General features: G+C 40.5%; 4 protein-coding genes and 4 pseudogenes across 16 annotated transcripts; 6 read left to right on the top strand and 2 right to left on the bottom strand.

The window, feature by feature from the left end:
• Window positions 1–184623: 184623 nt before the first annotated feature.
• LACC1 (laccase domain containing 1) lies at window positions 184624–197092 on the bottom strand. Its single transcript, XM_007186814.2, has 7 exons — window positions 196956–197092; window positions 194812–195416; window positions 194021–194199; window positions 192728–192893; window positions 189712–189937; window positions 188440–188600; window positions 184624–187424 (listed from the first exon to the last, which is right to left on the bottom strand). Exons 2-6 carry the CDS (start codon window positions 195359–195361, stop codon window positions 188441–188443), a joined length of 1281 nt encoding a protein of 426 aa, XP_007186876.1. The 5' UTR covers window positions 195362–195416; window positions 196956–197092; the 3' UTR covers window positions 184624–187424; window position 188440.
• Window positions 197093–197320: 228 nt separating this feature from the next.
• CCDC122 (coiled-coil domain containing 122) lies at window positions 197321–231929 on the top strand. Of its 6 annotated transcripts, none has more exons than XM_057532898.1 (7): window positions 197321–197419; window positions 201066–201151; window positions 206592–206679; window positions 207195–207310; window positions 215873–216271; window positions 217029–217145; window positions 230987–231929. In XM_057532898.1, the coding sequence occupies exons 3-7, from the start codon at window positions 206634–206636 to the stop codon at window positions 231134–231136; spliced, it is 828 nt and encodes a 275-aa protein (XP_057388881.1). In that variant the 5' UTR covers window positions 197321–197419; window positions 201066–201151; window positions 206592–206633; the 3' UTR covers window positions 231137–231929. The 6 variants fall into 6 exon arrangements, with proteins under 6 accessions (XP_057388881.1, XP_057388882.1, XP_028023390.2 ...); XM_007186812.2 differs by lacking the exon at window positions 197321–197419 and adding an exon at window positions 197570–197706; XM_007186813.2 differs by lacking the exons at window positions 197321–197419; window positions 201066–201151 and adding an exon at window positions 197572–197706.
• A 36075-nt stretch (window positions 231930–268004) lies between these two features.
• Window positions 268005–882659, top strand: ENOX1 (ecto-NOX disulfide-thiol exchanger 1). Of its 8 annotated transcripts, XM_057532920.1 has the most exons (20): window positions 268007–268484; window positions 270369–270427; window positions 395973–396038; window positions 453376–453533; window positions 572586–572729; window positions 606398–606589; window positions 655997–656143; window positions 657004–657141; window positions 719152–719322; window positions 720520–720726; window positions 724394–724627; window positions 736647–736859; window positions 754479–754585; window positions 758504–758621; window positions 783646–783830; window positions 811638–811745; window positions 816345–816401; window positions 842009–842111; window positions 854168–854253; window positions 882076–882659. In XM_057532920.1, exons 6-20 carry the CDS (start codon window positions 606457–606459, stop codon window positions 882205–882207), a joined length of 2139 nt encoding a protein of 712 aa, XP_057388903.1. In that variant the 5' UTR covers window positions 268007–268484; window positions 270369–270427; window positions 395973–396038; window positions 453376–453533; window positions 572586–572729; window positions 606398–606456; the 3' UTR covers window positions 882208–882659. The 8 variants fall into 8 exon arrangements, with proteins under 8 accessions (XP_057388906.1, XP_057388904.1, XP_057388903.1 ...); XM_057532921.1 differs by lacking the exon at window positions 270369–270427 and having other exon boundaries at window positions 268006–268484; window positions 657007–657141; XM_057532922.1 differs by lacking the exon at window positions 270369–270427 and having other exon boundaries at window positions 606398–606544.
• A 35108-nt stretch (window positions 882660–917767) lies between these two features.
• LOC103007413 (dynein light chain 1, cytoplasmic-like) lies at window positions 917768–918036 on the top strand (annotated as a pseudogene).
• A 6154-nt stretch (window positions 918037–924190) lies between these two features.
• LOC114238461 (adenylyltransferase and sulfurtransferase MOCS3-like) lies at window positions 924191–924903 on the top strand (annotated as a pseudogene).
• An 11625-nt stretch (window positions 924904–936528) lies between these two features.
• On the top strand, window positions 936529–937857 carry LOC103007101 (spliceosome-associated protein CWC15 homolog; annotated as a pseudogene).
• Window positions 937858–1016722: 78865 nt separating this feature from the next.
• Window positions 1016723–1081272, bottom strand: DNAJC15 (DnaJ heat shock protein family (Hsp40) member C15). The gene is made up of 6 exons (XM_007187055.2): window positions 1081120–1081272; window positions 1054932–1054983; window positions 1052621–1052694; window positions 1043989–1044065; window positions 1037353–1037423; window positions 1016723–1016951 (listed from the first exon to the last, which is right to left on the bottom strand). Exons 1-6 carry the CDS (start codon window positions 1081222–1081224, stop codon window positions 1016881–1016883), a joined length of 450 nt encoding a protein of 149 aa, XP_007187117.2. The 5' UTR covers window positions 1081225–1081272; the 3' UTR covers window positions 1016723–1016880.
• A 2540-nt stretch (window positions 1081273–1083812) lies between these two features.
• LOC103002951 (dihydrofolate reductase-like) lies at window positions 1083813–1084385 on the top strand (annotated as a pseudogene).
• The last annotated feature ends 26931 nt before the right edge of the window (window positions 1084386–1111316 follow it).

Here is a 1111316-nt window from a genome sequence, read left to right as displayed (position 1 = left end):
CTAGGTCTGAAGTGGGTCTCTTGTAGACAGCATATGTATGGATCTTGTTTTTGTATCCATTCAGCCAGTCTATGTCTTTTGGTTGGAGCATTTAATCCATTTACATCTAAGGTAGTTATCGATATGTATGTTCCTATTACCATTTTCTTAATTGTTTTGGGTTTGTTTTTGTAGGTCTTTTCCTTCTCCTGTGTTTCCTGCCTAGAGAAGTTCCTGTAGCATTTGTTGTAGAGCTCATTTGGTGGTGCTGAATTCTCTTAGCTTTTGCTTGTCTGTAAAGTTTTTAATTTCTCTGTCAAATCTGAAAGAAATCCTTGCTGTGTAGAGTAATCTTGGTTGTAGGTTTTTCCCTTTCATCTCTTTAAATATGTCCTGCCACTTCCTTCTGGCTTGCAGAGTTTCTGCTGAAAGATCAGCTTTTAACCTTATGGGGATTCCCTTGTATGTTAATTGTTGCTTTTCCCTTGTTGCTTTTAATATTCTTTCTTTGTATTTAATTTTTGATAGTTTGATTAATATGTTTCTTGGCATGTTTCTCCTTGGATTTATCCTGTATGGGACTCTCTGCACTTCCTGGAATTTATTGACTATTTCCTTACCCATATTAGGGAAGTTTTCAACTGTAATCTCTTCGAATATTTTCTCAGTCCCTTTTTTTTCCCTCTTCCTCTGGGACAACTATAATTCGAATGTTGGTGCATTTTATTTTGTCCCAGAGGTCTCTGAGATTGTCCTTAATTCTTTTCTTTTCTTTTTTTTCTTCTGCTCTGCTGTAGTTATTTCCACTATTTTATCTTCCAGGTCACTTATCTGTGCTTCTGCCTCAGTTATTCTGCTATTGATTCCTTCTAGAGAATTTTAAATTTCATTTATTGTGTTGTTCATGGTTGTTTGTTTGCTCTTTAGCTCTTCTAGGTCCTTGTTTAATGTTTCTTGTATTTTCTCCATTCTATTTCCAAGATTTTAGATCAATTTTACTATCATTGCTCAGAATTCTTTTTCAGGTAGACTGCTTATTTCCTCTTCATTTGTTTGGTCTAGTGGGTTTTTACCTTACTCCTTCATCTGCTGTGTATTTCTCTGTCTTCTCATTTTGTTTAACTTACTGTGTTTGGGGTCTCCGTTTCGCAGGCTGCAGGTTCACAGTTCCCGTTGTTTTTGGTGTCTGTCCCCAGTGGGTAATGTTGGTTCAGTGGGTTGTGTAGGCTTCCTGGTGGAGGGGACTAATACAGGGGGCTGTATTCTAGTGGATGAGGCTGGATCTTGTCTTTCTGGTGGGCCACATCCATTGGTGTGTTTTGGGGTGTCTGTGAACTTATTATGATTTTAGGCAGCCTCTCTGCTAATGGGTGTGGTTGTGTTCCTGTCTTGCTAATTGTTTGGCATAGGGTGTCCAGCATTGTAGCTTGCTCGTCATTGACTGGAGCTGGGTCTTAGGGTTGAGATAGAGATCTCTGGGAGAGCTTTCGCCATTTGGTATTACATGGGGCTGGGAGTTCTCTGGTGGACCAATGTCCTGAACTCAGCTCTCCCACCTCAGAGGCTCAGGCCTGACACCCGGCCAGAGCACCAAGACCCTGTCAGCCACATGGCTCAGCAGAAAAGGGAGAAAAAGAAAGGAAGAAAAAATAAGCAAAATAAAGTTATTAAAATAGAAAAAATTATTTTAAAAAAAGGTAATTAGAAAAAGAGATAAAAAGAAAGAAGAGAGCAACCAAGCCAAGAAGCAAATTCTCCAATGGTAACAAGTGCTAAAAACTATACTGAAAAAAAAAAAAAAAAGGACAATCAGAACCCTAGGACAAATGGCAAAAGCAAAGCTATACATAGAAAATCACACAATATAGCATACACATACACACTCACAGAAAGAGAAAAAGGAAAAAATATATATATATATATAAATAAAAACGGAAGAGAGCAACTAAATCAATAAACAAAACTACCAATGATAATAAGCTCTAAATACTAAACTAAGATAAACATAAAACCAGAAACATATTATTTGCAGAAAGCAAACCCCAAGTCTACAGTTGTTCCCAAAATCCACCGCCTCAATTTTGGGATGATTCATTGTCTATTCAGGTATTCCACAGATACAGGGTGCTTCAAGTTGATTGTGGAGATTTAATCCGCTGCTTCTGAGGCTGCTGGGACAGATTTCCCTTTCTCTTTGTTCTCACAGCTCCTGGGGTTCAGCTTTGGATTTGGCCCCACCTCTGTGTGTAGGTCACCTGATGGCATCTGTTGCCCTTCCAGACAAGATGGGGTTAAAGGAGCAGCTGATTAGGGCGCTCTGGCTCACTCAGGCCAGGGAGAAGGAGGGGTACGGAATGTGAGGCGAGCCTACAGAGGCAGAGGCTGGCGTGATGTTGCAACAGCCTGAGGCACGCCGTGCGTTCTCTCGGGGAAGTTGTCCCTGGCTCACGGGACCCTGGCAGTGGCGGGCTGCACAGGCTCCTGGGAGGGGAGGTGTGGAGAGTGACCTGTGCTTGCATACAGGCTTCTTGGTGGCTGCTGCAGCAGCCTTAGTGTCTCATGCCTGTCTCTGGTGTCTGCGCTGATAGGCGTGGCTCATGCCCTTCTCTGGAGCTCGTTTAGGTGGTGTCCTGAATCCCTTCTCCTCGTGCACTCTGAAACAATGATCTGTTGCCTGTTAGGCAGTTCCAGAGTTTTTCCCGGACTCCCTCCCGGCTAGCTGTGGTGCACTAGCCCCCTTCCCGCTGTGTTCACGCAGTCAACACCAGTCCTCTCCCTGGGATCTGAACTCCGAAGCCTGAGCCTCAGCTCCCAGCCCCCACCCACTCTGGTGGGTGAGCAGACAAGCCTCTCGGGCTGGTGAGTGCTGGTTGGCACCAATCCTCCATGCGGGAACCTCTCCACTTTGCCCTCTGCACCCCTGTTGCTGCGCTATCCTCCATGGCTCCGAAGCTTCCCCCCTGCCCACCCCTCGCCCCGCCAGTGAAGGGGCTTCCTAGTGTGTGGAAACTTTTCCTCTTTCACAGCTCCCTCCCAGAGGTGCAGGTCCCGTCCTTATTCTTTTGTCTCTGCTTTTCCTTTTGCCCAACACAGGTACATGAGGAGTTTCTTGCCTTTTGGGAAGTCTGAGGTCTTCTGCCAGCATTCAGTAGGTGTTCTGTAGGAGTGGTTCCACATGCACATATAGTTTTGATGTATTTGGTGGGAGGAAGGTGACCTCTACCTCTTACTTCTCCACCATCTTGAAGGCGCCCCCCCTTGTAATTATTTTCAAATAAACCCAAGTAGTGCAAAAATACATTCTTATCACAAAAAGTCAAAAAAATACATAGAAAATTCTTTAATTTTTTATGTAAATATCTAAATATTTTTCTGTGCATTTACATTAAAAATGGGTCCTCAGAAAACATGTACATTTCTTATTATTTAAATAAAATGGAATTATATTATGCATACTGTTGAGCAGCTAGCTTTTTTCATTTCAAAGTGTTTGTTAGAGATATTTCTATGTCAGTATATGTGCATTTACCACATTAATTTTAATGGCTTCATGACATTTATAGTGTATATGTACCCCCAATTTTTTAGTGGTAGATATTCAGCTTATTTTAGAATTTTTCACCAATGTAAACAATTATTTTTATTTCTGTTTCTGGTAGTATGGCAGATAGATAACTTTGAATTGAAGCATCCAGAATGCTGGAGCAAACATAGAGTGTATCAACTGGTGCACAAAGAAAGAATCCTCAGAGGTCAAAAGCAAAGAGAATGCAGAGACCTGGTGGAACAAGAGACTGACAAAGTTGTCTTTCCTTTTGAGGTTTTCTATTGAACCCAGGAAAACTTGAGCTACTGCTTGGTGAGATGCAGGAGCCAGGAAGTAAAAAGTAACATCCATACAAGAAGCTGAAGCCAATAGAAAACACCCAGCATAAAGCTGGCATCCAAAGGACTATACCTTCAATGTAACAGTAAACAAGAAGCAAAACCACTATCCAGACAGGAAAATAAATAAATTTACTTGTCTCAGTCTGGGTGCTGGGTAGAGGATGATAGTAATCTCTCCTGAAAATTCAAAATAATAAGCCTGACTTCATGTGGGTTTGCAATCTAGCTCATGTGATGTCTTTGTGTTTCAGAAAACATCAAGTAAAGAATATAAAATGGACCCAAGTTAGTGGTGCCTTTAAGCATATTATGTAAGTAAAACAAATCTGATTCTTGTTAGAGGGATTTCAACTCAGTCCTCAAAGAATTCCCACTGATAATGTGATAAGGAAAATGACCAGCCTACAGCCAAAATTCACAAAACACATAAAGAACCAAGACATCATGAATGAAAACCATCAAAAATAATAAACAGGAGAATCGGACTTGCAAAGACTTCATATATTGAAATTATCAGACACTAAAGATAAACTATATTTAATGTTTTGAGACATAAAGGAAAAACTTGAGGATATAACTAAGAATAAGGAATTGAAAAAGTAGAACCAAATATATTTGCAAAAGAATCACTAGAGAATTTCTAGAATTCTAGAAGTAATAAATAGACAAACTCAAAGTACTATGACAATACAAACAACAGATAAGACAGACACAGCTAAGGAGAGAATTAGTCAATTGGAAGATATAGCTAAAGAAGTTATACAGAATACATTCCAGAGAGATCAAGAGATAGAAAATATGAAAGAGATGTTAAAGACATAGAGGATAAAGTAGGATTATCTTACACACATTAATTAAAGTTTTAGAGGACAATAATCATGATAATGGGAAAAAGGCAATATTTGAAGAGATGATGGTTGAGAATTTTCTCTAACTGTTGAAAGACTAATGCTGTTTTTCAAGAATGTCAATGAGTCCACAAGTATGATAAACAAGAGAAATTTATATCTAAACATATCACAGTGAAACAAAATACACACAAAAGAGATTTTAAAGAAACAGTCAGCAAGAAGACACTACAAACAAAAAGCAATTATCATTGTGGCTAACTTCTCAAAAACAACAATGGCATCAATTTCTTCATGCTGAGGGAATATAAATGTCAATTTAGAATCTGATACTAAGAAAACTTCTTTCAAGATTGAGGTGAAGTAAAGATATTTTCTATCCTTTTGCTTAGCCATCCTTACAATATGCTATTTGCCTTGTCACAGAATGGTTGCTTCACCTCTGAGGATTGCCTCTGCATTCTGGGTAGGAAAAAGGGAAACAGCAAGGGCAAAAAACCATGCCAGCTGAGTCTGTTCCTTTTCTCCTGGAAGTCCCATGTACACATCCACCTACATCTCATTGGCCAAAGCTCCATCACATAACCTCACGTATCTGCAAGGTAGCCTGAGACACCTCGCCTCCCCCAATAATATTTAGTTTCTGTATTCAAAAAGGAGGAGTAGGGTGGATATTAAAGAAGCCACTAATTAATGATTTCTATCACAATCAAGAATGAAACATGGGGGCTTCCCTGCTGGCGCAGTGGTTGAGAGTCTGCCTACCAATGTAGGGGACACGGGTTCGAGCCCTGGTCTGGGAAGATCCCATATGCCACGGAGCAACTAGGCCCGTGAGCCACGACTACTGAGCCTGCACGTCTGGAGCCTGTGCTCTGCAACAAGGAGAGGCCACAATAGTGAGAGGCCCGCTCACCGCGATGAAGAGTGGCCCCCGCTTGCCGCAGCTAGAGAAAGCCCTCGCACAGAAACGAAGACCCAACACAGCCAAAAAAATAAAATAAAATAAATAAATAAATAAATAAATAAAAGAATGAAACATGGTTTTTGTCCTCAAAAAATTCATTGTCTGGTGAGAAAGATGGACCTATAAAAAAGGTAAATGTGGAATTCCAGACACTGATTTCTATAGTTCTTTCTATAAATAAAAGGGAGAGGCTTTACTACTATCATTTCGGGCCTTTGCTTATTCATCATTCCATCAGCAAACCAACCAACTGACTTTAATAAGCATCCTCTTGTGCTAGGAGTTATACTAAGTCAAGGCTACAGAGAAATACCAAATGTGGTTCCCTCTATGTAAAGGATTATGAACTAATGGAAGATGTCGGGCAGAAAAAAAATACACTAGTGCAAGAAATTATTACAATATAAATAGGGGGAAAGGAATAAAAGAGGGCATTATAGGTTGAACTGTGTACACCAAACATGAATTTTGGTGAAGTCTTAACCCCAAGCACCTCAAAATGTGACCTGATTTGGAGATAGGGTCCTTACAGAGGTAATCAAGTTAAAGTGAGGTCATTAGGGCAGGCCCTAATCCAATATGACTGTTATCTTTCTGTGCAGAAGAAATTTGGACACAGACATGCATGGAGGGAGGCAGTGTGAAGAGAAGGGAAAAACATAACCATTTAGAGACCAAGGAGTGAGGTCTGGGGCAAATCCATTCTTTATAGCCCTCAGAGGGAACCAACACTGCCAACACCTTGATTTCAGACTTCTAGCCTCCAGAACTGTGAGACAATCAATTTATGTTGTTTAAACCACCCCATCTGTGGTACTTTGTCATGGCAGCCCTAACAAACTGATACAGAGGGAGTGGTAAATTCTCTTTGAGTTGTGGGAAGTAAAGGTATTTTACAAGAGCTTTCATGGATTATCTGAAGGTTGAGTTGTAGGCTGAGTAGGCATTCACCAGGCAGAGTTAGAGAAGGAAGAGCAATAGAAATTCCCACCCAAAAGGCTGTTATAAGTAGAGATTCAGAGGTGTGGTGAAGCATGGCATGACTGAGAAAGCATTACAGCAGGAACATAGGTTTTGAAGTAAAACACCATGAAGGAGAAGACTGGAGTAACAGGATGCTCAGATTAAGAAGACCTTTGATTTCACAAAAAAGCACATCTCTTTGAAAAATAAATATGAAGTAGAGAAATCTTTGTAGCTAGTTTTGTGTTGGATTGAGTCTGTTTCTGATTTCTTTGATGTCATTTAAATGAGCCTTCTTCATCAGATAAAACTGATGCTCAGATGAAATTGGTCCCTTCTAATCTCCAGTGCATTCTGTACAGTACCCAGTACACTTGCAGGCACATTGTGTTGAACAAATACTTACTGATGGAGATAGGGAGCTGTATACTCAGTGTGCAATGAAGCAATATGGCTTGACACATTTTCATGAAATCAAGATCTTAGTCCTTCTAATACAAATGTGATCTTTTGATTCCTTTGAGACTGTTTAAGAGCATTGGCTCAAAGATATGAATTCACTTAATGTAGAAGATTATACTGTCTGAGGATGTGTTGATATATAACTGCTACAATTATGTCTCTTCAATTAACTGTGATTTTCTTGTACCTTTCTAATTTGAAATTTCTGTTCTGGTTACATGTTTCATTACTCAATGTAATTAAGTCAAGTACATGCAGGAAATATTGGAGGAGCAGCAGATATAGCCGTTTAATGTTCAAAACCAGAGAATAGAAAACTCTAGTGTGTTTTAAAATAGATACTTTTTCGATTAAACCCACTCCCTCCCACCCAAGAAAATCCATCTGAATCAAATTTGATGACAGTACTTCCTGACTGTAATAAATCACTGTAAATAAGCAATCTAATTTTCAATGCTTGCAGCATGAAATATAATTAAACTAGCAAAACTTTCATGATAAAATTTGTCACATCTTGAATCAAGGTTATCAAAATGGCCATTATTTATTGGCCATTATTATTAGAGACAGCATTATTTATAGAGACAGCAGCCATTCATTTCTGACTTTGTTATTCCTGCATTCTAAACCAATAGTCCGTCTTCTATAGAGAAGTTAAATTTAAAAAGCAATTAAATAAAACAATATATTACAAATACTAGCTGCTAAAATACAGGAGGTGGAAGGTATTATACACGAGAGAAGCATAAATAGCATAGCAACCGGATTCCATTAGAGTAATCTGTTATCCATTCATTGTGAGGCTTGGATACATTCTTCAGTACCAGAGTACTTCTGTTTTTCCATCTATAAAATAAAGAGATGAGAAATAGATGTCCACTCATCCAAATGAAGCACATTGAATGAAAGAAATAATGTTCCAGGTGTCCTTGCTTAATTGCACACTAAAAATATCACAACAAAATGAGCATTTTTGCTTGAAAAGGCTGGAGCAATTTACAACCAGTGTTCAAAGATGATCCTCAGAACTTAACAGAAAGATAGAATTAACATCAGCTTTGTTTATGCAGAGATTTATTGTTTTTATTTAACGTATTTCTGGAAAAGGAGAGACGGCCAAGTAAATAAAAGTTCTTTAGAAGAATGCTGATGTTAGCTGGCTATGAAAATTGCTATCACTGAATCTGAGCACGGTTGCTGCTTTGGGACTGAGTTGAAAGAATTGTTGTTCATACTAATTCTCACATCAGGTTAGAATCGGTAACAGATTTGCAAATAGAAAGACAATGACAGCTACAGGTTTTTAAAATGCAAATATAAGGAGACATTTACAGATTTGATTTTTATTTATTAATTGAAGTTCTCTTTGGCATAAAATAATTGTAGGCCACCTTGCATTATACACACCTTCCTTATTATCTCATATTTAAGAAATGACCTGGACATTCTGGATGATCAGTAGGGAGGAGGGACAGTCTTAGGGCCCAAAGAGCAGAAATAATTCCCTGGGTTTCCAGAGTCCCTTATCAGCCTTACAGGGTGTTCCTCCAAATGTTTACATTGCCCTTCCCTGTTATCAATCCATTTTTCCCGTAACATGGAAGGTGCTGCACTTCTTACATTTTTAAAAAATGTGTTCAAAAATCCACCAACACTCTTGGTCTGAAAGATTTCTAACAAGTTAGAAAAATTGTCTCCAATTTTTAAAACAGTACAGATAGGTTTTTATTTATTTATGCTCTTCAGTTCACTAAATTCCACCTAAATCGCTGACTGTGAATCATATTTCACACTCACAGCTTACCCAACCTGATAATTTCAACAACTTTTACCAATAGAACATATGTGTATTTCACATTCCACCCATATAAATATAGGTGCAAATAAGACAAATCGCCTAAAAAAGCTGCTAGTAATACCCATTTAAGTAAGGGAATATGGAAAAATGATTGACAAGATGAATTCATATGAAGCAGTCTTTTCCTTATTGATTAAATAGGAGGGGTGTGCTTTCTGTGGCAAAACCCATAATTGTTTAAGAGAGATTAAATCAGTCACTCTAGGGAAGCAGAACTTCCGTTATCATGTATTGATTTTCTAGCCATAGAAATGGATGATGAATATTTGTTATCTAACTTAAGTCTGGACATGTTAGTAAATCCCTGACCCAAGGAAAACAAAGATTGCCCAACAGCAGGCTGAAATAAAGCCAGATCTATTCCTTAGTTCCAGTTCAGTGGGTCTCCTTGGATAAAAATGAAAATGGCTAGATCAGTGTTGTCTAATAGAAAAACAATGCAAGCCACATAGATAATGTTAAATTTCTAGTAGCTACATTAAAAAAGTGAAAATAAAACGAGTAAAATTAATGTTAGTAATATATTTTACTTAACTCAATATAGCTAAAATATCACTATTTCAATATGTAATCAATATTAAAATTATTAAAGAGATATTTTCCCCTTTTTTGGAACAGTCTTCAAATTCATCTGTGCATCTTATACTTAGAACCATCTCAGTTTGAACTAGCCCATTTCAAGTGCTCGAGAGTCATCTATGGCCAGTGGCCACCACATCAGACAGCACAGAGCTCTAGAACAAGCCAAATAAGAGAAAGACGAAGTTCAATTCTCTGGATGGCTCATGTACAATGTACATGGCAATGTACAATGGCAAATTGTAAATGCTTCTCTGGAATTAATTGTCTTCAGTTTTTAGACACCAAAGCTGGGAAGCCTGGATTCAAACTGTCTGAAATGGGTTGTCCAAGATGCCAGCCAGCCAAAGTCAATCAGTGGATGCACTTGGTTGAACACTGTTGAAACTTGGCAGGATTTCTTTTTGCCATGCAAACAAGTTTGCAATTTGCCACAGATGTGAACAGGATTTTTTTTGTATTGTTTCATCAGCCACATTAATCTTTAGTTAGGATGCCCATAGATAGAATTGATTATTCAAACAGGAATACTTTTTAAAAAAATTGTATTGAAATATAGTTGATTTACAATGTTGTGTTAATTTCTGCTGTACAGAAAAGTGACTCAGTTATACATACATATATTCTTTTTCATATTCTTTTCCATTATGGTTTATCATAGGATATTGAATGTAGTTCCCTGTGCTATACAGTAGGACCTTGCTGTTTATCCATCCTATATATAATAGTTTGCATCTACTAATTCCAAACTCCCAGGCCTTCCCTCCCCCACCCTTCCTCCCCCTTGGCAACCACAAGTCTGTTCTCTATGTCTGTGAGACTGTTTCTGACAAACAGGGAAACTTTTGAGAGAGAAAGGAGGTACTCCTAATAATTACCCTGGGACAACAGGCATAATATGAGACTGTCCCTGCTGGCATATCAGGGTACATGGTTACTCTACCTTTAGTCAGCGTTCCCAAAAGAACTTGGGTTACTGCCTGTAGGCACATGTTTCTCCATGATATATGTAACTCAATGAAGAGGAACCAGCTCCCACAGGAGCCCTGCACACAAAGCCCTAAACTCCTCCTATAGAATTTAGGTCTCATCCCAAAGCCAGCATCATAGAGGGTCTTTTACACCAATGTCTAATAACATTACTCTGATGCAATTTGCAAGCTTCCTGTTTTGCAATTTTCCACTCTGGGTCATGTTTAAATTGGGGGTTTAATGAGAAATGGCTGTTGTCAGCTAAATGGAGCTTCTTGTTGGCGAGGTCTCCCAAGAAAACTAGAGGACCAGTAAACAAAGCTGTGCATATAGGTGGCCAGGAGATGTCTTTTTTGGGGGGAGGGGGGAGGGTCCTTCTCTTTTAAAATTTCTTTTTCTCCTATATTAGAAGAGAAGTAGAACAATCAGCAGTGACAGCTGAGGGAAATGTTTCACAGGAAGTAACAGATGGCTCAAAGCCACCTTCATTTCTGAGTGAGAGGGAGAGTGCCTGTAGGCCTGGAAAATTGAAGACTTGGAAACTAATTTTGCTTGACTCGTTAATCCATTTCAAACATAGGCTCCAAAATGGAAGATTAAAGGATTTCACTTTTGCTGCTGAGGACATTCAGTTTAGAAAGGTGACAGATTCAGAAGCAGAATGACTTTAGGAGGAACAATAGGAGATTGAACAGGAGGAACTTACCTTTATTAGCCCCAGGGTAATTGAATAACATTCTCAAATTAGGATTTTGCCATTACTGTTTTTGTTGTTTATGTTAAGACTGGAGTGTTTTACCAAACTGTAAGACACTGGGTCACCACACAAGGTTATATTTTATATAGAAACTACAGGTCACATTATTCAGAGCAAAAAGTCATAAAGTAAGATTTGGAGGTTGGTTAATATGAACATTCCAGCAAAGGTAATGAAAAGCACAAAGGACTCAAGCCCATCCATTCATTCATCCAATATTTATTGAGCACCTACTATGTGGCAGGCAGTGTTCTGTTTCAGGTTCTGGGATCAGGTGTGAACAAGGTGTACAGTGTAACGTGCATTACAACGGCAAGAAGTTGACAACAAAGAAATAAACAAATAGTAAGATAATTTCAGAGAAATATGAGCACATGAAGAAATCTTAAAGGTGGAAGGACCAAGTAGGATGGAATGGGGGTACTTTGAATAATGTAGTCAGGGAAGACTTCTCTGAGGAGGTGGTATTTAACCTAAAACACTGAGTGGTAAGAAGGAGCCTTCAAGGTGGCAGGAAGTGTATGCAAAGGTAGCTTGGCCCCATTATGTGCCAGGCATTATTCCAGTAATACAGTGTGAGCAAATTAGGCAAAATTCTTGCCCTCATAGAGCTTATACTTTAGTGGGGGTGGGAAAATAAATATGAGCTAAATAGAAAAACTTAGCTGGGGGGTGCTAGGTAGAAAAATTAATCAGGGAAATCATGGCTCAGGGAAGGTTTCACTTGCCACCTTCTCAGGGAAGGTGATATTTGAACAAGGACCTATAGGATGCAAGGGAATGAGCCATGCAAATTTTTGGGAGAAGACAAGCTTTCTAGAAAGAGGGAACAGCCAGTGCAAAGGTCTCAGGCAGAACAAATGTGTAGCTTATTTGAGTAACAGCAAGGAGGCCAATGTGGCTACAGTTTACCCAGGAAAAGAACAAGAGTAATTTATACTTAGTATTAGAAGATGATGGGTGCCTGGCCAATACCATGAAGCTTCATGATTTCATCAATTATTAGTGTGTTGTTTAATCTTCAATTCTAGGGGAACTTCCAGATATCTTTCTGTTATTGATTTCTACTTTAATTCATTGTGGGCAGAGAACATACTTTGTATGACTTAAACTATTTTACAAATAATGAGATTTGTTTTATGGCACTCAGTGTGGTCTTAGTGATTGTCCTGTGTACACTTGAAAAGAATATGTTTTCCATTGTTGGGTGGAAGTTCTACGGATGTCAATTATGTCACTTGGATGATAGTGTTGTTCAATCTTGTATATTTTTAAAGATTTTCTATCTAGTTTTTTTTCTACCAGTTAGGGAGAGAAATGAGTCAAAATCTCCAACTCATATAATTGTGAGCATGTTTATTTCTCTTTTGACTTTTATCGGCTATTTCTTCTTCCTGAAAAATTCTTTTAAATATTTATTTATTTTTTTATTGGGGTATAGTTTTTTACAATGTTGTGTTAGTTTCTACTGTACTGCAAAGTAAAGCAGAGTTCCCTGTGCCATACAGCAGGTTCTCACTATTTATCTATTCTATACATATTAGTGTATATATGTTAGTCCCCATCTCCCAATTCATCACACCCGCCCTTTCCCCCCTTGGTGTCCATACATTTGTTCTCTACATCTGTGTCTCTATTTCTGCCTTGCAAACCGGTTCATCTGTACCATTTTTCTAGATTCCGCAAATATGCGTTAACATATGATATTTGTTTTTCTCTTTCTGACTTACTTCACTCTGTATGGCAGTCTCTAGGTCCATCCACGTCTCTACAAGTGACCCAATTTTGTTCCTTTTATGGCTGAGTAATATTCCACTGTATATATGTACCACATCTTCTTTATCCATTCATCTGTTGATGGACATTTAGCTTGCTTCCATGACCTGACTATTGTAAGTAGTGCTGCAATGAACTGGGCAGAGGACCTAAATAGACATTTCTCCAAAGAAGACTTACAGATGGCCAAGAAGCACATGAAAAGCTGCTCAACATCACTAATTATTAGAGAAATACATATCAAAACTGCATTTTGTGAGGGATGACCTCACACCAGTTAGAATGGCCATCATCAGAAAATCTACAAACAACAGATGCTGGAGAGGGTATGGAGAAAAGGGAACCCTCTTGCACTATTGGTGGGAATGTAAATTGATACAGCCACTATGGAGAACAGTATGGAGGTTCCTTAAAAAACTAAAAATAGAATTACCATATGACCCAGCAATCCCACTACTGGGCGTATACCCAGAGAAAACCATATTTTAAATATTTATTAGTAATTTTGCTGGTACTTAATGCTCTAAGACTTTGTTTGTATGAAAATATACAAGGAGAAATAGATTTCCCCTTCATTTTTGAAGAATATTTTCACTCAGTATAGAATTTAAGGTTGAGAGTTATTTTATTTTATTTCAGCTTTTTATAGATGTGACCCCATTGTCTTTTGACTTCTGTTATTTCTGTTGAGAAGCAATCAATTTGTAATTGTTACTTTGAAAGTGATGAGTCTTTTTCTCCAGCTACTTTTAAATTGCTTTTGTTTTTGTTTTTAGTTTTAGTTTACAGCAGTTTGACTACATTGTGTCTGGGGTTGGGTTTTGGGTTTTTTGTTGTTGCTGTTGTATTTAATCTTTTTGGGTTCTTAGACCTTCTTGAATATGGATTGATATGTTCCATCAGGTTTTGGAAATGATCAGTCATTATCTCTTCTAATATTGTTCCTGTCCTATTTCTTCTCTATTTCTGTAAATCCAATCACAAATATTAGGTCTTTTTTTTTTTTTTTTTTTTGTATTTCATATACATTACAGTCTTTCTGTATTTTTCATCCTCTTCTCTCTCTATGGTTCAATCTGAATTTTTATTCACTTACTCATCTTCTAGTTCAATATTTCTCTCTTCTGCTCTATCTAATTTTGTTAAACTCATTTATTGAGTTATTAATCTAAAATACTGTATTTTTCAATTCAAAAATTTCTATTTGATTCTTTATTTGAATGATACCAGTATCCTATTCTCCAGCTTGTCATCAGTTTTCTCAGAAATATTGACTATAGTTAATTTTAAGTTTTTTCTGATAACTCCAATAACTGGTTTGCCTTTGGAACTATTTCTATTATTTTCTGTCTATTTCTTGATTTTCAGTCATTTGGTCCTGTCTCCAGGCACACTAGTAATTTTCAATTGAATAATGGATATTACCTATGAAAACTTGTAGAGACTTTTGTGTTATTATCTATTTCCATAAAAGATTTATTTTTCTTTTGGCAGGCAGTTAGAGTAGGACCCTGTAACCTTGATTCAGTGGGGGACTGGGAGAAATCAGGTTGAATTTCCATTTTTGTGAGGGCTTTTCTATTTCCAGTTTGCCTTTAGTCTCAGCATGTAGTTAGTTATTCATGGGTCTCAACTCAAAGAATAGAATGTTGACCATTGCCTCTCATCCTTGGTTGGGATTTAAGCTCCAATTTGTGTCTTCCCAGTACCATGATATCAACAAAAGTTTGCTAGAGTTTTTAACTTCTTATGTGTGTCATTGTGTTTGTCACCTTATCTTTTCCCCTTGCACAGCTTATCAGTGGTAAAATGTCTCAAAGTGAAAAGCAACAAAGTGTCAGCTTGTCTCATTGTATTTTCTTTCTTTCCAGAATATTTGTCCCCTCACTCCTTTCCCCCTTGATTATTCTCTAATGCTTTCAAATTGCTACATTTCAGTATTTGTTCAGCTTTCATTGATGTTTTCAGAGAGGGAGTTGATTTGATATATAAGGTACCCTATGATTCTTTAAAATGTAGATGACTTGAACTTTTGAATTTCTTTTACTTCTAAATATCATGTTGATGAAAAAATATTTAAATATCAAAGAAGCATTATATTTCCTCTGCCAAATAAAATAACAACTTGAAGTTAGGAAACCGACTACTTGACAACCACATTTTTAATAGATGACTACACTGTAGTCATGCTGGAAACCAAGTGATAGGAGGAAAGGAATAAACCATGAGATCATATTACCAGCAAGATGTTAGTTGAAACCAAAGAGAAAGGTACTGGAAAACAAGTTCTGCAATGTCAGTGTGGGTGTGTGTAAGAGGAAGAGAACCATTAATAGCTCACTTATTTTTAGAAAATAAGTGGGCTATTATTTCATTCTAAAAATATGATCATTTATCTAGTAGCACTATGATCTTTCAGTGTAACTTGGTAAAAGGATATGTGACTGAGAGGCAGGTGATATTAATCATTTTCTGCTGAAATCTTGAAAATAAGGTGGCAGAATTGAGTAGCCCCTTTTCCTCAGCTATTGAAAATTCACCGGTGCATCAGTTACATGAGAGACAGCACAACATGATAGCATTGGTGGAAAAGTGCTATTCTGTGCATAATCTATAGCAAGTGGTTATGTGAAATGAGTGAATAATGAGCAACCACAACCACTAGACTTTTTACTTGGGTTATCGACCTACAGCAAAACACTAACCTGCCTTCCCACAACAAAGACACTGAACCACCGGAGAGTGATGTTGTAATTCACCAAGCAGATGATACCAGAGTGTATGGAAGAAACAAAGGAAGAGTGGAGGAGTGAGAAGGGGTCTTAGAGTCATCGTAACTAGGGTTCAGATTCCCAGGTTCTGTCACTTCTTAACCATGTGGTCTTAGTCATGTTGCCTGAGTCTCTGCTTCTTCATTTGTAAAAAGAGGATAATAATGCCTACCTTGCAATGCTGTTGCACAGGTTAGAAATTTCCTAGCAAAATGATAGACATAAATAGGGTCTCAATAAATAATCGGTATTCTTGTTATCGCTTTCTCAAACCTCCAGGATAATAATGTATATCGAGTTACTTATTGTCATGTAATCATTTACGTGGAAGACAATTTGCCTTAGAGATTCTTTCAGAATGAATTTTTAATTTTTATATTAGAAGAGTCATGTGAAATCAGCAGAGGGAGAAAATGTTTTCATTAAAAGAATTCATAATAATCGTCCCAAGAGCTATTAGTAATTTCTCATGGGGAAATGAAACTAACATTATAAGGTTGAGAAAAAAGGAAATCAAATGCAGTGTGTCCTTTGTAATTATGATTTGTATTCCATTTATCATTGGAATGCAATGAGACTTCAATGTAGGCTTAGTTCTTTGTCATCATGATTAGAAACACAAAATTAATTTGTGGCACAATGACCTGGACATGGATCAGCATGCTTTTTCTGGTATCACAACTTTAACGATTATTCATATACAAGAACCTCTGCCGTATTGACTTACAAGCGCTGTCCTCAACTTACCTCACTCTGTTTAGAATCCACAGCCCATAATTAGAATATCGCTGTCTCCCACTCGATGTTTTTGCCCCTTCCCTTTCATTTTGAAGGCCTGGCAAAACACCAACTTTCTCACCCTCACCCCACTTCTATTTATAGAAAAACTCTAGTTTTCTCTGCTGGTTCTCCCCACTCCCTCTCCACCCATTCTCTCTTAAACCCACACAGTCAGGCTACTATAGTCACCACTCCTCTTAAATTGTTTTTATCAAAGGCACCAAATCTAGTACATAGTCAATTCCACATTGTCATCTTACTCAGCAGCATTTAATACAAGTGATAATTTCCTAATTTTTGAAAAAAACCTTCTTTAATTGGCTACAAAGACACATAATTGTTTAGTTTGTCTCAGACTTCAGAAGCTGCTACTCTGCAGTCTCCTCTGATGGGTCCTTTCCTTTTTTTTTTTTTTTTTAAAACAACGTTATTGGAGTATAATTGCTTTACAAGAGTGTGTTAGTTTCTCCTTTATAACAAAGTGAATCAGCTATACATATACATATATCCCCATATCTCCTCCCCCTTGGGTCTCCCTCCCACCCTCCTTAACCCACCCCTGTAGGTGGTCACAAAGCGCTGAGCTGATCTCCATGTGCTATGCGGCTACTTCCCACTAGCTATCGATTTTACATTTGGTGGGTATAAGTCCATGCCACTCTCTCACTTTGTCCCAGCTTACCCTACCCCCTCCCCATGTCCTCAAGTCCAATCTCAACATCTGTGTTTTTATTCCTGTCCTGCCCCTAGGTTGGTCATAACCTTTTTTTTTAGATTCCATATATATGTGTTAGCATACGGTATTTGTTTTTCTCTTTCTGACTTACTTCACTCTGTATGACAGTCTCTAGGTCCACCCACCTCACTACAAATAATTCAATATCGTTTCTTCTTATGCCTGAGTAAATTTCCATTGTATATATGTGCCACATCTTTATCCTTTCATCTGTCGATGGACACTTAGGTTGCTTCGATGTCTTGGCTATTGTAAATAGAGCTGCAATGAACACTGTGGTACATGACTCTTTTTGAATTATGGTTTTCTCAGGGCATAGGCCTAGTAGTGGGATTGCTGGGTCGTATGGTAGTTCTATTTTTAGTGTTTTAACGAACCTCCATACTGTTCTCCATAGTGGCTGTATCAATTTACATTCCCACCAACAGTGCAAGAGGGTTCCCTTTTCTCCACACCCTCTCCAGCATTTATTGTTTGCAGATTTTTTGATGATGGTCATTCTGGCTGGTGTGAAGTGATACCTCATTGTAGTTTTGATTTGCATTTCTCTAATGATTAATGAAGTTGAGCATTCTTTCATGTATTTGTTGGCAATCTGTATACCTTCTTTGGAGAAATGTCTATATAGGTCTTCTGCCCACTTTTGGATTGGGTTGTTTCTTTTTTTGATACTGAGCTGCATGAGCTGCTTGTAAATTTTGGAGATTAAACTTTTGTCAGTTGCTTCATCTGCAAAGAGTTTGGAACACACTCAGGGAGGGTTGTCTTTTCGTCTTGTTTATGGTTTCCTTTGCTGTGCAAAAGATTTTAAGTTTCATTAGGTCCCATTTGTTTATTTTTGTTTTTATTTCCATTTCTCTAGGAGGTGGGTTAAAAAGGATCTTGCTGTATTTGTGTCATAGAGTGTTCTGCCTATGTTTTCCTCTAAGAGTTTGATAGTGTCTGGACTTACATTTAGGTCTTTAATCCATTTTGAGTTTATTTTTGTGTATGGTGTTAGGGAGTGTTCTAATTTCATTCTTTTACATGCAGCTGTCCAGTTTTCCCAGCACCACTTATTGAAGAGGCTGTCTTTTCTCCATTGTATATTCTTGCCTCCTTTATCAAAAATAAGTTGACCATATGTGCATGGGTTTATCTCTGGGCTTTCTATCCTGTTCCGTTGATCTATATTTCTGTTTTTGTGCCAGTACCATAGTGTCTTGATTACTGTAGCTTTGTAGTACAGTCTGAGGTCTGGGAGCCTGATTCCTCCAGCTCTGTTTTTCTTTCTCCAGATTGCTTTGGCTATTCAGGGTCTTTTGTGCTTCCATACAAATTGTGAATTTTTTTGCTCTAGTTCTGTGAAAAATGCCATTGGTAGTTTGATAGGGATTGCACTGAATCTATAGATTGCTTTGGGTAGTATAGTCATTTTCACAATGTTGATTCTTCCAATCCAAGAACATGCTATATCTCTCCATCTGTTGGTATCATCTTTAATTTCTTTCATGAGTGTCTTATAGTTTCTGCTTACAGGTGTTTTGTCTCCTTAGGTAGGTTTATTCCTTGGTAGTTTATTATTTTTGTTGCAGTGGTAAATGGGAGTGTTTCCTTAATTTCTCTTTCAGATTTTTCATCATCAGTGTATAGGAATGCAAGAGATTTCTGTGCATTAATTTCATATCTTTCTACTCTACCAAATTCATTGATTACTTCTAGTAGCTTTCTGGTAGCATCTTTAGAATTTTCTATGTATAGTATCATGTCATCTGCAAACAGTGACAGCTTTACTTCTTCTTTCCTGATTTGGATTCCTTTTATTTCTTTTTCTTCTCTGATTGCTGTGGCTAACACTTCCAAAACTATGTTGAATAATAGTGGTGAGGGTGGGCAACCTTGTCTTATTCCTGGTCTTAGTGGAAATAATTTCAGTTTTTCACAATTGAGAAGGATGTTGGCTGTGGGTTTGTCATATATGACCTTTACTATGTTGAGGTAAGTGCCCTCTATGCCTACTTTCTAGAGGGTTTTTATCATAAATGGGTGTCAAATTTTGTCAAAAGCTTTTTCTGCATCTATTGAGGTGATCATATGGTTTTTCTTCTTCAATTTGTTAATATGGTTTACCACATTGATTGATTTGTGTATATTGAAGAATCCTTGCATTCCTGGGATAAACCCCACTTGATCATGGTGTATGATCCTTCTAATGTGCTGTTGGATTCTGTTTGCTAGTATTTTGTTGAGGAATTTGCATCTATGTTCATCAGTGTCATTGGTCTGTAATTTTATTTCTTTGTGGCATCCTTGTGTGGTTTTGGTGTCAGGGTGATGGTGGTCTCTTAGAATGATTTTGAGTGTGTTCCTCCCTTTGCTATATTTTGGAAGAATTTGAGAAGGATAGGTGTTAGCTATTCTCTAAATGTTTGATAGAATTCCTCTGTGAAGCCATCTGGTCCTGGGCTTTTGTTTGTTGGAAGATTTTTCATCACAGGCTCAATTTCAGTGCTTGTGATTGGTCTGTTTCTATTTTCTATTTCTTCCTGGTTCAGTCATGGAGTGTTATGCTTTTCTAAGAATTTGTCCATTTCTTCCAGGTTGTCCATTTTATTGGCATATAGTTGCTTGTAATAATCTCTCATGATCCTTTGTATTTCTGCAGTGTCAGTTGTTACTTCTACTTTCTCATTTCTAATTCTATTGATTTGAGTCTTCTCCCTCTTTTTCTTGATGAGTAATGGTTTATCAATTTTGTTTATCTTCTCGAAGAACCAGCTTTTATTTTATTGATCTTTGCTAACGTTTCCTTCATTTCTTTTTCATTTATTTCTGGTCTGATCTTTATAATTTCTTTCCTTCTGCTAAATTTGGGGTTTTCTTGTTCTTCTTTTGCTATTTGCTTTAGGTGTGAGGTTAGGTTGTTTACTTGAGATGTTTCTTGTTTCTTGAGGTAAGATTGTATTGCTATACACTTCCCTCATAGAACTGATTTTGCTGCTTCCCGTAGGTTTTGGGTCATCGTGTTTTCATTGTCATTTGTTTCTAGGTGTTTTTTTATTTCCTGTTTGATTTCTTCAGTGATCTCTTGGTTATTTAGTAGTGTATTGTTTAGCTTCCATGTGTTTGTATTTTTTACAGATTTTTCTTGTAATTGATATCTAGTCTCATAGCGTTGTGGTGAGAAAAGATACTCGATACAACTTCAATTTTCTTAAATTTACCAAGGCTTGATTTGTGACCCAAGATATGATCTATCCTGGAGAATGTTCCATGAGCACTTGAGAAGAAAGTGTATTCTGTTGTTTTTAGATGGACTGTCCTATAAATATCAATTAAGTCCATCTTGTTTAATGTTTCATTTAAAGCTTGTATTTCCTTATCTATTTTCATCTTGGATGATCTGTCCATTGGTGAAAGTGGGGTGTTAAAGTCCCCTACTATGATTGTGTTACTGTCGATTTCCCCTTTCATGGCTGTTAGCATTTGCCTTATGTATTGAAGTGCTCCTATGTTGGGTGCATAAATATTTACAATTGTTATATCTTCTTCCTGGATTGATCCCTTGAACATTATGTAGTGTCCTTCTTTGTCCCTTGTAATAGTCTTTATTTTAAAGTCTATTTTATCTGATATGAGAATTGCAACTCTAGCTTTCTTTTGATTTCCATTTGCATGGAATATCTTTTTCCATCACCTCACTTTCAGTCTGTATGTGTCACCTGGTCTGAAGTGGGTCTCTTATAGACAGCATATATTCAGGTCTTGTTTTTGTATCCATTCAGACAGTCCATGTCTTTTGGTTGGAGCATTTAATCCATTTACATTTAAGGTAATTATCGATATGTATGTTCCTATTACCATTTTCTTAATTGTTTTGGGTTTGTTATTGTAGGTCTTTTCCTTCCCTTGTGTTTCCTGCCTAGAGAAGTTCCTTTAGCATTTGTTGTAGAGCTAGTTTGGTGGTGCTGAGTTCTCTTAGCTTTTGCTTGTCTGTAAAGGTTTTAATTTCTCTGTCAAATCTGAATGAGATCCTTGCTGGGTAGAGTAATCTTGGTTGTAGGTTTTTCCCTTTCATCACTTTACATATGTCCTGCCACTTCCTTCTGGCTTGCAGAGTTTCTGCTGAAAGATCAGCTGTTAACCTTATGGGGAGTCCCTTGTATATTATTCGTTGTTTTTCCCTTGCTGCTTGTAATATTCTTTCTTTTCTATTTAATTTTTGATAGTTTGATTAATATGTGTCTTGGCATGTTTCTCCTTGGATTTATCCTGTATGGGATTCTCTGTGCTTCCTGGACTTGATTGACTATTTCCTTTCCCATATTAGAGAATTTTTCAACTATAATCCATTCAAATATTTTCTCAGTCCCTTTCTTTTTCTCTTCTTCTTCTGGGACCCGTAAAATTCAAATGTTTGTGCGTTCAATGTTGTCCCAGAGCTCTCTGAGACTGTCCTCAATTCTTTTCATTCTTTTTTCTTTATTCTGCTCTGCGGTAGTTATTTCCACTATTTTATCTTCCAGGTCACTTATCCGTTCTTCTGCCTCAGTTATTCTGCTATAGATTCCTTCCAGAGAATTTTTAATATCATTTACTGTGTTGTTCATCATTGTTTGTTTGCTCTTAATTCTTCTAGGTCCTTGTTAAACGTTTCTTGTATTTTCTCCATTCTATTTCCAAGACTTTGGATCATCTTTACTATCATTACTCTGAATTCTTTTTCTGGTAGATTGCCTATTTCCTGTTCATTTGTTTGCTCTGGTGGGGTTTTACCTTGTTCCTTCATCTGCTGTGTGTTTCTCTGTCTTCTCACTTTGCTTAACTTACTGTGTTTGGGGTCTCCTTTACACAGGCTGCAGGTTCGTAGTTCCAGTTGTTTTTCGTGTCTGCCCCCAGTGGCTAAGGTTGGTTCAGTGTGTTATGTAGGCTTCCTGGTGGAGGGGACTAATACAGGGGGCTGTATTCTGGTGGATGAGGCTGGATCTTGTCTTTCTGGTGGACAGGTCCACACCCAGTGGTGTGTTTTGGAGTATCTGATATCTTATGATTTTAGGCAGCCTCTCTGGTAGTGGGTGGGGTTGTGTTCCTCTCTTGCTAATTGTTTGGCATAGAGTGTCCAGCACTGTAGTTTGCTGGTCATTGAGTCGAGCTGGGTCTTAGCGTTGACATCTAGATATCTGGGAGAGCTTTCGCTGTTTGATATTACGTGGAGCTGGGAGGTTTCTGGTGGACCAATGTCCTGAATTCAGCTCTCCCACCTCAGAGGCACAGGCCTGACACCCAGCCGGCGCACCAAGACCCTCTCAGCCACACAGCTCAGAAGAAATGGGAGAAAAAAGAAAAGAAACAAAGAAAGGAAGGAAGAAAGAAAAGAAAATATAAAAAGTTATTAAAATAAAAAATAACAAATAATTATTTAGAATGAAAAACTTAAAAAGTAATTTAGAAAAAGAAAGAAGAGAGTAATCAAACCAAAATCACATCCACCAATGATAACAAGCACTAAAAAGTATATTAAAAACAAAAACAAAAAACGGACAGACAGAACCCTAGGACAAATGGTAAAAGCAAAGCTATACAGACAAAATCACCCACAGAAGCATACACATACACACTCACAAAATGAGAAAAAGGAAAAATATATATATATATCGTTGCTCCCAAAGCCCACTGCCTCAATTTTGCAATGATTCGTTCTCTATTCAGGTATTCCCCAGATGCAGGGTACATCAAGTTGACTGTGGAGATTTAATCCACTGCTCCTGAGGCTGCTGGGAGAGATTTCCTTTTCTCTTCTTTGTTCTCACAGGTCCCAGGGTTCAGCTTTGGATTTGGACCCGCCTCTGCGTGTAGGTCGCCTGAGGGCATCTGTTCTTCATTCAGACAGGACGGGGTTAAAGGAGCAGCTGCTTCGGGGGCTCTGGCTCACTCAGGCGGAGGGAGGGAGGGGTACAGATGTGGGGCAAGCCTGCGGCGGCAGAGGCCGGTGTGACGTTGCAGCAGCCTGAGGCGCGCCGTGCGTTCTCCCAGGGAAGTTGTCCCTGGATCACGGGAGCCCGGCCGTGGCGAGCTGCACCGGCTCCTGGGAGGGGAGGTGTGGATAGTGACCTGTACTCGCACACAGGCTTCTTGGTGGCGGCAGCAGCAGCCTTAGCTTCTCATGCCCGTCTCTGGAGCTCGTTTAGGCGGTGCTCTGTATCCCCTCTCCTCGTACACCTGGAAACAATGGTCTCTTGCCTCTTCCACAGGTCCAGACATTTTCCCAGACTCCCTCCCGGCTAGCCGTGGTGCACTAGCCCCCTTCAGGCTGTGTTCACGCCGCCAACCCCAGTCCTCTCCCTGCGATCCGACCTCCGAAGCCCGAGCCTCAGGTCCCAGCCCCCACCCATCCCAGCGGGTGAGCAGACAAGCCTCTCGGGCTGGTGAGTGCTGCTCGGCACCGATCCTCTATGCAGGAATCTCTCTGCTTTGCCCTTCGCACCCCTGTTGCTGCTCTCTCCTCCGTGGCTCCGAAGCTTCCCCCCGCCACCCCCCGTCTCTGCTAGTGAAGGGTCTTCTGAGTGTGTGGAAACTTTTCCTCCTTCACAGCTCCCTCCCAGTGGGGCAGGTCCCGTCCCTATTCTTTTGTCTCTGTTTTTTCTTTTTGCTTTTGCCCTACTCAGGTACGTGGGGGAGTTTCTTGTCTTTTGGGAAGGCTGAGGTCTTCTGCCACCGTTCAGTAGGTGTTCTGTAGGAGTTGTTCCACATGTAGATGTATTTCTGATGTATTTGTGGGGAGGAAGGTGATCTCCGCATCTTACTCCTCTGCCATCTTGAAGGTCTCCCCTTTCCTTCTCTTGATTTATGAATGTTGGAATGCACAGGGGCAAGTCACCAGACTCCTCTTTGTCCATATTCACTCACTTATGATCTTATCCAGACTATGGTTTTAAGTGACCTCTACATATTTCATCAAGTCTAAGATTCTGTGATAGGCTGAATAATGGCCCCCAAAGATATCCATGTTCTAATCCTTGAAATCTGTAAATGTTACTTTATATGGCAAAAAGGATTTTGCAAATGTGGTTAAGTTTAGGATCTTCTTGTGGGAAGATTGCCCAGGGTATTCAGGTGGGCCCTAAATGTTATCACAAATGTCCCTATACGATGGAGGCAAGGGAGATTTGACTGTAGACACAGAAGGTAATGTGATACTGAAGCAACATATTATGTAACTGAAGATGGAGGAAGGGGCTTCAAGCCAAGTAATTTAAGGATCACAGCTCTAAGAACTGGAAAAGGCAAGGAAACGAGTTCTCCCCTAGAGCCTCTGAAGGAGTGTGGCTTTGATTTCAACCCCGTGAGACCATTTTGACTTCTGGCCTCCAGCGCTGTAAGAGTATAAATTTGTGATGTTTTAAGCCACCAAGTTTGTGGTAATTTATTACAGTAGCCATAGGAAACAGATACAGATAACACTTTTTTCTTTACATTTTAACATCTTTGAGATCGGATGCATCTAATAATCATGGCATCTTAGAATTGCTGTCAGCCACGTGGAAGTTGTGATCAAGTTGGAATAGCGCAGTAGTGTTAAGTACACTCACATTGTTATACAGCCAATCTCCAGAACCCTTCTCATCCGGCAAAACTGAAACTGTATACCTATTTAACCACCACTCCCATTGCCCCTTCCTCCCAGCCTTGGGCTACCACCCTTCTACTTCCTGTCTATGAATTTGACTACTCTGGGTACCTCAAATAAGTGGAATCACAGTTTTTATCTTTTTGTGGTTGGCTTATTTCACTTAGCCAATGACGATGATAATATCATCAAGGTTTATCCATGTTGTAGTATGTGCTAGAATTTCCTTCCTTCCTTTTTTTTTAATTAATTAATTTTTATTTATTTATTTATTTATTTATATTTTTGGCTGTGTTGGGTCTTCGTTTCTGTGCGAGGGCTTTCTCTAGTTGCGGCAAATGGGGGCCACTCTTCACCGCGGTGCGCGGGCCTCTCACTATCGTGGCCTCTCTTGTTGCGGAGCACAGGCTCCAGACACGCAGCCTCAGTAGTTGTGGCTCACGGGCCTAGTTGCTCCACAGCATGTGGGATCTTCCCAGACCAGGGCTCGAACCCGTGTCCCCTGTATTGGCAGACAGATTCTCAACCACTGCGCCACCAGGGAAGCCCAAGAATTTCCTTCCTTTTAAAAACTGAATAATGTTCCTTTGTATATAATGTATATACCACATTCTGTTTACCCATTCATCTGTCTGTGGACACTTGGGTTGCTTCTCCCATGGCTTTTTGTCATGCTTGGAATAAAATCTGGAGTCCTTATATGGCTCAAAAGGCCCTATATGATCTGACCCCTAGCCATCACTTTGGCCTTTTTGCCTATTAAGCTCCTCCTCACTACTCCCCAGCCACACAGGATTCCATCACAGCGGGCTGTCTCCTCTCTCTCCAGGGCTCCAGGACTCCTCTCTGAGTGGTCCGCATGGTCCCTCCCTCACTTCCTCTCTCAAGGCTTCCATCACATGTCCCTTCTGAGAGAGCACTTCCCTGACCACCACATCTAACACAGCACTGCTTCCACCTCCCCTGCCTGTGCATTATACTCATTCATTTTCCTCCATAGCATTTACTGCCTGACATTATTTGTGTTTTTATGAGTTTATTATCTGTCTCCCAACTAGAATAAAACTCCAAGAAGGCAGGGATATTGTCTCACTAAATGCTGAGTCCTGAGTGCCTAAAATAGGAAATAGCGTGTAGTAGAAATTCCATAAATGTCCTGGAATAGTCAATAAACTAAAAGAGATCAAATTCAGCAATTAACCTTTGGAGTATCTTACTATTTTTTTTAATTAAAAGACTATTTATTAAAGCAAGTTTAGGTTTACAGAAAAATTGCACAGAAAGTACAGAGTTCCCATATAGTCCCTTCCCCCTCTCCAGTTTCCCCTATTATTAACCCTTTGCATTGATGTGGTACATTTGTTACAATTGATGAACCAGTATTAACACATTATTATTAACTAAAGTCTGTACATTAGGGTTCAGTTTTTGTGTTGTACGTTTCTATGGATTTTGCAAATATGCAGTGTCATGTATCTACCATTAGAATATCATACCTAATAGTTTCACCAGCCTAAAAATTCCCTGTGCCCCACCTATTCATCCCTCTCCTTCTAAAAAAAACCCTGGCAATTGCTGGAGTGTTTTAATTTAATGTGACTAGGTGACTAGACTCTTCCTAGGACAGACATAAGAAAGCCCATGCTTTAGTTTTCCACTGTTCCTGACACATTGCCTTCATGTATAATGTTCTTGCTTTTCAAAGCTATTAAGGAACTGGAGCACATTTCTGAGTTAAAAAAAGAAAAAAAACCCCACATCACCTAATAATGTTCCATCTTGTACTCCTTTCAGAATGATTGCTTGGTTCCTAATTATCACCCAGCTGTGGTCTCCGAGGCTGCTGCCTGAAAGCTGTAATTAATATGGGGGCTCATTGGGAAATAGTTTCTCACATAGATTCATTTCCTCTTTCTAGGATTCTCCCTACTCCCACTTTTTTCCCTTTTCTTGTCTTCATTTTCTAACAGGTCTGAGTTACTGAAATTTCTAAATCTGTTTTTATGTAATGCCACTTTGATTAAGAAATGGCCACAAGCAAATAGATTTTTCCCATCAGTCACGGGGAAAAGCTGTGCTTGAAAGTTTCCAAATGGCAGATGCTCTAATATAGGGGGTGGGGTAGGGAATATAGAGTGCTACCAAAGGGCTGGGGGTCTTTCCGTGGGGATGGGGACAGAGCGACTGCTAGGCGAATGACTTCTTTCCTGGTAAGGAGAGGATCTATATCCCATACTCCCTGACTACCTGTGAAGTCAGCTGAAATGTGTCGAGGGGGAGTAAAGCTTTCTGGTCTCAGCTTGGCTGCTGGGGGATTCCTCCCTCTTTTACTCATATGACCACTGGAACTGGATCATTTATTTCCTTAGCCTTCAATTCTATCTCCTAGGAGAAACTCACCAGTTACAAAATCACAGCTATTGCTAAGTGCAAGAAGTCTTAGCACTAGGGAAGAAAATGTATTTGAGAGGAAATTATTTATGTTCATTGTGTAAATCAAGTTCATAAGAATGGTTTGTTTCACCAATTGCTTGTCATTTCCTAAGCACACAATTCTTTCCTTCACACATGTTTTCCATGTGCTCATCCCGATGTCAGTGTTACCTTTTCTTTCTCTCTCCCTCCTTTCCCTCTGTGATGTCTTCTCTGTGGCCTCCGGGGTGAGTCAGTCACTTCTTGTTCAATTTTCGCATTGTTCTTTATACGTAATTTTAATATAATACTTTTTACTCCTCTACTAAGTGACAAGTTCTTTCTTAAAGGCAAGAAGTTCATCTAGAGTACCATAATTCATGGTTAGGTGCTCAAGAAACTGTGGATTGAAAGCCTGGACTTAGATCTTTTAAACGCAGTGTAGCGGGAGTCCTGGCTGGAATGTGAACTGTTGACCCCGTGGTCAACATGTCTGGAGGACTGGTGGAGCCAGCCCACTACAAGCTGTTTTCGTGAAGACTGAGAATCTCTGGGGAAAGAATTAGTACTACAAGACTCGTTCCTGGAAAGACTAATCTCTCCTGCCTCCAGGCCTCTACACATGCTCTGCACATGTTTTGCCTGAAACTCTTTCTCCACCTATTTCATTTATATTTCAGAGCTGAGTCTAAATATCACTTCTCTAGGAAACCTTCGCTCGAGCCACCCAGATTGTCGTCTCCTCTTGTTCTTCCCTCCCTAAGCCCCCTGATTTCTACATCAATACCTACATCGTGTTAGTTACTTGTTCAATGTCTGCCCTACTTGCTTATAAATTTCATAAGGCTAAGACCACCTCTGTTTTGTTTATGGCTTTACCCCCAGAATCCAGCCCAGTTCCAGTGTACAGTTGAGATTCACAAATATTGTTAAATCAACAGATGAGTATATGCAAATGCCTCAGTGCCCCACTCCAGTAACTCATCAACCTGAATATGTTGTAAACTTTTGATTTCCCCTCAAAGTCTGTTTTTCATCTTTCTCATCTTAGTAAATGCATCAGCATCCATCCAAGTTTCAAGCCAGTATCTTGGTAGTTGATCTGGATTCTTCTCCTTACCATACCTCTATGTTGACTCTATCTACAAATTTTCCTGGTTCTAAAATACATCTTCCATTTACTTATAACCATCTCCAGTATCACTGTCCTTCAAGCCACCATCACCTCTTACACAGTTGGCTGCAACTTGCATCCTTACTACTCTCCTTACTAGCACCCTTATTCCCCTCTAGTTGCTAATTAGACTCTGACTGCTAATTCCCCACATAGAGTCAAGATGATCTTTGCAAAATGTAAAGAAAATTATTCCATTGCTCTGCTCTTTAATGGCTACCCCAGTACAACCCACAGACCCAAACATAGCTTGGCTTCTCCTTACTGCTCCAACCCCACCTCCTGCCACTCTGCCTCTCTGTCACTGACTGTCTCTTTTCTAGCCACACTCATTCCATATTTATCCTAGGTCTTCAAATATACCATGCTTCTTTATTCATTATGGACTTTGCTGGTCCCTTTGCCTGGAAAAATCTTCACTCAGATCCTGAATGGGTTGTTTTCTTCCCCTGCTTTGGCTCTCAATCTAAATGTCATTTCCTGAATGAGGCTACCTCCTGACAACTCCATTAACTCTCATTCCTTATCACAACACCTTGACTATTTCCTTCCCAGCACTTCATGTAGGTAATTGTCCATCTACTAACTTGTTTGCTTGTTGACTGTCAGTCTACACATGAGAATCTAAGCTCCATGATGCTTCTTTCCTACATAAGTGTACACCATAAGCCCACTTTATTGCCCTGTAAATAATAGATGTTCAATAAACATTTGTGGACTGAAAGAATACATATGACAGAACAAAGCTCAAGGACAATGGGGTGGAAGTGGAGTGGCAAGTTGGCTTTGATGACAGTACGGAGTCTGTCATGACTAAATGCAGTGGCCCGGATATTGGTTCACTTTACCTTGATCACCATCAGCCTCAGTGTGGACATTTGGAACAGTCGGCCTCTCTGGTGGGCATTGAAAGCCAGGCTCTCCTCTCAGGCACAGCAGACGCAGATGCAGCACCATGGAAGTTCAGACACACTGGGGTCCCGTGAGTGCCAAGAAGGTTAGTTGTTTGAACCCTTGGGAGGTGCCATATGGGAAGAATCTGGGCCTTACTAAGACCCTCATGGGAAGAATTGAGGGGGCTGAAGTTTCTACAGGTTGTGTGAGGGTAGAGCTAGAAAAAATGCCATTTTGTGAGAGTTGTGGGCAAGGACATGTGGGTTTGGATTGCCTAAGTCTTTCAAGCCTTGTCTCTCAATTGGTAACTTATGTGGGGTTTGATTTTTACCTTCAAGACATTTAGAGTAGGCAATATTAATAATCACTAAATATCAATAGTGTTGGAAGATGGACTCAGGGAGTTAAACAAAACCTCAGTCCCACTGGTAGTAGTGGTTACAGTTTTATGAAGTCACTTTGGAAGTACATTAAAAAGCAGACACAAAAGATCTTTGAGCTATGTTCCAGCTGTTGTAGAAACCCTTCAGGTATTTATGTCAGGGAGTACATTAACAGTCTTAATAGGTCACAGGTGCTGCCTTTTATTTTTTTAAAGCATCCTTACAAGGCGATCCAGTTTAAGTATACATTTGGGCCAAATTCTCATCCTTTATGGCTCCATGGGGACATGAATTCATTAGTGAAAAGGCGTAGAGTTCTTCAAAAGGAAGAATTGTCTACCCGTTAGTGAGTTGGCCTAAAATATTAGAAACTCCATATCCTCTTTCTACTCTGTTCACTCTCAAATTTTTTCCTTCAGTGGGGGCTCTGGTTTTCCTCAGGGCTGACTTTCTTCTTGTCACCTCCAACATGAGTTCTGGGCAAGGAAAATGAGGTCACAGGAAACCAACATGGATTAGTCTTGCCCAATATCCAGCCTCTTCAGGCTTCTTCTCCCTCCATAGCTGAGGCTACTTAAGCCCAGTTTCAGGCTCAACCTTCTGAGGCTTAAACAGCAGCAAGATGTTCCAGAACACACCCTGAGTCTCTGCACAAAGTCACGTGTGCCCCCAGTCCAGCTCTGCCCTTGTACACAGGCCCTTCTGTCTTAGCCCCAAGAGCTAGTCTCCACCTCAGGCGCCAGTTCTGAGAATCTGGCTTCTTCCTTGTCCCTAGTGTCTGAGTTCCTGCATTGGAAACCTGATGCTCTCTGTTATAAAAAGTTTTTTTCTTCTTTTAAAAAATTTTTATTATGGTAACATATACATAACACATAATCTACCATTTTAACCATTTTTAAATGCACAGTATTTTCACATTATACATTGTCATGCAACCATCACCACTATCTATCTCCAGAACTTTTTCATCATCCGCAACTGAAACTCTGTACCCATGAAACACTAACTCCCCATTCCCCTCCTCCCCATGGCCCCTGTATTCTACTTGCTGGCCATTGTCTCTTATACTGAGCCATGTCTTGCTCTTGCCTGCCCACCTCTTTGTTCCCAAGCCACAAGGACGAGTAAGGAACTAGAGTCTTGCATTTGAACTTCAGCATAAGAGGTGAAGCCCTGCTACTTGCTAACAAATTTTTTATATTTTCTGCCTGCCTGGACTTCTGAGTAACCCTTCATACCTCAGTCTTCACTGCCTTCCTCTGCCTGTCTCTCATAATTTCCCTGGTCTTTTGCTTTGACCTTCTTCACAGGTCAGTCTTCTTACTTCCAATGCCCTTCCCCCATACCTGTGGCTTATTTCCATACCCTCTGAGACAGCGTTCTCTCTGCTAGACTATACTTCTCAGCACCTGTAGCTGGACCCTTCTCCCTGCTCCCTTATTCTAAGTCTTTGTCCCTCCAAGGATGTTCTTCCCCAGCCTACCTGGCAGCCTCAGGGGGTAAGAGAACATTGCCATTCAGTGCCTGGTCACATGGAGACAAAGCCACTGGCTCTGCAACCTTTAGAAGTATAAGGCTCTCAATCTCCCTAGGAGCATGTAGACTCAAATTCAGAATTATGAGCCAAAAGCAATGAGAATTGATAAAGCACTGTGCAGGGAAAATATCACTCTGACAACACAAATGAGATGAGTTTTAATGGACTGGAGTGAACCAATATGAAATCTCATTTGATACATAGATTTAAAAGACTGACTTCAAAAGTCATCGATTCTGTTTCCCGAGGCCCTCCACACCATCATGTGATACGTGAATCTCTTCCACAATAACTTGTACAAGGATAGGAGCTAAATACATCTCATGGTGTCCTGTACCTGAACAGGTTAGATTGTTAAAACCCAAGGTCCCTTCCTAAAGAAAAGCTTGCTCTTCTAATGTGCAGTATTATTTTTCTCTTCTATTAAAGACTGATTCAGCTAAAGAATTAGTTTCTATATCATTTTAATAGTAAGTATTTTTAGAGGTCAGTGAAATATTACTGTGAAATTGAAGATAATGACCCAATTCCTCATCTTCTTCAATAGAAGTGACACATATTAAGACTTATCTCCCTGAGAAGAGAGATGAGGTAGAATTAGATATTCATAATAACTCTGTGAATTCTCAAGTACTTCATTTTTCAGTGAGCTTTTAAAAATAGTACAGAGAACCTATTTAAAATAGCATTTGGGTCGTCTCTAGCAGTCTGATGCTCTTTGTCATGTGTCACTCTTGGTCAGAACCAAGGAAATACAGGCATAGGGACCAAGTTCTCAGCATCAGGCAAGTGGGTGAGGAATTTAAAGCTGAATTTTCTACTGTAAGATGAATAAGGTCTGAGGATCTAATGTAAAAGATGGTGACTACAGTTGATAACACTATATTGTATAATTGACAGTTGCTAAAAGAGAATTTAAATGTTATCACACAAAAAAAAGAAAGAGAAATAAAAATTTAAAAAGAAAGCTGAATTATGGTGTGGAAGCAGGATCAAGTAAGATACAGAGTGACTGCTTACCAGCTGAGCAGGAATGAGAGACCTAAAGTTCTAATCAGACTCATACAAGAAGCAGAGACAGTGAAAGCATTTGGGGGACAGGTTGAAAGAAGAAATTAAATGACTGGAATTGAGACTTAGTGATGGGCAGAAGAATTTTTTTTTTAATTATTTATTTATTTATGGCTGTTTTGGGTCTTCGTTTCTGTGCGAGGGCTTTCTCCAGTTGCTGCAAGTGGGGGCCCCTCTTCATCGCAGTGCGTGGCCCTCTCATTATCGCAGCCTCTCTTGCCGCGGAGCACAAGCTCCAGACGCTCAGGCTCAGTAACTGTGGCTCACGGGCCCAGCTGCTCTGCAGCATGTGGGATCCTCCCAGACCAGGGCTCGAACCTGTGTCCCCTGCATTGGCAGGCAGATTCTCAACCACTGCGCCACCAGGGAAGCCCGGGCAGAAGAATTTTGAGGTTTGTTTGTACCCATGCCCACTTAGAAGGCCAAAGCCCACCTGTGGTGTTCTCACTCAACAGATGACACCTTGTTCAAGATGCCTGGTATTTTCTAACATGTGCCAAAGAACAGGACAAAGGCTTTTTCAAAACAAATTTAGTTGTAGAAAGGGTATTTGGTGTTAATTTGCAAGACCTGGGTTTAAGTTCCAACTCCACTACTTTTTAGATGTATATTTGGTGCAAATTACTTACCCTCCCTGAACCTGTTTCTTCCTCTAAGTAATAACAAAACCCACTTCACAAAGTCCTTTTAGGCATCAAGTGAGTTAAGGGGTCTTTGAGCATTGGACAGCATTCTACAGTTATTAAAGCAAGAGTTCTCTAAAAGAAATATCTTGCAGGCTCTACAAAGAAAAATCCAGCCATTTGTTCCGTAGGAGATGTCAGCTGCATACAGAAAACAAAGTTGAGAGAGTTTGTATTTCCCTGCTCAGTTCTGTTCAAGGGTCCCATGTCATGTTTTTTCAGCTGTCAATAATGGAAATTTCTGCCAAATATGTAATAATAATAATTCTAACTCTGAACTTCTTCTGGCTGCCACTTCAACACTAAGCCAGCACAGAGCCAAATGGAACACATTTTTCTGAACTTATCTGTGTGGTATCATTTTATCTCAGACTTTTTAAAATAGATCTTCCCCGATCTGTCTTGTAATATCACAGGAAACAGAATAATTTTCTTTTTTTGAAAATAAACTTTATTTTTTAGAACAATTTTAAATTTACCAAAAATTTGTGAAGATGGTTCAGAGAGTTCCCATATACCCCACACCTACTTTCCTCTGTTAGCCTCGTATATTAGCATGGTATATTTGCTGCAATTAATGAGCCAATGTTGAAACATTATTATTAAGTAAGGTCCATAATTTAATTAGTTTTCACCTAATTTCTTTTTTCTGTTACAGAATCTCATCTGGGACACCACATTACATTTAGTCGTCATGTCTCCTTAAGGTTCTTCTTAGCTGTGACAGTTTTTTAGACCTTCCTTGTTTTAGATGACTTGACAGTTTTGAGGAGTATTTGTCAGATATTTTGTAGAATGACCCTTAGTTGGAATTTATCTGATTTTCCTCTCATGGTTAAACTGGGATTGTGGGTTTTGGAGAGGAAGACCACAGAGTTAAAGTACCGTTTTTCATCACATTATATTAAGGGTGTATACTACCCACATGACATCACTGTTGCTGTTAATCGTGATCACCTGGCTAAGGTCGTGTTTATCAGGTTTCTGCACTGCAAAGTTATTTTTTTATTCCCTCTTTTCGTACTCTTCTAAAGGAAGGCATTGTGTGCTGGCTACACGGCCACACTTAAGGTGTGGGGATATGTGCCCCACTTCTTGAGGGTGGAGTATCTACATAAATTATTTGGAATTCTTCTGCATGGGAGATATTTACCTTCTACCCCATTTATTTATCTATTCAATTCTTTATATCAATATGTGCTCATGGACATTTATTTCATACTTTGAATTATAATCCAATATTACTTTATTTGATTTTTTTCCCGTACTGTTCCAGCTTTGGACTTTGGGAGCTCTTTCAGTTGACTCCTATATCCCTTGGGAATATCTCCCTTATTATGGGGTTTGTTTGTTTTGCTTTTGCTTTTGTTTTTTGGACACTTCCTTACTTTCTGGACTGTAAGATCTCGTCTATTTCCTGATCCAGCCTTAGAATCAGCCATTTCCCCAAGGAGTCTTAGCTCCTTTTATTGGGAATGGTATTAGAAACCAAGATCTGGATACAAGGTGTGTTTATTGCTACTGGGGTGTTGGTGCTTCTGAGTCCTCTCAGCTGACAGAGCAAAGAAATATATGTGTGTATACTAACCTATGTATTTACACATATCTAAAAATATTTTGTTTTCTAACCATCTATATCTATATTAAGCTAAACATGAGTTCATACTGATGTCTCCAAACCTAATCCGTTATCACATGGTTCATTGTGGCCTCCTCCCCTTGCTTATCTGTAAACATCCACTCTAACAGTGAGAAATCTGACTCTCATCATCTGCCATCCATTTACTTGATTGTTCACTTCCAATATACATGTATAGTAGTTTCAGAATCATTAACCCATATCCCTACTGCAAGCAACTTTACCAATCAGAGTACAGTGCTTATGTGCAAGTTCTTTTTCCTTTAATTCTTACAGACTCCATTCATTTCCTAAATCACTTAGATCAGCACCTTTTCTCCCTACCTGCCTTAGTGAGGTTGTTTCATACACTGTAATACCGTTAGAGTCTCTTGTCACAGCTTACACTCCTCCTTGGTATCCCCTGACACCTTAAATGATTTCTTAAAAGTTTACATAAACTGAGTTTCACTCTTTGTTCTTTAAAGTTCAGTGGGTTTGGACAAAATGCATAGTGCTGTGTATCCACACTTTCAGTATCATACAGAATAGTTTCAAAACTTTAAATAAAGTTCACATATTCAATACTGTATTCTACTTGCTGTGCTTCACATATTCAATACTCCCCCCCACCACACCCTTGAACCCTTGGCAACCACTGAGTATTTTACTGTCTTTATAACATTGACTCTTCCAGAATGTTATATACATAATTGGAATCATACAGTACATAGCTCTTTCAGACTGGCTCCTTTTACATAGCTGTATGCAGTTAAGACTCAGCCATGTCTTTTTGTATCTTGATAATACATTTCTTATTATGGCTGAATAATATTCCATCATATGACTGTATTGTAGTTCATTTATCCATTTTACCTCTTAAAGAATATCTTGGTTGCTTCCAGTTTTTAGTGATTATGAAAAAAAAGATGCTATAAACATTCAGAAACAATCCAGTTTTAGCACATTTCCATCAATGGAAAAATTCCCTTGAACTATTTTCATTTAATCCCTGCTCTCTCCCCAGCCCCAGGCAGTTTTGCCTTTTATAGAAATTATTTAAAATGTAATCATTGTAGTCTAATGCATTTGGCTTCTTTCACTTAGCATTACATTTATGAGGTTCATCTATGTTGTTGCATGTATCAGTAATCCATTCCTTTTAATTGCTGTATAATATTTCATTATAAGAATTTACTACATTTTGTTTATACATCCATCATTTGATGGACATTGCCATTTTTTGGCTATGACAAGTAATGCTACTATGACCATTCACATACAAGTTTTTGTACAGATATATGTTCTCATTTTTGGGGGGTAGATATCTAGGAGTGAACTTGCTGGTCTGTTTGATAAGTTTATATTTAACTTTAAAAAAACTATCAAAGTATTTCTCAAAGTGGTTGTATCATTTTACTCCTGGCAGCAGTGTATGAGGGTTCTACTTCCTCCGCATACTCACCAACACTTAGAATTTTCAGTCTTTTTTAATTAAGCTACTCTAGTGAGTGTGTAGTGGTTTCTTGTAGTTTTAATTTGCATTCCTTGATGACTAGTGGCACTCATTTGTATATCTTCTTTGGAGAAATGTCTATTCAAACCATTTCTTATTTTTAATTTGGTTGTTTGTCTTATTATTGAATTGTAAAAGTTATTTATTTATATAAAATTATTTTATCAGTTGTTTTGCAAATATTTTCTCCCAGCCTCTGTCTTGTCTTTTCATTTTCTTAGTAGTATCTTGTGAAGACCAAAAGTTGTGATTTTGATGAAGTCCAATTTATCACATTTTTAATAGATGTGCTTCTGATGTCATATCTAAGAAATATTTACTAACCTAAAATCACAAAAATTTTTCTCCTGTGTTCTCTTTGACATATCTTAGAGTTTCAGCTCTCACATTCAAGTCTGTGATCAATTTAAAGTTAATTTCTCAGCTCCATTTGTTGAAAAGACTGTTTTTCCCCATTGAATTACCCTGGCACATTTGTTGAAAATAAATTGACCATATACATGTGAGCTTATGTCTGGACTATTCTGCACCATTGATCTTTATGTCTACCATTATGCCAACATCACACTGTCCTGCCTACTATTATTTTGTGTTGAGCTTTGAAATCAGGTAGTGTAAGTCCTTCAACTTTGCACCTCTTTTTCAAAATTGTTTTGACTATTCTATGTCCTTTGCACTTACATATGCTTCCTAGGATCGACTAATTGAATCTAATAAAAAAGAACCAGCCAGAATTCTGTAGGGATCATTTTGAATCTGTAGATCAATTTGTGGAAAATTGACATCTTAATATCAAGTTTTATAATCCACAAACATGATATATTTCTCACTTATTTAGGTCTTCTTTCATTTCTTTCAGCAATGTATTATAATTTTCAACGGAGAGGTCTTATATTTTTAAAGAAATATAAATTATTCCTAAGTATTTTGTTCTTTTTGATATTACTGTGAATGGAATCTTTTATTAATTATATTTTTACATTGTTTTTTGCTAGTATATAGGAATACATTGCTGTCTGTATATTCATCTTCCTGTTACCTTGCTAAACTCTTATCATTAGTTCTAACCGTCTTTTTCTTAGATTCCTTAGGATTTTTTACACACAAGATCATTTCATCTGTGAATAAAACATTTTACACCTTCCTTTCTAATCTATATACCTTTAGGTTTTTTCCTTGCCTTGCTTCACTGGATAGAGTATCTAATATACAGTGAATTTCCCCAGTCTAAGGGAGAGAGAATTTAGTCTTTCACCACTAAGTATGATATCAACTATATGTTTTTTTCTTTAAGATTTTTTTTTGATGTGGAACATTTTTAAAGTGTTTATTGAATTTGTTACAATATTGCTTCTGTTTTATGTTTTGGTTTTTTGGCCCTGAGGTATGTGGGATCTTAGCTCCCTGACCAGGGATCAACCCTGCACCCCCTGCATTGGAAGGCAAAGTGTTAACCACTGGACTGCCAGGGAAGTCCCAACTGTAGGGTTGTTTTGTAGATGTTCCTTATTAAATTAAGGAAGTTCTCTTTTCCTGCTTGTTTCTTGGGAGTTTTTAACATAAATGGGTGTTGTGTTTTTTTCCAATTCTTTTCCTACATTTATTGAGATGTTTATATGGTTTTTGCCCTTTATCCTCTTAATATTGTACATTACATTGATTTTTGAACTTCAAACTACTCTTGCAAATCCCTGCTTTTCATCATTTATAAACCTTTTTTACATGGATGGATATGATCTGCTGATGTTTTGTTAATAATTGTTGTTATTATTCCATAGTTATTATTAGTGAATGAATGTTATTATTCCATCGTTTTATTTATTCACTTTTCTTATGATAACTGTCTTACTTTGACATCAAGGTAATACTGGCCTCATTAAATAAGTAGAAAAGTATTCCCTCCTCTATTTTCTGAGTGTGTGTAGAACTGGTGTTATTTCTTCCTTAAAAGAAATGACTTCATAGATTTTACCAGTAAAGTCATTTGGGCCTCAGCTTTTCTATGTGGAAAGAGTTTTAATTCTAATACAATTTCTTTACTTGATGTAGATCTATTCAGATTTATTATTTCTTTTATAGTCAGTTTTAGTAATTTGTGTCTTTCTAGGAATTTATCCATTTCATTTAAATTGTCTAATTTGTTAGAATAAAGTTATTCATAATATCCCCTTATAACTATTTTAATTTCTTCATGGTTTATGTTAATGTGTCTCTTTTGTTCCTGATTTTGGTAATTTATGTCTACTTCCATCTTTCCTTGATCAGACTAAGTACAGGTTTATCAATTTTGTTAATGTTTTCAAAGAACCAAAATTTAGTGTAATTGAAATTCTCTATTGTTTTTCTGCTTTCTAATTTACTGATTTCCATTCAGATATTTATTTCCTTCTACTCCCTTTGGGTTTGGTTTGCTCTTCTTTTCCTAGTTTCTTATGATGGAAACCTAGATTAGTGATTTTATCTCTTTCTTTCTTTTTAATACTATGTAAGTATTTATCATTATAATTTCCCTCTAAGCACTATTTTAGCTGTGTCTCATAAATTTTGATATGATATGTTCTCATTTTTAATTAGTTCACAATATTTTCTAATTGCTTTTGTGATTCCTTTTCTGACCCATGAGTTATTTAGAATTGTGCTCTTTAATTTCTAAATATTTGCGTTCCCAGATTTCTTTTTGTGATTGGTTTTTAATTTCGTTTCATTGTAATCAGAAAATTACTTTGTATAGTTTTAACCCTATTAAATTTATCACTATTTGTTTTATGGAATTGTCATAATATCTATACTCGGAAATTTTCCATATATACTTGAAAAGAATGTGCATTCTGCTGTTGGTGGTGGAGTGCATTATATATGTCAACTAGGCCAATTTGGTTCATGTTGTTCAAATCTTTCTTACTGATCTTTCTAGTTCTGTCAATTACTGAGGGAGGAGTATTTAAATCGCCAACTAAAATTGTTGACTTGTGTATTACTACTATCATTTTGTCAGTTTTTGCTCCATGAATTTTGGAGCAAGCTCTGTTGTGAGGAGCATATACATTTATAATTGTTATATCTTCCTGTTATATGTTTCTGCTTTCCTTTTATCATTACTAAATGCCCCTCTTTTTCCTAAGGATATCCTTTGTCTTAAAGTCTATTTTGTCTGATTTTAGTGCAGCCACTCCTGTTTTCTTTTGGTTACTCTTTACATAGTACCTCTCTCTAGAAGGTGTCCCTTGTAGGATAAACCTGCTATTATTCACTTTTTATTTTCTCCATTGTTAGATATTAGCATTAAGCCTTGTTGTATAGTTTCCTTCCAAACACTTAACTATTTCCTTAGAATAAGAAATTCATTTAGTTACCATTCCTCAAAAAAGAAATGTTTCAAGAATTTTTCCACAGTCATATGGACATTGTTTTTATGCTTGGGAAATTACAAATTAATGAAAATAACAATTATTTTTAATGGAATTGTACTATATGCTTCATACTTATGCTATATACTTATCTTTATACTTATAGTTTAACATAATTCTCAAAACAATCCAGTGGTGTATTCTTTTTACAGCTGAATAACCTAAGGATCATAGAGATTAAATAACTGGTTCAAGTATACAAAAAAGCATTAAATGAAGGATCTACAATTTGGATCCAGTCCTGTTAGACTCCATATGATACTGTAGAGTTTTCTTCAACCCCTTCTCTCTCTTTTCTTCCCTCCATGCTCTTCTCACTCACATAATTTTTCCTCCTAACATTCCCCATGCCCTTTTCAGATACTTAGTGGTACATAGCAAGTTATCTGTCTCTTTTGTCAGAACCCAGAGACTATGATAAACTCATTCACAGTTGTCAATAATTAATTGTGAGCTGCCTTATATAAAGGTATGGCCAAGAGAACTTTAATTTTATTGATAGATGATCCATAAGAGAAACACAGGTGAGGACTGAGGAGAGGAGAGTCATTTTTGTTATTGCTGTTAACCTTGTGTGTGTGTGTGTGTGTGTGTGTGTGTGTGTGTGTGTGTGTGTGTTGGCCTATGTATTCTCAACTAGGTCTTCTGAAAGTATCAAATCCTGTGTGTCTAGGCTGAGGAGCAATATCACTTTGGGATATAAAGTAACCTATCACTTCACAAAAGTTTCTAGGAGGATAATCAAAAATGATGGTGAAATTACAGAAAGAATTGGCAAATAGATTGATGATTGTAAAATCCTTGTGAGAGTAACTGTAGAATAATACAGGGAAGGCAAAGAGAAATTTAGTCTGAATGAGTATTATGATAAAGATATAGATATAGCATCTTATTCTATGCCAAAATAGCAATTACCTCTTCAGCATAAAATATATCACTCAGCAATGATCCACATCAATGAATCCAGACTATGGTATCACCAAAAAGTTCAAGAGATATTTACTCTTTTGTATTCTTTGCCAATAAAAAGAAACACAGGAAAAGATTGAACTTTAAATTTAGCAGATTAGAAGCTCCTGAGGAATTTTATAAATGTTATAAATAATTTTAGATGCATACAGTGTTATTCCCTCTTAATACGTTCCTAGAGCCACCATCTTTTTTTAATCCTTCAAAGTGATGTAACAATGATCTTTTAGAAATTTTCTTTTCTCCTGAAAAGAAGACAATCTGTCACGGAACAGCAGCAAATGTAAAAAGTGTGGGCAATTGCAATTGCCCACACTAGTTAGAATTCTCAAGTTCTGTCCTTATATATTTTCTTGGTGGGAGCACTAGGGCAGAGAGCAGGATGAAGGGAGTGTTCACACCAAGAAGAACATCTAGAAAGAGTTCTGCACATTTCAAATGTCTGTATTTCACTGGGTTTGTGCCTTATGGCAAAAGACAAATAGTAACATATAGAATCAGAGACAAGACCACTGGTGGGAAGATGAGAACTTTCCTGGGGTTTTTATGTAAGCTATAATATGTACCTGTATATATGTGTGCATATGTGTGTGTACACACCACATTGTTTCTGTTTTTGTTTTTTAACATCTTTATTGGAGTATAATTGCATTACAATGGTGTGTTAGTTTCTGCTTTATAAAAACGTGAATCAGTTATACATATACATATATCCTCATATCTCCTCCCTTTTGCGTCTCACTCCCACCCTCCCTATCCAACCCCTCTAGGTGGTCACAAAGCACCGAGCTGATCTCCCTGTGCTATGCGGCTGCTTCCCACTAGCTATCTACTTAACATTTGGTAGTGTATATATGTCCATGCCACTCTCTCACTTCATCCCAGCTTACCCTTCCCCCTTCCCGTGTCGTCAAGTCCATTTTCTACATCTGCGTCTTTATTCCTGTCCTATCCCTAGGTTCTTCAGAGCCTCTTTTTTTTTTTAGATTCCATATATATGTGTTAGCATACGGTATTTGTTTTTCTCTTTCTGACTTACTTCACTCTGTATGACAGACTCTAGGTCCACCAACCTCACTACAATAACTCAATTGTGTTTCTTTTTATGGCTGAGTAATATTCCATTGTATATATGTGCCACATCTTCTTTATCCATTCATCTGTGGATGGACACTTAGGTTGCTTCTATGTCCTGGCTATTGTAAATAGAGCTGCAATGAACATTGTGGTACATGACTCTTTTTGAATTATGGTTTTCTCAGGGTATATGCCCAGTAGTGGTATTGCTGGGTCGTAAGGTAGTTCATTTTTAGTTTTTAAGGAACCTCTGTACTGTTCTCCATAGTGGCTGTATCAATTAACATTTCCACCAACAGAGCAAGAGGGGTTCCCTTTTCTCCACACCCTCTTCAGGGTTTATTGTTTGTAGATATTTTGGTGATGGCCATTCTGACTGGTGTGAGGTGATACCTCATTGTAGTTTTGATTTGCATTACTCTAATGATTGTGATGTTGAGCATCCTTTCATGTGTTTGTTGGCAATCTGTATATCTTCTTTGGAGAAATGTTTATTTAGGTCTTCTGCCCATATTGGATTGGGTTGTTTGTTTTTTTTTTGATACTGAGCTGCATGAGCTGCTTGTAAGTTTTGGAGATTAATCGACTGTCAGTTGCTTCATTTGCAAATATTTTCTCCCATTCTGAGGGTTGTCTTTTTGTCTTGGTTATCATTTCCTTTTCTGTGCAGAGCTTTTAAGTTTCATTAGGTACCATTTGTTTATTTCCATTTCTCTAGGAGGTGGGTTAAAAAGGATCTTGTTGTGATTTATGTCATAGAGCGTTCTGCCTATGTTTTCCTCTAAGAGTTTGAGAGTGTCTGGACTTACATTTAGGTCTTTAATCCATTTTCAGTTTATTTTTGTGTATGGTGTTAGGGAGTGGTCTAATTTCATTCTTTTACATGCAGCTGTCCACTTTTCCCAGCACCACTTATTGAAGAGGCTGTCTTTTCTCCATTGTATATTCTTGCCTCCTTTATCAAAAATAAGTTGACCATATGTGCGTGGGTTTATCTCTGGGCTTTCTATCCTATTCCATTGATCTATATTTCTGTTTTTGTGCCAGTACCATACTGTCTTGATTACTGTAGCTTTGCAGTATAGTCTGAAGTCTGGGAGCCTCATTCCTTCAGATCTGTTTTCCTGTCTCAAGATTGTTTTGGCTATTCGGGGTATTTTGTGTTTCCATACAAATTGTGAAATTTTTGTTCTAGTTCTGTGAAAACTGCCATTGGTAGTTTGATAGGGATTGCATTGAATCTGTAGATTGCTTTGGGCAGTATAGTCATTTTCACAATGTTGATTCTTCCAATCCAAGAACATGGTATATCTCTCCATCTGTTTGTATCATCTTTAATTTCTTTCATCAGTGTCTTATATTTTTCTGCATACTGGTCTTTTGTCTCCTTGGGTAGTTTTATTCCTAGGTATATTACTTTTTAGTTGCAATGGTAAATGGGAGTGTTTCCTTAATTTCTCTTTCAGATTTTTCATCATTGGTGTATAGGAATGCAAGAGATTTCTGTGCATTAATTTTGTATCCTGCTACTTTTACCAAATTTGTTTAGCTCTAGTAGTTTTCTGGTAGCGTCTTTAGATTCTCTATGTATAGTATCATGTCATCTGCAAACAATGACAGTTTTACTTCTTTTCCAATTTGGATTCCTTTTATTTCTTTTTCTTCTCCAATTGCTGTGGCTAAAACTTCTAAAACTATGTTGAATAATAGTGGTGAGGGTTGGCAACCTTGTCTTTTTCCTAATCTTAGAGGAAATGGTTTCAGTTTTTACCATTGAGAACGATGTTGGCTGTGGGTTTGTCATACATGGCCTTTATTATGTTGAGGTAAGTTCCCTCTATTCCTACTTTCTGGAGGGTTTTTATCATAAATGGGTGTTGAATTTTGTCAAAAGCTTTTTCTGCATCTATTGAGATGATCATATGGATTTTCTCCTTCAATTTGTTAATATGGTATATCACATTGATTGATTTGCGTATTTTGAAGAATCCTTGCATTCCTGGAATAAACCCCACGTGATCATGGTGTATGATCCTTTTAATGTGCCGTTGGATTCTGTTTGCTAGTATTTTATTGAGGATTTTTGCATGTATGTTCATCAGTGATATTGGCCTGTAGTTTTCTTTCTTTGTGACATCTTTGTCTGGTTTTGGTATCAGGGTGATGGTGGCCTTGTAGAATGAGTTTGGGAGTGTTCCTCCCTCTGCCATATTTTGGAAGAGTTTGAGAAGGAGAGGTGTTAGCTCTTCTCTAAATGTTTGATAGAATTCCTCTGTGAAGCCATCTGGTCCTGGGCTTTTGTTTGTTGGAAGGTTTTTAATCACAGTTTCAATTTCAGTGCTTGTGATTGGTCTTTTTATATTTTCTACTTCTGCCTGGTTCAGTCTCGGAAGGTTGTGCTTTTCTAAGTATTTGTCCATTTCTTCCAGGTTGTCCATTTTATTGGCATAGAGTTGCTTCTAGTAATCTCTCATGATCCTTTGTATTTCGGCAATGTCAGTTGTTACTTCTCCTTTTTCAGTTCCAATTCTATTGATTTGAGTCTTCTCCCTTTTTTTCTTGATGAGTCTGGCTAATGGTTTATCAATTTTGTTTACCTTCTCAAAGAACCAGCTTTTAGTTTTATTGATCTTTGCTATTGTTTCCTTCATTTCTTTTTCATTTATTTCTGTTCTGATCTTTATGATTTCTTTCCTTCTGCTAACTTTGGGGGGGTTTTTTGTTCTTCTTTCTCTAATTGCTTTAGGTGTAAGATTAGGCTGTTTATTTGAGATGTTTCTTGTTTCTTGAGGTAGGATTTTATTGCTATAAACTTCCTTATTAGAACTGCTTTTGCTGCATCCCATAGGTTTTGGGTCATCGTGTTTTCATTGTCATTTGTTCCTAGGTATTCTTTGATTTCCTCTTTGGTTTCTTCAGTGTTCTCTTGGTTATTTAGTAGTGTATTGTTTAGCCTCCATGTGTTGTATTTTTTACAGATTTTTTCCAGTAATCGATATCTAGCCTCATAGCATTGTGGGCAGAAAAGTTACTTGATATGATTTCAATTTTCTTAAATTTACCAAGGCTTGATTTGTGACCCAAGATATGATCTATACTGGTGAATGTTCCATGAGCACTTGAGAAGAAAGTATTCTGTTGTTTTTGATGGAGTATCCTATAAATATCAATTAAGTCCATCTTGTTTAATGTATCATTTAAAGCTTGTGTTTCCTTATTTATTTTCATTTTGGATGATCTATCCATTGGTGAAAGTGGGGTGTTAAAGTCCCCTACTATGATTGTGTTACTGTCGATTTCCCCTTTCATGGCTGTTAGCATTTGCCTTATGTATTGAGGTGCTCCAATGTTGGGTGCATAAATATTTACAATTGTTATATCTTCTTCCTGGATTGATTCCTTGATCATTATGTGGTGTCCTTCTTTGTCCCTTGCAATAGTCTTTATTTTAAAGTCTATTTTATCTGATATCAGAATTGCTACTCCAGCTTTCTTTTGACCTCCATTTGCATGGAATATCTTTTTCCATCCCCTCACTTTCAGTCTGTATGTTTCCCTAGGTCTGAAGTGGGTCTCTTGTTGACAGCTTATATATGGGTATTGTTTTTGTATCCATTCAGCCAGTCTATGTCTTTTGGTTGGAACATTTGATCTGGTTACATTTAAGGTAGTTATTGATATGTGTGTTCCTACTACCATTTTCTTAATTGTTTTGGGTTTGTTATTGTAGGTCTTTTTCTTCTCTTGTGTTTCCTGCATAGAGAAGTTCCTCTAGCATTTGTTGTAAAGCTGGTTTGGTGGTGCTGAATTCTCTTAACTTTTGCTTATCTGTAAAGGTTTTAATTTGTCCGTCCAATCTGAATGAGATCCTTGCTGGGTAGAGTAGTCTTGGTTGTAGGTTTTTCCCTTTAATCATTTTAAATAGGTCCGGCCACTCCCTTCTGGCTTGCAGAATGTCTGCTGAACAATCAGCTGTTACCCTTATGGGGATTCCCTTGTATGTTACTTGTTTTTTTTCCCTTGCTGCTTGTAATATTCTTTTTTTGTATTTAATTTTTGATAGTTTGATTAATATTTGTCTTGGCATGTTTCTCTTTGGATATTCTGTATGGGACTCTCTGCACTTCCTCAATTTGATTAACTATTTCCTTTCCCATATTAGGGAAGTTTTCAACTATAGTTTCTTCAAATATTTTCTCGGTCCCTTTCTTTTTCCCTTCTTCTTCTGGGACCCCTATAATTCGAATGTTGGTGTGTTTAACATTGTCCCAGAGGTGTCTCAGATTGTCCTCAATTCTTTTCATTCTTTTTTCTTTATTCTGCTTTGTGGTAGTTATTTCCACTATTTTATCTTCCAGGTCACTTATCCGTTCTTGTGCCTCAGTTATTCTGCTGTTGATTCCTTCTAGAGAATTTTTAATTTCATTTATTGTGTTGTTCATCATTGTTTCTTTGCTCTTTAGTTCTTCTCGGTCCTTGTTAAACATTTCTTGTATTTTCTCCATTCTATTTCCAAGGTTTTTGAATCATCTTTACTATCATTACTCTGAATTCTTTTTCTGGTAGATTGCCTATTTCCTCTTCATTTGTTTGGTTTGGTGGGTTTCTACCTTGCTCCTTCATCTGCTGTGTTTTTCTCTGTCTTCTCATTGTGTTTAACTTACTGTTTTGGGGGTCTCCTTTTCACAGGCTGCATGTTCATAGTTCCCTTTTTTTGTGTCTGTCCTCAGTGGGTATGGTTGGTTCAGTGTGCTATGTAGGCTTCCTGGTGGAGGGGACTGGTGCCTGTGTTCTGGTGGATGAGTCTTGATCTTGTCTTTCTGGTGGGCAGGACTGCATCCAGTGGTGTGTTTTGGGGTGTCTGTGACCTTATTATGATTTTAGGCAGCCTCTCTTCTAATGTGTGGGGTTGTGTTCCTATCTTGCTAGTTGTTTGGCATAGGGTGTCCAGCACTGTAGCTTGCTGGTCGTTGAGTGGAGCTAGTTCTTAGCATTGACTTGGAGATCTCTGGGAGAGCTTTCGCTGTTTGATATTACATGGAGCTGGGAGGTCTGTGGTGGACCAATGTCCTGAACTCGGCTCTCCCACCTCAGAGATACAGGCCTGACACCTAGCCGGAGCACCAGGATCCTGTCAGCCACACGGCTCAGAAGAAAAGGGAGAAAAAAAGAAAGAAAGGAAGAAAAGAAAATAAAGTTATTAAAATAAAACATAAAAAACAATTATTAAAAATAAAAAAGTTAAAAAGAAATTAAAAAAAGAAAGAAAGAAGAGAGCAATCAAACCAAAAAATAGCAAGCGCTAAAAACCATACAAAAAACAAACAAAAAAAAAATGACAAACAGAACCCCAGGACAAATGGTAAAAGCAAAGCTATACAGACAAAATCACACAAAGAAGCATACACATACACACTCACAAAAAGAGAAAAAGGAAAAATACATATATATCGTTGCTCCCAAAGTCCACCGCCTCAATTTTGGGATGATTCATTGTCTATGCAGGTCTTCCATAGGTGCAGGGTACATCAGGTTGATTGTGGAGATTTAATCTGCTGCTCCTGAGGCTGCTGGGAGAGACTTCCCTTTCTCTTCTTTGTTTGCAGAGCTCCTGGGGTTCAGCTTTGGGTTTGGCCCCGCCTCTGCATGTAGGTCACCTGAGGGCGTCTGTTCTTCACTCACACAGGACGGGGTTAAAGGAGCAGCTGTTTCGGGGGCTCTGGCTCACTCAGGCGGGGGGGGAGGGGTACGATGTGGGGCGAGCCTGTGGTGGCAGAGGCCGGCATGACATTGCACCAGCCTGAGGCACGCCATGCGTTCTCCCAGGGAAGTTGTCCCTGGATTACGGGACCCTGACAGTGGTGGGCTGCACAGGCTCCCGGGAGAGGAGGTGTGGAGAGTGACCTGTGCTTGCACACAGGCTTCTTGGTGGCGGCAGCAGCAGCCTTAGCGTCTCATGCCCGTCTCTGGGGTCCGCGCTCATAACCACGGCTCACACCCGTCTCTGGAGCTTGTTTAGGCGGTGCTCTAGATCCCCTCTCCTCGCGCACCCTTTTGGGAAATCTGAGGTCTTCTGCCAGCATTCAGTAGGTGTTCTGTAGGAGTTGTTCCACATGCAGATGTATTTCTGATGTATTTGTAGGGAGGAAGGTGATCTCCACGTCTTACTCTGCCATCTTGAAGGTCTCCCCAACACAGTGTTTTTTAACTGAAAAAGTCTCAGAGTTGGAAAGTCTTGAAAGTTGGACTTAGGTAACCAATAGTAATGCCTATTCTTCTCCACTCAATACCAAAGAAATCCTATTTGCCTTTGGACCAGAAAAGTCTTTTTTCTCTTTCCCCTACCTGCCCCCATCCCCACACCCTTTATGCAGATGGCTGTTTGGTTGCCAGCAATCCCAATTGGTTTACCTAGACAAGGGTGTGGCCAGGGCAGGTCAGGGGCAGAGACAGGGCTGGTGTTGACTGTATAGCAGTTGCCTTTCTCTCTTTCCCACCCTAGGACCATGTTTCTAGCATGTAAGATATGTTGGCTTTTATTCTGATTTCCCAAACCCAACTGGAAAATTTGAATATAAATGTCTCTTCCCCTTTTCCAGGTGCCTAGAGGATTATCTGAGGGAGTCAGAAGTAAAATTGACCTTCCCAGGGACACTAGGCTCTCAATTCCTTACTTAATTTTCTCTAGAATAATAAAATATTTGATAGAAGATCTTCTAGACCAGCATCTTGTTTTTGCCAATGAGAAAACTGGACGCCAGACAGGCTGTGAGGTTTTGTCAGATCTCACAGCAGGTCGCCACCCATCTGGAACTTAAATTTGCTTCTCTGGCCTCTCAGGCCAGCATTCTGCCCACTCTGCTATACTACCTCCCCGATGGATGCTAGAGAAGGACATTCTGATGAAAAGGACCTTAAGTTTTTACAACAGCTGCTTAAATTTTTTTCTTTAGCATCACGCAGTATTATGAGTTAGATTTTGTACATAAATTTATTACTTATTATTAGTGGATTTGTATCTCATTTTAGACATAAGAAAACTGAGGAGCTGGGTCGCAGCAACTCCCATAGAGTCTGAAAAATACACCCAAGACGGTTCTTCATAGGGAAAGTGCTCAGTACAGGCTTCCAACAACGGAGGAGTGTGCCTCAAGCAAGAGGAATGGCTGCCCATTCATAACAAGCCCAAGGGCACGGCATCCCTTTGGCTGTCCAACTGCCCCAGATAACACAGGATCTGGATTGCCAAAGGCATCCATAGGTGATGGTACTAAGACTGCCTGATGCTAACACCACCCTTTGATCACTCAGTCATATCCAAAAGCATTTATTAAGCATCTGTGTGAGGCTCTCTGCAGGGGCTTCTGTTTGTGTCTCTGGTGTTCACACTTCCCTGCTTCTCTTCTGTGGCCCTTCACCCCTGCCCAAAAAACTCCCCAATGCACATGCATCTCACAGCTGGTGTTTCCCTTGTCACAGCGAGAGCAGGATCTCTTTTTGGTTCCTTCCAAGATGTTATTCAAAGTCCAGGGCAGAACTTTGGGCATGGATCTAGCCTTTATGCCACTGTAGAATCTATGCATTCCCCCTGCTTTCACAGGATTCTGTGTGAGAAGCAACCAAGCCAGTAGTTGGAGTTTATAGGGATAAAATTTTAGCATCTGTTTTCTTCTTTCAGAATGCAGAGTGAACATTTAGAAGGGTTTTTACGAAAGCAATTTACAGCCAGTAATTGGAAGTGCTGAAGAGTTTGTAAGACCAGTGTCTCAGATTACTGGTTTATGATTTGCCTAAAAATAAATCATTTATTTTAGGCTTAGACTTTAGAAAGAAGAAAAATAAAGTCTTAGAATGATTTTCTTCAAGTTTCCCATGATGTTCTTTACATCAGGAAGGGAGAAGGGAGAATGCAAGATGGAGTTTCTAGAGAGAAGGGGAATCCAACACTATTTTCCCTCAGATCATTTGTGAGATTACATTTTCCTAGTCATATACACTATTTCCATTTTACGACTCAGACAATTTACTATGTTTAAAGTTACATTAATTGCTTTTTGTAATGCTTAGGTCAAATATACATATTATGTGTATCAGTGGAAGTTCCACCTCACATATTCAGCTCTTAGTATGGATGTTGTATTTGTGTCCTCATTGCCATGGTGACTAGAAAAGGTTAAAGCCAAAGTCTCAAAAAACAAAGTGGCTGTGTAATAAAATATCATAAATATGTGTATGCTTCTTTTTTTTTTTTTTTTTTTTAAATTTTATAGCTACTTTATTTATTTATTTATTTATTTTTGGCTGTGTTGGGTCTTCGGTTCGTGCGAGGGCTTTCTCTGGTTACGGCAAGTGGGGGCCACTCTTCATCGCGGTGCGGGGACCGCTCTTCATCGCGGTGCGCGGGCCTTTCACTATCGCGGCCCCTCCCGTTGCGGGGCACAGGCTCCAGACGCGCAGGCTCAGTAGCTGTGGCTCACGGGCCCAGCTGCTCCATGGCATGTGGGATCTTCCCAGACCAGGGCTCGAACCCGTGTCCCCTGCATTAGCAGGCAGATTCTCAACCACTGCGCCACCAGGGAAGCCCTATGTGTATGCTTCTTAAAATATTCTTCTCAAATATGGATGAAAAAATCTTTGATCCACTGTCTTAAAATTAATTTTCCATTTCTAGCATGCAGGTTATTATCTGAAAAGACTATTCTCAAAACAATCTCTTACAATTCACCCCCTTTCTCTCACAACTGTAATCTAATGGCCTTTTATCTCAAAAGACAGACTATGTAAATCATGAAAAATGCTTTGGGTTTTTGGTATGGATGAGAAATGGCAATGAGAATGAAGGGGAATGGAGCTGTTTTCTGACTGAAACACACTGTCTTTTTCAAATCTCCCCCTTTAAATCTATTTATACAGGAATAATAAAATATTTTTCCCAGTTTATTTAAGAACTTGGTAAATAAACTTGGGCAACACTTGACAGTGCCAAGATGTTAAACATTTACCGGCTGTAAGAATGCAAACTCTCCTTTTTGTTGGCTGATGGCCCTTGGGTCCTTGACTGACCCTTTTTATTTCCTCATACATTTTAACTATCCAGTGGGATGGATTTTAAGGGTTTAGCCTCAAAAGTAACACTAAATAGGAGTAGAGGATATAATTCCTGAAAGGCCTGGATCCATTGCAGTACTGGATAAAAGAGCGTTTCTCATATCCACATGTCTTTCCTATTATATTTCCAAATGCAAAGAGACGATGGGTGAAAAACACCCTTTGAGTAATTTCCCCATCCCCATTGCCCATTTCATCAGGATACCAGAAAGAGGATTAATATATCCCTTGGTCTATAATCCCTGGCTTAATTTGTAATCTCCAACCTAAATTCTAAGATTCACCTAAGTTCTCCACAACCCTTTCTTTATTTCAAGATATTTCCATGTAGAACATATGATAAAAATCATAGCAATATATTTCATGGTTTATTTCCTATATTTGATACCATCTTATATTTAATATCTAAGAATCAAAATTATCTCAAGCTCAATAACCTGGCCCTTCTTCTGCCATCTGGTGGAGAAATAGGAAAGCAGTGAAATTAAGTGATGAATGGAGAGGTTCTTCACTGAATCCATAAAAGCATCAGTCAGCAAATGTTTATGGAGCTGTCATTATTATGCATTATTTTTATTCAAATAGTACTCATCGAGGGAGGTACTTGGTACCATTAAGCTCAATACACTTCAAATTAGCCAAACTCAGTCCTTGGCCCAGGAAGGGCTGTGAAATATTACACATTTAAAAGCTCCCCAACAGTGTAGTATTTTCCAGCAATCAATTCAACACATAGGACAAGGCAGAGACTCTTTAAGACACTGAGGTTACCACTTAGCTCATTTTAGTAGTAATTTACTTTGTAATGATATTCTGACCCTAAGATGCTCAGGCTTTTCTGAGCATTTTCTAAAGAGAGAAATAAAAAAAGAGGGGGAGAAAATGGGGATGGCAGGGATAGGTGGGGTGGAGAAACTCTTTTATGCCTTATGAAGCAAAAAATAAGGTTTGGCAACATTTTTCAGTAAGCCATTTAAGAGTGCCTGAAAGAGAAAAAGATGAGAAAAAATAACATCTCTGTGAACTGTCTGCATTTTTCTCCATTCCTAATTTGCTGGCTATGGAGAATAGAGATGTGATAGTAGAGATGTGATAGTAAGCATACTAACTGGCACAGATTGGAAGGAAGTGACAGCCTCCTCAAATAACTTGAACAAAATGATGCTACAAGCCTGTTGAACTGCCCCCACGTATAGTCAAATCTGAATTCCCTTCTTCCTACCAAAATCCACAGAGAAGAGGCAGCCATAGATCATGTAGGAGATACTGTGGTTGTTATTAAATGTCCTGTACGTTTCAAGGAAACGTGGCTCTTTATGCCATGGATTCTGGACGAAACCACTCAAGAGAGAAGGATCATGCCAATTTATGTTGAAAGGGGCTGTTGGCTTGGTCTGTTGCAATACGCTCTTTGGTTTTAAAGGACATTGAAATCTAAGGAAGGTCCTTCATAGTATTCCAAGTCGTTACTATAGCACTGAGGAAAAAATAGTGCTGATGTAACCAACGTAGTCAACTCAGATGGCCTTAGCACAGTAATCTCCAACTCCTGCTTCCTGCCTCCTCCACTCAGCATCCTATGGGACCAAACCTAGGATGAGCAGTCTGCCAGAAATTGTCCTCTTGCTTAAACAGGGGATAGAGACACCACCTTGAACGTCCCTAATTATAATCATCAGTGGATATATTTTGATTATATATGGGTATGTGATGCTTTTCTAAACAAAATGAGAATTTATCTAGTCCAAAAATATACCCTCTGGGGTTTTGGTAGCTGCTTCTCTCCTCTAACTTCTCCCCACACATCCTGATCTGCTGCAGCAACCTGAAAGGTCAACGTAGTTTTACAATGGACTCCTAGAAATTCTGTCTCCCACCAGAATGTCTACAGGCGGGCTCATGGAGCGTTCTGCCCACAAAGGGAGGCTCTGGAACCTGTAGAGGAGGAACTGGTAATTACTGGGAGCCAGTATATGTTCCTTAATATCAAGTTATGTCAATCTAAACTCATCTTTCATTGAAATTGTTTCTATAGTGTAAGTACATTGTATCTTGATAACAGCCAAATATCCCAAAACCTTCCTTATGACAGAGATGAAGGAGAAAAATGAGCTGAATCCAAACACATTTGGATTAATACACATTGAGAGATAGATACCAAAAGAAGGATGTTTCTGGAAGAAAGCTAAAATATTCTGTCCTTTTTTACATTTTAATCAAAACTTGAAAAATATAGAAGGTATGCCTTTCAAGTTTGTCCAATAAACATTTAACTAAGTATGCTCTAGACAGCAGGCCACATGCCAGGATTTGGGGAGATGGGTGATGCAGAAAGCCTGACCTCCAGAAGACTAGTCAGACCCATTGATTATGCTGTTGGTAGAAAGCTGGGAGAACTAAAGATTGGATGACATCATCACAAGCAAAAGCCATGCGACCTTCATTGGGCTAAATTTAGCAGGGGTGTATGTGAAATTCTGGACTAAGGATCAAAAAATATAATAACCTAGCAAGGCCGTTACAGAATGGGAAGACAAGGCTTAGTGACTGCTTCATGAAAAAGACTTAATGGTTTGAGGTGAGCGATATAGAGTGACAATGTGATGTAGCTCCCCCAAAAGCCAATGCAATGTTGGGGCGCATCATATAAAGATCCAGAAAAAATTGGCAACTACCCCCTTCTATTCTGCAATGGTTCTACTGATATCAGAGTATCCTGCACTGGATACCGCATATTAGTTGGCTATAGACAAACAAGAGATCCACTGAGATGGTGATGGACTAGAAACTAGAAGCTACTCACCAGCAAATGTTTATTGAGTGCCTACTTTGTTTCAGTCACTGATTCTGGCGCTGGGTACAAATGGTGGACGAAACACTCAAGGTGCCTGTTCGCACGGAGGTGACTGATTTAATAAGAACAGAAGATAAACAAATAGTTGAAAAGATAACCTTACATATTGGTAAGTACTACTTTAAAAACCATCCAAACCATGTCCTGTGAAGCACATTGGAAGGGAACTAGAGACACGATGTTTAGATTGGAAAGGGGAAGATGAAAGAGATATGCAAACGCTTTATTAAAATGTAGAAGGGATTTTCTGTAAAAGAAAGACTGAATATATTCTGTAGGAATCTGACGAATAGAATCAGGGCCAATGAGACATGAAGACAGAATCAACATAAAATTAAACTCCTATGAATCTGGTCACTCCAAAGGAGAGAGAGCCTCCATCAGAAGAAGAAATGCTCTTCACCAATCCACTTGCCAAAGCAGAAACTTCTCAACCCCTGCTTGTGCAGGAGTTGGAGGCTCATGGCTGGTGGGTCCAACCTCTGTGTTCCCCCAGTACTTTGTAGGTGTCTCTGTTAGCGCTTTTCACTCAGCCCATTTCTCTAAGCCCTGAGTAGCTTCATTAATGTCACTGAAACCATCATCTATAGCCTCAACTCAAGGACTCACCATTTTTACCTGGTATCTTATTCAGGAAACATTCAGTTGCAAGTGACAAAAAGCTAACTCAAGCTTGCTCAAGCAAAAAGGAATCTTTTGGTGTATGTAACTGGAAAGTCCACTGGTATACCAGTTTCAACACAGCTGGATCTAGGTCCTAGATTCTAGGGGGCTCAAACAATATCAATAAATCTCTGTTTCCCCATCTTTTAGTGTATTTTCCTCTGATTGGCTTAATGATCAAAGCACCCTCTCTATATCGCAAGAGAGGTGGTTTCTGGAAACAAAAGGCTGCATCCTTTCACCTGAAAGAAAAGAAAGGAAGGGAGGAAAGAGGAAGAAAGGGAGGGAGGGAGGAAGGAAAGAAAGAAAGAAGGAAGGAAGGAAGGAAGGAAGGAAGGAAGGAAGGAAGGGATAAAGAAAGAATCGTACATCCAGGAGTCCATATGTGACGTTTCATGAGAGAAGTCTGATTGGTGCTGCTTGGATTATGTGCCTACCCCTGGACCAGTCACAGTGAACCAGGGCTAGGGTACTGTAATGGGCTGGGTTTGGGTCTTATGTCCATTAGTGTGAGGGTGGGCCAGGGGTTGATAACAGGGCAATTCTCTTTCAAAAAGCAGATGTTAGACAGACAAAAACAAAACAAAACAAAACGAAACACGTTAAATGTCTTCTATAGTCACACTGTTTCAATAACTTCCTAATTGCCCCATGTTTTCTCCAGTTTATGCTTTTCTGTGCTAGAAGAATAGTCTTCCTAAATAGCAATTATAAATTCTCTGCCTTCCCTCCTTGAAACCTTAAGTAGCTCCTATTTGCCTGCAAAATAAAGCCAAAACTCATTACAGTCTGGACCTACCTACATCTGTCTTATTTCTCCCCCAGACTGATCTCAAGGCCATAGCTCTAGCCATTCTGAATTGCTTGCAATTCCCCAAACATTCAAGATCATTCCATGCCTTCAGTCTTTACTCACATTGTCCCCTCTATCACCCTCCCCTAATCCCACTAATTTCCTTTTGAGAGGTATCCCAAGTATCACTGCCTCTCCAAGCCTGTCCTGCTCTCCCTCAGGTAGAATTTATCCACGTGGGCCTTGTGCATGCCTCTGTCTCTTTAGCTTGCACATTTGCTTGCATGCCACATCCCACTTGATAACCTGTGGGCTCCTTAGAGCAAATGTATTGAGCTTTATTCATCCTCATGTCCTGGTAATTGCCTGGCAGATAATGGTACCTAATAAACACTTTTAAGACAGAACAAAAAGTGGTGGGTGGGGGAGGAAAAAAGAAATTAAAAAAAGAGAAGGAAAAGGACAGATACCTCAGGGCCTCTTTTTTCCTCCGAGATAATAAATAAATTTTGAAAATTGTACTCTGGGTTAAATGTCCTGACTTTTTTGTCTAAATTGAGTAAAGAGTCATAGTGAGAATTTCAGGCTCAGTCATGGCGGAAGGTAGATGCAAGGAACATGGGAAGAGGGGACAGAAGGTCTTCGTCGTGTCCTTTTTGGATGTGGACTGGGGTAGACCAGCCACTTATCCCACCCATGCAAAGGGTGAGCCCTGCACAGCTGTAGAAGCACCATTCTCAGTGATGCGCTTGGGCTGCCCCATTTCTGGCTCACTTCTGACTGGGCAGTCATGTGGAGAAATGGAAGTGAATGGAGAATTAAAAAGATGACCTAATTCTCTGCTGAAATCATTTCTAATCATAAGTCTTGAGTGTATTTTAATTATACGTGGACACAGAGGCCCTCATCCAGACCTAACTGAAGTCCCAAGCGGGCTGTCACTGTGGCTGTAAAGATTTTCTAAGCTTGTGGTTATCTCAAGGGCCTGACATCACACTGATGATTAAGCAACAGTGAGGAGGCGCAGCTGCACATTACCATGGCAACCTGCACTGGGCTCGCCTGCAGAGCTTGGTAACGAGCATTTTATTATGGGTCATTAAGGGCAAACAGCTTCATTTACATTATTTCCTGTAAAATCCTATTATTTCAGGTGTTATACTCCATCTTCATCTATGTGGCTCTTGTAGAAGAAATCGTAAATGTGGGTTACTAGGTAGAGGAACAATAACAAGCTTCAGGTAAACTGTAAACCACAGTGTTTTGTAGATGAGAAAAGCATTTTGCTGTAGGGATGTGCGGTAAAGAGGCATCCAGTGTTCTCTGAAGACAGAGAATTCTTATTCCGAAAAGAGAAAGGTTTTTTTTTTTATTGTCTGTTCCCTCTGGCCTGAGTCATGCTTTAGACTGTCACTGATACTGATTCTTGGGTCCTGTAATCTGCTAAACAAGTATTGACAAATCTGGCTCTGCTGGTCTTTTTTCTTTAAATTTTATTTTAATATGGTAAGAACACTTAATGGGAGATGTACCCTGTTAACAAATGTTTAAATGTACAATACAGCATGTTGACTACAGGTACAATGTTGGACAGATCTCTAGAACTTATTCCTCTCATTTAACTGAAACTTTAAGCCCGTTGATGAATAACTCCCCATTTCCTTCTGCCTCCACCCCTGGCAACCACCATTCATTCCTCTCTTTGATTCTATGAATTTGACTATTTTATAAGTAGAATCACGCAGTGTTTGTCTTTCTGTGATTTGGCCTTTCTTATCCTCATCAGCTGCTGAATTTCAGTATCTTATACCCCAGAGTAACCTTTCTTTCCCAGATGCACCAAATCCAGGAAACGGTAGCTTCTATCAGCACCTAAGAACTTAAAGCTCTAGAAAGCGATGAGCCCCTCTTTTGTGTATCTGTGTATGGGAGTAGGGAAATTAGTTGTTCTACCCTAGCCAGCGTCTTTCCGATAGCCCAGGCCCCTGGCCCCATCACAAGCTGACCTGGCGCTGATTGACAGTGATTGCCTCTGAGCTGTGACAGCACTAAGTCTACTTGGGGAACGGAGCTTAGAAGGTCATTCATTCATTCACAGCTCCATCTGCTGCCTATAATTAAGGATATCAATTCTACAAGGCAGAACCACAAATGCCACAGAATATGCTCTTACCTCCAAGTCCCTGTGACCTAACGAGAGTCCATTTAGGCTTTTCTGAATGCTCACAAGTCCTCTCATGATCAAGAAGACTCTGGGGTCTTGCAACCAAGGATGACAGCTGAGAACTAGAGATAAACAGCAAAGGGTCTAATCCTTACATTTTCCGAGTTAATTTAGTACAGCCAGGAACATGTAAATGCTTTGCTGTTCAGAAAACTGCTTTCTTAAATGAGTGGAACAATGGACATGTCATTGAATTAGTGCACGATTTCACTGGCATTTTCCACCATCCTCCAAGGACGGCAGTAATTGACTTCAGATGACCCAAGGCAGAGAAGGGGTCAGCAAGTGGGTGATTGTCAATGCTTTGCTTTGTAAAGAAGATGGTACAGAATTGCTGGCTCATATTAAAAACAAAAAATTAAAAAACTGTTCCTTAACTGTTCACCAGAACTCTTAGAGCTAGAAAAAGTAGATTTTTTTTGTGTGTGGCAAATTCCAATCTTTTAATTCTAGAATTAAAGTATCTCTATTATAAACAGTTCAAGTTCTTCCATTAGAGTTGAGTGACCCAAGGCAGGAGGCTGGTGAATTAAGACAATCTGGTGAATGTTCCAGGGTGTAGTTCTTGGTGTGATGGAGGGACCAGAGAGGCGAGTTGGGTGCAGACTTCCTCTTGAGGTGTGACCCAACACATAGAACCTCCATCATGCTTTCAAGCCCAGAAGATACTTCTTGAGGGTTAAGACAAAAAGATTATATTACAAGTTGCTTTTCTTGCCCCAGAAAATGGGATCAATCTAGATTAGATTTGGAAAATTAGGCTATACTACAGATATACAATATCAGGTATGTAAACACATTCTATATGTAGAACAGAGGTGAATATGAGTTTTAACTGGTATTTTTATACCAGCGGTTACTTAATTCTAAAAGGGTCACAGCTATTTGACACATCAAACACCCCTTTTAAAGCATTTCAATTCAGAAAATGCCCTATTTGAGGAGGTGAATTTTCCTGTTCCCTAAATCAATAAGCATGCAACTAATTAGAGTTAAAAGGGGGCAAATCTCTGAAGACAGGGGTTTCACGGGAAACTCCCAACAGCCGGATTAAAAGATTGGATTTAATCACAAATTATTGTCCCAAATCCCCTCCTTCAGCTCTGGTATATTTACAGTGAACTCTCCTAAAGGTTTTACAAATGAAGAACTGTTTCTCTTAGATAAAGATAACTGAATAAGAATGATGTTTAAACATAAAATTAATCCTTTGTAACCTACATTTTCAATGTCTTTGATCTAGAATACATGGGAAATTATTGTATAGACTACTAACATAAAATATGTATACTTAAATATTATAAACAGAACATATACAGATCAGATTTTAGGGATGCAAATATATTAGACAAATATTGACAAAGATAAAAGGAGAGCAAAAATTTTAAATAAAACTCAATTTCATAAATTGGAAAGGTTTTTAAAATTTAGTGGTGATGTTTACCTCTAAATGTCCTCTTCCATTATGTATTCCTGGCTTCTAAATAGTATTAGAATTATAGTGACATGCTTTACCAAAAATAACAGTGGATTAATATAATAGTTTGAGCAAAATCAACTAAATTAATTAACTTATCCATTACATCCTAAACTATTAAAAAGTAAAATAATCCTGCTCTGAATTAAAGGACTGAGCTGCCCGTGGACATTTCTCAAAGATTCCTAACTTTCACATTAGTTCCCGTATTACTTCTTAACATTTTTTTTTTTTTAATTTTATTTATTTATTTATTTATTTATTTATTTTTGGCTGTGCTGGGTCTTCGGTTCGTGCGAGGGCTTCCTCTAGTTGCGGCAAGTGGGGGCCACTCTTCATCGCGGTGCGGGGACCGCTCTTCATCGCGGTGCGCGGGCCTTTCACTATCGCGGCCCCTCCCGTTGCGGGGCACAGGCTCCAGACGCGCAGGCTCAGCAGCTGTGGCTCACGGGCCCAGCTGCTCCGTGGCATGTGGGATCTTCCCAGACCAGGGCTCGAACCCGTGTCTCCTGCATTAGCAGGCAGATTCTCAACCACTGCGCCACCAGGGAAGCCCCCGTATTACTTCTGAAGAAAATCATTATGACCCCTTTTTCAGGTCTGTCTCTCCTTAGTTCCTGAAGAAATAAGCAGGAAAAGCTGTCATACTTGTTGTTTGGCACTAGACCTACAGAAAAGCAAAAAATGCTATTGAAAATAAAAGGTTTAGTTATTTCAATCTTTTGACATAGACAAACAGTTTGAGTGATATTTTATTCTTTTGTTTTAAAGGCATATCCATTTATGAGTGTAAATTTAAACTAACACTTGAACCCTGTTTGACATTTCTTTTTGCACTGACTGCTTACTTCAAAACTCCTGATTCTATACCTCTTGCTAATATATGTGTCTAAATCATATGTGACCTTACTGTGAGACCTTGCATTCTTTGATTGGATGAAATGGTCACAAGTGTCCACTTATGAGACATCTTTATAGGCTAATTGGGAATCAGCAATAGTCAGGCTTAAAGAGACCATTTAAGTCATGGCTATCTCCAGTGTTGATTAAAAAGAGGTCTATAATTAGAATTTCGAGAGCTATCTTTTCAGAGTTAACATTTTGCATTGTTCATATAGAACCGAAGTCTCACGAGTTTTATGGACCTCACAGGCATCATCTAATGATTTTCTGCAGCATCTTGATAGCGTAATGGGAGGCTGACATCCTGGCTCTGGAGCACAGATGGCAATGCTAAGCCATTGTAGTAAGCGTTGTATTTATATTGTTAATGCATTAAGTCATATTCTTTTTTATTACAGTTTTAAGGACCTCAGGTGCATAAGACTGAGGTGATCATACTCATTAGTCCACATCCATCTGACAAAGGTCCTTGATTTGTTTCATTACTTTCCTCTTCATCTCCCATCTCCAATCCCATTCCCCTCCCTGCTCTACTGGAAAAGTATGTAAAAGTATGAGCTGTCCTTCCAGGTCCATCATATAGAAGCCCCTGCATTTATGAGCCAGCAATTTTGCCCCTGGAAATATACCCCAGAGAAAATCTTGTACCTTCACAAGGAACTATGCACCTGTCTGTTGATCACAGAGTTGTTCGGGAGAAGCAAAGAGATGCAAGCCACCTGTGTTCATCACTAAGTGAGCAGAAAAATGAAATATGCCTCATAGACATAGCAGGATATTATGTAACAGAACCAATGAAGTAGATTCTTATATAGTAACGTGAAAAAGGAATGACACGGAATGAGATTGGAGCATAATGTCATTTATGTAAAGTTTTAAAACCATACACATAAAATAACGCGAAGTGCGTTTCCCTGGTGGTGCAGTGGTTAAGAATCCGCCTGCTAGTGCAGGGGACGCAGGTTCGAGCCCTGGTCCAGGGAGACCCCACATGCTGTGGAGCAATTAAGCCCGTGCGCCTAGAGCCCACGAGCCACAACCACTGAGCTTGCGTGCCACAACTACTGAAGCCCGCGCGCCTAGACCCCATGCTCCACAACGAGAGAAGCCACCGCAATGAGAAGCCCACGCACCACAACAAAGAGTAGCCCCCGCTTGCTGCAACTAGAGAAAGCCCACGCGCAGCAACAAAGACCCAACATAGCCAAAAATAAATAGATAAAATAAATAAATTTATTTAAAATAATAATAATAACACGAAGTATTTCTTAGACAGATGTTTATCTCATTTTTTTAAGGGAAAAATTGATGTAGTTTTTTTTTTTTTTTTTTTATTGGCTGTGTTGGGTCTTCGTTTCTGTGTGAGGGCTTTCTCTAGTTGCGGCGAGCGGGGGCCACTCTTCATCGCGGTGCGCGGGCCTCTCACTGTCGTGGCCTCTCTTGTTGCGGAGCACAGGCTCCAGACGCGCAGGCTCAGTAGGTGTGGTGCACGGGCTTAGTTGCTCCGCAGCATGTGGGATCTTCCCAGACCAGGGCTCGAACCCGTGTCCCCTGCATTGGCAGGCAGATTCTCAACCACTGCGCCACCAGGGAAGCCCCTGATGTAGTTTTTTAAGAATGAGAGGAAGAAGAAAAAGGAAAACACACAAGGGTAAAAGTGAAAAAGAAATTCAACAGAGGGCCTATGGATCTAATTTATTAACTATGTGCCAACACAATGCTAAGCTCTTTACACAAATTATCTTAGTCAAAATTATAACAACCTTAAGAGGTAGATACTGTTATTTCTATGAGGCTCAGAAAAGCTAATTGTCTCAACCAATGGTTCATTGCAAGAAAGTGTCAGATTCAATTTACAAATGAAGGAAACCTGGCCCAAGAGTCGCCAGGCTGTTATAAAACCACTCATGTCTGAGAGCTGTGTTTTTAGTGAAGTCAAGATTGTTTATTAGGAATTTTCCCATAGTCAGTTTTCTCTGTTACAGTTCTACGCTCAGCTTTCAACTGTTAGCTGTTTTTGTTTCCCAGATTCCAAGAAGTGGATATTGAAAGTAAAAGAAACAATTATAATCAACATTGATAGATATACTCTGCTTCCCACAGATAAATACTCGTGCATCTGATTTATACTTTAGTGTTTCATTGATTTGGTTAGCATGGCTTGTTATGTAAGAAACTAATAAGCCTAGATGCACTGTTAAAATTTATTTTCTTTATGTGAAAAGGTAAGAAAGTGATTCCATAATGTGGTGACTCATCTGCTATCATCACTTTACCTGAAGACCTGACTTGACCTACATATTATTTCTCTTTTCCATAGGCTGTTCTCAGTAGATTATTAAGCTTTTGAGAGTATGTGTCCTGTTTCTTCATGATCGAAACTATTCTATAGTTGATCTTTAAAATATTAAATAAAAATGTTTCTTAACCAGAATAATCAATTAAATGTCCTTCCTGGAAGTTTTATGTGATGCTTCCAGGTTGCTAGAGATTAAATTTAACAATGATGAAATCTCTTAAAAAGTTTCGGAAATCCAGGCCACACACCTATCATTGAGTCGACCCTTTATTTTCTCTACAATTGCTTAGTGGAAAATGGCTTTTGAGAGCTCTAGCAGAGATGACACAAAAGCTGCTTCTGATCAATGAAAGAACAAGGGAAAAGATGAGCAGTGTTACACCACTGGCATCACTGAATAATATAATGCTTTAGATTTTCACTTTTTTTATTAAGTATGTTCAGTATACTATGCAGAGAAAGAAGTAGAAACTTCAACTCAACTTGGAAGCCACAGTGAAAAGTACTGTCTATTGATAATCTCATATGAACCCTCAAAAGCTAGAAAAAAAAGGAAATTTAGCGGATGGGATGGGAAGGGAAATGAAGTTTGTCTTAGATGAACTTTGAGATTCATGGCTCCAGAAATAGAAAAAGAATTGAATAGTAATGATAGAGGACATATTTAATACTTTCTATCTCTTGGAAATTTGCTAATACCCTTTGTAATAATCCTTATGTTTCTACTAGGAAGAATCTAATTAAAGAGTTCCACATGGACTTCATTTCTTTATGTAGAGCAATGATTCTTTATGTTTTGGGGGTTATGAACCTCTCTTTTCATCTAATTTGATGAAAGTTATGGACCATCTTTTTTTCAAAATGCACATAATGCACCATTTTCCATAAAATTCCAAGGGTTCATAAATCTAAAACCCAAGAACTTAGACTAGAAAGGTCAAATTGATAGGATATGTAGCAACTCAATCTAAATTTCCCCTATAATTCTCTTCATAAAGTTTTCTAAGAAACATCTGGACATTTACCACTTTTGCAGGTGTTCACATATTATATAGAATGAAAACAAATCATCCTACTTCAGGCCAAGTCCAATCTTGATGTAATTAGATTTTGTTTATTTTACTGGAGCTGCCATTGAATTCTACAAATTGCAGGCATCATAACGACACTTTCAGAAACTAGTACCAAAGGATGCAAAAAATATCTGGTTACCAAGGAGAAAGCTGGTGATGCCTTGTGCTTGTGGAAGGGAGGCGACATTAATCAGGGGCTATCTCAAACTAATAGATGAGAACTGAGAGTTCATCAAAGCTTATAGCTTTTTGAAAAATAAATGTAGAAGAGTGCACCAGTGATATAGTTAACACTCAATTAAAATATTCTTGTCTAACCCCCATGTCAGGTACATCATTAAGGTTTAATGCAATCATGTCTTGAGAGCAAATAGAAATGTTATTTCCCAGGTGCATTTAATCCAGTTGTGAAGATTTGTTAAGCAGTGAGATTAGTTTCTTGTGCCTTGGGTTGCTCTAGAGAGAAACATTTATCCACTAGGAAAATATTTAGACCCCAAAGCTGTACCTACTGTCCACCTGAATGCTCGTCTCTGTTCCATACCAAGGATGCGACGGTGACATTAGATTCTGCTCAGTTAGCTCAGACACGACTAATGAAGGATGTCATTTTGTATATTCAGACTTTTTTAGTTGCTACTGTGTGGGTGATATTATTTATAGCAATATGACAAATTTAAGGTAAAAGATAACGAGGGGCAGGAAGGTATTGTGAGGAAGCCTGAAATAGGAAATCAGAAAGACCGGGTTTGATCACTGGCTCTGCTACTTAGTAACTATGTCAACTTGTACAGTCTCTCTGGGCTTCAATTTCTTCCCATGTAAAGTGAACATATAATGCTTATCTGTTAGCGATTTTCTGGGTTTTCACGTCAGTCATCATAGTGAAGTATGTTTTTCTCTGCATTCTGAATACACTTTAAATATAATTTTTATAATCCTTAATTTATGTGTACAGTTTAAAAAGTCAAATATTACTGCAAGACTCAAAACAACAATAATGAAAAAAGCAGCAGTTTCTTTCCAGATTCCTGCCTCCCAGGGGCAACTGCCATTAACTCTTTTTAATTGTTTATGTCCATTTTTATAATATGTTTGTATCTATTTCTGGATGTTTTCTCACACTTAGATATTATATATTGAATTCTTAAATTGAAAGATTAGAATTTACTTCTCCTGTTCCACCCTCCAGACACACACTTTCCCCTCGTTCATCCTCCCAATGTAGTTTACCACAGTTTGTGATTACATAAGGATTCAGTGTTTATATTATTATGGCAATAAACGTCTCCAGAGCTGAGCCATGTAATTTACTATGATTGCATTCCTTTCTTAGGTAACTCCCCCATACCACCACTTGTTATTTTTATGTTTTGTATTTATTCTGTTTTCTATTTGCTTTTCATTAATTCCTTTGCCAAGTCTCCACCTGAGCTACAAAGAGTCTCTCAACATGATCAAATGTATCAGGTGATATCAGTTTCAATTTCTTCTTCCCACAACCTTCTCGAAGTCCCTTGCCTTCCTGTTCCAATCTTAACTGTTTCTAGGACTCTTAAGGATTTACCCTTAGCAGCAGACTGGGAATTCCCTTTGCTTCTCTCCTGTGTTTCCTGAGTCCCTCTTCCTTCCTTCTTTCTCCCCTTTCTTCTTCCCTTCCTTCCTTCCTTCCTTCCCACCTTCTTTCCTTCCTTCCTTCCTTCTTCTTAATTTACATAGAACACATTATTTTATTGCTTCCTAAGAAACTGTGTGTGGCAAGTCAATTTTTGAGACTGACTACATCTGAAAATACTTAATTGAGCATTTGGTTGGTATAGAAATCTAGGTCAGAAATTAGTTTCTTGGAGAACAGAAGGCATTGTTCTATTGTCTTCTAGCTTTCAGTGTTGTCCTTGAGAAGACTGATGCCACTCTAATTCCTAATCTATATTGTGTGACCTGTTTTTTCTTCTTGGAAACTTATAATATATGTTTCATTGTTCATGGATGTCATAAAATTTCAGGATTATCATGAGCTTTGTAGTATCTTTCATTTTGTTATGCTGCTGTACACTTGAAGGGCCCTTTTGTCTGAATTATTATGTCCTCCAGGGAAATTTTCTTGCATTATTTCTGTAATAATTCCTCCCTTCTGTTTTCCCTTCCCTTTTCTAGGAACATTTCAAACAGTCCTCCTATTTTTGTCTGATCCTGCACTTACCCCTTGGAGAAACTTGGTGTCTCCAAATCCTAATTCCTGGAAAGGAAATGTACAGCCATGCCAACTTCACAAGGTTTCCTCATACTGGGCAGTTGGCCACTGTCAGCCATAACCCTGAACTCTCAGCCAGCTTACAAGCATCCAGCTACTGCCCATCACTTACATAATCAAGCATAACAGGGTTTCCCAGTCAACACTCTCTTTCCTTCTTTCTTTCTACTCACCTTCCTCCTTCTCCCTCTCTTTTCTTCATTTGTCTTCCTCATCCCTTTCCTCTATGACCAGTTGATTCTCCTCTTCTTTCATCTTCTTCTCTTTTCCCCTTAAACTTCACCATCTATCTGTATTCTAACCCCACTGACCGCAGCCCCCATTCAGTTCTATGTTCTCTCACCAGTTCTCTCTATAGGCTCACTTGTCATATCAGGTATGGATACATACCGAGCATTTTGGAACTGGATGCGTTCCATTTGCAGATAGGAATCAGTCCCAGAGAGGCTGGGCTGATTTGTTAGTGGCAGCACTAGCACTCCAATCCAGATCTGCTAACTCTGGATTCATCATTCCTCCCACTACACAACAGTTAAGGAGACCTCAAGGCCAAGAACACAACCCCCTGGACATCATGCCTACAAAGTTTGAAGTGAAAATTCCCCTGAAAAGGTAGTAAAACATTGTGTTTAACAAAGTTATTAGAAAGTAGTCTCTGGACATTCCAAAGACAAAACAAAACCAATGAGAAAAGGGTTTCTAGTAATTGCCAACATTCACTGAACATTTATGTGTGATTCATTTTGCATGTGTTACCTTATTTAAGCCATATACTAACTTTATGTAATACATACTTTCACAAGCCTTGATTTTGATATGATGAAATGTATGGAAATTAATTTCTTTACTCATAGAGACAGGAGGAACTCCTTCACAAGTGTGACTGGTTTTCAAGTCCATGCTGTTAACTAATCACCTATGATGCTTCCTGACAAACATTAAGACATTAATGTAGCCTGCTAGATAAGCTCTGTAGTCCGAGAGCCTGTACACTTTTAAAACAGTCTTCAAGATGTTCATACTCTGCCTGTTTAGCAATACCTACCTCTCCCACCTCTTTGCAAATCTCTAGATTTAGAGAAGGATGGCATCTCTCCAGTCCTCTGCACATCCTTACCCTGAGCCCTCCCACCATCACAGGAAAACGTAAATATAGCAAAAGTAGGGTTTTCCAGATTGTTTCCAGTCTGGTTCACTTCTTTTCAGATAAACACACTTGGCGAAGTGATCTTTGAAAGGCCACTATAACAATATATCCAGCAAGGTTCTTCAGGTTTATTTAAATTGAGATGATTTCCATCAATCCAAGTTTCTGGTCTGTTCTCCAGGTTCTTGTGACTGCATATGTGAGCTGTAAATCTAGTTTGGCTAATGGAGGATAATAAGCAAAGTGTCCTTGCTTTATTCCCAATATAATTCACTTAGAGACCATAGTACAAAATCTTGATTCTGCCTGTGGACATGTGTGACCAGTTTGTCAGAATTTCGGTTGACATTGTATATGAAGGTGCGTGGAAGTTTAGATGTAACTGAATTTTTAAAAAATCTTTCTTTCAAGTGACTTCAAACCTCTGATTCATTTTCAAGCTCGAAAAAAATTACCAGGTACTTGGTTGTCTATGAGAGCTGTGTTTTGGCAAGCATGATTTAAAATTCATTAGCTTTTGTGTGTGAGTGTGTGTGTGTGTGTGTGTGTTCAGGAGTTTTTTAGAAAGCTATTTCTATCATCTGTTAAACTGATGTACTTCTTCTTTGACTGCCATAGAAGCTTTTTGCCTTATTTTCAATATCTTCGGGGCATTTTTCTATTGCTTTAAAGTATAATGAACCATATATCAGGTGGTAAAATATGTTCTTCACAGCTAGTTAAGTCTATTACCTGTTTCATAACAAGCATGGAGAACGAATGTTCTGCTGTAATCTCCACAGTAAAGAATAGAACTTCATATTCATATGGCTTCCAAGGTCTTTCTGAGACAGTTTGGAATCCAGGACGAAAGACAGTTTGTTGCTCTCAGCACTGTCACCACCAGGAGACCCCGTATGGTGGATCTGGGCAGAAAATGAGAGTCAGTAGGTCCCTGAGTATACTACGTTGAATAGTGTCTCCCTCCAAAAAAACTCATGTCAGCCTGGAACCTCAGAATGTGACCTTATTTGGAAACAGCATCTTTGCAGATATAATTAGTTAAGACCAAGTCATAGTGGATAAGAGTTGGCACTAAATCCAATGACTTTTGTCCTTATAATAGGAAGGACAGAGACACAGGGTAGATGCAGGGATTGGAGTGATGTATCTACAAGCCAAGGATTACCAGAAACTAGGAAGAGGCAAAGAAGACACTTCTCCAGCACCTTCAGAGGAAGCATGGCCCTGTTAATACCTTGATTTTGAACTTCTAGCCTGCAGAACTTTGAGATAATACATTTCTGTTATTTTAAGCCACTCAGGTGGGGGTCACTTGTTACAGCAGCCCTAGGAGTGAATACACCGAGGAACTGTGAATGACGTTACTGAAGAGGAGTGAACACGGTTAAGACTGTCCAATCGCTCAGGACTCCTCAGTGTAGGACCTTAAACAGCTATACTGTGGGCAAGTGGGTAAGAAGAATGACTAGGGAACTAGTGCACAGTGACCAGAGCTGGAATGATCTCATTTCAACCAAGAAGCAAATGCTAAGACAATGAGGAAAATCCAAGCTCCATGTGAGCCTTGGAATGCAGGGTTAGAGCTGCAAATTGAAGATTAGACTTCAGGAGAAAGCTGGGATGGCAGCCTCCACCCTGCTTTGGGAAGCACCATTTCACACTAGGAAGCACCTGGGCTTGGGCGTCAATGAGACACGTGTTCACATCCTGGTCCTGTGACCTTCTGGTTGCCGGGCTACAGTATTTTAACAAAATGCAATGAGCCAAAATGCAGTGTCCTCATTTAAAATGGGAAGAAAAAATACCTACTTTATATAGTGATTGTAAATATTAACTGAGATGCCATATGCAAAGCAGCTGGTATACAGAGGCGCTCATTAAAAATTAATTCGTTTGGTCCATTCCACTCCTGGCATCCAGGGACTTAAACAGTAATTGTTCCCTTCCTCTCCTTCTCACTTGTATCCCTAAGAAACCAGGCAGGATATGATTTCCAAAGAAATGAGGACGCTGTGTTTGGTCATTTATGTTTATACAATAGTGAAATTAATACACTATTTCCCTATTCGATGGTCAAGCATAATTTTTTTAAACCCACCACCTGTTTAATTAACACACCCATCACAGGACATATGTAACTTTTTAAAAAACAGATCTTTATTGGAGTATAATTGCTTCACAATACTGTGTTAGTTTCTGTTGTACACCAAAGTGAATCAGCCATATGCACACATATGTCCCCGTTCCCCTCCTTCTTGAGCCTCCCTCCCATCCTCCCTATCCCATCCCTCTATGTCATCGAGCACAGCACCGAGCTGATCTCCCTGTGCTATGCTGCTTCTTCCCACTAGCAAACTATTTTACATTTGGTAGTGTATATATGTCGACGCTACTCTCACTTCGCCCAGCTTCCCCCTCCTACCCCGTGTCCTCATGTCCATTCTCTATGTCTACATCTTTATTCCTGCCCTGCAACTAGGTTCATCAGTACCACTTTTTTTTTTAGATTCCATATATATGTGTTAGAATACGGTATTTGTTTTTCTGAGTTATTCACTCTGTAGGACAGACTTTAGGTCCATCCACCTCACTACAAATAACTCAATTTCGTTTCTTTTTATGGCTGAGCAATATTCCATTGTATATATGTACCACATCTTCTTTATCCATTCAGCTGTCTATGGACATTTAGGCTGGTTCCATGTCCCAGCTATTGTAAATAGTGCTGCAATGAACATTGTGGTACATGTCTCTTTTTGAATTATGGTTTTCTCAGGGTATATGCCCAGTAGTGGGATTGCTGGGTCATATGGTGTTCTACTTTTAGTTTTTTAAGCAACCTCCATACTGTTTTCCATAGTGGTTGGATCAATTTACACTCCCACCAACAGTGCAGGAGGGTTCCCTTTTCACCACACCGTTTCCAGCATTTACTGTTTCTAGATTTTTTGATAATAGCCATTCTGACTGGCATGAGGTGATACTTTATTGTAGTTTTGATTTGCATTTCTCTAATAATTAATTAGTGATGTTGAGCAGCCTTTCATATGCCTCTTGGCCATCTGTATGTCTTCCTTGATGAAATGTCTATTTAGGTCTTCTACCCATTTTTTAATTGGATTGTTTGGGGTTTTATTTGATATTGAGCTCCATGAGCTGTTTGTACATTTTGGAGATTAAGCCTTTGTCTGGTGTTTCATTTGCAAATATTTTCTCCCATTTTGAGGGTTGTCTTTTCATCTTTTTTGTGGTTTCCTTTGCTGTGCAAAAGCTTTTAAGTTTAATTAAGTCTCATTTGTTGATTTTTGTTTTTATTTCCATTACTCTAGAAGGTGGGTCAAAAAAGATCTTGCTGTGGTTTATGTCAAAGAGTGTTTTTCCTAATGTTTTCCTCTGAGAGCTTTATACTCTCTGGTCTTACATTTAGGTCTTTAATACACTGGGAGTTTATTTTTGTGTATGGTGTTGGGAGATGTTCTAATTTCTTTCTTTTACATGTAGCTGTCCAGTTTTCCCAGCACCACTTATTGAAGAGGATGTCCTTTCTCCATTGTATGTTCTTGCCTCCCTTTTTGTAAATTAGTCGAACATATGTGCGTGGGTTTATCTCTGAGCATTCTATCCTGTACCATTGAGCTATATTTCTGTTTTTGTGCCAGTACCATACTGTCTTGATTACTGTAGCTTTGTGGTATAGTTTGAAGTTGGGGAGCCTGATTCCTCCAACTCCATTTTTCTTTCTGAAGATTGCTTTGGCTATTTAGGATCTTTTATGTTTCCATACAAATTGTAAAATTTTTTGTTCTAATTCTGTGAAAAATGCCACTGGTATTTTGGTAGAGATTGGGCCCCATCCCTAGCGTTTCTGATGCAATAAGTCTGGGTTGGGACTCAAGGATTTGATTTCTAACAGGTTTCCAGGTAAAGCTGCTGGTCCAAGGACCCCACTTTGAGGATGCCAGTTGTAGTTAAAGGACCAAATACCTCTGTGGTGGGGCTAGAGTGACTAACTCATCCTGGTTTGCCTGGGACGTTCATTGTTTCTATACTAAAAGTCCCACATCCCAGGGACTCCTTCAGTTCAGAGCAGACTGGGCCAGTTGGTCACCCTAGGTGAGGCCAAAAATATTTCTAGTTTGAATTAAAATGTTGTAGTTCTTAATATTTCCAAAAAACATTTTCAAGAATGCTGAATTATGGCTTTGTATTTAGGAGATGAAAGAGATTTAAAAATCACTAGGTTTAAGATACTCCATCTATAGACTACTCACATTTCTAATGGGAGAGAGACCTTCAAGATGGTGGAGGAGTAAGACGTGGAGATCACCTTCCTCCCCACAAATACATCAGAAATACATCTACATGTGGAACAACTCCTACAGAACACCTACTGAACGCTGGCAGAAGACCTCAGGCTTCCCAAAAGGCAAGAAACTCACCCAGGTACCTGGGTAGGGCAAAAGGAAAAAGGAAAAACAGAGACAAAAGAATAGGGATGGAACCTGCACCTCTGGGAGGGAGCTGTGAAGAGGCAAAAGTTTCCAGACACTAGGAAACCCCTTCACTGGTGGAGATGGGGTGCAGAGGAGAGTGCACAGGGGTGAAGCTTTGTAGCCACGGAGGAGAGCGCAGCCACAGGGGTGCGGAGGGCAAAGCGGAGAAATTCCCGCACAGAGGAGCAGTGCTGACCAGCACTCACCAGCCCGAGAGGCTTCTCTGCTCACCTGCCAGGGCGGGTGGGGGCTGGGAGCTGAGGCTCGGGCTTCGGAGGTCGGATCCCAGGGAGAGGACTGGGGTTGGCGGCATGAACACAGCCTGAAGGGCTAGTGCGCCACAGCTAGCCGGGAGGGAATCCAGGAAAAAGTCTGGAACTGCCTAAGAGGCAAGAGACCATTGTTTCAGGGTGAGTGAGGAGAGGGGATTCAGAGCACCACCTAAACGAGCTCCAGAGATGGCTGCAAGCCACGGCTATCAGCACAGACACCAGAGACGGGCATAAAACGCTAAGGCTGCTGCCGCCGCCACCAAGAAGGCTGTGTGCAAGCACAGGTCACTCTCCACACCGCCCCTCCCAGGAGCCTGCACAGCCCGCGACTGCCAGGGTGCCGTGATCCAGGGACAACTTCCCCAGGAGAACACACGGCGCGCCTCAGGCTGGTGCAACGTCATGCTGGCCTCTGCCGCCGCAGGCTCGCCACGCACCTGTACCCCTCCCTCCCCCCGGCCTGAGTGAGCCAGAGCCACCCAAGCAGCTGGTCCTTTAACCCCGTCCTGTCTGGGTGGGGAACAGCTGCCCTCAGGCGACCTACACGCAGAGGCGGGACCAAGTCCAAAGCTGAACCGCAGGAGCTGTGAGAACAAAGAAGAGAAAGGGAAATTTCTCCCAGCAGCCTCAGGAGCAGCAGATTAAATCTCCACAGGCAACTTGAAGTATGCTGCATCTCTGGAATATCTGAATAGACAACAAATCATCCCAAACTTGAGGTGGTGGATTTTGTGTGACTTTGTCTGTATAGCTTTGCTTTTACCATTTGTCCTAGGGTTCTGCCTGTCCGTTTTTGGTTTTTTTTTTAGTATAGTTTTTAGCACTTGTTATCATTGGTGGATTTGATTTTTGGTTTGGTTGCTCTCTTCTTTCATTCTTTCTTTTTTTCTAATTACTTTTTAATTTTTTAATTTTTAATATATTTTTAAATTTTTTAATAACTTTTATATTTTCTTTTTTCTTTCTTTCTTTCTTTTTTTCTCACTTTTCTTCTGAGCCATGTGGTTGACAGGGTCTTGGTGCTCCAGCTGGGTGTCAGGCCTGTATCTCGGAGGTGGGAGAGCCGAGTTCAGGACATTGGTCCACCATAGACCTCCCAGCTCCATGTAATATCAAACAGCGAAAGCTCTCCCAGAGATCTCCAAGTCAATGCTAAGAACCAGCTCCACTCAACGACCAGCAAGCTACAGTGCTGGACACCCTGTGCCAAACATTTAGCAAGACAGGAACACAACCCCACGCATTAGCAGAGATGCTGCCTAAAATCATAATAAGGTCACAGACACCCCAAAACACACCACCAGACGTGGTCCTGCCCACCAGGAAGACAAGATCAAGACTCATCCACCAGAACACAGGCACCAGTCCCCTCCACCAGGAAGCCTACACAACCCACTGAACCAACCTTACCCACTGGGGGCAGACACATAAAACAACGGGAACTATGAACGTGCAGCCTGTGAAAAGGAGACCCCAAACACAGTAAGATAAGCAAAATGAGAAGACAGAGAAACACACAGCAGATGAAGGAGCAAGGTAAAAACCCACCAGAACAAACAAATGAAGAGGAAATAGGCAATCTACCAGAAAAAGAATTCAGAGTAATGATAGTAAAGATGATCCAAAATCTTGGAAATAGAGTGGAGAAAATACAAGAAATGTTTAACAAGGACCTAGAAGAACTAAAGAGCAAAGAAACAATGATGAACAACACAATAAATGAAATTAAAAATTCTCTAGAAGGAATCAACAGCAGAATAACTGAGGCACAAGAACGGATAAGTGACCTGGAAGATAAAATAGTGGAAATAACTACCGCAGAGCAGAATACAGAAAAAAGAACTAAAAGAATGTAGGACCGTCTCAGAGACATCTGGAACAACATTAAACACACCAACATTCGAATTATAGGTGTCCCAGAAGAAGAAGAGAAAAAGAAAGGGACTGAGAAAATATTTGGAAAGATTATAGTTGAAAACTTCCCTAACATGGGTAAGGAAATAATCAAGTCCAGGAAGTGCAGAGAGGATAAATCCAAGGTGAAACACACCGAGACACATATAAATCAAACTATCAAAAAATAAATACTTAGAAAAAATATTAAAAGCAACAAGGGAAAAACAAGAAAAAAAATACAAGGGAATCCCCATAAGGTTAACAGCTGATCTTTCAGCAGAAGCTCTGCAAGCCAGAAGGCAGTGGCAGGACATATTTAAAGTGATGAAAGGGAAGAACCTACAACCAAGATTACGCTACCCAGCAAGGATCTCATTCAGGTTCGACAAAGAAATTAAAACCTTTACAGACAAGCAAAAGCTAAGAGAATTTAGCACCACCAAACCAGCTTTACAACAAATGCTAGAAGAACTTCTCTAGGCAGGAAACACAGGAGAAGGAAAAGACCTACAATAGCAAAATCAAAAGAATTAAGAAAATGGTACTAGGAACATACACGTCGATAACTACTTTAAGTGTAAATGGATTAAATACTCCAACCAAAAGACACAGTCTGGCTGAATGGATACTAAAACAAGACACATATATAGGCTGTCTACAAGAGACCCACTTCAGACCTAGGGACACATACAGACTGAAAGTGAGGGGATGGAAAAAGATATTCCATGCAAATGGAAATCAAAAGAAAGCTGGAGTAGCAATTCTCATACCAGGAAAAATAGACTTTAAATTGAAGACTATTACAAGAGATGAGGAAGGACACTACATAATGATCAAGCAATCAATCCAAGAAAAAGATATAACAATAGTAAATATTTATGCACCCAACATAGGAGCACCTCAATACATAAGGCAAATGCTAACAGCCATAAAAGGGGAAATCGATAGTAACACAATCATAGTAGGGCACTATAACACCCCACTTTCACCAATGGACAGATAATCCAAAATGAAAATAAATAAGGAAACACAAGCTTTAAATGATACATTAAACAAATTGGACTTAACTGATATTTATAGAACATTCCATCCAAAAACAACAGAATACACCTTCTTCTCAAGTGCTCCTGGAACATTCTCCAGGATAGATCATATCTTGGGTCACAAATCAAGCCTTGGTAAAGTTAAGAAAATTGAAACCGTATCAAGTATCTTTCCTGACCACAACACTACGAGACTAGATATCAATTACAGGGAAAAATCTGTAAAAAATACAAACACATGGAAGCTAAACAATACACTACTAAATAACCAAGAGATCACTGAAGAAATCAAAGAGGAAATCAAAAAACACCTAGAAACAAATGACAATGAAAACACGATGACCCAAAACCTAAGGGATGAAGCAAAAGCAGTTCTAAGAGGGAAGTTTATAGCAATACAATCCTACCTCAAGAAACATCTCAAATAAACAACCTAACCTTACACCTAAAGCAATTAGAGAAAGAAGAACAAAAAAACTCCATAGTTAGCTGAAGGAAAGAAATCATAAAGATCAGAACAGAAATAAATGAAAAAGAAATGAAGGAAACAATAGCAAAGATCAATAAAACTAAAAGCTGGTTCTTTGAGAAGGTAAACAAAATTGATAAACCATTAGCCAGACTCATCAAGAAAAAAAGGGAGAAGACTCAAATCAATAGAATTAGAAATGAAAAAGGAGAAGTAACAACTGACATTGCAGAAATACAAAGGATCATGAGAGATTACTACAAGCAACTATATGCCAATAAAATGGACAACCTGGAAGAAATGGACAAATTTTTAGAAAAGCACAACATTCTGAGACTGAACCAGGAAGAAATAGAAAATACAAACAGACCAATCACAAGCACTGAAATTGAGACTGTGATTAAAAATCTTCCAACAAACAAAAGCCCAGGACCAGATGGCATCACAGGAGAATTCTATCAAACATTTAGAGAAAAACTAATACCTATCCTTCTCATATTCTTCCAAAATATAGCAGAGGGAGGAACACTCCCAAACACATTCTACGAAGCCACCATCACCCTGATACCAAAACCAGACAAAGATGTCACAATATCACTGATGAATATAGATGCAAAATATAGAATATGAATATAGATGCAAAAATCCTCAACAAAATACTAGCAAACAGAATTCAACAGCACATTAAAAGGATCATACACCATGATCACGTGGGGTTTATCCCAGGAATGCAAGGATTCTTCAATATAAGCAAATCAATCAATGTAATACACCATATTAACAAATTCAAGGAGAATAACAATATGATCATCTCAATAGATGCAGAAAAAGCTTTCGACAAAATTCAACACCCATTTATGATAAAAACCCGCCAGACAGTAGGCATAGAGGGAACTTACCTCAACATAATAAAGGCCATATATGACAAACCCACAGCCAACATCATTCTCAATGGTGAAGAAGAGAAACCATTTCCTCTAAGATCAGGAACAAGACAAGGTTTTCCACTCTCACCACTATTATTCAACATAGTTTTGGAAGTTTTAGTCACAGCAGTCAGAGATGAAAAAGAAATAAAAGGAATCCAAATTGGGAAAGAAGAAGTAAAGCTGTCACTGTTTGCAGATGACATGATACTATACATAGAAAATCCTAATGATGTTACCAGAAAACTACTAGAGCTCATCAATGAATTTGGTAAAGTAGCAGAATACAAAATTAATGAACAGAAAACTCTTGCATTCCTATACACTGATGATGAAAAATCTGAAAGAGAAATTAAAGAAACACTCCCATTTACCACTGCAACAAAAATAATAAACTACCAAGGAATAAACCTACCTAAGGAGACAAAACACCTGTAAGCAGAAACTATAAGACACTCATGAAAGAAATTAAAGATGATACCAACAGATGGAGAGATATAGCATGTTCTTGGATTGGAAGAATCAACATTGTGAAAATGACTATACTACCCAAAGCAATCTATAGATTCAGTGCAATCCCTATCAAACTACCAATGGCATTTTTCCAGAACTAGAACAAAAATTTCACAATTTGTATGGAAACACAAAAGACTGCAAAGAGCCAAAGCAATCTTGAGAAAGAAAAACGGAGCTGGAGGAATCAGGCTCCCAGACTTCAGACTATACTACAAATCTACAGTAATCAAGACAGTATGGTACTGACACAAAAACAGAAATATAGATCAATGGAACAGGAGAGAAAGCCCAGAGATAATCCCACACACATATGGTCATCTTATTTTTGATAAAGGAGGCAAGAATATACAATGGAGAAAAGACAGCCTCTTCAATAAGTGGTGTTGGGAAAACTGGAGAGCTGCATGTAAAAGAATGAACTTAGAACACCACCTAATACCATACACAAAAATAAACTCAAAATGGATTAAAGACCTAAATATAAGGCCAGACACTTTCAAATTCTTAGAGTAAAATATAGGCAGAACACTCTATGACATAAATCACAGCAAGATCCTTTTTGACCCACCTCCTAGAGAAATGGAAATAAAAACAAAAATGAACAAATGGGACCTAATGAAACTTCAAAGCTTTTACACAGCAAAGGAACCCATAAACAAGATGAAAAGACAACCCTCAGAATGGGAGAAAATATTTGCAAATGAAGCAACTGACAATCGATTAATCTCCAAAATTTATAAGCAGCTCATGTAGCTCAATATCAAAAAAAAAAACAACCCAATCTAAACATGGGCAGAAGACCTAAATAGACATTTCTCCAAAGAAGATATACAGATTGCCAACAAACACATGAAAGGATGCTCAACATCACTAATCATTAGAGAAATGCAAATCAAAGCTACAATGAGGTATCACCTCACACTAGTCAGAATGGCCATCATCAAAAAAATCTAGAAAAAATAAATGCTGGAGAGGGTGTGGAGAAAAGGAAACACTCTTCCACTGTTGGTGGGTATGTAAATTGATACAGCCGCTATGGAGAACAGTATGGAGGTTCCTTAAAAAACTAAAAGTAGAACTATCATACGACCCAGCAATCCCACTACTGGGCATATACCCTGAGAAAACCGTAATTCAAAAAGAGTCAAGTACCACAACGTTCATTGCAGCTTTATTTACAATAGCCAGATCATGGAAGCAACCTAAGTGTCCATCAACAGATGAATGGATAAAGAAGATGTGGCACATATATACAATGGAATATTACTCAGCCGTAAAAAAAAACGAAACTGAGTTATTTATAGTGAGGTGGATGGACCTAGAGTCTGTCATACAGAGTGAAGTAAGTCAGAAAGAGAAAAACAAATACCATATGCTAACACATATATATGGAATCTAAAAAAATAAATGGTTCTGAAGAAACTAGGGGCAGGACAGGAATAAAGATGCAGACGTAGAGAATAGACTTGAGGACACAGGGAGGGGGAAGGGTAAGCTGGGAAGAAGTGAGGGAGTGGCATGGACATATATACACTACCAAATGTAAAATAGATAGCTAGTGGGAAGCAGCCGCATAGCACAGGGAGATCAGCTCAGTGCTTTGTGACCATCTAGAGGGGTGGGATAGGGAGGGTGGGAGGGAGACACAAGAGGGAGGAGATATGGGGATATATGTATACATATTCACTTTGTTATACAGCAGAAACTAACACAACATTGTAAAGCAATTATACTCCAATGAAGTTATCAAAAAAAATAAAAATAAAAAATAAAAATATGGATGGTCTCACAGTCTTGTAATAACCGTAATGAGCTCTTGCTGAGGCCCTAAAGCTCTGGGGGCACTGTGTTAGCCCTTGGCATATATTATAGCTAATTCCTACAACAGTACAGCTTATTAGAAATTATAGCTGATACAGATGAGAAACTGAGATCTCAGAGGTTACAGATGACACAGCTGGTTACAATGCAGCTAGGGTTTGAATCCATATCTCTCTGGCTCCAAAGCTTGCATTTTTTTCCCATATGATGATCTAAGTGAGCATTTGTTGTTCCTAGGGTTTAACATTTGCCATCACTTAATAAGTATAGATGCTCAAGGCCAGTCGTATGGGGCCTGATTATTTGTGCACTAAATCTGAAATTATTTTGCATCATGTAAACACTGGTGTCTCCTACGGGGGCAGAAGGTCTGTAGACAGCTTTCCTTAATTAGAAAAAAACTGGCAGACACAGGAAAACAGCTAATTAGGATTTTTTTAATTAAAGAAAATTATCAAAAGCAATTTCATTTTCAGATTAAGCTATTTTATATACATATGGCACAATATATTACAGAATAAAACTTGAAGGAATACACTTAAATATGTGATCTCTTTACCAATCTGTTTGTCACATTTCAATGATTGACAGCCACTGCAAAAAGACCAAGTCTTTCTTTTCCCCTCCCAGGGTACTTTTGATTCATCACACGTACCCACAGGTCATACTCAGGTCCCAGATCTTTATCCTGTCTGTGGGACCTACAGTAGCTGGGGATGAAATTCCCTCTGCTCTTTCTCTTCCTGCCCCTCCTCCTAGATACCTACAGAGGTTTCATTTTTTCACCTGTTGAGGCTCAGGAATAACATCTCCTTTTCTGAAAAAGAGCTATTGATATTTACCCACCTCTTGGGAAGCTTCAAAAAAAAATTTTTTTTTTCACATTCTGTGATCTGTCTTTTCATGGCCAGACCATGGGGGCAAAAAAAAGAAACCTGGTCAAAATATGTCTCTTTTCTCCTGGGCTTCTCACCCTTGATAGCTTCCTTCCAATCAGGAAAAAGTCCTCTTTGACTCGCTAAACTCATTTGATGAACTGTCTCAGCGGTCCCTCTTTAACAACGTCGTACAGTAAGCATAGAACCAGTTCTTTACATAACCTGTCAAATTTGTGACTGAAAAAGGGCACTCTTCATATCTCTGTTACTTTAAATATATTTGGGTTCATCAGAATGTTTTGGAGGTCTTGCTTCTATTATTCCCTTACACAGAGTGTTCTCAGTTCCTAACATCCTCTCTGGTTTATAAGAATGTTATGGTCCATGCACGGTATGAAACACTTCCTAGTTACCTTCTTTTTTCTTTCCTGATTTCCATTAAACAGAATTACTTACATTGTTTAGTTTTGTTTCTAACCATGAGAAAATAAAAGTTATGAAGGAAAAAACTCACCAGGATTCCTAGAAATTGCACCTAGTACCTCCAATCAGTGGCAGAGAACACCTCTGGTCTCCCACTCCCAGGAGGTTTTCTCACCTGAGATGGACCCAAAGACACCTGTTCACAGTGGAAAATCTAGAAGAGGATGAAGGAACAGCTCTGACTCCAGAGCAGAGTCTGTGGGGTATTGGTGATCCTTCATGTCACCACCTCAAGCCCGTGGCCTCTCGGCTCTGAGCCTGGTTCTTCACCTACCTTGCCTCTGTGTCTTGGTCTTAAATATGATCTGTGTCTCTAGGCCTGGCCTGGTCAATCTTTGCTGATAGCTCAAGATGTGAACTGGTTACCACATAACTTTTATTTTACCCCAAATGTTGGATAAAAGAGGAAGATGAAACTGTGCATGCAGTCATGCCCAAACATGAGGTACATATTGGTGAAACATTTAAAGAATGACAAAGTGGCTGGGGAGGAAACTGGGTAGCAGGTAAGCAGTAGTACCAATGAGTTCAACTAACACATAGCAAATTCCTTGATCCAGGCTCAGCAAATAGCAACCACATTCTCCTTCCTCGGGCCAACATTTAAAAGTCAAATATCTTGAACCAGACACCAAGAAAAGAGACAACATTTGTTTCATTTTTTTCATAATCAAATGAGAAGGATTATTAACAGAAAACAGATTAAGCATAAAAGCCCAACATCATGAGAGATTTTACTTAACATGTATCAGGAACAAAGTAAAAATGTCCTAACAACATCTAACATTTCAAATTAAGATAATTGTGGAAACTGTAAGAAACTAACAACAAACAGGTTTTTTATGCTTTTTTCTTTTTATGCATGCCTTTTGCTGTTTGCTCATAAGATCAGATTGCCCCTTTTGGGCAACGACAGGGGAAGATATTTTAAACTCTGATCTGAACCAGATAAAAGTTGCTGGTGGTTTCTTCCTCTTCAGGGAGTAGACCAGCAGAGTCCCTGCCAGGCCTTGGCCTTCCCTGGATCATTTCCTGACCACAGAGCAAGCCCCGTGGAGGGAGGGACCCAGGGCTACTTTGGCATCTTTGTTTCAGAGCATCCAGGGTGCAGTCTTCCATTCGAGTTTCTGGCTGCCAAGTTCCAAGGAATCTGATCTTTTAGCCAATAATCCATTTCAATATTGTCCCAAAGAGTTGTAATAATAGACACAAGTCAGTCAATCAATTTTGCACCAAGTACAACTTCTCCCCCAGCTCTCCTTTCTGAACCAGAGCTCTTTCCAGGAAGCAAGCAATTGCTACTGAGAAATTGTTCACTCCTAACCTGTGAGCAGCATGCAGAAGAAGGATTTCAATTAAGATGCCAGTCTGGTGGTGTTGGTTCAATCATTAACATATTACATTTTCCGGATTGAATAGCTGAAGGTTACCCAGAAAGATAGGAGAGTTGGAACCAGAAACACAGATTAGAGAATTACATTAATTGATCATTTCATTTTCCAAACTACATTCAGAAAGTTTAGAATTATTTAATCTGGCCTGTGTTAAAGTTTCTATTTCACTCTCTGGGAAGAAATGCTTTGCTAAGCAAATTAACAGTGTAATAAAATTATCTAGTGGATTTTAACCTACCAAAAAGAATAGGGTATAACTATTTTCTTTTTTGTGCTTTATTTCTATAAAATTTGAATGAGTGAAGGAAAAGATAATATTTTGTTCAATAGTGAAGGGTTATTTATTTATTTACTTATTTTCTTGAATAGTGATTCATGTAACTTTCTTACATGACAACAAGAGGATGAAACAGTGTTTAGAAAGACAAACAGTACATTTAGGAAGACTCGAAAGACTGCCAGAAACTTTTGTTTCAACCTTTCACTTCTTAGTCTAGCTTTTTTATTCCTATATTTGAAAATTAATTTTTATTATATTTAATCAGTATCAATAGAATTATATTATGATTGTAGGTAATTTGATGGGAAAAAAATCACATCTAATACGACTAGGAATGACTTTATTGAGTCATACTGTGTCCTTGAATCAGCAGTGCTATATCAAACTACTTTTTCTCTGTATTAAAGACTTTCTTCTTTTTACAGTCCTTCGGATACAATTTTCTTTTAGGGAATCAAAAACCAAAACAGAATTTTTTCCCAGGTTAAGCATCATGGCATCTGGTATAGAGACCCAAGATGTGAGGCAAGAGCCAGTTTGGGTAGACCAGGAACCTGGTAACAGGTAAGAGCCAAGTAGCTCAATGACCTGACACCAGGAACCCACTGTATCTGGAAGAAGTAATCCAGCTGGTCTCCATTCCTAAGACAGGGTAAGGGCTTTCTTGTATCTGAGCTAGCCAAGAAAATACATGCAACAAATATCGGTTGAGAACAGGACAATCTTATAACTTATTGTCCAAAGTGACACAGTTTTGAGAGTAAAAGATGCTATTAATAACTATGCCAAGACAAAAGGTGTAAACTAAGTCTCTTCCAGGCAAAATAGGACCTACAGACAGCCAGTTAGAAACCACGTAGACCTATACAGTTTTCAGAGCCTAAAAACTTAGAGCAGAGGGAATCAGCCACCAATACTTTCATTTTACAGGTGGAGCAGCAAAGGTGTAGAGCTGTGAAGATGACTTTCTCAAAGCCTGACAGCAGTTACTGGCAGAATTAGGACTAGAATAGAACTTCCTGCTCCCAGCTCAGTTTTCCTAATGAATCACTTATTTTTATAGTGTTTTATTCTCTTCAAAGCATGGTCACAACCTCGTGTAGACCCAAGTCTCCCCAGGCCATCCCATTCCGGAATATAAACTAAGGTCATAGCAAAAAACAACAAACAGTATTTTCCTGGTTATTTCTCTACCTGTGATTTTAGAAATTCCAGTTCTACTTGAAATTCCCATCAAATAATTTTGAGGAGTTTCCTCAGGCAAACTTATGTTTGTTCACGAATAAAATCCTCCCTACATTTTGGAGAATCCACCGCTTCTCTGCATCCACCTTCACCCCAGGGTAGCACCAACATCACAAGCTGGAGATCCAGAGACAGAACTGGGTTCCACTTCCTTGCCAGTATTATAGCTTTGAAAACAATATTTAACCTCTCTAGGCCTAAAATTCATCTAGGCCTAAATTTTTGTAAAGTGTGACCTTTGTAGAATTACTTTCTGGAACTATGACTATTAAGTGAAATAACGTACAGTCAAGTCTCATTATTCATGACAATTAGAGTCTATAGAGTCACCACAAACACTGAATTAGCAAATACTGAACTGTCGTTAGGAGAAGAAATACAGAGTTAGGTTCCTGAGAGCCTCTAGTCACATTTTTGTCAAGTAATCAATACATAATCTTGCCTTATATGTGTTTCTGTTTAAAGATAACTTGTTTAATATACAGTGTTGATTCATTAATGTTAAACTCATGGCCAATAGCGTTATAACTCGTGCTGAAACAAAGCTTATCTAATGTATACTTTTTTTCCTCTTAAACATATCACAGCCTTCTTGTGCTTAGCAATACAAGAAGGTACTTTAGCATTACACTTGGGGGCCATTTCAAACAGTGAAATCACCAAGAAAAAGCACAAAAATGCAAAAACATGGTACTACATAGACTACAAAAAGGACACTTGTTTACAGTATGAAAGTTGAAACAAGAAGAGAATGTCACCCTGTTTGACCTCAGCTGGGAACACACATGTCAGGGGACTCAAATTTTTCTCTGTTCTGCCCTTGTCCCTGAATGACCGCAAAAGCTCTGTGAGTATTGATTTTGGAGTCACAAATACTCTAGCAAGTAGGCAAATATGGAATTCCACAAAAAGCTTAGCACAGCACATGACATGGACCCCCCCAATAAATGTTAACCATTGTTGTTCTGGTGTGATTGTGGTTAAGACAAGCCCCTGCCCCTGCCAAGGCCTAAGGCACAGGGAGGCCACCACCCAACAATTGCTGGAGACCCCAGTGCTGCCTACTGCTGATGTCAACCAAAGGAAGTATTTTCTAGCTCACTGATCAAGCCTTATATCCCAGATAGAAAGTGTTGTGAATTTTTCCCAAGTGGCTCCAATGTCCCCCAGATAATGGACCCCTAGTGAGCCCACCTTCCAGGTTCTCTAGGATCAAACACTACTGAAAACTACGTGAATATCATGTGGCTCTGGCTCAGACACCCTCTCCCACTCCTGGGCCCCACTTCTCTGCATTGCATTTGTCCCTCACAAGGTGCTGATGTGTTATGTATGCAAACACATGGCACAGCGGAATGAATTAATGACCCAACATCAGACAAATTCTACACACACTTGAACGCTTCCCAGTTTCTCGTACAAAAGGTACCCTCAGATTTTCCATTCCCCTCTTCCGTTTACTTTTTATTTTGTTTCTCAAGTTCCTCCTTCAGCTCTCTCTGTGGCTTTGCCTATTCTCCTATTCCTGGAGCCTGTTCTTGAAATGGATTTAACTCCTCCTTTGGCTGCCCTCAGGGTTTTCTCTTTCCCTCTCCTCTTTGACTCCTTGATTCCTGGCTATTCACTGTCTCAAATTCCAATTACTCCCTCCTCCAGCAGATCCTCTTCCTGCGGATCTTTCTACAATTGAGCTTGTTGTTCTCCTCTGGCTGTCTTCCCTTCCGAAGACAGTCTCTTCCCTGCGCCCTTTCCTCCCCTGTGGCCCTTGGACACAGTTGTTTTCTCTGGGGCAGGCCCAGACTGTCGCCTTTCCTCAGTAGGGGGTGTCTTCTCCCCGCTGTCTCTTCCTGTGCTTTTTGTGGAGCCCTAGCTGCATTCTCAGTTTCTCACTTCCCCTTTCTCTCTTATCTCCATCTGAAATCCGTCACCCTTGACTCATACGATCTGTAGGTTTGGATTTTGCAGAAAATTGGATTGTCTTAAAATAGGTGGTACTTGAACAGGCTGTGTACCTCCTTTGTATAACAGCTCAATGTCACATGGATTTGGAGACACTGCGGGTCACATCCCGCCCTCTAAATTGCAACTCCACACAGCCCAGCCTATTGTGATTGCCAACCCAGTGTGTGCCTTTGATTTGTCTTCCAAAACCAGCATCAAGAAGATCTGATCTAGTTGTTTACAGTTCTGGAGTTTTAAATATTATACCCAAACGTTAATTTGCTCTACAAGTTAGCTCTCTGATCTTGCTGCTTCCACTTCCTCTACCCTGCCCCCAACCACTTACCCACTCCCCAATTACTGTCCCCTAACAACTCTCACTAGATTGCCAAGGACTTCCCAAACATCAACCTGATGACCTTGCCCATTCTCCTGTGCCTGCCTCCTTGTCTTCTCAGCTCTGTCCAACACTGTTCATTCTTTCCTTCAACAAATAGTCTTCCGGTATTTCTCCATACCAAGCGCTGTTGTAGGTACTCAGGAAAGGTGCCCTCATGAAGTTTATATTTGATTAGGGGGTAGAGATCGAACAACATAAATAACCAATTATTATTACGTACGCAAATGAGCAAGTAAATTATCTAGTATATTAAATGGTCGTAGGGAAAACAGAAAAGGGAGAGCAGGTAGACATCACTGAGAAGGTAACAATCAAGCAGAGACTTGAAGGAGGTGAGAGGCAGCCATGTAGACAGCTGAGGAAGGGTACTCCAGGCAGAGAGGGCGGGCAGTGCTAACACCCTAAGGTGGGACCTGTCTGCACGTTTAAGGAATAGCAAGGAAGTCAGTGCAGAGGAAAGGAGGAAGTTACGGGGAGGGTCATAGAAGACAAGTCAAAGAGCTGTTAGACCTCAGGCCATCTTGGACATTGTGAGCCCTGCTGTTCACATTGCCCCTTGGCCTCCATAAATGCTTTGTGCTGGTTCTCTCTTTAGTTCCTTCCTTTGCTTCCTCCCCCAGGAACCTTATCCTCAGCTGATCCCCTTGCAGTCGGGTTCTCCGCATGCTCTTTGATCTTCCTCCTCTGCCTCCTCACCATCCCTCCCTTTTCAATCGCATCTACTTCCTTGGCTTCTGCGATATGACTAATTACCAAAACTTTCTCCAAGTTTATACCCAGTTCCAAGGTGCTGTTTTTAACTTGGTGTCTTATCCACATCTCACACTTCATGTGAAATACATCAGCTTTCTCTCACGCCAGTCATTTCTGGGGACTTCCCTATTTCCATTAGTGAAAATTCTACTTCCTTGGCCATTTGTGTATTAAAATTTCATAATTACCATCATCCTCCTTATCTAATCAGTGTCAAAGGGCTGTTAAATCAATCTCCAAGAAAGAAAACCTCACATGAGGATCACACTTTTTTCTAAGAGAGACATAATTTTTACTAGAGTTTGCCAAGACACTTTTAGACCTTTATAATATTATTGTATGTGTCTTCTAGAACTCTGAATACCATCAGTATTTTTGTAATGAGTCTAACAAATCAGGAATTGATTTCATTTTATACTAGAATTATTCAAAAGTTTATAAGAAAGTGCAATTCCAAGGTGTCAACTAGACAAGGTAGCCGTGGTTTTGTAAAAACTGGCAGAATAATAGCATCTAGGTTGCAGGCTCTTCTTTTGGTGCCAGAACACTCAGACCCTTTCCTGGGTCTTCCCTCACATTCGTTTATCATCTTTGGCTGCTTTGCAGCTCCTGCCTGGCGCTGTAATTCAGTTGTTTATCACAGATCGACTCAGAAAAGAATTCAAGGAATGAGGGAAATTCCTGAAAGTAACCTGTCCACCCTCCAACCTGTTGAAAGATTGCACAGCTTACAAGCCTGCATAACTCAGCACTAGTTTCCACTGGCACTATTCAGATTTTACAAGAGAGTCCCATCGTTCACCGCAAGGCTGTCTTGAGTTATAGGGTCCAGGCTGCCTTATTTACTTTTCCTCAGGCATTGCTATTTTCCGTGGCACTTCTTCTGAAATAACAAGATGAGGGGTTACCCCCTGCGGTGCCTATCTCTCCCTCTCTCTCCCTCCCCTTCCCTCCCATCTCTCTCCTGAGAAGCCATTACCCAGCCTGCCTTTAGACAGATGAAAAAGAGCCAGTAGAAGCACAGCTGATCTCTCTTGACCAGTGAGTGTCACTTCTCCCTCTTAGGGGACAGACCTTCCTGGAGCACGTTAACACGTTCTCCATTCCTGTTTGTACAACTGCCCACTCTTCTTCCTTTGGCGAGCAAGAGGCATCTCCAGGGAGGAGCTATGCTCCCTGCATGCGGCACAAGCTCTGGCTCTCTGGGCAAGGATCCAAAACCATCATTGGAACAAGATGGTATCAGCGGTGGGGTCTTCACGTGGATGCTCGTAAGGAAAGACAGGGTAGAGTGGCCTCAGTCCCATCAGACCAGCCGAAGTGTCCACCTGCAGAGACTGGCCACTCAGCAGACACACCTGAGGGGTTTCTATGGGTCTTAACATTGGGATTTAGGAACCTGATGACAGTTCTGAGACCTGATGGAGAAAGGAAAGGGGTGAGGGTGAGAGAAGAGAAGAGATCAGGGTTTGGGCAGAAGTAAGGTTGGAGGGGTTTTCCCACTCCTCCCCGGGCCACTGGGGCCACTGTTGGGGCCCCGGGCTACCAAAGACGGGCTTTCACAGCTCACAGGCCTGTCTAGCCTCAGTCTCACAGTGAGACCATGAACCGACGGTGTTATTGACGTTTCTAGTACATTCTTAAAACACTTAGGCCCACGGTACTCTTTGCACGCCTGTGTGAAGAGTCCAGTGTATTTGGACTGGGGTCTATAGGTTGGAAACTCTTAGTGAGATTTTGTTAGGGGCTCAGAATTCGAAGTCTAGCGCCTCCCACTGGCTACGTCTGCCACGCAGCCACTCTCTAAGTGCTCCTCCCGCACCTGTGCCTGAGGACTAAGAAGCTGCTGTACAGCTGCTGTGAATTCCTGGCTCGGGGAATTCTCTTGAAGCCTCGTGGTCTAAACTCTGACGTCATCACATGTGGGTTCCTCTCATCTTCTGCTCTAGTTTCTACCACAGTGTGAAAGCCCCTTCCTGTGCTGTCCCATTTGAAACTGATAATTGGGTTCTGAACATGTACTACTGGTCTGCAATCCCTGTAGAAAACTGACTCACATAATTTTCTCCAGGCTCCATTCTCTGTTCTCATGAGTAGGAGGTGCCCAAGACACCAATAACCAGGCAGGGAGTGTAGACACATTGTATGTCACTAAATATAATGGGATCTGGTAATTGGCTGTGTGGTGGGAAAATGTCCAAGGGGAGGAGAACTTGTACACAAAACAGAAATTCATCTACATTCGAGGGGCATGCATTTCATAGTGGCCAAAACCTTGAGAATGCACAGCTTAGACATCCTTCATTGGCCTGACGTATAGCGGTACTGACTGAAATTCAGAAGAGCACACTGACCAATCCGATTAGCCAATATGAACAAATTTGATGAAAAAAATCATATCCTATGAACAACAAATGTATGTTTTATTGTAGACTTTATTTTAAAATTATCTATCTGGTCAATTTGGTCAACATACTTAAAGTCATTATGTGTATGGGCATATTCTGGAAAGATAAATTTGGTTCTTCAGTTTAGCACCTCTGCCAAAGAGTATCCTGGGTTGTTTAGCTTGTGTCATTCATCATTGACTAGTTAGCTTTTTAATTGTTCTCATCTTACGAAGAAGGAGAATGATGGGAAGAGTACAATGGGAGGAGTTTCTGGAAATGGTGGAAAACTTTGACATAACTTCCTGAACCATCCTCTTGCTCTTGGTGACCTGGTCTGGAGAGTCAAGTGCACACATGTGCTCAGGAGGCCAGCAGTGCCAAGTGCCCTCAGCCTTGGAGGTGGACGTGTGGCTGCATCCAACTCCCACAGAGCTGAGTCTGAGCTCACTGCCCAGATGGTTGCAATAAAACCTTCCTTTCACATAAAAGAGAAACATTTGAAAACAGCCCTCCTATGTACAGTACTATCCCAGGCAAAGGAAGGAAATCAAGTCTGAATCACCCATTTAAATCCAAAGTACTATTTTTAATTGATAGTGTCAGTTGTTATTTGACACTCTGTCCTGAAGTCTGGGCCTCTTGGCCAGAGTTCCAGGCATTTGCTGAGCATTAATGGAGTGGGTGAGACATGACTTATTAACGAGTTTCAGTTTGAGTCTGTGAGTTGGAGGCATAATGGTCTTGCCCCTTCTCTGCCAAATGATCAAAGTTCAGCATCTTAAGCTGTGACCAAGCACGGCTCCCACCCACATCTTTCTCATCTCCACCCTTCCCAAAATAGGCAGGGTTTTATCAAAGAGCTTTCTTGTTTGATGCCACTATATGATTATAATCTGGAGAAGGTAGCATTTTGAAATCCAAGATTTTTTAAAAAGGGCTTTTGTTAAAAAATATAAAGCTGGATTTCCCCTAGTGATGTGTTTATATTCACGGATCACCCAGGCTTTCGTGGCCCAAACTTCTTATGTATTCCCAGAAATTTGGCAAAATCTTCTGAGAGGAAGCCTCTGAAAAGCTCTCCTTCTGTTTTTAGCATCTCAATTATCCTCAGGCTATTCAGCAAGATCCTAGAACCTGGGGACCAAGGAAGGGGCCAGAAAGGTGGCAAGCATCCTCAGTTCTCACAGCAGGGGTCAGGATTCAGGACCCCCTGGGGTGCAAGGCAGGAGGTGGGTCTTTCAGCCTCTCTCCCTAAGGTGAATTTACTGTCCTGGGCTGGCTGCCCTTTATGAGTCCACCATGCCTGTTTGTTTATTTGGTGGATTAGCTTTCCTCTCCTTGGTTCTCATGTTTCTATATCCCAGAATAGAGCCTGCTGACTGCCAGGAAGTGTTTTTCACCCCAGCCTGACCAGTCAGGGCAGTAACCACAGTCTAAGAACCAGGAAAATCCAACTGCAAGTCTGAAGCACTTTATCTTAATAAATTTTGACAATAAGTAGAAAATGTGGAGGCCAGTTCTCCTTTACTTAGTCAATTCAAAATATGGACAAAAACAATCAAATCCAGATTTTACCCAAATGTGTCCGATGATTACTTCAGATTTTCCATTTTATCATGTTATTCAAATGTGTTTCACCAAATGAAAATGCCTATGATCGCTCAGTGCTTCATTATCATCAAACATTTGAGAGACCAGGAAAGCAATTTGGTGATATATGTCAAAAACCATATAAATATGCATACCTTTGTGTAAGTGATTCCATTTCTTGAAATTTTTTTTTGAAATTGATCCTCAGGGAATAAGCAACTACTATACATAAAAATTTAGATAACTGAACAATCATCTTGAAACAGACCAAATGTCCAACAAGAGATTTAGGCTAAGTAATGGCTAATCCATGTTACAGAATATTATGCAGCCATTTAAGAGTTATATCTCTAAGAATAGTAATGGCATGAAAAATATTCCATATCAGAAAAGGAAAAGAAAGGGGGTGGAGAGAGATACAGGACAGGGGCAGAGGGTTGGGAGAAAGGGTGAGATGAGAAGATGAGAAACTGGAGGAGAACCGAATGTGAACTCAGTACTTTCAATATGTGGGATGAGAGGGCAGGGCTGAGCTGCGGCCACCATCTGGGATGTTGGGATGAGCACATAGAGACTGTTCTGAGGACCTGCACACTTGCTCAGCTCGTTGGTGTTAGTAAGCCATCCTAGAGAACTTTCAAGTCGTGAGAAGCAGGTGGGCAACATTACGAGCAGATGGGGCCCACATGCCCTCTGCTCAGACCAGGGCGACTTCTCTGTCTTTACCAACTGCCCTTACGGGGCATCCTTAACATGCTTGGTCATGCTCCTCTTTAATAAAAAAACAGTACTAATGAGTCCCTCATCCCGATGCTTTCTTAAAGGTACAGCACTCTGCCTCTTCTTCCTTTCCCAGGCACACTTCTCTTTCCAGGAAGAGAATCAAAATGTCAGCTTCCTTGTGGTCCATTCCCTCCTCGGCCCGTGGAAGTCAGCCTTGACGCCCACTACAGCACTGAGATGGGGGTGGCGAAGGTCACCACGTGGCTTCCTAGCTGCCGAATCAAATAGGCCCCTTTAGGTTCTCACTGCTTGGACTTGGCACCGCACTTAACCATCCCTTATTGAAATTTGCTCTAAAACTCTCCAAAGGCACTGTTCTCATCTGATTCTCCTTCTTTCACTCTTACCATTCCTTCTTTGTCTCTTTGACTGGCACCTCCCACGAGGCCTGGCCATTCCCACTGACCTGCTGAAAAACGTCTCCTTATCTTTCAAGACTTGGCTCCAAGTTCGATACCACTGTGACGTCTTTGTTCACTCACTCAGGTCACCTACCTGCCTCCCCACAGGTGGATTTACATGGAGGTTAATAAAACTCAAGCATCAGGGCACTTCATTCGCAAAGGCCCTGGGCCTCATGCGTTCATGAGGTCATAGATCTTTGTAAAATTTGCAGATATAATCTATTTTAACTGTAATGAGTTAAGTCCACTGTCTCTTTCCCACTCTGACTGCCCCACCCCAATTTACATATGTCTCCTCATGTTGGGTAGCTTGGAAAGGCTGAGGACATTTGGGAGATCCAGTCTGGAGAGAGTTGAGCTAGAGAGACATTTATTTGGATTTAATCAGGTGTATTTATGTGGTTCATAAACACTTCCATGCATAGTTAAGTGACACTAGCTGTGACAGTGTAGGAATGGCTTCCAGGAATACTCCTTCTCACAGGGCTGACTCACCCTGTTACTCACCCTGTAACATGACACTCAGGAGCGAGGCCAGAGGCTGCACCATAACAAGAGCAGCCTGCCATGCTGGGCACAGACCATGAGGGCAGTTAAGTGAAACGAGATGTACCAAACTGTCTTCCAGTCTTTCGATATATAAAATTGTTAAGTGAGTGATTCAGCCTTTAATCACACCTAGCCAAAAAGATCAATAATAAAAAATAAATTTCACTGGACTGAGTTACAGGAAAGACTGAATTACATTTCTGTCTTTCTATGCAAAATAATTGTAAAAAATCACTGTCATATGAAGAGGAGATCAAAGAGTATACGGTCAAAAAATACAGGGAAAAAAGTAATAGAAGTTTGCTATGGAGTTAGTTAATAAAAATACTATGTCTTTTTTCCCACTTGGATTTTATGATATTTGTGTTATTTGTCTGATTTTTAAAATTTAAATTTGCTGGACTTTTTTCTCACTCTAAATAAATAAAATTTCTCTTTTATACTTCAATTTATATTTGTAAGTTGGTATTTTTTTTTTTCTTAGAGAGAGCCCTGCAAATCACATAAACTTTAGGCTTTATAAGCCTGGCTGCCCCCGGCCTCCCCTGCAGACCTAGGTAGCAGCCCCAGGTCTTCATCTGGTAGCTCCATTGTTTACACCAGATACAAATACTTAGTGCAGGCTTAATAAATGTTTGTTGAAAAACATATCATCTAAAAACCTTAGGATGCTACACTCTGAGGGTGAGAACTAAGGGTGTCAGAGCATCCTAGAAAACCAACCCCGGGGCTTCCCTGGTGGCGCAGTGGTTGAGAATCTGCCTGCCAATGCAGGGGACACGGGTTCGAGCCCTGGTCTGGGAAGATCCCACATGCCACGGAGCAAGTGGGCCCGTGAGCCACAATTACTGAGCCTGCGTGTCTGGAGCCTGTGCTCCGCAATAAGAGAGGCCGCGATAGTGAGAGGCCCGCGCACCTCAATGAAGAGTGGCCCCCGCTTGCCGCAACTAGAGAAAGCCCTTGCACAGAAATGAAGACCCAACACAGCCATAAATAAATAAATATATTTTTTAAAAAACTGGTCAAACATTGTACAGAATGGATTAGTGTAAACAGTAATAGCACCTGGTCTAACCAAGGTGGTTAGGCCCCATGCATAATCATTAAAAAAAAGAGAAAACCAACCCCAATTTAGGTGGGCCACTGCCAACCCTTATGCTCCTCTGCTCATATAGTGCTTCTAAATACCGCGTCTCATTTCATCTTTACAATGTCCCCATTCCTGACGAGTGGGAGACAGAATAAAGGAGAAAGATTCAGGAATTCCTCTAATTACTCTAGGTGACTCAGATTATAGATGCAGCAAAATGAAGAAGAAATTAAAGAAGAATAATGAAAAGTATCTGCCTAGGACCCTTTGAAACACTGAGCTCCCAAATTCTCTTTTCCGCAGAGACCACCCAGGTGTTAAGAACATATAGTCAGGGCTCAAAACTCATCTTCAAACATCAATCCCTGTACTTTATTACTCTACTCTGTCTTGGAGGCCTTGCTATTTCAGGTGATGAACTCTACCCAAGGCCTAAATCGTAGGTATTCAGCCAGTTGCTAAGTCTGCAGGACACACACCCAAGTTTGGCTTTTTCCATTTTCAAACTGCTTCTTGCCCCTGTTCTGGAGATACTCCCCTGTTCCGGAGTATATCTGTGGGACATCAGATACACTCTCCTTAGTTTGAGTCTAATGTTAATCCCTTTCTGTATCATTGATACCAATTTGCTCCATCTTCTGGGTTTTACGATTGGAACCCTGTGACCTAAACTCACCCCTGCCCTCCACCCCAGTTCAAGTTCCTTCTTTCTTTGATGACTAGTCTTTTCCCCTCTAGATTTTCATAACCATAGAGATGCAGTCCTTTTCTTTCAGCCTTTGTAGGTGTTCATCTGGCATCTTCATCATTGGGCCCTTAACCTCAGCATCCCCTCTCTCTACAGACATTACAAGCAAATTTCCTGGAAATAATTCACATTTGTCTGATAAATAGCTCCTGTGGTTTAACTCAGTTTATCCCACATCTTCTAATCCTGTCAGTACACTTTTTTTTTTTTAATTTTATTTATTTATTTATTTATTTATGGCTGTGTTGGGTCTTCGTTTCTGTGCAAGGGCTTTCTCCATTTGCGGCAAGCGGGGGCCACTCTTCATCGCGGTGCGCGGGCCTCTCATTATCGCGGCCTCTCTTGTTGCGGAGCACAGGCTCCAGACGCGCAGGCTCAGTAGTTGTGGCTCACGGGCCCAGTTGCTCTGCGGCATGTGGGATCCTCCCAGACCAGGGCTCGAACCCGTGTCCCCTGCATTGGCAGGCAGATTCTCAACCACTGCGCCACCAGAGAAGCCCCACTTTTTAATATATGTATAGAACTGCATTCCAGTTCCATGTCTACAAGTCACTCATCCACTCTACAGCTCCCCACTGATAGAGGGCAAGAGAACACTACCTCAGGATTCATAAATAAAGGGGATAGCCTGGATAATCCAGTTTAGGAAGTCAGTAAAAGTAAACACAAGACAATCAGGAAAAAGAAAAGAAAGAGAAGGACATGGAGAGACTAGCCATGAAGAAGATGGTACTCTCATTCCATGTTATAGATAAAATATAAAAGAAGATTTGGAAAACAAAATTGTGAGTGTCTTCTAGAGAAAATTGAAAAATAAGTCTAAAACTTGGAAGCATAGGACAGATATTTGAAACAAGAAACAAGATAAATAAAATGTAGAATTTTATGTCCCAGTGGCAGAGAAACGGCCTTCTCTGCCCAACTGAACTGAAGATGCAACTCCTGCACCTTACGGGTCCACACTGAACACAGAGAAAAAGAAAACCCAGTCACCAAGACAGCAGGTATTGTAGGCAGATTACATTCTTAGCTTGTAAAAATAATAATAATAATAATGAACTGCGTAGCTCTTCTTTATAGGCTGCATTTTGAAATCTGACATTTAAAAGATTAACAGCAGATTAAAATAGGACTGCATTAGCACAAGAAATGTGTAAGGTTAAAAAGAAACACAATAAATTTATTTATGTGAGAATTCTTTGGAGGTAGCTTCAAAGCATATTCAAGTTTGAAGATACAGGAACAATATATTTCAAAGGTAATAAGAATATTTGCTTCTTGTTTTTGAATAAACTTGGTATGACTCCAAGAACCAGTTGTTCATAAATATAGGTTTTTCAGAATTATTAATTAAAAGCCAATTAACAATCATCTCAACCTGGATTTCTTGCCAGTTCCCTTGACAAATTCACTGTGGGTCTTTCTTGAAAGGGAAATATAACCAAGTCGTGTTCTGCCTGACGTTCTTCCACCATCACACAAGGAAGCAAACAGGTTTTTTTCTGCTAATGTTGGCATAAATTTGTGCTCAAAGAATAGAACATCCCAGGGGAGTGTCAAACCATGAGAAAAGGGTAGGTAGGAGATAAAAATCTGCATTACCTGATCTTGGCCAAATCTGGGGGAATGGCATTTTGCAAATACTGAGAGTGCCACCCTGCGCTTACACATTAAAAAACTTCCTACGCAATGTCCAGAATACTATGTTACATCTTTGACAAATGAAGGTTCCCTTTAGGAAAAGGAGAGTCTCCAGGGTTTTACGCCTCCCAAGTCATGTAAGTCTTGGAGTAGACGAAGGCCAGTGACAATATCCACTGTTCTTCATCCCCCTTTCTGCCTCCCTCTAGGACCCCAAGTACTTCAAGGGACTGGACGCCATGTACTAAACAAACACATTGACTAGCACTGCTTTCTGTCATTTCATGAGGAAGCCTTCAGCAGTCATCTTAGCAGCAGAGAAACAGCAAGAAGAGTAAAATTAAAAGGTACATTTCTTTCTGTTATATCCTAGATCATGCTGGGTCCCCAGAGAGGATTTCCCAAATCCATTGTACAGCCTTGTGTTGTAGATGAATATGCACATACCAGGGAGACATGTTAAACTTTTCTGGTTATTACAGAGAAATCCACCCCATTCTCTCCCACCCCCATGTCCACACTCCCCATGTCCACACACACCCCACCCCCATGTACTCCCTACTTGGCATAATTCCCTGGCAGGGGAACATAGATTGTGTGATCTCTGATTGTGTCTTTTCTCAGGAGGAGATCCAACCATTCAAAAAGAGTTGTGTTTCCTGGGGATGCACTGAATAGCATCTCTGTTTTCTCAGGAAGCTGTTTTATGTGTTCACTTTGTGTTTAAGCCACACCTCCAACTAACTCAAGCAAAGAGGTACTGTAAAGAGTTCACATTTGAATTGTTTTGGACAATTTTCTGGCAAGAATTGAAGTGTTCCAAGCTAGGGGCCACTTTTCACACAAGAAGAATAGGCATCACTTGGCTGACAGGTCTTTCAGCAAGCTCACCTCTCACTTCTCTAGCTGCAGGGAAGGATACCATAGCTAGGAGCTAAAGTCCATCTGAGTGCAGTGACCAGGGCCACCTTGACCTACGAGAGTTAGTTAACACAGGTTCCAAGGGGAATCTGTGCATCTTAGGAAATGTGTCATCAAAGAATTGGAGCCAGATTTCTGGAATCAAAGTGAGATGTCTAATATTCTAAGAAGTTGAAGTAGTTCTGATAGTCTTAAAAAATTGATGTTATAACAATTCAATATTTCAGTGGAACTTCATTTATATGGGCAAGAGCTGAGACTGAGGTCACTGTGACATTTATAAGCATTGCCATAAGTGTGTCCTTTCCATAAATCTGGGCTTTATGACTGCTTGACTAATAGAATTCAGAGGTAAAGACACTATTCTAGTTTTCATACACTGGTCTTAAAGACACTGGGTTTTCATTTCCTCTCTCTTTGGATTCTCACATTTGAGAACCAACCACCGTGCTATCAAGAAGTCCAAGCAGCACATGAACCTGGTCAAGCTACCCCAACTGACCCCCAACTGAGCAAACGAGTTGTCCCTGCTGAGCCCTGACAGATTGCAGATTCATGATCAAAATAAATTATTGCTGTTTTAAGCGAGTGAATTTTAGAGTGGATTATTAAGCAGCAGTATATAACTGATACCATCAAATGGCCACAGGCTATAGGTGGCAATCTGAGGGTTAAAAGTAATTTCTCCCTAATTCAATATCAATTTCAAAATCTAAGAAAGCAGATTTAGTTTAAGAGATGGGGTATTTTGCAGCAAACATAAATTTGATGTTGGTGTTTTGCAACAAGCTGTGTTAAATCAGTATTCTGCATGTTTAAAATTGAAAACAGTAACATTAATAACAAAAGCATAGCACTAATGGCCAATTCAAATGATAATATTATTCTTAATGTGGGAGTCTTATCATTGTTACCTTTGACATTTTTGCCTTCAATTTTGTGTCGCTCTGTGATGGACTATTTTAATGTTTTGATTTTTCTAGAACATTAGACTACATGGAGAGGATTGTGATTATATAACCATAAAGATGTTCAGCATGGGACAGAATACATCAACACAAAACCTTATGGAATTTAAAGTAAATGAAACACTAGAGGACCAGATGAATTTACTACAACACATCTCAAGTACTTACAATAAAGATATATTCACTTATTTATCCATTCACTCGACAAACACATAATGAGATTTAACCATGTAGCAAATATCTGCTAGTGGTTAGACATAAAGATGAATGAGAAGGCATAGTGAATAACAATGAACACCAATGATTCTCTTCTGAAAACCTTGCTCCTTTTTCAACTCCTTTGGCTTCAAACACCTCCCACTCTTGTCTGCAAAACTGGGGCTTATGGATCACAAAACTAAATTAAAGTCTGTCAGTTTGGTTAAAGATGTTAAGCTCTTTGCTCTGACTCATGCAGACAATCAATAGCATGGGGGGCTGTATTCCACATATCACCCTGGCCAGTGGATTAATTTGGGGGTTAGCATTGCCAACCAGAGCAGAACTAATGATGTGGGTTTTCTGGTGAAGCAAAGGAAGCCCTTTCTTGAACCCAGACATGAATGGGAAAACATATATTACAGTTTGCTGGGGTATTAATCACAACGTTGGGGGAACAAGCCAAAGAAATCTGCATTTTTGACAAGCTCCCCCAGAAAGTTTACAAATCACAATACCAGACAGAGAGCAAGAACCTATACTCATATCAGACACAGTCCAGATTCTGGAGAAAACACCGGTGTTTTAGTCAAGAATCATGATCATTTTCAGTGAAGAAAGAAGATGGCAACAGAAAGTGCATGGCTTGAAGCCAGTGAGGAAGAACCTGGGGCTCACAGAGGAAAAATACTTCTCTCTTCCAGGCACTGAGTTTCAGGGGGAACCTCAGGAGCGCAGGGAGGGGCTGCAGAGTCAAATGGAGCCCACCCCGGGTGCAGCAGGACCCATCCAACGTGGGCTTGTGAAACACTAATTGGAAAAGAAGGAAAGAAGGGTGGGTAAGACATGGTCCCTGACCTCCAGAGTCGACCAACTTCTAACCCCGTGACCACAGTCCAGTGGGGACACCAGGAAGACACTGCCTGCCCTGCTGAGGGGGATCAGGAAGGGCTCTGAGAACACAGCCTTGGAACCCAATTCTAAAGAACCGGTAGACTTTTGTTCTTGGGTTGTTTGTGCTGTTTGTTTTATTTTGTTTTCATATTTTACCACGTGCCAAAAAGGATTTAAAGCAATTTTGAACTGGGATGTTCCCAGCTGAGAAGTGCTTTGAGGGCAGAGAAAACAGCAGGAAGTAAAGGCACAGAATAATGATAAATGAACACAGCCAGAGCAGGGAGGAGAAAGGAGTGGAGTTGGGTGATCAGACCGACCGGTTGCAATGGTGCCAACAGAAGGTGACTCGTGCAGGTGAACCGTGATGAGGACCTGGACCAAGGCAGGACCAGTGGACGTGGAAAAAGGGGACCTATGTGGAGATATAAGCAAAATCTGCAATACTGGCCACAAACGGAATGTAGTGGGTTAAAGAGAAAGGGAGTAGTTGGGAATAACGCTGAAGTTTCTAGTTTGACTCAGGCTGAGACATACGGGATAAGTGTCAGGCAAAGAGACACCTGTGCAGGGGTGAAACAGTCAGTTCAAACCCACTCTGTTTTGGAATTTTTAAAATACAGATTATGGGCAAAATAGGTGAAAGGGATCAAATGTACAAACTTCCAGTTACAAAATAAGTAAGTCATGGGAATGCAATGTACAGCATGGTGACCGTAGTTAATAATATTGCATTGCATATCTGAAAGTTACTGAGAGAGTAGGTCTTAAAAGTTTTCATCACAAGAAAAAAATTTATAACTATGTACAGTGATGGATATTAACTAGACTTATTGTGCAATGTATACAAATATTGAATCAAATATGTTGTACACCTGAAACTAATATAAAGTTATATGTCAATTATATTCAGGGAACCTTTAATTCAGGAAAAAATTCCAGAAAAGAAGTGTTTTAAATATATTAGGATAGGTCAAATTATTAAATAAAGTGTTTTGATATCAAAAGATCAAGAACAAAATTGCTTCAAAGAAACAGCAACAACAAATAGGTGATCTACAAAAATCCACCATGATTACCTCACTCAAGGAGAGTAGTTTTGACCAAATGATGTGAAAGCAAGCTATTCTGCTAGAGCTATTTAATATATTGGGTGCTACTTTTAGCTTTAATTGCAAATAAAGGGGAAGAGATGATCCTACTATCATAAAAATGTTGGTGATTTATTTGTAATAAACACCAGTTATGCCGAAGTAAAGTAAGGCATAGTGCTAAGAGATCTATGAGAGAATTCTGAAGATAAGCAAAGGATAAAAATAGATAGAGAAGATCAATGATAGATAGAAAGATAGATGATAAATAGATAGATAGATGATAGATGATAGATTATGTAAGAGAAACATCTCTGGGAGAGCTACCTGTCAGAACTGGGAGCTTAAGCTCCAATCTCAAGGAGGGGGCAGAACAAGAAGAATACAGATTGGAGCACGAGGGCTTCAAAAATAAGATGAAAATAGGATAGGAGCTCAATTTGCAACACCCTTAAGAGCTAGGTATTGATTACACAACAGATACGTCATTTTATCCTATGCTTCCTTGAGTTTTGATGCTGCAATTGTTTTGTTGTGTTTGTTGTTGCCTATCAGAAAATGTTCTGGAAAAGGACAGGGTACCAATAGGCTAGAGGACAGTGGTACCAGCCCTGCATTCTCATTCCAGAATTAGGCAGGGGAAGGGGAGAAGCCAGTGGGAAATAATGACCAGCGGAGCTGTTACTAGAGGCCACAAGTCAGCCGAGGGGCCAGGAACTGGTCCAACCTGCAAGACACCTAGAGCTTTACCCAGTGAAAGGACTATTAATCCAGGCCTCTGCAGGTTAAGCCCTGGTCCCAAAATAAGGCACGAACAAACTGTGAGCACACCTTAGCTTTACCACTGAGCACATAAACTGCTTCAGAGAAAACAGCAGCATTTTATACAAGAAACCTGGCAAGCCCCTAGCATTGACAATGTGCTGAGAGTCAGTTGATGTTTGACCTCCCTGAGACTCAGCCTCTTTGAGTTTCCAGCCCCTCTGAACCTTGATCATGAGCACATCTCACTAAGGCCTCTGATAATGGAAACCTTTTCTCTGCTATGTTCCCCAGCTGTCACTTGAACTTACTGGTAAAATTTCGGCGGACAATAGTGAGACTGTCAAGTCAAACAGTAACTCTTTTAGTGATTCCAGCGAGGTCTCTTGATTTACTTGGATGTGAAGAGTCCAGCGTTGGCAGAGAGGACACAGAGGAGGAAGGGCAATAATTGGGGCAAGACATGTCATCAGAGAGAGATTCTCCTTTCTAGAAGGAAAGGGGCATCTGTGGGTGAGTGCCTTCCTGCTAAAGACATAATTAAGTCACAGGTGAAATCTGTAAGATTCAAATACTTCGCTGCGTTTGTCGATCATACATCCAAAAATGTGAAGCCTAGAGCAGGGTCCTGAATGCATAAGAAAGAAGAAGAAATGCAGAAATGTTGAAAATAGCAGAATAATGGGAAATTATGAAGATGAGAAACATCCTAAGGGAAAAAGACACAAGATGGGTTTTCTGTGATCTCAGAGCTCTGACTCCAGATGACAGTGGCAACCCTGGAAGAGTAACCAAGTTGGGAAGAGTTGGGTGATGCCCTGGCCAAGTGGGTTTGATTCTTTCCCTCACCATCTCTGTCAATCCCAAGCTTTCACCTGTAGTTAGTGAGACAGGCCATGGAGATACTTAAAATATTTAATAAATAAGACGTCAAGGTCTGACAAACCGGAACAGATGTGGGCCAGAGCTTTGGCGCAGATACTGGAGACTTTCTGCCTGGCTGGATCCTGGGGCGATACCAGAACTGGGCCCAGGCAGCCGGGGCATCAGAGCAGCTACTTAACAACCAAGACAAAACTACTTCAGTAGTTCACAAACCGGTACACACGCACCGTATGAACCAGTTGAATATCTGCCCGTTTTGGAGCCCTGATCTTGTTTCCATCCAAATCAAGTACCCTAATTTCATATAGCCCCAGATTTGGTTGGCTGTTTACTTATCTACCTCCTCGCTCTTGTAAAACCTTGAAAAGGGGGTCTTTTTTTCTCTGTGTTTTTGGTACACAGTACTTTACCTCTATTTCAGGTGGGAGTGCTGGAATCCTGGAAGAAGTAGAATCTGAGAGGGGCTTGTGTGGGATAAAATTCAGGCATGCAGAGAGGGGAGAACTGGTTTTGCAAGCTGTGGAAATGCGATAAAAGAAATGTCATAACTTGACCTTGGCAAGGTAATGACAGTGGGAATGGAGAGGACAGTTTCGATGTGAAAGACATTTATGGAGTATACTTAACAGCCCTTGCTAAATGATTGGAAGCACAGATAATGGGGGATCGGGATGAAAGATGATGGCAAAGCTTGATTCCAGGGAGAATGGTGTTGCCCTTAACAGCATGAGTAACTCAGAGAAGCCCCAGGTTGAGATCGGATTGGGAGGGGGAAAGAAGGGCCACAATAAGGACATTTGAATCTGATGGACTAGACAGAAAACCAAGGGGAGGGTTGTAAAAAACTGTCATAAACATGGAATTAGAGCTTAGGAGAGACCTCAGGGATGGAGTTAGGGAATTAGCTCAGGCAGACTTAACTTTTACTGAACATAAAAAGACAAAGCTTAGTAGCTGCTCCTGATGCTTCCAGAGATGGGCTGGCATCCTGGCTGTGGCGCTCGCTTCCTCTTTTCCCGAGGCTCATTGGTCCTCCATGTCTCTCAGAGGAAGGCGAAGGATGAGCGTGGCTCCTGAGTCATCTAGCTGAGCTGTCATCATGCAAAGCTGATGTCCAAGAGCCCAGGCAAGAGAGGAGGCAGCCTTGACCAGAGCTTTTCTCAACCGCCAAAGAATTATATTTATAACAGCTTTTGAATGGTGTATTTATAAATCGGTGGAAGTGGAGAGAATATTTTATGGAACATAAATTTATTCATGAGTAAAATATATTAGCCAGGCTAGGAAATGCTAGATTGTTCAGAGACATTTTAGTCTGGCCCAAGAAACCCAATATCTCTAAGAAATTGGTTTTTTTCTCTAAGTACACAAGACAATACGTATTGATCCCAAACTGACATTGTCATTGTTATTGATAATAATAGCACAGATCTCAGCTCATCAGCTAGCATGTTCTGTGTTCTGCTCTTATTGGGTTTACTTGTTAGTGAGTTTGTTTATCTTTGCTGAGTGTTAATGTACTATTTTCTCTTTCTGAAAGGATTTTTAATTTTTTAATCTTTTAAAACTAAATTATTGTACCACTTCTGGACCAAATATTTTGAAAAACTTAGAGTTCCAACAGCCCCATGCCCACAGAACAATGATTTTGATGTCTTAGCTTGTGTAAGAGCACTCCCACAAGTTAACCATTTCATTTCGCCGAAACAATCACACCACATTCAGTTGATGATATCCTTCTCTCCCAAATTTACTTGTACTTCAAATAAAACAGTAAATGAAAAGAAAACAGCCAAGTGTTTACGTTCTGGAGTCAGACTCCCTCTCTTTGAATCCTGGGGCCTTATAGTGGTTTCCTACAGCTGCTGTAACATATTACCACAAACTGGGTGGCTTAAGATGACAGAAATGTACTTTCTCACAGTTCTCAACACTTCAAGTCCCTAAATCAAGCTGTCCGCGGGGCCATACTCCCTCTAAAGGCTTTAGGGAAGAATCTTTCCTTGTCTCTTCCTAGTTTCTGGTGGCCCCAGACATCTCCAGGCCTGTGGCAGCATTTCTCCAATCCATGCCTCCATCTTCACATGGTTGTTTTCCCTCTGAGTCTGTGTGTCCATCTGTCTCTTATAAGGACACTCACATTACATGCAGGGCCCATCCTAATCCAGGATTACCTCATCTCAAGATCGTCCATTTGATTACATATAGGAAGACTCTTTTTCAAATAACGTCACTTGCGCAAGTACCAAGGGATAGGACTTGGACATATCTTTTTGAGGGACAAAATTCAACCTACTACAGATCCCCATTACCAGCTGTGTGTCCTTGGGCAACTTGCTTTTCCTCTCTGTGCCTTCGTTTCCTCGTATGTAAAGTGGAGATGGTAATAGTACCCAATAATTATGTAAACAAATAATATATGCAAACCACTTAGCACAGTGCTTGAAACATAAATATTGGCTATTATTATTTGCTTGGCATAATGCAAGAAACAAATAAAAAAACAAACAAGGAACAAAAGACAAGATCAAGTTATGACACTGCTCTTTACCATACACTAGACTTTATATTTCTGTAGTATGTATTTTACATTTTAAGTTTTATGCAATATCTATCTCACTTCAGCCTCACCCAGTCTTTGTGAAATAGAAAGAGATTTAAAGTATCATATTATACTACTTTACAGCACGGTGTGGTTATTTGCAGTAGTTAATAGCATCCCTGTAACTTGAACACTTGAAGATGGAATCCAGCACTCTTTCTATCTTAGCAATGTAGACAGGCAAGTTATTTCATATTTTTATGACAAATCATCCTTCCACATCCAACATTTTATCTAGGTATAAAAGAGGGATTGTGATAGAGATCTTGATTTGAAATATACCTATGATAATTAATATGGGAGAGAAACAAAAAAGATGAATTAGAAAAGAAGAAGAAAATATATTGATGAAGTGATGAAAAGGTGGTCTTTATTTAGAATGTCCTTTTCTTTCAAGTTTCATGTTTAATACTTTGGTATGTCTGGTCTGAAACAGGTTACCAAGAGGCAACCTCTTCAGGCAAATCACATCAAATCTGCTGCTCTAGCTCCCTGGGATCACAGTAAGTTGGAATCACTAGCAGATGTCCTTGGGGCACCTGTTCCTTACTCCACCCTCCTTTTAATCTTTCTCAGTGGCAGTTAACAGAGGTTCTAGCCCAACTTCTAACACTTCAGGGAACACAGGGGCAGAAACAGGCAATAAAAGAGCAGCAGGAAGAAACCACGTATTTAATCCTTTGCCAACAGTGGCAAGGACAAACCCACTTTATTTTGTTCAAAAGGTATTCCTTGATGGGGAAAAAATTAGATATATTGAAAGGAAAGCACATGAAGGAGGGATTCTGGTATTTTCATCTAGATCACTCAGCCTTTTGTTCTTAGATCTCCCTGTGAGCTCTTGCTAGAAGCCAGAAAGTTGCTTCATAGAATAAAAAGAACAGAAATAAAAGAGTAAAGAGGGGGGTGGGATAATTAGATGAGGACACATTCTTATAAATTTTATTCTCGAAATATGGAGTGAGAATAATTATATAAGGAGACGAAATATGAGTAAATATGAGTATTATAACCTCCTTTGGAAAATGGACTCATACTGTTTAAAGTCATTTTAATAATCTTGTGGTTTGTTCTATAATGTATTTTCCAAATTGCTCTAGAAAGCCTCAAGGCACATGTACAATGAGATCATTCAGCAAAGCTCTTTAAACAATTGATAATAGTAATAAAATGGAAACTGCCTGCATCTAATCCTAACCCGCATTAAGATAATTTTTTTGTGCTTTTATGGCATTTGCCTTGAGGTGACTGACCTCTGGGTAATGATTAATTAAATCCCACAACTGGAATGAGGGGCAAAATTCCGACAAGTACAATTAAATTCTGTTATAAAGCACTTTTTTAATTCACAGATTGGGTTACACCTGGGTCAGATTATGCCCTTACAGATTATGCCTTTCCATGAGAGTGTAAAACGCATCTTTCACTCTATAACCTGAACGCTTATAACACAAGGTTATCTTTTGTCCGGGGGACGATTAAATGACTGACTCAAAAATATTTTGCTTTTGTTTTCTTCATTTATCTTATGGTGCCTCTCAGCTCCTGGTCCCCATATGATGTCCATCTAATTCTACATTTAAAGCATTACCACATTTGACACAAAGATACAATAATTAATTTCCCAAACTCAACTGCTTCTCATTTTTCCAATCTGTCTTCAATGAAGGAACTGAACAAAATGTGTCCCATGTGCTGGAGGAAAAGCTATTCCAGCTAAGCATTAGGAGACGGGTGTTTCTTCCTGCCTTCAGTACTAGATTTTATTTAGTTATGTTATATTTCTGGAAACTGTATTTTTTAAAGATGTAATTCCCCGCTAATTGGAACTTGCAGTCTGCAGGGCATATGTCTTCCAGGAGCTGGACTGAGAGACCCAAGCAGGAAACAACCAAATATCCATCAGATGGTGAATGCCGGTGCATTGAATTCCTGCTGTTCTCTATTATATTTCAACAGGAACCTTTCAATGGAACATTGTCCATTGGGATAACTCTGCCTTTTCTTCAGCCACCCTCAGGGCTTCATGTCTCATTTCCTCTCTGCCAGGTTCAACCTGCCCCCCCATTTCGTTGATCAGTTAGACCCCATTAACATCATCTGCGATGTGCAGAACATGCGTCTCAAGATCATGGCAAAATCAAAGACCTTCCTTGCCCACCTGGGACAGACACAAAGTCTAACTTAAATGCAAAGACATGACAGTGTGCAAATAATAAACAGAAATCACAGATACAGCTTATTAGGGCTTCAAACCAGTGCTGGCTGAGCCAACCAAAGTGAAGAGTTTAGAGAGGGGTTTTCTGAAAAGTCTACCAGGAGGCCGAAAGCTTGAGGACATGATTTAAATGTTAACATTTAAAGGCATGAAGAGAGTGGCTCAGTGAGAAGAGGATATGCTAGGAGCAGGGAAGAATCTACAGAATGACTCGAGCCCAAAGAGGTGAGCTATTGTGGGCATACAAAACTTTGCTTGTCTGGAAAAGGGAATAATCCAAAACAGATAGCCTTTCCCACAGCCTCTCTGGAGAGTTGATAAGCAGATATCTCCTTGAAAGACTAACTGCTCTTGTGTTACATTTAGTGTAGCGTATTATAGATTCTCAGATGCCTCTTAGGACTCAAATGATAAAAACGATAGATAATATTTCCACATTGCTGATCTCTAAAGAACCATGAGTTGCTAATCGTCATATGGCTTATCTATTTTTTACAAGAATCACAGAAGCAAGTTGGTGTCCATGGAAGTTTGTAAGTAAGCAAGGAGGTACTACGGAGATGATCCCTGAAGGTCGCTACCATCAGCAAGAACATAGCAGGTCAGGAAAGAGCCACATTACAGCATCCAAAGGTTAGACATTAGAAGAAACCTGCGTGCTATTACAAAACTTGAATTCGTGTTTCTGGGCATGAAACCTCCCTTCAGCCCTGGCGCTGCTCGCTCCAGAGTCAGAGCACGAATCCACTTCTTAGATTGAGCCCACAGAGTTTTCCTGTACATGCAGAGTGACAACCCTTCTTTATCGTTTGCTGTTTAAAGTTGTCTCTTCCATAAACCACGCTGCCAAATCCTGAGTGGAACTGAGAATTTCTTCTCCTAATGTTCCGTTAAGGATGTCCCGGCTAGTGGAGCAGAGAGCCCAGGATCCCAAGGCCTTTGGGATCCTTTCTCAGGGTTCTGGTCCACTGACCTTACCTCGAAACCACAACGTTATCAGCAGCCCTAGGAGGTCAGGGCTCTGCACGAGGGCTTTGCCTCAGAGCTCCTTGCTTGTTCTCTAGGGCATAAAACAGATGCCTGCTGGCTTTCATCTGTGTCAGAGAAAGTTCTCTTGACTCATCTTCACTCAGACTAAAAGCAGGAGAGCAGAGGCGCCACAAACAAGTGAATCTGCTTTTTCATCCACTTTCTCACTGACCCAACAAACAGTTCAGTCCTTACTCTGCACAGGACAGGATGCTAGGTTTTACTGGGAGTGGGGAGTAAAGGTGGCGGTCTCCAGGAGAACTGGGAGGCTGGTCACGTGCATGGAGACCACGCAACTCCTCTGCTGCCTGCCCTGGTCTGGGAGTTCTTTGGTTCAAGCATGTGTAGGAAACCAGAGGGCTCAGTGTCCTCAGGGGCCAAAACCAAAGGACTGAGTGGGAGGGGAGTTTAAAGAAGTCAGTTATAAGCCACTTAATATATCACATTCCAAACAGGCACCCTCCTCTCCTGACTTCAGACATAGCTTACTCATGATGGCGGTCTCTGAGCAGACCTCCGTAAGCCGGGTCCTCCCTGGGCAGGTCCACTGCCCCCAGCCACACCTGTGCAGATACATTTCCTACCCAGACATTAGCGGAAACTGCTGAGTCAATGGATAAATGTTAAATAATGGATAAGTAAATAAATACTAAATAAATGTATAAAATATTCCCATTGGCCCTTTGTTAGAGAGTGTGAAATAAGCAAAAAGGAGAAATCAGAAAGTAGAAAAGCAGAGATGATTGTGTTCGTTCTTGCTCTTTTCTTCTTTTTTCCAAAAAGAGGTAGGATGCACCGCTCTATCTTCTTAGAAAAGTCAAAACTGAGTGGATAAGTGATGCGCCTTCTAAGGATGGTGCCCATTCAGGTGAGAACTCACACCGCCTCTGAGGCACTGATTTGTGAGAATTCCTCATCACCACCTTGAGAAAAGTTCTCTTTCCTTCTAAGCCCCCAGAGTAAAATAAGTTTTAGTTCTGGTTTCTGCAGAGCATCTGGTCTTAAGTATGAATGGAGTTTGGAGACCAGAAAGCAAGAGAAATTTTAAGGGTTCCCTTAAGGGACACAAAACTTACCTGTGTGCAAAATAAAACCACCAAATATCCCCCCACACACACACATGCACACACACATCCTCACACACCCACATACCCCCACACACACAGATGCTCAGTATTGGCAATGTTAGTACCTTTTCTGAGGAGACAGAAATGGCTGAATCTAATAGAATTCATCTTTAGGGGGAAGTTACAGAATATGCTTTGTGCATCAGAAGAGTTCCTAGAAAGAAAAGATAATAATCAATTGACAGTGCAAATTAACTGTTGCCACTTACTGCCTTTTTTCCCCTTTGCACAGAAGGTAATTAAGATGACACCAGGACAAACTGCCTTGATTGTCAAAATAAGTCAGACCTAACAAGTCATCAGTTTCTTCCCACGTAAACCAGCACTCTTGCCCCCCCTTCCATCTTCCTTCACTTCCTCCAGCTGCCTTTCCTGCTGGGTGATGCTGAGCTATTAGTTGAGCCAGCCTGGTGTGTCTTCCATTTGAAGGCGAGGTGGCAGGGTTGATGGACTTTTGAGATTCACTCCCATCCATCAGCCTGACAAGCTTCACTGGCTACACTTCGGTACCTGTAGCAGCACTTTCCCAGGGCCTCGGCACACCAGCCAGGCTACTATCACAGAAAAGAATAGACAGCGATCTGTTAGCCATTGCCCTGCATCCTTCCACACTCATTTGCCAGAGTCCATAGGGAATGCTCCAGGCCTCCCATTGTAATCTGGAGGGTGCTAACCTCAGCTTGGTTCATGTCTGTGATTGTACATGCATGCACATGAAGGCACACACATGCACAAGTGTGCTCACAAGGTAGGCTTAGAAAAAAATCCATTTTACCTATCTCTCTTGCTTTTTTATTTCTTCAGCAGAAATAAGAGATGATTAGTCTCCTTAGTTGAAGTTCCTATGGCACTCAGCACACCTTTTCTCTTTCAATCAATAGCACAGAAATGAAGTCTGTTCTTTGGGCTCAGACTTTCTGCACAAGATGAAAAGGTGCCAATCACATAAAAGTGATCAGGAGAAATGTTTGGAGAAAAAATACTTTTTTTCTAGTTTAACCTCAGTGAATAGGAAGAAACACTACAAATGTGGGTTGGCATGACAACTCTTATCTGCCAGACCCTGCAAAATTGCCTCCCCACCCCAGCCCCTACCCCTGGGTTTCAGATTTGCATTCCCACAAAAATTTTCCAGCCCAACTGTTTGGAAGATGGAAGAATACTATTAAGGTGCCATTTAAATCTCAATGGTTTTCTGAAAGGATTGATGTTTGCTAAACTTGTTTTTGTAGAGGAGGACTTCAAACTTATTTTAACCCCAGATCCATGCAAGCTAGAAAGCAGACTACTCTCCAGTGTTGATTGCCAGGAGGAAAACATTTGCTGTTTATTAAAGAGAACACTGCAAGAAAATGCCATTTGCATGACCCAGATGTTAATCAATGGAATCAAAGTCCACCCCTTGACCTCCTAAGTGCCTGGTTATTTTAACTGCAATGATTCCTGGTGCTTTTCTTTAGGAAGGTAAACACATCCACTACAGAATGTAATTACTGAATTCAGTGGTCCCTTGATGATAGCAATCACCAGGTGTTTGTTCTATGTACAATGCTCCTCAATGCCATTTCTGATTCTGAAAGTGTGCCTGGAGCCCCAGGCACTTACATTTTTACTAAGCTTATATTTTCAGAAGTATGTTCAGCTACTATGAATAAAGCTGCTGTAAAGAACATTATTGTACAATCTTTTGGTGGACAAACTTTTTTATGTCTCAGGTATTGCATAGGAATAGAGTTACTTTGTCATGGATAGGTATACATAACACTACAGGAAACTGCCAATGAGTGCTCCAAAGTAATTACACTCCCACCAGCGGTGTGTAAGAGTTCCCATGGTTTCACCTCCTTGACAACATTTGATGTCATACTTTTAATTTTAGTCATTCTAGTGGGTCTGAAATTGCATCTCATTGTGGTTTTAATTTGCATTTCTGATGAAAATTGATGTTGAGCACAACCCAGCCTTCCTTGCCACTGCCTTTTTGATTTTGTCAGTATGTGAGCTACAAGAAAGTTTGCAGGTAATTTTGGCTCACCTTTAGATTCAACTCAGTCAGGGTCCTGGAATTCAGTTACCATAGGAACATAAGTTTTCTGTTATTTCCTCTCTACTTACCATCTTTCTTCTTTACTGTTGCCTTCTCAGCAAAATTTGGTTTGGAGGGAAAATTACTGAGCCAGTTCTGTTCATCAAGGGCTTCCTTGTGTCCACTGCTCTTTGCTTGCCCCATGGAAAAGTATGATTTAAATTTTGTATGGATTTTTCTTTTTGTTACCATGGAAGCAAAGGGCTTTCATATGCCTCTAGATCCTAGCTGGAAGCAAAAGTCTTTTCCTTTCACCTTTTTCTAGTTTTTTAATTAATTGACAACAATTAAAAATTAGGAAAACCCAAGGACATATGCAGCTTCTACTGAAAGTAGGTTCTCTTGAACTCACTAGACCTGTAGTCCTAGATGCAGTGATTAGTCACAACCAAACAGAGGTTTCTTCTTTACTCAAGGTGGGAACCCCCAACTTCCACCCAGTTCTCTCCACTCCCATCATCCAGCCAAAGTCACGTGACCTGTGATTCCTGATCTTTTTATTTTTTTTTAATTTATTTATTTGTTTATTTTTGGCTGTGTTGGGTCTTCGTTCTGTGCGAGGGCTTTCTCCAGCTGTGGCAAGCGGGGGCCACTCTTCATCACGGTGCTTGGGCCTCTCACTGTCGCGGCCTCTCCCGTTGCGGAGCACAGGCTCCAGATGCGCAGGCTCAGTAGTTGTGGCTCACGGGCCCAGTTGCTCCACGGCATGTGGGATCTTCCCAGACCAGGGCTCGAACCCGTGTCCCCTGCATTGGCAGGCAGATTCTTAACCACTGCACCACCAGGGAAGCCCCGATGATCTTTTTGATATTCATCACCAGATCTTTCCATCAGGATTGAAGGAGAGTCCTGCAGCAGGGTTTTTAACCAAATTCGGATTCATTTGAACCCAAGGGCAATAAATATTAGATAAAAAAATCTCGAGTGACTGATAATCTTTTCTGATTTAAGTCTCTGATCAAATTTGGCATATAATTTATCTCCCAGACTAAAAAATCAGGAATAATTCCAAGTAGGTATCTCTTGATTTGGGATAGAATGTCTCTGCTCTGGAAAGATATAGAACCTCAGAGACTAGAGACACTACCTTAATTTCCATACTCCAAGCTGTTATCCCTGAAGTATTGTCTGATGATGGACAGGTGACAATTAAACATACTGGACAGTATCTTTGACCTTTCTTTCAATACAACATCTGTGTCTTTCAGAATCTTCTCAATCTTAGTTTACAAGTCAGCATTATAGGAGCTTCCTGCCATAAAATTCCCTACTCCTAGGACTTTTAATTTAATTTCAAGCAAGAAGTCCCAGCCCAATTCTTATATGTATATTCTTTTCATCTTCTGAACTTGGGATGCTCCCAGACTATGCCCAGGTTTAGTACATTTAAATGAAGTCAAGCAGGATGAATTCTCCAAAAAGTCCTTTTATCCAAAATAGAGGTTAGCCTTATATTGGAAGGTCACCAGCAAAGAGCTATCAGGAAAACAGATTTTAAAAGTCATCGTTAGGACTTATATGATATGCTTTAGCCAGCATCAAAATTCATTCCTATAACTAAACTATTATTTTACATGACTGTTCTGCAACCAATCAAGAGCTTCTTGGGGACAGAGACGATATCTTATTCATCATATGACTTCAGCACCAAGCGCACTGCCAGGCATATAGTGGAAGTTGAATAAATAGATGGTAAGGAGTAGTCTAGTAGTCTTTTCTGAATTATGCTGGATGCAAGTTCAGAAAAAGCCAAGGAGCTCAAAAGCTCACACTATTGCTGATTTCTGAAAGTCATGGGTTAAAAGATTTCAAAACTATATGTATGTTGTAATGAACCTAGAATGTCCTAGAATATATTAAGATTTCGATCCTACAAGGGTTGGCAGTGGTGGGGGGAGTTGGCGAGAGAGAACTCTGCAAAAAGAACCTTCTTATCTTTTGTTATCTATGAATCCACAGCTCTCCAAGAACTAGCCCTCCTTTAGTAAAACTCAGGATCCATTCAGTGGGCATTCATGGGTCAACCCATACTCTCTGGACAAGAAAAGCAGGGAAGGTAACATTCAGGTGTTGGGTCCATTAGGCCTTAGGAATCCCACACACTGAGAGTTGACTATCTAGGCAGCTCACTGGTAGCAGAAGCTGTGGGAAATGAATAAATGGACAAAATTAGTGTGGGTTTTCAAGCAGTATCCAATTTACCTTTCTTGGTGACATTTTACAATGTGTGTTTTTTGCTTGATTTAGAGCCACATCCAATTCACAATAGGCCACTGTTGAAGCAGTGTCTCTGCTTCCTATTCCTAAATTTTAAATACCTTGGCAAGGTCTGCACATTCTCTACCCATGTCACCCATAGACCTTTTCACCGGAGACCCTGATATTTCTTAAGTAGTGCCTGAGATGACAAATTAGCTCAAATTGATTCCTCTTACCTATTTTTATGTAATGTTGATTTCATTTTAACCATAAATTTTTTTTAATGGGAAAAAGATAATCTGATTGTTAAAATTCTCACGTTACATCAGATTATAAGTAGGTAGAAGACTGGACTTGAAGGCAGACCTTGGGCAAGTAAGTTACTGGGTCTCTTGCTGCCTCAGTTGTAGCAACTGTCAAAGAGTAAGATTGAACTTAACGATAACATTGTCATTTTAGGATTGACACTAAAAAATGTGATTTCCTACCAGCCTTAAATTTTTAAAATAAATATCTTATTAAAGTTGAACATCTCTAAAGAAAAGTCATAAATTATAGTTCTCTTGCTTGAAAGAATTATCACAAAAAGAACTCAACCATCTAAGAACAACCTTGATGAAGAAATCAAACGTTACCAGTATCCAAAGCCCTCCTCATGGCTCACCCAATCATGACCCTCTTGGGCTTCCCCAAACATAACTTCTGTCCTTACTTCTAACACCACAAATTATTGGGTTGGCCAAAAAGTTCGTTTTTCGTAAGATCTCATGGAAAAACCCGAAAGAACTTTTTGGCCAACCCAACACTTTGCTTTTGAACATTATAAAAATGAAATTATACCGTATGTGTTTTTTTATGTTTGTAAGCCATATATTGGTCTATAATTTGGTGATAATCAAAATTCAGGTTTATTAATATCGATGACCAAAGTATTGGGCCTTTGTTTCTGTACCTTTGTGTCATTCAGGATTATGCAGGGAGGGAAAAAAATGACTATGCATTTTGAGTGGAGAGATATTTAACATAGAAAATTAGAAAGAATTGGAAGAGTTGAGGGAGCAAAGGTTAAGAGTCCACTCTAGAAGAGCTGGAGATGCAGTGATGGCTGGGAATCCACTGCCGATGACTTCAACTGCCTGTTTAAAGGGAAGTCCCCCCCACCCTCCTCCCATAGCCTAGGGAAGCCATTAGCAATGATCTTAGCTCCCTACCCATGTCTGTCGCAAGAGAAAAACACCTTCTCCTCTTCTCCTACCTAATCTCACCTAAGTTCCTATCATTGGCAGATTTAACCCAAATTCTACTGGAAAGAAATTCAGAAAAATGACATTCTAGATTTCCCTCCTGTGACGCAGGAGAGAATACAGAAAGGGGCAATGATGATGCTGAGCTAAAAGCATCATTTGGCAGAAGCTTAGCTCTAAATTAGCTGCTGGAAGAGGATCAGCCTGTCTACATCTCTCACCTACTAATCTCTCCGTCTTTAGAACCATTTCTAACACAAATCCTATAGTGACCTCCGTAGGGATACTTGAAAGCCTGCTTCTATTTTACTTTTATCAAGACCAGTGAATTAGAAGGCCCTCTTCTCTTTTTTCTTTCTTTTTTTTTTTTTTTGTGATGTTTACTTTTTTTTAAAACATCTTTATTGGAGTATAATTGCTTTACAATGGTGTGTTAGTTTCTGCTTTATAACAAAGTGAATCAGCTATACATAAACATATATCCCCATATCTTCTCCCTCTTGTGTCTCCCTCCCACCCTCCCTATCCCACCCGTCTAGGTGGTCACAAAACACTGAGCTGATCGCCCTGTGCTATGCGGCTGCTTCCCACTAGCTTTCTATTTTACATGTGGTAGTATATATAAGTCCATGAACTCTCTCACTTCGTCCCAGCTTACCTTTCCCCCTCCTCGTGCCCTCAAGTCCATTCTCTACCTCTGCGTCTTTATTCTTGTCCTGCCCCTAGGTTCTTCATAACCATTTTTTTTTAGATTCCATATATATGTGTTAGCATACGGTATTTATTTTTCGCTTTCTGACTTATTTCAATCTCTATGACAGACTCTAGCTCCATACACCTCACTACAAATAACTCAGTTTCATTTCTTTTTATGGCCGAGTAATATTCCATTGCATATATGTGCCACATCTTCTTTATCCATTCATCTGTCGATGGACACATAGGTTGCTTCCATGTCCTGGCTATTGTAAATAGAGCTGCAATGAACACTGTGGTACATGACTCTTTTTGAATTACGGTTTTCTCAGGGTATATGCCCAGTAGTGGGATTGCTGGGTTGCATGGTAGTTCTGTTTTTAGTTTTTTAAGGAAGCTCCATACTGTTCTCCATAGGGGTTGTATCAATTTACATTCCCACTAACAGTGCAAGAGGGTTCCCTATTCTCTACACCCTCTCCAGCATTTATTGTTTGTAGATTTTATGATGATGGCCATTCTGACTGGTGTGAGGTGATACCTCATTGTAGTTTTGATTGGCAATTCTCTAATGATTACTGATGCTGAGCATCCTTTCATGTGTTTGTTGGCAATCCGTATATCTTCTTTGGAGAAATGTCTATTTAGGTCTTCTGCCCATTTTTGGATTGGGTTGTTTGTTTTTTTGATATTGAGCTGCATGAGCTGCTTGTAAATTTTGGAGATTAATCCTTTGCCAGTTGCTTCATTTGCAAATAGTTTCTCCCATTCTGAGGGTTGTCTTTTCGTCTTGTTTGTGGTTTCCTTTGCTGTGTAAAAGCTTTTAGGTTTCATTAGGTCCCATTTCTTTATTTTTGTTTTTATTTCCATTTCTCTAGGAGGTGGGTCAAAAAGGATCTTGCTGTGATTTATGTCATAGAGAGTTCTGCCTATGTTTTCCTCTAAGAGTTTTACACTGTCTGGCCTTATATTTAGGTCTTTAATCCATTTCGAGTTTATTTTTGTGTATGGTGATAGGGAGTGTTCTAAATTCATTCTTTTACATGTAGCTGTCCAGTTTTCCCAGAACCACTTATTGCAGAGGCTGTCTTTTCTCCATTGTATGTTCTTGCCTCCTTTATCAAAAAAAGGATGACCATATGTGCGTGGGTTTATCTCTGGGTTTTCTGTCCTATTCCATTGATATATATTTCTGTTTTTTGTGCCAGTACCATACTTTCTTGATTACTGTAGCTTTGTAGTATAGTCTGAAGTCAGGGAGCCAAATTCCTCCAGCTCCGTTTTTCTTTCTCAAGATTGCTTTGGCTATTTGGGGTCTTTTGTGTTTCCACACAAATTGTGAAATTTTTTGTTGTAGTTCTGTGAAAAATGCCATTGGTAATTTGATAGGGATTGCATTGAATCTGTAGATTGCTTTGGGTAGTAGAGTCATTTTCACAATGTTGATTCTTCCAGTCCAAGAACATGCTATAAATCTCTATCTGTTTGTATCATCTTTAATTTCTTTCATCAGTATCTTATAGTTTTATGCTTACAGGTCTTTTGTCTCCTTAGGTAGGTTTATTCCTAGGTATTTTATTCTTTTTGTTGCAATGTTAAATGGGAGTGTTTCCTTAATTTCACTGTCAGATTTTTCATCATTAGTGTATAGGAATGCAAGAGATTTCTGTGCATTAATTTTGTATCCTGCTACTCTACCAAATTCATTGATTAGCTCTAGTAGTTTTCAGGTAGCATCTTTAAGATTTTGTATGCATAGTATCATGTCATCTGCAAACACTGAGAACTTTACTTCTTCTTTTCCGATTTGGGTTCATTTTATTTCTTTTTCTTCCTGATTGCTGTGGTTAAAAGTTCCAAAACTATGTTGAATAGGATTGGTGAGAGTGGGCAAACTTGTCTTCTTCCTGATCTTAGTGGAAATGGTATCAGTTTTGCACCATTGAGAAGGATGTTGGCTGTGGGTTTGTCATATACGGCCTTTATTATGTTGAGGTAAGTTCCCTCTATGCCTACTTTCTGCAGGGCTTTTATCATAAATGGGTGTTGAATTTTGTCAAAAGCTTTTTCTGCATCTATTGAGTTGATCATATGGTTTTTATCCTTCAGTTTGTTAATATGGTGTATCACATAGATTGATTTGAGTATATTGAAGAATCCTTGCATTCCTGGGATAAACCCCACTTGATCATGGTGTATGATCCTTTTCCTGTGCTATTGGATTCTGTTTGCTAGTATTTTGTTGAGGATTTTCACATGTATGTCATCAGTGATATTGGCCTGTAGTTTTCTTTCTTTGTGACATCTTTGCCTGTTTTGGAATCAGGGTGATGGTTGCCTTGTAGAATGAGTTTGGGAGTGTTCCTCCCTCTGCTATGTTTTGGAAGAGTTTGAGAAGGATAGGTATTAGCTCTTCTCTAAATGTTTGATAGAATTCGCCTGTGAAACCATCTGGTCCTGGGCGTTTGTTGGTTGGAAGATTTTTAATCACATTCTCAACTTCAGTACTTGTGATTGGTCTTTATATTTTCTATTTCTTCTTGGTTCAGTCTTGGAAGGTTGTGCTTTTCTAAAAATTTGTCCATTTCTTCCAGGTTGTCCATTTTATTGGCATAGAGTTGCTTGTAGTAATCTCTCATGATCCTTTGTATCTTTGCAGTGTTGGATGTTACTTCTCCTTTTTCATTTCTAATTCTATTGATTTGAGTCTTCTCCCTTTTTTCTTGATGAGTCTCACGAATAGTTTCTTAATTTTGTTTATCTTCTCAAAGAACCAGCTTTTAGTTTTATTGATCTTTGCTATTGTCTCCTTCATTTCTTTTTCATTTATTTCTGTTCTGATCTTCATGATTTCTTTCCTTCTGCTAACATTGGGTTTTTTTGTTCTTCTTTCTCTAATTGCTTTAGGTGTAAGGTTAGGCTGTTTATTTGAGATGTTTCTTGTTTCTTGAGGTAGAATTGTATTGCTATAAACTTCCCTCTTAAAACTGTTTTTGCTGCATCCCAAAAGTTTTGGGTCATTGTGTTTTCATTGTCATTTGTTTCTAGGTATTTTTTGATTTCCTCTTTGATTTCTTCAGTGATCTCTTGGTTATTAAGTAGTGTATTGTTTAGCCTCCATGTGTTTGTATTTTTTACAGATTTTTTCCTGTAATTGATAGATATCTAGTCTCATAGCATTGTGGTCAGAAAAGTTACCTGATACAATTTCAATTTTCTTAAATTTACCAAGGCTTAATCTGTGACCCAAGATATGATCTATCCTGGAGAATGTTCCATGAGCACTTGAGAAGAAAGTGTATTCTGTTGGTTTTGGATGGAATGTCCTATAAGTATCAATTAAGTCCATCTTGTTTAATGTATCATTTAAAGCTTGTGTTTCCTTATTTCTTTTCATTTTGGATGATCTGTCCATTGGTGAAAGTGGGGTGTTAAAGTCCCCTACTATGATTGTGTTACTGTCAATTTCCCCTTTCATGGCTGTTAGCATTTGCCTTATGTACTAAGGTGCTCCTATGTTGGGTTCATAAATATTTAGAATTGTTATATCTTCTTCTTGGATTGATCCCTTGATCATTATGTAGTGTCCTTCTTTGTCTCTTTTAATAGTCTTTATTTTAAACTCTATTTGGTCTGATATGAGAATTTCTACTCCAGCTTTCTTTGATTTCCATTTTCATGGAATATCTTTTTCCATCCCCTCACTTTCAGTCTGTATGTGTCCCTTCATATGAAGTGGGTCTCTTGTAGACAGCCTATATACGTGTCTTGTTTTAGTATCCATTCAGCCAGGCTATGTCTTTTGGTTGGAGCATTTAATCCATTTACCTTTAAGGTAATTATTGATATGTATGTTCCTATTATCATTTCCTTAATTGTTTTGGGTTTTTATTGTAGGTCTTTTCCTTCTCTTGTGTTTCCTGCCTAGAGAAGTTCCTTTAGCATTTGTCGTAAAGCTGGTTTGGTGGTGCTGAATTCTCTTAGCCTTTGCTTGCCTGTAAAGGTTTTAATTTCTCCGTTGACTCTGAATGAGATCCTTGCTGGGTAATCTTGGTTGTAGGTTTTTCCCCTTTGTCACTTTAAATATGTCCTGCCACTCCCTTTTGGCTTGCAGACTTTCTGCTGAAAGATCAGCTGTTAACCTTATGGGGCTTCCCTTGTATGTTATTTGTTGCCTTTCCCTTGATCCTTTTAATATTTTTTCTTTGTATTTAATTTTAAATAGTTGGATTAATATGTGTCTTGGCACTTTTCTCCTTGGATTTATCCTGTATGGGACTCTCTACACTTCCTGGACTTGATTGACTCTCTCCTTTCCCATATTAGGGAATTTTTCAACTATAATCCATTCAAATATTTTCTCAGTCCCTTTCTTTTTCTCTTCTTCTTCTGGGACCCCTATAATTCAATGTAAGTGTGTTTAATGTTGTCCCAGAGCTCTCTGAGACTGTCCTCAATTCTTTTCATTCTTTTTTCTTTATTCTGCTCTTTGTTAATTATTTCCACTATTTTATCTTCCAGGTCACTTATCCGTTTTTGTGCCTCAGTTATTCTGCTGTTGATTCCTTCTGGAGAATTTTTAATTCAATTTATTGTTTTGTTCATCATTGTTTGTTTGCTCTTTAGTTCTTCTAGGTCCTTGTTAAACTTTTCTTGTATATTCTCCATTCTATTTCCAAGATTTTTGATCATCTTTACTACCATTACTCTGAATTCTTTTTCAGGTAGACTGCCTACTTCCTGTTCATTTGTTTGCTCTGGTGGGTTTTTACCTTGTTCCTTCATCTGCTGTGTGCTTCTCTGTCTTCTCATTTTCCTTAACTTACTGTGTTTGGGGTCTCCTTTTCACAGGTTGCAGGTTCGTAGTTCCCATTGTTTTTGGTGTCTGCCCCCAGTGGCTAAGGTTGGTTCAGTGGGTTGTGTAGGCTTCCTGGTGGAGGGGACTGGTGCCTGTGTTCTGGTGGATGAGGCTGGATCTTGTCTTTCTGGTGGGCAGGTCCACGTCTGGTGGTGTGTTTTGGGGTGTCTGTGATCTTAATATGATTTTAGGCAGCCTCTGTGCTAATGGGTGGGGTTGTTTTCCTGTCTTGCTAATTGTTTGGCATAGGGTATCCAGCACTTTAGCTTGCTGGTCATTGAGTGGAGCTGGGTCTTACTGTAGAGATGGAGATCTGTGGGAGAGCTTTCGCAGTTTGATATTACGTGGAACCGTGAGGTCTCTGGTGGACCAATGTCCTTAACTCAGCTCTCCCACCTCAGAGGCACAGGCCTGACACCTGGCTGGAGCACCAAGACCCTGTCAGCCACATGGCTCAGAAGAAAAGAGAGAAAAAATAAATAAATAAATAAAATAAAATAAAGTTATTAAATTAAAAAATAATTATTAAAAATAAAAAAATTAAAAATAATAAAAAAGGAAAAATAATAAGAAAAAAGGAAAGAAGAGAACCAAACCAAAAAACATATCCACCAATGATGACAAGCACTAAAAACTATAATAAATAAATAAATAAAGGGCTTCCCTGGTGGCGCAGTGGTTGAGAATCTGCTTGCCAATGCAGGGGACACGGGTTCGAGCCCTGGTCTGGGAAGATCACACATGCCGTGGAGCGACTAGGCCCATGAGCCACAATTGCTGAGCCTGCGCATCTGGAGCCTGTGCTACGCAACAAGAGTGGCCGCAATAGTGAGAGGCCCGCACACCGTGATGAAGAGTGGCCCCCACTTGCCGCAACTAGAGAAAGCCCTTGCACAGAAACGAAGACCCAACACAGCCATAAATAAATAAATAAATAAATAAATAAAAATAAAAGAAAAAATAAAAAGCAACAACAACAGCAACAAAAAACCATGGACAGGCAGAACCCTAGGACAAATGGTAAAAGCAAAGCTATACAGACAAAATCACACAAAGAAGTGCGCACATACACACTCACAAAAAGAGAAAAAGGAAAAATATATATATATCGTTGCTCCCAAAGTCCACCGCTTCAATTTTGGGATGATTCATTGTCTATTCAGATATTCCACAGATGCAGGTACATCAGGTTGATTGTGGAGATTTAATCCGCTTCCCCTGAGGCTGCTGGGAGAGATTTCCCTTTCTCTTCTTTGTTCGCACAGCTCCCGGGGTTCAACTTTGGATTTGGACCCGCCTCTGCGTGTAGGTTGCCTGAGGGCATCTGTTCTTCACTCAGACAGTATGGGGTTAAAGGAGCAGCTGATTCGGGGGCTGTGGGTCACTCAGGCCGGGGGGAGGGAGGGGTACGGATGCGGGGCGAGCCTGCGGCGTCAGAGGCCAGCGTGATGTTGCAACAGCCTGAGGTGCGCCGTGTGTTCTCCCAGGGAAGTTGTCCCTGGATCACGGGACCCTGGCAGTGGCGGGCTGCACAGGCTCCCGGGAGGGGCGGTGTGGAGAGTGACCTATGCTCGCACACAGGCTTCTTGGTGGCAGCAGCAGCAGCCTTAGCGTCTCATGCCCGTCTCTGGGGTCCGCGCTGATCACCGCGGCTCGCGCCCATCTCTGGAGCTCATTTAGGCGGTGCTCTGCATCCCATCTCCTCACGTACCCTGAAACAATCGTCTCTTGCCTCTTAGGCAAGTCCAGACATTTTCCCGGACCCTCTCCCAGCAAGCTGTGGCGCACTAGCCCCCTGCAGGCTGTGTTCACGCCGCCAACCCCAGTCCTCTCCCTGAGATCCGACCTCCGAAGCCCGAGCCTCAGCTCCCAGCCCCGCCCGCCCCGGCGGGTGAGCAGACAAGCCTCTCGGGCTGGTGAGTGCTGCTCGGCACTGATCCTCTGTGCGGGAATCTCTCCGTTTTGCCCTCCACACCCCTGTGGCTGCGCTCTCCTCCGTGGCTCTGAAGCTTCCCCCTTTGGCCACCCACAGTCTCTGCCCGCGAAGGGGCTTCCTAGTATGTGGAAACCTTTCCTCCTTCACAGCTCCCTCCCAGAGATGCAGGTCCCATCCCTATTCTTTTGTCTCTGTTTTCCCTTTTTTCTTTTGCCCTACCCAGGTACGTGGGGAGTTTTTTGTCTTTTGGGAAGGCTGAGGTCTTCTGCCAGCGTTCAGTAGGTGTTCTGTAGGAGTTGTTCCACATGTAGATGTATTTCTGATGTATTTGTTGGGAGGAAGGTGATCTCCACGTCTTACTCCTCCTCCATCTTGAAGGTCTCCTGGCCCTCTTCTCTTAACTTGCAGATTGCATGGGCAACTTTTGAAGATAAGCAGGCCAGTGTGTACTTATCTGAGGGTCCCCAGAATTAAAGCAGAATGCAATTCATCATACTGAATGAGACCACTTCCCATTGACCATGTCTCTGGGATGGTGAGACTATCTCTTAGGGGCAGACATAGTTGAAAATAATTACTATTTATTATCCTCTGCTAAGAGAAATGATTTTCTCGCCTCACCTAGGTTTCCAACCTTACAGGTTGTCCTGTCCTCACAGAGGAATTACCAGCGAGGTAGGAGGGTTTTTTTTGCTTTTCTGTGCTTTTAAGTATCCTGAAAAATCTAATCTCCTGAAGGTCCCTGTAACTAGAAACATAAGACATGCTCCAATTACAAGGTCTTCAATCCATTTTTTCTGTGCTATTCTAGTTCAAAATAAAGATACCAAAGGCAGAACTGCAGAAACTAGATTTGAATCTTTATTACTACAAGCAGACAACTGCACTGCAAACCACCCCTCCCACTGCCACTTCTTATTGCTACTCAGAAATTCTGAGATAAGTGCTTTTAAATAGAACAACAAATCTCACCTAAGAATAAAATCAGATCTAGTTCCTTGTTTTTCCTACAGAAAAAAGAACATGGAAGCAGATAGCTTTTGTCTGGTGACTGTTTATTTTAACCCAGACGCTTTCTCCATTTGTAATTTAGTCTCACTTGTGTTTTCAGAAGTATTGCCAATTCGGATGGGTTTCTTGGGCAAGGACTAACAGACAAGGTTAAACACAGCTGCTCTGGTGACTGGAATCCTTAAGAGTCAGGCAAGATCTGAGCTGGTAAAATAAACTCAGAGAGGGCTGTCTGGACCCACTTTTCTAGAGACAAAATGAATATAAATAAGCATAGAATCAATATAGGCCAAGGTCAGAGGCAACCTGGGGACACAAATTGACAGAGAAAGATACTGTCTATAGTATATTTGCTATAAGACAGCACAGCATTGGACGTTCTGGCTTTGAATCATCAGGATATCACACGGAAACATGGTCCAGATTGGCAATGACCCTGTCAGCACTTTTTTGTAATATCAAATGCTTCTTTTACTGGGAATTTGTATATCAGGTTGCAGAAGATAAAAATGACACTGAGATGCAAGGTCAAACCACACTGCTTATGATTTTTCAATTAGCTAAACACACACAGTCCTAACTGTACAGACGAAGGGGGCAATTGTTTTCCCAAGTGGTACCTCAATGTCTAGTGATGTACAAAGTACTTTTATACACATCATCTCATCACCATGGTGTGCACCCCGGTTACACAGATGAGTTGAACTGAAAATAGTTTCATTCGCCACTTTTCACTATCTTTCTTTACCTTCTGGGTGGCATTAGTCTCCGTGTGGCCTAACAGACGTCATTGTCATTTGGCTTTTCCAGGCACAAGACACCTATAGAGAGGTCACCAGACTAGAACTACTCAGTTCTAACATCTTAGATGAGGGTCCCTCAGTCTTCCTGTGTTTCAGCTTCTTAAGATGTATGCTCTAGATATATTGTCCAAATTGTGTAATCCTCTCCAAAAAAATAAGATGATAAGAATGAATCTGGGTGGCTATGGGACTTTTATACTCGGTGAGGGTATAGGTTAGTGTGACTTTTTGTTGGCATTATGTAATAAAATTTAAAGTGTAAAATGTTATATCTAATAAATAGTCTATTCCAATGAGATAGTCACATAAACATGTAAAGATGCACAAAGATGTTCATCACCATTAGAAACAACCTAAACATCCACCAACATGGGCCCGTTTATAAAGATATGGTGTATTCCCACCAGAGAATCCACTAAAGAGAATCATGGAAATTTATATTTGTTGACTTGAGAAGAAGCGCCATGACGTATTTTTGAGAGAAAAGGAATTACAAGGCAGCATAGTTGATAAAATCCCCTTTGTATATAAATCAAATAAATCCCATATCCCTCTGAGATCCAGTCTCAGCACCATGACCTTCACAGAAACAGCCCAGCTAACAAAAGACTTTACCAAGCAATTTCAGTCTTTGCTCTCAACTTTCAGAAAACATTAAAGGACATACAGCTGCTAACTCATAGTACCATATCTTAAAATATCTTTTGCAACCCACCTTTTTCATCCTGTTCTCTTTCACGCTGTAATATTATAGCTCCTTCCTGAAGCCTCTCTCTCCCCAACAGCTTTTCCAGTCTCATCCACAAACTTTGCTCCCAAATTGATCGTCTCCTTCTCTTCCAGTCCCTCTTCCCTCTTCCTTTGGTAGTAATTACCATAATCTGAATAATAAGGTAGGGAGAGAAGAAAATACTAAGTGAACAAAATTTCCTTCCCAGGGAGTAGGAAGAAAATATTTATTGACTGTGTATATACTACAAAGTATCAACCTGGTAGCAAATGCAAAATTATTACACGGGTATCTACTGTATATATACATAGAAGCGTCTAAAAGGATGTTGATAAAATTCTTAACAATAGTGATCTCAGTTGGGATTTCCTGTGAATTTTGCTTTTAACTTTATATCACTTCTTCTATCTCTTTGAATTATTCATGAAAAACCTGTTTTGTTTATAATCAGAAATGAGAAATAAACTCATATCAGCATGTAAAAAAGGGATTGTAATAATGCTCACAGGGAATAATGGATGTGAAAAAATAAATACACTGTTTAAGTACAAAATATATGTACTTTAAATGAACTGTTTCTCCCTGTTTTAAACATTAATGAGCTTTATTGTTTTGGAATTATTTTAATTACTGCTACATGTTAGCGTTGGTCAGTTTCTTAACAGTTGAACATTTCCATATATTGCTTAATTTTTTATTTTACTACCAATCAATCCTGCTTAATTTGTGAGTCCACTGCATTGTGACTTGTACAGCATCTAATGACTTAAACACTTCAAACTAACTGTGATCATTTTCGTCCAGATGATGCCCTGGAAGCCATCATCTTTCAGGATCTCATTGAGGAAGAGGAAGTTAGTATATGTATGTCTGTATCCATTTCAATCTCCCCCATACTTAGACAGCCTTGTGTCTCTTTCAAAATATATAGCATCTATTTATTTTTATGATTTGTAAGCCAGACAAATTTCCCCGAAATTTCAAGATGGCTACCTGTGCAGTTCCCAAAATTCTGATTCATGAGTCTTCTTTTAGATGGGGGAATTCTGAAGAGAGGTCTGTAACACATCACCCGTGGGGCCCGGTTTTACAACTGCTAATAACCAGGCGACTGGCACTCCTGTTTCCTGGGAAAGGAGCTCATTAGTCAGACTCTCCAACCAGAAATGCTAACTAGCACCCTTGCTTATGGCTGGAAATTCCATCCTGTGATTCCAGAAAGCAGAATGTGTTGCTGACACCTATATTTACCTCTCAAAGTTTCTTCAGCATGATAGTTAAATAACTCAATCTGTTCTAGTCATAGACAACTTAAAGCAGGTCTCTTTGTGAGGAGAAGAGAAATAACTGCTCATCAAAATCCTGAAGGACCTTGAAAAATTGAAAACATGATTGGAAATGGGCTTTAATAGGCTGGTCACAGAACAGAACATTCAGAGGGAAAAAGTGTCCAAAGTAAGTGGAAAATGGTTGTCTTTTTAACTCCACAGATTCAGGTGTCAGGAATGGACTATATCCTTCAGCGTTATTATATCAATATTAAGCAACATTTTAAAAAATAGAGCAGGGTACCTGTTTGCTTTCTTTAGTTTTGTTTTGTTCTTGTTTTTTTGTGTGTCCTTCAGAGTCAATTGAATGGCCCTTAGTTCTGTGAATATGGCCAAGTAAGTGCCATTGACCTTTATTTCTCATTCTTTTAGAGTGACTTTGGAAATGTTGCTTCACCTTCTGGTACGAAGTTGATCAACTTGGCCAAAAGCCAGGCTTTTCTGAAAAAAGAGCTCAGCAGAGTCACCTCCCCAGCAAAGTATTCTCTGAATTTCCTCACCAGATGATTCTCCTTTTATGTAATCTCACCTTGTACCACTCCATCATTGCCTTCTCACAGTCGTGGCTTTGTGTTTTACTGTTATTCTTTGTTTCATACTTCAGTCCTGCTCTAGGCTTTAAGCAACATGAGGGTAAGGACTGAGACTCTCTTTGTTCATCATTATATTCCTAATGCCTCACACAGTCTGACCCACACAAGCACTCAACAAACACAGTACTTGTCAAAAAAATAAATGAATGAAGATATGAATGAATGAATGAGTTGGAAAGATCTATTTACGGTGTTACCAATCAAGGTAAGTGGCAAAGAGGATAACAAAATCCAAAATAAACTTACCACAAAGGTAGAAAGAAATGGGGCCAGTAGACTCGATTTGAGTTAGAAACAGAAAAGGGGATAGTTGTTTAATTTCTGTGATGTGACAGACACTAGACATGGTCTTGATCCATCCTTCCTCGGAAGGCCTGTCTTAGGATCTGGCTAGGCATATAATGAAAGAAACATTCTCTATAAATGGTATCAACATGGGCCTCAGGCTTGTTATAGACTAAAGCTATCTCATCTGAGCAAGGGACAGGAAGTGACCTTCCCCCAAGAGCTTTTTTGGGTTAGGATAGGGCTCTGCCAAAGCAGAGGACTTCACCCAGCCTCACAGCCATGCTCCTGGACAGCATGCAGTATTTGCCAACAAGAGTAGACAACATTCTGGAGTCAAATCAATACTCAGATGATGCATAACCTCCCTTCCTGCCTCTTCTTCTGCTGGAGGGTTTCTGGGCCACCTCAACCAACATGAAGTATTTCAAATCCAATGACTGGTACCCCATTGAACTCTCATTCACCTAACATTCACACAGGGATTTTCATTTGAACCTGCCCTAGAGGAGATTAGCACCCTATGAAAGTCACCAGGGGAAGGAACTGAAATCACTATAACTCAAAGAGCCCTGGGCCATTAGCTGGGAGTCAGTGCCACTGAGTACAACCCAGGTCACCCTCAAATGACAACTTTCAAGCTGCACCCTGACACCCTTGACCACTCTAGGAACAGGGATTGTCCATCTCTGCATTTCCAGCAAGGCTGACCTTTATTGGGAGCTTTCTTCCCTGCATCACTGTTGGTCCACTCATATGACTCAGAAGGAGCCTGAATTTCCCTCTTGCCAAGACACCTATAAACACTTAATGGATGCCAGGACACAAGATGAGGATGAAAGTAGAGATGAAAGAATTGGGGACTGAATGTCTGACCATCTGTCTCTCTTATAGCCACATAGGGACTTAAATACTGTACCCTAGGAACTTCCAGTGCAAAACTAGGTAGAGGAATATCTTCATTATTTAGATAAAAACCAAAAGATAACTAATTCATAAACTCAGTCTACCTCTCACCAGTGCCACCTATAATTTTCAATCCTATACGTTATCTTCAAAAAATATCAATTGGAATATCACCACCCTTCGAGGTTAAAAATCTCCATGTGATTCTCATTATCTACAGAATCAAATTCAATCTCCCAACACACCTTTGTCTCATACCCTCCACACTTCCTTAAATTTGTTAGCCGTATCAATTTTTAAAATTTCTTTTTAGTATAAAATGCTAAGTATAAAATATATATTTTAGCATGTATAAAATAATACACGCTCAAACAATATAAAAGGCACAAAGAAAAAATATTTTCTCTTTTTCTATCTCCACCTCTTTCTCAGAAGTAAACTGTTATGCTTTGCCGTGTAGCCCTTCAGATATTTTACTCTATATAAACCTTTATGTATTGGAGTTGCATTATAACCTACCAAACCAACTAATGCACATATAATAAAAATATATAGAAAGAGAGAAAATTGCAAAGAGAAAGCAGCATAAATAGAAGTTCAGGCTACTTATTCTACTCCGTGGAGCACAGAGCCTTGAGAGAGCCTGGGACTCCGCTGACCCTCGGGAGAGCTGCTTCCAGGCCTGTGGAGGGTGAACGTCTCACAGCTGAGTGTGGTCCTAGTGCTTGTAGATGCAGGTTTGATTGTAGTTGATTCTCAGCTGATGAATTTGCTTGAAGACCGAATCCCCTCATTGGATGTGACTCTATTATCTATATGAATATAATATTTTCACTATAATAATGAGGGTGTAATACACTGCTTTGCAACCAGGAGCATTTTTTTCAAGACTTTATTTATCTATTTTAACCACTGCCTGATATGCTATTGCTTAGATGCACTGTAATAATTCATTCAACCTGTCTCTTTTTCATGGGCATTTCACTCCTGATTTTCACCAATTTAGGTGATGGGCCAAACATCCTTGTACATCTACCTTTGTGCTCTTGTTTGGTAGGATACATACCTGGCAGTAAAAACACTGGAATGAAAGGTAGGCACGTCTAAATTTTTGATAAGTATTACCAAATGGTTATATAACATTTAAACATACTAATGGCGTCCCTCACATTTTCTAAAGAACATTTAGAGTTATTTATTATATAAAAGTATGAAGAAGAAAACTAAACGGTATCATAGTCTCCACTGAAATTTATAATAGAGAATTGAAATATGTAAATACTAAAACTAAAAAGTAAAAAAAATCTACCTCTCTACAATCTCTTCTAAAGATAACCACCTTGTATTTCCTTTAAAAATTTTGTGTATGCATAGAATAGCATTCTTACATGCAAATATATTTATGTATATATCCTTTTAGTAAAAAAAGGATTATTATATACATGCAACTTTTCAATGTGCTGTTCTTTCCTTTGAAAAATACATCTTTGAGATTCTTTCCATATCGGCATCCATAACTGTACCTGATTCTAGTGGCTGCATACCATTCCATTTTATTGGCAGTTCATAATTTAATTAACCAGTCCCTTACTGATTGATACTTATAATGTTTCAAGTTTCATGTTATTACAAGTGATGCTTAACACACTTCTTATAAAAACACACTCATACTCTAACACACTCATTCTTAAAATTGAACATGACTGTTCATATTTTATTATCAATACATAGATGTAAGTGTAGTGTGGTTATTTATATATGTCTTCCTCAAAAAAACTGTGAGCTTCTTGAAGAAACATGTTTTACTCTGCGGTAAATCCTCAGGACCTGGTACATTGTTACATGATAGGAGCTCACTAAATGTTACATATATGAAAAAAGGAATGAAAAAAATGCTGCTAGCAAAGATCTTTTCTTAGTTTTAATGTGAGTCTGAAAATATGCATTTCATGGGTCCATTGATAGAAGAGACATTTGTTAAGCATCTATTATGTGCTAGACATTATGGCCTATATGGCCAGGAATTGAAGCAGGTGCGTAAATAACGGTGATAAATGGAGATAAGGGTCTCAGAATTCCACAAAGGAAGAGCCACAGGCAATCAGAGGGAGCCAGAGAACACTTCTAGAAAATAGTATACGCTTAAAATCAGACACTGCAGTATTGGTAAACCAAATCTTGGGCCAGTGAATGGTTGGACTTTGATTTATAGTATATACCAATTCCCGTGGCCATTTTCAAGCTACCAGAATATTTAACGGTCAATTCTCTTAAGCCAGTACAACCTTCTCCAGCGTAACAATGAATCGGGGCATCCCAGCCAAGCTTCTGGGAACTCCCGTTCTCGTCCTGTCACCACGACCTCCCAATACCACATTATTTCAGTTATTGCCACCCCTCCCACACACTAGACAGGTAAAACAAAGTATTCTTTGGAGGTCAGAGCAAGAGAAGTCAGGGGCCATTAGAGAATGACTTCTGACTGCCCTGTCCAGTTGTCCACGCTTCATGTCCGGTCTTGCTGGCCCTCCAAGTGTCGCTTCCTGTAATAGGGGCGGGGCGGGTGCACGGTTGTCAGCGGGAGACCTGGAGCGAAGCCATTCTCGCGAGACCATTAGGACGAGACCCTGAGCGCAGTGATTAGAACTTCTGCTCCGCCAACAGTCAGCTCCCAGTGGTCCCTGCGGCAGAGGGTGTGGTGAGAGGTCGATCGTGGCCTTCTCCCCGGGGCCCTCCAGGCCCTCTGGCCTCGGGTGAGCTAGGGAGCCCCGGGGAAGACTGAGCGCTATGTCCCGCAGAGCTCCAGAGCCCTCGCCACAGCCGCCCACTGGCCGGGCCCAGGCCTTGAAGCAGCAGCGAACCTCTCCCCCATCCCCACCTCCGCGACCTAATGGCGGGGTCTGTCTCCGAGGGTCGTGGTCCGTGGAGGCCTCAGCAGCCGGAGTATATGGACACTGCCATTAAGGTAACAGCTTCAACAAGCTTCAGTCTTTCTGCTCAAGTTTCAAACATTGGTCCAGCTTAAATCAATTGTCTACCCCTCGGAGGTGGCCAGAGGTCAGGGTTAAGTTGCGGGGACATTGCACGTCATTACTTCAGGTCCACCTCTATGGTTGGGGCTATTGTCAAAGAAGGGCACTAGTCGCGAGCTGGGAATTAACCTGATTGATATTTGCTACAAAGTGTATTCCTATTGATCCTATACAAATGGTTCTCTCCAGTTTAAATGAAAAGCCTGAGGGCCGGCTGGGTCCTGGGTGCCTGGCTCCCTTAGTGACGTCGGCTGGGCAGGGCCTGGGGGCCTGGCCCTGAGGGTGCCGCCAGCTGATATCTGGGCCTGGACACGGGCGGGAGGACCCAGACTGGGTGCTGGACGAGTGCTCTTGGGCAGGGTTACCAGCCCGCGAAGGGACCCCATCCTCTTGGCCAGGTCCTGGACCTTGGAGGGCTAAAATTGAGCCTTGGGACCTTGCCCTTTCTTGTCAGAACAGAGAATAACATCTGTTTTGGTGGAGGTTGACAGGAACATCATGACCTGACCATGACCTGACCTCAAGAACAAAGGATCTAATACCAAGAAGTGTGCAACAACTAACCACGCCCCTCCCTCACCTTTCCAATAAAAGGGCTTTGCTTGAAAGCTTTTGGGAAGTTCAGGGTTTTTAAGGCATGAGCCACCCATCTCCTGAAATGACCCTGCAATAAACCTTTCTCTGCTCCAAACTTTGTTATTGTTTGGCCTCACTTTGTGTGGGGCGCACGGACTTGCATTCTATAACCTTCCCTCCTTGAAGGCCTCTTTTCCTCATTACATTGCCTAAGCTGCTGAGTTCTTTACTAAAGCTTCCAACTCCGCTTTGTTGACTGAGCCAGAAATCTCTTAGAAAGATAAGAAAAACAAATGGACTTTGCAGATTATAAATAGGGCTCCCCGCTAACCAAGCTCACATCCCCTGAGGCTTCAATGTGTATTTAAATATCAAATTTACAGCAGGAATATAGGGCCTGGAGTTTGAGAGATGAGTCAGAGTGTATTTTAAGAGGTATTGGATACATGTTAAGATTATACTTTTCTTTGGAGCCAGGAAACAAAGAGTGTCAGCTGTGCCATGAGAAGTTATAATTTCAAGATCTTGTCTTGGTTGCCCATGTGAGAATCTCATACAAGTTTCTAGAAGAGGGGCTTTACAGGCGTTAGTCAATCTTAACCCAAAGTATTTTTAGTATGAGTATTTGGCTCTGGGCTTCACTCTTTATCAGAAGTCTTGAAGAAAAAATAAAAACAACCAACAAAAAATCATATCTACCTCTTTGGGAGTTTGAAATGTATTTTTCCAAGTAGAGCTTCGATTTACAATATTCTCATTCATCAGATCCAGATTTGCAAACCAGTGTGATATTCTAATTTTCCACTTAAACCATGAAAACTAGTATGTTAGAAGAGGTCCCTTGGAGAATTAAATAGTGCCTTTGATGATCAAAATAAAGAAGAATGGGGAATCACAGAGACAAAATTTAACCCAACCCAGTTAAAATCAATTAAGATGTATTTTTTAATTTAAATTAAGAATATTGACACACTATCCCTGAAAATTAGCAGCACATTCATTCAACTTTTTCTATGGAAGATTTCAGACATGGGGAACTGGTAAAACTAATTACTAGCAAGAAAAAGAATGATGTGTTTTAAAACAAAGCACAAAACATCGAAAACCAAAGGCTGAAGCAGGAAAGAAGTTAGCACAGGAAGAGGACTCAAGTAACATGATGACCAGGCCTCATAACCTTGGAGACAACACTTCCAACCAAGGCCTGCTTCCCAAGGATGCCACCAATGCAGTCACAGAGCCCCATGTTCACAAGGGTCTTGGGCTTGGGGTTAATGGTGTTGTCTTGAAATACTTAATTTTATCTTTGACTTATGTTTTTAAAATAAGTGAGCCAGGGCTTCCCTGGTGGCGCAGTGGTTGAGAATCTGCCTGCCAATGCAGGGGACACGGGTTCGAGCCCTGGTCTGGGAAGATCCCACATGCCACGGAGCAACTGGGCCCGTGAGCCACAGCTACTGAGCCTGCGCGTCTGGTGCCTGTGCTCCGCAACAAGAGAGGCCGCGATAGTGAGAGGCCCGCGCACCGCGATGAAGAGTGGCCCCCGCTTGCCACAACTGGAGAAAGCCCTCGCACAGAAACGAAGACCCAACACAGACATAAATAAAATAAATAAATAAAATTTAAAAAAAAAAATAAGTGAGCCAGTGGAGCATGTACTAATGGCTTGGAGGCTTGGCCCACAGGAGGGCCCATCTCAACTGCCCTCCCTCAGACAGGCTCTCAACCACCCACCCTCTCATTCCCTGGTGCCTCAGGACATGCCCAGCCTCCCCTTCCTGCCCCTTCCCACCAGAAGAAGTAAAGTAGAACTGATGTGCTCCACACCATCTTGGGACAGGATGTGCACTCCAGGGTGGCGTCCTGGGCTGGCTGTACCACAGTGCATTAGGCAGGTGACTCTAGGGGGGGTGAGCCTCTCACCCACCCCTGATCCAGGTACTGTATGTACATTGGGGTGCAAAGGTCACAGTCCCTTGGGGGTCACTTGTGGGAAGGGGAGATTGATTTCCCTGCCCCCTAGTTGGGCATACATGTTGATCCAGTGGCTGGACATTGATATATAATTATATTATATAATTATATCATAATTATATATAATTATGACTTCTATATGCCTCTGTTTTACTTTTTCTTCACTTAATTATCTCTTTATAAGAGTTAATGTTTTTAGCTGGTTAATCATCTGCCTTGTAGCAGTTCTCTGCCCAGAGTCTCACGTCTTGCTCTAGATCGAGAATCAGAAAATGCCCAAGGAGAAAAGCTGACACTGAAGTCAGTTCACCTCTCTGCTGTTCCTTTTTCTTAGGTCCTTAGGTCCTGACTGCTTTGGCAGGGCTGCAACAAGACTTTTTTTTTTAATGGCTCTTTGTTTTCCAACAGGAACACAGGTATTCCATCATAGCTGGAAATTGATGACATAGTTTGGTGTCATAAACTGGATAGCTGTTCCAGAACAGCTTTCTATAACCAGAAAGAACAAATGAACATCGACCATTCCAGAATCCTATCATTCTGAGCTCAGAGATCCTAAATTTTAATTAGTTTGTATTAAATAGTATTTTACATTAGTTCTTTAAATTAAACTATGTCTTTGAGGTGTTTTTTTTTTTAATGGACACTTTAGGTGATGCATGTCACTTAATGGCAACATTTTCCAGTGAAAATTTTGTGAACATGTATTAACCCATAATGCTTCTAGGCCTGAGTTGTCTGTGTGTTCAAGTTAAACAATTAACTACTTTCTGGGGAAGATCTTGGCCCTGCCTAAGGGTACATCCTCTACCCAACCCCTGTGTGAAGCTGGGGCTGGCCCTGGGGCAGTCACATGCCCTGGTTAGACCCCGTATTATTCATAAAATGTCATAAGGAGATGTCAAACCTGCCTTTCTCTCAGTTTATTCTTAAAATATATGTAGGGCACTTTCCTTTGTCAGTAACCTGGAGGTTAGGTAAATAGACAATATACTGTGAAGTTCTTTGTGGAACTTTTTTTTTAATAAAAAGCTTAGTTTTAAGAATTGTCATGGAAGATTACCATAAGGCTATAGGAATCCACTCCTTCCTCTTGAATCTAAAAGAGCTAAGGAAGAAAAATATTGCTTTTGATTTCATCGCTTTGGTCCCTTGTACACTAGCTATGCTTTGGCATTGGGCCTCTTTGACCTGCATCCAGGGAGGTAAGAAGAGGAAGTCATTCTACACTTGCCATTTTATTTATCACAGAAATTATTGTTGAGGATGTCGTTCTCCTTGGGAAATCACAAGAGATGTTTCTCTCAGTTCTCAATATCAGGAAGAGCTGTGCATCTCTGGAAAAAAGGGATTTTTCATTTTTAGACACTCTAAACATTGTAATCAATCATGTTTCATTTTGTTTGGCAGCTAGGAAGCTCAGAACCAAATCTGGAACCTCTTCAGGCAATGTATTGCAAGGATTTTGTGTGTTAATTTTGTCTCTGGTTTTATTTTAGTTTCCTTCAGTTATCCTGTAGCATTGTATATACGTTTTCAGGTAGAATCTTAAATAATTTTTGGAATGAAACAAAGGATAAAAAACATGAATAAATGACCTTAAGAATGGGGATGGACTGTCCTTGTGTCTCCAGTGTTTTTATCTTTTGGATCTACCCTTCCCTTCAGGCCCGGCCAAAGGAGGCAGGTGCATCTCTGTACCCTCCCAGTCTCTAAAGCAGCGGTTCACTGGGAACTTCCCCACTGGCAGTGCCAGGAAAAAGAGGTGAGAGGAACATTGAAGAAGCCCATCAACAAGGTCAGTCAGTAATTCATAACAATTGATGGGCTAGAGATCTGTTTTAAATGTTTATGACAGTCCCTTCCAGCTCTAAAATTTTATTTTATTCTATAATTCTATGAGCAGCAGTTAAACTTACAGGTTAATTCTAGTTTTGTGAGTTTTTGACACTCTTGTGACCATTCTCTGTGTTTCTTGAAGCCCTTATCTTGAGTTCCTGCTGCTCAGATTCTTCCAGAAGGTCTGTCCAACATTAAAATCTAAATGAAGGGGCTTCCCTGGTGGCGCAGTGGTTGAGAATCTGCCTGCCAATGCAAGGAACACGGGTTCGAGCCCTGGTCTGGGAAGATCCCACATGCCGCGGAGCAACTGGGCCTGTGAGCCACAATTACTGAGCCTGCGCGTCTGGAGCCTGTGCTCCGCAACAAGAGAGGCCGCGATAGTGAGAGGCCTGTGCACCGCGATGAAGAGTGGCCCCCGCTTGCCACAGCTGGAGAAAGCCCTTGCACAGAAACGAAGACCCAACACAGCCATAAATAAATAAAAATTAAAAAAAAAAAAAACAACAAAATCTAAATGAAGAGTCCTTGTCCCTCTTCCCATGCCTCCACAGCACAACAAAAATGAGGTTAGCAGCACACTTTCATCAGCCATCCCGGCCTCTATAGAAGTGATTCTTAAAATGGGTGGGAGGGTGATCAAGGTTTACATCACCATGATGCGATGGGTCAACATCATATTTTCTCCTGTGTGGTACCCTGAGAAGAGCATAGATAGCATCATTTCTGGGGGTTTTGCTGTCAAGAATGCATGGGCATTCTTGTTTGAGCCTGAGGAATCATTGCACGGACCCAGGTTGAAGGACATTATACAGAATGAATATAGAATTAAATACAGATACAGAATTTAAAATGTCAAGGCCACGGAAGACAGGGGAAGAATGAGGAACTACTCCAAATAAAAGAAATTAAAGAGATATGACAACTAAATGCAACTCATGATTCTGGATTGGGTCCTGAATGAGAAAGGGAAAGAGATATTTTGGGGACCATTGAGGAGATGTGAAAGGCGTCTGTGGATTGTGCTTTGGAGAGTAGTGTCATCAGTTGTATCAGTGCTAATTTCCTGATTGGAAAATCTGTATGGTGAAAGGTAGGAAAGTGTCCTTGTTTGGGGACATGATGTGGAAAAATATACACTGAAGGATCTAAATATGACAGAGCATCATATTTGCAACTTTCCCTCATATGATTCAGAAAAAACTAATGATGATGGGTATATTTATCTCTATATCTATATAAAGACAGAAAATTAAGGAGTAAATGTGGTAAAACGCTAATAAAGGGGAATCTGGATGGGGTGATATGGTATTCTTTAAGTTTGAAATTATTTCAAGGTAAATTACTTTTTAAAAATGTAGGATTTATGTTTATTGAAATGTAAAAATGTCCATGATTTATTTATGTAGATTATCCATATATTTATATGTTAACGGAGGTAAATGTCTTCACCCATCAGATTGGGAAGATCGGGGAGAGGTTAAGAGGGACTTTGCCCTCTTATAAACTTTATAAGTACTTTGTAAACAAGTATTTACCTCATTGTAGGAAAATCCAGCTCGTGGAGATTAAGATACCATTTAATTATAGAAGGCAAAGAGGTCAATCCTTCTCTGAAATGGCTTACCCAGATGACAGTTAACAGAAAAATACAATGCCAACCTTTATTTGTTATTCATTCTATTTTCTTGATGTTTAGATATCTCTTTGGATTGAGTGTTCTCCTGCTTTTTGATAGTTTAGGTCGGTCATTAATTTAATTAAGAGAACTAGTTCCATCAACATTCACATACACAAAATTTCTTGTGCAGTGGATACGTATGGGGCTTTTTACCTAGTACCTTTCTATCTATCATTGGAGACTTCTGAAGAAAATGTGTTTCTTCAACTCTCCTCGAAGAGCTGCTCCTGTCCACCTCCATGGATGCTGTAGAGTCCACTCTGTTAGCCCAGTGTTACCCTCCTCTGACACTTACTCACAGGGGTAAGACCCTAACTCAAGCAGAGCCAACAAGCTCTTTTTTCAGGAGTTTTAGACTTGGGACTGAGAGCATCACATTCTCTCTCTCTAAGTGGCTAAAGTTCTGAGGGCTTTCAGCAGCTATCTTTCTGTCAGGTAGATAAAACTGTTAAAAAAAAAAAAAGAATGTGAGGAGTCAGGGTTTTCAAGAGCCTAATCCAGTTGTTCCGGAAGCCCAGCCATCTTTCTGACCTTGGTTTCCAGGAGACATGTTTCTATGCGTACAATAAATACCCTTTTTCATTAAGGTAACTCAAGCTGGGTTTCTATAGCTTGCTGTCAAAGGAGTTCTATGTAGTATGTGTGGAAAAAGCACAGCATCTGTGAAACCACCACTCTGTTCTGGTCTCATGGCAGTCTGAGTCATGTTTCTTGGGCAAGGAGATACTTGTCTTGTGACACCGAGTGTGCCACCTTCAAGCTACTGCAGAGTCATTTGTGTGATGGAAATGACTCCAGAGCTGGGTTCTTAGCCACCATCAAGAAACATATTTTTCTTCAATTCTCCAAGGAAAGAATATTTACATATGTAATTTCCTACAGAGAGTATCATCACCTTAGACACCTGCCTGACACGTAGGCTGTCAGAGTCAACACTGCTAAAGTTGAGGAGAAAAATATTTGGGGGTCGGGGGTGGATTTTAGAAGGATAAAAAGGAACAAAAAATGAAATCTGAAATGTTCAAGTTCTGATTCTCTCTCCCTCTTCTTACCTTCTCTCCAAAATTACTTTGGGGAGGAGGTGGGGGAGCCTCTAAAAATTTCTTTCTGAGTTCTTCTCTGCTCCTGCTGCATTAAGCCTAGAACTATCAGTTTTCTTTCTTTGTTGGCTTTTCCTTCATGAGGAACTTTTCCACACTTAAAATAGTCAGCGGGTGAGCTTCCCTGGTGGTGCAGTGGTTAAGAATCCGCCTGCCAATGCAGGGGACATGGGTTCAAGCCCTGGTCCGGGAAGATCTCACATGCCTCAGAGCAACTAAGCCCGTGAGCCACAACTGCTGAGCCTGCGCTCTAGAGCCACAACTACTGAAGCCCGTGTGCCTAGAGCCTGCACACAGCAACTAGAGAAAGCCTCCGCACAGCAACGAAGACCCAACACAGCCAAAAATAAATACATTAAATAAATAAATTTTTTTTAAAAAGGTAAAACAACCTCCTTACCCATCTTCCCACTTCAACTCTCGTTCCCTCTTATCCATTCTCTGCATAGCAACCAAAAGGCTATTTTTTAAGACATAAAATCAGAGAACTAAATCCCCTGTGTGAAACACTCCATGTGTTTCTCACCATACTTAGACTGAAAACCAAATTTGTGACCATGACCTCCAAACTCTGTCTGATCTGTGCCCTGTATACCTTCTTAGCCCCAAACCCCATCACCCTTTCCCTCACTCACTGTCCTGTAGCCACCCTAGTTCCTCTCAGCCTCTTGAAAGTGGTCCAAAAAGTGCTCTTCTAAACCAGACAACCTGTGCTTACAGGGAAGCAACCTACAAAATTCAAGTCTTCCAGAAGCTCACGAAAGGGCTGATGTGCCAGTCAATGAGGAAGGTTCGACGCTGGGAGACAGAGACCCTTAGGACACCAAACCAACATCTATTATTCTACTGTCAGTATATGAGAAAACTAAGCAGGCAACTGCCTAATGTTCGCCCTGCTCAGAGTGCCATGGGACACCTCCCACCATCATCACTCAGGTGAGACTGCAGAGCTAGACCCGGGCTCCTGACAGTAAATAGAGTGTTACGGTTTATAACACAAGTTTGATTTAGACAAAATTAGGTTTGAAACCTGGCTTTACCACTTAGTGGTTGCGTGAGTTAGGCAAGTCACTTAATCCTACGAGCTGCAATTTTCTACACTGTAATGTGATAATTATTTGACTCTGTGAAAATTAAATTAGAAAAAGCATATAGAGCCCTTTCTCACAGTAAGCACTCAAGCACTGCTAACTCCTGAACAGTAATTAAACAGAACCATAGTCCTGGCTTTTATTTTATTTTTGCTTTTACAAACTTAATAGGTGCAGAAGTTAAAAGTTGATTAAGCAGAGAAAGAGCCGGCAAAGCAGTCAGCTTCTTATTGATTTTGATCATGCTAAACTTTGCCTGAAGCCTCTGCAATACCTGGTGCAGTCCTGGGTACACCATGGGGCAGTGCTTCTCAAGTGAGGCCTGTAAACCCCTGTATCAGCAACACTTGTCGTGAGGCTCATTCCTGAGATCCACGCAAAACCTCTCATCCAGAATCCCTGGGGTTGAGAGCAGAAACAGACATTTTAAGCAAGTTTTCTAGATAGTTATTACTGTACATATAGATTGACAGCATGGAACTGGTGCTCAAACCAAAACAGACTGATTTATTGAACAACAGAATCTACGACTGATCTCAGATGCAAACAATCCCATTCAGCTTTGCATCTTTCAAAAAATCTTTCTCCAAACATAAGCAATATATTAGATTTTTTTTTTTAAAAAAAGAAATGCAATGAACAAAAGGTCAAGAGTTCCTGGGATATTTATTTCAAAGCCCTAGAGACCTCCTCTTTGACATTCCAAAGGCCCTCGATAGGCCTGTAAATTGAAAGTCATATAACCACATGCGCATGGAAATCCATTCTTCCAGAGACCTGCCCTCCCACAGTGCAGGTTCTATCAGGTGGAGACTTAGAGCTCATGTGTAATACTGACAGAGCACCCTCATTTGACACTCTATCACTCTTTCCGCCCTATATGTGCGTTATAAAGAATCGGACTCCATTTTTGATGTCTGCTGACAACTTTCCAGCCACATCGTTCCTCTTCTCCTGCTGCCCCACAGCCAGATGATAAGAGGCCTGGGTGCTCCCTCCTTTGGTACCAGCAGGAAATTCAGGTCACGCAAGCCTCAGCACATGTGAGGGGACACTCACTCCATCCCTACACTCTAACCACCGTAAAAAGCCAACCCAGTCGTCCCTTCCGGATCTCCCAAGCCTTTGGACCTGCTTGGGAGTTTGTCCTGCTCTCCTTTAAAAGTCTCATTATGTGAGTAATAACGCTTCTCAGGCTCTCATAGTGTGTGTGTGGCATCATCAGTCTAGACCCCTGAACTAAACTTGGGGTGATGGCAAGTCCATCCCATTTCCACGGAGGGACCTAAACAACCTGGGAAATGGCAGTTTCTTCCTTCCTTCCTTCCTTTCTTCCTTCCTTCCTCCCTTCCTACCCCCCTCCCTCCCTTCCTTCCTTCCTTCTGCAAAGGGTCTTAGTTGCGACACACGGGATCTTCATTGCCGCGTGCAGGATCTTTTAGTTGAAGCATGTGGGCTCTTAGTTGCGGCATGGAGGATCTAGTTCCCCGACCAGAGATTGGACCCGGGCCCCCTGCATTGGGAGTGCAGAGTCTTAACGACTGGACCACAAGGGAAGTCCCAATGGCAGTACCTTCTAAGCCATCTCAGTGTCTGAAGTTTCTCTGTCCCATCTGCACACAACTGAAAGAGTCACCGCTCCAACGTGCTGCTCTGATTTTGTCACTTCTCCATTTAAGTTTAGAATTAAAATCTTTCAGTGGTTTCCCTACAAAATCAAGTTCTAAAATCTTAGCGTGGCATCTAAGACCCATAATTTTAACACAGTTTTACTTTCTGGGCCTGTCTCCTCTACCATTTTAGAAACTCTATTCTTTAGCCAAAGAGCTGAACTACTGATTCCCAAAGGAATTTTAACATCTGACTTGTATTCACAATTAACCTTGTATGTGCTTTTCCATTGTTGTCTTAAAGTATTACTTATATATTATGATGTTATTTAAACTTTCAGTTTTTTTTTTGTAAATTTATTTATTTATTTATTTATTTTTGGCTGTGTTGGGTCTTCGTTTCTGTGCGAGGGCTTTCTCTAGTTGCGGCGAGCGGGGGCCACTCTTCATCGCGGTGCGTGGGCCTCTCACTATCGTGGCCTCTCTTGTTGCGGAGCACAGGCTCCAGACGCGCAGGCTCAGTAGTTGTGGCTCACGGGCCTAGTTGCTCCGCGGCATGTGGGATCTTCCCAGACCAGGGCTCGAACCCGTGCCCCCTGCATTAGCAGGCAGATTCTCAACCACTGTGCCACCAGGGAAGCCCCGAACTTTCAGTTCTTAACGATATTCTTCTACCAGATTTTAAGAAGACAGGAACTTTCTTTGTTTCTCCCATAGGATTTAAGGCAAAGCCTGACCCATCATATGTGCTTACTGAATATTTATTCTTCTGATTTGATTTTATAAAGAGTTATAAATCTACTCTAGGATTTCTCAAGGGTGAAAAATTAAAACAAAGGATAATTTTTGTTGTAGACTTTTCAACCATATTTTATGTTTTAATTATACATGACTTTATGGCCTGGGTTTGGGAAAATATTCTTTAATATAAAAATGAAATGGGGCTTCCCTGGTGGCGCAGAGGTTGGGAATCTGCCTGCTAATGCAGGGGACACGGGTTCGAGCCCTGGTCTGGGAAGATCCCACATGCCACGGAGCAGCTGGGCCCGTGAGCCACAACTACTGAGCCTGCGTGTCTGGAGCCTGTGCCCCGCAACGGGAGGGGCCGCGATAGTGAAAGGCCCACGCACCGCGATGAAGAGTGGCCCCCACTTGCCGCAACTAGAGAAAGCCCTCGCACGAACCGAAGACCCAACACAGCCAAAAAAATAAATAAATAAATAAATAAAAGTAGCTGTAATGTTAAAAAAAAATTAAAAAAAAATGAAATGGATCTGCCTTTTAGTCTGCTGTGATAAACAAATTTGAACTTTTCTCACAATTGTAACTTATCAAGATAAAATTTCCTTAGGCTGAATTACTAAATCAATTGGTTTATTTCAGATGTACTGATTTTTAGAGGAATTTTTCTAATCATACACTTTTAGTACAGATTTTAATCATTCAATTAACACTTTACAAAAGCCCTTATTGCTAAAAAGGGCAACATGGTAAATTTTTTCCATTGGATTGGTGTTCACATGGGCATACACAATAGGGATTTGTGGATCCTTCAAAAAAGCATTTTTTTTTCTTTAAATGCTCCACTCAGCATCCTTCCTGGGCAGATAATAACTCAAGGAGAAGGACTTGGAGCGTCATGGTTCTCTCAGTAACAACGGTTATCACTCCAGTAAAGCTTCTATCACAAAGACACAGGCTATGCTGTGGCAGCCAATGGAATTCGGACTATTTGTGGGAAGGTCAAGAAACATAGGTGGCTCATTTTCCCCTTAAACTTGGTTAGATGCAAAGAAAAGGATAGCCAGCAGAAAGCCTTCTGTAATCCAGAAGCTATTTGAACAATATTTATACCAATGCCTTTCTCAAAAACCTGCTAATAATATTGGAAACCAGATTCTATTCTCATTTATTAGGCAATTTGCTCAATAAAGACAGATGAGTCAATAGCCCTGCACACATAACCGTCTGGGAATTGGAGACTGCAGGTTAGAAAAGACTTTAGTAAAATATGTTCTGGGTCACATACTTGCGCTTCCTCAAATATTTTTGAGAACTATATTAAAGCTTGGATTGCCTGTTTCTACTGCACTTTTGTAAAGTGACACGGCTTAGGGATTGGATCACATGCGTCACAGCTTTCTAAGTATTACATCAGCTCCAGACTCTAAATTCTACAGCACTTCGTCAGTTTTTCTGCTATAGCATCAGCTGCCATTCACTAAAAAGCTCACAGTTCATACATAACGCACGAGACACTCTCGGTGTCTAGGCTCTTCCCCACCCAACTCAGCACACTTTATGTGTCTCCTTCCTCTACTTAATCTTCGCTCCCTTCATTCTTTTCTCTCACTCCCAACTCCTGCATACAGCCTCACATGTCTGAAATAATAATTTCCATTCAGCTTCTCTCCACATTCCTCACCTTTAAATGCTCCATGTAATTGGATAGTCTGAAAAACTCAAAATTTCTGAAGTCTCTTTAGAGGAGTTTTCTATCTACCCTATTACTTTGCTAGGCTCAAACATACTTTCCCATATTTTCTTCCTATCTCGTACTTTTCTTGGCCATGTAATATTATAGCAGCATCTAAATCTGGCAGTGGCAAACTATCAACTATTGATGCTAAATAAATCTTCGTTCATAGTGTTGGAGGCTAATAAAGTAGTTATCCAAGATCAGGCTCTGGAATGATGGTATGTGAGGAACATGTCAGTAAACTCCCTCAATTGCTGGGGTTTATTTCATTCTTTAAAAAAAAAAAAAAAAAAAAAAAAAGTAGCCTAATTTTCCAGCTGCACAAAGCAAAATGGAAGAAAGAAACCACTATCACAAATTGGTGTCAGGTTTCTTAACAGATGTGTATTTTTTTGAATAACCAGAATCATCACCTATGACTGGTTGTAACACAAGGGACATTTATCTGTAAAATATAGAAATAATTCCATGAAGACTAAAAAGCATAAGTAGAATGTATTTAAAATATGCTCACATACTTGGAGGATTTCTGGTAAATAAAATCTGAACGTTCCATTGGAATCTTAAATTAGGTTTCTAGTCTTTGCATCAAATGAGTAAAATAATCATTCCTAAAAATATACCACGTTTGATAATTATTATATTCTGTTATTTCTTTTGTTCTTTTCCTGTAATAGTCAAGCCAACAGATCCAGAACAGCAGTTTTATATTATAATGTTGCCACCTTTTTGTGGGGATTTGATCCTAAATATGACCAGAAAAGTCAGTCCCAAAATGTCTCCTTGGCAACGATCCATTTCTTGGTTCCCATTTCATTCTATAACATTCCCCTAGGGACATACCGAGTATGGGCACTTTTATTTATCAGTCTGCTGTTAGAACAATGGTGAAAAAGTAGCAATACTTACTTATGTTTCAGAAACATCCAGAACTGACTTTAAATTCTTACATATTGACTAACCAGCTTTCAGTTAAAATGTAGATTGAGCACAAATGTTTACTCTTTTCCCTCCAGAAACCTCACTAAGGAGGCAGTAAAGGCAATAAAACATATAAATCCACAAGTATAAAGAGAACAGGAAAAGAAATGACAATAAAAGTTTGAAAGCTGAAAGTCTTATGGATGAGTAGTTACTAACTTAGGAAACTAGAGAAAGCCTGGAAGTGGTTTGAGCTGGAGAAGCCTCAAGGTAACTCCAGAAATAAGCAGGTGCATGTGACAAAAACCACCGAAAGCCTCAGTAGTTGGGGTATCAATTACCTCTGAAGGTGGGGTGTTCAGGTGAGGCTGAAAACCAGAAGCTTAGTTGAAAATCTGTATAAGAAAAAATTAACCTCATAGATCTCCCTCGTCAGCCTCCTCAGACCACCTCTTCCCCCACCGTAAAAGGAAACAAAAGGTTTGCTCACTGGTGAGCTATAGCCTCTCCTCGCTAGAGAGCTCTACTAAATACAGGGAAAACAGGCCAAATGTGAAATTTCTGAAAGGTGAACCCTCCTCACCTCTATCGCAGCACTTTCTCCCACTCAGTCCCAGAATGCTGCAAGGACTCATAACCCTCAGGCGTGAAATTGGAAGATTCATATCTAGGGAAACTGACTCAGCAAAAAGATCTGCAGATCTTGACAGTTGGGGTTCCTCTAAGAAAACACTCTGCCAGATTATCTTAGAGTGAAGCCCACTACTCAGCAAGGCCCCCTACTCATTCAGAACTTAGAAGCAACCTTTTTCATTAATAATAATAATGAACACACAGCCAATAATAACAGTAAATCTGAGAAAGACCTACAATATGAAAGACGCAGACCAAAACAAAACAGAGAAAAGAGAGGCATTGAATGAAACAGAAGAAAACTTTAAAAAAAAAACTGTAACTAATCCTCATAAAAATAAAATAGATAAGAGGAGTCTGTAAAAAAGCATCATTTATTGAACAAAAACAAATTCTTGGGAATTAGGAAAAAAAGAGCAAAAATGAACATTTTAATAGAAGGGATCAAAGATAAAGTTTAGTAAATCAAGTACAAAGTATGACATATCTGTTCATGTGATAGAAAATAGGAAGGATGACAAGAAAATTAGAGAATCAACCTGGAGGTCCATCATCCTTTTAATGGAATATTCAGAAAGAGAGGAAAAAAATAAAACAGGGAGAAATTATTAAACAAATAACTTGAAAATGTGTCAGAACTAAAAACAAAAGAAAAAAGCTTCCAAATGGAAAGACCCACAGAATGCCCAGCACAATACTTGAGCAAAGATCCACATCAATTCCTATAGTCAGGAAATTTCAGGAGCCGAAGGACAAATAGGAAATCCTAAAACCTTCCAGGGAGTGAAAAATATACAAAGATCAGGAAGCAAACTAACACTGATTACATCATGTTGTTACAACTACTGCAAAATAACATAAAGTGAAATATCAGAATCTAGAAGATGCTGGAGCAATGCTTTCAAAATCCTGAGGGAAATGCTTTTCATTGTAACAAGATACCAAATGATTGATTAATTAGAAAACTGGAATAAAGATTACAAGTTCTCAAAAAATGTATCTCCTATGAACTCTTTCCTAGGAAGCTACAAGGTGTGCTCCATCAAAACAATGAGGAAAGCAAGAAAGCAGAAGACACAGGATGTAGGAAACAATGGATCCAACATAGGAGAGAGGCAAAGGGAGTCCCAAAGATGGTAATGACCAAAGATTCCTTGGCAACATTGGTGTGGCAGGCCTAGAGATCAGCCAGTCCAGACTAGAAGGGGAATAGAGAGATGTCTTTAAAAAAAAAAAAAAAATGATGTGATAGTTACCTGTTGTAACTGAATATATTTAAAGAGATTTGTATTTCTGGCACAGTCCAAGAATGAATCAATGATATAAACAGTATATAGAACTAAACAAATGAAGAAGAGGAGCTCATACAACTCAATATCAGAAAAACAAACAACCCACTCAAAAAATGGGCACAAGATCTAAACATTTCTCCAAAGAAGACACACAGATGGGCAACACAAAAAGATGCTCAACATTGCTAATTATTAGAGAAATGCAAATCAAAACTACAATGAGGTATCAACTCACACCAGTCAGAATGGCTATCGTCAAAAAGTCTACAAATAGTAAATGCTGGAGAGGATGTGGAGAAAAAGGAACCCTCCCACACTGTTGGTGGGAATGTAAATTCGTGCAGCCACTATGGAGAACAATATGAGGGTTCCTTAAAAAACTAAAAATAGAGTTACCATATGATCCAGCAATTCCACTCCTGGGCATATATCCAGAAAAGACAAAAATTCTAATTTGAAAAGATACATGTACCCCAATGTTCATAGTAGCACTATTTTTAATAATAAAAATCAGAGTGATTACCTCTGAGGACAGAGGTATTGACTGGAAAGGAGCACAAAGAAGCTCTTTGAAATACTGGAAATATTCTGTATCTTGATATGGTTTGTGGATCATGAGTATGTTCACAGATAAAAATTCAACCAACTATATGCCTAAGATTCATGCACTTTAATATATGTATAATACCTATTATATATATATATATATATATATATATATATATATATATATATATATATATATATATATATATATGCCATTGTAGCAATATTATTCCTCAACAGAAAAAGAAAGGTTGTTTGGAAGAGAACCTCTCCAATCCTCTAAGCTCCTTCTTCTCACTCACTCTGAGCCTCCATATCACCTCTACCGCTGATTTCCAGCACCCTGCACCCCTCCCCCCCCCCCCCCATCTGCCCTATTTACGCTTGGAGTCCAAGCTGAAAACTGTCCCAACTGTTCAGCCCCATGATTCTTCCACTGGCAGCACGTTATACATTCTCTTCCCCCAACCACCCAGAAGTTAGAGTTTAACCATCTCAAGTTTAATCATCTCATAAATATAGACTGTTCCAGATATCCTAGGCTTCCATCAGCCCTAAGTAAAATGCCTGCCTGGGGGAATGTGCATAGACTATTTTTACGAGTCTATGCTGTCATCGTATTCCACATTCTAAGCTTGCTGAAGTCTTTCTATCCAGCCCATACCCCAGAAAAGAACAAAGGAAGAAAAGAAGAAAAAAGATTACAAAGAGAAGGCTCTGTCAATTTCTAATCTCGTTTTTTCCCCCCTGCTGGCACAAATTTCTTTTTAGCTTATTATAATTCTCATATTTTTTCTGCCTCTTCCTTTCCTTTACACTATTCTTATTCCTTCTTTTCTCTCTACCTATATCTGCTATATTTTAATAAGACATTTGAAGAATGGAATAGTTCTGGAATTTTTTTTTTTAATTTTTTACTTTCTATTTTTTTTTAAATTTGTTGAACACTAGCATTTATTGAGCGCTGGAAACCAAGCTAAACATTTTCAGTAGAGATCACAAAGTGGTGGTCCATAGACTGTATCCACCTGAAGTTTTGTTTTTAAATATTTGAATTTTTTAAAAAAATTTTTGGTCATGCCACACAGTATGCGGGATCTTAGTTCCCCAACAACTTCCCCTGCAGTGGAAGCACAGAGTCTTAACCACTGGACCACCAGGGAAGTCCTGGAATGATTTTTTTTTTTTTTTTTTTTTTTTTTTTTACTATTTTTTTTAACATCTTTATAGCTACTTTATTTATTTATTTATTTATTTTTGGCTGTGTTGGGTCTTCGGTTCGTGCGAGGGCTTTCTCCAGTTGCGGCAAGTGGGGGCCACTCTTCATCGCGGTGCGGGGACCGCTCTTCATCGCGGTGCGCGGGCCTTTCACTATCGCGGCCCCTCCCGCTGCGGGGCACAGGCTCCAGACGCGCAGGCTCAGTAGTTGTGGCTCACGGGCCCAGCCGCTCCTCCCAGACCAGGGCTCGAACCCGTGTCCCCTGCATTAGCAGGCAGATTCTCAACCACTGCGCCACCAGGGAAGCCCTGGAATGATTTTTTTAATTGAATATATTTGGCACATAACACTGTATAAACTTAAGATGTACAACATGTTCTTTTTTTTTTTTTCCACACACACACACTGTATTTTATTTTTACAAGAGATAAATAGACTGACACCAAGCATTGTACATGGATGACCACAACAAAAGCAACAATGATTGCAATTACCAAACATGAAACACACTCATACTATGTCATAATATTGACATTCAGTCCAGTAATCCTCCACTGTAACAGCTCCTTTACTTTGCAGTGAAAATTGATTTGTATATTCTTTGCCTCTGAGTCCTTGTGGGATTTTTTTTTTTTAATTCAGACAGAAAGTCACAAAAATTATACTCATCCTCATCAGTTCACTCAGTCCCATGTAATTAATTTTTTTTTCATCTTGATCTTTTGTTAGCACTTTTATGAGTTCATCAGTTTTTCATTAGAGTTCTGAAAATGCTTATTCATTCAGTTCAGCAGTACAGTCAGTTACCAGAAACCTGTACTTGTCAGAGTCTTTTCCATGAATTTCTTGAAGATGAAACCCTTTTATAGGAACATATTTGCAAAATCATCAGAGTATACCCAGAACTGTCTGTAAATGACAAAAGACTTAAAAATGACCATGGTTAAAGATTTGATGAAAGTTCATAATAATGCAGTTGACAAGAAAATTAGTTATTTCTGAGATATACATTTTAAAGTAATAACTAGGATTATTACTTATAACATTATACCAGAACATATAAGATTTTTAGAAGTTTCCTGTAATGTCTGAAACATTTATATTAACATATTTCCATACAAATACAAATATAAGATTTTTAGAAATTTCATGTAATGTCTGAAACATTTATATTAACATATTTCCATACATATTTCCATACAAATACAAGATTTTTAGAAATTTCATGTAATGTCTGAAACATTTATATTAACATATTTCCATACAAATAACCCAATGAAAGTTTAGTATTAGTTGTTTTGTTTGTTTTTTTATACTGCAGGTTCTTATTAGGCATCAGTTTTATACACATCAGTGTATACATGTCAATCCCAATCGCCCAATTCAGCACACCACCATCCCCACCTCACCGCAGTTTTCCCCCCTTGGTGTCCATATGTCCATTCTCTACATCTGTGTCTCAACTTCTGCCCTGCAAACTGGCTCATCTGTACCATTTTTCTAGTACAACATGTTCTTTGATACACTTTTGTATTGTAATATGATTGCCATTGTAGCACTATTTATCACATCACATAATTATAGTACAATATTATTGTCTAGACCTAGAATGATTTTTTTTAATTAATGTACTTTTTAGAGCAGTTTTAGGTTTATAGAAAATGGAACAGAAAGTACAGAGAGTTCCCATATACTCTCTTTCCAAGACACCCCACCTTTTGCCCTCAGTTTCCCTATTACTAGCATCTTACATTGGTGTGTACAATCGATGGACCAATACTTACACATTATTATTAACTAAAGTCCATAGCTTACATCAGGGTTCATTCTTCGTGTTGTACAGTTCTGTGGTTTTGACAAATGCATAGTCATGTATCCACCATTATACTATTATACAGAATAGTTCCCTGCCCCAAAAATGCTTTGTGTGCCAATTGTTCAGCTCCCTCCACAACCCCACCAACCCCACTGAACCCCTGGCAACCTCTGATATTTCTACTCTGTTTAAAGTTGGTTTCCAGAATGTCATATAGTGAGAATCATATAGTATGTAGCCTTTCAGACTGGCTTCTTTCATTTGCCATATGCACTAAGTTTCCTCCATGTCTTTTTCACTAGCTCATTTCTTTTTATCACTAAATAATTTTCCATTGTCTGAATGTACCACAATTTGTTTATCCATTCACCTATTGAATTACATCTTGGTTGCTTCCAATTTTGGCAGTTTTGAACAAAGCAGCTGTAAAAATGTGTGCACAATGTTTTATGTGGACCTAAGTTTTGGCTCATTTAGGAGCACGATCGCTGGATCATATGGTAAGATTATGTTTAGCTTTGTCACAGAATAATTTTCTAAACATTCTAAAAATAAAGAAATGAGGCATTTCTTCAAAATAGGACATGGGAAATAGCCTTCCTTCCATTGCTACTCCAGTCCTGCTCAATAATAAGTCTCATAATACTTAACATGTTAACCTTTTATCCTCTACGTTCCTTCTCTTGAAGAGCCTCTGTACAAGTCAGAATTATATGGACCTGGGTGGTGAGGGAGAGAACCAAAATGCCTTAGACCAAATTTCCTAGGTAAGATCTCTTTTCCTGGGTTAATGAGCTTTGAAAGGAGATAGGGCAACCTTGACTCCAAGATCAGCTCCTCATGGCAGCTACTTAACCTCCCATAGCCTCAGTTTCCCATCCATAAAACAATGATTGATAGAAATAAAAGCATAATGAGCCAGGACATGGAAGCAACCTAAGTGTCCATCATCGGATGAATGGATAAAGAAGATGTGGCACATATATACAATGGAATATTACTCAGCCAGAAAAAGAAACGAAATGGAGTTATTTGTAGTGAGGTGGATGGACCTAGAGTCTGTCATACAGAGTGAAGTAAGTCAGAAAGAGAAAAACAAATACAGTATGCTAACACATATATATATGGAATCTAAGAAAAAAAAAAAGGTCATGAAGAACCTAGGGGTAAGACGGGAATAAAGACACAGACCTACTAGAGAATGGACTTGAGGATATGGGGAGGGGGAAGGGTAAGCTGTGACAAAGTGAGAGAGTGGCATGGACATATATACACTACCAAATGTAAAATAGATAGCTAGTGGGAAGCAGCCGCATAGCACAGGGAGATCAGCTTGGTGGTTTGTGACCACCTAGAGGGTGGGATAGGGAGGGTGGGAGGGAGGGAGATGCAAGAGTGAAGAGATATGGGAACATATGTATATGTATAACTGATTCACTTTGTTATAAAGCAGAAACCAACACACCATTGAAAAGCAATTATACTCCAATAAAGATGTTAAAAAAAAAAAAAGAGCATAATGACACTGGAGAAAGGATTTGATGAGATGCCATATGCAAAGCTCATAGGACAGAGCCCGGGAAATGGGAGACACTCACGAGAGTTTACTTCCCCCCTTTGATTAAGACTGCTTGTATGCCATACTACATTTTTTCCTCCCATTTCACTGGGGCAATACAAATGGTTAGCCTATCTCCACTCAGGAGACCAGGAACTCTCTGATAAGACTTTCAAGTGAATTCTTGAAAAAGTCTTGCACAGCCTTCTAAGAATGAGTGACATTCTGTGGAAGTTATTAGGATGGAAATTGACCTTGGCAGCTCTCTTGATAGTGTTACTCCTTAATGCTCTTTAATGTATTACCCTCCCTAGAGCATCTGCATTTTAAGTGAGGATTCCAGAAGATAATACAAGGAATTAGTGTCCAATTGAATTTTAATCAATCCTGTGGTTCACTCCCTTTAACCTGACCTAGGAAATACCAGTCTTTCTGCAACACAGACCAACACGTCCACAGAATTCAACTCAAGACTCTTCAAACAACCATGGAATGTGGGATCATCCATCCTACAAGGATTACAAGGTTCAAATGAAAGGAACACCATGGTGTTGAGACTGATCGGAGCCTTGTGAAAGTGAGACTGCTGGTTTTTCTTTTTTATGGATGTGAGTATAAAAATTATTTTTTTGTGGAAATATATCTATCTTTAGGCGTGTTTTAGCCCTAGCTACCACAGAGAGTATCCAGTCAAAGTTAAGTGACTTGAGAGAAAGCAAAAGTGTTGAGATTTGCTGATCACTTCTAGGATGTGTCAGATTTCTTAGAGCTAGCTCAGTGCTTTAGTATCATAATAAATTATATCTCCCTTTTGTCTCTTTGATTACCAGGGGATTAACAGCTGTTTTAAATGCACCTATATTATGAGCATCTGCCAGTCATAGATCCCAATATTCTTTCCCCAGGACAATTTACCCTCCTAATTTTCAGGTTATATTTGCATCATGGAGCCAGTGTTTTCCCTTCCTCAAAAGAGGGCAGTATCCATGTCTTGTTTGCCCCTGTACTTTGTGTACATGGTGCTGAATATCTATTGACAAACACCATGGTCTTATTGTAAATCAAGAAATTAAAGATGCCAATTCTCTCTTTACAATGTGATTACCAATCCGATGGTTAACAATTTCCACTTTACAATTTACAAATTCCCCAAATCACAGATACCATTGTAGCATAGAATTTTTTCCGTAAAGTTCAGTCAAGCATCATTAAAAACTTTTAATTGACCCCTTAAGACCTTCATAATTCTATAAATAGAGGAGTAGACTCATTTATAAAGCAAATAGTATGAATTCTGTCTGGAAAATTTATTGAAATAGTTTGTGAATTAACTTTTCCTTATTTCCTTATGGGGCACATGGTAAAAGCATTCATATTGTGAATCCAAACCACCGCCAATGTGGCATTCCCACTCCATAATTTATCCCAAACTCCTATTTTGCTGTATAAGCATCATCTATTTCCTAGATTTCTTACCTTTCTCCTCACTTTCATGCCAACACTCTTCACTGGTTGGTTTGAATTGTTTGTTTTTTTCTGTTTGTGCCTTTGTTTAGCAGGGGCATTTTCCATGAAATACAGAGATTTTCTTGCTTCACAAAAGGTGCATGGATGGGACGATGAGCTAAGAACCATAAAGTTGGTCTGAGATGAGGATGCTTGACCTTGGATAGGTTTCAAACCAGGAAAGTGACTCACTACTGCCAATGACCGTCACCTCAGTGTATAGGACTTAAATATGTAGTTCAGCAAAATTCAAAAGACTACATTCTGTGGACCACTGGAGTTACTTAGCTGTAGTCAAAACCACACATCTTAATTCTCTGAATGCCAATGGCCTTATAATGATTTTTTTTTAATTCTAATATAATTTGTGAATAGACACCCTTTTTGAGATGGAGTGGGAGGGAGACTAAATTAGTGAACCCTGTTGTGAGTCAGGAGCTGGGTTGCTTGCTTTATGCTCTACAGACATGACATCATTTAATTCTCTCAGTAACATTATGAAGTAGGTATATTGTTCCTATTGAAAGAAATGAAAGTTCTGAGAAGATTTAAACTTCCCCAATAGTATACAACTAATAATTGACTGGGAAATAATTCAAAACTGGGTCTGTCTGACTGGAACCTTGATGCTCAAAATGTCCTCTGACCACAGCATCAGTGTCACTTGGGAGGTGGCTGAAAATGCAAAATCTCTGAGAAACTTAAACCAGTTTATAGACAATTATAGACTGAGGCCTGCAAAATCTCATAACTGCCTAGGAAAGACTGGAAAACTAAGAAACTGAAGCACAGAAGGATGGAAAAGATTGACAAAGTTGAATTCACTACTTAATTAGGTAATATAAACTTTGAATCTGTTCTTTTCTCTGGGAACTTTGTACCCCATCCTCAGGTTGCTTTAGATTTCTCCTTTCAAACATTCCCCTCTGCTAGTCTTTCAGATCCCAATTAGTGGCGTGGCCCAAGTTGCTCAGGCCTATCCTAGGGGTCATCTTTAATTATTCTTTTTTCATTGTCCCGCGCGTAACCCGTCACAACTTCTTTTAGATTCACCTCCAAAATAAATAGCAAAAATCAATCACACTCCACCATCACCACCCTCGTCCAAAATGCCCCATTTCTTTCCTGGGTGACCTTATAACTCACCATTCGTCCCGACTCTCCTTTCAACATCTGCAAGTCATTCACTACACAGAAGTCAAAGTAATATTTTAAATTATTGTTAATAATTCCTTATTGTATTTAGAATAAAGTTCAAACTCCATGATCCAGCAGCTTTTTCTACCGGCCTGTTTTTCATTTATCACACTTAACACTAGCCTTCCTTTTTTTCTGGAACATGTCCAACTCATTCTCCCCTCAGGGTCTTCATACTTTCCTCTGTCTGGGAGGCTACTCCCCCCAGATCTTTCTGTGCCCCTTCTCATCATTCACACATCAGCTCAAATGTTAACTTCTTGGAGGAGTCCTGCCTAACCATCTTAACTAGAGCAGCCCCTCCTGATATCTGATATTTATTCCATTTCCCTGTTTCATTTTTTTCTTAACACTGCTGCAAGTTAGGTTCCCCAGGAACCAGAGACTGAGGAGTGGTTTGCATGTAGGAAGTTTATTAGAGGTTCTCTTGATCAACACCCGAGGAAAGAAGGAAAATAAGAGGAGTGGATGAAGGGAGATGTTGAGCTACAACTGCAGTCTTAACAAAAACCTCAGCAGACCGCACAGTTGAGTTCTGAAGCTGCAAGATATAGAGATATACCATTTTAGCAAGAGGCAACGAGTTTGACATCCCCAGGTCAACCAGTTCCTGGATGCCAGTGGCTCTCTTCAGTTGAGACAATTCCCAAAGTAAGCTGACAGCAAAAGGTATCTGTCTGCAGCACTCCCAGCAGCTTGGGGAGCAGGTATTTTTGGTACTGAATGAGGGTCTAGGTAGCACTTCATGGAGTTCACGAGTCCACCCTTTGAATCCACTGCTCTGTATACATTCTGGAGGCAGCTTTGTTAAGACGGTGGTGTATTCTTCCTCAGGTAAATTTACTGAGGCTTAGTGGCAAGAAACACAGCCCCAGCTGAGCAGCCAGTCTTGGGACCACAAGTGAAACTCATTGTCTCCTCCTCCACCTCCATTCTATATTCTCCTCAACCTCACCTAGCACCTCCACAGGTCTGGGTATCGTACCTGGTGGCATGAACCTGACCAGAGGGGTCTGAGCTCCCAGTCACCACGTCCTTCTCTGACTAAGGTTTCTGAACTGGCCTATTACTGTCAACATTGGGCAAAGTAGTACCAAGAGGCACCTAAAAAAATCACTTGGGTGCCAAATATATTCTTCCCTGCTTCCGCTGTATGACAGACAGTCTCCCAATCTCCTCCTGATGCCATGAGTCACCCCCTTCTTGCCTGTTGGTCCCTTGACACAAGGAACCCAAAGTGCTGAGCTGTTGATTATAGTTTAATAGGTCTCTGTGTTCTCTGGTGGAAGGACCAGAGGGAACCAGGACAAGAAACCAGGACAGAACCCAGAGAAACAAGGAGAGGAAGAGAAATTCTCCAAGCAGGTAACGGAGTGATGGTAAGCAGGGCCATTGCTGCCCCGACCCCTAACTCCTGGAAGTATGTATTCTACCTACTGAGGATGTCACACCATATAATATTCGTTGATATCAAGTACACAGTGCACCCTAGATGATGACCCCCACCTCCTTACCCTAATCTCAAAGCTGCTGCCTCAGCTATGCCTTGAATGTACCACTCCAGTGCTCTGCTGAGCCAGAGTCTCTGATGGTGCAGTACGTGATAGGACCAGTGCCTCTCACAGTCACGTACCCACTCCTGCGTTTTGGTGTGTCTATGTGGCATCCACCTGGGGAAGCTAGTTGCTCCCAGCATCCCTGCAGTGAAGCCTAAGAGCACATCCCCTGTATTTGCAGCCATGATAGTTTTAACACCAAGAAGACTCACCTTTGTGACGATGTCATTGTCAGAACACATTTTGGAGTCAGTTCTTTCCTCAGCCTGGGGCAAAGTTGTAAGAGTGAACTGGCAACACTTTTAGGGCTACCACAAGCTTCAGAATATGATGAAAAAGCAAAAAAAAAAAAAAAAAAAGTCAGGTTTTGATGACTGGAATTTCTGGATCAGTGTAGACCTCAAGGGCTATGGTTCCAGCTACCACAGGCTTATCCTATTAAAGTTTTTGTAAGGTTTTGGGCCTCCATTGATATTTATTCTGTTTTACTCCAATCTCAAATTGCATTTTAAAGAAAACAAAAGGAAAAATTGTATCCTTTAAACTCATTTATTAATTATGTGCATTTGCCAATTGGATGAAAAACTAGGTGCCAACTTCTTGCCAAAAGCCAAGTGGAACTGAGGTTAAGTTTTGTATTTACTTACCTAAAGAAAACCGCATGTAAATATAGTTAATATTTTATGTGTAGAACTATCTATCTGTATATCTGTGTACATTTATATGTATTGACATATAAGGATATAGCAGATGTCAGCTGATTTCCAGATCGTGAGCCTTGCAATATTCCATTACAAATATACTTTTCAAAAGCAGAATTTTTTACTCAATGGCTAGGACCAGTCTATCCAAAATACACTTTTAATAATGATATGAGATATGTGGAAAATATGAGGGAGAAAAATCTATGAAAACCACTAATGCCAAAACCAAACTGAAGATGCAAGGCAGGCCGAGGTCGTGCAGAGGGCGCGCTATGTGTACACGAGCAGCTGCGGTGGTCAGCCAGGCTCCACGAAGCAGCGCTCAGCTCGGTTGCCAGGGCCAGTGTAGGACTGCATCATCCACCCTGTTCTTTCCTCTTTGGTTTCTGCATGAACCTAAATAAGTCCATTCTGTATCTGGAGGGGTGTGTCCACCTTCTGGTGTGGGTCTGGTTATTGGCTTCAGAGAGGCACCGGAGTATTGAAATTGGCCCTGGAAATCGTGGTTTACAAAGCCTTTGAGCCACAGTCTTATTTGCACAGGGATAGGAGCTAGCAACAGGGAGGAGGCAGCTTCTGCTGCTGCTGCTGCTGCTGAATTTCAATAAGCAGAAATCAGTCAACAAAGTCAGGACATGGGAGTCCTGACATGGGAGCCCTGACAGGCTCCGGCCTCCTCTGAGATGAGGCCAGTCTGGGGACTTCAGCCTGACACAGAACTTCTTACATCTAATATTAAGACACACGAGCAACGGCACGTCCCCAGGAGGCTCCTTCTCTGAAGAGTGAAAGTCATGGCTGTGTGGCCTTCTCTTTCCTGCTCTGTTGTCTGAGGCTACCCAGAAATAAAAGGCATCTTCTTTTGAAGAGAGTTATGGAAAGAATGCATAATAGTTGCTGCTTAAACATCTTACCAAGATAATTAGCAAACAAATGCCACAGATTATATAAATTGAGTGAGTGAATTTAGAATTTCATTTTGTCCTTAGATTTCCCTTCCTTAAACCTTGAGAGCTGGAAAAAATCCACTCCACATTTTGGAGGCTAGACAGGGGAGTCTTGAGTACAGTCACCGGGCGAGCAGGATTCAAGGGTGCCGGGCAGACCCCAGTGCGTTTCTGGTTTTATCCAGTTGTGCTTTGGTGGAAAACATTTAATAGCAGTAACTCCTCCAGTTATTATTCCTCGTAGGGTGTCTCTGATACCTCTCGACTTACTTCACTGACAAAAAGCATGCTTTTAATCTGCTTTGCATCACTGAGCCAACTGAGAAAAGGGGGAACACAAAACGGGTCCTGTTCCTTGTGAATTATTGAAGCACATTGTCAGCAACTATAAACCCTGGAGATGGATGACAGCCTCAGAAGCAGACAGAAGACAGCCCAATCTGTGGAGCCCAGTGGAAAAAAAGAAAGAAAGAAAATCACTCTTGACTGAAAAACTGAAGATACTCCTATTTAGATTTAGAATATGGATTTGAGGGAGCGCTTCACAACCACCCCAAAGCAAAATTAACCAACAAGTCTTCTTGGATAAAGTTTTATACTATTTCTCTTGTACTTCTTCTTCCCTTAACATCTTACTTGGTTGAGATCAGAGTCAACTAAAGTGATTTAAATGATAAGTTTCAGAGGAAAAGCTTGTGGGCACTTAATATAGATATCGCTTGAAAAAATTTAGTATATAAAATAAACCAAGCCTGTTAACCACCAGATGGAACTAAAATGAAGAATACTGAATATTTTCATGGGGTTCATGTGAGTCCTATTCTCCCTGTTGTCAGTTCTAATTCATTATCTATTCATTCAGCAAACATTTGCTGGGGTCTCTCAGTAACTTTCTTTGTTCTTTCTGAAGCAAATACTCTTGGGAAAGTATTTAGAACTTCCTGGCCAGCCAATGGATAACAGAAAATGTCTTTACCATGGTGTTAACCAACATTTTTCTGTTACATTGATTTAGGAGTTTATTTTCATCCATCCTACATTATTAAATGCCAGGGAGAAGCTAAATATTAATCATATATTTTGTTTCAAGAAACACCATGGGGTCCCCAGACTCTGATTCAGAATGGACTCCTGGACCAATGTCAAAGGGAAACAGAGGCCATCGGGTGTCAAGGCCAGTGCTGGCCAGCCTTGGGTAGGGAAGCATCGTTCCCCTCTCTGAGGCTCAGCGACCTGCATTTGTCTGACACTACGAGTGAATGCCTCCTTAAGGCTGGCACCCTAGGCACCTCACTCGCCCACCCTAGTCCAAGCCCTGCCCCTATGATACCACTTCGGTGAACTTTATGACTCCAGAGACATCTTGGGCATAAAGATCTTGTCTCTGTCTCCTCATAGTGGAAGGCTAGTAAAAATTGAAACAGCTCCCCCTGACTCCAAGGTTAATCACTCCTCAAACCCAGCTATAGGGGCTGCTTTCCGGAGGGGCTGCCCACACTGGGGATAAGGAAGCGCTACTGCACCAAGGGAGGTCACGAGGGCACTTTCTGAATGCTGACACTGGACATTCTTGCTCAGCGTTGATTGCTTCTTTGGTTCCTGTCTTGTGCTTTGGCTCCGAGCTTTGCTAACTGTGACTTTTGGCTCTGGTTCCTTTTGGGCTTCTGCCCCTTGGCCTCCACGTTGTCTCAGTGGCAGACCTTCCAGCTCTGATCATCAGCTGCGTCCTTGATCTGGCTTGTTGCATTCATTCTCTTTAGGTCTCCTGCTCTCTTTTCTCCACAGTCCTGGGCTGAGGTCCTAAGGCCATTTCAAAATCCCAGGTCTGGTCATTGACAGCGTGTCCTGGAAAGGCGAGTGGAGACCAGAAACATTTGTCTTCTATTATTCTTTCCCTTCATGAAAAACAGACTAAAACAATATATTCTGCCTTTCTGGACTGCATAGGTGTGTTGTAAAGATTAACGTCCGTGAAGCCTGTGTGGATTAATGTAAAAAGCAGCCATGTAGAAGATTGCCAAGGTATTGCCTTGGCAACATTTCTACTTTAGGAAGAAATCTATAACACAAGCTGTCATTATAAAGTAAGGAGGCTGTTTTACTTTTACCAAATGCACCTAACTCTGTACTTCTAGGTACCTTTTGTCCCCTTCAAATTAGCCACTGTGGGAAACTGTCAACTTATTTCACTTATTTCAGCAGTTAATGCCCATTCAAAAAATTGTTAGGAATGAACTTTCGCTATTTCCTTTAGGGACAGAGACATATTTTTCTCAAATCTCCTTAGTGGTAAAAAGTGTTTATTCTATCAGGGTTGTCCTGAATTTAAAACCACCAAATCTGGAGGGAAAGTCCCCCACAAGTCTGGGAAATATTGAAGAAAGAGAGAAAGAGACAGAGACACACAGAGAAATTGATTGACTGATTGATTCCACCTGAAACTATGAAAGAAAAAAAAGAGCTTACTCTAAAGTAGCAACTGGATGTGTGTGTCTCATGCATGTGTGTGGGGCGGTGTAGTGATTGTATGTAGGAAAGTCAGGGAGAGAGAATATCCTCGGTGTTTCAATTTGTTGGTAAAGTAGTGACTTCATGTCCCACTGAACAAAGAATGAAAATCTAATGGGCCATGCATGCTACAACTTCCACCCCTGTCAGGAAAATTTCTCAGCTTCAGTCTTAATTAGAAGCATAATTTTTTTTTTTTTTTGGAACAGATGATGCTGTCAGCGGGAAGGCAGTAGGTCCCACAGGACACATCACGGGAACGTCTCTCCACACAGGATTCACATAGCTCTGGCATCATATCTGAACTCTGCTGCCGCAGATGACCAGCCAACAAGGCTGGATGTGCAGACTTGGGAATGCTTTCAATTGAATTTTTGAGGAAAAGTTTACTTTGCAAACTGGTCAGCTCCCTTTTCCCCAATGCCACTAGTCTCTATGTCCAGTATTCCTTCCCTCAGGCCTCTCTCTGCCTTTATAAAGATCAGCAATTATTTTCAGCTTCAAGCAGGATGCTGTCCCACAGGGGCCCTCCAGAGGCAATAAGTCTGGGAAAAGGTGGATGATTTACATATCAACAGCTACCTGGCAGATACTGTGGGATACTTTGCTGTCAACACCAAAGGATTGACGAGCATAGTTTTGCCAGCCATAGAAAAATCTGTAAGAAAAAAAAAGAGGAATTAAAACCTCTCCTCCTCCTCTTGAAAAATCTAGTTGTTTCTTTCTTTCTCTTTGGTAGCTAATTCCATTTTTAGATGCGTATGAAAAAGACAGAAACATTCTTGCTTTGTGAATTCTGGTATTTCCTAACTCATACTGTCTGTGATCTGGCCAACGTTAACAATGGACTGAATTCCCTGTGTTTGCAGTATTTCCTGGATCCCCAGGGGGGTCCACCTGTTAGATTCTACTGAGGACCACTTGGGGCTAAGTCAGGACATAGGTGCTCAGTCCGTGTCACTCCTCTTGACTCTCAGCTGTACTGTTCACCTCCTCACCCTGTAATTGGCATACCTCTCTTCCCAACTTGCCAGTACTACCAAATTGCCACATTTCAGAAACTGAAATGCCAGAGTATCCTGAGGTCCCATGTTCATGGTTTGTTTCCCCCCCCCCTATTTTTATCCCTCTGGTAGATTACTACAATGTTTTAGAATGGATTAGCTGAATCTGTTTCATCCTGTAGCCTAAATTCAATTCAGCTTAACAATCATTTGTGGAATTCTCGCTAAGGACAGATATAAAAGCTACAGAGGGTACATAAAAAGTTAAGACATCGTTCACAATCTAATTGGGTAGATATTCAAGCACAAAAAGGAATGTAACACAAGATAGAGTAAGATAGGTATCTTAGGATGCATAAAACATTGTTCCTTGATCATTGTACTGTTAGATGTTGGCCATCAGGAATGGGATACTGATGAGGAAAAGGGTGAACGACAGAAATCAGGAAGCCACACTATCAAACACCTTTGCAATAAATAAGTTCAAACCTGAATTCTGAGAGGGGCCTGTGCTCCTTTGGCTTCACTGAAACCTTCTAAGTAGTACCATGTAGGTCAATCTGTTTTCAAGGTTTAAGTGTGAAGAAGCTGTTATTTAGTTTTTTGGTTTTTTTTTAAATAAATTTATTTATTTATTTATTTATTTATTTATGGCTGTGTTGGGTCTTCGTTTCTGTGCGAGGGCCTTCTCTAGTTGCGGCGAGCGGGGCCACTCTTCATCGCGGTGCACAGGCCTCTCACTGTCGCGGCCTCTCTTGTTGTGGAGCACAGGCTCCAGACGCGCAGGCTCAGTAATTGTGGCTCACGGTCCCAGTTGCTCGTGGCATGTGGGATCTTCCCAGACCAGGACTCGAACCCGTGTCCCCTGCATTGGCAGGCGGATTGTCAACCACTGCACCACCAGGGAAGCCCTATTTAGTTTTTTAAAGACTTTATCTTTTAGAGCAGCTTTAGGCATACAACAGAATTGAAAGGAAGGTACAGAGATTTCCCCTATGTTCCCTGCCCCAACACATGCACAGCCTCCCTCAATATCAACATCACTCACCAGAATGGTACTTTTTTTTTTACCAAGGATGAACCTACATTGACACATCATAATCACCCACAGTCCATAGTTTACCTTAGGTTTCACTCTTGGTGTTATACCTTCTATGGATTTGGACAAATGTATAAGGACATATATCCATCACTATAATATTACACAGAGTACTTTCACTACCTTAAAAACAAACAAACTATGCTCTGCCTATTCATTCCTCCCAACCACTTTTCATTTTATGGTCTACATAGTTTTACCTTTTCCAGAATGTCATTAGGTTAGAATCATACAGTATGTCACCTTTTCATATTGGCTTCTTTCACTTAGTAATATGCATTTAAGCTTCCTCTGTATCTTTCATGGCTTAATAGCTCATTTCTTTGTAGAACTGAATAATATGCAATTGGGTGTACCGCAATTTATTTATCCATTCACCTACTAAAGGAAATCTTGGTTGCTTCCAAGTTTGGGAAATTATAAATAAAACTACTATAGACATCTGGGTGGAGGTTTTTTATATGGACCTATGTTTTCAAATCATTTGGGTAAATACCAAGGAACACAATTGCTGGATTATATGTTTACTGGAGATGTATGTTTATTTTTGTAAGAAACCACTAAACTGTCTTCCAAAGTGGTTGTACCATTTTGTATTCCCACCAGCAATGTATAAGAATTCCTGTTGCTTCAAATCCTTGTCAGCATTTGGTATTGTCAGTGTTCCAGATTTTGGCCATTCTATTGGCTATATAGTGGTATCTCGTTGTTCTTTTAAAAGAAGCTGTAATTTTTATTTATTTATTTATTTTTAGAAAATAATGGTGGAATGTAAAAGTTGGAAGAGATGTCATAGGCCATCTGATCAAACCCTCCAGAAGAGGCTGAATTCCTTCCTCAACAGAAACATTACTCAATCAGGAGAAACAGTCCAGCATTTCTCTAAACAGACCCAGAAGTGATTTATTCACTTCCTCCTGACCCAGTAGCCTATTCTTTCTTCAGAAAACTCTGTTCATTTTTCTTACATCAAGAGAAAATCTGCTCCCCTGCAATCTCCCCAAGATGGACATATAAACCCTTCATTATGAAAGACTTCAGATGTGGAAACAGGTATCATGATCCACCACCCCTCTCTTGCCCACCTCACCCTTCCACACCATTCTCTTCTGCAGCTCAACATCACCAATTCCCTCAATAGATATCCCCTCAATTCTTTTATTTTGTTAGAATGTAAAAATAATCAATGACTATACTAGAAAATATATTAAAGCATAAAGTAACAACTCTAGAAGCATGTGATCTAGTTAAAAAGACGAATGTATGATATGCACACTATAAGAGCACAAAAGAAGGACATTGAATGAAGTTGGGTGGCAATGACACTGAGCTGACTGATGATGAATGAGTAGAAGGATAAGAGGCAGATTCAGAGAAGATATTCTAGAAAAGATCTTATGATGTTCAGAGCTTGCACCACAGCCCAGAAGTAGGAAAGTGCACAATATTTAGATGATGATAGGAGTTCTTTTTGGTAAATGGTTTGTATGAAGGACTGGTAAAAGATGAAACTAGAGAGGTGTGTGGAAATCAGATTGTGAAGGGCCTTACATGCTAAGCTAAAAAACAAAATGTTATTTTTGTCCCAAAAGTTATAGGAATACATGCCATTAATGTGTTTAAGAAAGGGAGCATTTTTGTTGCTGAAAGTTCACTCCACTGGCAGGTGGAAAAAGAATTGAAAGGAGCAACCTAGGATCAAGAAGAGATCAGTTAGGCTATTGCAGAGAGAGAAGTGACAAAAACCAGAGTGGCAGCAGTGATGGAATGAAAGAGAGAAAAGGAAAATATATTTCAGAGATTGAATCACTGTGACTTGTAATTGATTGAAATTTAGCAGTGAACTTCTATTCAACATAGTACTGAAGGTCTTAGAGCAATTAGGCAACAAAAAAAAGGCATCCATATCAGAAAGGGAAAAGTAAAATGATCTCTGTTTACAGATAACATGTTCCTATACTCAGCAAATCTTAAAGATTTCACCAAAAACAATCTTAGAACTAATAATGAATTCAGTAAAGTTGCAGGATAGAAAAACATACAAAAACCAGTTGCGTTTCTATATACTAACAGTGAACCATGCAAAAAGGAAGGTAAGAAAACAATCCCATTTGCAGTAGCATCAAAAAGCATAACATACTTAAAATAAACTTAACCAGGTAGTTGGAAAAACTTGTACACCGAAAACTGTAATACACTGAAGAAAGAAATTAAAGAAGAAATTAAAAACGCAAGTAAATGGAAAACATCCCATGTTCATGGATTGGAAGACTTAATATTGTTAAGATGCCCATACTACCCAAAGCAATCTACAGGGCTCAATACTATTCCCATCAAAATCTCAATGGCATTTTTTATAGAAAAATAATTCTAAAATTCATATGAAATCACAAAAGACTTTGAATAGCCAAAAGCTACTTTGATCTTGAGATCTTGAGAAAGAAGAATAAAGCTGGAGGCATCCTAATTTCAAAATATATTACAGAGAGGACCTTCAAGATGGCAGAGGAGTAAGACGTGGAGATCACCTTAATCCCCATAAATACATCAAAAATAAATCTACATGTGGAACAACTCCTACTGAACACTAGCAGAAGACCTCAGGCTTCCCAAAAGACAAGAAAATCCCCACATACCTGGGTAGGGCAAAAGAAAAAGGAAAAAACCAGAGACAAAAGAACAGGGACAGGACCTGCACCTCTGGGAAGGAGTTGTGAAGGAGGAAAAGTTTCCACACACTAGGAAGACCCTTCATGGACAGAGATGGGGGTTGGGCGGGAGGGACGGTTCGGAGCCACGGAGGAGAGCGCAGCAATAGGGGTGCAGCGGGCAAAGCGGAGAGATTCCTGCACAGAGGATCAGTGCCAGCCAGCACCCACCAGCCTTTGAAGCTTGTCTGCTCACCCGCCAGGGCAGGTGGGGGCTCGGAGCTGAGGCTTGGGCTTCAGAGGTCAGATCCCAGGGAGAGGACTGGGGTTGGCTGTGTGAACACAGCCTGAAGGGGGCTAGTGCACGATAGCTAGCTGGGAGGGAGTCCGGGAAAAATTCTGGACCTGCAGAAGAGGCAACAGACCATTGTTTAGGGGTGTGTGAGGAGAGGGGATTCCTTCCCTGTCTGCCCAGAAGAGGCAGAGCACCACCTAAATGAGCTCCAGAGAAGGGCGCAAGCCATGGCTATCAGCTCGGACACCAGAGATGGGCATGAAATGCTAATGCTGCTGCTGCTGCCACCAAGAATCCTGTGTGCAAGCATGAGTCACTATCCACAGTCCCCACCCTGGGGAGCCTGTGCAACCTGCCACTGCCAGGGTCCCGTGATCCAGGGACAACTTCCCCGGAAGAACACACAGTGCATCTCAGGCTGTTGCAATATCATGCCGGCCTCTGCCGCTGCAGGCTCACCCTGCATTCCAGTTATAACTACCGTACCCCTCCCTCCCCCCAGCATGGGTGAGCCAGAGCCCCCTAATAAGCCACTGCTTTAACCCCATCCTGTCTGGGTGGGAACAGATGCCTGAGGGCAACCTACATGCAGAGGTGGGGCCAAAACCAAAGCTGAGCCCCAGGAGCTGTGCGAACAAAGAAGAAAAAGGGCAATCTCTCCCAGCAGCCTCAGGAGCGGCGGATTAAATCCCCACAATCAACTTGATGTACCCTGCATCTGTGGAATATCAGAATAGACAACGAGTCATCCCAAAATTGAGGTGGTGGACTTTGGGAGCAACTGTAGACTTGGGGTCAGCTGTCAATGACTGATTTGTGTCTGATTTTTATATTTATCTTAGTATACTTTTAGCGCCTATTATCATTGGTGGATGTGTTTATTGGTTTGTTTGTTCTCTTTTTTTTTCTTTTTATTTTAATAAATTTTTTCTTTCTGTTTTCTCCCTTTCCTTCTGAGCTGTGTGGCTGACAGGGTCTTGGTGCTCTGGCCTGGTGTCAGGCCTGAGCCTCTAAGGTGGGAGAGCCAAGATCAGGACATTGGACCACCAGAGACATCCCGGCCCCTAGTAATATCAATCGATGCAAGCTCTCCCAGAGATCTCCATCTCAACACTAAGACACAGATCCACCCAACGGCCACCAAGCTCCAGTGCTGGATGCCCCATGCCAGTCAACTAGCAAGACAGGAACGAATCCCACCCATTAGCAGAGAGGCTGCCTAAAATCATACTAAGTTCACAGACACCCCAAAACACACCACCGGACGTGGCCCTACCAGAAAGACAAGATCCCGCCTCATCCACCAGAACACAGGCACCAGTCCCCTCTACCAGGAAGCCTACACAACCCACTGAACCAACCTTAGCCACTGGGGACAGACACCAAAAACAACGGGAACTACAAACGTGCAGCCTGTGAAAAGGAGACCCCAAACACAGTAATTTAAGCAAAATGAGAAGACAGAGAAACACACAGCAGATGAAGGAGCAAGGTAAAAACCCACCAACCAAATAAATGAACAGGATATAGGCAGTCTAACTGAAAAAGAATTCAGGGTAATGATAGTTAGGGTGATCCAAAATCTTGGAAATAAAGTGTAGAAAATACAAGAAATGTGTAACAAGGACCTAGAAGAACTAAAGAGCAAACAAACAATGATGAACAACAAAATAAATGAAATTAAAAATTCTCTGGAAGGAATCAATAGCAGAATAACTGAGGCACAAGAACGGATAAGTGACCCAGAAGATAAAATAGTGGAAATATCTACTGCAGAGCAGAATAAAGAAAAAAGAATGAAAAGAATTAAAGACAGTCTCTGAGACCTCTAGAACAACATTAAATGCACCAACATTCGAATTATAGGGGTCCCAGAAGAAGAGGAGAAAAAGAAAGGGACTGAGAAAATATTTGAGGAGATTATATTTGAAAACTTCCCAAACATGGGAAAGGAAATAGCCAATCAAGTTCAAGAAGTGCAGAGAGTCCCATACAGGATAAATCCAAGGAGAAACACACCAAGACACATATTAGTCAAACTATCAAAAATTAAATACAAAGAAAAAATATTAAAAGCAGCAAGGGAAAAGAGATGAATAACATACAAGGGAATCCCCATAAGGTTAACAGCCGATCTTTCGGCAGAAACTGCAAGCCAGAAGGGAGTGGCAGGACATATTTAAAGTGATGAAAGGGAAAAAACTAGAACCAAGATTACTCTACCCAGGAAGGATCTCATTCAGATTTGACAGAGAAATTAACACCTTTACAGACAAGCAAAAGTTAAGAGAATTCAGAACCACCAAAGCAGCTATACAACAAATACTAAAGGAACTTCTCTAGGCAGGAAACACAAGCGAAGGAAAAGACCTACAAAAACAAACCCAAAACAATTAAGAAAATGATAATAGAACATACATATTGATAATTACCTTAAGTGTAAATGGATTAAATGATCCAACCAAAAGACATAGACTGGCTGAATGGATACAAAAACAAGACCTGTATATATGCTGTCTACAAGAGACCGATTCAGACCTAGGGATACATACAGACTGAAGGTGAAAGGATGGAAAAAGATATTCCATGCAAATGGAAATCAAAAGAAAGCTGGAGTAGCAATTCTCATATCAGACAAAATAGACTTTAAAATAAAGGCTATTAAAAGAGACAAAGAAGGACACTACCTAATGATAAAGGGATCAATCCAAGATGAAGATGTAACAATTGTAAATATTTATGCACCCAACATAGGAGCACTTCAATACATAAGGCAAATGCTAACAGCCATAAAAGGGGAAATCGACAGTAACATAACAATAGTAGGGGACTTTAACACCCCACTTTCACCAATGGACAGATCATCCAAAATGAAAATAAATAAGGAAACACAAGCTTTAAATGACACATTAAACAAGATGGACTTAATTGATACTTATAGGACATTCTATCCAAAAACAACAGAATGATATTTCTTCTCAAGTGCTCATGGAACATTCTCCAGGATAGATCATATCTTGGGCCACAAATCAAGCCGTGGTATATTTAAGAAAATTGAAATCGTATCAAGTATATTTTCCGACCACAACGCTATGAGATTAGATATCAATTACAGGAAAAATACGGTAAAAAATACAAACACATGGAGTCTAAACAACACACTACTAAATAACCAAGAGGTCACTGAAGAAATGAAAGAGGGAATCAAAAAATACCTAGAAATAAATAACAATGAAAACACAACGACCCAAAACCTACGGGACGCAGCAAAAGCAGTTCTAAGAGGCAAGTTTATAGCAATACAAATCCTACCTCAAAAAACAAGAAACATCTCAAATCAAGAGCCTAACCAAAAGCAATTAGAGAAAGAAAAACAAAAAAACCCCAAAGTTAGCAGAAGGAAAGAAATCATAAAGATCAGATCAGATATAAAAGAAAAAGAAATGAAGGAAACAATAGCAAAGATCAGTAAAACTAAAAGCTGGTTCTTTGAGAAGATAAACAAAATTGATAAACCACTAGCCCACTCATCAAGAAAAAAAGGGAGAAGACTCAAATCAACAGAATTAGAAATGAAAAAGGAGGAATAACATCTGACACTGCAGAAATACAAAGGATTATGAGAGATTATTACAAGCAACTGTATGCCAATAAAATGGACAACCTGGAAGAAATGGGCAAATTCTTAGAAAAGCGCAACTTCTGAGACTGAACCAGGAAGAAATAGAAAATATAAACAGACCAATCACAAGTAATGAAATTGAAACTGTGATTAAAAATCTTCCAACAAAGAAAAGCCCAGGACTAGATGGCTTCACAGGTGAATTCTATCAAACATTTAGAGAAGAGCTAACACCTATCGTTCTCAAACTCTTTCAAAATATAGCAGAGGGAGGAACACTCCCAAACTCATTCTGGGAGGCCACCATCACCCTGATACCAAAACCAGACAATGATGTCACAAAAAAAGAACACTCGAGGCCAATATCACTGATGAACATCGATGCAAAAATCCTCAACAAAATACTAGCAAACAGAATCCAACAGTACATTAAAAGGATCATACACCATGATCACGTGGGGTTTATCCAAGGAATGCAAGGATTCTTCAGTATATGAAGATCAATCAATGTGATACACCACAAATTGATGGATAACAAATTGATGGATAAAAACCATACAATCATCTCACTAGATGCAGAAAAAGCTTCCGACAAAGTTCAACACCTATTTATGATAAAAACTCTCCAGAAAGTGGGCATAGAGGGAACCTACCTCAACATAATAAAGGCCATATATGACAAACCTACAGCCAACATCATTCTCAATGGTGAAAAACTGAAACCATTTCCTCTAAGATCAGGAACAAGACAAGGTTGCCCACTCTCACCACTATTATTCAACAGAGTTTTGGAAGTTTTAGCCATAGCAATCAGAGAAGAAAAAGAATTAAAAGGAATCTAAATTGGAAAAGAAGAAGTAAAACTGTCACTGTTTGCAGATCACATGATACTATACATAGAGAATCCTAAAGATATTACCAGAAAACTACTAGAGCTAAGCAATGAATCTGGTAAAGCAGGATACAAAATTAATACACAGAAATCTCTTGCATTCCTATACACTAATGATGAATAATCTGAAAGAGAAATTAAGGAAACACTCCCATTTACCATTGCAACAAAAAGAATAAAATACCTAGAAATAAACCTACCAAGGAGACAAAAGACCTGTATGCAGAAAACGATAAGACACTGGTGAAAGAAATTAAAGATAATACAAACAGATGGAGAGATATACCCTGTTCTTGGATTGGAAGAATTAATATTGTGAAAATGACTATACTACCCAAAGCATTCTACAGATTCAATACAATCCCTATCAAACTACCAATGGCATTTTTCACAGAACTAGAACAAAAAATTTCACAATTTGTATGGAAACACAAAAGACCCCGAATAGCCAAAGCAATCTTGAGAAAGAAAAACGGAGCTGGAGGAATCAGGCTCCCTGACTTCAGACTATACTACAAAGCTACAGTAATCAAGACAATATCATACTGGCACAAAAACAGAAATATAGATCAATGGAACAGGATAGAAAGCCCAGGGAGAAACCCACGCACATATGGTCACCTTATTTTTGATAAAGGAGGCAAGAATATACAATGGAGAAAAGACAGCCTCTTCAGTAAGTGGTGCTGGGAAAACTGGACAGCTACATGTAAAAGAATGAAATTAGACCACTCCCTAACACCATACACAAAAATAAACTCAAAATGGATTAAAGACCTAAATCTAAGGCCAGACACTATAAATCTCTTAGAGGAAAACATAGAACACTCTATGACATAAATCACAGCAAGATCCTTTTTGACCCACCTCCTGGAGAAATGGAAATAAAAACAAAAATAAACAAATGGGACCTAATGAAACTTAAAAGCTTTTGCACAGCAAGGAAACCATAAACAAGACAAAAAGACAACCCTCAGAATGGGAGAAAATATTCGTCAACAAAGCAACTGACAAAGAATTAATCTCCAAAATCTAGAAGCAGCTCATGCAGCTCAATATCAAAAAAACAAACAACCCAATCCAAAAATGGGCAGAAGACTTAAATAGACATTTCTCCAAAGATATACAGATTGCCAACAAACACATGAAAGGATGCTCAACATCAGTAATCATTAGAGAAATGCAAATCAAAACTACAATGAGGTATCACCTCACACTGGTCAGAATGGCCATCATCAAAAAATCTACAATCAATGCTGGAGAGGGTGTGGAGAAAAGGGAACTGTTGGTGGGAACGTAAATTGATACAGCCACTACAGAGAACAGTATGGAGGTTCCTTAAAAAACTAAAAATAGAACTACCATATGACCCAGCAATCCCACTACTGGGCATATACCCTGAGAAAACCATAATTCAAAAAGAGACATGTACCACAGTGTTCATTGCAGCACTATTTACAATAGCCAGGACATGGAAGCAACCTAAGTGTCCATCGACAGATGAATGGATAAAGAAGATGTGGCACATGTAGACAATGGATTATTACTCAGCCATAAAAAGAAATGAAACTGAACTATTTGTAGTGAGGTGGATGGACTTAGAGTCTGTCATACAGAGTGAAGTAAGTCAGAAAGGGAAAAACAAATACCATATGCTAACACATATATATGGAATCTGAAAAAAAAGATTCTGATGAACCTAGCGGTAGGAGAGGACTAAAGATGCAGATGTAGAGAATGGACTTGAGGACACAGAGAGGGGGAAGGGTAAGCTGGGATGAAGTGTGAGAGTAGCATTGACATATATACACTACCAAATGTAAAGTAGATAGCTAGTGGGAAGCAGCTGCATAGCACAGGGAGATCAACTCAGTGCTTTGTGACCACCTAGAGAGGTGGAATAGGGAGGTTTGGAGGGAAGCACAAGAGGGAGGGGATATGGGGATATATGTGTACATGCAGCTGATTCACTTTGTTATACAGCAGAAACTAACACAACATTGTAAAGCAATTATACTCCAATAAAGATGTTTAAAAATATATATTACAAAGCTACAATCATTAAAATAATATGATACTAGAAGAGAAAGACCATCTGAATAATGAGTAGAAAAAAGTACAAAAAGGGAAAGGTACAGAATAGGTGTTGGTCCAAAGGAAAGAAAAGTCCAACCACTATAAAAGAATCAAATTATGTCCTAAGATGTCCAAGTAAATTAGAAGCCTTCACCACAAGAACAATAAGGCTCCTTCACGGGAAAGAAAAGCACTAGCACACCAACTCAGTTCCCCAAAATAAAGGGAAGAAAGATATTTTTAAAAAACAGGTCACAATAATGTTCAGCTGAGTCATACTTATAATAAAGGATGTAATAATTGAGAGAAATCGAATAGTCTGCCTTTAAACAAAAAGGGTAAACAAGTAATTCAATCTCTATGGAAGAGAAAATGGCAGAATTTTTAAAGAAAAAAGGATCTCATTTCCAAAAGATGTTAGTACAAGTTACGTAAGTTTTCTGTAGGACTTAATGTTTTTACAACCATAATCCTGCAAGCCATGGGAATAATTAAGAATTTAATCATTTAACTAGGCAATTGACTGTTGAAGCAGTTTGGTTTTACCAAAAGAAAGAAAAAAATAGACATTATCTTGGAAACTTTTGCCATTTCAACGTTTTTTATAATGAGCCAAACAAATTACCTTCTAGCTAGAAGAAAACTGTGTGAAATTCAGATGGAGAAAAATAAAGTTGGTGTCATGGAAATGCTTGAATTGATCAATTCCAGCCCTTACAAGCAGGCTGAGGAAAATTTCAAACATAGTCATGAGGTAATGTCCATTATTGGCAGAGAAATAGGCTGGGTGTTCCCATCTCAAATTGTTCTAACTCTTCAATTTACCCTTTTCCAAATAATTTATTCCATAACGAGAGAATGTTTACCTTCTGATCCAAGGGAAGAGGGCCAATACATTTTTCCATCCACTTCTCTTTTTAAAAATAAGACAAAAAAGAAAAATAATAAAAAGAAAATGTATCAATTCCTAATAGACCCTAATAGCTAGATAGTAATAATGGATAGATCCTAATACACCTAATTCCTTATACTAGGGGCCTGCTCACATAGGTTCATAGACAAAACATTCTAAAACCTCACCCTTCTGTTGTGTAAACAAATATCCCCTCCAGAGATAGAAATAACTGAGATCCTGTTTCTATATCAAACACACATGTGGGAACAGCTCCTAAAACTCTCTTAAGGATATTTGCCCACTGTAAATAAAACATTCTCTGAGTATCTAGACCTGCAGTTGAGTGACTTTTTTTTCTTGTCATTATTTTCCAGATTCCACCAGAGGTCTATTGAAAGTGTTTTCTAGCAGATTCAGCAGTGAAGGCTACCTGAAGAATAGGCCCAACTCAGCTCCAATGCTCCACCGCCAAGGTGGGAAAGCAACATCTGCAGCTTTGCTGCAGGGTCTCTGTTGGTGTAAGAAACTCTCAATACTGAGACAGACTTTCAACACTGAGCTTCCATGGAAGGTCTTCCTCTAGTGCTGACAAGCTTGGGAATCGGGAAAGGAGGGAAAACTGAAGTAACGAAACATTGGCGTTCAGTATTATGCTAACTGGAACTGAAGTAAACCAAACACCAGACCTCAAGTAGCCAATATGAAACTCACTATAAGAAATGAACAAAATGCAAACATCCTCCAGTGTAAAGTGATGGCACAGAAACATTGTTCTGATTCACCAAGCTTTCTAATCCTTTCTAGTTTTCATAATTATCCCAGTTCTTGCCTGAGCATTAAATGTGCTCATTAAATTTCTCTCTGATAGGCTACAGAAAATTAAGCCTTAGTGGGTGGGTTTGTTTTTGTGCCCTTAACATTCCCCAAAAGTTTTGTTTCAAAATCTAAAACTCTATTAATCCACACTAGTAGCCACTAGAATCCTGTCCTATCTTGGACTCTTCGAATGACTTATTACTGTACCCAAGTGAAGCGCATATTTTTTATTTCCTGCTCTAGTTTACTTTCTCTTTCTTAACATGGGAACAATAGTAGGGTACCTATAATTTGTCTTAACAGAGTTATGGTAAATGTTCTGCAAAAATTAGCTCACAGATATTTTTTCTGAACAAATATGAAGAGCCATTTCATATTGGAACTGTTATGACACACTTAATAAATACTGATATAGAAGATTATAGTAATAGCTTCATAGTGGCTAACAGAGCTGAAAGTTGTAATTATACATACACTCCAGCCCTCGGGATACCATATTACTGTCCACAATCCTTTTAACTTCTCAGGAATGGATGACCTAATGATCCATTCGGTTTTGCCTTTATCATCAAAATAGTTTATATTAACAAAAATTCAATCCACTAAAAGGCTATGGCCTGTGACTCAGATATTTTAAAAACTGACCAAAGTATCCTCCAGTGGACATCTCAGATTTCTACTAGCCCAGGATAGGTATGCAAATCTAACTCACGATTTAATATTATAAATGTTATTTTGATGGGCAATCTAAGTCAATGGGTAAAAAGGGTAGAATTATAAAGCAGGACAAAGCATATGTAATCCATTTTACATCCATTATCGTGGGGCCCAATTCACTAAGATGTTGGCTTTTTGCTACTTAAGGTTACAAGGATTCCAGCCTCCAGTGAGGTATTGGACTGGATCACCTCTGCATTCACTTTCTGAGAAAGGTTGTATAGAATGACAGGAAGGGTTTAGGTTTTAACTCCCTATCCCCATGCTGGATTTCAGTTTTGTCTGTGGTATAATACAGAACAAATCATTTCATCCTGAGTCTTGGTTTCTAATGTATGAAGTGGGAACAATAAAGCAAGCTTGGAGAGTTGTAAATGCTTTTGTTGCATTCGTTCCATGACATTTTGATTTGTTCATAGTTCTGTCCTGGAGCTTCTTGAGGGCAGGGACTGTGTCGTATCCACCTCTAAATCTTAAATGCCCAACAAGTACCCAGCAAATGAAAGACACTCAATAAATGAACTATGACCTCTCAGAAACATTTGTCACAATAATAATGACTTCCCGTTCAGCAGCAATGCCTCTTTTTTTTTTATTTTTAATTTTTTGAGAAACCTCCACACTGTTTTACATAGTGCCTGCACCAATTTACAATCTCACCAACAATACACAGGGGTTCCCTTTTTTCCACATCCTCACCAACACCTGTTATTTCTTGTCTTTTTGATAATAGCCATTTTGACAGTGTGAGGTGATAGCTCATTGAGGTTTTGATTTGTATGTCCCTGATGATTAGTGATGTTGATTAGTGATGTCATTTCCTATTCCCTTTCCCTGCTTCTTGTTTTTTCACAGCACTTACTCTTTAGCAGTGACTTTATATTATATATCTATTAATTTATTTGTTTATTATATCCCTCTTGACTAGAATGCCCTTCATGAGGGCAGAAATTTGATCTTGTTACCTGCTGCATCTCCAGCACCCAGGAAAAAGTCTGGTATGGTATATGTTAGGTACTCAATAAATATTTGTTGAGTGAATAATTAATGTCCAAATTCACTCTTTTGAATTATTCAATATCCATTTATTTTATGTAACAGTGCCAGGCAAGCAACAGCTTTAGATCTCAGGGTGGGATTACACATGCTGCCTGCATTACTTACCACCCAGCATGCCTAGATGGAGGAGGTTGAGCTGAGGGGCACCGCAAAAGGGGGGCTGGGGAGTGGTGGCAATTCTAAATTGCATCCAAACCAGAGAATGGCAAACCCAGTGCAGCCCACTGCAGTTGTTGGTATTAGAGTAGGGAAACAACGGGATGGGAGAGCCTTAGCATAAGGGCACAGCTTCCTCCTATCAGGAGAGGAGTAGAGACCACAGGACTCCAAATAGCAAACAAGGTTATCTGGGGAAACTGTCAGATGTACTGGAGCAGAAGAAAATTTGGAAAGCTCACAAGAGATCTATCACCTTAATGGTTGTTTCCTTGATTTCAGTGCAGGATCATGGCTGCCTACTGATTTGATTGATGCTCAATCCAGTATCAGACATGGGGATGGGCTGGGACAGGTATTGTGGGGATTGTGCAAAGACAAATAAAATCTCTATCTTCAAAGTGGCTGGAGACTTATGGGAGATGATAAGACACAGCTAATAGAAGTAAGAGCGTTACATAATATGTGTGTGCTCAGTGGAGCCGTGGAGTCATAGCAAGATACGTCTGTAAAGGAGGCTATTTCTGGATTGTGTTTAAATATAGAACTAGTCTCTTGGGTAAAAGAAGAACAATTTACCAGTTGCAAATCTCTTCATCTGCAAAAATATAGGCTTTAAATAGAATTCATTTCTCTGTGTCCCTCTAGTTCTAGATTGCTATCATTCTTAATTCACATACATGTAACCCTGTATACATACACATATATACGTAGATAATAAAACCTCATTAATTGGACTTCGCTAATTTGGGATTTATAATCAACCATCAGAGTGAGGCTAGTTTAATTTTAATTTTGCTCTATCAGTAATATTAGTAGCTTGTCCAACAAACAGTGTAAACAAATTATAAAAGGAATGTTCACCAACTTTAAAGAGCAAACTGTTTGCAAATACAAAATTTCAAACACAAATAGCTGAAGTGGAGTCAGACACTTGGACTAATGTTTTGATACACTTCTTACAGATCCCTGAGCTAGGGCCCCCTGGAGAGAAGGGGGTTGACACACAAGGTCCCTGACCCTCACCTCACCTCACAGCATCAGGAGTCAGAGCTTGACTTGACTTAAAGGAGAAGCCAAAGGAATTATCTCAAAAGAAACGTGACCTCGCCACTTATCCCTGGAGCCTCTACTGTATTTCTTGCTCTGGCGGTAAAAAGTCCTTCTGAAAAATGTGTAATAGAAAAGATGTATTCTTTTTTTAATAGGTTATTACCTAAAATTCATTCATTTATAAAGATTTATCAGATGGCTACGATGCAGGAGGCATGATTATATATCCACCTTACGTTATGGATTTTTCAGTACCATGTGTTTATCTATCCACAGTTCTTGAAAATATACTAGAAGAATAGCTCACTATTGTACAGTTACCTCTAATGGGAATTCCAATAACATTGTCTCAAAAGACTGCATGTATACCTCACAGGAAAATGGGAATCTTACCCAAAATAGAAAGTAAGGTGACTAGTGAATACTAAAACTTAGCAAAAGCTTTTAGGACTAAGGTCAGAAAAGCTGGGACGAAGTGAGACAGCGGCATGGACATATATACACTACCAAATGTAAAATAGCTAGTGGGAAGCAGCCGCATAGCACAGGGAGATCAGCTCCGTGCTTTGTGACCACCTAGAGGGGTGGGATAGGGAGGGTGGGAGGGAGGGAGATGCAAGAGGGAGGAGATATGGGGATATATGTATATGTATAGCTGATCCACTTTGTTATGAAGCAGAAACTAACACACCATTGTGGAGCAATTATACTCCAATAAAGAGGTTAAAAAATAAAAATAAAAATAAAAAAATCTTAAAAAAGAAAAGCTAAAATTCAGAATGAGATGGAAATGGGAACAAGTCAGGAAGGGAATGAAAAAAAAAAACCTTGGAAACCACACAACTAGAAATTTTCATTATACCTTAGAAAAATGATTACAAACTGAAGAGGAGCTGGATATAGGAAGGCAGAAACAGGAGTCACACCACCTAGCAGCCTCTCTCTGTGGCTCAGTCAAAAGACTAATCAAGATAGGCCATGGTCCTCCATCTCCCTTGGACACGTTGAGGTTATTTCCAATTTGATTCCTTTCCTAAGGCTGCTCTCCTCACTCAATGTCTCACTTTCAGATACTGTTCATTCTTCAGAGCTTTGCTGCAGTTCCAGCCTCTTCTCAGCACAGCCCTCTCTGTCCAAAATGACAGCCACTTTCTGGATGCACCACGAACCCTTACACCAACAGTTTACCACTAAGCGGTTCTTCACTGGCTGTTGAGTTCTTCGTCTGGATTAGTCTGCAGATTCCTAACTAGCAGGACTCATACCTTAAACCTTTTAATAATTTATGAACTTACTTATGAGAAAAGTCTTACAAGAGATAAAAAATGAAATCATCTTAAATTTATATATTTAATGACTTGTGTTTATTAAAAAGAATAATACTGTAGGAAGTGAAACTGTCTTGGAAATTTTGGAATATGTGTTCCACAAGACCCATTCACTTAACTACTAAAATTTCTTTTTTTTTTTTTAAAGACTACTGATTGCTCTGACATAAGTAGCTTGGCCCCAATACCCTTGTATTCTCAGACAGGAAACCTTTGCATTTCCCTGTTCTCATGCCTTTCAGAGTAGCCTTCCTTCACACCTTCATCCACCCAAAGCTTAGCCACTTTTAAGATCACATTCAAACCATCTCCCCTGTAAAATGTCCATTTGATCATCTCTGCTTGAATAGTTGCTTTCTTTTTTTTTTAATTAATTAATTAATTAATTAATTATGGCTGTGTTGGGTCTTCGTTTCTGTGCGAGGGCTTTCTCTAGTTGTGGCAAGCGGGGGCCACTCTTCATCGCCGTGCACAGGCCTCTCACTATCGCGGCCTCTCGTTGCAGAGCACAGGCTCCAGACACGCCAGCTCAGTAATTGTGGCTCACGGGCCCAGCTGCTCCACAGCATGTGGGATCTTCCCAGACCAGGGCTCGAACCCGTGTCCCCTGCATTGGCAGGCAGATCAACCACTGCGCCACTAGGGAAGCCCTCCTAAAATATTTTTGACTGCATATTGATTAGATTGATAAGTGGTAGTAGGAGATTTTTCTTTACAGAGACTTTTTGTTCTAACCTGTGTGTTAATAATGTATGAAGTTGATTAGTGCAAATAATCAGATAATATGTCCCAAAGTAGACTCAAGACATTCATTACCACCACCACCTAAAAACTGCTCAGCCTCCTGTATCCTCTATCCTGCTTAATGACATCACCACTCACCCAGTGACCTAAATCAGGATACCGGTGGTTACCCAGCACTCTTCTTACTCTCATATTTGATTCCTCATCACATTCTGTTGAATCCCTCAGATTCATCCCTGCGTCTCCTTCAGACAGCTTCTTCCTTGGTTCAGGCCTTAGTTTCTCCACCCAGGCTCTATGGTCATTTCCTAACTGGTTACCTTATATCTGGTCTCACCTCTCTGCAATCCATGCCACATACAGCTGCAGATGATCTTTCTAAAATGCAAATGTTTGTGTCATCCTCCTTTCTAAATATTATGACTCTTAATGTCTAAAGCATAAAGTCCTAACTTTTTGGGGTGTCATTCAAAGTGCCTCATAATCTGTTCCCTGCCTTTCTTTTTCATACCAACTTTGAGCATTTGCCTATATACATTGTACCCTCTACCTATGCTAAAATTGTCAGACTTTGAAATACCATGACATTTCATCTCACTATGTAAAGCCATCTTTAACTCTGTATCCATTTACACTGTTTGAGTTAACTTCAGTCCTAACCCAGGGGCCAATTTCTTTCTTGACCATCTCTACAAGGCTGATACTTTTGTCACCACTGTGCCTGGTAAATGCTTTCAATATATTTGTTCATACACCCATTTTACCAACTAGATATCCTCTACCCTCAGAAGGGTAGGGAGGAACACAGCAGTATGTGGAGAGAGTATGTAGTTTGGGACTTCATATATTACCAATCACCATAATGACTACTCAAATGTTTGCTGAACATGGGTGAGTCAGTGATGAAAGAGTTTAAAGGAGGAATTTCAGGGAAAGAGAACATCAGGAGCAAAGGCTCAGAAGCAGCAGTGAAATTGCAGGAGGCTGAGATCAGACCAGGGTGTTTTTACCCTGACACTTCTAAATTGGAGATTTCTATGAAGGGGCTATAGGTAAGGGAAGAAGCCAGTTTGAACAAGCAGTGACTCAGTAAGTAAAACATGAAATGAAACAAAAATAACTCAAAGATTTCTGCCTGGGAGGCTGGAAGATTGGCTGCACCTTCGCAGAACATGATAAACCTGGATTACACATTCAGACCAGTTCTCACCATCTGAATTTGAAAAAATGTCTAAGAGGAAAAACTGAATGGTTACCTACAAATTACTTACAAATATCCTTGCCAGTCTGAGGGTTTACGCCACCTGGTGGCAGTTTACCCAATTTTAGATTCTATTTAAAGTGGTATAAACTCTCCAAATTTGTAGGTACCTGCAAATCCTAGCACAGTGTCAGGTATGAAGCAGTTACTCAGGCATTTTTTGTTGAACAAATGAATGAGCTAAATGTATAAATCAATTATTAAATGAGGCAAAGCTCTGTGGTGAAAAGAGCTCTGATCTGAAGGTCGAAGGTCAAGTGAGTAGGCATCCAGTTCCATACTATTAACTGCGGGGTGACCTAAGAAAGTCACCAGATCTCTGGGTCTCAGTGTTGGTGTATGTAGAATCTCTAAGTAGGGCCAGAAGAGAAGCTACATATCAGTCCTAAAAGTACAGAAAGATTCATTGGGGATGACTGAATTTTGTTTTGTTTTGTTTTTAATTGAAATATTTAGTTGATTTACAATATTTTAGTTTCAAGTGTACAACATAGTGACTCAAAATTTTTATAGACTATACTCCATTTAAAGTTATTATAAAATATTGACTATATTCCGTGTTGTTCAATATATCCTGTAGCTTATTTATCTTATACATAGTAGTTTATACCTCTTAATCCCCTACCCCTATCTTGCCCCTCCCCCCTTCCCTCTCCCCACCAGTAACCACTAGTTTGTTCTCTTTATCTGTGAGTCTGTCCCGTTTGTTATATTCATTCGTTCACTTTATTTTTTAGATTCCACATATGAATGATATCATATGATATTTGTCTTTGTCTTCATTTAGTATGATAATCTCTAAATCCACCTATATTGCTGCTAATGACATTATTTCATTCTTTTTTATGGCTGAGTAGTATTCCATTGTATATATGTACCACATCTCTATCCATTCATGGATGGACACTTAGGTTGCTTCCATATCTTGGCTATTGTGAATAGCGCTGCTATGGACATTGGGGTGCATGAATGTTTTCAAATTAGTGTTTTTGTTTCCTTTGGATATAAATAAATTATTGAATAAATAATAAAGGGAGGAGAGTAGATAAATCTGTGCAGAAATTTTTCAAATTATTCATGTAGATACTCTCCCTTCACAGAGGTGGAACATAATTCCCTACTAAGTGTAGCTGCGTACACACCAACAAAGAGTAAGGCATGGAAAGGAGGAATGAGTGACTTTATCATGGAGAAACCTGACAAACACTACCTCAGCAAGGTGATCAATGGTGCTAAGTCATGCTGATAGTACTTACCCTTGATATGACTTCACCTCTGCGGTCTTCTTCCCCAATATCCATAATCCAAGTCTATTCAATAGAAACACATCAGAGAAATCCCAGTTGAGGGGCATTCTACAAAATACCTAACCAGTATTCCTCAAAGCTGCTGAGGTTATGAAAAAATAAGGAAATCTTGAGAAACTGTCACACCCAAGAGGAGCCTAAGGAGATATGATGACTAAATGTAATGTGGTGTCCTGGATAGGATCCTGGAACAGAAAAAAGGACATGAAAACAAAGGAAATCTGAATAAGGTATGAACTTTAGTTAACAATATTGTATCAATATTGGTTCATTAATTGCAACAAATGTACCAAACTAATGTAAGATGTTAGTAATAGGGAAAAGTGGATGTGGGGTACAGGGGGGTTTTACAATTCTCTGTAAGTCTAAAAACTATGCTAAAATAAAGATTGTTTTTTAAAAAAAAGAAAGTATGAGCCAAACCTCCCATCACACTCAGCACCATGTGGAGATTCAAGGAAATGTCAAAATATTATTAAGTACCTTTTGGAAAATTAGACAGCCAAGGATATGTGAAAGAAAAAGGAGGTTTTCAATCCAGGAAAGAGAAAGATAAAATATGGTTTAGGCACAGTTAGATATAATTTTTTCTTTTGAAAAAAGTATAGTTCATTAAAATATATAGAAAAAATAGAAAATATAGAAAAATACAGAAGAGCAGAAAGGGGAAACAAAAGTTTTCATAATCTCACCATCTAATGCAACTACTATTACTACTATTTTATTTTCAATTTTAAAAAAATATATAAAGTTTTGTGGGTTTTCTCATGTTGTAATCACACTTGATATACAATTTAATTTCTTGGAAGTTTTTCCCTCTCTTAACTTGAAGATAAATCTTACATAGAGCTAGTTAATTAGTATTACTCTGCATTTTGGACAATTAAATAAAGTGAAAGGGAACTACAGGACTTCCCAAGAATAAATGCATCTCCTGAATCTGCTCTCCTTATCTAGGATGTAGTACAGAACCAGAGAGCATGTATACTATGTTATATAGGAGCTTAATGATGTGTCTCTTGATTTCACTGTGAAGGAGATGTGGTATTTAAGAAACAAAATGGAAAAGGGGAAAATTCATTGTCAGGCAAGAGCCACAGAAATGAGAGGTGGGGAACTAAGAGTGTTGGGGTCAGAATATAGTTTAGGGGAACATAGAAGGGGCATGTGTGTACTTAAGGAGTGAGGTATGAATAATTATAAAATGGCGTGGATTGAGAAGAGCATGAGGGATCATCTATTTTGCAAATGTGTGGCCTGTGAACGTATTGGGAGAAGAATGTGGTTGAGAGTAAATGGTAGGAAGTATTAACATTATTAAAATCTCTGTAGGTAGAAGCTTGAATTCAGGCAATATTGTTTCTTAAGATTTGATACAATGACAATTTTCCAAATAAAAGTTTGATGCCTTAATTTCAGTTAGACTGAGGGAACTAGAAACAGTAAACATTCTTGAGTACACATTGCCACCCAGTGGATGAATGTGCATGATGCACAAATCATATGCAAAGGAAAAGACAAAGGAAGACTGTGAGAGGTTATCACCATGATGCTAGTGTTAAAACTTTATGTTCAGTGATATCATATGTGATCCAAACCTGAATCACACCACTCATTCAGAAAGCCAGACTAGATTTTAATACACATTTTTCAAAGTATTCTGGTAAATATTATGAAAGGCTTTCAGCAATGAAAGAAAAATATTGAGTGTGCTTACCACCACATTTGATACTAAAGTTTCATTAATGCTAATAAAACTTATGTTCATGAATTTCCAATAAGACAAGTCAGAGATACTTAACTTGTCATAGGGCAGAAAGAGGGCTGTCAAGGCAGAGATTCGAGATTCCAGTCTTGACTCCCCAGGGTGCTAAAAGCTCTGACGTGAAATCAGAGATGCATTACATCTTTGGCATAATAATTTTGAGTCTCCCTTCATTTGAAGGCAAATAAAGAATATGAGATTAGGGATACATAGAGACAATGGGTGAAGTTGGGTCATTTAAATATGTATTGAGGCCATGTTTATATAGGGATTTCCTAGTGGTTCAACTTGGAGGGGCATAGCAACATTCTCTTGGAGTAACTCAATAAGAATCTTCTGGTATTCTACAGACAAGTCTAAACTTATATACTGTCTTTCCTAAAAAGAAAAATAAAATTTATGCAATTGGCATGACATTGAATGTCTAAGGAAAACTAGTCTGGGGCTTTGGTTTTTGCTGTGTTTATGCAGTATCCTAAATAGAGGTTTATCCATTCACTTGAACATCTCTCAATAGGGAACCCACGAACTAATGTGCTTCTTCTTTGTTGGATCTGGGATTTATCGATCTAATCCTACCTATGAGCTAATAAATTAATCTATAACTGTTTCACCAGGGTTGGCAGAAGATGTGAGATGACTGAGTTAGAGACAAAAGATTTCATTATTCGTAGTTAACAAGTAGGATAAACATCATATCTGAGTTAGTTCCCTTCCCTCCAAGTCCCATGGGGGCACCAAAGAGGGGCTCAGGTGTATTCTATGCACACGGTAGGTTTTTATCCTAGGTTAAGAACACTGAGCTTGGGGAATTCACTTTTATAATAAGTGGTAAGCAAGTCTGCCTTTTCTCCAAAATGGTATCTTAACCTATCCCTCAAGATTGCTTGCTGCAAACACAACCCTGATAAATGTCCTGGAAAAAAAAAGAGCAAACAGGGCCTTGCTGGAGTACTTAAGGCCCATGGCAGATAGCCTTTCTCAACATTCATACTAATCCCAAATCAGTCTTCCTATAATTTCCACTAATTTGTTCTATTTTTTTCTATTCCGTCAGCATTCTGTACTTCAAATATCTATGGTGTGTTGTTTAAATTCCACTGAGACTTCTTTTCTCCAAGCTAATCATTTCTAGTCCCTTTGACCATCCCTCCCATAGTCTGGCTTTGGGCCCCCTCACCATTAGTATTGCTTTTCTCTGACCTTGTTTAAGGGGTACTTCCCAAAATGTACTACAATACCCCAAGTATGGTCTAATCAATTTAGAACAGAATAGAAACATTGCTTTGCTCATTCTAGAAGTATACTTCTATATGGCAACCTGGGATCCCATGAGATTTTTTGGCAGTCCCATTAATTCTCATTGAAAAACACTAACTTTTACCATAAACTGCTATTAAGCCATACATTTTTATTCTATTCTAGACTATTCTTATGCCAGAGGATGGAAGTCCCATGTAGTTTTTCATTAAAGGAATCATCATACCAACCAGATTCCACTTAATATAATAGAAAATGTAAAAGTAAGCTTATTATTTTAGGATAGTTATTTAGCAGAAAAGTATGGCTCCTTATTGTTTCCTATTTTGTGAATTGTAGACCTCCTGTGTTAATATAAATGGCATATAATTCTCATATTCTTCATTTAAACAAGAATCCAACAGTCAGATATGTTTGCTTTCTCCTCTCCACTCCTCACACCATGCATATAAAAGAATGAGTTGACAATGTTCATCTTCTGCTTTAATAAAGAAAACTGAAATGTGTACATACATTTTCTAAACAAAAATGTTACTTTAAATATTACTAGCAGTGCAAGAAGTTTAAATTTTTAAAAATTATGGCTAAATTTCAAACATTCACGAAAGTAGAGAAAACAGTACAATGAACCCCCAGATAACCATCGCTCGGGTTTAACAATGCAAGATTTTGCCATTTTGCATCATATCCTTATTATTACTATCATTATTATTATTATTGAAACATTTGGTAGCAACTGGCATGTAACACATCAGTTTACTCCTACATAGTTCAATACAGATCAACATAGATATTTTTTACAGAACTTCAATATCATTAACCTCTAGAAAAACTAATGATAATTCCTGGCATCATTTAATACCTAGATCATATTCAAATTTTTCCCAATTGTCTCAAAAATACATTCTATAGTTTATTTCTTCTCATTGGAATCAAACTAGGCCCACTCATTTCATGGGACTGTTAGGTCTAATAAATCTATTTTAATCCAGAATAGTCCCCTCCTATCTTTTCTTTGGTAAAAATGATATAGTCACTTAATTTTTTTATTTAAAAAAATTTTATTGAAGTATAGTTGACATATTGGTTTCAGCTGTATCCCCCATCCTTTTTAAAATTCTTGACCAGTTTCAAAAAGTGGATTACTTTTTTACTGCCCCAAATTTGTGGTATCCTTTAACTTAATCCTCCCTCCCCCATATTTCTTATACATTGATAATTAGCTCTAGAGTTTGATTAGATTCAGACTAAAACAAGTACTTAAGGAAAGTGAAATAATAGGGAAGCACTGGTAAGATGTAAACTGTAGCAATGTGTGATGCAAAAATAAATAAGAAGAAAATAAAGGATAATAAAAATTCAAAACTCAATTGCCACCATGATCCGGTCTATTTTCTACAGATGTTTCTCATGGAATGAGAGTACCCTTTTTGTTGTTGTTAGAAAGGAATGTGGTATTTTGAGCTATTGAATCTGCTAGAAATTTTAATTGTTTAATAAGATACAGTAACTGGACACCCCAGCCTTTTGAGAACTACATAAAACAAAAAGCCTGCTCCAGATACAGAAAGGACATAGCTCACCTCAGGCAATTGGCACAGACACAGGGAGCGTGATGTAAGCATTTCTTTCTCCACAAAGAAAATGCGTCTACGGAGAGTATGAGAAGTTTGTCTCCACACAACTGACATGTGATCACTGTGAGTCCAAACCAAATGCATTAATCCGGAAAAAGCAGTACTGGCAGATTTCTTTTTCCTTCATTAAGCAATGACCTCGCACAGAACAATGCATTACTTACAGCAGCTGCCTCATCTTTGAAATCACAAGTCAAGTTTGAAAACACTGCCTACAATGGAAATGGACGTGCTCTAGACCAGAGTTCCCATAAACACATACAGTGAGCATAAGGACCACGCTTCCATTCTTTACTGCCCGATTTACAAAATCTTTATAGAGGGAAATCTATGATTCCACTGCATCCAATGTATTTTGTGTGACTTTACGTTAGCTGGGGCAAAGGGGCTATGTACCATACATGGCATATATTTCTTGTTTACCATTTAGCACACACACACAGATCCATGTCTAAGATTGGTGGCACTCTCTAAGAGTTCACATAAAAAGACGGATACATCGGAAGTACAACTTTAGGACAACTGAGTGAAAACAAGTATCAAATCCCACTTTGAGATATAAAATGAGTTCATATGTCACTGTCCTCTTATTTCCAGCTTCTGAATCCATGGGTATCATTTATGTTTTTGTCATGTGACACAGAATAAGCTTCTTTGAATCCCCCCCCCCACCCCCCAATCTACTTACAGAAAAGCAGTTACTGGAGATTCTGTAGAAGTGAGACCCAGGTAGGTGAGGATTCCTAAATGTTTTTACCTACTTGAACTATAATAAGTTGCATCTAAAGTAAGAGCCATATATGTGTTTTGTACAAATAAATACAGAGATTAAGATTGGTTCAGCTTTATACCAAGAAACAGAGCAGAGCTACTTGTAGAAATACTACCTCCTAGTGGAAAGATCATTTTTTCCTTTGCTTTATAAAGCAATGGAGTATAGCATATTTAATCACTATGCTACTCTTCAGAATTTAAAATTACAATTAGATAAATTTTAGTTTGCTAATTAGTACCTCTAAAAAATCATGTCATGCACCCTGATTTACAAACTTAATTTATCGTCTTACTAAAACGACAACTTATATTTTCTATGTGCAGTTAGTAGTAGTGCTTAGATTGAAAACAGAACAAAACTTATTAAAAGTCATCATTGTAGTTACACCCTGAAAGTCCCAGAAACCTATATACAAATGCTTAAAAGTGAGAGAGATCTTGTAGAGGCAATAAGATACGACTATTTAACAACAAACATTCTGTTTTTGAGTTACTGAATCAATACTTTTCACTCAGTAAAACAGCAAGGAGACAACTTTTCATTCTATGCTTTGACACAGATAATACAAAATCATAGATAATCAAACATAATTTTTATTTGGTTTTGGAGTATTTTGGTACATAAAGTAAAACATGGCTGCCTAATACTCTGCATTCAACAAAATAATATACAGTGAAGAACTGGAAAATTATCCATCTTTCTCAATGGAATTATTCCTTAATCTTATTGTTATCATGAAACAAGAGTATTTTACATGAGTTTGATTGCATGAGTTTGTCCCATGATTTGTATTTAATGCCTTCCCTAAATTGGAAGAAATGAGGTATTTTATATAAATTTCACACTGAGCTATGAGTTACATAAAAGAATTAAACAACCTTACAACACATCACAGTATTAAAATTGTTGCTTTATTGAATGTTACCTTTCACTGGATATTAAATATCTTGAGGGCCATAACTATAATTTTTAACCTACCCTAGCATCTCAACAAAATTTTGACTGAGTGGATGGATACGTGATATTAACAAAAAGTTGTAAAAATTTAGTTTAGATAGCTCTGATTAACTGTAAAATCTGAAATGATATTTGGAGTCACAAGATGTGGGTTCAAATCTTACTTTATCACAAATTATGTGATTTTAGCCTCTACCTCAACGAGGCTCAGTTTTCTCATCTGAATAAAAGGAATAGCATCTGACATGTACTTCAGAGTACCTGTAAAGGTAAAATGAGGTAATGGACTTGAAAGTCCTTCATAAGTACCAAACAAATGTAATTTTCTGCATATTCAGGTAAGAAATATCTGTATGAAATAAGAAATCTTTTTAAGGTATAATGTGACAGTTCACATTAAAAATATGTACCATACATACCATTTTTCCCAAGTGAAAACAGCCTAACTCCTTTCTTCAGCCTACAAATACACTTAAGACTACTCATCCCCCCTCCCAAATATATATATACACACATACACACACACACACACACACACACACACACACACACACACCCCACGCTTCAAAATACAGCCCTCGGTGCTTTATTTTCTCCAATAAATACTAGCGAAGGGTTGACACTGGTGCATCCTCTTCCTCAAAGAACTGAAATCTGACTCCACCACCATGACCTATAGAACAGCTCAACATGGTTAATCCACTGGTTTCTTCTCATTTTATTTTCTCTCTGAAGATTTCTTTTTTTTTTTTTTTTTTTTACTTACTTACTTACTTATTTTTGTATTTTGGCCATGCTGCACGGCAAGCAGGATGCTGACCAGGGATCAAACCCGGGCCTCCATAGTGAAAGCGCCAAATCCTAACCACTAGGCCACCAGGGAACTCCCTGAAGATTTCTTTTTGAGTACCTCTCATATCTATGCTGGCTTCTTTCTCCAAAATGACTATACATTTTTTTTCTTCCAGGATTAATCTTTTTGACTGGTTCAGCTTCTGGCTCTCCAAATGCAAGTGTTGCATGAGGTTTCATCCTTGGACCTCCTTTTTTCTCACTCTATGTTTCTACGGAGATGATACAGCCTATTCCAGCAGACTCGGGCATTGCCTCTGCATAGCCAACTCCCAAATTGCTGTCTTTTTTGCGACTCCCTCCCAGGTTCCTGGTCTCTATTTCTAATTGTTGACCACATATTTCCATCTGGATGTACTTCAGTCTGTGTGTCAATCTCATCATCCCTCCCCCTTGCCCCAAACCTCCTCCCCATCTTTGCTGCCACTCTAAGTCGTCAGCCAAGCAGAGATTGTGGAGGCATCAGGGACTTCTCCACTCTTCCTCACCTCTTACCTCCATGATCTAGGAACAGGATCTGCAGATTCCATCTCTGAAATGTCTCGCTAATTCATCTACTCTTGCCTCTGTTTTAATTTCCACTGCATTCAGGTTTCATTATTTCTTTTTAAAAGTATCGTAACTGCCTCTTAACTAATCTCTCTGCTTTAGTCTCTCACAAGTTAAATCCATCCTGTTAAATATAATGCCAAGGACATAAAAACACTCTCCTGCTTTCTATGCCTACTCTTTGCCTGGAAAATAAACTCCAAACTCTCTGACATGGCATTCGAGACCCAAACTAATCTGTTTCTAACCTGTTTTTCCAGTAACTCCTGCCCACACCCTTCTCTTTCCAGAACATATTATACATGTACAGTTTCATGCCCTATTTTACGGTATTCCCTCTACCTGTTATGGTTGTTCTTTATTTGTCAAAAGCCTATACATCTTTCGGGCGCATGTGGTAAGTCATTTTCTCTGTAATACCTTCTCTATTCTGCCTTCCACATAGAATTAATCCTCCCTTCTCCTGTACTCTTCGGCTATTAAAATTAAAGTGTTAGAAGTATTTATCTCTTCCACTGCATTAGACTCAAAGGGAAAAAGTATTACTCATCTTGATTTCACCTATGATTCAAACAATACTTGACAAATAGAGGCTACCCAATAAATACTAAACTGAATAGACCTATTCCTGATTTACGCAACAAATACAGAGTACAAACTTTAAGAATAATCCTTATCTGTGTAACATATAAACAATTGGGTTGGCCAAAAAGTTCATTTGGGTTTAAGTAAAAATAAAGGACGCATTTTTCATTTTCACCAAGAACATTATTGAACAACGTATTCATTAACTGAGCAAACCTTTTGGCCAACCCAATACATCATCTTGATTTTGTGTCAGTTATTGTTAGAATCAATGAAATCATTTGGCATTGGATAATAATGAAAATATATCTGAAAGATGAATTATTCATTATAATCCTTTTTGTTTTAAGTATATCAAACAGCTAAATTTCTCTCTTACAGTTGGTTTGGAAGGAAGCAGGAAATAGTTATGCAAAAATCCAGTCAAGTATCTGTAAAAATACACAGAAATCAAATATGAGGAGGCCATTAGTAGTGCTATTAAAATATCAATGTAAGAATCATTAAATCTATCAAAGCCTTTTGTATATTAAAGAGTTAAAGACATTGTAAAGCCTAAAAACAATATTAATTCAATTAAAAGTAACCTTAAAGAAAATCAGGTATATGCTAAAGGGTCAGTGCCAAATCACTGTCACAAAATATTTTTTGTATAACTAAAAAAAAAAAATCCATCTCTAAGAAATACTAATTTAATGAAATTACGTTCAATCTTGCTCTATGATTGTAGCTCAAGTGTCAGCAAACTATACCCTGTGGACCAAATCTTTATTTTGTAAATAAAGTTTTACTGAAGCAAAGACATACTCATTCATTTCTGCTCCTGTCTGCTTTTGCTCTACAAAAGCAGAGTTGAATAGCTGAGCAGAGACTACATGTTGCACAAAGCCTAAAATATGTACTATCTAGCCCTTTAAAGAAAACTGACCAACTCCTACTATAGATAATCAGCTGGAAATTTGGTTGTAAAACCAGTCTGGTCTGTGTATGTATTATTATTATAGAATTTAGAACTTTTATGTAAAGATTTCTTCTCAAAAATCAAAAGAATTTAAAAAAGAAAGATATAAAGATGTTATGATAGAAAATATACGGATGTCAAAAAAAAAAGAAAATATACAGATGTCAAGTACATAGGAGAGTTAAATGGCATACATACATGATTTTTTAATGAAAAAATTATTTTATTTTTATACTTTTATATATACTTATTAATATATTCTTCATTAACTAGGAAAAGAAGTAGCTGCTCTTTATATTAGAGTACGTCACAGAAAATTAACTGTTCTACTACTATTGCTTCACTAAAAAGTAGAGAATTAGTTCTTCCTATAGGAATAAAGGAGTAAAGTTAAATATAATTAATTATTTTCTAAAATGCGGGGCGGGAAAGGTGGAACGAGGGAGGAGAAGGGAGGGGGAGCAGGGAGAGAGAAGCTACTATACCTCATTCTCTAATTGATATGAAGCCAATCTGTGTACCAAAGTTAAGGCCATCTCGGACATGGGAGAAAAACTTGTCAGGATGACAGGAGGTACAGAGGCTGAGATCTTGGTTCTGGTCCTGAATATTCTGTGGTAGAATTCCTCCCTGTTCTAGAAGAATCCTTAGGATAAAGATTTTTCAAAAGACAGAAGGTTTATTTTACCAACAGCCAAAGCAATATGGAAAACGTATGGATACTGGTGTAAAAGAATTCTGGGAAAGATCTGCTTGGAACAATGCAAATTGTTATTCAGTTACAGAACAGGGACAAGTCAGGAAATGGTAGATTTCACCACCATTAATCACCTAAGTTCATATGTGAACTGTATAACCTCCATATTGTCCTGCAGACATGATCTGGGTACAGGATTCTATAAGCAAAATCAAGTACTTATTCAAGAAGAATCTTGAAGACAAGATTCAATTGATTCAGACAGAGCGTGCTTTGTAGTCATCTGACTCTCCCGCCTCCTTTCCTTCTATTAACCAGATTTTTCACAGAAAAGTTGCTTCTCCTCAAACACTTTATGGTATGAAATATGACTATAAATTAGTGACACTTATTTCACAGGTCACATTTAAGAATCAATTTCAATCCTTTCTACTTATGTACTAAATGAGGCAGAATCTGGGTAAGGTTTTGCTGACTGGAAAAGAAACACAATTCAAATCAGACATCAATTTTCCTTTGTAGAAATGACAAATAATTTTTATTATCTATTAATAGCAAAATTTCGTAAATTCAAAAATGCAAGGGACCATAAAAAACTTGGAAGTATCTACGTATTTATATTATCTAGTATTTTTGCTGAAAAATATATTCCTCCAGTTAGAGAATAGGAATCATTTAAAAATATCAGTTTCCTGATAGTTTATTACATTTAGGAGAATTTAGCTGAGGAATGTCTGTGAAGTGCCATTCTTTTCTATAAAAAGTGCCAACTTCTCTATATGAAGTTTAAGTAGGTCTCTTAAAACTAAATGCCAACTGCTTCTTCCTTCACTTTTAAATCAATAAGAGATGCCAGATCAGAAGACTGCTGTTATTCAAACTTAAATGAGAAAAGATTTCATATTTAAAATTAGTTTTTGTGTAAGTGTATATGTCAGCTACTTAAATACCTGCCACCTGAATTTTTCTTGGCGTTACTAATTGTTTTCTAAAATTATCTTCATTTTAGAAGCAATAAGCAATAATCAAACTTGCAGTTCTGGACTGAAATCAAACATACCTCGTGGCTTTACGGATGTCAACATAGGGATTTGGTGAGCCAAAGAGCCGTACACATCTGGGATCAAGATTATGAAATGCCTTTGCTGATTCCCTTGGAAGAGTAAAACAGCAAGGTCCTACTGAAGGCCCCAGTACAACAATAATGTCTTCCAAACTACAGCCGTATTCTGCTATCATAGCATTCACTGTAGCCATAGCAACACCTAGCAAAGTACCTCTCCAACCTGGTAAATAAGAAGAAAAAGAGATAAGCAAAGTTAAAACATAAGAAAATTTCATCATAATTTATATCTAAGTTAAAAATGAGCAGTCAGTTTATGTATTTTTCAAAGTCCAGAAATAGTAAATGAATCACAAAATTAATTAATTAAGCCAAATAATCAGCTAACTAATTAAAATACTGGTTTTTAAATGAGGTATATTATACAAAGCACCTGACACAGAAGAGACATTTAATGGGACGTCCCTTCCACTTCCTTTTTAAAATGTTCTGTACTTTCAGTTTCCACTGGAATTATATCTTCTTAGTCTTCTCTCTCTCCTTCATTTTTTATGCACACTTTTAAAAATCATGGGAAAAAACACATAACATAATATTTACCATTTTAACTGTTTACAAGCGTACTCTTCAGTAACGTTAAGTCTATTCACATTGTTGGGCAACCAATCTCCAGAACTTTTTCATTTTGCAAACTAAAACTCTATGCCCATTAAACAAGAACTTGGCCTTTCCACCTTCCCCAGTCTCTGGCAACCACCCGTCTTCTTTCTGTTCGTATGAATTTGACTACACTAGGTACCTCCTATAAGTGGAATCATATAGTATTTGTCTTTTTGTGACTGGCTTATTTCACTTAGCATAATATCCTCAAGATTCATTCAGTGTTGTAGCATGGGTCAGGATTTCCTTCCTTTTTAAGGCTGAATAATATTCCAGTGTATGAATTTTGCTTGTCCATTCAATCGTGGATGGACACTTGGGTTACTTTCACCTCTTAGCTATTGTGAATAATTCTGCTATGAGCATGGGTGTGCAAATATCCTGTCAACATCCTGCTTTCAATTCTTTTGGATATATATTCAGAAATGGAATTGCTGGGTAATATGATAATTCTATTTTTAAAATTTTGAGGAACCAACATACTGTTTTCCATAGGAGCTGCACCAGTTTATACTGCCACCAACAGCGCACTATGGTTTCCATTTCTCTTCACCAACACTTTTTTTTATAATATTAGCCATCCTAATGGGTGTGAGGTGATATCCTGTGGTTTTGATTTGCTTTTCCCAAATTATTAGCGATGTTGGGCATCTTTTCACATGCTTGTTGGACATTTGCATATCATCTTTGGAGAATGTTCTATTGAAGTCCTTTACCCATTTTTCAATCAAGTTGGTTTTTGTTGTTGTTGTTGAACTGTAGGTGTTCTTTATATATTCTGAATATTAACTCCTTAGTAGATATATGAATTGCAAATATTTACTCTCAATCTGTTGGATTGACTTTTCACTTTGTTTACTGTGTCCTTTTATACACAGAAGTTTTTACTTTTGACAAAATCCATTTATCTATTTTTACTTCTGTTGCTTGTGCTTTGGCATCATATCTAGGAAACCATTGCTTAATCCAAGATCACAAGGATTTACGATTACACTTTCTTCTATGAGTTTTAGAGTTTTAGCTCTTACATGTAGATCTTTGATCCATTTTGAGTTAATTTTTATATATGACATAAGATAAGGGTCTAACATTATTTTTTTGCATATGACTATCCAGTTTTCCCAGTACCATTTGTTAAAGAAACTGTCCTTTCCCCATTGTACAGTCTAGGTATCTTGTGAAAAATCATTTGACCATATATGCAAGGGTTTATTTCTGGGATGTCTATTCTATTCCATTGCTCTATACATCTGTCTTTATACCAGCACCATACATACTGTTTTGATTACTGTAGCCTTATAACAAGTTTTGAAATCGAGACGTGTGAGACATCTAACTTTGTTCCTTTTCAAGACTGTTTCTTTTATCTTTGATATTTTTGAATTTAATGTTTCAAAACCCAGGAAGTAGCAAATAATATTCCCGTTTTATATCTAGGAACTAAGACTCAAATTTTAAGTAACTTTTGACAATGTTACTGATGTCTAGTCATTCATTACTTTAGCTAGATCAAAAGAAAAATTCACCACTTTCTTATTTATCTATAGTCTAAAACGCAAAGTAGTCACTGATTTACAGGCAGAAGAAAATCTAAAAGATCATTCTTCATTTTACATAGACTCATAACCACTGGATAGTCTAAACAGTATTTTTTTTTAAATCACCAGAAAACAAAATTCCATAACCTTAACACAACACAGCACCTAAAAATTCTTTGTTCTTCTCTTTAGAGAATAGTTAAAGCCACTAGACTACAGCATATTAAACTAAATGCGGTTTTCCAAACATATCTTGCTTTTTCTTACCTCCACACCTTTACACATGCTTCTGCATTTTCATAAACACCTTCTGCGACCCGACATGTCTCAACTTCCTATTCCCTATTACCTGGACTTCAAGGGTTCTCAACTACAGTACAACTCCCTGGGAGTGTTTTGAAAAGCATGGAGGCTTTTTTTTTTTTTTTTTTTTTTGGTTATTACAACTCCGAGTGCTACTGTCATGAAGAATTTCAAAAGCCAAGTAAACTTGGTCTGCAGTGTAAGACTATCTTGCCCCAAATGTTAATAGCACCCCTGCTGAGAAACACTGGCACCTAGCCAAATCCTACAAATCCCCCCAAGAATCAGCCTAAGTACTGCTTTCTTTGGGAATTATACTCTGATTCATATAATTTGACTTAGGGACTCCTTTTATCTACTCCTGTCCTAAGAGTCTGCTAGCTCTCCCCTGTCTTTACACTTACCACCATGGGTAGTAATTAACTATTTGTAATGTCCATCAGAAAGAAATTATAACTTTTCCTGTACCGAAAAAATGGTAAAATCCTAGATGCTTAATTAAGTACACTTACCAGAGTGAGCAACCCCACATGCTTTTTTGACAGGATCGGCAAAAACTATCGGTATACAGTCAGCACCAAGAGCCGCTATTGTGACTCCTCTTTGATTTGTGGTGATTCCGTCGTAAGATTCAGGCTCCTTGCTTCCCATAATCCAGACATCATTGGCATGATCAGTCTAAAACCAAAGATGTGAGAAAAAAATGTTCTGAAGAGTTTCTCATACCATAAGCTTTTCTGAAACTACGCATCTTGTACAAAATTATATAACCAGTTTAAGGTTACAAGCATTCATTAAATATATCAGGTCCATATATGATAAAATAACAAATTTACTTATTTAACTTTATGATGTGATAATCTCTGTATATTTTCCTCAAAGGAAAGCAGACTTTTACATTTAACAAACATTTTAAAAAATTCAAAATAGTCCATCCATCATGAATACCTCCCAGTAGAGATGGGTAAATCTCTAATCGCAGTACTTTCCACAAAGTACTAATTTACTGAAAGAAATTAAATTTCCAAATCAATGATATTTTTACTTTTCCTGGGGTCAAGTAATGCTAGAATTCTGTAAGAAACAATTATCTCATCAGTTGTACCCTAGTTCCTCCTAGTGTTGATTAATAATGGCTTTTCTCTCCCACCATGCAGGAATCTTCCTTCTAAATCAAAAAAGGCAGTGGTACTATACTCTGAGAATTCACTGTACTTTTAGACATGAGGAGCTCCAGGTGAAATATATATATATATATCTACATAGAACTGATCTTTAGGTTATGGTATACAGCTCTAAGAAAAATAATCACAAACATTATACTAAATTTTAGATAAAACACTAGATGCAAAAGTTAAATAACATATTTAAAGTCCATGTAGTCATTAGCAGAGTCAAGAATATACTTTAGGGACTTCCCCGGTGGCACAGTTGTTAGGAATCCACCTGCCAATGCAGGAGACACGGGTTCGATCCCTGGTCCGGGAAGATCCCACATGCCACGGAGCAACTAAACCCATGCACCACAACTACTAAGCCTGCGTTCTAGAGCCTGCAAGCCACAACTACTGAGCCTGCGCACCACAACTACAGAAGCCTGCATGCCTACGGCCTGTGCTCCACAACAAGAGAAGCCACCACAATGAGAAGCCGGCGCACCGCAAGGAAGAGTAGCCCCTGCTCATCGCAACTACAGAAAGCCAGCGTGCAGCAACGAAGACCCAACACAGCAATCAATCAATCAATCAATCAATCAATAAATAGAATATACTTTACATCTTCCAAAATAAGAAACAAAATTGTACCTTTACTCGGTAAAATTTCTTCACATTAAATCCTGCTGCATTCCCCAGCCTACGCAGATTTTCTTGAACAACAGCCTTGGGATCTCTCCGTTTGGAACTACTGAAGAGATTGAATGAGCTAAGAGTTGGTATGTAAGATATCCCACCTGTTCTTGTAGTAAAGCCATGTATGAAAATATCTGTTGAAGATAAACAATGAAGATTAAAAACATGACATACAAAAGACCATAAGCATTACAAACCCAGTCTCTCATTAAGACTTTCCCTAATCACCTCATCCTGCGTTAGTTTATCTGCCTTCTAATTTCTACAGCTCTTTATACCTCCATCTATTCTTACGACATAATGCTTTGAGTTTGTTTTACCTTCTCTGTGGGATTATTGCTCTTCAAAGGGTATCTTTTGTTCCATTTGTCTTTGCTATCCCAATAGCATATAGCTCACATAGCTCACGGTAAATTTCATTCTTCTGTGAAAGCACCAATGAGTTAAGGTTTCAGAATTTCTAAGCAGGAAATGCTTACGGTCATAAATCTCATTTAAAAGGAAGGCTGGGGGATTTGTCTTAAAGCTGAATTTGCATAAAGAGAATTTATTTATTTAGGGTGGCTATCCCTTGACACCCCTGACACTACAAGGCCATGAATGACACTCCCATGTTGTAACTGATGCTAATGAACACATAAATTCACAACAGTCTACAAAAGAAAGAAGCAAAAAGAGGTGAACAACCTGTAAAGAAAGAATGGTTTTTCACATCCAGTAAAAACAACAGATAGTGTTTAACGTACCTGGGATCAAAGGAGATGTGATAATGGTTAATTCTCCTTTCAGGGCTGGCAAACTTCTCAAATATGTTTCTATTTCATTCTGGATTGCTTCTAGTTCTTGAGCTGTGATTATGTTTATTTCAGTAGGCTGTTTCAAAAGACCTCCCTTCAAAGTCATCTGTAAATCTTCAAACTCAAAACTGTAAACATCAGTGAAGAGTTGACCAATAAAAGCCTTCATTAATGTCTTCCGGTGCACAGGCACAATTACCTTAATGCTGCTCAAATTTTTTTCATCAATTTTTTGTTTAATGGTATACAATGAGGCAGCCATGCTGGGATTGCTAACAGTCTCAAATTCTCTCAGGAAAGCAGATAATCCATTGCTTGTTTCTAATTCACAATTATCACGGTCACAGCTGATGTTACTGCAACACATTATGCAAAGGAACTTGGCCTTGGCACCATGGTGGTATCGGACAGCATTCAATGTCTTTAATAATGTCTGATGACAGTTTTTCTGAGAGTTTAATTTCAAACCAAAGAGATCTATCAACACTGCTTCTGCCATCCTTCAACACTGTACAAAGTTCTTCAAAGAAGGTTTCTGTGCCCCCCAAAGTCACCTGTAACGAAAAATTAGCATAAGTAAGAATACAAAGTTGTATCAATCTCCTTAGAGTTACAAACTTGTGGATGGGTAAAAAGAATTGCATTGACTTAAAAATGTAACCAAAATAGTGAATCTAGACTCCTTCCAGAAAAGCTAGTCCACTATTTGTCAGAACCAGGACAATGAAAAGCAAAGCCATCTCTTAATTCATTTTGTGAAAGTACTTTACATCTTTCCAGCAGAACAAGTTTTTGTTTTGTTTTGTTTTCAGGTAGCAAATTTTTTTTTTTTTTTTTTTTTTTTTTTTTTTTTTTTAATGAGGATCTTGAATCAGATGCGTATGTTTTGATTGATTGATTGATTGATTGATTTTGGCTGTGTTGGGTCTTCGTTTCTGTGCGAGGGCTTTCTCCAGTTGTGGCAAGCGGGGGCCACTCTTCATCGCGATGCGCGGGCCTCTCACCGTCGCGGCCTCTCTCGTTGCGGAGCACAGGCTCCAGACGCGCAGGCTCAGCAGTTGTGGCTCACGGGCCCAGCCGCTCCGCGGCATGTGGGATCTTCCCAGGCCAGGGCTCGAACCCGTGTCCCCTGCATTAGCAGGCAGATTCTCAACCACTGCGCCACCAGGGAAGCCCTCAGGTAGCAAATTTTTATTTTTTAATATCTTTATTGGAGTATAATTGCTTTACAATGGTGCAGGTAGCAAATTTTAAGCAGGGAATTACTTGTTCACTTAGACAAAGTCCCATTTTTTAATTACAGGGTGTCCACTTATTGATATATCATTAATCCGGATATGACTGGTTTGCTAATTTACATCCCTTCATATGAAAACCTGGGTCTCGAGTTCAATAGGTTAAATGGAGCTGCACCTAAAAATTAAAAATCTTTTAATTCTTAATTGCTTTTTTTTTCCTTCAGAAAAATTGCATTTCGTTATTGCTGTTTTTCAGAAGCAGACTCACAGAGGACAAACTAGTGGTTACCAGCGGGGAGAGGGAAGGAGGGAGGGGCAAGATAGGGGTCGGGGATTAAGAGGTACAAACTACTGTGTATAAAAGAAATAAGCTACAAGGATATATTGTACGGCACAGAGAATATAGCCAATATTTGATAATAACTTTAAACGGCATATAATCTATAAAAATATTGACTCACTATGTTGTACACCTGAAACTAATATTGTAAATCAACTATACTTCAATTTTTTTTTAATGCGTTTTTAAGGAGATAAAAGCAGGGATGACTCCAGGATTCACGCAGGACTCAGGTATGGCAATTATCTCATAAACAACGGCAATTTGGATCAGGTGTGCGTCCCACCTGCCCTCCTCTTCACTCCCCGCGCACAGATCTTCTCACCCCAGCCCCTGCCCTCCCCCACCCCAGGCTGCCGGTCTCTCTTCGGTGACCCCTTCGGTGACCCCCTTTGCCCCGGATGGTTTTCTCCTGCCGCCCCTCCTAACCCCCTCCCTCTGGGCCGTGAAAAGCCCCACGACGCCTCTGCCACCCGCCCGGTCCGCGCTCGGCCCCGTGGGGCGCCGATCCTCACCTGCCGGACTCCTCCCGCCCCTTCGAGATTTTCCGACGGCCGGACGCACACCCGAGGCCGTTCTCCGTCCTCGCCCGTCGCGCGTCGCCTTCGGCGGCACACGGTGGGCGGCGAGCTCTGAGGCGTCTGCCGCCCCCAGTCCTCAGCCTGAACGAGACCGGGAGGCCGCGAGCCTGTGCCCGGGCGCTGGGCGGGCGGCGCCCGTCCCGCCTCACCCGCCTGACCGCGGACAGACGGAGCCCACGCCCGGCAGCCCCGCGACAGCCGCGGAGGCCGGGCCGGGGGGCTGGGTGCGGGGAGGCGGGAGCGATCCGGGGAGCGACCCTCGGGTCGGACGCGCTCGACCGCGGGGAACCGTCAGCAGTTCCGGGTCAGGAGGGCGCCAGCCCACACCCGCCGCCCGGCGCCAGGAGGAGGAACGGGAAGCGGAGCGGCGGACCGACCGAGTGACCGGAGCCAGGCGGGTCCGCGGGCCGGTGGCTGGGCGGGGGTGGGCGGGGCGCGAGGGAGCGGGGCGGACCTCCCGAAGGGGCGCGCGGCCGAGCGGCCTCGGGTCGTAGACCGCCTCGCCCTGCCCGGGGGCGATGAAGCCCTTTCCCGGCGTCCGCGCTCCCAGCCGGGCCGCAACGAGTCGCCTGCCCGGCAGCGCGGGGGACCCTCGGTTTCCTCCCCAGAGCCCAGGCCTGAGAACCTCACTGCGTTAGCACTTGGCACTCTGTCCCATCCAAGTTCAAGTAACGTGCCTCCTGAGGTAGACTTTTTTTTTTTTAACGGTTTTGCTTTGTTTCCAGAAACGAGTTGGCTGAACCCCTCCTTTGCCTTTTTGCTGATCCTGCCTAACTTGCTGACTAAACTTTACAGCTCCTGCACGTGTGTGGATAAACGGAGGTCCTAGGTGCCCTTTGAAAAATACGCGCCAGGAGTAGAAAATTAGAAGGCCCTGACCCTTAGAGTTGTGATAAAGATGTAAATTAGCATCCTTTCTCTGCCCTGAAAGAGCATAACGTTCATTTATTTAAAAATATTGAACAGCTCCTACGTATATGGAAGGCAGACGCTCTGGCCAAGGGGAAATATCTCCATCCTTCAGAGAGTAGGAGAAAGGATGCTTCCTGTGGAACTGGTTATGGCGGAAGGAGGGGGTCCCTTTCTTCTGACGGTCGCTCCGACGATAAGTGCTGAAGAACCTGTCCCCGAGAGGAAGAACCTCAGCCATCTGGGAGTTTAGAGGAGCACCTGAAGTGGGCAGGTGCTGCTATTCTATGGCGTCACCAACCCAGAGTAGGAACCCACTGTTCAGTTATCTGGCAGAGGTTTCTGTCAAAAATTGTACTTTCATCATTTTTGCTGGGCATTTATGAAGAGCACTGAGTGCTATGTGGTGCACCTGACCCCCTCTGCCCTGAGCTTGCTTTATGTGAAATATTACTGTGAGCAAAATAGAGGTCTTTAGTTACAAAGCTGGGTGAAAACATTTCTCTCTGTTTTTATAGACAACGGGGGGAATTCATTTTCTGTCATGCAGCGGTAACAGTAAAAAAAAGTTAAAAAAGAAATATTTCAGAATAGGCAAGCTGTCAGGGAAGAGAAAGTTCGCTGTTATATCGTATTTATATGCCATTTCCTTTCACCGTCTGGTACTGGGCTGTGACCTCATCTCCTAGCACTCTCTTACGGCACCCCCATTCCCCCCACTCCAGTGGCTCTCAATCCTGGCTACACCTCAGAACTACACGCAGAACTTTAAAAAATATACATCCAGGGAGCTCCCCCCTCCACCACCTCCAGATATACATATGAATCAGAAACTCTGGGGAGTCAAGTCTCGGCCTGTTTTGCTTTGCTTTTTGTTTCGTTTTAATCTCTACAGGTGATTCAGATGCATAATTAGATTTGAAAAAACAACTTCCCTATTCCCAAGCCACTCAAACTAAAGGCTGTTCCTTGGAACACCTTATGATTTCATCCTTTGCATAAGCTATCCCTTCTGCTTAGAGCACTCTTCTTTTTATATGCTTTTTTTTTAGCTGTTACTTGTTCAAGACCCTTCAAGCTCAAACATCACCTTGAATCCCCATCCCCTCGCTAAGCAGAATTAACTGTTTCTTTTAGCTTTTTGTTTGTATAGGAGAAGCTCTCATAGATGCAATCCGTATCCGTAACCAAGCAGTACATTGAAAAAGTCAATTAAACATTAAATTGTGTACCTCATAAAGATGAACATGGTAGTATATAAATTATATCTAAATAAAACTGTTTCAAAGGAAAGTCAGTTAAACCAGAGAGTTATGAAAAAGTATACCACAATACCTTAAACATTTTTTAACCTAAAACAACTATATGCTTGTTTGCCAATCTGTTGAGAAAGTCCAAGGCCTTTTCTTTGCACTTGGCCTCCTGATTAGAGTTCTGCATCATATCTCTTCCATAAACTACACTTCTCAACCATCAGCTAAGCTTTCCCAAGATTCGGTTCCTTTAAGAGGAAAATAACCTAGAGGCACTTGTGAAACTGAGTGCAGATTTCTTCTTTATAATCAGTTATAGTTATCTCACACATGCAAACAACTCACCTTAATTGGGTCTTTCCAAAATATTAAACATAGCTTTTAAAGAAACAACAAACTTTATTTCCACACTATTTCATTGGTTTACATAATATTTAATTAAATTATGAAAGCACAGTGACAAGTACAACTGGCATAAACAGGTTCAGGAACAAACACAAGTGACATTGTCAGATGTACACTTCCACTGGTAGGAGCGGAAGTGGGCAGACTCACTGGAGAGTAGCTTTCTAACCCTTTAGCATTCAGCATGCGCATTCAGCGTGATGTGGGAATTATCAAGGTGTGTCAGGACCGTGCTCCCTTCAAAGCTTTCCTTGCCTCTTCCAGCTTCTGTTGGCTCCAGGTGTTCCTTGCTTTGGGGTGCATGACTTGGGGCTCTATGCCTCTATCCTCACATGGTCTACTTTTCTGTGTGTCTTGAGTCTCAAATCTCCCTGTACCTTTCTCACATAAAGACACCTGACTGGAAATAAAGAAAAGGCCAATCATAGAGTAAGCAAAGGCTATTTATTCAGAGCTTGCTAGAACAAGGGAGTCAGCCACATTACTTGTGTTTTGGCAGAGACTCAAAGGCAGGCAGAGGGGTGGGAAAGCTTATAGTGGAAAAAAGGGAAATCTTCAGGTATGCCCCGATTGCAGGCTGTTGGCCTGGGGAAGCTGTAGGTGGGCTCACTAGAAGTTGCGCATCCTATGTGATTGGTTAGGGGTGCATATTTGGCTTTCTCTGGTTGGTCCTAAGTTGGAAGTAGGGACAAAAACTAGGGAAGCTGTTCTTTATTAATCAAGCACTGGCCATTTGGGGGCCATTTGTTACAGGGGTTAATGTTTGGCTCCTGAATTGTTATTAGAGATAGTGGTCTGACTTCCTACGAGTCTGACTTACAGATGGCAGGCTAGCTGGTTACTGTAGATGACGGATGGTTTCCTGGGTTGGTTGCTGCAGGTTGTGGGTCAGAGTCCTGTTTTTATATATGGCCTAGTCACTGTTTGTTTGCATGCTCAGCCTCTCACCTGTCACTGAATTTAGGGCCCACCCTAAATCCAGGATGATGTCGTCTCGAGGTCTTTAACTTAATTACACCTGCAAACATCCTTTTTCCAAATAAGCTCATATTCACAGTTTCTGGGGGTGAGGACACAGACATCTGTCTGGGGGACCACAATTCAACCTGCTACGAGCTCCTTTTAGTTTAGAAATCATGTTTACTTGTTTACAGAGTAAAAATAAAAGACTTTTCCCCTTGCTGTCCTGAATGAGACAAGCAGGGAGGTTATGACTGGATTTCATCAAAGACCTATAATTTCTTTTTCAAACAGTTGCCTGGGCATCCCTTAAAACTTAGATTTCAGCTGCAGACCAATCCTTGTATGTCTACACCCCAAAACGAGATGTTTTTGTAGTCCAGTACTATCTGTACATTCAGAGAAATCCCACCTTTGGCTTAAAGCTATCAATGAGTAATATCTGAATGTTCTCTAAATTGTCTTTGAAAGAAAGTTAAGGAACAGTTCCAATCCTCTGGTTTCTTTCTGTTTTCAGCATCCTGAAACTTGAATCTCATTACCTAGCCAAGGAAGAGAGAAGTCCCTAGTTTCAGCAGATTCTAAGACTCTGGTATATAATAGGTATGCAATACATTTTTTTTTTTTAATTTATTTTTGGCTGCATTGGGTCTTTGTTTCTGCGCGAGAGCTTTCTCTAGTTGCGGTGAGCGGGGGCTACTCTTCGTTGCGGTGCCCAGGCTTCTCATTGTGGTGACTTCTCTTGTTGCGGAGCACGGGCTCTAGGCACACGGGCTTCAGTAGTTGTGGCTCGCGGGCTCTAGAGTGCAGGCTCGGTAGTAGTGGCGCACGGGCTTAGTTGCTCCGCGGCATGTGGGATCTTCCCAGACCAGGGCTCGAACCCGTGTCCCCTGCATTGGCAGGCAGATTCTCAACCACTGCGCCACCAGGAAAGCCCTGCAATACACTTTTAATGATTCAATTAATTTATTCTTTTTGGATGACTCTGATGATATAACTTCTCTTGGAAACATGTGGTTGAAAAGACTTGTCATCTTTTTTACCTGAAGTATGTATTATTGATTCTTACTCATTTGTGCAGTTTTTTACATTTCCCCCATGATTCCTCTTTAATTTATTGTTGGAATTGAACCATCCAGAACTGATTCCATCATGCTCATGACAAATATAGACATAACTTTAAACTCTCAATTCCAGGAAAACTTTTCTCTCTTCCCCAGGTCAGTTTTTTTTAGCTTCCCCAGTTAAACATCAGCTTCAGATATTAAACTCCCCCTCCCACTTGGAAAACAAAAACCAAAGCAATTTCACACGTATGTGAAAATTAACTAAGTAATTTTTCTTTCCTTGTTTTCTAATAAAATGTATGTTCTAAAGGGGGTAGGAGGTAATTATCAGCTTAACTACTTAAACTGCCTGGCAGGTCCACATAGGAGCTTTTTCCGTTCAGGATGAAAAATGGTGCTTATGTGACATGGGCACACATGGACAGTTGCCTCGTCTTGATTCTTTTAAGCCAGAAGCTCTCAAAGCCCTAGGGGAGTTTGACAGCCTTGCTTTATTTTGCTCATTAACTTGAAGGGAGGTACCAGACGATGAGTTTCCAAAGACTCAAACCATGGCCTTTTAAAAATCTCCTCCCAAAGGCCAATTACAGGCACTCGCCTCTTAAATTCAGATGAGATGGTGCACAAAAATCATGCTCATCACAATGCTTTAGTACATACTAAATACCTAATAAATGTTAATTTGCATCCTAATTGCTTCAAATTTCATCCTTCCTGCTTGGATGTATGACCTTTGGCGAATTTCCTTATTTCTCCAAGTCTTAGTTTACTCATTTACAAAATACAGGTAAAAATCATGTCTAGCTTATAGGATTGCTCTGAAGGATAAAACAGATAATCTATGTGAAAGTACTTATGGTAATTAGTAAATGTTGGCTATAGTTAATATAGAACATGGTGGTTTATAGTATTTCCATTGCATTGTTTTCTGTAAAGCTACTGTTTTAGTTGAGAGTGTTTTGCCTAAATGATTTTTTATAAGTAATATTTGGATATTTACTATCAAATACTATAGGTATTATAAGGTGTTTTTTTTTAAATCAGTCACTTAATTCATATTTATATTTCCCACAATGCTTTGTATATAATATGTACCGACATACGTGGCTTGAATGAAAGAATAATTAATACTGTCTAGTCTCTAAACTCTTGTTTTTATTGATTTATGCAATTGTAATGAATTATCAGTAGATGACAGTAGTTTGTTTTCATTTTTATTTTTTGTCCATTCTACAGTAGAGATCCAGAAAAAATGAAAACTTTCTCAATTTTAAACCAGATATCCTTTCATGAATAGCTGGTTTAAATAAATATCACCCAAGAGTTCTTCAATTTATGCTGCTTCAGAAATAGATATCAAGAAGTACCAGTTACTTTATTTTTTATTGTATAAATCTAATTTTCTTAATTTTTTTTTTTTGGTTTCTTCATCAAATACTTTAAAGAATACAAAAATGAGTAAGACTTCCTGGAGCTTATAGTCTAATAGGGAAATATAGTATAAAATAATGTAAACAGTAGGAATAGAAATTGTTGAGTGGCAGGAATTTGCTAAATGCTTTATATTCATTATTTCACTTCATCCTCATAAAAATCTAATGAGGAAGGTACTATTATTGACAAGGAATCTGAGGCTCAGGTTGGAAAGAATTTACCTAATAAACTAGTAAGTGGCACAACCTAGATTCAAGATTAGCCCTATCTTACCCTGAGACCTAGACTGTTATCTATCTTGGTATAATAGAGATATAGAAACAATTGTACTAAAAAGAGAGAGCGAGAGATCATATCTACCCAGAAAGATCAAGAAAAACTTCTTAAAGAAGATGCATCTAAGGTGGAGTTGAAAGATTGGTTGCTATTTGATGTGATCAGAACAGTGTTTCAGAAGCATTATTCTGTCAGTAGAACAGGGTCAATTGAAGTAGAGATAGACTATAGTTAGACACCTGTTATGTTCCAGGCACTGTTCTAGTTCTCTTCCCTCATGGAGCTTACATTAGTAAAAGGAAATAAAAAAGAAAAGTGATAAAAGTGATAAATGCTGTTAAGAAAAATGAGGCAGGGTAAGGAAATGGGGGATGAAGGTCATGTTTTAAAGGGATTATCAGGGAAGGCTTCTTAACTACGATAGTATTTGGAAGAGGTAAGGAAGGAGTGGTTGGATTCCAATATAATTTAAAGGTGGAACCAGTGAGTTTTGCCAAAAGAATTGCATGCAGCATGTAAGGGAAAGAAAAGAGTCAAGATTCTGATTTGTCTATTAGGTAAAACAATTGGGGCAGCAGTCTTGGGCCACATACTTGGGGAATATCTCAAATGATTTCCCAAAGGGTCTATGAAACATCAACAATGAGCTCTCATTTATGATTATCTTGGGCAAGGCTGATTAAATTGCCTTGGGCTCTATACCCTTCTAGATACCTCCCTGCTAATGTTCTAGAGTTTTGAGTGTGAATAAGAAAAATGAACTTATAGTTTACTGGCATGGAGAAGACCATGAAGGAGCAGGTTTAGGGGTAGTGATGGAGTGGACAGAGACATAAAGAGTTCGGTTTGGAACATAGTAAGTTGAAATGCCTATAAGAAATTCAAGTGGAAATATCAGGTAGGAAATTGTGTATGAGTCTGGAGCACAAGAGGGATGTCAGGTTAGGGATGTGAATTTGGGAGTTGTGAGCCTATAAGGGGAGTTTAAAGCTATAGAACTGGATGGCATTACCTGCAGAGTAAGTTTAGAGAAAAGAAGAGGCCTGAGGACTGAGTGCTAGGGCACTCTAATGTAAATGAGAAAGGTGAGGAGGAGCCAGCAAAGGAAACCAAGAAGTATGTTGTTTCAAAGAGGAGGGCATGATCAAATGTGTCAAATGACATGGATACGTTAAGGAAGATGAGGACCAAACTTGCCATTGAAGTGGCAATGTGGATGTCATAGATACCTTGATAAGAACTTCAGAGTTGTAAACGATTAATTCTGGTGAGTTCAAGAAGAATAGGTGGAGAGGAAGTAGACAGCAAGGATCTTGGCTATAAAAGAGAGCAAAGAAAGGGGTCAATAGCTGAAAGAGATTAAAGTGTCAAGCAAAAGTGGTTATTGTTGTTGATGATTATACGATAGGCTGTCCAGGATAATATGTTTGACCAAATAAAGGAGGAAATTCTATTGATGGGACGTTTGAAGGAACAATGTCCTTGAGTAGGAGAGGGAGGGGTACAGAAGTAGAGGATTGGCCCTAGGTCAGAGCAAGTACACTTTATTCACTGCGAGAAAAGAATAGACTAGTATATAGGTATAAGTCCAGGAAGACTGGTAGATGGGGTGATTTACCACCCTCTCTGATATTTTCCTACTATCTCAGTTAAATAGGAAGATGGGTTATCAACTGAAAGAGGAGGGGGAAAGAGATGTGGGAGGTTTGAAGACAGAGAAGAAGGAGTGAAATAATCATCCATGAAACTTGATGAATCCTAGGGGCCTAGCATCAAGGGCCCACTTGACATAAAGTGTCTTGAATTTAAAGTGAGACCACAGCACAGGTGTGTGCTTTTCTTGAGGTGTATTCAGCTACTAGTATGTAAGCAAAGCAACTGGTTGGAAGTTTTCCAGGGAAGTAGGACAGGGAGAGAGCAGTACAAGAAAAGGGAGGTTGAATGCAAAGGAATCTAAGGTGGGTAAGTGACGTGAGTACATGAAAGGCTAAGGGACCATGAAAAGGTAGAAGAGTCAATGTGGTTGAACAGCTCTTACAGTCAAAATACTAGGAGGGATGAGCTGAAAAATAAGTGTTTGAATCTGAGATTATGGATGAGGTGTAGTGATACTCTGTGGGTGGCTGGGGAGGATGGATAAGGAAAAACATCAAAGAACTGAGAAGTCAGGGTATTACAAGTACCACTTGTGTGGATGTTGAAATTCCAAAGAAATATTTTAAAAAGTAGTAATAGCGACACAGTAAGTCATATACTATAATCTAGGAGTGAATGGTAGAGATTTAGAAGTCAACTGATAATAATAAGGAAGAGTAAAGCTTACTTTACTTTTTACTTTTTCTTACTTTACTCATCTGAAGCTCATGATGGCATGAACTTCAGAGAAACGAGGTGGTTTTAGGGAGAAGATGTTTTTAAAAGGATGTCATCTAAAAAGAAAAAGGCATATGTTCAAATGTTAAGCAGGAATGCTACATTCCTTTTATTAATCATACAAAATTGTATGATTCCTTTTGTATAGGAATGGACAGGCAAAATCAGATACTCTTTTTCCAAAGACTGGTAATGCCTTAACTCTGCCAACTCAGCATTCATTTGTTGTGCTGGTACAGGAAAGAACTCTTTCTCTCCATCTTTCAGGGGAGAAAAAAATCTACCCCTTCATCTCATCAGTTTCTCCTACGTATAGAAGAGATTGAATGGTGATTTTAAACTTGCGTAAGGCCTACCGTGGCCTTACACAGGAGTGCCATATTCCCTGCATCCTATACCCAAGACAGAAGTTGCTAATTCATCTTGGCACTGTTTTTCACAGATTCTGGTTATAGTTTTAGAATCCATTTCATAATAGTTCTAGAGGTACTAGCTACTAATCCAGAATAATTAGTTACTCACTCTATGTCAGTTACTGTGCTAAGCATGTTACATACATTAATTATTACAACAGCCCTATGAGGTTTTACAGATGAGGACACTGATGAGCAAAGAAATTAAGAAACTTCTCAGGGTCATAAGAGCTGAAAAGCAGGACAACCATTGTTGTTGTATTTTAATACAACACTCAGTCACTGTATTTTAATTCTTGGAACTGATGACGAATGTCATCACTCACTCACTCAATCATTGTATTTTAATTCTTGGAACTGATGACGAATGTCATTGTCATCCTTGTGAGATATGTGACAATTAATTTACTTTCAGGATCACTAATACATGACGGAAAAAAAAAGAAAAGTGAAAGATTATCTACACTGATTATTTTGTAGGAGTAAAGAAGGTGAACTAAAAAGGGGAAAAGAGACACAAGAATGTCAGGCAACAAAGAAAGGAAGAGTCAAGGAGCTCCTGAAGAAGGTAATGAAGCTATCTTCAGAAATATGTAACTAAAAGATGAGCGGTAACAAAAAAGTAGTATGATAGGATAATTGTGTTAAAATTAGTAGCAAATTAGAATAGAGGGAAGCTGTTAAAGTTTACCAGGAGGAAACTTATAGAATGTTTAGAGAAAGTATAACAACCTGAAAATGCAGGCCTATCATGAAAATTCATCAACTGCAATTGAGAAGTGGTTATGGTACCACTATAATTGTAGTATATGTGCAAATGGTCTAGATAAAAATTTTTAGGACAATCAAAATATTTATACTGTTCCATAAAGTAACAGGTATAATATTGCAGTAGGTGACTTTGAATTGTCTGTTTTTATGGCCTTTGATTTTGGTTCTGTTTATAGTCAAAAAGGAAGAGTACCAACCCTAAATTTAGTTTATTTTTGAGAAAACATAACCATTTTCATGACTTTGAGTGAAGAAACATGTTTCTTAGAATGTTTGCATTTTGATTTTTATTATGTACTTTATTTTGTCTAGCTCTGGCTAAACAAGACACATCTTCATTAACTGATGCTGTCGAGCAAGTTGCACAGCAACAACAATCACAAACATCAGAAATAGAAAAAAACAAAAAAGTTCTGTTCCATTTGCAGGTAACCTATTTCACACAGTCTTTTAAATGAGTCTTTATGTTCTCCAAAGCTATATTAAATTTGTAACAGGGAAGTTATTAAGCATAACTTAATAACTCTGAGGAGGCAACTTAAAATGTCTGTTTTTCATATTTACACCTTCTAAATTATTCTGGTATCCCTAAGTAAAGTCTACATGAGTATTCCAGTTTCATGGACCATTTTACACATCCAGTGTGCAAACATTCAACAATGTCACTGTGACTATAAATAAGCATAAAAAATATGTCACATAGAATTATTTTAAATTCACTCTATTTGATAGTTTTTCCTAAAATTCTGAATTGAAGGAAGATTAAGTTTTTAAGCCTGTGTTCTTAAAGCTATGTCTCATGAATTACTAGTTGCCAGTGAACATTTCAGGTAGATAAGGAACATTTCTGTGTTCCTTAAATTTCAAAATATGTTCATAATTCCACCACAGGCATCTGGAAGCCATACTTGTTTTTGTATTCAGCATAATTAGACATAACTGTTCTCTGTTAATATAGCTAAAGGAGCAAAAATAAAAACAGTGTATTTAATTTTTAAAGGTTTTTTTTATTAAATGTAACATAGAAATGAAAAGAATATGCTCTAGAGCAGGGGTCCCCAGCCCCCGGGCCACGGACAGGTACCGATCTGTGGCCTGTTAGGAACCGGGCCACACAGCAGGAAGTGAGCAGCAGATGAATGAGCGAAGCTTCATCTGTATTTACAGCCGCTCCCCATCCCTCACATTACCGCTCTGCCTCCTGTCAGCTCAGTGGTGGCATTAGATTCCCATAGGAGCACGAACCCTACTGTGAACTGCGCATGCGAGGGATCTAGGTTGTGCACTCCTTATGAGAATCTAATGCCTGATGATCTGAGGTGGAGCTGAGACAGTGATGCTAGCACTGGGGAGTGGCTGCAAGTACCGATTATCATTAGCAGAGAGGTTTGACTGCACAGAGACCATAATAAATCAGTTGCTTGCAGACTCATATCAAAACCCTATCAGTGAGTGGCAAGTGAAAACAAGCTCAGGGCTCCCACTGATTCTGCATTATGGTGAGTTGTATAATTATTTCATTATATATTACAATGTAATGATAATAGAAATGAAGTGCACAATAAATGTAATGTGCTTGAATCATCCCGAAACCATCTCACCCCAGTCCCCCACCCTAGGCCAAGGAAAAACTGTCTTCCATGAAACCTGTCCCTGGTACCAAAAAGGTTGGGGACTGCTGCTCTAGAGCTGAACTGCCTAGTTTGAAAGAAGAGATTTGCTACTTCCGGTTCCATGGTTTAATCTCTCCATGCTTCTGTTTTCTCATTTGTAAAATGGAGATAATAATAAGACCTGCCTGTAAGGTTTTCATGACAATTAAATGAAATAATACTTGTAAACATTATGTAAGATATCCTTACTGGGGCCCTGGTAGGCAGTATGGGACCAGATTTTGATAATGGCTTTAGGTATTAATGCATCAACAGAGATATGATGATAATAATTATACCTTTGTGGTAATATAGATTTCTTATAAGTATTTGCATTGCATTAGTCACTTTCAGAAAAGGATACATGTTGACAATAGGATATAATACAAAGATAATAATGTCTTAGATTTCTATAAAGAAATTTTCTATAAAAATTGTCAATCTTCAAAGAGTTTTACAGATATTATTTCACTTATATTGAGGGCCTAATTTCTATTAAGCATTTTGCTGAATATTGTCCTCACTCTTACACTACTCACCATCTATTAAAGAGGGAGACAAATAAGTAAACAAATAATTACATGCAGGGAAGTGGTGTCAACAGTAGAAGCGTAAGCACAGATTTAACACTGAAAGAGGAGTGATCGGTTGAGTTTTTAAAAATATCTGGAGTTCACTTGAATGATTAGGTGTCTGGGATAGGTTTGAGGGTTAGGGGGTGAGGAGGATGATATTCCAGACAAAAAGAACCTGAAAAAATTCAGAGTCCTGAAATAAAATTGGTACATTCATAGAACTATAAGTAGTTTGGTAGTGGAATAACATAGAATGTATTTTGAGAAACAACAAGAGGTGTATAGCATGGTAAAAAACTTGAACTTTATTCTAGAGGTGATGGGAGGGTTTTGATGGACTTCAAGCAAAAGAGTGAATGATTAAATTTATGTTTTAGAAAGAGAATTCTAGATGCATGAAAGATACTTGTTATAATCCAACATCAATTTGAGATAAAAACTTCCAGCAAATTAGGAATAGAAGAGAACTCCAGCCAACTAAAAAAGGGCATCGACATAAATCCTACAGCCAACAGCATACCTAATAGGGAGAGACTGAATATTTCTCTCCTAAGATCAGGGATAAGGCAAGCATGTGTCTTCTCATCACTTCTATTCATTCTATAGTACTGATAATTCAAGCCACTCCTTGCAAGAAAAAGCAATAAAAGGCATCCAGATTGGAAAGGAGGGAGTAAAACTGTTTTTATTCACAGATAGCATGATTATTTTTAGAAAATCCTAAGTAATCTATTATTTTTAAAAGCTATTAGGACTAATAAGGGAGTTTAGAAAGGTTGCAAGAAAAGATTAATTATAAAAATCAGTTGTATTTATATATATTGAAAGAAACTATCAGAAATTAAAAATTTTAAAGCATTATCATTTACAGTAACATCAAAACTATGAAATACTTAGGGGTAAATTTGACGAAAGTTTTGTGTTATAGACTGAATGTTTGTATCTCCTCAAAATTCATATGTTGAAGCCTTAATCACCAATGTGATTGTATTTGGAGATGAGGTCTTTGGGAGGTAATTAGGCTTAGATGAGGTCAAGAGAATGGGGTCCTGGTGGTAGGATTAGTGCCCTTATAAAAAGAGATGCCAGAGAGCTTGCTTTCTGCCATGTGAGGACACAGTGAGAAGGTGGCCCTCTGCAAGCCAGGAAGAGTTCTCACCAGAACCTGACTATGCTGACACCCTTTCCAGCCTACAGAACTGTGAGAAATAAATTTCTGTTGTTTTAGCCACTAAGTCTATAGTATTTTGTTATGGGAGCGCCAGCAGACTAAGACAGTATGTAAGACCTGTATACTGAAAACTGTGAAACACTGCTGAGAGAAATTAAGGACCAAAATAGAGAGATATACCATTTTCATGAATCATAAGATTCAGTATTGTTAACATGTGAGTTCTTTCTCTTTTATCTATTGTTTAAAAGCAGCTCCAATCAAAATCCCAGCAGGCATTTTTTAGAGAAATTGACAGGCTGATTCTAAAAGTCCTATGGAAATGCAAAGAACCTATAGTAGCCAAAACAACTGTGAAGAACAATGTTGGAAGTTCTACTATTACTTTGTTTTTTTTTCTTTTTGGCCGCGCCACACAGCTTGCAGGATCTCAGTTCCCCGACCAGGGATTGAACCCGGGCCCTCGGCAGTGAGAGCCCAGAATCCCAACCACTAGGCCACCAGGGAACTCCCATAATATTACCTGACTTTGAGATTTATTATAGAGTACAGTAATCAGGACAGTGTAACATGGCGTAGAGATAGACATATAGATCCATGGAACAGAACAGAGTAGTATCCAGCAATAGCCCCACACATAACAATTGATTTCAGAGGTGCTCTCATAGACAGAATGTTTGTGTTCCTTCCAATGTGATGATATTTGGAGGTGAGGCTTTTAGGAGGTAAATAGGTTTAGATGAGGTTGTGAGGGTGGGGGCCCTATGATGGGATTATAGGAAGAGAAAGAGAACCCAGAGCTTTTTTCTCCCTCTCTCTCTCTCTCTCCCCCTCTCCCTCCCTCTCTCTCTGCCATATGAGGACACAGCAAAAAGGCATTTGTCTGCAAGCCAGGAATAGCCCTCTCACCAGTAACCAAATCTGCTGCACCTCGATCTTGGACTTCCTAGCCTCCAGAGTTGTTAGAAATCAAGTCTGTTGTTTATGCCACCCAGTCTATGGTGTTTTTCCATTTTTTTTGTTTGTTTTTTTTTAATAGAAGCCCGAGCTCATTAAGACGGGTGCCAAGGCACTTCATTAGAGAAAGGATAATCTTTCAACAAGTGGTGGAGGACAGCTACATGCAAAAAAAGTGAACTTCAATTTTCACCTCATACTGTATATGAAAATTAACTCAAAATGGATCATAGGCCTAAATACAAGAATTGAAACTACAAAGTATCTAGAAGAAAATATAGGAGAAAAACTTAGTGATTCTGGGTTTGGCAAAGGTTTCTTAAATAGTACACAAAAATTTTAAAAATTGGACTTCATTAAAACATGTTTTTAGGGGCTTCCCTGGTGGTGCAGTGGTTAAGAATCTGCCTGCCAGTGCAGGGGACACGGGTTCGAGCCCTGGTCTGGGAAGATCCCACATGCCGCGGAGCAACTGGGCCCGTGAGCCACAACTACTGAGCCTGCGCTTATGGAGCCTGTGCTCCGCAACAAGAGAGGCCGCAACAGTGAGAGGCCCGCGCACCACGATGAAGAGTGGCCCCCGCTCACCGCAACTAGAGAAAGTCCTCGCACAGAAACGAAGACCCAACACAGTCAAAAATAAATAAATAAATAAATAAATAAGTAACTAGTATCACAAGCTTTAAAAAAACAAAAAAAACCTTTTTATTTCTGTTCAAAAGGCACTGTTATGAAAATGAATGTGAGGTATACCTGCTGGGGCCCTATGGGCATTTGGGTTGTCATAGACTGGGAGAAAATACTTGAAAACATACCTTACAATGTACTTGAATTTATTTATACTATATAAAGAACTCTTACAATTCAAGAAGGCAAACAACCCAGTTTAAAAATGGGCAAAAGATTTCAATGGTCATTTCATGCAAAAAGATATTGCAAAAGACAAGCACATGAAAAGATACTCAGTATCATCAATTATTAAGGAAATGCAAATTGAAATCATAATGAGATCTCATTCTATACCCACTAGAATGGGTAAATTTAAAAAGACTGACCATACCAAGTGCTGGTGCAGATATGGAAGAACTGGAATTCTCAGACCCAATTATTTTGGAATGTAAGTGATGTACCATTTGAGAAAATAGTTTACAGTTTCTTAAAAGTTTAAAATATATCTACTATATAACCCATACGTTCAATTTCTAGCTATTCATTTACCCAAGAGAATATAAAAGTGTATGCCCACTGGAAAACCAGGAACAACACAAATGTCTACCAGATGAATGAGTAAACAAAGTGTGGTATATTCATACAAGAAATATTGCTCAGCAATAAAAAGAAAGAGCTACTGATATATCTAACAACATGGATGAGTCTCTAATTAGGCTGAGTGAAAGGAGTGAGACTAAAATTGTATATATTGTATGATTCTTTTCATATAAAATTCTTGAAAATGCAAACTAATTTTTGGTGACAGAGCAGATGAATGTTTGCCTGGAAACAGAGAGCTGAGGAGGGAAGGAGAGATCACAAGGGATCAGGAGGAAACTTTTTGGGACATGTCTGATTTTTGGACATGTGGGTAATGGATAGGTTCACTGTCTTAATTGTGACAGTCTCATGATCATAAAAGTAAGTCAAAACTTGTCAAATTGTAAAGTTTAAATATGTGCAGTTTATTTATATCAATTATATTTCAATAAATCCATTAACAAAGAAAGGAAAGAGAAGAGGGGGAGGGAGATGAGAAAGAGGAAGAAAAGAAGGAAGAAGGAAGGAGAGGGAGGAGGAGGAAGAGGAGGAGAAGCAGGAGGAGGGGGAGACAGCAACAACAAGAAGACATATAATTCTAGTGGAAGGGTAGAAATGGATTGGAGGAGGAATTGAATAAAGCCAGGGAGAAAAGTCAACAGTCTATTAGTTATGTCAGTCCAAGAAAGAGAAGAGATGATGACCAAATTAGTGTGAATGTCATCTCCCCATATTGATCAATAGGGTCAACAGCCTGATCTAGTGGACAGGTCATGTGTCCCTTTCCTGACCATTCCATGTACATCACTCATTCACTCATTTATTAAGTATTTATAGAGCACCAACTTTGTGCCAGGTACTATTTTAACTACAGGGAAGATGGTGGTAAAGAAGTTAGACAAGTTTACTGCACCCATGGAGTTTACTTTCCAGTTAAGGCAGGCAAGCAATAAAGATATAAAGTAATTCCATTGATTGAGGTGTTACAAAGGGAATACGATAGGATTATGTGTAGAGAATAACGGGGAGGAAGGTGGGTAGTTAATTTATATTTTGATTCAGGGAAGACTGTTCTGAGGAGTAATAATAAAGCTGAACTGTGAAAGACAAAGACCCCAGCAGGTAATAGCTAGGGATAGAGAATTCTAAGATGCAGGGAACAATTACAAATGCCCTTAGGAGAGAAGGAACTAGGCGTATTTCATAAACAAAAGGAAGCTGGAAGTGGGGAGAGTAGTACACGAGAGGGATGGCAAAGTGGATAGGGATTAGAGCATGTATGGCCTTAAAAGCCATATTACAGAATTTGAATTTTATTATTAGTGCAATGGCAAACCGCTGGAGGATCTTGAGCAGGGAAGTAGCATGATATGATTTATGTTTTTAAAGGATTCTTCTGCCTGAGAAATGGAGTCTAGTTGGGGGAGAGGAGGAAGCATGGAAACAGGGAGACCAGTTGGAAGCTGGACTATGCTACAAAGACTGGTCAGAAGTGAGCTGGGATTTTATATATTTTGGAGGCCCAACCATCAAGATTTGTTGGTAAATAGGTTGTGGGGGTTAAGGTAAAGGGAAGAATCAAAAACGACTACTAGGTTTTTAAGTGTCCAGGTAGAAAGTGGTACAGTTTATGGAAATCAGGAAAGCTGGAAGAGGAGCATGTTGGGTGTGCAAATTAAAAGTTGTTTCCTGAACCTGTGTAGTTGAGACATCTAGTAGATATCCAAATAGAACTGTCGAGTGGGCATTTTAAATATTAGAGCTGGAGATAAAGATTGAAGTTCATCAGCACGATGTATTTTTCAGTGTACTTCCCTCTCTTGTCTCTGCCAAGAAAAGGATAGGCTGGGTCTGCCTTTTTAGTGAAGTGCTTCCCTCCCCAAATTATAGATTCATTTAAAGAGGACGACCATACTGGATAGAAGAAAAAGGATAAAGGCCTACAGTTGTATTGGTGGGAGGATCTACAGAATTTGATGAATAGTTAAATATAAAGAGAAGGGAGGAATTAAATATGACTCCCAAAGGAATACCATTAACTAAGTTTGGGAACATAGGGGTGTGGTAATTTGTATTTTTAGTCCCAAATCTTCATGTATATCCACACCCTTTGCCATTTATCATTATAATGCCCTCCCATAATGGGTGGACATACTTTCTACCCCTCCACTGAGATTTGATCATGTGACCAGCTGGGATGTTATTCAAACAGAGGTTTGAAAAAGTTGTTCCATAATTGGGCTTCCATTCTTCTGCATCTGCTATCATCATGAGAAGGACATGCCTGGCCTGGCCCACTAGAGGATAAGATACATGTGAAGCAAAGCCAAGACACCCTGGTTGGCCCAGTTGAAGCCAACCTAAATCATCTTACAGCCAGCCAACCTCCAGACGTTTGAGGAAATCCAACCAAAGTCAACAGAACCACCTAGCCAAGCCCAGTTGCTTCTCGTCACATGAGCAATAAACACTAGTTATATGTCACCGAGGTTTTGTGGTTCTGACACTAAGTGACTGATACAAGGGAGAGCAAGATGGGATCGGGGAGGGGAGGATTAGTCTGATTTTTGGACACGATGAATTTGAGATGGCCAGTGGCAGCTGGGTATAGGACTTAACAGCCACTTATATTCTGTGAATCATTAGCATATATGTAGCTCAAGATCTAAGTATGGATAAGATTACCCAAGGAGTACATACAGAATGAGAGGAGGAAATTATGATGACTGCACCCTGAGGAAAACCTGTATTTGAAGGAACCATCGAGATTGAAAAGCAATGCTCAGAGATATCTGAGGAGAAGCAGAGAAGAGTGCTGGTAGGTTTTAAAAAGGAGGTGCTGGTTAGAAATGCCAAATGCCTCAGAGAGGCAAAGCTAAATATACCTTTAAACTCATCTTACAAATGAAGACAGTGACGTTTGAATAGGGTAATTAAGTTTGCTATGTATGATCACCCCAACTAGTAAATAGTAGTAAGGAAACTAGAACCTAGATCTTTTGTGTTTTCAAGTCAGGGTTTTATCATTTTTATCACATAGTTTTTCTTTAGTTTGTACTTCTGATTGCCCACAAATATATTATTAAAATGATTGTAAAGTATCTTTTACATATAAAATGTTAAGACAAAGGATAAAATTTTAATATTTAGAATTAGATGAACATTAAAAAATAAGAAATATATAACCCTGGGCTCCCTCTGATTATAAAATAATTTTGTTACTTAATTACATGTCTCCTGTTATGCATCAATTTTTCTATATCTGATAAATATATATTTTTTATGTTAAGTGATTTTTCTACACACACTATGGATCAAAACAATGACCTTTCTTTCATGTTGAATATCATGAACTAATAATAATAATGTTGAAATATCTTACAGAATGAACTTCATGAGCTTAAAACACAAATAGCATCTGTCTCTGAAGAAACTAAAGAAACAGAAAGGCAAATTTATCAGCAAGATGCTGCCATACAGAATACCAGACTTCAGTGTGGAAACCTGGAAAATCAAATCAAATCCTTACATACAGAAAATGTGAAGCTTAAATTTGACATAGAGGCAGCACAAGAAGATTTTGAGGAACAAATGATAAGATATAATGAATACTATGCAAAAATAAAAGCACATAAAGATAGTTTGAGAGAGGTAGAGAGCAAATGGTCATTCATGACTGAACTCGATGAGAAACGAGACCTTGTTAAAAAACTAAAGACAATGAAAGAGGAACTTATGCAGGATCTCCAAAATCCAGAAGGAAACCTGATGAAACAAGTACAGGTTTGAAATATCACTTATTAAAATGTTTTCTATTACTCCTTTTATTGCAAGTACACTTACTAAGTGATAAACTTATCATTAACTTAATAAAATACCCATGGGTGCTCTAACTCGATTCAGAAATTTGAAAACTTGTGTAAGTGCATGAGTTATGTAACAACTATGCCATATGTGCAAATCCATAAAGGAAACATCCCCAAATCCCTTGTGGATTAATAAAAATATATAGTCAAACAAAATCACAGTAAACAATGAATCCATTTGTTACAGAAGGTGTGACTCACAAAGATGTTGAAACTCTAGCTTCCAGGCTAATGGATCCAGACCAATTAAAATCAATTTAGTGTGCTTAATGCTGTTACACAAACAATATGAATTAATAATTATACCCTAAGCATCTTTTTCTTAATATTCTTTGAAGACGTTGGGAGATAAAAACTTAAAATATCTATTATTTCTTGCTAAAGAATTAAAAAATATCCTTCATATTGTAGCTGGGCAATTGCCCCTGTGACTACCACTTTCCTTTATGTCTTATTTTCATTTGGTTTTTACTTCTATATTTTCAAATCTAAGGTTTGCTTGTTTGAATAACCATTCTTTGTTCCTCGTACCTATAGAAGTAATATTCTAATCCTATTTATCAAAATTAAATGTGATGGCTAGTTTTCTTAAATTACAGAAACAGTGAAAATCTTGGATTTATATTGACCATTCATTGTTTGATGTGTATATTTTAAATTCTATAAACATACAGGAAGACATTACAAACCTAAAGGACAAAATTATAACTGTAAAAGAATCCATCATTGAAAAAACTTGTTTTCTTGAGGAAGAAAAAAAGACACATGAAAAATTAAGAAAAGAAATAGAGGTAAGTCTTAATTATCTGGATTTCAATGTTTTATGGGATCATTTTTTAAACTTTTACTATAGTCATAATTTCCATAGTTTACTCTCAATTCCCAAAACAGCTAGAGAACAAAAAAGAACTACAAAAAGCAGTTGATAAGTCTAAACCATTAATAGATAAGTATAGAGACTCCCTCATTCAAAAATACTCAGATATATTAATACATTCAAAGAAAGCAAGTACTCACTCTTATTTAAATCTGGCCTAGAATTCTTCCAGGTCGCATTCCACCAATTTTGTACCCAATTAATGGCTAGAAATCAGAGGCTAATACTGTATGTGGCCTTTTCAGATTGGCTTCTTTCACCTAGCAACATGCATTTAAAATCCTTCCATGTGTTTTCATGTCTTGATAGTGAGCTGAGTGATAATTCCATTCTCTAGATGTACCACTGTTTATCTATTCACCTGCTAGAGGACATCTTTCTTGCTTCCAGGTTTAGGCCATTATGAATAAAGTGGCTATAAACATAAAAAAAAAAAAGGAAGCAGAAGCTACCCAGTCAAAAATATGACCACTCCTAGACAGAAATTAAAGACTCTTCAAAGTAGAGTAAAGACAATGGAAGTATTGGTATTCTAAACCCCTCTGACTTCCTATTTGTAATTTTCAACTGTCCAATTAAAAACAACAAACTGATATGTAAAATTAAAAGTGAGACTAAATTTGAGGTGCCACTGGCAGACCTCTATAGTCATTATTGTTTAGATGAGGGCAGAACAAAAATGGAAAAGTGTACGTTGTTAAGGGCAAAAAAATAATTTTCACCCTTAAAAATTACTTTGGAAAATAAAAAGATGTATATTTTCAACTTGTTTGTGACTAATTGACACAATAAAAAAAACCTGAGGAATTTGAAGACAAAAACCCTCACCTTTACAAAACATTCTCTTCAAGAAACACCATGATTTTATCTTATATTTTACTGGCAATCTAAATAAATGGGTATTTTTTTACCCTTCTAGATATCAAGATTATTATAAAACTATAATAGTAAGACAGTATATAAGTGGCATAGAAATAGAAAAAATGATGAATGAAACAGAAAAAAAGAATCCAGAAATAATCCATCATGAATGGTACAAACAAGTTAGCCATATGAAAAAATAAAGACAATTTTGAAATAAAATTAGATTCCTACCTCTTAACACATACATGCACATGCTTCCACAAGGACTGAAGACAATATAGGAGACAAACTTAACCATTTGTGTTACAGAAGTATTTATTTTAAAAGATACACAGACATATATGCAAACTGCATGATTAAATGTTACTTTTGACTATATCATAAATTTCTAGATTATTGAGATGCAGCATAACAAAGAAGACAAGACTCATTTTGAGAGAGGGTATTTGTAACATACATAAGTGACTAAGAGGTAAGAAAATTTCAAACAAGCCATAGAACATTGGTAAAATGGTATGAAAAGTCTTACCTTTCAAAACATGAATATCAAAAAAAAAACCCCAATGGAAATGATGAACAACCTCGCTAACCATAAGGGGTTAATAATTAAAGCCACAGTAAGGCCCCAAATTTAGCCTGTCAATTATCAGTATTACAATTTGTAAGATGTGGACCACCTGAATTCTAAAATACTATTGGTATGAGTATAAATTGGTAAAAGCATTTTGGAGAGAAATTTGAGATTCTTAGTAATTTTTATTAAGGTATAATTGTCATAAGAGTAGGTACACTATTTATAAGGGTTTAGCTTGATTAATTTTGACAATTTATACATACACCTGGGTTACCATGACCTAGATCAAGATATAAAACTTTTGCATCATGCCCAGAAAGTTCTCTTGTCCCTTTTCCTCAGGCTACCACTATGCTGATTTTGAAAACAGCTTTATTGAGATATAATTCACATACCATACAATTCACCCATTTAAACTGCATAATTCAATGGGTTTTAGTATGAATACAGATAATTTGTAACCATTACCATAGTCAATTTTAGAAATTTTCATCACCTCAAAAGAAACCCCATACCCTTTAGCTATGCACTCTCCATTTGTCTATTGTATTTACCCATATTTTTACTCCACCATATTCTTTCTTCCTTCCTGATGTCCTAAGATTTCCTCTTTTATCATTTCCTTTCTCTTTAGAAAATTTCTAAATTCATTCTTTTAGGAGAAGTCGGCTGGTGGCAGTCTCTGGGTTTTTTCTTTTTTTTCATCTGAGAATGTCTTCATTTCCCTTTCATCTCTGAAAGATATTTTGGTGGATATAGAATTCTGGGTTGACAGTTCTTTTCAGTTGAAAAATGCTGTGCCACTTCTTTCTGGTCTCTGTGATTTCTAACAGATAATCCACTGTCATTTGAATTGTTTTTCTCTCTGCAGATACGGTATTTGTTTCTTGCTGCTTTCAAGCCTTCCTGTCTTTAGTTTTCAGAAGTTTTACTGTTATATGTTTTGGAACTAATTTCTTTGGATTTATACTATCTGGAAAATTCTCAGCTTCTTGATTCTGTAGGCTTATGTCTTTTGCCAAATTTGAGAAATTTTCAGCTCTGATTTATTTGAATACTTTTGCAGTTCTGCCCTCTTTTCTCCTATCCTTCCAGGACTCTGATGACACAAATCATAGGTCTTTTTTTGATATAGCCCTACAGGTCCCTGAGGCCCTCTTCGTTTCTTTTTTTTCAGTCTTTTGTCTCTCAGTTTTTCAGATTGAGTAATCCTTTGAGTTCTATCTTCCATTCACTGATTCTTTCCTTTATCCCCTCCATTCTGCTATTGAACCATCCCATGAAACTTTTTATTTCAGTTACTGTGTTTTTTCCATTTGGTTCTTTGTATCCTTTATTCCTTTGCTGAGACTTTTTATATTTTCATTTGTTTCAGGAAATTCATAATTACTCATTGAAGCATTTTTATGATGATCGGCTTTAAAATGCTTGTCAGATAATGCTAACTTCTGCATTTTCTTGGTGTTGGCCCATGTTGATTGTTATTTCTTACTCAGTTTGAGGTCTTCCTGGTTCTTGCTTTGATTAGGGATTTTCTATTAAGATCTGGACATGTTGGGTATTATGTTTTAAGACTCTGGGTCATTGTTGCTTCCAGGTAGTACTGGAAGTTCAGAGTCTCCATGGACACTCATGGAGGGAAGAAGGGCTTCTCGTTACTGCTAGTCAAAAGTGGGAGTTCTGGCTGCCCACTAGGCTTCTGTTGATAAGCCCGTGGCTGGGAAGGGCAGGAGCACCTCTTTACTGCTCCCGTGTAGATGTGGCCTCGCTACTACTGAGCGGTGGTAAAAGCCCTGACTCTCCACTAGGCCTCCTCTGACATTCTCCCAGTGAGGAGGGGGAAGAATGCCTTGTTACCACTAGATGGGAGTAGAAGTCCAGCCTCCCCAGATGGGCTCCACTCACACCAGAGGATGTGGTTTGTTACTTTCCAGAGGGAATGAAAAGTCCTGGCTCCCCAGTCAGCCTTCTCTGATACCGCCCCAGCAGGAGGACCGGGGCACCTTGTAATAGCCCAGCAATGGTGAAAGTGTAGGCTTTGCTAGTGTGGGTTGTCGGGGGGGCCATAGTTTTCTCTGTGGTGTTTGACTTTAGTAGTTACTACCTAAAAGTGTTCAGTCTTGCAGAGTCTGCCTTTTTCCTGGTCCTTTGGCTAGATAGCAGGCTTTTCTTGGAGTTTTTTTGTTTTGTTTTGTTTTGTTTTGTTTTTGTCTGCACCTATTGGCATTTCCAGCTTGCTGTCTTCCCCATATCCAGTCTGGGATATATGAGGCAAAATGAAAACCCAGGGAACTCATTACCAAGTCGTTCCTAGGGTCCTAAGGTCTCCAGCCAGTCTGCCTTCTTCTCTCCACCTTTCAGAAGCTTCTTATGCTAATATTATATACAGTGTCCAGGGATTTTAGTTGTACTTAGCATGAGGAATAGGTATATGAAATGCATCTACTTTATTTTGACAGAAGCAGAAGTGTACATAGGTATTTTTAGTGGTAAAGGGTGATGTAAATGTCTACTAATGATAGATTTAGATGGAATGTCATTGAGCTTGAGACTTCAGTTTTTAATGCTTTCATCATTGTATTTCTTATTGTGAAATTTAATAAGCTCTTTTTTAAGCTTTCATAATAGGGTTACTAAAGATCCTTTTAGGCTTTTTAATTTTAGTTTTATTAACTCTAATGCATTAAAAAGTAGTTCTCAATTCTATCACAATGTTATGGTTGAAAAAATGAAAATCTAAGAAATTAGAGATTATCTGTAATAAACTATAAAACTGAAGGACAAATACCACAGCCACAGCATTGTCTTGAGAACACTGCATTTTTTTCCCAACAATTTCATTTATTGCTTGATGAGAATTTATCATTGACACAAGTAACTTCTTTCTCAAAACAACTAGTTTTTTAAGAGTATAAATTCAAATACCAGAAGATTTTTATTACTTATTTCTTTTTTGAGTCTTTTTTTTTTTTTTTCTATTCCTTCTGGATGTTTTTAGCCATGGCCTTGGTACAGTTCATGGTCATCTTTTGCCTGGATTATAGTATTCTTTTGTTCTAATGTTTAATTCTTTCAATATTTTGTGCTTTGCATGTTTAATCTTGATATTAATATTGCTTTTTACATTTTTTGGTTAAGAAAAACAAAATGGTTTTTGAATTTTACATGTTTTTTTTTTTTAGTCAAATGAATGTTTTTGGTAATTTTAGGCCATGTCTGAATGAAAGAAGTATTTCAAAATAATTACCCCAAAATGCCTTTTTTCCCTGTCTCTTGTCTGTCTTTATATATATTTTAGAAGAAAGGAACTATAGAGAGGAAAATAAAGATAAGTTATGAGTCACTGACGAAAAAAAGTGGGGAAGCAAAATACAAAGCATACAAGCACAAAGCTTCAAATACAAAACATTAAGCAACAGTCATTTTTAAAACCATGTTATTTGCCAAATCCAAGAGTTTTCAGGGAAGGGAAACTAGAGCAGTTAAGAAGTTTTTAGCAAATGATGAGTGCTGCAAGTAACATTTTGTGATAACAGGTATTGTGTAAAGCATTTTAAGATTTATTAACGGTTACTCTTGCCTAAATTTTGTTCAATTTGAGCTCCAAATTTAAAGGACAGGGAAAAATTTAGAGTGCTTTCGGAGCTACTAGGGATCAGGAACAAAATATGTTTCATTTGTTACAATGCAACATGCAGGTTACACAATTAACTAATCCATTCATTTACTGAGGTCAGCCACAGAAATGATTACACAACTAGAAAGCCGGTCCTACATGAAAAACCCAAAGAAGCAAAGGTAAAAAGGTAAACTAAAAGCAGGGTAAGAATGATTCAGATAGCTAGATAACATGGTAACAAATTATTCTATCTTACAAAAGGTACAAGAAGAAATGTTCAGTATTATTAAATCTATTGTTGTTTATTGAGTGCCTGGTATTTTTCAAGCACTTTGTGTAGGCTATCCCATTTAAATTCTCACAGTAACATATTTTATAGAATTTCAGAAAATTTAAATAACTTGTACAAGTTTATATAGCTAGTGATAAGGGACAGAATAGAATATGAGTCCATGTCTTTTGGACTCTACTCCCAATCTTTTTAAAAAATGGTTTTCACTTCTGTGGAAATATATTCTCTGTGGAAAAGATTAAAATTTTAGAGGGAAGGCTGAAGTTCCTTTGACCACTGCCTCCCATTACACTGCTCTCTTATCACACTCACCTCTTCCTAATGGCAACAGCTGTTTGGTGTGTGCACTTGGTTAAGCATGAGTATGTATGTATATATGTATATATATACATGTGCATGTACACACACACATGAACACACATCTATGCATAGGGGAAGATTACATAAAGTACCATACATATAATTTTGCAACTACTTTACTTACTCAATAACCTATATCACAGTTTTTTTTCATATTAGTACCTATGGGCCTACATTATTCTTTTTAACTGCTGCAAAATATCTCACAGTATGACTATACCTTAATTTATATAAACATGCCACAACTGATAGACATTATTTCCAGCGTTTCACTATTAAAAGTAATGTTGTAGTGAACATAGTACACACACCCTTTATATCAAGAAGTAGAATTACTGGGTTGTAAGAGAAGTTCCATGATCTTACTAATATTTAATATGTTCTCTTAATAATTATCACCACAAATAATAATAATAACTTATGTTTGAAATCATTTTATACTGTTTTAGGTATTCCTACCCCTCATCATGAGGTTGATTGAGTAAATATTAAATTTGGCCTTATTTGGAGCCCCAAACTTCTGTATTATCTCCCTTCAAATCCTTGGCTTTAACTTGAACTGCAGTTGCATTGGGGGCGGGGGTAAAATTTCAAGGATCACAGTGGGGAAAAACAGCTACAATGCTGAAGAACTGACCTGAGATTTTAGCATCTGCCCACTGCTACTACTGCCACACTTTAGGAGTAAAGACCATACTCAGAACTAAGAACTAACGCAAAACTAGACTAAAGACAAGGCCTAGATCTAAGAACAAAACTGAAATGGACACTCTCTAGCAAAAGTATAAAATAAGGTCTCACAAGTTCAAGATGATCCACCAGTAACTTAACTGACTGTTCGAACAAAATTCAAAACTTTTCAGAAGAAAGTAACATAATCCAGAGTTTATAATATATGTACACTGTTCAGTTAATAAAAAGCATTCTTACACATGTAAACAAATAGAGAAGTATTACCAATAATTAAGAGGATAATTAATCAAGAAAAACAGTCACAGTTGACTCAGCAGTTGTTCGGCAAGGACGGAAAATTATGATTAAATATGTTAAATATTCTACAGCAGCGGTCCCCAACCTTTTTGGCACCAGGGACCAGTTTCGTGGCAGACTATTTTTCCACTGACAGGGATGGGGGGAGTATATGGTCCAGGCGGTAACGCGAGCGATGGGGAGCGATGGGGAGCGGCAGATGAAGCTTTGCTCACTTGCCTACCACTCACCTCCTGCTGTGCGGCCTGGTTCCTAACAGGCCTCAGACCAGTACTGGTCCACGGCCCCGGGGTTGGGGACCCCTGCTCTACATGAAAGATGGATACACAGTAATGGGTAAAGAGAAAGAATATTAATCATATAAAAGAACCAAATGGAAATCTTAGAACTGAAGAAAAAGTTGAAAAAATTTATTGGGTGTAATTAATAGCAGGTTAGACACAACAGAAGCAAGATCTTTCTTAAACTTGAAGACAGATCAGTAGAAGTCATCAAAGCAAGCATACAGAGAAAAAGAAAAAAAATTGAAGAAAATGCATAGAGCCTCAGTGACTTGTGAGACCATGTTAAACAATGTGACATATGGGTAATTAGAGTTCCAGGAGATGAGGAGAGAGAGAGAAAAAGGAACAGAAATATTAAGAAATACTGGCCAACAATTTTCCAAACTTGACTAAAAAAATAACTCATAGATTCAAGAAATTTATCAAACCCAAAGCAGGATAAATACAAAGAAAACTGTATCTAAGGAAATTATAGTCAAGCTACTGAAAACCAAGTACAAAGAAAAAAAATCTTAAAAGCAGCCAGAAAAAAAGTCACATTAAATATACAAGAACAGTGATGGTTATTGATTTTTTTAATAGACTTTATTTTTTCAGAGCAGTTTTAGGTTCACAGCAAAATTGAGCAGAAGGTACAGTGTTCCCTCATACTCTCTGCCCCCTGGCAGCCTCCCAAGCTATCAACAACTCCCACCAGGGTGGTACATTTGTTACAACTGATAAACCTATGTTGACACATCATTATCACCCAGAGTTCATAGTTTACATTAGGGTTTACTCTTGGTTTTGTACCTTCTATGAATTTTGACAGATGTATAATGACATGTATCCACCATTATAATATCATACGGAAGAGTTTCAGGGGGGTGGTGGTGGTGGGATGAATTGGGAGATTGGGATTGACATATATACACTAATATGTATAAAATAGATAACTAATTAAAAAAAAAAAAAGAGTATCACTGTCCTAAAAATCCTCTGTGCTCTATGTATTCATCCCTCCCTCCCCCAACCTCTGTCAGCCACAGATCTTTTTACTGTCTCCATGGTTTTACCTTTTCCAGAATATTGTATAGTTAGAATCATACAGTTTGTGGCCTTTTCAGATTGGCTTCTTCCACTTAGTAATATGCATTTAAGGTTCCTTGTGACATTTCATGGCTTGATAGCTCATTTTTTGTTTTATTTATTTATCTTTTTAGTGCTAAATAATATTCTGTTGTCTGGATGTACAACAGTTTATTCTTTCACCTACTGAGGGACATCTTGATTGCTTCCAAGTTTTGGCAATTATGAATAAAGCTGTTATAAAAACATCTGTATTTTTGTGTGGTATCAGTTTTCAACTCCTTTGGGTAAATGCCAAAGGGTGTGATTGCTGGATCATGTGGTAGAGTATGTTTAGTTTTGTAAGAAACCACCAAACTGTCTTCCAAAGTGGCTGTACCATTTTGCATTCCCACCAGCAATGAATGAGAGAGTTCCTCTTGCTCCACATCCTCACCAGCATTTGGTGCTGTCAGTGTTGCAGATTTTGGTCATTCTAATAGGTGTGTAGTGGTATCTTGTTGTTTTAATTCTCATTTCCCTGATGACATTTCATGTGGGACATGTTTTCATGTGCTTATTTGCCATTTGTATATCTTCTTTGGTGTGGTGTCTGTTCAGGTTTCTGACCTACTTTTTAATCTGGTTATTTGTTTTCTTATTGTTGCATTTTAAGAGTTTGTTGTATATTTTGAATAACAGTTCTTTATCAGATGTGTCTTTTGCAAATATTTTCTCCCAGTCTCTGGCTTGTCTTATTTTCTTGACAGTGTCTTTTACAGAGCAGAAGGTTTAATTTTTTTGAGGTCCAGTTTATCAATTATTTCTTTCATGGATTGTGCCTTTAGTGTTGTATGTAAAAAGACGTCACCAAACCCAAGGTCATCTAGGCTTTCTCCCGTGTTATCTTCTAGGAGTTCTATAGTTTTGCATTCTATATTTAGGTCTGTGATCCACTCTGAGTGTAGACAGAAAAGAAATAAATAAAAAAGGCAAAGGAGACTAATAGAACAAAAATACTGAAATGGTAGACTTAAACCCAAACATATCAGTGGTTACATCAAATGTAAATGGACTAAACACTCCAATTAAAAGGTAAAAATGATCAGATTGGATTGAGAAAACAATTTGTGAACATAACTTTTTCACAAGAGATGCACTTTGAATATAAAGACACAGACAGTTTGAAAGATAGAAAAAGATAAACTATGAAGACATCAATCTTTAGAAAGCTGGTCGTGGCTGTATTAATGTCAAGTAGATTTTAAGATATGGACTACCATCAAAGTTGAAGAGGGCCAGTCAATTCACCAGAAACAAATAATAATACTAAATGTGTATTTACCTAATCATAAAGCTTCAAAATACATAAGCAAAAACTGACAAAATTATAAAGAAAAAGACACAAATCTACAATCATATTGGAGAGCTTAACAACTTTTTTGAATAATTGATAGAACAATATGCAAAATCAGTAAGCAAGCATATAGAACATTTGAACAACTTATCTACCAACTAAACCTAATTACCATATATAAAATACTCCACCTAATAACTGTTGATTATACTTTATTTTCAAATGCACATGGAACAATCACCAAGATAGACAATACACTGGATGATAAATTTCAAAGAATTTGGTATTCTTTGATAACAGCAGAATTTAATTAGAAATCAGTAACAATAAGAAAGCTAGAAAATACATAAACATTTTGAAATTGAGCATCACAATTATAAATAATCCATGAGTCAAAGAAGAAATCACAAAAAAAGAAGAAATCATGAGAATTATTAGAAAATATTTGAAATTGAATGATAATGAAAACACAGCATATAAAAAACCATAGGGTATAGTTAGAGCAGTATTTAGAGGAAAATTTACAGCTTTAAATGTGCATATTAGAAGAGAAAAAAGGTTTAAAAGCAATTATCTAAGCTTCCATCTTAAGAGACTAGAAAAATAAGAATAAATTCAGCCAATAGCAAATAGGAAGAAATGATATAATAAATAGTAGAAATCAGTGAAATAGAAAATGGAAAATCAGAGAAAATCAACAAAGCCAAAAGTTGAAAAGACTAATAAAAATTGATAAACCATAACAATACTGATCAAAATCATGAGGATCGTGGGGATAGTACCTTAGGTCCTATAGACTTAAAAGGATGATAAAGGCCTATTATAAACAACAATAAATTTAACAACTTAGATGAAATGGACAAATTCCTTGAAAAGCGCACATACCATCAGTAACACAGGAAGAAATTACCTCTATGTTTAGACCTATGGTCCATTTAAAATTAGGCTATATAAATGGTGTGAAGTAGGAATCAATGAAATTGAACTCATAATTAAAACCCTCCCCACAAGGAAAGCTTCGGACTGACATGGCTTCACTGGTAAATTCTATCACACATTTAAGGAAGAAATAATACCCAGCCTATACAAATTTTTTCAGAAAATGGAGGGTGGAACCCTTCCCAGCTTATTTTAGCAGGCCAGCATAACCCTGACACAAAGAATGAACAGGAACATTACCAGAAAAGTAATTACAGACCAATGTTCCTCATGAACGTAGATGCAAAATATTTTCAAATTGACATTCGCTAGTATGTATAAAAAGGTTAGTAACTCATGACCAAGCAAAGTTTATCTCAGGAATGCAGAGTTGGTTTCACTTTCAAAACACAAACAATGTAAAGAAGTGAAGGAGCTAGTCATGTAGATCTGAGGAATAGCTTTCCAGGCAAAGGAAAAAATAAGTGCAAAAGTCTTAAGATGAGAACGTACTTGGACTCAGATTCTAGAAGTGAAGTGTGTCTAGAGTGAAGGGAATGAAGAGGCCACTCTTTTTGCCACTGTGTTTTATGAGCACCACCCCTGCTTCATTATTATTCTTATTTCTGCCTTGAGTGTAACAATAACTAAATAAGAATAGTAACCCCTCCATTTCTCAGAGGCAAAAAAAGCTGTATTCTCTCCAGAACCACTACATCCTTAGCTGTGTAATGGTATTCAAGTTTGAATATTGACACATACCAAAGGCAGAATTATACCAATAGAGGCTGAACAATTGGCTGGCCTTCAAGAAGGCTCACAATGTGACCTTCACCTTTACGAAGTCACTTCTTGGCCAAAACCTCCTTTTAGCCTTGTGGGCTTAGAAAATTAACATTTTAAGTATCCCAGAGTTGGGTAGACATGGAGAAGTGCTAGTAGAGTTCACAAGAACCTGATGTATAAAACTCAAATGCCAGTTTATTAATTTACAATAATAAACAAAACTCTCAAGGAAATCAGAAAACGTATCAGTCATCAGTGCTTCTTCTCCCTGTAAGGAAACTACACTGGAAGGCAAATTATCATAAAGCTGGTTACTGAGCATGGAAATCAAGTCAGTCATTTGAGTTGGAGTGTTCTTGACCTCTGGCTCTGGACACTCAAGGAGCCAATCTCCGTAACAGCGTTATTCTTATCAGGTAGTCACTGGATGGGAACTACCAACACATGCCTCCTTCACTTGCCTATTTTTGTGCTACGTTCTTCACATAATCCCTTCTGATGATATAGTCTTTCTGTTTATATTAATACCTCCTGTGATATCTAGCTGAGGCTGGTGATCTAGAGTCCCACTGAGGGGACTTTGCATGTCTCTACTCTGATCCATGGTGTATTAGTTTCACAGCTTCACGGCTGAAGAATAATTTTAGAAGCAGGCTAATAAGATTTATGGAGTAACCAAAATTTTGTTCTAGTTATTTGATTTCTATTAGTATATTCTATGAACATGTATATAAGCATATTCAGTGACTATATTCTCCCTATAAATGTATGCTATTGGATATATCAATGGATATATTTATTACATATTAATAAATATTATATGCAGTGATATGTATTACATATATACATATAAGTTGATATATATCCCTTTGAATATACTTGATATATTAAAAATATTCTTTTGAATATAGTTTCATTATCTAATATGATGTTTCTGTTCACTAATTTATTTATAATTCTTTTAAAGTCACTTTCTGTTTTGCCAATATATCAGGAGGCCTAGTTCACCAATTTGAATGAACTATCTGACTTTGCAGAATTAACAAAACTGAAAACTTAAAGGGATGTTTAAAGTTTATAGCAATTTATGTGAAGTGTTAGTTGACAAGTTTTCACTTTGTTTTTATACCAGTATTTTGGAATGCTTACAGTGTTTCTGTCCTAGTTCCCCTGATGCTCTGCAGAACTGTGTTTCCATATAATTGGTTTCTTTTGTAATCCTGTATGTTTTATTTTATGCATTTAAAAACACTCTAAGAAGAAGTCCATAGTCCTCATATACTATCAAATGAGCCATGGCATAATAAAGGTGAAGAAGCTCCAAGTTAAGGGAGGAGCTGGAAAAGAGAGAGGGGAAACTGTACTGAGGGTCCCAGTAAAAAGGGTCTCAGTTAAAAGGAAAGCTGAGTTACAGACAGAAGGGGAGACAGGTTGGGGACAGAGTCTTAAGGCCCCAGAAACCCAGAGTCTTGTCTCCCTACAGCCATCTTAAGCTATAAACTTACTTTGGCAAATTGGTTATTTTGACAAATTTGGTGAATTGGTGTTTTGACAAATTGATTCTTCTTTGTATTGACCTAGAATCACCTTCCTAACTGACTAGAGCTCTCTCTTAAATAGACATGAGAATGAAGAAGTAACTTTCCCAGCCTCACTATTCTATTATTCAATCAGTTCATTTTAAAGTGGGTGTTTTACTACAATACCACTGTCACACTCACTGGAAGTACTACTTCACACCCACTAAGATGGCTATGATTACGATCAAAAAGACAGGTAATATCAAATACTTTCAGTGTGTGAAGAACTGGAACCATCCCACATGCTGGTGAGAATGTAAACTCGTGCAGCCAGAGTAGAAAACGGCATGGCAGTTCAGCGAAAAATTAAAAATAGAATTACTGTATGATCCAGCAATTCTGCTTCTGGATATATACCTAAAAGAAGTGAAAGCAGAGTCTCAAAGATATATTTATATCCATATTCATAGCAGTGTTAGTCACAATAGCTAAAAATAGGAACAACCCAGGTGTCCATCAATGGATGAATGGATAAACAAACTGTGGTGTATACACACAATGAAATATTATTCAGCCTTAACCCATGCACTTTCCACTGTGCCTCACTGCCTTCTGCTGTAGCCTTGTCTGTCTCAGCATAAATACTGATCTACTTAATGGCAGGGAAATGGCCTACATGAGCTCCTGGATCTTTTAGATCAATGGGTCTATGTTTCATTGAACCACTAGATACAGGAAATGAAACCATTTCTCTTAACCAGAACCTGCTTTGATAAGTAGAAGGCCCTCCATCACAGATGCTTCCCTTGTGTTCAAATCCCAAACACCATCACTTGCTAGCTGTGAAACCTTGAGTGCATTACTTAAACTCTTTGATCTTCAGTTCATACAAAAGTGGGGATAATAATATTTACATCATAAGGTGTTATGAGAATTTAATTATATGTAAAAAGCTCTCATCACAGTATCTAGCATGTAATGTGTTGAATACTTATAATTACTGTTTATTTTTATTATCATTATTATTTACAGTAAGTAATTTTTAATCAAGTGCTTTACTCTTTAGAGTAGTCAAAATATCCTTTATGGCTGTTTACTATTTTTCCTTCTCAAGGCCCATTGACATGTGCTCTTCTTTTAATAGGTACAGCATAAGAGATACGGTGCAATTCTTAAGCGTTTGCACTGTCAGGTGAACAAGCTTCAGTCAAAGAGAAGACAATGGCAATGGAACATTCAACAGCTGGAAAAAACTGCAGCTGAACTGAGAAAATGCATTGGAACGAAAGATTAACATGGCCATATGGTAATGTAGTATAGGGTAATGCTGAGCACAGACTATGCCACAAAAATTACGGGATAGAAAGGTGAGAAAATCCTTTGGGTCTTAACAACCGACATCCACTATCAGAGGGCTCTCTTAATGACAGATATGTTTTCTTTTCTTTGAATCAGTCATCTGTTTGCTGAAATGCCTTCCAACCCGATAATTGATAGCAATAGAGAGACAATAGGAAGGCTCACAGAAGAATAGTGAAAGACTCTGTATGAATATTTTGAGTGTATAAGATATATTGTACTCATGAATGCCTGTTTATAAACATGTTGCCTTCACTAGCACATGAAGCAAAAATTTAGAAGAAAAGAAGCATTTGAATTTACAATGATTTAAATTGTTAAGATATTTTAAATGGTTGTCTGTTTCAAACTACCTGCTTTTTTACCCCTGGCTTCAAAGCAGTCCATAAATGTTGACATTTATAATAAGGTTGTTATGTGTTCAAGGCTTCAGATATTTACTTAGTTTTTCTCTTTTATCCAGAAGGTAACAGTCATTTTTCTTTGCTGTTGGATAACATATTTTTAGAGTGTTGCAATGTATACAATTTTTTGTTCACTTTTCTGTCTGTATGTTCTTTCTTACTATTCTATAGCTAAATTGAATTTATAACATCATGTAAGGCAAACATACCAGCTCTTAATGTTAACCAATGTAGACTAACATATATTCTTTCTCATTGAAAGTCATATACTATGTCCACAGCAACAAACTTGTGCCTTTTAGAATAAACGCACTCCTTCTTGTGGCTCCATTGCGTCAAATTTTTAGCAGCAGAAACAAAACATTAATTATTGAAGATACGGTTTTTAAATATTCAGTTTTAGGATTTAATGAGTTCAAAGCAATAACATCAAAAAGGTATCTTAGGTCCATTTTCTCCTCACCTTTCTATGTGCATAAGATTCGGTAAGAGTATAGCTGACAGAGCCTCAACCACCAGAGGGCAGACAGCAGAGGCAAGAAAAACTACAATCCTGCAGCCTGTGGAACAAAAACCACATTCACAGAAAGACAGACAAGATGAAAAGGCAGAGGGCTATATACCAGATGAAGGAACAAGATAAAACCCCAGAAAAACAACTAAATGAAGTGGAGATAGGCAACCTTCCAGAAAAAGAATATAGCTGACATAAAACCTGATAATCTTGTTTGCCTAATATTAGTAGTCCTATTAGGAATTTGCATGGCTTTTTATGGCTAACACTTCAAGTGGCTTATGCTGTAACACAATCAGCATTGGTCCATGACTCAGAACTAGGTTATTTTCTTTCTTTCTGCTTTTTTTTTAGGATTAGGGTTAGGGTTAGAGTTAGTAGATCACAGACATAAATGTAAAATGCAAAATTATAAAACTGCTAGAAGATAACATAGGAGAAAGCCTAGCTAACCATCAGTATGGTGATGTCTTTTTTAGATACAACACCGAAGGCACAACCCATGAAAGAAATAATTGATAAGCTGGACTTCATTAAAATTAAAAATGTCTGCTCTGTAATAGACACTGTCAAGAGAATGATAAGACAAGCTATAGACTGAAAGAAAATATTTGCAAAAGGCAAACCTGATAAAGAACTGTTATTCAAAATATAAAATAAACTCTTAAAACTCAACAATAAGAAAACAAATAACCAGATTAAAAAATGGGCCAAAGACCTAACAGATACCTCACCAAAGAAGATACACAGATGGCAAATAAGCATATGAAAATATGCTCCACATGATATGTCATCAGGGAAATGAGAATTAAAACAATGAGATACCACTACACACCTATTAGAATGGCCAGAATCTGTAACACTGACAACACCAAATGCTGATGAGAATGTGGAGCAACAGAAACCCTCCCATTCATTGCTGCTGGGAATGCAAAATGGTACAACCATTTTAGAAGATAGTTTGGTAGTTTCTTACAAAACTAAACGTACACTTAACATATGGTCCTGCAGTCACACTCCTTGGTATTTATCCAAAGGAGTAGAAAACTGATGTCCACACAAAAACACAGATGATTATAGCAGCTTTTTTCATAATTGTCAAAACTTGGAAGCAACCAAGATGACCTTTGGTAGGTAAATGGATAAATAAACTGTGGTATATCCAGACAATGGAATATTATTTAGTGCTAAAAAAGAAATGTTATCAAGCCATGAAAAGATATGAGGAAACTTCAATGTATATTACTAAGTGAGAGAAGCCAATCTGAAAAAGTTACATAAGTCCAACTATATGACATTCTGGAAAAAGAAAAACTATGGAGGCAGTAAAAATATCAGTGGTTGCCAGGGTTGCTGAGGGTGGGGGGTTGGAGGAGAGATGAATAGGTGGCGCACAGGGGATTTTTTTAGGGCAGTGAAAATATTTTGTATGATGCTGTAATGATGGATATATGTCATTATACATTTGTCCAAATGCATAGAATGTACAATACCAAGGGTGAATCCTAAGGTAAACTGTGGACTTTGGGTGATTATGATGTGTCAGTGTAGGTTCATCCTTGGTTTAAAAAGATGTACCATTCTGGTGAGTAACGTTAATAAATGGGAAGGCTGTACATGTGTGGGACCAGGGAGTATATGGGAAACCTCTGTGACTTTCTCTCAATTTTGTTATAAACCTACAACTGCTTTAAAAATTTGTTATTTTTTTAACATCTTTATTGGAGTATAATTGCTTTACAACGTCATGTTAGTTTCTGCTGCATAACAAAGTGAACCAGCTATACGTATACGTATATCCCCATATCCCCCCCCTCTTGCGTTTCCCTCCCACCCTCCCTATCCCACCCCTCTACGTGGTCACAAAGCACCTGATCTCCCTGTGCTATGCGGCTGCTTCCCACTAGCTATCTGTTTTACATTTGGTAGTGTATATATGTCAATGCTACTCTCTCACTTCGTCCCAGCTTACCCTTCCCCCTCCCTGTGTCCTCAAGTCCATTCTCTACAACTGCGTCTTTATTCCTGTCCTGCCCCTAGGTTCATCAGAACCTTTTTTTTTTTTTAGATTCCATATATATGTGTTGGCATATGGTATTTGTTTTTCTCTTTCTGACTTACCTCACTCTGTGTGACATCAGTACATGAAAGTCAGTATTAGTAAAACATTTTGGCTAAGAAAAGTGAAATTCTGCTTATAAAAATTGCTTTGGAACCTTGTAAAGTTCACATAGGTGATTACAATTAATACTCGAAGTTCCTATATCATCTTGCATTGAACATGGAATCCCTTGTTCATCCATACAAATCATTAAGGCCTATATCAATACTGTGGAAATTTAGGACTATTTTTTGGTGGGGAGAGTCAGTAGACTAAGAAGAACTTATGGTTTTTGAACTAAAAACTATTTGATTTACTAGTTGCTCATATTTTCAATATTATATTTTATTTTTCATTAACTAAGCTAATGATTAGTAAAGCTAATGATCAGTAGCTAAAAGTTGTGTGCCTGTCATAAATAACCTATGCTATATTTGTTTACTTGAATTTATAATGTATTTCTAAAGGAAGGGTTTGGTTTTTGGTTTTTGTTCTTTTACTTTCCTGATAAATTTGGCAGTATAAGTAATGGGTCTTCTATATCACATTAGCTACCATATAGCACTTTCTCCTGAATGTTACTGAACTGTGAACAAAACCAGGAAAAATAAATTGAAACAGATACTAATAACAGAATAGATTTATTCAATACATATCTAAGAATGGGATGCTCCAAATTGCTTTTTCTCTCCTGTAATGTTCTATTTCAATGATGGCTATGAGGTCTACATTTTTAGAAAAATTAAAATAGCATATGATTTAGTAATGGCAGAGTTGCTGTTTACATAACCCAGTAAAGACAGACATGAAATAATGAAACTTCACTCTTTTAATTAATGAGATGGTGTATTCCAATAGCAAAACCAGAGTTCATGTGATAAATAGTTTTAAAAGGCTTCTTACTCAAAAAGCTCTCTGGCATAACAATCATGTCAGAATTGGAATAAAACACTTAAATTACAGATATTTGCCAGTATTGCTGTCACATAGCACAGGTAATTTAGAGGCAATGATAATACACTGCCAGTCTAAGATACACCTTCAAATTTCTTTTTTGTCCAAAATGTTTAAGTCAAGACATATCGTCCACCTTATCTATTATGTATTACTTATTACTCCCCATGACATTATTTTACATAGATTAGAAATTTGTAATCCTCGTGCTTGTCTTGGAGAAGCTTCCTCAAGGTGCTTTCAAGACTATTTCTCCTTGATTTCATAGTGCTTCTTTATGTATGTGATATGGGAAAAATATAACAATCCTGCAAAAATGAGTTGTTTTGTCTTCAATGACTAGTGTTAACTAATTCATGCCCAGTTAGCCAGCCAGATGTCAGCACATATACTTGGCTGAAAATATTACACAGTTTTCTCCTCATCCACCTTTCCCACAGAGACTGTGTACAGCCACTGTCAAGTGTCTGTCATTCCTTAGAGGGAGACCGTTCTGAGGACACCTCCGTCCCTTGGATGTAATATTGACTTGGCTGGGAAGTTAGATAATGTTGATATTATTTTAATTTGTGGTTCATACAAATTTGTATAAAGCACTCAATTCTCAGAAGAGTCCATTCTTTTTCTAATCTTTCACTAATTTAGATTATTCATCTTCTAAGCCTTTCAATCTCAATTAATCTGTCAATGTAATTTACTCAGGCACAGTTTCCTAATAATTAGTCTAATTCTCTCATTTTTCTTCCATTTCTTTCCAGCAAAAAATTCCACTTCCTCTTCAGAGCTTTCCTTTTCTCAGTCTCTGCACAGCCCCAGTTGTATCATCTTCAGACTCCAATTCTCATTTTTGGTGTAACTCCAAAGTTTAATTCACTTGCCTAAATTTAGATCCCAAACATTGAAAACAATCTCTTCATTTATAACTGTCTTATGCAAGAGACTCCATCTTTATTTTGAACTGCATCCCAGAGATAAACTTTCTCAGAAACACTGACGCAGTCAGTGCTCTGCCCAGACCCTCTCAGATCTCTTTTTTATCCTTTTTGAGCACCCTTCTCCCAAGTGAACTATGCTTTTACCTCCACTAGCTCTCACCAACACTGTCTGTGGGAGTCCTGCCACGCTCAAAAGGACTTTACCTGCTATTACAGCCTTGCTTGGCTTTTTTTCTTTCCAGTCTTGCTTCCCTCACCAATTTCTCCTGGGAGGACTTCACTAATAAATCACTTGCTCGGAGTCTGCTTCTGGGAATCCCAAACCAAGTCACCTTGCAAAAGTAATTACACATTGAAATCTCTATTTTCAAGATATGACTTACTCTACTCCGGTTCCTCATTCCAGATCAATTCTGCTTCCAGCAGCAGCAGCAACAGGAAAAGAAAAAAAAAAAAGCAAGAAACTTAGCACCTTTGAAATCTAATTACTATCCCATTTAGTATAATTTTGATATTTTTATTTGCTTTAAGTTAAAAAGGCAAGCCAAAAGACACAAACTTTATTCCATTTATTTAGTACAACAATAGAAGTACACTATGAGCCTTCAAGTATAATAAATCAATCACTATTTTGTATTAATCTTTTTTGATATTAGTATTCTTAGGAACTACCATGTTGCTACGTACTATAAATTTATTAAATAAATCTTGATTTTGAATTTAACAATTTTTTAATTAAAAATTTTTTCAACTGTGCTGAGGTCATGTGATTTTTAGACAGGCTTATTAAAAGACTCATGCAACCAGACAAAAAGGGTGATATTTAAGGAAAACATTTTGGTTGCTCTCATTCCAACTAAATGACAAAGACAGGGACAGGAAAAAATCATGTGTGCACATCCCCAGATCCTATGGCCTCATATAATCATCCTGGTTCTTTCAAAACATCCTTTCCCATCTTTTCCATTTTTTTAAATTAGCAATTCTCCTTTTTAATCATTCATTATTCCACCTACAACTCAAAACCCTAGAATAACAGTCTGTCGCAGATCAAGAGTAATTAACTCAGAATATTACAAAGAAATGTGGATCTAGAAGACAGAACATTTCAACATAAAAAATCAAAATCATAGCATCTGTCATCATGGTTTCAGAAAATTTACAGTCACTTTAAAAGTATTGCTAAGGGTATTTTATAATATCTTTGTGATTTTTTACATTAACAACATCGAAAAATATAAAATTGGTAACAGTTATAAAAAAAATTATTAGTGTTGTGAAAATGGTTTTAACCTAGGCTAAAGTTATTAAGACTTCTTGCTCTTGGCCTCCAAACACTTGTAAACATTAGTATTACTAGTCCTCAAAACTTCAAGCTGATATATAAATAAGTTAAAATTCTGCAAAATGTCCTACACTTATGGAAGTAGGGCCCAGCAATAGGAACAAAGTTTGAATATCCGCTTTCATTTTGTAACATAATCTAAAAAAGAAGCTGACTGGTATGCGTGAAAGCCCAGCACAGTGAGCTGATGATGGCAAAGAAACAAATCTCACGTTCTACCTTCTTTGTTAGGTAATTGCAAAAACAAATATGTCATGGTTCTTTCCATTCAGGAGATTAATTTAGTTGGCAAGAGGGACATGTATATAATAGGTTCAAATACAACATAAAACATCCTGTAATAGAAGCATAAACCAAACCCTGTGGAAACACAAAATAAGGTGTAATTAATTCCAGACGAGGGTGGAAGAGTTTAAAAGAAGAGGTGACATTTGAGGTGGGCTGCAAAGCAATTATTTTCTCATGATTGTCTTCACTCACCAGACTCTGAAAGTTTCTATTTTATTCCCTTTTGCACTGCCATCAGCAAGCAGATACCTGGCATACATAATAGGTGCTCTGGTGTATGTTGAATGAATTAGTGAATAAGATAATCAACCATTGCTCTTCTTGTCAATATCTCCAACATCCGTGTCGTCAGTCTCTCCTACCTCTAATCTTATTATTAATACTATTTCTTGAGTTATCTTCTTTGAGTAAAAACTGAGCCTGAAATGCCTCTTCTGGGAAAAAAAGAAAAAAGAAAAACTTCCCAAAGACACAAAATCCATTTCAGGACTAAACAGTAAACACTGCCTTTTTTTTCCATTTTTTTCCCATTCTATTTAACAATAAACCCTTTCCACCAGCCAAAACAAAATTCTAGGTCTTCTGTAGGCATGTATTTTCACAAATTTGCTTCAAGTTCTCTCTCCTACATTCAGGAGTCAACTCTAACACAGCCTCAGAACCAAGTTCAACAGTTACAGCTACTATAAAGCTGAACTACATTTAAAATGCCTCAGTTTCTCTGCAATGCTGTAGCTTAGAAGTACTAAGAAATCTATACCATGATTTCTGAATCAAAATAAATATTGTCTTACAATTTAGAGAACTTATGTAGAGTTCCTTGTTTAAAATAGGTTAAAATAACTTTAAGCTTTTTTATATTGGGCTTAATTATGGATAGTCTGGCATGGGATCATTTGATTGACATAGGATGATACCAAATAACAGACAATTCATTTATTATTTATAAAAGAACATGAAAATTACTTCCAAAATTTACTTTTATGATTTTAAACCAAAATATGTGAATATTTATAAAGACCAAAACTTTTCTTTAAATGCCTTTTTAGAAAATGAAATGAATCTTTTATGTAACTCTAATGAAAGTAAACATGTTTAACAAGCCACAAGAAATATGCTCTTGTGTTCTTCAATTATAAACAGTTTGAACCATGCTTTTAAAAGAGTTTTATATATTGAAAAATTATGTAAACTGTTCCATCTTTTAAAGAAGAAAGCTGTGAAAGCTTCATGAAAATACAACTAAACAAGGAGGACTGTATGGAAATAGAAAGAAAATCTTTATTAAAAATGGAAACCATAACATTTCTCTGAATAGAATATTGTACACTAATCATAAATGTAATGCCTATTCAGGATAATTTGGGGCAATTTCACTTTGTTTTTATTGTTTCTATATGGTTTATGCATAATTGTGGAGTTTAACTATAATTCTAATATAATTTTTCCTAATGACACACTTTATATCTTTCCTAATTACATCTGTAGCAAAATCATTTTCAGGAAACCAACTTCCTATGTCTATTATATTATTCTTTACACCACTAAAAATGCCCTCTCTTTTAATCATTTTCAAATATTCTTTACTTTTTCCCCCTAGAATGGCAATATTCCATTAGCTGATGGCACAGGGGTTTTGAGTGCTTTTCAGAGTTTTGGCATCAGAAGTATCCTTAACCATGCTTATTAGGCCTTCGAGAGTGTTAATTTTCTGGTAGAAAGGGAGTTTTGAGCTTTCGTTAGGATGTTTCCCAAATGCTTTAATTTCAGATATAGTTTAGTATAATTATGGCTGCTTTAACCAGGGCCATTTGAGAAAAAGCACTGAGTTGCTGATAAATAAGTGACCATTGTAACATAGTTTAACATCCCATATACCAAAGGGAAAACGTGTATTCTGTGATATTAACTATTGTAATCGCTAATGCATCACAATTTAGGCAAATAAGTTCAAAGAATACCCAAGTTCTTGAAATTGTAAGCATTCTTTGAATCTGAATAAAAATTGCAGCACTATTTAATATGGTGGGCCCTGGAGTGGAGTGAATAAAAAAATGAAAAGCCAAATATACCTTATTAAAAATAATGAGAAAAAAGAGCTTATTAATATGCATATTACTGAGAGTATAAATTTGTTGAATGAATTCAGAGGAAAAGTAGATTGCAAAACATTAGGAACAGTATATTTTAATTATATATATTTTTAAAGTGATTATGAACTCTGTTTCAAAGCGCCGGAAATATATAGCCCGTGTCCAGCCCAAGAACTGTTTTCTCTGAGCTAAATATTCCCAGTTTATAACAACTCATGTGACTTTAGTTCATATCCCTCCACCATCCTAGTCACATCCTTCTGGATGTGTTCTGCCTTGGTATTGTCCTATGAAAGATGCAGAACAGAAAACAACACTTAAGGTATTAGTCTGATCAACCACCTGTAGAAGAGTCCTATTTCATTCCATACTTGGGACTCAGTTTTCTATTAATGCAACCTAAGTTTACAAAGGCTTTTATGGTAGCCATATCATGTTGATCACTCATGTCGAACTCAGTCCCCAAACCTGACAGATTATGTTAGCATACTAGCAATGTACAAGCGTTCCAATTTCTCAACATCTTCGCCAACACTTATTTTATTTTTATAATAACCATCCTTATGGATATAAAGTGATATCTCACTTTGGTTTGGGGCCATGTTTCCTTAGTGATGTAGAGAATCATTTCATGTGCTTATTGGCCATTTGTATATCTTCTTTGGAGAAATGTCTACTCAAGTCCTTTCTCCATTTTTTAATTAGGTTGTTTTAATTTTTGTTGTTGTTGAGTTGTAGAAGTTCTTGATATATTATAGATATTAATCCTTTATCAAATATGTTATTTACAGATATTTTCCCCACTCCATGGATTTCCTCTTCACTCTGTTTATTGCGTCCTTTGATGTGCAGAAAATTTTAATTTTGATGAAATCCAGTTTATTTATTTTTTCTTTTTGACTGTGCTTTTGGTATCATATCCAAAAAATTCCTGACAAATCCAATGTCATGAAACTTTTCCTCTATGCTTTTTTCTAAGAGTTTTATTGTTTAGGTCCTTACATTTAGGTCTTTAATCCATTTTGTGTTAATTTTGTGTATGACATAAGGTAAGAGTCCAACTTCATTCCTTTGCATGTGGATATCCAGTTTTCCAGCACCTTTTGTTGAAAAGACTGTCCTCTCCCCATTGGATGGTCTTGGCACCCTTGTCAAAAATCATTTGACCATATATGGGATGGTTTATTTTGGGGCTCTGTATTCTATTTCATTGGTCAATACATCTATCTTGATGCCAGAATACTCTTGTTTGTGATACAAGTAGCACATATTTATTCCAGTTTGTCATTTGTCTTTTTACTTTGTTTATAGTACTTCTTTTGCCATGCAAAGTTGTTTTATTTTTATGCAGTTAAATTTATCAATGTTTTTCTTTATTGCTTCTGTATTTTGTGTCACAGGAAAGTTTTCCCTGTACCTAACTCATAAAGGAACATGCCCATGTTTTCTTTTAGTACATGAATAACACTATAAGGTTTTCAGAGAAAAAGAGAGTAGACCCCTTTTTAGCAAATACATGATAATAAACTAAATTGAGAAAAGACTACACAAAGACCGCTGGCCAAGTTAGAATGTAATCCTTTGTGTAACAGTAATGATGACAATCATGATGATGATGGTGACAATGCTATCTAATGACTTCATTTTCTGTACAATACACCGTAGGAGGTCTTTGCGTACAGTAAGTGTAGGGAAAGAAGAAAAACACAGTTAAGAGCCTTAACTTTAGAGTTATATAAACTTGAGTTCTAATACCTGTTTCACTAGATTCATTCCAAACTATCACTCATTGGTGGTGTGATTCGGGGCAAGTTTCTTACATTCATTAAGTCTCCATTTTAAAATCTGTACAATGGGAATAATCATATGATTTACTTCATGGAGTTGTAGATTAAATAAGATAATGCAGATAAAGTCCTTAGTGATTAGAATTAAATATTTCATACATATTAACTACTATTAATACAACTAGTATTAATTAGTTCACAAAATTCTCAATTTATAATTGAAATTACTGAAGCAGTGGAAAGTTAAAGTCATATAACTAGTTTGTGTCAGAATTTGGACTCAAACCTAACCTCTGATCTGATTTTACTCCAAAGCTCCTATTCCTCTACTACATCAGTAGGAAGTCATTTTAACATGAATGCTGATTTTACAAAAGCCTAGAGTAGAGGGACCTGGTTGTTAAGAGAACTCTCTTCTGATTGGAAACAATGGTAATCATATAGGAAACAATGTACAAAACTGTAGTGCATGACCCCATGATCTTTGCCTCTTTTTCCACAGTCAAATGGGAAGTGATTGGAATTTTAGAGCTGAGAAGTGAGAGGAGATTAGGACTGGGAAGGTGTCACTGGATTGAGTAGTTAAGATCTTATGGTTGATTTTTGAGCCAGAAACCAGTGTGTAAGGTTAAGGAGTGAGTGTATTCCAGCAGCAGCAGGGTTGGCTCGGTGGCTAAGACTAGATAGGTTTTCTGGCGCAGGAGTTAGGAGAAGCCCTAGCAAGGAGGCAGAGGATGGATAGTGTAGAACATTTATTCCCCATGGCTCATATTTCCATAAAGGGAAGAGAATGTCCAATCTACTCTCCAGGAATGGAAAATTATGGTAGGAATGTTTTCAGCTAATCTCCGAACTTCCACTTGTCCCAGTAGATGACTGACTTACCTTTTGTTGATTTGGAAGAAGGCTTAGCCCCCGACTCTTTTTCTTATAAGCCAGACTGCAAATCAAGTGCAGAGAGGGCACATTCTGGGCTGCTGTTATAGGAGAAAGTTCAATTTAATAAAACTATTCAGCCAAACATGTAAAGAAACATTCACCAATCAGCTTTATCAATAGTAAAGTTAATGTTCTGATATCTATCTGTCCAAACGCGAAGGGAGACAAAAGGAGTGCCATGGGGGTTAGCGGTAGGCAGAAAATGTAGCTGGTAGGTGGTTAGCTTCAGTAAGTTCTAGTAGCAGCGACATAGGCAGAATCTAGTTCCAGGTGGGAGCACTTGCTACAGAGATTCAAAACTGAATCTAAGGGGTGATAGTTGCTTCCTTGTGAGTAGTTTTGTCCTAGAATCTAAGCACAAGCTTACCCCTTAGGACTGGAATTTGTGGCCTTCAGTATGAGGACTGGTGGGATGCAGTACATCCAAACAAAAAAGTGGATAAGCTGAGATAACATATATTGACTGCACTTTTGAGAAATGACATAGTAAATGAAAGGCTAGAAATGCAAGATAACTTGTAGGGTAGCTAGAAGGGTTAAGAGAAGGATTTCCTAGGGCTTGGGAAATCTGACCATGCTTGCAGGGCTCATGAAAAAGGCGGCACTGAAGATACAAGAGAGTGGGAGCTATTTGTGGAGTGCATCCTGGAAGCCCAGGAGGGGACAGGCTTCAGGGCAGAGAGGAAGGGAGTAGTCTTCAGAAGAAAGAGCCCTCCTGAGTCAGGATGAAAAAAATAGAGACTGAATAAAGGAAAAGGATAATTTAAAGAAAAGGGAAATCAAAGGAGTTCTTGATTAGATAGAGTGTAAGAAAAAACAGCTGAAGGTGACAGTGTAGCGTTAGTAGTGTAGAGTTAGTCATTTGAGGAAAATGAAAATGGTGTGAACTGCCATAAAGCCATAATAAAAGGGATTCGCTTTAATGATCTAAATGACACCAATTAGAGTAAATCTGCGGTTAGTGTAAATCCATGGTGAACCTACTAAGTTCAGCTTTGCAGTGTTTATTCAGTAATGTTCTGTTGTCCAGGATCAGGAGGCACAGCAAAAGATGGGATGGAAATTGGATTAAATAAACTCAGTAGGTCAAACACTTTTTAACTTTTCTTTCTTAAAAAAAATTATGGAATTTTACCATAGGGTCATCATTTTAAGTGTCTATTCTCTCTATTTGGTGGTATAGTGGTAAATATAGAAGTTGTAAAAAAGAATGTTGAACTCAAAACATACCTGGGAAGTAGTTTGTGTGGCTTGTTGGTCTATTTTAAAACTAAATTCAACATCTCAGATTACAAGTGAAGTGCTAATATTTATGGAAGCCTAAATGCCCATGCTAGACATTTGCTAGGGCACCACACAAATATGTACCTTGATTTAATTAAGTATTCCAGGGTTCTGGATCGTTTATTAGTTGTACATCTACTAACTGCATCTCTCGGCAACATAATATAAAGTACAATATATAGTCTTTTTTCTCCTTTATCTTATACCCAGTTGTTCATCCAGTAAGACGTGAAACAGATGAATCAGTTCAGCGACACTGAAAGAGCAATTATAATCAAGTACCAACATATTTTACAGATTTTCAGAGGAATGAACAATATGAGCTATTTTGGGAATGATGGACAGGATTTGGATGAAAAGGAAAGGAAAAAATTGGATATTTCAAACTACAGCCATCACGTGCTGGAATACCCACAGCATGCAGGTCAATTACTCTTGGGAAAGAGTAAAGGAGAATGTTTGAATCAGATATACTGAGACTGAGGCCGGGTGGGGTTGGGAGGGCTGCTTCATGGAGGGAGAGAAGGGAACCCCATCTCTGAGTGTCTACATTATTGGTTTATCTGCTGGATCTAACTCTTCTAGGTTGTTTTGGCTATGAAGTCATAACTATGGTGTGCTTTTCCACATGGTGTTCTATGAATATTATTATTTATAATAATTCCATCATAATGATTTTCAAAACATGAAGTCTACACGTATCAGTGTTCTCTGTAATCATTAAGTCAGTCCCTCTCCTGCAAGCAATCCTCAGCCAACCAACCCATTAGTCTAAGTTAAACTGGAAACTAACAATTTTGGAGCATGCCACAAGGCCTTTAAGGAACCTATACTTTTTTCTTTTTAAAGTCTTAAAACTTGTGGAATAAATATGAAGATGTAGCAATTTAAATTTTTAAATTTCTCTCTTAAAGCCAAAAACTAAGTCCAGATGTTTTTATTGGTTATAGCTCTAAAAGCAGCTAATGGGCTGATGCCATTTTATCCTTCCCCTGGAAAGTAAAATTTTTATATATCACTTATATGTGGAATCTAAAAAATAATACAAATGAACATGTTTACAAAACAGGAAAAGACTTAACAGACATAGAAAACAAACTTATGGTTACCAAAGGGGAAAGAGGCAGGAGAGGGATACATTAGGAGTGTGGGATTAACAGTTACACACCACTATATATAAAATAGATAAACAGCAAGGATTTACTGTATAGCACAGGGAGCTATATTCAATATCTTATAATAACCTATAATGGAAAAGAATCAGAAAAAATACATATTTATGTATAACTGAATCTAACACTTGAAACTAACACAGTATTGTAAATCAACTATACTTTGATTTAAAAAATGAAAGTAAAAAATTTTTTTAAAACATGCTTGAACGAAACCTGCTAGAATATATCCTATAACCCCCAAACTTACAGCAGATCTGACATAATACCAGGCTGACTCTGAATCAGAAAGCCCCAGACATTTGCATGAATTATAAGGGATCTCAGGAGTCAACTTAGTTATAGAGCTCATAACTGAGCAGGGAAGACAGATGTTAAATTATTACGAGGTTATTTATTGAATTGTAGAGATAGTAAGTGCTCTGAAGATGTAATACAGGGAACTCTTGAGAGAATGACCCAGTCTGGGGAGTGGTCTCAAGAAAGACCATCTAGCTAAGGAATGCTATGCATGTAGCAAATTTATCACCCCATGGAGATTCTAGAATGTAAGAGAACAAGCAAATTATCATCAGCAAGCACCTCTTTTGCATTGCTATGTCTCTTATTTTCTCATAAGCACTTTATAAACATTAATTCTATCCTCATAATTTCCCCATGAGGTAGATGCTATTATGACCATCATTCCCATTTTGCATATGGAGAAATTGAGACACAGAGTGGTGAAGTAAGTTGTACCTGGTCCCATAGTGACATCATGGCTTAGCTGGGATTTGAACCCTGGTGATCTCAATCACCACACTGTGCTGCTTCTCAGCCCACATATAGCAGAGGGGAAGAAGCAAGCGCACCAAGGTATAAAATATACTGAGATTAGCTTAAGTACATATGTCTTCTGCATCCAGTAGAAAATTCAATCAGATCAAGGATTACTAAATTCCACCAGAAATCAAAGCGGAGCTGAGTAATATTTTGACATATAATTTGTATTTTCTCTCACCCAATGTTTCCTTTTATTCTTTTCCATATTCAAGCCAATAGCTCTCTGTGCTCTACTACTTCAGGTGTAGAAAGTAAAAATAGCCCCTATCCTTTCTGGCTTTTCTTTCTAAAAATAAAACTAAGCCCATAGAAGAACTGACACTCCTTATGGAGGACGCATAAGGGAGAACATGTTTGCAGGAGCAAACCAAGTTTGCAAAAAGGAGGAGGAAGAGAAAGGCTTTCCGCAGGGAGGGAGGTCCTGGAGCAGGAGTCAGATGCAGCTTTCAGGAAATATCTGGGGAGGCAGAAGAACCCAGTGCAGAATGGCTTCAAACACTGGCTGTGACTGTGGGGGAAGGACAACATGGAAGCATCAGAGTGCCGCCAGCCTGGAGGGACAAAGAACGTGGAAAGAGACAATGAGTGTGAATTCAGTGGGACACCATCAGGAAACCACTGTCTCCATCCATGTCCTGGTCGGTGTATCCTTTCTACAACTTGGCAACCTCTCCAAGAAATCCCATAGCATTTCTGGTCATTTTCAAACCATGTCTACAGTCTCATCCTTAGGTAAGCATAAATGTAACTGTCATTTCCTGCTTACAATAAGACTTCTGTTCTCTCAGCTGAGGTCTGACTCCTGCCTTTGTTTGGGTACCAGGATTAGGAAGTGCAGACTGCTTCTACTGCTGTCTTCTAAACTCCAACTCCCAGTACCATGACCTCCTCTCCCCACCCGCAAGGTGAAGGAGGAGGGCCGAGAGCAAAGAGCAAAGGCCTATTTACTTAGCTTTGCTGTTCGTAGTCTGTCAAATGTAGACTCTTTCTCTCCCAAGTTGTATGTGCAGATGATTTAAATATCTCCTAGTCAGGGCACTCTAGTCTGCACTGTTCTCTAGTAGGATACCTTCCAAATGACCTCTTACTGTCCCCTGCAGTGCCTGCCCTCTAGGGGTGCACCCACAGTCTCCTTCTGCTGGGGTCCTTTCACTTCAACCGGCAGCCTCCTGAACCGGCTCAAACCTGGCTCCTCTCAGTGTCCACTTGCTGTGAGGTGCAAAATCCCGGAAAAATGACACATTTTGAGCATAGAGGAAGTTTCCAAAAGAAGCAGAAGTTAAAATTTCCTCCAAGCAGGAGTGATGGGAAGTCCGGAGTCAGAAATTAAGGTGAGTTTTAGAAAGTAAATGGATATTTTTTTTTTGCACAGTTATGTTTGTGGTTTGAGAGTCATACCTGCTAAAACAGTAGGTCTCTTCTAGAATGTTGTCCCTGGAATTGTGTAACACATGGCCCTAATCATCTATTAATGTAGGCCAAGTTTTCGTGCATTGCAATACATTTTCTTGGACTTTCTTGGAATGGTTGAAGAGAGGGAGTTGTCAATTGCCGTTATCTTATAGGAGGCAGGAGGAATGAGTTACTCTAATCAGTTTGTAACCATGTAAATCATGGTATCCAATGAGGAGTGCCTTCTGGTTTCTCATTCAAGATTTAACAACAGTCTTCCTTAATAGAACATTGTGAAGAAAGAGCTTCCTTCCTCTCCTCTCCTCCCCTTCACCCTCCCTCTTTCTTCTTTTGTCAGTTGATCAATAGTAGCTCAACATCCACAAGTCACTGCTAATTGCTAATTGTCACGAAGTTGGCTCTGTTCACCATCTACTTTCTAGATTTTAGCTTGTCCTTGTTGTGGCAGCAGGGGACCATCATGTTTTGATAATTTGCTATTCTATTGATCTTCTCTGTTAATTTACAAAATAGTTAGCAAAAATATCCATTACCTGGGCATTTATCCAATATTAATAACCATTCTAAAAGGACAAAATTCCATACTTAGAAATATGTGATGTTACTGTGTCACTGGATTCCACTTTATCTCTAAAGACCCAGATGCTGCTGGGTCAACTTTGACATGCTTAGTTAATGCGAAGAAGAGAACAAAGAAAATAAACCTACATAATGGGTCTGCAGTTAAAAAAAGGAGGCAGCATGGTTGGGGGGTCTCTCAAGAATCACACACCTATGTATGCTGCTTCTCACTCTGGCTTTCTGACTTGTCAAATCTTTTGATTTTTCAATTACACATCTCTGAATCCTTAGAAAGGTAACAATACCCAAGCCTAGAAAATCTGTTAAAATTCTTAAAAAAGAAACAAGAAGCAAGGAAGGTGGAACAGAAACAGAAATGGCTGTTTTCAGCTCACAAAACAGAATATGTTTTTGGAAGGATGACATGCTTTCATAACAATTTCAGGTCAATAGTTCATATTACTCTTCTAAGGCTCATCCCTTAATTGGTTATGAGTTCTTTTATAATTGTCCTCAGAGTTCCCTATATACCCATAAATGCCTATTCAGCAAAATTGGCAGATTAAAAACTCTCATTCTTTAAATGTGTTCAAAAACACATTTTATAAACTAATTATGTATTTCAGACCAGCTAATTTTTGCTGATAAAATACATGTTAGACATGCAGATTTTATCTCATCATCATCTCCACTGATTACTGACAGAATCTGACAGTAGGGATCCAATAGTGTGGAATACAATTAAATGCAACAATTTCAAATGGATGGAGGAGGGCATTTTGTCCTAATGTGAATCATTTTATTTTAGTGAAACCTATTACACACGTATATTTATTAGCCATTCACATATCTCCTAGGCACTGATGAGCCATGCAAAACATAGTGATGGGCTGAGAAGTATCCTATGCTATTGTACTCAAAGTTAATTAACATCTAAATCCTGGAAACGGTGCACTGAGTGGGCAGTAAACCGGTTTAGATATGACAGCTGGCAACATCATCCACTGGGCAGCACATTGCTTCTAAATTCCATTCAAGGCCATCCTCTCCTGAAAGCAAATTACATCTCTCAACTCCTTAATTTCTCCAGCGTTAAAGGTTGGAAGAAATGCTTGGGAAGAGGGAACATTGGTGAAGATTCCCAAGGTCTTGTTTTATGAGAGCTTTCCATTTCACACCAATTTATAATTCATATATTAACTAGGTGGTTCTTAAACACATTCGGGGAATCCCTAGCCTTAAAACCTTTAAAATATCTGAGGATTTTAGTTACATCCATAAGGTGATGGAAGTAAGGTAGAGTATAACACTCCAAATACAAATACATTGTATTTATATAATTATAATTGGATTTATAAGTCTATATCACTGTCTGCCTACTTTTTGTAAATGTCAATATTTGCATATATTAATTTTTAATAGTTACATCTTAAGTCAGGAATTTTGACTTAAATTTGAGGAGAAAGGCAAAATAGGAACTTCTTAGCTTGAGCACAAGAAAAGCGAAGTGTTCTCAATTCTCATATTAAAATCACCTGAGAGATTTTTAAAACTACTGAATCCTTGGATCCACTCCAAAGCAATTAAATCAGACTTGCTTAAGAGACCTGGGCATCAGGATTTTACAAAGTTATTCAAATGTTTCTGGTATGTAGCTGAAGTTGAGACCCACTGGAAAAGGTCAACCGACAACCAGTAAGAAGAGGAGGTGTCTTCCAGCTGTGGTGGAGTCTGGGGAGTAGGGCAAAAACTGTGCTTAGAGCATAATGGAATTGCCCTGGGAGCAGTTCTGCATGAAGAAAGAAGCTGGAGAGCCAGTTAGGGCTTGATGGAATAAAGCAGGTAGGCTTTTTTTTTTTTTTTTTTTTTAATTTATTTATTTATTTATTTTTGGCTGTGTTGGGTCTTCGTTTCCGTGCGAGGGCTTTCTCCAGTTGTGGCAAGTGGGGGCCACTCTTCATCGCGGTGCGTGGGCCTCTCACTATCGCGGCCTCTCTTGTTGCGGAGCACAGGCTCCAGACGCGCAGGCTCAGTAGTTGTGGCTCACGGGCCTAGATGCTCCGCGGCATGTGGGATCTTCCCAGACCAGGGCTCGAACCCGTGTCCCCTGCATTGGCAGGCAGATTCTCAACCACTGCGCCACCAGGGGAGCCTAGCAGGTAGGCTTTTAAGATCACCACGTGAAGGAGGACTTGGTCTGGGAAGAGGCTGAATCAAAATTTCACGACAGTGATGTTCAGAGGGTCTCAATCTCAGATATAATCCTATTCTGTTGACTGTAATCACCAATCTGCAGAATAGTCAACAAATCCTGCATTAAAGGAACTTCTGAGCAATCCAAAAATTGCTATTCATGTCTTAGCCCTGAAGACAGTTAGGAAAGAAAAATTTGCATTAAATGAGCCACTGTGTATTGGGCATTAGCTCTGCATGAGACACTATGGAAGATATAAATAAATACATGGTCTCTGCCTCTTATGAGCATATTTCCAGTGAGTTGGAAAGAATTGTAGCACCGATCTCATGTTCCATATTATTGCAAATGTTCACTTTCAAATCATCTTTCTTCACGCCCTACTTCTTCAACACGACTTAAGAACTGTTTAAAAACAGTCAGTGACTAGTTGTCATGGAGTGGGTCAGATTGTATGTGCTATGGTTTTAAACAAGAAGAGATCACTGTGGACAGGGCTGACCTAGGAGAAGCCTTCACAGGGGGCTTATACCCGAGCTGGGTTTGAGGCTGAACTGGCTGTAGTTAAGTGACAGGAGGGTGTTGTTGGTCTTGGGGATGCGTTTCCCTGCTGTCACTGTTGTCCTTTGGGGGAGTCAGAGACAGGTTTGGTTTGCTGACAGTCAGGCGGCCTCACTGCACCAGCATCTCCAGGAGAGGTGACACCACACACGAGCCAGCTTCCACAAAAGGCTGCGTAACTGAACCTCTGTCCACACTGCCACACCATTCACACACTCTGTGAACCACACACACGCATCACCATCACACCCGGGAGCCTTTACCAGGCCAAAGCAATTGGCATTTTATCTAAAGAAGGAGCACCAAATCTGAGAACATAGTTGGAAAAAGAATAAATAAATGATTTATTGATATTATATTACAATATATGACAAAATCATATTTTATGTTTCTAGACTTTATAGGCCATCTGGTGGTCACTTAAGTTCATTAAAAGCTAAAGTTCTGGGAGAGGTTAGTTGCCATTAACAAGACTGATCAAGAATGGGATAAATGAAAGGTATCCGAGTATGGGGAGTAAAGAGAGAGGAGCGGCCCACAGGGAGAGGTAGGGTGCCAAGAGGAAGGAGGGGACACTCAAAAGGCAGTGGGAGACAGCCAACAAACGCTGTCTGCTCCATAGTTTTCCTGAAGACAGTCTTTGTCGGGGTAGTCCTGGAGTTTTCCCAGAGCTGCAGCTTCCCGAGACTGGCTGTACATTGGGGTGGCCTGGGGACCTACCCAGTGAATCGGAATCACTGAGATGGGACCCAGGAATGGACAATTTTTATTTTTTATTTTTATTTTAAGTAAATCAATGTTGTGGAAAGCTTTATTCTTTCTTTTTTTTTTTTTTTTGGTATGTCATCAGCAATTTTTTTAAATTGAAATATAGTTGATTTACAATATATCAGGTGTACAGCAAAGTGATTCACTTGTACATATATATATACTTTTTCAGATTCTTTTCCATTATTAAGTTGTTACAAGATATTGAATATAGTTCCCTGTGCTATACAGTAGGTCTTTGTTCTTTATCTATTTTATATATAGTAGTATCTGTTAATCCCAAATTCCCAATTTATCTCTCCCCCCTTCCCCCTTTGGTAACCATAAGTTTGTTTTCTATGTCTGTGAGTCTATTTCTGTTTTGTAAGTAAGTTCATTTGTATCATTTTTTTTAGAGTCCACATGAAAGTGATACCATATAATATTTGTCTTTGTCTGACTTACTTCACTTTGTATGATAAACTCTAGGTCCATCCATGTTGCTGCAAATGGCATTATTTCATTCTTTTTCATGGCTGAGTACTGTACAACTTTTAAAATGCCACAGATGGTGCTGATGTGCAGGCACACAGTGTTCTAGAACAGACCTGGCAGGAAAGGCCTGGGATGGATCACTGGAGGCTCACCCACCTGCAGTGTGATCTTAGGCACCAGACAGGCTACAGAGTAAACAACCCCAAGGTGCTGGACAACGGATATCAAACCCCAATGTGCATAAGAATAGCCTGTTAAATGAAGATGTCTGGGTGCCAGACCAGAGGTTTACGATTCAGCACATCTTACGACTCAGGCCAGGAACATAAGTCTTTTACAAACTCCCCAGATGATACTGATGCAGGTGGTTCGAGGACCTCAGTTTGAGAAACACTGTGCTGGGTGTTGCCAGGACGTGGATCACGAACCACCTTGCACACTGACCAGTGGAGAAGCCAGGTGACCTAGCGCCTTGAGTCCTCCTGGGAAGAGTTGGGGACAACACATCCAGCCCAGCTCTTTTCCACCATGTGGGCTTCATAGAATGAGCATTGTTCACACTACATAGGCCCTGGCCTCCTTCCTAGGTTATGTGTTTCTTTTCTCCTCCTCTTCTTTGTGAAGAAGTAAATGTGTTAGCCTCTGAGGTGGATCGGACTGAGGTTAGAGAGTTGTCAGCTGAGCAGATGAGATGGGTTATTTCACAAACCTGGGGAGATGTCGCTCAGTTTTTACTTGATGATGCTTCCATGTAGGGTAATTTAACTTTCTTTCGAGAAAGATTTTTTTTAATATTTAATATCTAATAATTGTGAAGCAATTATTTTGTTTTTATTGACTATTTCTTTTAATACCAAGAGTAAAGTGACTTTAAATGAATTCATAAAGAAACAAACAGCCACTTTAAAATATTTTGGAATCTTCATGACGGGTAGCAAACTTTTTTCTTATTTAATGTGTTTTGTTATTTATGTTGTGTATATGTATTGAATATACACAACTGTTCTGTCTGCAAAACTTCTAACAAAGAGAAAATTAAAGCCCAGTAGATGGCACTGTTTGCTACTTTTTTACAAGTTAATTCAGCAAGGAAACATTCCCCTCACCCCCAAATCTATTTGTTTTTACAATAATATAAATCCAACCTCCATTTTTAAAAAGGATTTCTTACAAGAAGCCCAATCATTCTGTCCTTTTCTGGACCTACACTGAGTAACTCTGTCACAATTTATTAAATAGAAAAGTACTTGAGGATTATTAATCTTGAGTGTAGAATGCATTTAACTTGCTCCTTTTCCTTCAGTGCTGCTGAGACAGCTGTATTTCTCCTCCTCCACCCACCCCCGTACACTCTACAGATGCTCCCTCTTCAAAAAAGATGTAGGTTAAAAATCAATTTCAGGCCAGAACTGCACTTGTGTTTAAATGAAATTATGTTTGTATTGGGATTATACCTATAGCTGTTCTCTAACATCATTTTTTTTCAAACGCTATAATACGTATATGAAAAAACCCTTCATTGTGTCTTTTGACATGAGAACGAACGAATGTGTGACCCATGTGCGTAGGTCACTGAGATCAGAGGGGCACTGGTGTGAGCTCTGGGGTTCCAGTCCCAGGTCTAATCACAGGACCCTGGGTCCAGTATTTAACTTGTCTGAACATCATTTTTACCATGTGTATAATTGTGATAACAATGCCTGTGCCATAGGAATTTTATGAAAATGAAACTCGATAGTATAAGCATCCAGTACAGTGCATGATCCGTAAGAGGTACTCAAGTAGTGGTATCTGTTGTTTATGGTGTTATATCAAACAATCTCCTAGAGTCAGTCATGCCTGACACAAAACTTTCTAAAAACTTCAGAAAAATAAATTCCGTAATCTCCATTAGCAATAAATTTAGTCGTAACCCTCCCCCAACCTATGGGATGCTAATTTACTGTGTTTTCTCATCATTAGCATCAAACCTCTATTTTTAAGCTTCTTGGGCTTTAGAGGCACACAGAGGCAATTCAGCAAGCATCATTTACTATTGAAGGTTAAAGCAGTCATACCCTGTAATCTCCTACTCAGCTGCCAATACTAATTTAATACAGAGAGGTGAACACATGGCTGAAACGTTTAGTGCAGTGTCTATTTTGCCCATCTCAGTTTAAGATTATGAAAATTATATATTGTCTACAAAAGCTAGTATTTCTAGTTAGTGATAGTTTCCCAACATCAGAGCACTAAATACATCAAAGTGACAAGGTATTCTACTACGAATTAAAATTTGATGTCTGTCGGCATTCGATTTGATAAAAATTCAGAAGCCAAGCAGAAAAAGATTAACAAAATGAACTGGAATATTCAGAAGGAAGAAAAATACCAACTAGTAAAGAGAAAAGGGGAGGAAATCACCCTAAAAACAACTTGAATTTTCTATATTTATCTGTGTGTATTTGCTCCACTTGGTTGTCAATTTTAATTGGTCTGCAGCACGCTGGGGTTCTAATGTATTCAGAATTTCAATTGTTATTTCCGCCATCTATTATAGTATCCCCAAATGCAATCTATTCTTGGTGAATTATAAGAGTTTCTCTCTTTATTGAAATAAATAGCTTATCAAATCTACTGTTAGTTTTTATACCTGGTGACACAACTGTTTAGAAGTGCAGAAAATGAGAAACTGTCTCCTTCACAAATCATATTTACTAAGAGCAAGGTTGATTCCTCAAGGTTGGTCCAATGCTATTTAAGATTTTGTAAAGGTTAAAGCCAAGGCAGGTATATACCAAACTGTCAGAAGTTCACTACTGATACTCATGTCTTTCCAATGCAATTGTTTTCTGGATGCCAAGACTATTTTTAAAAAGGAAAGAATCCTACAGTGCTGTGGGTATGTTTGCGTGCTATATCTATGTAAACCTTGATGGTTCTAAAATTTGAGAGGCCACATGATATACTGAAAAGAGCATAGGCCTTGGAGAAAGACAGATCTGGATTCTTAGATACTAGCATTTATTTGTTTTCTTACCTTGGGAACTTATTTAAACTTTCTGAAGCAGAACTTTGTCATCTATAAAAAATGAGGATAATAATACATGCCCTATAGGAAGTGACTGGTGTATTTTATCACAGTGCCTGAAAAATAGGAATAGCTCAATACTCGCTTAAAAATTAACTCAGAACATAGGTGGGCCCTTAAACAACTTTATATATGAAAATATGGATTTACAACTACAAAAAATTAGTTGTTGATAATTTTTTTAACATAATTTTAAGAGAAATAAAAATAGAGTCATTTTTAAAAGCCTCTATTTGTGCATTTAAAGTTTAACAAGAATAACACTGTATAAAACATTAAGTACAGTAGAAATAAACTGTAGAATTAACAGAACACCAAAAGGAAGACATTATGTTGTTTCTGAGCCATTCATTTGTTGACTCCTATTAATGAAAATTAACTTCCCTACTTGAGTAACACCTAACAAGTATTTGTCTATGTTTTATTTTAAATAGGACTGGTTGATATTTAGATGTTTAGGTTTGTTAATTTAGCTAGTGTCAATATGTATGTGTGTATATATTATTTTGTGCTGCTCAGAGATATTAGTTAATATATGCCTGATCAGGATATGGAAATTAAAGGTTAAGCAAAATAAACATAAAGAAGACATAAGAGTCATGGGGTAGGGAGTTGGGACCCACTATCTTCTGTCCTTTTCTCTGCATGTCTCTCAGATCTCTCATTTGATATGAAAGTTGGAAAAGTACTGAAAATCTCAGATGGTTTTATTGAAGGGATAATAACATTGAACTACCACATGTTGATATTGGATGCACTCATGAATCCGGGGTTGTATATTCTACAATTTCTCAAAATGTTATTACAACATTCTATCATACAGTCTTCATTTTACATAAGATTTTCTTCCAAGAGAAATAGTTTGATGGATGTTTTGTTTGTCAGTTTACTAGAAATTGAAAAACTGAACTGAGGACACAAAGTTAGCTGAATTTACCAATATGTGCATCTAACAGAGGCTGCATGGCTGAGAAAGGGTTGGTAGTCTCTTGGTTCATAATCAGAATTGATTATGATTTGGAGAAATAAGACAGGAAGTTCAACCACTGACTTCCTTGATGAACAATTTTGAAAAGCTAATTAGGCAAAATGCTACTAAAAGACTAACATGCATCTGCAAAATGAAAGCATATATATATAAAGGCTGTGGAGGATGTCGATTTTGTCCCTAAACTAGTGCACATTCAAACATGTGCATTGTCATTTGATTCTGGCACCGTCAAGGGTTGAAGATCACTCTAGCAACTAATATGTGAGCGAGCAGTTCCTTTGGCTCAGTCTAGCCTAGGTGAGAGGATTACTCACTATTTCTGGCCACATCTAAGAAAAGCAGCCGCTGAGAAATGCACAGCCATTCTCATACCCTCCCCTTCCTTACTCTCCACAATTCCCAACTCTCCTATTGCACAATCCAGCTTGTGTGACCAACACTTTTCAAAGCTCAATGTAAGCACACCAATGTCTCAGAACTCTTATAAGCCATTAGCACAAACAGGGGACCTTAATAGCAGTCTCAATCACAAGTCATGTGTGTCCTGGTATCAGGGCCTGACTTCCGGACAACACAGAAGATTCTGGCAATAAACACATCACACATTTTCTTAATGAAATGAAAAGTTAAACTTTTAAGGGCTCTTCTACTGTATTTTGCAAGTTGTAGTTGAGTCTTTTAGAGAAATGGCTATGTGCCTGAGCTACTCATCAGGGATAGCAACTTGTTGGGAGAATGATATGATTGGAAAGCAGGACTGAAAGCTGGCATCACAAATTTCGCTAAATGAAACAGAAAATTCGCAATATATAACGGTTTTCCGTGGGTTGAGCAGCAGCCTAGATGGCAGGGGTGTCAGGCCTTGCCATGAATTCAATAATTATTTCTTGAATCCTGCCAATACGATATCCATAATATTAATTATTTAATTAAACGACTATTTACTAAACACTTGCTGTGGACCCCAGTCAGAGTTAAGTGCACATATTCAAAGGAGAGAAAATAGATATGCTTCCTGACACGTTCACAGACCAGTCCTGGTTATGGCTATGAAGTTCCTGTGGTATCAGTTAAGAAGTGCGTGGGCAGAGATTCTGCAGGCTTGGATTCCTCCCTAGCTGTGCTGCTGACTTGCCGAGGGATATTAGCGAGGGCATTTAACCTTTCAGTCTCACTCTCTGCTTTCATACAAGGGGGCTAACAACAGTTAGCCTAGATAGGGCCTAGATAGGGCAGTTAGTGAAACCGCCCTGTCTAGCTTCCTCGCAGTGTTGGTGTGATGGACAAACCGGATAATCGATATGAGAATGCTTTGAAAACTGTAAAGTACCCATTTTATTTTCACCTTGCAATAGACAGAAATAATAATTTCCACCTACTCACCTCACATGCAAGCTGTTGCTTCTTGGCAAGTATTGAACAACAATGCTCACTCCCTGATTTACAAACAGAATTAGACAGAGTTCCTGCCCTGTGGTTTTAAACTAGGCAGACATGCATGATAAAACGATGAGAAAACATTCAAGGTAGACATTAATCTGTTTATAAAAGACCTACGAATTTCTTTCTTTTATTTTTTTTTAATAAATGTATTTATTTATTTTTGGCTGTGTTGGGTCTTCGTTTCTGTGCGAGGGTTTTCTCTAGTTGCGGCGAGCGGGGGCCACTCTTCATCGCAGTGCGCGGGCCTCTCACTGTCGCGGCCTCTCTCATTGCGGAGCACAGGCTCCAGACGCGCAGGCTCAGTAGTTGTGGCTCACGGGCCTAGTTGCTCCGCGGTGGGATCTTCCCAGACCAGGGCTCGAACCCGTGTCCCCTGCATTGGCAGGCGGATTCTCAACCACTGCGCCACCAGGGAAGCCCGGCCTACGAATTTCTTAGATGGAAAGTGCTATGGGCATTTTTCATAGTCCTTAGGATGTTTGCTTCTTGTGAAATAATGTAAAATACATATTTTTTTTAACCTAATGTAAAATAAAAAGAAAGCTACAGGAGGATTGAAAAGAAAAGAAGTTGAGTAAAAAGAAGGGAGTAAGTCAGACAGAAAGACAAATATCATATGATATCACTTATATGTGGAGTCTAAAAATATGATACAGGGACTTCCCTGGTGGCACAGTGGTTAAGAATCCGCCTGCCAATGCAGAAGTCACGGGTTCGAGCCCTGGTCTGGGAAGATCCCACATGCCGCGGAGCAACAACTACTGAGTCTGCACTCTAGAGCCCGCGAGCCACAACTACTGAGCCAGCGCACCACAACTACTGAAGCCTGTGTGCCTAGAGCCTGTGCTCTGCAACAAGAGAAGCCACCACAATGAGAAGCCCGTGCACCACAACAAAGAGTAGCCCCCGCTCACCACAACTAGAGAAAGCCTGCGTGCAGCAACGAAGACCCAATGCAGCCAAAAATAAATGAATAAATAAATAATAAAATAAAATAAAAATAAATAAATTTATTAAAAAATAAAAATATGATACAAATGAACTTATTTACAAAACAGAAATAGACTCACAGAGATAAAAAACAAACTTATGGTTACCAAAGGGGAAAGGATAGGAGGAGGGATAAATTAAGAGCTTGGGATTAACAGATACATACTATAATATATAAAATAGATAAACAACAAGGATCTACTGTAGAGCACAGGGAACTATTTTCAATATCTTGTAATAACCTAAAATGGAAATGAATCTGAAAAAGAATATACATATGTATATATATGTACATATAACTGAATCACTTTGCTGTACACTTGAAACTTTGTACATCAACTATACTTCAATTTAAAAAAAAAAAGAAGGGAATACATAACATGGGGCAATTGAGTCCAACAAGATGTACTGAACACCTTACTATATGCTTCATACTATGCTGTGTCCTTGATGGGGGAAACATTGATGTTGGCATGAGATGAACAACAAGCATGTTCTTTATTTTGCTCTGGAAACTATGCCAAGTAGTTCAACTCATGGTTGACTGCGATCCTATAGTTTTGAAGTTATTAATATTTTTAAGTAGTAACAATTGTAGTAATACCCCCCAGATATTTTAGCATCTATATAATGCCTTAGATTTTACAAAATTTTTATGTGAACAATCTAATTTAATCTTCATAATAATTTTGTGAGATGGGCATCACCATTATCTCTAATTTACAGATGAAAAAGTTGGGCAGGCGTTGGTAAAATAACTTACTGAAAGTAAGACAGCAATTGGGAGACCCATGGCTTGAACCCAGGTTTTCTGACTCTAAGATGTGTTTTCCATCTTCACGTCACATAAGTCAACAGTCTAAAATAAAGCACTATGAAGCTTGAATTTGGATGCATTGTGCCCTTACTCTCATCTTATTCCATTTGTAGAATTTACAAGTCAATTCCATTGGTTTCCACAGTAATGCAGTTATTAGAAGAATTTCGTGAAATGGTTGTTCAGGGCAAACACTGCCTTCTTAAGGAATGTCACTGTGAAGTTGGGTTTTTTTTAATACTTATTTATTTATTTTATTTTTGGCTGTGTTGGGTCTTCGTTGCTGCGTGTGGGCTTTCTTTAGTTGCAGCGAGCGGGGGCTACCTCACATGGTAGAGAGCAAGCTCTCATGTCACTTCTTGTAAGGCTTGTAAGGCCACTAATCCCATTCATGAGGGCTCCATCCTCATGACCTAATTACCTCCAAAGGCCCCACCACCTAATACCAATACCATCACTGGGGATCAGTCTTCCACATAACAAATTTTGGGGGGACATATTCAGTCCATAGCAGGTAGCTTAGATCTCTATCCCTCTCTCCCTCTCTCCCTCCCTCTCTCTCTCTCTCTGTCTCTTGCAGACACACACATGCACACAATAAGAACAAGATCTTTAGCAAAATATCTTTTACCACAATAAGAACAAAATCTTGTTTTTCTCTCCCAGACTATTGTCTCCCTTCCAGAAATCTGAAATGAAGATTGTCTCACTAAAATAGCTGCTAAAGGCCAACTTCCATTTCTTTTCATTTTCCCTTCTATAATTGTCATGGAATAAAACTATCAAAATATATTATCCTACTCTGAATTTTCAATTCAGAGAATAGAAAATTACAGTATCGGAGAATCATCTGACTAGAAGAGTACTTGATTGATTATCAATGTCTGCCTTTAGGAAATACTATGTATAAATACTTTTATTTAGACCTATTTATAAAGATCTTCAGAGAGGACAATCCCATCATCTTTCTTAACTCAGTTTGGATGCAATCACTTTCTTTGTCTGGAAACTCTTCTTTATACTTTGATTAAATCCCTTATACAACACAGATTAAGAAATATAAATATAAATATACAGACCGGATCTTTGCATTTGAAAACTTGACCCTTGGACTGTCTTAAATATGGAAAAGAACTTGAGTTCATTTATTTCCAAAAACTTGTGATTGTTATGATATGAAGATCACTGAATGTTCAGGCTGGGTCACACAGGATGTAACCCTTAATGAAATCTTCATGGTGTGAGGCTTGGTCCCCAGTTTTGCAGTTTCAAAAAATTGGTGAGTGGTCTGGTCCTGAGCAAATGATTCATGCTAGCTGAAATCACAAGAAACTGGTTTACAACGGTGAACATGTGGTATGATATGAGGGGTGGGGAGTTGAACATGAAGGAGGGTAGGCAGATGCATGCCTTTTCTGCTGGGCATTTTTTTTTAAGATATCAATACTTTATGTATTCAGAACATAGCCTAGACATGGGAAATAGGTAAAAAGAGACCGTTTGTAGTGAAAAATAGGTGTCCCCAAGTCTATGCAATGGAGTTCTGTTTTGAGCAGAGAAGAATCTACAATCAGTCACACTGAAGAAACAAGAAGAGATGGCTGACACCTTGAAGGAATACAGAGAAAGCAGACATGTGCACTCAAAGGTCCATTTGTTGGTGGAGGATGGTGTATTAGTCCAGGTTCTCCAGAGAGGTAGAATATATATATATATATATATATATATATATATATATATATATATATATATATACACACACACACACATAGACATATATGTATATATATGTGTGTATATGTATATATATGTGTGTATATATATCTGAATCACTTTGCTGTACACTTGAAAGTAACACAACATTGTAAATCAACTATACTTCAATTTTTTAAAAAGTTAATTTTATTGATCTCTAAAACAAAAAAGAGAAACTTACCCATGTTCATCCAGAGAGTGACAGACCCATGATTTAAATTTAGCTCAATATGATCTTAAATTCCATAATATTTTTACTTTTCTATGCTCTCTATTTATTATTAAATATTATATTCATTCCAGTGATTTTAATTTGTGAAGATTAAAGGATATACAACATACTATATTTTAGCAGAACTGCCACAAAATAATTAAAATTTAAAAATATTTTGGTACTTATTTTAATTTTTCTTAATTATTCTGGTCAAATATGGCCTTATTATATTAATTGAAATAAAGGCTGACTTCTGATAATGGGGTCAAAAGAAATAAAAGTGGAACACATCCATCTCTTTGAGCTTCAGCCAAGCCAAGTACCACATATGAGGGGCATTCCATGGCTACTCAACTCTCATGGACTTGATTCTGGAGCAGTGGCCTCGTCCTGTCTCCCAGTTTCAGACTTTCTTCTTTCACCTCACCTTTCAGATTCCATGCTATAAACTTGGTACCTCTTCCTGCCCAAGGCCACTTCTTAGCCCAAGGTGGACCTATAGACATAAACTTGCAGCATCTAGGACAGGAAAGAATCAAGATAAATGATCCTGTGCAACAAAAGTACACCTTTCTAGTTGCTGAAATTCTCTGACTTGCTAAACATGATGGCTCTCTTTGATGAATGCTAGAGACATGCTATCAATTCTCTAAAACTTTTTAATGCATATTGCTATGCCATGTATACAGTTTCCAAGATTATAGCTTGTCTCGTATGTTGCATTTTATTATCTCATTCTTTTCTTAGATGAGTTGCACATACAAGGTGGTAACTTATTTCCTTAAAACTTTCATAATTCACAAGGTAGGGTGTATATTCTTCAGAGAACTCCTACAGATAATTAATCTCACCTTGTTTTCTTTGTTTCCTTCCTTCCTACTGTCAATTCTTTAGCTTTCATTTTAAGAGTGATGCCAGAGGTCCTGGTCGCCTGGATTTGCAGAATGGGATAGCCTGGATTGGGGTTGTTTTACTCTGGGAGCTTGTGCTCTGTACAACTAACAAATCAACAAAATTATAAACATTGTTATTATGTTTCATTAATAATTATAGCTTCCTGGGTGAAATAGTGAGCATGCTCAACTGCAAAAGCAGGAGATTCTTTTGGAATTATAGTCAGCATTTTCATCTTGAAGGACTGTTTATAGCCTCTTAAAACAAAATAAAACATACTTCCCAAATTTTGCCTGCAGCAATTGACACAAAACATGAATGCAAATAATCCACCTCCAGGCCAACCTTCTGTATAACCAGTAGATGGTCACTCCAGTGAACATTCTGGTTACTTATTGAAATCAAGAATCTTTCCTGCTCCATCAGGGAATTCAGTACCAGATCCAAGGTCAGAGCCGGACCTCATCTTGGGGGTGGAGGTTAAGTAATGCAAAGCATCCACAGAATGGCTAGAGGCCAAGGAGCAGGGCTTGTGACTCCAGAACATGGCAGCTCAAGGTGAGATTAAGTTTTTAAAGGGTCATTAAGAAGTACTCACTGTTAGAAGCAGTGAAAATGGGGAAGTAAAAAGGGAAGGTTTCAAGGATGACTTGGTAAAATCCTGTTTAAAGGACTTGCTGAGCAAAGAATCCATCCTGAAAAGGAAGAGTATGAAAGGAAAAAAAAACCCAAAACCACTTTTGAATCTTTTTGTGAAAGAGTTTAACTGTTTTTGCTAAAATGCTAGTGTGTATTTAAATGGCTGATACGTTGACTTGAATGACATTTTAAAACAATAAACTGATGCAAAGAAAATGTCTGGAAAGGTATACACAAAAGTAGGAATGTTGGTTGGTCCCTGAGAGGTGATGTTACAGCATTTTTTTTCTTCTTTATACATTTCTGTATTGCTTGTTTTCCCCCAATGAGTACACACACTGCTTTCACAATTAAGGAGGAATAAACAGTGAATTATTTTTGTTTAAAAAAAATAAATTTTACAGTTGGTCTTAATCTGTAAAATAAATGTTCCTATAGCTAAGTTAGCAGCTCAAAACACCATTGGGGAAGCAGGATCTGTGTGACAGGAAAAACAGACTAATTAAAAGCAAATGAACACAAAAGCTTGGGTTTTGCGACAGCAGCAGAATTTACAGAATTACAACACCTCTAGAATTATGGAACCCACAATTTCCTGCATGTGTCTGTTTCTGCCAACTTCTGGTTGTCTGTGGCTTTCTTAAAATATCCTTGGAAGGGACTCCAAGAAATCATCAAATCAGTTCAATGTTCTTTAAGTTATAGTCTAACAAAGGCTCCAGCGTTTCTACAGGAGCTTCCCATTCGTGTACGTGTTCCAATTTTCTGCCACACACTTGATTTAAATCCAAGATTGCGCAGACTTACTTAGCTCCTACAACATTTGAAACCCTTTCTCACATTGTAATTTTCTTAACCAATGAGGTAGTTATTATTGTCCACATTACACAGGAGGGTCAACTGAAGCTCAGAAAGTGACTTGCCAAAGGTCTCATAGCAACTTGTTTGCCAGGCTGGGATTGAACTCAGATCTTACAACTTGATGTCCAGTGCCATTTTTATATGACACTAAGACTGCCTCTGGAGAAGTGAAAAGATGTGACTGGTAGTCCTGGTATCCCCACATGAAGCCTCTGGGGCCCTTGGAGAGGCAGGCTATGTAAGTGGTCAACACATGGATGGTTGAGCTTTCCACAGCTCTAATTATGTGACTGGCTTTATGTTCATGCCACCCTTAAGTGGGAGAGGAGTTCATGGTAACACTTCTTTTAACTGAAAACCTCTTGTTTCCTTGGATTATTGCTTTTCCTCTTTATAAGTTTGTTATGAATTGAGTGAAGGAGCTGTAGTTTCAAAAGTTCTATTAACCAAAAATAAATAATGTTAATAAGTGAAAAGAACAGAGGGCAAAAATTAAGAAATGTTAAGGAGAGTCATAATAAAATATTACACTAAAATTATCCAAGAATAGACGGAAGGGTCTTTGTAGATACAGAAATTTCAAAATACATGGGTGGTCCTACTAATTTGTGGATCATTTGAAATATAAACTATATAAAATTGATTAGCATATTCTAATCAACTCCACTCTGCCCAGGGATCTCCAGGGATACTTAATCCACAGCTGCCATTGCCAATATGGCTGATTTCTTTCTTGTCAGTAATTTTCTTCTTATCCCCAGTCTAAAATTCAGAATTCAGCAACAGACTAGCTTTTTACCTTATACATCATGTGGTAATTTAAGTTATTACTACTAGGGAATATGAATATGAAAATACGCATATATACCTTGGCCACTAATCAATTTTCAATGGAATGGTTTATTTACCTAACAAATGGCTCATTAAGTCACATTGGTAATTCAAGTTGAAGTTTCTTGTACCTGGTCAAGTGATAAATTATGCTTATGTTCACTTTTTTGTTCCCAAGAATAATGATAGCTAGATTGTAGGCTCCTTAAAGGCAGAGATTGCATTTTATACTTTATTTGTAACAATCATGGCATTAGGGATAGTACTGATTATGAAGTAGGTACTCAATAAATACTTGTGGGGTTTACTGATTTGCTTATGCATCTTCCTGGTATGACAACCAAATAACTTATTGGATTAAAAACAGAAGTAAGGATAGTAGTATATCTACCAATTCATTTCCCTTTAGCCATACATATCAATGTGCAAAGGATCTATGTTAGACAGGGGTTCTTAACCTGAGCTTCAGAGGGTGTTCCCTTAAGTTCCTGAAATTTTATTCAAATTTTTTTTGTGTTCATATGCTCACTTTCCAGAGGAGAGGATCTAGAGCTTTCTTCAGCTTCCAGGAAATCCATTATTCCATAAACTATTAAGAACCTGTGGTCTTTAATATTTTCGCCTGTCTCCGGAATGTCAGCACTGATAACTCTGGAAGCCCACCTACATTTGCTTGGAATACACTATAACCTTTTTCCTCTGATTTTTGACTTCCCTAAATATGCCTGATCTCCAGTTAGAATTAAATTGCCCTAAGTAATATGTGGAATAAAACAATGTATAAGAGCATGAAGAGAAACAGGATAACTTGAAACTTCTTCTTGTCCCCATGCTACACTCTGTACTGAGCTGGCATTTGGGTCCAGGTGCAAGTCAAGGTGTTTTTTTATCATTTAAAACTCTAATGCACTAAGTGATCTGTGACCTAATTATGGGGGAAATTACCTGTATCCTTATGCATGCTCACAACCACTAAACTCAACAGCAGCATTTCAGCTAACGGTCCCTGCCTTCTCACTTGAGGGAATTTGGAGCAATCTGCTCCCAGCATGAGGAGTTGATTTTGGAATTCAGGGTACATCTCACAGCCTAAATTTACCAGTCTTCAGAGGCAGAAAGCTTTTGTTATAACTTTAGATGGGCAGATTAGTTAATTGTAGTCAAATCAGTTTAAAGGGTTTCTCTACACACCCCACCCTTTCCCAATCCAGTATTTTTAAGGAAGTTAATGTTTGACTAGTTCATTGCACTGCTGCAAATTGAAAAAGCAGTTACGTTAAGGAGCATTCCCTTTTTAGGAAGAAAAATCGAACCTTTATAATTATGCTATTATTTCTCAGTTCAACTGATAATAACATGAAAATGAATTTCTCGGTAGAACATTTTATTATTATTTAGTGTTTAGCTAGCATGAAGAGCTATGGTTTATAGCATTTTAATCCTAGCTAGTCCTCTAAACTTTTAAGCGGGTCAGAAACACTTTATCTCTTATGTTGTTAGTCTTTCTTTCTATGGTTTATCTTTTAAATTAACATACATTAAGATTGCTCCAAGCCTACATTCTTATTTTTAAATGTTGGCTTCCTGTAAATGTATTTGTTTTTACAAACACAAGTCTAATCCCTTTGGTGCTCATCAGAGAAGTTATGGCTTTGTTCCATTCTTCCATCCCACCAAGTAAGCAAGCACTTGGGAAGCTGTTGAATGAAACCATAAAGGCAACTTTTTAAGCAAAACAAAATTATTTAAAATTATTTTGGAAGACTCTGACTCATAGCCATTTTAAAGGTTGGCTGTCAAGAATCCATTTTGGGTGTCAGAGTTTTTCTGCTCCTCCTGCAAGTTCTAGAGCTTCCTTTCAAGTAAAAATTTAAAATACCTAAGCTTTCAACCTAACAAAAAAGCACAAGAATTCCATATCACAACAAGTGGCTTCTAAGAAGATTGTAAATTGAGTGACAGAAGAGGAATCATTTAAAGGGACTCCCACTAGAGAACAGACGGCAGCACCCAACTAAATCCATTTTAATTTTCACTTAATTTCAGTTCTATTTCAAAGCTGTGATATCATGAGTGGAGAGAGAAGCAGCTCATAGAAGAGCCTGAATTCAAAGGAACTGAAATTTAGCATGGAATGTAAAATCGAGGACTTTTGCTTCTAAGAGAATGACTGTAGAAATACCAAGGTTGAAGGATGTGGGCTTGGTGCTACAGCAGAATTAGTAGTCTGGGGTGACCCTGCATGTATTGGCAAGTAGCCATTAAGTAATGCTCTTTACAAGAGAAAATCTTGTACCCGACAAGCTATCAGAAACGTGCATTTCTCTTAAACCTCTTTTCCTGTCCTTCTGCTCTAGAAGAGACATTATAAACTGCTAACGAAATGTGACTTTCATGTTGAGAGACTGGATTCCCCCAGGACCGAAATGAAGCACGCTTTAGCCTTCTCACACCCAGGTGCCCCATCGGGTTCCCTGCAGAGTGATCTCTGCCAGCACCTTGGTGAGACTGCACAATGGGTCAGTACTCTCTGCTGTCATTCTTTGCACTGGGGCTCTGGCCGCCAGAGGGGAAAATAGTCACACACAGGGAAATGGTATAAGTTAAAATCAAGCAAGTCTGGTAGGGTGGTAATGACTTTCCCAGCATCCAAGTCTTCGCCTTCAGGACATGTGAAGCTAGAAGACAATGTCATTCATTCAGCATTTATAGAGAACACACAAAGTACACGGTACTGGGCTCAGTACTGGAGGGCATGAAAAAGTGTACGAAACACAAACCCTGCCCCCGCCCCTGCCCGAGAATTCTTGCCAGGAAGGGTATTTCAAGTATCAACCAGACCTTATGACCCTTTAAGAAATTCCTGAGGGAATAAAAGTGCATTCAGAATTTAAAACAAGCATGGAAAAGAATACCGCTAGGACAAGAAGTCTTTTAGGAGAAAGGGCATGTAAATATGCCTGAAAATTTTATTTCTACGGTATACAATGTAGCTCGGATGAATGAGAGAGTAGAGGTTTAAAGGGCCAAGAGCGGCGCCAGGCTGGCCGGTTCTTGGAGAAGCTGGACTTCAAAGAAGCCGGATGCCTGCACAGTTAGCTGAATCCGAACAAAGAGGAAACCGGCACTTTTACCTGGGAAGTGGATAACTTCGAGGAAAAGTGGCCTCCGAGAAGAAAAAAAGGCAACATTCCGCCTGGAGTGGAAGCCCTCACAACCCTCGACTGTGCTTGCTGACCGCACCCTTGACCGACCTCACCCTCGCTCCCCCGCCCGGCTTCCTCTACCCAGTCTAGGCGGCAGGCCGCGCTCGGCCGGGTTCCACCGCCCACTCCACGCCCGCAGCTCTTGCACGCGCCGGCTCCAGCCGGTAATCGGCCACGTGCGCCGGGTTCCCCTCTCGGCCCCTCAGCGGGCCGAGCGCCTCCAAGGTTGCGGTGGCCACGGTGGGGGCTCGATCCCCATCCCCGCGCGCCCAGGCGAGAAGTCCGGACAGCAGCGGTGGCGGGAGCGAGCGGCCCGGCCCCTCCCTAGAGGGAGCAGCGCGACAGTGGGCTGCGGGCGCCGCCTCTGCTGCATCGGTGGCTGCGCGTTCCGCTCGGCCCAGCCCAGCTCGGATCTGGAGCCCCCGCGCGCGCCGCGCTGCCTTCCCCTCCTCCTCTGCCACCGCCCCGCGGGCAGCTCCCCCGGGCCACACGCACGTTCGATCCTCCTTTTCCTGGTTTACGGATTTCCGAGGGCGAAAAATTTCGCCTCGGTCCCTGCGAGTGTCTCTCGGCTCTCTCCCTCTCCCCTCGCGACTCCCCCTTCCCGTGGGCGCGCGCGCGCACGCTCACACACACACACACACACCCACACACTCGCCGGCGCGCGTGCGCACGGCCGCGCGCCCTGAGCCGCGGAGTCTCCAGCGCCGCTCAGCAGATCCCACTCTCTCCGGCGCCGCTACTCACACAGGCTTCCAGCCGCCACTGGGCGTCCTCTGTCTGCGGTAGCGCAGCCGAGGCGGCGGTGGGAAAGGTAGCTGCAGCCCGGCGCGGTCTCAGAGCTCCGTGCCCTGGACCGAGTCCGGGGAGAAGCGGAGAAGGAGGACGCAGAGGCGAGGAGGAGCCGCGCCGCGCCCGGGTCCGCGCGGCTGGCTGCCTCCGCTACCGGTACCGCGGCCCCAGGTAAGCTGCTCCGGGGCCCGCAGCATCCCCGGGGCGTCCGGGCTCGGAGCGGGGGTTCCGCGGTCCCGCCGCCGCCGCCGCCGCCGCCGCGGCACCAGGACGGAGGCTCGGAGGGGAGTGGGCTCGGGGGGAGGGGAATGGAGCTAGAGGTGAGGCCGGTAGGGAGGGGGGCAGGGGAGCGTGGGGGCTTCACCGCAGCCCCCCGCGCCCTTCCCCTCCCTACCTCAGCTCCAGCCGGGTGACTTTTACGAGCCTGGGGGCGCCTGGCGCCCCAGACAGCTATTCTCAGCTCTCCCCCGCGCCGCCAGCCAGTGTTGGCTGCGGGCTCCGCGCCCGCCGCGCGCCTTCCACCTCCTGTGCACCTTGGACAGCGCACCCCGCTGCCCGCCGCCCCCTGAACCGCACCCGGGTCCGCATCCTGCTCGCGCAGCCCTCCCGCTGCTCTCTTCTTTCCCCGTTGTCACCCTCCCGCCCTGCATCCCTTCTCCTCCCAGCCCTGGCGGACTCCTCTGGGTGCGGGCCGGAAACTTTCCTCCCCGCCTTGTCTGAACTAGGTACTATTGTTATTATTTGTGACTGTCCCCTTACTCGGGGAACTCAGACACAGTGGACCGGTCTTCCTCGGCGGGAGGCCCGGTCCAGCCCGAGGCAAAAGAGGCACTGGGCAGCAGGACTCGGCGGCTGCCAGGGTGCAGAACCTACGCCTCGGTAGCCGGACGCCTGCCGCCTCCCCTCTTCTCCGGACTCCACACGTGCGCGCCTCCCACGGACGCCGCCCCTCCCCGACCACCCCACGTCCTCCCCCTGCACTGCCACGGCCACCCCATAGGTTGGACACCTGGGGCTTGCGGGTTCTGATTGGCTGAAGGCGTAACCCCGCCTCCTTTCCGGGGAGGGGGGTGGTTTGGAGTGTTGTGGTTGTCATCCCGCGGCGCGCACTTGGGGGAGGTGGGGTCGACAGGTGGGGAAGCCGGGCCCGGTTGGATCCTCGCGTCCCATTGTGTATAGCTACACTCTCATCCGCCTTCCTCCAAATGCGCTCCTGCTTTTCTCCTTTTCTGTTTTTTTTCTCAACATTTTGCTGCTGTGATATTAAAAGAAAAAACTGGCTTGTAACCTTCTTTTTATTAGTATTGTATTTGCTCTGTGGTGGAGATTTTTAAAGCAGATCTAGAAGAATGAGGGAAACAAGTGCTTATGGGGAGGTTCGTGGCAAACTGGGATGCAGATTTGAGTCTGGTAGTTTGGAGAAAGTAATGGGTGCCTAAGGGTTATGAAGAGGGTGGAGAAAGTGAGAAGGAAATTGTTTCTTGGTGAGGGCCAGACGCAGGTGAGCAACCTTGAGAAGCTGAGGGAGAAGGAAGTGGGTCATTTGTAGGGTGAGACGTGAAGGAGAAACCCGGATGGGCGCTCCCGGGAGCGTTTTGCTGAAGATGGCTCTCTCTGGAAAAGTAATTTTGACTAGTATTCAGTTCATTATTTAACACACTTTGTTTGTTTTGCTAACGTTGCCCTTTTGATAGATTTTATAGTAATAATGTCAATCCACGTAATGGGTTTTGCTTATTCCAGTTTCTTGCAATATATCGATTTGCAAGTGGTAATGAATTTCAAAAAGTGAATTTCAAAGGCTCCTTTAGAGGGATGCACTAAATAGTTAAAGTGCTTTGGTATATTGTGAAGGGAGACGGATGAGCATTGCATAAAATCCAAAGACTGTTCTGGCATTATTTAGGGTCTTTGCAGAAATATATGTGTGTGCGTGACACTGATTTCTCTTCATTTCAAAGCATGATTGCCTCTGGCACTTTCCAGCTTTAATTCCTTCAGGCTGTTTTGATGTTGTGTCTGTACATCTAAGAATATTGTAATTCTTATCTTTAGAAACCTTGTCAGTGGAAAACAAACAGCAACTGATGCAAGCTAATGTTGACAACTTTATAGTGAGTACACTGTGCATTATTTTATTTGTAAGCTAGTGAAATATGCAAGAGTAACATAGCATGACTGTTATTCCCTAGGAACCAATATCAAAACAAAGTGGGGAATCACATGAGGCTATTCCAGGGAGCACAATTCAATTATTTAAAAAGTGAATATATGTTAAGATTCTTGGGTGTAAAGAAAAGCAGAATATTCCCATTTGAATTATTATCTTTGTACACAGTGGTAGCAGATGATTTGAAGTAAAACAACATATTAAATATGTTTGATGATTCCAAAGTAGATAGTAAAGGCTTTCCATTTATAATTTTTATATAGGTAGAATTACTTTTCTGACTGAAGAACTTTGTATTCAAGGGACAGAATTTGATACATCTGGCAAAATTGGAAATTATTGCTATTGTTGAGAAAATAATTCTTACTATGTTTTCATATCTCCAGGTCATGCTTTGATTTGCCCTCAGGGATTTAGATTCTAGTTTTTGGCCTATCAAATTGAGATGGGTTGGAGGTAGGTAGAACAAAAATGTATATAGTCACGCGCACACACACACACACACACACACGCAAAATATATGTATGTATATCAGCACACAGCTATATATTTATACACATAATTTGGGGGTACATTCAGTGTGTTTAGTTATATATATGTTATTGTCATCCTTAGAATTTTTTCTCATTTCTTCTTGCGCAAACGGTGGCCCTGTTTTAAACTATGGAAAGCATTATCACCAGTAAAATTGGCCAATAGATCATGGAAACAGACAATAGTATTTTGTTGCTTGGCAACCACCTACTGTGAATGAAAAACAAAGCAGTGACAGCTGCTTCCACATCCTTACACTCATAACTGTAGCTCAAGCATCGCAACCCTCCAAACGAGACAGATCTACTAACAACTTTCATTTGAGGAAGGTGAAGCTGTTTCCTTTTGGGGATGTTTTTAAAATATACATTTAAAATTTTTATTATAATAAGAATTATATTGTTATTGTGGGATGAAATGAAGCATCTAATTTCAATTGCCCTCCTAAGCCTAGTATAAACTGAAAAATGCAAGACTGGGAGGATTGTTTAGACCCTTCTCATTCTTCCCTTCATAGTCATTAAGCACCGTAAGCACATTTTCTGCTGCCGTCAGATGCTCTTAGGATTTTACAAAAACTTGAGTTCTCTGTGATACCTAAATAGGTGACTGGATTTTACTGCCAGGAGGGAGTTAGGCGAGACTGATGCTTTGGCCTAACCCTTTAGTTTTAAGGGACAGTGAGGCACGGTTAGGTGTTGTGACTCGAGCCTGGTTACAGAGTCATCTCCAGGATGTCTTGCCTTGGGTCACACTTGAAAAATTTTCTCCTGTTTCCTCCCTCAAATTATTCTTTCTTTGTTCTTTACACAGAATTTGTAACCAAGATTTTTATCCTAATAAAGATACTTAGAAAATACAATAATATTTGGGAGTCAAAATTCAGTGTTGACACCAGGCTACATTATGGTTTTAGATGCATTGTGTATTCAGCCCTCAGTCACGCAAAGTCCTGTGACTTTCCACCTCTTTCCTCAAACTGGGGAAGCCCAGTCCTTTGCTTTGGTAATTGTTTACATCTTTGGACAAGCTTTAATGATCTATTATTCTGTAAATGAATTTTAAACGGGGATGAGATTGAGGATTGTGTTGGTCAGCTTGTACACGTGCAAGAGTTTAACCATTACAGCTAATTAATCACGTGTTGTGGTCTGTCTGCAACGTGAGAGATGTACTGTTGATCTAGTGATCTGGGCTCAAAAAAAAAAAAAGATACAAACGAACTTATTTACAAAACAGAAACAGACTCACAGAGAGCGAATTTATGGTTACCAGGGGTGAAGGGTGGCGGGGTGGATAGATTGGGAGTTTGGGATTGACATGTACACACTGCTATATTTAAAACAGATAACCAACAAGGACCTACTGTATAGCACAGGGAACGCTGCTCATTATTTTGTAATAACCTAAATAGGAAAAGAATTTGAAAAAGAATAGATACATGTATATGTATAACTGAATCACTTTGATGTACACCTGAAACTAACACAACATTGTTGATCACCTATGCTCCAATATAAAATAAAAATTAAAAGAAAATAGACTACATGGGACAGACTGTGTAGCTGCATAATCTTCGTTTCAGTCTTTTATCAAAGCTCTCTTGCCAAATGTATTACCTGAAGCCTGCTTGTGGAGGACAAGTCATCTATCTGTGAGAGATGGCAATAGTGCAGATTGCTTCTGAACTCTGAAATGATAATGAATGGAGTACTGGATGGCGAACTTGGATCACATGTGCATTATTAAGGCTTTTTTCTAAACTTAGGCAATGTATTGCATGTGTGATAGGTTCCTTATGCTATTTTAAAGAATCTGTATTCTGTTATTTATTATTTATGACAAAGGTAGTCAGTTAACTTTAATACACCTTAACTGGAAGAAAAACTTGGATTGGACTGGTTGGAGAAACAATGTAGTGACAGTATTAAGTACCATTGCAGAGCCATTTTCACCAGAAAAGCATGCACTGTAGCAGATTTGTAGGGGGGAATAAATTGATTTACAGCATGTTTAACCTAGTTTTAGAAGTCTGCTATAACTTGTTCTAGCTAGAAGGATTTCCAAGCAGAATAATAATTTCGCAGATTTCAAGTGAACGTCACTGATTTTTAAAATCATTTTTCACAGTCTGGTTGTAGTTTGTTCAGGACAAGTGCTTGCTTTGGATCCTCTAGGATTAATCTGAATTTTAAGGTTATTATTATTTTAAAAAATTCAGAACCATTTCTCTTTGCGTGGCATGATGTTAAATATCCTGTAGTTCATACATTTAATTTATTCCACTGGAATCTTGAAATTTAATTAACTTCCCTCTCCTATCTTCATGTTCTCGAGAATGTGTGTATGTTATGTGTTTGCATTCTTTTCCTTTTCATGGTTTTCATCCTAATGATAGAGCACCAAAGGGCCTGATTTGTATTTTTTTCATACAGTAAAGAGAAGTTTTAAACAAGAGATATTTGCGTTTTCCATTCCCTTATGTCAGCTTCTGCTATTATAACCTGTAAACTCTCACCCACACAAATAGGATGATTGCTAAACAAGCAAACAAATAAATATTTATCCAAGCAGCATCCCATTTGTTGCCCTCCAGGCTGGCCAAGAAAGCATATTTTCTCATTCTTAGACACACATATACTTCCACACCCACCCACATACACATTGAGTTTTCCTGTAGATTTTTTTTTTTTTTTAAAGAGTGGACGGAAATAGTATTTGATTGGGAGACCTGTGTATGATAGATTTTAAGTAAAGATGATGTATTCAGATTCTCAGAAATGTAGCAGCAGAGGAAGCATTAAATTGAATTATTCCCTTTGGAAAAAGTTCAAGTTTATGCTGAGAACATAACCCATGACCCTTACAACAGTGCCCGGAACAGAGCCTGCCACGTGGTAGACACTCAGCATGTATTTTGTGGAGTACGCACCTGCTGCCTCCTTTATGTGATGCTGCAAATATTTCAGTCTGTATCTGCATGAATAGCAAAAGTTGGGGAAATGGAGGAGAAATGACTGTACTTTTCTAATTGTTTCTGGCCCTGTATAAAAACATGTCAAAACAACTAACTTAGCCAGTGATATTTTGGAATATACTTCTTGTCGGTGTAGAAAGTTATACCAAGGGTATTGATTTTTCACAAATACAGCCGTCCTAAGTACAGAAGAGCTCTTTAATAGCCCGCAGCAGCATAACAAAGGTAACGGCAGCTGGGCCGAAGGAATACTTTATTTAGCTGGAGCTGGAGGGTGAAATCTGTTCGCCCCAGTGTAATTATCCAGACTGGAGTGTGGCCAGGGCGCTGTGGTTAATAACCCAGACGGGGAGAAAAGCCGCCGATGAGGTCTTTAGTGACTCCGACTGTCCAGACCTCTGCTTTGGTTTTTAAGAGAGCATCCTGAGTAGCTTGAAAACCACAGAAGCTGTTGTGCATTTAAGGGATAGAGCCCAGCGTTACCATCGAGGTCCCAGGTACCAAATTTCTGGTGATTGGAAGAAGTCTTAATCCTGAGAGATCAGTGGCATTGAAATAAGACTTTCTTCTTCATCCTGCTCCATCTTTGTGAAGTATGTGAAGGGCGACCGTGTCTCTGGGGACAGCCCTGGCAGAATCACCAGGTAGGGTAAAGCCTGACAGGCTTCCAATTCCCTGTAAAGCATCCTTCACCTTTCCACCACTACCTCTGTTGTTTGTCTCGCTTGTAGGGTTTATTTCACAGTTTTGTAGCAGCAAGTGTCTGTTAAGGTGTATGCTGATCAAAGGTTATAGAGCTTTTCTGGAGGGATTCCTGAGTGTCTTCCGTATATTAGGGGCTCAATAGATATTTGTTTCATTTTACTACTATTTTGAGAGATAGGGAAGATAGTTATGTCCACAGAACCTATGTAAGTAGTACCATACTGTTTCCTTTTAGGATGATTTCTTTAACAAACATTTATTGAGCATTTACTATATGACTGGCATAGTATCTGGCTTTGGGGATCATAGAGTAATATTATTAAGGCACAGTTCCTGCTTGTAGCAGAGAATATGCTGCCTGCAGGGAAGACTTGCAGGAAGTGCACAAGTTCAGTGTGGTTTACAAGTGACTGTGATGGGGGGTGAGGGGAGAGGAAGTTTGGAGAGCAGGGCAGGGGGCAGACCATGGAAGAACTAGTAAGACCCATCAAAGATTTTGAACTTTATGATCTGGGTCAGTGTTTCACAGTCTCCCCGTTCTTGCCACAGTACTGATTCCTGGGTCCCAACCCCGGCCCCCCGAATCAGACTCTTCAGGGACACGCCAAGTCAAGTAGACACATTATGCCTGGATGCTCACCGCTCCCATGCACATCTGCAGAATTCTTCTGCAAGCACCTACTGTTCTCCACCCGAGGGCTTTCTCTCTCACAGGTGGGGCAGCTGTAGGGCAGCGAAGTTAGATGGCCCCAGGAGTGGACCTCATCCAATGACTGAAGAGAGCTGGGTGGCAATACGTTAGCATCTTGGCCCATCAGGTGCAGAGACTGATGTGTTCCTACGCTGTGTCCCAGGATCCCCTAGTGAGACTGATGGCGTTGCCCATGGTGGCTGTCTGCTCGATAATCTGGGCTTTGTTGGCTGCCTTCCTTTCCTGTACTAGTCCTTCCTAGGATCCGTTCCCACACGAATAGCTTGCATTTAAATTCTTTCATGGACTTCCCTGGTGGTCCAGTAGTTAAGACTCCACGCTTCCACTGCAGGGGGTGCGGGTTCCATCCCTGATCAGGGAAGTTCCGCATGCCACGCAGTACGGCCAAAAGAAAAAAAAAAAAAGGAAAAAAGTAAATAAATTCTGTCTCAAGGTCTGTTTCTGGAGAAACCCAATGGAAGATACTGAAGAATCTGCTTCATTTATTTTTCAAATAATGCCCCCACTGGTTTTCTTCATTAGGCAAATTTGGGCACTCCGGCCTCAGGTGATAGAGGGTTACTGAAGAATTAAGGTGAGGGCATCGTTACTCTTGATTTGCAGCTGAGAACGACCTTGCTGGCAGGCGAGTGGGGAATGGATTGACAGAGGAAGAGCTGGGGGCCTGGAGACCAGCTAGGAGGTGGCGGTGCCTAGACAAACAGAGAAGATAGTGGCTGGGAGGCTGGAGATGGGGAAAGGATGCAAGAATGATTTGGGTGGAAAGCTGGCTGGAAAAGTCAGCAGGACCAAGAGGCCGGAGACGCGTGCTCACTTAGCTCATCCCAAGACGGAGACATCAGGCCTCCACCCGCGGCTCGGCCTGCTGTCCCTCCAGCACGATACCCCCTAAAGGGCTGAGACGCCTCTGCCTTGCCTGTAATCGTGGTCAGGCTCTCTAGAGTTAAGTAGTACAGTTCTGGGCATAAATAAAAGAAGACAGAAAGATAAATTGAAGCATATAAATAATTTACCACCAGATCATTAAAGGAAGAAAGTTATATTTTACGGGCGGGATTCGTGGAGTGGTAGAGGAGAGTTGGAGAGACGTCTGTGGCGCGTGTCCATTTTGTGAAGAATAGTGATTCTTTCCCCTCATACTCTTGGCTAAGAAGGGATTTTCATCCAGCATGAGTTTCTGGAAGACCTAGCATGCACTTCTATCTATTGTTTTCCCCACTTCTCCTGTAGCCTATATTTTAGCTAAGTGAATGAGTGGTAGCTGGGAGTGGGCTGGCTCTTTCCTCTTGGTCTGTCAAAGTGCCAGGCTTTTTTTCTGCAGTTTCTCCTGCTGGTTCTTAGGCCACCAGCTCCCAAAGGAGATCAAAGGGTGTGGAGGCTGGGAGAAGGGAAGCATGCATCCAGAAAGAGAGCGGTTTTGAAATGAATTCTTAATCACGAAATGAGCAGGTTAAGGCTTGTTAGCTGATCTGAAATAAGATCAGGCAGTCTCCTAATTGTCCCGTGCATGAAGACTGAGGTCCTGGCTCCGTCTGCAGTCAGAAAGGCAAAGGCTGAATAATCAAACAAGAGCAACCTAACACCATCATATTTCTGCAAAAGTAGCATTGAGCCAATGACAGAGAGAAGATGGAATTCTGAGAAGTTGTAGAGGGGGCCAGCACAGAGTTTACTGGGCCTTGCTTCACTGGGAGATCAGAGTCCTGACGGTAGAAACACTGCGCTTGTGAGTGTACAGACCGGAGACACTATGGGTGAAACACAGGGGAAAGGAAGAGGCCTTATTAATTTAGAAGAGTAGGCACATATTTATGATATTTTTTAATTAAATTTTTTATTTGGAGATCATTACAGATTCATGTGCAGTTGTCAGAAATAACATGGTCAGAGCCTGTGTACCCTTTACCCATTTCCCCCCTGTGGTAACGTCGTGCAAACCTATAGGGCAGCGTCACAACCAGGACATGGATCGCTGCGGTCCGCCAGTCTTGGTCAGGTTTCCCCAGTTTCGCCTGTACTCATTGGTGGGTGTGTGGGCCCAGGCGTGCACGCGTATATTTTCTCCTATTAAATACTTATATTTAAAAATTTTTTCAAAGAACCGTTTTTCCCCTAGGATTTTGGGGAAAAAATGCACTTTTTAAGACTAGTCCTGGATTAATTGTAACTGAAGAAAGGGTATTACTATAGAATAGATCCCCCAACCCGTGCAACTCGGGGACTGTGCAGAATAGATCAGGGTCACCTGCACGCAGCAGGAAGGTCAATAGGCCAGTCCGGCAGGTACGGCTTCCACTTAATTTATTCCTGTGTGACCATTATATGGCAGTAAACAAACTTTTTTAAAAGTGTATCTGTTGGGAAAGAGGCTTGCTTATTACAGCTCGCTGTGACTCCTGGTCCTCGCCCCAGGCTTCCTGGCCTTCCCCCCCTCCCCCGCCATGTGCCGGAGGCTCACCCCTGCAGGCTGTTCACCCGGGTTTCCGAGTCAGCTGGCTTGCTGTGTTCAGCCCGTGGAAGGCACGTGGGAGACAGCAGGGAGAAGGGCAAAGCCAGGGAGGGTATTTTTTTCTTTCCTCCAGCTTCACGTGGCGGGCAGAGGGAATCCCTCCCTGGTAGCACCACTCATGCTTGACAGACCTTCTCTGGTTCTAGCTGCTCACGAGTGACCTTGGCCCGTGGACTCCAGCAGCACCCCCTCCTTCCGTTGTCTGTTGTCAGCCTAGGCAAGGCGGCAGCTTCCTGCTGTTGCTCATCTCTGGATTATCTCACTGTCATGTGTAGGCTCTCTGCTCCCCCATCACCTGAGTAACCAATTCTCTCTCGTAAATTTCCTCTGCGAAGCATACTTGAAGAGATTCCTATTTTCCTAGTTAGACAGTCCCCAGGTCCTGAAAGCGTGGGCATGGTGTAACTCTGATGACGTTTTCCTCTTTCTGACATTCTGGCTTCTTCCGCTGCAAAAGTCTGGCCAGCTCCAATCCTGGCAGAAAGTACCTGCGTTTGGAATGTCACCCCTCCCACCAGGAGCCTCCATCCTTTTACTGACTATTCATCCCCTCCTAGTCTCTGGTTTTCCAAGCACTAATTTCCCTTTGTCAAATTTATTCGGCATTTTGGCAACCTCTCCTAGTGTCCTTGTTAGTTTGTCCTTGAGCTCCTCTTTTACTAACCATCTCTACCTTATTTTCTGCCGGTGGTTCTTACTGACCTCATCTCCGTGTGTAATATCCTTATGCCCGTATTAACATGTCGGTCTCATGACTCACTCCTGAATGCCCTCTGGTTTACGGGTTATACCTCTGCTACCTAAGGATTTGGTTTTGCTGGCACTTCACTTTCCTGCACAAGTACGCTTTCTTTTTTTTTTTAATTTAATTTATTTATTTTTGGCTGCGTTGGGACTTCGTTGCTGCACGTGGGCTTTCTCTAGTTGCGGCGAGCGGGGGCTACTCTTCATTGCCGTGCGTGGGCTTCTCGTTGCGGTGGCTTCTCTTGTTGCAGAACACAGGCTCTAGGCGTGCGGGCTTCAGGAGTTGTGGCTCGCCGGCTCTGGAGCACAGGCTCAGTAGTTGTGGCGCACGGGCTTAGCTGCTCCGCGGCATGTGGGATCTTCCTGGAATAGGGATCGAACCCGTGTCCCCTGCATTGGTAGGCGGATTCTTAACCACTGCGCCATGAGGGAAACCCCACAAGTATGCTTTCTAAATGTGTTTTCAGGGTCCTCCACCTCCTCTCCTATAGAAATGTATGTGGTTCTGTAACAAAATCATTGGTAAGAACGTTAATAAGGATGCTTTGGGAAGAAGGGAATAGGACTCAAGTAGCATCTTCGAGGCTAAAGCAAATTTAGAAGCCACGTCAGAGGAAGCCAAGCTGGTGGCTGGCTGGCATGGTGGCCTCGCGCACTACCTTAAGGACTCTGCTCGGGCTCCTTCCCCTGTCGGAGAGCAGTCTTGTTGGTTGCTCCCATATTGGTCCCATAGTTGGCTGCATTGGGCAGCTTTGTCCCTTCTCCGGGGGGGTCCCCAGCCAAGCACAGAGAGCTGGGAGTTGGAGCAAGGAGAAAGCTTTCGAGCTATCTCCTACTAAGATGCCAAGAGGTCGCACAGACAACCCAGTTGTAGGTGCCCCGTCCTCAGATGTCAGGAGCAGTACCTTTAGGCATTGCAGCGCACATGGGGTTACTCTAAATTCACCACCAGGTCTAAGGACTGGGGCTTAGGAAAGTCCAAAGCTTTGGCTAAAGAAGAATTTTAAGTATTGAAAAATAGCCTATGGCATGGGTAGTAAATGTGCTCAGGTCCTGATGTTCTCCTGCCCTTGCAGGGGGAACAGGGCTGGAGAATGTCCTGTGGGCTGGTGCACAGAATTTTGCACAGATGGATCTCCTTGGAGCTGGGCCACTCGCTGGCCTCTGCTCTGCACGGTGATCCCAAGTGTTGAGAGCCGGGCGGGAGGACTGTGGATTAGGTGGCTCTGGGTGAGCTAACAATGGAAAAGAAATAAGCTTATTTTAAATGGGCATAAACTTTGAAGGCGAGTAATTAAGACACACTTCAGCCTCTTGGACAAATTAGGGTTCTAGTTAATACAAATGCAAGATTGGAAAGAATAAATCACTTGCACACCTATAATCACTGAAGAACAGTTTGTTTAGTAACAAAATACCAATTACGCCTGCTCTTATGTGAGTTTCTCCTCTATTTCCCTTTAAAAAAAATCCCTCAGAACAGACTGAGTTGAAGGTCCTTTCTTCCTGGGTTGGATTCTACGCACTTTCCTTCAAGAAAGTGGTGCCCATGTGAGGGCAGCCCGCGCTTTCTCCTGACATCCATCTGAAGCCTGGTCTGTTACCCAGTTCAGTTGCATCTTTCTGCAAAGGTACAGCCTCCGTTTCTTTCCTTATTACTCAGCGATGTGCAGTGGCACAAGGAGAGAGTTTTTTTTATTTTTTAATTTTTATTTATGGCTGTGTTGGGTCTTCGTTTCTGTGCGAGGGCTTTTTCCAGTTGCAGCAAGCGGGGGCCACTCACTCCTCACCACGGTGCGCGGGCCTCTCACCATCGCGGCCTCTCCCGTTGCAGAGCACAGGCTCCAGACGCGCAGGCTCAGTAGTTGTGGCACACGGGCTTAGTCGCTCCGCGGCATGCGGGATCCTCCCAGACCAGGGCTCGAACCCGTGTCCCCTGCATTGGCAGGCGGACTCCCAACCACTGCGCCACCAGGGAAGCCCCAGGAGAGAGTTTTTAAATGGAATTTTCTTGAGCATCGGGGACTTGATTCTGTCCAGAAACACAAAGCAGGTGCTGTAGCAGGCAAAGAGGTTGCTTTCTGTGCCTGGTGGGGGTCTTCCATACTGTGTTGAGTTGGCCCTAAGTAGTTTCTGATTTTTCTCATCTAGTTATTAATGTCGACATATATATTTTATTTTATTTTATTTTATTTTTTTAAATATTTTTTTAAGTTTCTCAAGATTTTTTTTTTTTAATTATTTATTTTTATTTTTTTGGCTGTGTTGGGTCTTCGTTTCTGTGCGAGGGCTTTCTCTAGCTGTGGCAAGCGGGGGCCACTCTTCATCGCGGTGCGCGGGCCTCTCACCGTCGTGGCCTCTCTTGTTGCGGAGCACAGGCTCCAGACGCGCAGGCTCAGTAGTTGTGGCTCACGGGCCTAGTTGCTCCGCGGCATGTGGGATCTTCCCAGACCAGGGCTCGAACCCGTGTCCCCTGCATTAGCAGGCAGATTCTCAACCACTGCGCCACCAGGGAAGCCCCCATCCTAGTATTTTTGGAGTTACCTTATATCTACAGGATTCCTGCTACTTCAAAGAGATGTTTACTTCACTTAACTGATTTTAGAGCCAGAGTTTTTGAGACTTTATAGTCAGAAGATCCTACAAGCTGTAGTAAAAATCACCAATAAACAGATCAAGATTTTTGTCTTTGACTTCTGTTTTCCATTTGCCTTTGGTACGTGTTTCTAACCCAGTGCCTCCTCTCAGAGATGTCACTTCGAGCCAAGTCTAAGCCACTCAGATGTTTCTATCCTAGTGGTGTTTGGATCTTTCAGATAATCCTCTTCCTCCCAACAATTTACGTAATATGTTTGGTTAGATTATACCTTTAGAACTGAAAAAGCTCACAGAGAACATCTAGTTTTCTAGTTTGCTTGAAGTGATTTAAAGTGACTGTAATTGTCCTCCACTGCTGAGGAGTGGGGTTAGGTTTCGGGGTGGGAGGTTTTCCCCATGAGAGAAGGGTGTGGGTGTCCAGCAGCAGCCGAGGGCTAAACCCTCTGCATGGCAGCGTGATGGCCCCCCACGCCAGCCACCCCTGGGTGTTTTCTGCTCACTGTCACGTGCGTTACCCCCTCTCTACCTCCCGCCCTCCCGCCACTGCCACTTTCCCTTTTTGGAAAATGAAGTGCTCAGCTTCTTGAAGATGTTTCCTTTTGATTAATATTATTTCCACTCTTCTAGAAAGACACTTAGGCACCTCTGGCTGTGTTTCTTTTTCAGCATGTACAAATTCAGATCTTCAAGCAGTTTCATTGCTTTGTCATGGAATTTTATAATGAAATAATATTTTGAGTGCCTGGGTAGCATCTTCAATTTTTTTTTTTTTTTTCCCTCGGAACATTTGGGTTTGGAGAGGGATATGAGGCAAAGCCGTCCACTTATTTTACACTAGAGGGAAACAGAATCAGTAAATAGCCAGCTTTTTTTAAATCTTGATTTTTCTGTGCCCCCTCCCCCCAAAATGCATGTTGTTGTATGGGAGCAAACACTATACAAGAATACAAAAAGGAAAGGAAAATTCTTCAGAAATAATACAGTTAACCATTGTTGACATTTTAGTAAAATTCTTCCAGGAATATCTCTCTGTCTCTGTCTGTCTTTCTCTGTCTCTCTGTCTCTGTGTGTGTGTGTGTGTGTGTGTATATATATATATATATATATATATATATATATATATATATATATACACACACACACACACATGCATATATATATATTACATATACACACGTACATACACACACGAGATACAGATAAAATTCTAAATAAATGGAATTTTGCTGTACATGCTTTTCTGTAATCTGCTGTGTTGTTCTAATGACATGTTCTGGGCATCTTTCCATGTCAACAAATATATCTCATCTTTTTAGTGACTGAATAGTTGTATTAGATGCTTTTCATTGTAAGTAATGCAAATCCCAGGACAAACTAGCTTAGATAATAGGAACATACTGAAAAATCCAGGAGGTAGGGTCTTCAGGCATGATTTAATTGGGATTTAGGATTTCTTTCTTTATAATTTTCCCTTCCCTGCTCTTTTTCATGCTCCTCATGGTGGCAAAATAGCTGTGGTTCTAGGGGCCCATTCACTGTCCAGAGAAAGAGAGCTTCACTTAATCATCAAACAAACAAATCATCCAAAAAAAAAAAAAAATCCTGGCTTCCTTCTACTTGGACCATTCTAGGTAAAGTGACCAGGGCAGGGACTTCCCTGGTGGTCCACTGGTTAAGACTCCTTGCTCCCAATGCAAGGGGCCCGGGTTCGATCCCTGGTCAGGGAACTAGATTCCACATGCATGCTGCAGCTAAAGATCCCACATGTCGCAGCCAAATAAATTAATTAATTAGTTAAAAAAAGAAGCGACCAGGGCAGTGTTCTGATTGCTTCAGATTTGGGTAGAAGTTCATGCTAATCCCTCTGGACTTCGTGTGTAGGAAACGCAGAGTACTGGTAGAAAAGAAGGGAAGCAGCTTGCTGAGGAGGTTGGCTGTTAGATTTTACCCTAGGTTTACTGATAGACATTTGTCTCCAGTTTTTCAATCTAGAAATCATTACTGCTCTAAGCATGCTTGTAGGTACATCATTTTACACTTGGGCAATAATCTCATTTGGGTAAATTCTTATTAGAAGAATTGCTGGTTCAAAGGGTGTGCCCATTTTACAGTTAATAGCCATAAGCCATCTAAGCTATAAAACCACCCTTTTGCCAGTTATACATTGAAATCCTTCAACTGCCTGTTGGGAGTTTTTATTTTTTTACTTTTTAGCTTTTGAATCTTTAAGTGGAGACTTCAGACTTACAGCAGAATTTCAGCTGTCACAATTTCTCTGAGCAAGACAAATGTGACGTGACAAGAATTGAAGGTTATTCAAGGCTTGTGTGGTGTAAAATGTTTCACCAGGAAGGCAAGGAGAAAAGGATGGAGAGGAATGCATTCTACCAGCTGCAAGTCTAGTGCTTGATGGGCGATGGCTCAGGGATGGGCTCTTTGGCTGCCATCGGCACGTGCTCTGCATTCACCCCGTCACTGTCTATCTCACATCTCAGTGTGATATGAAGACAGGCCAGACATGATTGGAAATGCTGGGAGAGGATGGTCATTCATACATTTACCCTGCACTTTCAACTGTAGTACATCCGAACTTCTTGCAGTTGAATTTAGTAGGAAAAAGCTAACTTGGAAATCAGTGATCTCTCGGATGGTAGGACCTTGTGTACCTTGGTCATCCTTTGGAGGAAGTGAGTGGGGAAGCTCACGGGAAGACACACTTTCAGGGACCCAATGGCAGTGCGATGCTGTTTGCCGGGATAGCGTTTGTTAGTGTGAATGAGAATGGTGCGTGAATGGAAACCTAGCAGGAGAATTACAGTTAGCATCTTTTGAGTATTTTCAGGCACAGTTTCAGATGCCATCCTGTTGGATCCTCATGGCAACCTTTTCTTATGCCAATAATAAGAGGAAACCAAGGCTTAAAAAGATTGAGTAACTGGTCCACTGTCATAGCTGGTAAGTGGACGAGGTGGGAATTTTGAACCCTGTGTTCTGTGATGCTCCTTGTCTCCCCAGTAGAAATGATTAGTAGCAACACGCTTTGTTTCTTCTGATGATGCAAAAGAAGGAATATAATGTCTAGTATTAAGATATGGCATTGAAGAGATTCACCTGAGAATTGTAAATGATAAAAGGGACCGAGAGTGCGAATGGCCCAAATGAGGTGTGTGACCCAGAAAACAAAGAAGTTGCATCAACAGTGACAAAGAGAACAGGCTTCCCTGTAGGAACTGACTGCAAGGTGGGAGTTTCATGAGCATGAGGCATGTAGAAAGGGGCCAAATGGAAAAATGCAGGTAAGATAAAATGTATGAAATATGTGAGCATGTTCCAAAGCTATGCATAGGCTAAAGAAATATAAATTATTATTGTTAAATTAGATATGTTTGTCACAGAAACATATTTCCACAACAGCATTTTATCACCAGGTAGAGAAGTGGCGGAGTTTTGGAGATGCGTGAACTTGGCTGCTACGTTGTTGATTTGGGTTCAGAACACTAGAAGGATATGGCTCGATGAAGTCAAATAACATCCTCATCAAGAAGAAGAAGAAAAAGGGCAACTTATAAATGAAGCACAACGGTATCAGGGTGCAAATACATTTATATGGGAAAAGAGAACGTTAGGGTATAGCATGCTTTGTGGAGAAAAGTAATGCCTTAACCTCACAGGAATGGAATTACGTAAGACAGGGTCAGTTCTTCTGACATTTAGAGTAAGGAAGAGTTGTTTTGATCGTGGGTCAAAAGGAGGGCTGCAGCTCTCTGAGTCTCTGCCTGATGCCCTCCAACTCACTGCCGAATACCACGTGGAGCCGGGCAGCACCAGCAGGTTAAGTGGCCCCAGCGAGTCTCCTCTTGAGACTGGGAACCAGCGAATTGCTGTCCTCAGGCTCCTGTCCGCTGCCGAGCACAGCCCGTGTCTGTGATGTCTGCCAGTGGCCAAGGTGATTCAGAGCCACGGGGGAGCGTGCAAGGCTTTGGCGAGTGCCCGGCTGTACGTGGTAGACCCCACTCATCGTTAGTGCTTTGGTGGGAGCTGAGCGCATCCTTTCCCACTGATGCTCTAATGAAGCCGTTACAGAATATCTGCTAGAGTAGCTCCTTTGTCATCTTTCCTGGGAATCAACTCCACTGCCCGGTTGCGCTGATCATTAAGAACTTCCTGAAGCGTGTAGCCCAAACTCTTCGCTCCTGGGCTCCAGGCGGCTGTGGCCTGCCCTATTTGGCAGTCGCCGTGAGTAGCCGTGAGCACTAGTGATGCTATTGGCCGAGTTGTTAAACAGAAGCTGAAGAAAGTTCGGCTCCCTGCATCCTTCAGGGCAGAGCTCCTGGTCCCAGGGTGAAAAACAACAGAAACAGCCACTGCAAGTGTCATTGAGTGGCACACCGTGAATGGCCTTCGATGCCCGACGGGGGCATCCGTGCCTCAGTGTAGAAGATGCTGCTGCAGACTTCCCGAGCTCCGAATCTGTGCTCCTGTCTCTTTAGTCTCCAAATCTTAGCGTGAAATATTTAGTACCCTAGGAAAGCTAAATTAATGGTGAGTCAAAGTAATTAAGGCAAAGTAAATAATCTCCAAGGTTCTCATTCCCCGTGAAACTAATTTCATATCTTCTCCTTCATGTGTTAAAAATAGTTCTCTGCTAATTCAAGATGCCTGTGCTCTGTGTTGGTGAAGTGCACTTCAGTTCTATTGAAAGGATGCAGATTAGAGAGTTATTTTCAATGGGGCAATTTTTTTTTTTAAGAGAGACATTTATTTTGGCACCAGGAGAGCATGAATCTCTTTGGGTGAGCAGAGCGGTGGATACAGCTGTGGCCGGGCAGCTGATGGGCCAACTCGCTTATGATCGCTTTCAGCTGGGATAGGTTTTTCATCCTTAGAGTGAGGACTCTCCGTTTCCAGCCTTCTAGCCAATGATCAGCTTCGTTTAACTCTTTTGCAGGATTTTGACTGGTCATAGCTTGACCTTGAATATGTCTACACGTTTAGAAACTACATCTGCTTAGTTCTTCTGAGCGAGGGGAACGTTGGGACATGAATGTCATTTTAGAGTCTTTTCTCACCTTAAAATAATCATGACATATAACTAAGGGAACAGTTGTGAAGCGTATGGGTTTTTAGGCATCAGTGTACCAAAGCGGTTCCTTCTACAACTGAGCTATAGCAGTGACAATGCCCCATTGTCCCAGGCCCGCAGGGGACATGGTGCTTTGGCTTGAGTGAGGAGAGGACACTATGCTTCCACAAGCTAATGGAACAGCTTTAGGATTTCTTACTGTTACAGCAGCGGTCTTAATCAAGTGAGAGAATTCTTTCTCTTTTTGTGACAAGAGTATTTTGGTTAGGAAGAACAGAGATATTTGAAGAGAAACTATAAAAACTATACAAAACTATAAAATATATGCTATATTCAGCATATAGTCCTCAGTTACCTACAGCTGAAGTGTGAGATCATCATTCTGCTGTTGGTCCCTCTCAAGATCCTTCAGTTCCGTTTGCGGTTTTGCATTTGAGGTGACAGCATGCGGGTGGAATCTGCAGTATTTAATGGCCATCACAGAGTGGAATCTAGTCACACATCCGTGCAGAAAACTGTGGTTAATTAATGGAAGGAGAAGCACATGTAAAGAGACTTAAATGATTCTCTGACTTCTACATATTTAGTTTTAGTGTCAGGAGAACGTTTTTTTTTTGGACAGTGAAGTGTCCTCTTTTGCTAAATTTTAAATTTCTCTCCCTGAGAAAAGAATATTGAAGTTGAGTTGAGTGTAGGCATGTGGTAGGTATGGGGAATAATAACTTTTTTTTTTTTTTTTTTTTTTTTTTACTGTATGTGAAGATATACTATATTTGTACACTGTGGTGTTTGTTTGAATATTACCATCTTTATCATCATTATTACGTACATTTGTACAACACGTAACAATGTGCAAAGCACCATCTCATCTTTTGACCATCATGACTTCTGAATGAACTGGGTAACGATTGTTATTCCTTCTTTACAGGTGATGAAACTGAAATTTGGTAACGTCAGTTCATTATTCATTCTTTCATGGATCCATTCTTTAGTTCACAAACTTTTACTGCATGTTCTCTCGTGTTCCGACAGTTCTGAATGTACAGAGGTGAGATGATCCCTGTCCCCGAGGAGCACGGCGGCTGCAGAAGGAAGTGGGCAGGCATAGATAACTAACCCTGTGTCGTAGGCACACTGATGCAGATGGTGTTAGAGGCGCCTACAGCGAGGCACCATCCCTTGTGACCAGGGAGTGGAGGTACCATTCACACAGGTGAGAAGTAAGCTGGGCTCCAAAGCGGTTCTCCAGGTAGAGAAGGTCATTCAAAAGGGAGGCACAGGGCTTCGCTGGTGGCGCAGTGGTTGAGAATCTGCCTGCCAATGCAGGGGACACGGGTTCGAGCCCTGGTCTGGGAAGATCCCACATGCCACGGAGCAACTGGGCCCGTGAGCCACAATTACTGAGCCTGCACGTCTGGAGCCTGTGCTGCGCAACAAGAGAGGCCGCGATAGTGAGAGGCCCGCGCGCCGCGATGAAGAGTGGCCCCCGCTTGCCGCAACTAGAGAAAGCCCTCGCACAGAAACGAAGACCCAACACAGCCAAAAATAAATAAATTAATTAATAAAAAAAAAAAAAAGGGGGAGACACAGAGGCACAGCAGAACATAGTTATGTCCAGGGAGAGTAGTGGGAAGCGGCTGGAGCACTGGAACACATGGCAAGTACAAGAACGGGCAGATGAGGCTTGGAACGTCACATAGCTTGTCTGTGACAGAGCCAGGAAGGTACAGGGCTCTCTGCTTCCTAGTTTGACGTTTCTCCTTTACACTAGGTTCTTTGTTGCCTATTTACGTTTTCTTTTTTTTTTTTTTTTCTAAATAAATCGTTAGCACCCTCTACACAAGCCATGTTAAAGAAAATGACAAGTGGGGATTTCACTTGACAGGGTTAGCCCAGGTAGCTAGAGATGTGGCTTCTTGCATTTTGGTCAGCGTGTGAATGTGTGTGTTCTCTGTATGAGCTGAGGTGAAGCGACAGTGGAGGCGGGGCCGAGGCCCAGATGTGCTCAGTTAAATGTTCTGACAGGTGAAGCAAACGCTACTTCGTCAACCCAACAGGCATGCTTTTTCTGCCTGACCCTGGCCCTAGGTTAGAGGTTTCCCAGGTTATGTATAGTTGGCACTCGGAAATCTAAAAGCTTTTAGTAATTATCCTGAAGGGGATTTTTAAAAGCTGTTTCTCAGGTTGAAATGACTTTTTGTTCACAGAGCTGAGTGAGTGCTGGAAATAATTGAAAATGACTTGAAGAAGGGGAGGGTAAAGTGGAGGTAAGGCATATTAGCTGCTGGCTGAGATTATTGCTTGAAAGCAGGCGGTTTTGTTAGATTCCATACACTGTATGTGGTGTAAAGAACAAACCTTTCCATTTTTTTTTTTTTTCCTGAGAACCATGATGCTATCTCAGTAATTGAAAATAATCTTCTAAAGTTGCTCTTTAACTGGATTTACACAATCCCCTTTCAAATCAGCTGTTATCTGCCCTTACATTTCACAGTTAATGTTGCTGTCTGCACAGCCCCTGCTAACAACAAGATCAAGTGTAACTCTTTTCATGATTTGAAATAAAGTGTTTCTATTGTAATTATCCCGGCTCCTGGTTGTGCCCGTTTTAAAAGTGGGCTCATTTCTCAGCTGGGTTTATGAGGATGTTTCCTTGTGGAATATAAGGCATTCTGTTCCAGCAGTGTTTTCTTTCACAAACATCTCAAGGATTTCTCTAACTCTCTCATTTTCATTTTTTTTTTTTTTTTTAACGTTTAGAAACATTTTCATAGATATTTCAGGGCGGGGGCTGGGATTAGGGAGAGGGAGGTCTGGGCCGTTTTTTCTTCTGCGACACCGAGTGACACTTGGGAGGCATCACATCCCCTGTTTATGTTTTTGTCGACCTCATTTTGGCAAAATGAGAAAAAAACCCACTAGGCCTATTAAACTGCAGTAGGCAGGTTTTAAATTGGTGTTTTTCGTGGTGGTGAGAGGGTAAACATTGACACGTCCTGCCAGGGAAGGTTGTGCAAAGCTGTGGAGTCTCCTTTGGAATTCTCCTGGAACAGGATACATTCTCATATGTTTAAGATACAGATTCTCTGCAGGTCTTCTGTGTCTGTGCTGATGCACGTAACTCTCTATTTCCAGACTGTGCTCACATTTTATTTTTAAGTTGCTATGTTATCCCTCTTGCATAATTGATCTACAAAAGCCTTTTGCTTATTCCAGGCTAGCAAAAATTTCAGTGACGCATTTTTTAAATCAAAATTGCTAATTGCTTACTTCCTCAAGGAAGACATCAATCAACAGCCCTGGAAAGATGCAAGGACATTAAGTCCTATGTACGTTGGAGTACTGAATCCATCAGAGACTTGTACTGAGGAGGGTCTCAGTAGTTAGTATTTGTTACTGGTATTTTGGGAAGTGAACTAAGGATAGGGCTGGGGATAGAAGACACTAACTGAAGCAACTAGTTGCTTTTAAGACTTCTTTTAAATACAGTCCACAGGGCTCCACTTCACAGTGTCCGTTGCAGTGGTCACACTGATACCTGACTCTTCCATTTAACAACAGTGGTCCCTTAAACATTTTAAGCCAAATTTCCCTTGGGTGCAAAAGAAGAGGATTGGACAGAATGACCCTCTAAGATTCTCAACTGCTTTGAATTGATGAATTCTGTTAAACCTGAAGAATATTCAGTGCACCCATATACCAGTAATAAAGAGTGTAGATTTATGAGCCATCGTTAAGCTACATGGCCTGCCATTTTAGGCTCTCCACTGTATTGATCAGCTCCATTAGTAGGAATAATTGAGAATTGACTGAATCATTTAGGCACCCTCTTAATTACATTAACTAAAATATAAATAGTGCATAAATACTTCAGGCTTCATACAACGTGACACTTTTTTCTTAAAATATCTTCTGACTTTAGGTACAATAAGTATGTTTTGCCTCGTGAATAGTAAGAGAGTAAATATCTTGCCTAATTCCCACAGTTGGCTACCCACAGTGCCTTTTCTTTGGATGGTAGGATTCCAAGTGAGTGCTTGTCCCAGATTATTAACTTCCTTCTGGTGAAAATGGATACCACTGGCTTACTCTGGTTGGAGGCAAGAGATCCAGCTTCTACTCTTCTTTCTATATTGTGTTTTGTCTGGTTCAATACTTAACTAGTAGCACTACCACTTAAAGGACATACAGGAACAGTTGTAGGAAGTTAAATTCAAATTTTATCCCCTGGTTAACTAAACAGCTGTGGAAGTTGATAAGGAAGAAACTCAAACCTGAGAGTTAAAAGGAAGCTAACTTCTCACCCCCAATTATCTCAGAGAACTGAGACTTGGCTTTCCTGTAGAATAAATAATCTCTCCTGACCTGCACACCTTTTCTTCTTTCTTCTTAAGGGTAAACTGTCGACAGCACAGGGAGTAAAGGGAAAATTGGAGGGAGGTATGCATGGAAGAAACGGGAACGGCTGCATCTGCAGCTCACATTTATCTTAGAGCTCCAAGCAGAAAGCACACAGTGGAAAGAGAGACCGAATTGGTAACAAAGTTTAAATTGCCCCTGAGCTGCTTTAATTGATGCGCTTCTCAGAGTAGTGGAGATGTTGCCAGAAGAATTCTGCATGCTTTTGCCAACAGTGAGCTATCCCTCCAGACGGATCTCAGCAGTCCTGGCCATGTCACGTGTAGCCGGGCACTTTAAACATTATTCTCCTACCTGTACTAGTACGTCCAGCTTTATTTGACATCTGGTGTAGAAAAAGGAGGAGGATGAGCAGTAATTAGATTTGCAGGAGGCGGCAGCCTGACCTAAAGAAGGACACAGACGCCTGCTTTTATTTTTATTGTTTCCATTTCTCTTCCTGTTCTCCTGCTGACTGCTTGGAATGCTGTTTCCAACTCCTCTTCTGTAAAAGTTTGTAGTATTTTACTCATTGAGGCTGGGAAGTGACACAGATTTGGCTTAAAGCAGTGAGAACATTGTGAACACTTAAAATATCATATAACAAGAATCCTGGGAGATTCAGCGGGCGCAAAGGAGGAGAAAGGACGGCGCCACGGTCCCTTGGGTTGATTAGCGAGTTGAGGCGGGGCGCAACAGTGAAATTCATCTGAAAACAATCCAGTCTAGTCCAGAAATAGTGGGCGAGGAGTTGATATTTGTAACTTGCTAACGCAAAGTCCTTTCGGTGAAAATGTGTAGATGGTTTTATATACTGTCAGAGAATGGTGTGACTTTTTCCACTGTATGAAAAGTACTTTGAGAGTTATTGCACTTATCTCAGCAATTTCAAGGTGACAAGTCCATCTGATGATGTAGAAGGATGAGAGTATTTTCCTGTAGGTTTGAGGTACTTTCCGTAAGTTTTTGTATGAAATAGGGTGGTTTTCTTCAGACTGAAAACATCTATTAAAAGATTTTTACTGATCTTAGTTTTGAGGAACTTGCTTTTTCTTACCTCTGTTTCTCTATATCTGAGAGGAAAATCAGGTATCTTGTGGGCAGTTTTGCTCTGGAGTGCTTGGGAAGCATTGTTTCCTGAAAACAAAATGAGGACCGGGGGGCAGGAAGACCCTCAGGCCTCTTTCTGTGACTTTGGGCAACTCAGAATCTTGGTCGTCACAGCTTCCCTCTCAAAGGATTAATAATTATACTTGCTTATCGTTTTGTTTTGTTCTGTATCTCAGGAATTTGGGGAAAATAAACAATAGTACAAATGTTTGAGCTCTTCGTAGGGAAAAATGCAATATAATATCAACTGCATAATGCGCACTGCCAGGTCGGTGGTGTTTTTTCTACTTTAATGCTCTGGAAGTAAAGTCAGGAAAGCCCAGTACCCCTCGGCCCCCTGAAAAGATTTTTCACAAATGCCATGCATCTGACTTTTGTTTTAGGCAAAAGGTCTTTTTACTTTATTTGTTTGTTTGTTTACTTATTTAAATTTTTTGGCTGTACCGCAGGCATGCGGGATCTTAGTTCCCCGACCAGGGATCAAACCCGCAGTGGAAGCGCAGAGTGTCAACCACTAGTCCGCCAGGGAATTCCCTGTTTTTACTTCAAATTTAAATATGGTGCCTGCTGTTTGGGTTCCCTTGGAAATTTTCATTTTTGATCTAGCTTAGAAAATACAGGAGGAGAAGACACAGCTGAAGAAAGCAGGTTAGAACGGAGGAGTGGTGGCGGAGGCAGGCAGCAGGGACTCGTGCCCCAGGAGTCAGGGGGCCCTAAAGGAGGCAGACCGTGTCCCTGCGCTGGGGTGTGTGACGCGGCTCAAACAAGCGGACGTCCCCTGGGTTACCCGGAGAGGTGGGGGAGGGCACGGACGGACAGCAGGCTACAGCCGGCTGCCAGAGTTCTGGTCCTCTACCTACCGGGGCAGAGTTCAAAGTGAATAGGTGGTACTGACATTCTCAGAGATCACCAGGGGGGGCCTTTGAAGAGAGACTAAATCCCAATCATCCGTCCGTTTTAGTGATGCAGAGGACTGTACAACTTGTTGCATTTTAGAAGGATTTAATGTTTTGAAATTGTAAATAAAATTTTAGCACAGGGTGATGCTTTCCAGCTTTCTAGAAAATACACTTAGCCGGGCCAGAATACTCTTTGATGATGGCAGGTAAATGAAGTGTTTGTTTTCATTATCTAAATGGGAAAAAAAAAATTGAGCTGTTTTCACATTGTATGGAAGAGATTAACTTCCTGTTGATGATAACCTTTCAGATGAGTAGACGCTTCTGCATCCAGTGAGGTCTTCCCAAAGCCCCTCTGTAATTCCCATTACTGAACATTTTGTGGTCAATAAACAATTATGTTACTCTCCTGAAAGAATATAAGTCTCATGAAGGCAGAGATCATGTCACTCTTGCTCATAGTTGTAGCTGCAACATCTGATATGGTACCAAACACAAAGGAGATGCTCGGTAATTATCTGTTGAATGAACGAATGGATGGATGGATGGATACATTTAAATATAGTGCAGCTTGATGTGCTTGTACGTTGGCTGGATTCAGATGCCATCAAAGAAGTAAGTATCTTAAAATGTTGCTTATATCTACAAACTGAAGCGACATCACTCTTTATCATTGCAAGGTGATATAAAATGGAAACCATTAATCCTTATTTTCAAAATGCTTATCCCGCTGACTTTGATGTGCAGCCTGTAATGTCTGCACCGAGCTATGATTTAGAGTTTTACAATTACATTTAATGCTGAAAGATACTGGCCTCTCCATCAGATCCCTCTCCATCACTTTTTTTTTTTTTAAAAGTGAGACATTTCCTTATTAGGCATCGTGCAGCATAGCCAGAGGGGTTGCAAAGTTAAATGGGGATAAGTTTAATTTAACTCTTGGGTTATATGTTTAATTACATATTTTTAGGTGTATCGTAGAGACTAATCAATTTCCAGCCCAGGTTTTCATTTACTTATCTTTCTGACACATGTTTTCTTTGTTCCATTCTACAGCTTTTTCTAAAATAGAGCTGTCTTTCTCAGTTTCCTTGCCCTTGAGCAAATAAGGTCTCCTTTCCCTTGCTTTAGGTCTCTTTTCTAGTAAGCAACTGGACTACGTGAATTGCTACTGTCTACCTTGCTGTCATGCCCTGCCCCGTGCCCGGAAATCTGGCTGGACATTAAACAAACAAAAATACTTGTTTATATGTGACTATGTTTATTTATTACTATTTGTTACTATATGCATTGTTACTACTGCTATTACTGTTATCAATAATAACATTTATTGAATACTAACTATCCTCTAAGAGCATTATAAATATCATTTCACTTAACCATCTAATTTAGGCCCTATTAGCTAAGTACTATTCTATCCCTGTTTCACAGATAAGGAGCCCAGGGCTTATAAGTCAACTCGGTAACTTGCCCAAAGCCATTCAGGTAGTTAGTTTTAAACTAAACTTTTTATTTTGAGATGATTGTAGATATGTATTCAGTTATAAGAAATAGTATCGAGAGATACTTTGTATCTTTTACTTAGTTTCTTCAAATGATAATATCCTGCAAAACTATGACACAGTATCATAACCAGTGTACTGACAATGATATAGTAGAGATACAGAATATTTCCACCACCACAAGGGTCCTCCACATTGCCCTTTTTGTTATTCCCAAACCCGTCTCCTCTCCTCTTGCCCCCTCCCCATAGCTGTGACCCCAGCAACCACTAATCTGTTTTCCAGATTCTATAATTTTGTCATTTCCCTAGTAAATATATAAATATAAATGTAGTATGTGGCCCTTGGGGATTGGCTTTTTCTCACTCAGTGTAACTCTCTGAAGACTCATCTAAGCTGTGGTGTGTACCAGTAATTTGTTCCATTTTATTGCTGAGGAGTAGTCCAGTTTTTTACCCATTTTCTGTTGAAGAACTTCTGGGTTGTTTCCAGTCTTTGACTACTATGAATAAAGTTACTGTGGACATTCATGTATAGGTTTTTTGTTTGAACGTATCCCAGGTCTTTACTCCTCTGGGATAAATGCAGTTGCAAGAGTGCAGTTGGTGGGAGTTTCATGTTAAGTTTTATAAGAAACTGCCGAAGTGTTTCCCACAGTGGCTGTCCCGTTTTACATTCCCACCAGCAATGTACGTGTGCTCTGGCTTCTCTGCAGCCTCACCAACATTCGGTGTTACTAGTATTTTTTATTTAGCCACCTTGATGGGTATTTTTAGTGGTATCTCAATGGTGGTTTTACTTTACTTTCCCCTGATTCTTTGGTGAGATGTTCTGCATCTGGGTGCACATGGCAGCATGGCTCAGGGCTGGCTGGGCCCCAGTCTGGTGGTTGACTGACTGTCAGCTGGAGTGATGAGGACAGTGGAACCGCATGGCCTCTTGTCTCCCTTCATCCAACAGCCCAGCTTGGTGACCGGGCAGGGTTCTGAGAGAGTAGACGTTCACAAGGCCTTTTGAGACCTAGTTTTGGAACTGGCGCACTTTTACTTCCCCTGTATTCTGTTACTCAAAGCAAGTCACAAGGCCAGCCCCGATTCAAGGAGTGGGGACATAGACTGTCTACTTCTTGAAGGGAGAAATTGCAAAGTTAAATATCCAAGAGTATAGATACAGGGAGGAACAGAGAATTGGGGGCTGTTTTGCAATTAATATACCACATCAGGTATCTTGTATAATTATCTTCCACCCATTTTTCCCTTCATAACACACATTAACCTTGTACACTAGTGTACCTAAGTACACTATTTAGTGTACTTAGTGAAAATATATTTGACTAGGAGTTGGAAAGTCGTGTGTGTGTGCATGTGTGTGTGTGTGTTAAGATATTGGATTAAGGGTTCTTAGTGTTATCCAGCTTATTTACAAACATTTACCTTTAACACATGCACAGTTGACTTCTGCCTAAATCTCAGTGGGACAGTTATAATTAGAGAAGATTATATTTTCATCTTTTTTGTAGTGTGTTACTTAGGCTAATTTCCACCCATCCAATTTTCGACTCAGCTGCTTCTGGGACAGCCCCTAAATCCCTCCAGCAAATCCTCACTAAGTGCCAGGCACTGGGGATAAAAAAGAGGAAGATGATACCTGCTGAGGACTTCCAGCCCAGTGAGAGACGTGGGTGTACAGAACAATGCCCAGTGGTGGGTTGTTATCTCCCACCTCATTTACTTCTTTTTCTCTGGACCTCTTGCACTTATTAAATTTTTTTTTCCTTCCCAGAAGAAATGACATGGCCTTATCTTTTTCCCACTTTCCCACCCCAGGTGTGTGGTCATATGTACCTCTAGGATGCTTAGAGCTCTGTCTGTGGACGGGGTGTCTCATGCCACCTGGCTGAGTGACAGTGTTCCGGCTATGGTTTTCTAATTAGTAAGGGATTTCTCCATTTGCTAGTTAATTCTGCTCATTTTAGTAATAAAGCACGGGCAGCTGGAGGGAGTGCAGGTCGCACACCATAATTATTGTTGAAGGTCTAACGCTCTCTGTAACGTTTTTACTTCTTTTGCTAAAATCGCACCAAAAAATAATCAACATGTGTTCCTGCCATTTTTACCTACTTGACAATTTAGAAAACAACTGTGGATAACTTTCTAATTTCATCTTTGTTGAAAATGTTGTACAGGGGAGAAAAGTCTGGGTGAATGTATACCAGATGTTAGGAGCGGTGATCTCTGGCTGGCAAGTTTAATGGTGATTTGTTTTCTTATTTTGGCTTTGTTGTGTTTTCTAATGTTATACTGTAAAATGTATTATGGCTGTAAAAATTATTTTTAATATGGAAGAAATGTGTGGCCCATAGGTAATGTTTTATAACCAGAGAGAGTGTGTGAGTGTGTGAGAGTGAGAGGGATGAGAGCTTCCCAGGTATGCAAAGCCCTGACTACGGCAGTGACAGAGGCCTCCTGAATGACTGTATGTCAACATAGAGAAATAGGAAGCAGGTTTAGGGAGCTTTGACCAGATTTCATTTCTTGCTGTTAATTCTGTATGTTTTTCCCCTGGTGTCTCCTTTTCGCTCTGCCCTTCATACAGTGTGTCATTCATACTAAAAGATGATGCTTCTGACAGTGATGGTCATTTGGAGACGCAGGTATAGCTGAAAATGCTCACGTTCTACCCCAAATCCTTTCCATTAGGAACATGCTTTGAGGTTTTCTGTGCAGTGTGGAACAGAGAAGTGGTTTTGTGTTCTGGGGTTTGTAACAATGGTATCCTTTCTTTTATGTCCTGAGCAGATAAGAGTTCTGGGGATGTGAAGGATGGAGGAACATGTGACCTCGGAGTTTTCTATTGCAGAGAATCAGTGCAGCAAACAGGATATGCTGCACTGTGGAGCAAGCATCGTATTTATGGTTGTGGGGTGAACAAGAACGTAAGCAGATTCAGTTATACAGGCAGTCAACATGATGTCATATGTAGAATTCAGTCAGGAACCTGAGACTAATCATTCAAAATACAAGTAGATACATAGAGGACACACTCCAGTTTAAGTACCTGTTCTGAATTGTAAGGGCTAGATTCCTATTAAGGAAACCTTGTTATAAAAGGATGAGGAAGCAGAAACCATCCTAAAGGAATCAAGGCCAAAAGGAAGGTGAAGCATTACTGTTATGGGCTCCCTGGAGTTCCTCTTCTGTGCTGAAGGATTATACTGTTTCCCATTGCAGAAACTGTTTTAGGAAGGACCATATGCATTAAATCTTAGAATTTTTTCCAAACCACTTGGCTAATGAGCTCAAGGACTCATTCGAACCATCTAGGCCAAAGATATAGAAACAGGAATGCAGAGGAGATATCTTTATTTCCTCTTTTTCCCCTAGCAAATGTACCTCCACAGCATACATTTTCCTGTATGTCCTTGTGATCAACTTCCTTTGTCCCCCGAGGCATTGAGATGGCAACTTAATTCCAGTGACCTCTGGCAAGATTCCAGGATACAATATCTATATATAAAAATCAGTTGTTTAGAGATTGGTTCAAGATGGCAGAGTAGAAGGACGTGCTCTCACTCCCTCTTGTGAGAGCACCAGAATCACAACTAACTGCTGAACAGTCATCGACAGGAAGACAATGGAACTCACCAAAAAAAGCAGCCCACATCCAAAGACAAAGGAGAAGCCACAATGAGACAGTAGGAGGGCCGCAATCACAATAAAATCAAATCCCATAACTGCTGGGTGGGTGACTCATAAAACGGAGAACACTTATACCACAGAAGTCAACCCACGGCAGTGAAGGTTCTGAGCCCCACGTCAGGCTTCCCAACCTGGGGGTCTGGCAACGGGAGGAGGAATTCCTAGAGAATCAGACTTTGAAGGCTAGTGGGATTTGATTTCAGGACTTCGACAGGACTAGGGGAAACAGAGACTCCACTCTTGGAGGGCACACACAAAGTAGTGTGCGCATCAGGACCCAGGAAGAAACAGAAAATATTAACAGAAAAATCACACGTAATGAAATTGAAACTGTGATTAAAAATCTTCCAACAAACAAAAGTCCAGGACCAGATGGCTTCACAGGTGAATTCTACCAAACATTTAGAGAAGAGCTAACACCCATCCTTTTCAAACTCTTCCAAAAAATTGCCGAGGAAGGAACACTCCCAAACTCATTCTGTGAGGTCACCATCACTCTGATACCAAAACCAGACAAAGATACTCCAAAAAAAGAAAATTACAGACCAATATCACTGATGAATATAGATGCAAAAATCCTCAACAAAATACTAGCAAACAGAATCCAACAACACATTAAAAGGATCATACACCATCACCAAGTGGGATTTATCCCAGGGATGCAAGGATTCTTCAATATATGCAAATCAATCAATGTGATACACCATATTAACAAATTGAAGAATAAAAACCATATGATCATCTCAGTAGATGCAGAAAAGGCTTTTGACAAAATTCAACACCTATTTATGATAAAAACTCTCCAGAAAGTGGGCATAGAGGGAACTTACCTCAACATAATAAAGACCATATATGACAAACTCACAGCAAACATCATCCTCAATGGTGAAAAATTGAAAGCATTTCCTGTAAGATCAGGAACAAAACAAGGATGTCCACTCTGACCACTATTATTCAACATAGTTTTGGAAGTCCTAGCCACAGCAATCAGAGAAGAAAAAGAAATAAAAGGAATACAAATTGGAAAAGAAGAAGTAAAACTGTCGCTGTTTGCAGATGACATGACACTATACATAGAGAATCCTAAAGATGCCAGCGGAAAACTACTAGAGCTAATCAATGAATTTGGTAAAGTAGCAGGATACAAAATTAATGCACAGAAATCTCTTGCATTCCTATACACTGATGATGAAAAATCTGAAAGAGAAATTAAGGGAACACTCCCATTTACCATTGCCACAAAAAGAATAAAATACCTAGGAATAAACCTACCTAGGGAGACAAAACAGACCTGTATACAGAAAACTATAAGACACTGATGAAAGAAATTAAAGATGACACAAACAGATGGAGACATATACCATGTTCTTGGATTGGAAGAATCAATATTGTGAAAATCACTATACTACCCAAAGCAATCTACAGATTCAATGCAATCCCTATCAAATTACCAATGGCATTTTTCACAGAACTAGAACAAAAAAATCTTAAAATTTGTATGGAGACACAGAAGACCCTGAATCGCCAAAGCAGTCTTGAGGGAAAAAAACGGAGCTGGAGGAATCAGACTCCCTGACTTCAGACTATACTACAAAGCTACAGTAATCAAGACAGTATGGTACTGGCACAATAATAGAAATATAGATCAATGGAACAGGTTAGAAAGTCCAGAGATAAACCCATGTACCTATGGTCACCTAATCTATGATAAAGGAGGCAAGGATATACAATGGAGAAAAGACAGTCTCTTTAATAAGTGGTGTTGAGAAAACTAAAGCTACATGTAAAAGAATGAAATTAGAACACTCCCTAACACCATACACAAAAATAAACTCAAAATGGATTAGAGACCTAAATGTAAGACTGGACACTATAAAACTCTTAGAGGAAAACATAAGAACACTCTTTGACATAAATCACTGCAGGATCTTTTTTGATACACCTCCTAGAGTAATGGAAATAAAAACAAAAATAAACAAATGGGACCTAATGAAACTTAAAAGCTTTTGCACAGCAAAGGAAACCATAAACAAGACGAAAAGACAACCCTCAGAATGGGAGAAAATATTTGCAAACGAATCAACGGACAAAGGATTAATCTCCAAAATATATAAACAACTCATGCAGCTCAATATTAAAAAACACACAATGCAATCCAAAAATGGGCAGAAGACCTAAATAGACATTTCTCCACAGAAGACATACAGATAGCCAGGAAGCACATGAAAAGCTGCTCAGCATCACTAATTATTAGAGAAATGCAAATGAAAACTGCAATGAGGTATCACCTCACACTCGTCAAAATGGGCATCATCAGAAAATCTACAAATAAATTCTGGAGAGGGTGTGGAGAAAAAGGAACCCTCTTGCACTGTTGGTGGAAATGTAAATTGACACAGCCACTATGGAGAACAGTATGGAGGTACCTTAAAAAACTAGAAATAGAATTACCATACGATCCAGCAATCCCACTACTGGGCATATACCCAGAGAAAACCATAATTCAAAAAGACACATGCACCCCAGTGTTCATTGCAGCATTGTTTACAATAGCCAGGTCATGGAAGCAACCTAAATGCCCATCGACAGATGAATGGATAAAGAAGATGTGGTACATATATACAATGGAATATTACTCAGCCATAAAAAGGAATGAAATTGAGTCATTTGTAGATATGTGGATGGACCTAGAGACTATCATACAGAGTGAAGTAAGTCAGAAAGAGAAAAACAAATAGTGTATATTAACGCATATATATGGAACTTAGAAAAATGGTACAGATGAACCGGTTTGCAGAGTAGAAATTGAGACACAGATGTAGAGAACAAATGTATGGATACCAAGGGGGGGAAAGTGGCGGGGAGGGGGGTGGTGGTGGTGTGATGAATTGGGAGATTGGATTGACATATATACACTAATATGTATAAAATGGATAACTAATATTAACCTGGTATATAAAAAAAATTAAAATTCAAAAATTCAAAAATAAATCAGTTGTTTTATGGTATACTAACAGTGAACAATCAGAAATTGAAATAAAAAATGCCGTTTACAGTAGCATCAAAGATAGAAATACTTAGGGATAAATCTGACAAAAGATGTGCAAAACCTATACACTGGAAAACCATAAAATATTACTGAGAAAAACTAAAGAAGACCTAAATAAATGGAGAGATGTATTTTGTACATGGTCAGAAGTCTCAATATTGTTATGATGTCAGTTTTCCCCAAACTGATCTATAGATTCAATGCAACCACAATCAAAATGCTAGCAGTTTTTGAAATTGCAATGGTGAATCTAAGAAGTCACATAGATGCGCAAAGATCCTAGACTAGGTAGCCAAAACAGCTTTGGAAGAGAAGAACTAAGTTGCAAGACTAAAACTACCTGATTTCATGACTTATAAAGCTCAGTAACCAAGAGTGTGGTGCTGGTGTCACAATAGACAAATAGATTACTGTGGAAGAGCAGAGAGTCAGAAATAGATCCACACACATATATATACAGCCGGTTTTAGACAAAGGTGCAAAGGCAATTCAGTGGCCTAAGACTGTTCCTTCAAGAAATGACTCTGGAACAATTGGATATCCATAAGCAAAAAAAATGAACATTGAACCATGCTTTATAGTGTATATTAAAATGAACACAAAATAGATTATAAAATATAAGGAGAACCTAAAACTATAAATCCTGTAGAAGAAAACATAGGAAAAAAATCTTTGTGACATTGGGTTGGAAGAGATTTCTTAGATATGATACAGAAACCACAATCCATAAAAGAACAAATTGATAAATTAGACTTCATCTAAAATTAAAAATTCCTGCTCTTCAAAAGATACTGTTAAGAAAATGCAAAGATAGGGGGCTTCCCTGGTGCCACAGTGGTTGAGAATCCGCCTGCCAATGCAAGAGGACACGGGTTCGAGCCCTGGTCCAGGATGATCCCATGTGCCATGGAGCACATAAGCCCGTGCACCACAGCTACTGAGCCTGCGATCTAGAGCCCGAGTGCCACAGCTACTGAGTCCACGCACCACAGCTACTGAAGCCCTCGTGCCTAGAACCTGTGATCTGCAACAAGAGAAGCCACTGCAATGAGAAGCCTGCACACCGCAACGAAGAGTAGCTCCCACTCGCCGCAACTAGAGAAAGCCCGCGCGCAGCAACAGGGACCCAACGCAGCCAAAAATAAATAAATAAATAAATAAATTTTAAAAAAGAAAAGAAAATGCAAAGATAGACCACAGATTGGGAGAAAATATTTCCAAATGCATATGATAATGGACTTGCATCCAGAATATATAAATTATTCTCAAAACTTAATAAGAAAACCAGCAACCCACTAAAATAACAGGTATGCGATATGAACAGATATTTCACCGAAGAAGAAATAAACAAGAAAAGATGCTCAACATCGTGAATCATTAGGGAAATGCAAATTAAAACTCCCTTGAAATAACACAATAGGCATATTAGAATGGCTATAATTAAGACAACTCACTGTATCAAATGTCGATGAGGTTATGGAGGAAATGAACTTTCATACTTTGTTCGTGGGAATGCGAAATGGTACAGCCACTTTGGAAAACAGTTTGGCAGTTCCTTAAAGAAAATCAAACATCTTCCGCATGATTCATCCATTCCCACTTCTGAATATTTATCCAAGAGGAAACAAATAAAAACATGTATCTGTTCAAAGAATTACATGTGAATGTTTGTAGTAGTGGACTTAGTAATGGCCAAAAAGTTGAAACAATTCAAATGCTCATCCACAGGTGAAAGGGCAAACTCATTGTACAATAGCATAGCTCAGTCCGTACTGAAACGACTCAGGAATAAAAGGTAATGGAGTGTTGATTCATGCAATAGCATGGACGAAGCTCAGTGTAATTAGGCTGAGTGAAAGAAACAGGTCCCCCTCCATCCCCACCAAAAGAATACATACTGTATAGTTCCATATATTTAAAACTATTAAAAATGGTAATAAATTTATAGTGTCTAAAAGCAAAACAGTGTTGCCTCGGGATGGGGAAAGGCAGGGAGGGGGTGACAGGGAGAGATGGCAAAAGGGCATGAACAACTTTTGGAGCCTAGTGGGCTATGTTCATTATCTTGATTGAGGTGATGGCTTCATAGCTGTATGTTAAAACTTATGAAATTGTATGCTTAAAATGTGCAGTGTCTTGAATTTGAATTACTCCTCCATAAAGGTATTAAGAAACAGTGTAGTAAAGGGCTGTAGCAGGCAGAAGTGGTACAGGGTCTGTCGGGGGCACAAAGAAAGGAGTGGTCAGTCTTTCCTGGGAGGTGATCTTCACTGAGCTGTAAAAGATGAGTAAGCATTTGTCAGAACTGCTGCAAAGACAAAACACTCCAAGCCTCATGGAGGCTCAGTGAGGGCTGAGCGGTGTGAAGGAGCGTGGCAAAAAATTTGAGGACTCACAGATTTAGCATCCTGGCAGCTGTGGAAGTAAAGGCACCTAGAGAAGTAGGTAGGGGCCAGACCACGGAGGACTTGCTTGTCATCCTGAAGAGTTAGGCTTTTAGCTCATAGGCACATCTGGGCAGTAACAGGCTGTATTTTAAGGAAGATTATTTTCACCCTAGAATGAATGCTTAACTCTGATAATTAAGGATATGTAGGATTTTAAATAAGAAGAGAATTTTCCATTGATAAAGGTTCCATGTGATCACTTCCTGTGAAAGTATTTTATCTTGAATGTGCCCCCCGCCCCAAATGTGATCACATGGAAAATTTGGCACCTCATGTCAACTGTGCAGATGCATACAGATGGATATCCATTCCTGGATTTCTCTCCTGTCTTCCCCTTACCCCACCTGTTGACAGAGAGGGAACTTTTGCCAATCTTGTTCCAAGGCTGTCTTGTCCAAAGGTTCCAGATCCGAGATTCACCTTAATCTAAATTGCGAAACTGCTCTACTGCAGAATCTCATCAGCCTGGAGTTGAGAACCAAGCTCAGCAGCCTGGAGATTTGGAAGGCATCTCAATGTGGTTGAGCTCCAGTGGTCCAAGCACTAAAGACCAGGTCCACCTCTCCCTGGGTGCTTTGCAAGGCGCCTGCAGTGTTGAAAGCCAGCATTGCAAGGGCACCGTGAATCCCTCAGCTGGAATGTTTTACTTTGGCCGCCATTAAGGGATGTTGGAAATAATAATACTGGCACGAGTTGAGCACCGAAGAGGAGAGTCCTCTAATTATGAATCTGCCTTGGTTATACTGCAAATATTTCTACTACCTGATAATCTTTGGCCACTAAGCCCAGATTATGCCAAATTTTGCTTTCTTGGTACAAAAAGCTTCTTGTTTTCCTTCCTCCTGGGAATGAACCTTTAGTTATATGTGTTGGAAAACTAAATCTCCATGGAATACCTCTGTGTGCATCTGGGAAAAACCTAAAGATTTATTGCTTCTGACTTTTTTTTTTTTTTTTTTTTTTTTAAAGGATTTTCTTATTTATTTATTTATTTATTTATTTATTTTTGGCTGTGTTGGGTCTTCGGTTCGTGCGAGGGCTTTCTCCAGTTGCGGCAAGCGGGGGCCACTCTTCATCGCGGTGCGGGGACCGCTCTTCATCACGGTGCGCGGGCCTTTCTCTATCGCGGCCCCTCCCGTCGCGGGGCACAGGCTCCAGACGCGCAGGCTCAGCAATTGTGGCTCACGGGCCCAGCTGCTCCGTGGCATGTGGGATCTTCCCAGACCAGGGCTCGAACCCGTGTCCCCTGCATTAGCAGGCAGATTCTCAACCACTGCGCCACCAGGGAAGCCCGCTTCTGACTTTTAAAACTAGTGATTTAGCAATCTTTTAATTGTTATTTTTAAAAAAGCAGATCTGGTACTTCCATTTTTGTCGAGTACTGGGAATAGTGATGAACATTGATTTTATAGTATATTAGAATTATTGGGGTATGTATCATCATTTTATTTATTTTTTAAAAATAAATTTATTTATTTATTTATTTTTGGCTGCATTGGGTCTTTGTTTTTGCATGTGGGCTTTTTCTCTAGTTGGGGTGAGCCGGGGCTACTCTTTGTTGTGGTGCGCGGGCTTCTCGTTGCAGTGGCTTCTCTTGTTGCACAGCATGGGCTCTAGGCACACGGGCTTCAGTAGTTGTGGCACATGGGCTCAGTAGTTGTGGCTTGCGGGCTCTAGAGCTCAGGCTCAGTAGTTGTGGCACATGGGCTTAGTTGCTCCGTGGCATGTGGGATCTTCCTGGACCAGGGCTCGAACCCGTGTCCCCTGCATTGGCAGGCGGATTCTTAACCACTGCGCCACCAGGGAAGTCCCTCATCATTTGATTTTAATTTTCATTGTCTTGCTGGGAGGGTTAATATTATATTCAGCAAAGAACCCTGAATTCTTAAAGCTCAGAGGTAAAAATCAATGAAATAAAATGATGGTGAGAATAGTTTCACTTGTTTCATAATTTTGCTGTGATGATTAATTGCTGAGTTACTAATTACTCAGCTACCTTAAAAGATGGGGAGAAGTGAGTGTGTTTGTTAACTCTGATAAGTAGTTAAAAAAATAACGTCAGTCACATTCTCAGAGATCAGTGGTTTGTGTAGGTTTTAAATTAAGCCAAACCCTACTAATTGCCAGGTAAGGAGCAAGGCCAGTCCCCTGCTGGGAAACAGGTGCGTCTCTGCTCCCGTGATGCTGACGTGGTCCTTGCTGTTGTCACCGAGCCCAGCATTTCCATGGCTCCTTTCTCCAAGGTGAGCTCCAGCCTGGGCCACAGAGGCCACTCTCTGCACCTGTTTAAAGGTGTACAAAAACGTAGGTGTGTTTGTCCATATATGACACAGATCGGTTGCCATGAAGGAAGCATTTCTTTCAAAATGTAAAGAATCCTTCTTGTGTAAGCTTTGACTTGGTTGCGAAGCCATGGGAAGTGGGGTCTTTCTAATCCCTCCTAGGAAATTATTGTAGCTGACTTTCCTCCCTGCCTTGTTCTTATTAATGTCCAAATATATTCATGTAAATAATTTCGTTTAAATGGGAATGACTCCACTTCATTTATGATAAGCCATCACTAAAATTCAGACGAAAGGAAGAAGAAAGAGTTCTATGTAACCTGATGAGAAACCATTATATAATAACTATTGATGATGATGTTGGTAATAATAGCTGATGATTACCAAGTATCTACTGTTTGCCTGGCACTTTGCAGTGTGCTTCGCATATGGCTATGACTTGACCCTTATAACAACCCTATGAGGTAGATATGATTATTTTCCCTATGTTACAGATCTAGACATTCAATCTCAAAAAATTGAGGAACTTACTCAGAGTTACACAGATTGTAAGTGTTGGAGGAAAATTCAAACCCAGGCAGTCTGTCTTCAGAGTCTGTGTTCTGAGGCAGTGTTTTATATTACCTCTTGATTATATAACCTTTTAAAGAAATCATCTTAAAGACTCAATATAAGTTATAATTCAAATGCCATTAATGACTAAAATAAAGAAGTAATAGTACTACAATTTACTGAGTACTTACTATATCAGGTGCTGTGCTAAGTACATTGCACGTATTATTTAGTGTTTTGTATGTATTATTTAATCGTCTTAGTAATGCTTTGAGGCAGGTATTATCGTTCACATTTTATAGATGAGGAAAAAAAATGAAGCTTAGAGAGGTTTACTGGCTTGCCCAAGGCCGGACAGTAAATTTGAGATAGGATTCAAAGCTAAGTTCTTGACTCAGATGCTTGTGTTTTTAACCCAATGGGAAAAGGTTATAAAAAGAACTCAAATTGGACTGTCTCATGCATAGGCTACTCTATTATGTAAGTCATGTTATTAATTTTGAACTTTTTGGTCAATATAAGCAACTCGTACATCTCAGGATAACTGCAGATTCTCAGATGTTTTCACCTTCACATTTAAAAAGTGTTTCAAGCCTGCACAGTGCTTTCAATTGTTGGACAGCATAATCTAGAGCAGGGCTTCTTTTTTTTTTTTTTTTTCAATTAATTAATTAGTTTATTTATTTTTGGCCGTGTTGGGTCTTCATTTCTGTGCGAGGGCTTTCTCTAGTTGCGCCGAGCGGGGGCCACTCTTCATCGCGGTGTGTGGGCCTATAACTGTTGCGGCCTCTCTTGTTGCGGAGCACAGGCTCCAGACGCGCAGGCTCAGTAGTTGTGGCTCACGGGCCCAGTTGCTCCGCGGCATGTGGGATCTTCCCAGACCAGGGCTCGAACCAGTGTCCCCTGCATTGGCAGGCAGATTCTCAACCACTGCGCCACCAGGGAAGCCCTAGAGCAGGGCTTCTTAACCTTTTTTAGTGTCATGGACATCTTTGATAGTCTGGTAGAGTTCATGTCCTACTTCTCAGAGCAAAGTATGTGAATGCATAAGATAAAATACATAGAATTATAAGGAACCAATTATATTAATTATAGTTATCAAAGTATTAAATTTGTTATGTAGTAATACATGTGCTCCTTGATTAACACATTATATTTGATCTGGCAATGGGTATAATAACCACTGTAATTTCAAGCTGGTTATAAACATACATGATATTTTGAAATATTAGCATCAGTTACAATGAGACATGAAAATACCTATGGCTTCTGTTAGTGACGGATGTACAAGTACTACGAATAGTACCATGATTTGTTGCCTAAATTCATAATTGAAGCAAATGCTAAATTTCAGTTAGATATTGGTAAAAATAAAGATCTAAATTTTTTCCCATCTGAGTGTAAGTACCTCCATAAATTCCATTCATGGGTCCCTTTGGTATTCAAGGACCTAGATTAACAAACTCTAGCCTAGAGGGTATTGCTTCATCTTAATGTGCTTCAAGTAAGAGGTATCCCATTCGATGTGCTGTGCACATCTAGATGCTCAAAACTGTTTTACCTCACCAAAGGATCTGGGATCCCCTTCACTACCACCACATAGAGGTTGGCCCCAGAAGGTTCGCTCTGCGTGGCTTTATAGTGTTAGTTGGTTATTTGCCTGCTCATGAAGTCTGAAGTCAACATCCCTCACCATCTTAGACCTTATAAGTTCTAAAGAGAAAAGGCAAAAAGCACAGAAATACACTTTCAACATTGAGGATGTGTTACAGATGCCCAGGAAGGGCAATAACGGTAGTAGAGGCAGTAAATGGGAGACTTTGATGTTAGAAGGAAGTTACTTGCTCTTACTGCAGCATACCTTTGTTTCATGCACAATAATAGTATATATAGGGGCTTCCCTGGTGGTGCAGTGGTTAAGAATCCGCCTGCCAATGCAGGGGACACGGGTTCGAGCTCTGGTCCGGGAAGATCCCACATGCCACGGAGCAACTAAGCCCGTGCACCACAACTACTGAGTCTGTGCTCTAGAGCCCGTGAGCCATAACTACTGAGCCTGTGTGCCACAACTACTGAAGCCCTCGTGCCTAGAGCCTGTGCTCCGCAACAAGAGAAGCCACCACAATGAGAAGCCCGTGCACTGCAATGAAGAGTAGCCTCCACTTGCCACAACTAGAGAAAGCCTGTGTGCAGCAACAAAGACCCAACACAGCCATAAACAAACAAACAAACAAACAAACAAGCTATACTTTAAAAAAAAAAGTACATATAGCACCAAACTACATTGGTTCATTTGTTCATTCAGAAACATTTAAATGTTGTGCTATGTCCAAGGTACTGAGTTATCATTCATCTGTCATTTGAATCTCACAGTTCTTTGAAATTGTACCCATTTTTCAGACTAGGGACCTGAGGCACGTAGTGGTTTAGATGTGCCTGTGAGTGGTAGAGCCGATCGTTTTACTATTTATACTGAGGGGTACCATTTACTCTTGGCAGCTCTCCTAGCCTGCTGAACTGGACGGCAGGGCTTGCTAACTGAACAAATTAGCTGTTCCAATTCCCAGGAACATCTGGGACATGGTGACACAGACTAACAGGATATATAGGAAGAGCGATTTTCAACTGAAATTTGCTGGACTTGTTAAGGGAAGACAAACTGCATTTTGAAGTTCTGATTGCTTTTTGGAAGCAAGAAAGTAGATTTCAGGTTAATGGGTTTGGAGTCAGCTTACTTTGTGCTTGACTGGCTTTTGGTAAATCAGCTGTATGTTATGAGTCCCCTCATAAATTCTGTTTACTTGCCTCTTATTTTTCTTTTGTTCTGTTTTAGTCACTGTTACCCATTCATCCTCAACCTTGTTTTTCCATGTTTTTGCCACCTCCTCTCTTCTGCGTTTCAGAAATTGCCTGTCACTTTTTCTCAGAACTCTGTGGATGGACAGTGGTCCTTTGTACCCTGTGAAATACCTTCTCCTTTGAGGTTCAGATGGTTTTCGCATTCCTACTGCCCTTCAGCTCAGGGTGATTGGTTAGCTACTGCCCAGGTTAGAGCTCAGCATGACTGCGCTTTTCATTCACTTAGTTGCACTGCCTGTCTATACCCTGCCCTGCCCTAGTCCTATCCACCCTCTGTTTTTCAAAGCTCCTCTTATGTTTTACCCCTGTTACCCTAGGATATACTTCTAAAGTTTGTTCACATATACTAGTTGCTTTAAAATTTTTTGATTCAATTTTCACTCTTTAAGAAGTTTTTCCAGTTACACCTGTAATATAAGTTTATATTGTACAAAATTCAAGCATTACAGAAATACATTTATGTAGGAAATGAAAACATCCAATCCCATGATTTCCCCTCCTTTTCTATTACTCCATACTGTTTCTTTCCTGTGTATATACCAACAAATACTGTTGTAGCTATTTATTTTCATAAAAATATTTTTATACCATGCATGTTTTTCTGTATCTTGCCTTTTAAAAATTTTACTTGGCTATGTCTCATAGACATAGTTTCATGTCAGTACAAACAGATATACCTCAATTTTTTTTTTTTAAATATCAAATTTATAGAGAGAATGTTTTGCTTATCTCTTTTAAATTTTATTTATTTATTTATGGCTGTGTTGGGTCTTCGTTTCTGTGCGAGGGCTTTCTCCAGTTGTGGCAAGTGGGGGCCACTCTTCATCACAGCGCGCGGGCCTCTCACTATCGCGGCCTCTCTTTTTTTTTTTTTTTAATTAATTAATTTATTTATTTATTTATGGCTGTGTTGGGTCTTCGTTTCTGTGCGAGGGCTTTCTCTAGTTGTGGCAAGTGGGGGCCACTCTTCATCGCGGTGCGCGGGCCTCTCACTATCGCAGGCTTTCCTGTTGCGGAGCACAGGCTGCAGACGCGCAGGCTCAGTAGTTGTGGCTCACGGGCCCACTTGCTCCGTGGCATGTGGGATCTTCCCAGACCAGGGCTCGAACCCGTGTCCCCTGCATTGGCAGGCAGATTCTCAACCACTGCTCCACCAGGGAAGCCCCTCGCGGCCTCTCTTGTTGTGGAGCACAGGCTCCAGACGCTCAGGCTCAGTAATTGTGGCTCACGGGCCCAGCTGCTCTGCGGCATGTGGAATCTTCCGGGACCAGGGCTTGAACCCGTGTCCCTTGCATTGGCAGGCGGATTCTTAACCACTGCGCCACCAGGGAAGCCCCTCAATTTTTGAAGTGATATAGGAAGTCATTTTCTATATATGCCCAGAATTTATTTGATCTGTCCCTTGTAGACAGATATTTGAATTGTTTCACATTTGTTAAACCATCACAGAGCTGCAGTGAATATTTACATATATTCTAATTGCCTATAACAATATGGTGTGTGTGTACACGTGTCTTTACCATAAGATTAAAGGAAATTTTGGAAGAAAACCGATCTGTCCATAATTCTACCACGCTCATCTGGTGGTTTTGAGTTTTCTACATTCCCTTCCAGATTTCAGCCTTTTGTGTACATGATTTTATGTCTTGCATTCACCGTGTGAAACCTTGCTTTTTTCACTTAACATTATGTTATAAACACTTTTCCGTGTTGTTACATTTTCTTGGTGGTTCTTATGGAAGTGCCATTTTCCATGCTGTTGACATTCTGGTTGACGTTTTTGTCGTCTTCTACTCTTGCTTTCTGTTGCCTGTCTCATGATGCTTTGCCACTTTGAGCTTTCTATTGCAGTTATCTCTTTTTCTTGCATGTCCTTTGTTAAGCAACTTCTTCTTCCTCTGCCCTTGTGAAGCCTTCTGACCAGAGGCTGCTGCAGCCTTGCCACCTCCTTTGTGGGACTCAAGCCCCAGCACACTCCTAGCGCTCAGTAAACACATGGTCGTCCTCTGCCAGCGAGTGCCTTCCCAGTTATCTCCCTAAGAATTTTGCCTGCTTCCAAGTGCCTCTACAAACACTGCCTTCTGGAAAAACACGTACCCTGTTGGTAATCCGTGGATGCTAAGATGCATTGTAGATGTAATTTATATTCATAGCCGTTTATGCAGTGCGTTATTTAGGCAGTTCAGCACCAAGGAGAATGACTGCTTTAGCTTGGGTTCAAGGTCAACGGAGGATTTACTGTGTTTAGGCCTCTGTAGTGCTGTTGGCAAGATGTAGTTTTTCTATAATAGATGAAAAGCCAAACCCTGTATAAACACACTTTAATAATGGTGAAAGCACTGGCAGAGCTGTACACGGAGGAGAAATGAAAGTTCACACTCCTGTAGCTTAGACTTAATTGAAGCAAATAGTCTTCATATTTACATTTGGGTTGTTTGTTTTTTTTTGTTTTTAAATGTATTTATTTATTTATTTATTTATAGCTGTGTTGGGTCTTCCCTGCTACACGTGGGCTTTCTCTAGCTGCAGCGAGCGGGGGATACTCTTCCTTGTGGTGTGCAGGCTTCTCATTGAGGTGGCTTCTCTTGTTGTAGAGCACGGGCTCTATTCACGCGGGCTTCAGTACTTGTGGCTCACGGGCTCAGTAGTTGTGGTTCACGGGCTCTAGAGCGCAGGCTCAGTCATTGTGGCGCACGGGCTTAGTAGCTCCACGGCATGTAGGATCTTCCCAGACCAGGGCTCAATCCCGTGTCCCCTGCATTGTCAGGTGGATTCTTAACCACTGCGCCACCAGGGAAGCCCTGGGTTGTGTGTTTTAATGTCAGTCTTGGAGTGGTTCATCAGATGCCTTCCATTCCTCTACACATAACAGCTTAACAACCTACTCTAGGATTCCATTTGGTCTTTGTCTTGTCTCCTGGCCCTGGGGACAGATTTACATTTTCCTCTGTATGCCTTGGAAATCCTTGACATGGTACCCTGGCCTCCTTTCCTCTAAATATCTCTAGTGCTGAGAGGCACTGCTTCCTCATTAGCTGTTGCTTCACTGACAGAAAATGACTTGAGAGGCTTATTAGGGTCTTGAACTGAGACTCCTTTTGTCTGTCTGGATACCAAGTTCTCAGAACTAGTTCAAGGTTGCCTAGAGCCAGTTTTCGGAGAAGACTCCAAGCCTCCTGCTTTCTCTTGAAAGGAACACTAGCTATTCCTTGTGCCCTGTGGACTCAGTAGATTTTCACTGAAACGGAAATCTTGTCTAGGATAGAAGGGAGTGGAAAGTTGCTAAATCCAGAAGAAAATCACCTTTTTTTATGAAGAATGAGACGGCTTAAATGCTTCTGTTCCCTCCCTGCGTGCTACAGTCCTTATCCTGCTTCACCTGCCTCTTCTGAGGCCAGGGGAGGAAGATTAAGTCTCTTTAAGGAACACTAGAGGTGCAGTGATTTTTTCCAGCAGGGGTATGAGCTATTTGAGTTGTGCCTTGACCATCTTCTGAAGGGTTTTCATAGAACTTGAAGATTTATGCCTGAGAACCCCCTGGGCTGGACCTATTATAAAGTCTGCTACAAGAGCTGCTTGAAAGACTTTCTGAGTTAATAGGAAATGGGATTCTCATGTCTTCCAGTGAACACCTTCTGGAGGAGTATGATTTGAAGGATGTCTAAAATCCCATCTAGTCTGTAATATCTTCTCTATTGACCTGTGGTGAGATCTGTAATTCTCACAATTAATTTGTTAGAGGTTAGTCATCGTGTTTCTAAGAAGGACTAATGACAATTCAGATAAATCCCCAAAGAGGGATTATCACAGTAGCCTCCTGAATGGTCCCTCTGCCCTCATCCTCATCCCCCTACCATCTGTTTTTAATACAGTAGCCCAGGTGATCATGTCACTCTTCTCCAAGCCAAAATTGTAGTCTGTGTGACATCATGACCAAAAATATTGGAGTCAACTTTTAAGTCCTCTCTTCCTCTCACACCCACATCCAATCTCTAAGCAGGTCTCATCAGCTCAATTTTCAAAACATATCCAGAATTTGACCATTTCTTAGCATTCCCATTGCCACCCTCCTGGTTGAGCCACCAGCACCTCTTACCTGGTTTATGATAGTAGCCTCCTAACTGGTCTCTGTGCTTCTGCCCTTGCCCATTTAAGGGCAACAGACAAAGCCTGTTAGACAAATCCTGTTAAAATGTAATTTAGTTTGACAAGGGAGCCAATAATTCAGTGGAGAAAGAATAGTCCTTTCCAAGTAGATGCTGAAACAACTTGATTTCTACATGTAAAAGAATGAAGTTAGACCCCCTTCTCTCACACCATATACAAAAATTATTTCACAATGGATTAAAGACCTAAATATAAGAGCTAAAATTATAAAACTCTGAGAAGGAGACATGGCTATAAAACTTCATGATCTTGGATTAAGCAAGAGTTTCTGAGATACAACACCAAAAACACAAGAAAGCAAAAGAAAAAAATAGATAACTTGGACTTCATCAGAATTAAAAACTTCAGTGTTTTACAGCAAATCATAAAAAAGTGAAACAACAACCCACAAAGTGGTAGAAAATATTTGCAAACCATATATCTGATAAGGGACTTGTATCTAGGATATGTAGTGAACTCTTACAACTCAGTCAGTAATAAAAATACATGCCCCATTAAAAAACGAGCAGAGGATCTGAACAGGCATTTCTCCAAAGAAGATGTACAAATGATCAATAAGAACAAAAAGATGCTCAATAATATTAGCCATCTATGAAATGCAAATCAAAACCACAATGAGGTGCTGCTTCATACCAGCTTAGATGGCTATGATCAAAAAGACAGATAAAATTACAAGTGTTGAGGATATGGAGAAGTTGGAACCCTTATACACTGCTGATAGAATGTAAAAAGGTTCAACCACTTTGGAAAATAGCTTGGCAGTTCCTCAGAAGGTTAAACATAGAGTTACCATATGACTCAGCAAGCATACTTCTAGGTATTTACCCAAGATAATTGAAAATGCATGTCTGTACAAAAACTGGTATACAGATGTTCATAAAAGCATTATTTATAACAGTTAACAAGTGGAAGCAACCCAAATGTCCATCAACCGATAACTGGATAAACCAAGTATGCTATATATCCATACAATGGAATGTTATTCAGCAGTAAAAAGAAATGACGTACTAGTACATGATACAACAAGAATGAACCTTGAAAACATTATACTAAGTGTAAGAAGCCAGTCACAAAAGACCACGTATTGCATGATGCAGTTTATATGAGATGTTCTGAAAAGGCAACTCTATGGAGACAGAGAGTATATTAGTGGTTGCCTAGGGCTAGGAGTTTGGGGGGTGGGGAGTGATTGCTGAGGGGTGTGGGGTTTCTTTTTGGAGTGATGAAAATGTTCTAAAGTTGATTGTGGTGACGGTTTCACAATTCTGTGAATACACTAAAGACCATTGAATCGTACACTTTGTAAATGGATGAATGTATGGTGTGTCAATTGTATCTCAGTACGGATGTTTTAAAAATAAAAAGGGATATTACTCCTTTGTTCAAAACCCTCCAGTAGCTTCCCTTCTTGTTCAGAGTAAAAGCAAAGTCTTTACAGTGGTCCTCGGTACCTCGAATACTCACTACACTTTGCCTCATTTACCCCACTCTAGACACATTGGCCTTGTTTCTGTGTCTCAGAAATGTTAGACTCACTACTTAGGAATCTGCTGTGTCCTCTGCCCGGAACGCTTTCCCCCATATCTATCCCCAAGACTTGCTCACTTTCTTCAGGCCTTTATCCAGCTATCACCTATCTAACCATCTTATTTAAAATGCAACCCCACCACAGCAGCTCTTCTCTTATGTTATTTTTCTTTATTTCTCTTAGAACTAACAGAATATAGACATGCACATATATACATACATATATATTTATTATCAATTAATTAGTTTGTGTATTGTGTTAGCCTCTCATGAAGGCAAGAATTTTGGTCTGATATTGTCTACAAATACATCCTCAGCACCTAGAAGAGTGCTGAAATATAGCTGGTGCTCAGTGGGTATTTGTTGAATGAACGAATCCATATAAGATTGTTAGTGAACAATTGGTATCAATCTGATTAGATGGTTGGAACCTAGGAAACAGTAGCAGACAGAAGAAAGGGGAGAAAGGATAGATTTAAAAAAAAAAAAATGTACCTTTGCAGGTTGGTCAAAGTTGGGGATACCATCCATAAAGAGGCAACCCTGGGACTTCCCTGGCGGTCCAGTGGTTTAAGACTCTGTGCTTCCACCACAGGGGGTGCAGGTTCAATCCCTGGTGGGGAACAAAGATCCCACAAGCCTTGCGGCATGGCCAAAATGTAAAAAAAAAAAAAAAAAAAAAAAAAAGAGGCAACCCCATTAAGTCATGAATGGTGGAGGGTTAAGTTCTCGGGTGCTAGTTGAGAAGGTTCGGAGAGGAAATGGCATGGAAGGGCTCCCAAAGCAGAAAAGGGTTGGGTTAAAGGCAGTGCCTCTTCTTTTGCAGCTTTAATTAGGGTGGAATATTGGGCCTTCAGAAGAATTGAGTTACTGATTAGCAAATCTAGTATGAATAAATGAGATGATTTCAGAGTTTTTGCGGCAAAAATCATTCATCTGTGCTTCAGATGCTTGTTACGGTCAGGTATCATGAAAAGGAACTGAGCAAACATAACGCAAAAGGAATCAATTGCCATCTTGGTATGCCTGTTAGACATTAACTCTCTTTATTATTTTTTTAAACATCTCTAATGATATGCAATTAAAGGATTATTATTTGGAAGGCACTTCACTTTGAAAAGTAGCAAATGAAAGCACTGTTTCTATTTAAATGTGGATGAGAGGTGGACCATTTAAATACAGCTGACTAATGTATCTTTACCAATTAATCTTTTTAATTGATAACTTAAGAATTAATTCCATTGTAATTCTGTATATGACACTAGAGAAAGGCAGTTAACCATAGAATAAATGTTTTTGGTGTCAGATATTTTTTTCTTTTTCACTTACTGTCACACAGAGCTTTTCCTTAAATTACTGGATTGTTTGCCTTATACTTGACTGTATAACTACATTTTGTTATGTTGAAAAACTGATTAAAGACCCTTATATCTAAAAAACTATGGCCTAATTTATAAAATTATTTTCCTCTAGGTTGTATCATATACTGTGTGCTCTTTGAGCCTGGGTAAAAGGGCTTTTGAAAGTATCCATGTTGTAAAATAAATACTATGGCATTCCCAATGCTTTATAATAATATTTGGAAAACATCTTATTAATAATATTTTCCTACACATTTTCATTTAAAATACTGAAGATTTTCAAGGAAACTAATTATGGTTATGAATTTAGGTTTAATTTAAAGTAAGAATTCTACAGAAAAAAAAAAAAAAAAAGAGAAAAATGGCTTAAAATCATAGCCCCTGTTCTCCTATCAGAATTGGTTCAAGTGAGGCTGGTCCTCTGTGTGGGAAGTGGAACAGCGTAAGAATTAGATCCCACAGTTTTAGTTACGTTGGCTGTGTAAGGGCCCATTGTGTGTTCTGTGTGATTGGCAGATTAGCTATACGTGAATTTTAAATAATAAAAGTCAAGGTATATTCATGATATTCACAAATTATGATTTGCTTGATAACATTTAATGTTTGTGGATACCAGACCTTAAATCAGGTGGCCCTTTCTGGAAGGTCAGGCCTCGTCTGCTTCCTTGTTGAGTATGTTATCCTGCTTTGCGCTCACGGTATGTAAATGCATTAACTATGCTTTCTGGGTGAGGCATATCACTTGTGCAGTTGGGTCATTAAGATTATTGGGGGGGTTTCCCTGGTGGCGCAGTGGTTGAGAATCCGCCTGCCAATGCAGCGGACACGGGTTCGAGCCCTGGTCTGGGAGGATCCCACATGCCGCGGAGCAACTGGGCCCGTGAGCCACAACTACTGAGCCTGCGCGTCTGGAGCCTGTGCCCCGCAACAAGAGAGGACGCGATGGTGGGAGGCCCGCGCACCGCGATAAAGAGTGGCCCCCGCTCGCTGCAACTAGAGAAAGCCCTCGCACAGAAACGAAGACCCAACACAGCCAAAAATAATAAATAAATAAATAAATAGGAAGGTTAAACAATTATATACTGTAAAAAAAAAAAAAGATTACTAGAGGGGCTACATATCTTGAAGTATTTGTAGTAATTACCAGACAGCCTGGGCACTGGCCTAGTGACTGATGCAGGTTTCCTCAAGCAAACGTTGGTCTGGATCTCCGGGAAACCTTTGCATTTGTCAGCAGCAGTGAAGGCCTGAATAGGCTGACAGGTACCCCTCTTTTCCATGCCTCCTTCCTGTTTCTGAGCATGCAAGGCTCTTCCATTTGCTTCAGAGCTTTCCTGAACTATTCCAGATAGATGGGAGCTCTTCCCCAGCACCGATCTCACTGGCCAAGGACATCACCCAAAATTAACAGTTTGTAAACAACGTTAGCACAGGCTCTTAACCTTGTGGCAACTTTGCCAGAAAGCTTGCTCACCCGACGAGCTCGGTGTAATCTGAATACGGCCACACTGAAAGGGAACACTTGCTTGCCATTCCCAGGGCCACGTTAAGGGTACGTCAGGAATATTTCTAGAAACTGAAAACATAAAAGACATTTTCATCCAAATGAGTCGTTCAGTCTGATGTAATCCTGACTTTAGAAAAAAAAATCTTACTGACAGCACTTCAGAAACATAACCCATTGACTAGAGGGAATAAGCAAAGCACGATGCTTCGTTTGCTGAACATTTTTGATGATTTTCTTGCCGTAAGTTGAGCAAATAAAAATATTTACGACAAAGCTCTACAGGTTTTCTGACCTCCATTAATAATTAAAAGATCAGTAAACGCACTGTAGCAAAAGTTTCTACACAAGTATAAATGTGTACGATTGAATCAATGAGGTACATTAAACGATGTACCCTGCAACCAAGCTGCCTGAGAGAGTGCAAAGTAGGTTTAAAAAAAAAAATCAATAAAAGGAGGAAAATGGAAGTAGTTAGTCCTGAAAATGGGTTTTGATCATCCTTCTCTACTGTTCACTTTACCTTCTATAATGCTGCCCTTTTGCAGGAAGTCTGAGAAAGCAAGGATTCTTCCCATCATTTCCATGCTGCGGTCAGTACTAAATGGAAGACCTGTGTTGTTTGCAGTCTTAACCTTGAACAGCCTTCTGGAGTGATGAGATCTATGTGTGTTAACTGTCCTTAGGTTTTGAATTGTTTTTCTCTGTGGCCTGTTACCTTTCGCATTTCATTTTTGCTCCACATTTGCCTTCTTCTTTCATACTTCCCGATTCTACAAGTACTTTGTGTGGTTGAAAATGAGTGGTAATAAATTTTATTGCTTGTCTCAGTTTGGTAAATACTATAATGTGTTTTATTGATTACATTATTGTTTTGTTTTTATATATAGCAGAGAGGAATTTTTTTATGTCTGTTCAGAAAAGCCAAGTTGTAATTGTGATCTTTAAAGGCCCAGTTTCCTAGATTGTTACCTTAAATGTCATGCTTTCTGATACGTTTAAACACTGAGAATTTTGATTAACATTTTATGGCATAGGAATGTGTCCCCCATTTTCCCAAACCCATTTTCCATTTTAAAACATCAGGGTTTTTTGTTTGGTTGTTTTTTGTGCTGGCACAAAATTGGCTTTAGCTGGGGCGTCTAAAAGCACATTATCAACAGGCACCATCACCCCCCTCTTTGGAGACTGAGAAGCAGACAGACAGCAGTCTGGTAGCAGGCCTGCCTAGGTCAGGGTTGGCAGTGAAGTCCTAAAGATGTATCCTGAGCCTGGTTTTTCTCATCTGTAAAATTATGGTATGCAAGCTCTAAAAATATGACTGGTTCTCATGGTAAGTTCTCTGATTCCGTGTCTGCAGAGCTGTCCTCTGTCCTTGGGAGTATATCCCACATACCTTTGTTCCAGACAAAGCAAACTGGATTCTCCTTTACATCCCCCTTTATTACCATCTCTTCAACAGGAATGCTCAGTTTTCTCAGTTGCTAGAAGTACATGCTGTGACCTCATTAAATAATCCAGAGCTGTCATCCTCTATGCGCCCATACCTACGGACGTTAAAACATCAAGTTACTAAAGGCTCTTTACATCTGGGTGTTCTGAAAGGCAAATGACAGGTCAGAAGTTGATTGCTGGCACTTCTGGATCTGCCTTACTGCCTTCTCCAGGATGAGTCCCTTAGGGAAAGGAAGGCAGGGTGACCTCAGCAGTTTCCAAAGATACTTTCAAGTTTGAAGGTGGCAGATTGCAGCAACGCTTTCGTTTCTCTTTTGGTTACAGGTAAGAACTTCTGCTGTCAGCGGATCTTATCTATTGGCATGGGTTATGGAGGGGGCTTCTATGGGCTCGGCTCAGCCCCCATCCGAACAATCAGGGAAGTTTTCATGAAGTCCTGCCGCAAGGTAAAAGGATGGAAGAGGTCCCCCTTGTATTAGTATCCAAGGGCTGCCATAATAAAGTATCACAAACAGGGTAGCTTAAATCAACACAAATTTGCTGTCTCATAGTTCTGGAGGCCAGAAGTCTGAAACTGAGGTATTGGCAGGGCCATGCTCCTCCTGACGCCTCTAGGGGGGGATCCTTCCTTGCCTCTCCCTAGTTTCTGGTGGTTTGCCGGCAACGGTGGAAGGCCGTCCTTGGCCCCCTTGGCTCGTGCTGTGGCACTTCAGTCTCTGCCTTGGTCATCACATAGCCCTTGTGTGTCAGCATCTGTTCTCTTCTTCCTATAAAGATGCCAGTCATATTGGATTCGGGCTCACCGTAACGGTGTCATCTTAACTTGATTACATCTTCAAAGACTCTATTTCCAAATAAGGTTGGATCCACGAATACCAGATATTAGGCTTCAACATACCGTTTGGGGGGACACAGTTCACCCCAGAATAACGCTAAAGCTTTTTTCCGTGTCTAAGGTGCAGAGAGCCTCTTGGTGAGGGGTTGAACTTGCAGATCAGCAATCTGAACAATGTATTTGAAAAACAAGTCTCTGGTACAAAGAAAGATGAAAAAAGCTTTTTTAAAGGACAGTGCTTTTGGTGTATTGAAAGACTGGGTCTCTGTTTTACTTCGGAACATTCAGACAAAGTCCAAGGATAAATCACCACGTTGGATGTGGCTTACGCTAATGCCTTTTGATGCTTCTGACATGTTTGTAAAGGCCAAGATTCGTTTGTGCATAGAGGTTATTATCTTTCAGTTCTTTGTGTGGGAAGTAACTGAACTGATGGCGTTCTTCAAAAACAGTTACTGGACCTTTCACATAGCAATTACTATCTGGTCTTTTATCTTGCTACAGAAGAGGAAATGTACCATTATATAAAATACAGTGTTATAATACACACACACACACACGTATATATAAATCTGTGTATGTGTATATATATATATATATGTGTGTGTGTTCTATATATATATGTATGTGTGTCTGTGTGTATATATATATATGTTATTATATGTTATATATATGTTATTGTTCCCCTGTAAGAATGGTATAAGATTATTTAGGGTACATGAAATCCTTATATTTTTGTTCCCCATTCCCCCATGATACATATACTTTCTGTGGGGAATGGGGTCTGATCATCCAGGTCTGAAGGTGTATCCTGGAGAGAGGTTTACCCCCTACCACTAGGTATGGAGGGAGGTTCCAGGAAGGGACTAGTTAATAGTGAGGTGTCTCTTGTGACTGGCCTGGTCTCTTGGATGTGGGCTGTCTTTTATGCTGTGCGTGGGCCCTGTGCAATTAGCTGTAATTTGTGTCAGTGATGTGAGCTGTCCCGTGTGCAGCCTGGCCTCAGCCACATCCAGGGCAGTCTGATGGACAGGTGGAGAACTTGCTTTGTCTTGCTTTCCTGGGGTGGACCGAAAGGCCAGAGAGAATCCAGTGGGTGCTGAGGGACAGTAAACCAAAAACATCAAGAGACAGTGCTGCCTGAACCCTGCTGAACTTTTGGAATTTACCAACTTAATTCTTGTGGGGATTTTCATTTAAGAAAATCTTGGAGCAAGATTTGAGAGGAATATGTCTTATTATTCTTTCACCTAATAGCCCATTGTCTTTTTTTTTTTAAGGGTACTGTTTTTGGTATTGGTTCTTCAGTACTGAGCAGTTGGAAACTAATTGACTTAAAATATTTTTTTAAGTGGTAGGGGGCTGATTGGGCCTTAATCCTTATTTGGCATGTGTGTTTCAATGACTTGGTAGAAGATATAATTAATTTTATGAGAATGGAAGTGTATTCTAGAAGCTTAAATTGTTTATACATCAGTTTCAAATAGTCTTTGGTTAAAAGGATTTGAGGGTATATACTTAAAAATAACCACGGTGTATCTCTTAATCTCATATCCCAATCTTGCCCCTCCCCGCTTCCCTCTCCCCATTGGTAACCACTAGTTTGTCTTCTATGTCTATGAGTCTGTTTGTTCTATTTTGGAAGGCAGCTATGCTCACCACTATACCACCAACGCTACTGTTTGTTCTATTTTGATAGATACATTCATTTGTTTTATTTTTTAGATTCCATATGTAAGTGATAATGTGGAGTATTTGTCTTTCTCTGACTTACTTCCCTAAGCATAATATTCTTTAGGTCCATCCATATTGTTGCAAATGGCAAAATTTCGCTCTTCTTATGGCTGAGTAATATTCCATGTGCATATATCCCACATCTTCCTCATCCATTTATCTGTTGGTGGACACTTAGGTTGCTTCCATCTCTTGGCTATTGTAAATAGTGCTGCTGTGAACATTGGGGTGCATGTATGGAATAGATAAGCAACAAGGATATACTGTATAGCACAAGGAACTAAAGACATTATTTTGTAATAACTTTAAATGGAGTATAATTGATCTATAAAAATATTCAATCACTATGTTGTACACCTGAAGCTAATATATTATAAATCAACTCTACTTCAATTTAAAAAAGGATAAATACAGTATGAGATAAATCTAGGTTCAATGTATTTTCTGTTATTGGATACTTAGTCATAAGGAGTGGGGGAAGAAAAAAGAGAGGAAATTGAGTCATACAACAGGAGTGGGTCCCTGGAGTTCAGCTAATCTGTCCTGTCTCTTGGCAGGTCTGCCATTGGCTGTGTGAGGCTGTATAAGAATCAACCATGCAAATACGCTGTTTTTAAGGGTTAGCTGAGTAGGGGCAGGAGCAAGGGGCATCAGACTGGGCTTGGTGATGTTTTAAGTCTCTTAAATTATATTCACATTACAGATGACTCCTATAAGGTTTGAAGTGAATTCTGATGCTGTTAATATTGATTTTAATTTTCTTTCCCTTTTCCTTCTTTGCTTGGGATAAAATGTTAATTAACTCTAACCTGTGAAACTTGTGTGACTCATATTGCTTGTTTAATTTACATTACAAGTCCATGGGGCAAGCTCCTTTCTGTTCTCTGCAGTGCCAAAGACCCTGATGGCAGAAATGTTTATTATTATTATGTATTATAATAATCACGATGTTCTGCTAAAATACTATGCTGATTGCATTTAGTCAGAAGTGATACCTTTAGTCCTTTTTAACTTGAAAATATTTTATTTTGCTTTAAGCTGGTTAGACAGTGATTTCATCAGGAAGACTAAGCTAGATACTAAATTGAAATGTAGTTTGAATGCATTTTTGAATTATGCTGGTTATTCTGAGCCAAAAGCAGTTGCACCTTCATTGTAAAGTATGTTTTAATATTTTTAAATCTCCTCTCACTCCAGAATGCCTAAGTGGATTTTTTTTTTCTTCAAATTATTCCCAAAGAAAGAAAAAAAATAGGACGGGGACCAAGCCTAAATAAATTTGGCTGAGGAAGGACATTATGATTGAGTGAAAACACGTGGCTCTAATATTCTGCTTAGAAATATCTTCAACAGGAACTTTTAAAAAACTGTAAACTCTGTCAATTACTGTAGAAGGCTCCATCCATAGAGAGTGACAGAGAACTGAGGCACGCATCAGAATAATTCAGTCCAGGAAACACTCTATGGGAAACATCTCAACAGAGAAAACCTTGTTAATTAAAACTGGCTTGGAAAGGCCAGCCGAATGAGTGAAGTTTACATTGGAGTAATCTCTAGTGTATGGCAAATTGATGTGATTACCCATGGCCATTACCTAGAACTTGGCAGGGGTTCTGGGAAGTGGGGAAGAACGCAGAGACAAGGTGGGATTAGTGGGTTTGTGCTTGTCATAGCTGGTTACTCGTTTTATTCATTCAGTAGACATTTATTGGGTACCTCTTATGTAATTGGCACTGTGCTAGGAACTGGGCATCTGGAGGAGAGGAAGACATTGCTTCTGCCCTCAGGGATGAGACACTCCATCAAGGAAGACTGAGGAAGCCCTGTGAGAGAGCAGTTGCAGGTTACAGGGTATCACAGAAGTACTGAGAATGGATAGCTAGACTAGCCCAAACCAGGGAAAGCTTCCTGGAGGAGAGGGTGCCTGAGCTGAATCCTGCAGAATCGAGGTGAGGATGCGGGAACAGCATGAACAAGCACTGAGGTCAGAAGTAACGCAGGCACAGCAGGAAGCCATGAGCAGTTCCCGGACCACACGGAGTACGGGGCCGTGATGGTGAGGCTAGCTGGTGGACAGAGGTACATGGGAGCCTACGTTAGGGAATTAGGGCTGTAGGTGATACGGTGCTGCTGAAGGGTTTTGAGCACAGATGAGGTGGAGACAGTTTTGTGTTTTACAAGGATCTCTGGGGAATGGTTTCTTGAATAGAGGATGGGCTCGAAGGTGGGAATAAGGCCAGAGGCATGCAGACTAGCTGGGGGGAGACTTTTTGAGTTATCCAAGCTAAAAGGGAGAATTGGAATCTTGTTGGTAAAAGCAGCCAACCCTGGAGTTTAATTGGATGTAAGTTCTTGGAGGGCAAGTTTAATTGGAGGGCAATGGAGTAGTATAGAATGAATCCCAGATTTCTTGTTTGGGTATCTAGAGGACTGCTGACGCTAACAGTTGAAACTGGGAGCAAAAGTGAAGGATCAAGTTTATGGACGAAAATGAGGCCGTGCCTAATTTGATGCACCATGGGATAGAAACAGTTTCTCTGCTGGAAGGCGAGCCCTGGAGAGTCCACCTTTCTCTCCTTTTCTCTCCTTCCTTTCTTTCCCTTCTTTTCTTCTCTTTGCTGCTTTACTGCAGAAGTATTTAGGGTGGCTAACTACAGTTATGAATTTGGGAGCTATTAGCATATGTGGGGTGGGTAAAATTGTGAGAGTGGAAAAGATTCCCCACCCAAATGGGTAGCGGGGAAGAGGGGAACCCAAATTTAGGGTAGGGGAGATTTTCCAGAGATCCCCCAGAGGAGGGAATCCTACCCAGAAATGAGGGGGGGTGGTCTCCCAGAGTAGAAGCCGAGGGGATTCCACCATTTCCAGTGTGAATCATATTTACATGAGACGACTGCCTTCTCCATAAATAATGCAAGAGAGGATGTTTACCTAGGCCTAGCTGAGTTATCCCCAAAGCCAAATTTTACTGTAATCAAGAGTGGTGTTTTAATCTGAGTTAAATAAATATTGATGTAGATTTTCTACTTTATCTTAGCCTATATTAGATCTGGAGTACATATTGAGTAAATACAATTTTAGGGAATGTTGGATATTTGAACTACTGGATTTTCTGTTCTATCTTCTGCCACTTTTTCACTAAATGACCTCAGGCAAAGTAGATACCTATTTTGGGGCCTCTCTTTTCTCACGTATGGAAGAAAAGGACTGGACTAAGTGGTTATTATGATTATTACTCTTGATTGAATGAATAAAGCTGAGAGAGAGGCTCAGGTTTGAGTTGGAAGGTAACTGGGTGCCCAGGAGCTCGTTAGGAGCTTAAGTGACCAAAGAAAGGGCACACACCTTCTCTCCACCCTCCTCTCGCAGTCGCTTATGTTCTTGTTGATTCTACTCACACACCTCCATCTGCCATTTAAAAAGAATTCAGACAAAATATTTTATAAATATGCATGATTGGATTGTAAATATGTGGTCCATTTTTTCCTCTCCAACTTGTATTTTATAGAACGTTGACTAGTGACATGTAACACCAAGGAGTTAGTGGGCAGATAAGTCTTGGGAAATACGACTCACCATACCCCTCTCTTAGAAATTCCCACCGCATCTCACATTCTGCAAGAATTTCTGCTGTGAACAAATGTTTTTTTCTTTTTTCTTAATCCAGCATTCATTTTCTCAAATGAAGATATTAAATTCTTATTTTACTCAGACTCTGTTGCCATCCCAGAGAGTCCTTGATCTCAGTGCACTTTATGGGAAACAATAATGTATTTGCCCAAGCTCTCCAGATGTTCACTGAAGGGATGGAGTATTGAATGCCGGAGACGTGAGCACTATGCTAGACTCAGATGGATATCACCACCCCGCGAATTCTTGCAATCTAAGGAGGCCTGGAAAATAGACACGGAAAGAAATAAACAAAATGCGTTTTACCCCTTTAAATTGACAAGTGATGCTATTTTGTTCAGACTGTCTTTAATTCCACATTAAGCAATGGCATTGAACTACAACTTATGAATTTGAGGTTTCCACTCTTTTCTTTTATTCTGAGGACCATTCCAGGAAAAGAATGTGCTCTGACTTGTGAAAATCTGGCCAGTTTGATTCAGAAGTCACTTGCCCTATCCCCACCTTAGTTTTGTCCCTTCATCCCTCTTCAGGGAAGAAGAAAAAGAAAGATGACAAGAAAAGAAAAAAGCAAAGGAAAATAAAAGGAGGGGAAATTGGATTCATAAAAGCCCAAGAGGTATTAAATTCCCACAGCTGATGCCACAGCTATGAGCACTTTAGACTATGGGACATTTCCCGTAATAAAAAGTAGGGTAAGTGGAGGCTTTTGTTTTAAATTTAGAATGAGTTCTTGTTGTGGATTGGTGATATTAGTGCTTCTATCAGATGTGCTATTCATAATATGGCTATTTGGGATCTACAACTAACCTGAAAATTTGTCTTCTTTAAAATGAAAGAATCAATAAGCAAATGCCTAATAATAAGGGCGATGATTTTAGCATTAAAAAAGCCCCTCAAAGTTGATAATATTTTTCAGATGGCTTCATACATTTGATTAAAGGTGGGGCTAGTGGGGAGGGTGGGATGGGAAGGAGAGTAGAGGGAGGCTGTGTAATCCTGTCGTTGCCTTGGCCGTCCGACACAAGGTTCAGTTCAGAGCACGAGCTTCTCTACACTCTTGCCTGGCCTCCGCTCCGTCCCCTCTTCCTCCACAGCAGCCACCTGTGGACTCTATCACCATCTTTGGCCAGCCCCGTTCTCCTCGTGGTGAGCCCCCGACCACGTCTAAAACAAACTTTCTAGAACCACTTTGTAATGATGGTCTACTTAGGTTGTCTGCCAGCCAAGTAGAAAAGAACATGGATTGAATTCATTTTAATCTGTGTCTATGCCCGTCTACTGAGAGTGAGGGACAGCACAATTCTGGTTATCCTTGCAAAGCGGAACCTCTGGTTATCCTTGCAAAGCGGGTGGCGGGGGATAATTGCTGCATCTGGAGGTGGGTGTTGCTCTTTTCTTTCCATCCAGTTGAACACATGTAGTGAGGAATTAGCCACAGAATGATCATAAAAAAGGATGTAACTTGAGATCATTAAAATGATTTGGGGGACATCGGCCTTTACTCTGGAGTCTGAGATGGCAAGAAGGGCTCCAGGAAAGAGCTGGAGTGTCAGTAACCAACGCTTGCATGGGGGAAAGAAAAGATGGAGACAGACGTTCAGGGTGTTCCTTGGTGCAGGACTTTGGCCTTGAGGCCAAAGTTCAAATGCTTTTGCTTAAAAGAAGCAATATGTTTTCTTTAGTCTCTTTAGGGCTGAATTCTGATCCAAGGAGAATTTCTACTTCCTCCTTTAAGCCTATTCTTCTCCTTGTCCTTGATTGGTTAAAGCACGTGTATATTTTTGAGGGGATTCAGGTGTTCGCTAGTAGTTCATTTTTTAATCTCATGCAGATGATAGGATGGTCACTGAATGACTAAAGTTGAGACATGAAATTGCATAACAGAAGTCAGAGCTTAAAAACTTAGGATTTTCTTTGTCCTTTCATGTGTGTTTTTCTGTGGGTTTACATTTTTTCAATTGCATGACCATACTTTGTTTCATTCCTTTGTTGTCTAAATACGTGGTTTGCTTTGAAAAATAATATTGTCATCATGCGCTCCTTGGATCATATCTGGTTACCAAGAAAGTTAGGAGCATCAAAACTATTTTAAGTGGCTCATAGCTGGCCAGGAGCATTAGGTGGCTGTAGAAATAACAGCAGCAGTGACCAGCAGTTACTGCTCCTGCAGAAACTTATTACTGGTGGAAGATAAACTTGACACAGGAGACAAAAGATATGCTTTTATTAATATTTGTAAAATTCTTGCTGTCCAATTCCTGGCCTAGTCTCAGGGAGAGGAGCATGACTTTGGCTGATAAATGTGTTAGCTCTTTTGAGCCTTCTCTTTGGGACACCTCACAGCAAGAGAATAACATCACTAGTTGGTGAACCTGAGCTCCGTATTCTGTATAATATTATTATTATTAATATTATTAATAATATTATTATTATTTATTGTATGTTTCAGATATATAGCATTGTAATTTGACACCTGTATATACTACAAAGTGATCACCATCCCAAGTCTAGTTACTCTTCATCACCATGCAGCTGACCCCCTTCACCCATTTTGCCCATGCCCCAACCCCTTCCCCTCTGGTAACCAGTAATTTAATCTCTGTATCTATGAGGTTTTTTTTTTTAATTTTGTTTGTTAATTTGTTTTTTTAGATTCCACATATGAGTGAAATCATATGTTTGTGTGTTTGTCTTTCTCTGTCTGACTTATTTCACATAGCATAATAACTTTATCCATGTTGTCGCAAATGGCAGGATTTCATTCTTTTTTATGGCTGAGTAATATTCCATTGCCTGTGTGTGTGTATGTATATGTATTTGTGTGTATATATACACACAAATACATATACATACTACATCTTCTTTATCCATTTATCTATTGATGGACACTTAGGTTGTTTCCATGTCTTGGCTATTGTAAATAATGCTGCAATGAACATAGGGGTGCAGATATCTTTTTGAATTACTGTTTTTGTATTCTTTGGGTAAACACCTTAGTCGTGTGGTAGTTCTAGTCTTAATTTTTTTGATGACCCTCCGTACTGTTTTCCATAGTGTCTGTACCAATATACAGTCCCCACCAGCAGTGTATGATGGCTCCCCTTTCTTCACATTGTCTTCCACATCCGTTATTTCTTGTCTTCTCGATAATAGCCAGTCTGAAAGGTGTGAGATGGTATCTCATTGTGGTTTTGATTTGCATTTCCCTTGTAATTAGTGATGCTGATGATCTTTTCACATGCCTGTTGGCCATCTGTGTGAAATTTTTTTGGAAAAATGTTTATTCAGAGCTTCTGCCTGTTTTTAACAGGGTTTTTGGTTTTGTTTTTAATTGTTGAGTTGTATGAGTTCTTTATATACTTTGGATATTAACCCCATATTGGACATATGATTTATAAATATCTTTGCCCATTCTGTAGTTTGCCTTTTCATTTTGATAATATTTTCCTTCACTGTGCAGAAGCTTTTTAGTTTGAAGTAGTACCATTTGTTTATTTTGCTTTTGTTTCTCTTGCCTTCAGAGTCAGATCCACAGAAACATCACTAAGATTGATGTCAGTGAGGTTACCACCTATGTTTTCTTCTAGGAATCTTATGGTTTCAGGTCTTACATTGAAGTCTTTAATACATTTTTAATTTTTAAAATTAAAAATGGTGTATGATAATGGTCTAGTTTCATTCTTTTGCATGTGACTGTCCTGTTTTCTCAGCACCATTTATTGAAAAAACTATCCTTTCTCCATTATATGTTCTTTGCTCCTTTGTCATAAATTAATTGTCCATATATGTATGCGTTTATTTCTGGGCCCTCAATTCTGTTCCATTGATATGTGTGTCTGTTTTTGTGCTAGTACTATCTTGTTTTTATTACCATAGCTTTGTATTATAGTTTGAAATCAGGGAATGTGATACTGCCAGCTTTGTTCTTCTTTTTTAAGATTGTCTTTGCTATTTGGGGTCTTTTGTGTTTCCACACAAATTTTAGAATTATTGTTCTAGTTCTGTGAAATATGCCATTGGAATTTAGATAGGGATGGCATTGAATCTGTAGATTGCTTTGGGTAATAGGGAAATTTTAACAAATTTTAGCAATATTAATTTTTTCACCACCTTGGTTAAATTTATTCCTAGGTATTTTATTCTATTTGATGTAATTGTGAGATTGTTGTCTTAATATCTCTTTCTACTAGTTTGTTATTAGTGTATAGAAATATCACAGATTATTGTATACTGATTTTTGTATCCTGTGACTTTACTGAATTCATTTACTAGTTCTAACAGTTTTTGGTGGAGTCTTTAGGGTTTTATATATACAGTATCATGTCATCTGCAAATAGTGACAGTTTTACTTCTTTTTCTTTCCAATTTGGATGTGTTTTTGGTCTGATTGCTGTGGCTAGGAACTCCAATACTATGTTGAATAAAAGTGGTGAGAATGGGCATCTTTGTCATCTTCCTGATCTTAGAGGAAAAGCTTTCAGGTTTTCACTGTTGAGTATGATGTTAGCTGTGGGATTTTCACATATGACCTTTATTATGTTGAGGTATATTCTCTTTATACCTGAATTGTTGAGAGTTTTTATCTCAAATGGATGTTGAAATTTGTTAAAAGCTTTTTCTGCATCTCTTGAGATGACCTTATGATTTTTATATTTCTTTTTGTTAAGTGATATATTGACTGCTTTTATGGATGTCAAACCATCCTTGCATCCCTCTAATAGATTCCACTTGATCATGATATATGATCCTTTTTTTTTTTTTTTTTTTTTTTTTTTTAAAGGATTTTCTTATTTATTTATTTATTTATTTATTTATTTTTGGCTGTGTTGGGTCTTCGGTTCGTGCGAGGGCTTTCTCCAGTTGCGGCAAGCGGGGGCCACTCTTCATCGCGGTGCGGGGACCGCTCTTCATCGCGGTGCGCGGGCCTTTCTCTATCGCAGCCCCTCCCGTCGCGGGGCACAGGCTCCAGACGCGCAGGCTCAGCAATTGTGGCTCACGGGCCCAGCTGCTCCGTGGCATGTGGGATCTTCCCAGACCAGGGCTCGAACCCGTGTCCCCTGCATTAGCAGGCAGATTCTCAACCACTGCGCCACCAGGGAAGCCCTATGATCCTTTTAAAGTATTGTTGGATTCAGTTTACTAATATTTTGTTGAGAATTTTTGTATCTATGTTCATCAGGGATATTGCCTGTAATTTTCTTTTCTTGTGGTGTCCTTGTCTGGTTTTGTTATCAAGGTAAGGCAATGTCAGTTCATACAATGTTTGGAAGGTTTCCCTCCACTTCAATTTTTTGAAGAGTTTGAAAAGTGTAGGTATTAAATCTTTGACTTTTATAGGATTCACCAGTGAATCCATCTGGTCCTGGGCTTTTTGTTTGTTGGGAGATTTTTGGTTATTGTCTTACTCTTCTCACTAGTATTCAGTCTATTCAGATTTTCTATTTCTTCCTGATTCATTCTTGGAAGATTGCACATTTCTAGGTCTTTAAACACTTCTTATAGGTTTTCTAATTTGTTGGTGTGTAATTGTAGTAGTCTCTTATGATCCTTTGTATTTCTGTGGTATCTGTTATAACTTTTCCACTTTCATTTTTTTTTGAGTCCTTTCTCTTTTTTCTTGGTTAGTCTAGCTAAAGGTTTGTTGATTTAGTTTATCTTTTCAAAGAATCAGCTCTTAGTTTCATTGATATTTTCTATTGGTTTTTTAATCTATTTTATTTCTTCTCTAATATTTATTATTTCATTTCACTAATTTTGGACTTAATTTGTTCTTCTATTTCTAGTTTTTTTTAGGTATGAAGTTAGATCGTTTATTTGGGATTTTTCTGGTTTCTTGAGGTAGACCTGTATTGTTATGAACTTTTCTCTTAGAAATGCTTCTGCTGCATCCTTTAATTTTTGGTATGTTGTATGTCTGTTTTCATTTCTCACTAGGTATTTTTAAGTTTCTCTTTGATTTTTTTTAGATGACCCATTGGTTGTTCAGTGGCATGTTGTTTAATATCCATGTTTTTGTGCTTTTTTCTGTTTGTTTTTTTTTTCTTGTGGATGATTTTTAGTTTTGTACCATTTTGGTTGGAGAAGATGGTATCGTTTCTTTTTTTTTTTTTAATTTACTGAGGCTTCTTTTGTGACCCAGCATGCAATGTATGTTCCATGTGCACTTGAGAAGAATGTCTATTCTACTGCTTTTGGATTGAATGTTCTGTATATATCTATTAAATTTATCTAGTCAAGTGTGTCATTTAAGGCCAGTGTTTCCTTATTGATTTTCTGTGTGGATGATCTATCCATTGATGTAAATGGGGTGTTGAATTCCCCTACTATTATTGTAGTGCTTTCAATTTCTGCCTTTAAGTTCATTAATATTTGCTATGTGTCTTGGTGCCCCTATGTTGGGTGCATATACATTTATAAATGTTATATCCTCTTCATGGATTGGCTTATTTATCATTATATAACACCCTTCTTTGTCTTTTATTTAGTCTTTGCTTTAAAGTCTGTTTTCTCTGATATGAATATATCTACTCCAGCTTTCTTTTCATTTCCATTTGCATGGAATATCTTTTTTTATCCCTTCACTTTCAGTCTGTGTATGTCCTTTCTTCTAAAGTAAGTCTCGTATAGGCAGATATATAAAATGGGTCTTCTTTTTGTATCCATTCAGCCATGTTTTTGGTGAATTTAGTCTACTTACATTTAAATTAATTATTGATAGGTATGTACTTATTGCCATTTTGTTTATTGTTTTCTGGGTTTTTTTTTAATTTTTGAATTTAATTTTATATTTTTATACAGCAGGTTCTTATTAGTCATCAATTTTATACATATCAGTGTATACATGTCAATCCCAATCGCCCAATTCATCACACCCCCACCCCCACCCCCCCCGCCGCTTTCCATACGTTTGTTTTCTACATCTGTGTCTTAGTTTCTTCGCTGCAAACCGGTTCATCTGTACCATTTTTCTAGGTTCCACATATATGCGTTAATAGACGGTATTTGTTCTTCTCTTTCTGACTTACTTCACTCTGTATGACAGTCTCTAGATCCATCCACGTCTCAACAAATGACCAAATTTCATTCCTTTTTATGGCTGAGTAATATTGCATTGTATATATGTACCACATCTTCTTTATCCATTCGTCTGTCGATGGGCATTTAGGTTGCTTCCATGACCTGGCTGTTGTAAATAGTGCTGCAATGAACATTGGGGTGCATGTGTCTTTTTGAATTATGGTTTTCTCTGGGTGTATGCCCAGTAGTGGGATTGCTGGATCACATGGTAATTTTATTTTTAGTTTTTTAAGGAACCTCCATACTGTTCTCCATAGTGGCTGAATCAATTTACATTCCAGCCAACAGTGCAAGAGGGTTCCTTTTTCTCCACACCCTCTCCAGCATTTATTGTTTGTAGATATTTTGATGATGGCCATTCTGACTGGTGTGAGGTGATAACTCATGTAGTTCTGATTTGCATTTATCTAATAATTAGTGATGTTGAGCAGCTTTTCATGTGCTTCTTGGCCATCTGTATGTCTTCTTTGGAGAAATGTCTATTTAGGTCTGACCATTTTTGGATTGGGTTTTTTGTTTTTTTAATATTGAGCTGCATGAGCTGTTTATATATTTTGGAAATTAATCCTTTGTCCGTTTAATTGTTTGCAAACATTTTCTCCCATTCTGAGGTTTGTCTTTTCGTCTTGCTTATGGTTTCCTTTGCTGTGCGAAAGCTTTGAAGTTTCATTAGGTCCCACTTGTTTATTTTTGTTTTTATTTCTATTACTCTAGGAGGTGGATCAAAAAAGATCTTGCTGTGATTTATGTCAAAGAGTGTTCTTCCTATGTTTTCCTCTAAGAGTTTTATAGTGTCTGGTCTTACATTTAGGTCTTTAATCCATTTTGAGTTTATTTTTGTATATGGTGTTAGGGAGTGTTCTAATTTCATTCTTTTACATGTAGCTGTCCAGTTTTCCCAGCACCACTTATTGAAGAGACTGTTTTTTCTCCATTGTATGTCCTTGACTCCTTTGTTACAGATTAGTTGACCATAGGTGCATGGGTTTATCTCTGGGCTTTCTATCTTTTTCCATTGATCTATGTTTCCGTTTTTGTGCCATTACCATATTGTCTTGATTACTGTAGCTTTGTATTATTGTCTGAAGTCAGGGAGTCTGATTCCTTCAGCTCCATTTTTTTCCCATAAGACTGCTTTGGCTATTCGGGGTCTTTTGTGTCCCCATGCAAATTAAAAATTTTTTTTTCTAGTTCCATAAAAAATGCCATTGGTAATTTGATAGGGATTGCATTCAATCTGTAGATTGCTTTGGGTAGTATAGTCATTTTCACAATATTGATTCTTCCAAACCAAGAACATGATATATTTCTCCATTGGTATCATCTTTAATTTCTTTCATCAGTGTCTTATAGTTTTCTGCATAAAGGTGTTTTGTCTCCCTAGGTATTTTTATTCTTAGGTACTTTATTCTTTTTGTTGCAGTGGTAAATGGGAGTGTTTCCTTAATTTCTCTTTCAGATTTTTTATCATTAGAGTATAGGAATGCAAGAGATTTCTGTGCATAAATTTTGTATCCTGCAACTTTACCAAATTCATTGATTAGCTCTAGTAGTTTTCTGGTGGCATCTTTAAGATTCTCTATGTATAGTATCATTTCATCTGAAAACAGTGACAGTTTTACTTCTTCTTTTCCAATTTGTATTCGTTTTATTTCTTTTTCTTCTCTGATTGCCATGGCTAGGACTTCCAAAACTATGTTGAATAATAGTGGTGAGAATGGACATCCTTGTCTTGTTCCTGATCTTAGAGGAAATGCTTTCAGTTTTTCACCATTGAGAATGATGTTTGCTGTGGGTTTGTCGTATATGGCCTTTATTATGTTGAGGTCGGTTCCCTCTATGCCCACTTTCTGGAGAGTTTTTATCATCGATGTATGTTGAATTTTGTCAAAAGTTTTTTCTCCATCTATTGAGAGGATCATATGGTTTTTGTTCTTCAATTTGTTAATATGGTGTATCACATTGATTGATTTGCGTATATTGAGGAATCCTTGCATCCCTGGGATAAATCCCACTTGGTAATGGTGTATGATCCTTTTAATGTGTTGTCGGATTCTGTTTGCTAGTATTTTGTTGAGGATTTTTGCATCTACATTCATCAGTGATATTGGTCGGTAATTTTCTTTTTTTGTTGTATCTTTTTGTCTGGTTTTGGTATCAGGGTGATGGTGGCCTTATAGAATGAGTTTGGGAGTGTTCCTTCCTCTGCAATTTATTGGAAGACTTTGAGAAGGATAGGTGTTAGCTCTTCTCTAAATGTTTTATAGAATTCCTCTGTGAAGCCATCTGGTCCTGTACTTTTGTTTGTTGGAAGATTTTTAATCACAGTTTCAATTTCATTTCTTGTGATTGGTCTGTTCATATTTTCTGTTTCTTCCTGGTTTAGTCTTGGAAGGTTATACCTCTCTAAGAATTTGTCCATTTCTTCCAGATTGTCCATTTTATTGGCATAAAGTTGCTTGTAGTAGTCTCTTAGGATGCTTTGTATTTCTGCGGTGTCCGTTGTGACTTCCCCTTTTTCATTTCTAATTTTATTGATTTGAGTCCTCTCCCTCTTTTTCTTGATGAGTCTGGCTAATGGTTTATCAGTTTTGTTTATCTTCTCAAAGAACCAGCTTTTAGTTTTATTGATCTTTGCTGTTGTTTTCTTTGTTTCTATTTCATTTATTTCTGCTCTGATCTTTATGATTTCTTTCCTTCTGCTAACTTTGGGTTTTGTTTGTTCTTCTTTCTCTAGTACCTTTAGGTGCAAGGTTAGATTTTTTATTTGAGATTTTTCTTGTTTCTTGAGGTAGGATTGTACTGCTATAAACTTCCCTCTTAGAACTGCTTTGGCTGCATCCCATAGGTTTTGGATCGTCATGTTTTCATTACCATTTGTCTCTAGGTATTTTTTGATTTCCTCTTTGATTTCTTCAGTGATCTCTTGGTTATTTAGTAACGTATTGTTTAGCCTCCATATGTTTGTGTCTTTTACATTTATTTCCGTGTAATACATTTCTAATCTCATAGCGTTGGGGTCAGAAAAGATGCTTGATATGATTTCAACTTTCTTAAATTTACTGAGGCTTGATTTGTGACCCAAGATGTGATCTATCCTGGCGAATGTTCCGTGTGCACTTAGAAGAAAGTGTAATCTGCTGTTTTTGGATGGAATGTCCTATGAATATCAATTAAATCTATCTGGTCTATTGTGTCATTTAAAGCTTCTGTTTCCTTATTTATTTTCATTTTGGATGATCTGTCCATTGGTGTAAGTGAGGTGTTAAAGTCCCCAACTACTTTTGTGTTACTGTCGATTTCCTCTTTTATAGCTGTTAGCAGTTGCCTTATGTATTGAGGTGCTCCTATGTTGGGTGCATATATATTTATAATTGTTATATCTTCTTCTTGGATTGATCCCTTGATCATTAGGTAGTGTTCTTCCTTGTCTCTTATAACATTCTTTATTTTAAAATCTACTTTATCTGATATGAGTATTGCTACTCCTGCTTTCTTTTGATTTCCATTTGCATGGAATATCTTTTTCCATCCTCTCACTTTCAGCCTGTATGTGTCCCTAGATCTGAAGTGGGTCTCTTGTAGACAGCATATAGATGGGTCTTGTTTTTGTATCCTTTCAGCAAGCCTGTGTCTTTTGTTTGGAGCATTTAATCCATTTACGTTTAAGGTAATTATCGATATGTATGTTCCTATGACCATTTTCTCAATTGTTTTGGGTTTGTTTTTGTAGGTCCTTTTCTTCTCTTGTGTTTCCCACTTAGAGAAGTTCCTTTAGTATTTGTTGTAGAGCTGGTTTGGTGGTGCTGAATTCTCTTAGCTTTTGCTTGTCTGTAAATCTTTTGATTTCTCCATCAAATCTGAATGAGATCCTTGCCGGGTAGAGTAATCTTGGTTGTAGGTTCTTCCCTTTCATCACTTTAAGAGTATCATGCCACTCTGTTCTGGCTTGTAGAGTTTCTGCTGAGAAATCAGCTGTTAACCTTATGGGAGTTCCCTTGTATGTTATTTGTCGTTTTTCCTTTGTTGCTTTCTATAATTTTTCTTTGTCTTTAATTTTTGCCAATTTGATTACTATGTGTCTCGGCGTGTTTAATCTTGGGTTTATCCTGTATGGGACTCTCTGCGCTTCCTGGACTTCGGGGCTATTTCCTTTCCCATGTTAGGGAAGTTTTCTGGTATAATCTCTTCAGATACTTTCTTGGGTCCTTTCTCTCTCTCTTCTCTCTCTGGGACCCCTATAATGCGAGTGTTGTTGTGTTTAATGTTGTCCCAGAGGTCTCTTAGGCTGTCTTCATTTCTTTTCATTCTTTTATCTTTATTCTGTTCCACAGCAGTGAATTCCACCATTCTGTTCCAGGTCACTTATCCGTTCTTCTGCGTCAGTTATGCTATTGATTTCTTTTAATGTAGTTTTCATTTCAGTTATTGAATTGTTCATCTGTTTGTTTGTTCTTTAATTCTTCTAGGTCTTTGTTAAACATTTCTTGCATCTTCTCGATCTTTGCCTCCATTCTTTTTCCGAGGTCCTGGATCATCTTCACTATCATTATTCTGAATTCTTTTTCTGGAAGGTTGCCTATCTCCACTTCACGTAGTTGTTTTTCTGGGGTTTTATCTTGTTCCTTCATCTGGTACATAACCCTGTGCCTTTTTATCTTGTCTATCTTTCTGTGAATGTGGTTTTTGTTCTACAGGCTGCAGGATTGTTGTTCTTCTTGCTTCTGCTATCTACCCTCTGGTGGATGAGGCTGTCTAAGTGGCTTGTGTAAGTTTCCTGATGGGAGGGACTGGTGGTGGGTAGAGCTGGCTGTTTCTCTGGTGGGCAGAGTTCAGTAAAACTTTAATCTGCTTGATTGCTGATGGGTGGGGCTGGGTTCCCTCACTGTTGGTTGTTTGGCCTTAGGCAACCCAACACTGGAGCCTACCTGGGCTCTTTGGTGGGGCTAATGGCAGACTCTGGGAGGGCTCACGCCATGGAGTACTTCCCAGAACTTCTGCTGCCAGTGTCCTTGTCCCCACAGTGAGCCACAGCCACCCCCCACTTCTGCAGGAGACCCTCCAACACTAGCAGGTAGATCTGGTTCAGTCTCCTATGGGATCACTGCTCCTTCCCCTAGGTCCTGATGTGCACACTACTTTGTGTGTGCGCTCCAAGAGTGGAGTCTCTGTTTTCCCCAGTCCTGTCGAAGTCCTGCAGTCAAGTCCCACTATCCTCCAAAGTGTGATCCTCTAGGAATTCCTCCTCCTGTTGCCGGACCCCCAGGTTGGGAAGCCTGACGTGGGGCTCAGAACCTTCACTGCTGTGGGTGGACTTCTGTGGTATAAGTGTTCTGCGGTCTGTGAGTCACCCACCCAGCAGTTAATGGGATTTGATTTTACTCTGATTGTGCCCCTTCTAGCATCTCATTGCGGCTTCTCCTATGTCTTTAGATGTGGGGTATCTTTTTTGGTGAGTTCCAGTGTCCTCCTGTCGATCATTGTCCAGCAGCTAGTTGTGATTCTGGTGTTCTCGCAAGAGGGAGTGAGAGCACGTCCTTCTATCTGCCATCTTGGTTCAGGGCTCCTGTTTTGTTTTTTGTTCTGGGTGTTTTTTGTAGTTACTTTTTTCTTCTCTTTCTCTCTTGTGTTTTGGCAGTTTTATTTAGTGTTGTTTTATTTAGTGTCTTTTTATTTGGTGGTTAGATTCCTTCCTCATTTTCTTTTGTGTATTTACTATATGTTTTTTCCTTGTGGTTATTATGATATTCAAGTATAACATCTTCTGTAAATAGTAGCCTCTTTAAGTTAGTAGCAAGTGAAATCTGAACATATTCCGAAGCTTTATCTTTTTACTCCCTCCCCCCATGTTTTATACTTTTTATGACACGTTTTACGTTTTAAAATTTTATGTATCCCTTAACTAATCACTGTAATTTTAGTTACTTTTGCTACTTCTGTCTTTTAACCTTCATACTTTCTTTATAAGTGATTGATTCACTACCTTTATTATATATTTTCCTTTTCCAGGGAGATTTTTACTTTTGTAAGTTTTATTATTATTAATTAGTGCCAGTTTTCAGCTTAAAGAAGTCCCTTTAACATTTCTTATAGAGACACTTTAGTGGTGATGAACTTCTCTAGATTTTGCTTATCTGAGAAACTGTTGATCTCTCCTTGTATTCTGAGTGATAAACTTTGCTGTGCAGAGAATTAGTTGGAAGTTTTTTTGTTTTTCTTTTTTAGCACTTTGATTATGTCATGCTACTGCCTTCTGGCTCATAAAGTTTCTGCTCATAACTTTATGGGATTTCCCTGTACCTTTGTGATCGCTCTTAATTGTGGATCACCATGGCTGGTGTGTTTTTTTCCTTGGTGAGACCATATTTCTTCCTTTCCTCCCCATGTCAAGGCTGTCCTTTTACCCTTTGTTTGGAGGCTCTGTTCATCCAGTTTTCAGGTCCCTTTCCATGGGAATTATTCCATATATAGTTGTAGATTTCTTGTGTCCATTGGAGGAGGTAAGTTCAGAATCTTCCTACACCAGCATTTTCTCCATACTTTTTAGACTGGTGGTGATTATAAAGGCCCAGTTAACCATATCCTGATCCCTTAACATTCAAGCATTTTAGGGAAGCAGGGTCCTTTATAGTCATCCTGCCACGTTCAGAGTGATTGGATGATGGTAGCTTAACCCGTGGGAAAGGAGCTCCTCATAAAAGCAGAATTAAAAAAGAAAATGCACTCATCACTTCTTCTAGATACCAGTCAGGAAAATCTTAGCTTATCCTTTCCTGCCAAGGTCAAATGCTTTAGAATTACAACTTAATAATCAAGGAAGTTGGGACATACATGCCATGTAATAATGTTTGAATTCCTGATATGCAAGAAAATGTTACCTCAGTTTTGTCTTGCCAAACAGCAGAGCATTCAGTGCTGGCAGTCATGCTCTGTCCTTCCCCGTCTCTCAGTGGGCCTGTGCTCTCATGATGAGAATAATAGAGTCAGATAATTTTTCCTTTGTCATTATCTCATATATGCTGACTTCATAGCAAGATGAAGCAGGGTAACTGAATAGTGTAAAAGTGTATTTCTTGCATAGACTTATATAGAAGCTGGGTGTGTGAAAGAGAGAGATGGGGAGGGGGAAGGACAGAAAAGGGGGGATGGAAAGAAAGGAAAAGCGTATTCTTTTGAGGAAGGATGAATTATATAAATATGAATTGGAAACAATCCAGAATCTTTAAGTTCATTCCAGTTTTTAGTTGAATTTCCTCCAAAACCTATTACCAGGGTTATAATACAAAGGCAAACGTGACTCGTTTTTGTTTCATCTTTACATATGCATTTGGTGTTTATTGAGTTGCTACTATTGTGCTAGTCAGGGGAGACACACAAGTGAATAAAATTGTCCTAGTGCCCAGGTTCAGACAAGTAGATTGCTTCCCTCTCTCCGCATGCTGCCAAGGAGAGAGGGAAGCATGGGTGCTATGGGATTTCCCTCTTCTGTCCTTTCCATCCATGGGTTGGAGGTATTGATAAAACAGAGATGTCAAAAGGAGGACAAATCAGGGGAGGTATCAGACATATCAGGGGAGTATACAGAGGTTAGACCAGGTGTGTTTGAATTTAGCATTCTGGGTCCTGAGGAGGATAGATATGGCATTCCTCTTTGTACAGAAGCATTTGGTACCTTTCATGCATGAGGAGTCCTTAGTACACATTTGATTTATTTAATTGAAAGGAACTGGTAGAGAGGCAAAGTAAGCACTTCCATTTGGACAGTAGCAAAAAGAACATGAAAAATGGACCCCCAGAATCTTCCTGGTGTTCACAGCATTATTTAAAAGACCTAGAGTGATGTCATGTATGATTTATGCTGTGTAGGTATTTTTCTACTATGTTTGAAGCAGATAGGTATTAAAGTGTAATATATCATGTAGTTTCACATATAAAAACAGCCTAGTGATGTGAAGAGATAAGGTGTTGTACTGCTGATCAGATAGCACAGAATAATTGTTTTCAGTGGCAAAGCTTATATTTGGACATTTTTATCCTAATGAAACATTCAGGAGTCTAATTTCCTTTTTTCCTACTTGTAACTTGAGGGTTTGGTCCAGTTCTTCTTTCTTTCCTATATATATTTTTTCTGTCTTCCTTTTTTTTTTGTCTTTTTATCTTTTCCTCCAGGCATTTGTATAGATTCTTGAAATGCTACCACCAATTTGATGGAGAGCAACACCTGGTCAGAAACAGTCTTGGATCCCATTTCTAGCTATGATATCAACTCAATTCTAAATCTGAGTGCTTTCAGTGACTCTCCTGTCTTGGGCTTTCCCTTTTGCAAAAGTGTGCTAAAAATGCATTGGTACTCACAGAGTGCTTTGTTTCCTACTTGAAATGAATAGAAGAAGTTTAAGAGTTTGAAGTGCTTTTAGGAATGGCAGATAGAGTTGGCTGTTTTCTAATTCTGCATTTTCAGTTGAAATTCGTGGTGATGTCATTTCAAAACAATCCTAACGGGTAGAATACAGAACACTTACATGGCTCCTGAGTAACGTTTTGAAAATGGAAGCATTTAAATGAGCATCCCAGTTTTGCTTTTACAGATGTTGGTTTCAATCATGTCCTGGGCTTAAGTGGTAGGAAACAGGCAAGGGAAAGTGAATACTGTCCCGCCAAAAGGTAATTTCACACCTGCCAGACTTCCAAGCGCCCAAATATGGCTTTCCTAGGGTGATCTTCAAGATGTGTAAGTATAAAAAGCTGCAACATCTGTATTAAAATGGGACAAAACTACTGAGTGGCAGGCCCAGGCTCTCACTTGCCCTGCAAGGTGGAAGGTGAGGGCAGTGTTTAGGGATTGTCTGTGTAGTGATAGAGCTCCAGAACCTCGAATGTTTCTCAGATGACATAACAGAATGGGGAAGGCTGGAAGCTAAGTAACTGTGTGGATAGTCTAGGAAAGAAAACGTCTTTTGTCTCCTGGATTTTTTAAAGGTCTGCTTGATAATGTAATGATGTGATTCTCCTTGACAGTTTATTGCATTTTTTAGGCTCCCTCATAATGATTCACATGGAGAGTGTCACATTTGTGTGAAGTTGAGGGGAGCATCTTGGGAGTCTTTCACATTCAGACATGGGATTTGTAATCATTCTTATTTAGCATTTGTCCAATATTTCTGAATCTCAGAGTTTGAAGAAAATTCAGTGGAAGGTGGCTGTCTTCATAACAAACTAGCTTTGTGATCATGAATAAATTAATTACACTTTCTCCTTTATCCTCAGAGTAAGACTAAAAGTAATAAGAGAAATATTGCCTACCTTGTGGATTGGTTGTTATGATTTAATAAGATAGTACATGGTAAAGTGGCTCTCATAGTGTCTGGCATTTAGGATGTACCAGGAAACCATATCTACCGCAATCATTGTTATTATTGTATGTCCTAATCTTTATCTGATATTACATGTTTCTTAAAACTTTGTCAAGTACTCCTCTACTCTCTCAAGAGATAGAGAATTTACTGTATCCCCAGGCAGGCCCACGTTTGCCTCTTCAGAAATTCTTCTTCATACTGGTTTTCTGCCTTCTCAGAAGTTTCCTCCCATTGGCTACATGTCACTCTTAACCCTTCTGTTTTCTCTGTGACAGACATTCAACAGTTAGAGGTCAGTGGTTGTGGTCCTCCTAGGTCTTGTTTTTTTAATACCTTATTATCCTTATTTTGCAAAAATGAAAACTGACACTCACAAAGGTTAATTAACTTCCCTTTGGTTATATAGGTAATAAGTTGCCAAAACAATTTGAGCCCAGTACCTTTTGATGGGTTATTTTCTGCATACCTTTTCAAATGTGACCCCTGGAACTGAGCTTACTACCCCAGCTGTGGTCTGCCGAGCACAGAGTAGAGAGACAGCTTATTGTTTTCCTAGCTTGGAACCCTATGATCTTTTGTTCTTTATTATACCCACCACATTCGAGATCTAACAGGTGTTTACTGAATGAACTCAAATTAGGGGCTGAGGTGCTGCAATCACATAGCCATGGATAGAGCAGAGTTTCTGCCTTCTGGAAACTTAAGTCTTAGGGGCAAGGCTGGCTATGGGGTCCAGTGCAATTGAAAATGTGGGGTCCCTTGTTCAAAAACGGGAAAAGAGGCCATTAAAAGTGTAAGACATAAAGTTTTTTCCTCTCTTTTGTGGTTTCTTATGTTTTGTTTTGTTTTGTTTTTTACTTGCTAGCTAATGTCATTCTAAGTAAAGAACAATTGAAAATTTAAATTATTAGCATAAACTTTACCATTCATTTTTATATTATGCAATGCAGGTTTTAAATGTAAATATAAGGGCACTAAACTTGTATGTGGAGTCACAGAAATTACACAATTCCTATGTGTCCCGTTCTTATCAGAACAGTGGAAACACTGAACAAAACTACCTCAGTTATTTATTTCACTTCTTATGTACATATTCTGCCTAACACTCTCTACCTTTGCTTACTGATAAATAATGAAGAACTGAAAGGAAAACCATGGGTTACCCTCACTTTCCTTTTCTTTCTACGTCATTATTTTCAGCATAAACGGTTGGGTAACACTTAGAACTGTTGCCTTCTTTCTACAGTCAAATCAAGTTCTGGTTCAAATAAAAAGCATGGCCTTTTGGGGCATTCAGTGCCTCCACTTACTCACTACTCAGCGATCAATGGAATACACCTACCTTGTGCTTTGAGTCTTGCCAAACTCGCACACATTGTGGGTCCCCGGAATTCTGTCCTCCTGGGGCATCGGGAAAGCTCTCTGCAATGAGGTGGAGAAGCCCTGTGGACATACGTGCTGTGTACTCCTCTCCTCACGCTCCATTCACTTACAAAACACAGGTTCAAGGATAAAATTAGGAAGATTTTCAAGATGTTGACAGAGGGCATCAAGCCAAGTGAGGGCGTGAGAGTGGGGCTCCGTGTGACTTCACAGGTCACATACCCATGATGCCAGCCCTGCCTACTGGAGAAACAGGTAAGTCGAATGCAAGGCAGATGGAAACTGAGCTATAATTGGGAGAGCCCTATGGGCTTGGGCACCTGGCAAGAAAGTTTCAAGGAGAAGGTGATGCTGAGTAGCCATTGAGGGAAGGGGTCGATAAAGAGAGGCATTGACTGTAGTTTATTATGCTGTATTGCATATTTGAAAGTTGCTAAGAGAGTAGATCTCAAAAATTCTCATCACAAGAAAAGAAATTGTAACTATGTTTGATGATGGATGTTAACTAAACTTATTGTAATAATTTCACCATAGATACATATATTGAATCATTTTGTTGTATACCTGAAACTAATAGAATGTTACATGGCAATTATAACTCAATTTAAAAAAGAGAGGGGCATTGAAAGGATTTCTACATGAGGGAAAACATGTGCCAAGGCATGGAGGATGGGAGTGCAGAACTCATTAGGTGCAGGAGCAGCTGTGGTCCAGGCTGGCCTGAGCAAAGACAACATGGTGGATTTATAGAATGTTTACTCTGTGTGGCACGAGAATAATTGAATAAGATCCTTGCTTCTTTATTCTCATTTAGATTGCATAGGGTCTGTAAATCTGCAAACATCGTCCTGAGAGAAACATCAGATTTATATATGTGATTTTTCAATAATAATGTAAGTAATTTATATTCACTTTAGACAATTTCCCCCCAAAATGAAACACTGTTAATTATCTCTCTTGCTTTTAAAATGATTACAGTTAGAGATATAAATCTTGACTTTTTTCAAATATATCTGCTTGAAGAAAGGATTAGGTGAACAGGCTATAAGTTCTTTTCTTTATATGTGAAAATTCCAGTGAATTTAAAAATGTCGCCCTTATCATGTCTCAGAGATAGCATATGAGTTCTGATATCTTCTCCAGCAGCCTGAGACAGGAGGTCAGAATTGGGCAAGAGACTCATTCATCTGGACAGGCTAGGGGTTAGGAGGTGATGTGGTCCATTAGATCCATGGTCAAAAGGGTATAGCAAACCCTTTTAGGATTCTGGCTAGTCTCTCGGAGTTCTGGCTGTCCCATTGCATGTTTTGAGGTTGTCCATACTTGGTGAGCTGCATTTGGGTCCCCTGGTGGTTGCTGCTTTGGATTCTTTATGTTGAGATGAGGTCTTAAATCAGGTGTCTTGCCTATGAATGCCTTAGGACTTGGTGCATTTCTAGTGTCCACTCCTTTCACCTGTGACCTTCTCCTTATCTCACAGCTTCCCAGCCACTGGTTGTTTCCATTGGTTTGGGGAGGATTCAGGGCGAGCCTGAATGCTTAGTCACTGCACGATCAGCTCCAGCTCCCAGACAGAAAGGCAGCCTAGAGCAGACAAAGCCATAGAAACCAACACCTAACCCTGAACATGTGAGTGCAGATGCATGTGTGTGCATGTGTATGTGAATGAGTGTGTGCACCTGTGGTTAGGTGTGCAGTGCTGCAACTCAGTGGGAAGTATAAGAACACAGTTCTCTCCTCTGAGAGACATCTGACTCTAATAGGCGGTGTACGGCTTAGGAATCTTGGTGAAAGCGAGTATCTGGAAGGGTACTCCAGACCTTCACGGAGGGTGGCCAGTGGGAACTTAAATGCTACTTCTAGATCAGCTTGGAATTAGACTTTGAGACTTCAGACAGAGGTGGAGAAGGGTTGTGGTAGGAAACAGAAATGAGGGACTAACAACAATTTTTTCCTATGCATGGAATATTTCTCCATTAATCCATTGTATCCATTACAGCTGATCTTAACATAGTTTTAAGGTTTCTCCGTAAAGGACTTGTGCATTCTGAAGATAATTTAGAGATATTTTGTTTTCTTGTGGATGTTATTTTCTTTTATATTTTTTACTTGGTTATTACTTTTGTAGGCCATGTTATGGATTTTTGTAAGCCGATTTTCAATTTAACCACCTTGCTCAAATTTCTTATTCTATTTTAAATTTATTTATATATTGATTCTGTTCATTCTTACCTTGGTTTAGCTTATTTTATTTTTTTATGTTGATGGTCATATTTTCTATTGATTGTGTTAAATTTTTTCTATATTGATAGTCACACTTTCTGCTAATCAGTTTTTTCTCTCCTCCTTCAGTCATTATGCCTCTGATTTCCTTTTCTTGTCTCACATTGTTGGCCTGAAGTAGTGATCACAGGTAACATTATGTGTCTAAAGTTTTTCGGTTATGGTCGTAGCTGTAGATTTTGGTATATAATCATTCTCTGGTTAAGAAATTACCCTCATTCTTAGTAGTCTGAGAATTTTTAACATGAATCATTATTAGACTTTTTCAAATGTTGTTTCTGCATTTATTGAGATAATCATGTGATTTTATCATTTCATCTGTTAATGTGGTTGATTACCTTAATAGATTTTCTCATGTCAGACTATCCTTGAATTATCAGGATATTTATTTTCCAGACATAAGATATGTCTGGATATCAGGGTGAACTTTATTTGATCACAACTCCCCTTCTCCTCCATTATTATTTTAATACTTTGTTGGGTTTGATTGGCTGATGTTTGCTTTTGGATATTTGCATATATGTTGATTAGTGGAATTTTCTTGCATTGTCCTTATCAGGTTTTATCATTAAGATACCAGTGTTCTCCAATATATTAGACAGCTTTTTTTTGTTTTCCTATATACATTAACAATTTAGTGTATGAGGTAGGGATTTTTCTATTCCTTCAAATTAGAGCTCACTGGCAAAATGATCTGAGCCTGATCTATTTGTTGTGGAAGAGATTTTTTAAATTTATCATTATTATAATTACTGTTTTTTTATGCCTGTTGTTTAATGATGGTTTCTGCTTCATCTCAATTTTGATATTTAATATTTTCAAGAATGTGTAACAGTTATTCTTTTCTCATTTAAAATTTTCTGTTTTTAGTTGTATCTCTGTTTTTATTCTTTTTAACTAATTAATTAATGTTTATTGAGGTATAATTAACACATAATAATAGTCTCAGGTGTACAACATAATGATTTGATATTTGTATATAACATGAAATGATCACCACAATTAGGCTGGTTAACATTTGTCACCACACATAGTTACAAAATATTTTTCTTGTAATGAGAACTTTTAAGATCTACTCTCAGAGCAAATTTCAACATAATAAAAGTATATTATGTAATATTGCTATAGATAATAGTATTATTATTTATAGTAACCATGCTGTACATTACATCCCCATGACTTATTTATTTTATAACTTTCCAGTTATAAGTTTGTACCTTTTGACTCCCTTCACACACTTGGCCCATGCCTACCCCTAGTCTTTTTTCTTGTGGTGTGTTATTTATTTTCCAGACATAGGTTCTTTTTGTTGTTTTTTAGCTTCCCTTTTGTTTTTAATTTCTGATTTGATTATGTATTATGTATGGTCATAGGACACTTTCTTTTTTTTTTTTTTAAATAACTTTCAGGTTTTTTAAAAAAATTAATTAGTTTATTTATTTATTTTTAGCTATGTTGGGTCTTTGTTTCTGTGCGAGGGCTTTCTCTAGTTGCGGCGAGCGGGGGCCACTCTTCATTGTGGTGCACGGGCCTCTCACTATCGTGGCCTCTCTTGTTGCGGAGCACAGGCTCCAGACGCGCAGGCTCAGTAGTTGTGGCTCACGGGCCCAGTTGCTCCGCAGCATGTGGGACCTTCCCAGACCAGGGCTCGAGCCCGTGTTCCCTGCATTGGCAGGCAGACTCTCAACCACTGCGCCACCAGGGAAGCCCCAGGACACTTTCTGTATGATGTTGATCCTTTGGAATTTATTGTTTCTTGTTGCCTATTACATCATCAGTTTTTAGGAGTGTTCTAACACACGTTTCTCTGCTTCTGGGCGGAGTCTTATCTAAAGCTACTAGTTTCAGTTTATTCACTATGCTATTATATTTTATTGTTTTGCTATCTTATTGTCTGTGTCATCCATCAGTTTCCAAGAGTGTGAGTTAATATCATAATTACAATTTTAGACATATCCACTTTTCTCCATATTTTGTATATTTTGAGGCAAAATTGTTAGGTGCATTTTTGTACATGATGGATTCATATTCTCAACCTACTCTTCCATTTACTAACATGTAATTTCGTTGTCCCTTATGATTTTTCCTTGAATTCTATTTTTTGTCAAATATTAAGAATGCTAGCTTTCTTTTGGTTCATTTATTATTTGACTTATATATATATTTTATCCTTTCACTTCTATAATTTTATATCCCTTTTAAAAATGTGAGTTTTATAAACAAGGTATTGCTTGTGTTTTAGAGTCATTTAGGGAATATTTGTCTTTTGGGTGGAGAGACTATAATTGATACATATAAACTGTACTGATTTTAAGTGTATGCTTTGATGAAGCTAACAAATGTATATACCTGTATAACTACGCTCCAAAGTATGGAAATTTTGATCACCTAGATTGAGCTCTCTTGCCTTTTTCTAGTCACTTTCCACACCCTGCTCTGAAGCACAGATACAATCACTTTTCTAATGTTTATCAATATATCTTGGTTTGACCTGTTGTAGAAATTTATATACATGACATTATACATTATATACTCATGTCTGGCGTCTTTAGCACAGCATGATATTTTTAAGATTTCTGCAGATTGTTGTCAGTGTCAGAAGTTCATTTCTTTTATTGCTGTGCATAATTTTGTTGTATGGATATACCACACTTTGTTTATCCATCAGGCTGTTGATGGAATTTTTAGTTGTTTTGATTAATTGGCTACTATAAATACGGCTGCTATAAACATTTATGTACAATGCCTTTTTTGGTGGAAGAAGGAATAGAGTGTGTAAATACCAGGGAATGGAATTATTGAATCATGGGATAGGTATATGAAAAACTGCAAATGGCTTTCTAATTTACATTTCCTAGATAACTAGTGATGTCTAATTGAACATCTTTACATGTGCTAATTGACCATTTGTATCTTCTTGTGTGAAGGTTCTATTTAACTCTTTGGTCTGTTTTTTATTTTGTTGTCTATTTCTTTATTATTAAATTATAGAATAAAAAATATTTTGGATACAAGTCCTTTGTCAGGTATGTGTATTTTGAATATTTTCTTCCTATTTATGGCTTGTCTTTCATTTTCTAAACAATGTCTTTTGATGAGCAGACGTTTTCATTTTGGTGAGTAATATCATTTTTTTTTGCCTAACCTTTCGTGGGTTTGTGTGCAGAAAGATCCTTGCCATCCTAAGGACAAAAAGGTATTTTCCTATGTTTTCATCTAGCCACATTACAGTTTTAGTTTTTAGGTTTAGGCCTATGAACCATCTTGGATTACTTTTTCTGTATCTTTTGTGGCTCATTTTTTCATTACAGATTTATAGTTGTTTCAGCATCATTTGTTTAAAAGATTATACTTTTTCTACTAAATGATTTTTGTGCCTTTTTTGGAAATTAGTTGGTCATATATGTCCACACATATTTCTCAATTTTTTTTTCTATTCCCTTGATTTACTTCATTTGCTTGATTACTGTAACATTTTTTTAAAATTTAAAATCAGGCTTTGTAAATCATTCAACTTTGTTCTTTTTTTTTTTTTTTTAATAATTCAGTTTTTTTTATTTATTTATTTATTTATTTATTTATTTATTTTTGGCTGTGTTGGGTCTTCAGTTCGTGCGAGGGCTTTCTCTGGTTACGGCAAGTGGGGGCCACTCTTCATCGCGGTGCGGGGACCGCTCTTCATCGCGGTGCGCGGGCCTTTCACTATCGCGGCCCCTCCCGTTGCGGGGCACAGGCTCCAGACGCGCAGGCTCAGTAGCTGTGGCTCACGGGCCCAGCTGCTCCATGGCATGTGGGATCTTCCCAGACCAGGGCTCGAACCCGTGTCCCCTGCATTAGCAGGCAGATTCTCAACCACTGCGCCACCAGGGAAGCCCTGTTCTTCTTTTTAAAGATTGTTTTGGTGATATGTCATTGTGGTTTTGATTTACATTTCCCTGATGATAGTGATGTTGAGCAACTTTTAATGTACCACATAAATTTTATGACTTTAAAGAAAAATTTCTGTGGAAAATCCCATTGGAATTTTGTTAGGGGTTGCACTGAATCTATAGAATGTTTTGGGTGGTATGGATATTTTAATAATATTATTTCTTCCATTCCATGAACATGGAATATCTTTCCATTTATTTGTGTCCTCTTCAATTTCTTTAATCAACATCTTATACTTTTCCGTGTATGTATCGTTCATCTCCTTGGTAAAATTTTTTTTTTAATTTAATTTTATTTATTTTTTTATACAGCAGGTTCTTTTTAGTCATCAATTTTATACACATCAGTGTATACATGTCAATCCCAATCGCCCAATTCATCACACCACCACCACCACCCCACCGTGGCTTTCCCCCCTTGGTGTCCATACGTTTGTTCTCTACATCTATGTCTCAATTTCTGTCCTGCAAACCAGTTCATCTGTACCATTTTTCTAGGTTCCACATACATGTGTTATCCTTGGTAAAATTTATTCCTATTTTTTTTGTTTTGTAAATGAGGTTGTTTTCTTCATTTCTCTTTCTGGTATTTTGTTGTTAGTGTATAGACATGCAACTGATTTTTATATATTGATTTTGTATCCTGCAAATTTGCTGTATTTGGTTTTTAGTTCTAACAGTTTTATGGTAGAGCCTTTAGTTTTTTAATATTTAGTATCATATCATCTGTAAATAGAGACATTTTTATTTCTTCCTTTTCAATTTGGATACCTTTTATTTCTTTTTCTTTCCTAATTGCTCTTTCTAGGGCTTCCAGTAACAGAAGTGGCAAGAGTGGGCATCCTTTTCTTGTACCTGATCTTATACGAAATGCTTGAAGCTTTTCACTGTTAAATATGATGTTAGCCTTGGGCTCATCATATATGGCCTTTATAGTGAGATATGTTCCCTCTATACCCAGTTTGTTGAAAGTTTTTATCATGAAAGGATGTTGAATTTTGTCAAATGTTTTTTCTGCATCTACTGAGATGATCATATGATTTTTATCCTTCATTTTGTTAATGTGGTGTATCACATTGATTGTTTTGCAGATATTGAACTGTCATTGCATCCCTGGAATGAATCCCACTTGATCACTTTGTATATAATCTCTTTAATGTACTGTTGAATTTAGTTTGCTAACATATTGTTGAGGATTTTTGCATCTGTGTTCATCAGGGATATTGGTCTTTAATTTTCTTTTCTTGTAGTGTCCTTGTCTAGTTTTGGTATCAGGGTAATGCTGGCCTTGTAAAATCAGTTTGGAAGTGTTCCTTCCTCTTCTATTTTTTGGAAGGATTTGAGGATTAATATTAATTCTTCTTTAAATGTTTGGTAGAATTCACAGTGAAGTTATTTGGTCCTGGATTTTCTTTTTTTTGGGAGGTTTTGATTACTGATTCAGTCTCCTTGCTAGTAATCCATCTATTTAGATTTTCTATTTCTTCACGATTCAGTCTTTGTAGGTTGTATATTTCTAGGAATTAATCCATTTCTTCTAGGTTGTCCAATTTGTTGGCATATAATTTTACATAGTAGTCTCTTATAATCCTTTGTATTTGTGTGGCATTGGTTGTAATATCCCCTCTTTCATTTCTAATTTCATGTATTTGAGTCCTTTCTCTTTTTTTTTTTTGGTGAGTCTAGCTAAAGCTTTGTCTATTTTGTTTATTTTTTTCAAAAACCAGCTTTTAGTTTCATTGATCTTTTCTATTGATTTTTTAGCCTCTATTTCATTTATTTCCTCTCTGATCTTTATGTCCTTTCTTTTATTAACTTGAGGCTTCGTTTGCTCCTCTTTTTCTAGTTCCTTGAGGTGTAAAATTAAGTTGTTTGAGATTTTTCTTTCTCTCAGTAAAGGTATTTATTGTTATAAACCTCCTGCATAGCCCTACTTTTGCTACATCCCATAAATTTTGGTATATTGTTTCCATCTTTATTTGTGTGAAGATTTTTTTTATTTCTCTTTTGATTTCTTCTTTGACTCATTGATTGTTCAGTAGCATTTTGTTTAATCTTCACATATTTGTGAATGTTCCATTCTTTTCTTATAATTGATTTCTAGTTTTGTACCATAGTGGTTGGAAAACATGCTTGATATATATCAACCTTCTTTAATTTATTAGGACTTATTTTTTATTAATGTTTAATACCATTTTTTAAATTGAAGTATAGTTGGTTTATAATGTGTTAGTTTCAGGTGTACAGCATAGTAATTCAGTTATACATATATAACTGAATATATATATGTATATGTGTGTGTGTATTAGGTCCATCTGATCTAAAGTGTTGAGGTGCCAGATTTGCGTACCAGCTCCTTTCAGGGAGATACAAGTGACTTAGAGCTGGCTAGAGGGAGAAGGCAAAGGAGGTATCTGCCAGCTTCCCTGGTTTCCAGGGAGGGTAGTGGGTCCCTTAGTTATTTTTAAAAAGTGATTCTTTTTCTAGCTTCTTAACTTGGCAGCAGAGATCATTGGTTCTAAACCCTTACTATTTTTAATACAAGTTCTTTAAAGTGACCAATTCCATTTAAGCACTCTTTAGTTCATTTCATAAATTTTTATATGATGTGTTTCATTATTATTCATTTCTAAATATTTTCTAATTTCTCTTACGATTTCTTCATTGGACCCAAATATTTGAGGAGGGATATCTAGACCTTAATTATTGATGTCTAATTTAAATGCCTTGTGGACAGATAACATTCTGTATGATATTCAATATATAAAAAATTATTGAGAATTGTTTTATGTTCTAATATATGATCTGTCCTATTGAATATTCTTCAAAGTACTTGACAAGGATGTGTATTATGTGAATTGTACATTGTTGAGTTTTATATTTTATATATATTTTAAGTTAAATTTGGTTGATAGTGTTGTTCAAATCTCATATATACAGGTTATTTTTTTCTCTTTTTATTACTTCCTGAGAGAGATATTATAAATCACCAACTATGTGTAAATTTTTCTGTTTTCCCCCTTATTTCTGCCATTTTTTTTGCTTTATGTTTATTAAGATTCTTAGGTGTATACATGTTTGGATTGTTATTCTTTAATGAAATGGCCCTGTAAGTAATACCCGTTTTTTTGTGAAATAATTTATTTTCTCTGGTAATATCCATTGGCTTGAAGTATACTTTGTTTGATATTTACATAGCCACACCAGCTTTCTTATGCATCATATTATGTGAATTATAGTTTTCCCATTTTTTTCAACCTGTGTCTTTACTTCTAAAGTGCATCATTTTTATAGAACATGTAATTGTTTGCTTCCTTCTCTAGTTTAACAATCTATGCTTTGTAATTTGATGACTTAATCTATATATATTTAATGTAATTATTGATATTTGTGTTTAATTATGCAATCTTACTATTCGGTTTGTATTTGTACCCTCTATTTTGTGGGGTTTTTTTTGGTTGCTCCTTTGTCTTTTTGTTAATTGAATATTTTGGGTATCCCATTTTATATCCTCTTTTGTCTTTTGTCTGTATCTCTTGTTTTATTTTTTATTTATTTATTTATATATTTTTTTCTTGTTTTATTTTTAATGGTTGCTCTAGAGAGTAAAACATTCAGCTTCATCTCATTGTAGACTACCTTCAAGTAATGTTATAAAACTGCATGTAAAATGGAAGAACCTTACAACAGTACACTTTTATTTTCATCCCTGTCTGCCTTTGTGCTATTGATAGCTCATATTTTTTCTAACATATGTTATAAAATCCACAATACATCACTATTGGTTTTGCATTAGTGAACTGACTTTTAAAAATCGAAGAATATATGTAGTATTTTATATTTATCCATATATTATTTGTCTTCTTTTCATTATTTCCTATAGACCTCAATATTTGATATCCAATATCTAAAGTGATCTCAGTATTATTTCTCTTCATCCAAAAAAGACTTCTTTGGTCTTTTTTGTTATGCAGATATTTTGCTAAAAATGACTTTTGCTTATCTGACAATATCTCTATTTTGCCTTCACTTTTTAAATGACAGATATTGAAAGCTGTTTTTGGGGCCAAATATAGAATTTTAGTTGTTTTTTTCAGCACTTTGAAGATGTCATTCCATTGTCTTCTGGCCTTTATTATATTATTTCTAACAGTAGTTCTGTTGTCATTCTTATTCTCTCTCTCTCTCTCCTGCCCCAAACCCTCCACTCCCACTGCCCCCCCATATATAGACCATTTTTCATTTCTTCTTTTTTTTTGCTTTTTGGCAGTGTGACTATGATTTTCCAAGGTGTGGTTTTCTTTTTATTTATCCTGGATTTGTCATTGTTGTTTTTGATAAAATTTGTAAAATTTTCAGTCAATATTTTTTTCAGATAATTTTTCTGTTCCTGTCTATTTCTTCTCTCCTCTGAGGTTTCCAATTATAAGTATGTTAGACTACCTTGTAACATCCTTCAGTTTATTGAGACCCTATAATGATAGTAAATTTATTTGTTTATTTCTGATTTTTATGCTTTAGTTCGGATGATTTCTGTTGACCTCGCTTCAAGTTTACTGATTCTTTCTTGTTGCCAATCTACTGTTTATTCCATTCATTAAAATTTTCAATTTCAGATACTGTATTTTTCAGTTTAGGATTTATGTGTTCTATTTTTACAGCTTCTGTACATTTCCTGAAATTCCCTGGCTAGTCATCCTTCAGACCCAAAGTCTCATATAGATTTTGTAACATCTTTACGATAATTATTTTTAAGTTTTTGTTTGCTGATTCCAACATCAGAGTTGTTTCCATTGCCTGAATTTTCTCTTGATTATGTGTCACATTTTCTTATTTTCATATCTAGTGAATTTTTATTGCATACTGATATCATGGATGATATGTTATAGACACTCTGGATTGTGTTATTTTCCTCTGAATATACTGTTGTGTTGTAGCAGCTAGTTGGGTTACATAGAAATCACATTAAACTTATGGAGGCTTGGTAAAAGACTTTGTTAGTGTAGGCGTATTTTGGTTTTGCCTTTAGTCCTAGGACAAATAGTATTTCAACACAGTCTTTTCTTCTAAGGCATGGCCCATCTGTGGCATCACTGGAAAGCCCAAGTTGTTTCCCACATCCCCTAAGTTGGCAGGACTTGAATTGCAAATTTTGTTTCCTCTGAGATAAACAGCTGATGAAATATCTCTTTAGTTCTTTCAGCCTTCCATTGGTTAGTTTCTCCTGTGCTCTTTGGAGTCTTGCCCCACGCATGCAGAATTATGTAATCAGCCAAGGATTTATATGAAGACTGTAGGTTTTGGGTTTCCCTACTTCCACCCCAACACTGGCCACTTTTTACAGTGCTCTTGCAGCCGCAGACACTGTCCTCTGATTCCTCAAACCAACAAGACTGTGGATTTCTGCTTGAATTCCAGCTACACTGTCCCAGGGGAAAAGATGTATAAAAGTAGATCTTACCCAGTGTGGTTTCTTTCTTTCAAAGGTCAGCTCTCCTTTTTGTTTGGTTTATGTTCAGTACCTTCAAAGAGTTGGTTTTATATTTTGTGTAGAGTTTGTACTTATTTTCAGCAGGAAGGTTAGTCTGATAAAAGCTACTCCACCATTACTAGAAGTCAGAACTCCTCTGCAGGTCTTCATTGTTGAATTTGAGCCATTTATAATGACTTTATGTACTGTTACATCAGGACTTGTTTCTGCCATCTTATTCACATTTTATATTTATGTCTTTTTCTTTTTTCCTTTTTTCTTCTGATTTTCTTTGGATATATCAAATTTTCTTTTGTTCGTTTAAAAAGATATTCATTCAGTTTTTATTCTTTAGGTGGTTCTCCCTAACTTACTGAGATACTTCCTTCTTTTTAGTTTTCTCTGTCAATATCTTAATTTAATTGTTACCCATAATCCTCCTTATTAAGAAAAGTACAAGAGTACATCTATCTTTGGTATCATTCCTTATCCCTGACATCTTGGTATTTTAGAATTTTAGTTCTTTGTTATCAAGGATACTTTCTTCAAAGAATATATATAAAACTGAATCAATTTGCTGTACCCCAGAAACTAACACAGCATTGTAAATCAACTATACTTCAATTTAAAAAAAAGGATATTTTCTTTAGATTTTTTTGCCTGGGTAAGAGATGCAACAGCCTGTTCTAGTTTACCGTTTTGCCATCAATTGCATGTAATTGTTTTTTTAATGAAATATATTCCATTAGATACAGCGTTGTTTTTTAAAATACAAAACTGAGAAGCTAATAAAGAGACAGCTTCTTAAGGAAGACTGATATAGAATTGGTAAATATAGCTTATTTTTGTAGTTAGTGATTTCTTTTTGAACAAACAGGGGAAAACAAAGCAGATACAGTTTTCATTCGGAATTTATGTTAAGTTCTCTCAACTCCTAGCGTATTGCCTGTTGGTTATACGTTTTGCTTTGAATGTCTAACTCCTGAGTAAAAATCCACTATCGAGAAACAGTGTTGAGATAGTCTATGGAACTATGTTAGGAATAGGCTTATCACTGGGCCTTTTGACAGTAGAAGGAGGATAGATGCGTAAGATTCCCAGAGAAGCCTAAAAGAGGTAGCTGAGAATGCCATCTGAAGCTGCCCAGACTTACAGTCTTGATAAGTGGTCTCTACTCAGGGAGACAGCCACATTTCTGGCTACCCATAAATGAAGGGGATGAGCAAAAAGATGGTGAATGGGACAAGAGAAGAAAGCTGAATTGTTGGGTGGCATAGTTATTCCGTACTCTTTGTCTTTCTGTGGAGGAGAGAAAATTTGTACACTACACCTGAGGAAGGAAGCATATGGAAAGAACATTTCCCATTTCACAATGTTTCCTCACTTAGGCCTCTTGAGTGTTTGACCTTTCTTGAGAGGTGAGTTGGGGAGTATGAACTCAGCATGCTCCAGACTTTCCGATCTGTCTACCAGTAGTTTACTAGCTTATGCCAGTGGATAAATTTAATACTGCAGTAGAATGTTAGCCAGTGCTTTTGGCAGCAGATGTAAAACCATGTTCTCCAATCAGATTGAACAGTAAAACACTGATATCTCTGTCCCTATTATATGACTGCTTTCATTTGCTTTCTTATTTTGTTTGGAACATGAGAGGAGTATTATTTATTGATCCAGTAAAATCCACCATTATATTTTTGAACCCAGTTTGTATGATGATTAAAATGATAGCAATAAAAAGGGTGCAAGCAAGCTACTAATACATGCAAAAACTTGGACGGATCTAAAGGGCATTATTTTGAGTGAAAAACAAAGCCAATCTCAAGAGGTTTCATAATATGTAATTCCATATATATAACATCCTTGAAATGACAGAATTATAGAGATGAAGTATATGTTAGTGGTAACCAAGGACAGGGATGAGATGGGGGGAGAAGCATAAGAGAGTTCCTTGGTGAGGGAGGATAGAATTCCATTTCTTGTTCGGAATGGTGGTTACTTGAATCTATACAGGGGATAAAAATTTCACAGAAGTACAATACATACACACACACACACTCACACACACGCACACACGAGCGTATGTAATAACTGGTAAAATCTCAATAAGGCCTGTAGTCTTTATTTATTTATTTATTTATTTATTTATTTATTTATTTATTTATTTATGGCTGTGTTGGGTCTTCGTTTCTGTGCGAGGGCTTTCTCTAGTTGTGGCAAGCGAGGGCTACTCTTCATCGCGGTGCGCGGGCCTCTCACTGTCGCGGCCTCTGTTGTTGCGGAGCACAGGCTCCAGACGCGCAGGCTCAGTAGTTGTGGCTCACGGGCCCAGTTGTTCCGCGGCATGTGGGATCTTCCCAGACCAGGGCTCGAACCCGTGTGCCCTGCATTGGCAGGGAGATTCTCAACCATTGCACCACCAGGGAAGCCCCTGGCCTGTAGTCTTTATAAGAGTATCATACCAATGTAGTTTCCTGGATTTGATGTTATATTATAGATATGTAAGGTGTTACCATTTGGGGGAAGCTGGGCTAAAGGTACACACAACTCTATAATACTTTTGTAATTTTCTGGGAGTCGATAGCTATTTCAAAGTAAAAAGTTAAAAAAAAAAAAGTCATGTAAACATTGTCATTTAATCTTAGCAACTCCTCCCCTAAAAGATAACAAGTGGCAGGGTAGAGCTTATAAAGCTGAGGATGCTATGAGAACCTTTGCAGTAATACGTTTTGTCCTAAGCTAAAGTCATGGCGCAAATAATCTTGAAACCCCCCCCCCAAAATATCCTAGTGAATAATGAAATTTTAAAGGCCATTTATCTCTTTCTGAAAATTTTTTTTTTAAGTCGAAAGCAGATTTTATTTTTGCCCTTACTGGGTGAGAGTGTTGACTGCCTTGCTTCCTGATTTAAAATCCAAGACTTATGAAACGCAAAGTCATTTGTGAATGTACAAATACATTTTCACTTACCATTGGCTCCAATAAAAATCAAGATGCTTCTAAAAAACGATGGTTTGGGGGGAAAGAAATGCAGACTTGGGAACAGTTAATGGTTTTGGTAATTATTATTCACTGCACAGGTATTAACCGGTGTTCACTCTTTAGCAGTAATATATATTTTAAGCCCCTAAATATTCAAAACATGAACTAATTTTTCTCCATTATTGAAATCTCTGTATGCAAACCTAGTAGTATTTGAAAGCTAATCTCCCTATGTGCCAGAGTAATTACAGCAAAGTAAATAATCTCCAGTGTTCTTATTCCCTATAGGAATGGTTTAATATCTTATCTTTCGAAACTGGTTTTCAGCTCATTCAAAAAGCCTGAGAAAAGTTCTTTAGTATTCAGAAAAGGAGTAATTTTAAGGAAGCTCTGGAGTGTATCTCCCCTCTAGCAATTGCTGTTGGACCACAGCACTTTTTCCATCCGAGAATGAAAACAAATCTCTTTGATGCTTTTCCCTAACAGGGGAGTGTGTGGGTTCCTCTGTTGAGCCCCAGATCAGAACCCTGAACCAGAAGCCACTCTGTGTAAACGTGAAGTGGTCTGTTTGGTTTATTGATCATTCCATAGGCGACATTCCTCCATCAAGTCATTCTAAATTGCGGGCCCAGCATGATATTAGGGGCCACCGAGCTTTTCCAGGAGATGCTCCATGGAGGGCCTGAGCCACCATGCTGGTTTATTATCCACTGGGCTTTCGGTTGTCTTTCACAAGCTTTGTGGTGTTGGTCCCAGTGTCTGTATAGGTTTCAGAATGAGTCGTGCAATTGCTTCTCAAGGTGTAAGGCAGTAATGAACTGGGATGAGTTCTTTGCTTCTAGATCTGCAGTGTTGGATATCAGGCCTCAAAGTGCCAAAGCAATTCTTGCTTTTTAAAACTAAAATTGTTCTTCACAGGCCTCTATACTAGTGGATGGGCTGGAAGCTCTGCATTTTTTTTTTTTTTTTTTCCCTAACAGGTTAAAACTGTGAGAAGAGTTTCTCAGCATATATGACTCATGTTCCTTCTACAGCAGGATCACTGGGAGACATTTTGTTTTGAATAAATATATCTTTAGTGAAGTGTGCAAAAGACGTGACATGTGCTGCTTGCAGTTTTCAGCCTGTTATAATTTTGTGAAAAGTACAGCAGTGTTGATTGAAATTTTCTATTTTTGATCTCGGTGTTAAGATAATTTTTGTTTTACTTTTTGTCTCGATAAAAGACAAGGGGAAAAAACAACTATGCATTTTTGTGAGTTTCTCTTTGTACTAAAATTGTTACCTTTTAAATTTCCAAAAGATACCTTTTTATAATATAATTTAATTGCTTAAATTTTAGTTCACAATCTGTCTATTTTATAACCACTGAGTTTTACATTTTATTACTTATGTCGTGACTTGGAGTTCAGCATTCTCGAGATTTTTCTGGCTATTCTAGAAATGAGAGCTTTTGGAGGTCCATATTTCCAATTTATATTTTTGATCTTTTCTTTCACTTTTTAGACAGTTTCTATTGATAGATCAAGATTGGATGTATTCACCAAAAGGTATTTATACAGGAGTTGCCATTCTTACATATTGGTTGCCAAAAACCAAAAGGAGAGCTTTAAAAAAATGGGCCAACAAAGCATTATTTGCGGGAGCGCATCACTGTTGGATACAGTGAAGCGAACATTTTGGTGACGATTAGGGGGATCAGAAGGGTTCCCTGGTGACCTGCTTATTTCTTCTGAGTTCTCTGTCTCTCTAGTTTCCCTGACCTGCTTCTCTCCTGCGTCACCGTCACTCTCACTGATGTATAGAGTGTTGTCTGAATGTTTTCCCTGCCTTATCTCTTTTCTCCCTCTTCCTTCTTTGTCCTGACAAATGTGAATGTTGTGTACGGCTCTATCCCTTACTTCCTCAACCCTGATTCTGGAGTAACTGAGAGCATCTGAAGGTTCGGCGTCACTGGCTTTCTGGGCCTTTCCTGAACAGGGCAGAAAGCACACCAGAAGCTTTACTTCCTGTAGCGTGTGGGGCCCCAGTCAGTCTTGCCCTCTCCCCCCACCAGGCCAGGTGCTGAGAGTGAGGAGACAGGGTGAGTCCTGGTACCCACATCCGCACCAAGGCCTCCCTCCCCACATCCTGCTGGGTCTGTCCAGCCAGTGGAAACCGGAGTCTCGGTGGAACCCATCCCTTCAGATGGAACCTGGATATTTTGCTCAGCTCTTGCTCATCCTGGGAGGCTGGACCCTGCCCTTCATCTCCTCAGTCAGTGCAGGAGAACCCCTCGGAAATGGCTGGCCTCTCTGAGGGGAAATTCCTGCTGCTGTGCCTGACCTACCAGATTAAACCTCCCAAATGTCAGCGTTGGCCTGGTTAAGTCTGAGTTTGCCTTGTCCTTCAGAACATTGTGGTTGAATAGCTGGCCGCCTTCCTCAAGGCTCAGTCCTAAAGTTATGTCTGTTTCCCACATCCTGGCCCTGCCTAGTCCTGGTCTCCTTGGCTTCCCCAGGGGACTGGCTTTCCTGTTTGGGTATAAGTTGAAACAGACCATTTTTCTTCTCCCTCTTACTCACTCTGAGGGCTTCAGCGGTGACCTCCATGAGGAAATATTTCCTAAGCTCCAATTCTGTATTTTTTTATCTGCCCAGTGGACCCCACCTGCATATGTTCCCCTGGACTTTAAACTCTATATCTTGATATGGCTGGAAGGGAACTAACTTATTGCTTCCCTCTCATGCCAGGTCTTCTTCTAGCCTTTGCCATTATTTCTGTTAATGGTGCTACCATCTATCCTGTACTCCATGCCAAAGACCTGGGAGTCATCTTTTATTCCACCTTGTACCCCACTTTGCACATTCAGTCAATTGCTAGAATGTCCGTTCTTCCTTGTTACTTTCCTGTTTTTCTAATCCTCTTCTCATTCCTTCACTTGGTGCCTTCGCTTATACTGTTCCTCTGTCTGAGATGCAGTTCCTCCTCATAAATTTAGTTATCCTTTAAGAGCTAGTAAAGATGCTTTCTGCTCCAAAATAATCTTCCCTGATATGCCCAGCAGGAAATTCTCTCATATGTTAGTTTCTTTAAAACCATATTTTGTCATTATTTATGTTCCTGTTGTATCATCCCGGTTATATGGTAAGCCCCTGAAGTAAAGATATGAGTGTGCTTATATTTGTGTGGTTTATTGATATAACTCTAGAGCTTAGAAATTTACACCACATCGAAACCCACTCAGAACTTCCTGAATTGGTTCTTGAACTCCAGGCACCATTGCTGCCCTGCCATGGATGTCCTGTCTGTGTGCTCCGCACAGCACCACTGTATGTGGCCCACACACACGTCAACCACCTTGTTGTGTTTTCTCTACCTACGGTGGCTAAAAAGAACTCATTCTGTAGAAAATACCTTTGCAATCACCCCAGTTTTTTCCCAGCTGAGCTGTCCCAGGAAACAGACACAGAAGGAACCCAAAGAGGTCCAAAGCAAAGAGGATGGTATAACCACTTTGGAAGACAGTGTGGCATCTCCTCAAAAGGTTAGACATAGAGGGGCCATATGACCCAGCAGTTCTTCTCTTAGGTGTATACCCAGGAGAATTAGCAGTACATTAGGTCCACAGGAGTACCTGTATGCAAATGTTCATGACAGCGTTCTTCACATTAGCCAAACATGTCCATCATCTGATGAGTGGATAAGTGAAATGCGGTATATCCAGACAGTGAACTTTGATTCAGCCATAAAAAGGAATGAAATACTGACACATGCTGCAACATGGATGAGCCTTGAAGACATACAGGCAAATCCATAGAAACAGAAAGTAAATTAGTGGTTGCCGCGGGCTGTGATGGCGGGGGTGGGGAGTGACTGCTAACGGGCGTGGGGTTTCGTTTTGGGGATGATGAAATCTTCTGGGGTTACATAGCGGTGATGTTGCACAACTCTGAACGTACTAAAAACCACTGAATTATACACTTTAAAAGGGTGAATTTTTATGGTATGTGAATTGTGTCTCAATAAAATTGTTAATTTAAAAAAAAACAAAGAAAAGATTAGAGAATTGAAAGGTAAAAGGAGAAAAGGCTTGAATGTTTCACTGAAACACGGTGGGCCCTCTGACTGTGGGGAGAAAGCTGGTTAAAGCACTTTTCCAGACGAGGAAATCAAGGCTCAGAGAGGTTAAGTAACCCTAGGTAGGACCCTGTGTAGTGGGGATGGAGTGAGGGACCATTCTTCAAAACACGTGCTAATTCCACTAATTATGTTTCCCTCTGCGAAGAGCTCACACCTCCTGGCAGGTGCGTCTTGTGAACATGCTGCTCTGTGAGGCCTGATGACTGAGTGAGTTTGAAGTCAGACCTCCCTCAGGATAAAGCCCCACGGACTGTGTGTCTTCCCTCGCCTGGACTGATGGGGGCTGCGGTCTGGACTGTGCTATCAGAGCCCTCGCTCCTGTCCCTCTGTTCTTTGGGTTTTCCATCCTCACTAGAAACAGAGCAGTTTTTGGCCGCCCCTGTGAGAGGTGAAGGGTTGGGGTTTACGCTTAGTGGTGGCTTTTCATTTCTTCAGTGCACCACGTGGGAGACAAAATGCACCAAACTGTTAAGGAGAGGGTTCTACTCGCATTGTTACAAGGGAGAGAATGTTTGTTAATGAGGACTGTCTCAAAGAAGAGGGCGAAAAATTGGGTTTCATAAAACAAGGGAGTCATTGAATAAGGGTGGAAATGCGTCTTATCTCAGGGTCGGAGAAGGCAGGATGGTCCTTGCAGTTGGCCACTGCTTCAATCACATCTTCTGGAACACCAACAATAACTGAAATGATGGATGCTTCCGCTGAGGTTATAAAGATGGGAGCAGTCTTGAAGTGTCACTCAAGAGAATATATGGTCCCCTTTTTACACAATTGAAATGAGACCCACTTACCTTTTGGTGGTCAGTTTTAAAGAAAACTAAAAAGACTTAAGGAGAGTTAAAGAAAGGGAAGGACTGACTTGTGTGAACCAAGTTCAGTAGGTAAGTGAGTGACCTGGCAAAGTGACCGCTAAGCCAGAGCCACTGCCAGCTAGGGAAGCATAATCACAGCAGGAGAGGAACTCAGAGTAGTAAAGAGATGGAATGCTTTTTCATAAGGGCTGATGGAGTTCTTTGTGAACATAAAAGTGGTTTTAAAAAATCCCAGGTTTGAGGTTAAGACTGATTTTGTTCCAGCCCAGACTAGCTCAGTAACAAATTAATCTTTCTTAGTGTTGTTGTTGTTGTTTTTTTTCCCTAAGCCTAATTTCCATGATTTTACCATATGGAAACTCTGACTTTTATAAAGAAGTTGCTCCACTGAGCAAGCTTGGTGCATTTTTCAAATGTTTCTTGACATGAACAGCTCTATTTCTCAATTAGCAAAGGGAATAAAGTTGATTATGCATATCCATGAGCTGACAATTTACATCTGATTAGCCAGCTTGAAGGTAAACAATCAAAGGTCACTAGAAATAACTTTTGTTTCTTTTGTCTTCAGAAAGACCAGTCACTAAGTCCTAGCTTTCTTCTACTCCCCATGGTTGAAACACCCCATTTTAAAGCGATGGACTTAAAATTATATTGAGTAATAAAATATGTAGAATCTAAAGCTTAGTTAGCTGACATTTTGTTTGTTGTTTTCCTAACCATATTCTGATACCCATCTGTTTTTGTGATAACTATTAGCTAATCGTAGGCATTAAAAAAAAATAAAGGAGGGGGGACATATGTGTAGACTGACAACATATCCTGGTAACCTACTCATGGATTTATTCTTAGAGCTGAAAAGTCTTCCAACCTTTTTTTTCTGACTAAAACTAGGCAAACTGTCAGAGCGAGGGAGGGAGGAAATTAGCTCTACTTCCTCTGTTCTGACAATGAACAGTTCATCCTTGTTTTAGGCTCACTGGGGTCAGAATATGTTCTTCTGGTCTTGTGTATGAGAAAGATTCAGTAAAGTAAAGTAAATTTATAGTGTGAACTGTTCAGTAGTTCAGGTGGTCTTCTGGTATTGCATCAGTTGGGTTTGGCAAACCTAAAGAGGATGAACTTTATATGCGTGTCCCCTGTTCCTGGTTGGTGTGATTTACTTAAAATAGCAGCGCTTTTAGACACATGACCCGGCTCTCTCCACCCATTCACATGAACACTGTTTTTGTCTTCTTTCTCTATTGAATTCATCCTTTTTATTTATTTATTTACTTATTTGTTTATTTTTAACATCTTTATTGGAGTATAATTGCTTTACGATGGTGTGTTAGTTTCTGCTTTGTATCAAAGTGAATCACCTATACATATACATATATCCCCATATCTCCTCCCTCTTACGTCTCCCTCCCACCCTCCCTATCCCACCCCTCTAGGTGGTCACAGAGCACCGAGCTGATCTCCCTGTGCTATGTGGCTGCTTCCCACTAGCTATCTGTTTTACATTTGGTAGTGTATATATGTCCATGCCACTCTCTCACTTCCTCTCAGCTTACCCTTCCCTCTCCTTGTGTCCTCAAGTCCATTCTCTACGCCTGCGTCATTATTCCTGTCCTGCCCCTAGGTTCTTCAGAACCATTTTATTTATTTTTTTAGATTCCATATATATGTGTTAGCATACGGTATTTGTTTTTCTCTTTCTGACTTACTTCATTCTGTATGACAGACTCTAGGTCCATCCACCTCCCTACAAATAACTCAATTTCGTTTCTTTCTATGGCTGAGTAATATTCCATTGTATATATGTGCCACATCTTCTTTATCCATTCATCTGTCGATGGACACTTAGGTTGCTTCCATGTCCTGGCTATTGTAAATAGTGCTGCAATGCTTTTTTGATATTGAGCTGCATGAGCTGCTTGTAAATTTTGGAGATTAATCCTTTGTCAGTTGCTTAATTTGCAAATATTTTCTCCAATTCTGAGGGCTGTCTTGTTTATGGTTTTCTTTGCTGTGCAAAAGCTCTTCAGTTTCATTAGGTCCCGTTTGTTTATTTTTGTTTTTATTTCCATTTCTCTAGGTGGTGGGTCAAAAAGGATCTTGCTGTGATTTTTGACATACAGTGTTCTGCCTATGTTTTCCTCTAAGAGTTTTATAGTGTCTAGCCTTACATTTAGGTCTTTAATCCATTTTGAGATTATTTTTGTGTATGGTGTTAGGGAGTGTTTTAATTTCATTCTTTTACATGTAGCTGTGCAGTTTTCCCAGCACCACTTATTGAAGAGGTTGTCTTTTCTCTATTGTCTATTGTTGCCTTTTTTATCAAAGATAAGGTGACCATATGTGCATGGGTTTATCTCTGGGCTTTCTGTCCTGTTCCATTGATATATATTTCTGTTTTTGTGCCAGTATCATATTGTCTTGATTACTGTAGCTTTGTAGTACAGTCTGAAGTCAGCGAGCCTGATTCCTCCAGCTTTGTTTTTCTTTCTCAAAATTGCTTTGGCTATTCGGGGTCTTTTGTGTTTCCATACAAATTGTGAAATTTTTGGTTCTAGTTCTGTGAAAAATGCCATTGGTAGTTTGATAGGGATTGCATTGAATCTGTAGATTGCTTTGGGAAGTAGAGTCATTTTCACAATGTTGATTCTTCCAATCCAAGAACATAGTATATCTCTCCATCGTTTTGTATCGTCTTTAATTTCTTTCATCAGTGTCTTAATAGTTTTCTGCATACAGGTCTTTTGTCTCCCTAGGTAAGTTTATTCCTAGGTATTTTTTTCTTTTTGTTGCAATGGTAAATGGGAGTGTTTCCTTAATTTCTCTTTCAGATTTCTCATCATTAGTGTATCGGAATGCAAAGAGATTTCTGTGCATTAATGTTGTATCCTGCTACTTTACCAAATTCATTGATTAGCTCTAGTAGTTTTCTGGTAGCATCTTTAGGATTCTCTATGTGTAGTATCATGTCATCTGCAAATAGTAACAGTTTTACTTCTTTTTTTCTGATTTGGATTCCTTTTATTTCTTTTTCTTGTCTGATTGCTGTGGCTAAAACTTCCAAAGCTACGTTGAATGATAGCGGTGAGAATGGGCAACCTTGTCTTGTTCCTCATCTTAGTGGAAATGTTTTCAGATTTTCACCATTGAGAACGATGTTGGCTGTGGGTTTGTCATATATGGCCTTTATTATGTTGAGGTAAGTTCCCTCTATGCCTACTTTCTGGAGAGTTTATCATAAATGGGTGTTGAATTTTGTCAAAAGCTTTTTCTGCATCTATTGAGATGATCATATGGCTTTTCTCCTTTAATATGTTAATATGGTGTATCACATTGATTGATTTGCATATGTTGAAGAATCCTTGCATTCCTGGGATAAACCCCACTTGATTACGGAGTATGATCCTTTTAATGTGCTGCTGGTTTCTGTTTGCTTGTATTCTGTTGAGTATTTTTGCATCTGTGTTCATCAGTGATATTGGCTTGTAGTTTTCTTTTTCTGTAACATCTTTGTCTGGTTTTGGTATCAGGGTGATGGTGGCCTCATAGAATGAGTTTGGGAGTGTTCCTCCCTCTGCTATATTTTTGAACGGTTTGAGAAGGATGGGTGTTAGCTCTTCTCTAAATGTTTGGTAGAATTCATGTGTGAATCCACCTGGTCCTGGGCTTTTGTTTGTTGGAAGATTTTTAATCACAGTCTCAATTTCAGTGCTTGTGATTGGTCTGTTTATATTTTCTATTTCTTCCTGGTTCAGTCTCAGAAGGTTGTGCTTTTCTAAGAATTTGTCCATTTCTTCCAGGTTTGTCGATTTTATTGGCATATAGTTGCTTGTAGTAATCTTTCCTGATCCTTTGTATTTCTGCAGTGTCAGTGGTTACTTCTCCTTTTTCATTTATAATTCTGTTGAGTGTTCTCCCTTTTTTTCTTGGTGAGTCTGGCTAATGGTTTCTCAATTTTGTTTATCTTCTCATAGAAACAGCTTTTAGTTTTATTGATCTTTGCTATCATTTCCTTCATTTCTTTTTCATTTCTTTCTGATCTGATCTTTATGATTTCTTTCCCTCTGCTAACTTTGGGATTTTTCGTTCTTCTTTCTCTAATTGCTTTAGGTGTAAGGTTGGATTGTTTATTTGAGATTTTTCTTGTTTCTTGACATAGCATTGTATTGCTATAAACTTCCCTGTTAGAACTGCTTTTGCTGCATCCCCTAGGTTTTGGGCTGTCATGTTTTCATTGTCATTTGTTTCTAGGTATTTTTTGATTTCCTCTTTGATTTCTTCAGTGATCTTTTGGTTATTTAGTAGCGTATTATTTAGCCTCTGTGTGTTCGTATTTTTTACAGTTTTTTTTCCTGTAATTGATATCTAGTCTCATAGCATTGTGGTCGGAAAAGATAGTTGATATGATTTCAGTTTTCTTAAATTTACCAAGGCTTGATTTGTGACCCAAGATATGTTCTATCCTAGAGAATGTTCTGTGAGCACTTGAGAAGAAAGTGTATTCTGTTGTTTTTGGATGGAATGTCCTATAGAAGTATCAAGTCTTCCATCTTGTTTAATGTATCATTTAAAGCTTGTGTTTCCTTATTTATTTTCATTTTGGATGATCTGTCCCTTGGTGAAAGTGGGGTGTTAAAGTTTCCTACTATGATTGTGTTACTGTCGATTTCCCCTTTTATGGCCGTTATTAGCATTTGCCTTATGTATTGAGGTGCTCCTGTGTTGGGTGCCTAAGTATTTACAATTGTTATATCTTCTTGGATTGTTCCCTTGCTCATTATGTAGTGTCCTTCCTTGTCTCTTGTAACATTCTTTATTTTAAAGTCATTTTACCTGATATGAGAATTGCTACTCCAGCTTTCCTTTTTTTTTTTAAAATTAATTATTTATTTATTTAATTTCTGGCTGTGTTGGGTCTTCGTTTCTGTGCGAGGGCTTTCTCTAGTTGTGGCAAGCGGGGGCCACTCTTCGTCGCCGTGCACAGACCTCTCACTGTCGTGGTCTCTCTCGTTGCAGAGCACAGGCTCCAGATGCGCAGACTCAGTAATTGTGGCTCATGGGCCTAGTTGCTCTGCGGCATGTAGGATTTTCCCAGACCAGGGCTCGAACCTGTGTCCCCTCCATTGGCAGGCGGATTCTCAACCACTGCGCCACCAGGGAAGCCCTCCAGCTTTCTTTTGATTTCTATTTGCATGGAATATCTTTTTCCATCCCCTCACTTTCAGTCTGTATGTGTCCCTAGGTCTGAAGTGGGTCTCTTGTAGACAACATATATACGGGTCTTGTTTTTGTATCCATTCAGCCAGTCTATGTCTTTTGGTTGGAGCATTTAATCCATTTACATTTAAGGTAATTATCGATGTGTATGTTCCTATTACCATTTTTTTAATTCTTTTGGGTTTGTTATTTTAGGTCTTTTCCTTCTCTTGTGTTTCCTGCCTAGACAAGTTCCTTTAGCATTTGTTGTAAAGCTGGTTTGGTGGTGCTGAATTCTCTTAGCTTTTGCTTGTCTGTAAAGGTTTTAATTTCTCTGTTGAATCTGAATGAGATCCTTGCTGGGTAGAGTATAATCTTGGTTGTAGGTTTTTCCCTTTAATCACTTTAAATATGTCCTGCCACTCCCTTCTGCCTCGTGGAGTTTCTGCTGAAAGATCAGCTGTTAGCCTCATGGGGATTCCCTTGTATGTTATTTGTTGTTTTTCCCTTGCTGTTTTTAATATTTTTTCTTTGTATTTAATTTTTGATAGTTTGATTAATATGTGTCTTGGCATGTTTCTCCTTGAATTTATCCTATATGGGACTCTCTGTGCTTCCTGGACATCACTATTTCCTTTCCCATATTAGAGATGTTTTCAGCTATAATCTCTGCAAATATTTTCTCAGTCCCTTTCTTTTTCTCTTCTTCTTCTGGGACCCCTGTAATTTGAATGTTGTCTGTGTTTAATGTTGTCCCAGCAGTCTCTGAGACTGTCCTCAATTTTTTCATTCTTTTTTCTTTATTCCGCTCTGCAGTAGTTATTTCCACTATTTTATCTTCCATGTCACATATCCATTCTTCTGCCTCAGTTATTCTGCTATTGATTCCTTCTAGAGAATTTTTACTTTCATTTATTGTGTTGTTCATCATTGTTTGTTTGCTCTTTAGTTCTTCTAGGTCCTTGTTAAACGTTTCTTGTATTTTCTCCATTCTATTTCCAAGATTTTGGGTCATCTTTCCTATCATTACTCTGAATTCATTTTCAGGTAGAATGCGTATTTCCTGTTCATTTGTTTGCTCTGGGGGTTTTTTACCTTGCTCCTTCATCTGCTGCGTATTTCTCTGTCTTCTCATTTTGCTTAACTTACTGTGTTTGGGGTCTCCTTTTTGCAGGCTGCAGGTTTGTGGTTCCCGTTGTTTTTGGTGTCTGCCCTCAGTGGGTGAGGTTGGTTCAGTGTGTTGTGTAGGCTATTACCCTCATTTTATAAATAAAAAAGTAAGAGCTCTGTGACATTTAAGAGATTTGTCCAAGAATATATACCTTATAAGTACTTCCATGCAGTTAGGAGAGCATGCAGAACCACAAATCCAAGAGTGTGTTTTAATTCAAAGGTTCTGTCTCTGGGCTTCTATTTTGACCATGACGACGTGGCTCTGGAAGGCGTGGGGCCACTTCTTCCACGAATTGGTGGAACGGAAGTGCAAAGGCGCCCAGCAACTTTTGAAAATGCAAAACCAGTGCTGCAGCTGTACCTCTTCCAGGATGTGCAGAAGCCATCTCAAGATGTGTGCGGTAAAACCCAGGACGCTAGTGAAACCGCCATTCTCAGGGAGAAGACCCTGGACCAGGCCCCTTTTGAATCTGCTTGCCTATTCATCCTTTTCAAACCATGGAAGTAGTTATATTGTTGGTAATTTTTTTTTCTTAAGATTTTTTTGATGGGGACCATTTTTAAAGTGTTTATTGAATTTGTTACAATATTACTTCTGTTTTATGTTTTGGTTTTTTGGCCCCAGGGCATGTGGGATCTTAGCTCCCTGACCAGGGATCGAACCCACACCCCCTGCATTAGAAGGCGAAGTTTTAACCACTGGACTGCCAGGGAAGTCCCAGTAATTGTTTTTTAATTATAAAAGTATACATGCTGTGTTAAAAAAAAAGTCAGATAATATGAAAAGCTATAAAGAAGAAAGAAAGAAGGTATGAAGAAGGAATTCATGTTCCCACCTCTCAGAGATCATGATTATTTACATTTTGGTAAATATCCTTCCAAGTGTTTGTTTTTTTTCTGTGCATATGAACAAACATATTTTAAATAGGCGGATGTTATACATTTTTTTAACTCAATTAAAAAAATTTGCAGCATAGCATTCTATGTAAGTAAATATGCTTATATCTTGAATTGTGGTGGGTATATGATAGTACAGTATAAAGAGTTACTCTGTTTTATTAAGCAGCTCCCTGTTGATGGATGTGTAGATTGTTCTCTAGGATAAATTCTGGGGAAAATTCTGTGTCAGAAATTTTGAGTCTAGCTGTTAAACTACTTTCCAGAACTCTGTTATCAGCAGTATTTAACTGTGCCCTTTTCCTACACCTTCAATAACCCGGAGTATTTTTTTAATCTTCGTCATCCTGGTATGCAAAATATCATTGAAAATTTGAATTGCTTTGACTTAGGAGTTTGAAAACTTTACATAAATTTAGAAGCAATTTGTGTACTTTTTTGTGTCATTAGTTTTGCTTTTTCTAATAGGAGGTTTGTCTTTTTGTATTGGTTCACAAGAGTTTTTTATATACTAGGGAGATTAACCCTCTGCTATATAAGTCAATTTACTCAAAATAAATTAGGTGCCAGGCAATGTACCAACTAGGCATTTTTCTCAATTTGTTGATTGTCTTTTCACTTGGCTTTATAGTACTTTTCTCCAATTAAAAAGCTACTTATTTATTTAGCTAGTTAAATGTATCAGTCTTTATAGTTTCTGATTTTTAAAATCATGCTTGGAAAAACCTTTCCCTTGGGCTATAGAAATCGTCTTGTAAATTTTCTTCTAATTTTTCTGTGATTTGTTTTAGGCATTTAAATATTTAATCTATGTGGAATTAATTTGGGGGAAGACATTTGCTGAGTATCCAGAATTATCATTTCTACATGTTTATTAACCCATTATACGAGCACCATCATTTGAGAGTCCATAGCTTTTCCACTTTCATCATACACAAAATTCCCGTGGGTTTGGATCTAATTCTGTTTCCTCTACTCTGTTCAGTAGATCACCATGCTGCTAACTCAGAGATACAAAAATGTATCACTGAATAGCAGTATCAGCTTTCACTTGCAGAGTTGGCTAGAGAGTATTTGGAGAGCACTGAGAGGGTGTCCTAAGGCTGCCAAAAGGTGGTCCCTGGATGAACCATAAACACGTACTAGGAGGAGCCAAGTGAGGGTCAGGATGGGGAACGAGGAATGCATTCTAGGCAGAGACTTTAGTGTGACTGGTCCCAGGGGTGGGGAGTAAGAGGGAGGGTGTGTGTGTGTGTGTGTGTGTGTGTGTGTGTGTGTGTATGTGAGAGAGAGAAAAAGAGGGAGAGAAAGAACTAGGAGGCATATGTCATGGTAAATGAGGTTGTAGCCATGGTCTGGTGCCTACTGTTTGGGGTTCTTGCTGCCATGTAAGAAATTCAGATTTATTTTCAGATGGTGTATATCATTAAAGTGTTTTAAGCAGAGGCCAGATACTGCCTGATTTATGTGTTAGATAGATTTTGTTTGCTTTTCATGGGTAGGATCCATTGTAGAGAAATTAGCCTGTAGACAGGGAGATCACTAGACGTTTCTGTAGTGACAACGACCTGAACTAAGGAAGGGGTGGTGGAGGGAGAGAAGGGTGGGCTGATGGGAGGCTGTCTGGTGATGACTCAAGCAGGATGATTGATGATGCAGGTGGGAGAACGGAGGGTGGTCCAGGGTTCCCAGCATGGCTGAATGGCCTCCATTTTCTAGACTTGGAGGAGACAGGACCATCCTGTAAAGAGGAAGAGATGGCAGAGTTAACTTGGCAGCTTTAGGAGACCGACAGAGATGAGAGGAGAATCTGACCAAAGAAAATTGTTGGGCTTTCCAACCCAGCTGCCGTTTGAAGCATCAGATGGAGTGTTCAAATTGTGTATTTTGCATTCACATACTCTTTTTGAGCAAATGCCTGTGACATTTGTGTACCTCATGTTGGTGAACTCCTGCCCTTCTCCCACAGCTGCCCCCAAAACAGCTGAAAGAGTCTAGAATTTTTTTTTTTTTTTTTTTTTTAAAAGAAACTACAGGGCTTCCCTGGTGGCGCAGTGGTTGGGAGTCTGCCTGCTAATGCAGGGGACACGGGTTCGAGCCCTGGTCTGGGAAGATCCCACATGCCGCGGAGCGGCTGGGCCCGTGAGCCACAATTACTGAGCCTGCGCGTCTGGAGCCTGTGCTCCGCAACGGGAGAGGCCGCGGCAGTGGGAGGCCCGCGCACCGTGATGAGGAGTGGCCCCCGCTTGCCGCAACTGGAGAAAGCCCTAGCACAGAAACGAAGACCCAACATAGCAATCAATCAATCAATCAATTAATCAATAAATAAATAAATAAATAAAAAATCTTTAAAAAAAAAAAAAAAAAGAAACTACATATGTAACCTAGCCAGTGGGAAACAAGTTGCAGTTTCTCAGATTCATACATTATCTGCATCAGCAGCTCAATTTCTAGATGTGCTTTGCAGATGATATTTGAAGCTAGCCGACTTTGAATAGTGATGACCCTATAAAAGCAACAATAAGAAAGACTTGTTGGAGCTCACAGAATATCTCATCACAGAAGCCAGAGCAGAAGTACTGCTTACAAAATATTTCTTTGCCTGTACACATGGGCTGGTCTCTGTCAAATGAAAGGAAGAATTAATTTTGCTCATTGGGAGGCTATTTCCAAGAGTTAGATTCACCTCTGATATGAGTTACAACGTGAAGAGCAGTGAAGGAAGAATAAAGTGCATATGATTTGTGCCACTGAACTGCCACCTGTGTGTCATTAAGTAAGGAAATAAGGGTAACATTGTCACCATCCGCAATTTGTATTTACTGAACCCCACGGTGTTCGAGGTCAGGCTTATGAATAGTCACTTGGTCGGGTTGAGTACACTAATAATTTGTGCAGGGCAAGTAGATGAGGTTACTAATTTTGCTTTCTTTAGCATCTATGTACCACCTGGGCAGATCATCTTTTTAAAATCTGCTTGTCTTTCTTTTTTTTTTTAAACTTATTTATAAGCAAGGCTGGCTGTTTTTCTGCTGAAAAGAGTGTTCCGATACAAAACCCTCAGAAGCCACTTCCATACCCCAAAGACTTTACATTCTAAAGAAAGTGAAGAGGGAAGGTTGGTAGACAGAGCTCTGTAAGATCTCAGATGCTTCTTTTCCCAGCTGAGGTCTTCTGGGCTCAGAAGGGCTGTGGACAGGGCATAGGTGTTCTGGCCTGGATTTTCTTGTGTAAGCTACAGGCTCTGTTCTGTTTTGTAATAATGAAACAGTGCTTCAAATGTCATCAGAGCAGAGTCCAACTTATTTTCCTTGGTCTTCTCATTGGGAGCCAGGACCAGACATGTAAACGTGTCGGGTAGGAGGTGGAGGGGCCTTGAACAAAGCAGAGAGTACGGAAAATTGCTAAAAAAAATGGAAGTGAGAAAGAAATGCATTGTGGTAATGAACCCTAGGAGTGCTGAGTGGGTGTGTGTACACAGGCATATATTCATATTTATATTAATATGTTCACGCGTATAAGACCACATAAAATTTTTAATGAAGAAAAACACATTTTACCTGTATAGGTTGATTTATGGACACAAAAGTGAATGGAAAAAAAATTTTGTATGATGTAGCCCTAAAGCAGTCCATCTGAATAGTAATGAAAACCTCCTGATAGATTTTTTTGGCGGAGCTGATTTTACCATTTTCTCCTAAATGCAATTTGCCTCCTTTTTCGTCTAAATATCAGAGGTACCAAATACGTGTCAGCTTGTCAGAGGTGGGCTTGATGCTTAAGGACTAAATTTGTGCTCATTCTTCATATGTTCGTTAAATATCTCACACACTCTCCCAGTTTTATTTTCTTCCTGCCATTCCTCTTTGCTGGATCTCCTCACTTTGGTGTTCTTCGGGGCCCTGGACTTGGTCTCACTCTTCTCAGTTGCCTGAATCTCTTTTATTCACCCTCAAGCCTTCTGGCCTGTGTAGGTATTTTTGACTCTGGCGGCCAATCCTGGTGGCTTTCCCTGCAAATCCACTCTACCCTTGTTGATCCTAGACACACAGCTCCACTGTGTTCCCCAGCCTTCCTTGCAGTTAGGTGGCCGTGTGGGTGACATCTCTCCAGTGGGTTGTGGGCGGACATGCTGCCTTTTTCAGACCTGACCCACAAAAGCCTCCTGCAAGAGCTCCTCTCTGAACTCTCCTCCTTGTGACTCAGTAACATGGATGCTGCTATTGGACAGGGTCCTGGAGTGATTTTCTCCCCATCCCCATTAGAGTTTCTGGCATCACCGTCTGAGAAACTTCTTATGACTAAAGCCACAGAATTTTGCTGGTCTGTTTATAACATTTAGTCTACCCTGCCCAAGACAACTCCCAAATCTCTGTATCTCTACCCAGAGCTTGGGCGATGTCTCTCAGGCATCTTGAACTCAACTTGTCTAAACATTGCCCACACCTCCCTCTCTCTGACCCTGCTCCTTCTCCAGCGTCCTTTTCTCTGTGAATAGTAAGCCGGCCACCCAGGGGCCCACACCCCATGCTTGGGACCATTTTTGACGCTCTTACCACTGCATCCCTCACTTAGTCCAGTGGTCTGCAGACGTCAGCCCTAGACCAAATTTGGCCTATTGGCCTGCTTTTTGTAAAGAAAATTTTACTGTAACACAGGCACACCTATGCCCTTGGATATTGTCTATGTCTACTTTCTCACCCAAGCAGCAGGGTCGAGTAGCTGTGACAGAAATTGTATGGTTGGCAAAGCCTAAGTTTTTCCTCTCTGGCCCTTTAAGGAACCTTGTACCATCCCCTGACCTAGGATTGTCATAGTCTGTTAATTCTGCCTTCTTAATGTTCTCTTGAACCCAACCACTTCTTTCCATCTCCATCATTGCCATTACCATCCTCATCCGGACGACTGAAACAGCATCCTAAGTGGTTTCTGTGTATCTAGTCTCACAGTTTTATAATCCATTCTCCATATGGCATCCAAAGTAATCGTGCTAAAAGGAAAATGTTGAAGATCTATTTATTACTACACTTAGCCTACTCTAATGATACAACTCCCAAATCTATATGTCTTTCTCTACAACCCCAGTCTCTGTCCTGAAACTCAGATCCGGATGTCACCACCTTGGTTAAAATCCTTCAGTGACCTCTATTGCCCTGAGAATAAAATAGCTGAGGCCCGAGCTAGCCTCCTGACTTAAACCCCAGCCATTCTTTACTTCTTTTTTTTTTTTTTTTTAAAGTTTTTGCTGGAAGGTGAAAATTTGTTAAAGGAATCATTAATATCCACTTAATTTTTTTTAAAATTAATTAATTTATTTATTTTTGGCTGTGTTGAGTCTTCGTTTCTGTGCGAGGGCTTTCTCTAGTTGCGGCAAGCAGGGGCCACTGTTCATCGCAGTGCGCTGGCCTCTCACTGTCGTGGCCTCTTGTTGCAGAGCACAGGCTCCAGACGCGCAGGCTCAGTAGCTGTGGCTCACGGGCCCATTTGCTCCGCGGCATGTGGGGTCTCCCCAGACCAGGGCTCGAACCCGTGTCCCCTGCATTGGCAGGCAGACTCTGAACCACTGCGCCACCAGGGAAGCCCCCATTGTTTACTTCTTTAAGTGCTTCACGTACATCGTATTCTCCCTTGTCTCTGGATCTTCCCCTCCTCTTTCCTACATTCCTCTTTCACCTGGATAAGTCTTACTTATTTCTCAGGTCAAAACTTAAAAGGACTTTGTCTAGGAGGCCCTTCCTGATTGCCAGATTAGGTTTGATCTCCTTCCTCTGTGCTCTCATAACACCTTGCGTTTCCTCTGTCATAGTTACTATGCTTTACTCACCTTATTATTTCTCTCTCTTTCTATCACTGACTGTAAATTCTGCAAGAGGAGGGGCCATGTCTGTATTGAGTCTTGCTGCAATTCCAGCCTCCATCATACCTGGAACATGGCTGGCAGGTTGTGGGCAGCGCAGTGCGGTGACACCAAGTCAGATTTCCTGCCCTTTCCTCCCTCCAGGAACTTATAGGAAGAAGGAGAATGCCTTTTTTAGAGTAAGGATTCTAACTGAGTTAATTAAGTCCAAAGAAAATAAGTGATGAAGGGAGCAAATTATGAGATAGGTAGGCTTGTTGGGTACAAGGTGGGAAAGATGAACTCTACAGAGACAGGAGCAGAGGAAAATGCAAAACACATGCACATATAACCACACATGAAGCACTCATTCATTAAGTGTTCAAACATCCTAGACATCTAACACTACAAATGGGTGTGATCTGTCCCTCCCCACCCCCCCTCTAAGTGTGACAGTGTCAGCCATCTTCAGTAATAAACAATAGAGGAAAGAGAACATTTCTTGTTGCCCTAGTTAGCCAGAGCCCTGGAGCAAGTTGTCATTCACTCATCGTTACATTCACTCTTCCATTGGTTTGTTTAACAATATTTGTTAAGCACGATGCCAGATGCATGGGACTCAAATATTCAGGGGATAAAAGGAGCTATTACCTAAGTGGGAAGGCAGACACCTAAAATATATGGCAGGACAATATGGTAAGCACTGTAATTTAGCAGTTGGTCCGAAGTAGTTATGAGAAAACAGAGGAGGAAGGAAATTCTCTTCTCCCCGTTTCTGGCAAGAGGAAGGTGGAGATGTGCGTACGCGTTTTTATGGGAGGAATGAAGGAAGCAGCTAAAGTTCATCTCTCTTGTGGTTTGGTTTTGCTTGAAGAGCTTCTCATTGCTGCCTTGCCCACTTTTCCGTGGCACTCGGATAGAGATAGCCTGCTGTTTTCCACATGAATTTGCTTGGCAGATGGAATAATTCATGTATTGCTGCAGGACCAACAGGAACAGCATTTCTTTGACATATTCGGTTGAATCACAGGAAAGAAGACAGACACCGTTCCCATGGTGTCACCACCCCTCCCCGGCCTCCCCAAGGAGGAGACGCAGTAGGAAAACTCAGTTCCTGGGCGTTGACCACTTGAAATAGCCACACGGGGACAGATCACACTTGATTAAGAGCGACACCATGTGAGTGAGGTTTGAGTCTACATGGGAAACTGTGTTTAACAGACAACTCACTTGGCTAAGAACAAGCCCCAGTCTTAGTGGGCAAACATTCACACGGTCTGACTTTAGAATCTCCTTTTGCCTCATTAAGCCAGATAAGAGAAATGAACTGATAATGTGAGGGAGAAATTCTGTGTTTTCTTCAGTTTCTTTCTTTTTATTTTTTACAGCTTCTTTTTTTCTTTTCAGGAATTCTTGTTTTTCTTGCTCACCCCTTTCCTTCATCCTCCAAAATCTCTTGGAAATAGGCTAATTCTGATTTAAAAAATCTCCTTGGCCACTGATGGTATAAGTAACTGATAGCATGTATTCAAATCCCATCAAACTGGGGAGACTTGGATGATTTACTTAATTAAGCTCACTAAGCCTCAGTTTCTTCATCTTAAAAATGAGGTTATTAACGCTACCATCTACCTCAAAAGATTGTTATGAGGATTCAGTGAGATAACATAAATACAATCCTGGCATATCCTAACAGCTCCTTAGGGTTATCTTTTGTTATGAGGTCCCAAACTCTAAGCCTTGCCTATCATTTGTTCTTTGTTTAGAGTGTCAAGACACTTTCCTTTGCCATTTTAACCATGACATGGCAAGAGCCTGCTGAAGGGTTATCTATACTAAGGTCTCATCCATCACTTTGATTCCTTGGTTGGTTTATGTTGGCCAAGACTTCATTTAGTTTAGGAGATTTCTCATTGTTTAAAACCGTGTGGTGGTTTATCCGTTCTGTATATACCAGTTTGCAACTGCTAATCCCAAGCTCCCAATCCAGCCCTCTCCCACCCCTCTTCCCCTTGACAGCCACTAGTCTATTCTCTATGTCCCTGATTCTGTTTCTGTTTCACACATAGGTTCATTTGTGTCATATTTTAGATTCCACATATAAGTGATATTATATGGTATTTGTCTTTCTCTTTCTGACTTACTTCACTTAGTATGATAACCTCTAGTTGCACCCGTGTTGCTGCAAATGGCATTATTTCGTTCAAGGTCCTACTGGATAGCCCAGGGAACTATGTTCAATATCCTGTGATAAACCATAATGGAAAAGAATATGAAAAAGAATGTATGTACGTATAACTGAGTCACTTTGCTGTACAGCAATTATTAATACAACATTATAATTCAACTATACTTAAATAAAACGTAAATTTTAAAAAAAAAGTGTGCTGATTTTTGCCCTGGGTCTTCTAAAAGGCCGTGGCAAGCTTCTTCAGTTCCTGAGGAGGGCGAATCTGCTAAGTAATGGGTATGGGCTCAGCAGGCCAAGGTGCTGTCATTTTCCAGGATGCTCAGGGGCAACACTAGCTGGGCTCAACATGGAGCTCACAGTCGTCTAAAAGTCCAGAAGGATGGAAACAGCAGAAGAACACAGATGTCTATCATTTAGTAGCCTTTCTTCCCCACCACCAGCACCTTAAAGAAAAAAAAAAATATGTCACCATTTAATACTTGTCTTTCAGAATTTCCTTCTGAATCGAGGCCTTACATAGTTCAAGTCTGAATTGCCAAGTACACTGACTCATTTCTTCATTACGTAAGCCATTAACACGTCACCGCTCCGAGGTTGGAGGACCTGCTTTGGGCGGCCAGCAAGGCGCCCCAGTGACTCTCAGCTGAGCCCTTACGCTTGTGGTCACCTGCTCTCCCCAGAGAACTACCAGCCCGGCTCTTCGCCGTTAGCTGCGAGTCCTGCGCTTGTGGTCACCTGCTCTCCCCAGAGAACTACCAGCCCGGCTCTTCGCCGTTGGCTGCGAGTCCTGCAGAGAAGCTTCATCGGATCAAAAAGCTCCTCCTCCCTGCTGCCTTCTGTGCAGCCACCTACCCAGGGGAATGGGAGGAAACTATGCAAGAGGCAGCTTGCAATGCCTGGGAAGTGAAACTCTTTGCAGAAAATGCCGATCGACTAGATCTGGATGTATGGAAACAGGAAGAGACCCAGTGTGGGCCAGTGTCATCCAGGTGAACTTGAAAGCTGAGTGGGGATCTTTGGCACCAAGTCGTATTTAAAGCCAACACCATAGAGAATGACCTTGGGGATCTTGGGAAAGTTGAGGAAGAGCAGCATGATTTGCACAGTGAGGCCAGAAAGAAAGCAGACGCTGAAGGAACAATTATTTCTAAAAAGTATTAGCTCTAAAGAAACACTCTAAACACTGTTTCTCTGAAAGCCATTGCAAAGCTCAAATATGCATATTGATACTAGTTAGCTATGACCACGGAACTTTTAGGTTTGGCTGACGCAATGTACGTGCTCTCATATTGTAACTATCTAGGGAAAATATTGTTCCAAAAAGTTCATGAAAAGACGTAACCTGTCACTGACCACGATTGGCAGGAGCTACTGCACGTGATGGAGCCTTGGCTTCATTAAGCTCTTAATCCTTTCTTGTTACCATAGAGGTCATAGCATTCAGCGTGGTGAATGCAAACGTGGGAATTCAGTTGTTTCTGAAGATTCTCTGTAGGCCGATTCTCGGAGGCGTTCCAGGACCTCAAAAACAAAGATATTATTATCCTCTAGTGATCACTATTACTGGTGGGGGTTAGGAGCGCCATCATGGGATTGATGTTCCCGTCTTAAAAGGACCTTTGATTGCCCTTCGTGGCCTCTCGGAGGGTCATTAGAACCTACTAGACTTTAAATAAATGTGTTTGGAGACATCCTGGGACCTCAGACTTTTGCTTATTTTCTTCCTTAATTTTACTTCAGTTGGCGTAGTAATTGCTTTACAATGTTGTGTTAGTTTCTGCTGTACAGCGAAGTGAATCAGCTATATGTATACATATATCCCCTCCCTCTTGGACCTCCCTCCCACCCCACCCCCCATCCTACCCATCTAGGTCATCACAGAGCACCGAGCTGAGCTCCCTGTGCTATACCGCAGCTTCCCACTAGCCATCTGTTTTACACATGGTAGTGTATTTACGTCAAACCTAATCTCCCAATTCCTCCCACCCTCCCCTTCCTCCCCTGTGGCCACACATGCATTCTCTACGTCTTCCTTAATTTTAGATACACTCTTCTTCCTTCCTTTGACAGTGTAGCTCTGATGTCCTATCAAGTATAGCTGGGTAAAGTCCCCCCTGACCACTTGGGTTCCTCAGTAACTGACATACATGTCTCTACCACATAGTCAAGAATCTGACATTCATTATATTTCATTCTTTGCACTCAGTAAAATATCATTGTTCAAAGAGCTTAAAGGGGCAGTAAGACAGTTACATACATGGCTAAAATACAAAATAGAAAAGGACGTGGGAACTCAAGTGAGGGAGATGTTATTTCCGGTTAGGACATCAGAACAACCTCATGGAATAGGTTATATTTAAGGTAGAACTTGAGGAAGATCAGGTGCTGACAGGTGAGTTGCTTCTTACATAGACGTGTGCATCTTCATCTTCGGATGTTTCACATTCAACCACATAGTATAACAAAAGCATGTCCTTGCCCAGGAGCCCTGGAATATTTTTCAAGAGGGCATGTTTCCTTTTACCTCTTTCTTCACTTCTTGGACCCCGTTACTTTGATGCCATATTTAAGACAGGGTGAAGGAGTGAGTGAGGGCCTGAGGGGTAGAGTGGTTGCTTTTACAAAATCATCTCTGGAGATAGATCTGTGGCCACTTCATCCTAGAGTGAAGAGAAACCATCTCAGAAACCCAACTGAAGTTGGTTTTGTATAAGCCTTACTATCTTTTTGCCTGGTTCTGTTGTCTTTGACGTGTCAGCTGTGCATCTAATTAAGAAAGGTTATACCTGACTCACAAATAGGCATCAAATTAGTGTGGTGAACTCTAGGAGGCATGGGACCCCAGGTGCTTGGTTCCTACCATCAGCTGAAACGCAGACCTGCTTCTGCACCTGAGGAGACACTTGCTGTCCTTTCTGAAGCTGCTCCTCTTTCCCATCCCAGCTTCTCCTGTCATCACTTATCAAAGGGCCACTGAGGAGCTTGTATTGGAGGGGTGGAGGCAGGATCTAAAAACTCCTCTTGCCTTATAGGACTGTCCCCACCCTGGCTTTGCTAGACAGTTTCAGGAAGCTTATAATATTACCCAGCCAGCTATTGGAGGAGAACTTCTCTGCAATTATCTGCCATTGACCTTGGCCTAATTTCTCATGTTTTGGCTGATATTCTAAAGACGGAGGATGAGGTTTACATGTGATGTGCTGCATTCTTCCTCTGAAGTGGTTTGTTTTCCTAGCCTAGTGGTTCTATTCTATTACATTAAAACCCCGAGGTTTATTTTATAAACGTGACAACTAGTCATTATATGAGGGTTATTCCACAGGCGCTAAGCAGAACATGTAAAATGTCAAGTGCCAGGTGTGGGGGTTTTTTTCTGATTTCTTTTCTTTTTTTTTTTTTTTTTTACAGAATTTTGAAAACGGCTTAAATCTAATTGGTTCCCCCAGGATCTCAGCTCCTGTTACATTTGTGGTGCTTCTTTTTTTGAGAGGCATCTGGAGAGACTGAACTGCCACTGCTAGTTGGCAGGCAGGGTAGGAGGATGCAGCAACTTTTTTTTTTCTTTCTTAGAAACTTTCAAATTTTGGGCTCAACTCTTCCCAAGCTTCAGTGTTTGATTTCCACACTTGTTTTTGCAATGTTGAGTTCTGCTTTTCCTATTATTGGATTCATATGAATGAGAATGGCAGCCACTAGGACCACCACCGTTGGTGGCCAGCCTGTATCGACTGTGAAAGAAAAATAAAGAGAATAAGAAAAACAAAGCACATATTAGTAATAGTAGAGTATAATCCATGTAAACAACACTTACCAAGCACAGTTCTAATAAATAGGCTTTATGTGGGTCTAGTCTACTAAGAGTAAACACTTCTTTAGGCAACAGAGCTGAGTTATTATTAGTGGCCCGGATTCAGATGTTCCTATAGTCTAAACAATGTGAGAAGATGGCCAAAGTCTCTCCCTTAATCACAGTGAGGTCACAGCTTTGAAACCCCACGTAGTGAAGCAAATGAGAAAGAAGCCACCCTCATAGCAGGGAAAGGGAAAGGGGGAGAGTGTAAGCAAACCAGGGGCTTCTTCTTGCTTCAAAACGTTTTAGCCAGATTCTTACACTTAAGGATCTGAGCTATAACCACAATGGAAAAACATACTTACAGTGTTTATTTTTAAATATATACTATTAAATGGTACTAAAAGACTCTGGTTTCGGAGCGTGAGTCTTCCACTGTGGAATTGAAAACTAGGAAGAAGGGAAGTCAAGGCTTTAGGAGACTATTGACCTGGTTTGGGCAAAGCATACCAAGGGCACTCGGAGAAGCCAGATACAAAAGCTTGTTGAGTACAGCGGTTAGGCTGCCTTTTGTTATTGGATTAGAAATAGCGTAGGAAGTAATAGCAAAGAAATTGTTCCTACTTTGGAAGATAAATGATTTGAAGTCTCTGTATTCAGAGAGCCTTATCTTGTAACATTTGACATCTACTTCTCTTAAACACAGGCAGGAAGAATAACAACAAGAATGGGCTCAAACTGTGCTTTGATTAAATGCCTCTTTGGGTGTGTGTGTGTGTGTGTGTGTGTGTGTATGGCCCAAGTGAGAATATCTGTTTAATTGAAATCTGATTGTTCTGTTATTGGTGAGGGAGGACCTGCCCAAGCATAGAAAAAACCTAATTTCAGGCTTAGCAGGCAATGAAGTTAATAATAAAACATGTTTATTGAATTAAAAACAGTAAGCTTCTTGTTAATTCATTTAGGAATATTTCTCAAGATTTTCTTCCCAAGATAAAAAACTTACATATCTGCCAGACGGGATAAAGGCCAGCCAGACTCCATGTGGGTAAATGTCCTCGTTTTATTGTCCTCAGGGAGACAGCACAGACCAGGGGCACCGGGATTCCTATGTTGATGTTGCCTGTGCCATTGCCAGGCTGTCCCGCCCCGGGTAAATGACTTGGTCTCATTGGCCCTCAGTGTTTCTCACGTATGAAATAAGGGAACTGGATTAGGTGACTTCTAAGGCTCTTTCTGCACCTAATATTCGATAAAACAAAGGTGTAAACAGTGGAAAGAAAAGCACAGAGTGGTGAGGAAAAGATAAGTGTGGTAGTTCAGTGCTTGAGGAAGGATTTTCTGGGCAGAGAAGGAAACAAGCCAGGGCAAGGCTGCAACAAAGGTTCTCTCCATCTTTGTTCGGCTCCCGTCTACCTGATGGTTTTAGGTAACTCAGGAATGCTCCTCTTGCCTGCCCCCTCTTATTTTCTCTTTTTCTCTCTGTCCCATATTTCCTTACATCTTTCTCTACACCCTTACCCACCACCATCTTTACATCTCTCTGAGGAATAGATGTGGTTAGGATTTGTCAGGAAGACACAGGAAAAATGAAACTTGTTGGAAAAATAGTTTTCCACTTTGTTTTTTCCTTTTATTTCCTAGGATCTGTTATAACTTCAATTTTGCTAAATAAAAATAGTGAAAATTTTCAACTCATGGGTTGTGTGTTCATAATGGTGATGATCACGATACAGGTACTAACGTTGAGTGCTTACTGTGTGCCAGGAAGAGCAGTAACTTAGTTACTCCCCCTAACAGCACTAATGAGGTAGGTCCTGTTACTAGCACCACTATGCAGATGAGGACGCTGGATCAGAAAGGTTAAGTAACTTGCCCACGGTTTCCAGCTAATTATGGCAAAGCTAGTCTCCGATCCCAGGCAGTTGTTTGCCAGTGTCGCCGTTTTCATTCACTTGGCCCAGCTGCATCTCCTCTGAGGCAGAGATGATATGTTTTATTCATTTTTCCCATTCCCTTGAGATTTGGTACAACGCTGGAGGAAAGTATACTTTGAATTCGTGTAGGATGGACTTACAGGTGTACCGTCCTACCTCCTACCTGGGAGAGAAAGCTGTCCAAGGCGTCCTCTGTCTCCAGGGGAGAAGCTGTGCCCATAAGTGCCCTCCCAGCTGTGCAGAGATTTGTGTTGACAAATCTTTGACTTGGCGTTTGAAAGTATCTGCTTCCTGTTTGTGTGAATTTTTTAATTTAGAAGTTTCAGTTTTAAGAAAGTTAGACTCGTTTAAAGGAGTTGAATTATATTTCTGTGTGAACAGTGAAACTGTAGTATCATTTAAACAAATGTAGCTGATAATTTAATATATGAACCAAGAAATAGCTGGGAACAGAGCGTCAATGAAAGCACTAGATTTAGTTGTGAGAAAAAAAAAATTCCTTTAAGGTTTTATTTGCCTGAATGCAGTTGGCTTTGGAGATATACTAGTTTTTCACTTATGAACATTTGATACAGGGGAAAAAAAATGGATCAATATGTTTACATGCCAAGGTCAATCTTTCTACTATTATGTATGATGTTAGGGGTGAGAGAAATAAGAGAGCTCATTCTTTTTATATTTGTTGCCATGGTACAAGGATAATATCTTCTTGTGAAGATGTCTGTATTAGAGGGTGAAGGATGCATTGTTTATTCATTATGTCCTCTAAGGTCTCACTTACCTGGTAGTCGGATTTCCAGCAGCTCTGTCATCTGGAACATACATAGGTGCCTAGAAGTATAGGATCATGGAAGATTAATGTTGGAAGGGATCTTAGAGATCCTTTAACGCAACTGCCTTATTTTGCAGATGAAAAAGTACAGCCTCAAACAACTAAGGGACCTGGTCATGGATTAGAATAAAGTCTTCAAATAGAAAATGATAATTACAGAGGTTGCATACTATTTACCCTATTAATTTACTTTATAAATATTTGTTGAGTACCTCATATGTGGAAGACATTAGGGGTAGAGCAGTCCTCCTTGGTCTAGGAAGGATACAGGCCCTCCTTCAAGCTCTTACCAAACATATGTGTAATGAGGCCACAGATGAGAAATATCTGAGAATGAATCCTGATAAACTTTTTTTTTTTAAACATCTTTATTGGAGTATAATTGCTTTACAATGGTGTGTTAGTTTCTGCTTAATAACACAGTGAATCAGCTATACATATACATATATTGATGATGATGGGGACTTTGTCTTGTTAATTCCCCAGTGTCTCATGCTCTCCAGGGGATGAAGCCGCTGACCACAGGAAGAAATGAAAGCTGTGACCACAGTGTCGAAATCTGGGAACATTTAGTGTTAGCAAATCTACTGACTTAAAAAGCCTACAAGGAATTATAACATTTATTTATTTATTTATTTATTTATTGGCTGCGTCGGGTGTTAGTTGCGGCACGCGGGATCTTTCGTTATGGCGTGCAGGCTTCTCTCTAGTTGTGGTGTGCGGGTTTTCTCTCACTAGTTGTGGCACACGGGCTCTAGAGTGTGTCGGCCCAGTAGTTGTGGCGCACGGGCTTAGTTGCCCTGTTGCACGTGGGATCTTAGTTCCCTGACCAGGGATCGAACCCGTGTCCCCTGCATTGGAAGGCAGAATCTATACCAGATTCTATACCACCAGATTCTATACCACTGGACCACCAGGGAAATCCCTGTAACTTGTTATTCCAGTGCTAAAACTTAAATTCATGTTGACAGCCCCGAGTCAAGAAAAAGTTAAAGTTCTTTCGACCTGTTCTTTTAGCAAAGTGGTTAGGTATACATTACATTTTAGCTTTCAAATATAAAATGTATGGATGAGCTTCACTTCTCTGGGACATTTACTCATTTAGTCCTCAAAACATTTAGTCATCGAAATCTGTTGAACACCTTTTATGCATAACAGCTTATCTCTAGACCATGAATAAATAAGTTTGATGTTAGTGGAGGGGAGACTGGTCATCACTGTAAATAAATTTGATGTTTGGCCATTAACTTTACAGCAGGGTTTTGTGTACTGAAGCACCATTATGAAGGTTGGGATGAAAGAGATCACGCTAAATGCGGGAGAGAGAGGGGGAAATAAGTAAGCTACAGCAACTTCTGCATCCCAGGCAGTGTGCCAAGTCTGTGACTTCATTTGATCCTCCCGCCAGTTCTGTGTGGCACTCAGTTGTCCCCATTTGCCGATGAGGAAGCTCAGAATCAAGGAGTGAGTTAATTTGCCCACGATGACATAGTTGGTAAACAGCAGGATTTGGATCTGTGTCTCTGTGGCTTGGTCCATTGTCCTTGAAGCAAGTGGCATTTCCCTCTTCCACTGGCATGGAGTGTAGCTTGATGGACACATGCATTCGTTCATTTATGTATCCATCCATCTAATTCAGCAAATATTTGGAGACCAGCTTTATGCTGGACTCTTTAAGGAGGTGCAGATATGAATTAATAGTAATTTGAGCTACGGGATAATATAATAAATAATAAAAGTTCATGACAAAACTATATAACCGTGATGGTTTTTAATTTTAGCCTATAGACTCAGTGCTACTACTTTAAGATTATACCTCTTATATTCGGGGGAATTGTTTTTTTGAATTTTAAAAAAACATTGATTAGCCGTGAGAACAGAACTAAATCATTTGTAGTTAGCTAATTAATTTTTTAATTGCATATTGGTGCTAAGTTGGTGATGTAGGCCTCATGACTAAACAAAGGCAAGCTTTCTTTTTCTCCACATTTAGGTTGGTAGCTTCCTCATCCGGCACCCTGTACGATATTGGATGCACATTTATTGTAGCACCTCCCAGATTCCAAGTAAGTGGGGTATCACTTGATGGCGGTTTATCGCCTCAGCAGCTCTGAATTAGTGAAGCCTAGAGTGGTGAAATTTATAGCACATAGAGTTAGAGAACAAGAAATATACTAACAGCGTGTTCGAGAAAGCACAGGATCTCAAGCCACAGGATCTGGGTTTGAATGAAGGCTCTTTCACTTGGGTGGCATTGTGCAAAATTTTTAAATCTCTTTGAGCCTGGATTTACTGATTTAATAGTGTTTATGTCACATAGGGTTATGGGAATGAAAAGACACAGTATATGTGAAAAATGCTTGGCAAAGAAAGCTGTAGTGTTTAATTGTATAAAGATAGGATCATCACTCTGATAATTGTCTGGCCAGGGTCTCAGGTGTCTTGTGAGGATAAAAGAGCGTTTGACATTGGACCCAAGCTGTGAAGGAAAGACAAGAAATAGAGCTGTACAGAGGGATCGTTATGACTATAAAGGGACAAGAGTGTGAGCATTTGCCTTATTTTTGCCTACTCCGTTCTTTAGCCATTTCCAGTGACAGGTACCGCAGGCATCCTGCAACCTTCTGCTTCCAGCCTCTAGGGTTGCCTGTACGATGTCTCATAGTGGTGTTGAAAGCCCACTGCTTCGAATGCCCCCCTGGTTTCTAATCCACTGCTTGCTTCTGGTCATTCCTACTTGTGTGCCTGTCTGCCCTCCAGGCCTCCCACCATCGGCCCATCTTGCTCGCTGACTAGGCTCTTCCTAGGAGCAGACTCTCTGAATCAAGTCCCCTGTGAATTATCCCCAGTTTGCCTTTCTTCTTGCCATCTGTCTTTCCTGAACTCTCTTTGCAAATCTCAATAACCACACTACCAAAAAAGCAAGAAAACTTTACTGATAGGAGAAGACAGAGTTAGGGAAAATGATGTGTACAAGCAGGACAAAGGATTCTGTAGGGCAGAGCGGACAGGGAGATAGGGCCTGGTGGAGGATATTGATGTGAATGGGAGCCTGCGGGTAGTTTCAGGGAGTGAGCTGCCTGAGCATCTATCTAACAATAGGGCAGGTGTCCACTCTCCTCCGTGTGTGCAGAGAGCCTGTCAGTCCTATGTGCCTCTGTGAAAGCATTCGGTAAGAAAATCAATGTTGTAGGGGGAGTGATTCTCATCTTTACATGTGGTTTTAACGCTGACAAGTGATTTTCTCCATCTCCAGCTAGGAGGACAGGGTGCAGCTGACGAAGCATCTCAAAACTCCTTTCTCCCGAGCCACCTCCTTTGGGCGCTCTCAGTCGTTACTGTGGGTACCACTTGCTGTGGTCTTGTCCATCAGCCGGCCTGTGCCTGCCATTGTAGAGGTCCTTTGGCAACACATTATTAGAGAGGAGCAGCAGAGAGGAAGTCTGCAAATCAACAAGAAAACAAACAACCTACATTCAGTAAGAGCAGGGAGTGTATGACTCACAGCGGGAAACACAGAGGCAGACAGCCCCTCTTTGTTTCCCTTCCAGACTTCAAAACGTCGAGGTGGGAGACCTCGCAGCTTCTGAGGGAGAGCCTGGTGGATGATGAGGGAGAGCCTGGTAGATGGAAGAGGAGAGTCTATTTTGAAGCCATGCAGAGGTGGCATGCAGACAAGATAGCGTGCCCACTCCTCCCGGGCCTGCCCCCTGTCTTCTTCAAACATGACCGGAATGGTTTTAGTGGTGATTTCATCCAGTTGAATTTTACTTCTTTAAATAATATTGCAAAAACCTGACCTGTCAACTCTGGTTTTCCCTTTTCCTAAAATGTGTTTAGTGCTTTGGGTGTTCTTTGGGAAACCTAAGGCACAGGGGAGGAGGTCCTGGGGAGGTGTATGAAGAGGTGGCGTTAGGCCAGCTTCTTCCATTTCTGAGGAAGCTCCTTATGTGTATCCCTGAAGGGCTAGTGCCTGAGAGGCCTTGTTGTTCGTAATTAACACGTCTGTTTAAAAATCAGTGTCCCGGGCTTCCCTGGTGGCGCAGTGGTTGAGAATCTGCCTGCCAATGCAGGGCACACGGGTTCGAGCCCTGGTCTGGGAAGATCCCACGTGCCGTGGAGCAGCTGGGCCCGTGAGCCACAATTACTGAGCCTGCGCATCTGGAGCTTGTGCTCCACAACAGGAGAGGCCGCGATAGTGAGAGGCCCGCGCACCGCGATGAAGAGTGGCCCCCGCTTGCCACAACGGGAGGAAGCCCTCGCACAGAAACGAAGACCCAACACAGCCATAAATAAATAAATAAATAAATTTAAAATAAAATGTGATTTGAATAAAATATTAAAAAAAAAAAAAATCAGTGTCCCATCGCACTTGAATATTTGATTTGCTCTCTGTGAGGTTTGCTTTCATGTTATTGATTTTTTTAGATTTGTCAACCACATTTTATGGATGATTTCAGTAGCATCCAGACGGGATGAGCTTGCTATAGGAAAGGAGGCCGCATTAACCCCACCCTTCCCTCATCCGGGGTGCGTGTTCCCTCATGAAGCGTGGTGCTCGCGGGTGCCCTGAACGTTCCGGATGATTTACAGAGGGTGTGATACGTGGTGTGAACTCCTGCAGGGAAACCTGGTTCCTTGTTTCAGCTCTGCTGACCCCTTGCTGTGTGACCTCCGGAAAGACTCTTCCCCCTATTTGCCCTCAGCTTCCTTGCACGTTAATGGAAACAACAACAATAACACAACTCTTTCTCTTTATTCCTTGAAAGATGGTTGAAATGATCTCAGATTTGCTTTGAATTGCAAAACCCATCTATTAAGCATGACACATATTTGCATATATCCACGTATGTGAGTATATGTATCACACACATGCACACATCTGCTACTCACATTAAGGCAGAGGTCAAGCAAGTTGACCTTGAGTTCCCTTGGTGGACTCGGACCCCCACTGCTTCCTTAGGGCTCCACATGGCACCTTGTGTGGTCCTCATAGGTCGTTCCCCAAGGGTCTTCCCTCTCTCGGGGAATGGTCTCTCTTCTTATTCAGAAATCATCTTTGACTTCTCTTTCTCCCTCATCTCTCATTTCCAATCTATCCATCACCAATCCTGTCAGCTCTTCTTTCAAAGCATATTTCAAATCCTATTCTTCTCTCCCTCTTCTCATCCCTGGCAACCACTGATCTTTTAACTGTCTCCGTAGTTTTGCCTTTCCTAGAATGTCGTACACTTGGAATCATACAGTGTGTCGCCTTTTCAGAATAGCTTCTTTCACTTAGTGATATGCATTGGAGATTCTTCCCTGTCTTTCCATGACGTTAAGGATTTTGCTTTAGCTTTTTGCTCTGCTCACCTTTTCCTGTCCACCCTTTAACTAACCTCTCTTGTCACATCACCTTCTTGCAGGTTCTTTCTAGCACTTGTTACCCTCTGACATTTTCTTTTATTGTTTACTACCGGTCTCTCCCGCGAGATTTCAAGCTCTGTGAGAGTGAAGGTCTTGTCTGCCTCACTCCTGGTTGCGCCCCAGCGTCTAGAACAGTTCTTAGTGCGTAGCAGATGCTCAGTAAATGTTGGGAGAGTTGAATGCATCAGTGACCTTCAATAGATGAACCTGCTTTAGCTTTACTCTTCTCTCCTAGTTGGTCTTCAAGGTGACAAACTCTTTCATTCACACTGCTCCAGGTTTTCTTTGGAGGAAGAGGCAGACATTCATGTTAAGTCACCGAGTCTGAGAATTATTTCTTGTTCACCTTCGGCTTCTGAAGCTCTCTTGGTTGTCTGCTGAATTTAATGGGCCTCCAGGCAAGCGGCAGTTGGGAGCCTTGTGCAAGAGAGAACAGAGGCGGTAGAAAATGATTAAGGGAAAATAGCGGAAAAGTATAATTTTACATTTATTGACTCACACATTGTACTCCAAGCTGTGTATAACATTAAAAACGAATTAGGAGACAAGTCAGATATAAAATGAGTGAGCACACACAAGCTCACAAATACTGCAGAGAGGAAGGTATTTCTCCAGGTGCCTCTTCTCATTTACCAAACGGTAGCCTTACCAGAATATATGGGCTCGTTCAGGAGAGACATCAGGCAGCCAGTGTTTGTGGCCCGGTCATGCCCTGGCGGCACAGAGAGACCTGCAATTTCATTACTGCTTCTTGAAGAAACTTTCTTCAACCTAACAGACTTTCTAGGGAGACCAAACCAAGTGCAGCTGAGTTTAGTGTTCTCATTAAAATGTTAAAGAGGCTTTATTCATGAATGGCTGAAGCTGTAATTGCTTTATCCTCATAAACTGTGGAAATATGTGGCCGTCTCTTACAGTGGCATTCACCCAGACCCCTCTCTCAGGAAGGTCTGCTTAATGGAGGGGTTGGCTGGATCTAGGGGCTGGGAAGGGGGTTATCTGGATCATATCTTTCAGGGATGTAGTGGAAGTGATGGGAGGGGGCCCCCGAGGGGCCCCCCCCCTCCTTGATCTGTTTTCATGCTGTAGCTCTTGTTGTGTACGCACTATTTGTCTACTTGACCTTGAGTTCTAACTTGGAAATCACATGAGAGACAAACACTCAAATACACACATGCACCCAAATGTTGTGGGAAGAAGTGGGTTTTTATCCTCCCATAAGCAGTCGCTTATTGAGGTGAGATTAGAAGAAATCCACAAATGTTGAGGTGCTGGTAAACTGAATAGGGAGTTGATCTGGAAAAGGAATTGTGTGAATCACAGGTGGAGCTGGCACTCAGAACTGGCTTTGGGTGGTGACCAGTGCAAAAACATAGCTGTAGAGCTTTAGGGAGTGGATACAGGTGGCAAATACAACTATTTTTCTTCCTCTAAATATTTATAATGTTGTATAGGTAACACTGAAATCGTAGAGCTGTCTGTGGTCCATATGTAGCTAGGAAACTATATTGCCAGAAACCTCAAACTGAAACTTAAGGGGACGAAAGATTAAAACATGCTATCTTTTCCTCAATTCCTTATTATTAGAAAGCACTGTCTGTTGAATGGTAACAAATCTAGGTCTCATGATACGCAGACGTGGTAATGTTAAGTAACATCTAGGGATTGTTTAAAGATATTTTTTCTTTTTCCATTGATGGGTCATTGAGGTACTTTACTCTGGGTCAGATTTAAATTAAAATACATGTGTCCTAGAGTTGTCAAAGTTTTTTCCTCAAGGGGCAAATCCTTCTTTTCAGATGTGAGTGCAGGGCTTTCGTTAAAACTGTTTCAGGTCGGAGGGGGCAGTGGAGTTGAAAGTTAACATAGGAGGCTCTTTCTACATGAAAATTGGATGGGTTTCTGAAGAGGCCTTTTCTGGAGGGGTGACCACTTCAGCCCAATGGTTTTCATGGTGTTAATGTTGTTAACGTTAAAAAGAAACACTCATGATTTGTGAACACGAAGAAAGTACATGCTGATTTTAGAAATACTATTGATTATATACTGTTGATGAAATGCATTTTTAAGAGATTCAGAGCCAGATATAACAAATTATATTGCCGGCTAAGCCAGCTCTGCTCTAACTCTTGGTTGGTTGATATGGAGTGACTTGCCATCCCTGTTTCGGGGAACTGCTAACCTGGTCTCTGAATGCTGACATGAATCCAGAGGGGCAGGACCTCTTGGGGTTCTATTTAGATCTAGCTCCACCTGTCGTGTCTCCTCTTTCCCTTTTCCAAGATAGGATTGCAATCCCTTTCCTGGTCTACAGAGCGAATCCGTTCTGGAGCCTTCTTGGCTTGCCTATGAAATCTTGGTGAGCTATGATCAGGTCCTTACTTCCTAGTTTGACTCAGAAACTGTTGAAGAAGTGTAAAGGTGTGATGAGAGCATCAGTAATTATAGGGTCTGGACAAAGTATTCGAACAAATGGAGGGACTGACTAATTTATCCCAGGCTACTGTATCGTTTTTTGGAGAACTTTTGTCTGTTCTCTAGAGTTTTTCTGTTTGCTCATTTGCTATTAGAATGTTAGTTGTCACATCTGACCACTCAGTATCCCTGCCCAGTCAGCCCCTCTGCCCTTTCTACTTCTTGGAGGTGAGTTACATCCACAGCCCTGTGTTTACCTTATGATTAGGTGCCACTGCCAAAAGCCTAGGGGAAATTTTCAAAGTGCGTCCGTGTGCCACAGTATTTCCCTCCAGCTGCTTAATTCTGTTGTGTCTTAGGCTAATACTGATTGGTCAGTTGATTCTTTGATTAATTAACTCATTCATTCATCAAACATTTGGGGAGCATATACTATATGCCAGGGGCACATACTACATCTAGGCGCTGGGATAAAAGGGTGAGCAAAGCAGATTTGTCTACAGAGTTTTGCTGATCGTTCACAGGGGTGAAAATAAGAGTGAAATACCTAAAGAAAGCCAAATTGCTTTTCTGTAATTCAAAGAGTATGTGTGAGATTGCCATATCACAGCCGACTCTGTAGAGTACTCCGTAAGTGCATTTCATGCAGGAAGTGGTGGTACCAGACATTTTCTGTATTATAATAATCTTCGTATATTTATTAAGCTGTAACTTGTAAGGCTTCCTGATGGGGCGTTAAATGAGCCTTTTTGTGTGCTGCATTGTGTCTTTGTCAGGAGGCACTCTGGTAACTCCTGCCTGTAATGAGGCCCATTTCAGTCATTCCAGGAGGGTTTGGGGATCTGCACAAAGAGGGGTAAGACGAACACTAAGGAAAGGGTTGGATTCATGGTGGGTTGAAGGGAGCGTCCTTAGGAAAAACCGGAGATAGAATGAAATCCTTTTGCCTAGTATATTTTACGTCTCGGTACCCTTTGAGCACAGCAGCTGAATAGCCCAGCACTGGTCTACATTTTAAAAACTGCTAAGAAAATGCTAGCTTACTACATTTATAAAGTTTTTTTAAAAATAAATTTATTTATTTGTTTTTGGCTGCGTTGGGTCTTCGTTGCTGCGCACGGGCTTTCTCTAGTTGCGGCGAATGGGGGCTACTCTTCGTTGCAGTGCGTGGGCTTCTCACTGCGGTGGCTTCTCTTGTGGAGCACGGGCTCTAGGCGTGCAGGCTTCTGTAGCTGTGGTGAGCAGGCTCAGTAATTGTGGCTTGCGGGCTCTAGAGCGCAGGCTCAGTAGTTGTGGAGCACGGGCTTAGTTGCTCCGCGGCATGTGGGATCTTCCTGGACCAGGGATCGAACCCATGTCCCCTGAATTGGCAGGCGGATTCTTAACCACTGTGCCACCAGGGAAGTCCCTAAAGTTTTTTTTTTTTGCCTTCTCAACTGTTGACCTGGCAGCAGGTTGGGAGAATCGGCGAACTCCAAGTGTGACGATGGGACAGCAGACGAGCCCAGCAATTTTCCTATAATTTCCAAGCTCTGTGCCTGGGACGTCTGGCTACACGCTGATAACAGAGGTTCGACTCTGGGAAAGGAGAGAGCGTAGAAGAGGGGAAAGAAGTATGGGCACATTAGTGAGGAACAGGGAAAAGAGGTCAAGGGGGGAAAGGTAGAAAGATGCTCTGTTATCCTTGCTTCTCTCCCTCATCTCCTTCTTCGCATAGCAGGAGGGGGTGAGAAAGCAGGCGGATTGAAAAGGAGAAGAAGAGAGTTGAATTACAGATGGGAGGGCACTTGGAGGTGGTAAGGGAGAAGGAGAATGAGTCAGAGGAAGCGGGGGGAAGGAGGCAGGATAAGGACTACTTAAATGTAGGGAGAGGAGACAGGCACAGAGAGGGGCATGCACACTGTGGTCTCACTGAGAGCCTTCAATTGCTCCCAGCCATGCAGCAGCCAAAGAGCCAGTGTCCCTCCCCGAAGACAGTTTCCTGACTTTTGTATTAACTTTAATGCCATTCTCTTTATGGCCCCTGTATTGCTGGTTGCAGCTGCATTGACTCTGTGACTCTGTGTGATCAGAGAGCAGATGCGGAGACTGAGTTCTGTTGTCCCTGCCCCCTTGCAGTGTTCAGCAGACTTCTGAGTCAGTGCTGCTTGCATTTGATGTCTGCCATTCCTCCTTGTCTACAAGTAGGGGAGCTGAAGGGGAAAAAAATGTTCCTAATGGCTGCCGGCTTTAGAGCTCGTGCATACAAATATTCAAAGCAGTTGGGAAAAACAACTCTATACAGTCACAATCCAATATTTTTTCTAAGTAAAGGTAGTTGACTCCTTCATCGCTGGGCTGGGTACTTGCCCTAACCCAGCACCACACTCACTGCGCCTACAGGTGGGCTGCTTCTTGAAACATCTTTCCTCTTCTTTTTTCGAAGCTCAGCTCAGGAAGCCCTCGCAGTGTCCCAGGTCTGGGTCAGGTGCTTTCTAAGTGTGCACCAGTGCCCTCCTCTGCACCCTGGCTTCTGGTGCCAACCTTTCCCTATTAGAGCTCCCATTCCTGTTGTAATTTCTGTTCTTCCCCTACACTTTGGGCTCTTGACCCAATGTTGGATATTATGAGGCATCTAAATAGATGTTCAGTAACTGCTTATGGAATGAATGAATGGCTATGGTGCTGCTTTTGTAAGTGTAAAACAAAAGTCTTCTAGAATCAACTGTGCTTTAGGTATAAGTGTACAATTAGCCCACGTATTCTGGAAGAGAAAAGTTGACTTAGCCAGCAGTAAGGGATTTCTGGGGACTTTATTCAGCTATAATAAAGGCACTGTGATTCCATTAACTTCTGGACACCAGAGGACAGTCTTGAAGTTTCAGGCAACCTATTTCTTGTGATTCTAGTAATTGCAGGTCAGATAGATAAGGAGCTTCGAAACCATGCTTCTCAGACATGAATGTGCATAGGAATCACTCGAGGATCCTGTGAAAATACAGATTCTGTTTCAGGAGGTTTTAGCATTTCAGGCTCCCTGGTGATGCTGATGTTGGTGGTCTGTAGACCTGACTCGAGTAACAAGATTTTAAAATACTTTCTAGTAAATAAAGTTGGGATTTATTCTATGGAAATATATAGATGCATTTTTATAGTTTGAGGAACCACAGACTTCCTAAGAGAAAATGTAGAGATATCTAACCCTTATGTCAACTTGGAAATTTGCAGGAAGTCTTTACTACACTTAAAAAGAGTAACCCTGTACTGATCAGCCCCCCAAAACTGCTTTCAAATGATACTCTAGGTTGTACTGCCCTTAACTAATATACAGCTTTATTTATGTAGGCTTTTCCAGATTTGGGGAGCCCTGGCCCTGACCCCAGCCCTGGTGTAGCTACTTTAGCAACAAGGACGACTTTTAAAGCAGAAATATTCTTTGGAATATCGACAGAACTTTGCAAGCGAAACCTTGCATCTGCTTATGTATATTCCAACAGCTCTCTGAGTTTGCTGTTGGACGTTTTCTCTAACACGGCTGCCTTTATTTTACAGGTCCTTTGCAGCCAGCATGATGCCATCCTTATAAACCGTGGAGGAGAGAGCACTCACCATGTTCAGGTAAAGGGATGGTGGGTACAGCAAGCGACAAGCACGGCCGCTGGCAGGTTGCTTGTCACTGTATGAGAAGTGATGCAGCTTTGATTAAGCTGACATTCAGTTGACATCATTCTCTTGTGTGCGTTTTACTCACTTATACCGGGGTGCAGAGGGCCAGTCATGGGTGGTCTCAGTGAACTAATGTGCATTTGGGGAGCATCTCAGAGTACCTACAACAGGGGCTCTGTAGACATCCAGGGAGGAAACAGGACTGGTCACCTGGAATCTCTTTCCATCTTCTACAGTGTTAACATAGAGTTATTGCTATTGTTCATCTTTATTACCTTATCAGAAGGCTTTGATCTTTTCAACATTGATGTAAATAGGTGAATACTGAAGACTCTTCTAGTTAAAGTCTTATCTCTGTCCCCTTACCTGAAGTTGCCCTTCTAAAGATTCTTTGCATTTTCCTTTTAAATAAACGTATGTCCCACAACTTTGATTTGCCCCAGTAGGTCACCAAGATTAATTTTCCATTAACCTTTATGGCTTCTTTCTTTCTAATCATCTTTTTAGAGTATTAAACATTGGGTCAGCCTCTGTATAGGATATAAACCATCTCTTTCTTTGATGGTCTTTATGGAACGGACGTTGATGGTGGTGATCTCTGGTCCATTGACTGAACCTGGCCCTGTTAATTGAATCAAACCATCTGTGGATAGACCCACACAGGAGTTCCATTGACCATGGCAATTTTGTCATCGGCCTTTCTTCTTTTGTGACCCAGTCTGTATTAGTTTTCTCTGGAAGCTGTAACAAAGGAACACAAACTGGGTGGCTTAAACGACAGACACTTATCATCTCGCGGTTCTGGAGGCTAGAAATCCGAAATCAAGGTGTCAGCAGGCTTGGTTCTTTCTGAGAGTTGTGAGGGAGAATATGGTCCAAGCCTTTCTCCTAGCTTCTGGTAGCCTCAGGTGTTCCTTGGCCTATGAACGGCCGTCTTCTTCCTGTGTCTTCGCATTGTTTATCCCTGTGTTCAAATTTCTGCCCTTTTGAAGACACCTATCATATTGGATTAAGGACTCCTTTAATGACTTCATCATAATTTGACCATCTGCATAGATTCTACGTCTAAATGAGGTCACATTTAATTAAGACTTCCACATACTTTTTGGCACACATAATTCAACCCGTAACACTATCTAAGGGAAGGGGACTTCGTTCCTCTTGGTTTGCCCTAAAGAAACTAGCACAAAGCTTGTTGCTTAATATTGGTTGAATGAGTGAATGGCAAAGACCGTAATGACTGTGGTCAAATTCATTTGGCAAAAGCAAAGTGCAGTGACCAGAGGTGGGCAGCTCTTCTGCTCCCTTATCCTCAGCGACCTCTTACTTTTAGGATAGTCCAAGTTCAACAACATCATAAACGGGACGTGAGCTTTCCTTTAAAAGTTCGAGCAAGTAGACTTTTTCTAAAATGTAGCTCTTTCTGTGAGCCAGGCCCTCTTTCTCTACTGCATGGCAGGCTGAACTGGCAACTTACATGCCACCTCTATCAGGACATCAAGATATCTTTCCAGCTAATTCAATACCATTGAAATCATACTTAGCCGGGCTATTCTTTCTTTCCAGCTGCATCACTTTGCGCTTATTAAATTTAACGTCTGTTCCAGAGCTCTCATCTCTAAATGCAGTCCTGAAACAGGTCTGCTCCCGTTGTGTCTTCTCTCTTCTCTGTGCTTCCTCGGGTAGAAATTATTAGCGATGGTCTTTTGTGTGTTGCTTAGATTTGAGTATTGGTAACATGCGAGGATCCTGGTCTCAAGACAGCACTTAAATGATCCATTCCTCCGCGATGTTTATTTAGAAAACCCTTATTTCCTGCAAGGGTAGAGCTTTCTGGACGTATCTACTGTGACTTCCAGGAAAGGATTACCTTTCTGTCCCAAAAGGAAGCCTCCTGCTGATAGAGGTCGAAGGCCAGTGGGGACTTGGTCCTGGGAACGAAGCAGGCATCTTTCAGGACCCTGTGAACTGATTTCAGGCCCCGGGTTAGTGCTGCAGGTGGGCAGGCCAACATCTAGATGCAGACTGTGTGGCTCCCATCTGGCCTCCCCAAGGCTGGACATCAGGTGGGCTGGGATAATTGACTTCCAGGCTTCCCAACCCCACGGAAGCTTTCCTATTCCTGGGGGTGGGGCTGCAGGTCATCCCATGGCCGAGGGATAGTGTTGGCCTAGACAGCACTGGATTTATAAGATGATGACAGGCCGTAGAAAATGAAAATGAAAATGAAAATTCATTTTAGCCTTTTTCACGCTGACATTAGTCCTAACAAAACTGGTGAATCACAAGGCAAATTTTTATGGTGTGTGTGATGCCTGCAGGCACGGTTCCACCAAATGCCATCGTATATGGTTGTATAACTTCATCCTGGCGCCTCCACTGCTTGCTTGTCTTTTCCATTTTATTAAAGTGCTGACTACCCTCTATTACAAGTGCTTACTATCCTTCTATAATAACTTCATGTGAATCCCCTCGTTTGGTGTGTGAGAATGTCTACAGGCCTAAATTAAAAGTAAAACAATTTGTTTTGGTCACACAATGACCATATCAGAGTGATGGTGGAAGAGCTCTTTGATGATGACGTATCTAGTTCAGTGAGCAATTGCATGTTGGTCGTTAAACAGTCCTTAAACAGCTTATTTAGTACCCTAAAGTGGCACTGCTACAATTATGACATTCTAATAAATCTTATTTTAATAACTAGGTTATTTCGTGTGTACCTAACACTTCTGTACCATTAAAGAGAAATAAACCAGAAATGAAACCTCAAGTGTCTTGAAAACTAAAAACTAACTTATGGTTGCTAAGTCTTTTCCCCTCTTCCATTTTGCACTTTCCAATTTCTCTAATCTGAGATTTCTGAAAGTTCAGATATACCTGTTTCGTGGAATTGATAATAATACGCATATTCACTGTGCAACTCTGATTTTTAAAAAAAGGGGAAATGATTTTTATGTTCTTTTTAGTTAATAATTAACACGGTAGTTTTAAGACCTCTGAAATTTTAGAGTGTTTTTATGATACACAGGAAACATTTTAATTAAAGAAATTATACTTTGAATCAAGATTCTATCAGACTTTCTCAGAACATGTTTGCACACGGGTAAGTTAAGATACGAATCTTACTGTTTGTTCTCTTTGGGTTCTTTTTCTGCCTGTCTCCTGACGGTTCTGTTTTTGATTCTTTGAAATCTGTAAGTTTATACTCAGAGCTTTTAAGCTGATAATATAAAAGTCATGAAGAAGAGCAGAGGGCTCCTGGCAGGGAACTCAGAAGCTCGGCATGCTTCTCCATGTCTTGCTGCCCTGACACTTAGCTCTCACCAAGCTCTCTCAAGTTTTCTCTAATTCTTTCATATTTTTACTTTCTTTTCCCCTTTTCATCTATGACCATCATTTTTGCGGCTTTTCCTTCCTTTTGTTTTTTATATGACCACTCAGTTTGTTCATTTGTTCATTCACTCATTCATCCATTCAAGTATTGTCCTTCTCACATGTGCCAAGAGTGGCTCTGGGGATAACGTCAAGGTGGTTACAGTTTAGGTGGGAGATGGTCATGCGGAAGTTGTTGCTGTGACGGGCCTCTCTACTATGTGCTCCTCACACACAGGAAAAAGAGCAACGGAGTTGGCTTGGGGAAGTCAGGAAATGCTTTACAGAGAAGGTGGCATTTGAGTGGAGATTGAAAAGAGTGAGAACCTTGCCAGATGGACCAATGTGGTGGAGAGAGAACATCCTAAAGGAGAAAGGGCGGGCGGCGTAGCAGGGAGGTGTGGGGAGCAGGGTGTGTGTGTACTGCTTGCTGTTCGGGCGGCGTTGCTGGAGCGTGAGGTGGGAGGGAGGGTGTAGGGCTGGCTGAGGCTCTGCAGGAAAGCAGGCATCGATGGAGAAGCTCCCCTTACATACTGTGAGCCTTCCTTCCATCTCAGGTCTGCAACCTGCAGTTGCCTCGGGTTCATCCTGCACCTTGCAAGGAGGCGGCCTGTGTTAACAGGCTTATCTCCTGCCAAACTCCTCCCAGCCTCACTGCTGCTAGAGGGAAGTCAGGGCTTCCTAACCTGCCTCTCGAAGAGCTCAGTGCCCGCTCTCTCTCTCTCTCTTTTTTTTTTAACATCTTTATTGGAGTATAATTGCTTTACAATGGTGTGTTAGTTGCTGCTGTATAATGAAGTGAATCAGCTATACATATACACGTATCCCCATATCCCCTCCCCTTTGCGTCTCCCTCCCACCCTCCCTATCCCACCCCTCTAGGTGGTCACAAAGCACCGAGCTGATCTCCCTGTGCTATGTGGATGCTTCCCACTAGCTATCTATTTTACATTTGGTAGTGTATATATGTCAGTGCCACTCTCTCACTTCGTCCCAGCTTACCCTTCCCACTCCCTGTGTCCTCAAGTCCATTCTCTACGTCTGCGTCTTTATTCCTGTCCTGCCCCTAGGTTCATGAGAACCATTTTTTCTTTTTTAGATTCCATATATATGTTAGCATACGGTATTTGTTTTTCTCTTTCTGACTTACTTCACTCTGTATGACAGACTCTAGGTCCATCCACCTCACTACAAATAGTTCAGTTTCGTTCCTTTTTATGGCTGAGTAGTATTCCGTTGTATATATGTGCCACATCTTCTTTATCCATTCACCTGTTGATGGACACTTAGGTTGCTTCCATGTCCTGGCTATTGTAAATAGAGCTGCAATGAACATTGTGGGACATGACTCTCTTTGAATTATGGTTTCCTCCGGGTAGATGCCCAGTAGTGGGATTGCTGGGTCATTTACTCTGTAAATCATCTGTCCTGGCTGCACTCACCTGCTTTGCTTCTCACACATAGTTTGTTCCTTTGTCTTTCCAGCCTCCATCTTCAGAACCCCCCATCCTTCAAGGACATCACTCAAATCCATCCCCTTTATGAAACTTTTCTCCACTCATGAGTTATTTACCCCTTCCTCACTGCAGGGGAACTTTCAATGGACTCCTTACATCACAGTGTCACATGCCTCTCGTATCTCATGGGTTAGCTCTATAACACCCTCAGAAGGGCCAGCAGGTGCTGAGGAAACGGGCTGCATACCTATTACGTGTCCTGTTGTGCTCAAAGTGCAGCCTCTTACATATTATAAATGCTGCATTGATGTTTGCTAAGAGTGGAGTGGAAACAGAGCTCCTTTAATTTGTAAGGCTGCTACAGAAGTGGAACTGAGGGGTTGATTACTTGTCATATGGAAGAGGCAGTGGTTAATGTAAGGTCCAGATGACACTCTTGCAGGGCAGAATAATTGTTGGTGAAGGGAGAAGGATTACATTAAACAAAAAGCTGGGATACGGACAGAAAAGCGGTCCACTTTGAAAAGTAGTTAAACCGCCCTAAGGCTGAAACATGGGAAGAAGAAACTTAGAAAGCCATTAAGCCTGGTCTTGACAGCGAGTGACAAATGACATAACAGGTAAAAGCACCTATATTGCATTAAGAAGCTCTGCATCTTTCTAAGAGATGGCCTCTGGAAGACTTGATTCAATTTAAGACTTCTCCATTGCAGATCTGGAGACAATCACAAATTCAGAAATATAAATATATATTTATATAAATATTCATATAAATATATTGAAAGTCTGCTGCCACTGAGCTCAAAAGACCATAATCCTATTACTTGTGATTTTGAGAAGGGTAAGTATGAATAACTGAAAGGAGAGATCGATTAAAGGAGTAATATGAACAGGAATAATGGAATTAAAGTAATTGAGGCAATATTGGGCCTAATGGACCTTGTTCTCTTAATGCCTCTCTTCTGCTCTTCCTATCGAGTTGGCCTTAAAGTCCATTGGACTCTGTGCACCGGGAGAGAAGAACATAATGGAAGAATTAGTATTGCTGTTTATAAAAGAATAAATCTGTTGTTCTTACTGAAGAACATCAATCAGTCTGTGAAATCAATTAGCTGGAATTTTTTACATTCAGCTTATAAGGTAACGAGACAAAGTGATGAGCAAAGCCCGTCTGCCTCGCACGTAGTAGATACTCAGGAAACGTTTCTTGAATTAAAAGCCAAAGGAGACCATGGATTTAGTTGAAACACAACTTCCGTGTAAGTCCTTCCGTCGGTACTAATTCAGTCCCATCCCCTTTCCTTGATGGACTGTGTCTGTCGTACTGTAAGTAGAGATGATTCAGTTTCATTGATCTCTGCAGTGAGTTCCGTCACACGTCCATTGCCGTGCAGCCCAGGTCAGCCTCGCGTGACCTTGGGCCTCTGTATTACTTAGGGTCTGACCAGTGGCCTGTGACTTGGTTTTCGGCCCTGTAGAGCACTGGCAGATTCCATGATTTTGAGAAATATCTCTTTGATGACATTACTGCCTCTTCAGAAAACTTCAGTGTCTCCCCTTTGTCTCCCAAGTTACAGGCTCATTATGCTTTAGGGTCCCTTCCCCACCCCACAGAGCTTCTGCGTTTAGACTTCTCCCACAGCCCATCCACCCTGAACTCCCACCTGCCCCTGCCCAGGCCGGACGCCGAAGGCAGATTGGTCTTTGCATGGTATCATCCCATTTTCAAACAGGCACAATGCTCTCCTCGGAATTCTTCTCATATCTAGATCCATCCAATTAGAGTCAGGCTGCCCAAGGCAATCATGATAGTCCTTAAAACTGTGTGTTATCAAGAATCATGCTGTGAAGACGTTTATTTCAGTGAGATAAATGGCGTTAGAAACTAGAGGGTTGCAGGCACACAGTAACAAGGTTGTTTTACCAGCAGGTATTTCAACGATAATGGTGTTTTCAATATCCATAGGAGTGTAACTTCAAAACCTGAACATCACTGAAAAGTATAGTTCACTGAATCTCTTTTCACAAGTTTGTAGTGAACTTAAACTGGTATTTTAAAAAATGATTTCAACATCGTAATGACCCGCTATGGTGAAAACCTGAGAGTAAAAACTTAAAGTAGCTGTATTTTAAGTAGAAGAGCTTTTTTTCCTTTCTGCCTTAGTCTGCATTAAATAAATCTTATTTCTCCATCAATTGATCACTTTGTATCTAATACACATTATGCAGACTGTACAGTAGAAATGTTTGTAACGTTTATTCTTTGAAACTGAGTTTAAGTCCTTTTTCCTCCATTGAGTTTGCCTCTTACCGTTCCACTCTTCTGTCATGGTTTTCCTCCCTCCAGATACCCTTTTTTAGACTAATCATCCATTCAAGGACCTCTTTAATATTTAACCTTTCTGAGAATTTTTAAAGGCTGTTCTGAAATACGGACATATTTTTATTTCCCACAATGCCCAATGCATCGTTAGGACAATGTGACATCCTTGTTTACAAAAAACATACAATTATTAAATTCAGTTTCACCCCAAATTTCTCTTTTCCCTACTTCCCATTCCACCTGAACATTGGGTCTTGTCTAAATGGTTAAAATTCTTTTTTTAAAAATTGAGTAATCCCCATTTCAATGTCAACATGAAAGGATGAAGACTGACTAATAGGTTTCAGGTTCAATATGGTACATGTTTTATTTAGTTCCTGGCACTTCCTGAAACACGATTAAAGTGACACTTAAGGGATTTTTTTTAAGTTACATATCTATAAGAACAAAGGAATGGGGCAACAGCCGTAGCATTTTGGAATCTGGGATACAGGTGGATGAGTGATAGATAGCTTACTGAGCAGAGGAGAAAGGAAGAAGTAGCCTAATTTACACTGACGACTTCTACGAAGCTCAGGAATTTTCAGCAACAAGAACCCCTTGGAAATGAGAGTGAAGATAGGACTAAAATTAGGAGTATTGGTTGAAAGTTCAGATCTGCTCCCCAACTTTATACAAGCAGGTAACTAACTGCCCCTCTTTCACTCCATAATAGGAATGGAGACTTTTTTTTTTTTCTGTACAGATGATAAAATAGAGGTTTCTGGATTGGAAGGTATCAGGAAAAGTCAAGTGGTATTATATAGTCTTTTTTTTTTTTTAACATCTTTATTGAAGTATAATTGCTTCACAATGGTGTGTTAGTTTCTGCTTTATAACAAAGTGAATCAGCTACACATATACACACGTTCCCATATCTCCTCCCTCCTGCATCTCCCTCCCTCCCACCCTCCCCATCCCACCCCCCAAGGCGGTCTCAAAGCACTGAGCTGATCTCCCTGTGCTATGCGGCTGCTTTATATAGTCTTGAAATCAGGGAGATTGCACCGATTTACCAAATCCTGAGAACCATAACTACCTTCTTCTCCCTGCCCCCTAGCCTGAGGGCAGCCAGGATGATACCCTATCTGCAGGAGACTTCCCTGGGATTATGACCTAAAACTAAAACTCTAGGATACTGACATCAGGGGTTCCCAAAGAAGAGGCCTAATTAGAACAATCCTAAAATAAATCTCAAATCAACCCCTCCCCACACACAAAACCTTCCTGTTGACTTTCTCAGGCCTCACCAATAATTACCAGCAGACAGCCAAGGATCATCAGACATTTAAGGAAAGTCTCTATTATGAGAGACAGAAACTAAAACATGCAAACAGAAAGAAAGCAACTTGGAGGAAAACAGAACCTTTGCAGGAAGAAAAAATCTTAAAAAAAGAAATCATTTGTATCTTCAGATAAATAAGGTGTGATATTACAACTGTGAAAACAGAAGAGAATTTATAAGGGTTGGGAGATGGAGTTAAGGAAATTTCCCAGAATGTGAAGTAAAAGAGAAAGAATAGAAAATAATGTAGAAAAAATAAGAAATTTATAGGATTGGTTCATGAGGTCCAACGTCCAAAAACAGCAGCACCAACTTGAGAGAATATAGAAAACAGAGGACAGAAAACCATCAAAGGAATAATTCAACAAAGTCTCCCCCGACCAAAGATAGGAGTTTCCCAATAAAAAGGTAATACCAATACATCATCATGAAACTTGACAACACTATGATGTGCTCCAATAAATGACAGGGTAAACCAAAAAGACCCCAGATCCCAGAGACGGGACCAACATAAGAGCCAGCTGTGCAGAGGGACAAGTGATCCACTGATCTCAACAGGAGTAGGTAGAGGGCTTCAGCTTGAAGATGATGAAATTGATAAAACACCTGATCTGTTCCTACGGAGAGGAAATTTACAAATCTGGGGGAGGCTTTGGGGATAACCTCAGGATAATTATATAAGGAAACTAACCAAAGTGAAATGTAACACTGATTTGTTACACTGAAATGAAACATTTCAATGAAATGTAACAGGAAGGAGAAAAAGGAATGCAGAAAAGGAAATGTAATCATAGAATATTACATGACTCAGATACTAATAATGTCTCTGTAGCTATAATGATATAAAATGGGTATTTAATATAACCAAAATTTTGCTAGAATTCTGAGGATAGGAACATGGGACAAGTATAGGTGGATGAAAACTAACTAACCAACCAACCAACCCTCATCTTCCTTATTGGAAGGCCAATAGATAGCACCTAAAATTGAAAAACCAAGAAATAGTGATACAAGCATGTTATTAAAATCAGTTCTCAATTTCGCCTCAATGTGGCGCACATAGGAACAGATACTTAATAACACAGTAAGCTGGGGACATCCATTTGGGGACTATTGTATAGCTAAGAAACTTCCAAATAAAATCTTTTCAGATTTTCTAATGAGAAACCTGAATTTGCATTCATGAACATAACTTCTTTTCATATTGCTATTTGCCTGAAGTAGCTAAATAGAATTCTTGTTCAAGATGTCAGTGATTCTCCTCTTGGAATTCATATTAGTCGCTGTCAGATACTACACAAGCATCGATTAAGAAATGTTCAAGCTGTTTCACCACTGTTCCAAATTTTACAGCAGTTAAAATTATGTTTAAAAAATCCAAGAGCTTTAATCATTTTCTTTGCTCTCTAAATGCAATACTCCGATACTGCCCTTTTTTTTTTTTTTTTTTTTTTTTTAAATTTTTATTTATTTATTTATTTATTTATGGCTGTGTTGGGTCTTCATTTCTGTGCGAGGGCTTTCTCTAGTTGCGGCGAGCGGGGGCCACTCTTCATTGCGGTGCGCGTGCCTCTCACTGTCGCAGCCTCTCTTGTTGCGGAGCACAGGCTCCAGACGCGCAGGCTCAGTAATTGTGGTTCACGGGCCCAGTTGCTCCGCGGCATGTGGGATCTTCCCAGACCAGGGCTCGAACCCGTGTCCCCTGCACCGGCAGGCAGATTCTCACCCACTGCGCCACCAGGGAAGCCCCGATACTGCCCTTTGAATTTTTTTTCTATGAAGTAATTAAAAATGATGACGGGGCCCTGATTGGTAAAATGCGCGTTCATTGTCAGAGCAGTCACCCATAGGTAGCTTGGATGCCAGTGAAAGGGCACATTAGCCCCCAGTGGACAGAAGTTTCTGAAACCCATAAACAGAGAATTTGGGGAACTGATACCAGGAGCTTTGCCCACCAGTTCCCCCTCCCCAACTTACTAGAGGCCCACCTTCAGCCAGCTGTACCTTGCACATCTGGAATGCAAATGCCTCCCCCAACTGCATGGGCCGCTTCTCCAGAAGGGCAGTGGTGCCTTCTGCAGTGGCCTGTTAACATGGGTGTCCCTGGACATGCAGTGCTTCTCAGCAGAGCAGTGGGGACTGTGCCTTTGGACTCTGGGGAAGCTGATGGCCAGCTGTGACCTATCCAGCTGCACGGGGCCCCACCTGCTTCTCTGAGGCTGAGGGGTGCCAGGACCTCATAGCAAACCTGGAACCAAGTCACAGCACAGCAGTGTGCTGACACCTACCAGCTGGGATGCACTGATTTCTAGATGTGGAAGCAGAGTCCCAAATAATGACTTAAAAAGTTGTAAGCAGTTAACCTGAGGGCCTAGCACTACTTAACAGGTGAGATTGTGTTACGAACAAATTGGTATAAATACAAATTGATTCTCAAGGAATATCTCTCATGTGGTCATATTGGATCTTTCAGACCTTTTACTTCATCCAAGGATTGGAAAGAGCTGCTTTGAACCCTGTTTCCATGAGACGAGACAATAAAATATATGTATTGTGGAATATGGCCCACTTCTTAAATTCAGAGGCTCTTCAGTTTGTGGATTAACCACATGCTGTATTTTACCATTTTGTCTGAAGTATGAAGGTAAAGAACAATACATCTGAAGATAGTAAACTTCATCTTTTACTAAAAGGAAGAAGAGAAGTTGAAATTAATGGGGAATAGAACTTGTGTTTTGAATCTCCAATTGTTTATTTTCTTGCTGTCCCTTTAACATGGTCCTAGGGAAGTTAGTAATAATGTTTTAGGAGAAGAGTTAGGAAATGGATAGTCACTCTTTCACTAAATTAGCGGGAAAAGAAGAAAGGCACTTAAGAATACAGAGCAGTGACTTCTCGCTCTCCTTCTACAGAGGGGAAGCAGAACGTGGTCCATTTGGTGCCCTCCATATTCAAGGCTGAAATTGGAAACAATGGTGCTTTAATTCGCTGCTGAGTTAATGGGCCTGCTGATTTGTTCTCATTTTTCAGGCCTCTAAAATGTCCTTAAAACCCTCTCAAGGGTTTTATACTTTTAGCCTGAGGTCTCTGTGCTTCATTTTTCCTTTTGTTCTTCAGACACTCTCATTGCCTCTCCTTGTTTCATCTTCTGAGAGGTTCAGAATAATGCATGGTATGCACTGAATAATTTGGATGGAGCTTGTGACATGTCTTGATGATGTTAAGCCACTTAAAAATCCTAGAAAATAGTCCCAGCTTGCATTAGCAGTAGATTAATGCAGGTGAACTTCAGAGTCTTAATTTTAAAGAATTTACATTTTTACCAGTGATGATTGAAAACCATTGGCATTCTTTCTGCCTGCATTACTGATTACAATTGCAAATACTTGCAAAAAGTGCTAGGATGACTTTTCACTGTTTCATAAGGAGCAGAGTATTATTTTACCCGTTTAATGGCTATTAAATATTTAAAAAACAATTTTCCAAAAATACATCCATAACTGTATGTAAAGTGCATAAATCACAATGGGAAATATATTCTGATATGCATGCCTAATAATACTTGTGTAGATTAGTTTCCGTGTCTAAGAGAATTTGCCGAGAGGAAAGGTTAAATTCGGGGGAGGTTTCTCATTTGCGACTTTGTTCCGAGGACGGAACAAATAGGGGTGCTTTCAGATGAAATCAAGCGAGTTATTACTCAGGTAGTTACTGACTTTTTGCCCCAGGACTTCCTGGATGTGAGCTGTACGTGAGTCCCAACCTCAGGATCTGAATCAGGAATGGTGGAAAACCATAGTGAGTTAGTTATTTGGGATGTGGGATCCAGAAGCCCATCACCTCTTGAATTTTCCCTGTGAAAAACGAGCGGGGGTTATTTTTTAATGTTAAGGGAATTCCTTCTGAGTAGCGATTCAGAGGAGAGCAGGAACGTATTAGGGGAGGAGTCTAAAGAGAGAGAGGTTAGCCCCGCCTTCTGGAGAGCAGAGAGGGGGCAGGGCACAGGGGTGGGGCCTGTGAGCTAGGGGCACAGCTAGAAAGGAGGAGAGTGAGGGGAAAGCAGGGAGTCAGCTGGTGGACTTGAGATCCGGGGGGTGGAAATTTAATTTCAGAAGAAGCATTTGGAACACTTGGCAACATGTCACATGATTGATCAAAGTGACATTTGGGGGAGGTAATTTTTTTTTTTTAACATCTTTATTGGAGTATAATTGCTTTACAATGGTGTGTTAGTTTCTGCTGTATAACAAAGTGAACCAGCTATACATATACATATATCCCCATATCTCCTCCCCCTTGCGTCTGCCTCCCACCCTCCCTATCCCACCCCTCTAGGTGGTCACACAGCACCTAGCTGATCTCCCTGTGCTGTGCAGCTGCTTCCCACTAGCTATCTATTTTACATTTGGTAGTGTATATTGGGGGAGGTGATTCTTGCTGTGGGTTATACAGTAACTCAGAAGAGGGAGAAGGCAGGCACATGGTGAGAAGAGCTGCAGTGAGGAAGGGAGAAGGAGAAGAGATTGGCCTTGGTGACAGGACTGATAGAGAAGACAGAAGATGAGGAGAGCTTACTGAGAACTTTCAGTCAAGTCTGGGGGGCTGCCTCGGAGAACTCCTCCCATCCTTACCAGTCCGGAAAAAAAAAGAGGGCGTATCCAAAAGATTATACAGCAGATGTCCAAATGCCTTCTAGAATAGATCAGTTCTCTTCCCAGCTTACAAGTCATGGAACCGTGGCAATGGAACAGTTTGCAAAAGATAGAAATTTGATCGGTTCTCCTTTGGACGTGCTACGACCCTTTCCCTCATTCCTCCCACTCCCGGGAGATCCTACAGTCGGCAATAGATAAAGGGGTGTGAGAAGAGTTAGCTGTTGGGAAGGGAGCACAGGCCCGGGATGGGCTTCGCACACACAGTAATTGGATCCGGGTGTGGGGATAAGCATTCCATGTCACAGAGAGGAGATGGGAAGAGCTCAGGCTGGAGAGCACACACAGTAAGCTGCCTTGTGAGGCCAAGGGAGGAAAGGAGACAGAGAAGGAGCAGTCAGAGTGGCATTAAACCCGTGAAATTGATCTGAACTTGACAGGGATATTTGCTTCACTAGAGCTGATGGTATGACTTGTGCTTTTAGGCATAAATGAGGGGACAGTTCCATCCCCCAAGACTTAGCATCCACAGAGAATTCACAATATAAATACAGCAAGGCGAGCCCCCAAAGCAGCCTTGCTGAGCAGATGTTCAACCATCAGAAAGATCTTCATGAGCCTCTTTTACAAATATAGTTCCCCATTATTCTTCTTAGAGTCAGCCTCTTAGAGTGAGAAGTCTTTAAATGAGTATCAGGAAGGAAATTTTCAAGAAAGTCCTGCACTCCATAGCGGTGGAGCTGTTTGAACAAAATGAGTGAAAGTGGTCAAAAGGTACAGACTTCTAGTTATAAAATAAATAAGTCATGGGGATGTAGTGTAGAACATGGTAACTCTAGTTAATAACAGTGTATTGTACATTTGAACATTGCTAAGAGAGTAGATCTTAAAAGTTGTCATCCCAAGAAAAAAAAATTTATAGCTATTTGTGATGATGGATGTTAACCAGACTTCTTACGGTGATCATTTTGCAATATATTCGTATTTTGAATCATTATGTTGTACATCTGAAACTAACATAATGTTACATGTCTTCCAATAAAAAAAATTTTAAAAAGAGAATACATTAATTTTTACATTGTAATCAAAATCAAGCAGCACTCACCCAACCACCAGGATGGATTATAATACTGAACACTTTGTTCTAAGTGGGAAATCCCTTTGAGTCTTGTATCAGTCAGGGTTTTCCAGAGAAACAGAATCAATACATATGCACACATCTATGCCTGTGTGTATGTACATATAGTATATTTATTTTAAGTAATTGGTTCACATAACTGTGGGAGCTGGCAAGTCTGAAACTCATAGGGGTGGCCAGCAGGCAGGAGTTGATGTCGTAGCCTTGAATCTGGAATCTGTAGGGCGAGTCAGCAGGCTGGAAACTTAGGCAGGATTTCTTTTTTTTTAATTAATTTATTTTATTTATTCTATTTTTGGCTGCATTGGGTCTTTGTTGCTGCAAACAGGCTTTCTCTAGTTGCGGTGAGCGGGGGCTACTCTTCGTTGCAGTGCACAGGCTTCTCATTGCAGTGGCTTCTCATGTTGGGGAGCACAGGCTCTAGGCCCGTGGGCTTCAGTAGTTGTGGCACACGGGCTCAGTAGTTGTGGCTCGTGGGTTCTAGAGCGCAGGCTCAGTAGTTGTGGCACACGGGCTTAGTTGCTCCACGGCATGTGGGATCTTCCCGGACCAGGGCTCGAACCTGTGTCCCCTGCATTGGCAGGCAGATTCTTAACCCCTGTGCCACCAGGGAAGCCCTAGGCAGGATTTCTGTGTTACAGTTTTCAGGCAGAATTCTTTTTCCTCCTTGAAACTCAGTTTTTGCTCCTAAGGCCTTCAACTGATTATATGAGGCCCACTCAGATTATCCAGGGTACTCACCTTCACCTAAAGTTAACTGAGGGATACCGTGAATTACATCTACAAAAATACCTTTACAGCAACAGCTAGACTAGTGTTGGACCAAATAACTGGTCACCAAAGCCTACCAAGTTGACATCACATACCTCTGATTTTTACTTTAGTGGAAGAGCAAAGTTAGCTGTGTTTTGTCCCATTTCCTCAATGTTGAAATCTTTACAATGAAGAAAGATTTTCTTAGTGATTCAAAAGTGGCAGTTTTGGTGGTACCTTTTTTCCTGTCAAATTATGAAAAAAAAAAAGAAAAAAAAAAAACTTTGAAAAGCTGGGCAGCATCAGCACCTTACTTCTGTCTCACAGGATGCAGACGGTCTCGTCTGCTCCGTCTGGTGAGTGGGTGGCATGGGTGATGCAAGTTATACTCTTCCTGAACTCTGTGCTGAGACCACTCCCCTGACTGTGCAGCCGTTGCAGGGGATGTGGGGAGTTAATATTTTCTGGGAAGAATTTTAATGTTAGGATTTACTGTCTTTTGCACATATAAATTTGAAGCTTTAATGTTATGCTCTTCTGGTTATTTGCATTTAATATGCATGCAAATTCACAATGTATACTATGTACCGAGCACGTAATTTATAAATCGGTACTTTCCCTGGTTGTTAGCAATTTTGGCCTTGTTAAAAATTAATGCTTTGAAGAAATATATGATTTCAAATTTATATGTAGTATCTTTAGTTTCTAGAGGAAGATATGGAGTACATTCTTTGCTGGAAAGGTAGAGCTCTGCTGTAACGTTCTCCGTGTTTAAAGAAGTTACATATAATGCTACAGGTTAGAATGCTTTTATTTATCTTTCCTGTGAATGGGTTCGGATTAGTTGTCACAGATGTTTGTTTCCCTTAACAATGCTGAAAAATATGTTTCTGAAGCATGATTGCAACCCACAGCATCCTGATACAATGGGGAGGGAGAGTCCTTTCAGGTGATAAACATACGTCACGCAACAAGAGTACATATTGTACGTTTAATGGAAGAAGATCAGGTCTGCACGCAGGAGGATCCCAGAGAGAGACTCTGAGGCCTCTCCCGCTGCCATTTAGGCTTGTTGTCTTGGCAACCAAAACACAGCCATCAGTCCTTTCCTGGGCCAGGAACTCCAGTCAGCCCTGACTCCACCTCACCCTTCCCTCCTCCCCCTTCCAACCTATCGCTGGTTCTGCCCCGGCAGCTTCCGGGCAGCTTCAGATTTTCCTCCTCACGCATCTCCAGGCCCCCACCTGTGTCTATTCTTTCCCCTCTAGGCGATTGAAGCCTCATCACCGGCCTCCTGGCTTCTCAGCTGTGTACCTCTTCCATCAGCGCAAACAAGGTTTCCCAAACCTTCCTTCCCACTATTGAAGAAAGTCCTCTTTCCGTTTAAACCTCCAGGCGAGGCGTTCAGCAGCCTCTGCGGGGAACAGGCTTCCGTCCTCAGCTCCAGCTGTCGGCTCTGTTGTGCTCGTTAGTTACCCTTCTCTTTCCGCTCATCTTCATGGCTATCGGTCACCCTCCTCCTACAACTTACCCACACCGTGGACGGCTTTACCCTCTCTGTCTCTAAGATGTCTCCGTCCCTCTCAAAATCAGCCCTCCTTAAGTGACAACGAGCAAAGGATCTCCAGCTGACAAGTTGGTGATGGCATCAGCATAGTCAACGCCATGAATATCATCACCAGCTTCTGTGTCAGCGTAGTGCTAGTAGTTGCATAAAATGGACTAAATTCATCCGGCCTGTAGACATTGACTCACGGACCAGGTCAGGGCCTCTGTGTGTTGTCCTGCAGCCTGGCAAGGACGTAAGTCGGGGTGAGAAGCCATTTGGGCTCTGCTCACCCACACGGGTGTCCTTGGGCACAGCTGGATCTGCCAGGGTAAGAGGTGCCTTCCACCCCCCCCACTCATCCCCCGACAAAGGCACCTTCAGTAACCAGACTGTGCTGAGACACAGAGCCGAAGGGGCCCCATTTTCTAGCTCCTTTGTGGGCCGAGGTGGCGTCACTTACTAATTTGCAGATGGGCAGCCTCTGCACTTGGGGAGGCCTTAACTTACGGCATATATGTGAAAATCAAGAAGAACTGAAAAGAAGTTTCCTCTGAAGAGGGGAAAATATCCAAGGAAGACCAAATCTACTCTCTCTCCTTTAGAAACTGTGAATGGTGGGGAATCATACTTTTGCTTTTGGATTATGTGACAGTATTTGGTAAATGTGATATAAGTACCAGGTGAAATGATTTTGTGGTAATAATGACATCCAAGCGAAATATTCTGCAGTCTTTCTCTTCCCCTTCCTCATCCCCTCTTTTTTCCCTCTTCCTTCCTCCCCTCTTCCTCCTCCCCTCCCCCTCCCCCTCCTCTTCTTTTCTGGTAGTAAGCATAGCAGATTATAAATGTCTAAAATATTTGGGGTGGCTTCGTGATGCATTTTTACCGGGCTGGATCGTATCATAAGTAACTGCAGCCCCCAGGTTCCATCCATGTGCTGTGGGCAGAGCGGCCTTCTAACTGTCACAGAATGTTCGGGGGCATGGAAGTCACATGCTTGATTTACATAGCGCTCAGGAACCCTGAGGGTGAGGACTTGAGCCTGGCTTACTTCTGGAGCTCAGACATGGACCGATCTCTCCCGTGGCTTAGGACTCCCCAAAAGAGGCTGGACTGAGAGAAAGCCACGTGGGAAGAAATCTGCCCGTGGGACCAGACTGAGCGACAGACTGGGTGTCCAAGGGAACAGAGGCTCCGGGTACCTCTCCTGACTTAACTAGCTTCCCCTCAACTCCCCTTACCAACAGAAGACACCTGCTCTCACACACACACACACACACACACACACACACACACACACACACACACACACACACACACACACACACACAAACAAGTATGCTCTGGCATGAACGAGACTGTGGCATACGGCATGGATTGGCAAACTCCGGCCCTCGGGACAAATCCAGCCTGTGACCTGTTTTTGTAAGGATGAAAGGCTAAGAATCGTTTTTATGGTTTTAAAGCATTGTAAAAACAAAGCAAACAAGAATGTGTTACAGAGATACATTACTTAAGCCTTTGAAGCCTAAAATATTTATTATCTGGCCCTTAAAGATAAAGTTTTCCAGTCCCTGCAAAGAACCGGTCTCAGTGCCTAACGACTTCTTCTTGGTGGTCCCTTTTTGAAAGAGCAAAGCCCGAGAGTGGAAATGGTTTCCCTGATGGCCGGGCCTGGAGGTTGGCGTTTTAGAGGAAGTTATTTGTCCAGAGACTGTTGTTGAGGGGGGGGTCGATGGTGACTTGTGGATGGCAGAGCAACGAAGGTCAGTGGAGCCGAGGAAAAGCACAGTGAAGAGGAGAGGCATGCTCTCAGGTGCAGGAACAGCTACGCCCACAAGCACCAGGGCATCCCAGAGGGAGTCACTGAGGAGAGGAATCCTGGGTGGAGTGCGGAACACCGGGACCCGGGCTTTTGCCTTAAACGCAACATATTTGTAGCACCATGAGTGAGGAGGCCGGGGTGGGGGGGTACTTTGCGTTTACACTTATATTTAGTTCACAAAGTACATCTCATTTTGGAATTGTGAGAACCCTCGGAAACAGGTGAAAGGGCGTTTCTTTCGACTTCAGTCTATAGAGAAGAAAGGATTGATGCTTGGTCAGAGGTGTGTCCTGTTCAAGGTCGTATAGTTGTTATATGGTGGGGTTGGAAATCAGACTCATATTCTGGCTCTAAAATCTGAGCACCATCCTCAGGGTCAGTGAATTATCGTTGTGAAGTGTTAACTCTGCACCCCAACTCGCCAACACAAAAGGCTTTCCACTCAATATGAAGTCTATATGTAAGTTTCTTATGTTAACATATAAAGCAACAAAAATGGGTAGAATAGCTCTAAAACTGGAATCATTTTGCATATCTCACCTTTGTAACGTTCTCACATGGCAAAGTATACGTGGGAGAGAGTCTTAGCAGGTGTACAAGGTGGCTTGCACTGCTCTGGATTGTTTGTGTATGTCTGGGAATGCTGGCTTGAGACAGACTGCTTGGCCATTCTAGCTTGACCTTCATAAAGAACCTATGAAAGGAGCAATTGTGAGAAATAATTAATGACACTACGACAATCTTAATCAAAATTGGAGTGGCTTTCACTATTTTACCATAGATGTCAGAGCAAGATACTATTTAGCAATAATAGATAAATCGAGTGGCTTGTTGTGTGTATGTGTGATTTGGATGGCAAAGACCATCATTCCTACCTGATAAGACAGGAGAGAGAAGTTTACACATTTACTCACCATCTAGAGACTCTGATATTTTTCTCCTAATTAAGAGTGCAGGGGAGCCAGCTGGGTCTGCATCGGCTCTGGCTCTCCATCTGGGTCTGAACCTGAGCAATGGATTTGGTCCTGGAGCCAGTGTCACTGATACAGGAAACAGCCAGCCACAGGGAAATCCATCACAATGAGAGCAATCTAGCCGTCCTAGGAATCTAACCGCATCCATATTCAGATAAGGAGAGCACTGAGTGATCTCACTGAGAGTGATATCAGGGACTCTGGGGGTAATGCTGCCTTTACACTGCTCATAAAGTATGTTAAAAAATAAAGCCTTAAAAGTCATGCTTGTTAAGAGTGAGGACAGGAAAATGAGCGAAGCAATTCACACGGTGTACTTTTCTTTGGAGCAAGAAGTTGCGTCAGTTTCTCAGAGTGGCTGTTTCATCTTTTACCTTCTCAGTAAGAATGCCTTGGTCAGCCATGGGTTAGCAGCTCAGGATCTGACTTGGATCTTTGCCTTGCTGACTCCTTGTACCTTTTGGATTTCAGCTCAAATGTCATTTCTTAGAGAGCCTTCCTCCCACCCAGACTGGGGTTTCCTTCCCCCGGCTCTGCCCCAGTGTTCTCTATCTCTTCATTTTGTTTTATTTTCTTCACAGCACCTATCACTGTTTGAAACTGTTTTATTTCTTTATTGGCCTGTTTACTGTCTCTCTCTCTTACCTCTGGGACATAAGTTCCATGGAACAGCAGCCAACTGTTTCTCTCTGTTTTACTGTTGTTTTCTGGAGCACATAGAACAGTGCCTGGCATATGGCAGGTGCTTCAGAAGTTCATTGAGTGACTCAATGAAAGAATGAATTAGTGGTTTTCTGTTGCTTAATTCCACAGCATAGTGCCCAGATACTGGCTTGTGGTCTTTCCCTAGTAGGAGAATCCAGAGGGACTCTGTTTTCTATTGTTGCAGTAAGACGTTACCACAAACTCAGCGACTTAAACAGTACAGATTTATTATCTTAAAGTTCTAGAGATTAGAAGTCCAGCACAGGTCTCACTGGTTTAACATCAAACTGTTAGCAGGGCTGCGTTCCTCTCTGGAGGCTCCAGAGGAAATCCATTTTCTTGCCTTTTTCAGCTTCTAGAGGCCACACACATTCCTTGGTTTGTAGCCCCTTTCAAGATGTTCAAAGCCAGCAATGATGAGCTGAATCTTTCTGACTGCCATCTCTCTGATTCACTACAGCTGGGGAAGTTTCTCTGCTTTTAAGGACTCCTGATTAGACTGGGTTTACTTGGATAATCTAGGAAAATCTGCCATCTCAATGTCCTTGTTACTCACATCGGTAAAGTCCTTTTTGCCAGGTAAGGTAACATAGTCACAGGCTCCGGGAAAAGGATGTGGACATCTTGGGTGCGGAGGGGAAAGGGGTCATTATTCTGCCTACCATGTGGATTTACTCACAGAGCAGGTAGAGGATGCTCCAGCCCAGAACATTGTATTTCCAGAATATATACTGTGAAGGACAGAGTCTTCCCAACACATTTATTCATTCAGTAAGAAAGATTTCTGGAGCTCCTCACACTCTCTTTGACAGTTTTGTTTCTGATGGCGGGGTGGGTGAGGCTAGGTTGCTGTTTTGTAGGGTTTTGTAGGGTTGGGTGTGGGGAACTTGGAGAAGTTCACCTGAATTCAGGCCCAGGCCTGATGGTGAGAAATTGGGGTGCTAACCAAAATGGGATCAGTGTGTCCAGGGGGGACTCATAGCAGCTGTAGTGGTGGTGACAGATAACATTTATTGAGTATAGGCCTGTTTGGAGTAATTTATTTAATTCACGTGATCTGTACAGCAATCCTGTAACAGAGGTACTGTTATTATCCCTATTATACAGATAATGAAACTAAGGCACAAAGAGGTTAAATAAGTCGCCTAAGATCTTACAACTAATAAGTGATTGAACCAGAGTTAAAAATCCCATGTCTTCTGGCTCTAGACCCTGCTCCCTAACCACTGTACTCCCCTGCCTCTCATGGGGCCACTCAGAGAGTAGCTGAAGGAGCGAATGAGAGGGCCAGAGTGGGGGCTGGAGGGCACAGCCTCAGTTCCTGTGCAGGTGTGTTGGGGGGTGGTTGATTGGACCCCTGGGTTTCCGCTTCCGGAACCTGGGCCAGACGGCACTGTGCGCAGGCGCAGCCCTCCTCCCGGGCGGGGCGGGGACGTGGAAGATGCTGGCTGTGCTGGGAGGATGCAGAGCCGCGCCGCCCGTGGGCGTTCCCTGTGAGGCGCAGGCGGGGGAGCCGCGGTCTGAGCGCCTGGCTGAACCGTTTGCTGGGCTTCTGGGTTTCTTGGCGTACAGAGGGTGGAACGGTTACAGAAGAAAGAGTTGGAAGCCCCGAGCTGACGTGCACGCTTCATCAGTTACCAGTTGTGGGTTTGGGCGAAGCCCCTTGGATTCGCTGAGCCTCTGTGAAGAGAGCCTACAAATTGTCTGCATCTCCAGGTGGGAGAAGGATTAAATGATTATTGAGACGTGCTCTGTAAATATTGGTTATTACTGTCCATGAGCCTGACCAGCAAGGTGGGGAAAAGGAAGCAAGTTGGGGCACCTCCGTGCCTCAAAAACCTGTCTGGCTTGTGTCACCCTTGGGGTAGCCTGAGGAGAGGGAGCAAGATATGAGATTTTCTTCCCATGAGACTGATTGATGGCAGGGATTTGCAGGTCAGCCTGGGAAAGCATGTAATCAATCAGGGAGTAAGAAGGATATCTTGTTCGGGATGTATAGATCCATGGTCACGATGGCGCTAATAACCCGGCAGTGGACAAGCGTCCTCCGCTTGTTCCCGTCGCCCCTCATTTTAGTAGCTATCAGGTGGCCAGGTCTTGTAGGAAGGTGGTTTTCTTTTTTTTTTTTTTTTTTAATTAATGTATTTATTTATTTTTGGCTGTGTTGGGTCTTCGTTTCTGTGCGAGGGCTTTCTCTAGCTGTGGCAAGCGGGGGCCACTCTTCATCGCGGTGCGCGGGCCTCTCACTATCGCGGCCTCTCTTGTTGCGGGGCACAGGCTCCAGACGCGCAGGCTCAGTAGTTGTGGCTCACGGGCCCAGTTGCTCCGCGGCATGTGGGATCTTCCCAGACCAGGCCTTGAACCCGTGTCCCCTGCATTGGCAGGCGGATTCTCAACCACTGCGCCACCAGGGAAGCTCGGAAGGTGGTTTTCTGTAGTGGGTGTGTCATGATTGTGTGAGCGCAAGTGATGGCTGTGAGTTTCAGGCTTTAGAGGGAGGTGCAAAAACTTCCCTTGGAGTTCGTGAGCCTCTGCAAATACTTAATCAATCACACATAACTGTCAAGAGCAGTGAAGGTTCTGAGATTTTACCCTGCCTGTGAGCTAATAAGTGAGCCTGCCACAGTTCCATGCATGTTGGAAAAAGACACAAAACTCCTGGGTCAGACACAAAGGATTCTATTCCACGTGGCACAGCCTGCGGCGCGAGCTTCCTGCTTGCGTCAGTTTCCCTTGTCCCCCAGTTCCCAGGGGGGCAACACTGAGTGACCCCATGGGGGGTACTTCACACCTGGTGGGTCTGTGTCACAGCTGAGGAAGGCAGAGTTTAGGAAGCCATCAGTCTTATAAAGAGCTGCTGGCAAATGTACTCAGCCTTTATTATCCTGGTCAGGTAACCAGTCCGTCCTCTGTCCTGGAGGGAGATGCCATCTTCATCCTTCCAGGCTGTTTAATTTACAGACGTCCTTGTAAAGATAGTCTGGTATAAATGCCATCACAAGACGTGTAGTAAAGCTTCCCAATAGAAACTAATGCATAATTAGCTAAATTCCTAATAATGACCTATCAAAGGTGTTTGTCTTTAAATACACGGAATTGTACCAGTGAGTTGATATAATCTGAATTCTCTTTAGGAAAAAAATTCATTTCTAATTCTCTTCACTTACTGAGTTCTACTCAGTATTTTTGGATGGTGATTCAGCCAAACTTGTTGCTTAAATTCTCATTTACCATGGAGTTCAGAATTTCTAATGAATTGGTAATTGAAGGATATTTTAATTAAAAGTGGTTTACCTGGAGTGTGCAGAAGGCGTGTGATTGTTTGATCAGCTTTGGTTACAGGAGTAATGAAAGTAAGAATTTGACACTTTGACAGTGGATGATACTGATAGAAACTTACCTAAAGAGTTTTGCTTAGAACAATACACACTTTTCTTTGATTTCCACAATAAACTTGCTAGGCAAATTCTACTGGGAAAATTATTATTTGAGGTACAAGTTTCTTTATATTTGATTTTTCAAATAATTCCCCAAATATGTTAAATCTTTACTTATGATCATGGTTGAAAATTGTAGCCCTATCATTTCCTACTCAGTACGTAGCCAGTGATAAATTGAACCCCAAAGTCTTGGATAATCCATGAAATAAATGAACTTTGAATTTTTTTAGGTTTAAACTTGATATATAGGGACCCACACAGTGCTGTAAATGTCAGGAAGTTCAAGGACTCACATTGTTCCTGGGGGTTGGTGAGGGCTGTGAATGTGGCTGGATCTAGACTGAATGCAGCTGGATCTGGATTGAACTTCAGATCTGCCAATTCCTAATTCTGTAATTTGCCTAAAATATCTGAGCCTCAATCTCCTCATACAACAACTGTAGATAATGACTACTGCATCATAGGATAGTTGTGCAGCCTAAATGGAGTAAGTTATTCAAAGCTGATACATTCCTTTAATAACGTCAAGGGAATATTGAAGTCAGTTCAGGACCATTCTAAAGTTTTTTTGATTACTTTCAGCTTGGGTGAAGCTTTAAATTCTTAAATTCCTTCTTTAAAGCACTCATTTATAGTCTGTTATTTTTCTAGTTATCTAGGTGCATTGGGGAATTAAATTCATCCTTTAAAAATCATCCCATGGCTATCAGAAGCTCGTAAATTGTGAGATGCTAATAGGAAAGTCAAGATCTGCTCCAACTTATTATTGCAGGAACGCCCAGAGCTATCTCGGGAAAAGAAAGGGTTGGCTTAAATTCCCAGCATAAGATGCTTTGCAGATTTCAAAATATGTCACTCACTATCAAATCAATCAATTATTTACCAGCCACACACATACTAATCAGGGTTGAAAGTATAAAGACCACAGGGAAGAATGGACGGGTACCTTACTATTACCACTGCTAGTATTAAGAAATAACGACAGCTCACGCATGTGTGATGCCCTCAGTTTTATGGGCAATCAGGAACTGAATATTTAAAAACTAATTACAATGAATTAAGATGACTGAAAGAGCTATGACAGTTTGGGATTCTATTTTTATCGATTTAATCAATGTCTCCTATGAAAAGTAGGAAAGAGATTTTCAGACTTGACAAACAACATGACAGCTTTGCAGTGGGAATGGAATGAGAAAGCACAGTGAGCAGCTGTGAAGTTCTGGACTTTTTAAAATAAGCAGCTGCTGTGTTCTGAATACGAAGGAACCCATGACTGAAGAGGTGGAGGGGGAGAGGGAAGTTGGTGGGCTGAAGGAAGATAAATGGTCAGGTGCCTGCCTTCTCCTGAAGTGTAAATCTCTATTCGCTGCTACCACGTAGAAAACGGCACTCTATGACGAGACCAGCTTTTATTCCAAATGTGTGTGTGTATATGTATATATGTATATTTTTATGTATGTCTTCAGCCTGTATATAAAATGTTAAGGACTTTACTTAGTAGAGATTGGGTTAAATATTTACTTCCAGCTAAGTATTACCATATGCCTAAACTTTTAAATAGTAACAATTCTAAAAGGAGAAAACAAACGAACAATTTGGAAAATATCAAAGCTCATCTAAACTGGTTGTTAATGGAGGTAACTGGGTAATGCTGATATTATTTCTATTTAGTCCAACTCATATTAAATAAACACCTCCCGTGGGCAGGGTGCTGCCCTGGGTCTGTAGTGACTAACCTGGCCATGATCATCGGCAAATCTTCTCAGCTCCTTCACAACCAGAGAGTACACGGTGGGGAACACAGACACCACGGCCCAGGCCTTGGCCTCATCCCATGTAAGAGATGAGGTTTCTTGAATCTAATCCTTGCCCTCAAGAACCTTATAATCCAGTAGGGAAACTTGCACATTGGTGAGATAGGACACACATACACAATTTACATCAGTGTGCTTATGTCAGCAGTTTTTCCTTTATAAGTAAAAAAATGATTTGAGTTCATTTTTACAGGTATTTTTTCCCCTACCTAATTGTAATTGTTCTACTTTGAAAGACAGTGAAAGGAGTGTCTCTTCCTTTTCATTTTCTACCTGTATTTTTCTTTACCTTGGACTGTATATGATCAGGAGATAAATATCTCACACCTAGTACAAACACAGCTGTAGCATAAATGAAGCAGTAGAAAATCAGCTCAAGTGGAGGAAGTTCCAACTCTGGGCTCTATTAGACAGGAAAATGGATATTCCAATAAACAGAGTTGTTGAGACAACAGCAGTCATCTGCACAAAGCTGCAGGGTCAGCATTTTTCAGATAGTATCATGGATGAGCAGTTCATTAAGTAAAGACATCCAATTCCAGCAGAATCTTGGGGAAATGAGGTCTATACTTTCTTCTCCTGGAACGTTGGAGCAAATCAGTGTTGATTCTATTGTAATCGTCTCTTGGGTGCTTCCACCCTAAGTTCTGTTTCTATTACTTTGAAAATCATTGTGTCGAAATGACCTTAGTGTCAGTGACACCCACAGGCTAAATTTAAAAGCTTTTCTAAAAATATTTTTCCTCAATAATTCCTTCAATTCACAAAGTATGAAGTGTTGGAAACTTTCTTGTTAAACTCTTCATTTTCTTCACCTTACTGATTTTTTCTTTTACTTTTTTTTTTTTTTTTTTTACCACAAATGGCCCATTCCGTATGGGTAGTATTTCTCTCAGCTTCTAGCTTCTAGCTTTCTTTCCTGATATTGATTAAATTTTGGGATATTCAAAGCAAACAGACCTATAGAGACAGATAAAACTACGTGTCTGTGTGTACGTGTGTGTACGGGAGTTGTTATCCCTTTTTAAAGAACTATAGAATAGTGGCAGGATTTTTTGAAATTGGAGGCTGAATTGTGTAGTGGTTATTAGCATATGTAAATTTGGACAAGTTATGAAGTAATTCTCTAAGCTTTTTTGTGAACTCATTTGTAAAATTAGGATAATAATAATATCTAATGCTCTTGTTGTGTATTAGAAGTTTGGAAAGCATTTGAAATAGTGCCTGGTACATAGTAAGTGCTCAATAATAAATGTTATCAGTGTGGCCATTATCATTCTGGTCATTTTTATCTTGATTAGTATATATTTTAGGGTTTTGTCAAATGGAAAGCTTCATTTTAATTTGAGATATCTTAAGAGGCACATGAGACTTCTTTTTAAATTTTTTCTATTACTGATAATGTCTCTGATTTCAGTTGAATTATTTAAATCACACAATGGTCACAGGGACTCAAGGGCCTTGAGGGCAAGAGCATGTTTTATTCTAATGTGTATCACCTTCTGGGTAGAACTTTATTCAGAGCAAGTGCTCAGCAAATTTGGACAGAGCTCTGGCATCTGGATTTAGTTTCTCACTTGCGTGGGGTTACTAGGTTCACTTTTTGGGTTCAGGATTTCTAAGGTCCTAAAGCTAGAATTGGAGGCAAAAAGACCTGAGATTTGAGTTCCGGCTCTGCTGAATTCTGGTCCAAGGCGTGTGGGGCTTCCTGGTCAGACATCCCTCCAAATCTCTAGTCTTTAAATATTTGTTCAACACTTATTGAATGAAGGCATGGGGAAGATGATTGTCTGTAAGGAAAATATAATGTATTTACAGCTTCACTGTTTTATTTACTTATTTACTTATTTACACTGATTTACTTTGGTCAAGGTAGGATCAATGTTCTGGGGGTAAAATTAGTGAAAGTTTCTCTATTTTACTTTTTCTTGATTTTACTGTAGACTGTGTCTATGTGTGTGTGTGTGTGTGTGTGTTCTAAATCAAGCAGTTGGGATGTGTATTAAGAGATTTACATATTAGATAATAAAATCTCTCAATTGCTTGAGTCAGAGAGCACCACCCATGCTTATTTGATTTCAGAATTTTAGGGGGCAGTAACGGTGGGTTACTCCAACAAGATAGATGAGTGATTCTGGGCAGGCTTTCTTTGTGTGGGTGGGTGAGTGGGTGGGGAATGGGACAGGCTTTTAACTACCTGAGAGTGCTGTTTTTACATTTTGCTAGTTACATAAAGGATTGCATAATGAAATTTGATTTGACTGGTGCATATTACCCCAGTAATGTTTTATTTAGCACTCTGAAGAAATTAGCTCCTAAGGAATTGACCTATTGCCCTGAGGCTGATTTGCCTCTGGCCTTGCCACTTACCAACTGCATGGTTTGGGGTGAGTTATTTTAACCTCTCTGAGCCTTGGTACCATTATCCTTAAAGAGTGAGACAGGAAGAAGGGAAGAAAAGAGGTCACACCAGCCAAGTCTTTTCTCTTTGTTGGTTGAATGTAAGCGTTCCTAGAACTGCCACTTCTCTGCTTTCTTCTCATTGGCCAGAAGTGAATCACATGAACATTGCTTGCCGAAAAGGGTACGGGAGAAGTGTATATTTCACTTTTCTATTCTTTTTGGTGGCTTCTGGTGCCACATTTTCCCTCTCTTTCAAGCAAAAAGGTGATTGATTGGGGGTATTAGGCTGCTTCTCGGAATTTCTGTGTGTGAGAAGTCCTGTTATATTAAGCATGTGGCAGAACGTACATGCTTAGTAAGTCGTAGGCGTGTGGAAAATAATGTATTTTCTCATGTCTATTACACTGTGGATTGCTAGATGCATTAATAGTGTTTTAGGAGAAAATAAAGAGTAAACCCAAATTTAATGTGGCTATTATTTTAGGATGTATCTCATTTTCAAAAATGTTAAAATGTGAAAAAAATACATATCCTGGAATTGAGGAGCTATGAAAGTAGATATGATGAACCTGAAAATTTAATTTTTTTCCTTAGATGATATTTTAAAGTAGGGCATAAACATTACATGATTTCAACTACTCAGAGAGGAAACAGATGTTCCTTTTCGAGGATATATACTTGGAATGTAATAATTTTGGGGAAATATTTTAAGATTAATTTTGCAAGGCTGCCAAGATATATATTTTTATATAATAAAACCAAGAATAACAGTAGAGAAAGACTTTCATTTATTTAATAAAAACAGCATTGAAAAATTTCTAAATAAATCACTTATAGATTCAAAGGGCATTGTTAAAGACATTAAAAAAAAAAAAACACCCAAAAACATAAAAACCATGCTGGGTCAGACTCCTGATCTACCATAGGATGTACTGTGGGAGGGTACTATTGTCAACTCCAAAGGTTAAATGCTTGTCCCTAACTCTGACTGTCCTAATCAATACAGTTTATTTGTATTTCAGTTCGGTTAATGAGTCAAATTGTGTACTGGTGATCTAAGGCTAATGTCAACTATCTTCAGTGCAAATCTCCTTAAGAAAATATTGGGTTCTTAACATTTTTATATAATAGCCAATTTATTTTCTCATTAACTAATTTTACTTAATTTCTCAAACTTTTTCTCTTAATGCAAGAGTTTGTATGTGTTACATTTTTTGTGGTGTATGTGTTAATGTTCATGCCAACCCCATGCTGTCTTCTTAGAGAGGTGTTAATACTCCTAAAACAAAAGAAAACTAAAACTAAAAATCCAGATTTGTGGAGGGTTGTATTCTGAGCTGGAAGCCTCAGTGAATTAATTACATGATGTGCATAATGTAATTTTAAAAAAACAGCATAATGCCATCAGCAGTGGTTGTAAAATCCAGTATTCAGATATATTATACATGAAATATGCAGCATCCTTTATCAGTCGTTTCCTCACAGTCTAAATTTGTGCCAGTCTGTACACACATACTCACACTCACACATACATACACATGCATACACACATAAACACACATGTACATTTAAACACATACATAAGCACATATAGTTTCCACATATATAAAATATATAAAAATACATATTTTTATATAAAAATATATTTTAGAAGATTATGAAACAGCCTTAGAGAAGAAAATATGTACATAAATAAATAAAGACCCAGCTAAGCAATCTGGCTGGGAGACATCTGATTCAAAAAAAAAATAGCCATTTGGTTCTATTATCACTTCCTATGCACTGCACAGATAGAAACTCTTTGGTTTAGTTGGCAAAGAAGTTTATTAGGTTAGAAATCGGTTCCTTAAATTACAGTCTGCTAAAATGCAGTGCATTTAAAGAAACAGTCTCTGAATTAGAGGGTCAAATATTAACAGTTTTCTGAAAAAGACCCTGGACACTTATGATGATAGGGTGAGTTAATTCTGTTCCTCTGGGTGAGGTGTCGCTGTGAGGACACAATGTACCACTTTGGCTGAGATGCAATTTCCAATAAATATGGAAATTATGGCTTCCAGTGCTGGCTGCCCGCCCCCCCAACCGGTATGAAATCTCATGGGAAATAACTTGAAACTATGTGATAGGTTTGAAATTAATTCCTACCCCCCTCCCTGAAGTAACCAACCTCCGTTTACAAGATGTACATTATCTCATGGCCATCCAGAAAGATGAGGAAATGGAATCCTATTTTGTAGAATGAGACTGCAGTGATAAAAATCTCCTCGTCTGTTCGTGGTCGTGAGGGGATGAGCTGAATAAAGCAGGCTGTGATTTTGTGAGTTGGGCAGAGTGGCCTGCGCTTCCGTAAGTTAAAGAGTTGCTCTTTGACCCGTTTTCCTGCTCCTGCTCTCTCTCTGGCTTCCTCTAATGATGCTCCGCAGAGAACTGTGATCGGGATGTTTCCCTTTGCCAGATGAGGAGAGTTTTGTAATGATGGATTTCAAACTGAAATCCATCGTTCTCAACCTTGTAAAATGCTGGTAGGACAAAGGTGAAATGTGCCTGCCATCTTCAGGCTTGTTTGTTGAGGAACGGTTAGAGATTCATTATGTTACTTGAGTCAGCTTCCCAATCTACCGACCACGGGTTGTGGTGAAGGAAAGTGCAGCGTTTATTGTAAGGCAGCAGACAAGGCATCCAGGGCAGTTAGCGCTCAGAATACCCCTGAACTCCTTGATGGGTTTCAGGAAAGCATTTTTTTTTTTTTTTTTTAAAGATTGAGAGCAGTGAGTTTTGTTTTGTTTTTTTTTTTAATTTTTATTTATTTATTTATTTATTTATGGCTGTGTTGGGTCTTCGTTTCTGTGCGAGGGCTTTCTCCAGTTGCGGCAAGTGGGGGCCACTCTTCATCGCGGTGTACGGGCCTCTCACTATCGCGGCCTCTCTTGCTGCGGAGCACAGGCTCCAGACGCGCAGGCTCAGCAACTGTGGCTCACGGGCCCAGTTGCTCCGCGGCATGTGGGATCCCCCCAGACCAGGGCTCGAACCCGTGTCCCCTTCATTGGCAGGCAGATTCTCAATCACTGCACCACCAGGGAAGCCCAGGAAAGCATTTTTTAAGGCAGAGTGAGAGAGGAGAGTCACATGGCAGGGTGTGTGATCAGCTCGTGCACAGTTCTTTGATTGGTTGATGGTGAGATAGCAGGGCGGTATCACAGGGATTAATACTATCAGTCCTCAGGCTCCAGTAGGTCTGGGGGCTGTGTGCTCATGGCCATCAAGTAAAGTCTTCTATTTGGTGGGGGTTTTAGCATCTGTAAAACAACTCAGGAAATGTGCATCAGAGACAGTTGTCTGGGTACTTCAGAGATGGGGAGAGGGGTTATCCCCAGAAGGCCCCATGGGTCCTGCTCCTTTACAGTTATACAGTGAATGTTGGGGGATGATGTTATTAAGAGTGGGGAGAGACAGGAGGTGAGTGTTTTGAAAATCTCTGTAGATAAAGCAGAGACGCTCAGCATTTATGAGTGGATTCTTAAAGGACTTGAATTCAAATGTGGCAACTGCCCACTGAGATCAGAAAAACCCAATCTGTACATCCTCTGAATTTGCCTCCTGTTCTATGGGTATCTGAGAATAGGGAGGGTTCTGCTTAGGCCTGGCCTCACCTGGCTGTCCGTGGGCTATGGGGCTTCATGGGGCAAAGGCTTGTGCTAGTGATCTTTTTCTCGCCTCAGGACCGGTTTTTCCGAGGATCCTCCTTAACTTTCTGTATTACCTGCGGTAGATTGTCTGTTCCCTTTCAGTTGTGCTTCCATGGTTGAAAAAGATGTAAAGAGATTAACCCTGCTTTGTTCATTTCTAACCAAAGGAAATGGAATTTTGTAAAGATTTAGTAGATTAGTAAAAACAAATACTTGTGTACAATATTTTGAGCTCTTGGAAAATTGGTTCTGAATAAATTTAATCCTCATACAAGGATTGTGCCAGGATTGGAATTCTATGAAAGATGAGGTGCTGTGAGCGGAGTCCCCTGGGCTTTACGTCGATGTGCTTCCAAGCGGCACCATTAGAAAGCTTGTGCTGTTCTCCATAAAGTTAGAACCATATAAAAGTTTTTTTCCCCTCCAGCCCCTTTCTTTCCAGTTTCCCCCTCTGGTGCCAAGACCACAGAGACGTGCTGGTTGAGTTAGGCCTGGGAGGTCCCCATGTAGCTGTCTAGGCTCCTGTGGGCCTGGGAGAGACTCTGGTTGAGACCTGTGTTTGGAGTGGGACTGATCTGGGGGTGGCCTTCCCTGGAGAACTGGGGGGGTTCCGAACTCAGGTCTGTCTGCTCACCGCTCAAAAATCAGTACTCGAGAGAGAGGCAAATGTTGGTAGAAAGGAAAGCTGCTTTTAATCAGAATGCTGGCGATCTGGGGAGATGGTGGACCCAGTGTCCCCCCACAAAAACACCTCCAAAGATTCTGCTCAGCCAGGAAAGTTTTTAAAGAGAAAAAGGGAAGTAACCTCAGTTAATCATTGAGATGGGGGGGTCAGAGTCGTCCCCATCCCCCTCTGTGCAGGCTTGTGGACTTCTTGTGATCTTTCCTTAGATGCTACCTTGTTCACACAGTTTGTTCGTGAGGTTACTGAAGGGGAAGCTAGGGAAGAGATCTCATCATATGTTAATTACTTATTCTTCATTTCTATTTCTTTGATCTACGGAAAGAACCAACAAGTTAGGCAAGGTATTGTGTGATCAAAGATTTGAAAGGTGTGCTGGGGCTGGAGTTGAGTAGAGCATGGGGGTGCCGGGTTTAAGGTTAGTGACAAGACAAAAGAGGCCTCCTTCAGAGACCCCTTTCCTGCAAGCAGCTCTTTCCTGCCAAAAAAGCTGCTTACAGGGGCAACCTGTACTAGGAACCCTGGGTCATGCTGGGAACTCTTCCTGATTGGATTGGGCTGGGCACACCTGTGTCCCTTATACCCAGTCCCCCCCACCCCACTTCCTGTGTGTCTCTAAGATCAGCCCTTCTCCTTCCTGCCTCCTCATGAAACCCGACACTGTTCAAGCTGCCCGACCTCGCCACAGCTGTGTCCAGCCCGCAGAGGGCAGCCAGGACCGATGGCCCCCAGCTGCTGCGGGACAAAGCCGGTCCTGACACACCAGCCCTTGATGGAGGGAAGACTGAGCTGGGCACAGAGGGGTGAGGGAGACTGTGCTCAGCTGGGATGAACATGATTTATTTCATGATCAGTCTTAACAAGGTTTTGGTTGGCTTGCTACCATGTCTGCTTTTCAAAGGATTTGGGTGAAGGAAGCTGGACTGTTCTGAACGTACATTTTGGAGTGTGATTATCCCTTTAGATTTGTTGAATAAGTAGGAATGCCACAATATAGGATCATTTTTGCTAAGATTATATTTGTGATAGGAGCCTCATAACAAAAATTCATGGCCTTCAAGAGTTTCCAGAGGTGGCCATAGAGACTGTTGGGATGAGAAAACCGAGGCCCTGGAAGCTTAGGCGACGACGCTCAAAGCTAGGCGGCAAGTTATACTGGAGCCTGGGCCGCCTGAGCTGACGGTCTGCCTGCTTTTCCAGAGTCAGCGTCCCATGATTCCATGAAACAGTTGTTAACCACAGACTTCAAGTGCAAAATTTCACCTTTGAGGAGATTCCATCATTTTAAATTGGATGTGATGTTATGCTACTCCTACTAATAGGAGACCCTTTTGTAGTGTTTGCTACGTGTCACTATTACTTGCATGGCCCTGGGCATGGTTCCCAGTCCCAGTGGTGCATTGTCAGCCCATTTGATGTTAACCCTTCTTGATGTTAACCTTCTTAGTAACAACAAACCTTCTGTGTCTTGACTTCCCAAACCTCCGGTGGCTTGAATGTAGTCCAGGTCAGAACTCTCTTCTTATTCAATCATTTGGTCTCTCTTGTAGGATCGAGGCCCAACTAACTCCACTGGCTGCACCAGTGGCTATGCTGGGGAGAAGTCCAGCCCAGGGACAGGGCCCTGCTGCTTCCCCGTTGACAGATAAGTGTCTGTGGACCATTGCAGGACGGCTTCCAAGGACTGCTGGGCCTCTTTCTGCATATGGCCCTGGGTCCTGGGACTCCCTTTCTTTTGTCCTGAGTAGAGGTCAGCATGAGCATTATGCTTTGCCCACTCTGCACACATGCACTTGCTCCAGCGGCAAGTCTAGTGCAAGTTCTGGCCCCTCCTTTGCTGCCTTATCTCGCTATGAGTAGCTGACAAGATCCAACAGAATCCTGATATACATCATATTTTTCTGATATCGGGTATTTTTAAACATATTCTCACCTCTCACATGTGGAAATTATAGAAGGTATATGGATTGAACATATGGGCTGGCCAAAAAGTTCGTTTGGGTTTTTCTGTAACCTGTTACATCTTTTAGGCCAACCCACGATTTCCACATTTAAAGTAAAGAGTGGCAGGTGTCCTTCTAGCGCATTTATCTCTGTCAAAAGACCAAAAATATATCGTATATTCACTCTTTTTATATTATGTTTTTTGGAAGTTTTTTTGTTTGTTTGTTTGTTTTTAACAGGGAACGTCCGTCACTGGAAACTGAGTTGTTAGTTCAGTTGCGACTTGGTTTTTAAGAGTGAGCCTTTGTTCAAACAAAGAAATGCTTATCAGTGGAAATGATCTCTGTGATAAATTGCCTTAGCTTCCCCGCTTACCTATTATTTCCTGGTGGCACAAAAATCCCAGTTTTAAGTTTGAAAAAAATTAGGCTGAAGGTCTTTCCCAGCAGAGCTTCCATTTCCCACTGATAATTTACAGAAATTTTCTCTGGTACCCCTTCTGGGACTCTATCCTCTTTCATCACTTCATAGGCATTAATCTCCTGTTTATTCCCCACTGTCTATCTTTATTTCCACTCAGATTTTGGTCTTTCTGTATTGTAATTCTGCTTTTCATTCCTTTCTCTCCCCTTCGTCCTGATCTTCAGAGCAGCTGTCATTGAAACGTTCCCTGTTCTCTGCACACGTACACAGTAAATGGGTATTTGGTCCTTGGGAGAATTAGCGCCCTGGAGAGCCGCCATGCGTGGTTAGTAAGTGGCAGATGCACCACTGCGGTGTAGAAAAATTCTAAGGATTGTGTTTGTCCACATACACCTTTTGTGTTTATGGCCTCTTTTGTCCATTAGCAGTGTTGCATTATGTTTTTGGACTTGACTTTTATTTGCAAAATAACACATTTATAGTGTCATCTGGCTGATAGGCCCTGACACAGCCTTTCCCAACTTTCCATTTAAGTATCAGTGGTGACACAGAAAAAGATGAAGACATAATACCAGTGGAAAATAAGACTGATAGCCTTTTGCAGGATTCCTGAAGGAATTTCTACTGATTACGAGGCTGATAGAGCTGAATTGAGAATAAAAGTTGTTGGCCAGCATTGGATTTCTGTATCAGTAGAAAGCCTGAGCAGCTCTCTCCTGTGGGTCATGTGCTTTTTGACATGTTCAAAATACCATAGCAGATGAGAGTTCCCTGGTGGCCTAGTGGTTAGGATTCTGGGCCTTCACTGCTGGGGCCCGGGTTCAATCTCTGGTCGGGGAACTGAGATCCCGCAAGCCGTGTGGCACAGACAAAAAAAAAAAAAAAAAAAAAATACTGTAGCAGAGCTTCTCCTCTGCACCAAATTTTTATATATCTTCATAGACTGCAATTCCCAGTAGTTTACTGTCCTTTTTGAGTGGGTGGTGCAGAAGGGGAAGAATAAAATCCATCCCAGGTGGTAGAGTCCCTTCCCCATGTAACACACCAAGAATTGTAGCTTTTCTCTCACTCTGTGTTTGCTGGGGTTTGGGGATAGAGAAATATGCAATGAGGAAAAAAGAAATCTCACCCCAGTCACTTAGGGTAGTCCGGGATGAATGCTAGCTAAACCCTAAAAGTTTCCAGACTAACATGTACCATAAGGTGGAACTCAGAAGGGGATTCAGAAACCACCACCCGAGGGGCATTGCCAGCCAGGAGCTCACACATATTATCTGTTGGCCAACTAAGTATGAATAACTTTCTCCCAGTTAGAGAGTAAATAAACACATAGAAACCCAAAATGGTAGTCCAGGAAAAGATAACATTAATAGCGACTAGGTGTTGCTTTTAAGTTTTTTAATTTAAAACATGTAAGTTGTATATGAACACAATATTACAGTAGATAAGTAAAATAATGTACAAATACTTAGATTAACACTTATAGTCTTTCTTTTTACTCTCTAATTTCACTTACCTCCCCAGAAGTAAATATAATTACCCTTTTAGTGTCTGCCCTTCTAAATATTTTTTATACATACACATACTACCCCTCCCCCCCAACACACACACGAAGACATACTTTAAAATAGAAATAGCATTATGTTGGTCATATTTTTCTCAAACTTATTTTTTATTTAATAATATACAGTAGTCTTCTTTATCTGTGGGGGAGACATCCCAAGGCCCCCAGTGAATGCCTGAAACCTTGGATAGTACTGAACCCTCTATATATTGTTTGTTCCTATACATACATGCCTATCATAAAGTTTACTTTATGAACTAGGCACAGTAAGAGACTAAAAATAATAATAAAATAGGATGATTATAACAATATACTGTAATAAAAGTTGTGTGAATATGTGTGTCTATCTCTGAAAATACCTTTTTTAAAAAATATTCTTTTCCATATGGTTTATCATAGGATATTGAATATAGTTCTCTGTGCTCTACAGTAGCACCTTGTTTATCCATTCTACATATAAAAGCTTCCATCTGCTAACCCCAGACTCCCACTCCAACTCTCTCTCAACCCCCCACCCCTTGGCGGCCACCCAGTCTATTCTTTATGTCAGTGATTCTGTTTCATAGGTGGGTTCATTTGTGGCATATTTTAGATTCCACATATAAGTGATATCATATGGTATTTGTCTTTCTCTTTCTGACTTACTTCACTTGGTATGATAATCTCTAGTTACATCCATGTTGCTGCCAATGGCATTATCTCATTCTTTTTTATGGCTGAGTAATATTGCATTATATATATGTACCACATCTCTTTATCCATTCATCTGTCGACGGACATTTAGGTTGCTTCCATGTCTTGGCTGTTGTGAGTAGTGCTGCTATGAACATAGGGGTGCGTGTATCTTTTTGAATTATAGTTTTGTCTGGATATGTGCTCAGGAGTGGGATTGCTGGATCATATGGTGGTTCTATTTTTAGTTTTCTGAGGAACCTCCATACTGTTTCCCACAGTGGCTGCACCAACTTGCATTCCCACCTACAGTGTAGGAGGGTTCCCTTTTCTCCACACCCTCTCCAGCATTTGTTATTTGTAGACTTTTTAATGATGGCAGTTCTGACTGGTGTGAGGTGGTATCTCATTGTAGTTTTGATTTTTCAGAATATCTTATCGTGTACATTTAATGCCTTTTTCATCTTAACTAAGTGCTTATCATGCACTGTGGCTGTAACTTCTGCAGTTGAGGTGCAACAGCAAAACTAGCACGAATTTCTTTTTTCCTCCTTCACAATTTCACAGAAGATTTGTTCTTACCATAGATCTTAGCAACCTCAGCATATAATTTTTTTTTCTTTCCTTATTAGTCAAGAACTTTCACCTTTTCACTTAAAGGAAGCACTTTATGGCTTCTCTTTGGCTCATCTGAATTGCCAGAATCACTACTCTTGTGCTTTGGGGCCATTACTAAGTAAAAAGAGGGTGGTGACTTGAACACAAGCACTGTGATATTGCAACAGTTGATCTGATAACTGAGACAGCTACTAAGTGACTAACAGGTGGGATACTCTGGTCAAAGGGATGATTCACGTCCCGCATGGGACAGATCAGGATGGCATGAGATTTCATCATGCTACTTAGAATGATGTGCTATTTAAATCTTACGAATTGTTTATTTCTGGAATTTTCCATTTAATATTTTCCAACTGTGTTGACTGCAGGTAACTGAAACCTCAGAAAGCGAAACTGCACATAAGGGGGGACTACTGTATCTTAGAGATTTTGTTCCATATTATTACATATAAATCTACTTCATTCTACTTAATAGCTCTACAATATTCCACTGTATGGACATGCCATAGTTTATCATTCCCCTGAGGCAGATTTTTACGTGGAATCCAATATAGGCTTATTACAAACAATGGTACAATGACCTACCTTGTATCTTTAAATGTCTGTGGGACAGAGTCCTAGAAGGGGAATTGTTGGATCAAATGGTGCATGCATTTTACATTTTGACAGATGTGACAAACTTCTTCTAAAGTAACTACCAATTTCCTTTGTCATCAGTGGTCTATGAAGGTGCTAATTTCCCACATACTTACACCAACACCAAACATTATCAAACTTAAAAATTTTTATTTACTTTAGGATGGCAGATCACTTGCAGTGCTATTATGATTAGTAGTAAAAGTCAGTACCTTTTCACATGTTTACTGGTGTAAACATCTTTAATAATCATAAAATTTAAATTTTACATTTAAATCTAAGAGAATTTTTATTTTGAAACTTGAATTATTGACTGTGAAATTCATTTGGAAGAATAAATGGGTGAGCTAGTTAAAATTTTGAGGAAAAGAAAAGGTAAATGGCAGTGGAGGAAAGAATACTTGCCTTACAAGATGTCCAGTATTCCCTCAGTAAACAATCTAAGAATCATCAGATAACACAGTGGTACAACTACAAGGGCTTTAAAAGATCCAGTAGATGAAATAATTTAGTATATGATAAAAATGATATCAAAATCAATGAAGAATCATGATTTCTCAAAAATGATATTAAAATCATTTTTATAGCTTAATATATATGTGATTTTAGACTTGGGAAGGTATACTAACTCTACAAAAGAAAAAATGCTAAAGCAAAAGACATATTTTAATGTACTAAATTTAAACATTTCTGAATTGTAAAAAATAAATGCACCATATACGGAATCAACTGGCTCTGAAAACTGGGGAAAATATTTGCAACAAATAAGACAGAGATAAGGTTAATATCATCAGTAATTAAAGGAATTTTCCAAATTCATAAGAAAAAGAAACCCTAACACCTCAATAGAAAAATGAACAAAGAGCATGAATAAATAAAATGTAAATTCTCCCCTGCTCAGTCTGCTCTAGGAAGAGCAAACAGCTGATGGAAATTGGGTGTTTCAAAGTAAGCTGACAAATGAGTTCTTTTGTGTAAAGGTACTGCTGTTTGTCTTGTCGGCAGTGGAAAACATTCTTGTTTTAAAGAATGTAATATTAGAAGGTATTGTACATTTTTACAGTTAAATAACTTACAAGATCTATTATGGAAAAGAAAATAGCTTAAAAGTACTTTATTGAGAGCAATATGTAATCAGATATAACACAATCACAGTGTGATGAAACTATCGAGTCGCCTAAATTTTGGTGATAGATAGATCATAGATAGACAGACAGAAAGGTACTTACATATAGATAATTGTGTTCCCAATTTTGTTTTAAAGATACTATTTGTTTACAGCATGGAATCTCTTTTATTTGTCCTAAAATAAATTAGCAAGTAAGGCTTCCTGCAAAAAATGTCTCACACCGTTCCGCTGACTCACACTCTCATCTTGGCCCTTACTACTCCAGTGGTGAAAAGAGACAGGATACAGACCAGAGGAAGCACACACATGACTCAGTTTCCCTGGTTCCCAGCAGCTCTTCTAAGGAACAGAGGAAACAACTAGTTCTTAGTGTAAGCTGGAGGAGCCTCAGGCTTGCCTGGCCACACTACTGCACAGGATATAAGTACCCTAAAGAGAACCCCAACAGTGTGTTGCTAGAAGGATGCACAATTTGCAAACCCTTTTCAATGCAACGGCCAAGAGTTAACTTGGCCCTGACCCACACCAGTGTTTCCTGCTCTAGGAGGGAGCCTTGTGCTATTAGTAGCTGCAATCCAGTGATCCAGATTCTAGCAGTCTGCCCTAAGGGGGAAAAAAGAAATCAAAGATTTATGTTAAAAAAAAATGCATTCCAGTATTATTAAAAACAGCAAAAATGTAAAAACGTATCCTCAAATAGAAGAATGTTTAAATAAATTGTGGCACCTTCATAAGGTAGAATATTATTATAGCCATTAAAGACTCATGTTTTTAAAGACCATTTAACCAAATGGGAAAACCCATTATTATGTTAAGTGGATAAAGCAGGGTTCCAAATGGTATTTATTATAGTATAAGCCCATTTTATAAAGAGAAGAAAATAATAAGTGCATAGGAAGAAACTAGAGTGGACTACTCCAAAGAAAATGTAAGAGTAGTTTATAGCTAGATGGTATTATGTAGAGTTATATTTTTATGCATTTCTCTTTCCCCAAAGTATTCTACTGTGAGCAAATATTATCAAAAGTTTGTATACACACACACACACACACACACACACACATCTTTATATACTACATTGAGGTCCACAAGGAGTTAATCCTTTTCTGTGCGTGTGTTTCTTTGTAGAGAAAAGAAGGAGCTTCATCTTTTGAATTAAACAAAATAAACAAAACCTGTTTTAGGGGCTATGTATTAATGGCAATAAGCTTTAACTGGGGAGAGGGTGTTTTAATTGTATTCCTGTTGTACATGATATTTTATTGCTGCCCTATTCTTGGAATATTCTGTTCCCACTGTTGCTGAAATAGCACTTAAGGACTATGAGGCAAAAAAGTCTGGAAAATAAAGGTGCAATATAATCAAATGCAAGGGCTAAACAACTGAAAATGGATACTCATCTAACAAAATCCCGCACTTGTGTGTCAATAGAGGCTCAGTAGTGAACCTGGACTTCTACCTTCACTTGGCAATAATGAGATGGTATCATCCCTATACCTATCAGATCAGTATCAGGGAAAGCCTATTAAAATAGAAGGTTTAAATAAGATCCAGTGTCTCAGAGCGTAATACACATATGTTCAGGTTTTAATTGAAAATCACTCTTTGTACCCAGAATGGGGAATATCTCAGGCTGTATGAAAAAAGGTAATCTATTCATGCCAACATCGAGATGACAGAATTATCTAACAAGGATTTTAAAGCATTCATGATAAAAACGCTTCAATAAGCAACTACAAACACTGTTGAAATAAATGAAAATACTAGAAAGCCCCAGCAAAGAAATAGAAAGTCTCAACAAGGAAACGTAAAATATGAAGAAGAACCAAGTAGACATTTTAGAACTGAAAATACAAAAACCAAAATAAAAGTCTCAGTGGATGTGCTAAACAGCAGAATGGAGGGGATAGAAGAAAGAATCAGTGAACGGGAAGACAGAATGAGAATAATTAACCCAATGCGAACAACAGAGGGAAAATAGAATGGGAAAAAAGTTCTCAATGAATAGAGGATCAGGGACCTGTGGAATTATAACAAAAAATCGAATATTCATGGCATTGAAGTACCAGAAGGAAAGGAGAAAGAGGGTGTGCTGAAAAACAACTTGAAATTATAATGGCCAAAAAAAAAAAGATACAGTGGCTGAAAGCTTCCTAAATTTGGCAAGAGACATAAACCTACAGATTCAAGAAGCTGAACACATTCCCCAAAAGAATAAACACAGATCCACATCACCACACATTATAATTAAATTTCAAAACTATTTTCAAGGATACGTCTTGAAAGCAGCAAGAGAAAACAACCCTTTACCTACAGGAGCAAAATAATTGAAAGGGCAGATTTCTCATTAGAAACAATGGAAGCCAGAAGGAAGTGGCACAATATTTTTCATGTGCTGAAAGAAAAGAACTGTCAACTCATAGTCCTAAACCCAGTAACAATATCCTTCAGGAATGAAGGGGAAATCAAGGCATTTTCAGAATAAGGAAAACTAAGAGAATTAGACCCCAGTCGATCTGTCCTAAAAAAGTGGCTTGAGGAATTTCTCTGAACAGAAAGGAAACAATAAATAAAAGGGATTCAGGGCACTCAGAAAAGAAGAAACAATGTGGTAAGCAAAAATATGGGTAAATATATTAGATTTTCTTCTCTTGAATTTTCCAAATTGTGTTCAGTAGTTGAAATGAAAATTATAACACTGATATAGCTTCTAAATTAATGTAGAGGAAATATTGAGTACAATTATATTTTAAATAGGGAAGGTAAAGAGACATAAAAGTAGGTAAGTTTTCTCTATTGCTCTTGAACTGGTAAAATGATGCCACCAATAGACTGTGGCAAGTTAGGTATATACGTAATACCTAGAGAAGCCATTGAAAAATTATACAGAGAGGTACATTCAAAAACACTACAGATAAATCAAAATGGAATTCTACAGTGTTCATCTCACTTACTTGAAGCACAAGAAAAAAATAGAGAAATGAAAAACAGAACAAACAAAATTAAAAATAAGATGGCAGAAACCCTAATATATCAATAATTACATTAATGCAGATAATCTAAAAATATCAAGTAAAAGACAAATTGTCAGGATGGATTAAAAAATAAAAACCAACTATATGCTGTCTACAGGGAACTCACTTCAAATATAACAATATAGGAACATTGAAAGTTAAAGGACAGAAAAATATATATCATGTCAACATTAATCAAAGGAATTCAAGGTTGTAACATCAGATAATGTAGACAAAGAAAATCACCAGAGAAAGAGCTGAACTTTATATAATGATAAAAGGGTTAATCTACCATGAAGATATAGCTGTCCTAAATGTGACTGCAGCAAACAACAGAGCTACAAAATATGTGGAAAAAACCCAAAAACTGATAGAGCTGAAGGGAGAAATATGCAAATCCACAATTACAGGTGGAGATTTCAACGTCCCATTCTTGACAGTTGACAGCATAACTACACAGAAAATCAGCAAGGATATAGAAGAACTCATAACACCATTAATCAACAAATCAACAGGATCTAATTGACATTTAGAAACTACTCCACACAACAGCAGAATACACATTCTTTTCAAGTGCCCATGGAACAGATACCAGAAAGACTACTGGGTCATAAGACAAACTTAACAAATTTAAAGCAATTGAAACTATATAGAGTATGTTCTCTGACCCCAATAGAATTAAACTGGAAATCAATAACAGAAAGATAACAGGATGATCTCTTAACACTTTGAAACTAAGCAACATAATTCTAAATAATCCACAGGTCAAAGAGGAAGTATCAAAGGAAAATAAAAAATACGTTGAACTAAATGAAAATGAAGATACAACATAAAATTTGTGGGCAGCAGCTAAAGCAGTTTTGAGAGGGAAATTCATAGGACTAAATTCATATAAAAATGAGGAAAGTCTTAAATCAGTAATCTAAGTTCCCACCTCAAGAAGCTGGAAAAAGAACAGCAAACTAAACCCAACGCAAGTAAAAAAAACGGAAATAATAAGGGTAAAAGTCGAAATCAGTGAAATTGAGAACAGAAAAATAGAAAAATCAATAGAATGAGGAACTGGTTCTTTGAAAAAATCAATAAAATTGACAAACCTCTAGCAAAACTGACAAAGAAAAAAAGAGAGACGATAGAAATAACTAGTATCAGGAATGAAACACAGATATCACTACAGACCCTGCAGGCTTCAAAAGGAAATAAAGGTGATACTGTGAACAGTCTTACCTACATAAAGTTGGCAGCCTAGATGGAATAGACTAGTTCCTTTAAAAACACAAAATAATACAACTCACCCAATATGATGTAGATAATTTGAATAGCCCTGTAACTATTAAGGAAATGGTATTCATAATTTTAAAACTCCCCCAGAAGGAATCTCCAGGCCCAGTTGATTTTTTTCTGGAGAGGTCTATTGCAGATTTAAAGAATAATTAATACCAATTCTGTAGTCTCTTCCAGAAAGTAGAAGAGAACTCTTCTCAGTTCATTGTGGGATGCTAGCATTGCCCTGATACCAAAACCAGACAAAAACAATACAAAATTGAAAACTATATACCAATATTTCTCCTATAGAGATACAAAAATCTTTAACAAAATAGTAATCAATAGAATTTAACAATATATTAACAATTATAAGCCATGACCTGGTAGAATTTATTCCATGGAAAAAGAGCTGGTTCAGTATTTGAAAATCCATCCATGTAATCCACTATATTAATAAGTTACAGAAAACACATGACCATATCAATTGATGCAGAAAAAGCATTTGACAAAATTCAACACCTATTCATGATTAAAAAATAGGGATAGAGGAGTTTTCTCCAATTTGATATGTGACAATCTACAAAAAAAACCTACACAGAACTTTACAGTTAAAGATGAAAAGCTGAATGCTTTCTCCTTAAGATTGGGAACAAGGCAAGGATATCCACCCTCACCATTCTTACTCAACAGTACTATAAAGCAAGGAACAAAAAACACATAGATTGGGAAGGAAGAAATAAAACTGCCATTATTTACAGGCAACGTGGTTGTATATATAGAAAATCACAAAGAATCTATGTTTTAAAAAAACCCTAGAACTAATAAGTGAGTTCAGGAAGATCACAGGATGCAACTAAACATACAGTCAGTTGTATTTCTGTATACCAGCAATAAACACATTGACACAGAAATTCAGAAATATAATACTGCCTACAGTTGCTCAAAAAGAAGTGTTTAGGTGTAAATCTAACAAAACGTACAAGGCTTGTATACTAAAAGCTACACAATACTGATGAAAGAAATAAAAAAAGATTTAAACAAATGGAAAGGCATGGAGTGGAAGATGTCAGTTATCCTCAAGCTGATACATAGGTTTGCTAGCAATTCCTATCAAAATCACAGGAACAATTTTGTGGCTATTGACAAGATTATTCTAAATTTTGTATAGAAAGGCAAAAGAACTAGAATAGTTTAAACAATTTTGAAAAAAGCAGCATGAGAGGATTCAATCTACCCCGTTCCATGACTTATTATATAGACACTATAATCAAGACTGTGGTTTTGGTGGAGGGATAGATGCATAAATCAATGGAGGAGAATACAGACCCCAGTCAAAGACCCATACAAATATGCACAATTGACTTTTGACAGAGGTGCAAATGCAATTCAATGGAGGCAGGATACCTTTTTTAACACACAGTGCTGGAGCAATAACATAGGTGAAAAATGAACCTCAATCTTCGTTTCATACCTTATACAAAAATTAACTCAAAATAGATCATGGAGTTAAGTACAAAACTGTTAGAAAAAGTAGAATGAAATCTTTGGGACCTAGGCATAGACAAAGAGTTCTTAAACTTGATGCCAAAAGCATGATCCACAAAAGAAAAAATAAATAAATCAGAATTTTTCAGATTTCATTAATATTAAATTGTTTTGCTCTGCCAAAGACTCTGTTGGGAGAATAAAAATATAAGCTACAGGCTGGGAGAAAATGTTTGCAAATCACTGATCTGAGAAAGAACTACTACCCTAGAATATATAAAGAACTCTCAAAAGTCAACACTGAGAAACAATCTAATTAGAAAGTGGGGAAAAGACCTGAAGAATTTCACCAAAGGGTATATGCAGGTAGCCAATAACCATGTGAAAACGTTGGATAGTATTAGTCGTCATGGAAATGCATATTAAAACCACAATCCCAAATCACTATACATCTATCAGAATGGCTAAATTAAAACTAGTGACAACATCAAATGCTGGCAAGGATGCAGAGAAACTAGATCACTGATAGATTGCTGGTAGGAATGTGAAATTGTACAGCCACCTTGGAAAACAGTTTGGCAATGTCTGAAAAAACTAAGCAGGCAACTAGTGTAAACTTTTGTTATCACTCAGAAATATTTAAGTACAGTTTTTATCATCCAGAACTATTTATTATAAAATGTAAGGCTTAATATTTGTTTGCAAAGATAGTGTTAGACGATGGGAATTGAAATGTATTGTATTGCACTTATGGAACAAAGTACTGGGCTGTAGTGGAAGGCACAGATCATAATGCTGCTGATTTATTTTGAGAGTCATAAAAGTCTTGGTGAGAAAAACACTGAGGAGAATTTATGATAATTAATTGGTTATCAAATTAATTTTTTTATACAAGTTCCCCTGGAGGAAAAAGCATTAATTTTCAAATCACCCTGCAGAAATTCTTGGGTAAAAACTTTCCAGGAGTCATAAAGTCTGCTTTCTTTTTACTCTTTTGGAAAGAACCCATAATTCTATTCCTATGACTTTAGCAAAAAAAAAAAAAATAATAATAATAATAATAATAAAAAATCTGCCCTTTATAGCTGATGACAGATGGGGCACCAACAAAGATGTTATTTCTATCCATTTAGAACTATTTGTCAATGATAATCCAATTCCCTTCCAGATCTTTCTCAATCATCAGATATGATGCTCTCAAATTAGTGACTTACAAGAATATGAGTAACCCATACAGGATATATCTGGGTTTTCATTTCTAACATGTTCTGCTACTGTCAACTGGGCCGGTCAAGTGAGATCTACTTGGTTGGCCCTTCCTAGCTGTAATACACACCATCTTATTCACAATGAGCCTACCTGGGACATTAATCTGCTCTCTCTGACTGCTTCACAGAGGTAGGCTTTCAGAGTAGTTGAAATGATTTTCCTTTGGATTGCTTGCTTACGGTCACCCCCTTTCAACTCTACCCACAAAACAGATTACCAAGAATTCTCTAATAATATTAGTATTAACATTCATATGTGAAGATGACTGTTGACAGTGATTGATTGGATATGAATGTCAGAAAAAAAATGCAGAGTTTGCAGAAAGGAAAAGAAAGTGTCTCCCCCGAAGCTGATAACCAGCATCTTTGAGAGCACTTAGGGAGTCTGTGTTTGTGAGGCCAGTGAGTTAGGAGGCTGGAAAGCAATGTGGCATTGCTGAAACTGATGAAGAAGAGCAAGGTACCATGCCAGGGGCAAGCACAGGCTCTTAGGCAAAGCTCTCAACTGCTGAGAGGTTGACTTGTTTTGCAAACTTGACAAGTAATTTGTTGTTCAGTCACATTCCATGGTCACTGGCACTATTGTGCAGAGTGACTTCACAAAAGAGGCATTGCTAGAATGCATTAGAAATGATGATTTAAGATTGAACTGGCTCTGTTGAAATGACCTTAAATTACATGCTGCAACATTGTTTTTCCCAAGTGGCTAAAATCACTGACTTAAGATATTTAAAATGTCAGAAACATATATCCTTAATAAGATCGGAGAGTCAGCCATACTTCAGGGAGCATCATAGGTCTTCACCATCATCTAAGGAGACCTTTGAGACTACATGGGTCATGCCTTGATTTCTCTCATTATAAATTAATCCGAAATGACATGCATTCTGACATCTGGACAGGGCTGCAGCAGATGTGTGACTGAGTCATGTTTGCAACAGATCCTGCAACATCCTGCTTCAGATCCTGCAACATAATTTAGCATTTAACATTTAAACATTTAGACTGGAGGATTAGTCTTCCAAGTATTGTAATTCTTGATGCCTAACGGATCCAGGGATACATGTGCGTATCTGGGTGAACAGATCTGAATTAAGGAAAGGCAGCTTCTTCTGGCACCAATGTATACCAATGGAATATCATTGGTGTAAACAGGAAACATGGCACCTATTAGCTCAGGTTTCCATGTGTAACACTTAGGCAGTTGGCAAGACAAAGTTTATTCCAGCCCCCTCATAGGGGTGGGAGCAAGATAACAATAATAATTGTTGGCATTGCTGAACTATATTAGATATGTTGCACAATGTTACAGCAAGCCTCCCCACAATTGCAATCACCTGAATTTGGCAATTCACAGTCAGTTGAAATTCTTATACTGAGTAGTATTTTATATAGGTGTGTTTATTGGAAATGAGTGATTTATTTATTTTTAAATTTATTTTCTTTTATTGAGGTACAATTGACATAACATTATATTAGTTTCAGGTGTACAACATAATGATTTGATATATGTATATATTGTAAAATGATCGCCACAATAAATCTAGTTAACATCCATCACCACACACAATTGCGATTTTTCTTTCTTATGATGGAAACTTTTAAGATATATTTTCTTAGCAGCTTTCAAATATATTACAGTGTTATTAACTATCATCACCATGCCGTACATTTATTTTTAGTTTCTAAATTTGAAAGTTGTTAGTGTGCTTCCCAAGATTTTGCTTGGTTTGGTAAATCGTAAGAAGCCAAGAAGACTGAAGAGAAAAGAAGATTGAACTGAGAAAAGGACCAGGGAAAAGTGGAAAATGTTTTGACAACCTGAACGTAAACAAACAAACCAAGGAACTTTGCGGTCCACTTTGTAACTCTATATGTGTAGGTTACTGCTGCCCTCATGAGTATGAGTAACTAATTTTAACCAGCCATGAGACCAAAACATTGTGAAAAAAGAAATTGAAGCTCGAGAAAGTGATACGTGCATTCAGTGTGTGAACTAGCTCTGCTAACTAACCATGAAGAGATACACACTTTACTTAATAGAAAATAAGTTTTCCCCAATTCCACTTAATAAACGTTGAGTAAATACTTTAGAAATATCAGTTTGAATGGGTATCAAACCTTTAGCCTTTCTGGGGCACCTACGTGATTTGCTCTCAGACTGTGTGTGTGTGTGTGTGAGAGAGAGAGAGAGAGATGGCAGGGGCGGGGGGGAGAGGCAAGTGAGCAAGTACAAACATGCACAGTTGAATACACAGCACAAGAAAAGTACTCACATGCATGGAATTAGATGGGTCTGAGTTTGGAAAAGCTAGACTCCATTTATCACCTGCAAAATAGCACAAAAACATTACATAAATGCCATGAGCACTTCGATGTCTGGACTCTGTCTTGATGACCAGGGCAGATGGTTGATACGTCCTAAACATGGGCACTTTGCAGCTCCCAGCGTTTGGAACTCTGCCATATAAATTTGAAATGGGGCAAAGTGAAATGCTGGGATTTTCATATACTCATGAGAGGTGCAAAATTTCAAAACGGGGGGGATCATAGGAAGTTATTCTCTGAGAAAACAACCCTATTAGTAAAGATTAGAGACTGTCATTTATCTGGCTGTTGTCTGGGTGAACAGGAAGGAGATGGGAAAAATTCTTACATAAATGAAGCCCTTAAGAGTGTAGTGCAGTCATGTTTTTCTTGTATTTGTAACAGTTATTTTAATATTTGTTAATGCACCTTACATTAATTCTTACGCCATAATAGTGTAATCGTTACCAGTTTTCAGTGCAATTATATGTGTGCTAGCTTTAATGAGAGCCTGCAAGGAGATTAAAATAAAAGGATTCTCCAGGGACACGGGTTCGATCCCTGGTCCAGGAAGATCCCACATGCCACGGAGCCACTAAGCCCTTGAGCCACAACTACTGAGCCTGCGCTCTAGAGCCTGCGAGCCACAACTACTGAGCCTGCGTGCCACAACTGCTGAAGCCCGTGCTCTCTAGGGCCCGCATGCTGCAACTACTGAGCCTGCGTGCTGCAACTACTGAATCCCGTGCACTTAGAGCCTGTGCTCCACAACAAGAGAAGCCACCGCAATGAGAAGCCTGCACACCGCAATGAAGAGTAGCCCCCGCTCACCACAACTAGAGAAAGCCTGCGCGCAGCAACAGAGACCCAACGCAGCCAAAAATAAAATAAAATAAAAAAATAAAAAATAAAAGGATTCCATGACATGGTTTATGTTACAAATAAGACAAGAACATTTTGTTTTTCAATTGCAAGTGTGAAGTTATACGGAGAGAAATAATCAGATGCTACACGTGGCATACTTTATAATTGCTTTGCCTTTTAGCTGCGAACCTTAGACTTTCATCTCATCTGTAGGTTTGTCATCATTAGGTAAGAGGAAGCAACACCGGAATGGCGGTGATGCTGCTTCTAGAAAGCTCAAATTGTGTGTCCATGACAACATAGCTCAGACCCAGAATTATTCGTTATAACCGAAATATAAATTATTCATAAAAATATAAATAAAGCCAAAGTGACTATTTTATTAAAATAGAACTGCTGGGTGGAGAAAATCTATGAAAATAATAAGGAGCTTTTAAGCTATTGGACTATACCGTTACGAATGAGTTATGGCAAGCATAATGAGTGTCTTGTGCAGGGGTGAGAGGAAAAAAAGAAAACTTTATTCACAGATACGCACAAATAAAAAGTGATGGATTGTGATTTGTGGGTTTGCTGACCGCAAAGAGGAGCAGTATCTTGTATGTGTCCACCTGATCCTGTGACAGATGCAGAGACTGGGAAAAGTGTCACGTCAAACACCAGCCTTTCTCCAGCGCCTGCCCTGTGACTGCCCTCTGCTAGGCGTCTTAGGCACAGTGTAATTCGAGCACAACGAAGAGTGAAGAGTCTCAGAGTAATTGGCAGAGATTGGAAGGGGGGGTGCTAGCAGTGTGGAAATTCACGTGACAAGAGGGGGGTGGGAGGGTGACACGTCAGAGAGAGGCCCAGCAATAAGAAGTGACCTTCAGGGCAGCTCTGGGGACTCAGCAGGGTGCTCAGCAGAAGACTTCAGCCCTCCCTGTGCCTCAGTGAAGACTAAAGGCAGTTCTGTGCTTGTTCAAAGCACATTTGTCACACGGTAGCTCTTTAGTTCATACATGGCATGGGAAGAATGGGAAAAAGACCAGAGCGCAAAGGGATATTTGTATCTGTCTTTCTGTCCATCCATCCATCCATCTAGCCAATTCAAAGAGGTAGATGGCAAGTTCTTGGTTAACTTAACTACAGCTGTGCCCATTGTTGTTATCAGGACAGCAGCGGATATTCATAATGATGCCCTAAGTCACCGAGGAAAAGCTGTATAATATTATTCTTAAGAAGGTAGACACATGTAAAAATCTATTCTAGAAAGATTTCCATCTTTTCATTAGATCAATGATGCCTCGAGGGAAGAAATCATTTCTTATTCATCTTTATATCTTTTGACACCCAGCACAATGTTCTTTGCATAGGAGATAAAAATATTTGTGACACTGAGCAGAAGAGAAATAATTTATGTTTTTGGGAAAAAGAATTATGTTGTTTAAAAGCCAGTATTTTTATTATCAGGAGACTCAACCCGAAATAATACATTGCCCTTCCCATACTCCTACCCGTTCTCACCCCTCAGAATAAGATGATGTTTTCATGTATTGAATTAAGGATTCAGTTACTGAAGTGTCTTTAGTAACGCAGAGGATGTGTTTCTAAGACGTTTTTCAGGAACATTTAACAGAGGAAGATATTGTACAGGTGGTGTCACATGAAGGGATTATTTCCTGCCAACCTGCATTGTAGGCACCAGGCAGAGGTCCCCTACTCCTGCCTTTTCCCGGATGATTCTCAGCTCAGTGACTTGGGTGCTCCTGGCTGTAAGCCTTATGCAGTACGCTAAGCTCAAGGTGGAATTTAGCCAGATAAGACTCAGGGATCAGGACCGTAGAGCTTCCGTAAGATGCCTCTACCTGAGGCTCAGCTAGGACATCCTCACATCTACCCAGGTCCAGCACATCCCCGAAGAGACTAAATTTTATTCCAGTAGACCCCGCATCTTGTGGTAGAAAGAGCAGTAGGTTTCTTGAGTCTGTGGTCTGGGATTTTAGTGACCATATTTGCCCTAACTGGTAAGCTGTAACCTCCTTGGGCTTCGGTTTTCATAATTATAACATGAGGCTTGTCATATCCGCCCTACAGAATTGTTGGTAGATCATGTGAAATAATGGGTCTGATGCGTTGAGGGGAACGGAAGTACTAGACACACATCAGGCCAGGGTTCCTCTGTGGCCAGACCAGAGTTTTGGTAACTTTGCTGCCAAGGATGTCTTAACTTACTATACCACTGATAATGGTTGAAAATAAGGAAAATTATAAGGAACTTTCTACTAATAAGCTATGCACTTATAAATGAGTTATTTGGGATATATTGGTAACACCTATGTAAGGAAAGTTAGAAAGTGTTATTTATGAAAAATGAACCTCTTTGCACACTAAGTACAAACTAGGTACTCTTGGCCCAATTAATCCAATACTTTGCGTCTTATTATCTTTGCCAGAGACTCTCCCAGCTTCCCAACAGAATTCTGACCGCCTCCACGGATTTCAACAAGCTCGCTAACACTCAACTATTTTCACTAAAATCTAGTTAAGATCCTGTTAACACTTTTCAGCGGGTCAGCAATGTTCTGTCTCTGATGGAAACACCCCACTTAACACAGAGCTATCCTTAGATAAGTGAAAGAATCCTATTGCAACTCTACAGGTCCTTGTCAGCTTGGTGTTGCCTTCAGAGCTCCTGGTAAACTGCTCCTTGACTTTTAAAAAAAAGTAGCTTCACATACTAAATAGTGTATTTTAAACTTTGGGTTTGTTTGTTTGTTTGTTTGTTTATTTATTTATTTATGGCTGTGTTGGGTCTTCGTTTCTGTGCGAGGGCTTTCTCTAGTTGCGGCAAGTGGGGGCCACTCTTCATCGCGGTGCGCGGGCCTCTCACTATCGCGGCCTCTCTTGTTGCGGAGCACAGGCTCCAGACGCGCAGGCTCAGTAACTGTGGCTCATGGGCCTAGTTGCTCCGCGGCATGTGGGATCTTCCCAGACCAGGGCTTGAACCCTTGTCCCCTGCATTGGCAGGCAGATTCTCAACCACTGTGCCACCTTTTTCAGTTGGAGGTATTTCCAGGGACTGAGGTTCACTGGCGATTCCTGTACCTCCTGCTCAACAGCCATGCAGGCAGAGAGGAGACCCCTTTATTTTATTTCTTTATTTATTTCATTTTTTCTTTTTTCTTTTTTTAATTGAAGTATAGTTAATTTACAATGTTGTATTACTGCTGTACAGCAAAGTGATTCAGTTATACAATCTTTTCCATTATGGTTTATCATGGGGTACTGAATATAGTTCCCGGTGCTCTACACTAGGACCTTGTTGTTTACCCATCCTATATATAAAAGCTGACATCTGCTAACCCCAGCCTCCCACTCCATCCCTTCCGCAGCCCCCTTTCCTTTGACAACCACCAGTCTCTTCTCTGTGTCCATGATTCTGTTTCTGTTCATTTGTGTCATATTTTACATTCCATGTATAAGTGATATCATATGGTATTTACCTTTCTCTGTCTGACTTACTTCACTTAATATGATCATCTCTAGTTGTATCCATGTTGCTGCAAATGGCATTATTTTGTTCTTTTTTATGGCTGAGTAGTATTCCATTGTACATACGTACTACGTCTTCTTTATCCATTCATCCGTTGATGGACATTTAGGTTGTTTCCATGTCTTGGCTATTGCGAATACTGCTGTTATGAACATAGGGGTGCATGTATCTTTTTGAATTATAGTTTTGTCTGGATATATGCCCAGAAGTGGGATTGCTGGATCATATGGTAATTCTGTTTTTAGTTTTCTGAGGAACCTCCATACTGTTTTCCACAGTGACTGCACCAACTTACATTCCCACCAACAATGTAGGAGGGTTCCCTTTTTGAGGAGACCCCTTTATGAGCAGATGAAGTAGTCTTGGGAAAGGACCAGACTTTCTGAACCACAGAACGTGTTTATACAAGTTCTGAAAATGGAATTTTGGAGTTTGGGTAGTCGTCTTTCAATCGGCTTGAGTGTAGGAGCTACAACAAAATATTATTTCATTCAACAAATATTTACCTCTTACAACGTGCCAAGCACTATAGGTCTTGTGGAGAAAGCATTGATCAAAACAGACAAAGCTCTACCTTCATGAAGCATATTTCCTTGTGGGGGGGGCAATATATTTTTAGGAGGAGAGTGCTATGCTAGTAATTTGGCTCTCAGGGAGAAAAGAGGCCTAATTTTTAGCATTTGCCAAGCATGGCTAATTTCAGGCTACCAGTGTGAATGGGAGTTGGGGAGACAGGTGTATAACCAGCAATCTGTTTTTTTTGAGGAAGCTCCATAGTGTTTTCCACAGGGGCTGCACCAATTTACATTCATTCTGACAATGCACAAGGGTTCCCTTTTCTCCATATCTCTTCAGGACTTGTTATTTGTTGTCTTTTTTGCAGTGCTGACTTTGACAGGTGTGAAGTGATACCTCATTGTGGTTTTGATTTGTGTTTCCCTGATGTTTAGTGATGTTCAGCATCTTCTCATGTGTTTGTTGGCCATCTGTAGGTCTTCTTTGGAAAAATGTCTATTCAGGTCCTCTGTCCATTTTTTAAACCAGTTGCTTGTTTTTCTCATGTTGAACTGTATGAGTTCTTTGCACATTTTGGATAGTAGCCCCTTGTTAGATATATGATTTGAAAATAACTTCTCCCATTCAGTAGGCTACTTTTTCAGTTTGTTCACTGTGTAAAAACTTTTTGTTTGATGTAGTCCCATTTGATTATTTTTGCTTTTGTTTCCTTGCCTGAGGAGATATATCTAAAACAATATTGTAAGACCGATGTCAAAAAGCATACTGCGTATGTTTTCTTCTAGAAGTTTTATGGTCTCAGCTCTTCAAGTCTTTAATCCATTTTTAGTTTTTTTCTGTGCCCAGAGAGAGATAATTAGTAGGCATCCTTTGGGCCCAGCCGCACACTCCCCCTCTGGTCACCAGAGCTATATGCTCTAGCGATATGCTTTTCTGTGGGCTCTGTGGGCCCTTCTGTTGTGGCGGGCTGGCTACTTTGGGTGTGCTGATATGCAGGGCAGACTCCTGGCTCGGTTGACTACCAGGCCCTGCCTCATGCAGTGGCTGCCAGCCTGCTGGTGGATGGGGCCAGGTCCCAGCTTGGCTGGCTGTGACGCCCTGAGTGTGTCTGGCGCTGGTGCCAGCCTGCTGGTGGGCAGGTAAGTCCCTGGCACTAATAAGCTAGAGGGAGGACTCCAAAATGGTGTTCACCATCGTCAGTGTCCTTGTGGTTAAATGAGCTCCTAAAAGTGGCTGCTGCCAGTGTCTTTGTTCCCAGTGGAGTCCCAGTTGCCTCTTGCCTCTCCAGGAGGCTCTCCAAGGTGAGCAAGTGGGTCCAAACCAGGCTCCTTTCAAATCACTGCCTCTGTGCTGGACTTGGAGTGTGTGAGATTTCCGTGTGCCCTTAGGAGTGGAGTCTCTGTTTCCTATAGCCCTCCGCCTCTCTCAAATGCAAACCCTGCTGGCCTTCAAAGCCTGATGTTCTGGGGGCTTGTTTTCCTAGTGTAGGACCTCCAGGCTGGGGAGCCCAGTGCGGGGCTCAGACCACTCGATCCTTGGGGAGAACCTCTGCAATTGTGATTATCCTCCTGTTTGTAGCTCACCTACCTGGCGGTGTGGGTTCTGACTATACCAATTCTCCATCCCTCTTACCTATCTCATTTCAGTTCCTTCTTTATATCTTTAGTTGTGGAAAATACTTTCTCCTAGTCTTCAGATCTTCTTCATAGATAGTTTCTCTGTAAATAGTTATGATATTGGTGTGTCCATGGAAGGAGGTGAGTTTGGGGCTTCCTACTCTGCCATCTTGGACACTCAAACCAGAATTAGCTTCTCTGTTACTGCCTCTGTCCCTTACTAGCTGTTTGTTTCCCTTTGCCCACGCATGATTAGCTCCATGGAAGTAGGGACATGCTATAATGCTTCATACCATTATACTCCTGGTGCCTAGCACACAGTAGGCACTCAGTAAATATCTGTGGAGTGAATGTTGTTATACCTTTCTCCATAGTTTAGTTTCCATAACTGTGAGATCTAAATAATAATACCAACTTTACAGGTAGTTTTGAAGAATAAATATAAAATGATGTGTACAAAGTGCATTGCACATCCAATATACAGAAAACATGACTACATGAAAGCTATAATTATTATTTTCCATATTCTGTGTCATTTAGAATTTTGATAAAGATTTTTAACATCCAGAAGGGAGGCTTCTTCATGGGAAAAATAATGGTGGCTAATTTTCATTAAGACTTTTTCACTAAGCACCATCTCTTGAGTAACTCAGAAATAGAGGACTTCCTCATCTAAAAGCCATGAAGTCCAAACTACTTTAACTGCATCACTGCAATTAGAAAGAATTTGTCCTACCCACAGTAATAAACTAGGACAGAAGCAAGAGAAACATGCTCTAGGAACTGACTTCCTACACGTAAATATTATTTACTGTGATGATTGTTGTTTTAAAATGGTACCTACTCTGGGCTTTTGGAATGAAAATGAAAGGCCTGCAGTGGTGTTAAAAGTAGAGGAGCAGAGACCGAACTGTTTGAGAGACTTACACTCAGTTGTCATGGTAGCCAAAAGCTCCCAAATAGATCCTTTCCTCCTGCCCAGATGTTTAACGGCTATAGTAACATGCCCTAGATGGTGACAGAGCCAGATATGAATGTATAATACCATTTTTTTTTTTGTCCTCAACAGTTTAGAAAATCTTTTTAACGCTCAGTGATGAATTTAGCTGGGAGTAAGCAAGTGAGAATTTGGTAGAACATCTGTGTTTCTGAAGTTTGTATTTTTGAGCTGTGTATGGATTCTCAGTTGCCTTTTTAGATGAATGTATTAATTTCACACATTTTAAAGAGAAATTCATAAAACCAACTATTAAGAGTATATCTGGGAATTGAGGCTACAGAATTTAAAACTGTTGATATGAATCTTTTATTTTCTCATGTTATGGCTTAGGTACCAATTCAGGCTAATGACTGTTAAAGAAAAGAACACATTAATTTGCAAGTCGCTCCTAAAGTTGATTGTTTTAAGAAAAGACCTTTGCCTTGATTATAGCTTTTCAGTAAGTGAAATTGTATGTACGTATTTTTTATTTTTTATTTTTTTTATTTTTGGCTGTGTAGGGTCTTCGTTTCTGTGCGAGGGCTTTCTCTAGTTGCGGCGAGCGGGGGCCACTCTTCATTGCGGTGCGCGGGCCTCTCACTGTCATGGCCTCTCTTGTTGCGGAGCACAGGCTCCAGACGCGCAGGCTCAGTAGTTGTGGCTCACGGGCTTAGCTGCTCCGCGGTATGTGGGATCTTCCCAGACCAGGGCTTGAACCCGTGTCCCCTGCATTGGCAGGCAGATTCTCAACCACTGCGCCACCAGGGAAGCCCTGTACGTATTTTTTAAGCGTATTTTATTTTCGCAAGATTTTTAATTCTTATTTTATACAAGAAAGCTAGTGTTAGCCCACATTTTCCTGTGAAAATACCTCTGATGAAGGTAAAAAGTATAACCTCATCTTACCACTGACTCTATGACCTAATGAAAGAATGTTAACTGAGGGTCATAATACATGTTCAAAGAACAGTTAACTTTTCTTGAGAAAAAAAATTTAATGTTCAGTTAATCTGCATGAAGACTAATGAACATGAAAGTCTAATACATAAAAGAAATAAAGTATTTATTGCAGGTTTTTTTTTTTTTTTCTGGTGGCTGGAGGGTGGAGGAGAACGGGGGACAATAAGGATTTTGTAAGGAGATCAGAGTCAGATAATCAGGGAGAAAGAAAAGAGTAGGAGAAACCGATGGAAAAAAAATGTAACTAACTCCTCCTACCTGGTATTACGCCTAGACCTTTACCTCACGTGGGTCCTCATTCCCCTTCTCTCTCAGTAGCCACATAAAATCCTGCTCTCTCAGCCCCATTGACCCAGGTATGCTACGCTCCCCTTTCTAAGATACGCTTTGTTTCCCCAGCTGCGCGACCAGCCCCAGAGAGGCAGTGTGTCTCTGAGTCACCTGAGCTCCGTGCTGCTGCCTTCCTGCTGTCCATCCACCTCTCTTCACCTCTGACCATCTTCCTAGTGTCTGCAGGCTCTTCTGGGACGACTATCTCAAAGGGAAGTGCCTCTCAGGTAGGTAAGTCTTTTTCACCTCCCCTGTGGATCTTTGCAGAGTGCAGTCTGATGATCTCTTTAAGCAGAAGTTGTCCTTTTAGGGCAGTGCAGTTTAATAGAACTTTCTGCAGCCACAGAAATGTTCTGGGTCTGTGCTCTCCAGTATGGTAGCCAGTAGCCACTTGGGGCTACTTAGACTTAAATTAATTAAAATGAAATACAATTAAATATTTATCTCCTTAGCCACACTGCCCACATTTGAGGTGCTCAGTTGTCACGTGCTGCTGGTAGCAGCTGAATTAGATGGTGCAGCTTTAGAGGAATCCCAGGTCTGGTGGGAATGGGCCAATTCTGGTCAAGTTCAGATGGGTGGAGAGAAGCCCCAGGGAATCGTGGTCTCAGAGGAAAGCCACGGTGGATTCAAAGGTCCAGCAACTGTCTGTTAGCCAGGCTTCCTGCAGCAGGCTGTCTTGAAGGGAGACTGGAGCAGGGCAATTCCATGGCCTCCACATGGCCCAGCTCCCAATAAACAGTGGTGTAGCCTCAGGTGTGGAATTTCGAGTTAGGCCTGGGTTTGTTGGAATGTTGGCTCCACCAGTAGTTAGCTATGGGACATAGGAAGTTACGTAAATTCACTCAAGCTTTGTTTCTTCATTTGTAAAATCAAGATGATAATACCTGCTTGCCAGGGCTGCGGTGTAAATTCAGTGAGGTGATAGATGGAAGGCAGCACAGTGCCTGGCATATCCTAACCACCTACTGTATCAGATGGAAATTAGATGCTGTAGGTCCTGTGTGTCAGCCTCAGGCCCTGCTTCCTGCAGCTTAAACAAAATACTGATTAGCCTTTTGAACTGAAGTACTAAACAAACAAGAGACTAATTCAGGAATTGTTGCTACATTGCCTGTAATTTTCAAACACATTATTTTATACAAATATAAGTCTCCTTATATGGAGATGCTGTTTTGAAGAATAATGCGTGTGTGCGTGTGCGTGTGTGTGTGTACAGACTAATCTTTATTCACACAATTACACCAGGCAGGCACTGGTAACAGTGCATGTGGAAAGGTGTCCTTGACCTCTGTTTGTGGACCCAAGTCAGCTGCTATTTTCATCACAGACATTCACACTTGCTCATGATTGAAATTGTCTAGTCCAAGGATCGTACTACATTCCTGTGGTCCGCATTCCAGGTTGCAAAGGGAGGAGAAATATTTTAAAGGGCAGATTGTCTGCACATCTTGGGAGTTTCTTCTGCCTCCTTTCCTTGCAATTCCACATACTTGCACCCACGCGAGAGCAAATGGGGTTGGTGTTGATGGGACTCCGTAAGAGAGAATCGACTGGCTGACCTTGCAGAGATCCTGCTGGAACTTGAAGATATGAGGATCAGACTGTGGTCCAAAAACCCAGATGGTTTCAACTGGCTGAACTTCTAGTTTCAGCGTGCTTCCAAACTCCATCTCTCAGCTTCTGTGCAAAACAGATCGTATATTTTGACAAGAGGAGAAGGGGGAGGAGTTCAGATGACTAATATTTACGGAGCATCCTCACTATGAATTGAGTTTTAAATAGTCAAGATCTTCCCCTGGAGGAAGGCTGACGAATTGTTTGAAAAGGGGTGCCTGTGCGTGCTGGAGTGGGGGAAAGCCACAGAATTACAAATCCAAACAGGTCCTCAAGAGCGGGGCTTCCCCACCCTCCCGCTCTGATTCCTGCTAAGCAGGAAACATGTTCTGTAGCTCCTCCCAGTTGACTTCACCTTCCAGATAAGCTTTGAAGGTTTTGAAGGGCTGCTTTTTTTATTTTAGGGACTCTGTCCCCTCCCCTGAAATCTGGGCTGTCTTGTGATTGTTTCAACTAGTAGAGTACATCTGCTAAAAGAAAAGAGGCATCTCTTTTTTTTTTTAATTTATTTTAAGGGTTTCATTTTAAGGGTTTCACTACAGACAGGGTAACCAAGAGAAGGAAATTGGGGAATTTGCAGCTGACAGACTTGGAGGGACCCTCCTCTAGCGGTCTCGCAGACTCTCTCTCTGCTCACCCCATCCCCAAACAATTTGATTTCTGATCCATCAGTGGGTAAAGCTGTGGAATTGTTTCTTTATTTTGGTCCTTTTCCCTGGAAGTATGTAGACCTGAAGGTGCACTCTGGGCAAAACAGTAGAATTCCTTTGCTGTCTGCAAAACTGTCGATCCACACAACCTGCCGGAAGGTAAATAGGTGAGGAAGTCATCCAGGAAGCAATCGCTACCAGACCCTAGACTGCTGCCCTCCTCTAAAACAATTTTTAGCAAAAATTTTAAACCAAGAATACTAGCAGTTCTTGGAATTCGTTGGTATTTATTCTGTTAATATACGAAACAGTAGCCAAATGCTGTTACTGAGTAATTATTCTGAGAGGTACTACTATTTTTGAGAACTTCAGTGACGTAGAACAGTGGTCTGCAGACTTTTTTGGCACCAGGGACCGGTTTCATGGAAGACAGGTTTTCCACAGACCGGAGCGGGGTGGGGGATGGTTTTGGGATGATTCAAGCGCATTACATTTATTGTGCACTTTATTTCTATTATTATTACATTGTGATATATAATGAAATAATTATACAACTCACCATAATGCAGAATCAGTGGGAGCCCTGAGCTTGTTTTCCTGCCACTAGCTGGTCCCATCTTGGGGTGATGGGAGACAGTGACACCCGACGTGAGTTGCTTAGGTCCAGTCTACTCCGTGTTCTCGTTTTGGTTGCTGTCACTGCAGAAAACTCTGCTTCACAAAGACAGGGTGTTGGAAATGGAAGCAGGCTTTTCAGTGCTTTTGTGGCAATCTCAGGATATTCTGCCTTGACTTTAATCCAGAACATATGGAGATTGGAAGTTGTCTCAAACATACTTTTAAGGCCACCGTCATTTGAGATCTCAAGCAGTAGATCCTCTTCTAGCACGGACAAAGTCGATTCACCTGGCTTATTCACAAATGGGTCACGGATCCATTCCTTCCCAGTCTGGGGATCTTTTGTGGTTGGGAAGTAATGCTCAAACTCTTTTGAAAGCTGCAATAGGTGATAGAAAGAAGGCCCTGGTTCATTCTCTTTGAAAATCTCTGCTACTGTTTGAAACATGTCAAAAGTCCCAGTGTTTACTCGTTGCCCCCATAATTCCAGTTTGGCTTTGAATGCAGCCACTTTATCTGCCGACTTGAACACAGTTGTCGTTCTCCCCTGAAGTGACAGATTGAGTTTGTCAAGCAGGTTGAATATGTCACACAAGTAAGCCAGTTTTGCGACCCATTCTGTGTCACTGAAATGTGCTGCCAGTGGTGACTGTTTTTCTAAACGAAATCTCTGGAGCGGCTCTCAGAACTCAGAAACTCTGACCAGTGAACTACCTTTAGAAAGCCATCTCATTTCTGTGTATAAGAGAAGACGTGTGTGCTCTGCGTCCATCTCCTCACAGAGCCGCGCGAACAGACGTGAGTTAAGGGCATGTACTTTAATGTGGTTGATAAGTTTAATCACATCCCGCAAAACGCTGTTAAGTTCAGGTGACGTTTTTTGGCTAGGCAGCACTTCTCTACAGATGACACAGTGCGTAGACTCACATTCAGAAGCGACCTCTTCGACCTGAGTAGTGAAACCAGAAAGCTGTCCAGTCATGGCAACCGTTCCATCTGTGCATCCACTGACACAAAATGACCAGTTCAGTTTTCCTGGTACGTAATCATTCGAAGACTTGAATAGTTCTGCAGCTGTGGTGTTGGTTGGCAACAAAAGTGCACGTAACATATCCTCATGCACATCCTCCTGAAAAACATATTGCACAAAACAAGCATTGTTGCCTCGTTGTGAACACTGGTAGACTCGTCAACCTGGATTGTGTACCACAGTGACTCATTAATCCTCTCTAACAGTTGTGCCTCAGTATCCTCTGCTATTTCGTCAATTCGTCTAGTTATGGTGCTAGCCGAAAGAGGAACACGTGCCACCTTTTGAACCGCAGCCTCTCCTAAAAGTTCATGACAAATGTCCTTGCAACAGGCAGGATCAACTCTTCACCAATAGTAAAGGGCTTCTTAGCTTTAGCAATGCGGTTAGCCACTAAAAATGATGCTCTCAGTGCACACACATTTGATGAAGTGGTGGCCGTCAATAATTGCTTCTGTTCTTTGTGTTCACATTTTTTCTTTTGAAAACCTCCAGAGGCTTGTCTTTTAATGCAGGGTGCTTGGCCCCCATGTGGTGGAACGGTTTTTAAAAAAATTTTATTTATTTATTTATTTACTTATTTATTTATGTATGTATTTATTTATGGCTGTGTTGGGTCTTCGTTTCTGTGCGAGGGCTTTCTCTAGTTGCGGCATGCGGGGGCCACTCTTCATCGCAGTGCGCGGGCCTCTCACTGTCGCGGCCTCTCTTGCTGCGGAGCACAGGCTCCAGACGCGCAGGCTCAGCAATTGTGGCTCACGGGCCCAGTTGCTCCGCAGCATGTGGGATCTTCCCAGACCAGGGCTCAAACCCGTGTCCCCTGCATTGGCAGGCAGATTCTCAACCACTGCGCCACCAGGGAAGCCCGGTGGAACAGTTTTGAAAGTTTCCAAACGGCTTCGCTGGATAGCTGGTCGCTGCATATTATACAAAGTGGGTTTGGAGAATGTGAATCACCCGTTGCAATGAACCCGTAATTTAAGTAGGACTCTTGGTATTTTCTTTGAAATGCAGCTTTCTTTTTGTTGGCAGTCTTAGAGTCTTCTGCTGTCTCCTCGTTGGGTCTTTCCCCCTTTTCAAAGAAGCTCTCCAGCAACGTTTGTTTTTTACTAATTTTGGCTAGGGTTAGCCTGAGGGCTTACCAAAACTGTGACTGAGACAAGTGCGCGGTGCGGGAAAGAGGCATGGACGGAAGTGGTAAATAGAATAATGGGCAGGCCACGTACAGACTAAAATAAGTGTTGGATTCTGACTTAAAGCCTGCTACCAGGTGCAGCTGTACAATTGAAGTACATCAACTCACTTGCCACTATAGCCTGCCACCAGCTGCAGCTTAATTGTCGCTTGCCACTCACTGGTAGGGTTTTGTTATGAGTCTGCAAGCAGTTGATTTATTATGGTCTCTGTGCAGTCAAACCTCTCTGCTAATGATAATCTGTATTAACAGCCGCTCCCCAGCACTAGCGTCACCGCCTCAGCTCCACCTCAGATCATCAGGTATTAGATTCTCATAAGGAGCACGCAACCTAGATCCCTCGCATGCGCAGTTCACAGTAGAGTTCGTGCTCCTGTGAGAATCTGATACTGCCACTGATCTGACAGGAGGTGGAGCTCAGGTGGTAATGCAAGCGATGGGGAGCGGCTGTAAATACAGATGAAGCTTTGTTTGCTCGTCTGCCGCTCACCTCCTGCTGTTCAGCCTGGTTCCTAACAGGCCACAGACTGGTACCGGTCCATGGCCCGGGGGTTGGGGACCCCCTGATGTAGAATATCAAATAGAACTTTAAGAATTTCTGACATTGTTTTTGTATGGGTACCCGGCAAAGGAATAATTATTAGCAACTTGTACTTGAGATTGATTTTCAGAGTGCTGAAGAATTGTTGACTTTATCAGATCCAAATTTGACTTTAGGAGAGTTTGTGATAAACAATAGCAGTTTTAGGACCTTTTCTCTGCAGAGAAGGATAGTAACCTGGCAAATATCAGTGCACCTTAAGTTGGCTTAATTGAATCATGTAGGCTGTCTTTAGCAAAAGTCTAATTCCTTTCTTTTTTTCTTCTTTTCTCCCTCCCTCCCTCCCTTCCTTCCTTCCATAATATATTTCATTAAGATTGCATTTTCAGCATAGAAAAATCTGTACCAATAACTTTTGCATACTGATGTAAAAATTTAAAAATCCAACCAATGGGGATATATGTATACATATAGATGATTCACTTTGTTATACAGCAAAACTAACACAACACTGTAAAGTAATTATACTCCAATAAAGATGTTAAAAATAAATAAATAAATAAATGTTAAAAATATGTAAATAAATAAAAAGCAACCAAACTAATTTTGAGGCATTAACTTAAATCACATACTAATAGATATACTGATGTTCTATTATTTACGAGTAAATCAAGTAGTGTATCCCTTAAATGTTTTTTCCCTAGGATTTTGTTTTTCATTCTATGTGTATTTGTTTTTATTAAAACAGTGATAGTATTTTTAATCACCTATGAATAAAACCACATGACTCTTCCCAGAAGTTACTTAATCACACATTTTTACCTGTCTCAGACACTCAAGATTTTAAATTACCACAAATACACTAAGTTATGTTTATAAAGACTGAATGTTTCAGGAAACATCAATCAGCTGACATACAGCCACAAAAGTCTTAAATCTAGAACTCACTTACGTTTAAATAGGTATCTAATCACAAGACATTGTACTGGTACATTTCCTTGGATTCCTTTCACATCTCATATCTGTCCAAAAGAGGTTCAAATGATTTTTTTCCCCACTAAGATGAATGATTAAAAACTTGCCGGCCATATACTGTGAAAAATACCTACAGAGCATTGTGATAGTTAGGAGTAATTAGTCTAGAAGAAGCTCCAGGAAGCTTTTTGAAGTGGTCTGCACGTCGCCCCAGTCACCTCCATTGAGGAGCTTGTGTGGTGGGGGTGGGGCGCCCCAGGGAGAAGGTGACACCAGGCAGATGTGGGGCTTATTGGGAGGACTTCAAAGCCAAAGCTTGTCTGTTCATTTCAAAGGTGCCTTGGGAAGTGTTCCCTGAAACTTTTATGAGCCCAAACCTTGATTATCCTTTGGCAGGATTTGTGGCTAGAACCTATAAGGTGTGCCTTTAAGTCTGAGGAAAGATGCAGGTGGGAGGGAATCAAAGACATACCTGGCCGAGTCCCCAGTTCTGCCCAGGGTTTGCCGCTCACTCCCTTCCACAGCACTTTTTTAGGATTTTAATGAAATATTTTATGCATATAATGAATAATACGTAACATGTATTTACATTATGAGGAATAGTAAAACAGCAGCTGTGTGTGTCACAGCTTAAGAAATAGAACCGTAGCGAGAGACGTTCAAGATGGCGGAGGAGAAAGACGTAGAGATCACCTTCCTCCCCACAAATACATCAGAAATACATCTACATGTGGAACAACTCCTACAGAACACCTACTGAACGCTGGCAGACAACATCAGACTTCCCAAAAGGCAAAAAACTCCCCATGTACCTGGGTAGGGCAAAGAAAAAAGAAAAAAAAGAGACAGAAGAATAGGGACGGGACCTGCACCAGTGGGAGGGAGCTGTGAAGGAGGAAAAGTTTCCACACACTAGGAAGCCCGTTCACTGGCAGAGATGGGGGGTGGGGGGGGGTAAGCTTCAGAGCCACATAGCAGAGCAGAGCAACAGGGGTGCAGAGGGCAAAGCAGAGAGATTCCCGCACAGAGGATCAGTGCTGACCAGCACTCACCAGCCCGAGAGGCTTGTCTGCTCACCCGCCGAGAAGAGTGGGGGCTGGGAGCTGAGGCTCGGGCTTCGGAGGTCAGATCCCAGGGAGAGGATTTGGGTTCGCTGTGTGAACACAGACTGAAGGGGGCTAGTGCGCCAAACCTAGCTGGGAGGGAGTCCAGGAAAAAGTCTGGAACTGCCTAAGAGGCAAGAGACCATTATTGTGGGGTGCGTGAGGAGATGGGATCCAGAGCACTGCCTAAACGAGCTCCAGAGACAGGCGTGAGCCGCGGCTATCAGCGCGGACCCCAGAGACGGCCATGGGATGCTAAGGCTGCTGCTGCCACCACCAAGAAGCCTGTGTGCGAGCACAGATCACTATCCACACCTCCCCTCCTGGGAGCCTGTGCAGCCCGCCACGGCCAGAGTCCCGTGATCCAGGGACAACTTCCCCGGGAGAACGCACGGCACGCCTCAGGCTGGTGCAATATCACGCTGGCCTCTGCCGCCGCAGGCTCGCCCCGCATCCGTACCCCTCCCTGCCCCCGGCCTGAGTGAGGCAGAGCCCCCGAATCAGCTTCTCCTTTAACCCTGTCCCGTCTGAGTGAAGAACAGATGCCCTCAGGCGACCTACACGCAGAGGCGGGTCCAAATCCAAAGCTGAACCCCAGGAGCTGTGCGAACAAAGAAGAGAAAGGGAAATTCCTCCCAGCACCCTCAGGAGCAGCGGATTAAATCCCCACAATGAACTTGAAGTACCCTGCATCTGTGGAATACCTGAATAGACAATGAATCATCCCAAAATTGAGGCGGTGGACATTGGGAGCAACTGTAGACTTGGGGTTTGCTTTCTGGATTTAATTTGTTTATGGTTTTATGTTTATCTTAGTTCGGTATTTAGAGTTTATTATCATTGCTATATTTGTTTATTGATTTGGTTGCTCTCTTTTTTTGTATATAGATATATATAATTTTTTCCTTTTTCTCTCTTTGTGAGTGTGTATGTGTATGCTTCTTTGTGATTTTGTCTGTATAGCTTTGCTGTTACCATCTGTCTTAGGGTTACATCAGTCCTTTTGTTTTTTTGGGGGTGGGTATGGTTTTTAGTGCTTGTTATCATTGATGGCATTGTTGTCTGGTTTGGTTGCTCTCTTCTTTGTTTTTTTTTTCTTTGTTTTATTACTTTTTAATTTTTTTATTTTTAATAATACTTTTATTTTAATAACTTTATTTTATTTTATTTTTTTCTTTCTTTCTCTCTTTTTTTCTCCCTTTTCTTTTGAGCCATGTGGCTGACAGGGTCTTGGTGCTCCAGCTGGGTGTCAGGCCTCTGCCTCTGAGGTGGGAGAGCTGAGTTCACTACATAGGTCCACCAGGTACCTCCCTGATCCATGTAATATCAAACAGTGAAAGCTCTCCCAGAGATCTCCATCTCAATGCTAAGACCCAGCTCCACTCAAGGACCAGCAAGCTACAGTGCTGGATACCCTATGCCAAACAACTAGCAAGACAGGAACACAACCCCATCGATTAGCACAGAGGCTGCCTAAAATCATAATAAGGCCACAGATACCCCAAAACACACCACCAGTCATGGACCTGCCCACCAGATAGACAAGATCCAGCCTCATCCACCAGAACACAGGCACCAGTCCCCTCCACCAGGAAGCCTACACAACCCACTGAACCAACCTTAACCACTGGGGGCAGACACCAAAAGCAACAAGGAATTACAAACCTACAGCCTGTGAAAAGGAGACCCCAAACACAGTAAGTTAAGCCAAATGAGAAAACAGAGAAAAGCACAGCAGATGAAGCAGCAAGGTAAAAACCCACCAGACCAAACAAATGAAGAGGAAATAGGCAGTCTATCTGAAAAAGAATTCAGAGTAATGATAGTAAAGATGATCCAAAATCTTGGAAATAGAATGGAGAAAATACAAGAAACGTTTCACAAGGACCTAGGAGAACTAAAGCGCAAACAAACAATGATGAACAACACAATAAATGAAATTGAAAATTCTCTAGAAGAAATCAATAGCAGAATAACTGAGGCAGAAGAACGGATAAGTGACCTGGAAGATAAAATAGTGGAAATAACTACCACAGAGCAGAATAAAGAAAAGTAATGAAAAGAATTGAGGACAGTCTTAGAGACCTCTGGGACAACATTAAACGCACCAACATTTGAATTATGGGGGTCCTAGAAGAAGAAGAGAAAAAGAAAGGGACTGAGAAAATATTTGAATAGATTATACTTGAAAACTTCCCTAATATGGGAAAGAAAATAAGTCCAGGAAGCACAGAGAGTCCCATACAGGATAAATCCAAGGAGAAACATGCCAAGACACATGTTAATCAAACCATCAAAAATTAAATACAAAGAAAAAATATTAAAAGCAGCAAGGGAAAAGCAACAAATAACATACAAGGGAAGCCCCATAAGGTTAACAGTTGATCTTTCAGCAGAAACTGTGCAAGCCAGAAGGGACTGGCAGGACATATTTTAAGAGATGAAAGGGAAAAACCTACAACCAAGATTACTCTACCCAACAAGGATCTCATTCAGATTCAATGGAGAAATTAAAACCTTTACAGACAAGCAAAAGCTAACAGAATTCAGCACCACCAAAGCAGCTTTACAACAAATGCTAAAGGAACTTCTCTAGGCACGCAACACAAGAGAAGGAAAAGACCTACAATAACAAACCCAAAACAATTAAGAAAATGGTAATAGGAACATACATATCAATAACTACCTTAAATGTAAATAGATTAAATGCTCCAACCAAAAGACATAGACTGGCTGAATGGATACAAAAACCGTATACGTGCTGTCTACAAGAGACCCATTTCAGACCTAGGGACACATACAGACTGGAAGTGACGGGATGGAAAAAGATATTCCATGCAAATGGAAATCAGAAGAAAGTGGGAGCATCTTTCCCACCCCTATGGAAATTCACATATTATAAATTTAAAAATAAATGTGAGGGAATAGCACTGCCAAAAAATAAAAATAAAAGAAGAAAGCTGGAGTACCAATTCTCATAGCAGACAAAATAGAATTTAAAGTAAAGACTATTACAAGATACAGAGAAGGACACTACATAATACTCAAGGGAACAATGCAAGAGAAGATATAACAATTGTAAATATTTATGCACCCAACATAGGAGCACCTCAATACATAAGGCAAATGCTAACAGCCATAATAGGGGAAATTGACAGCAACACAAACATAGTAGGGGACTTTAACAACCCAGTTTCACAAATGGACAGATCATCCAAAATGAAAATAAATAAGAAAACACAAGCTTTAAATGATACATTAAACAAAATGGACTTAATTGATATTTATAGGACATTCCATCCAAAAACAACATAATACACTTTCTTCTCAAGTGCTCATGGAACATTCTCCAGAATAGACCATATCTTGGGTCACAAATCAAGCCTTGGTAAATTTAAGAAAATTGAAATTGTATCAAGTATCTTTTCTGACCACAATGCTATGAGACTAGATATCAATTACAGGAAAAAAATCTGTAAAAAAATACAAACACATGGAGGCTAAACAATACACTACTTAATAACCAAGAGATCACTGAAGAAATCAAGGAGGAAATCAGAAAATACCTAGAAAGAAATAACAATGAAAACATGACAACCCAGAACCTATTGGATGCAGCAAAATCATTTCTAAGAGGGAAGTGTATAGCAATACAATCCTACCTCAAGAAACAAGAAACATCTCAAACAAACAACCTAACCTTACACCTTAAGCAATTAGGGAAAGAAGAACAAAAAAACCCCAAAGTTAGCAGAAGGAAAGAAATCATAAAATCAGATCAGAAATAAATGAAAAAGAAATGAAGGAAACAATAGCAAAGATCAAAAAACTAAATGCTGGTTCTTTGACTGGATAAATGCAATTGATATACCATTAGTCAGACTCATCAAGAAAAAAAAGAAGACTGGGAGGGAGGGAGATGCAAGAGGGAAGAGATATGGGGATATATGTATATGTATGGCTGATTCACTTTGTTATAAAGCAGAAACTAACACATCATTGTAAAGCAATTACACTCCAATAAAGATGTTTAAAAAAAAAACAAGAAAAAAATCAATAGAATTAGAAATTAAAAAGGAGAAGTAACACCTAACACTGCAGAAATACAAAGAATTCTGAGAGAGTACTACGAGCATCTCTATGCCAATAAAATGGACAACCTGGGAGAAATGGACAAATTCTTAGAAAAGCACAACCTTCTGAGACTGAACTAGGAAGGAATAGAAAATGTAAAGAGACCAATCACAAGCACTGAAATTGAGACTGTGATTAAAAATCTTCCAACAAACAAAAGTCCAGGACCAGATGGCTTCACAGGCGACTTCTATCAAACATTTAGAGAAGAGCTAACACCTATCCTTCTCAAACTCTTCCAAAATATAGCAGAGGGAGTAACACTCCCAAACTCATTCTACGAGGCCACCATCAACCTGATACCAAAACCAGACAAAGATGTCACAAAGAAAGAAAACTACAGGCCAATATTACTGATGAACGTAGGTGTAAAAATCCTCAACATAATGCTATCAGACACAATCCAGCGGCACATTAAAAAGATCATACACCATGATCGAGTGGGGTTTATCCCAGGAATGCTAGGATTTTTCAGTATATGCAAATCAGTCAATGTGATAAACCATAGTAACAAACTGAAGGAGAAAACCCATATGATCATCTCAATAGATTCAGAAAAAGCTTTCAACAAATTCAACACCCATTTATGATAAAAACCCTCCAGGAAGTAGGCATAGAGGGAACTTTCCTCAACATAATAAAGGCCATATATGACAAACCCATAGCCAACATCGTTCTCAATGGTGAAAAACTGAAACTATTTCCTTTAAGATCAGAAACAAGACAAGGTTGTCCACTCTGACCACTATTATTCAACATAGTTTTGGAAGTTTTAGCCACAGCAATCAGAGAAGAAAAAGAAATAAAAGGAATCCAAATCGGAAGAGAAGAAGTAAAGCTGTCACTGTTTGCAGATGACATGATACTATACACAGAGAATCCTAAAGATGCTACCAGAAAACTACCAGAGCTAATCAATGAATTTGGTAAAATAGCAGGATACAAAATTAATGCACAGAAATCACTTTGCATTCCTATACAGTAATGATGAAAAATCTGAAAGAGAAATTAAGGAAACACTCCCATTTACCATTGCAACAAAAAGAATAAAACACCTAGGAATAAACTTACCTAGGGAGACAAAAGACCTGTATGCAGAAAACTATAAGACACTGATGAAAGAAATTAAAGATGATATAAAACGTTGGAGAGATATACTATGTTCTTGGATTGGAATCAAGAAGAATCAACATTGTGAAAATGACTATACTTCCCAAAGCAATCTACAGATTCAGTGCAATCCCTATCAAACTACCAATGACATTTTTCACAGAACTAGAACCAAAAATTTCACAATTTGTATGGAAACACAAGAGACCCCAAATAGCCAAAGCAATTTTGTATAAGAAAAACAGCTGGAGGAATCAGGCTCCCTGACTTCAGACTGTACTACAAAGCTACAGTAATCAAGACAGTATGGTACTGGCACAAAACCAGAAATACAGATCAATGGAACAGGATAGAAAGCCCGAGATAAACCCATGCACATATGGTCACCTTATCTTTGATAAAGGAGGCAAGAATAGACAATGGAGAAAAGACAGCCTCTTCAATAAGTGGTGCTGGGAAAACTGGACAGCTACATGTAAAAGAATGAAATTAAAACACTCCCTAACACCATACACAAAAATAATCTCAAAGTGGATTAAAGACCTAAATGTAAGGCTAGACACTATAAAACTCTTAGAGGAAAACATAGGCAGAACACTGTATGTCATAAATCACGGCAGGATCCTTTTTGACCCACCACCTAGAGAAATGGAAATAAAAACAAAAGTAAACAAACGGGACCTAATGAAACTTAAAAACTTTTGCACAGCAAAGGAAACCATATACAAGACGAAAAGACAGCCCTCAGAATGGGAGAAAATATTTGCAAATGAAGCAACTGACAAAGGATTAATCTCCAAAATATACAAGCAGCTCATGCAGCTCAATATCAAAAAAGCAAACAACCCAATCCAAAAATGGGCAGAAGACCTAAATAGACATTTCGCCAAAGATGTACATATTGCCAACAAACAGATGAAAGGATGCTCAACGTCAGTAATCATTAGAGAAATGCAAATCAAATGAGGTATCACGTCACACCAGTCAGAATGGCCATCATCAAAAAATCTACAATCAATGCTGGAGAGGGTGTGGAAAAAAGGGAACCCTCTTGCACTGTTGGTGGGAATGTAAATTGATACAGCCACTATGGAGAACAGTATGGAGGTTCCTTAAAAACCCAACAATAGAACTACCATACGACCCAGCAATCCCAGTAGTGGGTATATACCTTGCGAAAACCATAATTCAATAAGAGTCCTGTACCACCATGTTCATTGCAGCTCTATTTACAATAGCCAGGACATGGAAGCAACCTAAGTGTCCATCGAGAGATTAATGGATAAAGAAGATGTGGCACATTTATGCAATGGAATATTACTCAGCCATAAAAAGAAATGAAATTGAGTTATTTGTAGTGAGGTGGATGGCCCTAGAGACTGTCCTACAGAGTGAAGTAAGTCAGAAAGAGAAAAACAAATACTGTATGCTAACACATATATATGGAATCTAAAAATTATGGTTCTGAAGAACCTAGGGGCAGGACAGGAATAAAGACACAGATGTAGAGAATGGACCTGAGGACACAGGGAGGGGGAAGTGTAAGCTGGGACGAAGTGAGAGAATGGCATGGACATATATACAGTACCATATGTAAAATAGATAGCTAGTTGGAACCAGCCGCATATCACAGAGAGATCAGGTCGGTGCTTTGTGACCATTTAGTGGGGTGGGATAGGGAGGGTGGGAGGGAGATGCAAGAGAGAGGAGATATGGGGATATATGTATATGTATAGCTGATTCACTTTTTTACAAAGCAGAAAGTAACACACCATTGTAAAGCAATTATACTCCAATTAAGATGTTAAAAAAAATAATGATGGACACACACACAAACAATAACCAATAATAAAATAAAACAGTTATAACAATATACTGTAATAAAAGTTATGTGAACATGAAAAAAAATGGCTTAAGGTATATGTATATGTATAGCTGCTTCACTTGGTTGTATGGCAGAAACCAACACAACATTGTAAAGCAGCTATACTCTAATAAAAAATAATTAAAAAAAAAAAAAAGACATAGAACCTTAGAAATCAATCAGATGACCCCTGTGTCCCCTCCTCCAGTTTTGTCCTCTCCCCTCTGTCTCCCAGCAAACCACTTCCTGGGATTATCATGCTGTGTCTTATGGTTTTCACGTGTGCATCTGTAGACAATGTATTGTTTTATATGTTTTTGTAGTTTATATAGATAGAGCGAGACACTATTTTGCCCTTTTTTTAACTCAACATGATTTTCCAGAGATTTATTTGTTCATATAGATTAGTGTAGCCACACTGTATTAATTTCACTGCTGTGAAATATTCTCTTATATGACTATTCCAAAAGTTTTTAATGATTTGTTGATGGACATGATTTGAGTTGTTTATAATCAGATTGGGTTTTTTTCTTTTCTTTTTCTTTTTTTTTTTGCTATTACAAATAATGCTGTCAAGACCTTTCACCTTTCTCAGGTCTCTGATGCATAGGTGCATGTGTTTCTCTGGGGAATATATTTAATCATTGAAATGATTAGTCAATGGATGCGTGCACCTTCAAATATGATGCTAAATCATTTTCTAAAGTGGTTAGACAAATTTAGTTTTCTACCAGTTCTCAATGCTCTGAGTTCTTGTCTACATTTGGAAACTGTATGTTTTTAAATTTCTCCTGAGTCTTGGGTGTCAAATGGTATCTCATTGTTTAAATTTCTCTGAATATTTGAGTATCCATTCATAACTTTATTGGGCATTCATGCTTCCTCTGCTTTAAAATATCTGTTTCTGACATTTGCCCATTTCTCTGTTGGGCTGTCTCTATCTTTTGATTTATAAGCATTCTCATATGTTCTGTGTAACATTCTTTGTGGGTATCACTTTCACCACATTTTTGGATTAGCTATTTACTTTCTTTATGGTGTCCTTTGATAAAGAAAACTAATTGTCATATATTTCTTGTCATTTTCTGTTGGCTGTGTCTCACAGCCACTCTTTCACATGTTCCATTTTCTTTGTCAATTTATGCTATAATCTGGTTTATATTTCTTTTTTTAAAATTTTTATTTATTATTTATTTATTTACAGCTAAGACTGTGATCCAGATTTTTCCACTAAATCCACTCACTTATACATCTTATTTTAATGAGATAATATTAAATTTATCCTTATAGTATGTCAAAATTTTTTCTCTAATATGTATGCTTCAGTTTTATCAGGTCAGTATGAGAAAGTGAAATGAACTTAATTTAGTTAAATGAATAGAAACATACTTAATCTGGATTGAGATGTTTTCCCAGGAGTGAATTAGGAATGAAATTTTTTGTTTATCTCATCCCATTTCACTTCAGAAACATAATTTGGACCTTTGTTTCCATTGCCTTATCAGAAAGGAAGATTAACTAAAAAAGAGTTCTCTGCTCTCAGCTCTGTCTTTCTCATTGTAGACTTAAACGGAAAAATATACACAGAGGTTAATCAAATCAGAGGATAACTCCTAAGACTATTTCTACATGGTCTGTCTAAAGCTTTATTTCTGCTGTTTGTGGCTCCTGAAATGAAGTTGTATCAACTGATAGTTAAATAATGTATGTATTTTTACTTGGAGTTGAATTGTTACCTACATAAATATATAGCACATATTTAAAAGTGAAGAAAACTGCTAGGGAACTTCATGAAGCTCTGATTTGAGTCTAATGGTTGCAGTCATCGAGTGGAACATCAACTCAAGATGAACTGTACTGTCAGTGCATCAGACAGTTCTTTGCAAAAGTGTGAGTTTTTTTTATTCTAGAAAAAAAAAGTACTGATAAATTATCCTAGCCATCATATAGAATGGAATTGATATATAAGTATTCTGCAGGTAAAAAGTCATTCTCACCCTGTCACTCAGGGATATGAGTCAGCAATATAGGACTATTATCAAAAAGGCCAACATTATCTGGGTTGTATTAACCAGAATGTAACACACAAGAATCATGAAATAATTCACTCACTGTGTTAAACATTGATAAAGCCCATATTAGAGTCTAACTTTCATTTCCATATTTTAAACACAATATTAGGAAATTTGATATGGGCCAGAGAAAAGGGATGGAAATTATTTGAAAGTACAAAAACTTATCTACGCTGCAAACTGAAAGAAAGCAGAATTCTTTATAACTAAGAAGAAAAAGTGAAGAGCTGGTGTAAGAATAGCTTTGAGTAGGTCTCATCTATAGCAGAACTGAGACTGACAGAGCCTCTTGTCCGAAGTCTGTCTTTTAAGGTAAAGTTCTTGCACTAGAAGAAGTGGCTCTGATGCCAGGGTTGGTTGTTCTTGTATCACTTCTCAAATCTACCACCTGTTCATTGAGATTTAAGGGGTATGAGGGCATGATATCTTGCTGAGTTACTTCTCAAAGTAATTCCAAAGCCAAATATGAGCCAAAACTAGGAGAAAGATAGGGCAGGCATAAGTCAGAGGCCATGAGAAGGGAAGGCTTGTCCCTTCTGTTGGTTCAGAGTGAGGGCTGGGCTAGGCACTGAGAAAGAGATGGAGAGAGGTCCCAGCCTTCAAGGAGGTCGTTGTTGAGAACTTGCCAACACAGTTGGTTCAGTATTGAAAGATATGTAGGAGTTTGCCACTTAGACAAGTAGTGAGGGAACATCAGACAGAGAGTAAAGATGAAGTACCAAGTATGAATGGAATGCTGTGTGGAGCACCAAGTTTAGACAGAGGGCAGAGATTAAAATTGGATGGTTAGGTGGGTGTCAAAATATGAAGACCCTTTTTTTAGGTAAAGAAATGTATTGTCATTCTGTTGTCAGTAGTGAGCCATTTTGCTTGAGACTTGATCAGATTTGTGTCATGTGGACATTCTCTGGGGACAGTTTGAAGACTAACCTTGCCTAGGTTGGGACTGGGGGGAGGGAGTGGCTTAAGTAGATTCAGGGAGACTAGTAAAGACTCTAGGATGCAGATCTGTCTCAGGGAGTACCCATGGAGGTAAGAACAGATGGTTGGGAGGGAACATGAAGACTTTACGAGGTAGAGTCAGTAGTTCTTGGCAACTCATGTGGCAGAGTGGTAATCAAGAGTGATTGATGAATCTAAGGATGCTTCAAGGTGGTACCATAGACGAAGGAGAGAATTGGTGATATTAGTATCCTATGGCTGCTGTAACATTACCACAGAATTAGTGGTTTGCAACAGTACAAAATTGTTATCTTATAATTCTGGAGGCCAGAAGTCTGAAAAGGGTTTCACTGGGCTAAAATTAAGGTGTCAGCATGGCTGCATTCCCTCCAGACACTTCAGGGAGGAGTCCCTTCTTGCTTCTTCCAGCTCCTAGAGGCTGTTTACATTCTTTGCTTCATGGCCCCCTTCTGTCTTCAAAAGCAACAATGGCCAGTCAGGTCTTTCCCACATTGAATCACTCAACACTGACTCTTCTGCCTCACGTTTATCAGCACCTTTGTGACTGTATTGAGCCCTACCAGATAATTTCAAGATCCTTAACCAACTCACATCTACAAAATCCCTTTTGCCACATAATCAGAGATTCTGGGGATTAGGACATGGGCATCTTTGGGGGACCATCATTTCGTCTCTCTTGGTTGGGACGGAGAAAGTGAGTTCAGTTTACGCATATGCAGTTGATAACCACCTGGGGAAATTTGGGTACAGGATTCTTATCTGAGATAGAGATTTTGATGATTTAAGACTTTGATTTTAGTTTTGGGTTGAAACCGTGAATAATATTAAGCTCTGAAATGGCAGAGCATGTGGTGTGAGATGAGATGAGGGCTGCATATGGAAGCCTGGGGACCACTGAAATATAAGGGCAGGTAGAGAAGGAGAGGTCTGCAAAGATAAGGGGGCATGAGAGAAGCAGGAGGAAAACCAAGAGCTGGCGTCTCAAATATCTAAGAAGGGCACATTCTGAAGGAGGGATGGATCAACGTGAGGGGCAGGCCAAAAATAAAGCACTACATTTCCCTTCTAGGAAAGTGCTAGGTATGTCAACTTCTTTGTTTTATGTGGTCTTAAAATAAACTGTAGCTCCTGTATTCAGAATGTTCCAGAAATTTGTCATGTCATTAGATATCATTGCTTTTGAAGTGGCACCTGATAGCAGTGTAACAGGTTTACGTTGAAAGTCCAATTCTCAAAAAGTGTATCAACAATGGTCGGAATATGACCTTTTGGTACCGTTCTAACATAGTGTCAGTTTCTCACATTATACCCCATAGTCTCTGCTCTGTTTAATATTCTGTTCTTAGCAAACCTTCTGGTGCAGTTCTGATAGGACTGTTGACCCCGCTGCACATAACAGCTTACACATACATTTTGAAACTCGACATTATGACTGTCTCGCAAGTTTACACATTTCCAGTGAAACTTTAGAACACAGGTTAATATCTGGGCTTCGTGAAAATGAAAATGTGAAGAGGAGGAGTATGCATAGCAGGGTGTGTGTGTGTGGGTGTGTGAAGTACCTGCTTACCAACCAAGAAACTAATGAAACCAACAATTCCATTCTGACTCCTTTACTCACTTATTCCCCCCCCCCCCAATGCCTTGAATTGATGGTTCTAGCAGCTTTTTGGCTTCTGCAGTAGCTGTTGCTGTTAGATTACTGGCTGGCTGAAGGTAATTAGAGTTCCTCCGTCAGGAGCTTGAACACATTTCATGCTGCCCTGATTCCAGCTGTGGGGTGAGAGTGGGGCTGGCGTTGTTACTTGCCCTGCTGACTTTCATATTCTAACTTTTTGTTCTGTGCACACGCAGTAACATTTTAAGGAAAACCATTTCTCACAAGTGTTCAGCTTGCTTTCTGCATTTATATTCTGGATTTTTATGTGTCCGTGCACCAGAACATTCAAGTATGGAAGGATTGGTGCTTGGGATGATTGGCCTACAAAGGCACCTAAAACATGGCCCTTACCCTCAAAAAAGTTTCCAGTCTAATAGGAGAAGTAGTGCCTTACAGGCATAAATATCTGTATACAGGGTTAAATACATGTGCTATGAGAGAGAGGGGGGAGGGAGGGAGGGAAGGAGGGGTGGGGAGAGAGAGAGAGAGAGCGAGAGCGCTTTTCAGTGGTTTAGCAGAAGGAGAGAGGTTTCTGATTGTGGCGAGAATCAAGGAAGCTTTTCTTATGAGTTGATATTTAAATGCGGTTTTGATGGGTGGATAGAATATTTAGAACTGGGAGGAAGTTGGGGCCCATGACATTCCAAACACAGATACAAAATTAGCAGAGGTCAAGAGATAAGAAATAGCATTAAGTATGCAGAAGGCTGAATGACATAGTGTGGCTGTCATTGGAGTGGTGGGATTAATGTGGAAAGGAAAACTGTCATTCTCTAAAAGACATCAAGTGCCCTAGTGAGGAATTTGGTGTTGACAGATTTCTTCCTAAGGTTTTTGTTCTTTACATTCCTGAAATAAATTCCATCTGGCCATGCATATTATTTTATTTGTTACCGGATTCTGTTTGTCAATATTTGGTTTCAGATTTCCGCAGTGCTATTCCTGAGTTTGCACTATAGTTTTCTATTTGGTTTGGTCTGTCAGGTTTTGGTATCAATGTTACTATTGCTTTGTTAAGAAGAGCTTGGAAATCACCCTTGTCTTTTTTTCCTTATGCTCAGGAGGAGTTTATATGATATTAGAATTATCTGTTACTTTAAAGTTCTGGCAGATTGTACTGTGAAACCATTGAGGCCTTATATGTGTGTGTGTGTGTGTGTGTGTGTCCAGTTTTGGGGGTAACCATTTACTTTCTTTATTTGCATGGTAATTGGTCTGAATAGATCTTTTTTTTTCTGGAGGCAGTTTGTGATACCATATGTTCTGTAAAATTATCTCTTTCATCCAAGTTTTGAAGTTTATTTGTATAGAGTTGAGCAAAGAAATCTCTTAACAATTTTTTTAGAAATGTCTTCTATATCGGTGTTATTTACCTCTTATTGTTTCTTATGTTGTATAATTGTATCAGCTTTCTTCCTTATCCCCCTTGATTTGGTTAGCTAACAGTGTAAGTACTAGCTTTTTGATTAAATATTATTTATTAATTCTCTACTCTTTTTTTCTTCTAATTAATTTATACTTATGTATATTCCTTTTTCTGCTTTCTATAGTTTTTGTTTCTTTTAACATCCTAACTCGAATGCTCAATTTATTTTTTATTTGTTCTTGTTTATTAATAAACTGTTTAAGTCTATGAATTTTCCTTTGAGCACTGCTTTAACTACCCCATAGGTGTTTTCTTCCATATAGTTGTTTTCTAGATGTTATTTTCTTGACCCCCAAATTATGAGAGGGTTAAAATTTTTGGAAGATATGGTATACTTTTTTCTAGTTTTGTTAGTAATTAACAGATTTATTGCATCATGATAAAAGAATGTTTTCTACACTTTCCTGTTTGGTGAAATTTATTGATGTTTTATTTGTGGCATAATACATTGTCAGATTTTGTGCCTGTTTGACAGATACTGGAAAAGAAGATATTTTCTGTGTTTTCAGGGTGCAGATATGATCTGTACTAATTAGATCTGCTATTTAAATTATGGTTTTCAGATATTCTAAATTATTACCTATTTTTTTGTACACTTGATATATCACAAGTGGAAAGAGATAAATAATTTTCTGCTCCTAATCTGCTTCTATATTTTATCCTCGTGTCCCCTGTTGACATTTTGGGTAGGGACAATTCTGCATTGTGAATGTCTGCCCTGTGTGTTGCAGGATGTTTACCTTCTCCAGCTTCTATACAGTTTAGGCCAGTAGACGCCTCCAGTTTATTTTGACAACCGAAAATATCCCCTAGGTTAGTAGAGACAGTATCATTTGTAATTTAGAACCACTCGTGGTTGGAAAATATGTTTTTAAATCTTTCTTTCCTCTCATTTATATGATAGTTCTATGTCTTCTGAGAAAATTTAAGATTTTTTAAAAAAATTATTTTAAATTATGTATGAAACGATTTTTTCCTCTCTGGGGTTCTGATGAAATTAATTAAATAGTGATGGCAGAAGAAGCCAGTAGGAATCAGAGATTGCTAAAATTGCTTAAGTCAGACCCTTTCCATTCCAATATTTTGCTCTTGTTAGGGTGCAAGAAACTGCAAGAAAGGTCTACCAAATAAACTAACTCTTCCAATAGCCTTAAAATAAGTCTATATATATTTCAACAGAATCCTGACTTTCATTACTATCTGCTGCAATTAATCTCCCAAAGGGCAAGCTGTGTAAAATTGACAAGTTCTTGAATATAAATATGGCATACTAAATAACATACATACATGAAATTTTAAACTAAATTCTTTAGTTCTAAAATAAATTCCTAAACACTCAAGCATATTTCTGTATATATAACACAAAAAACATCAGGATTCCATTGAAAGAGGGTGGAACCTTATCTATAAAAATAAACTCTGAAGTTCTTAGAACTCAAGATGAGCTTACTAAAAATTGTATGCAAACAGTGTGGAAGAAATATAACAATTTCAAAGTAACTTTTGGTTAGCTCATCAGAATTTGAAAGAATCCCCCTGAATGTGTGGATAGGATTTGAAACAGCTTAGCTGAAGCTAACACACATTGACATCAAAGTCTTTTTTAGGGTGGTTGAAAATGACTTTCACTGCTAGAAAGGAGAATAAGCGTGTATTTTTAGGTATTCACCTGAGCATACGGAACTGTTCTTAGTGCAGCTATTCTGGTCAGCACTTGAAAAATACCTCGTAGAGAAGCTGCTCCACATCTACCACTGGTGAGAATTAAGTTATAATATGTCTGTGAATGCTCATAACATTACTTGTTGGTACTAAAAGGGTCCATTATAGTTTACAAAAACTAAGAAAGCTGAAGGTCAGCTGACTCAGCACGCGCAGATTGCTAATTTGTAGTGAATGTAATATGATAAAAATCCACTTAATGTAAAAATGGATGCAGAATGCCATTTAATGGTCTTTCCTGGTGTTGCAGGTGATGTTGGATTTTGTGTTTCTAAAGGACGTGAGTGTCCCAGGTTATATCTTGGTACCACAGATTTAGAAGAAGCCCACTGATTCATTCTTTCACTCTGAACCTAGATTTAGATTTTTCAGGTCTCACCTTCCTTTAAAGAGACCCGCTACCAGCTGCTTACACCTGGGTGGACCCCTGCACACGTAGCCCTTACCGCCGAGCCCTGCCCTCTCTGGTGGTTGTCTTGGTGGCCATCTCAACGAACTCCTTGAGACTACTTTTCCCTACTCTATCGAGGGTCTCTTTGGGACAGGTCAACTTGTTCCCAGTTTCCTATACGTCTCTATGTGGTAAGACATGGCCTTCTTTAAATGTGAATATATTGAAATTCTTCCTTTCCGGTTAAGAATTAATGGTTAGCTGAAGCTAACACTCATTTGCAGATCTCAACGTCTGCAGTTTCTTCCCTTCAGGCTCCTTTTAGTTTGCTTTATCCTGAGCCTTCTAAGCAAGTCTGACTTTTTGTGTCTCCAAGAACATCTGAGCCCCGGTCCCCATGTTCATCTACCCCTCATTCCTTGTAGTCTCGTGAGGAGGTCAGGAACATAGACACCAATGGTCAGAAGTCAACAGGAAGTTCCCCACATACAGAAAAGACATCAGCTCTCTTGTGAAAATAGTGCAGATGTACCTGCTGAGTACTGGAGCCTAAAATGCTCTTTGTTTTTGCACTGGGGAACTGTGCTATATCCTCCTTAGCTTCAGTTTACTGTGTTAGTCATGACCATAGGATCTTAAGGTTGCAGGAATAGGAAGGGGGATGTTAAAAGTTACCTCATGTAAATGGCTTTCTGCTGTGTAAATCCTATCTCCAATATCTCCATCAAGTGGATAATTAAATCTCTGTTTGAACACCTCTGGGTACAGAAAACTCACTCCTAAAACCATCTAAGGATTAAAAATTCTACATTTTGTTAAGCCACTATTCTTTTTTCTGTGACTTCAGCCCATTATGGAATTCTATTTATTGAGTGCTTAGTAGGTTCCAGGCATTATTCTAGATACTTTTAGTCGTCAAGCAACTCTATGACATATCTTGATCTTACTGATGAGGAAACCCAAGCCATAGAAAGGTTAAGTTGCTTACCTAAGGTCACACACTAGAAGAAAAAAACATAAGGAACTAGAATTCCTATCTAGGCAATAGGATTTCTGGTCCCATGCTCTTAATTAATCCTACAATACTCAATAAATCGAGGATGACCTATAGAATCGATGTAAACTTAATAAGTCTTCCAGTTATAAAGCTTTATAAATCATTGGGGGGAAGAGATGGGATGTGGAATTAAGTCAGGTAATAATATTTGAATTTCTTGTTCATTCATTCATTCATTCAGCAAAGGTACCTTCTATGACTTGGCACTCTTATAGATGCTGCGGATAAGCAGTGAACGAGACATACCAGCTGGACTCAAATCAAGCTGACATTCTAGAAAGAGGAAGGCAGAAGAAAACAGATAGTGAACAGGAAAGTATCAGATAATGATATGAGGGAAATAAAGCAAGGTGACTGTGTTATAACTGTTGAGTGATTCTGCTTTTGACAGGAAGGCCTTTCCGAGGAAGTAACATTTGAATTGAGAGCAAATATTTGATTTTTCATTCATTATTATTAAGAATTAGAAATAAAAGTTTTCATATGTGTCAAAATTTTTGGAAACAAAATAAAATCCTCCTTGATCAAAGTATATTTTTCCCGGGCTTCCCTGGTGGCACAGTGGTTGAGAATCTGCCTGCCAAGGCAGGGGACACAGTCCAGCCCTGGTCCGGGAAGATCCCACGTGCTGCAGAGCAACTAAGCCCGTGCTCCACAACTACTTAGCCTGCACTCTAGAGCCCACGAGTCACAACTGCTGAATCCCACACGCCTAGAGCATATGCTCCGCAACAAGAGAAGCCACCGCAATGAGAAGGCTGTGCACCGCAACAAAGAGTAGCCCCTGCTCGCCGCAGCTAGAGGAAGCCCGCGCGCAGCAACAAAGACCCGACGCAGCCAAAAATAAAATAATTAATTAATTAATTTAAAAAATATATATATATATATTTTTTTTTTCCCAACTTACCTCTTCCCCTTTATTTAGAATACAGTTGAGTTTGAGTCAGCTCTTAGTTGAGATAACTTTTGTTGATATTTCCAGGTTGTATTTAAATCTTTCCTAACCAGAAGAGAAGCCAAATGGTCTCATTTGCCTTGATGTCTGTCCTGCGATTTTGATGACCTCTTGGTGTTCTTCCCAAGTTGTGTTTAGGTCTGTACATCTTGCTTGTATCAGAAGCCAGATGGCTTCAGATGGCTGTCCTATGGATGTCAGATAAACTCTGAACAAAGCTGGGTTTTTTTTGTTTTTTCCTCCTTTCACTCTAACTATACATGAACATTTTACTGGATTGTCCATAGACTCAATCAAGTCTCTGGTTCCTATTTCCCTTTCTCTGTAGTTTCCCATTTTAAATAGCTCTTTACTCCAAGGGTTCTGTGATTGTGGGTAATTACAGTAGCTGTGGCTTTAAGGATTAAGGCTTTCCTCTGTAAGGACTATGAATTAGGATAGAGACGTGGAAGCAGACAGAGATTGATAGAGAATGATAGAGAATGCCAAGAGTTTGAAAAGTCACTTAGGGTTGCTATAAATGTTTGAGCTTTCTGCCTGGAATACTCCTTCCACAGTTTGCATGGTTAAAAAGAAAAAATCCTACTTATCTTAGAAGATTTTTCAGAAACAGCTGCCATTATCTTTTCAAGCTTTTCCTGGCACCCATTTTCTTACCCAGGCCCATCCTCCACCTGGCCATCGCTCCTTCCTAAGCAGCTGTGTCCTGGATACGGCTATCTGGCATAAGGCCTGTAGTGCTTTATGGCATGTACATACAACTCTGAGCTACACTGAGATCCTTGAAGTCAGGGACCAGGGACCATGCCATCTTCTTGTTTTGTTATTTTTTCTGGAAATGAAATTCACATAACAAAGAAACATTTTTTTTAAGATTTTTATTTGATGAGGAACATTTTTAAAAGTCTTTTTATTGAATTCGTTACAATACTGTTTCTGTTTTATGGTTTTGTTTTTTTGTGTTTTTTGGCCCTGAGGCATGTGGAATCTTAGCTCCCCGACCAGGGATCGAACCCCCTGCCTTGGAAGGCAAAGTCTTAACCACTGGACCTCCAGGGAAGTCCCACAAAAAAAAACATTTTAAAGTGAACAATTCAGTGGCATTTCGTACGTTCACAGAGTTATGCAACCATCATTGCTATCTAGTTCCAAAACAGTTTCATCATCCCCAAACGGAAATCCCATACCGGTCAAGCAGTTGCTGCCTGTACCTCTCTCCCCTCAGCCTCTGGCTACCACTTATTGTTTAGTTTTGTATCCTCCGGGCCTTGAGCAATACCTGGCTCAGAGTGAGTGCTTAATCAATGTTTATCAGAATAATGAATGGATTACAAATTTCTGAAAGGAGAGGAACTGTCTCTATTTCAGTTGCCTCATTCATTCCTGCTATTTTGGACCAACCAGCATGAACCAGACAGTGTGCTGGGGGCAGGGGTAGGGAGCTGTGAATGACACAGACAGTCCTTGCCCTCCTGAAGCTTCTAATTGAACCCAATGCTGTCCAACAGATATATTATGTGATCCATATATATAAACCTTCTAGCAGCCACATGTATTAGTTTTCTGTTACTGCTGTAACAATGACCACAAACTGAGTGGCTTAAGACAACCCACATTTATTCTCTTATAGAACTGAAGGTCAGAAGACTAATGTAGTTCTCACTGCGCTAAAAATCAAGGTGTCAGCTGGGCTACATTCCTTCTGGATGAATTCACATAAAGCCTTCCAAATCTGATCGATATACGTTTTACATGAAAGCGCATCTCAGTTTGAACTAGCCACATTTCAAGTCTCAATAGCCACATGTGACTAGTGCCTACCATATTGGACAGCCCAGATCTAGGGGGGATAGAGAGACATGGAAAAATAAGTACAAGTGTGATTTGTATTAAGAAAAAGCACAGAGTCCTGTGAGATCACACTATAGGGAACCTAACCCCATTGGTGTGGGAAGATTTCCTGGATAAGAAGAAACCTGAATAACAGGTGGGTTGGGTCTTAAAAAGCAGAAGGAGAGATGAGATACTTTCCTTCTCTCCCAGTTTGAAGCCCTCAAATAGCTTCTGTTGTCCTATGGCAAGATTTGGGGCCAGTTAAGGATTTGGGGCCAGTCTAAGTAGGGAAATGATGGGACTAGATATGCATTTCTAAGACAGGCAGTTACTCTGCCTGTTAAGGATTTGGGGCCAGTCTTAAGTAGGGAAATGATGGGACTAGATGTGCATTTCTAAGACAGGCAGTTAACTCTGACTGCTCTTAAGATCCCATTTTCTTCCTTCTCAACATTTCTCCCTCGGTTGTCTTTTTAATTGAAGAAAGTATTTTTTGTTCCATTTATCCACTCTCACAAGTTTCTCATTAGACTGCAAGGTCAATACATTTCAACAGAATTTAAATTATTTCATATGTTTTCTTTTTAGTCTTTGGGAACTTACATATTACAATGTATTTCTAGGATGTGCTTCCCAGGCATTAATTAGCCCTTAGATACAGTCAAGGTGTACCTCCTCATCCCTTGTAACTAGTAGAAGGTCATGCCCCCTGTGTTGGTTGATCTTACAAAGGAGAACCTGGTGTAAAATTCCAAATGGCCAGGCAGGCGTTTTATTGGGTGAAGAGAACTTCAGCGGGCACTTTGCTAAATGACTGAGGAATCTGTGTCTTATTCTTCTGGTGACAGTCCTAGTCTTGCTGTTCTGAGCCTCTGGGATAAATGGTCACTTGTTAATAACCACAGTATAAAGGCATCCTGTAACACGAACCTCTGGAGAAGAGTTTAAGGATTGATGGATCAGCAGGAAGGCAGAGGCGCTTCTTAGGAACAGCTTAATAAAACTGATTTTAGATGCCTGGAAGATATGGCCTGAAGGCTGCCTACTGAAATCTTCTATGTCACTTGCCTCTGTCCAGAGAGTAGCTGATATATTTTCCACTCATCAGAGGCAGGGCATGGAGGGCAATGAAAGCAGCAGTGGTGGAGTTTCCTGAGATTGACCTGGTTTGTTTTACGAAAACAGTCTAAGCTTGGCAGACTTTCCTCTCATCTCTCACCTGGTAGGCAGGTAGTGCTTGCTTCTTTGTCCAAGGACACCTCAGAGATTGAAAGTGTCAGATGGAGTCCAACTTCCTCATAGTTCTCATTAAAACACCAAATGAGAAGGCCGTACTCAGTCCTCTGCCTCCTTTCAGGAGGTCTTTATGCTGATGTGTTTTCAGTAAAGTAAAATATTAAAGGGCCAGGTGATTCTCTCCATACTTGATGCTTGCACCTTTTCTTTCAGAATGGAAAATATTCTTTAGTAACAGGTGCTTAAAACAAATTTTAAATTCAGGTGAACTTTAGCCCAAACCTTGTAAAGCAGTAAACTCCTGCCAAGCGTCTGGGTCTCTCCTGTGCCCTCCCTCCAGGAATACTGTTTTCCCTGTTGCTGCTGTCTCTTGCCCAGTTTGTCTACCTCTCAAGTGGTTAAAAAGAGCTTGAGTCTTCCTGGTCCTGTTTGTCTTCTGTATCCCATGACCCTATGTATCTTCTTAGTCTTGTCTCTGTTTTCAGACCCCACTTTGCAGAAACTTCCCTGAGGGAAGGAAAAAGAACACCCTGCTTTAATTAGTCCATTTCCCTCTCTGTCCCATTTCAGTCTGATGCACAGTTTCTAGAGCATCAAGCAGGTGCAGGCATGGTGCAGTTCGGAGTCTCTCATCCTGGATGCCAGTCACTGCGGAGGAATCTTGAGTGTCCTGGATCTTCCACACCCCGTATCTCTGCAACGAATCAGTGTAAATATCCCTGTAGTGATTCTGGAGCAGGGAGTCCCCTACGATGATAAAGTATGTTTGTCGGAAACCTGTGGTTCCTCTTGACTGAGAATTCGAGCGTGACAGGTGTTGAGACAGCACAGATGCCCTGCTGGGATTAAAGTGGAAGATGAAAGTCTATTTTGATCAGCGTGGAAGTGCCAGCATTCTGCATGTCCTCGCCTGTCTGGTAGTGAATTACAAAGACGGGAAACTTGGGGAGCAGTATATATGGTGCACACATCAAACCGTTTCCATTAACGTCTTCCAAGCTCTGATTTTAACCCACAACGTTAATTTTAGTAGAGATTAATTAATGGATTATACATCGGAGGTCAAGGGAATGGAGTGGGTACATGCCGCTGAGAGGCTGAAAGGACTCTTTCCTTTGCAGAATCCATTGACCACACTGTACTTTTCTAATTGGCTGGGAGTAACTGTTCTGTGATTCAGTTTCCTGATTGGCATCTTTATAACCTTCTAAGACCCCTACCTATCTGCAAAGTCCTTCCCATGGGCCCTTGTTTTCTCCTATCAGATGGACACACATATTATATTACATTTTAAATAGCACTTAGTCTGCCCTATGCAGCACTAGCCTTGAAGATTTGCCATCCATGTTGTAATTTTGAGGGAGAAAATTGGTTAAATGACAGGAGAAATACGGCACAAAATTCTTTCTCAGTTTTGTTCTCTGTTCTAGTCATCCTGTCCCTGTCACTAACCTCATTAGGTCAAGGGCTTCAAAGCATTTTGTACAGAATTGGCGTATGTTTTTGGTGACTGTGGTACGTATTTTAGCATCTGAACAGTGCTTTTCTCTCCTGTTTGGAGGGAACAGTGGTTTCCGGATATCTCTAATTTTTAAATTGAAAAGCTAGTATTACTTGGTGCATTTTGCCTGAGGGAAGGCTTTCAAGCAGGAAATGGAAGTTGGTCTCAACTTTTCCCACCAGTCACAGAACTCCTCAAACTATCACCAGCAGCCATTAAAGACCAAGCAATTGAATTAACCTCTGTGGCAAGACTGATTTTGGGGGATGCTGTTCTTTTAATTGTCTTCAGGTTATCTCAGGCACCCGAGGCAAACAATACATTGACTAACATGGGTCTGACTCTCTAAGGAAGGTTTTTCTATTAGAATAATAATGGAAAAAAAAAATGAGTCACGGTCATGTTGAATATGGACCGTGGCATGAAACATCTGTAGCCCTCTGTGGACGTCTGGGTAACATACTTGCTGGGCTGTGCTGCTAGCTCACATCTGGAATAGCTCCTCAGCACCGAACAGATGTTGGTGTGAAATAGGTCATTGTAGCAGGAGAGCACGAGAACAGACACATTTCTTCATTCTTGCAGTGACAGCCATTGAGTTTTACTCATGCTAATTGAGAAAATGTCTCGCCCTCTCTGAAATAAGAATACACGTGTGATAGCAGGCCTTGGCAGCATCGAGGATTAAAAATCAGACTAGCTCCAGAGGATTCCTACCACACGATCTCCACAGTACAAACAAATAACTCTCAGTATTAAGCAGTGGCATTGGGGGAAGGGCAGGCATAAGAGTGCTTAGGGTTCGAATGCAGACATTTCTGAGTGCCTTCGTGGTTGCAGACACCCAGAAGGATGCAGAAGGATGCTAATTCATGGGGTGCATCAGTCTTGTGAAGGGAGAAGTCACTGAGATAAGAAAAACAAGCGGCGTGAGGACAGGACGCAGTGACATTCAATGAGTCCTTGTCACCAGCCGTCATTAGCATGCAAGCCTGCTGTTAGTTTTCCATGCTTTATGTGATTTCCTTGACCAAGCAGGGAGCCTTTGGAGGACGAGGAGCAGTTAATATCACACAAGTTATTGTTTCTTTCTGGAACAGTTAATATCACACAAGTTATTGTTTCTTTCTGGAACAGTTAATATCACACAAGTTATTGTTTCTTTCTGGAACAGTTAATATCACACAAGTTATTGTTTCTTTCTGGAACAGTTAATATCACACAAGTTATTGTTTCTTTCTGGAACGCCTTGTATTATTTTTAGTGTCAATGAGATCCTTCTCTGTCCCCCTGTGCCTCCAAAATTTTAAAGAGAATCAAAGAATGCATAATTTCTATCTGTCCCAGAGGTAATGGAGTGACTCAGTGATATCTGTGAAGGGATGATTATAAATTTCACGTCTCATGCAAGAGGTGATTTTTATGTGGAAACTGTAAGAATTGGCCTCGGGGATAGCTGGATAATTATCCCTCAAACAGCAGGGATAGATTCCAGGGGGATTATAGCCGAAAACCGGCGTGGGTCAGCTTTGCCCCCTGGGAATTGTGGTCGCCACAGTGGAACACATAGCAACTGATTTCACTGCGTGGAACACATTTGCTTCTTCCTCTGGAGGGTGCCCACTGGAGACCTGTGTCTCAAAAGGCAGGTGAGCAGAGATTTCCTGTGCAAGAATTCAGGACAGGGCTGAGTGAGATTTCTGTTTACAGCAGCAGCAAAAAAAAAAAAAAAAAAAATTGCTTTCTTCCCTCTGTTCCCAGAGGTGCTCACTGATGAATCAGATGAAACCCATTAGTCCTTAAGGCACAAGTGCCGTGACACCCCCAGCCCCAATCATCATTGTCCCCACTGTGCTCAGAGCCTGGACACCCTCCTCACCTAAGCTCTGAAAAGGTCTCAGAGCTTCCAAGGGACAAGAGAGCAAAATAATATTCTACTGTCTTCACCTCAGTTAAAAGTCTCTGTTTTTTTTCTTTGAGCAAAACAGTTCTTAACATTTCCTTTTAAGCATTTTGTGGCTGTTTGTTTTTTTCTCTGGGAAAATTTAGATGCAAAAGCACAAAGTTTTGTAATCTACTGGAGGAAGAGGCTTATATAAGCATAGAGAAGTCTAGCCGGTGGAATTGGGAGGAATTTTTTTCCAGGTTGATTCTTTATTTTGTTTCTTTTGTTTGTCTATGTCTTTTTCTCTATGTCTATAGGTGTGTAAATACATTTCTGTTTATATACAGCAGTCTTTATTCTTTTGATCCCTTCCTCTCTTGGAGAATGCTCTTGATAAGGTACCCTCTGATCTCTTAATGTGTCTTCATCCTAGGAGACTTTTCTGCTATACTATGTGGTTGACTGCCTGCTTCTACAATACTTGAAATTCTCACTTCCTTTAGCTCCTGAGATGTCTCTGACTCCTGGTTCTTCCTACTTATCTCTTACAAACTTGTACACAGTAACAAACAAATGTTTAGAAATTGATGAAAGGGACTTTAGGTATTATCTACTTCCACCCCTTCAAATCTCAAAGGAGGAATTAGAGGACTTATATTTCTGTGTCTCTTCTTTAACAAACTCCTTGAAAGGTAGTTTTAAGGTGGTAATGATTAAGCACGGATTGTTGCCTTGAATTCCCATCTAGTTGAGAAGCAAACTCGGGAGTCGGACAAATGGAGCACGTACCATAAGGTTTATTTATCAATATGACTGAATTGGAGACTATGGCTTACATCTGTGACCACATGGGCTTCTTAATACAGCCCCTTTGATATAAACTGACCCTTCAGTTACAGGCAGAGCTAGACAGTTGCAGTCTTCCCCAGCTGTGGCAGGCTGTTGAAAGCAAAATGAATAGGAGGTCCCGTGCCTCCTATGATTTTAAAGAAGGAAGGTGATGAGATGGACAAGCTCAATAACTTTGCCCAAACATAAAAATCAGATAAATTACTCCTTTTCAAGGAGAAGTAACTGGGAAGGCAGAGACTGTATCTTCTTGTGAAGTTGATGTTCCCTTAACCTCTGTGGAAACACAAGGAATGGGGGTGGGGGGGGGTGGGGATAAGCATTCATCGCCAGTAGGAATCGTGGAACCATTTTCCTAAGGACATCTGGCCCAAAATATAAAGCAAGGTTGCAGCGGGAAGAGTAGGATCCTTCTTGCTTTTGCGCATTTGCTGATACCTTCTCCCCATGCTTCACATCACTGCTTCCTCCACTCCCACCAGGTGGCCACTGAAGACTTCCTGCTCAAGCCATCTTTCATCCACACACATAGTCTCAGTAATGAGTCTGAATGAAAGATACTCATTCACTGTAACCAACCACAGTCTGGTTTTCCCTGGTCCTTTCCCTGCAGTGAATTTGTTCTCAATGATGTCTCACTTTTCTCTGCACCCCATCTCCCCAACTTGTAAAATCCATCATCTCTGTTTAATTTTCATCCCACTTGGTACATCCCTGGGAGTACAGTGGTTAAGACTTTGCCTTCCAATGCAGGGGGTGCAGGTTCGATGCCTGGTCGGGGAGCTACGATCCCACATGCCTCGTGGCCAAAAAACCAAAACATAAAACAGAAGCAATATTGTAACAAATTCAATAAAGACTTTAAAAATGGTCCACATCAAAAAAATCTTTAAAGTATATTTTTCATCCCCGTTGACCATTATGAGACACTAACATGATTGATACTCCTTCTTATTTTAACTTTTTAATGCCTTTGGCCTCTTAAGTCTTTGATATGTTATTCTTCCCCAAAGCCTTTCTACAGGGTTCTTTTCTTACCTCCTTTTCTTGTCTTTTATTAGGTCCTCTTTATCTATCCATGGCTTCCACTGCTACCTACATACAGATAATTCCCAAGTGACTACCCCCTTCAGCCCTAACCCCTTTCCCAAGCTCTAGGACCAGATTTCCCAACTTTCTGGTTTCTTTTGGGGCACATCTGACTGGAACTTTGAAATTTGAGCATCTCCAAATGAAACAACTTACGTCTCACAAAACAGTCTGCTTTTATTTCTCATCCCCTGTCTTGGTTAACATCATCACTGTTCCCTTTGCCTCCTAACCTGACAAGCTCTGAAAGTATCTCATTCTTATTCAGTGTGTCCAAACTGTGCTGGGTACTAAGAAAACAGAGACAAATTAAGACAAAGTTCCTGCTCTCAACAATTGCAGATGTTAATTTAAACTCATGAGAAGTTTTCCTTGGGGAATGAGGATTGGTGGTAGATGAAGCTGAGTGAGAGCAGCAGAGGCCAAACGGAGAAAGACAGGGTCTGGACTGCTAAGGAGCTTGCCCTTTCTACTCCAAGTAAAAGACTGTAATAAAGAGGCATTGTCTCAATATGCTTCTCCATGTAGGAACACCAGGGGACTCTTCCTCTGCTGAGAGTCTCACTGGGAGTGTCTTTTACCCAAGCCTATGGGTTACAATGAAATCAAAGCTTTCAAGAAGGCCTGTGAACCAAAGCAAAGGGGATTAGGAGAACAGAAAAATTATTCTCTAATTAATAATTGGTCAGTTGATTAATGAAGATGTCCTGGGTGAATATCTGGGGTCTTTCTATCTTTCCTTCTTTCTATCTTTCCTTCTTTCTGTCTACTCATTGATTCCTCCAACCAGCCAGCCAGCAAGCATCCCTACTTACCTACCTACCTACCTGCCATCCATCCATCCAATCTATTTATCTGTCTGCCGTGGCTGGTTTTTATAAGCTGTATGCCATGCTTCATAAGTGAGCCCAATAACAATAAAGAACCAGGGATGAGAAGGGCAGACATGATCCAACACAATTATAGAAAAGGTAGTTTTAAAGCAATGTGGTTTGGAAAAGGCTGAGGATGGAGGCAGGAAGACCTCTACAGCAACTATTGAAGTATTATTATTGATTATTTTAATAAATACTTACTGATTACCTTACACGTGCTGTAAGCCCTGGAGGTTTGACAGGCCTGCACCCATAATGAACAGCGTGAAATCAGTAGGTTGCACTTTCCTACCGTCCCCAGCCTCGGAGTGCTTCTCAGTGCAGTCCCCTGGGCTGCCACTACGAATAGACCAAAACTGGCTTTAGCAATGGAGTCTGTTTGCCTTCCTCTGTCTAATTTCATCAATAAAATGAGTTTTATAAACTTAATGATCATGGTGATGAAAGTGATGATTATACTAATAATGGACCCAAGTCAACAAATTCATGTGGGAGGTTGAATTTTGGCAGACCCAGAAAAACCCAACTCTAGAATTTTCGGGCCTGCTCCAGGTGGAGTGGCCGAGGCTAGAACTAATGACCGTGTCTGGAGGCATTGTTTTCAGAGCTTGGTTCTTTCTTATTTGTGCCGCCCTCTCTTCTGTCAGCTCGTGATCTGACCTGACCCTCAGAACCTCAGCTGGAGTGGGCTGATCTGACAACACCTGTCCGGGAGGAGTTTAGCACCCGACATTGGTTTTGGTGAAAGTGTGGTTTTTCTCTTTCTTAGGGACAGAAATGGCCAGAGGATTCTCGGCCTTCCTTCCAAAGGCACCCTGAAATGTTTGTTAAGGATAGCTCTTCCTTGTCAAAGGCTGGAATTTTAATTCAGATGTTGGGTATTCGTAACGTACGTCATTCTTCATGGACAGTGCGTGAAGTTCCGGCTTTTATAGAAGGTTTCATGCATATCAGGGAAGGGGGAAAATGGTTTCTGGATTATCCTTTTGAGGCAAAGCATTTATCTGACACCTTTGATCAAAATATTGTGGCTGTAAGTATATTCTATCCAATTTAACTCAAGTGTATAAATAATAGTGCCGATTGTCAAAGAATGAAAAAAAGGAGTGTTATTCTATCACAAAGAAAAATCCATCACCTAAGGATTTTTCATATTTTGTTTTGAAAGTACAACTGATCAGGATTTTTATAGTAGGGAAGCATTTTCTGTGGTTTTGAGAGACCCAAAGTAAACATTTTCAAATGTCAGAATGCTTTAAAACCCAAATAGGCTATATTCTCATTAGAAAGCAGACTGGCTAGAATTCACAAATTGAAATATCCTGTAAATATTTATTATAAATTTATTGTAAACAAGACAACAAGGAAAGGCATGTATGTAATTCAATAAATATCAAGCTCTGGGTTTCTAGCTTGTTAAAATCAAAGATGTTTGAGGTTACTTAACCATACCCTGACTCATGTTATCATGATTTATGAATCTACTTTATAAATCCTGTTTCTCTTCCTTGCGGCTCTGATTGTAGGAAGGAAGCACAGTAGACGTGTAGATTAAGTACTAATCTTTTCTCTAACAAGGTACTTATCTTTCCGAACCTCAGTTTCTCTCCTCTAAATTAGGGATATTTTGATTCTCATTCTACTTTTTATAAATATATGTAGATTAATTAATTATTTATTGGGCCATATCTAGACAGGGATAAAATTAACTTTAGAAATTATATTTATCATTTCAGGCAATTTTAACCTTTTTTTTTTTTTTTTTTTTTAAACAAAGTACCTCTTGGCAAGCAGTTTATTTATTGGGTATAATTTTGTCCATTTTAAAGCATATTAGACATTGAAAACTATTATAGAATGGTTAGATGAAAGTGATAGAACTCATTGAACTGCAGATCACATGATTTTTAAAACAATAATAGAGGTTAAAATATTATAAATTAATAGTGACATGGTGAAAAAGCCCTTGATGCTGATTTTCTATTAAAATGTGCTACTTTGCTAACTCTTCAGAGTTAAGTGTAAGGAATGTGCCCTGATACTGACTTCCTATTAAAGATCTGGTTGTTACATGGTTTTTATTCCAAGTTTCCAGGCCACTAATTACACTATCAGGTTTTAGTTGTATCTTTTTTGCTTCATCTTTTCTGGTGAGTTTAAAAAAGTGCTTGGAAAAACCAATCAGGAATTGACATGGAGGTACTTTGCTCAGATGATGAATAAACACGTTCATTTCACGGATGGAATAACTTTTTCCATTAGCTGTTTCTAATTCTAGGAGATCAGATGGTTCTGCTCATTCTTATTCTAAATGATCTGGGCCCGGTCACTGAAAAAATAATTATGGACAGGACTTTAGTGATAATTGGCACAATAAAACAACTCCAATAATAATGGCATGTCCTTGCACTTTACAGTATTTCGTCATTTGTAAAACATTTTCACACACCTGAATGTTTAAACTCACTTTATTTAGAATATAAGTATAGTTTACTACATTATTAAATTTTCAAAGTTGTGTACCTTTTCTTCTGAGAGTGGAAACAATGTCTTTTAATTATTCTCCTGTCAAGTGATACCAATCCAAACAACACTAAATTCTTAGAGTTCTTAGCTTCTAGTTTTAGCTCTTTGTCTTTCAGAAATAATAGTTTATTCCCCATATAACCAAAGTTTCTTCTGTATAGCTGCACATAGAAGGACTTGATACATATGCTATTGCCATTGAAAATAACAATTTGTATATTCTGAACCCAGAAATAAAATACATTTATTCACCTGGGGTGTTCATCTTCTATAGAAACACTAGTAGAATAGAATTCATGTGGTATAATAAGTATACAATTCTCCGACCCATGCATTGATGGTTTGCCCTAAAATGACCATACCCAAACTGTTCAAAATGCCAAAACTTTGTGGAGAAGTTCATTGAGTTTGACTCCTTGTGACTGTGGAATAAGCATCCTTTTTAAGAAAGCAGTATGACCTCATAGAGAAATTTGGTCTTATTATTTTAAGAATAAAGAAATCTAGTGTCAAGTATAAACTGGCCTATTAATCCATGCTAATAAATGACAAAGGGGGAAAAAAATGTAAACCTTAACCTCTCCAGAGCAACTTACTTACATTCCGCATTTGTATGAGAAGGCATGATTTTAGTAGTAAACACATTTAGTTGAAACTCAGCTTAGAAGAGCAGACATTTCTTTAATTTTAAGAATTTCTTAATTCTTAATTATCATCAGTCACAGGTTATTTTGATACTATATCATGCATGGTGATTATAAACTTTAACTTTTAAAAAAGAGGCCAACAAATAAAGTAGAAAATTTTCTTTAAAAATTATCATACTAGGTGAGATTCATTTCCATCCATCAGTGGCTTTGTTTTGCTTTTCAGAGTCATCCTAAGGGACATTTACTAGGATGGCGGTTTGGGGGTTATTTTGTTTTTACCTAAATCTTAATGATACGTCAGCAGTTGTCTTCATTCCCCTGGTCTTGCTTTGTACGCAGGGCACCCTTGGAATTTCTGCTATTGCCAATTGATTTTGTCCCAAGTGCTAATTTGGAAACTCGCAGGCAAATAAGGGAAAAGAGGCATCTGTCTTTCCCTTAACTAAATCAGACTAAAATTCTGCTGAAGATGAGTTGAAATCCACCCCCCCCCCCCCCCGCCTCCCCAGATTGTGTCTTCTTGGGTACCGGAGCTGTGAGCACCTAGTTACCCTTCACTCACCCAAGCCTTTCCCTTTCCTCCCATCAGGCTCTTGGGATCCCAAGGGCCCCCTCCTGGATCCCTGAGTGAGACCTGTTGGCTTTGGGTGCTTCTGAGGTCCCGACTTCACGCATTCTGTGTCAGCAGCTGAGGAGCTGCTAAACCCCTGGCAGGCGCTGCCAAGGAAAACCACGGCAGAGGGAAGGGGGACATGTGGGCTTGATGTCCAGAGCTGGAACTCGAGGTCACTTTTTGTTGAGGAAGCATCGTCCCCGGCACTTTCCCCTTCACTCAGGTCCAGCCTCGCTGGCTGTTTTGTGCTGGGAACACACCAAACCTTTCCCGGCCACCGCAGCTTTGCTCTGATCGTTCTCTCTGCCCGGAATTTCCTGCTGCTGATCTTCTGTCTCCTCATTCAGATGTCATCTGATGTCGCTTCCTCAGAGAGGCCTTCCACCCCACGACAGCTCTTGCTTTTACCGTCTCCACGGTGCTTTTCGCTGTCCCATTGAGCCTCCTTCATCCATTGGTTTATTCTTATGCTCTGTGCCCCTCACTCCTCCCTCCCCGACACTGAACTACAAGCCCCGTGAGTGTGGACACCTCATGTCTCCCTGATCATGACTGTCACCCCTCTCTTAGGAGAGCCCCGCCCTGGTGGTAGGCGGTCCTCAAATGTCGAATGAACGAATGCACGAATAAATGAACGCACGAATGAATGAATGAGCCAGATGGTAGTCTTCCAACTCTGCCTTAGCGTATTTATCGCCAGGGGCTGCAGGGACCAGCCTGGAAAGTTCTCCATCCTTTATGGCAGGGTTTCTGTGGGACAGGCATTTCTTTTTTCAAACATTTGCCCTAGAGATAAACTTTGGGAATGCAGCTTTCCTTTCTTCTGTAAGGGATTAGCTCTCCTTCTGAGATAACAGCTGATCCAGTTTATTCCTTGAGAGCAAAGAGTAAGTCAACATTTTCTTATTTAAACAAACAGAGTTGAGCTGTCTGAGAGGTTAACTCCTCCGCAATCTACATTTTTAAAGTTGTTTCCTTCTTCTATCTCAGTGCCCCTTTTGTTGCGCTCACACTGGTTTACTTGTGATCCCTGCGGTGGCGGTTTTTTTAAGGCTCTTCCCTGCCTTCGGAATGCACACACTTGTCTTTGGTTATCTTTGGCCTCCTTCTCAAGTCCTGCTTGTTCCTTGCTGCATTACTTGCCTGATCCTTTGGGGCTCCCCTTTCTGTGGTCACGTAGTACTTAAGTAAGGCTTGTTGGACTTTATCATACTCTGCTTATATTGTTCGCTGGTCTCATTGTTATTAACAGACCATGTTCATTTAAGACTTGCCACGTGCCAGGCGCTGCTCTGCATAATAACTCCTTTACCTGTATAGGAGTCCTGTGACGCAGCTGCTCTTATTATTCTGACACACTGTACTTATCGGTATCTTATAGATAAGGATTCTGAGCCCTGGAGGTTAACTGGCTATCGGTAACACAGTGAACAATTCGGGGGTCAGGATTTGCACCTTGTCACCAGCTCCCCACTTGCACAAGTACAGGCGAGCTCGTTGTTGGCTGGACTCCTGCCCTGTCATTCTGTGCATACCAGTGGCAAGTCCGGTCAATGCCCTACAGGGAGCACACCCTCAATAACCCATGTCAGTGGTGATGATGAGGGAGAGGATGCAAAACCCTGGAATATAAGATCCGGGTGAATCACTGGGAGGATGGAAAAGGACTCCTAGGAATTTGCTGAATTTATTGTATCAAATGAATTCTTTTCTTTTCTCCCCGACTCTTCCCAAAATTGTTGGTAAGGAAGGAGGGGGAACAAATAAAAAAAATGTTTACTGCCTTTTGAGTGACCTCTAGATAAAAAGAGTGGGCACTTTTGGGTCAGGTTCCCGTCTGAGGATAAGGCAAGAGGCTGCAAGGTGAAGGTGACCCCATTGTAGGGGCCTCTGTGACTCTGTGAAACTTGAGGGCGTTTCTATCAGTTAGTCCTGGTGACCTTGCTACCTGAGATAAGCTTAACACCTGAATAAAGCAGGTCACAGTTAGCACCATGCATACAGTACAGCTGCTGCTGTATTGTTTAACACATCTAATTTTCTAGAAGACTGCCTCCTACTCCAAAACAAAACTAAAGTCAGACAAATGAAAAATTAGGAGAAGTATTTGTAATATATACTACAGATGATGGGCTAATTTCCTTGCTAAACAAGGGGCTCCTGTGTTTGCATCAATAAACGGTAACAACCCAGTAAAAGAAAATAAGAATGTGAATGGTTAGTTCAAAGAAAAATACAGTAGCAAAGAAACATGGCCTCATTAATGATGAAAGAAAAAAAAAAAAGTTAAAATAAGATGGTATTTTTCACTTGTCAATTGAAAACAGTTTAAACAGGTGGTGTTACCTAGTGATGGTGAAAAGTTTTCACACTGTTAGAAGGAGTGTAGATTGGCAAGGTGTTTTTTGGAAGTTTTGGTCTATCTATACAAAATATGCAGCTCTAACCGCAGGAAAGCATATTGCATTTTCTTTTGTAACAGTTAAAACTTGGAAGTAACCTGAAAGTATATGAATAGGAATATAGGTGTTTATAGTGACCTGTTCAATAAGATACAAAGCAGCTGTTAAAAAGAGCAAGTCAATCTATGACAATGATATGAACCAGTGCTGCAGGAATTTTATATACAGTTGAGCATATCTGAAGAAACTAGCAAATGTTTCCATATAGTTTAAGCATGTACCAGCAAATATGCTCATGTGCAGATATGCAGATATATATGCTTTTGTATGCATGGGCTGTACATGAAACTGTTTTGGTTATTATCTCTAGAAAGTGGGACTCTGGTCGTTGGGAAGCCTTTATTTCTTGGTTAGTCTTTTGAACTGGTTGAAACTCTTACTTTAATCATATATTAGTTTTGAAGAAAAACCCCAGTTAGAGTATACTTAAAGGACTTTATTAAAGGAGAATATATTTCAGCATTTTTAGAAAGTTACTTACAGCAAAGAACTAGATATTTTTTCTTGTGGTCCATGCTCCTGGCATGTTGTAATTCCTGTTAGAAATTAAGATTTTCTTTGTTATACATTCTGAGAGCTATACATTTTGCTAATCTCTCACTCCCACCACTGTTCTGGATGGTTCCCTTTCTGCTGTATTACCTTTGGCTACTGACTTGAAGGAGGAAATTCCACATATTCTCTGCAATTATGATTCTTATTCTCCTGTTCATGATTCTGGATATTTATGATTTGTGATACTTTATTATACCTCAAGAACCATAGAGGAAGCATATTTAAATAAGTATTCCTTTTCAGAAGCTGTTTTGAACTGCCTGAGACACAGTGAGATCTAAATCTGCAGAATCTGCAGTGTGTTTGGGGTCCACAGATTTAAAATCTCCCCGAATCTGTGTTTTCTCCCATGCTGTGCAGAAAGTAAGCTTGTGCACAGAATACTGCATTCCGGTGTGGTTTATAAACAGCCAAAGGACAAAACTGGTTTTTATTAAAGAAGAGAATTGAGTCCTGAAAATGAGAAAAAAAAGAAACTATAAAAACGTCAAGTAAGGGTGCATGGGTTTGGAGGAGGTATTTTTGTGGCCTGTGACCCTTGCACATTTAAGGAATCAGCAGGCCAGATGGTGGGTCTCACTCTAAGCGCCGTCCCCCTGCTCCCCTAGACCAGCACAGCTGAATTCCACTGAGACTTGCCAGTGGGCCAGATGTGCGTGAGTCTGCCAGATTTAGCTGAGCGGGTGGTGCAGTGAACTGAAGAAGTGTCCTTAGTAACACACTTATGCTCTGTTTGTGGCACCTTTTTCGTAATGGAAGCCAAATAGTTGAGAGAAGAGGGGCAAGGGCTGGGAGGCTGGAAACAAGAGAAGTTTCCTCATGTTGCTTTTGTCCTCTTTAAGGGGACAAAGTGTGGTGAGAGGATAGAAGTAGATGATGAAGTGGCAGAAGAGAAATGCTCTTTAATCAGAAAGATCTCTCCGTCCCCAAGACTGTATTGACCAGCTGATAAAAGGAAGTTCTGCTACATGAAAACATTAAAAAAAAAAATCCAATAATTTTCTTATAAAAATCTACTTCTCTTTAATCTTTATGTTGATTTCCCACCTGTAATTCACCAGAATGATCCATTTTGCCCTTCACCCGGAAGAGTGGGGGGAAAAAAAAAGGAATGAAAAATAACGAATTGTCCGACCTATTTAATGTTGAAAGGCGGAAGTGTCTCCTTGTCACAGAGGCAAAACTAAATAAATGAAAGCTTGTCAGAGCAACTAAGGCAAATCAGTGACTAACTCACTGTGATCAGTGATAGAAACGCTGGACTTTCCCTGCTGCCGACACAAACCCAGACCCATCCTGGAAATATTCTGGCTTCCTCAGTGTGGTGCTGGAACCCTGGTCCTGCCGGCTCACCCATCCAGCATTGCTCGGGCTCAAGGAAGTGAACAACAGACTAACTGTTCTCCAATTCACTGCTGCTTGAGTAAGGACACCCAGAAGGACATTTCACACTGGAGATGGGGCAGAATTCTCCCGGCCAGTCAAGCCCTGGCACTGACGCAACGGCTGATGGCCTTTCTGCTGAAAAAGTGACAGCAGTTAGCAAGTTGCCTATGGAGAGTGGAAAGGGCAGCTACCAACTCGAAGCCTAGCAAAGACATTTCCTGTTCTCCCCGGAGGTACCCAAATCAGCAGGTGCTGCCTTATTGACAACCCAACACCATGTTGGTTTCCCAGCCCTCAGAATGTGACACAGACGCAGCCTTCCAAGTAGCGTGGGCCCAAGAGTATGGCTCTCACAGACAGGACCCCTTCAGCTCTTCTCTGTTGTGATTTCTTGCAGCGGGACACGGGGCCTAGATTTGCTGGAATTTCACAAGGCAGGGAATATGGGTGATGGTGGAAGAATATCAGTTCTAGTAAGTCTTCTAGGGCCCATCAGGTATGACCTCCTAACCAACAGTCTCCCTATATCTGGTTTCTTACCATTCCTGTTTTTTCTACGTATATCCACAAAATGAATCTTTTGCTTTCAGCCCAGCTCTTTAAGCTGTTGGAACCTGACAGGTTTAACTGTAAAGCATCTTAGGATATGATCCTTGCCAGTGACAGGTGAGGTGGGAGGAGGGTGCTATTTCTAGCACTTAGTGAAGCTCTGGAAGCTGTGTGACACCAGATTGTGCTTAGGACCAGATCAGAGCCACTGTGCTTCTCACCTCAGCCACCTTTGTCCCTCCTGGCCCGGAAGCCGTCCGCACAGGGGTCCTCTCGCATACACTCATTTCTGTTCCCATCAGCAGGTTTCTTCTGCAAGAACCATCCTGCCAGTGCCCCTTCCCTGAAGTTGTGGTTTGCTCCTAGGTCTTCTGAAAGCTCGGACTTCTTTATTCAACTCTGGCTGTATATGAAACTTGCCTCTTCTGTAGAGAGGATATCCTCCCTGTGCAATTTCTACGCCCCAAATGCTCCTGGACCTGGAGATGGTATGAGCATCTCCTGACTCTCCATTTTAAGTAGAAAACTTTCTCACCTTGATTTCCAGGCAATCCTGCCACTACCCTTCCTGGTCATTTGGGTGGACTTTTCTATCCTTATCCGCTCTGATATGTCATGTAAAATCTTCTCCTGCTTTACAATGGACTGTGTGCTTTCACTGGCTTGCCCTTGCTTGTTGGAATATTTGTTGTTTTCTTTTTTCACCCACTCACATCCTGTCTCACTCAACTCTCTTACCTTTTCCCCTAGTCCTTTCCTTGAAAACTCCTGCCAAGAGAGATTTCTTCTTTAAATTTTACTGTAGACCCTCTTTGGCCCATAATTATATGCAGTGATTGTGACAGTTGACTATTATTTTGTATTATAATTTAAATCCTGTAATGCTGTGTAACTTTTCGATGTTGTGTGCCTTCCAGATCTATTTAGATTGTCAAGCTCTTTGAAGAGAGAACCTTCTGGGAACTTTCTTCCATATAATTCTCATCAAACCTATGTCTGATATTTAAGTGTCAGATAAGTGTTTGTGGAATGTAAGAAAGAATTAATCAGTCATGAATAATATCTTAAGATGTTAGGGAGCCTGGCCTTCTTTTGTTGCTGGTTTTCCAGCTGTGGCCTTTTCTAAACAAATTTCCTGATGTGAAGTCTCAGTTTTAACTTGCCATGAGATTTGAGCAAGCTACAGTAAAGTCATTTGAGCTTGTAAGAAAAAAAATGTTTTTAACTAAACGTTATAAGTACACAGTAAAAGTGTATAGTAGAATCAAAGTAGTGTCTCTATTCATCATCTCTATAAATAAGGAGATACAGTGTCCTTCAGGGAAAGCCTAATGTTCCCCATTTCAGTTACTACAAGATGTTTCTTTTGTCTTTTGCTACCTATTAGGAAAGAAACACAATTAGTTCTGTGGTTAAAACAGTTGGACAACTAAGCCTATTAACTGTTTTTAATTGCTTGCTTGTTTTCTTGGAAGCATCAAGCAGAACGGGGAAGGTTAAAAGTTTAGGAAAAAATACTATTATTTATGCCTCATGATACAGTTAGAGCTGACCATGGGACACTTTTTGCTGTGCTTTGAACGTCCATTGGCATCAAAGTACTTTCCATTTGAAGAAACCATTCCTAAATGAGAGTATTTTAAGTAAGGGGAGATTTGGGAAGATGGAAAACTCTTTAAGTGTGGGAGGAGGTGGGCTGTAACTGCTGAGGCTTTCTCTGCTTTGATTCCACTGCTCTGTGCTGTCTCTATCAAGCAGTATGTCATCATGAGCTGCAGTGGAGCATATTCATACATATTTACCAGTTGCAAATTATAAATGTGCAGCCCGGAGAGTAGCACTGTTCTTTGTCTTTCTGCTTTTCTTTCTGCACTAATGATTTAAAAACTCCTAACACATTCAGAATCTGGAGGCTGATTTTGTAACTTGTCATTTCCTTTGTACACCAATTAAGTCTTTGTAATTTAAATGGAATTTTATTTTCCAGTTTAGAAGCTTCCATGTAGGTAGACTGAGGTTTTTCCATCCTGTCAGGGCTTTGATATAATGAGTTATTAAGGTACTAGGAGAAATATTGATTCTGCTAATAGCTTCTGCCTTGCCACATAATGTTTTACATTTTCCTCAGCTGAAAGACCATATTCCCTTTTCTCGTCATCTGATTGACCGTAAAGGCTTTGGCCTTTCCTCCGCAATTATCTCACTTATCAAAGCGGTGGGAAAAGTCAAGTACAGACTAATTAGTGAAGGGAACATGTCTAAATAGAGCACTTTAAATAATACAAAGAAGTACTATCCAGTACTGTGAAACTAGCAAAGTTGGGTACAAAGTAAAGAAGCAAGGGTTGAGAATACCAATCGTTGAGGACACATATACTACTGATGGCAGTTGTCCTTTGTGTGATTATTAAGACACAGCTAGGGTGATGTAATAATAGCACTTTTCCTCCATAGCTTCTCTCCTTGATCCTAGCTTCTGTTTACTTTTGAAAGATTTGAGATATTAGTGGGTGTGAGTTTATTGTAGATTTACTTTTCAGAGTTCAGTATCTCGAGATACCTATGTACAGGAATATATCATTCAACACTTGAGCTCTTGGGTGTAAAGACATGTTAAAAATACAAGTATCATTTTGTTGTAGATAACAGCTACTTTGCACTTTCAAAATGTCTTAGAAGTCTTAATTATTGCCAAGGTAAAATTAGCCCAATTCTGAAAATTTAAAAAATTGCTAGAAAATAAACAAATGGGACTATATCAAACTAAAAGCTTCTGCATGGTGAAGGAAACCATAATCACAGTTAAAAGGCACCCTACGGCTTCCCTGGTGGTGTATTGGTTAAGAATCCGCCTGCCAATGCAAGGGACACGGGTTCGAGCCCTGGTCCGGGAAGATCCCACATGCCACGGAGCAACTAAGCCTGTGCACCACAACCACTGAGCCTGCGCTCTAGACCCCATGCGCCTAGAACCCGTGCTCCACAAAAAGAGGAGCCACTGCAATGAGAAGCCCGTGCACCACAACAAAGAGTAGCCCCCACTCGCCGCAACTAGAGGAAGCCCACGTGCAGCAACAAAGACCCAATGCAGCCAAAAATAAATAAATAAAATAAATAAATTTATTAAAAAAAAGGCACCCTACTGAATGGATGAAGATATTTGCAAATCATATGTCCAATAAGGGGATTATATCCAAAATATATAAAGAACCCATACAACTCAACAACAACAAAATAAACAAAAACCTGATTTTTAAAAATAGGGGAGGGACCTTCAAGATGGCAGAGGAATAAGACATGGAGATCACCTTCCTCCCCACAGATATATCAGAAATACATCTATATGTGGAACAACTCCTGCAGAACACCTACTGAACGCTGGCAGATGACATCAGACTTCCCAAAAGGCAAGAAACTCCCGTACCTGGGTAGGGCAAAAGAGAAAAGAAAAAACGGAGACAAAAGAATAGGGATGGGACCTGCACCTCTGGGAGGGAGCTGTGAAGGAGGAAAAGTTTCCAGACACTAGGAAGCCCCTTCACTGGTGGACATGGGGGGGTGGGTCGGGGGGGAAGCTTCAGAGCCACGGAGGAGAGCGCAGCAACAGGGATGCAGAGGGCAAAGTGGAGAGATTCCCGCACAGAGGATCAGTGCCGACCAGCATTCACCAGCCCGAGAGGTTTTCTGCTAACCCGCCGGCATGGGCAGGGGCTGGGAGCTGAGGCTTGGGCTTCGGAGGTCAGATCCCAGGGAGAGGACTGGGGTTGGTTGCGTGAACACAGCCTGAAGGAGGCTAGTGCGCCACAGCTAGCCGGGAAGGAGTTCGGGGAAAAGTCTGGAACTGCCTAAGAGGCTAGAGACCATTGTTTCGGGGTGTGCGAGGAGACGGGATTCAGAGCACCGCCTAAACGAATTCCAGAGACAGGCGCGAGCTGCAGCTATCAGCGCAGACACCAGAGATGGGCATGAAACGCTAAGGCTGCGGCTGCAGCCACCAAGAAGCCTGTGTGCGAGCACAGGTCACTATCCACACCTCCCCTCCCGGGAGCCTGTGCAGCCCGCCACTGCCAGGGTCCTGTGATCCAGGGACAGCGTTCCCGGGAGAACACATGGCGCGCCTCAGGCTGTTGCAACATCACGCTGGCCTCTGCTGCTGCAGGCTTGCCTCGCATCCATACCCCTCCCTCCCCCCCCCCCCCCGGCCTGAGTGAGCCAGAGCCCCGGAATCAGCTGCTCCTTTAACCCCATCCTATCTGGGCGGGGAACACACGCCCTCAGGCGACCTACACGCAGAGGTGGGGCCAAATCCAAAGCTGAACCCCTGGAGCTGTGTGAACAAAGAAGAGAAAGGGAAACCTCTCCCAGCAGCCTCAGGAGCAGCGGATTAAATCTCCACAATCAACTTGATGAACCCTGCATCTGTGGAATACCTGAATAGACAACAAATCATCCCAAAATTGAAGAGGTGGACTTAGAGAGTAACTCTAGACTTGGGGTTTGCTTTCTGCATCTAATTTGTTTCTGGCTTTATGTATATCTTAGTTTAGTATTCAGAGCTTATTATCATTGGTAGATTTGTTTATTGATTTGGTTGCTCTCTTCCTTTTTTATATATAAATATATATATATATATATTTTTTTTTTCCTTTTTCTCCTTTTGTGAGTGTGTATGTGTATGCTTTTTTGTGTGATTTTCTCTGTATAGCTTTGCATTTACCATTTGTCCTAGGGTTCTGTCTGTCTGTCTTTGTTAGTTTCTTTGTTTGTTTTTTTAGTATAGTTTTTACTGCTTCTTATCATTGGTGGATATGTTTTTTGGTCTGGTTGCTCTCTTCTTTCTTTCTTTTTTTTTTAATTACTCTAAAATTTTTAAAATTTTTAATAATAATTTTTATTTTTTATTTTAATACCTATTTATTTTATTTTATTTTTTCTTTCTTTCTTTTTTTTCTCCCTTTTATTCTGAGCTGTGTGATGACAGGGTCTTGGTCCTCCAGCCGGGTGTCAGGCATGAGCCTCTGAGGTGGGAAAGCCGGGTTCAGGACATTGGTCCACCAGAGACCTCCCAGCTACATGTAATACCAAATGGAAAGAGCTCTCCCAGAGATATCCATCTCAACACTAAGACCCAGCTCCACTCAATGACCAACAAGCTACAGTGCTGGACACCCTATGCCAAACAACTAGTAAGATAGGAACACAACCCCACCCGTTAGCAGAGAGGCTGCCTAAAATCATAAGGTCACAGACACCCCAAAACACACCACCAGACGCAGTCCTGCCCACAAGAAAGACAAGATCCAGCCTCATCCACCAGAATACAGGCACCAGTCCCCTCCACCAGGAAGCCTACACAACCCACGGAACCAACCTTAGCCACTGGGGGCAGACACCAAAAACAACGGGAACTACGAACCTGCAGCCTGTGAAAAGGAGATGCCAAACACAGTAATTTAAGCAAAATGAGAAGACAGAGAAATACACAGCAGATAAAGGAGCAAGGTGAAAACCCACCAGACCAAACAATGAAGAAGAAATAGGCAGTCCACCTGGAAAACAATTCAGAGTAATGATAGTAAAGGTGATCGAAAATTTAGGAAATAGAATGGAGAAAATACAAGAAATGTTTCACAAGGACCTAGAAGAACTAAAAAGCAAACAGACAATGATGAACAACACAATAAATGAAATTAAAAATTCTCTAGAAGGAATCAATAGCAGAATAACTGAGGCAGAAGAACGCATAAGTGACCAGGAAGATAAAATAGTGGAAATAACTACCACAGAGCAGAATAAAGAAAAAAGAATGAAAAGAATTGAGGACAATCTCAGAGACCTCTGGGACAACATTAAACGCACCAACATTCAAATTATAGGGGTCCCGGAAGAAGAAAAGAGAAAAAAGGGACTGAGAAAATATTTGAAGAGCTTAAAGTTGGAAACTTCCCTAATATGGGAAAGGAAATAGTCAAGTCCAGGAAGCACAGAGAATTCCATACAGGATAAATCCAAGGAGAAACACACCAAGACACATATTAATCAAACTATCAAAAATTAAATACAAAGAAAAAATATTAAAAGGAGCAAGCGAAAAGCAACAAATAACATACAAGAGAATCCCCATAAGGTTAACAGCTGATCTTACAGTAGAAGTTCTGCAAGCCAGAAGGGAGTGGCAGGACATATTTAAAGTGTTGAAAGGGAAAAACCTACAACCAAGATTACTCTACCCAGCAAGGATCTCATTCAGATTCGACAGAGAAATTAAAACCTTTACAAACAAGCAAAAGCTAACAGAATTCAGCACCACCAAACCAGCTTTACAGCAAATGCTAAAGGAACTTCTCTGGGCAGGGAACATAAGAGAAGGAGAACACCTACAATAACAAACCCAAACAATTACAAAAATGGTAATAGGAACATACATATCTATAACTGCCTTAAATGTAAATGGATTAAATATTCCAACGAAAAGACATAGAATGGCTGAATGGATACAGAAACAAGACCCGTATATATGCTGTCTACAAGAGAGCAGTTCAGACCCAGGGACACATACAGACTGAAAGTGATGGGATGGAAAAAGATATTCCATGCAAGTGGAAATCAAAAGAAAGCTGGAGTAGCAATACTCATATCAGATAAAATAGACTTTAAAATAAAGTCTATTACAAGAGACAAACAAGGACACTACATAATGATCAAGGGATCAATCTAAGAATAAGGTATAACAATTGTAAATATTTATGCACCCAACATAGGAGCACCTCAATACATAAGGCAAATGCTAACAGCGATGAAAGGGGAAATTGACAGTAACACAATAATAGGGGACTTTAACACCCCACTTTCACCAATGGACAGATATCCAAAATGAAAATAAATAAGGAAATACAAGCTTTAAATGACACATTAAACAAGATGGACTTCATTGATATTTATAGGACATTCCATCCAAAAACAGAAGAATACACTTTCTTCTCAAGTGCTCATGAAACATTCTCCAGTATAGGTCATACCTTGGGTCACAAATCAAGCCTTGGTAAATTTAAGAAAATCGAAATCGTATCGAGTATCTTTTCCAAACACAAGGCTATGAGACTAGGTATCAATTACAGGAAAAAAAACTGTAAAAATACATACATATGGAGGCTAAACAATATGCTACTAAATAACCAAGAGATAACTGAAGAAATCAAAGAGGAAATAAAAAAATACCTAGAAACAAATGACAATGAAAACATGACTGCCCAAAACCTATGGGATGCAGCAAAAATATTCTAACAGGGAAGTTTATAGCAATACAATCCTACCTCAAGAAAGAAGAAAAATCTCAAATAAACAACCTAACCTTACACCTAGCACAATTAGAGAAAGGAGAACAAAAAAACCCAATGTTAGCAAAAGGAAAGACATCATAAACATCAGATAAGAAATAAATGAAAAAGAAATGAAAGAAACGATAGCAAAGATCAATAAAACTAAAAGCTTGTTCTTTGAGAAGATAAACAAAATTGATAAACCATTAACCAGAGTAATCAAGAAAAAAAGGGAGAAGACTCAAATCAATAGAATTAGAAATGAAAAAGGAGAAGTAACCACTGACACTGCAGAAATACAAAGGATCATGAGAGATTACTACAAGCAACTCTATGCCAATAAAATGGACGACCTGGAAGAACTGGACAAATTCTTAGAAAAGCACAACCTTCTGAGACTGAACCAGGAAGGAATAGAAAATATAAACAGACCAATCACAAGCACTGAAATTGAGCCTGTGATTAAAAATCTTCCAACAAACAGAAGTCCAGGACCAGATGGCTTCACAGGCGACTTCTATCAAACATTTAGAGAAGAGCTAACACCTATCCTTCTCAAACTCTTCCAAAATATAGCAGAGGGAGGAACGCTCCCAGACTCATTCTATGAGGGCACCATCACCTTGATACCAAAACCAGACAAAGATGTCACAAGGAAAGAAAACTACAGGCCAATATCACTGATGAACATAGATGCAAAAATCCTCCACAAAATACTAGCAAACAGAATCCAACAGCACGTTAAAAGGATCATACACCATGATCAAGTGGGGTTTATTCCAGGAATGCAAGGATTTTTCAGTATACGGAAATCAATGTGATAAACCTTATTAAAAATTGAAGGATAAAAACCATATGATCATCTCAGTAGGTCCAGAGAAAGCTTTTGACAAAATTCAACACCTATTAATGATAAAAACTCTCCAGAGAGTAGGCATAGAGGAAACTTACCTCAACATAATAAAGGCCATATATCAGAAACCCACAGCCAACATTGTTCGCAGTGGGGAAAAACTGAAACCATTTCCTCTAAGATCAGGAACAAGACACGTTTGTCCGCTCTCACCACTATTATTCAACAGCGTTTTGGCAGTTTTAGCCACAGCAATCAGAGCAGAAAAAGAAATAAAGGAATACAAATTGGAAAAGAAGAAGTAAAGCTGTCACTGTTTGCAGATGACATGATACTATACATAGAGAATCCTAAAGACGCTACCAGAAAATTACTAGAGCTAATCAATGAATTTGGTAAAGTAGCAGGATACAACATTAATGCACAGAAGTCTCTTGTATTCCTATACACTGATGATGAAAAATCTGAAAAAGAACTTAAGGAAACACTCCCATCTACCATTGCAACAAAACGAATAAAATACCTAGGAATAAACCTATCTAAGGAGACAAAAGACCTGTATGCAAAACTATAAGACACTGATGAAAGAAATTAAAGATGATACCAACAGATGGAGAGATATACCATGTTCTTGGATTGGAAGAATCAACATTGTGAAAATGACTATACTACTCAAAGCAATCTACAGATTCAGTGCAATCCCTGTCAAACTACCAATGGCATTTTTCACAGAACTAGAACAAAAAATTGCGCAATTTGTATGGAAACACATAAGACTCCGAATAGCCAAAGCAATCTTGAGAAAGAAAAACGGAGCTGGAGGAATCAGACTCCCAGACTTCAGACTGTACTACAAAGCTACACTGATCAAGACAGTGTGGTACTGGCACAAAAACAGAAATATAGATCAGTGGGACAGGATAGAAGCCCAGAGATAAACCCATGCTCATATGGTCATCTTATATATGATAAAGGAGGCAAAAATATACAATGGAGAAAAGACAGCCTCTTCAGTGAGTGGTGCTGTGAAAACTGGACAGCTACATGTAAAAGAATGAAATTAGAACACTCCCTAACACCATGCACAAAAATAAACTCCAAATGGATTAAAGGCCTAAATGTAAGGCCAGACACTATAAAACTCTTAGAGGAAAGCATAGGCAGAACACCCTATCACATAAATCACAGCAAGATCTTTTTTGATCCACCTCCTGGAGAAATGGAAATAAAAACAAAAATAAACAAGTGGGACCTAATGAAACTTAAAAGCTTCTGTACAGCAAAGGAAACCATAAAGAAGACAAAAAAACAACCCTCAGAATGGGAGAAAGTATTTGTAAATGAATAAAAGGATTGCTGACAATGGATTAATCTCCAAAATTCACAAGTATCTCATGCAGCTCAATATCAAAAAAACAAACAGCCCAATCCAAAAATGGGCAGAAGACCTAAATAGACATTTCTCCAAAGAAGATACACAGATTGCCAACAAACACATGAAAGGATGCTCAACATCACTAATCATTAGAGAAATGCAAATCAAAACTACCATGAGGTATCACCTCACACCAGTCAGAATGGCCATCATCAAAAAATCTACAATCAATGCTGTAGAGGATGTGGAGAAAAGGGAACCCTCTTGCACTTTTGGTGGGAATGTGAATTGATAGACCCACTATGGAGAACTGTATGGAGGTTCCTTAAAAAACTAAAAATAGCACTACCATATGACCCAGCAATCCCACTCCTGGGCATATACCCTGAGAAAACCATAATTCAAATGGAGTCATGTGCCACAATGTTCATTGCAGCTCTATTTACAGTAGCCAGGACATGGAAGCAACCTAAGTGTCCCTTGATAGGTGAATGGATAAAGAAGATGTGGCACATATATACAATGGAATATTACTCAGCCATAAAAAGAAACGAAATTGAGTTATTTGTAGTGAGGTGGATGGACCTAGAGTCTGTCATACAGAGTAAAGTAAGTCAGAAAGAGAAAAACAAATACTGTATGTATGCTAACACATATATATGGAATCTAAAAATGGTTCTGAAGAACCTAGGTGCAGGACAGGAATAAAGACACAGACATAGAGAATGGACTTGAGGACACGGGGAGGGGCAAGTGTAAACTGGGGTGAAGTGAGAGAGTGGTATGGATGTGTATACACTACGGAATGTAAAATAGATAGCTAGTGGGAAGCAGCCACATAGCACAGGGAGATCAGCTTGGTGCTTTGTGTCCAGCTAGAGGGTTGGGATAGGGAGGGTGGGAGGGAGGCACAAGAGGGAGGAAATATGGGGATATATGTATATGTATAGCTGATTCACTTTGTTGTAAAGCAGAAACTAACACACCATTGTAAAGCAATTATACTCCAATAAAGATGTTAAGAAAATAAAATTAATTAAGTAAAAAAAGATGTTTAAAAATGCTAAAAAAATTTAAAAAAAATAAAAATAGGCAGAGGACCTGAGTAGACATTTTTCCAAAGAAAGCATACAGATGGCCAACAGATGCATGAAAAGATGTTCAACATCACTAAATATTAAGGAAATGCAAATCACAACCACAATGAGATATCATTTCCCACCTGTTAGAATGGCTATTATAAAAAAGACAAGAAATTACAAATATTGGAGAAGATGTGGAGAATAGAGACCCATTATACACTGTTGGTGGGACTGTAAATTGGTGCAGCCACTGTGGAAAACGGTATGGAGATTCCCCCCACAATTAAAAATTATGGGTCCTCCATAGACCCAGCAATACACTTCTGTGTATTGATACGAAGAATACAAAAACAGTAATTCAAAAACATGTATGCCCCTCTATGATCATTGCAACATTATCTACAGTAGCCAAGGTATGGAAACAACCTAAGTTTTGCATGGATGGATGAATAGATAAAGAAGATGTGGTATATATATACAATGGAATACTACTCAGCCATGAAAAGAATGAAACCCTACCATTTGAGACAACATGGGTGGACTTTGACAGTGTTATACTAAGTGAAATAAGTCAGGTGACAAAAAACCAAATACTGTATGATTTTACTCATGTGTAATCTAAAACACCAAAACAAATTAACAAAATAAAACAAAAACAAACTCATAGAGAACAGATTAGTGGTTACCAGAGGGGAAGGCAGTTGGGCCATGAGTGAAATGGGTAAAGGGGGGAGGTCAACTGTATGGTGATGGATGGTAACTAGACTTGTGGTGGTGATAACTTTGTAGTGTTTACAGATTTTGAATTATAATGCTGTACTCTGGAAACGTATATAATAAAAGAAAAATTTTGGTGGTGTAATAGAAAGTGTTTCAGGCTGGAAACCAGGTTTGGTTCTTGGTTTTATAACCAGTCACTGTGTGTCCTTGTAGTGGTCACATTAGTCCTTTGGGTACCAATTTCATCATTTTGAAATGTGAGATTTTTAAAAAACTATAAAAATCAAAGGAGATAATGAACAATTACTTTGTAAATTGTACAGCACTATAAATATGTAACTTCCTCCCTTGCCCCCCAACTTTATTGAGATATTATTGACATATATGTAAGTTTAAGGTATGCAATGTGATGGTTTGATACATATACATATGGTAAAATGATTACCACAATATAATTAAGTAACATCTTTGTCCCCTCACATAATTACCATTTATTTTGGTGGTGATAATATTTAATATCGACTCTCTTAACAACTTTCAAATATATATATATAATACAGTGGTGGTAACCATTGCTGTACATTATTAACTCCCCAGAAATTATTTGTCTTATAGCTAGAAGTTCGTACCCTTTGACCTGGCATCTCCCTGTTTTTCCCACACCTCAGCCCCTGGTAACTACCATTCTACTTTCTATTTCTGTGATTTCAACTTTTTTAGATTCCACATATAAGTGAGAACATACAATATTTATCTTTTTCTGCCTGATTTATTTCACTTAGCATAATACCCTTAAGGTCCTTCTATGTTGTCACAAAAGTCAGGTTTTCCTTCTTTTTTGTGGATGAATAATATTCCACTGTGTATATATACCAGATTATTTTGTTCATTCATTCAGTGATGGACACTTAGGTTGTTTCTACCTCTTGGCTATTGTGAATAAGGCTGCAATGAACATGGAGGTGCAGATACCTCTTTGGGATAGAGATTTAATTTCCCTTGGATATATATGGGATTGACGAGTCATACGGTGGTTCTATTTTTAACTTTTTGGGGAACCTGCATACTGTTTTCCATAGTGGCTGCACCAATTTACATTCCCATCAAGAGTGCACCAGGATTCCTTTTTCTCTGTATCATTGTCAACACTTGTTATTTCTTGTTAACTGCAGTTCTAACAAGTGTGAGGTGATAGCTCATTGTGGTTTTGGTTTGCATTTCCCTAATGGTTAGTGATGTTGAGCATCTTTTCATGTCCTGTTGGCCGTTTAGATGCCTTCTTTGGAAAAATATCTATTCATCTGCCCATTTTTTAATCAGATTTTTTTTTCTTTTGCTGTTGAGTTATATGAGTTACTTACATATTTTGGATATTAACCCCTTATCAGATAGTTGGTTTGCAAATACCTTCTCCCATTCTGTATGTTGCCTTTTTATTTTGCTGATTGTTTCTTTTGCTGTGCAGAAGCTTTTTAGTTTGATGTAATCCATTTGTTTATTTTCATTTTTATTGCTTGTGCTTTTGGTCTCATATCCGAAAATCATTGCCAAGACCAATGTCAAGGAGTTTTTTGCCTGTATTTTTCATTTAGCAGTTTTATAGTTTTGGGTCTTACATTTAAGTCTTTAATTCATTAAAATTAATTTTTGTGACTGGTATAAGACAGGGCTCCAGTTTTATTCTTTTGCATATGAATATCCAGTTTTCCCAGCACCATTTGTTGAAGAGACTGTCCTTTCCTCATCGTATGGTCTAGGTACATTGTTGAAAATTATTTAACCATATATACAAGGGTTTGTTCTGGGGAGCTCTCTATGCTATTCCATTGGTCTGTATGTCTGTCTTTATGCCAGTACCATACTGCTTTGATTACTGTAGCTTTATAGTAAGTTTTGAATTCAGGAAGTGTGAGACTTTTAATTTTGTGTTTTTCAAGATTGTTTTGACTATTCAGAGTTTCCTGTAAATTTTAGGATGGATTTAAAAATTTTTTTTGGTAGGGATTGCTTTAAATCTGTAGTTCACTTTTAGTAGTGTTGACATCTTCATAATATTAAGTCTTCCAATCTATGAACTTGGGATTTCTTTCCATTTATGTGTGTCTTCTTCAATTTCTTTCATCAATGTCTTGTAATTTTCAACATACAGATCTTTCACCCCCTTGGTTAAATTTATTCCTAAGTATTTTACTATTTTGGATTCTATCATAATATATATGGTATTCTTTATTTCTTTTTCAGATATAATATTTTTCAGGTATTCCTTTTTTTAGTATATGGAAACATGACTGACTTTTATATGTTGATTTTGTACCCTTTACCTTTATTGAATTAGTTTATTAATTCTAACAATCTTTTGGTATCTCATTTAAATTACATACGGGCCAGTGAAGGGTTCCTTTTGAGATAAATATAGGCAGAAATAGGATTGCAATCCAGACTACTGTTAAATTAGTAATGTTGCTTCCTATTTTGTCTCTGTTCCTTCTGATGTGTAGTTGTATCTTTGTATACACCTGTCTTTTTGCATCTTGTATACATTTTGGAAGGGATGGAAAATCTCTTTAGAATCTCCAAAGAAGATTGTGGCATCTCTTTGGAAATAACAAGGAATGTCTCCTGTATTTATTATATTATTACAAGGACCCACCTGTAATTATTTATATTTTCCCAGTGGCGTTAGTGCACTTGGAAAGATAATGTTGTGCTTTCTCCGAGTATTCTAGGCCTAGAATGGAAACAATAACAACAAACCAATACTTCAATGTATCTACCTTAAATAAACATCCACCATGTGCCTGATTTATGCTGTGGTTTTTGTTTCTTCATTATCCTGCACTTCCTTTAATCCCTCTACTTGTCATTTTCTACGGGAACTGACAATTTGTAAGACCAGAAACCAAAACAAAATTGAATCATGCAAATGACATCAGAAAGGAAGGAGGTATTTTAGTGAGCCAGTTCTGAGGAATGGTGAGTATTTGACCCCAGTGAAGTATGAGCTTTCTCTTCAGACTTTGTTATCAGAGCAGCCAAGGGTCAAGCCCAGTGTGTTTTATGGGGCAGCTTTTTTTTCTTTCTTGTTTGTTTGTTTTGTTTTGTTTTGTTTTGGAAAATTAAAATACTTGTGGAATGGTGGTAGTCCTACATTCACCATTGACTTTTGTCATGACTTCTTCGTAGACCACTCAAGGCAGGTTCTCCAATTCAGTACATAGGTGCTGTAACTACAGCTATATAATCCTAAGCCAAATAGTAATACTTATGTTCCACACTGTTGCCATCTTTCCTGTTTATATACCTTTGCCATCTCCTGGTGTCCCCTCTTACCTTTAGGTGCCCCCTCTTACCTTTAGGTGCCCATTGTGTCCTTAGGTTACCTCTGACTGTCCAAAGTTCCCATTTTGTTTCAGGACCTCTCAACTTCCACCCCCAACCTTCCACCTGCCCACCTGCAAAAAAGCCCAGGCTCCAAAATTACCTATTCCTCTTAGTGTCATTACAAATTTCCTTTTTTTTTCCCTCTAATTCTGGCTGATTAAATTAGGAAAAAGTAATATGATTAAACTAATTCATAATAAGATCTCTGTAACCAGTGAAAACCCCTCCCTTAATTCTATGGGTATGTTTCCATTTTAAAGGAGAATGATAGTCTTCAAATATGCTACTTATGTGGATAAACAATAATTTGTTCATTCATTAGTTCAGTAGATAACTGAGTGCCTAGTCTTACTGTCATATGTTAAGACAGATAAAGGACCATGAAGTCAGGTAGGTCCTTTCGGGTCGGTTGGTCCTGGACCTTAAATTATGACATGGTCTAAACCCTTAAGTCACGCTTGTTTTGGTCCTGCTGTTCATCCCGGGAGTGCATGATCCTGCCTCTGCATGATCCTACCTTAGGCAGCAGCGATCTCAGAGCAAGTGGGAGGAGGAAGAAAGGGAGGAAGAAGCAGGAAGGAAGGGAAGAGGAAGCAGGAAGGAAGAGAGGAGGAAGAAAGGGAGGAGGAAGCAGGAAGGAAGGGAGGAGGAAGTCCAGTTTCAGAGATGAGAGGAAGCAAGCTGGGGCATGGAGATGCAGCGGAAACAAAGGGAGGAGAAAGTATAGCCAAGGGAGTTGAATTATTTAACCATGAAAATCTCTTCTAACCCTAAAATTCTGTGTAAATGAGAAAGAAAGAGGGAGGAAATAAGAATGAAAAGGGAAGCGGGAAGGTTCTGGGAATACAGTAAAAGCTGCATTTTTTAACTAAGAGCCTCAGATTAATAAATATATTATGATGCGTGTTTGCCACCTAGAGCAGAGGTGAGCCCTTTTCTGTGGCTTCTGGGAATTTCAAAAATCAATTGGCATGTGGCCCCCCTGGCATGCCCCTTGTGTGACATCAGAGAGCATCTGCCACGGGGAGGTGGAGCCTGTCAATAAATACTTCAGCATTTTCTTTTTAAGCATTTTCTTTCCTAAGCCAGAACCCTCAAAGAGGGTTGGTAATATATCAAAAATCTCTCAGAGGATCAGGGTTACAACCCGCTCCTTCCTGGCAGAGGTTGGAGAGACGATGCACGGAAACATCAGGTAGAGATGAGGGCTGGCTAAGAACAAAGTCCAGTCTCCTTATAAAGTGAATGTTTGCTAAACTGAAGAAGTGGGGTGGAGGGGAGTTAAGGGTTTGTGAGGAGAATTTAAACACACTAAGCTCACTGTATACGTGTTAAGTCAAAACAGTCTCATGTTGTCTGGGTTGGTGCCCACGCGCAGTTGCACTGGGCCCATCCTCTCCTGCCCTGGCCAGGTGTAGCCGTGGAAGGAAGCCCCCAGGAGGCTAGAGCAGCTTTGTGGGCAATTGTGCCACCGTGATGTTAGGTGGGATTTAAATAGTGTTAGGATAGCAAATATTCTTTTGTTCTGCAGTCAAACATAATCAGTAATGGTTGCAGTTTATAAACCAATGACTATTAAATTTGATCAAATTACAAGGTACCTTTTAAGACAAAAGAAAATGCTTTTGGTATATAAAAATGCTTTGTAGCTTTAAAAGGTCAGCAGCTTCCTGGAGCAGAAATATGCCATGTAATTTTTTTGGAAGATAAGCAATCCCCCAAACTCAATTTAATTGCCCCATTTTGAGGCCTCACCTCAAATGTCAGCGCATTCTTTGTTAGATGTGTCATGCTTGGAGGAAGATCCGAGAAAGAGTGTCTTGAGGGGATAGCATCTGTGACTTTGATTTTATTTTAAAAAGCCAAGTGAAATTAAATTTAAGATTCTGTGTTTTTTTGAGAGTTACCTAAAGTTCCTCAAAAAAAAAGGTCTCTTGAGTTATTAGAGTATTTGAAGGACGTTGCTGGGATAAGACACAAATACACTAGGGATTTACTCTTTAAATATGGGTTGTTTATGGTCTAAGCTTTTCAATAATTAAGAGGCATATTTTGTGATATGAAACCCTTGCTGTAATAGCATAAAACAGTGATTTAAATTCTGTTGTAACATCTCAAAATGTTCATCAGAGATTAGCTCTCTTTTTAACACAATACAAAGTGCGACTCTTTTGCTGTGTACAAGTATCCTGAAGATAGGTCTTGTAATCTTTGGAAGGAGGAGAATTGGCGTTTTTGAGCACATTATTGTGGGAAAGTTACTTAACCTCTCTCTGAGGCTTCATTTTCTCATGTATCAACCAAGCCAGTAATATTTATCTATCTTTCAGAGTTTTGGTGGTGGTTGATTCTCTGAGCAGTGGAATTGCATCTTATTTCAAGAAGGGATAGCTGTACCTTATCTGCAGTCAGGTACAAGAAGAGAAAGATGTGTAGGCAAAACTATGCTTGAACTGTCCCTAAATTGCCTATAAAGAACAACAAACGTGGTTCTCTGCCTGCTTGCACCATCTCTTGGGAAGTCCTGCATAGCCCATTTTTCCCTCCAGCATGAGACTGGGTAGCTGATAGTGAGCTCTGGAGGAAGACCCCATGTTGTATGAAAACTTGCATTTGGTGGGACGCCCACCATGTGTGTGTAAGATACCCGACCCCAGACCTTCCGCAGCTAGGGTTGGTTTCTCTTCCCCTTGCTCCGAGGACCTTGGTATCAGTCTTTCCTGAACCAACAGGACCTGAATGTGGGATTCAGTACAGCTTTAAGGCCTTGATCACGAGAGTTTCACTTGAAGTGGACGGTTCTGAACTGAGAACCGGGTTATTGCGAGATGGTCCTCATTTTCATCCGACACTGAGGGAGGACACAGATGGGCGTGAGGCTCAGAGCCTATGTACATTTGCAAGATGCGGAGCGGTATCTTCTAGTATCCACTTATGCCGTTAGTATTTTAAGTAATAGTAAATTTATGCAGTGTTTAAAATGACATCATCTGAAAAGGCATGTATTGCTGTTCCATAGGCTATTTTTACACGAAGTATCTTTGATCGTAGTGAAACACGAAACTTCTATTTTTGTGACATCAACAATATAAACTGAAAATATCAATGGAGTTAGAGATGAATTAAAGTTATTTTACTAGGTTGTGGGGTGGATAGAGAGGCTAGCACTTCCTAATGAATTATTTTAAAATACTTCAGCGGTTAATGTTTTGCTATTCTTGTCTGAGTCGGGCTTTAGGGACTAGGTAAAAATGTATTTCTCAGTGACTGAATTTTCAGATTTCCATTTGCAAGATAGAGGCATTAAAGATGTAGGGTCTGCCGGAGACTATTTCATTGCTGTTTCTGAATAAATTCAGTGTGACACCACGGAAGAACTGTCTCTGTCAACAACAGTCTAATTCCATAAATATTTGCTATTTTGTGCCAAGGATGGTCCTAGGTGGCAAGGATAAAAAGCCTTTGGGGAATTTTTTATATTTAAGATGAACACAGAAGCAGAGAGTTTCAAAAAGTGTAGTAGATTCGGTGGCAGAGGGAAGATCAAGAGTCGGTGGGAGTTCCAGAAAGGGGCCCGAAACCACTGGGTGAGAGTCTGGAGAGAGACTTTTTTTAAAATTAATCACTTTAAAGTGAACAATTCATTGGAATTTGGGAAGGTTTTGGCTGGAGGCAGTATCTGAAATCAGTTTGGATAGGATTTTGATGAAAGAGGAGGAAACAGGTGAATGGAGGCGTGGACATCATATAGTAAATATCTGTTGGTCTTACATGGTGGTGTGCATTCCTTTCCTGGTAACAACACCTCAAGTTTTCCTTTGGGAACCAGGTCTCTTCTTAACCTGTGGAATTCAAGTGGTGCTGACATCATCCCACTCAGAGTATTACTCCCTCACCTGCTTGCAAACCACAGAGATGGCATGTGAACCAAGCCAGGTTAATAAGACCAATCTTAAAATATTTCTTGAACTCATGGAAGAAATTTGTTTTGTTTTCTTTTAAGCTTAGGTTATTATATGATACAGGACTTCTGGTAATTATTTTAGCTCTATTAATGATAACTTGCTTAAAAAGAAAGCCATTGCAGAGGGTAGCACAATTAAGGAGAAAGCTTCTGATAATATAAATTAAGCAGCTAGATCTAGCCATACCTGAATCCATTATCCCTTGGACTTTTCAGCTGAGTGTGCCAATAAATACTCCTTTTTACTTTAGCTACTTTGAATTGGGTTTCTGTCATTTGAAACTGGAACAGTTCTAATAAATAATTTTGGGTTTTGGGGGGTTTTTAAAGAAATTTTGTTACTTTTGACTTAAAAAGAAACTGTGCCAGTTTCCCAATATTTCCTCTGAAAGGGAAGCTTATTTCTTCTTTTTACGTGTACTGATTATTTATCAGAAATTTAAGCTTAGTTCTAAAAGTCTTACTTCAGCACAGCATTTTATATCAGTTATACACAAAAGAAAAGAAGACTATCACCAAATTTTAGACACAGAAAGTTGTTAATTTTATATAAAATTTTATTTTGTTTTTATATATTCTCTAGCCCCCAGCTTACTGAGGAGGACTTAGGTTTCTAGACACGGATGCGGCTGGCAGTGGGGAAGTTAAACCTGAACACCATTTTCAGGTCTGCACCTGCCTTACCTGACAGCACTTGGGGTCTCAGACCCCTCTCTTTTCTGGGTTTGCAGTGATACCTCAGGACCAGAGATTCCCACTTTCTGGAAGTGACTCGGAAGAGGTCATCTCTTGTTTAGTCTCACTGCAGTTTTTCGAGCCATCTGAAGATATGCAGATGTATTCAGGCAAAACACAATTTTTGTAGTATCTGATCATCCGTTGTTAACTCAGTCTAGTCATTCCAAATAGTAAAATTTCCTGCGCTGTTGGCTCACCAGTATTTCAAAATGAAAGCATTCCCTTGGGACCTACAAGACTGAAACAAACCCAGATTGCACCTCTGTCTGTCTCATCTGGTGATTATTTAGCAAGTGCACTTTCAGAGCTTTCTCTTTGATGTCTTTTTCAGTTACCTTTTTCAGTCAGAGATAAATTTCATCTTCACACATCATTAATGACTTTTTTAAACGTTTGTTCCCCTTATACACATATCTTGTCATTTATCTGGGGGTACAAATTAAGTTAATGTGTTCTTCTGTGGGTTCTCTGGCTCTTTGAAACCATTGCATTTCCATGCATTTCCATATTTTGTCTCTGGTTTGTTTTCATTTAAGGAAAAAAAAGCAGGTGTAGACTTAAGAACATTAACTTGACAAAAGTAGTTGATTGTATTAGGGAACTAAAATAAAATTCAGGCTTTGCTAAAGAGCCTCGTTCCCCAGTTGGTCTTTGGACCTAGGGTGGGGTTCTTGGAGAAATTAACTGTGATCCAGTTCAGAGGCAAGAGGACAGGCCAGGTCCATCTCTCCTATGATTTAATGGTTGGCTGAGCCTGCTTAACAAACAATGAGCTTGCATGCCTTGTTGAAACAATAATCCTCAATTAGTCCAAAGGGAGATGGTAACAACTCATATGGGAAGAAAAGCAGTTTAGTCCAGCCTGCATTGTCTGTGTCTGAGGTACTTTGCAGAAGGTACTCACTTCCAAGGAATTCAATCTCACGTTGAGACTTGGCAAGTCAAACCCAGGGATGTTGTGAGAAGGATAATTTAATTTGTACTCTTCTATTTTCTGGTTCCTGTTTCTTTCTGTTCAAGCCGTTCTGAAGTACTTAGGAATGGTTAGTGAGACTGTGGTGGTAGTTGAAAGGTCTTTTTTTGATGATAGGTCTTGATTGAATGTTTTTCACAAATAAAAAAGTAGAAATTGGGGGTGCAGGGCACATATCTCTGCTGTTGAAATCTGCGGTCTTTCAAGGCATGGATCCTTAGAAGGCAGTGAGCTGGAGACATGCAGCGAGGAGGCAAAGGGTATTTATTTTGATTTAGGTCTCTTCCAGTGGTTTCCCTTTGCTGTGAGAGTGACATGGGAACTCCTTCCCACCGTCCACAAGCCCCTGTGGGATGCCCCTTCTGCCCCCGTGACCTCTCCTCATGCCACTGGCTCACTGTTTTGCAGACTCCAGGTGTACAGGTCGAGGTTCCCCTCCACCGTTGCCCAGGGCATTTGCGTCTGCTACCTATGCTGCTCTTGACCAGAACCAGAGCTTGGTGGCTTCTTTTGATCCTTTAGCTTTCAGCTTGAATGCCAGCCCCTCCAAGGACCTTCTCTAAACCCGCCTAAAACTTCCTCCACTCCTTATCCAGTCATTCTATCCAGTGACCACGTTTTACCGCCTTCATAGCACTTATCGCTATTTGAAGTTGTTCTTTAGCTCGTCTATTTCCTGTTCCCACTAGAATTCATGGTCTAGCATAATTACTTATGCTTTGTCTCCTTTTGTGTACAATAACTTCATGCACTTTGTTTTTTGTGTTTCCTTTTTAAAATATTTTAGCCAAGTGCTGTGATCATAGTTTCTTTCTTAGAGAAAGTTTTGATTGTTTCTTTGTTTGTTTATTGTGCCTGGAGCACAACATTTTTTGCTACATTTTTTCATTTACTTTTCTTGACTTGCAGGCTAAGTTCCAACCCCTCAGTAAAATGCCACCTAATAAAACTGTCTGTACAAGTTTTAAAAAATACATGTTCCATGAGGACGGGGACCTTATTCACCACTGTCTTCCCAGCACTTAAATATCATCTAGCACAATATAGGGGCTCAATTAACAATGAATATCTGGGTTTTCTAGACCCGTTCAAGTGCTGATCCACTGTTATATATGAATCAAACATAAACCAATATCGGTAGTTCAGTTGCCCCTTGCCATTGCCGGGAAGACTTCCACCAGTTGACATAGCACCACCTCCCTTGTCCCACCTCACACCTATCGGAGGTCCCTGTGGCTCAGACCAGGTGGCCGGTTTGATCGGATGAAAGAGGAGAGAGAACAGTGGATGCAAACAGTCAGACATGTCATCATTTGCTTGGAGGAGACACCTTCCTCTGAAACATCCTCTGACACAAGCAGCGGCCACCCCTTCGCCCCCAGGAAACACGCACAGTGTTGCACAGTGTGGGTGTCAACTTCCGAAAATCCACACGTCCCCGAAAGTTTCTTGCCGTTTTTCCACATGTGACCTTTGGCTTTGCTTTATGAAATTGTGTAACCCTGCCGCCTGGCAGAAAAGAAGGGAGAGAAGCAGGAAGCTCAGCATTCCCAGTCGATCTTTCATAGACACTGGGGGCCCACAGACCAGACCACTAACGCCATTCGTGGGATTCTAGTCCGTCCCTCCCCACCCTCGTATTTCCTTCTCCCCTGGGGCCTCTTATTTGTGTAAGAGAGGACACAGAAAGAGACCTGACAAAAAAGATTATTTTTGTGAAGCAAGTTAAAGGCAGAATAGAAAGCAAATGCCACCCTCGGGTCAGCCGGAAAGGCTAGATGTGTAAGAGTTGTATTTTCATTGGTACTTTGAAGACGGCAGGATGAGAAAACTCAGCACCTTCGTGCACCTAGGGGTCCTTTGGAGATGACTGTCTGTTTCCTGATACACACGTGGCCTGTTTGAATGGGAGGCACAGACTTTTTGCGTTAATGATGCCTGGAATTCTTCTGAGATGGCGGAGAAGCATCATCAGACCTCTGATTCCCCTCCACCCTCAGACACAGCTCTGTGGTCACGAGAGCGCGGGGCTGCCGGCGAGGTCGGCTTGGACAGGTGCTCAGAGATGCCCTGTCACCTCAAGGGGCTAGAGGTTGGGAGGACAGAGCACCGGATGCAGAGTTAGGGGTGTGCGGTATTTGTGTGGAGATGGGAGGAGAAGGAAGTTTGGAAAAGAAAATAAGGATTGGCCTCTATTCAGTATGGTTTGTCATAGGCTTGTTTCCGAGCAAAACAACTGTTCTCTCTTATCAACCCGTTCTTTGCTTTTGAAATTAAGCAAAAATACCACTCTCTCCTCAGTCTTAAGTGCACGGCTTGTCTTGACCCCCAGGTGCTTTCAATTACTGGCTTCTTCCCAGAGCAGAGAGATGCGCTAATAACTTCCTGTCAGGGGAGATGCAGTTTACCTGATGGAACTTGACTTTGGTTCCTTTTGTAGTCGGACCATTTGGGAGGTGGGTGTTTCCTGTTGAGACTACATTCCTAGTCCAAAAAAACCCCCAGTGAGCTAATATGGGCATGAAGATTGGCCCTCGTAATTGTTTTGGCAATAGGGATACTCTCTTATCAAGAAAGTACAACAGCACCTTTTTTAAATTCAACTCTGTCAACTTTTATCAAGCATCTACCGGGTGTCAGGCCCTGTGTTGCACTCAGGGGATGAAAAGAGATGAAAAGTGCTCATCGTGAGGGTAGAAAACAAGATGCCTGCTTATACAGGAGAAGGATAAGAAGCAGTTGTGTGCTTGGGTTCTTATGTTATTATAATTCAAAATAGTCGTTTATCAAATGCCTAACTTTCGTCAGGCACTTGCACGAATCATCTCCACTCCTTGCAACAATCTGGCTAAGGAGGTAGTATTAACTTTAATATACAGCCAAAGAAACTAAGGCTCAGAGAGGATGAATAACTTTCCAAGTTTATACAGGGCAGAAGTGATTCTGATTCACTGCGTACTTTTTAATTTTTTTTCAGTTGGACAATAATTTAGATAGGAATGTATTTTCACATAAAGCCAGATCATATGACAGTTTTTAACACCCTCTAACAAAAGAGATACCCAAAGGAGAGAGAGGATCTTCTTAATATTTAAAAGCCCAGTGATCTAGTGTGACTAAAGGATTTGAGGACTACTTAAAGAGAATCAACATGTGACACAGAATGAGAGAAAGAAGGGATAATTTCTGAGACATTGGAAGCAAGATTTTCTTCTCTGTTCTATGACTAGGAACAGGGATAAGGCGAAAGCTCGGAGTTTAATTTTGAAGGTTTAAAGCCCAAGGAAAAAAATGAGCAACAAAAGATCTTTAACATAAGGTCCTTTCCTATTAGAAGAAGGGGGCGGGGAACCTTAAATACTGTAGCTCAGTGACTCACTTTTTATGACAAACCACAGAGTTAATAGCATTTTATATGACAAATCAATAATACTCATTTACATATTCTCACAAAATACTTTCACATATATATGTGAAACAAGTGTTTCGTGAAACATTACCTTTGTTACATGATATACTCTGATACCTTCTATTCTAGCTTATAAAACAAATTCTGGTAATGAGCCATGTACTAATGGCTCACGACATGATGTTTGAAAAACAAGGCTCTATCTAATCCATCAATTTTTTTTCCTCTCCTCTCTTCATTCCTTAACCCCAGGAGAAACATCTCTACAGCAAACAATAGAGGCACTAACACCCTTCCCTCCTTCACCCCCTTCCTCATTCCACGATCCCATGTACAACGCACGTGCCTCCTGCCCCCGGACCTTCCACACATAACTGTGCTTTAAATTCCAGGGACCTCTGGTATCTGTACCAGTTCACTTTTGCAGATGAGGGATGTGTATTATTTATTATTGGTGCTCTGCAGATTATGATTGTTGAGGGTCCCCCTGACCTCCATAAATGAAGCTTCTCTAACGTTCAGAAAATATTCTTTTTTTTTTTAACATCTTTATTGGAGTATAATTGCTTTACAATGGTGTGTTAGTTTCTGCTTTATAACAAAGTGAATCAGTTATACATATACATATGTTCCCATATCTCTTCCCTCTTGCGTCTCCCTCCCTCCCACCCTCCCTATCCCACCCCTCTAGGTGGTCACAAACCACCCAGCTGATCTCCCCGTGCTATGCGGCTGCTTCCCACTAGCTATCTATTTTACGTTTGGTAGTGTATATATGTCCATGCCACTCTCTCACTTTGTCACAGCTTACCCTTCCCCCTCCCCATATCTTTATTCCCGTCTTACCCCTAGGAACTTCATGACCTTTTTCATGACCTTTTTTTTTTCTTCTTAGATTCCATGTATATGTATTAGCATATGGTATTTGTTTTTCTCTTTCTGACTTACTTCACTCTGTATGACAGACTCTAAGTCCATCCAACTCACTACAAATAACTCCATTTCGTTTCTTTTTATGGCTGAGTAATATTCCATTGTATATATGTGCCACATCTTCTTTATCCATTCATCTGTCGATGGACAGTTAGGTTGCTTCCATGTCCTGGCTATTGTAAATGGAGCTGCAATGAACATTGTGGTACATGACTCTGTTTGAATTATGGTTTTCTCAGGGTATATGTCCAGTAGTGGGATTGCTGGGTCGTATGGTAGTTGTATTTTTAGTTTTTTAAGGAACCTCCATACTGTTCTCCATAGTGGCTGTATCAATTTACATTCCCACCAACAGTGCAAGAGTGTTCCCTTTTCTCCACACGCTCTCCAGCATTTATTGTTTCTAGATTTTTTGATGATGGCCATTCTGACTGGTGTGAGATGATATCTCATTGTAGTTTTGATTTGCATTTCTCTAATGATTAATGATGTTGAGCATTCTTTCATGTGTTTGTTGGCAATCTGTATATCTTCTTTGGAGAAATGTCTATTTAGGTCTTCTGCCCATTTTTGGATTGGGTTGTTTGCTTTTTTGTTATTGAGCTGCATGAGCTGCTTGTAAATCTTGGAAATTAATCCTTTGTCAGTTGCTTCATTTGCAAATATTTTCTCCCATTCTGAGGGTTGTCTTTTGGTCTTGTTTATGATTTTCTTTGCTGTGCAAAAGCTTTTAAGTTTCATTAGGTCCCATTTCTTTATTTTTGTTTTTATTTCCATTTCTCTAGGAGGTGGGTCAGAAAGGATCTTGCTGTGATTTATGTCATAGAGCGTTCTGCCTATGTGTTCCTCTAAGAATTTGATAGTGTCTGGCCTTAGATTTAGGTCTTTAATCCCTTTTGAGTTTATTTTTGTGTATGATGTTAGGGAGTGTTCTAATTTCATACTTTTACAGGTACCTGTCCAGTTTTCCCAGCACCACTTGTTGAAGAGGCTGTCTTTTCTCCACTGTATATTCTTGCCTCCTTTATCAAAGATAAGGTGACCATATGTGTGTTGGTTTATCTCTGGTCTTTATATCCTGTTCCATTGATCTATATTTCTGGTTTTGTGCCAGTACTATACTGTCTTGATTACTGTAGCTTTGTAGTATAGTCTGAAGTCAGGGAGCCTGATTCCTCCAGCTCCATTTTTCGTTCTCAAGATTGCTTTGACTATTCGGAGTCTTTTGTGTTTCCATACAAATTGTGAAATTTTTGGTTCTAGTTCTGTGAAAAATGCCAGTGGTAGTTTGATAGGGATTGCATTGAATCTGTAGATTGCTTTGGGTAGTAGAGTCATTTTCACAATGTTGATTCTTCCAATCCAAGAACATGGTATGTCTCTCCGTCTATTTGTATCATCTTTAATTTCTTTCATCAGTGTCTTATAATCTTCTGCATGCAGGTCTTTTGTCTCCTTAGGTAGGTTTATTCCTAGATATTTTATTCTTTTTGTTGCAATGGTAAACGGGAGTGTTTTCTTAATTTCACTTTCAGATTTTTCATCATCAGTGTATAGGAATGCAAGAGCTTTCTGTGCATTAATTTTGTATCCTGCTACTTTACCAAATTCATTGATTAGCTCTAGTAGTTTTCTGGTAGCATCTTTAGGATTCTCTATGTATAGTATCATGTCATCTGCAAACAGTGACAGCTTTACTTCTTCTTTTCCGATTTGGATTCCTTTTATTTCTTTTTCTTCTCTGATTGCTGTGGCTAAAACTTCCAAAACTATGTTGAATAAGAGTGGTGAGAGTGGGCAACCTTGTCCTTGTCTTGTTCCTGATCTTAGAGGAAATGGTTTCAGTTTTTCACCATTGAGGACGATGTTGGCTATGGGTTTGTCATATATGGCCTTTATTATGTTGAGGAAAGTTCCCTCTATGCCTACTTTCTGCAGGTTTTTATCATAAATGGGTGTTGAATTTTGTCAAAAGCTTTTTCTGCATCTATTGAGATGATCATATGGTTTTTCTCCTTCAATTTGTTAAGATGGTGTATCACATTGATTGATTTGTGTATACTGAAGAATCCTTGCATTCCTGGAATAAACCCCACTTGTTCATGGTGTATGATCCTTTTAATGTGCTGTTGGATTCTGTTTGCTAGTATTTTGTGGAGGATTTTTGCATCTATGTTCATCAGTGATATTGGCCTGTAGTTTTCTTTCTTTGTGACATCTTTGTCTGGTTTTGGTATCAGGGTGGTTGTGGCTTCGTAGAATGAGTTTGGGAGTGTTCCTCCCTCTGCTATATTTTGGAAGAGTTTGAGAAGGATAGGTGTTAGCTCTTCTCTAAATGTTTGATAGAATTCGCCTGTGAAGCCATCTGGTCCTGGGCTTTTGTTTGTTGGAAGATTTTTAATCACAGTTTCAATTTCAGTGCTTGTGATTGGTCTGTTCATATTTTCTACTTCTTCCTGGTTCAGTCTCGGCAGGTTGTGCATTTCTAAGAATTTGTCCATTTCTTCCAGGTTGTCCATTTTATTGGCATAGAGTTGCTTGTAGTAATCTCCCATGATCCTTTGTATTTCTGCAGTGTCAGTTGTTACCTCTCCTTTTTCATTTCTAATTCTATTGATTTGAGTCTTCTCCCTTTTTTCCTTGATGAGTCTGGCTAATGGTTTATCAATTTTGTTTATCCTCTCAAAGAACCAGCTTTTAGTTTTATTCATCTTTGCTGTCGTTTCCTTCATTTCTTTTTCATTTATTTCTGGTCTGATCTTTATGATTTCTTTCCTTCTGCCAACTTTGGGGTTTTTTTGTTCTTCTTTCTCTAATTGCTTTAGGTGCAAGGTTAGGTTGTTTATTTGAGATGTTTCCTGTTTCTTAAGGTAGGATTGTATTGCTATAAACTTCCCTCTTGGAACTGCTTTTGCTGCATCCGATAGGTTTTAGGTCCTCCTGTCTCCATTGTCATTTGTTTCTAGGTATTTTTTGATTTCCCCTTTGATTTCTTCAGTGATCACTTGGTTATTAAGTAGTGTATTGTGTAGCCTCCATGTGTTTGTATTTTTTACAGATCTTTTCCTGTAATTGATATCTAGTCTCATAGCGTTGTGGTCGGAAAAGATACTTGATACGATTTCAATTTTCTTAAATTTACCAAGGCTTGATTTGTGACCCAAGATATGATCTATCCTGGAGAATGTTCCATGAGCACTTGAGAAAATGTGTATTCTGTTGTTTTTGGATGGAATGTCCTATAAATATCAATTAATTCCATCTTGTTTAATGTATCATTTAAAGCTTCTGTTTCCTTATTTAGTTTCATTTTGGATCATCTGTCCATTGGTGAAAGTGGGGTGTTAAAGTCCCCTACTATGATTGTGTTACTGTCGATTCCCCCTTTTATGGCTGTTAGTATTTGCCTTATGTATTGAGGTGCTCCTGTGTTGGGTGCATAAATATTTACAATTGTTATATCTTCTTCTTGGATCGATCCCTTGATCATTATATAGTGTCCTTCTTTGTCTCTTGTAATAGTCTTTATTTTAAAGTCTATTTTGTCTGATATGAGAATTGCTACTCCAGCTTTCTTTTGATTTCCATTTGCATGGAATATCTTTTTCCATCCCCTCACTTTCAGTCTGTATGTGTCCCTAGGTCTGAAGTGGGTCTCTTGTAGACAGCATATATATGGGTCTTGTTTTTGTATCCATTCAGCTAGTCTGTGTCTTTTGGTGGGAGCATTTAATCCATTTACATTTCAGGTAATTATCGATATGTATGTTCCTATTCCCATTTTCTTAATTGTTTTGGGTTTGTTATTGTAGGTCTTTTCCTTCTCTTGTGTTTCTTGCCTAGAGAAGTTCCTTTAGCATTTGTTGTAAAGCTAGTTTGGTGATGCTGAAGTCTCTCAGCTTTGCTTGTCTGTAAAGGTTTTAATTTCTCCATCAAATCTGAATGATATCCTCGCTGGGTAGAGTAATCTTGGTTGTAGGTTTTTCTCCTTCATCACTTTAAATATGTCTTGCCACTCCCTTCTGGCTTGCAGAGTTTCTGCTGAAAGATCAGCTGTTAACCTTATGGGGATTCCCTTGTGTGTTATTTGTTGTTTTTCCCTTGCTGCTTTTAATATGTTTTCTTTGTATTTAATTTTTGATAGTTTGATTAATATGTGTCTTGGCATGTTTGTCCTTGTATTTTTCTTGTATGGGACTCTCTGTGCTTCCTGGACTTAACTATTTCCTTTCCCATATTAGGGAAGTTTTCAACTATAATCTCTTCAAATATTTTCTCAGTCCCTTTCTTTTTCTCTTCTTCTTCTGGGACCCCTATAATTCGAATGTTGGTGAGTTTAATGTCGGCCCAGAGGTCTCTGAGGCTGTCCTCAGTTCTTTTCCTTCTTTTTTCTTTATTCTGCTCTGCAGGAGTTATTTCCACTATTTTATCTTCCAGGTCACTTATCCGGTCTTCTGCCTCTGTTATTCTGCTATTGATCCCTTCTAGAGAATTTTTAATTTAATTTATTGTGTTTGTTCATCACTGTTCGTTTGCTCTTTAGTTCTTCTAGGTCCTTGTTAAATGTTTCTTGCATTTTGTCTATTCTATTTCCAAGATTTTGGATCATCTTTACTAACATTATTCTGAATTCTCTTTCAGGTAGACTGCCTATTTCCTCTTCATTTATTAGGTCTGGTGGGTTTTTACCTTGCTCCTTCATCTGCTGTGTGTTTTTCTGTCTTCTCATTTTGCTTATCTTACTGTGTTTGGGGTCTCCTTTTTGCAGGCTGCAGGTTCGTAGTTCCCGTTGTTTTTGCTGTCTGTCCCCAGTGGCTAAAGTTGGTTCAGTGGGTTGTGTAGGTTTCTTGGTGGAGGGGACTAGTGCCTGTGTTCTGGGAGATGAGGCTGGATCTTGTCTTTCTGGTGAGCAGGTCCACGTCTGGTGGTGTGTTTTGGGGTGTCTGTGGCCTTATTATGATTTTAGGTGGCCTCTCTGCTAATGGGTGGGGTTTTGTTCCTGTCTTGCTAATTGTTTGGCATAAGGTGTCCAGCACTGTAGCTTGCTGGTCATTGAGTGAAGCTGGGTCTTGGTGTTGAGACGGAGATCACTGGGAGATTTTCGCCATTTGATATTACGTGGAGCTGGGAGGTCTCTTGTGGACCAGTGTCCTAAAGTTGACTCTCCCACCTCAGAGGCACAGCAGTGACTCCTGGCTAGAGCACCAAGAGCCTTTCATCCACATGGCTCAGAATAAAAGGGAGAAAAAGTAGAAAGAAAGAGGATAAAATAAAGTAAGACAAAATAAAATAAAGTTATTAAGATAAAAAATAAAAAATAATTAAGAAAAAAATTTTTTTAAAAAGTAAAAAAAACCCAGAAAAGGACGGACAGAACCCTAGGACAAATGGTGAAAGCAGAGCTTTACAGACAAAATCTCATACAGAAGCATACACATACTCACAAAAAGAGGAAAAGGGGAAAAAATAATATATCTTGCTCTCAAGTCCACCTCCTCAATTTGGGATGATTCGTTGTCTATTCAGGTATTCCACAGATGCAGGGTACATCAAGTTGATTGTGGAGATTTAATCCACTGCTGCTGAGGCTGCTGGGAGAAATTTCCCTTTCTCTTCTTTATTCGCACAGCTTCCGTGGTTCAGCTTTGTTTTGGCCCCGCCTCTGCGTGTAGGTCACCTGAAGGCATCTGTTCTTCTCTCAGACAGGACAGGGTTAAAGGAGCAGCTGATTCCGGGGCTCTGGGTCTCTCAGGCCGGAGAGAGGGAGGGGTACGGATGCGGGGCGAGCCTGCAGCGGCAGAGGCCGGCGTGACATTGCACCAGCCTGAGGCGCGCCGTGTGTTCTCCTGGGGAAGTTGTCCCTGGATCACGGGACCCTGGCAGTGGCGGGCTGCACAGGCTCCCTTGAGGGGCGGTGTGGAGAGTGACCTGTGCTTGCACACAGGCTTCTTGGTGGCGGCAGCAGCAGCCTTAGCGTCTCATGCCCGTCTCTGGGGTCTGCGCTGATAGCCATGGCTCACACCCGTCTCTGGAGCTCGTTTAGGTGGTGCTCTGAATCCCCTCCCCTCGCGCACCAGGAAACAAAGAGGGAAGAAAAAGTCTCTTGCCTCTTCGGCAGGTCCAGACTTTTTCCCGGACTCCCTCCCGGCTAGCTGTGGTGCGCTAACCCCTTCAGGCTGTGTGCACACCGCCAACCCCAGTCCTCTCCCTGGGATCCGACTGAAGCCCGAGCCTCAGCCCCCAGTCCCCGCTCGCCCCGGCGGGTGAGCAGACAAGCCTCTTGGGCTGGTGAGTGCTGCTCGGCACCGATCCTCCATGCGGGAATCTCTCCGCTTTGCCCTCCGCACCCCTGTGGCTGCGCTCTCCTCCGTGGCTCCGAAGCTTCCCCCCTCCGCCACCTGCAGTCTCCGCCCACGAAGGGCCTTCCTAGTGTGTGGAAACCTTTCCTCCTTCACAGCTCCCTCCCACTGGTGCAGGTCCTGTCCCTATTCTTTTGTCTCTGTTTTTTGGTTTTTTTTTGCCCTACTCAGGTACATGGGGAGTTTCTTGCCTTTTGGGAGGTCTGAGGTCTTCTGCCAGCGTTCAGTGGGTGTTCTATAGGAGCAGTTCCACGTGTAGATGTATTTCTGATGTATCTGTGGGGAGGAAGGTGATCTCTGCGTCTTACTCTTCCGCCATTTTCCTCAACTCCTCCTTGGATGCTTTTTGACATAACTTTTATAACTGGAGGAAAAAAGGAAAAGAGAAACTTGATACTCAACAGGCTTACAATTCCATTAGGAACCTTTCCTTTTATTTTCAAGACAGAGGTCAAAACTTGAAAACCTAAATGAAATGTAGGCCCTATAAATGTTTTGAGGGTTATCATTTCAATTACAAACATGATGGTTTTTATAATAGAAATGCTTCTTTTGAAAATAGCGGTACTGAAATTTTGTGTTAGGGAAAAAGCAATTGTCGTTCAGCAGAATTGTCTGCTTCAATTTTGTTTTCTTGTGAAAAGTGCAACAGAACAAAAGTTTCGTTTTAATTTTTTTAGAGTCAGCGTTAACCTGGTCTGAACCACTGAAGGTTTCTGACCAAACCTTATAATGTCTTTTGTGAGAAGAATAATATTGGATAGTATGTGGTGCACTGTTCAGTTTTCTTTGAAATCATTTTTAGCACAAAAACTGCAAAGGAAAAATATTAAAGAGAGATTGGAGTTTGATCGTAGAACCGTGAGAGGCTTTCATAAGCTTGCAATTTGGAAAATTTATTAAATAATGAAAATGAGATAATGATAAGATAATGATCAGTAGTTTTGATAAATGGTCTATAATTATTAGACTTCATTGTAGATAAAAATTCATTACAAACACTTCCCATCAGCATGTTGCTTGAGCCAGAATCACAACGCCATCGTGTTAACACCACTCTGTCCCTCACTTCCCACGTGAGCCATTATTAATTATCTCCTAATGATTCTACCCTGAGAGATACCTCGAATCCACCTCCTTCTGTTTCTCAAGTGAAAGACATGTCTTTGGAGGGGAGACGTTGTTAGGAGTCTGCACTGACTACCTAATTGTCCACCCACTTCCATTCTTGCCTATTCTAATCAGCTTTTACTGGAGCTTCCCAAGTAGACTATTACAAACATAAATCAGACCATGACATTGCCCTATATACTGGGAGGTGCATTTCTAATACAGTCAACAACCCCATAAAGCTCTACAGGATCTAGCTTATGCCCATGTCACTAATCTCACCACTTCCTGCCATACTTCCTTTCTGTCACTTAAACTCACCAAGCCCCTTTCCTTCTCAGACCCTTCCTTCACACCTTCTGACTCCAAACATCATGAGTTTTGTTTGTTTCAAAGGAGTCATCTTAGAAGATTGTGCATTTATTTGTGCGGTGCTGCCATTACTTGATATATTTTTAAAATTTTTATTGAAATATTATTGATTTACAATGCTGTGTTTCAGGAATACAGCAAAGTGATTCAGTTATTTATATATATTTATATATATATATATATATATATATATATTTAAAATATTCTCTTCCATTGTAGGTTATTATAAAATATTGAGTATAGTTCCCTGTGCTACATACCTGATATATTTTTAAAACATCTTTGAAACTGCATTCAGGAGCCTGCATTGCAGAGGTTTTTTTGTTTGTTTGTTTTTAAATCTTCAGTGGAAGAATATTTACTAATACAAAGTTTGGTTTAGGATATTATAATTTCCAAAGCACTTGTACAAATCTTCTCATTAAAATTTTTTTAATTTTCATAAGACCCATGATTGAAGTTGATATGATCCTCAGAAAGCTAAGTAGATGGTAATATAGTAGATGGTAATATCAATCTAAATATATTAGCAATTGTATTAATTGTAAATAGGCTTAATGCTCTAATTAAAGGACAAAGGTTGTTAGGCTGGATAAGACCCGACTTAATGGTACTTCAATATCTATATATAAAACATAAGGACCCTGTAAAAAGGTTGGAAGTGAAAAGATGGGAAAAAACATAAAATGGAAATACCAATGTTGTCCCTCCATCCCCCCCAAAAAGGCAGTGGTAGCTGTATTAATACTAAGATGATTTTTAAAGCAAAAAACATTACCAGATATAAAGAGGGTATTTTGCAATGGTGAGAGCTTTAATTCACCTGGAAGTTATAATAATCCTCAAATTTTAGCCGCTTAATAATATGAGCTAATTAGAGCAAAAAGTGATGGAAGTAAGAGAAGAAATGTTTAAAAAACAACAGATAGTGAGAGATTGTGATGTATCTCTCTCAGTAATAGAGAGAACAGACAAAAAGTTAGTAAGCATTTAGAAGTTTTGAACACTATAACAAACTTTACTTAGGGACACATAAAGAACATTGAATACACAACAAATCCAGAAAACCATTTTTGTCTAATATACACAGAACATATATAAAACTTGACCAGATCAAAGTCAAGTCTCAAAATATTTGAAAGGATAAAAATCTCACAAAGTATTAAAAGTTGATCACTATTCAAGCTACATCAGTGACAATAATCTTGAAAACAACACTAAAATCTTGAGTATTTTCATATTTAAAAATTAAGAATTATTCTTCTACATAAATAATGAAATGGGTCAAAGAAATAACAATGGTAATTAGAAAATATTTTTACCTGAATGATAATGAAATTTTGACATCTCAAAATTTCATGTATAAAAATGCAACTAAAGCCATCTTTAAGGGAAATTTATAGCCTTAAATGCATATGTTAGAATAAAGACTGCAAATTAATTCACTGAATATCCATCTCAACAAGGAAGGAAAAATAAACTGAAAGAAAGTAGCAGGAAGGAAGAAAACATACAGAAGAGCAAAAAATAATGCGTATTTTAAAACAAATGTATAGTAGAGACCATCATCAAAGCCAGTTTGTTCTTGAAAAGTCTGTTAAAAATGGCAAGGTCAAACAAGGAAAAAGAGAATAAAATAGGAATGAAAAAAGAAGATATCAGTATAGTTCCTTGCAGACATTGAAGAATATTATCAACAACTATAATAAGGGTAAGATTTCTAAAGAAAATATTAGCAAGTTAACTCAATTAACATATAAAAAAGTTACCACATGAGCAAATTGAGTTTAAGGTGTAGCACAAGATTGGTTTAATGTTAACTTTCCACACTAATTTTATAAAGGAGAAAAATTGTGTGATTATTTCATTATAATATCAAGAAGGTATTGATTGAGATTCACCATTAGTTCATGATAGTAACTCTTAGTATACCAGGAAGAAAGGGAACTTTTCTTAATCTGAAAAGGGTATCCACCCCAAAATCTACAGTATAGTTTGCATATGTGCCCCCCAAATCTGTACTTAAAGCCTGTGTCCTGTCAGAGGTCATTCTGACCTCATTCAGACCTGTGCTGTGCCCTTGGACATTTAATTGCTCAAAATTGATGAAATAAAAGAAAAATGAAGGGAATACTTTTACTACTTGATACCGTGTAGAATGCCTATAAAGTTGTTAAGAATAGATTAAATATCATGATTTTAAGTTAGACATTGCCTGAGACAATACCCGTATTGAGAGGAATGCAGAATTGCAAGTCAGGGCCAGGGCCAGAGCACAGGTCAAGGGCAAGATCTAGGATAAGCAGAGAGAAAACCGCTAGTGCTGAGAAGATGGGCAGCTGTCCTAGGTCCAGAGAGGCTGTGTCCAGAGACCAGGAAATGCAAGTTGACTGAGAGGAAGCGCTGTCGTCTGCTTGGAGGACAGAGGCTAAGTAAGTACTACCCTGTAGAATGACTTCTGCTTCCAGGTATCAGAGAACTCCTCCTGGTGGGTCTTAACTGTGGCCAGAAGGACCTTGCCCTGGGGTAAGAGACTTGGCAGGTGCCTGGGGTGCCCCCAAATAATCCTTAGACTCCAGGTGAATGAGACAGTAGTTCTTCTACTCCTTGGTTTCAGTCAGTAATAAGACAAGAAAATTCTTACGTCTGTGGTTCATCATCATGAGAAGATAGAAGAAACATTGATTTTCAGCAGTTTCCTTCCCCTGGTTCAATACTTTTGGATATTGTATCTCACATCACAGGGTCTTTTATAATTTAACTTGAGAGCTTATTAATTTCCAGTGAAATATTTTGATACAGTTGTCCTAATTCACAGAAACAATGGCGAGAACTACACAGAAAATAAAGTAGCTATTATCACAGTCATCATTATTACTTCTGCACATTTTCTGTATTTCCCAAGCCCCTTCATCCTGGGAGTAGAAACACATCACAAGAACAGTTACAAAACAGCATTTCTTTGGCTCCAGCTAGCTCCCTCAGATTCCTCCCAAGCAGCTGGGGAGTCTCTAGTGAATGTCTCACATGTATTCTGTGAGCGAGTCCTCTGGATTACTGCTAATCACCAGCAAGTTTATTCCCCACCCACCCCGGGGAGGGTTTCCAGTGGCTCTGACTCCACATGTGGTCCCTATGTCATTGGGGACTGGGAGTTCTTGTGTTTCTACTGATGCCCATTCGAGGGTGACGGAGTCTCACATCCAGGGCACTTAGCTACAGACCAGGAGTGAGTGTCATCTCCCATCAATTGATAAATGCTGCTGGATAAATGCTACTAGTATCTTGCATTTCTAGTGCCCCACTGAGATTTCGGAAAAACTGCTCTTCTTTGTTGACACTACCTTTATTGTAATTTCTCTAGCGAGGACTCCTATGCGCCTGCTGGAACAGTACCCCCGTATTCGGAGAGGAACCACTTTGTTGCTCTCAGCATCAGTTCTTTTTACTTGTATCTTTGTCCCTTGTCGTAGAAGAAAGTTGTTTCCTTGTCAGTCCTTTTCCTTCCGTTCCTAGCCCAGGAGGCTCCTTGGTTCCTCCTGTGTCTTCATGGACTGGTCCAAAGCCAGTCCTCCACACACCAGGTACACCTGACTCTGGGGGCACATAGGGCTTCAGCTCAGATTTGGGACATAAGTAAGTACATGCCTAGGACTCCCCCAACAGAAGGGGAAATGGCTTAGTGCTGTTCACAATTAAATCTTAAAAATATTATTCCCCGAACGTATAAGATTGTGAGTAACCAGAATACTACTAGACAAATGTTATGGAAGGTGATGATATACTTTGAAGGGGGAAGCCTGTCATGAAGGCACTTCTCTGCTTCCTTTATCATTCTGGTCTGGAATGTGTATTTTTCTTGAAGAAGGGTTTATAGAGTTGAGAACCCATGGAGTTTTTTGGTTTTTTTTAAGTGAAACTCTCTGTTTTTTAATAGTCCAAAAACTAATTATCTTGTATCCTCTTACGGTTTGAAGCCTTTCAGCAAAATAGGGGATTTTTGTATTACATGCAAGTAAATTTCTCCAAAGCAAATACTATAAACTCTCCTATGCTGGAGGACTAAATTCCTGAAATGCAAGGCTAGTTACCTGTCTCATTAAGAAACATGAGTGCAAACAAATTTTATGAAAAAATTATGGAAAGCAATTGGCTAGAGAGTGATTACAGAGGTTAATCTGAGTACTAATTGGCTTGTTTAGGACTTAGCACCAAACCAGATTCACCAGTCATTTCTAGTGTAAATAAATGATACAGCATTATGGCAATTAAAATATGATTCATTTTTCCACAGTGTTTCTACATTAATGGAAAAATAATCATTTGGGCTTAATCCAAATCCACAAAAAATATGCACCATCTAAATGGGGCTTTTACCTTTCTAGTAATTTTTCCTACTGTTGAATGTGTAGAATGATGCAAGACAGAACTTCATTTCTGAACTGTAGGGCTTAAAGGATATTCTTATAAGGCCTATGCCTTCCTTCTAAGCCATATTTATTTATGCTCTAGGTCATTATTCTAGTGAATGTGACACTGCAGTCATTCGTACAGTTACAAGTTATAGTGTGCATGTGCAAATTATAACTTTTTTGCACAGAGCAAGAAGCAGAGCTGTATCAGGTGGTATAAGAGGGATAGTAAAAGTCATGTGATACAATAAAGAAGATAAATTCTGGAGGATTTTTTAACTGGGGTAATTTTTTCCTGGAAAGATGCTTATTTCTGCTAAATTAAGAGTTTCTAGCTGACACACGCCAAAAATGCCACGGGGCATGGGTAGACTGATGGTACATGCTGACCACATGCTCCCCCTGGGCTGGACCTTTGACCCCTGAATCTTGAGCATGGTGACACGGTCAGCCCTCCTTCTTTCTGAGACCCACGGGAAGTCATGCCACTTCACCTGCATGCTGTTTTCTCTTGGTGCGAGAGTAACTCTTCACCACAAAGTGCCTGAGGTTCCAAACCAAAGAACCCGGGGTTGTGGTGGCAGGGAGAGGTAGCAGGGAAGCAGAGCGTGAGAAGACCCAGTTAGGACAAGCATAGCACCCTGTGATGCTGGAGGAGAAGGAAGAGATGGGTCTCACCAAGTGGTCAAGGGGCGCACGAGCGTACGTCTTGCTTTAGGACAATTCTCTAGGATTTCAGAACCTTAGGATATGTCTCCTGATTGCATTTTTGCTTACTGGGTATGTCTGTTGAGCTTCTTACTGATAAGTTCCAAGTCTTTCTTCATTAGTGTACTTACAGGTCCAAACACAGGCCCAGGCACTTGGTAGTTATTAAGTATTTGGCGGTGATAATAATGCTGGTGATGATGATGGTGCTAGCAGCAGCCAATAACATTTACTTACTGAGCATTTTATATGTATTATCTAATGTAATCTTCATGGCAGTTGTCTTGAAGGTGTTATTGGTTTTTTTTCATTCATTGATGATGAACAGAGTTTCAGCCCATTGCCCAAGGTCCCACAGCTAGTAAGTATAAGAGCTGGGGATCAGATCTCTCTGATAATGAAAACAGTACAAAAATGCAAGTAGTTGAATGAACTAGTAAGTAATGCAAGCAGTGTTTCCATTTATATCCATGGACCTAGAAGCTGTATTAGACTGGGGCAAGGTTTCTTAACCTGTTGCATTTCGTGCCAGGTAATACTTGGCTGTGCAGGCTGTCCTGTGCCTTGTAGGGTGTTTAACAGCATTCCTACCTTCCACCCACTAGATGCCAGGGGCATGCGTTCCCCCACTCCCACTCTCCCAGTTGTGACAACCAAAAGTGTCTCTAGAGGGCAAAATCATTGCCGGTTGAGAAGTCCCGGAGTGAGAAGGGCCACCTGAGGCCTCTACTTCAGAAGCACGGATTCCTACTGTGGTCACCTGGGAATTACTGTACCTTCCAGAAACCAACAGCATCACTTTGCACAGCCCTTAGAAGAGCGAGCTTAGGTGCATTTCCCTTCCTCTGTGATGGCATTACTGTCTTCACTCTCTAGGAGTTAGGGGATGAGGTAGGGAACAGTATTTATTTTTTGGTTTTTTCCGTGTTTTCTCCTTCTGTTATAGGAGAGAAAGAGGGCAAAAACATTATCCCTCGAAAATGACAAGAACCTGTCCAAATAATCACTTTCTTATCCTAGGAGAGGAAAAGGGTAGGCATTTAGGAGTAGGGCCATGGGTGAAGGGTATTGTAGAGGTAGGAAGAATTTAATTCACTGGTTGCAGCAACAGTGTGCCTAGCCTTGAGAACACAAGACCTGGCCAAATGCAAGTATCCCAGGCCCACAGGAAGCTGGGAAGAGGACCCAAGTGGATTGATTCATACCCCACTCTTAGGTTTCTTGAGAATCTCTGTTTATTGAGGACTCTAAGTCTGTTTGTGGTTGACTCGTAAAATGGAAAGGGTGAGTTGGACAGAAGGGTGTGGTGTGATTTAAAATAGGAAGATCCAGTATACATTTTTGGAGAGAAAATTCAACTTTCACATTTGAAAATCATTGATAAGGAGTCTCGTACTCATTGGGCACTACAGTAAGGATCTGCAGCTCCAGTGTTCACAGTTTTAGAACCTCATGTGGCTGTACTGTCCTTTAGTTCTACTCTCTTTAGCCTTCTGGCGTGGATACCAAGACTACTTTAAATAGGTACTCAAGTGCCTCTATAACAATGAAAATTCCTAAGTACTGCGGAACACATTTTAGGGAGTATAGTCGTGTTTAAAGTTACTTAGGTAAGCCCCCCAGAGACCATTTGAGATTAATGCGGCTAACTCTGTATATATTTAATTCATTAAAAGCAATATTAAGGGCTTCCCTGGTGGCGCAGTGGTTGAGAATCTGCCTGCCAATGCAGGGGACACGGGTTCAAGCCCTGGTCTGGGAAGATCCCACATGCCGCGGAGCACCTGGGCCCGTGAGCCACAATTACTGAGCCTGCGCGTCTGGAGCCTGTGCTCCGCAACAAGAGAGGCCACGATAGTGAGAGGCCCGCGCACCGCGATGAAGAGTGGCCCCCGCTTGCCACAACTAGAGGAAGCCCTCGCACAGAAACGAAGACACAACACAGCCATAAATAAATAAATAAATGAAAAAAAAAGCAATATTAATGCATGAGAGAATGGCATTTTATGGAATTTTTAAAAAATTTATTTAATTAATTTATTTTTTGGCTGCGTTGGGTCTTTGTTGCGGTGCGTGGGCTTCACATTGCGGTGGCTTCTCTTGTTGCAGAGCACAGGCTCTAGGCGTGCAGGCTCAGTAGTTGTGGCTCACGGGCTCTAGAGCGCAGGCTCAGTAGTTGTGGCACACAGGCTTAGTTGCTCCACGAAATGTGGGATCTTCTTGGACCAGGGCTCGAACCCGTGTCCCCTGCGTTAGCAGGCAGATTCTTAACCACTGCATGACCAGGGAAGCCCTTATGGAATTTTTATGCTTTTGGACTCTGAGCAGACATTCTTTAAATTCTAGATTAATTTTTTAAAAAAATCAATTATTCAGCGTGGATAATCCTGATTTAAGAAAATCCAGATTTGCAAAATAGATAAACTAGGCCATGAGTTCTTAGTACTATAAATATATTCTTAACCTTGTTAAAAAAAAAAAAAAAAAAAAGAAAGACTGATTTAAATAATCCTTCTAATTCATTAAGGGCCATTCAGGTCTCCAGTATTTGACTGAGAGGCCGTGAAGTTAGGAGGGGAGTAAGTGACCAAGCTAAAGTGCTCAGGACTCAACCTGATTGAGTATCAATCAGAAATTTTTAAAAAAACTGTCAGAAATGTAAAGATATCAGAAGTGTAAGGTGAGTTCAAGGAAAACGTCATTTGGCTTTCTGAAATAAATTTGTATTTTACCTTCTTTGAACATTATTTCTGTGTAAATCCTAGAAAAATTAGACAAAATATTGAGAAGAGAGAAAAGCTAAGCAGGAGAGTAATGTGGTTGTCTAAACAGCCGAGGGAAGTTTAGCCTTTGGTTTTTGTCTTCAATCTGCCCATCCCTGGGGGAAGGACAGGATTGCCACGAGCTGTAGCTCCCTCTCCAGGCCCTTTAGGATTTACCTAGTAGTCCCTGCTTTCAAGAACTGTATATTCTGGTGTTAAATACTTTAAGGCATGCCCATTAAAAAGACCACTATGCTTTTGATAAAAGTCCTTTCCCAAATATTTTGGTCTCAGGGCTTCTTTACACCCTTCAAAATGACTGAGGATGCCAAAGAACTTTTGTTCATGTGATTTATATCTATCAATGTTTACTGTATTAGAAATTAAATAGAAAAAAAAATATATAAAAAATAATATATAAGCAACATTAAGCATATTACCTGTTAAATCACACACTTTTTGGAAAATATTTTTTTTAAAACCAAAAATACTAGTGAGGACAGTAAGTGTTCTTTTCGATTTTTGCGAATCCCTTTAATATCTTACTTGACTGGTTCAATAGGAAACATCTGGATTCTCGTACCTACTTCACTATTCAATCTGTTTGATGATATGTTTCAGTTGAAGAATATAAAGAAAATCCCATCCCACACATACATGGGAGGAGTATTTCAATAGCCTTCTCAAATAATTGTGGATATTGTTCTCTGATACTGTACCACACTCAAAAACTGCTTTGATTTTTTTTTAAGGCTACAGCAGTTTTACCCACGATGGCCTTTGCCCCATCAGTGCAAAGGTCAACATGGTGAAAAAGGCAAATAACATTTTAGTATTATTATGAAAATAGATTTGACTTCCCAGATCCAAAGAAAGAATGTCAGGGGACACTTAGGAGTCTGCAGTCCATACTTTGAGAACTGCTGTTATGGAAAAACATTTTAAAACATGAGGAAAAGTCCATGGCTATTAGTGATAAAGGGACACAGAAAATTGTCCCATTTCTTAAATAAAAATATTCTAGTAAAGAGAAAAACTGGAAAGTGTATATCAAACTGTTGAACAATGATAATATCTCAGGATGGAAAAATTAGGGGTCATTTTATTTTCTTCTTTTTTGTTTATTTTATAGAATTTCTTACACAAAATGTTTTGTAACAGAACAGGTATTGATTCAGTCTTTAATATGATAGAAATTAAATATTTTGAAATTTTAACCAAAATGCAAAACCTCTTGTAGTCCCATTACCTTAAGAAGATTGTTTTAACTCCTTTAAAAAATTGTTATTGTGGTGTGAGAACACGTAACATGAGATCTACCCTCTTAACTTTTTAAGTGTACAATACAGAGTTGTAAACTGTAGGCAGTGTGTACAACAGATCACTAGAACTTACTTGTTTTTACTTCCTGTTCATTTTAGTTTTTAATTCATTTGTATACATATTTTGAATAGAGTAGTAGAAAATTCATTTTTCTACTTATTATTGTATATGGCCAAGAGCTTTCATCCTAATTATATATAAAATATTAGCATTCGTATTACTGATACAAATTTTGGCTCCTATGGAAATGAACTGGCCAATCTAAATGGTACCCAATGATATTAGTTAATGCAGTTTCTTCCAAACAGGAAGTAACAGTGATTTTTCATTAACTGACTTTAAAGAAATGTAATCACTGCATTAACACTCTAATAATTTTAGATCCTAAATTATGCTAATTTGATTTTAATAATTTAGCAAATTCCTGTTTGTTCTTAAAGATTTAAAAATAGCCAGTGGTACTTTAGGTAGTTTCATTTATTGTTATTTTCGCTGTAACTACACTCTTTTAACTTTAATCATTCTCAACCTGGTTGATTCTACACACCACTTAGGGCTAATGTGGCAAGATAATGATTTCCAAATTCTGATGATGCATTATGTCTGCATAAGAGAGATTTCTGCTGGTTGGCACTCAGCTACAGCCATTTTCCAAGCCGTGTAATTTTAATTTCTTAGCATCACTTGTATGGTGAACTCTAGCTGAGGGCATTTTAACACAGGTAGGCTCTGCAGGGTCACTCCCAGGTAGTTTCCTATCAGAAGTGATAAGTCAGAAATAATTGAATGGCAGCACCTTTCCTTTGTGCAGCTTTGATTCTTTTGGAGAAATTGTACTCTTTCTATCACAGAGTAAATCCCCCAAACATCTTGTCTACTCTGATTATATACTTCAGTTCTTAACAATATCTATGTCAAGCTTGTTACCTCCATTGAAGCAGATGATTTATGAAAGCTGATAGGTATTGTTTGAAATACTATGAACATAGGATGCTTTGTTTAGTTATTTCCTGTCTACTCCAAGATAGTCTTCGCTCACACGCCACATGAAATATTAGATGGATATTAAAATGTAACCTATATCAAGGAGGGTTGTCCTAGCTTCAGTGGTTGATTCAGAGGGATACTGAGTCAGAGACATTCTTGGCATCTAAATTCAGACTAGTACAGGTTGGACAGCTTAGTGTGACAGCTGCATTAATTATTTGTTTGTTGTTTTAATAGTTGTGCAAACAACTGTTAGACTATTGATTTTTTTAATTGAGTGGGTGCTGGAGATACTCTGCTGGGGATCAAACCTGGCTCCTCTACTTCTAGTAGTAGTATTTGGTATTATAGTAATAGTAACAATAATACTAGTAGTCGTATTTCGTATTACTAGTGATCACTAGTAATAATAATTACCAGTAGTAATTAGTCTCTTTCTATCAATGTCTTTTTCTGTAAAATGGGAGTAACAGGGTTTCTATGAGGATTAAATGAGCTAATACATGTAAAATACTTTACAAAGTAGGAAATTTTCAACATATATTAACTACTGTTATTATTAGTAGCACCATAATTCACTATTTAGGTAAGCATACAATAGTGTTACAGAATTCTCCCCAATTTCTGCATTAAGCAACCTAAACTCAAGTGCCTTATTAGAGTACATGTAGTTTGGGAGTCAAGTTTTGCATACTCTAACCTCATTAAAGACAATTTCAAGTGTAGGAGAACATGATATTGCTTAAACTTAAAAATAAGAAAAAAGACATAGTAGAGTCAGAGAACCAGAAAGAGATACTGGCAAACATGTAAGTTCCCAAATTTAAAGGAAAAAAAAAAAAATGAATGGAGTAGCTGAATAACAGAATGAAAATGCTGAATGCCGAATGGTGATTTGGGAAGTTAAGGCACTCCTCCCCAAATCCAAAGCAATGAGACAGAAAATGAAGGCATGAGAGAAATGTAGGGGCATGGAAAATCAATCCAGGTGGTCAAACATTTATTGTCTAGGAGTTCTAGAAGGGAGCAGAGAAAATAGAAAATAATCAAAGAAATTATCAGAGAAATAGCAGAAGATAATTTCTCTAAATTGGAGATAGACTTGTGTCTTGAGATTAAATGGTTTGGCCAATTTCCAGCAAAATGAAAGGAAAACAACCAATACCTAGGTGTATCTTGATGAAATTTCAGAACTCCTAGGATAGGGTAATGAAAGAATTCTGTCCCCAAAGTTGAAAAAGAAAGCTACCTAAAAAAGAAAGAAAGCATTGTTAGCAGACTTTTTTTGGCCACCCTGGATTCTGCAATATAGTGAAGTTTAAAACATTAAATTGTCATGGAAAATTATTTTGAACCCAGAAATCTCAAACATGAAGGTACCATAAAGATATTTTTAGAGATGCCCAACCTTCTACAAAAAATAACTTCTAGATCTAACACAACAAAATGAAAAGCAAATGAGTGACAGAATTAAAAAATGAACAATAAAATATCCAAACTCATAACAAGGATGGAATTTTATATTAAGTGCAGAAATTTTTATCCAATAGATTGATAACATTCAATGTTGGTGAATATAGGGAATAGGTACTCTCATATATGTACTTTGGGTGAAATTATAATAATTTAGTGCAGTCATTTTGGAAGATAGTGTGGCAGCATATATTACTATTTAAATCTGCATTCCATTTGATCCAGCAGTTCTGGGTGTCTGTAGTAAGACAACAGTCCTATGTATAGAGAGAGAGTATATGCTAGGGGGTGCAATGTGCAAGGGGTAGAATTGGGGGGCTGGTGTTGAGCCAAGAACGTCGTCTCACTAGTCTTCTGCGCCATTTACGTGACTTAAGTAATTAAGCGCTCAAGAATTCAGAAGGAGAGGGGGTCTTGCAGAAGTTACGTCAGCAAAAGGGAAATGAAGCCTGATCTACTTTTACAGTAAACAAACACATATGATCAGCAGAGAAAAGGTGGAGTTGAGTCTTCTCCAAATTCACGTGAATCAAAACATTCAGTTTTGAGCTGAAACCAAGCTTAGAAAGCTTCAACCCCAAAGGGAAACCCTTTGGGAAAATTATGACAGAGTGAAAATTGGATTATAATGGAAACCTATCTACTCTATAATTTTATGGTTTTCCAAACAGTGTATCATCTCACTTTACATTGTGTTTACTTAATTAGACGTTTGAAATATGGAAAACAATATTTAGAAGAAAGCAGAAACATGGACTTAATGGGACTCAAACAGCATAAACAGAAAAGATAAATTCAGGTATCTTTATATTTTAATCATATGGATAATAATTCTGGTGTAGAAAGTTAGCTGCCTTGCTTACTGCTCTCCATCACTCAGATTCTTTATCACATACATCATATCCATTTGTATTTCTTGCAAGATGCATCAGGCCAAATTCAGTGGCAAAGGATGAAACCAAAAAATACATTGTTTCTAGATTTCTTCCCAGCTGGGCTGAAACAAGCTTAATAAACTCTACTTATATAAAAGGATTGAGAAATGAGGGTCCTGAAATCAATATTAAAAAATGCCAAGTCAGTTCTCCTTTCCTTAAGAAGCATACAGTAGAATTTTCAGTGGAGAGAAAGTCCATAACTGGGGTTTATGGGGAGAAATATAGAATTGAGTATAGTATAGTATAGTGGTTGTGAAGTGGCAACAACTGTCCCTGGGGTTGTGACATCATGGCTGTGGCGCACACAGCACAAAGCCTGGCACATAATACCCCACAAATCCTCGCTAATATATTTAAATTATTAGTTTACTTAACACACTCTTATTGAGTGTCTGCTCTGCATCAGGTACTGTGCCAGGCACTCAAGGGTAGGTCTTTGGGAGGGGAAGAGACCCAAGGTTGAGGGAGGTTATGTCCTGCCCTCCCATTTACTTCAAAGCAAATTCCAAGTTAAGAAGAACGTAAAGTAAGCTGTGCTGTAACTGGATGATTTTCTGCTTCAGGACTTTGAACTTGTACCCCTGAACTATAGTACCTTTCAGTTAGTGTGAGTACAGAAGTCGGGAGAAATTGTTTATGAACATAAATTTATTTTAGACTATAAAAGAACTTTAAATCCAAACTGTTCTGCTGACCACTGCTTTTCTTTTCTTCTCTTCTCCTTGGCCTTCTAGTTCAAAGAACATTAAAATCTTAACTTTTTACCAGTATTTTAGAAAACTATGCCTTTCTATTATTACAGAGCATAAAAAGCTCGTTTAGAAACTTTGGTGCTTTTTAAAATTTTTCATCCGGGCTTCCCTGGTGGTGCAGTGGTTAATAATCCACCTGCCAATGCAGGGGACACGGGTTCGAGCCTTGGTCCGGGAAGATCCCACGTGCCGCGGAGCAACTAAGCCCGTGCACCACAACTACTGAGCCTGCGCTCTAGAGCTCACGAGCCAGAACTACTGAAGCTCGTGCGCCGAGAGCCTGTGCTCCGCAGCAAGAGAAGCCACCGCAATGAGAAGCCCACGTGCTGCAACGAAGAGTAGCCCCCGCTCGCCGCAACTAGAGAAAGCCCGCGCGCAGCAACGAACACTCAACGCAGCCAAAAATAAATAAATAAAATAAATTAATTAAAAAAATTTTTTTCACCCTGTTTTTTCAAGGCCAGAATAAAGGATGAAAATAATGGGTAAGAAACAAAGGCTTTTAAGTGCAAGATGTAGAGGTTTTAATTAAAGGATGATGAAAAAGTGACTAGTCCTCCAATCTTTAATAAAGCTAGTTAATTCTCCACTAATGCTGTAGAAATTATGCTCTAGTGAGCTGGGACATTTTATTTATAATCAGGCAACATTATGTGCTTTTAATTAACAGTTGTACTTCCATTTGTCAGCCATTATTGAAAGAAGAGTGATACCAAATAGTCCTACGTTGTTTCATAATCATCCTCAAAAAACTTTAGGCATCAAGCCTGCATAGAGTATTGTTTGCTAAGAATTGCACAAATCAGACTAACAGAGCCATCTCTCTTCTCTAGCAGTACACCATCCAAAATAAATTACGGACAGGTTAAGAGGACACCAGTCAATCCAAGGAATTAAAAATATATATTATTCAGCAACCCACTGAATGAGAGAAAATATTTGCAAATCATATATCTGATAAGGGATTAATATCCAGAATATATAAAGAACTCCTACAACTCAAAAATAACAACAGAAAACAAACAACCTAATTTAAAAAATGGGCAAAGGGCTTGAATAGACTTTTCTCCAAAGAAGACATACACATGGCCAACAAGTTGAAAAGTTGCTCACCATTACTTCTCATTCGAGAAACGCACATCAAAACCACAATGAGGTATCTCCTCACACCCTTTAGAATGGCTGCTATCAAAAAAACCAAACAAAACAGAAAATACCAAGTGTTGATAAGGACGTGGAGAAATGGAACACGTGTGCACTGCTGGTGGGAAGAAGAGTAATGGATTAAAAAAAAAAAATGTTAAGGGTAGGGTCTTCTCCTTGATCGTGTTTGTGGTGTACCATGCCAGCCACTTCACCTGCACGTGAATCCCTGGTTAAGAAGGAGAATCCGATGATTGAGTGGCTACATTTTCTGTGCTAATTATAGTCGAGCCAGTGGCATTGGTTGATGACGGATGCGTAATGGTTAGATTTACCTTCTCTAGAGCCAGAATGACACCTCAGAGAGTGGGTATTTCTGTTATCGTCCAGTGTAGGGGACCTCAGAGACTACCTGGAGGGTGGAGGGTGTCTGAGAGAGGGGGCTCAAGGGACAGGGTCCCTGGTCACTTCTACCCGAGCAGCTTTGCATCTGTCGGAAGATTTTTTTTTTTCCTCGAAAGATTCTGCTTGAAAATAGCTTAACTGCAAAAGGGGGGGGGGGGGGTTAAAAAGTCACTGATCCCGTTCACAATCTTGGTCAGATGGGAAAATAGCAACTGTGAGAATAAGTGATGTCCTCTTTATTCTGGTCCTTCTTGCTCTTCTCCTCCTTTTCACGTTCCCCTTTTTAGTTATCTCCTAGTTAGTGCAGATTTTCAAAGGAATTCCATCCTTTTAATCTGACCACCAGCCTCTGCAGGGATTGAGCAGATGTGGTACACCACCATTGACAAAATAAGAACCTAGGTTTTCCCGCCTTCTAACCCACATCTCTTAGAGCTAGACCTCATTTTCTGAGAGCCTCATCCAGGGTAGGGCCAAGGAACGTGGGTTTTAAATATGCACCTCAGACGTTGCTTTTGTAGGTAGTCTTGAGGCCACATTTTGAGAATAACCAGACTCGATGTTTTGTGAAGGAAGAACCCCTGCAGTTTGTGGGTCAGGAATTATTATTGAACTTTATGGATAAAATGCAGAGAACAAAACAACTCACTCGAGGATGCCCTGCTACTGTGATGTGGTTGAGACCCAAAATTCTATGTTTTTCCCACAAAACTGTTGCTTCCCAAACGCAGGTCTACAGAACAGTGCCTTTCAATGTTTGGCTTTTGTTCCGTGATCCATAGCGAAATGAGAAAAATGTAGGACAGTATTGTGTTTTATCAAGAATCTCCATTTAGGGGCTTCCCTGGTGGCGCAGTGGTTGAGAATCTGCCTGCCAATGCAGGGGACACGGGTTCACGCTCTGGTCTGGGAGGATCCCACATGCCGCGGAGCAACTAGGCCCGTGAGCCACGGCTGCTGAGCCTGCGCGTCTGGAGCCTGTGCTCCGCAACAAGAGAGGCCGCGATAGTGAGAGGCCCGCGCACCGCGATGAAGAGTGGCCCCCACTTGCCGCAGCTGGAGAAAGCCCTCGCACAGAAACGAAGACCCAACACAGCCATAAATAAATAAATAAATAAATTAAAAAAAAAAAAAAAGCAACACTACCTAGCATTTAAAAAAAAAAAAAAAAGAATCTCCATTTATTCTGAGATTCTTTAATACTAAATGTTTTTAGTAACAAAATATCCCTTCTTCTTTTATGGCATGATGGTAATTGTATATAGTAGTTTTTTTTAATGGCGTGAAATCCACAAATCTGCATACTAAAGCACTAAAAGCCCAGTGGCTCTACCTGAAAAGAAAGCATGAGGCAAACAGTGGAACTCTGCTCTCCAGGCCTCCCTGCGCCCCACTTCTGGGTGCCCGGTGAGTTCCACAGAACACCATTTGAGAACCACTGAGGTGGTGGAAAGTGCACCAGACAAGGAGTTGGCAGACCTTGATTTTAATCTTATCTCCATCATTAATTAGCTATGTGACTTCAGCAAATCAATTCATTTCTCTAGGCTTGTATCATCTTCTAGGATTCTGTGTGCTTAGGGATAAATTTCTATTTTTTGAAATAAGGGAATTATTAAAATGGATTAGGGGTTATTTTCCTTCATTATGAGTAATTCATCAACTCTACCTCATTTGTATGAAACGCTAATACAATTTTTTATTAAGCCCAGTACACAGAAAGCTCATTAAGCTAACACTGGCTTATCCAGAGTGGTGGTGAACTCAAAGCAATTGCTATTCCCTAGTAATCTAGATCTCTGTGGTTTAGTAGTAAAATATTGAATTATCTGAATCTCATTAATACAAGACTCATTTTTTTTCAATTTCCCTATTTTTAAATAGAGTTTCTCCTCCTAATTCAAGAACTTTGATGTATATGCCAATGAGCATCAGCCTCTGACTTCTCAGAAGGTGGCCTCACCTTGATAACCACAAGCCCTCACAAATGTTCTGGTCCACAAATAAACTGTCCGATACTTAGGATTTGATTCTATTCGTGGTGCTGTACTAATCAGTCTCCATGGTTTCTTATAAATACTTAAATGCCACATCAGCTTAAAAATTCATACTTCATTTGGGGGCAACTCTCTTGCCTCGTAGCACTAATTTTTCCGTGTATTCGACAAGCACGTAATGAGCTTGCTCTATCTGCCGAACTGAGCTAGGCCTTGAGGACATAGTCCCAGACCTCAGGGAGCTCCTAGTCCAGCAGAGGAGCTAGTCTTACAAATAAATGATTAAAATACAGTAGAAGTACAGTATTGGACAATTTATATTTTCAGTCTTTAAGCTCAAACTTCTATTCATGTTTGTCCAAAGCAATGGCCTTTTAGGGCCAAGTATCTTTGGGTGTAGGCTGGGACTTTAGGTCAGAGAGGTCCTAGGTTCACTGACCACCCCCCCTTGATAAAGAATATATTCCTTATTAGTAGGCAGATACGTTTTTTCTGTTGTTGTCTTTTTGTTTTTGTTTTGTTTCCCAAACCAGCATGTGATTAGTGCAGTGCTGCAGGCTGTGGGGTCAGAGGTGGTATCTATGGTGGATGGTAAGATTGGGGGACACACACACGTGTTCAGTAACGTAATTGAATTGAGTTGAATCTGTTGCAATTTGATATGAATTAATATGCATCTCAGTTGCTCTGACAATACCTCTTGAGGAAACTTTTGCACAAAGATTCCTAACCAAAAGGCACTACATGGTTATTTGCATACTTGGAACTAGCACCCAGGCTTTTCATATTCTCCACCCATGCTCTCTTTAGGCCCTCAAGTCTTTCATATACTATGAAAAGGAAGTTAAGATTTGGCAAGAATTTCCGACTTGGGTAGGAGAGCGAGTTTTGTCGTGTATTGCCTAGAATTACTAATTTCAATCTTAAATTTAATGAAAGAATGTTAAAATGAATGGATATTCTACTTGGTCATGTTTTCTATAATCTACTTTTAAACTCTTCAGTGTAGACGCAATGGTGTGTGTGTGTGTTGTATGTGAATTAATCTACATCACAATGATGGAAAACTAATATGAAGTTCCTAATTGAGAATATTCAGTTCAGGGCTTTTGCTAGTATTTGAAAGATTCATGAGATGGTTACGATAAATGTTTCGGTAATCTTTGCATCTGATCAACAAGGAGGATTTAGAATTTCTCCCCCAGTGGTGAAATTAAGGGGTTCAAGATTTGTGGACGAACAAGATGTTAGAATCTAGTGAACCAAATATGGGAAAGCCAGTCACCTGCTGAACATGACCATAGGTTTATAGATCAGCACCGTCTTGTATGCAAAACTGTCCTTAACTAACTAAAAGAGTTAGCTGAATGTTGTATTAGAATATCATGATATCTGCCTGCACTGAACTTTTGACCCAAAATGATGTTGGAACACCAAAAAGAACAGAAAGAGGGATTTCTCATGGAACCTACTACATACCTGTTGTTGTGCCTGCTTGCTAATAGATGTTCGCATATGTGGCCGAGTTTTGTAGCCAGGCTGTGGGAGAGGAGACAGTCTCACCTGTCAAAGGAAATCGAATATCCATGAATGATCAAACTGGCTTGGATCAGTTCTCACAACTCACTTCCTGAGAATGAACTGAAAGAAGGAGGCAGGGCATTTAAAGGAGAGGAAACCTTATTGATATGGTTGATGAGTTCTTCCTAGTGAGGAATGCATTCTTTAGATTGGTTTTATTTGGGGGCTGCTCTCTTTGATCGGCCATCAGGGCTCCCTGACTTGTTTCATAGGCTCCATTTCGAAGGAAAATAATAGTGCATTCTTTGACTATGGGGCAGAGCAGAGATAATTGGCCCACACTAGGGCCTATCAGGCCTACAACAAAGGCAGAGGGCACTAACTCCTGAACTTTTTGTTCAAAGACGTTGACTGGACTTTATTTCCTAAAGTAATAGGATTCATAGAACTGTATGTTTCACATGAAACTTGTAGGGACTTGAAGACTTGAGGGCATTTCCCTTAAATTACCAGGCCTAAAAGCTTCATAAATATGTTTTCCGCCATAAAATGTAATTGTGAGGTACAGTGTATAGTCTGTTTTATCTGAAACACATTGTTTATTCGTGTGGCAATCTGAGCTCTCCATCACTGAATTAGCATAATGGCTTTAGCCTGTTTTCGTCTTAGGGTATTGTTTAGAAGGAAAAATTAATACGGTCTGTTTCTACTAATCACAAATTCCATTTTGTATTTCTTTGATATAGTTTCTTTGATGTGAGGGAAAAGACTAAATCTCTTTTAAAGGAAGAAAAATGTCAGCGAGTCTGTTTAGCATGTATGCAATCTCAAGAATTTAGTAAACCGTGTAAGATTGGGAAGTTAATATTCTGTGTTTGGGGCCGCTTTGCTTGTTTGAGGAATTTAATTACAACTTGGGTGGCTTTCTAGGCATGTAGGCTATTCTGACCCCAAGACTGTAGAACGTTTTGCAACTATCCTGTTTGATGTCCTAGGCCACTGAGAGACAAGTTAGACAGAACACCAACTAGACTTTTCTAGAAGCAGGAGCCAAGGAACCAATCCCTCCCCATTGTTCTCTATGTTCTTCTTGTGCGAAAGAATTTTGTTTTCCCTAGGTGGCTTCAGTGGTCATTGCCGAGCTGGGAAACTTGATCCTTCAGTAGCCAGGAGAGCAGAGAGCTCTCAAAATTTCTTGCTTCTTCCAGCTGGAGAGGAAAGGACCAAATTCACAAGCCAAGCTTCACTTCCCCCACCTGCTTACACATTTACAGCACCGAAGACAGCGTGCGCTAATGTGTACAGGCGTGTCCCTGAAAACCAGTTTTATTCGCATTTTCATAGGTCCATAGAAGATTTCCCACTGACTTAAATGATAATTTCAGAGATTATTTTATCGGAAATTTGGATTGATCTCCAATTGGCAGTGGCTTTAACTTTCTGTTCTCCAGGCTTGCTGTCCAGAAATTAATGGTATGTAAATGAGTACAGGGGTTTAGAAACCTTTGGTAAATTCTATCATAAAGCGAATAACCATTCCTTACTTTGCATACAACCACTCTTCTATGCCACAAGCATCTCTGGAGCTCCTACTCACCACCAGACACCTGCGGCAGAAAATAAATAAGGCTTAATGTCCGCCCCGAGGGGGTTTAGAGTCTCCGGTGGAAGATGGGAGTAGATCTGTGGGTGTCGCTCAGTGCAGTAGTGCCGTGAGGCCAGTGTGCTCTGGGCCCTGGAAGGGAAGCAGAGGGGACTCTCACTCATCCTGGACATCCAGGGATGGTGTCCAGGTTTTGTCGGATGAGAAGGCATTAGCCGTGTGAAGAGGGGGCTGGGGGCGTACCGGGCATGCTGGCGGAGGGAACCGAGCACGTGGAGGCATGGGGCGTGGAGTAGGGGGACGTCCTGGAGCAACCCTAAGCTGATTACTCCTTTAAGCTCAAATCGAAGGTGTTGTGAGCAGTGCTCCCCCAGCACTGTCAGGGCGATTGCAAATCTTGGTTTTGAAGCTGCAGGTCTAGCCTAGTGCAATGGTTGACACACGGACTCAAGCCAGACAGCCTGGACTCACGTCTTCAGTGTGATTTGAGGCCAGTCCCTTTAGCCTCTCTGTGCATGTGTTTCCTCATCTGTAACACGAGTATTATGATAATATCGTCTCCTACGTGAGATTGTGGTGAGAATTTAATCAAGTAACAGGGCCTAGCATGTAGTAAATAGCAATACTATGTAAGTATTTGTTAAGTAAAATATGTGAGACTGGGAGGGTCAGGGCAGTGACTTGTTCATATAAGATGCTCAAATGATGAATAAAAAATTCCCAGAAATGTTCCTAATGACAAGCTGACAAACCCTCCAGAAAGTTTAGAGATGGAAGAAAAGACTTAGAGCAGCAGTCCACCAACCCTACTGCGAGGAAGAATTACCCAGGGAGCTTGTTAAAATGCAGACTCTTGGCCCCACCCTCCAGAGAATCTAATTCCTAGCTCTTGGCTGGGATCCAGAAGCATGCATTTAAAAAATCACCCGCAATTATCAGTGCTTTTCATGCACACAGTCCCAGAATCCTTTTTAGACATTGCCTAAGCCTTTTCCCTTTTGGAGCAAGTGACCTGTAGGCACTCAGAAGACCTGTGTTCTGGTCCCAGCTCTGCCAATTCCTGGTTGTGTGACCTTGGACATGTGGATTAAAGCTGTGAACATCCGTGCATTTGTCTGTGAATACTGGCATGGCTCTGCTATGAAAATGAAACGAGTATCTGAAAGGCATCAGTGAACCGATGACCATTGTGAAGTGGTCTCGTTACTGGAAGGGAGGGGGCCTCAACCCACAGTTGGGCAGGCAGGAAGCCTCAGCCCTGATGACAAGGTTATTTTAGGATTGGGGAGGGTGAGGGTGATGGATGCTGGACCTCTGGCCATGTTTTTCTGTGGAATCCACCTATACTTTCTGTTGTGTGATTATCTACCTAATATTCCAGCGCTCAGCAGACATAGATAAAGGGAGTTACTACTTTATAAGGTAAACAGTCCCATTATTAGACAGCTCTGGTTATAAGAAAGTTCTACAGATTAAGCCAAAGTAGGCCTACCATTTGATATGCTAGATTTCAGCGTATCATTTTAGACAACTGAATGTGGAAGGGTTAATTAGAACAGGCTGTTTGAATTGCATGGGGCCAGAACCCAGAACTTGGGTGGGGAGAACACAGAGGAGGGTTGGCTGGAAGATACTGTTCAGTGTTCCCTCCCAGCTATTGCAGTTAATACTCCCTCTCAACCAACGCGTTTGGCTGCAGCCACAAGTCCACATGCCAAAGTGAAGAGAGAAGAGAGAATTTAGGAAAAAACGAAAGGATGGGAGAGATATTTTTTAATTTATTAAGATAAAAACATATTTGGTATTAGATATAAACATGTTCCTGAAATATAGTTGCTTCTGGTTTAGGAATTTAGCAGCTACCCATAGGGACTTACTGTGATTCAACTAACTAGTTAGGACTAAAAAAAAAAAAAAAATCTCAATTGGAAATTTAGGACGTATAAAACCGGTCTGAATTTTATTTTATTCCACTTTAATTTTAATAGAATCCAACAAGAAAAAGAGCTGAAATCCAAAATTACCTCTTTGTCTTTAGAGGTGAATATGAAATAGATATTTTTGCTCTATTTAACATATAAGAATAAAAGCTAATTATTACTGCTCCTCTCCCTGCCTGCTAAGAGAGAAATATATGCACATACAAATGTGTACATAAATGTGTCTGTATGTAAACAGGCATTGCATTAATGTATGCATTTCATGGTTAAAGATTTTGATGTATTCTAGGAAAACAATTGTTTATATAATAAATTAATGCAAAATACTTGTGTTGAGATCCTTATTTTTCTTTGAAAACTATTGTTTTGCAAACTATGTGATCAACAGCTAAGGGAGAACTTTTACTTGAAGTTGAACTGTTACTTGTTGAAGTTTACTTGAAGGAGTACTTGTGATTTTTCTCCTTTTTTATATATTGATTTTAAATGTATTCATTACTTTTGTGTTACTTTTTTCTCATTATAAGTCTCACAAAGGAAACATAAATCACACTTGGAGATGTGGTCATGATACTCGACCTGTCATTTAAAAGCTCCCCCAAATTTCCTGAACGAGTAGATGAATAGTTGCTCATGTTTAGTTATAGACAGTTCACTGGGTTGCAAGGGGAGGTTTGTGTTAAGAATAATGGAATAATACTTTTCTTGTTTATTATTACTTCAGGGTTACCCTGAAGTATCTTTAGAGTTACCCTGTCCAGTGTTGGTTAAAACAATAAATAATCAGAGAAGGGCAAAAAGAGGAATAGTCCCAAACTGTGCCCATCTCTCTAGTCTTATTTCTTGCCACTTCTCTGCTTGCTCTCTACACACCAGCCCTTCCTTCTTTGAGGGTTTTTTTTTTGTTTTTTTTTTTTAATGCTTCACACCCTCCATTGTGCTGTTCCGTCTAGTCCCTAAGTCCCTTCATTTTTTTCAGACCTAGTACTACTTATTCTTAAGGCCTCAGGATAAATGCTATTTCTTTAGGAATCCTTTATGACCTTTCTCTCTATTTCCTATCTAGCCTGCTCTTCTTTCTTTATCCTAGGACTTAGCACAAATTATAATTATTATTCCTTTTACTGTGAGTCTTCCAAGCTATACTGTAAATTCCATAATGTCAGGAACTCTGTCTTTTTCATCGTTATATCTCTGGCAGCCAGCACAATGCTTGACACATCTTAGATACTTGACTAATATTTGTTAGAAAAATGGATAGATGGATGGATGACTAGATGGATGTATGGATGGGTGGATGGGTGAATGGAAGAATATGATGCTCACCTAAAAGGGTAGGTTCTGACCTCATGAGTCAGAATCTTAGTAATAGCAATTTGAGCCAGGAAATTTGTACTTCTTAGGTTCTTAGGTGCTTAGGTTCATTGACTGATTTATTTGACTGCCATGCAAAAATGCAAGTGACAGGCAGTGAGGAAAGTATGAACATCAAAATATGAAAGCTGATAATATCACAGTTATTTCCTTGGCCAAAAATGGGAGGGGAAGCACACTGGTTTTGAAAGCTCTCTAAAAATTTAACATACAACTTTTTTTGTAAATGGTTTTCTTTATTATATAGTATGTTAGACATTTCTAGAACAGTGCTGGCAAATCTTTCAGTCAATTACATGCTCACTGGCAAAGTATTTCAAAATATTTTGGTAAACTTTAGAGCTACGTGCCATTCAGCAACTCACATGACATTTCCATGTCAGTTTGTTGCTTTTCTGTTGCATTTTGTTCACTCATCACTTGAGTGCCTCTTGCCAGCTTTTGTTCTCAGGATGGAATAGGTTTGAATCTGGTAATGAAACTGTGCAAAATGGTACAAGTGCCTCAAACAGCATGTGTAATTACAAGTGTATAGCACAGTCAGAAGGAAAGCAAGTTAGAATTAGCTTTCAGGGCTCTTTCATTCAGGAAGAATTATTATTTTTTAATGGTAAAGTTCTTTTCTTATTGTTCTAAAATATGCATAACATACAAGCTATTATTTTTTATTTTATTTTATTTATTTACTTTTGTACAGCAGGTTCTTATTAATTATCTATTTTATACATATTAGTATATATACATCAATCCCAATCTCCCAGTTTATCCCACCACCACTGCCCCCTCTCCCCGCTTTTGCCCCTTGGTGTCCATATGTTTGTTCCCTACATCTGTATCTCTGTTTCTGCCTTGCAGACTGGTTCATCTATACCATTTTTCTGGATTCCACATATATGCGATAATATTTGTTTTTCTCGTCCTGACTTACTTCACTCTGTACGTCAGTCTCTAGGTCCATCCACGTCTCTACAAATGACCCAATTGCGTTCCTTTCTATGGCTGAGTAATACTCCATTGTATATATGTACCACATCTTCTTTATCCATTTGCCTGTCAATGGGCATTTAGGTTGCTTCCATGACCTGGCTGTTGTAAACAGTGCTGCAGTGAACATTGGGGTGCATGTGTCTTTTTGAATTATGGTTTTCTCTGGTTATATGCCCAGTAGTGGGATTGCCGGGTCATATGGTAATTCTTTTTTTTTTAACATCTGTATTGGAGTATAATTGCTTTACAAAGTTGTGTTAGCATCTGCTGTATAACAAAATGAATCAGCTATATGTAAACATATATCCCCATATCCCCTCCCTCTTGCATCTCCCTCCCACCCTCCCTATCCCACCCCTCTAGATGGACACAAAGCACCGAGCTGATCTCCCTGGGCTATGTGGCTGTTTCCCACTAGCTATCTATTTTGCATTTGGTAGTGTATATATGTAAATGCTACTCTCTCACTTCTTCCCAGCTTACCCTTCCCCCTCCCTGTGTCCTCAAGTCCATTCTCTATATCTGCGTCTTTATTCCTGTCCTGCCCTTAGGTTCTTCAGAACCACTGGTTTTTTTTTGTTTTGTTTTTTTCAGTTCCATATATGTGTGTTAGCATACGGTATTTGTTTTTCTCTTTCTGACTTACTTCATTCTGTATGACAGACTCTAGGTTCACCCACCTCACTACAGTAACTCAATTTCACTTCTTTTTATGGCTGAGTAATATTCCATTGTATATATGTGCCACATCTTCTTTATGAATTCATCTGTTGATGGATATTTAGGTTGCTTCCATGTCCTGGCTATTGTAAATAGTGCTGCAGTGAACATTGTGGTACATGACTCTTTTTGAATTATGGTTTCCTCAGGGTATATGCTCAGTAGTGGGATTGCTGGGTCATATGGTAGTCCTATTTTTAGTTTTTTAAGGAACCTTCGTACTGTTCTCCATAGTGGCTGTATCAATTTACATTCCCACCAACAGTGCAAGAGGGTTCCCTTTTCTCCACACCCTCTCCAGCATTTATTATTTGTAGATTTTTTGATGATAGCCATTCTGACTGGCGTGAGGTGATACCTCATTGTAGTTTTGATTTGCATTTCTCTAATAATAAGTGATGTTGAGCAGCTTTTCATGTGCTTCTTGGCCATCTGTATGTCTTTGGAGAAATGTCTATTGAGGTCTTCTGCCCATTTTTGGATTGGGTTGTTTGTTTTTTTGATATTGAGCTGCATGAGCTGCTTCTATATTTTGGAGATTAATCCTTTGTCAGTTGCTTCGTTTACGAATATTTTCTCCCATTCTGAGGGTTGTCTTTTTGTCTTGTTTATGGTTTCCTTTGCTGTGCAAAAGCTTTAAAGTTTCATTAGTTCCCATTTGTTTATTTTTGTTTTTATTTCCATTACTCTAGGAGGTGTATCAAAAAAGATCTTGCTGTGATTTATGTCAAAGAGTGTTCTTCCTATGTTTTCCTCTAAGAGTTTTATAGTGTCTGGTCTTACATTTAGGTCTCTAATCCATTTTGAGTTTATTTTTGTGTATGGTGTTAAGGAGCGTTCTAATTTCATTCTTTTACATGTAGCTGTCCAGTTTTCCCAGCACCACTTATTGAAGAGACTGTCTTTTCTCCATTGTATATGCTTGCCTCCTTTATCAAAAATAAGGCAACCATAAGTGCATGGGTTTATCTCTGGGCTTTCTATCCTCCATTGATCTATATTTCTGTTTTTGTGCCAGTACCATATTGCCTTGATTACTGTAGCTTTGTAGTATAGTCTGAAGTCAGGGAGTCTGATTCCTCCAGCTCCGTTTTTTTCCCTCAAGATTGCTTTGGCTATTTGGGGTCTTTTGTGTCTCCATACAAATTTTAAGATTTTTTCTTCTTGTTCTGTGAAAAATGCCATTGGTAATTTGATAAGGATTGCAATGAATCTGTAGATTGCTTTGGGTAGTATAGTCATTTTCAAAATATTGATTCTTCCAATCCAAGAACATGGTATATCTCTCCATCTGTTGGTATCATCTTTAATTTCTTTCATCAGTGTCTTATAGTTTTCTGCATACAGGTCTTTTGTCTCCCTAGGTAGGTTTATTCCTAGGTATTTTATTCGTTTTGTTGCAGTGGTAAATGGGAGTGTTTCCATAATTTCTCTTTCAGATTTTTCATCATCAGTGTATAGGAATGCAAGAGATTTCTGTGCATTAATTTTGTATCCTGCAACTTTACCAAATACATTGATTAGCTCTAGTAGTTTTCTGGTGACATCTTTAGGATTCTCTATGTATAGTATCATGTCATCTGCAAACATGGACAGTTTTACTTCTTCTTTTCCAATTTGTATTCCTTTTATTTCTTTTTCTTCTCTGATTGCTGTGGCTAGGACTTCCAAAATTATGTTGAATAATAGTGGTGAGAGTGGGCAACCTTGTCTTGTTCCTGATCTTAGAGGAAATGCTTTCAGTTTTTCACCATTGGGAATGATGTTTGCTGTGGGTTTGTCATTTATGGCCTTTATTATGTTGAGGTAGGTTCCCTCTCTTCCCACTTTCTGGAGAGTTTTTATCATAAATCGGTGTTGAATTTTGTCAAAAGTGTTTTCTGCATCTATTGAGATGATCATATGGTTTTTATTCTTCAATTTGTTAATATGGTGTATTGCATTGATTGATTTGCGTATATTGAAGAACCCTTGCATCCCTGGGATAAATCCCACTTGATAATGGTGTATGATCCTTTTAATATGTTGTCGGATTCTGTTTGCTAGTATTTTGTTGAGGATTTTTGCATCTATATTCATCAGTGATATTGGTCTGTAATTTTCTTTTTCTGTACTATCTTTATCTGGTTTTGGTATCAGAGTGATGGTTGCCTCATAGAATGAGTTTTGGAGTGTTCCTTGCTCTGCAGTTTTCTGGAAGAGTTTGAAAAGGATGGGTGTTAGCTCTTCTCTAAATGTTTGATAGACTTCACCTGTGAAGCAATCTGGTCCTGGACTTTTGTCTGTTGGAAGATTTTTAATCACAGTTTCAATTTCATTATTGTAATTGGTCTGTTCATATTTTCTGTTTCTTCCTGGTTCAGTCTTGGAGGAATATACCTTTCTAAGAATTTGTCCATTTCTTCCAGGTTGTTCATTTTATTGTCATAGAGTTGCTTGCAGTAGTCTCTTAGGATGCTTTGTATTTCTGCAGTGTCTGTTGTAACTTCTCCTTTTTCATTTCTAATTTTATTGATTTGAGTTCTCACCCTCTTTTTCTTGATGAGTTTGGCTAATGGTTTATCATTTTTGTTTATCTTCTCAAAGAGCCAGCTTTTAGTTTTATTGATCTTTGCTGTTGTTTTCTTTGTTTCTATTTCATTTATTTCTGCTCTGATCTTTATGATTTCTTTCCTTCTGCTAACTTTGGGTTTTGTGTGTTCTTCTTTTTCTAGTTCCTTTAGGTGTAAGGTTAGATTGTTTGAGATTTTTCTTGTTTCTTGATGTAGGCTTGTATAGCTATAAACTTCCCTCTTAGAACTGCTTTTGCTGCATCCCACAGGTTTTGGATCGTCGTGTTTTCATTGTCATTTGTCTCTAGGTATTTTTTGATTTCCTCTTTGATTTCTTCAGTGATTTCTTGGTTATTTAGCAATGTATTGTTTAGCCTCCATGTATTTGTGTTTTTTACATTTTTTTCCCTGTAATTGATTTCTAATCTCATAGCACTGTGGTCAGAAAAGTTGCTTGATATGATGTTAATTTTCTTAAATTTACTGAGGCTTGATTTGTGACCCAAGATGTGATCTATCCTGAGAATGTTCTGTGCACACTTGAGAAAAAAGTGTAATCTGCTGTTTTTGGATGGAATGTCCTATAAATATCAATTAAATCTATCTGGTCTGTTGTGTCATTTGAAGCTTCTGTTTCCTTATTTATTTTCATTTTGGATGATCTGTCCATTGGTGTAAGTGAGGTGTTAAAGTCCCCCACTATTATTGTGTTACTGTCGATTTCCTCTTTTATAGCTGTTAGCAGTTGCCTTAGGTATTGAGGTGCTCCTATGTTGGGTGCATATATATTTATAATTGTTATATCTTCTTCTTGGATTGATCCCTTGATCATTATGTAGTGTCCTTCCTTGTCTCTTGTAACATTCTTTATTTTAAAGTCTATTTTATCTGATATGAGTATAGCTACTCCAGCTTTCTTTTGATTTCCACTTGCATGGAATATCTTTTTCCATTCCCTCACTTTCAGTCTCTATGTGTCCCTAGCTCTGATGTGGGTCTCTTGTAGACAGCATATAGATGGGTCTTGTTTTCGTATCCATTCAGCCAGTCTATGTGTTTTGGTTGGAGCATTTAATCCATTCACGTTTAAGGTAATTATTGATACGTATGTTTCTGTGACCATTTTCTTAATTGTTTTGGGTTTGTTTTTGTAGGTCCTTTTCTTCTCTTCTGTTTTCCACTTAGAGAAGTTCCTTTAGCATTTGTTGTAGAGCTGGTTTTGTGGTGCTGAATTCTCTTAGCTTTTGCTTGTCTGTAAAGCTTTTGATTTCTCCATCGAATCTGAATGAGATCCTTGCCAGGTAGAGTAATCTTGGTTGTAGGTTCTTCCCTTTCATCACTTCGTCATACCAGTCCTTTCTTGCTTGTAGAGTTTCTGCTGAGAAATCAGCTGTTAACCTTATGGGAGTTCCCTTGTATGTTATCTGTCATTTTTCCCTTGCTGCTTTCAATAATTTTTCTTTGTCTTTAATTTTTACCAGTTTGATTACTATGTGTCTCGGCGTGTTTCTCCTTGGGTTTATCCTGTATGGGACTCTCTGCGCTTCCTGGACTTGGGTGACTATTTCCTTTCCCGTGTTAGGGAAGTTTTCGACTGTAATCTCTTCAAATATTTTCTCAGGTCCTTTCTCTCTCTCTTCTCCTTCTGAGACCCCTATAATGCAAATGTTGTTGTGTTTAATGTTGTCCCAGAGGTCTCTTAGGCTGTCTTCATTTCTTTTCATTCTTTTTTCTTTATTCTGTTCCACAGCAGTGAATTCCACCATTCTGTCTTCCAGGTCACTTATCCGTTCTTCTGCCTCAGTTATTCTGCTATTGATTCTTTCTAGTGTAGTTTTCGCTTCAGTTATTGTATTGTTCATCTCTGTTTGTTTGTTCTTTAATTCTTCTAGGTCTTTGTTAAACATTTCGTGCATGTTCTCAATCTTTGCCTCCATTCTTTTTCCGAGGTCCTGGATCATCTTCACTATCATTATTCTGAATTCTTTTTCTGGAAGGTTGCCTATCTCCACTTCATTTAGTTGTTTTTCTGGGGTTTTATCTTGTTCCTTCATCTGGTACATAGCTGTCTGCCTTTTCATCTTGTCTATCTTTCTGTGAATGTGGTTTTTGTTCCACAGGCTGCAGGATTGTAGTTCTTCTTGCTTCTGCTGTCTGCCCTCTGGTGGCTGAGGCTATCTAAGAGGCTTGTGCAAGTTTCCTGATGGGAGGGACTGGTGGTGGGTAGAGCTGGGTGTTGCTCTGGTGGGCAGAGCTCAGTAATACTTTAATCCACTTGTCTGCTGACAGGTGGGGCTGGGTTCCCTCCCTGTTGGTTGTTTAGCCTGAGGCGACCCAACCCTGGAGCCTACGCGAGCTCTTTGGTGGGGCTAATGGCAGACTCTGGGAGGGCTCACACCAAGGAATACTTCCCAGAACTTCTGCTGCCAGTGTCCTTGTCCTCATGGTGAGACACAGCCACCCCCCGCCTCTGCAGGAGAGCCTCCAACACTAGCAGGTAGGTCTGGTTCAGTCTCCTATGGGTCACTGCTCCTTCCCCCGGGACCCAATGTGCACACTACTTTGTGTGTGCCCTCCAAGAGTGGAGTCTCTGTTTCCCCCAGTCCTGTGGAAGTCCTGTAATCAAATCCCACTAGCCTGCAAAGTCTGATTCTTTAGGAATTCCTCCTCCCGTTGCCAGACCCCCAGGTTGGGAAGCCTGACGTGGGGCTCAGAACCTTCACTCCAGTGGGTGGACTTCTGTGGTATAAGTGTTCTCCATTTTGTGAGTCACCCACCCAGCAGTTATGGGATTTGATTTTATTGTGATTGCACCCCTCCTACCGTCTCATTGTGGCTTCTTCTTTGTCTTTGGATGTGGGGTATCTTTTTTGCTGAGTTCCGGTGTCTTCCTGTTTATGATTGTTCAGCAGTTAGTTGCTAGAAAGATTTTTAAGTAACTGTTTGCAGTGGTTTAAATCTGAATAGCCATCTTTGCACCTCCTAGTAATAGAAAAGCTCAACCTGATCTTATAAAAGTACAAATAAATAAATAAATCACACTCACACACACACACACACAGTTCTAAGCTTTACACTAGGGTACTAGCATGGTCACCCATGGGAAGGAAATTTCTGGGGATCTCTTAGAACAAACCTGCAAGATTATTATAGTTTGAAGCAGCAGTTGCTGGTGACAATTTTTTCCCCTACAAGGAGATGAAATGATGCAGACCAATGGTCTGACATTTCCCAAAGCACTATAAAAGAATAAATAAGAATCAGTGAAATGGCATATTGCTTTATGCTTTATTTTGGAAATTTTAGAATTTCTTTGGCAAACTACTTTTTTTCCCCCCAAGAGAACCCCTTGACCTAATTTTAGTAAGTTCTAACTGAAAGGTCTTGCTCACAGCACAGAGTGTGGTTCAGAAGTGGCGTGTTGTTTTGTTTGGGATTTTTCCTTTTAAGTCTCTGGAAAAATTCAGGTCAATCTGATATGTTTGCATTGAAGTAAAGTGACATCTGGATTTCAGTACTAATGGAGTGAAGAGTCAATATAAATGTAACTGCACAAACTCCATCATGTGTACAATAATCATAAACTAAGCTCTTCTGAATGAAATTGCTGTCAGAAAATGTGTCAGCTTACCAACACTAAGAACATTCCTAAAGCAAATCTCAATAAAAATTAAAATAGTTTTATGTATAAAGAAGCTTGTCTTGTCCACATCATTTTAAAAGGCCTTCATGAAAGAGAAAACACATTCAGCCATGTGCTTTGAAAAACATGGACAGGGTGAACAGAGACCCTGAAGCTGCCTCCATGATTAAATGCCTCAGCTAATATCCATGTTTTATCCAAAACATATACCTTACTAAGCTGTAGTTCCACTGGGCTCTTTAAGGAGCTAAGTATGTGGAATAGGGCATCAAGTTGAATATTCAGAGGAATTCAGGAATATAAACTCTATCCTTGTATGGCACTGGTAAAAAATTTTTTAAAAATCACAGTATGGACATGACCTAATTTCCTCATATTTTTTCCGCTTCCCTGTAGTATTGGGTTGGCCCAAAAGTTCGTTCGGGTTTTTCATGCTATGGAAAAACCCAAACGAACTTTTGGGCCAACCCAATAATAGGAATAGTAGCATCAGCACCAGCAACACTACTTAATGCTTTCTGTGTGCCAGGCCCTTTTTCAATGAGTTATGTAAAGTAACCCATTTAATTCTCACAACAGCCATGTAAGTTAGGTACTATCATCTCCCAACTGACAGATGAGCCAACAAAGTATAAACAGGTGAAATAACTCACTCAAGGTCATACAGCCAGTAAGTCAGTTGCAGAGGTGGAATTTGAACCCAGGCAGCCTGGTTCCAGAGTTTATACTCCAAACAACTGCATGATTCTGTCTCTCACCTCTGTAGGTGCTGCATATATTTTTATAGCCCAGTATTAGAGTTCAAAGTGCAGGGAATGGCTTTGTCAGAGTCCTTAGGAGCTGTCCCCAACAGGGGATTGGATTATGCAGAATAGCACCAGCCATCACTGGCATCTTAGAGTGTTTGAGAATTTGCAAAGCACTTTCACCTCGACTTGCTCCTTTGCTCTGTAAATACAATAAAATTCGAAGGTTGTTATTAATGCACAGAATTTACAAAATACCTGTTATATGTCAGATTCTCTTCCAGAAGATGGGATACCATAGTAAATGAGACATGGAACTCACTCTCCTGGAACTTATCTACTTAAAAGGACTGCGTAGTAATTATAATGTTAGTAACAACCATTGCTACATGTGAATGCTTCAGAAAGGCAGTGCAGGCAGGCAGGGCGGCAACATCTTGTTCTTTCCTGATTCTAGAAGGCTTGTGAAAATTCACATGCCATGATCTCAAGGCTCTTTAAGCTCTGATTTCATTCATAGGGAGGGGATCTTATAACATTTATATATTATTTACTTTTTTGGTTGTTATTCCATTGCAAAAACATTTTGGTGACTTCCCTCTTCTCTAGATGTATATGTATATGTATACACAGACACACACGCACACACACAGATAAACTCTTCCCATAAAGACTTCCAATGGATATCTGAAGTCCATTACTACTTGTCAACCTTTCCGAGCCCTAATTTTTGCTAAAAAAGAATATACATGTAGTAGGACTCTCCAACCCTGAGAACATATGTCTGGAAACTTAGCAGCAGCTGGAAAATTCTCATTCAGGAAGGGGGAAAAAAAGCGCCTGCATATTTTTTTTCTTTAGGAAAAGCAAGCCAGCATTCATTTTTAAAGCTCCTACAAGATGGGAATTATTTAAAGTCTGCTGTTGAATTCCAGATGTTTGCCTGTATCAAATGATATTGGAAAAATTCTTTATTTGAAATGTTTGGACATGGAGGAAGGAATAGTAGGAAATTTGAAGATGAATGAGAATACCATCCACAGACTCTACAGTCTTTCGTATTTTGACATTTGTCTCCTTTTAAAGTTTTTCACTTCATTTTTACTTTTTCCAAATCTATATCACAGAGTAGTTTATTATATCCAGAAAATTCAAATTCATGCCACATCAGGTACATCCCAAATTTCAAGTGGCATAAATTCTGTGGCGTTCTACTATGCCTAAAGTCTTTTGAGCTTTATCATGTTTGATAGTGGAGGTATTGTCACCTAGAAATGAAAGTCAGGGATGTAGTTCACAAACCCTGATTCTGATGGACACTGTCATTTCATATATTGGCAGTCACAGAGGGAATAAATGACAGACTCAGGGTATTTCAGGATGGCTCCAGTTTAAGGAGTTTTTCATTGTTGTGTTAGTGAGTGAGAGACCAAGGTGCCCCTTTTTCTCTGATATGTGTCAGATGCCATCATGAAGAGTCACGAAGGACAGGCATTTACCCACCTCATATATTTTTCATAAATATTTTAACCACAGTTTTTTAATTTCATCAACACCTAATGTCCCTAAAGTAGGCTATTTTGTCATGTATTCTGAAATATTTCTGTGATATGGCCTGCCATAAGATAGGATTTATAGAAGACATTTCTATTTGAGACTTTAAAATGTACTATTTTAATTTCTAAAATACCGTTATTTAAATGCTAAGGGCTACACTATGAAGCATAGTCTAATGGGATGATTTCCAGATAGATTTTTTTAAATGTTAATAAATATTTCACATTCAAAATGTTTAATATTTCAAAAATATTTATTTTTATCAATAAAATGCATATATATATACATATACATATATATATATACTTTTAAAAATTGAAAGATACAGTAGGCCTATAATGAAATGGACCCCACCCCCAACACAGAGAAAAGCTTATAATTCTTTTGTATGTTTCTCTGTTTATACTTTTGCTGCTGTAGCTCTAAATATATTTGTGATATTGGCTGTATCGTGTGTGTGTTTGTGTACGTGTATAATCACCATTTGTTGATTTGTCAAATTTAGATATTAATATATTGACTTACTATTATGATAAATAAGGATCTAGATTATTTGTACTACTACTGTCTCACTCTCAATATACTACCATTTTTAGTTCTTCTTTTGTTACCTACATATTTTTAAATAATATATTTATTCCTATATTTCTATCTTATTAACTACAGGCAGTATCAAATGATTTCTTACCTTACGAGATGAGATTATTACTCTTTCCGTAACTTCTCCCTTTAATATTTTCTAGTTTTGCTCACTTGTGCTTTTAATTTTACACTACTAAGGTTGATATCATTTATATTCTCTTTTTAATCCTATTAAGACTTTAACTTTTTGTCAGTAGATTGACTCTAAAGGTTAAAAACCTCAACAAAAAATTATTATGAGTATGTAAGCATTATTATTCACTGCTGACTGAAGTAGTATACTGTGATTACATTGCCTTATTTTTTGTAGCTATTTGTTTTTCCTAGAGTTTCTCATTGTTTTTATTTTTCTTTCCATAATCTGTCTTTATGGCATCCTTAAGTACTTTCAGCTTCTTTGCAATACTCCCTTTTCCTAGATACTTCCTGCTGTCCCAAACTGGAGCAACTGTTGTCTAGGCATCTTGTCTTGCATTAGTCTTCCTGGGATCCATGTCTTCATCTTTCTCACTTTAATCCCATGTACTGCTGAAGTGTACATACCCTCTACATTTTCTACTTAGTCTGTAAGGAAGACTAGTCTCTTCTCTCCCATTTATTTATTTATTTATTCAATCATTTATTTATAGGATTCTGAACTCATACTATTCTTTTTTTCTTTGGGTTATATGGTCTGGTACTATAATTATTTGTTTTGTTTCTCAAATTTTTCCAGTTTTGGCCGTTGGAAGTTCTTTCAGGTTGGCTTCTATGCCTTTTGACATGCCCAATATTAGTTTCTTGTTACTATCATTATTTTTTTAACACTCCATGCTTCCTGGCACTATATAAGGTGCTCCAAACTCATCCACAGTAGATGTTTAAACTAACCCCCAGAGTGGAAAAATCAGTAATCTCATAAATATTTATTTAATGTTAAATGAGTGTGCTAGTTGCTATGGGGAACAATGAAGCTTAAGGTATAATTTCTGCCTTCAAGAATTCTATAATCTATTTTCAGAGGTATAATGAAAAATACAAGGCAGTACAAGATTAAATTAGTAAGGACTGGAGAAGCTCACAGAATAGGAAAAAAATAACATTAATCTGAATATATCAAGAAAGGAAACCTAGAGAGATGGATCTAGTTTAGTCAAGTGAAGTGGAAGGGAAAAAAATAAGTGCAGGAACTGTTATTTTAGGGTGTGAGAAGTAGTAAGAGACAAAATCATCTCAGATGAATTGACAAAATTTCTTGTTTAGTAAGACAAAGATCAACTAAAACTGTTACAAGAAGAAGTAGAAAATAGGACTAGCTCTGTATTTGTTGAATTAATTGATTGACTTGAACATTCCCACAGCAACAATCAAAAAAAAAGAAAAAACCCTCCAGATCCAGATGGTATTACTAGTGAATTCCTTCAAATATTTGAGGAAGAAATAATATTAATCTTAGGTAAATACAGAAAATAGAGTAGTACACTTCCTAAGTCATTTTCTGAGATCTGTACTACTTTAATACCAAGTTCTGATAAGGACACTATTAAAAAAATACACACTGATATCTGTCATGACCATGGACACAAAAATATTTAACCCACAAATTAGGAATAGAATGCAGTGATATATAAAAAGAATGATAGTTGCAGGATACAGAATTAATATTACATAGTCACTGTGTTGTGCAAAGGAAGCCAGACAAAAAATAACTTAGAATGTATGATTCTATATATATGAAGTTCAAGTATAGGCAAAGACATCAATGGTGATAGAAACCAGAACTCCCCTTTTGGAAGGGCTTGACTGGAAAGGAACTTTCTGGAGTGATGAAAGTGCTCTTTATCTTAACTATTGTGTTGGTTACATTTGACAGAGCTCACTGAAATGTACACTTAAAAAATCTGTGTATTTTACTGTATGTAAATTACATCCCATTTGAAAAAAATTGAGGACATAGTCTTTGATATTCCGTACTGATCTCTGGGGATTTATCAGACCTTGAGTTTTCAATATTTATAATCATAGGAAGGAATGTGACTTTTCTAAATCTTAAAGCAGCTTTGATTATTGCTTTCTACTCTCCTGGGCATGGAGACACACAGCAGTTTCCCCCCTTGAACTTCCACATTCTGTCAGTGTTCTTACAATTTTCACCAAACCCAGGCTTAAAATATTCTTATAATCTTTGACGGTTTCTTCTCTGTTATCATGAATTCCATCTAATTCACGGAATTTCCTCTATTCTCTGCTTTTTCTTCCATCTGGGCCTTCCTTTATATTTTCACGCCTATCTCTCTAATTCACTCTGTTAGCAATAGTCCTCTCCTTTTTTTTCTTATTCTGAACACTGATGCCACATTTATTTTCAAAAGCGCACTCCTAGTCAAAATCCACCTGAAACAAAAACACTTCCAATAGCTCTAAGCCAGTCAACAAAATTTCAAATGTGTTATTCTGGAATTCACACTCTAGTCTTATTCTCCAGCTCCATAAAATCTCCACTCCAGTCTCCAAATGTGTCTCAGTTCTCCTCATCTCTACTTTTTTGCTCACTAGTAAAGGGATATATGTGTCACCTTAAAAATTTCACACTGATTTGTACCTCTTGTGAAGGTACCTATGCTTGTAGACAGTAAGAATCTTAGTTGGGGAATTGTTCCATTGTTTTCTGTTTTGTTTAGTATTTGTTTTTTTGTTTTTATTTATTTTTTGGTTATAGGAAGACACTGCTGCTAAAGCTTTATCACTGACTAGTTTATTTAACAAATATGTTTTGGGCACCTGCCATATACCAGGCACAATACTGGGAGCTGTAGGTTTGGTTGCAAGCATGGTGAATATGGTGCCTACCTTGACAGAGCTTGAAGGCCCTAATTAGAGAGGAATTTAAAAGGTAATAGTGCTTTGGAGGGGGAGGAGTCTCATAGTAGCTAGGTATTGCTGCTTAACAGATTACCCTGAAACTTAGCAGATTCCCCAGAGAAACAGAAGAGGGTGTTTGGGTGTGTGTGTGTGTGTGTGTGTAGTGTATATATCTATACACGCAAATATATATATACACAAATATAGAGAGATATACAGGTATATATCTTTACCCATCTATTTTATAGAGAACTTTATTTCAAAGAATTAGCTCACGTGATTATGGAGGCTGGCAAGTCCAAAATCTGCAGGGCAGGCTGGAGAGCCAAGAAAGAGTTATGTTTCAGCTCAAGTCCAAAGGCAGTGTGCAGGCATAATACCTCTTTCTTGGGAGATCTCAGCTTGTTTTCTTTTAAGACCCTCATCTGACTGGATGAGACCCACCAGTATTACACAGGATAATGTGCTTTACTCAGTGTCTACTGATTTAAATCTGAATTTCATCTAAAAAATCCTTTCACAGCAACATCTGACTGGTGTCTCACCAAATATCTGGGTACCGTGGCCTAGCCAAATTGACACGTAATATTAACCATCACAGTCAGGAATCTGGCCATGGCTTAGAGGGGTCCTTCCAGCTCATGGTCTCTCACAAGGCTTCAATCAAGGTGTTGGCCAGACTCACAGTTATTACACCTGGGGCTGGATCTGCAGTTCACCCTGCTCAACTGGAGCAGGGTCCATTTCCAAGTTCCCTCAGTGACTGTTGGCAGGGCTCAGTTCCTGACAGGTGGGTGGACTGAGGGCCTCAGTCCCTTGCCAAATGGCCCTCTCCATAGAGCACTTCACAACATGGCAGCTGGCATCATTAGAGTCAGGGCAAGAGAGAGGTCACTTCCCATCCCTTCTGTCATACTCTGTTCATCAGAAGACACTAGGTCTAGCCCACGCTCAAGGTGGGGAAGGAGAGGGGATTACACAAGGGTGTGAATACTAGTACAGAGTCAATCAAGAGAATCAGTGGAAGATCCTTTCTAGTTTGAAATGTTTTAACTCTATGATGAGAAACTAGAGAAGGGATGGAATATTGTTATGGCCTAGGAAGATTCACTGAAAAGGTGAGGCTTCCCCCACATGCCCCAGAGCAACTAAGCCCGCGCGCCACAACTGCTGAGCCTGCGCTCTAGAGCCCGTGAGCCACAACTACTGAAGCCCGTGTGCCTAGAGCCGGTGCTCCGCAACAAGAGAAGCCACCGCAGTGAGAAGCCCATGCGCGACAACAAAGACCCAATGCAGCCAAAAATAAATAAATAAATAAATTTATTAAAAAAAAAAGGTGAGGCTTCCATGTGCTGTGCTAGGTGGGTTCATACACCTAGAGGAGGAGGAAACACAGCAGCAGTTCCTGACAAGTGATGTACATCTGAATCACCTGTGGAGCATTTTAAAAATGCATATAGTGAGGATTTTCCTCTGGTGATTCCAATTTAGTTGACCTGGGTAATTACGATGTATCCCTAGTTGAGATTCACTATAATATAATGAGCAAACTATTTCTAATTGACCCAAGGGTTTGGGTCATAAATAGTCTGTTTTAAGGTTAGAGAGGATGGTGGGAACAGATATTCCTAATGAGGATGTAGATCTGATCCTTAAGAAAGTAGGGAGCCGTGGTAAGTTCTTGAGTAGTGGATGAGTATAATTTGAGTTACATTTTAAAAAATATTTCATTTATGCATTCATTCTTTCATGTTTTTTATTCTGATATTTACTTCTCACCACCATAGACCAGTCAAAGAAGATGCCAGATCTTTTGACTGTTTGTAGGATGAGCTACAAGAAGGAACACCAGCAAAAAGCATATGGTAGTGCATGAAATGTGATGTCATGAGATGGATGAATGGGAAGAGGAGTTGATAGGATTTCCTAATTCAGTGGAAGGGATAAAGAAGGGTGAGAAAGGAATGATGACACCATGTCTTTTGCAAGGTCCTTCTCTTTAAGCAGACCTCCCAGGGCTGGGAAGCAGAGAAGGGGTTAGAGAATTCAAGTCACTGTGTGCATTTAGCTCTACTGTTCAGTACAATATCCTATGGGTCTGACAAAGACAAGTAGCTTGGCTCAGTAAGCCCTTGAAAAAGGGATTTAGTCAGAGGCATTATATTTTAAATCCATAAATGATGAGATTCCTGCCAAGCTTCTTTTGAATTAAATGAAGTCCAGAATATGGGGGAAATAGGAATGCTCATTAATGCGATAAGACAGCATTTCTACGTGAATGATACAAAATCAAATAGAGTCTTTGTTTTCATTGCTTCTAGAGAATCAAAGCCAGAATCCTTTTGTGGCTCTGTGCTTATAACAATATAGTGCATCTTTTCATCATACTTTCCGGGATAAAACGGCATATAGTTTCTCTGCGCAGTGACAGGCATGTTTCCTTGAACAATACCCTGTAAAGGTCACATTGGAGATTTGAGTCACAAGCCCTGTGACTTAAATTTGAGGCTAAGTTTAAAAATGGTGTGCCCAGAGCTTGCCAATTCCATTAAAAAGCCCTGGTGTCATTTTGGATTACAGTTGAATAGAACAGGACCCAGTGGGATAGTGTATCTTTCTTGGTAGCAATACATAGATTTTCTTCTTTGTATCGTTCCCAGGCCATGTCGTATGGTAGATATCTACTTTCACACCAAATCCTGGAAAATAATGTCTAATTTCATGGACCTATTTTTTTTCTAATGTAGCTCATTTTCTAGCTTTTCAATTATCATTAGAGGATTTCTGTGAAAGCATAATTATTTGTGTGTGTTGAGTTATGGTTGATCTTGAATGCCACCTTCCTTACTGAAGCCTTCCTGATTCCCCTCATCCCTGAGAAAGAGGATCGCCAGCCCTTTCAGAGTTTCAGAGCACGTTTTCCCTCACTGACATCATCATGCTCTGTTACATAACAGCACTACTCCTCCGTCCTAACAATTGATGAGTTCTTACCATGCACCCCTTATTGTGCCAAGCAGTGTGTATAGGTTATCTTACTTAATGCTCACAGCAGCCTACGTGGGAAGTATATCATTTCTGCATTTTGCAGATGAGGAAGCCAAGGTTAAAGAGTTTAAATACCTTGCCCAAGATCATACAGCTTGTAAGTGATGAAGCAAGAACAACCCCACGCAGTCTGGTCCAGACCCCATTCTTTCAAACACATATTAGTACCACCTTCTCATAATTTTTGATGTCCAAGTTGCATCCGCTTCCAAAGCAGTAACATGCTTGAGGGAAAGGCTATCTTGCTTTTTTCAGTATTCCTGGAATTTTCTGACATATTGACTGACTCAGAAGTATGCACTATGATATTTGTCTTTCTCTGTCTGGCTTAGAGAAAGACAAATATCATATGATATCACCTATATGTGGAATCTACAAAAAGGATACAAATGAACTTATTTTTAGAACAGAAATAGACTCACAGACATAGAAAACAAATTTATGGTTACCAAAGAGGAAAGGGGGAGAGGGATAAATTAGGTGCTTAGGTTTAAAATACATACACTACTATATATAAAATAGATAACTAACAAGGACCCACTGTATAGCACAGGGAACTATGCTCAATATCTTGTAAAAACCTATAATGGAAGAGAATGTAAAAAAGAATATTATATTTATATACATATATGTATAATTGAATCATGTTGCTATACATCTGAAACTAACACATTGTAAATCAACTATATTTCAATAAAAATTTAACAAATAAAAGAAGTATGCATAAAAGAAGTGTGCAGTAAATAGTGGTTGAGTGAATGTTTGGAAATTGCCGTCAAGGTTTTATGGGAAACAGGGTCTACACATTTAGGCATACCACCTGAAACTTTGTTTTTAAGGGATGTGAGAAGATCAGAAAGCTAGTATGTGAGATTTTAAGAAGAGTTTCTCTTCACTTTATATTCCCGTCATTTAGGTTAGATTCCATGGTCCAGATATTTTCATTCCCTGTTCTTTGTCAAGCTCTTCTTCCTTCTTTTATGTAAAGATAAACTGGCTCTGTTTGGCTCTGTTCTCTTTTTTTTTCCCCCATGTAATAATCCTAGGCTCCAGTTCTGCAGAGCTCTGAAAACTCTATCAATTGTTCTTCCTTGTTTCTTTATTCATGCCTTAAGCTTTAGTTGCCTAAATTAAAATAAAAATTTTAAAAAGTTACATGTGACCTTCCTGCTTTATCCTTCTCTAGCCTTTCCGAGGAGCTTCCCAAGTACAGTGTGGTTATGACCTAGAAGTTCCAAGGCTCATACAGAAGGCTATGGCATTAAAAGCTGGCACTTTGAGGGGAATTTTGAAGTGATTGATTGGTGGGCAGTGACCCTGAAACATACTGTAAGAGTGGGTGCTGGGACAGCTGGTGGAGAGTAAACTGTTGGCAATGGAACAACCCAAAACATGTAGATTTTTGACTAAAAATAAGAACGGAAATCTAGATGGAGCCCTGCCGAGACTTGTCAGCCTCCCCTTAGCTGTTAAGATGGATATAGCTGCGAGGAGATGCAGTCCTATCACTCAGGGACATCCACAGAAGAGGCAGGCTCTATTCCTGGTTGCATCAGGGATGCAATTCCCCTTAGGGAAAGGTGATGTGCTCTTTCACTGGGACGATGAAGGCACTGTGGGTCACATGGAGGCATCAGAGGAAGATGGGACGTTTGCAGTGCTATCTCCTTTATGACACACAGCACACAAACCTGCCCGGCAACCCATGGGCACCACTGGGTTTCCAAAGAGCTCTCTTTGCATAAGGAGGAAGGTGGGAGAGGAAGTGCACTGCTTAAAGTTGGCTGTCTGTATTTCTGTGGGGCCTGACTCAATAAGACAATGTCTGATATAAAACTAAAGCAAATGAGGAGAGGAATTTTCTTGATCAATTTAGTAGTATGTGAGTTACTTTAGTATATTGCAGCATTACCTGTTCTCTTGTCAATAATATTTCTGTTTATGAAATATTTTTCTTTTTTTATTGAAGTGTACTTGATTTACAATGATGTGTTAGTTTCTGGTGTTGAGCAAAGTGATTCAGTTGTATATATACTTCTTCAGATTCTTTTCCATTATAGGTTATTACAAGATATTGAATATAGTTCCCTGTGCTATAGTGTAGGTCCTTGTTGTTTATCTTTTTTTTAATATATATATAAAGTCCTTCTATCAGTTATTTATTTATTTATTTATTTATGGCTGTGTTGGGTCTTCGTTTCTGTGCAAGGGCCTTCTCTAGCTGCAGCAAGCGGGGGCCACTCTTCATCGCGGTGCGCGGGCCTCTCACTGTCGCGGCCTCTCTTGTTGCGGAGCACAGGCTCCAGACGCGCAGGCTCGGCAACTGTGGCTCATGGGCCCAGCCGCTCCGCGGCATGTGGGATCCTCCCAGACCAGGGCTGGAACCCGCGTCCCCTGCATTAGCAGGCAGATTCTCAACCACTGCGCCACCAGGGAAGCCCTGTTTATCTATTTTATGTATAGTAGTGTGTATCTGTTGATCCCATACTCCTAATTTATCCCTCCCCCCTTCCCCCTTTGGTAACCATAGGTTTGTTTCCTATGTCTGTGAGTCTATTTCTGTTTTGTAAATAAGTTCTTTTGTATCATTTTTTTTAGATTCCACATATAAGTGATATCATATGATAGTTGTCTTTCTCTGTCTGACTGACTTCACTTTGTATGATAATTTCTAGGTCCATCCATGTTGCTGCAAATGGCATTATTTCATTCTTTTTTATGGCTGAGTAGTATTCCTACTGTATATATGTGCCACATCTTTTTATCCATTTATCTGTCCAAGGACACTTAGGTTGCTTCCATATCCTGGCTATTGTAAGTAGTGCTGCTATGAACATAGGGGGTGCATGTATCTTTTTGAATTAGAGTTTTCTTATTTTCTGGATACATGCCCAGGAGTGGGATTGCTGGATCATATGGTAACTCTATTTGTAGTTTTTGAAGGAAGCTCCTTGCTGTTCTCCATAGTGGCTGCACCAAGTGAAATCTTTTTCTAAATCACACAGGCCACAGAGTGAAATGAGGGGAAGAGTCAGCGCTGAGGCCTTTTAGGCTTTGATGCCTGGGTTGTAAACCTGACTTCAGGAATCTGTGCCTTAGCTTTCTTATCTGGAAAATGGGGCCAGTGCCCTCTAATTGCAGGGACATCGTTCAGATTAAGGAGCCTGTGCCCAGTGCCTCGCAGCTGGTGGGTTCTCAGTGAAAAGTAGTGTTCCCGCCTTCATGCTCATACCTGAGCACCGTCCTGCAACCCTTGTCTGGTTAAATAAGGGGAAAAGCAGAGTTCGCTTAGTTATAAAATACTGCTGGCCTTTAGAAGTTTCTAAACACAATGCTGAAAGGTTACCATCCACCCTGTCGTTTATGAGTAAGAAGATCTGGGGGTACAAAAGTAATAGCAGTTAATACGGTTACCATAATAATAATGGTAGGTGCTACTACAGCACTTTCTGACCACAGTGGCTGGTACTGGCAGTCACGGTACTTTGGACACATCCTAATGGTGTGCTTTTTTTCTCCTTCCAGAAGCATCTGGCATGTCAGAGCTACAGTGTCTTCCATGGGACTTCCTTTGTGAACAGCTTCCATTTAAAAGAGTTGTGTGAATACCTTGTTTCAGTCAAGTTCCCAAAGAACACATTTGTCTTCTGATCTGCTGGAGGTCTTAAGGTTTGTGTTAATTTTTCCATTTGTCTCACTGAAGTTATTATTAATTTTGAGGGATATTTTTTAAATGGGTAATAGTCATACCCTATTGCAGTAAGAACTGTGGAAGTAGGTTGCGCACAGATTGTAATCCTTTGATTTCATTGGGAGATGGATATAAATGAGAAGAAATTTGATATGATGCTTCTCATACTTATTATTATATACTCTGTGGGATGTTGCAAGGATATTAGAAATAAAATATCCCCCACGTTGGCTTAAAACAAGTTTTATTTCTGTGTTCATAAATTCTAACTGAATAGATCCAGTACATTTATATTGAGTGTCTACATAGATCAGATTTTGTTAAGTACTTTCAATTAGCTAAGACCTCACTGATAAATTATATTTTGAAACATTGAAAATCAAAACTGCATTTGTCAATATCAACTAGTGTTATCATCATGACATTTTTCAAATTATAAAATCTCAGTAGCCAGAATGTTTTCATTTAGCTCTACCAAGGGGTCCTCACCCTATGATTTATTATGATAGAACAGGGTGACCGTGGTGGTTGTTTAATGTGTGTGCGTTAACAGCTCGAAAAATCACGTTACTCACTTAAGGACAGAGCTTGCTAGCAAAGCAAGCATTTTATTTTGGAAGTGCGTGTTCTGCTTCTGAGATGGTACCAAGTAAACCACTTTTATTCTGAAAGTACTTTCTGACAAAGACCTACCTAAAGGCTGAAATTAATCCACCCATCTTCCATAGATGGAAAAATGAGCAAGAGAGCAGATAAAGCTTGGCTCACTGAGCAGACAAAAACTAAGTGAAGAGCGAGGGAGAAGGAACAGAGTACTTTCCCTAGAAGGACATGTCTTTTTCCACAGACGTTTATTTCATTCGGTTGGACTTTTATTCTGTCCATGGTGACAAATGTTTTCTCCCGTAATGGCCCTCTACTGTGGGGTTTTTTTTTTTTAACTTTCTCTTATTTCTACTGAGAAATCAAAGTAGATTTCACTGCAGTGCTGGGCTAGATTCCAGTTTTCCCACTGCACCCTTCATTGCTGGGCCCCATGATTGATTCACTTTGAAGGCTGAGGCATGTGGTACCTACTGGGCGAGAGGACGGATGGGAGGTTATGTCTCCATCTGTAACTCTCCAGTCTGTCAGCTTGGTAGGATGTTATGGTGTGCAGAGATGTAACAAGTGTCTGACGGAAAAAGAGGTGCTGGGAAGGACTTGAGAAGTTACCTAAATGTTCTTCCCGAGTCTGCAAATAAGATCCCACTTGAACTGTCTGAAACCAATGAGAAACTATTTGTTTTCAGACCTGCATATCTAGGTATCCACTTTCCTTTTGAATCCTAATATAGATTCTCCTTTCTTAGAAACCTCATTGTCTAGAAAGCCTGAGTTTCCCGACCTCCTCGCATGGCACTTTATTTCTTCTGTTATGGAGACAGAATGTATTGGTCATCATAGACTTAAGTCTCAGGTCATCCTTTTTCTCTTCAGGAGAGAGAAATCCATTTTTTTGAACCTTTTCCTATGAAATTATACAGTCCACAAATCTGTTTATCCCCACAGTTTTGTTCTGAGTCTCTTAAGTTCTCTACATTCCACTTAGGTTTGAGAATACAGACAGGTTGCAGGAACATGAAAAATCATCTATTGTTGTTTCTCAGTGGGGCCACTATTGACATTTTCAGGGGGACACTTCTTTGTGATGCAAGATCAGCCCATGGATTTTATCAATAGAAAGGTTAGTAGCCCTGCCTTCAAGGAACTAAAGACCAGCAGCACCCCGCCACCCCGTCCCCAGTTGACGTGATAACCAAATTCAAACCTCCTTTGCCTGTCCCTGCAGAGGAGGACCCGGATTGCCCAGACCAGAGAGTTGCCGGTGAGAGTTGAGCATGCTGAAATGGGCAGAGTTGAGCAAATGGTGGGGCTGGGCCTGGACCCCGGTTTTTAACTCTGGGTGCCATTCTCTTCCCCCCATCATTCTTCAATTCTGGGTCTACACTGGCTTTTCAGCTGTCTAGAAACACACCCACGTGCGTATATGGATACTCTTCTGGAGAACCAGAATTTCTGGTTTGGTGTTCAGGGGAGATCACTGTTGTCTGATAGGGGAACAGGGATATGGGGAAGATAACATCAGAACTCAGTGCAGGAAAACAGGAGAGAGTGGACAGCTCTGGGGACTTATAGCAAAGACAGGGCTCGGACCCCAGAGGAAATAGTGGGGCTGGTGTTGCAAAGGTATCATCAGCTCAGTCACTGAGAGAGGAAGGGGTAGAGCATCTGAAATCCAAGGGAAGACTAAAAGAGGTCAGTAGCAAAGGAGTATTTTTTTCACTTGCTTTGTGTCATGCACCCCAGTGTCAGCTCTCTGCTCCGTCACAGGCTTCCTCGGTAGTTCAGGGATCAGTTTGCGGGTAGCTCAAAGGGCCCTTCACTGCAGCTGAAACTCTCTCTCCCATCAGCCCCGATATCCCTCACCCACCCTTCATCCACATTTCTGCCTTGTCCCTCACTTATCTTTTGGCAGCTCCCCCCATTCCTGCCCTCCATTCTTCATGTCTGCAGAGAATGAGGAAATGACTTGATGCCTTTTATTTCTCTGGATTCTTCCCAAATCTCAAGTAAGGCTATCCATTAAAAGGAAAGTACATAGAAACAATGAGCTTCAGGGAATTTCTCCCACAAAAGCTTTGTTAAGGGGTGTGATCTCTTGAGACATTTGCCGTAATACAGGCACAACCTTTCCATAGAAAAACAAATTCTCATTCACTGCTATTTTCTTTGGACTTGACATAAGGAATCATTGAATTCCTTAGTACAGAGGTTACTAAATAAGAAAATGAGAAGAATTCATGATTTAAAGACACAGTTATAAGTAGGGGTATCTTGGTTGTTACAGTGGATTACACTTACTCTCCGCCTTAGCTTGCACGAAATACACACAGCAAGTACAGAGTTGCACGTGGGAACTGAACTAAAGGACTCTTTTTCTTTGCTCTCTAGTAAAATGAAGAATCGTACATGATAAGATTTATCATCTATAAATAGACCACGTTTATGGAGATAGAAATAACATCAAAGGCCTCCCTTACCTTGTGTTTAATTATTTAAAGCTTTATAACTGAGTTCCTGAGCCCGATTTTTCAAACATGGTGACTTTCCTGTCCTCTCTTCTTTGGTGCACAGGACACCAAGTTATATGTGACTTCTCAGAGTTTCTCATTTTCTGAAGTGCTCTACTAGTTCTATAAACAAGGAAGAATAAATATTAGATTTATGAGACCATGTTCCTCTAGCAGTTGAAAAATAGCATACAATAAAAAATACAAGCATGTAATGTTGAAAATTATAGGCCAATATGCTCTCTTATTGTGAGTATATATCTAATCTTCATGCAGAGGATTACGTTTTCAGAGTTTCAGTACATTCAGAGTTACAGAGACTACGTTTTCAGAAAAATGTGGGCTGTGTAATACCACTTGTGTCTGTGATGTATTTTCACCCCTCATGTTTAACAATATATCTCAAGTGAGTCTTGCCTCACTAGTGAAATGTTTCAGACTTATTTACCACTCGGATTTAAAAACAAACAAAACTCTCCGGATCTTGCTATTAATTCTAAAAATTACATATGATCCGAAGTTAAGATGTTTGTGGCTTCCTTTCTAATTACATTAGAAAATGTCTGATGGCAATTTTGAATCAAGAGGAAGTTTTGTGAGGAGTTTAAAAATAAAAAGTCAATTGTGGTCTTGCACAGCTAGTCAGTACTTTATGTGTGTAAATTGTTACTTCAAAATCCAGACTCTATTTACACGTTTTTAGCAGCAATGAAAATGTAGCATCCATTGACTGTGCCCCTAAAGCTTCACGTTCACACCCCGTAAGGAAGAAAAAGAGTAACCTACATGGATAGTGTATGAGTTGAAACACTCTTTTAAAACTAGAGGACTCAATATAATTATGTTCAGGTAATTCACTTCCTTCTAGAAATGACCATCCATTTGCCAAAAGTGCCAATGATTCATCATATCAAGGACAGTTTCTTCTTCTACGTTAACTCTCCATTGTTCCTCTTGCTAAAGATGGAAAATAATCAGCCTTGTATATTCTGGGCTCAAAAGTAAGATAATTGGACTTACTGGACTAGCTCCTTCTAATTGCCTAAATTTCTACAGCATTCTTCTTTTAAACAGCAAAATTTAAAAATATATTAAATTTTATTATGAAGTAGTTTAAGCCTACAGAAAATAATAGATGTATGTACCTACTGCCATATTTTATTTTAAGATTTTCATTTTTGATGACATTTATTGTTTTCTTTCTAATTTTACAAGCAAAACATGCATGTTCATTGCAGACAAATAGAAATACATAAAAACATAAAGGAAAAATTAGAAATCACCCATAACACCCCCCTGAGAGAACCTTCATTATTAGCATTTTTATGCATTTCCTCCCAGTGTTTACACATTTTTAAAAATTGAGGTGTAATTGACCTACATCACTAAGTTAGTTCCAGGTACACAATATAGTGATTCAGTATTTCTGTACCTTACAAAATGATCACTATGATATGTCTGGTTATCATCTGTCACCATACAAAGATATCACAGTGTGGCTATCTGTATCCCCCATGCTTTACATTTCATCCCTGTGACTCATTTTTGTTTTTGTAACTGGAATTTTGTACCTCTTAATCTCCCTCAACTATTGCACTCATCCCCCAATCCCCCTCCTCTCTGGTAACCACCTCTTTGTTACATTCTGTATGTATGAGTCTGTTCTTTTATGTTCGTTCATTTGTGTTGGTTTTTAGATTCCACATATACATGAAACCATACAGCATTTGTCTTTCTCTGTCTGACTTATTTCACTTAGCATAATACCCTCTAGGTCCATCCATGTTGTCACAAATGGCAAGATTTCATTCTTTTTTGTGACTGAGTTGTATACCACATGTTTATCCATTTATCTATTGATGGACACTTAGGTTGCTTCCATATCTTGCCTGTTGTAAATAGTGCTGCATTGAACATAGGGGTACATATATCTTTTCAAATCACTGTTTTTGTTTTTGTCAGAATAATGCTCAGAGGTGGAATTGCTGGATAGTATGGTAGTTCTATTTTTAATTTCTTGAGGAGCCTCCATACTATTTTCCATAGTGGCTGTACCAATTTACATTCTCACCAACAGTTGACTAGGGTTCCTTATTCTCCACATCCTCACCAACACTTATTATTTGTTGTCTTTTTGATAATAACCATTCTCACAGGTGTGAGGTGATATCTCATTGTGATTTTAATTTGCATTTCCCTGATGACTAGAAATGTTGAGCATTTTTCATGTGTCCATTGCCATCTATATGTCTTCTTTGAAAAACAAAGAAGTTCATGTCCTCTGCCTATTTTTCAGTCATTTGTTTCATTTTTTGATGTTGAGTTGTATGAGTTTTATATATTTGGGATATTAACCCCTTACCAGATATATCACTTGCAAATATCTTCTCCCATTCAATAGCTAACGTTTTTGTTTTGTTGGTAATTTCCTTCACTGTGCAGAAGCTTTTTAGCTTGATGCAGTCCCATTTTTTAACTTTTGCTTTTGTTTCCCTTGCCTAAGGAGACATTTCCAGAAAGTTATTGCCAAGGCCAGTGTCAAAGAGTATACTGCCTGTGTTTTCTTCTAGGAGTTTTATGGTGTCAGGTCATTTAAGTTTTTAATAAATTTTGAGTTTATTTTTGTATGTGGTGTGAGAAGGTAGTCCAGTTTGATTCTTTAGCATATAGGTGTCCAGTTTTCCCAACACCATTTATTGAAGAGGCTGTCTTATCCCCATTGTGTATTGTTGTTGCCCCCTTTGTCATTGACTAATTGCCCATATAAGTGTACGTTCATTCCTGGGCTCTCTATTCTGTTTATCTATGTGTATGTTTTTGTGCCAGTACCATACTGTTTTGATGACTGTATCTTTGTAGTATAGCTTGAAATCAGGGAGCCTGATTCCTCCAGCTTTATTGTATGTTTGCTTTTACCAATGAGATTTTTCCTTTTATAGTTTTCATATTTCTAGTTGTACTCTTCTCTTTTTTGCTTAGAGAAATTCCTTTAACATCTCTTGTAAAGCTGGTTTAGTGGTCCTGGACTCCTTTAGCTTTTGCTTGTCTGTAAAACTCTTTATCTCTCCATCAAATCTGAATTGTAGCCTTGCTCAGTAAAGTATTATTAGTTGTGGGGTTTTCCCTTCATCACTTTGAAAATATTGTGCCACTCTCTTCTGACCTGAAGAATTTCTGCTGAAATGTCAGCTGATAGCCTTTGTGAGTTCCCTCGTATGTAACTAGTTGCTTTTATCTTGTTGCTTTTAATAGTCTCTCTTTATCTGTAATTTTTGCCATTTTAATCCTAATATATCTTGGTGTGGACCTCTTTGGGTTTATCTTGTTTGGTATTCTCTGAGCTTCCTAGACTTGGATATCTGTTTCCTTTCCCAGGTTAGGAAAATTTTCAGATATTATGTCTCCAAATAAGTTCTCTACTCCTTTCTTTCTCTCTTCTCTTTTTGGGACCCCTATAATGAGAATGTTAGTACATTTGATGTTGTCCCAGAGGTCTCTTAACATATCCTCATTTTTTTTAAAATCCTTTTCTCTTTTTCTGTTCAACTTGAGTGATCTCCACTACTCTGTCTTCCAGTTTGCTGATCCTTTCCTCTGTATCATGTAATCTAATGTTGATTGCTTCTTTTTTATTGCAGTCATTGTATTCTTTAGCTCTGTTTGTCTCTTCTGTATATTTTCTAAGTCTTTCTTAAACTTTTCACTATGTTCATCCATTCTTCTCCCAAGTTCATCAAACATCTTGAATTCTTTATTGGGTAGATTGCTTATCTCCACTTCACTTAGCCCTTCTTAGATTTTACCTTGTTCCTTCATTTTGAAAATATTCCTCTGTTGTCTTATTTTGCCTGATTATTTGCTTTTATTTCTATATATTAGGTAGGTCAGTTACATTTCCCAATCTAGGAAATTTGCCCTTACGTAGGAGACATCAATGGGTCCGAGCTGCACACTCCCTTCTGTTCACCCTAGCTATATGATCTAGGTATTCCTCCCCCTATGTAGGCTGCATGGACCCTTCTGTTGTGGTGGGGCTGATTACTGTGTGCTGATGTGACTGGTCTCCAGCCTGGTTGGTTGCCAGGCCCTGCCTAGTACAGAGGCTGCTGCCAACTGGTGGGCGGTGGTGGGCCTGTGTCCCAGTTAGCTGCCTGCATGACCCAGTAGGTCCTGGACCCGGTGCTAGCCTGACTGTGGGTGGGGCTGTGTCCCTGCAAGGCTGGCTGCTTGGCCTGGGACATCCCAGGACTAATGCTGAAAAGTTGGCAAGTGGGGCCAGGTCCAGGCACTAATAAACTAGAGGGAGGACTCCAAAATGGTGCCTGCCAGCACTAGTGTTCTCATGGTAGAATAAGCTCCTAAAAATGGCTGCCACTAGTGTCTCTGTCACCAGGGTAAGTCCCAGTTGCCTCTTGCCTCTCTGGAAGGCTCTCCAAGATCAGCAAGTGCGTCTGACTCAGACTCCTTCCAAATTATTGCTTCTGCGCTGGATTTCTGCATATGTGCAACTTTGCATGTGCCCTTTAAGAGCAGAGTCTCTGTTTTCTGTAGCCTTCCGGTTTTCCTGAATGCAAGCTCTGCTGGCCTTCAAAGCCAGAAATACTGTGGGCTCATCTTCCTGGTGCAAGACCCCCAGGCTTCAGAGACCAGTGTGGGGCTCAGACTCCTTGCTTCTTGGGGGAAATCTATGCAATTGTGATTATACTCCTATTTGTGGGCCACCTACCTAGAGATGTGGGTCTTGACTATACGGCATCTCCGCCCCTCCTACTGATCTTGTTGTGGCTCCTCCTTTATCTTCAGTTGTAGAAGATATTTTCTGCTAGACTTCAGATCATTCTCATTGATAGTTGCTCTGTAAACAGTTGTAATTTTAGTTTGCTATGGGAGGAGGTGAGCTCACGGTCTTCCTACTCACCACCGTGGCCACCATCTCCACTGCCATATTTTAAAATGTTAATACTTCTAAAGTTGCTTTGGATATCTATTTTTTAAAGTGAAAAAAAATTACCATTCTTTCTATTTACCCATCGCCATAGATACTATAACTTGTATGTCTATATATATGGGATATTATTTTTAAGTTTACAAAGATGAGATCATACTGATTTATACCTTTCAATTTGTTTTTCCTCAACAGTTTTTTTGGGGTTTTTTTTTAGCATTATCTGTTAACATATGGACATTAGACTTATTCGTAGTAGTTAATTGTTTTATATATCTACCTTCTCATAATGGAACATTCACCAGTCTTTTTTTTTTTTTTTTCTGGACAACCACCTTCCTACAGCCATCTCATCATTCACAGTAGACACGTAGACATGTAGATATGGGTTTAACGTTTGGTAGTGCAGCACCCTCCCTGCCATTGAATAGGCACTTAGGAAACAGTTATTCTTTAACTCTACTAGAAAACCTTTTATTTCCTTCTTGTCAACAAAGTTTTCTATTTTGTTTTGTTATTACCATTAGATGTGCCTCTGTCCCTTTTCCACTGAATTTTCTATGAGCAGTTTCTAATGTGGCTTTATTAATTCCATCTAAATCAAGTATATTTATGTGTAAGCAATGAGAAAAGACCAAAGGAATAGAGCAAAGACAAACAAAGAGAATGAAAGAAGGAAGAAGGGATTACTTCTAATCTTTAGCCTCTGAGACTCGATTGGTATTCCTGAGAGATACTTTTTAAAGGACATTTACACAGTTTCTTATTCTTCATCACCTCAGAGGTCAACCAGTTTTGGAGGCCTTTCTCTTCCATTTAACCAATCAGATACTTCCTTTTGTCTCTTACTTTCATAATAACATTAGAAAAATGTATATTATTTTTTTAAAGTTTGGTATATTTCAAGATCTATCTCAAGTGTTTTTTTAGATGGTGGTGCCTCAAAAAATGGGAGCTATCAAAAATCCTCAAACAGATATATATTTGTACTTTCTAGTAGATTTTACTGTTGTTTTGTGTTTTGCCTAGCATGTGCTAAATAAATATTTGGTGAATGGTTGAATAAATAAACAAAGAAATAAATATTTGTAGAAGTTACAGTAATAAATATTTGTAGAGGTTACATGGTCATTTGATTTAGAGGTATTTTAGTGTTACTAGTAATCATCTTTCATCTACTAAAACACTTAACCTCAACATTTAGATCTCCTGTGATTGAAAACTAAACATCTAAAAACAAATGAAAGATCAGAGTTAGATGAGAGCACCAATTCCCAAAAGTTATTAAAATTAAAGTCTCTATTTAAGGTTACCAGATTATTTAGGGCTCTAAAACAAGTGTCTACTCCCTTAAAATTTTAAGACCTGTATGTCTCAGTGTTTAGACTGTTCTCAAATTCTGTTTTGTTAGTCTAAGAAATTAAAGGTTTTTAGTCCATTATATTTTTGTACATGACAGTGGGCTGAGCCAGTTGACACCACTATAAAAGTGAAACTTTGAAAAATTGAAGAGTAAAAGCAATTATTTCTAGAACTGACAGAGCCTTTCCTGGGTTCAATTCTTGCTCCTTTTAATTATTTATTCTTTTCAAAGTACTGGAAGTTATTAGACTGTAATTGATCTTAGCACTTGTAAAATGTAATTTTCTAAATAAAAAGATTAGTAAGTATTGAGAATTTCCTTTTGTTTCCCTTGCAACCAATGCTCTGGTCTTTTCTGAAAGTCAAGTTTATAGGGTTTTTCCCCACCCTTAATCTTTATTTTGGTTGTATTTGATGGAGTTCTACTAAGCTAAGATTTGCGCCAAGTTTAGTTTGTAACTGAGTATAAGTCATCAGAAAATAGGATTTCAGCCAGAAATTCTTGCACACATTACCTCTAGCTGTTCTGCCAAGTTTCACAGTACTATTTAGGCCTTCCCATATGTCTAAAATCAGCAGGAAAGTGCTTTTCAATCTTAGCTCACATATGTTTTTAAGTAGAAGTTGTTCTGGTAGTACTGATATCCCCAGTAAGAGATTATTAGTACTATTTTCTAATGGTAAAGGTATGATTTTTATCAGTATCTATCATAATGATAGCTCTGCGGATGGCTCTGGGTTCTCACTTGGCATATTTGTTGATAAGAGGGCTAGAGGAGGGAGACCTTCAAGATGGCGGAGGAGTAAGATATGGAGATCACCTTCCTCCCCACAAATACATCAGAAATACATCTACATGTGGAACAACTCCTACAGAACACCTACTGAACGCTGGTAGAAGACCTCAGACTTCCCAAAAGGCAAGAAACTCCCCACATCCCTGGCCATGTGGCTGACAGGGTCTGGGTGCTCCAACCACATGTCAGGCCTGTGCCTCTGAGGTGGGAGAGCCGAGTTCAGAACATTGGTCCACGAGAGACCTCCCAGCTCCACATAATATCAAATGGTGAAAGCTCTCCCAGAGCTCTCCATCTCAACGCTAAGACCCAGCTCCACTCAAAGACCAGCAAGCTACAGTGCTGGATACCCTATGCCAAACAACTAGCAAGACAGGAACACAACCACACCCATTAGCAGAGAGGCTGCCTAAAACCATAATAAGGTTACAGGCACCCCAAAACACACCACCAGATGCGGTCCTGCCCACCAGAACACAGGCATCAGTTCCCTCCACCAGGAAGTCTACACAACCCACTGAACCAACCTTAGCCACTGGGGGCAGACGCCAAAAACACTGGGAACTATGAACCTGCAGCCTGTGAAAAGGAGACCCCAAACACAGTAAGTTAAGCAAGATGAGAAGACAGACAAACACACAGCAGATGAAGGAGCAAGGTAAAACCCATCAGACCAAACAAATGAAGAGGAAATAGGCAGTCTACCTGAAAAGGAATTCAGAATAATGATAGTAAAGATGATCCAAAATCTTAGAAATAGAAAGGAGAAAATACAAGAAACGTTTAACAAGGACCTAGAAGAACTAAATAGCAAACAAACAATGATGAACAACACAATAAATGAAATGAAAAATTCTCTAGAAGGAATCAATAGCAGAATAACTGAGGCAGAAGAACGGATAGATGACCTGGAAGATAAAATAGTGGAAATAACTACCACAGAGCAGAATGAAGAAAAAAGAATGAAAAGAATTCAGGACAGTCTCAGAGACCTCTGGGACAACATTAAACGCACCAACATTCGAATTATAGGGGTCCCAGAAGAAGAAGAGAAGAAGAAAGGGACTGAGAAAATATTTGAAAAGATTATAGTTGAAAACTTCCCTACTATGGGAAAGGAAATAGTCAGTCAAGTCCAGGAAGCGCAGAGAGTCCCATACAGGATAAATCAAAGGAGAAACACACCAAAACACATATTAATCAAACTATCAAAAATTAAATACAAAGAAAAAATACTAAAAGGAGCAAGGGAAAAATAACAAATAACATACAAGGGAATCCCCATAAGGTTAACAGCTGGTCTTCCAGCAGGAAATCTGCAAGGCAGAAGGGACTAGCAGGACATATTTAAAGTGATGAAAGGGAAAAACCTACAACCAAGATTACTCTACCCAGCAACAGTCTCATTCAGATTCAATGGAGAAATTAAAACCTTTACAGATAAGCAGAAGCTAAGAGAATTCAGTACCACCCAACCAGCTTTACAACAAATGCTAAAAGAACTTCTCTAGGCAGGAAACACAAGAGAAGGAAAAGACGTAAAATAACAAACCCAAAACAGTTAAGAAAATTGTAATAGGGACATACATATCGATAATTACCTTAAATGTAAATGGATAAATGCTCCAAACAAGACATAGACTGGATGAATGGATACAAAAACAAGACCCATATATATGCTATCTACAAGAGACCCACATCAGACCTAGGGACACATGCAGACTGAAAATGAGGGGATGGAAAAAGATATTCCATGCAAATGGAAATTAAAAGAAAGCTGGAGTGGCAAGGCTAATATCAGACATAATAGACTTTAAAATAAAGACTATTACAAGAGACAAGGAAGGCCACTACATAATGATCAAGGGATCAATCCAAGAAGAAGATATAACAATTCTAAATATTTATGAACCCAACATAGGAGCACCTCAATACATAAGGCAAATGCTAACAGCCATAAAAGGGGAAATTGACCGTAAGACAATAATAGTAGGGGACTTTAACACCCCACTTTCACCAATGGACATATCTTCAAAATGAAAATAAATAAGGAAATACAAGCTTTAAATGATACATTAAGCAAGATGGACTTAATTGATATTTATAGGACATTCCATCCAAAAACAGCAGATTACACTTTCTTCTCAAGTACTCAAGGAACATTCTCTAGGATAGATCATATCTTAGGTCACAAATCAAGCCTTGGCAAATGTAAGAAAACTGAAATCGTATCAAGCATCTTTTCCTACCACAACGCTATGAGACTAGATATCAATTACAGGAAAAAATCTGTAAAAAATACAAACACATGGAGGCTAAACAATACACTACTAAATAACCAAGAGGTCACTGAAGAAATCAAAGAGGAAATTTTAAAATACCTAGAAATAAATGACAGTGGAAACATGATGACCAAAAACCTATGGGATACAGCAAAAGCAGTTCTAAGAGGGAAGTTTATAGCAATACAATCCTACCTCAAGAAACAAGAAACATCTCAAATAAATAACCTAACCTAACACCTAAAGCAATTAGAGAAAGAAGAACAAAAAAACCCCAAAGTTAGCAGAAGGAAAGAAATCATAAAGATCAGATAAGAAATAAATGAAAAAGAAATGAAGGAAACAATAGCAAAGATCAATAAAACTGAAAGCTGGTTCTTTGAGAAGATAAACAAAATTGATAAACCGTTAGCCAGACTCATCAGGAAGAAAAGGGAGAAGACTCAAATAAATAGAATTAGAAATGAAAAAGGAGAGGTAACAACTGACACTGCCGAAATACAAAGGATCATGAAAGATTACTACAAGCAACTCTATGCCAATAAAATGGACAACCTGGAAGAAATGGACAAATTCATAGAAAAGCACAACCTTCCAAGAGTGAACCAGGAAGAAATAGAAAATATAAACAGACCAATCACAGGCACTGAAATTGAGACTGTGATTAAAAATCTTCCAACAAACAAAAGCCCAGGACCAGATGGCTTCACAGGCGAATTCTACCAAACATTTAGAGAAAAGCTAACACCTATCCTTCTCAAACTCTTCCAAAATATAGCAGAGGGAGGCACACTCCCAAACTCATTCTAAGTGGCCACCATCACCCCGATACCAAAACCAGACAAAGATGTCACAAAGAAAGAAAACTACAGGCCAATATCACTGATGAACATAGATGCAAAAATCCTCTACAAAGTACTAACAAACAGTATCCAACAACACATTAAAAGGATCATACACCATGATCAAGTGGGGTTTATCCCAGGAATGCAAGGATTCCTCAGTATGCACAAGTCAATCAGTAGCATAAGCCATATCAAGAAACTGAAGGAGAAAAACCTTATGATCATCTCAATAGATGCAGAAATAGCTTTCAACAAAATTCAACACCCATTTATGATAAAAACCCTCCAGCAAGTAGGCAAAGAGGGAACTTAACATAATAAAGGCCATATATGACAAACATCGTTCTCAATGGTAAAAAGCTGAAAGCATTTCCTCTAAGATCAGGAACAAGGCAAGGTTGCCCTCTCTCACCACTATTATTCAGCATAGTTTTGGCAGTTTTAGCCACAGCAATAAGAGAAGGAAAAGAAATGAAAGGAATCCAAATCGGAAAAGAAGAAGTAAAGCTGTCACTGTTTGCAGATGACATGATACTATACATAGAGAATCCTAAAGATGCTACCAGAAAACTACTAGAGCTAATCAATGAATCTGGTAAAGTAGCAGGATACAAAATTAATGCACAGAAATCTCTTGCAATCCTATACACTAATGATGAAAAATCTGAAGGAGAAATTAAGGAAACGCTCCCATTTACCACTGCAACAAAATGAATAAAATACCTAGGAATAAACCTACCTAAGGAGACAGAAGACCTCTATGCAGAAAACTATAAGACACTGATGAAAGAAATTAAAGATGATACAAATAGATGGAGAGCTATACCATGTTCTTGGATTGGAAGAATCAATATTGTGAAAATGACTATACTACCCAAAGCAATCTACAGATTCAATACAATCCCTATCGAACTACCAATGGCATTTTTCACAGAACTAGAACAAAAAATTTCACAATTTGTATGGAAACACAAAAGACCCCGAATAGCCAAAGCAATCTTGAGAAAGAAAAATGGAGCTGGAGGAATCAGGCTCCCAGAGTTCAGACTATACTACAAAGCTACAGTAATCAATACAGTATGGTACTGGCACAAAAACAGAAATATGGATCAATGGAACAGGATAGAAAGCCCAGAGATAAACCCACACACATATGGTTGCCTTATTTTTGATAAAGGAGGCAAGCATATACAATGGAGACAAGACAGCATCTTCAATAAGTGGTGCTGGGAAAACTGGACATGTAAAAGAATGAAATTAGAACACCCCCTAACACCATACACAAAAATAAACTCAAAAGGGATTAAAGACCTAAATGTAAGGCCAGACACTATTAAACTCTTAGAGGAAAACATAGGCAGAACACTCTTTGACATAAATCACAGCAAGATCCTTTTTGACCCATCTCCTAGAGAAATGGAAATAAAAACAAAATTAACAAATGGGACCTAATGAAGCTTCAAAGCTTTTGCACAGCAAAGGAAAATATAAACAAGATGAAAAGACAACCCTCAGAATGGGAGAAAATATTTGCAAATGAAGCAACTGACAAAGGATTAATCTCCAAAATTTACAAGCAGCTCATGCAGCTCAATATCAAAAAAACACACAATGCAATCCAAAAATGGGCAGAAGACCTAAATAGACATTTCTCCAAAGAAGATATACAGATTGGGAGCAAACACATGAAAGGATGCTCAACGTCACTGATCATTAGAGAAATGCAAATCAAAACTACAATGAGGTATCACCTCACACCAGTCAGAATGGCCATGACCAAAAAATCTACAAACAGTAAATGCTGGAGAGGGTGTGGAGAAAAGGGAACACTCTTGCACTGTTGGTGGGAATGTAAATTGATACAGCCACCATGGAGAACAGTATGGAGGTTCCGTAAAAAACTAAAATTAGAATTACCATACGACCCAGCAATCCCACTACTGGGCATATACCCTGAGAAAACCATAATTCAAAAAGAGTCATGTACCACAGTGTTCACTGCAGCTCTATTTATAATAACCAGGACGTGGAAGTAACCTAAGTGTCCATCGACAGATGAGTGGATAAAGAAGATGTGGCACATATATACAATGGAATATTACTCAGACATAAAAAGAAACGAAATTGAGTTATTTGTAGTGAGGTGGATGGACCTAGAGTCTGTCATACAGAGTGAAATAAGTCAGAAAGAGAAAAACAAATACCATATGCTAACACATATATATGGAATCTAAAAAAACAAATGGTTCTGAAGAACCTAGGGGCAGGACAGTAATAAAGACGCAGACATAGAGAATGGACTTGAGGACATGGGGAGCGGGGAAGGGTAAGCTGGGACGAAGTGAGAGAGTGGCATGGACATATATACACTACCAAATGTAAAATAGATAGCTAGTGGGAAGCAGCCACATAGCACAGGGAGATCAGCTCGTTGCTTTGTGACCACCTAGAGGGGTGGGATAGGGAGGGTGGGAGGGAGACACAAGAGGGAGGAGATATGTGGATATATGTATACGTATAGCTGATTCACTTTGTTATGTAGCAGAAACTAACAGATCATTGTAAAGCAATTATACTCCAATGAAGATGTTTAATTAATTAATTAATTTAATTTAATTTAAAAAGAAGAGTGCTAGAATTCCCACAAACTGCACACTCTTAATTTCTGGTGGATTTCACTTTAGAAAATCAAAATGCTGCTCTGTTAATCTGTCTGCCTACAAGATGTGGCATCGGAACTCAGCTCAAATTATCACCAGATCTGCAGCCTTCCTTTCCTCCCTCTCCTTTCCTGTGGAGGCCCGTTCTCTCAGGAGTTGGGGTGGAGCCCCTGGGTTCTGATACCTTCCAAGAAGTTGAAGCTGCAGAGGAGAAAGAGGACATGTGTCCAGTAATAGGCCTACTGTCATCCTTCTGCATTTTCTTTCCCTTGTCTTTTATATCAGGATTCCTAGCACTTAAAAAAATAAAAAGAAAGAAAGATTTAGACACCAGTGCTTGGCAGAAAGAAGATTGGTCATGGTGTTGGATTATAAGTTTTTCAAATACAGTTTGAAAGTATCTGTTAAAATTTGAAACGTAACGGAGAAGAATGAAAAAAATTTGGTATTTAATTCAGATTAGAGGATCAGCAAATTCATAATGAGTAAATTGAAACCTGCATTTGGATTCCTTAATATAGAAACAGCTATGGAAAATTTAAAGATAAGCAATGCATTATTCCCAAAAGCATTGAAGACAAAATTAGGTTAACAGGTCTAGGCAGAAAACAAAGCTAATAAGTGTTAGGAACTTAGAAAAACTGTAAATTTCAAGCGTGCTCCTAATACTTGAAGCATAGGTGTAAGTAATTAAGGGCAAAGAATCTCAAGGATGCTTGTGAAAGAGACAAAATGAATATAGGGAAGCCTCCCTAATTTAGGTGAACTAGAGAGAGCATACTTGTTGGAATTATGTGATGTTTCATTTCAAGACAGTTATACACTCTCCAGTAAATACAGTGGTATAAGCTTGTGGCTAATCAAAATGACAACAACAACAACAAAAACCCTCTCTGTCTTGCTTTATGAATCCCTAATTTCTCCCTAATAATTTTACTCTAAGATGATCTACATGGGGAGAGATTACAAAAGTTTGGCCTTTGATCATCCTAAGCAAGTTGTATTGATTTAGAAAACAGTGGATTCACCTAAAGTCAGTGGGCAACTTTATTTGAATATAGGTCTCCTAATATACTTCTGTGACAAATTCATTACTATTTAAATTGAAAGGATTTTTTAAGATCACAGGTGTATTGGTGCTGAAACCCAGAAAGATGATTTCCAAGTGACTGAGTATTTTCATTGACATAAAACATTTTATTTTCTCTTAACAGTAAGGTTAAAGGGGAAGAAGAATAGACATTAAAGTTCAGGGCACCTGACTCACAGCTTGTGTCTCCACTGAAGAAAGAGATTGTAGAGTCCGGACATCCCCAGCCTGGGAGAGATAAGTGGGAGGAGAAGATAAAGGCTAGGAGAGGTGATTGCCGACTGGCTTTCTCTTCCCTGTTATCCCAGAATTTGCCATGCAGTCAGTGTTTCTTTAATTTTATGTTCCGCTTCTATTGATAGCACAGGGTTTGTGTGTTGTGTACTGGAGGGAGGAGAGGGAGTTCCTTTCATAATAGCCACAAGGGAATGACATCTTTTTATGAGAAAGACATTTTTCTCAATTCTTTCCTGAAAATATGGACAACATTTGAATAAATACTATAGGTGAAAGTTTTCCAGATAAAATGTCTAAGACCATTTCCATTCATTTGAAAATTTGCACACACACAAAGGACTGCTATTTACTGAACAATGCCATAACTGTTAGAAATTCCATCCTAAATTTTAGCAGAGAACGTATAATCCCAAAATAAAGACAAGTTAAGGGAACAGAATGTACTTTTCCTTTCATTTAAAAGAATTTGTGATTGTTGTTGTTTTAAAATTCTGGGTAAAAATCCATCAATCACAGTTTCTTAGGATTATCACAAGTATACATATTTGAAAACCCTAAGGAGAGCAGTCGTAATAGAATGAGACAGTTTTCAACATTCTAGAGCTCAGTTTTCTCCTCAGAAACATTGCTAAATTGAAAGTAAAAGATACCACATTAAGAAATTCCACTTGCATTTAAAATATTGATAAAAATGATAATGCAAGCACTATAGGAAATATAATTTATAAAAATGTATTTCTACTTACGCATTTCTCAGCAAAGTAAAACATAACCCACGTAACACATTCTGCCACCTCTTTTCCTGTCTGTGAATTCCTGTCATTTGTGAAAATATGTGGCTGCTTAACCTATCGATGGAAAATGTTAAAATTGTGTTTTTAAAATGAATATTAAAGGAGGCGGCAGGTGTAAATGGTACTAACCTCGCATTATACTGCACTTAGAACTTCTTTCTAACATCACCTCACCCTTCATTTTGCTGAGGTCCTGGAGGGCGTGCAGAACTCTGCCCACAGTAGGCTGTGATTTAAATATTTGCTAAACAAATAAATAAGAAAATTAATTAAAGGTGGCCTACAAAGGTGAGTTTCCAAAAACCCCATAATTTCAGTGGGCTAAATACCAGATGGTAAGGGTATTGGAGGCATAACGTTACATGTTCTCATTTTACTTTTCCTCTCCAAAGCCCCACTCTATTTATTGCTGTGGCATCTGGCAGGCTTTCTTTTCTGGGCCCAGCATGCTGCACGCCATGTGTTAGCATTTTCCTGGAATGAAAGTCAAGGAAATACCATTTCTAAAAATATGCTTTATGGGTGTTTTAAAATACAATATTTCCTTTCTACTAGCTCATTTGCTTAGGGGTCCTGATAAATGACATTCATGCACACACACAAAAAATCACAGTGAATCTGATTTTATCTATGCAACAAACATCACAATTGCCTTAACAAAATGTGCAAGCAGTGTCCTCCTTTTCTGTTTCTGAGACATTTTATTTTTGTGGGTTTATGGCCACAGGTGCTCTGTGCTCACTAAAAATAGTAGCCAAACATTTACTCAGTGCTTGTTGTTCTTTACGTATATTAGCAAGTATAGTCCTTTAAGGATCCTGTATAAAAGGTATTATTTATCATTTTCGTTTTACAAATAAGGAAATTTAGACATAGACTCTTTATTTTAAAACTTTGCCAAGTTCACATGGCTAGTAACTTATGAGTTGGGATTGCTTTCTTTTTTTTTTTTTTCTTTTAACTTTTTCCTTTAATTTATTATTTATTGTGAAAGACTCGGTTTTTCAGATTTCTTTTTTTTTTTTTTTGCAAGATTTTATTATGGAAATGTTTAACCACACAGAAAAGTTGAAAGCAATTGGCAGTGAACACTCATATGCTTACCTCTATGCATCCCTGTTTTCATCCACGAATCCACTGTATTTTTGGAAACATTTCTAAGTAAACTGTAGACATCGCTACAATTCCCCCAAATACTTTGGTATATGTACCATTACTAGAATTCAAAGTTTATGATTTTTTATATGATTCTTATTTTTTAAGTAAGATTGTTAGGTAAAATTTACATATTTACATAAAATGCACAGATCTTAAGTGTGCATTTCTATGAGTTCCAACAGATATATACACCTGTGCTACCCAAGTGTCTATCAACCCCAGAAAATTCCCTCATACACCTTCCCAGCACATCCCCATCCCCACCTCTAGAGTAAATCAATTCTAGTTCTAGAACTCCATATAAGTAGACTCATATACTACATACTCTTTCGTGTCAGGTTTCTTTTACATAGTATGTTTTTGAGATTAATCTATTCTTGAGTCTATCAGTAACTCATTTCTGTCTCTTGCTGAGTGATATTTGATTGCATGAATATACAACAGTTTGTTAATCCATTCTTCTATGGATGGACACCTGTGTTCTTTTCAGGCTCTGTTTTGGATGAAGTTGCCATGAACATTCTTGAACAAGTCTTTTGTGAAGATACTGTTTCATTTCTTTTAGGTCAATATCTAAGAGTGGAATTTTAGTCATAGGTAGGTGTATATTGAGTTTTAGAAGAAATTACCATATCTTTATACAAATTAGTTGTACCATTTTACATTCACATCAACCATACATGATAGTTTTAGTTGTTACACATCTTCAACAGCATTTGGTCTTGTCAGTCTCTTTAATTTTCGCCATTCTGGTAAGCTAGAATTGGGTTTGCAGTGATAGTTCATTGTGATCAAATATGCATTTTTCTTGATGACTAATATGTTGACATCTTCTTCATGTGCTTACTGGCCATATCTTCTTTTGTAAAGTGTCCATTGAAGTATTTACCTATCTTTTTTTTTTTTTTTTTTAAGGATTTTTCTTTTTTATTTATTTTATTTATTTTATTTTTGGCTGTATTGGGTCTTCGGTTCGTGCGAGGGCTTTCTCCAGTTGCGGCAAGCGGGGGCCACTCTTCATCGCGGTGCGGGGACCGCTCTTCATCGCGGTGCGCGGGCCTTTCTCTATCGCGGCCCCTCCCGTTGCGGGGCACAGGCTCCAGACGCGCAGGCTCAGCAATTGTGGCTCACGGGCCCAGCTGCTCCGTGGCATGTGGGATCTTCCCAGACCAGGGCTCGAACCCGTGTGCCCTGCATTAGCAGGCAGATTCTCAACCACTGCGCCACCAGGGAAGCCCTACCTATCTTTATATTGGGTTGCTTGTATGTATTTTTATTTTTGAGGTATAAGATATATATTAGTCTCCAGGATTTTATTAGATGTATACATTGCAACTGCTTCCTTCCAATTCCAATGTATTGCTTGTCTGTTCATTCTCTTAAGGATGTTTTTTGTTGAGCAGAAGTTTTAATTTGGGGGGTGTAATTTATTGGGGTTTTTCTTCTTTCATAGACACTGGCTTTTGTATCCTAAGATAACTTTATGCTCAAGTCAAAAAAATTCTGTGGTTTCTTTGAAAAGTTATATAGTTTTAGATTTTATGTTTAGATTTATGATCCTTATTGAATTAACTTTTGTATATTATGTTTTGTATATTATTTGTTTATTATCTTCTATATGGGATGTTTAATTCTTCCAACACTATTTTTGAAAAGCCTTTCTTTTCCTTATTGGAATGCCTTAGTGCTAGTCTCAAAAATCAAGTGACCACGTAAGTGTGCACCTATTTCTGAGCTCTCTATTCTGTTCCATTGATTTTGTTGCCCCTTATGCTAGTACCACACTGTATTGATTACTGTAGCTTTACAGCAAGTCTTCAAGTCAGATGTGTAAGTCCTCCATCTTTGTTCTTTTATAAAATTGGCTTAGATATTCTATTTCTTCTGAAAATTTATGTAGATTTTAGAATTAGCTTACCAGTTTTAAAAATAATCAGTTTACTCAGATTACAGTTGAGAATATGTTAAATCTGAGGCTCATTTTGGAAAGAATTGACATCAGTATTGAGCCTCTCAATCCATAAATGTACATTCTCTTCATTAATATTTCTCAGCAGTATTTTATAGTTTTTCGTGTATAATTCATACACGCCTCTTGGTGCATTTATTACTAAGAATTTTATGTATTTTTAATAATTTAGGTGTAATTTAAATTTTTATCTTCCAATTCGTTCCTGCTAATATGTAAAACTGTAAGGGTACTTTTATCCTGACACCAAAATCAAACAAAGATACAGACCAATATTTGTTACATATGTAGACTCAAAAATCTTCAACAAAATTCTAGCAGATCAAATAAAACAACATGTAGAGAAGATTATACACCGTGACCAAGTGGGATTTATCTCAAGAGTGCAAGGTTAGTTCAAAATTCAAAAATTAATGAATGTAAGACTCCATATTCATAGAATAAAAGACAAAAACCATATGATCATCTCAATAGATGCAGGAAGAGCATTTGACAAAATACCTTTTGTTAAAAACACTCAATGAACTAGGAATATGAAGAAACTTTCTCAATCTGATAAAGAATTATCTATGAAAAACCCCCAGCTAACATCATACTTATTGGTGAAAGACTGAAAGTTTCCCACCTGAGATCAAAAAACACAAGGATGTCTACTCTTGCCACTTTTATTCAGTAATTTACTGGAGGTTCTAACAAGGCAGTTAGGCAAGAAAAATAAATAAAGGGCATCTGGATTGAAAAGGGACAAATAAAACAAACTCTGTTTACAGATGACACAGTCTCATATATAGAAAATCCTAAGGAGTTCACAAAAAAACTGTTGAGCTAATAAATGAGTTCATCAAGCTTGCAGGATAGAAGATCAGTACATAAAAACCAGTTACATTTCTATATGCCAGCAATGAGCAATCTAAAAATGAAATTAAGAAAACAATTTCATTTAAAATAGCATAAAAAATAACAAAATACTTAGGAAAAAATTTAATAAAAGAAGTGTAAGACGTGTACACTGAAAACTACAAAGCATGTTGAAAGAAATTATGACCTAAATAAATGGAGAGATACCACATGTTCATGTATTCAGCATGTTATTTCTCAATATTATTGTTGTATAGTTTGTTGTCCCTGATCTTCTATTTCTTATTCGTCACATATTCCTGGCCTTTTTATTTGGTGCCAAGATTTTGCATCTTCCTTTTTGGGCTTAAGACCTGAAATTCACTTTTACAGCTTAGACAACTCTCTTGAAATCCAGAACCACATTTCAGGAGGTCCTTGAAGCGTGTCCACACGGATACTCCATTTTAAATGCCTTATACTCAATTATTTTCTTCCCAAATCCTTTCCTCCCAGTGTATTTTCTGAGATAAAAAGACACCTTTACCCCATTACTTCATCCATATTTATCTCCATCTTCTCTCTCTCACTTTCCACATCCAATCACTTAAGTTCTATTTATGAATCTTCTAAAATATCCCTCAAGTTAATTCCTTCTTCTGTGTTTCCATAGCTGCTGTTTCTTCTCAGGTCTTTAATATCCTCTGTGGAGTACACAGCATGCTTTCTAACATTTGTCCTTACCTCAAGTCTCAGCCCCCTTCAACCCATTCCTCACTCAGTCAGAATAATGTTTCTAAAAATATAAATATAATTAAGTCACTTTTGTACATTAAATAATTTAAAGATCTTCTCTTACAGTGTTTGTTTTCAAGCTTTTTTCTATTATTTTTAAGTAATAGAATTTTGTTTTCAAAAGAAGTTTCAAATACTAGAGTCAAAAAAAGAAGTAAATGAGTGGTGGGAGCCGAGTTTCTCTCTGTCAGGGTCTTTGCAGTTAAGCAAGGAGGAAAAGCCAGAATGAACCATTTAGTACTGGGTTATAGTTGGACATATTAGTATGAACTCATGTTTAGTGTAATATATATACAGATGGATGGATGCAGAAACAATTATAGCTATGTATATATACCTGGGCTTGAATATATACATACATTCCTAACTCTGCTGAGAGGGCCTGGGAGCAGTGATACCCCAGTAGCATCTTAGCACACCCATGCCCAGATACTAGTTTCTAAATATCATCCTCCATTAAAAGGAGCTAGGAATCTTTGGAGAAATGGCTGATTCTAGGGCTGGGGCAGTAAAAATACAATATAGGACTGAATTATCTGGTTTGCCCTAAAACAATAAAGTGCTCAAAGAACAAAAGGATGGGGTCATGTCAAAGGAATAGAAGAGCCAACCTAAAATAGTTACCAATGGCAGAAGCTGGAACAATTTGAGCAACAAAATAGATAATACGGTATTTATTGTCCTATAATCTAAAATAGAAAATAAACGTGCATGAGTTCATCCTAATATAAACAAATGATTAAACAAATTAATAATTGGAGTAGAAGGGACAAATCTTTCTTGGAGAAGAATTCCAAATAATGTAGGTAGATATAGCCCCCTCCAGGAAGTAAAGCTTACCCTCATCCTTCAGTGTGGGCTGGAGTGACTAGCTTCCAAATCAGAGAGCTTGTGAAGAGGGAAAATAGTAACTTTACAGTGAAGAAACTCAGTATATACTACCTTAACCGAGCGATCAAGGTTAGCATTGCAAGTGCCAAGTCTTGTCGATGATATATGCCCCCTGATATGATGTGATGGAAAGTGTACCTCACCTGTGTGGCGTTCCTCCCAAAACCCATAACCCTAGTCTACTCACGAGGAAAACATCAGACAAACCCAGAGTGAGTGTGAAATGCCTGGCTAATATTCCCCAAGACTGTCAAGGTCATGAGTAACAAGGAAAAACTGAGAAACTGGCACACATCAAAAGAGACAGAAGAGACATGGTGTCTCGATGCAGTGTGGTGTCTTGGATTGGATCCTGGAACAGAGAAAGTACACAAGTGGAAATACTGGTGAAATACGAATGTAGTCCGGAGTTTAGTTAATAGCAAGGTACCAATGTTGGTTTCTCAGTTGTAACAAATGTGCCGTGGTGGTAACATAAAGAGATTAATATTAGGGGAAACTGGGTGAGGTGTTTATGGGAACTCTCTGTATTATCTTTTCAACTTTTGTAAATCTAAAATTTTTCCAAGTTCAAAAGTTATTTTAAAAATTTAGAAGGCCCAGCAGAAGACACACATTGGCAAAGGTACTGTGGTTGAAGCAGAGTTTCGGGGCCCAGAGTCCTGACTGGTCGGCCTCTCCTTCACTCTTTTCACGCCTTCCCAGTCTGTCTCCCTCCCTTCCCGGGACCCGAGGGTTCCCTGGCATGTGTATTGCAAACTACTGCCCCATAGAATAAAATCCCAAGTCCTAGACATGTCTTCTTGGGCCCTGCACATTCTCACCCTTGCCTAGTGTTCATCATCTGTTGACTTTCTTGCCTCTTGTGTTTATTTCATTCATTTACTCTGAAGGCGATTTCTTTTCCTCACTCAGACCATGACCTTCTTGTTGATTTTGCACATGCTTCTCTCTCAGCTTGGAAGACTTTTCTTAAGCTTGTTCAGCCACAAAAACTCTTCATTTTGTGCCCTCTTTATATGGTCCTAGAATGCAGCTCAAGAGTCTTCTCTCTGAAGTCTCTAAGAGAAAGGGAGGTGCTCTGAAAAGATTTCTACAATAACATGTAGAAATTGGCTGTGTGCATGCAACTTTCCTCCAATAGTTGACAGACTCCTTAAGGATATGTTATTCATCTCTCTCTGCCAAATATCAAGAAGTGCCTAGCACATAGTAGGTATTCAGTAAATGTCGAATGGATGGACGGATGGATGAATAATAGTAGCAAGTTTATTAAAACAAAATTATTTTTGAAGCATTTGTATTTATTTGAATTTAGTTGTTATAAAGTTTCACATTGAACATTTTAATAAGCAAGTTGATCCCAGTTTGCCAGCTTAAAAAGAAAAACATTGAGTTTTCAAGAGTAAGTCTTTTCCTTTAAATTTTTAATTGGAGTATAGTTGCTTTACAATGTTGTGTTAGTTTTTACCGTACAGCAAAGTGAATCAGCTATACGTATACATATATCCCCTCTTTTTTGGTTTTCCTCCCCATTTAAGTCACCACAGAGCACTGAGTAGAGTTCTCTGTGCTATACGGTAGGTTCTTATTAGTTATCTATTTTATACAGAGTATCAATAGTGTATATATGTCAATCCCAATCTCCCAATTCATCCCACCCCCTTCCCCCTTGATATCCATACGTTTGTTCTCTACGTCTTTGTCTCTATTTCTGCTTTGTAAATAAGATCGTCTATACCAATTTTTTCAGATTCCACATATATGTATTAGTATACAATATTTGTCTTTCTCTTTCTAACTTACTTCAAAAGTAAATAACAGTCAATTCAATCAGTATGTATATACAAAATATTGAGGGTTGTTAGGTTTTATGCCTTTAAATTACAAAAAATCGACATGGTGCTTACTTTACAGTAAATGAAACAGGTACTGTAATGTGCCTTTTCAGGCTGTGGGTGTTGGAAGGAGTTGTCAGTAAAGCTGGCCGCATACATTTGTCTTCATTAGTCATTCCAGGGTGATGCTTTCTCATGCAGGTGGCCCAGCTATTCTCAGGCACTTTAATTTGCCAATTATTATACACATGGCTAAGAACAGATAGTGATTAGTCTCACATTTTGCTCACTGGGCAGCTTAATGTTCTTGTCACCTTACATTGAGTTTTAAATGTGCAAAGCACAAAGAGCGTCAAACGTTTTTCTCGGACTTGGGGGTTGGGTGTGTGTGGGAGGGTCATACCTAGTAACTTGAGTTGCTTCTGGATACAGAAATTGAAGGGCCTGATTGATTAATAAAAGAACAAGATAATATGGCAAAAGTACATCCAGGAAGGTAACATGTGTGTATGTGTGTACATTACCTTTCTCGATATATTTCATCCCTTAGATGTCTCTTTTTCTTTTCTTTCACAGAAACACCACTTGCTAGTTTATGGAATCTGCATGCTAGCTTGGATGGGTTAGATTACTACCATTTAAGGAAACAAAGAGAATGGTAGGATGTTATTTACAAAATAGCACTCAACCTTAATAATTTCCTTCTTTGAATATCCTCAGGCAACACAGGTTACCCAAAACACAGAATGAGATGCATCATAAAATTGACATAATGAATATTCACTACCTTATGTTTTGGACAACTTTGCTCCAGCTTGACTCACTAATGCCTTCTTTTAAAAATTGCAGTAGAAAGGTAGAAAAGCTCCCTTTGGAAAAAACTAAAACCACACTGGCAGTTTTGTCTGCTGTTCTTTTGCTTAATTGCCTGGGAGTGAAGTTGACTCATTTATAGAGACTTAACCCAGTACCATTATTAGAAAAGATTATTTAACATTATAAGAAGGCATGGGAAAATATCAGTCACACAGTATCCCAAACATAAACTTTATTTCCTATCCTCTCGAAGAATTTGTTTGCATATAATGTTGTTCACACCACTGATAACAGAAAGTGTATTTAATAACTACTCAGAATTAATATGCTGTAGTATGCATGGCTACCTAATTTAATTTATCTCTGATTAAGCCTATTATGTTTGAGATCACTTTACAGAAGAGATTTTTTTTTTTTGCCAGCTGTAAGCTTATTTGAATTGTAATATAAGTTAATAATGTGTGAAATACCAGTGGTGCCTACTTCTCAGTGTTCTTTTTGCCAGCTGACTTCCTGAGATGATGCATACCCAGATCGTTCATACCCACACCCATTTAGTTCCTATCTTGCATGAAGGCCAGATATTGGAATAAATATGAAAGTTAACTATTTTAGGGGTCAAGGACAAATGGCACAGTGTTGCTTTAATTCTGAAATCCAGAGAGAAGGCCACCGCATTATAAAAGTAATTGAAAATCAATACTGATAATCACATAACATGACATAAAAGACAACACATAACTTTTGCATGATTTTTGTCCTAAATGTTTTCCTTCAACATTAAATAATCATCCGATCAGATAGAGTAGGAACCTCAAGGGTTTGGCAATGAACTAAGCAGCTTTTGCCTTGATGCCTGGGTAATTAGGTCTCTTTGGTGGGCCCAGCATGAGAGAGGGAAGGGACTTGTACTGTCGCTGCTGTTCTGTGGCTTGTTCTCTGCGTTGTGCACCAAGCTTGTCTCTATGCTCCGGCTGAACCAACTGTTTCATCTGCCAGGTTAGTTCTTCTTTTCAATGTCAGGAGTGGTTATCACCGAAAAAAGTGATAGGGCTAATTATGTCCCCTTGCTCAGCAATTGGCCTCATATAGTTTGTATTGCTCAGAATGTGAACTTTCTTATTTGTGTATATGTTTAAATTTGGTAGTCCGATTGCTTCTTACCCACTCTCTGCTTGGAAGACCCTTTGTGGCCTTCTAATTAGAATCCTACCTAGTCCTCAAAGGCCTTCTTTAAATCCTGCCTGCTCTGTGCGGATTTCCCAACCGTCTCAGGCCATAGCCGTTTCCTCTTTGAGCTCCTCGTGAGGTCCTTTGCTTGATCATTTAGTCACCTTCCTGTGGTTTTTTTTGTTTGTTTTTTGTTTTAATTTTTGGCTGCATTGGGTCATTGTTGCTGCGCGTGGGCTTTCTCTAGTTGCAGCGAGCGGGGGCTGCTCTTCCTTGCGGTGCGCGGGCTTCTCATTGCGGCGGCTTCTCTTGTTGCGGAGCACGGGCTCTAGGCACACGGGCTTCAGTAGTTGCAGCACGCGGGCTCAGTAGTTGCAGCACGTGGGCTCAGTAGTTGTGGCTCTCAGGCTCTAGAGCGCAGGCGCAGTAGTTGTGGTACATGGGCTTAGTTGCGCCGCAGCATGTGGGATCTTCCTGGACCAGGGCTCGAACCCATGTGCCCTGCCTTGGCAGGCGGACTCTTAACCACTGCACCACCAGGGAAGTCCCTGCCTTCCTGTGTTTTACAGTGAGCTGCCTGAAGGCAGAGACCCTGAGTTTGAAATCTCTGTGGTCCCACAGTACCTGCCTAACATAGTTTCTTCTGCAAAAAATTATGTCAGTAGATGGTGGTGATTGATAATCATGACAAGGGAGAAACATACCATGAACCCTAGGTGAATACATTTAAAGTTAGTTTGTGGGTTCTCATTTGTTTTAAATATGAAGTGGAAACTTGCAGGCAGTATTTTAAAAGTCAGAGATAACAAAGTAGATTTCTCCTTGCTTTGAATGGCTCTTGCTAGACCTATAGTTTGAATCTCAGAATGGATGCAAAGCAGTGTTTCTTAGCCCTGAGTAACAGTAGAATAAGCACGGGAATTTTAGACATATATGCCGATGACTGGCACTTACCTCCAGATCAGTTAAATCAGGGAATAGTATCATTTAAAAAAAAAAAAAAAAAAAAAAAAGCTAACCAGATGATTTTAGTAAGAAGCCAGAATTGAGAACCACTGGTGTAAGAGAAAGTTAAAGGTCATTGAATGCATTCATCCATCTGCTGTTGGATGGCTTTCTACAGCTGGTTAGCAATGAAAGAAGAGTGCTTCTAATAGGAGGATTAAAATGGCAACTTTCTGATGCAGGCATCCATTGCCACTTCCAATCCTTCTCTCAAGCTACCAACCAAGGTGACCCACAATCTCCATTTGTCAGGGACTGTGCTAGTTTTAGCACAGAAAGTCCTACACAGTGGGAAACCCCTCAGTTGGTCACCCTACTACTAACATTCATCCTTCGGATTCTACAGAATTGCTTTCTGAAAAACTTCCTCTTGAGAAGAAGGAAAAGTATTTTGGGGGTGGGAATAGAGTATTTTATGAAAATATAGAAATAATTAGAACACTTTCAAACCTTAGCAGCCTTGAGGGGCAGGAGACATATCAAGAAAGGAAGGAAACACATTGCAACAGGTTCTCATAGAATTCCTACAATTAAAGTGAAACAGGGGGCTTCATTGCATGTAGTTAATTAAAGAACATCAGAATATTCATTCACTTTTATCTCCGCTATGTAGATAAATTAAGAATGATTTTGTAATGTAAGAAGGCTTTAAATGGAAATCCCAAATTTGTAAATATAATCAACTAAATTATAAGCTACTTGAGGCTAGTTATTTTTAAAGTAAGAAAACAAAGACTTACTGAAGGCTACATGGAAAGTTACTGACAGAGCATCTGGCTCCTAGATCTTTTTCTGGTAGGTTCTTTGGCCTCTTTCCTACTATATCTTTTCATTCCCAGCAAACACTTTGCACAGTCTTTTCCTTTCAGATAAAAGTAAATGTTGGTAGATTGATAGAAAAAGTGAATGTATTTTACTATTAGAAATAATTTAACTGTTGGATTTGTAATTGTAGCATGAAAATGTATTCATCATGAACACCCATTTGAGTTTTATTCTGGTATCACGGTACAGTCCTGCAGTCTAAGGATTAATTTATCCCACAGTTATTTTCCATTCCAGTCACGTTGATCACCAAGCAGCCAGTCCGATCACTACATGGTTGATTCATTTCATTCACTGATTGCCAAAATTGCCAGATGTGTCCCAGTAATATGCCTGTCTTCATTGGCAGCAGTTCAGTGGATGCTTTGGTGATCAGCTGCTCAAGACATTGACGGTACCATATAGATGAAATGTTAAACTGTACTTAGAAATATCTGGTTTCACTGGAATGGCGATAGATTTTTCTCCCACTCTAAAAGTTATATGCTGCTATAGGAGAAAGCATCAATAAATAAAACTTCCCACACGTCACGTTTACCTTTTTTTCCTTAACCAAACGTTTACGTGAAGTAGTAAAACTCAGAGCAGCATATTATAGAATGAGAAACTGCGGATCAGCTCATCTGTCTTTTCCAAAATATGCTAATATTTTGGGGGAAAAAAATGGGGAGGATTTGTACACGGAGAAGTTTGTAATATGCCAGGTAAAACAAAATCAAACTGCTGCCTTAAATGGGGGAGGGGGCAAGCATGGGATGAAGGGTCATATTCCAAAATTATCCAGCCACAGAACTCTTTATTGTGAACATCTGGAGGGACGTCATCCAACCTCCTAATTTTATAGTTAAATAAACTACAGAAAGGTTAAGGAACTGATCCAAAGTCAAATACTTTGTTTAACTTTTTTTCCAGGCCTCCTCCCCACACCCCTACTTTCACATTGCTTTCCCTAATTGCCTGTAAGAACTTCCCCATTGCTTTTCAGTGGCTGACAAGTTGCTTCTAGTTGACCAGCATACCAGTGATCTGATGCCTAAAAATGGAAGTGAAAACTCTTTACTTAGAAAGTGTATTTTTAGAGTTAAGGCGTCAATGTCTTCTCATGTTCTGATTTTAATAGCTTTTATTTATTGGGCACCTACAATATGTCAGGTTCTTTATATGCATTTTACAATTTCATCCATATAACAACCTGCAAAATAGATAATAGTATGTCCATTTTCCTTGTGGGGAGGTTATCAGCTCCCTGAAGGTCATACATTCAGTAAGTGGAAGAGTTGGGATGCAAAACAAGGTCAATCTGACTACAAAGTTTTTCATCTTATCAAGCTCGAAGATGTGATTACAGCTACATTAGAAGCATTCCTGTTGACAACATGGTTAACTTTTTAAAAGCTTATTGGCCCATAATTGAGTGTGGCACAGAATAAAGAGGATTACATAATTTTAGGTAGACAAATTTGTAAGAAATATACTCAGAAAAATAAAAATACATTCAACTAATATATTAAAAGGATAACCAGCAAGCTGACTTAAATTTGTTTGGGGGATGAGGTGAGGAATGCATATATATATATGCAATAAAAAGGTGAGTGCATAATTGGAAGGTGATTTGTGTATGTAATTGTGAGAATTTCTTATGTGGATAGTTTCTTGCTGGATAATGGTGATTTTTTTTTTATATGAATTTTGGGTGCAAGTTGTTGAATGAATAACTGGAGTTTCACAGCTAATGTTCAGGGCAGAAATTATTCAACTGCCTTCCAAGTGAGTGATCATTGTTTAGTTATCTTAAAGGCAGATGATTTTCTGCAGTCTCTTTTCTTACTTAATAAACTTACATAGCTTTTCTTAAAATGGTTATTTATTTAGGCCAATCCTCTCACTATTCTATTTTTAAATCATTTTCTTGATGTCTGTTTCTTTCTTTTTTTCCTCCCCCCATCCCTCCATCTCTCCCTCCTTCCTTCCCTTCCCTCCCTCCCTCCCTCCCTCCCTCCCTCCCTCCTTCCTTCCCTCCCTCCCTACCTTCCTTCCTTCCTTCCTTCCTTCATATTTAAAAATTGATGTGGCATCTGCCTCAAATTGACTATTGGTCCGAATTTCTAGAGCCAAGATAATAATGAGATTCTATAAAGATAAATTTATGGAGGAGTTTAACTCACTTTGCCTGGTACTCGCTAGAAAGTCACAGAGAATTAAAATGATTTCAGTAACATCCTACCTGAAAGTATTACAGTTGTTACATAGTTAGTAGTTGATTTAGGGCAACACCTAAAGTTCTCTGGATAAACTTTCTAGAGTGAAGTACATAATAAGTACTTAAGTACAAAGTAGAATTTATAAGACTGGTAACTTGTCGTTCTGTCAGATTGAACACATGCATTTATATCTTCTTATTCCAAAAATCTCCCTAAAATTTCAGCAAAGAATTTTAAAAAAGCTATACACAGATTGAGAGCGAGAGAGAACAGAGGGGGAGGTGGTACTAAACAAGAGATGTCAGCAAACTTTGGGAAGATGGCCCAGTGATGGAGGGGGAGTGGCTGAGGGGTACTGAGAGAAGCCCGCAGGTTCATTCTGCAGGACCCTGGGGAGACTTAAGAAGGGTGTGAGGGTGAGCCTGGAAAAGGGGGGACTAGTTCACAGTAGTTACAGCGTAGTTAGTAGTTAATAGTACTTAGTGGAATGGAGTGCAGGGAATAGCTCGGCCCTGTTCCTCTCCCACCCTCGCACTGCCACTACCAAGTCTCCATCCCTGCTGGAGGCTTGAGGCATAGTCTTGGGCTAAATTGAATCAGAGGTGCTCCGGACTCAGGGAAATGAGGCCCAGGATAGAGAGGTGAAACCAGGGGAATTAAGTGAAACTCTGTAGAGTAAAGAGGTGAGACCCTCCTGGACTGTTCTACAATGTAGCTCCCAAAGCACCTGTAGCCAGGGCCAGGCTCTTTATTTTGTTATTTGGTTTTTATTTTATATCGGAGCATAGCTGATTAACAATGTTGTGTTAGTTTCAGGCGTACAGCAAAGTGATTTGGTTATACATATACGTGTATCTATTCTTTTCCAAATTCTTTTGGGACAGGCTCTTTAGACAGGAGTTTAAAAGATTCTTATTATCTAGAGAAACTGAATGACTCAAAGAAATGACCTGACTGGCATTTGGAGTCCCTATCGGAATGGCTAGATTCCTACCCAGTTACCTCATGGGACGCCTACCAGGTGATAGGCACACCCTGCCAGGGTTTCTAATCAGTTGTGTAGGGACTCACTGTACCTAAATGTAAGTAAATTCTATATTTTCTTTATATATAAGTGTTACATGTATATGTGAAAGTCTTAAATATAAATGAATAGTGAGAGGATCACCAGATATTTGAGTATGGCTCCCAACAGAAAATATAGAGTAAAATATCGAGATCAAAACAGAGAGAAACGGGTTGGGGGGCTTGGAAAAATAAAGATAATCAAGAAGCGAAAGAAGAGCTTTTAAAAATCTATAATATCTTCAGAAAGACGGGAGACAATATTATATCCATGAAATAAAAGGTAAAGTCTATAAAAAAGAAACACTCAGAAAATAAGAAAGAGATCTTGGAAATTAAACTCAGAGTTAAAAAATATATATATTCAGAGGTGTAAAAGGTAAAGTCAGGCAAACTTTCTAGAAAGCAGATTAACAGGCAAAGATGGATAGTGCGGTGGGAAAAAGAAGGCAAAAAAGGTATTGGATCAGTCCACAAGGTTCAGCATTTCACTACAGAGGTTCCAAAAGGGGAAAATAGATAAAATGGTGGGGAGACAAGTATCAAAGAATAATTCAAGAAAAATTGCAAACCAGAACAACAGGAATTTCCAACTTTAAAGGGAGGAGAAAGTGCCCAGAACAGTGGATAAGAAAATATCCTCATTAAGGTTTCTTTACTATGAGATTTCAGAAAACCAGGGACTAAAAAGAAGATTCCTAAACCTTCCAGAGAAATAAAACAGGTCACAGATAAAAAAGCAGGAGAACCAGTGGCCTCAGACTTCTCAACTGCAACACTGGATGCTAGAAGACAGTGAAACTCAGCCTGCAAAATTCTGAGGGGAACGAATTTTTACTTAGAATTAAATGACAAGCTTAATTAGCAGGCATGCGTGAGAGTAGAATTAAGACTTTTTCAGACACGCAAGGAAGGTCTCAACAAACTTACCTCCCATGTACCTTTTCTTAGGAAGCTACTAGAGAATGAGCTCCACAAAAATGAGGATGTAAACCAAGAAAGAGGAAACCATGGGATCCAGGAAGCGGGGGACCCAACACAGGCGAGAGGCACAGGGATTTCGCAAGATGGTGTTAAAAAGAAGCCCCAGGACAACAGGTGGGCAGCTGGCCTGGGAAACCACTAGACCGGACGGACTCAATGGTAGGCTTGTGGAGGGAAAAACAGATCTGAGAGATACATTGGTTGAGTTGCTCACGCCAAAAATGATTTTAGTAGGGCTTTTATATAGTTCCTTTGAAAAGGTCAAGAGTGATTAGTAATAGATACACACAAAAAGGAATGAAGAAAAAGGTAGCACCAGGAAAAAAATATTGAACAAGCTAGGAAGTGCGTTCTTATACTGCGTGGCTCAGTAGTAAACAGTATTACGTGGTCACAACAATGTAAACATAGAATATCGATTTAACCCCAAATTGCAGTTTAATCAACTGGAAAGATGGGGGAGGAACGCTTGTTGGGAGGTGGTGATGGTGTAACAATGTCAAGTTTTCCTCATTTTGCAGAGTAGTGAGACGTTAGATAATCTCTAAAAATGATCATTTAAGAAATATCAGTGTACATATATCACTTAAATATAAGGAATCAAATATCAGAATTGAAAGTTAAAAATGGTGTCCTTTCTTTCCCATGACAGGATTCAACCTCCTTGACGGGGGAGAGCTGGGTTAGACTTACCGGTTAGTCTTCCTGCCCTGGGCCAGCCCGTAGATTAACCAAACTTGAGAGCAACTGCTTGGGGCAAAAGTCTTACCCGTATAGGAGGCTACTCACTCTGGCAAATCATTATCTTTCATAGTAAAAGCAAACCACAAACAAAAAAGGGGTTTCTGAGGAGCCAGGAGGGGGTGGTGGAGACAGGTGGGGATGGCTGGTTTTGATTATAGGCCTCTTACGGAGTACTTGCTTTTTTAAGCTACAGGCGTATATTACTTTCATAAGTATTAAGTTGGTTTTTTAAATTACTGGAATTGGAAGCAGAGGTTATAAAACCAAAGTGCGCAGTACCCCTCCTCCCCATAAAAGCAGAAACAGAAAAAGAGGAAGAGGTTGATGGTGCTTTTCTTGACATCTTTCAAGACTCATTTATTTATCTCATGTCTGATTGCAAGGTGGGAGCCTCAGAACCCTCTGCCAGTCTCACTCCAACCAACATCTCCTGTCATCTGCGACCACCCCCCATATTCTGTGTTTAAGCTCTAGCGGGCCGCTTCGTGTTCCCCTTATAATAACCTGTATTTTCCCTCACCTGGGCCTTTGCTTGCTGTGCAGTTATATTCACCTTCCATTCATACATGTTCCCAAAACACACACACAAACGCGCATGCGCACGCGTGTGCATGCGCACGTGCACACACACACACACACACACACACACACACATATCCCTTCCCAAAGCCCCCTGGTTCCACCTGCATCGCTACCTGTTTATATCTCAGCCAGGATCCCTCTCTGGATCATAGCATCCTCCCCTTTCCTTTAATTCCTGTTACATTGTCCTTGGCACCACAAACTGATCACACACTGCTTTCAATCACGGTCATTTTTTCCCTTGTCCAGTCTTTGTTAAGAGCTAGCAGGTGACAAGGGCAGGAACCATACTGCACAGATATTTATTCCTCCTACAGAGCCCGGCAGAGTGCTGACATCATCCAGGTACTGCCTCAGATAATAATTAAATGCATAAATGAATCTTTCATTAAATGTGAAATATGTTCAGTCATATGGCCCAATGCTAAACATCTGTATCCATGTAAATAAATATTACTAGAAGGTAAGGAGTTTTTTTCCTTATTGTTTTAAGGAAGCTTACGTGCTTTCTCCTAAAAGAGGAAGATTGTACTCAGAGCCCCAATGGTTAACTGCTCCCTAAAATTTGTGCTTGTGCTTCCTTTGTGGGGAATGTGGAAAACTTGTCACCTGGAGGGTTTGTATTTGACTCCGCAGGGGTTACAGGGTAACCTGGCATTGAGGAAAATGTTGCAGGTAGGTTGTCGCCTTGCCCTCAGGGTAGAGAAGCTCCTAGACACCCCCCTGCACCTGGTGGATGTAGCCCTGCCTAAGATGTGGCAGAAGGAAAACCACTGATGTGAAGCAGGCATTCAGTGAATACTCAGTTATAACATGGTCACCTGGTCGAGTGGCTCACTAGGGCTCCCAGCCACAGCTTCACGTCTAATTGCTCTTTCTACTTCATCGGGCTTTATGCCATGCTCCCCAAATCTCCTTATGACCGCTCAAACGATCAGCTAATAAGTTCGATAACAAGCTTAATCTAAAACATTCCCTTTGCTTAAGTAACGGAATGCCCATCAGTATTATGATATATGCACACAGTGGAGTACTATGGAGCCATTAACAAGAACGAGGTAGATCTTTAAGTTGTGATACGGCAAGGGCTTTAACATATATTGCTAAAGGAAAAAGTCAATGTGGAATAGGATGACCTCCTTCATGTCTCTACTCAAATACCACCTTTTCCATGAGGCCTTCCTTAACCACTGCATTTATAATTGCAAACGTTCCCCACCCCCCTCCCCCCACAACTCCACCGGCTTTTTCTTCATTATCATTTATCCTTATTTGACATAATGTTTATTTCACTCTTTTGTTTATGATCTAGCTCCCCTACTGGAATGTGAGGTGCATGAGGGATGTTGCATGTTTTACTTACTCCTTTTCCCCCTGGAAAAATGAATGGCTGGGTGAATGAATTTGTATGAAAAAGTTTATTATTTGCATAGAAGGTTACTATTTGCCCAGAATTTCTAGAAGGCTACACAGACCTAACAGTAGTTCTCTCTGTGCAATAGAAATGGAAGCACATGGGAGGAAGGCAGACTTTTGTCGTTTATATCTTACCATGGACATGCGACACTTTTTAAAATAAAGACACTAGTGTAATAGGGAATCCCATGTGAAGTGTTTCTCAAATAGCTATAATAAAATATAAGTTATTTAGTCAGCACCATTTATTTCTGGTCCTCAAATAATGAACATCATTCAGAATTTCTCTTCTGTTCAGAATTCAAGTTGTAAATGGTCCATGATTCAAGTCCACACTTTATATTTTATGAAGCCTTTACCAACAGAGACATTTTATTTTCCACTGGAGTGGAACCATCTGTACGTATGTTGTGGTGGGAAAAAATTCGGGTTTTGGGCCAGATACATTTGTATCTTCTGACTTTCAGCTAAGTGACCTGGGCAGGTTACTTAACTACCCTGAGTCTCAGTTCCCTTCCCTGTAACACTGGGATAATTTTTCCTAAGAGCAAAGGATGTTGTCCAAGCAAAACAAGATGAAGTCTGTGTATTCAGGGCCTAGCAGTATCTGGTTCAAAGCAGGGTTCGGCAAGTGTCAGGTTCTTCTCTTTTCCCTGCAGAAGGTGACCAAGGGATATTCTTATCCCTAACTACTCAAAACATGGCCCCAACATCACCAAGGACTTTATTAGAAATGCAAAATCTCTAAATCTCAAAATCTCCAGGACTTCCCTGGTGGTCCAGTGGTTAAGACTCCATGCTTCCACTGCAGAGGCTGCGGGTTTGATCCCTAGTGGGGGAAGTTACCCATGCCATGGGGTGTGGCCAAAAAAAAAGCAAAATCTCAAGCCCCACCTGACCTAATGAATCAGAACCTGTAGTTTAACAAGATACCCAGGTGATTCCTATGCACATTAAAGTTTGAGAAGCTCTGTTTTTATGCTTCTTACGAGTGTTTCAGACAGGCTTGTATTAATCTTATTTTATCTTCTGTATTTTATAAGATGTATTTTGACATCTTAGAGTCTTGCAGATGCCAAGTAGGCACTGCCCTTCCCAGGGTTAGCTAATTCCTAGAGACAGCAAACAGCTTGCCTGGGAGCACACCTTAGATTGCCAGGTGAACCAATCCTGAGGCCATGCCCACACCTGCCCCTTTTTATCAGGCCCCTGCAGTCCAGAACACTATTCCCCTGCCCTAAATCACACCAGGGCCAGGTACTGGACAATTAGGAATCATCCCTGTGCCCCAGAACGCACTGAAATTATCTAAGCTATCCAATCCTAAACCTTCTTGCCCTGCAGAAACCACAGGAAAGGCTTTTGCCCACGTTTTTTTCCTTATTTCCTCTCCTCCTGAGCAACCCTGGTACCTCTCCATGTGGCCCTGCATGGCCTGATGCGGCACTTCATGCCTCTTCCTCTTGGAAACTATATGTAACCAACTATCTTTTCTATGGCAAGCATCTCCTAACCTGTTCGCCATACCATACCTGAATAAAACCACAACCCTGGATACATTTTAAAACAGGGCTGCCGGGTTATATGCCACTTTTAAACTTTTTTCCCGGGTTGAATGCCACTTGCCAGTCCTTCCCATTCACCTTGCCAACTTTGGTTTCATTTGGAGAAGCATGAGGGTGCCCAGCAGAGCCAGATGTTCTGGTGGGGCATGACTGACAGGCTGAAACACAGGAGGATGCTAAGCCACCTCATCGGCCTGAACGTACTGTTAAATAAAGATGATCAAAGATAGCCATGAACAAGGTTGTACCTCTGCTTAATGCAGTCTGACTACACTGAATGCCAATCATGGTCCTTAAGCACAAGCTTTGTACACTCCAGAAACTGTTAATACAAATGATTAAGACCTATATACATTAACGTGTATAAAATAGATAACTAATAAGAACCTGCTGTATAAAAAAATAAAATTTAAAAAAAATAGTAAAGAGTAAAAAAAAAAAAACAAATGATTAAGACCTCCAAGATCGTGGAACCGTTTGAATTGAAACACACAAACTTAAATTATTTACAATATTTCTGAGACGTCAAGGAAACGAATGAAAACCTGCCATCCACATGCATTTATTTCTTCCCTGTGGCTTCTTAATATGGTGTATACGTTTTAGGTAGAAATAATTCCTACCAGGGAGCGGCTGTCATGTCACCAAGCAGCTTCCCTTCCCACATTTGCATTTACCTCTTGTCTCTTCTGTTTTGAAAAGAATCTTGATATACGGAAGTGAGCTAACTGAAGCTGAAGTTAATAAAAGCAAATATTAAAGGAACACGAAAGGGACTTTTCTCCCTATGACTCAAAGAAAAAAAATGCAATAAGGAATATCTATTTCAGAAATATTCCACATGTGTTAGATAAGATAACGAGAACAGAAGATAATAATTTCATAGTAACTTTTCCCTTACAAAAATTTGTACTACAGTTTTATTAAGGAATTAGGATTTGATTAGCAACTTTTAATTAGAAATATTAGACAAGGAAATTTTCCATTATTTTATGACCATCAGTTTTGCTTCCATAAAAAAATAAACCCACACACACAAAGGTAACTATGTGAGGTGAGGTGATGGATATGTTATTAACTTTATTGTGGTAATCATTTCACAATATATGTGTATTGATGAAAAATCAATCAACAGTCAATCTAAGAAAAAATTGTAAATTTTATTCAAACCAACCTGAGGATTATAACCCGAGAGACAGTGTCTCAGAGAGCTCTGAGAACTGTTCCGAAGAGGTAAAGGGGGAAGGTCAGTGTATAATGTGATTTTGGAGAAGGGGGTACATGCAATCAAGCACACATCTTGGTAGAAGGTTACTGCTCTTTGTAAGGAGCAGATATAGTTAATGGTTTTAGTGCTTTTCTAAGTATGGGAAGATGCAAGAAACTGAGCTCATAAAATTTTCTCCTGAAAATATCAGCTATCTAAGGGTCAGTTCTGCCAGTTTTCCTAGAGCACAAAGTACTGCATCCTGATCTTTGCCCTGAATTCCTTTCAGGGTGTGTTGTAGGTCAGCGACTGCAGTGGTTAATGACTTGAGTCTTGTAGAACTGGATGGTGAACAACATTCTTTATTTTACAGTCCCCTCCTCTTCAGTCTTAATTTCTACCAAGGTTTTGGAGGCATACCATGACCAATTTGTCCCACTATGCTAGGAATGCTCATTCCCAGGTAAGGCAAGTATTTCGTTGATGGACCACTCAGTGTGCTATTACTGGACTAGGCCCTGTTAACAGTAGCCAAAAGCCCCATTTTATAGGTAAGGGAACTGAGACTCTGTTACGGTCCAGGAGATGGTTCCCTCTTGTTGTTTCTTTCCACATCTAGGGTTGCAGTATTAGCATCATGGATCTTACAGAACTCTGTATTTGGTCAATTGTTTCAAGTCACCTCCTCATCATTATTTCTTATCAGAGGCTCAGTCACACATTTGGTAATGCAAGAAACAATAATCTTGGAAAACAGGCACAATACAAGTAACACAATACAAGTAATACAAGAATACAAGTAATATAGCTAGTTACATTAATAAGGTCATAAGTATTTAAGCTAAGGACTTCCATTGGGGGGACCCAGTATCTCCTCAGTCTTTTGACCAATGTGGTCTGCACCAATCGCTGTCTTTAAGGGGAATGATATATTGGCTTTGTATCAATACATAAGGCTCAGCAGAGCTTTATACATACAAGGCGAGTGGAGGGTCATCCTGACCCCTTACGGGATGGAGACAGGAATGTTGTCTTCCAAGGAGTTACATGGCTGCTGCCAGAAGAAGAGAACTTGATCTTTATGGTTGAGCCGGCCTTTCTGCCATTGGGGAGGTCTGGTTAATGCATAAAGCAGGTGTACAGTGCACACCAGAGGGGCGGAAGGAGGCCCAAACGGGCAGAGAAGAAAATTTCTGTTTAAATTTTTCTGGTTTTGCCTTCAAATATGAATTTTTATTTCATCATATGTACATCAAATCATCATGTTAGATGCATGTTATACTATTTTATTTCTCAATTATACTTTGATAACGCTGGGAGGGGAAAAAACTTATTTGTCATGACGATAACAAGAAACTTTGGCTACAGATATCAGGATTTTGCTTTCCATACCTGGCCCTATCAGATTCAACATTACTGCCCGAGCAGTGTCTAAAATTTGACTTGTGGTGTGGCCTGCACGAACGACAGGGTCCCCTGAAACCACCTGCTTGTTTCTCAGTAGGTATTTTGTTTGATTGCTCCTTGACCCTTTTCCAAGAAACCTAATTTGCCCAAGGGAGTCTCACACAGGAAAAGAGTGTTTGCATCTGCTTAGGGAAATGTGCCTGAAATAATGACTTACTTAGAACGAGTAACAGAATGGAATGGAATGGATTGATAAGCCAGTTTGAGCAGGTAGAGAGCAACCCAGGCCCTCGTAACTCTTATAAAAGGAGTCCTGCAGCAAAGCGGTTTGCCCAGACCGCCTGCCAAGACCCATCTCCCTTCAAGGAACATTGTCTCTGTAAACTCCGTGCAAAATTCTGACTCCTACAAACGCCTCGAGGCACGCTCTCTCAAGTTCCACTTCTACTTCTAAGATGGTGAGGATTTCTCGGTTCAGCCCTGCAGACCCCAGGGTAGAAATTGCTCTCCGAGGTACGTTACCCATTTTAAACTTCCTCGAGTCCTTCAGATGACTGCAGAGTGCTGGGTGGTGGTAGTGCTGTGCCCGGAAGTTAAGGCACTTCCTTGGTGGCCAGGAGAGGTGACGGGTGTGCTGAGGCCTGGCTTCCCCCAAGGGAGAGTTGGACTCAGCTTCTTTCTCACTTAAAATGAACGAGGCAGTCGGAAGTAGGGAGTAGGGAGCTGACATCCATCTAGCAGAATGAAGGATGAAGTGAAGCAAAGAAGAAAGAAGAAAAGAGAAGAAACCAGAACATTGCCCCTGCACGGCTCTTTTGAGCTGCTCCATTTCCCATTTCTGTTGCTTTGTCTTTTTTCTCTTCACTTGTCTGCCAAGAAGTTATAGTTGATTTGTTTATAACCATAGCCTCAAGGTTGGCAGCTCTGAAATGTCAGAGGTGACAACGGAAAGCTTCTTAAAATAAATTTTGAAAATGTGCAGCTAGATTAATTTCTTTCCGTCTTAATGTTTCTCCACTATTTAATACCAAAAAAAAAAAAAAAAACCCCACAGCTCAACCATTGACCATATTTCAGTTAGCAAGTTTAAGCTTAAATAAAGTTCTGTTTATGCAGAGTGGTAATGAGAGCTTCCCTTTTTTAAAAAAATTTTTTTAAATCTATCTTTGCACAATTAGCAAATTATTAAATGACCTTTCCTTCAAAGCCTGCAAGCACTTGCTTGTTTCCACTAGTAAGAGAACATGTTTTACAAGGTTCACGTTGATTAATTGACAAATGCTGATAAAATCAAAGCAGGGCTAAAATGCAGTTCACCAGCATTTTAAATTACGTTTGTTCAATAATGTTTCAAGTGCCTATACATTTATGGTTCACCTTTCAATAAATATTATTGTCGTAATTGAAACATCTGTTGTGTAAACGTATGTCTGAAGATGACTATCAGGGACCCCAGCTAGGACTAAACATTTCTATATCTGTGTATGCTTTTCTGCTCGATTAAAAGCACTGATTGCTGTGAGTACTTTAAAGATGGATGCTTTATATTTTATGTGAAATGAACACTAACACATTTTAATATATTTTGAAATTCAAGTACCCTTGATTGACCTAAGTATAGTGTTCCATACATTGAGGGAGAGCTTAAACCATAAAAATAAATAAAGAAATTCTCTAAACTACTAGCCTTATGCCATTCACTGAAAGCACGGCATTCTTAGCTCATTGCTACCCAGCTGTTTTGGCAGCTCTGCTGGGCTCCGTTAGAGGGCCTGTAGCTTGGCTGTTTCACACTCAGATGTGTTTCAGACATCGAAGATGCTTGGCCAAACCCAGATTCCCGTTTTTTGCTTATAAGTAGCTGTCCAGTAGAATCTCTTGCATCCCAGGTCAAACCTGAAGGTGCCGAGGATCCCAGCAGGAGAAAATGTACGTTAGGTCATAGACTGTCCTGCAGAGTTCCCACACCCATCCTGTCGTGGTCCTTACTCACTGGATAGACTCAGAGATTCTGGTGCCTCAAGAACACCCTGACATGTAGATTCAGGGCTCCAACCAATCTGATAGTTTTGTCTGGGGCATCTTCAAAAGTCCTGCCTCATCCCAATTCTTGGGAAATTAGATATCCTCCAAAAGTGCCTTTGACATACTCTTCTCAACAAAGTCATTCTAACTCAGCAAATATTTGCCAATTCTGCTAGATGCCAGGCCCTGCGCTGGGCCCTGGGGATGCAGATATAGACCCAGACAGGCTCTCTGTCCTGAGGGAGCTTGCAATATCCAATCATAACTGTCAACATTTGCAATTTGTTATTTGAGAGATGTCTTTACATAGTTTGCCAAATTTTTTTGAGTCCCCATAGGATGCCAGGCACCACTCTAGGTCTTCAGTAAATATTCTAAATGTTTTCTTTGTCTGGTAATTATCAGAGACCACTATGTTCTGGTGGCCCCTTGAGGCAAATCTCATTTGCGAGTCTTCTGTGGGGACTCCCTCAGTTGCTGGTTACCAGGTAACAGTTGTACTCAGGAGTACCACAGCTGCCGGACCTGGATTGGTCAGTGGAACTGAGCTGAGACCATCACTCTGAACTCAAAGGATGTGCCGCCCTCAGGAAGGGCGTGAAGATCCTGGAGCAGGAACGTGGGGCTGGTGATAACGGACTTAAGGACAATTTGGGCCACTTAGAATCAAGCTGATTGGGGAATGTAGAGGCACATTAAACTGACAAGCCAGGGCAGAGGGCTGGGCAGAAGTCACACTGGGCCAGTAAATGGTAGAATTCCAAGTGACTGGCTAGAAGGTAAGGACAGAAGGCAGACTAGCGGAGGCAACCTCTTAGAACAGATCAGAGCAGGTGAGTTGTTGGAGTCGGCAGCCCAGCCAGCACGTGAGCATTCCAGAACCTCAGCCACTGCTGCTGGTATGGGTCCAGCCATCACGGGCATGAGGCATAAGGATGATAAAACAGGGAGAAAACCTCTTCCATTGAACTTGGTCACAGGAAGTAAAATGTGCTTCTAGTCACCTAGGTCACAGGCTGAGAGCAGACCGGGCAGCGTGGCAGAGAATTTCTGAGTTTGGGCTCATTACGTTCCCTCAGCCCAGACATCATTAAGACGGTGTCTGGCACGCGGTAGACACCGTTCTGCCAAACTGACCTGCGTCCTGAGAGGGAGGCAGGTTCCAAAATGAAGTGGTTTGTACATGGCAATATTATAAAAATTAAACTGCCCTGGCACTTAATGGAGACCAAAGAAAAGCCACAGGAGAGCCAGACATACGAGGAGGAGGACCGTTTGTCTAAATGATACATGCATTGCCCATGTATTGCAGTTGTTCCCTCCTTTGGTTTCTTTCCTGTGGGGTGGCATTTAGCAAGGAGAGGACAGAGCTGCACAGAACCTGGAAGTTGGAAGTGTGTGTGGTGAGCTGTGAGCTGCTCGGAGATGATTTCCTTGTGGGAGCATTTGGAAAGAAAGAAATGAAGAGGGAAGGGTGGAAGACCAAAGCCCTGCAGAACTCCCAGGTTTAAGTCTGCGAGATGCCAGAATTGGGTGACTTGCTTGCAGCTCACCCAGGATCCCTTCTGATCTTCCCTCGGGAAGGTACTGCCTGCCCGTCTCCATCGCCCAGAGGCTCTTTTATGTTGATGGCGATAGCCACCAGTCAAAAGAGTAGGAAAGATTATTCCTTGTGACCTTAATAAAAGTCCTGTCGTGCTAGTGTTGTGCATCGCACATGGAAGCTGTAAAACACAGTCTTTTTCAAAATGTCCTACGTCACCAAGTTGGGCGGGTGGGACCTGACAAAGACCCCCTCGGACAGCAGTTATGCCCACTGCCATTCTGACCCCTGAAGCCATGAAGGACCACAGAGCCATTGCTCACTCTGCACTCCTGAACCAATATTCCCTGTCTTGACACTAGATGGGGCATTGTTATTATTACAGCGGCTCTCAAATGTGAATATGTGAAACCCAGAAGGAGGAAAACATTTCTTTAGAACATCGTATTGTGCTGCCGAATCAGAGAACACTGGGAGAGGAAAGCCAATGCAGAGTGTGTAATCCAAACACTGGCTTTTCCTTTCCACCTGAAGATAACCGTGACCAGCCCAAGTTCGTGCGGTGAGTCAGCAGCAGACCCAGAGCCAGAAGCCAGAACCCAAGCCTAGCGAGACCCAGGCAGCCCCACAGTCTGCACACCTGCCCGGGGAGGAGGGGCGACACGTGGATCCAGGGGGCCACACGCTCAGCTCTCCGAAGCTGCCTTCTTTTCCATGGGGAATAATAGGAGGGTTAAGTCTCCAAGGGATGTCTTCCTAAGTACACTCTTCCTACGTCTTGGCTCTACTTGTTGATGGCTCAGAGAAAACAATGAACACAATCCACACACTTGGTCTGTTTATCTTTTTAACCTCTCTGTCACACACAGGCACACACACCCATACACTTACACATACACGCACACCTCTTTGAAAAAATACCAATATGAATGAATTAACTCTTATAAAATGAATAAGCAAAAGTATAGCCTATTATATTTAGGTTCCAGCTAACTTAAATTTCCCTTAGGTTTTTAACTCCAGTTTCGTTAGCTTCTAGGTCCTGTGAAAACCCATCGAAGTCTCGTCCTCTTCTTGGTCTCAGCCTTTCAGCAGCATCTTCACTTGGGCATTAGAGCCTCATGCTTCCTCCGTCCAGGTCTACCCAGGAGACCTTGCTTCCCCGCTTCCTTGTCCCTCTGTAGCAGAAGAGGGACACGGTACAAAACGTGAAGTCTGCAGCCCAGCCTTCATCTCTATTCAAGAGACCAATGTGATTAAATGACTGGGAGAAAATGATGGGTTTCTCCTCGCTCTCCTCCCTTCTGACTAATAGGACCCAGCACAGAGCAAAATTCTTACACACCCTGTAGCTGATAGCTGTTGGCAGACTCTTTTCTTAGCAGACCCTCTTAATGAGATCAATTTAACTTGTATTTTAAACAGACCGAAAAGGCAGGATTATTGCAGTATGCTTTTCCTGATTTCATTGGTAGCGCTTCTCACTCAAAAACCTACAGTGCTAATTCCGGCTGTTACTTGAGTTATGGAATCATTCTCTCTCTGTTTCTACCAAGGTACTTTAAGCCCTCTCCTTCTTGTTACATGTACTTCTAACCATCTGGGGTGCTTGTGAGAAGGGCAGGCCAGTGAGAAAGAAACCATCTAGTTTGTGATTTTTACGTCATGTTAGACTTCTCAAACTTGAATCTTTTTGAAGGAAAACACTTTTAAAAGTCTGATTTTAAACCCTTGGTATGGATGGGCTGATTTTTGTTTTTGTTTTTTTTTCTCTGGCTTGGAATGCTCTCCCCTGCCTGGCCCAATCTTCTTCATCCTTTAAGACCCAGCTCAAATGTCATCTCTTCTGCTGAACATCTACCCTCCCTACTCCCACGTTCCCTTCCAGAATCCTCACTCTTTATTCTGTGCTGCCGGAGCATTTGAGTCATACCACGAGAACATAATCCCAGCACATCACAACCAGATATACATGTGTCTGTCCTGCCAGACCAGTCGCAGGCTACTTGAAGGCACGACCAGCAGACGGTAGTCATCTTGCATCACCTGCTCAGCACAGCAGATGAGGTGCACTGGGAGTTCTATACATATTTATGGGGTCGACTCAAATTATGTCAGCACCAGCTCTTTTAACATCAGGGTTCTGAGGTTTTAGAAAGTGTGTCAAGTAAAGGTATAATTTTAAAAGCATGGTCTTCTGAAATTTTCTGAAGCAAGAATTTTATATTCTTATTTTTAAGGGGAAAGTGTTACATAAAAAGTCAGCATATATTGCCTGCATCTGGGGATACTAGTCATGTGTTTGCTCCCCACATCTTAACGGGATAGAAATTTTTGTCACCAATTCACTTTGCCTTGTGCAAAAGATATATACTAGAAAAGTTGTGTGTAAAAGTGATGTCTATAAATCAAATTAGGTTTTAAAATGCACTAAGGGAGCAGTTTAAAGAAAATATTTTTCCAAGTGAAAGAGGATAATTTTCCAAGTAAAATGAATCATTTCTGGACTTACCAGAGAATTTGCCTGTTGTAGAGAAGTATTTTTCCTAGAATGATAAAGGCTCCCCTATATTCAAAATTCACCTGGCATAAATTTCATGCTTTTCCATAGTCTATTTAAAACACTGGACTTACTCCTAAGATTTTAAATTTATACAACAGATATTCTTGGCTTACTAAAAGTGAATAACTTCTCACTGTCATAAAATTGATATGTATTATGTATTATTTCTGGTTCAGTTAATTTAAAAATTACTTGTGTGGGCATTTAATGATTTTAACACAAAGCTTCTTGGAAGGAGTCAGTATATTATACTCGATCTGCAAGTAGAACTGGGGGCTGATGTGAACGCTTACGCAGCCCTGGAATGTGGAAAAGGGGACCAGGCACCCATCGCAGTGAAATACTTACCATCCGAAGAACCAAAGATGTTGTGCTGGGAACTAAAGTTTTATATGAGTTTTATTTTTAAAGGTTTCCATTTTCCTTTTTTCTAGATTGGCCAAAGGGAATTGAAGAGAGGGGCGGAGGCGTGTAAGTTTGGGGTTATTGCTGTTAGAGTTTATAGTGAATGACTTAGTCATTGTTCCTTTGCATTCAGAGTGCAGGGCCACTGCCACCTCTTCTCCCATCCCCCGGTGGTGGGCACAGCAGAAGTCCTTTAATAATGCATTCGCTGAGTTTGAAAAACAATATTCTTGGCTCTGAAACTATGCATTTAACACATCCTCAGCAAATGCCATGTGGCAAACCAAGTTCTTTTAGACGGAGGTTCTGCAGTGCATCAATAAAGCACGCGGGTGTTGGCCTTTTTCAGTGAACAAGACGAGAAATATTGAGTACCTTTTAAATTAAAACGAGTGGCATGGACATATATACACTACCAAACGTAAAATAGATAGCTAGTGGGAAGCAGCCGCATAGCACAGGGAGACCAGCTCGGTGCTGTGTGACCACCTAGAGGGGTGGGATAGGGAGGGTGGGAGGGAGGGAGATGCAAGAGGGAAGAGATATGGGAACATATGTATATGTATAGCTGATTCACTTTGTTATAAAGCAGAAACCAACACACCATTGTAAAGCAATTATATTCCAATAAAGATGTTAAAAAAAAAAAACACGCAACTTTAAATATGCGCTCTCATTTTCATGGACGGCTGAGGCCTGCCTATGCTAATAGGCAGCTGATCTTAGGTCTGCGGAGGGCTTGGGAATCGGTCACACCCGGTTCGTCTTTGCTTGTTTTAGCTCCACCTGTGGAAGCACGGGGCCTGCTCTGTTCAATTCTCCCTACACTTAGGCGTTCAGTTTCCCGGGAGATCTTTCTCGTGCCTGGACATTTCTCTCGTGAGCATCACATTTGGACCAACGTATATGCCTCCACCCAATTTTAATTAAGTAGTAAAGCTGATCTCTATTTATTAGAATTTCAAACATAGATATCCCCCCTCCAACCTCCACTTTAAAAAATGTTTTTATTGGCTGTGTCTTTTCTCACTCCTAAAAAATATCTAAGGAGAAACCCCCTATCTCATTGTCAGAGCTCATCCAACTTTGATTGCTGGTCCTTGGGATGAGAACACGCAGAGCCACGTGGTTGCCTAGAGGTTGCGTTTACCCAAATGTGACCATTACTAGCAGACCCGCCGTACTGCCTTGGGGCAGGTAGGTTCTGGGATGGGCCTCCAGGTGCGAGAGTGGCATCTGACCTGTTCCACTGGATTAAAAATTAAAATCTATTTAGAAGCAAGCTGCTCACTTCTAGCCTGGAGCTTCTAGCAGTAATCCCAGGTTAATGACTGTGTTTCAAGGGAATAGCGTTTCCTTCCTCCTTGCTTCAATTTCCCCCTCTCTCTTTTTGTTTTACTTTTCTCGTCTGCCTGCTTTCCTGTTTGGACAATGGCAACAACCATCATAATTCTAATAATCTGAGCTGAGATACTAATTTAGAAAGACGTACAGCCTTTGTAAGAAATGACACAGATTTAGCTTAGCATAAAGTAATTTTCAATCAGTTAACTGAAGTCTCTACTTCATAGAGAATCCTTTTTTGATTACAGCTGTTCAGGGAAAATTGCAAATAATATAAAAACAGGCTTACATCATAGAATTTAGCTAATACCTAGGATGCGATAAGGAATTATTCCAATTTCTTAAACGTACATTTATACATCCAGTACTATGTATTAACTACTGATCTTCAGAATGATGATCAGAATAATCAGAGATATAAAAAATGAATAGGACAGTTCTGTATTCTTTGTTTTTCATAATTGTGACTTTTTTATTGTAGCTTTATTTTTATTTTTTTTTAAACATCTTTATTGGAGTGTAATTGCTTTACAATGGAGTCTTAGTATCTGCTTTATAACAAAGTGAGTCATCTATACATATACATATATCCCCATATCTCCTCCCTCTTGCGTCTGCCTCCCACCCTCCCTATCCCACCCCTCTAGGTGGACACAAAGCACTGAGCTGATCTCCCTGTGCTATGCGGCTGCTTCCCACTAGCGATCTATTTTACATTTGGTAGTGTATATATGTCCATGCCACTCTCTCACTTCGTCCCATCTTACCCTTCCCCCTCCTCGTGTCCTCAAGTCCATTCTCTACATCTGAGTGTTTATTCCTGTCCTGCCCCTAGGTTCTTCAGAACCATTTTTTCTTTTTTTAGATTCCATATATATGTGTTAGCATACGGTATTTGTTTTTCTCTTTCTGACTTACTTCACTCTGTATGACAGACTCTAGGTCCATCCACCTCACTACAAATAACTCAGTTTCGTTTCTTTTTATGGCTGAGTAATATTCCATTGTATATATGTGCCACATCTTCTTTATCCATTCATCTGTGGATGGACACTTAGGCTGCTTCCTTGTCCTGGTTATTGTAAATAGAGCTGCAATGAACATTGTGGTTATGGTTCTTTTTGAATTATGACTCTTTTTGAATTATGGTTTTCTCAGGGTATATGCCCAGTAGTGGGATTGCTGGGTCGTATTTTTAGTTTTTTAAGGAACCTCCATACTGTTCTCCATAGTGGTGTATCAATTTACATTCCCACCAACAGTGCAAGAGGGTTCCCTTTTCTCCACACCCTCTCCAACATTTAATGTTTGTAGATTTTTTGATGATGGCCATTCTGACTGGTGTGACTTGATACCTCATTGTACTTTTGATTTTCATTTCTCTAATGATTAGTGATCTTGAGCATCCTTTCATGTGTTTGCTGGCAATCTGTATATCTTCTTTGGAGAAATGTCTATTTAGGTCTTCTGCCCACTTTGGATGGGGTTGTTTGTTTTTTTGATATTGAGATGCATGAGCTGCTTGTAAATTTTGGAAATTAATCCTTTGTCAGTTGCTTTGTTTGCAAATATTTTCTCCCATTCTGAGGGTTCTCTTTTCATCTTGTTTATGGTTTCCTTTGCTGTGCAAAAGCTTTTAAGTTTCATTAGGTCCCATTTGTATATTTTTGTTTTTATTTCCATTTCTCTAGGAGGTGGTTCAAAAAGGATCTTGCTGTGATTTATGTGATAGAGTCTTCTGCCTGTGTTTTCCTCTAAGAGTTTTATAGTGTCTGGCCTTACATTTGAGTCTTTAATCCATTTCGAGTTTATTTTTGTGTATGGTGTTAGAGAGTGTTCTAATTTCATTCTTTTACATGTAGCTGTCCAGTTCTCCCAGCATCACTTACTGAAGAAGCTGTCTTTTCTCCATTGTATATTCTTGCTTCCTTTATCAGAGATAAGGTGACCATATGCACGTGGGCTTATCCCTGCGCTTTCTATCCTGTTCCATTGCTCTATATTCTGTTTTTGTGCCAGTACCACACTGTCTTGATTACTGTAGCTTTGTAGTATAGTCTGAAGTCAAGGAGCCTGATTCCTCCAGTTCCATTTTTCTTTCTCAAGATTGCTTTGGCTATTTGGGGTCTTTTGTGGTTCTATACAAACTTTGAAATTTTTTTTTCTAGTTATGTGAAAAATGGCATTGTTAGTTTGATAGGGATTGCACTGAATCTGTAGATTGCTTTGGGTAGTATTGTCATTTTCACAATGTTGATTCTTCTAATCCAAGAACATGGTATATCTCTCCATCTGTTTGTATCATCTTTAATTTCTTTCATCAGTGTCTTATAGTTTTCTGCATACAGGTCTTTTGTCTCCTTAGGTAGGTTTATTCCTAGGTATTTTATTCTTTTTGTTGCAGTGGTAAATGGGAGTGTTTCCTTAATGTCTCTTTCAGATTTTTCATCATTAGTGTATAGGAATGCAAGAGATTTCTGTGCATTAACTTTGTATCCTGCTACTTTACCAAATTCATTGATTAGCTCTAGTAGTTTTCTGGTAGCATCTTTAGGATTCTCTATGTATAGTATCATGTCATCTGCAAATAGTAACAGTTTTACTTCTTCTTTTCTGATTTTTATTCCTTTTATTTCTTTTTCTACTCTGATTGCTGTGGCTAACACTTCCAAAACTATGTTGAATAATAGCAGTGAGAGTGGGCAACCTTGTCTTGTTTCTGATCCTAGTGGAAATGGTTTCAGTTTTTCACCATTGAGAACGATGTTGGCTGTGGGTTTGTCATGTATGGCCTTTACTATGTTGAGGTAAGTTCCCTCTATGCCTACTTTCTGGAGGGTTTTTATCATAAATGGGTGTTGAATTTTGTCGAAAGCTTTTTCTGCATCTATTGAGATGATCGTAAGTTTTTTCTCCTTCAATTTGTTAATATAGTGTATCGCACCATATTGATTGATTTGCGTATATTGAGTAATCCTTGCATTCCTGGGATAAACCCCACTTGATCATGGTGTATGATCCTTTTAATGTGCTGTTGGATTCTGTTTGCTAGTATTTTGTTGAGGATTTTTGCATCTATGTTCATCAGTGTTATAGGCCTATGCTTTTCTTTCTTTGTGACAAGTTTGTCTGGTTTTGGTATCAGGATGATGGTGGCCTCATAGAATGAGTTTAGGAGTGTTCCTCCTCTGCTATATTTTGGAAGAGTTTGAGAAGGATGGGGGTTAGTTTTTCTCTAAATGTTTGATAGACGTCACCTGTGAAGCCATCTGGTCCTGGGCTTTTGTTTGTTGGAATATTTTTAATCAGAGTCTCAATTTCAGTGCTTGTGATTGGTCTGTTTATACTTTCTATTTCTTCCTGGTTCTGTCTCAGAAGGCTGTGCTTTTCTTAGAATTTGTTCATTTCTTCCAGGTTGTCCACTTTATTGGCATATAGTTGCTTGTAGTAATCTCTCATGATCCTTTGTATTTCTGCAGTGTCAGTGGTTACTTCTCCTTTTTCATTTCTAATTCTATTGATTTGAGTCTTCTCCCTTTTTTCTTGATGAGTCTGGCTAATGGTTTATCAGTTTTGCTTATCTTCTCAAAGAACCAGGTTTTAGTTTTATTGATCTCTGCTATCGTTTCTTTCATTTCTCTTTCATTTATTTCTGATCTGATCTTTATGATTTCTTTCTTTCTGCTAACTTTGGGGGGTTTTTGTTCTTCTTTCTCTAATTGCTTTAGGTGTAAGGTTAGGTTGTTTATTTGAGATGTTTCTTGTTTCTTGAGGTAGGATTGTATTGCTACACACTTCCCTCTTAGAACTGCTTTTGCTGCATCCCATAGGTTTTGGGTCATCATGTTTTCATTGTCATTTGTTTCTAGGTATTTTTGGATTTCCTCTTTGATTTCTTCAGTGATCTCTTGGTTATTTAGTAGTGTATTGTTTAGCTTCCATGTGTTTGTAGTTTTTACAGATTTTTTTCCTGCAATTGATATCTAGTCTCAGTGTTGTGGTCAGTAAAGATACTTGATACGATTTCAATTTTCTTAAATTTACCAAGGCTTGACTTGTGACCCAAGATATGATCTATCCTGGAGAATGTTCCATGAGCACTTGAGAAGAAAGTGTATTCTGTTGTTTTTGGATGGAATGTCCTATAAATATCAATTAAGTCCATCTTGTTTAATGTATCATTTAAAGCTTGTTTCCTTATTTATTTTCACTTTGGATGATCTGTCCATTGGTGAAAGGGGTTGTTAAAGTCCCCTACTATTATTGTGTTACTGTCTATTTCCTCTTCTATGGATGTTAGCATTTGCTTTATGTATTGAGGTGCTCCTATGTTGGGTGCCTAAATATTTACAACCGTTATATCTTCTTCTTGGATTGATCCCTTGATCATTATGTAGTGTCCTTGTTTGTCTCTTGTAATAGTCTTTATTTTAAAGTCTATTTTGTCTGATATGAGAATTGCTACTCCAGCTTTCTTTTGATTTCCATTTCATGGAATATCTTTTTCCATCCCCTCACTTTCAGTCTGTGTGTGTCCCTAGTTCTGAAGTGGGTTTCTTGTAGAAGTATGTATATGGGTCTTGTTTTTGTATCCATTTAGCTAGTCTGTGTCTTTTGTTTGGAGCATTTAATCCATTTACATTTAAGGTAATTATCGATATGTATATTCCTATTACCATTTTCTTAATTGTTTTGGGGTTTTTTTTGTGGGTCTTTTCCTTCCCTTGTGCTTCCTGCGTAGAGAAGTTCCTTTAGCATTTGTTGTAAAGCTGGTTTGGTGGTGCTGAATTCTCTTAGCGTTTGCTTGGCTGTAAAGGTTTTAATTTCTCGTCAAATCTGAATGAGATTGTTACTGGGTAGAGTAATCTTGGTTGTAGGTTTTTCCCTTTCATCACTTTAAATATGTCCTGCCAGTCCCTTCTGGCTTGCAGAGTTTCTGCTGAAAGATCAGCTGTTAACCTTATGGGGCTTCCCTTGTTATGTTATTTGTTGTTTTTCCCTTGCTGCTTTTAATATTTTTTCTTTGTATTTAATTTTTGATAGTTTGATTAATATGTGTCTTGGCGTGTTTCTCCTTTGATTTACCCTGTATGGGACTCTCTGCACTTCCTGGACTTGATTGACTATTTCCTTTCCCATATTAGGGAAGTATTCAACTATAATCTTTTCAAATATTTTCTCAGTCCCTTTCTTCTTCTCTTCTTCTTCTGGGCCCCTTATAATTCGAATGTTGGTGCGTTTAATGTTGTCCCAGAGGTCTCTGAGAGTGTCCTCAATTCTTTTTATTCTTTTTTCTTTATTCTGTTCTGCAGGAGTTATTTCCACTATTTTATCTTCCAGGTCATTTATCCATTCTTCTGCCTCAGCTATTCTGCTATTGATTCCTTCTAGAGAATTTTTAATTTCATTTATTTTGCTGTTCATCATTGTTTCTTTGCTCTTTACTTCTTCTAGGTCCTTGTTAAACATTTCTTGTATTTTCTCCATTCTATTTCCAAGATTTTGGATCATCTTTACTATCATTACTCTGAATTCTTTTTCAGGTAGACTGCCTATTTCCTCTTCATTTGTTTGGTCTGGTGGGTTTTTACCTTGCTCCTTCATCTGCTGTGTATTTCTCTGTCTTCTCATTTTGCTTAACTTACTGTGTTTGCGATCTCCTTTTCCAGGCTGCAGGTTTGTAGTTCCCATTGTTTTTGGTGTCTGCCCCCCGTGGGTAAGGTTGGTTTAGTGGGTTTTGTAGGCTTCCTGGTGGAGGGGACTGGTGCCTATATTCTGGTGGATGAGGCTGTATCTTGTCTTTCTGGTGGGCAGGACTGCATCCGGTGGTGTGTTTTGGGGTGTCTGTCAACTTATTATGATTTTAGGCAGTCTCTCTGCTAATCGGTGGGGTTGTGTTCCTGTCTTGCTAGTTGTTTGGCATAGGGTGTCCAGCACTGTAGCTTGCTGGTCGTTGAATGGAGCTGGGTCTTAGCGTTGAGATGGAGATCTCTGGGAGAGCTTTCGCCGTTTGATATTACGTGGGGTCGGGAGGTCTCTGGTGGACCAGTGTCCTTAACTTGGCTCTCCCACCCCAGAGGCTCAGGCCTGACACCCAGCCGAAGCACCAAGACCCTGTCAGCCACATGGCTTTGGCTAGAGGGTTTGGTATGAGGCTGTGTGGCCTGGAAGTTCTGCAGCCGTTGTTTCATGATGAGGTGAGTCATTCTCCTCCCAAGCATTGTCTCTGCCCCCAAGCATCATCTGTGCTCCCTAACCACACCATTACTCTGTCACTTGTGACATTTTTGAAGAGTACTGCTTAGATGTCTTGATTTGGGTTTGCCTGATGTTCTCTTACAACTAAATTGAGGTTATACAATTTTGGCAAAGATACCACAGAGGCGGTACACACTTCTCAGTGTATCATATCAAGGGGCACATGCTGTCAATATAATCTTATCACTGGTCTTAACGTCTTTTTGATAACATCAGTTGAAACAATATTATTTTCTCCTTAGTAAATGAACTTATACCATTAATTAGAACATAGTATTCTATCATTCCAATGATTGAAGTTTAAATTTACCATTTTAATAAAAATATGCTTTTATAAATATAATATACATTTTCACCTGGATTAACATGATTCTTCAATGAATTTTTTTATTGTAATTAACACTTCTTACAGCATTCCAGTTTTAGGCATACGTCTAAGGTAACTCTGATTTTTTATTTCCTGATCTGTAAAGTGGTTGTGAGAATCAGATGAGATATTAAATGTGAAAGTGGTAGCATATAGTTGGTGCCTGGCAAATTTTAGGAAAAGTAGAATTCTCTTTTTGATAATTTTTTATGTAAAAAAAAAAAATCACATTACCTCTCAAGGTAGTAAAATGTTTTAAAAACTCATGAGTTAGTTAAATATCATAGTAACTATTGTCGGCCATAGTTACTACTGTTCAAACTACTGTTCGAACATATAGAAGAACATTGATCAAAATTAGTACAGAGGTTTTTAACATTTCTGGCTCTTGAAGTTAGCCTGTTTCTACTTCTTTAATTGCTCTGCTAGTATGAACTTCAGGATTTTTCCCATTGTTCTGTACCTAATTGTTAGACCTGGTAATTAACACATGAATGATATGAAAGCCCCAGGTTCATCAGACTTTGAGGGTATGACTTTTTAGATCTAGATAAGGAACAGGACCAGGGCTTAAATTATATTTCTCAGGTTAAACACCTGTCCCTATTTCACCCTTTTATTTATTCCATATTTTAAAATTTGACTTATTTTGTATAAGGAGGTATCCTATAGAACATCACAGTTTTTGGAACTAAAGTGTTTTCTCGCGGAATAAAATCTAAAAATATCTTGTCTGCAGCTGTTTGTGATTTTAATACTTGTGAAACTGTTTCTTCTGTCTGTAATACCCTCCTGACAGATCTGTAGGCATATTGAAAGTGTTGCAATGTGGCCTAAACATTTTCAGGAGAAAAGTGTGGCTCATTGCTCATTTATTCACTGAGCACCTGTGTTTTGCTAGGTAGGTGCCGGACACACAATCGTGAGCAAAAGAAACAGAATGCCTGCCTGTATGGAACTTCAGTCTAGTAGAAGAGACAGGCATTGAGAGGAAAGCAAATGGAGAAAAATATGTATTAACAAATACACAAAATGTTATGAAGTTAAAGAACAGGTTGCCATAAGAGAGGATGGTCATTAATCATGGAAGAGCTATAAGAAAAGATTCTGCAAGTCAGGCCAACAATCACTTAGCCGGTGCTCTGTCTGCAAGGGTCAAAGCCAGGGATTCTGTAACAGCATGTTCACGAACCCTTGAAATCGGAAGATCTGAGAGGGCATCCTGTAGACTTGCCAGCCGACACTATACTGTTGAGTATAGAAGGTCAACTAGCTGCTGCTTTCAAAAACTGCAGGAAGCCTTCTCTCCCTCCCTTTCTTCTTTTAATTAATGAATCTGTCATTTATCAACTGTGTGCTCCCCTGGCTGTCAAATTTTGGTGCACATCAGAATCTCTTTTGGAGCTGTTTTTTAAAATGCCTGGACCTCACATCAGATCTACTGAGGGTTTGTTTAAAAATCTGAGGGTGGAAACCAGCCTATGCATTTGTAAAAGCCTCCTCAGGGGACTCTGGTGTCCGTCAAAGGCTGAGAACCACGGTGTGCCAGGCACAGAGGCTAGTTCTGTGGCTACTGAGAAAAGCACATGTCTGCCTAGGGACAAACATGGCTTTGCATATTATGTAAGTTCAGCAGTGGAAGCATTTGACGGCTCTACGGAAAGCTCACATTGTCCTCCTTTTGAACTAAACCTTCTTGCACCGTCATCTATATATTCTGACTGCTCCTCAAGTCCTATCTCTCTGTCTCCAAAAGTTTCTCTCAGTCTATTCCCTCTCTCCATCTCCACTGCCACTGCCCCATTTTGCCTGGGCTCTAGGAATTACTTTAGAATTACCCTCCCCCAAGCTTCTCTCCCTGTGAGCTGACCCTTAGTTTACTCTGAGAAGGTTTCTAAATTACAAATTTGATCCTATCGCTCCCAATTTAAAACACTCTGTTTGGTCCTCATTGCCTATGGAGATCAAAGTCCCTAGCTTGGCCCGCACCTATGTTTTCAGCATCATTCCTCACCATTTCACCATTTGCCCCACAAACTCCAGGCGATTAAAAACACTCATTTCTATACCACAACATGCACTTTTCAGCTAAGCATCCTTGCTCATAATGTTGTCAATGCCTGAAACACTTTTTATTCCAGTTTTCACCTTCATTCGTCCTTCAAGAAAATCTAAAATCACTTCCACTGGCAGAGTTGATTGAGTCTTCCTCTCTGTTCTTTATAGTAACCTGTGTTTTAATTAATGTACCCCTTTGTCTATGTGCATACCTATATACTGACACATCTATCTGGAGTGAGTTTTTGTTTGCTTAGAACTTGAAATGGTGCTACAGACAGTAGGGGTTAACTAAATATTCACTGAGTGAGTGGGAAAAAGAATGAATGAACCTGAAACTGGTTTGCTGTATCCCCTCCCACTGGTCCTAATTCCATTTTTTTTTTTTTTTTTTGGTATATTACTTAACTAATGTAGTCCATCATATATGTCTGCTTTTCTCCTAATATATGAAGATTACTCTCACCCTTTGTCTTTTTCCCCTAGTCACACACCTAGTAAATTGTCATTTTAAAACTGACACCAACTCCTTGGGATTCCAGTAGTCATTATGGGTAGTTTCAAAGTTGCACTAAGTTCTCAAAGTCAAATGACCTCATCCTGATAAACTTGCTACAAACTCAGATTTGCAAGAGAGTCAAGTGGGTAGCATTTAACCTAGTATCATATTACATTGGTTTCAGGATTGAGCTGCTGATCTCATACATTCAAATGCATTTTAACAATCCTGCATTTTTACTCCCCTCCATTGTAGGCCATTACAAGATATCGTTGTCTGTAAAACTTTTGGTCTCTCCATCAAATCTGAGTGAAAGCCTTGCCAGGTAGAGTATTTTTGGTTGCAGGTTTTCCCCTTTCATTGCTTTAAATACATGGTGTACCACTCCCTACTGGCCTGCAGAATTTCTGCTGAGGAGTCAGCTGGTAGCCTTATGGGTGTTCCCTTGTATGTAACTTGTTGCTCTTCTTTTGATGCGTTTAATATTATCTCCTTATCTTTAACTTTTGCCGTTTTAATGACATGTCTTCGTCTGGTCCTCTTTGGGTTGATCGTGTCTGGGACTCTGTGCTTCCTGGACCTGGATGTCTGTTTCCTTTCCTAGGTTAGGGAAGTTTTCAGATATTATGTCTCCAGATATGTTCTCTGCCCCTTTTTCTCTCTCTTCTCCTTCTGGGACCCCGATAATATGAATGTTCGTACACTTGATGTTATCCCAAAGGCCTCTTAAACTGTCCTTCTTTATTCTTATTCTCTTTTCTGTTGAGAGTCAGTGATCTCCACTACTGTGTCTTCCGGCTTGCTGATCCATTCCTCTGTATCTTCTAATCTCCTGTTGATTCCTTCTAGTGTATTTTTATAGCTACTTTATTTATTTATTTCTTTTTCTTTATTTTTGGCTGTGTTGGGTCTTCAGTTCTTGCGAGGGCTTTCTCTAGTTACGGCAAGTGGGGGCCACTCTTCATCGCGGTGCATGGACCGCTCTTCATCGCGGTGCGCGGGCCTCTCACTATCGCGGCCCCTCCCGTTGCGGGGCACAGGCTCCAGATGCGCAGGCTCAGTAGTTGTGGCTCACGGGCCCAGATGCTCCGTGGCATGTGGGATCTTCCCAGACCAGGGCTCGAACCCGTGTCCCCTGCATTGGCAGGCAGATTCTCAACCACTGCGCCACCAGGGAAGCCCTAGTGTATTTTTTATTTCAATTATTATATTCTTCGTTTCTGTTTGGTTCTTCTTTATATTTTTTCACTCTTCGTTAAAAGCGTCTAACGTCTCACTCTGTCCGTCCAGTCTCCTCCCGAGTTCTTTGAACATCTGTACGATCATTACCTTGAACTCTTTGTTGGGTAGACTGCCCGTCTTCACGCAGTTCTTCTGGGGTTTTCTCTTGTTCTCTCGTTTGGAACGTATTCCTCTGTCACCTCATTTTGCCTAATTTACTGGTTTTATTTCTTTGTGTTTGTAAGGTTAGTTATATCTCCCAACCTTGGAGAAGCAGCCTTTGGTAGGAGACGTCCTAGGCGTCCTGGCAGTGCAATTCCTGCTGGTCACCAGAGCTGTCTGTATGCTTTAGGGGTGCCCCTTAAGTGGGCTTCATGGGTCCTTCTGTTGTGGTGGGCTGACTGCCATGGGCAGTCTGGCACGCTGGCTCCCAGGCCTGTTGGTTGCCAGGCCCTGCCTTGTGTGGCGGCTGCTAGCCCACTGGTGGGCAGAGCTAGGTTCTAGGGTGGGTAGTTCTGGGACCAAGGGTCCCAGATCTAGTATCAGCCTGCTGGTGGGTGGGATCAGTTTCTGACACAGCTGGCTGCAGAGTCTGGGTGTCCCATAGTCGGTGTTGGTCTGTTAGTGAGGGGGGCTGGATCCTGGGGTGGCTGGATGAGGGGTCCAAGGTGTCTCAGAACTGACGCCGGCCTGCTGGTGGGTGGGGCTGGGTCGCAGGGGTTCCTGGGGCTGGCGCCTGCCCACTAGGGATTGAGGCTGGTCCCTGGGCTATTGCTGACCCACTGGTGAGTGGAGCTGGGTCTCGGGGTCTTTGACTGCAGGTTGCTGGTGTTCCTGGGGCTAGTGCCCGGGTGGGTAGCACCAGGTCCTGAGCACTCTGGCAGGTAAGGCCAGGTCCTGGGGTAGCTGTGGGCTCAGGGGATCTTTAGGCAGCCTGTCTGCTGGAGGATGGAGCTGTGTCCCTTCCCAGCTGCTGCGTGGCCTGAGGCATCCTAGTATTGGTGCCTACAGGCTATTGGGTGGGGGCAGGGCTGGATCCTGAGGCTGAAAAGCTAGAGGGAGGATTCCAGAATGGTACTCGCCAGCATCAGAGTCCTTGTGGGGGAACGAGCTCCCAGAAATGGCTGCCACCAGTGTCTGTATCCACAGGATGAGTTCCAGTTGCCTTTTGCCTCTCTGGGAGGCTCTCCAAGATCAACAGGTGGGTCTGACCGGAGTGTCTTATTTCCCACAGACCTCTGGCTCTCCCAAAAGTAAGCCCTGCTAGCCTTTCAAAGCCAAACATTCCGGGGGCTTATCCTCCCGGTGCAGGCCCCCTGGTCTGGGGAACAGAACGTGGGACTTGCACCCCTCACTCCTTGGGGAGAACCTCTGCAGTTGTAATTATCCTCCAGGTTGTGGGATGTGGGTCTTGCCTTTGCTGCATCTCTGCTCCCCCCTACCTGTCTTGTGGTTCCTCCCTTATATCTTCAGTTGTAGAAGGTCTCTTCTGGTAGTCTTCTGGTCTTTCTCATCAATAGTTGCTCTGTAAATAGTTGTAATCTTGGTGCGCTGGTGAGAAGAGGTGAGCTCAGGGTCTTCCTACTTTGCCATCTTGGCCACTCTCCTCCCAGTATTGAGTCTCACACTTGCTTCTTTTTTTTTTTTTTAACTTTTTATTTTATATTGGAGCATATAGTTGATTAACAATGTTGCGTTAGTTTCAGGTGTACAACAAAGTGATTCAGTTATACATATACCTGTATCTATTCTTTTTCAAATTCTTTTCCCAGTTAAGTTGTTACAGAATACTGAGCAGGGTTCCCAGTGCTATATAGTAGGTCCTTGACTGTTATCCATTTTAAATATAGCAGTGTGTACATGTCAATCCCAAACTCCCTAACTATCCCTCCACCGACCCTTCCCCCCTGGTAACCATAAGTTCATTCTCTAAGTCTATGAGTCTGTTTCTGTTTTGTAAATAAGTTCTCTTGTATTATATATATATATTTTTAGATTCCTCATATAAGTGATATCATACGATATTTCTCTTTCTCTGTCTGACTTACTTCACTCAGTATGACAATCTCTAGGTCAATCCATGTTGCTGCAAATGGCATTATTTCATTCTTTTTAATGGCTGAGTAATATTCCATTGTGTGTGTGTGTGTGTGTGTGTGTGTGTGTGTGTGTATCACATCTTCTTTATGCATTCATCTGTCAATGGACATTTAGGTTGCTTCCATGTCTTAGCTATTGTAAACAGCGCTGCAGTAAACATTGGGGTGCATGCATCGTTTTGGGCCATGTTTTTCTCTGGGTATATGCCCAGGAGTGGGATTGCAGGATCATATTGAGAATATCTGAGGCTCACCTAACACCTTTCCTCTCCCCTCTCCCACCACCACCTCAGGCTGTCATTCCGTGCTTGCATTGTTTATTATAACTTCCCAATTTATGAATTATTTTGCTTGCATGTGTGGATTATTTTGCTTGCAGGGGGAAACTCACAAAAGGAGAATTGAACAATTCTGTGGTCTTTGTTGTTTATTGTTAATGACCTTCCCCCCAGATATTTCAATTTTTCCTTGTTCCTCCTCTTCAGATATTTTGAAACATATTCTATGTACTACCTTTGGTTGTTTTTCAAAATGTTCATCCCAGTCCTTCTGGATTTAGGCCTCTCCGGTGTTCTCCTAAGGAATCTTCTGACACTTGTATGATAGTCTCTACTTTGTGTCATTGCTTCCATTTATTTCTCATCCTTGTAGAATCAGAATTCATCAGAGTTCTTGTAAAGACATGGTGAATTCTATGATGGCATCCCTTTTCTTTCACTAGGATTATGACTCTATAGTTATGTGATCAAAATCTTATTTTTCGGAATCTCTTTTAAATTAGAGCTGACATCTCTGCGTTCATATTATACTTATCTTTTTGCTGGTGTTTTAAAATGTTTTTCCTAAGTCAGTGGTGTGGATCTGATTAGAATTAGTGTTCTCTATCCTCACTATTATGGAATCCAGGCTGGTATAGTAACTTTCTTCTAAGAGTCCAGTGATCTTCATGTTGTTATTGACTTTTTTTGCAGCTAGTCAATATTAAGGCTGTTATATAGTTCTTCCCTGGCCTCGAAGTTTGGGAACAGATTCCTGCCACTCTTAACCTAGTTTAATTAAACCATTGGTAATCTGCTCTCCATGACTTTATTTAAAACTCTCTTAAAATCTGTAATACTTTGTGTATTTTTTCGGTCTCTTGGTTAATGAATTCTGAGATTACTCTCTATGCTATAAAAACTGTGCATTATTTTCTTTCTACTAAAATGATCTCTTTTACGCTTTTGAGCAGTAAAACCCTAGTTTTAGTATTGCATGAGTTGGGGAGTAAATGCATGTTTATATTGTCAAGACTTTCCTAATCTTTTCAGTCTATCTTTTATATAAAAAAAAAAAACGCCTCACATTAGCTTTCTAGTTGATAAGCCAGCATCTTTATGTAGGAAAATGTTTTACTTAGGAAGCATGCATTCAAATCCCTTGACATTTTCCTCAAAGCAACATCTTAGAGAATAAAAACTACCCCTGTCATTATATGGATACAGAGACCAATGTAATCTGAATGACTTCACTTCAGTGTACAGTAGTGAAGAGAGAGGCAGCTTTGTCCTGTCAGTGGCCTCTCCCACTGATTTCACACATCCGCGTTTACCTTTCCCTTCCTGAGCTGCCTGCTTACTTTCTCTCTCTCTCTTCCTATTGAGGTATTTTTTCTCCTTCATGACTCAGCCTATATTTTTCTTATCTGCAGTACTTCCCTGGCACCCCAGAAGAAAATACCATCTCTCTGTCTCCTCATCGCGCATTTCTACAATAACTTTTTTTCTGATTGTGACATCTAGTGACTGACCTCCTAGGTACTATAGAGACACATCATTCTGTGCTGTGCAGGGTTGTAAAGACTGGTTAGTAGGCAGAATTTTTTTTTTCCTTAAACACTGGATTTAATATAAAAGCTAAATTATAAGAGCTTTCAAAATACTGACTGCACATAATATTTTATATGTGTTTAAAAGATAAATGAAATATATAATGTGTTTAAAAGAGAAATGAAATGAATAATGTACGAGTGGCATTAGTTCATGTTTTAAAGTATGTGAGTCATAATTCTCCCCACACATTTCAAAACACCCAGGCATCATTTTTTTAAAAATTTTTATTGGAGTAGAGTTGATTTACAATGTTGTGTTAGTTTCAAGTCTACAGCAAAGTGAATCAGTTATTCATATACATACATCCACTCTTTTTAAGATTCTTTTCCCGTATAGGCCATGACAGAGTACTCAGTAGACTTCCCTGTGCTATACAGTAGGTCCTTATTAGTTATCTGTTTTATATGTAGTAGTGTGCATATGTCAATCCCAATCTCCCAAGCCCTCCCCCACTTTCCCCCTTGGTAACCATAAGTTTGTTTTCTACATCTATGACTCTATTTCTGTTTTGTAAATAAGTTCATTGGTACCCACATATAAGCGATACCATATGATATTTGTCTTTCTCTGCCTGACTTGCTCAGTATGACAATCCCTAGGTCCATCCATGTTGCTGCAGATGCAGGCTTCGTTTTTTAAAGGACAGTATTTAACTGAAACTGATGCTGGTTTCAGTGCTCACTAGCTGGGCAGAGAGGTCAGGGGCCAGGAGAATGTCACAGGAGGAGGTGGCTTCCCGTAGTCTGTCCTCTCCCACCTGCTTGTGGCCCTGTCTGTTGGGACTGGGAAGCGGAGGGGACCATGCATATTGTGCCGCTAAACAGAGAGTCCAGATGGTCAACTGCGTTCTGTCCAGCAGACCACACTGCCTCTTAACACTTCTTGGCAGTTTCTAACAAGCAGTGCTACTAAGGGTCCTGAGTTATAAATTGTTCCAGGTCTCAGGTTTCCTGGCCAGAACAGCACGGCCCATCAGTTTCTAGCTTTAGAATAATAAGAGGGAAAACAAATGGTGTTTCCTGGTGAGATAGCATCATCATAAGTGACCAGACAAATCCTGCTCATAGGTCGGTCTGCTGTGTAGAAGGTACTGTGCTAAGAGGTTGATCATTCAAATTGCTCTCTGCCTTTACATGCCTGGGAAACTAGTTGGAGAGAAAACACAAACACAGACACACAAAGAAAATAACCATGTACACACACAAAAATCGGGCATGTTAAATGGCCAGAGGGGCATATGGAACACTGGTTGTCAAAATGCATTTGTTCCTCAGTCTGATGGTGGATACCAGCTTAACAATTTTTGCCGTGTCTGTATCATCAGAACATTTATTTACTTTTTTGTTTATATACGACTCCAAAAAGTATCTATTTAAGCTTCTTCCTAAGTAATAATATCTGCAAAATCACATGGTTTTCTTCTAATACACTTTTTTCCTGATACATGTTAAGTTGAACTATATGAAGCCGCCGATATTTGACTATTTTTTAAATCCACGAAAACATCCATTTCACGTAGCTTAAAGTACACATAACTCTTCAAAATTTAAAATGATGGTTTCATGAGTCACATTAAATCCCCGGATATAACACCGGAGGAACATATCACCCTGGAGGAACTCTGGAGCTGGAGGGAGCAAGCAGTTGTTAAGAGTTGATCTTGTAAGGTTTCTCAGGGGAGGGGGGCCGGGATGTGAAGCTGGAAGGAAGGGTGCATAGACAAGAGAGGGAAGAGCAGGGATCACAGGGGAGAAGCCGTCCGTGAGGACGGGTAGGGGGCTGAGTGTGCCACCAGTGGGAAAGGAAAGCCGATGGACCAGAGAGGGCGCTCCGGACTCCTCTGATGTAAATTCTTAATCCTCGCGTTTATTTGGCAAACATGTTTTCAAAGCACATGAGCACAGTTTTATGACCCTTCTGAAGTTTTCTGCAGATTGCTCTGTTACGATGATTAATTCCTTAAGCAGGGTCAGGTAGCATTTCTGTTAGGGAGTATGCAGTTGTCTGCAGCGGGACCACAGTTGGAAAGAGCTGTGTAATGCAAGTACAGGAGGTGTGAATTTGCACGCAGACAGCTGCATGGGGCGGGAGGCTCCGTGGCTGTCTCCCCCCTTAGAGAGTCAAGCTCCCCAGGCTGTCAAATCCCAGAGAGGGCTCTCCTGCCAAAGACAGCAACTGACGGGGTTGAGGTTCCCTCCAGTTCATTCCAGAAGCTCCCCTGGCCATCCCTGCGGACGTCTTTCTATCTTTCTGGCCCGTCCCTGCTGTGCTGAAGACTCCAGCCTCGGGCTCTCCTCCTTACCAGGTGGGTAAGGAGGGTAACACCCAGCAGATTCCCCAGCGCTTACTGGGAGGGTGAATCAAAGGTCGGTTTCCCAGGATCAGTTTCCACGGCTGCCATGCCTGCAGGCCCAGGCTTAGCCCTGCCCGAGGTGTGTTCCAGCAGAGAACATTGAGCCATCCGAGCATTGGGCCCTGGAACAACATGAACTATATTCTCTTGGAATGGAAAGAAAACAACTTTGTTCTCATGTGTTGGAAAAACTCAGAGTGCTTCAGCTGTAGAAATGTGTCCTCATTACTTTTAGAGCTCAGTGTAATTTAGGAAAGTATGGGTAGGACTAATTATTTCCTTATATTTAAAGAGAATAAATCTGTATGTGTTTTGACAGTGTATTGGCATTTGGTATCCAGTGTTAATTATTTGTGTCTGTGGCAGAAAGAACCTGGCAGGGCTGCTCCCTTGCATTGCTGGTCCCTAGATCCAAAAACAAGCTTTGAAGGTCAAATAGACACCAGCAATAATAACCACAAAAACAATCAATCCATAAATTAATCTCAGAGCCAAGATGAGGGCCAAATTACCCACAGATCTTTAAAATGGTACAGTTATTTATCGTGAGTCCAAGGACACCATAACTCCTGGTGATGATTATATATCATGTTCCTTGAAGATACAGTGAACTTCACTTGTATGAGTCATTCAACAAATTTGTATGTGTGCATTTTAAAATGTAGATTTTAGTATTCTTCAGGTCTGGTGAAGCCAAGAGATGAGGAGAAGACTGCCATTGAAAAGATAGTGTGTCACTCACAGTTCCTAAGAGGAGAGAGTATGCGTGCCACCCCGGGAGGTGGGTGGGCACAGGGGGAGGCACCAGGGTCGGGCAGGATGCGGAAGGAGCAAGGGAAGAAAGTGGACGAGAAGCTTCATGATAGTTTCTGAGAGAAGGAACGGGTGAAGCAGGGTGAGCACGTTTAGGATTGGCTAGTTTGAATCATTTCCTCGGGCTCTGAGGCACAGGGGCTGTCTTTAGTTGTCCGGTGCCTAGCCCTGGGGTGATTAGGGCAGGGGGATAGTGGAGTCTATTGAGGGTGTGAGCTCTGGATTGGTTAGCTCACATTTGAAGATTATGCTCCTATTGTTTGCTGTCGTTAGGAATTGACCATCCCTGGGAGAGGCAGTCCCTCCAGTGTCAGGAAGGGCCCAGAGGTTAAAGCATCAGGAAGTAGAAACGATAAAAAAAAAAAAAACTAATGCAGTACGTATATATATGTATACATATGTACACACACACATACACAGACATACACACTCATTCTACTTATTCAGTGCATTTGTGCAGGGGGAAGGGAGAACGCATGTCTACTGTGTACCAGACGCTGTTTTGGTTGATGGCGATTTAGCAGGAAAAACATAAACAATTTTTAAAAGTCAGTCTGCCCTTATGGAACACCAGCTTATCAAAGAAATAGTTATGTAACATAACCTCAAATACTGAGAAATCCTATGGAGAAAAATACAGCTGGTGGAAGGACAGAAGGGAACTGAAGTTACTATTTTTGGTAGGTCAGGGACGGCCTCTCTGCAGAGGGTGATATTTCAGTAGAGAAGGGACTAAGGGGCTAGAAAAGGGCAGATGTCCAGGCATCTGGAGGAACCACAGGTGCCGAGTCACTGAGAGGATTCTGCTTGGCAGACTCAGGAAGCAGTAACAAGGCCCGTGTCCTGGGATCCCCGGGAGAAGGGGGGCTGTAGGAAATGAGGCGGCAGAGGTGACCAGAAGGCAGAATCTGAAGGACCTTGGAGGCCATCCAAGGGCAAAGGGAAGCTGTGTATTGCTTCTGTGATGCTAGAAATTCAAGCCATATGAAGATAAGAGTTAAGCTTTGGTCTCAAAATGCAAATTAAATAGCCGTCGCCTCACTATTTTCTTCTACACTATTCAATTTTTTCAATATTTATTTGAGATGGCTTTGTTTGCAAATGGGAAAGCTTACTGTCTTTCTCCCCAAAGTTTTACATTTGGAAATTTTTTTTAAAGTTGAAAACAAACAAAAACTTACCCATATAATGCAAAAAGACAGCTTTAGATCAGGGGTGTTGGAAAATGACTTTCTGTACCGCTGAGTTCCTTGGCATATATGTGGCATTTAAATAAAATGAAATACAATTTGAAAACCGCCACACTTCTGAAAATCTAGAAGAAGAAGAAAGATCTGGGAACAATCAACAATTTGCTTTCATTTTCTGTTAAATCGTGATTTCTTTTGCACTTGGTATCGTTTACTAAATATAAAGTAAAATCCACTCACAATCTAGTTAACATAAGCGCGCCCAGAAAGAAAAGCTCATTTCAAATCTAATTGTGGATATTGTTCCTTTGTTAAAAATTCATAGGGTTTATAAACGTGTCCATTAAGTACTGGAGTCTCCATTATTTCCCCAGCTCTTTTCCCACTGCCAATTCTGATCAGAATTTTAAAACACCCCTCTCTATGAAGGTGTTCTCTGAAGAACAAAAAGCAGGGGGGAGGTAGAAATTATGAATATAACTAGAAAGACCTTCTGAACAAATATGCTGCGGTTTCCTGATTTAGTTTCAGTATAATGTAGGTAAATGGACAGGGGCAGATCATCTTCTGTTAACCTCAACATCATGTTACTGCTCTAAAATTCTGCCTCTCAGTAATCTTTTTTTTTTTTTTTTTTTTTAAGGATTTTCTTATTTTATTTATTTATTTATGTATTTATTTTTGGCTGTGTTGGGTCTTCGGTTCGTGCGAGGGCTTTCTCCAGTTGCGGCAAGCGGGGGCCACTCTTCATCGCGGTGCGGGGACCGCTCTTCATCGCGGTGCGGGGACCGCTCTTCATCGCGGTGCGCGGGCCTTTCTCTATCGCGGCCCCTCCCGTCGCGGGGCACAGGCTCCAGACGCGCAGGCTCAGCAATTGTGGCTCACGGGCCCAGCTGCTCCGTGGCATGTGGGATCTTCCCAGACCAGGGCTCGAACCCGTGTCCCCTGCATTAGCAGGCAGATTCTCAACCACTGCACCACCAGGGAAGCCCCTGCCTCTCAGTAATCTTTAAATATGGTATTAACTAAGAGCTGGTCAGTTGTTTGGTTGTTTTGCTTTTTGGAAAATGGAGGAAACTGAAGAGTAGGCTGTTGGCTTAGCTTCTTCTCTGTTCTGGTTCTAACGCCCCTCCACCCACATTAGCGAGACCTAAGTCATGTACCACTTCTTAATACTGGGCATGTTGTTTGCTGCAGTGGACAAGACAAGCAGTACTCTGCAGTTCAGTGTCTTGGTTAATCTCCATGTGGGGCCCCTATTGCTTATACTTCGTGTGCTTTCGTTGATTTGGGTCAAGAATATGCACATACTAGAAAACTAGTGGCAGGGAATTCCCTGGTGGTCCAGTGGTTAGGACTCGGAGCTTTCACTGAGTGGGTCTGGGTTCAATCCCTGGTTGGGGAAGTAAGATCCTGCAAGCTGCATGGCATGGCCAAAAAGAAAGAATGAAAAGTAATAAGAAAATATATAAAAAACTATTTAAAAATAAATTAAATTTAAAAAAAAAAGAAGCAAAAAAAGAGGAAACTAGTGGAGAGTATAAAATAAGACTGTGTAACTGTATATAGCAAAACTGTGATCACGTGGCATGGAGGAAAAACACTTTTCTGGATTGCATGTATAAATTTACAACCATCGTATTACACTTAATATATTTCAGAAATCACCTTTTCTCCTCATATGAACTTATTTTTGCAGTTTGACTCAGCAAGAAGCTTGCAAGTTCAGGAACAATTTGAGCTCAATACAACTCTGATTGGAAGGATCCGACTATAACCTGTATTTTATCCTGCATCCCATTTCAGTATTAACTCACATCTTCTCTTTAACTTGCTGCCCTGTGTAAAATGGCCTCCTCATCTCCCTGGTTCCCGAGTGTGTGATCCAACGGCAGATAACATAGCCAAAAGATCCCTGCCGCTGTTGGCCATTGTTCTGAATTTCGTTTAATGGATTAAGTCATCAAGGTGATAATACTACACGCTTGTCCCACGTTTCATCTCCTGGACCACAGGAGTTTACAGACCAAAAAACAGGGATGATACTGCCAAACCCTGCCACTCACAGCCTCCAACCACCTAGCTTATTATTCTAGGTGTCGTGTGAACCAACAATGAATCAAGCCAAAATACTGATGGAAAAAAACCCAGAGAGACCAGAATGTGGACTTTTCAGGGGGGAGTAGTTGGTGTGAAGATGCGCTCACAAAATTGTCGTTGGTGGAGGTTTTGCTGCTGTTACGTAATCCAAAGAATTCCTCTGTGAGAACCTATCTAAAGGGATCTGGATTTTAACTATCAAAATGTCTCACCGTGTTGCCAGTAATGCTTCGTTTCTTTCAGTTCCTCCAAGAGGCATTATGCGTTAGCCCCTCACATAACTCGTGAGATGAGGAGTGAAGGCATACAGTGGAGAAGCTCAGGGAACTGGCCCGGGGCGAACTTGTGATGAGAGCTCTCTTGTGATGTACAAATTGTGCTGTCAAACTGCTGTGCATGTTTTTACAGGAGAGGCACAAAGGGGGTCCCCAGACCAGCTCTCAGGGTTTAAGGCTGTCTTCACTGGGAACGAAAAAGTAACTGCCACAATGGTACTGATCCTGATAAGCACGCAGTGGGAGTTGGATCATTGAACTCCGGGCCAGCCTGGTAGCCAGCTGCCAGCGGAATGAGATAGCTTGTGAAGAAACGGGTGAGGAAAAGGAAAAGAGGAGTAGTAACCTGACCCTACCTCCCAGCCATCCCACTCATACGGCCCTGACCAGCCTTTCCATCTCGCCCTCTTTATCTCTCACTATCGTAGTTCGTTAGGTGGCAGAAATGTGGTGGGAGTGTTGGTAAACTGGAGATTCCAATAGAAGCTGTCTACACAGGGATAGCGGTTCTAGGCAAGCCTCGATGGTGACGATACTTACACCAAGCTCTCAGCTCAGACCACAGATTGACCCTCATTACATGTATTTGGACACAATTAAGCCCAATGTGGGGCTAAGGCATCTGGGGGGTTGTCTGATAAAACCTAACCCATTAAAACCCTCAGACTGTCGATCAACCCTACGTAGACATCTTATGCATATGTTCCCCACCTCTGTTTCTCTAGATGCACAATGAATATTCTAAGAAAAATGTGCTTGTCCATAAAGCCTGGGTCTTCACATGTTTTCCAGCAGACGTTTCTGCTGCTTTGCTCAGATTCTTTCCCCTGTCTACTTTTATAACTGAAGTAGAAGGGTCAGGATGGCTGAATGGGGATGGGGTGAGGGCCGTGCAAAGACACAACAAGGCTTCCAGGTTCTGATGACAGAGGGAGACTCAGACCCTGGCTCTTCTTCACCATGACAGGCTGTCTCCTGGCACAGTGCCAATGCTGGCATTTTCCCCCCCAAGCAACTCTGGCTTCATGTTTGCCTACTGCGCCAGCAACTCCTGGTTTCAGCCTCCTTGTCTTTCTCTTTGTTGGGCAGTAGGGGAAGGAGGAGAATGGTGGGCAGGGGAAGCAAAGAATCTTAGTGATTTTTCCTTCCTTCCTTCAAGACTTAACAATACATTAATAAGTAGTTATATCCAGAATCCACTTGTTGTTTTCTTATAATAGGCAGGCTCTGAAGAGTATCTAGTTTGCCACACTGCAGCAAGCTCAGGTTTGCTAATTTTTTTTTCAGTTGAGCTATAGTGGACGTATTATGGTAGTTTCAGGTGTACAACATAGTGAGTCAATATTTTTGTATGTTATACTCCATATAAAGTAATTATAAAATATTGGCTCTATTCCCTGTACTGTATCTTATTTATTTTATACCTAGTAGTTTGTACTCTTAATCCCCTTCCCTCTCCCCACTGCTAACCACTAGTTTGTTCTCTACATCGGTGACTCTTGTTTCTGTTTTGTTGTATTTGTTCACCTGCTAGCGCTTCTTACTTTGCAGACTTTTTGGAGACAGGGGTCTGTGTCTTGCTCACCACTATATTCCTAATTTCAAGCACAGTGACCCACATACAGTAAGCATGTAATAAAGATCTACTGAGTGAATGCATCCCTGGGGGACGAACTAACCCTTTACCCCAGACTCCTCCAGTCAAACCAAGAGGGACCTCCTAGTCTGGCTCTTTGTTGGAGAAAAGTTCCCCAAATCTATAACAGTAGAGGTCCAGGCTAAGACAAACTAAACCCTGGTCTCTGCCAGTCATTAACTTTGTTACCCAGGGTAAATGGGCCGGTCTTAATTTTCTGAAACTTAGCTTTTCTTCTTTCGCAAAAAAGTGCTAATAACATCTGTCACGTAGGTTGTTGTGAGTTTTCATGAAATCAAAGATGTGGGGCTGTTATATAGTAAGCTGTTTTCCCACTGGGTGCCTCTGGGGGAGGGCTGAGGGAATGACTCTCCTTTCACTTTATAGACTTCAGCTTTTTTTTTTTTAACTCATTCCAAGCATTAGTATTAGTAAAAATGACTTTAAAATAAAAATGTCCTTAAAAGAATATTAGTTTCCATCTACCTGACGTATACTGATGTTTATTCTCAGATTGAAAGGAACTGCGTCACTGCATTTCCATGCAAATCTCACTACTCAAAAAAAGGGCAGTTGAATTAGCTGGTAGATAGGAAGGGTAGCAAGTGCTTGGGGAGCGTGTTTGAACGAAGATGGTGTCTCCTATTAAAGTAAGGGTTTAGTATTAGGAGATTTTGCTGTGGGAAGTCTGGAAATAATGCTACACTTAGTTTTCATGATGATTATGTATCTCACGGTTCTATCTACCCTATTTTTAGCTTATTAATAATTAATAAAACTCTTTGTGTTGTAGAGATGGTATCAGATTGATATGCTGGATAAGCGCGTGAACACATGTCTGCTTCATCGTGCAAGTAATAAAATCATTATCGTGATTGCATTAATGGGCCAGGGCCTGGTCCATTTGGAAAATTTGGAGCTGGCAGCCGCGTAGTTCTCAAGTGCCATCACCTCATACCCTGCACTGCAGCTGCTGCTTATTTTCTTAGTCATCATTTTACAGTAAACATTGTCTCATAATAAACCATAAAATTTAGAAATGCACAAGAACAAGAACGTCAGAGTTCTTGAAGAGCAGATGATCTTTTTCATTAAGACTAGAAAGGGGAAAACGTGATAATGCTAGTGGGAATTCTTTTAAAATATTTGTTTAGGTTGGGTTTAAGCCATCTAGCTGTGAAAAATAATAAACCACGGTAGCAATGGCAATATACTGTAATTCCCACAAAGCACATTCAGCATAATTTCTTTTTTTTATAAATAATAAAACCATAAATAAATATGATTACGCTCAGCTCACATGAAATTACTTTCAGCACCAGGAGCCAGACGTTTTTCTCTCATATCTGTCTTCTTTAGGGTCAGTTTTTGCTTGCCCCCCGCCATCACCACCGGTAATATGTAAGTAATCTGTGAATAAATAACTGGGGATGGCATTGGATCTTGAACTTGAGTTTGGCGAGTTTGAGGGGAGATGGATCTTTGTTTGTCTCACACGCAATAGGCAGGAAGGGGCCAGACGGTGCCTGAAAACAGCCACTTAAAACTTCTTAGGCTCCAGGCGCCAGCAGCTTTCTTCTGGAGGCCTCACCCCACATCGTATCAAACATACGAAATGCACTGACATGTGACATTCGATATAATTTTGTCTATAGGACTTTTGGACAGGATTTTTTTTTTTCTGGGTGGTGCTACGCAGCATGTGGGATCTTAGTTCCCCGACCAGGGATCGAACCTGCACCCCCTGCAGTGGAAGCGTGGATTCTTAACCGCTGGACAGCCAGGGAAGTCCCGGGAAGGGTTTTTACAATTCTGCTTTTGAAATTATTTTCCTACAAGTTGCTCATTTCATTGACAGCCAGCTCTGACTTCTCCATAACCGTGCGGGCTCAGAGACTTTTTCCAGTGCGACACAGCCCCGCTTACAAACGATTTCTAACTCAAACGATGTCTATATGGATATTAACTTTGCTAATTAGAGAAGTTGTCATAATACATAAATGCATAGGTATTTCATTAAATAACTATTTGCTTTTGATCATGCGCATTTCACTGCAGGTTGACACAAACCATTTTCAGTACTCCAACATTATTGTAGACCTCGGTGCCTTTAGTGCCTTGTTGGTAACTACAGGCGTAGTTAGAAAAATAGGCGACTTTCCCAGGGCCGGATGGGTTCTTAATGTGGAAGATAGGAGTAGAGAAAGAGATTCCATTTGAGGAGCTTAGTCCTCCAAATGCCATCCCCTTGTACAGAGCAATGGTTTCTATTAAGACATGCTTAAGGGGCAGATAGCACTGAGTGTCAGGAGTATGAGCGTTCGTGGGAGAAGGTGGGGTGGACCAGCACATCTACACCTTTGTATGGGAGGAGAGAGAGAGAAAGAGAGAGAGGTGGGGTGAGAGAAAGGGGAGGGGAGGGAGGAGGGAAGGAAGGGAAGGAGTTATGGTTATAGCAGCAGTGTTTTACAGTGACCTTCAACCTTGTCTTCAGTGCTGGAACCTTCCCATCAGCATTTATCCCACCCCCTCTTTTTGACTCTTGCCAAACACAGCCAATAACAACTAAAGTTTGACGCATTTCCTCAGGATGCTCCCTGCCAGCCTAGACTCTTCCAATTGGATATCTCGCTGCACATGCATGACTCGTGCCCTAGTAGCCCTCCCCCAACTAGCCCAACGCCATGTCACCGTCTCTGACTCCCTGAAGAGGAAAAAGGACCAACCACCCCAGGGAACCCAAGGCCCCCACTATCCTGCCCACTGGTTACAGAGCATCAGCAAGGGCTGTGCCTGCTCATTTAGAGAAGAGAAAACAAGGTCTCCAGCCCCCAGTGACACACTAGAGGTGAGGTGTCCTGCTCCGGGGGCGATCACTGCTGCGGGGCTAATGCTTTATTCATAGTGTTGCAATGGCATCATTAAGAGCACATTAGTTTAAAGAGTAACTAATATGTTCTTGGTGCCCCTCCGAGGAGAAACATTAAACAGGATGAGCAACCAGCTCAGGCCGGTCGTGGTCTGATCCAGGGTTTATTGCAGGTAGATTTCCATAGATTTAAGAGCTCTAATCAGGGCTTTTTGGAAAACAGATAACTCATTTACTAGAGTTTGCAGCCATTTAAGGGTAAGTTTTTCACCCACTACAATTAAAATGTTCCACTTTGTAGCTTAATATGTTTTCCGTGGTTGGGTCAAGGTGTAAAATGAGTGTGTAATGAAAAAAAAAAACGAATACAACACAGCACACATTACGGAGTTAAATATACTCTGCTTTCCCTTACATAAGAAGATGATAATGTTCACAGAAATCACTTTCTTTACATAAGTGTGGCTGAAGAGACCAGTATGTGAATGATATGCCTTAATACACTGTGCATTAATTTTAAAATCTTCTTTGATTGGTGGTACCATCCATGGTTTACAGAGGTTACCTCTCCTGCTGGCTGAGTCTTTGAAGCCAGAAATCCACCTGAAGTCTATGTCAGAGGCATTACCCCCTTTCTCAAAAGGACTCTTCCTCTGGTCTCTCTGCTGCCCTCTATCGGCAGCCTGTAGTTTTTTGTTTTTTTTTTAATAGTAATCTTTTATTTATTTATTTATTTTTATATTTATTTTTGGCTGTGTTGGGTCTTCGTCTCTGTGCGAGGGCTTCCTCTAGTTGCGGCAGGCGGGGGCCACGCTTCATCGCGGTGCGCAGGCCTCTTCATTATCGCAGCCCCTCTTGTTGCGGAGCACAGGCTCCAGACGCGCAGGCTCAGTAGTTGTGGCTCCCGGGCCCAGTTGCTCCGCGGCATGTGGGATCTTCCCAGACCAGGGCTCGAACCCGTGTCCCCTGCACTAAGCAGGCAGATTCTCCACCACTGCGCCACCAGGGAAACCCCAGCCTGTAGTTTTACCATTTCAAGTGAAGCTTTTTTTGTAGTTCCAGCTTTCTGTTTACCTTGTCTATTCTGTAGAACTTTTTGAATGGGAAGGGAAGAGAACAGAGAGGGTGCCAACAGGAAAAAACTCGTCGTTTGAGTGGAAGCAAGAATTCTCTGATACGTCCTCATTTATTTTAATAAACTTGTCTGTGACTTACTTATTTGGCAGTTATGCCTCAGTGTCCCTATTCAGGGGCTCGAAGAGTCCCAAGGCCTACACATGACTGTAGAAGTAGGATTGAAAGATGGAGCTCAGCTATCTTGTTTTCTAGATAAGGGCTTTGCTGCAGGGAGACTTTTTGAACTGTTCAAGGCTATTTTGAAACAGTTGCCTGTCAGAAACATTTTGGGGACTTTTGTATCTGGGAGAAGTTAGAAGTGATGAACTGTCAGGTTGGAATCTTGATGTTCTATGAGCTTGGGTGTGTTTGTCCTGATTGATAGGTATCCATTAATGCGGGGAATTAGTTGACCCATGTCATGTTTCATAAACAGTCTTCTAGTATAATATTGCCCTTCTCAGAAAATCTGAAATATACTAAGTATGGAAGGTGTCTCTACAAAGACTTTGAAGTTATATGTTTTTATCATAGTAGCTTCCAGTCCTATTTTCTTTTCCGTTTTTAATGGAAAGAGAAGTACTTTACTCCTATGGTCTCAAGCTTTCTCTTTTATTATTTTCTTCAATTTAGAAATATAAAGTATAATTTTTTTTTAAAGCAAAGAGTTCCTGAAAACAAAATAATTTTACCTCTGTCATTTGTCTACACTTATGCATGTAATGCCAAACAGTATTTATCTTTGTATCAAAAGATAATTGGCTTTATCTGCTATCCTGCCATGCTGGTTGAGTTATCTCTTTGGTAAAGTTGGTTATTTTGTTTGATTGCATCATTACAGAGGGAGACCTTCTGTTTCTCTCATATTCATTCTCTCTTTTTCTCTTTCAACACTGAGTTCTTCGGAGACACATATGTCATGGGTAAAACTTTATCATCCATTCAGTAACCATTTCCTCCCTAAGCTGGAAGGATGACGATCTGTAGTTTAAAATTGGCTACTAGACAAAGTAGAAAAATGGAGGATGTAATCACAGACCCTTAATGGCATTTTGTGTTTGAGAAATGGCCAGACCTGCTTTTTATCCTCTGTGGTGCATGCCAAATTGAAACTTTTCCTTTCTTCGCCTGATTTCACTTCTTTAGCACTATAGGTATATGCCTTTGTTACACTAATGCAGCACTTAATGGATCAGGCGATGCCGTTATTTATAGATTTCACCTCCTCCAAAGAGCAGCTGGGAAGAAGTCTCACAAAAGGAGAACATCGCTGTAACCTGCTTATGACCCTACATTGGTTACCAGGGAGGTGTGGAATCTTAGATCTTGGAGAATGACTTGTTAAGCACACCAAGAGCTTATCTGTAAAAATCTAACATTTTTTAAAAATTGTCTTTGATACTTGAAATTTTGTCTGTGTTCTAGTTTCCAACAGCAATTTTCCCTTTTGTGTTCTTTAGCTTTCAAACCTCCAATCTTTGAGACTGGACCCTGGAACTGAATTTTGTTTTTTTGTTCCCTTATTACTTCCTTCTTTCCCTTTCTTATTTTCCTTTTTACTTTCTTTCCTTCCTTCTATGCCTGAATTTATTTGAAAAACATACATGTGTGTGTGTGCATGTGTGTGTGTGTGTGCGTGCGTGTGTGTGTATATAAAATTTTATATATGTAATTTATATGATGATTTAAATACATTTTAAATTTATAAATACATTATAATTTTATATGTATACTGAGCATCTGGCATATTCTAGGTACTATGCCTGCTCCCTGCAGGGATGCAAAAATGGCCAGTTTCCATGATCATTCTAAGCATGTTGTTTATTAGGGACATAGACATAAACAACTAATTGGGATATGAAGTTACAAGTGCTGGTATAGAGAAAGGTTCAGAGCACTGTGGGAACACAGAGGAGGGAATACATACCTCCTTTGTCTTCTTGCCTTAAAGGGCAAACTAAAAACTACTTAGAACAGGAATGGCATTTTTCTCCTCAGGTGTACTGTGCTGTGAGGTGTGTCACATCATGACCCCTTTGAAAAGAGTTCAATGGTTTTATAAACATGTAAGTAAGATATTAAAGAAGGTCATAGGTCAGGTATTTAAGAAGACCTTTTGATTTCATGGCTTTGATAGAAAGTACTACAGGGTCCAGCACTGCCTGAATCGATCTTAGCCCAGTTCCATCCTCTGCCCATACTGTTTCCAAGAGCTGACTTTTCTGTCCATTTCCGAGTAGGATCTTTCTAGCTTTATTTGATATAATATTCCTACCTTACAATTCTCTTCATCAGAAATTCCCCCACAAAATCTGATTCCTCATAAACTTTAATATAATTTAAATCTCTTCTTCAAAACCTTAATCCTCTTATTTCACACTAATCAGGAGACATCAATCATTAATAACCAACATCCTGTATATTTAGCAGACGTGAAAACTTCATCATGCGTTATCATGTAGTACCTTAGGTAGTCTCTGCTATCAGCTGCCTCCTTATAATCCTCTTCAGGCTGTCTCCTCTAAAGGGTACCAACATTCCAAAAACTACTCCATCTAAGAAGTAAGCAGCCACGTAGACTTTGCTGACATTTCCGTAGAGGGTGCAGGGGAAAGGTTTACATTGTATATTTCCCAGTGAACCACCTCAAAGTCTGCTTTAGTCATTTCTCTTCTCTGAAGTCCCCTTTTCTCATGAGTGGCTACCAAAGATCCCTTCTTTCTTTCCCCTCAAAGCACTTAGCCTTGGTGTCCTTTTTTTTCTTTTTTTTTTAACCACATTTTTTTTTTTTAATAAATTTATTTATTTTTGTCTGCGTTGGGTCTTCGTTGCTGCATGCGGGCTTTCTCTAGTTGTGGCGAGCAGGGGCTACTCTTCGTTGCAGTGTGCAAGCTTCTCACTGTGGTGGTGGCTTCTCTTGTTGTGGAGCACGGGCTCTAGGCACGCGGGCTTCGGTAGTTGTGGCATGCGGGCTTCAGTACTTGTGGCGCGCAGGCTCAGTAGTTGTGGTGCACGGGCTTAGCTGCTCCGTGGCATGTGGGATCTTCCCGGACCAGGGCTCGAACCCATGTCCCCTGCATTGGCAGGCGGATTCTTAACCACTGCGCCACCAGGGAAGCCCCTTTTTTACCACATTTTGCAGATCAATTCTGCTCTGCCTTGAAACTTGCAGATTCCACCCATCTCCTAGATCAGTGTAAGAGGACCCATTCTCCTTAGAAGCCTGTTTAGTAATCCTCTACCATAATTTAAGCATGTCTTTGTGATCCTTTTGTGTTTGAAGAGATAATAGTGAGAATTTTATAAAACTGATGAAAGACATTAGGCTCTTCTGGTTGTTCCTCAGTGGGAGAATTAGTCTGAATTACTTCACTTACCATTATAGGAAGCAGAAATGTCTCCCTTATTCCTAAACGGTTGCTTAAAAATCATGGGGTTAAAACGTAAGTAATGTCTATTTAACAATACTCTATATTGTTTTAAACTATGAGCATTTCCATAACCTCAAGAGAACATCCTACTGATTACATGGTGATCAAAGTGAGATATTTTCTTAGTAATGGAAGCAGAAAGTAGAACTTTGGATGGGAATGAATTTTTCTTTTTACTAGAATATAAACCATGTTAATGCTAGTGAATACTTCCTATAAAATAAGAAAGTTTCAGATGTCATATGAAATAAGTTTCCTTTGGAATGAACTCTCAACAAGACATTAATATATCAGATTTTCTCACTATAATTATTCTTCTATTGAAGTAGGTATAAACCTAAGGACTTAAGTCAAACAAAATCATCCTTTTAAATTAACAAAAGAAAAATTTTCAAGACTTAACTCATCTCCACCCCCTTTTAATAGGAATCTGTGTTTTGTGGACAGTTACAGATGGATTTTATTACTAACGGGGTGTGTGTGTGTGTGTATGTGTGTGTGTGTGTCCGTCCTTGTGTTCCTTGGGACCTTGGGACCTTGGACAGGTAGAATGAGTTGTGTTTCTTAGAGCAGGAGAAGCCTGTGTCATTTTTTTAGGCCAAATAGTATTTTCTTAGGCTTGGTGAGTTTCAAAAACTATTTGCCCCATTGATACAGCTCAATGAAATTCTTAGCATAAATATGTCTTGTTGAACAGTTATGAAATTAGGTCTGAGGTTTTGTACTTGAATGTACCTTATTAACAAAGAACAGGTTAGATTTCAGTTGAAACCTGGACAAAACTGTACTGTTATCCTTGGCATTTTGTACATCTGATTGTTTGGGGATGATCTTACTTCACTAAAAGCTGTAAATAGAAACTGCCAATTTCACAATTCATCATGAATCTCTTGAAATCTTTTGTAGTTGCATTGGTAGAAAAAAAAACCTAGAGAGAAAAATTTATACATCTTTTAAATTACATTATATTATTTTATGAAGGAACGGTGAAAAGGAAGAAATATTCTGGTACAATTTAGATGTGACACAAAACTAGGGCAACACTTACTTTTAGAAATATCAAGTGTTACTCACTGTTTTAAAATTAATTACATAATTATCCAGTAGAACACAAAGATCCCAGGGTACCTTAATGGAAACACTACACTTTCAAATAAAATAATAATAATTAGCACCTACTATATTCCAAGTGCTTTATTAGCTATAATTTTTAACTCCCCGCATCTCTGTGTGTAAATAAACATTAAGAATATTCATCTTTTCTATAGTTTAGAAATAAGAAAACTAAGGCAGAGACATTCATTGGAATGATGAATTAGGCATTATGGCCTTGAATCATTTAAAGAGGCAGGTACTCAATAGGAACAATAGATGTTAGTAGAGTATAAAAATCACTCTTGTAACTATTCATAAATTACCAGGTAGTAATTAATTTAAAATATCACCTTTCTCCCAAACCAAATCACTTTAAAATTTTTAAAGAATTGAAAGGCATCCTTGGGCTTCCCTGGTGGTGCAGTGGTTAAGAATCCGCCTGCCAATGCAGGGGACATGGGTTCGAGCCCTGGTCCGAGAAGATCCCACATGCCGCGGAACAACTAAGCCTGTGCACCACAACTACTGAGCCTGCGCTCTAGAGCCTGCGAGCCACAACTACTGATCCCGCGTGCCACAGCTACTGAAGCCCGTGCACCTAGAGCCCGTGCTCCGCAACAAGAGAAGCCACTGCAGTGAGAAGCCTGCACACCGCAAAGAAGAGTAGCCCCCGCTCGCCGCTGCTAGGGAGAAGCCCACGCGCAGCAACGAAGACCCAACACAGCCAAAAATAAATAAATAAATAAATTTATTAAAAAAAGAATTGCAAGGCATCCTTGAGTCTATTGGAAATGCCTAAGACATGATAGAACTTCCTTTAGAGTCACCATTCTAGGTACATGGCAACCACATGAAGTTGTATGTCATTTAAACCATTGGATAGGGAGATTGAAGAGATGTCATACATAGAATGTCACCGTCTCATTAGGGGATAAATTCAGGTTTACAATCCACAGCTTGCCAAGAAGCAATACTTTTTGTGATGAAAGAGTAGCGGTTTTGTTACTATTCTCAGTGAAACAGTATCAGTCTGTTAAGATGGAGATGGAAAGCATGGGTAGAAGCTAAGGGCCACGAGGACACTCGATGCCCCTTAGTAAGACCACAGTCACTAAAGTGAAAACTAACACTGGAACAGTTACGAAGCCGAGGAGAGCTACCACCACCCCTAAAATACTGTAGCGAAAAAGGCAAAGTGAAACATGGCCAGTCAGGCACAAGTCATAAAGCCTACAAAGTAAAGGGATATTCTCTGATACAGTGTTCCAGAACTGCAGACTCAATGGACAGAAAAAAAAGTTGTGATTAATGCCCCTTTGGGGAGAACTTGAGCTAGAAAAAAAACCAGCCAACTAAACTTCACTGGGGAGATAAGTAAGACAAATAGTGACCTTGCAGTGATCTGAAGCGCCTCTCCTCCTCCTGGGCCATTTGAGCAAAAGAATGAACACATTGTAGCCTGACTTTGCTTTGGTGTTCTGAAATGGCTGGAGGTGGAGAGAGGAAAATGCTTTGAGGTTTCACCACAGAAATGTTGCTGGCGTGTGGCTAGCTAAAGGGCAGGCATTTTGGTTAGCTATGTATTGATGTTATTGGGTGTATTTTGTATGGTGAGAACCTCTTTGTCTGATGGCATCCACTGCCTAGGATAAATGATGCATATAATATATAAACACGTTCTGAGTTTATTTGGGTGGTAGAGTCTAATTGTGAGGTTTGAAACATTTGTCCTGAGTACAATTTGCTCCCAAAGTTGAAATCATTCACTACTTCTTTTTTTTTTTTTTTTTTTTTTAAGAAATTCACGTTCTTTTATTTATTTATTTATTTATTTATTTATTTATGACTGTGTTGAGTCTTCGTTTCTGTGCAAGGGCTTTCTCTAGTTGCGGCAAGTGGGGACCACTCTTCATCGCGGTGCGTGGGCCTCTCACCATCCCGGCCTCTCTTGTTGCGGAGCACAGGCTCCAGACGCGCAGGCTCAGTAATTGTGGCTCACGGGCCCAGTTGCTCCGTGGCATGTGGGATCTTCCCAGACCAGGGCTCGAACCCGAGTCCCCTGCATTGGCAGGCAGATTCTCAACCACTGCGCCACCAGGGAAGCCCCATTCACTACTTCTTGATGAAGGTGTTTTATCTTCCTGATAGACTGTTGGAAATAATTCCCCACCATCTCTCATTCCCCTACATCTGAGGGCTAGGGATTTGTGGAGACCATAGAAACGATTTGCTCAATATCCACAGATCCTTGAGATATTGAAACCTGAGCTTCCATTTGAATTAAACTTACACTCACCTGGCAGTAAGGGTTTTTTTGTTTGGTTTTTGGTTTTTGGTTTTTTTGCGAATACAGTGTTCAAAAGGATCACTGATTCTTGCACCTAAGAATCAAAGAAATAAAAGAGCATACCATAAAAGGGCCAAACTTCGCACTAGATACACTGACAGACTATAACACTAATTCTAAAATATATATTAACAGAAAGACAGTTGAAAAAAATTTCTAAATTTGTGCCTAAGTAAAGATAAATACTTCAAATTCAGTTGTTCTACCAATCTACTTAAAATTCACACTTCTCAGATCAGCCATCCAAGTGATACGTTTTGTCTTCCCGTCTTGAACTGGTGAAAGTGCTCTTAAAATATGTACGTAGGAATGCTATGTCTTTGCATTTTTAAGGATGGAGAGAAGGCATAGCATTTTATAAATGGTACAACATAGAGGGACCCTTTGTAACTTTAAGTAATGTTTTGTTTTTTGTCTTTTTCAGAAAGGTGCTTTGAAAAGTCTTATAAAAATACATTTCTATATAAGCTGTGCAATTCTCGGGAAAATTCAGACCAAATTGCGGCCAGTTAAATTTATCTCGTCATAGAACTAAGAAAACAAATGCTTTCCCTCTGCCGCCCCAGCACCCTCTTCGTCTTCCCTGACGGGTGGGCAGCACGCCATTCTTTCCTTTTGCCTTTCCTGACGATTGTAATTTGGGCACACTCTTTACCAATCTCACGGGGAGTAGCTCCTTGCTCTCTTTTCTCCCTCTTCCCGACTTTTTCTCCCTCTCTGAATACATTTCACAGACGACCGTCTTCGAAAATAACAACATCAATTAATTTTTTAACTTAAAAAAAATCACATTTAGCCCCGAGTCTGCCCTCTCCATTGATGTGTCATGTGCGGAGCAGGCTGTGAGGGTCTGATAAGCCCCGTCTGTGAAGTCTCTTCAGTAGGAGGCCAGGCACTAGCCGCTCCACAGACAGGCTGTTTATTTCATCGAGCCCTGCTCCGGGTGGTTTGACAGTTGACCCGCACATCTCCCGGGCTCCAAGACCGAGACCAGAGAAGGATGCAGCTTCGCCTCTGTGCCCGCCACTGAAAGCTGTTCTTTGTTGTTTATTTGTTTGGCTGTGGTTGTTGTTGTTTGTTTTGAATAGACAACAGTTCTTCCCATGAGAGCTCCCGCAGTTAACGATTACGCTTTCTCACCGCACTGCTCTTCTTCCCCTTTTGCAGAATCCGATGATCTCCGTGGGGACCCTGCACTCAGCCATCAAAGCACTCCCGCCCCTCAGGATGCTCGTAATTCAATAGTAGATGCAGGCGGCGGTGTTGAAAGCATCACACAGTGTCCCCAGCAGCTTCCTCAGATGATGGCTGCAGGTAAACGTCGGTAGCCAGCACGGAACACAAACAAGGCATTCTGCGTCTTAGTGGAAAGCCTCCCCAGCCATGAAAATAAGTATTGAACCAGGAGCCTGGGCTCCTCAAAGAAACCAGGCTCTGGAACTACTGAACATCAAAGAGCATTAAGTCAAATTTAACTTATTTTGCTGACCTTTTTTTTTTTTTTTTTTTTTTTTTTTTTAGCTCTGTGCTATTTGTTTTCAATATTATTTATTTGTTTATTTTATTTCGATGAAAGCCTGTGCTTGTAAGAAATATTTTGGGAGTCACTTTAGAAAGACACCTGCATTTCCTTAATGTACAGATGTAAATAGTTTGTAAAGGACGGAATATGTTACAAGGTAACACTTAATAAATTCAGTCAGGACCAGTTTGACTGCTTGACAGCTGATTTTAGAGATTTTATTAGATGATTAGAGGGTGTGCCTGCTTCAGAATTACACTTGGAAACAGATGAATTTATTTATTCTAAGCCAGTTGACTTGTTTTACCCAGAGAGTCCTCTGACTTTGCCTCTCCACCAGGGAACTTAACTAACGTTTCACCTGGAGAAGGAAGCGATTCCTCAGTTTTTTCCAGGGGTACTTCCTTAATGGCATGGTGTGTATAATATATAAACTGCATGTCATTAAGTTTCCTCCCAGAATATATTTGGAAACTCTTTTATGTTTACGTCTGGAGAAAGCATTGCTGTAGATTACAGTGCTGTTATTTTTTGTGGTTTGGGAATGTGCTTAAACGAAGCCTCACGTCTCTAGAAATGCGATTTGTTTTCAAAGAGACACCATTGCCTGTGGACTCTAAGTCAGAGTTTCTTTCCCCCCACCCCATCACAGCAGCCGATGGTTTGGGGAGTCTCGCGATCGACACGACCCAGCTGAACATGTCAGTGACGGACCCCACCGCCTGGGCCACCGCTATGAATAACTTGGGCATGGTTCCCGTGGGGTTGCCTGGACAGCAGCTCGTGTCGGGTAAGCTTTCTCCTGGATTGGAAGATGCCTGCAACCACGCCACGGGGTGTGGGTGACAGGCGCCTTGGCAGTCTTTCCACGCGCAGGTGTTGAGCCCGGTCTGGGATTTATGACCGGGGCGTGGTTTGGCAGACTGTGTGCTTGAGATTCTGTTTTTTTTTTTTTTTCTTAATTTATTTATTTATTTTTGGCTCCGTTGGGTCTTCGTTGCTGCATGTGGGCTTTCTCTAGTTGTGGCGAGCGGGGGCTACTCTTCGTTGCGGTGCGCGGGCTTCTCGTTGCAGTGGTTTCTCTTGTTGCAGAGCACGGGCTCTAGGTGCGCAGGCTTCAGTAGTTGTGGCACGTGGGCTCAGTAGTTGTGGCTCGCGGGCTCTAGAGCGCAGGCTCAGTAGTTGTGGCTCACGGGCTTAGTTGCCCTGCGGCATGTGGGATCTTCCCGGACCAGGGCTCGAACCTGTGTCCCCTGCATTGGCAGGCGGATTCTTAACCACTGCGCCACCAGGGAAGCCCCTGTGCTTGAGATTCTTACCCTCATCACCTCACTCTTCTGCCTAACAGCCATTCTCAGAAAAAGCCACACGCAGTTATCTCTCACCGGTGGCACTGCAACATCAATTTTGTATTTTAAATGGGTAAATAGAAGAGCTAATATTTGCTTTCCAATTTACAAAACTCTTCCACAGACGTTATGCCATTTGATTCCACAGTCTTCTCTTTGCGACAGGTATACACTTATGGTGGTCGTGGCTCTTGTTCATGTTCCCATGTTAAAAACAGGGAAAGAGGGGACCAGAGTTTGGGTGACTTGTCCAGCACTGAAGTGGCAGAACTTAGAAACCCAACTCAACTGGCACTGCATTCCCTGTTTTCTTTCCGTCACACTTTGGAATAGTAATAACAGTCGTGTATTCAATTTAGAAAATGGTTGGAGATGTCACAAAGTAGAAGGTCATTTGAAAGAGTTGATCATTTAATAACACATGTTTATTGCAGATTTTCCATGTGCCCTGTAACAAGTGCTTTGGGAAATAGAAAAAAATATATATGTATATAAGTGTCCTTGAGGGTTCAGGGAGCATATCTCCCCAAACTGAGAAACACAGTGACAAAAACAGCAATAAAAATGTGTAGAATCAGGTGCTAAGAGGTGGTTCACTAATTTCCAGAAGGATCAATGCCTAGGGCTCTGAGGGAAGATGTTATCAGGGAGGTGAGACTTGAGCTGTCTGGAAAGATACATAGGGCTTCAGTATTCACTTAACTCATTCAACACACATTTTTTCCCCCTACTTATTTATTTATTTATTTATTTAATTAATTTATTTTTTACAGCAGGTTCTTATTAGTTATTTACTTTATACATATTAGTGTATACATGTCAATCCCAATCTCCCAATTCATCCCACACACACCCCACTCCCTGCTTTCCCCTCTTGGTGTCCATACGTTTGTTCTCTACATCTGTGTCTCTACTTCTGTCTTGCAAACCGGTTCATCTGTAACATTTTTCTAGATTCCACATATATGCATTAATATACAATATTTGTTTTTCTCTTTCTGACTTAGTTCACTCTGTATGTCAGTCTCTAGGTGCATCCGTGTCTCTACAAATGACCCAATTTCGTTCCTTTTTATGGCTGAGTAATATTCCATTGTATATATATACCACATCTTCTTTATCCATTCGTCTGTCGATGGGCATTTAGGTTGCTTCCATGACCTGGCTGTTGGAAATAGTGCTGCAATGAACACTGGGGTGCATGTGTCTTTCTGAATTATGGTTTTCTCTGGGTATATGCCCAGTAGTGGGATTGCTGAGTCATATGGTAATTCTATTTTTAGTTTTTTAAGGAACCTCCATACTGTTCTCCATAGTGCCTGTATCAATTTACATTCCCACCAACAGTGCAAGAGGGTTCCCTTTTCTCCACACCCTCTCCAGCATTTGTTGTTTGTAGATTTTCTGATGATGGCCATTCTGACCAGTGTGAGGTGATAGCTCATTGTAGTTTTGATTTGCATTTCTCTAATAATTAGTGATGTTGAGCAGCTTTTCATGTGCTTTTTAGCCATCTGTATGTCTTCTGTGGAGAAATGTCTATTTAGGTTTTCTGCCCATTATTGGATTAGGTTGTTTGTTTTTTTAATATTGGGCTGCATGAGCAGTTTATGTATTTTGGAGATTAATCCTTTGTCCATTGATTCATCTGCAAATATTTTCTCCCATTCTGAGGGTTGTCTTTTCATCTTGTTTATGGTTTCCTTTGCTGTGCAAAAGCTTTTAAGTTTCAAAAGGTCCCATTTGTTTATTTTTGTTTTTATTTCCGTAACTCTAGAAGGTGGGTCAAAAAAAGATCTTGCTGTGATTTATGTCAAAGTGTTCTTCCTATGTTTTCCTCTAAGAGTTTTATAGTGTCAGGTCTTACATTTAATCCATTTGGAGTTTATTTTTGTGTATGGTGTTAGGGAGTGTCCTAATTTCATTCTTTTACATATAGCTGTCCAGTTTTCCCCACACCACTTATTGAAGAGGCTGTCTTTTCTCCATTGTATATCCTTGCCTCCTTTGTCATAGATTAGTTGACCACACGTGCGTAAGTTTATCTCTGGGCTTTCTATCCTTTGCCACTGATCTATATTTCTGTTTTTGTTCCAGTACCATATTGTCTTGTTTACTGTAGCTTTGTAGTATAGTCTGAAGTCAGGGAGTCTGATTCCTCAAGATTGCTTTGGCTATTCAGGGTCTTTTGTGTCTCTGTACAAATTTTAAGATTTATTTGTTCTGGTTCTGTAAAAAATGCCATTGGTAATTTGATAGGGATTGCATTGAATCTGTAGATTACTTTGGATAGTATGGTCATTTTCACAATATTGATTCTTCCAATCCAAGAACATGGTATATCTCTCCATCTGTTGGTGTCATCTTTGATTTCTTTCTTCTGTGTCTTATAGTTTTCTGAGTACAGCAGGTCTTCTACCTCCTTAGGTAGGTTTATTTCTAGGTATTTTATTCTTTTTTGTCACAATGGTGAATGGGGTTGTTTCCTTAATTTCTCTTTCTGATCTTTTGTTATTAGTGTATATGAATGCAAGAGATTTCTGTGCATTAATTTTGTATCCTGCAACTTTACCAATTACATTGATTAGCTCTAGCGGTTTTCTGGTGGCATCTTTAGGGTTCTCTATGTATAGTATCATGTTATCTGCAAACAGTGACAGTTTTACTTCTTCTTTTCCAATTTGTATTCCTTTTATTTCTTTTCCTTCTCTGATTGCCATGGGTAGGACTTCCAAAACTATGTTAAATAATAGTGGCGTGAGTGTACATCCTTGTGTTGTTCCTGATCTTAGAGGAAATGCTTTCAGTTTTTCACCATTGAGAATGATGATTGCTGTGGGTTTGTCATATATGGCCTTTATTATGTTGAGGTAGGTTCCCTCTATGCCCAGTTTCTGGAGAGTTTTTATCATAAATGGGTGTTGAATTTTGTCAAAAGCTTTTTCTGCATCTATTGAGATGATCATATGGTTTTTATTCTTCAATTTGTTAATAATGGTGTATCGTATTGATTGATTTGCATATATTGAAGAATCCTTGCATCCCTGGGATAAATCCCACTTGATCATGGTGTGTGATCCTTTTAATTTGTTGTTGGATTCTGTTTGCTAGTATTTTGTTGAGGATTTTTGCATTTATATTCATCAATGATATTGGTCTGTAATTTTCTTTTTTTGTAGTATCTCTGTCTGGTTTTGGTGTCAGGGGGAAGGTGGCCTCGTAGAATGAGTTTGGGAGTGTTCCTTCCTGTGCAGGTTTTTGGAAGTTTGAGAAGGATGGGTGTTAGCTCTTCTCTAAATGTTTGATAGAATTCACCTGTGAAGCCATCTGGTCCTGGACTTTTGTTTGTTGGAAGAATTTTAATCGCAGTTTCAATTTCATTACTTGTGATTGGTCTGTTCATATTTTCTATTTCTTCCTGGTTCAGTCTTGGAAATTTATACCTTTCTAAGCATTTGTCCATTTCTTCCAGGTTGTCCATTTTATTACCATAGAGTTGCTTGTAATAGTCTCTAATGATGCTTTGTATTTCTGCAGTGTCCATTGTAACTTCTCCTGTTTCATTTCTAATTTTATTGGTTTGAGTCCTCTCCCTCTTTTCCTTGAGGGGTCTTGCTAAAGGTTTATCAATTTTGTTTATCTTCTCAAAGAACCAGCTTTTAGTTTTATTGATATTTGCTATTGTTTTCTTTGTTTCTATTTCATTTATTTCTGCTCTGATCTTTAATGATTTCTTTCCCTCTAACTTAAAGTTAGTTAACCTTACTAACTTTGGGTTTTGCTTTGTTCTTCTTTCTCTAGTTCCTTTAGGTGTAAGGTTAGATTGTTTATTTGAGATTTTTCTTATTTCTTGAGGTAGGATTGTATTGCTATAAACTTCCATCTTAGAACTGCTTTTGTTACATCCCATAGGTTTTGGATCATCATGTTTTCAATGTCATTTGACTCTAGGTATTTTTTGATTTCTCTTTTATTTCTTCAGTGATCTCTTGGTTACTTAGTAACGTATTGTTTAGCCTCCATGTGTTTGTGTTTTTCCATTTTTTTCCCTGTAATTGATTTCTGATCTCATAGTGTTGTGGTCAGAAATGATGCTTGATATGATTTCAGTTTTCTTAAATTTACTGTGGCTTGATTTGTGACCCAAGATGTGATCTATCCTGGAGAATATTCCTTGTGCACTTGAGAAGAAAGTGTAATCTGCTGTTTTGGGATGGAATGTCCTATAAATATCAATTAAATCTATCTGGTCTATTGTGTCGTTTAAAACTTGTGTTTCCTTATTAGTTTTCTGTCTGGATGATCTGTCCATTGGTGTAAGTGAGGTGTTAAAGTCCCCCACTATTATTGTGTTACTGTTGATTTCCTCTTTTATAGCTGTTAGCATTTGCCTTATGTAATGAGATGCTCCTATATTGGGTGCATATATATTTATAATTGCTGTATATTCTTCTTGGATTGATCCCTTGATCATTATGTAGTGTCCTTCCTTGTCTCTTGTAACTTTTTTTATGTTAAAGTCTATTTTATCTGATATGAGTATTGCTACTCCAGCTTTCTTTTGATTTCCATTTGCATGGATATCTTTTCCCATCCCCTCACTTTCATTCCATATGTGTCCCTAGGTCTGAAGTGGGTCACTTGTAGACAGGATGTAGATGGGTCTTGTTTTTGTATCCATTGGGCCAATCTGTGTCTTTTGGTTGGAGCATTTAATCCATTCACATTTAAGGTAATTATCGATATGTATGTTCCTTTTACCATTTTCTTAATTGTTTTGGATTTGTTATTTTAGGTCTTTTCCTTCTCTAGTGTTTCCTGCCTAGAGAAGTTCCTTTAGCATTTGTTGTAGAGCTGGTTTGGTGGTGCTGAATTCTCTTAGCTTTTGCTTGTCTGAAAAGCTTTTGATTTCTCCATCGAATCTGAATGAGATCCTTGCTAGGTAGAGTAATCTTGGTTGTAGGTTCTTCCCTTTCATCACTATAAATATATTGTGCTACTCCCTTCTGGCTTGTAGAGTTTCTGCTGAGAAATCAGCTGTTAACCTTATGGGAGTTCCCTTGTATGTTATTTGTCGTTTTTCCCTTGTTGCTTTTAATACTTTTTCTTTGTCTTTAATTTTTGTCAGTTGGATTAGTATGTGTCTTGGCATGTTTCTCCTTGGGTTTATCCTGCCTGGGACTCTTTGCGCTTCCTGGACTTGGATGGCTATTTCCTTTCCCATGTTAGGGAAGTTTTCGACTATAATCTCTTCAAATATTTCCTTGGGTCCTTTCTCTCTCTCGTCTCCTTCTGGGACCCCTACAGTGCAAATGTTAGTATGTTTAATATTGTCCCAGAGGTCTCTTAGGCTGTCTTCATTTCTTTTCATTCCTTTTTCTTTAGTCTGTTCCACAGCAGTGAATTCCAGCATTCTGTGTTCCAGGTCACTTATCCGTTCTTCTGCCTCAGTTATTCTGCTATTGATTCCTTCTAGAGTATTTTTCATTTCAGTTATTGTATTGTTCATCTCTGTTTGTTTGTTCCTTAATTCTTCTAGATCTTTGTTAAACATTTCTTACATCTTCTCGGTCTTTGCCTCCATTCTTTTTCTGAGGTCCTGGATCATCTTCACTATCATTATTCTGAATTCTTTTTCTTCAAGGTTGCCTATCTCCACTTCACTTAATTGTTTTTCTGGGGTTTTATCTTGTTCCTTCATCTGGTACATAGTCCTCTGCCTTTTCACTTTGTCTGTCTTTCTCTGAATGTGGTTTTCATTCCACAGGCTGCAGGATTGTAGTTCCTCTTGCTTCTGCTGTCTGCCCTCTGGTAGGTGAGGCTATCTAAGAGGCTTGTGCAAGTTTCCTGATGGGAGGGACTGGTGGTGGGTAGAGCTGACTGTTGCTCTGGTGGGCAGAGCTCAGTAAACTTTAATCTGCTTGTCTGCTGATGGGTGGGGCTGAGTTCCCTCCCTGTTGGTTGTTTGGCCTGAGGCAACCCAGCACTGGAAGCTACAGGCTCTTTGGTGGGGCTAATGGCAGACTCTGGGAGGGCTCATGCCAAGGAGTACTTCCCAGAACTTCTGCTGCCAGTGTCCTTGTCCCCGTGGTGAGCCACAGCCACCCCCTGCCTCTGCAGGAGACCTTCCAACACTAGCAGGTAGGTCTGCTTCAGTCTCCTATGGGGTTACTGCTCCTTCCCCCTGGGTCCTGATGCGCACACTACCTTATATGTGCCCTCCAAGAGTGGAGTCTCTATTTCCCCCAGTCCTATTGAAGTCCTGCAGTCGAATCCCGCTAGCCTTCAAAATCTGATTCTCTGGGAATTCCCCTTCCCATTGCCGGACCCCCAGGTTGGGAAGCCTGACGTGGGGCTCAGAACCTTCACTCCAGTGGGGGGACTTCTGTGGTATAATTGTTCTCCAGTTTGTGAGTCACCCACCCAGTGGATACGGGATTTGATTTTATTGTGATTGCACCCCTCCTACTATCTCACTGCAGCTTCTCCTTTGTCTTTAGATATGGGGTATCTTTTTTTGGTGAGTTCCAGTGTCTTCCTGTCGATGATTGTTCAACACTTAGTTGTGATTCCTGTGCTCTTGCAAGAGGGAGTCACACTCTCAACACACATTTTTTGAGACACTGTCCTGGTGCACTGGCTCCAGCAGTAAACAAAATAGGCACGGTCCCTGCCCTCCCAGAATTTGCAGTGGAGGAGCAACAGTTCTTATTATAGTGTGGTCATTGTTATATGTCAGAAGAACAGTTCACTTTTGCGCATCAAGTTAGATGAGGGTAGACGGTATGCATTAAGTAGAAACCAGTTGCCTTTGGAGAGTTACTAAGTTTCACACCCACGAACCTGTGTACTTTGAGTTGAGTTGACCAAACATTTTGTTTTTTGTTGTTGTTGTTTGTTTTTGTTCTTTTTGTCAATATGAACCATACATGTAAAAGTCTAAACTAGCTGTAGTAAATTATATATAATGTGTGTGCATGTGTACAAACATATATGTACATGTATACATGTATATGCACATGTATACAAACATGTGTACACACACATACACATACATACATATATAAATATATATGTGGTTTCTTATTTAATATAACAAAGAACATGAGAAGAGAGGACAGGAGACAGTGAAGTGGGAAACTGAAAAAGGAAAGTCAAATATTGAGTTGAAAGCATTATACTTAGAATATTTATAAAATTCTCCAAAATGTTATAAAATTCATACAGTTGAAGATTGGTCTGCTGTGGGATGTGTGTGTACATACATAAAATGACATTTTCTATGGTTTGAACATGCATTTATCCGGACTCCTTTTCCCTAAAGCTAATCTAGACAGATACTTCCTTCTAATAAGTTGAGAGCAGAGATTTATATGTTTCTGCCCAAATTTTCTCAACTGCCTGATTGAAATATTCCTATAGCAGAAATTACTTTACTCTTGTCTCCACCTCCCACTCCTCTCAGAAAATGTTGTGTGACTTCCAGAGTAAGCCACAACCTCAATAATTCATGATTTTTTCTTATGATTTTGAGTCTTCTGACGTTTTAACCATGACCAGTTTATGATTTTCCCAGCAACTTACCATGAAAAGAATTACAACTCTACTTGTTATAAAAGATTTACCGTATCTGCCGTGAATTACATTCTCTATCTCCTGTATTAGCCAAACTGCTTCAACTGTGTCTGAGCCTTTTGGGCTCTTCCTGAGCATCCTTCGTCATTCCCCTCATCCACCAACTGAACTACACTCTGCTTTGTTCTCAGGGCTGCCAGCAGACTCTCTTTTTTGACGCTCTCTCAGGGCCAAGTCCTGTTTTATTTGGTTAGTGTTTATTATATGTTTTCTTCCAGTCTTTTTTCTATGCAAATATTTGAATCCTATTAAACATAAAATTTTCTATTGTGTTTTTTTATTAACACCTTATCCTAAATTATTTTTCCTTTCTATAGTTTTATATTAAAATTTTAGATTAATCCATTAAATAAATCTTCCACAGTTTTCCTGTATTTACATTTAAGCTATTTCCATTTTTTTACTCTTACTAACCAAGTTTCTTTGGAGAACATAATCTCTTCAAGTATGTAAAAACATTTTACCTTTTCTGTAAAATGATGATTGTATCTGTTTCCTGGGACAGTTGTGAGATTATAATATGATAACTTCACATACAATAACTGCATAGTACCTACACATAGTAAGCATTCATTAAACATTAACTGTTATTCCTTCCTTTCTTCCTTTTGATGTTTTTCAACAAATAATATTGCAGTGAACCTTTTTTATGCGTAGAGCTTTGCAGCAATTAGAATTATTTTGCTTGGATGGACTACTACATGTAGAATTAGTTGGTCAAAACAAATGAACATTTTAAACTTTCTTGTTAAATACTGGGTAATTTCCAAAATATAAACACATATTTAATATTTACTGACTTGATATGCAAAGATGGCATCCTTTTATTTTACTTTAAATTATTTTATAAGTACTCTTTTTAAATTGTATCATTTTCCTGCATTTATTTTCTATTCATATTTCCTCTTTTGTAAATATATTACTTTCATACTATATCCATTTATCACATAGGGTTCTGGGTGATGTTTTTATTAGCTTGTATTTGGTCATTACTTTTAAGCATTTTAATCTTTTTTTTAAATTTTTATTTATTTATATTTATTTTTGGCTGTGTTGGGTCTTCGTTTCTATGTGAGGGCATTCTCTAGTTGTGGCAAGTGGGGGCCACTCTTCATCGCGGTGCACGGGCCTCTCACTATCGCGGCCTCTCTTGTTGCGGGGCACAGGCTCCAGACGCGCAGGCTTAGTAGTTTGGCTCATGGGCCCAGTTGCTCTGCAGCATGTAGGATCTTCCCAGACCAGGGCTCGAACCCGTGTCCCCTGCATTGGCAGGCAGATTCTCAACCACTGCGCCACCAGGGAAGCCCTAAGCATTTTAATCTTGACGTTCATATTTTCTAGAAATATTTATCCAGTCTGTTTTTTGCCTCTTTAGTATTGTTCCTTTAAAAAAAACAAAAGTTTAACATTTCCTTTATGAGTCCCTTATGGTTATTCCATTTCTAAATACAGAAAGGTTTTGCCCACTCTCTACAGTTGATATATAGTCCTAATTTGCCTTGCCTCCATGAATGTACTTCCTTCTTTTATCAGAAATTCAATTCTCATGTATATTTCAATCTGTTGCTGAAATACCTCTTCTGTACTACTGATCTCTTTTTATTCTGGCACCACATTGTCTCCATTCTTATAGCTTTATAGTATATTTATATAAAGTATCTTTTTACTGTACCCAATGTGTGGTGCTATTTGTTTCTTTTTCCCATAGTCATAGAGACACAGAATGTTGCTCCTGGCCCAGTTTTCACGCGGGCGCCTCTTTGAGGCAAACTTTAATGTCTCAGAAGGGACATAAAGATAATTTAGTGTATCCTTCTTTCCAAGAAATCTCCTCTAAAATGTCTCTGACAGAATTATGGAGAGGCTGGATTTTATGAGCGCTTGGCTTTCTCCCAAAGTTTCTGATATTTCTAAATGACCAACGCCTCTTCCCATGTTTGTTAACATTAAATTGACACTAAATCCCTTTCCTTACTACTTTTTTCCTATTTATTGAGAGATTAAAATTATCAGCAAAACAAGGCACACATTTTTCATATCCTCTGATTTTAATCAAAAGGATTTCCCAGGAAATCCGATGCAGTTATTGCTGCCATATCATGCCATTTTGATGGGTCATTGTGAGCTCCCACAGTTACACCTCCTTCATTTTCCTCCCCTTTCATCATCACCCACATGTTCCCCACCACAGTCCCATTCCCACTTTCATGAACTTCCCCATTTACCTTCTTCATATGAAGTGCTACTTCAGATCATCACACTGAATTTGTTTCTTTTATCCAAAATATACCATTCTACTGGTACACTGGTATCCTAAATCCCATACTCGAAGTCCTCCTTTGTCTATGAGCTAATATTTCCCTCCATATGGTATTGTATGTTTATTTTATTCCTCATACTTTTAGATTTGTGGAATTTAAAATTTTTTCTTGTTTTTTTTTTTTAAATTATCAATTCTTTGTGCGTTGGTATAGACCCAGGTTTCCTAAACTGGCCTGTTGGAATATCAGTGTCCCACAGTTGTTAGGTAGGGTGGATGTCATGTAAGTATTTACGTGGCCTAACAAGCATGGCAAATTCTGGGTTTAACACAAGTAGGTTGCTTTCTTTGTGGGTTCCTCAGAGCCTTTACTCTGCTAATGTGCAATGCGCAGTTTAAAAGAGTGGTATCTCTTATGTAGGATTCCCTAGACATAATTTAGCCTTTTAAAAATATCTATTAGCATCTCATGAGACACTAGAATACAGCCATCTACACCAGACTCTTCCCGTCAACTGTGGAGCTCCCTCTCTAGGACCATCCATCTTTCTTTGCCACATATGATATCTTCCTTGTGATCTAGTTTACAATTTTGTTTGTTTGTGTTTTCACTGAACAGTGTCACTGCCTAGTCTCGAGTTTCAAAATAATCCTCACGTGGTCTGGCGTTGCCTGAAAGCTTCTTCCCAGTTTCCTACGATACACGTTGTCTCCTTTCAGGAGCCCCCCCACCCCCCGCCCCGATCCCCACCTCTGGTGTCCTCAGCTGAAACCAAGAATATCAAATCCCGAGCTTTGACACCATCAGTGTGACCAGCTGCTCCCTTCCTATATACCCTGGCTTCTTCTCCAAAGTTATCCTCATCAACTGGAAAGCTTGGAAGGCAGCAGCTGAGTCCCCAGATGTTAATAAGCTGCTTGCCCAGGCCTGCCTGGGAACGGGTAATATTTCCCGGATGTTCTCTGACTGTACGATTATACCTTGCTTTGCTCTAAACTTTTTGAAATTTCCTTTCCTAATGTCAGCAGTCTCTCCTTAGCTGTTATTGACTTTAAGCGGACGTGTATCTCTCACCCGAAGTTTCTCAGTCTGCCATTTGTTGTATTGCAAACACGTGTTCGGAAAAGACATCACACCTCCCTGTTAGCTGTGGAAGTGCCACGTGCCTTATCACGGCCTAACCTGGAGCCAGCAAAAGATCTCTTCCCTCTCACAAGTATCCGAGCTGTTCCTTGGTTCCTACCTTGAGGTTTCTCCTGAAGCTCTGAGTTTGCTCTCAGCGCCTCTGTTCTCTGCCACTCCGGGAGGAGCTGAGATTTACAACTCATGGGGACAGTCCCCTCTCTGTCCTCTTCCTCTCTCCGACTCACGGATGCCCCCACTCATTTTAATTCTACTCTGCTTCCTCAGAATATTTTTTCTCTAGTTTCCTTGTTGGGTTGTTGAATCCTCCCAGGAACAACTTTATCCTCTTCAGTATGCCCAGGTATGAAGAGGCATTTGTTAAATCCTTTCATCTCCTGAAGCGTCACTCTTTTAACTGGGGTTTATTGAGCCAGATGTGCTGAATACTGGGAATACAAGACATAGACCTCACTCTCCTGTATTAGACCCTAGTGGGGGAAATAGAGAAGAGGGAAGAAGCCAATACAGATCAACGTAAGTGGTTCTGCCACTAGCAGATAAAGGGTGCTATAGGATGTCGCTGAAAAGCGGTAAGCAGGAGAGTCATATGATTAGAGCTGTAGTTTTTGTTTGTTTTGTTTTGTTTTTTATGATTTTTATTGGAGTATAGTTGATTTACAATGTTGTGTTAGTTTCAGGTATACAGCAAAAGTGAATCAGTTATACGTATACATATATCCACTCTTTTTTAGATTCTTTTCCCATATAGGCTATTACAGTGTATTGAGTAGAGTTCCCTATGCTATACAGTAGGTCTTTATTAGTTGTCTGTTTTATATATGGTAGTGTGTATATGTCAATCCCAATCTCCCAATTTATCCTTCCCCTAGAGATTATCATGCTGAGTGAAGTAAGTCAGAGAAAGACAAATATCATATGATATCTCTTATATGTGGAATCTAGAGCTGTAGTTTTACAGAGTGCTTTTATTAAGTCCTACAGACAACTGATGGGAATGAGGGAAGATTGGCAACAAAGAGATCAGTTGGGAGGCTGTAGCAGTTACCAGGTAAGAGAAAATAATGGCAATAATAATCATGGTGGTGGAGGCAGAAGTGAAGGGACCCATGAGACATCTAATTATAGAAAAAAAAAAACAGGGATTGATGACTGAGTCCATGTGGAACGTCAGGCGGGTAAAGAATCAACAGTGACTCCTGAGCTTCTAGCTTTGGAAATTGTGTAAATGGTGGAGTCATTGACTGAGATGGGGAAGGCTGGAAGGGAAAGGGGTGAGGGAAGATGGCCAGTTTCTCTTTGGATGTGTTGAGTATGAAGAAGCTGTTGAAGGAAACACATGGTGATCAGTCACACGTAAGGGTCTAGAGCTCATGAAAGAAACAGGTATGGAGATGTTGCTTTGGCAGTCACAGCACATGGATGGCCATTGACTCCTATCTAGTTACACTTTTGCCGTGAAATTAGAAATAGGCCCTCAGCTGCTCATGCAGGTCTCAGCCTAACCTCTAATTGCATCTCCAAATAGCTCATTCATCTGTGCCCTCTCTTTTGACCCACTAGATTGCTGTCTGTTGCTGGACTTCAAGGTTTGAAATAAGGGAAGTAGTCAGAGGCTTTAAAATGTAACCTAGGGATCTATACCTGAAGCCATCTCATCAGCTCACAGAGACACTCAGATAGACTATATGATGATAAACCATCCCCCATACTCGTTTTTAAGATGAAAATTATACTCAAGCCAGCAAACTTCCTTTCTTTAGTCCCTTCAGATACTGATGGTGACACTCTGTCACAGGCATGATTAAGGGATGCAGGTAGCCTGGTGCTTAGTATTTGGACTCTCTAAAAGATGATGCTTGGTCCTCTTTTGTTTTCATTTTCCATCTTGTTGGAAGATTTCTCATTTGTGTGTGTGACACTTGATTTCTCAAGTGTCAGAAAACAAATAGGCCCTTGACTCATATTTCACAATTTATGTACCTGATTTCATGTCCCCTTGACAGTTCTGTTATACTTTCCACGGTTATTTACCCTTTTCTCCCCAGGACAGCAGGACAGTACATTGGTGTATTCATTCATTCACCACAATGTTACTGAAAGTTCATAATGTACAGTGTATGTTACAAGACACTAGAGAAACAGCAGTTTACATGACAGACAGGTGATGTTCCTGTGGAGATACACATTTCTAAAGAAGCAGATGTTATCCAGATAGCTGTGCAGGTGATTATATAATTACAGTTGTGGGCTGTTACAAAAGAGGGACGGGAGCCTGACTTAGCTCAGAGGGATTGGAGTGTGTTCAGAAAAGGTTCCCCTTGAAGAAGTGATATTCGGCCTAAGACCCCAAGGATAAATGAACATTATCCTGGTAGCAGGAGGGGAGAACAGGAAGAAAGGGCAAATTTGGGAAGATGAGAAAATTCTAAAAGGGGAAAATTCCCTGTGGAATGGCCTAAGGTAATAAGAACTTGGCTCTTTCAAGGAAATGAAAGTAGGTGTATGCATGGGCAAGGAGCGGCAGTTGGCATGGGGCGGGTTGGCAGGTTGGTACTTAACATATGTCTGGAGAGGTTGGCTGGGGCCAGATCCTGCCTGCTAAAGCAAGGAGTACAGATTTTATTTGAAGTGCAGGCTATTGAAGGATTTTAAACAGGGAAGCAACCTCTGACTCATGTTTAAAAGAGAAAAAAAGTCAGCTAAGTTGTTTTTTTTTTTTTTTTTTTTTTAAATTTTTTTTATAGCTACTTGATTTATTTATTTATTTATTTTTGGCTGTGTTGGGTCTTCGGTTCGTGCGAGGGCTTTCTCTGGTTACGGCAAGTGGGGGCCACTCTTCATCGCGGTGCGGGGACCGCTCTTCATCGCGGTGCGCGGGCCTTTCACTATCGCGGCCCCTCCCGTTGCGGGGCACAGGCTCCAGACGCGCAGGCTCAGTAGTTGTGGCTCACGGGCCCAGCTGCTCCGTGGCATGTGGGATCTTCCCAGACCAGGGCTCGAACCCGTGTCCCCTGCATTAGCAGGCAGATTCTCAACCACTGCGCCACCAGGGAAGCCCCAGCTAAGTTGTTTTATAGGGACTGGATTGAAGAGCAGTGAGAGGCACCTGGCCTCACACCTAGAGACTTCTGGAAATCCCAGAAGAGATTAATGGTAGAACGGAGTATTGAGTACCTATTATGTGTCAGGCATTGCCGTAGGTGCTGGGGATGTACACGCCCTCCTGGAGCTTTCGTTCTAGTGCTTTGTTTATGATGTGTGTGTCTACAGTATTTCTAGAGGTAAGAGAATTTGTAGATAATTGTTTCCAAAAACTGTAATATTTGCTTCTGCCTGTACTGTGTACTGTATAAGGTAATTGATGTCACTTCAGACAAATCAAGGCTTGTCCTCCAGTAACTCTCCACAAGTGACAACAGCCCATATCCTTGTTGGCTAGAGCTGTTATGAAATGAAAGTCCTTTCCAAATGCTTGCATAACGTAATATAGTTATTTGAAATATAGTCACTTTTTTCTCTTCCATGGAATGAAGCACATAAACATTACTTGCTTTGTAAATTTACTCCTTTGTAGATTGACTTCTTTTGAATTATCGATGTGTAATTTCTTTCTTCCTGTGTATGCCATAACAATTTTTTTGAAAATTTTAAACTCGTTTCCATCTCTTGATTAGCTTCGTCTTTATTTGGTCTGCTGTACTCTGGTATATGTACCATTCAACTAGCGTGTTGAACTGTACAAGTCACTTTCTTACCCACTAGCCTAAAACTAGAGAAAATATATTCAAAGAATTGCATGTATATTTATATATGTATAGATATATTAAGTATACACATATTGCATAGAAATATGTAACGTGTACACGTGCATATACATCACAAACACACGCATTCCCTAGCTTTCTTGGTTTCCTTTTCTTCCACTGGGATAGAGCAGCTTTGATATCTTTGACAGCAACATGAGCTGAAGGGAGATATTTGCATTTCATAATGGAAAATTGTGTCCTGGCCCTACAGTAGACATTCTAATGCAGCTGGGAACAGAAAGAAAAACCAAACAGTTTTAATCCTATATTAAAATCAATTTGTGTGTTTTCTATCCTGTGTGCACACATGCATATTACTGTATATTGGAGTTTTGTTTTGAATTAATGTCAACGCCTTTTATTTGTAAATATAGAATAATTGCATAGTGACTTCTGTATCTTGTTTCTTTTTATTTCCTTTTATTTTGCAGCCTTATCATTTTCTGTGTTACATATTGTGTTTCTGAGTTGTAGCTATATCACATTATGCCTTTGTATAATTAGGCTATCATTTATCTAACAGACTGTGACAGACTGTACGCTTATACAAGCAAGAACCATATCAAATTCATCTTTGTATTTCCTCTATCATCAAACACAGAGCTGGGTGCTCAATAACTATATAGTTGATTGAATGTGTGATTTGATTTCTTTATATAATTAATTATATAAAATGTATTAATTTTGGAAAAGTCACTTTTATACCTGGTCCTTGGATTATTCTAAAGTATAGCTTTTATGTCATGAATCATGGTTAGATATGAAGGGTGGCCACAACCATCAGACTCCTTATTTGATGTCTGTGAGATTTGATGTCTTTTTCTTCTTTTTATCTTCCCATCTCTCCTTATCATGCTTATTCTTTCATTTATCTTCTTATACATGTGAAGTATATTTATAACAGCTGATACTTATCTACTAATTCTGTTATGTGTGATGTTTCTAAGTTCTTTCTGTGGATTTTTCTCCTTGTGATGGGTCATATTTTTCTATTTCTTTCTTTGCATGCCTAGTAATTCTTTGTTGGATGCCAGACATTGTGAATTTTACATTGTTAGGTGCTGGATTTTTTTTGTATTCCTTTAAATATTTTTGAGATTTGTTCTGAGATACAGTTAAATTCCTTAAAAATAGTTTAATTCATTCAAAGGCTTGCTTTTAAGTTTGGATAATTGGGTCTAGAGCAGCCTTTGGCCTGGAGATAATTTTATCCTACTGCTGAGGCAAGACCCTACTTGGAACTCTACCCCAGTACATTGCAAGGTTTCCCCTCTCTGGTTATTGGAAATTTGATTGGCTCCCAGAGCTTTGTGAGCTTCAGAAATGGTACCACCTGCTCCTTTTCCATGATTTTTGCCTTGGTACTTCCTTCACATGGCTGACCAATACTCAGGCAAAGACTTGAGGGGAATCATCTGAAGATCTCCAGAGCTCTCTCTCTGATTAGCTCCTTCCTTTCCAGCACTCAACCTTATAATTTCCTGCTGGCTTGGCCTCCTCAGACACTGAACTCAGGTACACCTCAGGCTCTGTTTGGGTTTCTTTTCCCTGAGTTAAATCCTTACAACTTTCTAGACAGCAGACTGGGACATCATAGGTTTCACTTCATCTGTCTCTCTTCTCTCAATTATCACTGTCCTGTACTTCCCGTTGTCCAATCCCTGAAAACTATCACTTCATGTATTTTGTCTTACTTTTTAGTTGCTTGAAGCAGAAGGTTTAATTCTATCCCTGTTGCTTCCTCATGGCTGCAAGCAGAAGTTTTCAAAGTCTTTTGAAAAAAATTTGTGTGTGTGTGTGTGTGTATGTGTGTGTGTGTGTGTGTGTGTGTGTGTGTGTGTGTGTGTTCGTTCCCTAGGGACATACATAATCAGTATGAATCTGAGGCTATGCTGTGAATGGCTTTACTAGGAATACTGAAAATAATAGTAATAACTCCACCAGTTATTGAGCACCTAGTATGTACCAAATACGCTAAATACCTTGCCTCATTTAATCCTCTGCTAGCTAAATATTATTAACCCCATTTTACAGATAAGGGAACTGAACTTGGGTGATGTTAATTAACTTACCTAAGGTTAACCAGGTAGAACGAGGCAGTGCTGGAATGGAAATCCAGGTCTGGCTGTCTAAACTGTTTCCACTCTATCAGGAATTGGGGGGAAATGATTAAAACAAAACCTCCTACATTTTTGCCTCAGGCCAGCCCTATCTTTACACTTTTACTTTTAAAAATAAATACCTTAGGTGGAAATATATCTTGGGGGGGTGGGAGGGAGTGATGATTGTAGAGATTTTTTGTATTGCATTGAAATTTAAAAGGTTTCAATTATTTAATTTTTATGCATATCGTTTATTGTGCTTGAACTCTGGAGATTTCCATTAAAAATTACAAGTTTAGGACTTGGGGTCCAGTGATCTAAGGTCTGTACTAAAGTTTAACCAGGAATAACTTAGTAATACAAAGTTGACTGCTATGAATAAGACCGTGCTGGTCATGCCCTCCAGTTAATGTCAGTAATCAAAAATGATCATAAATATAAGGCAAATATGTACATTTCAGTCTAAAAATAAGTAAAGGAAGCTCTCCCAAAGGAAAAAAGAAACTTTGAACTTGTCAGTGATTAACACAGGTCAGATGAACTTGAGTCAACGTATTCACTCTTGGGAAGGTACCAAATCCGGAGCAGGTGGGCTGATTGATTTGGTAACACGGGTGGAGGGAGTTCTTGGCTGAAGGATGCTATTGATGCTTTCCCAAAAGAGTAGGAGGCAAAGTTATCTGGTGAGGTTAAGTGAGCTGATGAGGAATGAAAAGTTTGAGAAGGGAGAGCCCTTGAAGGCAGTCGCTGGAGGAGTGAGAAGAAGCTGACTATGGAAATTTAGGAAGGTTGATGAACACTCATTGCGAGCCTGACGTGATTTCCCCCAGCAGTGGTGCATGTTCCCGGGGTGGGGGGGCACAGAGAGAAGGAGGGTGGCTTTTATCCAGGTTGGGTTTCAGCAGGTGGCTGAAATGAAAGGACAAGGGCACAAAGTGGATACGATGAGCATTGCAGGAGAGTCGTTACGGAGCCAGACCACAGAGTCCTACAAGACTGGGGGCAGAGCAGTGAAAAGGGGGAGGACTGGTGTCAGGGAGAACGTGGAGGGGTCACTGGATGGGAGAAGCCGGTAAGGGCAAGCAGGAGGTTGGAAGGGTTGGAAGGTGTGAAGGAGAAAGGGGAGTTAGCTGATAACAGCAATAAATGGGGACCCTTTCTGTGGTCTTGCAAAGAAAAATCCTTTTCATTAGAAATTGATGAACTCTCCCTCTGCAAGAGGCAGATGGTGGCTTTAGAGCCTGAGGTCTTGGGTTTGAATCCAGGCTCTTTCCTTTAGCTGTATAACCTTGAGCGACGTATTTCCCTTCTTTGAGTTCGTCTGTCTGTAGAGGGGACATAATACTCTCAACGTCAGAGAACTGTTGCAGTTTCCACAATGGGTAATGAAAGTGTGGGACATAGTGTAGGGATCCAAAATGTGAGCTTCCTTTACCCTCATTGGAGGGCAGTGTAGGGAGGAGTAGGGGGCTGGGAGCGATCTTGGCCGACTCCCTATTTTAAGGGAAAGAAAGAAGAAGACGTGGCCCCTCTGAGCAGTGATTCCCTTGTTCTGACTTTTCTGCTGTTCTAGGAGCAGTGGCAACCCTTCTCCTCTACAAGCCAAGTGGCGGCATCCACATGTACCAGAGCACACCCATAAACTGTAGCTCTGTGACAGTATTACTCAAAGCAATTTCCACAAGTCACTGTGTCAACATTCCCTGGGCTGTAGATTCCAGGGCCTATTTCAAACCTTCTGAGACACGAGGCCCGGAAAAGACAGCTGAAAACTTGAGAACATACCTCCTTGAAGTACTTCAGGACCTGGGCTGGTGGGGAAACAAAGCAAAACAAAATACCCCATTAGGCCTGGGAATGGGTAGGGAAACTTGTCTGATGCTACATTTCCATGGTCTTAACTGTAACGTAATTTTACAACTGATTTTTTTGGTAAAAGTACCCAAGCCATAAAGTACCTAAAAGGGAGCTGCCAATGCAAATCTAAAACACATATTTTGAGCATCTACTATGTTCAAGCACCGTGTATAATCTTATCTAACCAGGTTTTATCTTGGAAAAAAAGGTCTTGGGCATCAAGATACACATCCTTGAACTATAATAAACTATATTTTCCTCCTCATCAGGGACATTTACTTGTTCTCATAGAAGGTACATCTTTGACCTTGAAGCTTTACTTCTGCAGGTTTATGCCTGTGGGCGAAGAGACACTTTATCCTTAAGAGCAAGGGGAAATGCTGTAGTCTTCAAGTTCACTAAGGCTTTGCAACCACGAGGGCATCTTTAAAGAAATATTCCTCACTTCACTGGCTGGAACTCTTGTGAGCCCCATCAGTTAATGCTTCCTAGCCATGTATTCTATCTCAGCAGGAAAAATAGGCCTCACACTCTAATGCGAGGCAACTAAAGTCTCCACAGGGGACCCTCGCTCACAGTGAATCACTGCTGACGAGGCTCTAACCAGAGACATTTTCATGAACTGGGCCATCACTCAAAAATGCTCATTTTCTGTTTTCAAAACTTTGTGGCCTCTCTCGGAAACCACGTATTTGAGAACGTCTTTTTGAATGTGTTCATCCCCAGCGGTGAGAAAATACTACCTTGTCATGGTAGGAAAAAAGCAATTTAGGGAAATAATAGAGGAAGATGATGATGTCATACGTGTCTGGATTTCTATGTCATCCTCGCTGGGGCTTGGCTGGGAGAGGGACAGGCCAGAGGCCCTGCAGGGGCCCGAGGAGGCCCTGACTGACCAGAGAAGACTGGGAAGGCAGGAAGGTGCCGGAAAAGCCAGTCAACATCATATAGGGAAGCAGAGTGACGAGGGCCCCGGAGGCTGGGTGTGAATCCCCCTCTGCGCTGTCACGTGGGGGCTAAATGACCAGGACCAGTTGCACAGGTCCCGAGGGCCTTGCTATGCCCACCTGTCAAAGGAGGGTGTCCAGGTTCTCTTAAAGCTCTGAAATGCTAGATTTAGGAAAATCCTCAAAATTCAAGACATAAGCCCTTACTATACACAGTGACTAGCATCCAGGTAATATCTTGAGGAAATAAAGCAGGATGGTAACTTTTAACAAGAACCACAGGAAGAGTATCTCTATAATTAAGGTAATCTTTCTGGCGGCAGTGGTGGTTTTTATTTGTTTGTTTGTGTATTTGTTCTTTAATGGACCCAGAGAGCCCCTGCAGAGTTAATCGCACACACAGCCACGGAAGTGATGTGGGAGAATCATTACGAGGAACTTTAATCTTTCTAGGCTTTGAAGAAACAACTTGCAACAGAGGGAAGGCAAGTCCTTTGTCAGAGCCATGGCATCTACTGAATAACCAATAACCCAGGGCAAACGTGAAGGTGAGAGTCGTGTAGATGCTAGAAATCAGGTCTCAGTTCAAGCAACCTTGGGAGCAGGGGTGAGCAGGGCCTTTTGTAGCTCACCTTTTCCTATCAACAGAGGGTAATAGGGGACAGACTATCTAAAATCCTAAATAAGCGGTCTTGTTTGTTCGTATTTGTAGTTGCTCTTCGTCGTGGCTATATCTGATTTATGAATTGTCAGTTCCTTAAGGAAAATTAGGAACTTTGTAAACACATGAGTAGGGAGGAACCAGAAGTGTCTGTTTTCGTTTTCCCACCCACCTCCCTTCACAAAGCTCTTGCTGTTCCCGAGCCCAGGCTTAAACTGAGGAAAGGAGCCAACACGGCATCTATGCAGCCCTTTGCACGGTCAATGTGTGACGGGCTCCTTTTTTGAGTGAGTAAACCACGTGTTCTGTTTTCAGTGGCCTCCTGCTGGGCCCCATGCTTAGGAAGGAAAAGGAAATAAGGCCAGGCCTGTTCCAGTCGTGTTCATGAGAACCTGAAAACAAGACATGGGGCAAAAAATAACTGAAATAAGAATCATTATTAAGAATTATTAAGAACCATTAATAAGGATCATTAAGAATTTATCGTAACATATCCATTGTATGGGAAGGTAAGAGCTCCAACTCAGTAGAAATAAGATTTGGGCGTTAGAAAGGACTTTAGATAGTAATATCTTATACTGGTGTTTAGGGTTTAAGTTTTCAGAGAGATTTCAGATACCGTATTTCATTTAAACCTTAGTGATCCACTCCACAGTGGCAAATGTGTCTTATACTGTTCCCATGCAGACGTTACTAACCTATCAGGACCCTCTTTCCTACTGAAGTAGGATGTGTTTTTATATGTCAACATGGCACTCCAGGCAGCCAACACCAGTACAAACGTGAAGAAAACTTTCTGCTGACCCTGATCTGGTCCAGCCCTTGCTTTTCATGGATGAGGAGATAAGGTCTGGATAGGGTCTAGTTAAGTTCTACAGAATAATGTATCTTGACTGTTTTCTCCATCTTTGATAGGTGGAGAGGACCATCGAGGCACTCTTACCTCTTTCCTTCCACACCTGGTGAAGAACATGCCAGGTCTGGGAGTGCCATTGTATTTTCCACTGAATGAAACTGGTTATAAAGCAACAACTAAACTCTAACCTTGTCTGCTTAAGCACAAGACTTAATAGGAGACTACATTTTTTATTCATTCACTGTAAGAGTTTTGTGTACGTTAAAATAAAGGGAAAGCCTATTGATATTTCCCAAGGCAGTTGAGATATGGATAAAATTAATGAACCATGCTCATTTCTCCACATTTATAATCAGTCTCCTTAACTCTTCCTTGTTAAATTTTGTATTCTGGTTACTTTCTTTTCCCTGGGAGACCATACTTACTCATTCATCCTTTCCTCATGCTGTATCTGTGTGTGTATCCATCTGTCCATCCGTCCACCCATCCCTTCTTCCTTCCACCCAGTCTGTATCTTCTGCTTGATGCTAAGCCTTTTAAGGGAAAGAACTATGTTTTATTCATCTTTCTGCCCTGACACCTCCCAGCACGGTACATGTTCAGTAAATGTTTGTAAAAGGAATTTTTTGCCTTTGATTTCTTGCCCCTTTACCCGCTCTCTTTTTATTAGAATGGTACAAACCATTTGTACCCCCTTTTTCTCCTATTTGAAAAAAAGAAATTAAAAAGTACCTTGCTTAAAAGCTTATGATTATCTTTTATCAGGTCGTACACCTGAGTACTCACAGCAGGCAGCTCTAAGACTGTGTAAGTTTCTCGTTGCTACTTACGTGTATTTCCAGCCAACGACATATCAAAGGGGTGAAGTGCTATTGTGTTTGGGCTGAAAATGAATTTCCTTCCAGCAGCAATTCAGAAACATACAATGCTTCATTTTCTTTCCTCTTATTATTCGTGGTTCACCTTTTTTATATGAATTATTTATAATAACTAATATAAATATCAGAAATATCCGCAGAGCTGTGCCTGGCTTTGCCTCAAACTCCTTGGTACCAACTGACAGTGGTCAAGATTTGGGGATCCACCCCACTCCGGTAGCAGCCTCACCCCTCACACCTTTTGTTGGTGTGTTTGTTTGCTTGTTTGTTTTGTCTGAGGACAGAGAGAAGAACACAGAGAAGGGATTTCTTCAAGAGACTTCTCAGGAGAGTCACGCATTTCGTGCTTTGACTGAAAAAACAAATCGGTGAAGAAAATAGTAGCCTTTAAGGAAAAACGTATTATAATTTTTAAAGTGTATGTAAAAATAAAGCCAAAATATGCAGAAAGTATTGAAACTAAAATTTTATTCTCAAGAAAATGGATTTTTGAATTAATATTGCCCCCTCCCAATTTTAGGGATTCCGTACTATTTCTCATTGTATAAAGTGACAGTATCCATCTATTTTCCCTCCCTCCATCCGGGGTGCATGTATCTTTTTGAATTATGGTTTTCTCAAGGTATATGCCCAGTAGTGGGATTGCTGGGTCATATGGTAGTTCTATTTTTAGTTTTTTAAGGAACCTGCGTACTGTTCTCCATAGTGGCTGTATCAATTTACATTCCCACCAACAGTGCAAGAGGGTTCCCTTTTCTCCACACCCTCTCCAGCATTTATTGTTTGTAGATTTTTTGATGATGGCCATTCTGACCAGTGTGAGGTGATACTACTTCACTGTAGTTTTGATTTGCAATTCTCTAATGATTAGTGATGTTGAGCATCTTTTCATGTGCTTCTTGGCCATCTGTATGTCTTCTTTGGAGAAATGTCTATTTAGGTCTTCCGCCCTTTTTTTGATTGGGTTGTGGGTTTTTTTTGATATTGAGCTGCATGAGCTGTTTATATATTTTGGAGATTAATCCTTTGGCAGTTGCTTCGTTTACAAATATTCTCTCCCATTCTGAGTGTTGTCTTTTCGCCTTGTTTATGTGCAAAAGCTTTTAAGTTTAATTAGGTCCCATTTGTTTATTTTTGTTTTTATTTTCATTACTCTAGGAGATGGGTCAAAAAAGATCTTGCTGTGATTCATGTCAAAGAATGTTCTGCCTGTGTTTTCCTCTTAGAGTTTTATAGGGTCTGGCCTTACATTTAGGTCTTTAATCCATTTTGAGTTTATTTTGGTGTTAGGGAGTGTTCTAATTTCATTCTTTTACACGTAGCTGTCCAGTTTTCCCAGCACCACTTATTGAAGAGGCTGTCTTTTCTCCATTGTATATCCTTGCTTCCTTTGTCATAGATTAGGTGACCATAGGTGCGTGGGTTTATCTCTGGGCTTTTTATCCTGTTCCATTGATCTATATTTCTGTTTTTGTGCCTGTACTGACTGAATTTTTGCAGACATTTTCCTTGATAAATAACAGAGCAATGACGACAAGTGTTCACTGAAGTTATTACTGGGCACGGCCATCTAGTGCGACACCATTGCTCTCTTTCGTGTAATCTCTCCTTCTGAAGAGTGATTTTACATGTCTAAAGTTCATTTATATGCCTTGATTTCATATCTTTGTGCTGTAACTCATTCTAAATATTTACTTTGGTTAATTAATTGATTATTGTGAAACCCACTGTAGTACACATGGCTTTTAGAAACGATGAGAATTATTAATTCTCTTGCTGTGAAATAATAAGGCCTCACCTCCCTGTTGGAACCTGCTCTCCAAGGATACACAACACTTGTGAATAATAGATCTCTCACAATCCTCACCTCCTTTTAAGCATTCACATTGCATCTTATATCTGCATATAAGTTATTTTTGTCTGTTCTTTCACACATGCTAGGTCAGAGGACCAACAAATGATTTCTCTTTCTCTTCCCACCCCACTGTCTCTCCCTCTTCCCCCTCCCTCTCTCTCTCTCCCCTCCCCCCAAAAACACCACCCCCCAAATATAGTGGGAGCAGTATTATCCATTATTCCACAGAAAATATGGAATTACTCCCCAGACCCTAGTGGTCTGCCTCCGTGAAATGGAGTTCTATGCCTAAACAAAGAGATATTTTACATAAACAAGATGACTGTATTTAGCCTTATGGAATTCTAGTAAACACTAGTAAAGGATTTGACTTTTACTTGCTAGGTTTATGAATTTAGGGGTAGTAAGGGTAAATCTCTTAATCTCTGTGACCTTCATGTTCCTTATTAGAAAATGGGCCTATCTGGGGCTTCCCTGGTGGCGCAGTGGTTGAGAGTCTGCCTGCCAATGCAGGGCACGCGGGTTCGAGCCCTGGTCTGGGAAGATCCCACATGCCGCGGAGCAACTCGGCCCGTGAGCCACAATTACTGAGCCTGCGCGTCTGGAGCCTGTGCTCCGCAACAAGAGAGGCCGCGATGGTGGGAGGCCCGCGCACCGCGATGAAGAGTGGCCCCCGCTTGCCACAACTGGGGAAAGCCCTCGCACAGAAACGAAGACCCAACAAAGCCATACATACATACATACATACATAAATAAAAAGAATGTAAGCAGACAAGAATAGCATTAAAAAAATTAAAAAAAAAAAAAAAAGAAAAAGAAAATGGGCCTATCAATAATATCTATCATGACATCCTTTCTTTCAGGGATCAGATGTAGTGTGTATTATATCATTTTGAAAAGGAAATTAGGAGATGCCTTGGAATCAATAAAGCCCTTTACACACTTTAAGTATTTTAACTATCCAAGTTTCTAGAGCTCGGAAAGTTGAAATACTAAGTTTCTAGAACTGACTCAGAGGAATGAATGTTTTAAATTTTGATGTTGCCAAATTGTCCTCGACAAAAGTTTCACTCATTTTACACTTTAACCAATAGTGGATATTTAAAAGCACTTTAACCTTTACTCTCTCTCTGGGTGAAAAAGATCTCACACATCGATTTGCATTACTTTGACTGCTCTGTTGGTAGTCTTTGAACTGTTCCCAAGTTTCAAATAGCATAAGTAACTCTGCAGTTAGTATCTTGGACTTTTTATTTCCCATTTGGAATATTTCTTTAAGGTCAGTTTCCAGGTCAGCCAATGATATGGTCATTTCAGTTACTCTGGAGGCATCACAGATTATTTTTGAAAGGGCTTTACAATTTCTACCCTCATCAACGATGGCTGAATGTTTTCTTTTTAGCATCCTTGCTCACTCTGGGCGTTGTTGAAATTATTTCTGCTAATTTAGTAAGCAAGGGTTCTGCCTTCTTTGTATCGCCCAGGAGCCATAATGTAAAGGGCCTCCTAATGGTCCCACAGCCAGATGGAAGCCTGCAGTGACACCAGAAGTGTTTTTTCTGTTCTTTCACCTGCTAGTTAATAATTAGGCAATATTTCCAGGCTCACAGTTGGATCGGATTGAACTGCTCTTGCTGGGCTGTTAATGATTCAGAAACACCTTCGCCTCCCTCTCCACCCACCTAAATTCTACCGGGTCCTCCGAGGGCACCTCCGGTCCCAGGTCCCGGTCCATTCAAATAGCCTCCCCTGGTAGCTGGGGCCAACTGTGGTGTTGCCCTTCCCCTTCCACACCACGGCAGCGATTACTCTTACCATATGGTTTGACCCTGGGCTATGGTCAATTTGTTTCCATTATTTGTTCTGCTGATAGGAGTTTGTAAAATGGATACACTCCACCTGCCAGAGGATGTTCACACCAGGCCTTTTCTCTTTAGTAGGTTTTCCTCTCTGTGAGCAGAGACTCTGCCTAGCGCAGTGCTAGGGATGCATAATTTACATGGATTGTGGTATTGGAATGAATCCCACTTCAGACAGATTTTACTCCAAAGAGCGACGGAGTACAAGAAAAGCCATCCTCTCCCCTCTCAAGTCATTTCCGGAACTCTGGGCAAGCACAGCAAATTTATTATTATACTTCATCTTCCAACATTACTGTTTTCAGATCATTCTGATGTGCTCCTTAGGGACCGTCCCCTCGTGGACTCTTCTTGCTTAGTCTTCTGGCTTTTTCCAGTGAGCAAGATGAGTTTCTCCCCAAACAGAATAGTTGAAACGTTCTCACATGTGGGTTGAGTTTCTTCTCTATTTAGATCATGTCTCTTAAGTGACACGGATCCACTTAATCCTGGCAGCCTTCGTTGTTATTATTGACTCCGTCTCTAATATTAGTGTTTTCCAACTCTGCTGTTTTCAGAATATACCTGTTCGTGTCATTCATGTGTCTTTTATTAGTCATCTCAGGTTTCACTGACATACTGAGCTTCTCCGGCTGGGGAAAAGCTGCCACCCGCTTGTGGCTAACTCTCCTTCCCCAGCTCCAAGCGCTTCTAAATCGTGATAGTTCAGTTTTACCTCCTCTGCCACGATTTCTAAGCCACTGATTCTCTAGAGTGAATCCTTGGCAAATGCCCAAAAACACCGGTATGTAGGTGTGTGTGTGTGTGTGTGTATGTATACATGTTTGTGCATATGTATATATGTTTATAAACGTATGTGTGTTTATATAGTCACATATACATTCATGTATATATACATATATATGTGTGTGTGTATCTATATATCCTCTAGCAATTAGAATAAAATTAAAACTACAGAAGTTTTCAAATCTTTTTAACGTTAAAACACTTTTTTTTTTTTTTTGGCTGCGTTGGGTCTTCATTTCTTTGCGAGGGCTTTCTCCAGTTGTGGCAAGCGGGGGCCACTCTTCATCACGGTGCGCGGGCCTCTCACTGTCGCAGCCTCTCTTGTTGCGGAGCACAGGCTCCAGACGCGCAGGCTCAGTAGTTGTGGCTCACAGGCCTAGTTGCTCCGCGGCATGTGGGATCTTCCCAGACCAGGGCTCGAACCCGTGTCCCCTGCATTGGCAGGCAGATTCTCAACCACTGCGCCACCAGGAAAGCCCGTTAAAACACTTTTGAATGATCACGGAAGCAGAAAGTCATAAAAGACAGTGATTATCCAGTTGAATAGTAGAGCTGCGGAGGTTCTTGGGAGCACGTTTCAAAATCCATGATCTGTGCCCCTGCTGTTGATTTCACATCTCTTCACTGTACCCTTTGCCCACCAGGTTCCATCCACACTGGCCTCCTCGTAGTTCTGGAACGTGCTAAGCTTGTTCTTGCCCTCGGGCCTTTGCTCCATCCATACCCTCTGCCTAGAATCTCCTCACCTAGAGCTTCCCACTTCCCACAGCCTGACCCCTTGTTATTAGGAGCACAAATCAAAAGTCACGTTTCCAGAGAGACCTTCCTTCACCAGTCAGATGGCTTCCTCCCTCCTTTCCACCTCCAGGTAACTCTGTTACATCCCTACACCCGGCACTTACCACTACCTGAAAGTAGCTTATTTCTTTATGGTTTATGTTCCACCAATTCCCCACCAGGAGGTAAGGCTCGGTAGAGGAGAGGCCACTCTGTCCTTAGAAGGCACTTATTAATATTTGCTGGGGGAGAACTATATTGATGAGACATTAGCTCTAGAGGACTCGAAAACTTTCATACAATTTCCTTCTCTCATTTCTAAATCCATTAGGGTTTATTTTTTAACCTCCCAATTTTTAAAAATGTGTTTCACAGGCTTTTTCTGTAGTTAATGTTATCAGGTCAAGTTTTGTTATTTGAAGTCTGATTGCTGGTAGGAATTTGAAAGCCCATGGTCAAAGGCTACTACAAAGAATAAGATGTGTTAAAATCAGTTCTAAACATTTTAAAAGTGCACCTGAAGAGAACTTTTACTTACTAAAGTATTAAGTAGAATTTCAAAGTTCATTTCCCCAAAGGAACCATCACGTTCTTGTACCACTTAAATTACAATGCCCAAAAGTAATTTGACTTCTGATTTTTTAACTGGAAATTAAACAAAAAGCTAAAAATTTTATATCCAAGTAAACAATGGCTGGTAAACAATGGTTTGTTAATATTACTATTTGGTGAACATTGGTTTTTATCACTTTTCTCCCAGTTGTAGATTTACTGAATGGGAAGCAGCTATTAAGCACATCATTTGTTTGGAAAAAACAATATGTTAATATAGTATTGTAATTTGTATTCTCTTCATTCCTTTATCAGAGAAGAGTCTGTCCATGCTGAACTGGACTCCTAGTTCTAAAAGTTATTTTATGTAAAGTTAAATTTTTAATAGGCCTACTCATCCAATCTTAAATAATCCTCTTGGGAAAACAACATCAACACTGTTACAAAGAAATTGTATACATTATCAGCATGTCTCAGTAATGACATGCTCGATGACATAGAGGGGTGTGTAACATGAATCCTGTCTCATCTATTTCCCAACTAAGGTAGGGATTTTTTTTAAAGGAACTTGGAACATACAGAGAAAAATTTTATAGCGTAGTTTTATTATAAAAATTTTGAGTACATAACAGTTATCTTTAGAAGAAAAATATTGTAATCTAAGGGCTCAGAATAACCATTCTTATATCAATATATTTACTTCCGGTCACTTTTATACAAAAGTATATACAAAAGTATAAACAACAAAAAAAAAGTTTATACAAAAGTATAAACAAATGTATTTGATACTAAAAATATGGTGGCGTTTCAAATATATAATTGTTTATCACTTTTTCTTACCAGGGAGGAAAAAGACATAATTTTCTCATGTCAGTAAATATTCTTTGGATGCATAATAGTAGACTTAGCCACATGTAATGTTGGCCCATTCCTTAAATCCTTGCTAAAACTGCTATTATTGTAATTTAAACCTTTGCTAATGAGTGAAAAGAATGTTGCTTTTATTTGAACCTTTTCAAATCTTTTTTTTTCCAGTTTTATTAAGATATAATTGACATTTGGCATTATATAAGTTTAAGGTACACAGCACAGTGATTTAATTTATATATATCATGAAATGATTGCCACAATAGGTATAGTTAATATTCATCATCTCATATAGGTGAGAAAAATAAATAAATAAATAAATTTTTCCTGTCTTGAGAACTCCTAACAGCTTTCCTATATAACACACAGCAGTGTTAACTCTAGTCAGCATGTTGTTCATTACTTATTCATCTTCTAACTGGAAATTTGTACCTTTGAACCACCTTCATCCAGTTCTGCCTCTCCCCACCCCTCACCTTTGGCAACCACAAATCTAATCTCTTTTTTATGAGTTTGGACCTTTTCAAAATCTTAATTGACTATATGCATCTATTTCTCCTCTTGTGAATTCCCTGTTTGTTTTCTACTGAAACATTTTCCTTTGTCTCTTTTTGACTTATTAGTGTTCCTTCCATATTAGGGGATTTGCCCTTTTATATGTCATATATATATATATATATATATATATATATATATATATATATATGTTGCACATATTTTTAATAGTTACAATTTGAATTTAATGTAGGCTACTATGTTTTAATAGAATTGTTACTTTATATAAAAGTTAATCATGGTAAGTTTTGTTGAGAATCTTGAGAGTATTCTGATAGCTATGAGCTTATTGATAGTATAAGATCAAATTTTCTCCTGCTTATAACTACTTCTTAATTTTTATTCATGAAATACTCCAAATATACTTTAACATGCACTCATTTATGCATCAGTCAGAGGATCCTTCCCTCCCATTGGGAAACAGGAAGCCTTACTCTATATCTTGATGCTACAGGTCCTTCCAACCCCTGTGAGACCTTGATGCCACCATGCCACATATTTCTTTGCTCTGTGCTTTCTGCATAATATCCTTCCCTGAGGAAGTAAGCACTAAACAGCCTGATGTGAATTATGGTACCAGGTAGGGGCCAAGGAAAAAGCAGAAAAAAAAAAAAATTCATTATCATTTCGAGTATATTCTCCTGACAGACAGAGATGGCTCGGCAATAATGATGTTATCTCCGTGTTCAGGTATGACAAGGAAAGTATGTTTCACCCAGCAGTACCTGAGACTGTCCTTGTTTTAATAATTTCGAAAGACTGTGCATTGTTGGAAACTCTGTCTTCTGAAAGACTTGTTTCCCTCCTGAACGGCTTTGCTCAGAACACAGCACCACTTTGTGGGTTGAAAAACCACCTGGCATAGTGGCAAAACCATGGGCTAAGAGCCAGACTCTGCCAGGCTCTGTGCAGAAATGCTCTTACCATCCATGTGAGCTGAGGCAAAGTATTTAACTTCTCTAGACCTGAGTTTCCTTGTCTCGAAAATGGGAGTTCTCTCATCTGCTTCTTGGGGTTGCGATGGGAATTAATAATACAGTGTGTGTGATGCCTTTGCAGTGTATGCAAAGTACTCAGTAATTGGCGGTATTAGTATAATTATTATCTGGTAAACTGGTTTTGTACAGTCCTCTTTCCAAGAAGGTTTTGCTGCATCATTAGAAGAAGTACTTCTATGTCTTATTCCTACTGCGCTTGTCAGAAGGAGGCAGCTTAGAGATGCTTCTGTCATCCATTCTCCACAACTGCGGTTGTGTCAGCAAAGCTGTGTTAATAGTAATCACTGCTTACATTCCTTGTGTATGTGCCAGGTATTTTGCCAAGCATCTTAGAGTTATTATCTCATCTAATCCTCATCTAATGAAATAGGTGCTAATAGTACCTCATTTTTACAAACGAATACCCCCAAGACACAGAGGGGCTAAGGAATATGTTCTGAGCCACAACGCCAGTGAGAAGCACAGCCAGAAAATACACATGAGCAGTCTGACTCCCCCGCCCATCAGTCTCCTGCATTTTGCTGTGCTGCCTCCCTGGAGTGGCAGCCTTCCTGTTCTGAGACATTTAACCCAGAAAGATGCTGAAAGAAGAAAAGGAGGATTCTCAGAGCTGAGCGTCACTAACCAGCAGGGTGGTGTCCAGAAGGAGCAAAGCCACTGCCAAGCAAACTCCACGCATTCTGCTAACAGCAAACTGGCATTGTATTTCTTTCAATAAAGAGTCTCCACAGCGCCAGGAGAATTCCTATCGTTGGTAATGGTGTCATTTCTTCTTTTCCTGAGAACCCTTTCCTGTAATTGCAGCCCTATAAACAGCAGCAGCAGGAGACCACAAGGGAAGCCTTTGTTGATAGTACTGTAAGGTCTGTTGCCTTTGAGTAAGTAAATAGACCTTATTTATTAATAAGCAAGTAGAATTTATTTAAAATACTAATTCTGAGGGAAGCAGTGGAAGGATGTGTGGATTTCCCATTGCATTACAAACTGAAAAGAATCATGTTGCAGTATTAACAAGATCTAAACTAGCTTTGCCTTAATATTCATTTTAGCACCCAGGATAAGGATGTTGCTCTCCTCAATTCTATTTTAAAATCTGAAATACAAACAGCTTAAGCTTTGCTTGCCTTGAATCATTATGACAGTGAGGTTGAGCCATCTGTGTTTTTCTCATTCTGCTCATGGTTCCAAGGAGAAGTCTTAAAATTTAACAAGTTGGGAGAAGAATTTCTGTGGAGGAAATTCAGATATACAGTGACATCTAAAACCCTGCAAGTTAGTATGTTACTTGGGAGACTTTTTCACTCTTGGATTGAGTTGAGAGTGAGAATTAATCTCACCCTACCAAATCATCTATAATTTCCAAAACTGCTTGAGGTCTGGAACCATGTTTCATGCCAAATTTTGCTGAGTTCATCGATAATCCCCAATATGTTTCCTGTTGGCTTCTGAGATTTTAGAATTGGCATAATAGTGGGCTGTTTGTTTAAATTTTACTTCATATATCTATGAAGTATTGATATAATCGACACACAATAAACTCTACATATTTAAATTGCATAACTCAATAAGCTTTGGCATGTGAATACACTTGTGAAATCATCATCACAATCAAAATAATGAACATATTTGTCACACCAAAAAGCATCCTTGTTCCTTTTGTAAATGCTCCCTCCTGCCTGTTCAAACCCACTCTCCCCAACACCCCAATACCCAGGCAACAATGAATCTTCTATTCGTCTCTATACATTATTTTGCATTTTCCAGAATTTTATATAAATGATATCATACAGAATGTACTCCATTTCTGGCTTCTTTCACTCAGTATAATCATCCTGAAAATCACCTGTGTTGTCATATATATTGATGGATGAATAGAAGTAGTAAGAGTCGATATCCTTGCCTTGTTCCTGATCTTATAAAGAAAGTACAATTAAGCATGAGGATGCCTCTAGGTTTTATCATCACTTTTATTTGGTTGAGGAAATTTTCTTCAAGTTTTAGTTTGCTAGGAGAGTGGATGTTGGATTTTTTCAAATGCTTTTTCTGCATCTTTGGAGATGATTGTGGTTTGGGGGTTTTGTTGTTTTATTTTTTAGTTTTAGTCTGCAACTTTGGTAAATTAAATTGATTTTTTAATGTTAAACTAATCTTGCATTCCTGGAATAAATCCTACTTGGTCATGATGTATTATCCTTTATATGGATCATTAGATTAGTTTGCTAAAATTTTTCATCAAAGTTCATGACAGATACTAATAATTTTCTTTTCTTCTAATGCTTTTTTCTGGTTTTGGTATCAGTGTAATGTTGGCATCATAAAATGAATTGGGAAATATTGCCTCTTCTTCAATTTTCTGGAAGAATTACTGTTAATGTTTTCTTTAATATTTAATTTACACTAGGGTAGAATTCTCTACTGAAGTCATCTGGAATTACAGTTTCCTTATAAGAATGACTTTAACTATGAATTCAATTCCTTTAATAGATATAGGGCTATATATTTATTTTGACTTTAGTGAGCTTCAGTAATGTGTGTCTTGCAAGGAACCTGTTCCATCCAAGCTGTCAGTTTTATTGACATAAATTTGTTTGCAGTATTAATTTATACTTATTAGGATCTGTAATTATGTTACTTTTCTCATGTCTAATATTAATAGTTTGTATCTTCTATCTATTCCTTCCTAATCCTGGCTGGAAGTTTATCAATTTAATTGATCTTCACAAAGAATTAGCATTTGGTTTCATTGATTTTCTCTATAGTTTTAAGGTTTTATATTTGATTCCTGTTTTATCTTTATTATTTCCTTTTACTGTTTATATTGGGCTTAATTTGCTCATCTTTTTCTATAGATTTTTAAAGTGGAAGCCAGGTGCATTGATTTGAGACTCTTTTCTAATTAGGCATTTTAGTGCTATAAATTTCCCTCTAAGTCTGCTTTAGCTGCATCCCATGAATTTTGGTTTGTTGTATTTATTTTCATTTAGTTTAAAATACTTTTTAATTTCTCTTTTGGTTTCTTCTTGGACCCTACAGGTTATTCAGAAATATGTTATTTAGTTTCCAGATATTTGATGATTGGCCAGGTGTCTTTCTGTCATTAATTTCTAATTTAATTCCATTATGGTCTGAGAATACACTATGTGAGATTTGTATCTTTATAATTTTATTGAGATTTGCTTTATGCCCCAAATATGATCTATCTTTGGTAAATGCACCATGTACACTTGAAAAGAATGTGTTTTCTGCTATTGTTAAGAGAAGTGTTCTATAAACGTTAATCAGGTCAAATTGATCCATAGTGTTATTTTAGCTTTCTATATTCTTACTGATTTGCTACCTATTTGTTCGAACAATTATTAAGAGAGAAGTATTGAAATCTCTGACTGATATTATGGATTTTTCTACCTCATCTTTCCATTCTATCAATTTTTACTTCATGTATTTTTAGTTCTCTTATTCAGTGCAAAAATGTTTGGGGTTTGTTATGTTCTTTTGATTATTTGACTCCTTTATTATTATGAAATGACCCTTTTATCTCTGGTAGCATTTTTTTTTGTTCCAACATCTACTTTGTCTGATATTAATATAGCCCCCCTCTCCAGCTTTCTTTTAACTAGTATTAGCATGGTATATAATTTAAATACTTCTAACCTATTTATGACTTTAGATTTAACATGGGTTTCTTATAGGCAGCATTTGGTTGGGTCTTGCTTTTGTAATCCAGTCTAACAATCTCTGTCTTTTAATTAGGATACTTAGACTGCTTACCTTTAATATGATTATCGGTACAATTGGGTTAAAGTAAATCTTACTAATTGGTTTTATTTGTCTGTTCTGTTCTTTGTGCCATCCTTTCTATTTTTCTATCTTCTTTTCAATTGAGTATCTTTCATGATTCCAATTTTCTCTCTTGTTGGCTTACCACTTCATGTATAGTATAAGAACCATAAACAGTATAATTTTATATCCCCCTCTTGTCTTATGTGCTATTTGCTGTTATACATTTTACTTCTACATTTATTATGAACCCAAGTACATTCCTAGTATTTTTGCTTTTTCATTCAATTATCTTTTAAAGAAATACAAAAATCTCTTTTATACTGAACCACATATTTACCATTTCCCATGTTCTTCATTCCTTTGTGTAGAATAAGACTAAGATTTACATTTTATATCATTTTTTGCTGCCTAAGGACTTTATTTAATATTATCATAGTGTAGATCTGCTGTGTTGGATTCTTTAGTTTATTATGTCCAAAAATGTCAATATGTTGCTTTCATTTTTGAAAGATATTTTTATTGGGTACAGAATTCTAGATTGACAAAAATTTTTCCCCAGTTCTTTAAAGGTGTCACTCCAGTCTTTTGGCTTGCAGTTTTCAGCAAGAAATCTGCTGTCATTGTTATCTTGTTCCTCTGTACATAATATAACTACTTTTCTCTGGATGCTTTTAATAATTTGTCTTTATCACTGGTTTTAAATAACTTGATTATGATGTGTCTTGGTGTACTTTTCTTCATGTTTTTTGTGCCATATATTCTTGAGCTTCTTGGATCTGTGAGTTTATAGTTTTTATCAAATTTGGATAATCTTCAGCCATTATTTCTTCAAATATTTTTCTGGCTCCACCTCCTTCCTTCAGAGAATGTGATTACAAGTATATTAGGCTACTTGTAGTTGTCCCACAGCTTTTTTTATGTTCTGTTTATTTTTTCTTATTTTTTCCCCATGTCTCATTTTTAGACAGTTCCTACTGCTGTTTATATTGTCTGCAAATTCACTATTTTTTAATCTAATGTTTAATTTGCTGTTAATTTTATTCATTGTGTTTTCATCTCATACATTGTAGTTCTCATCTCTAGAAGTTCAAATGGATTTATTTATTTATTTATTTATTTTAATTTATTTATTTTTGGCTGTGTTGGGTCTTCGTTTCTGTGCAAGGGCTTTCTCTAGTTGCAGCAAGCGGGGGCCACTCTTCATCGCAGTGCGCGGGCCTCTCACTATCGCGGCCTCTCTTGTTGCGGAGCACAGGCTCCAGATGCGCAGGCTCAGTAGTTGTGGCTCACGGGCTTAGTTGCTCCGCGGCATGTGGGATCTTCCCGGACCAGGGCTCGAACCCGTGTCCCCTGCATTGGCAGGCAGATTCTCAACCACTGCGCCACCAGGGAAGCCCCCAAATGGATTTATTTTTAATTAAGTTTGACTTATAATTTTTTAATCTTCCATGTCTATTTAACATGTTCAATCTTTATTCCACCTTTTTGAACATATGGAGCACAGTTATAACTACTCTAATATCCTCGTCTACTATTTCTGTCATCTGTCATTTATGTTATTGTTTCTATTGATTTATTTTTCTCTTAATTATCGGTCACATTTTCTTTTTTTTTTTTGGATTTCCTAATATCCAAGTTTATTGACAGGCTTTTGTTTGGGTTCCAGAGTAGGGATAAATACACGGAAAAATCTGGAGCATATTTGTTTGATTCATGCTGTCCTGATAATAGGGAGGTGGCAGACAGTCCTATTTCTGAGGTCACTTAGACATCCTGGATTTAATATGTTTCTCCTTTTATTGTTAGTTTTATAAACAAATGGTTATCAAAAGTTGAGAAAATAGAGAAAAAAGTCATACTTCATACCCTCTTCTAAAGCATCAGTTGGTTTTTTTTGTTTGTTTGGGGACTATTCTTCCCGTCCATGACCTTGAACTCATGACATCTTGCTAAGAGAGAATTTTTGTGCTGTTTTTTCATTTGAAGCCATTTATGGAGCATTTGCTATGTGTCATGTATGTACGTGACTGTCATCCTTGGTGGTGAAAAAGGTGTCGTCCTTGCCTTCTGAGAGCTTGCAGACCAGGGATTACCAGGACCATATGAGCCCGGAGAACCGCAGTCACCCTCCCCTATGGGATTCCCCAGGAATGGGAGTCACAGGACCTCTTGCCGCCCAGTTGGGAAGTTGGTGGAGGGGCACACGCGGCCACATCAGACACCAGTCTCTTCCCTAAGGTCCGAGGGAGGATTTGAGGTCGAGCAGAGCACTCGTGTTCCTCCTCCCCTCCCTCTCCCTCATCCCCTCCTTCTGTGGTTATTCTGCCTTCAACATGCTTCCTCCTTCTGCATTTTAAAAATTCACTTGGTGCACACATAGTTTCATTATTTTCTTGTTCTGTTGATACTTTTTTCAAAGGACCACACGTGGACTTTATCAATTTTCTTTTTTTGTCTTTTCTAACTTACTTGTTATTTCTTTTTTTTTTTCTATTAACATCTTTATTGGAGTATGATTGCTTTGTTAGTTTCTGCTTTATAACAAAGTGAATCAGTTATACATATACATGTGTTCCCATATCTCTTCCCTCTTGCATCTCCCTCCCTCCCACCCTCCCTATCCCACCCCTCTAGGTGGTCACAAAGCATAGGTCACATTTTCTTGCTTCTTTGTATGCCTAGTGTATTTTTTCTGTTGCTGTAACTAGTTACCACAAACTTAGTGGCTTAAAACAACACAATTTATTATCTTATAGTTCTATAGGTTAGAAGGTCTCATTAGGCTAAAATCAAGATGCCATCAAGTCTGCATTCCTCTCTGGAGGCTCCAGGAGAGAATCTGTTTCCTTGCCTTTTCCAATTTCTCAATGTTGCCTGCATTCCTTGGCTTATGGTCCTCTTCCATCTTCAAAGCCTGCAATGGTAGGTTGAATCCTTCTCACATCAAATCATTCTAACTTTCTCTTCTGTCTCCCTCTTCCCCTTTGAAGGACCCTTATGATTATGTTGGGTCCCCTGGAATAATCCAGGGTAATCTCTCTATCTTAAGGTCAGCTGATTTGCAGCCTTAATGCCATCTGCAGACTTAATCTTCCTTTGCCATGTAAAATAACATATTCACAGGTTTGGGTTAGCCTATCACATGTGGTAATTTTTCACTGGTTGCCAGACATTGTGAATTTCACCTTGTTAGGTGCTAGATATTTTTGTATTCCTCTAAATATCCTTGAGGTTTATTCTAGGAGACATTTAAGTTAATTGTCAATAGTTTGAACCTTTCAAGGCTTGCTTTGAAGCTTTGTTAATCCAGGGCTCATTTTGCCCTGCCACTGAGGCAATACCATTCAGAGTATTCTACCCAGTACCCCATGAATGGTGAGGCTTTTCTACTCTAGCTGATGAGGGCACAGACTCTCCCCAGCCTTTGTGATCTCTATGGATTGTTTCTTCTAATCCTTTTCAGTGGTTCTTTTCTCAGCTTTAAGTAGTTTCCTCACATGCATTCATCATCAGTTCTCAGCTGAAGGCTCGATGTGGGTCCTCTTTAAGTCTCCAAGCTGTGGATGGGTGTGTGTGTGTGTGTGTATGTGTGTATACAGGTGTGTGGGGGGTCCTCTTTTAATCTCTGGGCTGTGTATGTGCGTGTGTGTATGTAAGTGTGTGCGTGTGTGTACATGCACAGGTGTGTGCAGTTCTCTTCTCTCCAGTACTCTGCCCTGCAAGCTCTGATGGGCTTGGCCTCCCCAAACTACCAACTATATCTTAACCCGGAGAAACTGCTGGGCTCCTCCTGGACTCCTTGTCCCTGTGCTGCATCCTGGAAACCCTCTCTTGGAAGTATGCTGGGGAGTCACACGGCTCACCTTGTTTGTTTCCCTTCTCTCAGGAATCATTGTCTTGCACTGCCTGATGTCCATTATCTGAAACCATGTTTCACACATTTTACCTGGCTTTTTAGTTGTTTCAGGTGGGAGAGCATTTCCAGTCTCTGTGACTGTCACCTTGCCAGAAGCAGAAGTTAAACATTTGCGACATATTTCATTTTGATAAGGGCAACAATGATACCCAAATATTTAACAACTGATAGGTCTTGCGCACTGACCAAACAGAACAGATGCTGGCCTGAAACGGTGATATGGCCATCCTGGTGTTTACCAGCTAAAAGTCAGTCCTGTGTAGTGATAAAACCCCATAATCCATCCAATTCAGCGGTGTGTCATTGACAGTCTTGGTAAGACAAAAGGAGCTTTGCAGTAAGACTGACCTGGGTTTGCGTTCCAACTCTGCCATTGCTAAGTGACGATTTGACTTAAATTTCTTCCCATCCTCAGTTTCCCCTGAACTGCTGTAGTGAAGATTAAGTGGAATAAAGTTTGCGAAGGTGCCTAGCATCTTGCCTGACCCCTAGAATACTCAGTAAAAAATGAGTACTCTTCCAGACCCCAACCAAACCTTCCTCCATGGTCCACATGGATTCTTCAAGGCCACCCACAACTAAGAGGGCAATTCACCCAAGAGGAAGAAGGGACTATACCCAGGAGCTGTTTGTGAGGAAAAGGATCCGAAAGAATCAGAACTGTGAGAGGGCACGAGGGAGGGGAAAACTAGGTAGTGATCACCATAGCTCAGAAAACTTCCCTGTCAGGCTAATGTAAAGTCATACCAAGGGGGAATTAGTGTCCACGGCCACAAGAGAGGCCAGTGCCAGGGGGACCAGCCACAGCCAGGGGCGGAGGGGTAACACAAGGGGAGAGGTGCCCGAATTCAGTTAGGAGAACTTGGTGGGAGTCTGGCTGGCATCCTCCCGACACATCCCTCTCTGCTTCTTGAGGTGATGATAGTTCAGAGCCATCCTGGCACAGTCCCTTGACAAATGGTGGCAAAGGGGGACAGCGTGAGGGACACTTTCTGGGACTAGGTTTCTGTGACATCATGGATTTCCCTCTCACACATATGGCTTTCTTTTCCTCATCCACTGTGAATGTGTCCGTCGTGTAATGCCGCAAGTACCATCATCCCTTTCATTTCATTTTGAGATGCTTTTCAACAAATTAAGGCACTCTGCATTTGTCGCTTTTATTTTCCGTGAAAGTTTCTGTCCCACTAGAACCGTGAGGCCCAAACCCAGTCTTCAGCCTTTTTGTGTCCCCAGCACCCAACACAAGGTTTGAGCACAAGTGCTTGGTGATGATGGTGTTTAATAAGTGTGTCACAGAGTTCTCTGTTCCAGACATCAAGTAAGGGTGCTGAGCAGAAAAGGCCCCAGGATCAACCCTCATAACACACACTTGATACAACCTCCCAGTTTACTCTCTTTGATTTGAGCTTAACTTAGCTCTGTTTGTGCAACACTTTATGCTGAAATTATTCATTTTGCTCATGCCTCTGTCCCATCACTCTGGGATGGAAGGAAGACAAATACCTTTGATAAAGGTTTCATATCCTTTTGACTGACTTACCAAATGTATTTGAAAAAAAAACAAATGTGATGATCTGTGTTTGTTACAGTCAAAAGAAAAAAAAAACATAACAATAAGGGTATGAAGGCCCAACCTAGCATTTCTACTCTGGCTTTTCTGGCGAATGGAAATTCCCTGTCCAGTTTCAACCAGCAGATGTAGATTAGCTGGGCCTTGGACTCGGTCCCTGACAGATCTGTACTTTGTAACCACAGTCCTCCATGCCATGGACGCTTTTGATGTAAACTCAGCCTGAAGGAGGCCTGCTGATCCAGAATGCCCCCCGTACTAAGATAGAGGAGAAAGATATGTAATAATATAGATAAAGAAAGATAAAACACCCAACAATCCTCTTCCCTCAAAAAAGTCATTCGATAAATGCAGTAAAAATGACCACTACTGAAAGCTTGGCTCCAGCCCCAAGGGGAAGCCACCGTCTGACCTGGGACTGTATTTACAAAGTGCTCTGTGCTCGGGCTTGGGGGCACAGTGGCTCAGCTAGACAGATACTTTCGGTGAGGAAGGCTACTTGTCATTCAGAGTGTGGACAGTCTCTTTTCAGGAGGATGGCACAGGTGCTGTGTAGCCCTCCCGAATTTTGCTGCTACTTTCTAATGCAGTTATGTGCCCATGTGTCTGCATCACAGTGTACTGAGCACCTCAGGGCCAGGGGTCCTGGCTTACCTCTGTGTCCCCAGCGACTAGCACATTGCGTAGCAACCCGGTAGATACTGAATGAGCAAACATCTCAGAGGGATCTAGGACAGTAGGCCGCTCAGCTCCTCAGTGTTTCCAGCTATAAAACTTAGTGCAGGGACTTCCCTGGCAGTCCAGTGGTTAAGGCTTTGCCTTCCAATGCAGGGGGTGCGGATTCGATCCCTGGTCGGGGAGCTAAGATCCCACGTGCCTTGGGGCCAAAAAACCAAGAAAACGTAAAACAGAAGCAATATTGTAACAAACTCAGTAAAGACTTTTAAAAAATGGTCCACATCAAAAAATCTTTAAAGAAAGAAAGAAAAAAGAACTTAGTGGATGACCCTAATGTGGAGAATGGCATAGTTGTGTTGGGACCATAGGTTATGGTGAGAAGAAAGAGGGTACACCACACACACACACGCACACACATCCGTGCTCCCTCCGTTTCCCCTCCTCCCTCCTGTCATGCGCCTGTGTACTCTTTAAAGCACAATAATATATGGAATAATGTACTGAATTCTCTTTCTGCACAAGATAAACACTTAGCACCATTGTGGAGCCCCAGAGGCCTTTGAAGTGGAAAACCCTAACTATAATTTACATTTGTATATTGATTTCTGGTTTGTAAATTGCTGGCATATAAACACGTGTCGTAACATCTGGCAGCCACAATAACTGGGAAGTAGGCAGGGCCGGTTGTAGCCTCACATCTGCGAGGAGGAACCTGAGGTGGACGTGGGGCTGACCCCTAAATGTTGGGTATCCCAGCTCTTTCCCTGGGCCCTGGGCCTCCCTGGAGACCACAGACAAGTAGACCCTCACTGCAGCCAGGAGAGGATGGACCGCAATCTACCTCTCCTCCAAGTCCAGTGATGCTGTGGGCAAATGTCTTTAGTCTCCCAAACCTCCACCTCCTCATTCATGTTTAAAGGGGGAACGATCTTGGAGAGATGTAATGAGGACTGGCTTATTAAACGATAGGAAAAGGACTTTGAAAATATAGTGTTGCCTAAAGGCTTAGTGACAATTCAAAACAACATGTCTCTGGGAATGAGCATGAGAGGTGGACCCCCAAAGGAAGAACGAAAACATTCTTTGGATTTACAGCTGGACAGAAAATAATTTCAAGTGAAAATCTGGCAGCTAGTCTCTGCTTTTAACTTTGAACTCTCCAGGAAAAAAAAAAAAATTGGGGCATACATTTCTTGCGGGAAATGAGTTCTCTGAGTTTTTCATACTGAGGAATTGACACCGTGGAGGAAGACTTGACCAAAACAAGCAGTTAAGAAATGTTCCTCGGGGCTTCCCTGGTGGCGCAGTGGTTGAGAATCTGCCTGCTAATGCAGGGGACACGGGTTCGAGCCCTGGTCTGGGAGGATCCCACATGCCGCGGAGCAACTAGGCCTGTGAGCCACAACTACTGAGCCTGCGCGTCTGGAACCTGTGCTCCGCAACAAGAGAGGCCACGATAGTGAGAGGCCCACGCACCGCGATGAAGAGTGGCCCCCGCTTGCCACAAGTAGAGAAAGCCCTCGCACAGAAACGAAGACCCAACACAGCCAAAAATAAATTAATTAATTAAAAAAAAAAAAAAGAAATGTTCCTCAAAGTATACCACGCTCAGCCCAAAAAGCTGAATTAGTTTTAAATGGCCATTTCTTAGTGAAATTATTCCACCTTAGTTTACTTCTCTGAAAAAAATCAGCCACTGGGGTTACTCAGGATATCACTAGAGATGGCAGGCTATCAGAGAGTATGGTTTGGCATTGGTGTTTTCTAAATTAAAATGCACACCAACGTGTAAATAATTAAATCTGGCCAGAGCATCAGATGTAACAAAGTATTTTTAAAGTCTGGTGCTGCTCAGTTTTAATTTATTTAAAAGATATGCGTGTGTGCGCATGTGTATGTGTAAAGAAGCTTAGTAACATAGATATGTTCATTTAAGTTAATAAAATAGGATTGCAAAGGGAAAAGCTAAGTTTAAGGGGGAAACAGATATGCCAGATATATGAATAGCACAATGGTGTGTTTGGGTATAACACCTAATATTCCTGGCAGAAAAAGCAGAGCGGAAATAGCACTGAATTCTGTAATTCTCATTTCCAGGCACAGAAAAACATCTTGGGTCCTTGGGGGGTAGGGAGGAGTATTTTCCTGATACTAAACTCTCGGAGAAATTTCTCCTGTGGGGAAACTGTACAGCACTGCCTCTCTCAGTTGTTTACCCAGAAGACCCTCCTGATTTCCACCTAAAGAATTACTTCTTGAAATTAAGATAGATAATAAAACTTTAACTTAGAAAGCAACGGAGGACTGAGATATGCCTTTTTTTAAAAAGAGGATACTCAGGCAATATTGTATCATGTATACAGTGTAGCACGCACATGCATGTTCTACACACACAAATATACATAATACTCACCATTAAAGTATTAGCTAATATGTATCGAGCACTTCCTATGTACCTGGCACTCTTTTAAGCCCTTTATTTGTTTTAATTTATTTAAGCCTCACAACCACCCTATCAAGGTAAGTATTATTTTTATTCCTCTTTCTGGAGATTAAGGATGGAGAAGCAGAGAGGCTGGTCAGCGGGGCAGAAGCGTGAACCTGCCCTGGAGTTTAGGACTCAGACCGTCCCTCCGTCTGTCTGTTGCTGCCTTTCCCTCCGATTTCTCTTTTCTTTCCATTTTCAACTCTCTTTGCCCCCTTACTTCCTCATTCCTACCCAGAATCTACATTTCCTTTACTTTCTCCATCTTTATTTTTCCCTTAATTGATCATAATATAAAATCAAAGATAGTGTCTATTGAATATGGTTTATGCTTCCTATGTAAAATTTTAGCAGTGGATGGGTTAAAATTTTTATTTTACCTCTTTTGTCAGCTTGCTTTGATTAAGTAGCTCTTTACTTATGCCACCGTTAGATTATAGCATTCCCCTGTGGCATGAAAGTAAGTTGTACCCATGATAAATAATTTTAATAAAAGTATCCATTCCTGGCCTAGAATTTTCCAAGTGGTCCCAAGCCAATTGACTTTGTATGGATTTCAGTGGTACCGTATCCCCCTCCTGCCTCTCCACCCCATTCCTCTAGGATCAGGCCTGTGTTTTGCAGACACGAGCTGGCCGGAGGGTGAGTATGATGGTCCAGTGACGAGCACTGAGACCTGTCCCGTCAGTGTTTTCTGTGGTCTCGAGCACCCCTCACTCCTCTGCCTCTCAGACTCAGTATCAGCCACATGTGAGTAACAATCATGTCATTTCCCAATGATATCAAGAGGAATGGCTAGCAGAAACCCTCATGGCTCTCATTGTTCAGTTAATAAGCTAAACAGAAAGAACACCAGATATCATTTGCCTTAGAATCTTACATGAATTTATGCAGTGACACTACGATTGAACAACAACCAAGCATTACATTGTCTTGTCCCTTTAGTGTGAACTCTGTCAATTCTGCGAATTTTGCAATTTCTTTCATTCATTTAACAAATATTTCTTGAGGGTGACACCCGGTGCCAGAGACTGTGTTGGATCCAGGAGTTAAGGTGATGCTCACCCAGTAGAAAAATTAATGTTAGATTAGTCTATGATTTCAATGCAGCACACGATTCACAGTTTCCCTTAGGAGCATGAAGTGTTTACTTTTAAAATAGCCTCAATTTTCTCTCCAAGTCCACAGCTCTGGACTGATCTTATTTAAAGAGACCAACTCTGTGTTCCTTCAACCCCTTCAAACAGTAAGTTTAAATTGAAGCCTACATAAATTGTTTAAAATAATATGATGTGAATGTTTTCTTTGAAGCTAAACGTTGAATACATTTTCCTTTGTTCCTGTTTAAATTTACGAGATGTTACCTATCTCCCAGATGCCTTTGTAAACTGAAACCAAGGTTGATAAATAAAATCAAAAGGTTAGGCCCTGTATATTGCCTTGGAAAGATGCAGGTTTCAAAGGAAAGATCCCTATAAAGACGTTCACGGGCTGTGAAATACCACCTCTGCTGTCATGACCACTGACTACAGCGGGCTTTATATCAGTATGACGCCAGGCTATTACCCTGACTTCAAAGAAGAGGAACAGCTCTACAGAGCGAAGAGGCACTGAATGCCAGAAAGAAACGTGTTGACATAAATTCTCTAGTCTTTCAACATACACTTGGAGTGTCCCCACTCCTTGGAAAGATAGGCAGATAAATGGATTAATATATTGCCTCTCGGCCTTTTGGCTAAGATCAAGTGTAAATGGATTAATAGATGGGTTAAAAATTAAAGAGTGCTTCTTACGTGCTTGACTGAATATTCAGAAATATTTCTCAAGATTCAGTAGTGTTTGGCCTGTAGTTTCTGCTCCTGTGCCACGAGCCTGTCGGTGAGGACAAAGCAGAGAACACCAAGAGCCTATCCAGTCCTTTTTTCCCTATCGTCATGTAACAGTCCTGGTGTACGAAGTCACATAACATCGTACAGAGAGGAAATTAATCATCAGCTAATGAGATAGGGATGTGAAAGGAAGTTTGAAAGAAGTAATTTAGAGACCCCAATTAGGGCCTATTCTCGTGGGTCTCCCATGAGCATTGCTGGCTGATCCCAGGTCCAGGGGTGTGAGAAGGGGTTGCAGGGAGAGACTGGGGGTGTGGGGAGGGAAGGGTGGGAGAAGAGGAAAGAAGATATAGAAACTTCTGGTCACACAAAGAGGCTTTTGCAGTGCTCTGGATGAGAACTAACGAGAATCTAAATAGCCGTGGGGCGGAAAAAGAAGATGCCGTAGAAAACCTTTCGAGGGTAGGTCTGTCTGAAAGGCCTACCCTGGATGTGTTTGCCTACAGAGGTTTCAAAGTGGAAACTGAGAGGAAGGGCAAGTACCATTGAAAGAAATAGGGAAACCCTGAAGTTACTTCATCTGCTCAAGAGTGTCTAATAGCACTGGAACAAGACAGATGCCCTGCCCACTGTCAACAGTTTGCCATGAGAACATTCAGACAAGACATAGAAACAAGTGAGAGGGTGCAGGAGGCCACAGGGCAGGGAAAAGAACTCAGCACGAGCTTCCAACGCCAGGAAGTAGGGGTAACCCCGCTTGCCAGCGGACTTAGCAATGGCCCTCCAAATTGGAAATCAACAACAAAGCGTTCAGAAGAAATAAGCGTTAGGGGGAAGGTGTCTAAATGGATCTGTCTAAGGGGATCTTCTCTCCTTCTGTGGCTGAGTGTGACCTGCAAGGAGAAATTTGCTGGGGGTTTGGAAGGGGCAGGAACTTACAGAGAGACTCGTCCCGCTGTCGTACAAGACATTGAAGGCCCGGGAGGGAACATTCGAGACGGGAGGAGAACCTAAAAAGACAGATTGGGGAAAATTCAGTGCAGGATGCAAAGTCTTCTATTTCATTTCACAATGCCAACTGCAGAGCTGCCCGATGGCATCCTGCAGAGACAAGACATGTGTGTTCTAGTTGAATGAGGCCGTTCGGTGATGTCAACTCCGTGATGGGACTGCCAGAAAGGCCCGCATCGCTAGAGGATGTGAAGCTGTCGACACAGGCCTGGCACAGAGCAGGTGTTCAAACGTGACCACTGTCGTTCAGTCACGATGTACCAAGTCAGCAAAAAACACAGAGTTCAGGATTCCGAAAGGGAGCGAGCACTGCTGATCAGAGCGTCGGCGTCTGCGTGGCCTGTTTCTGGGGACAACCCCAGACCTCAGAGAAGGTGGTCTTCGAGGACCGTCCCATGTGGAAGGACTGCAGGAAGCAGGGTGCCGAGCGCGGCCGAGAGAAGACGCGGGTATTCCCGTGAGCTTCCTTCATGGATTTGACCAGTAAAGGTGGGAGAGAGAATTAGGCCTGGGGCAGCAGCTCAGGAGTGCAGACTAAGGACAACAAATTCAACTACAGGATGTCAGGTCCTGAGTCAACACAGGAAGGGTCACTGTCTCATTGTGAAAACCGTTAGAAAATGGAATGGGCCACCCTGGGAGTTAGCGAATGTGCTGTCTCCAGACGCCTCCCAAGGAAGGCAGATGGAGAGGCGTTGGAGACGGCAGATGCGCAGTGAAGAAGCGCAGGACTTTTGATGCCAATTCCAGCTTTACTCCTAACCAGCTGTGTCGCTTTGGGCAAGTCACTTAACCTCTCTGGGCCTCAGTTTTCTCCTCTCCAAATCAAGAGGGTAGGACTAGGAAATGCCCAAGTCGCCTTCAGCCTTGGAAGTAGCACCCAGTGTCTTTTGCTTCCTTGTCTAAGTGAACCACTCCCCGCCTAGCTGGCACTGCCAGCGTGGCTTTTATGCCTCAGCTGTGCGGCCCATTGTGTCTGAAGGGTGTGTTTCAGCAGGCCCAGGGGACACAAAGCCGCTTCCTTTGAGTGTGACAGCTCAAGCCTCTGTAAAAAAAACTGCTCCGGCACTGAATTCAAATCACCCGGCCCCCAGCGTGCATGAATTTCCCAGGACCTTTGATGGGCTTTTACCTCCGGCTCCCTCAAAATGTATCTGGTTCCTGTGCACAGGTTGCTAGAAAGATCTGTCAGACCCCTTTCTAGCTGTCAGTTCTTCTCTGCACCGGTTTTGGTCAGAAGTTTTGAAAATCCTCTTCACTTGGTGTCATGTCATATTTTCAGACATAGGCACACATTTCCTCACTCAAGTCAACAGTGCTTGAAATAGCTGTTGACGGCTACATTCCTCCAGCTGCCAGCATCACATCCCCCGTGGAAGGGGACAGAGGGCTTTACTGATGGAATGAGGTCTTTGTTTATAACGTGTGCACAGCAGGGCTCCAGAAGCTCACCTCGGATGTACATCCTGGGTTTAAACGGAAAACATACCTCTCCACCTTTGGGTCTCTTTGGAAAGATCACAACAGCATTTTCAGTTTTGCTTTCGTAGAGACTCTGCTTGTAGATATTCACTTATCGTATAAAGCACACTATTATGTTAACTGATAATCTGTGTGGTTGCTTTGTTCTCGACAAATATATGGCAGTCTTCAAGGTTTGCTTCTTCGCAGAGGGAGAACCTAAGAGCAGTTCTGCCTCCAGCGGACCGATTTGGGACATTTCTTCTAAGAGAATATTTAGAACTATCTTTGTGTTTATGATCCCAATAAGGATATTGTGGAGATACCTTTTTTATATGCCCATTGCATATATAGAAGCCATCGTTTTTAAGACTCGGGTCAGCTGTCATGCCCTCCCGGGTTCCTTCTGGGACAGTTACCCCCGCCCGGCTGTATTAGTTTCCCGGGGCTGTCAAAACAAAGTACCAAAAGCTGGGAGGGCTTAAAGCAGAAACGTCTGCTCTCACAGTTGTGGAGGCGAGAAGTCGGGATCACAGTGTTGGCAGGGCTGTCGTCTCCCTGAAGGATCTAAGGAAGAATCTGCCCCACGCCTTTCTCCTAGTTGCTGGTTTCTGTCAGCAGTCCTCGGCGTTCCTTGGCTTGCAGCTGCGTCACGCCAGTCACTACCTCCGTCCTCTCTGTGTGTCTGTCTGTGTCTCTTCTCTTCTTCTTATAAGGACACCAGTCCTATTAGATGGGGCCCCCCCTAACCAAGTATGACCTCAACTTGATTACATCCTCAAAGATCCCATTTCTAAATAAAGTCACATTCCCAGGTACCAGGGGAGTTAGGACCTCAACATACCCGTTCAGGGGACACAGTTTAACCCAGGACACCCCCTCGCCCAGACTGGTTCTGATGCCCCCCTTCTCTGTATTTCCATAGCACATCTAATTTAAATGTTCCACACCTGTCATCACACTGTAGTGATTGTCATTTTCTGTTTAGTTGTTTCTGCCACTAGACGGCTACTTCCACCTAGAGAGGACTCATATCTTTGTCTTTGCAGGCCAAGTACCTAGCAAAGCATCCAGCACCTAGTAGTCACTCAACTGTTTGTCAAATGAAATACATCACCATGATGATCTCTGATGTGTAGACAATGTTGATAACATATTTATATAAGGTTACATTAAATAGATGTAAAAATACATATTGATGTTGTATGTAATTGTTACCATTAGTTGCATACTTACCATGTGTTGGACGTTCTGTTAAACACTTTGGGTTTTTATTTAATCCTATTGAATCCACCCAAGAACATTAAGATTTAAATATGATTATCCCCATTTTACAGATATTATAAACGAGACTTAGCAAGGTTAGTTAAATTTCCTGAGGTCACACAGCCAGTGTGTGGGAGACCCAGGGTCCTGACTACAGGTTGCGGACTTGGGCGCGATAGACGGCTGTCCTGCAGATTGTCCTCTCTGATGCTCCCGTTTTGTGGATGTAGCGTGTCTGGTATTCATGTTCACCTTTATCTGATGAAGACACTGAAGCCCAGAGAGGTTAAGGAACTAGCCAGCCTCGTGGTCACGCAGCTGTGCCCACATCCTTTTACTTGAGGATCACCTTTTTAGAAACTACTTTCCTTTGTTGATCATGAAATGATTTTTTAAGAATATTAAAGAAAAAGAGGACACGGAATGGAAAAAGCGTTACCTTCATAGTCCATGAACTTAACCGATCTTATAGAAAGGCAGGGCTTGTCAGTTGCAACAGGAAACCATTGTGAAAGACAGTCTCCCCATCCTGAACTCCCAGGAAACAGAATGTCCTCAAGTATCACGTGGTTTCTCTGTCGAGGGACGACAGATCATTTTTTTTTAATTAATTAATTTTATTTTTGGCTGTGTTGGGTCTTCGTTTCTGTGTGAGGGCTTTCTCTAGCTGCGGCAAGCAGGGGCCACTCCTCATCGCGGTGCGCGGGTCTCTCACTATCGCAGCCTCTCTTGTTGCGGAGCACAGGCTCCAGACGTGCAGGCTCAGTAGTTGTGGCTCACAGGCCTAGTTGCTCCATGGCATGTGGGATCTTCCCAGACCAGGGCTCGAACCCGTGTGCCCTGCATCGGCAGGTATATTCTCAACCACTGCGCCACCAGGGAAGCCCCCGACAGATCATATTTTGAATCAATAATTCTTCTGAAGAAAGGAGAGGAGCTACTGCATGGTTGTCCGAGCCCCTCCAGCCTGCCTCTGCCTGTGCAAGTCCTGGGTCCGGGACCCCCACGTGCATGGCATCTCCCTGGACTTGAGGTCCCACCTGGCCCTCGGGTAGGAGGAAGGGGATCCCAGAGCCCTGCTTCTGGGACTCAGCATCCAGCTGGGTTGACCTGGTCATGCTCTGCCCGGTGCTCCAGGACTGATTACCAGGGTGTCTTGCTCCTTCTACAAACCCCAGCCCTCGCTTCTGGTGTCTGGAGTCTGTCTTACTTCTCCGGCCTGAGTCCCAGATTAGGTAACCTGCTAGACTGCCTAGTTTTTCTTGATCTGTGACCCCACAGTGTGGTTGCTAAGTGCCAGTTCCCCTTGGACTGAGTTAGAACCATGGATCAGGGTGGCTCAGGCCCTGTGACCTGTGAATGGAGTCTCCTGGCAAAGCTGGCCGGGCTGGCCTTGCGTTTTATCTGCTGCTAACGATCTCTACCCATCACCAGACCTAGAATGCTACCAGTTGACCTCACTCCCACCTCTCTTCTCTTATTATTCTCTGGCAACACTGTGTCCTGCCTTCTGGGCCGCATTTGTTCTTGGCACTGACAGCTTACCTCTGTCCCCTCAGCCTCAGCCCAGCCCACACCTAACCTAGTTCTGTCCAGCCTTGACCAGAGACAGGCCTCTATTGCCTTTCTTTCAAAGGGAATCTAGTTCTCACCTTAAATATGAGACTCTTTACCAAGGCATTGCCTGGAAAGGGCAGAAAAGGGGCAAGCCACCGCTAGGGGCAGCAGACAAGAGAGCAGGAAGGATGGAGGGTAGCACAGCACGGGGCCTGTGGCCTGGCACAGGGCACACCTGGCCTTCAGTGGCTGCCCTCCAGCGGTGGCACACTAGCTTGAACGGCAAGATCCCTTCTGATCTGCCTCCTAGGACCCCTCAGGACATTGCGGCCACACTGACACGAGCTCACTGGGCTGTAGCCTTGGATGATTGTTTGGAATTCTCCTGTCTTATCAGGCTCCCCCTGACTGATCCCTTCCTAGATGACTCTTAGTCCTTTGAGCCTCTGTTCACATTTCTCAGCTCTTCTGCTGAGTTTGGTCCTCATCCTTTATGCTGTCTTCAAACCCTGTGATTTCCCCAAGTGGGGAACATGTAGCTGTTACCTCTGTAACTCCAGATCCTGGTAATAGTATGTGCACAGCAAATGTCGAATGCATGAGTGAATGAATGAATGAATTCAACTGCCACACCTCTAAAGTCTTGAACACAAAACCCCAGGCTGCCCTCTGAAAAATGCTCATCTAATTGATAAAACATTGGACTGCGAATCAGTCAACAGGATTTTTGTTTGTTTCTGTCTTGTCCAGTTGGGAAAAGACAGCTAGAACATTTGCTGAGCTTCAGCCTCACTGCTTCTGTGCTTGCAGCCAGCCATACAAAGAGGAGCTGGACAGGGCCGCAGTCTTGGCAATAAGTAACACTTCTTCTTGTTTAAGTACAGTTTCGAGAAGAAAGTTCTATTATGTGCTTAATTCGATTCTTTCTTCCTGCAATTTCCACCTCCTCCCTCTTTTCCCTGAGTGGAATTGGAGCTCACTGTCTCTCAAGTTCACGGGGGCAGCTTTTCTAAGCAAGACAAGGAACTGACTCTGAGAATGTACATTCTCTCTTCACCTTTGTCATGTGGTGCACGTGTCTCAGATTTTCAAAAATTGTGCCTTTGCTTTAACGCGTTAGTCCATAATAGGCTCCTGTGCTCCTTTTTTTTTCTTTAAACATCTTTATTGGAGTATAATTGCTTTACAGTGGTGTGTTAGTTTCTGCTTTATACAAAGTGAATCAGCTGTATGTATACATATATCCCTATATCCCCTCCCTCTTACGTCTCCCTCCCACCCTCCCTATCCCACCCCTCTAGGTGGTCACACAGCACCGAGCTGATCTCCCTGTGCTATGAGGCTGCTTCCCACTAGCTATCTATTTTACATTTGGTAGTGTATATATGTCCATGCCACTCTCTCACTTCGTCCCAGCTTACACTTCCCCCTCCCCGTGTCCTCAAGTCCATTCTCTACCTCTGTGTCTTTATTCCTGTCCTGCCCCTAGGTTCTTCAGAACCATTTGTTTTTTTTTTTTTTAGATTCCATACATATGTGTTAGCATACAGTATTTGTTTTTCTCTTTCTGACTTACTTCACTCTGTATGACAGACTCTAGGTCCATCCACCTCACTACAAATAACTCAATTTCGTTTCTTTTTATGGCTGAGTAATATTCCATTGTACATATGTGCCACATCTTCTTTTTCCATTCATCTGTCAGCGGACACCTAGGTTGCTTCCATGTCCAGGCTATTGCAAATAGTGCTGCAGTGAACATTGTGGTACATGACTGTTTTTGAATTATGGTTTTCTCAGTGTATATGCCCAGTAGTGAGATTGCTGGTCGTATGGTAGTTTTATTTTTAGTTTTCTAAGGAACCTCCATACTGTTCTCCATAGTGCTGTATCAATTTACATTCCCACCAACAGTGCAAGAGGGTTCCCTTTTCTCCACACCCTCTCCAGCATCTGTTGTTTGTAGATTTTCTCATGATGCCCATTCTAACTGGTGTGAGGTGATAGCTCATTGTAGTTTTGATTTGCATTTCTCTAATAACTAGTGATGCTGAGCAGCTTTTTATGTGCCCCTTGGCCATCTGTATGTCTTCTTTGGAGAAATGTCTATTTAGGTCTTCTGCCCATTTTTGGATTGGGCTGTTTGTTTTTTTAATATTGAGCTGCATGTGCTGTTTATATATTTTGGGGATTAATCCTTTTTCCATTGATTCATCTGCAAATATTTTCTCCCATTCTGAGGGTTGTCTTTTCATCTTGTTTGCAGTTTCCTTTGCTGTGCAAAACGTTTTAAGTTTCAATAGGTCCTATTTGTTTACTGTTGTTTTTATTTCCATTTCTCTAGGAGGTAGATCAAAAACAGATCTCGCTGTGATTTATGTCAAAGAGTATTCTGCCTGTGTTTTCCTCTAAGAGTTTTTTACTGTCCAGGCTTACATTTAGGTCTCTAATCCATTTTGAGTTTATTTTTCTGTATGCGGTTAGGGAGTGTTCTAATTTCATTCTTTTCCATGTAGCTGTCCATTTTTCCCAGCACCACTTATTGAAGAGGCTGTCTTTTCTCCATTGTATATTCTTGCCTCCTTTATCAAAAATAAGGTGACCATATGTGCGTGGGTTTCTCTCTGGGCTTTCTATCCTGTTCCATTGATCTATATTTCTGTTTTTGTGCAAGTACCATACTGTCTTGATTACTGCAGCTTTGTAGTATACTCTGAAGTCCAGGAGCCTGATTCCTCCAGCTCCATTCTTCTTTCTCAAGACTGCTTTGGCTATTCGGGGACTTTTATGTTTCCATACAAATTGTGAAATTTTTTGTTCTACTTCTGTGAAAAATGCCATTAGTAGTTTGATAGGGATTGCATTGAATCTGTAGATTGCTTTGGGTAGTATAGTCATTTTCACAATGTTGATTCTTCCAATCCAAGAACCTGGTATATCTCTCCATCTGTTTGTATTATCTTTAATTTCTTTCATCAGTGTCTTATAGTTTTCTGCCTAGAGGTCTTCTGTCTCCTTAGGTAGGTTCATTCCTAGGTATTTTATTCGTTCTGTTGCAGTGGTAAATGGGCGTGTTTCCTTAATTTCTCTTTCAGATTTTTCATCATCAGTGTATAGGAATGCAAGAGCTTTCTGTGCATTAATTTTGTATCCTGCTACTTTACCAAATTCATTGATTAGCTCTAGGAGTTTTCTGGTAGCTTCTTTAGGATTCTCTATGTATAGTATCATGTCATCTGCAAACAGTGACAGCTTTACTTCTTCTTTTCCGATTGGGATTCCTTTCATTTCTTTTTCTTCTCTGATTGCTGTGGCTAAAACTTCCAAAACTCTGTTGAATAAAAGTGGTAAGAGTGGGCAACCTTGTCTTGTTCCTGATCTTAGAGGAAATGGTTTCAGTTTTTCACCATTGAGAACCAATGTTGGCTGTGGGTTTGTCATATATGACCTTTATTATGTTGAGGTAAGTTCCCTCTATGCCTACTTTCTGGAGGGTTTTTATCATAAATGGGTGTTGAATTTTCTTGAAAGCTTTTTCTGCATCTTTTGAGATGATCATATGGTTTTTTTCCTTCAGTTTGTTAATATGGTGTAGCACATTGATTGATTTGCTTATATTGAAGAATCCTTGCATTCCTGGGATAAACCCCGCTTGATCATGGTGTATGATCCTTTTAATGTGCCGTTGGATTCTGTTTGCTAGTGTTTTGTGGAGGATATTTGCATCTGTGTTCATCAGTGATATTGGCCTGTAGTTTTCTTTCTTTGTGACATCTTTGGTTTTGGTATCATGATGATGGTGGCCTCATAGAAAGAGGTTGGGAGTGTTCCTTCCTCTGCTGTATTTTGGAAGAGTTTGAGAAGGATAGGTGTTAGCTCTTCTCTGAATGTTTGATAGAATTCACCTGTGAAGCCATCTGGTCCTGGACTTTTGTTTGTTGGAAGATTTTTAATCACAGGCTCAATTTCAGTGCTTGTGGTTGGTCTGTTTATATTTTCCGTTTCTTCCTGGTTCAGTCTCGGAAGGTTGTGCTTTTCTAAGAATTTGTCCATTTCTTCCAGGTTGTCCATTTTATTGGAATAGAGTTGCTTGTAGTAATCTCTCACGATCCTTTGTATTTCTGCAGTCAGTTGTTACTTCTTTTTCATTTCTAATTCTGTTGATTTGAGCCTTCTCCCTTTTTTTCTTGATGAGTCTGGCTAATGGTTTATCAATTTTGTTTATCTTCTCAAAGAACCAGCTTTTAGTTTTATTGATCTTTGCCATTGTTTCCTTCATTTCTTTTTCATTTATTTCTGATTTGATCTTTATGTTCTTTCCTTCTGCTAATTTTAGGGGGTTTCTTTTCTTCTTTCTAATTCCTTTAGGTGTAAGGTTAGGTTGTTTATTTGAGATGTTTCTTGTTTCTTGAGGTAGGATTGTATTGCTGTAAACTTCCCTCTTAGAACTGCTTTTGCTGCATCCAATAAAGCAAACTGCTTTTGCTGCATCCCAGGTTTTGCTGCATCCCAATTTTCATTGTCATTTGTGTCTAGGTATTTTTTGATTTCCTCTTTCTTTGGTGATCTCTTGGTTATTTGGTAGTGTATTGTTTAGCCTCCATGTGTTTGTATTTTTTACAGATTTTTTCCTGTAATTGATATCTAGTCTCATAGTGTTGTGGTCGGAAAAGATACTTGATAAGATTTCAATTTTCTCAAATTTACCAAGGCTTGATTTGTGACCCAAGATATGATCTATCCTGGAGAATGTTCCATGAGCACTTGAGAAGAAAGTATATTCTCTTGTTTTTGGATGGAATGTCCTATAAATATCAATTAAGTCCATCTTGTTTAATGTATCATTTAAAGCTTGTGTTTCTTATTTATTTTCATTTTGGATGATCTGTATATTGGTGAAAGTGGGGTGTTAAAGTCCCCTACTGTAATTGTGTTACTATCAATTTCCCCTTTTATGGCTGTTAGCATTTGCCTTATGTATTGAGGTACTCCTATGTTGGGTGCATAAATATTTACAATTGTTATATCTTCTTCTTGGATTGATCCCTGGATCATTATGTAGTGTCCTTCTTTGTCTCTTGCAATAGTCTTTATTTTAAAGTCTATTTTTCCTGGTATGAGAATTGCTACTCCAGCTTTCTTTTGATTTCCATTTGCATGGAATGTCTTTTTCCATCCCTTCACTTTCAGTCTGTATGTGTCCCTGGGTCTGAAGTGGGTCTCTTGTAGACAACATATATACGGGTTTTGTTTTTGTATCCATTCAGCCAGTCTGTGTCTCTTGGTTGAGCATTTAATCCATTTACCTTTAAGGTAGTTATCGATATGTATGTTCTATTACCATTTTCTTAATTGTTTTGGGTTTGTTACTGTAGGTCTTTTCCTTCTCTTGTGTTTCCTGCCTAGAGAAGTTCCTTTAGCATTTATTTTAAAGCTGGTTTGGTGGTGCTGAATTCTCTTAGCTTTTGCTCGTCTGTAAAAGTTTAAGTTTCTCCGTCAAATCTGAACGAGATCCTTGCTGTGTAGAGTAATCTTGGTTGTAGGTTTTTCCCTTTCATCACTTTAAATATGTCCTGCCACTCCCTTCTGGCTTGCAGAGTTTCTGCTGAAAGATCAGCTGTTAACCTTGTGGGGATTCCCTTGTATGTTATTTGTTGTTTTTCCCTTGCTGCTTTTAATATTTTTTCTTTGTATTTAATTTTTGATAGTTTGATTAATATGTGTTTTGGTGTGTTTCTCCTTGGATTTATCCTGTATGGGACTGTCTGTGCTTCCTGGAGTTGACTGACTATTTCCTTTCCCATATTAGGGAATTTTTCAACTATACTCTCTTCAAATATTTTCTCAGTCCCTTTTTTTCTCTTCTTCTTCTGGGACCCCTATAATTCAAATGTTGGTGTGTTTAATGTTGTCCCAGAGGTCTCTGAAACTGTCCTCAGTTCTCAACATTCTTTTTTCTTTATTCTGCTCTGCAGTAGCTATTTCCACTATTTTATCTTCCAGGTCACTTTTCCATTTTTCTGCCTCAATTATTCTACTACTGATTCCTTCTAGAGAATTTTTAATTTCATTTATTGTGTTGTTCATCATCGTTTCTTTGCTCTTTAGTTCTTCTAGGTCCTTGTTAAACTTTTCTTGTATTTTCTCCATTCTATTTCCAAGATTTTGGATCATCTTTACTCTCATTATTCTGAATTCTTTTTCAGGTAGACTGCCTATTTCCTCTTCATTTGTTTGGTTTGGTGGGTTTTTACCTTGCTCCTTCATCTGCTGTGTATTTCTCTGTCTTCTCATTTTGCTTATCTTACTGTGTTTGGGCTCTCCTTTTCGCAAGCTGCAGGTTCATAGTTCCGTTGTTTTTTTTGTCTGCCCCCAGTGAGTAAGGTTGGTTCAGTGCATTGTGTGGGCTTCCTGGTGGAGTGGACTGGTGCCTGTGTTCTGGTGGATGAGGCTGAATCTTGTCTTTCTGGTTGGCAGGACTGCGTCCGGTGGTGTGTTTTGGGGTGTCTGTGACCTAATTATGATTTTAGGCAGCTTCTCCGCTAATAGGTGGCGTTGTGTTCCTGTCTTGCTAGTTGTTTGGCATAGGGTGTCCAACACTGCAGCTTGCTGGTCGTTGAGTGGAGCTGGGTCTTAGCGTTGACTTGGAGATCTCTGGGAGAGCTTTCACCGTTTGATATTACGTGGAGCCGGGAGGTCTCTGGTGGACCAGTGTCCTGAACTTGGCTCTCCCACCTCAGAGACACAGGCCTGACACCCAGCCGGAGCACCAAGACCCTGTCAGCCACATGGCTCAGAAGAAAAGGGAGAAAGAAGGAAAAAAATAAAATAAAAGTTATTAAAATAAAAAATTTAAAAACAATTATTAAAAATAAAAGAAAATTAAAAAGTAATTAAAGAAAAAAAGAAAGAAGAGAGCAACCAAACCAAAAAACAAATCCACCAATGATAACAAGTGCTAAAAAACTATACTGAAAAAAAAAACCAGACAGACAGAACCCTAGGACAAATGGTAAAAGCATCCTATACAGACAAAATCACACAAAGTCCACCACCTCAATTTTGGGATGATTTGTTGTCTATTCAGGTATTCCACAGATGCAGGGTACATGAAGTTGACTGTGGAGGTTTAATCCGCTGCTCCTGAGGCTGCTGGGAGACATCACCCTTTCTCTTCTTTGTTCGCACAGCTCCTGGGGTTCAGCTTTAGATTTGGACCCGCCTCTGCATAGGTCGCCTGAGGGCATATGTTCCCGCCCAGACAGGATGGGGTTAAAGGAGCAGCTGATCAGGGGGCTCTGGCTCACTCACGCCGGGGGGAGGGAGGGGTGTGGATGTGGGGCGAGCCTGCGGTGGCAGAGGCCGGCGTGACGTTGCAGCAGCCTGAGGCGCGCTGTGTCTTCTCCTGGGGAAGTTGTCCCTGGATCACGGGACCCTGACCGTGGCGGGCTGCACAGGCTCCCGGGAGGGGAGGTGTGGATAGTGACCTGGGCTTGCACACAGGCTTCTTGGTGGCGGCAGCAGCAGCCTTAGCGTCTCATGCCCGTCCCTGGGGTCTGCACTGATAGCCGTGGCTCACGCCCGTCCCTGGAGCTCGTTTCAGCGGCGCCTGAATCCCCTCTCCTCGTTCACCAGGAAACAGAGGCAAGAAAAAATCTCTTGCCCCTTAGGCAGCTCCAGACCTTTTCCCGGACTCCCTCCCGGCTAGCTGTGGCGCACTAGCCCCTTCAGGCTGTGTTAACGCCGCCAACCCCAGTCCTCTCCCTGCGATCCGACCAAAACCCGAGCCTCAGCTCCCAGCCCCGCCCGCCCCATTGGGTGAGCAGACAAGCCTCTCGGGCTGGTGAGTGCTGGTCGGCACCGATCCTCTGTGTGGGAATCTCTCCGCTTTGCCCTCTGCACCCCTGTGGCTGTGCTCTTCTCCGTGGCTCCGAAGCTTCCCCCCTCTGCCACCCGCAGTCTACGCCTGCGAAGGGGCTTCCTAGTGCGTGGAAACCTTTCCTCCTTCACAGCTCCCTCCCACTGGTGCAGGTCCCGTCCCTATTCTTTTGTCTCTGTTTTTTCTTTTTTCTTTTGCCGTACCCAGGTACGTGGGGAGTTTCTTGCCTTTTGGGAGGTCTGAGGTCTTCTGCCAGCGTTCAGTAGGTGTTCTGTAGGAGTTGTTCCACATGTAGATGTATTTCTGATGTATCTGTGGGGAGGAAGGTGATCTCCGCATCTTACTCCTCCGCCATCTTGAAGGTCTTCAAAGGCTGCGTTCTGCTGACCTTGGAGAGCCTCCTGGAGAGGCTAGGGCGGTGGTGTCTCCTGCTGGGGACACAGACCCTAGCCTAGCAGCAGCCACAGTCAAAAACTCCTTCTACCCTGTGGAATCCGGAAGACGCTGCTGGCAGGCGTGTGGTGAGATCCTCCTGTGCTCTTGGAAAAAACAGTTTTCATCTGTTCATATATTGTTAAAAAGTAATGGGTTCATACTTTTTTAAAAAAAGTCTAATCCTTCCCACTTCTTCCTCTCAAATACTGAATCTCAGATCCTTTGATGTTCAGCATAATCTAAGTGTTAATTCCTTGCTAAGCTCTTTTCAAGCTACTACACTCACCATGCAGATTTCATTCAACCCCACAGTCTCTTTGTATTAATGTCTCAGAAAAAGCAAGGCAACTCTTGCTCTGTATTCAAATATTTTGCTCAAGAGTAGTATCTTTTGTCCCCAACTCTGAAGATGTATTTATTTATTCAGCCTTCAAAAAGAAAACACAAGGGCTTCCCTGGTGACGCAGTGGTTGAGAATCTGCCTGCCAATGAAGGGGACACGGGTTCGAGCCCTTGTCTGGGGGGATCCCACGTGCCGTGGAGCAACTGGGCCCGTGAGCCACAATTGCTGAGCCTGCGTGTCTGGAGCCTGTGCTCCGCAACAAGAGAGGCCGTGATAGTGAGAGGCCCGCGCACCGCGATGAAGAGTGGCCCCCACTCGCCGCAACTAGAGAAAGCCCTCGCACAGAAACGAAGACCCAACACAGCCAAAAAACTAAAATAAATAAATAAATAAATAAATAATATAAAAAAAAGAAAACACAAGTCTGCTACAACTAAAAGAGAACACAAGAACTGGGCTTCTCGTCTCATTTTGGGAACCATCTGGTTATTGTAATTCACGGAGCTCTCATGCGGTCCTGAGTGGTTTCAGCCTTAAATCACCCTGTGTTGGCAAACAATCGTAAGGGCCAGGCCAGGAAAGGAACAGATCAATCTTATGTACGGAATGAGATTAAATAAAGGCATCAGCATGCCAGTATTCCCATTACCAGTATTTCTATTTCTGATATATCCTCCTGAGAAGCCAATGTGTTATTTCAGTGATGATGACGTTGGAAGCCATTCTGTTCTGGAGCTCTCCTTTAGAATTGGCGTCTGGATCAGAAGGCTACATCTTGGTTTGTTTTAAAGAGTAGAGTACATTTGTGGTAGTGGCATGTATTAGGTAAATGATCTAGTTGGGTCATTCTAGGTGGAAACTTCGAAGTGGTTAAAAGAGATGTTTTTATATCCGGAGCCAGAGACCTGGACCCTAGTTCTGACTCTGCCATTTGTTTGCTTTGTGATGTTGGAAATTTTACTTTACTGCTTTAATCCTCGATTACTTTAGCTGTGAAATGGGAATAAGACCTGTGAAACTTGATGAAGATTTCAAACGAATAACCAAAGTGTGAGTCCTGCCTCTGTCACTTCTAAACTTTTATGTCATTTGTACTTCACTTTGTTTTGAACAATTATCAGTGAAGAATCCTGGAGTCCTAGGAGGCTAGTGCTCCAAGAGATTATCCACTCAAAAGCCCCGTGTGAGAGAAGAAGAACCTGAGAACCATAATTATAGAAGTACCTCGAATGTCAGGGTGACTGCTTTGAAAGAGAATGCTTATTTGACATTTACACTGAGGGTTTCTTTAAAAAGGCCAAAACCAAGAAACAAACCCAAAACCCCACCTCATTTTACTGAAGTAAGGCTGGTATGCAGTCAAATTAAATGGATTTCCTCATAAATGGGACAGCAGTCCTCTTGAGCTTATAAATCAGGATCACCCTGCTTATTCTGTTCAACCCAGAAGAGGAATGGAAATACCCAGAGCAGCTGGAGGAAAGCTATAATAAACTTCTTCCTAGAAAGGAAAAGTCCATGCTGGTCCTTCTGTATCCCCTGGAGAGTCTTAGTAAACAAAGCCTATAGTTGTCCCTTCACCTGCCTCTGGGCTTATCTGACCTTTCAGCACAGGTAAGCAAAGGGTAAGGCCATGCAGGGGCCTAAGGCACGGGCTGGCTGGACTTGAGAACCACAAAGGAGAGGGGGCGGGAGGGAAGAATGGGAATGATCTAGCATAATAGGGAGAAAAGGAAAACAAGAGAAGGAAATTTCATCCCTGAGAACTATAGTGGAGGGTCACCACGGCTACTGCTGGGGGCATCTGTGCTTATGTTTGTATCACACCACCAATGAGAGTATGTTATCTGAAAACAGAAAAATTCTCAGGTGAGGGATCCCCTTGCAGCTACTCTAGAAACTCAATACATCTTAGCAGTCCCTACTCTTAGAAAGGTCTTACTAATTTAAAAAAAAAAAAAAATCCCTGTATATCACCTTTGAAATGACTTGCTTTATTATCCCATTAAAAAAAAAAAATTCCTGTATATCACCTTTGAAATGACTTGCTTTATTATCCCATTAAAAAAGAAAAAAATTCAGTGTTTATATTGGAAAACCCATCCTTTTTGTGCCCTTCCATTTTTTATGCAGGGCATAAATTTGTATTTTTTATACAACAAATAAAGATTTCAGAAGGGTGGTCAATTATTTGCTGATTGAATTATAGGAAGAACGTGTGATTATCCAATAGAACTCAGAAATGTATATAGCTAATTTTATGCCCGCATGTATCTAACCCAGCCTTAGTAATTATAATCACTCTTTGTTTTTTATTTCCTGGGGGGAATAGGTTAGGTTGGACCTGAATGCATCATTATTAAGTATGCACATATAAACTGAACTTTCTTAAATCGAGGTCACTTGGGTAAGAAGGCTCTTTTGATAAAACCAGGTTGACAGTTGTATTCATTGGGCACTTCAGTGTTAAACGATATTCTTCCCACATCCTGGGTCATAAGGCAGTCACATCTACATCGAAGTTAAGAAACAGAAAATCGCATTCACAATAACAGCAAAGCTTCATGGTGCGTGATTTTACACTTGAATACGCTGTGTTCTGTCCTGCCATGTTAATATTTTAAATAATATAACTTCCTTTCCATGTAGCATTAAGTTCATCTTTTATTTTCTCTTTACCTTTCTGAAATAGCTTTCTATATTGCTATATTTATGCCAGGAGAAATTCCTAAAACATAGGAAGCATAAAGTCAAATCATCTTTGCAGGAAAACAGCAAAAGTAACAACAAAAACCAATTTAAGATCCTCCAGCCAAAATGATATCTTGTGTACTTTACAGACTCAATCTGTGTACCAGGCTTTGATCCAGGCCTCAACATGATGACGGGGATCACCCCTATTAACCCAATGATACCAGGCCTGGGGCTGGTACCTCCCCCGCCAACAGAAGTGGCTGTCGTCAAAGAAATAATCCACTGCAAAAGCTGTACTCTTTTCCCCCAAAACCCAAGTAAGTGATATCTGTGAGAAGTATTTGATCATCGATTTAAGTTTCTTTCTTTTTTAATATGGTATTGCATTCATTTTCAGATGTGACTCAAAAGTTCTCCCACCTAGGTACACAGAGTGGGGATCATTCTACAGAAGTCCTTCGTCTCTAGATTAAAACAAATACGTGGGTCCCTGTGTCTATTCCAGGAGCTGAATTGACACCACGAAGGGAGCATGGGTGATTGGCGTGAATAGCCAGCATTAAGAACCTTTCTGCGTGCAACGAAGTCTAGCTTTTGCTGCAGATCAGAGTGTGAACTATGTGAACACTTCCATCCATCTTCACAAATGTGGGAGAGAAACTCTGAAGTGCGTTTTGCTAGATGGAAAACGGAATTAATTTGGCAGTTAGCAATTTGGTGGTGGAGGGGAGCGGGGAGCCCGCATCTCAGAGTTCCTGGACCAGACCGCATTCGCTTGAAGGAAACATACATTTGATGAAATAAATAGGGCAGTTTTTTTTTTTTAATTTAGCCTCTGATACTAAATTTATGGGCTTAAATAGCTGGGATTTTTTTTTATTCATATTAATCAGTGTTGCCTTTTTAAAGTGGACTTTTCAGAAGATTGCTTTTTATCTTTTTATGCAGCCTCCCTCAAATTTAGTAGTTTGCTCATTTAAATGTGAATAATAAAAAAAAAAAAAAAGGAGGGGTTGGTTTCAGGCCTGGTGTTTCCCAGCCAAGTAAGTACTGCGCCTGCTTTCAGGCTCTGCACCCTGTTCTGCCTTGCTGCTCCATTATCCCGCAACAAGACAAAGCAGATAACAAGCCTCGGTTTTTCATCATGTTTTCATTTCATCATGCTTTGTACTTCATGAAGTTTTTTTTTTTTTTTTCCGATTTTCTGGGCCTCTGTATTATGAAGGAGAAATGAAATTATGGTAACATTTGCTTTATCTCTGTTCGCGGACGAGCATAGCCACTCTGTGTAGAAATGAACACAGAAAGTAAAGAAAGGTGGGGAGGAGGAGGGGACAGGCACTGAAAACCAGGACCGCCTGCCATCTGTGTAAATCACTCTAGAAATCCATCATTACTCAGATGGAGAAAGTTAGTCTGCGAGTTTGACTTTCACCAGGTGAACCAGAAAAAAAAAAAAAAAAAAAGCAACTATAACTAAAAGGCAAAACCCTCTGTTTTGTTGTGATTCTCAGATCTTCCACCTCCCTCCACAAGAGAACGACCTCCCGGGTGTAAGACCGTGTTTGTCGGAGGATTACCAGAAAACGCCACTGAGGAAATCATCCAAGAAGTCTTTGAGCAGTGCGGTGACATCACAGCGATTCGGAAAAGCAAGAAGAATTTTTGTCACATTCGCTTTGCCGAGGAGTTCATGGTTGATAAAGCCATTTACCTTTCTGGTACTTTGCATCACATAAGGGGGTTTTCTCGGCGCTTTGTGATGTTTTGTTATGTTAATATGAGCGTATTCCCTTTTGCCTTAATGCACAATAAAAGTCCTCACAGTTTGGGGCTGGAGAAGGAGGAATTCTGCCCTTTCCTTAGGCTGCCAGAAGCTCCCTGTTAAGTCTGTGAACGCACCTCCCTGCTGCAGACAGGGTGTCCCACCATCCAGGCTTTAGGAATGCCATCGAGTTTCTAATTAATGTTCTCAAGTGCTTCTTAGATGAGAAGCAATATTATGAATGCTGAGGACCATTATTATTATTGGATGTAATTCTCTGGGGGAATAAAGTCCTCTCTCAGCATAAGTTCAGTTTTTCAGAAGTGGTTCACTTTCTGGACACCAGGGCACCAGATCAAGACGAGTGCCTTGCAGAAAGTGGTCCTCGGGCCTGAGGAGGAGGCCCAGCATCCCGGCCCAGTTGCTAGTGCATTTGGCCTGGCTAAGCCCGCCCCACCATCCCTGCTTCTCTGGTGCTATTTATAAGTGAAATTTTTACAGAGGTTGAAACTAAGCCTCCCCCTGCCTTCCACCCTGTGGGTGTTGGAGCAAATGTATGGAGCCTGTCAACAAGGCCTTTGCCAAATCTAAGCATCGCAGAGCTGGCATTGAAATGTAGCTTTGGAAGGATGTCTTTTTAGATTTAACTCACTGTCATTCCCTCTCTGTCTCCATCTGCGTATTTCAGTCTGTCACTCAGCACATCACTTCCCTCTTCCAGAGGCAAAGCTGGTGGGGAAAAGTGGGAAAAGAAGAGGGGGAAAATAAATCTGAACATTACTACCAGGTTTACTTAACTCTGCAGTCAGCCCCTATTACCGTAAAATTGTCTTGCAAACCCCAGAAGCCTTGGGGTTATTCCAACACTGCAGAGACTTTCCTGAGCTAGATAGTGACCTGGAGAACTTTAAAACCCTTATTCCAATAAAACCTGACAGTGGAAAAGAAAACCTGAAAGTATTCCAGAATGGAGGTGGACGATAAAACATCGAATAAAAATACAACGCTCATCTCTCTCACACAGTCTTGAACTACAGCATCCGAGTAATCTATTAGACAACTGGGGATTCTGTTGAGTGTACGGCACTGGCTTTCACATGTCTCGGGCAAGATAACCTCTCTCTGAGCCTCTCTTTTCTGTAAAATCGAGATAGTAATAGTGCTACCTCATCGGATTGTTATGAGGAATGACTCAAAATAAGGGATATTAAGCGCCTAGCAGGGCACGTGCAACATGGGAACCATTCAGTAAGTGGTTGTTTTTAACACAAATATCCTGATGATGATAGAGAAGGAATCCTGCCCTGGGAATTTGGGTTCTAATCACAGCTCCACCAATACAACTGTGACTTTACCCCCACCTGATTAAATGAAAGGGCTACAGTAAATCAGAGGTGCTTTTCAACACTGACATAACACGATGTTTAGACCCAATCAGAAAACTCATAGTACACTGCCAAAGATGAACAGTTCCAAATTTAGGCACATGAAAGTTTCAGATTTATGCCTTGATGCTATATTTTTTTCAAGCTCTCACCCAGGCCCCTGCCTGACTACCCCTTGGCATCAGAAGGAGCCCACAGCAAAGGCCTCACCTCCAGCCTACCTGCCTGAGTACACAGGGGTCTCCCAGCTCTGCCTGGGCTGCCCTGGCAAGGTTGCAGCATCGTCCTGGGAAGATCTGAAAGGCTGACTGGGAGGGGCAGGAAGGAAGGAAGGAAGGCAGGCTGCGGCTGTGTAAGAGCTCCCGCAAGCCCTAGCCCAGCTGGATGGCCTGTCTAATTTTAGGACCACAATCACATTTGAAGGCCAAGCTAATTTTAGGCTCAGCCTCATCACGGGGCTCTTTTAAGGCCTTAATGATGGTGTTTTGGTGAAAGAGAGGGTGATTTTTGGAACCAGAAATGTCTGAAAAGTGATGCTCTGGACATGACCAGGGGAAAGTTGCTTGGCCAGTTGGGACAGCTGGCCAGTCTTAGGCCATTCTGCCTGCTCAGCTGTTATGTATATATCACCATGGCCTGCTGATTTGTTCAGTTTCCACAGCCCACAACCAAGATAGACTCTGCTTTAGCATTAATTCTGCCCCTCTGTGATCAGACGTTTGCTTTTTTTTCTTTTTGCTTGTGAACACTTTTTAAAAAATTTATTTTCTAACATCTTTATTGGAGTATAATTGCTTTACAATGGTGTGCTAGTTTCTGCTGTATCACAAAGTGAATCAGCTATACGTGTGCATACATCCCCAAATCCCCTCCCTCTTGAGATGTTTGCGTTTTTGATAGGTATTGTTATGTCTTCCCAGTTTTAGAGAGATAATACCTTTTAAACCTGGGAGTGAGAAGGTCATAACGGGAATCAGACTTGAGATCTGTTTCACATTTGTAACTTTTCAAAGGTGTGAAGTACCCTACTGGGGAGAAGCCAGCCTCTCCTGGATTTTTCAGCTGAGTTTCAACCCCAAATGCTAAAATAATCCATTGAAATCTACCACAAGATCCTGAGCCATCAGTGCAGTGCAGCCTAGCATTTCACAGTGGTGCCTCATTTGCAAAGTCCCTGCACAGCAAAAGTGCTTATTTTGCTCTCTCTTCTGGCAGCCCCTGACAGCAGGGATCCTGCTGGGACCTGATTTTATGTTTTTAAAAATCTGAGTACCCCAAACTGAAGAGCAACCTCAAAGCCAAACCTCCTTCCCTTGAAGTTAGGCTGGCGGTCTGGTTTCAGTTCTGTTTGTGTTGATTTCTCAGATCAAGTTTCTGCTTATAATCTTTATAAGTTGTGTAGCTCACAGTAAATCCCCCAAAGACTTCCAGGCCCATTTTTTGGTCTAGCTCTGGGCTCTCACACGGGCTCCCGTGGCCTTCAAAGATTGCATGGACAATTTGTGCAGTGCTGCGTGCCAGATGAGGTGCTGGAGGGCTGTAAGGAAGGCCGCGGTGAGGCCTCTTGATTGAAGGTAAAATATTCTCCTGCGTGCCCCAGAGGATAAGTGGAAATAAAACAGTATTGCAAAATTGCCTTGGTAATTGTGGCTTTTGCAGCTGCCGAGAGAGAATGGAGCAAGCGGCATTTTCTAGGAGAATGAAGCAATAGCCTGTGAGTGAGGTGTCGCGGAATTTACTTTGTAGATCTTTTTAAATATCATAGATAATCTTTATTAACTCGCACTCCACCTCCTTCTAAAATATAAAAGTAAAAGGGCTTATGCAACAGAGTTACAGTAAATTGAAAATATAAAATTGAGGCCATAAAAAGTGGAGGGGGAAAAAAGCTACATGCCCAATATTTTTCTGATCTTCCCGGAAGCCAGAAGGAAGAAGGAGTTAGGATAAGTGCCCTGGTTCTTGAGATCATCCTCTTGGCAACATTGGCTTGAAGACACCTCCCAGTGGAACGTTTATCCCCAAATCTGTAATAGGCGTACCTTGGGCCGTGCTTCTGGATGGCGGTGGTGAAGGATAACAGCTTCCCACCTCCTATGGGAAGGATGTCCTTTGTAAGGGAAAAGGAAATCAGTGAGAGCTCCCCTGGCGCGCCTTCAGGGCCTGGCCCCGGCTGTGACAGTCGTGCATGACAGTGTTGTGACAGTGTGATGTGACCCGCCTTCCCACTGGTTTCAGGTTACCGGATGCGCTTAGGGTCTAGCACGGACAAAAAGGACTCAGGCCGGCTGCACGTGGACTTCGCCCAGGCCCGGGACGACTTCTACGAGTGGGAGTGCAAGCAGAGGATGCGCGCCCGCGAGGAGCGCCACCGGCGCAAGCTGGAGGAGGACCGGCTGCGGCCACCCTCGCCGCCGCCCATCATGCACTACTCGGAGCACGAGGCCGCGCTCTTGGCCGAGAAGCTGAAAGGTAGGAGCTGCGCGCGTTTGCTTCCTCCGCCTCCCCGCCGGCCATGGCCCGCCGCCAGGGCAACACCGTGATGCCCAGGCGCCGGGCCCCGGCGTTTCTCCTGTCCCTTTGCGTGCTGAGTTCATGGGACCGGGGTCACCCGGGCTTCCTCCTGCTGCCTGGACAGAGCCGTGCGCCTTCCCAGCCTTCTCCCTGAGTGTGTGTGTATATCGACCAAACTCGAGCAGAGAGGGGCAGAAGAGCCCTCCGCACTAGCCCCGTAGCAGGGCACCGTCTGACTTGCTACCCCTGTTGAATGACCCAGCATCTCCTCCTGCAGGCGGGCAGGTCCCGGGGCTCCTCCAGGTCTGTAGTTTGCACCTCTTCTGGGCTCTTAAAGCCACCCCCCCCCCCCCCGCAACAAGGCTCATCAGAAACCGTGCTGGGGCCCGTGCAGGACAGAAGAGAAATGTAGAATAAGGTCTCTGTCTTTAGAGATGGAGGGAAGGGACCCTCCTAACGTCTAGGGAAGAATTAGAACTAGAAGTGAGCATGTGTCATTTCTTTAACTGTTTTCTGTGCTCCTCTCCCGGGTTTGAGGCCCTGGGAGATAAAGACAGAGACGGAGGCTTTAGTACCTGCCACAGTGAACGACAGATGACTGGGAAGAGGCCAGATTTGGACGTTAGGATGACACGTGTGTCAGTTCTGTTCCATTATTGAGCAAAGTTGTTTGACTCCAGCAACATGGGTGCACTTTACAGGCAAGTGATGGTCACACCCTCCTCAGTCTATTGGGCGTGTCAGGTTTCGATGAAAAAACAGGTCATGGTCGCTGGCCACGATGAACTGTAATACAAAGCCAATGACATGATTGTCAACCAACATATGAGCAACATGCTTTGGGAACTCACGGACAAGTGTGAGTGGTGTTGATGACAGTGTCAAGAAAGTCTTCACAGAGGAGGCAGAACTTGAACCTTGCAGGATAAACAAGATTTGTTTCCCCAGGAGAAGAAAGGGCCTGAAGACATTCTTGTCAGAGGCTGGAGCTCAAGGAGTAAAGACAGAAGGAGGCAGAGGGGAATTGGGCACAGGCGGAGAAAGGCAAACCGCCTCCTTGGGGGAACGTGAGAGCCGCTTGGAAGTTTACAGAGCGAAGGTGAAGCTGGGAAAGCAGCCTGGGGCCAGATGGTGAAGCCCCGAGGGCTGCCACCAGATTTGGGTTTTATTCCATAAACAATGGAGAAGTCTTTAGGAGAGGAGAGATGTGATTGATCCTTGGAGTGTTTTAGAACATACCTGGCAGTGTTTAAAGTGGATTGGATGTTTTCACTAAAGGAAATATGAAAAGCTGCCTGAAACCTATTTTAGGAAGATAGGAAGTTGACATTCTATTTCTTTGAAAAAGCATTTAAAAAAAAAAAGACTTCTGTCTCTAGCCCTCATCCCCTGCTCCAGCCTTGGGAACCCCTAATCAGATGCAGTTGCCACTGAAACTGTTGACTTGGAAAAAAAAAAAAAAAAAACACCTCACATTGTAAGAGCTGTGAGTTGAGTTTATTCAGTGTCTTACTGAGGACTCTAGCTCAGGAGACAGCCTCTCAGAGAGCTCTGAGGAAGTTTTCCAAAGAGGTAAAGGAGGAAGTCAACATACATGTGATGTTGGTGAAGGGGGTGCCTGCACCCAAGCACACATCTCAGGAGAAGGGTGCTGCTAGTCACAGGGAACAGATATCTTAGTTAATGGCTTTAGTACTTTTCTAAGTATGGGAAGATGCAAGAATTTGGGTTCAGAAAAGTTTCTCCTGAAAATATCTACCCATGTGGAAGCCTGTTCTGCCAGTTTCCCCAGAGCACAGAGTGCCTCATTCCTTTTCTCTGCCCTGGATTCCTTTCAGGGTGTGTTGAAGGTCAGCGACTGCAGTGGCTAATGACCTGATCCTTGTAGAACCTTCTTTAGTTGACGTAACCATGGAGCACCTCTTACTGATGCCCTTGGCACATGCTCTGCTGCTCCGAGGAGGCGTGTCTTACCATCATAGGCTGTGGCTGTCCCTTTAATAAAAAGCATGTAAAATGCAAATGCAGACGTCCTCTCACTTTTCCATTCAGACTAGAGTCCACAAGGAGTGGGCAGAATGAGAAAGAGCAACATTCTCAAACAGGAATGATGATTTTGGAACAAATAATTTTTTCTTTAATATCCAGTACATTGTGTAGTCTGAGCTAATGAGCTGCAGCAGCTAAGCTGTATTCAATCGTGTCCACACCTAGAAGTGACAAAAACTAGCACCCTGGCGCTGTGACCCCGTGGAGGAGTTTCAGGAAAGTTTGGCATCTACGTTAGGTTCTTTTTAAGAAACCAGCACAGAAGTGTCTTTGCGTGTAAGAGGTCCACAGCATTGCCTTTCCTGTTAGAGGATAGCAGATTGGGAAGTCAGTTTGGTAAAGTCATTTGCAAACCTTGCCATTTCAAAACTATGTATTTATATAGATGAGTATAATTTGAAGAATTTAGAAGCCGTACCTTTGCCAAGTACTGTGTGATCCCTTGAGGAGAGAACAGATTGGAAATTTTAATAGATGGCAGTTACAGTAAAATGAGCTAGCTGGGGCGACATTTTAGGCAACAGTCAGGTAATATCAAGCTTGACAATTTCAACCCAAGCACAGAGTTTGGAATAGAAACAGCATTTAATTGCTTAGGAAATTGGCTGCCTCTGAGAGGAAATCCACTCCATGCTCCTGATAACGCTGCAAAGCCAGGCAGGAGGAGCCAAGGAAACTCTTTCCCTGAAGATGATTTCCTTGATGTGGGGATGTAAAACACCATCAAGACCTCAGGTGAAAAAAAGCCTGGATCAGAAAGGAAATGGAAATACAATCTGAAAATACCTAATTGGATTTGATTTTCTTTCCTCCCCTGAGAAATCTTGCTATCTCGGGTTTATTACAAGCATTTTTTTCCCGCGATTTTACACCATACTCGTTTATCCTTACAATTTTCTTGTGGAAAATCAGCTTTATCCAGAAAAGTCTGTACTAGCCAAGTCTTTATTATAACCGACAAGGCCCTCCATATCCTGCCCGGTGGTAAAACTATGCATACAGTAGATGCTCAGTAAATTAATTCCTGTCTCTCTTTCTTAGCTGTTTGGAGTTAGGAGCGTGTTGCATTTCTGGCCAGCAGTGCTACCAGGCATGATGGGAAGTGTAGGGAAGTGTGATGTACCCTCGGCCATCATTCCACTGACTCCACAAGTATTCGCTGAGCTCTTTGCCGTATCCCTGACACTGTGATGCCAGGGAAGCAGCACACAAAGCCCCTGCCTCACAGAGTTTAGGTGTAGTTCAGGTTTCTTGAGTGACAGAGGCAATTCCAAAGCTCTTCCCACTATTATGCATGGGAAGTGCAGCGCGCTAGCCCGGGAGTGGTAGGCAACCCAGCCCGGCAGAGGTGGGGTGAGAGAGGGGTGTCCGTCTGGGACCAGGTAGCCCCGATCCAGCGGTCCCTGGATCTTCTGAAGTCAGAGGAGACACTGAGTTGTAATGATGTAGCGTCTGAGGCACTGATCACCCAGTGTCTGTTATGGTTAATACAAATTCTGAAAAAGAAGATGAGCGGGCACCCTGCTGATGAAATAGACATTGTTCTGAGACAGTTCAACTTAATGAAGACTGACTGGGAAGTAACTGCTTGCAGATCCAAAGTTTATAGCACGGCTTTGAGAAAGTGAGAAGAAGCTCAATACCACCATAATTACACTTTATTGGAAACAGTAGCACCAGGCAGATGAGATAATGAATTTCTCTTTGTCTAACACAGACCGTCCACCCCTGGAGGAACCCCATGTTTGGACTGTGGAAGGGAGAGATTGATTAGACAGTGAGGAAAGATGATCTCCTGATTCACTGGGGATTTCTCCTGGCCAGAGCATTTACAAGTTTTTGTGTACTTTTTCCCCCTTTGGAAAGCGTCACATAATCTTTCATTATGTGATGAATGAAGAGTTTCTCTCTGAATCAGGTGAAGTTTTGACAAAGCTTTGCAAGCGTTGTCCTTGGGATTCCCTGATATGTCATCCAGGATACAGTCTTCCTGCGATCAGCATTTGTAATTTCTGAGGACTAGTCTCTGATGTGCATACGGAATGGCCCCCGATCAGCCTGCCAGAGGGAGAAACCGCGGAAGTGGTTGCCAGCATCTTGCTGAGATGGTTGTCAATATTTATGGTTCTGAGAAACTAAAAAAATCAATAATGCTCTGAGCCAAGTCGAAGTTCCATTAGCTAGAAGCCAAGCTTCCTTCTCAGGGCAAAGGAAATATGAAGCACGGGAACCTGTTTGAGAATCACGTCCTTGGGCGTTAACTGACCTTCACAAGGCAAGATAGACCATTTCATCTAGAAACATTTTGCCTGATCCAAAAGCAGGAATAATCAGTGCATGTTTATGTTGTCCCTGCTGAATTTTCTCATTTTCACAGGTACTAAATTGTTGGAGAGATTGTGTGTGTGTGTGTGTCTCTGTGTGTGTAAGTGAACTTGTAGGTATGTCGAGGGTAGAGGGGGAAGTATTAACATTTGTGTAGCCTTTCACGGTATCCGTGATTTGAAGGATAGGTAAGGTACCACCCCTCTTGATGGTTAATTGAGCAGCCAGAGAATGGAGATTTGTTTAGGGTTGTCTAAGTTTTAGGTACACGTAGTGAAATTTTGGGAATGTTGTAGTAGCATTTGGGATGTTGTTCCATCCTGGAATGTCCATTCTGCCTGAATCAGTATGTGACTGTACGCTAGAAGTTATTTCCACCTATCACAGAAGCTAGAAATCAGGGACAGCTGTATAGACATACCATTCATTCTCTGTGTGTGTGTGTGTGTGTGTGTGTGTATATATGTATGTGTGTGTGTGTGTGTCTATCCCCATTTCTCTGGAAAGAAAAGTGTTGTAGGATGTGTCTTCCTTTTTTCCCCATTCTCGAGACATTTTGTTCAACCATGGAATCTCCCTTCCTGTCATTCCTTTCTAGACCCACCAGAAATCAGGCTACTCCAGCCCACTTCAGTTTTCATACTCAGGGCTCATGGCCTGGCTCTTGTCACACTTATTGTTCTGAAATTCAGGGTCAGATCTCCCTATGCACCCAAAGAGGGGGAAGAAATACAAAATGAGCCTGTATCAGTGATTTTACTGAACTCACTAATTAATGAGAGAATGAGTAAGATGTTAAAACTGGTTCAAAAGAGAGTTTGCTTCGTAAAGACTTATATTTTCTTCTGGACAAAAATTCATTTACATTGTTACAGAGAAGAATTATTTGCATTGTTATGCGTTTTCACAATTTACGTTCTGTCCCTAAAGAGTTGTAAAATAGCCTAGTCAATAACAATTAGAGATTCACATCCCTGTAAAATCAGATAATCCCAGAGGGGGTTGGAGAGGATCCTCTAGCCCAGCATTCCGTCAAAAGGATCTGCAGTCTCTGTGCCCATTTCCAAGACTTTGACTTCTTTTTTCACATTTTTTTCTGGGATGAAGATGACTGACGTTTAAGCAGCTCTTCTTTTTTTTTTTTTTTTTTTTTGTTTTTGAGATTTTTTTCTTTTATTTTATTGAAGTATAGTTGGTTTACAATGTTGTGTTAGTTTCAGGTGTACAGCAAAGTGATTCAGTTATACATATATACAAATCTATTCTTTTTCAGATTCTTTTCCATTATAGGTTATTACCAGATATTGAATAGAGTTCCCTGTGCTATACAGTAGGTCCTTGTTGTTTATCTATTTTGTATACAGTAGTGTGTATATGTTAATTCCAAACTCCTAATTTATCCCCCTCCCCAACCTGTTTTCTTTTTAAAGTACTGATTTCCCCGCTGTGGGCCACTGGCTCCAGTGACGGAGAGAGAGAGACAGACAGAAACAGAGAGAACTGTAGAGAGGAAGGAAGGAAGGAAGGAAGGCCAGCCCCATGCATTTAAATTCCCTCCTGTGAGGGCAGCCTAATTGTGTCATCAGACTTTATGCCTGTTTTAAATAAAGGTGTTTTTTTAATCAGCTATATTCCAGGGTTGGCACTGGCTTGAGAAAGGGAGGTCACACAGGCTTGGCATCAAAAGTGAATGTCTGTGTGAATATGTGGGATCTAGAAACTCTTCATCCTCTTCGGAGAGAGACCAAACACAGGGCTGTGTGAGGAAGCACGTGTTCAAAAAGCGTTTTTTTTTTTTTTGGTAAGTTTTTAAATTTATTTATCTTTGTCTCCGTTGGGTCTTTGTTGCTGCGCACGGGCTTTCTCTAGTTGCGGCGAGAGGGAGCTACTCTTCCTTGCGGTGTGCGGGCTTCTCATTGCAGTGCCTTCTCTTGTTGTGGAGCATAGGCTCTAGGCACACAGGCTTCAGTAGTTGTGGTGCGCGGGCTCAGTAGTTGTGGCTCGTGGGCTCTAGAGTGCAGGCTCAGTAGTTGTGGTGCATGGCCTTAGCTGCTCTGCGGCATGCGAGATGTTCCTGGACCAGGGCTCGAACCGGGGTCCCCTGCATTGGCAGGTGGATTCTTAACCACTGCACCTCCATGGAAGTCCCAAAAAGCATCTTTGAAAGGGAAGATTGCCAGCCAAATAGAGCACACATTCTACACAGTACCTGATGTGTAGCATGGGTGTGTATACCTGTGTGTGCCCATATGAGTGTACACACACACACACACACATATACACACACACATACACACATACACCCCACAGGCTAAGCAGCAACGTTCTGGAGAAGCTCAGCCTTCCATGAATGCTGCTTTTGAACAGGAGCTGGGCATAGTCCCAAGGTGGGTTGGATAGCTCTTAGCTGCCCATTCTTTTTTTTTTTTTTTTTCTCAAACATCTTTATTGAAGTATAATTGCCTTACAATAGTGTGTTAGCATCTGCTTTATAACAAAGTGAATCAGTTATACATATACAATATGTTCCCATTTCTCTTCCCTCTTGCATCTCCCTCCCTCCCACCCTCCCCATCCCACCCCTCCAGGTGGTCACAAAGCACCGAGCTGATCTCCCCGTGCCATGCGGCCGCCTCCCACCAGCCATCCATTCCACATTTGGCAGTGTATACATGTCCATGACACTCTCCTACCCCGTCACATCCCACCCCACCCCCTCCCCACATCCCCAAGTCCATTCTCCAGTAGGTCTGTGTCTTTATTCCTGTCTTGCCACTAGGTTCTTCATGGCCTTTTTTTTTTTTTTTTTTTTTTTCCCTTAGATTCCATATATATGTGTTAGCATACTGTATTTGTTTTTCTCTTTCTGACTTACTTCACTCTGTATGACAGATAAGCAGCTCTTCTTTAAATGGGGGTGGAGGGTTTAGGGACAGGGATTCACAAAGCTCATGAGAATCACATCAGAGCCTTTCCGTATTCGCCACTCTCTCAGATGCTACTTTCCATTTCAGGTTTTCATTATCTTTTAACTTAGGTGAGCTCCTCACCAGTTTCCCTGGCTTTTATTGAGTGATTTCTTCTAGTGCTTCTCCAGTTTCAATGTGCATATGAAACGCTTGGACTAGGACGCAGATTCTGAGTCAGGAGGCCTGAGTAGGGTGAGGCTGCGTTTTTGATAAGCCCCCAAATGAGGCTCATGCTTGTGGTCTTTGACTAGCAAAGATGTGTCCCATATGCAATTTTTAAAATGCCTACTATGTGCCCCGTGCTCAGTAAACATGGAAAAGAGGGATAGGGAGGGAGGTTGACAAATTCTGATGTGACGAGAAATGAAATAAGATGGGTATGGATTCAGATAGCAATACTGAAGTGTGATAATCATTATAATATTATTTAGTCCTCACAAAGCTGAATACAAAGGTTATCACCTTCCCAGAATTTAAAAAGCTAAATACAAAGCTAAATGCAAGGGTTATTACCTTCCAGAATTTAAAAAAAAAACAAAAAAAACAACTTTCAAAAAGATTTTTAAGTCATTGGATAAGCTGATTAGCTTACTGTGGAAAGCTCTGCTTCTGTGTAATTATCTGACATCTCTCTTAACTTTCATTGCTTATGGTAATAACCTCGGAGGCCTGAAGGATAAAAGGACCAGCCAGTTTAAGTGCCATGAGAACATTTATCTCTGGTAGACAATGTGAAAATACTCTTCAACCTGAAATTAAAATGTTTATTATCAACTGGTATTTCCCAACTTTTGACCACTGGATTTGCCGTAACTTTCCAGCACTAATGCACTGCAAATCTATTAGAAATAGAGTATAATGAAAGAAACTACGAAGGGAAAAAGTCAGAGTGAGCAGAAGACTGAAATATGCTTTGGAAGTTTTCTTCTCACGTTGACCCCTCAGAACTGGAGGGCCCGTGGATACATGAACCAACGATCACTGTATAGAGTGACTAATGTTTTCATAGCAGGATATGTAGGGAATTGTGGAAACGTAGCAAAGGGACACCGAATTCATGTCAGGGTTGCAGAAAAGCTTCCTTTATGAAAGGCACTTAGGCTGACTCTTGAGGGAAGCATAACAGTTAGCCGGGTAGACCAGGAGTTCCAGGGCCCCTAGGATGAGTGCATAGTACATGCAAAAGTAGGGAGACAAGGCCACGGTCCTTAACAAAGAGGAGTGTGACCACGGAATGGCGAATGGATTGAAGGGGAAGCTGCAGATCAAGGGAGGCCAAGGAGCAAACAGTTGCAGTAGCCCAGGTGTGACATTGTGAAGACGCTGATTAGAAAACATTGGGCAATTTTTAATGAGCAAATGGTCCATAGTCACTCCATAATGTGCCAATTTTCCCAGTTCTTTGTGTGGAGAAGGCATGTCTGCACATTCTAGTTTCTGAAGGGCACCCATGTTCAGAGTTAAACCCATGCATGTTCACAGAAAGTATTTGGAATTTTTATAAGTGCGTCTTTGATGTGAATTTTATGAGCCGTGTTAATTTCTTTCCGCATGAATAGCTTTAAGGGTGCTGCAATCTAAATCCTGTTTAAATTAGTTTATACTGTTTTCTGTTTTCTCTGTGATCTTTCCCCTGAATCCAGAATTGAATTTTCATTTGGGTATTGAAAATGACCGCTCCCAACACCCTCCTGTAGCCATTCAGGGGGAGCTGCTGACTTAGTCTTCATTTAATATAAAGTCACGTCTTATATGGCAACAGATATCGACTAGAGTTAACCAGTCGTACGTTAGCTAATGTTTTCACAGTTAATTTGAACGTCAGTACATCAGTCATCCACCAGCCCGCCTCAGAAAGTTCAGAAACGAGGATGAAATTGGGAGTTTTCAAAACTATGTACTAAGCCATATATATGTGTATATATAAGATATATACAGTATATAATGTATATTTTTATTTTATTCATATATACTGAGAAAATGGAATTCTGCCTACTATTACTTGTTACAATGTTAGAAAGTCTCTTGCCTACTTACTTTTTCAGCTGAGTGTTTTCAGTTGCTTAATCCTAAAATTGCTGTCTCTCTTTCTGAAAACTATCAATTAACTCTAATCTGCTGGTGAACTTGTGCTTTAGGTCTAGGAGTGAAGAACAATAACATTTGGCTTTTAGGTCATTCAAGGAAACATGCATTTTTAAAATTTAAGTGTGTTCTTCCTGACAGTAAATTAGGCTATTTATGAACTGCGTAACCACAAGCGAGAGAAGAAAAAACTGCGCCCGTACGAGGGTGAAAGAAAGATGGGACCCCGTTGCTCTCTCTCTCTCTCCTTGGAAGCCCCATAACGAAAACATCCAGGATTTTTCTTTGTGTTACGTAGAGATGAAAGTCACAGCAAAGGGGAAAAATGGTCCATGAAGTCAGAGTTCTCTTTTCTGTTGTTGTTATTTTTTTAAGAGGGGGAAAAAAAAGATTTCTTATAAGCATTAGGTTGATTTCTGCTGTCTTTTCGGAGGCCCATTCTCCTAACGCATATCTGCAGAGAGGCAGAGAGAGGGAGAGAGGCAGAATTTATTCTGACTGTAAGGGTCGCAGCGGGGCTCCCACAAGCATAATGCTGAATTATGGGCCTCTCCACGGGTTGAACGCAGTGTTAACTTGTGTGATGGATTCTATCGTATACAAGCCGCTCTGGTCCATGAAATAAGAACCCCCGTGCAGCTGGAGTTCACTGAGGGTTGAACTCAGACTGAAATTCCAGAGTTAACAAAACTGTGCAAACCAGCTGTGACGCCGAACAAGTGCGCGCTCGCTCACGGGTCGGTTGAAATCGGCAAGGAAACTTGAGTCTTTCACGTGCAGGCTGCCCTGTGGGCCTTCCCCAGGCCACTTATCTCCTCGGATCAAAGCGAGGGGGCAGAGGGGGCAGGTTTGCCCAGGAGTAAAGCTTTGATCCCCAAGCCCAGACCGGCACCACCCAGGCGGGAGAGGGCCCGGGGTGGTGGTCCGTCAACAGCAGGATTTCCATCCTGGAGAATCCACGGGCACTGGGTCAAGCGATCCCGCCTTCACTCAGCGCAAGTACCTCCTGGGCAAGAAGCAGTCACAGCAGTGAAGTGCCCTGGTCTGAAAGGGGGGCCTCTGGGAGAAAAGGTACTAATGGTATTTCCACAGCGCTCTGCAAAATTCACAAAGCGCTCCGCAAATGCAGACTTTGTATGGGGTGTAAAATACTAATGGCGACGGTTGACTGTAAAACCTCTGGTGAGTAAAATAAACTAAAATTCCTTTACTAAATATGAATCACCCTCTCTCTGTTCATCTAGAGTGTGTATGTATGTGTGTGTGTATACGGATGCACACAATATATAATAATGTATAAACAATGGAATATACACATACAGTGTATAAGGATGTCTCCGGTGTTCCTCTAGTAGAGGGAACATGGTAGTCACTTAGTATTTGTCAGATACGTGAGAAGCATCTGAATCTTTTAGTCTAATTTTGCTTCTTATTTTTAGAACTCAGATTCTACTCAGTTTACTTGGAAACTATTGGGTTTTTAAAAAAATTTTTTATTGAAGTATAGTTAATTTACAATGTTGTGTTAGTTTCTAGGATATTTCTCTTAAATCGCATTTTTTTGGGGGTAAAAAATACGGATGAAAGGCTCATCTCCTCAAGTTTGTCTGGAAAATACGCAGTGAGCCTTCAGCAATAGGATCAATTAATGTTGTAATAACCGACATACAGCTTCCGCTTCCAATTAACTTAATCTCCTTCAAACTTGCTTCTTCTTCACCCTCCAAGTCAGTCGTAAAACACAGATCTGTTCCAGTAACTATTTGCAAACGGGCAAGTATATTGATTTCTTTGAAATAAACTTTATCACTTATTTACAGGTAGAACCCCTCCGCCCATCAACACACCCCTCAAACCAAGTTCAAATGGGTTTCCAGTCTCCTTCCAAGGCAAACACTGACCACCCCGGAACAGGTCCTCTTTTGTTGAAAACAAGGAAATATTCTAGTTTTCAGCCTAATCAAATATGTTCTATTAAACCTAAAGTGAAATTAGTTTTGAACTGCAGTAGAATAAGAATTGACCTATTCCTACTACCACCTTGGGAACAATATCTCACATCACAACCACTTTTAAAAGTAATTTAATCTGTCATCCACATCTTGACAATAACTCAGCAGATTCTAAGTCAGAAAACTAGTATCACTGTATGCTATTTCTGGTGAAAGAATAAAGAAATCAACTGGAGGCCAAATAGGTGGATAACAGTTTTTCGAGCCAGTCTTAAGAAAGAGAAATCTGGGTTTGGTGGAAGAGTGAGGTTGTACCGTATTTCAAAGGATGCCCAGAACAGATCTTCTAAAACTGAGCTCATTGAGTTGGTAGTGAGGGGGTGAACCACCCTTTGTTTCTTGGGTGGTTGTGCAGTGCCGTGGAGTTAGATGAGGGAAGACAAGCTAAGAGATGATGGAGCCATTAGTCGCAGGAAAGGTCAAGTTCTGAAAACGTAGCCATTAGGATGGACTGTGCTTTGCCTTTAGAGAGGAACCAAAGTGAAAACGAAAATCTTTCCTGGGCCTGATTTGGACTTGGTGGTTTTGCATTTCCAGACGATAGCAAGTTTTCAGAGGCCATCACAGTGCTGCTGTCCTGGATTGAGCGAGGGGAAGTAAACCGGCGGTCTGCAAACCAGTTCTATTCCATGGTGCAGTCGGCCAACAGCCACGTCCGCAGGCTGATGAACGAGAAAGCCACCCATGAGCAGGAGATGGAGGAAGCCAAGGAGAATTTCAAAAATGCCTTAACCGGGATCCTCACTCAATGTAAGTAAGATTTTGGGGGCCATCTCTTTTGTCATGATGTTGCCTTTTCTTATGTACTCATTTTTTTTTTTTTTCATTTGGGGGTAAGTAGTCCCATAATTTCCCATCTTACTCCATATCGAATGGCAAAACCTCATAACCGATTTCATGTCCTGTGGCAACTTGGAGGAACACGGACCCCGCCCTGAGAGCTTACTTCTCAAGGTGAGCAGCATTTCTGTAGCTTTTCCGCAGAACACCCGGCCTGGCCCCCAGGATGGGGCAGACAGATGCTTCGGTGCCTGCTGGACCCACTACAGTTCACACCGCCCCTGCAGGCTGGCCACCCTCACCTGCGGGCTCTACACCCAGACCCACACATCCTCCCCGTGCCGAGAGTAGAAGCAGCCCCTGAATACACTGTCACGCATTGTCCTTGGGCTCTGTTTAGAAAGAAGGTCAGAAAGACTCCTCCTCAGGATCCTTTATTTGAGGTGAGCCTTGGCTGTCAACACAGGCAACTCAGGAGTAGAGATTTTTCTGCAGTATTATTTTTTGTCCTTTATTCATTTGGAAAGCAAATTGCCTGAACCACTGGATGCCGGTGATTTTTCACGTCCAGATCCTAAATTGATGAAAGGGTGTAAACGGGGCTTTCTCATAGAACAATAGTTAGGGAAATTACCCAGGGCTCTATTCAAAACAAAGGACATATATTTTTTTATGGGCACTCTGTGTCTGTAGTTAATGTCACAGTGGCATCATGCCTCACAGCTGCTGATGTGCTCTTGCTTGGTAAAAGCTATTAAATGACACTCGTAACGGTGCCGCGCTCCATTCCACACCAGGTGCAGGACCCTACATGAGATGGCAATATATGCAATTTACATATTCATTCTGAGAATAAGTATTACTTTCAATGGCATAATGTGCCGAAACGCCCATCACCTCTTTCATCAGTGTAAACCCCAGCCATAAGGTATCCATTAGGATGGAAAGAGAGGAGGGGATGAAAAACCAGAATCTTAACTGTAAATGTGTTTTATATGACTTTGTTGTCAAAAGACCATTTTTGCCACAGCGTAAAATGGCACATAAGGAAGCTCCCAAACATAAACTCTGATAAGTGACCAAATATCCAGTATGAGACCAACCTGGGACACCCTGTCTTTGTAGAAAAAAAAAAGGAAAAACGGAACTGCTGAATCTGATAGAGACCATTGTCAGACCACCTTACCTAGATTCCCTGGTGGCAAGCAATGACCTTTTACCCGACTGTGTATGCCCAGCAGTTCTGAAGTTGGGGTTACTAGGGCTAGGCTAAAGTCCACTAACACCCAGACCACCTTTTAAAGGAGGGAAGCAGAGAATTGATTAGTAGGTGGGGTAGGGTGGATTGATAGCAGAGAAAAGGGAGAGAGGGAAAGTCCACACCATTCTAATAATACAGTTCCTACAAAGTTATGGCAAGAAGCCCACTGCCTGAACAGTAGAATGATCACTGATTGCCTTTTGCTCACTAGCGTCAGGTTTAAATAAATCCTCATTCCTGTGCGGTTTACAGTCCGACTGGGCAGGGAAGACTCAATCCTTGACTCTCACAAGGAAGATAGGAAGGCAGCCACACATTAGAATAGGGGAGGGATTTTAGTGTTTTTTTCTTGCAATACCTGTTGAAAGAAGCACTTGTTAAAAACAAGCCCCCCATCATGTGGCTGAAAGAATGGGATGTGTCTGATATTATACAGGTAGAAGCCAACCTAAGTGTAAAACCACTGAGAGATAGACAAAGAAGTCCAGCACGTGGGGATACAAGCATCAGTGTTTCACTCCTGATAAAAGCAGAATTGGATAATGGGGTTGAGATCTGCAGCGATGATGGGCTTCCTGATGCTGGACCTGGGGGTTGAGCATCCAGCCACAGGCAGCTCCGAGGACCACAGGCTTCTTCCTGTGGAGTCTGTATCCATATGTACCACATCACACGTGGAGAAGCAGACGGGAACGAGTACAGGTGACCCTCGAACAACGCGCAGGGGTTAGGGGCTTGGACCCTCTGCAGGATGAAAAATCTGAGAATAACTTTACAGTCGGCCCTCCCTGTCCTCAGTTCCATATCCGCACATTCAACCAAGCATGGATGATGCAGTATTGTAGTATACATAAGTGGACCTGCGCAGTTCAAACCTGCGTTGTTCAGCCTGTACAGGCAGGCTTGTTCACTTGCTCCCTGAAAAAGAAGAGAATGAAGGGCTAGAGCAGGGCCAGGAATTTTGGAGGAAGATCCCACCTCATGGAAACCACAAGAACGGAGATTACTATCATAGATAACACTTAGGTACCTCACCTATAAAATATCAAAAATTAAATTCTTGCTTTTAACCTTCAAACCTGTCCTTCTTTGGTTTCTCCCTTCCCATTTTAATAAATTCGCAGACCAAAATCCTGTAAGTAATTTTCACACCCACCATCCCCCACCACCAAAGCCCACATATAGGACAGCAGGAAATCCCATTGTTTCAACATTCAAAATTGACCCACTTTTATTCATTTTCACTGCCATCATTCAAGTGCAGGCTGCCTGAACGATGATAAGAGCCTGGTATGTCAGTTAAATATGGTGTCCACCTGTAAGTAATAGAAAACCCAACCAAACTTTATCTTAACAAATGGAGCCTTTTCTTTTTATACACAGTGAAATCCAGATTTGTTGGCCCTGGTTCAGTGGTTTAAGGCTGTCAGGCCTGAGGTTTCTGTGATACTATCAATATTAACCTTCTTAGATAGTTGTCTAAGAGGGCTGCTGTTGCTCCTGCCATCACATCTTGTTTTTACAAGCTGGAATCACATAAGAAAAAGGAGAGGAAGAAAGGAAGAGGAAGGGGTTGCACCTTTAGAGCAAGAAAGCAAACTTGCCCAAAGATCCCCAGTAGGCTTCTATTTATGTCTTGTTGTGCAGAATTACTACATGTGGCCATGCCGAGCTACAAGGAAAATGGGAAATATACTTTTTTGACTGGGCCCATTGTTCTCCAGAATAAAACTGGAGTTCTCCGAGTTAGGAAGGAGGGGAGAATGGCTACAGAGAGACATTTTGCAGTTTCTGCCATGTGTAATTCCTCCCTTTCCGCCTTTCCTCCAGCTCAATCTATTTTTCACACGTTGTCTGACATAATTCAGAGCACGTCTTCCCCACTTAAATCCCTTGAGTAGATTCCCATTGCACTTACAATAACATTCATCCTCCCGAGCCTCAAGCTCTCCGTGCTTGCCTCTTCAACGTCAGCTCTCCTTCACCTCATGAGGCATCATCTCCACTGGCCTTTTTCCTGCTGAGCCCGTCAAAGCTACCTCCCACCTCCGAGCCTTTGCACATCTGTTCCCTCTGTCTGATGGGCTCTTCCCTGTACTCTGCATGCTTCCATCCCTCTCATCCTTTAGGTCTTGGCTGTAAGGCCACCCTTTCAGAGAGGCCTTCCTGATCCATCCTCTCCAAGCAGGCTCACCATTCCTGCATCTCTTCAGGTTCCTCAGGGCACTTATCCAAATGGGTATGACTTAATGAATTCTCTGGTTTTGGTTTATTATAATAAACGTCACAAAGGAAAGGATACCTCTCTCCTAGTCATTGATATATATCAAGTGCCTGGAACATGGAAATATGCAACAAATATTTGGTGGATGAGTGAGTGAATGAATTGAGTACATTGGAAGGAAGGCAGGAAGTAAGCCTGAAACAGTAAGCTCAGAAGTTTCCAGAAACCTTGTAGAACAGTTTGGCATCGGTGTTAGCACTGTCTGTGGATAACAGAGTTTCACCTTGCATGTGTAATCAAACAAGTTGAAGAAAGAGCTCACCAGCTATGCTTTTGTTGGAAACTGCTATATTTTACCAGACACTTGGTAGCAGGCTAGAGGATGTTAGGAGAGTTGGGGTAGAAGAATAAACACAAAAGTTCATGTTGACATCTCCCCAGTTGTCACTGTCTGACAACCTGTACCTTCCCCATCTCCCTATTACTGTTTGAGAGATTCCCCCCTTAACCCTGTAATTTGATTCTGGGAAGTATTTCAGCAGCCAGCAGATATCAACAGGGATTGTGAAAACCCCAGCTGAACTTGACAGCCCCCAGAGCTGTCCAAGGGATACACGCCGCAGCCAAAGAGGGCCTGAGGGGCCTTCGTGTGAATCCTCAATAGCCAGGACCCTTCAGGATGACTTGAAGATGGCAGATACTTTCAATGTGAGCCTCAGCTGGAGTTAAGGCTGTGAGGTAGAACGGGAACGTTGCATAGCTCACTGAGCAATCTCAGAATTTTCCATTCGTTTTTATGTGCTTTTACAAAGACGACAATTCCCCAGATGCAAAGGGGAACCAAATTCTAACATGAAATTCACCATAAAAATATTAGCAATAACCTGACTAGCCTGGTAGGTGTGTGTACATTTCCTCATCCTTTGAATTTTGAAATATATCTCATTTCATGTCTGGTGGAGTTACGTTTGGTTATCTCCACCGCATTTTCTGCTTCCCCAGATGGCTTCAGGGTGAGTTTGGTGTCCATACACGTAGCTGCCTCTAAAATAATAGCTGCGGAAGTCCACAGCGATCGACATACTTGCCATATTTTCCAAAAGTAGAACCAGTCATACCCCTATTTATCGGCTTTAATATTTCTGGCAAACACCACAGGAATCACATTCGGCGTTCTCTTTTAGAATTAGATAAGGATTGTAAAGCACTGGGATTCGGGAATGACATCTCAGCTTTCTTTCTCCACAGTGGCTGGAAATCTCCTGGTTATTTGACAGTTGCTCCCTCCCACGTAAAAGATCCCCACAATGTCAATGTTATGCTCCTAGCATTCCATGGCAGCCTCTCCATTAGAAAGTCAAGTTTCAGGAAGTCGTTCATAAGCAGTTTGGAAGCAGGTCTATTGTTGAACTAGTTTATTACAGCAAGTGGGGCTGGCCTGGTGTCCTGAAGAGAAGGCCCACTGAACAACTTCCAGGAAAATTCAGGTACATTACAAAGCTCCAAGCGCAGTAAAAGTGTGTGTCCCTATATAGATTTTGTTGGAAATAGCCAACTGGTTGACCAGGAGAAGGGAAATTCCATCGCATGTTAGTCCATTAAAATGGATTAAATGCGCATATCTTCTTGCCTTGCTTATCCTTGCTGTCATATTTGAACAAACAGCATTTGTTCAAAGGGAAAAAAAACCCAAGAGCCATGAATAATTTAAAGGTTGAGATTTATTTCAAGGTCTACATCAAAGGCCAGCAGTTACCTTCTAGCTTTGTTGGTGTTCAGTTCTGCCAACATTTGTTTAAGTTCTAACCTTCTTCCTATCTCTGGCCTTCACCCCAGGATGGGCTATGTAGATATAACCAAATAGGCATTGTTTCCATCTGAGCCTTGTCATAAAGTGTCAAAGGGCAGCAACTAAACCCAACCAAGAGTTTGGGGAGTATGGCATCCATTCACTTCTACTTTGGATCGTTTTTCACCCATGACAACGGATGTGCAGTTTTCAAAGATGTTAGATGAGAGCATCCTTTAAACTGGTGGGGCACCTAGGGCTTTCCCTTCCTTTCTGGGCCAGCTGGATATATCTCATTCACTATATATAAAGAAAGGGAAAAAAAATTCAGTACGGGTGAATCATCTCATTCTTATGTCATTTTATTCTCATATCATCCTTATCTCATCTTCATGTCACCTCTCAACCTATCCATTGGGCAGAAACTCCCCCAAGTTTCCCAACTGAGAGACTTTCGGGTTTTGATCTTCCTTGCTTTTTAAACATTTATATTTCAGAGGAATTCCCCATAGGCCTGCCCACATTCAGGTTTTCAGTTATGAGCAAAGCTTGTCATTTCAAAGCTCAGAGAAGAGCTATTTATAACGCTGAGGAAGCATGTTCCACAACACTCAATTATTAATGTGCATGCCAGGTCGATCAGTTGTCCATGCCTTGTTACAACACACACGCATCTGATGAAAATTTAAACACTCCATGATCGTCCTGCTCTGGTAATTTCCCAGCACACTTCCTGGTAAGAGAGGAGAGAGGGAAGGGAGCAAAGTGGGGAAAAGGCAAACGGGAAGCAGAAGGTGATGGAGAAGGACTTAGTCATATTAATTTAAGATTAGGTGCCGTAAGTATGAGCAGGATGGAAAACTAGAAATTGTTGAGTGTCAGAGCTGGAGGGGACCTCAGACCCTCGTTGGCCCAAGCCCCTTCATTTTATAGAGGAGGAAACTGAGGTCCCAAGAGCAGCCCTGATAGGCCCCTGTCATTTAGCAATTTATGGGCAGATTAGAACCCAGGACTCTTGGCTCCTTGGACAGTTTGCTTTCTCTGTGTGCGTGTGTGTTTATGAAAAATGAAAATGATCAGAGGAGGATAAGTGTAAGTTTATAGTTTACAGGTGGGTGTGAAGAAGTGTGCTGGCGTCACACTGAATATAAGAGCCGCCACCTGGTCGGAAAACAAAGTCTTTGCCTCTAGCACGACCCTCTTTCCCCGCCTCCGCACTCGTACTTCCTCCCCATCCCTTGTCGGAAGCATTTCCCCTCCTCCCCAGGCCAGAACCGAAGCTCCTATCACACCTCCTCCATGAATCTTTTCTGTCTGTTCTACGCATTATCACCTCCCTTTCTCCTCCCCTCTGTAGCGCTTGTCGGTACTGTCTACTTGGGCATTTGATTATTCTTTTAAGCATCAGGTCTGGGGTTTTGGTTTTTTCCTCCAGCAAGATTTTAGGCTAAGCGGAGACAGAGACCGTTTGCTGTTCTCTTTTCCCGCCTCACTGCCTCACTGCACCACTTTCAGGCAACATTCTTGTAAGCACCTCAGTATACAAATATTGGTTGTTGATCATATGTCACAGGTGGAAATGAAAGTAGTATTGGAAATTGGGCTGGAACCTAGTAACTGCGAAACACATTCTAAATGTTGGTTTTGGGGGTAAACCGTGATCTTAACTGGCTTTGATCAAATATACCATTCTCCTTAAAAGTGAAATACATAGAATATACTTCAGTTGAGAATTTTGCAGAAGTAGTATTAGAGCGCTGTCATTGATGTTATTTTAACCTGGAGATTGGGAAGGTTAGAACTATCATGCAGATTTGTTTTGTGCATTTATGATAGGAAATGGCATCAACCTCATCTTAGATCTCGAAAAAAGCCAACAGTGGAGAGACTTTTGACCAGGCACCAAGAGATCCTGGTTTTGATCCCAGCTTGACCATAAATTAGCCAGGTGACTTTAGGAAAGGCCTTGAAGCTCCTTAAGTCTTTGTTTTCTCATCTCTGCGGTGAAAAGGTTTGACCAGACAGTCTCCTAGGCTCTCTTCCCACTCTGAAAATTCAGCTGTCCTTATCGTATCAAGAACTTCGACCCTTGAACATCTCTGAATGTCTACACACAACAAGTACCTTCCGGGATGTCAGTAACTCCGGAGCTGATCATAGAACAGAGGATCAGATGACACTCTCCCTGCCCATCCCGACTCTGCCTGGCTGTGGAGGTTGCATCTCCGGGCAGTACTGTAAGTTTTAAGCCACTTCTGCCCCCTGAGAGTGTGTGTGGCCTCCTGCTGGTGCTGCAGATGCACCAAAACTCGTGTCAGAGAGGCTGCATCTTGCATCTCCTCTGCCACGTCCTCATCTGTTTTCTTGACTGAAATCGTAAAAGCCTCAGGCGTTTGAATGAATGATGAAACTCATCCACAGTATTTATTGGGTCCCTATTAAGTGCCAGGTAGAGCACTGAGTGCTGGAGTGAAATGTGAGGGGCGTCTGATCTCCCTGTGAACTTCGACCCCCGTTTCAGGCAGATTGGCATCCTCGTCCACATTTCTCCTGCCTGAAAAGCTCTTTCTGAAATCATTTCCTTCTTAGAAACATGTCAGCTAAACTCTTTGTTTTTTAATTTCCACTAGGGGAAATTTGGCTCCCGTGTCCCTGCTGTCGAAAAAGAATTTTATGACGTGTTAAAATGTTTTCCCATGTCTGTGGTCGTCATCGCTATCGTGCATCCATGGGAAAAAAATTCCCCATGACTGCCTTAGTGACTCGGCAGGTCTTCTGTTTCTCCTCAAAATTATACAGATGGCTGTGTTCGCCAGTGTTTTAAGTGCTGCAAACATAATTTTCATTAAAAAAAAAAATACCTTTTTGTTCTCAGGGACAAAATGTCCAGAGAAAATACCTTTTATAAAAACTTCCAAATCAAGGATGAGCATAGAATTTTCTATTTCGCAGGACAGCAAAGCTGATAGCAGAAGATGCTGGAAGCCTGCCAGAACTGAGTTGAGCCTTTTTTGGTATCGGCTTTCAGCCTGCATATATATATATATCTGGGCTCTCTCTCTGGCTCTCTCTCTATATATATACATATATATATGTGACTGAGCCAAGTAATACACTATTGATATTTGCATTTCTTTTAAAATTTAACGATAACAAAATATGAGAGAGAAATTAAGTCTTATACTCTGGAACAATAAAGCATTGTAGAAGGCTAGATTTCAAGAATTACCATATATATGTTGAGTGAAACACAAAAGTTCAGGAAATACGTAACTCCTGGGGGCTAAGGAAGAAAACTACTACCTTGATCCCAGCCCAGCTGTAGGGACTTGGGGAAAAACCCACTGCCCAGTATCACGGGGAGGGGGCGGGGGCTCGTGTGAGGAAACAGTCTCTGAGCTACTTTGGAAGGAATCACATGTAAAAAAAACAAAAAAAAAAATCTTTCATGAAAACCTTTCAAAGCCAGGACACTTTCAAGCTAGATCCGAGGAAAAGTGAGGTGTCAGGAAAGTTTCTTGAAGGCAGATATGATGTCTTCTTGACTCTCTGTGCAACTGAAGAAGAAGTACCGATTAGTATTTGTGCGCAAACAAAAGAACGATGTCCAGGGAGACTCGTGACAGAGTAGCCACAGACAACATGAGAGAACATCTACTTAAGGAGACAGACTGCTTAGGTGTGCAGACCCCTGCTTCAGCAGGTAGCTGTGTGATCCGCAAAGCCAAAAATATATCCTGTCTGTTCCTTCACAGAGAGTTTGCAGACCCCTGTGCCATGGGATGGCAGAGGTAGGAAGGATATTCAGGACTGACCCCCCTTGACCTTGGGATTCAAACAGGTGGAGGTTTCGCAGGCCACAGAGCTGCTTAGAGGTGGAGCTACGGCTTCAGAAATGCAGGCTGAATGACCCTCCCTCCCCGCCCACGTGCCCCCCGAAACCCTGTGCGACTCCTCGAGCCCTAAAAGCTCTCCCTCAGCCCCACCTCAAGCTTCCCCTGCTGAGGCTTTTATTCAACAACAGTGATAAGCAAAAGTAGGACAGCACGGATCTTAGATGAAAGCGTGTGCTGAGTGCGCACCCCGAACGGAGTCGGTTGCAGTCTGGTAGACAGGTGAGCAGGGGCCCTCTTGCCAGACCCTGGGATTCTTCCTTGCTGTCTTTCACGTTCCTCAGTACCCTTTTGGAGAGGGCTCAGTGCAGCTTCCTGTCCCATCACAGCCGCAAATAATTGTCTTCTTTGAGTAGAAAATTCTGCTCACCTTAACGTTTTGGACCAGCCGTTGTTAAAGCCTTTCCTGCCCGCCTTGGCGCTCTCTGCAGCCTCCCTCTTGGCAGCTCTCATACTGGGATTCTCCGGGGCTGCAAGGACCAACAGCATCTCTGGATCTTTTTGTCCCTAGTGCCTAGTGCAAGGTCTGGCATGGTATGCTCCCCAGTGTCCATGAGACTTTGGCCCATAGTACAAATGCATATTCAGATGGGTATAAGAGCACGATTTGAAGTTGTACAGGTGCTATTTTCCATTCCCAGCTTCACCACTTGCTAAGTACATGACTGGTAATGATACCCTCTCTGTGAATCTCAGTTTCTTTCTCAGTGAAATGGGCATGATAAGAGCACCTGCCTCAGATCATTGTTGGGGAATTTAAATGAGGTAATGTTTTAAGTCAGAGGTTCTCAAACTTCATTATGCGTTGGAATGACCCGGGGACCTTGGAAGAACAGACTCTGCTGGATGGGTGGTTGCCAGAGGCAGAGGTTGGGGGGTGCAGGGAGGGGGTGAAGGAGGGCAAGAGACACAAACTTCTAGTTATAAAATAAGTAATTCCCGGAGATGAAATGCACAGCCCGACAGCAATAGTTAACAATACTGTATTGTGTATTTGAAAGTTGTTAAGACAGTAAACCTTAAAAATTTTCATCTCGAGAAAAAAAACTTGTAACCATGTGAGATGACAGATATTAACTAACCTTGTGGTAATCACTTCATGGTACGTACATACTGCAAATCATTATGCTGCGCACCTTCAGCTTACACAGTGCCGTATGTCAGTTATATCTATCTCAATAAAACTGGGAAAGATGTTTTTAGAAAAAGAATCTGCTGGACCCCACCCCCCAGAGTTTCTGCGCAGTAGGTCTAGGGGCTATTTGCATTTTAATAAGTTCCCAAATGACGCCCATGATGCTGGTCCAGGATCCACACTTTGAAAACCACTGTTTTAAATCATCAAGCATAGTGCCTGGCCCAGTAAGTACTGTTACCTGATTTTCCTAGCACGACTCATGGAGTTGATGGTGACCCAGAGGAAAGCAGGGTCACCATTTTGAGGGTCACAGAGGAGAAGGGATACCCAGAAACCAGGTCTCTTCCCTTCCTGCTGGGTGATCAGTCTTCACAACAAGCCAGATACTGATAAAAAGGGCAGTTCTGATGAGTCGGTGGACTTCTTTCCGTGAGTCACAATGGAAACTGCAGATGTGGATAGCTCGGGTTCAGAGAATTGGTCATCGTGTAATTCAGGCCTTTTCTCATTGATCAGGAATGGCAAAATTTAACATTTGATTACCAGCTGTTGACAAGGGATAGGAAAACAATCTGAAAAACACTTGTGGGCATAAAATGGGAGTGCGACTTGGCGATAGCTCTCAAAAATTAAAAATTCATGCACTCTTTTATATATTTTTTCCACTGCTAAGAATTTCTTATAAAGATATTTAGGTAAGAATGTGTCAGAAAATATGTCTGACGATGTTCACTGCAGCCTTACTGATAATACATGTAGGACTAGATTTCCAAGATACATTAAGTAAAAAAGAGCAAGATACAGCACAGTGTATATATCAATAGTAGCACTTTATGTAAGTAAAACAAGGTTACACATAGTGTACTGTATGTATAACTTTTTCTTTGGATGGATACTCTGTTAACAGTGGTTACCTTTAAAGAGAGACACTGGATGAGCGGTAGTCAGGATGGGAAGATAGACTTTTACTTTTCATTTTATTCATTTTTTTCTTATATACGTATATTACTTTCATTTAGTCAATAGGGATAATCCAGACAGGGTGATTGATTGGATTTTAAAAAGCCTAATAGATGCTATATATTGTAAGGCACCATTAAAATTATAATAGCTTCATGGATTTTTGTTCCATTACTTTCCAGAATATTTGAACAGATGCATTAATAAGGGTATCTACAGTTCCCTGAAGTGTATTGGGATTTATACTATACAGAGCTTCAAAAGTCACTGTCTGCCTAATATCTTACCATTTATTAGAACAATGTCACCATTTCCTGCTTGCTTAAAATTTGCCAAAAGCACCCTGTTTCTTTTTGTATACTTTGATCAGCATGTTTTTCTTCTTTTCTGCACCCCATTCCCCAAAAGAACCAGATTTCTGGCCTCATCTCACCAGGAAGTTCAGAACCGTGGTGCCTGCTGGTGGCGTTTTGGCCTCAGGTTTACCAGGGCTGGAATGGATTCACAGGGTCACACAGCATGGCTCTTTTTACTCATCTCAAGACAAAAACCCCAGAATGCCCTTTTTCCCCCTTGACTTGAAATTCCGGTCCATGCCTCCTTAATGTATGGGCTTGATGGAGTTAATGCTGTTTCCTGGGCTTCCCGCCAGACTGACTGGCTCCTGAGTGAGGACCCAGAACACAAGTGAGGGCACAGGAATCTCTCTGGGAATCACTCTAGCAGCTTCCCCTGTCGTGTTCAGCACTAACTGCTCCTTCCTCTGGCTTTGTCTCACTCCTCTGGGCATCCAGAGGGCCCAAATCATTTACTCCATTCTCTGTTATAATTCTGCAATCCAGGGCCAAGGCTCATCAATCCCACCCTAGCTGTTGGTATTTAAAAACAACACTAAAACGCTAGTGGGGGAACTCGGCTCTTTCATTTGTTACACGCCTTTGAAAATCTCTTAGGAGCCCTTCACAGAGGATTTGGGAAAATGTTATCCCTTAAAGGAAAATAAGATTTCCTCTGAACCCCACAGAGCTAAGGCTCTATCAGGAGCCTAGATAACATTAAAAACAAAAATTCAGCTTGGAAGATTTGTTTGAGGTGCTCTATTTAGGCAGGCCTACTGCCTGTAAGGACTTAATCGGTTTCTCCTGATATTTGGGAGACTAAATGGATTGAAAGCTCTTTCACAGCTGCTTAGCTGGAACAAAAGATGCAGGAGGTGTGGGGACTCAAGACACGCACTCAGGAGCACATGGAGGAAAAGGTCTGGGTTTGTTCTTTGGAGGAACCTAACCTTTCTCTTTCATTGCTTCCAAAGCTTTTCTGCCCAGAGCTCAAGAATCAGGAGCCTCGTGCCCCCCAGAAGTCTGAGGTTTTGTGCTTGGTGCCCGGCTCCTTCCCAGGGAGCTTGTTTGAGTGTGTTCTGTTTCTGGGTGTTTACCCAGAATGTCCTGTTCTGAGCTTGTCGTTTCTGAGAAGACTGAAGACAAGTGCTTCTCAAGATAATTGATAAAGTTCTCTCTCATGTAAGAAGTCTGTTCTGAAGTCAGCAGATGTCCAGACATTTTGAGGTGAGGGGAAAGTACAAAAAAAAAAGGTTGTTAAATTACCTAGTCTTAGGATTTTTTGTTGAAATGCTGAAGAATTTATACACGTGTGTGCACGTTATGTGTATAAGAGAATGAATAATCACTAGTAGGGTGTTCAATTAATTAAACACAGAGGCCATTAGAGGAGGCTCTAATGTCGCGGTGGCCTAAGTATGCAAACCAAAACCTAAGCCTGTAAATGCCTCAACGTTAAGAAATGGAAACCTAAGGACAGCCAATCACAAATAACCAACTAGGCTTTGAGAGACAACCAAACAATAATCTCCTTGCTTTGCTTCTGCCTTTTCCCTGTAAGTCTCTCCCCAACTCCTGTCAATGGTGCCCTCCTAAACACTTCCAGTTTGGTGCCACTCGACTGGAATCCATTTTTGCTGAAATAAACTTCAAAAATTTTAATATACCTCAGTTGATCTTTTAACAAGAGGTTTGTCTCTGCCAAGAGTGATTAGCAATTTGCTCAAAGCTCTATTTATCCTCCGCTAATGTTCACTTATACCTGCTGGAAATGTACTAGGGACTCTACTTTGACACCTAAGACGGACATTCAAGCATACTTTAGAAAAATCAGTCACTTTGAATTTTTTCATTTCTCTCAAATAACCTAATTTAGGCAAAGTTAATACATAGAATTGTGGGAGGGCAGTTTGCAAGGTGTGAAGGGTAAATATTAATTCTTTTACGGAGCGCCCTTTCTGTTGTTAATACTTCCAAAATGCTGAAGTATTCTAATTGCTATAGGCACCTATGGGGCCCTGCCGCCACCACTCTGCAGACCCCTTGGTGGTGAAGGCCCCGGTGGTGGTTGATGTGAATCTGCTCTGCTCTCAGCTCAACATCTGCACGCTACCTTTTTGAACAAAGGCCAGTGCCATCTTAGTTCCCTGACTCCATCTACTGAGTTAGCTATTGTTTCTGTCTTCTCTGAGCGGTGAAGTAGAGTGTTAAAGATTCCACTTAGTAACTACCTGTAGTTTTACTGTGTATAGAATAAGCAGTATGCATTATACTGGAGAAGTAGTGAGTGGTCTGAGTGGTGAAGTAGAGTGTTAAAGATTCCACTTAGTAACTACCCGTAGTTTTACTGTGTATAGAATAAGCACTATGAGTTACACTGGAGAAGTAGTGAGTGGTAGTTGGATTCAGGGACTTGCTCTTTGGTGTTTCCTGCTGCAGACAGTGAAGAGAGGATGGTCTTTCCCTGGGGCACCAATCCTAGTGGTCGTCCTGATTTATGGTTTTACAAACACGCCGTCTTTGAATCACATTCATTACTTGGGCATACTCTTTGAGGTAGTTTTTCACTAATGATGATGAATTCCTGCAGATCCTAGCACTCTGCTGAGTCCTTTTGTGTGCCCAAGATCTTTCATTTGCAAGACGAATGGCTGATTCAGGGGCAGTCTGAACAGAAATGAGAGAAGTCAACTGGGCCATAGAAATACTGTGCGAGTATTTTTTAAACCTAAGCTGAGTTACACGGTTTTTGTTTTTGGAGGTTGAGGGTTTTTTTAACTTGTTAATATGTGGGGGAAAGTATAAAACTTAATAAGAAAAGAAGTGTAAAAGTAATCATATTTAGTTTTGCTTTTAATTAATTATGCTATTGAAAAGAATACAATTACATGAAATTGAGAATGGCCGAGAAAATTCAAGATAAACCTCTGAATTCTGACTTCTTTCTGAACCTCCTGTATGTATTCTGGCTCTCTCTGGATGACCTTCAGGCATCTCAAATTCAGCCTGTCCAGAAGTAAACTCCTTATCTTCTTTCTCAGACCTCCACCTGTGCTCTTGGTCTCTGATGTACTTCTCAAGGTTGAGTCATCCTGGTCTCTCTTCTCTCCAGCCTCACAGCAAGTCAACCACCATGTCCTGTCGACTCCTTGCTCCTCCCTCCATTCCAGTGCTCTGTCTTAATTCAAGCCTTCATCATCTCTCCCAAACAAATCTTACTCGGATATGCCTCCTCTAGCCTACAGTATAAAGTCACAGTCTGACTTGGCATACACGGTCCTTCCTGACTTATTCCCACCCAGCTTTAGCCCTGTCCCCACCAGCTACTTTCACACAAAGTCCTTTCACAATTCCATGCCCACCTCTGAACCGGCTGCCCCTGCCTTCTCTACTGGGCAAGCATTGATTCATCATTTAAGACTTAGCAAATGTTGTTTTCTTTGGGAGTGTCTCCTGACTCCATCTACTGAGTTAGCTATTGTGTCCGCATAGCTGTCATCCGTACCTCTCTTGCATAGGATAATTATCTGCTTGTCTTTCTTGCTCCCAAGAGACCATGGTCTCATCAAGGGCATGGACTCTGTCTTAATCATGTATTTCTAGCAGTCAGTCAAATGCCTGGTGACTAGGAGGATCTCAGATGTTTTCTCAATGAATGAATGAATGAATGAATGAATGGAACTTAAACCCTGGGATATGGTGATAACATGTTCTAAATAACTGAGGCATTTATCCTCAAACAGGGAATATCTACAAGAGTACATGCCTTGAGTAGATATTAGGGGATCCATTTTTACCCTTGAGCCTGTGCAGAATCTTTCTTCTAAGTACCTTCCCTTCTGTACTCCTCCAAGTGCGTTACTGGTCTCTCTTACCTTCCTCCCACTCCACACAAGCATGTATGACCACGTAATTTTCTCTTTAGTGTATCCCCTTTATTAACAGCCTTCTCTGATTGATGGCAGAATTTTGACTTCTATCACCCAGATAACTCAGCCTCGACCCTTCCTGTCCTCTCTCCTCAGGCCTGGTGTCAGGACACCACAGGTCTTACTCTTCTAAGTGATGCTGATCAAAGAGGTCTACTATTAAAAGCAATGAGACCCATTACTCTTTAACAATCCCATGATCACCACCCCCGCCAGATAGTCTCATCAGGCAGTGGATTCCACCGTGGGCATTTTGGGCCGAATGCTCTGTGCTGCCTGTGCAGCAGGCATCTGGAGGCCCCAGATGATGCCAGCCTCCCTGCAGGCAAAGCCATAGGAAGCCCAGGCAGTGGGGCTGAACCAGTTCTCCTCAGCCAGCCACGGGCAGTGCATCCGAGCAGAGTCCTGGGGGTGGGTGGTCAGGGGAAAGTCAGCACCGGGAGCAACTCATTGTGACTAGTCTGGCAGTGTTACTTCCTCCAGGTGAGGCAGGAGAGGGGACCTGCACGCGCTCAAGGGCAGCGCGAGCTTAGCTTAAATCCTCCTGTTACAGGCGAGTGCAACAAGTTCATCAGGAGACATGATGATCAAGTTTGATAAATAAGGAGATTTGGGGTTGTGATCTTCTTGAGTTAGAAAACGGTCCATGTAAAAGCCGCTGTGAAAATCACCCATAGATTGAGAAGTAGTTGCTTATTAGCATTAGAAGATATTTACCGTGTAGTAAGTGAAGGGAATCTGCTTTCTTCCTTTCCTCCATCACACACTTGTTTATTTTATGGACTAATTTTTGAAATTGGGGCACCAGTTGTTGCTCCTCTGTGGGGATTATTCTATTACTCTGACATTCCTTGGACACCTGGAAGATTTGGAAGAGCTTTGATGCCCTTTTTTAGAACAGAGCCTTGGGAATCACTTTAGAAAGATTTATGTTAAGTAGAGCATTAGCATCGCTAAGAAGCTCATTTTGACTGTGCCTTCCTAACTAAATATTTAGGAGTTCAGGTTTAATCATATGGTTCATTCAGTGCTGTAATTTCCTTAATCCCGTGCTTACTAGATCAATAACTGCTTACGCAAGATTGAATCTGCAGTTGGTTGACCCCGCCTCTCACATCCACTACTAAGAGCCCATCCCTTTCCCTACATCTTCGTTTGTTCACCACCCTTCAACATTGATCATGGACCTAGCACCTCCCCTGGAAGCCACAGAAGTGCTAAATTAAGTCAAAGTGTTAGAACTTCCAGGGGGTCGCGAGCCAGAGGGAGGAGAGCCTTATGAAAGTGAAAATGGAGTAACAGAGAATGGTATGTGGCCATGATGAACTATGAAGGACGCCATATGGTGTTGAAATAAGATCTACATGCGGTGCTGCTGGTTGGGTGAGCCTTGGTCTGTCTTGAGGTGAAGGCAGTGGCTCCCATTTTCTGCCAGAGGGCTGGAGGGCTGGCTATAATGGGTGCAACAGGGGGAGAAAAGGGGACCAAGGAGTAACAATGGCCTTGAGACTGAAGGGAGATATGACACAACTACTCATTGCCCCAACTTGGAACTTGGACACGGTAATGTCTTCAGCGGGCTGCACTGGGGTCCTTGAGGTGGAGACCAAAAGCGAAAAAGAGATGTGTTTGGCTCTTCCTCATTCAGCCACTGCCCCCAGGCTTCACTTCTAAGGCCCAAATCCAGGCATTACTTGATCTGTATATCTATATTTGTGTGTCAACACCAGTGCCTGTATATCTATAGATCTAGGTGTATAGATGTACCAAGTCATATTTTTAGACAAGAGCTAACAAATGCTTGGAAGCAGATGTCCATGAACTTTTCCCAGTCATATTTAGAATTTGTTTTAACCTAAAGTTATGGAGACAGACATGAAGGGAGACCTCCCCAACCTTGCTAAAATGTAAGTACAAAAAGGCACAAATTGGATGGATATTGATGATGTTATTTCTGCTGCGACATCATCCATAGACTCCTAGTGTCTTTGCTTTGCTTCCCTATAGTGATCACAACATAAATTACTTGTCTTGTTTGACTTCCTTGTTCACCAAAGTTGAGCAGATTGTGGCCGTTTTCAACGCTTCTACCAGACAAAAAGCTTGGGACCATTTCTCGAAAGCTCAGCGCAAGAACATAGACATTTGGCGAAAGCATTCTGAGGTTGGTGATTTTATTATTACTTTTTTAACCACCGTCACACAGCTGGATTGGCAGGGAATAGTGTGGCTGTGGCCGCGATGGTTTTTGTTCCACTGGGCAGTCATCCTGCCCTCACTGTCGGCTCCAAATGCAGCTCAGATTTGTTCCTTATCCAGAAAAGCAGCTGACTTAATGCTTAGAGGACAGAGTGCTTTCCTCCCCTGCAAAGGGGAGAAAAGCATCTCTCCCATTCATAGCAAAGAGCTCAGAAATAAGCTAAGACACTTGGCCTAATCACTGTGCAAAAAAAGAAAAACAAGTGTAACGTAAAATAGAAAACTAGTTTTTAAATGACTGAGTTTTTTTCAGTGTTCTACAACATGATGGTGACGGTTTGCTCTTTGGCTAGAAATGGCAAGTATGCCTTTCATCCACATCTTCTCATCCTAAGCAATGTCTTCGTCCCCTGTGCTAGCCAGCAGGTCCTATCAGACCTCTCCCCAGAGCAAATTTCCTCAGGGAAGTGAATGTCCAGGCTAGCCCTGTCCACCCCTCTGCATCAATGCATGTGTGAAGTGTGAGTATCTACCCCAAGGCAAGAGTTCAGAACTTAACCTTCGCTGCCACCTAGAAGGACCCGATTGTGTCATTAGTCATTGGTGGTCCAGCTGTTATTTTTAACTCCTCAGTGTAGTGTACGCTTTGAACCTGTAATTTAAAAGTAAGTATACTGTCTTTGTTTGCTGCTTCTTTTTTTTTTTTAATGAGAGAATGTTTTTCATTTGGATGCCTCTCTGTCTCTAGCATGTTAATATTAACATTATCTCTAAATGATAAGCCCCTCTTTCCAAATCCCAAACTCATAGAAGGTAAGGTTTATTAATTTAATGATTTGGGCTCACACTTGTAAAATAAGTGTTTTATGTAGAGTTTGAGGAACCACAAAGTACTGCAGTATCAATCATTTGGGTAGCATTTTAAGTGCCCATTAACTAATGCTAAATTACAGTTGAATACCAATGGCACTTGATGCAGCATCCGTATGCATACCAAGTGAATTCTTTATTATCACTGTTATTATGGTGAGTACTGAATGACTGCACAATAATGGGACACTTAAAAGGCTAGTGCAATTTATTATTAAGAAGGACATTTTTTATTTTGTTCACAAATACCGAGAAGGTGGTTGGTGACTGATGCAGGAGGTGGGATTTCTCTTTTATTCTTCGGGGACCAGAAAACCAAAGGATGCTTACCCAGTGCTCTCCCAGACACTGACTTGAGCCCCATGTCAAGGTTGATTTTCATGAGGAAAGTGTCCCGAAAATCAGTGATGAAATACATGAATCGAAGGTTCTGAAACACTAATTGGAATCCATAAACTATGATTCAGATTTGGGAATGATCTGCCTATGAATTGTTGTTTTTTTTTTTTTTTTGGCTTCACATAAAACCAGACATGATTAAAAGAAACGTTAAGAGAAGGGCAGGTGGCATGATGCTGAATAAACCCGGGCATAAAAAAGGCTGTCGTTAATCTGGGAGTGGCGGCAACTATCCGTTACTGATCTAAATCATGCTTCCTGCCACGTGGGATCCCGTTCCCCCAGCCCTGCCTCCTCCGTGCAGGGCCATCCCCTCCCTTGCTGAGCAGGACACGCGAAGGCTTCCAGCCTTGTCCCAAGGAAGCCTGCTTGCTTTGCTCCCTACTGGGAGGTAGAAAGGGACACAGCCCAGAAAGATGCTTCTGTAAAGGGTCTTTGTGTCTCCCTGCCACTCCCACCACCACCTCTTCTGATATAGTAGGAAATAGAATTCTGAATTACCTTTGATTTTCTCTCCTACATGTTGCCCGATTGATTAAATACCAGTTGGCAATTTAACATGGTGGATGATTTCTCAGTTGCATATGAGCTTGATAATTGGCTTGATTTTTCCACGTTCCTGTGAACAGCATCTGTTAATTAACTGCAACACCTTTACAGATTTATTAGAGTGTACAAGTGATTTACTGCTGAACCAGAGGCACCCTGTGGAAACAGCCTCAGCTTTTTTTTTTCCCTCCAATTTTTTCCTTTCTGCCACCCTTCCCCACGAGAACAGCTACTGTATGACAGTTTGTCATTAACTGTAGGAACTAAACAACAGGTCCTTTTAGCCTCGTTTATTCTTTCCACCTGAAGTTTCTTTGCTTCAAGTATTTTCAGGCCACCTCCTCGGAAATTGGGCTCTTTGTCAGTAGAAAGATTAGTTGTCCACAACCTAAAAACTTCCCCACTAATCACATGTGACATCCGCCTCCAAGACCCAATGGTGTTATTTGAGGCGGAATTGGCACCTCTTTCTACAAGGTGGCATGGTCAAGTGAGGGGACACTGCCTGTCATCCTGGTGCCTCTCAGGACTGCCCTGTGATGGGTGGCCCTGTCCCAGGGACCTTGCCTTCTGCCCTCCCCCTTTCCCTGTCTTTGGTGACTTCCCTGTCTTTGTCTCTGCAATTGTGGTTCCCAGGGTTCAGAGCTGACCACGCAAATGTGGTTAGCAATACAGAATTCCCTTCCCATCATGCTACAGTTAAAAATCTGTGTGCTAAGGAGAGAAGAGAGTTGAGAGCACCTATAACAGAATAATATAGATGCATCCATCCATCGAATGAGCACTTTAAATTGTGTTTAAAGTCATGCCATTAATACATTAGGTGTTGTAATTTAGTTTTATTGTTATTCATAGATTTTTTATAAAGTGAAATTATTTTAACTGTTTGACTTTTTTTTAGAGACTCCAATTTAAATGGGGAGAAAAACAACAATGCAGCTCTTTCCACCCTACCCTCCGTTTTTTGTTTTTTTTGAGGACAGAACATATAAAAGAACAGAATGGATAAGGATTTGCAAATATATAATTTACAGCTTGATCCAAAATAATAATATAATTATTTAATGTAGGCAATTACAGTGTCCTGATTTTTAAGCACAGTAGTAAACAATTTATTGTGTAATTCTTTACTTTTTACAGTGAGTTTTCACATACACTCTTGCAGTCAAACAGCCTTATATTACTACTACCCCATTTATGTGTGAGTAGACAAAGGCTCAGGAAATTAAATACCTTGATTGCAGTCACTTTTCTAGGAAGTGGAGAAAGAAATGGCCCTTAGATCTTAACGAGATGCTAAAACAACTATTACAACATAAACAATAAACCCCACATGATAATGTAAAACACCAACAAAGAAGGCATCTGTTTTTATTTTGTCCTCCAACATCATTTGAATTTCACCATTTGGATATCTGAAGTGTGTGTGTGAGTGTGTGTGTGTATGTGATCACACATGGGCACATACACACATGTAGGGACACTATTTTGCATGAATAATAATAGTGGTCAACATTTTCAACTTAATGAACCAAGTCTCTCACATGATGCTAAGTATCTCACATGTATTAACTTTTTTATCCGCAAAACTCTCCTTGTCACACTATCTCAGTGAGTGAATTGACACTAAGAAAGATGAAGAAACATCCCTAAAGTGACACAGTGGGTCAGTGGTAGACCGGCCTTTTAAGAAATTCTCTTGCTCACATTCCTAGGGCCCCCTACGTTCCAGTTCTGGTAATAGGCATTTCTATGGGAGCCTCACGACGGCCCTACCAGGTGGACGTTATTGTCCCCCTTTTTACAAATGAGGAAATTCAGAGATTAAATAACTTGCTGAAGATCCCTTGACTCACCATTGGTGATCAGGAATTTTTCCCAAGTCTGATACCGAATCCCTCGATTGGTCCACACCCCAGACCCCTCAGAACTTCACTCTAGATTAGGTCGGGCAGTGATTGGGAGGTGAAGACATTCCTATGTCAGTCATAACGCACGGAGAGACCACTGGGAAAGGTGTGTCATGTGTCGCTGACTCTGACGCCCATGGGTCCTCTGCTTCCAGGAGCTCCGGAACGCTCAGAGTGAGCAGCTTATGGGCATCCGCCGAGAAGAAGAGATGGAAATGTCGGATGATGAGAACTGTGACAGCCCTACTAAAAAAATGAGAGTTGATGAATCAGGTAACGTGGATAACTGCCACATCCCTGTGAGATACCTTAATGATCTTCCTAATCTTAGATGGGGCATACAGATTGAGAAATGGCCACATAACTCATTTTTATTTGAGTTCAACTAAACTTTCATCTTTGAGTGACTCTGCCTTGTATTAATAGAACTTGAAATTCCTTCTTGGGAACATAATGATTTAAATTGTTCCAGTTGTTTCTCTGGATGTGGGTCTGGGGCCACACTTATTTTTGGGGATATTTGCCTGTTCCCATAAAAATCCTTTTCCAGAGTGTGGGAGCCACCATTGATGCTGAAATACAGATAAAATTTGGTTTCAGTCAGTGTACTTCTTACATGGGAAATGTTTAATCCCTAAAGAAGCTTTCTAGCCTCTGAAGCAATGTGCTGGAGAATTAGACTGCTTTCCAATAAATTTTAGTTCCTAACCTGTAATCAAAGGGATGATCCCATTTGGTACCAAGAAAGGGGCATCAATCCTTGAGTTATAAAAAGGAGAGAAGGTTAGAGAGAACCTTGATTGATATTCTCTGCCTAATCTGAGATGTTGATGTAAAACTCTCTTCTCAAATTGTATGTAATTCCCTTGATGTTGTAAAAGCAAGCAGGAGAAGTGCTCACTCAAACGTAGGAGGCACCAAGGGAGACTGCTTGTCTGAGGGAATGCGTGTTTCCTAAAGGGCCTGGGAACAACCACAGTCACCAACTTTGCCAAAAAGGGAATAAAACCCTCACCTCTCCCAGGCCTTTTCGGGTGACCAGGAACAGAGGATCTTTGCTAGTTTGGTTAGTAGAAGCCAAAATCAAGATTCCAAAATGGTCAAGTCATCAAGATTACAAAGCGGTCAGTTAGGTTGACCGGTCAGTTCCATGTCTTGGCTATTGTGAATAGTGCTGCTATGAACATAGGGGTGCATGTTTCTCTTTGAATTATAGTTTTGTCCGGATATATGCCCAGGAGTGGGATTGCTGGATCATATGGTAATTCCATTTTTAGTTTTCTGAGGAACCTCCATACTGTTTTCCATGGTGGCTGCACCGACTTACATTCCCACCAACAGTGTAGGAGGGTTCCCTTTTCTCCACATCCTCTCTAGCATTTGTTATTTGTAGATTTGTTGATGATGGCCATTCTGACCCGTGTGAGGTGGTACCTCATTATAGTTTTGATTTGCATCTCTCTAATAATTGGTGATGTTGAGCATCTTTTCATGTGCCTACTGGCTGTCTGTATTTCTTCTTTGGAGAAATGTCTATTAAGGTCTTCTGTTCATTTTTCAATTGGGTTGTTTGTTCTTATTGTTGTTGAGTTGTATGAGCTGTTTGTATATTTTGGAGATTAAGCACTTGTCAGTTGCATCATTTACAAATATTTTCGCCCATTCCATAGGTTGTCTTTTCATTTTTTTTTATGGTTTACTTTGCTATGCAAAAGCTTGTAAGTTTGATTAGGTCCCACTTGTTTATCTTCGTTTTTATTTCTATTGCTTTGGGAGACTGAGCTAAGAAAACATTGGTACGATTTATGTCAGAGAATGTTTTGCCTGTGTTCTCTCCTAGGAGTTTTATAGTGTCATGTCTTATAGTTAAGTCTTTAAGCCATTTTGAGTTTATTTTTGTGTATGGTGTGAGGGTGTGTTCTAACTTCATTGATTTACATGCAGCTGTCCAACTTTCCCAGCACCACTTGCTGAAGAGACTGTCTTTTCCCATTTTATATTCTTGCCTCCTTTGTCAAAGATTAATTGACTGTAGGTGTGTGGGTTTGTTTCTGGGCTGTCTGTTCTGTTCCACTGATCTGTACTTCTGTTTCTGTACCAATACCACACTGTTTTGATTACTGTAGCTTTGCAGTATTGTCTGAAGTCTGGGAGAGTTATGCCTCCTGGAAACAACCTAAATGTCCATTGACAGATGAATGGATAAAGAAGATGTGGTACATGTATACAATGGAATACTACTCAGCCATAAAAAAGAACAAAATAATACCATTTGCAGCAACATGGATGCAACTAGAGATTATCATACTAAGTGAAGTCAGTGATAAAGAGAAAGACAAATACCAGATGATATCACTTATATGTGGAATCTAAAATATGGCACAATTGAACCTATCTGCAAAACAGAAACAGACTCCCAGATGTAGAGATCAGACCTGTGGTTGCCGAGGGGGAGGGATGGACTGGGAGTTTGGGGTTTATAGATGCAAACTATTGCATTTAGAATGGATAAACAACAAGGTCCTAGGGTATAACACATGGAACTATATCCAATCTCTTGGGATAAACCATAATGGAAAAGGATATATATAAAAAAGAATGTCTGTATGTGTATAACTGAGTCACTTTGCTGTACAGCAGAGATTGGTACAGCACTGTAAATCAACTCTACTTCAATAAATAAATAAATAGCAGTCAGAATGCTCTGTTTCTCCAGGGCTTTAGAAGAGAATGCCAGAAGCATAAGATGATCACAAGAAAAAGCTCCTGCATCCAGACATATACAGAGGGGAGTTTCATTTCCCTAGAACAGTGGTTCTTAAAAGCATGGTCCCCAGTCCAGCAATGTTAGCATCACCTAGGAACTTATTCGTAATGTAAATTCTTGGGTCTTACTCGAGACCTACTAAATCAGACTCGAGAGGATGGGGGAGGGGGGGATGTGAGATCCAGAATCTGTGATTTAAAGCCTTCCGCGGAGTCCTGATGCAGGCTAAAGTTTGAGAACCACTGCCTTAGAAAGTTTCCCTTTCATCCTCAAATTCCATTCATTTGAATCTTTTAGAAGCTTAGCATAAAAGCAGGCACCACGCCAGTATTTTTTGAAGCCATATATCCTTTGTCTGAAAAATGAACCGAGCATTTATGTGTCAATGTGTGTCTCTTATTAAACCGATATCAGATTTCTCAGGACTGCTCGATTACTGGGTTTGGATTTGCTTATTTGAGGAAACCACCTTCCACGCAGCGTTTCTATTCTGCAAACCTTCATATATCAGAAGAGGAAAGTGAGTTTGGGGTGTGATTTTTCTTAAATTCAATGAGCTCTTCCAATAAATAAATAAATAACTTTTTTCCTCAAAAAAAGCTTTCATCATTTTTTTAATCAGAGTTTTTCAGGGCATCTCTGCTTTTCTGATTATGAAGAATACTTCCTTGTACTTTTGCTGTTTACCACGTATAGTAATTTACAGTGTGTCTTTGGCTAGATGAGGGGCAAAACCTGGATCCTTAACATCTTTATAAGGTAGGTGTAGAAGAAAAGAATGGAATCAATCAGGAATTCTGATTTGAACCTGTGGCTTTTTTCCCCTTATTTTGCGGGGAGTGACATTTCTTTTTAAACAACCTGTCAATTTCTCAAGTAAGAAATATCTATAATTTCATAGCCTGCTTGGGATAAGACAAGAATAATAATGACTCAAGAATAGTAATAGGCCACAGAGGAGATCTTACATACCATGGCAGCAAGCATATACCTGCAGGATTGACCCCTGATCTGTGCTCCGGAAGAATCCACAGGGATACCAAGGACCTCTCCTCTCAATGGGGACCGCAGGGGTCCTCCCGGGAAGTTCGACTGAAGAGCCTTCTTCCCAGACCTCTGTGGTTTTCCTCCCAGGCGTCTGATAAGAGCCTGAAGTAGGACTTGAACTTGCAGAACTTTCTCCAGGCTCGTTCCTTGGTCAGCAGAATTAATGAACACAATACAGTGTGTGTTCCACACCAGGCCGAGGGCAGAGATGAAAGAACCGGGGTTCAGATGCCAGGCCCTGAGGAGTTCAAAGTCTTTTTTGTGCTTTTCGAAATGAGACGGACCCGGAGAATGTGGTGTGTGGTTTATGAGGAAAGCGCAAGACTGATTGGAGGGAAGGGAAAGCAACTGACCTTCCTTATTCTGCTGGGCCCTCAAGATCCTGCCAAAAGGCAGGCAGGTGGTGGTGGTTCTTTCAGCCGTGCATCTTCAGGAGGCGCAGCCTAACAGCAAGAATCCCATCTTGTCTTTTCACCAAGCTTCAGACAAGATCGTGTGAACTGCTGAAAGGGGGGACTGAGGCCCTACAGCCTGAGGGAAACAGGCCTTCCAGCGGCATCTCCTTAGGTGACAGGCCACTCGTTTTTTTAGGTACAAATTTGCCTGTGTTAGTCTAGTCACCTCCAAGCAGGCCTCCGAAAACAGAGCACTGTACTGAACGGACAGAGGAATTGCCAGACCTGAAATAGAAGTAAACTTCTCCATCCTTTAAGGAATCCCTTCCCCCTCCTTTTCTGCCAAAACAGTGAGACTTTGCCTCCGGGGCAGCAGCTGACCCAGGAATTCTTGGAAATCCCAGGGGATAACACCCTCCCGGGAGCCCCCGGCCTGCCCTGCCCTCCATCTCCCACCTAGAACAAAAACCTGCGCAGGTTTTATTGCATTTCTGAGGGGAAGGTGGAGAGAATTGACTTCGGTTTTCAAAAAAAGCAAGGTTTATTATGTGAGGACTTGTATGATACTTTGGGTTCAATTTTTTTTGTTTTAATCAAAGTTTTTCAGGGCATCTCTGCTTTTCTGATGATGAAGAATACTTCCTTGTACTTTTGCTGTTTACCACATATAGTAATTTACAGTGTGTCTTTGGCCAGAGTTCCGCCAGACCGGCTGTCACTTCCACATGCCTCTGGGCGGGCCAGTCACCGCTGCTCAGCCGGTGACTCTTAAAGGGGAAAAAGGAGTTTGCTGGAGCCAAACTAAGATGCTGATAAAAGTGAAAATGAGTTTTGCTAATACATTTGAAAATCAAGACAGATTTATCGAAGCATTCATTCAAGAAAATCGGCATCCTGTTCCAGAGTCTGTGAAGATAATTTTTGATAAAAATTCAAATGTATTGTTGCATAGTAGTCTGTCTCCTGCTGCAATCAAGCCAAACTTTAAAAGCCAGATCAATCCCTCCTTCTCCCTCTCTCTCTCCCCTCACCTCTATTCTCCCTCTCTCCTTCCCCTCACCCTTTCTCCTTCCTCCCTCCCTCCAGGTTGGCAGGGGGGGAGGGCCAGGAGTTGCACAGGAAGGAAGGGAGAAGAGAAGTCTGTCCTAGATGGTAAGGCTTCCCTGGCAGAACCTGATTAGTGTCAGTATCGTGAGTTCAGTGAGTCGGTGCATATGAAGCCCTTCCAACAGTACTTAGTAGGGAGCGTGTAACAAGTAACTCAGTGACTGTGACTCTGCTTCTCATCTTAGTCATCCCCCAGCACCTAGTCCTGGGCCCTTCACCAAGTAAGTGCTCAATAAAAGTTTGTTGACTTCAGTTACATAATCCCCTTCTTCTGGTCCCTGTTTTTGATGGTTCCGTCGCGTAAGTTGATCAGAAGATGGTAGCCCTAAGAACACTTACTCTGGTTAAACTGAAATGGCAGGCATTAAGAAGCGTGTTCAGACAAGAATGGTTCATTTCTCCACAACGTTCAGAACTTTTGCACACCCAGAATTCAGTGCCACATGCTGAAGAGACTGTGGACCAGAAAATTGAAACTCAGCATCATTCTAATGATTGACAAACACTTGTCAAGCATCTTCTTGTGTTCAAGACACTGTGGACCCAGGGGGTATGGAGAGAGTTAGACACAGCCTACCCTGCACTCCGAGGTGTGAGATACTTTTAAAGAGATAAATAAACATTTTAAGTTAATAGAAATACAGTGCCTGATGCCAAATATATTTTAAGCCGTTAATTTAAATTCAGGATAAAGCAGAATGAACATCAGTCTCCAGTGTATGTACCTAACCCAATATTTGGTGAGTATACATTGTACATTGAACACAGGTTTTAGAAGAGAGTGAATCTAAAACAGCCCTTGCTTAATAGACGACCCTTAAACCATTCCATATGCACAAATGCTCTTGGGTTTTAATTACACCTTATTTAAACTCTGAGCTCCTTATAGGAGCAAATACTCTTTTAATTATGAAGAATGTTTTCTGGCTTGTCAAGTTTCCATGGAAACTCACCACAAAATAGGTACCGACTTTTTTTTTTTAATTCCAGTAAGAAGTCAGGCAAAGATTTTCCAGCTCTTTCAGCCAACTGAGTCAAATTAGGGACTCATAATTCAGTTCACTTGGAATCAGCAGTATTCAGTCTGTCTGAACAGTTTCATATATAGCTGGAAGTCTTAGGTTAAAAAAATTAATAATAAGGCTCTCTCAGGCTATCCCCTGATCTCTTTGAACACCAGGACTGCCTTCATTTTTCTGATTCAGTTTATTTCCTGTATGGGAGTGCTTTTGAAAGACATAAGAATGCCCAACAGACAGATTACACTTAGGCACGAGTCCAAGAAGAGGTTCACTGCAGCCCCCAGCACCAGCCTAGGCACAGAAGGGAAGGGCCACTGGATTCCAGTTCAGGGTCCTGCAGCCGACTGATGGGGGCCTGACGCGAGCCATATCACTCGCAGCTGGTAGAAGCTTCCTTTTAGGAAACATTGAGTGTGATCCTAGCAGGCTTACTCCGGGGTCGCTCAGAACCGGGCAGAGGGACAAGGGCCTTCAGACGTGGAGAGTGAGACGGCTCAGTCTCACATGCCTGGGACTGTGCTCCCTGCCCAGCAGACTCCCAAAGGCAGGAGCACCAGTGGTGAGAAGGATCGGCTGTTTGTAGACCTTCTGTTTTCACACGTGACGACCATCTGAAGGAGACGTAGAACAGTGACGTGTGTCCATCAGTCACCGCCAAGTTAAAGACAAGCGTTTTCTTTCCAACCATGACAGAATGTCTTCTGGGAACCCAAGGGCCAAAGGAGGAGGTGTGATTAATTAAAACTTATATGGCTTAAAGATGATGAAATCAGTCTTCCGAGGTGGGCTGAGCAGCCTGCTTCATTCCTAATCTCTTGAAATAGAGCTTCATTTGCAAGGAGACAAGCCTTTTTTCTCTGTTCCTTCTCTTTATTTATTTATTTATTTAAATCTTGCTAATCTTGCCAAAGGAAATCAAATCAGTGTTTATTTGGGGTAGATTTTTCAGTTCCTTGATTTCCTGTGCAGTTAGTGTTCCCATTTCGTAATGGATATGTTTCTGAACCGTGTAGAAATCATTTCTTTACCTTTTAAATGTAAGCGGCAGATGCTGTTAAACCGACCCCGTGGAGCAGGATTCCTTTGTCACGGCAGCACTCCTGTCCAACCAGACCGTGCTTATCTGCTCTGTAAATTCACATTTGGAGGCTAGACTGTCTTTAAGCAGAGCCCCCTTATAATCTTATTTTTCTGTAGCCCGCGACAATGCCGGATTCCCAACATCGCTCTCATATATGCACAGATTTTCCATAATCGTGTGTTTCGTGTCAAATCGATTTGGGTTGCTGAAAGTGTGTTGTGTCTCGGAGACCACAGATTTTTTCCATAATGCTCGAGTCACTCAGCTGAGCGGCGCCTCCAGAAAACCCAGGCGAGCCCTGGTTGAGGGTCTCCATCAATTCACGCCTGGTCAGTACTAGCTTGGAGCCTGGTCAGTACTAGCTTGGAGCCGGTCAGTACTAGCTTGGAGCTGGGAGCATGTAGTTTTCTGTGTGACAGCCCAGCACATGCTCCCAGCTTAGCCACCTTGCAGAGAGGACTCCGGCTCTATCAAGCCCTGGCTTCTGGCCTGGTGACAGGAGCCCCTGGAGTGTGGTGAAGGGCTCTTGGGCTGATGGGTAGTTGGCAGGCAGAGGAGAAAAGTGAGGAACTTACCAGCCAATGTTCAGAAAGGGAGAAGTGCGGAGACCTTGGCCCAGGAGGAATGTAGACAAATGGCCAGTGGGCAGCACGAGGTCACGGCACAGCCGCCCGTGCCCAGCCTGCAGCGCTCTGATGCCTTTCAACTGCTAGGAGCACCATGATCTAGATTGTAGTTTATTATGTTTTCGGGGCATTTATTTCTGATAAGTTTTGATGCAGGATCATTACGTAGGGGTGTAGATTTAATCCTGTTTTCTTAGCAGGCTCTGAGGACACTGAGGGAATATTTATGTAATAAGGTGCAAAGTTGCTATGGAAAATACTATAGCAACCTAACATCTTCGCAGAGCCAGGCGGCCACTTATAACAGCAATCTAAATTTACATTTATTTTAGTGTCATTTTATCAACACTCTTAGTATCTCATTCTGACAGGATGTTAAAATATGTTTTCAGCTTGCATTTGAGCAAAATTAACACAGTGTTGTTGGAATTTAAGTGGGGTTTGCACAACTTCTGGAAAAAAGCAGAATATTTTCGAGGGAGTTTAGATGACAGAATCTGGGTAAGTTTGTAACTCTCTTCTTTCTCTTTCCTAAATGTACGAAAGAATTCCTTAGTGGCATTTATTCCTAGTTTTTCCTCTTAGTTGGTAACTAATGAGTCGGAATTTCTGATTCCCAAATGAGGATTATCCTTTTCAACACTGACGTAATTTTTTAAGTGCTCACCTATGATTCTAGCTGGCGCTTAAAGAAAACACTTTTAGTAGATCAGCTCATTGCCCTCCAGCAGCGTGTGACTTTTTGAAAATGAAATCTATTTTTTATATTAAAAAAACCTATTCATTTTGGAAAGTCTAATGATTAAGAATAATAAGAGATAAAACTGTTAGTTATAACACTACAAAAGACTCTTTAGTTTCTGATTCGTTTTCTTCTTCACAGCCTAACACTATAAGCATTTTTGTATGTATTTTTTTAATACATACATGATTATGTTTTTAGTCAGACCTTTTTGTATAACAAGTGGGGTTTTTTAAAGCTTTTTTCATATATTAATGAAATAGAAAATATAGAGCAAATGCGTGTGTATCCTTTCTGGATCATGGGCCCCTTCCCGTGAGCCTTTAGGACTCCAAGCTGTAATCTTTGAGGTGGTCAGAGTAGATACCTGAGGTCATTAAAGCCTGAAAATTGGGCCAGCCCTCCCCACAGCATCTTTTAGGTCCCTTAAATGTGAGTGTGGCAGAGAACTATAGATACGTAGCTGGTTAGTAGTGGAAAGATAGTATCTATTGATTTTCTTCTCTACCTCTCCATCTGAAATCTTAAAGTGTGACTTTAACACTGTTAAAGTGGGACATTGGCCAAAAGAATCGATACCAGACTATATTAAAACCTATGCTGCTACCAGCTCCTTGGCCCTGATGTACTGTTTATGAACACCATTGACCTAATTCTCCTATGCTTTTATACCGTGTCGTTCATCAAGACACAGTTGGCGACATAAAGTTATTGTACCTTGACTCCTAACACTGTTGCCCATAAGCTTCATTAATCCAAGACCTGAAGATCTACTGTAGGAATACAGAAAGTGAGGACAGATATCCAATTGAATTCCAGTGAGCCACACTCAGTTAAATGCCCCATAACTAATGGGAAAAGTAATTGACAGAAGTAGCAGTAATTATTTCTCCCCTTTCTTAGAAATTCCACCTTCCATTTATGATACTTAGAAGCGCTGGACATTGAAGTTTATAGCAATTTAAAAAATTATTATTATAGTGAGCGCTCCCATGTCTAAATGGCTTAGAGACTCGTCTCTTTTACTGGCATGCATGTCCTTGATCCCAAAGAGTGCTCAGCAGACCTTCTCCCCAGCTCCAGGACACAGTGTGGGAAGCTTTCTGGGAAGGGGCTAGAGAAGGGACGTTTTATTTGAGACTCCCCATTACCAGCAGAGAAGTAGGGAGACACATTTCTGGAGCAAAAGTTGCAAAACAGAGTCGATTCATCGTAGTGCTTCAGAGCGGGTGTTGCAGGTTCTTTAATGAGCCCATTGTACTGATAACTTCTAGAGCCGCTGTGTCCCAGAGACCTCTGCATTCCACTTCCTGCATGTGGGTCATTGCCGCTTGATGCAGTTACCCAAATTTTCAGTTATCTGAATTACCTTAGGAACATGTAAATATCTAACACTAGGGTATTGGTTAATTAATCATATATCCATAAGCAGCCTTGAAAACAACCATGTTTTAGAAAACTATATAATGGCATGAGAGAAGGTTCTCTGCATATTGCTAAGTGATTAAAAAAAAGCAGTTACAAATCAATGTACAGATCACTCCAGTTGTGTGTTTGTGTATGTGTTGTATTCACAATTTATATGTTAGGGGAAAATCTGTAAGGAGATAGGTCAAAATATTCAGAGTGACTATTTCTAGATGGTGTGATTACCAGTGCTCTTTTTTCTTATTTGTGCATCTCAAAAATTTCTACAGCACATACATGTATTATTTAAATAACTGAACTACAGTAAATATTAATATAAAAATTACCCAGGAGAATCTGTGCTAAAATTTGTATTGATTGAGGAATACTACCTGGCCATTTCTAATCATTCAGGAAAGTTGAAAGTAGTCATGAATAGTAACTGGTATCAGATGATAGAAGTTTATTGAATTGCCCTCTTTTGCTTCAACTTGGGGAATAATCACCTTTAATTTTCCATAATATTTCACCTTCCTAGACCACATCGTCTTACAGTTTCCTATTCCAAATATGATCATATTTGTGTAACTATTTAATTAAGGATCCAAGAAATAATTCAAGTTCTCATCCAGGCAGACATGTTGAATTCTTACCCACAGGAGACTGGCAACCATGAGTCTCTTCAGATATGAAGAGACCCATAGAAAGCACCTTGCATAACCTTCTCCTTTCTTCACAAACAGGAATGTGCAGTCCCATGTTGAGCAGATGTTTACTACCTTAAAATGTTAATCCAGACCAGGCTGACTGGGGCTTTTGCTTAGTCTTCCCATTACTTTCTGGATCTTTCTACTGACTAGAAAGAGATTGGCTTCAACATAGGCAGGGCATCCAGCAAACTGTTTTCTAGCCCATTCCAACAGAAATGCCAGCTTTTAAAAATATTCAGGAAATTGGCACAGTCCCTTTTCTAGCCGAATGATATTTATTTCCTCAAAAACAACCAGCTCTATGGCTTTGGGCAAGAAGAAGAACTGCTTTGAAGAGGCAAAGTACATCGGGAAGGAATCATGCCATGTCATGTATTCCTTTGGTAAACCGGACACACTGTCATAGCCCGAGTCTTCCATTCCCTGACTCTCCAAAAAGGTAAAGAGAAAAATAAAACTACTTCTCTAAACACAAGCACAGATGTGATGATTGATCTGCAATGATCTGAGCTACAATATTAGTTCTTTGATTTCCCATCTCATCCCATGTTTCCCCTGCATCCCCAGGGCCTGGGAGAGCCTACCTGAAAATCATTCATTGACTCTACATATAATTTCAAGACTTACTGAAGCACTCTCCCTCCTTCCTTGTTCCTGGGGCTTTTCTTTATGAGATCTACCCCTCAATCAATCTTAAAAATAAAAGTCTGAGGGAGAGCACCTACAATAATATCAATGTTATTGAGATGCACAGACTCAGGGAAGTTTTGATCAGGAAGAGATCTTAGAAGTAATATGTCCTCTCCCTTCTTACCCCATGTTCGAAATTAATGAGAAAAATGTGGTTTTTACCCCCAAACAATAATCAGCTGGAATGCTGAAAAATGTCTGCAAGTTTGTATTGGGGATATTTTTTTTTGTAATTACAAGTTTTCAGGTAAAACTTAAGTGATAACACATATTTGGCAAACCTCTTGGAAGTAGGATAAGAGATTTAATTCTTCTTTTAGTGATTTACCAGTCAGTTGTTTTAAGAAATGTCTCCACCTGCCATACTAGACTTTTCTCATATAGTTTATATAATCCGAACGTCGTAAAGCCATCCACTTCTCTATCCTTAGCTCTTTGCTTCCATGAAATTGTCTTAAGCAACGCCATAATACAAAGCAATGATAAAATGAAAACAAATATTTAGTGAATTCTTACTTAGGACATGTATGGGACCGTGATATCATTTGTCTTGCAGTGCCATATTAAGGGGGGAAAATAGCAAACAAAGTCTTGTAAGACTATTTGAGACTCAGTCTTTGACCTGAGAGTGGTGTTTCTCTGCTCTGAGAAATCCTAGTAGCTCATCAGAATTCTCCTTTTCCTGGAATAGCACTGGATCATGGGTCCGTAAAGCTCTTGCTCTCAGAAGTCAGAGCCAAAACTAGCAGATAAACTCTTAACCTGCAGAGCTGTGAGAGCTGAGAGTATCTGAGAAGAAGTGGTGTAAATCTGTTCATCTGAACTCTTACCAACCCTGTAGGTTTTGTTTGTTTCTTTGTTTGTTTTAAGCAAATAAAGGTGAACACATGCTGAGATGGAGGACCTTCTACCCAATCTGCTCCTTCAAGACTAGCTCGGGATCTTTTCCTCCCTGAATGGCCAGCGTGTTGCATTATACACAGTAGGTAGACAAGAATTCATTAAATGAATGGATAAGAAATGAAAACCAGGAAGAACTATTTTTTTTTTAATCTGTTGAAGGATATTTTTTGCAGCTTACACCAAAAAAAATTACCTATTTCATCCTCACGGTACTGACCATGTTACTCTTCAGAGCAGGAAGACGGGCATGTTCTTTCAGGTCATTAAAAGATGGGGGACTTGGCAAGGTGAAGGATGGAGCTAAAAGGGGAAACAACAAAGAAATAAGTAAGGTTAACATTTGAAACCTTTTTTCCTGGAACTACATTGAAATGATTGCACATGGAAAGTATAGCTTTTTTTTTAATTAATCGAAAGTTGTTAAGTCCTTGGGCTTTTGAAATAGAAATCAAAACTTAAATTGAACCTTTTTCCCCAGCTATATAACATTTAGGCTCCTAAGGAATATTGTAATTGATGCCGGGTCATCAGCACCAAGTTAACAAAGCACTTGATATAAAACCATCCGTGGTGCCTTCTCCTCCACGTTCAATAAAAAGCTAGTAACGAGAGAGCTGCTTTCTCAGAGGAATTCTTTTCCCCTTTCAGAAACAAAATATTTCATGCTAATTCCTGCTTAATTGGAGGGAAGTCATTTCTGTAAAATCATTGAATATGAATTTGAAGTCTGTTCCATCCCCGACCTCTTTAATTCAATCAAGGTCACCTCCTAAACTTGCCCAGACAGCACTATTTCTCACTTAGAGAAAGGGGTAGAGCTGTTTTAAAGCATTTAGCATCTGATTAGTAGCGCTGAACTGGGGCTTCAGCCCTTGCAGAGGGATTCTAAGGAGTTGCCAGTAAGAATAAGACATTGCTACCCGAAAAAGTATACTCTTCAGAAACCAAAAGCAAATCATTTTAATGAACAAAGCAAAAACTGCTTTTTTTAATGGGGATGTGAGAAAGATGATCGTACTCAATGTATAGCGGGTTTTAATATCCGAACAACTCTCTCCCAGGGAAAAATTGCTATAATTTAGCCATCCAGACAGTTTATAAAATGCATGCACTTTTCCCTGTCCAAGGACTCTGAGTTTGTCAAAGCAGGATTTTGTCGCACTTAGGCTCTGGGGATGGGAAGAAGTAATGAGAAGAGGTGTCCAGTTGACAAATGTGAGCTGGAGCCATCCAAGTGGAGAAGAAATCAAGAGTTCTGAAAATAAGTTTTTGAGAGACTTCCTTCCAAGTTTCCTTCCCATTTTCTGGGCCTGACTGAGGAACGCCGAGCTCACCTTGACGCTCTTTTGAAGAGAGGTGGTCAGACCACTAGAAAAGCTCTGAGAAAGTGTCCTACATGAGTGAGAATTGGTGTCCCTGGAAGAGAGGTTTTAGAGTCACCAAACAGAGTGCAGAAATAACTTTGAACCAGATGAGGTCAGAGGCCCCTTGAGGGATCTTCGTTTTGTTTCCAGCGTGGCTTGGCAAATGATGTCCCTTCCCTTTCTTAGCAGTAACATAAGGCTCATCCTAAGAGGGTTTCCTTGAGGTTGTAAGAAATAACCAATTAAGGGTTTCCATGGCATTTTGCAAATGGTACTGTGACAATGTGGAGAATGGATACTGCTAAGCAGTAACAAAGGTAAAATGAGTAGTTCCCAGCCCTGGCTGCACACAGGAAAGACCTGGGAAGCTTTACACAACAAACACCAATGCCTGGGGGTCAATGCCCAGGCATCTGTGTTATTAAAATGCTCCTCAGACGAGTCTGATGCACAAAGGATTGGAAACCACTGGCGTGTGACATGAAGATCGATGGCTGTCAATTATCGGTGGGAAAGAAGAAAAAAAAAAAACAAGTAGAGGTAAGGTAACAAAATATGAGAACAAGAAGAAAATTAAAATGAAGTAGAAGATAAAAATGATTAGTGGAGAGGAAGTGACTGACATGGGCGATGATAAAGGACCAAAGAAAGAAGAAATGAAAGGGAGGTAGTTTATTCGTTTAAATATGGCGTGCGTGACACGGGTGGAGAACCCCCCTCATAATATCTGTGCGAGACGCATCCAAGTATCCTTTGGTTAATTGGAAAAAAGACTAGCTGGGAGGAAAGGGAAAAATTAAAGTAGGCTGGATGCAGAAAGACAGAGTCCCTGCTTTTCTCTGATGCTAGGAGAATAGCCAAGGACTGTTTTCTCATCCATCAGTGGTGAGAGAGAGAAGCAGGGATGCCTGGGCATTTGCCAAAGAGAAAAGCCTCAGAGGACCTAGCGACTGGTCTGGGGAGAGCGTGCACGCAGGAAGGGCCTCCTCTCCTCCACTGAGAGGCTGGTCCAAGGGCCCTTGGTCGAGGGTGATTAGTTCCCACAGAGCACGGAGGCATAGCTCAGCCTCTCCTGGGTGCAGGCCACAAACCTGCTGCAGCCGAGCTTTCTCCAGAAAGATGGCTGCAAAGAAAAGTAATACACAACCACATCTAGTAGGTCAGAAAAATGTGTTTTGGAGACACTGCCTGGAGGATCTATGAAAGCATTCAGTCACAGTATCATCACGGGAAAGGCAGTAGCCAGCGTTCAGAGAGGAGCAGGGAGATAGATGAATGAAATGTGAGAAGGCAAGGCAGATGGCAGAGAACCCTGGAAGGCTGTGTCGGATGGTAAAAGCTGGAGAAGAGTAGGTCCTTTCAGTAACAGAGAAGTCTTTAGAAAAGGCTGAGAGAAAGCAGGCGTCAAAAAATAATGAAAGAAACACAAGCCCGGAAAAAAGTTATGAAGAAGTGGGGATCTGGTCTCTAAAGGCTAGTGAAGAAGTTCCAAAACTTCGGTGTGCATTAGAGTTACTCCAGAAACTTGCTGAAATGTACACCCTCAGGCCCCCCTTCCAGAAACTCAGATTCAGAGGGTCTGGGATGGGTCTAGGAATTCTCACATATGAGATACCAAGGTGGGACAGATGGAGGCTGTGTGTGGGACAAACTTCGAGGACTGCTGGCCTGGAGACACCAGTTACTTTTTCATACCAGTGTCATTCTGCCTTGGTTATGCATCTAGAGAGGATGGGAATCTTCTTCCCTGATGCCGGGCACAAACACGTGGGCTTAAATAAACCAGTCTCAGCGTTGGTGATGAGGCTGGTAGGGAGGGGAATTCACTGCCCACCACTTCCCAGCAGCCTTGGTTCCCACTCTGTGGACTGGATAGAGTTTGTGTGCGGCACAAAACCCAAGGGAAGAGAAGGCCTTTCTATTCAACTCATCTTTGTTAGCCCAAGTATTTGGTGTCTTAAAAGCTTTGTGGGAAATGTCGCTCTTCCTTGCAAAGGGCAATGCCTAGGACTGAGAACATGCTTCAGGTGTGGGCTGACCTCCACTGCACATTTCAGAGGGAAATGTTTTATGTAGTAGAAAGCAGCCGTTAGAGAGAGAGAGAGAGAGAGAGAGAGAGAGAGAGAGTGTGTGTGTGTGTGTGTGTGTGTGTGTGTTTAGGGGTTTAGAAGGAGTAGAAAAACATCACTCCTTGAGGGGAAGGTTTCTTGAAGAAAATTGGAAGTGACCATTTGTTAAACAGGAAGGAAATCTGCCAGTTGGAGGAGAGAAAGGTGTCGGCCCGGCCCTGGCATTGCAGCCGAAGGAGAAATGAGAGGAGTAATGCCTTCGGGGGAAGGGTTGCTATTTAAAGCTACTCTCTTTGGATGAGACCAACCACTAGCGAGGGTGGAGCACGGTCCCCCGGGGAGGTGTGCTGTCTGTGAGGGGGAACATGGCCAGGGAGGGGGCGCTGTTCCTGAAGACCCGTGCCATTCTGTGACGTATCTTGGTCTAAGTCTGATGGCCCTAAAAAAGACTCTCTAAAGCTTTCAGAGAGTTAGAAAAAACTGTACCTGCATCTTGGAAATCGAAATAGGGACTGCAAGTGAAAAAGAAAACTGAAGCCTAAGCAAAAAAAAAAAGAGTTGGGGGGAATTGCCTTTCTCGATGTGTCTGCTGCCGGGACCCGAGACATGGGGCCCTCAGCAACCCAGCCTCCCCTCCTCCCTGCACCCATCTTGCCCTGTCTCCTGGTCACTGGCTCCTTCTGGAGTCGGCAGGGTCCTTTGGGAAAGTGGTCCTCACGGTGGGACAGCCCCACTCCCACTCCTTGCAGCTTTTCACAGTGTGAGCCTGACTTCAAGGCCCAGCCCCGCCCTGCCTTCTTCAGAAAGGAGCCTCACCCACCCCCAGCTTTCCTTTCCCGGCCTCTTCCTCGGTCTGACCACCACGGCTCGGGGTGGGGAGAGCAGGTATGTGGCCTCCCCACGTCCATACCTGCATCATTTTCCCCATGGCTGGGCGTGGAGCCCCGAGGTCAGGCGGGTGTGCTTGCCTAGAGCAGGCTCTGAGCCGAGGTTTGCGGGACTCACCGCAGCTGTGCTTCCCTGAGGACACTCAGGGCATCCCTCACCCAGCAGAGTATCCTTCAACCTTTTCAATGGCAGGCACCCTGCTATTGGAAGAAGCGAGCATGCCTCTTTCCTTCACTTCCTTTCCTCCGAGGACAATGGGAGAGTTGGGGGAGGTATTAGATATAATAACATCAATGGAAAAGCGGTAAGGCATGAATGAGGTGAATTGTCAGCAGCGTGAGTGGCCCAGAGGCACCGCGCGGTCACGGCCACCGGTGCAGACCGCTTCCTTAGGAGGAGCTCTGTGGACAGGGCGACAGAGGATTTTCTTTTCCTGAGTCACCTGCTGCCGGTTGTGCCTGCAGACTCGCATTTAAGCCATTATAATAACAAGATCCAGCTTACCGGCACTCTCCAAATTACCCTTATTCCACTGGCCTCACACAAAGATGGAAATAGACCCTGCCTTGTGCTTCTGGTGAGCTCTCCCTAATCACAGCTAATGCTCAGACTATAATACAGACTACAAATAGAAAATGTCATGTCAATGCTAAGTTGTAATAATAATAATCCTGCAAAACTGCAGCTGAAGGAATTTCTGCCAGCAGTTGGAGGAAAATTGCTGCTTCAGTGGCGATACAGGTGTTACTGGAAAACAGATTGATTATAGTTCATCCGGACCACGAGAGGCTGTCTAGCAAGAGACTGTGCAGCAGGCATCTCTGATGCTCTCCAGCTCTGTGCCTGGACGCTGGGGGGACACCTACATGCCAGCATTCCAAGGACCCTGTGCTTTGTCTGGTCACCTGAGGGTCATCTGGTGCTTGTCCTGGGCCTTCCTGAGCCTATTCAGACCCTGGGGAATCTGTGGGAAGAAGGGTTTTCACTGCCTTTACTCCAGCTGAAGGCGCAGGACACCTAGAAAAGCAGAACGTAGAGGAGCTGGGTGGGTTAGGCACTGGAACACTGGTCCTTTGGGACTCCTGAGACCAGGCGGAGTCCTTGGACACGGCTCTCTTCATAGAGCCTTTTTTAAAAAATTTTTATTGAAATATAATTGATTTACAATGTTGTGTTAGTTTTAGGTGTACAGCAAAGTGAATCAGTTATACTATATATACCCATTCTTTTTTATAGATTCTTCTCCACTATCAGTTATTATAAGATGTTGAATATAGTTCCCTGTGCTATACAGTAGGTTCTTGTTGGTTATCTATTTTATATATAGTAGTGTGTATATTTTAATCCTAAACTCCTAATTTATTCCTCTCCCTTTACCCTTTGGTAACCATAAGTTTTCTATGTCTGTGAGTCTATTTCTGTTTTGTCAGTAAGTTCATTTGTATCATTTTTTAGATTCCACATATAAGTGATATATGATATGTGTCTTTCTCTGTCTGACTTACTTCACTTAGTATGAGAATCTCTAGGTCCATCCATGTCGCCGCAAATGGCAATATTTCGTTCTTGTTTATGGCTGAGTAATATTCCATTGTATATATGTCACATCTTCTTTATCCATTCATCTGTTGATGGACACTTATGTTGCTTCCATGTCTTGGCTGTTGTGAATAGTGTTGCTGTAAACATTGGGTACATGTATCTTTTCAAATTAGAGTTTTCTCCAAAAGAAGAACAGAGCCGAAGGAATCAGGCTCCCTCACTTCAGACTATACTACAAAGCTGCAGTCATCAAAACAGTATGGACTGGCACAGCAACAGACATCTAGATCAATGGAATAGGATTTAAACAGGATAGAAAGCCCAGAAATGAACCCACCCACTTATGGTCAATTCATGGAGCCTTAATAACCGGCCGAGGCCCAGGAGCTCAGTGGTCGGTGGTCTCAGTGCAGCCATTTCAGAGGAGGGGGACACAGCATAGAAGGCGGGATCCCTGAGCGGATCAAGTCAGGCCTCAAGGCTCCAGAAGCCTGAGTTTAACTTCTGTATGGCTCATTCCCAGACTCTTCCTGCAGAAGATCTACATGTGTTCGTTTTAGAATAGGCTCATCCTCTCTGCCTCCATAGTGGAGCCCCTCTCCTGCAGAACAGTCCCCAAAAAGACCCAGCAAGGGAATGTTTGCCTCTGTTAGGAGCTGATCAGGTCCCACAGCAGGGTCCCTGGTTTCCTTCGCACTCGAGCTGCAGTGCTTACCTGCAAGGGGCCACCCCAGTGCCATCACGTCAGGGAGTGTAGATTCTGGAATCCCCCTTGCGGAGGATAAACCCTGCACCTCCAGCCAGCTGTGCAAACCTCCACATCTCTCAAACTCAGTCCCATCACTTGGAAAATAAAAATAATAGTTGTATTTATCATGTTTTTGGGAAGGCGAAAGGAGATTGTGCAAACGTTGCCTGGCACATAAAATTATTAGCTATTACTACCACTGTTACTATTCCTATGACTACGGCTACTCCTGCTGCTACTGCTACTGTTATTGGGGGAAAATGGGGGAAGGAAAACAGTAGTGACTGTACTTTTTTTTTTTTTTTTTTTTTTTTTTGGCTGTGTTGGGTCTTTGTTTCTGTGCGAGGGCTTTCTCTAGTTGCGGCAAGCGGGGGCCACTCTTCATCGCGGTGCACGGGCCTCTCACTATCGTGGCCTCTCTTGTTGCGGAGCACAGGCTCCAGACGCACAGGCTCAGCAATTGTGGCTCATGGGCCTAGTTGCTCCGCGGCATGTGGGATCCTCCCAGACCAGGGCTTGAACCTGTGTCCCCTGCATTAGCAGGCAGATTCTCAACCACTATGCCACCAGGGAAGCCCGTGACTGTACCTTTTGCCCAGGTTTCCCCCTCCCTCCATAAGGAGGTGGCTGGGGCATGGAGATAGGGCTGGGGCAGGACTGCCTTCACAGGTGCTGCGCATGGGGCTGAGGCTCATTCAGAAGGTCGGGGAATGGAACCAGAATGCCAGGCTGAGCCTGTGGTGCTGTCAGATGTATTTGTCCAAACAAGCCAATTGCAGCTCCAGTTCAGAAGCCGGGCGATAGAAGCGGCCGTGGCCTGAGCTGCCGCTCTCCAAGTGTGGTCTCGGCCCCGGCAGCATCAGCACCACTCGGAGCTTGGAGGAATGCAGATTCTTAGGCTGCGTCCCAGACATACCCCATTGGAAGCTCTGGAGAAGGGGCCCAGAAATACGTGTTTAACCCACCCACCAGGAATTTCTGATTCAAGCCAATATTTGGGAAACTCTGGGTTAGAGTAATGCCAGCTGTTTTACAAAGAAGTTCCAAATCTTCAAGTGTCTTTACCAAAGAAAAGAAAGTTTATTTCTTGGGCACAGTAGAGTCCAAAGCAGATATTCTTGGTCTGTGGGCACCTTTCCTCCACGTGATGACTCAGAGACCCAGGCCCGTTCCGGCAGCAGGAAGGTGATGAGGGATTGAACAGAAGGTACACTTCACACCCCCCTCAACGCTGCATCGGTGAGGACCAGTCAGATGGCAGCCCCTGGGCCAGTCACCTCTCAGGAGCAAGCTTCACTCAGCAGAGAAAAACATGACACAGTGTGCTGTCTGTGCCGCAGCAGAGCCACTGGACCCCCCACCCCAGGCCCCCTGCGGGAGGAGGAGCGGAATGCAGGAAGGCAGCTGGAGCCTGGGGACGGTCCCTAAGCGCCCAGGCCGTGGGGGCTGGAAGGCGAGCTGATATGGTGGCCGTATCTTCCAGGTCTCAGACCCATCCAGTCAGTCATCCTGGGTTCTGGACCTTTCAGCACAAGTGCCTTTCTGGGCAGCAGCTGATGAAAACCTTGAAAAAGACATTCTTTGCGCGTGGGGAGGACATGCACAGCTGGGCAGCGTCCTCCCAGCATTTCAGGAGGACATCTGGCAAAGTGGGGGGGGGACGTTAAACACAGAGTCCCCCAACGACACTAAGACAGTTTTTGAGAAATCCAGATATTGTTAGAAACAATATGTTAAAGTGTTTGATTATTTAGTTGCATCTTGCCTGAGCATGAAAGAGATATTAACATACTGTCAGCTTACAGGGACATAACCCAAAATAACTTACATATTTTCATATAGGGCTAATTATTTTTCTGAGGCTGGCTTAGGCTGCAAAGAGAGAGATTTCAAGGCTTTCACCAGAGTATTTACTTAAAGAAGGTAAGCATGCCATTATCTGTTCCCATGGAAACACAGTAAGTAATGGAGGAGACAGAGGAGGTCACTCTGACCATAATTAATACAAAGACTAATGGTTTATATAGGATCTAGTCAAGGGTGCAGCAAGATGCTGTAATGCCTTTAAGCCTCTTCTTCAGCAGTGCAATTTAATCTTTGGATCAACTTATATACACTTTGGTAATTTTAGTAGTCTAGTGCTAAGTTTTGAAATGGAATTTAATGTTGTTTAGCAGAGTTTTTCCAACGTCGTTATTTCGGTTTTGATCCAATCAGAAAATCCCTGTAACAGAATTTTTCTAAGGTCCTGAGCAAGTATAAACTGATGCCTACACTGGCCTTCCCCTCGTGGAGGCCACAGCTGTCCTCACATGGCTTCACTATAAATAGCTGATTGGTGAATGAATGAATGATAATCCAGGGGCATCCCTGGATTCAGCAGTGCCTTTAAAATCACCAAAGGAAAATTCAATTATGTTCAGAATAGTTTACATCTAAAGTATCTCACTGTATTCTTTTTTTTAAAATTGTATTGAAAACTGGTAATCCACATGTTAGCTAAATATTCTATTTATTGGAACACAGTGCAGTCTGCAGGGATTCCTATAAAAAGATGCATACTGTTGTTTATTTTTAATCCTTCTGCTTATTTGAATAGTGGATTGGTTGTGCTGTCTCTCAGGGGTCAGTTTTTTCGCAGAAGCTTGAGTATACATTGTTCAAAACTGTTTACTTTAATACAGTGTCCTAGAAAGAATGAAAGAGAAAAAGAGAGAAAGAGAGAAATGAAAGGGTGGTCCTTTCAAGTTTCTGAATTTTGAATACACTGAGAAATGATGTTAAGTTAGAAATTATTAGGATTTTGTTTCCTTTAGAGCTCTGGTCCAAGAAACATAATCTAGCTGCTTCCAGGAAGCTTCATCTGAGGGGGGGATCCGTGCAGCATCATGCTGAATAATGTTTACAAACAGGTGACCAGAAGTTAAGTGGAGTCAATATATAATTTCTCACCCTTTAGAAGAAAACCACTTTGCTGCCACATGAGTAACCAACATTTTCTTTGCAAATATCAAGCTTGAAATTATTTAATAAGGAATGAAAATCAGTTATATGCCCCAATTATAAAAACGTTGATGGGATTGGCTATGGTATTGATTTGGGAGGGGATGGGAGGGGATGGAGTTACAGCTGCTGGGTTTTTTTTAATCTTTTTTCATATGATGATATCACATTCGTATTCCAGAAATGCAAATGACACTGCATCCTACTTGGTAGGAACAGTGGTCACTTGGCTTAAGCCAAGAATAAGAAATGTCAGCAGTGCCATTCCACAGGCTTATAAGAGAAGCCCTAAAATAATGGATGGTGCACTTCCCTATATGTATTTATGTTCAGACAATTTATTGAAATAATGTTGCTGGCACATGCTTTATAGCTGCTTGCATTTTGCTACACAGATTTCAGCATATCTTGCAGACTATGCAATTCGTTTGGAAAATGTGATTTCCATCCCTGCATACTAATCGATTTCTTCACAAACACCTGCTATCAGTTATGATAATAAAAATGCCACTCTGAATTGAGAAAGGGCCAGATAGAGCTTCCTAAGGAAATGACTTAAGTGTCTTTGAATGCTACGAAATGTAGTAATGTGCTTCTGTAGCGCCAACACTTTTTCCATCATTTGCATTTTCTGTAATTTTGCCCTATTACAACATCCCTCTCTTAAATGATGCCTCATAACCATTTCCTTAGGGGTTGGTAAACGGAGTTGTCAGGAGGTGGTACCTCAGGGTGTGGACAAGATCTGAAGTTGGGCTGCGCAGTGTTGAAAAAGCACTAGCTCATACTCCTGGGTATACCCTGGGTTGTTTCCGCTTTTATGTCAGTCCCTGAAAACTGTAAAATTGGCAGTTCCTGGGTTTTGCACACACATATACACCAAATAAAATTTCCTTTATTCACCCTCTTCAGCCTTCAGTTCATTCCATGCACCATTGCCAAACCAATCTTCCTAAATCACCGATTTCATCACGTCCTTCTGCCACCTGGGCACCTTCAGTGGTTCTCAGTTGGCCTCCCCATTTGATCCCACCTCTCCAGCCTGACTTCTGAACCTCCAGCCTCTCTCGTCACCTGGCATGGCTCACCTTTCTCTCACTGCTTCCAGACAGACTCTTTGCCTTTTGGTCAAGCTTCTCTGCGTCCTGCCCCAGATATTCTATCTTCAGTTCTCATCCCTGGGCTTTGCTTCTGCTCTTGCTGCTGAGTGAGGTGCCCTTCCCCAGTTCTTGGGCTTTCACCCTTCAAAGCCCTCTTTTATTAATCCAGTCTGCCTTTTCCTTTCTCTTCTCTGAATTCCTGTAGGATGGATTCTCTTGCCATAAACCTTGACACTAAATTAGTCACTCGTTTATGTATCCAACCAACGTTTATTGAGTGCCTACTATATGCCAGGCATCAGGCTCTTCTCTCTTGCTTTGAGTGTGTTCCTTTCAAACGTGTTGGTTTCTATTATATTTCAAGCTCCTTGAGAGAAGAGACATACTCTGTCTCCTTGTCTTGTGATCCAAGATGCCCAGACAGGCTCGGGCATGGAGTACATATGCAGTAACTGCTTGTCGACTAATTGATCCCTGATGGTTTGAGGTAGGGAATTTTCTGGTTAATTGCATGTTCTATTTGATTAGTATTTCAGTGTGTACTGTACATAATCATTTTGCAAAGTAGAATACCATAAAACACTCAACTATAAAACTCCTATTAACGTAATTTGATGGTTGATATTTAAGGAGAGAACTCACTGGGGTTTCAGAGCACCTCCGTACAGATCTGTCACCATTGCACGGTAATGTGTGGGTGGAACATCTGAGAGGCTGACCTCGAGTTGGCTCTGGGATCGGGATTGGGCATGGTGTGGGGTGCGGAAATGATCCTGGACCGAGAACCTGCTGGACAGGGACTCCATGCCATGCCCTTACCAACCAGAAGTTACTTCTTTAAAGAAGCTTCTGATAACAAGTTTTTAAAATACCTTCACTTTTCTCTTGCTTACAAAAGTAGAGAACGGATTTTCTGAAGGAGGGGGGAAGAAAGTATGGGAAACTGGTGAGAAAGTAGAGGGGGAGCATTTGGAGTTCTTTTCAAACAGTCTGGTAAGAAGTAAACTCATCTGGCTGGCAGAATACCCCAGTGACAGGGAGCAGGGACTCTGGAGCCCAATCTGGGTTTGAAGGCTGTTGACGCTACTCTCTTTGTGGGATCAGACAAGTTCTCTAACTTCCCGGAGCCTCATTTTTCTCATCTGTAAAGAGGGGCTGGCTAAGAGCAGTACCCACATCAGAGGCTTGTTGGGGGGATGAAGTGAGTTAGTTCATGGTCCAGCGTCTATTATGTAGCGAGTGCTTAGAAAGCTATTGTGATTATTGCGGAGACCGCCAAACAGTAAGCTGGAAACTAGGGAAGGGAGTCGCCATCCTCAATTTTGTTTTGAACCATTCACTCTGTTTTATTCCATTTCCGTTGTTTTTGGAGCCTCGAGATGCGTCAGACCCTGAATTAAGTGTCTCGGTTTGTCAGTCAGGTGGAGGTGTGAGTGAGCTCTGAATCTGCACGTAGAGAATGTCAGGTTTCAGGAAGGAGTATTAGGGTAGGAATCTGTTGGTGAAACAGATGGAACCAGGTCAGCATTCTGATAGGAGTCAGAGGGAACTAACTAACTGACTGACTCATGCAGTCGGTCTGACCCGGCAGTAGAGCAGGAAGGAACAGTGTGTGTGGGGGTCAGTCCCCAGCTCCCCTGGGCAGCTGTGGCTGCGTGCCTCCATTGGGGGGGCCGCTGATAATTTGAAAGAAAGTGGCCCCTCCAAGGAGCTAAGCCGTCCTGCCGGAAGGGAAAGGACAGCCACGAGGTAGATACGACGATTGCCTGGAATTCTGAGCACTGTCATGACCTAGCAACACGGATCAGTTTCTGAGAGGGAGCCTAGGATCGGGGAAGAGGTCAGGAGACAAGAATCTGGAAGGAGTCAATCCTGTGCCCACAATCATACATAAGACAGGACAAACAGAATAGCGAAAAATTCCCAAAGAAGCAATGCTCACCAGCTGCAAAATAAAGCACCCCAGGGTAGCTCATTTGGGTTGGGTACAAACATTAAGAATCTGGTTTAGAATCCCCTTCGCACTGAAGGCTGTCCATCTAAGCGAGAAGGTCACTCACTTGAACTCATTCTGTTTGCCCCTCAGCCCTGGCCGCCCAGGCCTATGCGCTTAAAGAAGAGAACGACAGCCTCCGGTGGCAGCTAGACGCCTACAGGAACGAAGTGGAGCTGCTGAAGCAGGAGAAAGAGCAGCTGTTTCGAACGGAAGAAAACCTGACCAAGGACCAGCAGGTGCAGTTCCTGCAGCAGACCATGCAAGGCATGCAACAGGTACCTGCGCCCACACTGGTGTCTCTGTTTTCGAGAGAAAGGGACGTGTGTATGCAGTGGCGGCTGTTTGCTGGGAAAGGTGGAGGAGAAAAAAGAACAGCAGAAAGTGGCTAGGTCAGGAAAGTGCTGATGACCGTGGAAGGGGAGGGTCAGGGGAGAAGCCACGCTAAAGAAATAGGTTGAAGCACTACACCCTCGAAGTGGGAAGCCAAGGAAGAGAATCTAGGACTTTGAAAGCTCCATACATAAAATTTAGCCTCATGGCAAAAGGTCAGAAAAGCCTTGCCAGTTGTGACACCAGTGTTCTGTAATCTTCGAACTTCTCAACTTAAAAGCAGGCACACTGATTTCTACAAAAGCGTGGCGAGTTTGTTTTTGAGATCGATGAATGCGTGAACTGTATCATTTCCATTTCTCTTGGATGATACTTAGGATGTAGACCGGTTCTCTGAACACACTCTGTATTTCAGAAATGTTTGTTGATGGGATGGAAGAAGCACTAGAATTTGGGGTGATAGGCAAACTTCAGAAACAGGCCAGCATCTCTGCTTTTGTTCAAGATCGACAGGCTTCATCCTGGCACACTCAAAAGTTAAAGCTGGGTCTTTCCAGCTCATGTAAGAAAGAGATAGAAGCTGTGGGCTTTGGAGGAAGCGGAAGGAACGTGGGCTGTGGGAAATGAGGGCTTGAGGGGGTGGGGAAAAAACTGGGCACTGGCAGCAGAGGGTAGAATCAAAGAGTCATAGCTGGATTTATATCTGAAAACATTGATTGATATGTGATACCCTTAAGGTGTGTGAGTTATCTTAGAATAATGTAGCCTAAATTATCATCACACATGGTTATTTGTATTACTCCTCTGAATATATAAATCTAACCGCTCTTTTCTGGAAAAAAAAAAGATTGTTTTCTATAAACAAGGAAAATATAAGCAAGACGATGGGCAATTATATAGTGAGTAGGATATTTTTTTCAAATTCCCCCACCAATATTGGCTGCTCTCTAAGAGCAGGAGACTGAATTGCCTACAGAAGTGTCTTAATGATTAGAGGTAACTGCTGCTGAAACCTCCGCCAAGCAGGGAAAAAATAATTGAGAGGAAGGGATGTAAAAAAGCGTGGATCGGGATATAAACAAGTTAATGACCAAGTCACAGAAATTCTGTCTTCAACATCTCCTGCCATTTAAAAGCAATTTTGGCGTCTTGGCTTTGAGTCCTAACTCGCTGATGTTCACAGTGTGTGTTAGACAAATCAGCGAGATTCAGAGGTCAGAACCAGCCAGGAAAATGTCATTACAGGCGGGGCTCAGGCCCCCGCACTTGGAAATCGGTGTTAACAGCTGCCCCGGGGAGCTCCCGGGGCTTGTCCATCTGTCCGCACGTTGCGGGTGAGTGGCGCCCTTGCCAGGACGAGGAGCGTCTGGCCGTCTCTCATACCTCATGCCTTGGGCCCTCTTTTCCTCCAGAAAAGATGACTCTGGTTGCATGAAAAGTTGATAAAAACCTTTAAGCTGTATATATATAAGTCCATGCCACTCTCTCACTTCGTCCCAGCTGACCTTCCCCCTCCCCGTGTGCTCAAGTCCATTCTCAACGTCTGCGTCTTTATACTACCAAATGTAAAATAGACAGCTAGTGGGAAGCAGCCGCATAGCACAGGGAGATCAGCTTGGTGCTTTGTGACCACCAAGAGGGGTGGGATAGGGAGGGTGGGAGGGAGACGCAAGAGGGAGGGGATATGAGGATATATGTATACATATAGCTGATTCACTTTGTGATACAGCAGAAACTAACACACCGTCTTAAAGCAATTATACTCCAATAAAGATGTTAAAAAAAAAAAAAAACCTTTAAGCTGGTTGAAGATTCAAATCTGAAAGAAGTCAGGAGGTGAGGGTGAGCTAGCCAATCAGGAAGAAGCATGCAGGGGTGTCAGCGCCCCGCCCCGGTCCACACCGGAGCCCCGCTGTGCGTCCCCACTGAGCTCCAGCCCCTTAAAGGAGCAGTTCCGTTCTCGCGGCTTCTCACACATTTGCAGAATCTCCTTGTCCGTAGGAAATGTAGTTTACCGTGTTTGTTTTGTTTTGGGGGGAATCTTGTTTGGGGGTTTGTTTTGGTTTGTTCTGGTTTGGGTTAAACCACAGAAAGTTACTGTCTCACAGTTCTGGACCTAGAAGTGCAAGAGCAGGGTGCTGGTAGGGTTGGTCCCTCTCTGGGTGGCGAGGGAGAGTCTGCTCCGGACTCTCCCCTTTCTACCTCAGGTTTGCTGGCGAGTTTTGTCCTTCCTTGGCTTGTAGACGCATCACCCTGCTTTCTGCCTTCATCTTCAGGTGGCCTTCTCCCCGCGTGTGTGCCTGTGTCCCAATTTCCCCTTTTTATAAGGTCACAATTTGTATAGGATCGAGGGGCCCACACTATTCCAGTATGACCTCATCTTAACTAATGACATCTGCCGTGACCCTGTTTCCAAATAAGCTTGCATTCTGAAGTACAGGCTTTAGAACGTCGCCATATAAATTTGGAGGGACACAATTCAATCAACAGCAGACACGAGTAGATAGTCAAAATATGTTTGTTGAATGGAGGAACGAATGGACAAAGGCACAGAGGCAAGAACTCGCCTGGTGCCTCTGGGGAGCTCTGGGTTGTTTGGGATTCTTGGATCATAAAGAGCAGGGCAGGGTGTGGGGAGAGGTGATGCCCTAGGGGTCCGCGTAGCACCTCCTTAGCACGGGGAAAGCACTAGCTCAAAGGCAGCAGTTATGATTTTCATTTTCACTAGTCGTTAGGTGGATGCATGGCGATCACTGTGGCAGCACATCTTTAATATAGTTTTTAAATATATGTGCTTATTTAAGAGTCATCTTTCTACCTTACCCGCTTTGAGTGAATCCCCACAACTTGCCAGTTTGAGCCCCACTGCAAAGAATTCTCCTGACTTTAAAACCCACCCTCAATCTGCCCTCTGTCCACTTTATAAATCAGAAAAGCATCGTCTCCCAGGCAAGTCAACAGATAGAGGAGAGGGCTGGTCTCTCGTATGTCATTGTTTTAGCAATCCATATAGGGGAAATTATTTCTGCAACAAACAGAAGAATATAAACAGTCTTAACAGCCTTAAGACTAGCATAAAATTTTTAGAATTGCCTTCAAGTTTAGCCAAAAAGTTTCTAACCTTTCTTCTTTTCATCCCTGAAGGATATGTTCACTGACTTCACATGGTTTCTCATGAGTTCATGGAGGAAACATTAAGGGCAGGGTTCTGAAAAATGAAAAAGCCTCAGGTGACTTTGTCTGGTTGTTTCTTAGTCTCCCTTTGCCTTGCATGTGAGTCACAGTTTAATATTAGAGGTTTCACACAAAAGGAAATAATAGCTTGTATCCATGGTAACATGGTAGCTTTAACCTGATCTGAAGCTGGCAACAAAGTTAACCTGTCTCTGCCACAGGGAGAGTAAGGTCGTGGGCTTTCGTTTATATCTTTAGGTATCCAAGAAAAGCATACCCATATTTGAAATTCTTATTTACCTTCAGGTTACCACACTGAATTATTTTCTTAGGTCGATCGAGGTAAAATTTACACACAGTAAAAATACTCTTTTGAGGGTTCTGTGAGTTTTGACTAATTCATACACTGATGTAACCATCGCTACCACAATCAATATATAAAATAATTCCATCACCGCCCCCCAAAATTCCCTTATGCCCCTTTTTAGTCCACCCCACTCCCAGCAACCACTGATTTGTTTTCTACCTTCATGGTTCTGCCTTTTCAGGAAAGTCATATGAGTGAAATCGTACTGTATACAACCTCTTGAGTCTGGCTTCTGTCACTCAGCGTAACGAATTTGGGATTCATCTGTGTTGCTGTATGTGTCTGTTGTTCGTTCTTTTTATGCTGAATGGCATTCCATGGTGAGGAAGGGCCATGCTTTGTTTATCTAGTCACCAGTTAATGGACATTTGGGTGGTTTCCTGTTTGAGGCCAATATGAATAAATCTGCTATAAACATTCACTTACAGGCTCTTTGTTTTGGACATAATTTTTCATCTCACTTGGGTAAATTCCTAGGAGTAGGATTGCTGGGTCATATGGTAAGTGTGTTTGACATTTTAAGAAACTGCTAAACTGTTTTCCAAAGTGTCTGTCCCATTGTGCTTTCCCGAGGGTTTACGTGAGAATTCCAATTGCTCTGTATCCTTATCAGCCAGCACATGGAATGGCCAGTTGGTTCTGTTTTACTCTGTCTTTTTTAGCCACTATAATACGTGTATATTAGTATCTCGTTATGGTTTTAACCATACCTGAATTTAAACAGGATCTGTACTTTTATTCACGAGGACAAGTCAGTATGTCATATTTCTAAATAACCAACTTAAAAATCAGAATTATTTTCCTTTTTTTTTTTAAAATTATTAACACCTTTAATTATTATTTATTTATTAGGCTGTGTTGGGTCTTTGTTTCTGTGCGAGGGCTTCCTCTAGCTGCGGCAAGCAGGGGCCACTCCTCATCGCGGTGCACGGGCCTCTCACTATCGCGGCCTCTCCTGTTGCGGAGCACAGGCTCCAGACACGCAGGCTCAGTAGTTGTGGCTCACGGGCCTAGTTGCTCCGCGGCATGTGGGATCTTCCCAGACAAGGGCTCGAACCCATGTCCCCTGCATTAGCAGGCAGATTCTCAACCACTGCGCCACCAGGGAAGCCCCAGAATTCTTTTTGAAGCCATGTGTAAATCATAATTGATAGGACTGGTAAATATTTAGATGGTAAGAGGATACCATTTTAAGCTGCTGGTCATAAAACTGCGAGTGACTAATGATGATTATGGCAGAAGGGTCCCTCATACATGCTTCCAGCTGATGCTCTTTAACGCTGTTAGCAAATGTCATCTGCAGACCAGCTGTCTTAAGCCAGTAAACCATTAGCCCACGTAGAACTCTCTAACACTCTTGGGTTGCCATTATTAAAGACCAGGGCTAGTCAGCTGTCTTGACAATTTTCAGCAAGGGAGACCAGGGAAAGAAATTGAGGGAAAGAGGACTATTACGATCAACACCATTTTAGAAATTAAGTAATTGTTTTTTTTCCCTTATGCTCAAAGAGGAGTGGATGTGGGATTCTCTGTATTACAGAAGCTAATCTAGACTAATTTTATAGAAGAGGACAGAGAAATACAATAATGTTACTCTCTTAAAATACAAGAGTAACCCCAGCTAGTTTTGCCAAAAGTTGGTCAAGGATTGGTCTTTGGGATGTATATTAAGAAATAAATGAAAGTGTGTTGAAACGAGAACATCAGTGAGTGCGTCTGACCACTTAAGGGAAGTTAAGCATCTCTTGTGAAATCTTCTTTAAATGATTCGGTTGCTTAGTTAAGTACATTTTTAGAGATAGTGAAAAGTTTGTGTTCGATTCCCCTCCTGATTTCATATGTAATGAAGTCTCACGTGTACATGTCAAAGTCAGGATCATTATTTATTTATTTTTTTAAATAATTTTATTTATTTATTTTATTTATGGCTGTGTTGGGTCTTCGTTTCTGTGCGAGGGCTTTCTCTAGTTGCGGCAAGCGGGGGCCATTCCTCATCGCGGTGCGCGGGCCTCTCACTATCGCGGCCTCTCTTGTTGCGGAGCACAGGCTCCAGACGCGCAGGCTCAGTAGTTGTGGCTCACGGGCCCAGTTGCTCCGCGGCATGTGGGATCCTCCCAGACCAGGGCCCGAACCCGTGTCCCCTGCATTGGCAGGCAGACTCTCAACCACTGCGCCACGAGGGAAGCCCCCAGGATCATTATTATGGCAGCAGGAATCATATCAAGGACTGCGATGATGATGGCTGTGCTGGGGGTGGTGCCTCTGCTGGGGGTGGCGGTGGTTTTGATCATCAGAAAACTTTAGGGGAAGACAGGTAAAATGAACTTACCCAAGACAACTTTGGATAATTTCTTTTTAATTTCTGAAAAAAAGCATGTCCCTTAAACAGTTTGAAAATCCTAGAAAGGCCAGCAGCCCACTGTTCCCCGTGGCCTTCACAGGTGGTGCTACAAAGAACTTGGGCGAGGTGCTGCAGACAGATAACACGGGTAAATGCAACGGGCTCTCTGTTCTCTTGATAACTGTTCACTTGTCGTTTCTGTTTTCATTTTCTTTCTGAAATGCCCAGCAGTCATATAAGGGACCTACGAGGCTGATGCTCTGTGCCCATTGTCCTTTTTCTCATAGTATCTGTTTAAGCTTTTATCTTTTATCCTTCCCACTGAAGTTTCTATTTGATAATCATGTTATTTTATTTGCAAATGTTATTTCTGTTCTTTGTTTCCTGTCTTTTCACACAGTCTTATTTTTTGGTTGCAGTGTCTTCTCAAATCTTTTTGAGAATACTAATTAGAATTTTTTAATTCTTATTGTTCCTGAGTCATTTCTGTTTATTCCAGGACTGGTGGTTTGGTTTCTGTGTGTCCGTCCGTCTCTTTCATGCTCCAGGTTCCTTCTCATGGGAGGTAATGCGTGGTAGCCTGTTTGTATCGGGGATGAAGGGCTGGGGTCACTTTTCTAGGACTCCGTGTGGCTTACTGATGGCTGCGTCCAGGTCACCTCCACAGCTGAGTCCTTCTCCTGCCTGGTGGTTCGCTGACTGACAGGCTACATTTTGAGGAGATTTGGGAATTCCACAAAGGCCAGAGTCTGTCCTCCACTAAGAACTCCATGGAATTCCCTTCCCATTCGCTCTGCTCTTTTAAGTTTAATCACTGACAGACATTTTAATTGCCTGTGGAGGAAGGGAAAAGCAAAAGCAAACACACATGGACCAAGTCTGACATTTTGAACAAGAACCTGTTTCAGGGGCTTTTAGCTTAATCCAGTTGTTGAATGAATCCTTGGTTAGCATGGTGCCCGGGGAGGGGGTGGGGGAAGAATATTACATGTTATTCTGGCTTTCCAGAAACAAGGGAAGGGAAGAACAGTGAGCACATTTTCTGAATGTCTAAGAGGCAGGAACATAGGAACTTAAGGCAGCATATTTTAGGTAATAGACGCTTCAGACTGAGGAGGCAGATCCGCAAATTAGAGGGGTTTAAGGGAGGAGAAAAGGAAGATAAATAGTCTGGAAAAGGTGACAGGAAGAGGCTGCAGTATGTAATAACAAGAGAGAAGTTGGATTTTTAAGTGGGTTCTTTAAAAACGTGACACAGGGGGGCTTCCCTGGTGGCACAGTGGTTAAGAATCCGCCTGCCAATGCAGGGGACACAGGTTCGAGCCCTGGTCCGGGAAGATCCCACATGCCGCGGAGCAACGAAGCCCGTGTGCCACAACTGCTGAGCCTGCGCTCTAGAGCCTGTGAGCCACAAGTACTGAGCCCATGTGCCACAACTACTGAAGCCCGCGCGCCTAGAGCCTGTGCTCCACAGCAAGAGAAGCCATCTCAATGAGAAGCCCGTGCACCGCAATGAAGATTAGCCCCCGCTCTCCACAACTAGAGAAAGCCTGCGTGCAGCAGCGAAGACCCAACTCAGCCAAAAATAAATAAATAAATAAATTTATTAAAAAAAAAAACAGTTCAAAAAATATATGTATGCACAAAGACATATTCACACACATATCTGGAATTTTTACGAGCTGTGGCTGCAGAGACATAATCCATGTTTATTTTGTTCTATTTCAACTTACCCAGATGAAGTTTCTTTCTTTCTGAATAGAAAACAACTCACAAGGCATTTCCCACATTCATGTTAAAAGTCTTTGCTATTTTGCTAGAATCAGAACAATCCTAAAAACATGTACGTCTCTCAGATGTGGCTTTACATAGGTTCCAGGGCAGGATATCAAGGTTCACAATGCTGCTTAATTTGGGGTCTACCGTGGTTGTCCTTCCTTAACCACCCCAGAGTTTGTCATTTCATCTTCTACCTGTTCTTCAACCAGTACCTTGGGATGATGCGTTGTCATAGCAGCCGGCGTGATGGTGATGATAATCCTCATTTATAATTCAGTGCCTCTTCCCTTTGGCTGCTAAATGTCAGCTGTCTTGGTGGCAGCATGTGCATTTTCTAACATTTGCAGATCACACTCCCTGGCACTTCTCAGAATGTCTGTACCCACTGCAGTGTGAGACTCTTGAAGGGATGGTTGGGGACATTTGGAACGAGAAATAGTAACCAGTGCTCCGGTTCTTGGCTCAGGGCTTCACATTGCAAAGCCCAACCCGTTTGAAATGATCGCACCTGACATCTGCTTAGGGGCTTAGGAGTTACTAAGGCACATTCCCATTTGACTCCGGACAAGATACAAAGGACTAAAAGTGAAGCTCATGGAGAGGAAACCGCCCTGAGTTTTTAGCAGTTTCAAACAAGGGAGGACCATGGGCATCTTGCCGTTTTCACTGGACAGAGACCTTCAGATAAGGAAGGAGATACTCTGCCTTCATGGACGTGAGCAGCACCGAGCTTCTGCCCAAGCAAATGAAAACACCAGAGCAGTAGGAGGGAGAGGGTTTCCAGCTTGGCCGTCTTCTGCACAACTTTGTACAAATCAGCCTATGTGAACCTCAGGTTCTGCATCTGGAGAATGGACCCTGCCAGCCTCGGTCAGCATTTGTGGCCGTAAAATGAGGTGATGTATGTGAACGCATTTGGAAAAGCTGTTCTGCAAATGCAAACTGCAATCGCCACTTTCCTGGGGCCAACGTGAAGACACGTAGAGGTTTAAGAGAAGACTCAGGACTTGCAGGGTAAGTCTGAACAAATCCAGAGCTGAGGTTCCTGGTCCTGGGGTGGCCAGCGCTGTTGCTTCTCCGCCCCTTACAGCCGGAGGACCTGTTCGCCCCAGTTTACTCTCAAAAACTCCTTCATTACTCCACTCTGCGCTCACGTCTCAGGAGTATGCGCTTATCCCGGCTTCTCAGGTAGAACTCGAGACCCGGATATGACGAGTGACTTGCCCTGGGTCCAGCATGGACACGGCAGAGTCAGATTTCCAGCCCAGGCCTGGCTGACCACGGCCCCTGCGTTCTCTCTGTCACCCCGTAACTCCCCACAGTGGACCAGGTAGAGAAGTGGGGCTTCAGGGCCACGGTGACCAGGGGAGCAGGACATGGGGAAGCTCTGCCCTTCCGGCGCTCCTTGCTTGCGAGAAATATTTTTGGCAAAAAACCCATTGCCTCTTTTCTGACTATGTCACAGCCCTTCATGTGGTTTTTACATTAGCAGAGTAAGAGCTAGCAAGAAGAAAGTAACACGCACGTGGCTTTTATTTATTAAATTTGAACTGTGAAAAGAAATCTCTTCACTTCTGGGACGAGAAAGAGAAGCCCTAATAAAGTTTAATTCTGGGAGGCTTCAGCTCACCATTAGAGCTCCTGCTCTGCCCGTAATTAATTTGATCATCAAATGCATCCTCATTAGTAATCATCGCTTCTGAAAGCAATGAGGCTAGCAGATGAACGCATGTGGGAGCCAGGGGTAGAAATAATGGCGTTGCCCTGCAGACCATTAAAATCACTTGGCTTCTACGTTTTGCCGCTTTCCCCAGTGTCTGCAGTAGGAAATATGGACCCTTGGGAGACTTGCAGCCATTCCCAGGATAAAGGAACTTGGCTTTTCCCGCACACTGTCAGCCATAGTTGGTGGATGACCTTTGAATGACCCTCCCCTCCACCACCTCTTTTAGAAACTGCCTCCAGGCCAAGAGTACCAGCTTTATAGTGAAATGGATCTTTTCTTGAATGCAGCAAATCAAAATGGGCTTTGGCCGCAGACACATACTGTTTGGCCGTTGTCGTGTCTCCCTCCAGCCACGGACACTAAAATGAATCCTTGTGTTCTGGCCTTGACTCCATTTCTTTATAGTCTAACCATGCAAAGAAGTAGCCTCATCCACGCTGAAACCCTGAACCCGGACGCACACATGGCCGCCTGTGTATAGCAGGTGTCACGCTCCCAGCCAGACTGATGTAATTATCCATCATCTCCACTTGGGCTGCAGTTGCGAGGGAGTCGTGCTCCGGGGCTTTCTCCGTGCAGCTGGTTAGGAGAGGAAACAGGATTAGGAAGAGCAGCCCATTTCCTTCTCATCAGAAATGAAGGCTGTGAAGAGAACACAGGGAGAAGTGTAGGGGGCGGTGAAAGAATACAACATGGAAACAAAGAGGAAGGAGAAGAATGACTCAGAGGGAAAAGAATCCTCTTTATCTGAGTAAGAGAATAAACAGGCCGAGAAGTGTAGGTGGGAGCTGCAGTTTTTCTGGGTCTAGGTTTGTCATTTTGATTTTTGTTTTATTTTTCTTCATACAAAAGAGTATGTGCTCAATGCAAAAAAACTTGGAAACCTAAAAGAAGCATATAAAAGGAAACACATCATTCAGAGTGTCACTACCCAGATATAACTATGGTTAACATTTACATATATTCTTTCAGTCTCCTTCTCTCTTTGCACATAAACGTGTAGTGTTACCGGTTTTAAAGATCTATCAATGGGCTAGCCAGACATAGTCAGTTAACGTTTCTGGACTTGTAACCAAAGAGTGGAATTGGGAATTCAGTACCAGGATGTTAGACGGTTAGTTAAAGACTAAGTTTTCTCCTCTGTTTAACAAAGCACCCTGAATAGTCATCAAGGGAAACTTAAACAAATTTATTGCCCAATCTGGTGCTCACTTTATAGACCACCCACTTCACTCAGTTGATCACTGAAAAGACCCTGCCTCATGAAGTTCTTAACTTGATGCGACTTCCTCAGTTTGGTAATTACCTCTCCAGCTTTGGTGCTTTCTGTTTCATCTCTGTATGTCTCTGAGTCTCTCTCTCTCTCTCTCTCTCAAACACAAACACACACACACACACACACACACACACACACACACACACACACACTAAGTAAATGGCCACAACAGCTTTATTTTCTGGAAGTATTGGGGAAGATAAAAAAGGAGAAAGTATATTTGAACTCTGGTTATAGGTTTCCAAGGAAGGGGCATTACAAATGGTGCTTAAAAATGAAAGATGAGCAAAATGACACTCCACACCTTTATTATCACCTTTTTCTTCTTTCGTTTGTTTTGTAGTTTAGTGTAATTATATTTGTAATTTATTCTGCTGTCCCCCATGCATACACATTCCATTTTTTATGTCCTCCACCACACCACCGCTTTAATTTACTTTAAGCCAGGTATCACTCAGGTATTCCGGTCAGAAGGCTTTCATTGGCAAGCACTGGGACTCTCATTCATGGTGTTAGAGATACATGTTTTCGCCCATGATTTACATTTTATCCTAAGTCATTTCCTGAACCAGTGCATTACACATTTTTCAATCATTTAAATACAGAGTGGGACTCTGCAATTTTGTCCTTCACTAATTCTCTGTGCATCTTGTTTTCTTCTCCTGGGTTTATATTTCTTCCCTAGTGGTTTGTATTTCTTCACTGCTACTCACAATTTATTTCAGGAAGATCTTGGTAATGACCTAACTGTAAAGTCCATAAAAAAGCTGTTGTGCTGAGTTTCTTTTTACAGTATAATTTTCCCCAGGTAATCCTCCTATGTATCATTTAGGGAGAAGGAGAAAAGAGGTGTTTGTGATGTAGTTTCACCGCTCTACATCGGATAACATGAGCTCAGATAGATTTCTGAGAGTTGCCAGGTCACTTAAGGAGCACTCCAAGGTCCGACCTTTCCTTCATGGGTCCTTGGGTCTTAGTTGATTGGTCTGGTCTTTTCAGTCTGCTTTTCTGCCCAGCTGGTGATTGATGTGCTTGATTTTAAGTTCACAATTTGCTGGACATTTCTCATGGTCCACCCACAGTATAAAAAGCAAGGTAGAATGTGATGATAATGGGAATTCTGCTTTACATGTAAAATTTGGACTGGAGATGGGCTCAATTTCACCACTATTTTTACCTCAAGAGAACTGCAGAATACAGACTGCTGAAGCTAGGAGGGGCATTGGTGAGCCCCTAGACCAGCCCACTTATTTCCTGATTTTAATCAAATAGAGTTTAAGTCTCTGAGCTAAGCCGCATCCCCCCCCAACCCCCCTTCTCACCTCCTGCTGCTCGTGGCTCCTGATTCCTGGTCCTTGGCGCCTTACTGGGCCTCCACATGCTTGCATTCTGAGACTCTTTTCCTCTTACATTCATTTATATCGATCTCCTAGCCCCCTGAAAAATGAGGTGAGACACAGGGGCTATGGTTTCCCCCCAGCATGTTAAATAACTGTTAGTTTCTTTTTTCTTCCGATATTGGAGTAGAGACTAATTCTGGCACCTAAGGCCAGTCTTTCATGGCTAATTTAGTCATTTATAGCCAACAGCTCTCTGAATAAACAGATGAAGAAAAGAACAAACTGTTGAGTTGCCACACGTTTTATTCTCAGCTATTGAAAACTGTAAACCAACTTCCCTCGTTCTTTTTTTTTAAGAATTTATTGATTGATTGATTGATTGATTGGCTGCGTTGGGTCTTCATTCCTGCGCACGGGCCTTCTCCAGTTGCGGCGAGTGGGGGCCGCTCTTTGTTGCGGCGCGCGGGCTTCTCATTGCCGTGGCTTCTGTTGTTGCGGAGCACGCGCTCTAGGTGCGTGGGCTTCAGTAGTTGTGGCACTCGGGCTCAGTAGTTGTGGCTCGCGGGCTCTAGAGCGCAGGCTCAGTAGTTGTGACTCACGGGCTTAGTTGCTCCACGGCATGTGGGATCTTCCCAGACCAGGGCTCGAACCCGTGTCCCCTGCATTGGCAGGCGGATTCTTAATCACTGCACCACCAGGGAAGCCCCAGCTTCCCTCATTCATAACCTCTGCTGCTCTTCCTACTCATGCCTGAATACATAATAATCTCATCTCATTGATTGAATAGAACCAGATTCCTGACAAATCTTTGTTGAAGTGTAAGGATTGATGGAGCCCTTCTGTCTTTAGGGGTCATGAATGCTCTCTGCTGGTATTAGATGCTGAGGAGCTTATTAGTCACTGGCGTCATCTGGTGTGGCCCCAGGACTATGGAAGAATGACTACAACCTTGGGAAATAAGCTGTTGTGTTTTTACTTACGCTGAGTGTGTGTACGTGCAGTCACAAATGTTTCTGTTCAGACAATGTTTTCTGCTATCCAAATGCTTTAAGAGCCTTGCATCCTGGGGGTTGACATTTTTATCATGCTTATCAAGGAACCAAGGCTTAGAAAGAGTAGTAAGAAGACTCCAAACCAGGCAATAGAGTGCTTAAAATTTCTTCCTGATTGTTTTTCCTAATCTTTTGAAAGTGAGATTACATCACACGTTGATACTTAAAGGACAGTGGCAACATGCCAAGCCTACTTTGAATGAAAGACCCTAGAAGACGTCAGGGAGTGAGGACATTTTCCTAAGCAGCTCTGCCGTTCCCTTCTTCTTGCTGCTCCTGCCGATGTTTGCAGTTGATGAAGCATTTACATAGCACTCAGCTCCTATACTCTTGATTGGCAGGACCTGTACAGAAAACTGTACTTTTCAGATATATGTGGGACATTTACAAAAATTAATCCCATACTAGACCTTAAGGCAAGTCTCAACAAATTTCAGAGGGGTGATAATATTTTCTGATCACAGTAAAATTGTTAGAAATCAATGTCACAAAAGATAACTAAAATAAATTCTGTATACTTAGAAATTTTAAAACACACATCTAAATCCACAGGTCTAAAAAGAAATCAGAGTTGTAATTTTAAAATAGTTGGAAGTAGTTGATAATTAAAATACAGCATATCAAAACTTGTGGGATGCAGCTAAAACAGAACCTAGAGGAAAAATTTTAAACTTTTGAATGTCTGTTTAAGGAAAAAAGAAAACTGGAAACAGGAATGAGCATCCAACTCTTATTACAAAAAAAATAAATAAACACAAGGAAAGATAAATAAAGATAAGGATAGAAATTACTAAAATAACAAAGTCATACATTAGAGAAGATCAACAAAGCCAAAAGTTGCTATTTGAAAAGACTAATAGAATGGAAAAATTTGGCAACACTGATCATAAAGAGAATAACTTAATAAACAATATTTTAAAAGAAAATGAGTTATAACTATAGATGTGACAGAGATTAAAGAACTATGAAAAAATCAGGAATAGTTTTACTACAAATTTTTAAACTCAGGTGATATAAACAAATTCCTAAAGAAAAAAAAAAACCTTATCAAAATTAAATCAGGAAAAAATTGAAAGCCTGGATGAGCTCATAAAAAAATTGGAGTTAGAAACTTAAAATCTTACATCAAAGCAACAGATCCAAAATAGATTTACTGGAAGGTTCTACCAAACATTCAAGGAAGATTATGCCCATCTTTTGCAAAATTGTTCAGCGAATAGAAAAGGAGGAGACGCCTCCCAACTAACTCATAAGGCTAGTGTACCTAGTACACTTGATATCAAAACAGGACAAAGGCAGTAAAAAAGAGGGGCGGAAATTACAGGTCAGTCTCACTTATGAACATAGATTTAAAATTCCTTTTTAAAAGCTAATTTAATCTGGTATTTTATAAACCACCAAACTGGATTTATTCCAGGAATGCAAGGTTGGTTCAATGTTACAAAAGTCTATTAATATGATATAATCCCATTAACAGGTTAAACCCGAATAAGACAACCTTTTTAATAGCTACTGAATATCCATTCATAATATGAAACTACAGAAAAAAATGAAGATTGTAACAACTTGGAATAAAAGAAAACTTTCATATCTTTTTAAAGATTATCCACAGTGAACTCAGTGGCAAAACAGGTGGTTTTTTTTAAACTTCCCAAAGTAATTCTCACATAATCCTTCTTAATCCTGATATAATCACTTGAACTAGGATATAACTGCTTTATGTCACTTACTTGTATCATGATTTACATTTTCAAATTGTCATCAGGAAGTAAAAATCACTGCTTTATAGAGTCTATTGGCAGACCCTAAAAATGTGGTCTCCCTATTCTTTCTTTTGGAAAAAAATTAAAGTCATCAACACTAATCTTGGTGTTGATTTCCCTATTTCTAGAATGCACACTTAACTAGCTGTATATCACACAAGATGATCTTTTCTGTGCCATCAGTGTTAGAAGCTGGCCTTTCAGCTGACTTCAGCAAAACCTGTGATTGAAATTTTCATTAGAAGGACATGGGTAGACTTCCCACATGTAATGTTAAATTGCATGCAATCGCCGATCTCAAGTTGAGGGATTGCTAAGGCTGGAGGAACACATCATCACAGGGTAGATTGATATTGGTATTAAGTGTAGAGCTACAGCTTTAATTTCTCTTAATTTTTATACCTTGGGACCCTTTTTTGCTGTTATCATTCATGGCCATGCTGACACAATTTATTGTAAAGGGTCTGAGCGATTCAGCTCACTTCTTTAGTGCTTCCTCTGTTTAATGTTCCAGAAGCAGAGAAGATTGGTTTAAAATGGTAATTTTCTGTCTGCATCCTTGAGAGCTATGCAAAATGGGTGGTGCTATATTTTACTTTACCCAGTGGATCTCAGCCCCAGATATTAAGAATACGTGGCACATTTCACAATGGCAGTCTCTGTTGAGCTTTTCTCTTGCAGCTGCTGCTACTGTTGCTGCGGTTTTGTTTGTTTTTTTCCTTAAAGACAGTCTGCAGTTCAGGAACTGGGCAAACCTGAGATAGTCCAGAGGCTAAGTAACTGCCACGGAGACCACCTGCAGCTGGTTAAAGCCCCTCACGGAGACTGTCCTTATCTGGTGAGGCCTTCACCTGTCTCCCCAGGGCTTGGCCCTGGAACAAGGAACAGGTGAAACTTGGAGACCTCCACGAGGTTCTGGTTACTCTGAGACTCCTAATGAGGGGTCCCAGACCAGCCCCAGTGTATTAAAATAACGTGGAGACTTTGGGGAACGAGCAGACATCCTCTGCCTCACACCTTCTCTGTGACAGACGATTGTGCCCATTATTTGCAAACCTTGTTGCAGAGCCACTAAAGATTCACAGCACTCAGTTCAGGGACAGTTCTCCTCTCCTCACCCTGCCCCTAGATGTCTGAGTCTCCTAGCCATAAAAACGTCAACTTGCGCTAACAAAGGAAAATTGGGAATATTGTTATCATTGAATTAGCTTCACTCAAGTTCTACCATTAATCAAGAGTTAAGCAACATAGGTGATGACCCATGTCCATTCTTAGTCAGACATCTGTGGCTGATGTAGAGATAGAACTTTCAGCTGTATTTTCTCTCTTCATTTACATGTTAGATCATTACAACTTTCTCACCAATTAGGATTCAACTAAAAGCTCTCAAAACCACAACTCACGTTCTTGCTCTGTAACCATTAAGTCAAAAGCTGCTTTCCTATAACTGCAGTCAAGGTGGTCACTGATGGTGGTAGTATCTGTTATTGATGCCAGAAAGAGCATGGTTTGGCTCTCCACGGGCTGAACTGTTAATGAGGCCCAGATCACTTTGCATAAGCCAACTCCAAAGATGGCCACAGGATTTTGGTCACAAGTCACCCATAAAGGGTTTTCTAGCTATAAGCTCTGATCGTGACTGGGTTATAAACCCTGCAGAGAAAGAACGAATCTCTTTTGGCCTTTGGGGCACAATGTAAGACCCAGCTGTGCAATTAGGTTCTTGTTTGAAGTAAATGGGCCAGCCTGGCTGGAAAGCACGTTAATATTTTAAATTTCTACATTAACAGCTGTACATGTGCCCAGAGGCTGGGGTGATGACCACCTTATATAATTGCCAAAAAAAAGTGACAAGAATAAATAAATCCCAGCAAATTGGATTATCGTTTGCAGTGGAATTGCCAGCAGAGGCAACAGAGGGAATATCTCTGATATATATTCCTACTTCAGCAACGCATTTGACACCTTCTCTTGGGAATTGCATAAATGGTGTTAATTCAAGTTGGCTGGCCCTGTGTTTTGAAAATTGGCTGAAGGAGGACAACCAGCCATGGCCAGGATGGGACTGAACAACAGACCTTCCGCTATGAATATTAATCCCCAGGAGTGCCCACTCATGTAAGGCCCACTCACTTGACCTTAGTCTGTCCATTTTTGCAAAGAGGATAGTAACAGCCCTTTCATTTAACTTAGTACCCTTTGCCATTAAGGAGCCTCACATATTAATGGATGTTCTTTAGTCTCATAGTATCCCACTCATTAGTATTGTCATCTTGATTTAACATGTGAGGAAAGTGAAAAACAGGAAGTTGAAACGACGCTGCAAATCACACTATTAAAAAGAAAATCATCTGAAGAAGAGAAGATAGGTTTTTGAGTCTTCTAAGCCACTTTTGCATCTTCTTTTCCTGCGTTCAGTAAGCAAGACATTAATTGATGTGTTGCTTTGCAAATGATAAAGCATTCCTCATGAGACAGTTGTGAGGGAAAGAGGAGACCAGAGCAGTAAAGTGGCTTGTTCGAGGTCACACAGCAAGTCAGCGATAGAGCTAACCATGTTAACCTCAAAACAATGACCTGGGGCTTATTTTTTTGCCTTTTCTCCAATCCTTGGCTGTGTTTCTTTTCATAATAATGTTGCCTTATCAGGGTATAGTGTATTGTGATAAGTAACTCCATTGGATTATATAAATCCCAAAGGGTATCTTGTCTTTTACATAGGGCCCTCCCAGGAGGATATCCAAGTAAAGGAAATGGTCTCTAAAACCATGTCGGATGACACATTTCTCCCCTCCCAAGGTCATGATCTCCTCTCCAGCCCAGACCCTGGGCTGCGTGCCAGGGGTGTACCTGGTGCAACTTGACATTCCGAGGGGGTCCTTTTCTAAACGTCCTCCTATGCTACACGACAAAATTATTTTCAGTAATAATCATGAAATGAAGCAAGTAATAATAATGGCCAAGAAAGAAATACAGTGAAATTTTTCTTATATTGAATTTCACATATAATTATGCCTGTAAAATACTTTTTAAATAAAATAGTACAAGGTAAGGGAAAAATCACAGCTCTCTATTAAATAATTTTTTTAACCCCCACCTAACAGTTTGAACTTTGATCTTTTGATTATAGTTAATATATTACAGTCTATAAATAATTGTCCAGTAAATACACGAATCTTAACAAATCCAAATGCAAAAGATACAATTTAGGCAACTGCTAGTAGTACCACTGATTTGGTAACATTTTCTTGATCTATCCTTTAGCTTTAAGGCAAACAGTCAACAGTTTTGAAAGAACTCATTTCAACTTGTAAAATATTAAAATTCAGTAAAAATATGTAACATAAGAACTAAAATTTCCACTCAACAAAAATAATACAACTCATGGTTCTCACCATGTTTCACTGTTTCAAATTTTAGACAGAAAAATTCTTTAAGAGGTCCTGTGGAATGAAGTAGCTCAGTTTTAGTTCTCAGTCTTTGCAATAACTGTGCTACCATTGTTTATTTCGAATTTACTGTAGAAATGTAAGAATACATGTAGTGCTACAGGGATTGGAGACACTGTGTCTGAGACAAGCTCAAAATCCAAAAACTGGGTGTAGCTGAGTCCCGTGTGAGCATATGGGGGTGGGGGAGGGGTGGGATGGGAGCAGACTATGTTACTGACATTTTCCAAATTCATTTCTACATCGAGTATGTTTATTAAAGGGTAAGAAGTGAAACTATGCTCATTTGAAGCTTGCACATGTATATTGACTCTTATCAGTAATGGCAGCAATTGGTTAGGCTTTAGATCAACAAAGGATTTTATCACCGATTATGTTAGAATTGCTGGTGCACGCTGATAATCAGTGGATGGACCTTCGGTTAGTTTGATTACCATTAAGCTTTGTGCAGTTGCACCTGCTTATTTCCTGCACCGAGGTCGACAGCTCCCAGAGCCCCGCCCTTGGGCCCTTGGAGTCCTTCCACTGCCTGCAGACTTAGGCCCCCAAATCTGCAGCTCAGTGGTTACCTGCATTTCCCAATTCTCGGTCACTCTTGAAATCTTATATTTATCGCTCCTGCTTCCCTTCGGCAATTTTGCACAGCTCACAGAATTCAGGGATTCTTCCCTTTCCCTGCAGCAGGGGAAACACCAGTGTTAGGGGCCAGCCTCAGGGAACCTGGAAACATTCCAGCTCCAAACCCCTGCCCTCTGGGTTGTACGCTTCCCCTCCAGAGAACCCATGGCCCATGGCCTCCCTTCGCCCACGTCCCGTGAGATCTTGCTCCAGTGTATGTGTCCTCGGTCAGGCCCTTGCTCATCTGTTCAGAGAAGGGAACCCCTGTCAGAGCACACCGCCCTGGGTGGGTGGCAGGGTGCCTCATGTCTCAGGGACCCCCTTGAGGATCCACACCCTTGAAAACACTTACTTCTGCCTTCTCCCCAGTCTCCCAGAGCTGTCCCAGGCTCCCAGGGTACCGATAGGCATGACCCCAGGGTTCCTTGTCTTGACCTCTTGGAGGGCCAGCCCTGTCAGACCTGCACCTGGGCTGTTTGGCTCTGACCGGCATTAGGATCTTAACAGGAGGGTCAGGGAATAGGGCCAGGTTCCTCCAAGCATCTCTCAGTTGTAAATGAAACCTGATCCCATCACGAGTAAGAGATTGCCTTTCTGCCTAGCAATGAGAATGGCATTTAAAATTCAATATCAGAAAAGATATTGACGAGATTAAGGGCCTGAAGGAATTGATTTATGAGGAAAGACCCAAGGAATTAAATATGTATAGCCTGGTGTAATAGGATATTAGACCCTGAGCACAATTTCATTCCTATGATCTGGTGTTCCTGCTATCAGTCATCTAAATGGTGGGGTTCTCTCCAAAAGATGTTTCTCCCCCAGGGGTCACTGAGCTGGTGGCAGAAAGGGAGGCACTGGGATGGATAAACCAGGCCACAGGCTTGGTCACCCTTGGACCTTGATATAAATTGAAGCGCAGTTTCATCCGCAGGTAGAAGCAGATGACATTTTAAACAAGAATAAATTTGGAGTAGTCTTGCCACCTCGTGCGACAAAAAAATTCAAACTAGTTCAATTCCATCTTTTTTTTTTCCCCAAGGAGAAAAGTGAACGTTGTGGGTACCAGGTAGTAAATGACTGTCCTTCCCCTGAGCCAGGTTTCTCTCCTTTGTCAGGAATACTGTTAGATGTGTTTGCCTTTAGGCAAAGCCTTACTCTTAGGTTGTGATAATATGCACTTGATTTTTTACATCTCAGGCTTTTCCCAACAATCAGGGATTGGCTCGGGATTCAGTGTTAGATATGAGGTGGGAACAGGCAGACTTCAGCAGTGGGACCTAGGGCTGCCCTTCCTAAGTGGTTCTGAAGTCAGTGAGAAGCAAAGCAGGGCTGAGGGGTAGAAGGTCTGGAGAGCCTGGGGAGAAAAGCAGCAGAAGCAGGGAGCTGTGTTTGGGTAGCAGGATCTCACCAAGGAGGAAGGGACGAACGAGCGGATCCCCTCGCCTTGTAGCAGGCCAAGATGACAAGGATCTGGCAGAGCTGGCCACAGGTGGGGTTCAGATGGCAGGCTGAAATACACAGAGTAATCAGGTTGGAGACAAGGTGTGCAGACACGGTGATGCTGGATGCCCACAGGCGTTGCCCCCCGGTCTAGACATTAAAACAACTGCTGATCGGTCTGTCCAGACATAGTCACACCCACCCTGGCCTTTGGTGGAAAACTCTCTTTGGAAGCCAGCGGACCTCGTTTCCTTAGGCGATATCCTACTGGCCTTTTAAAGGCTTATCCCACTAAGTAGGGCATCGAATTTACAGCAAAGTTATGGAGATGGAATAACATTTATTAAAACTGAATCAAAAGAGCAAAAACACATTAAAAATTGGTGACACTGTATGGGCTCAAATATTTCCAGACTTTAAGCATTAGTATTTGGTGGCTCATTTCTAATGAGTAGAGAACAAGTTCTGATTCAAAATGGATCCCCTGAGCTCATGTTCTCCTAACACCTAAACTGATCCCCAAGAATCTCCTAGGGAAACCACGTTGGTTGTAGCCACTATTAGAGTATTTTGTGCCACCCTAAATTCATTTTAGTGGATAGACTAGCATCCTCGTGACCCAGCATCTTGAGGACAGGCTACTTTGTGTCTGTTTCCTCCCTGTCCTCCATACTGTCTAGCCCAGCGCTGTGTACTTAGGAGATAAGTGATGATTGAAAGAATGGATAAATGAATGATTGCTTGATTGATTGATAATTGAATGTTACTGGATTGTTTTAAAAGAACTGAACATAGAGCCAGTCACTGGGGAAATCTTGAAATGAGGGGAAGAGGGAAAGAGAGAAAATGTGTGTGTGTGTGTTTGTGTATAGGTGTCAGTCACTATCAGTATATATTATATCTACCTAGTGGCACGAGTTCACGTGACCTGCCACCACCGTGAATTTAGAAAGAGTACTCCTCCACCACCATGGAAGACACAAAGTCAGATGCTCTCAGTTTCATGCCACCCAGCAGCTCCATCCCCCAGCAGCTCCCCAGTCCTGCCAGAGATTCCTGAGGCGGCACTATTCAGTGAGTGTCAGCTTGTCATGAGACATCGCTGGTGTTCTTTCATATAGAGAATCTGCACCGTAGTCTGGGGCTTTCATGGAATCTAACCTTATCTGATATGTTAGCTATATAAAGACTTGACCTTAGTGACAAAATTATAAAATTTAAGGGAAAAAGACAAGGAAAGGGTTACAGTTTTTAAAGGAAAGTTAAATCCACCACAGCGCTCACAGAAGGATACACAAAGACACGTCTCCAGCAGCCTCGGTCTTCAGTGGAAATGGTGAATGCCTAGGTAGAAGTCGTTGCTAGGAGAGTTTTAAGTCTGGCATGTCCTGATTTCCATTTCAAATTGACGGATCAGTGTGGTTGTCAGGGTAGAAACCACAGTTTGAAGTAGGAAAATGGAGTTGTGCAAGTGGTAGGTCTCTCCCCAATACCGTGGCCTCGGATACATGACTTAACCTCTGGGTGCCTATGATTCGCGCATCTGTAAAAATGGAAACGTGACCTCACATATTCTGGGGCTCCAGATAACACTGGTAATGCTCTTCGAATTTGTCAGAGAGAAAGACCCATTACACATGGAAGTCTACATCCCCAAAGAGCATTACAAATGATCCTATTAAATCAGTGGCCTGGAAATATGAAGATGTGTCAGGTACAGTGTTTATTTACCTGTTATTGTCTGCCAGAGTGTTTGCACTTGATTGGCATATGGATAATTGCCTAATTGGAACACACTCAGTTGTAACCACCCAAAATGTAATAGTGCATCCGTTTAATGCCACACTTCCCAGTGTTAAATTAAAATTATGCTGCAGTCAGCCAGTCCAACCGAGAGGCTCTTCTGATTAAGTTCTAGCTGCCTGTGAACTTCTGTAATTGAGGCACTCTGGAACTTAAAAATTCAAACTGGAAAGAATATTATACAGTCTCACAGATTTCAAGTGAAAAAAGACCAGAAAGGCTGACTTAAATTATCTAGTTGCAGACTATCTCATTGTTTTTATAAGACATCTAGTCATATGAACAATCACAGTTTTGAATCACCCCTGTTTTGAATACATAAATATTAGATTCGTGAGTTTACCTTTTGTAAACAAAAGAAACAATTCATTTGAAAGAATGCAGAAAATAGTCTAGGGGTGTTTATTTTGGTTTTTCCTCTAGTGGTGGTTTTGGTTTATTTGTTTGCTTTTTGGTGGAACATGGGGAAGAAATTACATAATTATAAATTCACTGATTGGATTTTCTTAGACTTTTAAGAAATATTCCCCTATAGATTAAGGATGGTATCTGGAACTTCCAGAGTAAAGAATCCAAATGTCTTAAGTGCTATTTTCCTCTGAAGATTTCATACACCCATATGTCTAGAACAATAAATTACCCAGTGATAGAGCCTCAGGTAGTTTTTGTTATTGTTCTCGTTTTGGCTTTTGTGTGTGTGTGTGTGTGTGTGTGTGTTTTGTTTTTCCTTTGTTTTGTTTTTTGCTAGATCGTGGCTTAATCTCGTAGAATTGGGAAAACCAGAGCAAGCATTCATTCACCTCTTTACTCATTCATTCATTCAGCACCTGCTGTGTGTTAGAGGTAACCCAGTTATGGACCCTACCATTGGTGGATGTAGGCTAGTTGGGGAGATAGCTATGAAATGTAATATATCATGTAAAAGTGCTTTTGGAGCATGGAAGTTAGAACAGCTAACTTTGCTTGGGTGATCAGAGGGGGTCTTTATTGAGGGAGAAACCAAGACCACTGCTTATAGTTGTGCGGGTTTTGCCCTGGACAAGGGCACCAGGCCAAATGGGTGAAAGGGAATGAAATCAAGCCCCTGCTCTCCTGCCCAACCATGCGCCTTAGTGAAGGGTCCTGTCTGACTAGAGGATGGGGCTCTTTTCTACCATATAAAGTCATCATATGGGTTGACGTTAGCCCGAAAACATTCTTTAAGTTGGCTTAAAAAATGAGTAGGAATCTGCCAGGCAGAATTCTGGGTAGTGAGCTTTTCATAGAGTCATGAAAGGACCTAGCATGTCTGGGGAAGGTCGACACAGCCAGTGGTTTGGATTTTATCCAGTAGAGATTGGGGGATCAATGGTATTTCTTAAGCACAGGAGCACTTTGATTCTTAGGTGGCCAATTTTCTCAGGAGTGTAGGGTGAATGACAGGAGGAAAAAGCAGATCCAGAAGAGAGACGCTCATCCTAACCATGACAGTGAAGATGGTTGGAGAGAAGGCAGAGGAACGGGCAGAGAGGTTGTGAGGGTGATGAAACGGCGGGCATGGACCTCAAGGTTTTAACTCCGGTTACCAGGGGAATAGAATTAGCCTTGTGGGGGCGGGGTGATAGTAAGCATAGTTTGAAACACTGTAGGGAAAGGGTCTGGTGGGCAGTAGGAGGGGGGGAGGCTGTGAGGTCAGCTTTGAAAAGCAGGAGCGCAGGAGCCGAGCCCGTGCAGTTGAAGCCGTGGGTGTGAACAGGATCGCCTGGAGAGAGAGGACATGCCAAGGCAAACAGAACCTGGCATCCTAGTTGGCGGTTAGAAAAGCAGCGTTAGTGACTTTAGTAAGAGCAGAGTCTGAGTAGGGTGCTCTGGACAGAAGCAACATTGAGCAGGATTAAATAAGCATTTAAAGAGACAGTGGTTTTCCTTCCCAGTTGCACATTAAAATTATCTGTGGAGGTTTTTTTAAAAAATATTATTGCCTGGGTCCGTCCCCTAGATATTCTGAGTTAATTGGTCTTCTGTGGGACCCAGGAATAAGTGTGTTTGAAAAGTTCTCCAGATTTAAAAACCACTACTCTTGACTCTCCCTTTAAGAAGTGTCAATAAACCTCAAAAGCTGGCAGACATGTGAGATGCATAAAACCCCAGGGGGTCAGAAAAGTACGAGATTTTTCAAAGATGAAGAATCTTTTTAAAAAATATATATAAATTTATTTATTTGGCTGCATCGGGTCTTAGTTGCAGCACACGGGGTCTTCGCTGAGGCACGCTGGATCTTTCGTTGCGGCTCGCGGGCTTCTCTCTAGTTGTGGCATGCGGGTTTTCTCTCTCTAGTTGTGGCGCACGGGCTCTGTAGTTTGCGGCACGCGGGGCTCTCTCATTGAGGCACACGAGCTCAGGAGTTGTGGCACGTGGGCTTAGTTGCCCCGTGGCGTGTGGGATCTTAGTTCCCCAACCAGGGATCGAACCCACGTCCCCTGCATTGGAAGGCGGATTCTTTACCACTGGACCACCGGGGAAGTCCCAAGGTGAAGAATCTTGATATTATTAGACTGACAGAGGTTAGAAAGTTGGATAATGCAAAGTGTTAGTGTGGGTGTAGGGTTCAGTTACTCATATAGCACTGGTGGGCAGGTGGGCTGGTACAGCCATTCTGTGACGCAGCTTTGGCAGTGAATTCCTCCGGCATGCCCCATGACCGGCAGCTCCACACCTGGATATGCAGCAGGGCAAGTCTCCCACAGGTCCACAGGGACAAGCCCTAGCATCTCCCACTACAGCCTTACACAGGGGGAGGAGAATTGGAGAGAATCCGAGGGGCCTTCACTGGGAGAGTGGAATAGGTATAAGTGGGTGGACATACCCCGTAAAATAGTATGCAACCACCAGAAGCAATAGTTAGATATATATACATATCAACATGGATCTTAAAAACATAGTAAACAAGAAATATGAACGCTGTCACTTACATACAAATGCATACTCGCAAAACAACAGTATATATTTTGGAACAACGCATTCAAATAAAAAAGATAGAAACCGTTGAAAGCTGTTGCCTACATATGAGAAGAAAAGGAACTGGGGATGATTCCTTGGAATCACACTTTTTTTAAATTTAAAAGTGTGATTCCAAGGAACAGTGAGAACGGATGGATGCTTACATGGGAAGTGAGGTCAGGGGAAAGGTGTGTGTGTGTGTGTGTGTGTACACGAGCGCACGCACGTTTTAATAGCATGAAGCAGTGTTGTAAATGTGTAGATGCAATGGCAGACCTAATGGAGTTCTCACTTCCCCTCTGATCTATTCACAGTGTTGGTAATAACAGCTGAGAGTTGTGTCCAAGTGGTTTTCCTTTCTTTGTCCTTTCCTCAACCTTAATCAAGTTCATTTGTTTGCTGTCGTTGCTATTCTTACTAAAGCAGTGTCTGCTCCTTTACAGACATACCAGAAAATTACAAGCAAAACTAACAGAAAGATCCATAAGCCCACTCACCCAGAGACAGTATCCAGATTCGTTGCTATGAATAGTTTGCAAAATTCAGTGAAACCCTTTCATAGCCTGAACTTTTCATGTGGAGAACAGTATATTATGAGTTAATTCTATGTCCAGAGACACTTGTGCAACTTCATTTTTAATGGCTGAATGGTGCCCCATTGTACAGATGCACCATCGTTACTGTAGCCAGTCCCCCTCTGCTGGACATCAGTTGTTTCTAAATTTTGCTACTTCGAGTGCTACAGTTGAGTGAACATAAGCTACCTACGTTTGAAGACAATTTCCTGTCCTTCATTTGGCTCATTTTTAAAGGAAGTTTGAGGAGTGGATTCGAAATTGTCTAATGACATAAAAATCCACTAGGCATCATGGAAGTCAGAGCACCAGATCCTCTCGGAACTGTTCTGGGGCTGGTTCTGAATGAGAATAAAGAAACAGGGTCGGGACTTCCCTGGTGGCGCAGTGGCTAAGACGCCATGCTCCCAATGCAGGGGGCCCGGGTTCGATCCCTGGTCAGGGAACTAGATCCCACATGCATGCTGCAACTAAGAGTTCACATGCCACAACTAAGGAGCCTGCTGGCCACAACTACGGAGCACGCCTGCTGCAACTAAGACCTGGTGCAACCGAATAAATAAATAAATCTGCATTTCAAAAAAGAAAAAAAAAAAGAAACAGGGTCATTCCCCACTGTTTGGAAATGGTCATTTTCATTACTTATCATGGTGCCAGAGTACAACACGGCCCCCTGGTTTCCACACTTTAATCAATTGGCGCACAACTGAATCACATAACGTGTGAAGGGAGCCCGTGTGGGATGTGTGTATTGCATCATATGTGAGTATGATACGGGCAGGTGGTAAAATAAGGGGCGCTGAGTGTTTTGAAAACTGCAAGGAAATCACTGTTTATGCTGGGGGACCAAAGTAGGTTCTTAATTCTACATCCAGCACCGGACAAGGGAACAAGACAAGCAAGCCCAGGGGTTAAGGCACAGTGTGTTTTTCTGAGTACTTCCTCCCCGACAACGTACTGCGAAACTAGCAGTTTTGAAGATTGAATTTAATCCTTCCACTTGGCAACCTGAAGCATCAGGAATCCAGTGCCAGTGTTTATTCCGGCCTTGATAGTTCAGAACTGGCCAGGCAGCTCTGCAGCCAGCTTGTCAAGCCCCGGAAGTCGCAGCCTTGGTGTGGAGACAGCTACCCTCGTGGCAGGAACGCACTGACATTCTCATGTCATTAGTGCAGCACTTGTCATGTGTGGGAGCAGAGGAAACAGACTTCTGTCTTTGCAAACTAGCCCTTTGTTGTCAGGAAGCTCTGAATAGACAGAGCTGCTTCCAGGGCCTGTTTTGAAGCTCTTGAATGTGTTCTCCAGCCTGTGTATATATTAGCATATAACCATGTTCCAAAGAATTAGTGCTGGGCAGCCCCATCCTCCTGGCAGGCCAGGTAAGCCCCCCCATGCATTACAGTTGACAGGGCAGGGGACGCTCAAGGCTTAACAGCAATCCGTGCAGTGGCCCTGCTTCAAAACAACAGTGCAGGCCATAGCTGAGTGTTTTGACAGCTTGTATCAGCAGTTTTCTCGACTGATATATTGATTGCAGTCTGGACTTCAGTCCTGCTGATCTAATAAAACATCACCATCATAACAGAGAAGGTAAAAGGCTCTTTTGTGCTCCCAGCCACCTGGTGAAGCAGCTTTACAGAGCTACTGTAAAGCTAGCTTTAGGGTCATATGTAAAATGATGTAACCTTGGACAAGTTGACTCATTATTTTAAGTGTTTTTATGATTTAATTTCTTCAGCTGTCAGTGTCTTAGTTTCTTACCACTATTCTACATATTTTTACAAATACGCATCTGTTTAAAGGAATATAAAGGTGCCTTCACAAACACTGAAACAAGCGTTGTGCATCAGTATCACAAACAGCCTGATACTGCGGCTTTAACTGCACACTCGTTACACTACGTGGGGGCGGGGGGGGTGAAACAGACATTTAAAAAGAGTCAACTGAAGTCTGGATTAAGCTTTAAGACACGTACAAACCTTTTCCTCGTGTTTTGGAATGGATGTTGTCAATATCTTACAGAATTCCATTGGCCTTCAATCCTACTTATCCTAAATATCCTTTTCACAGCAATTGCTGACCATCCAGGAGGAGTTAAACAACAAAAAGTCAGAATTGGAACAAGCAAAGGAAGAGCAGTCACACACACAAGCATTACTCAAAGTCCTCCAGGAACAAGTAAGTGAATGCAACAGCTCTGACTCGTGAATTAATTCCAACACTGACACATGCCTCCCCCGTGTTCGACACACATGCAAACACTGCTGCAGTTAATCTTGGAAATGACCAGCCTGGCCCCTCCCCACCTCTTAGCAGCTTTGCTAGGTAGAATTTATAATCTTCTCTCCAGCATCTCTGTTTTCACTCTGGTACCTCTTTAGACCACCCAAGTCCCCCAGCGATGTGTGAAAGTTTCTTCCAGAAGACAAATGAATTTTGATACAGTTTTAAAACATTGGCAATGCAGATAAACTTCACAGCAAGCAGCTCGTTTCCTCTTAAGCCTAATCGCAAGGAAAATGAGTTTAGCATAGCCCACTATCCTCCTGCAGACATCTGAATCAGAAGGACTGATTCATAACGACATTTTAAAAAATCTCTCCCCTGTGCATCAGGGCACTTATCTAACCAGGGTGAGCAACAAACCTTTTATGTGAAGTTTGTAAATCTGAACGTTTCATCCTGGCTTTCTTTGATACTAAAGTGTGGCCTGACGTTGATAAGTAGATTTGAAACTATTGTCTTACAGCGGGGTAAGATGGGTCTCTCGGCAGCTGAGTGAAATCTAGGCCCAGTATCTACATGCGAGAAGCTGAGAAAGCTCTTGAAATGCTTTCCCATTTCTGGCCTTCACATGCTGCCCATGATGTAATGAATGGCAAATGGAAGGGGAAAAAAAATCACATATAGTAACCGTAGCCCTTTGGGGGTAGTCAAATTTAGGTTGCTTTAAAATTCTCACTCACAGTGGTATATGAGGAGGTCCTTTGTACAACATAAATAACTTCAAAAGTGATATTTTTTTTAAAAAACTATGAAGTTGGGAGAGTATGAGCCTAGTCAGCTGTGACTCAGTCACTTTACAAGTGATTTTTAACTTTTTAATGGTTTGGACTCAAAAAAATATATTTTCAGTCCCTTTCCCCTAAAAGTATAAGTGAATTGTGAGGGAAAAGTGAAGATGTTAGCTTATAAGCTTTTATAGCTTTGGAGGAAAATGCTTTCTAAAGCTAATCGTTATCTTTATATGATTAAGATAGATTTAATAACTTAGACTGAGGCTTACATTATATGATTTTGGATAAGTTAGATTGAACTGAAAAAATGTTGATGACTAAATTCACAATGACCTACTGTCTAAGAGACCTGCCGTCGCTGTTCTTTCTTCTTTTACATTATTAAAAGGCTTTCAGCAAAGTAGAGCTGATTTGGTCCAGGTTTGCTCCTGATCAAACAGACATAGCTCTGAGCTTTGTTGTTTTACATTTTCTCTCTCTGCCTCCTTGATTTACTAGGATGAGGAGGGGTGAATTCCTTTCTCTAAATGACTCAAATCCTTTATTTTGATTCGAAGTCCAAACTCCAGTCATAAAAATAGATGCTAAGTTTTGCAGAATTCATTGCTATATCCTTGTCGTCATGGCATGCGTTTTTAAAGAGCAATGTGCGCACACGGGCTTTGGTAAAGCATCACACTTCACTCTCCATTACTTAAAAAAAAAAAAAAAGATAAATGGGGAATGTGAACGAGATTCAGAACAACTAAAATTATTAAAAACCTAGGAAATATGAATGGAAAGGAAGCATTTTTAAATCTGCTGTAGTCATGGGATGGCTCTTTTTCAAGCAAAGGCACCGAGAAGACATAAGCTTAAGAGAGCCCACAGCAGCCAAATGCATTTGGGTGCTGTTGTCGCCACCAGACTGTTTTCCCAAGAGCCCCTTGCCTGGTGCCCCTGTCATCCTTGTAGATGAGAGCAGGCAATGGACACGTTCCTTCCATCTCCCTGTAGCCTCCCGCCACACACAGACATACATTTAAAAACACACCTCTGCCGCTCTGAACAATGCCTTACAAAGCTTTCTTTGGACTTGTGTAGAGTAGGTATACATGCAAACACCTTTTCAGTGCCTGCATACATAGGGCCTAAACAGATGGCCTCACCCCCAGAGATTTGATTGGGCCTAGAGTCTTACTACAGTAAGTTCCCTACATACGAACCTTCAAGTTGAGAACTTTCGAAGATGTAAATGTGCGTTCGCCTGTCCAATCCCATAAGTTAGTTCACGTGTCTGGCGTACATTGTCACGTGCGTGCATCCTCTACAAGTGGTCGTGCTTTTGCATACTTTACTGTACAGTACTGTATAGAGTACAGTAGTACAGTATCTTTATTTCAAGCCCAGGATGTCCGGAAGCAAGCGTAAAAGCAGCCGTGATGGAGCTGGTACTACTGTACTTTTCAAGGTACTGTACTGTAAGATTAAAAATGTTTTCTTTATTTTTTGTGTTTGTTTTTTATGTATTATTTGTGTGAAAAGTATTATAAACCCATTACAGTACAGTACAGTCCTATATAGCCAATTGTGTTAGTTGGGTACCTAAGCTAACTTTGTTAGACTTACAAGCAAATTGGACTTACAGACGCGCTCTCGGAATGGAACTCGTTCGTATGTAGGAGACTTACTGTATTATATAGACACACACACACACAGGAAAAGATATACCCTTCTCTGAAGACTTGGAAGTTTGCTCTTTAAAGTGACTGCCACTTGATGGAAATCCTGAAAAGAAGGAACAGGTCATGAGGGCAGACGCTTACCATCCGTAGCCCTCAGCCCAGGGAAGGCAGGCTCATTCCCTAAGCTCTCTGTTTGCTAAGATGCAGCTTCACCAGGTCCCACCAGGTCCCACCAGGCCCCACTGGCTCCTGCCTTTCATTTCCTTCACAGAGGTGGTAGCTTCCAACACCTGGAGCCTGTTCCCAAGCCCAGGTATCCTCAGACAAGATGTTAGCCCCTCCGTCTGGAGGAGAGCAGCAGCTCCTGAGAGAGCAGGGAGCAGGCCGTTGAGGGCAGAGCAGTGGCTGGCCTGCAGCTTCAGCTGGCAGGAGACGGGGGGACCCGTGTGCATCCCTCAGAAGACAGCAGACAGACGGGGAGCGAGATGAGAGAAACACACACACACACACACACACACACACACAGCGGAACGAAAAGGTAGTATGGAGCAGGACGATGGAATTTACTTAAATGGGTGGAGAGCGACGGCGTGTTTGCACTGGGAAACATGTGAAGGTGGGAAAGCCTTCAAGGACAGAGTCCATTACTTCCGATGGAGAGTAACAAAACCTTCTTCTGAGCCAACCCCGCTCTTCACTCCCAGAAGCACGAGTTACAAGGTGGGACAAGCAGAGAGCGTTGATGAAAAGGAGAAGATGAGGAACACCTATGAAAGGAAAACCTTAAGACAGGAAAACAGAGAGGGGTTTTTAAGTCCCTTTGTGCCCTCTGGTAACAGATGGCACTCCTGTCACTGAGGCGCACTTGTTCTTCTCGTGCGTATCACACATTGCCCGTGCTCCCTTGTCTTTGTTATGCGTAGAAACATCAGTGGTGTAGCCCCAGAGAACACAGGGCAGCACGCCTCTTTCTCAAGCAGCACGATGTGGAGGTGAGTCTTAATCTGCTGCACCGGCCCACAGTCAGCTGCCCCACACTCAGCTCCTTCGTGTCGCCGTTGCTTTGGCAGAGCCTCTCTCTTGGCACGGAGAGCATGTGGTTTTCTTGCTGAGGGTCTGAGATCGCCTGACAAAAATCAAAGCAGCTTTCATTTTAACATGTACAAAGAGCCCGAAAGAACCAACATTTGAATCAAACACATTGGTGGTGCATTTATTTTCTTTCAAACTTTAAGCACTTATATCCCACCATGAATATTTTAGGCATAAGAAAGAGGATGCAGAAGATGCTGCTTCCCAAGCATAATAAGCCAGGAAGAAATACCGGCAAACAGCTGCAAGGCCTGCTCCCCTTTGCCCTTATTCTCTGTCTTCATGTGTCTGCTTCAAGTCAGGCTAGGATAAAATGCCAATTAAAGGTTGCCAGAAATCTCCCGATAACTGTTACTCCTAAGCCTCCTGAGGGAGAGGCATTTTCAGATGTTCACTGTTAAAAATCTCATTTGAGAAATAGCTTTTCTTCTAATGCCTCGGTGACCAAGGAGATGTGTTCCCAATTCTTCCTTTCCAAAAAAAAGCAAATCATCTTCTTTTAGACCTCCAGAAACCATGTTAGTCATTCAAATAGGTTCTCAAGGAGGACACGTACAGTGCACTGCAGCATGTTAAAACAAGGGGAAACACATAATTCTCGAATAATTGTTAGCATAACGTCATTTAGCTGGTGGCAACTTGCAAACACTGCAGGGTTTAAATTAATAGCAATACAACGAGGAAATGAAATCATTTATTCTTAAGAATGAATTTTATGCATTTTATGCCTATGGAACTGCTTTCTATTTTTATTATTTAAAAATAATGACCAAGGCCCATTTATTTCTTGCCAGCCATCGGGTTTCATAAAATACTGGTCTCAAACTGGTTTCAGTAAGACTCAATAGAATTATGTGCTCCATCTGTTTTTTTCTTGTTGGAAGTTTCATAAAGTGCAGCCTCAGATAAATCAGGGTTAACAGGATGATATACACTTAGTAGATAATGCTTACTTATTCATTTGGGTTTTTTTGTTTTGTTTTGTTTTTCCTTAAAATCTGCAGTTGAAGGGTACCAAGGAGTTGGTCGAGACCAATGGCCACAGCCATGAGGACACAAATGTAGGTACCACAAACCTGGTGTTTGCTCTTCTTGCTTGGTGTTGGTTGAATGCCCACGAGAATGTGGCACTTTTTAACACAAAGGAAGTCAGAAGCCCTGCATCTCAGCGGCTTATTACGATTACTAATGTGTGGTTTGGCAATAAAATATGGTAGGTACTGTTAGCTTAGGTTACCAAATGTCGACATAGAAGTACTTGAGCTAAGGTCTATCGTAAAAATTCTAATCTCAGTGAATTTATTCGAGCCCTTTATATTTTCAAAGCTATAGACCAATGAGGTGTTGGGAGGGCAAATGGAATGAGACTCAACAGGGTAATAAATTGTATATTGCATGCGTATTTATCAAGTTTGCCTGGCAATGAAGAGGGTAGTGAAATTGCTGCTATGCTGAGGAGGTTTCAAAGCAGACCCCTTCTCCCAGAAAAGCCCTTGAAAGCGTACCTTTCTCTGTTTCTGACCCTGATCGGTTGCATGGAGCATCTGTCCTCTTGAGACAGAGTCTGATGGTACAGGATCCCACTTGGCACTCTGCTTCCTCCTTGGTGTACCTTGAATTTCCCAGTATTAGTCAAGTACTCTCTTCGCCTTGGAAGTTCTTTAGTCTCAGGTGAAATAGTACACCATGTAGATCATTGTCTCTCCATATGTTGGATGGTTTTGTTTTCGCCTTTTTTTAAAATCTCTTTGATAACTGTATGTGTTTGACTATCCTCTTCATAGAAAATGCTTACTAAGCAGTTCTTTTCACATAACACAGAATCAGACATGGTAATGAATGCCTGATTAAGCTCGAGCGAGGAGAAATTATACATTCCATGTTCACTCTTGTTTTAATTATATACAGCAGAGACCCTGACATTCCGAGTACCAAAAAATCCCTCTTAATAACTACTGTTCCTACCAAACAGATATTTAACATATGATGCTTATTGAGAACCTACTGTGTACATGGGGCTCTGCTAACTGTGGGAGGGGGTGGTTAGAAAGAAATATAAGGCTTGGTGTCTGCCCTCAAAGAACTTACAACAAAAGGCTGATGAACTAAGGGACACGTGGGCAGGCAATTTACAAGATGTGATACGTGTACAGGAAGGTGAGGCAGCTGTGATGTGATGTAGTTTGAAATCTGAACTTTGCTGCTTATTAGCCGTGTCAGCTTGACAAGTTACTGAACCCCTCTGAGCTTCATTTTCTTCATTTGTAAAACTGACTATGCAGCCTACCTCAAAAGCTTATCATGATGTAATGAGCTAAGGCACATAGAAATCTTAAGGTGTTGTTATTATGGTTTCTCTGTGCTGGATACTCAAGAACGGCTCCTGGATCTGTGGGATTTGGGTTTGGCTTTGAAGAATACATAGGACTGAGAAAGCAGAAAGTTAGGGAAGGAAGCCATTCACCCAGAGCTCTCCATAGGCAACAGTGTGACCTAAGTAGTGTTTGTCTTCCCGCTCCAGTATTTCATTACCCCATCCTTACCCGAAAACCCCTTTTCAGGATCCTGTTTTCCAGAGACACGCTGCTGCCACGTTTTGAAACTTTCATACGCACCCCCCCCCCCAGAGTCAGTCCCTCTGTGCCTTCCAAGGAAGCTGCTGTCTAATCCAATAAGCCAGACAAAGTGGCAGTATGTCTCAATTTCCTGATCTGTAAAATGGGGGTGACATTACCTCCCTTTCCTTCCTTCAGGTTTACTGTGAGAAGCAAATGACATCACTGATGCGGAAGCACTTTGTAATCGTGAGGTTCTAACTACATGGGATGTTGTTAGGATTACAAACTGATCTGCTGATTGAATTCAGTTAGATGCTACGTGGAAAGATAGGCCGGACACAATATCTAGCCTGTAGGCTCTTTCTTGAGAAATGTCAAAAGGTATATATTGTTAAGTGGAAAGTGTGAAAAGAGATCATCTTTAAGGTCTGTTTGTCCTCTCTTAGAGGAAAGTTTTTAACATTTAAAAATACCTCTCTAGAATCCATGACGTGTGCTTTGTAATCAACCCCCAAAGATGACCGTTGAGAAATGGGGTTCAGTCAGGCCAAGCAGGAGACAGGAGCAGCACCTTGCCCGCTGGGGCGGGTTCGGGGAGAGATTTGTGGACTGATGGAGTCTGATAGCACTTGCCCAACAACTCAACTGGCCGCCTCCTCTCTCACTGCGCAGAGGGCTAGGCTCGTTTGTGCAACTCTAAAAATTGCCTATTCTTTCAAGGGTTTCCCAGTAGGTGGATTATTCACCTGTCCTTCTCTTTTCTGTCTGTCATGTTGTCTCCTTTGGGCAGTTTCCCCAGCACCTCCACTAGGTTGTGTGAAAGAAAAGAAACAAAGATCAGTTATTTTGGACACACAGTCGGAGCGCTAGCAAAATATTTTAAGATATTTTTAAATGTCTGAAATGAAGTCTACGTGTCATCTGAAGTTTTCACCAGCCCTGTGGTGGTGAAAGGAGAGGGGGCTTTCAAGCCAGACTGAGAGGGTTTGAATCCATTTTGATCACTGAGTAGCCATGTGACCAGAGCCAGTGATTTGACTTTTTTTTTTAAACTTTGGGTTTATTTATTTATTTTGGCTGTGTTGGGTCTTCACCTCTGTATGAGGGCCCTCTCTAGTTGGCGGCAAGCGGGGGCCACTCTTCATCGCGGTGCGCGGGCTTCTCACCATCGCGGCCTCTCCTGTTGCGGAGCACAGGCTCCAGATGCGCAGGCTCAGTAACTGTGGCTCATGGGCCCAGTTGCTCCACGGCATATGGGATCTTCCCAGACCAGGGCTCGAACCTGTGTCCCCTGCATTGGCAGGCAGATTGTCAACCACTGCGCCACCAGGAAAGCCCAGTTTGACCTTTTTGAACTTCAGTTTCCTCATCCAGCAGCGTACTAAGCGAAACCCCATATAGAAACACCTGGCCCAGAGTACGTCCTTGACAAGTATCAATTCCCTCTTCATGCATCAATATCAGCAGTATTCAATACAGTAGGTAGTACTTTGACAGGATGAATTTTAATGCAGATCATGAGCTTTAAAGCTTCTGGCCCAGAGGTTACTGACTGAGACATATAGATTTTTTTTCACCCTGATTATTCACATGCAAGGATAGGAACTGTGTACATTATCATTTATTAATAATAATTAGATAGTGGGCTGGTGCTGGCTTAGCTGGGTATTCTTGTGAGAATTAACAGTTGCTTTCTTAAAGCAATATATTTTATTGGAAAAGGAAAAGGTTTGTATGAAACTGGAAAATTACAGAAAAGTATACAAAGGTAGAGAAAAATAAGTTAATATCTCATTACTCAGAGATAGTCACCATCAGTATTTTATTTTAGTTCTTCCCAGTCACGTGCATGTATATGACCAGAGGGGAAAAAACCATAAATAAATGAACCAATAAATATGATCACAGTGTCTTCCATTTTGTACCTTATTGATTTCTCATTATACCATGAGTATTCTTCTTGTCAGTAAATGTTCCTCAAAGACATGGTGCTTAATGGCTGTGTAATGTAGGTATGAACTAACTGAACCACGTGCCTATGTGTTAGGCATTTAACTTCCTATTTTTTTTTAAATTTTATAAATAATGCCGTGATTATCACATCCATAAATCTTGGTCTGCATTGCTCATATTTGTTTCTGGGGGATTCTGTATGTTAATAGCTGTGTCATGAAGTCTGGCAGGGAGATTGAGACTTAACAGAATTGTTGGGCATTCAGAATGTTAGTGTGACAGATGCACACGTGCAGCTCAAAGATGTGTCCGGTCTTGCAACTTAATAACTCTTTTGCCTATTTAGTCTCAAGAGCCAAGCTTATGGGACGCGCTAGCTGCACCTAGAGTCAGTCAGTTACTAATTATTTTCTATTGTTTTTATATTTTATTGGGCAACGACAATATCTGACTAACACCTTGTTCAGTATTCTTGAGGTCCCCAAACAGAGGCACCCTTACAAAGCCTACCCTTGTCCCCGTGCGCAAGACCTTCTGTGAGCTCACGCCCATGAGAAGAGGTTTCTGAAAGGCTAATCTAAAAGCATTAGAGCCAGAAGCTGAGATCAATTGCAAAGACCTTTTCTCCAAGAGGACTGCACTTAAGATTTGAAACAGGTTTTTCCTTGTATTTGGAACTGGATATATTTTAGTATACCCAAGTTTAAAACTAGCCTTTAGTACAGATCCTTCAGAGATTTCAGTTATTCCAGAACCAATTTTCTTTCCTCAAAAGCAAAGCTATGATTTTTCTTTTGGTCTCTGTCTCCGAGCTCTCTCTTAAACCCTAGGATTGCTGAATAACTAACCTGGTCCCTGGTCATTATGTATAACAGATATCAAAATCTTAAATTAAAAACTTTTAAAATTTAATTTAAAACTAAATTTACTATTAATTTAATTACTTTATTGAATGTAATTAATTTGATATCTGTCCTCACCTTGCATCTCTTTTGATGACCTTCCTCCCAGGTACCTCCCAGAGGTATCACCACCCATGATCCTTAGCGTGCATATGTTCAGCGAGAAAGTGGAAGGGAAAGGAGAGGATGCAAGAAATCCTAGTTGCAGGAACAACTAGGAGGAATCAAATAAAGTGGCTACTTAAGCCAGCAACGTATAGAACAATTTGGTCTAGAAGCTTTCCATGAATTTTTTTCTCCCCCCTCTTTGTTTCTGCTACAGGAAAGCTTTTACCGCCCCCTCCTCTACTTGCATAATTCAAGCTCACACACTGGAGTTACAAAACTCATTTGCAGTCTGTAAAGAGGTTAAATTTGTGGCACTGAAGGTTACCACTGTCTAGTGGAACACCTTTCCCACCCAACAATAAAACAAAAAACACAAAAGAGAAAAGATTTTTCAGTTTTTCACGTTGCCTCTGTAAGTAAGTAAATCCTCAAGTTGTCTTTAAATTTGTCAGAGTAAAGATGTTAAGAGCATATGGAAGAGATACTGTGTGCAGAACAGTCTTCAAGTTTAGTACACGCTGTGGCGGAAAGCTACCGTTAACCGTGTATTCTAATGATGCCTATAGCGGAACCTCTGCTAGTGTCGAGCCCTTGGCCCAGTTGCAGAATGTGCTTACCGTCCTTCGGGTACGTAAGCACAAGAGAGTATATACATACTGATGTATCAAACAAGGCTAAAGAAAAAGAAAAACCCCACAGGAAATTGGGACCATAGTCTCAGAGGACAAAGACAACTCAGGCTCTATCCTTCCCTCCTGTAACTTCTGGCCTGCTCTTGGAGGCCCCGATCTTGAACTGGAGGAGGAGTAGATGAGACAGTGAGAAACACCTCAGCACAAAGGTCTGTCCCTCCCTCGCCCCATTCCACGGGCTCCGTGGCAGGGAACTGGAGCACCTGCTGACACTGGGGGTGAGACTGCAGACGCCACGGTCCTTCCATCCCCTGGGGGTCTTTCTTCTCACCATCTCACTGCCTGAGGCTGTACGAAGGCCCCCAGTCTGTGTTTCAACACAGTCTTCCATCCCCCCCCCTTTTTTTTTAAATTTTATTGGAGTATGGTTGATTGACAATGTTGTGTTAGTTTCAGGTGTACAGCAAAGTGATTCAGTTATACATATACGTATATTCATTCTTGTTTAGATTCTTTTCGCATATAGGTTATCGGAAAATATTGAGTAGAGTTCCCTGTACTATACAGTAGATCCTTGTTGGTTATCTGTCTTATACATAGTAGTGTGTATGTTCATCCCAAGTTCCTGATTTATCCTTCCCTGCCACATTTCCCCTTTGGTAACCATAAGTTTGTTTTCACTATCTGAAAGTCTGTTTCTGTTCTGTAAATAAGTTCATTTGTATCATTTTTTAAAAATTAGATTCCACATATCAGTGATATCATATTATATTTGTCTTTCTCTGTCTGACTTACTTCACCTTCCATCCCTTTTTGACTCAATAAATCAACAAGACTTCATTGAAGGAGGCAGCGGAGTATAGAGATTAAGAACAGATCTGGGCACCAAGTAGCCTGGCTTTAGTCCTGGTTCTGCCATTTACTGTCTGGGGGCCCCTGGGCCATTCATTGCACCCCGCGCCACCATTTTTTTCACTTCTAAAACGAAGGAAGTGACTGCAGCTACCTCATAGGGTCATTGTGAGCATTGCTAAGCAGTGTTGACATGGCTGGGAAGTGTTGGGTATTAGTATTGCTCCATCCTTCCACGTGCCAGGTTCTGTGCTGGGTTCTGGAGATCCATCGGTGACTAATATAGACATGGTTCTTGCCCCATGTGGAGCTGACTCTGTCATCGTGCCCCGTTCTCACCAAAACTTGGTTGTCCTCTGTCTCATTCCATCAGGACTCATTCTCCACCTTTGGGTCAATATCACAGTGCGAATAATGAATGGGCTTGAGGTAGCTGGTTTGCACGTTTCCCTAAACTGTCTGGAGACAAGACCTTTATTGGAAGGATTGGGTCCATGGGGAGGAGGGTCTGAGGGGAGTGGTATATATACATGTAGGTATGTAGAGAGCTTTGAGACCCCTGAAAATCTCAACTGGAAAATCCGTAGCCACTTTGTCTTCCTTCAGGGAGAGATGGACCCATGTCTGTAGCTGCCTGAGGTCACCCTTGCTCTGTAGATGTCTAAAATCAAGAAGGGGGACTTTTCACGGACTGATATTTCCTTTAGCCTGTAATATATGGCCCCATTCACATATTAAATGCTCACACCCAGACTCTGGCCTTTTGTTCCAGTTACAGCCTCTGTAACGTTGCTTTTCTCCTGCTGGTGCTTCCGTTTCCACCTCTGCCCCGACTCCACCCTCGTGCGCCCACCCAGCTGCCTTCTTCCAGCTAGTTTACCACGTTTTCTGCTGTGAATTAGCCGTATCCCCGCCATTTGCTGTGAAATCCAGAATTGCATGTGAAAAAAACCCCACGCATCCCAACCCAGCCCCCTCGGAGAGGATTGATGGTCGGAGGAGACCCTGTTCATAAACTCTCTTCTCAGCATGTGCCCCAAGGAAGGATTAGAGAGGGAACTGCTGTCAAAGTTGGACAAAGCTGGCTTCAGGGTTAGTGTTTTTGTTTCCAGTAAACACTCGAGAAGTTTCCTTACCAGGAGCCTCACTGCCAACCCACCATGTGTTCCCACAGCTGGAGCTGGGCCTACAGTTGGTCCTTTTTGTCAGGACGGGAGCTGGTTGGACCTGCTTGGCCATTAGAGGATTTGGAGCATGTAATAGGATTAGTGCATGTTTAATAAAGCTGACAGGTTGAGTTTGGAGACATGAAAAGACCTTCTCCCCCTAGGTCAGGTTAGACAAAAACAGCCAAAGTAGACATAAATTTCAGTGCTGACTGAAATGGTCTGACACAGACATGGATACCTATATAGCTAAAATCAAGATCTGAAACCAAAATTTTCCACTCTGGAGACAAATATACTTCCCCCAAAAGGTTAATGATAATCCTACGTGATGCAGAAGCAAAAGCAATTGTTTAGAATGGAAGATTGGTAACTTTTATAAATCCAATACCCGCCCACACACAAATGCTCTTATCTTAAAAGAGCCATTTTCTTTTTGTGGAAAATATAAAGAAAACAATCATCTGCAGTCTTACCACTCAGAAATTAGTGTTTACACTTCTTTGTGTTTCCTTCAGCTTTGCCTATGTGCACATATATACATTTTTACCAAATTTACAGCATATTATATGGGCAGTTTTACAGCCATACATTTTTTTCACTATAAATCATGAGCATTTCCCCATGTTATTAAATGTTTTCTAAATACAACTTTTAATGACTGCCTAATACTTCATGCCACAGATGTGCTGTAGTGTATTTAATCAGTCCCTGCTGTGGGACTTTAAAATACTATTTGTTTTTGCTGTCATGGATAGTGTGCAATGAGTATTCTTTAACAATGTATTAGTTAATACATCCACCATTTAAGCACTTTTGAAATGGGGATGCTTTTCCATTTGAATGGGATTTAGGGATAGAGGGAGATCCACCAACTCTTTAAAGCTCCGCCCCTATATGGTAAGCGATGAGATAAACAACCAGTAATATTGTCTGGATGTGACCACATAGAGAGGATACTGAGTTCTTCAACAGGAGATGAAAATAGCTCCCAAGAATGTCTGCATTCTGAAGAGAAAGGCAAATGGTATAGCCTTCGTGAATGATTTAGAAGAATGATACTGAGTCATGTTATTGGGGGTTTTGTGCTGTGAACTAGAGCATCTTCCTGGTGGTCTGGGGATGGCAGAACCTGTTCTCTGTGTGGATCCCAAACCCAAGCCACCCCTACTCAAATGAGGCTTGTCCACCCTCTCCAGAGAATACATGAGATTGAGAAGAATGTCCAAGTAAAAGGACAACATGAGTTCTAAGCCCAAACAGAACCTTAACTTTTTATTTCTAATATGGCCAAGAAGATACACGGAAACTCAAAACCGTCAACAAGAGATGCACACAGGAATATACAGACATGACTTGAGCGCAGGCAATATCATTTTAAAGTGTAATAAACCTAGAGAGCTCAATCACAGGAACCGGGCCTCCCAGGAGATACAGCTTAGCACTGCCTGATGTGCTGCTCAGAACGGAACAGGAGGAAAGTTGAGGAGCATTTGTGAAAAAAGCCAGGAGCCCAAAAGGTGGACAGAAGCAGTTCGTTCTAGTGCCTCTGGAAGATGGTAGGGGAAAGTGAGGCACCTCCTCTCACACAGCTTCGGTTCCTGCTGACATCACCAGGATTAGTGACCTGAAAACAGCAGGGAACAGGGATTCACCAGGAGATGAGCGTCGCCTCTTATTAGTTGTCTATGTTTTTTGTTTTTCTTTTTTTTTTGATAAATTTATTTATTTATTTATTTGTTTTTGGCTGCATTGGGTCTTTGTTGCTGCGCGCAGGCTTTCTCTAGTTGCGGCGAGCGGGGACTACTCTTCATCGCGGTGCACGGGCTTCTCATTGTCGTGGCTTCTCTTGTTGCAGAGCACAGGCTCTAGACGTGCAGGCTCAGTAGTTGTGGCACGCGGGCTCAGTAGTTGTGGCTCGTGGGCTCTAGAGCACAGGCTCAGTAGTTGTGCCTTACGGGCTTAGTTGCTCCGCGGCATGTGGGATCTTCCCGGACCAGGGCTCGAACCCGTGTCCCCTGCATTGGCAGGCGGATTCTTAACCACTGCACCACCAGGGAAGCCCAGTTGTCTATGTTTCTCAGGAGCTATAGGGCTTCCTAGACACTTGTTGTTGTTTTTAGAATATTAAATGTTCTACAGTGATTTGTACACTCCTAGTTTCTGCTAAGCACAGAGACCAGGAGAGGAAGAGGTGTGAAACGTGCAGGCCAGGGGTGGGGTCAGCGTGGCTCGGCTCACCGTCCTGACGCTGATCTTGATCAAGGATTCTCTGCTCAGCACTCCCTGGGGCTCAGGAGGGTTCTGTAACGCTGCACACAGGGCAGTCATTCTCTCACCACACTGCTCGTCTCCAGCCCTCGTCCATCACAGGGCCACAGAACTCACTAGACTGTGGTATTTCCTTGAGGAAATGTGTAGGAAGATGACAAAGAAGGAAAGTAGGTGGAAAGGTGGAAAGAAGAAAAAAGGGGGAGAGGGGCGGAAAAGACTGTACCGGGAAGAGTCTTCCTAAGTTTCATCACTTTCTGCTGTCACCATCCCACCCGTCCCTGCCAACTCGAGTAGCAAAACGGCCTTCACCAAAGGTGTGTTTGTAGTTGCCTGACTATGCCCACGTAATGAAAACTCTACCCCAAAAGCAGTTGATCCTGGAATTCGAAGCAAACAACTCAGATCTTAATCTGCAGATGCAATATTGATGGGCTTCCTGCGGGTAACTACAAAGGTCAGACTTGGAAATACTACTTGGAAATTTCCGACTACCCATGAGCAAGTGAAGTGCGTGCTACGCCTTCAGCCTTGCTCTGACGGAGGCGCCCCTCTCCATTCCCCCCGCCCTGTCTAGGACCTGAGAGGTGGGAATCGGCCCCAGCTGTGAGTTCACCGCCAAATGCAGCCTCCCCTCCCTCCCTCCTGGCCTGCCCTCCCCGCCCAGAGGGACACCCAGCCACACTGCTCTCCCAGGCACCAGGCGCCCTGTTTGCAGCCCCCTGTAACTTCCTCGGCCCACACCTCAGCCTGAACTCCCTCCGTGGCTTTCTTCCTAATTCAGGCAGAGCAGACGTTGAGCCGGGGAGGAAAGCTACTGCCCCTGCCCAGTGGAAGAGGCCTTCACATTTTACGTTCCTTCTAGAAAGACTCATCAGCCTTGGAACACTTAATAGGTTTTGTGGTTGTTGCTGTTTTAAGATTTCTCTTCTTTTTTTTTTTTTTTTTCCTTCCCCCAAGAAAATCCTCTAAGCCTCAGCCTTCCCAGCCCTGAAATTGCCCTTGTAGGAGAGATCTGTGGACACGATGCTGCATCACTGTCAGTTTTATTGTTATGTCAGCTTCCTTGTGAGATTTCAGAGTGCCTTTCTTTGTCTGGACAGTTTCCAGACTGTTGGGTGTATGCTAATGAGCTACTTACGTTTATGAGACTCTCAGAATCTAATTTGCACAGTTTCTTGCCATTGCCAGCTTTGAGAAAGATGACTTGAAACTAGGAGAAAGGTCTGCAAGTGCGACCTATGTAAAGCCCCCAAACCTATGTGGGTGTAATCCCCTGCTCCCCTCACCACACGTGCACACACGCACACAAGTATAACATGTCTCACCGCTGTAAGCTTAGGTATTGTTCCTGGACTTTTTTTTTTTTTTAAATAAATAAATAAATAGATAAATAAATTTATCTATTTATCTATTTATGGCTGCGTTGGGTCTTCGTTGCTGCGCACGGGCTTTCTCTAGTTGCGGCGAGCGGGGGCTACTCTTTGTTGTGGTGCGCGGGCTTCTCATTGCAGTGGCTTCTCTTGTTGTGGAGCACGGGTCTAGGTGCACGAGCTTCAGTAGTTGTGGCTCGCAGGCTCAGTAGTTGTGGCTCACAGGCTTCAGTAATTGTGGCACACAGGCTCTAGAGCGCAGGCTCAGTAGTTGCGGCACACGGGCTTAGTTGCTGTGCGGCATGTGGGATCTTCCAGGACCAGGGCTCGAACACGTGTCCCCTGCATTGGCAGGCTGACTCTTAACCACTGCGCCACCAGGGAAGCCTGTTCCTGGACACTTTACACAGCAATATTCAAGTTGGTCCCCTTGGTAAGAACAGAATAACTGTTGGCCTGCTATTGGGAATAACCGTTGATCTGGGATCCTGAATAAATGACTTTAGTCAACAGGTCGAATTCGGCTAGGTGCACCATACATGAAAAACTCTAAATAATTAGATTTTTTAAATTGGTAATTCAGCTTTCCTCCATCGATCATGTCATGCTTTTTGCCGGCAATGCAAATTCTGCTGTGTTGAAGCCCAGCTCAATTCCTACTTCTTGGGGCCTTATCCTAAGATCAGCCCAAATCAATTACCATCTTCTTCATATTCCCACAGTATTTATCATTATCCCAAACATTCTGAACAACCCAGTTATGATACGCCTAGCTTCTCAACTCAGGTGTTAAGTGCCTTAAGGGCAGGTAATGTGTAGGTATGTGTTACAGAACATAACAGAGTGATGAACCTATGTAGGTGGGCACATTTGTAATACATTTATAACACTTACTGACTGATGACTGAGTGGAGGTAGAAATTCCAGCCACCTCAGACAGCTCTGTGAATCTGTTTGGCCTGATTAGGTGAGAAATGCAAACCCTTCCTTATCTATATTATCTGCAGGTGATCTTGAGGATTAAGCACATCTCGTTGCAGTTCAGTTTAAGATGTGTACAGAAGTCTTGCCGACTGTGAAAGTTAGAATTGAGGTAGTAGGGATCACTCATCCAACTTTCTTATTTTACAGCTTTAATTTGGTGTAAGTTTTCTTGCCTATGGCTATGTGTCTGTGAGTCTTACATTCTCTAAGGCAATACTTCCCAAACTTTAGTAAGCAACAGAATCAAAAGGAGAGCTTCGTAAAGCACAGATTGCTGGGCTCCCCACTTAGAGTTTGAGATTGGGAAGCTTTGGGCTGAGGCCTGAGAATTTGCTAATAAGCTCCCAGGGCCATCAGTCTGCAGACCACACTTTGGGTAACTACTGCCTGCTATCCACTCCAGTTCAGATTAGGTGCTGCTAGGGGCTTCCACAGCCCGCAAGGCCAACCCTTGTCATAGTTACATCACACTGTCTTTTAATATATTTTACATGCCTGTCCATACTCTAGACTCTTAGGTTCTTTGAGAGCAGGAACCACTATTATTCATCTTTGAATCTTATCTAGCACAAAACCAACCATATAGTAGGTGCCCAATACATATTTGATGGATGAGAGAGTGGTGGAGGTTTGATAAATTCTAATCGAATTATACTGAACTGAGGTGTCCAGAGACTTTAGTCTAAATGTTGAACTTTGCTGTGATTCAGTCCCCAAAGGAAAATATACAGTTACTAATTGCCAGAGTCTGGTTTATAAGAAATCACAGCCATTTGGAGAATACACAAAAGATAGGTGGACTCACAACTAGCTGCTCCTGTGTCCACCCAAGTCCACACGATGGGCAGTGCAGTGTTGTAGACAGAGTGCTGTGTGTTGGGAGCACACACGATCACAGCCTGGTCACCATCCTCAAGGAGCAGATGGCCCGTTGTGGAGACAGCAGATGCTGAAAAGGGAAATCACCAAACACTGGCTTCAGTGTTCTCAGCAAGGAAAGGACTTGGGCTGGGATTAGGGGCTTGAACGAAGTCCAGAAGTTGTGATTCCCTGAGAAGTAACTTGGACAGAAGGCAGTATAGACTAATAGCTCCAAAGTCTGGCTACCTCGGGCCCGGTCTTACAGCCACTACTCTCTAGGTATGTGAGCTGAGGAAAGTACTTAGCTTATTTGTGCCTCAATTTTATCATCTGTAAAATGGGGATAATAGCAGGACCAACACCTGGCATCTACCAGGCACTCAGCAAGGGCTAACTATTAGTATTATAATCATTGCCATTATTCATACTATTTTTTAATTCGGAGGACCCCAAATTCTACCTCCATCATGAACCATGCATCAGCAATCCAGACCACTTTGTTCTTGGAGTAGTTCTCATAGGTGGCATATGCAAGAAGGCAGTGAGAAGAGAGAACTGGATTTTGGTGTGTTGGGGAGGGGAGACTATTTAATGTTTACTAAGATCTCACAGTATGGCTGGCAAACCGTGTAAAATTTGATTTTACTTTAATAATAATTAAATGTCTCTCTTTCCCATTTATCAGATTGCATCCCATCTATTCTCATGACCTAATTTACCTCTATAAAGGTCAAAAAGGCTCTGAATTTTAATATTATCATTAGTAACGTAAACTCAGCAGGTGAAAATTATGATAGTGAGTGCTTTGTAGCAGAGAAAAATACGAAGTGTCATACTGAGAAATGGACTGGGAAAATAACATGCCAAGAGCACCATAATGCAATTAATCTTTACCAACAATAGAGTCAGTATTATACAAGATGAATCAAACTGACTAATTCTGGATGCACATACATACATTTAAAAGTATTTCGCTTTAGCTTCTTCTGTTTGCTGCTCCATTTTTATTGGTTAAGGAGATTTTTCACGTCAGTACTTTTTCAGGCTACGAAGGGTAGCCTCACTTGTGTAGATATAGTAGTATGGGTTACATTTTTTACGTATTGAAGAGAAACACACAACCGTTTTTGAGATCAAGTGTATTTTTTTTCACTTGGCAACATTTATGGCGGCATATAGTAAAACTAAAATAAAACACTACAACCTACACTTTAAACAATGAATGGAGCTAAAGGAATACAAAAGATGTTTTTCTCATTTTTACATAGGTTTTATTTAATATGATTGTCACAAAACTAGGCCAAAAGAAAGGCATCTAATCACCAGCTTGAGACCATAGTTTAAGCTTGGTGTGAACTGTAATAGCCATAATTAAGTTATGATACAGGGCAGCAGTATGCTCTTAGTTTTTAATGGAAAACATTACAAAATTGAAATTACTCTTTCCTATCAGGGTTCTCTTGTTAAAAGTATATGTGGGATAATCCTGTTTTTTCAAGTAAGAATTAAACACACATACACACACACAACTATATATATATATACATTCATGTGTGTGTATATATATTATATAATATTATATATATAAGTATGTGGGAGGAGGGTTTTATATAAAATATGAAAGGTAAATATCTGAATGTTAATAGTGCTTATATCTGAGTAGTAGAATTCCAGTTAATTTTTAAAATCTATATTCTATAAATTTTCTGCTAATACATGTATTTGTAAAGAGAAAACCAAGAAATGTTATTATTAAGAATTAACGTGGCATGGACATATATAAACTACCAAATGTAAAATAGATAGCTAGTGGGAAGCAGCTGCATAGCACAGGGAGATCAGCTCGGTGCTTTGTGACCACCTAGAGGGGTGGGATAGGGAGGGTGGGAGGGAGACGCAGGAGGGAGGAGATATGGGGATATATGTATATGTAGAGCTGATTCACTTTGTTATAAAGCAGAAAGTAACACACCATTGGACAGCAATTATACTCCAATAAAGATGTTAAAAAAAAAAAAGAATTAACGTGAACTAGAGAATTATCTTAAATTTTAAAAAGGAAAAGAAAGGGAAAAGTTTATAAGCTTATATTATGGTCTCCAAAAAAAAGTTAATATTTAATTTAAAAACATATTGAAAGCACTAATAATAGATACAAACTCAAAGTTCACTTTTTACTGTCTAAATCTAAAGTAGTAAAGAAATTATTTTACTTTAAAATGATGCTACAGCAAATACATTTAGGGACCAGAAGAATGTAAAATACCCAAAGCGACTGCATTGGTTTTTTTCCCTCTTCATTATATGTAGTCCTCCTAGACTTCTGGGAGATCACTCCCAGCCAAGGGTACTGACCAGATCCTGTGACTGTCTGTCTCACCTATGAAGTTCATCCTCTCTGGGTAATAACAGATTCATTCAACAGATATTACCGAGAGTCTACCATTGATTCTTTCAAAAAATATTGGTTGAAGATTTACCGTGTGCAGGGGACTGTGCTAGCGACTGAGGACATTGTCGCTTTGTAGAGAAATGACTGCAGGTGGCGCAGGCACACGAAGTCCAGGCAGAGACACTCTGAGGGTGGCAGGGACAACTCTTCCCGTTACCTGCGGGGAGGGGGGAGACACGGCAGATGGGCTGGAGAGCCCCTGCCAGCCCAGATGCTACTATCCTGAGCCTATGACCCATATTTCCAGCTGCCTTTCCAAGACCTCACATCCAGTATTTCTGAAATACTGGAGCCAGTGCTTCTCATTCTTTGTGACCTCTGATTCTAGCATCATTATTCTGCTAGTGGTCCAGACTTTGCTGAAAATTTTTTAATTCTTTCCTCTGCTTCACACACAGAATCTGTCCATTCTTCCTTTAGAATGGCTTCTGTATCCCCCACTTTTCTCTCTTATCCCATCACCTCAGTGGTTCTGCTTTATTATCACATACTTGGGGTATGGCTGGGTCTCCCCCGGTCCCCCTGCCCGAGTCTCTTCACCTGCTTGGCCCGTCCTGCCCGTGGCCCTCACTTGGTCTTTGGAGCACTGCCTCGACCTCGGCTTTCCCCCGCATACATCTTCCAAACTGCGTGCCTGTTGCATGGACCGTGGTTACAAGTCACGCTTGTCCAAAGGACAAGGTGTCACCACCTAACAGCAGCAGAGAGCCAGGCCCATCCCAGCTGACACCGCTCCTGGGCCAGGCCCCTGCTGCCTTTTTGCTCTGCTCCCCTTTGCGTTCACGATTGCACCCGAGCCACCGCTCATCAGCCAGCCTGGAGCCCCTGCTGGCCCCCCAAGAGGCCCGGACTGCTGGCAGCCCTCAGAAGGGGATGGCGTCCCAGCGCTCAACAGGCATTTTTCAGTTGACAAGGACTGTAATAGGCTGACATTACAGTCCATTCAAGAGAGGCAGCCCAGCATGGTGGTTAAGAGTCTGGAGTGAGACAGCATTGGTTCACATCCCGAGTCTGCTTCTTACTACTTGTGTGACCTTAGACAAGTCCTTGGCCTCTCCATTCCTCATTTTCCTCATCTGTAAAATGTACTGACCTCCTAGAGCTGTTAGGAGGATTGGGTGACTTCATATGTGTAAAGTTCTTATAATACTACCTGCACAAATTAAGCACTATATGTGTTTATTAAATAAATGTAACCAAGAATGATCTAAAAAGAAAGCCACCAGGAGAAATGCTTTACGTGGATATCTCTGGTAACTAAACCACAGTGAGTTTTCTCTTTCTTAAAGGGTCCTTTTTATTTTTTTAAAGGTTTTTTTTTTTTTTTTTTTTTTTTTTTAAAGGTTTTTTAAAATTAAATTTATTTCTTCATTTATTTTTGGCTGCCTTGGGTCTTCGTTGCTGCGTGCGGGCTTTCTCTAGTTGTGGCGAGCGGGGGCTACTCTTCGTTGCAGTGCACGGGCTTCTCACTGAGGTGGCTTCTCTTGTTGCGGAGCACAGGCTCTAGGCACGGGGGCTTCAGTAGTTGTGGCACATGGGCTCAGTAGTTGTGGCTCACGGGCTCTAGAGCGCAGGCTCAGCAGTTGTGGTGCACGGGCTTCATTGCTCCGCGGCATGTGGGATCTTCCCAGACCAGAGCTCGAACCTGTGTCCCCTGCATTGGCAGGCGGATTCTTAACCACTGCGCCACAGGGAAGCCCTTAAAGAGTCCTTTTTATGATGCATAACCAGGTCTCACTGATTTTAATCTTTGCGAGTGGAAATCTTAGAAAATCTTGAAGTTGTCTTAGGACATAATGCATGCACTCTGGGTCTGAGTCCAGCAACTGAAGCCCAGTGAGGTGGCTCATATCCCAGTGTGTAAAATGTGCTAGTGTTGTGATGAATCACTAACTCTTGGCTGAGGGCAGGCGCTCTGCACATCTGCTCTCACATGGTCTCTCTGCGGCTGAAGCCTGTTGGGGCTCTGAGGTTCCCCTCTGCAGACCCTGGACATCAAAGGCTTCTGAGGAAAGGGACAGGTTGGGGGGGCGCCCATGACCCTCAGGACTGGCAGTACCAAGCTTCAGCAACTGGTAAGATTAGTGAGGCCTTGGGACTTCTACGCCACAGAGAATTCCTGAGGTCCTGCTCACTCGTGGTGATTGATGCATTCTTGCATTCCCTTGAACCATAAGAAATTTTGAAGCTTACTCAGTTACTCATTCTCATCAATCCTTTTCTCATCCATTTGCTTTTCAAATGTTTTTTTCCTCCCTCTTCTTCTTCTCTTCCTTCTAATTTTTTTGGCACTGAAATCCAGGATAAGTGTATCTTGTCAGTACCCAGTTGGCTGCCTTACTCTGAAGGGAAGCTCCAAGTCAGGGAAAAGGGCACACAGCAGAGATGAAATATTGGAGCAAGAAGACACTGTAGAGCTCATCTGCTTCAAATCCCTCTCTTTACAAACAGGAATCATGAAACAAGGGTACACAGCGAGTGGCAATTAGAACCAGTCTTCCGTGTACAAATCCATCATTTTTTTTCACTATTCCAGGCCATTGTCTGTGGGCCGTTCCTTCATTTATCAGCCACTGGGCACCTGCTACGTGACAGTCACTGGCTCATAAAGGAAAGTGTGAGACGTATCCCCATCCCCCTTCCTCCTCTGACCATGGTTCTAATCTTAGGAGGAATCCCTGAAGCTTAGTGGAGACTGGCCTATCACTTGATGGATTGCTTTGGGTACTCTGAAAAAATTCTGAGTAAAGGATACTGAAGTAGCTAACTGGCATCTTGACCGTAGTCTGCGGGGCCCTTGATTCCATGGAGTGTGAGGCCTTATGGTGTGGCGGTGACGGTGTGGGAAGTGACATGGGGAATCTTCACCTTGCGGATCTTGACAACTGCCCCACTCACCTTGCGCTAGGACCTATAGGGCCCGCCAGCCCTTGGAGGGCCACAGAGTAGATTTCATACGTGTGTGATGTGGGGAGGATGTCGTTTGGTATGTTACCCAGTGAAGTAGTCAGCTAGTGGCTGTGCTTACATATAGCTCTTCAAAATGGCATCTGCCTGTCCTAGGCTTCTTTTTATTTCTTTTTAAAGTATAAGGATAGCAGTAGAAGAACAGTGCCACAGAACATTTAGGAAACAGAAAATATGTACAATTTGAATCCCATGACAGTTTATTACTTTTGCATACATGTTTTTATATAATTGTAGTCAAGGTCTTATACAGAATTCTCACCTAGATTCAGTACCCCAAGTATGTATTATGCACCTGTGCCGTATCCACTCAGTCCTGAGGATAAGAAAAGTGAGTAACAATCATGATAATAGTGATGCCACAATATTCCTGGAAGGTTATAGTTTTCAAAAGCACCATGTCACATATAACATTTGGTCTTCACAGCACCCCGGGGGATAGGTATATGTTATCATCCATGATTTATGTAAAAGAAAGTTCAGAGATAACCCTGCCTAAAGTTATCTAGTACGTAAATAATGGTGACAGAATTAGAACACGGATCCCTTTCGGCCATGCTGTCTCACTTGCTTGGATATGGTGAGTGCCCTTAAGAAGTTGGCAGTTTTTTTGAGGAAGCAAACACAGGTGACTCAGTTTATTCCAAATGTGTAAGTGGCCAGCTGCCACAGAAGTGACAGGGGAAATGTGCTGAGATAAGGAAAATGTACAGATAGCCTGGAATAAATGCCCTTAAGAGATATGGGACTTGTGCTGTGTATAAAAATATATGTAGGAGGTGGTGAAGAAAAGGAGAGAGCTTTCTAAGAACGTATCTGGACAGAACATCTAAAGGAGATAGGCTGTATCGGTAGGACTGAACCTGAATGCCGGGCTCAATCTGGCATTTTCCCACGGGTTATTGGAAAGCATCGGAGTTTTTCCTATGGGTTTTCAGAAAGCATCTGAGTTTTAAATTGGAGACCGACAAGATGAACGTGGCATTTTAGAAAACTGATCTGGTAATATCATGTAAGGTGGGCTGGAAGAGGAAGAAACCAAAGGCACAGACAAGGTAGGAGGCTCTTGCGGTGGTCCAAGTAAGAAACGAGGAGAACTGATAGTAGAGCACTGGTAGTGGAAATGCGGAAGGGGAATGAGAGACATTTCACAGATCCTTGATAGAATTCAGATCTAGAGAGGCCTTAGGGGATAGAAGAGAATGAATCAAAGGCCTGCAAGTGGAAGAATGACGGTGCTACTTAATAGAAACAGAAAAGTTAGAAGAAAATGCAGTCTGACGTGTGAGGTGAATTGGACTTTAGCCATAAAATTATAGAATTTTAGAAGAACCACCACATCAGGAAGGACTTGGATTCACACATTTTTCAAAATAAGGACATTCCTTTCAGTGAAGCCTTAAATAGAAGTCCTGTATTTGTAAAACAGAAGCAAGTAGTAATGGAGTGGGAATTCTAGACATCCGCTCCTTGGACCTTCCATGTCACCTCTGTAGAGCTGATGGGGGTTCCATAAAGCATTATTCAGAGGTGATGGACCCTACCCAGCACCCTCATTTTTAGACAACTGATCTGAGGCTTAAAGATGTTGCATAACTTGCCCCAGGTCAACTGACTGTTAGTGGAAGGGCCAAGGCTAAAACTTAAGCATGTAGTATGTCTCCTACCACCTCATGAGCACCTCTCATTCTGAATTTGAAATGGGAAGTGATAATTTCAAGCACACAAACCCAGTGGTCAGTTGATGATAAGGAACAGAAGTTAAAGAGTTAAGTGTGACGATGGTTGAACCCATGAGAATGAAAGAACTCTGATCAAAGGAAACAGAGAAGAAAAAGTGGTGACTGAGCTTTGGCAAAAGTACCAAAGTTAGAGTATAAAAGGAGAAAGCAACCTTCTTATCCATGTGTACTGGGCCAGCAGAGGGAAGAAAAAAAACCAATGAAGATGAAATAAAAAATTAGGAGGAAAAAGACCAGGACTTCTTATGTAACAGAAGCAAATGAGGCAGATGGTTTAAGAGGGCAGAGTCAGTGATGTCAAATATCACATGGTACAAAGACTGAGAAAATAGTCACTGAAAATCTTTCAAAGGATAGTTTCATCGGGTGATTAACGAGAAAGCTGAGGTTTCAGGTGGTGAGACAGTAGATACAGTGGGTATGCACCATGTATTCAAGAAGCTTTGCAGCAGAAAGCAAATAGCACTAAAGTTAAGCAGGTCACAGGAATTATGAAGTGAAAGGAATAACGAAAGGATTTTATCAGGCTGAAGAAACCGTATTCTTGGTTCTTAGGGGCTTGGGTAGGTATAGGGGAACAAAAACAAAACAACAGCAAGGCATGGTTCTAGCTCAGTAAATTATTAAAAAAGAGCTTTTCTAAATGGATAAATTACTTTGACCATTTCTTAAAGTAATTGACAAGGACTCTTAGAGGGGAAATTTCTGCCTTTGAGTAGCTTAACCTTTAAGAAGTCTAAAAAAAACCTCCATGATATCTAGTTTCAGTTATTGAAAACCCTCTTCTTCCAGCCCTTTAATGATTCCTTCTAAGTATCACAGAAATTAGAGTTAAAAGGTAGACTGAGAAAAGATTTATTAGATAATCTTGTTCATTCTCCTGCCAAGTGCAGAATTGTTACTTATTGTGCATTTTCTAGTCTGGAGTGCTTTTTACTGTGTCAAGTGAATGGTGTTCTTACCACTTCCTTTGGAATACTATTTCATAATCCTATTGATCTCACTGAGCGGAAACTCTCGATCCCCATCCTGATGTTTCCTTCCTAGTGTACACTTCGTACACCATTAACAATTTGTCCTTAATAACCTCCATCTGCACTGATCCACATCCAGTTTGCAATCTCTAAGCATCTGGAACACCTTCCCCAGTAGACACGTAATTCTTCAGGGTATATTACAACTATCAGGGTAAAGGATTTGTATGTGATAAAAGATAAAGAGTCTTCTAATTTTATGTTTCTAATGATGAAAGTTTCCTTCTATATTCCAGAGATTTGGGGTAGGAATGAGTCAAAAGAACAGTGAAGTTTTTAAGACAGGGGCAAAGTCTTTCTAACTTACGATCCAACATCCCAGTAAAAGGTATTCCCCAATTACTGAAGAGATAAGTTGGAACATTCTGGGTAGAGAATGTGAAACTCTTAAGGTAGGACCAGGACTTAGACTTGAAGCATGGATTTATAGAGTTAGAGATGAAGCACAAACTAGTTACATCCTCTGATATCCTTGAAAATGTGCTCCCTTATGGTCAATATGTCCCTTTTGTGATGGGTTGTTCTCAGAGAAGGTTTTGGCAAATGTCCATTTGAGGTTCTATCCTGTGCTCCCGAGACAGTGGTCCTGGCTTCACCAGCTTTATCCTCATGGATCTTACAGGCTGATCATGCCCCCATAGAGGGGCCCAGATGGAAGCCTGAACATACAGTGGATTATGTTACAGGAGAGGAACAGTGAGCTTGAGGGAGCCATTTCTTTTATATCAAGCTATAAGCAAGCCTTTTCTTTGTCCCAGAAGGAGACATCAGGGATGTGTGCTACAAACACTAACTTGAGAAATGGGCCATAAAAGAGCTGTCAGGGCCTTGCTTCTAAGTTCAAAAACCTGTGGATCCTACTTTCTCTCAGATACCTTGACAATATGTCATAGAAACCTTAAGTTCAAATTTGGACAAATTATCTTCACCCATACGTGCTTCTTTCTCTATTTTCCTTTTCACTGAGGCACTTAGTCATTCTCAGCATTTTCCTCATCCACCAGGTCATCGGATTTTTTTTAGTTCTACCTCTTAAATATCTCTTATGTTTTGCCCTCTGCACATCACTGACTTGGGTTCTACCCTCGTTATGAAAAGGTCAGAATTAAATAGACAATCGCAATAGGCTCTAACCTGGCATCCCTGCCTCTACTTCCACTTCCTGCAAACCAATATCCTAAAATGCAGAATTGTTCATGTAACTCCTGTGTTGAACACTCTTCATTCATTAAGCCTTCCAGGTAAAATCCAAGCTCCTTGTCCCGATCTACCTACTTCTCCAGCTTCATCTACTGACATTTCCTGTAAGCTTTCTTACAGACCTTTTATAAGAATTGCTTGCTGATAAGCATGCACTTCTTGCCACTTTTAGACTCAGTATCCTTTAAAACTTAGCATTCCTTGGCATGTGGTAGGCATGTAATATATGTATGCAGCATAAATATTTATTGAGTGGCTAAAAGTAAAAATAGGCTTAGCTTAAATGCAAGAAGGGTTTGACTTGGGGAATTATTTAGTTCCACCTTCTCTCTGTGTACTCCCTTTAACCAGTTATAATGATGGAGCTCTTTTGACAAACATTGGATGATAATTTGGCTAAATGAAAACACAAAAAGAGGGTACGGATATTGCTTATATCTACTTTGTACTTTGAAGACAACCCCAAACTCGCCACCTACTAATAACTGTAATTCTCTTGTTAAATTAAACAACTCTACTACAAATACATACAAATCAAATTAACTTTACTTTTCTAAGGAACCAGTGAGTCACGAGTCATTACAATACTCCTCGCCTTTTTTGTTATAGTGGAAAAAGATAAAAGCACAGCACATCAAGTGGCTATCTAAAACTACTGTCCTGTCTTCTAACCCTTAAAACACACCCATATTAACTTTAAATTATGTCTCTGCCAAAATGTATAACAAAAGCATTCACCCATCTCATTAATTCTGTGACTCTGTCAGCATTAGTCTGAACTTTTTTTTAAAAATTTGTTTTATTATAGTTGATTTACAATGTTAATTTTTGCTGTACAGTGCTTCCGTTATACATATATATGTATATATATTTATATGTGTGTGTGTGTGTATATACACACACACACACACACACACACACACACACACACACATACACACATTCTTTTTCATATTCTTTTCCATTATGGTTTATCACAGGATATTGACTATAGTTCCCTGTGCTATACAGTAGGACCTCGTTGGTTATCCACTCTATAAATAACAGTTTGCATCTGCTAATCCCAAACTCCCAGTCCTTCCCTCCCCCAACTCCTCCCTTCCCCCTTGGCAACTACAAGTCTGATCTCTATGTCTGTGAGTCTGTTTCGTAGATAAGTTCATTTGTGTCATATTTTAGATTCCACAGATAAGTGATATCATATGGTATTTGTCTGTCTCTTTCTGAAGTGTCTGAGCTTTTATATCATGCCTGAGGCAGGCTTAGGCTCTAGGACGCTTAGTCAGTAGTAACGCTTTTGAATGGTCACAAGTTGGTCCACTTCACTAAATGATGTTAAAGACCCAAGTCTCTTGTTTACATGCTTGGACACACCTTTGACTATAATGGAAATGAGAGTTCCCCTTATGTAGGCTCTTGAGGCCACCTTATTACAATATGCAACTGTAACTGGAACCTGCCTGATGAGCTTAAGTCTTGCACCGCTTCCTGCCAGAGTTCTTCTTCTCCCTCCGGGGGAGTCAGAAAAGCAGCAATATCTCCACCCTGGACAGAACTCACAGTGGTACCCAAAGGCTGAACCATCTGCCGAGCCTTGGGTCTCTGTTGGGCCAGGCCTGCTGGACTGCTTGCTGTCGGAGCCTGGCAGAGAGGTGTGTCTACTCCACGGTCACAGACAGTGACCATGCAGGAACGCACCGTTTGTGGTCGGCAGAGCACAGGCTGCAATATTCAGCCTCAAGAAATACTTCCACAGACTCTTAGTTCTCCATCCTCATGTAGCCAACCTAAAACATCATCAAAGTAACAGTCACTGGTAAGACCTGTCTGACTCCTTGTAGACTTGTAGATTCAGCAGCGTCTACTGGAGACTGCTCAAAGTCCCCTTTCTTTATGACTCCAGCTTTGGACATGCGGACAGGTGCCTTACAGCACCTTGACTAGGCTTAGTCTGGCCTGCCCTTGCCATTTCTTGCTGGCTCCTGCTGTGCTGCCTGCCCTCTGTGGTTCATTTTCCTTAATAAACCTGGATCCTTAACTGTGTGATGGCCTCAGGACACCACTCAGTGTTGGCAATTGATGTGGGCCTGTTGTCTGCTAAACTCTCCTCAGTAATTTCATTTGGCCCCAATTATCATCCAGGCTGTTAACAGATCACCCCTTCCTGGAGAGACTGTTTCCACTCAGCCACGAGCTTCATTATTTATATTTTTCTTAAATAATACAGTCATCATCCTAGTTCATATTTTTTTTGGACACACCTTTGACTATAATGGAAATGAGAGTTCCCGTTCTGCTCTGTTTCCTCCTATACCTCTTCAAGCCCTTAAAACACATCCATATGTTATTTCATCACAGAAGGAATTCCCTGTGACTTCTCTTTATAAAATATTCTGATCCCATCTACATACACCTTTGGGTTTGTTGTTTTCAAGTTCTGGATTGTGTTTCTACTGGGACTGCTTCCCAAGATCCCTTTTTAGAAGTATAAGAGCATCTTTCTAATGACCTTTTAAGTCTAACTGGCTCGACTTGCCTTGGACCAGTCATAATTTGAATGCCTTCAGGTAAAATCTTTACATGTTCAACATGCTTCCAATAATTTCCTATATTCTTTTATCTGGCCAACTCTGTTAATTTATATAAACTAGCTAAATATCTCTCCTGTAACCAATTCCAGTCCTGGGAACACCTGCCAAACCATCTAAGTTGTCCTTTGTCCCTCCCTACCTACCCTTTGTCCTTCTGACAGAGTCCTTATCATCTAATGGAAACAGTATCCTTAACTCTTTGTCCAATGTGCTAGTCCTTCTTTAAGACCTATCTTAAGTGAGAAATTTCCCTCCAATGAGACTCCACTACCCTAATGATTCTACCATCCCATATATGCAGGTCTCTGATCATTAAATTTGATCTCCTATTAAATCATTCTGCATTTTGAGTCCTAATATCAAGTCTGGGAGAATATGAGTTAAATATTTTTCTCTGTTTTTAAATTAAAAATACTAAAAGAACTAAAAATAGTCGAGCCTCAACGTTTCACATACTGGCTTGCTGTACAATTCTTCATTTCTAGTTTCCAGAGAAAACAATTTCCCAACCTTTGCTATCTACCTTTTGCAGTTATGTATAAGGACATAGACTTAACTCACCTTAAACACTCCTAACAACAGTTCTATCTCACCTTCCCAATAGGCCCTGTTTCCCCACACACTCACACAAATTACTTGCATAGCATTATAAATGAGTCTGTATATGCTTTTCAGGAAATTTTTTCATATTTGAAATAAAACCTTTGTTAAAGTAGCTAAAGTCAAATAGCTTTTGCTAACAGAGTTTTATCAAAACATGGATTAAAAACGTTAAGATAATTGCACAGAATGTGTCACTTTTGCAAAGAGTTACTTAGTTTGCTGGGAGCAGTAGCTAGGAGGCTAAGTTTTAGAATTACTTTTCTACTCTTGGGCAAATAGATCAATCACTTATAAAAGTTGATCTTCAGTTATAAATGGAAGCGATGACCTCTTATAGAGTTTAAAAGACCTGGTGGCTTTTGTTGGAATGCACAGAATCTACATAAACATCTATATGTTTTTGTTTTTTAACTTTATAGGAAATTAATGTGTTGACAGTCGCATTGGTCAACCAAGACCGAGAGAACAATATTGAGAAAAGAAGCCCAGGCTTAAAATCAGAGAAAGAAGCTCTGCTAATCGGTAAGGAGATTCTGTTTTCCTCATCTGCTCTCTCGTAGGTAATAATTCACTTAAACAATATTTAAGTAATTCACCTCCAACTTGTTAATGATTTAAAAGCTTTGTCAGAGGTAGGATTAACTTCATCAAGATTGTATTACACACATTTCAAATTAGGGGCATACAAGCCAGTGGGGACTTTGCTCTTCTGTAACTATGTATATTAGTTGGTTATCCAACATAAAACTGAGTACAAGGAAGACAGATTAACTTGCATTTCACATGTTATAAATCTGAATTTCAAAATGTGGACACAACTGGACGTCAGGTTGGGTTCAGTCCAAAAGTTCCACACCAAGACAGATCCCCAGCCTCAGGTACGTCCACGTCCTGAGGTCAGTCCCAAGGCCAAACCTGAAATGCTGATGATACAGTGCTAGGCCAATCTAGGACAGTCTAACCAGGCTTCTCTGCCCAAGTCTGGACTCATTAATCCAAGATAAATTAGACGAGCTGGCCACTAAGGAAGGGGAAAGAAGAAGCAAGGAAGTTGCTGTTCACCTAAACATATTCAGTTGCCCCATAAAATATATCTAAGTTGGCTTTTTCTTTGTCAGGAGCAGAGAAAGCTCTAAATATTCTCTCTTTATTTATTTATTTATTTTTTATTGACGTATAGTTGAATTACAATGTTGTATTACTGCTGTACAGAAAAGTGAGTCAGTTATACATATATGTATACATTCTTTTCCATTATGGTTTATCACGGGATATTGAATATAGTCCCCTGTGCTGTACAGTAGGACCTTGTTGTTTATCCATCCTATATCTGAAGTTTGCATCTGCTAACCCCAAACTCCCAATCCAACCCTGTCCCCACTTGATAGTGATCATCAGTGTATACAAAAGCAGTTCTTAGTCTCATAAGGAAGTCTTCTCAATGGGGCTGTGGTGGTACCGTGCCTGGGACCCCACCTTCAAAGCCTGTATATTTAAGGCTGTCTCCAGAGTTCTCAAATCCAGAGAAGGAGAAGCCACCAGCTTCACTCCCTGATGCACAGCATTGATTCAAGCTGCACCTTGGCACTGACCCCAGTGTGAGCTTCCAAGTTTAGCCTGGCTCCTCTATGGCATGATTAAGAGTGAGGAACGAGGCTGTTGTACACATGAGACAAACTGTTCTTCTATAGTTCGTTATCTGGCAGAAGTACCGCCTGGCTGCATTTTCTAAATACTGCATGCACTCACCTCAAAATGACAGGTACATCAGGTCCTGTAGAAGCTGGCACAGGAGGAATTAAATTCAAAAGATAGTCCCAACTTCATCCATCATCTATAGATTTTTCAACTACAAGGTTATTGAATATGACATCAACTTAGAGCTACTCCAAGGAAAACCAATTATTTTTTTTTCTCTGTGATGATATACAGCTGTAATAACATGCCGTGCACAAATTTCATAGGACATGCTGATGTGCTATCAGTTCCAGGAACCCAAAATGAACCTGTGTGTAGTTGGCAACTGGATTTTTCTTCTATTGGAAAATGTGTCAAACTCTGACAACTGTTTCTCTTTCGCTCAGTGTGACAAAGTTGTGATTTCCCCCACGATACTTTCAGGGTATGAACAGAGCACATAATTAATGATCAGCAGTAAACCCTCCCTCTTTAAGTCTGAATAATATAGAGCACTTGACGGTCAAAAAATGGGAATGGGTATCCATTTTCTTTATTTCCTTCCTCTCACAATAGACTGCTGCTTCTCCTTTTATGTTCTACTTGGAGAACATAGTTCATTTACAATATCTGCTAAATAGTTACTGTATATATAGATAGATGGATAGATTATATACATACACACACAGTATTTATGTTATTTTACATATATAAATTTATTTTACAGTACTTATATATAAATTACTATAGGTGTATACACACACACACACACACACACACACACAAGTCTTCCTCAATTCATGATGGGGTTACATGCCGATAAACTCATCATAAGTTTAAAATATGTAAGTCAAAAATGCATTTAATACATCTAACCTACCAAACATCGTAGCTTAGCCCAGCCTACCTTAAACACGCTCAGAATACTTATTAGCTAACAGTTGGGCAACGTCTAACACATAGCCTGTTTTATAATAAAGTGCTGAATATCTCATGTAATTTATTGACTACCCTCCTGAAAGTTAAAAGCAGAATTGGTTGTGTGGGTCCAGAATGGTGTGTCGGTTGTTCACCCTCGTGATCGTGTGGCTAACTGAGAGCTTCGTCTCAATACCGCTGTCCAGCATCAGAATATGATACTGCATATCACTAGGTGGGGGAAAGATCAAAATTCAAAATTTGAACTATGGTTTCTACTAAATGTGTATTGCTCTCGTACCATCATAAAGTCAAAAAAATCGTTAAGTTGAACCATTGTAAGTTGGGGACCATGTGTATACACACACATGACACCAACATTTTTTTTCAATCAGCCACCTCAAAAGTTTAAAAACAATATGCTTTACACACTGTAGGTTAATGGGAGTAAATATGAGGGTTACGTTTATAACATGTCAACTCTGCTGAGGTCTCTAATATTAGAAAAAACTTAAAAATTGGTAAATTCAACTGTGTTTGGGATTAAAAATTTAGTAAGTCGGGATCTTCAATAAAAATTAGGTACAACCAACTCCAAATTTTCCAGGCCTTTTCTCTCACTTTTGGTCTCTTAAACTGGTCCCTCATATTAGCATTTGAAGTTCAGCGTTGAGCAAAAGAAAAACAGCATGTGACACTCAATTTGAATCAATATATGAGACTGTTTAGGTAGAAGGGAGGCTGGAGATTTAAGGTTTGGTTAAATTTAGGAGTTTAATTTTCCCTTCATTTCTCCATTACCTCTCCACCACAATATTTTATTTTACTCTGTTTAATGGAAGTTTTATTACAGATGTGACTTCCTGCCCAAACCCTACCCCAAAATTCCTAGGTACTTACACTGTTTTGTAGTCAAAGAGAGAGTAATCATCCAAAAAAATGCCAGGGTAGAGAAGAGTTTCCAAGACTGGCAAAACGGATCTTGCCAAAGGGTGCAGTTGTCCCCGCCATTAAATGTGCCTCTCTGCTAACATGTTTCGTAGAAATCTCAATGTTGGGACCATAAAGACCTCTCCTGCAGCTTCTGGAATCCATATAAGGACTGTGATAGAGACAGAATGACAGAATATGGGTCCAAAACTGCTCTGGACCAGGCTAGAGAGAGAAAGGAGTTTCTGGTGCTGGGGCTACTCTTTTCTGAAGAATACTTGTGGGGAGAATGATTCTGGGAGCCCCCTGGACTTCTGATACATCTGGAGGGGTCAGGAATACTCTGCAATTTCCCTGGAATCTTCCCTTGGAATAATTAAACCCATATATAGGATACAGTAGGCCTGCTCTAAGTCACTCTAAAAGGCTAGGAGCACAGCAGAAAATCTCCCTTGTATTGGAAATGCTTATTGGCAAAATCTTCAGCACATCTAGATGCCTGCATATGTGCTATACGCGAATAAATTCAGGTAACACCCTCTTGGGACACACAGATGTTATATAAAAAATGCACAGTGGCACAAATCTTGATTGCCTGGACGAGAAGAAGGGAGTGAAAGATAAGCTATTCAAATGGATTTCATCTACAGAAAACATAAAACTGAGGCTAGAGCTTCCTAAATAATGAGCAATCCTAGTTATTTGTGACATTAATTTATCCGGGCAAAAGAGTATATATTCTTTCCAGAGATTCTCACGACCATTTTATAAAATTGGTGTCTTTAAGACATATAAATTATATATACGTTACAGAAGATCAGTGGAATTTCATCAGTAACACTACTTGGGGCTTTGCAGATTTCGATCCTGAGTCCCTTGGGAGTTCCACCATGCTACCAAACTTTCTGCTTGACAATGAACGGGCATCCAGTACTATGTTCCAACTCAACTAAAGTAGCTAGGCCCTTAGGAAGCACTTCATTATTGATTGCTAGATTATTTATTTTGCAGTCAATCCTTGTGAAGACAGGTTGGCATATAATTGAACCTAAAAGAATTACATTTTTATGGGAGTTTTGGAGGGTAGCATTTTATATCTCAAAACTGTATGGTAACCACACATTAAGTCAGCTTGACACTGCCTAGTGTCTATGCCAGAACTCCTAGTTCCTTTCACATGTGCCCTACCTGTTGGATTTGGCATGCATTGAACTTGTGTGGGAGAGGATGAGTCAATACTTCTGGTTTAGGACCAAAGCTTTGGAGCTGTGTTTGGTTGGAAACCCCTGGCTATTGTTATGAAGGAGAATGGACCCAGATAGCTCTGAGGAGATGTTGACAGTCTAACCCTGGGTCTGTATCACTCCATCTTCTCTTGCTTTTAAATTAATTCCAACACAACACATTTCCAATCCCAGCAGCCCTGACTGGTACCCTGTCAATGCTGGTCATCATTGTAAATCCCATCCAAATATAGTCATAACCTTCTCAACAACTCTGTTTATAAAGTTGCTGTTCCAAACTCCCCCAGACCCCTGAGAACCATCCTCACATTCTTAACGATCAGGCAAGCTTCTTCACATACCATCGTGACTCCTCTGTGGATCAGGACATACATATTATGGGTAACGAAGATGACTGTTCACATCAAGCCCCGCCCCTCCTACCACCACCACCATTTCCATCACTCACCATTTAACCCATCTCCTCACAGCCAGCCTATATCTGAATTGGAATGTCCCCCCTTACACATGGGTATTAGGAAGCAGATGAAGGAAATGTAGAGAAAAACACTTAAAGAAGGTTGAGTGGCAACTTTTTGGTGTTTTCAGTGAATAGAGTTGAGGCTATATTTAGGCTGCACCTGAGAAAAGTAATCTGGGGTGTGTGTTCTTGTCTGAAAGCTACTGACCATAAAGAATGAGTCATTGACCTAAATCTTGTTTCCAAGACACAAATGTCCGTATCACTAAATCAACAAACATTTGTCAAGAGCCTACTCTAAAAATTACCAGCCTTCATTGTGGAAAAGAATCATCTAGGCAGCCTGTTTAAAAGACAGAATCTTTGTCCTCACACACAGAGATTCTGTTTATTGTAAAACTAACATCCAAGGTGATACTGAAGCAGTCACCTCTGGGACTGTGTTTTGGGAGCTACTGGCCTGCCATGTACCAAGATGTATCTTAGCAGACAGTAGTGATAAGGTGATCTCTTCCCTCAAGAATTTTATAGACTAGTGAGAAAGAAAGTAGTTAATGACCATGAAACTAAAATCAGAAACAGAGAGAAGGAGCTACTTCTGCTGCAGATGCCTTGTGGGAAGAAAGGACAGTTGAGGGAGCCCTAAAGGATAAATAGAGTTTCCTCTGGTTAGATGGGGAGTTGTCAAGACCATTTCAGATACAAGGAACAATTTACTGAAAGGCCCAAATACAGTCTCAGGAGTTTAGTTAAAATAAGACAGAAGGACAGATATTTTTTAAAAAACTAAAAAACTAACTGTACAAGATCAGGTATTATAATCACCAAATAAGTAGAAAAAACTGCTTTTTGGAAAATTAAAGGTTTTTAGAATCCCAAGGCACTTAGAAACATCAGACCAAACCACAAGTGTTTGATCAGTCTTCTGCTACCCACTTCCAGTCTTGTCTCTCTTCACTTCTCATAAATGCTTTGTCACTCTGCAGCCACCCACGGACAACTGTCCCCTAGTGGCTTAGTGGGAGACCCAGATTTCACATAACCCCTCCCTGATGGCTCTCCAGACTTCTGGTCAGTCCTCTGTAGGTTTCCAGCAAAATATGACTGTGTCTAGAGACATCTATTCCTCTGCAGAGCTGAGATTCCTGGAGACAGATCCAAAAGAATCTTGCTGTGATTTATGTCAGAGTGTTCTGCCTGTGTTTTCCTCTAGGAGTTTTATAGTATCCAGTCTTACAGTTAGTCTTTAACCCATTTTAAGTTTATTTTTGTGTATGGTGTTGGAGAATGTTCTAATTTCGTTCTTTTACATGTCGATGTCCAGCTTTCCCAGCACCACTTGTTAAAGAGACTGTCTTTTCTCCATTGTATATTCTTGCCTCCTTTGTCATAGATTAATTGGCCATAAGTGTGTGGGTTTACTTCTGGGCTTTCTGTCCTGTTCCATTGATCTATATATCTCTTTTTGTGCCAGTATCAATACAATTTTAAGAATAAGAGTCCATAAGAGAAAAAGAAATCTGTATATTATGTTGAGATATGTTCCCTCTGTGCCCACTTTCGGGAGAGTTTTTATCCTAAATGGATGTTAAATTTTATCAAAAGCTTTTTCTGCATCTATTGAGATGACCATATGGTTTGTAGTTTTCAGTTTGTTAATGTGGTGTATCACATTGATTGATTTGCAGATACTGGAGAATCCTTGCGTCCCTGGGATAAATCCCACTTGATCCTGGTGTATGATCCTTTTAATGTGCTGCTAGAGTTGATTTAGTAGTATTTTGTTGAGGACTTCTGTGTCTATGTTCATCAGTGATACTGGCCTGTAGTTTTCTTTTTTTGTAAAATATCTTTGTCTGGTTTTGGTATCAGGGTGATAGTGATAGTGACTTCATAGAATGACTTCAGAAGTGTTCCTTCCTCTGCAATTTTTTGAAATAGTTTCAGAAGGACAGCTGTTAACTCTTCTCTAAATGTTTGGCAGAATTTGCCTGTGAAGCCATCTGGTCCTGGACTTTTGTTTGTTGGAAGTTTTTAAAGTATTGATTCAATTTCAGTACTGGTAATTGGTCTGTTCATATTTTCTGTTTCTTCCTGGTTCGGTCTTGGGAAATTGTACCTTTCTAAGAACTTGTCCATTTCTTCTAGGTTGTCCATTTTATTGGTGTATAGTTGCTCATACCAGTCTCTTATGATCCTCTGTATCTCTGTGGTGTCAGTTGTAACTTCTCCTTTTTCATTTCTGATTTTATTGACTTGCGCCCTCTCTCTTTTTTTCTTGGTGAGTCTGGCTAAAGGTTTATCAATTTTGTTTATCTTTACAGAGAACCAGCTTGTTGTTCCATTGATCTTTTCTATTTTTTTCTAAGTCTCTATTTCATTTATTTCTACTCTGATCTTTATGATTTCTTTCCTTCTACTAATGCTGGGTTTTGTTTGTTCTTCTTGCTCTAATTGCTTTAGGTGTAAGGTTAGGTTGTTTATTTGAGATTTTTCTTGTTTCCTGACGTAAGCTTATCTCACTATAAACTTCCCTCTTAGAACTGCTTTTTCTGTGTCCCATAGGTTTTGGATCGTGGTGTTTTTGTTGTCATTTGTCTCTAGGTATATTTTTATTTCCTCTTTGATTTCTCCAGTGATCCATTGGTTGTTGCAAACACTTCTAATTGGTTTCCCAGTTTCCCTTTTGTCTATTCACCATACAGCAGCTTGAATGAAAATTTGAAAACATAATTCAGCTCATATCATGCCCCTGCTTAGAACCCCTCCATTGGTTTCCTGCTATGTTTAGAGCTTAATCCAACCCCCTTAAACTGGGGCCCTACGTGATCTGGCTCCCCACCTACCTCTAAACGCATGCTGCACCACTCTGAAGCCAAGTTTGTTCCTGCCACCTCATTTCCACCTCAGGTCCTTTGCACTCGCTGGTGCCTGTACCTGAGTCACCTTCCCCCAGGCTGTCTGTAGCTGACTGCTCTTCATCTGACACACGGGCAAATTCACCTTCCTTGACCTCCTGTAAAGCAGCCCTCCACCAAGCTTGAGGATACTCTCCACTCCTGTCCTATTACCTGTTTTGTTTTCTGCAATATGCCCACCACTCTCTGAAAATATCTCCTTTATTTTTAATCTTTGCATTTATCGTCTGTGTTGCTTACCTAGAATATAAGTTCTCCAAGAGCAGGAACCTTGTGTGTCTGGGCAATGCTGTGTCCCTAGGACCTTGGCACCTAATTGCTGCTAAGGAAATGAATCAGTAAAAATCTAGCACTACTTGGTTAATTTAAATGTCGCTCCCTTGGTCTTGGTGACATCTAAAAATGAGAATAAACTAGATGATGTTGATGGGAAAAGCTCAAAATGCCTTTATGTGCTTGTTTAAATGGGCCTTCCTAATGAGGATTTGCCATAGGCTGTCTGGAGCTGGTTTGTGTATCTTTCTAAGGTAGTGTTTCAGGTCCTGAACTGTGCAGGAAACTCAAGAGTACTGACAGCCTCCTCTATTCCTTCTTTATTTTCTTAAATTAGCTACTTACAGTTGTATTTCCCACTGTTGGGAAACCCATTCTTACATGTGGAGACCTCGCTTCTCCATGGAACCAGCCAAGACCAATTGTTGAGTCCATCCCTTTGGAGATCCACCAGTTCAGTAATGGCTGAGTTCTCCACCCTCAGTTCCTAGTGTTCCTTTTACCCAGCCTTTATAGTGTTTATGGTCTTCCAGAGAACCATAAATAGTTTCCAGTTCTGGGTTTGTAGCATTTTTCATTGGATTTTGAGTTACAGCTATCCTTTTTTTTTTCCCCCATTCTCAGGAAATATCCCAGTTCCTTTAAAGGAGCTTTAAGAGGCTTTAGTTTGATTGTTTAGGAAGATTCCCCAAAGTGAATCTGATCCAGAACCAGGGCCTAGAAAGTACATTTTCTCAGACGCCATGCCTGATGCTTCTGTGATACTACTGGGATGGGCAGGGGCAAGGGGAGGAGGAGGAGGGGTGCAGTACTTGGGGGGTGATGACTACGGGTTCCCATTTCTACTGCATCTCTAGCAATACTGAAGAACTTGGTTGCCATCCATAGGAAAAGCTTGGAAAACCTTTATTTAACTACCTGCTTTGACCCCACATGTATTTAGTGGCAATTGCTAAACTTTTATAAAGAAAAGCTAATGGCTTGTTAATATCAGCTACCACTAAGATGGTTCTAAATACTCTCCTAGGGAAAAATACTCATGTCCCGATTAGGATTTCTAATCTGATTTTAGAAAGATACATAGAAATCACATGTGCGTTTTCGCCTTAGCTTTATGAGCAAAATAGTTTCAATAAAAAGTTTCCATGCCCAAAATATCCAAGTTACTCTGTCCTGAATTCATAACAGGATGAACAGGATGAGTTAAGGGCAGGAATCACTGATGAATAATTCCTCAAAGTTACCTGGTATTTGAAAGAGTACTACATCCTTGGTTAGTACTGGTAGCAATTTTTAAGGTTCTTATTTCTCCTCATTTGTCAATAATAGAACAGTAGAAATTTTAAAGAAGTACACTGGCCATTCTCAGTTCTAGAGGATAAATTCATTCAACATACATTTATTGTAAATGTATACTATATTCCTGCTACTGAACCAGCACACACAAATACTGTCTAAGGGCAGAGTTCCTTGGGGTTACAGACCCAAGATTAGGGCTGTGGGACAGTAAACAGTGAGGGAGGCCATCATCACAGAGGCAAGAAAAGCGGCCACTCCAGGTCCTCCCACTTCTGGTATCCCTGAATTTCCTCCTTCATCTCCTTAGGTCAAGAGTTGTCAGCTACTCCCCCCATAGCCCCCACCCCCATCCTCTTCTGAACCATCCTATTCATTCTATTGGAGGCATTTCACTAACTTCCTGTCACACTCCCAAGGGCATTTATAGGAGAGGCTGCAGGTTATCCAGGAGATGTCGATGATTCTTTGTCCTGTAGGGATATTAACATAAAAAATGTTTTTCTCTATTTGCTGGGGCCCTTGGGATACTTGTAAGGCTGCTCAAGCCCGTCTACCTTCTGAGCTACCACCTTGTCCCATGGGAAACTCACAGATTCGTGTCACCCAAAGGCTACAGCACCCCACCGCCTCCCCTGTGCTCGGCTGGGCACAAAGCCAGATTAGTCAGTCTGCTGCTCTAAGCGGAAGTCCAGCCAAGGAAAGGAATGTGCTTCGCCGCCTTGCAGGGCCCCTCCAGTCTCTACAAGCCGCTCTCTTGAGGCACCTCCTCCCCTCCCTGGGAGCATCGCATTTAAGAGAAGAGAAAAGCTTCTCACTAGGAACACCCTCGCCTTCTCACAAAGCCAGCCAACACTGACTATTCCTTCTCCCTTCCCTGTCCTCCTTTCCTCCTTATAGGGGGCAGGGGTCTGCCTACCATTTGTTGGAGGCTCTCTGTGGAAAGCAGTAGACATAGTACCACTTGTCCTCAGCCTGGGACAGACAGCAGGGAAAGCCCCACTCACCATCCTGAAATAGAAGCAGTTCCCCTTGGGAATTCCCTGGTGGTCCAGTGGTTAGGACTCAGTGCTTTCACTCCTGAGGGCCCAGGTGCAATCCCTGGTCGGGGAACTAAGATCCCACAAGCCACACAGCATGGCGAGGCCAAAAAAAATCAATTCCCCATAAGAATTCTGCCCCCTCTCTCCCACTTAAGGATTGCAAATGGAAATGTTATTTTTTTAAATACTTCTAATTTATTTTCTAAGTAAATCATTCATGAGATTCTATAACTCTTATTGGTAACAGAATTACTTATAGTGCCACCTCACGAGATTTGAGAATTTCAGACACAGGGAAGTAGTTGCCAGGTCTATACAGTTAAAACATAAATTAACAAAGTGGTAGGAGGGGGGCAAAACAATCCCACTTACGTATATTAAAAATGGCTATTTGCCACTTAAAGAGATTAAAACTACCATTGTTACGTTCTATCATCACCATTATTTCATAAGAGAAGGACATTTTAACAAAAAACAAAGAACATAATCTCAGAATAAAACAATAGTTCTTTATATTTCCGGGAAAAGGTCAATCTCTGAAGACTGAGGTTTTAGCTTTACGGAGAAATGTAACTAATCATCTCTATGTTCCTCATTTCACTGTCCACCAAGGACACCCACAGAAAAGCAGTGTTCTGAGGGTAGGTCTTGAAAGTGCTTGTGTAGACTCTTTGGTCCTCTGTTCTCAGCCTAAGGATAAACTGAGAACTTTTCTTTAAAAACTGACACTCATCCAGAACATTCCAAGCACCACACAGGAGATCAGGGGGCCATGAGACCCTCTCCCAGGTCAATGCAAGGCCACCCTGCAGTTCGTAGCATGACCTAGTGCAGAACGATGTGCTTGGCCCGTGCTTGCCCTGACTGCATTTCATACAAGTGTGGGTCTTCCCTCTGACCTTTGGCTTTCGAGCACCAAAGCATCACAATAAACAGAACGTTGAGGCCTTATCCTCAAATTGGATTCATCTCAAAGCCTGTTTCAAAGAGAAGCCAAAAATGTCAGTCTGAACACAGTTTCTAGGAGCATACAGCCTATGGAGTTGACGTCCTCATCTTCACCATTTTGATCTTGGATATAAGAGCAGGGAGGGTAGGAGGGTAGTGCTTTTACGTCAGCCCCGACACTAACGTTCCGCTTTTCATTTGTCAGTACAATGTTGACAGTTGAATTTCACGATGGAAAAGCCCTCTGATTTATAATCAGACTCCAGCCAAACCGTCCGTTCCTGGGGCTTTTAAAATGATCTTGTAAATTACAGCAGCGAGAAGGCGAGAGCAGGCTAGCTCCCTTTAAACAGCAGCAAGAGCCAGGGGGAAACGGCAAAGGATTTGTGCTTCCTTCAGTGGCAGTGAGGGGAAATATGGATTAAATACTTTCCGTAACTAGCAGCTGTAATTATCAGGGGAATCTGACACAGCTGTAGGAGCCGTTTTCATACTGCAGGGTCTAGTGAGGGAAAGAAAAGGGATCATTTTATCCTTCTAATAACTACAATTTTATATTGGCAAATCAAGCATAAAATTGGTAGTTGAAATGCTTCCAGGAGTCTTTGTTTAGAAATACCTTCATTCATCTATGTGTTTTCTCAGAGTCTCGCTTTTCCAACTACTGTCGTTCCAGGAGACAGTGTTCTGTTGGCCATGTTACCATTACCATCTTCAAAATGTGCAGTTATTGAATGCTTGCCGAGAGCTGTTATAAATGGCAAGACCACGACTCAGCCTGACAAAACTGTCACTGGGGTCAGATGACATTATTCGCCAGAGACTTTTATTTGCCTCTCAGTAATGTCCAGTGTTTGTCTTTTTAATTCAGGCATCATATCAACGTTTCTTCACGTCCACCCTTTTGGAGCCAATATAGAATATCTCTGGTCATACATGCAGCAGCTGGACTCCAAGGTAAATCCTTTTTCTCAACTTGCATTGCTAAAATGTAGCATGTTGATTGCTGGCTGCAGGTCGAAGTGCGTGAGCTGGGTTAGGGATATAATAGTGTATGGAGGTTTATCTGTACTTCTTCACAAGAACTCAGTTTCTGGCAGAGAGTTGTCTTCTTTTCACTTGCTTTTGTCTTTGTAGAGAGAAAAGCAGTTATCGAAAATGACAATGACTTTCAGCAGATGCCAAATTACTTTGAAAAGCATATGAGGGATTTAAAAGTGCAGGTTGGCCTGAAAGTTCCCACCACAAGGGAGAAATCATGTCAGGGTAACTGATGGGGCATTATCCTTAGACCATATTCTCACAGGATTCTATGTTAAGGGCTCCACACAAAAGAGGAAAGATCACCTCAAATAACATAAAAATCTGATATGACTCTCAAGAAAACTGTATTAATGGTGGTTTTTTAGCATCATTCTCCAAATGGAAAAAAAAAAAAAAATGACTACAAAAGTTCCTCTCAGCTGTGCCCCTCGAGGGTCATACCCAGGGTCAGGACATCACTCCTCATTTCTGTGAGGCTAGTTTTTCTCCTCTGCAGACCAGCTACCCTCCTAGCCCATTGGGGTGTTTGTGCACTGAAAGAGAAGGGACAAAAAGAGCTCAATTTATGTATCAAATTCCAGTGAATAGTGAGGGGGCCTCTGTGAAAATCAAGTGATGGCATTAACCAGTACTGCCTTGGGGAGCCCTGGAAGGGGACAGAGATACTAAGCCTGTCACTGGGCAGTTTGCTAAGTGTCCTGCTGAGAAGGAAAATGGAAGTAAGAAGCTCTTCCATAGAGTACAGCAAAGCGCCTGGGAAGTGCAGGACCAGGCCCACAGCTCTCTGACCTGAATACACACACCTGAAGTCATTCTGAATCTTCAGTGGTCAGTATCGATTAACCTGCTACACTGTCATCTAATTTTGATTCATATGATCTTATCAATTCACAATCCCACAACCGCTTGACCTTTCTAATGGGTCTTATACTTCACCTTTGAGAGAAGTCATCTGGAACAAAAAGTGTTTTTCAGTCATAGAGATCCATGCCCTCTTATTCTCCCGCAGCTGGTGACAGGGTAGACCATACAGAGTGAGATGGAAGGAGGAGACTGGAAGAGTCTTGACATTCAGAATCATGTCATTGCCTTCCCTGTGGCCTCCCCTCACTTCCATGGGGGGAGGGGAGGGTGACAGAAAACGCTCATGTGAACTCAGATGAAATGAGGAGGAGGGGCGATACGTTGCTACTTTGTTGAAAGAAAGCTTTTGAAGACCTACTTTGTTTGTTTTTCCTTCTCCAATACCATTCTTCATAATATCACCACTACCTTTGCCTGGAGGAATAAATGAAATGCCACTTGCACCACTGTACTTGGCATAGAATAAGCCCTCAAGAAAGGATTCCTATTGTTGCTATTATCCTTCCCTTGTATTGTTGACATTTCTTTCCTTCCCTTTCTGGAAATCCCAAGTGGGAAGCCTTTGTGAAGAAGTAGGGGTTGTTTCAGTATGAGCTGAAATGGCCAAGGAATCCACTCATCATTCATCTAAGAATTGTAGGGCTCCTGTCTCCTCTGGCCCATCAGTGCAGGTTGATGATCTGTATGTCTATGAAATGTGCGTGCACGTGTGAGTTGCATACGTGTGTGTGGGCATGCACGTCCAGGTATAATTGATTATTTGATGGGTAGGAGCTCTTGTTCTATTCTTACCCTCAGGACGGTGTCCATCATTCACTTGCTCGGGTGAGATCTGTGTGGTCTCCCTCAGTAAGGAGAGAATTCACACACCTGGTCTCTGGCCCTTAGATGATGGGCCTTTCCGGAAGGGATTCGGTCAGGGGGCATTCCATTTCATCTCAGGCTGATACCTTTATTTTAGAAGATAATGAAGAAGGTATTTCCCTCACAGAGGAAATATACAGGGTCTCGGTCTCTCCCAGACAGCCCTTCACCTCCTGGACAGAATGATCAGTGGGGCTGTCAAATGCTTTCCTCACGCCTGAAAATATATCAAAAAGTGTTCTGACTAAAACTCCTGGGTGCCAGGGATTGGACCGAGTATTCTTTCTATCCCAGTGAGGCTGAGAGGATACTTAGACTTTTTAATCCAGAGGGCAAATTACTGCTATATACTGGAATTCCATATCCTTGGGGCTTTAAGCAGAAAACAAAATAATGAGAGGTTTGCCCTCTAAGTATCACCAGGGCCTTGTACCTGCACAGACTGCCAGAAGGCTCATAATCCTGGAGCTGCCGCCAGACCCCAATGCTGAGGTTCTCCTGCACAGCGGCCCGGGGCACCTGCTCTGGTTAATCAGAAACGAACTGAGTGTCAGGGGGATGCTGCATTAAAGCAGGGGACTCTGCCGGGCCTTCACAACACAGGAGGTTTGCTGACTCTGGTGAAAGAGCTTTTTAAAAATTCGACTTAGCACAACACAGTTTCCTTGAGATCAGACGGCATCACCATTACCACGACTGTTGTTAAGATAACATTTAGATTCTGCCCTCCCCTGTGCTGACGGGAAGAAGGAAAGCAGGCTCAGTCCAGCCTGTAACAGAGCTGTTTTTCTTGGGATTTCCCCAAAGGCCACAGCTGGGTATATGAATGATCAGAAACGGAAGGAGAGACAGGAACTGATTTAAATTAGGCTGGGCATATAAATTGCACATGGGTCCCTAAAACTGTGTATCCCCAAACAGGCCATTTTCCAGTTAAATACTATTTCTGCTCTTGAGAATGATATTTGCATATTTCTTTTTCTCCTCTGCCTCTTCTAAACCACTCACTCTCATTCGCTCAGCTTTCTCATATCAGAAATATATGACCAAGTCAGAAAGATGCATTCAGAGGGAGACAGGGCCGGGGTGGTCGGAGGAGATGGCTTCTTGAAGCTTTGCTGAGTTCAAAACTCATGCCTTGGGCACGGGCAGGTAAGCTCTTCCACACAGGCAACACTATCTTGAAAATGGTTTCTGATCAATATCTAGAATCTCTCACATCAGCCCAGAGCCGTTCAAGGTCACTCACCGATCCTAAGCAGCAAGGAAGTCACATTTGAACATCAGCGGATGAATATTTTCAGTCTTATAGTCAAGAGGAGAGAGCCCTCTACTCTTCCCACAATTTACATATCATCTAAGAGATTAAGACCCAGGTCTCCAAGTGTGTCTACCTCCCGCCTCTACACACCGGCAGCCTCTTCCCAAAACCCACGAAGTGGAAGATTTGATTCTGAAACCAGACTCGATGTAATGTGGCCAAAGAGACTGGAGTTTTTTAGAAAGAGCTGCCATTTTTGGCATGACACCGTGTTTGGTAACAGGCTTGGGTGCTCGTGAAGTGTTCATTTCCCACCAAAGGGGCAAAACCATTTGCATGTGTATACTAGAAGCATGCCTCTGAAACACAAACTATCTTGTCAGTTCCAAGGAGGTTCAAATCAGCCTTAACTGAAGAGCATTCTTTCCCAGGTGACAGCTAGCTAGGCAGTAAGGTTGGAGAAAATGTTCCAAGTAGTGTTTGTAAGATTGCCCACCTGAATAATCGTTAATAGTATGTATATTCTGGTGTTCTCCTAAATAGCCACCTGTCACAGTATGTTAATGAGTGAATGAGTTTTCTGTTGCTCAGACAGGCTATCATGAATGTGTTTTCTAGACATCACAGCACCTCTCGAAAGCATAAGGCATATGAAACTTCGGAGGTAACGAGACTTCCATCTGGCTGCGTGAAAAGTAGAAAGGAAGCTGCTCGTTCACAGCGAGAGAAATTGACAAGGTCACCAGGGACCCAGTGACTGCTCGGCTAAGTCACTGCTTTTCACAAACCCAGCACTGTCTAGGGACTAGGCAGAACAGAACGGGGAGTGGCCAGGGCACAAAAGAAATCTAAGAAAGGACCCTGCTCTCAAAAAGCTTGTAGTCTAAATGAGGAAATGGTATATTTATGAACTAACTTGAGAATCAGATGTGAACTCATGAAGTGCTAAATTTGGCAGGCAGATAGATACTGAGTGAAATAGGAGTTGGAGAAGGGCGAAGTACATAAGGGTCATGACCACCAGGCAGTGCCCTTGAGTCCGTGTTCATTCTCCTGGTTTCCTCTGGGGCACTTTAGCGGCCCTTGCTGCATGTCTCCCCTTTCTCCTCTTTCTCTCCTTCCTTCCTTCTCTCATCTTCCATCCAGATCCTTCCTTTTCTCCCTCTAAGTCTTTCCTTCTATTTATCTTCTTCCTTCTTTCCTGTTCTTTTCCTCGTACCTCGTTGCCTTCCTCCCTGTTCGTTTTCCTTCCAGTTCTTTCCTTCTCTTTTCCTAAGTCCTCACTTCTGTTTATCTTCTTTCCTTTTTCCTCTCATACCTCCTCCTCTGTGTCCTTCCTCCCTCCCCACCTACATTCTGTATCTCTCTCTGCAGATGTTTATTGCAAGGTGTCTGTGTGCTGACACCATGCTCTGCCCAGGGATATGAGGATGAACAAGATTTAAATGTGCGCTAAAGGCTAACCGTCAGTTTATCCTATGGAAGGCAATCTGGGTTTGCAGTTGGCTTCTCTGACTCTCCAGCCTTGACAAAGCCTATCTCGGCGTCTTTTCAGTCCCCCAAACAGGAACCGTTCTCCGCTTGCCTCCCTTGCCTGACTGATATGGGGCATGGAGCTGACCACCCACATAACAACTGATTTATGCCAGCCCGTGTCAATTTATACACATGCTTAGTGGCCTGGCAAGGAGGCAATGGGCTTGATGAGCTAGAGTCAGCAAATCAGAAAATAAGTCAAATTACAAATTACCTCTGTGGTATTGCCACCACATAAGCCACTTGGTTACACCGAGCCTTTATTCCTTCTCATCTTTCCTTTTCTTTTTAATTAGAGCAAATCAATCCTTTCTAAATGAATAAATGTTAGAAAATTGTAAACAAAATAGGAGTGGAGGGATCCGCTGACAACATCAAAGACTAAAAAGACACAGACCACCAGTTTCTTGGAATAAAAGCCAGCTGGGTAAGAGGGTAATAAAAGCATCATGTTTATGAGAGTCCTCCCCAGTTTCTACAGCACCAATATGTGGTATATGGGAAAATGAGATTTCATAGTCACGGCACGTTTCTGATCTATATCGTAATGCCACACGGGACTCTCTTAGCCACGTGTATCTGATTCGCCTAATAGTATCCTTGTGAGAGAGCGAATCCAGTGCTGCGAAAGCATCAGAAACCCTGCACTGAGTCCTAGCCCCTCCACTCACCAGCTGGGCCAGCAGCAGCCCTTCCCTGGACCGCGGTGTTCCATCCATGACAAACAGGAGCTTAGAGAGGATCTCTGACCTCACAAGGGATATGGGGAAGGGAATCCTGCACACCTGGTGGGGAAACGGGAACCTCTCACTCTGAGCTCAGCCAGTGAGTGCTGGATGCTTTGTTTATGTGATGACTCCATGACGCTTTCAGGTCTCAAGACCAATGGTCTTGAAATGATTGGCGGGAAGAGAAAGGATATTGTGAAGGCAGTATCACAGGAGCTGACACATTTTTATAAGGAAGAGAAGAAAACAGAATTAAAGTAAATGAAGATATTTGTGAAGTAAAAATTTTTGGCCATAGGGCAAAACAGAAGGACAAATTGAATTTTCTCTCAACTTTGTCTTGGAGATCCCAAAATGTCACATGTCGTATAGGTTATTTTGTCAGGGTAGGGAAAAGGTTTAGAAACCATCAAACTAACAGGAAAGCAGTTTCTCCTTCATTTTTCTTCTCACATGAGATATAAACATGTTTAGGGAAATGCTCTAGAATTTGCTGAGTGCCTTATTAAATGGATTTTTTTTTTCATCAGGCTCCTTTTATTGGTTCCCGAATAGAGTTATCCCTTGGTATCTGCAGGGGATTGGTTCCAGGAACCCCTGTGACTACCAAAATCCACAGATGCTCAAGTCCTTTATATAAAATGACTTGGTATTTGCATATAACCTATACATCCTCCCTATACTTTAAATCATCTCTAGATTATTTACAATAATATCTCATCATGGTTTTGTTGGCATTTCCCTGATGATTAGTGATGTTAAGCACCTTTTCATGTACCTATTGGCCATCAGTATGTCTTCTTTGGAAAATGTCTATTCAGATCCTCTGCCCATTTTTTGATTGGATTATTTGTATTTTTGCTATTGAGCTTATGAGTTCTTTATATAATTTGAATATTAACCCTTTATCAGACATATGCTTTGCAAATATTTTCTCACATTCGGTAGGTTGTCTTTTCATTTTGTGGATGGTTTCCTTTGCTGTACAGAAGCTTTTTATTTTTTTTAAAAATGGATATTTTAGATGGGATTCCATTTGAGGGTGACTGCTCCGTAATTGTGACACATCCCTGTGCACATTATTTACATCTTCATGGCAGAATCAGGCTGTTACCTTGTACTACCAACAGCAACTGAGAGTTTACTACTTCTGAGGACACCAATTTTCATTATGCTAATTTCTGGCTAATTGGTTATTCAAACTAAGTAATTATGAGAATTTCAAATCCTAGTTTCACTACTTCTTAGCTGTGTGACCTTGGACAACTTATTTAACATCTCTGTAACCTTAGTTTCACTGTCTATAAAATGGGTTTTTTTATGGGCTATAATGTGTGTTAAATGACAATATATGAAGAGCATTCACAGCAGTATCTGGCACACAGTAAGTGCTACTAAGTGTTTGTTGCCGTTTGTTTTGTGCTTAAAAGTGCAAAAAAGACCTATTACATTCTCTCAGTTTGAGATCTTTGCCACACCCTAGTGGACAGATGAATTTTAAATGGCTTGCCCAAAGACCGGTGCTAATATATGGTAGGGGCAGCATTCAAATCCAAGTCCTTAGAGCATCTGATGAGCTTCTTTCCAATTCCCTTGTCTTGCAAATGAGAAAATACCCAAAGAGATTAAGTGACTTAGGCAAGATGGTGAAGCTGGTTAATGGTCATTCCATGACTGGAATCTGATCTTTTGCCTCTACATTTCTTTCTTCCAGCAAGTGAAAGGTTTATTTGCTTGTTTAATGAACTTTTTGATGAGATAATACACCTAAAGCATGTACGCTGTGCCTGGCCCACAGCGAGGACTCAGGAAGTGGTCGCTACCTATTTCCTGCTGCATACCTTCTTCTGCTTCCTTTGTGGTTGAAGTCTAGGCTCAGGTCAAAAGCCACCACGGAAAACAAGATGTTGCTACTTTTCAGTACAGGCGAGCTAAGATTCCTCACGATTTGCTCGCAAATTTTTGGTGAATGGTTCAAGAGGGGATGCCCAAGCATTAGCATATGACTGTGTATGGGCTGTTGAGTTGGGAACTTTCAGGGGTTTTTTTTTGCTGTTGATGTTGATATCACTCTAAAACAGTATTCATCACAGAGGAGCTCTGCCCTCCTGTACAGGGACATCTCCCCCATGGTCCCCACCCATGAGCACAGAGGCAATGACCAAATGGATTATTTCTAATTCCCACTCCACAATCCCCAACCCATTTGGGGACTGGAGTCAGTGTCAAAGAACAAGGCCAGGGAGCCTGGATCTGCATCTCAGCTCCACACTTACTGCCTGGGTTACCTAATCACTCTGGACCTCAGTTTCCTCATTTGTGAATTATTCCCTCTCTTATAAGAGCATGGTGAGAATTAAAGAAAGTGTGTTCAGAAGAGTTTGGCAAGGAAAACTCTCGCAGTGGTTGTGAGATGTTACACTTTTTACAGTCAGCTGCAGGACTGCTAGGTGGGATGGCCTGACCTAACCCCAGGTGGCCTCCTACAAAGCCATTAGCTTTAGATCAGATCTTTATCTTCCCCTCGAGAATTCAGCTTTTTCTCCCCTTCCTAATGAACAGTACGAGGCTTCTTCCCCACTTTTCCAAAACAAAGGTGATAGCTGTGCTGGAAACAAGTGTGTGGTGGGATGGCTGTTCCTTCCATCTGTCAGTTTCTCTATGGCCTCTGCTTGATCTGGAAAACGACTGCTCATCCCAGCGGTATCACTTGAATTTGACTGGGGTCTGGAACCTACTGGAGATGACCTGTACTGTCCTCCAAAAGAAAAAAGGGAGCTTGTTCAGAGAATACCCTGACTTCACAAAGCTTAAGGAAAACTGCCTTCTGGACCAACTAAAAACTGGGTTTGACCACACACTTCTCTGTACTTGTTTTCTTTGGCTTATGAGCACAGGGCTTGACCCATCTACCACAAAAGGTTTGATTGTTAGTGTGTAGTATTCGATCAGCATCGCCTAAGACAGATATATAGAGAAATTGTATTTGTGCCAGGCCCTGTGTTACATTTTACAAACAATCCTCACAACTACACTGAAAGAGATGTTTTTATTTCTGTTATACACATGAAGAAACTGAGAATTACAGCTATTAAATGACTTGCCCAAGGTCAGACAGCTTGCTCGCCCAGATGCAAATTCAAGCGTATCTGATTTAAATCCTCAATGTAAACCCAAATATGCCTGACCTGGGGCAATTATTAACAATAATCTGGGTACACCCGACACTGGGTGGAATTAGAGACTCCAGAGAAGAGGCTAGGGAATGTGCTTTTAACAAGTGCCCCAGGTGACTGATACTTAGAAAGAAGGCACTATACCCCTGGTTCTTCACCCGCAGCTTCTGACAATCATGGGGAGCATTTAGAGCAAACCAGTGCCAGGGGCCAGTCCACATGTGGTGAACTCTTCCCCAGTTCTTTCTCTGATATAACACTTGACCCTCTGTAGCTCACTCAGTTTTCTCAGCTATAACATGAAGATAGATCATAATGTCTGTCCCATATATATTCCAGGAGTGTTGTGAGAAGGAACTCAGGATGCTGGTGAAGGTGCTTTGGACATTGCTCATTGAAAGAAAACTTACTTTTTCAAATTCATTATGAATCTTTTGTGAGTTGACATGGGGACCTAATAATCCTGTTAACATGGCTTTATGGAAAAATACATTCAGATTTCAAAACAATTCATCTAAAAATTTTAGAATACAATTGATTTCAACTTTCAGGACTGCCTCTAACTAAAATTTTGTTTCATAGGCCTAGGAAAATTGACCGTATCATGTAAAATCTTTTCGATGTGAATATTAAATGAACAGTTAATTTGACTTCCTGGTCTATTTAGTCTCCCTTAATTGTTTTTTTTTTTTAATTGAAGTATAGTTGATTTACAATGTTGTGTTAGTTTCTGGTGTACGGCAAAATGATTCAGTTATACACATGTATACATATTCTTTTTCATATGCTTTTCCATTATGGTTTATTATAGGATACTGAATACAGTTCCTTGTGCAATACAGTAGGACCTTGTTTATCTATTTTATATATAGTAGTTTGTATCTGCTAATCCCAAACTCCTCATTTATCCCTCCCCCACCCCCTTTCCCTTTGGTAACCATAAGTTTGTCTTCTATGTCTGTGAGTCTGTTTCTGTTTTGTAAATAAATTCATCTGTGTCACATTTTATATTCCACATATAAATGATATATGGTTTTTGTCTATCTCTTTCTGACTGAGTGTGATGATCTCTAGGTCCATCTATGCTGCTGCAAATGGCATTCTTTCATTCTATTTTATGGCTGAGTAGTATTTCATGGTTTATATATACCACATCTTCTTCATCCATTCATCTGTCAATGGACACTTAGGTTGCTTCCATGTCTTGGTTATTGTAAACAGTGCTGCTATGAACATTAAGGTGCATGTATCTTTTCGAATTACGGTTTTCTCCAGATATATGCCCAGAAATGGGATTGCAGGATCATGTGGTAGCTCTATTTTTAGTTTTTTAAGGAACCTCCATACTGTTTTCCATAGTGGCTATACCAATTTACATTCCCACCAGCAGTGTAGGAGGGTTCCCTTTTCTCCAAACCCTCTCCAGCATTTGTTATTTGTAGAGTTTTTAATGATGGCCATTCTGACCGGTGTGAGGTGGTACCTCATTGTAGCTTTGATTTCCATTTTCTCTAATAATTAGCAATGTTGAGCATCATTCCATGTGCCTATTGGCCATCTGTATGCCTTCTTTGGAGAAATGTCTATTTAGGTCTTCTGCCCATTTTCTGATTGGGTTGTTTGGTTTTTTTGTTATTGAGTTGGATGAGCTGTTTGTATATTTTGGAAATTAAGCCCTTGTCGGTCACATCATTGGCAAATATTTTCTCCCAGTCTGTAGGTTGTATTTTCATTTTGTTCATGGTTTCCTTTACTGTGCAAAAGGTTTTGAGTTTAATTAGGTCCCATTTGTTTATTTTTGCTTTTATTTCTGTTGCCTTGGGAGACTAACCTAAGAAAACATTGGTACAATTTATGTCAGAGAATGTTTTGCCTATGTTCTCTCCTAGGAGTTTTATGGTGTCATGTCTAATATTTAAGTCTTTAAGCCATTTTCAGTTTATTTTTGTGTATGGTGTGAGGGAGTATTCTAACTTCGCTGACTTACATGCGGCTGTCCAGCTTTCCCAACACCACTTGCTGAAGAGACTGTCTTTCCTCCATTGTATATTCTTGCCTCCTTTGTCAAAGATTAATTGACCGTAGGTGTGTGGGTTTATCTCTGGGCTCTCTATTCTGTTCCATTGATCCATATGTCTATTTTTGTGTCAATACCATGCCATTTTGATTACTGTAGCTTTGTAGTATTGTCTGAAGTCTGGGAGGGTTATGCCTCCTGCTTTGTTCTTTTTTCCTCAGGATTGCTTTGGCAATTCTGGGTCTTTTATGGTTCCAATATAAACTTTAGGATTCTTTGTTCTAGTTCTGTGAAAAATGTCATGAGTAACTTGATAGGGTTCACATTAAATTTGTAGATGGCTTTGGTTAGCATGGCCATTTTAACAGTACTAATTCTTCCAATCCAAGAGCATGGGGTATCTTTCTGTTTCTTTGAATCGTCTTCAATTTCCTTTATCAGTGTCTTATAATTCTCAGCACATAAGTCTTTCACCTCCTTAGTCAGGTTTATTCCTAAGTTTTTTGGGGGTTTTTTTAATGTGATTTTTAAAGGGATTTTTTTTTACTCTCCCTTTCTGATATTTCATTGTTAGTGTAAAGTAAAGAAATGCAACAGATTTCTGTATGTTAGTCTTGTATTCTGCTACTTTACTGAATTATTTTATCAGTTCTGATAGTTTTGTGTGGATATTTTAGGGTTTTCTATATATAGTATCATATCAGCTGCATATAATGACAATTTTACTTCTTCTCTTCCAATTTGGATAACTTTTATTTCTTTTACTTGTCTGACTGCTGTGGATAGGACTTCCAATACTATGTTGAATAGAAGTGGTGAGAGTGGGCATCTTTGTCCTGTCCCAGATTTGAGCAGGAAGGCTTTCAGCATTTCACCATTGAGAATTATGTTGGCTGTGGGTTTGTCATGAATAGCTTTTATTATGTTAAGATATGTTCCCTCTATACCCACGTTGGTAAGAGTTTTTATCATAAATGGATATTGAATTTTTTTTATGCCATTAAGTTTTTAGGTATTTGGGTTTTTTTCTTCATATATATACTTTTTTAACATCTTTATTGGAGTATAATTGCTTTACAATAGTGTGTTAGTTTCTGCTTTATAACAAAGTGAATCAGCTATACATATACATATATCCCCATATCTCCTCTCTCTTGCATGTCTATCCCACCCCTCAAGGTGGTCACAAAGCACCGTGTTGATCTCCCTGTGCTATGCGGCTGCTTCCCACTAGCTATCTATTTTACATTTGGTAGTGTATATATGTCCATGCCACTCTCTTACTTCGTCCCAGCTTACCCTTCCCCATCCCTGTGTCCTCAAGTCCATTCTCTACATCTGCATCTTTATTCCTGTCCTGACCCTAGGTTCTTCAGAACCGTTTTTTTGTTTTTAGATTCCATATATATGTGTTAGCATACGGTATTTGTTTTTCTCTTTCTGACTTACTTCACTCTGTATAACATACTCTAGGTCCATCCACCTCACTACAAATAACTCAATTTCATTTCTTTTTATGGCTGAGTAATATTCCATTTTATATATGTGCCACATCTTCTTTATCCATGGATATTGAATTTTATCAAATGCTTTTTCTGCATCTTTTGAGATGATCATGTGGTTTCTGTCTTTTCTTTTGTTGATGTGGTGTATCACATTCTTTGATTTGTGTATGTTGAACCATTCTTCTGTCCCTGTGATGAATTCAGCTTGATCATGGGGTGTGATCTTTTCTATGTGTTCCTGGATTTTGTTTGATAACTTTTTTGTTATTTTTTTTATTGAAGTATAGTTGATTTACAATGTTGTGTTAGTTTCAGGTGTACAGGAAAGTGATTCAGTTACACATAGATATATATCTATTCTTTTTTTTTATTCAAACAGAAAGTCACAAAAATTATAATCATCCTCATCAGTTCACTCAGTCCCATGTAATTAATTTTTTTTTCATCTTGATCTTTTGTTAGCACTTTTTGAATTCATCAGTTTTCCATTAGAGTTCTGAAAATGCTTATTCATTCAGTTCAGCAGTAATAGTCAGTTACCAGAAAACCTGTACTTGTCAGAGTCTTTTCCATGAATTCCTTAAATATGAAACCCTTTTATAGGAACATTTTTGCAAAAGCATCAGAGTACACCCAGAACTGTCTGTAAATGACAAAAGACTTTAAAATGACCATGGTTAAAGATTTGATGAAAGTTCATAATAATGCAATTGACAAGGAAATTTAGTTATTTCTGAGGTATACATTTTAAAGTAATAACTAGAATTATGATTAAAACATTATACCAGAACATATAAGATTTATAGAAATTTCATGTAATGTCTGAAACATTTATATTAACATATTTCCATACAAATAACACAAAGAAAGTTTAGTATTAGTTGTTTTTTTTTTTGTTTTGTTTCTTTGTTTATACTGCAGGTTCCTATTAGTCATCAATTTTATACACATCAATGTATACATGTCAATCCCAATCGCCCAATTCAGCACACCACCATCCCCACCCCACCGCACTTTTCCCCCCTTGGTGTCCATACTTTTGTTCTCTACATCTCTGTCTCAGCGTCTGCCCTGCAAACCGGTTCATCTGTACCATTATTCTAGGTTACACATACATGCGTTAATATACGACATTTGTTTTTCTCTTTCTGACTTACTTCACTCTGTATGACAGTCTCTAGATCCATCCACGACTCAACAAATGACTCAATTTCGTTCCTTTTTAGGGCTGAGTAATATTCCATTGTATATATGTACCACAACTTCTTTATCCATTCATCTGTCGATGGGCATTTAGGTTGCTTCCATGACCTGGCTATTGTAAATACTGCTGCAATGAACACTGGGGTGCATGTGTCTTTTTGAATTATGGTTTCCTCTGGGTATATGCCCAGTAGTGGGATTGCTGGATCATATGGTAATTCTATTTTTAGTTTTTTAAGGAACCTCCATACTGTTCTCCATAGTGGCTGTATCAATTTACATTCCCACCAACAGTGCAAGAGGGTTCCCTTTTCTCCACACCCTCTCTAGCATCTGTTGTTTGTAGATTTTCTGATGATGCCCATTCTAACTGGTGTGAGGTGATACCTCATTGTAGTTTTGATTTGCATTTCTCTAATAATTAGTGATGTTGAGCAGCTTTTCATGTGCTTCTTGGCCATCTGTATGTGTTCTTTGGAGAAATGTCTATTTAGGTCTTCTGCCCATTTTTGGATTGGGTTGTTTGTTTCTTTAATATTGAGCTGCATGAGCTGTTTATATATTTTGGAGATTAATCCTTTGTCCGTTGATTCATTTGCAAATATTTTCTCCCATTCTGAGGGTTGTCTTTTCGTCTTGTTTATGGTTTCCTTTGCTGTGCAAAACTTTGAAGTTTCATTAGGTCCCATTTGTTTACTTTCGTTTTTATTTCCATTCCTCTAGGAGATGGATCAAAAAAGATCTTGTTGTGATTTATGTCAAAGACTGTACTTCCTATGTTTTCCTCTAAGAGTTTTATACTTTCTGCTCTTACATTTAGGTGTCGAATCCATTTTGAGTTTATCTTTGTGTATGGTGCTAGGGAGTGTTCTAATTTCATTCTTTTACATGTAGCTGTCCAGTTTTCCCAGCACCACTTATTGAAGAGATTGTCTTTTCTCCATTGTATATCTTTGGCTCCTTTGTCATAGATTAGTTGACCACAGGTGCGTAAACCAGGGTTTATCTCTGGGCTTTCTATCTTGTTCCATTGATCTATGTTTCTGTTTTTGTGCCAGTACCATATTGTCTTGATTACTGTAGCTTTGTAAGTATAGTCTGAAGTCAGGGAGTCTGATTCCTCCAGCTCCGTTTTTTTCCCTCAAGACTGCTTTGGCTATTTGGGGTCTTCTGTGTCTCCATACACATTTTAAGATGATTTGTTCTAGTTCCGTAAAAAATGCCATTGGTAATTTGATAGGGATTGCATTGAATCTGTAGATTGCTTTGGGTAGTATAGTCATTTTCACAATACTGATTCTTCCAATCCAAGAACATGGTATATCTCTCCATCTGTTGGTATCATCTTTAATTTCTTTCATCAGTGTCTTATAGTTTTCTGCATACACGTCTTTTGTCTCCCTAGGTAGGTTTATTCCTAGGTATTTTATTCATTTTGCAATGGTAAATGGGAGTGTTTCCATAATTTCTCTTTCAGATTTTTCATCATTAGTGTATAGGAATGCAAGAGATTTCTGTGCATTAATTTTGTATCCTGCAACTTTACCAAATTCATCGATTAGCTCTAGTAGTTTTCTGGTGGCATTTTTAGGATTCTCTACATATAGTATCATGTCATCTGCAAACAGTGACAGTTTTACTTCTTCTTTTCCAATTTGTATTCCTTTTATTTCTTTTTCTTCTCTGATTGCTGTGGCTAGGACTTCCAAAACTATGTTGAATAATAGTGGTGAGAGTGGACATGCTTGTCTCCTTCCTGATCTTAGAGGAAATGCTTTCAGTTTTTCACCATTGAGAATGATGTTTGCTGTGGGTTTGTCGTATATGGTGTTTATTATGTTGAGGTAGGTTCCCTCTATGCCCACTTTCTGGAGAGTTTTTATCATCGATGGATGTTGAATTTTGTCAAAAGCTTTTTCTGCCTCTATTGAGATGATCATATGGTTTTTATTCTTCAATTTGTTAATATGGTGTAACACATTGATTGATTTACGTATATTGAAGAATCCTTGCATCCCTGAGATAAATCCCACTTGATCATGGTGTATGATCCTTTTTTTTTTTTTAATTTATTTATGGCTGTGTTGGGTCCTCGTTTCTGTGTGAGGGCTTTCTCTAGTTGTGGCAAGCGGGGGCCACTCTTCATCGCGGTGTGCAGGCCTCTCACCATCACGGCCTCTCGTTGCGGAGCACAAGCTCTAGACGCGCAGGCTCAGCAATCGTGGCTCATGGGCCCAGCCGCTCCGCAACACGTGGGATCCTCCCAGACCAGAGCTCGAACCCGTGTCCCCTGCATCGGCAGGCAGATTCTCAACCACTGCGCCACCAGGGAAGCCCCAGTATGATCCTTTTAATGTGTTGTTGGATTCTGTTGGTTAGTATTTTGTTGAGGATTTTTGCATCTATATTCATCAGTGATATTGGTCTGTAATTTTCTTTTTTTGTGGGATCTTTGTCTGGTTTTGGTATCAGGGTGATGGTGGCCTCGTAGAATGAGTTAGGGAGTGTTCCTTCCTCTGCAATTTTTTGGAAGAGTTTGAGAAGGATAGGTGTTAGCTCTTCTCTAAATGTTTGATAGAATTCACCTGTGAAGCCATCTGGTCCTGGACTTTTGTTTGTTGGAAGATTTTTAATCACGGTTTCAATTTCATTACTTGTGTTTGGTCTGTTCATATTTTCTGTTTCTTTCTGGTTCAGTCTTGGAAGGTTATACCTTTCTAAGAATTTGTCCATTTCTTCCAGGTTGTCCATTTTATTGGCATAGAGTTGCTTGTAGTAGTCTCTTAGGATGCTATGTATTTCTGCAGTGTCTGTTGTAACTTTTCCTTTTTCATTTCTAATTTTATTGATTTGAGTCCTCTCCCTCTTTTTCTTGATTAGTCTGGCTAATGGTTTATCAATTTTGTTTATCTTCTCAAAGAACCAGCTTTTAGTTTTATTGATCTTTGCTATTGTTTTCTTTGTTTCTATTTCATTTATTTCTGCTCTGATCTTTATGATTTCTTTCCTTCTGCTAACTTTGGGTTTTGTTTGTTCTTCTTTCTCTACTTTCTTTAGGTGTAAGGTTAGATTGTCTATTTGAGATTTTTCTTTTTTCTTGATGTAGGCTTGTATAGCTGTAAACTTCCCTCTTAGAACTGCTTTTGCTGCATCCCATAGGTTTTGGATCATCGCGTTTTCATTGTCATTTGTCTCTAGGCATTTTTTGATTTCCTCTTTGATTTCTTCAGTGATCTCTTGGTTACTTAGTAATGTATTGTTTAGCCTCCATGTGTTTGTGTTTTTTATGTTTTTTTCCCTGTAATTCATTTCTAATCTCATAGCGTTGTGGTCAGAAAAGATGCCTGACATGATTTCAGTTTTCTTAAATTTACTGAGGCTTTATTTGTGACCCAGGATGTGATCTATCCTGGAGAATGTTCCCTGTGCACTTGAGAAGAAAGTGTAATCTGCTGTTTTTGGATGGAATGTCCTATAAATATCAAATCTATCTGGTCTATTGTGTCATTTAAAGCTTCTGTTTCTGTATTTATTTTCATTTTGGATGATCTGTCCATTGGTGTAAGTGAGGTGTTAAAGTTCCCCACTATTACTGTGTTACTGTCGATTTCCTCTTTTATAGCTGTTAGCAGTTGCCTTAGGTATTGAGGTGCTCCTATGTAGGGTGCATATATATTTATAATCGTTATATCTTCTTCTTGGATTGATCCATTGATCATTATGTAGTGTCCTTCCTTGTCTCTTGTAACATTCTTTATTTTAAAGTCTATTTTATCTGATATGAGTATAGCTACTCCAGCTTTCTTTTGATTTCCATTTGCATGGAATATCTTTTTCCATCCCCTCACTTTCAGTCTGTATGTGTCCCTAGGTCTGAAGTGGGTCTCTTGTAGACAGCATATATATGGGCCTTGTTTTTGTATCCATTCAGCGAGCCTGTGTCTTTTGGTTGGAGCATTTAATCCATTCACGTTTAAGGTAATTATCGATATGTATGTTCCTATGATCATTTTCTTAATTGTTTTGGGTTTGTTGTTTTAGGTCCTTTTCTTCTCTTGTGTTTCCCACTTAGAGAAGTTCCTTTAGCATTTGTTGTAGAGCTGGTTTGGTGGTGCTGAATTCTCTTAGCTTTTGCTTGTCTGTAAAGCTTTTGATTTCTCCATTGAATCTGAATGAGATCCTTGCTGGGTAGAGTCATCTTGGTTGTAGGTTGTTCCCTTTCATCACTTTAAACATATCATGCCAGTCCCTTCTGGCTTGTAGAGTTTCTGCTGAGAAATCAGCTGTTAACCTTATGGGAGTTCCCTTGTATGTTATTTGTCATTTTTCCCTTGCTGCTTTCAATAATTTTTCTTTGTCTTTAATTTTTGCCAATTTGATTCCTATGTGTCTCGGCGTGTTTCTCCTTGGGTTTATCCTGTATGGGACTCGCTGCGCTTCCTGGACTTGGGTGGCTATTTCCTTTCCCATGTTAGGGAAGTTTTCGACTATAATCTCTTCAAATATTTTCTCTGGTCCTTTCTCTCTCTCTTCTCCTTCTGGGACCCCTATAATGCGAATGTTGTTGCGTTTAATGTTGTCCCAGAGGTCTCTTAGGCTGTGTTCATTTCTTTTCATTCTTTTTTCTTTATTCTGTTCCACAGCAGTGAATTCCACCATTCTGTCTTCCAGGTCACTTATCCGTTCTTCTGCCTCAGTTATTCTGCTATTGATTCCTTCTAGTGTATTTTTCGTTTCAGTTATTGTATTGTTCATCTCTGTTTGTTTGTTCTTTAATTCTTCTAGGTCTTTGTTAAACATTTCTTGCATGTTCTCGATCTTTGCCTCCATTCTTTTTCCGAGGTCCTGGATCATCTTCACTATCACTATTCTGAATTCTTTTTCTGGAACGTTGCCTATCTCCACTTCATTTAGTTGTTTTTCTGGGGTTTTATCTTGTTCCTTCATCTGGTATATAGCCCTCTGCCTTTTCATCTTGTCTATCTTTCTGTGAATGTGGTTTTTGTTCCACAGGCTGCAGGACTGTAGTTCTTCTTGCTTCTGCCGTCTGCCCTCTGGTGAATGAGGCTATCTAAGAGGCTTGATGGGAGGGACTGGTGGTGGGTAGAGCTGCCTGTTGCTCTGGTGGGCAGAGCTCAGTAAAACTTTAATCCACTTGACTGTTGATGGGTGGGGCTGGGTTCCCTCCCTGTTGGTTGTTTGGCCTGAGGCAACCCAACACTGGAGCCTACCTGGGCTCTTTGGTGGGGCTAATGACAGACTCTGGGAGGGCTCATGCCAAGGAGTACTTCCCAGAACTTCTGCTGCCAGTGTCCTTGTCCCCACAGTAAGCCACAGCCACCCCCCCCCCGCCTCTGCAGGAGACCCTCCAACACTAGTAGGTAGGTCTGGTTCAGTCTCCCCAGGGGTCACTGCTCCTTCCCCTGGGTCCCGAAGCGCACACTCCTTTGTGTGTGCCCTCCAAGAGTGGAGTCTCTGTTTCCCCCAGTCTTGTCTAAGTCCTTCAATCAATTCCCACTAGGCTTCAAAGTCTGATTCTCTAGGAATTCCTCTTCCCGTTGCCAGATCCCCAGGTTGAGAAGCCTGATGTGGAGCTCAGAACCTTCACTCCAGTGGGTGGACTTCTGTGGTATAAGTGTTCACCAGTCTGTGAGTCACCCACCCACCAGTTATGGGATTTGATTTTACTGTGATTGCGCCCCTCCTACCGTCTCATTATGGCTTCTCCTTTGTCTTTGGATGTGGAGTATCTTTTTTGGTGAGTTCCAGTGTCTTCCTGTTGATGATTGTCCAGCAGCTAGTTGTGATTCTGGTGTTCTCGCAAGAGGAAGTGAGAGCACATCCTTCTACTCCGCCATCTTTGTTCCTCCTCCTGTATCTATTCTTTTTCAGATTCTTTTTCCTTATAGGTTATTACAAAACATTGCGTATAGTTCCCTGTGCTTTACGTAGGCCTTTGTTGGTCATTTATTTATATATAGTAGTGTGTATATGTTAATCCCAAACTCCTAATTTATCCTTTCCCCCCCACTTCCCCTTTGGTAACCATAAGTTTGTTTTCTATGTCTGTGAGTCTATTTCTGTTGTTTATATAAGTTCATTTGTATCATTTTTTTTAGATTCCTCATATAAGCAATAGCATATGATATTTGTCTTTCTCTGGCTTACTTCATGTAGTCTGATAATCTCTAAGTCCATCCATGTTGCTGCAAATGGCATTATTTCATTCTTTTTTATGGCTGAGTAATATTCCATTGTATAAATATGCCACATCTTCTTTATCCATTCATCTGTCAATGGACATTTAGGTTGCTTTCATGTTTTAGCTATTGTAAATAGTCCTGCTATGAAAAATGCAGTGCATGTATATTTTCAAATTATAGTTTTCTTCGGATACATGCCCAGGAGTGAGATTGCAGGATCATGTAGTAGCTCTATTTTTAGTTTTTTAAGGAACCTCCATACTGTTTTCCATAGTGGCTTTACCAACTTACATTCCCACCAACAATGTAGGAGGGTTCCCTTTGCTCCACATCCTCTCCACCATTTGTTATCTGTAGAGTTTTTTTTTATTTATTTATTTAATTTATCTTTGGCTGTGTTGGGTCTTCGTTGCTGCGTGTGGGCTTTCTCTAGTTGAGGCAAGCAGAGGCTACTCTTCGTTGAGGTGCGCAGGCTTCTCATTGCAGTGGCTTCTCTTGTTGCGGAGCACAGGCTCTAGGCATGTGGGCTTCAGTGGTTGTGGCACGTGGGTTCAGTAGTTGTGGCTCGCGGGCTCTAGAGCACAGGCTCAGTAGTTGTGGCGCACAGGCTTAGTTGCTCCGCGGCACATGGGATCCTCCCAGACCAGGGCATCAACCCGTGTCCCCTGCATTGGCAGGCGGACTCTCAACCACTGCGCCACCAGGGAAGCCCGTTTGTAGAGTTTTTAATGATGGCCATTCTGACTGGTGTGAAGTGATACCTCGTTGTAGCTTTGATTTGCATTTTTCTAATAATTAGCAATGTTGAGTATGGTTCCATATGTCTTTTGGCCACCTGTATATCTTCTTTGGAAAAATGTCTATTTATATCTTTTACCCATTTCTTGATTCTTGATTGGGTTGATTTTTTGTTGTTGAGTTGTATGAGCTGTTTGTATATTTTGGAGATTAATCCCTTGTCAGTTGCATTGTTTGCAAATATTTTCTCCCATTCTGTAGGTTGTCTTTTCATTTTGTATATGGCTTCCTGTGCTATGCAAACGCTTTTAAGTTTGATGAGGTCCCGTTTATTTTTGTTTTTATTTCCATTACTCTAGGAGAGAGAGCAAAAAAAAAATTGCTGCAATTTATGTCAGAGAGTGTTCTGCCTATGTTTTCCTCTAGGAGTTTTATAGTATCCAGTTGTACGTTCAGGTCTTTAATCCATTTGAGTTTATTTTTGTGTATGGTGTTAGAGAATGTTCTAATTTCATTTTTTTACGTGTAGCTGTCCAGTTTTCCCAGCACCACTTATTAAAAAAACTCTTTTCTTCATTGTATATTCTTGCCTCCTTTGTTGTAGATTAATTGACCATAGGTGTGTGGGCTTATTTCCAGGCTTTCTATCCTGTTCCATTGATGTATATTTCTGTTTTTGTGCCAGTACCATACTGTTTTGATGACTGTAGCTTTGTAGTATAGTCTGAAGTCAGGGAGTCTGATTCCTCCAACTCCATTTTTCTTACTCAAGATTGTTTTGGCTATTCGGGGTCTTCTGTGTTTCCATAAAATTTTAAAATTTTTGTTCTAATTCTGTGAAAAATGCTGTTAGTAATTTGATAGGGATTGCATAGAATCTATAGATTGCCTTAGGTGGTATAGTCATTTTGACAATATTGATCCTTCCAATCCAAGAACACAGTGTATCTTTCCACCTGTTTGTGTCATCTCAGTTTCTTTCATCAGCATCTTACAGTTTTCAGTGTACAGGTCTTTTGGCTCCTTAAGTAGGTTTATTCCAGGGTATTTTATTCTTTTTGGTGTGATGGTAAATGGGATTATTTCTTTAATTTCTCTTTCTGATATTTTGTTGTTAGTGTATAGAAATGCAACAGATTTCTGTGTATTAATTTCGTATCCTGAGACTTTACCAAATTCATTGATGAGGTCTAGTAAATAGTTTTCTGGTAGTGTCTGTAAGATTTTCTATGTACAGTATCATGTCATCTGCAAATATAACAGTTTTACTTCTTTTCCAATTTGGAAAAGAAGTCTTTGATTTCTTTTGCTTCTCTGATTGCTGTGGCTAGGACTTCCAAAACTCTGTTGAATGAAAATGGCAAGAGTGGACATCCTTGTCTTGTTCCTGGTCTTAGAGGAAATGCTTTCAGCTTTTCACCAGTGAGTATGATGTTAGCCATGGGTTTGTCATATATGGCCTTTATTATTTTGAGATATGTTTCCTCTGTGCCCACTTTCTGGAGAGTTTTTATCATAAATGGGTGTTGAATTTTTATCAAAAGCTTTTTCTGCATGTATTGAGATGATCATATGGTTTGTATTCAATTTGTTAATATGGTGTATCACACTGATTGATTTGTGGATATTGAAAAGCCCCTTGCATCCCTGGGATAAATCCCACTTGATTATGGTGTATGATCCTTTTAATGTATTGTTGGAGTCAGTTTGCTAGTATTTTGTTGAGGATTTTTGCATATATGTTCATCAGTGATACTGGCCTGTAATTTTCTCTTTTCATGGTATCTTTGTCTGATTTTGGTATCAGACTGATGGTGGCCTCATAGATTGAGTTTGGGAGTGTTCCTTCCTCTACAGTTCTTTGGAGTAGTTTCAGAAGGATAGGTGTTAACTCTTCTCTAAATGTTCGGTAGAATTTGCCTGCAAAGCCATCTGGCACTGGACTTCTGTTTGTTGGGAGTCTTTTAATCACTGATTCAATTTCAGTACTGGTAATTGGTCTGTTCATACTTTCCATTTCTTCCTGGTTCAGTCTTGGGAGATTGTACCTTTCTAAGAATTTGTTTATTTCTTCTAGGTTGTCCATTTTATTGGTGTATAGTTGCTTGTACTAGTCTCATCCTCTGTATCTCTGTGGTGTTGGTTTTAACTTCTCCTTTTTATTGATTTGGGCCCTTTTTTTCTTGGTGAGTCTGGCTAAAAGTTTATCAATTTGTTTATCTTTTCAAAGAACCAGCTTTTAGTTTCATTGATCTTTTCTACTGTTTTCTTAGTCTCTATTTCTGTTCTGTTCTTTATAATTTCTTTCCTTCTACTAACTTTAGGTTTTGTTTGTTCCTCCTTCTCTAGTTGCTTTGGGTGTAAGGTTAGGTTGTTTATTTGAGATGTTTTTTTTTGTTCCCTGAGATAAGCTTGTATCACTATAAACTTCCCTCTTAAAATTCTTTTTGCTGTGTTCCGTAGGGTTTAGAATGTAGTTTTTGCTTTCACTTGTCTCTAGGTATTTTTTTTTATTTCCTCTTTGATTTCTTCAGTGATCCATTGGTTGTTTAGTAGCATCTTGTTTAGCCTCCACGTGTTTATATGTTTCTTGCAGGTTTTTTTCATGTAGTTGATTTCTAATCTCATAGCGCTGTGCTTGGAAAAGATGCTTGATATGATTTCAGTTTTTCTTAAATTTACCGAGGCTTGCTTTGTGGCCCAACATGTGATCAATCCTGGAGAATGTTCCATGTGCACTTGAGAAGAAAGTGTATTCTGATGCTTTTGGATGGAATCCTCTACAAATATCAATTGAGTCCATCAGGTCTAATGTGTCATTTAAGGCCTGTATTTCATTATTGACTTTCTGTCTGGATGATCTGTCCATTGATGAAAAGTCCCCCACTGTTACTGTTGATTTCTCCTTTTATGGCTGTTAGTATTTGCCTTATATATTTAGGTGCTCCTATGTTGGGTGCAAATATATTTACAATTCTTATATCTTCTTCTTGGATTGATCCCTTGATCACTATGTAGTGTCCTTCTTTGTTTCTTGTAACAGTATTTATTTTAAACTCTATTTTGTCTTCTGTGAGTATTGCTACTCCAGCTTTCTTTTGATTTCCATTTGGGAATACCTTTTTTCCCTCCCCTCATTTTCAGTCTGCATGAGTCTCTAGGTCTGAAATGGATCTCTTGTAGACAGCTCATATACAGATCTTGTTTTTGTATTCATTCAGCCAGTCTGTGTCTTTTGGTTGGGACATTTAATTCATTTACATATGGTAGTTATCAACATGTATGTTCTTATTGCCATTTTGTTAATTGTCTTGGATTGGTTTTGTAGGTCTTTTTTCTTCCTTCTTTTGTTCTCTTGTGATCTGATGACTGTCTTTAGTGTTGTGTTTGGACTCCTTTTTCTTTTTTGTGTGTGTATCTACTATAGATTTTTTTGTTTGCAGTTACTATGAGGTTTTGATATAGTAGTCTATATATATGTACATAATTGTTTTAAGTCGCTGATCTCTTAATTCCAAATGTGTTTCAAATATCCTACATTTGTACTCTCCTCATGATTACTGGCTTAGATATCATATTTGTGTGTAGATTATTTCCTACCTTTACTGTATGTTTGCCATTACCAGTGAGCTTTCCCATTTTGTAATTTTCTTGTTTCTAGTTGTGGCATTTTCCTTTCCACCTGGAGAAGTTCCTTTAGCATTTCTTGTAAAGCTGCTTTGGTGGTGCTAAATTCTTCTAGTGTTTGCTTGTCTGTAAAGCTTTGGATTCCTGTGTCAAATCTGAAGTGAGAGCATTGCTGGGTAGAATATTCTTGGTTGTAGGTTTTTCCCTTTCATCACATTAATTCTATTGTGCCACTCCCTTCTGGCCTGTAACATTTCTGCTGAAAAATCAGCTGATGACCTTATGGGGATTCCTTTGTATGTTATTTGTTGCTTTTCTCTTGTCAATTTAATATTTTTTCTTTGTCTTTAATTTTTGTCAATTTGATTACTGTGTTTCTTGGTATGTTCCTCCTTGGGTTTGTCCTGCCTGAGACACTCTTCCTGCACTTGGGTGACTGTTTCCTTTCCCATGTTAGGGAAGTTTTCAGCTTTTATTGCTTCAAATATCTTCTTAGGCCCCTTCTCTCTCTCTCCTCCTTCTGGGACCCCTATAATGCAAATGTTGGTGCATTTGATGTTGTCCCAGAGGTCTCTTAAACTGTCCTGATTTCTTTTCATTATTTTTTCTTTATTCTTTTCTGTGGCAATGATTTACCACTGTGTCTTCCAGCTCACTTATCCATTCTTCTGTTTCATTTATTCTGCTATTGATTCCTTCTAGTGTTTTTCATTTCAGTTATTGTATTTTTCAACTCTGTTTGGTAGCTCTTTACATTTTCTAACTCTTTATTAAAAACTTGTAACTTCTTGCTCTGTGCATCCATTCTTTTCCTGAGTTCTTGGATCATCCTTGCAATCATTACTCTGAATTCTTTCTCGGTTAGATTGCCTATCTCCATGTCACTTAGTTGTTCTTCTGGGGTTTTATGTTGTTCCTTCATCTGAAACATATTCCTCTGCCATCTCATTTTGTCTAAATTTCGATTTGTATGTTTATGTATGTGGAAGATTAGTTATGTTTCTTAACCTTGGGAAGTGGTCCTCTGTAGGGGATGTCCTATGTGTCCCAGCAGTACACTCCCCTCTTGTCACCCAAGGGCCAGGGACCAGCTGGTCCCAGGGTAGGTTCTGATCTGCGTTTGCTGACTTGGTTCCGCATGCTGCTGGATCCTAGTTCTCTTGCTTCTCATGTCTGCCCCCTGGTGGGTGGGGCTGGCCTAGAGGCTTGTGTAGGCTTCCTGGTGGGAAGGGCTGATGCTTGCCCACTGGTGGTGGGTGGGGCTGGGTCTTGGCCCTCTGCTGGGCAGGGCCATGTCAAGGGGCATGTCTAGAGGTGGCTGTGGGCTCAGGAAGTCTTTAGGCAGCCTGTCCACTGATGGGTGGGGCTCTGTTCCTGCCATGTTGGTCATTTCACCTGAGGCGTCCCAGCACTGAAGCCTACAGGCTGTTGGGGCCAGGTCTTGGTGCCAAAATGGCAGCCTCCAGGAGAGCTCATGCCAATGAATATTCCCCAGTGCCTCTTCCACCAGTGTCCTTGTCCCCACAGTGAGCCACAGCTGCCCCCTGCCTCCCCAGGAGACCCTGTGAGACCAGCAGGTAGGTCTGACCCAGGCTCCTATGGAGTCACTGCTTTCGCCCTGGGTCTTGGTGCACACAAGAAATCGTGTGGGCCCTCCAATGAATGGAGTCTCTGTTTCCTCTGGTCCTGTGAAGCTCCTGCACTCAAGCCCCGCTGGCCTTCAAAGCCAAATGCTCTGGGCAGTCCTCCTCCCAATGCCAGACCCCCAGGCTGGGGAGTCTGACATGGAGCTCAGAACTCTCACTCCTGTGGGAGAACTTCTGCGATATAATTGTTCTCCAGTTTGTGGGTCGCCCACCCAGGGGATATGGGATTTGATTATTTCGCAAGTGTGCCCCTTCTACCATCTTGCTGAGTTTCTTCTTTTTGTCTTTGGATTAGAATATCTTTTTTGGTAGGTTCCAGTCTTTTTTATCAATGGTTGTTCAGCAGTTAGTTGTGATTTTGGTGTGCTCATGTCAGGAGGTGAGCTCAAGGTCCTTCTATTCTGCCATCTTCATGATGTACATACTCTTAATTACTGATTGATAGATTTTTTTTACAAACCAGTGCCATATCAACAGGCTCAAGAGCACCCCTTCACAGTAGAAATAAGGAAGTCTAATTGTGCATCCATAACAGAACTTCCTTCAGCACCAACTGGGTAACCACTGGGATTCTGAGCGATGCAGGATGCCTCAGCAACATTGGCAGGAGTCCTTGTCCAGCTTCTAGAAGCTGTCTGTGTTCCTTGAATCATGGCTCCCTACCTCTGTCTTCAAAGCCAGCCACGGCAAGATGAGTCCTTCTCACCTTGCCATCCATTTAGTCTTCTGACCCAGTTTGCTAGTATTTTGTTGAGAATTTTTGCATCTATATTCATCAAAGATATTGGCCTGTAATTTTCTTTTATATTGTTTGTTTGTCTGGTTTTGGTATCAGGGTGACGGTGGCTTCATAGAATGACTTTGGGAGTGTTCCTTCTTCAATCTTTTGGAAGAGTTTGAGAAAGATCAGTATAAGTTCTTCTTTGTATGTCTGGTAGAATTGCCCAGTGAAGCCATCTGGTCCTGGACTTTTGTTTGCAGGGAGGCTCTTTTTCCTTTTTTAAATTACAGATTCTATTTCATTTCTAGTGATCAGTCTGTTCGAAATATCTGTTTTTTCTTGATTCAGTTTTGGTGGGTTGTATGTTTCTAGAAACTTGTCCATTTCTTCTTGGTTGTCCGATTTGTTGGTATATAATTGTTCATAGTATTCTTTTACGGTTTTTTGTATTTCTGTGGTATCAGTTGTTTGGTCTCTCTTAATTGAGTTTTTTTTTTTTTTTGGCCACATGGCATGTGTGTGGGATCATTGTTCCCTGACCAGGGGTCGAACCCACACCCCCTGCATTGGAAGTGCAGAGTCTTAACCACTGGACCACCAGGGAAGTCCCTGGTCTCTCTTAATTGTTAAATGGAAAGTAAAGTAAATTACAGGCTCTAAAATGATATCCATACAGTGATTGTACCATGAAAAATAATGAGGTCTTATTCACTGAACATTTCTATGTGCCCAAATCTGTGCTAAGCCAGTAGTCTTCACACATCCTTACTAAATGTTGTCATCCCCACTTGTTGAGACTTACTTAGAGAAACTATCTTGGTAGGGTCATTTAGATCATAACAATAGTATGATATGGAATTTAAACAGAAATGTCAGACCTCCATTTCCAGGATCTCAGTCAACTTGCTATTTGAGATCCCTATATATATGCATGGATTAGGATGCAAACACACACAGAAAAGAGCAATGGCTGCATTAGAGTAAAAGGGTTGTGGTTGTTTTGTTCTTTATTTAAGAAAAAATGAATTACTGTTATAAAAATGTAATAAAAGTTGGGAGAAGAAAAAAAAGCTGCATTTAAGAAACCTACCTGCATTTTATGACTGGATGACATTGAGACTTTTATTGCTGTGGGTGCTGGGTTTCATTTTTATTCCTAAACCTTTATGGTCTTCTGGTCCCTGTGAAAGTTAAAGGAAGAGAAAGTTAGGGTGGCAAGAAAGCCACCCACATGCTCTCTGGCCCTCACCAAGTTAGATAAAAGTGCTGCCCTTTGTATCAGAGGAGTGGTAGCTTTCCCCAAGTGGTGATCAGTTTGCTCTGAGCTGTCTTAAATCCCACCCCATCTCCTTTTTTATCTATCTAGGGAGGGCTGTTCAGGCATGGTGCTGTCAGTAAGGTAGTCATCCATATGAAGGGTGAACCTGAAACTTTCCACCCACTTGTCTCATGCCCCCTTCCCACCAGCTGCCCAGGAGATGATGAAGCCAATCACATTCAGCCCTTTAACTTGGGCTCCTTTTATAAGAACATTACTTTACAGCCTAGTAGGAAACTACATATGTTTGTCTCATTGGGAAAGCATGTCTTCACTCAACCCCCTGCCGCCTTGTTTCCCAAAAGTGACTTTTCTTCCTTTCTAACAGATATCTGCAAACGAAATCGAAATGCTTTTGATGAGGTTGCCACGCATGTTTAAACAGGAATTCACAGGCGTGGGAGCAACGCTGGAAAAAAGGTGGAAGTTGTGTGCCTTTGAAGGAATTAAAACTACCTAACTGTGAAGAGCAGCAAAGTCTCCGGATATGAAACCGCCTGAACCCAGCCAGGGCTGCACAGCGTGAGCCCAAGAGGTTTGGGGCTGGTCCAGCGCAGGACCTTTATGGAGCCATCAGAGCCTGACTTTAGTTGCATCTGTGGCGTTCTCTTGTGAGTGGAAATGTAATTGTGTACCAGTTCCCTAAAACAAACAAAGCTTCATACTGTGACAGATCTGTTTGCTATGAAAACCAACGATTCCACAGTCATGATGGCAAAAACCTTAAAATATGCTACATTTGAGAATAGCTCACCAAGTAAAATATTTAAAGTTAATGATGGTGTGGCAATGGTTGTTGCTAGGCTACAGAGTTGTTGTATATGTAATCTATAGCTGAAATCATTCAATGACATTTTCCTGAAAGTCTTTCTGTTTTAGTAAAGAAAAAAAAAAGGAGAGAGAAAAAAAAAAGTAATTTTACAGTGAGAAAAAAAATCATACCAAAAGAAAACTTGAATATGTGTCTGAACAGTTACTGTATTTTGTAAATTAAGTTATATGCTGTTCTAGGGACTTTTGCCTTATTGAAGAGGCAGAAGATGTGATTGGACTCCTTGAGAATGCTTTACCAAGAATATTATTATTTTTCTAATATAACAATTCTCCATCATAAGTTCTTTTAACATGGACTGCATAACAATTTTCATAAACTGTAAATAAAAGAAAAACTAGTGCTACTGTCTTGTACTTGGTATAAAATTCAGGTTTCTGCATCAAAATAAACATTCAGTAAATATTCCTGTTACAAATTTTATAGCAAAGATATTAATTTTTTTCAATAAATATGACTTCTACCATATTGGTTTTGCAAATTGTTCTTTGATATATTTTCATTCTTCTTCCTTAAGAAATATTTTTCACATTATTCAGTCCCATCTCACAGACCATAATTTTTAAATGATTAAATAAATGCATGAGTGACATTGAGCCAAAACGTTATTTCAAACAGGAATATATAAAAATCATAAAGTGGAAAGTACTAAGAAAAGGAGATTATACAGCATTAGAATAGATAGATGATTGTATTTGCAAATACCAAGATGATATGACATCCAAATGTAATCAATCAACATAAATTTTACCATTGTTTTGTGTCCTCATGCATAGGAACAAAGTAGCCAATTAGTTAATATTATTAATTCCTGGATTTACTTATTTGTATGTTTTCTGGAATACATACAAGTTAGAAAAGGAATTAAAGAATTCACACTTGGACCAACAGTTTAGAGAGAATTTGGGCTTCCCTTCTTTAATTACAAGTAGAATAGGGCTTTAAATTGTATCTCCTTCCTGCTTCCTTACATAAAAATTATTTTAAAAAGACAAGTATTCAAGATATTGATTAATTTTAAATGAAACATTTTTTAGGAAGACAGCTGAACAGTGAATGTTCTTTGAAATTCTGAAAAGACATTCATAATTCCCTATTGGACATTATTGTCCTCAGGCTCTTTTTACTGAGCCCTGATACATTAAGGTTCTTATTCATGCCTCCCATAAATATCTACACATATGTTATGTTCAGGCTCAGTGCTAAAACCATGAATATGGAGCTAAGAAAGGACCCACCCCCTCCCGCCCCCAATGAGCTCATAGTTCAATGGGGAAAAGACATTTTCCCAAAAGTGTCTATATGATGTGAGCCACGTAACAGGAAAGATGTGACAACAGAGCTATGGGATTCAAACTAAATATCAATGTCATGTTAAATGTTGAAATACTAGAGGCCTTCCCATTACCACCTGTTAATGCCCACTACCCCCATCATCCTGACACATTTATCCAGAGCGAGCTAGCTACTGTTTAAGTTACTATTGACTGAATTCTCTTAATTTTCTGTTTAGTCCAGTGTTATCAGGGTAAGCAAGAGAAATGAAGCATGCCAACTCTTATCAAAGCATTTTAAGAAATTGTGGCAGCTTTAGAAGGCTGTCTAGTTTTCTATTCCTTAGCCAAAGGAAAGCCAGAACAGGTATTGGATATTAGAGAAAGTCATATGCTTGTACTATTGCCATTTTGGAAAGCTCTGATGTGAATTCAAACTATACCTCTGTTATGTAAAGCCAACAATTTTAAAGCAGTAGTTTTACTGGCCACTTGAACTCTTTGTACACAGTGTCAATTTGTTAAAAAAAAAAAAAGAGAAAGAGAAAAAAATATCAAATAAAACATGAGAGAACATTTTGAGACTTCAAAAAAAAAAAAGTCAGGAGACACAAGGATACAACAGTCGGAAAGGAGATGACCTCATTTACAGATAACATTACTGTAAAATAGAAGACCTAAGAGGTTGACCTGAAAAATAATTAGAAAAAACGAATTCTGTGACGTGGCAGTTATAAAGCAGGGACACAAGGGGAGGTACCACAATCTAGACTATCTGCAAATTGAAAGTCTGGTAGATGTTTTCAAATGTGCATTCATACTTTCAAGTATTGCCTGTAGTCACTTTAGCCGAAGGATACACTGCACAGGGTAAACCTAGCTTAGAGCTCTGATTAGGAAAAGGAGTTGGTGCGACCTTATTTTAGATCTGACAAAAAGACACCACTTCCTAACTTCTTCAGTTGAGCAAATAACTTATTTTTGCAGGAAAAAAAAAAAAACTTCTAAATTATTTCACCCACATTCTGGTTTCAGACGGGACTTTAGAGATCACTTGGGGAAGGAACTAACATTGGTACCTTTGAGGGCCGTCTACATATGTCTGTCACCCCATCCTCCCTAATCTTCGGGATAACCCTATACAAGGATAGTAGTATTGTCCTCATTGGTCACACGAGGAGAATGAGGCTCAGAAGTTCTAACAATTTGGCCTAATTCGCACAGTTAGAAAATTCTGAGTATGGGATTTGAAACCAGGACCCAATGACTCCAAAACACGTTCTTCTTTTCACTACATCATGCTTCTAGTTCAGTCTATCCCCACTCCTCCTGTGAGCCCGAGGCCCATGCAGTACCTTCGGATCACCGCTTTTACTCTCCTTTATTCTCCACCATCCCCTGCACGTGCGTACAAGTGGGAAAACCCTGGCCTTTCTCTCCTAAATCTACCCAATAACAAATCATTGTTCTTGGATTCTGAGAATAAGCAGAGCATTGAAAGTTTGGACATCCTTGTACCCTGGCCCCAACAGGGCTTTCTGGCTGGCTTTTTCACTGCTCCCCTGAGTAGGGCTAACATTTTTTGCCTTTCTGCTTTTGCTCATATCTTTCTATCTGAAGGAAGAGACCTTACTCACATCTAGTTGTCAAAATTCTACACAGCCTTAAGAGGAAAACACAAAGACCCTCCTCAGCCGTGAAGCCTTTTCTCCATTCCCCAGAAGTCATTTCTCCGGCCTCTGCATGGCCATCGCACATTGACTATTTCTTAAGGCATTTATTGCCCAGCTGTCTTTGCCTCATCTCCCTATTAGACCGCAAGTTCTTTGAGGGATCCAAGCATGTCTCGCTTACTTTGAATTATTTCTCAAAGTGGTTTTACTTATAAATATTTAGAAAGCAGGACAGAGAAGGAACCAAGATGTTTTCCTGCCTCCAGAGACCAGTTTGCTTAGACACAAAAGGAAACATTACAAAGCATTTGAAAAGGCTGCAAATATTTTAGAGCCAAGATTCCAAGACAGACAACGTGAGTGATAATGCACTACATACTACTGAAATACAAAAAGCAACCCAATTCCTTCTTAAAGTTCAAACCCAGGTCAATTACTAACTCTTCTATGAAGCCCTGATCCCCTCAGGAATCTCCTCTCCTGTGTTCCCACTACTACTTCAGTATATTTCTACTGCAGCCCTAATGCTGTGTGTTAACCATGTATGAATGCAGCTGTCTCTCCCACGTCCTGCAGGCTGGAGACCCCCCTCACTCACCCCTCTAGTCCCTCAGACTGACACGACATACCATGACTTTTAAGTATTTATCGACTGAATGAACCCAATGCATGAAAGCAAAGACCACACAGGAATTTTCTGAATTTGCTGAATCAGAACATATTGAGATATTAGGTCCAGTAATAGAGGCTAGAACTTTCTTTCCCTCAGTTGTAAGATCTTGACAGCATTCTTGCCTTTTGGAAAAAAATTTTTTTGTGGAAGAATATGTATAACATAATATTTATCTTTTAACCATTCGTAATGGTATAATTCAGTGGCATGAAGTACATTCACAATGGTACATAACCAGACACCACTATATTATAACTTTTTCATCATCATCCCCAACAAATTTTACGGTACCCATTAAACAATAACTCCCTATCCCCCCTCCTTGAACCCCTGGTAACCTCTCTTCTACTTTACGTCTCTTTGAATTTGCCTATTCTAGGTCTCTCATACGTGTGGAAGCATACAGTATTTGTCCTTCTGTCTCACTTACTTCACTTAGCTAAATGTCTTCAAGGTTCATCCATGTTGTAGCACGTGTCAGAATTTCATTCCTTTTTGAGGCTGAATGATATTCCATTGTATGAGAACTCTTCCGGCTGGCTTAAGTATCCTTCTTCTGTTGGAGCAAGGAAAAGTCAGTTGTCTATGCTTGAAAGTACTCAAATACTTTTAGTAAATACCACATCAGAAACAACATTTGAAAGTGTAGAGAAGTTTGCTTCCATCTTGATAAACCTCTCGTTTTCATTGAGGGTAATAAAAAAGAAATGACAAAAGTAGAAAATGTTGGCAGTAATTGTGTAGAAAACGAGACTGTTTAAACAAACATCCATGCAACAAATATGGTATGTGATAAGTTGTTTTTTCTTGGTAAGGGTTGGGGATGTTTTACTTTGACGGTTTTTTTTTTAATCCCTTTTCTAAAAATGGGTGCTGTGTTTGTTACACTCAATAAAAGATGTTTTATCCTGAAAACGTAAGAACTATTTTACCGTAATGCTCGTAGTTTCTCCTCATAAACTGAGAAAATAAAGAGATGTTAGACTCCTAAAATCTTATAGCTTGGCTCACTTTATATCAAAATGGTAAAAGGTTCACATGTATATTCAATCAGTCTGTCATTAGTATCTGAATAAACTATACTTTTATGTGTAGCACACCAAACATGAACATTTCAGAGTTAATTTATAATGAATGTGTTTATATATTAGATCATTAAAAATACTGTGTTTCTAGTTCCACCAACTCTAATTTCCCTCTTCTGCTTTCTAGTGGATTCTTTTTTTTTTAATTTCTGGGCTTCAAACATTTAGCAATTTCTCATACTATGTAGGAGAGCGTTCAGTCTGTGTCAGAGTTGAGTCCCAGCCCTAACCCTCACTGGCCTTGTGACTAAGGCTCGTTACTTAAACCCAGTGAGGTGCTAGTCCCAGATTCATGATACGGTAATGTTAACACCTATGTCAGAGGATCGCTGTGATGATTAAATAAGAGAGCATGCATAAAGCACGCAAGTCAGAGCCAGGGAGACTGAAGGCATTGGTTTCTTCAGAAACAGTACTTTAGATATATCATCCCAAGCAAAGCAGGCAAGTCCTTTCCCTGCTCTTAGCCAACTCCTGTCTTTAGGGATAGTCAATATGTTTCTAAACATACAGATAAAATAAGACAAGTATAAGCATCATCCCCACAAATAGTCCATTAAATATGTTCAATAGTCCATTAAATACATTAAGACCAACATAAGCAAAATAGTTGCAACTCTCTAACCTGCAAAGACTCTCACAACTCTTATCGGCAAATGGGCAGTCACCATCACAGTGACCCTCAGCAAGGAGTAAATCTAGAGCCAGAATTCTTTGTTACAACTCCCTTTTTACTTATTTCGCATATTTCCAACAAACAGTAATCAGGGTCATATACATTCAACTGGGAAGAAACTATATGGCTCTGGGCAACTGCCATTTTCAATGATGGTCAACTAGGTATACAGTATGCAAGGATTAAATAAAGTATTAATTATGTTTTCTTTAACCCAGCAGAAACACTGTCAGGAAAAATTATAGTTGTAGCTGGAACATGCAACAGTATTATTTTAGAGAACATACATGTCTATTACAGTTGCTGAGAGTATCAAAGTAAAAGACTCCAGTAAATCTAGTAATTACAGACTGGTTGTGTTAATAAAATAAGCTGTTTAGGTCCAAAATTTTAACTCTGTTTGTCTGCTCTCAGAACTGTACAGACACCCAAACAATAAAGCTCAGACGTTTCTAATGCACATTTCACCTCTTTTATAATATACATGTATTGTACAGGGCTATGGAATGGAATGTTCTTACTTCACGGGAAAAACAGACTCACAAAATAAATTGCAAACATTTTACAGTAGAAGATGGTACTTTTCTATACAAAGCAAAAAAGTGGTTAATGTACAATAGAAAGTGCATTGCATGTAATGAAATGCTTTTTTAAAAAAAATCTAGCAAATATATTTACTGTGTGTTGAAAATTGTAATATCTTTCCCTGCACAAAGAAATTTCTATATAAAGCTCATTTGCTACTGTAGGGAGTAAAACTCTTTTTCTTGTTTACTAAAGTAGTCTGCCTTAATATCAACCCCAACACTGTCAGGTTCACTTAAGAAGAGCTATGTGTAGATAAGAATAGGACTGAATCAGAAACCGGAATATTCCATTTCATATGCTTTTCATCTGAGCAAGTGCTAGGTAACCCATGACATCTGGTAGCAATCTCTTTTTGGAAAGCATTCTTCTTTCCAAGAAGAATGGAAAAAGCTAAAAATTGGTCAAGTTGAGGCGCTCATCAATAAATAAATCTTTTGCCTTTGAATATGTTTATGCCTAAGTGAGGGTTGGTTTCTCTAGTATTTTTTGATACAGAATGTGAAATATGGGCTGGTAAGTCAAACACTGTCTTCAGGTGGAGATAATGTATGAACACCACTGTGGGTGGTTTATTAAACAGGCATTGATTGTTACATCAAATCAACATATCATGCATCATTTTTATGACAGTAAATCAAGTTTCAAATAGAAAGTGCTATGAATTCTTGGTGAGGATAATTGAATTGTCACTTCCTAAGGCTGGGCAGCAACTGGGAAGGGCTTTGCACCTCAACATCTGTTCCTTGAGCCGATAATGGTAACTTTGGTTCAATGTATGCCAAAGAAAAGGCTTTGTGGTGCTGGGCCTGGTGTGCAATCAAACTATGGGTGGCAGAGGACAGAGAGCAAAATCTAGACTATGCCAACCTACAGTCAAGTATCTCATATATCGCTGCTTGCTTCTACGGGCTGAGAAATGAAGCTTCCAGCCTTTCGGCCATGGAAGGAGTAGATTGCCTGGTCGTAGAGACAGTATAGTGAGGCATTCAAGAGCATTTTTCTGGAATCATTCCAGGTGAGTGATCACAGGAACGTGACTAAATCTCTGAAATGGGGATGATAGTAACAAGCTGTCTCATAGGGTCTTTCTGTAATTTTATCCATTATCTGGGTCTTACCAGGTCATCTGAGTTCATAGACCTTAGCAAATGTTTTCTATCAAACGTTTTCAATCTCATGGCCTCACAGCCACTGCCAGTTGGAAAGTACATCCCCTCAGAGATCATCACTAATGTATCAAGTGGCTTCAGCTTCCTGATTCCTCCCTGGGATAACAAATGCTTTAAAACAACGTAACCGGAAATCTCCCCCAGTCCCAAGAGCCTGGTGGACTTTGTGGAACTAAAACGAGGCTTCCGAAGAACTCCAGATTCCTGTGGCCTCACTGGGAGGTTTTAGGGACTCATGAAATCAGTGAAGAACCAGGAAAGCTCCGAACTCACACCAGACCTCCTGGAAGACAGTCTTGGCAAAGACAAACCTGGTGTGTTTTTTCAAATATAAAATATTTCAAAGGAAACAGAACAACATCCCAATCTTGGGACTGAGGAAGAACTAGGTAGGTTATCCCTGGTCCTCGATCTCCAGTAAGGAGGGGACATTTTGGTGGGAGAATAGAAGGGATAAAATCTATCTTGTGCTTCTCTGCTTCATAGTACTTTATGGAAAGGCAACATGGATGTTTTACCTCATATTTCTCCAGCATCCAGGTTTAAGGAAAAACATGAGAGGAGAAGGGGTGAGGAAATCCTCATTACTGCCACTGGAAATTTCTCAAACCTGGAAGCACCCAACTCCTGCTTTGTTCTTATAACCCCCCTTTGGACTCCTGTTTCCTTCTCTTCCCATAAGGCTTTGCCCTGTAAGTGCTCATCTCACTGTCTCATGATTTATCAGGTCAAGTAGAGTGGAATATTTTAATAAACTGGGAAGGAACACCCACCACTATGCATATATACAGGCACGAATGCACACGTGCACAGATATGTATATGTTCACACACTAGTAAAACTTCATGTACACACGTGTGTATATCATACACAATGCAAATGTGCACAGATGTAGCCACGTTTACACAGAAACAACTATACTGACACTCAAACATCTCTGCTTTCAGTCATCATTTTTGCCCCTTAAAGTTCATGCAAGTGAACCTAAGATCAGGAGAAATTCCCAACTTAAATCACAAACCTGTAGACCTTGTGAGCTAAATAAATGATTGGAAGAAGAGGTTCTTCCCTCTTCTCCTTCTATTTCTATCAGCTATTCACTCTTCCCAGGAGGATGATTAACTTAGGACACATACGAGAAGGTGCCGCTAACCACTGTAGATAATAAATATATGAAACGTACTCTGAAAAGATGACACTGGCAAAAAATGTAGGTGGATTTGAAAACTTTCCAAAAACTGTATGAAAGAGTCAGAAAAGGGAAGGAAACTGAGCTAGCTAACCCATGAGGACATCAATGAGTCCTGTTCCGGGGAGGCCCTGGAGCAAGGTTCTAACCCAGGAAATCTTATATTTACAGCAACAATTCCTATAGCAGATGGAGATTATTAACAGCCCTATTTAATGGCTAATCTGTATCTACTCTTCTTTCCCTGTAATCTCCTCCCATTCCAACTCTGGACTTGGTCATTTTGACCTGCTTTGGCCATGGCCAAAGAGATGTCAGCAGAAGCTTGACAAGCACCTGCAAATTTCTGCTTGCCCTCTTGCATGACTGGGTTTGTGCACTCTTGCACTCTGACATGGCTATAAGAACATATCAGGCTAGCCTATGGGAGGATGAATAATATAAGTAATTGAGGCAAGTGGCCTGAGTCAAGGCCACTGTAGATCAGCTGATAGCCAGCTGATCTCATGTCAAAGACAAGAAGTATAATTCAGCCTTAACTGGGTTTTTTAAAATTTATTTTATTTATTTATTTATTTTTGGCTGCATTGGGTCTTTGTTGCTGTGCGCAGGCTTTCTCTAGTTGCGGTGAGTGGGAGCTACTCTTCGTTGTGGTGCGCGGGCTTCTCATTGCGGTGGCTTCTCTTGTTGCAGAGCACAGGCTCTAGGCATGTGGGCTCAGCAGTTGTGGCTCGCAGGTTCAGTAGTTGTGGTGCACAGGGCTAGTTTCTCCGTGGCATGTGGGATCTTCCCGGACCAGGGATCGAACCCATGTCCTCTGCGTCGGCAGGTGGATTCTTAACCACTGTGCTACCAGGGAAGTCCCCAGCCTTAATTGTTGGTCGGCAGACTTGTGAGCTTAAATAAATGGTTGTTTTAAGCCACTGAATTTTGGGGTGACTTATTATGCAGCATTATTTGTAGCAATAGATAACTAACACAGAAATTGTGATTTAGAATTAGGGTGCTGTTATAACAAAAAAGTAAAAAATGTGGCATTGGCTTTGAGACCAAGGAGTGGGCAGAGGCTGGGAAAGTAATGAGAAAACTGCTATAGAAGGATGGAAAAATAGCAACATTGATTATGTAGCAGCAAAAAAAAAAAAAAAAAACCTGGTAAAACTGCCATTTGGTAATTCAAAAGACAGGAAATGTACCTACTGAACTTTGGGATTTGAGTAATAACATTTCCAGGCAGAATGTTGAAAGTATCAGTGGCTCTCACTACCTACATATTGATAAGGTTCCTGTAAGAAAAGAGAAGGGTTCAAGAAATAACCAACCAGTGTGTAAGCAAGTTTAGAGGGACTATAGAAGGACCATAACTTCTTGGTTGGAAAACAAAATTGTGTCTTATCTCTAGTCTCTTCAGTCAGCAAAAGATTCTCAAAGCAAAATAACGCCTGGGGCAAGTATCCAAACAAACATTTAAGACCTTTTATTATGACTTCTGAAAGAAAGCAAGCAGAACCTAGCAGAACCTCTAAGCTAGACAAAAGGGCTGCTAGGAATCTTAAGAGCCTTGCCCCACAGCAACCTGACTTGCCCAAATAACAGTAATTAAGTCTAGAGAGAGATCTAGCTCTAAAAGAATTGTAGGTTTCGCTTTTGGCTCATCAGATTTGTAAGAAACTCACAAAAACTTTGCGGGTACCGCATTGGCAAGAGTTCTACCAATTTATACTAAAAGAAACTGAGACGACTGTTGAAAAAGTAGGAAAATCTCTGGGTCCCCCATTTCCACAAACAAAAAGGAGGGTGAGAAAATTGCTCAAAGCACACAGAGGTAGCCGAGGAGAGTGGATAACTAAAGGCATCCTGGATGGTAGAGCAGAGAGCCATAGAAAACAATGGACTGCAGAGTCACTCTCAGGGAGCAGAACTGAGGCCCAATCAAGGAATATTCTCCTCCTCTGGAATAGGAGGTCCTGGCAGCATTCACAGGACTAGACTTCAGAACTGCTATGAACTACTGCCTCATGTAACTTCCATTCTTCATCCTTTTGAATGGGATTGTCTGCTAGGATTATCCTGTCCTTTCTTACCCTAGTATATTAGGTTTGGGGTAAAAGAGCTTACCTTTTTCATTCATAGGCCTTTGTCAAAAAGAATTTACATCCAAGAGCCACATTCGAACATGTTACATGTCTTGAGACCCTGGACCTTGAGCCTGATGCTATGATTAAATGAGATCATTAGGGATCTTGGGAGGAGGGGGTAAGCATATTCTGCATGTGTGAATAAAATGAATAGTTGGGATCAGAGTGTAGACATTCGTCACTTCTATACCAGTTTCCATTCCAATTTCTGTATCAATTTTCTACTGCCACACATAATGGTGTATAACAGACCACCCAAAAATGAACGGCTTAAAACAATCATTTATTTAGCTCACAAGGTCTACAGGTTTGTGATTTAAGTTGGGAATTTCTCCTGATCTTAGGTTCACTTGCATGAACTTTAACTCAACTAGCTGCTGACTGGGACCATGTCTCTGGTGGTAGTTGGCTGGCGGTTGGCTTGAAGCAAGCATGTCTCAATGACCTCAGCTGTGACAAATCCACTCTCCTCTGTAAGTGTCTCTCATCCTTCCAGCAGACCAGCCTTAGCATATACTCATGACAATGATGAAGGAGCAAGAGAAGAGTATGATTAAGGTTATGATTATGAAGAGCAGCAAGGGAGCAAGCCTCAACGCACAACGACTTTCCAAGTCTCTGTTTTCATCACACTTGCTAACCACCGATTGGCCAAAATAAGTCGCATAGCTGAGCCCAGACAAGGGGTGGGGCCTTCAATGCAATCAACCTACCATAACTCCAAAACTGTCTTCCACAGAAACTAATGTTCCAGAAGATGCTAAGAGATATTCCACTAAAAAAAGTTCTATAGTCACACAAATTTGTGAAGTGCTGTTTATTATATCCTTTTGGTGAATCACAGTACCCATTAACCTATTAAAGGCTCTGAGAATTCCCATGTCTGTTTACCTTGGTTTAACTGGTGTCTCAGACACTTATTTAGCCATGAGACACATTAATCAGAGAAAACTTCTGAAGACATCTTGCAGAACACGTGTTTCCCGAATAACATTCTGAGAAGCGCTCGTCCAAGTTATGAAAACTTGTAATAACTGCATTACAATAAAGAGCTTTAGGAGACCTAGAAACTTTCGTGGCACAGATTAATAAACTGCTCGTGGTTATCACTTTCTTTACTCCCAGATGAGAAACCAAGAGTCAGGAAAGCTAACCAAGCCCAGCAGAAAGGGAGCAGCAAAGCTGGGATGCATGCCCACGTCTGCCTGACCAAACACCTACCATCTTTTCATCTCCCTACCTGTCAGTGGTGGAATATCAGGCACCACGACAAGTGGCAGGTGAAGCAGCACAGGATGACAGTCTAGCAGTTGAGAAATTGGTTTTACTCCTGACTTTGCCACTAAGTTTTCTTGAACAGGTCACAACCTCTTAAGCAGGGTAGATTGGAAACACCAGTCTTTATGTTCCCTTGCAACTTGAAGAATCTGGAAAATATTTTGATGAACCGCTCTCTTTAGGACACAAGAATCCTCTGATGCTTCCAACCTGCCACCATAAAAATGACCTAAAACTTACTGCCTTGTCATTAATCTGGTCCTGAATATAACAAGTTCATTTTTAAATTTGCTTATTTCAATCACTTAAGATATTCAAAATATCCTTCCGGCCTGAAACTCTTCCCTTGCCCTTCCTAATTTTCCAGTGAAATCTCGATGATGTACTTACAGGGAGGGCACATTAACATTCTGAGGAAATACAATACCTGTACTGCAGACTCTAATTTTAGAACATTCATCACTAAGGATGGTTTTTCTCTTCCTGTCCTAATTTTTTTTTTTCTTCCAGGTTGTCAGCTCTTTGGACTACACTGAGCTAGGTGGTGGCTTTTCTTTATTACACATTTCTTTCCTGAGGGCTTGCCCTTTGTTAGGAATGGCAGGAGGCCCAGAAAAGGGGAGAATCTGTAGCCCTTGGCTGCTCTGAGTTTGCCCTCTAACTGGGGAGATGAAACCTGGAGCAATAGGAGACCACACAGAAAGCACCAAATGAATGGCAGAAACAAGATCACTTTGTCAGGGAAGCTATTACACTGTCATGAAATCCATCTTGGCTTTACCTCACCATCACGCTGGGGCAATGAGGTGAACTGGTTTCAAATCCTTCGATCTAATATCTGGTTTTGATGTGGCAGCTCCCGTAGCATCAAACTCGGCCTTGAATGAAATCCTTTGTCTTGGAGGAAACAACCAAAATACATTTGAGTCCTGTTCTACAGGCCGCAATGTGCCTCCTATGCTTTTACTGCCAGCAGTCGGACAGCACGCACCAGGAGAGCCTCCCCTTCGCGTAGGGCAGGGAGGGCCTCTACAGCAGGGCTTCTCCATCTCCGCACTAGTCACAATTGGAGTCGGATACTTTGTTGTGAGGCTGTCCTGTGCACTGCGGGCTGCTTAGCAGCTCTAGACGCCACTGAATGACAACAGCACCCCTTACCCCAGGCGTGACAATCAAATATGACTCCAGACATTGTCAAATGTCCCCTCGGGGGGGGGGAGTAACCTCTCTACTGGCTAAGAACCACTGCTCAAGAGTATGAGAAAAAAAAATCCCAATTTTATTGTTGCTGTTAAAAATGGATGCCACCTCCACCGTCACCAAGCAATGTCCCTGGGGTGTCGAGCTTCCTTCCATCCCCCAGCCTTGTGAGTAGTTGGGACTTCTCACAGTTGTTCACGGGAAAGACCTTTCACCTTCCAAAGGCAGCTGTTCTGTTTTCCGCTTGTCCTCTACCCCCAATTACTTTTGCTGCTCTACTCACGAGGTTTTATAGCTCTTTATAAGGCTTCTAGTATGTCTATAACCATCATTCTTGAGCAGTTTGGGACAAATTTTGTGGCAAAATTGGGGAAGATTCCAGTGGCATGACATGGTGTCACATTCAGAAGGCTTGCTTCTCAGCGGTTGTCAGCTAGGGTGATTCACCAAAGCATGCATCCTCTCAAGGTGAATTCTCTGTGGACCCACCTAAGCATACTTCCCAAGACCTCCACCCCTATCAAGCCAGGGTCAAATTGAGAGTCTTAAAAAGTCTGGAGTCCAGTCTCTTCAGCAAGTGATGTTGGGAAAGTTGGACCGCCGCATGTAAATCGATGAAGTTAGAACACACCCTCTCACTGTACACAAAAATAAACTCAAAATGGCTTTAAAGACTTAAACATAAGACATGACACCATAAAACTCCTAGAAGAGATCATAGGCAAAACATTCTCTGACATAAGTCATACCAATGTTTTCTTAAGTCAGTCTCCCAAGGCAATAGAAATAAAAACAAAAATCAACAAATGGGACCTAATCAAACTTACAAGCTTTTGCACAGCAAAGGAAACCATAAAAAATGGTGAAAAGACAACCTACAGAATGGAAGAAAATATTTGCAAATGTTGTGACCGACAAGGGCTTAATTTCCAAAATATACAAACAGCTCACATAACTCAATAACAAAAAAACAAACAACCCAATTGAAAAATGGGCAGAAGACCTAAATAGACATTTCTCCAAAGAAGAAATACAAATGGCCAATAGGCACATGAAAAGATGCTCAACATCCCTAATTATTAGAGAAATGCAAATCAAAACTACAATGAGGTATCACCTCACGCCGGTCAGAATGGTCATCATTAAAAAGTCTACAAATAACAAATGCTGGAAAGGATGTGGAGAAAAGGGAACCCTCCTACTTTTGGTGGGAATGTAAGTTGGTGAAGCCACTATGGAAATCAGTATGGAGGTTCCTCAGAAAACTAAAAATAGAATCACCATATGATCCAGCAATCCCACTCCTGGGCATATATCCGGAGAAAACTATAATTCGAAAAGATACATGCACCCCTATGTTCATAGCAGCACTATTCACAATAGCCAAGACAGGGAAACAACCTACATGTCCATCAACAGATGAATGGATAAAGAAGAAGTGGTACATATACACAATGGAATACTACTCAGCCATAAAAAAGAACGAAATAATGCCATTTGCAGCAACATGGATGGACCTAGAGATTGTCATACTGAGTGAAGTCAGAAAGAGAAAGACAAATACCATATGATATCACTTATATGTGAAATCTAAAATATGACACAAATGAACCTATCTACAAAACAGAAACAGACTCACGGACTTGTGGTTGCCAAGGGGGAGGGGGTTGGGGAAGAGATGGAGTGGGAGTTTGGGGTTAGCAGACGGAAATATGGAATGGATAAACAACAAGGTCCTACTGTAGAGCACAGGGAACTGTATTCAGTATCCTACAATAAATGGAAAAGAATATTTAAAAAAGAATGTATACATATATGTATAACTGAATCACTTTGCTGTACAGCAAAAATTAACACAACATTGTAAATTAACTATACTTCAACTAAAAAAAAAAAAAGTCTGGAGTCTCCAAAAGATAATATTATTTGCTCTAAACCATAAAACTCACAGATGGGAGAACAAGGATTTGAAGGTGGCTTTATTTACCTCCAAATGTTCACACTCTTTCCTTCACCACCACGCCAACCACATGCCTTCAGAAAAACTAGAACCAACAATGTGGGAACACTATGAAGGGCATTCCACAGTTTTCTCCACCCCTCCTCACGCAATAGTACATACACGGACATCTTTTTATGCCTACAACATCAAATCAACAGACTGTGATACTAGATTAATTCAATAAACATACAGCATTCACTGTGTGGCAGGTCCACCCTCATTTAATCTTCATAATAATCCACAGCAAATACTCTCTTAATTCACTTTTTTGTCAACCTTATTTCCATTTTCTGGCAAAGAGTCTGTGGAAGAACACTTCAGACCACTCGGCAGTGGTCCCCGCCCCACCGGTGGCCTGAGCATTGGGAGCACAGCCCAGCCCTCAGCAGGGAACTGCTGGGCAGACACGGGGGACACCTGCACCCACACACCAGCCTATGACCTCGGGCTGAGTAGCAGTAAACTTGGGTCCTGGAGCAGCTCACTCGCTCTGACAGTCTTCCTTGGGTACAGCCTTTCCAGCAGCGGTCTGCTCTTCCTCTCCAACAGATCCGATGAGGCCCACCTGCATTATGGAGAGTAATCTGCTTTACTCAACGTTGACTGATTTAAATGTTACCCGCATCTAAAAAATACCTTACAGCAATGTCTAGGCTAGTATTTCCCCAAACAACTGGATGCCATACCCATCCAAGTTGACATTTATAACCATCGCCCCAAGGAACAAGAGTAAGGCAGAAGTGTTTTTCTTAACATCCACTGACTGTTCAAAGGCAAGTTGGCCCTTTCGATTCCAGTAGGAAGGAGGTACTGTGCTCAGTGTATCAAAAACAAAAAAAACGAAGCAGTGGGAAAGCCACAAAGAGGATTAACACAGAGACTGGTGGGAATGTGTCAATGCCAAGCACTTCCCTCAAAGAAAAGTGGAGGGAAGCAAAGCTAGTGACAGCCCAGGACGCTGCAGGTATGAGCTCAACAGGATGGCTGCCTTCCTTGATATCCACGCCTGCAGATTAGATCCGACTGTTTTAGATAAGTCTCCATGTTAACAGATAAAAGTATGGTACAGTCATGGAAATAGTGAAATTCCCAAGAGCTCTGAAAACCTGTTCCCCACCTAATATAATGATATTATCTTCTTCTTCCCCACCTAAACTCTTCTTCTATCATCCAAAATGGCTTTTAAGGGTGTTCACTGATGGTAAGTAGGCATAGGAAAATATACTCCGAGCTCCTGCAAAGGATTCCGTCTAGAGACAAGCACATGGGGACATAGCATAAATTAACAAGCTTCCTTTGTAAGAGGAGCTCCCACTGCCTACAATCCCTTCTGGTGCCGTCTGCATCCTTGGCTTGGTTTCAGAGATTTTTATGTTGTTGAGGTTTTTGAGTTTTGTTTAATGTTTTCCCCCCTAATAAAAAATGATTAGCGAAGAGAGGTCTTGAGTGCTGCAAGAAGAAACACGGTAGGATGTTATGTATTAAAAACTGGCTTGGGATCCAGGTGTCAGCTTCTTACAGCTCAGCCCAGGGCTGGTTCCAGTTCTCTTTGCTATATTCAGACTGGTCTCTGAAGAGAAAAATGTCCATGTATAGCAGTTTTGTGAAATGCTTAAATAGTACACACACACACACACACACACACAGAGAGATAAAGGGAGATGACTTGGTTGTTCAAGAGGGAGATCATAACTCCAAGATACGTTCCAATTTTTCCTCCTTTGCTATCTGACCTCGGAAACTTAACTACTCTATGCCTCAGTTTATCCACCAGCAATGCTCAAGTGGTAACAACATTTGTCTGCCTTCTTCTTAATAAGTTATAAATCAGGATGTTGGAACGCTCTGTAATCTTAAAGTCTATAAATCAAGCACAGTGAAATATAGAAACCATCAATATCATCACCTTAGGTCAAAAACAAGATTTAAATTCCAAGCTCCAGTGATGAAAGGCTACTGGGTGGAAATGCTGTCAGCCAGCCCATCGCTCTTGTCTCCATGTTTAACATGTTCTCCTTCAGATCAAGGAATCTTCCGTGAAAGACAGCCTCACAGTACAGGAGTGTTGTTATAATAGCAGACTGACCAAAATGGAGACAGATGGCTGCTCAGTGGCAGGTTTTTTAAATGAATTTACTGTTTATGAAATGTGCTGGATGGATGGCGTCAGTGACTGAGTCTGCCGCTTAAAGGGAGGGATCAAGGGGGACAAGGACCATGACCTGGGCGGCGTCTCCTCAATTCCCCCCAACCCCAATCCCAGGCAGGAGGCTTGGGCTAGCTGCCAAGTCCCCAAAAGGAAAACTGTATGCTGGGCTCATGGCGACACTCACTGTGGGACGAGAGGACAGATTCAGCCCCATTTATTCTTCACACTGGCAGAGAAAATCCCAGTGAGTGCCACTTGTGTGAGGATGGGGGAAAGGTCGGGGCTCTCCTGGTTACTGTCTTGAGTTCATTTCTTGGGAAACAGCATGGGGGTGGGAGGTTGAAGATTACACATTCCCCAGAATGAAAGCACCAACTGAATCATGATAGCATAATCCTTAAAAAGGTGGTGACTATCCTCATCAAATCCCCTGACATCTGGAAAGCTCCAACCATCATTTTTTCCAATTCCATATAATCTTTAGTCAGTCCTCCCAGGCTGCAGGGAGTTTTATGATGTCCTTCTTTCATAATGTCAAAGGATTTCTGCCAATCCCTAATGGCCTAATTCTGTTTTCTGAACCATTTTCTTGAAGGAGACCCAAACTTCAGTAAAACACTCCAGTGTGGTACTCTCCCTTGGCACTTTTGAGGCACCTCTAGCACCTTTGGTCAGTCATTTGAGTCAATGACATAAAAAGAAATCACAGCCAAGTAAAAATGACTGTGAATCAAGCAAAGCTAGGTGTCTATGACTTGCAAGTACCCAATGGCCAAGAGCTTCGATAATGCTCCCTCTACTGATTGACTTGCTCCACTGTCCTTTTACTGACTGTTTCAGTAACATACTGGATTTGTTTATGGACCATAAAAGTATTCCTGGGACAAGCTGCACTAAATGGGTCAGTGCTGAATGAGATATGACTGTACCCTTAAAGTCTGGTTTGACACGCAAGGGACAGCGGCAATCCTCACAAGGTATGAAGGCCATGCGCTCTGACCACTTCTAGGAAGCCTTGAATACCTCCCCCCACAGTCCCTGTCTGAGGGGCTCACCATATACAAGGCACTGCCCCTGCCGCAGCCTGGTACAGGGCTCTGCACAGTGCGGTGGGTCCTCTGCTGGACGTGGCCCAGCAGCCCACTAGGTCCCTCCTGAAACGCTGGATGATGGCACCTACAGAGGGAGGCCACCAGAAAGGAGGGACTCCAGAAGCTGAGGGACACTCTAACACCAACCACCAAGCAGGAGCTGGGAGGTTGGAGGACAGCAGGAAGCCAGTCAATAGGAACAAAAAAAGGCAGACCAAAACTGCTGTCACCACAATGGCGGAACAGGAGATCAAGGAACAATCTCTTCTGCTCTCCTAACCTGACGGACCCGGCATGAGGCCTTGCTCTATGGAAACTGGCTTTCCCCATGTACTTTATGTTTTTTAACTGGCTTAACCTAACATGCTCCTGTTTCTTGCATTTCTCAAGAGCCTAATGCTGGTATCACCTCACTCTACCCCGGGTCAGCTGAATGTGAGCGTCAGTGCGCCGCCTTGACGTGGATTTATAATGGCTACTTTTAGCACCAGGATGAGTCTCAGGCAGCCTTCAGTGCAAGGAGGCTTGATTTATGCCCTTCTCTGGGGGCATTCAGCAGCCTTGATGAATGCCTATCTCGCGCCAGCCAAGCAACATGCCAGGCACTACAGATACAAATGAAAATGAGAAATGACCTTAACCTCAAGAGCATTCCAAGAACTTGAACTTCCAGGTCTACAGTCCTCTAACTGTCCAGCAGCTTGCAAAGATATCCCATCCTAAGATTTCCTGTCAGAAATTATGGAACCGACACCACTGTTAAATAAACACTACCATGCCAATGGATCAACAAGAGCTTAGGAGGGTTTAGTTATGTAGACAACTGAAAAGAGAAAATTAGAGTTAAACATCTAAGGCACATGATGGAAAGGTTAGCTCTTCTACTCAAAAGAGTCCCAGTAAAAATAAAGGATCAGGGCTTCCCTGGTGGTGCAGTGGTTGAGAATCCGCCTGTCAATGCAGGGGACGCGGGTTCGAGCCCTGGTGTGGGAAGATCCCACATGTCGCGGAGCAACTAGGCCCATGACCCACAACTGCTGAGCCTGCGCGTCTGGAGCCTGTGCTCCGCAACAAGAGAGGCCGCGATAGCGAGAGGCCCGTGCACCGCGATGAAGAGTGGCCCCCACTTGCCACAACTAGAGAAAGCCCTCGCACAGAAATGAAGACCCAATACAGACATAAATAAATAAATAAATAAATAAATAAATAAATAAATAAAAATTTTAAAAAATAAAGGATCAGCAGAAAAAAGATGAAACCACTAGAATATTGCAGAAAGACTTTTTTAATGGTATGTTTCTGATACAAATGCAATTCTAACCTGCTCAGGTTTGGTCAGCAGGTGAGAGAAGAAGGGCAAAGGAGGTTCCTGTTGAGATTCAGAAGAAGCCTGGGTCAAGGGAAAAATACAAAACGACTGCTTCCCCTGAGAGTATTCTAAGGAAAGAAAGAGCTGCTGTTAGCCCCAAAAATGCTTTTTTGTAAATTAGAAAAAGATGCTTCCTCTGTGCAGACAAAACCCTATGCCAGTGCTTAGGCCTCAGCAAACAGAGTGTAGGCTGGATTTCCACCCTCATTTCTCCTCTTGGCAAGGTATCCTTGTGCAGTTAACCACCTACAAACCATTACATGGCACAGGGAAGGGGGAAGAGAAGAGAGAAACAGACAAAGAAAGAAGAATAAAAAGAATCACGCAGAAAGAGAGAGGAATGGAGAGGCAGAGAATGAAACTGAGAGGGAAGGTCGAAGAAAGAAGGGAAGAGAAGGAAACACAGAAGGGAGGGAAGGGGAGAAGAGAGAAGGAAGACTCATGAAACAAAGAAAAAGGAAGGGGGCCAGATGCTTTGGATTTGTTTCTCCATGGCCAGTCCACGCTTGGTGGTGACGGAGAGGCCAGGTGAATACTCTAACACATTCAGTTCAGCTTAGACCAACACACCTGTCTGGAGGACAAACTTGTGATGCACTGTGGTTGAGGCTCTGGACACAGATCTGAGCGACGCGCTTCCTACCCTAAATGGCCTGCTGCCTGCCTGCTGCGGAGCACTCAGAATGAAATAAAATGTCTACCGACCTCTCTGGGAGCACCAAGGCACACATGATTAATTCTGACAAGAAAGTCCCATTTCAGGCAAGGTAAAGGAGTCTCATGACTTCGTTAGTCAATTAGAAAGTCAAGACTTGACCAGAAGAAAACAAACAAACAATTAACCAACCAGCCAACCAACCAACCAACCAACCACCCACAATCAACCAACAAGCAGCGCCCTTGCCTGTAAGGCACGTATTATTGAGATGTATAGTTTCTAGAGGTGTAATAAAAATGCCAGATGTCTTGCAGACATTTTTGACTATCACAGCTTCTGTTAAAAAACAGAAACAGTTGTTTGATCCACCTCCCTCCACATCACCACCACAAAACAATTCCCTCCCAGCTATCACCGTCTGCCGTGTGGCCTGATTTTAGACGTTCCTTTAGCAGTCTGAGGAGAACCTCCTCACAGCACATGACATTTCCCAGATCAGCACCTTGGTTACCAGTTTACAATCTTCCCAGCACCTGGAACCTAGAAATACATTGTTAAGATTCTCCAACAATAAAATAGCTCTGGTCATTGTCAGCTCAGCTCCTTCACTGGGGAAATACCAAACAGCCAACTGAGAGCCTAGTAAGCCCTATGCACATGAACTCAGAATTGGTAGATGTTTGCAGGAGGGGGAAGGCATACTAAAAACCAGACCCAGGGTGGGATAGGGAGGGTGGGAGGGAGAGGCAAGAGGGAGGAGATATGGGGATATATGTATATGTATAGCTGGTTCACTTTGTTATAAAGCAGAAACTAACACATCATTGTAAAGCAATTATACTCCAATAAAGATGTTAAAAAAAAAAAAAAAAAAACCAGACCCACCTGCAGCACGCTTTCATCATAGCCAGTGCTCCAAAGGCCATGTCCTAGTGTTTTGGTTCTTTCATTCATTCAATACATGTTTACTGGGCCCCTGCCTGAGTGTTAAATATGGAGGCAAGCTGTGCAGATATAGAAGTGAAGAAGAAAGAGCTAAGCCTTGCCCTCAAGGAACTTACACCCTTATTAAACAAAGAATTCCACAAGTAATTAATTAATTAGTAAGAATTACTAAAAAGTAACTACAAGTGTAACTGAGACCAAGTACAGGGCTCTAGGCAGGTGTGTAACTGGGGCATCTGATCAGGTCTGCAGGGCATGACACTTAAACTGAGATCTGAGGACTGAACCATAGTTAACCAGACAAAGAGGGAGAAAAGAGCAGACCAGGAAGAGAGAACAGCCATCCAGAAAGCCTTGAGACCGGGGTGGCTCCCACCTAGATCATGAGAAGTGATGGGGAATAGGTCAGAGTTATATCATTGGGCTCTGGAAGGCCAAGTTACAGGTAACCTCTGTTTATTGTCTTTTAGACTGAGTCATGGTTTTTCTCTTTGACTCAACTGTCTAATCTAGAAATACCTGATCTCTAGTGTGTAAGCTGGCTGCGATGTGTAGTTCCATCCTTGAGACATCAATATAAAGAAGTTAAAGAAACAGACTCACAGATATAGAGGACAGACTTGTGGTTGCCAAGAGGGGGGTGAGGGTGGGAGAGGGATGGATTGGGAGCTTGGGATTAGCAGATGCAAACTATTAAATATATACAGAATGGATAAACAACAAGGTCCTAAGTATAGCACAGGGAATTATATTCAATATCCTCTAATAGAGCATAATGGAAATGAATATGAAAAAGTATATATTATATATATATACACACACACACATATATATGTATAACTGAATCACTTTGCTGTATACCAGAAACTAACACAGCATTGTAAATCAACTATACTTCAATAAAAAATAAATTAAAAAAAAAGTTAACCTTCAAGGTTCAAACCTCAGTACCACACAAGGCTCCAGTAGCCCCTTCTCTATCTTCGTACCTCCAAACAGAGCTTCCGCACCACCCAAGAGACCCCTCTGCCTCTCTTGGCAACAGATCACATAGCTTTCAGTAACTTGCATTCGCTTGAGCTTCCTGACGGCTCTCCTAAGCCTGCTCTGCTTCTCCATGGGAACAAGGCACAACCTCTTAATGTTAACATACTGAGTTCTCTCTAACAAGGTTAAATAGCACAAATGACTTTACTACATCCTCTATGGGTCTGTATTCCTGCCATCTAATCATTTTAATTCCTTTTCCATTCATTAGAAAAGGGAACTGCTAGGAGAAGAGAATCCCAGAATTGATATAAGTTTGAGTAATAGCCCTAAAAAAAAATGTATAAAAGATTTCAATTCTCCTTACTTCCCTTTCTCTAGTCAGATTCAACTAACGGTACATAATAGAGGGAGTCAAGGTATTCCTCTAACATTTACAGTATACAATTTTGCAGCTGGAATAAGAAATAAGTAGAAATTTTCTGTTTCTGGGATGGCTGGAATTTGAGGTATAACGTAGTCCAGGGATGGGAGATGAGTTCTACCCTGGATTTCAACTCTGTTTCATTGGCAGTGGTGGTCAGAAGCAGAGTCTTGACGATTCTGAGGCCCAGCAGGTAGGTCTATGTGGTCAGCCAATGCTAGGGCATTGGGAGTGGTGAATCCCAGCAAGTGTGTCACTTGTTTCCCATCCATGGGAAACTGAAAGACCATAGAAGGCCATGCATCAGATCTTCAAGACCTCATCAGATTAAGTTACTAACATCTGCTCCAACAGGGGGAAATTTCCCCAGTCCTCACTACCTTATATACACAAACATGTCACCTGAACGGTAGGTAGTAATTACCCATATTTGATTCATTTGTGGCCCCTATCCGCTGCTACAGGATCACCTACCCTTCAGAAATTCTTTATTTCTTAAGTCTTTCTATAGTTCTCTACAAGGTAGCTCTCATGGGTCCATAATCAAGTCTTTTCCTGCCAGTGCCACTAGTCTACCAAGCTGAAAGGGTACTGCCACTCCCAGAAGTATCCCATTTCCCTCTAGAATTCCCCAGGGCTGAACAGTCCTCAGGAGTCCACTATTTGTCTCACAAGTACAGTGGGTTCCACTGCCTCTCCATCAGTATCATTTCTGATGCCCGAAACCAAACTTTCAGGACCAAACTTTGCTGTGATGTGCAGTGAAATGAGTGTGTTAGATAGAATTCTAAGAATGACTCACCGTGACCCTCACTTTGTGCCCCTTCCCTTTTGAGTGTGGGTGGAATCTGTGAACACAACGAGATGTCACTCCTGTGATTATGTTACTTTATATGGCAAAGGAAAGATTATCCAGCTGGGCCTAACTTAAACTGAATAAACCCTTTAAATGCAGTGCTTTCTCCAGCTCATGGCAGAGAGAGAAGTCAGAGATATAAAGCACAAGGATTTGATGTACCGTTGCTGCCTTGAAGATGGAGGGGCAAAGTAGAAAGAAATGCAGGTGCCCTCCGAAGCTGAAACTGGCCCCTGAAAGAAAACAAGGACCTCAGCCCTTTGGCCACAAGGAACGGAATCCTGTCAACATCATGAACGTCCCTGGAAGGAGATTCTTCCCCAGAGTCTCCAAGGAACAGCTCAGCCGGACTGACACCATGACTTTGGCCTTGTGAGACACTAAGCAGAGAATGCAGCCAAGACTTCTGACCTACAGAACTATGAGATAATGAATGGGTATTGTTCCAAGCTGCTAAGTTTTGGTAGTGTGTTACACAGAAATAGGAAACTTATACATGGAGAAAGGAGAGGAAAATTCTCTCCTCTGGTCCCTACAACAGTGTTGTTTTGGTACCCATGTTTAACAGTCCAGGGAAATGAATCTTTGATTTTATGTACAATCTTACTGTTTCCAAAGATCCAAAGATGTGTCCAATGGGTACTGGGCCTAGGGATAGTCATTACTCAGTCTTTAGAATACCCTTCCCAGCTCTTGGTTAAAACTCTTACATGCCTCATTTCATTATGACGAGTTCTTGTAGGAGGCTTCCCAGTTCCACCTTGAAGAGATGTATGAGATCATCTATATTCATTCACTCATTCATGTATTCATTAAACAGTGAACACCTAACATGTGAAGCTCTGTTCTAGGTTCAAGTGATACAGAAGGAATACATCAAAGTCCTATCTCTCACAGAGCTTACGTTTTCCTAAGAGGTAAAGAGACAAATACATATCTATTTCAAGTGATGCCAAGCGCTATAAAGAAAAACAGAGCAAAGTAAGGGGATTAAGAGCAACCCAGGAGTGGAGAAAGTATTTTATATACCTGGGTTAGCAAGGATCTGTTGACAAGGGGGCCATTTGAGCAGTCAAACAGTCAGCCATGTGAATATGTGGGGAAGAACACCACAGGCAGAGGGGATTCTAAGTGTAAAGGTGCTGAAGTAGGAGGGTGTTTGGCATGTCTGAGGGCTGCCATTGCTGGAGAGGAGTAAGCGAGGAGGGGAGAAGGAAGTGAGGTCAGCGAAGTATCAGAGGCTGGATCATGTGGGGCCCTATGGGCCACTGAATTTTACCCTGAGCGAGGTAGAAAACACTGGAGTGATTTAAACAGGGCAGTTTCATCATCTGACTTGCAGTTCTGTGGCAGAGGAGCTACAGGGGAGGGGAGACCAGCTGGTGAGCCAGTGTACTGAGCACTGATGGTGGTCTGTGGGAGGATAGCCATGGAGACAATGAGAAGATGTTGGATTCTGGACATATTAGAAGGTGGTGTTGACAAGATTTGTGCAGACGTTAGACACGGAATGTGAAGGAAAGAGAACAGTCAAGAAAAATACACGCCTGTGTCTGAACTCCAGCAGTGGACGGGGCTTAAGTTCTTTCCCAGGAGACGCCTCAGGCTATTAGTTCTGTTCTATGACTTCTCCACCTGCCACTAGACATTCCTGAAGCCTGGTGGTTGTAATGTCCAGGTTAACCTTGAGATCTTTGCTTTGGTAAATAAAATTCTAGACACAGCCAAGTTTCTGTTGGGAGGCAAGAAAGCCAGGTGAGGCAAAATCTTCCAAGCAATAAAGATCTCCGACTCAGCAGGCAGACTGTTTCCTTATTTAACATGAAAGAGCAGAAAGTACATGGCATTGGTTCCCCAGCCCCTAATTCCAACAGACTTACACATATTTTCCCAGCTCATGAGTAGGATGTTGAAATCTGAATATGAGTGTAAAGTCTGGAACCCAGTCCTAAGACATCCTGAGTCCCAACTGCAGAATTGGTCCAAGCAGTATTTCATGGGTTCTACAGCATTTCAATCCAATCATTGCTTTTGTATATGAGCAGAGAATAAGTCCTGGAGTTCTTCTGGCATGAAAATCACATATGGTCCCTGAATGCAGGGCACCATTTTATAAATAAGAAAAGAAGTGTGAATACAATAAAACCTTTTATACAGCTAAAAACAGCTGGTTCAGACAAGATGGGTACAGACCCATTCTCCTGACTCCTGTCCACTAAGCACAAGTATAAAACCTGCGAATGGCACAAGAGGCACCAAAGGAAAGCAAAATGTGGTAAGAAGAAAGCCAACTGGTCTGGGACCTCGGGACCTGAGGAACAACACAGTAGCAAGGCATCTTGCATCTCCCCACCCAAAAGAGGAAGGCCACCCAGACACAGAATCTCCAACCTCCAACCGAGCAACAGAAGGCGTCCCAGGTTATTCCTCCCTGGATAAGACAGGAGACCCTCTTACAACAAAGGAGGATCATCAGAGCCCCACCATAAATGGCCAGGGGAGGCACTCTCTTTCCCCGCAAGCCTCACTCTCTTTTTCGACCAGGAGGTACCAAGGCCTTAGGCCAAAGGGCCAGCAGGAGAGGGCCAGCTACAGTAGGTGGACAGTCCTAAAACCTCTTTGTCCCCAAGGTCTGAGACTCTCCTCCCCCAAGCTGATGGAAATAGCATGGAAAAGGCCCAGAAAACTAAAAAGCTAAAACAAACTTTAGCTTGTAAACGATTCTGATATTTTTGTTGCTAAGGATTAATAGGATAAATTGGCATATATAGTAGGGTTGAGCTGTGGGGCTAATAAAATAGTCTCTGTAAAAGATTTTATCTAGAAACTGAGATGTCCAGGTGGGATTGCTAGTAGTGAAATCCTTAACCTTAGCTTTATATTTTAAATACAGGCAGATTGAGGTTAAAATGAAATACACAATTTTACTGGTATACAGAAAGAAAGAAAGAGACATTGGTCTGTATAAAGCTCTAGACTAAAATCTGATTTTCACCTAAGGTGCTTTGGGGGAATACACATTAAAAAAGCTTTTAAATAAAACTGAAATATGTTTTTAAGCAACAGTCCAAGGTAGCAGACCCCCTAGCTCTATCAAGATGGCCTTATTCTTGCAGGCCAAAGTTTAAATATAAAAACAGACCATTTCATTGAATTAGGGAAGAATTCAGGGTCCTGGGAATATCAGGAAAATTTTTAGCCAAAATGAGCAATACAAACCTTCGGAAAGTTCACAAACTATTCATATCTGAATCAATATACAAAATAAGTTCACCAGTTTTCTGAAACTCAGCTAGAGAAGAAAGAAGAGTGATGGGGTAGAGGAAGAAAATCAGTTAATCAACATTTGAAAGAAAACAAAAGTCAGATGTTATAGAATGAATGTTTGTGTTCCCCCAAATTCATTTGCTGAAATCCTTAACCCCCAATGTGATAGTATTAGGAGGTGGGGGCTTTGGGAGGTGATTAGGTGGTGAGGGTGGAGCCCTCATGAATGAGATTAGTGCCCTTATAAAAGAGACCCAGGAGAGTTCCCTTGCCCCTTCCACCATGCTAGGTTATAGCAAGAAGACAGCTGTCTATGAACCAGGATGGGAGTCCTCACCAGACACCAAATCTGCCAGCATCCTGATACTGGACTTTCTAGCCACCAGAACAGTGAGAAATAATATTTGTTGTTTAAAACACCCAGTCTTTATTTTTGTTATAGCAGCCCAAATGGAATAAAACGTCAGATAACAGAAATCAGTTAAAGATTAATTCAAGATGTCTCAATACCCTGTAATGGCCTATATGGAAAAGAATCTAAAAAAATAGTGGATATATGTATAACTTTGCTGTACACCTGAAACTAACAGAACACTATAAATCAACTATACTCCAATAAAAATTATTTAAAAAATAAAAATAAAAAAAGAACTCACATGCTGCATGTTTAAGTAGGTAAAATAAAAATAAAAGTAAATTAAAAAAGATTAATTCAAGAATGTGAAATAAAACATCCCATATAGAAAAGCTGTGTACAGTAATCAGTCAAGCAACCAAATTGCCCCTCTTCAGCCTTCCTTTGAAGATAAGATCCCTCCACAAATGACCTGCTCTATAAAGAACAGAGGGAAAAAATCAGTTCTTATAAAAGCTAGCTAGAAATTTCAAGAAGAGAATTCCCCTAATACTACTTAGATACTTTTAAAACAAAATATTTAATTAATAGAATCCACTTGGATACATTCCTGTCATAACGAAAAGGACTTTTTAAAAATCCATTCTACTTTTGTAGATAAAGAAGTATTAACTCAATCAATAAAACTAAAGACTACCAAGGCTGCAAGGGATGAAACCATTTTCAACTACAGAAAAGACAACTAGAGCCATGGAGCAGACTGCTCCCTGGAACAAGATGAAGATGCTCGGTGTCACCTCACCAGCAACCTCCCATATGGTTTTTCCAAGTGTCTCTGTCTTCATTTATTAGTGTGAAATATAGGAACTAAATATTTTAAAATGTAAAGAATCTCTAGCTTGCTAAAGATTTTGTATTATCAGCTATAAGAAAGAATGAAATCTTGCCTTTTGCAACTACATGGATGGACCTTATTATGCTTAGTCAAATAAATCAAACAGAGAAAGACAAATATGGTATGTTATCACCTATATGTGGGATCTAAAAAATAAAACAAATGAATGAATATAACAAAACAGAAACAGACACACATACAGAGAACAAACTAGTGGTTACCAGTGGGGAGAGGGAAGGAGGGAGGGGCAAGATAAGGGTAGGGGATTAAGAGGTACAAACTATGTATAAAATAAGATACAAGGATATATCATACAGCACAGGGAATACAGCCAATATTTTCTAACTTTAAATAGAGTATAATCTATAAAACTATTGAATCCCTATGTTATACACCTAATGTAACTAATATAATATTGTAAATCAACTACACTTTAATTGAAAAAAAGACTGTGTTAAAGGAACAGTTCACACAATCCACTGGATTAAAGGTGAGTTATGGGCTTACTTTTTTAAGACCCTTTTTCTAGATTATAAAATACTACATACTCAATATAAAAATCTTTCAAAAATACAAAAACATATAAAGAAAAAAATAAAATAAAAAACATCCCTTGGATGTAATGTACAACATGATGACTACTGTTAACACTGCTGTATGGTATATTTGAAAGTTGTTAAGAGAGTAGATCCTAAGATTTATCATCATAAGGAAAACAACATTTTCTTTTTTTTTTTTTTGAGTCTATATGACATGATGGATGTTAACTAAACTTACTTTGGTAATCATTTCACAATACATGAAGGTCAAGTCATTATACTGTACTCCTTAAACATACACAGTGCTGCATGGCAATTATATCTCAATAAAACTGGGAAAAATCTGCTACCAAAAAAAAAAAAATTGATCTTACCATTCAGAGTTAAGTACATTAAAAATTATTTTATATCTTTCTATCATTTTATCTCTGAAAATACACCTTTTTAAAAAGTTGGAATAATGCTATGTGAAAAGTGCAATATTCTGTTTCTCCTTTATTTATATCTTTTATTTTCCCATATTAGTAAATGCTTTTAAAAATATGATTTTCAATCACCACACATTATTCTACCTTATAGATGTACCATAATTTAATTATTGTCCTTCTCATTAAATATTTAGTTTCTACCCAACTTTTTCTATTCAATGTTGTTCTGAATACCCTTATATATAAAACTATTTTCTGCATCTTCAATAATTTTCTTATGATCTGGTAACAGAATTGGAATTGCCAATTCAAAGGGAATTAGGAAGTCCAAATTTAAATAATCCAAGGATCAAATAAGAAATTACATTGGAAATTAGAATATATTTTGGATTGTACTAAAAACACATCAAAGTTTGTGGGTTGCAGTTAAAGCCTTGTTTAAAGGGAAATTTACTGCTTCATAAATAAGGTAGTAAAGAAGAAAGACTGAAAATCAATTTATCTGAGAAACCATCTCAAGAAGTTAAAATAATAGCAAATAAGATGGAAGAAAACAATAAATGCAAGAAAATGAATTATTGATAATAATAATAACGTTTAATAAATAAACTTATAAACAGAGGAGAAACAAAGACAAAAGTTGGCTCTTTCAGTAGACTAAAAGCATAGATCAGGAGTAAGAAAACTTTTTCTGGAAAGGGCTAAGTAAATTATTTTTTTAGTCTTGGCAAGCCTATGGTCTCTGTGCAACTCGTTATCTGGCACTGTAGTATGAAAGCAGTCATAAACAATAAATGAATAGGTGTGGCTGTGTCCCAATAAAACTTTATTGACAAAAACAGATCCAAGGCTAGATTTGGCACAAGCCTATAATTGACCAGCCTGAAAAAGATGAGCCCAGAGACAATATGTGTGTGAGACAGAGAAGAATGGAGACAGACAAAGAGGGGACACAAACAACAAAAATTAGGAATGAAAAAAGTGACATCAAGGCTTGCACAAGCCTCTTAGAGAGTCTCATCCATCAGAGGGCAGACAACAGAAGCAAGAAGAACTACAATCCCGCAGCCTGTGGAACGAAAACCACTTTCACAGAAAAATAGACAAAATGAAAAGGCAGAGGACATGTACCAGATGAAGGAACAAGATAAGACCCCAGAAAAACAACTAAATGAAGTAGAGATAGGCAACCTTCCAGAAAAAGAATTCAGAATAATGATAGTGAAGATGATCCAGGACCTCGGAAAAAAATTGGAGGCAAAGATCAAGAAGATGCAAGAAATGTTTAACAAAGACCTAGAAAAATTAAAGAACAAACAAACAGAGATGAACAGTACAATAACTGAAATGAAAAATACACTAGAAGGAATCAATAGCAGAATAACTGAGGCAGAAGAACGAATAAGTGAACTGGAAGACAGAATGGTGGAATTCACTGCTGCAGAAGAGAATAAAGAATGAAAAGAAATGAAGACAGCCTAAGAGACCTCTGGGACAACATTAAACACACATACATTCGCATTATAAGGGTCCCAGAAGGAGAAGAGAGAGAGAAAAGACCCAAGAAAATATTTGAAGAGATTATAGTCAGAAACTTCCTTAACTTGGGGAAGGAAATAGACACCCAAGTTCAGGAAGCACAGAGTCCCAGGCAGGATAAACCCAAGGAGAAACATGCCAAGACACATGGTAATCAAATTGACAAAAATTAAAGACAAAGAAAAATTATTAAAAGCAACAAGGGAGGGCTCCCCTGGTGGCGAAGTGGTTAAGAAACTGCCTGCCAGTGCAGGGGACACAGTTTCGAGCCTTGGTCTGGGAAGATCCCACATGCAGCAGAGTAATTAAGCCTGTGCACCACAACTACTGAGCCCATGGGCCACAACTATTTTAGCGTACATGCCTAGAGTCTATCCTCTGCAACAAGAGAAGCCAGCGCAATAAGAAGCGTGCAAACTGCAATGAACAGTATCACCTAGTCACCGCAACTAGAGAAAGCCCACATGCAGCAACAAAGACCCAATGCAGCCAAAAATTAATTAATTATTTATTTATTTATTTTTAAAAAAGCAACAGGGGAAAAACGACAGATAACATATAAGGGAACTCCCAAAAGGTTAAAAGCTGATTTCTCAGCAGAAACTCTACAAGCCATAAGGCAGTGGCACATTATATTTAAAGTGATGAAAGGGAAGAACCTACAACCAAGATTAATCTACCCAGAAAGGATCTCATTCACATTCGATGGAGAAATCAAAAGCTTTACAGACAAGCAAAAGCTAAGAGAATTCAGCACGACCAAAGCAGCTCTACAACAAATGCTAAAGGAACTTCTCTAAGTGGGAAACACAAGAGAAGAAAAGGACCTACAAAAACAAACCCAAAACAACTAAGAAAATGGTAACAGGAACATACATATCAATAATTACCTTAAATGTGAATGGATTAAATGCTCCAACCAAAAGACACAGGCTTGCTGAATGGATACAAAAACAACACCCACATATATGCTGTCTACAAAATACCCACTTCAGACCCAGGGACACATACACACTGAAAGTTAGGGGATAGAAAAAGATATTCCATGCAAATGGAAATCAAAAGAAAGCTGGAGTAGCAATACTCATATCAGATAAAATAGACTTTAAAATAAAGAATATAACAAGAGACAAGGAAGGACACTACATAACGATCAAGGGATCAATCCAAGAAGAAGATATAACAATTATAAATATATATGCACCCAACATAGCAGCACCTCAATACATAAGGCAAATGCTAAAAGCTATAAATGAGGAAAGCGACAGTAACACAATAATAGTAGGGGACTTCAACACCTCACTTACACCAATGGACAGATCATCCAGAAAGAAAATTTATAAGGAAACACAAGCGTTAAATGACACAATAGACCAGATAGATTTAATTGATATTTATAGGACATTTCATCCAAACACAGCAGATTATACTTTCTTCTCAAGTGCACATGGAACATTCTCGAAGATAGATCACATCTTGGGTAACAAATCAAGCCTCAGTAAATTTAACAAAATTGAAATCATATCAAGCAACTTTTATGACCACAATACTATGAGATTAGAAATCAATTACAGGGAAAAAAAACACAAACACATGGAGGCTAAACAATATGTTACTAAATAACCAAGAGATCACTGAAGAAATCAGAGGAAATCAAAAAATACCTAGAGACAAATGACTATGAAAACATGACAATCCAAAACCTATGGGATGCAGCAAAAGCAGTTCTAAGGGGGAAGTTTATAACAATACTATCCCTCTTCAAGAAACAATAAAAATCTCAAATAAACAATCTAACCTTACAACTAAAGGAACTAGAGAAAGAAGAACAAACAAACCCCAATGTTAGTATAAAGAAAGAAGTCATAAAGATCAGAGCAGAAATAAATGAAATACAAACAAAGAAAACAATAGCAAAGATCAATAAAACTAAAAGCTGGTTCTTTGAAAATATAAACAAAATTGATAATCCGTTAACCAGACTCATCAAGAAAAAGAGGGAGAGAACTCAAATCAATAAAATTTGAAGTGAAAAAGGAGAAGTTACAACAGACCACCACAGAAATACAAAGCGTCATAAGAGACTACTACAAGCAAATCTATGCCAATAAAATGGACAACCACTATTATTCAACATAGTTTTGGAAGTTCTAGCCATGAAAAGAAGACAAATTGGAAAAGAAGAAATAAAACTGTCACTGTTTGAAGACAGATGTCACCAGAAAACTACCAGAACCAATCAATGAATTTGGTAAAGTTGCAGGATACAAAATTAATGCACAGAAATCTCTTGTATTCATATACACTAACAACGAAAGATCAGAAAGAGAAATTAAGGAAACAATCCCATTCACCATTGCAACAAAAAGAAAAAAATACGTAGGAATAAACCTACCTAATGAAGGTAAAAGACCTGTACTCAGAAAACTATAAGACACTGATGAAAAAAATCAAAGATGACACAAACAAATGGAGAGATATACCATGTTCTTGGATTGGAAGAATCAATATTGTGAAAATGACTATACTACTCAAAGCAATCTACAGATTCAATGCAATCCCTATCAAATTACCACTGGCATTTTTTACAGAACTAGAACAAAAAGTCTTGTGGAGACACAAAAGATCCCAAATAGTCAAAGCAATCTTGAGGGAAAAAATGGAGCTGGAGGAATCAGGCCCCCTGACTTCCGACTACACTACAAAGCTACAGTAATCAAGACCATATGGTACTGGCACAAAAACAGAAATTTAGATCAATGGAACAGGATACGAAGCCCAGAGATAAACCCACGCACCTATGGTCAACTAGTCTATGACAAAGGAGGCAAGGATATACAATGGAGAAAAGACAGTCTCTTCAATAAGTGGTGCTGGGAAAACTGGACAGCTACATGTAAAAGAATGAAATTAGAACACTCCCTAACACCATACACAAAAATAAACTCAAAATGGATTAAAGACCTAAATGTAAGACCGGATGCTATAAAACTCTTAGAGGAAAATATAGGAAGAACACTCTTTGACATAAATCAAAGCAAGATCTTTTTTTGATCCACCTCCTAGATAATGGAAATAAAAACAAAAATAAACAAATGGGACCTAATGAAACTTCAAAGCTTTTGCACAGCAAAGGAATCTATAAACAAGATAAAAAGACGACCCTCAGAATGGGAGAAAATATTTGCACGAATCAATGGACAAAGGATTAATCTCCAAAATATAAAAACAGCTCATGCAGCTCAATATTAAAAAAACAAAGAACCCAATCAAAAAATGGGCAGAAGACCTAAATAGACATTTCTCCAAAGAAGACATACAGATAGCCAAGAGGCACATGAAAAGATGCTCAACATCACTGATTATTAGAGAAATGCAAATCAAAACTACAATGAGGTTATCACCTCACACTGGTTAGAATGGGCATCTTCAGAAAATCTACAAACAATAAGTGCTGGAAAGGATGTGGAGAAAAGGGAACCCTCTTGCACTGTTGGTGGGAATGTAAATTGATACAGCCACTATGGAGAACAGTATGGAGGTTCCTTAAAAAACTAAAAATATAATTACCATATGACCCAGCAATCCCACTACTGGGCATATACCCAGAGAAAACCATAATTCAAAAAGACACATGCACCCCAATGTTCATTGCAGCACTGTTTACAATAGCCAGGTCATGGAAGCAACCTAAATGCCCATCGACAGACAAATGGATAAAGATGTGGTACATATATACAATGGAATATTACTCATCCCTTAAAAAGGAACGAAATTGGGTCATTTGTAGAGATGTGGATGGACCTAGAGACTGTCATACAGAGTGAAGTAAGTCAGAAAGAGAAAAACAAATACTGTATATTAACACATATATGTGGAATCTTGAAAAATGGTACAGATGAACTGGACTGCAAGGCAGAAATAGAGACACAGATGTAGAGAACAAATGTATGGACACCAAGGGGGGAAAGTGGGGTTGGGGGGGGTTGGTGGTGGGATGAATTGGGAGATTGGGATTGACATACATACACTAATATGTATAAAATAGGTAACTAATAAGAACCTGCTGTATAAAAAATAAACAAAATAAAGTTTAAAAAATGAAAAAATATTTAAAAAAAAGGAAAAGGTGACATCATTACAGGTCCTATATTGGAAAAATCATAAGAGCTTATTATGAGCAACTTTAAGCCAATTAATTAAAAAATTTAGATGAAATGTACCCTAAGGAAAGCTCAACTTACCAAATCCAAAAATAAACTCCAAATAGTTCTATTTCTATTACAGGAATAAGCCCATAATCTAAAGCTTTCCCTCAGTGAGAATCTTAAATCCAGAAGAATTCACCAGTCCCTTCCATCAAATATTTGCCAATTAAAAATTGTCACTTGCCATCTGCCTCTACAAGGATGAAGTCTCTGGCCACTGACCTTCAACACACTCTGAAAGGAGTTTAGGGTAGAGATCAGGAATGAGGCACTCTGTGCTCTGAGAAAAACTGGCAGAACAGGCCTTCAGATAAATATTTTTCAGAAGAAGACTTTATGAACCAGAAGTGAGTTCTCACCAGACATCACGCCTGCTGGCATCTTGATCTTGGACTTTCCAGCCTCCAGAACAGTGAAAAATAAGTATTTGTTGTTTAAAATACCCCATCTGGCTGCTCCCAACAGGTCTGAGCCTCACCAGCCCCTCCCCCAGGAGACCATTGCAGTCAGCCAGCCCCTGCTTCTTGGTAACCATGTGTGACCAAAAGGCCGTGATCAAAAATGCCAATATGTCAGAGGAGATGCAACAGGACTTGCTGGAGTGTGCTACTCAGGCACTGGAGAAATATAATATAGAGAAGGACATTGTGGCCCATATCAAGAAGGAGTTTGACAAGAAGTACAACCCCACCTGGCACTGCATCGTGGGGAGGAACTTCGGTAGTTATGTGACACATGAAACCAAAGACTTCATCTACTTCTACCTGGGTCAAGGGCCATTCTCCTGTTCAAGCCTGATTAAAAGCATGGACTGTGCCACATACCCTGTGATCCATCACAAGAACTGCAGCCTAAATTCCAAATACCAGAGACTGAAATCTTCAGTCTTGCCTAAGGGAACACCTCGATCTTTATAGTGTTGTTTTGTACAGGGCATTCTCTGTACTAGTTTGTTGTGGTTATAAAGCAATTAGCAAAACAGCTTACATTTGTATTTATTTTCTATTCCATACCTCTCTGCCCCATGTTTTTTCTCTTCAAAATCCATTCCTTTAAAGAAATAAATCTGTTGGAGAAGTGTGCATTAATTATGATTTGTCCAAATAATCTATAATAATAATAATCTAGGGTTGAAGATGACCTATTATTTCATCTTGGGTAGGTTGGTGGGGGTGATTCCTTGAAGTTTCTGTGCGATATAATAGACTAGCCTATTCAATACTCTTGAGTTTCATTCTTGCCCATCCTGCTACTGTTGTGCATGGAAGAATACTACTTAGAAGTGCATGTTGAGAAATGCATGGCAGAGAAACTACTGGATTAACTCTTACTCCTAATCTGATAAATACTTTCCTTAAGTGCTCATTTTGTTAAAAAATACTGGTTTAGAATGTTCTGGACCTTAGTCCTCAATTGGTGATGAACGTGTAGTAGAACTCCCTTAAGCCTTCTATGGCTGTAAAATGGAAATAAGCTGATAAGAAAGTTGGGCTACTGAGAAATTTGTTGGGCTCTAGACTATTTCCCCTCCTCTGCCTTGGCCAAAGTATACTCTAAAGATTAAAGGTGGTCTTAAAAGGGAAAAAGCTTCCTGCATACTCTATTAGAATTACATGGAAGGCTGGTGCACACGAGACCTTCTGTGCACCACTTCCCTGGTGGTGCAGTGGTTAAGAATCCGCCTGCTAATGCAGGGGACACAGGTTCGAGCTCTGGTCTGGGAAGATCCCACATGCCGCGGAGCAACTAAGCCCGTGCGTCACAACTACTGAAGCCTGCACGCCTAGAGCTCGTGCTTGGAAACAAGAGAAGCCACCACAACGAGAAGCCTCCACAATGAGAGGGCCGCGCATCACAACAAAGAGTAGCCTCTGCTCACCTAAACTAGAGAGGGCCCGCACACAGCAATGAAGACTCAACACAGCTAAAAATAAATAAATAAAAGTTAAAAAAATTTTTTAAAGTCACAAGAAGCTCATTTAAAAAAAAAAGTCTGCAGGAATTTACACTTAATAAAGAAAATAAATAAAATAAAATACCCAGTCTATGGTATTTTTGTTATAGCAGCCTAAATGGAATAAGACATCAGATATAAGAAGTCAGTTAAAAACTAATTCAAGAATGCAAAATAAAACATCCCATACAGGAGAGGAGGGGACAAGATAGCAGTGTAGAAGGACATGAGCTCACCTCTTCTTACGAAAACACCAAAATCACAACTAACTCCTGAACAATCATGGACAAAAAAACGCTGGAACCTACCAAAAAAGATGTCCTACATCCAAAGTCAAAGAAGCCACCACAACGAGACAGTACAAGGACCGTGACTGCGATAAAATCAAATCCCATACCCACTGGGTGGGTGACCCACAAACTGGAAAATAACTATATCACAGAAGTTCTCCCACAGAAGTGAAAGTTCTGAGTCCCATGTCAGGCTCCCTAGCCTGGGGGTCTGGCAACAGGAGGAGGAGCCCCCAAAGAATCTGGCTTTGAGGCCAGTGGGCTTTGATCGCAGGAATTCCACAGGACTGGGGGAAACAAAAACTCCACTCTTAGAGGGTGCACAGAAGGTCTCGTGTGCACCAGGACCCAGGAAAAAAAGAAGTGACCTCATTAAAGCCTGGGCCAGACCGACATGCTGGTACTGAAGGGTGATTTTTCAATCTCCACAAATCAATTAGTGTGATACACCACATCAACAAATTGAAGAATAAAAACCATATGATCATCTCAATATATGCAGAAAAAGCTTTTGACAAAATTCAACACCCATTTATGACAAAAACTCTCCAGAAAGTGGGCACAGAGGGAACATACCTCCACATAATAATGGTAATATATGACAAACCCACAGCTAACATCATACTCAATGGTGAAAAGCTGAAAGCATTTCCTCTAAGATCAGGAACAAGACAAGGATGTCCACTTTCACCACTTCTATTCAAAATAGTTTTGGAAGTCCTAGCCACAGCAATCAGAGAAGAAAAAGAAATAAAAGTAATCCAAATTGGAAAAGAAGTAGTAAAATTGTCACTGCTTGCAGATGACATCATACTATACATAAAAAATCCTAAAGATGCTACCAGAAAACTACTACAGCTCATCAATGAATCTGGTAAAGTTTCAGAATACAAAATTAATACACAGAAATCTGTTGCATATCTATACACTAACAATGAAAGATTTAAAGAGAAATTAAAGAAACAATCCCACTTACCATCACATCAAAAAGAATAAAATATCTTGGAATAAACCTACCTAAGGAGGCAAAAGACCTGTACTCTGAAAACTATAAGACGCTAATGAAAGAAATCAAAGATGACACAAACAGATGGGAAGATATACTGTGTTCTTGGACTGGAAGAATCAATACAGTCAAAATGACTATACTACCCAAGGCAATCTACTGATTCAATGTAATCCCTATCAAATTACCAATGGCATTTTTCACAGAACTAGAACAAAAAATCTTAAAATTTGTATGGAGATACAAAAGACCCCAAATAGCCAAAACAATCTCGAGAAAGAAAAACGAAGCTGGAGGAATCAGGCTCCCTGACTTCTGACTATACTACAAAGCTACAGTCATCAAGACAGTATGGTACTGGCACAAAAACAGAAATATAGATCAATGGAACAGGATAGAAAGCCCAGAAGTAAACCCACGCACCAATGGTCAATTAATCTACGACAAAGGAAGCAAGACTACACAATGGAGAAAAGACACTCTCTTCAATAAATGGAGCTGGGAAAACGGGACAGCTACATGTAAAAGAATGAAATTAGAACATTCTTTAACACCATACACAAAAATAAACTCAAAATGGATTAAAGATCTAAATGTAAGCTCTGATACTATCAAACTCTTAGAGGAAACCATAGGTAGAACACTCTTTGACATAAACTGCAGCAATATCTTTTTGGATCCATCTCCTAGAGTAATGGAAATAAAAACAAAAATAAACAAATGGGACCTAATTAAACTCAAAAGCTTTTGCACAACAAAGGAAACCATAAACAAAACAAAAAAACAACTCACAGAATGGGCGAAAATATTTGCAAACTATGGGACCGACAAGGGATTAATCTCCAAAATCTACAAACAGCTCATGCAGGCCAATATCAAAACAACACAAACAACTCAATAAAAAAAATGGGCAGAAGACTTAAATAGACATTTCTCCAAAGAAGGCATACAGATGGTCAAGTGGCACATGAAAAGATGCTCAACACTGCTAATTATTAGAGAAATGCAAATCAAAACTACAATGAGATATCACTTCACACCAGCCAGTATGGCTATCATCAAAAAATCCACAAACAGTAAATGCCAGAGAGGGTGTGAGATAAAAGGAACCCTCCTACACTGTTGGTGGGAATGTAAATTGGTATAGCCACTTTGTAGAGCAGTATGGAGGTTCCTTAAAAAACTAAAAATAAACCTACCATATGATCCTGCAATCCCACTCTTGGGCATATATCTGGAGAAAAACATGGTCCAAGAGGATACATGCACCCCAGTGTTCATTACAGCACTGTTTACAATAGCCAAGACATGGAAGCAACCTAAAGGTCTATCGACAGAGGAATGGATAAAGAAGATATAGTACATATATGCAATGGAATATTACTCAGCCATTAAAAAGAATGAAATAATGCCACTTGCAGCAACATGGATGGACCTAGAAATTGTCATACTGAGTGAAGTAAGTCAGACAAAGACAAGTATCGTATGCTATTGCCTATATGCAGAATCTAAAAAATGATATAAATGAACTCATTTACAAAACAGAAACAGACTCACAGATTTAGAGAACGAACTTAGGTTACCGGGGGAAGGGTTGAGGGGAGGAATAGTTAAGGAGTTTGGGATTGACATGTACACACTGCTATATTTAAAATGGATAACCAACAAGGACCTACTGTATAGCATAGGGAACTCTGCTCAATATTATGTAACAACCTAAATGGGAAAAGAATTTGAAAAACAATAGATACATGTATGTGTATAACTGAATCACTTTGCTGTACACCTGAAACTAACACAACATTGTTAATCACCTATACTCCAATATAAAATAAAAAGTTGAAAAAAAATTCAATGAGATATCACCTCACACCAGTCAGAGTGTCCATCATCAAAAAATCTACAAACAACAAATGCTGGAGAGGGTGTGGAGAAAAGGGAACCCTCCTACACTGTTGGTGGGAATGTAAATTGATACAGCCACTATGGAGAACAGTATGGAGGTTCCTTAAAAAACTAAAAATAGAATTACCATATGACCCAGCAATCCCAATACTGGGCATATACCCAGAGAAAACCATGCTTCAAAAGGATACATGCACCCCAATGCTCATTGCAGCACTGTTTACGACAGCCAAGAAATGGAAGCAATGTAAATATCCATCAGCAGATGAATGGATAAAGATGATGTGGTACATATATACAATGGAATATTACTCAAACATTAAAAAGAATGAAATAATGCCATTTGCAGCAACAATGGATGGACCTGGAGATTATCATACTGAGTGAAGTAAGTCAGACAAGAAAAGACAAATATCATATGATATTGCTTTTATGAGGAATCTTAAAAAATACAAAAGCTAAATAACTAAGATCCTCTTAATTGCTTTTTGCTGTGATCTAACAGAACCCCAGTCTTGTTTGTGGCAGCAGTGGGCCCAGGTGAAAATGATCAATTCCCTGAACACTCCTGTATCTAAGAGTCAACATAGTTCTGGCCAATGAGATATAAGAAGTCTACTGAATGGGACTTCTGAGAGAAATACCTTGTGTAAGTTTGTGATAAGAAGATTGTAAACTGGGAAGAAAAATCCCATATGGAAAAGTTGTTTTTATGGTGAACTTATTCTATGAGCCCAATTTCTTGCATCTTCTCATACCTAGAAAAGCACTAAAATCATTATGGAGACATCTGCATCTCGCCACTAGCAGCAGCCTTCTGCCAAAACGTGTGCTTGATTGCACTGTATCCCCTAAAATCACACATATACTGACTTCTCCCCTTACCTCTTTGGAGCAGGTCCTCAGAACTATCTGATAGGCTGTCTCCCAAGCTACAGTCCTCATTTTGCCCCAAATAAAACTTAACTCACAATTCTCCCATTGTGCACTTTTTTAAGTCAACATATTTAAGGAATAAATTACATCAGACTGACAAATTCTGTAGAGTATTAAAAGAGGGACTATTTCCCAGCTCATTCAATGAGGAAAGCACAAAACTTGCCAAGGATATTAAATAAAGGAAAATTAGAGGTCCGTCTCTCACATTTACATATATTCAAACGTTTTATGCAAACTTCTAGCAAACCAAATCTAATAACATACAGAAAGTTTAACACATCATGACCGATTTGGGTTTAAGAAAGAAAAAAAAAAGCAAGTTTGATTAAACATTCAAAAATCAACGTATTGACCATTTCCAAAACAGGCAGTCATGGCTGCCAGGGAGGAGGTACTCACCTTGCAAGCTGAAGCATAAGGAGGGGCTGAATTTCCTAAAGCACAGGCTGGTGGAGGCTCTTTGGGCTGAGCAGGAGCTGCAGCTGCAGCTGCAGCACGAGCGGGAGCCGGAGCCTGCGCCAGAGCCTGCTCTGGAGCCTGTAGCCAGGGCGATAATATCTGTTTCTGGTGTTGCGGCTGCCCCGGAACGTCTCCCAATTGAGACTCTGCGCTCGGCCAGCAGCTAGTGCTGCCTGTGCTGAGGATGCGCGGACGGCTGGGTTTGGGAGCGCAACGTGCGTTGTGAGCAACGATGCGCTGAGCTACCCATAGCACCTGGCAACTTCTGGCGTGGCGTTCCTCGGCTTAAGCGGCTGCCTCTTGTTTGGAGATGAGCAACTTGGCCCGCTGAGGGCTGCACCACGAGGCCTTTTCTGCGGCCACCTTTCCTCAGCCTCAAGTGCGTGCCCTACTCCAGGTCCTTATGCCCCACTTCTCGGATCACGTGCTCACTCGCCACCTGGTTAATGACACATCATGCTGGCCAGCCGGCCTCTCGTGTTGGCCAGTGCCTTTGCTTACAGGCCCAAATCCCAGCCTTTTACTACGACGACAGCAGGCCTTGCTATCCCTGGATCTTCCCCTCAGCTGCCTCTGACAGAGACAGTAACCACATGCGTGGATGGCGGGATGCTCAGCGTCTGGTGTTGTAACCACAATCCAGATGCTGGGCTGCCTGCAGACCCTAGAAGTGCTGAGGGTCACTGCCGTCTGGGCCCTCTCACAGTGGCAGCCTGCCGCTCTGGGATGCCTTCAGAAGCATTTCCACAGAATTCAGCAGCTGAGCAGCAGGGCCAACTGTGCAGCTGGCGAGGAGCAGCCCACTGTGGCTAATCCGCAGAACTACGAAGCAAGCCTTCTGTGGCTCTGAAACCACCAGAAAGTTCTGCTCCCTGCACTTGCTGAGCCCAGGGGAGCAGGCTTCTGTCACCGACTCTAAATGACTTCTGGATTCTGGGGCAACCCACCTGTGGCTAAACTTCACACTTCAAAGTATGTGTTTTTTGCCTCTTGCTCAACACATCCCTTTGAAACGTTTGTAATCGAGGGATGCAGAAGAGCTGGAAGATCCTAGAAGTAATCCAGGAAGGGATTCGCATGGGAAGTGGCCCCTCTCTCTCCATTTATGTGACTTGAAAACTGAGCAGTGACTCGCAGAAATCCATGAAATATCTTGCAGAAGGTTGATGATGCTGACTCCCAATTACCTGACTACCAATCTATCAGAAGAATGTCCACGAGCTAATCACGCCCTCTTTGAACATTACTATAAAACTTCTCACTACCCCCTCCACGCTGGGACACAGAGTTTTGAAGGCAAAAGCCTGCTGTGGCCCACCTTGCCTGGCAAAGAATAAAGCTATTCTTTTCTACTTCACCCCAAACTCTGTCTCTGAGAATTCATTCAGTGTCAGGGTACAGAGGCCAGATTTGGCTTCATTCCCTTCCTGTTTTGAAGATACAACAGAACTCTTATTACTGCTTCTCCCAAAAAGTTATCTGAATACGTGACAGAGCTGGAGGGGAGAATTAAAAAAACAACAATGTATTTTACCACATTAACATAATAAAAGACAAAATATGATCATCTAAACAGATGCAGAAATGTAACATCCTTTCATAAAAAATAAATCTCTTTGTTAACAAAGAATAGAAGGGAATTTTTTCATGTATTAAAGACTATCTATCCAGGAGGAGGAGCTTCAAGATGGCAGAAGAGTAAGACGTGGAGATCACCTTCCTCCCCACAAATACATCAGAAATACATCTACACGTAGAACAACTGCTACAGAACACCTAATGAACGCTGACAGAAGACCTCAGACTTCCCAAAAGGCAAGAAACTCCCCACGTAGGGCAAAAGAAAAAAGAAAAAACAGAGACAAAAGAAAAGGGATGGGACCTGCACCAGTGGGAGGGAGCTGTGAAGGAGGAAAGGTTTCCACACACTAGGAAGCCCCTTTGCAGGCAGAGACTGCAGGTGGCGGAGGGGGGAAGCTTCGGAGCCACGGAGGAGAGCACAGCAACAGGGGTGTGGAGGGCAAAGCGGAGAGATTCCCGCACGAAGGAGCGGTGCCAACCAGCACTCACCAGCCCGAGAGGCTTGTCTGCTCACCCGCCGGGGCGGGCGGGGGCTGGGAGCTGAGGCTCGGGCTTTGGTTGGATCACAGGGAGAGGACTGGGGTTGGCGGCGTGAACACAGCCTGAAGGGGTTAGCGCACCACAGCTAGCCGGGAGGGAGTCCGGGAAAAGGTCTGGAGCTGCCGAACAGGCAAGACTTTTTCTTGCCTCTGTTTCCTGGTGCGGGAGGAGAGGGGATTCAGAGCGCCACTTAAAGGAGCTCCAGAGACGGGTGTGAGCCACGGCTATCAGCGCGGACCCCAGAGACGGGCATGAGACGCTAAGGCTGCTGCTGCCGCCACCAAGAAGCCTGTGTGCGAGCACAGGTCACTATCCACACCGCCCCTCCCAGGAGCCTGTGCGGGCCACCACTACCAGGGTCCCATGAACCAGGGACAACTTCCCCGGGAGAACGCATGGGGCACCTCAGGCTGCTGCAATGTCACGCCAGCCTCTGCCACCACAGGCTCGCCCCACATCCGTACCCCTCCCTCCTGGCGGCCTGAGTGAGCCAGAGCCCCCGAATCAGCTATTCCTTTAACCCCGTCCTGTCTGAGTGAAGAACAGATGCCCTCAGGCGACCTACAGGCAGAGGCGGGGCCAAGTCCAAAGCTTAACCCCAGGAGCTGTGCGAACAAAGAAAAGAAAGGGAAATTTCTACCAGCAGCCTCAGGAGCAGCGGATTAAATCTCCACAGTCAACCTGATGTACCCTGCATCTGTGGAATACCTGAATAGACAACAAATCATCCCAAATTGAGGAGGTGGACTTTGAGAGCAATGATATATATATATATATATATATATATATATTTTCCCCTTTTTCTCTTTTTCTGAGTCTGTATGCGTATGCTTCTGTGTGTGATTTTGTCTGTATAGCTTTGCTTTTACCATCTGTCCTAGGGTTCTGTCTGTCCGTTTTGTTTGTTTGCTTTTGTTTTTTTTAGTATAGTTTTCAGCTCTTGTTATCATTGGTGGATTTGTTTCTTGGTTTGGTTGTTCTTTCTTTCTTTTTTGAATTACTTAAAAAAATTGTTTAATAATTAGTTTTTGTTTTTTATTTTAATAACTTTTTAATTTAATTTAATTTAATTTTATCTTTTTCTTTCTTTCTTTCTTTCTTTCTTCCTTTTATTCTGAGCTGTGTGGATGACAGGCTCCTGGTGCTTGAACCAGGTGTCAGTGCTGTGCTCCTGAGGTGGGAGAGCCAAGTTCAGGACACTGGTGCACCACAGACCTCCCAGCTCCACATAATATCAAACGGCGAAAATCTCCCAGAGATCTCCATCTCAACGCCAAGACCCAGCTTCACTCAATGACCAGCAAGCTACAGTGCTGGACACCCTATGCCAAACAACTAGCAAGACAGGAACACAACCCCATCCATTAGCAAAGAGGCTGCCTAAAATCATAATAAGGCCACAGACACCCCAAAACACACCACCAGACGTGGACCTGCCCACCAGAAAGTCAAGATCCAGCTTCATCCACCAGAACACAGGCACTAGTCCCCTCCACCAGGAAACCTACACAACCCACTATATTCACATTTTAATAAAAGTTCTAGTCAGCACAATGAAGGCAGAAAAAGAAATAAGTATATACGTGTTGGAGAGGAAGAAGTAATAAAACAACATTTTCCTCTTCTTTTTTTTCTTTTTTCTTTTTTGCAGAAAGCAAGATTGTATATGTAGAAAGTTCAAAGTACAATTACAAGCTATTAAAATTTAAAATCATATTTATAAGGTTACAGCTTTCATGGGGTAAATATACCAATTGTGATGGTTAATATTCTGTGCCAACTTGACTGGGCTAAGGGCTGCCAAGATAGCTGGTAAAGCATTATCTCAGGGTATGTCTGTGAAGGTATTTCTGAAAGAGATTAGCATTTGAATCAGTAGACTGCTTAAAGATCTCCTTTACTCACATGGGTGACCATCATGCATTCCTTTGAGAGCCTGAACAGAACAAAAAGGCAGAAAAGGGGCAAATTTGCTCTGTTTGAGCTGAGACTTCCATCTTCTGCCCTTCAGTGCTCCTGGCTTGCAGGCTTTCAAACTCACACTGGAAGTTATGCCATCAGAGCCCAATTCTCAGGCCTTCAGACTCAGAGTGAATTATGCCACTAGCATTTCTGGTTCTCCAGATTGGAAACAGCAAATCAAAGGACTTCTTGGCCTCCATACAGCATGAGCCAATTCCTAAAATATATCTCCTCATACATACTTATATATATCCTATTGGTTCTGTTTATCTGAACAACTCTATTATGCCAATTAATCATACTTCTTTATACCAGAAAAAAATGAAAATAGTTTTAAGAGATTTCATTTGCAATAACATCCAAATGCATAAAATATCTGTGAAAAAAATCAAACAAAAACTCATATGCAAGACTTCTACATAGAAAACTATAAAATATTATTGAGGAAATTAAAAAATATCTAAGTAAGTATATGTACATACATTGAGAAACTCAACATTGTCAAGATATCAATTTCTCTAAACTGATTTATTAATTCAATGCACTCCAAAAGAAAATACCAACATGTTTTAGTGTTTTCATTGTGGAAATTGACAAGGTGATTCTAAATGTTATATGGAAATGCAGAAGATAAAAATCAGTATAATTTTTTAAATAAATTTTATTTATTTATTTATTTATGGCTTCATTTATTTACGGGTCTTCATTGCTGTGCTCGGGCTTTTCTCTGGATGCAGCTAGCAGAGGCTACTCTTTGTTGCAGTGCACGGCTTCTCACTGTGGTGGCTTCTCTTCCTGAAGAGCATTGGCTCTAGGCATGTGACCTTCAGTAGTTGTGGTGCATGGGCTTAGCTGCTCCGCGGAATGTAGGATCTCCCTGGACTAGGGATTGAACCTGTGTCCCCTGCACTGGCAGGCGGATTCTTAACCACTGCACCACCAGTGAAGCCCAAAAATCAGCATAATTTTGAAGTGCAAAAATATTAGAGTGCCCACTCTACTAGACATCAAATTTTGAAAATTAAGAGAGTATGATATTGGAACTACGATAGACAAATGAAACAATGGAATAGAATGGAGAGTCTAAAGATACACCTACACAATACACCAGAGGGCAGACAGAAGAAGCAAGAAGAACTACAATCCTGCAGCCTGTGGAACGAAAACCACTTTCACAGAAAGACAGACAAAAAGAAAAGGCAGAGGACTATGTACCAGATGAATGAACAAGATAAAACCCCAGAAAAACAACTAAATGAAGTGGAGATAGGCAACCTTCCAGAAAAGAATTAACAATAATGATAGTGAAGATGATCCAGGTCCTCAGAAAAAGAATGGAGGCAAAGATCAAGAAGATGCAAGAAATGTTTAACAAAGACCTAGAAGAATTAAAGAACAAACAAACAGAGATGAACAATACAATAACTGAAATGAAAAATACACTAGAAGGAATCAATGGCAGAATAACTGAGGCAGAAAAACGGATAAATGACCTGGAAAACAGAATAATGGAATTCACTGCTGCAGAACAGAATAAAGAAAAAAGAATGAAAAGAAATGAAGACAACCTAAGAGACCTCTGGGACAACATTAAACACACTAACATTCGCATTATAGGGGTCCCAGAAGGAGAAGAGAAAGAGAAAGGACCCAAGAATATATTTGAAGACATTATAGTTGAAAACTTCCCTAACATGGGAAAGGAAATATCCACCCAAGTCCAGGAAGTGCAGAGAGTCCCAGGTAGGATAAACCCAAGGAGAAACATGCCAAGACACATGGTAATCAAATTGACAACAACTAAAGACAAAGAAAAATTGTTAAAAGCAACAAGGGAAAATGACAAATAACATACAAGGGAACTCCCATAAGGTTAACAGCTGATTTCTCAGCAGAAACTCTACAAGCCAGAAGGGAGTAGCACATTATATCTAAAGTGATGAAAGGGAATAACCTACAACCAAGATTACTCTACCTGGCAAGGATGTCATTCACATTCGATGGAGAAATCAAAAGCTTTACAGACAAGCAAAATCTAAGAGAATGCAGCACCACCAAGCCAGCTCTACAACAAACACTAAAGGAACTTCTCTAAGTGGGAAACACAAGAGAACAAAATGACCTAGAAAAACAAACCCAAAACAATTTAAAAAATGGTAACAGGAACATACATATCAATAATTACCTTAAGTGAGAATGGATTAAATGTTCAGCGACACAGGCTCGCTGAATGGATACAAAAACAACACCCACATATATGCTGTCTACAAGAGACCCACTTCAGACCTAGGGACATATACAGACTGAAAGTGAGGGGATGGAAAAAGATATTCCATGCAAATGGAAATCAAAAGAAAGGTGGAGTAGTAATATTCATACCAGAAAAAATAGACTTAAAATAAAGAATGTTACAAGAAACAAGGAAGGACACTACATAATGATCAAGGGATCGATCCAAGAAGAACATAAAGCAATTATAAATATATATGCACCCAGCATAGGAGGACCTCAATACATAAGGCAAATGCTAACAGCTATAAAAGAGGAAATCGACAGTTACACAATAATAGTAGTGGACTTTAACACCTCACTTACACCAATGGACAGATCATCCAGAAAGAAAATTAATAAGGAAACAGAAGCTTTAAATGACACAATAGACCAGATAGATTTAATTCATATTTATAGGACATTCTACCCAAAAACAGCAGATTATGCTTACTTCTCAAGTGCACACAGAACATTCTCCAGGACAGATCACATCTTGGGTCACAAATCAAGCCTCAGTAAATTTAAGAAAATTGAAATCATATCAAGAATCTTTTCTGACCACAAAGCTATGAGATTAGAAATTAATTACAGGGAAAAAAACGTAAAACACACAAACACATGGAGGCTAAACAATACGTTACTAAATAACCAAGAGATCACTGAAGAAATCAAAGAGGAAATCAACAAATACATAGAGACAAATGACCACAAAAACACGATGATCCAAAACCTATGGGATGCAGCAAAAGCAGTTCTAAGAGGGAAGTTTATAGCAATATAAGTCTACTTCAAGAAACAAGAAAAATCTCAAATAAACAATCTAACCTTACACCTAAAGATACTAGAGAAAGAAGAACAAACAAAACGCAAAGTTAGCAGAAGGAAAGAAATCATAAAGATCAGAGCAGAAATAAATGAAATAGAAACAAAGAAAACAATAGCAAAGATCAGTAAAACTAAAAGCTGGTTCTTTGAGAAGATAAACAAAATTGATAAACTGTTAACCAGGCTCATCAAGAAAAAGAGGGAGACGACTCAAATTAATAAAATTAGAAATGAAAAAGGAGAAGTTACAATGGACATTGCAGAAATACAAAGCGTTTTAAGAGACTACTACAAGCAACTCTATGCCAATAAAATGGACAACCTGGAAGAAATGGACAAATTCTTAGAAGAGCAAGACAAGGACGTCCACTCCTGTTACAATTATTCAACATAGTTTTGGAAGTCCTAGCCGCAGCAATCAGAGAAGAAAAAGAAATAAAAGGAATACAAATTGGAAAAGAAGAAGTAAAACTCTCACTGTTTGCAGATGACATACTATACATAGAGAATCCTAAAGATGCCACCAGGAAACTACTAGAGCTAATCAATGAATTTGGTAAAGTTGCAGGATACAAAATTAATGCACAGAAACCTCTTGCATTCCTATACACTAACAACGAAAGATCAGAAAGAGAAATTAAGGAAACAATCCCATTCACCACTGTAACAAAAAGAATAAAATACCTAGGAATAAACCTACCTAAGGAGGTAAAAGACCTGTACTCAGAAAACTATAAGACACTGATGAAAGAAATCAAAGATGACACAAACAGATGGAGAGGTATACCATGTTCTTGGATTGGAAGAATCAATATTGTGATAATGACTATACTACCCAAAGCAATCTACAGATTCAACACAATCCCTATCAAATTAACCAATGGCATTTTTTACAGAAGTAGAACAAAAAATCTTAAAATTTGTATGGAGACACAAAAGATCCCAAATAGCCAAAGCAATCTTGAGGGAAAAGAACAGAGCTGGAGGAATCAGACTCCCTGACTTCAGACTATACTACAAAGCTACAGTAATCAAGACAATATGGTACTGGCACAAAAACAGAAATATAGATCAATGGAACAGGATAGAAAACCCAGAAATAAACCCACGCACCTTGGTCAACTAATCTATGGTAAAGGAGGCAAGGATATAAAATGGAGAAAAGACAGTCTCTTCAATAAGTGATGCTGGGAAAACTGGACACCTACATGTAAAAGAATGAAATTAGAACATTCCCTAACACCATATACAAAAATAAACTCAAAATGGATTAAAGACCTAAATGTAAGACTGGACACTATAAAACTCTTAGAGGAAAACATAGGAAGAACACTCTTTGACATAAATCACAGCAATATCTTCTTTGACCCACCTCCTAGAGTAATGGAAATAAAAACAAAAATAAACAAATGGGAACTAATGAAACTTAAACCTTTTGCACAGCAAAGGAAACTATAAACAAGATGAAAAGACAACCCTCAGAATGGGAGAAAATATTTGCAAACGAATCAATGGACAAAGGATTAATCTCCAAAATATATAAACAGCTCATGCAGCTCAATATTAAAAAAAAAACAACCCAATCCAAAAATGGGCAGAAGACCTAAATAGACATTTCTTCAAGAAGACATACAGATGGCCAAGTGGCATATGAAAAGCTGCTCAACATCACAAATTATTAGAGAAATGCAAATCAAAACTACAATGAGGTTATCACCTCACACTGGTTAGAATGGGCATCATCAGAAAATCTACAAGTAACAAATGCTGGAGAGGATGTGGAGAAAAGGGAACCCTCTTGCACTGTTGGTGGGAATGTAAATTGATATAGCCACTACGGAGAACAGTATGGAGGTTCCTTAAAAAACTGAAAATAGAATTAGCATATGACACAGCAATCCCATTACTGTGCATGTACCCAGAGAAAACCATAATTCAAAAAGACACATACACCCCAATGTTCACTGCAGCACTATTTACAATAGCCAGGTCATGGAAGCAACCTAAATGCCCATCGACAGTAATATTCCATATATATAATGAAATATTACTCAGCCATAAAAAGGAATGGAATTGGGTCATTTGTAGAGATGTGGATGGACATAGAGACTGTCACACAGAGTGAAGTAAGGCAGAAAGAGAAAAACAAATATCTTATGTTAATGCATATATGTGGAGTCTAGGAAAATGGCACAGATGAACCAGTTTGCAAGGCAGAAACAGAGACACAGATGTAGAGAACAAACGTATGGACACCAAGGGGGGAAGGGGGGGTGGGGTTGGTGGTGGGAATGAATTGGGAGATTGGGATTGACATACATACACTAATATGTATAACACAGATAACTAATAAGAACCTGCTGTATAAAAAATAAATTAAAAATGTTCTGTGTCAGAAAAAAAAAGTAAAATTGTATGATCATATCAGTAGCTGCAGGAAAAAAAAAAAGATAGACCTACACATAGAAAGATATTCATCGGGCTTCCCTGGTGGTGCAGTGGTTGAGAATCTGCCTGCCAATGCAGGGAACACGGGTTCGAGCCCTGGTCTGGGAAGATCCCACATGCCACGGAGCAACTAGGCCCGTGAGCCACAATTGCTGAGCCTGCGCGTCTGGAGCCTGTGCTCCACAACAAGAGAGGCCGCGATAGTGAGAAGCCCATGCACCACGATGAAGAGTGGTCCCCGCTTGCCGCAACTAGAGAAAGCCCTCGCACAGAAACGAAGACCCAACACAACCAAAAATAAATAAATAAAAAATATGGCCTCGAGGAGCCCTCCTAGGAGTGCCAACCCACAAACATTTAAAAAAAAAAAAAAAAAGAAAGATACTCATCTATGATAACTACTCATTTCTATTCTTAGTTAGCAAAGGATTTCTTGTTTTCTGGGGGTTTTTTTGTTTTGTTTTGTTTTGTTGCTTTGTTTTTTTCATGAGAGGATGTTGAATTTCTGCAACTGTTGAGATAATATTTTCTTTTACTCTTGAATGTGGGAAAATAAATCAACATCAATTTTTGTAGGTTAGTACCTTTCTTTACTGTTCTAAGAATATTTTTATACTCCAAAATCATGTAGAACTCATCCAAAGGTAACTTTATCATGTCATCTTTAAGATATAGATTTATAATCCATACGGAATTATTTTTTGTATGGGGGGTGACTAGAAGTCAAGTTTTATTTTCTACCTGTATAGCCTACTTCCCCAGCACCATTTAGCTAACTGAGCAGAGACTTAAGTGGCTACACATAGAAAAAAATATAGACTTCACAACATTAGTTCAGACAAGTCATGAAACAAATGCACAAACAATAACAAATAGCAGCAAGAACAGACTAAACTAGTGTACTGGCAATAAATTCTCTCAATTTTTAATAGTCTATGAAAGTCCTTTATTGCTTCTTCACTTTTTAAGAATAATTTCCAGTGTACAAAATACTAGGTTGTTGGGTTTTTTTCTCTCAATACTTTATTTCACTCCACTCACTTCTTTCTCACATGGTTTCTGAGAAGTCAGATGTAATTCTTATCTTAGTTCCTTTATAGGTAAGATATTTTTTCCCTCTGGTTTCCTTCATGATTTTTTCTTTATCTCTGATTTTCTATAATTTGAAAATGATATGCCTTGTAAGTCACTGTTTACTATAAAAGTTAAAAGGTGAAACTATTTAAAATAACTATAACTAGAATAATTTAAATGATACACAATTTTAAAATATGTAAATTAACAACACAAAATGTGGGGCAAGAAGTAAAATTATGTTTTTTTGTATGTAAGTGAAGTTATAAGCTTAAAATAGGCTCTTATAACATCTTAAATACAAGCTATTTTATATAAACTTCATATTTATGACATAGAAAAAATCTTTAATAGACACCCAAAGATGAAGAGAAAGGAATCAGTTCACACCACTACAAAATATATATATATGTTGTGTGTGTGAACACATACTGAAAACAATTAACAAAAATGGTGATCATAAATCCTTACCTATCAATAATTACTTTAAATGTAATATATTAAATCACCAACCTAAAGACATAGAGTGGCTCAAGGGATAAAAAACCTCCCAACAAAGAAGAGCCTACAACCAGATGGCTTGACTGATGAATTCCACCAAACATTTAAAGAAGAATTAACACCAAACCTTCTCAATCTCTTCCAAAAAATTGAAGAAGAGAGAACACTTCCAAACTCATAATCTTGTATATAGAAAATTCTAAAGAATTCACACACACAAAAAAATATTTTAGAGCTAATAAACCATTTCAGCACAGTAGTAGGATAAAAAATAAACAAAAGTTAGTTGTATTTCTATACACTAGCAATGAACAATCTAAAAACGAAATTGAGAAAATAATTCCACTTACAATAGTATCAAAAAGAATGAAATACTAAGGTTTAAATTTAGCAAAAAAGTACAAGGTTTATACACTGAAAACTACAAAACATCATTGAAAGAAACTAAAGGAGACCTAATTAAACAGAAAGACACCCCCATGTGAACAGATTGGAAGATTTAATATTGTTCTGGTGGCAATGCTCCCCAAAGTGATGTACAGATTCATGCCATCCTTATCACAAATCCAGATGGCTTTTTTTTTTTTTTTTGCAGAAAGTAACAAGCTGATCCTAACGTTCATATAGAAATTCAAGGAACTCAGAATAGCCAAAATCTTGAAAAACTTGGGGGACTCACACTTCCAAATTTCAACACTTACTACAAAGTCAAAACAGTATAGTAGTGGTATAAAGATAGATGTGTAAATCAATGGAATAGAATTGAAAGTCTAGAAATATATCCACACATTTATGCTCAACTGATTTTTGACAAGGGTGCCATGACCATTCAAGGGGGAAAAAAACAGTCTTCAAGAAATGGTGCTTGGGGGCTTCCCTGGTGGCGCAGTGGTTGAGAATCTGCCTGCCAATGCAGGGGACACGGGTTCGAGCCCTGGTCTCAGAGGATCCCACATGCCGCGGAGCAACTAGGCCTGTGAGCCACAATTGCTGAGCCTGCATGTCTGGAGCCTGTGCTCCGCAACAAGAGAGGCCACAATAGTGAGAGGCCCGTGCACCGCGATGAAGAGTGGCCCCCACTTGCTGCAACTAGAGAAAGCCCTCGCACAGAAACGAAGACCCAACACAGCCATAAATTTAAAAAAAAAACAAAAAAACAAAAAAACAAAAAACAGGAGCTGTTGTTTAAAAAAAAAAAAAAGAAAAGAAATGGTGCTGGGACAACTGAATATACACATGCAAAGCATGGAGTTGGACCTTTACCTTGCACCATATTTTTGCTCAAAATAAATTTACCCCAAATAGATCAAAGACCTAAATGTAAGAAAAAAACTTAGGTTAAGTCTTCATAGCTTTGGACTAGGCAATAATTTCCTAGATACGACACCTATAGTCCAAGCAACCAACAAGAAAATACATTGGATTTTATCAAAATTAAAAACTTTTGTGCATCAAAAGATACTATCAAGAAATTATAGAGTCATAATGGTGTCTGTATAACCTCCAGAGACTGGTGCATTGGACCTCAGCCACCCATAAAACGTGACAGCAGCAGCTAGGCCAACTTTTGAACCTGCAGTAGGTAGGAGAGGAAAAGGAGAAAGTGATTTGAGCCAACTCTCAAAGCAATATTCAAGTAGAGACCTATCCTCTCATACAGATAAAATATAGACAAACCACTCAGGATGTCCCTGAAGAGGTTAGGAACCATGACTTCAGGAGAGAGTTGGAAGAGAGAGAAAAGAATAAGAGATTGTCCAACCGAGAACATACAACCTCCTCTTCAGTGTCAAAGAAGCCTTGATTAGACCAGATTCCCACTGCCAACCTTGATGCAGCTGATCCTCTAACGGATAAGATGAAGATGAAGACTTTGATAAAGAGAGAGATGATGATGATGATGATGATACTGTAGCTCTTGCAGAACTGGAAAAGATTAACAAAGAAAGAGCTGAAGAGCAGGCCAGGAAAGAACAAAAACAAAAAGGTGAAGAAAAAAGGATTCATACGAAAAACATTCTGAATGGAAATCCTCTCCTTAATCTCACTGGTCCATCCCAGCCTCAGGCCAACTTCAAAGTTAAAAGAAGGTGGGATGGGGCTTCCCTGGTGGTGCAGTTGTTGAGAATCTGCCTGCCAATGCAGGGGACATGGGTTCGAGCCCTGGCCTGGGAAGATCCCACATGCCACAGAGCAACTGGGCCCGTGAGCCACAGCTACTGAGCCTGCGCGTCTGGAGCCTGTGCTCGGCAACAAGAGAGGCCGCGATAGTGAGAGGTCCACGCACCGCGATGAAGAGTGGCCCCCGCTCACCGCAACTAGAGAAAGCCCTCACAGAGAAACGAAGACCCAACACAGCCATAAATAAATTTAAAATTACCTTTCTCTTCTTTTTTTTTTTTTTACCATATTTGCTTATTTATTTATTTATTTATTTTTATTTTTGGCTGTGTTGGGTCTTCGTTTCTGTGCGAGGGCTTTCTCCAGTTGCGGCAAGTGGGGGCCACTCTTCATCGCGGTGCGCGGGCCTCTCACTGTCGCGGCCTCTCCCGTTGCGGAGCACAGGCTCCAAATGCGCAGGCTCAGTAATTGTGGCTCACGGGCCTAGTTGCTCCGCGGCATGTGGGATCCTCCGAGACCACGGCTCGAACCCGTGTCCCCTGCATTGGCAGACAGATTCTCAACCACTGCACCACCAGGGAAGCCCATCTTTCTCTTCTATAAAAAAAAAAGAAGGTGGGATGATGACTTTGTTTTCAAGGACTGTGCAGAAGGTGTGGATGATCAGAAGAAGAAAGAAAAAGATTAGTGAATGATATGCTGCAATTTGAATTTCACAAAAAGTTCATGGAGAAATATATTAAATAGTACAGTTTTTGTGCTTAATTAAAGACTGTAAAATGTAAACACTCTGACTTTATTTTGGTTAGTTTTTTTCTCTTTCCCCCCTTCTAAATTGTGTATAGGTTTCCCTAATTTTAAGTTCCAAAATATCTTTTCATTTATTGATACCTTATTTGATAAGGACTTGGGAATTGGTTTAACCCAGTTTTCACCTCTGAATATTTCCAGTCATATATTTTCTTTTTAATATGGGAAAGGGAATCTGCATGTAATGTGTTTCTAACAATCTAAAAAAAAAAACAACAGAAATTATAAAGAGAAATCAAAAAATGGGATAGAATATTTGCAAGTCATGTGTCTGTCCAGAGTCTAGTATCCAGAATATAAAAAGAACCAATACTAGTGAACAATAAAAAGACAAACAACACAATTTAAAAATGAGAAAGGATCTGAATAGACATTTCTCCAAAGAAGATATATAAATGGCCATGAGCAAATGTCTAGGTGTTTCTATTTAGCCCTATAGAAGTTTATTTTGGCCCATTATTCTAATTTTTTTAACTTATTTTAAAATTTCTATGATACCATCAGGTACAGAGGTATCCCTTCCAGTCTCCCATCAGTTTCCAATTTGATTAGCAAACTACCAGTGTCCTCATCTAGATCATTAACAGGCAGAAAGCAGAGCCGTGTCATATACCACTGTACCCCTTTCTCCAGATAATCAGCAACAGTTCATTGATTAGTGCTCTTTCAACCTTTTTGTACAAAAACTAGGCAATGATGTTGTAGCAAATTAACCTTCAAATCTCAGGGACTCAATAGAGCAGAAATTTAATTCTTATTCATGTCTCAGTCCAGCGTAGGGTAAATGACTTTCCTGGGCACCTTGCCACTATGCAATACTCAGGGAACTGGGCTGCCTCCATAGAATGGCTCTAACGTGCACTTGGATAGGGAACAGAGAGTGTAAGCTAAGAACCTCACAGGAGATTTTAGGGGCCAGGTCTAACAGTGGCATGTATCACTTCTGCCCACATCTCATGGGTCACACCAGCCTCAAACTAACTGCTGGGAAATGTAATCTTCCAAAGTGCCCAAGGAGAAGAAGTGGTATTGATGAGCATCTACCCACAACTTCCTCAATTTAATAAAACCTCAATCTTCCAAAGCTGGCACTGGCAGGAGACTTTCCAAGTGGGAAGGGGTGAGAGGACCTTGCAGCCTTACTCTTTTTCCCCTCAGAATTTGCATTCCTTTGGAGCTCTTCCATTCACATCACTACCATCACCATGCAGACATCAGAGGCTTCTGCAGCCATTTAAGTGCACCCACCAAAGGGGGACTCACACTTTCCACCAACCTAACAATGTGGAAAAGATGCTATTCACCAGTGGAGCTAGATGAAACAGGCCAGCTTGTTCCTTACACAGCCCAAAGAAACTTGGTGATAACTCCACCAAATCACAAGTTCTCTCTGCTGAGAATTGTTGCCCCCTCTAAGCAACAAAACCTGATACGATCCTATGTTAACTCTCTCTTGCAGGTGGTCCCACATCTGTTCCAAGCAGAAACACTCTTATATGTCTTACCCCAAAGAACTATGAGAATTTTTCCTGATAAATCACCTCCTTTACAAAAAACTGATACCTGTAAGCCTTTCTTTCTCAGGGGAGACCCCAGTCCCAACCCCAGAAGCAGTGTGGTCTCAACTCTATAGTTTAAGCAGGACAATCACAACAGAGTACCTACCACGTATTACACCTAGGGATAGATGAGATAATTTTTTAAAAATCTTATTTATTTTTTTAACATCTTTCGAGACAAGGAACTGACTCTGAGAACGTACATTCTCTCCTCACCTTTGTCTTGCTGTGAAAGTGTCTCAGACTTTCAAAAATTGTGCCTTTGCTTTAATGCGTTACTCCATAATAGGCTCCTGTGCTCTTTTTTTTTTTAACGTCTTTATTGGAGTATAATTGCTTTACAATGGTATCTTAGTTTCTGCTTTACAACAAAGTGAATCAGCTATAAGTATACATATATCCCCATATCCCCTCTCCCTTGGGTCTCCGTCACATCCTCCCTATCCCACCCCTCTAGGTGGTCACAAAGCACCAAGCTGATCTCCCTGTGCTATGCAGCTACTTCCCACTAGCTATCTTTTTACATTTGGTAGTGTATATATGTCAGTGCCACTCTCTCACTTTGTCCCAGCTTACCCTTTCCCCTCCCCATGCCCTCAAGTCCATTCTCTACATCTGCGTCTTTATTCCCATCCTGTCCCTAGGTTCTTCAGAATTTATTTATTTATTTATTTATTTAGATTCCATATATATGTGTTAGCATACGGTATTTGTTTTTCTCTTTCTGACTTACTTCACTCTGTATGACAGACTCTAGGTCCATCCACCTCACTACAAATAACTCAATTTCGTTTCTTTTTATGGCTGAGTAATATTCCATTGTATATATGTGTCACATCTTCTTTATCCATTCATCTCTCGATGGACACTTAGGTTGCTTCCATGTCCTGGCTATTGTAAACAGAGATGCAAGGAACACTGTGGTACTTGACTCTTTTTTGTATTATGGTTTTTGAAGGGTATATGCCCAGTAGTGGGATTGCTGGGTTGTATGGTAGTTCTATTTTTAGTTTTATAAGGAACCTCCATACTCTTCTCCATAGTGGCTGTATCAATTTACATTCCCACCAACAGTGCAAGAGGGTCCCCTTTTCTCCACACCCTCTCCAGCATTTATTGTTTGTAGATATTTTGATGATGGCCATTCTGACTGGTGTGAGGTGATAACTCATGTAGTTCTGATTTGCATTTATCTAATGATTAGTGATATTGAGCACCCTTTCATGTGTTTGTTAGCAATCAGTATATCTTCTTTGGAGAAATGTCTATTTAGGTCTTCTGCCCATTTTTGGATTGGGTTGTTTGTTTTTTTGATATTGAGCTGCCTGAGCTGCTTGTAAATTTTGGAGATTGATCCTTTGTCAGTTGCTTCATTTGCAAATATTTTCTCCCATTCTGAGGGCTGTCTTTTCGTCTTGCTTATGGTTTCATTTGCTGTGCAAAAGCTTTTAAGTTTCACTAGGTCCCATTTGTTTATTTTTGTTTTTATTTCCATTTCTCTAGGAGGTGGGTCAAAAAGGATCTTGCTGTGATTTATGTCATAGAGTGTTCTGCCTATGTTTTCCAATAAGAGTGTGATAGTGTTTGGCCTTACACTTAGGTCTTTAATCCATTTTGAGTTTATTTTTGTGTATGGTGTTAAGGAGTGTTCTAATTTCATTCTTTTACATGTAGCTGTCCAGTTTTCCCAGCACTACTTTACTGAAGAGGCTGTCTTTTCTCCATTGTATATTCTTGACTCCTTTATCAAAGATAAGGTGACCATATGTGCGTGGGTTTATCTCTGGGCTTTCTATCCTGACCCATTGATCTATATTTCTGTTTTTGTGCCAGTATCATACTGTCTTGATTACTGTAGCTTTGTAGTAAAGTCTGAAGTCTGGGAGACTGATTCCTCCAGCTCCATGTTTTTTTCTCAAGATTGATTTGGCTATTTGGGGTCTTTTGTGTTTCCATACAAATTGTGAAATTTTTTGTTCTACTTCTGTGAACAATGCCAGTGGTAGTTTGATAGGGATTGCACTGAATCTGTAGATTGCTTTGGGTAGTATAGTCATTTTCACAATGTTGATTCTTCCATTCCAAGAACATGGTATATCTCTCCATCTGTTTGTATCATCTTTAATTTCTTTCATCAGTGTCTTTTAGTTTTCTGCATACAGGTCTTTTGTCTCCTTAGGTAGGTTTATTCCTAGGTATTTTATACTTTTTGTTGCAATGGTAAATGGGAGTGTTTCCTTAATGTCTCTTTCAGATTTCTCATCATTAATGTATAGGAATGCAAGAGATTTCTGTGAATTAATTTTGTATCCTGATACTTTACCAAATTCATTGATTAGCTCTAGTAGTTTTCTGATAGCATCTTTAGGATTCTCTATGTATAGTCTCATGTAATCTGCAAACAGTGATAGCTTTACTTCTTCTTTTCCGATTTGGATTCCTTTTATTTTTCTTCTCTGATTGCTGTGGCTAAAACTTCCAAAACTATGTTGAATAATAGTGGTGAGAGTGGGAAACCTTGTCTTGTTCCTGATCTTAGAGGAAATGGTTTCAGTTTTTCACCATTGAGAACGATGTTGGCTGTGGGTTTGTCATATATGGCCTTTACTATGTTGAGGTAAGTTCCCTCTGTGCCTACTTTCTGGAGGGTTTTTATCATAAATGGGTGTTGAATTGTGTCGAAGGCTTTTTCTGCATCTTTTGAGATGATCATATGGTTTTTTTCCTTCAGTTTGTTAATATGGTTTATCACATTGATTGATTTGCGTATATTGAAGAATCCTTGCATTCCTGGGATAAACCCCACTTGATCATGTTGTATGATCCTTTTAATGTGCTATTGGATTCTGTTTGGTAGTATTTTGTTGAGGACTTTTGCATCTATGTTCATCAGTGATATTGGCCTGTAGTTTTTATTTACTTGTGACATCTTTGTCTGGTTTTGGTATCAGTTTGATGGTGGCTTCCTAGAATGAGTTTGGGAGTGTTCCTCCCTCTGCTATGTTTTGGAAGTTTGAGAAGGATAGGGGTTAGCTCTTCTTTAAGTGTTTGATAGAATTCACCTGAGAAACCATCTGGTCCTGAGCTTTTGTTTGTTGGAAGATTTTTAATCACAGTCTCAATTTCAGTGTTTGTGATTGGTCTGCTTATATTCTCTATTTCTTCCTGGTTCAGTCTCGGAAGGTTGTGCTTTTCTAAGAATTTGTCCATTTCTTCCAGGTTGTCCATTTTATTGGCATATAGTTGCTTGTCGTAACCTCTCATGATCCTTTGTATTTCTGCAGTGTCAGTTCTTACTTCTCCTTCTTCATTTCTAATTCTATTGATTTGAGTCTTCTCCCTTTTTTTCTTTTTTTTTTTAAATTATTTATTTATTTATATTTGGCTGTGTTGGGTCTTCGTTTCTGTGCGAGGGCTTTCTCCAGTTGCGGCCAGCAGGGGCCAGTCTTCATCGCAGTGTGCGGGCTTCTCACTATCGCGGCCTCTCTTGTTGCGGAGCACAGGCTCCAGACGCGCAGGCTCAGTAATTGTGGCTCACGGGCCTAGCTGTTCCGTGGCATGTGGGATCCTCCCAGATCAGGGCTCGAACCCGTGTCCCCTGCATTGGCAGGCAGACTCTCAACCACTGTGCCACCAGGGAAGCCCCTCCCTTTTTTTCTTGATGAGTCTGGCTAATGGTTTATCAATTTTGTTTATCTTCTCAAAGAACCAGCTTTTAGTTTTATTGATCTTTGCTATCATTTCCTTAATTTCCTTTTCATTTATTTCTGATCTGATCTTTATGATTTCTTTCTTTCTGGTAACTTGGGGGTTTTTTGTTCTTCTTTCTGTAATTGCTTTAGGTGTAAGGTCAGGTTGTTTATTTGAGATGTTTCTTGTTTCTTGAGGTAGGATTGTATTGCTATAAACTTCCCTCTTAGAACTTCTTTTGCTGCATCCCATAGGTATTGGATCGTCGTGTTCTCATTGTCATTTGTCTCTAGGTATTTGTTGATTTCCTCTTTGATTTCTTCAGTGATCTCTTGGTTATTTAGTAACGTATTGTTTAGCATCCATGTGTTTGTGTGTTTTACATTTTTCCCTGTAATTAATTTCTAATCTCATAGTGATGTGGTCAGAAAAGATACTTGATATGTTTTCAGTTTTCTTAAATTTACTGAGGCTTGATTTGTGACCCAAGATGTGATCTATCCCAGAGAATGTTCTGTGTGCACTTGAGAAGAAAGTGTAATCTGCTGTTTTTGGATGGAATGTCCTATAAATATCAATTAAATCTATCTGGTCTATTGTGTCATTTAAAGCTTGTGTTTCCTTATTAATTTTCTTTCTGGATGATCTGTCCATTGGTGAAAGTGTGGTGTTAAAGTCCCCTATTACTGTGTTAATGTAGATTTCCCCTTTCATGGCTGTTAGCATTTGCCTTATGTATTGAGGTGCTCTTATGTTGGTTGCATAAATATTTACAATTGTTATATCTTCTTCTTGGATTGATCCCTTGATCATTATGTAGTGTCCTTCTTTGTCTCTTGTAATAGTCTTTATTTTAAAGTCTATTTTGTCTGATATGAGAATTGCTACTCCAGCTTTCTTTTGATTTCCATTTGCATAGAATATCTTTTTCCATCCCCTCACGTTCAGTCTGTATGTGTCCCTAGGTCTGAAGTGGGTCTCTTGTAGGCAGCATATATACAGGTCTTGTTTTTGTATCCATTCAGCCAGTCTATGTCTTTTGGTTTGAGCGTTTAATCCATTTACATTTAAGGTAGTTATCAATATGTATGTTCCTATTACTGTTTTCTTAATTGATTTGGGTTTGTTATTGTAAGTCTTTTCCTTCTCTTGTGTTTCCTGCCTAGAGAATTTCCTTTAGCATTTGTTGTAAAGCTGGTTTGTTGGTGCTGAATTCTCTTAGCTTTTGCTTGTCTGTAAAGGTTTTAATTTCTCCATCGAATCTGAATGAGATCCTTGCTGGGTAGAGTAACCTTGGTTGTAGGTTTTTCCTTTTCATCACTTTAAATATATCTTGCCACTCCCTTTTGGCTTGCAGAGTTTCTGCTGAAAGATCAGCTGTTAACCTTATGGGGATTCCCTTGTGTGTTATTTGTTGTTTTTCCCTGTTGCTTTTAACATTTTTTCTTTGTATTTAATTTTTGATAGCTTGATTAATATGTTTCTAGGCGTGTTTCTCCTGGATTTCTCCTGTATGGGACTCTCTGCGCTTCCTGGACTTGATGGGCTATTTCCTTTCCCATAGTAGGGAAGTTTTCAACTATAATCTCTTAAAATATTTTCTCAGTCCCTTTCTTTTTCTCTTTTTCTTCTGGGGCCCCTATAATTCGAATGTTGGTGCGTTTAATGTTGTCCCAGAGGTCTTGAAGACTGTCCTCAATTCTTTTCATTTTTTCTTTATTTTGCTATGCAGTAGTTATTTCCAGTATTTTATCTTCCTGGTCACTTATCTGTTCTTCTGCCTCAGTTATTCTGCTATTGATTCCTTCTAGAGAATTTTTAATTTCATTTACGGTGTTGTTCATCATTGTTTGCTCTTTAGTTCTTCTAGGTCCTTGTTAAACGTTTCCTGTATTTTCTCCATTCTATTTCCAAGATTTTGGATATCTTTACTATCATTACTCTGAATTCTTTTTCAGGTAGACTGCCTATTTCCTCTTCATTTGTTTGGTCTGGTTGGTTTTTACCTTGCTCCTTTATTTGCTGTGTGTTTCTCTGTCTTCTCATTTTGCTTAACTTACTGTGTTTGGGGTCTCCTTTTTGCAGGCTGCAGGTTCGTAGTTCCTGTTGTTTTTGGTGTCTGGTCCCAGTGGCTAAGGTTGGTTCAGTGGGTTGTGTAGGCTTCCTGGTGGAGGGGACTGATGTCTGTCTTCTGGTGAATGAGGCTGGATCTTGTCTTTCTGGTGGGCAGGACTGCATCTGGTGCTGTGTTTTGGAGTGTCTGTGACCTTATTATGATTTTAGGCAGCCTCTCTGGTAATGGGTGGGGTTGTGTTCCTGTCTTGCTAGTTGTTTGGTATAGGGTGTCCAGCACTGGAGCTTGCTGGTTGTTGAGTGGAGCTGGTCTTAGTGTTGCGATGGAGATCTCTGGGAGAGCTTTCGCTGTTTGATATTACATGGAGCTGGGAGGTTTCTGGTGGACCAGTGTTCTGAACTTGGCTCTCCCACCTTAGAGGCACAGGCCTGACACCTGGCCGGAGTACCAAGACCCTGTCAGCCAAACGTCTCAGAAGGAAAGGGAGGAAAAAAAGAAAGAAAGAAAGACAGAAAGAAAAAAATAATTAAAAGGAAATCAAGTTATCAAATTTTAAAAGTTTAAAAATTATTAAAAATAAAAAATTTTAAAAAATAAAAAAAGAATTTAAATAAATAAATTTTAAAAATTAAAAAGTAATTTAAAAGAGGAAGAAAGAAAGAAGAGTGCAACCAAACCAAAAAAACAAATCCAGCAATGATAACAAGTGCTAAAAACTATATTAAAAAAAAAAAAAAAAGGACAGACAGAACCCTAGGACAAATCGTAAAAGCAAAGCTATACAGACAAAAATCACAAAAAGAAGCATACACATACACACTCACAAAAAGAGAAAAAGTTAAAAATATATATATAACTATATAGTTTTAAAAAAGGAATAGAGGGCTTCCCTGGTGCTGCAGTGGTTGAGAATCTGCCTGCCAATGCAGGGGACACGGGTTCGAGCCCTGGTCTGGGAAGATCCCACATGCTGCGGAGCAAGTGGGCCCGTGAGCCACAACTACTGAGCCTGTACATCTGGAGCCTGTACTCTGCAACAAGAGAGGCCACGATAGTGAGAGGCCCGCGTACCACGATGAAGAGTGGCCCCTACTTGCCACAACTAGAGAAAGCCCTCGTACAGAAACGAAGACCCAACACAGCCATAAATAAATAAAAAATAAATAAATTAAAAAAACACAGAGGCCCCCCATCACTGCTCATGAAACCATTGTTTTAAAAAAATAAAATAAAAGGAAGACAGCAAGCAAATCTATAAACAAATCTACCAATTATAATAGACTCTAAATACTAAACTAAGGTAAACATAAAACCATAAACCAGTCAGTCGTATACTGCAAACCCCAAGTCTACAGTTGCTCCCAGAGCCCACTGCCTCAATTTTGGGATGATTTGTTGTCTATTCAGGTATTCCACAGATGCAGGGTACATCAAGTTGATTGTGGAGATTTAATCCACTGCTCCTGAGGCTGCTGGGAGAGGTTTCCCTTTCTCTTCTTTGTTCACACAGGTCCCAGGGTTCAGCTTTGGATTTGGCCCTGCCTCTGCGTGTAGGTCGTCTGAGGGCGTATGTTCCCTCCCAGTCAGGACAGGGTTAAAGTAGCAGCTGATTAGGGGGCTCTGGCTCACTCAGGCCGGGGGGCGGGGTGGGAGGGGTACGGATGCGGGGCGAGCCTGCAGCGGCAGAGGCCAGCATGACGTTGCAACAGCCTGAGGTGCCCCATGCGTTCTCCCGGGGAAGTTGTCCCTGGATCACGGGACCCTGGCAGTCGCGGGCTGCACAGGCTCCCAGGAGGGGTGGTGTGGAGAGTAACCTGTGCTCGCACACAGGCTTCTTTGTGGCGGCAGCAGCAGCCTTAGCTTCTCATGCCCGTCTCTGGGGTCCGCGCTGATAGCCACGGCTCGCGCCCGTCTCTGGAGCTCATTTAGGCGGTGCTCTTAATCCCCTCTCCTCGCGCACCCCTAAACAATGGTTTCTTGCCTCTTAGGCAGCTCCAGACTTTTTCCTGGACTCCCTCCCGGCTAGCTGTGGCGCACTAGCCCCCTTCAGGCTGTGTTCATGCAGCCAACCCCAGTCCTCTCCCTGGGATCTGACCTCTGAAGCCCAAGCCTCAGATCCCAGCCCCCCACACGTCCCGGCGGGTGAGCAGACAAGCCTCTCGGGCTGGTGAGTGCTGGTCGGCACTGATCCTCTGTGCGGGAATCTCTCCACTTTGCCCTCCGCACCCTTGTTGCTGTGCTCTCCTCCGTGGCTCCGAAGCTGCCCCCCTCCGCCACCCGCAGCCTCCGCCAGTGAAGGGGCTTCCTAGTGTGTGGAAACCTTTCCTCCTTCACAGCTCCCTCCCAGATGTGCACATCCTCTCCCTATTCTTTTGTCTGTTTTTTCTTTTTTCTTTTGCCCTACCCAGGTACATGTGGAGTTTCTTGCCTTTTGGGAAGTCTGAGGTCTTCTGCCAGCGTTCAGTAGGTGTTCTGTAGGAGTTGTTCCACATGTAGATATATTTCTGATGTATTTGTGGGGAGGAAGGTGATCTCCACGCCTTACTCCTCCGCCATCTTGAAGGTCTCCCAGATGCTATAATTTTAGTGTAATTCTTTGTTGTGTGGAACTGTCCTTACTATCCCAACATGCACCAAATGACCCCTAGCCATTGTGTCTAACAAAAATGACCCACAATTTTCCAATTGCCCACTGGAACACACAATCGAGAATCACTGGGATTTATATGTAAATTCATCCAAACCCAATCCTTCAAAGATGTTGATAATTTAGCTTTCAATGCCATGCACTTAAAACGAGAAAGAGAGAGAGAGGCTATTTTTTGGGTCTCATGTGCAAAGAAGGAAATAGCACCACCAAATGCTTTTTCTCCTATTACTCCTTCTCTGCGTTCAAGGCAGGATAGATTTGCCTGGAGGTGGATGTGGTCCATGGTCCATGATAAACCATGATTGACGCTTCTAGACTCTTATTTTCAGTTGCTGGTTCTATCGAAGAAATAATAGGAGTCAAGTCATGGCATTATCTGAACAAGGAGACCCCACCCCAAATGAGTTTTCTGGCTAAGCAACCTCCACAAACTGAGCCTTCTTGGAGAGCCCCGTTTCCTGTCCATCCCTCCCAGGTCAGCACCCCACTGGCCCATATCCCCCAAGACCCTTACTTCAGATGCAGACCCTTCCTCATGAGGCCTTTTCAGAGAACAGGGATTTGTTATTATTGAATCAATTGATTAGTAACATTTAGTAATTAATTTAGTAATATTGAGGAATTAAAATATTCTTGTCAGGGTGTGGTAATCTGTACAAATGTATCTCTGATTCATATATTTATCAAAATGTTTCTAAACCCAAAGCCTTTTCAATATTTTTACTTTTCTTCTTCTTCCAAGGTGAGCTAACCATGATAATCATAGCAATATGCTGAGATATTAGGGCATAAAGTACCATGAGGACTTTATCTTGCATCAGTCATTTGCTAATCCATGTGACTGTACCAACATGCATTATTCTGTGAGGCTATCATAAGTGACTTTGCCAAGTGTCAGGCTAATATCCATAAGCACTTGTGTGGCATTCCCGTAAACTAGCTAATATATTAACTTTTTCCAAGAACAAATCAAAACAAAAGCCATATCACAAAAGCTTAAAAGAGGAAGAAAAAAAAACCCTGATATGTCTTTCATATGATCTTGGAAAAATCTTTGTATGACTTTTTCATTGTTATTTTCTCTATGGGAAGGAGCATGAAGCAGTGGATAAAGGCCTGTATTTGGAGTCAGGAGACAGACCTGGGCTCTGCCTCGTGCACCTGGTTGACCTTGGGAAAGTCCTTTACTTCTTTCCTCTCCCTATCTCTAAATGTTAAGAAAAATGATTTCCTTCTCATTAGGATCTAATTAGGAAAACATAATCCCCTTCAAATATTTACAGCCAAGGGAATTTCATGCAAGGAGTTGCTTAGTCAGGTGATGGAGGCTCTGAGACCCAGGAAGGGAGGGCAAGGGAAACCAGAGACTTGCAACAGCAGGAAGAGGAAAGGGGAAGGAGGCAGAACTCTGGAGTCCAGGCACCGAGGCCTGTCTGGTGGGAGGTGGGGTCGCAGAAAAGAAAGAGCCACTCACTGCTTAATGGAGAAGCTCCCAGCTCTCACCAGTGCTTCCCATTAATCAAACCCTGTTGGAAACGGGCTCTTAAGGGAGCAGGGCACGGCCTGCATGGTCAGGGCCCTGGAGACACAGAGTAGAGCAGATAACTGGTGAGGGATAAATCTGAGGACAAACAAAGTACCTTTATAGGGTTATTGTGAGGATGAATATGGATGAGAAATTCTATAGGAAAGGCCTTTGTAAAGTTCTATAAACATGACTGGGTATTGATTTATGAGATGCACTTCATTGAAAACACCAAGCACATCTCTCCCTCTGATCTCCTCTAACACTTTACCTTTACTTGCCTTCCACTTATTATTTTCTGCCCAGTTCTCTTGTTTTTTTGTTTGTTTGGTTGTTTTGTTTTGTTTTGTTTTTGTTTTTCCACACTGCGTGGCATGTGGGATCTTAGTTCCCTGACCAGGGATCAAACCCGCACCCCCTGCATTGGAAGTGCAGAGTGTTAACCACTGGACTTCCAAGGATGTCCCAGTTCTCTTGCTTTTTAAGCACATGTCATATCTTTCCTTGGATGGCTGTGCTCCCTGAGATCAAGTCCATGCCTGGTTCATCTTCATAAGCCTCACCATTCATTTCCTGTAGATATTTAGTAAGTATTGGAAGAAGGAAGGGAGGCATGAAGGAAGAAAAAGAAGGAAGGAAAGGGTGGAGGAAGGAAAGAAACATCATATCCTGAAATTAAACTAACTTACAATAGAAAAGATGACTCACCATTATGGGAGTCATTAATGGCATTAGGGCAGAAAATTATTCATTATAGGGACCAACCCAAATGTTATAGGATGTTTAGCATCCTTGAGCCTCACCCATTAAGGGCTGCTAGTTCTCTCATCATGACAAACACATTTCAAACTGCCCCAGGAGGTGGTTGAGCCCCACTCTCAACCGAAGTCGCTCATACACCCCCTGGCCTTGGGACGAGCTTAGGCATCTCTTCTCCCATGGTCCCAACCCATCATGCCTCTCTTTGACCTTTTTTAAAAAAATTTTATTTACTTATTTATTTATTTTTGGCTGTGTTGGGTCTTCGTTGCTGCGCACGGGCTTTCTCTACTTGCGGCGAGCGGGGGCTACTCTTCGTTTCGGTGCGCAGGCTTCTCACTGCGGTGGCTTCTGTTGTGGTGGAGCACGGGCTCTAGGCACGTGGGCTTCAGTAGTTGTACCACATGGGCTCAGTAGTTGTGGTTCTCGGGCTCTAGAGCGCAGGCTCAGTAGTTGTGGCGCACAGGCTTAGTTGCTCCGCGGCATGTGGGATCTTCCCAGACCAGGGCTCAAACCCGTGTCCCCTGCATTGGCAGGCGGATTCTTAACCACTGCGCCACCAGGGAAGTCCTCCCTTTGACCTTATATTTGATTTTATGATAACATTATTCACTGTCAGGTCTGTTGAGGGAGATAGTGAATAAATAAAGTGTAAATGTTCTCAATCAATATTCATTACCTGCATGCAACTGTCTACTGAAAAAAAAAAAACAAAATACATACAACGTGAGAGTTGTGAGTGAAGTTTTATTTGGGGCCTAATGAGGACTGTAGCCCAGGAGACAGCCTCTCAGAGAGCTCTGAGGAACTGCTTTGAAGACGTAGGGGGGAGGTTAGTATATACATATGATTTTAGCGAAGAGAGGATGCATGCAGTCAAGCACACGTTTTGGCAGAAGGTTGCTGCTAGTCACGAGGAGCAGATGTCTCCTTAATGATTTTAGTGCTTTTCTAATTTTTTTTTTTTTTTTTTGGACGCGCTGTGTGGCATGTGGGATCTTAGTTCCCTGACCAGGGATCGAACCTTTGCCCCCTGAATTGGAAGCGTGGGGTCTTAACTACTGGACCACCAGGGAAGTCCCTTAGTGTTTTTCTAGATGTGAGAACATGCCAGAAATTGAGCTTATAAAATCTCCTGAAAATATCTATCTGAAGGTCTGTTCTGCCTGTTTCTCCCAGAGCACAGAGCGCCTCCTTCCTGATCTCCACCCCGAACTCCTTTCAGGGTGTGTTGAAGGTCAGCGACTACAGTGGCTAGTGACTTAATCCTTGTAGAACCAGAGGAAAGGTGACAATTTTTAGTTGGCACCACACAAGAGACATAAAGAGATCCAAAGGAAATTAGGAGAGGTGAGCATTGTCATAGGGGAATAATTCAGTTCAGAGAAAACGAATTCCTTTATCCCCTTGGGACAGGGCCATTCATTTACTCAATCAACAAAGCTGTTAATTCATTACTATAGTCCAGGCATTATGTTAGATGCTAGATATATGGAGATAAATAGGATACAGTCCCTGCCTGGAGTTTTTGATCCAACGATGGAGACTGAAAAGTGATCAGCCAATTACAACATTAAATGTGTGTTCAAAGCTATGATGGTGGCAAAGAGCCTTAAGGACACTCCTGACAAGTCATTGTGCTGCATTTTTGCAACTATTCAGGGACACTTTGAAAAGGCCTGGACAATGACTGATCCAAGTTGTAGACTTCCAGCAACTTCCCATCCCAGTCATGGCAAGGACCCCAGGGGCCAGAGAGAAACTGGTAAGTTGCCTGGGGTCATGGTGATAGCTTAAGTTAAAATCACAGGTTAAATTCAAGTCCTGGAATTGTGGAACCCAGCAATAAGCAGGCACCTTATGCCAAAGCACAATCCATTTTATGACTTGACAAGATAATTCTTGTTTGCCTTCTCTATGAGGCCAGCTGACACATTAGCCTCTCTGTTGCTTAATGACACAGTTGTTATTGTTGCTTTCCAAAATGAAGCATCACATGGATATACAGACATATGTGCTGAAAGTATGGCCTCTGCCAATGAAATACGCGTCAAAGCAAGCTCTTCCACTGAATGAATTCACTTATAAGTGTCACTCCACCCACCAACTGTTAAGAAATAAGGGTCCAGGAATGGTAACATGACCCTATAAAGATGTATAAAATGCACACTGTGAATTAGTCCTTGAAGATGAAAGGTGGTGTGCTCGGAAGTACTTAAATCTTTGTTCAAATTTCAGATTTCTCCTGCTTGAACTGTAGACGCTGAGTGTGATTCATCAGGGCCTCACTCCTGTTCAGACTTCAGACATGCTGAGAAATGACCCAATAATCCCAGAGGAAGATGAGCCCAACCATTCTCTGAATTTCCAGAAACTCAATACGTGTATCCACTAGGAGAACAAGGTTGTAATAGCTCCTCATGGTGAAGCATGGTGTCAGAAGTTTCCAGCCCAGGACTTGGGATCAATAGACACTGCATCAATGACTTTGTCTATAGATTGATCTGGGGCCTTGTCCCTCATGGAGCTTTATGCGAGCATCACAGAGCCCACGCAAAACGGGGAGCTATGCGCATGTGTGCATGTGTGTATTCATGGGTACTTGTGTGTGTCCCTCCTCTGCTATGAAGCCCTTATTTGTAAACCCTTCAGGCATAAACAGAAAAGGAAATTCAGCCAAATGAGACAATAAGGAATCTGAACATACTCTGTAAACTGTAAAACACAAGCTAATGATAGTTGTTAGTTACCATTTTATTACTAGTGCCCATTTAAAATCTCTGCTTGTCACAATTAGTTATCATGAAAAACATATAAAGAGGAGAATTTTTTTATTTAAAAAGCTGCAACTTGAGTTCCTCTGAGGACAAAAGAGCTATGTGCGTTCAAGAAAATACCTTACTGGGAATATTCGGTGCAGAGGTAAAGCCTCAAGGACTTTGTCATAAGCAGATAGAGGAATAAAGGTAAGGAAAGAGGCAATCAGAAAAGAGAGGTGGTGAGGCTAGGGACTGTGGAGTTCAAAGAACTTTTAAGAACTGGATGTCATATTTCAATCTAAGTTGTGTAGCACTGTACTATAAATCCCCCTCCTTGCCCTACAACGTCAGAAAGCCATCTGCATACCCAACCTTAGAGATCAGAGGTATTTGGGGAAGTAAAGAAAGTAGGGTGGTATTGAGCGTGGGGTGACACTGAGCACGGTGGCAGTGTAGAAAACAACCAGAGAGCATGAGATGGCAAGACAGTCCCTGGAACTGGCCCCTTAGCTACCGCAGAAATCCAGAGCCATGGTTGCTAGAAGAAATGGGGCAGAGCTAATGGTAACACTGTATGTCTGACCCTGTTCTTAGTGCTTTACTTGCAATGGTTCATTGAATCATCACCCCAAATTTATAAAAGTATTATTATGCCTATTTTACAGACAAAGAAACAGAGAGGTTAAGTCACCTGCACAAGGTCACACTGTGAGTCAAAGAGTACCCAGATGTGGGATCTGGGCAGATGGGCTGTTGGGCCCATATTTTTGTTCACAGTGCTCTGAAGCCAATGCCATTCGAATCTCAAAAGTCACAAGGATCCCAGCTGACATCTGGGCTGCAAATTTCTTGTGACTAACAGTTTTCAAACTAATGGAGTCAGGGGCCAGGCCACATTTTGATGGTGTTGTGAGGCTGTTGGTACTCTTGGAAACCAGATGTCAAGTCAGGTCTCACAAACAAGCCCCAGCAGCCCGTGGAGGTGAGAGCCCATTGGGATGGCCTTTCCATGAAGGCCATGCATCATTCCCATTTCTGGGGGCCAGACCAGCACTGGCCAGAGTATGAGGGGAAAGAGGGGAACTGATCGTGGTCTAGGACAGGTGCAGACCAGATCCAGAAAACTCCCAAGGAAGCCTGTTCAAGTTTAGATTAACCTCCAAGAGCCAGGCGGTGTTCACAGCGAGGATCTCTTTTCTTGGCTTGGAATGATGGACTTGGGAAACCTGAGTAGGCCAACCAAAGCAGGATGGGTCCCTAGGAGCCTGGAGTGGTCGGTGGGGGGCAAAGCATGTGCCCCCAAACACCAGGGAACAGGAGACAAATTGTATCAGAGAGATACAGTGGAGTCAGGCCAGCAAAGCAGTGAGGATCTGAGGAGGCAAGAGGAAGACAGGAGTGTGGGTGAGATATGGGAGACAGACGTGCAGGGCATGGGGAGGTCAAGGCGTTTGTGTTTCTGGCCCTTTGGAGTGGGAAGGCTCAGGTCAGGAGTGACAACGGTGATTACATGGCTGCACTTGATTCTTCAGGAACCCTGCCTTGCTTGGCCTCTTGCATGTTCAAGCTTTCCGGTTTAGACCTGTGGGTCCACAATCGGCCATCAGCCAGCCCTGCTTCCAAAGGAAGTGTCCTCTGGAAATGAACGGAGCATTTCTTAAAACCCTCTTGAGAATCGTGAGATTAAGAGAATTGGGAAGATGAAATCATAGTGAGATGAGAACAGCGTTGGAGGCGGGGAGGTACATCGGTGGGCTTGACACAGGAGTCATCTCAGGGGCTTAGGAAAGCCCAGCGCTGCCCGGCACTGCCAGCTTCCTCACCGCTGCTCTATCAGAAATGTATCCGCTTTCCAGTGGCCTTCTTCAGGGCTCTAGCACAGAGGTTTCTGGAACGTATCAATCCCCCTGCCCTGAACCTGTAGCCTTAGTTCCCTGGTTACCCAACAGTGGCTGGAATGCCTGGGGTCTTATGATTATTCAGCAACTGGGGAAAGGGGGTGGGAGAGTAGATGTGAGGGACCGTTCTCCCCTTCTCCTCTACTGTTAATACTTCCCATCCTAGGGGACAATCAGAGGCCATCAAATGAGCAATAGAAACTAATATGGGTTTAATGAAATGGGGGCCTTGGATTGACAGTACTTTGTTTTAAGGACTCTCTGTGCTCTGGCAGCATAATTTATTAATAACTTGCTACTCCGCAGGAAGGGAAAACAGATGGTTTATCTGTTTCCAAGTCAGAGGTTGAAGGACTAAGATCAATAAACATGGTCCCATGGCAAACACTGCTACACTCCAAATCCCTCTTCCCTTTGCCCACCTCCCACTATAAAGAGTGAAAATGCTAGAGACTCATGTTCCAAACCCCCTTTGCGACTAAAGGTGGTGCTAACAGAACTATGCTGGGAGGTCTCTGGGAAGTATTTTCTCTCCTTCATTAAAGGAGGGAGGCACACGAGGAGAACACTCTTATGTGACCCTCCTTGCTGCTTTTTGGACATGGTCAGGGGAGGATATAGTGCCTGGAGCTGTGGCAGCCATCTTGTGACCATGAGGAGAAAGCCAAAAACAGATGAGATGACAATCTAGTGTCTTGATGTCATAGAAATGCTAAGTGCTTACCCAGGACCCACCTACCTACCTCCAGATTTCTTGGTGAGTAAATAAAAACATATTTATTGCTTAAGCCCCTGCTATTTAGGTTTTCTGCTACTTGTAGCAAAACATATTCTTTGTAAATTTAGTTGCAGTCAACAGAGCAACGCAAATAATATAAAATATTAGAAAGATGGATGTCTATACCTACAAATAATTGTGTTACAAAAACTATATATAGATACGATAGATAGAAAGATAGAGAGAGAGAGAGAGAGAGAGAGAGATGAATTCCCAAGAGAGAGAGGTGAGTTCCCAAGAGAGGATTTGGCATCAAGCTTTGGAGGGTGAGTGTCAAGTTCAGTGGATCCTCATTTATCTACCCCTGAGATATCGGTGGTGCTTGCTATGCTCACGTATCCAGCCTATCTTGACTTGGTAGAGATTCTGCGAAAGCAAATAAAGGACTCTGATTTAGCCTAGGGATGGGGGTGAGTAGGTGGGTGGGACATGGGGTGGGTCAGGAAATGTTTCCCTGAGATAGTGATAATTGAGGTGACAGGAGAAGGATGAGTAGGAGATGTCCAGGTGAAGGGAGAATGAAGAACAATAAACTCAGAGGAGGCAGAAGAGGGGACAGTATCACTTCTGAACGACAGGCAGCAGGGCTGAGAGCAGAAGGGAGGAATAGTCTAGGGTAGGTGAAGCTGGCGAGGCAGGCAGGGTCCTTGGAAGCCTCGTTAACAGTATTAGTCTTCGTCAGAAGAGTGGAAAGCCACTGAAGAACTTAAATTAATTGGTGCTTTAATGTGTATTTTAAAATACTTACTGTTGGGATTTCCCTGGTGGTCCAGTGGTTAAGACTCCACGCTTCCAAGGCAGGGGGCCCAGGTTCGATCTCTGGTGGGGGAATTAAGATCCCACCTGCTGTGGGGTGTGGCCAAAATAAATAAATAAATAATTTTAAAAAATGCTTATTATTGAGTTAAGGCTGAGATTATTTAGCTACCTTGGCAAGCTAGCAACAGAATTGGGAGACTGGTGCTAGACTGTGAGAACTGTTCTCAGAAGAGATTCCTTCTCCAGATCTGATGGTTGTGGAAGATCCCCCAGGTCCCTCTCCTGTTCATCATCAGCAGACACTTGAGGAGCCCTGACAGTGACCTGGATGCCGGTCTGGGCTGGATATACGTCTAGTGCTGTGTTTGTATAAGAATAGTTTTAATATATGCTGGCTCACGGCATCAACACTTTATCAGAGGAATAAATGGAAAGTTATTCTGGGCTGAGAGGGTAAAGAGATCAGTTTATGGAAAAGAGAGCCTCGTTATGCACATATTCTGTAAACTACAGATCAAAAGCCAGAAGAGGGGTGTCAACTATGAATAATGAAATCACACATCCAAAGGTCTGGACGGAATCAGACATCCTGATGATTTCCTTTTGAGGAAAAATTAAGGCTTTTGCCTAGTGCTGAATGCTTTGAAAATAAGTGCTCTGAAGGCAGAGCAAGGTAGCTGTCACATTCAGTGGGTTCATTTAAATAGTGTGCCCTAGAATGTCTCACCAGCCAAGGAGGGTGAGAGTGGCTTTCATTGCATCTGATGGACACTTTGATCTCCAATAATCTGGTTGTTTCATGATGTTAGAGACTGAGCTGACCTTACCTGAAGACCTTTACTTTGGACTAAAAACTCCAGTCCACATCTTAACCGAGAAAACTCCCAGTGTGGTGAAATTTTCAGAAAAAGACAACCCAGTCACCATCAGAGCCACAGCCATGCCTCAGGGAAGCACATCTGTGAACTCCCACTCACTCCCCAACCTTTACTCTGCATCCCTGTCTTCTTTCCACCCTCAGCTCTAAATAACAGCGGATGCTGAAGGAGGGAGACCCACCGTCCGGGTGGGCCTGGTACTGTCCTGGTTTTAGCATTGAAGGTCCTGCATCCAAGGCACCCCACCGGTCATGGGCAAACTGGGATGGTCGGTCACCCCACTGAGGTCACCAGTACTCTCCGATGAACACGTGCCCTCTCAGCGGCTCTGGATGTGTGGTAGCCCCTGTGCTTCGAGCAGCCTCTCTGCCCCTGGGCTTCCTTGCCCCCTCCCTCTCTCATCTCTCCTTCCTTTACCTCCTGTCTCTGCTGACACTTCCCTTCCAGCCTCTACAATGCCAGTGCTTCTCACGATTCTGTCCTGAGCTTGCTTGCTTTCTCTCTTCACTTCATGTTGGGTTGAATAGTGTCCCCCCCCAGATTTCTGTCCACTTAGAACCTCAGAATGTCACCTTGTTTGGAACTAGAGTCTTGGCAGAGGTGATTAGTTAAGATGAGGCTGTGGACAAGGAATGGTACCACCCCGGGTGGTGTGCCCTGAGGGGAACTCAGGATAGAGGAAAACAGGACACTGGCCCTAGAGAGTTAAGGTGCAGATCAAAGGAATAAGTTCAATGAGCCCAGGTTCTTGCATCTTCCCACACACAGGAAAGCACTAAAATCACTCACTTGACATATCTGGGTGTTTTTGCCATTAGCAGTAATCTTTTAATGTCAGACTACGTTTTTTATTCCAGCAACCCCTCCCTCTATATCCTGGGGGGCAGTTCCTCAGAGCTATCTGAGAGGCTGTCTCCCAGGCTGAAGTCCTCAGTAAGGTCCCCAAGTAGAATGTAACTCACAACTTTTAGGATGTGCTTCTTTATTTATTTATTTATTTATTTTTCAGTTGACAAGGTCATACTGGATTAGGAAGGGTCTTAAATCCAGGATGACTAATTTTTTTTCTCTTTTTTATTTTTTTTGGCCGTGCCATGCAATTTGCAGGATCTTAGTTCCCAGACCAGGGATTGAACCCGGGCACCAGCAGTGAAAGCGCTGAGTCCTAACCACTGGACCGCCAGGGAATTCCCACTAATGTCCTTGTAAGAAAAGGAGAGGACGCACACAGATAGACAGACACAGAGGGAAGAAGGCCACGTGACAACAGAGGCAGAGATGGGAGTGGTGCCCCCGCAAGCCAGGGAGCACCAACAATTGCCGGTGTTAAAAACAAGACAACGGGCCCCAAATGGAGTCACTTATGCTAAACCCCCACGTCACCAAAAAGAGATTTAATACTTAATTGCAGTTTCAGCCTCTTCCAGAAATGGAATCTTAAACCAGCCAATCAGGAATCACCTGTTCAGCCCTAGTGAGGTCATTTGCTACGCGGACCCCTGCCTTCCCCTAAAAGAAAGTAACCTTGCAATAACCAGTCGCTTTTTCGTCTAGTATAACTTCCTTGTTCCTGCTCCCTTCTGCCTATAAAAGTCTCTCCTTTTGTAGAGCTCCTCAGAGCTCCTTTCTGTCTGCTGCATGGGATGTTGCTTCATTTGTGAATCATTGAATAAAGCCAATAAAGGTCTTGAAAATGTAGTCAGTTGAATTTTGTTTTTTAACACCAGCAGCTATCAGAAGGTAGGAAGAGGCAAGGAAGAATTCTCAGGAGCCTTCAGAGGGCGCATGGCCCTCGTGACGACTTGATTTCAGACTTCTAGCCTCCTGAACTGTGACAGACTAAACTTCCACTGTTTTCTGCCACCCAGTTTGTGATCATTTGTTACAGTAAACCTAGGAAACTAACACAACCACCTTCTTAAATAATTGAATTTAATCTTCAAGGTTTCAAGTCCATCTACATGCCTGTGACATCTAGTTCTTAAGTGCTGGCTGGGAGCTCTCTCTCCTGAGTTCTAGATCTGGTTTCTAAGCACTGGTTCCAAGTTCCAGCAGACACAATGGAGCTCAGTGCCCTGCACTGTCTGTGTAATGTGTCCAGCACACATTACAGATCTCTGCCACGTACCTAGTCTCCCCTCAATAATTTTTGAATCTAGGTCAGTGGCATCGCCAAACACCTGCCTCCCCAGCCTTAAACCTTGATGTTACCCTTGATTATTCCTCCCGCTTCTCCTCTCTCTACATTGATCTTACCATTAAAAGGTCACAATTCTCGCTTAGAAGCTTCTCTCTGTAGAGTGTTGGGTGAAGTTATCATCAAGTGATCTTCACAGCTACATTTCAGACATGTGTCTGACCTTGTCCGAGACACTGGGGCACCAGGCAAGTGGGGGAGATCCAGCCAGAGCCAGTCTGGCTAAAAGGTTTGTGTGACTTTGTGAGGGTATAACCTACATAGTCCTGGCTTCATTAGCCTGTGATTATAAAACAAGGTCACACTTCCCTTTTATAATCCAAATTATTATGGCAGGAGACCTCATCCTGCTTGCCTGCAGGAAACGGTTCTTTCTCAAAGTACCCTCCTGCTATTTCCAGAAGTCCCTAGAGGGATGTCTCATCTAAATTCACTAATCAAACTGGCACCTGCTGGCATCAGAAAGTGTATGAGTCCGGGCCATTTTGGCCATATGTGTCAGAGACCATCACAGACTAGCTTATGGAAGACAAGAGAGTAAGTAGCTCCCATTGTTAAGAAGGATGCTGAGGATTTTCATGTAACTGAAGTAGCAGTGGAGGGTCCAGGACCTCAAGGTCCTTCCGTGCCTCCACGACACTTCCCTTTGCTCCTGTCTCTCATTTCTGCTGTCGTGGCTCTCCTTTATGTACTGGCTTCAGTTTCTCTCCTCGCCCACATGGCACAGGACATGGCTACGTGAATCAACCCCAGGGACAGACTCCGATGAACTCTGCGTGGGTCTCACGCCCGAGCCTGGGCTGATGGTTGTGTCCAGGGAAAGGGAGCACATGGCCATTTCTGCAGCTAGGAGGCCAAGTCGGTACTGGGAGAAAGAGAGCGACAGCCCACATCAGTAGCTACCACAGGCCACTACACGCGTGTCTTCCTCTGTCATCCTCTCTGTGTGTCTGTGTCCACTGCCTCCAGAGCCACACGGTAAAGCCTCGTCAGTGCCGATGCCACCATAAGACCCAGAGCACAAGCTGAAGGTCCAGGTGACAAAGCACATCACCCAGAAGAGGAGGGCATTCTTTTCTGTGAAAACTCATAGTCTGATACCCAAGGACCCCGGTGAAGTCAGCAGTTATGCATAGCACAGGATGAGGGAGGGAGGAGGGTGAAGCAAGTTGGTGCCAATGTCTAGGGTATGGATCTGTGTGAGGAGGAGGTGAAAGTTATCAGAACAAGGTCAAGGACCACGTACCAAGGCTACCCTTAAGGACAGCTGTTCAGGCAGCACCAAATGAGACAGAGGGTTGGAAAGTCAAGGTCAGACCAGCAGGTGGAGTCTTACTGGCTCAGGATTTCTTTTACAGGGTTGGGGTGTGTGTGTGTGTGTGTGTGTGTGTGTGTGTGTGTGTGTGTCCTTACGGGACTGAATAATCCAAGTCAGCTCTAGATGGATTCAAGATTCTGCAACTTTAGAATCTCTGACTCTGGATGTCCTTCTCAAAGCATCAGGTCATCAGGCCCTGTTGTCACCTCTCATCAGCAGCTACAATGCAGCACGATGACTCATTTGGATGAGGGACAGCGGGGGGCCAGGTGGGGTGGGACTAGAGCATGCAAGCAGTACTGCCCGGTCCTGGAGTGGGAGCCCTGGTACCACCCTCTGGCCTGGGTCGATTGTCATAGAATACGAGGCTAGTGGCTCTACCGTAGCCCATCCTGGTCTAATACGGGCCTGGTCCAATGACCCTCCCATTGCCTGAGCCTTGACTGTATGTAGCAAGTCAGTGGAGCCAAAGTTAGCAGCCACGGCTGATGTAAAAAGACCAATTAGTATTATTCTCACTTGCGGCATGAAACACAAGTGATTGAGCTCACCGAGACAGGCTTGGCGAATAGAAGTTTGTGGCTTGACAGAGTGTAATTAACATATCATTCACACAAAGCCCAAAGATGGAGTCCACGGCACGCCACAATGACTCCCAGGAAACACACTGTAATTGTATCATCCCATCCGAATGCACTGGGACGAGCATTTATGTGTCTGGATGAAAGTCAAGGAAGATTAAGAAGGGCTTACACCAGAGGCAGCTTCCCTGACCAGCATGAGGAGGCAGGACGTGAGGGGAACTAGAAGGGGCTGGTCAAGTAAATAATTCCACAGCCATACAATAGAACACGATGCATAATTAGGAGTTACACTGCAGAAGAACAAATAATGACATGAAAAATGTCCACAATATACCATGAAAAGAACAGAATATGAAAACTGAAAAAAAAAGCATAATCTTGGGATTCTCAAATGTTTATTATCTTTTGTGTGCCTTTTTTGTATTTCTAAATTTTTTCTTTGAACCTGGGTTACTTGTAAAAGGAGGAAATCTCGATTGGCACTATTTGAAAAAACAACACCACCACTAAATGTCAGAAAGATCTTTCTCAAGCTAGGAGATTTCTTTTTAATTATTCCTACCCTTCCCTCCCCATTTCCTGGCACTGAATCCTGCCCAGGAGTCTTACCTGAAAAGTCAAGTCCTTTTCCCTTAATAGTTGGGGCCACCAGGGGGCAGAAAGTCCCAGGGCGGCCTCTGATATGGGACAGACACACACACACACACACACACACACACACAAGAGAGAGGAATTTCAATGGGGACTTGAAAAATAAACTCCTTAACTTAATGGTGTTCTATAAAAACCAATTACTGAAGAAAATAAATTATAACAAAAGCCACAAGGCAAAGGCTGGCCATCTGTTGTGAGTGTCATAAAGGAGATTTCTGCATGCGGAACTTGGTTGAGGCAAATTATCTCCAAGGACTCCTCCGAAACTCAAGTTCTATGAAATAGTGAGTCCCTAAAAAAGGAAATACAGGGGACAAAATGAGGCAAAACACACCACTCTGCTGACTTCTGATACCACTGCCTGCTCAGCCTCAGGTTGGTAAACTGGCCCTTATTTTTTTTTAAGTTCCAAAAAACATACCCGGTTATATAGTCTGTTTCTCCTTGAAGAAAACCTGGCTGTCGCCATGCTTCAGTCTCCTTCTCTCTCTCTCTGTCCCTTGGACAGTTCTGATGGCAAATCCCCCCATCCCTCTGCCAGCCCACTCAGCCTGATTTGTGGTATGAAGCTTTTGTTAACCACCAGATGCTCAAAGGAGAGTGTCCTCTTTGAAAAGGGCTCAGCTTCACTCCTTCTCATTCCTGGACCCTGATCCCTCTGGGGGAGGCATCAACTCCCACAGAGCAGCTGGTGGCTATGTCTCGATTCACAATGCGATGGGAAAGCAAAGCAGCACAGCTCATGCTGGGAGAGTGAGCCCTTCATGCTATGCGCCTATATATTTTAAGCCAATATGTTTACATATAGTAGTGTGGGTTGGAGGAGTTATGAGATCTAAAATAGATTTTTTTTTTTTCCTGGCATGTTTGTGGGAAAGGAAGGAGGAAGGGGGAGCTAGTACTGGCTGACAGCCGAGAGGAACACTGGAGATGCTTATCTTAACTCATCTCACGCTTCTCAAGAACTGCATTTTATAGAGTGGGACCTGAGCATCTTAGCTGCTCAAATATCTTGCCCAGGGTTATGCAGCCTATAAGTGGCAAAGCAAGCGTTAGAACCGGGGTTGTCCGTTTCTTAAGGTTTATTTAAGCAACTGAAAAGCTACGATTTTGTTAAATGTTTCTGAGTGTCACATCATTTGAAAAAAACGGTAGTGAGTGGATGTGCAGGTCAGGCTTGTACCTCAACAATGTTTCAGTTTAAATTTCAAGTTACATGTAATTAAATTGTATAATTCAGAATATAATGATGCCACTGTATTAGCAAGATAGACACACTTAGTGATGCTTACTCCTGAACACAAAAGAGCCATTTAATTTAAACAAGATTATTCAAATGTTTGCTTGCCTAAAGCTCATAAAGTGCCATTTCATTAAATCATGTTTTCATTTATTTAAGATGACTGTTAGAACAAAGCAATTTTATTGTTATAGAAGTTAGAAGAGTATGGTGGATTATTATTAAATGATGAACATATAATGAAAAATACTTTTTAGAATAAAATAACACTTGGCTATATTAATTTATTTAATCATTTAATAAATAACAGCTGAGCACTTGCTATGTTCTAGGCACAGTTCTAGGTGCTGAGATACAGCAGATTTCTTCCACTGAGCAAGTGGAGGGAAACAGAAACTATAGGAGGCTGGATAATGGCCCCCAAAAGATATCAGTTCCTAATCCCTGGACCAGAATACATGTCAAAGCAGAGTGGCGTGTTTTGCCTCATTTTTTGCCCTGTACTTCCTTTTTTATGGACTCACTGTTTCATAGAACTTGAGTTTCAGAGGAGTCCTTGGAGATACTTTGCCTCAACCTCCTTCCCCATGCAGAAATCTCATTGTAAATGTCACTTTACATGGAAAGAGGGTCGTTGTAGATGTGATTAAATTAAGGGTGTTGACACGGGGAGATTATCTTGGATTATCAGAGTGGATCCCAAATGCCATCACATGTATTCTTCTAAGAGGGAAACAGAGGGAGATTTTGACAGTGTCACACAGAGGAGGAGGTGATGTGAAGATGGCACAGAGAGAAGATGTTGGCCTTGAAGATTGGAGTGATGCAGCCACAAGCCAAGGAACGCCAGAGGCCACCAAAACATGGAAGAGGGAAGAACAGATTCTCCTAGAATAAAATAATGCCACTTTCAGCAACATGGATGGACTTAGAGATTATCATACTAAGTGAAGTAAGTCAGACAGAGGAAGACAAGTATCATATGATATCATTTATATGTAGAATCTAAAATATGACACAAATGAATTTATCTATGAAAGAGAAACAGACTGACAGACATAGAGAACAGACTTGTGGTTGCCAAGGGGAAACATGGGGGAGGGGGAGGGATGGACCGGGAGTTTGGGATTAGCGGATGCAAACCATTATACACAGAACAGATAAACAACAAGGTCCTACTGTATAGCACAGGGAACTATATTCAATATCCTGTGATAAACCTAATGGAAAAAGAATGTGTGTATATATATATATATATATATATATATATATAACCGAATCACTCTGTTGTACAGCAGAAATTAATACAACATTGTAAATCAACTATACTTCAATAAAATAAATTTTAAAAAATAATAATTATAAATAAAGCAAAAAAACACAAATGTAAAAGTGATAAAATAATACCTCCTTAAAAAGTTTTCCAGGGGGCTTTCCTGGTGGCGCAGTGGTTGAGAATCTGCCTGCCAGTGCAGGGGACGTGGGTTCGAGCCCTGGTCTGGGAGGATCCCACATGCCGTGGAGCAGCCGGGCCCGTGAGCCACAACTACTGAGCCTGCGCGTCTGGAGCCTGTGCTCCACAACAAGAGAGGCCGCGACAGTGAGAGGCCCGCGCACCGCGATGAGGAGTGGCCCCCACTTGCCACGGCTAGAGAGGGTCCTCGTGCAGAAACGGAGACCCAACACAGCCATAAATAAATAAAATTTAAAAAAAAAAAACCGTGTGCTCTGACATATCTCAAAATGGTTCCTTAAAAAAAAAAAAAAAAAGTTTTCCAGGGTCTTCCCTGGTGGTCCAGTGGTAAAGAATCTGCTTTACATAGAGAACAGACTTGAGGACACGGGGAGAGGGAAGGGTAAGCTGGGACGAAGTGAGAGAGTGGCATGGACATATATACACTACCAAATGTAAAATAGATGGCTAGTGGGAAGCAGCCGCATAGCACAGGGAGATCAGCTCCGTGCTTTGTGACCACCTAGAGGGGTGGGATAGGGAGGGTGGGAGGGAGGGAGACGCAAGAGGGAAGAGATATGGGGATATATGTATATGTATAGATGATTCACTTTGTTATAAAGCAGAAACTAACACACCATTGTAAAGCAATTATACTCCAATAAAGATGCTAAAAGAAAACAACAACGAAAAGAACAAAGTTAATAGGAAAAAAACCCAAAACTGAATCCTGGGGATATATGCATACATATAGCTGATTCACTTTGTTATACAGCAGAAACAAACACAACATTGTAAAGCAAATATACTCCAATAAAGATGTAAAAAAAAAAAAAAAAAAAGAATCTGCTTTACAGTGCAGGGGACAGGGGTTCGATCAATCCCTGGTCAGGGAAGTGGGATCCCACATGCCGCGGGGCAACTAGGTCCCCACGCCACAACTACTGAGCTTGCGTGACTCAACTAGAGAGTCTGCGTGCCGCAAACTACAGAGCCCATGCGTTCTGGAACGTGTGTGCCACAACTAGAGAGCCCATGAGCCCTGGAGCCCACGCGTCACAACTAGAGAGAAACCCGCGTGCTGCAACAAAAGATCATGCGTGCTGCAACTAAGACCCGACGCAGCCAAAAATAAATTACATAAATAAATAAAATAATAAATAAATCTTTCTTTTAAAAAGTTTTCCAAATAACAAAAACAATTCACTCATTAAAAAAAAAAAAAAGAACAGATTCTCCTCTAGAGCGTCCAGAGGGAGTGTGGCCCTGCCAACTGACACCTTGATTTTGGCTGAGTGGTGCTGATTCTGGACTTCTGGTCTGCATAACTGTGAAACAATACATTTCTGTGTCACCAAGAGTGCGGTAATTTGTTTCAGCAGCACTAGGAAACTAACACAGACACGCGCACATAAGCAGGATTACATCAGTGGCGATCAATGCGACCGGGAGATGTGATAAACGGTGACCGGAGGAATCACTTCAGAGGACACGGTGCAGGCAGGCCGCTCTGCAGCGAGCATTTCAGCAAGAGCCTGTGAGCCCCGAGCAATGCAGAGACAGGACGGCGGCCACGTGGAGGCTCACAGGTGGGCGGGGCTCCAGGGGCGCGGGGAGCAAATGGAAGCCAGGGAGATGGACGCAAGGCGGCCCAGGGCACGGGGCTGTGAGATGCCGTCAGAGAGACTGACTGCAGCCACTTCGGGTAGGGTTTGTCGTACAGAGTAAGGAACTTGGAGTTTGTGGTGAGCTGTGAAGACTGGAGGATTTTAGCAGAGAAACGTGATCTGCTTTCCATCAGGGAGAGATCCCCCTGTAAAGAATGGGTGGTGAGGGACAAGGAGAAAGGAGGGAAAGCAGGGGGAAGGCGATTGCAGGACAGACAGGGCTGGGAGCAAAGGTGCTGGTGGCTACGTCAGTGCCCCATCTGGTTCTGGAAACCAGCTTCTCCTCTGGGCGCCCCTATTTCAGTGATATTACCACTGTTTCCGGAAACCCATGGCAATAAGTTGGGGGATCTTTTCCACTTTTCCTTCTGCCAGTCTCCTGCTGTCACTACGATCAGGTGGCCTCCGATTCCGTGACAGCCCAACCGTCTCTGCCTTTCTGGTGCCGCCACCCCACTCTTGCTCAGGCCCTCCTTGTGGTTTGCCTGGATGAACAGATGAGAGCCCCTGGCTGTACCCCGGTCTCTTCCTTATTCGCTGGGTGACCCTGGATAAGTTACTAAACCTCTCTCTTCCTTAGTTTCATTATCTGTAAAATGATGAAAATGGCCATCTCCTTCCATAAGAGTGTCCTGGGGATTAGAGGAGATAACGGATGTGAAGTGCTTAAAACCGTGACTATCTTGATGAATCTTACCACCATTATCTTCTTCTTCATCACCACCATCAACCTAACCTGTGCTCCAGTCTCTCCTCCATGCCACTGTGGGGTCAATCTTCCTAAAGTTCTGCTTTGATCAGCGCACTCTCTTCCATTACCTTCCATCACTGCGGGACGCCTTCCGTGTGAAGTAGGAGCTCCACAGCCTGGCTTTCAGCCCTGGTATCAGTACGTTGCCAGTCTTCCCAGCTCCCTCCTTACCCCCTACACTACAGCCAAAGGGTGAACCTCATTTTCCCCAAACATGGGCTAGATTTGCTTTTTTACCTCCTGGCGTCTGATCCTGTGACTTCCTTTCCCCGTATTTCCCTCCCCAGGGCTGCCTCCAGGGCGTATCCTCTGGTCCCTGCCTACATTTAAGCTCTTCAGTCTCGGAAACCTTGAAAACTCTCAATACTCCCCATGCAGTCCCTACTCTTCTCTCCCCTCGAATAAACTCATTTATTTGCATCTCCATGTTAGAGTGAACCTGGAGACCCTCGTTCCTGCTGGCTCTCATCAGGAAGAACCTGGATCAAAACAACTTAACCTGAGGCGGTGCGGCAGGCCTGGTGCCACGTCTCCCTCTGGGACAGCGAGCGCCTCCCGATGTTAACAGGGAAGAGCTAAATCAGACTCTAGGTTCCGTCTGTTTCTTTGACTCTAACCTTCGCTTTTCGTTGCTTTTGTTATTATAATCATACATAATGGCCTGCCTCAGGGAACCCTGCCCCTCTGCCTGGATGTTAAACCGAAGTGCCTTTGTACATCCTGACCCGGTCCACCTGCGGATGGCTGCAAGAAAGAAGAAAGGAACACATCCCCTCCCCAAGGCTGGCCATTCCAGGGGACATCTGCAAATCTTATGGCCTTTTTACTTTACTTCCTCATCATCTCCTCCCTCTCTCTAGTCTATAAAAGAAACTGGCATCCAAACCCTGATAAGATGGCTGTTCAGAGACACTAGTCTGCCATCTTCTCGGTCTGCCGGCTTTCCGAATAAAGTCGTGTTCCTTGCCTGAACACCTTGTCTCCGATTCATTGGCCCGTCCTGCGGCGAGCAGAGCGAGCTTGGACTCGGTAACACTGAAGGCCACAGGGCCTGGGAGGGATGGGGCACTGAGCGTCCACTCTTCCCAAGAGTCAAGGCCCAAAGCAGACAAGTGGGAAACACGCCCCTCTCTCCGTGTAGGATTCTAAGGTGAGGCTGTGCGCTCTCTGAGGAAAATCTGTGCTTGTCTCGCTAGGTAAACTTCATGAATGACCTAGTAAGGTGCTCAGCCCACCCACATCTCCCCCGGGTCCACAGCCAGGAGTCCTCAGCCCACCCCGTCCAGCAGTCGTGATGCTGGAGAAGGAAACATCGTGGCACACCTAGGCTAAGATGTAGGTTAAAAGATTCTCAAAGAAACCTTCAGGAAGGCACAGCAGGGGCTTCCCTGGTGGCGCAGTGGTTAAGAGTCCGCCTGACAATGCAGGGGACACGGGTTCGAGCCCTGGTCCGGGAAGATCCCACATGCCGCGGAGCAACTAAGCCCGTGCGCCACAACTACCGAGCCTGCGCTCTGGAGCCCACAAGCCACAACTACTGAGCCCACGTGCCACAGCTACTGAGCCTGCTCTCTGGAGCCCAGGAGCCACAACTACTGAAGCCCGCGCACCTAGAGCCCGTGCTCCACAACAAGAGAAGCCCCCACAGTGAGAAGCCCGCGCACTGCAACAAAGAGTAGCCCCCGCTCGCCGCGACTAGAGAAACTAGAGAAAATGCGCACAGCAACGAAGACCCAATGCAGCCAAAAATAAAATAAATAAATATATTTAAAAAAAAAAAAAAAAGGCATAGCATTTTCCCAACGCTGGTGTGGGTTCCCTGTATTGAGAGACCTGGGGAGGTCACTGCAGGGATGACCAGGGGGAGGAAATTCAAGACCAGAGCTGTTGGGGGGAGGGTGATACCACACAGGGCCCTGCGGGGCTCCTGGGCACAAAGCCTTTCTGTGTCCCCCATTTCTTTGATTACAGGAAACAGCCTTCATTCAGCCTCCATGACCTTCCCTGAGTTCCAACAGGGCAGATTCAAGCAGTTGTTAATTAGGGAAGGGAGGGGATGCGAGATAAGGGAGAAACAATGTCAAGAGAAACAACAGTGCAGCCTTGGGGCAGGGTCCTGGTTCCCCATCAACGGACACACACAACAATATCCTTGAGCTGTTTTGCAGATACGAAACCCCCTCCAGGTGGGAGAAGTTAATGATTAACATGGTATGCTGCCCGCAAGCATGTAGACCCCAGACCAGTTGGAACCAGAAGGTTGATGATGCTGATTCTCACTTATCTCACCACCAACCCATCAGAAGAATGTCCACGAGCTGATCATGCCCTCTTTGAACCATTACTGTAAAACGTCTCCCTACCCTCTCCAAGTTGGGACACATAGTTTTTCGAGGCAGGAGTGCACTCTGTCCCCCTTTGCCTGGCAAAGTAATAAAGCTATCCTTTTCTGCTTCACCCAAAACTCTGTCTCCTATACTCGACTCGGCACTGGTGTACAGAGAAGCTGAGCTTTCGGCATCGAAGGGGAGGAGGTGTGAAGGGACACTTCCCTTGTGCAGGCCCAAGTCTGGAAGGTGTGGGAGAAGGAAATGTCTACCTGGAATTTCAACTCTAATCTTCTCTACGTACTTAGAATACTCTGGAGAGTTTGTCTGGCAGTTGTTTCTCTTGCCCCATTGCCAGGAACATTCTTAGCTGCCTTCTGCACCCAAAGCACATGCACATTTTCTTGGAGGAAAGGGAATTTCCACTCCAAGATCAGGAGGAAGTATCGGAATGCATATTTGGGTTCCCTTTCTCACCCTCCCTGCCCTCTGGCTAGAGGAGGAGGAATTGGCCTGATGGAGGAATGGCAAGTGGAAGAAACTCCTGGGACCATACCCCACATGCCAGTGGGTCGGGGTGCTTGGCCGTAAAAGTGGGAAACAGGCTCAGACCCTCTCTTGCTCTCAGGCCAAAGGGTCCTTTGTGTCCCCAAGCTCCCTGGGGGTGGAGATGGGGGTCACAGACCAGACAGGTCTGCTTTGGGAGGTCCAGGTAGGTGTCTGCCCTCTTAGTTCCTTCTCCTCCATCTGTGACTCACTGGGGCTGGCCCTCAATGGGAACCTCATAATTTCAGTTCTGGGGGAGGGAGCAAGAGGGCATATTTTGGCCCTGGGTGCCCACAGTGCTGCAGTCCTGAGTGGCCCAGAAGCCCTATACTTGTCATTGAGCCTTTTCTGGGCCCACAGTCAAGTACATCCCACCTTTCGTTTCCCCAGGGTGGCAACCTATACCATCTCTGGATTGATCAGAACCCAAATGAGACCTCCAAACCTCTAACCATTCAGTAAAGAACTCCATGCATCTACATTGTCATCTGAGTTATTGGACTTCACGGGGGCTGAAGCATAGGGTGGTCCAGGGAGAGGTGGACCTGGTCCAGCCCTCTGAGTGGGTTACTTCTGAGATTACCTGTTGATTCAGCTGCAGAGAAGAGACTCATGACCAGGAGATGCTAGGGCAGACTCCAGGTTTGGGAGACAATGTGACTTAACTTCTTGATTGACCTCCAAGGGTTGGCCAAGATCACCCTTAGGAATAGAAAATGAAGGGACCCTTCCATACCTACATAATGTATCTAGTCTCTTCTCTAGATTATAAATTCCTCATAATCTGGAGCTATGCTTTACTTATCTTTGTATTTAACTGTCAAGCATTGAGCCTGGCATAAGGTAGCAAATCACTATATTTATTGCACTGAATTAAAGTCTGGATTGAATAAGATGTGCCTGCGGATGATGAATTTAAGGATGAGGTTGATGGCATGGGCTCTGCCAGGGTCTAAAAAAGAAATCCCCCAAAATGTCACTGCTGATATCCTTTGAACAAGAAGTAACTGACACCACCCAGTGGAACCAGAATCTTTAAGTACAGAGAATAGATAAACTGTGAAAAGAGAGACGATAAAGGAATTGGGACCCTCTCTAATGAGTTTGTTTTTTCTTTCTCTTATCCCCCATATATTTTCTTGTACATCCTCCACAAGTGACTGCAATATGGATCCTTCTTAATCATTTACCTCTGCTGGTTCTGGTTCATGCAGGGATACACATGCAAACACATATGTGCAACTGTCCCTCTCAATTGTGTATCTGCTAAATTGCTATTCAGAAATAAAGACCCAATGAGATTAATACCACAAATCTCTTCCAAGGCACTGGGTCCCTTCTGTCGTGGCCTCTCAGGTACACAGCAGTGATCCAGATGCCAGCTATTTCCCAGACATTAGGAACCAGGTAAGTTAAATTGATGATCTGAGATTCTGCCTCGGGGCATCAACTTCAGTCAGTTATTGAAGCTACTGCTAGTTTTGAAACAGTGTTTGCTTTAAATCTCCAATAATATAAATCTCACAGGCAGGAAGGGTCCCTCAGCAGCCATTCCAGCCCCAGTGAGAAACCAGAAAAAATGCTAAGAAGTTAAGAGGTGGTAAAGACCAGGGTCTGTTGTTTGACTAACACAACAATCATCTCTAACCTACAGAGACAAGACGTAGACTTTCGTTTCATTCATGTTGCAGAGGAAAGCCACTGTTTGGGGTTTCAGATTATGGCATAAGAGTTCATTTATGCAAATCGTAAATGAAATTATATAATGTTATAAATAAGATACACACATCAATCTAGGCAGTCATTTCTCCCTTGTTAATTCTTATATTTTGTTTGTATTTAATATACCATTGAGATCTAAACTCCTAGAATGTGTTCATTTCGCCCATATCCACTAGCATGCACTGTGGTCTGTGTTAGGCAGTAGGCTCTAGGGATCCTTAGGAGCTCCCAGACTCCTGAGCTCACAAGTAAATGCTGTTACGATCCTGCTGTAAGCATCATAAAAGGGTGCGTTAGTTTGCTAGGGCTGCTGTAATAAGTACCATAAACTGGGAGGCTTAAAACAACAGAGATTTATTCTCTTAGAATTCTGGAGGCTAGAAGTCTAAAATCAAGGTACCAGCAGGGCATGCTCTCTCTGAAGGCCCGACGGGAGGGTCCATTTCTTTCTCTTCCTAATTTCTGTTTGTTGTAGGCAATCCTCAGCGCTCCTTAGCTTGTAGGTGCATCACTCCAGTCTCTGCCTTGGTCATCACATGGTGTTCCCCCTGTGTGTTTCTGTCTACACATGGCCTTCTTATAAGAACACCAGTCAGGACTTTCCCGGTGGCGCAGTGGTTAAGAATCCGCCTGCCAATGCAGGGGACACGGGTTCGAGCCCTGGTCTGGGAAGATCCCACATGCCGCGGAGCAACTGAGCCTGTGTGCCACAACTCCTGAGCCTGCGCTCTAGAGCCCGCGAGCCACAACTACTGAGTCCGCGAGCCACAACTACTGAGCCGGTGTGCCACAACTACTGAAGCCCGCGTGCCTAGAGCCTGTGCTAAGCAACAAGAGAAGCCGCCGCAATGAGAAGCCTGTGCACCGCAGCAAAGAGTAGCCCCCGTTACACTACTGCAACTAGAGAAAGCCCACGCGTAGCAAAAAAGACTCAATGCAGCCAAAAATAAAAACTAAATTTAGAAAAAAAGAATACCAGTTATATTAGATTAGGAGCCCACCCTACTCCAATATGACTTCATCTTTTTTTTTTAATCAGTCATCAATTTTATACACATCACTGTATACATGTCATTCCCAATCGCCCAATTCAGCACACCACCATCCCCACCCCACCGCAGTTTTCCCCCCTTGGTGTCCATATGTTTGTTCTCTACATCTGTGTCTCAACTTCTGCCCTGCAACCCAGTTCGTCTGTACCATTTTTCTAGGTTCCACATACATGCGTTAATATACGATATTTGTTTTTCTCTTTCTGACTTACTTCACTCTGTATGACAGTCTCTAGATCCATCCACGAATATGACTTCATCTTAACCGATTTCATCTGCAGTGACGCTATTTCCAAATAAGGTCACATCCGAGGTATGGAGGTTAGGACTTCAACATCCCTTCTGTGGGGGACATAACATATGGATCTTTAAAACTTGATGCACTCTTGTGAATGAGAGAAAGGCGTTAAGGCTTAACCTTACTCTGTGTGCAGGACTTAAGGCATGAATGCAACCTGACTCGTCTTGACAACGGGTCAGCATTTCACACTGGTTCTGGTCAGGCCTTTGTCCTCTGAGTGTCAGGACAGTCCTGCCATAAACCACTGAGGTCTAACCGCTGCGGCCCATGGACCTCTGGTTTCTCTCTTCCTTCTTTCTTTCCCCCATGGCATCTTATTCTGAACCCTAGAATGCAGTTTTTCAACATTAACCAAGCAATTCTTACCAGGGAGCCTTGAAATTTTTCAGTTCCAGTAGACTGCCAATTTGAGCAAAAGTGTGTGGGGAAGTCTGTTGTGAGCAGACTTCTTGGGCAGGTGATTGCAGGACAAAGAGATTTCCTATGGGAACTAAAGGGCTATCTGGAAGGGCCTTAAGTTCACCTCCTCTCACGAGCACACCAAAATCACAACTACCTACCGAACAACTGTCGATAAAAAAGATCGGAGCCTACCAAAAAAAGATATTCTACATCCAAAGACATAAAGAAGAAACCAGGACAAGATGGTAGGAGGGGTGCGTGCGAGGTATAATCAAATCCCATACCCCCTGGGTGGGCAACCCACAAACTGGAGAACAACTGTATCACAGAAATTCTTCCACAGGAGTGGGAGCTCTGAGCCCCTAGCCAGGCTCTCCGGCCTAGGGGTCCAGCATTGGGAGGAGGAGCCCCAGAGCATTCAGCTTTGAAGTTCAGTGGGGCTTGAGTGCAGGAACTCCGCAGGACTGGGGGAAACAGAGACTCCACTCTTGGAGGGTGCACACAAGGTCTCACGTACACTGGGACCCAGGGCAAAAGTAGTGACTTCATAGGAGTCTGGGCCAGACCTACCTGCTGGCCTTGGAAGGTCTCTTGGAGGTGGGGGAGGGGCAGCTGTGCCTCTCCCTGGGGACGTAGACACAGTGGGTGGCGATATCGGGGTGTGTTCATCTACGTGAACTCCAGCCAGAGGCAGACGTCTTGCTTGGGTCCTTGACATGGAGACCTGGCCCACTCAACAGCCTGTAGGCTCCAGGGCTGGGACGCCTCAGTCCAAGTGACCAACACGATGGGAACACAGCTCACCCATCAGCAGACAGGCTGCCTAAAGACTTCCTGAGCCCACAGCCACCTCTAGACACACCCCTAGACACGGCCCTGCCCACCAGAGGGCCAAGACCCAGCCCCACCCACCAGTGGGCAGGCACCAGCCCCTCCCACCAGGCAGCCAGCACAAGCCTCTAGACCAGCCTCACCCACCAGGGGGCAGACAGAGAAGCAAAGAGAACTACGATCCAGCAGCGTGCGGAACCAAAAGGGAACCCTCTTGCACTGTTGGTGGGAATGTAAATTGATACAGCCACTATGGAGAACAGTATGGAGGTTCCTTAAAAAACTAAACATAGAACTACCATACGACCCACCAATCCCACTACTGGGCATATACCCTGAGAAAACCATAATTGAAAAAGAGTCATGTACCAAAATGTTCATTGCAGCTCTATTTACAATAACCAGGACATGGAAGCAACCTACGTGTCCATCGACAGATGAATGGATAAAGAAGATGTGGCACATATAGACAATGGAATATTACTCAGCCATAAAAAGAAACGAAATTGAGTTATTTGTAGTGAGGTGGATGGACCTAGAGTCTGTCATACAGAGTGTAGTAAGTCAGAAAGAGAAAAACAAATCTCGTATGCTAACACATATATATGGAATCTAAAAAACAAACAAAAAAAAGGTCATGAAGAACCTAGGGGCAAGATGGGAACAAAGATGGAGACCTACTAGAGAATGGACTTGAGGACACAGGGAGGGGGAAGGGTAAGCTGGGACAAAGTGAGAGAGTGGCATGGACATATATACACTACCAAATGTAAAATCGATAGCTAGTGGGAAGCAGCCGCATAGCACAGGGAGATCAGCTCGGTGCTGTGTGACCACCTAGAGGGGTGGAATAGGGAGGGTGGGAGGGAGGGAGACGCAAGAGGGAAGAGATATGGGAACATATGTATATGTATAACTGATTCACTTTGTTATAAAGCAGAAACTAACACACCATTGTAAAGCAATTATACTCCAATAAAGATGTTAAAAAAAAAAAAAAGCAGATCAGGGCCTACCCTGGGACCAGCTGGTCCCTGGCCCTTGGGTGATGAGAGGGGAGTATACTGCTGGGACACATAGGACATCCCCTACAGAGGGCCACCTCTCCAAGGTCAAGAAATGTAACTAACCTACTGCATACATAAAAATACAAATAGAAATTTAAACAAAGGAATATGTTCCAAACGAAGGAACAAGATAAAATCCCAGAACAACTAAGTGAAGTGGAGACAGGCAATCTACCTGAGAAAGAGTTCAGAGTAATGATCGTAAAGATGATCCAAGAACTCAGGAAAAGGATGGATGCACAGCGTGAGAAGTTACAAGAAGTTTTTAGCAAAGAGGCCTATCTGGACCTGGTTGCCCATGGTCACCTCAGGCCTGCATACTAGTCTTCCAGGGGAGGCCCTCTTTTAGGCTCAGAACTAGAGCTTTCCTTGAGGAAAAAGACTTTATGAGATCAAGAAAGAGAAAAGCACTTTGCAAACTCTGATAAGTATCAGTGGGTTATTCTGATGATCTTCATTTTCTGTAGCACCTAGAACAGCGCTGTCATTACTGACTAAATGCTCCTGTTGAAATTCCCCACAAGGAACCAGCAGGCAGCGAGCTTAGGACTCAGGGCACAGGGAGGGCCCTAATGGCAGAGACCAACAGCTCTGGTGGAAAAGATCTCTAGCCCCCTTCTCTGCTCCTGTTCCCACTCAGTCCAGCCTAACCCAGAGCGGATGGAACTGTTTCCATCTTCCTTTCCTGCAGGTTTCTGAACCTGAGTCTGGCCTGAGCTAAATGGCAGTGGGTGGGTAGGGGAGCTTTAAACAGGATGAATGATTACAGTTTTAGTATCAGGTTGTTTTGAGGGTTTTTAATACCTGTTAATAAGAATGTACGTTATTGGGCTTCCCTGGTGGCGCAGTGGTTGAGAATCTGCCTGCTAATGCAGGGGACACGGGTTCGAGCCCTGGTCTGGGAGGATCCCACATGCCGCGGAGCAACTGGGCCCGTGAGCCACAATTACTGAGCCTGCGCGTCTGGAGCGTGTGCTCCGCAACAAGAGAGGCCGCGGTAGTGAGAGGCCCGCGCACCGCGGTGAAGAGTGGCCCCCGCTTGCCACAACTGGAGAAAGCCCTCGCGCGGAAACGAAGACCCAACACAGCCATAAATAAATAAATAATAAATAAATTATTAAAAAAAAAAAAAAAAGAATGTACGTTATTACCTGGAAGTAACCAGAAGAGTTATGCACTCTGTCCTAGATATTGTGGAGATTCACAAACACTTTAGCATCTGAGAGGCAAAAACCAGAAAGGTGCTGAAATCTGGTTTTAGCACATACCCTGGATGATGACGTCCACGACTTTCGGAGAGGAGCACCAGGGCAGACACCACTTCCTACATCCCTTACGCTGAGTGTGAGCCAATGCCTTCAAGATAGTCTTACCGGGGGCTTCCCTGGAGGCGCAGTGGTTGAGAATCTGCCTGCCAATGCAGGGGACACGGGTTCGAGCCCTGGTCTGGGAAGCTCCCACATGCTGCGGAGCAGCTGGGCCCGTGAGCCACAACTACTGAGCCTGCGCATCTGGAGCCTGTGCTCCGCAACAAGAGAGGCCACGATAGTGAGAGGCCCGCGCACCGTGATGAAGAGTGGCCCCCACTCACTGCAACTAGAGAAAGCCCTCGCACAGAAACGAAGACCCAACACAGCCATAAAATAAATAAATAAATTTTAAAAAAAAAGATAGTCTTACCCCCTCAGTCATTCTCTGTACAGCAGCTTCTCAAAATCCATGTGATGAGTATACGTATAAATATCCATAGATAATATACGTATTTATAAATTTATAGTAAATATACTATATTTATATATTTAATATAATATAATTTATTATGATATAAACTTTCTATTTAATATTATATATTGATAGTATATTTATAAATTTATAAATAATATACAAATTTATAATTTTTATACATATATATATTCAATTTCTTAAGTTTCTGTAGTTGTGTACCTACTCCATCTTTGGCCAAGCACACGGCTGCAACAGATGCGTAACCGAGTCCCAATCGGGGCTCACAGCCCACATTACCTCACAGCAGGCAAGGGCTGTCCAAGTCCTTTTTCTAATAAGGTACTCAAATGCCACTCAGTCGTCTGCCTTCCAAGCTCAGGCCTTCAAAGATGGCAGGTTGTGAGGCAGAACGTTTGGGGCACGATTAGTGCCCCCAAAGTAGTAGAAACTAAAATTCTTGATTGGAAGTTTCTTTGACATTCTTTAGAAAACATATTTCACAGAACTCTGGCTAGTTTAAAAAACAAAACCAAACCTCTGGAGGAAGACGTGACATTCTCCCAAATGCAAAATGTGTACAAAATATAAATCTCTGACTTTAATTTTTGGAGGTTCTCTTTCGCCCAGTAACTAACCATAAAGCTCTCAAGATGGGAATTGAGAACTGTTCTCCATTTCCTCCCAGCAGATGGCAACGCTTTGTTTCAAAATTCTGAACTTTGTTGGGCCTCCTCCCTAGCAACATACAGCATTAAACCAAAAGCAGCAGCAGTCCAAGATTCAAACCCCTCATGCAAGATGTGAAGCCAAATACATCCCCAATCTACTCCACGATAGATCCTACACAAGACTCCCGGAATGATCCACGCTCTCATTCTCAACATGGCCTCTAACAAAATGTATGCCCAGGCATAATGAGCTCATATTTTCTAATCCAAATTGCAATGGAAGTCCAAGGAGTGTATTCGTTTGCATGAAATATTCTTTCCAAGAAGTTCCTCCCAGGTGAGGAATTTTAAATATGCTTCTCTCAACAGGGAAGGCAGACAAATGGCTTTGGCTGGTCAAGGGTTACATTTCTCACAGCCAGGATATTCCAAGTGGTTACTCATTCCATGGGATCAATAAACAGCCGGACTCACATGCATAAACCTGCCTTAGCCTCACCAATGCTAACACAGACCATTTCTTGAGCTTCTCCCAAGGTAGAGCCTTAAAAAATCCTGACACCACTGAAATATGTACCGTAACAAAAGCAATAAAAAGATGAAGATGAGAGAGACAAACTCAGCTCTGGACGTGCCCTCAAGACAGTTGTTCTGTGCAGTTCAGACTTTTCTTCTTGTGCAAAAGAAACACAGACCAAATTTAACTCTGTCAGCAAGAACAAGCCCAGATTTTTAACGCAGTCATCTTTGCCCCAGATAGGACCTGAAAGAAAAATAGCCTGTGGGAGATGAATTAATGTGACAGGGCAATCACTGTTAGTCATAAGATCCCTTGAAGGACGTGCAGAAGAACACAAAGATCAGGAGTGTTTAAGTGCTTCAATCTCCATTTACAGACTTCCTTCATGCTTGAGCTCCCGGTGGCTAGGCTGGTTATGCATCCAGCCCTCTCAGCCAATGCGGAGCACCAACTACCCGCTCCACGGCCCATTCATCCCTGAAGGGCAAGACTACACAGGGGGTCCCACATTTCCCTTTATACCCACATTTCCTTCTGGAAGCAGAATCATGGGAGAATGAACCTATCTACTTCCTGAAAGAGGTTTTGTGGGAATATGTATGCTTTTCAAAAACAGGGTGACTTCTCTAAGAAGCTTTTGTGAGAAGGTAGGCTCAGAGCCAATCTGTCATCCTCATTCAATAGCATATTTTTCATCCTTCTCCTGATACTCCATCCCTGTATCGCTGTGACTGAAAATACATCAGCCTTAAGACCCTGAGTCTGGGAAGTCAGGCCTTCCACTGGGCTCACTTTGCCCTCGACCCTTCCACCAAATCACAGGGAAGAACAACTGAGGAGACCAGCTTGGACTTTTGCAAATGTACCCGTCTTGGCATCCACACTCGTCCAGTCTTTTGACCACAGAAGAACCTTCTATCAGTATTGGTGTTGACCAGTTAGCTGAGTCCCCAGTGAAGACAGGAGAATAGAAAACTCAGTGTAAGAAAATAGATAGGCATGCAGAAGACCTGCAGTCACAATGCTACACACCAACGCGATGGCATCCTTGGGCTCCCTAAACAAATGGGAAAAGAGAATTAGAAATAATAGTATCCAAGAGCAGATATATATTGAGAGTCTACTGTGTGCCAAACAATATTCTGGCCCCTGAAGACAGAGAGGGACACACTTGATAGAAAAAAGACTTTGACCTTAAGGACCTCGGGGATAAGTGGGGATGTACCAAGGTGAGTGTTTTTATAGCACAATGACAGAGGTTCTGTAACACAGGTGGAACGGAAATCATCTAGGAACAGAGAGAAGTAGCTGAGGTTTTCAGAGCAGCCAGGGATAGTTTCTCAGAGGATGTTCATCACTTAGGAATTTTTTATTTTATTGTATTTTGGCCGCGCAGAGCGGGGATCTTAGTTCCCCAACCAGTTATCTAACCTGGGCCCATGGCTGAGCGCCAAGTCCTAACCACTGGACCACCAGGGAATTTCCATTTAGGAATTTTCAAGGACATGCTGGCATGACAAACCAGCATGTGGCTTGTCTGGCTCCTTGGGCCAGCAGTTGTGTTACAAGTCAAACTGACCTGGGTTTGAACCAAGGTTCTGACCCACTGGCAGGCCGTGTGGCCCTGATCAAATCACTGAGCCTTGGTGAGTCTCTAGTTCTGAATCTGTGAAATGGGAGAGTAATATCCCTCTCATAGAATTCTCATAAGGATAAAACCCCACAACACATACAAAATGCTCACTACAGAGCCCAACACATTCTAGGCTTTCAATGCAACTTCTATTAGGTTTTTTTTCTTTTTTTTTTTTGGTTTTTTTTTTTTTTTGGCCACACCACATGGTATGTGGAATCTTAGTTCCCCAACCAGGGATGGAACCCGTGCCCCCTGCATTGGAAGCACAGAGACTTAACCACTGGACCGCCAGGGAAGTCCAAGTTTTTATATTTTGTGCTCTGTTTCTTGAACTGAATGATGGACCACATTTAAGAAGAGAGAGTCCCAAAGGAGAGAAGACCGCTATGGGTTTTTTTTTTCCCCCTCTCAAGTTTGCCTTTAAAAAAAAAGAAAAAACAAAGAATACAATGTAGCTCCCTAAGGCATTGCATTAGTGACAGGAAAGAACTCTGCTGCTCCTCCCTTTTGAGCCTGTTAGACTTTGAGGGCTAGCTGAAGAGTTCCCCACGAAAGGGCAGGCTGCCACCAGCATCCTGTTTCAGCACGCCTGCTTGGTTGAGGGCAGCCCGCTTGCGTAATCAATACTGACTTACGGTAGCAGGCTGTGTCCCTTCACCCTACACAACAGGACTGATACTGATTCTCAGCGCTGCCACTGCTCTGCTGGCAAGGTCAGCGTTCCTATTCCATGTCTAGAGAGGCAGGGCTGGAGAGCTGCGGATGGTCCCTGGGGAGGCAGCTGGGAGCCCCACAGTTCTCAGGGGTAACTCCTAGGCTGGAGACATCAGAGAGCTGAGCCGGCACCCAGGGTGGCCAAGAAATCAGCTCCCTGGTGGCAGAGCTGTCCGGGCCAATTAGTGTAGCAGGAGGGGGGGTTCTGGCCTGGAGGCCACAGCATCGGAAAGCAGCATTGATTCAGCTCCACATACTAGGGTTGACAGACTTAGCAAATAAAAATACCCAATGTCCAGTTAAATTTGAACTTCGTATAAACAATGCATTTTTTAAAGTATAAGTACATCCCCAGTACTGCATGGGACATATATTGCATTACACTAAAAATAATTGTCCGTTGTTTATCTGAAATTTAAATTTACCTGGGTGTCCTGTATTTATGTCCCAAATATTTCATGGGACATACTTATACTGAGAATTATTCATTGTTTATCTGAAATCCAAATTTAACTGGGTCTCCCGTATTTTATATCTGGCAAGACTACCACGTACACATATATAGGCGTAAAGGAAACAGACACGGTTCTGTCTGCTACAACCCTGCCATCTAATGCAGCAAATCGCCCCCAGGAAAAGTCCGAACTTCTCCCGCTGGCATGCCAGGAGTTCCACAACGTGGCCCACTCTTTGCCAGCCTTCTCTCGCTCTTTCCCAACACGGCCTCTCCGTTCTAGCCTAGAACACCCTATTCCTGACCCCTGAAGGTGTCCAAAATGTCCTACCATTCCTCACTCAGGGACAAAGACTTGAAATCCCTCCCTCCTCCTGTCCACAGACCCACATCGCTCCCATGCTTCACGACTCGCTTAAATCTCACCCCTCCTCTAAGCGTTACCCCTTCCCTCCCTTCCATAACCCCAAGGCAACACCTTCCTTCCTGGAACTTGGGACGCCTCTGCTTTCTCCTTCACTCACGTGGCCTTGGGTCACGTGCTAGGCAATGTTCCTGTGTCTTGGCAGGTGGGAACGATGACTGTAATCTACAAGGTAAGAAATGACTCAACCCTTTGATCTCCCGCGTCTGTTCTGAGCTCCCACCTGCCTGGCTGGTGGGTAAACTAATCCCAGGCTCTGTGTGGGCTTCCAACATGCGACCATACGTGACTCCCAGGCTTGTAGCACGTGGGGGACAGGGCGGGGCGAGGGTGGGGCAGGGAGCCGGCGCTAACTCCGCTCAGCCCTCAAGTCTGAAAAGGCAACGCCGGCACCTGCACAGTCGTCTCCCGAATCGCACGCGAGGTCCGGCAGCGCCCCCTCCAGGGGAGTGCAGACGCACACATGAACACCGCTCAGCCTGTACCACCCGGGTCCAAAGTAACGTCTCTGATGAGCCTTTTCTGATTTCTTCCAAAAGAAGCCAAAGCCCTTCCGAGCGCCCGTGGACCCTCCCTGGTCCCCCTCCCTCCCTGCTTCCTTGGTGCATCTTCCACTGCCACCTTCACTCACTCTGTCCCAGCCGCTAGGGCCTCCTTGCTGTTCCTCCAACTGGCCACGCATGCTCCCTCCTCGTGGTCTCCACCTTTTGCTGTTCCCTCTGCCTGGACCGTTCTCCCCTCTGTTACCCACGCAGCTCACTCTCTCTCCCCAGATTGCAGCTGGTGCTAATGAGGCCAACGTCTGGGTTCAGTCCCCACGGGAGCCAGTTAACTTCCGTCTGCTCCACGGCCGGAGGCTGCACCCGACACTGGAGCTTGTGTGCGCTTCCGGCCAAGGGCACGTGGCAAAGGGTCCTCGCGTAATGTCGCTTCAGCGAGGTCTACCCTGACCGCAGCATTTCCAATCGCAGTAGCCTTCCCAGCAGCCCCCATCCGTGCTCCTGCTTTATTTTCCTCCTTGGCACTCACCATCAGGGAACATACATATTTTTAAACTAGCTTTTCTTATTTACTCTCTATCACTCGCCACACTGAAACATAAACTCCATCAGAACAGGAATTGTTTAAGCTGTTTTGTTTCACTGTTGTATCCCTAGGTGTCCAAGAAAGACATAATAGTCAATAAATATTTATTGAGTGAATAAATGTTTTCTAGTATATTAACATTATGCAGAAACATACAAAAATCTGTAACGCCACCTAGTTTATTTCCTGAGGTCCACAGAGCGCCTCTCCCCCTAGGAGACCGCATTCTAGTGAATGAAGAATAAATGAGAAAGGGGCTCAAAGGAGTGTGCTCTTAACGCATAACAGGTGCTTGGTAAATACCCACTCATTGAAAGAAAAACGAAGATTCTAAAAAATACATACCTCTTTAGAGAGGATCGAAGAGGTAATCTTGGAGAAAACCATGCTGACCTGTGCAGGAGTGAAGGCACCATGGGGAGTAACTTTCTCCAGCAGAGGTGGGGACGGAGTGTTAAGCCACACCCCCTTCCCTGGCTGCCCTTGGCCGGAAGTGCACGCAAGCTCCGTGGTTGGGTGCGGCCTCCGGCCGAGGAGCGGACTGAAGTTAACTGACCCCCGTGGGGATTGAACCACACGTTGGCCTCATTAGCGCCAGCTGCAACCAACCAACCCCACACAGACTCCGCAACACAGAGAGAGATCACAGGATGCTGGGCCAGCGCATGAATAAACCAGCACACCCGTAAATAATGAAATATTTACAGCTGCCGCAGGGTTGAGCAAGACTTCGTGAGGAGGGCATTGAGTGCAGAGTAGAGCACCGGCTTTCCTCCCTCTGGGCCGGGAGGGCACCGCCACCTCTGTGTGGGTTCAAGGTGGGCATGAGGTCTCCTCTGTCTGATGACCGGCAGTTTGTGGGGTTTTGCTGCTGTTGCTATTGTTCTTTTGACTATTAAAAGAAAGTTCTCTTCTGTTTTAGGAGAAACTAATTGCGAACACCTTGGATGCCAGGAGGCTTAATTTGCTCCCAGTTCGGCCCTTTGCTGATGAGTAAAAAAGGCCCATTACCCTATTTCTGAAAAGCAATTAAGCAACCTTTCCTCAAACCTCAGCCTCTGGGAAGCAACTTCCCAAGGTGGCTGTAATGTCACGGATCATTTAGCAAATGAAGGAATCTTTGTATTCCCTCAAAGAGAAGGGCCATGCTTTTCATCACCCACTCCTTTGCCTATAAAGTGTCTAGAGAACCTTGCCCCAGCCCTGAGTCTGATTCATCCAGGTGGTTTCCTCCACACCCACCCTCCATACAGAGCTTGAGGCAAGGATTATAGTGCAGCTAATTTATTTGGGAAGTGAAACCCTGGAGAGGTGAGAGTAAGAGGAAAAAAGGTGGAAAACAAGGAGGGAAGACAAGAAGCAACCGTGATTCAGTGGTGCTGCCCTGGACACCATTTCTCAGTGAGCAGCCAACAACTTGGGCTTCATCTTTGGAAACAAGGTGGCCATGAAGGGTTTCTTAGGAGGCCTGCAGTGTTTGTGTCCAATACAATGGAGATCTCAAAGAGTTCTTCCTACTTCCAAACTTAGGATAAAATTGCTATACAGAACATCTTTTGGAATCCATTTGTCATGCCTCCTGGCTAGTTTCTTTGCTTAAATCCAAATCAGGTCAAAGATTCACCTGGAGTGATTCTGTTGTATGGCTACCCTCCCCCTCTTAGGGCCCCACATTATTTGGCTCTTTTTAGAAACCATATCCCCAGATTCCTCTTGCTTTGGCCCTAGTGGCACCTTTTTCACTTCCTGCCTACTCTCTCCTCAGTAGAGGACTGAAAGTCTCCAGGGTTACAGTGAGGCCCTAGGTTTCAAGACTGTGGCTCTGAATGATATACAAGACTGGAGAAGGATCACTCAAACTTTCAAGAGAGCAACTGCAATCGAGTTGGCTCCAATGGGAAATGGGTCCGAGCTGGGACAAGAGATGGGGAGAGTTTGGCAGTGGTCCATCTAGGGTTATGGTCTGTCTCTCCTCGTCACAGCCTCCATGTTCCTCGAGGCTTGAGGGCCATGCTTTTCACTTGCAGAGACTGAAGTCTCTGACTAGAAGTCTGGTCCAGAACGTTATCACAGCATCCCTGTGAGGGGCTGGTGAGACACTTCAGTGACATTGAAAGACACTGATGTCTATGGCTTCCCTAGAGCATTAGATATAAGACAGAGGAGGTGGTTTGAGATTCATTTAGCAATTTCTTTCAAAAAGGTGATGGAATATGCATGTTTTTCCAGAGAGAATATACATTTTTCTACCATTCTCTACAGACCATTTATTACTTTGCACTGGATCATACCTAAGGGGTTTGTGTGTGTGTGTGTGTGTGTATTAGGGATTATGAAGTCAAATAATGAGGCAGGAATAAAATCTGAAAAAATTCTTTACCCTGATCCCATGACAGCACAAAGCAAATCAGTGCAGTAGGGCTATTTCAGAGGCGGCAGATGAATCGAAATCTCTCTGCCATCCCTCTGTGCTCAGAAGACACAGGGACCCTTCCTGCCCTTTAACTGTTCTGCCTACAAGACCCATTGTAACGCTTTTTTTCAGGAACAATGAGAAATTAATTTGGTTTCCCTGCATCTTGTTTTATTTTTATCTAAGTGCTAACTGTTCATTCAAAAATAAAAATAAAGGATCACACAATATGCATGCAACTGCCTTTGAAACTTAAGGATGAAAAACTGGTTATGAAAGAGGTTAGTGTTGTTATTCCAGAGAGATAACCCCGGTTGCTATGGCGAGGAATCTTCTGTCAGTCAACCGGATGAAGTTGGCTCCTCTTGTAAGAACAGCCTCTATTAGAGCTGCAGTTTGAATATATTTGCCACTGAGCTTTGACTCAGATGTTTAACTTAGTGGACAGGTCTGTGTTTTATCAATTGGAATATTGTAGACATTAAATGTAGGGCTTATAGAATGCAGCTGAGTGAAACTGCGTGCTCTCAGAATGGGCCAATTTAACTACCAGGCTAGGTATTCTTTTTTTTGTGGGGTGAGGGATGGGTTCGACCCCTGCTTGGGGTACTGAGATCCTGCAAGCCGTGCAGCACGGCCAAAAAAAAAGGTATTCTGAAAAAGTTTGGAAGGATTTGGGCAAGAATAGAGCTAACCATGACCAGCAAAGGAAAAACTCCAAAGAATACGTTACAATGTGTGGTGTGATTTGGTTTGTAAAATGGGAGTCCTTGATGAATTCCTTGATTGATTTTTTAAAAAACTTTTCAATGGTTTTGATCTGTGGCGTTTATAGCTTAATGATCTGCCATTCCTGTTGAAATTTATTCAGGCAATAATCCACAAGAAATTGGTTGTTCGCCGTTTATGACTTGTTATTTAACATTTAACAGAATGGCTATTTATTTTGGAAACAACCAATTGTGAGAGGTTTATTGCTATTGTAAACCATAATCAACTGCTTGTATCATTACTAGTTTTGCGAGAGATAAAACGGCAGCTGCAAGCGGGAAATTGTTGAGTCGCTTTAAACATTTGCATTTGTGATTGTACAGGGGCGCTCCTTCCCCCTGAAGTTCACCTGCGTTTACAGCAATGCTGCACTCGCCTTCAGTATGAAATGTTCGGCGTTCTGGTTAAAATCGGATCCAAATAAGATAACGCTCCTAAAGGTCTCCGCAGTTTTTTTTCAGTTACTTACATGAAAAAGGAAGACACGATTTGGATGAGCTAGGACAATGCTGTAGATTACATTTTGTTTATCCTAGTATCGTAGAAGGAATTCAGTTTCACTGCTTTTAGACAAATCCAACTGTTTGAGTCATTTATTCCACCAAACCGTCAGAGAGCTCCTTCTGTCACCGGGGTTTCTGCTTTAGCACTTGCTGCTCTGCTGTAAGATTCACCGCAGTGGACTAAGACCCAGAACGTGATTAGAGCTCTGAGTGGCCATTCAGCCTGGAGTCCCCAGGAGCGTCTGTGGCCGTGACTGTGATTTATAGAGGACACCGTGTGCGTCAAAGCTACACAGATTCTCTTGGGCAAGTTTGATCTGAGTGGTTTGCAATTTCTGGTGGGAATCATAGAGTCCTAGAGCTGACAGGGGCGTGGAGGGGAACGACAGGGGCTTAAGGCCCCTAGCAGATGAGTATTCTGGGCCCTGGGACAGTGAAACTAAGTCTGCGAGAGTGTGCAAATCATGACATCTCTGAGCCCTAGTTCCCATGAGTAGGTACTATTACTGCCGTTTCACCAAAGGGATCACACCTGTCTGAACATTCTTAATCACTCTGATATCTACAACAAAATTTAAGGAATTTTAAAAGAGAAACATTCCCATAGCTCCAAACATCTTCACATGTGTACCCTACTTTTGCTTAATTCCAATTATAATGAGTTTATACTCTTAAGTCCCATTTTTTTCGTACCTTCACCATCATATCATCATTATTAGTGTCTCCTTCAACTGTTGGATGAAAGGTATCTGGCATGAAAATTATCTGACTGTCCTAAGTCAGGTCCCTTGGAGTCTGCATTAGACCCATGTCAATCCAGTGAATGTTTGCTGGGTGCTTCCAATATGCCAAGCACTATGCTAGGTCCTGGGTGAGCATGTAACCCCCGTCGCTAACACACATCCTGCATCCCTCAGGCAGCCTCTACACTGGCCTAGGCTGCAGAGCCCGGTCCAGGTCCTGGAAAGATGAGAATGATGTTGCGGGCTAGATTCAAAGTTGCCTTTACTTTTGTTTCCTCCGGGGCAGCCAACAACAAGCAGTAAAGAGGGAACATAAGATGAATATACAGGAGGGTAAAGGGGGCTCCCCATGACCCCACTGTTTCTCACAGGGCACACCCAGGGTTTCCTGGTCCTGCCAGCTGGTGTGGATTTGAGGTCCACCAGGATAGAGAAGCGTAGAACTGCTGCCCCACTGCCTTTGTACTCGGAGCCTCATCAAACACCAGAAAGGACAGATGTGACCAAATAAGGCAGTAATCCTGCCACTCAGTCTGGAATTTCAAGGTTCTAGGGCAGTGTGGCCCAATGGAACTTTCTCCAACGATGGAAATGTTCTATATCTTTGCTGTACAAAATGGTAGCCACTAGGTGAATGTGGCTATTGAACACTTGATATGCGGCTAGCGCACTGGAGAAAATAAGATTTTAATTGTATTTAATTTTAATTGTAGATAATTTAAGTTTCTATTTAAACAGCCACATGTAGCTGCTGGCTACCATATTGGACAATGTAATTCCAGGCTTTGAGATTCCAGGGGGCCAGCACTGGAACAGTCTCCCTTGGTTCAATTTCCCTACCTATGCCTCTTAGTGACTCTCTGTGGGCCGACCTAGATTGTGTCCTTACGTCATTATGCACCCCCGATCTTCACAGCGGTTTGGCTTTCCTTCCCTCTGTGTGTCAGTGGCGAGAGGCAGAGTAGAAGAGCTCTGTACATCAGACAGTTTCTTTCTTGCAACAACTGGAACCAACTCAGGCTGATTTAAGCAGGAAATGAACTCATTACAGGGATATTGACAGGCGCACAGAATCACCGAGAAGGCAGAAGAACCAGGTTCAGCGTCCTGCAGCCAGGACACTGGCTTGGATGGAATGGGGGAGGGGGGGTCACAGTCTCCATTACTGATACTGATGACATCAGTCACTGGATGCCACAGGTCAGGGTGCCAATGCCACCTTCAAAAGGTTATCCTTCTGCAGCCACTGGCAGTGACCTTGTCGTCATAATTTTGGAGCAGGCTGGTGGTGCCTGGGTCACCTGCTCCCATGCTGGCTGCAGAGGGGCTGGGAAGCAAGTAGCTGCCACTTCCAGCTTCTACAATGGGAGGCAGGATCTACCTTAGCTCAGGGAACTCCACAAAGCTAGGAAGGGGCTCAGATGCTCGGTGATGAGAAGAATGAATACTCCTTAATGAGCACAACACAACACTTATCCAAATCTCCGCTGAAGTGAGCAAGATCTTCAATTCCCCTGATTCAGTAACACCTATCTGTGAATCTAACCAGGCCAAAATTGTATTGGCCGCCCTGTAGAACTGCTTTCCCTGAAGGGCACTTAGGTGCGATGTCATGGGTGGACAGGAAAGGATGTTATATGACACAGCCCCATGAAACGTATAGCGTCCCTTCTAAGGACATTGTGGAGGGCATTGTTCACAACCCCTCACAGAGCTGTGTTGGCTGCCGGAAAGCTTAGAGCAGCAACTATGGCCCACCTGAAACCTGAGTATAAGATCCCGGAGTACGTAATTTATGCACAAATGCCATCCTTTGTTGTTTCTTACCTTTCTAACCCTTATCTCCCTTTGCCCTGATCTTGTCACCTAAAGTAAATGGTTTATTTTACATTCTAGTTACATATTTGCAATCCACCTTACCTCCCTTTTGGAGCATGTCAAAATAAAAATATATAACCTGCACCCACAATTGCACCAAGAGGTCATCTCACTGTGCAAAGGATGCACGAAGAAGGGCCAGTGGGCTCTGCCTAAGGAGCTGGGCTGGGGGGTGGGGGGCGGGCAGTGCTGGGAAAGCCCCTGAAAGGGGGCGCCCTTTGAAGGATGGGGAAGTAGACATTTATTCCCCAAAAAACAAGGCAAGGGAGAGCCTTCCAGGCAGCATGAGCAAAACCAATGTTTAATTCTGGTTTTCAGCTCTTCTCTTTTTTTTTTGGCTGTGCGGCACGCAGGATCTTACTCCCCCCAGCAGGGATTGAACCCGTGCCCCTGCAGTGGAAGCGCAAGAGTCTTAACCACTGGACCGCCAGGGAAGTCCCTCAGCTCTTCTCTTCTAAACTATCACTGTTGCAGTCTGGAGGTGAGTTTTTAACACACAGGCTCCTGGATGGTTTTCTCTGACTCATGTTCTTGTCTTCCACCGCTGTCCTATTTCCAGGGTGCCCAGAGAAGAGAGGAAAAGGACTCCGAGGCTAAATTAAGAGGCTCTCTGCTGGCCTGGCTTGGATCCCATCTGCCCCATTTGGCCGCCATCCTCTTGACAGGTGGGCCTGGCATGGCAGTTCAGGCCTTTCAGCTAATTGTGGGCGGCTCTGAAAAGGCCTGTTCACTCACTCCAAAAAGAAATACCCAAATAAATCCACCCTCTCACGCTTGCTTTGGCAGCACATATACTAAAATTGGAACTGTTCATTGCAGCTCTATTTACAATAGCCAGGACATGGAAGCAACCTAAGTGTCCATCGACAGATGAATGGATAAAGAAGATGTGGCACATATATACAATGGAATATTACTCGGCCATAGAAAGAAACGAAATGGAGTTATGTGTAGTGAGGTGGATGGAGCTAGAGACTGTCATACAGAGTGAAGTAAGTCACAAAGAGAAAAATAAATACCGTATGCTAACACATATAAATGGAATCTAAAAAAAAAAAAAAGGTTCTGAAGAACCTAGGAGCAGGACAGGAATAAAGACACAGATGTAGAGAGTGGACTTGAGGACACGGGGAGGGGGAAGGGTAAGCTGGGACGAAGTGACAGAGTGGCATGGACATACATACACTACCAAATGTAAAATAGATAGCTAGTGGGAAGCAGCCGCATAGCACAGGGAGATCAGCTCGGTGCTCTGTGACCACCTAGAGGGGTGGGATAGGGAGGGTGGGAGGGAGGGAGACGCAAGAGGGAAGAGATATGGGAACATATGTATATGTATAACTGATTCACTTTGTTATAAAGCAGAAACTAACACACCATTGTAAAGCAATTATACTCCAATAAAGATGTTAAAAAAAAAAATCCACCCTCTTTGGTAGATTGAGCAGCCGAAGGAGCTTTCTGGAGAGCCAATGGTGCCAGACCAATTTAATTTCCTTGTCTGATGGATGAAAGGGAACACAGATAAGGAAACCAGCAATAGATGCCATCTTCTTGGGCTGCAGGAGAGATTTTGACTCTGCCCACGTGATGTTCCCATCAGTAGAGCAAAATGGCAGGGTCCTGGTGGAGTGACATATGGAAGTAAGTCAAGAGGCCCTGGATGATCAACACGACTGAGACCCGGAGAGTCTGGGTGAAACCCAAGCTCTGGGGCCAACGTCAAAGTGGGATGTTTCAAAGACTCTACTGAGACCAAAGGGTTCCTTTATTTGGCGATTTGGTGATCTTCTGCATGGGCTTCAAGCAGGGCATAGAGTAATCTCTCACGGGAGGGGCTAGTGTGGTTGCAGGGGCCCCTTGGGGGTAGGAAGCTCTGCCAGCGAGGGAGTGAGGTCGCTGAGGAGCTGGAGGTCTTATTCCCCGGGCCTAGCACTTTCTGTGGGAGGTGACACCCTGTGTCTTGAAGAGCCTGGCCTTGGTTGTCTTGGGTGTCAGGCAGAGACTCAGGTTTGGATGCCAGCTCTGCTTCTCCTTGCTAGCTGGGTGATCACAGAAGAGTCACTTACTCTCTCCAGGCTTCAGTTTCCTTGTCTGTGAAATGGGCACAATTCCATTTACTTTTTTGTATACTAATAATTAGAGGTTAAAATGAATGTAAAATGCACAGTGCCCATCACTCAGTAGGCACTCAATAAACGTTATTTCCTTTCCTTCCTAACCCCAGGCTTCCCAGCACTGCTTATATTAGCCTAGATACAACACTACCACAAAGGGTCTGTAATGAAACAAAAATCTCTTGGGGACTCAGAATCCCAGACCAGGAGCCTTGTAATATAAGACATATTCAGACAAAAAGTAAAGCACACCGAAGCATAATCACAGGTGGATAGAGCCAGTTGGACTTTGGGTTTTTGTTTGTTTGTTTAATTTTTAATTTTATTTTTTTCCACCTTTATTGAGATATAATTGTCAGATAACTTTGTATAAGTTTAAGGTGTACAATGTGATAATTTGATACTTATATATAATATATATATACACTTATATTGCAAACTAATTTCCACAGTAAGGTTAGTTAACATTTACATCACCTCATATAATTAGCATTTTAAATTTTTGCGGTGAGAACATTTAAGATTTGCTCTCTTATCAACGTTCAAATATATAATACAGTTTTGTTAACTATGGTCACCATGCTATATACTATATCCCCAGAACTTGTTCATTTTATAACTGAAAGTCTATACCCTTTAATCAACATCTCCCCATTTCTTCCATGCCCCAGACCCTGGCAACCACCATTCCACTCTCTGTTTCTATGAGTTTGGCTTTTTTTAGATTGCACATATAAGTAAGATCATATAGTATTTGTCTTTCTCTGTCTAGCTTATTTCACGCAGCATAATGCCCTCAAAGTCCATCCATGTTGTTGCAAACAGCAGGATTTTCTTCCTTCTCATGGCTGAAAAATATTCCATTTTGTATATATATAAATATGAACATTTATATATGTATATAAATATACACACACACACACATCACATCTTCCTTATCCATTCACCCGTTGATGGCCTCTTAGGTTGTTTCTGTATCTTGGCTATTGTGAATAATCCTGCACTGAACATAGGAGTGCAGATATCTCTTTGATGTCCTGATTTCATTTCCTTTGGATATGTACCCAGAAATGGGATTGCTGGATCATATGGTAGTCCTATGTTTAAGTTTTTGAGGAACCTCCATGTTGTTTCCCTTATTTGCTGCATTAATTTATATTTCTACCAACAGTGCACAATGACCTCCTTTTCTCCACATCCTCGGCAACACTTATCTTTTTGAAGATATCTAAGAGATGCGAGGTGATATCTCATTGTTGTTTTGATTTGCATTTCCCTGATGAAACTGTTGGCCAGCTGTATGCCTTCTTTGGAAAATGTCTACCTCTGCCCACTTTTTAATAAGATTTTTTATTTTTAATTTTTTTCCCACGCTCCACGGCATGTGGGATCTTAATTCCCCAACCAGGGATCGAACCCGCACCCCCTGCAGTGGAAATGTGGAGTCCTAACTACTGGACTGCCAGGGAAGACCCTTTCCCCCCCCCCAAAAAATTTAATTTTTATTTATTTTTTAAATTATTTTTTATTATTTTTAAACATTTATTTATTTATTTATTTATTGCTATCAAGTTGTTTGAGTTCTTTATATATTTTGGACATTAACCCTTCATCAGATATATGGTTTGCAAATATTTTCTCCCTTTTGGTAGGTTGACTTTTCATTTTGTTGATGGTTTCCTTTGCTGTGCAGAAGCTTTTTAGTTTGATGTAATCCTACTTGTTTATTTCTGCTTTTGTCGCTTTTGCTTTTAGTGTCAAATCTAAAAAAATCATTGCCAAGACCAACGCCAAAAAGTTTTCTCTCTCTGTTTTCATCTAGGAGTTTTATGGTTTTTTAGGTCTTATGTTTAAGTCTTTAACCCATTTCAAGTTAATTTTTATGAGTGGTGTAAGATAGGAGTCCAATTTCATTCTTCTGTATATGATTATCCAGTTTTCCTAGCACCATTTACTGAAGAGACTATTCTTTCCCCATTGAGTATTCTTGGCTCCCATGTTAAATATTAGTTGATCATATATGCAAAGGTTATTATCTGGATGATCTATTTATTGATATATTGGGGTACTGAAATCCCCTACTATAATTGTATTGTTGTCTATTTCTCCTTTCAGATTTGTTAGTATTTGCTTTTTTTTTTAAATAAATAACATTTAGTTCCAATTTTTATCTCATTTCTTATCCTACTTGAATCTCATAGCACCTTAATTGAAACCTGAATAGAAGCACGTGGCTTTTTTTTTTTTAATATTTATTTATTTATTTTTTTTGGCTGCGTCAGGTCTTAGTTGTGGCCCATGGGATCTTTCATTGCAGCGCACAGGCTCCAGAGCGTGTGGGCTCTGTAGTTGCAGTACACGGGCTCAGGTGCGTGGGCTCAGTAGTTGAGGCGTGTGGGCTTAGTTGACCTGTGGCATGTGGGATCTTAGTTCCCCAACCAGGGATCAAGCATGCGTCCCCTGCATTGGAAGGTGGATTCTTAACCACTGGATCACCAGGGAATTCCCTGTTAGTATTTGCTTAATAACATATTTAGGAATTCCAATGTTGACTGCATATATTGTTTATATTCTCTTGATGAAGTGACACCTTTATCATTATATAATGACCTTCTTTTTCTCTTGTTACAGCTTTTGAGTTAAAGTCTACTTTTTTTTAAAAAAAATTATTTATTTAATTAATTTATTTTTGGCTGCATTGGGTCTTCGCTGCTGCTCACAGGCCCCCTCCAGCTGCAGCGGGCAGGGGCCACTCCTCACTGCAGTGCATGGGTCTCCCATTGTGGTGGCTTCTCTTGTTGTGGAGCACAGGCTCTAGGCACGTGGGCTTCAGTAGTTGTGGTGTGTGGGCTCAGTAGTTGTGGCTCACGGGCTCTAGAGCACAGGCTCAGTAGTTGTGGCGCATGGGCTTAGATGCTCCGTGGCATGTGGGATCTTCCCAGACCAGGGCTTGAACCCGTGTCCCCTGCATTGGCAGGCAAATTCCTAACCACTGCACCACCAGGGAAGCCCTAAAGTCTACTTTTTCTGATACAAGTATAGTTATTGCTGCTTTCTTGTGGGCTGCATATAGTTGGGTCTCATTTTTTTATCCAGTCAACTACCTTTTGCCTTTTGATTGAACACTTTAATCCATTTACATTTAGAGTAATTATCGATAGGTGAGAACTTACTAACGGCATCTTATTAATTGTATTCTGGCAGTTCTGTAGTTCCCTTGTTCCTTTCTTCCTCTCTTGCTGTTGTCCTTTGTGAACTGATGATTTCTGGCATCATACATTATGATTCCTTTCTCTTTATTTTTTGTGTATCTACAATAGGTTTTTGCCTTGTGGTTACCATGAGGCTTACATAAAGCATCTTATAGATATAACAGTCTATTTCTTTCTTTAATAAATCATTTTCACAGTTGTTCTCTTTTTTTTTAAATTTATTTATTTTATTTATTTATTTTTGGCTGTGTTGGGTCTTCGTTGCTGCATGCAGGCTTTCTCTAGTTGTGGCGAGTGGGGGTTACTCTTCTTTGCGGTGTGTGGGCTTCTCATTGTGGTGGCTTCTCTTGTTGCAGAGCACGGGCTCTAGGTGCACAGGCTTCAGTAGTTGTGGCATGTGGGCTCAGTAATTGTGGCTCGTGGGCTCTAGAGCACAGGCTCAGTAGTTGTGGTGCACCAGCTTAGTTGCTCCGCGGCATGTGGGATCCTCCCGGACCAGGCCTCAAACCCGTGTCCCCTGCATTGGCAGGTGGATTCTTAACCACTGCGCCACCAGGGAAGCCCCTAACAGTCTATTTTAAGCCACTGACAACTTAGCTTTGATCTCACACAAAAACTCTTTTTATTCCCCCTTTGATGTTTTTGATGTCACAAATTACCTCTTTTTATATTGTATATTCATTAGCAAGTAATTGTAGCTATAGTTATTTTTTAACACATTTGTTCTTTAACCTTTTTGCTAGCGTTAAGTGGTTAACACACTACCATGTTACAGTATTAGAATATTCTGAACTTGATTATATACTTACTTTTACCAGTGTGTTGTATTTTGTCATGTTTTCAAGTTACTAATTAGCATCCTTTCATTTCAGCTTGAAAAACTCCTTTTAGCATTTCTTGTAAGGTAGATCTAGTGGTGATGAACTCCTCTCAGCCTTTGCTTGTCTGGGAATGTTTTATCCCTCTTTCATTTCTGAAGGACAAGTTTACCAGATAAAGTATTCCTGGTTGGCAAGTTTTTTTGTTTTTGTTTTTTCCCTTTCAGCACTTTACATATATCATTCTACTATCTTCTAGACTGCAAGGTTTCTGCTATGAAATTCACTGATGCTTTTTGGGGGTTCCCTTGAAAGCAATGACCTTCTTTTCTCTTGCTGCTTTTAAGTTTCTGTCTTTGATTTTTGATAGTTTCGTTATAATATGTTTTCAAGAAGAGATATTTTTTAGTTGAATTTGTTTGGAGACCTATGAGCTTCATGTTGTCCCCCCAGCTGCTCACAGCCCCCTAGTTGTGCAGCTCACAACTCAGTACTCTGGATGGAGTGAGAGAGAACTGGGCCTCTGTGGCAGCATCCTGCACAGCTGGAGAAGCCAGACGCTCATTCACATGCTCTCACTTTCCCCTGTGGGGGGAAATCACAGGCCAAGAAGGGCTCTCTTGGGCCCAAGCTGTGCCCACCCAGGGCAGGGGTGGTGGTTGATGGGATAAAGTCAACTTGGTCCTCTTACCCCTTCTAATGCCTCCAATCTGATTTCTTTGCTCCAATGATGTCCTGGACCTTCTCCACTGGACTTCCACTAAGGCTCTCTTGCCCATGGGTGATTGCCTAAATCAGGGGCTCCTGTACTGTGGCCAAGAAGAGCTCTAGCCAGTTCATGAACCACTTCAGGGTTCACAGGCAGGACCAAGGACCCTGATGCATGGGTGGGCTAGACTCTTCCTGGGTCCCTTGCTGTGTGATGCTGAATCCCAGCACTCCCATAAAGCACTCTTGTCTGTAGATGGATGCTAAATTGTTGTTGAAGGGGAGATATAATTGAGAGATGCCTTATTCCTCCATCCTGCTCCAGTTGGATTTTGTATTAGTCAGGGTTCTCCAGAGAAAGAGAACCAATAGGATATGTATGTATATATGGAGAGATTTATTTTAAGTAATTGGCTCATGTGATTATGGAGGCTGGCAAGTCCAAAATCTGATGGGTGGGCCAGGAAGCTGGAGACCCAGGGAAGAACCAATGTTGCAGGTCAAATGTGAAGGTCATCTGCTGGCAGAATTCCTTCTTGCTTAGGAGAGGTCAGTCTTTATACTAATTTCTTTAACTGATTAGATGAGGCCCACCCACATTATGGAGGGCAATCTGCTTTATTCAAAGTCTACCAATTTAAGTGTTAGACTTAGGTAAAAAAAACACCCTCACAGAAACATTCAGAATAACCTTTCACCAAATATTTGTGCACTATAGCCCAGCCAAGCTGACACGTAAAATTAACCATTTTAAACTTCACACTTTACCCAAGTGACTGGGGGACCCTCCCCTCATTTCTGTCTCTACATTTTGCCCCCGCTGGGTTAGGGGTTTTCTTTCTGTGCTTCCAGAGCACATAGTGTCTTCTTAGAGGCAGGGCTAATGACTTACTCAGCTGGGTATCCTAGCAACTGGCACAGAGCCAGGCACATAGTAAGTGCTCAATAAATGTTTATTGAATATACAAGAACTAAGAGATTATAGGTGCCTAGTGAGCCAGATGATAACCCTCTGTTGCCTTCTTGAACCAGGAGGATGCAGGAGCCCTTCATCTGTGCCCCTACGCCTGGATGTAGGCATATGCATGGCAGTGTGGAGGCTGAATGCCACCTTTCCCACTACCAGCTGTGTGATTCCAAACAGCTTACTTCACCTCTCTGGCACAGAGCAGCCATTCAGTAAACACTAACTCTCATTCAATAAAACCAGAATAAGCTAGAAAAATACCTGTGGGGGAAGTTGACTAGACACTGTACATTCTGATGGACCCCCAGAAAAGGCTGAAGGACGGTTTGGTCCAGGTTGAGGACAAACACGATGATGGATGATGCGGAGGAGGGCAATCAGGGTGCTGTTATTTGTGTCTCTGCCAAGTATTAGACACATCTGATTCCATTGTTTAATCATCACAACAACTTGCAAGGCAAGAGAGACTTCTCTTAAACTTTTTTTGTGCCTTGAACCTCTGGACCCTTTTTCAGAATAGTTTTCAAATGCAGGCAATAAAAAATAAAATTACAAAGGAAACCAATTTGTTTAAAATAAATTAGTTTTTATAAAACTAAAACACATTTATGATAATGTATGTGCCTCATTATTAATACATTAAGTATTGAGATCTGGCAAGTCTAAAAACTATAATTTTGAAGTAGATGAACACAAATGATATGTAGAGATACTGTAAATATCTAATTGCAGAGAACTGTAATGTGATATGAAAATATCTGTGATTTCTACTGCTGACAGTTATGGGCTACTAATGCTACTGTGATTTCTTGCCTATGTTCATAATTGAAGGGCATGCTAGATTTCAGATAGAGATTAGTGAAAATAAAAATGACTTTTTTTTCCTATCCAAGTCCACGGAACCCCTGTATTCCATCCACAATTCCCTTGGCAGTCTATGATTAAGGTAAATTCTTTCATTCCCAATTTACAGATGAGGAAACAGGAGTTTAGAGAAGTTAAGTAAATTTTCAAAGATCACAGATTAAGTGAAAGAGCTAGAACTCTTTCAGAAGCACCGTTTGCCTCTAAAGCTTGTTCTGTTTTCGCTTTAGCAGCGCTTCTCCATCTTTAATGAGCATGTAATCACTTGGGAACCTTGTTAAAATGCATAGTCCTATGCCCCACCCCTAGTGATTCTAATTCAGAAGATTTGTGGGGGGAGTGTGAGAGTCTGCGCTTCTAAACTAGCTCTCCAGTGACACCTTTGCTGCTGGTTCTGGGACTGACCACACTGCACTTCCCACTGTTGATTTGACTCCTTTAGGAGAAGGAGATAACTCTGGCTATCTTGTCCTGAAGGTCAGAGTGCCTTCTCGGTCAGGACCCGCGGGTGTAAGCTTGCTCTCACCATCTCCTTTCGCTCTCTCTTCCCCCTTCTGCTGACCATCTCTCCTTAAGCTACCTGCTCTGCACATGATTCCTCTCTAGGCTCCCCCAGGATTCCATTTTAAGCTGGCTTCACTTAGATAAAAATGCTGTGGGAAAAGGAGAGGCCCCAGGGTGATTAACATCACTCAGACCCTGGGGACAGCCCTGCCAGCAGCTCCCAGAGTCCCTCCCACACCACCCTTTGGACCTCAGTCCTGCCGCCTTCTTGAGCTGTGCTCCTGCTGAGCCCGTATAGACAGGCTGAGACACACAGGGTGCATCTAGCGCAGGGATGCTCAGCCTTGGCTGGACATGGAAATACCAGAGGGGCTTTAAAAAATTGTTGCCTGGCTCCCACTCCAGAAAGTCTGATGGTCTGGGGTGCTGCCTGGATATTAGGAGTTGTAAAAGCTACAGAGGTGATTCCAAGAAACAGCCAAAGTGGAGAATCACTGGCTTAGTGAAAAGAAATCGGTTATGTGCACAGTTGTGGAGTTAGGCACCAGGCACCGTGCTTGATGTTTTACACGCATCACTTTATTTCATCCTCACCGCAATTGTGTGAAGTAAGTGAAACGATCCCCATTTTACAGATAGGGAAACTGAGGACTCATAGAGGCTATATAACTTGTCCAAAGCCACACAGCAAGTAAGTATATGAGCCAGAATTTAAATCTTTATACAACTTTATAAAGTTGTATAAAGCTGACTATAAAGTTATATGAGGATTTTCCACTGTGGGGTGGGGTGGTGGATGGGGGTTGGTGCCCCTGACCCCCGTTGTTCAGCGGTCAACTGTATTGGTATTCATTATTTTTAAAAATCCACTTATTGTTGTAATATCTGTATAGTACTTGAAATAAAAAACCAGCAAAGCCAAAGAGATAGGCAAGTAAAAATGAACATTTTTGGAAAAGCTACCGTGTACAGGCACTAATCTGGTATATCTGTATCTATGAAATCATTAATCTCCCCAAATTACCCTTTGAGGTACATATTATTATACCCATTTTATGGGTCAGGAGACCAAAAGAGAGGCTACAAAGCTTCGACCAGGTCACTCTGCTAATAGAAAGTAGATCAGGGATTTACACTTAGGTCTATGTGCTGCTTCTACAGATTCCATGCTCATTAGAGAATAGTGAATCCAAGTGGCTCAGAAAAGGCTGTGTCTTGCCCAGGCACACAGCTCATTAGCTGCAGAGCTATAGGACCAGAGCCCATGTCTTCAGTCCCCAAATTACAGGAACTCAGGTGTGTTCTTTTTTTGAGAAAAATTGCCATCTTCAAACATATTTTTGAAAAAGAAAGCACAAAATTCTCAAATAAATCTTTATGGGCTAATTTAAGTTAGACATGCAGTGTTATCAGAAAACGCCCTGATAATAATGAAGATTTGTGGTCCTCTCCCCTCTGAAAGAACTTTGGATGGGAGAATACAGTTTCCCAAGGGGTATCAGCATAAATATTAGCAGCAGGAAGAGAAAGACTAGGTACCATCCTCCTCTGAAAGCGGATCAAATTGGTAACATGTGTGGGTGTGTCTGCTTAGTGGAGTGGTTGGAGAACAAGACCAAAGATGACTCCATGTCAAGTGAAAACATCTTCATATAGAGCCAAACATGTGCAGATCCCATCAGAGCAATGCAACTCACTTGCAGGCGCTACCTGGCAGCTCTGCACCTGGCTCTGTGAAACACACTAATTGGCTTCAAGGTTTAGTCGGACACCTGATTGGCTGGGCTGCAAAGGAAAATTTTAAACACAGCAGCGTGGTAGGTTTGCAGCCTGGAGCCCGTGCAGAGCATTCTATGCATAATGGAGTATGTGCTTGACATTGGCGAACTCATACACCAAGCCCCAGAGAGAAAATTTAAAATAATGCAGTATTACCCAAGACAGATTCCAGTGAATAGAAGATCTCCCAGTCACCTGCAAAATGAAGCAACAATTCATGCCTGGAGCTGGAAATAAAAAATTTAGCTTCAAAGCCCGTACTCTTAGGCCATGGGTGAGGCACTTTGCCCATTTACAAAAGAGGAAGGTTCAGTGGTCTGGTGACTCCGTGCAAAGGCAGAATGGCTCTTGGATGAAAAAAAATCAATGTTGCTCTTCCCCGCAAAAATATGAATAATGCCCTGAACAAACACCTCTCTCCAAGGAGTCCAGAGGATTCAGTGCATTTCTCCCCATTGGTTCCCATTCCTTTCTCATTAGTCTCATTGTCTCCCTCTGTGGGCAGGCAGGTGGGTGGTATTCCAGAAGGAGAAAGCAAGGCGAGGCAGGCTGGGGCGCTGGGCTTGGACCCGCAGATCACGGATGGTCTGGGAGGAATCTCACCCAGGCGCCCCGAGGCTGCGAGGGTCCCGAGGTGTCACTGGTGCAAGAGTGTAGAAGAGGCCAAGAAGAGGAGAGGACAAAGCCGACGGGCTCACTAGGAGAAAGAGTAATGTTCACTGCCATTGTGGATTTCTAACTCCCAGACAGCAAAGACCAAAAGCTGTTTTAGGCTAAGGCAGCCTTGGGAACAAAAAATGGTGTTGGGGGTTGGATGGGGGACGCATAGCCTAGAATTAAGCAGAGTCGACTGCCACGCATCCCCTCATTGGATCCAGAAAGTCGGAACCCTTATTGTAACTCAACACTAAAAATCGTTAAACCTCTTTTGGTTGATCGATTTGTCCCCCGAAGCCAATTTATACCATGGTAATCCCACAGCTGCCCAAGAATGACGCTCTGAGCAGTTACCGCCTGACCTGCTGACCTCCACTAACGAGGTGTTCGTGCCTCCAGATATTTCTGGTCAGTTTAGCCCGACTGTTCTTCTTTCCCCAGGAGTAACCGTCAGCCAGGCTTTGGGGGAAAACACTCTACTCCCTTTATATTAAGAAATACAAGGGGCCCTCAGACCTACTGACACCAGACACCACTCAGAGCCCTGAGGGAAGAAGCTGTAACCGACAGAGCATTCCTGAACCACACGCCAGACCCTAGGAACCGCCCATCAGGCATTATGGCTCTATTAAAAAATTAATCCAAAAAGGAAGATGGTAACACATTAAGATCATCTATCTGTTGTTGTATTTCCACAGAGTATTATGGAGGGCATAGCTGCTTCACATATATCTTGAGCAAAAAATTCAAATTAATAATTTCATTATTTGCATATTTTCAGGTTTTCTCTGATTTTCCTCTTCATTACGTTTCTTAAAATTTAACATTACACACACCCTACATATGCTTGCAGTTTTCATATCACGGTAAATATGTACTCAATTACATCTGTAGAGGAAACTGATGTTCCATACGCAAATCCCATCAACAGAGTCAAATATAACAGACTCACTACGTGATTCTGTATATTGTTCTTAATGCACCAGACTGCTGTGAAAATCATATTCCTCCCCTGATGAAACAAGATCCAAGCTCGCGTTTGATGGTACACAGACTCTTCATGTTATGTTGGCCCAACATTGTCAGTCCTCCTTTCTCTACGGACTTGAAAACACTTGATCACAGGACAGAGTCTCATGACAGCATGAGGGATGGCAACACACACTGTACCCTCTGAAGGTCTAATTGGCCTTGGAACAAAAGATAATTAAGCTGTGACCATTCCCCAGGGCACGGTGTGTGGGGGGAGATGATGAAAGGGGGGGAGATGAGAAACAGAGGGCACCAACCTCCATACTCTCCCCCTGTTAGACGCTGGAAACTGAACAGTGGCCTTATTCTTCACTTACCCCAAGTACGGGATCCTGGCATGTGTGCAGACATTCAATGACATATTCCAGGGGTGACAGTTGGGTTGTGTCAGCATTTCTATTACCAATGCTTATGTTTAGAGTTCTTTATGCAGTCGAAAGTGCTGTGGGTCAAAAACTGACATGAAGATACCTCAGGCAAAAAAACAACTAAACAAACCCAGGAAGCAGGCATTTTCTCTGGCATTTGCATTAGAAGATAAATACAAAAATCAATTTTAAAGTACTGTTGGGCTGATTTCTATTTTTTCCCTTGCTTATTTTGGTATGAGAGGTGAAAACCCAAGTTTCATTAAAGGCTTCTGAGAAAATCCACATGTCTATGATTTTGGTTTCTGATAGCTGCCTTTAGAAGTGAAGCCATCAATACTGTGTCCTGAGGGACAAAGGGGCAGATCATCTCCTCCAGCAGGGAGGTCTAAAAAGTAATTAGAGCAGGGCCTGTATGAGGGCTCACAGGGCAGATGAAGTTACATAACACATAAGGTTAGTGTCTTTTCTTCAAGAGTTGTACAACGGAAAAAACTGAGTGTAAATTCAATTTTAGCAAGTCAGCTTTAATTTTAATTGTATTCGGAAAACTAAATAGAAAGAAGTATCTTATAGTTTATCCTTTACAATTTTAAAGCAAAACAAACATGGCAGTATTTATTATTAATTTTTTTATTTTCACAGATTGGATTTTTAAAAAATCTGTTTACGAGGGGAAAAAAAGCCCGACAAAAATACAGTATATAAGTGAGTACAAAATGCAGTGGAACAGAATGCAAACTGGATACCTAAGTACCAAGAAGCTGAGGAACAAAGCATACATCAGGTCCGAGGGGGTCAATTAGGGAAGGCTGCATTTCTGTGTGTACACGCTGCTCTTTCTGCAACACTGCTATCCAACATTCCAGGCCAGCCTGGGAGATGCAGACTGTGCAAATATAGTCTGACATCTCACCACCAGAGGAAAAATATTATTAGATATTTTCATCCTACTCCAGAGGCATGGAAGCCAAAATGTAAACAGTTTCTAAAGTCAGCTCTTGGTTATCCACATTCATAGAAGGAAACAGCAAAAGCAAGAGTGGATAAATGGAAAGATCGATGAGTTGGCTTTGGAATGCACTTATTTTTTGAATATAGGTATATCTGTGTTCATGGAACTCACAAGTCTGCTATGAATATTATAGTCATGAGGAGGTAGAAATCTCCAAGAGTTAAACCTTTTCACCATTTGATTAGAGCAGGTGAAAGAACAGAGAGTTACGTGACAACCTTAAAGACTGGGTCTTTAAGGTTGGTGACTACAGTTCTATGGGTTCTATTAGACAACGCTCTGTGCAAAATTTAATTTTGGAATCTGGCATAAAAGCATGGCTTGAACCAATAACCCAGTCCACACTTGGGAATATTGGAAAGCAATTTTCAAAAATTCTTCTGCGTACTCACTCAATTCCCTTTCAAATGCAAGTTACCTCTTTTTACTTCAGTTGTCTCTCTTTTTTAACCTTAATTTTTTTTCATTGCCTCTCTACTTCTTCCAATAAATGCAGGCTTCTTATTCTTATCTGTATTATACTGAGTAATTTCTCCATTTCTCTTCCCAAGGTCTGCTGCTTCACTTTCATGAGCTGTTTTCTGAACCTTGTTCTAGATCTTCTCCTTGAAAGCTCTTACCCAGCAGTGTTTCAAATAAAATCTCAACAAAGTTTCCTCCAGCCACACTCTAAGTCAGAGAAGCTCACACTGCTAAACTCTATGACGGAACTTTCGCTATGAGCGGTCGGATGGACGTCACAGGCTTCCGGAGCAGAAGGAAGGACATGAGGGACTCCTTGCTCATGCCAAGTGACACTGCATCCTGCCATAAACCTAGCTCCCAAATTATAACCCAAGGGCACAGCTGTCAAAGAAGGAGCTGAGAGCCACGCAAGCCCCCTTAATTCTACCATGATTCCCGCACTGTCTACAATTAGTGCAGTAAAGGTAAAGCACGTGGGCTTTGGAGTCAAGCCAAACTGGACTCGGATCCCAGTCCCACCTCTTACTAGCTGTGTATTCTTGGCAAAGTTCCTAAGCTCCTCTGGGTCTTTGTCTCTTCATCTCTAAAATGGGCACAGCAATAGCAGCTGCCTCTCAGGGGTGCCATGAAAATTAAGAGGGAGAACGTAGGCAGTCCGCTTGGCACAGCAGTTCCCGACTGCTGATTTAATTGCCCAGGGCATTTGCCCCTCTAAGGTGAGGGGCTAATTTGAAATTTACGGTCGACCTCTAGCCTGAGTGATCACATTCTGCCCATGTGGCACTGAACTCCCTCTTGATGTTGGAGGCTGCATATCTATATCTATGTAATAGTCTGTTCAGACTTAAAATGTTGGCCAGGCTGCCAGGCACTGCTGAATAGAGTGGAGGGGGACGGGGTTATAACGACAGGAAAAGAAATGAACAGTACTTAATGAACTTCCATTTCAACTGAGCAGGGCTTTTAATAAAATTTAAAAAAAAAGGAAGAAAAAGCTTTTTATAAATTCTTTGCTCAGCAACAATAAGAAAAAGGGAAAAGAGCACTCGGCTGGGAACAGGAGCTACAGAGCTCATAAAAATCATTAGAAGGAACATTTTCTTTGTCTACCATACCCAGCAATTTCACTAGTGGGCAGTGATCCAGATCACTTAGATTCCACCTAAAAAACGAGTCCAGAGAACCTTCTCAACTTTTCCAGCTAATAAATCATCTAATCTCCTAATGTGTCTAACTCCACCATAAATAAAATTTTGGCTCATAATTCATGGCATATTTTTGACAAGTAGATGATACTGACCTAGTGTTAACAGGATATGCTCTTTGGATATGCTCTTTTTCCACTAGGAGGGAGGCTCAGTGCTGACACATTTACTCACTGCCCTTAAATCCTCCTTGTAGCCAGAGGCCTTTGTCCAGGAGGTGCTGGGCAAGGTGCAGAGTCTCTGTGAATGGTGTGGTTCCCACTGTGCGAAATGAGCTGGCCTCCTAGTATATTTCACTTCTTGCTGCAGCCTCTGTAGCTCGTCCTAAGTGGGCTGAGTCATAGAAACTTCATATTTTTTGGCATTAAGGGCCTGGCTAATTCATCTTCCCCCACAAATGTCATTAAACTACCTTAAGCTAATTGCCAAATTTGTTGCAGATTCATCATTAGAAGCTCTTTCAAGGTCCCCCAGGACAAGCAGAGGATTTCTATACTTGGATAAAGTATGTTATTTCTTATGACCCTGCTGGGTAATCACAAGCGTACCCAATAATACAACTTTTAATATTTCTTAATTCAAAAGTATCAGGAAAAAAAAAAGGGCTCTATATTTAAGAATCTGGTTTTTTCTTCTATTTAGTTTGAGCATACAACACATTTTAAGGATGAACCTATTTTCTATCTTTACTGCCTGATATAGTAAGTATTTAATATTTGCTGAATAAACAAAATGCACTTCAAACTAAATAAAGGAAATGATTTGAAGATTAAATAAAACAATGTCTCCCTCAGTGAACATACTTTTTTCCTTACTAAACTTCTCTCCACTTTTTAAAAAAATTATTTATTTATTTATTTATCTTTATGTTTGGCTGCGTTGGCTCTTCGTTGCTGCGCAAAGGCTTTCTCTAATTGCGGCGAGCAGGGGCTACTCTTTGTTGCAGTGCGCGGGCTTCTCATTGAGGTGGCTTCTCTTGTTGCAGAGTATGGGCTGCAGGCACGCAGGCTTCAGCAGTTGTGGCTTGCGGGCTCTAGAGCGCAGACCCAGTAGTTGTGGCACACGGGCTTAGTTGCTCCGTGGCATGTGGGATCTTCCTGGACCAGGGATCAAACCTGTGTCCCCTGCATTGGCAGGCAGATTCTTATCCACTGCACCACCAGGGAAGCCCAACTTCTCTCCACTTTTGACTTCATGCTGGAGATTGGCACCATCAACTATACTGTAAATGGCATTCTGTGGTCCCCCTTTAATTAACTGTCTACTTGACTTACACTTTCTCTGGAATCTGGGAAGTAATTGCTTTGTTTTTAAAAGGTCTTTCCTAATCCCTCAGATTGCATCTAAGATGTAAGAATAAACAGAAATTGCAACATCAACAAAGAACTTAACTAAGAAGAATATGCAATGACAGCAAATACATAAAAGCAATCTTTACTGAAGATAGGTAACCATTCAAATAAGCTTTTTACAGATAATAAGGAGTTGAGTGGGTAGCTGTTTATCCAATTTTATAAGTTTTCTGCCTTTTAGAGACTGAGTACTGAATTAATATCTACCTTAAAAAATAGTTGTATCATCTGAAACTACACCAGGTAGTTGAACTTAAATTCTACATTCCTGAAGAATTTTTTAAAGGCAATGCCGGGACTTCCTTGGCGGCCCAGTGGTTAAGACTCCGTGCTTCCAATGCAGGGAGCGCGGGTTTGATCTCTGGTCGGGGAACTAAGATCCCACATGCCACACTGCGAGGCCAAATATTAAAAACAAATAAATAAAGACAATGCCTTAACTGATTTGATTAAGGGGGTAAAAACTCCAGGCCCTGCCCTGCTACATATTAAAGATGGCCCCTAATTCTTTCACAGTCCTCTATATCCTCTCCCTATGAATCTAGGGGGGCTCCATGAAAGAGTTTTCCATTAAAACTGCCAGTTTTCAGACCCAGGTAGAGTTTGCAGCTTCCACTTCCTGTCTCTTAGACTGCAGCTGCTGTGGTGTAATGATGCCCTAGTAGCTCCGGGCAGAAACCTCTGTACAAAGGAACTGAGGCTCCAGGCCGACACCCCCGGTTAACCTCCGAGCCAACAGCCCCAGCTGATGCTGCATGGAATGGAGATGAGCTGTCTCCACCATGCACTAACCAAACTGCAGACTCAAGAGTAAAATAAATGATTACTGGCACACCAAACCTTAATTCAAGGTATTCTACCAGGTGGAACACTGAAAGAAGGAGTAATTATATTTTTTGAGCACTTGCTATATGACTAAATGCTTTATACAACCTTATTCCCTATAACAACCTTTTTAGATAGGATTCTTATTTTCTCTATTGTATAGATGACGCAATTATAGACTTGCAGATTAATTGCCCAAGATCATGTGATAGGAAGATAGTATTCAAAACCAGATCTGTCTCTTGGGCACATGCTCAGCAGATAAATGAGAACAGAATGAAGGAAATTCCAAACTAATGCTGGGGACTCAAATTTTCATGAATACATTATGGAGAAGAAAATGATGTCAATTAACAGGTATGTCCTGAGGGTACCCCAATATTGCTTAGCATAACTTTCAAAATCAGTGGTAACGTTTTTTGAAGCATAGTATTCAGAAAACAACATTTTTTTTAGTACTTACAACTTTATGATGTCTACTAAGTGCCAAGTGCTCCACACTAAAGAGGTTACAAAGACGAACGACAGGATTCTTGCTCTAAAGGCTCTTGCACTTTTGTAGAAGAAATAAGTCATGTTATGCAAAGAGTTGTTTCACAAGGTACCATAAGTGAGGAATAAAGTGCTGTGGGAATTTATTCATTCATTAAAGAAATATTTATTGGGTGCCAGTGTAGCAGTGACCAAGACAGATATGGTCCCTGCTCTCAAAGAACTGATGATTCACGATATTACTTTTGCTGGAAGCACCAGAAAAGGAGGGATAGAGATTTTAGCTTGGCCTTAAACTATACCTAGGCTTTGGGCATGTGGAGAATTAGGAGGGTATTTGAGGTACAGGGGTAACAGTGAGCAGAAAAAAAAAAAATACTAAAGCACAAGAAAATTAGGACACACAGGGGGATTTTAAGAACCATATTTTAGTGACTCTGAGAATCAATCAAGTCAGCCATCCATTATTTTACGTACCAAAAGAAAACACAGTGGGATTACCCTGGTGGCACAGTGGTTAAGAATCCACCTGCCAATGCAGGGGACACAGGTTCGATCCATAGTCCGGGAAGATCCCACATGCCGCGGAGCAACTAGGCCCATGTGCCAAAACTACTAACCCTGCGCTCTAGAGCCCTTGAGCCACAACTACTGAGTCCGTGTGCCACAACTACTGAAGCCCATGCATCTACAGCCCATGCTCTGCAACAAAAGAAGCCACCCCAATGAGAAGCCCGCACACTGCAACAAACAGTAGCCTCTGCTCGCCACAACTAGAGAAAAGCCCGCACGCAGCAATGAAGACCCAACGCAGCCAAAAATAAATAAATAAATTTATAAAAAGAAAAAAAGACACAGTTAACATTTACAGCAGTAGCTCTCCACCCAGGGCAATTTTGCCCTCCAAGGAACATTTGGCAACATTCACAAACATTTTTGATTGTCACAACTGAGGGGGTGCTACTGGCCTTTCATAGGTACAGGCCCCTTGTTGCTAGTCATCCTACCATGTGCAGGAGAGCTCCTCATAAAGAGAAATTATTCAGCTCAATAAGTCAATATTGCCAACGTTGAGAACTCCCCCACTGGAGAGCTTCAAGATGGAGAAGTTAAGACGTGGAGATCACCTTCCTCCCAACAAATACATCAGAAATACATCTACATGTGGAACAACTACAGAACACCTACTGAACGCTGGCAGAAGACCTCAGACTTTCCAAAAGGCAAGAAACTCCCCGCATACCTGGGTAGGGCAAAAGAAAAAAGAAAAAAACAGAGACAAAAGAATAGGGACAGGAACTGCACCAGTGGGAGGGAGCTGTGAAGGAGGAAAGGTTTCCACACACTATGGAGCTCCTTCACTGGCGGAGACGGGGGGTAGCAGGTGGGGAAGCTTTGGAGCCATGGAGGAGAGCACAGCAACGGGGGTGCAGAGGGCAAAGCGGAGAGATTCCCGCACAGAGGATCGATCCCGACCAGCACTCACCAGCCCGAGAGGCTTGTCTGCTCACCCGCCGGGACAGGCGGGGGATGGGAGCTGAGGCTCCGGCTTCAGAGGTCGGATCCCAGGGAGAGGACTGGGGTTGGCAGCGTGAACACAGCCTGAAGGGGTTAGTGCCCCACAGCTAGCCGGGAGGGAGTCCAGGAAAAAGTCTGGAGCTGCCAAAGAGGCAAGAGACCATTGTTTCGGGGTGCACGAGGAGAGGGGATTCAGAGCACCGCCTAAACGAGCTCCAGAGATGGGCGCAAGCCGCGGCTATCAGCGCGGACCCCAGAGACGGGCATGAGATGCTAAGGCTGCTGCTGCTGCCACCAAAAAGCCTGTGTTCAAGCACAGGTCACTATCCACACCGTCCCTTCCGGGAGCCTGTGCAGCCCGCCACTGCCAGGATCCCATGATCCAGGGACAACTTCCCAGGGAGAAGACACAGCGCGCCTCAGGCTGTTGCAAAGTCATGATGGCCTCTGCTGCCACAGGCTCGCCCCGCATTCTGCACCCCTCCCTCCCCCCGGCCGGAATGACCCAGAGCCCCCTAATCTGCTGCTACTTTAACCCCGCCCTGTCTGGGCAGGGACAGACGCCCTCAGGCGACCTACATGCACAGGCGGGGCTAAATCCAAAGCTGAACTCTGGGAGCTCTGCGAACACAGAAGAAAAAGGGAAATTTCTCCCAGCAGCCCCAGAAGCAGTGGACTAAACCTCCACAATCAACTTGATGTACCCTGCATCTGTGGAATACCTGAATAGACAATGAATCATCCCAAAATTGAGGCACTGGACTTTGGGAGCAACTGCAGGCTTAGGGTTTGCTTACTGCACCTAATTTGTTTCTGGTTTTATGTTTACCTTAGTTTAGTATTTAGAGTTTATTATAATTGGTAGATTTGTTTATTGATTTGGTTGCTCTCTTCGTTTTTAATATATAGATATATATATTTTTTCTTTTTCTCTTTTGGATTTGTTTTTTGTGGTTTGGTTGCTCTCTTCTTCCTTCCTTCCCTCCTTCCTTCCTTCTTTCCTTTCCTTCCCTCCTTCCTTCCTTTCCTTCCCTCCTTCCTTCCTTTCCTTCCCTCCTTCCTTCCTTCTTTTTCTCTCCCCCCCCCTTTCTTCTCTCTTTCATTCTCTCTCCCTTTTCTTCTCAGCCGAGTGGCTGACAGTGTCTTGGTGCTCCAGCCGGGTGTCAGGCCTGTGCCTCTGAGGTGGGAGAGCTGAGTTCAGGGACACTGGTCCACCAGAGACCTCCGGGCTCCACATAATATCAAACAGCAAAAGCTCTCCTAGAGATCAACGTCTCAATGCTAAGACCCAGCTCCACTCAATGACCAGTGCTAGACAACCTATGCCAAACAACTAGCAAGACAGCAACACAAACCCACCCATTAGCAGAGAGGCTGCCTAAAATCATAATAAGGTCACAGAAACCCCAAAACACACCACTGGACATGGTCCTGCCCACCAGAAAAACAAGATCCAGACTCATCCACCAGAACACAGGCACCAGTCCCCTCCACCAGGAAGCCTACACAACCCACTGAACCAACCTTAGCCACTGGGGGCAGACACCAAAAACAACGGGAACTACGAACCTGCAGACTGCGAAAAGGAGACCCCAAACACAGTAAGTTAAGCAAAATGAGAAGACAGAGAAACACACAGCAGATGAAGGAGCAAGGTAAAAACCCACCAGAACAAACAAATGAACAGGAAACAGGCAGTCTACCTGAAAAAGAATTCAGAGTAATGATAGTAAACATGATCCAAAATCTTGGGAAAAGAATGGAGATAACACAAGAAACGTTTAACAAGGACCTAGAAGAACTAAAGAGCAAACAAACAATGATGAACACCACAATAAATGAAATTAAAATTCTCTAGAAGGAATCAATAGCAGAATAACTGAGGCAGAAGAACAGATAAGGGACCTGGAAGATAAAATACTGGAAATAACTACTGTAGAGCAGAATAATGAAAAGAGAATGGAAAGAATTGAGGACAGTCTCAGAGACCTCTGGGAAAACATTAAACACACCAACCTTCGAATTACAGGGGTCCCAGAAGAAGAAGAGAAAAAGAAAGGAACTGAGAAAATATTTGAGGAGATTATAGTTGAAAACTTCCCTAATATGGGAAAGGAAATAGTCAATCAAGTCCAGGAAATGCAGAGAGTCCCATACAGGATAAATCCAAGGAGAAACACGTCAAGACACATATTAATCAAACTGTCAAAAATTAAATACAAAGAAAAAATATTAAAAGCAGCAAGGGAAAAACAACAAATAACATACAAGGGAATCCCCATAAGCATAACAGCTGATCTTTCAGCAGAAACCCTGCAAGCCAGAAGGCAGTGGCAGGACATATTTAAAGTGATGAAAAGGAAAAACCTACAACCAAGATTACTCTACCCAGCAAGGATCTCATTCAGATTTGACAGAGAAATTAAAACCTTTACAGATGAGCAAAAGCTAAGAGAATTCAGCACCACCAAACCAGCTATATAACAAATGCTAAAGGAAATTCTCTAGGCAGGAAACACAAGAGGAGGAAAAGACCTACAATAACAAACCCAAAACAATTAAGGAAATGGTAATAGGAACATACCTATCGATAACTACCTTAAATGTAAATGGATTAAACGCTCCAACCAAAAGACAAAGACTGGCTGAATGGATGCAAAAACAAGACCCATATATATGCTTCTATAAGACACCCACTTCAGACCTAGGGACACATACAGACTGAAAATGAGGAGATGGAAAAAGATATTCCATGCAAATGGAAATCAAAAGGAAGCTGGAGTAGCAATTCTCATATCAGACAAAATAGACTTTAAAATAAAGACTATTACAAGAGACAAAGAAGGACACTACATAATGATCAAGGGATCAATCCAAGAAGAGACAGAACAATTGTGAACATTTATGCAGCCAACATAGGAGCACCTCAATACATAAGGCAAATGCTAACAGCCATAGAAGGGGAAATCGAAAGTAACACACAATCATAGTAGGGGACTTTAACACCCCACTTTCACCAATGGACAGATCATCCAAAATGAAAATAAATAAATAAACACAAGCTTTAAATGATACATTAAACAAGATGGATTTAATTGATGTTTATAGGACATTCCATCCAAAAACAACAGAATACACTTTCTCCTCAAGTGCTCATGGAACATTCTTCAGGATAGAGCATATCTTGGGTCACAGATCAAGCCTTGGTAAATTTAAGAAAATTGAAATCTTATCAAGTATCTTTTCCGACCACAACACTATGAGACTAGATATCAATTACAGGAAAAAAACTGTAAAAAATACAAATACATGGAGGCTAAACAATACACTACTAAATAACCAAGAGATCACTGAAGAAATCAAAGAGGAAATCAACAAATACCTAGAAACAAATGACAATGAAAACACGATGACCCAAAACCTATGGGATGCAGCAAAAGCTGTTCTAAGAGGGAAGTTTATAGCAATATAATCCTACCTCAAGAAACAATAAACATCTCAAATAAACAACCTGACCTTACACCTAAAGCAATTACAGAAAGAAGAACAAAAAAACCCCAAAGTGACCAGAAAGAAAAAAATCATAAAGATCAGATCAGGAATAAATGAAAAGGAAATTAAGGAAATGATACCAAAGATCAATAAAATTAAAAGCTGGTTCTTTGAGAAGATAAACAACATTGATAAACCATTAGCCAGACTCATCAAGAAAAAAAGGGAGAAGACTCAAATCAATAGAATTAGAAATGAAAAAGGGGAAGTAACAACTGACACTGCTTAAATACAAAGGACCATGAGAGATTACTACAAGCAACTATATGCCAATAAAATGGACAACCTGGAAGAAATGGACAAATTCTTAGAAAAGCACAACCTTCTGAGACTGAACCAAGAAATAGAAAATATAAGCAGACCAATCATAAGCACTGAACTTGACACTGTGATTAAAAATCTTCCAACAAACAAAAGCCCAGGACCAGATGGTTTCACAGGCGAATTCTTTCAAACATTTAGAGAAGAGCTAACACCTATCCTTCTCAAACTTCCAAAACATAGCAGAGGTAGGAACAGTCCCAAACTCATTCTAGGAGGCCACCATCAAACTGATACCAAAACCAGACAAAGATGTCACAAGGAAAGAAAACTACAGGCCAATATCACTGATGAACATAGATGCAAAAATCCTCAACAAAATACTAGCAAACAGACTCCAACAGCACATTAAAAGGATCATACACCATGATCCAGTGGGGTTTATCCCAGGAATGCAAGAATTCTTCAATATACGCAAATCAATCAATGTGACACACCATATTAACAAATTGAAGGAGAAAAAACATATGATCATCTCAATAGATGCAGAAAAAGCTTTCGACAAAACTCAACACCCATTTATGATAAAAACCTCCAGAAAGTAGGCATAGAGGGAACTTACCTCAACATAATAAAGGCCATATATGACAAACCCACAGCCAACATCATTCTCAATGGTGAAAAACTGAAACCATTTCCTCTAAGATGAGGAACAAGACAAGGCTGTCCACTCTCACCACTATTATTCAACATAGTTTTGGAAGTGTTAGCCATAGCAATCAGATAAGAAAAAGAAATAAAAGGAATCCTAATCGGAAAAGAAGTAAAACTGTCACTGTTTGCAGATGACATGATATTATACATAGAGAATCCTAAAGATGCTACCAGAAAACTATTAGAGGTAATCAATGAATCTGGTAAAGTAGCAGGATACAAAATTAATGCACAGAAGTCTCTTTCATTCCTATACACTAATGATGAAAAATCTGAAAGAGAAATTAAGGAAACACTCCCATTTACCACTGCAACAAAAAGAATAAAATACCTAGGAATAAACCTACCTAAGGAGACAAAAGACCTGTATGCAGAAAACTAAAAGACACTGATGAAAGAAATTAAAGATGATACAAACAGATGGAGACATATACCATGTTCTTGGATTGGAAGAATCAACACTGTGAAAATGAGTATACTACCCAAAGCAATCTACATATTCAATGCAATCCCTATCAAACTACCAATGGCATTTTTCACAGAACCAGAACAAAAAGTTGCACAATTTGTATGGAAACAGAAAAGACCCTGAATACGCAAAGCAATCTTGAGAAAGAAAAACGGAGCTGGAGGAATCAGGCTCCTTGACTTCAGACTATACTACAAAGCTACAGTAATCAAGACAGTATGGTACTGGCACAAAAACAGAAATATAGATCGATGGAACAGGATAGAAAGCCCAGAGATAAACCCACACACCTCTGGTCAACTAATGTGTGACAAAGGAGGCAAGAATATACAATGGAGAAAAGACAGCCTCTTCAATAAGTGGTGTTGGGAAAACTGGGCAGCTACATGTAAAAGAATGAAATTAGGACATTCCCTAACACTGTACACAAAAATAAACTCAAAATGGATTAAAGACCTAAATGTAAGACCAGACACTATAAAACTCTTAGAGGAAAACATAGGCAGAACACTCTATGACATAAATCACAGCAAGATCCTTTTTGACCCACCTCCTAGAGAAATGGAAACAAAAACAAAAATAAAATGGGACCTAATGAAACTTAAAAGCTTTTGCACAGCAAAGGAAACCATAAACAAGATGAAAAGACAACCCTCAGAATGGGAGAAAATATTTGCAAATGAAGCAACTGACAAAGGATTAATCTCCAAAATATAGAAGCAGCTCATGCAGCTCAGTATCGAAAAAAACAAACAACCCAATCCAAAAATGGTTAGAAGACCTAAATAGACATTTCTCCAAAGAAGATATACAGATTGCCAACAAACACATGAAAGGATGCTCAACATCACTAATCATTAGAGAAATGCAAATCAAAACTACAATGAGTATCACCTCACACCAGTCAGAATGGCCATCAAAAGATCTACAAATAATAAATGCTGCACAGGGTGTGGAGAAAAGGGAACCCTCTTGCACTGTTGGTGGGAATGTAAATTGATACAGCCACTATGGAGAAGAGTATGGAGGTTCCTTAAAAAACTGAAAACAGAATTACCATACGACCCAGCAATCCCACTACTGGGCATATACCCTGAGAAAACCATAATTCAAAAAGAGTCATGTACCAAAATGTTCATTGCAGCTCTATTTACAATAGCCAGGACATGGAAGCAACCTAAGTGTCCGTCGACAGATGAATGGATAAAGAAGATGTGGCACATATATACAATGGAATATTACTCAGGTGTAAAAGGAAATGAAATTGAGATATTTTTAGTGAGGTGGATGGACCTAGAGTCTGTCATACAGAGTGAAGTCAGAAAGAGAAAAACAAATACCGTATGCTAACACATATATATGGAATCTAAACAGAAAAAAAAAAAAGGTTCTAAAGAACCTAGGGGTAGGACAGGAATAAAGACGCAGACATAGAGAATGGAGTTGAGGACACGGGGAGGGGCAAGGGTAAGCTGGGACAAAGTGAGAGAGTGGCATGGACATATATACACTATCAAGTGTAAAACAGATCGCTAGTGGGAAGCAGCCACATAGCACAGGGAGATCAGCTCGGTGCTTTCTGACCACCTAGAGGGGTGGGATAGGGTGGGTGGGAGGGAGGGAGACGCAAGAGGGAGGAGATATGGGGATATATGTATATGTATAGCTGATTCACTTTGTTATAAAGCAGATACTAACACACCATTGTAAAGCAATTATACTCCAGTAAAGATGTTAAGAAAAAAAAAGGAAAACTCCCCCACTACAGGATGTCATAAATTGAAACATGCGTCTAGAATATTAAGAAAGCATTTTAAGATAGATGAAATACAATAGTTCAGCGTATCTGGGATGAACCCAGGTTTGTAAAGGAGTACTAGAAAATAATGCTGGTATTCTGCCTCTGAGTCTCTTTTCTCGCTTTTGGAATAGTAAAGTGATGATGACCAGGGGCTGTTTTGAGAAAATAATTTAACACGCTGTACATTTCAGGGCCAGGACTTCCAGACCATGTGTTCATCCCCTGCTTTGGAGAAACCCTGCACTCTAATCAAACTAATACATCCTAGTTCTGCTAATTGTGACTAATCTCAGGGGAAACAGAAGAGTCACCACTCATATGGTATATCTCGTTGTTTTTAAAGCCAAGCTCTATGCTACTCGTGGTTCTATGAAGCTCCCCCTGATGCTCAATTTAAAATATTGTTTTCTGTTTTTGAACTTCTTTAGCATTGCCTCTCAAATAGTGTTCGTGTGGTTTATCTTTTCCCTAAATGTAAGTCCCTTTGGGTCAGGATCCATGACTGGTTCACACCTGTAACTCTCGAGGAAACTTACAGTGCCTCACACGTTACAGGTGGTTAATAAATATTTGTAGAATGAATAATTGAATAAATATAGAGTACCAGAAGACTATAATTAAATACAAATCCCTCAGACTTCTCCCAGCTCTTTTCAGGCTTTCCTCACAGGGCTCATTTTGTAAACCTTTAATCATTTTAGTAGCTCTCCAAGTTCTCATGCTTCAGCTATAGGGTCTCAGGGAGAGCAGAGTTCTTTCCTAACCACTGCTTTACAAAACACCATTTAGTAAATTCAATCAACTTTCAAATCACTTCCCCGGGATGGCAGTCAGTGTTTGGTCTCAAAATATTTAAAGCGCCTTACATAGGCAGAGTGCTAAATTCCTCTGAGGAAACAAGGGACAACACGAGCATAAATATAGGCAGCAAGAAACTTTCTACCCATCGCTCACAAATTCCAGTTATATTACAGATGATTATACTTGTATGGGGGGTTGGGGCGGGGGTGGGAGGAATTCAGGACTAACAGAAGTCTTAAAATGTATGACTATCAGAGAGAGGAAGAAAATAAGGGGGAAAGATCAGTGATTGGACTTTAACGTGTTCCTCTGGAAGATAAAACAAAGATGGATTGTTCATCTTTTATTATTATATAGCTTAGTAGTGGAAGAAATGATTGTGGTCACTACATGTATGAAAATTATGAAGGTCATGATTTAGATTAACTTGCAGGACATTTTTTATAAGGTCCCCCTTTTTCTCCTTCAGAGTGGTCCTTGAGCATCAATCAATGTTTGGTGGCTGCTTCTAGCAAGTCTTTTGCTTCATTAATTTTGGTTGCTAAGTAAGGAGATCCACCTGAGAGGACAAAGAAAAGTAAATGGATTAAAACACACTTCATTACTGACATTTTTTAAAGTCTCAAATGAAATATAATACTTATGGAGTACAGACTTAGAGTGACTGTGCCCTAAAATAAAATTGTCAGTTCTTTTTTAGAGTTCTTCACAATGAATTATTGCTAATGCAAAGAGCAAGAGGAAAACTGAGGTGAATTTCAAATTCAGAATCATTATAAATCACAAACAGACGCTATTTGACATACAAAAATACTGGCCCCAAAACTGTCACGTTAAAGCTATTTAAGCATCATACGCCTTCTAACTTGTAGTCCTGAACACTTTCATTGCTTAACACTAGAACTAACAATCATATTACAGTTCACCAGTCTCTTTGTGTTTGTTTGTTTGTTTTTTTCTCCCCTTGAGTACAAATGATCTATAGCTGTTGAAAACATAAGACCTCAGTAGCTCACAACAAACCAAAAACATCTAGATAGCACTGGTGTGTATATTGTCCTGACTTTATCCAGGCCTTTTACTAATATCATACCACCCACTTTAAAAAGGAAAAAGAAAAAGAAAAGGGCGGTGGGGGGGGAAGAAAGCAGGGAAACAGAACAGCATAAGGGCAATGCTGAAGGAGCTATATTTAGCTTTTTACCCTTGAGGATGTCACTGACATTTTCACATCAAGATCTGAATCGCTATAAACACTTACAGATTATATCACAAAGTGTCCTTGAATATACAATAAGAATTACAAATGAAATTGATGCAAGCTTCCATATGCACTTGATTATGAAATAAACTGACTTCATGATTATCTTTGAAAATGATCTCAGAATTAGGTAATGTCAATCTTGGTAACAAGCTGTTTAAATTTTGAGAGTTACCAATGTAATGCCAGGCATCTTGTATATCCTCAACAAATACTAAAATATTAATTGAACTCAAACATAACCTTTAATTGATTGATATGCATTCTGGATATTTAAATCACTGGCCATAACATGCTCACTCATTTAGCAGAAAGAAAAAAAAATCAAAGGCATGGAAGATCGAAAGTCTCATTAAACATTATATTTATTGATGGCAATGTTAAAGGAAAAAAACTGACAGTTTATTCAGAATAACATTGAATTACCCTTCACCCTCTTTTAATTAGAGGGACACTGGACTTTTCAATTATGTGCATGGCAGAAACTGTGGGTTCGGCACTCATTCTACTTTCCTAAAACTTGGAAAAGCTCCTAAGCCTAAAACTACGATTCCTATATTCTCTTCAAGTAGTGTTTGATTAAAATTAGGATCTATCAATGAGAGGCAGTCTTGTGAGATTTGAAAGGCTGAAAAGAAAGGTTTCCTTGCTGGGCCTCTTTATTACTGCTGCTAGCAAGTGAAATCATGGTGTAGTGATGGCCGCAACTGTGCTTTCCGTACAGTTCCAGCGGCAGTCCACGAGGTAGTCAATGAGTAGCTCTCCTGACAGAGCAGCTCTGTAATTACCAGGGGAGCCATTCTTGTAAGCCAAGTCTAAAATGTTCTCCTTTAGACCTTCCAACAATTTGTAACCATTCATTCCCTGCACTAAATGCTCTCCTGCTTAAAACATCTGGTTTCTGGCACTGAATCTTGACTGATATAAAATATATAGGATACATATCCTTTATTTAATGGAAACAATACAGTTTTGAATCTTTCGATCCTGCTCAGGTTTCTTGCGGGCATCATCTGGATTCCATTTAATTAGAATACTCACCCTCATTCTTGATCTCTGAACCTTTGTACTTTCACTAAATACTAGTGGAGCTCTTCTGCTTTGGGCTATCATGAACTATCAGGTTTTAAACCAACCCTCCCATTAACACCAACTAGAAGACTTTAATAAAATTCAAACACATCAGTATGAAAGCACTGGAGGTCTACCAAGTCAGCCAGGTGTTGAGGGCCAAGATCTTGGAGATGAGGAAATGCACTGTGATGAGCCCAATATTCTGCACTGCTTTATCTCTTCAACGAACCAGACACAAAATAGTACATACTGCACAATTCCACTTACATGAAACATTAGAAAAGACACAACCTATCAATAGTGGGAGAAAGGAGAACGGTGATTGTCCAAGTTGGGGTAGGGATTGGCAATGAGAAGGGACACCAAGGAACCTTTTGAGTTTCGAAATGTTCTATGTCTTCATTATATTACTGGTTACATGGGTGTATACATTTGTCAAATCTCATCAAACTGTGCATTTAAATATATATTTTATTGTATGCAAATTATATCTTAATATAGTTGATGAATTAAAACCAGCAAACTATATGTTGGTTATAAGAGACCATCTTTTTAAGAGTATAAAAAGGCATACACTAATGAAAATAAAGCTGGCATTGGTATGCTAATTATCAGATGAAGTACACTTTAAGGCAAAATGCAATACTAGAGATAAAGTGGGAAATTTCATAGGGTTAAAGGAGTCAATCTTAAATTTGAACATACCTAATAACATAGCTGCAAGATATATAAGGAAAACATAGAACTAAAGGGGAAAATATACAAATCCATAATCAGTGGGAGATTTAATATACCACTAGCAGAATTAGACAAAAACAAACACTAACAAGAATATCAAAAGGTTGAATAACATGATGAACAAACTTGATCTAAATGACATACTTAAAAGACTCCATCCTACAACTGCAGAATGCACCTTCTTTTAAACGGCCCAAGCCACATTCAAAAATCATAAAACTTTGGGAAGGTAGTCAGAAGTGTTGTGAATGATGCAAAAACAAATATCAGCTTATCAAATCAGACTAAATTCACAACCAAGTAAGGTTTATATCAGAAATCCAACACTGGCTTCAACATTAGAAAATTAATCAATGTAATTCATCACATTAACAGAATGAAGAATACATGTATAATCATTTCAACAAATGCAGAAAACGTACATGCACAATAAAAACTTTCAGTAAGCTAAGAATACAGGGAAATTTCTTTTATGTGAGAGGGGTTAAAAAAAATATAGCAAATATCATACTTAGTAGTAAAATGTTGAAACCTTTGGCTCTTATATCAGCAACAAGAAAAAGATACCTATTATCATTTCTATTTAACACTTCATTGGAGGTTCTAGACATTGAAATAAATGTCCTCCTCTATTGCCCCCCCAACCCGTCCCTGCAAAGGACTGGACAGAAAGAAATTATCATTCTTCACAAATGACATGACTAAGTATGCAAGAAAACCAAAAGGCTCTAAAGACAAAATCATAGAATTAATAACCAAATTTAACAAAATGGTGGATATGACAGCAATATACACAAAAACTAACTTTTCATGCCCTAGAAATAAATAACTATATATATATATATATATATGTATATATATATATATATACATATATATATATATAACTTTTAAAACAACACAGTTTATAATAGCATTTGAAAAATCAATACCTAGGGATAAATTTAACAAATTATGCATATGACTACAAATTGAAAAATCTCATTGAATAAATTACAGTTGACCTAAATAAATGAAAGGATGTCTTGTTCACGGATTGGAAAAATTCACTATTGTAAAGATGTCAATTTGCCCCAAACAGAGCTACAGATTCATAGCAATCCCAATCATAACCTAGGAGGTTTGTGTGTGAATTGTGCATGTGCACATGCAAATTGATGAGATAGTTCCTAACATAATAAAATGTAAAGGGCCAAACATAGCCAAAAAATCTTAAATGATAAAAAATGTAAATAATTTACATTACCAGGGCTTCCCTGGTGGAGCAGTGGTTAAGAATCCGCCCGCCAATGCAGGGGACATGGGTTCGAGCCCTGGTCCGGGAAGATCCCACATGCCGTGGAGCAACTAAGCCCGTGTGCCACAACTACTGAGCCTGCGCTCTAGGGCCCATGGGCCACAACTACTGAGCCCACCTGCCACAACTACTGAAGCCCACGCGCCTAGAGCCCATGCTCTGCAACAAGAGAAGCCACCGCGATGCGAAGCCCGTGCACTGCAACAAAGAGTAGCCCTCGCTCACCGCAACTAGAGAAAGCCCGCACAGAGCAACGAAGACCCAACGTAGCCAAAAATAAAAAAATAATAAATAAATGAATTAAACAAAATTATCGAAAAACTAACACTGGATATATGTTGACCTCAATGAAGTTTGATGACACTATCAATTCATACTGTCCAAAAATCACTGGGGCTCAGCAAACCCATGATCAAAACCACTGTGATGAGCATAGTAACCAGGCATTATTCTAATATAGTATTTCATTTGGTTCATCCAACTATCCTTTGCAGTTGCTCAATTCTTATTTTCATTACATAAAGAGACTGAATCACAAAAAAGTTTAGTTACTTGCCCAACACTAGCCACAGAGTTAAAATGAGGTGGAGTCAGGATTCCCAGGAAGGTCACCACACCACACTGTCTCTCACTCTCTTTACAAACTTCTTTGCTTATTAAATTCCTACCATGTTAAACATTTGGTTGTTATAAACCTTTTCTACTTTCTTCAAGCTGGTAACCCCATCCCAGGTCCTCTTCCTTCTTAGGAAGATTGAAATCATGCCTTGTGGTTTACTTTTAAAGTATATGTCTATCTACTCATTAGATAATAAACACCTTGAAGAGCAATCATGTCTTACATCTCTCTGTATTATCAGCACAGCTCTGAGTACACAGAAGAGAGTCGAGACGTGTCCTTGATGGGGAGAAGGAAGTGATGAATCACTATTCCCTTATTTTCTTAAATCACGTACCAGTTTCAGAAAAGTAAAATCACTTCAGAGAGACAGAAAACAGGATAAACAAGTGTGTTAGGAGTGGGTGCTTTAAAAATAAATATCTGCAAAACATCTGGGTAGAACAATCCTAACCAGCACAAGAGAAAATAAGCAAATATTCTACAACTAACAACTGTTACAAAGTTAGGTACAGGCATACCTTGTTTTCTCATGCTTTGTTGTATTGCACTTTGTAGATACTGAGTCTTTTACAAATTGAAGGTTTGCAGCAACCCTGTGTCAAGTAAGTCTACCAGTGCCATTTTTACAACAGGTTTATTTTTTAATTAAGGTATGAACATACATTGTTTTTTAAACATAATGCTATTTCACACTTAACAGACAACAGTATAGTGTAAACATAACTTTTGTATGTACTAGGAAACCAAAATATTCGTGTGACTTGCTTTATTGCAATATTTGCTTTATTGTAGTGGTCTGGAACTGAACCTAGTATCTTTGAGGTATGCCTGTATAATTTATTACTAATGTGAGTTTCACAGAAAGTACACCAATGCAAGGATTAAGAATATATAAGTTCCTTTTTTCCTTGGGTCTTCCTTATGCAGATCCATATATTCCTTAACTCTCGTTAAAACTTATGAATGTCTACATCCCAAATCTGTAAGACAGAAGTAAGAAGTATTGCCATCTGCTGATTTGAAGGGTTCTTAAAAGCCACCCATCTTAAAAGAAATATGTTAAAATCACAAAGAAGCACATTGGAGACTGACTTCTCTGAACTTCAGAGGAGTTCCACTGATCTGTTCCCCAGTGAAACTGGTGAAAACTATGTAATAACCCCCAACCATTTGAAACCTCTAGAAACGGTCTTAAAAAAAAAAAAGAAGAAAGAAAAATCTACTAGAGAAGATCTATGAAAAGTCAGTAAGAAAGGTAGGAATCTGTGGTAAACGGCGCCCTCCTATTCCCCTCCCAGCTCAGCAAGGCAGAGACTCCATGCTGGACTGGTCTAGCAGGAACACAGGGCTCCACCTCTCCCCAGCTCCTGGACAGAGGGCTTTCTTTCTGGGAGGAGTAGGACGGACCTTCGTATTTCTCTTCCTACTCCCGGTTGCCTGGTGCTGAGGCTCAGTCACAGGAAAGTGGAACAGAGGCTCTACCGTGGACATGGCTCCCTTAGAATAAATACTGGGACCTCAACAGCTCTTTTCCCAGTCCACAAGGCATGGTGGTTTCACACCAGGAGAGGCAAGCTGAGAAGACCTCTGGCTACTTCACTAAAATAATCCAGCCAGTCAATAAACAAATAATAATAACAAGCTACCCTGGGGGGTGGGGGGTTGCAGACCAATACTCAGAGCTGCTATAATACATAATCTAAAATATTCAGTTTCCAACAAAATATTTCAAGGCATGTAAAGGAACAGGCAAGTATGACAGTATGACCCATACACACATCATGAAAAAAGTAGCAACAGAAACTACCTCTGAGAGTGACCAAATGCTGGATTTATGGAAAAAGATTCCAAAGTAGCCATTATACATTCACAGAACTAAAATTAAAAAAAAAAAAAAATCACTAGAGGGGCTTGAGAGTAGATTTGAACTGGCATAAGACAGAATGAGCAAACTTGAAGATACAATGATTGCAATTATGCAAACTGAAGATCACAGAGAAAAAGGAATGAAGGAGAAAAAACCAGAGCCTCAGAGAAATGTGGGACATCATAAAATCCATAAAAATACATGAAATGGGAGTACCAGGAGAGGAAAGGAGAAAAAAAAAATCTTTAAAGATATACTGGCTAAAAACTTCCCAAGTTTATTGAAAAACAATAACCTACACATCCAAGAAGCTCAACAAACTCCAAGTAGGATAAATTTAATAAGGCCTAAAACACACATCATTAAAAAATGCTAAAAGTCAAAGACAAGGAGAAAATATGGAAGGTAGCATTAAATTAATTAAAAAATGAGGCCATTAGACTGAGGTGGCTTTAATGCCTTAGTAGACTACATAATCAAACTAAAACCTAAGGCTATAAATCTCTCAACATTAAGAAATTAAAACCTGAGGACAACTAATTACAAACAGCCAACTAGACTTTTCCAAGTAAAGCAAATGCTTACACTACAGCCAATCAAATAATTTTCTTGGTTTGATTCTGCCTCTCCTCTATAAAAATCTTTCCACTAGAGGGCTCCTAACCACTTTCGGTTTGGTGCTGCCCAATTCAAATCAATTTTTGCTCAAACGAACTCTTAAAATTTTTAATATGCCTCAGTTTATCTTTTAACAGTAGCAAGAGAAAGACAGTGTGACACTTATAAAGGAACCCAATAACATAAAAAGCTAACTTAGCAGAAACAATGGAGGCCAGGAAGGCAGTGGTATAACATAAAGTCCTCAAAGAAAAAACTGTTGACCAAGAATGCTATACATTCAGCAAAGCTGTTATTCAGAAATGAAGGTGAAATAAACACTATCCTAGATAATCAAAAACTGAAAGAATTTATTGTTAACCGATCCACTTTAGAAGAAATACTAAAGGAAATTCTTTAGGCTGAAAGAAAGTGACCTCAGATGGTAATCTGAATTTACATATACAAAGAGCACTAGTAAATGTAACTGTGTAATTATAAAAGACAATATAAATGCCTATTTTGCTTTCTTCTCTTAACTGATTGAAAATGTAATTATAAAAAAATGTGCATAAAATGTACTGTTTGGTCTGTAACATAGAAATATAATACATGCATAATACATGTGCTAGTAATAGCACAAAGGTGTATAGGAGCAAAGCTGTTATAGATTAAGAAAATAACAGCAGACAGTAATGATTCTAACAATGTACTGTTCAGCTTGTAACATTAGTAGATGTTATGTGTATAACAATAATACCACAAAAGGGGGAAAATGGGAATAGAGCTATATAGAAGTAATATTTCCATATATATTACAAGAATTAAGCTGGTATAAATCTGAAGCTGATTCTGAGAAATTAAGATGTATATGGTAAACCCTAGAGCAATCACTTTTAAAAACCCTCAAAAATAATGAAATAATAAAATCAAAATGCTACATTAGAAAATATTCAGTGCAAAATAAAGCAATAAAGGAAGACTAACAGAGGGGTAAAAAAGACATGACATGGAGAACAAAAAGCAAATGCAGGGACTTCCCTGGTGGCGCAGTGGTTAAGAATCTGCTTGCCAATGCAGGGGACACGGGTTCAAGCCCTGGTCCGGGAAGATCCCACATGCCGCAGGGCAACTAAGCCCGTGAACCACAACTACTGAGGCTGCGCTCTACAGCCTGTGTGCCACAACTACTAAGCCTGCGCACCACAACTACTGAAGCCCATGCACCTAGAGCCCATGCTCCGCAACAAGAGAAGCCACCGCAATGAGAAGCCCACGCATCGCAACGAAGAGTAGCCCGCACTCACTGCAGCTAGAGAAAGCCCACACACAGCAACGAAGACCCAATACAGCAAATAAATAAATAAATAAAATTTTTAAAAAAAGCAAATGCAGACATAAATCCAACTATATCAATAATAAAATTACATATGAATGGAATAAACAATCCAATCTGTCATTAGGTTGTCAGGTTGGATTAAAAAAACATGAACCAACTAAAGGCTGTTTACAGGAGACAGACTTTAGATTCAAAAACACAAATAAATTGAAAGTAAAAGGATGGAAAAAGATGTATCATGAAACACCAGCCACAGACAAACTAGAATGGCTATACTCGTGAGACAAAATAGAGTTTAAAACAAAAAAGTGGGCTTCCCTGGTGGCGCAGTGGTTGAGAATCTGCCTGCCAATGCAGGGGACATGGGTTCGAGCCCTGGTCTGGGAAGATCCCACATGCCGCGGAGCAACTAGGCCCGTGAGCCACAATTACTGAGCCTATGCGTCTGGAGCCTGTGCTCCGCAACAAGAGAGGCTGCGATACTGAGAGGCCCGCGCACCGCGATGAAGAGTGGCCCCCACTTGCCGCAACTAGAGAGAAAGCCCTCGCACAGAAACGAAGACCCAACACAGCCATAAATTAAAACAAACAAACAAACAAACAAACAAAAACAAACAACAAAAAAAAACCAAAAAAGTGTTACTATAAATATGTATGCTCTTAACAACAGAGCACCAAAATATATGAAACAAAAACTAAGAAAAATGAACAGAGAAACAGACAATTCAACAATAAGAATTAATGCCCCACTTTCAATAATGGATAGAACAACTAGACAGAAGATCAACAAGGAAGTAGAAGACTTGGACAACACTTAAAACCAACTAGACCTAACAGACATCTACAGAACACTCCACCCAACAACAGAATATACATTCTTCTCAAGTGCTCATGGAACATTTTCTAGGAGAAACCATATGATAGGCCATAAAACAAACCTCAATAAATTAAAAGGATAGAAACAATACATTATGTTCTCCAACCACAATTGAATGAAATTAGAAACCAACAGCAAGGACAAATTTGGGAAATAAATACAGGCCATAGCTTAAGTAGTGCTTAGAGAGCAATTATAGTTGTAAGTTCCTGGGTTAAAAAAGAAAAAAGATCTAGGGACTTCCCTGGTGGTCCAGTGGCAAAGAATCCGCCTTCCGATACAGGGGATGCGGGTTTGATCCTTGGTCCGGGAACTAGGTTCCCACATGCCACGGGGCAGCTAAGGTGCACGCCACAACTACTGAGCTCACGCGCCTCAACTAGAGAGCCTGTGTGTGGCAAAACTACAGAGCCCACGTGCTCTGGAGCCCGTGTGCCACAACTACAGAGCCCTGGAGCCTGTGCGCCACAACTAGAGAGAGAAAACCCACACACCACAACTAGAGAGAAGCCCATGCGTTGCAATGAAGAGCCTGCGCACCACAACAAAAGACCCCACATGCCACAACGAAGACCCTACCTGCCTCAACTAAGACCCGACGCAGCCAAAATAAATGAATGAATGAATGAATGAATAAATTAAATTAAATAAAAAAGAAAAGAAAAAAAAAATCTCAAATCAATAACCTAAACTTCAACCTTAAGACACTGGAAAGAGAAGAGCAAACTAAACCTAAAGCAGGAAGAAGAAAGGAAATAGTAAAAATTAAAACAAAAATTCATGAAAGAGAGAATAGAAAAACAATAGGGAAAATCAACCAGCCCAAAAGATGGTTCTTTGAAAAGAAGTCCTTAGCTTGTTGACCAGCAAAACAAACCTTTAGCTTGTCTGACCAAGAAAAAAAGAAAGCAGATTCAAATTACTAGAATCAGAAATCAGAGAGGACATTACTATTATACCTTGCAGAAATAAAAATAATTATAATGGAGTACTATAAATAACTATTTCACAAATTAGAAAACATATATAAAATTAGACAAATTCCTCAAAAGACACAAATTACTGAAACTGTCTCAAGAAAAAATGGACAATCTGAATACATCTATTACAAGTGAAGAGACTGAATCAGTAATCAAAAAACTATGCAAAGAAAACCCAGGTCTAGATGGTTTATAGAAGGGGAGGGAATGCTTCCTAACTCATTTTACAAGGCCCATATTATCTTGATAACAAACCAAACAAATACATCACAAGAAAACTATAGATCAATATTTCTTATGAATGTGAATGCAAAAAACTCAACAAAATACTAGCAAACTGAATCCAGCAATATACTAAAAAAATTTTGTACACCATGACCAAGTGGGATTTATCCCAGGGATGAAAGATTGGTTTAACAGCCAAAAATCAATTAATGTAACCCACTACATCAACAGAATAAAAAGCAAAAAACAAAAATCACATAATAACCTGAATACGTGCAGAAAAAGCATTTGACAAAATCCAACATCATTTCATGATAAAAACACTCAACAAACTAAGAATAGAAAGTAACTTCTTAACCTGACAAAGGGCATCTATGAAAAACCCACAGCTAATACCCCACTTAATGGGGGAAAGATTGGGTGCTTTTCCATAAGATCAGAACCAAGACAAAAATGTCCCTGCTTACAACTTCTCAACATTGTACTGAGCTTCTAGTCAGGGAAATTAGGTAAGGAAAAGAAATAAATTGCATCCAGATTGGAAAGGAAGAAGTAAAACAAACTCTATTCACAGATGACATAGTTTTATATATAGAAAACCCTAATGAACCTACCAAAAAAACTATTTGAATAAATAAGTTCAGCAAGGTTGAAGGATATGAGATCAATATATTAAAATCAATGATATTCCTATACATTCACAATGAACAATTCAAAAATGAAATTAAGAAAATAATTCTAGGGACTTCCCTGGTGGTGCAGTGGTTTAGAATCCACCTACCAGTGCAGGGAACTGGGTTCGAGCCCTGGTCCGGGAAGAGCCCACATGCCACGGAGCAACTAAGCTCGTGAACCACAACTACTGAGCCCACACTCTAGAGCCCGTGAGCCACAACTACTGAGCCTGCGCTCTACAGCTCTCAAGTCACAACTACTGAGCCTGAGAGCCACAACTACTGAAGCCCGTGTGCCTAGAGCCCATGCTCCGCAACAAGAGAAGCCACCACAATGAGAAGCCCAAGCACTACAACAGAGAGTAGCCCCCACTCGGTGCAACTAGAGAAAGCCAGCGCACAGCAACGAAGACCCAATGCAGCCAAAAATAAATAAATAAAAATAAATAAAATATAATAAAAAAAAGAAAATAATTCTATTCACAACAGTATCAAAAAGAATAAAACACTTTAGAACTACAAAATATTGGTGAAAGAAATTAAAGAAGATCTAAATAAATGGGAAAACATCCCACGTCCACGAATCAGTAGCTTTAACGTTAAAATGGCAATACTCCCTAAGCTGACTTACAGATTCAACACAATCTCTATGAGAATTCCAGTTGACTTGTTTGTAAAAATTGACAAGCTGGGGCTTCCCTGGTGGCGCAGTGGTTGAGAATCTGCCTGCCAATGCAGGGGACATGGTTCGAGCCCTGGTCTGGGAAGATCCCACATGCCGCGGAGCAACTAGGCCCGTGAGCCACAACTACTGAGCCTGCGCATCTGGAGCCTGTGCTCTGCAACAAGAGAGGCCGCGACAGTGAAAGGCCCGCGCACCGCGATGAAGAGTGGCCCCCACTTGCCACAACTAGAGAAAGCCCTCGCACAGAAACGAAGACCCAACACAGCCATAAATAAAATAAATAAATTAATAAATTAATTTTTTTTTAAAAATTAAAAAAAAAAAATTGACAAGCTGATTCTAAAATTCACATGAAATTGCAAGGGACCCAGAATAGCCAAAACAATCCTATAAAAAAGAATAAAGTAAGAGGAGTCACACTTCAAAAAATTAAAACTTATTACAAGGCAAAGGTTATCAAGACAGTGTGGTACTGGCACCAAAGACAAACATACAGATCAAGGGAACAGAACTGAGGATTGGGAGATGGGGTGCGGGTGGAGCTAAAGGATGGCAGAGTTTCCTTCTGAGGTGATGAAAATGTTCTAAAATCGACTGTGGTAATGGTGGTACACATCTGTAAATATACCAAAAACTACTGAATTGTACACTTTAAATGGATGAATCATATGGTACATGAATTATATCTCAATATAGCTGTTTAAAAAAAGAAAAAACAGACAGAAGGCTCTGAAGAATACTTTGAGTCTGATTCAGTTTATCAGATCCTTAGAGAATCACAGAAACCTAGGGTTGGAAGAGTCTTAAAGGGTTCTTACCTATTACACAATACATGAATACCTCCTATTACATCACCAACAAACTGTCCTCCAACAGTTTTCGATCTCAGATTACCTTTACTGCTTTGCTTGAACATCACTTTTTCCACTGCTGTAGCTCCAGTGCCTAGAACAGTGCCTAGCTCCCAGTAGGTACTTGTAATTACTAGTTGATTGATATCTCATGAAGGGGAACTAGGATAGCTCCAACTACAAGCATAGTCTTCCTTATAGAGGTCCAATCTTCACTGCTCATGGTTTCTTCTAAGTGAACATAACTCTGCCTCCATAAGGGCACAGAAGAGAGACTTCACATATTCATGCAACATTTTAAGTATTAGATATTGCATAGAAGTCCTCCAATTTTCTCACGATAGCAAGGTTTCTTATTCATTATTGCTTCACCCAAAAACCTAGGAGTTACCCTTCTTCATTTTTACTACCCCCATGAGCTTTGTTGGCTTTATCTTCAAAATATATCCTGAATTGGACCATTCTTTACCTCCTTTGTTACAAAACCCATAGTGTAAATCAATATCATTCTTTCTTTGGTAACAATTTTCTCTACTAACTTCCTTGCTTCCACTCTTGACATCCTATAGCTATCTTTTCTCCATAGCTGCCAAAGCAGACTTTCTCATATTGTAAACCAGATCATATCATTCCCATTACACTTAAAGGTAAAAGCCAAAGTTCTTAGCATTAGCTCTCCAGCTATGTCATCATCTGGCCCTGGATGTTCTCTCCAATCATATTTTCTACCACTTTTCTCCTTCTCACTACACTCTAGCCAATCTCCTTACAATTCCAGAAATACACAGTATGTTCTCATTCCAAGACCTTTGCACTTGATCTTCCTTCTGCCTAAAATACTCTTAAGATTTCTGCATGACTTCCTACTCCCTCAGGTCTTTGCTCAAATACTATCCCCTTACAGAGAACTTTAAGATGATATAAGTAATACTGCAACTGCCTTCTCTCCAGCTGCTGATCTCTACCCTTCCCCCACTCTGCTTTATTTTTCTTAAAAGCTCTTATTATCATGTGACATTTTTCATACTAGCCTTTTCTGCCTAACTACTCCCAAAACTTAGTGGCTAACAACAACAATGTTTTTTTCCCCTCACTATTCCATGGATTAACTGGGCAGTTCTTCTGAGCTGGGTCAGGTTAGCTAGGGCTGGTTGGTACAGGATGGCCTCACTGGGACTTTACCTGGGATGGCTAGTCCTTGCTCTCAACTTGGTCTTTTATCCTTCAGGAGGCATAGACCAACCTGGTCTTCACATGGTAGTCTCCAGGTTCTAAGAGGGTAATGGCTGAAGCTGCAAAGCTTTTTGAGGCCTAGACTCAGAATTCATACAATGTTACTTCTGCTATATTCTATTTTGTTAAATGAATGAATGATTCCTCATATGACACTGCTTCCAGCTCCTCAACATCCTGTTTGGTTTCCTCTGAATACTACTTAGTTTGTCAATGTCTTCCAAAATCTAGCATCCAGAAAGGGACACAAAATTCTGGACAAGATCTAACTTCAGCTCAGTACAGCTGGGTAATAAATAGTAGTTGAATAAGTGAGTGACAAGTACAGAAGATTGTGGTAATATTCAGTCTCATAATACAGATACTGTGTGCCCTTTAATGCAGCTTAAGAATGCACTGGCTTATTTCTAATGGCTTTTACACCGTTGAACCTTATAGCCTTTAGATCAAATATACCCCCATGGCTCTTTTTCATGTGAAGCACTGCCAAGTCTCTGCCCTATATTTACACAATTGATTTTGGGGACCTAAAAGAACATTACATTTATCCCTGTTGAATTTAAATTTAATCTCTTCTAATTCACTGATCTCTCTAGTTGATCATTTCCACTGATACACTTTTTGGTCTGAGACGAAAAAGTTTGAAAACTGTTGCTTTCATACAAAATGCATGGTATTCAAAAAAATAATTACCTTGTATACCCAAAGAAGGCCTGAAAAGGGAGAAAATAAGTTCCTAGAGGAGTATTAGGAACCCCTGGGGGTCCACAGTGCACGCCTTGCTAAGGTTGCTATACATCAATGAGAATGAACAAATGACTGCTCCACATTACAATATGGATGAATTGCACAAAGATAATGTTGACCCAAGGCAGCCAGATGCAAATGACTAGACATTCAAGAGACAAAGCTAACCTATGATATATACATCAAGATAGTGGTTCCTTTTAAGGTTGAGGTAGACTGAAAGGGGTCTTGAAAGTACCCCATACTCTTCAGGGGTATGGTGATGTTTTCGTCCTTGATCTGGGGGCTGTTTATATGAGTATGTTTGTAAAAATTTACTTAGATATATATTATGATGTGAACTTTTCTGCCTGTATTTTCTACTTCAATACAAAGAGAACCTAAAAATAAAAATAGAGATTGAGGAGAAACATAATCTCTTTTAAAAAAAGTAAATCGAATTACATCACTCTACTGCTTAAAACCTGACAGTAACTTCCCACTCTATTTAGAATAAAGTTCAAATATTGGGTTGGCCAAACACGATCCAAATATTGGGTCGTTCGGGTTTTTCTGTGACATCTTATGGAATATTAATATTATACAAAACCTATAGTGTTTCATTACCATAAAGCATACTGTTTTCAAACTCTGGGCACCACCTCACCTCATGCAGCTTCTCCCCTTGCTTATTACACCCTTATCACACTAGTTTTCTCCCTTAAGCACAATAAGTTCTTTCCTCCTAGGAACATGCTAGTTCCTTAACTTTCCAACCACTCTTCACATGGCTAGCTTCTTTTCATCCCTTAGGGCTCCTCAGAGAGGCCTCCCCAATCATCCCATGTAAAGTTGCCTCTTTCCCGTATTCTATAATCTCAGGCCATTGTGCCCTTTATTGCACTTATTGCAATTTGAAATAGGTTTACTTGTTTTTATGTCTGTCCCTCCACTAGAATGTATGTTCCACGAAGACAAGGATCTAGTTGCCCTGTTTTACAGTTTTGGGGGTTTTTTAAAAATTTATTTATTTTATTTTTATTTCTTGTTGGCTGCATTGGGTCTTCATTGCAGTGTGCAGGCTTCTCATTGCAGTGTCTTCTCTTGTTGAGGAGCACGGGCTCTAGGCGTGTGGGCTTCAGTAGTTGTGGCACACAGGCTCAGTAGTTGTGGCTCATGGGCTCTAGAGCGTAGGCTCAGTAGTTGTGGCACACGGGCTTAGTTGCTCCACGGCATGTGGGATCTTCCCGGGCCAGGGCTCGAACCCGTGACCCCTGCATTGGCAGACAGATTCTTAACCACTGCGCCACCAGGGAAGCCTTGCCCTGTTTTACAGTTTAAATCCCAAGATTTATTAGCACAATGTTCTGACACCTTGTAGAAGTTGAATAAATAATTTCTGAATGAATAAAAGAATAGTTTCAGGTCATTTCACATCAAGCTAATAAGTCTTTTAAAATTTTGATATGATCATTATATAGTCATTTTCACAACACTATTTTACCTGTACATTTTATTTGTATGCCTTCTTTTTATTGATTTGCTTATTCATTCACTCATGAAAAAAATTAGAATTTATTAAATGTCAAACACATAGGTTCTAAAGATAAATAAGCCATGTTCTTTACTTTTAAATATCTCACCACTTATCAAGGAAAATTAATATGTGAGAAAACAAAATTATCTTATACAAAGTCTTAAATCTGATTAAAATGTTGAAATGAAGGGAAATGAAAGATGAGCCCTCTAAAACAAATAATAGTCTAGTACATCTATCAAAAAAGGAAATTGAGCTAATTAGGCATCACTTTTTCTTAGTGATTCCATGTTGACTCTTAGTGATCATATCTTCCTTTTTCTAAATGTTTGAAATACATCTTTTAAATGCAATATATTGTAATAAGTTGTCATATATTATTACCAGGGCTTCATGTCAAATTTGGCTTCTTTTACAATACGGGTAATTAAGGAAAACCCATTCAACAGTATAAATTACTTTGACTTATTTTTAATCCCAATATTTAATTTAATTTTGATTTAAATACTATTAAAGAAGAGAGAGCATTATATGTTTATTGAAAGGGGACATACATGGAAAAAAGACTGAGAATGTGCTGCGGCAGGCAGATTTCAGCTAAGTGTAAGGAAGAACTTTTTAGTAGTTACCGCTGCCTATCAGTGCATTGCTTTGCAAAGCAGGAAGCTCTCCATCACTAAATATCTTTAAGGAAAGCTAACAGGGCATTTTTCCCAGGATGGAGCAGAAAGATTTAGTAGGCAGCATTGATTAGATCAGTGTCCTCAAACTATGGTGAAGCACTTTTTAAAAAATTTTCTTGGATGCCATAGCAATGTCAAATGGCTATAAAGATTTCTGAATGCTTACTTTTGATTTCAGTTTTTTATTTGTTGCACACAGGTAACAAACTGGCCTGGTATGAACAGGCAAACTACACTTTGAGAAGCACTGGATTAGACAGTCTACGAGAGATCTCTGAGGTTCTATAGTTTTTCAAATTTACCTAGTCTGTCTTCCTATTTTCGTTAGGCATTAATATCAAACTACTGACTTCATAACAACTAATCGTTTTCTCCAGTAATTTAAAAAAGTATAAGCTAAAAGATATTCTAAAAGCATTAGATCAAAGAGCTGAGACATTTTTACTGCATTAACCTTTTATCTCACTAAAAGAAAAGGCAAAATTTACTTTTTACCAAAGCACATCTGAATGCTCATTTAAAATTGGTTACAAAAAATTTATTTCCAGTCATTTCCCACACCTAATTTTCTGGTGTCACTTTCTTTGCACAAGCTAATAATGAAATGTGTAACAAGTTATCGTTGATCACACATTTGAAGTTCTCGCTTTGTTTTACCAGCTGGTAGCAAAACCAAGAGAAAAGTCACGCGGGGGTGGGGTGGTGAGAGAAAGAATATGCACGAATTGCAGAAGCACTGGCTGGAGGAGTCAAGTGTTTGCAACCACCTATAAATAACACTCAGTGGTGACCTGGCCAAGCAAACAGGTAAAGAACTGTAAAAAGAGCAGGCAAAATTGAGAGTTGCCCGTTCTCATACTTCCCCAAATATTCCTGGCTTTTTCTCTGCAAGGACAGACATTTTCATTTAAAATCTATTATCTTCTTATAGAGACAGATGGTACCAGGTGAGGAATACCCTTATCTAAATATAACTACTGTAGAGTTAGAAATCAGAAAATATAAACCATTGTGAAAATAAATAACAACAACAAAATCCATCATCTTCTTCCCATTAAAAATGAAGCAAAACAAAACAACCTTCCTTCTCAAGAGATAATTTCCAGATTTATGAGCTATCATCTCCCAACTCCATCAAACATGAATTTTTTTCCCCTCAAGTAGTTGCAATATTCCTTAAGTCGTCATACTTGTACTAGAGCAGGAGTTCTTAACTATGAGTATATGGATGGGTTTTAAGAAGTCTATGAACTCTCTGAAACTCCAAATATTATAAAATTTGGGGTGAATGAGTAATTATATGGACAAGATGTCTACAGTTGTCACATTTGTTGTTGACAACTGTTGATTAAAAGCATCTTTCTTAGGTTAAAAATGTGATCCGAATAGAAATACAAGGTACAGGTTCTGAATTAATTGAATAGGTATATAAAAGTATTACATTATATCATATATCCAAAAAAAGCTTTAGAAATAAATCCTTTCATTTTGTATATGATAACATTGACATTTGGAGAGGTTAGGGGAGTGTTCAAGGCCATGCTGCTAGCTAGAAGGCAGAAGATGAAAAAGAATGCTGGCTCCTACTTCCAGATCCATTCCCTCCCACTCTGCCACCAATGCAAGGCCAGACTAGAGGATACTAGTAAGCACACTATGGGCAGCCAACAACCCCAATTCTGATAAATATACAATCTCAGAATAAATCAAGTAATTCCTTAAACACTACTGGCTCATAACATATATGAACATTTTCTATATTTTACTAAAGGTATCTAAAAATATATATTCTTTTAGACACATTTTAGAGCTCGCTTCCTTGCCAGTAGACACAATCAACAACTTGTCAATCATCTGAAATACATGAGTGCTTGATCCCACTGCAGTCAACGAGAGAAGGGCATACACTTGATAAACTCCTCCCTCCCTTCCTCCCTCCCTTCCTTCCTTCCTCCCTTCCTCCCTCCCTACCTACCTTTCTTTAATATCTTTATTCCCTCCCTCCCTCCCTTCCTTTCTAATATCTTTATTGGAGTATAATTGCTCTACAATGTCCCCATATCTCCTCCCTCATGTCCCTCCCACCCTCCCTATCCCACCTCTCTAGGTGATCACAAAGCACCGACCTGATCTCCCTGTGCTATGCAGCTGCTTCCCACTAGCTATCTATTTTACATTTGGTAGTGTATGTATGTCCATACCACTCTCTCACTTCGTCCCAGCTTACCCTTCCCCCTCCCCACTTCCTCAAATCCATTCTCTATGTCTGTGTCTTTATTCCTGTCCTGCCCCTAGGTTCATCAGAATCATTTAAACACATTTCTTTCGGAGTCAATTACTCTGAAAGCCCACAATGCAAAGTAAATTAGTTGAAAGAATCTTTTAGTAACTGTTGAAGCTGTTTAGAAATTTTAAGCAAAACCTCTTTTCAAAGTTTATTCTCTTGTTTATTCACACTAAAGAATAGCAAGTGCAAAAACCAAAGGAGATGATATTTAGTGAAAAGAATTTTTATAGTAAGTAATTAAGTGAGAAAGCTGAAAAAGAATGCCTGATTTTGGAGTCACGATGGGTAGAAATCCAAAATTTGTTTTTAATTTTTTTCAATATAATTAGAAAACTGAAAGTCTGTAAGAATCCAAGAAACCCTTCACTGTCTGTCCCCTATTCCCCCACTTCTGACTTCTGAAATACAGTGTAACCTTCTGCCATCTGTTATTTTAGAGCAGAAACAGTAAAAAACATATGGGCTTTCTCTCTCAAGCAGCTGTAGGGTAGTTAAAGTTATAATAATTGTCTTTCTGTAAGATAAATTTACATTTAAAACCTGGCCAGTTACAAAAAAATAGCTCAGCCTCAGAGCCTTCCAGAATAAAATTAAGAAATTTATTATCATCTGTGACATACTACATTAAAAGATTTAGAGAATATCCTCTAAGTCTTGTACTTTTATGTGTAAGGTTAAACAAATGTAATTCATGATGCCCAAATCAGTTAATACAGTCAAAGAGTCCACAACTCATGTTTTTTCTTTCTCCATCAAAATGCTAGGAGCCTCGGGACTTCCCTGGTGGTCCAGTGGTAAAGAATCCGCCTTCCAATGCAGGGGACGTGGGTTCAATACCTGGTCGGGGAACTAAGATCCCACATGCTGTGGGGCAACTAAGCCCACACACCACAGCTACTGAGCTCATGCGCCTCAACAGAGAGCCCGTGCGCCTCAACAGAGAGCCCGTGCGCCACAACTACAGAGCCCACGTGCCCTGGAGCCCAAGTGCGACAACTAGAAAGAAGCCCGCATGCCCCAAAGAAGATCCTGCGTGCCACAACAAAAGACCCTGTATGCCACAACTAAGACCTGACGCAGCCAAAAAAATAAAGAAAATAAATAAGTAAAATAAATAAATATTTTAAAAAAAGATTAAAAAATGCTAGGAGCCTCAAACAGGGGTTAGATACTCATATATAGAAATCGCTAACTAAGTTTTCCAAAACTGATAACTATAAATGCATCACTTCGGTGGGTCACTGAACTCCAATCTAAAGGCTCATTTATTTATAAGAAAAATCACAACACGTGTGACACATAAATTTCCATTTCAGCTATATATCATTTATAATGAGCTTAAGTAAACTGAAAGGAATCAGAGCATATTCTGATCCACATATTGTGAAAAACAGGAATTTTACCTACCTTTATCTGGGTGATTCAAAATCATGATTCTCCTGTGAGCTGCTCTAATCTTGGCCTTGCCAGCAGATGGGCTAAAAAGAAATTAAAGTGCCTGTAACAAATAGTGTCAAATGCAGATTATAAATTAATGGTTTATATGAGTTTTAAGAAATTAAAAACTAATGAGAATTTCACCATCTTGTGGATAAATATGAAATTACAGCTTGTCACTTCATTCTACCAACCATCAAAATAAATCATATTCAATGCTGCATGTACTTTCCTTCAGTCCTTATTCTCAATTAAAAAAACATATACACAATATATAGGATAGGAGAATCATAGCCTGTAGACTATTACTGTGAGTTTGAAAGTTTATGCTTCAAGCTCTTTGAGGGGAAGGCAGTACATATAATGTAACAAACAGGTATTTGAACTCTAGGGCTACCAGACTTCAGGATTTTAATCCTAGCACTGCCATGAAAGATGGGGTAGCCTTCGTCAAATTTTTTACCCTCTCTGAGCTTCGGTTTCTTCATTGTAAAACAGGGCTAGGAACAACATAGTCCTCATAGAGCAATTACAAGGATTAAATTAGTTGATGCCAACAAAGTGCTACAGCAGTGCCTGGTGTGTAGCAAATGTTCCATAATAGTTAGCTTTTACTATTATTACCTTTCAACAGAACATCTCAAAACGCCTCATAGCTCATAATTTATTTAGCTTTGTGAGAAACCTATGGGAAAAGCTTGGCTGTTAGAGCCTATGCTCTAAACAAAAATCAAAGGAGAAAGTTAAATAAACCTAAAATTATTCCTGCAAAACCTAATTTATCCAGTACTGGAACTCCTTCTCTCTAGTACATTTTCCAGGTAAGGAAAAAAATTAACACTAATAATAACAAAATCCTGGTGTTTCTACTTAATATTAATACTAGCTTATCTAAGCTGCTTTTCTGGGCCTCAAATGGAAATAACAGTAGCTGACTCAAAGTACACAGTGGTTGCTGTGAAACTCAAAATAATCTATATGGATGAAACACACTGTAGGGGCTAAAAGCAGGAACTTTTAGAGATATTCAGACACAGGTTTAAATCCATCACTCATAATCTATAAAATTTTGTCTTGGGACTTCCCTGGTGGTCCAGTGGTTAAGACTCCGTACTTCCTCTTCAGGGGACGTGGGTTCAATCCCTGGTGGGGAAACCAAGATCCCACATGCCATGTGGTGCGGCAAAAACAAACAAAAAAAACACTTTGTCTTGCTTACTTGAACTCTCTGAGTTATAATTTTCTCACAAGCAAAATTTTCTCATAAGCATAACTCCTAGGATTATTTTAAGGACAAATTAGATTATATAAGCAAAAGGATGAGCATGGCCTGGCATACAGTTAGTGTCCAAAGAATAGTAGTTATTATCATGAACATAAAGAATGCTTATGAAAATGTATTACATTTCCTACTTTTTAAAAAATGGGGTATAAATAATCTAATCTAGCATATTTTGAATGACTCAAAAAGCATTATCATGAGTATCAATTAAGTGCAAAGAAACTCTCAAGGTCTGCAGAGGTTTGCTTGCCTTTATACTAAATGGTCATAAAATGCTACCCATTTAAGTTCTTCTGTCTGTTTTGAACACTGCCTTCCTTGCTGCCAGTTGTCAATCCTCAATTCTGCCAGTGTTCTAGTCTCTAGCTGTTACTTGCCAGTTACTTGCTACTTCTAATCTCCTGGGGTTAAATAACAGATTATCAAACATGTTAAAATACACTATCAATTGCTACATAAGTATATAAACATTCTTCTATAAATAAAATAAATAAGTCTTAAGTCAAAAAGCAAGTCAAAAGAGAAATCAAAAAATATCTTGAGACAAATGAACAACCTACCAAAACTTATGGGATGCAGCCAAAGCATTTCTAAGAGGAAAGTTTACAGTAATAAAAGCCTACATTCAGGGGGGAAAAAAAGAACTTGGATAAACAACCTAACTTTACACCTCAGGGAAGTATAAAAAGAAGAACAAACTAAGCCCAAAATTAGTAGAAGGAAAATAAAGATTACAGAAAATAAATGAAATAGAGACTAAAAAGACCAAAAAACCAAAAATCAATGAAACGAAGAGCTAGTTTTTTGAGAATATATACAAAACAGACAAACCACTAGCTAGATCACGAAGAAAACAGAGGACTCAAGTAAAATCAGAAATGAAAAAGGAGAGATTACAACTGATAACACAGAAATACAAAGGATAAGAGACTACTGTGAACTGTACTATACAATAACAAATTGGACACTCTAGGAGAAATAAATGGATAAATTCCTAGAAACAAAGCATCTACCAAGACTGAATCTTAGAAAATATGAACAGACCAGTTACTACTAATGAGACTGAATCAGCAATCAAAAAACTTCCAACAAAGAAAAGTCCAGGACCAGATGTCTTCACTAAATTCTACCAAACATTTAAAGAATAATTAACACCAATCCTTAAACTCTTACAAAAAATGCAAGAGGAGGAAACACTTCCAAACTCATTTTATGAGGCTAGCATTACCCTGATACCAAAACCAGGCAAGGACACTACAAGAAAAGAAAAATACAGGCCAGTATCCCTGATGATCACAAATGCAAAAATTCTCAACAAATATTACCAAATCGAATTCAACAATACATTAAAAGGATCATATACCATGATTAAGTGGGATTTATTCCAGGAATGCAAGGATGGTTCAACATCTGAAAGTCAATCAATGTGATATACCACAGTAACAAAACGAAGGATAAAAATCACATAGTCATTTCAATAGATGTAGAAGAAGCATTTGACAAAATTCAATATCCATTAATGATAAAAACTCTTGACAAGGTAGGTATAGAGGGAACGAAGCTCAACATAATAAAGACCATATATGAAAAGCCCACAGCTAACATTATACTCAATGATGAAAAGCTGAAAGCTTTTCCTCTAAGATCAGAAACAAGACAAAGTTGCCCACTCTCACCACCTTTATTCAACATAGCATTGAAAGTCCTAGTCAGAGCAATTAGTCAAGAAAAAGAAATAAAAGGCATCCAAATGAGAAAGGAGGAAGTAAAACTGTCATTATTTGCAGATGACATGATATTACATATAAAAAACCCTAAAGACTACACCACAAAACTGTTAGAACTAATCAATAAATTCAGTAAAGTTGCAGGCTATAAAATCAATGTATAATAATTTATTGTGTTTCTATATACTAATAACAAGATATCAGAAAATCAAGAAAACAATCCCATTTAAAATTGCATCAAAAACAATAAAATACCGAAGAATAAATTTAACCAAGGAGGTGAAAGACCTGTACACTGAAAACCAGAAGACACTGATGAAAGAAACTGAAGACACAAATAAATAGAAAGATATTCTGTGCTCATGGATTGGAAGAAGTAATTTTTTTTAAATGTCCATACTATCCAAAGCACTATACAGATTCAATGCAACTTATATCAAAATTCCAAAGGCATTTTTCACAGAAATAGAACAAAAATTCCTAAAATTTGTATGGAACCAACCACAAAAGATCCTGAATAACCAAAGTAATCTTGGGAAAGAAGAACAAAGCTGGAGGCATCAAACTTCCTGATTTCAATCTATCAATATATTACAAATGCTCTAGTAATCAAACAGTATGGTATTGGCATAAAAAGACACATAGATTAATGGTACAGAACAGAGCCTAGAAATAAACCCATACATATACGGTCAATTAATTTACAACAAAGGAATAGAGAATATACAGTGAGGGAAAGGATAGTCTCTTCAATAAATAGTGTTTATTGGGAACAGAAAATCTGAACGGTCATATGCAAAGGAATAAAACTGGACCTTTATCTTATACCACACACCAAAATTAACTCAAAATGGATTAAAGACTTAGATGTTAACACCTTAAAACTACTAGAAGAAAATATAGGAGATAAGCTCCTTGATACTGGTCTTGTAAAGATTAAGCAAGACGAGAGAATCCTAGTTCTTAAACAAAGCATTAAAAATTAAATGTAGCTCTGATATATCTCCAGCATAGACAATTCCACCACAAATTGAAAATGTAACTTTAAATATCATTTTGCCTAGATCAGGGATTTCCAACTGCTCCCTGGAATGCATCTGACTGGGAGTAGGTGAGTGCGGTGTGTAGAACAGAGTAGTGCTCCCTGATCCTGTAGCAAATGGAGCAGTTTTGGTCTCATCTTTTTCTACTACTAGTCTATTGAATAACATTTAAACAGAGTTCCACAGACGTTTTTAGAAAGTCTGAAAATCACAAATGTGTGCATAATTTCAGAATATATCAGGTATATTAAGTTTTCCTGGGCAGCTCAGTAAAATATTTCAGGCTTACGCAATATGTAAGAATATACAGAGTCATCTAGTAACATAGTCATCTAGTAACATAGGGGTTTCTTTGTTTTTAAATAGAGTATCAACAGAGTCAGCTCCATTGTGTCTTTACCTACTTGTTATGTAGTCTAAATCGTTTGGATTCACTTATCACAGAAAATGGAAACACAGCAAAGTATTCACACCTTAAAGAATCTCCTCAAAATCAACACTGCCTGACTGAAAGAAAGGGCTAGAGGAAAGCAAATAAGTTCCACCTTTCTACTTAATGTGTTAAGGGCAAATATTTAGCTTCTGCATTCATGATAGAGATGGGAATAGAGCGGTGACAACATTTATTCAGCACCTGTTATTTGGTAGGCACTTTGATAAAAAGGTATCACTCATGTCATTATAAATTCCGACAAGGCAGATATTATTAATTCCAAATCAAAACTGAAGAAGCTGAAGGGCAGAAAAGCTAACAATAAGTGCCTCAGCAACAGAATCAGGATGAGGATCTGTCTGCTTAGCTAATATTTATTGAGTAGTTACCAAGTTCTACGTTTATGCTAAAACTTCATATGTGTTCATCTTCGCAGCAACCCAATGCAGTAGAAACTAATATTTTCTCTATTTTACAAATGATGAGACTGAAGTCATGCACCTAACAGGTGGTAAAATTGGTCTTTGTACCCAGATTCACTTGTTATCAGAGTCTGTGCTGTTAGCCACTCAATTTTCCTTGTGAAATTTTGTACAGCTTCCAGCTCAATGGGATAAAACTTTATAACTATGTATCTTAAGTCAACTCCTAACTATCTTTCCTAAAAACAGGAGTACCTTGGATGATATTAAATGATACCCTCAAAAACTTTTGTGTTTGGTTTAATAATGTGCATCATATTCACATTTCAACACTATGAATGGGATGATATGGGGGCCCAAGAAAAATAACAATGCCACTCTGAATAATATTAAAGCAAAGAATAGTTAGAAATATAGCTAATTTCCTAGTTTGGTTCCCCTGCTTAAAATCATTTCTTTTTTTTGTATTCTCAGTGAGAGAGCCCATCTCTTCTTTTTTTTTATTTTTTATTTTTTTAATAAATTTATTTATTTTATTTATTTATTAATGGCTGCATTGGGTCTTCATTGCTGCACATGGGCTTTCTCTAGTTGCAGTGAGCAGAGGCTACTCTTCATGGCGGTGCACGGGCTTCCCGTTGCAGTGGCTTCTCTTGTTGCAGAGCATGGGCTCTAGGGGAATGGACTTCAGTAGTTGTGGCACGCAGGCTCAGTAGTTGTGGCTCGCGGGCTCTAGAGCGCAGGCTCAGTAGTTGTGGCGCACAGGCTTAGTTGCTCCACGGCATGTGGGATCTTCCTGGACCAGGGCTCGAACCCGTGTCCCCTGCATTGGCAGGCAGATTCTTAACCACTGCACCACCAGGGAAGCCCCCATCTCTTCTTATATTTAAATGAAGCACCAAGCTAAATTGAGCTGTTCCTCCCCTACCCACCTTTTTGTTTTTTCTTGATTGGTCGTAAGAAATTACAAAATGTTTGGCCTTAAATATCTGCTAATCTAAAAGAGATTAAAAAATTCTGTTGATATAGGACTTTATGATCTATTCTCCTTAATTATGTTGACTAAGTCACCATAAGATGTGTTGTAGGTAACATATTGTAACCAACCCCCATAAAAATTTGAGTGAGCTCTAAAGGGAACATAAGGTAAACAAATATAGATACTGGTAAATCTATGGTAGGGGATGTATTATTAACTTTAAGTGTTAAATGATGTACAGCAATCACATAATATCATTAACTTTCTCCAAACTGTCCAAAGTTAGACAATAAATGGATACTAAGGTAAAACAAGTATAACGAAATATGCTAGATGTCAAATTGTGGAACTAGGAAAGAACTGTGAAACAGATCCCATGTTATAATTGAAAATATGATACATATCAAATTAGAAAACTGAATCCAGAAAGAACTCATTGTCACAATAAAGGCGACTTTGATAATTGCATTGGAACTTTAGTATTCAAATACAGTAGCTCCTTGTCGAGAAATAAAGGCACATCGCAAATACGCCTGATTTCTTTTAGGGGTGGTAGGATAATCTCTTAGATTTGAGGTTTTAAAATGTAAAAATTTGATATTTTCTCCTCTGCCTCCTATCCATAATTTAAAATATAAGGATAACTTTACTGTCACATTTTCTCCTTTTTCAAGACAAACTTAGCCACAGAACAAAATAATACATATGCAGCACACCTACCTTACACCTAAAATAAGACTCGCTTCTCGCCTACTCATTTTTTGTTCAAATCCTCCTTTATAGTAGGATGAAAAGCTCTATACAGGAAAGAAAGAGCAAGAAATAATTAGTTCCACGTATGAGGTGGCATGACCTCAATCCCATCACACAGCTGCAATAAGAGTAATGTATTTTCCAGAAGTCAACTTGGAATTGTGGGCGGTGGGGAGGGAGAGCACTAAACAATAATCCTCTACAAGAAATTATGACCAAGATAAACACTACACTGAAGGAATAAAACAGGTCAGTAGAAGCAAAAGGCTTGAACTTTATCTAAGCTCTACGGTAATTTTCTCATCGGATAACCTTGACCAAGTCACTTACTGTAGAGATGACAGACATCTTTTTAACCTACTAGACTGGCTGACTGAGAAAGAGGAGAAACTGACAAGGTGGGGAGGACATCAGGATATTAGACAGGGAGGCCAAGAGACCGGAAGACTAGACTGAAAGGTCAATGTGGCTGGAGAGGCCTGAGCAAGGAGGAGAGAAGTAGCAGAGATAACTGGCGCCAGATTGTGGAGGGCCCTGGAAGCAGTGGAAATGATTCAGGATTTTATTCTCAGTGGTAGGAGAACCAGAGCACTGGGGTAACAGATTTGACTTGGTTTTAAAAGAATTACTCTAACTGCTGTGTGGAGAAGACAGGTGCAGAGTGCAGGCAGGAGACCAGTTAGGACGACATAACAGTAATCTAGGCAAGACATGATGCTGGTATGCACCAATGTGATAGTAGAGGAGGAGGTGAGAGCTGTCAGATTTTGGATGTATTTTGAAAGCAGAAATAACATTTGTTTGGATTGAATATGGGATATGAGAAAAAGCAGGGAACTAAAGATGATGCAGTAAACACTGCTATACACTGCACAGATCCCCCTTCAGAGCTGAGGCACTTACTCCTCAGACACTGGGGCAGCTGCTGGCAGACAGCACTCAGCTGTCAAACTCCAGCAATTGCCTTGGCTGAAGAATGTCAAGCTCACGCCCCCTTCGCAGGAGGGTCTCTAGCTGATGACTGGCTGACGTCAGGGTATAAACACTGTAGTTCTCCAGGGCTCAGTCCTTGGACTTCTTAGCTATATTTACCTCCCAGGTGATGTCACTTAGCTTCATGGCCTCTTGCCCCAAATCGGGATAATCACGATGAGTCACCTGAGTGTCAGAGCTCCCCGGGGGTGGGGGGGTGGGGGGCGGCTGGCTGCCTCAGGCCTTTTACTAAGACTGCAGTGCAGCTTAAATTATCCCTCCATTCTTCTTCCTTCTCTTGCCTTCTGGAGCTGTTGATCCTAAGAGCATTCTCTAATAAACTACCAGCTTGCTAAACTTTGTCTCACTCTGCAAATAACTGCAAGGTTTCTGGCCTAAATTGCCATTAATGACTTAGAGAAGGAGTGGTTATTTGTTATTTGTTTCTTGTGGGTAACACATATCAGGAGATTGGTTTTGGTTACATTAAGTTTCAAATGTCTATGTAAGTGGAGGAAAAGTCTGACCTGGAGATAACATCTGGGAGTCATGAGTACACAGAGGGTATTTAAAGGTGTGAGACTAAATGAGGTCACCTAGAGGGGGAGTGTAGATAAGAAGTCCAAAGACTGAGCCCTAGAAACTGCAACATTTAGTGGCACAGAGATGGAGAGGAATCAGTAAAGGAAACTGTGACGGCCTAGCGGTGCAGGAGGAGGAAAAGCAGATACCAAAAGTGAGAAAGTGAAAAATAGTTTCAAGTGCTTCCGATAGGTCAAGTAAGATGAGAACTGAGGACTGACGGCTGGATTTACCCTTTGGTAAATCTAAGTCTAGTGAAGGTACTGGAAGTGAAGGTTTGATTAGAGTGAGTTTAAGAGAGAACAGGAGAGGGCTTCCTTGGTGGCGCAGTGGTTAAGAATCCACCTGCTAATGCAGGGGACACGGGTTCGAGCCCTGGTCCGGGAAGATCCCACATGCTGTGGAACAACTAAGCTCGCCCGCCACAACTACTGAGCCTGCGCTCTAGAGCCCACGAGCCACAACTACTGAAGCCCATGCGCCTAGAGCCTGTGCTCCGCAAAAAGAGAAGCCACCGCAATAAGAAGCCCGCGCACCACAACGAAGAGTAGCCCCTGCTCACCACAACTAGAGAAAGCCCGTGCGCAGCAACAAAGACCCAACGCAGACAAAAATAAATTAAAAAAAAAAAAAAAACAGAGAACAGGAGGAAAGGAATGGGAGACAGCAAAGAGAGACAACTCTTCAGGAGCTCTTAGAGAAAACAGGATGCATGAACTCAACTTTTAGAAGGAAAAAAATTCACACATGATTGAATGCGTGCATGTTTCTAAAACGTGAACCTATATTTTTCTAAGGAAAAACAAATAAGTGTATGCTTGCATAAAACAAAATCTGAAAGTATATACACCAAAATGTTATTTTGGGGTGGTAGAATTATGAATAATTATTTTCTCCATGTTTATTTTTACTTTCTAAATTTTCAACAATAAACACAGTTACATATACAATTTTTTTTTTAAAAAAAGGACTAAAAGGAAACCAAGTAAATTATTAGAGCTTAAGAAATAAGTCCTAAGGAGCCAGATCTGGTCATTTGTGTAAGCTATTCTCTTTGAACAGCTTGTCATAAATTTCCATTGGTAATAATTCCCTGGCAATTAACTCATTCAACAAATACATTAGCACCTACTATGTGCCAGAACTTTTCAAATGAGACAAGTGAAGTTCTGCCCTTTATCACATAGATGCTAATCTATCAATGTACCAGTACTGTGAGGAATATGATGTACTATTCCAAATTTCAAGTAATTAACAATCTAGTAAGAAAACAAAAAACAACCCCCTCCTCCAAATTGTGAGGGGAGGAAGGGAATCAAATTGTTTAAGTACACATGCTAATGTGGACAAATTATGTATATATACACAAGCACACACACACAGGGGAATATATAAAGGAATAAGAGATATATAGGGGAATATATATAAAGGAATAGAAAACTTAACAGAGGAAGAACAGCTGGTTTGAAGGTTTCTCTCAGGTGATCAAAATTTTTACTAGATGCATACCTTACTCCCTAATATTTATGAGTATCTACCTTTGTGAGCTCCAAATTTTCAGCATAATAAACATAAATTGATGATGTTTCATGAACTGTCATTTCCACTATATTCACAAAGCTCATTAACCTTAAAAGTAGCCATTATATCTAAGCAAATTTTTTTTTTTTTTTTTTTTTTTTTTAATGAGGATCTTGAATCAGATGCGTATGTTTGATTGATTGATTGATTGATTGATTTTGGCTGTGTTGGGTCTTCGTTTCTGTGCGAGGGCTTTCTCCATTTGTGGCAAGCGGGGGCCACTCTTCATCGCGATGCGCGGGCCTCTCTCGTTGCGGAGCACAGGCTCCAGACGCGCAGGCTCAGCAGTTGTGGCTCACGGGCCCAGCCGCTCTGCGGCATGTGGGATCTTCCCAGGCCAGGGCTCGAACCCGTGTCCCCTGCATTAGCAGGCAGATTCTCAACCACTGCGCCACCAGGGAAGCCCTCTAAGCAAATTTTTTACTTTGTTTTTTCCAGGTAGAAAAGGAGACTAAGAAAAGGTTACTTAAAGTCTAGCATCTGGATGAGGCTCATACCCTAAAACATTGACCTGTTTACAAATAAGCTTACAAGTAAATATACAATCATCACAATCTTTCTAAAGGAACTATATCACTTTTGAGGATAGACATTTAATATTTGGGGGCTATATACAGAAAGGCAGACAGAGAAAACAATGAAAAAAAACTGCTCATGCTACTTCAGAAAAAAGCATGCCTTCTAAACTCATATGGAATTTAGGTTTTACATTACATAATTTTAAAAAGAAATTGTAAGCCCTTTGAAGCTTACAAGTAATACACCAATACTACATTATATTAGGATATATAGACATAGACAATGCAGAACTATTTTCTGACAACACTGGTGGGTCAAGGAAATGTTTAAATTAAAAAAAAATGTGATTACAATAAGAAACAACTATATCATCAAACAGATAGAGTAGATGGTTAGATTTTTCTAATAGAATTTCCAAGAACAGTAATAATGGGATTTATTCTGCTGTCTATTGGAAACACACCCTGAACCTTACAAATTATTATTTTGTATTATTTTATTTATAAAGTATATATATATATATAAACAAAAATCAAAATAATTTTCCTTCTAAAATTAACATTGAATGCTGTAGTGCTATATATTATTAAAGAAGATGTGAAACGAACCAAGTTAAAGTCTTCATTAGCTAATTTACTCAATCACTTGAAACATAAAAGCCCTCCAAACAACCAGGAAAATATATCATTCCACAGTCTTAACAGAAGAAACACATTTACCATAAACCATAAACTTTAATTATGTATAATAATCTATTTGATTTATAGAGCCACAGAAGGATGAGTTTAATTAGTGTTATTTCCATGAATTTCACTTAACCATCAAACAATGTTAAGTCCAATTTAAAAAACTTATATTCAAGTAAAAAGAAAAATTCACAAATAGAAAAAGAAAAGCCTCAAAAGAAGATAAATGACTTGGGGTTTTTTCCCCAAGAAAAAAATTAGGGGTAATTAGACAATAGCTGGGTCAATAATATACATTAATACTTTAAAAAATCAAGTAAAAGGTACTGGTTCAAAACAGCAGACTGAATAATAAAAGTCTTTTGCTTTCCAAAGTGCCTTTGAAATGAGAAAAGAGATATTTTAAACAAGAAAAATCCATAAGAGGCCTAGAAAACAAGAAATGGATCAAGTAGCAAACCAGAAAGTTTAAAGAAATCCTGGAAGATTGAAAACAGGTAAGACTGCACATATAGAAAAATCACAGCAGCCCCAGTTTAGCAGCCCCTCTGACTAAATTCAGAGTCAACAAATACAAAAAATAACATCAGGGTAATTAATTAAACCAGAACAGCAGAGAGAGACCATTCCTAACTCCATCAGCATAGGGCATAAGGGCCTGCCACCTACCACTTTAGCCCTCAGGCCGAGAAAGAGAATCACAGCCTGGGATGCATCTAACTGTGGGTGGTAGGTCCCAAGAGAAGCAAAGGGGAGTACCAACAGATCACACTGAACCCAGAGGGCTGAAGAGGGGGACAGTTATGCCAAGGAGTAAAATACACATAGTACTCAACCACTCCTGGGCTCTGGAGGTTCCAAGACTGCCTCTGGGCTCCTTGATTTGGAAGAGACATGACATGACTGTTGATATAAGCCACCTACGTGCTCACAGCACACTGCCAATCTTCTCATTCAATTCAACTGTTGAAGTAAATCTACCCAACTGCTAAGAAAGGCCACTTGTATGAGTTCCAGGAGCAGAGACACATTGGAAGGAAAAAATAAAGAAAAAATATATGAGGATCTTACAGAACAAAAAATAGACAATTTTCACATAAGCCAAGGCTAAAAATTCCTGTGAAATTTCAGAATATCAATAATAAAGAGAAAATCTCCCAAATTTCCAGCACTAAACGACAAACACACAAAGAAAAATCACCCCAACCTAAAAACCAAAAACACAAACAAAAGAAAATCAAAATCAAAACAAGCAGTGTACAAAGGAAAAAGAACACCAGAAAATCTGGCTAAGTCTGAGAGTACCAAAAAATGTGGCTGAAAGTATGCAGGGAAGTATAGAGGTGGGCACAGAGACTCAGTCTGAGCAGAGACTTCCGTAGTATCCCTCTAATACTGGCTCCACCAGGTTCCAAGGAGCCAGCAGCTACATGATAACAGTGAGAGGGAAAGAAACAAACTCTCCATGCATTCCATATGAACAAAATTATTCGAGGCAACATTCCAGAAGAATGGGGAAAAAAGCATGAGAAAAAGAAAGATGAGATTTAAGAAAAAGATGATGTTAAAGCATCGAAGAAGTGAATAAAGTTTAAGAAAAAAATGAAAAGAGAACCCATAGGAACTTGAGCCTTGAACATTCTCCTTTGAGTGACAGGCATTTATTGATACACGACTACAGTCCCTATTTGTTAGTAACTCTATTTGATTCAATAATGAACACAGTTACAAAATCAAAACACTGTAAATGCTGTGCTTATGAATTTGGCTTTTTGGAATCAGTGCCAAGAGAAAGTATGTATATATTTCATTCCTCAATTTCCCTGGAATAATTAATATTTAAAGAATTATTTTAAAAACTCCTATCTACACTGAGGTATAATTATGATGATGATAAAGATATTCCAAGATGTTTCACTGCAAACTGCAAGAGTAGTACTTTGTGGAAAAGGGGCCAGATTTATCAAAAGGCACTTGTCTTAACTTGAAGCCCACAAAAGGGAGGGAAAGGGGGCACGTTATCACTTTTCTCTCCTTAAGAAATGCAGGGGCCGGGACTTCCCTGGTAGCGCAGTGGTTAAGAATCCGCCTGCCAATGCAGGGAACACAGGTTCGAGCCCTGGTCCAGGAAGATCCCACATGCCACGGAGCAACTAAGCCCGTGAGCCACAACTACTGAGCCTGTGCTCTAGAGCCCACGAGCCACAACTACTGAGCCTGCATGCCACAACAACTGAAGCCCACGTGCCTAGAGCCCGTGCTCCACAACAAGAGAAGCCACCGCAATGAGAAGTCCACATACCGCAACGAAGAGTAGCCCCCGCTCGCCACAACTAGAGAAAGCCTTCGCACAGCAACGAAGACCCAACGCAGCCAATAAATAAATAAATAAATAAATAAATAGAGACACCTTTGAAAAGAAAAAAGAAATGCAGGGGCCGCATTCAGGGTACCCATAATAATCTCTTAAACTATTCTACCTTATCTGTGAGCCTCCACAGAGCAGTGAAATGTTTCTCATTTTCTTTCTGTCTTTTCCTTTCAGTGTTAAATAATGTAGTTCTACAAAACACAAGTCTATTTATGGTATAAATATATCTACTGAAGATCAGCATAACAGGAGAGAAATGATTTCTGAAAGTCTCTCAATTTGCTATACATAAACATATGGAAAGACATTTAAATAACTATGTCAAGCCACCATCACCTAAGTCCCTGGACTATCTCAATACCCTCTTAACAGGTTTCACAGCTTCTCCTCTGACTCATTCTAGTCTATACTCTTTGCAGCAGGCAGAGTGATCACCTAAATTGGTAATCATGTTGCCCACATGCTCAAAACCTTTCAAAGGCTTTCCATCACACTTAAACCAAAATCTGCTGTCTTTGTCACAGTCTATTTGGCCCTAAGTGATCTGGGCCCAAACTACCACTATTCCTTCCACATACACCACTGGAGTTACTCTTGCTGCTAAACTCATTTCCACCTCAGGATCTTTGCAGTGTTCCCACTAGAAAGCTCTTTGTTCAGATGTTCACATGGCCTGCTCCCTCATCTTCTCAGAGAGGCCTTCCCAGACCTATCTAATATAGATTCCTCTCTGCTGTTAAAGAATCAATCTCTTATGCTGATTTAGTTCTCTAAAGAAAACTAAACTTCTACCTTCAACACCTCTACATATTATATATCTTATTTATTTGTTAATTGTTTCCACTAAAAAGTAAACTCCTAGAGGGCAGTGTCTTTGTCTGGTTCATGACTACCTCCCACTCCCCACAATAATGTCCAGTACATAGTAGGTGCTTAATGAACATTTATTGAATGAATGCTAAATACCTATTAATACTTTAGCCAAATAAAATATAAACAGGAAAACAGAAAATAAACACATGCTCCCTCTAATCAGAGACATGCATTTATAAGTCTGCAAAATCACTTACAGTTCTTTTGACCCCGAGTTTAATTATCTGTCATAAAATAGTATGTCATCCTTTGAAAGTGTGGTTACTGTTCATGACTAACTAAGCCTCACAAGCCTATAATGCCTTTGCTAAAACAAGCCATTCATTCTCAAATTGCTGTAAGCCAAGCTGATCTATCCCAGATCTTCTGTTTCCCAGAAATCAATGTTTATGTTGTACTGCTTCAGTGAGTTTTCTTTGCATGGTTTCCAGTGGTCGCAAACCACAGTTCACCACACTATAGCTTTTTAATACCTACTATCATTCATTTTTTACTTATATTCAGCTCAGCAGAGTAGCTGTTATGCTAGTAGATGAATGTATAAGCCCTATAGGTTTCAAGGTTGGAATCGTATAACTTTATGTTTGAGATAGATAGCCAGGTGTGGTGGTACGAGGGAACTAGTTTCAAATTTGAAGATGAAATAAACTTTTGGGTAAGCTCCATCAGGACAGGGACCATGTCTGTTTTGTTCACCAGCTATGCCTAGCCCCTGGCACAGGACAATCACTAAATGAATACTAATTAAACAAGGAAAAAAAATTACCTCAAAGTTGATGTAATACTACTAAAAGGAATATGATAATTAAAAGTCAAAGTCAGGAATAAGCTTAGATATAAAATAACATGACCAAGAAACTTAAAAGAAACTAAATCAATAAAGTAGATAAAGTTGCCAATGATACAAACATTTGTATGAAAATCCAAAACATTTTTCTGAATTACTATCAGTAATGGCATATAAACAAAAATCAAAGCAAGGTTAGATTTCTTACTAAAGCCATTTTTAACTTACAGGAGTTGAAATCTTCTTTGCAGTTTCTGTGATTACTTGTCCTAGAGGTTTCCAGATTTGAAATGTGTAGCGACCTAAATAGTAACAGGAATAAAAGCAAATATAATATATTTTCTACAATGAAAGCCAACACCCACAAAGTGCTCACCATAGTATTTATTAATAGTTTACTTTATATATGTTATTTTAATAACTATCTCAAAATCTACCAGAAAGACAGTCACGTTTTTTCAAATTTCTAATTTACTAAATGGAGGACAGATTTCATTTTAATATAATATTCATAGCTATTAAATTAAGCTTTAGTTCATAATTAGAAAATTAGAAAATTTCAATGGTTATGTATAAAATCCTACTTTTATACAATGTTACAGGTCATAAAAACAATAACATCCTAGCACTCAATTTCTCACTGAGGATGACTACTCTCCTAAAAGCTTCTTTTATTTTAGTGCTTTCCTTTCTTAGGCATCCTAATAATCAAAACTCCTCTGAGTCTGGACAACTAAGTATCAATAGAAAAACAGGTCCTAAATTGTTTTGAGGGTATAGAACAAGAATAAAATGTTATCTGGCTAATTTACCTTTTGTAAATTATGACCCTCTGAACTTAAATTCAATTTCTAACCATAATGTTATTTGCAAATCAAGATTTCTACTGGGAAAGTTCAACTACATAGATATTTTATAAGAAGTAACCTGTCTAAATATACTGTCATTCCTGTGCAAACAACATGTTACAGTGAAAAACAAAGGATGCTAGACATAGGAAGATGTGAAGTAGCCAATCTAAGTAGGAGATAAAAAGCTCTTGAGATCAAGTAGAACATTAAATAGAGTAAAATTAAATGAAGCTGGAACCCTAACTCATCTAAATCTCTTATATAAATATCGACTTCCATTTGATTCTACAACAGTATAAAATATGGCTTTTAAAGTACCTCAAAATTCCTTCAAAACCACAATCATGCAATCTCAATGTAAAAAAGCAATTAAAGGCTTCAAGAAGTGACATCTGGACATTTACTTTAACCATAAAGGAGAAGATCTAGTTCCAATAGTCTAGGGGTACTTTCTCCTAAATTCTACTCTTCAGTCATATTTGATCCTGAAAGAGAACTGCCTGCTATTAATATTCTAGTTAGTAAACTGAATTTGGCAACAGAGTAGTATGTATAGAATACATACACCAATTCTTCTCATTGTAGAAAGAAGACCTTGGCAAAAGTATATCTTTCTCTAATTTCAAATAAAAATCTTACATTTGCATTTGAAATAACTATGCCTATTCTGCTACAGTAATTAATACAAAAATTGTTTTATGTTTATGGGCAAGTTTGTCAGAATTCCTTTTCAGACATGATACTCTTCTCATGAAACTGCAGTAAGTAGTTAACTATAGTTATATGAGACACAAGACTTTGACAGTACAAGAACCAAGAGAATCTGAACCACTGATCTTCCTGATTTTAAAGTTCTTACTGGTAAGGTGCTTTAAATAGAGTTGTGTGGGATTAAATATTATACAAAACAAAACAAAATCTTTTATGTCTCTTTTTCTATTGGATCTCACTGCATATAACCACAATGGAATGTAGCTCCGCCTAAAAAGAAGATCCAATTAACAAGATCAAATCCATGGAACTTAAGAGACACAAATGCTAAATGAAAAATGTAAATCTTTATCAACAAGGAAATGCTCTCAGATTAACATTTAATTAGAGAATAGCTATGCAATTTAAAACTATAAATTAATGGTTAGAAGAGACGGCAATTTTACTTTAAATCTTTATAACTATTCTTTCTAAAAAGATTTTGGCAGTAAAAGAAATTCTCCTGGGTTTGTCAAAGAAATTACACCAACATGTTAAAATGAATGATAAATATACTATAAAGAATGGCTACGCTCATCAGAAAGAACTGACAGCTCAGAAAATGCGTATTTTTATCGGCAAGAAAAAAAATGGGAAAATAAAAGAGCCCCATTATCACTTACACTGCTTCATATTAAAGAGATTTTATTTTTTAATAATACACTATAGCTCAAACTAAAAAAATGTCAGGAGGATCAATTATTATTGGGGCTAGTTTTCCTAGCTTTTGTATTGTTAATTTCCTTCACTACAAAGTTTATCTAGATTTGCTACGCTGACAAATCTTCAGTGACTATAAATGTTGCAAAGAATGGGAACGTATGTCTTAAAACCAAAAACCTCAGAATACTAAGAGTCTTCTCATGAATCACTATAGAAGCTATTTGGAAATATTTCTCCTACAACATTTATTGATATATATCCTTTATTTATCTTACCTGCAAATCCAAGAGTTGCAACACCCAGTCCCACAGCTATCAAACTTCTTGCCTATGGAGGAAAAAATGATTATCACTTATAGTGTTACATACTGGGTTTTTTAAGTAAATCATTTTAAATAATGAGAATAATTATGATTAATAACACATTTTCCTCAAGCTCTGCGGTGTAGAATTTTTAAAAATCTTCAGGATTACAGCTAATTTTCAGTGAATTAAAATAATTCTAGATTTCATTTAATTTCCATGTATTTGAATTTGTTCTAACCAAGAGCTTTTATGTTACCTATTGCTAAAATGTTTTCTATAGACTATTCTTAATAGTGGGTTTAATGTATTTATCTTCTATAAAGCTAAAAGGTAAATATTTCCTCCTCCTTTACATATGCAATGCTCGATGGACTCTGCTATATTTAAAAAACTTGATAAAACGTATCCATGTTTAGAAAAGAAGTCAAACTGTGAAAAATTAGTAAAAGTGATGAATAACTTAAGAGCTAGCTTATTTCTACCTTTCTAGATCAATGTAAAAATTTTTACAGTAAGAGCCAAGAATTCAGAATTTAAAGTTATGAGCTCATCCTGATAAATTTTAAATTAGTTATATACTCCATATCAGTCTATGCTTTTCTCCTTAACCACCTTGGGAAAATATATGTCACAACGGAAGACGGTTTTATGTAGCAAAGATCAACGGTTGCCCCCCCAAGATCCATTTTCCCCTTCTTCTACAGGATCAAAATTCCTATTTGTAGCCAGACACATATTTCCAAGCCCCCCCTTAGACTTAGGCACAGCTATGTTTACTAAGTGTTGGCTTATAGGATATAAGCAGAGTGGTGTGTGCAGCCTCAGAGAAGTCCTTCATGGGACGGTGGAATGTCCTTCTCCTCCTCCATTCCTCCTTCCTGCTGGCTGCAAGGTAGACATTACACCAGGAGCTGCCATGTCGGATAAGGAAGGAAGAACAATGAGATGAAAGGAGACTGTGTCCTGGGTGATCATGGGGCTGCCACAGTACCCCTGGACTGCTTCTATTTACATGAGGTAAAAATAAAATTGTCTTCCTAAGATACTACTACTATTTTCAGTTTTCAGGTACTTACAGCCAAATCAAATTTTGATGGGATCAGAATTAAGGAGAGACACTATAGAAACGGTTTTTGTCTGATTAGTGGTGAAAGAGGCAAACCCATAAGATCCAAAAACTAAAAAAAAAGCTACAATAATCTCACTAGGGAATAGAATGGAGTCATTTCACAACGGTACAGCAGAAATCATAAGATGGAAGCTGAGAATAGATGGATAGTAAAACCGAAAAGCCCTATAGCCATCAGTTTTCAAGTTCTGTAAGAGAATGCAAGTTTTAGGAAATCAAAGCCCCAAGTCTTCAAGAGGAGACTCTATAAGGATAAACATCAAGACTAAAAGGCCAACTGTATGAAGGTGCTCTAACTTTAACACCCAGTAACTCTCTCTTGGAAGTCTAGAGCTCTTCATAGACAAGATGAGGAAAGTTCATCTAGGTTTCCCCTCCTCAGTTCCAGTTGTTTTTTTGTTAAAGAGTTAGACTTTTTTTAAAAATAAATTTATTTATTTATTTTTTGCTTCACTGAGTCTTCCTTGCTGCATGCAGGCTTTCTCTAGTTGCCGTGAGCGGGGTCTACTCTTCGCTGCAGCGTGCGGGCTTCTCATTGCGGTGGCTTCTCTTGTTGCGGAGCACAGGCTCTAGGCGCGCGGGCTTCAGTAGTTGTGGCATGTGGGCTCAGTAGTTGTGGCTCGCAGGTTCTAGACTGCATGCTCAGTAGCTGTGGCGCACAGGCTTAGTTGCTCTGCAGCAGATGGGATCTTCCTGGACCAGGGCTGGAACCCATGTCTCCTGCGTTGGCAGGCGGATTCTTAACGACTGCGCCACCAGGGAAGTCCTCAGCTCCAGTTCTAAGATTCACATTTTCACCAGGCAGAGCACTAGGGCAATCTCAGTAAAGGAAGATTCTTTCCCTGGCAGAGAAGGACAAGCCTAGATCTAGCTAGCAAGAGACCAAACAGTCTTTGAGGTTCCCTTCAGGTTGTCTAGACATAATTACTCCTGAACTGAAGGGAAACGAGTATTGATTTCAAGAAGGTGTTCTGTTGAGGTATATTTTTGCCATTTTCTAGAGCTTCCCAGGGGCTACATATTTTGAGTTTTCCAGTCTTATTTTCCATTGGTTCACTTTAAGGATCCTCAGTCCAACCAAAGTACTCAAATGGGGCTTCCCTGGTGGCGCAGTGATTAGGAATCCGCCTGCCAATGCAGGGGACATGGGGTCGAGCCCTGGTCTGGGAAGATCCCACATGCCATAGAACAACTAAGCCCGTGCGCCGCAACTACTGAGCCTGCGAGCCACAGCTACTGAGCCAGCGCACCACAACTACTGAAGCCCGCACGCCTAGAGCCCGTGCTCTGCATCAAGAGAAGCCACCGCAATGAGAAGCTCGCACACTGCAACGAAGAGTAGCCACCGCTCACTGCAACTAGAGAAAGCCTGCACGCAGCAACAAAGACCCAACTCAGCCATAAATAAATAAATAAATAAATAAATTTATTTTTAAAAAAGTACTCAACTGTTTTCATGTGTGAATTTATTTTCCTTCCTTATAAAACTTGTTTATTCTTTCATCTGACTAGAAATATTTATCTTTGCCTATGAAGATCTGACGTATTCTTAATATTTCAGCTTGAACCAGCCACAGAACGGGAGAAGTCATTTGCAACACATAACGATGAGCACATACCCAAAAATACAGAGAATTCCTCCACATTAAAAAGACAGATGATCCAGTAGAAAATGAACAAAAGAGCCCAGGGGGACTTCCCTGGTGGGTCCAGTGGTAAAGAATCCGCCTTCCAATACAGGGAACACGGGTTTGATCCCTGGTCGGGGAACTAAGATCCCACATGCCGCGGGGCAACTAAGCCCACGTGCCACAACAAAGAGCCCACGTGCTGCAACGAAAGATCCCACATGCCTCATCGAAGATCCTGTGTGTGTCACAACTAAGACCCAACACAGCCAAAAATAAATAAATAAATAAAATATTTTTTAAAAAGAAGAGTAGGTCAGGGACTTCATAGAAAAAAATCTAAATGGCTAATAAACATATGAATACTAACAATAACCACAAAACCAAAATGTTGTAGAAATATTAATACAAGAATATAAAGATCTCTGGCCTTTGTGGAATTTGTTCCATCCACCAATGCATCAAGCACCAAGCAATAATATCTACACTTCTAGGGTTATTCTGAGGATAATATTAATAATGTATGTAAAGGACTTAGCACAGTGGCTTGGCACATAGTAAACAGGCAGTAAACGTGAACCACTTTAATGTTATCAATAAGAATAACTAGCTATTAGGAATGTAAGTGGTGTAACAGAATTACGAACAATGTTTCATAAACTCTTAAATTTGTCCAAGTAAAAGATTCACAGAAGTGGTTTTTGAGGTAGGCCGTGGAAAATGAATTGGTCTTCTCTAGATTAGATAATCCAAATTTTCACATTTTGAAAAATGCATATTTGAAAAACATAAAGTCTTGAAAAGTTGAGTTATTTTAATTTCACACTTTTATAGATTGATTATTGCATCATTTTTATTATTTCTACTATTCAAATATATACATATGAGACAAACAGTTGCCGCATTATCCTAAAGAGATTTTTATGTCAAGGTATTTATATCAGAAACATTAAATCATCAGACATTTGATCATTTTTCACTTTAATCTAACAATACGTAAGGCTCAATTGTGTTTAACAATTAAAAATTCAGTTTAATTTAACAAATTAAGTATCAAGTACTCTGATGATTTTTCTCCATTTGTCTCTCCAGATTCATTTTCCACCCTTCTCTGCCTTGCTCTTTACCTCTGTCTTCCCTTATCTCAAAAGACTACATTATCCAGTCCTCACTTGCCCTCTCTCGCTTCTGGTTGGGTTTGGCCAATGAGAGGAAGTGTTGAACAGAACACCATGCACTGGTTACCAATCCCAGAAAAGGACTCTATACATTTCTGCCCATTATATCTTGGTATCAAGGTTGTGAAGGAAAACACAACAGTCAAGCACTAGGTAGAACAGTGATTTACTCACATAGAGAAGACACAGAGTAAGATCAGCTCCAGTCATGTGCACTAGTCTCATATGGCTAGTGGATGCCAGCCAGCTGACAAAGGGAAATTGGCCCACGAGCACCCTCCCCCTCTTTATCCCACACTATCCCTAGAGTCTGAAATACTGAAAGCTGGGGGCAAGCCTGAAACAGGGGACGATAATCCCACAAAGTACAGGTTGTGTGAGCTCCTCATCTCTTGGTAAGGAAGTGTTCCAAGTCCAAGACCCATTCTTACGAGGCCAAAAGGGGTTGAAAGGCTATGCACACGCGACTTTTTCCCAACAGGAAGCATCAGCAGAAAAGCAAAGAGTGGAAGGAGGTAGAAACAATAGTACAACTTATTCCCTGCTATATTTCCTCTTTGGCCATGGCTCTTGTTGAGTGGCTCCTCTTCCATACCTGTAACTCTCACTGGGTTCTGGAGCATAGTTCCCAACCCCTTGCCTCTTTGCCTGAGTGGATAACTGTTTCCAGCTGGTGCTAGTCCCTGGGTGATTCATCATCCCTTTTTGGTTACTTTAAACTATGCCCACAACTCTGCAAATAGCCCCTTCGTTAAACTATGTTCCAAAAAACCATCCGTTACTACCAGGACCCTCAATGATACAAGCATGACTGTACACCAGTCACTATACACAACAAGGCAAAGGCCTATATCAAATGGGTCCTCTACAGGATGCTAAACATGGTGAGCCTCCAACGTTCATGCTAATCTCCCAAAGATCTTTATTTTTAGGGCTTCCCTTGTGGCGCAGTGGTTGAGAATCTGCCTGCTAATGCAGGGGACACGGGTTCGAGCCCTGGTCTGGGGAGATCCCACATGCCACGGAGCAGCTGGGCCCGTGAGCCACAACTACTGAGCCTGCGCGTCTGGAGCCTGTGCCCCGCAACGGGAGGGGCCGCGATAGTGAAAGGCCCGCGCACCGCGATGAAGAGCGGTCCCCGCACCGCGATGAAGAGTGGCCCCCACTTGCCGTAACCAGAGAAAGCCCTCGCACGAACCGAAGACCCAACACAGCCAAAAATAAATAAATAAATAAATAAAGTAGCTAAAAAAAAAAAAAAAAAAAAAAAAGATCTTTATTTTTAACCTATAGCATTTATTTCACTAATGTATGCTTAGATGTGTTCTGTCTCCTTAAGCTTCTCTAGATAGCAAGAGCTTTTAAAAAATCTGATGAGGGGCTTCCCTGGTGGCGCTGTGGTTGAGAATCTGCCTGCCAATGCAGGGGACACGGGTTCGAGCCCTGGTCTGGGAAGATCCCACATGCCGCGGAGCGACTGTGCCCGTAAGCCACAACTACTGAGCCTGCGCGTCTGGAGCCTGTGCTCTGCAACAAGAGAGGCCGTGATAGTGAGAGGCCCGCGCACCGCGATGAAGAGTGGCCCCCACTTGCCGCAACTGGAGAAAGCCCTCGCACAGAAATGAAGACCCAACACAGCCAAAAACAAACAAATAAATAAATAAAATAAATTTATTAAAAAAAAAAAAAGACAGGCATCTATGTGTATTATAGACATTAAAAACTTAATCAGTATTTTAAAAAAAATCAAAATCTGATGAACTCTATGGATCAACACCTTAGAAAAGCACAAATATATATATATACACCCTAGAAAAGCACAAATATTTTTGAATATAATTTGAGGGAATCCATGGGTTTCCCTGAAGCCCTTCAGCTCACAAACCCCAACATGAGAACCTCTAAAAAATAAATAAATGTGGGGCTTCCCTCATGGCGCAGTGGTTGAGAGTCCACCTGCCAATGCAGGGGACACCGGTTGGATCCCTGGTCTGGGAAGATCCCATGTGCTGTGGAGCAGCTAAGCCTGAGTGCCACAACTACCAAGCCTGCACTCTAGAGCCCACGAGCCACAACTACTGAAGCCCGCGTGCCTAGAGCCTGTGCTCCGCAACAAGAGAAGCCACCGCAATGAGAAGCCCGCGCACTGAAACAAAGAATAGCTCCTGCTCACCACAACTAGAGAAAGCCCATGTGCAGCAATGAAGACCCAAGACAGCCAAAAATAAATAAATTAAATTAATTAATTAAAAAAAATTTTTTTAATAAATGTGGACTTCCCTGGTGGTGCAGTGGTTAAGAATCCGCCTGCCAATGCAGGGGACACAAGTTGGATCCCTGGTCCAGGAAGATTCCACATGCCGCAGAGCAACTAAACCCGTGAGCCACAACTACTGAGCCTGCGCTCTAGAGCCTGTGTGCTGCAACTACTGAGCCCATGCACCGCAACTACTGAAGCCCGCGCACTCTAGGGCCCGTGCTCCGCAACAAGAGAAGCCACCGCAATGAGAAGCCCACGCACCGCAACGAAGAGTGGCCCCCACTCGCCACAACTAGAGGAAGCCCGCGCGCAGCAATGAAGACCCAACGCAGCCAAAAAAAATAAGAAAAAAAATAAAAAATTAAAAATAAACAAATGCTCACTGAAATAAGAAGGGTGTTTCATTTACTTTGAGTTCCTAGAGCATATCAGATCTGCCATTTATATTTCATTTCTCATTCATTCAACGATAGTACAATAAGAAAAATAATGCTAATGCCAGAATTAATCTCTATTTCTGAAGACTAACTTTATAGAAAGATAAACACTAAAGGCCTTGCAACCTTTAAAAACAACAAAAACAAACCCAAATTAGGTAGATCATTGGAGCAAATAAGAATGTTCAATAAATGACCCCAAACTGTGCAATCAAGTCTTACTCATCCACACTGAAAATGGACAAAGTATTAGCATAGCTAATCAACAACTCATTTCTTATTGGAATTAGATTACTTATTGGAAGGGGATTGTATCTGATTTACCTCTTTAATAGTATTTTCAATTAATTTGATATTAAAATAGTTTATACCTTTTGAGCACAAACAATTGATAACAAAAATCTATTATTTGGAAGTTGAACTCAACTTGAAATTTTAAAACTATTATGCATCCTGCACTACCAGATTTTTGTAGTCTGTAATAAGAATAAAGGTCTTCCGCATAAAGTTTTCTACGGAAATACTAAGACTGTCAGAGAGATAAGCAAATAAGTTAAAACTTTAACCTCAAACGGTCCAGAATAAGAATATTATTTGTTTCCTAGAGAAAAATATTTATCTACTACCTGTTTTTCAGTCACTAGAAAGTCACTTGTATTTTTTTTTCAGACACAAATTTAAGAGAGCTCTAAAACAACAAATTCCACCAACTCTCCACATATGTGAATGACCCAAACAGAAAAAAGAGATCATCTAGTTGCAAATACAGAAGACAGGAAGCACAGGAAAATCCATCTGAAATCTGAGCAAGTAGTTCACGCAGAACTCTCAGCCATACCTTTATCTGATCTTAAATTTTTTAAAGTAAAATAACATCTAAAGCATACTGGGGCTTAAAAAAAAAAAGCCCATGGTTCATTTGGCATAACTGTGTAAATATCAGAGAATTCCATCAACATCTTCTCTATTTGACTACTGTTGAAAAAAATTTCACATATGCCTTATCACTATGCTATTTCACATTTATTTAACTTCAGTGTTGTACCTTCAGGCTAACAGGATCTATTTTATTTCTTTTATATACGCAACACCATATTTGATCTATGTCAAGCACAATGATGTGCTTCAATTTTTATTCTGAATGTTTTTTTAAACAATGATGCTTTAAAACTAAATTGCCAGTAACAGAACAAAAACGACATTGAAAAGACAATTTAAAAGCAAAATGGAGAGTGAGGCATAAGTGTTAGTACCATAAGTACTGTCGTTGTCTACCAACTAGGCAATAACCAGGTTAAATGTCTATGATTGCTCATGCAACTAGACTGATATCACGTTACATCTGTGTTTTTACAGAAACTAGGGAAATGCTGCTACTTCTTTGACTTAGGGAAATTAGAATATGGGCTGAAAATAAGACAGGCAGTGTGATTTAAAAAGAAAGATATGTATACACCTGTACTCTGGCCGAAGCTAAAATGGCCATAGGTGTCACACATATGTAGGAGACAGCAGATGGCAAGTGTGGGTGCCACACAAGGTATTTTTGTTGTTGTTGTTGTTGTTGTTTTAAATATCCACAAGGCTGCCTTCAGGAAGTTTTAGTTTTGAAACTTTTTCTTTGAAGGTTCAGATGGATGGAAAAGTAGCTAACACTTTCTAGGCCTGCAGAAGATCTAAATAAATTCTTAGATACATTTTTTTCTATATAAAATTATGCGAGCACATATTTAGAACAAGTTGATCTTTCTATAAAAAAGGTATATATGTGCACATATATACCTAAAAACTAATACAGTTACAAATCAGTTAAAAATTCTACCAACTAATTCTTTTACAACTGGTCCAGACCAGTGTTTGGGGAAAGTGGTCTATATAAGGAAAATAGAAAAATTCCATTCATATCAAATTTGGAAATTCAGTTTTTAACAATCTCATCATGGTCACCACAGAAAACACAGATGATATGTATACATATAACTAATTTATGTGTTATTGGCCAATAGTATTTAATTAAGTTTTAAAAAATTCATGACAACTTTAGATTATATTTCTCAAAAATGCCAAAAAGCATAGTTTTCACTGCATCCCCTTTGACCATACACAATGCATGAATATTTTAGATTTTAAAATGTCCAAGCATATGTATAATAGCATTGCAGAAATTAACGAACAGTAAATTCCCAATGAAATCACTGACTGATTTAAAGTGGTTGGAGAGTTACCACAACGAATCCTCTGCCTAGGGACTTCCCTGGTGGCACAGTGGTTAAGACTCTGCACTCCCAATGCAGGGGGCCGGGGTTTGATCCCTGGTTAGGGAACTAGCTCCCACATGCATGCCACAGCTTGCCTGCAAGCTGCAACAAAGGAGCCCACGTGCCGCAAATAAGACCCGGCGCAACTAAATAAATAAATAGAATAAATAAATAAATATATATATTAAAAAAAAGACTCCTCTGCCTAGACTGCTAAAGCTGACCGGAGAAAAGTCTTATGAACACACTACATAGCACCATTAAAAAATTATGGTTTCTGATGGCGGCTGGGCTTTCAAATCCACTCAGTATCATCATCTCCTTCATCCTTGATTCATACCATTCTCCATTCCTTTTTGCCCTTACTGTTCTAAATTTTACTTTTGTCATTAGCCTTCATGTTTTTCATCCATGAAGCAAGCATGAACTTCCTCAGTCTTCCACCCTTTCACCCCTGAATGTATAATCCATGTGCTTCAAAGTTAATCAAGCCTGGGCTCCAATTTCAGCTCAACATTTACCAAATCTGCGACCCTAAGCTGATCTCTCTAGGCCCATTTCCTCATCTATAAAATGGGAATGTGGGAATGTGAAAACCTAATCACAGTGTGCTCAAAATGATTTATGAGAAAAGATTATGAAAAATGACCAACGCACTGTATAAACATGGCAGATGTCTGTTAGCTCTTTATTCACTCCCACAATTTTACTCTTAATCCTTTCTGTTCTTCTCTGCTCATTCCTCCTGGAAAATCCCTGCTTATTTCAAATAGCTTTAAGGTCACCTCCAGGTAAAAACTTTCGCCACCCATCTCCTCACTCAAGTATAAGTTTTTAGTGACCCCATAGTACTTAGCAGTTCTATTATAGTACATAGCACATTATTTAATAATGGCTTACCTATTTCAAACCCTTTCTAAAATGTGAGCTTCTGGAGGTAGGGACTGTTTACTTCTTCGGATTTCCGAAATCTAACAAAGTACCTAGTACACAGTAGGTTCTCAGAAGTTAATATAATGGGATGAAAATGATCTTAAGAAGCATCCCCACTATCCAGATGCCTTTTGGAACTTGAATTATTTGTGTACTGTATTGGTGTCTGCTAGTGAATGGAATTATGATGGGAATGGGAAAATATAATGGAAAATGATAGTTAAATTTAATTAAGAAATTAACATATAATCATGTCTCAAAATATTCTGGACCAGGTATATATATCCAAAAGTCTCACAGAAGAAAAAGAAAATGAAGTTAAGGGCCTGTGCCAGGTAAATTTCATTACAAAAATGAAATGAATATAACTCACAGATCCATGTAGAAAAACATGAAGGAGTAACTGAATTGTTAAACAAAGAAAAATAACAAAACTCCAAATAAAAAAAGTCAGGCATTTTTTCAAGCAGCCATTTGGAGACTCTCTCCCATCTCTGAGTATTTCAAAGAGATAGACAATAAACAACAGAAATCAGAAAAATATACAACGGAAAGTGACATGTGCTATGAAGAAAATTAAGCAGCCAAAGAATTATGTGTGGGGACTTCCCTGGTGGCACAGTGGTTAAGAATCCACCTGCCAATGCAGGGGACACAGGTGTGAGCCCTGGTCGGGGAAGATCCCACATGCTGCAGAGCAACTAAGCCCGTGCACCACAACTACTGAAGCCCCCGTGCCTAGAGCCCATGCTCTGCAACAAGAGAAGCCACCACAGTGAGAAGCCTGCGCACTGCAACGAAGAGTAGCCCCCGCTCGCTGCAACTAGAGAAAGCCCACGCGCAGCAACGAAGACCCAACACAGCCAAAATAAATAAATAAAAACAAATAAATAAGTTAATTTTTAAAAAAGCCAACAAGATTTGTTGAGAGACCGGATGTGAGGTATAAAAGAGAGAAGATGATGAATGGATAAAGAAAATGTGGTGCATGTGTACAGTGGAATATTATTCACCCATAAAGAGAAGGAAAGTCTAGCATTTGTGACAACATGGATGAACCGGGAGGACATTACACAAAGTGAAATAAAACCAGACACAGAAAGACAAATATTGATTGATCTCACATACATGTGGAATCTAAAAAAGTCAAAAACTCATGGAAGCAGAAAGTAGAACAGTGGTTAACAGAGGCTGGGGTGGGAGAAATGGGGTGATGTGGGTCAAAGTTCCTGTCAGATGAATAAGTTTTATACTTGAAATTTGCTAAGAGTAGTAGACCTAAGCGTTCTCACCGCATGTGTACATACATGTGTGCACGCACACACACATATGTACACACAGAAGGTAACAATGTGAGGTGACCAATGTGTTAATTAGCTTGAATTATGGTGATCATTTCACAATGTATATGTCTATTAAATCATGTTGTACACCTTACATATATACAATCTTTATTTGTCAATTATACCTCCGTAAAGCTGGGGGGAAAGAATGTCAAGGTTATTGCCTTACAGAACTGGAAGAATGGAGTTGCCTTTTGCTGGGAGGAAAGTCTGTGAGAGGAAGTGGGGCAGAGGGAAGGGCTGTCATAAGCTCCTTTGGTCTTGCTTTTCTAAAACACTTGCCACCCTGAGTGTGATAAATAAAACCCAAGCAAAGCTGTACATGAATTCCTAACACCTGGGGAAGAAACGGTCTCATCTACTAATGGAAAAGAAGAATGAGCAGGTTGTCTCAAAATACATCCCTTCTTTGTTATCTTGCAGTGGTTCAGTTCTCAAGGGTTAATCACAAGCAAATCACTTTCTGCTGAACTCAGTGTTTTATGCTGCCTTATTATTTGGTTCAATTTCTACAAAGAAAGCTCTTTGAATTTAAACAGCAAGTGGAAAGGAGAAAAAAGGGAAGAAACAAGAAAGACTGTTTGCCAAATCAGCAGAATTTGAGAAAGAGAGGTAGTGCACATGCAGATCAAAAGAAGGAGAGCAAGGGAATTTATATTCCAGAGAAAGTGTCAGACATGATAAAATGACATTAGGAAGAGAATTTTTACAATTATCCTTTCCTAAAATTTTCAAGCTGGCATGAATGTCCCAGATTTTCATATCTAAATCCACCTGGCCCTTACCATTACTGTTCCATTGCCAAAAAAAAAATACACTTGAACTTCTCTCAAAGCACCAATTTTTTAATTAAAGTGAAAAATTTAAATTAAGTAAAAAGAAAAAGCAATGTTAACTACATCTTACTTGCTTGACTTTAAAGTCACTTAATTTGTTTTAAACCATAGGCAAGCATTAATATCTACAGCATGACTAGAGAGTAAATAAAAGGGCAAAACAAAAACAAACTGAAACAATAAAACAAAACCCAAAAGCAAACATAACAAGAAACAAAACTCTCAGGCTAAAAAAAAAAACCAAAACTCTCAGGCTCAGGACAAATGAGTACCTCTCCACTCTAATATAATGAACAAGAAATTCTCCAAACTTAAATCCTTGCTATAACTGATGATCTTACGAATAACCTTTTAAGTACTGTTTAGCATATATTCAGGGACCCATTGATACAAACCTTGTCTCTAATAACGCAAGCAGCTTTCTTTGTTAAATGTGACTAGTCAGAAAGTCCTGTCCCAATACCAACCTAGTCCTGGTCGCCTCAGAGAGTACCAGGAGTCCCTGGGTTCATCATAGGTTTGCCAAACCAGGCTGCACATTTGGCTTCAAGTTCTCAAACCCAAGGATACTGTGACGGTTCACTTTATGTGTCAGTTTGTCTAGGTCAGTCAACTAAACCTCAGTCTAGGTGTTGCTGTGTAGGTATTTGGTACATGTGGCTAACATCTATAATCAGCTGACTTTATTAAGTAAAGCAGTTTATCTTTGATAACATAGGTGTGACTCATCCAATCAGTTGAAAGGCCTTAAGAAAACTGAGACTTCCCAGAGGAAGTAGTAATTCTGCCTCAAGACTTAGCTGCTGTCTGAAAGTTGCCCGCCTGCAGGCCTGCCCCACAAATTTTAGACTTGCCAGCCCACACAACTGTGTAAGCCAACTCCTGGAAATAGATAAACAATACATTCTACTTAGTTCTGTTTCTTTGGAGAACCCTGGCTGATACATATTTCTACTGTGTTTCAGGACCAGAAAATAATGCTTTTAGGCATATCGCCCTGACTCATTCATTATTCACTAATTCAACATTTATTCAAACATTTAATCGGGGTGCTTACTACAAACCAGGCACTGTACTAGGGGTAGAGATATGGATCAATAAGGTCGCCTCACAAAGGTTACAAACTGATTCACAATCTCAAAACAAAACCTGCCAGTCCTCAAAGCCTTACTAGTTTGCTTTTATATTTTATTTCTCCATAAATTTATCTAATTTCTTTCAGAACTTACTAGATTTTTAGCCAGAAATATTTCTTAGGATAATAAAGGGATGGTTATTCTAGTTGTCAATGACTCTCAAAAGTTGACACATGACACACCCTCTCTTAGGACCAGATTTTAAATCAGATCATGGACCATAGATAAGATTCCCTCTAGGCTATTTGCAAAGGCACATGGTTGTAACCCCATCCCTTTGTCATGTTACCTCATGATACCTCATCAATGTGCAGAGACACTGGAGTTAAGATCCACTGCTTTATACAGCTACACTGAGATAACCAATGTGCTGAGAATAATCTAGTGCACAGATTTTACTAATTAGTGTTAACACATTCCATCAAATTTGAAACAAGCATGCACTAACTAAAAACTCTCTTTAAGGTGTATACAACTATAATAATATAGTAATTGATATTTTTTTAATTGGTAAAAACTTTCACTTTAACACTAGGTTTAACCTGAGGGAGAGATTCCATTTTTCTATCTTTATTACAATTTAGTTAAGTCAGTGCTAGTAGGGAGTAGTGGAAGTAAAACGCTGAAAGACGGTTTCAGCAGATAGTTGATCAGAGGCTGCCAATAAGAAACTTGCACTTACCCTTACATGTTTTCCCTGTGAGCTGGTCCCTACCTGTGTCTGGACCGGGTCACTTCCCCAAATAAGCTCTCCACCCTCTGAAGCTGCTGGCTCTGAGTAAGGGAGTTGGGGTATCTGAGTCATATCCCTACTACCCTCATTCAGTTGAGTCTAATATGTCTCCACCCTTCTGTTTCACCACTGTTCATATAAAGATAGTATTATTGACCCCAGTCCCTAACACAGAAGGATGTCTGGTATATATATGGCTTCTCAGTTACTAAATAGCAAAGAAAAATGGAACGACTCTAGATAGGCAGCAGGAACAAGTAAATTTCCAAATATGAAAGAAATCAATGCCAACAGTACCCTCTCCCCTATTCAAATACTCCCACCTCTCTACATCCCAGTTTATTTCTCTATTGTAATCCCAGACTACAACTTCATAACTTGTCTCCTTTACTGAACTGTGAGCCTCTTGAGAGCAAGAAGCAGCCATTATTCATCTTTGTATTTCTAGAATACGTATGGGTTAAATAAAAGTTAGTGTTAATTGACTGGATGGATGAATGTGTGTGTAGATGGCTAGGTAGACAGGTGGCCAGTTGCTAAGTGCTCTGCTTCTGGGTCATAGATGGCTTCTGAGAAGAGTCCAGAGAAAACTGAAGGATAGGGTCAATGCTAGACCAAGAGGGCAAAGGGAGGATACAGGGGAGAACAAAGGTTAGAAGCTGGGAAACCTGAATTCTGATTGAGATTCTGCCCTTAACTCACGGTGACCTTAGGTTATTGCAATTGAATATATGTGTATGTTGGAGGGCAGGGATCATCTACAGAATATGTTAAATATCTACAGAATATGTTAAATATAGACTAGACCAGTAACCTATGAAATATTTCAAACACAGAGCAGACAACTTGTAAAATATAAGTCAACTTCCATCTATTTAACAATACGGAATCATCTCAAGATAATAACCCTAAGCAGACAGGCCAAAAAGGGGCAAGATTTTCAAAGCCAAATTCTAACTAGAAAATTAAACCAGAATGATACTGAAAGATGACTTCAGTGTTTGGAAGATATCTGTTAGGAAGTAAGAACTATGGCAAGCTTTACATCCGTGCTCTGTGGCTCTTCATGCTAGATGTGTCAAGTCTATCAGTGAAGCTTCTGAGACCTGTTCTTTGGCCTGAAGCTTCAGATATATCTGCTCTAAAAAGCTTGGTCTTCTGGGCAATTCATGGTTCATTTAGTTCTAGGAGTTAGTTTCTTTAACTTGTTCGTCACTGCTATTTTATTCACTGGCCCTAAATTTCTCTCTTTCAAATTTAAGGATTTTCCTTAGTTCTTTCTATTATCTAAAATTTGGAGAAAAGGGACTTTTTTTACCTAACAGATATCCTTTATCATTTTGTTACTGTACTGACTTTTATTAAATTATTTTTGTCCAATAACTTCCTGAATTAAGAGTTCTACACTATTCCTGAATTAAGTTCTAAACTATTTTAGCCTACCTTCAAATGAGCCTTCCCTGCCTCTTTCCCCCTCACACAATCACACACTTCTCCCGCCAATTCATTTATATATTTTCTCTTTCGGGAAATGTTCCATTTCTATTTGACTTTTGAAAGATGCAAACAGAAGTACACACAGTACTCTAGGAACAGACACATTATACTTTTATACAGAAAAGATATGTTTTGGGAATTCCCTGGTGGTCCAGTGGTTAGGACTCTGTGCTTCCACTGCAGGGGGCCCAGTTCGATCCCTGGTTGGGGAACTAAGATCCCACACACACACAAAAGAGAAAGATATGTTTCTCTTTTGTTTTCAATAGTTTCCATAAGATGTCCAATGTTTTGTTGGTATTTTTAGAGCTGAAAGAAATGATAGAAAACATCTAGCCAAAACCCACTCCACTTCCTCCATTTTTACGGAGGAAGACACTGAGGTCCTGAATAGCCACATGCCTTGTCCAAGTTGCAGCCATTGTTTTCTGTTTGTTTGTTTGTGTTGTTTTGTTTTTAATTTAATTTATTTATTTTTGGCTACGTTGGATCTTCATTGCTGCACATGGGCTTTCCCTAGTTGCAGCAAGTGGGGGCTACTCTTTGTTGCTGTGCACGGGCTCCAGTAGTTGTGGTGCATGGGCTCAGTAGTTGTGGCACACGGGCTTAGTTACTCCGCAGCATGTGGGATCTTCCCGGACCAGGGCTCGAACCTGTGTCCCCTGCATTGGCAGGCGGATTCGTAACCACTGCGCCACCAGGGAAGCGCCACTGCAATTGTTATCAGTGTCTGCACTGGGACTGGAACACAGGTATCCTAATTCCAGACCAGAGCCTAGGTCTTCAAGCAACAATTTAATCTCCTACAGTCTTTTAATAGATTATAAAAATCATTCAATTATCTTTCCAGTGTGAGCTCATACTCAATGAAACATCCCTAACTGACTTCAGTGCCCATTCACAAACCTTTTGCCTTGTACAACTTCTTACTAGGTAGTTTGATAAATTACCCAGAGAAAATAGTGTCACTTAATTGTCTAATGTCAAGTTAGATCCTAGCACTGGTCCTTGATGTCCTCACTCCTTATAATTCCCTATTTTTTTTTTCACAAAATTTTACCTTCCCTCAACCTCCAACAAGAAGTTGTATGTTCAAAACTCCTACATTTAATATAAAACCAACCAGTTTGTTAAGTATGAAAGTAGGATTACTAGCACCTCCTTCAGCTTCTGGATGGGGCCACGTGGCAATCTGTCACACTCCAGTATAAAGGCCATTACTAATGAGAGGCATCCATTTAGCCAACAACTCAAAGCCTTACAATTGTCAAGGGAGTGGTTCAATGAACATTCTCAAACTGATGCTACGAATTCAAATTGGGACAATCCGTCTTGAAGGTAATTTCACCATAGGAATCAACAGCCTTAAACATATTCATGTCATTAGGCTCAGAAAATAATCAGAGAGGTGCATAAAAACTTTTATATGAGAATATTCATCAGTGCATTATTTATAATATATAAAACTGGAAACAATTTGAATATCCAACAATAGGGGAATAATTAAATAAATTAAGGCACATCTAAAATATGCATCCACAATTAAATAATATATTGAGGAATGTTTACAGACCATGTTAGAGAATAAAAGCAAGTTATACGACAGCATGTTCAGCATACACGCACACAGGAAAAAAATGGACTGCTATAAAACAAAACATTAACAGTAGTTATATATTCTTATTACCTACCTTTCATCACTAAAACAAAATCTTTGGATCACAGACTTTGGAATTCAAAGAAATATGGTTTGAACTGCTCTCTATATGTCAGCAACATAACCTTGGCCAAGTTACTTAACCTCTATACTAGAGCTTCCTCATCTGTAAAATGAGGTAAACAATACCTACCTCCTTGGGTTGCTAAGAATTTTTAAAAATTAGGACATACATATACATCACCTAATATTTTACATGTGGTAAACATTCAATAAATGGTATCTACTTCAATTACTATATGATATTATTATACAATTGTTTCTTTTAAAATCAGGGGAAAAAAATAAAGGTTAAAAAAGAAAAGTTGTGGAAGATCCCACCAGTCAGAAGGATTTAATACATAACTTCTTAAGTCAGAAAACCCTCTGATCTGTCTACTTTAAAAACAAATTCTTCAATAGAAACAAATATACCTCATCTTTGGTATCTCCCTTTTAATCCTGCACTTAATTTTGCACCCTGATCATAAAAGTGATCTTGCTGTGTCTCTAGCTAGCCTCCTCCCTATCATGTACTTTTTTTAAACATCTTTACTGGAGTATAATTGCTTTACAACGGTGTGTTAGTTTCTGCTATATAACAAAGTGAATCAGCTATACATATACATATATCCCCATATCCCCTCCCTCTTGCGCCTCCCTCCCACCCTCCCTATCCCACCCCTCTAGGTGATCACAAAGCACCTAGCTGATCTCCCCGTGAGATGCAGCTGCTTCCCACTAGCTATCTACTTTACATTTGGTAGTGTATATATGTCAATGCTACTCTCTCACTTAGTCCCAGCTTACCCTTCCCCCTCACCGTGTCCTCAAGTTCATTCTCTGCATCTGCGTCTTTATTCCTGTCCTGCCCCTAGGTTCATCAGAACCTTTTTTTTTTTTTAAGATTCCATATATATGTGTTAGCATGTGGTATTTGTTTTTCTCTTTCTGACTTACTTCACTCTGTATGACAGACTCTAGGTCCATCCACCTCACTACAAATAACTCAATTTCGTTTCTTTTTATGGCTGAGTAATATTCCATTGTATATATGTGCCACATCTCCTATCATGTACTCTTACAAACTTTTACTATACTGACTTTGAAGTCCCTGGCAAGCACCCCTTAAACTCCCTCTTTCGGCTTACCTGCAACACCTTGTAATTCGGTTATTCTTCTTGCTTGGGAAATCATTCCATTTCCTGAAAGCTATTTTTACTCCCTTACAATAGGGTCTTTTACTTTAAGGCTGTAATTTCTTACAATAGCAATGCTTATAGCTTAATTTCATTACACAATATTCTTTTCTTCCTTTTTGAGTTAAGGTGAAATAAAATTAACTCTGCTTTGAAGTTTAAGAATTTTTAAACAGGGCTTCCCTGGTGGCGCAGTGGTTAAGAATCCGCCTGCCAATACAGGGGACACAGGTTCGAGCCCTGGTCCGGGAAGATCCCACATGCCATGGAGCAACTAAGCCCATGCACCACAACTACTGGGCCTGAGCTCTAGAGCCCGCGAGCCCCAACTGCTAAGCCCACATGCTACAACTACTGAAGCCCACGCGCCTAGAGCCTGTGCTCCGCAACAAGAGAAGCCACCACAATGAGAAGCCCACGCACCACAATGAAGAGGAGCCCCCGCTCACCGCAACTAGAGAAAGCCCACATGCAGCAACAAAGACCCAACGCAACCAAAAATAAAAATAAATTAGTTAAAAAAAAAATCTTTACCAAAACCACGTAACACATTTAGAAATACTGTAAGTACTATACAGTAATAAAGTTCTTGGTGAGTAAAACTTTAACATCATTGCAGCTAGGCTGTATGTCTATGGCTGCTTCTGCTTTACAACAGCAGAGTTTGGTAGTGTGACAGAAGCCATAAGGTCTGCAAACCTAAAATACTATTCAGCCCTTTACAAAAGAAGTTTGCTGCCCTCTGTCCTTGAGGGTGGCAATCCTGGTTCACTCATCTCCTCCCCACACACACCTAGTATATAGCTTCTATGTATTTGGTGTTAAAAAAAAAATCTATTATACTGAATTGAATCAACAAACTTTAAAAACAGAGCTGGAGACTGCCTGTGTTATCAGAGGCATCAAGCAATAAAGTTACCAAAATTTGGAAAAGCACGTCAGAAGAAGTCAGAGTATCATGTGTACTCTGACTACACCTAATATTTAATACATGCTTATATTTTATGCCTCTCTTTACCATTAAAAAAAAATCAGGGCTTCCCTGGTGGCGCGGTGGTTGGGAGTCTGCCTGCCAATGCAGGGGACACGGGTTCGAGCCCTGGTCTGGGAAGATCCCACATGCCACGGAGCAACTAGGCCCGTGCGCCACAACTACTGAGCCTGCGCGTCTGGAGCCTGTGCTCCGCAACAAGAGAGGCCGCGATAGTGAGAGGCCCATGCACCGCGATGAAGAGTGGCCCCCGCTTAACACAACTAGAGAAAGCCCTCGCACAGAAACGAAGACCCAACACAGCCATAAAATAAATAAAATAATAAATACTTTAAAAAAAAATCAGAGAGAGAATATCATTTATCTTAGTCTTTTTTATTCCTTAAGGCCGTCAGTTCATCATACTGTAAAACATGTCCTCTAATCCTCTGTTTTTCTTCCATCTCGTTGTTTCATTCCTTTGTTAATTTAATTATTCAGTGGATTTATAGAGCAGTAACCAAGGTTGGTACCATGTTGAAAACTGAGAGAACAACGATCCTTAAACCTTGGTCCTTGCCTGTAAAGAATATCTAATTTTAGTTTAAAAGACATGTTTCAAAAAAGGAGAAGAAGCACTATTTAAATAATGCCAGCAAATCAACAAGTGGGCCAAGTCAGGTATCTGTTACTATCACCTAGTTTCAAATATCCACCAGAAAAACACACACACACACAAACACACATTACTTTAAATGTTCCACCATCTTGAATCAAAGAATTTCTGAGAACTGGGAAAACAGCCCACTCCATCATAGCTGCTACTGCTGGGGGGGAAAAAAAGCATCAAAATTGTTTACAAATTCCGTAAGGCATTATATTCTTCCAAAACAGCAAAAGCAGTAAATAACCTTCTAGATAAATATGAACTGCCTGAAAGTGTTATAAAATGCTAAAACTTCTATCTTGAGACTGCAACATTTAAGTTTCAAGATAGACAATAGTTGTACCAGAGGAAAATTTTAAAAAAATAATAAATTCTGCATCAAAATGGTAGTTGTGATGGAGAAATATGGAGACTAGTCACTCACTCAACAAACATTTGTTTAGCATTTATCTATAAATATACAAATACTTATTTAGCATCTATGACAGGCTTTGTGCTAAATTCTGAGCAGAGTAGTGAGCAAGACAGACACAGACTCTTCTCCCTTAGAAACTAACACAAAGGAGAAATCCAACAGAAAAAGAATACATGCATCAATATGCTGAACCAAACATCCATGTTTATTTATTAAGCCACTCAGTAGTAATAAAAGTTAATAGCTGTTCATTTAATAAACAATTAAGTAACTACCATGTATCGACTGCAATGCCAATCACAGAAGCGAGCATGTAAGTTCTTGCCCTTAAGACTTCACAACCTAGGTGCTTATAAATATATAAATAATTTTGATATATTATAAGAAATAATTTAATAAAAAACTGTATATGACTTTCTAAGGAAGTACTTAGGATAAAACAACTTTATTCTACTAGGGAAAGGGAACTCGAGGCAGGTAAGGCTTCACATCAGTAACCTGAGTCTTAAAAAATGAACAGCAGGGGCTTCCCTGGTGGCGCAGTGGTTAGGAATCACTGCCTGCCAGTGCAGGGGACATGAGTTCGAGCTCTGGTCCGGGAGGATCCCGCATGCCGCAGAGCAGCTAGGCCCGTGAGCCACAGCTGCTGAGCTTGCACTCTGGAGCCCGCGAGCCACAACTGCTGAGCCTGAGTGCCACAAGTTCTGAGGCCCGCGCACCTAGAGCTCGTGCTCTGCAGCGAGAGAGGCCACCCAATGGGAGGCCCGCGCACCGCAAGGAGGGGGTAGCCCCCGCTCGCCACAGCTAAAAGAAAAGCCCGCACGCAGCAACAGAGACCCAATGCAGCCAAAAATAAAAATAAATATATTAAAAAAAAAAAAAAAAAAGAACAGCAGTTTGCCAGGCAACGAATTTCAGACAGAGGAGAAAACTACAGTAAGCAAAGTCATAGCACAGGGCACAGTACAGTGAAGGAGATGGAGAATGAGGCTGCGTAAGTAAGTCATTTAGGGGTTAGTTCATGAACAGTCCTGTATATCACAATGGTATATTTATATAATTTATATGATTACCATGGGAAGTTTGGACCTCGGTAAATTTATGAAAAGGAACTTGGTAAATTAATTTAAAAAATTATAGTACCATAATTAGGTGTGTAGTATAGAAAAATAACTGATGGCTGAGTGAAGTGTAAAAAGGGCGAAGGACCAGAAGCAAAGAGACCTGTTTTTAAAGGCTATTATCAATACAATAGGTCAGAGGAGAGATGCTTAAGACCAACAGAATAACAGTGAGAAGGGAGAAAGTGGAGTGATGATGGCATTATTCAAGGTAGTGGATAGGCGAGAATCACCATGCATAGGGAGGGGATATAATGAGCTACACTTTAGATAAGCTGAATTTTGTATTTTTATTTGTAGGACTCACTGGTAGACAACTGAAAATTCTTATTAACTCCATTCTTCTCATTCCTTCCCATTCCAGAATAACATTTACTCATTCAACAATTTCTTTTTAAAGTGCTTACCACATAACAGGCACCTTTATAAATGTTGGAAATACACAGACAGCAAAGTCCCTGTTCAGGGAGCTTACATTTTAGCCTCCTCTTATGATAACAATGATAGGAACAGTGTTTTACAGTGAAAGGAACAGTGAGGAAAAAATAGGGCAAGGTTAAAAATATGGATATACAATACATAATCCATGTGATTTCTTCAAAGGGAAGCTTCAAGGTAAATATTTTAAATTCAAACTGCAATTGAAAAATAAAAGTGGTCTCTTTTTTTTGGTAATGAATAAGCACTTGATAATTTACATGTTTGATAGGTTTTGATTTTCATGTATCAGGTTTGCTTACACTGAAACATATATGTGGCTAATTTTCTTATATGTTACATCATCTTAATAATACTAGGAGTTACACTCTTCAGGAAAGTACTGAAAATTGAAAGGCTACCAAGTCATACAAACTGAGTTTTGTTCAAACTGCTTTAAAAATTGTTAATATTCTCCTCTTAACTTTAAAGTTTCTTTTCTACTTTTCCATGAGAAGCAGCTTTGCTAAAGCAAAGTCTGATCATGACTTGTGATTATTAAACAATTAATTGTAAGATAGTATTTTATTCAAAGTACTATGCAGGTATTTCCTCCTACATTTTTATCTTTTACTCTCCCAAACAGGCTAATGAACCTGAATTCTTAATCCCTAAAGGAAAGCTTACATGAGACAGTTATTTAACATCTACAACTGCAGATATATATTTCAAAAACTTTAAAATAAATTGCATCTTTTTAAAAAATGGTATGAAAAATGTCTTTTTCAATTCCTTGACAAATATTTTATTTTCTACTATTTTCAATAAGATTAGCAAATACATCCCATACTTAGGTCATTTGTTCTTTTTTTTTAAACATCTTTATTGGAGTATAATTGCTTTACAATGGTGTGTTAGTTTCTGCTTTATAACAAAGTGAATTAGTTATACATATACATATGTTCCCATATCTCTTCCCTCTTGCCTCTCCCCATTTGTACTTTGTTATCCTACACTTTGTCAACTTCCCATCACTTTTGGTACTTCTAAGTTTCCCCAAAGTTATTATTATCAACTCTCTTATGTTCCACCTCATCATTGGTCACTGCCTGGACCAGTGATTCCCTACAGAAGCAGAACAGACCCTTAGGGACCTTTTGAAAATTTGCAAGGACATTTTTTGGTTGTCACGATAAGTTGGATAGGCAGGAGGGTATTTAGTGGATGAGGACTATGGATCCTAGAAGTCCTAAAATATATGAGAAAACACTGGACAACAAACAACTGCCTGCATCCCTCAAGATTTTAAAAGACTCTACTGGACACTGAGTAGGTGAAAAGCCTATGTATGATCATCTTAGTCTAGGACTTTACTACATATAAAATATATCATTTTTGCACCATTTTAGTGAAGACTGAATTTTCCAGAATTGCAGCTATCATGTAAATTGAGGTAAGATTCCACTTTGTTTCATTCAAAATTTTACCAAAAATTGTTCACAACTTGGGAAAAATTCGTTTGTCGATGACAATGGCCCTTATGGTATTTGAACTGCCAATGTAATACATCTGAAATCAGCCTGCATTTATAGCCACCACACTCACAATGATTTCTTTGCACTGGTGCAATGTGCCAGCAACTGATCAGTTCTTCACTGTGTCTTCTAATGTAATCATGCCTGAGTACTTACATATTTAAATAGTAGACACATTATTTTCTAATAAAATACTTATTTTACCTTTATGCTTCAATTAGAGCAGTACACTGATTTTTTAAAATTATACTTATGGGTATTTTTTATTGCCTATAAATCTTTAGGATATTACAGGAAACTTTAATATTTGTTATAAAAAGGGGGCTCTGGGCTGGACAGGTTTAGAATCACTGGCCTACACTTTAGCCTTCACGTGCCCAGACTACTAAAGATGTCTCCTAACTGATAGCTTGGATTCTATACACTCCCTTTTCCAAAGAAAAGTACCTACAGATGTAAAAAAATCACCAATATTATTTCTATCTTCAAAATACCACAGGGCTCCAATTGCCTTGCAAATCAGTCCAGTACTGAGATTTTTACAACTCTCCATAGAGACATGAGTTCTGCCTAACCTAATATCTTATCCAGTTTACATCACAGACTGAACACTCTATTCAGAAAGCCTTATTTCTGGGAACTATCCTCAATATTTTGAAATATTTTGTAATAACCTATAAGGGAAAAGAACCTGAATATATATATATCCGAATCACTCTGCTGTGCACCTGAAACCAACATAACATTGTAAATCAACTATACTTCAATTAAAAAAAAAGTTAAATAATAAAAAAAAAGAAAGAAAGCCTTATTTCTCAGGAGTCAGCAAGTCACAGTGGAAAGAGTGTTAGGATTTAGAACCCTAGGCCTACCACTTATTAGGAGAATGATCCTGGATGAATTACCACTTTCTGAGTCTCCGTCTCCTCGTTTAAGTGACAACTGAAAAGGACCTTCCTCACAGGGCTGTGGTATGGAATGAATCAGACATAGGAACTCAAAGAGTTTGCTACTTCAAACTTTTTATCTGTTTTGTTCATTTACTTCTTCCAAGGATGACACCTGGCTGGTATCCAGCAGTGCTCAAGAAGTGTCTGTTGAACAAAAGCATATTGCTTTCTGAAACCTTTCCAGTCCACTGACTCTGTTCCAGAAATTTATCAGTTAAGTAACAATAACTGAGCGCTTACCAATTGAGTGCTTACTTGAAGTAAACACCCAGTCTCTGCTCTTAGGAAACAAAAAAACTCTGGAAAATGACAGGTCAACATAAAAGATGGCACAAGACTGTGTATGACTAGTCAATGAACAATATGGACAAAAAGTGCTGTGCATGTTTCACTGTTGGCTGGATCAACACGGAAGGTGGTGTGGAAAAGGGATAAAACAGACTTTCTCCAACTAATCCATTCTTCTCACACGTAGCCTCAGAGAACTTTACAACTGCCCAACAGGTCACTCCTCTGCTTAAAGCTCATCAAAATGGTACCTCAGGATACCCCAAGCTGTTCACGTGATTTACCAGAAGCTTCCTATGTTCTGGCCCCCATTTGGGAACAGCACAGATCAGTAAGGTGGCCCACTAACTACATGTGGCAACTGAGTATGTGAAATGTGTCTAGTCCGAACTGAGATGTCCTGTTAGTGTAAAATACACACTGGATTTCAAAGACTTAGTACCAAAAAAGAAAAGAAAAGAAAACATCTCATTAATAATGTTTATATTGGGACTTCCCTGGTGGTTCAGTGGTTAAGAATCCGCCTGCCAATGCAGGGGACATGGGTTCGAGCCCTGGTCCGGGAAGATCCCACATGCCGAGGAGCAACTAAGCCGGTGAGCCACAACTACTGAGCCCGTGTGCCACAACTACTGAAGCCCACGCGCCTAGAGCCCGTGCTCTGCAACGAGAAGCCCGCGCACCGCAACGAAGCGTAGCCCCCGCTGGCGGCAACTAGAGAAAGCCTGTGAAAGTCAACAAAGACCCAACACAGCCAAAAATAAATAAATAAATTTATTTTTTTAAAAAATAATGTTTATATTGATTTCACGTCAAAATATCACTGTGGACATACTGGATTAAATAAAAATGCATTGTTAAAATTAAATCCACCTATTTTTTTCACTTCTTAAATATGGCTACTGAAAATCTAAAAACACGTATGCGGCTCGCATTATGTTTCCACTGGATGGACAGTTTCTTTTCCCAGCTCCACATTTCAGCCTGAAGAGACCCCTTACTATGTCTGCCTGGGCCCTGTTTACCTGGCCTACGACTCTGTAGATGATACTACTGGCGCCTGCAACGCTTTTTCCTCTTCACCGAGTCTGCCGCTTCAGATCTTAGTTTTACAACTATGGTTACAGCGCTTTCTCCTAGAAGCCTCCCCTGGCCTCACCCCCTAGCCCCGAAAGACTGGACTGGGGTCTCCTCCTACATGATGGGAACACCCATCCTACAGCACTTATCACACTGCATCTGCAATTGCTTGTTCTCTGCTCTGTCTTCCCGACAAGAATGAAAGCTCCTTGAGGGACCAGAGATTCTCCGAACACGCCTACTCGTCAACGCCGGGCACCGAGGAGCATCAACTCTGAATAAATGAGGGGTGGGACAAAGGTAGTGGATGAACTCCGGGACGACCCCGGTTCGGGGGTAAGGGGGTGCAGAGAGGTGAGGCAGGGACGGGGCGGGGCGGAGTTTGGGGAGCGCTAGCGGGTAGGCTCGGGCAGCTTGGAGCGGGAGAACGGCAGGAGCGCCGGCAGACTCACCAGTCTCCGGTCAATGTCGGTGTCCGACCGCTTGGTCGGGGGCGGCGAGTCCTCAGCGTAGCGCAGGCCCTCGCTGGCGGTGGCGACGCCGCCACGGGCAGCCATGGCAATGCGGCGCCGGGCACTCGGAACGCCCCGCTGCCTACGAGGCGGCCGCAGGGACAAACTACTTAGGGCGGGTCCGTTCGCGGGTTTTACCCATGCCTCTCCCGCTGCGCTAGTGGAGGGCGGGGCCCCAGGGGGATCTCGTTCTCACCCAGGCTCAGACCAACTTGTCCCCTCAAGCCAAAGGTCAGATCCTAGCTGGGGCCCCTAGGATGTGGAGGATTTTTTTCGTTGTTTCAGATTTGCAGGCCTAAAGCCAACGTTGGGACTCGTGGGGCAAAGCGGGATGGGGCCTTTCTTCCTTCCCCTATCCCGACCTGAGAGCCTGGGTTTAAGCCCTACAGTCTGATGTTAGATCTGATGTTGGTCTCATCAGATGCCGGAACAGGAGAGACCCAGAGAGTCTAAGTGCGGTGCCGAAGTTCCCTGACGTTCCCTGAGACCCACACCAGACCTTTCTAAACCTGCCCTCCCACACACACCCCGCCCAACCACTGATCATACTTCATAATACCACGGTTCTCCCATCCATGAGGGCAATAGAAGTGGCAATCTGCTTACTCCACCCCTTCCCGCCATATGGTTGGCTATATGTAAGGTGAAATTGCAAAGAAGAAACTTCTAAACCTTCCACCCCACAAATGGTTTTGTGCTGACTTGGATATAGAAAGACGCACTTCGTTATTCGTTTTTTTCTTTTTTGTTTACTTTTTGATTTATTATTATTAATTTTTAAGTAAAGCCTTTTGGAGCAAAAATTAACCAACAAATGAAGCCAGTGTAGTACTTTCCAACTCCTGTACCAACTTGGCAGCTCTTCTGACTTTTATACCCATTGCAAAAGCAGCTTACAAATCTTTTCTTTTTTTTTTTAATTCCTGATTTAAAAGTTTTGAGGATCTACTAATTTATTGATTTAGTTAATATTATTAGCAAGCCCAAGAAGTTAGGGCCTGGAGGAATTTACAATCCAGTAGAGAAGATAAAACTAATACGAAGTGATTATAATGTATTCCAGAGCATAAGACTATATGCATCATACAGCAGTATAAAGAGGAAGGGACTAGGAGGATAGAAGAGATCTGAGTTCTGGTGTATGTTCCTTCATTTTCTAGGCTTGTGTTCCTGAATATACCCATTAACTGCTTCAAATCTCTCCTTACCTGTGGAAGGGGAGTGACATTTGTCCAACATTCTGACTCAGGGAAATTGTAAGCATAAAATGAAAAAAGGAAAAAAAAGAATATGGAAGTCATTTGTACAATACACTTAAGAAGAGAGTTACCACCACAATTTGATTGGTGTTTCTGGGAGGGAACGGCCATTTTTAACCAGGGTCATCAGAGGAGGGTTGGTGGAGACTGAGCCATTGAGGTGGTCAGTAAAGAATGGGTAAGACTTTTTTACATGAAAGAGAAGGAAGACTGGAAATTTTAGCTGGAAACAAACACACAGAAATGAAAAAGGTGGCGTGTAGAACTGGGTTAAAAGAAAAACATGCCAAGACTCTTCAGAAAAATGGTCTTATTACAAAAATTAATTTTCATTAGACTGATCCACAAGTATCGAGGACGTTGGTGAACTAAGTAAATAAATTGGATTGGAACCCACAGGTCATTCATTCATTCATCCATTCATATATTCGATAAATATGTGTTAAGCATCTGTTAGGTATCAGACACTCTACTCGGCATTGAGTCTACAATGCCAAGTAAATAAATAAGATACAGTAAGTCCCCTACATACAAACCTTCAAGTTGTGAACTTTCAAAATGTGAACGTGCGTTCGCATGTCCAATCACATAAGTTAGTTCACGTGTCTGGAATACACTGTCACATGTGTGCATACTCTACAAGTGGTTGTGCTTTTATGTACTTTACTGTACAGTACTGTATAGAGTACAGTAGTACAGTACCTTTATTTCAAGCCTAGGATGTCCAGAAGCAAACGTAAAAACAGCGATGTTGTAGCTGGTACTGCTAAGAAGTACAAAGGGATAACAATGGAAACAAAAGTGAAAATAGGGGCTTCCCTGGGGGCGCAGTGGTTGAGAATCTGCCTGCCAATGCAGGGGACACGGGTTCGCGCCCTGGTCTGGGAAGATCCCACATGCCGCGGAGCAACTGGGCCCGTGAGCCACAATTACTGAGCCTGCGCGTCTGGAGCCTGTGCTCCGCAACAAGAGAGGCCGCGATAGTGAGAGGCGCACGCACCGCGATGAAGAGTGGCCCCCGCTTGCCGCAACTAGAGAAAGCCCTCGCACAGAAACGAAGACCCAACACAGCCATAAAAATAAATTAATTAATTAATTAATTATTTTTTAAAAAAGTGAAAATAATTGAGAGAGTGGAGTGAGGCGAAAAGATGGTAGACGTCGTTCATTCTTATAACATGAATCGTTCAACCACCGGCACGATTCTAAAGAACAAGAACAAGATCATGGAATGTGTGAAGTCTGCCATGCCGATGATGTCAACAATAATATAGAAGAAGCGTGGAAAAGTGATGGAGGAATTTCGCGCCAAGCTGGCGGGTAATCCCCTCGTCAGTGTGACATGCTAGCTCAGAAGTGTTTTCTGCCGCTGTCATGGTTCGTCCACTAAACCGCATGGTCGCTGTGTACATGGGCAGAACATGGGCATTGGCAAGAACAGGGACCTGCCCTGGCCCCTGCTCAGGAATGAATACAGGTATTTCCAAAGAATGACCACAACCTCTTCAGCAGAAGGTAAACAGAATTTGGTGATTATGGGTAGGAAAACCTGGTTCTCCATTCATTCCAGAGAAGAATCGACCTTTAAGGGACAGAATTAATATAGTTCTCATTAGAGAACTCAAGGAACCTCCACAGGGAGCTCCTTTTCTTGCCAAAAGTCTGGATGATGCATTAAAACTTATTGAGCAACGAGAATTAACAAATAGAGTGGACATGGTTTGGATAGTGGCAGGCAGTTCTGTTTATAAGGAAGCCATGAACAAACCAGGCCATCTTAGACTATTTGTGACAAGGATCATGCAAGAATTTGAAAGTGACACATTTTTTCCAGAAATTAATTTGGAAAAATATAAACTTATCCCAGAATATCCAGGTGTTCTTTCTGATGTCCAGGAGGAGAAAGGCATTAAGTACAAATTTGAAGTACATGAAAAGAACGATTAATGTGAAAGTGTTTTCTGATCTATTTCAAGCCTCCTCCTCCCCCCCCCCCCAAAATTATGTATTTTCTGTTGTAGAGGCTTTTGTTGATTTTAGATCCATGAATAATTATTTCTAAGCAAAGTACTTTTATTCCCCATTAATCTTAACTAGACTGTACCAGATACCATTTGTGAAACATTTCTTGCTGTAACTGCCTGAATACCCATCAGGAGTCAAGAATAGGTGACCAGCACCTGCCTAGGGCAGAATATCTACCAAGACAGCCCAAAGTGGGAGAGTCCCCTGGTAGCATGAGTTGAAACAACCAGAGCCCCTAGAGCTAGGAGCTAGGCAGATGGGTCCAAAGGTCAGAACTGGATTATAAACAGAAGAGCTAGCATTCAATTATTAAAATTAGATCAAAAGAGGGACTGTGCATTACTTTATATCACACTTCTGAAAAAAATTCTGTTCACTCAGACCAGGAGTCAATAAGTTGAAAACTCCAGGATATAGCAGCTCATGCAGCTCAATATCAAAAAAACAAACAACCCAATCCAAAAATGGGCAGAAGACCTAAATAGACATTTCTCCAAAGAAGATATACAGATTGCCAACAAACACATGAAAGGATGCTCAACATCACTAATCATTAGAGAAATGCAAATCAAACTACAATGAGGTATTACCTCACACCAGTCAGAATGGCCATCATCAAAAACTCTACAAACAATAAATGCTGGAGAGGTGTGGAGAAAAGGGAACCCTCCTGTACTGTTGGTGGGAATGTAAATTGATACAGCCACTATGGAGAACAGTATGGAGGTTCCTTAAAAAACTAAAAATAGAACTACCATACGACCCAGCAATCCCACTACTGGGCACATACCCTGAGAAAACCATAATTCAAAAAGAGTCATGTACCACAATGTTCACTGTAGCTCTATTTACAATAGCCAGGACATGGAAGCAATCTAAGTGTCCATCGACAGATGAATAGATAAAGAAGATGTGGCACATATATACAATGGAATATTACTCAGCTATAAAAGGAAACGAAATTGAGATATTTGTAGTGAGGTGGATGGACCTAGAGACTGTCATACAGAGTGAAGTAAGTCAGAAAGAGAAAAACAAATACCGTATACTAACACATATATATGGAATCTAAAAAAAAAAAAGGTTCTGAGGAACCTAGGGGCAGGACAGGAATAGAGACGCAAACGTAGAGAAGGGACTTGAGGACACAGGGACGGGGAAGGGTAAGCTGGGATGAAGTGAGAGAGTGGCATGGAGTTATATACACTACCAAATGTAAAATAGATAGCTAGTGGGAAGCAACCGCATAGCACAGGGAGATCAGCTCGGTGCTTTGTGACCACCTAGAGGGGTGGGATAGAGAGGGTGTGAGGGAGACACAAGAGGGAGGAGACATGGGGCTATATGTATATGTATAGCTGATTCACTTTGTTATAAAGTAGAAACTAACACACCATTGTAAAGCAATTATACTCCAATAAAGATGTTAATAAATAAATAAATAAATAAAGGGGGGGGGGGGAAACTCCAGGATATTCCACAGGGATAGTAAAGAGGCAGGTACAAGACTACCATTTCGGTGGTTAAAGGAGAAGGTCTGAGACCTTAAAAAACTTTGTTTCTGATCTTCAGTGAGATTGCATGGGACGTTACAATGATAGAGCAAGAATCGGCTGCTCATTACAAAAAAGAATAATCTAGTATCAAGCATAATGGCTAAAACTAAAAATTCAGAGGTAATAAATTGAGAATGAATATTGCTAGAAACCAAAATTAGTAAGTTAGAAACTAAACTTCACAAAATTAAAAAATGAAAATTAAAACATGTTTTACCCATCACGTTAGCAAAGATTTAGATTAAGTATCCAAAAAAAAAAAAAGGCATTTTCTGCCTTATAAATTGGTGCAAGCTTTTTAGAGTATAAGTTAGCAATATGAATTAAAATTCAAAATATTCTGGGTCTGGACACAGAACTTCCACTTCTAGAAATTAATCCTGAACAAAGAAATGGACCCAAGACTGTTTGTTGCAACTTTTTTTTTCAAACTTGGAAACAGCCCAAATGTTGATTAATAGGAAATAACTAACCAATATGTCTAGAAAATGTAACATCTGCCGCAGTTAAAAAGAATGAAGTACTGACAGAAAAATGCCAAAAATTGCTAAGTAAAAGAAGCAAATTGTGTGTAATACTCAAAATGTTTAATAAATGTTCATGTGCGGGGGAAAAAAAAAAGTGATGGAGGAGATGGAGAAACTTCTCAGTGTGTGGATGCAACATCAGCATCAGCGTCGAGTCCCACTCAGCTTAACGCTGATTCAAGAGAAAGCTAAAAGCCTTTATGAAGATGAAACATGAAGAAGAAACACGGCGAAGAATCAGAGGGCGCATCTTTTAATGTCAGCCATGGCTGGTTTCATCGGTTCAAGGCTAGAGGCAACCTTCACAATGTAAAAGTAAGTGGCAAGGCAGCGAGTGCAGAATCGGTAGCTGCCAGGGAATTTCCTGAAATGCTCTGAGAAATTATTGATGAAGGTGTATATTTACCCAAGCAGGTTTTTAACATGGATGAGAGAGGACTTTACTGGAAGAGGATGCCAGACCAAAGTTACATCAGTAAGGAGGAAAAGTTGATGCCAGGCTACAAAGCAGCAAAGGATAGGCTAACTCTGTTTGGTGGCAATGCTTCCGGTTATATGAAACTGAAGTCTCTCTTAGTTTATCATTCAGAGAACCCAAGAGCCCTTAAAACATAGCCAAGGGCTGTTTTCCTGTTGTGTGGAAGAGTAACCCCAAAGCCTGGGTTACCCAAGCCATTTTCCAGGACGGGTTTTTCCTCCACTTTATCCCAGAGGTAGAGAAATATTGCTTGGAGACGGACATCCCATTCAACATTCTTTTGCTGCTGGACAGTGCTCCGGGCCACTCCCCGTTCATGGACGACTTTCATCCCAACATCAAAGTAGTGCATCTGCCACCGAATACTGTGTCACTCATCCAACCTATGGACCAGGGAGTTACAGCGACTTCCAAGAAATATTACTTACGTTACACTTTTCGTCAGGCAGTAAAGGCAAGTGACGAATCAGGAACAAACTTGTGACAATTTTGGAAGGACTATAACACCTACAAGGCTATAAAATCATTGACTTTGCTTGGCGTGAGGTTACGGCCGTCACCATGAATGGGGTTTGGAAGAATCTTTGCCCGCAATTTGTTCATGATTTTCATGGATTTGAGAAAGTGGATGAGGAATCCAAAGAGGCCTTCAGCCACCTAGTGACCCTCAGCGAGAAGCTGTAGCTAGATCTGCAAGAGGACGACTTCACTGAACTCCTTGCTGTGCAAGACGAGGGGCTTACTAATGAAGACCTGATGAAATTGGAGGGCCAGAGAAAGGACGAAGAGAGACAAGAGGAAGAAGTAACTGAAGAACCCGAAAGATTCATGACACAGGAAATGGCAAGGGGATATTCTTTATTAGAGGAAGCACTGTTTTTGAGGCACAGGACCCGAATGTAGAATGGTACACAAAGGCTGCTGCAGCTGTTCAGAATGCAATCCAGTGCTACCATGTCATCTATGACGAGAATAAAAGAGCTACTTCCCAGACATCACTGGGTCGTTTTTTTCAGGAGGGTAGAACTGAATCCAGCAAGGAACCAGACCTGTGCCATCAACATCAGGCGTGGGTGAAATTACAGCTTGCCCTCCATCTCCTATTGCTGACAATCCTTCAGCTCTACCATCTCCCACCTCTTTCCCCTCCTCTAGTCAGTAAATCTTCTTGCCTGTTCGTTCGATGCCAGCCCCTGTATGCCAGCTGTTGTACTGTACTGCTGTATTTTCAAGGTAGTGTACTGTAAGATTGAAAATGTTTTCTTTATTTTTTGTGTTTGTTTTTTATGTATGATTTGTGTGAATAGTATTATAAACCTATTACAGTATAGTACTATATAGTCGGTTGTGTTAGTTGGGTACCTAGGCTAATATCGTGGGACTTATGAACGAGCTCTCAGAAGGGAACTCGTTCTTTTTTTTTTTTTTAAACAGCTTTATTGGAGTATAATTGCTTTACAATGGTGTGTTAGTTTCTGCTTTATAACAAAGTGAATCAGTTATACATATACATATGTTCCCATATCTCTTCCCTCTTGCATCTCCCTCCCTCCCACCCTCCCTATCCCACCCCTCTAGGTGGTCACAAAGCACAGAGCTGATCTCCCTGTGCTGTGCTGTTGCTTCCCACTAGCTATCTATTTTACGTTTGGTAGTGTATATATGTCCATGCCACTCTCTCACTTTGTCAGAGCTTTCCCTTCCCCCTCCCCATATCCTCAAGTCCATTCTCTAGTAGGTCTGTGTCTTTATTCCTGTCTTGCCACTAGGTTCTTCATGACCTTTTTTTTTTTTCCTTACATTCCATATATATGTGTTAGCAAGACCTAAATAGACATTTCTCCAAAGAAGATATACAGATTGCCAACAAACACATGAAAGAATGCTCAACATCATTAATCATTAGAGAAATGCAAATCAAAACTACAATGAGATATCATCTCACACTGGTCAGAATGGCCATCATCAAAAAATCTAGAAACAATAAATGCTGGAGAGGGTGTGGAGAAAAGTGAACACTCTTGCACTGTTGGTGGGAATGTAAATTGATACAGCCACTATGGAGAACAGTACGGAGGTTCCTTAAAAAACTAAAAATAGAACTACCATACGACCCAGCAATCCCACTACTGGGCATATACCCTGAGAAAACCATAATTCAAAAAGAGTCATGTACCAAAATGTTCATTGCAGCTCTATTTACAACTGCCAGGACATGGAAGCAACCTAAGTGTCCATCATTGGATGAATGGATGAAGAAGATGTGGTACATATATACAATGGAATATTACTTAGCCATAAAAAGAAATGAAATTGAGCTATTTGTAGTGAGGTGGATGGAGTTAGAGTCTGTCATACAGAGTGAAGTAAGTCAGAAAGGGAACTCGTTCTTAGGTAGGGGACTTACTGTATCTGATTTCTTGGAGTTCACAGACTCCACTTCACAGGAGGGTTATGGTGTCCCCTAGTGGCTGGGCCCTTGCAGTCACAGTTTTCCAGCCTGGAGCAAAGGAGCAATTACAGCACGACCCAGGTCAAATGCAGCTCCTCTTATGGCAGCTGCTGCCCCTGCTCAAGAACTGGAGGGAAGCTTCCAGAGTGGAAGTCAGGAAAAGGGGAGAAAGGAGAGGCGGGCAGGGGAGAGGATAACAAGGTGGAAGGGAGTTGGGCTCACAGGGTTGCAGCTCGGACTCCACCTCCTGAGAGCAGATTGCTGGCTGCTTGCAGGCTTGCCCCAGCTCCACTGCTGACTCGGGTCTCTCCTCCTACAGCAGTCGCCACTTTTAAAGAAAAATCTTCCACAAAGACTACTCAGTTGTCAGACTTTGGTTCTTTGCTAAGGTTACCCTCACCAGCAAAAAAAAAAAAAAAAAAAAAAAAAGGATGGAAACAAGAACAATTAAGTCCTCTCTCTCCCTAGAAGGATCTCTTCCTGATTTAGCTAAATTTACTTCTCTGGCTTCCCTGATAATAAAGAGGAAACCTTCTTGTGCAACCCAAAAGGGAATCCACATTAAATTTTCATTGGCCTATTTTTATTGGTTAAATCACTTCAGAGACAGGTAACACTACATTCAATAGACTTTTTAAAAGAAAAGCAGGTATTGGTAATACATCTTAGATATATCTCAGTAAAAAAAGGTTTTAAATATTTGTTGTTTCAAAAGACTTTTGGCAAAAAATAAATAAATTGACCTCTGTGTGCCTCAGTTTCTCGTCAGTAAAGTAGGGGATAATAATAGCACCTCCTGTGTGAGGATTACATGAATTGACTTTTGTAAAGCTCTTAGAACATATATACAACTTACTCTATATACCGAGTAAGTTCTATGGAGTGTTAGTTACTATTTTCCTTATATTACCTCTTTCACCTGTTTGTTTCCTTGTATATTTTCTTCTTGCTTCTCAGCCCCAACTGTCGTGTTTGATCCCCAAGTGGTTGTCTTGTCTTTGGAATGATAAAATCTGATTAGACATTACAAAGTGATAGAGTATAAGTGTTGGGGGCGGAAGGAGTTGTGTTTACAGAAATGAAATTAAATGCTTTGGAAAGACTCGACGAAAGCAAGTTAGAAAAAAAGAAAAAGCCGTCACGGGGCTTCCCTGGTGGCACAGTGGTTAAGAATCTGCCTGCCAATGCAGGGGACACGGGTTCGAGCCCTGGTCTGGGAGGATCCCACATGCCGCGGAGCGGCTGGGCCCGTGAGCCACAATTGCTGAGCCTGCGTGTCTGGAGCCTGTGCTCTGCAGCGGGAGAGGCCGCGATGGTGGGAGGCCCGCGCACCGCGATGAGGAGTGGCCCCCGCTTGCCACAGCTGGAGAGAGCCCTCGAACAGAGATGAAGACCCAAACGCAGCCATAAATAAATAAATAAACAAATACTTAAAAAAAAAAAAGCCGTCAAATGGCAGGTGTAAGAGACTCATAAAAACTGAGCATGATTCTACACTCAGTTTGCTTTTAAAATGTCTTGTTCCCGCCTTATTTTAACAAACCCAAATTAGTAGTCATTGAGGATAGATCACCAGTGTAGAAGAAATCGGAGGCAGAACTGAATCAGAGGGCCCACACCCAAGTAAAAGGCTTTAGCCCTGCACGTAAACATAGAATACACGAATAGATATAGTGGATATAGTGTATGCCTGTCCTTCTATTTAAATAATAGCACTTCCTGTGTGAGGATTACATGAATTGACTTTTGTAAAGCTCTTAGAACAATGCCAGGTACATAGTAAGTTCTAGAAAAGACCCAGGCGGGAGTCGGAGAAGCGAGTGCTCACGCTGGCCACGGAAGGGTGAATACAAGTTTGCTGGATTGATAAGAATGAGGCAGGCTCGGGGGTGAGGAAGGGGTTGGGTTGGGGGGTGGGGAACGAGGTAGGGAAAGCATTGTATATGAATAGTACAGCAAGTCATCCAGTTTGGCTAAACTTAAAGTACAAAGAAGACAGTGAAGATGGATAAGGGTAGACAGATAACCCAAGGCCAGATATGGCGTAGCTTTATTTAATAAGAAAAGGTGTTTAGAGTTTATCTCATAGGTCAAGGCAAGACATCAAAAACTGTCAAATGTGGTAGTGACGTGATCAGATCTACATGCTAGGGAGATCATTCTGGTAGCGATGATGTGGGGTGGATGTGCCAAAACTAGAAAAGGGAGATCAACAAGGCAGTTATTGCAATAGCCTGAGTATGAGATGTTGAGGCCTAAACTAGGGCAGTGGCAGGGACATGCAAGGCGTGTAGTAACCTTCAGTGGTTTCCTCCCCACACTCAATCCCTCTTGGCCCCATCCAACAAGCACCCAAGGACTGACTCTGTTCCTTACTCTCAGGGTGGGCCCACCACTCTGGCCATGGTGTTTGTTTCATAGATGGGCACATAGCCCTTCTGGGATATCGGGAGTATAGGAGAAGTTTGCTGTGTGCTTCAGGGAAAGCAGTTTCTTTCTATTCAGGTGGACATGAACAGAGAAGCATGAAGCCCTAATTGTGGTTGACAGTCGTTTGACAGCCATGAGCTAGGGTGACCTTGTAATTCATCATCCCAAACTAGATCACATTTGAATGAAAGATAGTGCTATAAATAGTTGTGTTAGGACAATAGATGTACCTGGGAGTGCCCTGGCCAACCAGGACACATGATGCCCCAACTGAAACAGTGCACCTCAGATTGGGACTTGAACCCATGCGGCTGGGACTCGAACCCGGCCAAAATCCACAGTCTTCCAGCTGAGATCACACACCTGGTTTTAGGGCTTAATGAAGCTCAGGTTCTTGATGTCTCATCGCAGAAAGAATTCAGTGAGACACAAAGTGATCGGTAAGAAGTGGATTTATTTAGAGAGAAACACGCTCCACAGACAGAGTGTGGGCCATTGCAGAAGGTGAGAAAGATACCAGGGTATGGGGTTGTCAGTTTTTATAGGAGTGGGTAATTTCACAGGCTAACGAGTAGGAGGAGTATTCCAGCTATTTTAGGAAGGGGCAGGGATTTCCAGGAATTGGGCCACTGACCACTTTTTGATTCTTATGGTCGGTCTTGGAACTGTCATGGCTCCTGTGGGTGTGTCATTTAGCTTGCTGATGTATTACAATGAGCACATACTGAGGCTCAAGGTCTAGTGGAAGTTGTCTGCCATCTTGGATCCATTTGGTTCTAATCAGTTTAAGTCATGTCCTCGGGCTATGTCATTCTTTCAAAGGTTGTGCCCTGCCTCCTTCCCTCCTATTACATGACCATTAGAAGAGATGGCCTGAGGATGCAGCAAACACCCCTGAAAGCTACAAGGAGGTCAAAAAGAAACTGAGTCCTTAATCAAACTTCATTTGAAGTTTACCCCATCTCTGAAATTTTTAGTTATGAAGTAAAAATTCCCTTTATTTTCATTTCTCTTTAATTTTGTTTTTCAAAATGTAAGCATTTAAAAAGTAGAAAGAATAGTATAACGAGACCTCACAGCCCCTAAATCCAGATTCAACAATTGTCAAGATTCTGCCACAATACTCTCTCTAGGGACTTCCCTGGCGGTCCGGTAGTTAGGACTCTTTGCTTCCATTGCCAAGGGCGTGGGCTTGATCCCTGGTCGGGGAACTAAGATCCCACACACACACAAAAAAAGTACTCTATTTTCCTTTCTTGGATGAAGTATTTTAAAGCAAATGAAGATACCATTTCATTTCACCCTAAATATTTCAGTATATTTCCTGCTAAATATGGAATTTTCTAACATATCACACCATTGAGACATCTAATAAAAATTGGTAACTTTTTTTGTCATCTAATATCCAGTTATATCCAAATTTCTCTCATCGTTATGAAAAATGTTTAAATAGCTGGTTTGTTCACATCAGGATCCAAACGAAGTCCGCACACCACAGTTGATTTTTATGTCACATTAGTCTCATTTAATCACAAAAATTCCTTTCCCCACATTTTTTCATGCCACTTGCTGCCAAACCCAACTTCATGTGCCCGATGCACATCGAGGCCAAACAAACCAAAACATTGGCGTTTGGAGCAGAGAAAGGTTTATTACAGGGGCCAAGCAAGGAAAACAGGTGGCTTGTACTCAAAAACTCTGAACTCCCCAATAGTTTTGGGGGAAGAGTTTTTATAGGCAAAATTTGGGGGGTGGGTTGCAGGGTGTGTGACTTTCTTCTGATTGGTTGGTGGTGAGGTAACAGGGTGGTATTCCAGGAATAATTCTCCACGTGGGTGGGGGCCTTAATTCCTGAAGAAGAGTTCAAAGATATTGTTATGTATATCTCTTGAGGAGGAACAAGGACTCTACCTTATCACTGCACTATCGTTTGACTGCTTTTCCTTTGTTTCTGTATTCCCTTGTTACCAAGACAAATTTGTATCTGCTGGCCAATCTACTGTACCGGCACTGGGCTGTGGTGAAGGAAAGTACCGGTGTTTATTGTAAGGCACCAGACAAGGAGCATGGGGCAGCAAATGCTCAAATAACCTGAACTCCCCAGTGGGAGGGAGAAGAGCTAGAAGTCAGGAGAGAATGGGGCTATGGAAACCAAGAAAATTTCAAAAGGGATGAAATAGTGAGAAATGCCAGATACCTACAGATAAGGAAAAAATGTTCCCATTGAATGTGGCAAGTAGGTGGTTGCTGGTGGAATCTCATCCATACTAGATAGTCATCAACACCCACACCACATTCTAGAATATTCTAGAGAATATCCTTTTTAAAGAAGTATAAAAAGAGCAGTATGTAATCCTATTTCTCTGTGTATTGATATCAGACAGTTTATATAGCAGGAAGAGAAGGGAAAACTAGCTAATTTGGATTTTATCATCGATCAGATGATTAGGTTTTTAAAATGACTGTTATTCTGTGATCACTTGGATATTTTCTTAAATGTTCATCCTTCGGCACTTAAGTAGGATGACAATGAACTGCTCTGCCTTCTCCTTAATGATATTCACTGAACTACCTATAACAAGAAAATACAGCTGAAGAGTGATTTCAGGACTGTATTTCTAATCTTTCAGGAGATTTTAAAAACAAAGAAGTGAATCTAAAGGGAATCACTAGGGGATAAGCCAAACAAAAACATGTTTTCATTTTTTAACATGTATTTTCAGTTGACTGCCAATAGCTGGAAAGCCGGGTTTGGCCTATGTCAAAGGCAGAAAGGTAAGTGCCCTTCATGGAGGTGTCCACTGTCTAATCGTGCAAAAGGGGTATCAGCATCATGTAGATTTGTCTACAATGGTCCCCCAGAGCAGTGTCTGCAGCCCAGGTGCCAGCTAGAGATAATCCCATGAAAGAAAACCTAGCACCAGTCCCCATATGTTATTTTCTGGATCCAATTTACATTTTGTGCTTTTGTCTAGCTGAGCCAAAACAGCATAAACAATGCCCAACCCGGTTTTCTGATTATTTTCAGGCTGATTGAATCTGGCACATGACATGGTTTTATCTAATTAACCAACATGTGGTACAAAACAAAACAAATTTGAAATGGAAAGCTCTTTCTGCCTTTATTGAAAGACTGAGGTGAATATATAATTATTTTGTCCTTGTCTCTCAGCCAAAATTACAGTTGAGAAAGGAGGCCTTTTTCTACTAGATAGCAAAACAAGTTCTGTGTATTACCTATCTATTATAATGAAAACTTATTGTGTTTTACATTTTCCAAATCCAGCCCTTCCCAGGTCTCTCTCGGTCCCCAAAGGAGGAGAAATGTGTGGAAGATATGTTCCTAATTGTGGTATGATAAGAAATATATTTGGTCTTTATTCCTGGTTCCTGGTACAAAGCTCCTAAAACGTGTGGAATTTCCAGCAAGGAGTGCCTTTTGTTATTCCTAAGGAGCTCCTTAAGAGCACCTCTGAGTTTAAGCTAAGGAGGTGATTTAGGGTGGGGTCCCTGGGTAGCCTTAGGATGGGGATAGTCAAAGGGATTCGAAGTTTGAAATGCTCAGCCCCACCCCGCAACCTCTAGGAAGGAGAAGAGGGTGGCCTGCAGATTAAGCTCCATATAACCTCCTAAAAGAGGAGATTTGAGTTTCCACGTTGGTGAACTCATCCATGTGCCTGGAGGGTGGTGCCCCCCCAGCTCCAGGGGAACAGAAGTTCCTACACTGGAGACTCTTCCAGACCCTATTGAAACTGAACAGTACCCTGTGGGGCTCCTGGGCACAAAAGCCTTTCTGTGTCCCCTATTTCTTGATTACAGGAAGTAAGCTTCTTTCAGCCTTCATGAACTTCCCTGAGTTCCAAACTGACAGGTTCAAACAGTTGCTAATTAAAGGGAGGGGATGCAGAGACCAGGGACGAACAGTCAAGAAACAATAGTGCAGCCTTGGGGCAGGGTCCTGGTTCCCCATCGAGGGATACACATAATAATATCTTTGAGCTGTTTTGCAGATACTGAAACCCGCACCAGGTGGGAGACGTTAACTGTATGCTGCCCACAAGCACACAGACCCCAGACTGGTTGGAACCAGAAGGTTGATGTACTGATTCTCACTTACCTCACCACCAACCCATCAGAAGAATGTCCACGAGCTGATCACACCCTCTTTGAACCATTACTATAAACTCCTCACTCCCTCTCCAGGTCGGGACACACAGTTTTGAGGGCATTAGCCCACTATGGCTCCCTTTGCCTGGCAAAGCAATAAAGCTATTCTTTTCTACTTCACCCAAAACTCTGTCTCCGAGATTTAATTCAGTGTTGGGGTACAGAGGCCGGATTTGGCTTCATTATTACCTCTTCATCTGGCTGTTCATCTGTATCAGTTATAATATCCTTTATAATAAACTGGTTAACATAAGTGTTTCTCTGAGTTCTGTGAGTCGCTCTAGCAAATAAATCAAACCCATAGAGAGGGTTGTGGGAACCCCCAATTTATAGCCAGTCAGTCAGAAGCAAAGGTCACCTGAACTTGCATTTGGCGTCTGGAGGGTGTGGGTACAGTCTTGCGGGACCAAGCCCTTAACCGGTGAGATCTCACCCTATCACCAGGTAGTGTCAGAACTGAATTTAACTGTACGATACCTAGCTGGCGTCACAGAATTGTTTGGTGTGGGGAAACCCTTCTCTCTCTCTCTCTCTCTCAAACACACACACACACGCAATTGGTGGCCCGAAGTGTCAGAAGTGATGTATTCTGTGTGAACAAAGATAAACAAACAGTGTTGTTCACCACCCAGTTCTACAATGCTTAAGTAGAGGGACAGTGCACTCAGAGGGGAAATTAATACAAGATGAGGCACTCTGTGCTTTGGACAAGCAGGCACCTTAGATAGTTAGATGCATATCACAAGAAGAATTTTAATGACCTCAGACTCTTGCATCTTCCCATATATATAGAAAAGCATTAAAATCGTTAACTTGAGTTAGCTGTTCTTTGTGATTAGCAGTAATCTTTTACCAAGATGTCTGTTTGTTTGCATGTATTTCCTAGCCAAAAAATCATATATAAACTGGCTTTGAAAAGGAGCAGGACCCTGTGGGCCTTCCCCCCAATGTCCTCTGCCTGCCTTTGTCTGTGGAAAAACTTTAGCCAAAGAATAAGTTTAATCAGGGAAACGAGAAACTGCAGAAACAAAGGAAAACAGTCCAACAAGACTAAATAATAATAGTTTAGTCATTAAGCATAGTCAAAGACGTTTAGTTCCTCTTCATAGGTTATAGGTAACATTCTGAGCCCTATCCTGTGAGCTGTCTTAGAGATACTGAAACCCCCCTCAGGTGAAAGAAGTTAACTACATGATGACCAGACTGTAGCCATGACAGAAGCTGCCACAATTCCAAGAATTGGCCTCAATGAAATGGGCACAAACCGACCCTGGAACTGAAGATTAACTGTACTTAAAACAATCAAGATGATGCTGGTCAGACCACCGCATGACCAATTTCAAGGTGACTGTCAGAGCTGACTGTGCTGTTTCTGCAAGGAGCCGCCTCGCTCTGTCTATAAAAGCTCTTGCATGCTGATTGTCGGGGTGGGGTGGGGGAATTGACCTTTGGACAGGAGTCTGTCCCCCCTCCCCTCCCCCCCCCCCCCACTGCCAGCGTTTAAAATAAAGCAAACTTTCCTTTCACCAGCCTTGCCTCTTTATTGGCTTTTGAGTGGCGAGGAGCCAGACCCACTTTTGGTTACAGCTTCTCTACCTCTTTGGAGGTGTTTCCTCAACGCTAACAGTGCCTGTCTCTTGGCTATAGTTTTCCACAGGACACTGAATAAAACTTGATGAAATAAAATTCATACTTTATGCAAGACAAGAAAATTTTATATTTTATTTATTTATTTATATTTATTTTTGGCTGTGTTGGGTCTTCGTTTCTGTGTGAGGGCTTTCTCTAGTTGTGGCAAGCGGGGGCCACTCTTCATCGCGGTGCGTGGGCCTCTCACTATCGCGGCCTCTCTTGCTGCGGAGCACAGGCTCCAGACGCGCAGGCTCAGTAGTTGTGGCTCACGGGCCTAGTTGCTCCGCGGCATGCGGGATCTTCCCAGACCAGGGCTCGAACCCGTGTCCCCTGCATTAGCAGGCAGACTCTCAACCGCTGCGCCACCAGGGAAGCCCCAAGAAAATTTTAAACCTAAAATTTGTGCCTCTTCCATCCCCTTTCATGTGTATTGTGTAACTGCATTAACCAAACCTCCTCAGGAGATAACATTCCTTCTTAATCTTGTAAAGGGCCATGATGACCCCATGACCCACTACTCACTTTGTAGTGTAGAGCTGGATTGTGTGAACTGTTAATAATACCTCATTTAACCCTTTGTCTCAAAAACTTGTATAACTGTGTTTTGAGCTCTAACGGAGGGGGGGGGGTGTGGGGGTGGAGGGGGAAGGTGGAGTCCTCAGAGCTTTCTGAAAGACTTTGTCTCCCGGGTTATAATCCTCGGGTTGTCTCAAGTAAAATTTTCCATTTTCTTCCTTATATCAACTATTGATTAATTTTTTGTTGACAAACTCACTTCTCTTATGTTGCGTGTCTTTAAGTCAACATCCGTGTGAGTGGCAAAGGAGAAACAGACAGGACTGTTTTTTTCCTTTTACTAATAAGCACATGCGCTTGTAAGGGAGTAGAATTTGCCACCCCAAAATATGTTTCTTTGGCATATTAAATATTTTAAGCTGGTCATTTTCTAAGAGTAGACATGGGAAAAACTCTGAAAACCAAGTAGGTGGTACCATTTTGTGAGAGATATTTACATTTGTAAGAGAAAGCTCCATTTGAAAGGGTGTCTCCCTCCATACCAGGAAGAGAAAGATGCTCAAATCTCTAGGAGGTCTTATCAGTGGGGAAGGAAATGACTTAAATCTGCATCAAAATCACCCTTGTTTACTGTGCTTTTCCTGGTAACCTCCCACAACTGACTATCCTCACTCTCTACATTTTCTTTTTTTATAAATTTATTTATTTATTTATTTTTGGCTGCGTTGGGTCTTCATTGCTGTGCACAGCTTTTCTCTGGTTGCCTCGAGCAGGGGCTACTCTTTGTTGCAGTGCACGGGCTTCTCATTGCAGTGGCTTCTCTTGTTGTGGAGCATGGGCTCTAGGTGCGTGGGCTTCAGTAGTTGCAGCATGTGGTTCAGTAGTTGTGGCTCGTGGGCTCTAGGGCGCAGGCTCAGTAGTTGTGGCACATGGGCTTAGTTGCTCTGTGGCATGTGGGATCTTCCCGGACCAGGGCTCGAACCCGTGTCCCCTGCATTGGCAGGCAGATTCTTAACCACTGTGTCACCAGGGAAGTCCTACATTTTCTTTTGTCTTTAGCTGAGGATGATATTTAAGGTGAGGACTTCGGTCATTTTGACAAGTTATTCAATTTTCTTCAGTCTCTCCCATGTATACATGTTATTAAACTTTGTTTTATTTTCTCCTGTTAACCTGTTTCATGTCAACTTAATTCTTAGACCAGCTAGAAGAACCTAGAAGGGTAGAAGAAAATTTCTTCCTCCTTAACAGGCTGTTTGTTAAAAAAACCCTCAAAACTGGATAAGGGAGTCTATCATATTTTGAAGAAGAATGTTAAGCAAAGTAAAAGTTCAGCTATCATTTTAGGGCTGTAATTCTTCCATCCTTACTATATCATAAAATGGTGGTCGGAAAGCAGGTGTAAGCAGATAGGGTAAGGGGCCCCTGGAGAAAGAGAATCAGGCATGGATTTCTTGACAGAAGAGAAGTCATTTTGGCCTAAGCCATTTTGTGAGATCTAAGCCTGGCCACAGTGCTTGCCTTTGAGTGGGTCTCAGTAACTAATGATCTTAAGGGAAGTGAGGGAATGCAGGAAAGGAAAAGCAGTCAAGAAACAATATTTCAGTGATATAACAGAGCCCTAGGATATACATAACAATCTGATGCGTGTCTTTGAGTTCTGCAGGAACTAAGGCCCCCAACCCAGTTGGAGGATGGAGTGATGATGTTGACCCTCATGACTTCAATCAACTAAAGCTTGGATTCTGTCGACCTTTGCCCCAATTCTGTGCTGAATTCTCCACCACCCAAGTCCCTTCATGAATACATGTGCCCTTAGCTTAAAATGTCCCCAATTTTGCTGTTTGGGGAGACACTGCTTTGGGAAAGATCCCCGGTGTTTTCTTTACTTGCTGCAAGTAATAATAAATCTTTCCTTCTCCTGCTTTTTGCCTTGGTTGTGTCTTTTGGCTCGACATCCACCAACAGGTAATCCCAGTTTTTCGGGTAATGCAGGCATTGTATTCCTCATCTAGAATTGCTTCAGAATGTCTCACACAATGGTGAGTACAGTGGTACTCAGTAAAGTGTTGTTTCCTGTTGATGGCAGCAATAACACCGTTAGAGCAGGAAGTGGTACCTAGCCACAGTTTTTTAAGAGAGAAGAACTAGTCTCTAAAATGATGCTAAAAAAATAAATATATTTAAACATAAATTTTCTAGATTGGGGGAGCCATAGTCCAGGGGTAACTTGGTTGGCATGGCCATGATGGATGGTGAGGTCTGGGTTTAGTGTGTGTGATGGGGTCAGGGGAGATGGGAACTCAACCGATGCAACTCCTGTGTGCTGTGAGGCTGAGGAGCTGACCCACATGGTGAAGAGTTTGGTTATATGTGAGGAGATTGAGCAAATAAGTAAATGTCTCAAAGATAAGGGAAATCAGGTTATTAATTTTTGAAGATACAGATCTGAGAAAGGGAAGATTTAAAAAATCCTGTGGTATTTGATTGGAATTAGTGTAAACTCATAGTTTTATATTTATATCAATGTCTAACTGTGTTAGTTTCCTATTGCTGCTGTAACAAATTACCTCAAACTTAGTGTCCTAAAACAACAACTATTTATTAGCTCACAGTTCTGTAGGTCAGAAATCCAAGAGGACTTGGCTGGGTTCTATCCTCAGGGTATCACAAGACCAAAATCATTGTGTCATCAGGCTGGGCTCTTATCTACGCTCTGGGAAAAAGATCTGCTTCATTCAGGTTGTTGGTAGAATTTAGTAGCTTGTAGTTGTAGGACTGAGGTCCCTGTTTTCTTTCTGGCTGTCAGCCAGAACCATCCTCAGCAACTTGAGGTCGCCTGCATTCTTCAACATGTTGTACCACCATCTTCAAGCCAGCAACAGTATGTTCAAACCTCTTGTGCTTCAAATCTCTGACTTCCCTTCTTCCATCCGGAGAAATTCTCCTCTTCTAAAGGACTCACCTGAATAGGCCAGGCTTACCTGAATAATCATAAGGTCAAATGATATAAGACTACAATTATATCCGTAAAATCCCTTCACAGCAGTGCCTACATTAATGTTTGATTGAATAAATGAGAGACAAGAATCTTAGGGAGGTTACCCCAGAATTCTGTCTACTACACTGTTAAAAAAAAATGATTAAAGAAGACAATTTAGATCATATGAACAAACTTTATTTAACACTTTATGAAATGGACAGTCTCTGTTTGGAGAACTGCAGAATGGGGTGGGAGCCAGGAAGCTTCTGTAGAATAAAGAGCAAAGAAGAGAAAAATAGAAAATATCTGACTGGCTGGGGCCACAGAGTCAATCTTGCTTGGGGTGAGAAGGAACAAGGAAATAAATATAGAGCCCAGAGTTGGCTTGGAGTTTGGGGATTGGCAACTGGATATACTGCATTTCTGGTCAAGCAGAGCATTTACAGGGATATTAAAGTTATCTAAGTTTTGGTTTGCTGACATGGCACCCCAAGCAGGAGCAGCTCTGTCTTGGGTCTAGAAAATTATTTCAACAATACTATCTATTTATCATGGGTCAATAAACATCTATATCAATAGATATAAAAACAGAGATATGTGTATGCGTATATGTGTGTGTATTTCCTATATATGTCTTCTGAAAGAGCCAAAAGCAATGATATCTCAGGAAAAATGAGCACAACTTGCACCCAGTGTTGGTTTCTAAATACCATTCCCCACGAAAAGGAAACAGATCTCTTTGGGGGCATGGATAATTTCTCAGAAGGAAAAGTATGAGATAAGCCTGAAACATCTTGAACCAGAAAGGAAGTGCTCAAAAAATGATGGGACATGTCAAAAGGAGAGAGGGGCTAGCATGAAGGGGCTCTCACTGGCCAAACATGACAAAATAAATGAAAGTAATGGATTATAACCCATTGCACAAATAAATATCCATGAGTCCATATTTGTATAAATGAATTCATAGGGGAAAAGAGAAAGCTCTTCCTTAAGGTGGAATGTCACCCAATAAATGTTGAAGGAATGATGGAGTTAGAAATAACTATGTTGCAATCATAAATGATTCAGGCAGGAAACATCAATGGATGATCAGACCACTGGGTAAAAGCTTGATGAGGAATAGGATATTTACATAGTCTCAAAGTATTTCTTCATAAATTGCATATCAGTTACTTATTAATTATTCATTAACTATACAGCTGAGAAACCCAGCATGTACCATCTTAACCAAGCGATGATAGTTAGCATTGCCAATAATGGGACAAACTGCCATCATATGTTTCCTAATATGATACACTGAGAAAAACAGAGCATCTCTGCTGTGGTATTCCTGCCAAAGTGCATAGTTTTATTCAATTCTTGAGGTGACATCAGACAAACCTTTGCAAAGAACACAGCAAAGTTACTGGCCTGCACCCTTCAAAAATGTCAAGGTCATTAGAGACAAGGAAAAAGTGGGAACGTTTCCAGCTTGAGAGAGATCAGAGACAGGACAACTAAAAGGTCCTAGATTGGATCCTGGATAATAAAGACAGAAAAGGAAAAGGAGGAAAGAAAACTGCTTTTTGTCTGTCTGTTTGTATTGTTATGAAGGACTCTTGGGGACAGCTAGCAAAATCTGCATGGAATCTTGTGGCTTAGATAGTAGTATGCATCAATGTTAATTTCTTGATTTTTATGAGTATACTATGGTTATGTAGAAGAGTGTCTTTATTTTTAGGAAATGCACACTGAGGTATTTAGGTGTAACGGGGCTATAAGTCTACAGTTACCCTCAATTAGCAAAAAAAATTTTTTAAACCCTGTTGTGAGTTGAATTGTGTCCCCCAAAGAGGTATGTTGAAGACCTAAATGTACATGTGAATATGACATTATTTGGAAATGGGGCCTTTGCAGAGGTAATCAGGTTAAAGTGAGGTCATATTGGATTAAGGTGGGCCTTAAATATAATGACCAGTGTCCTTACAGGGAGAGAGAGATTTGGAGACATAAGGACACACAAGAATGAAGGCCAAGTGATGGCAGAGGCAGAGATTGAAGCTTGGCAGCTATAAGCCAAGAGACGCCAAGAATTTCTAACAAACACCAGAAGCTAGATGACAAACATGAAACAGGTTCTCCCTCAGAACCCCCAGGAGGAACCTGCTCTGCCATTTTGTTATGGCGGTCCTAGGAAACTAATACAAACCTTTTGTTTGCTTGCTATTAACATCAGCATCTTATATACATGATTTTCTGGACTTAAATATTCTAAAAGAGCCACTGAAAGAGACATATGAGAATGTGTTGCAATGTACATATAAGAAAAATGTGTCATTTTTCTATGTAACTATCTTTCATTCACTTACCTGTGGGAAACTTGCAAGTGATGTCACTGTATTTGCTTTGGTCTGAATGGTTGTGTCCCCCACCCCAGATTCACGTTTAAATCTTAACCCCCAAAGGTGATGGTTATTAGGGGGTAGGGCCTTTTGGAGGTGATTAGGTAACAAGGGTGGAGCCCTCATGAATGGAATTAGTGCCTTTATAGAAGAGATTCCTCAAAACACCTTAGCCCAATCTGCTGTGTGAGGATACAACAAAAAGTCTGTGACCCAGACGAAGGCCCTCACCCAACCCTGCTGGTGTCCTGATCTCAGACTTCCATCCTCCAGAACTTTGAGCAATAAATTTCTGATGTTTGTCTGCAAGGCAGAAATAGAGACACAGATGTAGAGAACCAACGTATGGACACCAAAGAAGGAAAGTGGCGGGGGTAGTGGTGGTGGTGGGATGAATTGGGAGATTGGGATTGACATACATACACTAGTATGTATAAAATAGATAACTAATAAGATCCTGCTGTATAAAAAAACAAATAAAATAAAATTCAAAAATAAATAAATAAATAAATAAATTTCTGTTGTTTATAAGCCACCCAGTCTGTGGTATTTTGTTATAGCAGCCTGAATGGACTAAGACAATATCTTTAATCCTCATTTCCTTGCTGGATAGTATCTCCTTTAAAATACCCAATATGGGGACTTCCCTGGTGGTCCAGTGGGTGAGACTCCACATTCCCAATGCAGGGGGCCCGGGTTTGATCCCTGGTCAGGGAACTAGGTCTCACATGCTGCAACTAAGAGTCCTCATGCCACAACTAAAATATACCACATGCTGCAACTAAAGACCCCACGTGCTACAACTGACTTGGCGCAGCCTAAATAAATAAATAAATAAATCTTAAAATACCCCAATATGATCAAACAGAGCTAGACAGCGTAGAGAGCAGTAGACAGAGGAATTCGATTTGAAGCCTGATTTTGGAACTAATGCAACACAGGAACAAACACAGTGCCTAACAGTGTTTGACACACAGTAGTAGCCCAGTGTGTGTGTGTGTGTGTTCATTCTGAGTTGCTTGCTTCATCTTTAAAACTAAGAAACTAACATTCTTCACAGATTATGTCAGGATAAATAATAATGAGATAATAAATGGAAAATTTCTCTTTAGATTCTCAACCTTCCTGCAGAGCACATTTATGTTATCTGTAAAAATGTTACCGTCTCACTGTTACAATACTATATGCAGATCCAGATTATCCAGTACGCCATTGTTAACTTGTTCAATAATAATTGTAAAAAAACACTTTATGATTTCCAGTGTGGAATAATGACATCTGGCTCTGAAATCATGTAAAAGCAAATGGATAGGAGAGGTTTTACAGAAAAGGAAACAGGTTCAGAGGAGTCTAGTAATTCACTTAAGGTCATGTACTCTAAGAAAAAGACACAATATGGGTAACTTTCTTGTTTAAAATTCCCCAAATAACCTGTGTCAGTCATCTCTTTAGAACACAATTTAGTATTCTGGCCAGAATTAATCATCTGGTTTGAAGCACAGATTGTTGACAGTAACTCAGAACTAACCTGCCTATTACTATTTAGAGCAGGATACATTGATTGCTTCATTTATTTTCCCAGGGATTTAAAACTTAATCATAGCATTTCATAAGCCAGAAGCACGTGTTTCTTGGATTAAATACATCCTGAAAGGGAATAACAGCATGATGACCCAAGGTCTTTTGCCTTAGAAAAAGCATTGCTGACAAACACAGCCAGGAAATAGAAAATACCGTGTTTTGTTGGGTCTTAACTTTATTTTTGTGGCCAGATTCTGCATGAGTATGTAAGGCTTTGAGACAAGTCTGTTGGATTGTTTTAATCTAAATTAAGCCCCCAAACCTCTATTGAATACTGACATTGTACAAACTGTACTATTTTTCTAGCATCTTATGTGTCCTTCCTATATTATAGCCATGATAATTTATTGAAAACAAAAGGGACTTAGGGTGATGTGGGTTTGCTCTTCAAAATACTTTTATTTTTTACAACAGGGTGCCACAAAACCCATCCCATTGATGTGATGTCCCTGTACTCCAGCCAAAAGAACAACGTGACCTCTTGGGATCACCTGCATGGGATCCAAAGAAATGATACTCTGACAAACAGACACAACGGATATGTGTTTGGAAGGAGTTCCAAAAGCACTGTCTAAACAGTTAGACATTTCTTACATCAATAAACAATTTTTATATCCTTACACTTCCCACATTCTCCTGAAAAGTGTCAGGTATTAAATTCACTACCATAGCCTCTGTTTTAGTACATTCTGTGTACATATTTCATCATCCTTCCCTCACAGACCAGCTGATGATTCTTCTCCTATACTCTACAACACCTACTCTATCACAAGCTACAAAAAAGCCTAAATTGTCATTCTGCTTGCACACAGTCCTGTGGTTTTAGCCTAATGTTCTGAGAAATGACTCATTAGAAGCAATTTAAAATAAATGTTCAAGACTGCTCCCTACATGTTGTCTATTTTTCAGCCTTCTAAGCCATCATTCTATTACAGTTTAGTAACTTCTTTCTAATCTTTCTGGACAAAAAGCAAACCAAGAGCTGCTCCTAAAGGTGCTGAGAATGATGACTTATTAGCTGGAGCATCAGCTCAAACCTAGAATCTTGTCATCTAAATCATGTCTGTTGCAGGTGAGGCTCTTCACATGTAGTTACTTAGGTATAGCTCCTCCAGTACAGTTCTGTTGACCTGAAGACCTATGAAGTAAAGGGACAAGTTATCATTCCCCAATATATCCAACATAAATTGGTGGCATATGCATAGGATAACTAGTCTAGATACTCTGTTCAAAGGGGAAAAATGGAAGGCATGTAGGTATCACTAGGCTATAGCAATTTTGAAATCCAGGGAGGTACAGATTAATACTTCCTTGATAAGGACTCAAGGAATGGAGATAACTCTTTATGGTACTTGGTTACACCCTTGGGGCTTTAAGTTCTGTCCTTAGAGTCACATTTCCTCTTCCATGAAAGGTAGCCCAGGTGTGCAGTTGTGTAGTTTTCTCAGCCTGATTCCTGTCAGTACAAGACCATTTTCATTTTTTAATGTATATCTCTTTTAGTCCAAACTGGTGGTGTTTCTGCAAATACAATTCTCTTAAAAAGTCTGAGATTTTTTTATGAATCTCATTTGGATTTATTCCATTGGACAAAAAACACACCTTGTCTTTTGCCTTGAAGGACAACACTCTTTAGCTTCTGAAAGTTTTAGTCTTTGACTGAATAATTCCCTGAGGTATTTATCACCTTAGATCATTCTGATGTCTTAACAAAAGAATTGACAGCCACTCTCAGCTTCCTCTTTAGCCATTTGAGAGGGCACTTCGAAAAACCATCAAGTCCTGGCTCCTTTTGTTTAATAATCCTTCATTTGGGTAATCTCTCTCCTCTCATATTTTACTATAAGCAGCAAGAATAAATTAGGCAGGATCTTCAACTTTCTGCCTGGAAATCTCCTTAGCTAGCTCACTCAGTTTATTAGGTACATTTTCTACTGTCCAGGTTACTGTAGGTAACAATGTTGCTAAGCTACCTACCACCGCATAACAAAGATCCCATTTCCTGATAACATTTCCCTCATCTTTCACTGGCAGCCTCCTCATAGGCTAACAGGCTTCAACTAACAGTCTCTTCAATGGTCCTAAACTTCACTATCTTTTTCTGCAAAGTCCTTTCAGCTCCTGCTCTCTGTTCCAAAACCTAGCCCATATTTTGTTTTGTTTTTTTTTAAACTGCACCACACTTCCAGGTACTAAAATCTATATTAATTGCCTACTGCTACATTACATTTTATCCCAGTTTTGGGGTAGGATGCAAGAATTACTGCAGGCCATCTTGAAATCTGACTACCATAGTATTTAACAATATTTAACACACTACATATCTTATTTTTGTTAGCTGTCCATCTAGAATGAAAGCTTCATTATGGCAGGGCTTTTTGATGGACTGATTCACTGCTATATCCCCAGTGCCTGGTACACACTAGGTACTCAACAAATAAGTTTTGAATGCTGAATTAAGACTACATTTCTTGGCTTCTCTTTTTTTTTTTTTATTTCCAAAATAATCTTTAATATAATTTCCTCCTATATCCCTATATAGTAATGTTTTAAGCTTTCATCATAATATATGTTAATTGAAACAACATAGCATCATAAGATCCTTTCATTCTGAATGTATTAGTTGCTTCTATTGATAGATGAATATGTTCTAAGTCTTCCTGGCAAATTATATTTACAAAAGAAAAACACCTCTGGAATTCTATATATACACAAATACCATCAATCAAGAGGGAACTGGAAATTAACTACCAGGTTTCTCCTTAACCTGGTTAGTTTGGAAGAATAACTCACTGAGGGACCAGCACTGAAGATTCTGATTAGTCAAATAAGGAAATAAGTCTTTGGTTGCCATAGCTAATTCTTCACTCATAGTTTTTTCTTCATACCCTCAACATTTTTGAGCATCTAATATGTGCCAGTCCTTAAGCTAAGTGCTGGGAATGCAACAGTAAGTCAGAAACATACTATGCATGCTCTTACAGCCTCATAAAGACAAATCAAAGAATTTCACTGCTGAAGATGTCTCAGAGGTCATAGTCCAGAATTTCCCAATGCCTATTTCATGAATCTGAGAAGCAGATTTTCACCTTCCCTTCTTTACATATATTGTTTGAGAGAAGACTCAAATACATTTCTCTCTTCCATCTTGTGATGGGCAAAATTCTAAAATGACCCCCACTATCTTTGCCCCCTGGTGTTACTCCCATGATTGTGTTGTTTTACAGCAAAAGGGATTTTGCAGATATAGTCAAGGTTACTTAACTTGACCTTAAGATAGAGAAATTATCTGAGTGGCCTAACCTGATCACATGAACTCTTTCGGAACAGCGAATTCACCTTCATACTTACTATACAACCATCAAAATCTTCGTATCAAATTCATCTCTCACATCCCATTCAGTTTTTACAAAGTATCCAAATAATATCCTCTGAGTCAAAGATCCAATCTGGAGTTAAATATTGCATTTAGCTGTCACCTCTCTTCAGACTCATTCAACTTGGGACATTTTCTCATCCTTTCCTTGGCTTTTATCATCTTGAAACTTGAAGATCACAGGCCAATTATTTTGGAGAATGTCCCTCTGTTTGGATTGGTCCGGTTTTTCTTCATGATGGTTGTGCATATTAGAGAAATGAAACTGTTTTCTTCTCACTGATTACTATAAAAGAGCATACAATTTCTATTTTTATGATTACTAGTGATGTTAATTTTGATAACAAGGTGGTGTCTGCCAAGATCCTCCATCGTAAAGTAGTCTTCTTCCCTTTGTAATTTTTTTTTAACATCTTTATTGGAGTATAATTGCTTTACATTGCTGTGTTAGTTCCTGCTGTATAACAAAGTGAATCAGCTATACGTATACATATAGCCCCATATCTCCTCCCTCTTACGTCTCCCTCCCACCCTCCCTATCCCACCCATCTAGGTGGTCACAAAGCACAGAGCTGATCTCCCTGTGCTATGTGGCTGCTTCCCACTAGCTATCTATTTTACATTTGGTAGTGTATATATGTCCATGCCACTCTTTCACTTCGTCCCAGCTTACCCTTCCCCCTCCCCGTGTCCTCAAGTCCATTCTCTACGTCTGCATCTTTATTCCTGTCCTGCCCCTAGGTTCTTCAGAGCCTTTCTCTTTTTTTTTTAGATTCCATATATATGTGTTAGCATATGGTATTTGTTTTTCTCTTTCTGACTTACTTCACTCTGTATGACAGACTCTAGGTCCATCCACCTCACTACAAATAACTCAATTTCATTTCTTTTTATGGCTGAGTAATATTCCATTGTATATATGTGCCACATCTTCTTTATCCATTCATATGTCAATGGACACTTAGGTTGCTTCCATGTCCTGGCTATTGTAAATAGTGCTGCAATGAACATTGTGGTACATGACTCTTTTTGAATTATGGTTTTCTTAGGGTATGTCCTGGCTTCTCTTATAACTGGGTTTGGCCATGTAACTAAATTTTGTCCAGTAAAATGTGAGCAAAAGTGACGAGTGCAATCTCTAGAGTGTACACTTAAAAGGAATGGACTTGTCCTCCGGTTTCCTTTTCTCCTTCATCACTGGCTGGCTCAGTTATGCATTACATACAGATAAGAGAAACACACTAGAGAAGGCAGAGCAACACAATAGAAGCCTGGACCCTTGACATCATAGAGTCATTATACTAGCCCTGGCCTGCATATGCCACGACTGGTACCTAAGAGCAAATTTCTAAGCTATTTAAGCCACAGCTAATTTGAGTCTCTACTATTGCAGCTGAACCTAAAGTTTAATCAATCTAAGTTACACGAGTGAGGGGGGACTAGACAGAAATACAATGATGCCTGCAATAGCCTGAGGAAGTAAGATAATGACTAACTAGTATTTAGACAATGACAAATACGGAGCCCCTATTATATAGTGGCAGTACACTGTAGGAATTTACCGCAATTTCTCAATCTTTTGTTGATAGACTTGTGAGCAGTTTCTAGTTTTCTACTCCCATGAAAGATGCTCGTATGAACATTCTTGCACATGATTTGGTGAACACATGTACAGTGGAATGGCTGGATATGAAAATATTCAGCCTTAGAAGATTCTGCCAACAGTTTTCCAAACAGGTCGTCTAATTTACAAGCCCATTAGAAGAGCACAAGAGTTTTAGTTGTTTCACATCCTTGCTCACAATAGTTTTTTCTTTTTAATTTTAGCCCTTCTGTTGAGTGCGTGGAGGTATCTCATTGTAATTTCAATTTGCATTTTCCCCAAGACAAATGAAGTGGAGCCCCTTTTCATACATTTATTAGCTATTTGGAATCTTTTTTTTTTTTTGCATGTAAAGTGCTTATTCAGGTATATTGCCCAGCTCACAATATACCTGAATAAGCACAAAAACTTGAATAGTTTTTGAGTTTAAATAATAATGATCACTGCATTTATTTATTGAGTATGCTAGGTTGGATACATGGTACTAAGCACTTTGTACTTACCTAATGTATACAACAACAGTATTCAGTTGGTCTTATGACTCTTATTCCCATTTTACAGTTGAAGAAACTGAGGCCCTGGATGTTCAGTAATTCACCCAAAGCCTCTCAGTTGTAAGTGGTGGAGCCAAGATCTAAACACAGATCCCTCTGACAGACTAAAGTTTGAACAGCAAATCCTTGGTAGATAACATAGGAATCGCTCCCTTTCCTTGGGCTGCATGTAACTTCATTACCTTAACCATTTTACTGGTACCTCAAGGAAAGGAGCCACATAGTTGGTGAGCTGCTGACGACCACTCAGAAGAGTCTTGAACTTCAACCTGTGTGGTGTGCCTATGGGGATCCCAACCCCAAGTCACACTCCTGGAAGTACTGAAAGGCCATGGGAATTTCTAATATGACTCCTTCTCCAAGTCAAGTCAGATAGGAGAACCCTAGGTTTTATCCAGAGAAATGGAACTCTTGTCAGATTCCAGAAGGGATTAGAGGTGGAACTGTGTCACAAAATGTCTATGAAGTGCTCAGTGCCTTCCAGTTATCCCAAAAGAGTTCCAGTTTCACTGGGGACTGTACTTCTGCACCAGGCATTTATATGTTGGTAGGTAAAACTATATACTGCTTTATTTCTATTCTGAAAGAGATTTCAAGATAAAATGCACTAAGGATAT

This window comes from Balaenoptera acutorostrata, chromosome 18 (assembly GCF_949987535.1).
Source record: "Balaenoptera acutorostrata chromosome 18, mBalAcu1.1, whole genome shotgun sequence".
Taxonomy (NCBI): domain Eukaryota; kingdom Metazoa; phylum Chordata; class Mammalia; order Artiodactyla; family Balaenopteridae; genus Balaenoptera; species Balaenoptera acutorostrata.
This window is presented reverse-complemented; position numbering and strand designations above follow the sequence as displayed.

Excerpts from the sequence above, each read along its gene's own strand:
- CCDC122 (XM_057532898.1), top strand. The coding sequence starts at position 206,634 with ATGTCAGGCAACAAAGAAAGGAAGAGTCAAGGAGCTCCTGAAGAAG. Across the intron at positions 206,680-207,194 it reads TCAAGGAGCTCCTGAAGAAG|CTCTGGCTAAACAAGACACA; the intron begins GTAATGAAGCTA and ends TATTTTGTCTAG. Across the intron at positions 207,311-215,872 it reads AAGTTCTGTTCCATTTGCAG|AATGAACTTCATGAGCTTAA; the intron begins GTAACCTATTTC and ends AATATCTTACAG.
- ENOX1 (XM_057532918.1), top strand. The coding sequence starts at position 606,457 with ATGGGATCCAGGAAGCGGGGGACCCAACACAGGCGAGAGGCACAGGGA. Across the intron at positions 736,860-754,478 it reads AACCGGGATCCTCACTCAAT|TTGAGCAGATTGTGGCCGTT; the intron begins GTAAGTAAGATT and ends TGTTCACCAAAG. Across the intron at positions 783,831-811,637 it reads CCATGCAAGGCATGCAACAG|CAATTGCTGACCATCCAGGA; the intron begins GTACCTGCGCCC and ends TCCTTTTCACAG.
- DNAJC15 (XM_007187055.2), bottom strand. The coding sequence starts at position 1,081,224 with ATGGCTGCCCGTGGCGGCGTCGCCACCGCCAGCGAGGGCCTGCGCTAC. Across the intron at positions 1,054,984-1,081,119 it reads CCGACATTGACCGGAGACTG|GCAAGAAGTTTGATAGCTGT; the intron begins GTGAGTCTGCCG and ends TTTCCTCCATAG. Across the intron at positions 1,044,066-1,052,620 it reads CAAAGAAGATTTCAACTCCT|AGCTTTTCATCCTACTATAA; the intron begins GTAAGTTAAAAA and ends TTTCCTGTATAG.
- LACC1 (XM_007186814.2), bottom strand. The coding sequence starts at position 195,361 with ATGGCAGAAGCAGTGTTGATAGATCTCTTTGGTTTGAAATTAAACTCT. Across the intron at positions 194,200-194,811 it reads CACATCTCCTTTGATCCCAG|ATATTTTCATACATGGCTTT; the intron begins GTACGTTAAACA and ends TATCTTCAACAG. Across the intron at positions 192,894-194,020 it reads AGAAATTTTACCGAGTAAAG|ACTGATCATGCCAATGATGT; the intron begins GTACAATTTTGT and ends CTTTGGTTTTAG.